General features: G+C 43.2%; 7 protein-coding genes, 2 long non-coding RNA genes, 1 other non-coding gene and 1 pseudogene across 24 annotated transcripts; 3 read left to right on the top strand and 8 right to left on the bottom strand.

The window, feature by feature from the left end:
- Nucleotides 1–5728: 5728 nt before the first annotated feature.
- On the bottom strand, nt 5729–6822 carry LOC103239023 (mas-related G-protein coupled receptor member X3-like). Its single transcript, XM_037997629.2, is given in 2 exon segments — nt 5729–6150; nt 6153–6822. Coding segments are annotated over 2 exon segments (945 nt in total). The 5' UTR covers nt 6760–6822; the 3' UTR covers nt 5729–5812.
- Nucleotides 6823–89428: 82606 nt separating this feature from the next.
- MRGPRX2 (MAS related GPR family member X2) lies at nt 89429–95404 on the bottom strand. Its single transcript, XM_008004515.3, has 2 exons — nt 95290–95404; nt 89429–91406 (listed from the first exon to the last, which is right to left on the bottom strand). The coding sequence occupies exon 2, from the start codon at nt 91379–91381 to the stop codon at nt 90389–90391; it is 993 nt and encodes a 330-aa protein (XP_008002706.3). The 5' UTR covers nt 91382–91406; nt 95290–95404; the 3' UTR covers nt 89429–90388.
- Nucleotides 95405–148429: 53025 nt separating this feature from the next.
- On the top strand, nt 148430–204840 carry ZDHHC13 (zDHHC palmitoyltransferase 13). Of its 3 annotated transcripts, none has more exons than XM_073017820.1 (17): nt 148430–148514; nt 167395–167540; nt 170922–171044; nt 172334–172411; nt 173931–174075; nt 175473–175537; nt 176884–177046; nt 177285–177410; nt 180506–180639; nt 183664–183766; nt 191802–191924; nt 192787–192849; nt 193539–193632; nt 194768–194851; nt 198890–199047; nt 201496–201593; nt 204245–204840. In XM_073017820.1, the coding sequence occupies exons 5-17, from the start codon at nt 173947–173949 to the stop codon at nt 204381–204383; spliced, it is 1479 nt and encodes a 492-aa protein (XP_072873921.1). In that variant the 5' UTR covers nt 148430–148514; nt 167395–167540; nt 170922–171044; nt 172334–172411; nt 173931–173946; the 3' UTR covers nt 204384–204840. The 3 variants fall into 3 exon arrangements, with proteins under 3 accessions (XP_072873921.1, XP_072873919.1, XP_008002686.2); XM_073017818.1 differs by having other exon boundaries at nt 148437–148572; nt 167400–167540; XM_008004495.3 differs by having other exon boundaries at nt 148447–148572; nt 183664–183764; nt 191800–191924.
- Nucleotides 204841–210763: 5923 nt separating this feature from the next.
- CSRP3 (cysteine and glycine rich protein 3) lies at nt 210764–221500 on the bottom strand. 2 transcript variants are annotated; one of them, XM_008004488.3, is made up of 5 exons: nt 221333–221500; nt 217197–217365; nt 214976–215108; nt 213711–213804; nt 210764–211479 (listed from the first exon to the last, which is right to left on the bottom strand). In XM_008004488.3, exons 1-5 carry the CDS (start codon nt 221442–221444, stop codon nt 211403–211405), a joined length of 585 nt encoding a protein of 194 aa, XP_008002679.1. In that variant the 5' UTR covers nt 221445–221500; the 3' UTR covers nt 210764–211402. The 2 variants fall into 2 exon arrangements, with proteins under 2 accessions (XP_008002679.1, XP_037855505.1); XM_037999577.2 differs by lacking the exon at nt 217197–217365 and having other exon boundaries at nt 211056–211479.
- A 30740-nt stretch (nt 221501–252240) lies between these two features.
- Nucleotides 252241–269571, bottom strand: E2F8 (E2F transcription factor 8). Of its 5 annotated transcripts, XM_008004465.3 has the most exons (14): nt 269387–269571; nt 268429–268633; nt 267986–268109; nt 265749–266027; nt 265211–265367; nt 262622–262936; nt 262238–262399; nt 260406–260543; nt 258788–258991; nt 258398–258485; nt 257609–258143; nt 253891–254023; nt 253380–253774; nt 252241–253001 (listed from the first exon to the last, which is right to left on the bottom strand). In XM_008004465.3, exons 3-14 carry the CDS (start codon nt 267998–268000, stop codon nt 252819–252821), a joined length of 2604 nt encoding a protein of 867 aa, XP_008002656.1. In that variant the 5' UTR covers nt 268001–268109; nt 268429–268633; nt 269387–269571; the 3' UTR covers nt 252241–252818. The 5 variants fall into 5 exon arrangements, with proteins under 5 accessions (XP_008002656.1, XP_008002646.1, XP_072873914.1 ...); XM_008004455.3 differs by lacking the exon at nt 268429–268633; XM_073017813.1 differs by lacking the exon at nt 269387–269571 and having other exon boundaries at nt 268429–268977.
- On the top strand, nt 269146–283206 carry LOC140712078 (uncharacterized). Its single transcript, XR_012093535.1, has 3 exons — nt 269146–269419; nt 280120–280167; nt 280297–283206. It is a non-coding gene; the product is annotated as an uncharacterized lncRNA (long non-coding RNA).
- A 13241-nt stretch (nt 283207–296447) lies between these two features.
- Nucleotides 296448–301737, bottom strand: LOC103242170 (proliferating cell nuclear antigen pseudogene; annotated as a pseudogene).
- Nucleotides 301738–376828: 75091 nt separating this feature from the next.
- NAV2 (neuron navigator 2) lies at nt 376829–1145005 on the top strand. 8 transcript variants are annotated; one of them, XM_073017808.1, is made up of 41 exons: nt 729542–730625; nt 849790–849907; nt 859830–859882; nt 883810–883882; nt 894377–894635; nt 899104–899172; nt 907592–907752; nt 947871–948972; nt 954327–954439; nt 960345–960453; nt 962613–963002; nt 998946–999068; nt 1051596–1051734; nt 1059604–1059895; nt 1060588–1061290; nt 1064349–1064816; nt 1065455–1065520; nt 1066908–1066952; nt 1069938–1070098; nt 1071627–1071815; nt 1072368–1072461; nt 1074208–1074212; nt 1077852–1077904; nt 1084142–1084165; nt 1084280–1084354; nt 1093365–1093448; nt 1093809–1093920; nt 1095905–1096050; nt 1098839–1099011; nt 1114407–1114560; nt 1115736–1115898; nt 1116630–1116730; nt 1119180–1119275; nt 1121076–1121244; nt 1124800–1125035; nt 1127149–1127303; nt 1127546–1127617; nt 1129417–1129613; nt 1131128–1131246; nt 1137944–1138147; nt 1141547–1145005. In XM_073017808.1, exons 1-41 carry the CDS (start codon nt 730359–730361, stop codon nt 1141670–1141672), a joined length of 7458 nt encoding a protein of 2485 aa, XP_072873909.1. In that variant the 5' UTR covers nt 729542–730358; the 3' UTR covers nt 1141673–1145005. The 8 variants fall into 8 exon arrangements, with proteins under 8 accessions (XP_008002612.3, XP_072873909.1, XP_072873906.1 ...); XM_008004421.3 differs by lacking the exons at nt 729542–730625; nt 899104–899172; nt 1072368–1072461; nt 1074208–1074212 and adding an exon at nt 376829–377577; XM_073017805.1 differs by lacking the exons at nt 899104–899172; nt 1072368–1072461; nt 1074208–1074212 and having other exon boundaries at nt 729543–730496.
- LOC119624620 (small nucleolar RNA SNORA1) lies at nt 617893–618027 on the bottom strand. The gene has a single exon (XR_005240776.1). It is a non-coding gene; the product is annotated as a small nucleolar RNA SNORA1 (small nucleolar RNA).
- On the bottom strand, nt 727587–730507 carry LOC119624215 (uncharacterized). The gene has a single exon (XM_037997515.2). It carries the CDS (start codon nt 730116–730118, stop codon nt 729246–729248), a length of 873 nt encoding a protein of 290 aa, XP_037853443.2. The 5' UTR covers nt 730119–730507; the 3' UTR covers nt 727587–729245.
- Nucleotides 1100365–1106393, bottom strand: LOC140712069 (uncharacterized). Its single transcript, XR_012093530.1, has 2 exons — nt 1102428–1106393; nt 1100365–1102196 (listed from the first exon to the last, which is right to left on the bottom strand). It is a non-coding gene; the product is annotated as an uncharacterized lncRNA (long non-coding RNA).
- Nucleotides 1145006–1153433: the final 8428 nt, after the last annotated feature.

Genomic DNA, 1153433 nt, shown 5'->3' with positions numbered 1-1153433 from the left:
GATTGCTTGTGCTCACAAGTTTTAGACCATCCTGAGCAACATGGGGAAAACCTGTCTCTACAAAACTAGCCAGGTGTGGTGGTGCATGTCTGCAGTCCCAGCTACTCGGGACGTTGAGGTGGGAGGACGGCTTGAGCCCAGACTGCGGAGGTCATAGTGAGCTGACATCACATCACTACTCTCCAGCCTGGCTGATAGAGTCAGACCTTTTCACAAGACAAACAAAATAACAACAACAACACAACAAAACCCTCAAAACCAAAAGCTATGTTTAGCATGACATGAACCATCATAATCAAAATATAAATAAACTGTGGCCAGGCATGGTGGCTCACCCCTGTAATCCTAGCACTTTGGAAGGCCAAGGCAGTCAGATCACCTGAGGTCAGGAGTATGAAACCAGCCTGGCCAAAATGGTGAAACCTGGTCTCTACCAAAAATACAAAAATTAGCCGAGTGTGGTGACGCATGCCTGTAATCCCAGCTGCTCGAAAGGCTGAGCAAGAGAATGGATTGAACCCGATAGGCGAAAGTTGCAGTGAGCCAAGATCACGCCTCTGCACTCCAGCCTGCGTGACAGAGCGAGACTCCATCCCAAAAGATAAATTAATAAATTAATAAAATTAAATAAACAGGGAGATTTTTTTGGTAATATATGTTATAGCCAAAGTATAAATTTTCTCTACTGATAAAAAGTTTTCTAAAATGATATTAATAATTCAAAATCCAAAAAGCTAATAGGAAAATAACTTTCAGTCATGATTCACAATTTCTAGAAAATAAAAATGGCTCCTAAACTATGGAAAGAGGAGAAATGCAACTCATAATAAAAAACATGCCAATTAAAATTACAGAGTTATATTTTACTTACCAAAATATAAAAGGCCATAAAGTTTGATAGCTTATAGGGTGGGGATGGAGTGGCATCAGGTACCCTCACTCATTTCTGCTGAGGATGCAGATGGATACAACTTCCAGTGAAGGCAATTTTCAACATATGTAAGCATATATAAAATAGCATCCTTTTCTCTCTGTAATTCCTCATCTAGGAATTTATCTTAGAGATATATTTGTGCATGTTCAAAAGATCTACATACTAAGTTAATGAATGCAGTGTTATTTACAGTACAAGACTGGTGACAGCCAAAATGGCCATCAACACTGTAAAAATTATGGTCTATCTATGCGATAGAATACTCTGTAGCTGCACAGAAAGAACAACAAACCTAATATAAAAGGCCCTCCAGAATTTGTTAGATTTTTTAAAAAGAACGCATGCCAATGTATATTGTATGACAAAAAATATATAGTTGTTTTATTATTAAATATTTGTGAATTAATATAAACTTATTACTGAGTATAATAGGATATGTCTTTGTTAACAAGGCAAGGATGCCTGAGGGTCTAAAATGGGAATGACAGTTTTCAGCGCATGCATTTAAAGATTATTTTTTAAAGCTTTGACTTCATTACCATGTCACAAATAAATTTTCAAACGAAAAACATAAATTTAATGATCTAGCTAAGAGAGGGAGATAGAGATATGAGAAGATTGAGGCAGGATGAAAAAATGAAGACAATGAGTACAGAAAACTTTTTGGAGAATTTTTTTTTTCCAAAGGAAAGAAGACAGGTCAGGCTGTGGATAGAGATGAATGGTTGCTTAGATGGTGTTTTAAGCCAAGAATAGGATGCGGTGTTTCAATTACAGTAGAAGGATCCATTAGAGAAGGAAACATTGAAGATGCAGAAGGGAGAAGTAATAATGCTATGAAATGTTTCTAGGGAGGGAACGGGGAAACTGCACAAATGGAAAGGGTGGTTTCAAACAGGAATTTGCAGAGCCCATTTCCTGGCATGAGAGAAAATACAGAGAGATGTGCTCAGAGGCAGATGGGCAGGTAGGTTCGCTCTGGGGAGATTGAGTAATTCTCAGAAGAGCATCACCTGACAGAGATTTAAAAAAAATAAAAAGTACGCAGTTTCAGGAGAGAGAATATGGCGTGAAGATTTTCCTTTGGAGAGTGAGAGGCAATTATGGAAATGTCACATGATGGTTCAGGAGATATAAGTGAATACTTCAGGCTCAAAGTCATAAATGTAGAGTGAAACCGCTAGGCATGGTTGTGTGTTGAGCTCCAGCCACACTCTGTGCTATGGGAACAGGCATGAAGTTAGTGGAGAGCTCGATTCAACCAGGGCAAAAGATGAACATATGCTTCAGCAAGGACATATATGCATGACGAATAAACACACAAAAAGATGCTCAACATCACTAATGTTTAGGGCAATAAATAAAAACTACAATGAGATACCAGTCTACCCTCTTAATATAGCTAAAATATAAAATGCTGATAGTTTTAAATATTGGCTGAGATTTGAAGGAATTGGAGGTCTCATACACTGCCAGTGAGAAAGCAAAATAGTAGAGCTACTCTGGAAAATCCTTTTGCATTTTCATACAATCCAGCAATTTAGCCATTAAATTTATCCAAGAAACTGGAAAACTTTGTTCACTTAAATATCTATACACATATGTTTATATTTGTTTTATTTTTAAATGCCACAATAGAAAAAACAGCAATGTCCTTTCGCTTATGATTAGTGAAACGAAGCATAGTATATCCATACAATGGAACACTACTCAGCAGTTTAAAAATAAATCAGCTATAAGCTATTGATACCTGCAAAAAGTTGGGTGGATCTTGAGGACATTATGCTGAATTTAAAAAGCCAAAGTCAAAAGATTAGATACAGTATGATTCCATTTAGTAACACTTTTGAAATGACAATGATTAGAGGGGTTTGGGAAGAAACAAACTGCGGGTGTGACAGTAGCAGGAGCCCAGGGGAATTCTTCTGTGGTGAAGAAATACTTCTATATTCAATGTGATTGTGTTTATGAATCTACACCTGTGACAAAATATTATGGAATGAAACATAGAGGAATATCTCACTCCAAAAATGAGTGCATGCAAACACTAATAAAATTTGGTAACAATGTACTGTAGATACTCGGTGAAATCTCATAAGATTTGTAATGTAGATAATTAGATGGTACCAATGTCAATTTCCTGGTTTTAGTGCTACATTTACTTAACATGTCAGTATTGCTATAGGTTGGGTGATGGGCATACAGGAACTCTCTGTACCATTTTAGTAACTTCTTCATAGTCTACAATTAATTCAGAATGAAAACTTAAAAGCAACTGAAATGCCTCTTCCTTGTATGGACTACCTTTATGGATATTGAAGTCACCAAGAATGAGGACATGGGGTATGCTGGAAGGAAGTTTGTAAACCAGGCACATAGGCTAGAAGGTAATATAATTAGCATTCATACACCCAACACAAAATTAAGCGCATATTAAATTTTTATCATATTTGTTTCTAGTAACTCTTAAAAATAAATACATACATTTTACAGATACAATTTAAGGCTGAATCCTACATCTTTACTCTCACCAATAATTACACATATCTTTGATAAGAAGGCAAGGGTGCCTGCACACCTGGAATGGGAATGACAACTGTCTTCAACTTCAGAATGTCTGAGTTTGGTATGTATTATTCTGTCACATGTGTAGCAGCATGTTAAAACAGGAATATTAAACTAAATTTCAAGTCACTATAAATATTACGTTACAAAAGAGTTGCAAGGTGACACAGAATTTGAATAGCAATTTTTGGACATCCATATCAAGGCTATGCAGAGTTTAGATTTGAATTTTTATGTGACAAATAAAATGTTGAATTTAATTCAAAAATTAACTATCTCCCCTACTCCCAGTATGGGCCTTTTGTAGGTAAAAATGCTGCTCCAGAAAAGAGGCTGCATTCCATTGCTTCTCTCTTCTCCCCTAACCCCCACCTGTTTTATTATTATTATTTTAATTTTTTAATTGTTTTATCTATGCCTTCTGGCCCTGGAGGGCTGGATGCATCCCAGTGAGGAGGGTAAGGATAGCAAGGCATTGACTTTGTGGCATGTCCTGTTGGCCTGACTTGCCTGGCCCTCTCTGGACTTTACGTTATTATAGAGCTCACTCCTACAAATATCATAAAACTAACATCAAGCTCTATCACTTCAAGACCACAAAAGATAATGCTCATTATTCAGAGCACTCCAGTCTTGTGATTCTATTTAAGAGGGATCTTGCCATCATGACCAAATATGTAGAGTGACACAAGGAATAAAACTCTGGTGTGAATCATTCACCATTTCCTAAAAAACTCTATGCTTTTATTAACAGTGCCACTGTAAATTCTCTCTTCTCCCATTTCCATCTGTGCAGATCCTATTTACCTCTCCTTGCCCAATATAAAAATTTAAGTGACTGGCACAATTTACAGAGGGTATAATTATAATAATAATGCTAGGTCAATTGTAGTCATCAGTTAAAATTCTACCTATTACATGAAGCCTTCCATGATCCACTCACTTCTACACACACACTCAGGAATGAGATCTACTCTGTCTCTGCTCTCCTTCCTTGTGTTTGCATCCTGCAAAGCTCCAGAATAACTGAACCAATATGATGGGCATGAGCATTGAGATTTCTTCTTCTATACTCTGCTGTAACTGCTAGATAACAGCAAACAAATGTCATCTCTGTCTATAGCCAGCATTGATAACATTGACACTAATTGTGCCCAACTGATACCACACTTTCATACAGAACAAGCATCAGAGCAGTCTCTTTGGATTCTAGGTCTCTTCCACATAGGTGGGAAGAACACATGCTTACTGAGATTATAGTCACTGTGTAGTGACATAAATTTCTCAGGCAACCTGGATCACAACACTAGTTATCTTCAGTCCATGGTTATGTTAAAGTCACACTTTACCCACATGTTCTGAAAAGAGATACCTGAACACAAATGCACAAATGGCACAGTTTCAGACTGGGGCAATCCCATAACCTCACTTTTGCTTGGTTTGCCTGGAATAAGCATGCGACCCATGTTGGCCATGCAGTCAGCTTGAGAATCCCAAATCCCTGAAACCAGGTCCAGTGTTCTTCTCATTCTAGCACTTGCACATTCTTCCCTCCGTATGCTGGGATTTCTAGAAGCTGAACTGGGTTTGCCTGGAGGCAAGGGCTTCTTCTGCAGGAGTGCAAGGTAGTGGTAGTAGGTAGTTCTGCAATGCCTGTGACCTAAGCACCTACAGGATCTCTAGAAAATGCTTTCAGGAATTGTGCATTGGTGTGATGTTAGACTATAGACTGAGCACTATTGTAAGATTTAGCCTTTTCATAAAACCAATTTGTGAGAGTGTTTTTATGAAGAGAGAGTCTGTCTCTAAGGACATTATTTTGCTTCATATCTGATAATTCAATGGAATGTAGAGATAACAGAGTTCATTTATTCAGAATCGAGCTCCTAACTTCAGTAATGCCTCCAGTCATAGAAGGGAATATGGTTTCAGGGGAACATAGTCTGAGAGATTAATAAGGAAACTTCCTTTTTGATACCATCAGGTAGGAAACATGTATAAATATGAGTTTAGCGTTGTGGACAGGAACTCCTATTATCACAATGAAAATTGCAGAAAAAGTTTTCGGTATAAGATAAGAGGAAAAATGTGTTGGTAATATCAAGGAGAATCTAAACATTGTACTGTCAGACTAATGCTTTCCGTGGGTGAAAACTGGAACTGTCAGATTAGATAAACATCTATTCAACGATCTTGAGTTACCACTGAGACATTGCTGAGGCACAACACTAAGAAAACACATGTAATTGTCAAGGGTGGCAGGACAGTGTTGCTCTCAAAGTCCTGCCTGACTGACAGGGCAGAGGCTCTTCCTCACTGCTCCAATCGGCTTCCCCACAGCTCCAGGGTTTCCTGAGGAAGACGCCGTCCACCTTCATCTACCTCAGGCGTGTCCTGCAGAGCCCTCTGGAGAACCAGCTTCAGGTTCTGCCTATTTTGACGCTGCCTAAAGGAGCCCACGAAGACGTAAATGATGGGGTTGGCACTACTGTTTAGAGAGGACAGGAAAATGGAAACTAGATGGACATGACAGAAAATGCCTTCCAAATCCAGGTGAATCCCAGTAGACAGGGCCCACTGAATGCTGAAGGGCAGGCCGTAGAGTAGGAAGACCAGCACTTTGAGCAGGATGGTCATGTATCTTCTGGGATCCACAGAGTCCTGACCAGCAGGACCAGGCTGGACTTACAGAGAACCATACATAAAAAAATCAGCCACAGGACTGTGATGAAATCTGATGTTTGGCACCAAAGAGAACCAGGATCACTAAGCAGGAAGTCACAGAACCTCCACTGCAGGATGCTCCACAGCAGGGACAGGACCCATAGCAGGAAACACACGACTACTGACAGGTGTGTGGGGCGGCGGCAGCGGTACCAGATGGGCCACAGGACTGACAGGCAGCGCTTGGTGCTCATGGTGCTCAGCATGCTCAGGCCTGTAAAGTAGAGAAAGGTCATCACAGGAATGAGGATTTTGGAGATGGGATGACAGATATTGATGAGTGAGGCGGAACATATAACGTTGCCGCTGAGGAAGAGGAAGTCGGCCATGGACAGGTTGAGGATGTAGATGGAGAAGGCGTTCCTGCTCATGCAGAAGCCCAGGAGCCAGAGCACAACTGCGTTTCCTGTCAGCCTGACAAGGGAAATGATGCACGTCAGGACCGTGAGGCTCAGGGTCCGCTTATAGCAAGGAGTCTCCTCAGTTCCGTTGATTGGTGTCAGTTCTGTATCCAAGGCTGGGATGGTTGGATTCATGCTCAGAAACCCTAATCTGGTGTCCCTGGGAACACAAACCAGATGTGATCACCAGCTGTATGATCTCTGATTCTCCCCACCACCCTGCCATGTGGGATTTACTGTTCTCATTTTAAAGAGGAGAGAAACAGAGGCTCACAGAGAATAAGTCACCTATCAAAAGGTGGGAGTCCTCAAATCCAGTTTGAAATCCAGTTCTTGCTGACTCTGAAGCCTGACCTCTCCTTATTGCCACACAAGTTCTGCACTGACATGGGAATAACATTAGGATCAAAACACCCCCACTCAAGTGGCCAGGGCTGTGGACCCGATCATTACTCTATCCTGGGCCTGAAATTTTCTCTCAGGTGGAGGAATTCAGATACACAAAGAGGTGGTTGTGACACCCCTCATGACTAGGACTGGTCATCCATGGACAGGAAAGAAGACCATGAACTATGAACTGGAGGAAAATGTGACCTTTCCTAGGATAAACGTGAAAATGGCTGGGCCTGGTGGGTGAGAAATAACTCAGTGTGTCTGTCATTGCAGACAGGACCACATTTTACGTTTTATACTCCTGGTGTCTATTTTCATGAGCAGCACACTGTGCTCTTCATAAATATTCATTCAATGAATGAATGCATGCATGAGGAGCCTAATGGTAATGGTAGATTTTGGTGAAATGGAAAATAAAAATGAAAGCACAATGTAAGGCATTAGAACACACATTTGTAATTATATGAAGAGAATTTCATTAATCAGAAATCTATTTGTGGACAGCTCTATCTGTGTTGAGAAGAATGATTGATGTGTGCCCAAAATCAGAAAATGACCACTGATGTACCTTTGAAATGAAGTGTCAGTGTAGCTTTGCTGAACACCTAGAAGCATTTTTGTACACAATGTTTGGGTAGGGTGTGGTTCTGAGCTGAACTGTTCAGCAATAGAATAGAGGAAAGAGTAAGTGTGAGTGAGGTCTGAGTGCAACTGAAGGAATATCTATGGGGGACTAGTAAGTGTTCTGCTCCGTATACACAATGTAATCCCATTTCTTTCTCTCTTTCAGGAGATCTGTGGTTCATTTCTCTGTTGATGAAAGTATTTGTATTAGCAGAGTCCATGAGGGAAATAGGGCTAGTATAGGGCTTGGAGTATAAAGAGAGATTCAGGCAGACTTCAACTGGAGAATGAGGGCTGGGTCTAATCTGGGAGAATAACAGCAGCTGATTGAGAGTTTATTAGGTATTGCCTCTTTCAATTATCAGAAGAGCCTATGAGGTAAGAATGAGTATTATTCCCAGGCCAATAATGCATTGGAGCACAAAAAGAATGAATTATTTGTCCTGGGACTTATATAGTATGAATTTGAGCCCAGTGGGGCTGACTCATGATCCAGTCTTTGACCAGCCCTTTCGAACCAGCACAATTCTGTGTCGATTATACATGTTAGAGGGAGTAAAGCAACAGAGTGATTCTCAAGTAAAATCCAAGTTGGCAGTCAAAATTGTGGGTTGAAAAAAATACCAAACTCCAGATAGAGAATGAGAAGCTAATCAAATAGGGAACAATATAGAGGAGAGTGAAAGTCATTTAGGAACAAATTCAGGAGTTCCTTTTTGCCTATCTGAGGCCACCTTTGCTCTGGAATTCAAGAATTCACATGGACAGGAGGCTTCCATGTGGAAAGAAGATGCACCCTCTGCTGGGAGTACAGAGAATCGTTTCAGTAGGATTGATACCAATTCTTCTTTGAATGTCTGGTAGAATTCAGCTGTGAATCCATCTAGTCCTCTACTTTTTTTGTTGGCAATTTTTAAAATTTTTATTTCAATCTCACTGTTTTTTATTGGTCTGTTCAGAGTTTCTCTTTCTTTTTGGTTTAATTTACGAGATTTATATATTTCCAGGAATTTATGCATATCCTCTAGGTTTTCTGGTTTGTGTATGTAAAGGTGTTCACAGTAGCCTTGAATGATCTTTTGTATTTCTGTAGTGTTGGTTGTAATATCTCCTGTTTCATTTCTAATTGAGCTTATTTGGACCTTCTCTGTTATTTTATTGGTTAACCTCATCAATGGTCTATCAATTTTGTCTATATTTTCAAAGAACCAGATTTCTGTTTCACTTATCTTTTGTTTGTTTGTTTGTTTGTTTCAGTATCATTTAATTCTGCTCTGATCTTTGTTATTTCTTTTCTTCTGCTAGGTTTGGGTTTAGTTTGGTCTTGCTTCTCTAGTTCCTTGAGATGTACCTTAGATTGTCTATTTGTGCTCTTTCAGACATTTTGATATGTGCATTTAATGCTATAAACTTTCCCGTTAGCACCACTTTTGCTGTATCCCAGAGGTTTTCTTCTTCTCCTTCTTATACTTTAAGCTTTAGGGTACATGTGCACAACGTGCAGGTTTGTTACATATGTATACATGTGCCATGTTGGTGTGCTGCACCCGTTAACTCGTCATTTATATTAGGTGTATCTCCTAATGCTATCCCCCTGCCACAATAGGCCCCGATGTGTGATGTTCTCCTTCCTGTGTCCAAGTGATCTCATTGTTCAATTCCCACATATGAGTGAGAACATGTGGTGTTTGGTTTTCTGTTCTTGTGATAGTTCGCTGAGAATGATGGTTTCCAGCTGCATCCATGTCCCTACAAAGGACACAAACTCATCCTTTTTTATGGCTGCATAATATTCCATGGTGTATATGTGCCACATTTTCTTAATCCAGTCTGTCACTGATGGACATTTGGGTTGATTCCAAGTCTTTGCTATTGTGAATAGTGCCACAATAAACATACATGTGCATGTGTCTTTATAGCAGCATGATTTATAATCCTTTGGGTATATACACAGTAATGGGATGGCTGGGTCAAATGGTATTTCTAGTTCTAGACCCTTGAGGGATCACTACACTGTTTTCCACAGTGGTTGAACTAGTTTACAATCCCACCAACAGTGTAAAAGTGTTCCTATTTCTCCATATCCTCTCCAGCACCTGTTGTTTCCTGACTTTTTAATGATTGCCATTCTAACTGGTGTGAGATGGTATCTCATTGTGGTTTTGATTTGCCTTTCTCTGATGGCGAGTGATGATGAACATTTTTTCATGTGTCTGTTGGCTGTATGAATGTCTTCTTTTGAGAAGTGTCTATTCATATCCTTTGCCCACTTTTTGATGGAGTTGTTTGTTTTTTTCTTGTAAATTTGTTTGAGTTCTTTGTAGGTTCTGGATATTAGCCCTTTGTCAGATGAGTAGATTGCAAAAATTTTCTCCCATTCTGTAGGTTGCCTGTTCACTCTGATGGTAGTTTCTTTTGTTGTGCAGATGCTCTTTAGTTTAATTAGATCCCATTTGTCAACTTTGGCTTTTGTTGCCATTGCTTTTGGTGTTTTAGACATGAAGTCCTTGCCCATGCCTATGTCCTGTATGGTATTACCTAGGTTTTCTTCTAGAGTTTTTATGGTTTTAGGTCTAACATTTAAGTCTCTAATCCATCTTGAATTAATTTTCATATAAGGAGTAAGGAAAGGATTCAGTTTCAATTTTTTACTTATGGCTAGCCAATTTTCCCAGCACCATTTATTAAATAGGGAATCCTTTCCCCATTACTTGTTTGTCAAAGATCAGATGGCTGTAGATGTGTGGTATTATTTCTGAGGACTCTGTTCTGTTCCATTGGTCTATATCTCTGTTTTGGTACCAGTACCATGCTGTTTTGGTTACTGTAGCCTTGTAGTATAGTTTGAAGTCAGGTAGCATGATGCCTCCAGCTTTGTTCTTTTGGCTTAGGATTGTCTTGGCAATGCAGGCTCTTTTTTGGTTCCATACGAACTTTAAAGCAGTTTTTTCCAATTCTGTGAAGAAAGTCTTTGGTAGCTTAATGGGGATCGCATTGAATCTATAAGTTACCTTGGGCAGTATGGCCATTTTCACGATATTGATTCTTCCTGTCCATGAGCATGTTATGTTCTTCCATTTGTTTGTGTCCTCTTTTATTTCACCGAGCAGTGGTTTGTAGTTCTCCTTGAAGAGGTCCTTCACATCCCTTGTAAGTTGGATTCCTAGGTATTTTATTCTCTTTGAAGCAGTTGTGGATGGGAGTTCACTCATGATTTGGCTCTCTGTTTGTCTGTTATTGGTGTATAAGAATGTTTGTTATTTTTGCACATTGATTTTGTATCCTGAGACTTTGCTGAAGTTGCTTATCAGCTTAAGGAGAGTTTGGGCTGAGATGATGGAGTTTTCTAAATATACAATCATGTCATCTGCAAACAGGGACAATTTGACTTCTTCTTTTCCTAATTGAATACCCTTGATTTCTTTCTCTTGCCTGATTGCCCTAGCCAGAACTTCCACCACTATGTTGATTAGGAGTGGTGAGAGAGGGCATCCCTGTCTTGTGCCAGTTTTCTAAGGCAATGCTTCCAGTTTTTGCCCATTCAGTATGATATTGGCTGTGGGTTTTTCATAAATTGCTCTTATTATTTTGAGATATGTTCCATCAATACCGAATTTATTGAGGGTTTTTAGCATGAAGGGCTGTTGAATTTTTTCAAAGGCCTTTTCTGCATCTATTGAGATAATCTTGTGGTTTTTGTCTTTGGTTCTCTTTATATGCTGGATTACGTTTATTGATTTGTGTATGTTGAGCCAGCCTTGCATCCCAGGGATGAAGCCCACTTAATCATGGTGGATAAGCTTTTTGATGTGCTGCTGGATTCAGTTTGCCAGTATTTTATTGAGGATTTTTGCATCGATGTTCATCAGGGATATTGTTCTAAAATTCTCTTTTTTTGTTGTGTTTCTGCCAGGCTTTGGTATCAGGATGATGTTGGCCTCATAAAATGAGTTAGGGAGGATTCTGTCTGTTTCTATTGATTGGAATGGTTTCAGAAGGAATGGTACCAGCTCCTCCTTGTACCTCTGGTAGAATTCGGCTGTGGTATCCCAGAGGTTTTAATAGGTTGTGTCCCTATTATGGTTCAGTTCATAGAATTTTAAAATTTCCATCTTGATTTCATTGTTGATCCAATGATCATTCAGGAGCAGGTTATTTAATTTCCATGTATTTGCATAGTTTTGAAGGTTCCTTTTGGAGTTGATTTCCAATTTTATTCCACTGTAGTCTGAAAGAGTACTCGCTATAATTTTGATTTTCTTAAATGTATTGAGACTTGTTTTGTGGCCTATCATATGGTCTATCTTGGAGAATATTCCATGTGCTGATGAACAGAATGTATATTCTGTAGTTGTTGGGCAGAACGTTCTGTAAATATCTGTTAAGTCCATTTGTTCTAGGGTATACTTTAAATCTATTGTTTCTTTTCTGGCTTTTTGTCTTGATGAGCTGTCTAGTGCTGTCAGTGGAGTATTGAGGTCCCACATTATTATTGTGTTACCATCTATCTCATTTATTAATTCTAGTGGTAACTGTTTTATAAACTTGGGAGCTCCAGTATTAGATGTGTATATATTTAGGATTCTAATATTTTCCTGTTGGACTAGATGTGTTATCATCATATGATGTTGGAGGCTGCACAAGTGTTTCTTATGATCAGGCACAATTGAAGCCTGTCAGTAACAATATGAACCTGTGGTCAATTAAGCAGCTGACCAATCGTTACCTCCTCCTCCTTGCTCTTGTTACCCAATAAATATGAAGGGCTCAGAAGCTTGGGTGGTGACCTTCGCTTACTAGAAGCAGGAGCTATTTTCGTCTTGTCTTCTTCTCTCTTCTCCTCATGTTGCCTTTCCTTAAAACAGTTTCTTTTTTTATTGTTGTTATCATTTCTACGTTTGTCCTTTCATTCAGTCATAATGATGGTCTCAAGCAGTAACAGTAGTAACTGCTGTAGTGACAATCTCAAGTAGTAGTTGTGGCAGTCAGCCAAAAGTGGTGTCTGAACAGGGACTAACAGGGACTATCAGGGACAAACAAAACTGAAGAGACCTGAAGGGACCCAAAGAGGCCTGCAGGGATAAATAGAGGTAAACAGAAATAGAGATGAATAGAGATAGGTAGGGAGATACAGGGACTTGCAGGAACTTGGAGGAATTAACAGGTACTATAGGGACAGATAGGGATAGATAAAGACTAGCAATATAAGGTCAGTGCCCTAAAGAGATACAAAAGTAGAGACTAGCAAAGACTAGTGGAGATTTGCAGGGACAGATAGGGTCCTATAGGGACTTGAATGAGGAAGGTCTCCTGGAACAGAAAAAACTAAAGCCCAGAAAAAACTAAAACCAACTAGACATTACAAATCTGCCTGAAGCAACATAAGGTCAGTGCTCTGAAAGAGTGCTGGTCAGTGCCCTAGAGGTACAAAGAATGAGAGGAAGAATTTGTTTATTTCCATTTCTTTTCTCTTTTTTGTTTGGAGTTTGGTATGTACCATCTTTTTGTTATTTCAGGATTTGAGAGAATTTTTTTGCCATACCTACAACATCTATCAAAAGTGCTGTAGGATGATAAAGAGAGGGAGGATGAAAATTGGCTTGTACTGTCTTGTGGCTACAGAAAGGCTAACTTTAACTTTGGCTTTCATGGATTGTAGCATGCACTGGCACCTTGAGTTGTTCAGAGGACTGGGGGTTTTCTCGGAACCTATCAAGATGTGGGAACAGAGCTTCATTGCTCTGCAGTATTGACTCAGGCAATGTCTAATTTGGTAGCTGACAGATCCAAAGGAAACCAAGGGTCAAGCACTAAAGTGGGAAAGTGTTATAAGTGTAGAAAAATTGGACATTTCAAAAAAGAACACTGCCAGACCACTGGGCAAATGGAATCTTGTAACACAGTTCCCCTCTCAACAGAAAAAAAAATGCCAGGACTTTGCCCTCATTGCAATAAAAGAAATCATTGGGCTAATCAATGTCACTCAAAATTTCATCAAAACGGCACCCCCCTGTCAGGAAGCGAGAAGGGGCCCTGGACCTGGGCTCCTCAAACTATGAGGGCATTTCCCCATCCAGGCCATAACTCTGTCTCAGGGGTGGGTTTCTGGAGGCACACTGATTCCCTTTCCCCCAGGAACACCTGGAAACACAAGATTAGATCTCCTAGAGAACAAATTATGTTAATTGAAAGAAACTCACTAAGATTCACATTGATATTTGGGGCTCTTTGCCAACAAAATACATGGGATTGATTTTGGTAAAAGTTGTCTTAACTTACAGGCCCAAGATATTGATTTTGATTGTGAAGGAGAAATTCAGGTAGTAGTAATGTCCCAAGATCTTTGGGTTTTTGAACCAGGAGAATATGTTGCTCAACTGTTGCTTGTTCCCTTTAAGTTGTACCCTTCTCTATGGGAGAGGAAGCAAGAAGGTCAGGGATTTGGAAGTGCAACTAGGAGACAGATTTATCTATCACAACCCATAGCATCTCATAGACCCTCTGTGCAGTTAAGTTTTGTGGGCTTATGGATACGGGAGCAAGAGAATGGTCTCTCATGGTAATAGATCTTGAGGATTGTTTACAAGAAGGATAAGCCTAGATTTGCTTTTTCTGTGTCTTCTGTTAATCAGAAAGAGCCTGTCTTTCATTATCAATGGAAAGTTTTACCCCACGGTAATTAACCAAAGAGGCAGAAACTGAGTTACTGCCTGTAGAACAAATGCTTCAGCAATGGCCTGCCTCCCGGCTACAGCCACAAAAGCCTTTGCTTCTGTTTTAGTAGATGGGGATAAGGGTATGCTTGTGTTTTTGCAGGAGATGGACAAGCCATGCGGGTGCCCTCAAGATGTGTGTGACCATGGAATGGGAGACTGGAGGGACCTATGAATTCCAACTATAGTCCTGGTTCCCCTAGTACGAGCCAAAAGCCAGTTGAATTTGAATTTGAACACGAAGACGGAATGAGGACCAACCAGAGTCACACTGACATCAACCCCCATAATATGGGAACAGATCAAGAAAACCACACAGGAAGCTGAGAAACTGTGGACCACCAGGGTTTCACCTTTTGCTGGAACTCAGAGGTACAATTGATGCTTAATGGACCAATGCTTTCTGACTGGGCTCCTCTCTACCCTGGATACAAGAGACCCTAACAGTTAAGCAGGAATATCCTCGCCCCTATTCAGCATGAAGAAATTGTAGAAGATGGACCTTCATCCTTCTGCAACCCTTAGGGTTAAGGGTCCTCTTGTAAAAGGGAAGGGGGAAAAATGTAAGAAGTATTCAAACGAGAGTGACTCCATTTTGAATAAGGGTTAAGAAAAATTAAGCTGGATCACCAACTGGCAATTTAGGACTGCACAGTCTGCAATTGCCTTGCTCAATTAATTTAAAAACAAAAGGATGTTGGAGGCTGTGCAAGTGTTTCTTATGATTAGGCACAACTGAAGCCTGTCAGTAATAATACGAACCTGTGATCAATTAAGCAGCTGACCAATCGTTACCTCCTCCTTGCTCTTGTTACCCAATAAATATGAAGCACTGAGAAACTCAGGTGGTGGCTTTTGCTCACTAGGAGGAGGGAACTATTTTCTTCTCTGTGTTGCCTTTCCTGAAAAGTTTTTTTTGTTGTTGTTATTATCATTTCTACGTCCCTTTGTTCAGTCATAAGGGTGATCTCAAGCAGTAACAGTAGTAACTGCTGTAATGATGGTCTCAAGTAGTAACAGTAGTAACTGTCATAGTGACAGTCTCAAGTAGTGGTTGTAGCAGTCAGCCACAATATAATATCTGTCTTTGTCTTTAACTGTTGTTGTTTTAAAGTCTGTTTTGTCTGATATAAGAATAAGAATATAAGATATAAGAATAGCTCCTCCTGCTCATGTTTAGTGTCCATTTGAGTGGACTTCTTCCACCCCTTTACAGTGTTAGTATTGAGATGTGAGGTGTAATTCTATTCATAGTGCTAGTTGTTGCCTGAATACCTTATTTTTTTCATCGTGTTATTATTTTATAGGTCCTGAGAGATTTAATCTCTGAGAAGGTTCTATTTTGGTGTATTTCAAGGTTTTATTTCAAGATTTAGAGCTCCTTTCAATAGTTCTTGTAGTGCTGGCTTGGTAGTGGCGAAATCTCTCAGCATTTGCTTGTCTAAAAAAGGCTGTATCTTTCCTTCATTTATGAAACTGTTTCATTGGATACAATATTCTTGCCTGGTAATTGTTTTGCTTAAGGAGGCTAAAGATAGGGCCCCCATCCCTTCTAGCTTGTAGGGTTTTTGCTGAGAAATCTGCTGTTAATTTGATACATTTTCATTTATGGATTACCTGATGCTTTTGCCTCACAGCTCTCAAGGTTCTTTCCTTCATCTTTCTATAACGTGACAACTGTGTGCCTAGGTGATGATCTTTCTGTGATGAATTTTATGGGATGTTTTTTGGGCTGCTTGTATTTGGGTGTCTAGATCTCTAGCAAGGTCAGGGAAATTTTCCTTGATAATTTCCTGAAATATGATTTCCCAACTTTGAGATTTTTCTTCTTCCTCAGGAACACCAATTAGTCTTACATTTGGTTGTTTAACATATTGGGAACTCCAATTATTCTTAGATTTGGTCACTTAACATAATCCCAAATTTCTTGGAGGATTTGTTCATTTTTTAAAGTTATTTTTTATTTGCCTTTGTCATACTGGGTTAATTCAAAAGCCTTGTTTTCCAACTCTGAAGTTCTTTCTTCTGCTTGTTTGAGTCTATTCAGATTTTCCAGTGTATTTTGCATTTCTCTGTGTCCTTCATTTTCAGAAGTTGTAACTTTCTAAATTTATGCTGTCTATTTCTCTGGGGAATTTTTTCTGTCCATATCCTGTAACATTTAAAATATTTCTTTTCTTTTTTTTTTTTTTTTGTGGCCATTCAGAGATCTTTTCTTGGTTTGCTGGTCAGCTAGTGTGATTTTTGAAGGGTGTGAAAGAACCTTGTTTTGTCGTAGTATCAGAATTGTTTTTCTGTTTCCTTCTCATTTGGGTATGTAGCAGGACGAGCCACAGACAAAACTCCTCAGACACTGAGTTAAAGAAGGGGTTTATTCAGCCAGGGCATTGGCAAGACTCCTGTCTCAAGAGCCAAGCTCCCCGAGTGAGCAATTCCTGTCCCTTTTAAGGGCTCACAACTCTAAGGGGGTGCGTGTGAGGGGGTTGTGATTGAGCAAGCAGGGGGTATGTGACTGGGGGCTGCATGCACCGGTAATTAGATTGGAACAAAACAGGATAGGAATTTTCACAGTGCATTTCTATACAATGTCTGTAATCTATAGAAAACATAACCGATTAGGTCAGGGGTCGATCTTTAACTACCAGGCCCAGGGTGTGGCACTGGGCTGTCTGCCTGTGGATTTCATTTCTGCCTTTCAGTTTTTACTTCTTTCTTTGGAGGCAGAAATTGGGCATAAGACGATATGAGGGGTGGTCTCCTTCCTTATTCCCCCCTTGTGAGACACTCACTCATTTTATTAGTGGGAGTTCTCACTTTCATTTTCACTACCCATGTGTTCTTGCAAGACAGAACGATAGTGATTCATATAGTACACTTGTGCTGAAGCATTTTGGTGAACTAAGGTAGCGATGAAGCTTTTTATCATTTGAAGAAGTACGGGTAGCAAACAAGGGAGCAGTAGGCAGGTTCCTATTATTATTATAACTCCTATTATAAGAATTTTAAATACTCCCAGCACTGGGAACCATTTTCCAAACATGGCCCCAGGATCAAATCCATGCCACACTTGCATGGGTACATGTGCCAGTTTTGTCATATCTCTATGTCTTCAACTACTTGCCCTTGATCATCTATGTGTAGACAGCAATTAGTAAGGTTAAATTTTCCACAGACCCCTCCTTCAGCTGCTAGCAAGTAGTCAAGAGCCAATCTATTTTGATAGATAGCATTTCTCATCTGAGTTTCTTGCTGGGCCAGAATAGTCAAGGCTGTGCCAGATTTATTAGTGATTATTTTAAAGACAGTTTGTAACCGTATGGTTCGATTGATCATGTAAAAGGGGGTCCAGTATCCCCATGAGCCATCTTGTGCCTAAGAAGCAGGCCCATAATATTGTATGATTCTCTCAGGGGGCCATTTATTATTTTTCAATTTCCTATAGCTGTGCTTCTCTTTTCGCGGGAAGCATAGACAGGGAAGCCCAGGAGTTCACCTGTTTTTATGGGCAGTAGGAAGGAAGATGGTTTAATAGTGTCAATAACACAACTACTTGTCCACTGATCAGGTAGCTTAGCATAGGCTCTATGTCCACATATCCAGTATAGCCCAGTGGGGGTTGTCTAGTCCTGGTGGGACTCTGGATGGGCCAAAACAGTCTGCAAATTTGGACATTTACTGAATGGATTTTCCTCTGTGTGGTTTGAATTCCACCATGTAGTCTTTCTACAGGAAGGGTGAAGTCCTTCTCCACTCTTGCTATACAGTATTGTCTAATGATTGAGGGTTTTACTACATAGAAATTATCGGGGTGATTCTTTTGAGCTGGGAATTCATCAGGAACTGGGTCTGTAGGTACTAATTCTCGGGCTTCCCATGGCCATTGATCTCCTATTACAGTTCCTCCACATACATAACATGAAGTGACATTGAGAGACTGGGCTACATGCTTGGCTAATTGCAAAAATATATTTCTTGTTTTTCCTGGAATTTCTGGTACTGGCACATTTAGTTCATCATAGAAATTTTGAAACACTGGCTCAGGAAAGCATTTGTAAACTTCTCCTCTAACCAAGATATTTACGTGAGGATCCAGTCCAGCCCCATTGATTCCTAAGGTCACATGTTCCTCTTTTTTCCAGCAAGGATCAAGGGGATTGGTTATTACTAGCTCTAAGGGGTTACATTGTCCCTTAGTATGGGAAGGGCCATTTTTTCCTTTCTGAAGGTGGACTGGATCCTTTTCATTTTTTTTTTTTTAATCCAAGTGCCCTAAATGACACAAGACAAGTATTTGCATTTATTAATGTATGACAGATATACTTATTTTCTGCCTCATAGCCTCTTTTCTAATTAAGAGAACCTCACCCTACTCCTAACTTATTACTATTAATGACAGCACAGGCATCAAATTTTAAGGTGACTTTTTGGGTGACCCTTTTTCTTCTGTTTTGGCTAACACTTATATTGCTTATGAGCCCCCACCAGTCCTTAGTTCTTAATCTTGTTTTAAAAACTGTGGTCATGGGAGGCTCAGATGGGTCATAACACACATCAGGTTGGTCATTTCCTGAGCTACATACCTTGTATAGAATAACATACAAACAAGTTCTTTTAAGAGTTCCAGTACACTTATAATAACCATAAAATAATAGGACTGTAGCAACCTTTTGTCCTACTTCAGTGACTTGATATATGCACTGGGAACGGCCCTCAGTCTGAGGAAGGTCAGTTGAAGTCCTTACTGTAAAAGTTCAAATTTTAAGGAAAATGAGTCCCATGATGAGTTTCCTCATGCTTTGGCCATGCGTGGACCAGTCAGCTTCTGGGTGTGACTAGAGCAGGGCTTGTCATCTTCTTCAGAGTCACTTTGCAGGGGCTGGTGAAGCTGCTCCCGTCCATATACTGCTCAGTCTACTGATGTTTAAGGATGGTCTCGGAGGTTGGGCCTGCTAGAATAAACTGAGTCCAACACCTCTATACAGTTATGCTCAACTGGGCTCTCTGATACCAGGAGCAAGGTGGTGGGGTTTTAGGGTGTTGCAAACTTAAATGGTTATGTGGGGATTTTCACATAGCAAGCTTTGGTACTTGGTTAAACTAACATTTGTTAACCAATGATGTCCTTTGGTAGTCATTAAAGTTACCACAGCTTGGAGGACCTTTATATTCAGATTTTGCCTAAGGGTTAGTTTATCTGCTTCTTGTGCTATCAGGGACATTACTGCTAGGGCCCTTAGACCTGGGGGTCAGGCTTTGGAAACCCTGTCTAGTTGTTTTCAGAGATAGGCCACTGGCCTTGGCCAGGGCCCCACAGTCGGGGTTAAAACTCCAACTGCCATTTTTTCTTCTTCTGACACATAGAGTGTAAAGAGTTTTGTCAGGTCAGGTAGCCTTAGGGCTGGGGCTGACATGAGTTTTTCTTTTAACTCATGAAAAGCTCGTTGCTTTTGGTTGTAATAGATATAGTTTAATCTACATTTTTATTAACTGTCACCCACCAAAATATTGACTTAAATCCTGCAGCTATTTGATTTCAAGCTTTAAATCAACGTGGTATTCCTCATGGGACTCCAATTGTGTCTAAATAGACATGAGAGTTGAAAGACCCATAAGGGGCTTCTCTTGCTTTATGATGTCTTATTTTTTTTCTTCTGGTTGATGAAATGCCAGGGTGAAAGGGATAGCCAATTGGACTAAAGTACAAGTGCCACTCCAGTTATTTGGCAGAGTGCCCAGTAAAAGTCCACCACAATACCACCACACATCCACTTGGGGACGAACAAGGGCTGACTGATTGATAAGCTCTTGAAAATTCTTAAGCTCACTGCATCCTTTCATGTCTCCAAGGAATGCTAAGTTTCCTCCCTGTTAGAGACACAAAGTGAACTTAGTGTTGGGAGAGGGAAGGTGGATGACACCCTTGGGGGCTGACCTGTAGGGTGCCAGACTTTGGGATATAGCAGAGAGAGCTTGGCATGGCTTATTACCCCTGGCTGTAGAATCCTGGAAAAGGGCTACCATGCATCCCACACCTGGTCAATTGTAGGACCACCTTAGTGGAAAGGGGACAATCTGGGCCTCTGGCCTGCCAGGTACACAAGCATAACAATTGCTTTTGTTTAACGTGCAGATGGAATATTTGATCCATTTTAACCAGGCATTTGCATCTTGGTATCATGCCTTAATTGCTAAAGTTTGTTTTAAGTCTTTAACTTCTATGATCCTCTAGTAAAATGAATGTATAGTTTTAGGAAATTACAAAAACTGGTTGGGGCAGTCCATCCTTGCTCTGTAGTGGTGCACAGAACACTGGATCAACTATGGCATGAAAGCTCTACATTGGGGGGCAAGAATCATGGTTGGCACTGGGGTCGTTATTGAAATCTCCCCAGATTAAATGGTCCTAGTTTACTAATGCCTAGTCTGAGGAGAGTCCAGAGGGACAGAAGTACTTTTATGAAGTAGAAAGCTGTCTTTGACTGGGCAAGTCCTCACAGGGTATAACAAGGCAAGCATTAAATGCAATAGTTTGAGGCAAAATTGACTTGGTTATGTTAATAACTAGATGGTCAGCAATAGAATGAGGAAACAAGAAAGTAATAGAATGGATGAAAAGAGTTAAATTTTTCTTAGCTTTAGTTTGGTAGGGTTTTCCCCTGGGACTATGGCCCACGACTCTGGAGGGGGTGGCACTTTCTTGACTCAGGTGTGATGAGTCCATCCTTTTTTTTTTTTTTTTTTTTTTCTTTTTGTGCTGTACAAATGGCAGTCTCCATGGTTAGCAGCACAAAGTAGGGTCCTTCCCAGGCTGGCTCGTGCTTTTCTTCTTTCCACCTTTTGATGAGAACATGATCTTCAGGCTGGTGCTGGTTTACTGGAAATTCTAGGGGTGGTACATGTGTTAAAAGACTTTTAGGGTTTTTTTTTTTTTTTTTTTTTTTTTTTTTTTGCAAGAAAGGAAAGTGGAAGATAAACCAACTATATAATTTTTAAGAAATTGACCTTTTGTTTTAAATGTGGGGACCTTGGCAGTGGACTTTATAGTCCTTAGTGCCTTTTTACTGAGAAATTTCCTTTAGCAACTATTTTTATTAGTTTTTAAATCAAAGAAAGCCAAATACCATTTTACATTTCACAATGCTTCTCATATGATTTTTATGCCAGATAAGCTAAATTTTATTTTATATTCATGTATTATTAATGTTAAACCTAATTTTAATAAAACCTTGTAGACATATTTATTTAATTTTTAATTGTTTGACCATAAGGTAGGATTTTATAGACTGTTTTTAACCTTCTATAATTTTTGCTAAAGAGCAGGTTGGTGCTTTAAGAAAAACCTATCATGCTTTAATGTTCAGAACACAGAAAAACTGGATAATACTTCTTTAACTTTAGCTAATATGTTTACACACAGAATTTTCTTTACAATTAACGTTTTAAAACTTGCTTAAACTTTCAAAACAATAATTTTTTTTTTAACTTTTTAATGTAGGTAAAAATGTACATTCTTATGCCTCCTTATAATCCTTTTACCAAAGGTATATTTTACTTTTCTTATACACCTTGCACATAAAGTGTTTTTTTTTTAAAAAAAATAGTTTTATATTCAGAAGGTCTAGTAATTTTTAAATTATACAACATTTTTTGCATAAATTCTTTTTTATAACATTTTTCTTTTTCATGACTTTCGCAGGCAATTCTTCGACATGCCTCAACTTTCTGACTTACTACAAATATTTCTTTAACAGCCAGTTAATTTATTTCAGAACAAGAATTTACCATATAATACTCTTTTTATATAAATTCTGCCCCCCTATTTTTCTTTTTTTTTTTTCCTTAGGACTTCTGAACTGGTGAGGTGTGCTCACTTTGAGGCTTCCTCTAAAAGTTATTTATTTATTTATTTGTTAGCAAAGTAGTAGTTGCTACTATAGATTGAATGCATTTGGGCCATCCGCGGGTTACTGGGTTAAGGATTTTTAATGGGAAGGCCTCAGTGCTTTTGGGATATGCCCTTGTTTACACTGACAACAAAGTGGTATTGGAGTGTTATAGGGTTATGGAGAATACCTTCAATTATCAATTATAGGTTTTAAATTTATCTTGGTTTTTAAAGGAATAGGGTACACCTTTTTATTTTTCTTAACTACTTGTATATCTCTCTTTCTGTCTTTGACTTTGTCTCTCTCTTTGATTTTCGTTTTGCCTCTGTCTCTTCCTCTCTCTCTCTGCCCTTTCTCTCTCTCTCCCCCTCCCTTCCTCTTTCTCTTTCTCCCTCCCTCCTTGACTCCCTCTTTGTCTCTTCCTCTCTCTCTTTGCCCCTTTTCTTCTCTGTCTCTCTCCTTTCTCTCTGCTGGTCTTTTCTTGCCTCTGCCAGCTGCTTATGCTGCTGCTTATGCTCCAGTTCTCTCAACCACTGTGTGTTGGGGGTGGGGGGTCTAAAACCAGCTGTAACCAAGTGTCTATGTATAGGAACTGGTCTGGGTTCCCTGGCTTATGTGTTACCTTGTGCCATACCTTTGAAACAAGGGACCTGTCCAGGCTTCCTCCTCCTTCTTCTTTTTTTTTTTTTTGAGAGAAGTCTTGCTCTGCGGCCCAGGCTGGAGTACAGTGGTGCCATCTTGGCTCACTGCAAGCTCTACCTCCCAGGTTCATGCCATTGTCCTGCTTCAGCCTCCCCAGTAGCTGGTACCACAGGTGCCTGCCATTGCGCCCAGCTAATTTTTTTGAATTTTTAGTAGAGACAGGGTTTCACCGTGTTATCCAGGATGGTCTCAATCTCCTGACCTTGTGATCCACCCACTTCAGCCTCCCAGACTGCTGAGATTACAGGCATGAGTCACCGCACCTGGCCCAGGCTTCCTTCTAATGGCCAACCTACCTCTAATGCTGGCCAGTCTATCTTACATGAAGTTTTAAGTTTTCCTAGTGTCATAGTACTCCATAGTCTCCTTTAAATTATTTTTTTGAAATTTTTCAACATAGTTCCTAGTAGGGTGGTCTTATTTGTGTCTGATGTAAGACACACACTTACATCACATGCACACCACAAAACAAAGAATGGGTAAAAAGGGCACACACACTTTTGCAGTTTGTACCAAACCAAAATCAAAACCAAAATCAGAGTATCCAGAAATCCAAGCCAGGTCAAAACCAAAACCAAAGTATCAAGCAAGCCAAGTCAAGTCAAAAACAAAAACCAAAATGCTGGTACAGGCACACCCTGGGTGATCAGGCCATGCTTCCACTCAAATGGAGTAGGCAAGTTCCCAAGACCAATCCTGTCAAGCAATTCAAACCAAGTCAAAACCAAAACCAAGTGCTGATAAAGGCACGCCCTGGGTGATCAGGCCACACTTCCACTCAAATGGAGTGGGCAAGTTTCAAAGACTAGTCTCACCAAGTTTTAGATGTCCAGACTCCAAGTGCCCATTCCTTCCTGGTGTTCATCCACCACTTTGATCCTCCACGGGGGGGACTTGCCACACACTGCTCTGGCGAGGCGTCCCACTGGGACAAATGCCCACCCAGGAGCACTCTCAGGATCCGCGTCACTCGGACTGGTCGGAGTCCCCCGCAGGGATGTTCCACAGGGCAGGCTTAAGTTGCCTAAGGAGCTGCCTTGACAGTCCACCAATCACCTCACTTCCTGGTCAGGGAACCAAGAAATGCAGCAGGAAGAGCCACGGACAAAACTCCTCAGACACCAAGTTAAAGAAGGAAGGGGTTTATTCAGCCAGGGCATTGGCAAGACTCCTGTTTCAAGAGCTGAGCTCCCCAAGTGAGCAATTTTTGTCCGTTTTAAGGGCTCACAGCTCTAAGGGGGTGCATGTGAGGGGGTTGTGATTGAGCAAGTAGTGGGTACATGACTGGGGGCTGCATTCACCGGTAATTAGATCGGAATGAAATGGGATAGGGATTTTCACAGTGTTTTTCTATACAATATCTGTAATCTATAGATAACATAACTGATTATGTCAGGGGTCAGTCTTTAACTACCAGGCCCAGGGTGTGGCACCAGGCTGTCTGCCTGTGGATTTCATTTCTGCCTTTTAGTTTTTACTTCTTTGGAGGCAGAAATTGGGCATAAGTCTATATGAGAGAGGTGGTCTCCTCCCTCAGGTAGAGTATGTCAGAGGGAAGATCTGGGGCTCAAGGGCTGCTGTTCAGATTTTGTATCATGGGGTGATCCCTTGAAGTGGTCCTCTCCCTTTTCTCCTAGGGATGGGACTTCCTGAAAGCCAGACTTCAGTGACTGTTATTTCTCGTTTGAGTCTAGCCACCTAGGGGAGCTATTAGTCTCTGGGCTGATACTGGGGAATGTCTGTAAAGGGTCCTGTGATGTGATCCATGTTCAGGTCTCTCAGTCATGAATACCAGGACCTGCTCTGGTGGAGGTAGTAGGGGAGTGAGGTGGACTCTGTGTGGGACCTTGGTTGTAGTTTTGTTTAGTGTATTGGTTTTTTCAAATGCTGGTTGTGCTGGCAGTAAAGTTGTCACATGGGCAGACCTCTGGTTAGCCAGGATGTTACAGGCTGTGGAGTCACCTGCTATTTTCTCCTTTCTTCAGGCAGGGTTGTTGTTTTGTGAGATGCTGTAATGGTTGTGTGGTTGGCGTCCAGCCAGGAGGTGAGGCTTTCAACAGATCATCAGCTGCAGTAGTTTAGGGAGGATACAAGTATTCCCTGAAGTCACCTGGATAAGTATTCAGGTTTCTCAGGTGGTGGGTGGGGCCATAGAGCTTCCAAGAGATTACGTCTTTTGTCTTTGGCTTCCAGGGTAGGCAGAGAAAGAACATCAGTTGGGGGTAGGGTTAGGTATGTCTGAGCTCAGACTATCCTTGGGCGGGGCTTGCTGTGGCTGCTGTGGTAGATGGGGGTGTGTTTCTCAGGCTAATGGAGTTACATTCCCAGGGCTATTATGGCTGCTTCTGCTGCATCATACAGGCCTTCAGGGAAGCAGGGGGAAAGCTGGCAGTGATGGGCCTCACCCAGCTCCCATGCAGCCAGAAAGGCCAGTTTCACTCCTCCTGTGCTCCCCCAACAGAACGGACTTTATATCCAGGAGCTGAGAACTTGCCAGAGAAAAGCCCACCTGCTGAGAAAGCAAGCAGGGCTTTCAGGTATTGCCCCTCCCTGCTGCAGCTTCGGTGCTTTTATTGGCACTTCCTGTTTGCCTCCCACCCCCAAATTCTCTCCTGGAAAATTCATGCTCAATTGAAATTATCACAAAGTTCAGCTGGAAGTTTCCTTCTCCCTGTGGTCTTTCCCCAGTTTTGCTGGCATCCCTCTGTTATAAATAATGTTTCAGTGCCGCAAAAGAAATAGCACTCGAATATAAAATTTTCTTTTTAATTCTCAGCAAGGCAAGTTACTTCTATAGAAAGGTGCACCCTTACAGGTGGAGCAATGGTGAGCGCACACTTGGACAAGGGAGGGAAACGTGTTCTTATCCCTGACACACGTGGCCCCTGCTGCTGTGTTGTTCCCCTATTGGCTATAGTTAGACTGCACAGGCTAGACTAATTCCAACTGGTTAATTTAAAGAATGATGGGGTGAGTGGTTTGGTGGGAAAAATGGCTATGACAGAGCAGGTAATTGGAATGAGTCAGGGTGGAGCAGGTAAGCGAGAAATGTTGCTTTACAAGAAAGTTAAGTTTAAAAGCTGAAGGCAAAGAATTGAACATACTGACATTGATTCTTTGAAAAGAAATTCAGAACTCATATCTGACATCGGCAAAACATGAAAAGGAGAAACTGGGAGCAGGGGAAGAAGAAAACAAGGAAATTATGACGGTCCAGAATTCCAAGCCATGGAATCATTGATAAGTAAACAGTATCAGTAGCGGCTACATGGTTGCAAGATTAACCTTTGGCTGAGCAATGAGTTATTGCCAATGTTGTCAAAGTGGTTACAGAGAAAGAGTGGCCTGAAAACTAAGCAGAGCAGGTGTGCGAGAGAATGGCAAATGGTGTAATGGATTTCCTGGACACCCCTGATGTGAACTGAAACACCACGGACAAGACAGTTCAGGTAGGTGACTACATGCCATGTTATTGTATAACAACCAACAGTGTTTCTATATACAAAACAAGCAGTAGGAAGAAACAAGAGAAAATGAACCCAACCACATCTTCTGAAAAAGAAGGGTAATGAGGATGATTAAAACATAGTGTAAAGCCTGAGTAAACACAATATTGTAGTAGTCATTCATATATAGAAAAGCTAATCAATGAAAAAGTTGTAAAACTAACACAAATGCATATGGAAATGTAGTACAGTCATATCTCTCTTGTTTGATTTATAATTTTTTATTTTTATAAATTTTTGTGGGTACATAGTAATTGTATATATTTACAGGATACATGAGATGTTTTGATGTAGGCATGCCATGTGAAATAATCATATTATGAAGAATGGTGTATCCATCCTTCAATAATTTATCCTTTGAGTTACAATCCAATTACATTCTTTGTTACTTAAAAATATATGATTCAGTTATTATTCACTATAGCAGCACTATCGTGCTATCAATAGTAGGTCTTATTCATTTTTTCTTTTTTTTTTGTTTTTTTTTTTAAGTTTTAGGGTACATGTGTACAACATGCAGCTTTGATAAATAGGTATACATATGCCATGTTGGTTTGTTGCACCCATCAACTCGTCATTTACATTAGGTATTTCTCCTAATGCTATCCCTCCCCCAGCCCCCCCACACCCTGAAACAGGTCCCAGTGTGTGATGTTCCCTGCCCTGTGTCTGAGTGATCTCATTGTTCAATTCCCACATATAAGTGAGAACATGTGATATTTGGTTTTCTGTCCTTGTGATAGTTTCCTGAGAATGATGGCTTCCAGCTTCATCCATGTCCCTGCAAAGGATATAAACTCATCATTTTTTATGGCTGCATTAGTATTCCTTGGTGCGTATGTGCCACATTTTCTTAATCCAGTCTATCATTGATGGACATTTGGGTTGGTTCCAAGTCCTTGCTATTGTGAATAGTGCCACAAGAAACATGTGTGCATGTGTACCGAGACCAGCTTGGTCGGGGACACCCTAACCCAGAGGCACTAGAGGAATTAAAGACACACACACAGAAATATAGAGGTGTGAAGTGGGAAATCAGGGGTCTCACAGCCTTCAGAGTTGAGAGCCTCAAACAGAGATTTACCCACATATTTATTAACAGCAAGCCAGTCATTAGCATTGTTTCCATAGATATTAAATTAACTAAAAGTATCCTTCATGGGAAATGAAGGGATGGGCTGAATTAAAGGAATATGTTGGGCTAGTTAACTGCAGCAGGAGCATGTCCTTAAGGCACAGATCACTCATGCTATTCTTTGTGGCTTAAGAATGCCTTTAAGCTGTTTTCAGCCCTGGGTGGGCCAGGTGTTCCTTGCCCTCGTTACATAAACCCATGACTTTCCAGTGTGGGCATTATGGCCAACATGAACATGTCACAGTGCTGCAGAGATTTTGTTTATGGCCAGATTTTGGGGGACCTTTTCCCAAAACATGTGTCTTTATAGTAGCATGATTTATAATCCTTTGGGTATATATCCAGTAATGGGATTGCTAGGTCAAATGGTGTTTCTAGTTCTAGATCCTTGAGGGAATGCCACACTGTCTTCCACAATGGTTGAACTAATTTGCATTCCCACCAATAGTGTAAAGGTGTTCCTATTTCTCTACATCCTCTCCAGCACCTGTTGTTTCCTGACGTTTTAATGATTACCATTCTAACTGGTGTGAGATGGTATCTCATTGTGGTTTTGATTTGCATTTATCTGATGACCAGTGATGATGAGCACTTTTTCATGTGTCTGTTGGCTGCAGAGATGTCTTCTTTTGAGAAGTGTCTGTTCATATCCTTTGCCAACTTTTTGATGGGTTTGTTTGTTTGTTTGTTTGTTTTTCTTGTAAATTTCCTTGAGTTCTTTGTAGATTCTGGATATTAGCCCTTTGTAAGATGGGTAGATTGCAAAAATTTTCTCCCATTCTGTAGGTTGCCTGTTCACTCTGATGGTAGTTTCTTTTGTTGTGCAGAAACTCTTTAATTATAACCCATTTGTCTATTTTGGCTTTTGTTGCCATTGCTTTTGGTGTTTTAGTCATGAAGTCCTTGCTCATACCTATGTCCTGAATGGTATTACCAAGGTTTTCTTCTAGGGTTTTTATGGTTTTAGGTCTAACATTTAAGTCTTTAATCCATCTTGAATTAATTTTTGTATAAGGTGTAAGGAAGGGATCCAGTTTCAGCTTTCTACATGTGGCTAGCCAGTTTTCCTGGCACCATTTATTAAATAGGGAATTCTTTTCCCATTTCTTGTTTTTGTCAGGTTTGTCTAAGTTCAGATGGTTGTAGATGTGCAGTGTTATTTCTGAGGTCTCTGTTCTGTTCCATTGGTCTATATCTCTGTTTTGGTACCAGTACCATGCTGTTTTGGTTACTGTAGCCTTGTAGTATAGTTTGAAGTCAGGTAGCATGATGCCTCCAGCTTTGCTCTTTTTGCTTAGGATTGTCTTGGCAATGTGGGCTCTTTCTTGGTTCCACATGAACTTTAAAGTAGCTTTTTCCAAATCTGTGAAGAAAGTCATTGGTAGCTTGATGGGGATGGCATTGAATCTATAAATTACCTTGGGCAGTATGGTCATTTTCATGATATTGATTCTTCCTGTCCTTGAGCATGGAATGTTCTTCATTTGTTTGTGTACTCTTCTATTTCATTGAGCAGTGGTTTGTAGTTCTTGAAGACATCCTTCACATCCCTTGTAAGTTGGATTCCTAGGTATTTTCTTCTCTTTGTAGCAATTGTGAATGGGAATTCACTCATGACTTGGCTCTCCGTTTGTCTGTTTTTGGTGTATAGGAATGTTTGTGATTTTTGCACATTGATTTTGTATCCTGAGACTTTGCTGAAGTTGCTTATCAGCTTAAGGAGATTTTGGGCTGAGACCATGGGGTTTTCTAAATATACAATCATGTCATCTGCAAACAGAGACAATTTGGCTTCCTCTCTTCCTGTTTGAATAAGATTTATTTCTTTCTCTTGCCTGATTGCCCTAGCCACAACTTCCAACACTGTGTTGAATAGGAGTGGTGAGAGAGGGCATCCCTGTCTTGTGCCAGTTTTCAAAGGGAATGCTTCCAGTCTTTGCCCATTCAGTATGATATTGGCTGTGGGTTTATCATAAATAGCTCTTACTATTTTGAGATATGTTCCATCAATACCTAGTTTGAGAATTTTTAGCATGAAGAGCTGTTGAATTTTGTTGAAGGCCTTTTCTGCATCTATTGATAGTTATGTGGTTTTTGTGGTTGGTTCTGTTTATGTGATGGATTATGTTTATTGATTTGCATATGTTGAGCCAGCCTTGCATCCCAGAGATGAAGCCGACCTGATCGTGGTGGATAAGCTTTTTGATGTGCTGCTGGATTCTGTTTGCCAGTATTTTATTGAGGATTTTCACATTGATGTTCCTCAGGGATATTGGTCTAAAATTCTTTTTTGTGTGTGTCTCTGCCAGGTTTTGGTATCAGGATGATGTTGGCCTCATAAAATGAATTAGGGAGGATTCCCTCTTTTTCTATTGATTGGAATAGTTTGAGAAGGAATGGTACCAGCTCTTCTTGTACCTCTGGTAGAATTTGGCTCTGAATCTGGTCCTGGACTTTTTTTGGTTGGTAGGCTATTATTATTGCCTCAATTTCAGAGCCTGTTCTTGGTCTATTCAGAGATTCAACTTCTTCCTGGTTTAGTCTTGGGAGGGTGTATGTGTCCAGGAATTTATTCATTTCTTCTAGATTTTCTAGTTTATTTGTGTAGAGTGTTTATAGTATTCTCCGATGGTAGTTTGTATTTCTATGGGATCGGTGGTGATATCCCCTTTATCATTTTTTTAATTGCATCTATTTGATTCATTTCCCTTTTCTTCTTTATTAGTCTTGCTAGTGGTCTATCAATTTTGTTGATCTTTTCAAAAAACCAGCTTCTGGATTCATTGATTTTTTGAAGGGTTTTTTGTGTCTCTATCTCTTTCTGTTCTGCTCTGATCTCAGTTATTTCTTGCCTTCAACTAGCTTTTGAATTTGTTTGCTCTTGCTTCCCTAGTTCTTTTAATTGTGATGTTAGGGTGTCAATTTTAGATCTTTCCTGCTTTCTCCTGTGGGCATTCAGTGCTATAAATTTTCCTCTACACACTGCTTTAAATGTGTCCCAGAAATTCTGGTATGTTGTGTCTTTTTTCTCACTGGTTTCAAAGAACATCTTTATTTCTGCCTTCATTTCATTATGTACCTAGTAGTTATTCAGGAGCAAGTTGCTCAGTTTGCATGTAGTTGTGCAGTTTTGAGTGAGTTTATTAATCCTGAGTTTCAGTTTGTTTGCACTGTGGTCTGAGAGACAGTTTGCTGTGATTTCTGTTCTTTTATATTTGCTGAGGAGTGCTTTACTTTTAATTATGTGGTTAATTTTAGAATAAGTACGATGTGGTGCTGAGAAGAATGTATATCCTGTTGATGTGGGGTGGAGAGTTCTGTAGATGTCTGTTAGGTCTGCTTTGAGCTGAGTTCAGGTCCTGAATATCCTTGTTAACCTTCTGTCTCATTGATCTGTCTAACATTGACAGTCGGGTGTTAAAGTCTCCCATTATTGTTTGGGATTCTAAGTCTCTTTGTAGGTCTCTGAGGACTTGCTTTATGAATCTGGGTGCTCCTGTATTGGGTGCATATATATTTAGGATAATTAGCTCTTTTTCTTGAATTGATCCCTTTACCATTATGTAATAGCCTTGTCTCTTTTGATCTTTGTTGGTTTAAAGTCTGTTTTATCAGAGACTAGGATTGCATCCCTTGCTTTCTTTTTTCTTTTTTTTTTTCTTTCTTTCTTTCTTTTTTTTTGCTTTCCATTTGCTTGGTAGATCTTCCTCCATCCCTTTATTTTGAGCCTATGTGCATCTTTGCAAGTGTGATGGGTCTTGTGAATACAGCACACTGATGGGTCTTCACTCTTTATCCAATTTGCCAGTCTGTGTCTTTTACTTGGGACATTTAGCCCATTTACATTTAGGGTTAATATTGTTATGTGTGAATTTGATCCTGTCATTATGATCTTAGCTGGTTATTTTGCCCATTAATTGATGCACTTTCTTCACGGCATCAATGGTCTTTACAATTTGGCATGTTTTTGCAGTGACTGGTACCGGTTGTTCCTTTCTATGTTTAGTGCTCTTGTAAGGCAGGCCTGGTGGTGACAAAATCTCTAAGCATTTGCTTGTCTGTAAAGGATTTTATTTCTCCTTCACTTATGAAGCTTAGTTTGGCTGGATATGAAACTCTGGGTTGAAAATTCTTTTCTTTAAGAATGTTGAATATTGGCCCCCACTGTCTTCTGGCTTGTAGGGTTTCTGCCAAGAGATCCACTGTTAGTCTGATGGGCTTCCCTTTGTGGGTAACTTGACCTTTCTCTCTGGCTGCCCTTAACATTTCTTCCTTCATTTCAAACTTGGTGAATCTGATAATTATGTGTCTTAGGGTTGCTTTTCTTGAGGAGTATCTTTGTGGTATTCTCTCTATTTCCTGAATTTGAATGTTGGCCTGCCTTGCTAGGTTGGGGATGTTTTCCTGGATAATATCCTGAAGAGTGTTTTCCAACTTGGTTCCCTTCTCCCCATCACTTTCAGGTACACCAGTCAAACAAAGATTTGATCTTTTCACATAGTCCCATATTTCTTGGAGGCTTTGTTTCTTTTTACTCTATTTTCTCTAACTTTGTCTTCTTGTTTTATTTCATTAATTTGATCTTCAATCACTGATACCCTTTCTTCCACGTGATCAAATCGGCTATTGAAGCTTGTGTATGCATCACGAAGTTCTTGTGCCGTGGTTTTCAGCTCCATCAGGTCATTTAAGGTCTTCTCTACACTGTTTATTCTAGTTAGCCATTATGTAACCCTTTTTCAAGGTTTTTAGCTTCCTTGCGATGGGTTCAACATGCTCCTTTAGCTCAGAGAAGTTGGTTATTACCGACCTTCTGAAGCCTACTTCTGTCAGCTCGTCAAAGTCATTCTCCATCCACCTTTGTTCCATTGCTGATGAAGAGCTGCGATCCTTTGGAGGAGAAGAGGTGCTCTGATTTTTAGAATTTTCAGCTTTTCTGCTCTGGTTTCTCCCCATCTTTGTGGTTTTATCTACCTTTGGTCTTTGATGTTGGTGACCTAGAGATGGGGTTTTGGTGTAGATGTCATTTTTGTTGATGTTGATGCTATTCCTCTTTGTTTGTTAGTTTTCCTTCTAACAGTCAAGTCCCTCAGCTGCAGGTCTGTTGGAGTTTGCTGGAGATCACTCCAGACCCTGTTTTCCTGGGTATCACCAGTGGAGGCTCAGTTGGAAATGCAGAAATCACCCGTCTTCTGCATCAATCACGCTGGGAGCTGCAGACCAGAGCTGTTCCTATTTGGCCATCTTGGAACAGATCCCGGTCTTACTCATTTTTTCTAACCATTTTTTGTACCTATTAACCATCCCCACTTCCCCACACACACACTCCCATGACCCATCCCAGCCTCTGGTAACCATCTTTCTACTCTGAATGTCCATGAGTTCAATTGTTTTGATTTTTACATCCCACAAACAAGTGAGAAAGTGTGATGTTTGTCTTTCTGTGCCTAGCTTATTTCACTTAAGATAATGATCTCAAGTTTTATCTATGCTGCTGTAAATGATTGGATCTCATTCTTCTTTATGGCTGAATAATACTCCATTGTGTATATGTGCCACATTCTCTTTATCCATTCATCTGTTGATGGGCACTTAGGTTGCTCTTAAATCTTGGCTATTGTAAACAGTGTTGCAACAAACATAAGCGTGCAGATAGCCCTTTGACGTATGAATTTCCTTTCTTTTGTGTATACCCAGCAGTACGATTAGCTGGATCATCTAATAGCTCTATTTTTAGTGTTTTGAGGAACCTCCAAACTGTTCTCTATAGTGGTCATACTAATTTATTAACATATTCTTACCAACAGTATACAAGGGTTCCCTTTTCTTCACATCTTCACCAGCATTTATTATTTCTTGTCTTTTGGATATAAACTATTTTAACTGGGATGAGATGACATCTCATTGCAGTTTTAATTTGTATTTCTATGATGTTCAGTGAGGTTGAGCATCTTTTCATATACCTCTTTGCCATTTATGTCTTCTTTTGAGAAATGTCTATTCAAATCTTTTGCCCATTTTTAATCAGATTATTAGATTTTTTTCCCCATATACTTGTTTTAACTCCTTGTATATTCTAGTTTTTAATCCCTTGTCAGATGTGTAGTTTGCAAATATGTTCACCCATTCTGTGGGCTGTGTCTTCATTTTGTTGATTGCTTTCTTTGCTGTGCAGAAGCTTTTAAACTTGTTGTATCCCATTTGTTTATTTTTGCTTTTGTTGCCAGTGCTTGTGGAGTATTTTTCAAGAAATTCTTGCCCAGACCAATGTCCTGGAAATTTTCACCAATGATGTTGCTTCTTCCAGTACATAAACATGAAATGTCTTTACATTTTTTTCTGTCCTCTTTCATTTCCTTTATCAGTGTTTTATAGTTTTCGTTATAGATATTTCACTTCGTTGGTTCAGTTAATTTCTAGGTATTTAATTTTATGTGTGGCTATTGGAAATGGGATTACCTTTTTCTTTTTCTGGTTTTTAACTGTGGGCATATAAAAATGCTACTAATTTTTGTGTGTTGATTTTTTTATCCTATAACTTCACTGAATTTATCAGTTCTAATAGTTTCCTTGTGGAATCTTTAGGTTTTTCCAAATATAAGATTTTTATTAGCAAACATGGATAATCAGATTTTATCCTTTCCAACTTGGATGCCCTTTATACCTTTCTCTTGTCTTCTTGCTTTAGCTAGGACTTCCAGTACTATGCTGAATAACAGTGGTGACAGTGGACATCCTTGTTGTGTTCCAGTTCTTGAGGGAAGACTTTGTTTTCTACCATTTAGTATGATACTAATTATGGGTCTGTCTTATATGACTTTTACTTTAAGGTATGTTTCCTCTATATCCAGTTTTTGGAGATTTTTTTTTTCTTTTTATCCTGAAGGGATACTTAAATTTATCAAATTCTTTTTCAGTGACAGTTGAAATGGTCTTTTTTTTTTTCTTCATTCTGTTGATATGCAAATTAATCAACGTAATACATCATATGTTGAACCATTCTTGCATCCCAGTGATAAATCCCACTTGGTCTTGATGAATGATCTTGCTAATTTATTGTTAAATTTGGATTGCTGATATTTTGTTGAGGCTTTTTGCATCCATATTTATCAGAGATATTGGCCTGTAGTATTCTGTTTTTAATGTTTCTTTGCCTGGTTTTGGTATCAAGGTAATACTAACCTTGTAGAATGAATTTGGAAGTATTCCTGTCTTTGCTATTTTTCTGAATAATGTGAGTAGGATTAATTCTTTAAATATTTGGTAGAATTCAGCAGTGAAGCCATGGAGTCCTGGTCTTTTTTTTTTTTTTTTTCTGGGAGACTTTTTGTTACACCTTAGATCTTATTTCTTGTTGATCTTTTCAGGTTTTGGATTTCTTCCTGGTTCAATCTTGGTAGGTTGTATGTATCTAGGATTTTTTCTGTTGGGCTATAGTTGTTCATAGTAGCCACTAGTGATTATTTGAATTTCTGCAGTATCAGTTTAGTGTCTCTTTTCATGTTTGATTTTATTTATTGGGATCTTCTCACTTTTTTTTTCTTAGTCTGGCTAAAGTTTTTGGAATTTTGTTTAACTTTTCAAAAAACCAACTTTCAGTTTTTATTGTTATTTTATATTTTTTCATTTCAATTTAGTTTATTTCTGCTTTGGTCTTTATGATTTCTTTTCTATTACAAGTTTTGGGCTCGGTTTGCCCTTGCTTTTCTAGCTATTTAAGAGGCGTTGCTAGATTATTTATTTAAAGCTTTTCTTCTTTTTAACTGTAAGCACTTATAGCTCTAAATTTCTGTCTGGGTACTGCTTTTGCTGTATCTCATAGGTTTTGGCATGTTGTGTTTCCATTATTATTTGCTTAGAGAGGTTTTAAAATTTTCTTTTTAATTACTTCATTGACCTATGGGTCATTCAGAAGCATATTGTTTAATTACCATGTATTTGTATGGTTTCCAAAATTCTTCTTGTTAATAATTTCAAGTTTTATTTCATTGTGATCAGGGAAGATGCTTGATATTTCAATTTTTTGAATGTTTTAAGTCTTGCTTTCTGATCTAACATGTGGTCTGTCTTCGAGAATGATCCATGTGCTGAGGAAAAGAAATATTCTGCAGTTCTTGGGTAAAATGTTCTCTGTGTGTCTATTAGGTCCATTTTGTCTATAGTGCAGATTAATTCTGACATTTCTTTGCTGATTTTCTGTCTAGAAGATTTGTCTAATGTTGAAAGTCTCCAGTCATTATTGTACTGGGGCCTAGCTCTCTATTTAGCTGTAATAATATTTGCTTATATATCTAGGTGCTCCAGTGTTGGATGCATATATATTTAAAATTGTTATATCCTCTTGGTGAACTCAACCCTTTATCATTATATAGTGATCTTCTTTGTCTGTTCTTAAAGTTTTTGTCTTGATATCTATTTGGCTGATAAAAGTATAGCTACTCCTTCTTGTTTTGGTTTCCATCGGCATGAAGTATCTTTTTCCATACTTTCATTTTCAGTCTATGTGTGTCTTTATAGGTGAAGTGTTTCTTGTAGGCAACAGATCAATGGGTCTTGGTTTTTCATCTACTCAACCAGTCTATGGCTTTTGATTGGAGAGCTTAGTCGATTAAATAACATTCAGTATTAATATTGATAAATAAGGACTTACTCCTGCCATTCTGTTATTTGTTTTCTGGTTGTTTTGTGGTCTTCTCTTTCTTCTTTCTTTCATTCCTGTCTTCCTCTAGTGAAGATGATTTTTCTGATAATATGATTTGGCTTTTTATTTTTTATTTTTTGTGTATTTATTGTATATTTCTTGATTTGAGGTTACCAAAAGGCTTGCAAATACTTTTATAACCCATTACTGTAACCTAATAACAGCTTAACACTATTTACATAAACAAACAAGCAAAAAGAAAACTAATAAAAATGCTCCTTAACTTCATTTCCTGGCTTTGTTTTGTTGTTTCTATTTATATCTTAATGTACTGACCATGTCTTAAAGTTGTTGTAGTTATTTTTGATTGGCTCGTTGTTTATCTACTGAGGATAAAAGAACTTTACATGCCCCACTTAGAGTGTTATAATAATCTGTGTTTTTCTGTGTATTTACTATTACCAGTACATTTTGTAACTTTAGGAGATTATTTATTGCTCATTAATGTCATTTTCTTTCTGATTGAAGTACTCCATTTAGCATGTCTTGTAGAATGGGTGTGGTATTGATAAAATCCCTCAGCTTTTTTTTTGTCTGGGAAAGTCTTTATTTCTTCATATTTAAAGAATATTTTTACCAGATATACTATTCTGGTGTAAAAGTTTTTCTTCAGCACTTTAAATGCCACTCTCTCCTGGCCTGTAAGGTTTCCTCTCAATAGTCTGCTGCTAGATTGTTGAAACTACAATATATGTTATTTGTCTCTTTTCTCTTGCTATTTTTAGGATTCCTTCTTTATTCTTTATTCTTGACCTTCATGAGTTTAACTATTAAATGCCTTGAGGTAGTCTTATTTGGGCTAAATTTTCTTGGTGTTCTATAACCTTCTTGTACTTGGATATTGATATCTTTCTCTAGGTTTGGGAAGTTCCTTGTTATTATCCTTTTGAATAAACTCTGTATACTATCTCTTTCTCTGTCTCTTCTTTAAGACCAATAACTCTTAGATTTGCTTTTTTGCAGCTATTTTCTAGATCCTGCAACTGTGCTTCATTGTCTTTTATTTTTGCCTTCTCTATGTATTTTCAAATAGCCTTTCTTCAAGCTCACTAATGCTTTCCTCTGCTTGATCCATTTTACTGTGAAATGACTCTCATGCATTCTTCAGTAAGCCAACTGCATTTTTCAGTTCCAGAATTTCTGCTTTGATTTTTAAAAAATTATTTCAATCTCTATGTTAAATTTATCTGATAAAATTCTGAATTCTTTCTCTGCATTATCTTGAATATCTTTGGGTTTCCTCAACACAGATATTTCAAATTCTCTGTAAGGTCACATATCCCTGTTTCTCCAGGATTGGTTCCTGGTGCCTTGTCTAGTTCATTTGGTGAGGTCATGTTTTCCTTAATGTTGTTCATGCTGGTAGATGTTCTTCAGTGTCTGAACATTGAAGGGTTAGGTATTTATTGCAGTCTTCACTGTCTGGACTTTCTGCTTTACGGGGGCACCCCAGGCCATTTAATGCTGTGGTTCTTGTAGACTTGTAGACGTGCCACCTTGATGGTGTTGGACAAAATCTGGAAGAATTTTCTAGATTACCAGACAGAGACTACTGTAGCCTTTCCTTACTTTTTCCCAAACATACAGAGTCTCTCTCTTGCTGTGTTCTGAGCCACCTAAACCTGGGGGTGGAGTGAAAAAAGCACCCCTGTGGCTACCACTACTATGACTGTGCTGGGTCTGATCTGAAGCCAGCACAATGCTGGGTCTCATCCAAAGGCCTGCTGTAACCACTCCCTGGCTACTGTTTATGTTCCCTCAAGGTCCTGGGCCTCTATCAGTATGTGGCAAATTCAGTCAGGCCTATGTCTTTCCCTTCAGGACAATGGGATCCCCCAGGCCCTGGGTGGGTCCAGAAGTACTATTTGGGAATCAGAGTCTAAAGTCAAAACCCTTAGGAGTCTACCTGATATTCTATTCCATTGCAGCTGAGCTGGCACTTAAACCACAAGACACAGTTCTTGCCACTCTTCCCTCCCCCTCACAAAGGCAGAGGAGCCTTACTCTGTAGCCACCACCATGCCTGGTCACAAGGAGTCCTCTCAGACTACCACCAATATTCCCTTAAGGCCCAAGGTCTCTTAAGTCAGCTTATGGTGAATACTGCCTGTCCTGGGACTCACCCTTCAGAAAAGTGGACTTTCCTCTATCCCAGAGCAGGTCCAGAAATGCTGTTCCGGAGTCAAGTCCTAGAAACAGGAATCCCAAAGAGACTGCTTGGTGCTCTACCCCCATGTGGCATTGTTGGTACCTGGAGCCAGGAAGTCTCAGCCTCACCAAGGCCCTTGATGTAGTATTGCTGCCACACCTAGGTATTGCTGCTGGTTATTTAGGGCCCAAGGGCTTTTAAGTTTTCAGGTTATGAGTGCTGGAAGGACTGGGTTCTTTTCTTTAAGGAAGTGGGTTCTCTCTAGCCCAGAGTATGTCTAGAAATGTTGTCTGGGAGCTAGGACCTGGAATGGGGGCCTCAGGACTGACCTGTGCTTTATCTTGCTGTGGCTGAGCTGGTATCCAAGATGCAAGACAAAGTTTTCCCCAGGCTTCCCTCTCCTCTCCTCAAGCAGAAGAAAAGGAGCCACAAGCTGTGCAGCCTGGGTTAGTGGAGGGTTGTTGATTCCAGCACTACTTTAGCCACCCCTAGTATGTCGGTGGGTGGCATCCCCTGCTCCCCAGTTCATGCCTCTGGGCCTAGTTCAGCCTTAGGACTCACCTATGCATTACACTTCTTATGGTCTAGACTGCCTTTCAAGATTAGACACCCAGAACACTTTGGCCCTAGGTGGCAAGGTTTGCAGGCCCTTAAGTTCAGACTGCTGGGGTGGAAATTCCCCTCTGGCTAGGGCTGCTTTAAATGCTCCCTCTGTGGGCGGGGGTCAGCCGAGTTCAATACCTTACAATTGCTGTTTTCTTCCTCCCCCAGCACCCAGAGATGCTGTCAGCACCATAGTGCCTCTGCTAGGGGTCAGGGATGGGTGGTGTCTGTGATTCAGGGCTGTTTTTTTCTATCTCTTCAGTGCCTCTTTCAGGAATATGAAGTTAAAAGTAGGTATTGTGAGTGCTTACCTAATTTTTGGTTCTTATGAAGGTGTTTTTGTCCATGTAGATAGTCATTAACTTTGTGTCCTTGCTTGGGGGACAACTGGGGAAGCTTTCTATTCCACCGTCTTGCTCTGCCTCCCTCCTGCGTCTCATTTTATCTTGCTTCACTTTATTGGGCTTCACACATATTGCATTTATAGAAGTTTAAAGTTTGTGGCAACTCTGTCAGCAAAATTTTTCGAGCAACATATGCTCACTTCAGGTCTGTGTGTCACATTTTGGTAATTTTCACAATATTTCAAAATTTAAAATTATTATTCTATCTGTTTTAGTAACTTGTAATCAGTGATCTTAGATGTTACTTATTGTAACTGTTTTGGGACACCACTAACCATGCCCATAAAAGACTGTGAGCTTAGTCGGTAAGTGTTATGTGTGTTCTGACTGCCCCCTTGACGGGGCATTCCCACAGCTCCCTTCTTTGGTGTCCCTATTCACTGGAACACAAAACTATTGAAATTAAGTCAACTAATAATGCCACAATGGAGAATAAGTGTTCAAGGGAAAGGAATAGTCCCATACCTCATAAGTTAGAAATGATTAAACTCAGTGGGAAATGCATGAAAGCTGAAAGCTAAATTAGGGAGAAAGTGATTCTTCTTTTGCCAAATAGTTCACAACATTGTGAATGCAAAGGAAAAGTTCATGAAAGAAATGAAAGTGCTACTCCAGTGAACACATGGATTATGAGAAAGAGAAACAGCCTTATTGATGATATGAAGAAAGTTTTAGTGGTCTGGCTCAATAAAACCAACTGCAACATTCCCTCAAACCAAAGCCTCATCCAGAGCAAGGCCCTTCTTGTCTTCAAGTCTATGAAGGATGAGAGAGGTGAGGAAACGAAGAAAAATTTAGTTCATGAAGTTGAAGTAAAAAAGCTCTATCCATAACATAAAAGTTCCAGGTAAAACAGCAAGTGCTGATGGAGAAGATGCAGTATGTTAGGCAGAAGGTCCTGCTAACATAATTGATGAAGGTGGCTACATTAAACAACGATTTTCAGTGTAGACTAAACCACCTTCTATTGGAAGAAGATGCCATCTAGAACCTTCATAGCTGAAGAAGAGACTCAATGCCTGGCTTCGAAGAACAGGCTGACTCTCTTATTAGAGGTGAATGCAGTTGGTGACTTTAACTTGAAGCCAGTGGTCATTTACCATTCTAAAACACTAAAGCCCTTAAAAACTGAGGTAAATAGATCCTGCTAATCTTCTATATATGCAACAACAAAGCCTGGATGACAGCTCGTCTGTTTACAGCATCGATTAATGAATGTTTTAAGCCCACTGTTGAGATCTTGTACTCAGAAAAAAGATTCTTTTCAAAAAATTACTGCTTGTGGTCAATGTACCTGGTCACCCATGAGCTGTGATAGAGATGTGCAGGAAATGAATATTTTTTTCATGCCTCCTAACACAATATCCATCTGTGCCCTTGGACCAAGAAGTAATTTTGACTTTTAAGCTTTGTTATTTTAGAAATATATTTCAGAAGGCTATAGCTGCAATATATAGTGATTCCTCTGATGGATCAGGGTAAATTGAAAATCTTCTGGAAAGGATTCACCACTCCAGATGCCATTAAGAACATTTGTGATTCATGGGAGAAGGACAAAATATAAATATCAGATATTTAGAAGTTGATTCAAACTCTCATGGATGATTTCAAGAGGTGCAAGACTTCAGTGGAGGAAGTAACTGAATATGTGGTAGAAATAGCAAGAGAACTAGAGTTGAAAGAAGAGCTGGAGATGTGAATAAATTGTTTCAATCCCATGATAAAATTCAAGTGAATGAGGAGTTGCTTCTTGCAGATGCACAAAGCAAGTGGTTTCTTGAGATGGAATCTAATTCTGGTGAAGATGCTATGAACATCACTGAAGTGACAACAAAAGATTTAGACTATAGCATAAATTTAGTTGATAAAGCAGTGGCAGAGTTTGAGAGATATGACCCCAGTTTTATTTATTCATTGATTTTTAAATTTTAGGTTTGAGGGCATACGTCAAGGTTTGTTATACAGATAAACATATGTCATGGCAGTTTGTTGTCCATAATATTACATCACCCAGGTATTAAGCTCAGTACCCAATAATTATCTTTTCTGCCCCTCCTCCCACTCTCCCCATTCAAGTAGACTCTAGCATCTGTTGTATCCTTCTTCGTGTTCATAAGTTCTTATTATTTAGCTCCCACTTATAAGTGAGAACATGTGGTATTTGGTTTTCTGTTTGATATGGTTTGGCTTTGTCCCCCCAAAATCTCATCTTCAATTGTAATTCCTATAATCCCCACATGTTGACCAAGAGGTAATTGAATCATGGGGCTGGTTACCCCCATGCTGTTCTTGTGATAGTGAATTCTCATGAGATCTGATGGCTTTATAAGGGGCTTTTTCCTGTGTACTTGGCACTCATTCTCTTGCTGTCTTGTGAAGAGGTGCCTTCTGCCATAATTGTAAGCTTCCTGAGGCCTCCCCAGCCATGCAGAACTGTGAGTCAATTGAACTTCTTTTCTTTATAAATTACCCAATCTCTGTGTATTAGTCCATTTTCACACGCTGATAAAGACATACTTGAGACTGGGAAGAAAAAGAGGTTTCATGGACTTACATTTCTATGTGGCTGGGAAGGCCTCACAATCATGGCAGAAGGCAAGGAGAAGCAAGTCACATCTTACATGGATGGCAGTAGGCAAAAATAGAGCTTGTGCAGGAAAACTCCCATTTTTAAAACCATCAGATCTTGTAAGACCCATTCACTGTCACAAGAACAGCACAAGAAAGACCTGGTGGGAAGTGATTGGATCATGGGGGGCAGTTTCTCAGGCTGTTTTCATTAGAGTGAAGGAGTTCTTGTGAGAGCTTATGGTTTTAAAAGTGTTTGCAAGTTCCCCCTTCACAGCTTTTCTCTCTTGCTTGCTACTATGTAGGACATGCTTTGTTTCCCTTTTGCCTTCCGCCATGATTGTAAGATTCCTGAGGCCTCCTAGCTGTGCTTCCTGTTAAGCCTGTGGAAGTATGAGTCAATTAAAGTTCTTTCCTTTATAAATTGCCCCTTCTCAAGCATTTCTTTATAGTAGTGTGAAAACATACTAATACAGAGAATTTATACCAATAGAGTGGGATACTGCTATAAAGATAACCAAAAATGTGGAAGTGACTTTGCAACTGGGTAAGAGGCAGAGGTTGTAATAGTTTGGAGGGCTCAGAAGAATACAGGAAGATGTGGGAAAGTTTGGAGCTTCCTAGAGACTTGTTGAATGGCTTTGACCAAATGCTGATAGTGATATGGATGATGAATTCCAGGCAGAGGTGGTCTCAGATGGAGATGAGGAACTTATTGGGAACAAGAGTAAAGGTGACTCTTGGTATGCTTTAGCAAAGAGACTGGCAGCATTTTGCCCCTGCCCTAGAGATTTGTGGAACTTTGAACTTGAGAGAGATGATTTAGGGTATGTAGCAGAAGAAATTTTTAAGCAACAAAGCATCCAACAGATGACCTGGATTATTCTGAAAGCATTCAGTTTTACGTGTTCACAAAGAGATGGTTTGAAATTGGAACTTATGTTTAAAAGGGAAGCAGAGCATAAAGGTTTGGAAAATTTGCAGACTGACCATGTGAAAGAAAAACCAATTTTCTGGGGAGGAATTTAAGCAGGCTGCAGAAATTTACATAGCTAATGAGGAACTGTATGTTAATATCAGAGACAATGGGGAAAATGTCTCCAGGGCATGTTAGAGACCTTTGAGGCAGCCCCTCCCATCACAGGCCCAGAGGCCTAGTAGGGAAAAATAGCTTTTGTGGGCCAGGCTCAGGGCTCCACTACTCTGGGCAGCCTCAGAACTTAGTGCCCTGCATTCCAGCTGCTCCAGCTCCAGCCATAGCTAAAAGGTATAGCTTGGGCCATTGCTTAGCCTTGGCAGCTTCCAAGTGGTGTTGAGCCGGTGGGTGCACAGAATACAAGAGATGAGCTTTGGGAATTTCTGCCTAGATTTCAAAGGATGTATGGAAATGCCCAAATGTCCAGGCAGAAGTCTGTTGCAGCAGTAAACCCCTCATGGAGGACCTCTACTAGGGCAGTGCAGAAGGGAAATATGGTGTTGGAGCCCCTACACAAAGTCCACTCTGGGGCACTGCCTGCTGGAGTTGTGAAAAAAGGGCCACTATCCTCCAGACTCCAGAATGGCAGATCCACTGACAGCTTGTACTGTACTCCTGGAAAAGTTGCAGGCACTCAATGCCAGCCTGTAAAAGCAACTGCAGGGGCTGTATCCTGCCAAGCTACAGGGGCAGAGCTGCCCAAGACTGTGGGAGCCCACCCCATGCATCAGTGTGCCCTGGATGTGAGACATGGAATTAAAGGAGATCATTTTGGACCTTTAAGATTTAAAGACTGACCTGTTGGATTTCAGACTTGCATGGCGACTATAACCCGTTTGTTTTGGCTGATTTCTTTCATTTAGGAATGGGAACATTTATGCGATGACTGTACCCTCATTGTATCTTAGATATAACTAACTCGTTTTTTAATTTTACAGGGTCATAGGTGAAAGGAACTTGTCTCAGATGAGACTTTGGACTTGGACATTTGAGTTAATGCTGTAATGAGTTAAGATTTTGGGGGACTGTTGGAAAGGCATAATTGGTTTTGAAATGTGAAAGGGACATGAGATTTGGGAGCGGCTGGGGGTGGAATCATATGGTTTGGCTCTGTATTCCCCACCAAAATCTCATCTTGAATTGTAATCCCCACTTGTGGAAGAAGGGACCCAGTGGGAGGTGATTGGATCAGGGGGGTGGTTGCCCACATTCTGTTCTTATGATAGGGAGGGAGTTCTCATGAGAGCTGATGGTTTTAAAAATGTTTGGAAGTTCTCCCTTTGCAACTCTTCTTTCACCTACTGTCATGTAAGACATACTTTTGCTTCACCTTCTGCCATAATTGTATGTTTACTGAGGCTTCCTAGCCATGCTTCCTGTTAAGCCTAGGGAACTGTGAGTCTATTAAACCTTCCCTTTATAAATTATCCAGTCTCAGGCATTTCTTTATAGCAGTATGAAAATAAATTAATATAAGTACCATGTTTTTAACCCCAATTTTAAAAGAAATTCTACTGTGGGTAAAATCCTATCAAGTAACATTGCATGCTACAGTAAAATCTTTTGTAAAAGGAAGAGTCGACCAACATGACAAACTAAACTATTGCATTATTATTATTACTACTACTACTACTACTACTACTTTTGAGACAGAGTGTCACTGTTGCCCATACTGGAGTGCAGTCGTGCAATCATGACTCCCTGCAAATTCCACCTCCTGGGCTCAAGTCATTCTGCCTCAGCTTCCCAAGTGGCTGGGACAACAGACATGTGCCGCTGCACCCAGCTAATTTTTGTATTTTTTGTGGAGGTGGGCTTTGCCATGTTGTCCAGGCTGGTCTTGAACTCCTGAGCTCAGGTGATCCTCCTGACTTGGCCTCCCAAAGTGCTGGGTTTACAGATATGAACCATTGTGCCTGCCCTTGTTGCCTTATTTTAAGATTTTACCACAGCCACTCTAACCTTCAACAACTGCTACCCTGATCAGTAGGCAGTGATCAACATTGAGGCAAGACCCACCAAAGTAAAAAAGTTGATGACTCAGATGATCATCAGCATTTCTTAACAATAAAGTATTTTTTAATTAAGGTACGTACTTTTCTTTAGACATCATGCTATTGCACTCAATAGATGATGGGATAGTATAAACATACTTTTTTCATCTTTTTAAAATTTTTCCATAAATTATTGGGGTGCAGGTGGCATTTGGTTACATGAGTAAGTTCTTCAGTGGTGATTTGTGAGATCCTGCTGCACCCATCACCTGAGCAGTATACATTGCACCATATTTGTAGTCTTATCTTTTGCCCCCTCCCACTAATTCCCCCAACTTCCCAAAGACCATTGTATCATTCTTATGCCTTTGCATCCTCAAAGCTTAGATCCCACATATCAGTGAGAGCATACAATGCTTGATTTTCCATTCCTGAGTTACTTCAGTTAGAATAATAGTCTTCAATCTCATCCAGGTCACTGCAAATGCTGTTAATTCTTTCCTTTTTATGCTGTGTAGTATTCTACCATGTATATATAGCACAGTTTCTTCATCGACTCGTTGATTGATGGGCATTTGGGTTGGTTCCACGATTTTGCAAATGTGAATTGTGCTGCTATAAACGTGCGTGTGCAAGTAACTTTTTCGAACAATGACTTTTTTTCCTCTGGGTAGATATCCAGTAGTGGAATTGCTGAGTCAAATGGTATTTTTACTTTCAGTTCTTTAAGGAATCTCCATGCTGTTTTTTATAGTGGCTGTACTAGTTTGCATTCCCACCAGCAGTGTAGAAATGTTCCCTGTTCACCACATCCTCGCCAACATCTACTCTTTTTTGATTTTTTGATTATGGCCATTCTAGCAGGAGTAAGGCGGTATTGCGCTGTGGTTTCTATTTGCATTTCCCTGATCATTAGTGATGTTGAGCATTTTTTCATATGTTTGTTGGCCAGTTGTATATCTTCTTTCAAGAACTGTCTATTCATGTCCTTAGCCCACTTTTTGATGAGATTTTGTTTTTTTCTTACTGATTTGTTTGAATTCATTGTAGATTCTGGATATTAGTCCTTTGTCAGATGTATAGACCGTGAAGATTTTCTCTGACTCTGAGGATTGTATGTTTATTCTGCTTACAGTCCGTTTTGCTGTGCAAAAGCTCTTTAGTTTAATTAGGCCCCAGCGACTTACCTTTGTTTTTATTGCATTTTCTTTTGGGTTCTTGGTCATGAAATCCTTGCCTAAGCCAATGTCTAGAAGGGTTTTTCCAAAGTCATCTTTTAGAATTTTCATAGTTTCAGGTCTTAGGTTTAAGTCCTTAATCCATCTTGAGTTGATTTTTGTATAAGGTGAGAGAAGAGGATCTAATTTCATTCTCCTACATGTGGCTAGCCAATTATCCCAGCACCATTTGTTGGAAAGGGTATCCTTTCCTCACTTGTTTTTTGTTTGCTTTGTCAAAGATGAGTTGGCTGTAAGTGTTTGGGTTTATTTCTCGGTCCTCTATTCTGTTCCATTGGTCTATATGCCTATTTTTATACTAGTACCACAATGTTTTGGTGACTATGACCTTACAGTTTGAAATCAGATATTGTGATGCCTACAGATTTGTTCTTTTTGCTTAGCCTTGCTTTGGCCATGTGGGCTCCTTTTTGGTTCCATGTGAACTTTAGAATTGTTTTTCCCTAATTCTGAGAGGAATGATGGTGGTATTTTGATGGGAATTGTGTTGAATTTGTAGATTGCTTTTGGCAGTATAGTCATTTTCACTATATTGATTCTACACATCCATGAGCATGGGATGTGTTTCCATATGTTCATATCGTCTATGATTACTTTCAGCAATGTTTTGTAGTTTTCCTCGTAGAGGTCTCTTAACTCCTTGGTTAGGTATATTCCTAAGCTTGCTTTTTTTTTTTTTTTTTTTTTTTTGCAGCTATTGTAATAGGAGTTGAGTTCTTGATTTGATTCTCCACTTGATTGCTGTCAGATGTATAGCAGAGCTACTAATTTGTGTACATTAATCTTGTAATTAATCTTGTATCCAGGAACGTTGATGAATTCTTTTGTCTAGGAGCTTTCTGGAGGAATCCTTAGAGTTTTCAAGGAATGAAGTTTTCTTCTGTAAACAATGACAGTTTGACTTGCACTTTACTTATTTGGGTGCACTTCTCTTTTTCTTGTCTGATTGCTCTGGCTAGAACTTCCAGTACTATGTAGAAGAGGAATGGTGAGAGTGTGCATCTTTGTCTTGTTCCCATTCTCAGAGGGAATGCTTTCAACTTGTCCTCATTCAGTCTAATGTTGGTTGTGGGTTTGTCATAGATGGCTTTTATTACATTAAGATATGTCCCTTATATGCCAATTTTGCTGAGAGTTTTATTCATAAAGAGATGCTGGATTTTGTCAAATGCTTTTTCTGCATCTATTGAGATGATCGTGTGATTTTTGTTTTTAATTCTGTTTAGGTGGTGTATTACATTTATTGACTTGTGTATGTTGAACCATCCCTGCATCCCTGGTATGAAACCCATTTGATCATGGTGGATTATCTTTCTGATATATTGTTGGATTCGGTTAGCTAGCATTTTGTTAACGATTTTAGCATCTGTGTTCATCAAGGATATCAGTCTGTAGTTTTCTTTTTTGGTTGTGTCCTTTCCTGGTTTTGGTATTAGGGTGATGCTGGCTTCACAGAATGAATTAGGGAGGGTTCCTTCTTTCTTTATCTTGTGAAATGCTGCCAAAAGGATTGATACCAATTCTTCTTTGAATGTCTGGTAGAATCCTGCTTGAATCCATCTGGTCCTGGACTTTGCTTGTTGGTAATTTTTAGATTACCATTTCAATCTTGCTGCTTGTTATTGGTCGGTTCAGGGTATCTAATTCTTCCTGATTTAAGCTAGGAGTGTTGCATTTTTTCAGGAATTTATCCATCTCTTCTAGGTTTTCTAATTTATGTGTGTAAAGGTGTTCATAGTAGCCTTGAATGATCTTTTGTATTTCAGTGGTGTCAGTTGTAATGTCTCCTGTTTCATTTCTTAGTGAGTTTATTTGAATTTTCTCTCATCTTTTCTCGGTTAATCTTGCTCATGGTCTATCAATTTTATTTATCTTTTCAAGGCACCAGGCTTTTTGTTTATTTTTTGTATTGTTTTTTATTGTTTCAGCTTCATTTAGTTCTGCTCTGATCTTGATTATTTCCTGTCTTCTGCTGGGTTTGGGTTTGGTTTGTTCTTATTTCTCTAGTTCCTTGAGGTGTGACCTCAGAATGTCAGTTTGTGCTCTTTCAGTCTTTCTGATGTAGGTGCTTAGGGTTATGAACTTTCCTCTTAGCACCACCTTTGCTGTATCCCAGAGGTTTTGAAAGGTTGTGTCATTGTCATTCAGTTCGAAGAATTTTTAAATTTCCTTTTTGATTTCGTTTTTGACCCAAAGCTCATTTAGGTTATTTAATTTCCATATATTTGCATGGTTTTGAAGCTTCCTCTTGGAGTTGATTTCCAGTTTTATTCCACTGTGGTCTGAGAGAATGCTTGATATAATTTCAGTTTTCTTAAGTGTATTGAGGCTCATTTTATGACCTATTGTATCGTCTCTCTTGGAGAAAGTTCCATGCCCTGTAGAATAGAATGTGTATTCTGTGGTTGTCGAATGAAATGTTTTCTATATATCTGTTAAGCCCATTTGTTTCAAGGTATAGTTTAAATCCATTGTTTCTTTGTTGACTTTCTGTCTTGATGACATGTCTAGTGCTGTAAGTGGAGTATTGAAGTCCCCCACTATTATTGCATTGCTGTCTATCTCATTTCTTAGGTCTATTACTAATTGTTTTATAAATTTGGGAGCTCCAGTGTTAGGTGCATATATGTTTAGGATTATGATATTTTCCTGTTGGACAAGGCCTTTTACCATTATATAATGTCCCTCTTTGTCTCTTTTAACCATTTTAAAGTATGTTTTGTCTGATATAAGAATAGCTACCCCTGCTCACTTTTGATGTCCATTTTCATGAAATGCCTTTTTCTACCCGTTTACTTTAAGTTTATGTGAGTCTTTATGTGTTAGGTGAGTCCTCTGAAGGCAGCACATTATTGATTGGTGAGCGCTTATCCATTTTGTGGTTTTATATCTTTTAAGTGGAATGTTTAGGCCATTTACATTCAATCTCAGTATTGAAATGTGAGGTATAGTTGCATTCATCATGGCTCTTTGTTGCCTGTATACTTCGTTTTTTTTGTTTGTTTTGTTTTTTGTTTTGTTTTGTTTTGTTTTGCTTTTTAACTTGTATTTTAGTTTTATAGGTCCTGTGTAATTTATTCTTTAAAGAGGTTCTGTTTTGTTGTTTCTGGGATTTGTTTCAAGATTTAGAGCTCCTTTCCACAGTTAGTAGTGGTGGCTTGATAATGGTGAATTCTGTCAGCATTTGTTTGTCTGAAAAGACTGTATCTTTCTTCATATGTGATTCTTAGTTTGCTGAATACAAAATTCTTGGCTGATAATTGTTTTGAAGAGGCTGAATATATGGCCCCAACCCCTTCTAGCTTGTAGGGTTTCTACTGAGAAATGTGCTGTTAATCCGATAAGTTTTCCTTTATAGGTTACCTGGTACTTCTGTCTCATAACTCTTAAGATTCTTTCCTTCATCTTAACTTTGGATAACCTGATGACAGTTTGCCTAGGTGAAGATCTTTTTGTAATGAATTTCCCAGGTATTCTTTGTGCTTCTTGTATTTGAATGTCTAGGTCTCCAGCAAGGCCAGGGAAGTTTTCCTTAATTAGTCCCCCAAATATGTTTTCCAAACTTTTAGAATTGTCTTATTTCTCAGGAACATCAATTATTCTTAGGTTTGGTTGTTTAACGTAATCCCAGAATTCTTGGAGGCTTTGTTTTTATTTTCTTATTTTTTCTTTGTCTTTGTTGGATTGGAGTAATTCAAAGACTTTGTTTTCCATCTCTGAATTTCTTTCTTCTACTTTTTCAATTCTACTGGTGAGCCTTTCCAGAGCATTTCACTTTTCTTTCTCTCTTTCTTTTTTTTTTGAGATGGAGTCTTGTTGCCAGGCTGGAGTGCAGTGGCGCAATCTCAGCTCACTGCAACCTCCGTCTCCTGGGTTCAAGTGATTCTCCTGCCTCAGCCTCCCAAGTAACTGGGACTACAGGTGTGTGTCACCTATCATTCTTTGGATTTCTTTGCATTGGGCTTCACCTTTCTCTGGTTCCTCCCTGATTAACTTAATAACCTCCTGTATTCGTTTTCAGGCTAACTTCCTGAATTCTTTTTCAGGAATTTCTTCCTGGTTTGTATCCATTGCTGGTGAACTAGTGTGATTTTTTGAGGGTGTTGAAGAGCCTTGTTTTGTCATATAACCAGCGTTGGTTTTCTGATTCCTTCTTATTTGGGTAGCCTCTTTCAGAGGGAAGGTCTAGGGCTGAAGGCAGTTTTTCAGATTCTTTTGTTCCACAGGGTGTTTTCTTGATGTAGTACTCTCCTCGTTTTCCTACGTATGTGGCTTCCTGGGAGCCAAACTGCAGTGATTGTTGTCTCTCTTCTGTGTCTAACCAGCCAGCAAGCCTACCCAGCTCTGGGCTGGTACTGGTGGTTATCTGCACAGAGTTCTGTGATATGAACCATCTATGGGTCTCAGCCTTCAATGCCATTTCCTGTTCCAGTAGAGGTGGCAGGGCGTGGGGTGCAATGGATTCCATAAGAGTTCTTAGCTTTGGTGGCTGAGTGCTCTATTTTTGTGCTGGTTGGCCTCCTGCCAGGAGGTGGCACTTTCCAGAGAACATCAGCTGTGGTAGTATGGTGAGGAACTTGTGGTGGGCAGGGCCCTAGAACTCCCAAGATTATATGCCTTTTGTCTTCCACTGCCAGGGTGGGTAGGGAAGGACCATCAGGAGAGGGTGCGGCTAGGTGTGTCTGAGCTCAGACTCTCCTTGGGCAGGTCTTACTGTGACTGCTGTGGGGGATGTGGGTGAGATTCCCAGGTCACTGGAGTTGTGCACCTAGGAGGATTATGGCTGCCTCTGCTGAGTCATGCAGGTTGTAGGGAAGTGGGAGAAAGTCAGCAGGCACAGGCCTCACCCAGCTCCCACACAAACCTAAGGGCCGGTCTCACTCCCACCATGCCCTATCCACCCGCAATAGCCCTGAGTCCATTTCCAGGCAACGAGATAGGCTTGAAAATCTGCCCCAGGCTACCTGCCCCCAAGCTGGAAATGAAAAGGACTTCATTCTACCCCTGCCTGTGGAGTCTGAACACTGAATTTGCACCCTCCCCCAAGTTCTGGCCAGGAGGCTTCTCACCCTGTTCGAATTGTTACAAAGTTCAGCTAGAGATTTCCTTCTCTCTGTGGAGTTTTATCCCCTGCTTTTCTGGCCACCCTCTGGATGGATACCTGTGGTGCTAGGCAGGAATAGCCTGCTAGTGGACCCAGCAAGCTCCTAGGGCCTTTCTGCTGCTTCCTCTACCCCTGTATTACACTCAGCTCTTCAAATTGACTCAGCTTCATGTAAAGTCGGAAACTTCTCCTGCAAATGGACCTTTTGGTTTAGCAGCGGGGGTGTGTGTTCAGGAGAAGAGAGTCGCCCTTTCCCACTTCTGCAGTTGGGGCACTTGCAGTAGTTGGGGTGTCTCCCGGCTCTTTCAGGAGCAGTCTACTTCCCTCAAAGGGTCTGTGGATCCTCTTGGGATTGTTGGTTTGTTCTTGCCATTGATCTGGAGCTAAAATTCACAATGTGAACCTCCACATGCTGCTCTGTCCAGAGCTGCAGTCTAGTGCTGCCTCCCTGTTTCCTTTTTGTTGAGTTTTAAGAGATTTTTTAGTATCTTAGATAACTGTCCTTTGTCAGCTGTATCATACAAATTTGCTCCAAGATGGTGACTTGTTTTTGTCATCTTGATGTTGTCTTTTGCAGAACAGATGTTTTTAATTTTAAAGGGTTCCAACTTATTAATTATTTATTTCCTATGCTATTTCTTTGGTGTTGTGTCTAAAAAGTCATCATACCCAAGATCATCTAGGTTTTCTCCTATGTTATCTTCTAGGGGTTTTATACTTTTGCATTTTTATATTTATATCTATGATCTATTTTGACTGAATTTTTGTGAAGATTTTCTACTTCTTTATGATTCAGTCTTGGTGGGTTGTATATTTCCAGGAACGTATTTATTTTTCTAGGTAATTCAACTTGGTGTAAAATTGTTTATAGTAGTCTTTTATGATTATCAGTATTACTGTGGTATTAGTTGTAATGTTTTCACTTTCATTTATGATACTTGGGTCTTCTCTCATTTTTTAGTGTAGCTACAGGTTGTCGATTTTGTTTATCTTTCCAATAAACTAACTCTTGTTTATTGATCTTTTCAATTTTTGTATTCTCTATTTAGTTTACTATTTTCTCTGGTATTGATTATTTCCCCCTTTCTGACGATTTTGGGCTTAAGTTTGTTTTTCTTTTCATACTTCCTTGAGATGTAAAGTTATGTTGTTTAATATTTATTTTTCTTTTGTTTTTTAAAACGTTATTTTAAATTCAGAGGTACATATACAGGTTTTTCATATGGGCAAACTCATGTCATGGGGGTTGTTGTACAGATTATTTCACCACCCAGGTATTAAGTCTAGTACCCTCTAGTTATTTAACATCTTTTATCTTAATGTAGGTGTTTGTCACAATAAACTTTCTTCTTTGAACTGTTTTAGCTGCACCCATTAAGTTTGTCATATTGTGTTTTCATTTTCATTTGTCTCAAGATATTTTCTGGTTTTCTTTTTGATATATTCTTTGACCCATTGGTTTTCAGTAATTTGCTGTAAAAATTCCACATATATTTGTGAATTTTCCAATTTTTGCCCTCTCTTTGATCTCTTGCTTCATGCAATTGTGGTCAGAAATGATATTTGATATGATCTCATTCATCTTCAATTTGTTAAGACAATTTTGACAGCCTGACACATGATGTATCCTGGAGGATGGTTCATGTGAGCTTGGCTGCTTTGGGATGGAATGTTCTGTATATCTTTCCTAGGACCATTTGGTCTATAGCATTGTTCAAGTCTGCTATTTCCTTACTGATTTGTCTATCTGGATGATTATCCATTATTGAACCTGGGGTATTGAAGTTCCCTACTATATTCCTTTCTGTTTCTTCCTTCTGTTCTATTAACAGTGTTCCTATGTTTGGTGCATATATATTTACAATTGTTATATCATCTTGATGTATTGACCTCTTTATCATTATATATAATAAACTTCATCTCTTATGGCAATTTATGACAATCTGTATTTTGTCTAATATAAATACAGCTACGTGTACTGTCTTGTGTCCCATTTTAGTGGAATATCATGTTCCAATCCTTTAATTTCAGTCTTTGGGTGTACTTAAAGCTAAAGTAATTCTCTTGTAAAGCAGCACATAGTTGGATCAGGGAAGAAACTTTAAAATACTGCTGATTTCCATTTTACCCACAACTTTGGGTGAAGAGAGAGATGCTCATATACATTTCAGGAGTAAAGCAAGGACCGTCAACTGGGTGTCAGCAGCAGTTGGCTGAGGAGTTAGTTGACAGTACCTCTTTTAATCCTCTAATTAGTCATGTGAAGTAAGTACTATTATTATTTCTCTCCTTCATATGAGAAAACAGAGAAACAAGGATATTGGGTAATTTGTTCCAGTTCTCACTCCAAATTGGTAGTGATTGGATTTGAGCCTACAGGTCTGTATTACAGTCCTCACCCTTTACCCATTCTGCTGTATCACATGGAAGGAAAATAAACAATGAAAGTTTTACTCTTGGGGATTAAAAAATAGCAACTCACACATATATTTTTAGTAAAGTAGAGTAGGCAAATTTTGGAAATAGCAATGAAAAAAACTCTTCAAATATGGAACACACAAGAGATAGAAGGATAACAGTGGAAAACAAATCCTGTAACTCAGCACACCCTTCCTACCTTTAAAAGGACCCCAGTTCATTCAGACTGCCCAGTACTGGCACAGTACAGGATGACCTGAGTGGCAGAAAGTAGAAATCTCTGGACAGCAAGGACTGACTGCATCTATCACGTGGTTTCTTAGTCCTTCCAGCCCTGATTGGCCTCATAAGAATATGGAGGAAGACCACAACCTAATCATGTTCCTTCAGGGCACCTTAGGCTTTTTATTCATGGAAGTGAACACAGGTTGCAACTCTATTTTTTAAGGGTGTAATTTTAAGTGTATATTTTAAAAATGTATAAGAAATGATTTCTGGAAGGTCACAAACCAAGTGGATGACTGAACTGAAACCAAAGCTCAGGGCTTCCCAGCTGTTCCCTTCCTAACCATCCCACTGTCTTTTAGGCTAGAAGGCACAAACCAGAAACCTGAGGCTGAATTCAGACTCCAGTTGGGTTCTGTTTGGCCTGCAATTAATTCAAATTAGTTTTTGTAATTTTAAAACGTTGGGGCATTTCATATTTTTAAAAACAGGATATTTGGCAACCTCAGGCTCATATCCCTACATGACAGTGAAGACGGAGAGCAGTTGCCTCCTTGAGGCAGGGTATGTCCAGGTTGCCACAGTCCTTGCTTTTATCCCCATTATAAGGGCATGTGTTGTTTGCCATTTATCAATGTTTTCTCAGTTCTTTTTCTTAAAGGTGAAAGTCACACATTTCCTGTAACATATCTAAAGTATCTCTTACTTGGCCTCAGCTTGCTTCATTTACCTGGAACCTGTAAGCATTTGAGTTAGGATCCTATACCTTCTCCTCTGAACCAAGCATTTCTCATTTGCAAAGTGAGGAATATGAACGTGATGATTCTGAGGCCTCTTCTAGTTCTGGCTTCCAGGGCTCTCCTAGTCTTAAGAAATGAGTTCTGGTGTTGACAATACTTAATTGTTCTGCAGATGGTTTTTGAGGGATTGCTCACCTTTGACTCTTTTATCCTAAATTATGATTTATCTCAGTCCTTGAAAGAAAATTTCCTCTTGTTTGGTGGGGCATTTATTGTTAATCTTTGAATAACATGAATACTTCAAACAATGCAGCATAGCTGCAGTTGCTAAGAAGACAGAACAGCAACAGAGGCTGCCTGGAAACAAAACCATCAGAAATCTCTTATTTTACTTCCTGCCTCCCTTCCCCCTTCTCTCTCTCTTTCTCCCTCAAAGATATCAACCTTTTCTACAAAGACAAGTCTTAGTCACCAGTAGTTTAAGTTGTCTTAAATCCAAAAAGTTCACTTCTGAAGACAACTCTCAAGCAGCCAAACAAATACTCAGTAAAATAATCTCCTTGGTTTTAATTTTGGCTCTGCCACTAGATAGTCATTTGACCTTGGGCAAGTAATTCATTTTTCTCTGGGCCTTAATTTCCCCCTGTGTAAAACAGAAGAGTGCAGGAATGGCTGGATGCTCTTGCAGCTCCTTCTAGCCCTAACATTTTATAAGGAAACTGCCAGATTTAGAAAGTGAAGTAGCACCACAGGGTAACTTCTCTACAACTCGGAATCCAGGTAAGCCAGGTCCTGGGACCCCTTTACCTGGTAGCCATGATACGCAACTCTAGGTCTTTGGCTTTCTCTCTTCTGACTCTCTGCTGGCTATCTAATAAATGGTAAAGGAGGGGCTTTCTTTCTACCTTTCTCACTGTATGTGATGTTCCCTAAGTATCAGCTTTGCTTGGTATTACTTCTTTTAAGTTACTTCCTGTGTTGTAGAAAGGGCTAATGACAAGACCTAAATGTCTTTGATTATTTATTCTTCAAGTCCAGAATCACCTTCAGATTCTTCAGGTGCTCAGCCTCAGGGATGATGAAGTGATGATTTAAGCAACATGTTCACTCCCTGTAACCTATGTAAATATTACAAAAATGTCTCTGCCATTTAAAAAACTCTGTCTTGGCCTAACCCACAAGGTAGGATAAAATGTACATGCATGTCTTATAAAATAAAATACAGTCTACCAATGAGAAAGCTATTGTGTCTGAGTTTGTATTTTCTCTTTCAGAGATAAATTTTGCCCATTTGTCATGGCACCCTTCTGCCCCGCCAAGTTCTTGACTTAGCAGGGTTAGGGGATATAGGGAGCTCAACACCACCCTCTTCTGCCTATCTCACAATGAAACAATGGAGTGGGCTGTTTTGGGAGATTATCAGCTCTCAGTTTCTGGAGATGTAGAAGCAGATGTTCAGAGTCCTTCTTGAGAATGCTGGAAAACAGATAAGATTAGATTCAAAGGTGTAAATAATTACTGAGTACCTGCTATGTTCCAGGAATTTTCCTAGGTGACTTGTGAATAAAACATAGTCCTTGTTTCAGGAGCTTATATTTTATTGGGGGAAATAACCTCCAATGTTCTTTTCTATCTGGAGATTCCAAGATTCATCAGTTCCAAGTAATCATGGCAAAAATTTGTAAGAATTTTAACAAAAATTATATAGAAACTTTGGCACAAATATTTAACAGTGATTTTGGCCAGGGATTCAGGGACCTAAGGATATTTGCACCTCACAGTGAAAGCAATAGGGGCCTCTGGACAGTACCTTGACAGGTAGAAACCCAACCACTGGGAGCTGTTCTGGGTCTTGAAAGTGGAGTCAGAGTCGAGAGAGGTTAATTCAAAGTCTGTATTTTCCAAGGTACCAGAGTGTAGCTTGTGAAAGAGAGGAGAGTGGGAGAAGAACATGTATAGGCATCAGGTGTTGTATATATTCACAAATCACCTGGAAGACATCTTAGAGATAACTTCTGTATCTTTCTTTCAGAGATGGAGTAACTTAGACCCAGAGGAAAGTGCCTTGTATGAAATCACAGTGGTCATTAGCAAATTGGAATTAAAAATTAATCTTATTAAATATTGATAAGAACAAGCATCATACATATAAGTGTAAATAGTATGATTCCACTTTTGATTGAAAATCATATGTGGTTATCTTTTGGAGGTGAGATTGCAAGGATTTTTAATTTTCTTTGGTGTACATTGATGTCTTTAAAGATGTTCTACAGTGAGAATGCATAACTGAAAAAGAAACATTTAAAAGAACTTGTATTTTCAGTGATTCAAAGGAAATAAACCAAATACTAACAGCAGTGGCGATGTGTGTGTGTGCATGTATATATATATTTACCTTTTTTCTACTTTCGTGAATCTTCCACATTGTATTTAATAACTACTGACATTGCTAGTCTACCCAGTATGAAGTCATCCTTTCATTTGGGGCATACAGTGGAATTATCCTTCCTTGCTCTTGCACTTTTGGAGGAAGGAAGTGTAATATGACTAATTTTTGTCAATAGGCATGGCCTGCATGATCATGAGAAGTAATCAAATTTGCCACAGGGCCACAGCATTTAATTTCCAGTGCAAATCTTTCTAGAAACAATAGACTTGAAGCCTCCTATTGAGATGACTATACCTCAAGATAGAAGCTGCTTGCACTTCTAAGCAGTGAACCTGAAGGACAGCTGCCCTGGAGAGGTTCCCAGACGTGCTTTATACTTTGTATGAATAGGAAATAAACATTTGCTGTGTTAAGTCACCGAGATTTTGGTGTTGGTTTTTGCCACAGCATAACTTAGTCTATTCTGATTAAGGCGGTACCACATATATCTTTGTACTAAAAAGTTACTGCCATTTTATAAAATGTAATCAACTAAAGATGCTAAATATACAGAAAACTAAATATGCAGAAAACTTTGTTAGAATTTTGGAAAAAATACAAATTTGTAATTAATCATTATTCTAAGATTGGTTTACAATGAAGATCAATTGTTTCAGGTAAAAAATACTGATTTGTGATGAATAGGTAACTGAATTATAGACTTGTAATATTGGCAGGGACCTCAAATTTTCCTTTTGTACACCCTATAGGTTCATATAGAGGTATATCTAAACCAGTCAATATGACTTGTCTAAACCGATGTATTCCAAAGCCTTGATCATCAGAAATACCAGAACTTGAAAAAAAGACTCCTAAGTCACACTTCTGGAGTTTTGGTTAAGGAGATCTAAGATAGGACCTGGGAAACGGCATTTAAAAAACCTGCTATGTGATTTCCATCACAGGTAGATCTGGGAACCACTGGTTGAGAGGAAGACTTTCAAATGTTCGTTACTTCAATTCAAACTTCACTTAAACTTTGTGTCAATGTCGATGTTGAGATCACTTTTGTAATTTCAGGTCAGGTTCTCCAGAAGCAGAATCCAAGGTGAGGGTTCATATGCATGTGACTTGTTAAGGAGTGCCCTCAGGGGAAGCCTGTAAGGGAGTGGGGAAAGGAGGACAGGGAAGGGGACAAAAACTGCGCAGGAATATGATTTCAGAAAAGTCTAGCTTCAGCTGGCTCCTGTGGGAGGCCCTGCAGCATAGACTACACTGTAGATTTGTCCAGCTTGAGTCAGGTGAGCTGGGCTTCTCTACACTCCACATATTGGTCAGTTTTGGCTCTAGTCAGCCTGGGTTGGAAGTAATGTGAACTGTGAGATCTCTCCAGCCATCCAAGGACAATTCACTGGCGAGGTTACAAGCATGAGCTGTTAGCAGGAATTCAGCTGGCAGCTGGGGGTAACTGTACCAAACTGGAAAAAGGGAATCCCTGGGGAAGGGGACACTGACAGCATCTAGCTGACATCTACTGGATTCTATTCATGTGATTGTTTCCTGCCTCTTCTGCAGTGGATGCTCTCTAGTGGGTATTACTGTGATACAAAGAGCACAGTTTAGTGGTTCTTAAGATATTCATGGAGTTGTGCAAACATCATCACACTTTAATTTTAGAACATTTTCATCATTCTAGAAAGCATCTTTGTCCCCGTAAGCAATTATTTCCAATACCTGCTTCTCTTCCCTTTGTTCTGCCTCAGCACCAAGCAACCACTAATTTACTTTCTGTCCCTATGGATATGTCTACTCTGGGCATTTCATAGAATTTGAATCATGTAACATGTGGTGTCTGTTATCTTTCACTGAGCAAAATGCTCTCAAGATTTATTTATGTTGTAGCATGTATTAGTACCTCATTTTTATCCATATTTTGTTTATCCATTAATATATATTTAGGTTGCTTCCAGTTTTGTCTATTATGGATAATGTTGCTATGAACATTTCTGCACAAGTTTTTATGTAGACATGTATTTTCATATTTCAGATATTTCTCTTGAGTATCTGCTTAGGTGTGAAATTGCTGGGTCATATGGTAACTCTGGTGTTTTGAAGAACTAACAAACATTTCCACAGTGGTTGTACCATTTTGCATTCCTGCCAGGCATTTATGAGACTCCATATAACTTTTTTTTCTACCCCAGATGCTTCTAGTACCATGGGATCTTTGGGTCATGTGGCTTAAGTGACAGAGTTGCTTGTTTTGCAGACCAAACCTGCTACAGGGCCTTTTTCTTGCTTCGGGTTGCCCTCAAAACTGGCATCCTTTTACATCACTTGATAAATGAGTCATCTCAGTGTTTTCCATTGTGAACTATTCTGCCTTCAAACTCCAAAGAAACTGACCAAACCTTGAGTTTTTTTCTTGGTGGTAGGGGGGAAAAGGTACCATATATTGTCTTTTACTTTGAAGAAGACCTCAAAGTAAAAGTAAACTGAAGCAAACTCCTTCTGAACCTCCTTCCTAATGTATTTTTAAGTAATACATTTGCCAGATCCAAAGCAATACCATACACCCAAGGTCATGTTGCTACATTTTAGCAAAGATGCCAGATGTGGCACAGCAGCTGTGGTCGTTACTATGATTTGGTAGTTGTCAATAGATTACTGTCATCTGCAATATCCATTTGCTTTTTACAAAAGTCAGACCAGTGAAAATAGCATGTCATTGAGACAACAACTGGTGCATCATTTAAATTGTTGCAGGTAGTACCAATCGCAGTCACTACCCCTGGAATGCAATGTTATTTTTTACTACTTTGAACAGAAGAGGGTATAATTTCAGGGGCTTCCACTTAGTCTTTCACACTATAGTAGTTTTCATTTCATGGTCAAGGAACCAACATGAAGCTTTTGCTGACTGCTAAATCAGTCCATACCAATGATACATTTCAGAACCGGAGAGATGACCACTAGTTGATTTGTGGACCCAGTGGGCTCAGACAGACCTGGCCCAAGACTCCATATGTTTCTTGATTCCATGTGCCACTTCACTAACGGAGTGATGATGGTGCTTTGTGTACCTAGGTTTCTGTGTCAGCTCAGAAATAACAGCCCTTATTAGAGCTAGGTATTCTGCTTTACCCAAATACTGGCACTATAGTTACCAAAACACTGGCAATAGGTCTCTTCAGGGAAGGACTGGAGGAAATCATCATTATACACACAATGGTATTTCAGGGCCCTTGCTTACGTGGACTTAGCTTTTCTTTCTCCAAAATAAAATGTAGATTATTTTAAACTTTTTTGTTTTGAAACAATTTCAAAGTTACAGAAAAGTTACAAGAATAGTTCTAAGAAATCTTGTACACCTTTCTCTCGGAAACCCCATTCAGATTTCAAGAATGTCCTTTATAACTTAAAGATCAAGTCCAGAATCACATGTTGCATTTACTTTTTATGTCCCCATGGTGGTCTTCAATCTGCAGCAGCTCGTCAGCATTTCCTTAATTTTCATGACCTTGATATTTTGTTGAAAATTACAGGCCAGTCTTTTTGTAGAATGTCCCTCAATTTGGTTTTGTCCAGTATTTCCTCAAGATTAGACCTGGGTTATACATTTTGGCTAGAATACCACAAAAATGATGCTGTGTTCTCATTGCATGCTACATGATGTGAATTCATCCCACCATCCGTGGCATTAACATCATCAGTTGGTCAAAATGGTATCTGCCATGTTTCTCCACTATTGTTATTTCCCTCCACCCCTACTTTGTAAGTAGTAAGAATTTTGTGAGGAAGTATTTTGAGATTATAATAAATACCATTCCTCACCCCAATTTCAACCCACTAGTTTTAACATACATTGATTTTTCTTTTCTTGCCTGAATTAAACTGTTATTCTAATCGTTGCCAAATGCTGAAATCAGGGCATTCGAGTAATTGAGGTAATTGAGAAAAAGATGATTCTTCTCGTGGTTTACTGGGCTTCTTTATTTTGAGGGATGTCATTCATTTGATAATTTTTACATTTATTTTTGCATAGACTGCATTCCTGTGTGTGTTCAGTGAAGGAATGAGGTTCAGTGAACACACACAAGGAATATAGTCTATGCAAAAATAAACAGTCTTGCTGTTCCTTTAGCTTGTACTTCAGCTAATCTTAAATGACAGAGATTTCCTTGAATGGAGGATGTTTAAAAAAAAGCAACAAAATAGGAACAAAAGAAAGCAATGTCTCTCCCAACCCAACCCTGTGAAATGAACACCTCTTCTAGTTTTTGCGGATTGGCTCTGTGTTGGCTTCTCCTTCAATCTTTAGCAAGACTTGCACTGAGCCTATGGATTCAGACTGAACTGAAAGCTTAAGTCTTCTCAGATGTTTTCTGAGCATGAATCTTGCCCTGAGCATGCACATGACCTTCGAAATTTCTCTGTAAACCTGAGTGCTTTTGAAAGTCCTAATTTCCCAAGGAATGGTCCCCCAGCTTTTCCTCCTGGGTTTTAGGTGATTTATTGCATGTCTTGACCCACAATCCTTTGCTTCAAATGTCCTGGGATTACTAGTTCACCTTGCAGCATTTTTGAGCAATACCTACAGCTTTTTTGGCTTGAGTTCAATGATGGGTAAGAAAGAGACGAGTACCTTGCTTTGGGTAGCTCCTACACAAGTTAGATCACACATTCACATTAATTTTCAAATGGAGTTGCCCTGCTCTCTTTGGAACAGGATCTTAAGTGCCACAATGAAACAGGGCCTGCTGTCACTTCAAACTGTGCTGTGATGGGAAGGATGTGGAGCAGATGAGTAAAAAAGCCACAAAGCGTTCCTAGCATTTTCATGTTTCCTTTTTCTTGATTCAGCATTCTCTTGGTTGCTGTAAATATTTGACTAGTTTCTAGAGTTCTGAAAAGTTGTTTTGGACAATTTCTGCTTGTGTTTTGATGTTTCTGTGAAAGTAAGCTTGGGGCTCCTACTCCCACGTTTTACTGACATTATCCCTTGAATAAATTATTTATGTAAGAAAATTTGAGGATTTTTTTTTTTACAAAACAATAGATCTCTAGAATTTATCCCATCTTACTGAAACTTTGTACACTTTGACCGACATCTCCCCATTTCTGTCCCCAACCCCTTGCCTCTGGTAATCACAATTCTACTCTCTATAAGAGTTTGACCCTTTCTTTTAGTTCCAAGAAATACAAACTCTATGATGGATATAAGAAGGTGATGGATGTTCTCCACTCACCCTTAAAGTCTATTTGCTCTTCTTCTCTAGCACAATTAACAACCCAGTAGGACACATTTCCGTACCTTACCAATGGGCCTCCTTTTCCTGTGGCTCCTTGTAAAGTTCCATTAAAGACGAACACTGATGAGATTGGCGGGCAGGATGTGAGGGATATGGGGATTGCTCACCTGTCTCCTGGCTCTCTCCCTGCTAGGCTATAAGTTGACAGTGGCAGTGTTCCTTTACCTCATGACATGGTCCCTTCCTGTTGGCCCTTTCTATAGCTGCAGCTATACCTACAGTCACAGCTACAGCCCTCTGACTTCTTGATAGTTGTTGCTTCTTATTTCTTCAGCCTTGAGTAAATCTACTCCCAATTATTAATTGCCTTTGGGTTTTTATCTCTCAAGAGTTGCTTGGCCTGTCCATTTTTGTAAATAGTGCTTTAATTAAACTCTTTTCAATTATTTCAGTTTGGACCTTGCATTTCATGCCAAGGCACTGCCAGATATACAAAAAGGAAAACTTTTGAAAAGCAAGGAAATCGGTGAAATCTGGGTTATTAACAGCATTTTAGCCTTGAGAAAAATGCATGTGCCCCAGCTTGCCTCTTGAATTAAGGAAAACATCAGATTTGTCACCAAGACAGCAAATTAGTGTGGTTTGCTGAAGAAGAGAATGGTGAGAGTGTGCAATAAGGGGGCACAGTCCTGTTTTGAGCATTCAGCTCTCCCACTGTCAAGCCTGCCAGCTCCCAAAGTTGCCAGGAGGGAGCATCATGTCTCCTGTCTTTTCCCGCTGGAGTTCCTATTGTTCCCTGAATATGCCATACCAAGGTGGAGTTATGTGAATGTTCACTTAGAGAAAAAACATAGTAATGGCTTTGGAAATAAGCTCAATAAATTCTAACATTTCTTTCATTCTCCTTGCTGGAGGTAGGAGGCTGATCTGTGCTCAAGACAGTGACAAACTGCATTGACAGTTGCTAGAGGGCACTTCTCTGACCTAGAGAGGTGCCTGCAGTAGTTGAAGGGAAGCCTGGTGCTTATCAAAGTGCTGAACACCCCTGTGGTTTCCTGTGCAGGGATCTGCTGGCAAATGAGAGTGCAGAGTCGTTTCAGTCATGATCTCTCATGGGATGTGTCTCGATATTTAGTCTCACTCTGCTCTTGTCTTTGAACTTCTGCCTATCCCCACCCACATCCAATTCTTATCCCTGTAAACGATTGTTGTTTTGGAGTATTTTGCTGCTAACTGTGTACATGACCAGTAATGCCAACCAATGTGAGCCTGTGCTGGGAGAGTTTATAACTAAGAATGAAGCACACCCTCCTCACTTGTCACTCAAGGCCCTCTGGCCTATCCCACCCTTTTTCTTTATCAAAGTAATAATGTGTGTATGTTTGCTCTTTCTTTCCAGAGCACAGAAATTGTATTAATTCATTCTTGCACTGTTATAAATAACTACCTGAGGGGGGTAATTTATAAAGAAAAGAGGTTTAATTGGTTTACGGTTCCTCAGGCTATACAGGAAGCATGACTGAGGAAGCTTCAGGACATTTTCAATAATGGCGGAAGGGGAAGCAGGCACTACTTTCATGGCCGGAGCAGGAGCTTGTGATAACTCACTATCCGGAGAACAGCTCCAAAGGGAGAATCTGTTCCCATGATCTAATCACTGCCCACCAGGTCCCACCTCCAATACTGGGGATTTCAATTTGATGTGAGATTTGAGCAGGGACACACACCCAATCCATATCAGAAGTGTATCAAATACAAGGTCAAAGTCTTTCTAAATTGTGTTCTCTAGAAGCAACAACTTGTAAGAGTTTTTGTTCTTAAATCTTTCATTAGCTTTGAATAATAAATTTTATTACTCTGTTTAACATTTATCTCTGTTAAAACTGGATAAATTGTCTCCCCTTGTGAGATGTAAAGAAGTTAACACACATACTAGTCACACTCGGCTCTCTAGGAACAAGCGTGGAGTGAGTGAGAGATGAATTTAACCAGATGGAGTTTTGTCTGGCAAGTTGGCAGAGGAGAGTGTGGCAAGGAGGTGGAGGGTATGTGCAAGGTAGTGATTACAAAAGTGGGGTGTGAAATCTAAAGTTAGCAATGGGGACAGTGAGGAAGCCATGGTCAATGAGTCAAGTTGGATGAAGATACTGGAGGCTGAGATGGTGTGCAAGAGTTGAGGCATTAGGGAAAATAACTTGTACAGATTAGAGGTGAGGGGCAGGCAGTGCAATTTTGAAACTGAGATTGTGGAGGTGATGCCATTGTGGGTGATGACAAAATCTAAGGCTGGATGGTTAGAATGGGGTGGGTGACAAGATTAAAGGAAGGAGGTGTTTAGGAGATGGAAAGTTTAAGATGTTGGATTGCCATTTACAAGGACATTGGAGTCATCAAGAATGAGGACAGGGGGATGCTGGAGAAGTCTATAAACTGGCTACTTAAACCAGAAAATATATAATAAACATTCACATACCCACTCTGCAAATTAAGCATATATTAAAAACGTGTCCGATTTATCACCAATTTCTCTTTTAAAATGAATAAAACTACAGATACAACTAATGCTCCAATCCTGCATTGCTTCTCTCTCTGTGGCTCTTCAAAGATTCTGAAATTGATGGACATTTTTCTGCCCATCAGAATAATGGAAGTTAACAATCCAATTTTATCTAAGAAGATAGTGCGAGTTAATCCAATTTTGATAACTGGAAGTTAATCCAATTTTATCTAAGTATGAAAATACTATCGAAAATATATTTCAAAAATGGTGCTGTATGACATGTAGAATTTTAAAATAAAGTTTCCAATTTATTTTAAAATTCTTACTTTAAAATTGGTTACCCAACTCTCTAGACATCATATATATCAGGATTTAAAAAGATTGAGTTGAATTTTTATGGTAGGATAAAAATGTTGTATTTAATATAAAATAAATCATCTCCCCCTCTCTCATTTTGGCCTTGCATTATGGGATTCTTCATGATGGACAACATCTTCAGCCACAACTGTACAGTTGATGGTAGATTCCTGGGGCTGACTCATAATAATTCTTAGTCTGAACTGGTGACATCACATTAAAGCACCATGCCTACTGCATGGGCTGCAAACACTGTCTTCCTGCCTCTTCCCTCCTGTAGGAAGCCCTCACCTATAGCCAAGACCTACAACAGCATTTGGAAGTCAAGGGTGTATGTATAGGATGCAGAGTCAACAGAGTACTAAGCCTAGAAGAATATCAAATCTGGAGTCAGAAAACCTGATGTTGTATATTTTTTCTTTTTAACCTGGCCTTGAAATCTCTCTCTGAAGAGAGTGGCAGTGAACTCTAGTCCTGCCCTGATGTGACTCAGGGACTGTGGTCATGGCTGTTTACAGTGTGCCTTTCAAGTAATGCTTCTTTATGCTGGCAGATGGCCTAATGACTAAGTGTCTGACCCACAACCCGGTATTCCTTGCACAGGAAACTAGTTTATACTGGCAGATACCCTTGTGGCTTTTGTATTATCTGTGTCCAGTTTACTTTTTCCAAGATAGCCACTCTCTAGGACAACTCTGACCAGGAAAGAAGTTAGGTTCAAGTGTATTGATCAGGTGAGACAGAGGAGGCAACTCAACAAAACACAATAATAGAGGTCATGTATTACTTCCAGATCCCAGAGAGAAGAAGGCTGCATGCCTCACAGGGCCCACATGAAGTGGGGATCCATCTGGGACAGGAGCATGCTATCAGTGGCAGCAGGGGGCAGCAGGATGGGAGAGGGAGTAGAATGATGATTACCAGAGGCTGGGAGGGGTAGTGGAGAGTGGGGGATGAAGAGGGTTTGGTTAATGGGTATAAATATATGGTTAGAAGGAATAAGATCCAGTGTTTGGTAGCACAGTAGGGTGACAATAGTTAACAAAATTTTATTGTATTTTTCAAAATAACTGAGTGGAATTGAAATGTTCCTAACACAAAAAGTTAGATGCTTGAGGTGATGGATACCCCAATTATCCCATTTGATTATAATACATTGTATGTTTATGTTAAAATATCACATATAGCCCATATATATGTACAACTCTTTTGTATTCAAAATAATTAAAATTTAAGTAAAGTGAGAAAAGTAAAAAGTGTTGAATAAGAAAAGATCCAGAAGAGATAATATAAGAAGTTTATTTGAAGAATAACTGAGGCACTTTGGTGGCCTGAGGCTAAGAGAAGAGCAGGTAATTGTCAAGTCTGGCAGGGCAGTGTTTACTGTCAAAGTCACATCTGACTGATCAAGGCAGAGGCTTTTCCTCACTGCCTCAGTCTGCTTCCTGACAGCTTCAGGGTTTCCTGAACAAGTCTGCCTCCACCTTCATCTACCTCAGCAGTGTCCTGCAGAGCCCTCTGGAGAACCAGCTTGAGGGTCTTCCCATATTGATACTGCCTAAAGGAGCCAACAAAGAAAGCAAATAATAGGGTTGGTGCAGCTGCTAGCAGGTCAAGATAAACACAATGCAATCAAAACAAAAGAATGAATTGACACAAATAAGAATATCAGCTACACGGTAATGAAATAAAGTGCCTGATACCAAACAAAATTAGATCACCCCAAAAGAAGCTACAGTAGTTCCTTTCAAGGTAGCTCAGCAGCAGGGACAGGACCAAGATGACACATATGGCAGCTGACTTCTGTCTCAGGTGTGGTAGCAGTATACCAGATGCACCACAGTGTGGACTGCAGTGCTTGGTGTTAATGGCACTGAGCATGCATAGACTCATAATGTAGAAAGAGATTATAGTGACATAGAAGTAGGGGATGGAGATGGAGGTGGGGTGGAAGGAGCTGATGAGTTTCAGCAGGGAATTTATAATCTGGCAGCAGGAAAGAGGAAGTCTCTATGCTGGTTTTCATTTTCTTTCCAATTGACATAGATGTGTGTCAAATAAAAGGTGAAAGTCTTTTGGTTTATCTTTCCATAAGTTATTGGGATACAGGTGGTATTTGGTTACATGAGTAAGTTATTTAATGGTGATTCGTGAGATCCTGGTGCACCCATCACCCGAGCAGTATACACTGCACCAAATTTGTTGTCTTTTATCCCTCGCCTGCCCCCACCAACTCTTCCCCGCAAGTCCCCAAAGTCCATTGTGTCATTCTTATCCTTTTACATCCTCACAGCTTAGCTCCCACATATCAGTGAGAACATACGATGTTTGGTTTTTCATTCCTGAGTTACTTCACTTAGGATAATAGTCTCATTCAGGTCACTGCAAATGCTGTTAATTCATTCAAAAGGTGAAAGTCTTAATGAATCCTACTCTCCAGAACCAACAACTTGCTTCAGTTCTTTTATTATTATGTTAAACTATCTTATTCTGATTATAGATTAATAATGTTATATATTAATGTATTATATATGAATGTATATTTTACTAGTTAATATAAATATTTGTATAGATTGTTAATATAGGTTATGTAAATATAGATAATTATAAATTTGAGCAGTACATTTTTTATTTCTATTTTTAAAGTTTACCAGCATTAATAACAGGATCAACTGACTCCCTGTATAAGATGTAAAGTGTTTAGGATATGATAGAGAATTTTGAATTATCAGATTGGAAATTTAAAATAACTGATTAATGTGCTAAGGATGCTAAGGGAAAGTGAACATTATGCAAGAGCAGATGAATAATATAAGCAGAGAGATGAAAATTCTAAGAGGAAATGCTAGAAAATTTAAAAAAAAACACTGTATTAGAAATGTAGAATGTCTTTGATGGGCTCATGAGTAGACTGGACCCAACCTAGAAAAGAATAAGCCTGAAGATAGGTCAATAGAAATTTCCCAAAAATGAAAAGCAAAGAGGAAAAAACAAAAAAAATCCAAAGTGAAACAGAATGTTCACAAGTAGGGGACAAATATTTAAAAAGGATAGCAACATATATATAATAGAAATACTGAAGAAGAAATTAAGAAAGAACAGAAAAAATATATGAAGTAGTAATGTCCAAGGATTTTCTAAAATTATTGACAGACACCAAACCACAGAACAGGAAACTCAGAAAACACCAAGCAGGATAAATACCAAACAATCTATATCTCAGCATATGGTATTCAAACTGCAGAAAATCAAAGACAAAGAAAATCTTGAATGAAGGCAGAGAGGAAATACCTTACCTATAGAGGAGCAAGCATAAGAATAACACTAGAGTTCTCTTCAGGATTCTGGCATGCAAAAAGGGCTTGGCATGAAATATTTAAAGTGTTGAAAGAAAACAACCACCAACTTAAAACTGTACCTAGTGAAATCATCCTTTAAAAGTGAGGGATAAAGAGGGCTGTTTCAAAGGAACAAAAATTGAAGACATTTGTTTCAGTAGACCTGCCATGCAAGAAAGGTTAAAGAAATTCTTTAGAGAAAAGGAAACTGATACTGATCAGAAATGCAGCCCTACATAAAGGAAGAACTTTCAAGAAGGAATAAATGAAGGTAAAGTAGTATTTTTTATATCTTCTATTCTTAACTAGCAAGTAACAGTTTGTTCAAAATAGTAGTAACAATATTGGATGATTGTAGTTTGTGTACTATGTAAGTGAAAAATGTATGACAGGAACGTTGTAAGACAGCAGAGAGAGGAACTGAAAATATTCTATCATATGGTACCCACACTATTCATGAAGTAAAAGTGGACTTAGAGTAGTTGTGAATATATATTATAAATTCTAAGGCAATCACTAAAATAAACTTTTAAAAGAAGTATAATTGATATGCCAAGAGAGAAAAGAAAATGGAATCATAAACTGCTCAGTTGAAACAAGAGAGGGCAAAAAAGTGGAAGTGGGGAGAGAAAGAGAACAGGAGCAATGAATAGAATTCAATTACATATATGGTAGATATAAATCCAACTGTATCAATAATCACTTTAAATGTGAATGGTTTAAATATATCAATTTAAAGAAAGAGTCTATAAGAGTGGAAAAAGAGCAATACCTAACTATGTTGTGTACAGAAACCCACTTCAAATATAATGATACAATGGATTAAAATAAAAGATGAAGAAAGTGATGTCATACTAATACTAATCAAAAGAAGCTTATAGTAGCTATATTTATTTCAGATGAAGACTTCAGAGCAAGGAAAACTATCAGGGATAAATAAGGGCATTGGCCCCACAATAAAGGGATCAATTCTCCAATAAGATATAATAGTCCTAAATTCTTATGTGCCTAACAGCATAGCAACAAAATATCTGTGGCAAAAAACTGATAGGAAAGTAAGGGAAAATAGATAAGTCCACTATTAGCATTGGAGCCTTAACACCTCTCTCTCAGTAATTGAGAGATCCAGTAGGCAGGAAATTATTAAGTATATATACAATTGAATTGAACAGCACCACCAATCAACTGGATCTTGTTGACTTCCAACAGATTGATCCAATAACAGTAGAATGCATAGTCTCAAGTTTACATGGAACATTCAAGATAAATCATATCCTGGGCCATGAAACATACCTTAACAAAATTAAAGAATATAAATCATACAGCATGTGTTTTCATACAATAATACAATTAACCCAGAGATCAATAGCAGAAAGACAGAAAATCCTCACATTTGGAGGATTTGAGATTAAACAACACACTTCTAAAAATCACATGGGTGGCTGGGCGCAGTGACTCATGCCTGTAATCCCAGCACTTTGGGAGGCTGAGGTGGGTGAACCACCTGAGATCAGGAGTTTAAGACCACCCTGGCCAATATGGTGAAACCCCGTCTCTACTAAAAATACAAAAATTAGCTGGGCATGGTGGTGTGCACCTGTAATCCCAGCTACTCGGGAAGCTGAGGCAGGAGAATCGCTTGAACTCAGGAGACAGAGGTTGCAGTGAGCCAAGATTGCACCACTGTACTCCAGCCTGGCGGACAGAGTGACATTCTGTCTCAAAAAATAAAAATAAAAATAAAAATAAATCACATGGGTTGAAGAAGTCTCAATAAAAATTTTAAAATATTATCAACTACATAAAAATAAAACATCAAAATGTGGGGAATGCAGCAAAAGCAGTTAATGAGTAAAATTGATAGCAGTGAAATCATGTAATTACAAAAAAAGAAAGAACTAAAATCAATAATCTAAGCTTCTACCTTAGGAAACTTTAAAAAAAAAAAAAAGAGCAAATTAACTGCAAAGTAAACAGATAAAGAAAAAACAGATCAGAAATTAGTGAAATTAAAAATAGGAAATTGATAGAGAAAATCAATGTAACCAAAAGTTTTCCTTTGAAAATATAAATAAGATTGATATACCTTTGGCGAGCATAACCAAAGGGAAAAAAAGACACAGATTATTAATATCAGAAAGGAAAGAGGAGAGTATCACAGGTGATCCCATGGACATTAAAAAGACAATAAAGGAATACGATGAATAACTTTATGCCCACAAATTGGATAACTTGGATGAAATATAATTCATGAAACATGTATTTACTAAAATTCACACAGAAGAAATAGATACCGTGAGTAGACCTATATCTACTTTTAAAATTGACTCAATAATAAACAACCTCCCAAAACATAAAGCCCCAGGTCCAGATGTTTTCACTGGTCAATTCTATCAAATATTCAAAGAAGAAATGATACTATTCTCTACAATCTTTCCCAGGAAATAGAAACAGAGTAAGTATTTCCTGTCTCATTCTGTGAGGCCAGCATTACCTGAATACCAAAACCCAAAAGAGACATTACTAGAAAGAGCATCTGGCTTTTCATCTTTATGTGTGATGTTAGTTGCTGATTAATCATGTTTTAAATTTTTTCCTTACTTTGTTATGCTTTGACATCTCAAAACCATGCTGACCTGGGAGATACTGCCCCTCCCCAGGTTAGGTAATTCTTAGGTATAGAAAACTACTCCCATGAGAGCATTATTTTTATTTGTAAACCAACCAATCCTAAGCCTGTATCCCCAACCATCTCCTTTAAGAAGCTCCCACCCTTGAAGACAATATTCTCCTGCCTTAATCAACCAAGTCCAGATATTGGACAACATTACTAAAACTAAAATATTTGCTCTGCAAAAGACACTCCACTCTTAACAGAATGAAAACGTAAGCCATGAACTGGAGGAAAATGTTTGCAAAATATATATCTGAAAAGGACTAGTATCCAGATATACAAATAACATTTAAAATTCAACAATAAGAAAATAGACAACACAATTTAAAATGGGCAAAAGATCTCAATAGACTTATTACCAAAGAAGTTACAAAGATGGCAAATAAGCATGTGAAAAAATGCATACTATGATATGTCATTAGAGAGTTATAAACAAACAAATGAGATACTACTACATACCTATTAGTGTTTGAACCTGAAATTTGAAACACTGACAACACTAAATTCTGGGGAAGATGTGGCACAAGAGGCATTCTTACACATAGCTGGTTGGAATACAAAATAGTAAAGCCACTTAGGAAAACAGTCTACAAGTTTTTAATAAAGACAAAGTTAGGCTTGTTATAAGATCTAGCAATCATGCTCCTAGATATTTATTCAAATGAGTTGAAAATTTATATCCACACAAAACTTACACAAAAATGTTTATGGCAACTTTAGTCATAATTACCAAAATTTGGGAGCAATCGAGATATCATTTAATAGTGAATAGAAAAACAAACTGGAATATTTATAAATGAAGTATTATTCATCAACAGAAGCTATCAAGCTATGAAAACATAAGGAAGCATTTTAAATGCCTATTGCTAAGTGAAAGAAGTTAGTCTGAAAGAGCTAAATACTGTGTAATTCCAGCTATGTGACATCTAGAAAAGGCAAAACTATGGAAATAGTAAATAGAACAATGATTGCCAGTGGTTTGAGGATGGCGTGGTGGGGAAGAATGAATAAGTGGAGTAAAAGTTGTTTTTAGGGCAGTGAAACTATTATATACATTACTGTAATAGTAGATGCACAACATTCTGGATTTGTCAAAACCCATCAAACTGTACAACATAAAGAATAATCCATAATGTAAACTATAGATTTTAATTTATAGTTATACATCAGTCTTGGTTTATCAGTGTTAACAAATATACCACACTAATTCAATCTGTTAAACATAGAAGAATGTATGGGAGTGGGGATAGGAAGAGGGAGTTTATGGAAACCATTTGTATTTTCTATGCGTTTTTTGAAAACCTAAAAGTACTATAAAAAATACTGCATTAAAAATAAAGGGTGGCCAGGTGCAGTGGCTCACTGCTGTAATTCCAGCACTTTGAGGCAAAGGTGGCCAGATCACTTGAGCTCAGGAGTTTGAGACCAGCCTGGGCAATGAGGTGAGACCCCATCTCTACAAAAAAAATAGAAAAATTAACCTGGTGTGGTAGTATGCACCTGTAATCCCAGTAATCCCAGCTACTTGGGAGGCTGAGGTAGGAGGACGGTTTGAGCCCAGGAGGCAGAGGTTGCATTGAGCCAGGATTGTGCCACTGCACTACAGCCTGGGCCACAGAGCTGGACGTTTTGAAAAAAAAAAACAAAAACAAAACAAAAGACGTTATCAACAACATGCAACATGTTGGAATAGGAGGCTCTTGACTATCTCTCCTCCCACTGACATACTGAGTAAACACCTACATATGGATCAGTTCAGTCCAAGAGAAAGATAAAATTTAGTTGAAAGACTGCTACACACCAGAATACTGAGAAAATTCCCACATCAAATTTGATAGGAAAAGCAGAGATACACTTGTACACTAGCCCCACCTTGAGCACAGCACCTTACAATCCGGAATGAATCTCCAACTCTTAGCTTCTTTCTGAGGGGCCTGGGGTTGTACCACACATATGATATACAACTTTTACAGTTCTTGTCTAAGGACTTGGCCTTTAAATCTCCTTGCTTGAGGAACAGTAAGGAGAAAGATTTTCCTCAAACACAGAAAACAAAGCAGGGCTTTGAACCATGAAAACATTCTCAGCACCTGTAGTCCCCAGGACCAACACATTTTCCAAAATCCCCTAGAAAGAGTTGACTTCACACTTTTCTGGTAGTTCCCTGTGGTTCTGGCCTCTAACAAGCCAGTATCTCGGGGGTTATGTAGCAAATAAAGAATAAACCTACTCCAGCCTAAATGGCAAGGATGGCAACTTGCACCTTCTTCCCTGGCTTGCTTCAGTGATAATTCCCTGCAATTTCTCATTGCAAGGAGACAGAGGGAATATCACCATGGCCTAAGGGGAAAGTGGGCACTCCCCACATCTTCTTCCCTGGATTACTCCAGCAATAATTCCAGCCCTGCAATCTCTCTGTGGAAAGAGAGACTCCGCCAACAAGAATGGGAAGGACAGGACTGCCTGTGCTTTCTTCCTCAGCTTGCTCCAGAAATATATCCCTGCAATCTGTCATTGGAAGAAGGCTAGGGAACCTCCCCATGCCTAAAAAGGAAAGTGTGCACCCCTTGTGTCTTCTTCCTTGGCTTACTTCAGCAATAACTGCAATCCAGAAGTCTCTCACTGAAAGGAGGGTGGGAGACTTCTGCTTGCTTAAACAGGAGAGTGGGCACTCCCTATGCCTTCTTCTCCAGCTTGCTTCAGTGATAACTTCCAGCCCTACGGTCTCTTCCTAGAAAGAGGTCGGAGGTCTCTGCCAGCAGGAACAAGAGAGATGGCACTTTCCTTGCTTGCTCCAGCAAAATATCTAGATGTTCAGACTATCTCTTTTCTGCGTGCATTGAGTGCCCCAAGTTTTATAGCTCCTAACCGAGGGACTGGATCCTAAATCACCTGGCTCTGGGAGTTGATGAGGCTCACACTCAGTGTCCTAGACCACAGAGAACAAAAAGGTATTTTCTAAACTACAAACATTCAGCATCTGTCTCCCCATGTTCAAAGTGAGCATTTTGAACAAGAGTATTGGTATCTGCCACAGATCCTCTTTTTGGTGTACAGCAGAACAAGTGGAAGGTAAACTCTGGCACTCAGCTTCTCCACAGGAAAGAAGGAACTGGAACACGCATCTAACACTCCAACTTCTCCAGCTGCATCCTGAGGTACTGGATTTTAACCCACCTATCTCAAGGCAATAGAACCATTGGTACTCTGCAGTCTCTTGGGGCCACTAAGAACGAAGAGTGTGTTAAGACAATCCCAAACAGTTTAGAGGCACTTAGAATCTCTGGCAGAGCTTACTGGGGAGGAACATATACATGAGACCAGTTTAACAAGTCTAAAGAAGGTTATTGTCTTATCTAATGTGCAGACACCAGCATAAAAAGTAAAGGAAAATGAAGAAACATGAAAATAGGTTCCAAATAAAAGAACAAGATGAATCTCCAAAAGCCAACCCCAATGAAATAGAGATATATTCTTTACCCGGCAGGGAATTCCAAAGAGCAATCATAAAGATGTTTACTGAGGTAGGGAGAGCAATGAATGAACAAATAGAAAATTTCAACAAGAAGAAAACCTAAAAAGGTGCCAAACAGAAATCAAGCTAAACAATACAATAACCAAATTCGAAACTTCGACACAAGGATTCAATAACAGACTACATCAAGCAGAAGAAAAGATTAACAAACTTGAAGGCTGGTACTTATAAATCATCCAATATGAGGGGCAGAAAGGAAAAAAATGAAAAAGTCACTTGTTATGTACAAGGGAACATGTGAGACTATCAGTGGATTTTTCAGCAGAAACTTTGCAGGCCAGAAGGAAGTAGGATGATATATTTAAAAAACTTAAAGAAAAAAAAATACCCCTGTCAATAAAAAATACTACACTTAGCAATTCTGTCATTAGAAAATGAAGAGGAGGTAAAAACTTCCTGAGGCAAACAAAAGCTGAGGGAATTTATCACCATGAGAACTACCTTATAAGAAATGTTGGGTGGAACTGAGATGGCTGAATCAAGGCAGCTCCTCTCTGCTTCTCCCACCAAGAAGGACAAAAACTGGGAGTGAACGCTGCATCTTCAATTGAGGTACCAATGTTCTCTTATTGGGACTGACTGGATGGTTGGTGTAACCCACGGAGGGCCAGAAAAAACAGGATGGAGCAAGATCCTACCCAGGAGCTGCAGGTGGCAAAGGGAACTCACTCCCTCAGCCAAGGGAGATAGTGAGGGACTGTGCTTCCCCTCCCTGAAAACCAGGCTTTTCCCATGGATCCTGGCAACCTGCAGATTAGGAGGTCCCCTCCTGAGCCCCCGCGACCAGAGCCTTGGGTCCCAAGCATAAAGCTGTGAAGAATCATGGTGGCTACTTGGGTGGGTGGCGCTTTGAGCGGATACTGAGACACTGGAGTGTTTGCATACTCTGGCTCTGGGAACTCCTGTGAGGCAGGAGATCTGTTCACTCTCTTGGGGAGGGGGTTGAAGCTAGGGAGTCAAATGGCCTCACTCCCACGGAGATCCACAAGCTAAAACCCACGGGTTTGGCATCACTGCCGGCCAGTGCACCCAGCTAGAAACTGCCTAAGAAGACTGAGGTACCGAGGGGAAGGGTGGCCGCCATCATTGCAACTCCAGTCAGCCACTGTCTTTTGCCTGCGAGATAGGGAGGGACCTGGATTCACTCCTTCTCACTGCGAGGGGATTCCCTGTGGGAATCTCAGCATCCCCAGCCAGGGGTTTACGGATAGAACACTGATACCCCTGAGAAGAGCCCCTAAGAGGAGGAGGAGCAGCTGCATATTCTGGATAAGGGATCTTTGTCTTTTCTGCCTGCTGGCTCTGAAGAGCCAGGGAAGCCCAGGTGAGGGAGATTTCCGCACAGCGCAGCATGCCCGCCCTGCCAACGGGCAGATAGACTGTTTATTTAAGTGGGTCTCTGACCCTCCTCCTTCAGACTGAGTGAGACCTCCCAATAGGAGTCTCAGATACCTTATACAAGAGACTTCCTGCCTGCATCAGGCCAGTGCCCCTCTGGGACAGAGCTCCCAGAGGAAGGAACAGGCTGCCATATTTGCTGGCCTGCAGCCTCTGCTGGTGATATCTCCAGGGCAGGAGGGACTCAGGTGAATAGGGGCTGGAGTAGACCCCAAGCAAACCACAGCAACCCTACAAGAATAGAGGCCTGACTGCTAAAAGAAAAACAAACGGAATGCAACAACATCATGAAAAATAAACCATAAAAAACCCATCCAAAAGTCAGCAGCCTCAAAGATTAAAGGTAGATAACCCAAGAAGATGAGAAAGAATAAATGCAAAAATGCTAAAAACTCAAAAAGCCAGAGTGCCTCTTCTCCTGCAAAAGATCACAACATGTCTCCAGCAAGGGCACAGAACTGGGCTGAGGCTGAGACGGATGAATTGACAGAAGTAGGCTTTGGAAGATGGGTAATAACAAACTTCACCAAGCTAAAGGATTGTGTTCTAACCCACTGCAAAGAAGCTAAGAACCATGATAAAACATTATAGGAGCTGTTAACCAGAATAACCAGTTTAGAGAGGAACATAAATGACCTGATGGAGCTGAAAAGCACAAGAACTTCATAATGCAAACACAAGTATCAATAGCCAAATAGACCAAGTGAAAGAAAGGATATCAGAGCTTGAAGACTGTCTTGCTTAAATAAGGCAGGCAGACAAGATTAGGGAAAAAAGAATAAAAATGAATGAACAAAACCTCCAAGAACTATGGGATTATGTTAAAAGACCAAACCTATGACTGATAGGGGTACCTGAAAGAGATGAGGAGAATGGAACCAAGTTGGAAAACATATTTCAGGATATCATCCAGGAGAACTTCCTTAACTTAGCAAGACAGGCCAATAGTCAAAATCAGGAAATCCAGAGAACCCCAGTAAAATACACCATGGGAAGATCAACCCCAAGACACATAATCATCAGATATCCAAGGCCAAAATGAAAGAAAAAAATGTTAAGGGCAGCCAAAGAGAAGGGTCAGGTCACCTACAAAGGGAGCCCATCGGACTAACAGCAGACCTTCAAGCAGGAACTCTGCAAGCCAGAAGAGATTGGGGCCAATTTTCAACATTCTTAAAGAAAAGAATTTCCAACCTAGAATTTCATATCTGGCCAAACTAAGCTTCATACGTGAAGGAAACAAAATTTTTTTAGATAAGCAAATGCTGAAGGAATTCAGCATCACCAGGCCTGCCCTGCAAGAGCCCCTGAAGGAAGCACTAAATATGCAAAGGAAAAACCATTACCAGCCACTGCAAAAAATACACTGAAATACACAGACCACTGACACTATGAAGCAAATACGTAAACAAATCTGCAAAATAACCAACTAGCATCATAATGTCAGGATCAAATTCACACATAACAATATTGACCTTAAATGTAAATGGGCTAAATGCCCCAATTAAAAGACATGGAGTAACAAGCTGGATAAAGTAAAAATCCATCAGTGTGTTGTATTCAAGAGACCCATCTCATATGCAAAGACACACATAGACTCAAAATAAAAGTATAGAAGAAAATTTACCTAGCAAATGGGAAGCAGAAAAAAGCAGGAGATGCAATCCTAGTTTCTGATAAAATAGACTTTAAACCAACAAAAATCAAACAAGACAAAGAAGGGCATTACCTATTGATAAAGGGGTCAATTCAACAAGAATAGCTAACTATCCTAAATATATATGCAACCAATACCTACACCCAGAGTCATAAAACAGCTTGTTAGAGACCTATAAAGAGAGACTCTCACACATCAATAGTGGGAGATCCTAACACCCCAGTATCAATATTAGACAGATCATCGAGACAGAAAATTAATAAAGATATTCAGGACTTGAATTCAGCTCTGGATCAATTAGACCTGATAGATACCTATAGATCTTTCCACCCCAAAGCAACAGAATATACATTCTTCTCAGTGCCACATGTCACTTACTCTTAAATTGATCACATAATCGAAAGTAAATCACACTTCAGCAAATGCAAAAGAACTAAAATCATAACAGTCTCTCAGACCACAGCGCAATCAAATTAGAACTCAAGAGTAAGAAAATAACTCAAAACCACACAACTACATGGAAATTGAACAATCTGCTTTTGAATGACTACTGGGTAAATAATGAAATTAAGGCAGAAATCAAAAAGTTCTTTGAAATCAGTGAAAACAAAGAGATAACATACCAGAATCTCTGGGATACAGCCAAAACAGTCTTGAGAGGGAAGTTTATAGCACTAAATGCCCACATCAAAAAGCTAGAAAGATCTCAAATTGACACCCTAGTGTTACAACTGAAAGAACTAGAGAACCAAGAGCAAACAAACCCCAAGGCTAGCAGAAGACAAGAAATAACAAAGATCAGAGTGGAACTGAGGGAGATAGAGACTTAAAAAATCCTTCAAAAAAATCAATCCAGGAGCTGTTTTTTGGAAAATATTAATAAAATAGACCACTATTTTATTAATAAATAGGCCACTAGCTAGACTAATGAAGAAAAGAAAGAAGAATCAAATACATACCCTAAAAATGGTAAAGGAGATATCACCACTTACCCCTAAAATATGCAAACAACTATTACAGAATTCTATAAACAGCTCTATGCAAATAAAGGAGAAAATCTAGAAGAAATGGATAAATTCTTGGACATATATACCCTCCCAAGAGTGAACCCAGAAGAAGTTGAATCCCTGAATAGAGCAATAACAAGTTCCAAAATTGAAGCAGTAATAAATGGCCTATCAACCAAAAAAAGCCAATAACCAGATAGATTTACAGCTGAATTCTGTCAGAAATACAAACAGGGGCTGATTCCATTTCTTCTGAAATTATTCCAAACAACTGAAAAGGAGAGACTCCTCCCTAACACATTCTATGAGGCCAGCATTATCCTTCTACCAAAACTAGTGGAGATACAAAAAAAGAAAAAAGAAAAGAAAACTTCAGGCCAATATCCCTGATGAACATCAATGCAAAAATTCTCAATAAAATACTGGCAAACCAAATCCAGCAGCACATCAAAAAGCTTATCCACCACAATCAAGTTGCCTTCATTCCTGGGATGCAAGGCTGGTTCAACATATGCAAATCAATAAGCATAATCCATCACGTAAACAGATCTAAAGACAAAAACCACATGACTATCTCAATAGACAAAGAAAAGGCCTTTGATAAAATTCAACACCTCTTCATGTTAAAAACTCTCAATAAACGAGGTATTGAAGGAACATACCTCAAAATAATAAGAGCCATTTATGACAAAACCAAAACCAATATTATACTGAATGAACAAAAGCTAGAAGCATTCCCCTTGAAAACCAGCACAAGACAAGGATACCTTCTGTCATCACTCTGATTCAACATAGTTTTGGAAGTTCTGGCCAGAGCAATAGGGCAAGAGAAAGAAATAAAGGGTATTTAAATACAAAAGGATGAAGTCAAATTGTCTTTGTTTGCAGATAACATGATCCTATATCTAGAAAACCCCATTGTCTCAGCCCCAAAGCTCCTTAAGCCAATTAGCAACTTTAGCAAAGTCTCAAAATACAAAATCAATGTGCAGAAGTCACAAGCATTTGTATACAGCAATAACACGCAAGCAGAGAGCCAAATCATGAATGAACTCCCATTCATAATTGCTACAGAGAGAATAAAATACCTCGGAATACAGCTAACAAGAGAAGTGAAGGACCTCTTTAAAGAGAACTACAAACCACAGCTCAAGGAAACCAGAGAGCACATAAACAAATGGAAAAGTATTACATGTTCATTTATAGGAAGAATTAATATTGTGAAAATGGCCATACTGCTCAAAGTAATTTATAGATTCAATGCTATTCCCATCAAACTACCATTGACATTCTTCACATAATTAGAAAAAACTATATTAAAATTCATATGGAGCCAAAAAAGAGCTTGTAAAGTTAAGACAATCCTAAGAAAAAAGAACAAAGCTGGAGGCATCATGCCACTGACTTAAACTATACTATAAGGCTACAATAACCAAAACAGCATGGTATTGGTAAAAAAACAGACACATAGGCCAATAGAACAGAACAGAGAACTCAGAAATAAGATCGCACATCCACAACCATCTGATCTTCAACAAACCTGACAAAAACAAGCAATGAGGAAAAGATTCCCTATCTAATAAATAGTGCTGGGAGAACTTACTATCCATTTGTAGAAAATTGAAACTGAGACCCTTCCTCCCACCTTATACAAAAATTAACTAAAGATGGGTTAAGACTTAAATGTAAAATCTAGAAGTATAAAAACCCTAGAAGAAAATCTAGGCAATACCATTCAGGACTTTGGCATGGATAAAGATGATAAAATCACTAAAAGCAATTGCAACAAAAGTAAAAATTGACAAATGGGATCTAATTAAAGAGCTTTTGCACAGCAAAGAAACTATCATCAGAGTGATATGCAAACCTGCAGAGTCAGAGAAAAACTTTGCAGTCTATCCATCCAACAAAGGTCTAATATCCAGAGTCTACAAGGGGCTCAAATTTGCAAGAAAAAAACCCAACAACCCCATTAAAAAGTAGGCAAAGGACATGAACAGACACTGTCAAAAGAATACATTCATACATCCAACAAACGTGAAAAAAAGTTCAACATCACTGATCATTAGGGAAATGCAAATCAAAACCACAATGAGATACCATCTCACACCAGTCAGAACAGCCATTATTAAAGTCAAGAAACAACAGATACTTGATATCAAAAACATAAATTGTGTGGTAGGAGTAAAAGTGTAGACATTGTGCAAATGATCAAAGTTAAGTAGTCATCAGGTCAAAATAAAATAACCTTTTATTAGTTAAGATGTTTTATGTAAGTCTCATGGTAACCAGTAAAGCAAAAATCTTTACTAGATACAAAAAAAGATATAAAGAAAGAATTCAAAGTATACAACTACAGAAAATCATCAAACTACAAAGGAAGACAGCAAGAAAGAAAAACAAAGAATTTATAAATTAAAAAATTAACAAAATGGAAGCAATAAGTCCTTATGAATAATTACTTTGAATGTAAATGGATTAAATTGTTCAATCAAAATGGCTAGAATGGCTGAATGGATTTTTTTTTTTTTAAAGATCAAACCATATGCTACCCATGAGAGACTCACTTTACCTTTAAGGACATACATATACTGAAAATAAGGGATGGAAGAAATATTCCATGCAAATGGAAACCAAAAGAGAGCAGGGGGTTGCTATACTTACATCAAACAAAATATACTTTAAGTCAAAAACTTGTTTTTACTTAAAAACAAGTTTGTTTAATAATGCTCAAGTGGTCAATCCATCAAGAGGATATAACAGTTGTAGATAATGTATATTCAACATCAGCTCACCTAAATATATAAAGCAAAGTAAAAGATCTTATTGGAAACATAGACTGTAATATAATAATAGAAAACTGCAATACCGTACTTTCAACACTGGACAGATCAAACAGACAGAAAATCATTAAGGAAACAGCAGACTTGAACTACACTTTAGGCCAAATGGACCTAACAGTAATTTACAGAACATTTCATCCAACAGCAGCAGAATATACTTTCCTCTGGAGCATACCAGGAATGTTCTCCCAGGATAAATGATGTATGTTAAGCTGCAAAGAAAATCTTAGTAAATTAAAGAAGATTGAAATCATGTCAAATATCTTTTCCAATTACAATGGCATGAAACTAGAAATCTGTAACAGGAAGTACCTTGGAAAATTCATAAATATGTGGAAATTAATGGGCTTCTGAATGGTCAATGAATCAAAAGAAAAAAGGAAAATTTAAAATATCTTGAGGCAAATGAAAATGAAAACACAATATTCCAAAACTTATGGGATACAGCAAAAGTACTCTTGAGAGAAAATTTTATAGAAATAAATACCTATCAAAAAAGAAGAATGACCTCAAATGAACAAGCTAATGTTATACCTCAAATAACTAAAACAAGAAGAAAGTAAACTCCAACTTAGCAAAAGGAATCATATAACAAAGATCAGTGCAGAAATAAATAGACTACAAAACAATAGAAAATATAAAAAACTAAAGTTTTTTGAAAAGATAAGCAAAATTGTTATATTGTTACCAAGACTAAAAGAAAAAAGGAAACAATAATCAAAATAAATCACAAATAAAAGAGTAGACATTACAACAGATACCACAAAAATATAAAAGATCAGAGATGACCATAAACAATGATACATCAACACATTGAATAACCTAAAATAAATGGGTGTATTTCTAGAAACATACACCTACCAAGACTGAATCATGAAGACAGAAAAATCTGAACAAACCAATAATGAATAAGAAAATTGAATCAGTAATCACCTAAACCTCTCAACAAAGCCCAAAGACTTCACTACTAAATTCTACCCACTATTTGAAGAACTAACACTAATCTTTCTTAAACTCTTCCAAAAAATTAAAGATGAAAAAATACTTCCAAACTCATTTTGCAAGGCCTGCATTACTCCGATATAATAGCTAGACAAGGACAGTACAGGAAAACAAAACTACAAGACAATATTTCTGATGGACATAGATTGAAAAATTCTCAGTAAAATACTAGCAAAGCAAACTCAGCAACATATTAAAGAGATCATTCACCATGATCAAGTGAGATTTCTCCCTAGGATGCAAGGATGCTTCAACATATGCAAATTCATAAATGTGATACCATATTAACAAAATGAAGGCCAAAACCTCACAATTACCTGAATAGATGTAGAAAAGGTTTTTTATGAAATTCAATATCTGTTCATGATTAAAATTCCCAGTCAGATAGGTATAGAAGGAATGCACCTCAACACGATAAAGTACATATATGACAAGCCCACAGCTAACATCAAACTCAATGGTAAAAAATTGAAAGCTTGTCCTCTAAGAACAGGAACAAGACAATGATTTCTTTCTTGCCACTTCTATTCCATATGGTACTGGAAGTCCTAGCCAGAGCAGTTAGGCAAGAAAAAGAAATAAAAAGTATCTAAATAGGAAAGGAAAAAGTGAAATTGTCTGTTTGCTAATGAAATGTAGAAAACCCTAAGGATTCCCCCAAAACTGGCTAGAACTGATTCAAAATAAGTTTCAGGTTACAAAATCAACATACAAAAATGAGTAGCAATGCTATGCACTAATAACGAAGTATCTGAAAAATAATAAAACAGTTTCCATTTACAATAGCATCAAAATTAAAATAATTAGAAATACATTTAACCAAGGAGGTAAAATTTTGTACATGGAAAACTCTGAAACACTGATGAAAGAAACTGAAAATACATAAATGGAATGATATCTCATGTTCAAGGATTAGAAGAATTAATATTGTTAAAATGTCCGTGTTTGTAGATCACCCAAAGTGATCTACAAATTCAATGCAATCTCTATCAAAATTCCAATGTTATTTGTTACATAAACAGAAAAAAAACCCTTAAAATTCTTATGAAACCACAAAAGCCCCAAATAGCCCAAGAAATCTTGAGAAAAAGAACAAAGCTGAAGGTATCAGACCCTCTGACTTCAAAATATATTATAAAGCTATTGTAATAAAAACAACATGGTACTGGCATAAAAATAGACACATCAACCAATGAAACAGGATAGAAATCCCAGAAATAAACCCAAGTATTCACAGTCAATTGATTTTCAATAAAAGTATGAAGAATATACAATGGGGAAAAATAGTCTTTTCAATAAATTGTTTGGGAATACTGGATATCCACATGCAGAAGATAAAATTAGACACTTATCTCTCACCATATACAAAAATTAAAATAGATTAAAGACTTAAATATAAGACCTGACACTGTAAAACTACTGGAAGAAAACATAGGAGAAAGTTTCGTGACATTGGTCTGGACAATAATTTATTGGATATGACCCAAAAAACACAGACAACAAAAGCAAAAATATACAAATGAGATTATATCATACCAAAAGCTATTGCATAACAAAGGAAACAATTAACAGAGTGAAAAGACAACCCATGAAATGGAAGCAAATATATGCAAACCTCTCTCTATTGCAGAGTAGGATAACTAGAGTATTGTATATACAATAATGTATTGTATATTTTAAAATAACTAGAAGATACATTTTTGAATGTTTTCATCACAAATGTGTTTAAGGTGATGGATATGTCAATTATCCTGATTTGATCATTACACAATTTGTTTAAGTATTGAAACATGATGTATCTCATAAATGTGTACAATTATTATGTGCTAATCGTATGTTGAAAAAAGAAAATATTTACAAACCATGCATATGATAAGGGCTTCTTAGCCAAAATGTATAAGGAACTCAAACATCTCCTTGGCAAGAAAATGTATAACTATAAAAATGGGCAAAGGGCCTGAACAGGCATTTCTCAAAACAGGACATACAAATAGCCAACAGATATATTTAAAAATGCTCAACATCTCTGATCATCAGGGAAATGCAAATTAAAACCACAATAAGATGTCACCTCACATCTGTTAGAATGGCTATTATAAAAAAGATGAAACATAACAAGTGTTGGCAAGTATGTGGAGGAAAAAGAACCCTCACATACTGTTGGTGGGAGTGTAAATTAGTATAACCATTTTGGAAAATGAAATGGAGGTTTCTCAAAATACTAAAAATGGAATTCCATATGATCCAGCAATCCCACTTCTGAGTTTATATCCAAAGGAATTGAAATCAATATGTTGAAGAGATATCAGCAACCTCATGTTTATTTCAGCATTATTTACAATAGCTAATATATGAAAGCAACCTAAGCATTTGTTAATGAAGGAATAGATAAATAAAATGTAGTATATACAGTGGAATACTATACAGCCTTACAAAGAAAGAAGTTTTGTCATTTGGACAACATAGATGAAACTGGAGGATATTATCCTAAGTGAAATAAGGCAGACACAAAAAAATAAATACTGGGCCAGACGCGGTGGCTCACGCCTGTAATCCTAGCACTTTAGGAGGCCGAGGCCGGCGGATCACGAGGACAGGAGATCGAGACCATCCTGGAGAACACAGTGAAACCCCGTCTCTACTAAAAATACAAAAAAATTAGCCGGGCATGGTGGCGGGCGCTTGTAGTCCCAGCTTCTAGGGAGGCTGAGGCAGGAGAATGGCATGAACCCAGGAGGTGGTGGAGCTTGCAGTGAGTGGAGATCGCACCACTGCACTCCAGCCTGGGCGACAGAGCCAGACTCCATCTCAAAAAAAAACAACAACAACAACAAAAAAACAAATACTGTATGATCCCACTTACATGTGAAATGTAAAAACGTCAGTCTCAGAGTAGAAAGTTGGTATCCAGGGGCTAGAGAGGGACAGAGAAATGGAAAAGGGAAGATGATTATCAAAGGGTACAAAGTTGCAGTTAAACTGGAGAAATAAGTTTTTGTGATCCATTGCATTACATTGTGACCACAATTGATAACAATGAATTATGTATTTCAACATTGCTATAAGAATAGATTTTTTGCTATTCTTATCAAACTACCAATGACATTCTTCATAGAACTAGAAAAAACTGTTTAAAAATTCATGTAGAACCAAAAAAGAGCCAGAATAGCCAAGGCAATCCTAAGCAAAAAGAACAAAGCTGGAGGAATCACATTACCTGACTTCAAACTATACTACAAGGTTACAGTAACGAAAACAGCATGATACTGGTACAAAAACAAGCACATAGACCAATGGAACAGAATAGACAGCCCAGAAATAAGGCCATACATCTACAACCCATCTGATCTTTGACAAAGCTGACCAAAACAAGTGATGGGGAAAAGACTTCCTATTCAATAAATGGTGCTGGGATTACTGACTAGCCATATGCAAAATATTGAAGCTAGACCCCTTTCTTATACCACATACAAAAATCAACTCAAGATGAATTAAAGACTTAAGTGTAAAACACAAAACTATAAAAACGCTGGAAGACAGCCTAGGCAATACTATCCTGGACCTAGGAACGGGCAAAGATTTCATGACAAAGACACCAAAAGCAATTGCAACAAAAGCAACAATTTACAAATGGAATCTAATTAAGCTTTTGCACAGGAAAAGAAACTATTAACAGAGTAAACAGACAACCTACAAAATGGGAGACAATATTTGCAAATTATCTGACAAAGGTCTAATATCCAGTTTCTGTTAAAAACTTAGACATGTTTACAAGAGAGAAACAACCTCATTAAAAGTGGGCAAAGGACACTTACAGATACTTCTCAAAAGAAGACATACATGCTGCCAACAAGCATATGAAAAAAGCTCAATATCACTGATCATTAAGGAAATTGAAATCAAAACCATAATGGGATACCATCTCACACCAGTCAGAATGGCTACTATTAAAAAGTCAAAAAAGAACAGATGCTAGCGAGGTTGCAGAGAAACGAAAATACTTGTACACTGTTGGTGGGAGTGTAAATTAGTTCAATCATTGTGGAAAGCAATATGGTGATTCCTCAAAGAGCTAAAAGCAGAACTACCATTCAGCTGAGCAGTCCCATTACTGGGTATATACCCAGGGGAATGTAAAGCATTGTATCATAAAGACACATGCATGTAAATGTTCACTGCAGCACTATTCACAACAGCAAAGGCATAGAATCAACCTAAGTGCCCATCAATGAGATTGAATAAAGAAAATGTGGTACATATACACCATGGAATACTATGCAGCCATAAAAAGAATGAGGTCATGTCTTTTGTGGGAACGTGAATTAAGCTGGAGGCTATCATCCTTAGCAAATGAACACAGGAACATATAACCAAATACCACATGTTCTCACTTACAAGTGAAAGCTAAATGATGAGAACTTATGAACATAAAGAAGGAAACAAGAGATATCAGGGTCTACTTGATGGGAAGTGGGAGGTGGGAGGGGAGCAGAAAAGATAACTATTGGGTACCCGGCTTAATACCTGGGTGATGAAATAATTTATACAGCAAATCCCCATGACACATGTTTACCGATGTACCAAACGTTCACAGGTACCCCCAAACCTAAAATAAAAGTTTTTAAAAATGAGGAACATATGCACCATGGAATACTATTCAACCATAAAAAAGAATGAGATCATGTCTTTGGTGGGAACATGGATGGAGCTGGAGACTATTATCCTCAGCAAACTAATTCAGGAACAGAAAACCAAATGCCACATGCTCTCACTTATATATGGGAGCTAAATGATGAGAACTCACAACACAAAGAAAGGAACAACACCACTGGGGTCTACTCGAGGGCACTGGGTGGAAGGAGGGAGAGGATCAGAAAAGATAGCTATTGGATACTGAGCTTAATACCTTGGTGTTGAAACAATCTGTACAATAAACCCCCACAACATGAGTTTATCTATGTAACAAACCTTCACATGTACCCCCCGAACCTAAAATAAAAGGTTTTTTTTTTTTTTAAAGAAGAAGAAGAGATTCATCCATGTGCAGTGGCTTATGCCTATAATCCCAGCACTTTGAGAGGCTGAGGCAGGTGGAGCACTTGAGGCCAGGAGTTCAAGACCAGCCAGGTCAACAAGGTGAAACCCCATCTCTAAAAATTTTTAACAATTAGCCGGGCATGGTAGTGCACACCTGTAATCCCAGCTACTTGGGAGGCTGAGGCATGAGAATCACTTGAACCCAGGAGGCAGAAGTTGCAGTGAACCAAGATTGTGCCACCGCATTCCAGCCTGGGTGACAGAGTGAGACTATGTCTCAAAAAAAAAAAAAAAATAGATGTTAAAATTTATTTTTATTTTTATTTTAAGTTGTGGGGTACATGTGCAGGATATGCAGGTTTGTTATATAGATAAATGTGTGCCATGGTGGTTTGTGTACCTATCAACCCATCACCTAGGTATTAAGCCCAGCATGCATTACTTAGTTTTCCTAATGCTCTCCCTCCCCCCACCCCACTCCACCCCCCAACAGACCCCAGTGTGTGTTCTTCACCTCCCTGTATTCACGTATTCTCATTGTTCAGTTCCCACTTATAAGTGAGAACATGCAGTGTTTGGTTTAAAGAATAAATTTTTAACCTTCACATTACACACACACAAATAAGTTGGTAAGGTGATGGATATGTTAATTAGTTTGATTTAGTCTTTCTACAAGGTATAAATAGATCAAAACATCACATAGTGCCCCATAAATACACTATGTTATTTGTTAATTAAAAATAAATGTTATGTTATGTAATTGTTAATTAAAAATAAATAAATATGTAAAAATGAATAGGCATACCACCAGCTGGATAAGCATAATACACATAACCACCAAAGAAATCATTCAGCATATGAAAAAATGTATACAAATTAATAATGAAAAACACAAATACTTAATAAAAATAGGCAAAACTTAAGCAGACACTGCCAAAAAAAAGAGTAGCTAAAAACACATAAAAGATGCTCAATTTAATAAGTCGTTATGGAAATTAAAACAGAATTAGATACTACTTAACACTCATTACAATGACTAAAATTCAAACACTGGCAAAACCATGTTTGTTGGGAGCATGTGGAGCAACTGGAGCTCTCATACATTGCTGGTGAGTATGTGAAACGGTACAACCATTTTAGAAAATAGCTTGATAATTTCTTATAGAGTTAAACATACATCTTTCCATCATTCTGCAATTTCATTCCAGGTTGTCTATACAAGAGAAATGAAAACATATATCTACAAAAAGACTTGAATAAGAATGCTTACAGCCGCTTTATTTAAAATAGCCAAAAAATTCATAAAACATCACACGTGTCTGTCAATATGAAAATAGCTACACCATAGTACACTCACACAATTAAATAGTACTCAGCTTTATGAAAGGAACAAACTACTGATATATGAGATGCAATAACATAGGTAAATCTTGAAAATATTATGTTGCGTGTAAGAGCCAGAAACAAAAAATACACATATTATGATTCTAAAAAGATACAGTTAAAGGTCAGGCAAAACTAATACTTGTTGATGGAAATAGAAACAATGGTTGCCTCTAGGGGCAGGAGGAATGACTGGGAGGAGCACAGGGGAACTTTCAGAGATAATGAAAATATTTTGTCTTGAATAAAGTTTGGGTCACATAGGTGTATTCATTTAACAAAACTCATTAAGCTGTACATTTATGATCTGTGCATATCATTCTCTTAATAATACCTCAATTAAAAATAATAAAAACTTATTAAAAGATGCAGCATTTACAATTAGTATTTGATTTTGTGGAACACATAACTTTTAAAAATATGTGCAATTTAATTAATAAAATATATGCTCTGAGCTCTTTGGAATAAAAGGTAAATCTGACATAGAGCCTGTCCTCCAAGAACATAGAGTCTATAAGACCATTGGAAACTTCCAGGACGAATTAGAGAGCCCCCGGAGAGGGAGGATTAGGGCGAAGGCAAAGGGGAAGGGATGGGAAGGCGTGTAGCTGGGATTTTAAGGGATGGCATGTGAAAGGAAACCACAGGAAGACAGTCTACCTCAAACTTTAAATATGTGTTGACATTGATTTATCTAATTATAAAACTTAATTTCATGTTTGCAAAATTCAAAAGTAGTGAAAGCAATAAATTTAGACAGTTACTCAGATCTGGTAAAAAAAAACTTTTCAGAGGTTTAAAATAAAAATTAACCAGTTTGTTCATTTATTAAGCCATTTATTCAACAAAGATTTATTAAGCTAGGGGCATATTCTAAGGTCTACCAAAATGAAAGACAGCTGCTCTTTTGGAGCTAGATTTAAATTTAATTCTAATTTTGTTGAGACAGGAATTGTATGGAAGAGAAAAAGAAACTTATTAAATATATAACATTCTTTGAGTCCCTATCAAGTGCAGTGACCAAAGAAATGTAGACCTTTTCTGCATTGCTTTCAGCCTTCTGTCAAAGGTAGGATTCATTAAAAGTGGGAACAGTTCTGGACCCCAGAGTTGGCAAAGCTCTCATGGGGATGTGGTGGAGGCCGGTGAGTAAGGCAGTTCCAGAGACAGTGCACTTAGTGTTTGTTTCGTAGGCACAGTCTCACTTAATCCTCACAAGGACTATCTTAACTGTTTTAAGATCAGGGCTGAGAAAGTTTAGCAAATCAGACAGACAGGGGCAAAGTTGCCTCTCAAAGCCACATATATCTGATGGAAGTAGAGGCTGTCCATCTCTACACCAGACTGCTTCTGGACATCTCCAGGGTGCCCTGACTGAAGCATCCTTCACTGTGATCCACCTCAGCAGTGTCCTGCAGAGCCCTCTGGAGAGCCAGCTTGAGGATCGGCTGCCGGAGCCGCCACTGCTTCCTAAAGGAGCCCACGAAGAAGTAAATGATGGGGTTGGCACTGCTGTTTAAAGATGACAGGACAACTGAAACTGGATGAATGTGACAAAATAACACATCAGAATTCTTCCAGATCCATAATATTAGGAACCACTGAATGCCTAAGGGCAGGCCGCAGAGGAGGAAGATCAGCACGGCGAGCAGGATGGTCAGGTACAGCCTGGTCAGTGGCAGACCCCGGGAGCCACAGAGGATCCTGACCAGCAGGGCCAGGCTGGATCCACAGAGAACTACAAATAAAAACATCAGCCACGCTGCTGTGATGAAATCAAATGTCTGACACCAATCAGAGTCACCATCACTAAGTAAGTAGCCACAGAACTTCCCTTCCAAGATGCTCAGCAGCAGGGACAGGGCCCAGAGCAGGACACACATGACCGCTGACAGGTTTCTGGGGCGGCGGCAGCGGTACCAGATGGGCCACAGGACGGACAGGCAGCGCTCGGTGCTGATGGCGCTCAGCATGCTCAGGCCTGCAAGGTAGGCACAGGTCATCACAGTGGTGAAGAAGCTAGGGAAATTGATGGAGATGGAACCGAAGAAGTTAATGAGGTATGCCAGGCAACTTGTCATCTGGAAGCAGAGGAAGAGGAAGTCGGCCCCGGCCAGGCTGAGGATGTAGACAGAGAAGGCGTTCCTGCGCATGCGGAAGCCCAGGAGCCAGAGCACAAACGCGTTTCCTACCAGCCCTACCAGGGCAATGAAGAGGATCAGGAAGACCGAGATCAGGGTCTCCTTGCCACAAAGCAGAGGAAGGGCTTGATCATTTCCATTCATTGTTGTACTTTCGGTTCCCCAGGCCGGGGTGGTTGGATCCATGCTCAGAAAACCTCCACTGGCGCCCCTGGGAACAAAAACAAGACTTGAACACCTGCTGCATGTTCACTGATTGTCATGACCAGCCTGTTATGTAGTAATTACCTCCCCTGTTTTACAGGAGAGGAAATCAGAGGCTTGAAGAGATTAAGTCATTTATTAAAGGCCAGGGAGTTCTAGCACCTGGATTCAAACTCATTTCTTGCTGACTCTAAATCCTGGGCTCTTTCTATTACAAGATAGATCCTCTACTGATATGGGAATATTCTAAGGCCCAAACACCCGCACTCACTGTCACCATGTCATGTCTTCTAGAGGCAGGAGGAGAAAAGTCTAGGCAGAATATGTGGGACAGCAAGAGACAGGACTCTGAGTTCAGCATCCTTTTTATCCTGGCATACAGATTTCCTCTCAGGGGCCAGAAGAAATGACCCAGGCCATGACCCATGGCCACCCTTAATGACTGAGAGGGGTTCATCAACAGTTAGAATGGAGATCATGATTTAGGGTCATAAAGGAGATGTGACTTCTTGCTAGGACAGGTCTGAGGATGGCCAGGCCTGTCAGGCTAGAAATGGCTCAGTGGGTCAGCTTTATGAAAACAGGAAGAATTTTTCTCTTATCCATTTCTGTGTCCTCAGTGCCTACTTCAATGTGAAGGCATAGTGGAGAGTCAAGAAGTTTTTACCACATATGAATGAATGAATGAATGAATGCATGCATGCATGCATGGGGAGCCAAGAGTAGTTGAAAATTTGGGCTAAATGGAACACCAACATTTTAAAATGAAATTAGTCACTAAAAAACACACATGTAAAGAAATGAAGAAAACATCACTCCTCATGTTTCCTGCTGGGAAAGCTCTGGTGTATTTGAAGGGATTGCTTCTGCCTGCACAGACAGTGAATAATGGCCACTGTCATATCTTCAGTCCAGGAAGGGCTAGTATATGGCTTTTGCTCAGCACCCAAAAGAGTTTTAACTTCCAGTTTATGGAAAGGATTCAAGGTTTATCTGAATTTCTCTGTATCTTGGAGGAAAAGGGGGCAGTTTGGGAAAAGGAGAGAGAGGCGGCAATTCAGAGTGTCTAGTGTCTAGAGGTGACTAGAGGGTGTTGAGGTATGAATACATGTAAGGGGGGGGACCCATTATTTCCCCCAGATGATTTTGAGCTTTCTTTGCGAATTAAAGCATTTGTGAAAAAGGATCATTTGGGGAAGGGAGTGGGAAATTAGGAAAAAAGAACCACGTCTACACTGTGCAGGGCTTTGGGGGAAAAGCCAGCTGCCTATGTCAATTACACTTGGGAAGGAGCCCTTACTCACAGTGGAGTGAACAATAGCAGCTGGCTGAGTGCTCCTCAGGTATAGCCTCTTTAAATCCTCTTCAGAGCCCGGAGAAGTCAGTACTATTATTAGTCACATTTTACAGATAAGTAGATTAAAGCACAAATATATTGAGTACTATGCTCCAGGTCTCACAAACAAGTGGTAGAGCCTGCATTTGAACCCACAGATCTGTGTCAGAGGGCTTGTTCTTAACCAGCCTTGCAGCCCCATTGCAAGGGTTCAGTGCCGACTACACATGAAGAAAGGATGAAAAGCAACAAGTAATGCTCATATCAAATCCAAAATGGAATGTCAAAATTGCAGTTTTTTCAAGCCTAGATTAAGCAACTTTAAGAAACAGGAAGAGAAATTAATCAAATAAGGAGAAGAGATGAGAATAGAAGCCAACTGAGAATAAGCAACTGAGAATAAGCAACTGAATGCAAGAGCTCTTTCTTGCTTCAGAAAAACAGCTGTCAATCACTCCACACTGCAGACAACTCTCATGGGTTGGAGGCCTCAAAGGGGAAAGTGAATGAGTCCTCCATGGGGGTACAGAATTGGCATCAAGGACTGAATGTATCCATCACATGCTGTCTTAGTTCCTGTAGCCCTGGTTGGCCTGATGAGGATATGGAGGAAAACCACTTCTGTTGTCGTCCCTCAGTGCAGGTTGGCCTTTTTATTCGTGGCACTGAACACAGTTTGCACCTGTATTTTTAAGTGTATGTCTGTTTTTTCTTTTATCTCCCTCATTAAACTCAACATTTTTGTTGTGGTTGTTCACTATTACATCCCCAGCCTCCAGCACATGTCCCTTGGAGGCCATCTATTGTAATATGCTCTTGTAACAAAGAAAGAAAGACAGGCTTAATGTGTACAAAACAGTTTCCTGAATCCCATGGTGAAAAGCAGGTCCAATACCAACTCCAGTCTCCTGGGGCCCTGTCCTGGGTTTATTTCTGTTCCATGCCTACATCATTCACTATTTGTGAGGCAGTCTTGAGAAAAGTCTCCATTTGAGCACAGATGCTAAAAGAGAATCAGGGGCTATAGAGACTGCTAGTTGCCCCAAAAGCCATTCTCCTTTTCTCACACATAATAATTCTGAAGCTTAAATCAGAAAAAGGTCCATTCCTCAGCTTCCCTTTATGCTGATGGCACCATGTAACCATATGTGATGGTCAAGGGGAGGTGAGAGAAAGTGATAAAACCAGCTCCTCCTGTACTCTTTCTTTCTTTCTCTTCTCTCAGGCTGGAATGCTGCTGCGTTTGGGAGCCAGGTAGGACCACGAGGGTAAGGGTACCTCTTTAGGGATGGGGAAATAGAAATTGGAAGGAGCCTTGATGTTTGATGTCTTGGAGTCGTCAGCCCAAATCTAATAAACATTCTTTTTGATTATCACTATAATAGGTTTCTTTTTAAAGAAGCCAAAATCATAAACTTAAATTACTTATATCTGTGTATTTATACCTGGGAGTACCTATGTATTCCCAATCCCTTTTTTTCCAACCACATTCCATTCTCAAGGCATTTATGATGATGGTGAGAGACTAGTCCAAAGAAGTGACACTAGATGGGAAGGTCAAACAATTAAAAAAAAAAAAAAAAAAAAAAGGGAAGTGATAGAATGAGAAATTGATTCAATCACATTAATAGAGAAAGTCTCCGGAAATACAAACTGAGAAGAGGCTATGGGAAGAAATAGATTTTTCCTATTTGCCATTAGGATCTCATGTCCACCCTTCTCTACCTGCCTTTGCATCCTGGGAGGAAACATGTCTATGCCTCATCAATGGGCTACCTGGCACTCAGGCTCCAAAGGGACACCTTGACAGGAGATTGAAGGGTGATTTTTAAAAAATTTCCTGGCTCTCTCCCTGCTCCATGAAGGGCTGTGAGTTGGCAGTGGCGGTGTTCTTCTACCTAAGGACATAGCCCTGTCTGGTGGCCCTTTCCTGTAGCCGCAGCTACAGTTACAGTTACAGCTACCACTACAGTACATTCTGAATTCTCAGAACTTCTCTTTCTCCTTATCACTTCAGACCTAGCAATGGTAACAGCCCTCCACTATCACTTGCCTTTGAGGGCTTCAACATTCTTTAAATATTTCCTTAATCCCTATTCACACCTTTGTAAACAGTCTCTTCACTAAACTCTTCCAAACTACCCCTTTAGAGTGTGTGATGTGTGTTTTCTGCTGAGACAATGACAGATATGAAGAAAAAACCTTTTGAATAACAAGAAAATCGGTGCAACCTAAGGTTATTAATAACAATTTAGCTTAGGGAGGAAATGCCTTCATCCTACCCTGCCCCTAAATTGAAATTAGCAAATTTTTTCTCTCCATAGTTGCAGATTTGAATGGTTGAAGAAAAGGGGAGAATATAGGTAGATAGAACAGAAGTGGGACGAATCTCTGCCTGACCCCATTCGGATCTCCCACCGTCTAAGCTGCCAGCATCCAAAGCTCCCTCAAAGGAGCTTCCTGTCTCCTTTTCCTGATGAATTCATCAGGATGTGGACCAAGGTAAAAACCAAAACTGCCTTTGAAAGAAGATGGTTCTTGAACAAACTCTTACCTTAACACCCTTCTTTCTACTGGAGTTGGTGAGTTGAGAAGTGCTTTCCTGGGACTGGCAAACAGCTGAGGATGGGGAGATGCCTGCAGGAGCTGGAGTGAAAACTGATGACTAAGTAAAGCTTATCAAGACGCTCAACAACCCTGTGATTTCCTGTGCAGAGGGTGCTGGAAAATAAGAGTACGACACATGAAACCACATGAGATGTTTCTCAGCATTTGCCCTGACTCCAATCACTTCTCTTGGTTTCTCCCCTACCCTCTCCAGCCCCACTTCCTGCAAGGAATCACTATCCTGAAGTCTTTTGTTGCCCACAATGAGCCTCTGCAGGAAGCAGATCAATCAAGCAACATGAGCTTTCATAGCTAAAGAATAGTCTGCCCTCTTCTGGTTGGCATTCAAGGCCCTGGGGCTCACTTGATCTTTTAAAATCAGGTTTATTTCAAATGACACTAAGGTGTATAAAATGAAATGTAAAGTCTCTCCAAGTCTCATTCCCCAAAAGCAACCACTGCATACTGTTTCCATTCTTTTTTTAAAAAAGCTTTGCATAATAAAACAATGTTTCTATTTTTGATTAATCAATGTTAACAACTGGATATATTGAGTCTCCTTATAAATACAGGGGACTTAGCACATCACATGCACCATCTGTCACGTTTCTCCCTCTACATCATGATATTTATTAGCTAGATTATTTTTAGATCATCTAGAGTCAACCAATATTTTCAGCCTTATCTCCTATGACTTCCTTTCATGTGCCTATGCTGCAGCCAAATTGAGTTATAAGTAACAATTATGAAGCATTTAAGACAATCAGAAGAAACTATTCACTCATTTATTGATTCATTCAACACTGTTTATTGTTTGCCTATGATATGCCAGGTACCGTTGCAGGCAATGAAGACACAATGATGAACACCATACAAGATCATGCCCCTTTGCATTCCAGAGCAGCTGGGTGACCTCAGACAGGGAACATGTGTTGATTGAAGAGAGTTCTGAGACTCAGCATTTTCTTGTATTATACTCTGGTGCAGTGGGCAAAGCATGCATTTGTCCCCAGAAATCTGCTCTCCTCACGAGTAACACCAGGACCTTAGTAAGCTTTAACCTCTGTTACTGTCTAACCTACGATGCTCTATTATTTTATTTTGATTCTGTTTCCCTCCAACAAATGATACACTTATTATTGTTTTAAATAGTCAGTGTTTGTACAGGTTTATCCACATAATCACCAATGCTTTTGCTCATCCTCCCATTTTACATCTCATATCTTCCATTTCTCAAAACACATTCTTCAGGAGTTCCTCTTGTGAGAGTCTCTGCATGGTAAATGCCTCCTTTTATCTGTCTGAAAATGTAATTGTTTCACCCTCATCTTCTAAAGATGGTTTTTCCACTCATGACATTGTAGGGTGATAGTTACTTTCTTCCAGCACACTGAAGATCCACCTTCCGACTGCCAGTATTACTGCTGTGGCCATCAGTATGGTTACTGTTGCAGCCTTCAGTCAGGTTGCCATTCACTTGTGGTGATCTCCTTTTTTTGTCTCTAAGAGCTTTTATTTTTCTCTGCTATGGTACAGTCTCACCAAAATGTATCTAGTGACTCTTTTTCAAATCTTGTTTGGGATTTGTGGAGTTTCTGAGATTTTACAATTATCATTTAACATTTTTAGACAATTTAATGCTATAATCTCTTAAAATATTACATAACAGTGAAGAACACAAGACCAGGCTACTTGGCATTTCTCCTATGTGACCTTAGCTAAATTTTCTAACTCTTGTGTTTGTTTCCTCATCGGTAAAATGGGATAACATTATTAGTCTATAGGTTTGCTGTGAAGATTAATAATTTAATGTATATAAATGATTTACAATAGGAGCACCTAGTAAGTACTATATAATTATTACCTCTTATGATCACTTTTAGTATTATCTCTTTCTGGAAGTCTAATTCAACATATGTTAGACCTCTTCTTCTATCATCCTTATTTCTTAACCTCTTCCTTATGTCTCATCTCTTTGTCTCTAAGGCTGCTTTCTGGGTAATTTCTTCAGATATATCTTACAGTTAACGAGATTCTTTCCATTCTGTCTAATCATCTGTTTAATCTATCCACTGAAGTTTAAATCCAATTTCTATATTACTGATTTCTAGAAGTTCTATTTGATGTTTTAAAAATTATACTTTAAGTTCTGGGATACATGTGCAGACATGCAGGTTTGTTACCTATGTATACACATGCCATGGTGGTTTGCGACACCCATCAACCCGTTATCTACATTAAGTATTTCTCCTAGTGCTATCCCTCTCCTCACTCCCCACTCCACAACAGGCATGGGTGTGTGATGTTCCCCTCCCTGTATCCATATGTTCTCATTGTTCAGCTACCACATATGAGTGAGAACATGTGGTGTTTGGTTTTCTGTTACTGTGTTAGTTTGCTGAAAATGGTGCTTTCCAGTTTCATCCATGTCTCTGCAAAGAACATGAACTCAGCCTTTTTTATGGCTGCATAGTATTCCATGGTGTATATGTACCACATTTTCTTTATCCAATCTATCATTGATGGGCATTTGGGTTGGTTCCAGGTCTTTGCTATTGTGAATAGTGCTGCAACAAACATACGTGTGCATGTGCCTTTATAGTAGAATGATTTATAATCCTTTGGTTATACACCCAGTAATGGGATTGCTGGGTCAAATGATATTTCTGGTTCTAGATCCTTGAGGAACAGCCACACTGTCTTCCACAATGGTTGAACTAGTTTACAGTCCCACCAACAGTGTAAAAGCATTCCTATTTCTCTACATCCTCTCCAGCACCTGTTGTTTCCTGACTTTTTAATGATAGCCATTCTAACTGGTGTGAGGTAGTATTTCATTGGGTTTTAATTTGCATTTCTCTAATGATCAGTGATGATGAGCATTTTTTCATGTTTGTTGGCTGCATAAATGTCTTCTTTTGAGAAGTGTCTGTTCATATTCTTCACCCACTTTTTGATGGGTTGTTAATTTTTTCCTCGTAAATTTAAGTTTCTTGTAAATTCTGGATATTAGCCCTTTGTCAGATGGATAGACTGCAAAAATTTTCTCCCATTCCTTAGGTTGCCTGTTCACTCTGATAATAGTTTCTTTTGCTGTGCAGAAGCTCTTTAGTTTAATTAGATCCCATTTGTCAATTTTGGCTTTTGTTGCATTGCTTTTGTTGTTTTAGTCATGAAGTGTTTGTGCATGCCTATGTCCTGAATGGTATTGCCTAGGTTTTCTTCTAGGTTTTTTATGGTTTTAGGTCTTACATTTAAGCCTTTAATCCATTTAGAGTTAATTTTTGTATAAGGTGTAAGGAAGGGGTCCAGTTTCAGTTTTCTGCATATGGCTAGCCAGTTTTCCCAACACCATTTATTAAATAGGGAATCATTTCCCCATTGCTTGTTTTTGTCAGGTTTGTCAAAGATCAGATGGTTGTACATGTGTGGCATTATTTCTGAGGTCTCTGTTCTGTTCCACTGGTCTATATATCTATTTTAGTACCAGTACCATGTTGTTTTGGTTACTGTAGCCTTGTAATATAGTTTGAGGTCAGGTAGCATGATGTCTCCAGCTTTGTTCTTTTTGCTTAGGATTGTCTTGGCTATACAAGCTCTTTTTTGTTTCCATATGAAATTTAAAGTACTTTTATCTACTTCTGTGAAGAAAGTCAATGGTAGCTTGATGTGGATAGCATTAAATCTATAAATTGCTTTGGGCAGTATGGACATTTTCACAATATTGATTCTTCCTATCCATGAGCCTGGAATTTTTTCCATTTTTTTGTGTCCTCTCTTATTTCCTTGGGCAGTGGCTTGTAGTTCTCCTTGAAGAGGTCCTTCACATCTTTTGTAAGTTGTATTCCTAGGTATTTTATTCTCTTTATAGCAATTGTAAATGGGAGTTAGTTCATGATTTGGCTCTCTGTCTGTTATTGGTGTATAGGAATGCTTGTGATTTCTGTACATTGGTTTTGTATCCTGAGACTTGTACAAGTTGCTTATCGGCTTAAGGAGATTTTGGGCTGAGACGATGGGGTTTTCTGAACATATAATCATGTCATCTGTAAACAGAGACAATTTGACTTCCTTTCCTCCTATTTGAATACCCCTTATTTCTTTCTCTTGTCTGATTTCCCTGGGCAGAACTTCCAATACTGTGTTGAATAGGAGTGGTGAGAGAGGGCATCCTTGTCTTGTGGCATTTTTTAAAGGGAATGCTTCCAGCTTTTCCCATCCAGTGTGATATTTGCTGTGGGTTTGTCAAAAATAGCTCTTATGATTTTGAGATACGTCCCATCAATACCTAGTTTATTGAGACTTTTTAGCATGAAGGGGTGTTGAATTTTATCAAAGGCCTTTTCTGCATCTATTGAGATAATCGTGGTTTTTGTCACTGGTTCTACTTATGCAATGGATTACGTTTACTGATTTGTGTATGTTGAGCCAGCTTCACATCCCAGGGATGAAGCCGAGTTGATCATGGTGGATAAGTTTTTGGACGTGCTGCTGTATTCGGTTTGCCAGTGTTTTATTGAGGATTTTCACTTTGATGTTAATCAGGGATATTGGCCTGAAACTTTCTTTTTCTTTTTCTTTTTGTCTCTGCAAGGTTTTGGTATCAGGATAAGGCTGGCCTCATAAAATGAATTAGGGAGGAGTCCCTCTTTTTCTATTGATTGGAATAGTTTCAGAAGGAATGGTTTTAGCTCCTCTTTGTACCTCTGGTAGAATTTGGCTGTGAATCCGTCTAGTCCTGGGCTTTTTTTGGTTGGTAGGCTATTACTGCCTCAATTTCAGAAGTTGTTATTGGTTTATTCAGGGACTCAACTTCTTCCTGGTTTAGTCTTGGGAGGGTGTATGTGTCCAGGAATTTATGCACTTCTTCCAGATTTTCTAGTTTATTTGCATAGAGGTGTTAATAGTACTGTCTGATGGTAGTTTGTATTTCTGTGGGCTCAGTGGTGATATTATTATGTCTTTTTGATTATTCTCTTTTTTCTTCTTTATTAGTCTCGCTAGTGGGCTATGTATTTTGTTAATCTTTTCCCAAAACCAGCTCCTGGATTTATTGATTTTTTGAAGGGTTTTTCATGTCTCTATCTCCTTCACTTCTGCTCTGATCTTAATTATTTCTTGTCTTCTGCTAGCTTTTCAATTTGTTTGCTTTTGCTTTTCTAGTTCTTGTAATTGTGATGTTAGGGTGTCGATTTTAGATCTTTCCTGCTTTCTCCTGTGGGCATTTAGTGCTATAAATTTATCTCTAAACACTGCTTTAGCTGTGTCCCAGAGATTCTGGTATGTTCTGTCTTTGTTCTTATTGGTTTCAAATAACTTATTTATTTCTGCCTTAATTTTGTTATTTACCCAGTAGTCATTCAGGAGCAAGTTGTTCAGTTTCCAAGTAGTTGTGTGGTTCTGAGTGAGTTTTTAAATCATGAGTTCTAATTTGATTGCACTGCGGTTTGAGAGACAGTTATTATTTCCGTTCTTTTGCATTTGTTGAAAAGTGTTTTACTCCCAATTATGTGGTCAATTTTAGAATAAGTGCAATGTGGTGCTGAGAAGAATGTATATTCTGTTGATTTGGGGTGGAGAGTTCTGGAGATGTCTATTAGGTCCATTTGGTCTGGAGCTGAGTTCAAGTCCTGAATATCTTTGTTAATTTTCTGTCTCGTTGATCTATCTATTACTGACAGTGGGGTGTTAAGGTCTCCCACTATTATTGTGTGGGAGTCTAAGTCTCCTTATAAGTCTTAAGAACTTGCTTTATGAATCTGGGTGCTCCCATATTGGGTGCATACATATTTAGGATAGTGAGCTCTTCTTGTTGCATTGATCCCTTTACCATTATGTAATGGCCTTCTTTATCTCTTTTGATCTTTGTTGGTTTAAAGTCTGTTTCATCAGTGACTAAGATTGCAATCCCTCCTTTTTTTTTTTTTTTTTTTTTTTGCTTTCCATTTGCTTGGTAAATATTCCTCCGCCCCTTTATTTTGAGCCTATGTGTGTCTTTGCACATGAGATGGGTCTCCTGAATATAGCACACCGATTGTTCTTAACTCTTTACCTAATTTACCAGTCTGTGTCTTTTAATTGGGGGCATTTAGCGCATTTACATTTAAGGATAATCTATTTGATATTTTGTTTTTCAACTTTCTTAGTCATTTTTTCATTTCTTGATGCTGGTTTGTATTGTCAATTCTTTCTTTTATGTCTTTAATCCTATTAAGCATGGCAATATTATAATTACCTGATAATTCTAGTGCTAAAGTCTATGTGTATCTGACTTTACTGTCTGTGATTTCTTCTGGCACTTTTATGTGGTGCTTTATTTTTATAGGTTTGTGATTTTTGACTATGAGTTGCCACTTTCCTTGGGAGTTTATTTGTGGAAATTCTTTAAGGCCTGAATTGTAGCTGAGTTCGTTTAGAGAGATCTTGTGTTTTCTTTTTCTGATTGACTGGAGGAACTCCGCAGCGCAGTGTGCTTTCATATATCAGGTTGGACTCAGAAACCCCATTTGTCTTTTGAAATTTTAGGAAGACCACAGGTTGTATGAATTTGGATCACACTGTGATACTGACTTACGGTTATAAATTCTCAAGAAAAGCTTTATGTTTTGTTTTGGTTTGGTTTTTGTTTTGTTTTGTTTTGTTTTTGTCCCAGAGCCAAGTGTGCATCAGGCAGTTTCTTGGCAGTTGTATTTCTCGTGAATGAGAATACACTAAAGTTTCGGTCTTTTGAAGTCCTGCATTTTCATGAGGTTTTCCTGTTAAACTTCCCACCATGAGTTGTTCTAAACTCTTTCATTCCTTTTAGGCTTGTAGCCATAATACGAAGTGAGAATCTCCTTCTGAGAGGAAAAGATAACCATTTAGGAAATGAAGTGATCAGGTCTGTGCTTCAGAAAAGTCTTATCAGACTGCTTAGTGTACAAGATACAGAATATAGATGAAAGCATAAATCACTGGTTATACTTCTACACAGAAACAGCTGCATAAATACTTTAGTATATGCATATAAAATATACTATTGATATTGTTTTATAATATGTGGTTTATTTCTAATTTGATAATTAATGATTGTGGGACCTCCAACATAAATGACAACTCTTTTGATCTCAGTTCCCCATCTGTAACATGGGATGCCTTACAATTGTGATGAATCTGAAACTAAGAGAACCCTGGAGCCTATGGAGGTTTCTCTCATCCAAGTGCCAAAGGTAGTAGAGACCTCAAATAGGCCTCTCTCTGAGGCCAAACTTGGGTTCCAGGGTGACTCTCATCTTTTAGATCCTTAGTGACTTCCAGAGTTTTCATAACTGTGATGAAGTCATCAACCTAGGCCCCTCTCCATGGCTTACAATGTGATATTTCAATATATGTATACAATGTATAATGATCAAATCGGGTTTATTAACATATCCATCACCACAAACATTTAGCATTTCTTTGTATTGGGAATATCCAAAATATACTCTTCTAGCTATTTAAAAATATACAGTAAATTGTCATTAATTATAATCACCCTACAATGCCGTAGAACTCTAGAACTTATTTCTCCTATGTAGCTGTAATTTTGTATCTGTTAACCAAAATTAGGCTATCTACCTGTCCATCCTTCCCAGCTTCTAGTAACCTCTATTCTACTCTCTATTTCTATGACATCAACTTTTTTAGCTTTCACATGTGTGAAAACATATGGTATCTGTCCTTCTGTGCCTGAATTATTCCACTTAAAATAATATCCTCCAGACTCATCCATGTTGCTGCAAATGACAAGATTCGTTCTTTCTTGTGGCTGAATAGTACTCCCTTGTGTATATGTACCACATTGTCTTTATCCATTTGTCTGTTGATGGACAGTTTGAGTCTGTATCTTGGCTATTGTGAATAGTGCTGCACTAAGCATGAGAGTGCAGACATCTCTCCACATACTGATTTCCTTCCCTTCGGGTATAAATCCAGTAGTGGGATTGCTGGATCATGTGGTAGTTTGATTTGTAGCTTTCTGAGGAAGCGCCATACTATTTTCCATAATGGCTGCACTAATTTCCATTCTCACCAACTGGGTATAAGAGTTCTCTTTCTCTGCATCCCCACCAGCATTTATTTACTTTTTGTCTTTTTGATATCAATCATTCTAACTGTATTAAGATGATATTGTAGTTTTGATTTGCATTTCTCTGACAATTAGTGATTTTGAGCATGTTTTTTCATATACCTGTTGTCTATTCCTGTGTGTTCTTTTAAGAGACGTCTATTCAGCTCATTTGCTCATTTTTAAATTGGATTGTTGGTGGGTGTTTTTGTTTGGTTGGTTGGTTTTTGCTTTTGAATTGTTTGAGTTCCTTGTATATTCCAGATAGTACTCCCTTGTTGAATAAATAGTTTGCAAATGTTTTCTCCTATTCTGCTAGTTGTCTCTTCACTCTGATGATTGTTTCCTTCAATGTGCAGGAATTTTGTAGTTTGATACAATCCTATTTGTCTAGTTTTGCTTTTGATTCGTGTGCTTTTGAGGTCCTCTTCACAAAGTCTTTGCCCACACAATGTTCTGATACAGTGTTTTTGTTTTCTTCCAATAGTTTTGTAGTTTCAGGTCTTATATTTGAGTCATTAATTCTTTCAGAGTTGACTTTTGTATATAAGAGATAGGGATCTAGTTTAATTCTTCTGCATGTGGATATCCAGTGTTTCCAGCACCATACTATTAATATTTGTTCTCTTAATGGTGTCCCATAAGTCTTATAGGCTTTCTTCACTATTTTTCATTCTTTTTTTTTTCTCAGACTGGATAATTTCAAATGATCTATCTTTGAATTTAGAGTGCTTTCTTCTGCTTGATCAAGTCTGTTGTTCAATTTCTCTATTATATTATTTATTTTATTCATTGAATTATTCAGCTTCAGGATTTATTTTTGAAAATAATATCTACCTTTTGTTAAATTTCTCATTCATATCATGAATTGTTTTCCTGATTTTGCTAAATTATCTATCTGCATTTTTTTGAATCTCACTGAGTTTCCTTAAAATCATTATTTTCAACTCCTTTTCCAGAAATTTTTAAATTTCATTTTTGGCAGGATCTGTTACTAGAGAGTTATTGTATTCCTTTAGTGGTGTCATATTTCCTTGCTTGTTTATGTTTCTTCTGTCTCTGCATGATGTTTCTTGTATCTGTGCATCTTATAGAACATCTATCTCTTCTAAACTTCTAGAATCGTCTTTGTAGAGAAAGACTTTCACCAGCAGTTTGGTCTTAGTGTGCTGGTTGGTAAGGACAATTCTGTTTTTGGGTAAGTTGAGTGATATAATCTCTATGCAGCTTCCTCAGCTGTATTCATTATTGGTTCATTGAATAACTGTGGGTGCCTCAGTGACTTAGGTTGTAGAAGTTTGTGGCGGTGGCAGTAGTGGTGGAGGTTGTTAAAGTCTTCATGGGCGAGGGCTTTTGGGGTTCTCTTATTCTTATTTCCCCCACTATGTGGAGACTTAACTGAGAGAATCCCTCTTAGTATCAGGTCAGACATGGCCTACATGCAGCTGCAGTGGTACTAGGTTCCAGGTGAAGGTGCTTAGAGCATTTGTGGGGCTGGGGTCCTAGACTCAGGGTACCACAAACCTATTGTGTCACGTGGGTCTTGTGGTGCAGTTTTGCTGTCTGTGTTTATTGGATGTAGGTTGTCCAGAGAGCCATGATATGGGACACTGAGGCACCATTAGCAGTTTGGGCTCAGGGGGCTGGGTTGTAGCTGCAATTCTACTTCTGGGGGCCAGGGCAAAGAACTGATCTGACTCAGGAGAAGAAGGAGGGCTCTGGAGGTTTGGGCCCGGGAAGCAGAATATGGCTGCAATTCAGGAACCTGAGACAATAGGGCTTGGTGGCAACTCAGGCATCAGGGATGCAGCACCATGTGGTGACTCTAGATCCTGCGGATGGTGAGGTGTGTTTTAGATTCTGTGAGGCCCGGTACAATGGCAGCAAGGATCCTAAAATGGCAGATCACAACTGTGGTCTTGGCCCTGCAGGGCAAGGAGCAGCACAGCAAAGACTCCACTTCCTGGGGAGTGAGGTCTGACACTTAACTTTTTGCAATACTCATTGTGTGACCTTTAAGAAGCTCCTTAACTTTCCTGGATCTCTATTACTCATTCCTAAAATAGGACTATTCCTGTAGTTCTCCAAGGGTGTTTTGAGGGTCATTTGGTTAACTTTTGAACGCTTCATAAATGAAGGTATTGATTAGTTCTGAGTCTTCTGCATAATAACTGTTTGATATTGAATAAACCATTTTCCCTCTCAGATCCCCAATTTTGAAATCTGTTAAATAAGTATAAGATATGCCTTATAGAAGTATTGAATTAAATTGTAAATTAAACAATATACTGCAACTGGTACAATGCCTAGCTTATAGATGCTCGATAAATAGTATCTGTTATTCTAGTTCAAATTTCACTGTCGTTTCGAGTTAAATTTAGAGCTTCAACTTCATCAATATTTTACTGTTATAAACTTTAGTGAGGAATTTTTTTTAGGGATTCTGAAGCAGGGAGCAACAAAGAGCAAGCTCTTAACATTTTGGCTTCTGGTTACTGAAATATTTAACATCGCATCGGATTCAGAAGGGATAGAAATGTAACATTACCACATTACGCCACTAGGTGGTAGTCAAGGATCATTGCTTTGTTAGTATGCGGTAACCCTTGACTGGCCAGCAGGGGGCGCATGTCAATGACATTGCTGGAAAAAGCCTGGGATCTCAAGCCCACAAGTATTTGTGCGTGGTGTGTGTGCATGCGCGCAAGAGGGAATGGGGAGGGAGGGCAAGGACAGAGGGAGGGGACAAGAGGATGAATCCAAGTGAGAGGAATGCCCTGTGAAGTTTGGGAACCGGTCTCTACCCATTTCTTTTTTCTCTTTTCTCTTCTTCTCTTCTTTTTTTTTTTTTTTTTTTTTGGACAACGTTTCCCCCGGCACCCAGGCTGAAGTACAGTGGCAGGATCATAGCTCGTATCTCCAAACTCCTGGGCTCAAGCTGTCCTCCCACCTCAGCCTCCCAAGTAGCCAAGATTACCCATCCCAATTTAAAGTAGAGCAATGAAGGGGACCCATGTAATTTTTGCAACCTGAGCATTCATGGATGGCAGCATGTACAGCAGCTGCTGCGAGCGTCTATTAAATCAACCACTGAAATGCTGGTCTCAAATCCTGATCTACTAAGTCTATGAATCCTAGTTAGGGTTACTAATTTAATCTTATTAACTGTCATGTTGCTTAGCCTCACCAGTCAGTCCTTGGCTTCCTCATCAGTAAGTGGCTGTTGTGAGGTATTTAGGGTGCACACAGGAGTGATTAGCACATGCTTAAAGCTCTGTGATGTCAGAACGAGCTTTCTGTCATCGTCAGGACCATCGTTATTATTTCACCGACTTTCCCAGTCTTCCACAGGGTCTCTGAAACTTGCTCCTAAAATCCCAGTCCTCAAGGCTAGCAGGGTCTGAAACTGCTCAGCACATGCCCGCCACGTTAGGCTGTGGGGCAGGGCAGGGCAGTGGCCTGAGGACAGCAGATGGAAGCACTGGGTAAAGACGCGGTGCCTGCACCTGCTGCTCTGCGATGGAGGGAGGGATGCCCCAGGTTCCCTTCTGTTCCTGCTTCTCTGTTAGAGTGGATATCTCATGTGACCATGGGCTGGAGACTGGAAAGCCCTATAATGATGGAAAGGGTTATTACCTCTGGTATAATTCTCTCATTTCTTGGGAAACAAAAAGAGTAAGACTTACTGCCCATTAGATCTCAGTAACAACAACTTATCTCCACGTCTTTCTGACTTTCAGGGAGCCCTAGTGACCTTCATGTCACCCTCTTCTCCCCAGGTTCCTTCAGGCCTGGCTGCCATCTGGCAAGGCCAGTCCGTCTGGTTTTCCCGGGCTTCCCTGCCAGTGTTTGACCAGGGTGGGCCAGGGCGAGGCTGTGGGGACCAGCTGCCAGGGGTGGGCAGGGTGTGTCTGACTCCACGGTAGAGGGTTGGGCAGTCGGGGAAGAGGGCAGAGGGTGGAGCTCTGAGTCAGCGAAAACTTGGATCCAGTGAAGGCCTATAGCTCAGGAGGCTGAGGGCGACTTCCTGAAGGCTGGGCTGGTCTCAGGCTTTGCTTGCTGGATTGAGGAGACCTGTGGGGCCTCTGTGTCCAGCCCAACTTTAGAAAATCAGTGTGGGGGAGCCAAGCTTACCCCAATCCATAGATAACTGCAGTTTGGAGTTATGCTTTGAAAGAATGAAGGGAAGGGCTTGTGTTCAGAATATAAGGATCCAAACAGTGCGAGCCGTTTCTCACATTCCCCTCCAGTGCTAACCTGCTCAGCCTCCAAGCCCATGTTTCACAGGCCTCCGTGCTCTGCACTCCTCTCTCCTCTCTGCCTTCTGGAGTCCCCTTTAATGTCAGGCCCCAGAAGACTCCCCTTTTGGGGTATAAGCCAGCTCCTAGGGCACTCCCCTCATCTGAACTCTGTAGCTGCTGCACCTGTCTCCTCTGTTCCTCTAGGCTGAAAGCTCCCTGAGAGCAGGGCCTATGTTATTCATTCATGGATTCACTCATCCATTTCTTCAATGAATATTGACTGTGCACTCCTTGTTACTTGATAGGCCTTGTTTTAGGTGCTGGAACTGGCACACTGAGTGAGGTCTGAAATTCAGCTCCTGACTCCTGGCCCAGTGCTCCTCCCAACAGATTCCCATCCCCACCTACCTCACCCAGAGCCCAGCCTCCAGGAGGTAGGTCAGGGAAGCAGTGCCCAGAGCCCCACCTTCCCCTCAGAGTCCTGATAGGATATTGCCTGCAGCATTTTCCAGCAGGCACAAAGGGCTGAGAGGTACATCTTTGCAGTTTTCTTCTTCCCCTAGGACATTCTGGAAACCAGAGGGATATGCATTACCCTTTCCTTCCTTTTGCAGGGTTGCGACAGAGACCAGGGCCACACTTACTGAGCCTAGGGAGAACCCTGGTTCAGACACTGCAGGCTACATGACCTCAGATGACTCCTGTAACCCCTTTAAGCCTTGGTTTTCTCATCTCTAAAAAGGTGATAGCGATACAGGAACTAGAAATAAATTATTTAGGCAGATAGTGAGGGTAAGAGAGTCCTCAGTAAGATTTCCTTTTAATAAAAAGCAGCCCCTAACTCATTTCTTTTCTAACAGAAAGCAGCCTGAAAAATCAAGCCATAAGCATAGATAAGCAAGCTAAAAGCTTACATAGGTAAATACTGGTAGCTGTGCCAATAGAAAAGGGGTATCTGGAAGCCAGGTATATTCAACATGGAGGTTTCCTCTTCCCTTTTCTTTGTCACCACATGTGCAGTAAAAAGCAGGCTGCATGGCACCAGCCAGGTAGAAACCCCATCTGCATAATAAAAGATTAGGATGGGATGACCAGCTTCTTTGCATGCTATGCAAACAGCACACCCGGTTCGGCCAATCTCTCATGCCCTGTGTCAGTCAGACACTCTCTCCTCAAGCTCGTCTATAAAATGCCCCCATGCATTTCACCATGGGACCGGAACACCCACCCCGGAGCCCCTCTCTCTGCAGGAGAGAGGTTTTCTCTTTTCTCTTTCTTTCGCCTATTAAACCTCTCTCTTAAACTCACTCCTTGTGTGTGTCCACGTCCTCGATTTCCTTGGCATGAGGCAATGAACCTTGGGTATTGCCCCAGACAAATGACACTGCTTCGATACCAAGAGTATCTTCTCCCTAAAGTGTTTTGAGAATTCTTCAATTCTGTGCCTTCAGTAAATGGTAGCTCCTGTCCTCCCTGCCCCCACCCCACAAGCCTGAGGACTGAAGTCAACTCCCATCCATGGCAAATCAGGCTCCAACTTAGCAGACTCGGAGCTATAGAAAGTCCCATCTCCCTCTTTTGGCACTCAGCCCTAGCGAGAGTAACAACAATAATGGTTATTATAACAATATTGATCTTTTTGATAGCACTTGCTTTGTGCCAGGCACTGTTGTAAGCACTTTACATTTATTAACTCATTTACTCTTTGGTACAATCATATGAAGTGGTATCATTATCATCCCCCTTTTTTCAGATAATGAAACCTAGAGAGGTTAAGCAACTTACCCAAGATCACACAGCTGATAAGTAACCATTATAAATCAAGAGACATGGCCGGGCACGGTGGTTCATGCCTGTAATCCCAGCACTTTGGAAGGCCAAGGCAGGTGGATCACCTGAGGTCAGGAGTTTGAGACCAGCCTGGACAACATGGTGAAACCCCGTCTCTACTAAAAATACAAAAATTAGCCAGGCATGGTGGCGCATGCCTGTAATCCCAGCTACTCAGGAGGCTGAGGCAGGAGAATTGCTTGAACCCGGCAGGCGGAGGTTGCAGTGAGCCAAGATCGCACCATTGCACTCCAGCCTAGGTGACAGAGCGAAATTCTGTCTCAAACAAACGAACAAACAAAACAAAACAACAACAACAACAACAACAAAACCCGAAATAAAGAGCCATTCTGGACAGTTGTCAGGCTACATTTGCATGCAGTTGGTTGCCACATCAATGGCCAAGGTCAAAAGTGAGTTAAGAATATATGAACTGGGGCATAAATGATGTGAACACAGCTAAGGACTTTCCCAGGACACTTGGGCACCAGGCCTCTGCCGACTCACCCTCTTTTTGTGCCCACTGAGTTGTGCTGCCTGGCACCTGAAGGGGGCGCATCAATGTTCTGGAGAAGGAAAAGTGTGGCAGGAGAGTGACTGGTCTCTGCTCCCTCCTTGGGGCACACAGGGCTTCCAGAAATTCTCCCAAATGTGCCTGAGCCCACAAAGGTGCTCTGAAGTAAAAACCACAGAGCTCACTCACACCCCAGGAGTGTTCCCAAATACATTCCCCCATGAAAATTTTCTCTAATACATTTAACTCTACCCACCCCCCTTCTCAATTGCTGATAACAATTTAAAATGCTATTTTCCATTCTGCCTCTGTTCTCATTTGTAGAACAGGGGAAGCCAGAGAAACATGGGCTGAAGGAAAATTCATGAGGACTCAGCTACCCGGGAGGTGTTTCTCAAGAGCTGCCAGCGTCGTTGGCTCAGTCAGGGCTCTTGGTGACACGGAGACAGAGCCAGGAGGGCAGGGCTCATGTCTGCTATGTCTTGCTTCATTCTTAGGTTCTGTGTAAGAGTCCATTTGGAAACAGTTTCTGTGCTAAAAACAGAATTTGAGGGCTGTTGGGCTAGATAATTCCTAGATTCCATCTTGACTTCTACCTCCTAGGGCTCATTCATTCATTTGTCAAATATCATGCAAATGCCAGGAGCTCTGCAGACACTGAGGATCCAGCGGTGAATAAGAGTTAAGTCCCTGCCCTCGTGGACCTCAAATCCAATGTGAAAAAAGATGAAAAATAAGAAAATAATGAATAAATGGAATAATGGCACATTATCATAGCTGCCACAAAGGAAATCAATAGGATAAGGTGATGGAGAGTCACTTGGGGTCTCCTTTGGATAGAGTGGTCAAGGAAGGATTCCCTGAAAAGTTTAAGCTGAGCCCAGGAAGATGAAAAGGAACCAGATTTGTCAAAAACCAAGGAAAAAACTTTCCTGGTGTAGGGAACTACGAGTGCAAATGTCCTGAGGCAGGAAAGGGATTAGAGTTTACTGTGGCTGGAGCAGAGGGAGGGAGAAGCCAGACCTAAGAGGAGGTTTATTCTAAGTGCAAAGCCATTGAAGAGTTCTAAGCAAGGAAGAGACACTATGGTTTTCTCATTTACATTAAGCAGATCACTTTTCTGTGGAGAGGAGAATGCCTTGCAAGGGGCAAGGAGATCCACTAGGAAGCTATTGCAGAAGAGGGTGATAACTCAGGCTGGGAGTGGCTAGGGGGATGAGGTAAGTGGATGGTTTGAGGCAGAGCCAACTGGATTTGCTGAAGAACTGGCTGTGGGAGGTGGGTGCAGGGGTGAGAAGTAAATTTCCTGAAAGTGTGAAACAGACCCTGTTTTCCCACTTGGATGAGATAGGTGCTCCCAGAGGTGCCTCACCCTCCATCCTCACTCACTGGAATACTTCTGTTCGCTTTTGCCACTTGCCACACTGGCTTCTCTGTGCTGGACATCCCGAACTCATTCCTATCTCGAGGCTTTGGCACTGCCTGGGCTGGTTGCCCTGACCTTCCTGTGGTTGGTAACTTCTTGACACTCAAGGCTCAGCTCAGTCATCTCCTCTCCCCTGAGCCAGCTGGCCTTTCTTGAACACATAACTTGTAACCTGACCCACATCCTCCTCTACGCAGTCCATTACATTACCTTGTTTTATGCTCTTTACTTTCATGATCTGGAAAGATCTTGTTCATTTATCTGCTTGGGATTTTCCCCATCTGCTTCCACTAGAATGTAAATTCCACGGGCAGGCGGCCCCTTGTCTGTCTCATTCAGCAGCTCTGAAGGGCAAGGCTGGCTGGGGGTGCAGTGCTAGGCCTCCCCCACAAGAGGGCGCCCACAAAGTTCCTTTTCTGCTTTTTTCTATAAAATCTCCCTAGGAGTAAAATGATCAGAAAACAGACTCAAATTGCACTCTTTACCTAGCTGGGTACACATGCTCTCATTTTCTTTTGTAGGATTTTAATGTTTTGCTTGAGAGTTTAAAAAATGTTTTTCTGTGGAACTTCAGATGTTCCCCTGAGACAAGGGAAGGGGGATACATAGGGACTCTGTTTCCCTTGGGTACCTCTCCATCCTGTGCTATGCTTAGTCTGGCTTTTGCGCGAAAGAACCTGTACTTACGTCTCGACTAACTGTAGCCAGTGACCTCCAAACAATTGGGACATAAATTAACATTTCCTTGATCCTAAGACCATACTTGGCAATGACCCAAAGATTTCTCAACCAACTGGGTAACTCTGAGAACGTTTCAGTTCAGTTTGATGAAAACAGGTGAGGGTTTAACATATGCAATAATAAAGAACAGACGGTGCTGGCTGGTTATTAATCATTGCTCTAATTGGAGGTAGCTTGAATTAGTGGAACCAGCACTGGGCCATGCCAGAAGATGTGGGTGTGAGTCTTCTTTTGAATCTTGGCTCTGTCCATTTCTAGCTGAATGACTATAACTCTGTGAGCCTGTCTCCTTCATTTGTGAGGATGACCAAGCTTCCATAGACATAAAAGTTATTTTGTAAAGAAGCATGCAGATGGTGGTGGTAGCACGTGGCGTGTTTATAACAATTGCTGCTAGCACGGTCATATTTGAGACCCCCCATACATGGGCTGAAGGTGCCCCATGAAATGCGGAGTTGAGAGGGGAGGTGAGGAGTGTCTGAATGTGTCACCTAGGTAAGGAGGAGGGCCAGAAGTTGGTGCCTGGAGCTGGAAGAGGGATCCAGGAAATCCCAGAGCTAGGAAAAGCAGCACAAGAAGGAATGGGTCAGGCAAAAACAATGATTCTGGAAGAATATTTACGACTGTTTCCTGCTGCTGGCACAGGATGCATTTAGTAGCTAGGCGTGGACTGGATATTTTCTAAATTTTTGTCTAATAGGAAGTGTGTTGGCTTTCACAGAGGAAGCTTGGGATACTTACTCATCATTAGTAGGCACTTGGATTGTTTTTCAAATCTGCCTGGTCATTTTTATATTCTCTTGCTCTTGACTCATTTTTTATTCTTTCTTTCTTGAATTAGTGGAAAGAGCACTGGGCCATGCCAGAAGATGTGGGTGTGAGTCTTCTTTTGAGTCTTTCTTTAATATGTTTCTTTAAACATATTAAACGTAATTGTTCTATAGTCTATATTTTTCTCAATATCTGAAGTGTTTGTGGCCCTGGTTCTATAATTTGCTGTTTCTGCTGCCACTGGCTCATGGTGGTCTGTTTCCTTGCATGGATCATTTTGATTGTAAGCCCCTAGTTTTTGGAATCTTATGATAATTCTCTAAGGCTTGGCTTGAGAGTACATTTCTGCAGGGAAGTTTCCCGATTGCTTCTGTCAGGCATCAGGACATACTGATAATAGAACAGAGCCCACTTAATTTTTTTCTTTTTCAAGGTCCACTTAAATTCAATTGATCATCTTGAGGGTTTTAAGACCATGTGTAAATTAGTGTCATTTCAGAATCCCTAGTTATGCAATGGTCAGCCAGTAGCACTGAAACGTCAGGGCACTATTTTCTCCCCCAACTACCCTAAATCAAGGTGGACACAGACACTTTTCCTTGCTGCTTAGTTATACTGTGCAGGTTTTATGTTTTGTTTGTTTTATTTTTCATCAATCATCCTTTTTCTCAGAGAGTATAGCTCTTTCTGAGTCCTGGCTTTATGCAGAGGGCTCTCTAATTTGACTCCCTGCACTGTATGGATACAAGGATTAGTGCAGAGTCACCCCTTCATTCCTAGTAAAGTTCTGTGTGTATCAGGTCTAGGCCACCAGACTGTACAGAATTCCCCAGAGTGTGTGATAGTTTCTTCCCATTTATTCACTTGGGTCTGACTTCACTTCCGGCCTTAGGTTCCTCTTCCTTTATATGTTAGAGCCTCACAACAATCCCCAAAGGTATTTGTTTTAAAGGAAGTACACTAAGGATCAGAGATGTTAAGTAAATTTCACAAAGTCACAAAGCTAATGAGTTGTTAAGCTGAGATTTGAATTCAAGCCTTCTGATGCCTCAAGGTGTATATTTTCAGCTACATCCATCTCTTTAACTTGGAGGACTTAGTCTTGCAAAGGGTTGTCTCAGGGTTGATGCATTACCAGTGGTGGTGGAGAGGGCTATACATGGTCCTGTGGCTCCAGAGGACAGACCCTTGAGCAGTGGGTGAGAATTACACAGAGATAAATGGAGGCTGGAGATCTGGAGCAGCTTCCAGCAAGTGTCTGACAATGAGAGGGAGTGAGTTCCCCATCGCTGGGGGTGTGAGATGACCATCTCTTCAGAAGGCCCCAAGAAACCCCTGCCTGGAGTGGCTGCAGAGAGCAACCTCTGCGTTTCCTTTGGCTCTGATAGCCTTAGCCACTGTCGTTCTCTTGGTCAGCCCTGGACATCCCTGGAGAGGATGACTCAGCCATCCATTTTAAACAGGGTGGTTCAGAAGAATACGTTCCTGGTTATTCGAGTTTCTAGGGAGTCCTTGAGAAAGGCTCGGTTGATGAGGAAATCGTTGGGGAGTGATTAACAACTCTTGGATCAGCTCCTTCCTCCTTTGCCAGCCTCACCCAGCAGCCTTTCACAGGGGCCTGTTTTCTTCTAAACACACAGAGTGAAAGAATGTGACACATCAGGTTTTAATCTTGGGTCTCAGCCCAGAAAAAAATTTGAAACCTGAAACAAGTGAAACCCATTAATTTACAATTAAATTTCAAAGGGCTGTTCCCCTAAAATGCCCTCTTCCAACCAAATAATTTGAGCTCAGAGCTGTAAATTATGTGATGTGTTTTGTCACCAGCCTGCAAAGTGTGCTGGGTTAGTAGCCAGCCTGGGGCTTCCAGCTATCTCCTCCTTTAGACTGAAAATCTTCTAAACCATGAATGGTACCAGTAACGATTCCCATTTGTACAGAAGTTGCAATTGACAGAGCACTTCTGTGTTACTCACATTTGAGCCTCCAAAGACTCCATGTGGGATAAGGCATTACATAGATGAGGAACACAAGTCTTGGGGAGATGGAAGGTTGAGGGACTTGAGCAAGGCACACAGTTTCTAAGGAGCAGATCCACGACCCGAATCCAGATTTCTTGATTCTCTTTTCCAAGAACATAATTTAACTACTTTCATCAGTGCAGCCTCTTCAGAATAATTAAATCTTATACAGGAGAAGAGTTTAATGTGTATGCTTCAGTGGATCCTCTTAGGCTACAACCATTCCCAATCTCCCTCCATCACTCCTGCCCTGTATCCCAGCAGAAAACTCTTTTAGGGCTCTGCTCTGGTTATAACAATGTGCATTCCTCTTCTTACAAGTGAAGACAGTGTTGTGTGGTGGCTGAGTGCAGAGGGCCAAGTCCTGCCTCCTCTTCAGCTGTGGCCTTGGACAAGTTACCTAACCAACCTGAAGCTCAGCTTCACACTGCTGACCATGAGGGGATGTGGTGAGGACTAAATGACATAAAGTGCTGGAGAGCTTAGCACAGTCTGCAGCATGTAAGTGCCCCATAAGTGCAGACTGAACATAACTATACAAAACAAGGACTGTAGGTCAAACCCTAGGACTGCGAAGACTCCATTCATTCCAGCAGCTTTGACTGAACATGTGCTTTGTGCCAGGTGCTTCCGAGCCATTACTCATTGACTCCTCATAACAAACCTATGAGGCAGGTGTTATTATTCCCATTATACACCTAGGGAAACTGAGGCTTACTTGCCAGCTACTTTGCTTTCATCTGTGTCAGAGCTGGGATTTGAATTCAACTCTGTATGACTCTTGTTCCAGTACTCTACTGTGCAGTATGCAGAGATTTGGATAGCGTATATAGATTAGGAGTGGTGACAGGAACCCCTAAATTGGGGTGTCTAGGGACTGGACCTGAGCTGTGGCTTTCCCACGCTTGCTCTGCAGTTTTAAGCCAGACGCATCAGTTCTCTGGGCCTTGGTGGCTTCATCTGTAATGCAAAGAGGTTGGAAAGATCATCTCAAAGATCTTTTCCAGCTCTGGCCTGCTAAGAAGCTCCTCAGACTTCAGAAAAGACTCAGGGATATGATGCTGGAACAGAGGAAGCATATCAGTGACCCCTGAAATTTCAAATCAGTTTTGCCTTTTGAACTCATGCGTTTCTGCATGAATTCAGAATCTGCCAGAGGAAAACTCTCTAATTATCCTATGGAGATTAGCCCAGCTAGTAATTACCCACATTATTTTTAATTGTATTTTATAAGGTACCTTTCATCCAAGATCTCAAAGGGCTTCTCAAATGTTCATTAGCTGAGCCCCACCTCCTCCCTGTGTGGATATGAAAGACAGAGACTGATTTTAATGTCAGAAAGAAGATGTGGCAGGGAGAGAAAGAGGGACTGAGATCCTGGGAGTAATTTTACCTCTGAGTTTAAAGGAGTGAAGAGCAGAAATATGCCAGAGAAATGCTCACCTTTGGAAGGAGTTCATGGGATATTTAGTCAAGAGCAGATGGGTCAGGAAATGTTCCTCCTTTTTAAAAAATCAACTCTGCCAGGCATGGTGGCTCACACCTGTAATCTCAGCACTTTGGGCGGCTGAGGCAGGAGGAACGCTTCAGCCCAAGAGTTCATGTGATCAACTGGAACTCCTCTTTTGTTTTGTTCTGTAGAGATGGGGTCTCACTACTATGTTGCCTAGGACATAGTGAGACTTCATCTCTATAAAACAAAACAAAAACAAAAACAAAAAATTAGCCAGATGTGGTGGCATGTGCCTATAGTCCCAGCTATTTGAGAGGCTGAGGCGGAAAGATCACTTGAGTCCAAGAGTTGGAGGCTGCTATGAGCCATGATGATGCCACTGCACTCCAGCCTGGGCAACAAAGTAAGACCCTAACAACAAAACAAAGCAAAACAAAACAAAAACAAACAAACAAAAACTTCCGTCTGTAAGTGCTTAAGAGAGGGTCATTTGGTTTATTGCAGTTCAATTCCATTGCATCATTGGCCTTATTTCACTTTAGACTTATTCATCATCAGCTCTCCTTTGAGCAGTCACCAGCATTCAGACCTGTGCTACATAATGTGGAGGATGTAAGTGAAGCAAGATTGCAGATTTGGGCACATTGGCGTAAGCAGCAAATGCCACAGGAACCTCCCAGGAGAGCCCAAATAGGCTTTCTTAAATACATGACTGAAGTCAAGGCCAAGATGTTCAGCATGTGGACAATGGTTGCCACAATACTTCCCTGGAAGTAGGTAGAGAAAAAGTAAATTTGGGCACATATGCTAAGTCCAGGAACCCGAATGACAAATGACATCTGAAGATCCTTTTGAGTAGCTCATCATGGGGCCACTCCTCTCCTTCACTCCCAACTTCCCTCCACCAAGGACCTAGGGTACTGTTACTAAGTTCCCATCATTCTTGTTCCAATGAGTGGATAGAGGGTGTCACTATGGAGTCCGACAAGCTTCACTCGGGTTGGATGAGGAGCCAGCAGTCTTCTCACCTAGTCTGTGAGTTCCTGAAAGATAGGACTCTGCCTATCTACTCACCATTCTTTCCCCAGCACACTAGCTGTGTGCAGAAGGGCAAATGTTCAGGACATATTTGCTGGCTAAAGGAAGGGATCATGAAGCTGCCACCCTATTTCTGGCCTTGCAAGGTGGTCTGAAATAGCCCGAGGAGGATCCTTTCCTTCCTCAGCTTGGAGATGTCCAGATCCAAAGGACAGCCAGGGCCACACAGCACCTGTGACTTCAGAAGTAAAAGATGGAAATCATTGCTAAACTAGGTCCCAGTGACGCAGTGACTGAGGTGGTGTGGAAGGCAAGGCAGGTGCTGTGAGGTAGCAAAGAGGAAGACTGTCCTGGATATTGGGTCCTTTAGCAGGAAGGTTGGGACCAGTGGGGTAGGACTTTCAACTATTTCACTGTTGGGGGCACTAAGGACCCTAGTTCTCTTGTTGGTGCTCTCGGGATAAAATGGCCTAGAGGGATATGGGTGACAGAGAGAAAGATGCATCATGGTCTTGCCCCTGAAGAGCCAGTAGTTTTATTTTGGAGATTAGACTCACACAGAGAGCAGTTAGAGCGCAATGCAAGAAGGATATTTGTCTCTGACTAAACTGGGAGTTCCCTGTGTGGAGAGAGAGGGTCTTATTCATTGCAGTATTTCTTGTTGGGCCTAGCAAAGGCCTGGACACTTTTTCTGCTCCAAATACACCTAATGGTTAGTTGTCAGGTTGCGTGGCCTGAAAAGTTAAGTGGCATAAGTCAGAAAGTCAGCATTTGGAGGCCAAATGTTGGCGAAGGCTTGGAGAAGGAGGAAGAGCCACAGATGGGTGCTGAATAAGGGACAAGTGAAAAGCATAAGCCTCACTTTGTCAAAGAACTTTCACATCACAAGAAATCTATGCAGTGAGGACCGCTGTGGGAGGGAGTTGAGAGGCTCCAAGTGGCAAAGGAACTGCCTTGTAGTCACCCAGCAAGAGGACTTCTGAGGTTTTTGCCTGCCCAGCATCCATTCCTTTCTCTTCTGGGAATGCCATCCTGTCTTCACTCTAAATCTATGCGTTTCATTGTACAAGACGTCACCTCTGGACTTTGTGGGTGGGTCCAGGGCAGACCTGACTAGTTGGAGAACTGTACCCTCTGCCACAGGGTTTGTTCAAATTGCCACAGGATTTGTTCAGGGATGAGCAAATGACTCAAGCTGGGCCAATGAGAACCCTCTCAAGAACTTTTTCTAGGACTCTTGGGGGAAAGACACTCCTTTGGAGGTTGCAAAGCTGGAAGAATGTAAGGCTGGAGCTGCTGGTGGTAAATCTGGCCACTGGATGGGGAAAGACTATGTAAGGATGATGTTAACATGAAAGAAATCAGAGCTGCAAGACAAAGAGAGACCTTTGTAAACTCATGATAATTGTTCAGATATATTAGTCAATACATTTCTTTTTTATTTGCCTGTTTGCTACTTTAAGTTTCTGTAACTTGTAACTGAAAAAATCTTTGCTCATATGTTTAGCTGATAAATGATGTTGCAGACCAGATCCTGGGTCTCCTAGTTCTTTGTCAAGCTCCCTCCTGATGATTTTACCCATTCATCATCCATCCATGCATCCATCCATCCATCCATCTGTCACCCACTCATCCCTCCGTTCTAGTCATCCATCCATTTACTAAATTATCCTTCCACTTATCCATCCTTCCATTTATTCATTCATCATCCATCTATCCATCTTATATACATATAATGTATATAGAAGTTGCTCAATGCACATTTTTGAATGAATTAATGAATAACTAATTTGTCATGATTTAATGGCAAAGATACATCTACCTGCCTTTTAATCCTATGTGGAAATTGGTTGACAAAGGGCAAACCAAGTTATAAACTCAGAACTTGGAACTCAGTCAGGAAATCAGTCTCCCAAGGCAATACTGAATTTCATCAATGTCATCAGCACACAGCCAGACATGAGCCTTCCTTTGCCAACATGATTTGGTCATGCTGATGCCACAGACCAAACGGGAGGGTCTGAAATGTCACTGACAAACATGTGGGTTTTCCTGTTGGAGGTCATGCCAATACTGTGAGCTGTCTAGTGACATGAGTAAGAATTGCCAAGGAGGACTTACTACCTATTTTGCTCTTTGTATCTCAGTGGCCACATTAGGCACAGAGCTGCCCAAGAACCACAGAGATGAGAGCCAACTCTTTCAGGATGACTCTGTAACACTTCAATCAGAGCATATAGAAATAAACCAGTCATCTATTTCAAACTCCTGTGTTTCCAAGGAAAACTGCAGCTCCCAAAGAAAAAGGGATATGGCCAAGGGCACATAAAGAATTACAAGGAGAGACTAGATCTGAACTCCTGACTTCCAACCTAGTGCTTTTCCTACTATGCTACTCTCCATCCTTGGACCACATTCCCAAACAGGTGGAGTACATCTCAAATGGTTCATTTCCTCTTTGGAAATGTGGTCCAGGGTAAGCTGGAGGCACTAGACTATATTTCAAAGATGTTCTTCACATTGCTGTCATCTGCTTGTGAACCACATGCCACAGTAAGGATGCATGAACATCGAGGTCATAGGATTGGTAAGATGGGACCTCAAGAGTCACCCTTCCCAATTTCTTTCTGATGTTTGGATTTCCTCTATAGCACCCAGCGATCTGCTTGTTAGATTTATAGGTGACAGAGATGAGGGGGGAAAACTGTGCTCTTGGTCCCCTTTGTCTCCTGACTCTTCCAGGATGTTAATCCATCAGTTGCCTCCTCTCTCCCTCTATAAAATTTTCTGCCTTTTCCTCCTTCAATCTTTCCTCTTGGTTAACAAATATTGTGGGTCTTCTTCTCTTCTTTTTCATTTTATTTTATTTATTGAAATTTTCAATTCAGAGGTACACGTGCAGGTTTGTTACATATGTACATTGTGTGATGCTGAGGTTTGGGCCTCTAATGATCTCATCGCCCAAGCAGCAAACATAATACCTGATAGGTAGTTTTTCAATCCTTATTCCTCTTTCTCCCTTCCCCCTTTTGGTATCCCCAGTGTCTACTGTTTCCATATTTGTGCCTGTGTGTACCCAATGTTTAGCTCCCACTTATAAGTGAGAACATACATTATTTGGTTTTCTATTTCTGTGATAATTCACTTAGGATAATGACCTCCAGCTGCATCCATGTTATGCAAAGGACATGATGTTATTTTTTTTTATGGCTGTATAGTATTTCAGGTGTGTATGTACCAAATTTTCTTTATCCAATTCACCATTGATGGGCACCTGGGTTGATTCCATGTCTTTGCTATTATGAATAGTACTGTGATAAACACACAGGTATCCTCTTAAAGAAAATAAATTGATAAACAATAATTCTTTTGATTTTACATGTGCCCAGTTACCTTCTCATCACTCTCATTGTTTCCAACAAATTTTTTGAAATAGTCATTTATGCCTGTTGTCCCCTTCCTTATGATCCACCTGTTCCTTAACTTTTGATATCTTCTTTTCTCTCAGGGGTCACTAATGACCTCCCCATTGTGAAATCTTTTTGCCTTTTGTGTGTATCTGTGTGAGACAGAGTCTCACTCTCACCCATCTTGTGAGATCTGTGTGTGATCTCGGCTCACTGCAACTTCAGCCTCCCGGGTTCAAGCAATTCTCCTAACTTAGATTCCCAAGTAGTTAGGATTACAGGCGTGTGCCACCATGCCCAGCTATTTTTTATATTATCAGTAGAAACAGGCTTTCACCATGTTGGCCAGGCTCGTCTCGAACTCCTGACCTCAAGTGATCCTCCCTCCTTGGCCTCCCAAAATACTGGGATTACAGGTGTGAGCCACTGTGACCAGCCCTTTTTGTCTTTTTTTAGCCTTGAATTTTCTCGTTGCCTTTGTATCTTTTCAGATGTTGATCACCCAGTACTCAATCTCCCTTGATAGGTGGTTACCCCAATTCTCTTTCTTTGCCTTGGGTTTTGCTTTTTATTACATCTCTGTGTTCACTTCCTTGGATCATTTGTTTTAAGGCTCTTCCAGAGACCCTGTCCATCCATTGATAGATTTGTCTATTCTGTTCTTAACTGATCGTGAGGTACTGTGCCAGGAACTGGAGATTTAGAGTGAATCACACATCATTCTTGACCTCAGTGAGCTTACCTTCTATTGACAGAGACAGCTAAGTTCATCCCAATACCAGGTGATGCTATATGCTGGACCAGTTACTTTATAGATTCAAAGAAATGCAGGAATGGGAGCTGAAAGGGACATAGAAGAGATCTCTAATCCAGGTCTCCATTTTACAGAAGAGGAAATTGAGGCACAGAGAGAGGGCATCAGTTGCGTGTGGGCCTACAAAGAGTTGGTGAGGAGGTAAGAAAAGACCTGAAGTCTCTTCAAATAAATTCTTCAGAGAATGGCCAGTGATTACTTTTCTAGTGAAATAAGAAGGGATTGGGATGCAAAAAAGTATCTGGAGTTTGCTCTGACTTACAAATACATTTCACTGAGTTCCTTCTATAACCAAAGACCCATCATCAGACCCATGTGTTCCTCCAAATACTCCAGCAAGAGGTCATGTGGTAGAGATCCCAGAATTGGGCCTTTTTTTATCGAAAGTAAGAGAAACAATACTTACTTAACATGTCATCTGGGGCAAGGAAATTAAGGCCCTAAAGTTAGGTGACTCACATCAATTTTAAAGCAAAACCAGGACTGGAACTCAGATTTCCTGTTCATTGCCTCTTGTTCCTTTCATGAGGTCAAGAGCCATGAGCTGACTGTGTGCGCTGGAATGCTGGGCTACCATCTGCCCAGGGAAGAGGCTGTGAGCCTGCGGAGTGTGGCAGCCCCCCTGAAGATGCTATGTGTGCCTTTGGATAAGAACCTGCCCCAATCCTTACCCCTAGACAGAGCCAGTATCATGGGCATGCAACCTGTGATGTTGCATGGGACCACATGCTTAGAAGGACCCTGTGGTTGGCTTAATGTTGCCATCTTAAAATTCTTGATGATTTGTAAAAAATGAGGTCCTGCAAATTATGTAGACATTTCTGCTCCCAGATTCTAGCTTTTATTATTGCCACTCGAAGCACTTTCCAGGTCTTATACCTGAATAGTTCAATCCTCCCTGCCCATATCCCTCTAGGAAGGGCAATTGGAAAGATCACCTGAAAGTGAGCTAATGCTAGGCCAGCCAGGTTGCTGTCTGGATTCCCTGGTCTACTTCCTGGAAGGGTTTTAGCCTTCCTATGTTACCGGAAAGGGGTCTCAGTCCAGACCCCAAGAGAGGATTCTTGGATTTTGCACAAGAAAACATTTGAGGTGAATCCATAAAGTGAAAGCAAGTTTATTAAGAAAGTAAAGGAATAGAAAATGGCTACTCCATAGGCAGAGCAGTGGCAAAGCCCACTCAGCTGCTTATACTTATTGTTACTTCTTGATTATATGCTAAACAAGGGATGGATTATTTATGAGTTTTCCAGGAAAGGAGTGGGCAATTCCCAGAACTGAGGGTTCCCCCGCTTTTTAGACCATAAGGTAACTTGCTGATGTTGCCATGGCATTTATAAACTGTCGTGGTGCTGGTGGCAGTGTCTTTTAGCATGCTAATGTATTGTAATTAGCATATAATGAGCAGTGAGGACAACCAGAGGTCACTTTTATCACCATCTTTGTTTCGGTGCATTTTGGCCAGCTTCTTCACTGCATCCTATTTTATCAGCAAGGTCTTTATGAGCTGTATCCCGTGCTGACCTGCTGTGTCATCTGTGACTATGAATGCCTTAACCTCCTGGAAATGCAGCCCAGTAGGTCTCAGCCTTATTTTACCCAGCCCCTTTCAAGATGGAGTCACTCTAGTTCAAACGCCTCTGGCACATAGACATTATGAAACTCTGGACCAGGGTGTAGAGTGTAGAATTCATCTATTTAGCTTCACCAGACCAAAAACCAAGCCATCTATCACTTCACTCCTTTTCTTTGGTTCAAGAGCTCTTGGTGGCTCCCAGCCTATAGGACAGTCCAGCCTCCAAAACTGTTGTTCCAATATGGTTTCAATCGACCTTTGCAGCATTTTCTCAGTACTCACATATAGAGTCTCTTCTCTGACCACGGTTTCTTCTTTTCTTTTCCCAGGTCCACCTTAGACATTGTGACCTCTGCACAAGGAAAAAGCTTTCCTTTTCCATTGTGGTACACCATCCCCATCCTTCTCACCAGCTGATATTCCTCCTGTCCTTCAAGGCCCTGCTGTGTTCTCATTTCCTCTGGAAATGGCCTTCTGTGACCACCCCTTCTATATCCTCTCTCCCAACAAGACTGCACACTTATTGAAGACAGAGCCAGTGTCTCACCTCCATACCTGCCCCTTCAAGCCACACATCCAGCAATGTTCAGTGAATAGTTTCTAGTGCCTTCTCACTGGAGGGGAAAAGGCAAGAACCCCATTTCCTTGTGAGGGTTGATTACATGCTTCCAGACCCAGCTCACCTGCTGTTGGAGGATGAGTCAGGGAGGGCCTTGTCAAACCTGTTTCCCCAGCTAAGACTCTGGGTTCAGGCCTGTCTCCATTGCTTAGGGGACAGCGGGGGATGATGTTTGGCTGAAACATTCAGAGAAGGGAGGCAGGTTCCCTAACAAGGCCAAAAGTATGTGTGGATGCTAGGGATAGAATTTCCAGGCTCCAAGAAGGACGATTACTATTCTCTGGCTGATCAGATTTTATCGTTTGGACTTCACATAATTACATTAAAAGTAGGAGGTAGAAGGGGTATCAGGAAGAGGAGGGAGAGGAAAGTCATGCTAAATGGGAAGTGGCTATAGGAACTTGGAGTTAGTGAGTTGAAGTAAAGAAAGCTTGAGAGAAGGGAGATTCCTTTAACGTCTTAGACAAGGTGATCCATGTCTTTAAGACTGTTGAAGGCTGCCTGGACTAGCAGAGGTGAATCAATTCTGTGTGGTCTCTCAGGACCAAAGTTGGTCCAAGGCAGCAAAGTTACAGGAAACAGAGTTTTGTTCAAGAAGGGCTGTCAAACCTGGAAGAGTAACAAGAAGGAAGGAATGAGTTGGCTCTTCCTCATTAGGAATGTCCAAGTGAAGGTTCCAACCACAATGGTTCCTGCAACACAGCCCTCAATTCTGTTTCTCTGCATGATTCCCTCACTCCATTTCTCAAAGCCATCTTTAAAACTGTGTCTTCCTCCTTAAGCCTCAGATTCTACCCCATTTTAAATGCATCAACCATGTTCCACCACCATGGCCCCCATTCTGGTTCTGTCATCTCTGACAACAGTCTCTAACAGTCTAACCAGTGCTCCAGCCTGCCACCTAGAATCCCACCAATCTGCCTCTATGCTTCCAGAATGAGATTACTAAAATACAAATCTGGATCAGTTACACACCTGCTCAAAGCCTCCAGTGGATTCTGGATGTCCTTATGAAGTGGATGAATTCCTTACAGTGACCTTCAAGGTCCTTCATGGCCTGACCTGGCCAGCCTATCCCATGCCCTTTTCCTTTCACCTTACACACCAGCTATACTGCAGACTCTAGATCACATGCCCACCATGCTCACACTCACCTCTGAGCCTGTGTGTGCTGTTTCTCCCTGCCTGGAAGACTATTTCTTACTACTCCCCCCACCCCACCCACTCCACTCTACCTAGCTCTTTGCTATTTATCTATTAGGTCTTAAGTTCAGTGGCACTTCTTCTGGGAAGCATTCCTGGATTTCCAAAGTCTGAGTTATGAGTCCTTGTAGTATATTCCCTCAGCAACCTATCACTAACTTTTGGTGTACAGTATTATATGTGCCCATATTATTACCTGTACTCCACCCTTCCTCTCCCACTAGAGGGCAGGGACCATGTCTGTTTTGTTCACTCTCATCTTCATTGCCTAGTTTCTGACACACAGTAACTGCTCAATATATATTTGTTGAATAAAAGATTGTTCTTCTTTGCAGAGAGGCTGTATAAGTGACTCCTGCTTTGGGCGCTTTCCACCTCCAGGTCCCTGAGGCTATAAGACACACCTTTTCCTACCTTAAATGATATGTTACCATGTGTAACAGGAATTTCCCATGTTCACTTCCTGCTTCAGAGATTCGCTCCAGGCTATGATGCAAGGGGCAGTAGGAGCTTCCTCGAGGATCCAGTATGAACAGCGTTTGGTTGAACAATATGATTACAGAAGAAAGACTCACTGGTGAAATATTTGGTTTCCATAGCATGAAGCTCATTCTAGATACACATGGGAAGGTAATTAATTTCCTGCAAGGGGCTGGACAGACATCCTGCCTCCCTGTATGTCACTTTACTTATGTGATTCCTACAGAACCTGGTGTTACCTCATTTGGCAGAAGCAACGAACAGAACATCAACAGCCAACAAAATGCACCTTTACCTGCCCCTCACACTTTGTACTTGAACTCAAAATGGATCACAGATCTAAACGTAAAATGTAAAACCGTAAAACTTTTAGAGGAGACCATAGGTGAAAATGTTTGTGATCTAATGTTAGGAGAAGAGTTCTTAGACATGGCACTAAAAGAACAATCCAAAAAATTAAAAAAAAAAAATTAATTCACTGAACTTCTTAAAACCTTTGCTCTGTGAGTCCGTTAAGAGAACTAAATGAAAAGTACCAACTGAGAGAAAATATTTACAAATTACATATCTGACAAAGGACTTGTTTTCAGAAGAAATAATTCTCTAAACTCAACAATCAAATTAGAAAATAAACAGAAGGCTTGGACACTTCACTAAAAAGGTGGCTATAGTTTTTCTGTATATAGTGGCTGCCACCGTACACAGATGGCAAAATAAACACATGAAAGGTGTTCAACTTTACCAGTTTTTATGGAAAACTAGTGATGATGCTATATACCCATCAAAATGGCCAAAATTAAAAAAAACGAATAAAACAAATGCTGGCAAGAATGCAGAAACTGGGTCTTGTATATGTTTTTGGTAAGTCACTCTGGAAATCTGGCAATTTCTTTAAAACTTAAACATATGTGTACTATTAGGTTAGTGCAAAGGTAATTGTGGTTTTGCATTAAAAGTAATGGCAAAACCACAATTACTTTTGCACCAGGCTAATATATGACCCGTCAATCAAAATCCTGAGCATTTATGTCCACACAAAAACCTGTATGCAAATGTTCACAGCTGCCTTATTTGTAATAACCAAAAACTGGAAGTGACCCAAGTGTCCTCCAATGGGTGAAGGTTCAACAAACTGTGGTACATCCATACCATGGAACCAGAAGTAAAAAGGGAATGAATTATTGATACAATGAAACAAGTTGGATGGATCCTAAGAGTATTGTGCTGAGTGGAAAAAGCCAATCTCAAAAAATTAGATATTAAAAAGATTTCATGTATAAAATAGTCTCAAAATGACAAAATTACAGAGATGGAAAACAGATAAGGTGTTGCCAGGGGTGTGGGAAGAGGAAGGGGCTGTGACTGTAAAGCGGTAGCACCAGAGAGATCCTTTGTGGTGATGGACAGTTCTGTGTCTTGACTATGGTGGTGGTTCTACCAACCTATACATGTGCAGATGTATAAAACACATGAGTGCATTCAGCAGCTGGTGAAACTGTATTGTGCCAATTGATTGGTGATGCTTTACACCTGTAAGGTGATGGGCCCATGGGACTTCTCGATACTCTTTTTATAATTTCTTGTGAGCATAAAATTATTTTAACATAAAACCTTTAAAAAGTAGTCTGGGATAGAGGCGGTGAAGGAAGCTCTTACTTATTATATGTTTAACTTGTGCTAGGTGTCTTAAGTGTTTTCATTTATTCAGTGCATTTATCGAGTGCCTTCTGTATACCAAGTGCTATACCTAAGAATACAAAAGTAAGCAAAATGTTACCACCTTTTTGATATTTACAATCTATCTCAGAAAGGTTAAGTAGCTTGTTGAAAATCACACACCAGTAAGTGAAGAAGTGGAATTCAAACTTACACAAAGCCAATGCTACCTCTAGAATTTAAGTACCATGTGGCCCTGTGGCCCTCCTCCCCCTCTTCTCTTTGAGCCCCTGCTAACTCCATGTCCCCAGAATGTCCTAGAGCAATTAGTAATCCTTTTTCTAAGGCCAAGATTTTGACCCTGTCAGAGTTTTTGTTTCATTTTTGTTTTTTTTCTGTCAGATTGTCCCAGCGTTTTTGTCACTGAAGCAGAACGTATCAAGGAAAGGCGTTGGAACAAGAAGTGATTTTTGGCCAGGCACCGTGACATGAGCCTGTAGCCCCAGCTACTTGGGAGGATGAAGCAAGAAGACCTCTTCTGCCTAAGAGTTTGAGTCCAGCCTGGGCAACATGGCAAGACTCCTTCTCCAAAAAACAACAACAAAAGCCTGATTTTTGTTTCCATTTGTTTCTTTACATAAGACTTTGGACAGCTTTATTAAAATTTTAAAATTGCTTGTTATAGTTAAAAGTTGGTTTTCAACAAATATTTCTATTGTTAAGTCAAGAATGAATACTTATTTTAAAGCTTCCATGAAAGGAAAGTTATATTTGTAAAACATAAAGACATTCTTGGCATCTCGCTGCAATCTCTGTGGAATGAGAGTAATTAGAGGTACTCAGAAGTGTTCCTCTTCGTTTTGTATGGGGCTTGTGGTCTGTCTGACTCATGGTCCCTACAGCTTGTGCTGTCAACTGGGAGGTGTCTATCTCTCCTCCCTTGAAAGTTAACCTGCTCCAGTCCTATACCCTCTTCCCGTAGTAATTACGTGTGTTGCAATGTCTATGTGCAGATGTCACCTGACCCTCAGGATGGGGTGGAACCAAGGAACCAAACTCATGATCACTATTAGTATGCGTAACAAAATAATCCAAACAGTGCCAGTCATCAAGGAAAGATAGACAGTGCCTTTCCAGAGCACCCTTAAAGCATCAGCACACCATTCCTTTAATCCTGAAGTTTCTCTTTCTGTTTTCCCTTCCCCAAATGGCAATGGCTTTGTGTTTTCTGATTATAAAAGTAATAGACACACTTATTTTCTTAAAGCATATAAAGATATAGAAAAGAGAGTGAAAATCAACCAGAATCTCACTATATCCTTCCAGATATGTCACTATTATGTTTCCCTTTTCCAGACCTATAACATATCTGTAAGTACAGAGGCCAATATTTAGCAAGTTAAGCAAAAAGTTAGTTTAAATAAGAAATGATGATAATAATAAAATAGAAGTGTAATATTTAAATATTTTATTTTAACTTAAAATATATCAATGTTTTAATACACTCTTTAATATAGACTCAGTCTACTGAAGGGAGTTCACCTTTGTATTTCTTACAAAGATATCATAATATTTTGTTTTCAAGTTCTTGTTTTGGCTTCTTTCAATAAGAAAGAGAACTTAAAAACATTTATGAAGCACTCTGAGAGGGGAAACTTGAATTTTTATTATCTCACCTCCATCCTTTTTAGCCACCTTACCTACTACCCACAAGATAATAGCTATTGAGTTTAGTTCTTCAAAACATTCAACTTAGTTTTTTTTTTATAGCTTTTTTGCTCTTATCTCCTTTTTTCAGTGTATATAATATTTAACTATGTAATTACAGTAGCAAGTAAATTGGCATAAGGAGAACTTCATAGAGAACTATACAACTGACTCCTGCTAAGCACACAAGCTCCCTGCTGGGAGTGAAAGTGGGTAGGTGTGAAAGCTCACAGCCTTCCCTCCAGAGCCGTCCATGGGCCTAAGCATCAGGCTTTCCAGGTGGAATGGAGAAGACTGACTCAACTGTTGAGTCAACTAAGTGGTTGGAGGTCAATTAGGAGAGTTCACATCTATATAAATACATATACACCCAAAATAATTTATTTACAAAAGATGGGATTGCATGTTACATGTAGCCCATTTTTGTTTATTATGTTATTGACATAACCATGACTATAACTGACATAATCACTTTAAATGATTGCATATATTCCATTGTGTGAATATGGCATCTTTACCTAGTCTCCAACTAAGATCTGTTAGACTTTTTGTTTTGTTTTGTGCTTGTTTGTATTTTTATATACTTGTTGGATTATTTCCTCAGGATAAATTTCTAGTAGTGGAGCTGCTGCATTAAAAGTTATTCATGTTACGACCAGGCACAGTGACTCATGCCTATAACCCCAGCACTTTGGGAGGCTGAGGCGGGTGGATCACTTGAGATCAGGAGTTTGAGACCAGCCTGGTCAACATGGTGAAACCCCATCTCTGTGAAACATACAAAAATTATCCAGGCTTAGTGGTGCATACCTGTAACTCCAGATACTCAGGAGGCTGAGGCAGGATAATCACTTGAACCTAGGGGGTGGAGGTAGCAGTGAGCCGAGATCGTGCCACTGCATTCCACCCTGGGCGACAGAGCAAGACCCTGTCTCAAACAACAAAAAAGAAGTTAATCATAGTATTAAGATTTTTGTTGCACATTGCTACCAATTCCCCAAGAAAATGTGTCCTAATTTACATACCTCTAGTAATAAAACCCCCAAATTTTCCTGTTAACCTCATGGCTGTTCCCCTCCTTGCCCAGCTTCCTGGTGAGTAATAAGGACTCTCCGTGGCAAAGGTTTGAAGGGTAAGGTGAGGCCCCCCCAATAGAGGTGCTAAATGGGCTGAACTGTGCTACTTAAATGGTAAACTCATTAGAGACAGAAAATACTGGGAGTGGGGAAGGAGTGGAGTGAGACTTACCTCTTTCTTTCCTGGAATCTCAGTGCAGCATGGCGTGGCAGAGAGGGCCAAGGATGAAATTCAAAGAGACCTGGTTGTGATGGATGGCTCTGTCATTTATATATAAATTACCTTCAGGCAAGTCATTTAACTTCTTGGAGTCTCAGTTTCTTCACCTATAAAATAAAGTTATCCTCTGTTAGAGCATTTATCCCAGTTGGCCTCACATTACAGCAATACATGTTCTAGCCTGACCCTCAGCATGGAATTGTTGTCTTAATGTGGGGAAGAAGCTGACCTTGGACTTTGTTCTTACAACCTGGGTCTTGTCTAGTTCCTAACAACAAGTCCTTGATTGCTATTACAGTTTGGGTTTCTGCCTTGAGCTTGATAACCACATTGCCCAAATTGTCCTATCAAGTGGGTCTAGAATCACAGATGGAGACTGTGCTCTTCCACCAATGGCAGGGAAAGAACAAGTGATGAACACCTGTTCTGTATCCAGCATGGTCCTAGAAACGTTATACATACCGTTTTTACTTTGTGCTTAAGAGCAAGAGCTATGACAACAGACAGGGAAATGGAGAGAATCATGCCCTAGTATGAAGGTACTATGTTGACAAGATAGTGGTTAAAATTGTGTTGACAAGATGGTGGTTATAATGGAAGCACACCGTATGAAAGCATGACTGAGACACAGAGGTGTTAATCAAAGGGCAGAGCCTCTCAAAAGTGTATCTTCCTCCACAAATGATAACTCCTTTGATCATACAGTCTCAATTCACACTGCATTCTCTGAATGCCAGTGGTTCCTTGCCACATCAGTTATGGTCCCTGGTAAGCGCACAAATTCCAATCTTATCTATCCTCTTTGGTCCCTATCCCTTAGAAACTTGTGCATCAGTGGAAGTCATCTTCCTGACCTCTCAAAAACCTGGAATTCGAGGGAGTGGTTCCTGCACACTTTCTTCCTGGCCTTCCCCAGCTCCCTTCAGTATCCTTTTTCCAAATATGATAGCACTAGAGCAGGCAAGCAAGTCTGAGACCTAGTGAGTGTCCAGTCAAGGGATGGGATGTAAGTCTCCCCTTTTTAGCAGTCACCAAATATTTCTATTAGTCATTGCCTACAACCTCGAGAGGCAGAGGGGGCAAGTGTTCTACTCCCTTCTCATTTCACAGAGAAGGAAGCTGAGTCTCAGAACATGTCAAGATCACACAGCTGGTCTGTAGCAGGACCAAGCTTGCAACCAGATCCCAGTAAAAGCAGCCAAGCCAGAGTCATTTCAGGCACCAAAATGTTGAGGGAGTATCTTCTGACTTCAAAAGCAGGAAGGAAAAGAGGAGACACTTTGAAATCTGGGAGGGGAATTTATAGTATTCACTTAGAGTCTTTTTGGCAAGAGTCCATAAAATACCTGTGGAAACAGGGATGGAGTTGCCCCTGTTCCTATCCTAAGTTGTCCCTGTTCCTGCACATGCATTTGAAATGCATATATAAAGTGTACTGAGGTTTAGAGTTGGGGAAATACACTTCCTATCAGGGAAGACTTTCTAGAGGGGTGCATTTTCAATAATCCTCAAAGGATCAATACAAAATTGAACAGACAGAGTTGAGGGAGCCTGGATACCTGGCAAGTGTATAGTCCTGACATCAGGCCGACACATACTAGATGGCTATTATGAGCAAGGCAAGATAGTAGTGCACAATTTACATGCTTAGTGATGTGATTTTTAAGCTATCCTTACTGAATGTTTAGATTGTTTGCTTATGTTATTTTATTGGGTGAATAAAGGGAAGAATTATCATCTAGCAGGGGTGTCCAAGGAAGAGAATACAGTCGTGGGTTCTTAGTTTCTGTTTCTGGTTGAGTCAGTAAAGCCCCTTCCTCAGTCCTCTTTTCTGCTTATCACTAGACACAGAAAATAAAAACTATGGCTTCAGGCTGCTAAAAGCCTAAAACAAAACAAAACAGAATAACAACAACAACAACAACAACAAAATAAGGTAGGTTGGACAAGCTTGATAAAGTTCAGACCTAGCCTCACTCACCACTCTGAACCTGACCTTCACAATCTCCTTGCAATAGAAGCCCTCTAACTTTCTAAGCAGAGGTCTCCCAGACAGTCTCCCCATGAATTCCTGTTGGGAACATAGCTTCTTTATTTAGTTGTCTGCTTTAGGATTCATAAAGTGTTTTCCATCCATTATGTCATTTGATCCTCACACTGTCCCTAAGAGATAGATGTGCTTGTACTATTCTTATTTACAAATGAGGAGACTAAGAGTTCAAGATAGGGGTGTCAAATAGGGTTAAATTCACAATTACTTCCTGAAACACTCTATTAAGGATTCTGGTGTCAAGTCCAGGGGTTTAGCAAAAGTTGGTGCTGTGACCAATTAGCAATGTCTTCCTTAGGCACAGAAAAGGAGGAGAATGGCACGCATGCTGGCAAGTTAAGGGACTCAGGTTTTCTGATTCCCTGCCCAAGGTCTTTTTCTCACTGCATGTTCCTCACAGAAGGCTTGTGGGAGGAGGCACGGCTATGTAGATCAAGGTGAGGACATGGCACAGAGTAAATGCTCAGTGTGGTGGAGTAAAAAATGGCCCTCCAAAATACATCCATGTTCTAATCCTGGAATCTGAGCATTGCTTTATATGGCAAAAGAAAGGGGATGAGTCTTTGCGGATGTGGTTAAATTAAGATTCTTGAGGTGGGGACATGATTCTGGATTAACCAAGTGGGCCCTAAATACAATCATGTGTATACATAGAAGAAGGAGGCAGAGAGGGATTTCACACACAGAAAAGCTGATTTGATTTGAAAATGGAGCAGAGGGATTTGGAGATGCATCCATACACTAAGGAATATGGACAGCCTCTAACTAAAAGTAGGAAAAGACAAGGAACAGAGTTACCCCAGAGCTTTTGGCGGGTGCACAACCCTGCTGACACCTTGATCTTGGCCCAGTGCTACTGATAACCGACTTCTGGATGCCAGAACTGTGAGATAGTATATTTCTGTTGTTTTAAGTCACCAACTTTGTGGTCATTTGTTATAGCAGCCACAAGAAACTAATACACTCTGTAAATATTAATTTTCCCTCCTTTCACAATCTTTCTGAGTTCCATAAAACACACACTCATACACAAACATATTGTATTAGGCCATTCTTGCATTGCTACAAAGAAATACCTAAGACTGGGTAATTTGCAAAGAAAAGAGATTTAATTGGCTTATAGTTCTGTGGGCTGTACAGGAAGCTGGCATCTGCTTGACTTCTAGCAAGACCTCAGGAAGCTTACAGTCATGGCATAGGGGAAAGGGGGAGCAGGCATATTGCACAGCAAAAATAGGAGCAAGCAAGAGAGTGGGGGCAGGGTGCACACACTTATAAATAACCAGATCTTGCAAAAACTCACTCAACACTATGAAGACAGCATCAAGCCATGAAGAATCTGTCCCCATGACCCAAACACCTTCCACCAGGCCCCATCTCCAGCACTGGGGATTACAATTCAACATGAGATTTGGGTTGGGACAAATATCTAAACTATCACACCTTATATAACAAATAATATGTATTTCCATATATATTCCATTAATGATAAGAAAAACCTCTATGATGAGTCAATATGTTTTAAGTAGAAACCAATGCTTACTAAGAATGTACTTAGACGCTTGCTACATGAAGATGTTTACTCTACAGGGTACTAATTAAGAATCAATCTGTCTGCTCCATTTCCTCCAAGTACAGTTATTTGTCCAATGCTTTCTTCAGTCCATTTTCAAGCCAATGGATAGAATAGCAGCATCATGAACAAATGTGAGCCTTTCATTCTAAGAGAAAGGCTTTGTCTCCATATCCTGGAGGAGGTTTTTTGTTTATTCATTTGCTTGTTTTCATTTTGAAGGTGTCAGGGCTGCAGTTTTCTTCCTCTAGGAAGAAGCTGGTAAATAAGCAGAAGTTTAGTGTGCCATAAAATTAGTACACAGGCAGAACAGTCCAAGGCCAACAAACTGAAAGCAATAAATCATGTAACCTCAGCTCATTGCCTATGGAGCCTGAGTTAGAAAAGAAAATCCATTATGAAAAATGACATTCTTAATAATGATATCTTATTCATGGATGGATGGATGTTGGGGAAGCTATGAAATGTGGCTTCAGAGAGGCTTGGAATGTTAACATCTGAGGATTCAAGAGATGGCTGTCGTAGATAATCACAATACAAATATTAGATTGTGAGTCACTGGGCCACTTGGAAAAAAATATTCTACACATGCATTACTCAGTAGAAAACACCCGTTGCAAAAAGTCACAGAAGACATGGAGCTGTCAGAAAAAAAATCATTGTCAGAAGAGCTTCAGTGAAGATTTTTACCAGTCTAGACATGCTCAATAGCTAGTAGTTCTTGGTGCTCTATTTGAACTGGAAGAGATTTTAAAATGTATTTAACCCAACTCTTCCTCACCCCCTACCCCACTTCACAGATGAGGAGCCTGAGGCTCAGAGAACCTCAGTTCAGCAATGTGTAATGAATTAGTGTGTGGTAGAAACTTTACTCCTGGACCCATGCCTCTTCCCATTCACCATGAGGCCTCCTAGGACATCCCTCAACACACACACACACACACACACACACACACACACACACACCTGCTCACCTTGTCAGAGCCAGTATGGGCCTTATCTCCAGCCTTCCTTGTGTACTTGCTGAATCAAGTTAATCTATACCAGGTATTTATTGTGTGGAATTGAGAGATCTAGACACTTTACACTTGGCTGGATAAGAAAAAAGTGCCATTTAGAGTGTGTTTATCTGGTTTATTAGACTCTACCCATTACTCTTGGGAAACAAGCTTCAAGTTGAATTGGGGCACCAGGACATATGGAAATGAAAGGACTTCAGTAGTCCTTTGGTTGAACCAAGTCTTCTCTGGTCTAATGTAACTTCAAATCACTCTTGCCTTTATATACAGAAACCCTAAAGGAACCTCACTTGAGCTGAAGCATCACATGCCTTCATTACTACCTCAACCTCAACATGATCAAACTCCTCAGTCCTAAGTAAATGCAATATTATATCCAACATGTGGGTGGGTATCCTGTTTTTGAGACTGGGTGACTTATTTCAGTAACTGCAAAGTCCTGAAAACAACGATGGCTACTTTTTCAATGTGGTACTGGCAAGTCCTGGGGTACAGCCGATGAAGTCCCTCAGGTGGGTACAGAGCAAGTGCTTAGCAAGGATCTCATGTAAGCAAATTAACATTTCGGCGGGGGGGACGGTATCTCAGCAAGTGGTCACCAGTGTCCTCCCTGCACTAGGTGGTGGGCCTGGTGGTGAGGCTTATAGTGGAGAGCCTCTACCCTGCTGCAGCTCCAAACTCCCCAATAAATGATCAAGTGGTAGAGGAAGAATGAGCAGCATTAGTGACTTTTTATTTGTTGTTTCATTCATTCAACCAATCCTCCTGGGAATTCTCCTTTCTCTTGGCTTTGTGTTTTTTGTGGAGGGAGTTTGAAGTAATGCTTCTCTCCTCTCCACTCTCTACTTCCCCCTCCCTGTTTTTCTCCCTCACCCTGAAAAGAGGAGAAAAGACTTATAACAGAGTTTGGGAGACAAGCTTTCATACTCAAATCAGCCTTCTGTTTTTCCCTCTGAGATCTGCCTACCTTTTGCTCCATTCCATTCACTCAGATGCTTGCAGTGGTCCAAGACTGCTGGAAAATGTGATTGGGTAAGTCTCCAATTAAGGGGGTGAAGTATTAGAAGCCTATTGGCTAGAAGACCTAAGCCCCTTCCCTGATATCAGTTTTCATCACTAATGAAGTTGGTATTTTTATCTCTTTGTGTCTGACTTGTGTGTGTGTGTGTATCCTAATGGGTTCTGAATTTGGGTGGAGAAAAGACGATATTATTTCTTCACCCCCACAACTCCAAAAACAATGAAGCATGTGCTTCATGTAAGAACTGTGCAAGAACAAACATCAGATTGAGCAGAACAGGATCCCATATTTCCACCTCTCATTGAGGGACAAAGAAAAATAGGGTGACCATCTCGCTTTGGGTTTAGCATTGAAAGTCCAGTGTCCTGGCCAGGTGCAGCAGCTCACGCCTGTAATCCTAGCACTTTGGGAAGTTGAGATGGGTGGGTTGTCTGAGCCCAGGAGTTTGAGACCAGCCTGGCCAACATGGAGAAACCCTATCTCTACTAAAAATACCAAAAATTAGCTAAGCATGGTGGCGTGTGCCTGTAATCCCAGCTACTTGGGAGGCTGAGGCATGAGAATTGCTTGAATCTGGGAGGTGGAGATTGCGCCACTGCACTCCAGCCTGGGCGCCAGAGTGAGACTCTGTCTCAAAACAAACAAACAAACAAACAACAACAACAACAAAAAACCCTAGAAAGTTTGGTGTCCCCTGTTTCAGGAAAACTGTGATGGTTGGCCACCTACAAGGTGAAGAGTTCATTACAGAAAAATGCAATAATGTAATAAAGGAGCATGCAGAACCCTGAAGGGGGAACAGAGAAGGAAGTCATGACTTCTTGGAGAGATCAGGGAAGTTTCCAGATGAAGTCCTAATTTACCAGGGCAGGGATGTGGGGGTGTAAGTGGGAGAACTGGATTGAGTAGAACTAGTTACTACCCTGGCTAGCTCTCTGGTACACCCAAGAGGTAAAGTTCAAAGAAGGTGGGCACTTTTTTTTAAGGTCACATGATGAGTTAACCAACCTGCAAACTAAATCCACACCGCCAATTCTGTAAGCCAAGCCCTATAACTCTCAAGACCCAAAGCCAGTTTTCTAATTAAAGAAATTCCTTCTAATTTGTCAATGGATGATGAAGAAATCATACTTTGTTCCTGTTATTCCTTCCAGGAGTATCTCTGACCCCCTGGAATTAAAATACCGTAGCCTTGAAAAAACAGAAAAAAAGAATTTCCCCATAGTCAAAGTATGTGTATAATCTGTCCCAGGGACTGACTGGTACAGATGTATGAAGCTCACCTCCTTTGCCTCAAGAACTGGCAAACTCTGTGGTTCAGCTGACACTCCAGAGCTTCCAGTGGCATCAGGCTGAGACTAGATTTGGCCTGAAATCACATCCTTGCTTTGGTTGTTTGTTCTCCCTTCCCTGTATTAGTCACGATTTTACAGAGAAACAGAACCAACGTGAAAGACAACAGATGTATTTTCAGAAATTGGTTCATGCAGTTGTCAGGACTGGCAAGTCTGAAAGCCATAGGGTAAGTCAGTGGGCTGGAGGCTGAATATTCAGGTAAGAGTTGATGTTGCAGTCTTGAATACGAAGGCTGGAATTTCTATGGTGCTCTCTGAAGGCAGAATTCATTTCTCTCTGGGAAACTTCAGCCTTTGCTGTTAAAGCAGTCGACTGATTGGATAAGGCCCATCCATACCATATAAAGTATCTGCTTCACTTTAAGTCAACTGGTTTTAAATGTTGACTAAATCTCAACTAGTGTTTGACCAAGCAGCTGGTCACCATAATCTAGCCAACGTGACATAAAATTAACCATCACATTCCCTCACTTCCTAGCAGGTGTTCCTAAGAGCACTTCCTTAATAAGGTGTTTGCATAATAATCCTCATCTGGTGCTCGGCTTCTAGGGAGTCTGCACTGAGACAAATAGTGCTTGGTATCCTGGTTTGTACCTTGCTTGCCTATAGGCTTGCTTTTGTATTACCTCTCATTCCCTCTAGAAGCAAGCTGTTGGAGAGTGGATTTTTGTCTGTCTTGCTTACTACTATTCCTCCAGTCCCTAGAATGAGACCTAGCACATTGCACAGGGGGCTGTCTTTTGCTTGATTACTCTCAAATTTCATTTCCACTGCTTTGTTCTGCTATGGGTTTTAAGGAGGCTTGGACACTGGAATTACATTCCCTGGATTCTCTTGGCAACTGGCTTTCAGATAGAAAGCCAGTGAGGCCTTCTATAAGCCTAATAAGGCACTGGTGGGAAACTGGAAGACAAGAGGAAGAGAGAAGAGGCTCTTTTCCTGCTTCAGACTTCTGTTAGCAACCTTCCGACAGGCACAGAACACAGCGGGTGTTTTGGGCACTTCTAGCACCCACCAATGGAGCTACTTCCTCAGAGCCTAAGCAGGTCTCCAGTCAACATGCACAGTGCCCACCATGGTCTTGACGCCAGCCACCTGTGGTCAATCCACCAACCCAGGCCTCCTAACACGGTGTAAGCACTTTCTTATGTTAAATTCCCTCTGTTTAAAATATCTAGAGAGATATATGTTCTTATGACTGGACCCTGTGAACCCTGAGGGCCTATTTATTAGGCCCTCAATAAATACTTGTTGAATAAGCAAAATTTAGCCACAAGTTTATATTCTTAGAATTTAAAATAGTTCAAAAGAAAGAAACTTGGCTTTTACAGCATCAATAGATCAAATTATATGAAAGGACTCTTTTTGGCCCTGTTTTGGGCACATGCTCCCCCCAACCTCACCCCTACAATCCCCCTGGACAAAATGATGGTGTACCTTGAATGGTCAGGCCTGGCTCAGGGACTCAGCCTTATGGCTCATAGGGTACTGAAATTGACAGTCCCACCTAAACTACTTGGGGTAACGGAGAGGCATTTCCCCAGTGGAAGATGGGCAGACAAAAAAAGAAATTTTCCCACCACAATGAACTTATAGTCTCGGGGGAAATAGATTAAAAAATTGTCTTAATATAATGTGGTAAAGCACCAGGTGTTCTGGGAGCAGGGGGGAGCATTTGTTCTACAAAGTCCTTTCACATACATGAAACAATTTGTTCCTCACAATGCCAACCACTATGAAGTTGGCATCCTCATCCTCACTATGTAGAATCTTTGGCTTCCTATGATCTGTTTCTTCTGTTTTTGACTTCAAGTCCCTCTTTGTCAAGCTCCCTTAGCCAGGCCACCCCAGCCTCAACTTTCTTTTCATTCCCAGATATCTCAACCTCATTCCTTTTTTTAAATGTAGAATTCTTCTGAAGTGATGGCAAATAAGTTGTCCCTGGTCCCATAACAATATTGTCACCTATTAATATATAAAACACCCACCTTAAGGCTAACACCATACCATATGCTTTACACGCATTCTCTCATTTAGTCTTCTTAACAGCCTTACAAAATAGTAGTAGAAATCCAGAAAGATTGTGTGACTAAGCCAAGGCTACTTGGCAAGAGCTGGGATATAAAGCTAGCTCTGTCTGGCTCCCACAACAGCAGCATTTCCTCCACTTGGTTTCCACACAAATTGAGGGATGGCTGAAAGAGCTGGGGATGTTTAACCAGGGGGACAACACACTTAGGGGTACTGTTATCCATTCAAGTATCTAATGGACTGTGATGTAGAAGAGAGAATTCACTGGAATTTTTGTGGCACCATAACCAAGAAAAAAGGACGGACTATAAACATAAAAGAGAGATAGTTGGCCGGGCGCAGTGGCTCACTCCTGTAATCCCAGCACTTTGGGAGGCCAAGGTGGGCGGATCACGAGATCAGGAGATCCAGACCATCCTGGCTAACACGGTGAAACCCCATCTCTACTAAAAATACAAAAAAAAATTAGCCGGGTGTGGTGGCAGGTGCCTGTAGTCCCAGCTACTGGGGAGGCTGAGGCAGGAGAATGGCATGAACCTGGGAGGCAGAGCTTGCAGTGAGCTGAGATCAGCCACTGCACTCCAGCCTGGACGACAGAGCAAGACTCCTCAAAAAAAAAAAAAAGTGAGGAATAGTTCTGTTCAATTTAACCAGTATGATAGAAGACAGTGAGTATCCCGCCACTGTGGATATTCAAGGAGATAGTGACAACAGCTTTTAAGGGATGTGGGAGAGTGAGAGAACTCTGACTCAGGGAGCATATTGGGTAGAGGATTTCTAGAGATCCTACAACTATGAAATTACTCCTTGTTTTCTGCTAACCTCATTTCCTGAAGTTAGAATCCTTGCAAGTCTGACTCAAGATTCTGAATCAATTCCAGAGGGTAAACTGATTTTTTTTTTTTTTAAGTTAAGCCCTGTCACAGTGGCTCATGCCTGTAATCCCAGCACTTTGGGAGGCAGATGTGGGAGGATTGCTTGAGCCTAGGAGTTCGAGACCAGCCTGGGCAACATAGTGAGATCCCGTCTGTACAAAACGTTGAAAAATTAGCCAGACTTGGTGTCTGTAATCCCAGTTACTCAGAAGGCTGAGGTTAGAGGATCACTTGAGCCTGGGAGGTCAAGGCAGCAGTGAGCTGAGACCACTCCACTGCACTCCAGCCTGGGCAACAGAGTGAGACTCTGTCGCAAAGAAAAAAAAAAGTTAAGCCAAAAGACACATTGGTTGGAAACAAAACAAAACATGTTGATAATATGAATATACCATAGGGACATTTTCTACATTTTTATGTATCTTTAAGCATTTTAATCTGTCTCAGACATTTCCAGAGTTTTTAGTTTCATGTTTATCATTTTTAAAATACTCCATTTTTATCCAATTAAGATGACTCTGCTTATTTGAAAATATTTTTACTGATTTTAATATTCTGCCTCAGACTCTTAAGTGAATTACAACAGGAGCTGAGCTTGTGTTTGGCATGTGGGATCAAGCCCTAACAGCACCACCTTGTTTGCCGTATGTGGCCTTGGCCTGTGTGCAGCTCTGAGGCTGGGCTCTTATATGAAATGGGAGATAAAGCCTTCCTCCTTCCTTAGAGACAGTTGTCCTGGGAGAGCTTGGCCAGTGGGAGTGCTGCATGAAAGAAAGGACCCGGCTGGGGCATGACGTGAAGGGCTGACAAGAGGGCGGAGTGCCCATGCTCTGAGAGGTATCTTGTAGGCATTTCATTCTGTCTCCCTCTACCTCGCCCATGGGTCTATCACCCCAGGCTTTGTGGTAAGGGAAAGATGTGGAACTGTTCCTTTCTTCCTGAGCAGGAGTTCAACTATCCAATAGAACAATCTGCTATAAGTGTCCATAGATGTTTGGAATTGGGATCAAACTAACTTGGCCTTGGAACTGAGGACTCATTTCTTTCTCATCTGTGGTATATGAGGAGCTACCGTGTCCCAAGTTCCATTTTGCAGGTGAGGAAACCAAGACTCAGAGAGGTTCCCTGTCTTGTCAGAGGCCAGGCAGCTGGTCATGCTGTGTAAAGACTTGAAAGCTGGGCCTCCTAATGCCCAGCCCAGTGCTCCTTTCACTGCTCGCACAGCTCTTCCTCCACGTGTGCGACCTCCCATCAGGCTGGTAGAGGACGAAGCTGAGCCAGGGAAAGGCGGGTTCTTGCCATGGGCCTTCTGTGGGTCTGTAATGTGGCCCAGCTCTGATCACATCTGGAGGCCTGGCCTCTGGTGCCCTCGAGCCAGGTCCCTAGTGACACTGTGTCTTGAAACTCCTTTCTAATCTGCCCCATCCTGGGGATACGCCAGCCTGAGAGCTCTTCCTGTTGGGGTCAAGTGTGGCCCTCACAGCCTCAGGACACTTGAGTTTCTGATATGACTGGTGTTAGCGCCTGTGCCATGAGCACCACCCTTGATCCCCCAGCTTCCCACAGAAAGGGTGACTGGTGGGCCATGCTACTCCTGAACCAATTTGGAGTGGGGACAGGACATGTGAAATTTGAAAATGAGTCATATGACTAACTGAAATTAGGAACCACTATGTCCCAATTCACCTCAAATTTAGTGCTTCCTTCCCTGTTCCTATCCAACCATATCCTAAGAATGAGTTTTCTGACAATTTTTACCCCTTACCCAACAAGTATTTATAAAGTACCTACCTGTGTATGTTCTGTACTAGGCTCTGGGGATGCAATGATGAACAGAAAGAATCCTTAACTCACAAACAAGCTGCAGGCAGAGGCAGAGGAGTAAACAGGCAGTTACAATATAGCAAGACAAGCACCATGCCAGAGGTGTAGAGGATATCAGTCACCACAGCCCCGGGGATAAAGGGATGTTTTGCACAAGGGGTAACATCCATTCCTCCTCCTTCTACTCTTCCCACAGAATTCCAATCTATCATTTTATTCGGTGCTCTGCCTCTCCTGCCATCATGCCTATTGCCCTTGCTTACAACAATCCACATGTCCAGAAGTCAGATACATCAGCAACTCAGTAGCCCTGGGAATGATCCCAGCACCTTCAGCTTGGGAAATCCTGATTTTGCCATATTTCATGATCTATGCAAAGCACAATGCAAAATTGTTTTATATGGAAACTGAGATGAAAGGTAACCATTTGGCCTCAGATGGTGCCACCTTCTGTATCTTGAACAACTTGCAACATGGCTGGCCAGCTTGGTCCATTACCGTGGACACCACTGTATCACTATAATTAGAGCAGCAGCCAACAAGAGATTAAACCAGCGCTCATTCTCCCGTGAAAGCAGAGCTGAGGGGAATGCAGCTTTTCTCACGAGCACAAATAATTTAGTGTGTAGAGTAGACTGGTGATGGAAGGAGAACAATTATTTAATGTCACCTGTTGAAACTAGAAATAAATTTTGGTGAATGGATCCTTTGTCATTGTATTTCCTGTAAAGTCATGAATATTCCAGAGCTAGGCTCTGGATTAAATTCGTCATGAGGATCAATGCTAAGGCCAAGTCTTCCCTAGGATTTCAGTTTTTCTCAATTGCGTTTATAACAGCCAACATTTGTAGAGCACTTACTGTACTGCACATCATATATATATATATTTTTGTTTGACCCTTTTATTGAATCCTCTATGAAGTGGGTGCTATTACGATTCCCATTTTATAGATGAGAACATGGAAGCTCAAAGTGGTATAGTCTCTTCCTGGGAGGAGGTGCAGTCGCTTACTGGGAGGATGCAGACAGTGAACCTCCAAAACCCTTGACCCACCTTGATTCCCCCAAGTGGGCGTATTTGAAAATATCTTTGAAAAAGTAGCTATAATGAAGTTTTGAAAGGCCCTGAATCTGTGGCTAGTCCCTGGGCTCTGAACTTAATTTTTGTCAGGGACGATATTGACAAGGAAACATCACTGCCCTTGTCATTGAATGTTTTTGGCCTCAGTTCTTCAATATTCTCTAGCCTGATACTCTCAGCCAATTGCTTAAACTTCCTGAGCCATGTCTACAAAGTGGGATGCTAATCCCTGTTCTGACTACTTCACAAGGCTGTTACAAATCTCAATCTCAGTGGAAGCAAAAGTGTTCTGCAAACTGTATAGAGACAGAAATGAGATTCTTAAATGCAAGTCAACATTTTTGAGCACTTAGCTTGTGTTAGGAACTGTGCTAGGTGCTAGAAATGCAAATACAAATGAATGATATATGGTTGTTTACTCATTCAACAACTGAATATTGAGCAGCTCCCACGCGCCATGTACCGTGCTATTCACTGGCAATGCATCTGTGTCTGAGACAGGCCCAGGTTCTGTGCTCATGGCTTATGGTATGCAGAGAAGATAAATGTTCTCAACCTGAATGCAGCAAAGTAATAATGTTCCACAGGTGCTGTGACAGCAGCACTTCAAAGTGCTATGGGGCACCTAACAGGGCATCCTAACCTGGTCTAGGAGTCCAGGAAGGCCTTCCTGGGGAAGTGATACTTAAGTATCTGCTATGAGCACAGAGACTATGGGGAGATGGGTATATAAATCAATAAATACACAACTATGATAGTAGGATATAGAAGGTGGAGAAGGGAGTCTTGCCACATCTGTATCAGAGTCAAGGTAGATTTATTACCCAATTCTGAGTGTTGCTGTCACAGTTTGGACATAGCCATAAAAAATCTCCATTAATATTTAAATGTATCACTGCAAGGAGATGACTAAGACTCAAAATAGTAACTACTGAAAGTAGTAGGAATACTTCCTGCTTCACCTTCTCCCTCTCTACACCTCTCTTGCACACACACATGCACACACAGACACACACATAGACACACAGACACACACACACAAACCCCACCATATTAATCTGGTTAATCTGGCAAGTAAAAAATAAAATGCACACCATGGGCTCCTAACCCAGATAGTAACTGTGGTTCTTAAAATATCTCATGACTAGATCTTGGTGATCTGTATATAAAATGAGTTTTTAATTTTTCATTGTTGAAGCTTTTTCATGAGTAGAAGACAAGAGATTGAGCAAGACTCCTAAGTAATCCCTGTCCATCTCCCAATCCCCAGCCCAGAGCATCTGTGAGTTGGGTTACAGTTAGAAAGCTTAGGCTGCCCAAAGGCTGGCAAGAGAGCCATAGGGGGTCAGAAGAGTTGTCCTAGCCCTATATTCACCACTACTTTGGAAAGTGCATTGTTCAAGTCATTTTCCCTCCCTGAGCCTCAGTTTCTCTTTAGGTAAATGAAGTTGGGAAAGTCCTTTTGAGCTGGTTTTATGACTTTCTGAAGAGGACTCTCTACCCCACTTATCTCCCCAGGCTAAAGTGGGTTCCTGTATTATATTCTTGGCACTTTTCCTTTTTAGCACTTGCCATTGTCTCTAGTTCTTTTTATCTATTTATTTATCTCTATCAGTATTTGCCCCCCTTGGACTGAATTCCAGAAGAGCAGAGGCTGTGGTGTTCACCACTTTACTCATATGTTTAGCCTGGACCTGGTGTATGTTCAGAGCTCAACAAACATTCACTACCTAAAGGACAGCAAGCACTCACACCACCCAGCCCTTCTGGCTTGGTACCGCAGAGCATCAGGATTTCCTACCTGGTGTTTGTGAGAAGCCCTCTGCTGACAGATGTGTGGGGTTTTGGGACATTCCAAAGGGTCATTTTGTTGCCACCATCAAAATTATTACAACCACAAGTCCCTGGTTCAAAAACCACCCCTGTCCCTTCCAAGCGTATAGAAGCGAGGCCAGAATCAAAAGTTTAGTCAGAACAAAGTCAGCTGATGCTCCTATTTTGACAGTGAGGATTAGTAAACCTTAATATGGAATTTTAAAAATCCAATAGTGGTTAAACATTGTGAAATCAGCATATCTTAGAGTGATTTATGGAGTTGAGCTGCCTTTAATGTCATCTTATAAACCATTTATTTCAATTGGACTCATTTATTTCTTCATTTATTTCAAAAATGCATCTTTTTAGCCTTTACCGTGTGCCAGACCTTGTGCAAAACATAATGAGGACAAATGGATGTGCACCAGCAGCCAAGTGGAGGCTGAGTGAAGGAAAGAGGTGGCCAAGTGGAGGAAACAGGATCTACTTAAGAACTGCAAGGCTGACTATAAAAAGTAAATATTTGTGAGCCCATTTGATGAAAGTCTGTCTCTTACTGCTACACACTAGAGTAAGCCCCAGGAAGCCACGAAACAGTTTTTTCTGTCTTGCTCAATACTGAATCCCCAGTGCTGAACAGTGCCTGGTCCATAGAAGGAACTCAATCCATGTTTGTAGAATGAGGGAAATAGTGTCACCTAAAAGAGACTTAAAAGTGCTGGGGGAACTGGAAAGGTAAAGTTTAGTCTCAGCTGGGAAATGACATCATCAGAGCTGAGAGGAACTGTAGAGTTTAGTGCTTCCAGCCTCTGTTCTCATCCCTATTTTACAAACAAATAAATTGTCATTAGAGAGGGAAAGTGATTTGCCCAGGGTCGCACAGTGTAATGAGCTGAATTTTGTCCCCCTTAAATTCGTATGTTGAAGTCTTAACCCCCAGTATCTCAGAATGTAACTTTATTTGGAAATAGAGTCTTTAAAGAAGTAACAATGTTAAAATGGGTCATCAGGGTGCGCGCTTATCCAGTATAACTGGTGTCCTTATAAAAAGAGGAAGTGAAGATATGGCTACACACAAAGAAGGAGACCATGTGAAGACACAGGGGAAGATGGCCATCTACAAGCCAAGGAGAGAGGCCTCAGAAAAAACCAACCCTGTCAACACCTTCATCTCAGGCTTTTAGTCTCCAGAACTGTGGAACAAATTTGTTTAAGCCACTCAGTCTGTGGTACTTTGTTATGGCAGTGCTAGGAAACTAATACACACAGAAAGTGATGGCAAATCTTGAATTAGAAGTCAGGTCTGCTGAATCTCTATCCTTGGCCCTTGGCATGACAGCACCCACCTGGTACTGTCAGTGCCCTCCCCAACACCCACTCCCAAGGATGACAATGGCAATGGTGAGAATAGCCAACATATATATTGTGCCTAGTATGTACAGACCCTCCTCTAGGTACTTTACATACATTAGCTCATTTAATTCTCTTGACAGCACCATGAAGTAAGTACTGTACTGTTATTATCTCATTGTTACAGATGAGGAAACCTAAGGAAGGAAACTGAAGGAGGAAAACTTCGTAACCTGCCGAAGGGCATGCAGATACTAAGTGCTGGAGCAGAGCTTCCGGCTCAGGCAGTAGGCTCCAGGAGCCTGCTTCTTCTCCCATCATACTATTCTAGTGGGGTATGTCTACCAGCAAAGGTGTCTTCAAAGATGAGAGCTATTGCTGGCAGTTAGAGGGTATCACTGGGTTTGGTCTCATATAGCCATTAGACATGGATATGCTTGATCTGAAATAGTTCACTGGAAGCATAAAACATGAGCGGAGGGAAACCAGGAGCCTGGCTAAGGAGTGGGGTGTTGGGATTTAGTTGCTCCAAAATCTTCCAATGTGTTAGGATATCAGTGCAGAGGCATTGAAACAGATTTTAAGCTTCCCTCAAGTTCTACAACATCTTCTAAATCAGTCTTTGAAAATGAAAGAAACAAACTACTTCAGCCAAAATGCTTGCAGTAAGAAACCTGGGTTTGAATACTTTCTTTACTACTTTACTTGCTGAGTGACTAGGGGTTTATGGAATCAGCCTGAACCTCAGTTTCTCCTCCCAGGAGTTGGGGAAAATAATGCCCATCTCGTGGATGAGACATAATGTATGGAAACACTAGCACAGTGACAACAGATTGTAAGTGATGAATAAAGAAAGCTCTTATTAGTTAAGCAAGATGACCAAACCCAAACATTCTTTCTTCTGTGAATCCTCACCCAATGCCTCATCCTAACCTGTTGGAATTAATTGCTTTTTCCTCTGGCTTTCGGTGGAAGTTGCTTGCACTTCTACTTGTCACTCCATTTGTCCGTGTATTAATGACACACCTGTACATCCATCCATCATTCAGTAAAATTGTGCTGAGCATTTTCCATGTCCCAGTGCTGTGTTAGACACTGGGAGTTCAGAGATGGATCTGACATGGTTCCTGTCCTCAAAGGGCTTGGGCTTTTGGGGGCAAGCCAGGGCTGATGTACCCGAAGGACACAGACACTAAATCAACAGTAACACATCTACGATTTTATTGTATCATAGCAATATTTTTCATGAGAAAACTCAGCACTTTGTTGGACTTCTAGATATTTATTTTATGATTTAGTATTATTTTTATAAAATAAGGAAGTCATAATGTTTTCAGATCGTTTTCAAATTAGCTTCCAGAAGTCTTAATCTGGTTCCACTTGGCAACAGACACATCTAAGGAACCATTACAAAGAACTGTGTTCAGTGCTGGGCTCGAAAAACTCCAGTGTTTACTCGGGGCTGAGGTAGGAGAGCCCCACTGCCCCATTGGAGCGCCCCAGTTATCCCTAATGCTTGCTTCATAGACCTTCAAGCTGGACAGAGCTTAAAAATGCCAGCTCCTCCAGTGCCCTCCACAAAGGGTCGTGGAGGTCGGGGGGAGGTGCGCTTCAAGTGGGAGGCTTTCGCCCACTCCCCGTCCAGCCTGCGCCGTAGAACTCATTTTTTGTTTCATGTGAGGAAACAGAACCCCAGCCGGTAGAGGTGACTTGCCCAAGATCACACAAATGGAATGGAAAACATTTAAATAGCTAACATCTATTGATTCCTTTTTATATGTGACGCACTGGCTGAGAGGCTTTACATGCGTTTTCTCATTTAATCCTCCTGATAATTCCATGAAGTAGGTACCCTTATTTTCCTCATTTCATAGATGAGAAAACTGAGGTAAAATAAGAGACTTTCACAAGGTCATCTAGCAGTTAAGTAGCCAAGTCCAGATTTGCTCTCAATAGATGGTGGTTGACGTTGGAATAACAGTCTGATCCTGACCCCGGGCGCACATCTGGGGACCGTGGCACCTGGGGCTGGGGCGCTTGGTCCTGGGCTGGGGCTGGGGGAGCGACAGGCACTCGCGGGCTGGAGGTGGAACCTCTGGCGGACTATTCACAGCGGGTTTCCCTGGAGGTGAGAAAGTCCCGCCCCTAGCCGATGGAGTACTGGGATTGGTTCTCCGGGACCGATTGACGGCTCAGGGCACGAGCTGGGACCGCAGCGGCGGAGGTGAGGGCGCCAGCAGGAAGTGGGAGAAGAGGCAGCCTAAGGCGGGCTGGCGGGCTGGCGGCAGTCGCTACTTGCCTGGTAACCTCAGCCGCTGTGGGTTCCTGGGGAGATGGAGGGGCCGGGGCTGGGCTCGCAGGTGAGTGCGACCGGGCGGTGGCTGTCCTGGGGGCCAGGAGAGCGACTGCAGCTGTGAAGGAAAGGACGGTGTGGGTGAGAGGCCGCTCGGTGAGGGGGTTTGGGGAGCGGCGGGGCCTGCGTCTGGGAAGCGGGAGCCTGGAAACACCAAGAATGATGCTGGAAATTCTCTCTGAGGTGACTGGGAAGGAAAGGCAAGGACTGACGGGTGAGGGCCCGAGCCGGCCCCTCCAGCCTCCATCCCTGGCCAGGGCGCCCCCTGGGGCCGGTACCCGGAGCCTGGCGGGGACATCTGTGGGCCTGGGGAGGGGAGGATGGCCCTTCCTGGGAGAGGTGTCAGGTTACACACCTGATTCGGACCCTGAAGTCGGAGCGGTTCTGTTGATTTCTTTTTCAGCCCTGGCGCCTTGGCACCCGCCTCCACCCCACCCCAGTCCAGTTTTCGCTTCTGTTTCCGTATCCTTGCTTACTCCTTGAAAGAATTAAGGCTGCTTGTTTAGGATGGAGGAAAGGGGCGTGGAGAGGGGAGGTATACATAGGGATCTGCAAAATCTCAAAGGACAATATTCCGTGGAGGAGGTGTTGTATAAAAGCCAGACGGAGTTCCAAAGAAGTGAAGCGGGCCAATCAGGGAAGTTACAGGAGGTAGATGTTGGCTCCAAGAGAATGAGATTTTTGTGCTTTTTGCTTCTGGCCCTTTCCTAGTGCCTAGAGTACTGACTGGTATATTGTAGACGTTCACTTAATATTTATTGAATAAATGCAGAATTTCCAGATTCAGCCAGTTTTAGTGAGTGCATAACCCGTGCCAGATGCTTTCATATGCATTATTTTATTTCAGAATTGAAGCATCCTTAAGATATTATCCCCATGTACAGATGAGAACACTGAAGCTCTCTTCAGTTGGAACGAGTTAGGCGGTAGATTCTCAGTTTGGGATGATTGGATTAGTTGATCTGTAAAAACATTTTTCAGTCCCGAGAGTGTTCCTCATGCTCTCCCTTTCCCTTCTTTCAGCAAGGTCTTGTATAGGTTTAAGTGAGGGACAAGATGTCTGGGGAGATGTCAAGGTGTTCTTCCTGGTTGTTCTTGCATTTTGACAGAAAAATAAATAGTTCTCAGGCAGACTGGATTTTACCAAAGGGTGTTGAATCTTCACATGGAAACAGCGCCTCATTCTTTTTCTCAGAGAGGCTCAAAGAAAAGTTGGTAGAAGTAACTATTATGTCTTAATTACTGCCACTTATTTACAAAAGCCTTCAAGTGCTTAAAGTTCCTCTCTCGTGCTGAAGGGAAGATTAGCCTTGTCCCAGTTCCGTGGCCTATAGAGAGAGAGAGAATGATTCAGTGGTTGAATTTAGTAGGGAAAGGTAGAGACATCATTGTTGTTGTTAATAGTAATTGCTCTTGTTAACTTTTTCAATAATGTGAAGAGCTTACCTATATATACTGCTTTGCAGTTTGCAAAATACTTCCCCATTTTTGATCCTCACTATAATCCTTTGAGGTGGGGAGAAATTATTATTCTGATTTTAAAGATGAGAACAGAGGCTCAGAAAACTGGAATCACTTGCTACAAGTCAAATAGCTGCTAAGTGATAGAGTCAAGACTTCAGTCATTCATTCAGCAAATGTGTTTTGAATGTCTGCTAGGCACCGTTTTAGGTGCTGTGATAAATTAGTGAACAAAACAGACAAAAACATTACTGTTCTCATTGAATTTGGTTCTTTTGATTCCAAGATCAGTGCTGTTGGATTTTTGCCAGGATTTGCCTATAGGATCAGGTCTCCAGTTTCCTTTCTGACCTCACTTTTTTTTTTTTTTTTTTTTTTTTTTTTTTTTTTTAAGACAGTCTCTGTCACCAGGCTGGAGTGCAGTGGCACGATCTCGGCTCACTGCAATCTCCGCATCCCGGGTTCAAGAGATTTCCCTGCCTCAGCCTCCTGAGTAGCTGGGACTATAGGTGCGGACTACTACGCCCTACTAATATTTTGTATAGTAAAACGGGGTTTCACCATGTTGGCCAGGATGGTCTCGATCTCCTGACCTCATGATCCGCCCGCCTCAGCCTCCCAAAGTGCTGGGATTACAGGCGTGAGCCACCACGCCCAGCCTGACCTCATCTTTTACTACTTTTTTGCTTGCCCCGTCATCCCCAGCCACACCAGCCTCAGGATCTTTTGTACTTACTATTTGCTCTGCCTGGAATACTGTTTCCTTGTGTGCCCACTTGGCTTATTCCCCCACCTCTTTAAAGTCTTGACACAAGTGACACCTCTGTGTGGTGTTCTGTGACCCGCGTATTTAAAATTGCAAACTTTTTCCATCATCAGCACTACCAGCAACGCTCCCTGGCCTCCTTCCTTGCTTTAGATTTCTCCTCAGCATTTAACACCATTTAATGTACTTATTGGTCTTGTTTATTGTTTCTTTCTCCGCCACTGAATGTGAGTGCTATAAGGACAGTGATTTTTATCTGTTATGTTCACTGTTGTGTGCCTGGCATCTGGAACAATGCCCAGCACTGGTGGGTACCTGTAAATACTTGTCAATGAATGAACTTGGAAACTAAACTCTGGAACTTCTGTTAATGAGAACTTTAATGACATGAGAACTTTTAATGACTGTCACATATTTCTCTCTCAGTCGCTCCTTCTCTCTCACTCTCTTTTTATTTGATAATCTGGCAGGATAATGACTGTCATTGGAGTTTGTGTGTGGTTTTCTAGATCTTGATTTTGGCTTAAATTAATGCCCACTGTAACTTTAACAATTCTTGTATACCATTTAGAAAAATAATCGCATTTGTGACATCTCTGTGTGAGAAGTATTACACGATCCCTCAGAACTTAAAGATGCTGTAGTTATCTATCGTGTAAGAAACCACCCCAAAACATAGTGGTATGAAACAGCCTTTGTCATGCTCATGGACTCTGTGTGTCAGGGACTTGGACAGACTGCAGCAGGGTTGGTTTGTTTCTGTTCCACCATGTCTGGAGCCTCAGCTGCAAAGACTCATAAGCTGGAGATGACTTGAGAGCCGGTGCTGGTATCTACGAGTCTTCACTTACATCTGGCAGTTAAGTTCCAGTAGAGACACCTACACGTGGCCTGTGCCTGTGCACAGTATAGTGGCTGAGTTCCATTAGTGACCATCTAATGGAAGAGCCAGGAAGAAGAAACTGCCAGTTTCTAAGGCGTGGGCCTGCAAACTGGAACAACATCACTTCAAAATATATTATTAGTGAGATAGTCACAGAGCTCAGAGTCAAGAGGAAGGGACATAGACCTTTACCTCTTGATGGAGAAGTAGCAAATAATTTTGAGGCTATGTTGTAAAAATTACCACAAATGTATTCATATGTCTGTTAGATAATTTTCATAATATCTTGTTCTGCTTTTCACTCTTTTGTGGAGGACAGTGAGCTAGCTACATATCTCTTTCTTGGCATCCCTCTTTTTTCCCTCTTTAAATTTTTTTTCCCCTGTGTATCTTAATTAAAACAACAACAATAAAAAAAACATATTATTCTACTATCTTGAGGCAGTTATAGACTGGAATCCTAGGAAGACTAGAGGAAGTAAAATGGAATAGAATCATAGAATACTTGGAGCTGGAAGGCTTTTCAGTGTTACCTAGTTGAGAGATTCTTAAACTGGCATATAGGATAAGCTTCAGGGCATTAGTGAATATCTTGGAATTAGTGAACATCTTGAAAAGTTAGTTTACAATGTGCAGTTGTGCATTTCTCTTAAGTAGAGAGGCCTTAATTTTGGAAACATTTTCAAAAAGGTCCATGACATTTGGAAGGTTTGAGAACCATTTATCTAGTCTAGCCCTTTAACTTTTCCCATGAATTCAAGACTCAAAAATAATAACTTACTTTCCAAAGGTTCATAGCAAGTTAGCAGAGCCCAGGTGTCAGGGCTCCTGATGCAGTGCATTTTCACTGCTACTCAGCCATGATATGATCTTGTTTGATTGTTTGCTGCCACTTGGAGTCCACCCATTCTTTAGTTCAAGGTCTGAGGAGTAGTCTGTATTTTACTCTGCTCTGAAAATGGGGAAGGGAGTATATCCCTAACTAGAATATAAGTTCCTTGAAAACCAAGGACCTTGTCTGTTGTTCATTGCCATATCGCTGTGTCTATAATAGTGCCCAGCACATAGTAGGCATTCAGTAAATGTCTAGAATGAATGAATTATGGAAGGAATTGTGTCTTATTCATCTTTTATCCCCGATTACCTACTTCTGTGATTTGTATAGGTGTTCTTTATATTTCCCTGAATGAATAATTAATGAAAACTCTTGGGAGTTGGCTGGCATTGTAAGAATTTGCTTAGTCTGTTTTGTTACCTTAACATTGTAGGCAGCCATGTAGCAGTTAAACTTCTTTATCCATATAGTGTGTTTGTTCATGCAGTACAGTCTTTACCAGTTCCCAAGTCAATAATGACTATTGTAACAGCTTGACTTAGGACCATGTAACATGAGACTACTTAGAAGGAGCTTTATGAGTGTATTGATCTGTCTCTTTCGTTTTGCAAATGTAGAAATGAGCCAAAAATAGAGTAGATGATTCGCCACTATCATACAGCCAATGTGGCAGTACTAGGAATCTGGTTATTTGGCCTGTGTCATCAGTGCAATCAGGAGATATTAGGCTGAGAGTATACTGTGGAAGCAGAGGCTCAATGTGTCTTCTTCCCCATCTTTTGAGACTGAAGGTTGCCTGTCTCCTTCTCTGCCATGTCCTTGCCCTCCTTTTCCTGACCTTGCTTCCCAGAAAACTTGACAGAAAATAAAAATTTCAGCTCTCTTCTGTTTGAACATGGGGATAGGAGCTGGCTGCCAATTTCATGTTGTCATGGATCATGTTATTGTAAGATTTGACAATGTATTTCTAAATTATATTCATTAACTAATAGCTCAGTATATGCTCATGGCAAGATTTTAATTAAAGATAGTGGTTATAAATCTGCATCAATTTAGCCTTTTGACAATTTTGAATTTTTTCCGAGGGGATACTGACTTGTCAGATTGGATTAGATCATCTTTGTTTATACTTCATGTGTCTGATGAAGAGTTCCTGATCTGCTATTTTCTTATTTGCTTGTGCTTATTATTATTATTATTATTGTTATTATTGTTATTATCTCAATTCGTGGCTTCTTTGTAGAAATCAGCTTAAGCTACTTGCTCATTTTGGGAGATGTAATTTAGTTAAAATTTAACAATATAATTTGAAAATAATCTAATGTATTTTGTACAATGCTGAAGGTCCTACTGTCAACTCTCTGTTTGTGGAAGCTTTCTCTGCCCCCTTATACTGTACTCCTTATACTGTAAACAGAGTGTAAGGAGTGACCTGCTTGGCATACCAATAAATGAGACTGCCATTGTTAAAAATTAGTAAAGCTTTCCTGCCAGCAGAGGTGTGCTAAAAAGAAAAAATAAATTTGGTAAAGCTTTAAAAACTCAAATTTGTAAATTTTATTTTTCCTTTTTAAGTAAAAAGATAAAAGGTTATTATAATAGAAGCTTTAACTTTTTCTCGTATTACCTAGTGGGTTACTGCATATATGGCCTTGAGTGTACCTTCCTCACTTTGTAGATGATTGACTTCAAACATAAGCTTTGAATATACTCATTTTTAGGTTTTACTTTGATCTGGATTTGGGTAAAAAATGATGACATGAACAAAATATATCTCCTGTTTTCTAGTTTCTTATAATTGCCATTTAATCATATATATCACATATTGCTTGCTATTATTATTTTACTCTGTCTCTGACATATCTCTCTTATTAGACTTAAATTCCTGGAGGAGAGACACCCATGTCTTCTATGCCCTTAGCATAATTGTACATCATAAATACACAGTAATTAATTGCCTACTAAACAAATGCTCTTAATTGTGGATAATCTTCACATTAAAACATGTAAATCTCCTCAATTTTATATGTGAAAAATAAAGCTGATGTCCTTAATGCCTTAACACAGTATAAGAAGCAACAAATTTTTATCTAGAATGACTCCATTTTCCCTGATGAAAAATCTGTGTATAAACAAAGGGTCAGGGTCGGGTGTGGTGGCTCATGCCTGTAACCTCAGTGCTTTGGGAGGCCAAGGTGGAAGGATAACTTGAGGTCAGGAGTTTAAGACCAGTCTGGGCAACATAACGAGACCTGTCTACAGAAGAATAAAAAAATCAGCAGGGTGTGGTGGTGCTTGCCTATAGTCCTAGCTACGAAGGTGGGTCAGGTGGTAGGATCACTTGAGCCCAGCAGATAGGGCTGTAGTGAGCTTTGATGGTGCCACTGCACTCCAGCCAGGGTGACAGGTAATACCCCATCTCAAAAACAAAACAAAAAAGGGTTAATCTTTCTAACCTACAGAGAGAAACAGATATGTACAATTCATTAGAAAAATAAGTAGACTATGAAAAGGCAATCCACAAAAGAGAAAATATGGAGAGCCAATATACCTAACAATAACAACAACAACAAACAAAACACTCAGACTCATTAGCAACTAGGGGAGTACAAATGAAAAATAGGATGCCATTTTTAGCCATCAGATTGTCAAGGTTGTAAAAAGATTGATAATATTCGGTTCTGGGAAGGTTTGTAGGGAGAAAGAACATGTATATACGTTGCTGTTGGAACTGTGAATTGGGGAGAGTATTTGGTCAGAATCTATTTATGTTTAAAATGCACGTTTTTTGACTCAACAGTCCTACTTTGGGGAATCAATCCTATAGAATTAGAATGCCCAGGGTATTGATTGGATTGTGTATAGACGTGAAAGGCTGAAATCAACCTGTGTCTCTAACCAAAGGGGAATGGTTGAATGAATTATGCTATATCTATATACAATGGAACAATAGTGAAATATTACTGAACTGTAGGACTGTACATGATATATTGTTACATGAGAAAAGCAAGTTGAAGAATAATGTGTATAATGTGATCCTATTTGTTCAGTAAGTATAAGAAGGAAATGATTAAAAATGTGTGTGTATGTATATATATAGCACAATATTATATATGTTAAAATATATATACATAATGAGGGAAGATGCACCCAACTGTTATACTGGTTATCTCTGGTGGTACAGTATTGGAGAGGAAATAGTCCAGATTGTTAACCCTGTATTCACTTCTGTATTGCTAGATCTTTAAAATTAATTTGTATCATTCTATAGTTTAAAAATCTAGTAAAAATTTTTTTTTATATAAAAATACACTGATTTTTTTTGGTCAATCTTAACTGTACTTTTTGTTACACCTGTTACTTACTGAAATTCTAGAAATTTTGAGTATAGTTCAACTCTTTTCCTCAACCCTTTGCCTTCTTCCAATTGAATATACTTACCATGACATCAGGAAAAGCATCCTAAAGTAATGTTTTTATTTACATTTTAATCTAACTACCTACATGTTTATTTTTAACTGTGTGTGATTCTGTGTGTGTGTATGTATGGGGGTATTGATTATTTACCAGATAAATCAGAATTTACCTATTCAGAGAAGCAGGTGGACTGAAGAAGAAAAAGACCGGAATTCAAAAACCACCAAATCAGTAGCTGATTTACTTTTTTTCTCTCTGATTTGCCCCCAGCTTTGACTTGAGCCCTGGAAGTAAGCATCAGTGCAGACAGCGAGTGCTCTATGAGAAGCTATCTAGTTAAAGCTCAAGGAGCCGCAAAGGGATTTCCTGGCAGCACAGGCACCAGAAACACTGAGGGAGAACTTTCTTCTCTGAACAGAGGAATTGTGACCCCAAGACAATAGTTTTTAGACGTGACACCAAAAGTACAATCCATAAAAGAACAAATTGATAAATTGGACTTTTTTAAAATTTAAAACTTCTGCTCTATGAAACAGACTTTTAAGAGATGGGAAGGTAAGGTACAGACCAGGAGAAAATATCTGCAAATCACGTATCTGACAAAAGACTTGTATCTAGAATATATAATATAAAGAACTCTCAAAACTTAACAGTAAGAAAACAAACAGCTCAATTGAAAAATGGACAAAAGACTTGAACAGACACTTCATCAGAGAAGATATACAGATGGCAAATAAGCATGTGAAAAGATGCTCAACTTCATTAGCTGTTAAGGATATGCAAATTAAGACCATGATGAGATGCCCCTATACATCTATTAGACTGACAATCCCAAGTGCCGGTGAGAATGCAGAACAATTGTAACTCTCATAGTTGTTAGTGGCAATGCAAGGTGGTATAGCCAGTCTGGAAAATAGATTAGCAATTTCTCATAAATTTAAATATACCTAACATATGGGCAAGCAATCTTACTCTCAGAGAAATGAAAGCATGTTCTCACAAAAGTTTGTCCATGAATATTTTTAGCAGCTCTATTTATGATTGCCAAAAGCTGGAAAACAACCCACGCAGATTGTTTGGATAGATTAACTGATGCACCGATATAGTGGGATACTACACAGCAATAAAAAAGAAGGAATTATTGATAACATGCAACAACTTGAGTAAATCTCAGCACCATTGTGCTGAGCAGAGGAAGCCCCTCCTAAAAGGTTGTGTACTGTATGATTCCACTATATGACATTCTGGGAAAGACAGAATTAATGACAACAGATCAGTGGTTGCCAAGAGTTGGTTGGGGTTACAGGAGGGTGTGACTATAAAGGATGATAGTGGTGGTTACATGACTCCATACATGTGTTAAAATTCAAAGAGCTGTATACCAAAGTTAATTTTACTGTAAATTAACTTTTTAAAAACAGTGCCCTTCAAAATAACCCCTTGAGGGGTTATGGACTCATTTAAGTAAAACTGAAAATTTTAAAACTTTGTTTTAAAAACTTTTGTTTTAGGTTTGGGGGTACATGTGCAGGTTTGTTATATACACAAACTTATGTCATGGGGGTTTGTTGTATAGATTATTTCATTACGCAAGTATTAAGCCTAGTACCCAGTAGTTATTTTTTCTGCTCTTCTCCCTCCTCCCACCCTCCACCCTCAAGTATACCCCAGTGTCTGTTGTTCCCTTCTTTTTTTTTTTGCAATGGAGTCTTGCTGTGTCACCCAAGCTGGAGTGCAGTGGTGTGATCTCGGCTCACTGCAACCTCCACCTCCCATGTTCAAGCGATTCTCCTGCTTCAGCCTCCCGAGTGACTGGGACTACAGGCACAAACCACCACCCTGGCTAATTTTTTTTTTTTTTTTTTAAAGTAGAGATGGGGTTTCACCATGTTGACCAGGCTGTTCGTGAACTCCTTACCTCAAGTGATCTACCTGCCTTGACCTCCCAAAGTGCTGAGATTACAGACATGAGCCACCATGCCCAGCCTGCTGTTCCCTTCTTTGTGTTCATGAGTTCTCATCATTTAGCTCCCAGTGAGAACATGCAGTATTTTGTTTTCTGTTCCTGCATACGGATAATAGCCTCCAGCTCCATTCGTATTCCTACAAAAGACATGATCTCATTCTTTTTTATGGCTGCATAGTATTCCATGGTTTATATGTACTACATTTTATTTACCCAGTTTGTCATTGATGGGCATTTATGTTGATTCCATGTCTTTGCTATTGTGAATAGTGCTACAGTCAACATTCACATACATGTGTCTTTATGGTAGAATGATTTGTAGTCCTCTGGGTATATACCCAGTAATGGGATTGCTGGGTTGAATGGTAGTTCTGCTTTTAGCTCTTTGAGGAATCGCCGTACTGCTTTCCGCAATGGTTGAACTAATTTACACTCCCATCAACAGTGTATAAGCATTCCTTTGTCTCTGTAACCTTGCCAGCATGTCTTATTTTTTTGACTTTTTAATAATAGCATTCTGACTAGTGTGAAATGGTATCTCATTGTGGTTTTGATTAGCATTTCTCTAATGATCAGTGATGTGATTAAGCTTTTTTTCATATGCTTATTGGCTGCATGTATGTCTTCTTTTGAAAGTGTCTGTTCATGTTCTTTACCTACTTTTTAATGGGGTTTGTTTTTCTCTTGTAAATTTCAGTTCCTTATAGATGCTGGATGTTAGACCTTTGTCGGATGCATAGTTAGCAAATATTGTCTCCCATTTTATAGGATGTCTGTTTACTCTGTTGATAGTTTCTTTTACTGTGCAGAAACTCTTTAGTTTAATTAGATCCCACTTACCAATATTTGCTTTTGTTGCCATTGCTTTTGGTACCTTTGTTATGAAATCTTTGCCCATTCCTACATCCAGGATAGTATGTCATAGGTTTTTTTCTAGGCTTTTTATAGTTTTGGATTTTACATTTAAATCTTTGATCCATCTTGAGTTGATTTTTGTATATGGTGTAAGGAAGAGGTCCAGCTTCGATTTTTCCGTACATGGCTAGCCAGTAATCCCAGCACCATTTATTGAATAAGGAGTCTTTTCCCCATTGCTTATTTTTATCAGCTTTGTTGAAGATCTGATGGTCATAGGTGTACAGCCTTGTATATGGGCTCCCTATTCTATTCCATTCGTCTGTGTGTCTGTTTTTGTACCGGTATCAAACTGTTTGGTTACTATAGCGCTATAGTATTGTTTGAAGTCAGGTAATGTAATTCCTCCAGCTTTGTTCTTTTTGCTTAGGATTGCCTTGGCCATTCAGGCTGTTTTTTGGTTCCATATGAATTTTAAAATAGTTTTTTCCTAGTTCTGTGAAGAATGTCTTTGGTAATTTGATAGGCATAGCATTAAATCTGTAAATTGCTTTGGGCAGTATGGCCATTTTCATGATGCTGATTCTTCCTATCCGGGAGCATGGGATGTCTTTTCCTTTGTTTGTGTCTTCTCTGATTTATTTGAGCAGTGCTTTGTAATTCTCATTGTGGAGGTCTTTCACCTCCCTGATTAGCTGTATTCCTAGGTGTTTTATTCTTTTTGTGGCAGTTGTGAATGGGATTGCCTTCCTGATTTGGCTCTAGGCTTGATAGTTGTTGTATAGGAATGCTAGAGATTTTTGTACGTTGATTTTGTATCCTGAAACTTTGCTGAAGTTGTTTATCAGCTGAAGGAGCTCTTGGGCCAAGACTATAGGGTTTTCTAGATAGAGAATCATGTTATCTGCAAACAGGGATAGTTTGACTTCCTGTCTTCCTATTTGGATGCCCTTTATTTCTTTGTCTTGCCTGATTGTTCTGGAGAGGACTGCGAATACTGTGTTGAATAGAAGTGCTGAGAGCAGGCATCCTTGTCTTGTAAAAACTTTATTTAAAATTAAAAATTTCTAAAAGAAATTTAAAAACTGTCTTTTAAAAATGAAATTTAAGAAACTTTCATTCTTAAAACTTTTTGGAACTCTTGGAGAATTGACTTTGACACATTATTTCAAATATCTTCAGTTTTTTATTCTCAATTGTGTATTCATCCTTAGAGAATGATTTTCTTTTTAAACTGGAAACTTCACAGAAATAGGTTTGGTGATAAGGTAGGTGAAAGCTAGATAACTTTATTGATGGTAAAAAGCAAGATGAGGTTATAAAATAATAAGTCAGTTTTCATTTATAGCAATTTTCTACGTACAGTTATACATCCCATAATGTTTCGATCAATGCCAGACCACACATACGATGTTGATCAGAGCAGTAGTTTATACCATATAGCCTAAGTGTGTAATAGGCTACACTGCCTAGGTCTTTGTAAATACACATTGTGATATTTGCACAAGAATGAAATGGCCTAAATATTTGTTTCTCAGAATATATCCTCATTGTTAATGAAAGCATGGCTATATTTGATGTGACCCTTCCACTGAACACACCAAAAAATGCAGGATACAGTATAAAAGCATTTAAAGTATTTTACCTTTTTGATGCTAGTGTAAACTTTTTTTTAAAAGATGCCTTAGGATTTTCTATGCATATGATCATGTTTTTGCAAATAAAAATGGATTTACTTCTTTTCTAATCTGTATGCATTTTTATTATTTTTCCTACTTTATTATGCTGTCTGGTACTTTAGTACAGTGTTAATTAGAAGTAGTGATAATGAGCATCTTTGCTTTGTTTCCAGTCTTGGAGTAAAAATGGTCTTGTACCATTAAATGTGATGGTAGCTGTAGATTTCTTGTAAATGTTCTTTATCAGATTGAGGAGGTTCCCTTCTTTCCCTTGTATTGAAAGATTTTACAAATTTTGTCATATGCTTTGCATAAAGAATTTTCATATAAAGAATTTTGTTAAATGCTTTATTCTATGATATATATTTTATTCTGTTAATATGAATATTCACCTTATTCATTAATATGGTAGGTTGCATTGATTTATTTTGAAATGTTTAAGCTAGGTTGTGATGTGTAGTCTTTTTTTATATATTACTGGATTCACCTTACTAATATTTTGTTTAGGATTTTTGTATCTGTGTTCATAAGGGATACTGGGCCTATAGTTTTCTTTACTTGTAATGTCTTTGTTGGTTTTGGTATGGAGTGATTCTACCTCGTAAAATGAGCTGGGAAGCATTCTCTCTTCTGTTTTCTGACGGGGTATTATTTCTTCCCTAGATATTTGATAGGGTTAACCAGTTAAGTTTTATGGCCCTGGAATTTTTTATGAGAAAGGTTTTCATTATGAATCAAATTTATTTAATAGATACTATGTTATTTATTACTTTTAAGATCCATTTTGATAATGTGTGTCTTTTAAGGCGTTTGTATATTTCACTTAAGTTGCTAATTTATTGACATAAAGTTGTTCAAAATATTCCCTTTTTATCCTTTCAAAATTTGCAGGCTTTTGTAGTGATGTCTGTTTTTTAAACCTGGTATTTGTCATTGATACTTTTTCATTTTTCTTGATCAATCTGATCAAAGGTTTCTCACTTTTATTGACTTATTCTTTCTAGAGAACCAGATTTTGGCTTCAATGATTTTCTGTATTGTTTCTCTGTTTTATAGTTTCACAAATTCCTTCTATTTTTATATTCTTCTCGTTGTATCCACTTTGAGTATAATTTTCTTTCTCTAGATTATTAACATGAAAGCTTAGATAACTTACTGTAGGCTCTTTCTTTTTTTTTTCTAATGTAAGCATTTAAAGCTACAAATTCCCTGTAAACACTGCTTAGGCTGCATATAAGCTCTTTAAACTGTTGTGCTTTTGCTTTCTGGCTTGCCTTATGTCTGATGAGAAGTCTGAGTGTATTCTTATCTTTGCCTCTTTGAACATATATGTCTGTTTCTTCCAGACTTTTTTTTTTTTTTGAAAGGGAATCTCGCTTTGTCGCCCGGACTGGAGTACAGTGGTGCGATATCGGCTCACTGCAACCTCAGCCTCCTGGGCTCAGTGATTCTTCTACCTCATCCTCCCGGGTAGCTGGGACCACAGGTGCGCGCCACTATGCCCGGCTGATTTTTTTTTTTTTTTTAGAGTCTCGCTCTGTCGCCCAGGCTGAAGTGCAGTGGGGCGATCTCGGCTCACTGCAAGCTCCGCCTCCCGAGTTCACGCCATTCTCCCGCCTCAGCCTCTGGAGTAGCTGGGACTACAGGCGCCCACCACCTAGCCCGGCTAATTTTTTGTATTTTTAATAGAGATGGGGTTTCACCATATTGGCCAGGCTGGTCTCGAACTCCCTACCTCGTGAACTGCCTGCCTTGGCCTCCCAAAATGTCCAGACTGATTTTAAGATCTCTTTATTACTGGTTTTTAGTGATTTGATCATGATATGTCTTGGTGTAGGATTTCAGGGCTTATCCTACTTGGGATCCATCGAACTTCTAGTTACTGTGAGTTTATAATTTTCACCAAATTTGGAAGATTTTTGACTATTCTTCAAATATTTAAAAAAAAAACTTTTTTCCTTTTCTGGAACTCCAGTTATACATCTTCAGTCACCTTCTCTCTGTGCTGCATTTTGGATAGTTTCATTGTTGTTTCTTCAATTTAAATGGCCTTTTCTTCTATACTGTTTAATCTGCTGTTAATCTCATCTAGTGTAATTTGTATTTTAGAGATTGATTTTTTTTTTTTTTTCTCTTTTGAGATAGTCTCACTCTGGTGCCAGGCTAGAGTGCAGTGGCGTGATCGTGGCTCACTGCACCTGCCTCCCAGATTCAAGTGATTCTCCTGCCTCAGTCTCCTGAATATCTGGGATTACAGGCATGCGCCACCATGCCCGGTTAATTTTTGTATTTTTAATAGAGATGGGGTTTCACCATATTGGTCAGGCTGGTCTTGAACTCCTGACCTCAAGTGATCTGCCCACCTTGGCCTCCCAAAGTGCTGGAATTACAAGGAGGTTGATTTTTATCCGCAGATATTCTAATCAGATCTTTTGTCATATCTTCAATTTCTTTGCTCATTTTGTTAATGTTTTCCTTTAAATACTTATACATACTTATATTAGCTGTTTTAATGTCTTTTTCAGCTAATTTTGTCATCTTTATAGTTTCAAGGTCTGGTTTTCTTCTGGCTGGGGCTATGGATCACATTTTTCTTGCTTCTTGGCATGTTTAGTGAGTTTTGATTTGATAGTGGACTTTGTGAATGCATGTTGATGAGTATCTGGTATTTGATGCCTTTCTTTAAAGACTATTGAATATTGTTTGGCAGGCAGTAAAGTTAATGTTGCTCAATTTGAGTCCTTTGAATTCTGATTTTAGGCTTCTCTAGAGTGGTTCTGGGGTAGCCTTTATTCCAGATATAGTTCAGCACTACTTCTAAGGTGTGGCCCTCTGATATCTCCACTGAATAACCCAAGGGGGTCATCAAAGACTCTCCACTTTGGCTGATCAGAATTTGAACATCTTCCTGCTACGTATAAACTCCAGTAATTGTTCAGTTTACAAATCTCCAGTCATTTTTTGCCTATACTTGTCAAGTTTCCCTCTATACATTGCTTGTCCTAGTACTCTGCAAAGACTCAATGGGCCTCCTATACAGATTTTTTGGAGCCCTTTGGAATGTGCCCACAACTGCCAGCTATCTCAGCCTCTCTGATCTCAAATTTCTGTCTCCTCAATTTAGCAAGGCTTCTGGGCTCTAAAACAAAGTGTTTTCCTCTCAGTGCACATGATTGCAAAATTGCTGGGATGATGGGGCTCACCTTGTGTTTTTTTTCTTTTTCCTCATATCTTGGCAATCACAGTCTTACTGTTCTCATTGTCCAATGTCTGAATACAGTTTACTTCATATATTTTGTTCACTTTTCTAGGTTTCTTTAATGATTGTAGAGCAACAGAAGCACTTACACCCCGCAGGGGAAAGTTTAACTGTTACAACCATTTTGAAGATGAGTTAAGCATATCTTCAAAGCCAACAGTTCCACTTCTAGATATATGCTTTTCAGAATTGTTTACATGTATATATATATACCTAGAGACATGTACAAGAATGTGCATAGCAATGTATTTTTTAATAATAGCCCCAAACTGGGAACAATCCAAATATCCAGCCATAGTAAAATAGATAAATTAATTGTAGTATGTTACTGTATTGGAATGTTCTACAGCAATGAAAATGAACCTGTTGTAGCTTTCATAACAACATGGATGACGCTTGTAAGTCTAATGTTAATGAAAACAAATGATAGAGAATACATATGATAGATTCCATTTGTACAAAGATTAAAAAAATGTAAAGCTGAACTGTACTTTTTAGAGTTGCATACATTAGAGATAAAACTATAAAGAAAAGCAAAAAGTGATTATAACTGAAGTCAGGAAACTGTTCTTTTAGTGTGGGGATGTGGTGGAGCATAGCATGTGTCCAGGCAGTCTTCTAAGGTGCTGGCCCAGTTCTATATCTTGACTTAGGTAGTGGTTTCATGGAAGTTCATTTTATATTTATTCTTTACTCTTTACAAAAGAAGAAGTCCATATATATATACACATATATGTTTTGTATACTTCACTCTATATAATAAATCATAATATTTTCAGATATTCAGAGTATAAAAATATGAGTCTGTTTTATATGGCTCTGAGGACGGTTTCAGAAAGGGAATTCTGAAAACATTTCAAGGTAATGCCATTGAAATAACTAATAATCTTCTGAGGAGACTATTTTGAAGATGTGATTTCTGATACATTTATTTAAAAATCAACTTTTTAAAAATTGCAGATAGGTAACTAAATTTGCTTATTAAGCACTAATTCAGGTCAGGTTTGGTGACTTACACCTGTAATCCCAGAACTTTGGGAAGCAGAGGCAAGAGGACCACTTGAGGTCAGGAGTTCAAGACCAGTGTGGGCAACATAGTAAGACCTTGTCTCTACAAAAATAGAAACTGAAAAATTAGCTGGTTATACCAAAGGATTATAAAACATTCTGCTATAAAAACACATGCACATGTATGTTTATTGCAGCACCATTCACAATAGCAAAGACTTGGAACCAACCCAAATGCCCATCAGTGATAGACTAGATAAAGAAAATGTGGCACATATTCACCATGGAATACTATGCGGCCATAAAAAAGAATGAGTTTATTTCTTTTGCAGGGACATGGATGAAGCCGGAAACCATCATTCTCAGCAAAGTAACACAGGAACAGAAAACCAAACACTGCGTGTTCTCACTCATAAGTAGGAGTTGAACAGTGAGAATATATGGACACAGGGAGGGGAACATTACACACTGAGGCCTGTTAGGGGTGGGGGGCAAGGGGAGGGATAGCATTAGGAGGAATACGTAATGTAGATAACAGGTTGATGGGTGCAGCAAACCACCATAGCACATGTATACCTATGTAACAAACCTGCACGTTCTGCACGTATATCCCAGAACTTAAAGTATAATAAAAAATAAAAAGGAAACAAAATATTAGCTGGGTATGGTGACATGCGCCTGTAGTCTCAGCTACTTAGGAGGCTGAGGTAGGAGGATTGCTTGAGCCCTGGAATTCAAGGCTGCAGTGGGCTATGATCACACTGCTGCACTCTAGCGTGGGCAACAGAGGAAGACCCCCGTCCCAATAAATAAATACATTTTTTTAAAAAGTACTAATTCAGGGAGGTTTCTCTTTAAGGTGTCATTTCTTTAGAGAATGCAATATAATGTGTTTTAGTAAAGTTGATTCCTTTCACATGAATCTGTTTCTACTTGGAAATCTGAGTAGCCTATGAGATTAGAAGATTGATTATTATATAAATGAGTAGTCAGAGATATAACTGTAATTAGGGTCACCCTGTAGAGTCTTTTAAAAATGTATTTAGAATATATGTAAATAATATGTACATTTTGATATAGTTGTGCTTTTAGGAAACAGAAACTTTGAGCATCCCACACCTTTAGCTGAAGGAGTCCTTCTCTCAAGTAAAACTAAGTCTTTGTTTGGGGGTATTAAAGTGATTTAGTGAGCATCATTTGTGCTAAAGATTTTAACTCCCTCCGCCTGCCTGCTCATCCACCAAATATTTTAGCAAAGTTGTCAACAAGTGTCAAAATTGCTCATCTTAATTGATCATCTACCCATCTGCCCTAGAGGTGATAGTGAACCCAGAAGTCCATAGTAATGGAAAGGAGAAATAAAATGCATTCATAATCCACAGAACAGATAATTGATCTTAGATTTTTGTGGGCCTTTTTTTTTTTTTCTCCAATATTAGCAAATCCTGTATTGGTTTTCTGCTAAGGTGTAAGCTCAGTGTTTGAAATTAGAAACACTCAAATTAGTTTGAATGACAAATCTGAGATAATTGTTTAAGGAAAATTTTTTAGCTTGCCATTTGCTGCTGCTTCTAATGGGTGATCTGAATGTAACATTCGTTGATTCAGCTAATGGGACTATCTTGGCAATCAATCTTTTTACCCTCACCAAATTCTGTAGTCAGTTCTGTATTTGTTACCCATTACTGCATAACAAATTGCCACGCATTTAGTGGGTTAAAACAACACATACTTATTAGCACTATGCTTTAACCAACTGAGCTAGCAGGCCACCATGTAACACCTATTTATTATCTCATAGTTTCTGTTTGTCAGGAGTCTAGGCATGGCTTAGCTGGATCCTCTGCTAAGGGTCTCACAGTTGACATCAAGGCTGAGCTTGGGTTCCTCTTTCAAGTTCATTGGTTATTAGCAGAATTCAGTTTCTTGCGGTTGTATGATCAAAGTCTCATTTTCTTACTGGTTGTCGGGACTACTTTCACTCCTGAAGACTGCCCACAGTTCCTTGTCATGTGGCCATCTCATACATGGCAGCTTACTTTTTCAAGGCCAGCAGAAGAATCTCTTGCTTCAGTTGGCTAAGACAGAGACTTATATAACATGATCATGGGAGTAATTGTCTCATCACCTTTGCCATATTCCATTGCCTAGAAACAAGTCACAGGTTCTACCTGTGCTCAAGAGGAAGGGATTATATGAGAACTTGATTAATTGAGGGGGTTGGGGGATATTCCTAGGGTATGTCCACCACAACTCCAAGAAGTAGAGGCCTGGCAAACTTCTTACCAAGTCAGTAGCAATGGTCCTCTACCCACTACAAGTAACAAGGTCCATCTATGCCTTTTTAGATGACCTTTGTTTTATGAACAAAATATGTAATTTGGATTTTTGTAATAGTAAGTATCTTTTCTACTGAACAGAATTAAGATAAAGAAAATCTTCCTTAGGATGCACTTTTTTTTTTCTTTATTTTTTGAGACAGAGTCTCACTCTGTCACCCAGGCTGGAATGCAGTGGTGCGATCTCAGCTCGGTGCAACCTTCGCCACCTGGGTTCAAGTCATTCTCAGGATACACTTCTAAAACTCCAAAAAATTTAATTTATTAATATAGATATTGTTGATAGTAGCAAATGCTTCATTATGTAATTGAGTGTGACATTAATTCTCTCATGCATTGTCAAATGACTCTTACTCTTCAGTGCAGGAATCACAGCCATGGCCCCCACCCTCCAGGATTTGGTCGATATGGCATCTGTGCACATGAAAACAAAGAACTTGCCAATGCAAGAGAAGCTCTTCCTCTCATAGAGGACTCTAGTAACTGTGACATTGTCAAAGCTACTCAGTAAGTCTTCCAAATGCTTTGGTTTATCCTCATGTTCTCTTGAATTAATAGTAATGTATGTGTAGTTCATGGCTCTTCATATGTTTACCTCTCTTACTTTGTAATGGTAGTTAACACCAGCACCAAGTATATTTGTCATAGCAACACCACAGTATTTAGTAAAGCATACCTAAGCTGTTTATGTACCAGGACGTTCCATTAGGTTGTGGACAGCTTCTTAGCAAAAGCATGTCTTCATGTTTGTAGCTCCAGTGCTTTTGCACAGTTCCTTCTTGTATGAGATACCTAATAAATGTTCCTTGAATGAATGGATGATTTTAAATGACGCTAAGCCAAACTCTTTATTCGAAATACAAATCTAAGTCTTTTAAAATATACTACAACCTGAATAGGTCGATGGAATGAAAAATACCGACTTACACATTCATAGATGTTTTAAACAATCATTTATTTCTTGAGTACTTTCCATGTGCTTGTGCTGGATTAACTAGAAGAAAGACAGTAAGTGGAAATATGTTCTCTGACCACTTGAAACACATAGTGTATTGTTTTGCTTGCACTGGATATGGAAGTACATTTTGAAAGTTTCCCCTTAAAATCTCCATATGTGGGTATTTGCATTAAGTCAATTATTCCCAACATTTTCACCTTCATGGATCTTGTTGATTATTAACATCTATCACACCTCTTGCCATTGAGCATATTTTGAAGTATTTTGTTCATCAGACTGCATCAAATAGTAATCCATTTTTGTAGTAATCAAACATAAATCTGCCCAGCAGATTGCCCATCAAATATAAATCATGCCAATCTAATCAGCCTGAGGGGAACTAATGTTACCATACTAATTTGATATAATTTCTATCAGAACAAAGATGTTTGGAGATTAATTAGCCTATTTGGCCTTAATATAGGCTAATATTGTCTATGTTAATTAAAAAACATATTGGCAATTATTTGAGTATTCTAATTACCAATTTATATGAACTCTAGAGGACTTGGGAACCACTCTTTTAGGTGAATATTACTTGATATTGTTTATCTTTTATTTATACAAAGATGAGTGTATTCGTAAGGTAAATGTTTGCTTTAATTAGGATGGAAACATTTAAATCGTTCCCTGTTGCCCATGAAACTCTTAAGATAAATGTCAGAAATTAGGCTCTTTTTAAAGGGAATCTCAGTAAAAACTCACATTTTAGGTCTTTCCTAAAATTTTCTTCAGGTCCTGGACCTTCTCAGGTGGTTGTTGGGAGACCTGTAGGTAGTATTTGGGAAGGGCATAGAGAGCTAGGGGGGGTGTGTGTGTGTGTGTGTGTGTGTGTGTGTGTGTGTTTTCTAAACCAGCAAAATCTTAATGAATGTATATTCTTATTATGTTTCTCAAATAAAGGGAGTATTTCTTTTCCAGTAAAATGTTAAAGTTGACATTTAAAAGATGGAGAGTGGGCCGGGTGCTGTGACTCACACCTGTAATCCCAGCACTTTGGGAGGCCGAGGTGGGTGGATCACAAGGTCAGGAGATTGAGCCCATCCTGACTAACATGGTGAAACCCCATCTCTACTAAAAGTACAAAAAATTAGCTGGGCGTGGTGGCAGACACCTGTAGTCCCAGCTACTCGGGAAGCTGAGGCAGGAGAATGGCATGAACCCGGGAAACGGAGCTTGCAGTGAGCTGAGATCAAGCCACTGCACTCCAGCCTGGGCGACAGAGCGAGACTCCATCTCAAAAAAAAAAAAAAAGATGGAGAGTGTAAATGTATGTGTGTCATTCTAAAATTTACTCTTCTAAAAATGCCAAAAAGACACACACACACACAAACACACACACATGCATATTTTGGTAAGGCAGAAATTGTTCTAATTTACAGTGTGAGAAACAGACAATTCTGCTATTTGGTTTGATTTTTTTATCCTTGCGAGCTTATTGAAACTTTCAGGTACTTTTAAATAGAAATAAGTTTTAAAGAAAGTGCTAAAGGATCGGTTGGGACTTCATAGAAATATTGCTAATAAGCCAGGTGTGATAGCTCACGCCTGTAATCCCAGCACTTTGGGAAGCCGAGGTGGGCAGATTACCTGAGGTCAGGAGTTCGAGACCAGCCTCGCTAATATGGTGAAACCTCATTTCTACTAAAAATACAAAAATTAGCCTCGTGTCATGGCACACACCTATAATCCCAGCTACCTGGGAGGATGAGGCAAGCGAATCGCTTCAACCCAGGAGACAGAGGTTGCAGTGAGCTGAGATCGTGCCACTGCATTCCAGCCTGGGCAAAAGCAAGACTCCATTTCAAAAAGAAAAAAAAAAAAAGAAATATTGCTAATAAATGATTTATCTCTTTATTCTCTATGAAATACCTCTTTTTAATGCTATAATAATTTGTCTACGAAATACCTCTTTTCAATGCTATACTATTTAACTGATTAACTAATAGTTAAATATCTTCCAAGCCCATCATTCCTTTTCTATTCCTATTGCTTCTCTCTTACTTTAGGCTCTCATTGTCTCTCACCTGTATTTATTGCAATAACCTCTAAACTGGTATTTCACTCTCTGTCCTTACCCTGCTCTAAGCAGCTTCCATATTGCCTCCAATGCGATCTTTCTTAAAACTCAAAGTCTGAGTGCTTTCTTCTTTAAAACCCTTTATTGGTTTCCCATTGAACTGTAGATAAAGTCTAAACTTCATAGTGTAGCACAGAAGGCCCATGTGGTCTTTGCCTATTGCTTCTAACCTCATTTCTCACCATTCCCTCTCATGCTTCATGCTTTAGCAATGTTACACTGCTTTTATTTCTCTGAACATCCATGTAGTTTCACATTTCTGATTTTTGTACATGCTTCTTCCTCTGCCTGAAATGCCTTTTGTCAGCCTATAAAATATAGCTTAGTTTCATCTCCTTCAGGAAGGGCTAATCATTTGTTCCTCTACTATACCTATATTCTTTCCATATTTTGTTGTTGAATTTATCCCATTCCAAGTTTACTTTTAGTCTGTATCCCTTGTTGTGAGATTGTTGCATAGGCTTGGTTTGACTCAGCGGTAAGATTATTGTCAGGAATCGGCAGGAGGTGTTTCTGGCACACAGTGGAGATCAGATGAAACTTATTGAAGGGAGGCAATGTAAGTTTAAAGTTTACTTATGGAAATCAAGCTCAACTCCAAAAAGATTAATCTGATCAGTAAGTAAACCAGGTTTCCTTTTGCTGTTTGGCTTTATAGTGTGTCCTCTCTGTGCATGTCTTTGTTAATTATTATATTTCTCTATTGACTGAAAGGCAGTTTGGATAATGAAAAGATACAGTAAAATGAAGAAATTTTGATATTTGAAATGATTTTAATGGAATCAATTATGCTTTTTTTTTCTTATTTGAGATACGGGATTTTTGAACGATGTAAAGAGTTGGTAGAAGCAGGATATGATGTCAGGCAACCAGATAAAGAAAATGTGTCACTTCTTCATTGGGCTGCTATTAACAACAGACTGGATCTTGTAAAGTAAGATGGGATATATGTGTGTTAATTGTGAATTTATAATTTTAGACCTCTCCTTCATTTATCTTTTTCTTTAAGTACGAGTATTGAATCATGTGTAATCCTCGTGTGAAAGAACACCTGAAACTTTTCCTGCCACACATGTTGGTTATTATAAAGTTGAAAAGGACCTTAGAGACCATGCCTGGTTGATCCAAAAAGGAAAATTAGTGATAAAGCCAAGGGGGCCAATCATAAAGTTTAAGAAGTAAAAGTGAATACTTTTTTAAAAAGGAAAAGCATAATAAACTTTTTCAGAATAGAATGGGAAGTCTCATTTAGTTTAGAAGAAACATTGAAATATTTTACGTGTTAACACCACGAAGAATAGATAGGTAGGAAATATAACCTTTTTAAAAAAACTAAATATGGAATATACTTTTAAGTGGGCATGTATTGGATTGTATAAAATATTTCCCCTTCATAAAGCAGTAATGCCTACCCATTGTTTCTTTCAAGCAGCTTAACATGTAAAATGTACATGTGTATGTGAATGTGTGTATATTTTGTGTTTTAGGATTAGATATTTAAAATCTTTAAAGTTTAAGAAATTTATTAAGGTTTAAAATGTTCTAACACACATGAATACTCACAGGCAAACTCCTCTTTTGTGGAAATAAACTGGCATGGTATTTAGATAATACGATGTATGAAGCTCAACTTTGAAGTAATGAGACTAATTCCTATAAATCGTAGAAGAAAATCAGTCTCATTACCTTATATCTCCACCTTATACAGTGCCTCTCATCTCTGTCTCCCAAATGCAGGGCAAAACACTCAAAATGTCTAACTTTTACAAAAGGATTTTAAATTAATTCTTTACTACTTTTAAAATTCAGTCCCACATAGTAATTCTACTTTTAAACTCTTGAAGGTGACGTAATTTTACCTTTCTCCTTCCAGTCAAGTAAGAATATCTGCCTGATCCTAAACCTTTTGAATATAAGCAATTTCAAGAGTGCTGCAGTAGTTAGACTATGCAGAGAGTAGTTATGATGTGTTTGGTATGTAAGTTATAATGGAATGCCAATTACAGCAGGACTACTTACTTACATCCTAAGAATGTTTCATCAGGGATTTGTCTTATTCTGCCATGTGAACCTTTCGTATTTCTATAGATCTGGGTGTTTTAGGGATATTACTATCATAATTTGTTCTCCAACATATTTTTACTATGAAAAAATTAGTATTTTCTTTTTCAATATGAAGCTTAAGTTTCAAATCTTATTTTCATTTGTGTCTGCTTTTAACAGGTTTTATATTTCAAAAGGTGCTGTTGTAGATCAGTTGGGTGGAGATTTAAATTCAACTCCTCTTCACTGGGCCATCCGGTAAGGTTTCTTTGAATGCTGAAATTAAATAGCCACATGTAGCTAGTGGTCACCATATCGAAAATCAGTTATAGACAATTTGAAAGCCTGTCTTTTCTTTTTTTTGCTCCCTTTATTTAAAAATAAATTACAGTTTTAAAGGTTTTGCAGAAAGAATGTTTTTGATATTTAATTTAGAGCTTCATTATAATTATCCAACTCAAATATGTATATTATAGTTTATTTTTTGTAATTAGAATAAATAATTTTCATACTTGATAACATAAATAAAAGTAGTAGTTCAGTGAACTGCAGACTCAATTAGTTCAGGCTTATGACAGATGTCTATTCAGAAACCTACGATTTTATTTCACAGTCAGTTTCCTCTGAAATGTAAAGTATTTCTCTATGTCTCAGGGCCAAATGAGTCACCTCTTTTAAAAGTTGTTGCAGGATTAACAAGAAATTTCGAGTAGGTCAACTTAGAACATTTATGTTGTGTGGTCACTCTCCTCTTTTCTCTGTTGTACATTGGTCATCTGAAACTGAAGTTAATAAGTCTTGAATACTTACCAGTTTCTTTTTTTAATTTAAACTCCACTCTCGGTGGTTGGTGGGGTTGACAGGAATCTGAAACTGAAGTGAAAAATTGTTCATGTAAGTCAAGGAGTTGAATCTTTTCTCCATAGCCAAGAGTTTTGAAGCTCTAGGGTTAATTCATGCCCCTTAAGCTACTGAGGTACAGTACTTTACATGAAAAATGAACCAGAGTCAAGCTTAAGAAAAGCATATGAATATATAGTTCTTAATATTATCATAGTAAACCCACAGTTTATGAATATTATATTTCTGTATATCTGGCTTATGATTTTTTGATTTTTAAAATGACAGGGATGTCTAAGTGGTCTTAGAATCTTCATCATTAGCATGTCATAAAAAATTATTATTTACATTTGGTAATATAAGGTTTAAGGTAGATTGGGAAGTTATCAAGTTTATCACTTGCACTCAAGAATGATTATCCAGGCTGGGCACAGTGGCTCACGCCTGTAATCCCAGCAGTTCGGGAGGCTGAGGCAGGCAGATCATGAGGTCAGGAGATCAAGACAATCCTGGCTCACACGGTGAAACCCCATCTCTACTAAAAATACAAAAAATTAGCCAGCGTGGTGGCATGCGCCTATAGTCCCAGCTACTTGGGAAGTTGAGGCAGGAGAACCGTTTGGACCTGGGCGGCAGATGTTGCAGTGAGCTGAGATCTTGCCACTGCACTCCAGCCTGGGTGACAGAGTGAGACTCCGTCTCAAAAAAAAAAAAAAAAACCAAGAATGATTATTCATATAGTTCTAAGTTTGCAGCATCTAATCTAAGTAAAAAACGTTTGGACAATCACCATTGTTTCAAAAATCTTACTGTCTTACTGTTAGGAAGTATTTTTTATATGTAACCAAAATCCCTCATGTCTTAGGAATATCAGTTTCTCCCTGACTTTTTGCTTTTTCTGCATGCTACAGAATGGCTTTTTGTCTTCTGTTTGCAGACAAGGACATTTACCTATGGTCATATTATTACTCCAGCATGGTGCAGACCCCACTCTCATTGATGGAGAGGGATTCAGCAGCATCCACCTGGCAGTATTGTTTCAACACATGCCTATTATAGCATATCTCATCTCAAAGGGACAGGTATATTCTCAAATGTGTCTTACACTCCAGCTTTTATCATCTGAAAAGGTTGGGGAAATTATTAGTAGTAGTCTCTTCTCATTTTTAAGGTGGAGGTTAATGGATATCCAGATATTCAGATATTAGCCTGGGTACATTTAGCTATTGAATACTGCTTTCCAGCTTCGTGGGAGGGAAAAGGACAGGTCATTTAGCTCAGTAACGTATAATAGATGTTTCTGAAACTTGTAAGCTGGTAATAGTTTTTCTTATGAACCCAGTAATTTGCAGAGTTTTTCAAAAACATGACTTCAAAGCCTGTATTTTTCTTCTAGTTGAATATAAAAATGGTAGTCAAATCACTAAATTAACCCATCATTTGCTTTCATTATTTGAGTCCAAATGGGAGGCCAATTTGAATGCATGTTTCTTATTGTTTTCTAAAGTAATTCCATGAAAATTGACTTGCCTTGAGAGGCACAGGTTAAATTATAGGTTATTGTCAGTTTAAATGTCAGTTATACTTGCCTGGAATATGTTTTCCGGTAGCAAAGTAGTTTATGTATTAGCAGACTTTCCTGTAAAAGGCATGAAAACGTGTTTGCACAAATGCTGTTAGAATGGTTGTACTCCCTTTAAATAAGCACTTTCTCTCAGACTTAGCTGATTGAAGTAGAATTATAACCTCCTAGGTTTCATTGTTGGAAAAATATAAATATATGAAGAAGAGTCCTGTCTGCTTCTCTTTGGGCCCCTTCCCAAGTCCTAGTCCTCCAAGGCCCATAAGAATCTTCAGAAGATGAAACTCTTTTTCTTTGGCTTAGCTGAAACCATTGTTGTATACCTTAAACCTAGACTTGTCTTATTAAAAGGATTATATCCTCATGGAAATATGATTTCCTTTTTTTTTTTTCTGTATTCCAGAAAACAGAAAGGAAATTTTCACTGTTTAAAACTTAGTATGTTAAGTCCAGAAAGAAAAGTTTGCCTCAGAAGATAGGGAGTTCACTATTTACTGGAATTGTTTGAGTAGATACTGAATGACTTTGTATAAGAATTGATAATGTGAATTAATGTGTCAACTAAGGTCTCAACTAGGTGACTTTTAAGGCCTCTACCATCTCTTGTATTTAATGGTAGCTATGAACATTTTACTCTTTCCCTTAGCTGTCTGTGTTCACATCATGTAACACTTTACATTATATATTCAGATTTTCTTTTTAAAAATATTTTGTAGAAATCCATGGATTTTTACCCTATGGAAGTAGAGCAGAGCATTCTTTTTATCAAATGATATTTGAACCCTTCATGTAGAAATAATGGTGGTACTGAATGTATTAAAGAGATATTTCTATTACGAGAACAAATAGACTTTTGAATGTATTTACAGTTATGCTAATTGTCTTCTTTTTGAATAGAGTGTGAATATGACAAATGTAAATGGCCAGACACCTCTCATGTTATCAGCTCACAAAGTAATTGGGTGAGTTTAATTTAATCACCTCAATCTGATTCTGGTTCCAACTATTTCTTTTCTGTGTGTGTAATTTTGAGTATCTCTGTCTATGTGAGATGATAGTACATTGAAGAAAATAGTATTTTCCACACTGAGACTGTGATAATCGATTTTTAAGATAGTTAGAAAAGCAGCATTGAAATACATTTTCTCTTTTCTGATAGCTTTGGCAAAAAGTTTGAAAGCTACTAATAAGAAAAAAATTGCCTTACCTAACAAGTAGATATACCTTGACATATACTTGTTAACATGACTTGTATTTCTTCCTTTGCCTTTAAGAAAAATGGCTATAATTTTAAATGTTCTCGTAATTTAAAATCTGATAAGTCTGCTTTCTGGAAAATATTAAATTTTGAGATTCTCTGACATCAGTCTTGTCTGCTTTGAAAATATAACTGAAAAGAGTCTTTTTGTGTGTTCAGATTAAGCACTTACATATTTAAGTTTTTCTGTGTATTTATTTCTATAAACACATGATTAATGACACTGTATAATTCAACTTCTGGTATTTAAGCAAATACTTGTGACAGTTCTCACTTTAGCAGTTTGTTTCTATGTTGTATTGAATGTCTGATTTTGCTTGTACTTAGGACTTCTCTTCTAGGAACCATGTTAGTTCTAATGCTATTTCCTTTTTGTTCATGGTAGGATTGGAGGTAGAATTTTATTAAAAAGCATTTTGTCTTTGCTGATAAATCTGAAGTCAGGTATAATCTCTATAAAGATGTTGATGGAATAAATAAAGTAGAATATTGTTTTATTAAAATAATCTCTTCAGTGGTCATGAAGGAAGGAAAGTATTGGTAAAGTAAAAATATTTTACTGAATTCTGTCTTTTAGTCCATAACTTTCTAAGATTCACAAATATTATAGGACATAATTTATACCTGCTTTATTTAACAGTTGATTTGATAGAGAGTATGAAGTTAGCTCCTCAACTAAAACATTCATTTAGTCTTTAATTGAATAAATAGCATAGCATTTAATATTGGCTACAGTTAAATCTATAATTCAGAGACAAGTGTTAGCAAATAGAACAATATGAAAGGAAAAGTTTGAAAAACAGAAGCAGTTATTTCACTGCATTGTTAAAATTGTCTATATAGCATGTCATTTAATAGATGTCTTTTTTTTTTTTTTTTAATCTCCTGTTAGTACCTAGAATATAAGTCAGTACAAAGAAGTTTCTCAGTTCTGAATACTTAACTGAATGGTTAATTGATGGCATTATCTTAAAGGATTCATAATTTGCATTTACTCCTTAAGTCATCATCTCTGTTAATGCCTCTTGGTATTTTATTATTTTGAGACAGGCCAGAACCAACTGGATTTCTTTTAAAGTTTAATCCTTCTCTCAATGTGGTTGATAAAATACACCAAAACACTCCACTTCACTGGGCAGTTGCAGCAGGAAATGTTAATGCAGTTGATAAGCTTTTGGAAGCTGGTTCTAGCCTGGATATCCAGAATGTTAAGGTATGGCCAGGTATTTGTCTCCCTTAGTTTATTATATCTTGAGTTAGAAGACTGATAAATTCACATAAAGATGAGCTATATATTTGTTTTCAGTTACCCCAAGATAGATATAAATGATAATAGCTGGCTATCCTTGGAATAGTGTGTTGAGTCTATGATTCTGGTGAGTTTAAAAAAAGTTTAGCACTCATAATATATTAAAAATATTTTTAAACTTTTTACCCCACTCTTTTTTAAGGGAGAAACACCTCTTGATATGGCTCTACAAAACAAAAATCAGCTCATTATTCATATGCTAAAAACGGAAGCCAAAATGAGAACCAACCAAAAGTTCAGACTTTGGAGGTGGCTGCAGAAATGCGAGGTATTTTCATTTGGGGTCTTTTCTGTGGGATAGATGACTTTTTTGTTCATTTGCTTTTGTTTATTAAGGCATCAGAAGAAACCAGAGAGTTGGCTTTTTGCTGCATTATATCTGCTGACCATATCTTTCCCCTGCATCCTGTTGCCCAAAGTTGGAAATTTGGCACTTTCATTGGCTGTTTATTGTTGGTCCTCAACTAGATGCTCTAAAACTGCATGTTACCTTATGAATAGTATTACGTACTTCCACATTTATTTAATGAGTGTATTGAAATGCAAAAGGTTTTGATTTTTAGAGACACAATGGGAAAAACACCATGTTGCAAAGAGTTTTATAGAAGCTTGTAGGAACAGCTTATTCCTTACTAAATTTTTATTTCTCAAAAAGAAAATAATAACAGTTACAATGCTGCCTTAGAATCATGAGGACTTTAAAAATGATAGTGTTGCAAACTTTAGGCATATGATGTCACTTCATAAAAGAAAACACTGGAATTTTGAGAGATTAAACCCAAATTTTATTCATTTTTTTAGCTTAGCAATTCTGAGTGGTGTTCCTCTAAACTTTAAAATGAACTGAATAATGGAAAATGTTAGAAACTTCAGCTTATTCTCATGAATAACAAAATCTAAGTCATAGAAGTGAATACTATTTAAATTGTTAAAATGGGATATTGGATTGATTCCGCTGTCTCTAGTGTTTTCAAATATGATACCATCATCTTATTAATAATTAGTAATTATACTTTCATAGTGATTCTAAATTAGGAGATACCATATTCTTATGTAGAGGATCATCATGAATGCTATACTGCTTTTGCATTAGGCATGTGGAGTGGGGAGAGGAAGAAATATTGGTTACTCCTCAGTATCCTTTGCCAGCTCCTCCACTTCTTCCCCATCTCTTGTTGGTAGGGTGCCCCAGGATTTTGTTATTGAACTTCTTTTCTATTTATTCATTCCCTAAATGCCATCTGTATGTTGATAACTCCCATATTTGTCTCTCTAGTCTAGACCTTTCCATACTCATATATCAAATTACCTACTTGATTCATCCACTTTGATGTCTAATAGGCATCTTCTGATACCCTCCCCACCCTTCCCCTGACTAAACCAAGCCTTCCCCATCTCAGTAGCTGGTAACTCCAGCATTCCTCTGTCTTCACCTTTTTTTTTTTTTTTTTGTCATACCACATATGCAGTCCATTAGAAAGATGTGTTGACCAGTTCAGCCTTCAGTTTATATCCAGAATCTGATCCCTTCTTACCACTCTACTAGTGCCATGTTGGTTCAGCAGATGAATCTAAAATGTAAGTCAAGTCATGTCACTTATCAGCTTACATTCCTATGATGTCTCCTCATTTCTCCCAGAGTAAAAGCAAAGTCTTTATGATGACCTATAAGGCCCTTTGTCATCTAGGTTTTTATATACTATAAAATTGACTTAGCATACTTATCTGTCTATCTTCCCCAGCTAGAATTTAAGTGAGAAAAAGATCTTAAATTCATTGATGTGTCCCAAGTGCCTAGAATAGTACCTTGTATATAATATGCCCTCAAGTATTTGTTGAATGAATAGTGCAGCTTGTCTGTAAGAGTGTTATGTCTAGGATTTAGAATTTTGAGATCCATATTTAATTCTTATCTCTGTTCTGAGATTATGTTGCTAGGAGATTCTAAATTTACATTTAAAAAAATCTAAACTAACCCATTTTGTGTCATCATGCCAATTGGAATTGGAAACATTTTAAAGATTTAATGTCATTTGAAATTATCCACTCCTAGATATGACTTAAAGAAGTGAAAATGGAAGAAGAAAGAAGGAAGCCCTGCTTGCTTTCAAGGTTCTCATATCTTGTCATTAAAGACTGCATTGCACAAACACGAGGCCCAGCTTCAATTCAGTCAGACTGTTGTTTCATAGAAGGTCCATTCTTTTAACTTTGCCAAAATAAACCTGAATTAGTAGCATCACGAGGACATATTTTAATCTTTGATCTCCATGTGACATTTGACACTGAGAACATCCCCCTTCTCGAAACTCCCTTCCCTGGATTCCCTGAAACCTTTCTTTCTGCCGATTCTGATCCTGCCTTTCTGGTCGGTTGTTCTTGGTTATTTTTGTCAACTTTGCTTTTTTCCCTTTAAGTGTTTGTTTTGGCTAAGATTCTGCCCCCTTTCTACCTGCACACAGTCTTTGGGATGTTATTCACTCATGGCTTTACCACCTATGTACTGATAAATTTCAAGTATTCCAGAATGCTAAACCTACTTTTGACTGCCTGCTGGATGTCTCCTAGATGTCCATAGGCATTTAAAATTCTACATACTCCAAACATAGCTCATCTTTTCTGCAGACCTATTGCATCTGACCTTCTCCATTAGGGATGGCATGATGCAGTGTCCAGGTTGGAGTTCTTATAGTTCCCTCATTGAGTCTTGTGTATTAATTTCTATGTAGTCCCTTGAACTTGCTTTATGGTTTCCAATATAGAATACTGTTTGCAAGAAGTTATTTTGAAAAATCTTAGCTTTCATTAACAGTTTTCTAAAAGACCACCATTTCTTCTAGAGAAGAAAAGCAAAACAAAATATGTTTAAGCAACATTTTATAAAATGTAGGGCTTTTAAAAGATTATTTCCCATTTTGGGAGGCTGAGGCGGTGGATCGCCTGAGGTCAGAAGTTCAAGACCAGCCTGGTCAACATGGTGAAACCCTGTCTCTAATAAATATACAAAAATTAGCCAGGCATGGTGGTGGGTTCCTGTAATCCCAGATACTCGGGAGGCTGAGGCAGGAGAATTGCTTGAACCGGGGAATTGCAGTGAGCCATGATCACACCATTGCGCTCCAGCCTGGGCAACAAGAGTAAAACTTCATCTTAGGGAAAAAAAAAAAAAAGATTGTTTCCAAGATGTACAGTCTCTCAAACCTCAGATTTATCAATCAGCAATTTTGGAGGAGAATTTTGTGTTAGTTCTGTTGTTGTATTAATTGTTATTCTATACTTTGGAAGTAGTTCTCATATTGCACTATTATTAGATACTTAAGAGGTGAAATCCATAAAGTTCTAAAATTCTGAATCTTTTAATAGCTCTTCCTGCTGCTGATGCTTTCTGTGATTACCATGTGGGCTGTTGGATACATATTGGACTTCAATTCAGATTCTTGGCTTTTAAAAGGATGTCTTCTAGTAACATTGTTTTTTCTGACATCTTTGTTTCCAAGGTGTGTATGTTAATTTTTGCAAGGCTGGTTATTGTGTTTCTGATTTTATTTCTTATTTCTGTTGTTGGTTAGCTGGAGTCACAGATTTTTATCATGCTGTAAATATTATTCACCATATAACAGCATCCTGAGGGTGGACGGGAGGAAAGAGCTTTGGTAGCATATGATTTGGCTGAAAGCAAATTGCTCAACCCAGTAACTTGGTTGACTTGACAGTTGGTGGAAAATAAATATCCTGGGTCACATTTTAATTGTTATTTTTGGTGAATGATGGGGAGATGTTTGTAATCATTTCATAATTATTCAAGATTTTGTAATCGTCTTGAAGCATTTTTGCTCATTTTTCAGAAATTTTGTTTCCTTTTTCTAAATTTATTTTAAGCTAGTTATTTTTGCTGTCAGTCATTTTTAGTTGAATTAAATTTTGGGAGGTTATAAAATAGTAAATATGGTATGGTTTTATTTTTAGGACAATATTTATACATGATTATATATAGTTAATGGTTAAGAGTCAGACTGCTTGAATTCAAGTCAAGCTTTACCACATGACAGTCTGACGTTGAACAAGTTGCTATAAAATGAGGGTTAACTGTCATGGTAATGCCTGCCTCATGGTTAACACATATAAATGCATAGAGCTATAGCTGACACATAGTACTCAATAATCATATCACCCCCCCCCCCCCCATCTCTTCTTCTCTCTTTCCTTTCTCGATAAAATGGCATCCAGTTCCTCAAATGAATATGGGTGTCATGCTTGGATTACTGTCATCCTCTCCTCACCTCCCATGTCCAACCCATTATCACGTGTTCCCTGCCTGCCTCTCTCCATCTCCACAACTCGCATCCTAGACCAAGTCTCCTCACTGGTCTCCTGACTTCTTATCCCCCTAGAGTTTACCCCCAGTTAGCAATCAAGGGAGTCTTTTAAAAAGCAGGTAAGTTCTTTATTTTCTCCCTGCTTAAAGCCCTCTAGTAACTTTTTCTTGTACTCAGAACAAAATCCACACTCCTTGCCTATGGGATATTATGTGATTTATTCCCTCCCCAGCAACTTCCTCTCTTCCCCTTCTCCTCACTGCACTGTACATTCTTTCTCACACATCAGGCTCATTCCCACCTGGGGCCTTGGCCCTTGCTTGGGTCTTTGTCTGAAGTATTCTGACACTTTATCTTTTCATAGCTGGATATGTCATTCAGGCCTCTCAGTTCAGCTGTCACCTGCTTAGTGAGGCCGTTCCCGACTGACGCTGCTGCATCCCTGTTTTATTTTCTTCTAGCACTTAATCACTTCCCTGCAATGTAAAGCCCATAAAAGCAGGAAACTTGTCTCTGCTGTTAAGCATTTTCATTCACTGAATGAAAGAAAAATGTAATGATGTTGATCCATAGAAAAGGATCTGAAAGGAAATATAGGGTTGCTCTTTGCATGTTATGATTATGAGTATTCCTCTGTCTTTCTGTTGATTGCCAACATTCTCTGGCATAAGCATGTCCTGCTTTTGTCATAAGAGCAAATGAAGTATTAGAGGAATCTTACTACTGTATCACCCAAGAGCGGGACAATAGTCTGGAAATGAATTAGAATGTAAATGTAATGTGAAAACTCAAATTTCTGAAACATAGAAAAATGCCTAAAATTGTCTGCTATTCAGACAACTTGTAACTTAGAGATATTTATTCACTTTCCACTAATTGGATTAACTCATGCTCTAAATAAATTTTAAGCCAAATCACCAATAATCAGAGTCATCACTCTTTTTTCAGAGAGGAAGCAAGGGCTGGTAATATCTACTCGCCTAGGATAGGAACATTTGAGATTGTGTTTGGTTATTCGTTTATTGTAGTTGAAGCCTACATTATAAAAATGGGCACAATTCAAATGTGAGTCAAATGCATATGACAACTTTATTCATACATCCTTTATCTCTCATATTCCTCTATAGGGTCCCAATTTCATAGAGGAAAGCAACTGTAAACTATTATTATTATAGGGCAGTTGCTTATTAATCCAGGCTGTTAACCTGACACCTGTCAGGAATGGACACACAGTGGTAGAGGCTCTTGTAAATTAATAGTTCATCGTATTATGTAATTGGTCAAATACATTTTTTGCTGTAACATCTCCGAAAGACCACACCCTGGAGGTTGCAAGGGCTTAATTTGGCCTATTTTGGCAGCATGTTGAGCATCTAAAGTTTGGACTCTTTAGTTCTTCTCAAATATGAACTTATCATAATTCTGGTTATGATCCTGGTAGCTAATTTTTTTTAACCCTTCATACCTATTGTTAACCATTGTTTTTTCCTGGAATAAATTTTAAAATATATTCAGGTAAACTATATTCATGCATAAGATGTCTGTAGTGAGTACTTAGTGTAAAAGACATTTTCTTTTGAAACTGCAGTATTTTGGGTAAATTATATGTGGACCTCAAGTTGCCTGTGACCCAAGTGAGATTGTTAATATTCTGAATGCCAGTATCATTTTTAGCCTTTGTGTATCTTTTTATATGAAGTGTCTACTTCTTAAGCTGATTATAGGATGAATGTGCTTAAGGTTGTGTGCATCTGTATGCTTCACAAATATCATTCTAGTCTCTGGAAGAAAGCTTGTTAAATGTAAAGGTGAATCTCTAAGTATATAAATTTTTGCATTATAGTGTATTTAAAAATATATGCCAAAAAAGAAATAAAAGTATATGTCTCAATAGAAATACAAAAGATTCATTGAAAATATATATTAAATTGTTGTGGATTAAATATTGTATGAGTTGGTTAGAAGAACTAGAACATACACTTCTTGAGAGTCGTCGTGCTTTAGTTTTCTCATGTGTAAAATGGGGGGATGATGTTGTGTAACTCTGTTACCACATGGAAAGTGACACATAGTAAGCACTCAGTACGTGAAAGCTATTACTTTTGCTGCTGATATTATTATCACTACCATTATTATGTAGGGAAATTTAGAACTAAAATTAATACAAGTCATACTAATACCTTATATTTATCTTTTTTCTTTTAGGTTCTTGGTTGGGTATAAGAACCTTATATACTTACCAACAGCCTTTCTGCTAAGTTCCGTTTTTTGGATATTTATGACTTGGTTCATCTTATTTTTTCCTGATATCCTTTAAGCATCAATTTTGATGCATATTTCATTTTGCCTTTAAAAAAGAGTAATGTCACTGTTAGGAATTTAGGTACTAGAAAAAGCCCAGGGAATGCAACTTATATTTGCATTCATTTAATGGTTCTAGATGAAGATGTTTAATGTTGAAAATCTACTTAATTCGAAAAGTAGTCTCAGAGTACATTATGGAAATGGTAAGTATCTAGTATTTATTACTCATAGGAGGGGAACAGTAGAATGTATTATTGTTTTACTTGTACCATAATTTGTTGGATTGTCTTGAGATTCCTTCAAGGTCAGATGTTTCTCATAACTTGGTCAGCAGTTACAGTTAATTTTAATACATTTTCTGAGTACGAAGATGGACTGCATGAAAGGGATATTGGGGAAAATATGGCTTCCTCAGTAATGGTAAGGGTTAGTGGTATTATCTAAGGCAATGATTCTCAATCCACAGTGAAAATAAATTTACTTTGCCACTCAACATATATGTAAAACAAAGACTGTACTCCTAATGTACTTTTTACCCTATGCTGTTATTTCATCCCATTTCCTTTGTAAAAAATTTTAATCACGGCCCGTTTAATTCTTTCATGACCCACTAATGAATAGCAGCCTGAGATTAAAACAAAAACAAACAAAAAAAACCTCATTCAGGAAATAGGTTTATTACTTGAGGATCAGGGCCTAGGACCAAGTCCAACTTAAGGGTTTATTGTTCTCTTAGTGTTGGCCAAGTCCTGTCACCTAGAAATGGGGAGAGGGGTTACTTGGGCTCTAACCATTTATGACTTCAGGTAGGTGGAAGGCATTTTCAATCTTCCCACCTCTTGCCGGACTCCCTTCTTCCCTTCCAAGGAAGCTCTGATAGCCTTGCTTTGCTTATGGAGTAGGAGAAGAAGGAATGTTGTAGATGGAAATATACCTTTTAGTGTATTCCTTCAAACTTCCACATTACTTCTCTAGCATTTCCAAAAAGAAAGAACAGAGTGTTTATGGGAGACATGCATAAACTGAATTCAAGAATATTTTTTCCATAGGAATAAATGTGAAATGAGTTGGCCATGTGAGTTCTCAAAGTACATATGTCTACATCCATTATAGCATTTTTTTGCTTTAATTCTCCTTTTGATTTATGAGCATTATCTCTAATATTTTTCAGATTTCTTTAAATGAATGGCATGGTCATTTGGCTTTTTTCAGATTTTATTATCTCTTCTTTGTCTCATAACTACTGATTTGGTGGCAGTTTTTTAAGCACTAGCCTTATTACCACCACTTAATGAAGGCTTGGATGATATTATTATTACGATAGAAAAATACATGATATTATAAGTAGTCATGAGTGCATCAGATAACAGCACAGGATACAACAAAATCACTTGCAGAAGACCCAAGGCTCATAAATTCTAGGGTAATTGACATGATACAGAGGAAGGAAAGACAGCTGATATTTTTATTTACCAATCCATATGGCAGTGGAATAAAACAGTTTTAAAAATGTGTTTTCATTTAAAGCAGTGTGTAGAGGGAAATTTATAGCACTAAATGCCCACAAGAGAAAGCAGGAAAGATCTAAAATTGACACTCTAACATCGCAATTAAAAGAACTAGAGAAGCAAGAGCAAACACATTCGAAAGCTAGCAGAAGGCAAGAAATAACTAAGATCAGAGCAGAACTGAAGGAGATAGAGACACAAAAAACCCTCCAAAAAATCAATGAATCCAGGAGTTGGTTTTTTGAAAAGATCAACAAAATTGACAGACCACTAGCAAGACTAATAAAGAAGAAAAGAGAGAAGAATCAAATCGACGTAATTAAAAATGATAAAGGGGATATCACCACCGACCCCACAGAAATACAAACTACCATCAGAGAATACTATAAACACCTCTACGCAAATAAACTGGAAAATCTAGAAGAAATGGATAATTTCCTGGACACTTAAACACTCTTCCAAGACTAAACCAGGAAGAAGTTGAATCCCTGAATAGACCAATAGTAGGCTCTGAAATTGAGGCAATAATTAATAGCCTACCAACCAAAAAAAGTCCAGGACCAGATGGATTCACAGCTGAATTCTACCAGAGGTACAAGGAGGAGCTGGTACCATTCCTTCTGAAACTATTCCAATCAATAGAAAAAGAGGGAATCCTCCCTAACTCATTTTATGAGGCCAACATCATCCTGATACCAAAGCCTGGCAGAGACACAACAAAAAGAGAATTTTAGACCAATATCCCTGATGAACATCGATGCAAAAATCCTCAATAAAATACTGGCAAACCGGATTCAGCAGCACATCAAAAAGCTTATCCACCATGATCAAGTGGGCTTCATCCCTGGGATGCAAGGCTGGTTCAACATTCGCAAATCAATAAACATAATCCAGCATATAAACAGAACCAAAGACAAGAACCACATCATTATCTCAATAGATGCAGAAAAGGCTTTTGACAAAATTCAACAGCCCTTCATGCTAAAAACGCTCAATAAATTCGGTATTGATGGAACGTACCTCAAAATCATAAGAGCTATTTATGACAAACCCACAGCCAATATCATACTGAATGGGCAAAAACTGGAAAAATTCCCTTTGAAAACTGGCACAAGACAGGGATGCCCTCTCTCACCACTCCTATTCAACATAGTGTTGGAAGTTCTGGCTAGGGCAATCAGGCAAGAGAAAGAAATCAAGGGGATTCAGTTAGGAAAAGAAGAAGTCAAATTGTCCCTGTTTGCAGACGACATGATTGTGTATTTAGAAAACCCCATTGTCTCAGCCCAAAATCTCCTTAAGCTGATAAGCAACTTCAGCAAAGTCTCAGGATACAAAATTAATGTGCAAAAATCACAAGCATTCTTATACACCAGTGACAGTCAAACAGAGAGCCAAATCAGGAATGAACTTCCATTCACAATTGCTTCAAAGAGAATAAAATACCTAGGAATCCAACTTACAAGGGATGTAAAGGACCTCTTCAAGGAGAACTACAAACCACTGCTCAGTGAAATCAAAGAGGACACAAACAAATGGAAGAACATACCATGCTCATGGATAGGAAGAATCAATATCGTGAAAATGGCCATACTGCCCAAGGTAATTTATAGATTCAATGCCATCCCCATTAAGCTACCAATGAGCTTCTTCACAGAATTGGAAAAAACTGCTTTAAAGTTCATATGGAACCAAAAAAAAGCCCGCATCTCCAAGACAATCCTAAGTCAAAAGAACAAGGCTGGAGGCATCACGCTACCTGACTTCAAACTATACTACAAGGCTACAGTAACCAAAACAGCATGGTACTGGTACCAAAACAGAGATATAGACCATTGGAACAGAACAGAGTCCTCAGAAATAATACCACACATCTACAGCCATCTGATCTTTGACAAACCTGAGAGAAACAAGAAATGGGGAAAGGATTCCCTATTTAATAAATGGTGCTGGGAAAATTGGCTAGCCATAAGTAGAAAGCTGAAACTGGATCCTTTCCTTACTCCTTATACGAAAATTAATTCAAGATGGATTAGAGACTTAAATGTTAGACCTAATACCATAAAAATCCTAGAGGAAAACCTAGGTAGTACCATTCAGGACATAGGCATGGGCAAAGACTTCATGTCTAAAACACCAAAAGCAACAGCAGCAAAAGCCAAAATTGACAAATGGGATCTCATTAAACTAAAGAGCTTCTGCACAGCAAAAGAAACTACCATCAGAGTGAACAGGCAACCTACAGAATGGGAGAACATTTTTGCAATCTACTCATCTGACAAAGGTCTAATATCCAGAACCTACAAAGAACTCAAACAAATTTACAAGAAAAAAACAAACAACCCCATCAAAAAGTGGGCAAAGGATATGAACAGACATTTCTCAAAAGAAGACATTCATACAGCCAACAGACACATGAAAAAATGCTCATCATCACTGGCCATCAGAGAAATGCAAATCAAAACCACAATGAGATACCATCTCACACCAGTTAGAATGGCGATCATTAAAAAGTCAGGAAACAACAGGTGCTGGAGAGGATGTGGAGAAATAGGAACACTTTTACACTGTTGGTGGGATTGTAAACTAGTTCAACCATTATGGAAAACAGTATGGCGATTCCTCAAGGATCTAGAACTAGATGTACCATATGACCCAGCCATCCCATTACTAGGTATATACCCAAAGGATTATAAATTATGCTGCTATAAAGACACATGCACACGTATGTTTATTGCAGCACTATTCACAATAGCAAAGACTTGGAATCAACCCAAATGTCCATCAGTGACAGATTGGATTAAGAAAATGTGGCACATATACACCATGGAATACTATGCAGCCATAAAAAAGGATGAGTTTGTGTCCTTTGTAGGGACATGGATGCAGCTGGAAACCATCATTCTCAGCAAACTATCACAAGAACAGAAAACCAAACACCGCATGTTCTCACTCATAGGCGGGAACTGAACAATGAGATCACTTGGACTCGGGAAGGGGAACATCACACACCGGGGCCTATCATGGGGAGGGGGGAGGGGGGAGGGATTGCATTGGGAGTTATACCTTATGTAAATGACGAGTTGATGGGTGCAGCACACCAACATGGCACAAGTATACATATGTAGCAAACCTGCACGTTGTGCACATGTACCCTACAACTTGAAGTTTAATAATAATAAATAAATTTAAAAAAAAAAAAAAAAAAAGAAATACCAAAAAAAAAAAAAAAAGTGTTTTGTGATAAATTTTTGAAATTTGAGAAACATGTCAGATTTTGCACAAAGCTTTTTCTATTGAATTATTTCAAATTTGTAGAATCAAAATTAACAAAAGAGAACTGATTTCCATAGCTAGACAGAATCTTAAGATGTTGGAATCAACAAGTTGGACTATTTTATTTGCTTGTACAACCTAAAGCCATTTGTTCTAGGCAACCATATGAACCTGCTACTTGTGAGGGCATGTAAGTCAGTAGGTGGCATACTTCACCATCAGAACAATGTTGTTCACACTAAATTTTAAATCTTGGAACTGCCTTGTGGATGAACTGAGATGCTGCCCTGGGTTTAAACTAGCTTTGTCTCAGGCTGCCATCTGGATTGAATAAGGGCATCTGCTTCCACAGATACTGGCCTATTAGGGGAAGATGTTCTGGGGCACTATGGAATAAGACAAAAGGATTTTGAGTTTTAGCTGTTTTTCAGACTAGTTATGTACCATTGGGGCAAGGTACATAATTTCACCAAGCCTTAGTTTTTCTGTAAATTGGAGATAACAGAAACAAACTCATGGTGTGGCTGCAAGGATTACTATAAAGTGGTCACCAGAGTCCCCATGGCAAAATTGGTGTTCTATAAATATACCTAATATTTTGTTATTAGTTATTCTTATGAATAAAATCTAGATGGAAGGCTGCATGTTGAAACTAATTTCAAGGGCAATTCTAGGTTGGCTTCTAAGATGATCAGTTTCTTTTGGTACCTTTTATAAGTTCAGCAAGTAATGTCTTTGGCTTTTATGAGGGGGGATTGAGTACAATAAAATAGGACCTGATTGATGAATTTGAAGGTAAAATTCAAATCAGGAGATAAATGGTGGATCTCTGAATATTACATTTGTGATATTGGCTGTAACTGTGTTAAGTTTAAGAGGGATAAATACATGTAAAGTCCCATACTGAGTTTCAGAAAATCAGCTGTACAAGTGCATGTTATGGTGAGCTATGACATAGCTTCTGGTCAAGTGCAAAGGAACCAGGAGCTTTGACTAAATGCTCAGTGTGGCTAGTGATGCCGCTGTCAAGGAAGCGAGTATATTCTCACATAGTATTACAAGGATTTGAGTGTCCAAGCAAAAGACAACAGCAGCTTCTCTGTTCTCTGCACTGGTGTTTGCTCTGTTTTGAATTATATCCTTTTAAAAGAGAGAATGATAAATGGGAGCATGAACAGAGGAACATGACCAGGAAACTGTTAAATAAGGACAGTGTTGCTATTTATCTTGGAAGTATGATCACTGTCTTCCAGTTTCAAGTGTTTGGAAGTCTATCATTTGGAAGCCAATGCACTATGAGGAATGGGCACTCAACAAAAATGTATTGAACAAATGAGAGGATAAGCTTATGTAGATTAGATCTAAAAGACAGCTACAGTTCAGATCTAAAGGATCTAATGAATGAAAATCAGTTGGTTGAAGTTAGAGAAAGGCAAATTTTAGCTCCGTTTTGAGAGGCTTAACTGTAAAAGTGTTACCAGCTTACTGGGAAGGCTGATGTGTCCGTAAACTATAGTCCAAGGTCTGAGTGCCACAAAAGCATTCTTAAATTCAGGGAAGGGAGAGAATCATTCTCTCTAGGGAATCAGAAAAGATTCCAAGGAAGGAGGGAAAATATAAGTTAGGTTTTAATGGCAGTGAGGACTTGGACACCCTAAAAGTGTGGTTTTAGAAGAAAATGAGAGGAAGTAGGGGACATTTTAGGTCAGTGAACCACACTGACAAGGGCACCGAAGCAAAGAATGTCTTCAGCTTTTATGTGAGGTGATAGGGTGCAATTCACTTCATTTGGAGAGTGGGGATACGGTGATTCCCCTGCCATTTGTTTTGTAAGTTAACCAAAATAGGAGCCAACAATTCAGTCAGCTCAGCATGCAGAATCATTGCATTATGAAACTGAAGGTATTTTTGAGAACTGAATGTATATATTTTTGAGTCATATGTGTCAATCAGGATTTCATTAAAAAATTGTGATGTGATTCTTTAACAAAGGATCTTACCCTATGTACCTTTAATAGTGTCTTTCTGCAAACACGTACCTAACGTATAGGGAAATACTTTTATTTGGAATCTCTGAATCAACAGGGTTGTTTCTTTGAATGATTTTATTAATTCATTATAAGTAAATGTTAAAATTGAATTTTATACAACTTCCCTGGACTCAACTCTTTCTTAAAGCTAGGCCCACCTGCAGATGAACTGTGATAAATTAAGCCAACAAGATTCATTCCTGCCTGTCTTAACCGGCTGTGGTTGTGCTGTCTTTGTGGGTTAGAGCAGGGCTTCTTAAAGTTTAATGTGCATGTTGAAGCTCCTGGGGATTAAAACCCAGAGTCTGGTTCTGTAGGTCTAGGTTGGGGCCTGAAGTTCTACTTTTCTAACAGGCTCCCAGGTGAAGTTGTGTCTGCAGGTCTTTGGACAACACTTTGAATAGAAAGGGTTTAGAGTATTTTATGGTCACTTTTTCCACATTGAAGTTTGGCACAGGATAGCATGGCAGAACCTTGGAAGGTGGAGACAGTTACTTTGTCAATAATTATTTCAATTGGGCAAGGACAGTTGGTTTATTTCTGGTCTTACTGATTTACTGCTGCATGTTCATTTGTCATTCCTTGGAGCAAAATTTTACTTATTATACAGATAATTTGTATCACCTTAAAAACATTTCAATGCAGATAACATTTATCCATGAAATGCTTTTATCATAATTTATCCATAATATGTGACTTTCAATCATTTCACAAGGAGAGCAGTTTGTCTCTAAATTAACTCAGCCTAATAAAAGGATTTGTTACTAAACTTTCAGTGGGAAACTTCTGCAAACATGTATCTAATATATAGGGAAATACTTTTATTTGGAATCTCTGAATCAAGAGAGTTGTTTCTTTGAATGATTTTGCTAAAATGATCAAAGAATATTTTTCCAGCTGCTCACAGGAGAGCCACAATTACACCATTAGAGATAAATTTATTTGGTCTTAAGTGTTTGTCACTTTTCAGGATGTTCCTCATAAGTTGCAACTATTCCTATCAGTATTTAATATGAGCTTCAACTCATAAGGAAGCATTAATTATTAGCCAAGTAGGAACAAATTCCAGTAGGATTAGAACATAGGATGGGAAGAGGTTTAGGGGCGGGGACATGTGTACATAAGGAAGGTGAAGTTCTTAGGCGCCAATGATGAAATTTGCTTACATGATAATTATACTATTTTTAAAGGAAGTTTGGTATATTCCTTAACTTGACTTTAACATTTAGCAGGAGCCCCTTTCTATTTCAGCTTCATTTTCAGCATAGTAGCCTTTCTATACTTTTTCTATAAGACTTGGGCAACTGATCCAGGCTTCACTAAGGCTTCTGAAGAAGAAAAGAAAGTGGTGAGATTTCTTTGTTACTGATATTTTTAATAGGAGGGTTTGTAAACTTTAGAAAGTCACGTATGCAGATGTGTTGCTTTTTGTTATGGCTGCATGATGTGGGGTGATATTACAAAAATTAGATTTCCACTCTTACAGTTTTTTCGTTTATGTATATGAAAGTTTTAACACATATTTTTATTTTCTGTTAAAGTAATACCCCACCAAGACTTTTTCAGATGTGATTCCTGTTAGGAATATGATCTCCTGCTTCCTTGTAATAATATTTTCATAATGGTCATTTAGCTTACATTTCCCCACTTAATAAGTGAAGAGTAACTAGTCAGTGACCAGGGAGAGTCCTTCTGCTTATTGACTGAGGAAACGCCCCTTCTCTTCCTCAAATGTGAAGTTCTCAGATGACATGGCATGTTTTCCGTTGCTCATGAATGTTTAGAAGTTGGAGAATGTTGTCTGTTACCTAAAGCCAGTGTTCCTGAAAGACCCAGCCCTTGGTGCTTGTAACTTTCAGTTTTGATGTATACTGGTGGGTTTTTCTTTTTTAATGGGTGTGTATATGTGCATATTTATTTTTCTCTAGCAGATCATAACTGTGAGATGATTGCCATTCACAGAGATGAGGTGATAGGCGGGAGTGATGAGGTGGTATAATTTTTACGCCTCCTAATTTATTAGCTGTTGGTTGAAAATGCAACCTTGAAGAGTCCCCTCATTTCAAGCACAGAATGATTTGGTGGCAGGTATTCCAAATTGCTTTTCTAACTACTTCAGCTTGGAGCAAGAGCTGTGAGAATGGTATATAACTGTGCATAATACATTTTCCAATAAAAAGTGATAATAGGTCAAACTTTGTGTCTTTCAGAATATCATCACCCTTGCAGAAACTGGCTGTCTGGACTTCAGAACATTTTGTACATCATGTCTTGTGAGTTTTTTCTTTATAATTTTTTTCCATAGTGAGAGCAAATTCTTGGTAATGTTGCTCATGTAAGCATTTGTCAGATCTTCATGGTATATTTATACACCTTTGTTTTTACCCATTTCTAATTTTACATTCCTGTCTGAACAGCTTTCTGTCTTGAACATATGGAAGAATGATGTTTATAATCTCTTGAAGTTGTCTCTGGTTACATCTCTCTGTGGATTATCCATTGTGTGTTTTATTTGCTTTTCTCTGTCATGAAGCATATATTAGAACTAACTTCAAATCAGAGGCTCATAATGACCTTAGAAACCACTTAGTGAAACCTCTCATTTTGCAGTTGAGGAATCAAGGGAGGAAGTAAATTCTCCCAAATTATTGGTGCCGCTAAAAATGGAACTTGGGTTTCCTTCCCTTAGTTCTGTGCTTATTTTGCTCTGTGGTACTGCCTCATTTCCACTTAGCCAGTGTGAACAGGCTCTGGAATTCAGATCCCACTGAGTGATGTCCTAATCAAAGTAGACATATGGAAGTAAATACTAATAAGGCATTCCACAGCCTCTGTGTGAATTGATGGTCTGTTTAGGATTTGTGCCAATGCCTTTGTGACCTCAAGTTAAAATTTTGCTTGTGATTTGTTACCACTTTGAGACACTGGTTTTTGCTTAGGCCTATCTTGATTGCCCACTTAGATAAGGAAGCCATTAAGGTCACTCCATTGCCATGTATGCAACTCCTGTGTGGCTCGATATGATCAACATTGCCTGTGGACTGGACGGTGCATAGGTGAGAGATTTAATTTTTCAATTACTACTATGAAGTTAAGCATATGTTTAGTTATGACTCGCAGAAAAAGTGGAAGGGCATCCTAGGGCTCCATTTTCAATATTCCAATAGCAATGAGTCCATACATCATTATTATGCTACAGGTAACATAGTATTTGCACATGCATCATTCTGTTTGGTAGCCACAGGCCTGTGAAGTAGACAGAAAAGGTATTATCTCCATATTACTTGTAAAAACGCTAGATCATAGAAGTTAAAACACTTAACTTACAGTGACACAACTAGTAATATGTAAACCTAGGTCTCCTGATTCCAATGGGTGTTGTTGCTTCTGCCGGGTTTTGCTGCTTCAGGAGAAGGTCAGACCATGATGTAGTAGCTGAGGAGCATTTGTGTCATTAGCACTGAAACGCTCCCATCTCCAGCATTGAGAAGGCAGCTTGTGCAAGAGACGACTTAGTTGCCTGGCCCTTCCCGCTTCCCTTCTGTAGAAGTTTCTCAGATTGTGGGTTGCCAGTCTTTGCATGTCCAGTAGCAATGTGTAAATTTATTGCTGCTCCTCATACTCGTTTTCTGTGTTCCCCCGATTAAGTCAATCCTTGATATTCAGAAGTGGTGCTTTTACAAACGTGTTACATGGGAGGAGGAAAGATGCAGGGTATGATTAGTCCAAAATCCTGCCTGGTTCCCTTCCTTCCATCACAGGATAGGACAGCCTAGAGCAGTGTTTGCTTAGTTAACTGTATTCTATTCCAAAAGTTTTACTTTTACAAACATGTTACATGGAAGGAAGAAAGAGACTGTATGATTTGTTTAAATTCCTGCCTGCTTCTCTTCCTTCCATCATAGGATAGGCCAGCCTAGAGCAGTGTTTGCTTAGTTAACTTTATTCTATTCCAAAAAAGTATCTTCTTTTAAGTAAGTAATTAATAAATAATAGTTCAGTTAACATAGACAGTTGACTGTGACGTATCAGAAATGTGTGGTTTGATTTAATGGTACTTAAAAGCAAAGCAACAGCTTTATTTCTGTTTTACTTTGGTGAAGACTTTTGACAGGAAAGTGGTTAAGGAGGTCTTACGTTGAAAATCAGAAGAAACGAAAATATTAAGTATTTTTTTTCTTTTTTCTTTAGGTTTTGGCAATCATCACTATTACATATTCTTCTTGTTTTTTCTTTCCATGGTATGTGGCTGGATTATATATGGATCTTTCATCTGTAAGTGTAAATTTTTCTTACAACAAGCACATACACCTACACCCATTTCTACTTTTCCTTGTAAACCGTTGTATATCACATTCTGGCTGGGTGACTATAAACCATACCCCTAATAAGAACAAAAAAAATGCCTCTAAGACTCCCTCAGCTGCAAGAAATACAAGATGAGGTTAGTTCTCAGTACTTTAGGAAAAAAATGTGATAAATTTGAGAAGTGGTCAAAAATAGAAATTCATTTAAGGCAAATACAGATTTGCTCCCCAGTGAAGAGGGAAAGTCAGTTGCTGAAGTACAAAGTAGGAGGTGATAAGTAAATAAAAAAATGTTTTTAAAAAGTCAGTGGTAGAGAGGTTGGGGGATAGTTGTCCAGTCGTTAAGGAAGAAACCTCTGAAAGCACATGCCATTTGGTAAGTATCAAGTTGAAACTGAGAACTGATGGGAATACTAACAGTTAAAAGGTTGGAAATAGTAACTTGGAAGAAAACATTAGATCACTTATTCTGTGGCCCTGAGGAATGAAAAAAGCTTTCAGTAGCAGTTTAAAAGAGTATATAGGGTCTCACATAGAGAATGACAGCCAGCTGTTCTGAGGTGGTTGACTAAGAAGGACAGGGTTTAAATTGAAGCAAGAAGGATTTTGGCTATCTCTTAAGAATCGCATGATTACATTTTTCAGACCTTGGAAATAGGTTACCTAACTGGAAAAACCTATGGTGTTTGTAGTTTATTTATTTGGACTTTAACTGTTTATTATTTATTTGTTTTGAAGGCTTTGGGAGAATTGGGCTCTAAACACAGAGGCTTCACTTCTAATCTGTTTCCATCCACCCTTCTGTTATGTTCTTGGTCAAATCTTAGACTCTACCAGTAGAGTACTGGTTTGTTGCTTGAGCTGAAGTCGGGTAATTCTGAAAGACATTAAGAATGTTTTTTTTTCCCCTAAGCATCCTAAGCCCAGTACACATACACTTTTTTCCTCTCTTTCTCTCTTCTGTGTCTCTGTCTCTCTTTAGTTTAAAATTTTTGTTAGTTTTCGAAAGGCAATTCTTTGTACACTTGCCCCCCCAGCCTCCCAGTTTCCCTCCCTGGAAATATCAAGTACTACAAATTTTATTTTGTTTGGGGTTTCATTTTTAGAGATTATTAACTAGTATCTATGTGAAATGAGTTAATTTTTGCCTTGCCATAGGCATGGAGGGCTTCAGTTACCTTGTCAGACCCTTTCCTACCTGAAGCCTTGGGTGTCTTTGATCAGTAGGCAGTGCTTTTGTAGCTAAATATAACTGTCACCATGTTAAATAGGTCTAGTAGAAGGCTGTAATCTCTGAGCTCAGTTCTTGCCAAAGGCCACCAGTAACCCTGAGCATTCTATTTTTATTTTAATTAATTTTAATTTTATTTGTTTGTTTTTTGCTTATTTATTTACATATTTTTTGAGACAGGGTCTCACTCTGTTGCCCAGACTGGAATGCAGCGGCACAATCATGGCTCACTGCAGCCTTAACTTTTTGTGCTCAAGTGATCCTCCTACCTTGGCCTCCCAAATAGCTGGGACTACAGGTGCCTGTCACCATGTCCAGTTAATTTTTAAATTTTTTGTGGAGATGGCATCTTCACCATGTTGTCCAGGCTGGTCTCAAGCTCCACGCCTCAAGTGCTTCTCCTGCCTCAGCTTCCCAAAGTGCCGGGATTACAAACATGAAGTACTGCACCTGGCCAGCATTCGATTTTTAAAACTTCTTAGATTGCGTCTTATGGTGTAAAAAATAAAAGAGTTTTTGACAGTGCTTGTTTCTATTGAGAAAGCTTCCTTTCAAAGCCTGACAGTAAAGCATATTCCTGGAAAACCTTTGTAAGTTGGCACATGGACCAACTTGTCTCTTGGACTGAATCCTATGGGAGAGGAGCCAGAGTTTACACCTCTCCTGCCTCTCCTCTCTTCTCTCTCTTCACTAAAAATAGTCACCTTTGTTTGGCATCTATGACCAGCATAAGACTGTATTGATAAGGACAGAAGCGATTTTTCATCACATTCAGTCTTTCCAAGTTAGTTTTTTATTACACATGTTGATTCTTCCCTCCTCTTTGTCTTTTTTCTCTGGCTGTGAACCAATTTTCATATTACATTTTGTTTCATAAGAACAGTCCCACCTTATATTCACTTACAACTGTATAAACTGAGTGTATTTTGTTACCTTTATTCCATTTATATTCCAGCAATATTTCTTTACACTGAATGAGGGTATTGTGTCATTTATTATTATTTCACAGACAAAACATGAACTTGTGCTCCATTTCTCTAATGAGGCCTCACTGTCATCCCACCTCCCTTGTTTACCATTAATGCTGTATTGCTAGAGCCCTGCTCTATACTCTCCTTCTCATGTGATCCAATAGCTGCTACTTCTGTACAGCCTCCATCCATTTCATCTTTTGTAAGGTCTGTTTACAAGGTGGACAGTAAGTGACTCCAAAAGTGTCCTCTTCTACAAGTTACAGAAAGAAATATTGTAGATTACTATCAGGAAGAACTCTGTAACTATCAGAGCCATCTAAAGATGAAAATGATTGACTTGGAATGATATGAGTTCCCTACCATTAGCCATTGGCCAGCTGATAAGAATGTATTAGCACAAATTAAAGTGTTACATTGCATAAGATAATGTATATGACAACTTGCTGTCATATCTTTGATATTAAATCTGAAAACCAGTATTCTGAAAACGTCAGTGTGAGATCATGCTGTGTTATCAAAAGAATTCCCAGAAGGGAGCAGTAGAAACCCATAAACTGAAAGAAAATAGACATTCTTTCCCACTCAACAGCTGTTTTCTCCACCTACTGTTGGAAATTATATTATTTTTTGTGATATCAGGTGCATGAGATGCATCTTTCTTTGCTGTCCTAATGAGATGCTCTAGAGAGAGTGTAATTTGCCTTAACTTGTACCTTGATTGCTACTCTGTGATGATTGCTCTTAGAATGCTTCTGGCATATATTCGTGAAAGATGGTTGGGAATCAGAGACTTAAAGAGAAAAAAAAAAGTAGACCAAAAAAAAGTAGATTTTTAGGATTTAAATGTACAGTTGACAGGAAAGTCATGGACTCATTTTCTTCCTGTCCCTGGAGTTCTTCAGAGCAGCATTGGAAAAATGTCCAAAACTATTTATCAAATTGTCAGAGGCATTTATGAAACCTCGAGGTGCAAATCGACAGAATTCTCTTTTAAAAATAATTCACCCTTTATGCATGGCCAGGGTGCCTGTAAAAGTCATTGAATTTACATAACCTTGAAGATCTGTTCCCTTGTTTCTGCTGCTTCCTGTGTGTATTTCTCTGTACTGCTGCTCCTAGCTACATGGGTTAGGAGGTTAATATGAAAGGCCATAGTAAAGTTCTTTAATTGGCACACCTGGGGAGAAACTGAGCTGTGACAATCTGAGTTTTGCTCTATATTCTTTTCCCAGGAGTGTCTGTCTTGTGAGTCTCTTCATCTGGCCTGTCTTCCTCTGCAGATTTAGTTATGGTGTCAGTGCAGAAGTATACCCATGCCTAGCTCCCTGCATGCTACTATTCTGATGACATCTAGGTGCTTATGGGATATCTTGTGCCCGCAGCAATGGCCGGTTCATCTGAACTCTTAATAAGAGTTTATATTCAGTCCTGTAATAGACCCATAGTTGCTATAAACATGAATGCGGTAGGGAATGTTCTGAACAAATTGTTAACTTCAAGATAGTGTATCTTATGCTGAATGCAGATTTTAGTAAAGATTTTATGGACCCTTTTTGTTATTCCTTCACTGTCAACTACTTATACAGTGTTATCATAGCCTCAATTAACATTAAGCCACCATTTTGTCATCTTTAATTTTTGAGCTGTCATGTGGAAAATGAAACCTTAAAATTGAATCATGATCTGTGCCATACTTTCTCTTCTCCCTACACAGAACTGCAGTGATTTTATCTTCTTGGAGACTGATAACTAGTTTATTGCCTTTTTTTTTTTTTTTTTTTTTTTTTTGGTGAATTCACAGATTGGTCCAATCATTGTGCCACAACATTCAAAGAAGATGGATTATGGACTTACCTCAATCAGATTGTGGCCTGTTCCCCTTGGGTTTTATATATCTTGATGCTAGCAACTTTCCATTTCTCATGGTCAACATTTTTATTATTAAATCAACTCTTTCAGGTATTTATTTCTCTTCTTATAATGGCTTTGAGTAAAATTTCCAAAACTTGTAGTGAGATAGACTTGAATTTAAAATCAGAAGATGTACATTCTGTTTTTACCTCTGTCACTGACTCTGTGGGTCTAGCCATGTCATTTAACCACACTTGAATTTCAGGTATTTTGTCTGTAAAATGAGGACAATAATGCCTGTCTACTACATTAAACCATAAAATGGTTTAAAGGTTAGCATAATAAATTATTGGAGTTTAACCTAGGAGTTACCTAATCTGACCTCTTTATTTTATAGATAGAAGTATAGAAAGGTAAATTGAATTGCTCAAGGTCACCCAGTATGTGGCAAAATCAGAACTGGAAACTTGGGTCTTCTGACAGTCCCATTCGAGGGCTTTTTCCATTGTACAGTTAAATTATATGTTGTGTGTAAGCATAGTATAAGCTGTAAACCATCATGCAAACGTGAGAAGATTGTTTTCCCTCAGTTTTTCCAACCCTGTTTGTTACCTTTATTACTATGCAGTGTTTAAGTGGATGAGAGTGGAAAGAAATGAAAAATACATCACTAACCGATGGTCATAGTAATTACATTTTCAGAGAAGGCCATGGCCATTAGAAAGTTCAAGCTCCAGGGCAGTAGTCACCTTCAGCTTTCTCCAAAGCTTTAGTCCCTTCCCTGCTGCCTTCCAACCCCTATGAGCCTAACCTAATTCTCATTATTGCTGTGTCCTGCCCACGTGGAATGGGAAACAGGTGGTCATCAGTCTGAATCAATTACTGTAAGACCTCAGAAAATTAGAGCATTACTCAACCAAAGCAAAGTGTATTCCACTTTTATGGGAAAGTAATCAATCTCAAAATAATGATGATAATAATAACAAGAATAGAAGGAAGGGAGGGAGGGAAAAAGAAAGAAATAAAAGAGAAAAAAGAAAAAGAAAAAAATGTTTAGGGATGAAATTGAGTTAATAATATTGACTAAACTGAGGTTTCTGAACATTCCTCTCAATCTCCTATCACTATGACATCAATAGACTCCGGCAGCAAGAATAGATACTAGTGTCTGTGATAATATTATCATTTGTAATACCTAGTATTTATAATGCTTTGAGACATCATTTCTAATTATCTTTCTTTTTTTCTGGAATCTTAGAATAAGTACAAGTATATGAGGTGATAATATCCTTAATTTTTTAGAAAAAGGTCAATAAGGCAAAAAATGGATTCAAAGTTTCAGATAATTTCAAAAGGAAGAATTCAGAACAAAGCTGTTTTCTTAATGAACAAAACAATCCAGTTCTTTGAAAACGTTTATTTCCTGAGTGCTCCGGGTAGTCGTGGCTTTGCCTGTAGCAAGTCAAGCTAAGTGTTTAGGTGTTGGTTAGGAGCATGGGCTTTATTCTCACACTGACCAAGGAGTCAGTACCAGCTCTCCCACTCTAAGCTGTGTGGCCTTGAATCAGTTACTTCATCTCTCTAATCCTCTGCATTAGGTATTTGATTTTATTTACTTATTTATTTATTTTTTGAGACAGAGTTTTACTCTTTTGCCCATGCTGGAGTGCAGTGGCAGGATCTCGGCTCACTGCAACCTCCGCCTTCCCATTTCAAGTGATTCTCCTGCCTCAGCCTCCCAAGTTGCTGGGATTACAGGTGCCCACCACTACGCCCGGCTAATTTTTGTGTTTTTAGTAGAGATGGGGTTTCACCACATTGGCCAGGCTGCTCTCGAACTCCTGACCTCATGATCCACCCGCCTTGGCCTCCCAAAGCACTGGGATTACAGGCATGAGCCACCGCACCCTGCCGCGTTAGGTGTTTTAAATAGATTATCTCAAATCCTTAAAAAATATGATGAGGGTGGTATGATGAGCTGTTTTACAGATAAGGAACTTAAGGTTTAAATGAGATGACTCTGAATAGTTATGGTTTTTCATGATTTAAGAATTTTTAAGTTTCCTTAATTCTCAGTCTTCCCCACATTTTTGGAATTCAATGTTCTTTACTTCTGATTAACTTTTTCTTTGACCCTTTTCAAGGAGATACTAAAGAGAACACACAAGTTGAGATAATTGCACTAATACCGATCTTATATTGTTTTATCTAAAAGTTGCACACTGAATGTGCTGAAAATTAAACATTACCATATGCCATAGCTTGAATTAATATAGCAATTATTTCACAACTCTAAGTCAATGTATAGTTCTTTCTTAAAGGTTAATACAAATTAGACAATTAAACCATTACAAAATGCCCAGCTACTAGATTTATGTGGGAGAGTATAGTTTAAGGCTGCTGCATCTCTGCATCACCATGATCGTTGATTAGAAAGCTGGGGGATATTGTCTTTAGGGGACTACTGAATGTTTGCCAGTGTTCTGTGATGTACTGCTAAGAGGGATGGAGCTATGATGTGGGATTTTTCATGTACCTTCCACCCTTCTTTTTCAGATTGCCTTTCTGGGCCTGACCTCCCATGAGAGAATCAGCCTGCTGAAGCAGAGCAAGCATATGAAACAGACGTTGTCCCTCAGGAAGACACCATACAAGTAAATGAGACCTGTTTTGGACACTGAGTCCTGTGGAAGATCCCTAGTCACTGGTTTCCTAAGCTGGTGCCACTGCCCATGGCCTTGTTGCTGTTCTCTAACTTGCCTTCTAGTACAGTTGATCCCCCTTTTCTTAGAGAAGATTTAGTGATGGGGTGAGTGGTAAAGTCGTGAGCCCCAAGGTGGTAAGAATTTGAGAGTTAGTTTACTGGACACAGCACAAATAGTAAGTGACTTTGAAGTTTTGTCAAAGTGGGGAATCTCTCCAGTCAAGCCACATGGTCACAAGGTTGTTAGTTGCTGGCGTGGAGTCGATGTGAGATAATTAAGTGTATGGCTGAGGGAGCCAGCCACAAGGTGCTCTGTAGAAAGTGTTTGCTTGTGTGCTTTGCCAGGATTTTCAGCCTGGCTTTCTATCACCAGTAATTCTTCTAGCCCTATGTTGAATGTGCCGACTCGTACCAGGGAGAAGCCAATTTTTCAGGTTTGGATTTGTTCCCCCTGGAGCATTTGGTTGTATGAAACACGTTTTCAGTTGAAAATGAGAGTATGTGTAGAAAGACCTTCATCTTATGATATGAAAGATCGGACTTTGAAGCTTATCTCCCTGCCACTTATGGCAGGGTCTTGGAAACTGGGAGTGCTGCAGAGGTGACCCAGAGCCCTCTGGGGATTTGAACGTTCGCTGCATATCTCATGAGCAGTCTATTTTAAAGCATGCTCTTGGTACAAGATGAAACTGTTAGGCTGTTAGACAAGGGGATCAGAGACTGGGATATGACTACAATGTGTATTTAGGAGAGGAGAGAAATTGACTTAATTGGGAAGAGATGGCTAAAGCAGTGGGGAGTGGAGAGGAGTGTAAACTTGTGATGATAGTTTCACACTGACAGTGATAATAAAGTCCCTTTCTTTGTAGCTTAACCAGAGGAATAAATATTTACTCCACTAAACTGTGGAAGCCTGTGGTAGAGTTGGAATTTGAAGCTGAGCCTTGAGAGATGTGGGGCAGGGCACAATGGAGTTGGGAGGCAGGAAGGGCATTCCAAGCCCTAGAGAAGAGTCTGAATAGAGGGACACATGAGAGCTCTAGAGCACGTTTGCTGAGTGATGGCAGCATCAACTAGAGGAACTCAACGGAAAACCTGAGTCCTGCCCAAACCAAAGATTTTACTTGTTTTCCTCCCCTAAGTTACTTTTACTCCATACAGTAGTCACCCTTTCTCCACAAGGGATATGTTCCAATTACCCCAATGGATGCCTGAAACTGCAGATAGTACTGAACTCTATATATACCATGTTATTTAAGTCTGATAACCCAACAGGCAGGTAGTGTAGACAGAGTGGAAACACCAGACAAAGGGATGATTTATGTTCCAGGCGGACAGAGCTGGATGGCCTGAGATTTCATCATGCTCCTCAGAACGGGAGGCAATTTAAAGCTTATTAATTGTTTATTTCTGGAATTTTTCATTTTAATATTTTTGGGCTGCTGTTGACCACAGGTTACTGAAACTGAAACCAAGGGGAAGGGGACACTAACAAGCTTTTGAGCCAGGCCCTATAAATTTCTAGCACATGTCCCCACTGCCACCCCATCAACTCCACATAGCCCTCTTCCCAGGAAGTTGCCCTCTGAGTAGTGTTGGTCCTTTAATGGCAGCAATGCCATCATCCCCATGCAGAACACAATCTTCTAAACGCAGTCATCCCCATGGACAGGTATGTTTTGATGTGTGTAAGGGATTGGGTTGGGCACTTAAAAGATAGAACGTGTGCGTAAAAATGAGCATTTCTCATAACTGGAATAGATAGTAGTACTTCCGAAATTTAAAGGAGAAAAATTGATGCCTAAGACAGTGTAGTCAGGAAAGCTCCAGTGGAAATGTGGACGTTGACCTGGGCCTTGAGAACTGGTAGGACTTGAAAGGATAAGGGGGTTCCTGAGCTAAGTGTAGAGCAGTGTGCGTTCCAGGCCCACACAGCTATGATCGTGGGAAAAACAGAACCAGAGTAGCTGGAGCAGGAGATTTATAAAGATGCACAGGGAGCTAGAACTTGAGGGATACACTGTATAGAGCCTTGAATACAAAGGGAGGAATGTTTTTTGAGCCTCTAGGCAGAGGAGTGTCTTTAAAGAGTTTTGATTGGGAAGTGAGGCGCTATGACTATATCAGGGTTTTTGGAGGACAACAGTCTGCAATATGCAAGATGAATTAAAAGGAATTGAGACAGAGAATTCATTTAGAGAGTTACTTACAAGGTTTAGGGAAAATCCCATCTTATTGATTAAGTTGTTCTGGCCTATGTGGCCTTTGAGGTAATCAGGGTCTGAATTAGGGAAGTAGGAATAGAAAGAAAGAAACTTATTGATGTCAGTGGCCAGTCCATTAAGTGGGGAATCCAAAATGAAGTGATGACGAAAAGCCCAATTAAGTTACTGAGCAGAAGCCAGGAATCTCAAAATACAGATTCAGGTCCAGAAATAGGTTTCAGTTTTAAGGTCCCAGAAGCCCAGGAACTATCTGATTTACCCCTGGATTTCTGCAAGATGTTCAAAGGACATTGTACCTTATAGATTCTCCATGAATGTTTGTCAAGCTACACAGGAAATATAGTAAGACATATTCTCTTTTTTTTTTTCTTGGCAGCCTTGGATTCATGCAGAACCTGGCAGATTTCTTTCAGTGTGGCTGCTGTGGCTTGGTGAAGCCCTGTATGGTAGATTGGACATCGCAGTACACCATGGTCTTTCACCCAGCCAGGGAGAAGGTTCTTCGCTCAGTATGAAGAAAAGCAACCCAAAACTGTCAATCTGATTTGTTTTTGTTTATGTTGATGCCCTATAGTTTGAAAGTAATGTAAAGATTTAGAGTTCACCTAAATCCAAAGGAAAACACTGGTGGTTTTATAAAGCCATTGGGTAAAAAACGTTCTCAATAAAGGCACTACAATTTTTTAGATTTAGAAAGATGGACTTTTCTGATAAATCTTGGCAGACATCTAAAAAAAAATTTTTTTTCACAAGAAAACGCAAGTTACTTTTTTTGGAAAAAATACTCACTGATTATGGATAAAATGGAGTATTTTCAGATGCTATATTGGCTGTTTCAAAATAGTACTCTTCTTTAAACTTGTAATTTTTCCTAAGTTATTTGTCTTTGTTGTATCTATAAATATGTAAAAAATATTTAAATAGATGTACCTGTTTTGCTTTCACACTTAATAAAAAAAAATTTTTTTTGTAGTTGAGACTTGGTTTCTGACACTTAACACTTCTAGAGTCTTAAATTAAGATGTACATAGGACACAAAGAAATTCGTTCACAATTCCAGGAATGAGTTGAGATGCTGATTAATACCAGTAAGCAAGATTTAATTTGATTTTTCATCTTACTTAGAAAATAGAACATAGAAAGTCTTAAATTTTAATTACAACTTAGTAACCTCAAAATATTAGACTGGTATGACTATAATTACTAATTTCCCTTGTTCTACAGGAAATGCTAATTCAACTTTAACTCTAGTATAGTAACTCTAGTATAGTATTTATACACCCCTGGGCATGCCACCTTCCTGCTGAACAACCTCCCTTGAGTTCCTGTTGCTCTTGGGGTAAAAGCAGAAATTCTCATTGTGCCCTACAAAGCCTTGAAGCATATGATCCTGTTTTGTTTAGCATTGTCAGTGGATCACGTTGTACTCTAATCATGTTGGCCTTTCATTTCAAAGATCCATTCTTTCTTCTACCAGAGATAAGAGATGCAGATAAGGAAACTAAAGCCAAAGAAGTTTTTATCTTCTCCAGGGTCACAGAGATACTAAATGGGGCTGCCACTCTACAGTCCCAATCACCTAGGATATTGCGTGACACATAGTATTTGTTCAAAAAAATATTAGAATTTGTTGAACTAATTTCAGGGTTTTAAGCAAGAGAGGAAGCTATCAGAATTGTGTTTGAAGACTGTGCTGCTCAATTGGGGTACAGAAGAGCTTTTTCAAGGTATATTCTTTCTCCCTTCTTCTCTCACCAGCTCCTACCAAGTTAGTATTGTGATCCAAATGGTCCAGAGACTTCAGATCAGAGTCACAGGGCCAGGGTGGGTGTCTGGGGCTCACAGTTTAAAATTCAGTTTCTCCATCTCAGACCTTTCACATCAGTCTCTGGGGAGAGAGTGCTGGAATCCTAATGATTCTTACATGTGCACAATACTGTTTGAGAATCATTTACTTAAGGAACCTTACATTCTCCATTCTCTGCATTGTGAAAAGTTATTTTTTTAAGTTTAAGAATCACTGTTTAATCGGTATGCAGTTGTAGTGGTAAAGAGACCAGATTCTAGGGACCCTGGGTTTGAATCTTTGACCTGCTAATTACTGCATAAGTTACTTTTAATCCCTTTGGGCAAATGACATAAATCTCTAGAGCTTCAGTTTCCTCATTTGGATTATGTAGATAATAATAGTAAATACTTTGAAATGTCATTATGTGAATTAAATGTGTCAATGTTTGAAAGTGCTTAGAATTATACTTGGCATATAGTAAATGTTCAATAAATGCTGGCTATTAATTTAGAAGTCTAACAGAAAACTGATTACAGGAAAGATAAGCTAGAGGTAGAGAAATGCACCGAATCCACCCTTCCATGCTCTATGTTGTATGTTCTAGGGCTAGAATTCTGCAAGCTACAGTCTCCCTGCGAGACTTCCCACTAAAGTCTGCCAGTAGACTGCAAGGAGGAGCAGAAAAGGGACTTATTTCATTCTTGCCAGCTATTCCTCTCAGTGTTGCTCCAACGGTGGCCCTTCGCCCCGCAATGACATTTGGAACCAGTGTCCAACTCTTCTTCCCAAAACCTACTTCATCGTGCCCTGGTAGAAGCACTAGCAATAACCAGGCAGGGCTCTCTTCTTTGACATCTGACTGCTGCCCCGGGAGACTTCTTCTCTGGGCATCTGAATTATGATAACCCATCTCTTCTCTTCGTTTCCCTAGCCCCAGGAGTGGTAGCTGCCTCTAGCAATTACTATCTCTGTGTTAAGTCAGTGTGTTCCCTTTTTACTTTTTCAAAAATAACAGCACCTGTTTAGCTAATTCACTCTACTATATTCTCTTTATTAAAATAACTAGTGTGGTTTCTATTTTTCTGGTGAAACTTGACAGATACAGAATATTAGAAATAAGCTGTTATTGATGGTCTAGGCAAGAAGTAATGAAGGCCTGAAGCAAGATGACGACAGTGGCACAGAGGAGACCCAGCAGGCCCAGATCACTGATTGGATGCGGGGAGAAAAAGAGGAGCCAAAGATGGCTTTGAAATGTTGAACCCAATGAATGAGAGGATGAAGATGCTACTCTGAGAAATAAGGAACACAGTGCAGGGAGACTAGGTGAGGAGTTTGGTGGCTTGGATCTACTGAGTTTGAGGTACTCGCAGGCTCTCCAGTGGGAAAGTCTAGAAGGCAGCTGGAAAGAGGACAGGGCATAGATGGGAACCATCTACGTAGATGGATAAGATTGTCACAGGGGAGAGGTAGAAAATAAATGGAAATGGAGAGTCACCTTCCTCACATGGAAAGATGTATGCTAAAAAGAGACCAAAGATAAGAACTAATGCAAACAAACAGACTAAAAAGTGTGAGAGAAAGGAGAAGGGCAGGAGCAAGAGCTTATGGGATATAGGTTTAGGGAGCTAGAGAAGGAAGAAGTAACTAAAAGGAGATCGAGTAGGAGGACAACACAGTAGTGTCAGCCAGGCGCGTTGCCACTCCTGTAATCCTAGCATTTTGGGAGGCCAAGGTGGGCAGATCACCTGAGGTTGGGAGTTTGAGACCAACCTGACCAATATGGAGAAACCCCATCTCTACTAAAAATTCAAAATGAGCTGGGCGTGGTGGCGCATGCCTGTAATCCCAGCTACTTCGGGAGGCTGAGGCAGGAGAATCGCTTGAACCCGGGAGGTGGAGGTTGCGGTGAGCCGAGATTGTGTCATTGCCCTCTATCCTGGGCAACAAGAGGGAAACTCCATCTCAAAAACTAATAATAGTGTCATAGAATCAAGGGAGGATTCATTTCAGAGAGGAAGCAGTCAATTGGCAGGAACTAAGGAGCGGCTTGAGCAGAAGTTGAGAATAGCTGACGAAAGACAAAAGAGTTTGTGATTAAGAGGTTATTAGTAGCGCTGGGCGCGGTGGGGATTGGCAAATCACTTTAGGCCAGGAGTTCGAGATCAGCCTGGCCAACATGGTGGAAACCCCATCTCTACTAAAAATACAAAAATTAGCCAGGCGTGGTGGTGCGTGCCTGTAATCCTAGCTACTCAGGAAGCTGAGGCAAGAGAATCACTTGAACCCAGGAGGCAGAGGTTGCAGTGAGCTGAGATCGTGCCATTGCACTATAGCCTGGGCAACAGAGCGAGACTCCATCTCAAAAAAAAAAAAAAAAAAGAGGTTATTAGTGACCTCAGTTATTAGTGGTGGTTGAGGATGGAGAGTAGGGGCAAGGAAGACTAAAGAATCTAAAAGACTCTTTAGACTAAGTGGAATCTAGTATTACAGTTTGGCTCTGAAAGGAGAAAGAAGGCAGTAGCTTGTGGCATAATAGCAAGGTTTGGTCTGTTTTATTTTAAATCCAAGACAGACAAACCCAATCATGTTTTTCAGGGCCAGGGGAATGTGACTGTTTTGCTATTTTGCCATAACTTCATTCCTTTCTTCAAATATCTGTATAGCCACATTGGAGACAACAAATTTGAATCTCTTTCGCAAATATCAGGCAAAATCTTGATCATGCCCCCTGTGACTTAGGATGGACGCTGGCGCCGTGAGAGTGGAATCACTTGGATGTAGCACAGTCTATGTTTCAGGTGTGTAGTAGTCACGGGAGCTCATGCAATAATAAATATCCTCCCAATCTCAGTGGCTTCACACAGTGTTTCTTTCTCATGTCATGGTCTGTTTAGCTGTTAACAGGTGTTCTTCCATGCAGTGACTCAAGCTGCTTCCCACCTAGTGGCTCCACCATTTCCCAGGGCCTCAGTATCCACTGGACTTCTGCAGACAGACATATGGAAAGAATGGAGACTCTCCGGAAAGGTCATGGAGGCCAGGACTTCATTGGCCAAACTTAGTCGTGTGTCTCAGTGAACAGTAGGGGAGCCTGGGAAATGTAGTGGAACAGCATGCCCAAGAAGCGGAGGGGAAGTACAATTGCTGAACCACAATAAGCTTCTTCCTTTGTTTTGTTTTTTTCTAAACTCATTCAATCCAGTATGTAATAAACTTTTAGATTCTAACAGAATTTGCGTTTAGCCTGGCCTATACTCTCCCCTATTTCATTCACTCAACAAATGTTTGTTAGGTGTCTACTGTGTGTCAAGCACTGTGAATGACTTGACATGTCACATTCTAACAAGCAGGCAAATAGGAATTCAAAATTTCAATACAATGACATAAGTGAGGCCGGGCGCGGTGGCTCAAGCCTGTAATCCCAGCACTTTGGGAGGCCGAGACGGGTGGATCACAAGGTCAGGAGATCGAGACCATCCTGGCTAACCCGGTGAAACCCCGTCTCTACTAAAAAATACAAAAAACTAGCCAGGCGCGGTGGCGAGCGCCTGTAGTCCCAGCTACTCGGGAGGCTGAGACAGGAGAATGGCGTGAACCCAGGAGGCGGAGCTTGCAGTGAGCTGAGATCCAGCCACTGCACTCCAGCCTGGGCGACAGAGCGAGACTCCGCCTCAAAAAAAAAAAACAAAAAAAAAACAATGACATAAGTGCTATGCTAATTACATACTGGCTATGGGAGTGCAGAGGTGGATTAATTCTGCTCGGGTAGTTCAGGAACAATTTGCAGAGGAGATGGCATTTGACCTGTGACTTGCTTAATAGGAGTTCACCAGGCTAAGAAGTTGGATTAGTGGGTAGAGATGGGGGGAGGTTCCCATCTTCCAGGAATTCTAGGCAAAAGGAACAGCATTAGCAAAGGCATGATGGGGTGTGGGTTCTGGGCATATTTGGAAAGCCCCAAGTCTTTGAGTGTAGCTGGAACTTGTGTGGAAGAGATTGTCTGAAGCTAAGTTGAAGGGGTAAGGCCGAGGCCAATTTGTGAAAGTCTTTATGTGATACACTGTTATGGGCTGAACTGTGTCTCTGCAAAATTTATTTGTTGAAGTCCTAACCCCCCAGTACCTCAGAATGTGATGGCTGCATTTGTAGATAGGGTCTTGAAAGAGGTAATTAAGTTAAAATGAGGCCATTCAGGTGGTCCCTAATCCAATATGACTGGTGTCCTTCTAAGCAGTGGAGATTGGGACACAGACACCCACAGAGTAAAAACCACGTGAAGACAAAGGGAGAAGACAGCCGTCCCCAAGCCAAGAAACGAACACTGCTGACACCTTGATCTCAGACTTTAGCCTGCAGAAATGTGAGACGATACATTTCTATTAAGTCACTCAGTCTGTGATACTTTCTTATGGCAACCCTAACAGACTATTACACATCCTAAAAAGAGGGATGGAGGGGATGGATTCTAGAAACATTTGGAGTCAGAATCCAGGAGGCTTGAGAAGTGAGGCCAGGTGGGGTGAGAAAGAGAGCAAAGCTAAGGATGGCTAAAGTTTTTAGCTTCAGATTTCCTGGGTAGATGGACGGTGGGGCGACTCACTGTGAAATGCAGCAGAGGAGGAGGAGGTTGCATTGTCCTGTGGTCACTTCTCAAATGTATCTTACCCCTCAGCAAACCTGGAAATCCCAAGCATAGTGCCAAGATCGTATACTGTTTTAAAGCTCATGTAGGGCCTTGTCCAAGACACTACATAAACAGCACTGAATAAATGCTCATTTCAAAGAAAGCCTTTCCCAGGGGACTTGGAGCGTGGAAAAACCCACGGTTTAGCCAAGTATTTTATAGTTCTTTATCACTAGATTTTCACTTGCTTTCATGTATTCCAAATAATTCTGAATTGCACAGTGCTGGGAGAAGTGCTGTGGTTGTTAAAAGCAGAAGCCCAAGAAGTGCTTGAGCCGCTGAAACTTGCTGAAGAGGCAGAGAAAGACATTTCTAATTGGCTGCATTTCATTTGCGAGGCTGGCAATTTGACGTAGAAGTCTTAAGAAAATTGCTAAACCCCAGGGAATTGTCTAGAATAAAAGAAAATCATCCTCATGTCATTTATAATACAGAGGCAAATGCCATGCTTTGTTGTCATTTCAGAGTTTTCACAAGATGTGTAACATTACAAAGCCCATGATAGGACAAAAGGATCAACTCTTCAGCAATTTTATTAGTTTTGATTTTCCTTTTAGATTTTGCTATCATGTTCTCTATTTTCTCCCAGACCCCCTGTTTTCTTCTCCATTAGCAGTAACTAGAAAGACACTTGGCTGACAGATTCTGAAAGACTGCTTTCCTTTGCCCGTTGTTTCTTCCTTCTCACTCCTTTCTCAGTTGACATTCAAATTTATTACATTCTCTGCAGCTCGTTTTTTGAACTAGCTTTGTTTTTTGAAAACTTCTATCTCAAATAAAATATCCAGAGCCATACAAGATAGCACTAAAACATTTATTTATTGCCTCTCCCATTCCAAGCATTATAAATAATAAAGCATTTGTTATAGATTAAACTTCACATAATTTTCTTCCAAAGTCCTCTTCTAACATTCAGTAAAGGCCATGATCACTTCTGAGGAGAAACAAATAATGTACAACTACAAAGGAGAGGCTATTTGGGGAAAGGTATCCATCTGTGCAGGATTACTTGGCAAGTGTTTTAGGCTCGCAAAAAATCTGAGAAATGGCGCACCTCTTCATTCTTTCTTTTCCACTTGGTGTGTAAGGCCTCCAAACCCAATACCCGTGGGGCCAAAATTTTTGGCATAGCAAACTGTGAATGAGAAGAGGATAAAGGGAGAGACAATGCATTGGTTAGTGCCATTTTTTTCAGGGTCTTCTGTCTGGGCACAGTCCTTTAAGTATTAGAGACATCCTTTTGATAGATTTATGCATAAGTTGGCTGGGCGTGGTGGCTCACACCTGTAATCTCAGCTCTTTGGGAGGCCGAGGCAGGCAGATCACCTGAGGTCAGGAATTTGAGACCAGCCTGACCAACATACAGAAATCCTGTCTCTACTAAAAATACAGAAAATTAGCTGGGCATGGTGGCGTGTACTTGTCATCCCAGCTACTGGGGAGGCTGAGGCAGGAGAATCGCTTGAGCCCAGGAGGCTGAAGTTGCAGTGAGCCAAGATCTCACCACTGCACTCCAGCCTGGATGACAAAGCAAGACTCTGTCTCAAAAATAAAAAGAATAATAAAAAAAGATGTATGCATGAGTTAACTTTTTAAAATAAATTGAACAATACTTAGATCTGTTAATAAAAATTGTTTACACTTCTTGCCACTTTACTAAATGTGTTTGCAGATATTTTCTCATTTGAGTCAGCAACCTCTGGGTTGCCTGCCCAGCCTCGTCCCCTGTTGCCTCCCACCTCTGCCTCCCTTCCTACATTCCAGGCACGCAGAACCACTTGCAGTTCCTGAATGAACCATGATGTCCCAGCTTAAGTGTCTTTGTAATCAATGATCCCTCTTCCTGGAATGCCCCCTCCCAAACCCACATTCACCCATCAAGCCTCAGAGGAAGAGGAAGCAAGTCTTGTGAGAAGCTTTCTCCATTACCCCACGCTGGTTCCTTTCCTCTTTTTAGGTGACTGCATTGTGAATGTTTCTCTACTATAGCTTTTTTTTTTTTCACTTTGAAATGCAATTATTCATTTACATGTTAATTTCACTACTGACTTCAGCAATATTTTAGGGTATTATGAGCAATGAGGGCTGAGGACCCCCTATGTCTTCTACTGCCAGGAGACGGCAACCATCTGTCAGATAGTGGGCTAGTTCCCATCCTGTGTCATCACAGGAAAAGCTTTGGCAGCTGATACGGTTTGGCTGTGTCCCCACCCAAATCTTATGTTGAATTGTAGCTCCCATAATCTCCACCTGTTGTGGGAGGGACCCAGTGGGAGATAATTGAATCATGGGGGCGTGTTGTTCTCGTGATAGTAAGTCTCAAGAGATCTGATGGTTTTATAAAGGGCAGTTCTCCTGCACTTACTCTCTTGCCTGCTGCTGTATAAGATGTGACTTTGCTCCTCCTTTGACTTCTGCCGTGATTGTGAGGCCTCCCCAGCCCTGTGGAACTGTGAGTCCATTAAACCTCTTTTTCTTTATAAATTGCCCAGTCTTGAGTATGTCTTTATTAGCAGCATGAGAACAGACTAATACAGCAATCTACAGTTTTGACTTATAAAGTCTTCCCTCTTAACTCCCTTTCCACTGCTCCTCTCACTTCATTCCAACATACTCCTTTGGAGATTCTGGAGACACCATCATTAAGTGATGAAACTCCACTGAGCAACAGAATAGGCCTAGGCTCAGGGGTGGAGGACACCTTGCCTTGGCCCTAATGCATCCCTTCCTTTGATAGTATCAAGAAGGAGCTAAGCCTCTCCTGTTTCTCCACAACACCAACAGATTATGGAGGCAGCGAGAGGCAGAGCCGCAAGGACCAGGAGGAAAACCAGATCTGTCCCTGTGATCACTAAGTAATGTGCAACATCAACAACAGAACTGTTAGTGGGGTTAGGCAGGAGGGAGATAGATGTGTCGTGATAAACTCCAGGGAGGCCAAACTGAGTTCACCCTCCTTCAGTCCCCCCCTCTGCCACTCAGGTGAACAGAAAGATGGTGTTTCAATTTTTGGAAGGGGGTGTGGTGTTAGTTGTCCTGGCCTGAGGCCTCTTCCAAGACCAGAAGCAGGGCACTGTTTCCTCCTCTTCCTTACTCCCCCAGGTGCCTAACTTCGCCAACCACTGAGCATCTGAAAGCATCTGGTCTCTGCCAGGTGCTCCAATGGAGAGGACCAGAGCTGGGTCAGGTGGGAGGTTCCCTCCCCTTAGATGGTTTTGCTCCCCATTCTGAGAACCCAGCGCTGCCCAGGCTGAGCAGCCATACCTTCTGAAAGACACAGGAAGACCTCCAGGCGTGAAATAATTTCCCCTCCCAAAGGCCCTTTTAGGGAAAACATATTTCAAGAAAGTCTCCAGAATCACTCACCTTTGCAATAAAGTTCCCCATCTTTGTCAGTGACATTTGTGGACTCCAGACTCTTCCCACAGATGGCACAGCGGAAACAGGTCTTATGCCAAGGCTGAGGGGCACAGAAAAGTTGCATATTTAGTGAGGTAGGCAACACATTCTGTTTCCATTTCAAGTCCCTGACTAGCAGCATCCAGAGGAGTGACACATCTTAACCATTTGCTTACCTAATGGGCCCCCATAATTTCTCCAGGGATTTGGAGAAAATGAGATGCTGTGGCCTTAGCCAGCACTTCTCAGAAGCCTGTAAATGGATTTGTCATGGTGATTTGCATATGTTTTCCTTCAGAATAGACTAAACAGAAAAGGGCTTCCTCAGGCCAAAAAGATCCAAGGAACGGAACTGGTCAGAGAAGGACTTGGGCGGGGGCACTCGGTGATGTTTATGTTGGATATAAAGTTAAAGAAGGAAAAAATTAAATCAGGCAATTGTCCAGGGAATTCAACCTTGTTTTAACTCTCTGGTTTAATTCCTCTGTGTAATTCTGATGGCAGAGTTGCACAATTTAGATGTTCTAGATCTCCATCCTCCTGCACATCTGCATGTCTACCAGGTACAGCCCAGGGCTTCTCCTATGTCTTCAAATGGCCAGTCTTAGGGTGGAGCCTCCCCTTGTGTTTGAAGTTAGATGCTCTCCACGGCCCTTCCTCCCACCATGTGGTATAAACAGAATTTTTCTCTTTCCTTGGGTCTGACTCCTTTGGTGAGTACCCAGGCTTTGGGCCTGAAACTGGAACTTGCGGAGCACGTTTGCATGAGTGTCTCAGACGTCTGATGACTTTCCTGAGAGCCAGGAGGTTTGTAAGTGAGGATGCTTCTCACTGCTGTGAGGCGTCTGCTATATCCATTGGTTGTGATGGCAGCAACAGGTTGAGTTAGGCAGTGGTGGGTGGGTCTGGGGCTGACATCTTTTGCGGGGATTATTGACACTGGAGGGTAGGGGGGCTTTTGCTTTGTATCCCAGAACTTTCAGCTGGGTGCCTTCCATCTAGTAGAATAATGCTTGCTGCATCAAACTGTACCAGTTCTAGCTTTCAAGGGGCAATGCTAGATGACAGACAGCCCCAGCCAGGGAAAGTGGCTGAGGATGAGTGGTTTGTAAAGTGGTTATGGGAGCTAGAGAGAATGACAGCTGCTTGCAGTTCCCAAGTTTTCTCTCATTCCTCCTGAATGGCCTGGTGGAGATAAGCAAATTCTGTCTGGCTCGTACAGAAGCTCTTACCTTGCCACCTCCCATAACCTTCTCAGCAGCATAGACTGACTTGCCACATCGAGGGCACTTCTCGGACTCTCCAAACTTCGCAGTGAACTTGGAAGGGTTGCTGGTGGTAGCTGAGCGTGCCGGCTTTGGGGACCTGTTGGAAATAGATGAATGTAATGTAGATTTCCCTTGGCAAACAGTACAAGAGCTGTGTGGCCTGGAGTAAGCGACCTCACTTCTCTGTGCCTTGGACTCCTCATCTGGAAAATAGGCATAATTGTGGTGTCTTCCTCACAGCGTTTTTGAGACGGTTAAATGAGGTGACATGCGTAAAGCACTTCGAACAGTGCTGGCCTGGCATGTAGTAAGGGCTAATAAATGTTAGCTAAGGCCGGGCACAGTGGCTCACACCTGTAATCCCAGCACTTTGGGAGGCCGAGGGGGGCAGATCACGAGGTCAGGAGATTGAGACCATCCTGGCTAACATGTTGAAACCCCATCTCTACTAAAAACACGAAAAGTTAGCCGGGCGTGGTGGTGGGCGCCTGTAGTCCCAGCTACTCGGGAGGCTGGGGCAGGAGAATGGCGTGAACCCGGGAGGTGGAGCTTGCAGTGAGCCAAGATCACACCACTGCACTCCAGCCTGGGTGACAGAGCGCGACTCAATCTCAAAAAAAAAAAAAAAAAGTTAGCTAAAATGGGTTTAGAGCTTAGAGCTTTCCTTTTTGTTGTAAAGCACTTGGCAAATGTCCTAGTTATGTTAGCTTGTGTTATTGTTGTTCTTGTGTTGTTATTACTACTATGCTTATGTTTTTCTGCACCATTTGCAAGGCCACTTGCTTCCTTTCCAAAGAGAGCTGTGAAAATTACAGAGCAAGACAGGATCTTGACAGTGTGTGCTAATCAGTTCCTGATGAACCACAGTCCATAAGCTGATGCATTCCTTACCATAAGCGAGGCTGTCGTCCTGCCTCCAAGGGTCACCTGTCCCAGGAGAACAATGTCCAAAATAGAGGCCTAATAATAGCCTCTCATGTGTTCGTATCTTTTGGTGTTTGCTTGTATGTTATATCAATTGAGCTGTACCACAACCCTATAAAGTAGGCAGGGTTGGTTGGAGGAGAGTGAGGATCAGAGGGTGACTGCCCAAGGCCAGGCAGCTCATGACTGATGGAACTGGCGGGAAATCCTAGGTCTTCAGACCTTGTTACTCTTTGCACAGCGTCACTAGGAAGCCCTAATGTTGAAAAGTGAACTTCAGTTAAGGCGAGGCAGAGAATGCAGTTAGTATCATATTTTCTTCCTTAACAAGAGTCTCCATTTGAGATTGAGTAATAAGAAAAATTAACAAAAGAAGCCTTCTCTCTAAGATGACTAATCACACATCTCTCCACTTTTCCAGGCCCTCCTGTGGCTTCCTCTCTTTTGAAGGGATCAGCTGATTCCTCAGACGGCCTAAGTGCTCTCTGGGGGAGGCCCTCCATGGGACACTTCCTTGGTTGGACTGGGCCTTTCTGGTCAATCCCAGTGCAGAGCGGAGCCTGGAGGTCAGCTGGCCAGACGGTATTGTCAGGCCAGTGGCCATCAAAATTTCCTCAATTCTGGGCTGGAGGTCAGTGTGATTATCAAGAAAGTGGACCCAGGGGACCAGACTGGTGGATGGAGGTGACCAGAGTGATGCCCCAGCTTCCCTAGGATAATGTGGTGGGAACTCTAGCACTGTATTGGCAACAGGCAGCCAGGGAACCAATCATGACTGATTGTTTACTCTGAGGCACAGCCCATCCCTGCAGACACACTCCTCCTGCCATGTGGGCATTTGTCATCTTACAATCCAAGAGAAGAAATCTTTTCGTGACAGGCACACAAAGAATGGCCATTGCTTCCCTGCCATATTTATGTGATTTACACAGAAACTCTCAAAGGGGAAGAAAGGAGACTCCATGCAGTTTTGCAAAGGTCAAACAATGGAACATCTGTACATCCTGGGTTTTCTCTTGACATGCAAACCAAGAGCCATGGTGTAAAAGTAATTGCCCTTTAGAAAGGCAGATAATTTAAAGAGAATCTTTGGAGAGATGACACATTGTTCGAACTTGGTCAGACTGAGTATTCCTATTGTTGGCAAGTCAACAATAGAGTCCATTCTCCCACTTCCAGAAAACGTTGCTATGGGAACGAAATGAACTGTCCTGATAATTGGAGACTTTAACAGGCAAGGGGGAGCAGGGCAGTAACTCACTGTTGGAACTGCAGGCCGAGATGCTCGCCCGTGTCCGTGCTGAGACAGCCAGCGCCTTGTCCATACCCGATCCCTTTGGGGCCATATCTGCGCCCATAGCACACTTTACAGTAAATCTCCGACTCATGAGCCGCGACTGTCGTGCTGTCAAGAGCCTTCCTGCAGGCCACTGCCAGGAAAAGGAAGGGTCATGGGATTGGAGTTGAAATCCTTTTCCCCTTCCTTGCACTCCCAATGCCATGCTCGGGGCCAGAGACCCAGCACGAGGGGCCCCTGAGCCACGAATACAATGTTGATTCTGACCAGAGCATCTGTCCTGAGTTGTGCACTCCAAGACAGTCCCAATCTCACAGATGACGAAATTGGGTTCAATGGTTCCCAGCTGGAAAAGGGTGGAAGCTAGCATTAGAACGAGATATATAGTCTCGGACCTGCTAAGGACTGCATCCCTGAACCTTCCTAAATGACATCAGGGAAGTGTGTGTGTGTGTGCGCGTGCGCACGTGTTGGCAGTGGGTGGGTTAAGGTAGGAGAGAAACTTATTTTTTTCTTAATCATAAAAGAGTCGGGATTGAGCATTTTCTATACTTACCATGGCCTTTGAAAGACACTGTGATATTCAAGCAGACAGTTGCCATTGAGGCTAATTTTGGTCAAATTCTGGAAGCAGAGGAGGTGGGGAAGGGGATAGACTTGCCTTATTAACTCCTTAGGCTTCTACTGGCTCAAGCTTCCGGTTACTGTATGTTACCTAATGTAAAGTATCCTCAAATATAAGGCAATCACGCCCTCATTTTTCCAAAGAGAGGATTTATAGAAAGATTTATTTTGCAAATTTAAAAAGAAACTTTTAAAAATATAAATAAAAATGTCAAATATCTACTTATAATTTTAATTTAGTAATATAAATCAACAATATATTGATTTGGAAAGGTTACTTTTTTCTAATCTCACATAAATTTGGGGAATAATTGTCTTCAGTTCTGTCTTTGCATTTTCAACATCAGCATCTCCCTCACCACCAGAATCATTTCTGGGGACAGCTGGCCCAGCTTTTCTGAGCAACTCACCTTCACTTCTGTCCGTACATTTTAAGAGGCAGCCCTGTTTTATACCTGAGTAGGAGGTTGTCAGCTAGAAATTGCATCTCAACAAGAAGGACCTATTAGCATAGCATTAGGGCAGATTTTTTAAAAGATATAGGATTTCCACCATGTAACGACTTGCTATATTGCTTTGCAACAATGATTCTTAAAGGTTGTTTATAGTGATGCTCAGTGCTTATAATAGTGAGATAATATCCCTCCCAGGAATAATAATATGCAGCATTAAATGTATTTGCCTTTAAAAAACAAACCAGTTCCATCAAATGATCCCTATAAGCAATCCAGCATTGAATGAGGTTATTTCAGGCTAATATCCCTTCTTCAAATGATATTTTCCTTAAAAAAAAAAAAAAAAGTAATTGAATATGGGAGTGGAGGAAGAAGATAAGGTTGTAGATGAGGTAGGATTAGCCAGGGGCTGATGAGCGCGGGGCAAGGGAGTTTATTCTGGTACTTGATTAGGCTATTCTGTCAACATTGTAAGTGTTAAAAAAATCTGTACCAAAAAAAGTTTAAATCAGTAAATAAAATAATTGGAAGAATGTCTTATAGCAGGAGAGACTTTATAAGGCTTTAAACACAAGGTATATCTTTTTTATGAAGATGAATTTGGGGGAGAATGTCTTATATTGAGACATAGAAGGTATATACTTGTCTCTACCCTTCTTGTTACTGTCAGTTACCATCCTCCACAATAACTGCTTACATATTTGCTGATGTAAGACTCTGAGTTCCTTGAGGGCAAGCCTGTTTTGTCTTAATATTCCCAGAATTTAGCACAAGGTCTGGGGCAGAGTTAGTCCTCTGTAAACATTTATTGAGTACATGAATGAATGAATGAATGAATGCATGCATGTGTCAGTGTAAATCAGTGAGTTGTTCACAATTATACAATAGTAGGTTACAGAGCCACAGCTTACCTCAGCTCTTTTGACTCCTAGTCCAGCGCTCATTCCCATCACTCCAAGACTGCCTATACCCTATCGTGCCCTGGCCAATTCTGTAGCCACTCCCTGGCTTCTGATGAGCTTTCGTGAACAGACAAAGGAGAACTGTGCTGTCCAGTGCTGTGGCCACAGCCACATGCTGTGCTATAAGCACAAAATGCACATCAGATTTCAAACACTTAGTACAAATGCAAAAATCATGTAAAATATCTCACTGATCATTTGTACATTGAAAGGATAATGTTTTGGATATATTGAGTTAAATGTTTTAAGCTTAGTTTCGTCTGTTTATTTGTACTATTTTTAAACTACAGTTACTAGAACATTGAAATTTACATATGTTGCTTGCACTATATTTATTTCTTTTGGGCAGCAAACTCACTTTCTAGATTGCATAATTAGTCTAGAGATTTAATTGTGAAGATTTATCTAGAAGTCAGGGGAACACTGGCCTGGGCACAATGTAAGGTAGACCCTGCGTCTCTGAACACCATTTCCAGCAGCTGCAGAGTTGCCTGCAGACAGGCGATTATCTTGTGGTAATAAAATAGAAAAGTGTGCTCCTCTCTGGGGCGCTTCTATCCATCATTCCTGAAATGTATGCTGCTCAAATCCTCATCCCATCAACGAGTTCTCAGGAAATATGAAAGGGTTAAAAGGGATGTACCAAAAAAACGCTCAAATCTCTTCTACTATGACTCCTTTGAACAAAGCATCTTCCTGCTACCTGGGAAAGACAAGACACCCCCTACTATGGAAAGCTTCCCTACAATTTCCTGTTCCCACTCAGTTACCAAAGTTGATCAAACGAGAATACAGGCCTAGAAGGCTGGATTTCCAGATCAAGACCCCCCAGTTTTCTCCTTGTAACAACCTGTGCAGTAGGTATAATCATCTTTGCTTTATAAATGGAGAAATTGAGGCTCACCATGGTGAAATGACCTGCCCAAAATCTCAGTGAGTACATGGCAGAGCCCAGACTCAAACCTGAGTCCCTTTTACTCTAATTCTAGTATTCTTTCTAACATTCCTAATCCTATTTTTTAAAGAATGCTAGCTCTCTTCAGACAAAAGCTCCAACAGATGGAGTCCAGCCCTTGGAGTTCTTTTCAATTGCATGGATGCCTTGCAGCTACCGGGCTGAAGCTTGGGGGTGCTGGTGTGGCAGTGGGGACTAGTTGGGGAGGGGGCTTGGCAAATATCCAGCAGAGCTAGCCCTTAAGCCAGACCTCCTGGAGGGAAGCAGAGAAGGTAAGTGGTCATTTCAAAACCAAGGCCAATTTTCTCCCAAACAGGACTAGGTGCCAGGAAACAGTGTAGAATGCAGTCACGTCAAAGAGCACTGGACATGGAGTCTAAAGGCAGAGGTGCATGTATAAGGCTCCACCGCAGATGCATATGACCTGGGCTTAGATGTGAGAAATGACTTGTGCAAAGTCACATGAGTCAGGCAGGGCCAGACTCCCAGAGGACCACAAGGTCTCAAGGTTCTCCCCATTTTTGACATTGGTGAGTCAGTTGTCTAGCGCGTAATGGTCAGGATTCTTTTCACGTAGTTACTGGTGCCCAGGCCCTGAAATGCTTCCCTCTCTGACTCTTACATACAGAGTTGCCATGTGTTGCCCCCCTGCCTGATATAGGTTCTCTCTCAGGCAAGACCAGTCACAGCTGGCTTCAGTCACAGCTGACCAGAAGGGGCAACATAGACAGCCAAATCCATCCTGGCTCCAGATAAGTGCTGACTTCCTTTCTCTGCCAAGTCACATGTTGTCAATGTTGCCATGGGGTCAAAGTTTTCCCTACAGAGAGCAGTGACAGGCTAGTTTGTTCTGACTTTGGGCTACGGGAAAATGAATGGCCTCTGAGCTGGGCAAGTAGTCGAAGCGAGGGTGTTCAGGAGAGCACCATCTTTTCTTGGTGGGGCCCAAGAGTTAAATTTCTAACCAGTTCCAAGGTGATGCTGATGCTGCTGGTCCCGGGACCACACTGTGAGAACCACTGACATACAGTGTTTGTGATTCAATGTGAACTTTGTGATGCTGTCCGGATGCTGAGGGGCCCGCAGGGTGTCCACCCAACTCACTGCAGTGGAAACACGTCTTGTGGAAACTCCTTCCATTGCACTGGATTTCTTCTGCATGGTAGACGGTCTTTTCACAGGCTCCACATTTTGCGCCTCCGCCCCAGTTTGGCATCTTGAAGACTATCTGGTCAAAGTCAAGTCTAAGGGGACATAAAGCAAATACCCTACATTGAAGTGGCCCCAGGAGTGAACCAATCTCTAATAGTGCAGTGGTCTGAAGACCAGGATCCAGCCCAATTTTTTTTTTAGTGTTTCATTTATTCATTCATTTAGCAAACAGCTACTGTGTACTAGTCATTCAATAAGCTCAGACACTTAAATGGCTTTGGGTAATCACTTTACTACTTGGGAACTCAGTTTCTTCTCCTGTTAAATTTCAATAACATCTATTCCTATGTATTTCACAGGGCTCTTGGAAGGAATGAATAGGCTGATTTCATGCACATAAAAGTATGTACAAATATTGTTTTTTTTTCATCTCAAGTTTAAAAAATTATCCCATCAGAACTGGGAATCATCTATGAAGATGGTATTTTCTTGTCTAGCTAAGAGCTTTTCAAATCACCTTAGACCTTGCTAAATGCAGATTCTGGTTTGGTAGATCTGGGGAGAGGCAGGAAATTCTGCATTTCTAACAGACTCTAGCCAATATTCATGCTGCTGGCAGTGGACTACATTTTGGGTAGCAAATTCTTAGCTTATCTTGCTGAGAGAAAAGTATATTAATAATATATAAAACCTCCTATTCAGAGTTATTCCTCATATTCGTACATTCCTTTTTAAGAATATAATTGCCTAGACTCGCAGTGCCTCACGCCTATAATCCCAGCACTTTGGGAGGCCAAGGCAGGCAGATCACCTAAGGTCAGGAGTTCAAGACCAGCCTCAACATGGAGAAACCCGTCTCTACTAAAAATACAAAATTAGCCGGGCGTGGTGGTGCACGCCTGTAATCCCAGCTACTCGGGAGGCTGAGGCAGGAGAATTGCTTGAACCTGGGAGGCGGAGGTTGCAGTCAGCCAAGATGGCGCATTGCACTCCAGCCTGGGCTACACAAACTCTGTCTCAAAAAAAAAAAAACAAAAAAACAAAAAAAAAAGAATATAATTGCCCAGGCTATAAGATATATTGGCACTACACTAGGTCAGTAGTTGGAAACCTGCTTTCTGCTTTCAGGGCTACCCTCCACCTGCTGAGCATATCAGGATGAACTATATAGCTTAACTTTATACCTGTTTTCTCACCTATACAGTTGTTCCTTTCCTTGCTGCTTCAGGGTCCTTTAGAAAATCAAGTGACATGATGTGCAGGAAGGTCCCACAGAGTTCACAGTGCTCAACAGGCGCAAGACCATGGTGCTGACCTGTCCTGTTGCGTTCTTGGAGACATTCAGCTATAAGGAGCTGCTGATAGCCACAGCCGCACGACTGTCATTGTCTCCTCACCACAGAATTACATTGAAGAGATATTAACCAAAGAAAACTATTTAAAAAAAATTGTCCTCTGTATTTTTAGTAGAGATGGGGTTTCGCCATGTCGGCAAGGCTGGTCTCAAACTCATGACCTCAAGTAATCCACCCGCCTCGGCCTTCCAAAGGGCTGGAATTATAGGCGTGAGCCACCGTGCCCAGCCTAAACAAAAATTTTTAGCCAGGTGTGTTGGTGTGCACCTGTAATCCCAGCTGCTCGAGAGGCTGAGGCAAGAGAATCGCTTGAACCCAGGAGGTGGAGGTTGCAGGGAGCCAAGATTGTGCCACTGCACTCCAGCCTGGGCAACAGAGCGAGACTCCATCTCAAAAAATAAATAAATAAAATAGTAATAATAATTGTCCTCATCTGCATATGTTTTTAGTATGAATCCAAGTTTTCAGTTTCCTCAAAGCAGAACTAAAATAAGTCATTGATGTTAAATGAAATTTCTGTAATTCAGCTGCCCAGGGGAGCTGAATTTTCACCGGAATCCTCTGGTTTCTAAGAAGCCTGGTATGTCAAGTCACGGAGCACTAGCCAGCCATTCTGAGTGGCTGCTTCTGACCTTCACTTTCTCTTCTGGGAAGCCAGTCACCTTCTTATAATAGTTGGCGATTAACACTAAGCCCTCCTGGGTCAACTGGTCCGGATTGTATCTCACAGTCTCATAACAAAGGCAGTTTTTTGCTAAGAAACAGAAAGTAAATAGCAAACAGACCGCTGAACCTGATACTAGGTCTAGAAAGAATGTTTCTGTCTAAATATTCCCCCAAAGAGCTTTTCCTGCTTAGAAAAACTGTGAGGTTAGCCAGGAACATCCTATCCTTCCTCTCACAGAAGTAGGATCTTCTGCTAATTCAGTAAAATTTTAGAGAAGAACTTTAAAAAAGGAAACATTGTGCTGGGCATGGTGGCTCATGCTTATAATCCCAGGACTTTGGGAGGCCAAGGCAGGAGGATCACTAGCCCAGGAGTTTGAGATCAGCCTGGGCAACATAGTGAGGCCCCTGTCTCTACTCCCCAAAAAAATTACCCTGGTGTGGTGGCATGGTCCTATAATCAATCCTAGCTACTCAGGAGGTTGAGGCAGGAGAATTGCTTGAGCGCAGGAGTTCCAGGCTTCAGCGAGCTATGATCACACCACTCTACTTCAGCCTAAGTGACAGAGTGAGGCCCTGCCTCTAAAATAAATAAATAAGAATTTCTTTAAAAATGGAAGCATGTAGTTTTTCTGTTTCTATAGTTCAGGTTGTTTAGGAAACTAGAAAAAGTAATGGATTTTGAGTTGGAAGGTTTAGAATTAAAACTCACGTTCATTCGTTCATTCATTCATTCACCCTGCATTTACTACCTGCCTATCATGTGTCAAGCACTGCACTAGGTACTCAGTGACGATAGGGAGAAAACTTATAAAAATGAGTAGTTTGTGACCCCTGGCATTGAGAAGCCCACGTTGTGTGTGAAAAATAGACAAGATTCAGAATGCTGTGTACCAGAGAAGAGTCTTGTGAGACATGCTACAGAAACTCAAATGAGGGAGTGGCTCCCCACATTTAGACTGGGGATGAAGGCAGTGAACTGTTGGAGGGTCACAGAAGAGATCACATTCAAATGGGGTTTTGAAGGGTGAATAGGAGTTCACCAGATACAGAAAAGTGGGAAGGAATAATGCTAATGAAATCATGCAGAAAAAAAAGCAAGCAGAAAAGCATAGAGGTCTAAATAGCCTCTAAAAGAGCCTGGATTTGTTTATTTTGGACTCTATTTAAACTATAGACTTTCAGGGCTGGAATAGATTTTTAAGGTTGCTGGACCCTCTCATTTATAACCAAGATGTATTTCAAAAGTAAGCATTTAGGGATATTTTTCTTAGCCAACTTCTTTTTATACAATCCATTCTTCTCTCATTAAAGATGATACATTTTCTAGAAAAGAATAGACTCACATAATTTTGCTCATGTTCATTTTGATCCTGAGTTTCAGCATGATATAAAATAGAGGATAAATGTAATAAATTTCCTCTAGGAATATGGCAGTGACACTTGTAAAATTAATGATATAGAAATTTTCAATGAAAACAACCTTAGGTCAAATTTCTCATTTCAGATTTGCAGTGGAGATTTCATTGGCATGTCTTGCAAGTTAATAGGAGACAGAGATACCTCTTGGGGGATAAAAATACATATATATCTGGGCGTGGGCACGCGTGTGTATGTGTATTCATTGCCTTGGCATACTTTTCAAAATGAGAATAAGATTACAGATAATACCTCCTTCACAAACTGATGTATCCTAGCACTGGTTGTTTTTAAGTGATCATAAATATCTGACATACATGTATCATCAGGACTTGAAATTTAAAATAGAAATCTGTAAGTATTCTATTAATGATGCTCAGTTCCATTTCTGAAGACGGGAATGTAACCATGGAGGCTAAACAGAAGATGTCTCACAGGTCAAAAAGCAGAGGATATTTTAAAGCATCCTGAATCCAGGCCAGGCACGGTGGCTCGCGTCTGTAATCCCAGGACTTTGGGAGGCTGAAGTGGGTGGATCACAAGGTCAAGAGATCTAGAACATCGGCCGGGCGCGGTGGCTCAAGCCTGTAATCCCAGCACTTTGGGAGGCCGAGACGGGCGGATCACGAGGTCAGGAGATCGAGACCATCCTGGCTAACCTGGTGAAACCCCGTCTCTACTAAAAAAATACAAAAAACTAGCCGGGCGAGGTGGCGGGAGCCTGTAGTCCCAGCTACTCGGGAGTCTGAGGCAGGAGAATGGCGTAAACCCAGGAGGCGGAGCTTGCAGTGAGCTGAGATCCGGCCACTGCACTCCAGCCTGGGCGACAGAGCGAGACTCTGTCTCAAAAAAAAAAAAAAAGAGACATCTAGAACATCCTGGCCAACATGGTGAAACCCCATCTCTACCAAAAATACAAAAATCAGCTGGGCGTGGTGGCACGCACCTGTAGTCCCAGCTACTCGGGAGGCTGAGGCAGGAGAATCTCACTTGAACCCGGGAGGTGGAAGTTGCAATGAGCCGAGATTGTGCCACTGCACTCCAGCCTGGTGACAGAGTGAGACTCCGCCAAAAAAAAAAAAAAAAAAAAAAAAAAAAAAGGCATTCCAGAGACATGGATTCTAATCTCGACCTTGAACTCAGGTAAAAAATGTTGATAATAGTATCTCCTGGACAGGACCATTGTGAAGGTCATGGGCGTATGATGGAATTTAAAGCAGTATTGAGAAGTTATTTTTGCCCACTTCGCTTTAGGTTACTCAAATGGCACCGATGTGCTAATTAAGGCGCTGCCATCTGAAATCCCAGTTAGGTCCTGGCTTATGAACATAACCTTTTCAGCTTCCCACATTGCTTTGGAATTCTTGTGTCCCAACACTGCCCTAGACAGTCCCAGAATGTGAGTTTACCCTGGCCAGGTACCAAGGGATGGACCATTTGTTTACCAGCGTTGCCTGGTACTGGCAAGGGTCATTGAAGGTGGGATACCAATTATAGGCTTGCCCGTCACTCAGCCCTGTTTGTCACCTGGGTCACAATCTCCATCACGCCACCTGGCACGACTCTCCAGGCCAGTCCCTGAGATGACTGTGTTGTCACCGACAAATTGTGGGTCAAGATTGAAACGGGGTACAGTCTGGAATTTGCAAGGATGAGATAGAACGGACAGCCCTGTGACATCAACTTGGAAGAGGCTGGACTCCAGATTTGGATACTCAGATCCCAGTGAGAGACTACTTTGCGCCCACTTTTAAACTAAGGTTTAACCAATACCATACGAGAGATTTTACTAGGAATGTGCTTCAGTGGGGCAGTGGGAGAAGCACTGGATCAGGTGCCAGAGGCTGGAGTTCTAGTTCCGTTTTGCCTCTTCGAAGCTGTGTGATCTGGGAAAAACCATTCAATCTCTCTGAACTTCAGTGTCCTCACTAGAATGGGGGCAATAGTCCTTTTTATTTCGCTATTGCTGGGAGGACCGTATTAGTTCAAGTACTGTCAAATCATTCTGTAAATTGTAGAGTAGTATAAAATGTAAGAGTCAATTAGGTTCTGCCACAACCTTAAGTTGTCATTTATCAATCTGAAATTTCAAAAGAATAACTGAACTGTGTATCTTGGGCACATTATTCCTAATCCAACTATTTCTTCCTTCCTCCCCCGCTTCTTCCCTCCCTCCGTCCCTCCCTCTCTTCTTTTCTTCCTTCCTTCCTTCCTTTTTCCTTTCCCTCCCTCCCTTCCTCTCTCCCTCTCTTTCTCTCCCTCTTTTCCTCTTTCTTTCTCTTTAGTCTTTCTTTCTTTCTTTCTTTCTTTCTTTCTTTCTTTCTTTCTTTCTTTCTTTCTTTCTTTCTTTCTTTCTTTCTTTCTTTCCTTCCTTCCTTCCTTCCTTCCTTCCTTCCTTCCTTCCTTTCTTTTTTTCTTTCTTCCTTTCTCTCTCTCTCTCTCTCTCTCTCTCTCTCTCTCTCTTCTTTCACTACCAACTGTAAAACTGAACAATGATGAGTTAGGGCAAAATTGGTGGGTACATAAAATGAGCACCCAGGAGGGAACTTTAGGCCATGACTTTGGGCAGAGACCTCAAGCCACAGTGCCACAATGCCACCATTTTCAGCTCAGTGCTGGCTCAGTTGGTCATCCTACTAGATGCTTGATTTCATGCAGTGAGTTAAATTGTCTACACTGGCTGAAGCAAAGATTTTGGATCATAGGAACACATATATGGAATCTAAGTAATATTAATAGTCGTTTCTAACTGTGTTATTGAATCTAACATGCCTGGAGCACTGCCCTTGGGTATCGTTTAATCTTCACAACAACCTTCAAGGTAGGTACTATTATAACATTTACTTTACAGATGAGGAAATGGAGGCTTTGGGAAATTACATTAGTCCAAGTTCTTGGGACTGATATGTGTCACATGAGTAGATTGGAACTTATGTTTCTCTGACTCCAAAACCGTGTTCTTACATTAATATTAGTTACTATTTATCATTTACTATTTGTCAGTTGCTTTACATATATGATATTTTAATACTTACAACAGCTGCCCAGAGCAAATTTTATTTCCATTTTTGTGGATAAGAGAACTGAACAGAGAGCTTAAGTAGCTTTTCTAAGATCACACAGCTAGTAACTAGAAGAGCTGCCATTCAACCCCCAGTTAAGCTGGTTCTGTATCTCATGCTCCTGTTTATAACACTGGAGAGAGGACAAGGGTCAGCACCTCCACTACCCAGACTTCCCAGCTGATGGGAATTGAGATGTGACGGATCCATTGTCTCTCCATGGGACATGGAGGATACTCAAGGGTGGGACTAACAGGGAAACTGAATTCATTCACTGAAATCAATGACTTTCTGAGTTACGGCTGTTCAACATGGAAAAGGCTTCCTTGGAACTGGAGAGTTCTCCCATGCTATCGATTTTCAGCGCAGGTGGGGACGGACATCCAAGTGGCTGCTATACAGTAAAGCCCCTTCAAGGGTCCTTCAAACCCTGAGACAGATTTAAGGATCTGAAAAGTGATTGAAACCTCACCTTGCAGAAAAGCTGTCCAATGGGGTGCCCTCTCAAACCCTCTCCTTTATTCACTCTTAATTTGGGTAAGAAAGATGATATAGCCATAGTGAAAAAGCATGGGCTTTGGAAGAACCAAGCTTAAATTCAGAAACACTAACTGTTGAACATTGGGCAAGTTGGTCAAATTCTCTGACCTAGTGTCCTCAACGCATGTCCTCATGTAAAGACAATATGAGAAAGCTTGTCTGGGAAGGTTGTTTTCAGGTTAAAGAAGGTAATAATGGCTGAGACACTATATAGAATTACTTAATACCTAGCAGGAATTGAATAATTGTAGTTACTTGCATCATGACTGTTATTGTTGTTATTACTCTATCTCCAGTTTTCAAGTCCGTTCTTTTAGAATAAACAACTCACTCCCTGCTTGTTCTCCATGGCTCTTCTGGTTCAGACTGTGAATCAGGTTTGTTTTTCAGCCTTCAGAGTGTGCCATGACCCGGGACAGGTGTGCCCAGGTCGGGGTGAGAGTTGGCCAGCCCCCTTGCATTGTTGGATTGGGTTGGAGGCGTGGCCCGGAGGAGCTCATGCCTTTCAGTTCTCGGTGTAGGACATTCAAGGTCAGTGGCTGCTTCCTCCTGAGCTTCTGAACCCAGATATATGACGTCCTCCAGCCAGAGGCCCTTTTACAGAGCCCAGGAAGCACAGGTTGCTCATTGCCAGCATGGAAATAAATCCGACTGTTGGTTATCACCCCCTTTTAAACTCAGACATGGTAGACACACATTAAATGAAGGCTGTAGAACATGGGCATCTTACACCTTTTCTGAAATTATATCTGAAGTGTGGCCAACTTTTACTCCCCAAAACTCACTCTTTGTCCTATTTTGACCTCCACAATTTATTTTTAAAGATCACATCATATCCCAGTTTACCTCCTGGCTCTGCCGCTTTCTCAGCCATGTGATGCTGGGCAATTCCTACTCTTTCTTGAACTTGAGTTTCTTCCTCTGAAAAATGAGTTTTGCAGAACTTTTTGTGACCCCTAAGTAAGGCAGTACTTGTTCCACACCTGCCCAGGGCCAGAAACAACCATCAGCTCATGATCAACCCTTTCCCACCGTAAAGCTCAGAAAAGGCTCCATCCTCCATGCCCTTCAAGATCATTACTGTCTCCCTTCCTGCCATTCTTCACTGGGATGAATAACTGCAGTTTTTCACATTTGCAGGCATCACATTTCTCTTTGACTATGAAGCCCAACCCTCTATACAGTATTTATTCACAGATATCTGAACAGCACACTTGTAACTGGAAATCTGCCTGCCTCGGGACTTATATTTCCTGTGTATTATATTCCTAGCTCTGGGTCTTTCCTCTTGTAAAACAAATTAATTATCTTCTAACTCCTGGTCAGCTTCTTACCCACTCTGACCTCTGGACTTTTATCAGCACGCTTGTACTTAGCAGGAAACCCTCCCAAAACCCATTGGGTTTGGCTGTATGCCTTTTCTCAACGGCCTCACATAATTGTACGGTTATATTAAACTTTACAAAAGTACTTTCCTGTACTTTATCTCATTCAATTCTTACACATTCCTTTGATAGAGATAGCCTATCCTTAATTTTATTGTTCAGAAAATGGAAACTCAGAGAAGTTAAGTGATATTCAGAGCTATAATTTGAACTGGTTCTATAACCAATTATCTTTATTTTCTTCTTGAAGTTCCCAGGATTTCTGAGTTTGTATTCTGTCAAGATTCTGTCTCCACTTCCTCCAAGGGGATTTTGGCTATTTGCCGGCTGAATGCTGCTGCAGCTCCCTCTTCCTTCCCTCCTCTCTTCCTCCCTTCCGCCCTCCCTCCTTCTCTCTTTCCTTCCCTCCTTCTCTCCTTCCCTCCCTCTCTTCCTTGTCCCCTGCCCTGTGTCTCTTCTCTCTGATGGATGACATATGTGTCTGGGCTGCAGAGCACCTGTCTGCCTGAACCCCAGGGACTCAGCTACCTCCTGCCCAATAGCCTGGGCTCATTGCCACCGACCACAAACGACCGAGTTGTTCAGAAAGGGACCAAAGCCAAGTTAGAAGACGCCCTCACATTTTCTGGGTTGTAAAGCAGTTCTACATGCATTGTGATGAATTGGATGTACCCAGCATTGAGATTCAATCCCAGATATAAACTGAGGACACAGGCCATCCCCAATTCCCCACTCTTCTTGCTGTTTATGTTCACCCTTCCCTGCATAGAGCTGCCTCTACCTCCCTCCAGCCCCGACATAGGAGATGATCCATACACGCTTATTAAATTACATTGAATTGTATAGCAGAGACAAGGTTCCTCAGACCAGTAACTCAAGTCCTCCTTCTTGGAGGAGTCGCCACCTTGGTTAAGGAACAGGGCAGAAATTAGAGGCAGCAGCTTGGAGCTTTCAGCAGCATTTCCACTCAGACCATTGCTTAATACCACTTCTTATTCTCAGTCACACCTATGGCTGTCATTCACTGGGGTATTTTAAAAAGTCCTTGACTAAAACCTAGAGGAAACAGTGGGAATCCTGACCACTGGCTGAACTATCCCTCCCATTTAATAGAGCTTTTAATGTATTTCAACATAGCAGTGTCTTTTTGGGGTCCAGTTTTGATTAATTTCAAATGATTAAAAGCAAATTTGTTGCTGAACATCTTTGGGATACAAACATCGATTTAAAATCAACAAGCCCAAAATCTCAGTCATTCACCATGACCTTTTGAATAACACAATTCCAGCTAATTTGAGCATGGGAAAGCTGTCTGATATATTGCATCTAGTACAATCGCTTATCGCTTTGTATCTGTGCAGTACTTTACAGTTAGGAAAAATGTCGCCAATTTATATTGATCCTTGCAGAAGAGGAGACCAAGCCCCTGAGGGCAGGAACCTTCTCAAAGTCTGTCATCCATGAATTATGTCGTGGTTGTAGGACTAGAAGGTCAGCAGACTTTGCATTGTTTCCTCCCGCTTTCCAGTTGTTTCAACAACAACGACAGGAAACGTAATTCCACCACATAAGTAATTTTATAATGAGAATAACCCCTTACTCATTTATCTGCCTGTGAGGTCCCTTAAGCCCCCCAAATATTAACCATCCTTGCAGGAATTTTTTACTACCTGCTAGGTCCACACCAGAGCCAAGCACAACTTGAATCTCCTTGCACAGAACCAGAGAGGGTGCTGGCGCTTGAGGTGTAAGATGTGCCCTTACTCTATAGGACCCTTTGCAGTCCAAACCAGCCACAGAACCAACCCACCTCCAGCCCGAATGTCTACCTCGCTCCACTCACCTGCCTGTGTGGTTTCCGTTCAGCTCAACTGAGTCTGAGGGGCTCTTGTCCTCTTTAAATATATGAAGGCTGTCACCAGCCTTGGCCTGCTGGGGGAAGGGCAGGAGGGAGGCCGAGGGAGAGGGTGAATGAGACGTGAGTAACACAACTGCTATCAGAGGCTGAAAATAGCCTGTGACCAAAGCCCTGAGTTTTGTCTCCCCCAACCCCCCAGCCAGCTGTGAGCCTCTTGGAGAACCATCTCACTTGGGTTCTATTTTCACTGCCAATTGCTTATGGCACCAAGGGATCAATTTATGAAGTGTGTCATTTCTGATCAAGTGGTTGGAACAGGAACAAGAGCTAGGGGTTTAACATTGAAAATCATTTCTCCAGGCCCCCACCCCACTGACCTTCCTGGAAATCAATGCAAGGTACCTCCAAATGAGTCATGTGCCATATCTGGGAGCCTCTGGAACTCAGAGCCACAGGTCACCACACTCGTGAAGAGAACTCAGAGCTAAAAATAAGGGTGATGGGTGTCTGAAACGATACTTAGATAATCTCTTCAAAGAAGCTTGGGGAAAAAAAGGTTGGTACATCACTTGGAACCTGTCGCTCCATCTATCCTAGGAAACAAAATTTTCTCTAAAAAGTTTTGAGTTACTTTGTTATTGTCTTTTTCTGTTTAAGAATGTGACACAGCAGTGCATATTTATCATCACCACATTATATTTATAACGTCTTGACATGTCTCTGTATACCCATATTTTCTTTGGAGGTCTAATTTCTCTTTGCCTGGAATTCACACAGTTTAGATTTGATCAAGCACCAGGGACTGATATAAATTATAGCATTGAAAAGCTGAGAAGAGGTTCAGAGATGTGAAGACCAATTCTTCATGTTATAGATGAGGAAACTGAGGCACCGAGCACCTTTCACTCGTGTTGACCCGGATGTTGAGGTAAGGTGCGTGTAGAACCCAACCTGGAGGTTTATGATCCAGCCCTCACACCTGATATTAGCCCTTCAGTTACCTGCTCACAAAGCAATTGGTTGAATGACAGAATATTTCACTGTCAAGAAGGTTGTGGCAATTTCACAAAGACAGCCGTAGTATAGGCTTCTATGAGATATCCTCAGTCTGTGTTTTCACTGAATGGCATCTTCATCATAGAGATGAGGCAATCATGAGGATCTTAGAAAGTTAAAGCTACAAAGGACTTTAGAAATCGTCTAGGATAGTGGCTTTTATTTGTTTGTTTGTTTCTTTGTTTAGAGAAAGGATCTCGTTCTGCCACCTAAGCTAGAGTGCAGTGGCATGATCACAGCTCACTGCAGCCTCCACATCCTGGGCTCAAGCAATCCTCCCGTCTCAGCCTCTCCAGTAGTTGGGACTATAGGCACACACCAGCATTCCTGGGTAATCTTTTTATAGGGATGTGGTTTCACCATTTTGCCTAGGCTGGTCTCGAACTTTGGGTTCAAGTGATCTGCCTACCTCTCAACGTGCTGAGATTACAGGCTTGAGCCACTGTACCTGGCCAACCAATAGTACCTTTAAAATTTTTTTGTGTGCATGTTTGCATTAGAATACTTTTTTCTATAGATAATCTTAAGAGGAATATCAGTATATAAAACAGATAAAAGAGGAGCTTCCACTCGTAAGTGGGAGTTGAATAATGAGAACACATGGACACAGAGAGGGGAACATCACACTCCAGGGCCTGTTGTGGGGTGGGGGATGGGTGAGGGGAGGAAACTTAGAGGATGGATCAATTGGTGCAGAAACCACCATGGCACACGTATACTTATGTAACAAACCTGCACACTCTGCATACGTATCCCGTTTTATTTTTTTAGAAGAAAAAAGGAAAAAATAAAGTTATAATTAAGCATTAAAAAATAAAAGGAGCTTCCTTGCTTGAAATGAATGGTGCACTTTCACCCTCACGCCTTGCCCTCTTTGCACACTCTGAACTTGCCTTTACACACCTGCCCACAACATGATGTGTAGTTTTAGTTTTGGATTGAAATTAGTTTTGTTCATTATGGATTAGTACTTACTTAAACCGAATTATAAACTTTAGTGCTTTCTTCACTCAGTTACTGTTTTCTTGTTTGTTTGTTCATTTGGTTTTGCTTTTTGAGATGGAGTTTCACTCTTGTTACCTAGGCTGGAGTGCAGTGGCACGATCTCAGCTCACTGCAACCTCTGCCTCCGGGGTTCAAGTGATTCTCCTGCTTCAGCCTCCCAAGTAGCTGGAGTGACAGGCACCCACCACCATGCCTGGCTAATTTTTGTATTTTTAGTAGAAGTGGGGTTTCACCATGTTGGCCAGGTTGATCTCGAACTCCTGACCTCAGGTGATCCAACCGCCTCAGCCTCCCAATTACTATTATTTACTTTTTGTATCTTACATTTTTAATTCTGTGTGTGTGCATGTGTGTGTGAGGTAAATCATTCTCGATGAATTCATTGAGAGAGTCTGCCGTAAACTTACTGAATTATCACATAATGTAACAAATGCCATAGACAGACTGGTTTAAACAACAGAAACTTATTTTCGCACAATTCCAGAGTCTGGAAGTTCAAGACCAAGGTGTTGGCAGGGTTGGTTTCTTCTGAATGTAGAAGGCTGTTTTCTCCCTGTATCTGCACATCGTCTGCCTTGCGTATCTGTGTCCTAATATCCTCTTCTTACAAGGACACCAGTCATATTGGATTAGGACCCACCCATATGATTTCATTTTAACTTAATTACCTGTTTAAGAACCCGACCCCCAAATACCGTCCCGTTCTGAGCTACAGGGAGTTAGGACTTCAACATATGAATTTTGGAGGGACACAATTCCGCCCCTCATAGTCTTCATTTTGCTTTCACTTGAATGCTAGTTTGGTTAGATTTGGGAATCTCTATTCAAAATAATTTTCAGTCAGACTTTTGAAAAAATTCTTCAATTATTTTTAGTAACGTACATGACAGTTCTGGTGCCAGTCATATTCATGTTCCTTTATTGACTTGTTTCCTGTAGAAACTTTTAGGATCTTCTCTTGAATTTTATGACAATTTTCTGTGTTAGGGCCTTTTAAATCTTATTTTGCTTGAAATTTAGTGGATGAGTTCAACTTGAAAACTTACTTTTCTTAGCTTTAGGAAATTTCCTTTTATTATTTCTCTCATTAATCCCTCCCTCTATTTAATCTGTTTCCTCTTGCTGAAATTCTCATTAGAAGTTAGAATTTCTTTGTCCTTTTATGTTTATTCAAGGAGAATTCCTTAGCTCAATCTTACATGGAACTAATTTGCATTTCCTCTTCTTACAAGGACACCAGTCATATTGGATTAGGCCTGACCCATATGATTTCATTTTAACTTAATTACCTCTTTAAGAACCCTACCTCCAAATACAGTCCCGTTTTGAGCTACTCAGCTCATCTACTGATTTTAAAATAATTACATTTACAATTTTTAAGATACCTAATTTTTTCATGTAGCCCATCCTTGCTTTATAAATGACATATCATCTTGTATCTCTCTGAGGATATTCATTATACTAACTTGGGGGAAGTCTTCTTTGTTTGCTCTACTCTACCAATTCTGTTTTCTTGGATATTTGTTCGTTTTTGTGTTGAGTTTGGTGTTTCACCTTCTTAGTGCTGGTTTTTCAACTATATTTGGGATTTTTGGTTACATGTTTACCATGTCATTTGGGAATTTCTGTTTTCCTTTTGGTGGATACCACCTCTGATTAAAGGAGCTTTCCCGCAGGGACTGTGGGGCAGGGATGGAGCCTGCTACCATGTGTGTGCAGTGGTGGTGTGATTCCTGTGTGGGCTCTTCCACTCCCTGTGGAGGTCACTGGTTCTATGGGAAGTTCCCTGGAATTTCTGGCCCCTTAGTCTGGAGCCACACTGGAAAGTGAGGAAAGCTCCTAGCCCTGGACCCATCTTCTTATCCATCAACCTTGTGATAGCCCAGGGTGCCTCCCACTCTGCACATCCTCTGATTCCAAGTTTGGGATGTCCCAGGACAGCTCCTGCCTGGCCACACGCTACTACACTGCCTGTGGCCAGGCCTTCTCGCTGTTAATCCACAGCTTTCTGCTTTCTCTCTGGAATTCTTCGAAGTTCCTCACTTGTTAATGGACACTGCTTTTCATGGTGTTGTTTTCAGTCTTCTCTCTAATTTATTTTCTTTTAAGTCACTTTCTGGAGTTCTAGGGTCTGTTGGCATTCTCCAGCACTGTGCTGTCCAACACAGTAGCCATAACCACACATGGCTATTTAAGTTGAAATTATTTAAGATAAGTAGAGTGTAAAAGTCAGTTTCTCAGTCATAGAAGCCACATTCCAAATACTTAAGAGCCACGTGGGACTAGTGCCTCCACAGTGAACAGCATAGCTATAGAATCCTTCCATTGCTTGCAGAAAGGCCTCTTGGACAGCACTGCTCTAGATCTTCTGCATCTGAAAAGTGAAGAAATTCCTAAATCCCTTTTGAGATGCTATAAGGAATAGATGACAGTAAGCCCGTGTTGGGCACACAGCAGGGTGCTCAATCAGTACCAGCTGAACGTCCACTCAATGGTAAGTGAATTGGTGGTGCTGGGACTGGACCCTGCTGTTTCTGCCTCATTGTTCCCAGAATTACCATAAACGAGTGAACCATTGAGAAACAGAGGGCATGATGGAGACCAGGCAAAAGCGCAAAGCAGGACAGTGAGGGTGACCTGAAAACATATGCCTTAAAACACTACCTTTATACCCCAAATCAGAAAAAGAGAGCTCAATTAGAAACAGTGATTTATTTAATCATCACAAAAACTTTGTCAGGAAGGCATTATTCTTCTTCCCATGGTATGAATGAAGAGTGAAATAAATGCAGTCCACGAAAAATGAGCTAAATCTCTCACGCCACATAGTGAGGTCAACTGGAAGTTCATGGCTATGTTAGGACTAGAATCCACTGCTTCCTCATTTGTATTCCCTAAGATAACTAAAAATTAGTAAGTCATGGGGAAACACACATCACAAAGGTGACGAGGAAATACAAACCCAGATCTAACCCAAAACACTTCCACAATGTGGTTCCAAAATTTGTTTGATCATGGTCCCCTCATAAAAAATTTTTGAGCAATACACACATGCACAAACATACACACAGGTTTCTATAAAACATATTCACAATGATGCACTAAAAAGATAATAAATAGAATACGAGTCTCAATCTTCTGGCTCATACTCTAGCATTATTTCACATGTTTCCTAGGGGGCTCCCCACCTCCTACTCTCAGAACCACTGATCTAAACCATGCCACATAAAAGAGAGAACATTTTGTAAGAGGGACTTGCAGGCTTGGGAATCTCAGCTTCCATCTGCTCATCTAAACCACTCTGAAAAGAAATGTAATTGGACCATAATGTATTCAATGTCAGCCACATTCTTAGAGTAACTAGGGCTTTTCACTATTTCTATGCACCAGTGGTCTGATATTTGTCATTGGCTCTTATTTCAAAAAGAGAATTAACTCTAACCTACCATCCAGAGGTTGCTCCTGACCACATGTTCCATCTGTGAAAGGCGTGGAAATGGGCAAAGCAACATATAAGTGCATCAAGATGGTTCTTTTTTCCAAGAAATAAAAACAAATGTCATCTTTACTGAAATGAAGTGAGACTTGATGAAACAAATGGCTCATTTATTTACATCATCCAGATTTTTAAAAACTGGCCTCCTTGTTTTCATGGCCATTCACTGCTTGCTGTGATAACAGTGTTTTCAGCTTAAAAGCACTGTGATGTGTTTGATTCTCTCTTGGGTGCAATTTCTCTCCTCTCTGTCCCTTTATCTCTGTTTCTGCCTCTCTCTCAATCAAAGGGAAGATACAGGTGTTATTATCCCCTTTTTGTAGATGAAGAACTCTGTTTGAGAAGTTAGGTTACACAGCTAGTATATAGTAAAGTCAAACCTTGAACCCAGATTCTCTGTTCCAGAGTCAATGCTCTGATGGAAATTTTAACTAGTGGAATTGCTCTAGTCAGAATTTGATCTAGTTGGCATTATGTAGATGGGAGAGAGGACACGGTGGGGCTGAGCACCTGCAGAGCCAAAGTACCAGCTCAACTTTATCTTGCACTGAGAGATTAGCAGGGTTTTACAGAAACAGTATGACAGATTCAGAAGAGGCCGTGCCTACGTTTGCTATTCAGCTGTTACAAAGTCTTTAGGAGAAGCCTGGAGCAGCACAAATCCCCGAAGTGGGTATCACAGGGCCAGCAAATCGACATATGTAAATCAAATTGCGGATGTTCGGAGTGGATCAGTGGGATCGTCTTAGGAGGTGTTTCCATGGGCTGTGTAGTCTTTATAACTCTTCACCTGTGTCAACAACGGGCACTTCAATGTCTTTTGAATTTAGCCCTTCCTTTGTTCCTCCGCTTCTTATTGCCCCAGTTCAGATGTATTGCCTAGACTTTCTCAGAAGCCCCCCGCCCGGTTTTCCCACTTCCCTTCCATTTGTTACACCACCACCAAAGTCATCTTTCAAAACCTGGATCTGATGATGGCACCCTTCAGCTCGCAGACCTCTGTTAGTGCTCCGTTACTATGAGATCATGTTAAAATTTTGACATCATTTTCAAATTTCTTTGTCTTGCTCCAAATTAACTTTCCCACTTCTTCTCCTACCATCCAACTTTCCTTTATCCTATCTACCAGCCTCTTCAGTCTAATCACTGTTCTCCAAAAATAGCCAGTACTTTCATGCCTCTACGCTTTGCTCATGCTCCCTCCTCTGCCTGGAATGTCCTCCGCCTCCTTCACCTCCTCCCTCTGGTGGAATCTTCCTCATCCTTCAATAAACAGCCCAGATGGCCTCTTCAGGGAACGCCTCCATCCCTAACCTTTCCAGGTAGGATGTGATACTCTGCGCTGGGACCTTAAAACATGCTCTGGTTATGGGGACCTTTGTCTGGTTGTACACGTGTCTTTTTGGATCATCAGGTGGTGAAATCCTCTGTAAAAAAGAGAGCGTCTTATTCACCTTTGGGTCCTCGATGTTAGCACCTAGTAGGCATTTAGAAGTTGAAGTTGAATTTATTCATGTAAATGAATAATTTTGAGAGGTCTTGAAAGGGCTAAATTCCTACTATATCTGAGATAAGCTGCAAGAGATAAAGCACAAATTCAGCAAAAAAAAATTTACTTACTTAAGTCTATAGCCACTCCATCTAAACATAAAGATTGGATGTGTTTTTATAATAGCTGGGAGCCTTTTTTTTGGCTTTCCCAGTAAGTTTGTGCTGGGTCTATATTGTAATAACACTGGATTAGAATGAACAGTTATAGGTTTCTAGTCTTAGCTTTACTATTAATTAGCTGTGTGCCCTCTGACAAGTCAGTTCTCCTTTCTAGTTCCTTACTTATAGAATATTCATGTGAGGCAAATGATTTCTAAGGTGCTTTCTAATTCTGTAATTTGATAATTCTTATTTTCCAGTTAGGAAAACTAAGTCTTTACTTCCCTTTGAGCATGATGGACCTTAACCAACAAACAGTAAACTTTCTACATTGTCATAAAAACATCTTTGTCCTACTATGACCCTATTACCCAAAAATGTGGGTATTAGAAATGATGCAAGGTATTTTATGAGTGAGATCTCCTGCTATGGGGAAAAACAAACACAAAAAAAGGCAGACACAGCTAACAAACAAAAAACTCCTTATTGCTAAAACATCAGAGCTCTGCTCCTTTGAAGTTGGAAGGCCTCACATCAGGAGAAGAAAAGAATCTCAGAAAGATTAGTTGATCTTTTGTGTTCACAAAGATGAAGGAGAGAATAAAGTGGTCAAGCCCCCCTGAAAGATGTTTCGGAGCAAAAGGAGATGCTTGCATGTCGAGTTTAAAACTCGGGTCCTTGGGGAAGGCATTCTACAAAGTGACACAGGTCCAAAGAGAATCAGAATCTTCAAGGTGGTGTCCCTTACTGGATGCTGTGACAATTACCCTTTATATAAGAAGAAATCTGAGAGTCCCCCAATATTCTGAAGTGCTGTATTCCAATTTCTTAAAGATAGTCTTGGTAGGGTGCAGTGTCTCACGCCTGTAATCCCAGCACTTTGGGAGGCCGAGGCGAGTGGATCACCTGAGGTGGGGAGTTTGAGACCAGCTTGACCAACATGGAGAAACCCGGTCTCTAGTAGAAATATAAAATTAGCTGGGTGTGGCGGCACATGCCTGTAATCCTAGCTACTCAGGAGGCTGAGGCAGGAGAATCTCTTGAACCCAGGAGGCGGAGGCTGCAGTGAGCAGAGATCATGCCATTGCACTCCAGCCTGGGTGACAAGAGTGAAACTCGGTCTCAAAAAACAAAACAAAACAAAAACAAAAAGTTGGTCTTTATATTTTAGAGCAATTTTAGGTTCGCAGCAAAATTGAGTGGAAGATACAGAGTTTCCATATCTCCCCTGCCCCCACACATGCATTGCCTCCCCCACTATCAACACCCTGTCAGAGTGGTACATTTGTTGCAATCAGTGAGCCTACAATGTTACATCATTATCTCCCAAAGTCTATAGTTGACATTAGAGTTCACTCCTATGGTTGTTCATTCTGTGGGCTTGGACAAATGTATAATGAGATGTATCCACCATTATATTATCACACAGAATAATTTCACTGCCTTAAAAATCCTTTATGCTCCATCTATTCATCTCTTCTTCTCCGCTAGCCTCTGTCAACTACTGATCTTTTTACAGTCTCCATAGTTTTGCCTTTTCCAGAGTATCATATAGTTGACATCACATAGGATTGTAGCCTTTTCAGATTGGCCTCCTTCACTTACCAATGTGCATTTAAGGTTCTTCCGTGGCTTTTCATGGCTTGAGAGTGCATTTCTTTTTAGCATTGAGTAATATTGCCCTGCCTGGATGTGCCACAGTTTATTTATCTATTCCACTACTGATGGCCATCTTGGTTGCTTTCAAGTTTTGACAGTTATGAATAAACTGCCATAAACGTTTGTGTGCAGATTTTCATGAGGACATAGTTCTTGTGCAGACAATACTCATTTGGGTAAATACCAAAGCGTTTGATTTCTGGATTATATGATAAAAGTACATTTAGTTTTGTAAGAAACTGCCAAACTGTCTTCCCACATGCCTGTACCATTTTGCATTTCCACCAGCAATAAGTGAAAGCCCTCGTTGCTCCACATCCTCACGAGTGTTTGGTGTTGTCAGTGTTTTGAATGTTGGCCATTCTAATACATGGGTAGTGGTATCTCATTGTTGTTCTAATTTGCAGTTTCCTAATCACATATGATATTGAGCATCTTTTCATTTTCTTATTTGCTCCTTGTAAATGTTTGGTGAGGTGTCTGTTCAGGTCTTTTGACCATTTTTTAAATTGGGTTGTTCATTTTCTTATTCTTCAGTTTTGAGAGTTCTTTTTACATTTTGGATAACAGTCCTTTATCAAATGTGCCTTTTGCATATTTTCATATTTTCTTCCAGTCTGTTGCTTGTCCTCCCATTCTCTTGACAGCATCTGTTGCAGGTTTTTTTGCAGAACACTGCAAAAATGTTCTTCCTTTTTAAAATATACCTTTTCAAGCTAAGCTCTACTTTTAAATTGCTTTAGCAGAAATATTAACTATCCAGAAATGTCTTTCCAGTCCACAGAGATAGGATTTGTTTTATTTGTATTTCCTGAACTTATGAAGTAGTAGAAATAGAAGTTAGAAAAATCACCTGTGTTCAAATTTGAGTTATAATTTTGAATGTGCATTTCAAATATTCATTGAGGGAATGTCTTGAGGTGGCAGACCTCAACCCTGTTTCCTAAATTTTGCCATATCTGATGCCATAGATTAAGGGACTTCAACTAATATCCCATAAACCCATAGGATATGACATTTATTTCTTACTGAGCATACTTACTGTTATGGCAACGTTCGCCAGCTGGAATGTAGACCAAGTAGATGGTGAGATGCTTAGTCTGAGGAACTAAGCGTGTGTGTGTGAGTGAGGAACACTTTCCTGAAAAGATTAGCTGGAACCTAAGAAAGGTTTCCTGTCTCCTAGAAGATGGGAGGATTTTGCCTCATGAGTATTTGTGAGAAAGTGGTTAAGGCAATAAGGAGCTCTGGTCAAAGGATGACATGGTACTGGAAAGGGGCCAAGTATATAGTATGACAACTGTGGATCTTTTTATAGACGTGGACCCTTTTATAGAGGCTGAGATATGGTGCTGGAAGCTGTGTTATAGTTATTGTTGACTTGTTTGGTGATGTTTCTGTATGAATTTCTTCTAGTGAGTTGTCCCCAAATGCTAGAATTTGAAAGTGCAATAAGAAGTTCCAGAAGCTATAGGGCCAGTACACATAGACCACAAAACTGGATAACCATCAGGCCCTATAATATTTTCAGTCTGTAAAGAAAGATTGCATTATGCATACTCTCCTAGACCTGTAAAGGCAGAAATCATGAAATAAGCTTCATTACAAAAATTTTCCTAGCATAGGCTGGGAAAATCAAGTATCATGTTCTATTATGGCAATTGGAAGAAATATTGAAAATGAAGATCATGTTCCAGGGATTGGTAATCTTAAATACATGTCTGTGAGAAATAGTCCAAGGGACCAGGCACATTTATTCAAAGATGAATTAGTGATGGTAGGAATATGAAAACTTTTAGCAAACTTTCAAATATCTGACGAACTGTCATATATGTTAGGAGGGAAGAAATTTGTTCCAAGAAAGGGAGAAACTAGGACCAATAGACATTGCAGATAGATAGACCGACATTGTTTCAATGCAAAAGAAAGTGAGCGTCTGAGTAGGTAGTGCATCCTTTTTCACTTTACAGGAATTGGAAAATGAAATAATGTTTACAGTCCATGGTGAAAAAGAGTAGCACAATGGTTCCCACCTGCCTAAGGGCTGAGATGATTAATATCTTGCCAACCTGTAAGCCATTCCCAGCACAGTGATTGGGAAGCTCTGCATTGATGGGATTGCTGGTCTCTGAACATAGTAAATTCCCCACCTTAGGAACCCTTCAAGGAGACTCTGGAAACAACCTGGATGGGGGTGTTGTAATGGCAATTTTAAAATGCTTTTAAATCTATGTACTTTTTATTATAGTTTCATAAGTTCTGGCAAATGCACAGATTCACATAATCACCACCATGATCAACACACAGAACAGTTCTACCACCACCCCAAAGTTATTTTGAGCTACCCTTTTGTAGTCACACCTATTCCCATTCCTAAGCTCTTGCAACCACTGATCTGCTCTCTATCCCTATAGTTTTGCCTTTTCCAGAAGGCCATATAAGTGAAATCACACAGTATCTAGCCTTTTGAATAAGGTTCCTTTCACTTAGCTGAGTGCATTTGAGATTCATCCACACAGTTGACTCGTCCGTGGTTTGTTTCTTTTTATTGCTGAGTGGTGTTCAATTGTATGGTTGTGCCACCACGCCCATTCACTCACCAGCTGAAGAATACTCGGGGGACTTCTGGCTTCTAGCCCAACATTTTAGATTAGATCACTTTAGGCCAGGTGTAGTGGCTCGTGCCTGCAATCTCAGCACTTTGGGAGGCCGAGGCGGGCAGATCACGAGGTCAGGAAATCGAGACCATCCTGGCTAACACGGTGAAACCCCGTCTGTACTTTAAAAAAAAAAAAAAAAATAGCTGAGTGTGGTGGCTGGCTAGTTGGGAGGCTGAAGCAGGAGAATGGCACAAACCCGGGAGGTGGAGCTTGCAGTGAGCTGAGATTCTGCCACTGCACTCCAGTGTGGGCAAGACAGCGAGATTCTGTCTCAAAAAAAAAAAAGTCACTTTATCCTAACAAGTAAAACACTGAACAAACTGAAAACTAACAGTTCTTCTTAGCTCCATGAAATAATTGAAATCACAGGACAAACTGCTCTACCCGATTTGGGCAGACAGTAGATCAAATAACCCACAATTGACTGGAGCAGAAATTTCAGTGGGAGCCAGTGTTGAGTTAATTTAACCAGTACTTTAGAGCTGGCTTTAAACAAAAAATTACAAGAACATGCTAATAAGCAAAAAACAGAGTTTGAAGAGACAGAGCAAGCATCATCAGTACCAGACTCAGATATGACAGGGATGTTTGAATTATTAGAACAGGAATTTTAAACAATTATGATTAATATATTAAGGAGTCTAGTGGAAAAAGTAGATACTATGCAAGAACAGATAGGTCATGAAAGCAGAGAGATGAAAATATTAAGAAAGAATATAAAATAAATGTTAGAAATCAACTTTGTAATGAAAATGAAGAAGGACTTTGATGGGCTTATTAGCCAACTGGACACAGCTGATGAAAGGATCAGTGAGCTTGAGGCTATGTCAATAGAAACTTCCCAAATTGAAAAGCAAAGGAAAAAAAGACTTATGATAAGTGGACCATAATATCCAAGAACTATGGGAAAATTATAAAAGATTTAAAAAACATACAATGAGCATACCAGAGGAGGAGAGGAAAAGAAACAGAAGAAATACTTGAAGCAATAAAGACTGAAAAGTTTCCAAAATTAATGTCAGACACCAAACTACAAATACAGGAAGCTCAGAGAACACCATGCAGTATAAAGGGCTGTTATTTGGTTTGTTTCCAGTTTGGGGGCAATTATGAATAAATATGCTACAAATATTAATACACAGCATTGTTTTTTGTAAACATAACTCTTCATTTTTGAAGGTAAATATCTGAGTGGAATTTCTGGGTCATATGGTAAGTCTATGGGCAAGTTCGTAAGAAACTCCCCAGTCATGTGTCAAAGTGCCTGTGGGTTCTCACCAACCACATCCAGTTGTTCTGCATCTTCACCAGCATTTGCTGTGATCAGTCTCATTTTGCTGTTTCTTAAGTTTTAGCCATTTTAACAGATGTATAGTGGTATTTCAGTGTGACGTTAATTTGTACTTCTCTAATAAATAATGATGTTGAGCATTTTTTTAATGTGCTTTTTTGCTAACCATACATCTTCTTCAGTAAAGTGACTGTTCAAATCTTTTATCCATCTAAAAAATTGGATTGTTTTCTTATTATTGTGGAGTTTTGAGGGTTTGTTATATGTTCTGGAAACAAGTCAAAGGTGCTGTTAAAATCATCTGGAGAATGTTGACTTTTGTTTATTTTGGTAGGCAGCCAGGCTGGTTAGGTTCATACCACAAGTTATGTCCCGCCTTCTGAGGGCGGTGGTTCCAATGTCAAAGCCAAGAGGTAAAGAAGGAAAGAAAAACCCAGTAAACTCACTGGCATACATGCTATTCTTCTCTCAGGTAACAGTGTTTGTATTCTGCCCAGAGATTTTAGTTATAATCAGTGGAGGAGATAGGCTGTAATGGGCTTACTTTGTCTTGTCCAGCACTAGTTCTGTAATGACAATTTATATACTGGATAGCGATTCTCCCAGATCATTAGACATCAAACCTGGCAACAAACCAGAATTACCAGAGACACTTTGTTTGCTTATTTACATATTTATTTTTGAGACAGGGTCTTAGTCTGTCACCCAGGCTGGAGTGCCATGGTGTAATCATGGCTCGCCGTTTCCTCTACCTCCTGGACTTAAGTGATCCTCCCACCTCAGCCTTCTGAGTAGTTGTGATTACAGGCATGCACCAGCATGCCCAGGTAATTTTTAAAATATTTTTTTGTAGAAATGGGGTCTCACTATGTTGCCCAGGCTACTCTCAAATTCCTGGGCTCAAGTGATCCTCCTGCATTGGACACACAAAATGCTGGTATTACAGGCGTGAGCCACCATGACTGGCTTCCTGGGAAGCGTTGAAATAATATAGATTTAAGGGTTCCACCCTAGACCAATCTCCATTAGAAGCCCAATCATCTGTCAAAGATGCTCTCTGGTGTTTCTAATACAGTCAACCTGGGACTGATTTGGGGGCCCAAAGTTAGGGTTAAGTTTGGAAGTTTGTGAACTCCTGGATAGGACGATCTCCAAGGCCCTTTCCAGCCCTGAGATCCTCAGGCTCTATATTATTCAGAATATCCCATTCACAAAGATGCTTGTTAACGAGGCGCCATTCTATTCAGTTCCCTCAAAACTTCAACTGAAGCTGTAGATCACATAGGTCATCTTGACAAAAGTCCCAGAGAAGATTAAAAACATGTAACTGATAGCGGCCGGGCGCAGTGGCTCATGCCTGTAATCCTAGCATTTTGGGAGGCTGAGGCGGGCAGATCACGAGGTCAGGAGATCAAGATCATCCTGGTTAACACGGTGAAAACCCATCTCTACTAAAAATACAAAAATTAGCCAGGCATGGTGGCGGGCGCCTGTAGTCCCAGCTACTTGGGAGGCTGAGGCAGGAGAATGGCGTGAACCCGGGAGGCGGAGCTTGCAGTGAGCCGAGATTGCACCACTGCACTCCAGAATGGGTGACAGAGCGAGACTCTGTCTCAGAACAAAACAAAACAAAACAAAACAAAACAAAAACATGTAACTGATAGCAAGATCAAAACCGACAGGAGAACGGATAGACTCCCCAGTCTGTAAGATTAGTTTCATGGAAATAACAACTTCTTGCAATAATAGCAGCAATAAAATTTAAATCTGCTTTATATAGTGCTTGCCAAGAGGAATATCATGTGTGCTCAAGTCCAAAGATTAGTGGTTTCATTAAGAGCCTCCTTTCCTCCCTAGGATCAGCTCTTTCCCATACATTTCACAAAATTCTTTTGGTTGAGTGCAGGTTCTGCTTATGTGCTAGGAATCACCAGAGAGTTTGAATTTGCTTTTCGTAAAAATTTATTTCTAAGGACCTCAGAAATCATCTCCTTGGGCTTACTTCTGTAAGGATGGAAGAGGAAACCAGCCCTGACAGGTTAAGTGCCTTATTAGGGAGTGCCTTATTAGGTTAACTGCCTTATTAGGGAGGCTGAACTGGGGCTTGAAGTCAGATTTTGGCTCCTAGGATGTGCATGTCCTACTTCTCTGAGTTGAGTCAAGTGAGATGTTGGATGCAGAGCCTCTTCGCATGTTAACAACAGGTCAGATAGCTGCAGTTGGCAGCGGCTGAGCTCCATGCAATGCATTTGTAAAGGGTGTTTTCACCTAAGAATGTTTCAGCTCCTGGATTTGCAGCTATGAAAATACTGGCAACTAAAATGACTCAGAACTTGCAAGTACCAACTTGCTGGCCCATCCTATTCTCTGGGCACTGGGAAGTGGATGGCCCTTGGCTCTCTCTGGAAATTTTTTCACCCCATTTCCTCTCAAAAGTGCCACATGGTATTGTAGAGCCAGGGTTTAATCAAGTGAAGCAGAATCTCTATGAGTTATGAAGTAAACGATTTCTTATAGAAATCAGATCTTACACAATTGTGAGAGAAGCTGGGGGAGTAAAGGTTGGAAAGGGCTCATTGGAGGATTGGAGTCACAAACCAGACAATCTGAGAAGCCGACCCTGTCCAGCCACCACGGAGGGACTGTAGGGGAGGAGCTGGTGGTAGAGGCATATATGGGGGATTGGTGCCTCTGTGGGTCTGCATCGAAGCTTCTGGTGACAGGGCTGGAGCCGCTGCTCATCAGCAGGACCCGCCCTCAGGAGGAGGCGGTGGACAAAACCTGGAGGACAGCCAGGCAGCTGGAGTCAGGGGCACTTTTGTGTCTGTCACTGCATCACATTGCCCTGGCGTTCTGAGAGGAGTGGTGGTTGTTTCCTTTCTCTCTCCAACATGGTGTGCAAACTCCTCTTTGGGGCTCAAAATCACAACCGTAACATGAAGGGGTTTTTGTGAAACGTTGTTCCGGCTTAAGAAACTTGATACAGAACAAATCACCTCAAGTATAGAGCCTGAAATAGCAACAGCGGTCATGCCTTGGGACTAATGCCATGGAAGCGCTGTTCTCATTTGCCATGAACAATCTGGAATCAGCCTGCTTCACCACAGTCTGAACACGCATGATGGCGCCAGGCGGCCCGAGCTCTGGAGCGCAGGCCTCAGCTCCAGGGACAGCTGCATGCACAGGCTGGCGCTGCACAGGGTCTGTCCCTCAAGCTTTCTGATATTAACTTCCACAAAATTGGGCCAATAATAACTATCTCGCAATATTCTTTGGAAGTAGATATAATAGTAGATGCTCAATAAAAATTATTCCTTTTCTCTCCCAAGTGCCACTTGTTCGCCCGGGTCATCTAGGACCTGTCCTGTTAATCTCTCCAGGTAGAAATGACCTGATCAAACTCAAACTTGTTCAACTCGCCTTATTTTGCTGTTGTTCTGTTTTGTTTTGTTTTGTTTTAGGCTTTTAGCAGCCTGAAGCCATGCTTTTTCAGGTTCTGTCTCTAGTGATAAGCAGAAAAGAGGGATGGGAAGGGGGCTTTACTGGTTCAACTAGAAATAGAAACTAAGAACCCATAAGTGTATTCTTCCCCTTAGACACTGCTGGAAGTGTTGAATTTTGATAATGAATGTAGATATGTAATTCATATTTCGCATTCCTGGCATTTCATCGTGGTCCTAGATTGCCAGTATCAACAAGTTCCAGTTTGTGTGGATAGTGAAAAAAACCACTGATTGGCAAGGGAAACATCTGCCATCAATTTATGGCCTTTTCCTGCAGGAGAGGGATGGAGCCCTTCTTAGGCCATTAGACCAAAATCTATTGACTTGGACATGCAAGATCTATTGGTTTAGAAAAGTGAGTTTGGTGACATGAGTTCCCTGGGGATCGTTCAATTTTCCTGGGTCAGAAGAGATAAATTACCATTCTGTAAAGGTATCTTGCCACATAGGAGGGAAGCAAACATATATATATTCATGAATCTTCACATATAAATACATATCTATATATATTCATATAAAGCAAAAGAGATACTATGTATATTTATAGATATATGTACTTAAAGTAATATAAAAAACATATATACATGTACATGTCTATCTGAGATATAAATAATACTTAGGATAGAGGGGCAAGACAAGTAGAAGCTGATATCAAATTTGGAGTCACACAACCACACAGAAAAAATAGAACTTGAAAAGGATAATATTCTGAAGCCATTAATTTGAAGAGGATGTGGACCTATACATTGATTAGCCCCTGAAGGCATTATGGTATCATAGGTGGCTTAAACTGTGTTTGTTGAATTTGAATGTAACAAAGCAACAGTACTCACGAATTTCTGAAATGTGAATAAAAGGTTAAATTATAGTCAAAGTACAGTTCTCTAGGAAATGGGAAGTTATATTATCATTTTAGAAAGATTTAAATTCATAGTAACAAATAAAATTGTTCTTACTCAGGATGAACTTCTAGAAGATTCACACAGAGGATACTTTTATTAAACAAAGTAGGATGACATAGGCATTGTTTTGCACAACACAGTGCTGATCATATGGTAAAAACTGGTAAGTACTTGAAAAAGAATTCAGTGTACACAGGGCCTTTTAAAAATGCACTTGATTACTTGACTGCTGGAGGACACTGATAATATATTCCATACCTACATTTTTCTGCAAAATGTTGACAATCACACCAAGTCCTCATTTAGCCGCTGATTGGATTGAGCTAGTCACTGGCCTGCGTTCACTCAAATGGGATACTAAAATGCAAAACTACTTTTTAAAAAGTTGACTAAGAGATTGATACCTTTTTCAACCTAAAATAATAACACGTTTCCTTTGAGCTTATCTCTTATTTTAAGCCCTCAAGATATGAAAACTACTACTGATAAATACTGTAAAGAATCCTCAGTGAACTCACATTCTTTTACATAATTAGTAGGATTGCTCAGATGGCTTATCTGCTTTAAGTTCTCTTTATCATTTATCTGCGGGAATACTAATCACTTGGGAAGGACAAGGCTGAGAGAACTTGTTTCAGTCGATTAAAAAAATTTTTTTTTTCATCAAATTCTATTGCTTGAGTTTCCTGGGTTTCTTGTATCTCTTAATTCAACTACTTCCCTTTCTGGTATCTGAAATCGTACTTTACATACACTTGAGCATAGGTGAGTTACTTGCATTTTCTGGTGAGATAAGCATTTCTGAAGGCCTTTTCTATTCATTGTCTGGCTGAATTTTGCCAGGCCCAGGGAACAGGGAACAACTAGTCTGAGAACTAGGAAGCCTTTGCTCTGGGTTTCCTTCTGTGATCTGGTAACAGCCCTTTGGCTACCAGCCACAGAAATGACTGGCAACATTAAGTAAAAGAAATTCTTGGAAGGATAGCAAAGGCCCAGAGACTCAGCGGATGTCTGAAAACCAGGTTTGAAGATGGGCCAGTGCCATGGCCACTTCAGAGGCTGGGAAGCAGGAGCTTCAGCAACAGTTGCAGCAGTAACAGACAGTAAGAACAACACTGCTAGGATGAGATGGAACATCCAATCCCGGGGGACTGTCCCAGGCTGGATGCCAAGTCCACTCTTGCTAGACATGGATGGGGTTCCCAATTACAGTCCACTGGGCTCCATCCAACATGGAAAATGTCATTCCTTAAAGGAAATAAGGAGGCAGTTTGGGAAAAGAAACTTTTCCCATTGCATGCTGGCCAGATGACTTTGTCCACTACTGTGCTACTACCTAGTATCTTTAAAGTTGCTTCCAGCTTTGAAAACAAATGGAGAGTGCTTCTCCCATTAAAGCCGTTGGAATTACCATGTCCTAGGGATGTTTCCGTCTATGAATGCCTATGAAACCAATGAACAATAATAAGACAAACTGGAAGACTTTTGTGAACAATGGGGGTTTATGTGGCTGTAATAGTTACCTATCGCTGTATAACAGTATTACCACAAACTTGTATCTTAAAATACATGTTTATTGTCTCATAGTTTCTGTGTGTCAGGAATCCATGCATGGCTTAGTTTGGGTCCTTTGTAGGGTCTTATAAGGCTTCAATCAAAGTGGAGATGGGCGCTGTGGTCTCATCTGAGGCTAGACTGGGGAAGAGCCACTCTGAGCTCACTCAGGTTGTTTGCAGAATTTGTGGCCATATGCAGGACTGATTTCAGTTTTTTGCTGGTTGTTGGCTGCAGCCTGCCTTTTGCTCAAAGGCTGTCCACAGGTCCTGGCCACTTTGGGCCCCCCACCAACATGGCTGCTTTGATTCCTCAAAGCCAGCAAGGGAGACTACAGCAAGATGGGCATCACAGTCTTATGACATGTGACCACAAAACCACACACACAATCACAAATCCCATCACCTTTAGTATATCCTATTGGTTAGAAGCAAGTTACAGTCCCAAGCACACTCAAGGGGAGGGGAGAACACAAGGGTGTGAACACCAGGAGGTGGGGATCAAGGGGCAACCTCACAAACCTGTCAGAGAAGCAGTACTGGGTGGGACAGTGTCCAGAGCTGCCTGGAAATCTAACACCTCCTTTCTTCCTATGCATCAAATTTCTCCGGGAGGGTAATTCTTCACATGGAGAATTGATGAGGGGAACAAAACAAAACCTTGGTTTCCAATCTCTCTAGCTCAGCCACAGAGGAGGGGGAGGCAGATGCAAGAACTTCCTGAGCGACACAGCAGCTGTCTGTCTTGGTGTTTCTCTCATAGTTCTGTGTAAGCAATTAAATCTAATAGTCTGTACAAAACTATATATTTTGTCTGTATCTACCATTTGGCAACTTACCCTTTCTGTTTATTGTATGGAAATGCTTTATTCATGTGTACATACTATCTTTCCCGACTATAAGCACCTTGAAGGCAGGGGCCATTTCTTAAATCAGAGACCATTCACCTGTTTTCTAAGGATAAAAACAAAGGCAAAGGTACTTTGGAGGAAATAATTCATATGGGTTCTCTAGAGCTGCTAGGCATGTCTCTAGAAGTAAATGGGCAATGGATAATGAGGTCCAATAGACATGAGCTGAGTACTTGCATACGCTAGCAGTGTGACCATGGACTTGTTGCTTTAATCCCTGTGAGCCTCAGTTGTAGCTCATAGATATGATACTTTGAAATGTGTAACCCTGTCTACATATAGTAAACATGTAGGAAATAGATACTATGATGCTCTTTTAAGACCCTGACCAGGGAAAGCACTTGTCAATTCTCAAGGTGTAATTCTTCCCATAAGGGGGTCAAAGAGATGCACACTTAACACATCGGAACTTGTTCCTTCTCTTGGAGCTCCTGGGGGTTTGGTACAGTAGTTCTCCAGGTGTAGCGGACATTAGAATCCTTACTCCTGTTTTCACACCCCTAGAGCTGGGCCATCCAAGAAGTGTGTTAAGAGAGCGGGTACAGACCCACCTCTGCATAGAGCAGGAAGCGTGGGACAGATGCTGGTCACGTCAGGGCCCCTAGGCACCTTCTTTTCATTTCTAATCTCCCAGAGTGTGGTAGGAAGCACATGGGACTTAGCTGGGTGTCCTTGGCCAAGCAACAGCCTCTCCAAAGCCAATTTTACTTCTGCAAAAGTGGAGCAATCCAAGGGTCAAAATGGGGGACGGAATGTAGAAACATTCTATAAACTTTGCATATCTAATGGAACCCAGGATGGATACTCTTTACTGAGAATTTGCCTCTGTGATTAGGTAAATTTTAATTTTCTCCCAACAGTGCCTAACTGGCCAAATGAAAATACTAACTACATTTTAGAAAAGTTTTAATTTGAACAACTTATGATTAAAAATACATTTTATAAATAATTTTTCCATAGACTTGATTGAGGATTGTTGCAAACTTTACAAAAAGATACACTGCAACAACAGATTAAAGAAATTACAAAAAATATAGCTATACCCCTATTTAAAAATACAACATTATACATCACACAGCGTTTTCTTTGTGCAAAATGTTTAAGGGAATGCTGTGTTAGGCATGTCCAACATATTTACTCAGAGGGAAGTAAACTTTAATACAGTTACTTTGCATAATGGTATAGGCACAGCAAAAATAATGGATTTTTTTCCCCCTAGAAGTTAATATATCTTAGAGTTCAACATTTTACTTTTATTTTGTAAGATTGAAAGCTAAACTTAGCTTTATACAAATATATGTGTGTGTGTGTATATATATATATACGAAAACAAGTATCTGATTTCACATTGAGCAAATCCCCAACGTATTTACAGTATTTTCAGAGAATGTGTTCTCCAAATCAGTCTGTGTACATTTCTCTATTAAACAACTCTTTAGAAAATTAAACTAAGCCAACATCTGTTGATTAATGGACATCCTCTGTTGAGACTTCCAGTTTTCGCTGTGGGACAAAGAGAGTTCCTAAGGAGGTTTGATTAGCACCATCAAAATCCATGTAGGATGAGCTGGTTGGCTTGGTGGGTCCACCTGGGGTACGGAAGAAACTTTCGGCCACTAATTGTGACCCTTTGGGTGTCACAGGAACAGGCTGATTGGAAAGAGAAGAATGGACAAAAGAAGTCAACCACACAGATACCTAATCTTACCAGACTTGGAAGATTGGGCTGGATGGATATATTGCACATTGGGAAACTGGCGTATCTGGAAATTGGCGAGGGAAGCTTAGATGAGTTTTACATTCTCAATTATTTTTGTTAGGGGAGAGACAAAAATCTCATGATAACCCAATGATATGGATGCCTTGGACACTCTTCCTAGGTTCTGGAAGTAACATAGGCCTTCAGTCTCCTGACTCTCCCATCCTTTCCCTCTCCAAAGAGGGAAAGCAAAAGTGAGTCTCTTATGACACAGATACTTGGGACTTAATAATTCCAGGAAAAATTAAATTAAGTAGAAAGCCTCTCACCTGTTGTGCCCCTGTCACAGCAACTGATTGTCCATTTGGCTGGCTCTGGCTTGGGACTGGTGAGTCATAGTTGGTGGCCCTTCCTTGCTGAGTGCCTGCATTTTCTGGTACGACATTAACAGCCTCTATTCTTGGAGACACAGGAACGATTCCAGGCCCAGGGCTGGCAGACATCTGCACACTGGGTGAGATGAGTCCCAAGTGCTGCAGGGTGAAGTTTACAATGGCTGAGCTTGGGTTCTGGATGGGAACGGGGTGGCTTGAAGCGAGAGCCGGGCTGTTCCCGACAGGTACGGCTGCCACGGAAGTTGGTGAGACCATTAGCTTCAAAGGTGTTACATGAAAAGAGGGAAAATTAACAGCAGTGAGTTCAGATGATGTCACTGGAATAACACCTGGAAAGAAAAGGGGGAAGATATCTTAAAAGCACAGACATTTATCCAAGAAGTTGACAAGGCTTAAGTGAACTTGAGACCGGCCCACATCTGGTTAGTGTTTTATGTGCACTCACCTGCAATTGGGGAGCTGTAAATCCTGTGGTTTGGGGAAAGAGCACCTGAGTTTTCTTTACTAGACAAAATGGACTCTGCCCCCAGGGATGAGCACTGGGTGAGAGGGATTAGGTATCCTGATGGGAACAAGGTCTAGAAAACAAGGAGGAAGGGTTTATTTTACACACAAATACAGGAAGAAAAATAGCCACGTGCCTCTTTCAGGACTAACATCCCTTGGTGGTTGCCTCATTGGACCAAAGCCTCCAGTGGTGTGGGCTGCAGGCAGGCTGGTCACCTGGCTCCTAGAGGAGAATCCCCTCCCACCCTTTCCAATGCTTGCCCCGAATAATACAGAACATGTTTCTTAAACGCCACCTGTGGTCTTAGGACACCTCTGGATGCTGGCAGTGACCCTGCTTAGGGGTAAGGATTCATCCAGCACACCGCTCTCACACTGATAACCTAACTCCTGCTACTGGACTCCTTGGTATGATGTAGTAGTAACTGATTGTTCTTGAATTATATAGAATGGTATTTCCCAAAGAGCATTCTGAGGGCCCCTAGGTCCACGGGTTGCAAATAGGCATTACTTGATTCATGGTCAAATATAATTGGAAAATGCTGAATTAAACAAAGTCAAATCGTGTCTTTATTAGAGGATTTCCAAGAGACTTTAATGGTGGCGTGCATTAAAAATCTCCAAGTGGGGCACACAGCAGGTAGCATTTCCCAAACTACATGGCAACAATATTTTCAGTAGGCATTTAAGGAGGACTAGTATTTTAAGGCAACTTTAAATGACACTGATTTAGAGAAAAGGGGGCTAAACTATGGGCCATGGGCCAGTTCCCACTCCCTGCCTGTTTTTATAAATAAAGTTTTATTGGAACACAACCATACTCATTCATTTATGTACTGCCTATAGCTGCTTTCCTGCTATAATGGCAGAGTTGAATAGGTGCAACAGAGCCCATATGGCCCTAAAACCCAAAAAATGTCTACTATCTGGCCCTTTAAAGAAAGCTGGCTGGCCCCTGATTTAAAACAGAAATTATATAAGTGAAGATTTCTTTCTAGTACTGCTTGCTCTAAGGATAACAAGCAGTCTTCAAATACACAAAGTACACCAGAGTTAAAAAATTTACAAATAAGAGAATTGATTAATTCATATTAGAGACGCACATGCCATTGAGCAAAAGCTTTAGGCAATAAAGTTGTATCACAAAAAGAAAAGGCCCAAGGATAGGGTTCCATGTACCTCCCAACATGCCTACTAGATCACTGTACTTTACCAAACAGAAAAAGATTACATGGTGGCTGAACTGCATGAAAAGTCTGCTTTAGCCTCACCATAAGTAGGACTGGCAAAAGCTAAAAACTGCTCTTATGAACTAGGGCCCTCCTTTTATCTTCCTTCAGACCTTTCTTCTCTCTATCGTCAAAACAACAGTTTAATCTAGTTGTTAATAGGTCTTTTCCTTGGGAACAAGGGAATTCAGAATCCACAAAGTTAAAAGTATATCACAAGTTTTTAATTTTGTTTCTTAGGCACTTGGTACCACTCAAAATCTCTACTAGTAGGTGCCTTGAAAACGGCTGGAAGAGATTTTTAAGGGGCAAATTTAGGTGCTTCACGAAGAGCTCCTCTCTGTTAGCTTTAGTTATATTCTCTCATGGTACAAATTATTCTGATTGCTGGTTTAACTCTTTCAAGTCTTCAGTAAAACCCATAGTAATAGAATAATAATTTAAAAATTTCCAACCAACTACATTCATTATAAAATCTTTTAACCTATAATGCCAATTCCCCTTTTTTAAAAAAAATTAGAACTATTAAATTGCAGAATGAATCTGACATATTTGAACTTGAACTCTTCTAGCCCATGGTAACCCTCCCACCCCTTCCTCCTATCATGCCATCTTCATTCCTATCATTCACTACCTGATATGTTTGTGTTTTTTTGCATACTTATCTTCTTTCCATCCCTAGAAGTGTAAATTTTCAGTAAAAATTTGTTGAATGAATTAACACATGAATCTCTCATTGTCTTTGTTTTGCTCAGGTCATACTAAAAAGAAATGGTTAAAAGTGGCTTGGGCATGATGGCATATGCCTGTAATCTTAGCACTTTGGGAGGCCAAGGTGGGCGGACTGCTTGAGCTCAGGAGTTTGAGACCAGCCTGAGCAACATGGTGAAACCCTGTCTCCACACAAAAATAAAAAATTAGCCAGACATGACAGCACACCTGTAGTCTAAGCCACTTGAAGGATCACTTAGGCCTTGGAGGTCGAGGCTGGAGTGAGCTAAAATCATGCCACTGCACTCCATTCTGGGTGACAGAGTAAGACCCTGTCTCAAAAGAAAAAAGAAATGGTTAAAGTTGCAGACATATAAAAAAGAAGCAGGAGTGTATGGAAAATCTATCCACTGAAAACCCTAATCCTGAATAACTATGTAAGCAACAGGAGACCATTATTAAATCATACTCGTTGGCCAAAAGAGATTATGGACCTTCCAGAATATTGAATCAAGCAAAGTCTTGTGATTTCCCCTTTAGTATATACATTAAATACAAAATGATATTATGTAAGATAGTAGATGTTTTGAATGGTTACCATGAGGCCATCCTCAGGGAAGATTTGTCAAACTCTAAGCTTCCTCTTTAATAACAACAGTAACAGATAATACCTTTTAGCTTATACGATGTCTTAAAAGGATCAAACCCTTTTATGTGTATCATCATGGAATAAATTCACTTAACCCCACAAAAACTATAATATGCCCACAGGCAAGTACCCAAAAGCAATTGCCACCAAAGGCAGGTACTGGGTTAGATTTGATCCAGAGCATAGTGCTTTATACCCAGTAGGTGATGAGGAAAAACTGATGGAATAAATTCTTTACAGATGCGGAAAAATAAGACATAGAGAAGTAAAATACCTTGTATTAAGAGCAGGGGCAAAATGAGAGATTAACTTTTACTTGTACATTTAGTGGTATTTATTGGATACAGTAATGTCTTTCATATATAATTGTCCTAAGGGACAAAAATGAGATACTGTATGTAAAAGTGCCTAATATCTGTTGTGTCTGCTATATGTGGGTAGGCATCCAGTAAATATTAATTCCCTCCTGAACTAATCTCCACTTAGGAAAAAAAATTTATCTTGCACGTCGAAATCTCCAGAAACTAATACATGAACTATATCTACAATTTGCCATGATCAGTTTGATTTTTCTATTTACATAAAATAGAAATTATGATTTAAATTTTACGTAGAAAGTAAAAACGGGGAGCAATTTATCTTCTAGGCAACAGATGCCAGTTACACAACATCAAACAAACATTAGGTAGTGACTCAGAAAGCAGGAGTTACAGGAACCCTGTGCATCCATTCGTTCATTTGGGCTTACGTCTGCTTGTAAATTATTTATGACTTTCATGACAGGTGTTTGCATTCCAGTGTGTGATGGAGAAATGGACTTAAGGACAACCACCCGTGGTACTTTAAAAAGAGAGCAAATAATCCCTTCCTCCAAAGGTTAAAAATGTCCCTGCTGTCATCCCAGCCAGGGGATTAGTTGTTGAGGGCCTCATTTGGATTATGGGATGCTAAGGAACAGTTCCTTGTCTTCTGAGAGAATGCTCTTCGGTAAATTTCACAAGTCACCAATCTTCCTGTAATAGACTAGGGAATTCCTAAAGCTTTGTGCAGTTCAAGGCTGTACTTACTGTGGAGACATTTTCAAGTCCTTTTAGTTCCTCTCTAAATTTCTTTTTGGAACCACTGTCCTCAAGCATGCTTGCCCTCTTTGAGCCTCTTTCTCCAGCCAGCTCCCTGGTTCGGCTCTTTGCCCCTTGCCTCTCTGGTGCTGGCAGCAAGCTTCCAGGCCTGGTAGAGGCACTGGCCTTTGAGGTATCATTGGCTGCCTTCTCAGTGGTGGCATCTGTGGAGTCTTTTGTTCCAGCAGCTTTAGAAGAGTGGGTGGTGCCGACTGTGGGGCTCAGGTCTTGGGGTGGCGTCACACTTTGGTGGGCTTGAGCAGGCTGCAGGTAGATGGCATAGGATGGGCCTGAAGGGGCCTGAGGTAGGATCAGGGGCACTGCTGATGACAATGGGCTGGGGATCAGGGGAACCACTCCCAGGGGCTGGATGAGGGATGGTGCTGTTAGCTCCATCTCAGCATTCGCTGGGGGGTCCAGAGGGGCTACTGGTTTGCAGGGTCCAGATCTTGCCAGCTGTACTTTCACTTTCTGTCTGGATTCACTAAAAGACAAGATTTAATACACGACATGATGGATATACATTTTCTCTGAACTGTTCTACAGCTTTAAGCCTCACATTGAAGACACGCTTTTATGGAACATGCAGATAATTTCTGTAATGAGTGAATATGAGATACAGAAAAGATTAGCTCTCCAGTTTTCAAGGCTAGTGCTTCTTTTCACATAAAATAAGTAATCCTAGTAATGCAACGTAAAAGTAATTCATCCTGTTATTAAAGAGCATTGCCAACCTACCTTGATTGCTCTTCTAACTGCATTTTACAAATAGCTGCGAGCTGAGCCATTTTACTTGGGAAGGGTGTAGAATTCTGAGAACTCTCAGCTGGTAAAATAGAAAGGAAGAGAGCATCAGTCAAAGCTAAAGAATAAATGTTCACACAGATGAAACCTCACTGAAGTCAGAGGAACAGAAATTTGCATCTCCCCTCAAAGTTGCATAGCAATTAAACAATAAGCCCCATAAATGACTTTTTAAATTTATACATTAGTTAGGCTTCAAGAGGGTTTGGGTATATAGATATTGAAATAATTCTCTGACAACTATCGCAGGGATCAAGTAAGCTAAACAAATTGAGATAAAAGGGAATTCTTCCTAGCAGATCCCTGACATTCCTGAAAACATACCTTTGTTGGTCTTGATAGGGCTACTGGGAGCAGAATTTATCTTTCTCCGATCACTTTCTATACTCTTTACCAATTTGATAAGAGATGGGTGTCGAGTAAAGTTTGGTTTCCCACGTGTGGAAAAGAGATTTTTGGCACAGTTCTCTTTTGAAGACCGTCTCACCTCCAAATCAGAGGGAGTAAAAGGAATGACTGGGCTGGAGCCTGAAACAGAAAACATCTGTGTATTAAAACCTGGATGGCTCAGTTTCCCTTTGGGATATGAAATAAAACAATTTTAGGAATAAAAGTGGCAAGTTACAGAGCACCGACCATGTGCCTATCACTGTTCTAAGGGCTTTACAGAGAAAACCTTGTTTGTCTTATTAAATGAATTCCGAGACACAATATTTCCTATATTAGCATTTCTGTAACTGCACTATATCTTATAACCAGTGGTGTGCTAGAGGGTAGTTATTAGCAATTTTTCTTTCTTAGTGATATAGAAAGAATTGTGCATCTTACAATCAGTGGAGTCTTAGATCTGATGAAATAAGGGTGATCCTCACAGCTCCATGAGGTAACTGTTCCTCAAGAAATGCAGCCCCATGTCAGTGATGAGAGCTCTGACCCACAGAGACATTAACTTACTGGCTCAAAGTCTCTCAACTGGGAGCATGTGGGCCTGGGATATGAACCTGGTCAGTATGGCCCCAGAACTTTCACTCCAAATTCCTGCACCAAAGGACCTCTCTCTGAGATTATACCAAAATCACAGTAACTCCACTGAGGTGCCATTGTTCTTCCCATTTCACCAATGAGAAAACTAAGCCTCGAAGAAGTAACTTGCCTCAGGCTGCAAAGCCAGAGTGGCAGAGCTGGGAATGGAACCTAAGTTTCCCTCTGTCTCCATGGCCCACGTTCTTGTCATTTTCAATGATTCTGGGCGGGGATCTTTGGTAGAATGCAAAATGTCAGCATCGCAGAGTTAAGATGAAGACTAGAAATATCTACTTTGATACCAGAGTGAACTCATTTCATATTCTCAATGGGCACAGGTTCTGTTGTGGTCACTGTGCCACATAGCAGCAATAGTGTTTTATGCTTTGTGGTGCTTTCAACTTTCCGAATCCTTTCACATACAGACTCTACTTCTTGAACACAGGGAGGGAGGTTGTTATGGATCTTGGTTTGCTGATGGAGCCAGTAGCCAAACTTTCTATATTGCCATTCATCTTGAATCATCTTTTCAATCACATATATCTTTTCCATGTGGGGCTGTGAGTAGGCAGGGGAAGGGAAAACATCTCCCAATGTGCATTAATTCAAAATAATGAAGCAGGATAAAGAAAATGTGGTACATATACACCATGGAATACTATGCAGCCATAAAAAGGAATGAGATCATGTCCTCTGTGGGACATGGATGGAGCTGGAAGCATCGTCCTCAGCAAACTAACATAGGAACAGAAAATCAAACACCGCATGTTCTCACTCATAAGTGGGAGTTGAACAATGAGAACACATGGACACAGGGAGGGGAACATCACACACTGGAAATTAAAAATTAAACACACACACACACACATACACACACACACAAATAATAAAGCAAAAGGTGAAAGAAAAAAATACATACCACTGGTATTTGGACTGATTTCTGGGCCGGTCCATTTAAAAGCTGGTTTTCGGCCTCTTTCCTCTGTAACATGAACTTTCTTGATAAGATCCAGGCTACTCAGAACATTAGCTATATCATACAACCTCCTAATTTTTGCTGGGAAAAAAAGTATATATACCACTTAATGGAATAATGAAAAGATCAAAGACTTTTTCTTCAGAAAGACTTCATGTATATTGCAGGAGCTGTCTTAACCATCAGTGTCAGACAGAGAAACATCTGCCTCCTTTTAAGTTCTGGTGATACAGCTTTAATTACCATAAAAAAGTTTTAAATATTTAAAAGACTCAGTTACTGCTAGTACTCAATGCTGAAATGACAATAGCATATGTTGACAAAGAAAAAATGACTTGATGAGATCACCCTATCTGAAACTATGTTACAGACTATTTCAAAAATAAAAAGTCACCATTCCTGGGTATCTTCTAATGAGGATTCAGAAGAACTTTATGAACAGAGAAATAAAAGTATCAGTGACAAATGTCTTGATTTTCTGCTTGCAATAGTTTATAACAAAATGTATTTACTATCGCAGCATGGAAAATTCTGTACTCCATCAACATGTGTAATTTTTTAATATTGTCTTTATGCAATATGCAAAACACAGATCTGTGAATTTGACAAATCTCACATATCTTAAAGAGTTTTGTCACAAAAAGTCTGTTTTTACTGCCATCCTGATAGTACAAATTACAAATCGAGTCTCCTTCCTAGCCATACCAGAAGGTTCTGATTTCCCTGGGGATTCAGTAACTTACACCTCTGCAGTTCCTGGAATAGTTTTCAAGGTTATGACTAACCAGTGAAACAAAGATGAAAACTATCTGGTGACTCACAAAAGGCAAGTAACCCCTCTGTAGTATCAGGACGTGTTTTCTGAAATTGCAGATCTCCCAAGCCAAGTGCCCCTCCCCATCCTCTGAGCACTTCTTTCCACACCCTTCCTGCAAAGTCTGGTGTAATGGTGAGGGCGTAGCTCTTTTGTTAGGAATCCAGTCTACAGTCCCTTCCGAATTTTGAGCAGATAATCTAGCTAAAACCATTCTTCCAAAATGGCAGACTACCTGTGCTGCGGGTCACTTCTGGGTACAAGTTTATGAGTCATTTATAAACCCTCTATATCAGCATCGGTGGAAGGAGACCTGGGGTCCAGATCCACTTTACAATTTACTCTCATTTAGAGCTTACACAGAACAGATTCTTCCAGTGTTTACTTTTAATGAGAACAGTGTTACAATATCAAATGAAGCAATGTGTCAAATAAGAGTAGTGATACTTGGCCGGGCATGGTGGCTCACGCCTGTAATTCCAGCACTTTGGGAGGACGAGGTGGGTGGATGACCAGGTCAAGAGATTGAGACCCTACTGGCCAACATGGTGAAACTCTGTCTCTACTAAAAACATAAAAATTAGCTGGGCATGGTGGCGCGTGCCTGTGGTCCCAGCTACTCTGGATGCTGTGGCAGGAGAATCGCTGGAACCCAGGAGGTGGAGGTTGCAGTGAGCCAGGGCCGTGCCACTGCACTCCAGCCTGGCAAAAGAGCGAGACCCCGTCTCAAAAAAACCCAAAAACCAAAAAACAAACAAAAAAAAGAGTAGTGATACCTATGTATCATAACGAGTTAGCTAAATCAATATTATCATGGCTTCTGGGAAGAAGTGAAGATATAAAAACATAATTAGAGAAGATCTGTTTATGCACTATGTTTCCTAATTTGGAAATGAGTTTACGACTGAGATTTTATTGTTTAAGAATAGGTTCAAAAATCCATGGCAGTCATGACACTTACTTTTAAACTTGCTTTTATCCAAATCTTCCACATGGTCCTCCCCAATTAAAATCTTGGCAGCAACTTCTAGGCTTACTATCTGAGGCGTTGACACCAAAAACAGCATCACAAATTTCTGGCTCATTACCCTTAAAGACTTGTCTTTGCGGCTGTTTACGGACGCTTTAGAGAAGGATGAGGATTAGAGAATTAAAATTCATAAAGGGACAAGTGACTTCTAAAGTAACAAGGCTAAAAATACCACCACCTGATCATACAGCTGACAACTGCGGCATTTGAACATTAAAGGCAGCAGTAGCTTTAGAGCCGTGTTCTCCACAGGACCTTTTCCTTAGACAGAGGACAAATGCCATGCAGCCTGGGGTTTTCACTACCATCTCTCACCTGCCCGAAATTCCACTCCAGGGAGTTCCACGAAACACACGTCTGGGTGTCCATTTGGGCCAGTGTTTGATTTGATGATATGATCCTCTATACTGTAACTCTTAATAAAGTCAAACTCTTGCTCATATTCTTTCTTTTTGATCATCATAATCTGCTCGGCATACTTATTCTCCTCCCCGACGCTCTTCAAGGTGCCAAGGGTTTGGTTGAGGTTGTGTCGCCCGTGCCAAGTGTACCTGTTTTTGGCGAGGCGGCTCACCATATGTAAACTCTCTAGGACGTTCACGATATCGTAAATGCGACGACGTTCAACATCTACAAAGAACGTGCAATTGTGTGTTACAGATTTTTGTAACTTGTTTAGAACTGAATAGCGTTTTCTTCCATGGTTTATTCGTCAGTAGGTCCCGGATAATATCACTTTCCTAACTGTACTGTAAGTGCACATACTCAACAAATACTGTGAAGGTGAGAAAGACATGCCTTTGCTTTCCAAGAGTACAAATCATATGAATTAGAAAGGCAACAATTAATGAGGGCCTAAGATGTGCTACACAGCTTTAGGAAGTTTTCACCCTACACTTGTGAAGTAGGTATTATGATCTTCACTTTAAAAAGGATGAGAAAGGCTGGATGTGGTGGCTCACGCCTGTAATCCCAGCACTTTGGGAGGCCGAGGCGGGCGGATCGCGAGGTCAGGAGATGGAGACTATGCTGGCTAACACGGTGAAACCCTGTCTCTGCTAAAAATACAAAAAAATTAGCCGGGCGTGGTGGCGGGCGCCTGTAGTCCCAGCTACTCGGGAGGCTGAGGCAGGAGAATGGCATGAACCCAGGAGGCGGTGCTTGCAGTGAGCCGAGATCGCGCCACTGCACTCCAGCCTGGGCGAAAGAGCGAGACTCCGTCTCAAAAAAAAAAAAAAAAGAATGAGAAAACAGAGGCTCAGACCAGCTAAGTAGCTCACCCTCAACCGCAAAGAGCTAGCAAGTAGCAAACCAAGTCTTTAAAACTCTACATCTCACACTTTCCAACCCCTTCCAATACCTACAGGTACACACACCTGTATGATCATCTGTAATGATCAGACGATAGAAACAAAATGCTGAGATTTCAGAAAAGTACAAAAACCATGATGTAGTTTTTAAAAACTCACATAAAAATAAAATATTCCGTTTTGGGTCTAATTTTGCTTACTTTCTAGCTACCATTAACAATGTGATATTAGTAATTCTGTGGCTCTCATCTATCTATTTAAATTGGGTTTTCAATATTCTGTAATGTTAGAATTCTCTTCGTTCAAGAAACTTAATTTCAATTTAAATATTTGATGAGATCAGCCTTTCTGGAAAAGTGATCAATAAAACACTATTTTAATAAGGGTGGATCCTACTGACCTCTTGCTGTTCCTGGAATCTGCCAGATATGCACTTGCTTTGCACTAGCTGTTCCTTCTGCCTGGAACCCTTCTCCCTGATGTCCTTACAGCTCCCTACCTTGCTTCTTTCAAGTCCTTGCTCAGATGTCACCTTCTCAAGGAAGCCTGATCTGACCACTTATGGCAAAGCACCTCCCCAGCACTCCTGATCCCTTGACCCTGATCTACAATTTATTTTTTCCACTATATGTGTTACCTTCTAGCATGTATTATCCTTACTTACTTCCTATATCCGTTACTCAGTATCTATTGCCCCACTAGAATATAGGTTCTAAGAGAGAAGAGATTTTGCCCTTTTTGTTTATGGATGTATCCCAGGCTCCTACAACATTGCCTGACACATAGTAGTAGGAGATTAATAGATATTTGCTGAATTAACAGGTACATCCTATCCAGCTACCATTAAGCATATATGAAGAGTAGATGAATCTAAATGGCATATTCTTAAAATGTGAAATAAAGTTGATATTTACAAACATGTATTAGAAAGGCAACTTTTCTTCACGGGGTGATTGCTTTGTATTAAAACGTATTATCTTGCACAGCACATCTCTTCACAGGTTTAGATTAAGATACCCACATGACTCCAAAGGTACCCCAAATTTGTCACAGTCCCCTTTTTAGCTCCACATAGATTCAGGTCTTTGAACAGAAGAGTAAAAAGGGGCAGGAGGAATAACTTGTGCCCAACACAAAACATTCAGAAAACTAGTCCTCAGAATAGTGCTGGAGGTCCAGAGTGCACAGGTCCTGTTCCCACTCACAGAAGCTGATCCTCAGCGTCAACTAGGAAGATAACCATTCATCAGCCTCATTCTTCAAGAACAGGAAGGCAGAGCAATGAGGCAAAAGTTCACAGTTGTAACTTTGTAAAAAAAGTCATAAGACAATATTGCCTTTCTTTAAAGCTTCAGAGAAAACTGCAGTCAGAAGCAACCTTCATTGTGATTTTTTTGCCTCCAAGATTTGCTGAAATTTGCAACTACTTGCCTTCATTCTTAAATTAGAAGAGGGCTGTAGGGATAGAAAATTTCCATGTCGCCTTATTTGTGTCCTTTACAAACACTGGCTAGATGAGCCGGGGTCTGAAGGAGTTAAGTCCATAAAGCCACTTTAATTATTAATTCTTTCAGTGAGTTCTTTGCATACTTACTAAGTTCCTCTGCCACTTCGTCAAGGCAGATGTCATTATTCACAGCAGGGTTGGGATAATTAGGATATCGTGCTAAGAACTTATGACACAATAATCCTAAACTTTTCTCTTTTCGACTTGGCTGGCATTTCTCAAATTCATCTCCAGATAAGTGTTCCTACAAAGGAAAAGGTAAACACTGTCTTATTCTAAAATAAAGTTTGACAGATTTATTAGGGGCATCTGTGCTCGATGACTAACACCAACTTACACACGCTTAGCTTCAACAGCTGCAAAGTCTGGGTGGGAGAAAAGGTTGGTGGCAGGGTGGGGGAGTACAAAACACTTGGCAAACCTGAAAGGAAAGCCTGAAACGAAAATAATGCAAAGATTCAGAATTCCCAGTGCTATATTTCTTGGGGTTCAAACCTTTCTGGTGCTCTGAAGGAAGTTAATAACAGACTTCAGGTGGTGATGCTTTAAATTGCTGGCACTTCTCCAATAGCTACAAGCCCCCCCCAACAAATTTCCCAGTCTCCAACCAGTCGTGAAAACCTACGTGTATATAGTCTTTGGCCTCAGGTAATCCACTTCTGTTGTCAAACAACCCCCTTTTCTGATCTCTGTTGCGGATCTCAGGGCTCACAGCACTGATGAGCATTTTCAGGTTGGCTGTCGGTGTCCACGGCTCTCCCTGGGAGCCTTCTTTGGGCTTGGTGGGTGTGGTTAAAGGGCCAAAGTCAGGCTGGATCTCTGTCAACACGATATTTGCTGTGGTGGATTCTTTCAGAGGTGTTTTCATTAGTCCCCTTTTATGTGGCTCACAAAAGAGATTTTCCTGGTTTAAAAAATGTAAATAATTAAGTCCATGGTAAAACAGGATTTATCAGACAGCTTGGATTCCAGAAATTGCATAATGAATAGAATCATGCCAAGGAAAAAATGTCTAATGAGACTGTAGAGTTGAGGAAATTAATAACTGTATTCTAATGGTCATGTGACGTGTATTGTCCATTCTAATAATTACACTTCCCATTTTTAATTTTGCAATAAGGCCTAAATGTTTTCACCTTTTGTTTCAACCACTGAAAAAACAACTTTAGTTAGGACTTATAATTGTATTTTGAAATAGTTTTAGATTTAAAGAAGAGTAGCAAAGAAAGTATAGAGTTCCCAAATGCCCTTCACTCAGCTTCCCCTAATTGGACTGACAATGTTAAATGATCTCAAACTCCTAGAAATGACTTTTGTTTACTCATGGTACTGTAATAAGTAAAGGCCTACAGGGCAGAAATTCTTATCCACCTAGCATAATGGCTGCATGCAATGGGTGCTAAATAAAATACCACTGAAGAGTCAGAGAGACAAGGAGACAAGGGTGAGGGATAGCATATGGTCAGATTTATCAGGGAAATCCAGAGTGTCCAACAGCAGGATTTCTGACCAGAAAAGTCTGCTCTTTGAACACACACTCCCTCACTTTACAGATAGAGAAAATGGAGCCCAGAAAAGTAAAATTATTAGGTTGGTGCAAAAGTAATTGTGGCTTTTGCTATTGAAAGTAGTGGCAAAAACAGCAATTACGTTTGCACCAACCTAACAGCTACCTAAGACCACAAAGCTAGATCCTGGCAGAGGCAAGATAGCCACTGAGACAAAAGGGAAAATTAACAGCAGTTCATAAATAAAGCTAATGGAGAATATGTTCCTTCCAGTTTTGGACACCAGGAACTTCACACACTACTCTCATCTTTATCTATTTTAAAGAAAATGCTTGGAAGAGCAATAAGTAAAATAATAGGCAGACCAAATAACCAAGAACATGGATTAATGGGACTTGCTGTGACATCTTGGGTTTATCAAGCTCTTTTCCGTTTGTATGTTCATGGAATCCTGCATTCCTAGCTTGCAGAAGAGAAGATGTAGGCTGAGAAAGGTCACACAGGACCGGAACCTGGATATTCTCACTCCAAGTATGGTGCTCTTCTTACATAGAAGTCAGTGTGGTGGACCCAACAGGAGCTCCTTGCAGTATGTGCGTCTGAGATGTGCTGATCTGAGAATAGGCTTTTTCTTTGCCTCACATTATCAGAAGCAATAGTAATTCTCTTATTTGACTAACATCTAAAACTACTAAGAAATGTGCATGTTTAAGTTCACTTTTTTTTAACCTATCAGTAGTTGGACACCCCCCAAAGACAATTCTTTTGTAATTTTACAAAATATTTGCCCCCTAAACAGAGCATTTTGCAGACCCCATAAAATAAGCTGCCAATTTGGTAAAAAATTATCTTAAAAAGAAATTCAGTCTCCAATCATGTCAAACGCCCTTTCTGAATTTCAGTTGTTCAAGAATCCTCAGAAATGTTGTAATGAAACTAACGAATTCTTGAAGAGGGGTAGGTTTGCCCCTTTACAATCTTTCCTTTAATGATTTGGTAGTGGTCTCCAAGACATACATAGAGAAAATATATTTTTAAGAATAATAAAATTTGTCAGTTTCATTACATTTCTGAGGATTCTTGAACAACTGGAATTCAGAAAGGGCATTTGACATGATTGGAGACTGAATTAAGATAATTTTCATTTTTTAAACTATATTAATTAAATTAGTATATATTTTAAACTAGATATTTTTGAAACTATAAGATAAGGTTCATTTTTTCCAGGTTATTACAGAGGCTAACCAAGGATGTGGCATTAATAAGATATATTGGATAGGGAAAAATTATGGAGTTAAATCCGGATGATACTGAATTTAAAATTGCAGTGATGAATATTGAAGTTATAAAGTACCTTTTCGTTCTCCATTCTGTAAATTCCTCATACATTTAGAGTTTAAAAATGAAAAATCTGGAGTTCCTCCCCAAATCCCGATGGTTCAAGTAGTCCAATCAATTGGACTAAAAGTTTTAATATCCTTAAAGAAAAAAAGAAATAGAAAAAGTTAGAGAAAAACAAGAACCAAAAGATCTGTTGAAAATTCCTTCACGGACAACAGGCTATGGAAACAAAGACTAACGAAAAATGACAAACTATATTTACACATTTTATTCTCGACCAGCGATCGCCCCACTGGGCGTAGAACGCCAACAAATGCCAGTAAATTCCTTCAGCAAACGGATCGGCTGTCCTAAGACTTCAAGCAACCCACAGAATTTCTAGTGACAGCCCTTTCCCATCTGTAGAAAAGGCTGGCCATTCTCTGAACCCCAGCAAATACTTTAGCAAGCACCCACCTGTTCGCAGATCTGGGCTCCGGACTGAGCGCACAAGCCCAGGTCCCGGCTGAGCGCACGCGATCCCAAGTAACTGGGTACAAGTCTGCATCTAGATGCCTGGATTTCTCCCCTTACACACACGTGCACAGGCTCAGCAGTAAAGTCATGGGAGGTTGCTTGACAGGAAAGTTCCAAATTCAGTCCCAAAGCTCCAAGCATACAGCTGGGCATTTAAAGAGAGTCTTATAATTAAGACTTTTTTTTAATTTTAAAAAGGGCTTTCTTAAAGATACAAAGCACTATTTAGTCCCTATTCGGGTGGCCAGTTCACACCACGGCGTTAGACTCCACCTTGGAAGGCGGCATTTGCCCAATAAGGCAAGCAGGTACAGTCCCCGGGCAGCCACTAGCTCCGTGCACTTCCCCCTCCTCTGGGCCAGAGGCCCCTCCCCCAGGCCCTGTCTGCCCGCCGCCCGCCCGACAGTTCCCGGACAGCATCATCGTGGTTTCCAGGACAACAATTTCCGACCAACCAGAGGGCCGGAGGCGGGCCTGCGATTGGCCGACGGCGCCAGGGGCGGGGCCGGACCTTCCGCCTTCGATTTAAAAATTTGGCGCGGAAAGTCGGACCGTGGCCGGCGCCTCCCTTTAGCTGCGCGGGGCCTGAGCGCGGGCAAACCCGTGCCCGGAACCACGGCATCCCCGCCCCTCCCCCTCGCTCGCCCCCGCCCCTCTGCGCGGGAGCTCAGCTCCTCCCTCACGGCCCCCGGCGGAGCGGGAGGCGGGAAACGGCCGCCGCTGCGGCCGCCGCCACTGCCACCCGCCCGAGCCCTCTCCCGGTGCCGCGTCGCCCGGGCGCCGCGCCGCCCCTCTGCGTCCCTCTGACCTGTCAATCCACATCACGGAGGGAGCCGGCGGGGGCTGAGCCGGGACTCCTCAGCACCGCTGCCCCTCTCAGGCCCGGGAGCCCGCGTACCTGGCAGTCAGTCAGTCTTTCCGCAGCGCCGAGGTGGGTGCCGGAGAGAGACTCCGGGACCGGGACTGGCGGGCCGGCTGGCGGGCAGAGGGAGCGTGACCGTCCAGGAGCAGCCAAGCCCCCGATTTGAAATTAACCCGCTCCCGGCGCGAGCCGATCCCGCGGGCGGGGAGGGCCGCTCCCCTCCCCCACGCCCGCTAGCTCCGGCCCCGGCCCCCACGCGCCAATCCGAGCCTCCCGACCGTAGCCGCCGGCGAATCGGTGCAGGCGCCGCCCTCCGCTCCCGCCTCTACGGCAGAGTTGGGGGAAAAGTTCAGCAACTTTTTTTTTCCTTTTTTTTTTTTTTTACATACACCCCCTCCCCTTGCTCAAAGTTGGGGAATAAAATTTGGCCCGCCCGGGGCTCGCGGGCTGGGCCGCAGGCGCCCTGCGATTCCCCGCATGGGGCTATCTCACCCCTGCCCAGCTCCAGGCCGGCTCACCTGCCCTCGGACTGCAGCCGGACCTCTCCCCCTTGCACCCCTCGCATGCATGGTTGTGCTGCCCACCGTCTGCCCCGTGCCTTGCAGAAATTGGTGTGAGGAGGGAGAAGCTTGACTACTGGTGCCTAAGCTCCGTGGGCGCGGGGCCTTGGCCCGGCTGTGAGAACTCAGGTGTAGGAGGAGAGGAGGAGGCGGAAAACCCGCCAAGTCTGTCCCCGCCGTCTTTCCTCTCGGTCTCCCACCCACTCCTCCCTTTCTCTTCCCTGTTGTCTTTCCCTCTTTTTCCGGTCTCCGAGCCTAAGGCTGCTTTAGCCTGGTTCCCTGTGGAGCCCTAGCAGGGTGGGGAGACACTTCGATCCTCCGTCCTCACTTTGCAGAACGGGACACCGAGGCCCGGGGCGGCGGCGCTGCCTCGGCTGCACCTGGATCATTTGCGCCCGCGTTGGCTCCCTTCGCTCTCCTCTGCCTTAGACTTTTCTGCGGATGGGTGCTGAGTGTTGCCCAGCCGCGCCGAGATCTGGGCGCCGGTCTCTGGATCTGGACTCGGTTTGTCTCTTCCTCCTCTGTAATCGCGCGTGTTTAAGCTCCAGCAGGGCCCGGGGCCACGCTCCCCCACTCCCACCGCTAAGTTGGGGATCAGTGACTCTCCCATTGCTGACTAGCAGGGCGAGGCATTTTTATTTTCTGCGGAACGCGATGAGGGCGGGGATGCTATGATATTTAGGCTGGGGTCGCAGCGCAGCAGCTGCCAGCCATAGGGCCAAGGGTCTCCGTGTCGAGCGAAGGCTCATCCCCCCACCCCGAAACTCGACCGCAGACTTGCGGGGTGACTGCCCTGGAATGTTGGCGGCGTCGTGTACCTGTCCCCACTTCGTCGACAGCTGAGGTGCAGGTCTTGCTTAAGAAGGCGCTTCGACCTGAAAGCGGGCCTTTCAGGTACTGTGCAGAGGGTCAGCTGCCTGTAGCTCGCAGATTTAAAATAAAGCAGAGATCACTATACAGGGTTCCACCGTTGCTAGCACTGAGCAGCTGGTTCTTACTAAGCCTAGGGACCCCTTTTCTGGAGCAAGGCTGGGTTCTAAATGTATCAACAAAAAGTGGGGATTTGGTGCTTCTGTTTTAGCCACTAGCTGTTGGCCAGATTGTCATCTCCCCCAACCCCCTGAACGGTCAGCACTCCTAAGAGTGCATAGGTTCAGCTATGCCCAGTGTACCCGAAGTTATTACAGCCCCGGAGTCCTGTGGGCCATAAATCCCCTTTAAAATTGTTTAGAAGCAGTCTGCCTCATGCACCTGTGTTCAGAGATAGTGACTAATTCGTTCAAATCTGTCATCTACAGGGCCATTCATGCTGCAGATGTCTGAGTGACAATTACTTGTAAGACACATCATTCATGGAGCAGCCACCTCTAGTGACACTTGACAGATGGCCTCTCATTTCATACTCAGCACAGGTGTGAAAGCATGGGGTATGACTCTGAGAGGGAAGCAGGGTTTTAAAGTGACAACCCCAAGGTCTCACTGTAAGTAACAGGGCTGGAATTCGAAGCCAAGGCTGTTTAACGCCTCAGAACTTTCCACTGAAAGCTGTGTTCACCACTGTGCGGGGTGCTCATCCTTACTTGCTTCATAGGATAGTTGTGTCCCATTTTATAGAGAAGAAAACTGAGGCACAAAAGGGTTAAACTGATGACCAAGTTAGCTACAGAGCGAGAATTAGAATCCAAGTCTGCCTGCTCCAAGTTCATACATCCCATTCCACTGCCTCTGAAAGATCCTATGAGAGCAATGTTAGTGCCAACTCAGGCTAGCCCTTAACCATTTCAACCCCTCCCTAAACACACAAAAAAACAGGAAGGTGACAATGTAATTCTTGCTTACTGATTGTTGTCATGTCTTACTGAAGGAAGTGAAATTACAGTCAAACTCATTGAGTATGTTGAAAAATGGTTTTATTAAGAGTGAAGTGATACAGTTTTGAAGTCTTAACAACCCTTTCATGTAATGAAAGGTAACGAAGAAAGAAAGGTGAAACAACTCTACTCATCGCTGTGTAGAGTATCAGTTTGAAATGCAGCATGAATGTAAAGGAGAGAAAAGACTACTGAAAACTTTTATGTTTACTGCTAACCAAGAAGGAAGGATCAGGACATAAGCTTGAAATCTTTTTTTTAAAAAATTTTCCCATCAAATATGTTTTCCACTTATTAGTTACATAATCCAAGGGAATAGTTGTGTATTTGTTTCTGGCCTTTTATTCATCATGTTGTGTAATCTGTGTCTCACTGAAGTTAGACCAGTTTTTCTGCTCTGTGATGCCGCCCTTCTGGATTGCACAACTTGGAGGGCTGATATGTTGTATAACACATTCAGCATTAAATAAAGTATTATGAAAAAAGATATCAAAGGTAAGGGGGAAAGATAGGCATCACCGAGGCGTCTACATTCAAAGGTAACATTTGGGATTCCTGAAGTGTGTCCCTTTTCATAATCACCAAAAAGACAGGCAAGACCTTCCCCTTCTGAGCAGGGAAGGATGAAGGGCTAAGGAATGAGCTCTAGCTAATGGGTTTCTTGACCTTTTTTGTCTCTTGCTGCCCCACCTCCTAGGTGCTTGTATCACCAGCTCTGCTTCCTGACCTAGTGGGGCAATTTGGGTTTGTGCTTTTTCTGCAGTACGTGTTGGCATAGATACCATGAAACAGCTGTCTGGAGCTTAAAATTGCACAAATCCCTATGTGCTGGGTTAGATGTGGCTGCTTACAACTAGATCTCAGCTATTCCTGGTCCTTGTACTGAGCCTGCAAATGAATCATGCTGGGTCCAGTCTGGGCAGGGTTAAAGAGGATGGATACAAGCAAAGCACCCAGGAAGCGGGCATGCCTGGAGCTGGCTTGTGTTGACTGTGGAGCTAGACTAGGTCAGAGTATGTCCCAGGCAGCAGCAGGGCTGTGTGTGAAATCCCCTCAGACTCTCCTGTGACCTCCTGTGGGAAATTCCTGATGGGCCCTGATCTATCCTGACGAGCCCTATATAGACATTTGCAGCCCGGGACTCAGCTGCAGCAGTGACAGTTGCTGCCATTTATTGAGCAATTACTGCTTCTGATTTTTTTTTTTTTTTTTTGAGACAGAGTCTTGCTCTATCACCCAGGCTGGAGTGCAGTGGCATGATCTCGGCTCACTGCAACCTCTGCCTCCCGGGTTCAAGCGATTCTCCTGTCGCAGCCTCTCAAGTAACTGGGACTACAGGCACGCGCCACCACACCTGGCTAAGGTTTGTATTTTTAGTAGAGACGGGGTTTCACCATATTGGCTAGGCTGGTCTCGAATTCCTGATCTCATGATCCGGCCGCCTCGGCCTCCCAAAGTGCTAGGATTACAGGCATGAGCCACTGCACCTGCCAGCTTCTAAAATTTTAAAATACTTTGGGGATAATACAACACAAAATACTGAGAGTCCTCATGTGAAGCTGGAGTCTGAGTTCTGTTCTCATTTTATTATTGCACATATAATCTTAAAATTGTCATAATGTCGTGTAATCCAGTGCTTATCAGTGGGTTGGAAAAACCTGCTTTTCCAGGTTCTAGGACATTAAAGAAGTATATGTAGAGATTCCTAGGAATAGGGTTCAGGGATTTATTACCTAAAATATAGCCCCCTTGGAGCCGGGTGTGGCGGCTCATGCTTGTAATCCCAGCACTTTGGGAGGCTGAGGCGGGTGGATCACTTGAGGTCAGGAGTTTGAGACCAGCCTGGACACATGGTGAAACACTGTCTGTACTAAAAATACAAAAATTAGCTGGGCATGGCGGTGGATGCCTGTAATTCCGGCTACTTGGGAGGCTGAGGCAGGAGAATTGCTTGAACCCGGGTGGTGGAGGTTGCAGTGAGCCAAGATTGCACCACTGCGCTCCAGCCCGGGCCACTGAGCAAGACTGTCTCAAAAAAAAAAAAAAAAAGTCCCATTCAATACAGGAATCCTATAACCTTCCTGATCAATTAATGATTGCTGCTCTTTGCTTAAAGCTGGTAGTGAAAGGTAACTGTGCTGATCCCCTCCAGGCAGATTTATCACATCCTGTTCTTGATCATCCCCCTATATAGGCACCTCTGTTATGGATGCTTCCCACCTACACCACTGTGAGCTCCTTAAGGCAGGGAGAGGGACTTCTTCACCTCTTGGTCTTTCCAGTGCCCAGCCAGGTGCCTGACCCAAAGCAGGGGCCTGATAGATGTTGGCTGATGGAGTAAAATTCTACTCTGGAATGTTATCCCAGCAGCCTCAGATGATACCTTGTCTTTTAATTTCTTTATCTTCAGTACTGAGTTCAGTGCCTGACACACACTTGGTGTTCCATAATGCTAGGATAATGAGCTCATAATTACCTCTCCCTTTTAAATGTCAGGTTTTTTACTTTAGCTAGGTTCTTTGGTTTTATTTATTTACTCACTGAAAAGTAGTATACTGAGTGCTATACTATGCCCCTAAACCCTGAATTAGGTGCTAGGTATACACAGTGAGTGAAAGAGATAAAGTCCTTGCCCTTTTGGAGTTTATATTCAAGCAGTAGAAAGTGTCTGGTGCAAAGTGTTAGCTTTTATTGTATTTTTTTTTTCCTGTAAGTGTGAGATTTCTCTGCCATTCCTCAGTTCAATAAATATGACCTTTTTTTAAAAATAAATGTTCTACCTCTATAGTACTTTTTAAAAGTTTCTGTAGGTATTTTTCTTCCCTAGGAACCCAAGTTTTCTTTTCTTCTCCTTTTAGCCCATATGTATGGGTCACTTGCTCCAAGCCTAGGGACTCTGCTAGGCACCAGCTACAGGACATGATGGCTGCCCTTGGGATCCCAGCAATAAAGCCATCTCTTCACTTACTCCCACTCCCCCTCTCTCTTTATCCCTCTTCTGCAGAGATGTGGACTTCATCTGGACAAATTGTGTGCTTCTCTGAGTTCTTTAAGATTATGGCCTCTTAGTCACTGGAGGATGCCCTATTTCTCCTGGAATGATACTGAAGTCAGCATAAGTGGGTTCCTTACACCTCAGTGGCCCTCAGTCATTGTGAATTCAGGCACTGGGAAGACAGAGCAGGCTCTTAATCAGCTGTGTCAGGCTGGGGGCATCTCCCATGTAAGGTTCTAGGCAATCACCAAACATTCTAATAATCCACTCCTTCCTGAAATCTGAAATCTACCTGATTTCTTCCAGCTTCTTGGCACTAATGAATACCTCTTAAAGTTACGGTTTCCAGGATATGATTTGACCTAATATGCTTCATGATACCCAGATATATTATGGTAGAGTTTTATTGCTCATTGTACTGCTTCATTGTATAATACAGAGACAGAATAAGACCTACACAAATTGATTTTGTTGACAAAAATACTTAAGATTTTCCAAAAGAATTAGATAACTCTCCTCTTAGCCTTAATCAAAAATGTTTAGGCCAGGTATGGTGGCTCATGCCTGTAATCCCAGCACTTTGGGAGGCCGAGGTGGGCGGATCACAAGGTCAAGAGATCGAGACCATCCTGACTAACATGGTGAAACCCCATCTCTACTAAAAATACAAAAAAATAAGCCGGACGTGGTGACGGGCCCCTGTAGTCCCAGCTACTCAGGAGGCTGAGGCAGGAGAATGGCATGAACCCGGGAGGCGGAGGTTTCACTGAGCCAAGATCGTACCACTGCACTCCAGCCTGGGTGACAGAGCAAGACTCCATCTCAAAAAAAAAAAAAAAAAAAAAAAAGTTTAATAAAGTCTCACAGCAGTTATCAATATGGAAATTGACTAGAGTATGTTAATACACCTGTGGTTGTAGTTATTAATAAATTGCATTTGAATTTGCCCACAAAATATATAGTTCTATATACTCTTTTACAATAGTGCTAACATGGAACATAGTCCATGATTGATCATATGCTCAGCCATAAAGCGAGTCTCCATAAATTTAAAAAAAAAAAAATCAAAACCATACCGACCATACTGTCAGCCACAGTGGAATAAAAATAAAAATCAATACCAAGATGATCTTTCAGAAACCACACAATAACATGAAAATTAAACAACTTACTCCTGAATGAGTTTTGGGTAAACAATGAAATTATGGCAGAATTTAAAAAATCTCTTGGAAATATGTGAAAACAGAAATACAGCATACCAAAATCTCTGGGTTGCAGCAAAAGCAGAGTTAAGAAGAAAGGTTATAGCACTGAGCACCTACCTCAAAAAGTTAGATCTCAATGATCTAACGTTACACCTAGAAGAACCAGAAAAATAAGAACAAATGAATCTGAAAGTTAGCAGAAGAAGAGACATAATTAAAATCAAAGTGGAACTGAATGAAATTGAGGCCCCAAATCCATATAAAGAATTAACAAAAACCAAGTTGGTTATTTGAAAGGATAAACAAGATCAGTAGACCACTAGATTAACAAAGAAAGAAGATCCAAATAAGCACAATTAGAAACAACAAAGATGACACTATGATTGATCCCACATAAATACAAAAGATCCTCAGAGACTACTGTGAATATACCTCTATGCACACAAACTAGAAAATCTACAGGAAATGGATAAATTCCTGGAAATGCACAATCTCCCAAGGTTAAATCAGGAAGGAATTTAAACACTGACTAGATCAATATTTAGTTCCAAAATTGAATTAGTAATAAAAAGCCCTACCAATCATAAAAATCCCTGGACCAGATGGATTCACAGCCTAATTCTACCAGACGCACAAAGAAGAGTTGGTACCAGTTCTACTGAAACTATTCCTAAAAATCAAGGTGGAAGGACTCTTTCCTAACTCATTCTACAAAGCCAGCATCACCCTGATACCAAAACCTGGCAAAGACACAACAAAAAAAGAGAACTACATGCCAATATCCCTGATGAACATAGATGCAAAAATCTTCAATAAAATACTAGCAAACTGAATTCGACAGCACAGCAAAAAGTGGATTCACCATGAACAAGTAGACTTCATTCCTGGGATGCAAGATTGGTTCAACATGTACAAATCAATAAATGTGACTCACCACATACACAGAATTAAAAGCAAAAATCATGTGATTATCTCAATAGACACAGAAAAAGCTTTTGATAAATCCAACATCCCTTCATGATAAAAACCATCAAGAAGCTAGTCCTCGATGGAACATACCTAAAAATAATAAGAGCCATCTATGACAAACCCATAGCCAACATCATGAAAACTGGAAGCATTCCTCTTGAGAACTGGAACAAGACAAGGATGCCATGCCTGCTCTCGCCACTCCTATTCAACATAGTACTGGAAGTGCTATCCAGAACAGTCGAGCAAGAGGAAGAAATAAAAGGCATCTGAATAGGAAAATAATAAGTCAAACTATCTCTTCATGGACTATATGATTCTATACCTAGAAAACCCTAAAGACTCTGCCAAAAGGCTCCTAGAACTGTAAACAGCAAAGTTTTAGGATACAAAATCAATGTGCAAAAATCAGTAGCATTTCTATCACCAATAACATTCAAGCTGAGAGCAAAATAAAGAACTCAATCCCATTTACAATAGATACACACACACACAAATACCTAGGAATACATCTAACCAAGGAGGTGAAAGTATCTCTACAAGGAGAACTACAAAACACTGCTCAAGAAATCAGAGATGACACAAACAAATGAAAACATTCCATGTTCATGACTTGGATGAATCAGTATAATTAAAATGGCCAAAATGCCCAAAGCAATCTACAGATTCAATGATATTCATATCAAACTGCCAACATCATTTTTCACAGAATTGGAAAAAAAATTCTATAATTCATAGGGAACCAATAAAGAGCCCAAATAGCCAAAGTGATCTTACGAAAAAAGAACAAAGCCAGAGACATCACATTACCCAACTTCAAACTATATTATAAAGCTACAGTAACCCAAACAACATAATAGTAGTACAAAAACAGACACATAGACCAATAGAACAGACTAGAGAATTCAGAAGTAAAGCCACACACCTACAGCCATCTAATCTTTAACAAAGTTGACAAATAAGCAATGAGGGAAGGACTCCCTATTCAATAAATGGTACTGGGATAGCTGGACACCTATATGCAGAAGGATGAAACGGAACCCCTGCCTTTCAAGATACATAAAAATTAACTCAAGTTGGATTAAAGATTTAAATGTAAGACCTCAAACTAGGAATCCCAGAAGAAAACCTAGGGAACACCACTCTGGACATCAGCCTTAGGAAAGAATTTATGACTAAGTCCCCAAAAGCAATTACAATAAAAAAAAAATTGACAAGTGAGACCTAATTAAACCAAAGAGCTTCTGCACAGCAACAGAAACTATCAACAGGGTAAACAGACAACCTAGAGAATGGGAAAAAAATTGCAAATTATGCATCCAGCAAACGTCTAATACCCAGAATCTATAAAGAACTTAAATAATTGAACAAGCAAAAACCAAAAAAACCCATTAAAAGATGGACAAAATACATAAACACATCTCAAAAGAAGACATACAAGCAGCCAACAAACATATGAAAAAATGCTCCACATCACTAATCAGAGAAATATAAATCAAAACCACAATAAGATACCATCTCACACCAGTCTGAATGGCTGTTATTAAAACGTTAAAAAACAACAGAGGTTGTTGAGGCTGTGGAGAAAGGGAATGCTTATACATTGTTGGTGGGAATGTAGATTAGTTCAGTCACTGTGGATATCAGTTTGGAGATTTCTCAAAGAACTCAGAACTACCATTTGACCCAGAAATCCCATCACTTGGTATATATCCAAGAGAAAACAAATTGTTCTACCAAAAAGACACATGTACTTGCATGTTCATCAAAGCACTATTTAGAATAGCAAAGACATGGAATTAACCTAGGTGCCTATCAGCAGTAGATTGGATAAAGAAAATGTGGTACATATATACCATGGAATACTACACAGCCATAAGAAAGAATGAAATCATGTCCTTTGAAGCAACATAGGTGCAGCTATAGGCCACTATACTAAGTGAATTACCATAGAAACAGAAAACTAAATAACACATGTTCTCACTTACATGTGGGAGCTAAACTTTGGGTACTCATGGACATAAACATGGCAACAGTAGAAACGGGACTACTAATGAGAAGAGGGAAGGAGGGGGACAAAGGTTGAAAAATAAACAGTTGGGTACTATACCCACTACCTGAGTGATGGTATCATTCGTACTCCAAACCTTGGCATCCTGCGATATACCCAGGTAACACACTTGCACATGTATCCCCTGAATCTAAAATGGAAGTTGAAAAAAAAAATTGGAACAAGCATTTTTATTTAAAAAATTAGATAAAATAGTGCTAAGCTTTGTTACAGATTCAATCTTTGAGATAATAATTTAAAATCATTTTAAAGTTGATTTGAAGAATACAAAATGACATTACTTATAAATTATTTTTCCTTCTTTTAATTTTAGAGACAGAGTCTTGCACTGTCGCCCAGGCTGGAGTGCAGTGGTGTGATTATAGCTCACTGCAGCCTTGAACTCCTGGTCTCAAGCAGTTCTCCTGCCTGGGCCTCCTAAAGTGCTGGGATTATAGGCATGAGCTACCACTCCTGGCCTAAGATGGCTGCTTTTAAAGAAACTCAGGGTCTGGAGGACACAGAAGTATCTTCTAGTCTGTAATCTTTCCTTGAGATAGGATAAGATGTGGATGAAAATTAGAACTTTGTGGTGAAACAGACCTTGGTTGGTTCAAAGGCCATCTCATCATTATAGCTGTGCATCCTTAGGCATATGACTTAACCTCTCTGAACCTCCTTTCCCCCCACTCCCTAAAATTGGAATTAAAATATACATCTTCATGGGCTCTCATGAGGATTAGATGAGATAATCAATGCAAAGTACTTAGCACAATATTTAGCACATGGCAAGTACTTAATAGCTATTATTATATATTGTTATATGTAATATAATCCAAAACCAATCCAGAGAAATGCGTATCTGTCTTTGTGTTTATTTTTGCTTTCTTAATCACGTCATAGAGATTCCCAATAGCTAGACTGTGTCTAAGAACCTTTGGCCAGGAAATTGTTTCTTCTCAGCAGCAGAAACTGTGTCCTCCACCCCTTCCCTGACCTTCCACTGCTCCAGCTGCAGGTGCAGCTATATTAAGTGCTCACCTGAGGGAATGCCCAGTGTTGTTGGAATCCTTACAACTAGAAGCCTGCTTTGTCTTTTTTTTTTTTTTTTTTTTTAAGGAGAAATGGCTTGAGAAAGACATGTTGAAGAGGAAAAAATACGTTAAGGTAACATGTTCTTATCTGTTACTAGAATTAGTCAATGCATCATAATTTAAGGGTTTGTGTCTAGTTTATTGGCTCTATTAGTAAATATCACCTCTCTTGTGCTTCACTTTCCTGCCTCTTTGCTCCCAGCACAGAGATTTCTAAATTGCTCGAAGTACAGGCCCAGGCATAGAATTAGATTTGGTTAACACTTGCCAACTGGCTTAGAATCTGAAGACTCTAACTCTAGTCCCTGGTTCTGACACCTACTAACTCTGCAACTTTAGGGAAGCCACTTACCTCTCTGAGTCTCAGTTTCCTCCTCTGTGAAATGGGCTGGTAATATCTATGGTATAAAGACTTCATTGATGGTATGGGACCAACTGAGGCTACATGTGTAAAAATATTGTTTGAAAATGTTAATTGCTATTTGATTACAAGGACATAGTCTTATGAATATGATCAAATCTCTCGCTAGCTTATTGGTTTTCATAGTAGGAGATGTCACTTGCTGTGTGATCTTGGACAAGTCACTGAACTCCTCTGAGCTGCACTTGTCTCCCCTGTGACATGGGAAGTGTAGAATTGATTACTTAAATTTCCTGAAATTGTACAAGCCTATGCTGAGGCCGAGCTTTCCTTGAAAACTGGAAAAAGCACAGGCTTTGAAGTCCGATGGACTGGGGTTAATCCTCTGCTTCGCAGCTTGCTTTCTTTTTGTCTCTCTGTACCCATAAAGGATTGTCTCAGAATGTTCTGGGTATTTTTGAAAAGTAACAGCAGCTTGACTGAAAGGCAATTTTGTCTGTAATAAGACATCAGCTGTGAGCACAGTTCTGCGGTGGCAGAAACCAGATCAGGCAGAGATTCAGGTCCATACTTTCCAAACTCCAGTGGCCCATTTGGTAGAACCAGTTTACATTTATATGTTGAATTTTTGTTGACTAAATAACAGTGATCCAAGAGCTGAGATGGTTTTTTGGTCCCACTAGGGAGGGTTGTATTGCTGTCAAGGTGTGGATAAAGCATTTCAGGCAGGCGCCCCTGGAACCTGGCCCAGTAGTGTGCAGCTGTGTCAATAGGCCTTTGAAGTCCACACACACCAGCCGACTGGTCAGCAGCCCCTGGGATGGTCTGTACAACCTTCGTCACAGGAAATTGGGAAAGGCATGTGGAAGCTAGCATTGCTGGAAGGGGAGGAGAAGAAAACTATTGGGCTCTTTATGAAAACATGGGAGAAATTTACCCAAATTCACAGGCTGAGCCCATCAGCAGGATCTGGGATTGTTGATCACTGCTCTTCTCTTTCTGGCTGTGGATCAGTGTGATGAGCTGGTTCATCTTTATTCTGACCTGAATATGTGTCAGCTAGCGCTTCCGTGAGGCCTCAGCATAGTGATAGTATACTGGTGGCGCTGATGGTGCTATGGTGCTGCAAGATTCACAAAGAGCTTCTGAATCATTAAAATGTGAACAAACCCTGTTCAGGAGAATTGTAATGCAAAATATTTTTCATTTTTATTTGTTCATTTCTGGTATTCTACATTTTGGGGCACTGGTCTCTTCCCCTGCCCCAGGATTTTCCCCATGTGCAGGTGCTTTTTCGTCACATGATCTCATTTAATCTTCACAACATCCCTGAGGTATGTTGTCTTCAATCCCTCTTTGGCAAAAGAGGAAATGGAAGCTCTGGGTGGTTAAAACTTGCTGAAGATAACACAGCTTAGCAGGAAACCCTGAGCTGTCTGACTCTCAAGCCTGTGTTGAGAAATCCTGCCCTGTGCTGCCTCTCACTGCATAGATCCTATCTGGATAAAGTGCTGGGTAACCAGGAATCAGAACCTCTGGAGGACGAGTATGACTTCTTTTCTGTCCCTGCTGCCTGAGTTCAGACTCTCAACATCCTCTCCTCCTCTTCCCTGTTCTTGCTCTGTACCAATGCTCTGTCACTGAGTCTTGTCACTTTGGCCCACTGTCCCCCCTTGCACCCCTGCCTTTCTTTTCATTCTTACCCTCGTTGCCACACACCTGGGGCACTGCCGTAGCTGGCAGCTCCCTTTGTCACCAGTCTTTCCCTTTTCCATCTTTTCCACTTACCCTGCCAGACTCATTTGCTTTAACACTGCTTTGTCCTATTTCATTTTAAACATCCCAGGGACTCATGAGATGAAGTCAAGACTCAGTGCTTGACCTGAAACACCCCCCAGTGCCCCTAGGTGGACCCCAAAGCTTCTACATTAGTCGCTTTTTCACGCTGCTGATAAAGACAGACTCGAGACTGGGCAATTTACGAAAGAAAGAGGTTTATTGGACTTATGGTTCCATATGGCTGGGGAGACCTCACAATCATGGTGGAAGGCAAGGAGGAGCAAGTCATGTCTTAACGTGGATGGCAGCAGCAAAAGTGAGTTTGTGCAGAGGAACTCCTGTTTTTAAAACCATCAGATCTTGTGAGACCCATTCACTATCACGAGAACAGCATGGGAAAGACCCACCCCTTTAATTCAATCACCTCCCACCAGTTCCTCCCACGACATGTGGGAATTATAGGAATTGTGGGAGTTACAATTCAAGATGAGATTTGTGTGGGGACATGGCCAAAATGTATCAGCTCCTTTCCAGCCTTGCCCATCACTTCCTGCAATAACTTGATGTTGCCTGGAATTTTCTGACTTCAGCATCTTTGGTCATGAGGTATCTTCTGCCTAGAATGTGACACACCTTCCCACCCAACCTCCCCTCTGCTAAAAATCTCATTATGGTCTGGCTGAAGTGGCCTGTCTTTAATGAAGCTTTCTCCAGTCACCTTGAAGGAATGATTCCCCCCTTGGAACACTTTGAAACACTTAAACAGTACTTCTCGTATGTTGCTTCACTGTAATTATTTGTGTGCCAACATTTCCTCCCTATATACCAATGTGATTATGGAACCCATGTGTGTGTATCCCCCACTGTGGTCATTAGCATAGTGCCTTATACGTAGTGGGCCCTTTGTTGGATGAATAAACTAATGAACAGTGAAAAGCAAATAGTAAGAAATAAGTCATTTATTGTTTCCCATGTGTCAGACAGTATTCTTAGTGCTATTCAAAGTAATAATTCCTTTAATTCTTGCAATAACCCTAAGAAGTAGATGATATAGAGATGAAGAAGTGAAGGCATGGTGAGCTGAGCTAGTCAAAGAATTAGTGATTGACCCAGGATTCAAATCTGAGCAATCTGCCTCCAGGACCTAGACTTCCACTGTAGGTACCTTTCCAGGACTCTTTTTCCTCTACCTAGAAGGTCCTGGCAGGCTAAAAGGTGTACTCCTATAAGAGCTGCCTTGTGGGCTTATGGATTTCTCATTCGTGGCAGGTTCCTGAGGGCCTGAGAATGGTTAGCACCCAGCATTTCTTCCCTAAGCCAGTACACGAAGTCTTGCTCACCTTGGCAATGTGCATCAGGCAAAATGGTGAGAGAATGGAAACACCTCCAAGTGCTGAGGTTCCGCAGATGACAGGTGCTGTGTGAAAATGAAGCATGTTTTTCATGTTCTATAAAATATGGCAACTTCATTACACCATAGTCAGAGTATGGGCCCAGGACTCCTATAACACTCCACCTTTGGCATGAGGTGATTACTTGGTTAATAATCCTTGTCGGCCTAGTGCACATACCCTGTGTTTATCACTCCCATCTTATAATTAACTTTTATATTTTCCTTAACTTTACAACTCAATCTGTGCACCAGAGTGCCTGCAAACTCATATTTATCTAATTTAGCAAACATTTGCATGCACTGCAATTAGACTCACATGTTGTGTGATCAACGTCCTTTGCTAATTGCATAATTCCTTTTGAGTTTAATCATCATATGGCATTCTTTTTTTTAAATGTCTATGTGGTTTGCTGTTGATTGTGAGCTGCATGTGAAATCTCAAGCTGAGGCACCTGCAATCACAGAACCAAAGATATTCGAGAGCCAAAGACAAGGGAGGAACTGTGTTCCTTATTGACAGGTGAAGAAATGGAGGCTCAAGGAAGTTAAGGGACTTGCCTATCCAAATAGCTCATTATTAAGAGTTCCGGAAGATGTGAAGGGATAAACACATCTGCAAAGAATATCTCCAAAACCATCCCAGTGTGGAAATTCCATGAATAATTGAAGTCAGTCCTGACTTAGCATGGAGCTTGAGTCTGGACACAATTAGTCTGGGCCTAAAAGAAATCAGGTTATAGGCAAGGACAAATCTGAGAATATTCTGGAATTATAACCCTTAGCAATTGTTTTTCAGCTTTGACTCTCGCCAAGTCAGCAGGGAAAGGTAATGTATGGAATGGCCAAAGTAGTAATAAAAATATTTTAATAGCCTAGATGGATGGACCAATAATATTAAATTTACCTAGAGGAAATGTAACACAAAGTCTATATTTAGCTTTAAAAATGTCAATTACCCAATCAAAGAGTGGGTGAAATATGAAGGAGTGTAGCCCGTATTTTTAAAAAGCCATCAGTGGTAGGTCTTAGTGGACTGTAAGCTCAACATGAAAAAGTTTGTCATGTAGCTGCTAAAATAGTGTTGAAGTTCATCAGTAGAAGTCTGATCCAGATCAGTGCAAGTGACACTACCTGTAGTTTTGTCCATTAAAAAAAAATTTTTTTAGAGATGGGGTCTCACTTTGTTGCCCAGGCTGGAGTGCAGTGGCCATTCACAGGTGTGATCATTGTACACTACATCATTGAACTCCTGGCCTCAAGCAATTCTCCTGCTTCAGCCTCTTGAGTAGCTGGGACTGTGGTTTTTGATCTGGGGGGGCAGATATTCACTTGGGATTCCTTTTTTTTTTTTTTTTTTTTTTGAGACGAGTCTCGCTCTGTCGCCCAGGCTGGAGTGCAGTGGCGCAATCTCGGCTCACTGCAAGCTCCGCCTCCCGGGTTTACGCCATTCTCCTGCCTCAGCCTTCCGAGTAGCTGGGACTACAGGCGCCCGCCACTGCGCCCGGCTAATTTTTTTCTATTTTTTAGTAGAGACGGGGTTTCACCATGGGCTCGATCTCCTGACCTTGTGATCCGCCCGCCTCGGCCTCCCAAAGTGCTGGGATTACAGGCGTGAGCCACCGCGCCCGGCCTTTTTTTTTTTTTTCTTGAGATGGAAGTTTACTCTTGTTGCCCAGGCTGGAGTGCAATGGTATGCTCTTGGCTCACTGCAACCTCCGCCTCCCAGGTTCAAGCGATTCTCCTACCTCAGCCTCTCAAGTAGCTGGGATTACAGGCATGCACCACCACACCTAGCTAATTTTGTATCTTTAGTAGAGACAGGATTTCTCCATGTTGGTCAGGCTGGTCTCGAACTCCCGACCTCAGGTGATCCGCCCATCTCGGCCTCCCAAAGTGCTGGGATTACAGGCCTGAGCCACCATGCCTGGCCCACTTGGGCTTCTATTAATAGACCTTCTATTAATGGACCCACATCTTACCCTGGGTCCAGTGCTTTAGTTTACAAAGTGTTTTCCCAGGCATTATCTTGTTACATTGTTCTAATGAGGTGGTTTATATACTGGCAAAAGGCAAGTTGACTTGCTCAAGGTCACCCAGCCAGTGAGTGGCAAATCCTAGTCCTACTAATTCTTGTCTGTATTCTTTCTGCCACATCATGCAGCCTTTATGCAGAACAGAGCCTCCACTGTGCAGCATCTAGAAGTGAGGCCAACATGATGCTTGTCAAATGCTGTCAACAGTGGACACGCTCAGATGGGCACCTCGCAATCAGCCAGACTCAGTAATGTTTCAGAAACCACTTTTCCTAACTGAGAGGGGCTCTGATGGGCCAGCTCACATTACAAGCACAGTGATCTTGGCCTCTTTCAAAACTGACAGGAGTCAAACATTGAACATCACTTTACCTCTGAATGAGCCCAGGAAAGGACAGATCCCTTTTTGAGACAGGGTTTTGTTCTGTTACCCAGGCTGGAGTGCGGTGGCATGGTCATGAGTCATTGCAGCCTTGACCTCCCAGGTAGCTGGGACTACAGGCATGCATCACTATGCCTAGCAATTTTTTTAAAATTTTATTTTTTTATAGAGATGAAGTGTCACTATATTGTCTAGGCTGGTCTCAAACTCCTGGGCTCAAGCAATCCTCATGCCTCAGCCTCCCAAGTGCTGGGATTTCAGGTGTGAGCCACTGCACTCGGTCAGATCCTCATTCTTAACTCTTCATATACTATAGAAAGGATTTGTGAGATGGGGCTGTAAAAGGAGACAGAAGAAAGGGAAAAGAAATAACATTTTTCAAGTTCCTATTAAGTCCCTGGCTCAAGATATTTTCACATTTATTTAGGTTTCCTGTTTTTAATGCTCTACCTGTCTCTAGCCTCACTGCTTACCCTGGTCGCCACTTGACTCCTACAATCTCCTAGCATTGGCTGTCATAATATTCACTCACATCCCTATGGTCTTTACCAGAGGCTATCTATGCTTCGAAAAATGTCTTTGAGGTGAGTAGGATAGGGATTATTCTCTTATTTCACAATGAGGTACAAGAATGTATGTCTGTCTATCTATCTATCTATCTATCTATCTATCTATCTATCTATCTATCTATCTATCTATCTATCTATCCATCCATCCATCCACCCACCCCCCCATCTACTCATCCATCCATCCATCCACCCATCCATCCTTTTATTCGTTGAGCAAATATTTATTAAGATAATTCTATGTTATAGGACGTATACGATGCACTGGGGAAACAAAGATGTCTGGAAAGCTCTTGGAGGAGATGTATAAACTTATGAGAAAAGGAGGCATCATAATTGGGGCTTTTAATTAAGGAGGGTGACGCAGAGGATGGGATGTGTCATGGCAGGCCATGACCAGTAGGTGGCACTCGGGGTCCCAGAAGGCTCATGAATTCCTCCAAAGCCAAGCTTTCATTTTCTATTCATTACTGTGCTTAAAATTAAATTCTAAGACATATCATCGAAAAGCTGTATTCAATTTGATTTAAATTCCATTTATTTGCTGTTAATTGTTCCATGCTTTTCTAAAAATGGTCAAATTAAATCTAGTTGTGTCAGGGCTTCTTGGGTAAGTGAAAGTCATGTCCAGGAAATTTAGACTCCTAAATAAGTTAGCACCTCCGCTGATTGGCATTAGGTCCCGAATTCCTCTCTTAGGAAATACTCATGAAAAGTTAATGTTATTGGAAAAAGATCTGGAAGGAGACACACTAAAATGTTAGTTGTGATATCTCCCAGTGGCGATAATACAGACGATTTTTAATTTTTTTTTTTTTTTTTTTTTTTTTGAGACGGAGTCTCGCTCTGTCACCCAGGCTGGAGTGCAGTGGCACAATCTCGGCTCACTGCAAGCTCCGCCTCCCGGGTTCACGCCATTCTCCTGCCTCAGCCTCCTGAGTAGCTGGACTACAGGCGCCCACCATCTCGCCTGGCTGATTTTTTGCAGTTTTAGTAGAGACAGGGTTTCACCATGTTAGCCAGGATGGTCTCGATCTCCTGACCTCGTGATCTGCCCACCTCGGCCTCCCAAAGTGCTGGGATTACAGGCGTGAGCCACCACTCCAGGCCTAATTTTTTTCAATATTTGTCTACTTTAGGCATTTTTTTTTACAATCAGCATGTATTGTTTGTTTATTTTAAATTTTTCATTAAAGTACAATCTACAATTGGAAAAGTACAGAAGTCTTAAGTGAACACGTAAGTTTTAAGATATATTTATATATACATATAGCCATCACCCAGCTTAAGATACAGAACATTACCAAAACCCCAGAAAGTTCCCTCATGTTCCTTCCCAATGACCCCCACCCCTCAGAAACCACTGTTCTGACTTCTGCCACAAATTGGTTTTGACTGTTTTTGAACTTCATATATATGGACTCATACCAGATGTTTTCTTTTTCGTGTTGAGACTTTTACTCAGTGCTATTTCTTTAGGCCGATGTGTATAAATATATAAAAACTTACCAAGCTGTTCTGTTGTATGTAGCAGCATCTGTTCCTTTTTCATTGATGTGTAGTGTTTCATTGTGTAAATATATTACAAGTAGGTATTTTTATCATCAGAAGAAAAATTTACTAAAAGTAATTAAATATAGACATAACAACTGCTTCTTTGCTGGAGGCCAGGGAGACATTTCAATGACAAGATAATCCTCAGGGGATATGGATTTGGACAGCCATGCTGGAATTGGCCTGGGCTCAGAAGCACTGGCTCTTTAAGAAAGAAGTAAAAGCTGTGTGGGGTCAGGTGTTCTGACTCAAGAAACATTGACTTCGTTGTTCTATGGTGGATAGGGCTAGCTCTGGATCTCTAGCTGGGTGTCTGCCTTTAGGGCCAAGTTACTGGAGTTCTCTGTCCTCCCTGAGCCCCAGTTTTCTAATCTGTAAAATGTGTAGGCTTGCCATATTTTGGGGAAAAAAATGAAAGAAAAAAATCAAGAGAGCCAGTTAAATTTGAGTTTCAGAAAAACAATGAACAATTTCTCAGTATAAGTATTTCCTGAGCATTGCATGGAACATATTAATACTAAAGAATTACTCATTGTTTATTTGCAATTTAAATGTAACTGCATTTTGTCTGGCAATGCTAAAAGCGGGTGTAATACAATATCCTGCTTACACAATAACACGATTTTTTGTGAGAAAGTGTTTGAAAACAGAGTAGTATGTACAGATGAAAGAACACAGAGAGGGCTAGAAAGGCAGGGAGGAGAACCACTGTGCTTGGGATTGAGTCCTGTGGGCCCTGATCAAGACAGGAGCCTACCCTCTCTCATCCACCACCAAGACCCCAGTGCCGGGCTCCATGCCCATGCTGGAGAAAGAGACACTGAAACATTATCTGTTGAACAACTGAGTGCATGTGATTTCCATCTCAGGCCCTTAACCTGCTTTTGACCTTAGGTAAGCTATTTAATCATTCTGTGTTTCTTTTTTCTTACTGCATTATTCAACTAATCCTTCAAGGGACCAAACTCTTTGCTGGGTAGAGGGACTGATGAACTGAGGTTTCCACCCTCCTGGAGTTTGTATTATTAATATAAAAAAGGATGAGAGAATGTAAATATGTAAACAAGGAAAAAGATAATTTCTGATGGTAAAAAATGCTGTGATGGAAACAAGGCTGTGTGATAAGAGAGGGTCAGCAATGCTATTTGCATGGTTGGTTGGGGAGGGTCACTCTAAGGAGGTGACTCCCTGAAGAGCCCAGAGGAGGGGCATTCTGGGCAGAGGAAAAACAGGTTTTCTTACCTGAAAATTGAGGGTGAGAGGACCCACTTCTACCAACTGTAAAGGGTCAAATGAAGGAAACTTGACTTGAGACATTTTCAAGTTTCCTACAAGTAAAAGAGGTCATGGACTTTTCTCCTGGAGCCTCAACCTCAGTCTCCAGATGACCCAGAAACTCAGGACGACAGTATTTGATTCCTTGGTTGTACTGAAGGGCTCAGTATACTTAAAGAACTGCGTTGTGGGCCAAACTGCTTACCTGTCTGTGGGGAGATAAGTACAAGCATTGAAGGTGTTTAAAAACTTGGATAGTACCATGACATCCAAATGCATATTGTATTTTGTAACTTTTCCCCCATTTCATTTTTCTGTTATCAATCTATGATAGACTGGGAAGAAGAAGAAAAAAAAAATCCAACTGGTCCTTAACCACAGAAAGTTTAAAAACTGGTATAGTGATTTTCGAGTCAGAAAAAGCTGAGATTTATTACAGTTCAATCTTTTACTGGTTGGTTGACCTTAATTAAGTTGCATAAGCTCCCTGTGCCTTAGTTCCTTCTGCAAAATAAGCATAACAGTGCTCACATGTTAAGGCTTTGGAATTTGAATGAGGTAACCTGTGTAAAGCACCCGACACAGTGACTGGTGCAAAAATGTTAATTCCCACTATTATTATTACTAGTATCTTACATTCATTCATTCATTTAACAAATAGTACAGTTTACTGAGTGCCTATTATGTGCTAGGCCTTCTTCTAGGAATGGGGATACTATAAGAACGATAAAACCTCCCTCTTCCCAGTTTGCATGGGGGAGAAATAATAAATGAACACGCAAAACAAATGATCTATCAGATGGTGATAATTCCTATGGAGACAAAACAGGGAAGGCAGAGAGGGGAGAGCAAGCCTCACTGAGCAGAGAGGAAAGAGGTAGGGAGGGAGCCCATCAAATGTCTAGAGGGTGTTCTAGGTGGGCAGACAGCAAGTGCAAAAGCCCTGAGGTGGGACCATTGCCTGCCTGGTGTGTTTGGGGAACAGCAAGGAGGCCAGCGTACCACAGTATCACAAACAAATCAGAGAGGTGAAGAGGGGCAGAAATAAGTCAGAGCGGCAGAAGGGGCTTTGTCCTCCTGGCTATCCCTAGAACCGTGGATGTAGCAGACACTTGAGAAGGGCTTGGTTCTTGCTGGAAGCTTTCTCCCTGGACGCCAGGGCCTTGAGTCTTCCCATCACATGTATGGGAAGCATACATGTGATGTTTCCCATCCCCAAATCCAAGCTTGGGGCCTTTAACTCTCCTTGTTGCAATGCTCAGCCCGAACTGAACAGTGGTTCTTACCAGTCGAGCCCACATTCTAGACTCAGATGGATCTTTTCCAGCTGAAATAAGATCAGTTCAAAAGCTGCTTGTGAAATCAAATCCAGAGTTCTGTCACCCGTGCCTTTCAATGTGCACAAGTTTTTAGGTTCTTAATATATACAGTTGGTCCTCATTTTTCACAGATTCTGAGTCTGTGAATTGATCTGCATGCTGACAGTTATTTGTAACTCCCAAATCAATGCTGGCTGTGCTTTCATGGTCATTCTTGGACATGTACATTGTGGGAGCAAGGGAGGCACCTGTCATGCACATTCGCAGCTGAGGTCCAGCAAGGTGACACTTGCCTTCCTGATTCGGTTATAAACGAGTGCCCTTTTCACGGTTTAGTTAGTGCTATGGTTTTGCATTTTTGTGCTTTATGTGGATGATTTTGATGTTGAAAATGACCCCCATCATAGTGTTGATGTGCTGTCTTGTGTTTCTAAGTGCAAGAAGGCTGTGATGTGCCTTATAGAGAAAATATGTATGTTTGAGCACCGTTCAGGCCTGAGTTGTAGCACTGTTGGCTGTGAATTCAGTGTTAATCAACAGAATATAGTATATTAAATAACGTGTCTTTAAACAGAAACACACATAAAACAAGGTTATGCATTGATTGGTTGATGAAGATGTGACCAGAGGATCACAGGAGCCTAACCCCATGTCTCCCCTAGAAGCAATGGTTCAGAATTCATTAATTCAGTATTACTGGTGACATTATAGAATATAACCACTGTGAATAACAAGAGTCAACTATATGAGGGTAAACTGTTTTCCTGAGAAGTACAATTTATACTGTTATAGCAGGGTCTAGGAATACCAGTTTTACCCCACATCTGCCAGCATTAAAGCATTAAATATTATCATTAATTTTTTTCTAATTTGATAGGTGAAAAGAGTATGTAGGCTTTTGTTTGTTTGTTTGTTTTTTGAAACAGGGTCTTTCTCTGTCACTCAGGCTGGAGCGCAGTGGTGCAATCATGGCTCACTGCAGTCTCGACCTCCTGGGCTCAAGCAGTCCTCCTACGTCAGCCTTCTGAGTAGTTGGGACCACAGGTATGTGCCACCACACCTGGCTAATTGTTGTATTTTTTTTTGTGGAGACGGGGTTTCGCCATGTTTCCCAGGCTGGTTTTGAACTCATGGGCTCAAGCAATCCACTTGCCTCAGCCTCCCAAAGCTCTGGGATTACAGGTGCAAGCCACTGCATGCAGCCTAAAAGTATGTAATTCTAATGTGTGTTTTTTGACTGTCAGCAAGGTTGAATGTTTCTCATTGCTGGCTGAAGTTCAGGCTCAGTGCATATAAGACAAATTTCCTTGAGTCCTATGTGAGAGGCAGAAAGGATTGAAGTACTTCCAGGTCATCCTGATGGCAAGAAGCCAGCACCAGGGCTGCATATGGCAAGTTATTTTATTGCAGGACTTCCATTAAGTCAAGGGAAACAAAAATTGATTGAGTCCCTGGTGTATACAAGCCCTGTGCCAGTCTTCTACATCCAAGCAGGTTACCTTTTCCCTGGGATAACGCAGCCAGCTCCAACATCAGTGCTTCTCCTCATAGTAGTTAGAGCAGAGTTTTTGGGTCAGACTGCCTTGATATGAAAATAAATATAACCAACTTACGGGCGGTGTGATCTTGGGTGCTTTCTTAACCAGTGCTCAGTTTCCTCATCTGTAATAATGGAGTTGATGATAGTAATACTATCTTACCTCATAGATTTGACATGTGGATAAAATGAGTTAGCACATGAAAATCACCTAGAACAAAGCCCAGCACACTGTAAAACCTCCATGCATGTTGGCTGCTGTTATTAAGTACCAAAAACCATAGTGGGGCATGGAGAATACATAATCCTTGTCCCACACAAGCTTGCCTAGGAGACAAGATTTGCACCCTTGAAATGAAACTCTTTCCATGTTGGCAGGTGTGGCTTAGCAGAAAGAACACCACCTGAGGTGTCAGGAATTCTAGCTCTGCATCCCATTTGCTGATTTCTTGGACTTAAATCACTTTACCTCTTGGAACCGCGGTATATTCACAGGTTAAAAATATACCTAACCCTTAGGATGCATTCTCACCTGTCTTATTTAGTCTTCACAACATTCAAATGACATCCATCTTAATGTTCCCATAACACTGATGAGGAAATTGCAGCTTACAGGCTGAGGTGTCTTATCTGAGATCCTGTGGCTAGTGAGAGGAAGGACTTTTGATCACAGTCCATTGATATTCTTACCACCCCTGATGCCTCTAGTATAAAATGAAGGATGTGGTTTGGAGGCCTGTCTAGCACCTGCCAGCTACTAGTCTGTGACCATTTAAGAGGAAGAGTGGTGGGTTAGGGGACTTAGCTTACTTAGGAGATGCATCTTCATGGTTGGTTAAATCTACAAATTCATCTTGATGCTGTCACTTGATGCTTTACTTTTTTTTTTTTTTTTTTTGAGAGTGAGTTTCTCACTCTGTCGCCCAGGCTGGAGTGCAGTGGCGCGATCTCGGCTCACTGCAACCTCTGCCTCCCGGGTTCAAGTGATTCTCCTGCCTCAGCATCCCGAGTAGCTGAGATTACAGGCATATGCCACCACACCCGGCTAATTTTTTTGTATTTTTAGTAAAGACGCGGTTTCACCACGTTAGCCAGGATAGTCTTGATTTCCTGACCTGGTGATCTGCCCACCTCAGCCTCCCAAAGTGCTGGGATTACAGGCGTGAGCCAGCTTTACCTCTTTTGAACGTCACCTCTCTCTTAGTTTCCCCAGAATGAGTGACTTTCAGCCAGTGTTTCTGCATTGACTTGTTTTCTGGCTGGAGCCTCTTTTGCCTGCCAGTGTGAGCAGGATCAACACATGTGTTCCTCTTCCCTCCTCCTTGCTCCTTCTCTCTGCCGACGTTTCTGAAGCTGCAGTCAATAAGTCTTCCTCGGGAGTTGTTCTGCAGCTTGAACAGTTAGGCAAGTCTAATCTTTTTGTTTGCAGCCACTTTGGGCAATTGGCTACTGAATATGCTGCCTCTGCTAGCCTTCCCTGCTTGCTGGGAGAATTAAGTTCCCTCCTCCCCAGCTCCTCTGATACTGAGTAGTAGAGCGCACAGTGGCTAACACATCCTCATGACATAATCCCTGCCCTTTGGCAAGGTCAAACATTACTTTGCTCTTTGACACCTGCAGACCAAATGCCATAATTACCTTTTTGTCTTGATAGGAAGTGGTATTAGGTTTTGACTTCTTGCTTTTTCCTCAAAATCAAGGCTATTTGGCTGTCATGGGGCTACCCATCCTAAGACAGTAGAATCCAAAATGAGCTTTCTTTGCTTATTTGCTGTCATTGCAAGTGGCAGCTCTATGAGAATGGCCTACCCTGCTTGTAGCTGTCACCTCAGCCCATCTCAGGGTGTTGGCTTGTCAGGGGAAGAAGGATTACGTGTGGTATTGTATTAGGCCATTCTTGTGTTCCTACAAAGAAATACCTGAGACTGGGTAGTTTATAAAAAGAGGTTTAATTGGCTTACTATTCTGAAGGCTCTACAAACATAGTGCCGACATTGCTAGGCTTCTGGGTAGGTCAGGGAGCTTTTACTCATGGCAGAAGGTAAAGTGGAGGTAGGCACATCACATGGTGAAAGCGGGAGCAAGAGAGAGAAGAGGTGGGGGCGGTGCGGGGGAGGTTAGGTGCCACACACTTTTGAATGACCATATCTCATAAGAACTCACTATCACAAAGACATCACCAAGCCATAACGGATCCGCCCCCCAACCCAAATGTCTCCCACCAGGCCCCACCTCCAGCATTGGGGATTACAATTCAACATGAGGTTTGTGTGGGAACAAATATCTAAACTATATCAGGTATCAATGGTCCTTTTCTTGCTGAGTCTTTTCTCACTGGTTAGCAATGAAGAAGACAAAGTTAATGGCCTGTGTGTGTGTGTGTGTATGTGTGTGTATGCACGTGCAGAAATAAATACACCCATTCACTAGTAAACAAATTAGAATCAGAATGCAGTGTCATTTAGTTGGTGAACTTCTACTCTTCTTTTGAGGCCCAGACCAGGGGCCACCTCCCCTGTGAAGCATGAACTGATGCTTAGACTTTTTATGCTTGTCCTGCTCCTGGTGTGGGCATTGACTATAACTGTTAACATCCCTATATGGTAATATATCTCTCTACAGGCTTATTTCTTACTCAACTGTGGACTCCTTGAGATCAGAGACTAAATCTTAAGTATCTTCATTTTTCGATTGTTTGGGAGAAAGCCTAGCACAATAGGAGTTTAATAAATGTTTGTTGAATGAATGAATGAAGTGGTGGGTAGATGCCCCCTGTGTGTCTGGATAAGCCATTGTGCCAGCTTATTCTCTTAGTGGTTACAGCCAAAGCTGAATGTCATCCATCAAATGGATTCTGACTTGCAAACACTGAAAAAGCACATTATGATGAATGTCACTTGCTCAGCCAAGCCCCATTACGAAAGGCCAGTGGACCGCAAATGTAACAGCCTCTAAACCCAAACTGGGCAAACAACTCTCCTGCTTGGAACCTAAACTGAACCGAGTATCTGTCATCTATTGAAATTTCCAACTGAGCTGAAATTGTTCCCTGCCTCCCTGAATCACCCCCTCCAATGCCTCCTGGCCAAATTTTACTTGGTAAACTAGTTGCAATGGGAATCAAACCTATATTTTATTCCAGAACAAAATAAGAAGTTTAAAAATATTTCCATTCCTGCGTAAACCAATACTTCATTTCATTGGTATTCTGCCCTTCTGTGAGTCTGGTTATCTTATGGATCAAATAATGCATCATTTGGCAAATTATGACTGCCATGGACGTGGGCAGGACTACTCCTTTGTTTTCAGAGGGCAGACCTAAAACCAACTGCCCTTGTCCCTGACACCAGGTTTGGTGTCACCACATGAGGGTGGTTAATTCCTTATCATTTCAGATGCCCCCATCCACAGGGAACTTCACTATTTCCACGGCATGTTCAGAGCCACTCTCTCACTCAGTTCCAAAAATGGCCCTGTGAGCTGGGTGGGCCCAGGATATTATCCCCATTTTAGAGATAAGGACATGGAGACCCAGAGAGGAGGTCACAGAGGTCACACACACACTTGCCCAAGTGCTAGAGACAGGACTCAAACTTTATTTTGGGGGATTCCAGCTTGATTTCTCTTACCTCAATGACTCAACCATGCCTTCTGAGCACCCAGCCTGCTGCTCAATGGCACATGTATAATTTGGTTCCCCAAGCATCTTCCCTAAGTGAATGTGTGCAAGTTAAAGACAACTGTTTAATGGAAAGACTGTTTTGTCTTGTGCCAGTTCCTCAGTTTTCCTCCCTCCACTGCCAATGCAAGAAAAACTTTGGTTATTTAAAAGTCAGGTTTATTAAGGTGTATTTTACACACAATAAAGTACAATTGCATGGGTTCTGAAAAAAGCATACACTCCTGGAATGATCGACAATCTAGATAAAATATTTTCATCACCCCAAAAATTTTCATTGAGCCCTTTTGCAGCCCTCCTTCCCTACTCACAAGCACACTGTAGGGAAATGAATACCAGCTACTTAATACAGTTAATTGTAATGTCTAGTCACTAGAACTCAGTCCAAGTAATACAAGAAAGAAACCAGTCATTTAATCTACCAAACACAAAATATACCTTGCAGCATTTACTGGGGATGTTTTAAAGTCTTTCTTTACAACTTCAGGGCCTTTTTGCTTTCTTGGTTGGGTCCAACATACACAGAATTTAAGACATCTTCATCCTTTAAGGGAGTGAAGTCACAAAAAAAGGGTATTTATATTAGATAATTTTTTTCACAGCCATACTCCTCGGGCCCCATCACACATCTACTGAAACTTCCAAAGCTCTTGTAAAAGACGCCCTAGGCTGAAAAGAAATGTGACCTCTATAGTCTTATAAAGTCCACAAGACTTTGGGTACATTAGGCTTCTGAAGAGTGTTAACTTTTGCTAACTAACATGACAAAATGATGAAATACATAGGATTTGTTTTACTTTCCCCTGTTTGCTACTTGAGCACAGTTAGAATGAAATAAACTTGACAGATCCCTCAGATAACTGGTACCCTACTGTGTTTGAAATATTTTTGATCTTCACCAGAGTGCTCTAGACTAAAAAAGCATTTACATGAAATGGTAGCTTTAGCTGATAATTCAGTAGATACTTGCAACAGTCCTGGTACAACTGAAAGCACTGCCTTGTGACATTTGAAATTCAGGTAACTTTATTTAAATTCAAAAACAATTCTTAAAATTGCATTTAGAGTCAAGACCTTTTTGTATTATAAAAATCACAAGATGTATTTCTAAGTAAGGCAAAACTAGTTCTAGGTTAGCAAGACCAGATTTGACTTTAGACTTTATTCTTTAAACAAGTTATAGAGAATACAAAACCACACAACTACATGGAAACTGAACAACCCACTCCTAAATGACTACTCAGTAAATAATGAAATTAAGGCAGAAATAAATAAGTTCTTTGGAACCAGTGAGAACAAAGAGACAACGTACCAGAATCTCTGGGACACAGCTAAAGCAGTGTTAAAAGGGAAATTTATAGCACTAAATGCCCATATCAGAAAACAGGAAAGATTCAAAATTGATATTCTAACATCACAATGAAAAGAACTAGAGAAGCAGGAGCAAACAAATTCAAAAGCTAACAGAAGGCAAGAAATAACTAAGATCAGAGCAGAACTGAAGGAGATAGGAAAATAGAAAGACATGAAAAACCCTTCAAAAGATCAATGAATCCCAGAGCTGTTTTTTTAAAAAGATTAACAAAATAGATAGACCATTAGCCAGACTAATAAAGAAGAAAAGATAGATTAATCAAATAGACACAATAAAAATTATAAAGGGGATATCACCACTGATCCCACAGAAATACAAACTACCATCAGAGAATACTATAATCACCTCTATGCAAATAAACGAGAGAACCTAGAAGAAACGGATAAATTCCTGGACACATACACCCTCCCAAGACTAAACCAGGAAGAAGTCGAATCCCTTAATAGACCAATAACAAGTTCTGAAATTCAGGCAGTAATTTATAGCCTACCAACCAAAAAAGTCCAGGACTAGACGGATTCACAGCCAAATTCTACCAGAGGTACAAAGAGGAGCTGGTACCATTCCATCTGAAACTATCCCAAACAATAGAAAAAGAGGGACTCTTCCCTAACCATTTTATGAGGCCAGCATCATCCTGATACCAAAACCTGGCAGAGACACAACAGAAAAAGACAATTTCAAGCCATTATTCGTGGTGAACATTGATGTGAAAATCCTCAATAAAATATAGGCAAATTGAATCCAGCAGCACATTAAAAAGCTTATCCACCACGACCAAGTCGGCTTCATCCCTGGGATGCAAGGCTGGTTCAACCTATGCAAATCAGTAAACGTAATCCATCACATAAACAGAACCAATAACAAAAACCACGTGATTATGCAGAAAAGGTCTTTGATAAAATTCAACACTCCTTCATGCTGAAAACACTTAATAAACTAGATATTGATGGAACATATCTCAAAATAATAAGAGCTATTTATGACAAATCCACAGCCAATATCATACTGAATGGGCAAAAGCTGAGAGCATTCCCTTTGAAAACTGGCACAAGACAAGGATGCCCTCTCTCACCACTTCTGTTCAACATAGTATTGGAAGTTCTGGCCAGGGCAATCAGGCAAGAGAAAGAAATAAAGCGTATTCAAATAGGAAGAGAGGAAGTCAAATTGTCTGTTTGCAGATGACATGATTGTATATTTAGAAAACCCCATCGTCTCAGCCCCAAAACTCCTTAAGCTGATAAGCAACTTCAGCAAAGTCTCAGCATACAAAATCCATGTGCAAAAATCACAAGCATTCCTATACACCAATAATAGACAGAGAGCCAAATCATGAGTGAACTCCCATTCACAATTGCTACAAAGAGAATACCTAGGAATGCAACTTACAAGGTATGTGAAGGACCTCTTTTAGGAGAACTACAAACCACTGCCCAAGGAAATAAGAGAGGACACAAACAAATGGAAAAAAAATTCCATGCTCATGCATAGGAAGAATCAATATTGCTAAAATGGCCATATTGCCCAAATAATTTATAGATTCAATGCTATTCCCATCAAGCTACCATTGACTTTCTTCACCGAATTAGAAAAAAACTACTTTAACTTTCATATGGAACCAAAAAAGAGCCCGTATAGCCAAGACAATCCTAAGCAAAAAGAACAAAGCTGGAGGCATTATGCTGCCTGATTTCACACTATCCTACAAGGCTGCAGTAGCCACAACAGCATGGTACTGGGACCAAAACCGATATATAGACCAATGGAACAGAACAGAGACCTCAGAAACAACACCGCACATCTACAACCAACTGGTCTTCAACAAACCTGACAAAAACAAGCAATGGGGAAAGGATTCCCTACTTAATAAATGGTGCTGGGAAAACTGGCTAGTCATGTGCAGAAAACAGAAACTGGACCCTTTCCTTACACCCTCATACAAAAGTTAACTCAAGATGAATTAAAGACTTAAACGTAAAACCCAAAACCATAAAAACTCTAGAAGAAAACCTAGGCAATACCATTCGGGATATAGGCATGGGCAAAGACTTCATGACTAAAACACCCTAAGCAATTGCAACCAAAGCCGAAATTGACAAACAGGATCTAATTAAACTAAAGAGCTTCTGCACAGCAAAAGAAACTGTTATCAGAGCAAACAGGAAACCTACAGAATGGAAGAAAATTTTGCAATCTATCCTTCTGACAAAGGTCTAATATCCAGAATCTACAAGGGACTTAAACAAATTTACAAGAAAAAACAACAACCCCATCAAAAAGTGGGCAAAGGATATGAACAGACACTTCTCAAAAGAAGACATTTATGTGGCCAAAAAACATATGAAAAAAAGCTCATCATCTGTGGTCATTAGAGAAATGCAAATCAAAACCACAGTGAGATACCGTCTCATGCCAGTTAAAATGGCGATCATTAAAAAGTCAGGAAACAATAGATGCTGGAGAGGATATGGAGAAATAGGAAAGCTTTTACACTGTTGGTGGGAGTATAAATTAGTTCATCCATTGTGGAAGACAATGTGGCAATTCCTCAAGTATCTAGAACCAGAAATACCATTTGACCCAGCAATCCCATTACTGGGTGTATACCCAAAGGATTATAAATCATGCTACTATAAAGACACATGCACACATATGTTTATTGCAGCACTGTTCACAATAGCAAAGACTTGGAACCAACCCGAATGCCCACCAATGATAGACTGGATAAAGATAATGTGGCACATATACACCATGGAATACTATGCAGACATAAAAATGGATGAGTTCTTGTCCTTTGCAGGGACATGGATGAAGCTGGAAACCATTATCCTAAGGAAACTAACACGGGAAGAGGAAAGCAAACACCACATGTTCTCACTCATAAGTGGGAGTTGAACAATGAGAATACATGGACACAGGGAGGGGAACATCACACACTGGGGCCTGTTGGGGGGTTGGGGGAAGCAGAGAGAGAGCATTAGGACAAATACCTAATGCTTGCATGGTTTAAAATCTAGATGACGGGTTGATGGGTGCAGCAAACCACCATGCCACATGTATACCTATGTAACAAACCTGCATGTTCTGCACAAGTATCCCAGAACTTAAAGTATGATTTTAAAAAAAGAAATTATAGAGAATAGAGAAAAATAGGTTATTTACAGAAAATTATACTTACATATGTACTCAGAAGCATAAATTTGGTGACAGAAAAGACTTTATTGTATACTGGCATCTCAGAAGCAGTTCTGAAAGAGCTTAGTTTTATTTTCTTGAATTTTAAGAATGCCTAAGATCTTTCTTCATTTTCAATATCGGAAGGCAAGTAGTATTTACTTTAAATGTCCCATATTGCCCGGGCACGGTGGCTTATGCCTGTAATCTGAACACTTTGGGAGGCTGAGGAGGATGGATCACCTGAGGTCAGGAGTTCAAGACCAGCCTGACCAACATGGCGAATTCCTGTCTCTACTAAAAATACAAAATTAGTTGGGCGTGGTGGCACATGCCTATAGTCCCAGCTGCTTGGGACGCTGAGGCAGGAGAATCGCTTGAACTTGGGAGGCGGAGGTTGCAGTGAGCCGAGATAGCGCCAAAGCACTCCAACCTGAGTGACAGAGTGAGCCTCAGTTTCAAAAAAAAAAAAAAAGAAAAGTCCCATATTAACAATGTTATACTCTATAAGGGGTACATCTGCAGACATACCGAGTGTCACTGTAGAAGAGCATGGAATGGCTTTTGTGAAGAAGTTCAGGTACATCAGTGCAAAAGTTAACTGAACTAGTTCTTTCATCTTTATGGTAACAGCTTCCTTCTCTTTATCAACATTACTCATTTGTGACAATTTAATGTTTCTATTTGCAAGTTCTCCAGTTGCAGAAAATTTCACTCCATCTTTTGCACAGGAAATTACTACAGCATCTCCAGTATGACTGAGATCTCGGCATATGCATGCAAATTCACCAGCAGGCATCTTTACTACACAGCTGTACTCTTGTTCTGGAATTCCAAGTTGTTCAGCATCCAAATCCATTAGCTTCACTTTATAATCTGAAACTTTCTCCTGATTTAGTGCTTCAAATACTAGTGGCTAAGGTGTCTGCATTATCTTCAGCTCCTAATGTCATGACATCTTCACTGCCAGCACAGTGTAGTATTTTGAACATACTGGTGAGGTTCATGCCTATGGCCAGGTTGCAGTCGCAGCAGCACATATTGAAGCCCTTGGAGCAGTGGGTGAGTTGCCCCGAGGAGATGCAGGACGAGTCTATGCTGTGCACATTCAGCTGCTTGAGCTAATGTCCCGACAGGCCTCACTGATGAGGTCCTTGAGGGCCTCCAACACATTCTTCAGGATGGAGCCCTGGACCAGGCGTACCTTGAACATGGTGGAGTCACAATGACATGGCTACAGGCAGGTGCAAAGGAAGAAGGTCTAGCCAGTTTTGGCTTTATGAAGCTCAGAGCAAATGGGTAAATGCAGTGGGAAGAGGCTGAGACCTCAAAAGATGATGACAAGTCCACTATGCCTGCAACTGTTTAATCAAGTCTTGGTTTTCTAATGAAGAGCTGGTGCGGGTTCAGGAGCATGAGTGGTGGAATTCACAGATTGCTATCCTCAGAATACCTTCCTGGCAGAAACCCAGGAGCCATGCTGGGATCCACACCCACTCCGCCTCCTGCCCCTGCAGTTTCTGCTGGCATCACTGGAGACAGTGGAGACTTGTCCATTACTCTGGCAGGGATTGGACATACCTTCAGTGGGTTGTCGCTCCAGAAACCAGAGAGCAAAAGAAGCCTCTGGCTAGGCTGTCACCAGCCCCTGAGTGGATGCATCATGCCCAGGGATTGAGAGTGAGCCATTGAAGCCCCAGGCTGGTGGTAACCAAGTTCCTTGAAGCCTTTACATTGCATATTGCTGAGTGGCACTATTGTAGGCAGGAGAGGAGGGCCAGAGAGGCATAAAGGCTGTCTGCCCCCAAACTTCTTCCTGGAAGGCCTGCAGATACCTAAAGTGTCAGAAAAGCCATTAGTGCTTCCTCCCCAGGTGTCCCCAAGTGTCCCCAGTGGTCTGAGAGATGATCTTAGGAGTCACTTAGAGGAATATTGGGTTTTAAATGTAATACTCATGCATTTTAATGTCTCTTCTATTTATGGCAAGTCATATAGGTTTTCAATTAGTGGTCATAATGGTTTTTTAAAAATAATGTTAAAAAAGTGAATCAGTCTCAAGCCTGTAATCCCAGCACTTTGGGAGGCTGAGACGGGCGGATCACGAGGTCAGGAGATCGAGACCATCCTGGCTAACACGGTAAAACCCCGTCTCTACTAAAAAATACAAAAAAACTAGCCGGATGTGGTGGCGGGCACCTGTAGTCCCAGCTATTCGGGAGGCTGAGGCAGGAGAATGGTGTAAACCCGGGAGGCGGAGCTTGCAGTGAGCTGAGATCTGGCCACTGCACTCCAGCCTAGGTGACATAGCAAGACTCTGTCTCAAAAAAAAAAAAAAAAAAAAGTGAATCAGTTTAAAGAAAGTTGTTAAGAGAAGCAGCATAGTATAGTAGTTAAGAGAATGAACTCTGAAGACAGATGCATGGTCAGATTCCCAGTACCACACTTACTAGCTATGGGACAGTGGGTAAATACTTCACTGTGCTGTGGTTTCTTTATCTTTAAGGAATAACAGTAGTACCCACTTCATGAGTTAGTTCATGTAAGTACTTACAACATGTCCCAGCTCACACTAAGCATCACACAGGTAACTGTTAAATAAAATGCAGAAAATCAAGGTGGCAGGGGAGTATAGGGCAAACGTAATGAGGATGGGTCTAGTACAAGAGAAGGTTGTAGGAACGTTTGTCTTCTGCAGTTCTTGCTGTGATAGATGGGTGCCCAGAGCCCAGGGAGCAGAAGGGTTGTATCCAAAGTCATAAACTGACATTGCATGGCAGGGCAGAATGAAATCCCTGCTCACTTGACTTACTATCAACTACAGGGCTGCAGAGGTGGCCCTTTCTATGGAGAAAGACCGTTTGTCCCATGGGCCACTCAAAGTGGCAAACATAGTCTTCAACAGAGGTGACACAGACATACCTTGGAGGCAGCCATGCCATTGCTGACCCCTCAGATGGATGCAGTTTCCCATAGCTCCCTACTTGCTGATGAGATGGCCATGGCCATAAAGCAGTCTTCCAGAGTCTGTCCCAGGTAGATCTCAGGCCTCCATATGCCAGGGCCAGGCCATAGAGGTCATGGCTGGAGCCTCAGGACCTACCACAGAGCTGACCCAGAGAAGCCTCTGAAGGAATGTTTGATGACTCACCAAATGAATGAATGAGTAAATAAATAAACAAATGCTCTTTCATCATCCTCATTACATGGATCAGCTGATCAGCTAAGCAGAGGATATGCTTGTGCCCAAGGGCCCTTTTGGTGCAGTGTGTGTTCTTTCTGTGGGTGAGGCTGTGGAGGTATGTGTCTGCAGAAGGTGCTAGGATAGTCCTGGGTGTGTCACACACGAGGCCATGCCCTACACTTGTGCAGGTTTTCTGTGACCTCTGGGATCTGAAAGATCAGTGTTTGCTAGAGCTGAATAACAGTGAGGTTAGGGGAGTTTGAAGGAGGGAATGGAGGTGTGACATTTCTGGGGCCCAGTCCTGTAGGCAGGTTTAGGGCTTAATGACTATAATCACTTTGGCATGAGCAGCTGACATGGGCTTTTCACTCTATAGTTTACCTAGAGCGCTGCCACTCTAGTTTCATCACTGGCTCCTCAGCACTGCATGAGAGCAGAGCAGTTATTGCAGTTTCTATTTAAAAACAAAGCCTGTTAAATGGCAAAGCTGGATAGATTCAGCTCCTCTGAGCCCATGTCCAGTATGATCTCAAGCCAGGGTGCCTTTCGGTTGTGTATATCCCAGTAACTGATCCTGGCTGTGGCATGGTGCTTAGCACATGATTCTCATCCCCTACCTCCAGGATTGTTTGCTGAAGGGTCAGTGACCAAATGAATAGTGCAAAGGAGAGACAAGAGACCTGGGTTGAGGGCAAAGGGTGTCAGGTCAGGGCTGAAAGGCGCAGGAGGAAGAAAGGGCTAGAAGGAATTCTCTGAAGATGGGCTGCTGCTTTCATGACTACGTTGGCCAGGCCAGGTTTTGGCTCAAGCCTTTCCTTGCTTTTAACTTATCAGAAAATTTGTCATTGGTTCCCTAAATATTGAGAATAAATCCAAAGTCCCACCATGGGCCATAAGGTGCCACGTGAGCAGGCTGCCCACTATCTTCTCTCTTCTACTCTGTAGCCCATGGAATGTCACTCATTGGTTGCTTTTTGCCATTTCTAAAACATTCCAGCATACTCAGGCCTCAGGGCCTTTGCACTTGCTGTTCCCTCTGCCTGATATGCCTTTCCCCCACTATCTACCTCAAATGTACCTCCTCAGAGAGGCCCTCTCTGCCACCTTGCCCCCCGTGGCCTTCCTTGTTTTTCTCCATAACACTGATCATATGCATTTCTATCTGTCCACTGGAAATGAAGCATCACAAGGCCAGAGATCTTTGCCTGCTTTGTTCACTGTGGTATGCCCAGTGCCCAGCATGATGACTCACATTTATTAGGCATATTAGATACAAATTAAATGTATTTGAATGAGTTAGTATGGTTTGGTGCTTTTACCTCTCTGAAGCTTCTAGGTGTGCTACTTTCACAGGAAGAGTGATCCTGGCCTAGGATGCTAGTGCCTACAAAGTAGCAGAGCTTGTACTTTATTAGATTCACTATATCCTTACGAAAGAGCAGGCACATTGGATAAGATGCAGCCCCAGTCCCCCAGCCTCTGCCAAAACCAACGTGTCCCAGTCTGAAGCAGATCCTAGTTAAGCTGGGTGGTGGACTGGTAGACCAGCATCCCTCTGGCCAGAGCAGATGTGGATGGCAGGACTGGCAAAGATTGGGACTGAGAATGCCTGAGATCAGGACATCAGGGGTCAAAGATCGAGACAGGGATCTGGGGCTGGGGCTAGGGCTGGGAAGAGCCAATGGGTCCTTGGTGGGCATTTAGGGGAGCTGGGTAGTTGATACGGTTTGGCTGTGTCCCTACCCACATTTCATCTTGAATTGTAGCTCCCATAATCCCCATGTGTCATGGGAGGGACCCAGTGGGAGGTAATTGAATCATGGAGGCAGTTTCACCCATACTGTTCTCATGGTAGTGAATAAGTCTCACAAAATCTGATAATTTTATAACGGGAAACCCCTTTCACCTGGCTCTCATTCTGTCTTGCCTGCTGCCATGTATGATGTGCCTTTTGCCTCTGCCATGATTGTGAGGCCTCCCCAGCCACCTGAAACTGTGAGTCCATTAAACTTCTTTTTCTTTTCAAATTACCCATCTCAGGTATGTCTTTATCAGCAACATGAAAACGGACTAATAGAGTAGCCAATGTGTCTGGAATGATAATAGGGGGCCAGTTAAGGTGGCTTCTTGTAAGCCGTTGATACTTAGGACTTCTCTGCTGGCCCTACCTGGGCATGAAAGATCCATTTCTTGGCAGGATAAACGACAATATTGTAATATGTAAAGATCCTACATATCTGCTATCTCATAACAACCATGTGTAGTATGTTTATTCATTTAGCCAACAAATACGTGTTGATCCTGTGTAAGAACCAGGCACTGTAGATGTTGCCTCAGTCACTGTTTTAGTCCATTTGTGTTGCTATGGACTCAGGTATACCTGAGCCTGGATGATTTATAAAGAAAAGGGGTTTATTTGGCTGACGGTTCTGCAGGCTGTACAAGAAGCACGGAGCTGGCATCTGTTGATGGCTTCTGGTGAGGGTCTCAAGCTGTCTCTACTCACTGCAGAAGGGGAAGGGGAACTGGTGTGTGCAGAGATCATGTGGTGAGACAGGAAGCAAGGGAGGGGAGGGAGGTGCCAGGCTTTTTATAACAATGAGTGCCTCCTGGGAACTAACAGAAAACTCATTACCTCAAGGGGGCACCAAGCCATTCATGAGGGATCCATCCCCAAGACAAAAACACCTCCCATTATGCCCCACCTCCAACACTGGAGATCAAATTTCAACATGAGGTTCGGGAGACAAACATCCAAACTATAGCAGTCACATATAGGCAATCTCTACATTTATAGAGGTAAATAACACTCCTTCAACAAAATAGATGATTGTTTACTAAAATACATCAGTTGCTTTATCATCCGTGCTAAGACTAGTGGTTATTACGTGGTAGATGCTCAATTAATATTTTTGAATTGCTGGATGAATATGTAGGTTAATGACTTCATCCATTTACTGAACAAGGAAGTAACCCAGAAAAATCAGATTTGGAAATCTGGCTCAGGGTGGTTTTACTCTTGAGACCAAATAGTTCTCTCTGATTCTAAGACTTTGAAGGTTTATAGATTTGATATTAATACATTTCTAAACTGAAAATACCAAAAAATATTGTGGGAAAGTGGTTAAAAGTTGCCAGTTTTTCATTTTTCCAAGTAAGGAGATGGAGAAAGATATTACCAACAATTGTTATTTCATAAAAGGGCATTTAAACACTTCAACTGTGTGAAGGGTGATCCTAGAATTTTAAATCATTGGATACATATTGGTTCTATGAAAAAGTTACTACATTGTTCTAATTTTTTTCCCGTTTCACTGAGGATTGGGGTAAACTTCACTAATCCACAGTGAAGAGACAGGTCCGAGCTCACATGGGCATTTGGGAGCCTCTGGCCTGGAGGAACCAGTCACTCAAGTTCTTTCCTCTCTCTTTGTCTCTCTTTTTAGTCCTCTTCCCTTTCTTCTTCTCTTTCTTCTTTCTTTCTCACCTCTTACAACAGACACACTTAGACACACTGAGGCACATTTCAAAATTCCAAAGAGAAGCAGGCCATGTATCAGAGTTAGACCTCAGGTGGAGAAGAAAGACAACCTCTCCTGTTCTGAGCACTGCTTTCCCAACTCTAAAAAGAAAAGGAGAAGGGGGTGGGGGTGAAGGGGAGGAGAATCTTCCCTACCTTCCCATCAACCTTCTTTATTATATCTGTTCAAAGTGAAAAAAAAAAAATGGTTTTAAACTCTCAGTGTTAGTTTATGACTCCTATTAATCACAAGTAATAACCCTCCCAATTATTAAATTATGGGGACATGTGTTTCCTTAGCCAAACAGAATAATTATTTACTGAAATGAATTAACATATAGAAAAGCCTCAGTTCTATGGAGGTTGAAACTTTGCATAATGAGTTTATCAGCCTTAAAAGCACCAGACGAGGTTTTTTTTGTTTTTTTTTTGTTTTTGTTTTTTTTTTTTTGGGTGAAATAAATACACTGATTATGGTGAAGCTTACCCATGCTGGCATCTTGCCATTTGCTATTTCTTTAATAAATACAGGTCGAGTTGTGTATCTGTTTTCAGTTTCATTTATCAAGGCTCCCCTTTGCAATTAACAGCTGTGGTAGAGGTGGGGTGGGGGTAGGGAAGACATGTTCTTACCAGCCTCCTCCTCCAGGTCCCCAAAGTTGCTCATTTGGGGCTCTCTTTGTATTTTAATAGGCTTGCCAATCAGCTGACGGCGGCAGCAGCAGCAGCAGCAGCGATGCACAAATCTGATCTGCGTTGGCAATATACTTATCACTCGGACATGCATCTCCAGGACACCAGCCTTAGCAGGAAGGGGAGCCAATCAAGGGGAAACAATTATGCAAATTTAAAATGTAAACTCTCTGGAGCCCCTGCCACAACCTGGTAAGAGGATGAAAGTCTGCTTTCCATTCCTTTTGCTAGTGACAGCAAGCTCTCTTCCCACATATCTTCCAGGGAGATTCCTAAGTCATTTAAGCATCTGCAAAATGGCCCCATGGACATGTGTTGGGAATGAGGATTTATGGGTAATTATATCTAAAAACCTCTTATTTTTCATGGTACTCATGAAGCCACCCAGTCTCCTAAATTTTTTTATCTAGTGATGTAGGGACTGTGTCAAATGTTCACCAAAGGACATTTAGGTCATTCATTCATTCAACAAGCATTTAGTAATGTATATTTCAAAATTGCTGAGAGTAGATTTTAATTGTTCACACTCCTCCCAAAAGAGAAGTATGTGAGGTGATGGACATGTTAATTAGTTGTATTTAATCATTCCATATTGTGTATATATATCAAAACATCAGATTGTATCCCATAAATATATACAATTACTTGTCAATTAAAAATAAAATTTGAAAAAAATACAGTCATGTATTCAAGGGTGCAATACTGGGAGCTTCTGGAGCTTATAGTTTGGTTACTTTGTTTATTCCTTAAAAAACAGATAGCAAACATCTACTCGGAGTGAGGTACTGGTTTTGGGTGGAGAAAAGACAGATGAAGTTCCTGCTGTCATGGAGCTTGCCTTTGGGGATGGGTGGGTGCAGGAGCATGGCATGAGGCTTCTGATGTGGTTCTCAATAAGAACCATGACTCCTGGCAGTCACAGCCTAGCTCTTGAATGTAGTCTGGACCTAGTGACTTGCTTCTGAGAAATAGAATATGGCAAAAGTGATGGGACGTCACTCCTGATTGGGCTACAAAAGACTGCCTTTTATCTCAACAGCACTCTCTGTCTCTTGCCCTCTCACTTGCTCTGATGAAGCTTGCTACCCTGTTGTGAGATGCTCTATGGAGAGGCCTGCATGGCAAAGAACTGAGGGTGGCCTCTGACCAACAGCTCATGAGAAACAGCCTCACTCCATTGTCCACAGGGGTGAGCTAGGAAGCAGATCTTTCTAGTGGAGCCTTGAGGGCACTTGTAGCCCCAGCCAAAACCTTGATTGCAGCCTACGAGACTCAAAACCATAGGCTCTAGCTAGCCACTCCTGGGTTCCTGGCCCATAGAAACTGTGAGATAGTAAATGTTTTTAATATTAAGTTATTACGTTTTGGGGCAATTTCTGGCTTAGTCAGGTCTGAGTGCTAAAACAAAATACCATTGACTAGGTGGCTTAAGAACAAATATTTATCTCACATGGTTCTGGAGGCTGGGAACTGGCAGATCCAGTGTCTGGTGAGGGCCCTGTTACTGGCTTATAGATAGCCACCTTCTTACTGTGTCCTCACATGAGCAAAAGACACAGAACTTTAGTGTCTTCTTCTTCCTCTTTTTTTTTTTTTTTAAGAGGGAGTATCGCTCCATTGCCCAGGCTAGAGTGCATGTGATGATCTCATCTCACTTCAGCCTCTGTCTCCTGGGTTCAAGCAATCCTCCCACCTCAGCCTCCTGAGGAGCTGGGATTACTGATGTGTGCCACCACACCTGGCTAATTTTTTTTGTATTTTTAGTAGAGATGGGTTTCACCATGTTGGCCAGGGTGGGTCTCTAACTCCTGACCTCATGTGATCCTCCTGCTTTGGCCCCCCAAAGTACCGGGATTACAGGCATGAGCCACTGCGCCCGGCCATCTTTCTCTTCTTACAAGGATATTACTCCTATCATGGAGGTTCTTCCCTTATGACCTCATCTAAATTGAATCACTCCCAAGAGCCCCACCTCATATTGGGAATTAGGGCTTCCATATATGAATTTTGGGAAGACACAAATAAATAAGCAGTCCATAACAATTTGTTTTATAGTAATAGATAATAATATGGTGGCTGGAGGTGGGGAGTGAGATTATAAATTAATAGGCAAAAAGGAAGATATGAGCTGGTGAAAAAGCAGTGCTGAACATGACTGAAAGGTGATAGACATACTGAAGAGTAACAGGGTGGCTGCTGAGAATTTGAGTCTCAGGGCAGAACAGACCCTAAAGGTCCTTTGTTCAATACCCTAGATGAAGCCAGTGTGCTCTGTGCATCCCTTCCAACGGGCATCCAGCCTTGGGTCAAATACCCCAAGTGAGGGGGAAATTCACATATTTGTTACTCTGTCCCATCTTTAGATGTAAAAAATACTTGCTGCTGGGCTGGAATTTGCATCCCTATGGTTTTGTCTCCCTGGTCCTGGTCTTTCTCTTTGAGGCTGTTTGTCCTCTCTGGTCTTTTGAGCCCCTATACCCTAGACAGTTGTCCAGCCTTTCTTAGTTGGCCCTCGAATTCCCTGACCCAGGTCTCCTTTCTTTCCCAGACTGGTTTCGATCTTTTGATACTGCTTTTGGCCTTTCTGACTCGACTGCCTTTCACACTTCTCTTCCTCTACCCTCTGGGTCTCTTCCCACAGTCTCTGTTTGCTCCTGTGGTCTGGGGGTCCATATAGCTTTAGTTAGGAATTCTGCAACTTTGGTCAATGGCCCCTCACAGCATCATGCCAGTCTCCTCCCTCACATGGCAAGCTCTTCTTTTCGCAGAAAATGGTCACCACATGCCAGTTGGGCATTTTCCTCTTCTGCTAAACGTGCCCACCTCTTTGGCGCTTCACCTCCTCCTCCTCCCCAGTGACTTCCTTCGTCCCCTCCCTTCTCTGCCAGCCTCAATTATCACTTCTGCAGAGGACTCCCTGGGGGGTGGCCCTCTCTAGTCAGCTACCTGCTAGACATTGTCCTGTGAGATCCTTACAGCCCCTGGAGCTCAGTGTACCTTCCTTCCTGTCCTCTGACAAATATCCACTGATGCTGACACTGGGTCAGTGTTCCTTCTAGTCATCGTCCCCTTTCCTCCCCTGCCTGATGGGCCAGAGTCTCCTGTGTCTCCTGGTATTCTATGCTCTAAACTCAGGGACATCCTAGGCTTTTTCTCTTTCCTTCACCATCCATGATTAAATCTGCCATCTGGTTTGCCTTTTTTTTTTTTTTCCCCCTTCTCAGGGCCTCTTTCATCTGCCCCTTCCTTCTGCCACCCCTGAGGACCAGGTCTTCATCAGTTCACCCCAGACCATAGTAATCCCCATCCCCCAAAGAATTTATTACAGGAGACAGTGCTGGAAACTGGAAGTATAGAGACAGGCAAAGCAGATCTGGCATCTGTCCTCGTGGAACTTGCAGTGAGCTTGTTCATGCATGCATGCATTCACATATTCATTCATTCATTCATTCAAATAGTTATTGAACACCTTCCATGTTACTTCGTCTAGTTGTCTCAGATTCCTGATAGTTGGAGGTAACTTTCTAACTTAGTTGTACTGAGGGGGGCAGTTTCCAATAAACAGCTTGACAATTGCTTTGATAATTAGCAGCAGTAACTGAGAAGGACAGCCTGGAATGTCAGGGATACTTTCTCCACCCCACAAAAACCATGAATCTGAGAATTTCTGGGCTGCTGGTCTTATCTACAGGTCTGGCTGATTACCAGATGCCCTGAAGTCACATCTCAGGAAAGGCCAGGACTGGGAAGGCCAACCCCCAGAGCCTGCCTCTACATTCTTGAGACACTGTGGTAGGTCTCCCATCCTAATCCATCATCTTCCCATCACCTGCAGCAGATCCACTTCAAGCACCTGCATCATCCCAGGTAACCTGGTTGTTGGAGATGAGGGTCCTGGCTGCCAAGGCAGGAATTAAGACAAGCAGGCAGTGTCAGAGGGACAGTGTCCAGACAGCTTCCTGCAGGCTCTCAGGGAAGGAGTTCAGGCCAGAAGTGGGAGGAGGCAGTGAGGAATGATGTGGTACAACTGCAGGCTGAAAGGTGAGTGTGTGCATGCTAAGTAGGCTGAGTTCGTGAGTGTGATACCAGGGTTAAGAATATGCTGATTTGGGCCAGACGCAGTGGCTCACGCCTGTAATCCCAGCACTTTGGGAGGCCAAGGTGGGCAGATCACCTGAGGTCAGGAGTTTGAGACTAGCCTGGCCAACATGGCGAAACCCAGTCTCTACTAAAAATACAAAAATTAGCCAGGTGTGGTGACTCACACCTGTAGTCCCAGTTACTTGAGAGGCTGAGGCAGGAGAATCACTTGAACCCAGGAGGCGGAGGTTTCAGTGAGCTGAGATCACAGCACTGCACACCAGCCTGAGTGACAGAGTAAGACTCCATCTCAATAAATAAATAAATAAATAAATAAATAAATAAATATAAAAAGAATATGCTGATTTGGGGGATCCCAGAGCCTTTATCACTACCTTTTGTGTCCTTGGGCTAATGAATTAATTTCTCTGAGTGACGTTTGTTTCTTCATCTTAAATGGGACTAGTAATGCCAGCCTCATATGGCTGCTGGAGTTTACAGGAGATAATGTGAGGAATTGCCTGGCATGGGTGGTCAATAAATGGTAGCTACTTATTATTAGTATGGTTAGGCTGGTTTCGAGGGTAGGGTCAGGCAGGAAGAACCAGAAAATTGGGGAGGAGCCAGAGTCCTCAGAGGGTGTTTAAGTTCAGGCTGGGGAAGCCAAGATCCTTCCACAAATGCGCAGAACAGGCACAGGGATGGAAGTGGGGCAAAGCTCAGGTCAGAAGTTGGTGGGAGGTCAGAGAGGTTGGAGAGTCCCTGGGCAGTTGCCAGGATTTTTTTCCTGGATTCTCAGCAGCTGCCTTGATCGGCTGTTTCCTGGAGAAGTTGGACAGAGTGGGCAGGAACTGTCACTAGGGCATCAAAATTACTCTTCCGCTGGTTTGGGCCAGAATTGTTTCCAGAACAAAGCAGAGGCTCCAAATGACTGTCAAGTGGCCCCTGGATTAGACACTGAAAGGCTTGGGGGCAGGGAGCCAGGCAAGCCCATCTAGACCTGGCCCACAAGGTGGGAGGGGATCCCTCCAGGGGGATACCTCTCTGGGCCCACCTGGAAGCCCTGCACCTCCTCTCTTCCTGGCCAGACTCTTCCAGGTCATGCTCATCTGACCTGTTTCAAGGATGCTTATCTGACAACTCTAGTCCTTAAGGATGACTCCTCTCCCCACAGCAGTTTCTGTCTGTTTCTATAGTACTAGGCTAGCTGCTTTATACACATTGTAGCATTTATTCATCAAGACCTCCATGTGAGAGATGTTACACCCATTTTGCAGAGACTAAAAGTGAGGCTCACCTAGATTAAATAAGTTTGCCAGGCTCCTGCAACTGGAAAATGGCAGGGCTGGGATTTAAAAACAGGTCTGCCTAGTTCTAAAACCCTAAACTTCAAGAGACCAAGATGTTCCACTTACTATGGCTGAGTAACAAATTACTCCAAAATTTAGGAGAAGACAATGTATCAAGCTTATAGATTCTATGGGTCATAAATTCAGACAAGGCACAGCAGGGATGACTTGTTGCTGCTCCATGATGTCTAGGGCCTCAGCCAGAAGACTTGAAGGCTACAGGCTACACCCATCTGAAGGCCTGTCCACTCCCGTATCTGGTGACTGAGGCTGGCTTGAGGCTAGGGACCTCAGTTTCTCTCCACATAGTTCTCTCTAAAAGTCCCTCTATATGGACTAGTTTGAGCTTCTTCACAGCATGATGGCACTGCCTCTGCCAACCTGCGAGTGAGGGTCCTTCCAAAAAGAACCAGGTGGAGAGCACCATCTTTTAAGATATAGCTTCAGAAGATGTACAGCATCAGTTTTGCTACATTCTGCTTGTCAAGGCAGTCACAAAGGCCCATCCAGACACTGAAGGAGGGGAAATAGACTTCCCTTTTTGATAGAGGATTAACAAGGTTTTGAAAGATGTGTGATCAGAACTATTATGTGGCTGATTACTTTTGGAAAAGTCAATCTGCCGCATGAAGGAACCTGAAGAAACATATCCATTGATGGTGAGCTCATGAGGACTGACCTTGTCCTAGACTTCTTGATAACTCTCATAGGCCCAGCACATTAAGACACATATAGTATTTGTTGAATTAAACGAATAAATACAGATTGTCCAAGTCAGGCTATTTTGAGGATTTTATTATTATTCTTCCAATTTTGCATTTACTGCTTTCTCTTTTACCATTAAGCTGAAATGTTCCATCTAATGTAGAGGTTCTTTTGCTTCAAGGTTTGTTTCTTCCATCAGAGATCCAGCAGGATACCATTTTATTATGGGCATTTGCTTCATGTTTTGCAGGAGTCTGTAGGAATGCTCTTGAAAAATCTCAAAGACATGTCTTCAAACTTCCTTCAGGGCCTTCAATTCTTAGGACAGCATCACCCTTCTGCCTTGCCCAGCCATGCTCAAAGCATGTTTTTTTTCCCCCTTGGAATTTCCAAAGACTCTGCATGGAGGTGACAGGGGATCCTACAACTGTAGTCTAGGGGCTTGTTGTGGAATAAGTATAGGCTTCAATCATAAAGGGAGAATATGGGTAAGACCTGGGTAGTGATCCTTTGCCAATATATGTATTTTTTGTCTGTCTTTTCTTTTTTATTTTTTGTAACTTTTCCCCTCCTTCTCTTTCTCCAAAATGCAATCTGGCTTTGTTTGTAGCTCACTACTCCCCAGACTGATCTCCAGTTCTGTGAAAAATCACAGCCCTGCCTTCATCTTATTGTTCAGTGTGCTGCTGCTGAGAGTTGCTGCAGAAGGAACTCTGATCCGGCAGCTTACCTGGATGGGTAGAGCCAGATGGGGAGTGGGAGGAGGAAGAACATTGGGAAGAACAGCCAATAGATGCTGGGCTTAATACCTAGATGATGGGATGATCTGTGCAGCAAACCACCGGGGCACACGTTTACCTATGTAACAAACCTGCACATCTTGCACATGTATCCCTGAACTTAAAAGTTGAAGATTAAAAATTTAAAAAACAACCTTTGGTCATACTTCCAGAACATTTTCTCTCTCTCTCTCTCTCTCTCTGTCTCTCTCTCTCTCTCTCAGTGTGTGTGTGTGAGTTTGTATATACACACATACACAGGTACAAAATATTTTTAACAAAATAAATATGGTTTATACTTTACAAACAGATAACTGGCTTCCTGTGCCTCCCCTGATTTAATTATGAACACATATTTTCATCAATAAACATTCCTCTTTGACAGTGATATGAAGAGTGATTATCCATTTTATAGGTGTAGCATGATTTATTTTACTGATCCCTACTATTTTAGGATGTTTAGGTTTTCTGATTTTCTGTTAGAATCAACAGCATGATGAACATTCCTTCAGCTAAATCTCTTTATCTCTTATTTCCTCAGTATGTATTTCTAAAACAATAATACATTTAGTTAAAGGATATATATACACAACGTGCATATTTATGTATGTGTATATATATGTGTATGTATATGTATATGTATGTATATATATTAAAGAACTTTTTTTCCTTGAGACAGACTCTCACTGTGTTACCCAGGCTGGAGTGCAGTGGTGGGATCTCAGCTCACTGCATCCTCTGCCTCCCGGACTCAAGTGATCCTTTCACCTCAGCCTCCTGAGTAGCTGGGACTATAAGCACTCACCACCAAGCCTGACTAAGTTTTGTATGTTTTGTAGGGACAGGGTTTCACCATGTTTCCCAGGCTGGTCTCCAACTCCTGAACTCAAGGGATCCACCCACCTTGGCCTCGCAAAGTGCTGAGATCACAGGCATGAGCCACTGTGCCCAACCTAAAGAACATTTTTGAAAAAGCTTAAAAATTGTCTCCCAAAGTTTGTAATTTATGTAATAGCAGCAGTGCTTGGGGATGCTAATAAATCATCATTAACACTTAGTGCTTTCCATGTGACAAACACCTGTAAAGGTTTTACAGACATCATCTCAATCTCTCCACTGACCCTAAGAGAGGACGTTATTATTTCCATTTCATAGACGGGAAAACTGAGGACCAGATGGACAAAGTAACTTGCTCAAGGTCATACAGCCAGGAAATGGCAGATAGGCGATTCAAACCCAGCTCAGACTGACTGCAAAAACCCTCCTCTCCTTTTGCTACCCAGCCTCCCACTTGCACATTCATAAAAACTGGTATCTTAAAAAGTACTTGATTTTTTTTTCACTACCAAACTAGGTGTTCTTACTCTTTTTTGGCTGCAGTTTCCACAGACTGAAGAGGCTCTAAATGACTAAGAACAGTTTTTGATTAATTAGATTTTTGTTGCCAAAGAATGAATTTGATCCCCCACCCCCTCCCTCTCACTCTAAAAGCACACAACAAAATGATTTTAGCAGTGGGAATAATTACAGAAACGTGGTATTAACTCAAATGGAATACAAATATTTTAGATTTTTTATTGTGCTCTAAGACCACCAGAGTGGAAAGAAAAGACTGAAATATGCCTCAGCAGACATAAGGAGAGAGCAGACACCAAGCTGAGAACCCCACGGTCACTCTCTGCTTGCACTTTTGATGATCTCAAAGAGAAGCAATCTTGGGATTTGAGCCTGGATCATAGCAGGAGCTGAAGCCCGTTGGAATCACTTGGTAGACTCAGAACGAAAGGCTAACCTGGCAAAGACGCAGGTGAAGGCAAGGCCCTCCTCCTCTGGTGCCTTCCTTGCCTGGCTGCTGTCCTTTGTCTCTGATGTGCCCTTAACCTCAGCCCCATCTGGGTTTAAACTTCAAGGACTGCAGGAGAGACCCTTGATGAAGTGATGGTGACTCTGCAGGGCAAGCCATATTCACACCAGTGGTCCAGGTTATAGACCTGTAGAGGCTGGAGGACTCCATCAGTTAGTTCTCCTTGACATGGACCTGCCTTGTACTTCCTTTACTTTGTTTTCTTTAGAGTCAGAGTCTGGCTCTTGTCACCCAGGCTGGAGTGCAGTGGTGCAATTGTGGCTCATTGCAGCCTTAAACTCCTGGATTCAAGCTATCCCCACACATCGGCCTCCTCGGACTACATCACCCCTGGCTAATTTATTATTTTATTTTTTAAGAGATGGGGTCTTGCTATGTTGCCCAGGCTGGTCTCAAACGCCTTACCTCAAGAAATTCTCCAACTGGCAGTCGTTTTGCCTTAGGGCTCTTTGCTCCTCAGACCCACTAAACCTTTTTCTGCCTCAGGGCTGTTTGCATTTGGGTTCTCAATACCTGGGAGCCTACTCTTTGCCTACATCTTTGCATTTGAACCTACTTCTCTTTACTCTCATGTGAACTCAAAAGTACCTTCCTCAGTCTTCCCTGACCACCCTATCTAAAGTGAGACTCCCCTGCCCCCGCAAGTAACCCACTGCCTTTACTTATCATCTTTATATCACTTACCACTGCCAGAAATTTTTTTTGTTTGCATGTTTACTTGCTTAGTACTTCCTCTCCCAAATGTAAACGCTAGGGGTTTTATTTGCTTTTCTACTTGTGATTCTCAAGGCTTAAGCCAGGCCCTGGCTTAAGATATGCAATGCGTTTGTTGAATAAACCAATGAGAACAATATTGCCAACTTTATAGTTTTCCTCAGAGGCAGCCTTGAATATTGCAGACACACCATGAGGATCCTTAGCCTATACTTTAGAGCAAGGTTCAGCAAACTACAGCCCATGGGTCAAATCTGGCCCACCATCTGTTTATATAAAGTTTTATTGGAACACGGTCACGCTGATTTCTTTTTACGCAGTGTCTATGGCTGCTTTCACCCTGCAACAGCAGAGTTAAGTAGTTGTGACAGAGATCATACAGTCTGCAAAGCGGAAAATATTTACATCTGGCATTTTGTAGGAAAAATCTGTGAAACTTTGCTTTAGAGGGAAGATTCCCTGGATTACCACAGACCTTTGTTTCATGTGAGTTGATGCCATAATGGTAAGATGCCACATTGCTTTCTCTCACAGAGGCCTCTTTCATGTCAGCGTCTTTAGATAGGCAACTCAGTCTTTCTGTTCATGAAAATATTGCCTTGGCAATCTGCTTAATTCAGATGGAAAACTACTCTGACCTGAATTATCCAGAGAGCAGAGATTGGTGTGTTTTCTCTAATTGTTAATTATCAGGATGACACATGGTATGGGCCACTCTGCTTGTCTGTCTTTTTATCTAGAGGAAGGGTTTAGCAAGGCACCTTGGTGGCATGAAAGATAGACTTTAAGTGTAAGATTTTATTGTTTTTATTATTTCCCTTTGCTTAGATCTCTATAAGAATCATGATGTTTCCAAGGCAGCACATGGTTTGGGGAAACTGGAGAGAATACTCCCAATGGAAAGGGATAACATCACGGCTGCCACAACAATGCTATCCAGTGTGCAAATGCCGGATGTTCAGAGGGACCAAGTCATCTTGATTAGAATCGTGAAGGTATGAGTTTCAAAGTGGAATAATCTCATGTTCAATAAATTTGCAAATTCTCTTCACAGTGCAGTGGAAAATGGAACATGCTTAAAACAATTCCAGGGACTTGGCTCCTGGGCTTATTCAGATATGGGAATGATTGTCAGGGACTGGTTTATTGTCTTGCTAGGATGAAGTAGATGCTTTTGAATCTCTTTCTATTGTGCATGTCTATGGGAACACATGTTTGCTCTTCTGTTTCACCCCAAATATTAAAAAGCTGTTCAAATTGCCAGATCATTCTCTCCAAGATGATGCTTATTTATTTACAAAAATCTTTAAAATTATATTGCAAAGAATGTGTTTATTGTAGAAAAACCAGAACACATAGTTATTTTAATACAAGAAAGCAAAAAAAAAAAAAAAAAAATCAAACCACCTCTCTGAGATAACTGTTGTTAATATTTTATTATAAGCCCTCCCATACTTTTCCCTATGGACTAAAATAAAAAAATACATATGTGTGTATATATATCCATGTGTGTGTATTAGACATGCATAATACTATACATACTATTCTCTAATCTGCTTTATTTTTCACTGAATAGCATGTTATGAACTTTTTATACTCTACTGAAATTAGAATAGTGTGGTGGTTAACATCATGTGCTCTGAAATCTGGTTGTCTTGTTTGAAATCTTGACTCTATCAATTACTAGCTGTATGACCTTGGGCAAGTTATATAATTGCTATGGTGCATCAGTTTCCTCATCTGTGAAATGAGGATGATAATGATGGAATATACTAACTATATGATAATGATGGAATATACTAACTATAATGATGGAATATACTAACTATAGGTTGTTGTGAGGGTTAAATGTGTTAATGCCAAAAAAATTCCATAATACAGTTCCCAGCATATGGGAAGCTCTTGTTAAATGTTAGCTATGATTATCTTTCCATGTTAACTCATGTATTGCCACATCATTATTTTTTTGGCTGCATATGATACTATTGTATTGGTATGGGAACATTCTTTTCTGCTTTTCATTTGGTGTATGGTTGTGTATATGTGATTTAATGCTGGTCATGCTTTAATGCTGTTATTTTCTTTCTATCTTTTATTTTAGGTTCAAGGGGGACATGTGCAGGTTTGTTATGTGGGCAAATTGTGTGTCCCAGGGTTTGGTGTACAGATAATTTTGGCCTCCGGGTAATCAGCATAATACCCCATAGGTAGTTTTCCAACCCTCGTGTCCATGTGTACTCAATGTTTAGCTCCCACTTATAAGTAAGAACATGTGGTATTTAGTTTTCTGTTCCAGTGTTTATTTACTTAGGACAATGACCTCCAGCTCCATCCATGTTGCTGCAAAGGACATGATCTCTTTTTTTATGGCTGCACAGTATTCCATGGTATATGTTTACCACATTTTCTTTATCAGGTCTACTGTTGACAGGCATCTAGGTTGATTCTGTGTCTTTGCTGTTGTGAATAGTGCTGTGATAAATATACACATGCGTTTGTCTTTATAGTAGAGAGTATACTCCTTTAGGCAATACCCAATAATGGGATTGTTGAGTTGAATAGTAGTTCTATTTTAAGTTCTCTGAGAAATCTCCAGACTGCTTTCCACAGTGACTGAACTAATTTACATTCCCACCAACAGTGTTTAAGCCTTCCCTTTTCTGTGCAACCTCACCAGTATCTGTTAGTTTTGACTTCTTAATGATAGCTAGTTTGATTGGTGTGAGATGATATCTCATTATGGTTTTGATTTGCATTTACCAAATTATTAGTGATACTGAGCATTTTTATATGCTTGTTGGCTGCATATATGTCTTGTTTTGAGAAAGCTCTGTTCATATCCTTTGCCCATTTTTATTGGGTTTATTTGTTTTTTTTTTCTTGTTTATTTGTTTTATTTATTTATTTTTTTAATAGATTCTGGATAGTAGACCTTGGACAAATGCGTAGTATGTAGATATTTTCTCCCATTCTGTAGGTTGTCTGTTTACTCTGTTGAGAGTTTCTTTTGGTATACAGAAGCTCTTTAGTTTAATTAGGTCCCATTTGTCAATTTTTGTTTTTGTTGAAATAGCTTTTGCAGTCTTTGTCATGAAGTCTTTGCCTGGGCCAATGTCAAGAATGGTTTTTCCTAGTTTTTTTCTTTGGTTTTTATAGTTTTAGGTTTTATGCTTAAATCTTTACTCTATCTTGAGACGATTTTTGTATATGATGAAAGGTAGGGGTCCAGTTTTAAATCTTCTGCACAGCTTGCCAGTTATCCTGGCACCATTTATTGAGTAGGGAGTTGTTTTAATCCATTTTCACACTGCTATAAAGAACTACCTTAGACTAGGTAATTTATAAAGGAAAGAGGTTTCATTAACTCACAGTTCCACATGGCTAGGGAGGCCTCAGGAAACTTACAATCATAGAGGAAGGTGAAGGGGAAGCAAGGCATGTCTTACATGGTGGCAGGAGAGAGAGAGTGAAGGAAGCCACACCCTTTTAAACTATCATATCTCTTGAGAACTCACTATCAGGAGAACAGCATGGAGAAAACTGCCTTCATGATCCAATCACCTCGTAACAGGTCCCTCCCTCGACATGTGGGAATGACTATATGAGAAGAGATTTGGGTGGGGACAGAGGCAAACCATATCAGGAGTACTTTCCCCATTGCTTGCTTTTGTCAGCTTTGTTAAAGATCAGATGGTTGAGGGTGTGCCACTTTATTTCTGGGTTCCCTAACCCTTTCCATTGCTCTGTGGTCTGCTTTTATACCAGTACCATGCTTTTTTAGTTACAGTGGCCTTGTAGTATAGTTTGAAGTCAGGTAGCATAATGCCTCCAGCTTTATTCTTTTTTTTCCATAGGATTGCTTTGGCCATTTGGGCTCTTTTTTGGTTTCAAATGAATTTCAGATTTTTTTTCTTTCTTTTTTTTTAATTAAAAAAATAGAGAGAGGGTCTCGCTCTGTCACCCAGGCAGGAGTGCTGTGGTGTGATCTTGGCTCACTGCAACCTCTGTCCCCTGGCTCAAGAGTCCTCCTACCTCAGCCTTCCAAGTAGCTGGAACCACAGGCACGCAGCACCACACCTGGTTATTATTATTATTATTTTTGTATTGTTAGTAGAGATGGGGTCTTGCTATGTAACTCAGGCTGGTCTTGAACTCCTGAGCTCAAGCAGTCTGCCCACCTCAGCTTCCCAAAGTACTGAGATTATAGGTGTGAGCCACTGTGCCTGGCCAGATGCTTTTTTTTCTAATTCTGTGAAATGCTGCATTTTGATATACATGAAATTGGAGTTGTATGGCACATCTGAAGAGACAGCACTGAGGAATCTTTTAGCCCTCTTGCTAGAGAGGTCCTGACGATATTAGTGGGAAGGGAGAGGAAAGGATGGAAGACTTTGTAGCTATGGATCTCAGCAGATAAGAGGTGGTGCAGTGGCTGTGCATGAACTTTACAGGGTCTGGTCTTGGCTCTGTTACTTTCTGAGCATCATATGCAACTTAACCTCTCTACGTCTTAATTTTCACATCTCTAAAATTAAGATTCTTTTTGGTATCTACCTTTTTGGGTTCTTGTAAATTAGATCATTCATGTGAAGAGTTTAGCATTTGTCTGTTACCTGGCAAAGTCTGGATAAATATTAGATATTATTATTTGAAATTGGGGGTTACCATTAAAACATGATGTATTCATGCATGAATATACATTCACGTAGTTTAGCTATGGAACAGTTAGTTGATAAATTGTACATTTATACCTCTTTTTCCTTCTCTTTCCATTGGTTTCTTGCTACTGTGCCTCAAATTCACACCTACTCTTTAATACTCAGCTTTATGATTCTGGGATGGGATTCTGCAAACCCCTTTTGCTTTTGCCAAATGGATCCACATTCGATTCTGCTATTAGAAGGTGCTATGTGGAGACTGCTTCCTGGAGGAGAGAAAAGGGATATGCTTCTTCCTGTTTGCTTCCAGTTCCTGCCAGCATCACTCCAGCAATGCTTCTTTGCTTTGGCAGTGGCAGTTCATTTCAGCAGAGCAGCTGGCTCCAGTCTTCATTTTTTTCCACACTCTGAGAACCAGTCCCCTTGTCCTTCTTTGGAGATCCCAGCCTTGGCCTGTTGGCATGCCTTCCTCAGAGGTCTGGGCTCCATCTCTGTGAAGGGTTCCTTCATGTCTCTAGGTCCTAGTAGCCCTAGACTCTTCCCTTTTTTCCTCCAGCCATGGTGACATAGCCACTTTGTACTTATGTCTGTGAAACTTCAGCATTATCCTCTCAGCCATCTCAGTTCTCCAATGCCTGGTGAACAATAATTTACACTAAATTATCTCTGTTAAGATTTCTGATGTTGTTTTTGTTTCCTGAGTGGAAACTTCACCTTCCCTAAATGAACCAGTTGAGAATCAGTTGAGAAGTGAAGATTCATTTCATGAGTAAATGTGTCAATGTTACTCTGAAGGAAGAGGGCTGGGTGGGAGTCTAGTCTTTATCCTGATTGTCCTTATTGTATAATTCTACTTATTGTAGAAGTACCAGAGCCAGCAGGCCACCTGGGCCCTGAAGATGCCCTGGAGGCATGGCTTGGGGGGGACTGTGCTTTGTGGGCTATGGCTGCTTCCAAGAATGCAGGCAGGGATGAGACCTCAATATGAGTGTCCACATTTGGGAAGCAGAATAATCCTTTAAGACAGACCAAGAGGAGAAGGAGGATGGAAGGACAGAGGCCTGGAAGAGAAAGGACTACTGTTTTATCAGAGGCAGAATGCAGGGTAAAAAATGGGTCAGCAAAAGCCAGCAGAGGGTGGGGTGTGGAGAGGGAGAGAATCACGGAGACTATTAGTCTTGGTAATAGGACAGTTTCAGCCTTTCATTGTTTACTGATAATAAAAAAGGCCTGCACAATAGGTTGGTCAACACCACTTTCCTGCTTCATTGGTTTCCAAAGGGATTTGATGCTTCCCTGCTGAGAGATTATTTCTAGGAGCCTGTTTCAGGTCACTCACCATAACCTCCTCACTCAGTGATCAGCTGTGTTTGTCTCCCTGTCTGTCTGTCTCTCTCCGTTTGTTTGTCTGTTTCTTTCTTTCTCTGTCTCTCTCTCTTTCTCTCTCTCTCCTCTCTTTCTCTCTCTCTCTCTCTCTCTTTCTCACACACACACACTCACACACACACACACACACACACACACACACACACACACACACGCTTCTTTATCTACTAGGAGCATTGGAAATCCTGCCCCAGCAGTGGTCCTGCCCAGAGCGGATCTGACCAGCGAGGCTTCAAGAGAGCAGTGGATGAGGCTGCCATTGCCTTCTGACCCTCAGCTCTCTGGATGCACACATGACCAGGATGCCTTTATTGAGTTCAAAGAGCCAGGTGGTGCTGCTGATGGGGAGAAGGCAGAGTGACTCTGGATGGGAAGAGGTGAATGGCTCTTACCACCAGGCAACCTGGTGTGGGGTTTTATGAGCCAAAGCAGAGAAGCTCCTGCCCCTGGCTTAAAAATTAACTATCCTGGCTAAAAACAAAATATTCCCTTTGTTTCTTCAGAGAAGATTCAACAGGAAGGACAAAAGCATCTAATGTCTCCATTGAGATTTTTTTAAAATAAACTTTTTATTTTGGAATAATTTCACTTTTACAGAAAGTTTACAAATTAATACGAAGAGTTCTCATGTTCCCCTCTCCTAGTTTTTCCTGTTGTTAACATCTGACATCACCATAGTACATTCAGAAAAACTAAGGAACAAACATTGGCATGTTACTCTTGTTAGTTAAACTCTGTGATCTTTATTCAGGTTTCACTAGCTTTTCCATGAATGTCCCTTTTTCTGTTCCAGGATTTCATCCAGCATATCAGGTTACATTTAGTTGTTGTGTCTCCTTAGTTATAATTTTTCAGTCTTTCCTTATTTTGGTACTTTGATAATTTTGAGAAGTATTGGTCAGGTACTTTATATAGTGACCCTCCATTTGGGTTTACAAAGTGTTTTTTTCATGATTAGACTGCGGTTATGGGTTTCTGGGAGGAAGACCATCAAGGTGAAGTGTCCTCTCATCACAGCCTGTGGGATGTACCCAGGTGCTGTCCACATGATTTACCTGTGGTTCCACCATGATTTGAAGGTAGAGGGCAGGCTCTGAGAAGCCTCCTACAGGATGAGGGTCTTGATTCAGAGTCCTTCCCTCTGGATACACTAGACCATGGATTGCTGATCAAGAAGGACCCTGCAAAGCTGGAGATGGGGTGGAGGGGGGCAGTGGTGCACATCGGAAGAGCCACAGACTAGAAGCCAGGTCTGTCCGGCACTAGTCCTGACTTCACCGCTTCTGAACTGTGTGATGTTGAGTGAAAGTCTTTAACCTTCCTGGCCTCAGTTTCCTCATTCACCAATCAGTATGTATCCCCTTCCCCTCCCTTCCTTCTAGGGTTGGCAACTGGATCAGATGGCATATTAGGTATGAAAAGACTTTAAAAAGTATAAAAGACAGTAGTACATAGATGGGAAGTCAGTCTTTGAAGCCTGCTTTGGATTTTCCAGCATTTCAGCTCCAGCAGGAGGAGAAAGATTTCCTTTCTATTTACTGATCTCTGTTAGCAAGCAAACACATACAGGTCATATGGGTATTTGTGTGTATGTGTGTGTGTGTGTGTGTGTGTGTATCTTTTAACTTTTTTAAAAGTCTGATTTATTGATATATATTTACTTACAGTAAAATTCATCCTTCTTATATGTACAGTTCTGAGTTTTGACAAAAAATATAATCATGTAATCCTTACCACAATTAAGATAGAGAACACGATACATAGAATGCTTCCATGACCTCTTCACCCCCAAATTCCCTCACACTCCTGTCATCACCCCATTCCCCTATTCTCAGCCCCTGGCAATATTGACCTGGTTTTTGTTCCTATTTTCTACAACATCATATGAATTGAATCATGTTGCCTTTAATTATTTATTTAGTTTTGGTTTTAAAAACAACAGTATTGAGATATAACTGATATACAATAAAATGCACATACAAGAGTATACAACACTTAAGTCTTGGTTATGTATACATTTGTGATATCATCTCCACAATCAGGACAGTGAACATATACCCATCACCCTAAAAGTGTCCTCAACCTCTGCTGTCACTGCTTTTCAGCAAACTGATGGTTCTCTGCATGCACCCTGAGGCACAGTGCTCACTCCCACTGTCACGCCCTCCTTCAGGCGGCTTTCCTTCCCTTAAGCTACCACCTGGCCCTTTTGATCTCTCCAAATCCTGCCCATCCTTTAATTCTACGCCTTAGCCCTCCCTACCACCCAATGTCTAAAGGGTCCTTTAAAGTTATCCTTTGAGAATAATTCAGCCCACACTTGCTACTTCCTTTTTTGCTCCTAATGTACTTATAGACAACCTCTCACTGTGGTCTTTCTTTATATAACAGTGTTTGTATCTTACTGTCCTAAGGTAAGTGGCCCAGTGTTTAGCAGTGTGGTCTCTGGGATTGGATAGTTAGGTTCGTACAGTTAACCTTAGGCTCCTGTTTAACCTCTCTCTGTGTCATTTTCCTTATCTGTAAAATTAGGAAGACAATACGGTATCTACCACAAAGGGTCTTGTGAGGATTAATTGGGTTTATCCGCATAAAGCACTTAGAAAAGAATCTTGTTATACAGTAAGCACTTAATAAATGTCTACTATCATCATCTATTTCCATTATCATTGAAAGCCTTTTTTTTTTCTTTTTTTTTTGAGACAGAATCTCACTCTGTCACCCAGGCTGGAGTGCAGTGGTGTGATCTCTGCTCACTGCAACCTCCGCCTTCCGGGTTCTTGCCATTCTCCTGCCTCAGCCTCCCAAGTAGCTAGGACTACAGGTGCCCGCCACCACACCTAGCTAATTTTTTTTTTGTATTTTTAGTAGAGATGGGGTTTCACCGTGTTAGCCAGCATGGTCTCGATCTCCTGACCTCGTGATCCACCTGCCTTGGCCTCCCAAAGTGCTGGGATTACAGGCGTGAGCCACTGCGCCCGGCCCGTTGAAAGTCTTTTAATGGCCAAACCTGTAACTCTCACTGTGCTCACAGTAGTGGGCTTGTGGATGGAGCTCTGATATTTGTTGGGCTTTTGATCAAGGGACCATTTCAGTGAATCAGAAAGTTCCTGTGACCACTTAACATATTATACGTTTGCTTGTGTACTGCTCTTAGATGATATGAAAACAAATCAAATTCCCAAACCAAAAAGCTGCACTCTTTTTTCTGGGTAAATACAGCCATGACATGTCTATTTCCATGGTTTAGAATATCACCAGTGGGAATCTACTGTGGAAAACTGAGTACAACACTATCATCATATGATTTGTTTTGCTCATATTTGGATGTGCCATTGGCTGTGGAGCCAGACAGTGAACTCCACACAACGAGGGGCCTGTGAAAATGCAGAGAAGGCAAGAAAGGATCCAGACATTTAGTGAACATCTACTTCAGTGGTGTGTCAGACTCAGTTGCATCAGCTTGTAAGAGATGATTGTTAAATTTGCAGGAGATTTGTAAGTCAGTTATTAAACACCATCATTATAAAAAAATATATACTTTAATTAAATTACATTAAAGACAAAGGCAATAAATCATTATACTCAAGTTGAGTGCAAATACTCAACTAATTATTTTACTATTAACAATATTTTTGAGGCTACTTATATTTATTGCATCTGTGCAGTGAAAATACTATGTAATCATATGCTATTTCCCATCTCTTGTGTTTGGTGATGTCAAACTGATAGCTTGAAACTGGCCATGGGAGGAGTATTTACACCACAGATATGGGTAAATGCTTCAAATCAGGGCCTTTGATTCTTAGATGGTTGGTTGTTAAACATTTACTAGCACATCACTGATATTATATACCAGGCATGGCAGTTGAACGTTTTTAGTTCAGGAAACAGAGGATCACTCAAGCTATTTCAGCTAAAGTGAAGAGAGGCTTATGGCAAGGGTGTTTATTAAGAGGAACGGGATATAGAATATCATGGAGATTCAAGAACAGGCTCTACCCCAAGGCCTTATTTTCAAGAATGTCATATAAATTAAATCATGTTGCCTTTATTTTTTCCATTTTAAAAATAGCATTATTAAGGTATAATTGATACAGGATCACTCCAGTGGCCTCAGAACATGGCCTTGGGGTCTGTGGTCTGGTTCATTGCTGTTCTCACAGTGCCTGCTTCTTTCTGTCCTGGTCTCAGCGGGCTTCTTTTTCTTTTACTCTGCATTGTTTCTCTATTATAGCTTCTACTTCCTTCGTTTTTCCCATATCTTTGGCTTGTATTGTATTGATGAATCATAGCCATTACAGCACTTCATTATCTGCTCCCATTGAAGGCTGTGTTATTCTCTTCATTTGGTTGCTTTATTTCTGAGAGAGAAAATCTAATTGATCCAACTCATTTTTTTTTTTTTTCTTGCAGGGCAGCATCAGATGGTAGCTGGTTTGTGGTTTACCTGGCCTTTGGTTAGATAACTGTACCTGATCTCTATGGCTAGGAAGGAAGGTAGGGTCACGTACTACAAATTTTGACCTTGTACATGAGGAATATAAAGACAAATTAGCCACCACCAGAATGACTAAAATTAAAAAGACTGACAAGTTTGGTGAGGATATGACACATTGCTCCAAATTTCAAACACTGCTAATGAAAATGAAAATCTGTACAGCATAAGTACAGGCCTACCTCAGAGATATTGGAGTGTTCAGTTACAGACCACTGCAATAAAGTGAATATCACAATGAAGTGAGTCACACAATTGTTTTGGTTTCCCAGTGCATATAAAAGTTATGTTTACACAATACTGTTGTCTGCTAAGTGTGCATTAGCATTATGTCTAAAACATTCACTTAATTTAAAAATACTTCATTGATGAAAAATGCTAACAATCATCTGAACCATCAATGAGTTGTAATCATTTTGCTGGTGGAGGTTTTGCCTTGACATTGATGGCTGCTGACTTGAACAGGGTGGTGGTTGCTGTAGGCTGGGGTGGCTGTGGTAATTTCTTGACTCTTTCACAAAAGATTTCTCTGTAGCACGTGGTGCTGTTTGGTAGCATTTTACCCACAGTAGACTTCTTTCAAAATTAGAGTCAATCCTCTCAAACTTCGCTATTGCTTTATCAACTAAGCTCACATAATATTCTGAATCCTTTGTTGGAATTTCAAAACTATTCACAGCATCTTCACCAGGAATAGATTCCATCTCAAGGAACTACTTTCTTTGCACATCCATAAGAAGCAACTCCTCATCTGTTCAAGTTTTGTCATAAAGTTGCAATAATTCAGTCATATCTTCAGAATCTACTTCTAATTCTCTTGCCATTTTCACCACATCTGCAGTTAATTCCTTCACTGCAGTCTTGAACTCCAAAGTCAATGATCTTAAAGTCATCCATGAGGGTTGCAATCAACTTCTTTCAAACTTCCACTAATGTTAATATTTTGACCTCTTTTCATGGACCAAGAATGTTCCTGAAGACATCTAGAATCCTTTCCAGAAGGTTTTCACTTAACTTTGTCCAGATCTATCAGAGGAATCACTATACATGGCAGCTATAGCCTTATGAAATATATTTCTGAAATAATACTTGCAAGTTTAAATTTACTCCTTCATCCATAAGCTGCAGAACGGATGCTGTCTTAGCAGGCATGAAAACAACATTTATTTTCTTGTACATCTCCATCAGGGCTCTTGGGTGACCAGGTGCCTTGTCAATGAACAATAATATTTTGAAAGGAATCTTCTTTTCTGAGCAGTAGGTCTCATCAGTGGCCTTAAAGTATTCAGTAAACCATGCTATAAACAGATGTGCTGTCATCTAGACTTTGCTGTTTCGTTTATAGAGCACAGGCAGAGTAGACTGAGCATAATTCTTAAGCGCCCTATGATTTTTGGAATGGTAAATAAGCATTAAAGCCACCAGCTGCATTAGCCTCTCAAAAGAGAGTCCGCCTGTCCTTTGAAGCGTTGAAGCCAGGCATTGACTTCTCTCTAGCCATGAAAGTCCTAGATGGCATCTTCTTCTAACTGAAGCCTGTTTAGTCTGCACTGAAAATCTGTTGTTTAGTGTAGTCACCTTCTTCAATCATTTTAGCTACATCTTCTAGATAACTTGCTGCAGCTTCTCCATCAGCACTTGCTGCTTCACCTTGCACTTTTATATTACAGAGATGGCTTCATTCCCTAAACCTCATGAACCAATCTCTGCTGTTTCAAACTTTTCCTCTGCAGCTTCCTCACCTCACTTCATCTTCATCAAATTGAAGAGAGTTAGAGCCTTGCTCTGGATTAGGCTTTCACCTAAGACACTGTTGTGATTGGTTTGTCTTTCCAGACCACTAGAACATTCTCCATATCACAAAAGGCTGTTTCACTTTCTTATCATTCATGTGTTCACTGGAGTAGCACTTGAAATTTCCTTCAAGAACTTTCCCTTTGCATTCACAACTTGGCTGTTTGGTTCAGGAGGCCTAGTTTTTGGCATATCTCAGATTTTGACAGGTCTTCTTCACTAAGCTTAATCATTTCTAGCTTAAAGGGAGAGATGTGTGACTTTTCCTTTTACTTGCCACTTAGAGGCTATTGTAGAGTTATTAATTGGGCTATGTTCAATATTGTTGTGTCTCAGGAAATAGAGAGGCCTGAGGAGATGGAGAGAGACGGGGGAACAGCTGGTTGGTGGAGCAGTCAGCACACACACAACATTTATTGATTATCTTCACATTTTTGTATGGGTGTGGTTATGGTACCCTAAAACAAATACAACAGCAACATCAAAGGTCACTGATCCCAGACCACCTTAACAGGTATAATAGTAATGAAGAACTTTGAAATATTGCAAGGATTACCAAAATGTGACACCGAGACATGAAGTGAGCCCGTGCTGTTGGGAAAATGGTCCCAATAGTCTTGCTTGATGCAAAGTTGCCACAAACTTTCAATTTGTAAAATATACGATAACTGCAAAGTACAATAAAATGTAGCACAATAAAACAAGATATGCCCATAGTTAAATTCTACAGATAACTATTCAGCATTATCTACTAAATCTGGTTGTATACCTGCCCCATGATCCTATTCCTATAAATATCCAAAAGAAATGAGTGCTTTCTTCGATGGCAGGATAAGTGCAAGAATTTTCCTAGCAGCACTAGTTGTAATAGTTCCAAACTGGAAACTCCCCAGAGTCCATCCAGTAAAATGATGGATAAATGTCAAAAACATTATGCCGAGTGAGAGAGGCCATATTCAAAAGAATGTATATATATTCAAGAGCAGGCAAAATTCATTAACGTCAAAAGAATCAGAATAGAAGTCACTCTTACAGGAGGTATTGACTGGAAGGGGGCATGAAAGAAGTTTCTGGAGTTTGGGAAATGCTTTATCTCTTGACTTGGGTGATAGTTGCTCAGAAGTAAACACTTGTAAACAGTCTTTGATATATACTTAAGATATGGGCACTTTACTGTATATCAGTGTGTTAGTCCATTTTTGCATCACTGTAATGGAACATCTGAGACCAGGTAATTTATAAAGAAAGAGGTTTAATTGGCTCATGGTTCTACAGGCTATACAGGAAGCATGGTGCTGGCATCTGCTTCTGGGAAGGCCTCAGGAAGCTGACAGTCATGGCAGAAGGTGAAGGGGGAGCAGGCACATCACATGGCCAGAGCGGGGGGGGAGGGGGGGGGAGAGAGAGAGAGAGAGAGAGAGAGAGAGAGAGAGAGAGAGAGAGAAAGGGGAGGTCCCAGGCTCTTTTAAACAACCAGATCTCATGTGAACTAACTGAGCGAGAACTCGCTCATCACCAAGGGGATGGTGCTAAGCCATTCGTGAAGGATCTGCCCCCATGATATAATCATCTCCCACCAGGCTCCCACTCCAATATTGGGGGTCACATTTCAACATAAGATTCAAAGGGGACAAACAAAGAAGAACGAATTATGATTATTGTCCCCAAGAAGTTTATAGCCTTCTAGTAGGGGTGATTGACATCGAGAACACAGAAGTATAGTTGAGAAAGGTAAGTGCTCATTAAAAGATGTATAAAGTGTCATGTCATGTGACCTCAAAGGTTGGAGCAACTCATTCTGCCTCTAAAAAATAAAGAAATTCTTATTTATTAAGTCTCTAGTATATGCCAGGTGCTTTAAATTACCTCATACTCTTCTTACAGTATATGAAAGGAAATGTAACTGGGCTTTTGAGTGATACTTTTGAGTGTGGCAAAGTAATGAAAATAATTGTATCAGAATTGTGGAACCGTTTATGATAAAACCCTTTTGTAACTGTGATTTGTTTCTGGAGGCTGCTGCAACAAATTAACATGAGCTTGGTGGCTTAATGCAAGAGAAATGTATTCTGTCAGGGTTCTGGAGGCCAGACTTCCGGACTCCAGCAGGTCTAATCTTTGCCTTTGTTGTCATTTCGCTTCCTCTGCATGTCCTGTATTCTATGTATCTGTCTTATAAGGATTCTTGTGATGGCATTTAGGGCCTACCCAGATAATCTAGAATTATCTCCTCATCTCAAGATCTTTAACTTAATCACACATGCAAGGACCCTTTCCCCAAATAAGCTGATGAGCACAGATTCTAGGGATTTGTGGTTGATACTGGTCTACCATGAATAGTTTAATAGATTAATAATATGAGCATGTTTATTTTAAAATGAGTACGTGTTTGCCAGGCGAAGAGGGAAGGGAAGCCTCTTACAGAGAAGAATTCCTGAAATGGGTTCTATGAGGATTATAATATATTTCACTGTGTACTTGCTCTTGGCCTCAGACCCCTTGTTTATAGGAGTAACATGTTCATGCATGCATGCAGGCACACATGTAGATTTGGTTTCAGCTGAATTTTGGACTAGTCTTCAATTTCCTGGAGCTCTCTTGAAGCCACCTTGTAGCTCACCATTTTCAAACCACAATATGCCTCTCCAAAGGAAATGTGTTTTGAACTACTATGTGTGTCCTGGACCTTGTTTAGCTACAATCCCTTTTCAAACAAAAGCACATTATGTATAACTGATAGAAGGGCAGCTGCCTTGGCTAAAGCCTGAAGCCCCCTTCCTCTCTCTTAATGTCCTAGTCCCTTCTCCAAAGTGCCCATTTGAAAACCATTATTGTCTTAGATCAGGGGTTGGCAAACATTTCCAGCCACGAGCCAGATAGTAAATATTTAGGGCTTTCCAGTTCGTATAGTCTCTGTTGCAACTACTCAATTCTGCTGTTGTAGTACAAAAAGCAGCTATAAACAATACAAAAATGAATGGGCATGGCTGAGTTCCAGTAAAACTTTATGGACAGTGAACTTTGAATTTCATATACATTTCACATCATGAAATTTTTTTTTGATTTTTTTTCAACCATTTAAAGATGTAAAAACTATTCTTAGCTTGAGGGCTGTACAAAAACAGACGATGGGCTGGATTCAGTCTGCAGGCTATAGTTTGCCAGTTCCTCTCTTGGGTAATGGCATCTGACCTGTGGAACTTTTAAGATTTAAAATCTCAGCACTTCAGGATTGGAAAGGGCCTCAAAGGCTACTAGTCCTTAGTTCCCACCATAACATCCGATTGCTATCCAGTGCTTCAGAGATTGTCATGCAATGCCTCCTTGGTTGCCTACAGCTGCAGGGAACACCACCTCCTGAGCCAGCTCACTCTGCAACCGCCAGGCTGTGCCGATTGCTAGAGTTCTTCCCATGCAGAGCAGCACCTGTCTCCAGTGACAGCATCTACAGGATACAGTCAGAACGGTGAAGCACAATATTAACACATCAGGTTAATTTCATGCTCTACTTGTCCTAGGCTGATATTAACGAAAATTAAATTTTGTGCTAATCAGCCTTAGCATTCAGCATGCATGACACAAATTTGTGATTTCTGGCAAGGGTGGTTAAATCATATTTATGCTATTTGTGCGGTGCCCGAATAACAGGGAAATACTATTACCAACAATTAAACTTCCAGGTTGACAGATGTCCCCCTGAGCAGACATAGCTGAGTGCAAATGGATATTTTTTTCTTAGCAAGTTGAAGGCAGAAAGGACATGAACCAGGGAGCTGCAGTTAATTTTCAATTTCCTCCTTCCCTTTGGATGGCTCATTTTGGATGTATGACCAATGCAAATGATTTTACTCTGTGCCCTGCTTCTGTTTCCTCCTTTTTTCTACCTTTGAAAAGTAAAATTTCTATAAGCAAGATGGAGTGTTTTCTTGTTTCCAGGAATCTCTGGGACACCTAAATAGCATTCTTCCTAGTTGCAGGTAGCTTATTGTGTGAGGGCAGTTGACTAGGAATTTAAAGAGGGGTGGTACTCCTTAGTGATTTGCAGAGCTGGAGAAATAAGAGTTGGAAGGGTGAAACTAGTCTGACTCCACGTGTATTTTCCTCAGCGAGAGAGAGATGCTTTCCCTACCTTGTGGTCAGAGCATCTTGCGTTTTCTCTCTGCTTTCCTTGTGATTAGTCAGTTGCTAGCAGATGGGCTGTGCAAATGCAGTCTCATAGGTTTTATTTCCTGGAGAAGGGAAGAGCCACTCAGTCCCCTGGCTCCAGATGGATGTCTCTCCACAGTCCCCCATGCTTCATCTTCATCCACAAAGAGGCACCAGGGGAATTGAAAGTCCGTGGGATCTTGGGCACATATTTTATCTAAGACCCACCAAGTATCCTCAGAGTCAGGCTCTTGCGGGGATCTTTCGCTCTGAAGAGGCGTGTGTTCTTCTGGTTACTAGGCTGCAGCATCAGTTCTGGGCATAGGGACAGGTAAGGCCTTACGTGTCTTCTGTCTGTAGGGTGACCAACTGTCCCAATTTGCCTGGAACTGAGGGGTTTTCTGGGATGTGGGACTTTTAGTGCTGAAACGGAAACAGTCCCAGGCTGAGTGAGACTGTTAGTAACCCCACCTGTAAGGACTGATGGGACAAGACAGGCAGTCCTAGGCCATGGTCTGGTAAGTTGCTAATGGTTCCCTAGGATGTTTTGGTGATTGCTTCCAGATTTTGGTGAATCCACCTCATGAGTCTCTCAGAGCCCAGATCTGTTCCTTTCTTCTTAATTATCCATGTGCTCAATTCTCTCCCACAGGAGCTGAAGAATTCACATTTGGGCTGATGGGCCTGGGGTAGGGAAGACCAACAGACCACATGCTTCTTGTCTCTTCTACTCCCTGATCCTGTGATAGGCAGGGCTAAGTGGTCGTCCGCTCCTCTCACCCTCCAGCCTCCAAGTGGGCCACTTTTCAAGCATGGAATTCTAGGTGGGTGCTTCCAATAACTTGGCACAATAGATAATACTTATTTGCTGTCAGGCTGAGACATTGCTCCAGAAGCAGATATGACCCAAGGGACCATTGTAGATAGAAATCCATGTGCAGAAAGTAAGGCTTAGCCAGTGAAGTACCTCAGGCATCAGGCCAGGCAGAGAGTCTGAGGATTGCAGAATGCAGGAGCTATATACGTAGGGTAAGGCTAGCTGAATCTGGATTGGCCTAGGACAGAGCCTGGTTTCCAGGAGGCTATTCATAGTGGATGCTGGCCCTGCACAAAGAGGACATGTAAACTGGCTTCAAGGTGCTTGGTCAGGCAGGACATCTGGTATTAACTAGATTCGAGCCTATGCCCTTTCTTTCCTAGGTGCCCTGGCTAAGCAACCAGCCAAGGGGCAGCCAAACAAGCCCCTCTGCCCGCTCCTCACTCTTCCTACTCTCACCTGAGTGGGTCCAGTCTCATGACAATAAAGGAATGATGCTCACATGCATAGGATGCTACTGTGGGTATGTCCAGGTCTGGAGCTTGGGGGCGAGTCAGCCAGCTCAGACTGGTAAGGCAATACTGGTTGCTAAAAGAGTAAAGTGCTGTAACATTGGTTGGTTAAAGAGCCAGTACCCTGATCCCCTGGAGGTCCCCACCCCTCCCACTCCACCTATTGCCTTGGCCACCTGCCCTTTCGTTCCAAGACTTGCTCTTTACCATCTAGCAATTGAAGGAGTCATGCCCGGCACAGAGGCACCTCCAGGACTCCTCTGCTGGTTCTGATTTAGAATATCAACACTTTCCAGTACGATGTGCTATTCCTAAAGCCCTGGTTGTAACTCTTCCTTTTTTCTCCTACTCAGGAAGGCACATTAGAATACCTGTGATGAGTATTAAATATTTCGTGTTTGTATATAGAGCCATTTTTACATTCACCCCTTTATTAATAGTAGCAAATAATAATATAAACTGACACATTTGTAGTGTTCTAGACGCTTAACATATGTTAACTTGTTTAATCCTCGTAGCAGCCCTATGAACTAAGTACTACTATTATACCCATTTTACAGATGAGGAGACTGAGTCATGGATAAGTTATCTAATTATGTAATTTGCCTAAGCTAACACTGTGAGTTAGCAATAAGTAGAAGTCTCCCAGGGCCCTCCCATGCCCACACAAAGCATGAAAAGCAATAGAATGTGGTCTTGTGCATGAGGACACAGAGACTCAGCAGGCTGTGGGTCAAGGTAACTAGAGCAGCCCTTTATGTGAACTAATGCCCAGAGACCAGGCAGGCCAGGACGGCTCTGTGGATGACAAGGGGACAGGTGATGATCAAGAACATATTCCCCTTCCCTCCTCCATGCACTGGCAACCTCAAACAGAATAAAAGAAAACCACCACCACAAGGGATGAGAGCTAGTGAAACACCAGACTAAATAATATCTTATTAAATTGACCGAGATTAGATTTCTCCCAGGTGTTATACAAAAATACAGAAGGTCACATTTCTTGCAACCATTTCTGCTTAACTTTCCTTTCTCTACTGGGTTCTGGGAAGTAAACTTCAGTCAGACTTGTCACCTGCCCAGGCTTTACCCAGGAAGTGAGCCTCAGTCTCATCTGTTCTCAAATGCCCAACTTATCCTGCCCTGGGGCCTGGCTGGACCAGGGGTTGGGGATGGACAGTGTGCAGGCTTCCTCCTCAGGGGTCTCCCTGCCTTGGAGATCATTGCTTTGCTTGTCCCTCCTCCTCTCACAACACCACTTGCAATTATTATTTCGTCTGGGGAGTGATAAGGAGCGGTTCAGACTGGTCACAGTTTCTTCCAGGTCTGTTGTTTACAGCATCAACTTCATGTCCAGGTTGCTTCCAGGACTCAGGCATCTGAAGCTCAAAAGCCCAGGTCTTAGAGCTCAAGAGTCCGGAAAGGTTTTGCAGCCTTAAATACCAAGCGTTAAGCTCTACAACTCTGCTCTGTTCTGCTGTAATCACCCAATCAGGAGGCAACAGGTGCCTCATGGTCCAGTTTAGCAGCTCCAAGGGAATAACAAGAGATACTGGAGGAAAATACATAACTTAATTTCATCCAAGTACCCACTTATTTGCCATTCTCAGGTGAGTCAGCCTGGGCAATACGCCTGCCTACCAGCAATCTTTTCGGCTCCCTCAAGAAAATACCAGCACACCCTGTGGCTCAGTGATGCTTTTAAGTCCCAATTTAGTGATACCTTATTTATAGATTTTCTAAATAAAATAGCTAATACAGTCAACTCTTCATATTCATGGGTTCTGCACCCTCGAATTCGACCAATCCAGGATTGATACTACGTGAAGGAAAAGAACAATAAAACAATAATAATAATACAAATAAAAGCCAATAAAAATTTAACAACTATTTACGTAGCATTTACATTGTATTAGATATTATAAATAATCTTGAGATAATTTAATGCATATGAGAGCATATGCATAGGTTATATGCAAATAGCATGTCATTTTATTTAAGGGAGTTAAGCATCCACAGATATGGGTTTCTGCAGGGAGCCCTGGAACCCTGTGGATACTGAGGAATGATTGTATATTTTGAGAACTGAAGCCCAGTGCTGCCCTATTGTATCTATGAAGTATCCAGGCCACTTGGAGAAAGCTGACATAAGAGCAGGCACACAGCAGGAAGCTTTGATTCACATCCTCTCTCTGGCTGCAGGCCTCAGTTCTTGTGCACCAACTCTGACCAATGACTATGACTGGCTGCTAGAAGTACAGCTGTAGTGAGAAGGATTCTGAGGCTGGGTCTTCACTCAGCAGCAAAGAAATGAAGTAATTGTTTAGTAATGCCTGATATAGGCCTGAGAATCGGGAAAAGGATAACCCTCCTGCCAGGTTTTTGCAGAACTTTCTCAAATTCATTTTCTTTAGAGATACAGTAAGGACCCACCCCCCCCATCCCACCCCCACCCAAATGGGTAAAAAGCAAAGACTGGTTGCCATTTTTTTGTCAAAGCCTCAGATCACAGGGGCACCTGAGCCATTAGTATCCCAATGGCAGAGCAGGACAGGCTCAGGGATGTGTGTCTACAAATCTCCATTTTTTTGTTTGCTAATTGTCTTCTTTAAACTGCTTACAGTTTCTCTTCTCTCACCCTCATTTCCACAGGAGGTATAACACTGGACGAGCGGGCAACTGGCTCTTCAGGCTTTGAACCAACAGGGGGCAGCAGAGAGCACAGAAGAATTGGTAGGGTTGGGCTGACCCAGACCTAGGAAAACTTCCAAACTTCTTTCCTCAAAACCGAATCCATGTGGACTCACTCTTGAGACTATTGTCCCCACAAGTGGTGTGGTCCGAGGGCACAGCAAGAAAGGCTGGAGGGAGACTTTATTTGGGGTTCAGGTGGAGAAAAGCCTGTGCTGGATGCCAGGCTGCTCTGAGAACAGGAAGGAAGATAATAATGCTAACAGCAACAGTTACAATTACCCAGCCCCTGTAGGGTGCCAGGCCCTCTGTCAAGGTGCTTTCATTCTCTCAAAGACTGCTTGAGGTGGGAAAACTCCCAGTTTACAGATGAGAAAACAGGATCCCAGAGTGGTTAAATATCTTGTCCATGATCACATGACTAAGGGAGGGGCAAACCACATTTTAGACCTGTTCTGTCCTCTGTGTTATGGTGCCCTTCCAGGAAGGAGGAAGAAAGGTGCACCTGGAGTTAGAACATCCTTGGGGGTGTCCTGGACCCAAGGGAAGGCAAATGGTCCTTCTGGTACCGACTACTGTCTCCTGATGGCCACGAGTCTCCTGCTAGATTTAGCCAGTTCACTGGCTCACAGGTCTATGCACCATCATCGGCAGAGCCGGGGTAAGGTAGCTAGCCTCGAGCAACACCAGAAAAAGGCAAAAAGAAAGATAACAGAAACTTGTATGGAATTTTCAAGTACTCACTAGGGAAGTCATTGATTTATCTGCCTACTGTGAGAGGTAATTATGTCACATTGGAAGGTCACATTAGAATGCCCCTCACCTCCATCAGCCTCAGCTCTACCCTGGGCTCAGAGATCAATCCTGGCCTTATTTAGGGAAGCACATCCAAGCATATTTGAAACTTTTGGGATGGGCTTGGGGATATTGGCACCAGGGGCATCTTGCTGTCAGTACCATCCTGATTCTAAGAACTCCACTAATGCCACATTCCTCAATCCAAGCCTGGATCTAGGATTCAGGGTGCTGCCTCACTAAATGCCTTATCTCTTGGGTCACTGCAGACCAGGGCCCTGCCTTCTTTAGCCAGTGCCTGTTTCCCTCATCTGGCAGTAGGACAGCAGTCTACCAAAAGAGTCACATGTTCACATCCCAGCTTAGGTCCAAGATGTGAGCCAACTTCTTAATGTAATCACTTTTTTGGTATTGCTTTTTTCTCTAAAAAAATATGTATGTTTTCTGATCCTAAATATAATATTTTCTGAGCCAGGTGCAGTGGTACACACCTGAGCTACTCAAGGAAGCTGAGGCAGGAGGATCCCTTGAGCCCAGGAGTTTGAGGTTACAGTGAACTATGATTGGGTCACTGTACTCCAGCCTAGACAGCATAGCAAGACCCCATCTCTTAAAAAATTATTAGAAAATACATTAAAGTATAAAGGATAAAAAATTTCCCCTATCTTTCGTTCTGGATTCATTTTTCTCGACTGCACTTATTACTATCTAACACTGTCCTTTACTTAGGTTTTTATTGTCTCCTTCTCTAGAATGGGAGCTTGACAAGATGAGGGATTTCATGTTTTGTTCACTGCAAGTTCCTTAATTCCAGAACAATACCTGGCACATTTACAGAATGAATGAATGAATTCATAATGCCACGACATCAGATGTAATTTTATTTAATATTACAGAGGAAGCATTTTTCAATGTCAGTAACTTTTTTTCAAAAGCATCATTTTAAATGGCTGATAATAATCTGGGGTATGGACGTCCAAGCATGTGTTGGGTATGCCTGCAGTTTTGGATACTGAAAGATTACACAGATTACTTTGATTCCCCATTTATCAAGCTACAGCAGGGCCAGGCTCACTTTGTTGTTTAATTTCTTAGTTTCTTGTTCCTGGTTGAATGAACAGATGAGACTGGTAAATTATGGAGAATTTCTGTCACTGCCGTCTCTAGCCTCGGCATAGCACTGTGGCTCCTCTCTCCAAATTTCTGGGTGATCCAGCCAGCTGGGCTCTATTGCTGAAGGATAGGCTGCCCGGCGTAAGCAGAATTGGTAACAGGATGCTGTTATGGTACCCACCTGTGTGGCCTTGGGTGTGGGGAACTTACCTTTGTTCCTGTCCTCCTCTAGAAAATTAGTTACATTTCTCTTGCCGCCCTCCCAAGGATGATTTCCTGGGAAGCAAATTAAAAAGCTGAGAAAAGCCTTTAAAAATTACTCAGAAATCTATCACTTCATCCTCTTTCACCTCCAGTTCAAGTTTAAGAACAGCCCTTTAAAGAAGAAAAAAGTAAGCACTAAAGTCAGGCACATTTTCAATCAGGCTCAAAGAATGCAGGAACTGTGGGGCCAGGTTTCATCTAAAATGCATTTTAGAGTTCACTTGGTGAAATATTCCCCTGAAAAAGCACAGGGACTTGATTCCCCAGCACTCTCCTGCCTCTGGATCTTTGCTCAAGCTGTTCTCTCTGGAGTGCCCTTCACCTCCATGTCTGCTTGATGAAGATTTGCTGCCTCTAGGACCCCTCTTCCAAGAAGCTTTCTGGAACCTTCTCCAAGTCAGAATTATGCTTTTTCTCAGACATTGCACATGGCTTTTGCCCTTCACTGCTGACTGCTTTGCATCAGGGTTCTTTTGGTCGTAGAGCTCTGTAGCTGATTTATTAAAGGTGTGGGCTGCCTACGATGGTAGTTTCCTGCCATGGCTGCACATTAGAACCACCTGGGGAGCCTTGACTCACCTGGCCAAGTGGAAACCAGCATCAGTATATTTCGAGAGCTCCCCAGGTTGTTCTAATGTGCAACCAGGAGGCACCTGGTTGTGCACCGAGACCTCCTCCCATCTTATGCGTGGAATTTTTCTTGCATCTGTTCTTGCAACTCACAGGCCCCTTCCCCTCACGACCTGGAAGAAGAGATGAGTTTCCACTAAGACAAGACCTTAGCTCTGACTTGATGTTTTAAGCAGGAGATGTAAAACCTAACTCACAATGTCCGCGGGGTCCTGAATTTCTGTTCCAACCCTTTCAGCCAACTGGCAGCTTGGACTGGAGTTAGTGACAGATGTCTTCTGAGCAGGACGTACAGGTAAGCATATGAGTCCACAAGCTGCCCAGAGAGCCAGGAAGCATCTTGCATCTAAAAGGCTTAGGGTTCATGCTTGCATATGGGCCCTATGAGATGAATATATTCAGCTGTTATGGGCTCAGCGAGATCCTTCTAGGAATTCAGGGTCATTACATCACTGTAGATCAACAACAAATCTTTCAGCTTCCACAGCAAATGGGCATCTCTGTGTCTGTTGTAGGCTTGCTTAGTCCTAGGTCCTTGTTGAAGAAATCACAGAACTTGGACTGGTGACATTCTGAGCATATCATTTCTCAGTTATTACCTTCTGTGGCTTCCTACAGCCTGAGCCTAAGAGCCTAAACCCCACTTGAACCTGGCATTGAAGGCCTTCTACAAATAGAACCTCAACCTACCTTGTCCAGACCTGAAATGATTATTGGAGATCTCTTAGCCCAACAGTTGTTACCTGGGGTCCTTTGGGGGAGGGTGGATGGTGGCGGAAACATCCCTGACATTTTGTGCCAAATATGTATGCATTCTTTTCCCCAAGGAACACAAATCTATAACTTTCAAGTTACCAGAGGGATTTGTAATCCCCCAACCTGGGGGTTAAAGAATCACTGGTATCCTCTAAGTCCTTTGTTTTACAGAGGAAGGAACTGAAGCCTGGAGAGGCAGTGGCTTGCCCAAGGTCACACAGAGTGGGTCTATAGCTGCAGGCCTCCAGGCATCCAGTTGCCCCCACCAAGCACCCCTGCATCTGTCGCTGAAGTTCTCAGCTTCCTCAGTGATGTCTGCGGACTGATCATCAGAGAAGTGTGCTGCTGGGTCAGGGCCGGCAGGAGCCTCCACAGGCTTTGGGCCTCTGTGGCCTAGCCTGGATGACACAGGCTGTTCTGGCGTCTTCTCTCACCTGGTCCTTCTTGGGTCCCTGGGCATTTGTTCATGCAGTGGTCCATCGAAGTGGGACGATTTCCTCCGAGGAGACCCTTCTGGTCCAACTGTGACATGGGTCTCATGCATGCATTTTCTCGCCTTTTTTTTTTTTTAATAGGAGAAAAGGCATACAAATTTATTTAATATGTATACATGGGAGCCCTCACAATGAAGCCCCCGTGCGTGTGTTTTCTAACACACTATTTACCTTCTCTGTCCTTTGGCCTGTAATTCACCCTAATTTAGGAGGTCAGATAGGGCTTTCAGGTATTTTTTGTTTTTTAACTAAATACTTTTTTTTCTTAGTGTTTTGGACTTTATTAGGTTACCATCTTTTGATCACTAGGAATTTTAAAAACTTGATGTTTCATTCCATTTGCAACTCCAGTATCCATTGATGATAGTCACATTACAGACAGAAACACCAAGTCATAAAGTCCTGGTAACTGTCTTTGCTATACTATTTTGACGGTTAAATAATATAAGGCATACTAACATGTGATAAATGGGCACCAATTGAATGGTCACATTTTATTGTTGGTGTTATTGTGATGGGTTTAATTCCTGCAGAGATTTTGCATACTCCGTGAGGTCAGGAATTATGCCTTAAACTCTCATTGCCCCAACTGCGAGCAGCACAATGCTGGGCATTTCAAAGCCCATAAATCACAGTGTGCTGATCTTAAACAGGCTTTACACCAGGTAAAGACTGGGGAGGAGACGCCTGGGAGAAAATTATGCAGGGGAAGATTTCAGCTGGTCAAACCCAGTGTTGTGTCTGCTCCAAAAAGAGTGTGAAAGAGCAACTTGTTGGCAAGTGGCCTTCCTTTGTGAGGAGCAGAGCTCATTTTTTCTCAGTCCCAGAGGCAAAATCAGACTTGGCTTAAGGCCGTGCTGCTGGGCTGTGACTCTGTGTGATCTAAAGAGAGTGGGGAGCCAAAGTCCCAGTCAGGGCTGGCCCTCTGTGGCCACCAGCAGCCACCAGCTGTGCCTCCACTGTGATCCCCAGCATGGAGCCTTTGAACAGAACCTGAGTTATGTGGCATATACAGTGGATGAGGCTAGAAGCCTGGACATCTGGTGATTTCTGACTTTGAGCCCGAGACCTAGGAGGCCTCTTCTCTATAGAGTCCAGAGGTAGGACCTATGGCCAGTGGCACTGACTCCTCACCTGTACCCAGGACCAGGACCAGACTCCATGGCTGTGCATTCAACATTCTAAAACATGCTTCTCTTTGGTCTCCTCTCTCTGGCCCATCTCCCTTGGGAGATGGGCACTGGGAGGACCCCACATTTATACCACATCCCTACCAGTTCTGTGCCCTCCAACGCTCCTCACCATTTCCTGCTCCTTTTTGGAGACATTCTTCTCACTCTTCTCTGGGCCAAATCCACCCTCCTCTTCCAGTTCTTCCCACCAACTCTCTTACAAGCTTGACAGTTGTAAAGCAGGTCTGCGGGGAAGGTGAAGGTGAATTTGGGGTTAAACCTCCCTGTAACGATCATGGATTTTGGTGTTAGACACACTTGGGATCAAAATCCAGTTCTGCCACTCACTGCTGAGTGACCTGGGGCGGGAACTTCATCTTTTGTAGGCCCAGTTTTATCTGTAAAATCGTGGTAATAGCTGTCCCATGGTATTGTGGAGAGAATTAAGAGATGCTGAATATGAACGACATCTCAGGCCCATAGCCAGTCCCTAGTAAGTGGAAGCCATTCAAATGCCAAGCCTTCAGATCATGGGTGCTTCTCAAATGTCTACATGGCCAGGCCCCCAATCTGCTCGGGACACCCAAGGGTGAAGCATGTTATTGGCTTCCCGGGGTTTCGTGGTACGATATCATGGAGGCATCTGGGGATTGTGGTGTGATGCTCAGCCAAGAGGCTGCCCTCTGCACCCCCACTTCAGGGAGGTGGGGAAGGGGAGCAGTGTGTGTGGCAGAGATGGCATTGATTGAGAACTGGCATACCTGGCTTCCCTGTCAGTGCTGCCATGTTCCGGTGTCTAACCTGTAGATGTTGGCTGAATGCGAGGAAATTACATGCTCTGTGAGCCTCAGTTCTCTGATCTACACAAAAGGGGAGCAGTACCTTTTGGGGTTGGTGTGGACACTATATGAAGGAGCTGGAATACTGCAGCTATTAGGAGCCATATTTTAGAACCAAACTGCCTGGGTTCACATCCCAGCTCTGCCACTTACTGGCTCTACAGTTTTAAACAAGTTACATCACCTTTTAGTTAGACTTACTCTTCTAAAAAGTAAGGACAATGTTAGTGTCTATCTGACAGTGTTGTCAAATATGTTTTCATATATGAAATACTGAAAACATTGTTTGGCAGTAGGTAAGTACTTGATAAATGTTATCTTCTCTTTTATGATGATGAGAGTGCCTGTTACAGTGTCTGGCATGTCTTAGGGTGCCCAGTAATGAATTTCCTTTCATTCTTCTTCCTGAATCTAAGGGAGTATGGTGCCTGAGACTCCACCATTATTTTTTATTTCCTAGAGTTTGACAATAATATGGAAATTATTTGGAGATAATTTGGAGATAATCATACTCTGTGTATTGTTCAATTCAGTTATACGATAATTGGCTGTTCTGTGCCAGGTGCCAGGCTGAAGCATTCTCATCAGTGATGTGAACTTGAATGGCATGTGATCTCTGCCTTGGGATCACAGTTTTGTGGGGGGTTTATTTATTTGTGCATTTATTCATTTTCACATTTGTTTGGAGCCTATACCACAAATGTACAGAGTACAACAGGTGTTATGATGAGGTCTGAAGGTACACAGGAAAGGGCAGAGAAGTTTTTCTTTAAGGTGATATTTGAGCCAACCTTGAAGTCTATGCCAAAGATGGTCAAACCGGGGCATGGGAATGAGTAGTGATGGGGGTGAGAAGGACTTGCCAAACAGCATCAAATTTGGAACAAAAGACTGTTGGTTTGAAAGTGTGTATCGTTTCTTCCATTGTCACTCACCAAGCAGGCAGCATGTGCTGGCACAGTGCTAGGGGCTAAAAATAGAGGGGCATAAGACCCACTCCCTGCTCTCCCAATGCTCATAGTCTGACGGGGGCGCACCTTGTTGTCCAGACCGGAAGGTTGCACATCTTCCTGTGATCATCCTGCTCCCTCCCCAAGCCTATCAATCACCAAAGCCAGATGGTTACTCAATGTTGATCACTAAGGGTATGTATGGGTGATGTAGTTTGAATGTTTGTTCTCATCCAAATCTCATGTTGAAATGTAATCCCAAGTACTGGAGGTGGGGCCTAGTGGGAGGTGATTGGATCATGGGGGTGGATTTCTTATGAATGGTTTAGCACCATTCTCCCTTGGTGCTTGTCTTTGTGATAGTGAACTCTTGTGAGATCTGGTTGTTTAAAAGTGTGTGGCACCTCGCTCTCTCTTGCTCTGCTTCCACCATGTGAAGCGCCTGGTCCTGCTTTGCCTTCCCTTCTGCCATGATTGTAAGCTTGCTGAGGCCTCCCAAGAAACTGATGCTGGAGCTGTGCTTCCTGTACAGCCTGCAGAACTTTGAGCCAATTAAACCTCTTTCTTTATAAATAGCCCAGTCTCAGGCATTTCTTTAGAGCAATGCAAGAATGGCCTAATGCAATGGGAGTGATTAGGAAATTTAGGGTGAGCATTAGGTGTGGGAGGTAGGAAGCAGGGTGCCATTGTGTAGACAGAAGAATCAAATTTAAAGACTTGGGGTGTTGTCTAGCTTCACTCAGAGAATCTGACCACAGCCTTCATCCCCAGGCTGCACAAGGTGTGAACACTATGCTCTGTTGGGGGTTGCTGATGCCATTCCTGGGCCTGAAGGGGATCATCTGTCAGTTACCCTGCACTCAGCCTGTGGACCCAAAGAGAGGCCCACCTTAAAACCCATCTCTTCTATATCATCACACCTGGCTTTGGAGAGGAACTCAAGTAATGGTCTCTGTAGTAGCTAATGAAATCCATGTCAGCCATCAGTCTTGACAAGGATAGGTCTTCATTTAGGATTAACAAAAAGCAAAGAACAAATCAGAACTTTGAGGAGAATCAGGAGCTCAAGGGAAGGTGATCAGGCTGAGAATTCAGAGTGACTATTTCTGTCTGAAACAGGGCTAATTAGGAAATGGAAGAAAAAGTTTAATGAATATTTTCAGAGGTATTTTAAAAGACACTTAATCGAAAATATAAGAGAAAGTTGACACAAAATAGAGGAAATCAGGCAACAGAAAAGAATCCTGAGAACAAAATAGAAAAAAGAAATGGAGACAGTAACTTTTAGAAGGGGCATATAGCTAAAAATAAGATTAGTGAATTAGAAGACAACTTAGAGAAATTTCCCAGATTGCAGAGCAAAAATACAAAGATAGAAATTATGAGAATAAATGATAAACTTATAAGATAGAATTTAGTAGGTCCAAGAACCACAAAATAAATATACTGAAGTAGAGAACAGAGTGCATAAAGGAGAGACAATAATCAAGGAAACATAAATTTTTTTTTTATTGTAACAGAAGAGATGTGAATTTAGACTAAAAGTCTCACTTTTATCAAGGTATGAGCCTATATACATCTGAAATTTTGGAATTCTAACCAAGAGAAAAATCCTGCAATCTTTTACAAAGGAAAAATAAGCCAGTTACAAAGGAAAGAGGGTCATGCTGTTATTGGATTTTTAATCCACAACACTAAATGCTACAATATGAAGGAACAATGTTTATACAGTTTAGCAGGGAAAAAATAGATACCCTATAATTCTGTAATCATTTTAATGATTCTTCTTATGTGAAGGCAAAATAAACAAATATTCAAGACCCAGTCTCAGCAAGTATGCTACTCATGTAACTTTAAAAAAATAACTCCTTAAGGAAGTTCTTCAGCCAACTAAAAAAATAATTACCACAAGATACCCAACAAAGAAGAAGAGAAAGCTACATGAAACTTGTGAGCAACAAAATCAACGAAGCATATCTATGGTCTGATGCAGAAGTGGAGAGAGCCGATTATGGAAAAAGACAGCCAGGGCTCCAATCCTTACTCTAGTTCTGTTGTGGTTGGAGATGTTTGGTCCCTTGTGATGGTTAAAAAACCAGGCAATGGCTAGATCCTGACCTCTTCTCATGCAATTGAGGACACATGTGCTACTCAGAAACAGAAAAGGGAATCAAAGCATAACCGTATTAATACTTGTACATGTGCTTGGCACAAGACAGGGCCTTTGGCAAAAGCTGAATTGTAGAGTCTGGCTTAGATTCAGAAGTGGGGTTTTTCCACTTCGCTCTCCAGTTTAAATCGAAATCTTGGGAATAGCAAGCTCAGCTGTGCTGAAAGTTGGAGAGGTCTCTCTCCCCCCCCCCCCCCCCCCCCGTCTCAATCTGCAGAAAAGATCATGTCTTTTTTTTTTTTTTTTTTTTTTTTTGCAAATACAGAGAAGGTAGAGAGAAAGAAAGCTATGGCCTATTTTTTTTTTTTTTCCTGAAGACAAGAAGCCCTAATTGGAGGTAAGAAGGAGAAATGAGCACTCTATAGTTATTGACCTTTAAAGAAAAGTAACTTTATAAAAAAAAATTCCCCACTGAAAATTTTGGGCTCTGACCCATCAGGTTACCAATTCACAGTCCCTTCGGTAATGGTGAGGCAATCAAGGGAGCAGGCAGAGTTGGGAGTCATGGCACAGGGGCTGAAGGGTCCTCTTGCTCTATACCCCCCTCCTTTTGTTCTGTCTTAATCCACTGGTCTTAGCAGTCAAGCCCAAAGTCAGCCTCCAGGGGTGAGGCTGTTCTTGTCAGGAGGGTCCTGATCTCACCTTTGTGAGGCTGCTCACCTGAAGTCTCCTACTGCTCCTTTCTGTCCTCCTCAGACCAGGTGTGCACTGTAGCCTCTAACATGAGCAATAGGAAAGCATTTCTTTTTTCATAATTTAAAAAATTGTAAGAGTACATAGTAGGCATATATATATATTTATGGGGTACATGAGATGTTTTGATACAGGCATGCAATGTGAAATAAGCACATCATGGGGAATGGAGTATCCATCCCCTCACGCATTTATCAGAAAAGCATTTCTTAACTCTAGGTCACCCTATCTTAGAAACACTCCAGGTAATCCTACATTATCAAAAAATTGCTCTTACATTCAATTTCCATCTCAAATTATGCCTAGCCATGTTGTATATGCTAATACAAAATATGTACAACAAACCCACATAATCTGAAACATTCCAAATTTGAATGTAAACTCTCTTTCCTTATTATGATCCTGTTGAGAAATTAAATTTCAAGATGAAATTCCCTTTGCTTGTAAAATTCTAGAGGAAAAATGCCCACAATGTCTTCCTGTGTGCTTCCTTTTTATGCTTATTCTCAGCTAGAGAAGTCCCACCCAGATACTTGGGTGCAGTCTGGGTTTCTTTTGTTACTTTAGCCTCTATTATCTTTTACTGCAATGATTGAGCACTTCTTTTGTGCCTTCAATATTAAATTTACCAAACCTAAAATCTCCCATGTGTTGCAGTTTTCTTTTCTAGTTCCAGAATATCGGCAGGGCCTCTAAAATGAGGAATAGATTGACTTGGCTGACGGATGCACCATCAGCCTCAGATACACCTATACATTCTGTTACTTTATCCAAGGTATCCTTTTAATAAACCACCTAATTCATGAGGATCTATGATTTTCACTATCAAATTTTCCAGCATTCAAGAGCACTGGCCGCAAATAGATACACATGATTATAAATGTAGTTGCAAAAGAATTCTGTATAAAATATTAGCAAATCAAATCCAGAAAAGTATTAAAAGTACAACATACCATGACAGAGTAAAGTTTTGTTCCAGGAAAGCAGATATTGCTTAACATTAGGAAGTCTGTTAATGAATTCATTTTACTAATAGGTTAAAGGAGAAAAACCATATGACTTTCTCTTTGAGTGCTGAAACAGATTTTACTAAATTCAACATCTTTTTCTAATTAAAGGTTTTAGTAAGTTTTGAAGAGAAGGAGGGTTTTAAAATATAAAGAGCATAAGAAGGGAGCAAACATTACATTTAATTGTATAATAACAGAGGCCTCACTAGTAAAGATAAGAAAAGTATAAGGACACCTACTAACCCTGGGATTAATCGAGGTGGTGTTGGAGTCTTAGCCAAAACAGTAAGATAAGATAAAGAAATGAGAGATACAAATATTGGAGGGAAAGAGCCAAAATTATAATTATTTGAGGATGATAAAATATGTTTGGCTGAACTAAGAAGACTGACTTTTAAGAATTTGTACTTAAGGTACTGAATACAGAATAGCAACCTTCCTATATATTAGCATTACCTAGTTAGGCAACCAATGGAGAAAAGGTGCTTATAACAAAAATGTCTATAAAATATATAAGAATAATCATAGCTGGAAAATAGAAGAACCAGAAGGAAACTTTGGAGAGTATCTTTTATAAGCTTGGTATAGAGAAAACCCTTCTTAGCATATAACGGAGTCTATAATATGATACAAAAGACTGACAGATTTGACTAGCTAAGAATTGTGAATGTCTGTACAACAAAGACACCGTAAAGAAAGTTCGAAGTTGAGTGACAGACCTAGAGAAAATATTTGCAACTTGTGTAACAGAGAAAATATTTCTATCCAGAATACAAAAGACTTCTACCAATCAATCCAACAAGTTCTAAAAACCTGATAGAAATGGTCAAAAAGTATTGGATTAGCTAAGGATATGTTTGCTGATGTAACAGACAAACTGCCAAATCTCATTTGAAATCCAAAAATAGTTGTTCATTATCACCTGGCAGCTCTCCTCCAACCAGTGATTCAGGAACCCAGGCATTGCATCTTACACACTTAGCTTCCAAGGTCAAAGTGTTCAAACTGAAGATACAGCATGGACCTTGCTCTAAATGGTGCTTGTATTTCAGTAGGGGGAGACAGATTCAAGAAAAAACAAGTAAATTTAAAGAGCAAGAAAATTTCAGAGAGTGGTGAGTGCTAAAGGTGAGGGACCTTACGGTGATTAGCAAAAGTCTCTCCGAGGAGGTGATATTTGAACTGTGACATTAAGAATCAGAACCAGCCATGTGAGAATCTTAGGAAATAGCCTTTTAGGCAGTGGAATAGCAATAAAAAAGGCTTTGTGGTGGGAATGAATTTGACTTATCTGAGGTGCCCAGAAAATGTTGGTTTGGAGGAATGAGGAGAGTGGTAGTATCAGATATGGGGGACTTCCATGTTATGTAGGACCTTATAGACAAAGCAAAGGAATTTGATTTTTATCCTGTGTGCAATGAGAAACCAAGATGTCACAGTTTCAGTTGTATCTACATATTGATGCCAAATCAATACTTCATGTTAAAAACTCTCAACAAACTAAGTATTAAAGGAACATACCTCAAAATAGTAAGAGCCATCTATGACAAACCCACAGCTAACATCATACTAAATAAGCAAAAGCTGGAATCATTCCCCTTGAAAACCGGCACTAGACAAGGATGTCCTCTCTCACCATTCCTATTCAACATAGTATTCGATGTCCTGGCCAGAGCAGTAAGGCAAGAGAAAGAAATAAAGCACATCCAAAAAGGAAGAGAGGAAGTAAAACTATCCCTGTTGGCAAATGACATGACTCTATAAGTACAAAACCCCATACTTCCAGCCCAAAATTTCCTTAAGCTGATAACTTCAGTAACATATTCAGATTACAAAATAAATGTACAAAAATCACTAGCATTCCTATACACCAACAGCTATTAAGCTGATAGCCAAATCAGAAACACAATCTCATTCACAATTGCCACAAAAGAATAAAATACCTAGGAATACAGCTAACCAAGGAGGCAAAAGATCTCTTCAATAACTGTAAAACACTGCTAAAAGAAATCAGAGATGACAAATGGATAAACATTGCAGTGCTCATGGATAGGAAGAATCAATATTGTTAAAATGGCCATACTGCATGAAGTAACTTACAAATTCAATACTAATCCTATCAAACTATCAATGACATTCTTCACAGAACTAGAAAAAACTATTTTAAAATTCATATGGAACCAAAAAAGAGCCCCAATAGCCAAAGCAATCCTAAGCAAAAAGAACAAAGCTGGACACAACATATTACCTGACTTCAAACTATACTGCAGGGCTACAGTAACCAAAACAGCATGGTACTGGTACAAAACAGATGCACAGACTAATGGAAGAGAATAGGGAGCCCAGAAATAAGGCTGCACACCCTCAACCATTTATCTTGGCAAAGCTGACAAAAACAAGTAATGGAGAGAGGACTCCTTATTCAATAAATGGTTCTGGGATAACTGACTAGACATGTGCAGGAGATTGAACCTGGACCATTTTCTCACACCATATATAAAATTCAACTCAAGATGGATCAAAGACTTAAATGTAAAACCCAAAACTACAAGAACCCTGGAAGACAACCTAGGCAATACCATTCTGGACATGAGAACAGGCAAAGATTTCATGACAGGTGCCGAAAGCAAATGCAACAAAGCAGAAATTGACAAATGAGATCTAATTTTAGTTACTAAAGGGCTTCTGCACAGCAAAAGAAACTATTGACAGAGTAAACAGACAACCTACAGAATAGAAGAAAATATTTTCAAACTATGCATCTGGTTTAATATCCAGCATCTATAAGGAACTTAAACCAATCTACAAGAAAAAAACAAACCTGGTAAAAAGTGGGCAAAAGGCATGAACAGACACTTTTCAAAAGACATACATGTGGCCAACAAGCATATGAAAAAAAGCTCAGCACCACTGATATTAAAGAAATGCAAATCAAAACCACAATGAGATACTATCTCACACCAGTCTGAATGGCTATTATTCAATAGTAAAAAAATAACAGGTGCTGAGGAGGTTGTGGAGAAAAAGGAACACTTATACACTGTGGGTGCAAGTGTAAATTAGTTCAACAATTGTGGAAAATAGAATGGCAATTCCTCAAAGACCTAAAAACAGAACCACCATTCAGCCCATCAATCCTATTACTGGGTATATACCCAAAGGAATATAAATAATTCTATCATAAAGACACATGCAGGCATTGCAGCAGTATTCACAATAGCGAAGACATGGAATCGACTTACATGCCCATCAGTGGTAGACTGGATAAAGAAAATGTGCTACATATACACCATGGAGTACTATATAGCCATAAAAATGAATGAGATCACGTCCTTTGCAGGTACATGGATGGAGCTGGAGGCCATTATCCTTAGCAAAGTAATGCAAGAACAGAAAACCAAATACCACATGTTCTAACTTATAAGTGGGAGCTAAATAATGAGAACACGTGGACACATAGAGGGGAACAACAGACACTGAGGCCTACCTGAGGGTGGAGGGTGCAAGGAAGGAGAGGATCAAGAAAAAGTAACTATGGATACTAGGCTTAATACCTGGGTGATGAAATAATCTGTATAACAGACCCCCATTACACAAGTTTACCTATGTAACAAACCTGCACATGTACCCCTGAACTTAAAATAAACAAAAGGAAAAAAACAAGACACAGTGAAGAGAGCTTTTGAAAATGCTTTCTGGAAGGCCTTTTTGAACAAATTTATGCTAGTTCTCCACCTCCTCTTCAGGCTGAGCTTTGCTGACTGAAGTCGTTTGACAAGATTTCAGCAGAGCGGAGTGTGTAAATGTTATGCAGAATGAATTACAGGTCTGTAGACATTCATTTCATTACTCTAGTTTCTATTAGCAAAGTTCACTTTATGGAGCAGTCCAAAATGATTTATCTAATGCCAGCTTCTTCAGGAATGTTTCAAATCCTGAGCTATAAATGGTTGTTGAAATTATTAAGAGATGTCCATTTTAGCCACTAGGAGGTCTAGTTGTGATTTTGGAATGTGCCTTCAATTTCTTTTCAAAATGCAAACCAGACCATCCAATAGAGCACCTAACACAGTACCCAGCACACAGCCCAGGCTCAGTGCTGATGAAGGAATGCAAATGTCAGTTGTCAGAGTCCTCTCTCTCCAGGCCTGCTTTGGATATGCTCCAGCAGAATGGGGCTGTGTCCCTGATACCTACAACAGCTCTTGGCACATGGTAGGTACACAATCAATATCTCTGAATGACTGAGTGGATGAATGATGAGATTCCTGCACTTCAACCACATTTTCACACACAATGGAGCCATCCATCCATGTGGAACCCTTGGTTTGACAACACTGCTTTGGAAAAGTGGACTAAGGATAAGGACTGTTGTCATGGCGATCTGGCACTGCCCATACCTCCAGCCTCTATTCACATCCTCTTCCACCCTCAACCCAGTGCTGTGGCCACTGGCAACTTCTCGCAGGCCTTCTTCTTGAGGCTTTTACAAGTGCTGTTCCTCTATGGTGAAAGGCCTCATCTGTACCCACACTTGCGTTGCCTCGCTGATTGGCAAGTTAACTCTTGCTTATCCTTCAGGTTTCAGCTCAGATGTGGCCTCTTCCAGGGTATTTCTCTGACTGTACCCTCTCCCTTCACTGACTCCATAAGGTTTCCCTGTCATGTGCTCTTATGTACTGTTTTCCCCAGTGATTATCAATGTTTACAATTTTGTTCTGTAATTATTTTAAGGCAGCATTGTGTAGTGATTAAGAGCAGGAACAAACGCCTGCAGGGTTGAAACTTCATCTCTGCCATGTGCAAAATTAACTTGGGCAAGGTATTTCACCTTTCTTTATTCACTTCCTCGTTGGTAGACAGGAGACACCACTACCCACTTTTAGGGTACTTGTGACAATTAAATAAGCTAATAAATGCAAATGCCACTTTGAGTTGACCTTTTTTATTTGACGAGTATGTGTCTCCTGTACTAGCCTGTAAGCCCCATGAGGATAGAGTCGGCATTTTACTAGTCATTGTATTCTCATATTTCGTGGTGTCTGGTCTCTGGTAGGCACTCAATAAATTTTTGTGAAAGAAATGAATGAAAAATCATAAACTTTTTTTCAACAAGAAGGTGCAAGACTAGAGGAGGAGGCCTGCTGCAAAGGATGCAGAAAGGCCCATGCCTCTACCCTCAGTCTGGCTGTCATTGCTAACGTCACTAAGCCATGGTGACCAGGCAATTGCTGGGAAAAAAAGCACTTTCAAAGCCAACTGAGCACCTACTGTGTGACAAACTCTCAACAGCATCCAGTCCTGGTCCTGTAGGTCCTCACAGAATAAAAATTTCCTCAAACACATATATGTGGCTCTAATGAGATGTGTTAAAATAGAGCAGTGTTTTTCAACTTTTGTATGAAAGCTGCAGGACTTGTTAGAACATAGGCTGCTGGCCCCACCACCCTTAGTAATTCTAATATTGAAGTAGCTCTGGGTTGAGGTTCAAGAATTTGCATTTCTAACAAGTTCTACCTGCAGAAATAGGGGCATGTTCTTGACATGAATGGGGAAGCAGCATGATTAAATTTGACTCTAGGAGAGTGGTCACAGAGGTGGTGACATTTGAACTGGGCCTAGAAGGATGAGAAGGATTTTGGGATAAGGACGCAGGTTCCCCACAGGGCATAAGCAAGACAGGAAGAGATGAGAGCATGTGTTTGGCAAATGATCTTATGTGGGAAGAGGCAGAGGCTGCCAAGCCTGCAACATTGCAAGGTCATTCATCCCTTATTCTTGGTCAGCATGGGGAGAGGTAGCCTGGGGAGAAGATGAACCCAGGAGAGGACAGGATAGGCAGGAAGTGCTTAAGCTCTTCAGCTTTGTAGTTAGACAGACCTAGACTTGAATCTTGACCTCATCACTTACCACCTGCAGGACTTTCAACAAGTAATTTACTTTTCTCGGTCTCAATTTTCTCACCTATGAAATGGGGCTAGAATAACTGTTTCATAAAGTAACTGTTTCATAAAGTAACTGTGGATTAAATTAGCAAATAGATGTAAATTAATTTGCTTTAGGTTTGACCCATAGAGGATACTCTGTAATGGGAGCTATCATCAGTATTAGTCATTAGTATTGGTAGTCTAATGCAGAAGCGACCACACTGAAGATATTTATACATCTGCCTTCCCCACCAGGCTGGGTTCCCTGGGCATGGTCTGTGACACCTTATCTGGGTTCCCCCACTCCCCGCAGAGCCAGAGCCTGGTGAAGTTCAGATGCTCAAGAGATGTGACTCAGGCAGGGATCTCTGCTCCCATGCAGGGCTCTGGTGGTCTGGGAGCAGTGTCAGGGAGCCAGCAGACACTAGGAAGAGAAGCAGGATGAGGAAGCCAGAGAAGCTGGAGGAGGCTTCTGCCTATGCCCCAGCATGACCTCAAACAGTTGGCCCAGCCCCAGGAAACTGTAAACCCAAGCCCAACTTCAGGCTGCATGGACCCCTCCCAAGGGAAGAGGGCTTGCCATGGTGCAGCAAATACAGCACTGAGCAAGACAGACAGTGTCCTGCATTCATGGAGGTCAGGAAAGCTGAAGCAGATGAGAAATCAGGCAGCTTTTCAAGGAGCTCATGGGTAATTATACGAGGACATGTGGGATGGGAGCACCTGCCCTTGAGAACACTCCTCCTGGCAGAAGGGCCCAGTTCACTTTTGGTGGTGATTTTTGGGATAAAGAACAGGGCACATAAGGTCCTGCTCTTCCTTTCTGCCATTCTACAGAGAGTGAGCTTGTCCATGGCAAGCTCCAGCTGGCTCTGCCCCTCCTGCCCTACCTCTTAGGTGACCCTGCTTCCTAGTCTGCATGTCAGCACCCAGAAGCCCTCTTGCCCACAGATATCAGCCACATGTTCTAATATCAACTGTATTGGACATAAAGGTGAGATTTTGTTCTCCCATCTGCCTTGCTTTTTTTCTTTTTTTCTTATTCTGTTATTGCATCGGAACTAACATGGAGTAGAAGGGTGCTATTTCGTAGTGCCTCAAACTCTCCAACAAAGGGAGTTAGAAAGGTTTAGGAAGTGCTGTTTTAGATAAGGGAGGTGAGAAAGACCTCTATGATGAAGTGACATTTTGGTGGGGAGATCTGAAAGAAGTGAGGGAGAAAGCCGTGTGGGAGAAGAGCACTCCGGGGAGAGGGAGCAGCCTGTGCAAAGGCCTTGAGGCAGGCATTTGCTTAGTATGTGTGTGGAACAGCAAGGATGGCAATGTGACTGGAGCATAGTGAAAGCAGAGGGGACAATTCTCAAGGATTCTTGACTTTCTGTGCCAGGCAGTTATTTGTCTAGATTGGATAATGGGCATAGTACAGCTCATAGAAGGAATAAATGCTTCATTCTGGAAGCCCACAAACTATTGTTTTGAGCAACCTGCAAGTTTCCCCACCCCTGCTTGGTGCCAGGACTCCCCTTTGAGAGCCAAGAGCTGGAGAGATGTGCCAGAAACACAGACTGGAAGATGCATGACATCCCTTGGGAGAGACTGGCTGTAAGGCAAGATCCACAGACAGAAAGCAGAGATGACCCTCAAGTTGAAAACTTGAACCTAGCTGTGTGATTGATTACCAGGAGACCACCCTGATTTTGTTCTTTAATTACGGTGTTTATTTGATGCATCATATTGGGCCTGAAACGTTAATACCAGCCGGTGCTGTTCATTGTTACAATGTCCTAATTAAGCTTTGATTTATATGCTAATTTTATTCCAAGTGTGTTCAAAAGGGGAAAAGTTATTAGACTTTATTTTGAGATTACATTTTAATCCTGAGGTCTGCCGGAGAGCACCGTGTTTATTCTGTTGGCTTTTGTTTCCGGGATGTTGGTGGCAATTGTGATTATTTCCTCAGAGGGGAAGGATGATGAAGTGGTAAGGTGCTGTTTAGAGTCGGTGGGGCTTCTGCTAATTGGAATTATGTAACCTCTTGCCTTTGCCTTGACAGCTTTGCAATGAGGCTTGCCTTGACTGCCCAGCTGCTTAGGAGGGACAACTAAGCAGCTGCCTTAGGGATGTCACAGGGAATATTTGGAAGGAAGGCCATTGCATGAGGGAGTGATTGGATTTTGGAATGTGAGGGGAAATTGGGCTTTTACTATAGGAGTCCCTGAAATTTGTAACAGTCACGCAAAAACCAGCAAGGGAAGCAGCTGGTCTTTGCTACAGAAAGGATGTGTTTTGTTTGTTTTTATACTGTTATTTTTCCTAAGTGGATGTCACTTGAAATTTCCTGTTCAAGGATTAAAAAGTCTTATGAAGCAAATTATCTCTGGATCTTAGAAGGTTCACGTGGCTTCATAAATACTCTGAAATAGTATGAAAAATAGGGTATGCATCTGCATGTGTGTATCGTGCTTGAGTGCGTTGTCTGAGGACCAGTTCAAAGTTTCCATCCGAGAGTACTGGCCCTTCAAAATGTTAAGAATCACAGGACTGGGGAACATCCAGCTTGGATCTGTAATTTAATTTCCTGAGACTGGATATGTGGTCTGAAAACACAAGTTAAAAACCAGCAGTTCCTTTCCCTCTACCCATCCAAATCGTAGCTCCCCGGGTCCACAATGGTGCCCAACTTGAGAGGGCCGTGGGGGCAGGTTGAATTGTGAGGGATGCTTACCTGAGCTCAAAGGCATGGGCAAGGAACCATTATCTTTCCTCTGAGTGATCTGAGAGTCCTATTTGTCCCAACTTCTGAGGGAAGAGCAGAGTTGCTTATAAAATAGATGAGAACTTCTAGGTAAACAGTCAGAGACACACATTGTTCAAAATCCTTTGTAAACTGGAGCATATGTACTTCCCATGTCAGTCTCAGTAAAGGGTTCTCCACTGGGCCTCCAGCTTTTCTGATTGGGATTTATTTATTTTTTAATTTATTTTCCCTTCTCCCTTCTCTCTGCCAAGTAACAAGGAACAGAAGAAAGGTTTAACAGGAGCATATTCGTTTCACTTTCTCCTTTTGTGACTACTGCAGGGTCTGTGGCTCAATGTATATTGCATTTGACATATTTAGTTTAGTCTAAGAAATCAAACTTAGGGATTGCAGTTCCATAAAATTATAGCACCTAATATTGATCAAGCACTTACGTGCTAAACATCTTATCAGCATTATCTCATTTACTACTTTCTCAAATCTTCTAGGGTACATTCTATTATCAACCATATTACACATATGGGGAGACTAAGGCCCAGAGAGGTTCAGGGCTGCTTTGGAGTCATATATCTAGTACGTGGTTAACTGGGATCCAACTTGGGTCTGCAAGGCTCTGAGTCTATAGTCAGAACCACTATACTGGACTGTTTCCTCTCGGATTCAATTACTCCTTTTTTTTGTTTTGTTTTGAGGCAGAGTCTCGCTCTGTCACTCAGGCTGCAACGCAGTGGCATGATCATAGCTCACTGCAGCCTCAACCTCCTGGGCTCAAGCGATCCTCCTGCCTCCACCTCCTGAGTAGCTAGGACTACAGTCATCTGCCACAATGCCCAACTAGTTCTTTTACTTTGTGTGTGTGTGTGTGTGTGTGTGTGTAGATATGATCTCACGCTGGGCTTAAGTGATCCTCCCACCTTGGCCTCCCAAAGTGCTGAAATTACAAGTGTGAGCCACCATGCCCGATGAAGGATCCTATTACTTCTTAAGTGTCTCCTTTTCAAAATTTTCTGCAGAGGCCATTCACCCATCCCCCTGGGTATGAGGACATGGAGAATGGGTCAACCCCTCTAGTCCAGGCTTATATTTTTCAGAAGGGTACCAAGAACCGATTTGTGAGAGAGCAGAACAATGCCATCTAACCTCAGAAGGGAGGTGACCCCCAAGTGGTCAAACTGCCCTCATTTTCTCAGGGTGCCTTGGCTCTGCTCCGGTTCTCAGTCCTGTGTCATCTGTGTCATCTAAGCCTTCCATCTGACCTAGCTGAATTATGATGTGGCTTCAGAAAATTTCTAACACCTGCTTCTGATACATGTATCTTAGCACCTTTGCTCTTCTTTGCTGCTTGCCTGTATTTTTAGCTTTACACTTCAGGTTCTGTCATCTTCACCACAGAATTAAAATGCCCCTGTTCACTTGTGCTGCTCCAGAGGAAGAATATTTGCCATTTTCCATGATAATGGCCCTGGGATGGAGAAGATGTGTGCTTTACTAAGGCTTCTAGATGACCCATAAGAGTTATAGTGAAAACATATTTTATTTTTATTTTTTTTTATTATTTTTTTTTTTTTAAAACAATATCAACATGCACAGCGCTTGGCATTTTCTTTTTTTTCTTTTTTTTTTTTACGCTCTGCCGTTGCTTTATTTTTTATTTTTTATTTTTTATTTTTTTTTTTTTTTTAATTTATTTATTATTATTAAACTTCAAGTTGTAGGGTACATGTGCACAACGTGCAGGTTTGCTACATATGTATACTTGTGCCATGTTGGTGTGCTGCACCCATCAACTCGTCATTTACATCAGGTATAACTCCCAATGCAATCCCTCCCCCCTCCCCCCTCCCCATGATAGGCCCTGGTGTGTGATGTTCCCCTTCCCGAGTCCAAGTGATCTCATTGTTCAGTTCCCACCTACGAGTGAGAACATGCGGTGTTTGGTTTTCTGTTCTTGTGATAGTTTGCTAAGAATGATGGTTTCCAGCTGCATCCATGTCCCTACAAAGGACACAAACTCATCCTTTTTTATGGCTGCATAGTATTCCATGGTGTATATGTGCCACATTGAAAACATATTTTAAAAAGGATAACATATTTTTAAAAATCAAGTATTATCTTCCCACCTTATCATAAGGAATTATTCTCCTATTCCTTTTCTTATCTGTCCACATGCATATAAATTTTACTTAGTCAAAATGATGGCATGCATTTATTTTGTTTGTATTTTATGTTGTGAGTAGGAATTTCACCAGCTACATATTGAAGTGTGCAAAGATGACCATTCTATTTTTCTATAACTTTAACTCTATTTCGAACTCCCTTTACATCTGATAGTAAAAAACAAAGAAACAAAAAACCCACTGATCAGTTCCATGGAAACGAAACCAACGAAAGGTTTCCCAGGTTTTCATGAGGGCGCGTTCAGTTAATTGAGAGTGTTCTGCCTCCCTTCTTCCTGTTGGGATTGTGATAAATTCCCAGGGGCCTTATAGGGCATCAAGACCTCAGTTGTGACTGAGGAGCCTTCTGATTCTGATTAGTCAAAGTCCAGTTAAGATAAACATAACCAAACATATAATAGGAAATTGAATACATGGATATAGAAGGGCTGAGATGCCAGACAGGGGACAGGATTAGCTATTGGGAAAACTACTATCACCACGAGGGATAGAGGGACATGAAGAGATGGTAGGGTTGCAGGGCCCAGAAGCCAGGACCCTCGGGCTAGAACCAGGGCAGAGGCTGCCTGGCTGGAGCTATAGGACCTTGTAGGGAGGGTTTATTTGGCGGGAGCTAGAATCACAAAAGAGACACAGCCACCTGTGGTGGTGGAACTTTACTCAAGGAAGGTGGAGTGAGAGCAGGAGAAGCACCCAGACCTCTCCTGCTTCTACACTTCAGCCTCCCCACTGCAAGTAGACTTGCTTCTACTCCAATGCATGAAATCATGCTGGGGTAGGGGCTATGGGGACTATCTTTCTGAGCTACCCTAAAGAAGTGAGTCATGGGTCTCCTCGACTCTCAAATTCCCCCAACCATGTTTTTAAAAATAATTTTTGCTCTTTCCAGGGACTGGCCTTGGGGATGGAGGGAAGGGTAATATGGGTGAAGGCATGGGGGCCTCGTTCTCAGAGAACCCACCAATGCCTAACACTTGCACTTTATTTCCAAGTCTTTAAGGAATTACAAGGAAAAAATAATAAAACTTAAGCTAGCATCTTAAAATTTTATTTGGCTACCATAGTGATAAGTGTTAAAAGGGCCTTAATCATTCATTTATAGACATTTAGTTGGTTTTCAGCATTTGACTGCTAATCTGATGGTGGGTGTGCTTAAGGAGGCGGCAGAAAATTCCCACCTGATTCTGTACTTGCGTCCCTGATCCTGCGCCTTTATCCCCCACTGACCCCTCATGAACCTTGGAGGCAGCATGAAGAGGGGCTTTGGGCACTTCAGCCCTGTTCACGGCAAAGAGCTGGGCCTTCTCCTTGTCTTCCATTTTGTGCTTTTTCTCTCTACTTCCTGGTCTTGACTTTTCATCTGCTCCTCCCCAAATCCTGGCTAGAGATGTGGCCTCTCCTTCTCAACCCTGGTCCTTGTCTTGCACTATTTCTTTTGTTCTTGTCCTCTGGCTATACCATTTTTGACCATCTCAGTTATCTCCTCAGAGGGAGTAAGGACATAACAGATGTGCTTTAATTCCTAAGACTCATCTTTCAATCCTAAACCACAAACTGTATCTCCAAGGTTTATTTTTCAAATTATGTTTAATTTAAATTAATTTTAAAAGGAATATCTGATTGGTTTAGAAGATGTAGAAAACACAGAAAAACAAATGGACAAAATGAAAGTTACCCCCAGTTCTACCACTCAAAGATAACTGCCACAAATTCCACGAGGGGAAAGGACTTGGCTTATCTTGTTCATTTTGGTAACCCCAGGGCCCAGGTACATAGTAAGTAAGCTAAGTAAATATTGCTAAATTAAACAATAACCTTTTGGAAATTTTTTCCATTCATATACATTTTTATGCAAGTGGAACAATATTCTACCTACCATTTTGTAACCTATTTTTCTGTGTAGCAATGTATCATTAGCATTTCCCAAATCAATAAATGTTCTTCCACATTATTTTAATAGTAGCATGGTATTTGGTTATGAAAGCAGACCATAATGAATGTAAATGGTACCATAATGAATGTAAATGATATCTTAATGTTATATATTTAGGTTTTTATTTTCTAAATTTTTATTCTCCCAAACAAACTTTATATTCTTGTACATATATGGGCACACAACTGTTCAAGTCAAAGAGCACATACGCACATTTTCAAGGTGTTCCATGCATCTTACTTTCTAGTAGGTATACACATTTCTAGCACAATGAATTATACTAGAATGTTCAATCCATGAAGCAAGGATTTCGTTCATTTATTTCCTGTACCATAGTGAATCTAGCCTAGAGCAATGCCTAGCATTTCCTTTTTCCCTCACCAGTAATGTTTAACGCTACTTTAAAACTTTTTTTTTTTTCAGTCTGATAGCAAAAATAATGGTCTCTATATTTACAAATTATAAACTTATCACACCCTCTGCCCCCAAAATGCTTAGTATGCCTGCTGGGATTGGACCTAAATATTTAAAAACTGTTCTCAGAACCAAAGCTAAACAGAAACAAGGTCTCGTGGAGCCAGAATCTCTGGGTTCAAAGATTCCCTGGCATTCGGCATGCTATCACCTGTACCCACTTACACATCGCTTAGAGCCAAGCATCCCATCCCCATGGGAGATTGCTGCAGCTAAAGGAAGGCAATAAGATTCATGGTAACAGCATTCATACTGACATTTTTCTCCATGAAGAATACATCTTTGGTTTTTTTTTCTTTTTGTTTTTTATACAAAGCTTACCTACTGACCCAGAAAAAAAGAATTTTTTTTTTTTTTTTTTAATTTTCTCTGAGGATTTAGACGATATAGGCTTCTGTTAGCCAACCCCATGGGAGAAGACAATGGCATCATCAGACTTCAAAGATGTCTTGAACAGTGCTCCCTGGGGCTCTGTGGGTGCACTGCTCTGTGTGTGTGTGTGTGTGTGTGTGTGTGTGTGTGTGTGTGTGTGTATGCATGTGTGTGTGGCTGCAGTCAGGGAGTGCCAGTCAGGAAGTAGCCAGAAATCCCTCCAAAAGAGTCTAAGTGGGAGTTTTCTTCTGTGTGTCCTTGCTCAGCTTAGCCTGCTGGGCTTTGAGTAATTAGGAGGCCATTGGACACACTGTGAGATGAAAGGAAGTTGCATTGACTTCCAGGCCACTTTCATCTGATGCCACAGGGGGAAAAAAAAAAAATAGAATGGGTCCCCGATTCAATGGAGAAACAAGACACTGGAAATGCAAATATTCCCAATGTGCTACGCAAAGGAGCCAAGCCAGGGTCCCCACACCTGTCTTCCCAGGGAAGGTTGTGATCCACACACAGGAAGCTTAGGTGGGCGGGCCTCATCATCAAAGCAAAAAGCCTTCCCTTTGAAGAATTCACAGAAACAAAATGTCAATGAAGAGTCACACACCCAAGAAACAAACACTATTCAGATGGAGTAACAAGCTTTTACTTGTAGAGCACACTCTTAATTTATCAGAGCACCTTTCCCCTGGTATTGTAATCGTCTTACAAACAATCCCTCGACAACAGCAAGGACAGATGGCATCTCTATCTTTAGAAAATAAACTTTTAGATAATAAACTTGAGGCTCAAAGAAGTTTTAGTCTTTTACCCAGATCCTAGAAATAGTAAATGGAAGAGCTGGAGCTTAAACCAGTCAGTGCAGAAAGTCTCTTTGTGGCTTCACTAGATAAAACAGCAGCAGTAGCAGCTGTGGCAATATTTATTCCTTTTTTCAACATCCATGTTCAAGATATCTTCTCAGTGATATCTGAGCTAGAGTTTAGAGAAGATTTCAACAGTGGTTAAGATCAAGGCCTCAAGAGTCATACCGCTTGAATTTGAATCCCAGCTTTACCCCTAACTAGCTGTATGACCTTGGAAAAGTCACTTAATTTCTCTGTGCTTATTTCCTTTTCTGAAAAATACGGATAATAATAGTATCTGTCTTATGAGGTAACTGTGAGGATTAAATGAATTATTGTATCTAAAGAATGTAGAACAGTGCCTGGGACAATAACTGGTATGGAAGTGCTGGCTAAGATAACCACTGGGCCTGCCTGTTGTTGCATGCGGCACACAGCACCTCTGCACCTTCCACCTTAGTACACAGCTAAGGCTGGCCTGCCTTAGCCCCACTGCATTAGTGCCTCTGCTTTGATTAAATGCCCAGTCTCTCCTACCTGTGGCCTGCCTTAGCCCCACTGCATTAGTGCCTCTGCTTTGATTAAATGCACCCAGTCTCTCCTACCTGTGGCCTGCCTTAGTCCCACTGCATTAGTGGCTCTGCTTTGATTAAATGCACCCAGTCTCTCCTACCTGTGGTCTGCCTTAGCGCCACTGCATTAGTGGCTCTGCTTTGATTAAATGCACCCAGTCTCTCCTACCTGTGGCCTGCCTTAGTCCCACTGCATTAGTGGCCCTGCTTTGATTAAATGCACCCAGTCTCTCCTACCTGCCCTAGAGGTGAGCACTTGACAAAGAGAGGAGATAACCCATAGGTTGGCTTGGTATGTTGAAACAACCTGGGCAATCAGACCCTCCTCTGATGCCTGAACTAGGCTACCCAATTAGCAGTGAGAACTGAGGATGAGAGAGTGGGTGGAGTCTGAGAGATACAGCATCTGTCCTTTTATTTCCATCTCCACATCTCTACGTAAGCCACCATTGTCTCTTGCCAGGTGACTTCAGTGACCCAGTTGGTCCCCCTGCTCCCTGTTTTATAATTTAGTCTCAAAAATGCAGCCAAAGCAAACTTCTGAAAATTTATCCACTTAAAATTCTCCAGGTGCTTCCCATTGCATTTGGAACAGACTTCTCTGACTCAATCATGTAATACTGTTTCATTATTTGCCACTTTCTAGCCACACTGGTCTCTTGACTGCATCGAACACATTGTGGTCTCAGGGTCTTCACACTTGCTCTTTGCTCTTTCTTCCCCCACACCTTCACTTGGCCAGTTCCTCCAGGTCTAGTCTAAATTGTTACCTCCTCAGAGAGGCCTTCCCTAGTCACCCTATGAAATAGTGCCTTCCCCAACCTCAGTTACTATCATATCATCCTATGTTACTTATTTTGTGGCAGTCATCATTACTATCTAAGATTATCCAGGTCGTATATTTGTTTCTGTGTTTAATGACTGGCTCCATTGCTAGAATAGAAATTCCTTGATGGAAGGAAGCTCGCCTGTCATGTTCACTGTGGCATTTCCAGTAGTGAGGATAGTGCACTTGATAAATATTTGTTGGATTTGTTTTATGATTTCAGTTTCAACTCCATTTCCAGTACATATATGCCCCCCTTCTTTTCTTAAGATACCTTGAAAACCAAAACAGCCTACTGAAATAAACTTAGAGTTTGAATCTTGTTACCCATTCCAACCTCCCTGGGAAGTTCCATTCCGAGGCTCTTCCTCCACGTGTGACTCCTCCACAGCCTAACTGACGTGCTCATGCCACCCGTGGGTGCTTCACTGCGGGCCTGTTTTTATAGCATCCTCCCATGTTTGCAGAGATGCCAGCTCCTAGGGGTGAGAAGAACAGAGCCAGCCCACCTTCTGCTTCCACCCCTTGCCAACTGACAATAAGCTCCCTCCCAGCCACTGTCTATTTCAGACAACGCTGCATTGTCCCAACTCATCATCACTTGGGTAAATGGGCTCCTTCCTTCTATTCTAGCCACTCAACCGTGGTGGTGCTGAGTAAAGGGTATTAACAGAAATGTTTGAGGAGAACCTGCCAGGAGTAGGAGCAAGAGAGAACCAGAGTGCCCAGCCAGTTCAATTCTGCCCTTCCCTCCTCCCCACCACAGCCATTCTGCAGATGAGGATATGGAAATCCAGAGAGGAACTGGAAGTGACTTTCACTAAGCCATCCTTCAGTGAAGTTGCAGAAGGGTGGCAACATAAAATAAGGACTGCAGGCTGCCCGAGAAACAGGTGCAAGATAGGTGGGGTGATGACTTTTCTTCAAATACAAATCTCTAATTTTGCTGTTATTGGCATTTATTATTTTCAAGAGTGAAACTTCAGCTGATTCCCAAAGATCTAGAATAAGAGTCATATTTAGTAGGATAATAACAAACTGGTTTTGTAAAAGTATATGGAACAGATCCATCCATTCTTCATGATGTACCACTCTGAGTACAAGTTATGCCTGGCTTACTCTCCAATGTGTCTCTAGTGCCAAAACAGTTCCTGGGACAAATTTGTTGGATGAATGAGCCCTGAGTCCCTACTTTGAAAACTTACTATCTGTCCAGATCTTGCTAAGCATTAAAAGGAATAAAAAAGGAGAAATAGATACAGTCTGTTCTCTCCTTCAGCTTTTGATCTGGTTGAAAAAGAACTGCTGCAAACTAGCTTTGTGACCAAAGGCAAGTTACTCAATCTCTCTGATGCTGTTTCTTCCTCTTATCTCCCACGTAAAATAAAGATAACATTACCTATCCTATAGAGTTATCGTGAAGATTAAATTAAGTCAAGTATTTAAAGCAACTGGCATGTTTTAGAGTTGTTCAATAAATTGAAGTTTACAGTTCTCTCTGTAAAATATTAGCTATCTATAATTTGAGTTATTTTTGACAATTGAACTTTTTCGGTAGTTCTGGGCTTGTCCCTTAAATTCCATTTAGTCAATTTATTTGAAAAGTTTTCTAGTACACTGAATTTTTTTTCTGCTTTATAAAACTTGGTTGAATTCAGAGTCAGCATTATGATGGATTCACGTAGTTTAATGAATGGAAGAGGTGTGTAAGATTGATTGTCCATTCACTAAATGGTCCCAGTTCGCCCAGATCTTTTGTTTTGTTTTTCGTAGGTCCATTGGTCTCGTCTCTTGCTGTCAGATTGTTGTCTCTTAATTCTTACAGTTGTCAGTTTTCCCAATTAGGTAGGGACCTAATTTGTTGTGGGCTTGAAAATGAATTAACTGGACCAATTTAAAGTGTGAGTAAACCAAGAGCATCAGACCCTGAATGAGGACCTGGGAAGGTTATGGCCTTTACTACAAACCTTGGCATCATCTGTTTTGACTTCTCAGAGATTTCCTGATTCTTTGTGTCTTCTCATCAATGATGTATTAGACAGACATGAGTGTTCTTGGTATATGTAGGCACTCAATAAAATTTATTAAATACATGAATGAAGAAACAAGAAAACGTAATCATATGTATTTAATATACCATAAACTCCAGTGGTATGTGTGAGAATAAGGGTGAGGTGAGAGAATATAGAGTGAGGTTAGTTTGGCATTTTGGAAGAGACTAATTGAGCTAAGTTTTAAAGGAAGAGAGAGATGTTGGGTGAGGATAAAGTTGATATCATGAAGGGGTATAGGAAAGAGAAAGAGTGGATGTTCCCCTGTCCTTGCTGTTCTGACAGGCTTGTTTCTTCCCAGGATGATGTGAGCAAGGTATTTCTGAAGGATTCACTAATCCATCCATCCAAACATTTAATGAGCATCTCATGTGCTTGGTTCATTTCCAGTATTGGGGCATAGGAAAAGAAACAAGAAATAACTTCTGCATTGAAGGAGCTCTCCTTGTAACCCAAGTAAAAAAAAAAAATCTAGATATACATGATTTGTTTCCCTCAACCTTCAATCCATTAGAAAGTCTTATTGATTCTGACTCCAAAGTATTCCTCCACTCCATCCATTTGCTACCATCCTGGTCCAGTGGACTCTTGCCTGGACTATGTAATCACCTCCTAAGTGAACTCCCCACTTCCATCCTTGTCAATTCTCCATGAAGCAAACAGAGTCACCTATTTAATCTTATCAGGTCACTTCCAAACACAGAACACTCCCATGCTTCTAGCAGCACTTGGAATAAAATCTAGTTGCATTTCAGTGGGCTCAGGCTCTATATGAGCTGGCTCTGCCTACTGTCCAAATCCATCCTGCACTGCTCTTCCCCTCAGTCACTATGCTACAATTTCATTGACCACGTTTTTGCTCCATGAGCACAGCAAGCTTGTAGTGCTGCCATCTGCCTCATGGCCTTTGCACTAGCAGCTGCCTCTTCTGGAATGTTCTTTTCCTTGATCCTGCATGACTGGGTCCTTCTCACCATTCAATCATAGTTTAAATTTCTTCTTCTCAAAGAAGTCACCTGCAACTACCCAAATGAAGGTAGCACATTGTCATTCTCATACCATCTTATTTTTATTCTCTGAATAGCTCTAATTATTCTCTCAAATTATCTGGGTTAAATATTTATTTATTTCCCATCTTCTCCCACTATCACCATGAGAGGTGGGACCTTCCCTACCTGGTTCATTACTCTATCTCAGAATTTTTATTAAGTAAAACAATTTATTGCAGGATCGAGTGAATGATGATTGAATGAATGAGTAGACGGGAGATGAATACGAAGAGAGATGATTACAGTATGACTTGGCAAATGCCGTTAAAGAGATGGGAACAAAGAACTATGGGATTCCAGAGCAGAAGGCAACCGATTCTGACAAGGATTTGGAGGGAAAATTCTTAGATTTTTATACCCAAAGGTAATGAAAGTTCACTAGTCCAAAAAGAAAAAAAAAGTTGAAACTGCATCTCCTTTCCTGATCTGCTGGTCAACTGACTCTGTGTCCAATTCAGAGAGAGCTAAAGACATGAGAGAACATTTTTGTACTTAAGATTTCACCTCTGTGATGCCCACCCAACTCATGTGCGACAGTGTCTAAGCTGAATCTGCTACTGTGTCTGCTTACCAGAATTCTAAGACTGGTTACTTCTTCCTCAAGTCTTCTCATGATTGGATGGAAGATTTTCCTTAAATTAGAGAAGGAAAGGACATGCTTTAATTTCCTAAAGTGTTTCATATATGCTTGCTTTAGATATTCCCTAGCTCTGAAGGAGGGCAACATGGATATTCTTGTTTTGAAGACAAGAAAACTGAGGAGCAGCAGGGGCTCAGTTTTAGGAGTCAGAAGCTACACTGAGTAAGTACTTTTGCCTGTCCTCTTTTTATTGTGTGCTACAAATGTCTGACATCGCTTAGCCATTCTAAAATCCTTTTCTTCTTTTCCACCATTGATTGACCCCCTGACTTGTCCCAAAGGTCAACAACCAATCAGATTCTCTCATGAAAATTTCAACTAAGTTCCAGAGGCTATGAGCAAATTCTGTTAGGTGTTTGCACTGAAAGATCCTGATGTAGACACCTGAACTGGCAGTCATATTAGGCCATGAGGAAGGTGAGTAAACAGAGAAGGAGATAAGGTGCATTCCCCCCAGAAGCCATAGGGGGAGTTTCTGCAGTCCCTAGGCTTGTGGTTCCATTCCCTGGGAGACCTGGTTATAATCTGGTTCCTGTTTTTCAATATCTGAAATTGATGTAACCCTATCTTTAGGTGCTACGGTCAGGTTTGGGGTTAGGATCCTACATGGGTAATTGGCTATAATTTTAAAAAATATGTCATCCTTTATTGAGGCAAAAACGGTGTCACAGTTGGCAATAGGTGTTAAGGTCTTTGCCACTGCAGCTCTCACTTGGGATCACAATCTGTGTGTGTGTGAGAGAGAGAGGTGGGGGAGGGAGGGAGGGAGAAACAGAGAGAGAGAGAGAGAGAGAGAGAGAGAAAATTAGAGAGAGAGAAACAGAGGTCAGAATCTCCACGGACAAGACTCTGCTCTCCTGGATCCTAGCATGTAGATGGGGAATAAGGCAAGTGGCATAATGGCAGGAGAGAAAGGTAGCTGTTTTAAAAAAATGTTCCCCAGATTGCCCACCCCTAGTAGGTGAAAGATTATTGCATAGAGTGTTGGGTTGAAGCCATCTATAAAAATAAGACAACACCTACCAGTACTGGGCTTGGGGAAACATATACATGTGTACCAGTGGCTTCCAGGCTCATGATCACGCTACAAATTTGGCCACCTGGTTGTGTCTGCTCCTTGGATTTGCCTGGCAAATCATCATCATTCCAGGAAGGGGATGTATTATTCAGGGCTCTCCAGAGAAATAGAACCAATGGAATAAACACATATATAGAACTCCTTCTTCCTCAGAACATCCATCTTTTTCTTAAGGCTTTCAGTGGATTGGATGAGGCCCACCCACATTAGGAAGGATAATCTGCTTTACTCAAAGTCTACTGATTTAAATGTTAATTATATCTAACGGAATACTTTCCCCAAAACATCTAGAATGATGTCTGACAAAAAAACAAAAACAAAGACAAAAAAAACACTGGATACTATAGCCTAGCCAAGCTGACACATAAAATTAACCGTCACAGGGGCAAAGTGGGCATATTGATAGAAGTCTTTGTCTGTAAGGTACATTATTGTTTACAAAGTTTGTGCTCATCCATGATCACATCAAATCCTTATAACATCTCTATGAAGAGGAATATTAGTTTCCCTATTTTATAGATGAGGAAATCTAGGTTCAGAGACAAGATTACATTGCTGATGATGGTGAAGAGGGGATTTCAGCCCAAGTTGTCTAACTCAGGTCTCCATTCTTTTAACTATATCACACTCCTTATGACTGGGTTCATGGTGTCACTTCCCTACCATGCCCCTGCTGGTTTTCTTCCTTGCATGAGCTCAGAGAGACTTTCTTGCAAGCGTCTCTGAGCTGACTGGCTCAGAAAGAGCATGGATATTATTTTGTGGCTCTGTCTTGTAAGCAGTCTCAATGGGCCCCTCTGGGACAGGGCCCAGGAGTGTAATATATGTGGATGTTTCCGAGTGAGCATGAGCTTCCACCCCAGCTGCCATTCCCTCTCCTCTGCCATCCCCTCATCCTACAGCTGGGCCCCCTTCCTGCAACCAGACCTGGAGAGTGATGGTTGGAGCTGGCAGAGATCCAGCTGGTTACTATCTGGTCCTCATCAATCCCTCCTGCTCTGATGCCAGACAAGTGTACCTCCCTTCCTGAGCCCCAATATCTTCCTGCCTCCCAAATAGGGGCCCAGCAACAGCATTGGCCTTCTGCTTTGGTTTGTGTCTTAAACTCCTGTTCTAACGGGATGTCTGTGTACATAACACCCTGACAACGCTGGACCCACCTGGTCTTCACCAGATGGTGGTCTAGAAAGATCTGCTGGGGCTATGGACAGACCCTGCAACCTGGTGGCACCTGGAGACTTTGGAAAGACTAGGACTCTCTCCTGCCAAGACCAATAGGACTCCTTGCTTTCTCACCTTGGGCACCCTGTGTGATGGGGCAAGTTTTGATTGGGTGATAGGATTGGAGGGGAGTGGAAAGAGAGAAATGTCCATGCTAGTGCCTCTCCAGACATGTCTGGCTTCACCTTTTACTCCATGTTTTTGGACCTGACCTCAACTTAGGAGAGAAGATAAGTTTTTTTCAACAGTTCAAGTCTTATTTGCTGTACTGGGTTCCTAAGATCCTGTCATGTGGGCACATATGTACCAGGTCACTCCATGAAAGAGAGATAAGGAACATGGGGAGCACAAGCCTCCCAGATTGCAAAATGGCCCTGGGTAAGACAAGAAGAATAACTGTTCGGAGATGCCTAACCTTGGGGATAGGATGCGTTGCCCTCTAGGTTACAGAAGGTCTTGTTGTTAGGTGGCCCAGAGAGCCTTGTTCTACATGTCTAAGAAGCAGAGACGGGTCTCGGCATAGAGGCAGGTTTCAGTTTGGTGTTGGAAAGAGCTCTACAACCCGGAAGGCAATAAGCACTGTCTTGAGAGCTTCAGAGAGCTCCATCCAGAGAGGTGTTCGGACACAGGCTGGACAGCTCCCTGACGGGATCCTGTCCAGGGGATTCCTGGATTTAGTGGGAAGCTGAACCAGGTGCCCGGAGGCATCTTCTGACTCAGGTTGTCCAACAATGCAGGTCTTCATTAAAGTATCAGGTGCGTCTGTCCCACAGAAGAATGGCGCTAGCAGGCAGGATTGGCATGTCTCTGCCTGGCAGGCCTGCCATCGAATAGCAGCAGCTCCGGAGAGACCCTCTCTCTTTCTCTGGTCCCCTAGCCTGGGAAAGGGCTCAGGACGCTGGAAGGGGACCGGGGTGGCGAGGCCGCCGATTGGCAGTGAGGCGCCATGTGAACTGCACTGGTTGGCTGGTGGGAGGGAGGAGGAGGCGGTTTCCCGGGTAACGGGAGGGCAAGGAGCGGCTGCAGCGGCAGCGGCAGCGGCCGCGGCTGAGAAGCGCGGGCCGGAGTGCGGTGCGAGACCGGCTGGAGGAGGCGGCTCCGCGAAGCCGGTGTGGGCGCAGGTAGGAACCCCCTACGCTGCCTCCCCCAGGCCGGGTCGGGCTGGACTGCCCGGTGGCGGGACCAGCCTGGGAAAGTTTGCGGTGCAACTGGATGGGCAAGGAGGAGAGGACTTGGGGATGCTCTGTGCTGAGCTGCGGGGTCCAGAGCAGGGCGGAGACTGCCGTTGGGGAGAGGGCCGGCCCCTCATTGAGAGGCTCGGGGGCCACACCTCTGCTTCGGGACTCTGACCAAGGGCCAGGGCCTCTCAAGCCGCCTGGCTGCAGCATAGATACCGGGCCAGCGGACTCACAGCCACCCCTGCACGATGACGGCCGGCGGGTCCTTGTTCACAGATGCGCTGGGAAACTCTTCCCCAGCAGATGCGGGGCGGGCGTGCGGCGCAGTGCTCCGAGGCTGCTCTGCGAGCTCGGGGGGCGCACTTTCCCGGTCTCCAGCGACACTGTGCACGCCCCCATCCGGAGTGGGTGTGTGTCCCTCTGGGCGTACGTGCTTGAGGCTGTGCCACCTCCTGTGCGTGTTCTTGTGTTTCTGACTGTCTTGTTTGCGTGTCTCTGTGGGTTCCCCTCTGCGCGATTGTGTCTCTGGGTGTATCCCCGCGTGTGGGTCTGTGTTTGCTGTTGGCATGGGTGTCTGTGAACGCCCTCTCCAGGTGCTTGTATCTGAGTACCGCTGTTTGTGGATCCTTCTGTCGGCGTCTCTGTGTTTTCGATCTATGTGCGTCCTCCTCTCTGTGTGCTAGTCTCTAGGTGTATTTATGAGCATGTGTGTTTTCTGTCTGCGCCTGTGTTTTCTAGCTACGTCTGTATCCGAATGTAGGTCCAGTACCTGTCTGCGCGGGTCCCTCTGTGGGGGTGTGCTTCCTCGTCTGTGATCTGAGCTTCTGTGGGTATCTGTGTATATGGATGTGCGTCTGTAAGTCTGTGTGTGTGTCTGTCTGCATGTCTGCGAGTGTCTGCTGTGCTTTTGTGGGTCTGTGTCTCTTCGCTGTGCCTGTCTGTCCATATGTGTGTATGTGTTAGTGGGCGCGGTGTAGGTGGATCGGATCCGACCCACGCCGGGGACAACTAGGCCAGGCCTGCGGTTCCCCTGGCTCTCGCTCTCCCACGCTCCGGTTAGCTGCGGGCGGCGGACTAGGACGCGGGCGGGGAGGGGGCGCCCGAGCACTGGGAGCCGCGGTGCCTCCCGGGTGTGCGCTCCGCTGAGCCGGCTCCTTTCTTGCCTGCAAAGGGACTCAGGCGGTGGCGGTGGCAGCCCGCGTCGCCCAGCTGGGGCCCTAGTGACTTATTTTTGTGTGTGATCCTTTCTTTTCTTCAGGGAAGAGGCGGGAGCACGCTCCGCTCGCTCACAGTGTGCAGATAAAGGCGCCAGGGTTGGCGGCTGGGTCAGCCCTCCCTCTCCTGCGGCTTAGCAGAAGTGGCCGCCTCGCCGGCTCCCTTTGGGAGCAAAAAAGCCCCTAGATTAGAAACTCAGCCCAGAAACTACCATGCCTCCTTGGTTCTCTTTCATACCTCTTACGTAACTTATTTATTGATTGATTAATGAAAAGCTAGATTTCCAAGAAGCTCTTCTGTTTCCCCTATTGACACCAAGGGCTAATTAAAAGTGCGATGTTGGTGATGAGTGTTAATTAGACCATTGGAAAGACCCCTCTTTTAGATGCACCCTTCTTTTAGAAGCTTAACTCCAGGTATAAGATGAAAGAGGTCAGACCCTCCAACCCTCCAACCTTTAATCCAGATTTAAAAACCAGTTTCCCCAGTCCTGGCAGCCACTGGAGAGAGGGACAGGAGTGAGGAAAAGGCCAAAGGGGCATTACCTGATTTTGAAAAATTTGGGAAAATCTAAGGATATTTTACCAAAGCTGGGCTCACAATTCCAATACCCACGGCAGAAGGAGTCAGTTATACCTAAGAAGGCCTGGCCTGTGACTTGTCTGGCACCTGGAATCCTAAATTGGCATTTAACAGGGAATGAAGTTTTACTGCAGGAAGGGACTTCAGTGGGTCCCTCTGAAGGATGCCTCTACCTCTAAGACTAGGAAGTTTTTTCCTGTACCATCATGTACTAGGCTATATCTCCAAACCTGTCTTTAATCTCTGCCCCGCCCCCCCCCCCCCACCCCGGGGATTGCTCAGAGGAAGAAGGATTTGGGCAGATGTAGAATGGGAGTTTGAAGCCTTTGGAGGCTGTTTGTACCAGGCAGGAAAAAGTCTTGGCAGTGCGTTCAGAAGATCTTCAGTAAGACTGGGCTTGTCTTCTGAACTTTGAGGAGAAGCCAGGGCTTGCCCTCAATGCTCCCCACTCATCTTACGGTGCAGTTTGGCCAGGCCTTCTCTTTTTTCTCCTTTCCCTTGCAGCTGCTCCTGGCTAACTTATGACACAGAGAGGAGAAGCGGCTGATACATTGCTGCATTTAGGGATCAATCCAGCAAGCATGTTCATTTCTCAACAATTCAGTTAAATGTTCCCTAACTGAGTCCTTTCTTTCAGCTCATTTTCATTCAAGTGTATTTAAACATCCTGAGATTTCCCTGGCAGTAAGAAACCAGAGCTTTTACATCAGGGCATACTCTCTTGAAGTCTCCTCTGCTCAGTCAGGAAATAGACTGGATGTGGCAGCTAGCTAGCTGACAACAGCATCCTTGCTTCTCCTCTTTCTCCTGTGACTCTCTCCTCTCTGGCTCCAGCATAAGGACAGCAACAGCCCCAGAACTGGTGGAGACTGACTCCTAGAAAAAAACAAAAGGCTCGCAGGAGGTGTTGAACATCCTCCCACTTCCTGCTGGTTGGGAGGTATTTCTGTGGTGAGAGCGTCTGTCCCCATGTGCACTTGGGGCGTGTGCGCCGGCTGGTGTGATGGGATGTGACAGGGTCTCACCCGGGAGAGAGCTCCAGCACAGGGGCCTGGCGCAGAGTGCAGAGCTGTTCTCAGATACAGAGAAAGTCCAGAGCTGTCAATGAGGCAGCCCCAATAGAGAAGGCCTTCCAAGCAGGAGACCCTTTTTGGCACCTGGCTTTTTTTTCTTTTATTATTATTCATGAGGAGGGCTAGTAGTTATGAAAAGTATAGATTCTGAACTCAGCCTGCTTGTGAAAAGCCAAACAACAGTACTCCTTCCAGAGCAGCATGGATATGAGCAGGAACTTTGAAGTCAGACCTAGGTTCAAATATTAGACCCATACTTCCTCGCTGTGTAACTCTAGGCATGTTACTTACCTCTCTTATCTTCAGTTGTCTCATCTCGAGTACAAAGCTAAACATCTCTATTTGAAGCAAAAGAAGTGACACACACAAGACCTTAACAGAGATTTGCTGAATAAATGAATATATGAAGCAGTAGCTAGCACTCAGCATATAGCAAACATTCAGTACATGTTAGCAATTATCATTTGATCACCTCTTCTGTGTCAGTAAGTGATCTCGATCTTTCCAATTTTGTGTGGTATCATTCTCCTCACTTTAAAGATGAGAAAACAGATTCAGAGAGGTTAAGTTACTGACTCAGGGTCACACAAGAAGCTGCAGCGTTGAGATTCGAACCTAGGTCTGCCTGAGTCTTTTAGTTTGAGGTTTCAGTTGGATTCAGAAAAGGGTAATGCTTATAGCCAGTTTATCAGAGTTTACTTGCATTGTGGTCTGGAACTAAAAAGAATGATTCTGAGGTTTCACCTTTGCAAGGGATCCCTTGAAGGGGCTGTGGAGATAGCAGTGGTGAGCAACAAGAGGGTGTCTACTTTTCTCTAAAATCTCAGCTACTTCCTGGGTCAGCAGAGGGCTTCAGTCATTTTGTCTATAATGTCAGCCACTCTTGGATATACAAGATAACCTTCTGAACATTCTGCTCCTCACTGATTCTTACCAAATTCAGAACATCTGTGACTTGGGAATTCACTTGCAGAAATCTGTTCTGGCTGAGTGTTTCATGTGTGTGGGAGAAGCCTTCAATTAAGAGGGATGTACCTGCGAAGTCACATCCCCTCTGCAGCTTCTCTCCCAAGCATCTGCTAGTACTTCTCCTCCTCCTCCTCCTCCTCCTCCTCCTCCTCCTCCCGCTTACAAGCCCTCTGTGGCGGAGTCTCATGTCCGCCTCTTAACCTGCTTTGGCACTGAGCTGTGCGGAAGCCTTTTGTGATAGGGGATGGCTTCGGCCTTATTCCAAAGTAGCCACCAGTCAGGACAGCTGCAAGGGAGGGTCTGTGGGTTTCTGTCTAATGCTGCTGCGGCCGGATCTGGCCACAGCTTTCCGGGAGGCTGGCATGGCCTGAATTGTGGAATGGCTAGTGCGTTCATTACAAATGCTGGCAAGACTAGTGCCTTTTAGTAAAGAGCTCCCCACCCCCCATTCCTTTCCTTCCTGATGGTGCTGGTGTTGTGGGAGGAGGCATTCATAATTACTTGTTGATGCATCTTCACAGGATTCTCAGATATGTCCCCACCTCTTGGACTATTTATGGGAGAGTGTACCAAGTATGAATATTTTTCTTGGTGCAGAGGTCCCTTCCTTTTTCCTCCCTCCCTGTCCCTCCGAGCTTCTGTGACGTCAGCCAGGAGGTGACTGAGTGTCTGCTCTATCTGCAGGTTCCCAGGCAGGGAATGCAGCTCTGTAGTCAGTTGCTTTTCGTCCCTGAGACAATCTCGGCTGCTCTTTCTCACCCTCCCTGAGGACCCTGGTGTCTTGCCTGCCATACACTGCCTCCTGCAGCTGTAATTGGGGGAAAAATGTTGATGCTTTGTGCTTCACAGACCATTGCTTCCCTGTCTCTTCATACTTTGGTGCCTTATTCCTCGGATGATGATGATGATGATGATGATGATGATGATGATGACGATGCCCCCCATGGAAGTTTGAAAGATAACTCATTTCCAGCTCCGGTGTGCTTATTTCCAGAACACAAGAAGTGGGGAGCCTGTGAGGCCCCTGGAGGTTGCTTGTCTATTAATGTGCTCAGAGGAGCTTGGAAAAGATCATCGGCTGCTGCTTGGTTCAGGCCTCACTATGTGGCTCCAGATGGTGGGAAAGACAGCTCAAATCTGTACTTTTCTACAAAAGACAAATCTGACTGTTGAACGTTTTCTCCTCAGGTATGGGTCTTACACCATGAAAGAAGACGACAGCCCAGGAGGGGAGCCACCACTGTGATGAACGCTTACAGGAGCCATGAGGGGCGGCTTTCCGCGTAGTGTTTGCAGTGATTTATGGGAGTCAGGGGCTGCCAGAGAGGGATGTGGATGTTATCAGCTTGGTGGATTAAATGCCCATTTACATTGTTATTGACATATAAATTATCTGTGCCAAGGAGACAGTGAAGGAAAGGGTTTCTGGGGCAGTAATGTGGTGTGTGCCTCAGGATATGGACTTGTCTTTGCCCAAATTTGTCCTCTGGGCTCTCATGAAGCGAGTCTCAGACCTAAAGTAAAACCCCAAGACTTAGCTCTCATGATGCCGGCAGCAGTCACCCTCATTGCAAAGGCAGCGGTGCCGAGTGAGGTTCCCGAGTGGATTTTAAGAAGACAGGAAGACCTTTGAAGAGGTGGTGCTAATTTCCCTGGCTGGCGGGAACTCTGTCTGGCGGTTGCATGCATCACTTTTGTGTGGGTTATTTTGTTCCTCTGTGGATTTGGAAGCATCGCTGAAGGAGAGAGAGGATTTTATTTCTGGGAAATGGAATCAGTTTCTGAGTCCAGCCAACAGCAGAAGAGAAAGCCCGTTACCCACGGACTGGAAGATCAAAAGAGGGTAAGTGGCAGAACTTTGTTGGTTGATTGGATTATGGTGCTGGAATTGCTAAGTGTGATTCAGAGAGCATAGGTGGTCATCATTGAGTATGCTTGTCTGTCTTTCTCTCCAGAAGGAGGTAGCATGGTGGCTTGAGATTTGCTATGTCTTGATGCTGGGTGTCTTGACTTACTGGTAGGCAAGAAGAAAGATAAAGAAAAGGGAAAAAAATTCAGTCCTGGCAGCCAAAAAGGCAAAGATTTATAACTGTTAACTGAGGAAGTTAACAAAAAATGTTGGTGTTCTCAAAGTCCAATGTGAGTTTCTTTGTACTGAAGCCCCCTTCGGGATTCACACACTCTTAGCACCTTTTGGAAATGTTGCTCCTGACAGCGGAGGTTTTGTTTGAATTATTCTCTGTGTGGTTGGCTGGCTCTTGTGTTTATGGATCAAAAACATATTCTACTGCACTCTTTGGCCCTATCTGTGAGAATGTCACAGCCGTTTAAAATGGCCTGTTGAGTATAGGTCATTTGCTGTCATTGGTCTGAAAGCTGCAGTCACCCAGGACCTGTGTCTACCAGTTAAAGTTCAACTTGTCTTTAAAAGGCAGACGCGTTGGGGAGTAGCATAGAGTGGTTGGTTGTCTAGGAAGAAAGTTGAAGCTGTATCTTCTCACTCTTGGGGCGTAGCTAGGACCAGGGGGTGGCAAGGGTTAAATACAGTTCTAGCAGAGTCCAAGCTTGTGTTAAACTGAAAATAATTTCTGATATTTCCTTTGAAATGTTGTAGATGGTAAAAAAAAAAAAAAAAAAAAAAAAAAAAGACTTCTGGTGTTCTTTCAGAGTGATGTGGATATCCCTCTCCACCTGAGTCTCAAAGATTGACTCTTCCCAGTGTGAAATACACATGGAGATGAAAATTGTCCTTCTGACTCTTCCCTATAATTTTATATGCCTCTCTCTCTCTCTCTCTCTCTCTGTGTGTGTGTGTGTGTGTGTGTGTATGAAAAAGGATTTTGGATCGCATTTTCTTTGAACTTCCAAGGATAAAAATAAACAGAAATAAACATTTATAAACATAAATATTGACTCCATTCCTAACAAAAAATTCAATTTCTGAAGCTGCCATCACTATAATTTGGGAAGAATGCCCACTATCTTGGGAACCTAGATAAGTGGGATTTGTTTTGTGATGTTTGATTTATTAAGTGTATAACCTACTAGACCTGTCTACTCCTATTTCTACAGAAGCTTTCTGAGAGATTGGGGAAAAATCAATAATAGTTGTGAACAGAACCCAGGATTGACTGCATTTGACTAAGTATTAGCCAAGTTTGATATCCAGACACTTAGCGGAGGAACATTTGGGACCTCTGACACTGTAGACAATTTTAATTGGGCTGGTACAGCAAGATAATATGCAATTATGATGGCTTCTTTTTGGCTAGGTGTAGATGTCTGCATTTCCCATCTGTTCTTGGCTCTGGCTGCGTTGGGTCCACATGTACTATGGAGCCTCTGGAAGTAGAATATAACCCCAAGTGAGGCTCTGTGGCAGCTGGGGTAACATCAATTGGTCATGCTCAGCTGACATTCATTTTAACTTGAACTCTAGCCGTCATGGCGATTATTAAATTTATAATGATATATGTAAGATCCATTTTAATGACTCTCCATGCTTGGGTGAGCTCTCACTTGCGCTGGCAAAATAAGGCTTAATAGAGTATTACATTTCATCTTCTACTGAATTTTCTGGGCTGTGGTTGAAACTTTGCTTAGAAAGAATTAGATTGTTTTTCCTGATAGGCATTGTGATCGAGTTCCACATTGCTCAGAGTACAGTTTCTGGGCTTCTAGAAATACCGCCACTGCAGTAGCTTCTGTTGGCGGCAGCAGCTTCTGTTGGTGTGTGAATGTGTGTGTTTGTGGGTAAACATACACCCCATTTGCGTCAAGTGTGAAGCTAAACAAGCCTCTCAGCGTGCAGCCTGGAATGTCTTGTCCATGAAGCTGAAAGGCGACTCTACAGTGTTTTGGCTCATATACTTCGGGTGAGCTGAAAAATCCTCTTTAGGGAGGATTGGCTGAAAATCCAACAAAGGCACAATCGAGGCATCTGCTGGAGAGCTGGGAAGTCTCCACCAGCATGCTTAAGTTACCAAGCATTCATTGGCACCAGATCCCCCTGGCATTTCTGTGTGTGTGTAAGGGGTGTTTAGGGAAAGACAATTGTGGGATAAGTCAAGAGACAAGGCAGAGGGCTAGCTAGATTCAATTTTGCTGTATTTCCCAATGTCCCAAGAAGCAAAAGCCACTTCTCACGCACCTGGTTGTAGCTTGGTGATTGTTTTGGGGTTTCATATGGATGAAATGGCTAGTTTAGGGCCAACTAGGGTCTGGAATTTTGTGGGTACATGCATATACCTTCTGCAGTGAAAAGTGTCATGGACTATAGAACTAGAGACCTGGGTTCAAATGCCAGTGGTGCTCTGTGCTAGCTGTGCAACCCTGGGAAACCTACATAACCTCTCTGATTTTTAGAGTCTACATTTTCAGCATAGGACAATAGGGATTTTATTATAGGGATATTATTAAGATTAAATGGAATAAAGCTGGGAAGGACTTTGGCCCTTGGTAAATATTTAAGAAATGTTCTACATATCCTTGGTATAGATTACAGTGTGGGCTTTCTTCTTTTCCTTTTGTTCTTAGCAGGCTGCATGTGATTTTGTTTTAAATCTTTAAAAAAAAACTCAAGTAATATATACACATCACAAATTTGAACATCATAGAAGAATACAGAATATAAATTTCTCATTTCTCTAATTCTATCTAGCAGTGACTGCTATTAACAGTTTGGTACATATTATTCTTGACTTTTTTTGGTTTGTGTTTCTCAATAAAATGGATTCATGCTATACATATTTTTAGGAAATTTGCTTTATCATTTAAAATAATGTGGGTGTCTGTCTGAGTCATTACATACACACCCAACTCATGCCTTTTAGTCACTGGATAGAGTTGTACTGTAGAAGTGCCAACATTTATATAACTAATCCCTTATAGATGTACATTTAGGATGTTTTCAGGTTTTTGGTTTGGGCTCTGTTTTTTGATAGTACATAATTCCAGTATTCATCTATTCAACAAGTATTTATGAAGTGCCTCCTTGTGCCAGGCACCTTTCTAAGAGCTAAATATAAACCAGACATAAAAAGCCACTTTTTTCTTGAAGCCTATGTTTTAGATCAGTGCTCTCCAATAGAACTTCGTGCAATGATGAGAAATGTTCTATTCGTGCACTGTACAAATCAGTAGCTACTAGCCATATCTGGCTACAGAGCACTTGAAATGTCACTAGTGTGGCCGAAGTTTAAATTTTATTGAGTTATAATTAGTCGAAACTTCAATAGCTGCATGTGGCTAGTGGCCACTGTGGTAGACAGTGCCTTTCTGAAAAATCAACAACAGGCAAATAACTACACCATCTATTTCCAGACACTGGCCTATGTATGCTCTAAAGAAAATAAAGAGGGCAAAGTTGGTGTAGTGAGTGAGAGAGGTACACATTTCATATTTATGATTATTCTTGAATTTCCCTTTTAATTGATGCATAACTTAGAGTCAGTAAAATGTGTGCTTTTAAAGCTTACAAATCAATGAAGATGAATTTTTCTACCTTGTACACACCTATGCAGCCACAGATCAAGATCTAGACCTCTTCTCTTGCCCCAAGAGGATGAACTTTAGCTGGGTGTAAGGGGATGCCTCCCTCAGGAGGTGTCTTCTGAGCAGAGACCTTAGTGGCTGGCCGTGGGAAGATCAGGAGGCAGCCCTCAGATGTGAATGTGTCCACTTGTCCCTTGTGCCAGGAGAGGTTATCATTCAGAGCTCTCAAAGCCCCTCCCTATTCCTTTGAAGACTTATCTGGGTTCCACATATAGATGGCAGCTCTCTATGCATCCCTAGCTCTTGTCAGATTCAAATTCTGTGCTGAAGTGAGGAAAAAGCTGGGGACACAGGGGGCTTCTGCATAGAGAAATTCAGTGAGGTAAGTATTGTTCAGTGCTCTAAGAACCTACTTAACTAGCATAGATGGGAGAAGTAAAATTTCCCTGACAGACACCTATTGATCAGTCAAGGGAATGACTTTTTGATTGATTTTTCTCTACTCTTCTTTAGAAGTTTGTCCTTCACAGACAGAGGTTTCCCACAGAGGATGAACACTGTAAAATAAGAATTGTTGGTTTTTTTTTTTTTTTAAGATGCTTGATGACTGAGTAGTGACAAAGACGGTTCAGTTTGAATATTCTCCTAGCTGTCAGCTTCTCAGCATGAAAGCATCCTGGAGCCAGTTTTTAAAAATGACTTTGGAGAGTGTGAACTCAGGCTTAGTGTAATTAAAATTTCCAGGGTTGGCTGAACTGCTCTGGATCTGCCAAACCCTGCCCTTGAAAGGCAATATATTGTCATATTTACCCCATCAGCCTCTTGTCTTCATTTTTATTAATGGCATTCGCAACTTCCTCGTCACTTGGGTTTGCAACTCAGAATTGTTTGACCTTCTCCCACCTCACAAACCCACCACCTTTTCATTCAGTCATCAGCCCTACGTTTTCCTGTGCCACATGTGTCTGGTGCCTATCTGTGCTTATTTCAGTTTCACTGCTACCACCATAGTTTCAGGTCTGGGAATTCTTGCCCAGGTAGTGGTATAGCCTTCTGGCTGGCTTTCTTGTTTCCATTTCTTCTTCTTAAGTTTATTCTCCATTCCTGGCTAGACTACTTGTCCCAGAGTCCAGCTATTGTCATCCTACTCAGTGGTTTCCCACTGTGTCTTCCTTCAGAAGGAGCCATCCTCTCTAGCCCTTGGCAATTTACATTGTCACTGACTTCTAGGGTATAATGGATGAAAGCTAGAATCTCACTGGAGTCTCATTGACCTCAGTGTTAAACCTGGAGGCATTCTATACACTCCTGGAGCTGTTTCCCCAGTGGTATTTACATGTACATAGGTTACAAGGTGCTCAGCACTGTGCCTGTCACATAAGTATTCAGTAAGTGGGGATTACTGTGATTACTATATTCTCTGATTCTCTTACCCAAAACTTCTCTTCTTGTAAAGCTCTGATTGCTCTTTCCTGAACAGACCTTACATTTCCCCCTAGTTCTGAGTCTTTGTTTATGTGTCATGCCCACCCACCCAGAAGGTCCTCACTCCCAGACTCCTCATTTATCCTCCATGTAGAATGGATCCTCCTCCTGTTTCTATACCTTGCTTAAGTGCAGCCTGGGTAGGAGTTCACCACATTCTCCTTATGTCCCAGACATTTTCCCACATGTCACATCTCTGAACCAGATGATTGGCTCCTTGAGAAGGTCTTCTCCATCTTTTCATCCCTAGCATGCAATAGGCTCCCAGTAAATATTGGTTGAATGAATGAATGTTGTTTATAGGATTGAGATTCCTCTTTCCCTGTGGTCATGAGGTGAATCTGATCCTCTTAGATTTAATATGTTGTCTACTCATAGAGAGAGGAGGGAGAAATAAGATTCGAGGGGACATTCAGGAGTTCTCTCCAGTCATCAAAACATTCAATGAAGGAAGTCTAGACTGGGTCTGGTGAGTAGAAAAAGGCATATTGAAGTCACGATTTGAAGGAAGAAGCAAGAGGATTTGCGTTAGTGACTAGACCTAGCAGATGGAGGCGGATGAATCTCAGATGTTGCCAATCTTCAATGCATTGCATTGGTGTCTGACAGGGACTGGCAGCCCTCTGGATGGAGCAACTTGAAGTAATGACATCTTCTAATGCTTCTCATGCTAGAAGTGCCTTTGCACTTGGCTTGTGCCAGTGGAAACAGGGCAATTGTTTTTCCTTTTAGATGTAGAAGGAAAACAAGTGCTTTAAAGTAATTTTTCCAAGTACAAGTGGTTAGATTTAGTGGTTTTTGGAAAGGATTAAAAAAATTAGATCAATGGGGTAAAGACAGGGAAAGTAACTAACTTATATTGAGCAATCCCTGTGTGCCACGGAGGAACTAGCACTCCTTTTACTTTACCTCATTTAGATACCCCAAACCCATGATGCAGGTATTATTAACCTGTTTTACAGATGTAAAATCTGTGATTCAGGGACTTCTTTAGGGTTCCACAACTTATGTTGTCTGCTAGACTCCAGGACCCCACTGAAATTTTACCTTGCCATTAATTAAAAATTATTTTCCCAACTTCTTTGCATCCATGCATAAGTATGTACACACACACACACACACACACACACACACACACACACAGACACTCTCCCACTCTCAATGTGGCTGTTATTAGGACTGCTTTCCAGGGAATAAAATGGCCTTCTTCAATCAGTAGTGGAATTTCTAGCCTCACTGCTACCACCCTAGTTTAAGGTCCAGGAATTCTTGCCTGGATGGTGGCATAGCTTCCTGGCTGGCTCCCTTGTTTCCATTTCCCTTTCTTCAGTCCTGCATGGTACCTGTACAACATCTTACAGATGTTTTGTTTACCTGGGAACAATGCCCATGCCATTCAGCAAGTCAGGGCTGCATGCCACCACCCTCCCCAAGGTCAATCCCAGGCCAGTAGTGAGGCTGAGCTGCTTTAGAGGGATTTTCCTTGGCCATAGTGATATGAGCTCTGGGGTGCTAAAGGTGTGGTTAGGGGTCTGGATTAATGGATACTCACATGTTAGGTGAGGATGAGGCTTCAGCCCCAGCTCCCCAGATGAACTGAAATGCTTGTTTCCTGGCCTGGGCCAGTGTTTGTTGCTGCTCCTTTGGAGCTGGAGGTAGTAGCAGTTACAACTGATCTGCCTTCTGAGAGGTTGCTGCCTGTAGGGCCCACCTGTCTTCCTGGCATGAACGAAGGGAGTGTTAAGCAAGAGCTCAGGATGGACAGGGAGGACCTACCACAGCACATTTCACACATCACTGAAGAAGAATGGAGAGAGACTGTAGCCAGATGCAGCTCCATTCAGTAAGCTTTGAGACCTGACTCAGGGATAGGGTCAGGGGAGAGGATGGCAAAGGGTTCAGACCAATTCCCTGCCTTCATCTCAATGAAGAGAATGTGAGATAGCATGATTAGTCTTCATTCATTCATTTATTCATTCATCCTACTTTATTTATTGAGTACCTACTGTGTGCCAGCCAGTCACAGCATGAGGGACTGGGATCATGATGATGAGCTTAGATATTGTCTCCTGTCTCTGGGCACTTCCAGTGTCTTGGGGGAGGCAATTCGATCAGCAGTGACTGTGATATTAAGTAAGCATCTTTCTGCTTTGGAGAGGTAAGAGAGGGCTTCTCTGGAGGAGGGGGAACTTGAGCTCTGCCTATAAGGGGCCAAGTGAAAGGCACACTGAAGAGAGGACTAAATAAGCAGCTCATAGGGGAACCATGTGGCCTTTTGGGGAGCTGCAGCTGGGATGGATGCTGGCTGTTATGTACCGACTTGCATCTCCCAAAAATTCATGAAACCTTAACTCTCACTGTGGCTGTATTAGGGTTGTTTTCCAGGGAATAAAATGGCTTTCTTCAATCAGCAGAAATGAATGCTGATATTTTTTATTTTGGCTTAATTTTCAACAGTGAAGAAAATTTGACGTTTTTCTGGACTTGATTTTAATGATGCTGGAAAAGTTGGGTTATTTTTGGTCCTTAAAGCTGCTAGAAGTTGAGCAATGATCCAGGCACCCTCATAGGTGGCCATTCTCCATTTATTTGATAGATTCGTGTAAATTGCACAAAGATAGCTTTGAACATAAGTAAATTGAACATAAGTAAACTGAATTTACTTTGGCTTTGCAGCTGTATCCCAAACTGGCTTCCAGAAACCAAACCACTGAATCCTTAGCACAAAAGAAGGATGAAATTTAATGCTAAGTGGTACGAAGTGCCAACTTTCCCACTGGCATCCTGTGTAGAGATCCAGGATTGGCACATTTGTTAAAGCCCTTTTACTTACCTGATCTCTTTAGACTTAATTTTATCCTATTGGTCTGTACTATGTCATTATGTATTCCTTTCTTAAACTATCTGAAGTATGGTTTTAAACTGGAGGGAGAAAGAGCGGCAATATCACCTAGGTTGTCTAGTATTTTTTAATCACATAACTTTGACACTTTATTATGTGGGATAATTTATTTAACCTTTCTAGCCTCTCCATGTTCATTATGAAAATTGGGATGCTAATAATAAAACCTTTGGTGAGGATTATGAGATATAATGCACTTGACGATTCAACACAGTACTTAGCACATAAGTATTAAATGATATCTATTATAATTCTTATCATATGTTTCCTTTGCATTATTTCACAAAAATCCCTGTAAGAGGCCTATTTAAGGAGTAAAATGGGGATAGGGGATGGGTGGCTGCTGCGACTGCATTTGAGTTTCCTTTTGGTTAACTGAAGGTCACATAAAATTCCCTCTGGTTTAAACTTGTGTTATGCACATTTTTCTAAAGGAAAGTGTACTTTTCTGTTTTAGTAGTACAGTCAGTGGAGACAACAAAATCTTCCTTTATGTAGCAATCCTGTAATAACTACTTTGACTTCGTCTTTCCACACATTAAATTACAATGCACAGGACCCTGGCATGTAGGGATTAGGTTAAACCTTTTTATGTGTGTCTAAGACACCCCTTACAAGTCGCATTTTTACTTGAAAAATTTTTTGAATTTCATTTGATACACTCTGTGGCATCCCCTATAACCTCAGCACCAGGAAGAAAAACCTGGTTACCTAGAGGTGAGTTACAATTAATCAAGGTTTTCCAAAACCCATCCTAGGTTAGTTTGCTCCTAAAGCTTAGATCAGATTCTTCCATGCCTGGGGTTTGAATCACAATAATGACATCTCTGACTCCCATCCTTAGGGCATTAATTTTTAATCTTCTTTCTCGTTGGGATAATTAGAAAGAGAGGGATGTGGGGGCTGGGAAGAGAAATGAGAGGAGATGCGGATGGCAGAGCAGGAGTGGATGTTTTTTACAATGCAGCTTCTTCCAAAGATGAGGAAAAACACTGCAGCCTTGCATGTACATTCTGAGTTCATTTGTGGGGAGGAAGCAGAGGCAAAATGGGACTAGGACAGGTGGCTGAAGAAGCCAAGTCAGGGTGATTCCTGACATAGGAACTGGAGGTCATTTGGGGAATGAGCCAGAGCCGTGTAACTGCATATGTTAGAGAGGAAAGTTAAGAACTGGGCTTGGGTGTACAGGGGATTTCTTCCTTAAGCTGAGTAAGTAAAGATAAAGTTACCCAAAGCTGTGTCCATTTCCAGCATCTATGTTCCCTTGAATCTCTAGGGTCACAGTGAGACTTGAGGGACAGGAATCAGCATCTTGGTTACAAATAGCAAGATCCTATGTCCTTCATCTCTTGTGAAGCCATCATAGAGGTACCAATCTGGATACCTGGGAACACTGTAACTTTATGTTCAGAATCCAAGTTTTTGTCTGCTTCTTAAGTGAGTAAGGTTCTTTCAGATCCCCTCTTCCCACCTCTTACACAGAGGTGTTGATTCTAAATTTCAGTTAAAATATTTATCCTTGTTTCTACAGTTATAATTAAAAAATGCAATAAGTAAAAATCCTTTATGATATGAGAAAATCAGCATGAGAAGCTAAAAACTAGGACAAAGGATTGTTCTTAGATACCCTTTGCATCTCACGTGTATAAGTCTGTATTTAATTGTTTGCTGAAAGTCTCTCTTTTTTACTAGCCATTCAGTTTCATGTTTATTTCTGTATTCAGAGCACATATTACAGTGTTCGGCACACAGTAGATGATTAGGAAATACTTGTTGAATGAATGAGTGACAGTCAACATTCCAAATGAGAGGGTAAAAGGGAGAGTTAGGACTCTCCTTTGACTCTTTGAGTTAGATTCTTTGTGGTAGTAGTTCCTTAGAAAGGAGATTGTCTTTGATTTGGGATGGGAGAAATGGTGTCTGGCAGCACTGCTTAGAGGTAAAAGTTCTGCATTTGTGAGTCTTTTTGTGTGTGGAGATTCATAACTGTGAAGACCCAGTTTTATTATTGTGAATCTATTATCCCTGTCACCCCCACTGTAGAGACATGCCTTTTCCCTTTGAATTTCCATGGGTCCATGGTGACAGGTGACCTGGAAGTTCATTTCATTGATGTCTGTGTCGGCTGATCATTTAGAGGTAAGATAAGAGGCAAGAACTGTGGCTCAGATGTACCCAAAAGGGGATGTACTGAATAAATCAGTGCAAAAATATGCCCTTACATGTTGCAGCACAATGGGGCAAATTGTGAGAGCAAGTAATGAGGAGTCTCCGTTTCTGAGGGCAGAGTCAGTGTCCTGTTGAAGCCCATTGAATGTTCTGAAATAGAAACAAATGATGTCACCAGTGATTTAGAAATGCTTACCCAGAAGAGAAGGTGGAATGGTGTTATTCTTTCCAAAAAATAGAATGACATTCAAGAGAAACAGCTTTGAGCAAACAGATGCTAATTAAGGTTGTTCCTTTGAGTGTCAGTCAGGCTTCAGGAAATCAGGGGCTCAAGATGCCGCCATGGGTGCCTCTTTGGCTGTCAAGTCACTTCTCTGCCTGTCTTGGTTCAGCAGATCCTTTCTCTGCTTCCCAGTACTCTTCATCCACTGCTTCTCATGGTTTCTTTCTCTTCCCTCTTCCCTTCAAGGCTGATCCTCATTGCCCCCACCCACCATCACTACTTGTCTCTTTCAATATCACTGTCTACTGAGAACTTCCCACTGGGTTTCTTAGTTCAGAGTTATGAGCTGATCTGATTGGCTTATCCCATCTTGTTGTGCCTAGAAATTGACAAAGACTCTTTCCTTGACTAAACTTCATTTAGGCTCTTCTGAGCTGTCTCTTCAGCCAAATCTCAGCCTTGGCCCCCATCCTGTCTTTGGCCTGCCAGCCTGGTCTTAGCAAGAACTGTGCTAAGTCAATTATTAGCACAATCTTCCCATCCTTGAGACCTGATCAAGTTCCTCATTCCCTACCTTTGATGTATGTGTCCTTGACCTATCTGTAGCAAGCATCCTGTTAGGTCAGTTTAGCAAGAAGCCCCCTATCCTTGACATGTCCTTTTGGTAATTTCCCACCCACTGATCACCTATCACTCTGCCCATAGGCTATAAATCCTCAGCTGTCTTTGCTGTATTTGGAGTTGAGCTCAATCTCTCTCCCCTATTAAAATTTTTGCTTTTATTGCAATAGTCTTACATAAAGTCTCTTTGACTATTTTAACAAGTGTCAGAAATATATATTTATTTAAACAAAGCAAGTCCATAGAGATAGATCAGCCACCCAAGTTCTTTGTCTGTCCCTTGGCCAGTCAATTATCGCTAGGATAGGGACAGGGTCACATGGTATACAGCCTAACCTTTGAGGGTGGATCACTCCAGAAGGAGGTATGAGTGGACAGGCAGTGATTGATATCTCTAATCTATTGGGCAAAATCTGGTAGAATGGGGAGGAAGTAGAAGGCTGGAGAACAGGAGGCACTCTTTGAGGTAGATGGTCAGGAGAGTAATGGAATCATCTGTTGAATGTTTGTCTTTCCCGTTGAACTGCCCCATCCTCACAAAGCTCAGTCCAATGGAGCAAACAAGCATCAAGTGGATACTTAAATAAATGTCTACTTAGGTCCCACAAACTGGCAGGTGGAATATACCAGAGAAGATGGAATTCTTGACAATGGAAAACAGGAAGCATAATGATGAGGTGGAAAAAACTGTGACAACTGGAATGATCTGGGTTTCAGTCCTGGCCTCGGAAAGTCCTGGCTTGTTAATCTTGGGAAAATTTCGTAACCTCGCTAAACTGGTTTAGATACTATAAAATGAGGATGGCAATAGTTTCTACCTTGTAGGGTTATATTAGGTTAGATGACATGAGTAAAGTACTTAGCACAGCACCTGGTGTATTTTGTTGGTGCTGACTAAAAGTGAGCTCTTTTTTATGTCTTTCAGCTTCTGCTAAGCATTTTGTTATTGAGGTTTTAGTGGGTCTACTTTGGGACTACAATTTCTTGTCCATAGAAATCTGAGAAAAAGTCACACTTTACAGTGGACTTCGGTTCTAATCCCAGCATGTCACCTCTTGAGTGACAGGCATGACTGGTTATCACATCTTATCCTTGGGTCTCAGTTTGCTCCTGGACTGCTGTGAGATTCATTGACTTCTTGGTCTATCTAGCCTTTTGTGGGCATTTGGTATCTAGGTTGCTTTCGGGGATGGGGGGATCCTTCTGCACGGAAGGTAGGCTAAAGGTCCTGGCTCTGAAGTGTCTTCCTCCCTGGATGCCATCCGTAGTCCTGAGGTCATTACATGAAGCCCAGGGAGTTAGCTTCCTCTGCCATCTGAGATCAAGGCAGCTTGAAAACATGAGTGTGGGATGTGTGAGCTCTCTTTTGTTGTGGCCATCAATCACTGGCAGGGCCTGCCATAGGACAGCAAAGAGAGAAACGGCAAATAAGCAGTTTGCATTTGTAGAACAACACGAAGCCCTTTGCCTACGGTAATCGAAAAAAAAATCTAATTCCTGCTTGTGTCCCTGGAGTATCTTCCCATTTGGATTCCTACAGAGTCTCCAAATCTTGTCAACACAGTTGAGGTGGTGGAAGGAATTTGCCTGCTGGAGCTGGATTAAGAGGAGAATCCCTAGGCTCCCATAATGATGCCCAAATATCATGGATTTCAGCTAGATTAGGGGGATAAGGTAGAGGGGATGGAGAGGAGGTGAGTGAGGACAGTGGCTCTGGATGGGGAGGGGGATGAGTTGGAGAGGGAGATGGATTAGCAATTGGTAAGGCCCTATGATGCAGGTGCAGGAATACACTGTTACTTTAACCTCACTTGAATAGCACGCACAAGAGAGTGCTATTGTTCCCACTTTACAGATAGGAAAGTAAAGACTCAGAGAAGTTAGGTAACTTTCTCATGAGTCCAGCAGCTAGAAGTAGTAGACCAGGTCTTGAAGCCAGTTCTGTGTGACTCCAAAGCCTGTGCCATTCTCCATCACAACCATTATTAGACATTAACATCCCACTGATCTAATTTCTACCATATTATTACCACCTTATGTGTGTTTTTTTTTTTGAGACGGATCTCGCTCTGTCGCCCAGCCTGGAGTGCAGTGGCCAGATCTCAGCTCACTGCAAGCTCCGCCTCCCGGGTTTGCGCCATTCTCCTGCCTCAGCCTCCCAAGTAGCTGGGACTACAGGCGCCCGCCACCTCACCCGGCTAGTTTTTTGTATTTTTTTTTTTTTAGTAGAGACGGGGTTTCACCGCGTTAGCCAGGATGGTCTCGATCTCCTGACCAAGTGATCCGCCCATCTCGGCCTCCCAAAGTGCGGGGATTACAGGCTTGAGCCACCGCGCCCGGCCCACGTTATGTGTTTTTAAACCGACTCATTTTTTTTTTTAAAAAATTGAGCTTTGTCACAAGGATAACATCAATGAGACCTTGGGTTTTGATGAGCTACTTACTTTTCTAATACCCATTGAAATAAAACCATGATCATTAGATTTTTTAAAAGTTCATCAATGTACCGCCTAAAATAATGTTGTATACCACCAGGAGTACACAGACCTGTTTGGAAAGCAAGCACTGCTCTGCAGCATAAATAATAATATAATAGCAATAGATAACATCTGTAATTATTGGGGACTTGCCATCTGCCATTGTCATAGTGAGAAGAACACAGGTTCTGTAGTTACCTGGTTTTGCAATTGAAATCTACCATTTCTTGTACATGTGACTCTGAGAAACTTAGTTGTCTTCTCTGTGCCTCAGTTTCTTCATCTATAACCGAGGATAATAATAGTATTATTATCATTTAGAGCCACTTTGAGAATTAAACATTTAGAAACATGCCTGGCACCTACTGAGTCAGTATTAGTTGTTATTTATCAGTTAATTCATTTGATCATCCAGTCATTCAACAATTAGTTACTGTTTGAACGTGTTTTGTACATCAGACACTGTTCTATTATCTTTACAACAATCTGATGATGAAGGGTTTTTTTAAATTGTACTTTAAATTCTGGGGTACATGTGCAGAATGTGCAGTTTTGTTACATAGATATACACATGCCATGGTGGTTTGCTGGTCCCATCAACCTGTCACCCACATTAGTTATTTCTCCTAATGTTATTCCTCCCCTAGCCTCCCACCCCCCAACAGGCCCTGGTGTGTGATGTTCCCCTCCCTATGTCCATGTGTTCTTATTGTTCAACTCCCACTGTGAGTGAGAACATGTGGTGTTTGGTTTTTTGTTCCTGTGTGAGTTTGCTGAGAATATGGTTTCCAGCTTCATCCATGTCTCTGCAAAGGAGATGAACTCATCCATTTTTATGGCTGTGTAGTATTCCATGGTGTACATGTGCCACATTTTCTTTATCCAGTTTATTATTGATAAACATTTGGGTTGGTTCTGAAGGTATTATTATCATCATCCTCATTTTACAGGTGAGGAAACTTAGGTTGAATAATTTTCCCTGATGTCCCCCAGCTAATTCATGATGAAACTGAAATTCAAACCCAGGTTGTCCGAAGCTCTGCTATTGCGATTCATTTCTGTCCACGGAATACTTCTGATACCAAATGTGGGTTGTTCTTTTCCTACACCAATCAATTCTCTGACTGCATGTCCTACAATTCAATTCAATTCTGACACTATCTGGCTGGAATTAGCATCAGAGCCCACAGGTTAAGGGCTCAGTCCCACAAGACTGCCTCAACTTCAGATGCCAATTGCACATCCAGGCCACCTGTACCTCTCATTGACTAGCTATAAATCAGAAAGTTCCCAAGACCTTCTTTTCAGGTTTGATGATTTGCTAGAATAGCTCACAGAACTCAGGAAAACAGTTTGTTTATTATTACCGGCTTATAAAGGATATAACTTGGAAAATGGCAAATGGAAGAGATGCACAGGGCAAGGTGTGTGGGAAGGGGCATTGAGCTTCCAGGCCTCTCCGGGGGCTCCACTCTCCCAGCACTTCCCTGTGTTCTTCAACATGGAAGCTCTCTGAATCCCATGATTATGGATTTTTATGGAAGTTTTGCAATACAGGCATGATTAACTCAATCTCCAGCCCCTCTCCCCCTCCCCAGAGGGTGGGGCTGAAAGTTCTAACCCTAATCACATAGTTGATTCCTCTGGCAGCAGCCCCCATCCTGAACCTTTCCAGAAGTCCACCAAGGAGTCACCTCCTTAACATAAACTCAGGTATGCTTGAAAAGTGCTTGTCATGAATAACAAAAGGTGCTCCTTTCACTCCTATCACTCAGGAAATTCCAAGGGTTTCAGAAGCTGTGTGCCAGGAATCAGTGATGAGGACTACATATATATTTCTTATTATATTGCAGTATCACAGAAGCTGTAGCTGGTTCTCTTATCTGCTCTGCCATTGCTACCACCCCAGGAAAGGAAGCTCTCCTTCCTGACAGAGGGATGCTTGCTTATTTATTTCCCAGATATGTGGCCAGGCTTCCTCTTGAACCAGCTGATCCTTGCCTGGTGTTCTGAAAGCAGCCAGTGTTACCCCATCTGTCTCTGTCTTCCAATTTTGATCCTAGTCATATGGGAATGGGTCTTCAGCTCTTGCTAGCCTGTTCTGGCATGTTTGTGTCCCCTGAATTGTCTACCCAGAGCCCCTGCAATGTCTGCTTAGAGCCCTTGAACACAGTGGGTCATCACTATTGGAGTACGGGACTGCATGAGGGATGCAGGGACCTGGAGAAGACAGACGCCACGGTAACAGTACAACACCCACATTCACACATGAACATCTAGTTCTGCAAATCTAAGGAGTTAAGCATCTGTTTTCCACTGTATAAAATAGGTATTTGCTTTACAGAAGATGTCATCATGGAATTCTTTTAGTTAGAGAACTTTACAAAAAACTGTCACCTCCTGTTATTTTTCACAGATTTGTTTACTATGCAAAGCTAGGTTTACCCATACAATATTTCGGTATTTTTTTGTTCACCTTCTATAGGAAGATCTCTGGGAAAAATTTTATTAACCTGAGCTTTCTTTTGAGGGCAAGAAATTCACCTCCCTCTTTTGGAAAGAATGAGTGAGAAATGATCCCATCTGAGGTTCTTTCCCAGGTATGCTTAGGGCCCAAGTTTCACAGATACAGATGATAGAGTCCAGAGAGGACAATAGCTTGTGTTTGGGCAAATCTCAGTAAGACTGGCTGTCCTAGTGGAAACAGACATGAAATCTGTTCACCTTCACCTCATTCTTTCCAGTTTTCTCCAACCATCTACCCTAAGTCACTATTCAAGGTTCATCTCACATTTCTATCTGTTTGAAACCTTCTCCATCACTTTCCTCTTATTCTTTCTTCTCTCATTCCTTTCAGCTCTCTCCCTGTGTTCCTACCTGGTACATCATTTCACTGAATCACCTGTGGCTTAAGAGCATGCACTGTGGTCAAAATGATGGAAGTCCTGGTTCAGTGGCCTTCCGAAAGTCACTTCACCTCGGTGTGCCTCAGCTTCCTTCTTTGTTAAATGGGGAAATCAACAGCTGTTATAACCTGAGCTTAGTATGAGGATCAAATGAGAAAATACAAGCACTTAGCAAGTATCCACTAGACAGTAAATATTCAGTAAATGCTGACCAGAAGCAGTGATAGTGGTAATTACAATAATTTTGTTCCCTATTAGACTCTAAGATGCTAGAGGGCAGAGATTGAATCTCAAATTTGTTTTCTACCTTTCAGAGTCATAGCATAAATACTCAGTGTATTTAAAGAGGCTTTATATTTTATGTTTTCCCTTCTGTCTGCTTTATTAGAATTGGATTTAAATACACTTAGTGTTTTGCTGATATTTAGACCCATTTTATAGAGGGCATACGTCAGTGATTAAATAGTTTGTTCATAAGTGTTTATCTTCCTAGAGCAATAAGCATCCAGACAAACACTTGTGCTTTTAAAACTCCTTCTCTTGGCCAACTCGCTGAATGAGTGAAAGCCCAAAGGGAGAGCCACCTTTGCTCTTTTAGTAAGAAGTGAAAGCAGGCCTGATTATTGAAGGGGCCAGAGAGGAAGCATTGGAAACAGCTCTGAGAATGGGGAATTCTTGTGGGAGATGTCAGTAACCCAAATTATCTCTCATTTCAGCAGCCACTAAGAAAAGCCCCACCTGGCCCCTTCCCCTGGAGGGGCAACCTCTCCCCTGAGCCAGCATGCTGGGCCCAGCTGGGGTAAGGAGTGAGCAGTCATTAGGGGTCAGGTTACCAGTAAGCATGATGTCAGGGTGGCTCCTAGCTCCTAAGAGCCCCATGCTAGCCAGAGAGAAGAGGCAGTAGCTGTACCCAAAGACTATGCCCCTCTGTGGAGCCCTGCTAGGCCTGGAGTTCTAGATGGATGGCCGGAGGGTGTAGATGGCTTCTTCTCACCTTTGGAAGGGCCAGGGCTGCTCTTCCTGCTTCCTGCTTGCTTCTTTTAGCCGGGTTCTCTTTCTGTAGCTTTCCTTGGGATGCCAGTTTGCAGAGGAGGGGTACCGGGAGCCCCTGGGTGAGCAAGAATGTGGGTGGATGAGTTGAAGAAAGGCTTCAGATCCCTAGGATGGATCTGCCAGAGCTGTCAGTGCTGGATCAGAGGCAGAGAGTGATTCTGGGAAGAACTGGGTCTGGAATTAAACAGACCCCAGAAGAAATCCTGAATCCAAATCTTACAGTGGAACCATATGCAAATCACCTCTCCCTGAGCCTCAGTTTCCTCATCTGTAAAATGAGGAAAATAGCACTTTTCAGGGATTTTTTTTTTTTCTCTTTAGGAGAGCACCAAGGCTGTCTGAGAGACCCTGAGAGAACACTGAGAATGTGCATAGTGAGAGCTGGACACATGGCAGCCACTTGCTGTCCCTTCCCCATCCTCCCACTCCCAAGTATTAAATAGACAACTAGTTAGAGTATACTAGCTGCAGTTTAGGAGCTGCTAGGATGTTCTAATAATGTGTCAGCTCTTCATTTTTTGTTTAGTGACTGTTGAGAGCAGTTTTTCTTAAGTCTGAAGAATTATCTTTGGTATTTGGGTCATTAATCCAGTCGTCATTATGCAGACAAGGACACTGAGGCCCAGAATTGTCATCACTAGGGTAGGAGAACCAGCATGAGGCTCTCAATCTGGGTCATGCAGCAACATTTGTAATGTCCTGGTCTCTTAATGTTCTCACAGCCTCTGAGCATTTGATTCACAGTTCCTTCTGCCAAGAACAACCATCACATTGATTGTGCAGACCTATTTGTCCACCTTTAAGATTCAGATTGGAGTTGCCTCTTCTGAGAAGCCTTCTCTGCCTCCCACCTCCACACTGGGTTGGAAGCCTTTCCTCTGACTTCCAAGGCCCCTTGAGCTGACTTCTGTAGTGGTACTTCTCACATTGTATTGAGGAAAGCGGTTTCCCTGTCTGTTTCCCCTACCTGACAATGAGCTTTTCAAGGATTCAAGTCAAGTCTTACTCATGTTCATATTTCTGGTTTTATGTCTGGGACATTGTAGGTACTCCAAGAACTATTCATCCAAACAACGAATAAGTGAATGAGCAAATACCAAGAGTATAAAGTGCTCATGGTGGTGGGTTTTCCTGAGAGCTCTCACTGGCTCTCTAGATCCCCCCACCCATCTGCTCTCAGAGCCATCTCTGCCTCCCACTGGGATAGTCTCCTTGCCAGTGGCCTAGAGTGCAGCTATTCCTTGCTTGAGTTGTATGTCCATCCTTGTGGGCCCTAAGGACTAGAAAGCCTCTTAAGTTAGGTCCAGAGAAGCCCAATATTTAGGGTCTGTATTTAAGACAGCTCTTGCAGCTTTCTCATGGCTCTATCCTTGGCTGACATCCTCACAAGGACTGAGTTCCCAGAAGCTGCATTAATGGAGACATCATTATATTGTACCCCAGAGCTAGAATAAATAACTCTTATGTGCATTCATTCATTCACTCACACATTCATTCAATGCATTCCTCCATCCATTAGGGCACATAATCACAAAGTGACTGTCTACAACTTTATCACTCACATGTCTCCTGTGTCATTCAGAATAGGCAATTAGATTTTCCCAAAGGCCAGATTTGGGGGTCAGAAGGGCAGGCTGATGGAGCATCGACAAGTACTCTGATGTTAGCTTTAAAATATGCAGTAGCATCCTGAAATAATATGAAATAATATGTCTCTCCCACTCCTTCTGCTTCATATTCATGCACCCTCAATGTCCAGTAGCAGGTTTAGAGCCACAACTGCTATTTTTTCCTCTCCCCAGGCAAGGCACAGACTGCCAACCAGACCAAAAGGCCCTACAGGATTTGAAGTCCTTAGAATAGTGGCTACATTAAGTTTGCTTTTGGGTAGAAACAAACAAGCAAACTTCCTCCTGGCCTCCCTGTTCGTCTCTAGGTGAAGTGAAGAAAACTGATGGAATGTTAAAGGGGCCAAGCTTCCTCCTATCTACTGCAGCAGGACTGTATAATAAGAAACTGGACCTGAGCTGTGTATGGCCTTGGAAGAGCCACTTCACTACTGTGAGCCTCAGTTTTCTCATCTCTGTGATGAGACTAGTAATCCCAGCCCTTTATCCCTTATAAGGTTGTTATGAGGATTAGATGAGGTCATATTTGTGAAAGTAAAAAGAACACTAACAACTAATGTTCACTGGGTACTTATTACATATCAGGAACTGTTACAGTTTATATTTTGTAACTAAAGGAACTGAGGCTAAGATAAATTAAAAGTAAAAGTCAATCCCAGCACTTTGGGATGCGGAGGCAGGTGGATCATGAGGTCAGGAGATCGAGACCATCCTGGCTAACACGGTGAAACCCTGTCTCTACTAAAAAGACAAAAAAATTAGCCGGGTGTGGTGGCAGGCGCCTGTAGTCCCAGCTACTTGGGAGGCTGAGGCAGGAGAATGGCGTGAACCCAGGAGGCAGAGCTTGCAGTGAGCTGAGATCGGGCCATTGCACTCCAGCCTGGGCAACAGAGTGAGACTCCGTCTCAGAAAAAAAAAAAAAAAAAAGTCAAAGTCACACAGCAAATAAGTGATACAGCATGTATTTGTTGTCTGACTCCAAAGCCTAAGTAAGCTTTTAATCATGATATCATATATTTTTTTTCAGATTTTAGCTGTGCAACTTTGGACAAGCTACCTTCCTCTCAGGTCTTCAGTGGTGCCATCTGAAAATGAGAGATGGCTCAGATTAACGTTCCAGTCCCTTTTAGCTCCAAATTCCTGGTTTATTTTAACAAAGTATACAGACACACACCATAACTCTTTCTTTCTTCAAGTTTGGTCTTCTTTGAGCATGGAATTACTTGACTATTTGCAGGCTCTAGCTGAGAAAGTGTGCTGGAGAAACAAGCAGATTGTAACGCACATCTAAATAGCAGAGCCGAGCTTCCTAAGTGGGAAATGGATGTTGTAATACAAAGGCAGTTAGCAGGGTCCTTGGAGGTTTCAGCAGGATGTAATTATGGTTCTTTAAAAAGAGGCTCGCATATGTTTTTGAGCAAACTTAACAGATGCCCGGATGTCATGTCTATATTCTTTAGGGAGTCTAGGATGACTAATTTTCTACAGCAACTTTGCATACCACATTGGAACGACCCATTGCAAATCAATTCCTAGGGTGCAACTTAATGAACGCTTTTATTGATGATTCAAGTTAATAATCTAAAAATGACCACATTTTTAGATTATTAATCTTTATAAAATGTGGTCTTTATAAAATGACCACAACTTCTTTTCTGCCTGGTCTACTCTATGTTTGATAAACAAGATAGATAGTTCTCTCCATAGTTATCACTTAGTGTGATTTCTTTTTAAAGAGAAATCTTTAACTAGGCCTATTCATGGAGACTGAGGGTTTTAATGCTGTGTGGTTCATTTCTAGTGCAATATCCTTTGCAAACTTTTGTGACTTCCTTAGAGATTTTCTTTGACCTAGGTGCCCTAGGGAATCTTCTAGATGGTTCACTAACATTTTATTGTAGAATTAAATGCACATTGATTCTACAGAATCAATGCTCAGTTAAGGCAGTTTGGGGGCCATTTCCTTACCCCAGCACACTCTATCTGAAAAAGCCTCTTGGAAACCCATGTCCTCCTGAGGTTGTTGCGAATATCGAGCTAGTGCATCAGGAAATTGAAAGATAACAAGTCTAGTTTCCTTTGGTAGGCACCTTGACATCTCTTTTCTTGCTGGAGCTTTAACCAGTCTGATACATTTCCAATCAAGTCTTTTGAATCAAGTGGCTCTAAGAGCTGGTACAGGCTTCTGGGTTCACTTCTCTGTACTAGCTGCCTTGGAGCTAAGAAGTTTTCCTCTTAATAATAAAGAGTTGAAGATGGTTGAATACAGAAACTTTGCATATGTTTGGTTTGGAGGGAATATCAGCCTTTCAGTTGCCTCCAACTATTCATAACCTCCATAATTTCATAACCATCGATTTCCCCTTCTCCCTGACATGCTCTTTCATTGGCCTGTTGCCCACATCCTGTAATTGTGCCAGTCACCCCTGTGACCTTTCCTTTGCTGAGCTCAATTAATAATGTACTCAACACATTTCCCTGTTGCATCAAATACCAATTTGGCCTGAATGAGTGAAAGAATGGTTAATGAGGAAATGGTTAAGTCTTTCTTGTTGGACAAGCCTTTACATTGAGCCGGTCTTGGGAGATGGGGAAAGAGAGGAAGCTGCATTGTACTATTTGCTCAGCAAGTTTTTCTCAAATTCCGCAGCAGAGACTGGTTCTAATTACCTAGGTCCAGCTATTGTGCAGGTGAGAGTGTGTCATCTGATATGAAAGACTCTGAGCATCAAAGGCCTCATATGACACAGTTTTTGGCATATGGTTGTCCACTCCTCAGATGTTTCTGCTAAATATTTTAGACCATGTGGAGAACAATTACAACATGGAATGGAATGTTTATTTAGGAAAGGAGGAAGCAAGGAGAATAGTCTTCCCTTTCCTCTGATACTTCATGTCCTAAAATGGCCTAGGAATGCGCTCAGAGAAGGACTGGCCAGCCTGGACTGTGTAACGATCAGAGGATAACATGGCACCTGTGCTGTGCTTGCAGGCTCCCCACTGTGCACAGATACGTTATTTGCAGTTGCTTTGAAGGCCAGCTTTGTTGACAGCTAATGTTAAGAGGACATGCACCAGGAGATATGGCTTCCAACCTTGTGTAACAGCAGCCAGCTGGGCTCTCCAATTCTGAATTTTGGGAAGATTCCATGGCTTCATGGGAATAGGACATTTTCTTGATCGTTTGCTCCTGAGCTGCCTGTAGCCTCATATGTAGAATGTCAGAGGTGGAGGTTCTTTTAAGACCTTCTAGTCCAATTCCCATTTTTTTAGCCAGAGAAGCTAGGGTCTCAGATGGCAAGAGACTTAATGTCACACAGCAAGTTAGCCTCTGTAATCATTGCTGTTGCTGGAAAAGGATTGCGGAAAAGTGAAACAGCCAAAATAACCAAGCTTTATTGAGAATTTACTCTGTGCCAGACCCCATGTTAAGAATTTTACATGCATTATTTCATTTAATCCTCAGGAAAATTCTGGAAGGTAGATACTGTTTATTATCTTGAGTTTTTCCATGGGGCAATACCATTTGGAGAGAATAAGTATGGAGGAGCCAGCACTCAAATCCTTACTGTAGGAGGCCAGAGTCTGCATTCTGAATCACCATGTTCTTCCTGTTCCCATCTGATTCTAGTTTAACCCTCCCTCATTTTACAGGTTAACTCTAACCCCAAAAAGGGAAGCAACTTGCCTGAGAAAATAGTGGAATATTGTTATCGTGACTGAAAGCAGTTAACGTTTATTTACTACTTACTGAGTGCTTACCAGGGATTGTGCTGTGTGCTTTTCATTCACTTGTTTGTTACCACAATTCTAGAAGAATGTAGGTAGTACTAGGTGAAGTAACTGATGGCTAGGGAGCTTAAGAATAGCTTATGCCATATTTTATAGTTATTAAGTCGGGATTCAAGAGCAAGCCATCCAACTCCAAAATTTGACTTCCCTAATTCTGCTCTGCCAGGCCAGCATCTTGGAATCAACTATGCCTACCTTTTTCTGTATCAGGGTTTTTTTTTTTTTTTTTTTTTTTTTTTTTGAGACAGAGTCTCACTCTGTTGCTCAGGCTGGAGCTAGAGTGCAGTGGTGCAATCTCGGCTTACTACAACCTCCACCTCCTGGTTTCAAGTGATTCTCCTGCCTCAGCCTCCAGAGTAGCTGGAATTACAGGCGCCCAACACCACGTCCCGCTAATTTTTGTATTTTTTAGTAGAGACGGGGTTTTACCATGTTGGCCAGGCTGGTCTGGAACTCCTGATCTCAGGTGATCCACCCGCCTCGGCCTCCCGAAGTGTTGGGATTACAGGCATGAGCCACCACACCTGGCCTATTTTTCTGTATCACATTTAATTCTCATACTAACCCTGTTGGTAAGGAATTGGAAAACGTGGATATAATTCTAGCTTTGATACTAAAGGCATCATGTTTCTCTTGGGGGCAAGTCACTTCCCCCTCTGAATGCCTCAGTTTCTTCACTTGTAGAAGAGGGGTATCATCCTTTTACACTACAGCATCTTGTGAGACGGTGAATGTGCACTTGATTCGCTAGCTGGAAAGTGCTGAATAGAGATTCTTCTGACGCCTTCAATCAGGTCCCTTTATCCTTTGAAACCTGGGAGCTTTCTCTGCTGTCCCATCCACTGAGCTCAGCACCGGAGGGTCTGCATTTGTTGTGAATTAGATGACAGCTGGGCTTGTATTTTCTTCAGATGGAGCTTGGCCTGGGTATTAAATAGCTGTCAGTAAGACCGCTTTTCTAACTGGCGCAGAGAAACAACAGAGCTGGGCTGGCAGTCCTCCCTCCAAATGTCTGGGGGTGCTTGCAGAGGAGAGCAGTGGGGTCTCCAACACTAAGTCCCCATCCCTTTGTGCTTGAAGGATAGCACATAGAAAACATTGGCCCCAAACAGAAAGGCTGACCCCTGCTCCAAAATCCTACCTTACTTCTATGTGACTGTGGAGAGAGCAGGCTTGAGAGATATTAGTAATAAGTAAAGCTGAGAAACAGCTGCGGAAACCAGGTTTCAGGACCTCCTGGCCCCATCAACACTACGCTCTAATTATCTCACAGCATTTGGCCACTTGGGCTGTTGGAGTTTCTAGGAAAAATTCATTTTAACCTTAACCAGTATTATTGTATTTCTTTTTATCCAGATGGGAGAATATTGTTTCTTTCTCCCATCTTCACTGATTTCTCACTTTTAAATCCTGCAGAACTTTATTCTGTTTGAAACCTATGAGGGGCAACTAACATTTTTGGGAGTCGATTTGTTGTTGGACACTTTTACAGGCACCATCCCATACTATTCCCACAGAAACAGATCATCTTTCCATGCGAAGTTCACACTCTTTCTTTTTCTCCCAGGTTAATGAGGTCTCCTCTCCTGGCTCCTTCTCTGAATGTCAAGTGCCCTGGGGCTCAGAACTTAGTCCTTTCTTCTATTCTCTGGGATTTTGTAGGTGATCTTATTTAAGCTTTTGGCCTTACCTTCCATCTCTAGGCTAACTCTCCAATTTATGACTCCAGATCCAACTATTCACCTGTGCTCCAGACTCATGTCCCCCACCTGGAAGTCTGAGAGGCACTCCAAGGCCTGGCCTCCACCTGCCTCTCCACTCTCTTCTCTTGCACTCTCCCTTTGGCCACGATGACCTTCTTGCTGCTCCTTGAGCCTGCCAACAATTCCCACCTCAAGGTCTTTGCACCTGCTTTTCTCTCTGACTGGAAAACAGTTCCCCCAGTATTCTCATGGCTGTATCATTCTTCCTTCAGGTCACCTCCCCTGAAAGACCTCCTCTGATCACATCATCCAAACTAGTCCCTCCTGCAGGACCCCATCTTCCACTCTCTAGCCTCTTCCCCTGCCTGTTTTGTTTTGTTTTTGTCATAGCGCTTGTCTTACCTAAAATGATATTGCATGCTTATTATATACCTGTTCATTGATTGTCTCTCCCCTTAGACACAAAATTCACAAAGGCAAAAGCATTATCTTCATGATCACCACTATAGCCCTGAACCTAGAATGTGGCTGCATGTGGCCTGGGGTCAATGAATATTTGTTACACGTTGAATGAAAGAAAATATAACAGGTAGGTATCACCTCCCCAATTTTATAAATGAGTCAGTGGAGGCTGAAAGACGTAATATACCCCACGTTACCTGCTTTTTTCCCCCTCAGAAAAGGGGGAATCATTTAGTCAAAGTAACCTGTATGAAAACAAGGCATTGAGTTATTTTTATAATAATTTATAACTTAAAAATAACAGTAAATCTTTCTTAGTTGTCCAGATAGCAAAACTCAGTATGTGCATTTAATAGCAATTATAATAATGTTATCATGACCATAATTTACCACACATATCACCAGTCTTGTTTTCTTTTTCTCCAAAACACATACTTTTCTGACTTCACGCATAATCTTGCTTTGTTGTTATTCATTACGTATAAATGAACTTAGCACCCATACTTCTTTGTCAGCCCCAGCAGATGATAATTTATCTAGGAATCTGAATACCTGATACATCCAAAGAGAATTTTTCTGAAAAGGTTTTTTTTTTTTTTTTTTTTAATCAGCTATTAAAAGACTCCCCCATATAACTTTCCTCACTGAAGGATGATTTGTGATAGCGCCTGGCACTTGGTTGCAGGGTGAGCTATCAGTGAGTTGACTGGATGGTCACATGGCACCTTGGTCCATTCTCTGGCAACACATATGACACATAGTTGAGACATCCTCAGTTGCTCATATACTTTTGCAGAAACTAATTGTTTTGAAACTTTATGTTATACATAAGCATATTTTACATATCCTTTAAAAAATCTGCACAATAGGAAGAAATACCAAGAGAACTCAAACGTGAGTTAATGAGCAAGATCAACTCTTCTTTTTTGTTGTGTTAAGAAATCATCTGTCCTTTTAATTCTAAGAAGCCTTTACTGGAAATATCATGAATTCAGGGGAGATCAGCATGTAGACATTGAGGGTATATAATGTTCTCCCCCTTTTTTCTCCAACTGTTTGGCCCATCTGGCAATTTGACTCCTGTTGTATTACTCAATGCCTCTCCTAGGTTTTTCTTCTCTTTGGATTGGAGCCTGTCTCTGTCTTTCCCTATCAAGGCCTTGCCCCATCCCCTTTCAGATTCTCAGTGTTTTAGGTGCACAGAAACTGATTTTGATTGTAGCTATCCCTTTTGATTGGATACTGCCTCTGACAAGATGTTCCCACTTGGCTCACCCAGCTTCCCAGTCAAGGCATGGACTCTGATGTCCTTCTCTCTAGCCATATTGGAAGCTCCTTCTGGACAATAATGATCTTATATTTCTGTGTTCCTTCCAAATTCTAGCCCAAGGCTAATTAAAATTAGTAAATACTCATTTGTCCAACTTCTTGGTTTGTGGCAGCCAATTGTTCTTTCCATGATCCCTTTAGCTTTGAGTAGTTACAGTCCCACAAATCTGGGTAAAAACCCTTTCTTCCTGAGGTTATGGTGGAAGACCTCTGCAGAAGCACTGTTTCCCTGCTGCAGACACTCAGAAGCAGATGTGTTTAAATTTATCCCTGAAGATGGCTGGGCACAGGCCAGGGAACAGGAGACCAGTCAGTGAGAGCAGGCACCGTGTTGGTGCTCCCTTCTCCTCCGTTCTAGCAAAATTATTTGGGGGCCTATTCTTTCCTAGTGCTTGAATTTCAATATCTACCCCCTCACCCACAAACTCAGCTCTTACTCTACATCAGTCTAAATTTACTGGTCTCCCAGCCTCTCCTTCCTATTAAATTAGATATTAGAGAGATCCATCAAGCCAGCGCTGCTCGAGGGTACAGTTTAGAGTCCCTGTGCCTAAACCGCTGATGCTGTGGCTTGGATGGACCTAAATTTATCTACAGAATTACATGAAACCCTCTTGTTTTCACTTGTGCAGGTGTTCAGGTCCCGTCATACTACCTAATAAAACACTGAACTCCCCTGGAAGGTCTCAGCAAAATAATCCCATGATATTATCACTTGGCATTCCTACAGCTCTTTATTTTTTATCTTCCGGTGGTGATTGTGGGGGGTGTGTGTTTATGATCATTTTATTAGCCTTTCCACACAAGATTTGTTTTTTATTAAAAACACAAACGTCATTATAAATATCTTGGTAGAGAGGTAGAAAAGGGATTTTGAAAGAGACTAGGCAAAAGGATTAAAGATCTACAGGTTTAAACTGTTGCTAAAATAAGCACTCACAATACAGCCATGAACTTTTTTCTTAAAGGTAGCCTTCATTAATTATCTTTCCAATGGGAAGTAACAGCCCAGACCTTAAAAGCCAGACATGTCGCAGGGAAAAGGCAAATTTATGGAGATGATGTTAAGAAAAATCTTGTGTTTAAAAAGTCTTGTTTTCTATTTTCTGTTGTTATTTCCTGCTCAACATTTTTTCTTAGTTGTGCATTTCTGGTTATATAATCTGGATCTTGTTAAGGCAACATTAAAGTGGATTTTAAAAAAACAAAAACAAAAAACACTTGCTGGTGAAGCATCCTAATTGGTAAATACGGATGATAGGTGCATGATATTTGGGAGTTTACAAAGCACCTTTATAACAATAATCACATTTAAATCTCATGACAACCTTGAGACAGGTACACTTAGAAACCCCTGTTGCAGAGGAGGAGATGAGGGCACAGAGGGGACGAGGGACTCACCTGCTGTTATACTGCTGGTGAGCAGTGGAGCCTGGACTTGAACCCAAGTTCTCTTATTTCTGTTTCAAGTTCTTCCTATAATCATACACTATTTCCCAAAGAAACAGCCTTGTTCATTCCTTCAATCAACTGTCTGTCTATATCCATCCATCTAAAACTGTTTATGAAAGATCTACTATATACGAGATACTGGCTAGAACCCTCAGCTTGGTAGGGAAGACAGCAAGTGAAGGGATAATAATAGTAAACTGTGACAAGTGCTCAGACATTAGCACTGGGGCTCTGGAAAAACAAAGAATGGACACTTAGCCTGAGGTGGAAGGGAAGCTCAGAGTCAGGGAAGGCTTCCTGGAGGAAGCAGTGCTGGAGCAAGGTCTTGATGCGTATGGTATTTAACAAGCACGTATTTCCCTGGGTTGTACCAGTTTCCTAGGCGCTACTTATTGGCCACTTCTATGTCACTCTTAGTTGAGCTCAGTTGTCAAGAAAGTAGTGGGGCAGAGGTAGCTAAAGAGAGAAAGGCATTCCCAGTGAAGGAACTTTGAGTGATAAGGTGTCCCAGAGAAGGCTGTAAAACATGGCATGTGGAAAGTGCCCCAGACAAGCATCAGGTGACCCGGTTCTGATTCCCAACCATCTCTGTCCTTTTTCTAGGCCTTGTTTTCTCATCAGCAATATGAAAGGATTAGATCTTTAAAAAGTTAAAAGGGTGGATTGCATTGCCCCAAGGAAGCAGCAAGAATAGGGCAAATAGGAATGTTGTCAGGGAGCATGGAAGGGTGCTGTCTATGCTGTCTATGTCTTCTTGTAGTTTCACCCTGAGTACTTGCTATGGGGGCTGGCCATGCCTTCTCATAACCTCTGCACTAGCTCTTTCTTCTGCCTGGAAAGCTTTGACCATCTTGTCCATCTGCTAGCCTCTATCTCCTGCCCTGCTCTCTTCCTGTTCCCAGGCAGATTCAGGGCTCCTTCTCAGCTCCTGCAGAGCCCCAGGGCTACAGCATGTTTATCCCCCTCACTGTGTTTGGATATTTGCATGCCTCTCTCTCCCCTTGACCACAGGCTCCTTGGGGGAGAGATTGCAATTCTTATTTCCATATTCCCAGCATGCAGCACTGTGCTGAGCATGACACATAATGTGAATATATGAGGGGGGATTGTGGACTTGGCTTGATCATAGGTCTTCAAGCTGAAGGAGATTTCCAAAAGATGACTTTGGTATTCAGAACAAAATATGTTCATGCCCATTTTACAGACAAGACTCTCAAGGCCCTGGGAGGTTAGAATATGTACTGGGGAGGATAACTCAGGTCTCCTGCTTCCCAGGGCAATGGTACTGCCATTCCATGAAAATTCCCAGGAATCCAATTTCATTTCATTCCTTTAGGAAAACAGAGGGGCCTTTTTGTTGGAGTAAGCTGAAGGAGATGGGAGTGGGGTATAACAGCTCAACTTGACTCTGGGAGTGATATGAAGTATGGGAAGGTTCATTTGGGTTACAGCCTTTTGAATAGATTAAGGAGGCAAGGCTGGGAGGAGGCAGGTGGAAGATCAGAGGAGACAGCATTTGACAAGGCGGAGCTGTCCGGGGTCTGAACAAACAGCTCCTCTCCGGAGAGACAGGAGCAGGGCTTCTCAGAGCGTATGTATGAGACAAGCTCCATGTGCAGTGAAGTGATGCGTACCGCAAACACATTTCTCCCATCCGCTTCGGCTGTCACAGCCCCGGCCCCCCTGCACATGTCATTTGTCTTCTGGCTTCCAAGTTGCAATGGACTCTTTCAGGCAAGCAGAAAACAAGGACTGGCCTTTTGGGGGTGCCGGCTTCATTTTCACGTCTAGTCTTCACCACCTTGGGGTATGGCTTTCGTTTTCTTTATTACCCCCCTCCCCTGAGTTTATTCCTTGGCAACATGCCCCTGGCTCGGTGTGGCCTATGATGCATCCCCCTGATGAGAGGCACCTTATCGGCTCCCTGGCAGATGTGGGGAGGTGGCGCAGGGTGCACGCAATGAATCGCTGATAGATGCCACTCACGGAATCAGCGCACACCTTTAATAAAGAGCGGTGCCTCACTATTTATGGTGATAGGGCTGGTCGTGATAACAGCATCTCCTTCAGATTGGCTTTTGAAATGGCAGATGGAGAGCTGGGTGGGGGTGGGGTAGGGAGTCTCTCACGGAGGAGATGCTCCCTGTCGTGAAACTGACTTCATGTCTGCCAGCGCTCTAGGTGTCAAGCCGAGGACAGGTTGGGTGCCTTCTTTGATTGTCTCCTCTGAAAGAATAGCTGATCAGCATATACATGCCAGTGCTGCTAAGGGCGTGCAGCAGCTTCTGAGGATCCATCAGGTCCACAGGGCAGGTCATGCACTGGCACCCCACTCTGAGCTCCCTGAGAACAGGGGCTTTGTTGTTTTCTTCCAGTTGTCCCACCCCAGGCTCGGTGCTGGGCATGTGGAGAAATTAAGTGTGTCTGCGGAGGCCCATGACCTGAGTTCAAGCCCTGGCTTCATCCCTTGTTCCCTGTGTGGTTTTGGGCAAATTACTCAACCTCTCTTGAATCTCTTCCCCAGTGTGTGCAGGGGCAGGGCAGAGAAGTTTCCTGGAAAGGCTGCTGCCAAAGCTGAGTCTTGAAGGAGGAGGAGGAGGACTGTCTGGAGGACTATTGTGGGCAAGTGAGGTTGGCTCCATAGATCCACAGGGCTGGTGGTGAGGAGATTGGAAACTTGCAGTGTGGCTCAGGGTCAGACAGACTGGATGGGGCATGAGCAGGGGGCAAGGACACTGAGGCCCTGGTGACTGGGTGTGGGGCCACTAAGGGAATTAATAAGGTGGAAAAGCCAGAGGGGTCAGAGAGAGAACTATTAATATTGAGAGAATAAGAGCAAGGCCTATTACGTGGAAGCAAGGGGGTGGTTGAGAAGGGATGCTGTGAAGCAATGACAGAGGTAGAGACAATTTCAAGTGACATTCAGAAGACATTCACATCCGTACATCATACTTGCTTCACTGGAAAATGTCCATCTTCTGTCCATTTCCTAGTTACGTTCTGAAGCAGACACCTGAGTGGCTGCTGTGGAGGAAGGGGCAGAGAAATGGGAGGAGAGAAAGTGACAGCCTCCTCAGATTACTGACACCTGCCAGGCTTGGCCACATCCGCTGCCCTGACTCTTGCCTCCTCTGGCATCTTCCTGGTCCTGTTGTGTCTCTGGTGAGCTGACCAGAGCTTCACGTGGGCTTCTCCCAGGTCTTTCTCTATTTCACGTCAGACTGCCGCTTTACTTGACATTCCTCTGAGACTGCCTTGCATTCTCCTTTTTTCCACTTTGCTGTCTGCAGGCAGAACCCAGCCACGCAATTCTCTGCTCACCTGCCAACAGTGTCTTCCCAGGAAGCATTTCTACTCCCGTCAGCACCAATAATTTAATAAGCTCTTCCAAATCACCAAACACCATTCCAAAAAACAGATTTAATTAGCATCTTGGTTAGCTTTAGTATATATAGTTATAGACATGTATAACAAAGTTATATAGTTAATATCATTTGCTATACTTGCAAAAGGGATAAATACGGCCATGATGGTTTTTACCTTCCAGGCTCCTGCACGACACATCCCTTTTATCTAATCTTCTTCATCCCCTTATTGCTGCCATGTTACTTGCAATTAACCATGTAAGTGGAATCTTTTTATGCAAAGAAATAAAACTAATAGTGTATATCTTCTCTCTACGCTGGCAACAGTCTACTCAGCCTTAATGAGATTTGAATACAACACAGTGATGTTGATACCCGTCAAGCTTGTTACAGTGGGATTCTCTCCATATTGAATTTCCTTAGGCCACTGCTGTTCCCTTGCATTAGATATTTCATTCCTGTGGTTTTGAAAGTCTGAAAGACACTAGCTAGAAATTGTGCTGGTCTGGGAAAATCATGGCATGCTTGAACTATCTCTGGAATTTCCATGTCCTGTGATCTAAAGGGCTGCTCAGGAAGTGGAGTGCTTCTGAGTAGGTTACCATGAGGCGTGTGGGTGTGCAGGAGGGAAGAGCTCCCATCTCCAGGGATCTTCCATGACATTCTCCATGACAGCAGGCCAACAGGAAGCGGCAGAACCTTCATGACAAAGCGTTGGAGGTCAGTGTGCTCTGAGGCATTATGAATCATCCCATGGTGTGACGTGGAGGAAGGTACACCCTCTGTCTGGATGGCAGAATCAGTGGAATAGATTTTCTGCATAAATTATAAATACAAAGCCAATCATACTGCTTCTCTGCTATGGTCTTCCAGTAACTCCTTGCCACCTTTGCAAAATGCCCAAGTTCTTTAGCAGAACAAAGAACCACTTGTGTAAAGTGGCCAACTGTCCTGCTTTGCCTGGGATTTAGGGTTTTCCTGGGACATAGGACTCTCAGTGCTAAAACCAGGAAAATCTGGGCAAACCGGGCTGAGTTGTCCACCCTATAACCATTACCTAGGTCCTCAACTACCCCACTGCAGCCCCACCTCTTTCCACATGCGGAACAATAAGCACTAGTGGTTCTCAATGGGTTGTAGTGGTTTCCACTGTTTCTCACCTCTTTGCCTATGCCTGTGGTCTCTCTGCTTCCTAGAAGGCTTCCCTGGCTTCCCTATCTTTGCCTAACTGATTCTCCTCATCCTTTGACATTCAGCCAGGCATCACCTCATCTAGGAAGCCTTCACTGATCCCCTCAAGTTGGGGGAGTTTCTCTCCTCTGCTCCCCTACTATCACAGTTATCACTCTACACCTTCGCTGTCAATTTCATTGTCTCTCTACTCACTGGACTTGGAGCTTTGTGAAGGCAGGACTATGCTTTATTAGACTTGGTATTCCTGGACCCTAGCACAGTAACTGGACATAGATGTTCATTAAACACTTAATTTAAGGATTTATTTGATTGCATAAATATTGAAGTAAATGAATGAATGAAGTCGTAGATGGTAAAATACAGTCCAGGTGCTGGGGATCTTTCAAAACCTGGGTGCCTGTGTTCTATCTGCAAGCATGTGGAGCAGTTTATAAAACATAGGAAGACCCTGACTCTTTCCAGAGATGAGACAGGAAGTGTGGTAGCTCAGGGCCACCAAGCGGGCTGCCCAGGGAAGAGGGCGTGGACAGTGAGGAGGGGATATTTGATGAAGGTGGTGGCAGGCTAGGGCTCTGAAGCAAGCTGGTGTCCTGGGAGCTGGGATGGGGAGAGGAACAGGTCAACGTTGGGTATAAGTGGACCAGATAGAAACAACATCAGGACAAATGTGGTAATTTGGTTTTTTGGTGCCAAAGAGATATTCTTAACTGAGATGTCTTCACAAATGGAGGCTGGAGCCAGAGAAAGAGAGGTGGGAGATACAGAAAGGCAACCAGGACCCAGAACTAACGAGGTTCCTTTTAGAAGGGCGCTTCCTGAGTTTCTGAGGGCAAGAGGGGTTGTGAAGGCACCAGACAGGACCTGGGAAAATCAAAGCAGCTCTGGGCAGTATGTCTTATGCCAACCTGCTGGGTGGTGGCCAGAGCTGGTCTGCAGGCTGCTCAGTGGGGCCATCACCACCTGGGCCCCAGGTGGGAATGCTGCTGGAAAGAGAAGACCCCTGGGCTTCCAGGGGGCTGCCTTGTGTGCTGGAATCTCTGTCTGCAGGATGAATATTTCAGAAAGGCAGCTGGGAAAGGCAGTGCCTTTTTAATCTAAGCTGAATGGCGCCTGAGGGGGAAGGGCGCAGTGTCCTCGGGAGTGGAATAATGTGCTGCAACACCATGTTCCCTGTGTACAATGAGACAGGAGGTGAGCGTGGGAGACAGCTTTGGCTATAGAATTCTTTTTCTTTCGGCCCATGCTGAATGAGAGCCCAGAATTGTTGCCAGTGACCTTCGACAGCAACACAGGGTGAGGCAATTGTGCCGACTGGCAAACCTTGATGAATTGGAACTTGTTGGGGAGTCAAGCAGCGTCTGCCGTTCATGGAGCAGCTCGCTCCAGCCAGATGCTCCGGCAGCCCACTTACAGGCTGTGCTTTCCACACATGACTTTGCTTCGTGGCAACAACAGCTCTGTGGGAAGTAATTGTCTCCCTCACTTTGCAGAGGGGGAAACGGTGGCCCAAAGTCTAATGACTGAAAAGCCCAATGCCTGGCATATCATCCCAACAATAGTAGCTGAAACTTAGATAAGGTTTGCTCTGTGTTATACAGTGTTCTAAGTGATTCTATAGGTAGAGCCCATTTCATCCTTATAACTACCTCGTATAACTTCCATTATTCACCCCATTTTATAGATGAGGATGCTGAGGCACAGAGAGATTAAGTGGCTTGCCCAAGATTGCATAGCTAATACATGACAGAGCCAGAACTTGAACCTAGGGAGTTTGACTCCAAAGTTGGAGTGTTTGATCATTTACTACACACTTTGTATATAGATAGCACTCAATAACTGTTAGCTGCTATTACTCGTATTACCTCCAAAGGCATACAGCTTGTGAGGCCAGAGCTGGGATTGGATACAGGATGTCTGACTCCAGGGTATCTGCGTTGAACTTCTACATTAGGCTGATTGAGGGATTTGTGGATTTTTCTTGTTAACTGAGGCTTAGGAAGAAATCCCATTTGCCTTCAATCCTGTGACAGACACTGCTGTAGTGTACTAGCATCTGTAGTCTCTCTGTCCTGGCTCACAGCCCCACCACATATCCCTGCTTCCTTTGCAGTTAACTGTGGCCATGTCAATGAATTCTAGTCAACAAAATATGAACAGAAGAAGTGTCCACCCCTTCCAGGCTTGGCGCCTCTTCCCAAATAATCTCATGATACCAGAGGACTTAAAGGAGAGTCATAAGGTGGCAGTAGCCTGAGTACTTGAATAGCTACATGGAGCACAGCCCTTCAATTTGCCCCCAGCATTAAACTATGATGCAAGCAAGAGATCATCTTTTATTGGGTGAAGTCAATAAGTTATTTATATTGTTACAGCAGTTTCTCCCACCCCTGCTCCCAACAATATAGACCCTTTTTAAAAAGCCCTTGAGAAATGCCTTAGTCTGCATCTCTACCACAGTAAACAGAAGCTGAGAGAATCAAGTTTTGAAACAGCACAGACTTCGGCGTCACACACAACTGAGTTCTGGTCCCAGGTTACCATTTCATAACTGTGTGCCTCGGCCTCTCTGAACTCCACAGACCTCCTATGTGAAATCAAGATAACACTACCCTTGCTGGTATTGCAAGGCATCAGAAGTAATTCAGCCAAAGCCCCCACATAGTACCTGCTGTATATTTGCTCAATAAGTGTTAAAGCTTTTTCCTTTCAATGAGAGAGTAGTTGGACAACATGCGTCAAAACCTAAATGTTTGTGTTCCTGTTAACCCAGCAGTTCCACTTCCAGGAATTTAGTCTAAGAAAATAATCTTGGATACTCAAAGATTTAGCTCTTAAAATGTTTATCCTCATGTTGGATTTAAGTGAAAAGTTGGAAACAAGGTAAATTTTCAGCAATAGGGAATTGGCTAAATAAACCGTGGTGCATCTATTTAATTGAGAACTGTTCAGCCATTAAACATTATGTAATAGAAGACTGTGCAATAACATGAAAAAATATTCAGAGTAGAATATTCAAAGTAGAAGAAGCAAATTACATAACAGTGTATATTCCATGAACCCATTTTTAAAAATAGAAACAAAAACATATATATGCAGAAAGAAGAAACTAAAAGGATACATCTTAAAATATAAAATGTTTATCTCTATGGAGTAGTGTTTGTATGTTTTTCTTCTTTGCTTATTTGTAGTTCCACATTTTCTATAGTAAACAGATATTACTTTGGTAAAGAGAATAAAATGAGTTATAAAAAGTTATTTTTTTGGCCTTGCCTGCATTAGCTGTGACCTTGAACATCCTTTATCATCTTTATCATTGTGCAGATGTTGACTTGGACAGTATGAGAGACAAAGACAAATGTGAGTTGACTCAGGATATCTGTGGAACTATCTAGGATAGGGTTGGATTGCTGTCATTTGTGGCTTAATTGGGTGCTGGTTGTTGGATTTTTACTGCTATGGGTGTTATTTGCATGGACTCATGTGCACATGGATCACTCCACCCCTCGCCTTCCTTGCAAAAGTGCTGCTTCTAGTGTGAATCCAGTCCTGGATAGGACCATGTATCCTGCACACTCTGCAGGTGCCCAGTGAATATGAGCTTCTCTGGACTGACTGAGGACCACATGATGAACACTGGAAACTCTCAGCCTTCATACAACAAGGCATCTGGTATGGAACTGTTCAGTGCAGCCTTCTCTGGCTGATACACTCGCCACGGACCTCCTTATCCCTGAGCTGGGACCCTAATGGATGTGCATGAGTTTGTCTCCAAGCTTGTAAAAAATGTGCTTTTGCAAGAATGAGTGAATCACAGACTGAAAGAATATATTTACAATGCATACATCTGACAAAGCATTCACATCCAGAACATATAAAGATTTCCTAGAAATGCACAATAAAAAGAAACTCAAAAAAATGGCAAAAGACTTGAACAAGCACTTCACAAGAGATATGAGAATGACTATTAAACATACAAAAAAGAGTTCCACACTGATGATAATAAGGAAAATTCAGTTTTAAACCACTATAAGATACCATTTTATACTCATTAGAATGGCTAAAATACGAGAGTCTAACAAGTCCCATAATTGATAAGGATATGGAGCAAATGGGATCTCAGTTCAGTGCTACTGTAAAATCAGTTTAAATTCCTGTTTATGTTAAACTCTGTTCAAAATGATTTGATGTGATAAAATAATTTTGGATAAATATGTTTATTCAGTCATGCACTTGTCCAACAGTTATATATTTAGAGTTCATGATGAGTAAAACAAAGTTAAAGCCTTCAAGAACCATAAGACAGTTCGCAAAATGAAGCCTTAAGTTAGCCACCATATAGCTAGTGCTATTTATTGTATTTTCTTGATTCTCAGACAAACGTTATTATCTTACAACAAATTTCAAAATATACCTGACAACTGCAAAAAATGTTTTTGCACCAAGGATTGAAGTCTTGAGGTGCCTGTGTTTGTCTGTCATTTTTTTTTCACAACTTAGACCTTTCTTTATCAGGAAAGATGATTTTTAACTTCTTGCCTTTGCCTCTGCATTTAAGTTCTTTGAAAAGAAGTGCATGTTAATGCACATGGTAATAATTATCTCATTCTATCTGTAAACTGTTTATTTCTCAACTACTTTTTCAATATAGCTCCATTTTTGACCCCTCAATGTAAAAACAATTATCTTAAATTAATGCAGTCTTAAATTGTACATTGACATGGCTTTGTTTACTTGCCCAAAAGCATGAATGTAAGGCAAAGATAAATGCATTTAACAATCTTTCGGATGCCCAGTATTGAACCAGACACAGAAGGAACAGCTCTGATGTGAAAAACTGGTATCATTTTCTAATGAGAGGGATTCTGGTTTTGAAGTCAGAGAACTGGGTTGCACTATTGCTCTGTGATGTCTTATGTGATCTCGGGCACATTCCTTTAATTTTCGAAGACTCTATTTTTTCCTGGATGGAATGGGTATGATACGACCCATCTCATATGGTTGATTTAAATAGATAAGGTATAAACATCCTAGCATGTAATAGGTGCTCAGTGAATGCCTGTTGAATCTGAATCTCAATGGAGACATAAGATGCACTCCAACAGATTCTCAGAGACAGCGGGAGACAGTGAGGAGCCTGTATTATCAAGTTCACATTTGGACTGGTACAGCTTTTAGTGTAACTTCTACCCAAGGATTTTTCAGCAGCTTTCATTGAGCCATAGTATAACATCAGGAAATGTGTCAATAACTTTGACCTTGGTTTTGTAGAGAGAAAATGTGAGTTGGCAAAACTAAAGTGAGTTTTTGAAGCAAGCTCCAAAACAAGCCCCTTATCTCTGTGACTCGAAAAGGGAATGGGTAAAGGGTGAAAAAAGTGGGAGCAGAGACATGATATTCCGAAATAATTTCCTGGAAAACAATAAAGCATGGGAGGGGCTCAGGGTAAAAACAGGCGGAGGTGACACCTGCTCAATGGAAGGACAGTGGGGTCTTTCTTTGGGGTAAAGTATAGGCAAATGCATGGAATGGGTGCTGGGAGCTGCTTGTCAAGGCTACACAGGTGGTTACTGCCTGATCCAGGACAAGAACTCACATTTCATCCTCCAGGTATCCTTTTTCATTCCATTTCAAAATTTTCTTTGATAATATCATTTTCTTGGTCTTTCATTTACTAAGTGTGCTCACACACACACTTGCACTCACACACACTCTCTATATGCACATACACAAGACAGTTCATTGGTTTACGATAATCATTTTAAAATTTCCATGTCCTGCTGGGTAGGTTTTAAGCATCTGTGATCCCAATCAGCTAGGTGCTCAGGGAGCATGGTGGCGGGAGGGGGAGTAGCAGTGGAAGGACATCCCAGGGCTTTCTCTCTCTGAGGTTAGAGGATGACAGCTCTAAAGAAAATGAGGTAGTTAGGATGCAACAGCATTCCAAGGAGAAAGGGCTGCATAAGGACTGGAAGTGTGGAAGTTTCAGACACTGCCTGTAGTTCAGGCTGCTGTAGCATGGGCTGGGAGGTGGGTGGTGCAGGAGAGAAGCTGCTGAGTCTCACCACCCATTTCCTCCAGGGGACATTTTCTTTCCCTTCCCAGTTCTGCCAGCCAAGTGGAACGGAGAAGTATTTTCTTCCTCAAGCAAAGAGACAGGAAGGGATTGAGTAGCTGGTGGGTACTGAGTGAGACTGCCTGGGTTGCAGGCAGCATGGAGGACTTGACCCACAGAGTCCCAGAGACTGGAAATAGAGGACTGGAGCCGTTTTAATGCCAGTGAAGATGGTTAAAACTGGTTCAGAGGAACAACTCTGAAGTCATTTGTTTTCTTTAAGTCTTCCCCTTTGCTGTAATTTGATTTAAATAGAGTTCTTTGATTTTCAGCCTAATTTAAAAGTAGCATTTACAGAAAAAAAAGCTTAGTGTAGAGGAAAAACTTGCAAACATGTGGTTCCCTTCTATGAATCTTTGACATGATTCACCCACTTTTTCTCTTATGCATCTCCTCTGTCAGTGAGCCAACCTCCAGCAATGACACTGCCTCTGAGCTTGTTAGAAATGTAGAGTACCAGGATCCTCCCCAAGACCTCCAGAATTGGAACGTGCATGTTAACAAGATCCTCAGGTGATTTGAATGCACATGCTATGATAATCATAGAAAGTATAACTAATTTCCTAGGAAGTGAGATCTTGAAAACTCCAAGAAAGAAACGTCAGACTTTGGGATGGAAGGAACGGGGTCAAGGGATTTTAGAAACAATGTGCAAATCTTTGTATGTTTTAGAATACTTTATGAAACCGTGGATTATCCAGTGCATTATTGGAGTTTTTCAGGATAATGGGCATTTGTGACTCTCCTTGCAAACCCATCACTCATCTCTGAAAAAACTTTGCAAGAGCCCGACTGTCCCAGCTGTTCCCAGTCCCAGAAAAAGAAGCTTTGTCTCAGATGTCTTGAGTCCTGCTTCCTCACAGTGGAGCCTCATTGGAGATGCTTAAAATTTGCCTGCTGATTCTCTTTCTTATTCTAAAGATTTTAATTGCTAGAAATTAAAAACACCGATGTAATACGTATTCCATCTGAGAATCTGTTTTTCTAAACTTCCTGTACTATAATCTTCACAGAAAGATTGAACTATAAGATGAATGGAGATTTTGGCTGGGAAGAAGTCTAAGAGGGAGTGGGTGTGGTGGTGGATTTTGGTGGATTTGGAGAAGGTGCTTGACCCCGAATGCTGCTTTCCTAGAGACTTACGAAATAAACGTTAGCAGTGTAGGTGCACTGGGCAAGATAATATCTGTGCAATCTTATTCTGTTGTAGGTATCACCCCTAAAATTCACAATAGCCATAGTTTATAAAATACCTACTGTGCACTATGGACTTTGGATACATTGTCTATAATCCCTACAACAGTCCCATCAGGCAGATGGTGTTCTCCCCATTTACAGATGAAGAGACTGAGGTTCAGAAAGGTTAAGTACCTATCCAAGGCCACAGCACTAGCTATGATGCCGGAATTTGAGTCCAGACTCTTTTAACTTCAGAGTTAATGATCTCCCTACTCGGTCTTCAATAGTCCACTATGAGCCAGGCTCATTTTTGGCATAACATTCTGGTTTTTTACCAGCCTCCTCTCTCCAGCTATGTTTTGTGATCTAGCTCACAGCTGTCCCCATATCAATACTCATTTCCCTGATGCTTCCACTGATGGAAGCAAAACTCATAAAGTTGTCTCTCTGTGAAGCACTGGAGGGTGAGCAGTGACTGGCTTGCTGTCCATCCTGTCTGCTAGCAGTCAATCCACCAGCTTGCCAATTCACCAACATTGGATAAATAGCTGCTATGCACAAGGCAGGGCTCTAGACCACAGGGAGGTAGAAGCCTTTAAGATAGGGACTTTAGTCTTATGGAGACAAGCAAATAAATACATTTACCACTTACCTACACGTGCTAAGTTGCATATTGGAAGCACAGTGCACTTTCCCAATGTGTCTTATATTTCAGAGGCTGCTGCAATATATCAGAAAGGGCACAGAATTTGGACACAAAGTGCCTAGCTTTGAATCTTATTCTCCCACTCACCAGATTTGTGATGCTGACAGATCCTTTTCCTTCCTTGAGTCTCAGGATCCTCATCTGGACCATGAAGATCAAGGACAGCCATTACACAACCACTCACAAAGAGTTGTGCCTCACTGTGTTGTGCCTCACAACTCACTGTGTTGTGCCTCACAAGGGTTAAATGCCACAATTTGTGTGAATGGCCGGTGCAATGTATGTATGGCACACACTAGGTGCTTTAAAAATGTTTGTGAACTATGAGTCTTTCGTTCTTTACTATTTTAAATCTTGCTGTTCCCAGACATCTCGTCTGTGTTCCTGTGGCTGGCCTAGGCCTCTTGAACTTCCCTGAAATTCTCCTGCCCAGCCCACATTGCTAAGCTTTTCATGGTGAAGGACTGGCCAAGTTCCTACATTGCTTCTCAGCTGTCAGCTGGTCAGACTAGGAAAACTGTGACCTCAGTTCAGAGGCAGAATCCCTCTGCCCTCTATTCATGGCCCAGACTGCTCTGTGACCCTAGCCATGTGATATTTTTGTTATTTGGCTAGAGTTTTGTAATCTGCACCATTTGTGCAAACATTCCAGGAAGGAATTGTTTGTGTAGGCTCATAAATTTGTGGATGGTTTATATGTGAAGCCTGATTGCATGATAATCTCCAGGGGCGCAGTGTCAATTCCAGGGTCCTCACCATGGTCATTGCTTTATTTTTGGGCCCAGCTGTGTGAGTGCTGGTGGACTGATGCTGTGATGATTCTGTTCTAGTCTCCTTGGACTTGTTTTCCATGCCCTCTCTGTGGCCTTTCATGATGGATGGTCCTGAGTCCACAGTTTTCTGTTTCTCAAGTCTTTCCAAGCAGAGATCATCATATCCTTACCTCAGCTTTTGAAGCCCAGTGGATGACTCCCAGATCTGCCCTGAAAGCCTAATCCTGCTTCCCTGCCAGAAAAATAATAATAAATATGAATTTGGTCCTTTTGCAAACATTCATTGAGCTCCTACTATGTGCTAGCCCTGGGGATTCAGGGAAACTCAGGGTGAACAATATAGACGAAGACCCTGGACGGAAGCAACAAACAAGTAAATAAATAAATCATAAAGTTTCACTTGGGGGGAAAGAAACATCAAACCAAATGGTCAGGGAATAGGGCGATTGGGTTGACGGATTGTCTCATAACTGAGGACTAATGAGAAACCCCTCTGGTTTGCCTGCTATGAGGAAAGTAAAGTAGGGTAAGTGGTGAAGGGGAGGGGAGGGAAATGGTCAGGGAAGGCTTCTCTTGGGACTTGACCTCTGAGCAGACCCTATATGCTGAGAAAGAGCTGAAAGATCGGGGGAAGAGGAAGCCAAATGTACCAAGAGGCCCTGAGATGGGAGTGGGTTTGGTGAGTGTTAGGAATGACTACCATTTATTGTCCAATAACTACTTGCCAGGCACTGTGCCTAGTTCTTAAATGCAGTATCTAATTGATCCTATGAGGTCAGTGATAACACTATCCCTTCCAATTACTCAAGAGATAGGAGCTACTCTAATTCATTCCTGTCATAAGAATGAAGAAGCTGAGAGGCAGAAAGGATAATTTGCCTATAGGTATCCCAGGCCAAGTAAATGAGGAGCCCAGCATTTCATGGGAGTCACTGTACCCCAAGGCTTTCATTCTGTAGTGATAATTGCTCACACTGCCTCCTGCTGCCCCGGTCTCATTTTGATTAAACCTCACCCCTGGTCTTCACTACCACTCACCTCCAAGGAGGCACCCCTTCCCTGTCAGAGCCCCTCTGAGCTGCCTCTGGCCTGTCCCCCTGCTTCACCCTTAGCTTCCAGTCAGTTCTTTCTTAGTGTCTCACCTCTGTTCCTTCCCAGCTGCTGTTTCACCTGTTCCCAAAGCCCACAGCCTGGTTTCTACCGCCCTGTCCACACACCTTTGACAGAAAAATTGTCCTCACATATGATTTCATCATCACCCTTGGGTTAAACCCCCAGTGAGTTCTGATGCTCTGAATTTCAAAGGAGATCAAGTATTTTAAACCTTATCAATGACATTGAGAATAACGTCCCCTTACATTGGAGGAGGATGTTGAAGTGGGCAAGACATTCACTGTTAATGTGTCCCTGGAAGTAGCAGGAACAGTGGGGTATGATTTTAAATTTGGGTGTTGCTAATGGCACTGCTGTAAGAAAGTAATAAGTCTTTTAATGCCTGTTGGTATGGTTTGGGGCAGTGGGGGAGGGCAGGAATGGGGTAGGGGGGTGGATTTTATACTGTGTATTATAACCAACACTGGAGTTAAATCTCAAGTGTGACTTTTCTTTTTGAGTTTATTCCTCTCCAGTGTGTCTAGAATACTGACTGACAAATACTTAGGACAGCGCCATGCACATGGAAGATGCTAATACTCATCCCCCCACTATGTCTCCACCCAGCAGCTCAACCCACAGTGATTAACCAGCTCTCCTGCATATGTGTTTATTTTAATGTGACCATCCTTGAGAAAATTATACTTAAATGAAGCTAAAAAATAAATAATGATTACAAATCATGGTAAGGGAAGGAATACATTAAACTCCTGACTAGAAGGCCTAGAGAATGGAGAGTTTGGATTAGTGGTTTCTAGGAACTGAGGATTATTCAGACTCTCCTTTAACTTTGATGATGGAGAATGGGTATGGAAGAGTGGGTATGGGCATACACTTCGCCAGCTGCGTTCAAGTCCTGACTGTGCTCATTGCAAGCTGTTTGAGGCATGACTTAATCAATCCAAGCCTTGATTTTCTCATCTATAAAATAGATAGAATAACAGTTTGTTCCAGGCATTTACTGCTATATAACAAACCACTCCAACAGAATGACTTAACTCAATGACATTTATTTTGGTCAGGAATCTATAATTTGAGCAGGGTTCAGCAGGGGTATTTGTTTTTTTCTGCTTTTTGCTCCATTCAGCATCAACTGGGGTGACTTGAAGCTGGAATTATCTGAAGGTTCTCTTACTAACATACCTGGTGGTTGATGCTGGCAGTCAGCTGGGCTACATGTGGCCTGTCCGTGTGGCCTGGCTTTCCTTACAATGTGGTTCCTGGATCCAAGAGGGGGCATCCTGATAGCATGAGCAAGTCAGGCAGAAAATGTACTGCCTTTTGTGACCTAGCCTCAGAAGTTACTCAGCATCACTTCTCCAGCATTCTGTTCAATGGGAGTGAGTCTGGAAGCCTGGCCCATATAAAGGGGAGGGATATTAGACTCTTGATGGGAAGGGTGGTAAATAATTTGCAGCCATACTTAAAACTACCACATAGTTCCTACCTGGTTAGGGCTGTAGTGAGGTTCAAGTGTGATCTTGCAGTAAATCCAGGCACAGTGCTGGGCCCACAGTTACAAGAACAGCCTTAGGAAGTATGTTATCTTTCTCATTTACAATTGAAGTGACTGAGACTCTGAGGTGATACGTGACTTTCTCAGATTCCCAGTGAGTGCCAGAGCAGGGATTTGAACTTGTTTATGGCCTCCCTATGGGTATTCCAGAGGCTAGCAAACAGTAGTGATGTCACTCAGCATTGTTGGTGCGTTGTTCCCTGGTGAAATATGCTATGCCACTGGTCACAGGCAGAGATCTGTGAATTGGATGATCTAACCTCTGCAGCCTAAAGTCATACTTCCCCCTTTCCCAGACTGTCCATACCTCTTTTCTCTTTGAAAGAGGGCTTATGGGTTGATTACCTGGGGACTGTAATATTTTGCTTTGCACTGCCCATCCTGCCATGGAAATGACACAGTAAGACCATCAGTTTCATTCTTCTCATGCTGTTGGCCAGAAGGCCTCTGATAAAGGTGCCAGACAGGCCTGTATGCCATTGAGCCCAGTGCCTCCTGCACCTTGGGAGGCTTCTAAAATCTGCTGGCTTGCTCTGGAAGCTTCTGTCCTCTACTTCAGCTGTTAAGTAAATTGGTCTGATCTGTAGCTTTAAAACGCTTCCATCCCATTCCACTTGCTGCGCTCCACTGATTTAGAGGGGAAGCTGCGGATCCCTTTGTCTGTTACACAAGGCTTATAAAATATGAGCTGTATCTGTACTATGAAATTGTGTGACAATAAAAAATATATTTTTTGGAAACAAACAAACCTTGACAAAATGTGTTTTAATTTTGCAACAGAAATCATATCAGCTGTCAAATTAAAATTTATTTTTTCTCTTTGAAATGAAAAGTACCTTTTGTAGACAAAAATGTGAGGAAGAAGACAATGTAATTGGACATACCTCTAGGCTTTTTAATTTGGATTTTCTTGTTTTTTCTCTCTCCTCTGTGCCTGGTTATTTTTCTTTCCCAGTAGGAATTTGCTTGCCTTAAATTTGAAATGTACTGACTGCAGAGACTTTTGGCTCCATATGATTACTTCTGTTCTAAAAAGAGATTTTATAACTTAAGGTTTTTTTGTTTTTGTTTTTGTTTTTTTTGATCAAATCTCCTTGTAAAAGTGTGAAACTCATGTAGACTGTTGTATCAGAAACTTCTCTTTCCATTTGGAAACTGTGAACCTGAAGTGTTTTCAGAGGCAGCAATGTTGAAGACCCACTTTACTTGGGGAAGGGAGTGAAATGAGAAGTCAAAGGAAACATCATAGGTTTCTTCTGGAAGCTAAACTCTGAGCCATTCAGCATGGTTTCATTCCCATGGATCACTTCATATCCAGGAAAGTCACTGATTCTCCTTAGCATCCTACACACTTTGCCCAATGGTGCCTCACAATTTTACTGTTTAGGGGTAACTTTGGGTCCTGGGAAGGAGCGTATTTCCCAGTTTCTTTCTATTTCTCTTTAAGGTATTGATAGTACTTTTATAATGGGGGGAAAAACCCTTTGATTTAAAAAGGAAAACCAAAACTCCAAAAGAGACTGTTTCCAGGGTTGTTGGGCATTCATTCACTCATTTATTTCTTTAGCCAATATTTTCTGGACACTTACTATATTCCAGGCATACCCATGCTAGACTCTGGGTGCATAGTGGTCAATGTAAGGAGCCAAGACTCTGGGCGCACAGTGGTCAATGTGAGGAGCCATGGCTCCTGTATTCTCAGGGCTTAGAGTCTTGTGGGAGTGACAGCAGTAATGATAGGGCCTCACAGACATGGCATGTTTAAACAGGGATATGGTGACATGTCTTGTGGGGAAGGAAAGTCCCAGGCAAGAAGGTGAGACAAAGCTTTCCCGAGCTGAAATCTGCAGGCAGAGTGAAGTTGATGAGTGAAACAGGAGGGAAGAGTACCTCAGGCAGAGGAAACAGTGTGGGCAAAAGTCCAGCGGGGTGGGGAGTGGTGGCATGAGGACCTGAAAGAGGCACAAATGTGGCTGGGATTGAGGCCTCACCACACCACATAGGGCTGTAGCGCATGTTCAGGAAGGATATCCTTATCTGAGAATGAACCAAGGAATGGCTGAATGTAACCTGCAGTGTGTGTGGTTGACCAGTACATAATCCCATAAAGCCCAAAATGCAGGAAGCCACTGAGCTGCTAAGTCTCACTCATCAGAGGTCTTTTTCAATCTGTGAAATGGGAACATTAGCAGTTCCAATGACTTTCCAGGTGTAGACAGCTTTGGGTTCACACAATATCTTGAAATCTTCTGGTGCTGTGCTTTGGGACAAATGAGGAAGAGTGAGGCTGTGTTCCCATGGACACACCTGTGAGCATGTGCCCATGTGCATGTGTGAGTCCAGGGCTATACCTGAGTGGGTGTGTGCATGCTGCACGTGTGAGTGCACTCACATTCCTGTTCATTGGTCCGCAGATATTTGTCAGGAAGAGAAGGCCCCTCAGTTGGGCCCACACATGTGCTACCTTGGATAGCACTTGTCCCTCTTTGTCCTTACTTTTGTTTAGTGTGCATTTTGAAGGCCTCCTCTGTGCAGAGTGCTTGGGATGTAGAGAGAACTCTTGTTTCTGACAAAACTGCCCCAGCCAGAGCCTAGTCTGTGGAGAATGCCCAGACAGGGTTGAGGCCACCACTTTGCAGGGCCGTACCTGTATCTTGCCTTTGTTCAGAAGCAGGTGCATCTGCCCAGGTCCTGACCAAGGAGATATCATCTTTGCAGGAGTCTGAACCATGATGGTGGCTGACAGACCTTCCCACCACTGTCCTCAGGGCAGAGGAAGCTTTCAGAGTGGGCAGTGGCTGAGCCACTGAACTTGCTACTGGTTTCTGGATGTCTCTTGGGAGCAAACCAAACACACTGATGGCTCTGGGATTGATTTCAGCCTCTGTCCTTGCCACTGGGCCTCTTCCTGCCTCCCTTCTTCATGGTCCCTGTTCCTTTTTCCCCCCTCCTCTGCCCCTTTACCTGCTGACCCCCTTTACTAGGGCTATGTGTAGACACGTTCCTTCAATTATAAGAGGTTTTCTCTCTTATTACCAGAGCTATCTAAAAGTAGACAGGATGCTATTCCTGTAGCAGAACTGAGTCTCTGTCCCAGCCTTGCGCTTCCTTACGGAGTATAATCTAGGAGAGTTTTGAATTGGCCTCACGCAGGACTTGGGAATTTGCTCATCTTAACAATGGGTGATAGTGCCTCCCTCCTGGAAATTTGTGAGCATTCACTGGGATAATGCATATGAAGTACCTGGAGCCCTGCTCAGCACGTCCCAATAAATCCCTAATAAATGATGATAGTTGTTGTGAATAACCAGTCTCAGCAGTTAAGAAAATACAGAGGAGAGAGGATGTCTTTAAATCAGCAGAACAACTGGCGTTTAGTAAGCACCTACTACTACCACTGACTAGCATTTGAGCACTTTGTAGCCAGTAGCTGTCTGTACTATTATCAGAGATGGCATGGTGAGGAAGTACGGAGGCAGGATTCAAACCCAAGCAGGGGCCCAACGTGGAATGTGAGACCGTGACTCAGCCCAGTGGCGTCTGTCTTAGGTTGGCGTTTGAACTGTGACTCACATACAACTCATGAGGGTGTCTACACAGTGTGCATTTTCTGAGAAGAGGTAGCACATTATTCAGAATGCCCTATCTGTGTCCTTCTGCTCTTGTCCGGGGCTTCCCTATGGTGGCCACCCTACTAGATCCATGAAGTCCGTTGCATCTCTAGAAGGGAGCATCCACTCTTTCCATCCCCTGGCACCTCACTGGGTGGGGAGGTCTCCACGGTATGCTGCTTCTCAGGCTCTGCTCTCTGCTGGTGCATTCCTTCTTAACTGTTCACTGATAAAGAGAACTTGGTGAATACTGATGGAGTGGCCCATGGGGCCTCTAGTTCATGTTTGGAGTGGGATCCAGATATTTGTGTGGCAGTAGATACTATGGAATTTGATGCTTATTTAAATGCCCCCAGAGCTCTCTAGTAATGCAGAATTTTCACTTTCCAAAAGAATCCAAAAATATATGCTACCAGGCAAGTCATCCTTCATGACTGCTACATTTGGACTTAGATATGGTGGATTCCCTTAAAGTGAGGCTCACGTGTATTCACTGGAAGCCACTTCCTCTTTTTATGGGGACCATTAGGGGGTAAGGGTGTAATGAATGTATCTCTCCCTTGCAGTTCCCTGTGGCTCCGGCCCTGGATGAAGCTTGTAAGGGACAGGTGGCCCTGAGCCTGTTCTTCAGATACCATTGATAGAACCAGGGGTGGTTGGCATGGCCAGGAGAGAACCCAGAGGGCTATGGGGACTATTCTTAGATGCTTGGAGGTCCCCATAAAAAAAGGGAACTGATGTGTTTAGGGGTGTCAAAAGGGTCAAACTAGGGCTATGGGTAGGCGTTTTCCTTCAATTATAAGAGGGTTTCTCTGATCACTAGAACTATCTAAAAGCAGACAGGATGCTTCCAGAGGTAATAATCTCTCAGTTTGGAGGGACATGAGTCAGGACTGGGTGACCACTTAGCAGAGCTACTGTGGAGAGAATTGGATTCTCTGCGGAGTGTGTGTGTGTGTGTGTGTGTGTGTGTGTGTGTAGGGAATACTGCCCTCGTGTCTGCCTTCTGAAAGGGAGCTGTGAACACCTCCCGTAGCTTATCAAACTGTCACAGTGGTTACCTCTGGTACATGTGTTTATGGATAAGCTGGGTAGGGGAGGAGGCACATCGTCTTTACATTTTATTATTATTTTTGCATGTATATTTAATTTGAATTTGTCACAACAAGCAAGTATTGGTTTTATAATAAAAAATAGATTAAAATTTCACCTTGAATAAAAATGACCTCTAAATTATATGTCACAGAGAAAAGATCAGTGCTTAAGAGACCTGGAGTCAAGCTTCAGTTTAGCTGCTCTCTTGCCACATGGCTGGGTGAGGTATGTCTCCACTCTGGGTCTGAGTTTTCCCATCTGTAAACCGGGAGGACTGGACTGTATATGCTATGCATGAGCCCATACAGCTCTGAGACTGGCTGGACTGCAGTGGGGGAGGGGAAAAGAGAAAAGGAGAAAGGGCAACAGCAGTGCCTCTATGTGATGGGAACAGGGATAGTAGCTGGCATCGCTGTACTCTAGAAGCCTTGATGCCAAGAGGGATGGATTTTGGAGAAACAGGCTGGGGAGATGGCACTGCTGGCTTCCCCCGTGTATTAGGCCATTCTTGCATTGCTATAAAGAGATGCCTGAGACTGGGTAATTTATAAGAAAAGAGGTTTAATTGACTCAATACTGCGGGCTGTATAGCAAGCATAACTGGCATCTGCTTCTGGGGAGGCCTCTAAGGAAGCTGACAATCATGGTGGAAGGCAAATGGGAGCTCGAATGTCACATGGGGAAAGCAGGAGCAAGAGAGAGAAAGCAAGGTGTCACACAGTTTTAAACATCCAGATGTTGGAGAACGCACTCACTATTGCTAGGAGAGCAACGAGAGGATGGTGCGAATGCATTCATGGGCAATCAACCCTCTTGATCCAATCACCTCCGACCAGGCCCCACCTCCAATACTGGGGATTACATTTCAACATGAGATTTGGGCAAGGACACGGATCTGCACTACATCACCCTGCATCGGCCTGTCTCTGTCCCTTTAAACATAGCTGGCTTTCCCATGTACCATGCTTCTGCCACCACAGAGAACCTGTGGTATCAGCCCCACTTACACCTGTTGGTCCACCAAGCCCCTGCTATGTTCCATTCACCCTCTCTGCTGTCAGGACTTCTGACCCCTGCGTTCATTCTCCAACCTTCTGGGTGTCCTTCCCTAATTTCCTGAACCTCAGTTTCCCTTCTGACTCTCAGTTCTTGCTCAGCCCTTTAATTATGACTTGACCCATCATTTGGGATTAAGAAGCATTCTGTTAATCTCCCACTCCCAAGCAGCGGCCTGCCCTGCTGGGGATCCGGGCCCCTCCTTCCCCCCACAGACACACTCACAGCTGGTGGGTGCACAGTATTTTTGGACGCAGCCTCAGCTCCTGGCAAACACCTTTCCTGAACTCAGGGTCACTGTTGCTTAAGTCGCAGCTGGAGGCTGGCTTCAGAGCACATTGATTTTTCCCAGGGCTTTAATAACCCTCTGCTTCAGTTTGCCTATTGGCTCTTTTGTAATGCATCAGCCTCATAAAATGGTCACTTTCGGTTAAAAGATCTTATTACTGCAAAAAGAGATGTTGAATCACACTTTCAAGGTCGCTGGTGAAATGTGATCTTTGAGACTTGTTGGCCCTGTTCCAGGGCACGAGAAAGTGGATATTAAGAAGATAAATTAAAAGTCAAAACACAGTTCTGTTTTCCCCTGTGTCTTAGGCTGAGTGTCTGTGATGAATTTTGCAAGAAAAAATCAGAACCCACGCTGCACTCCCTGCCACCTTCAGAAGTCAGATTCTAACCTGGAGAGTCAGCAGCTCTTTATTTCAGCTCTGACACTACTAGTATGCTAATCTCCCTGGGTAGTAATGCAGGCGGCTTCCTTCTCTCCTATAAGTCAGAGATTGGATTTACTCCTTAGCCCATATTTTGCAATTCTGTGCAGCTCAGCAAATCCTTACTGATCAGTTTTCTCTGTACAGGCCCAGTGTAGGTGGACAAAGGGCATAGAGAAACTGGACAAGGATCCTGCCTTCAGATCCCACAAGCCTACAGTGTGGGAGCAGTGGACAGATGGGGGTCAGAGCCCCCTCATGCCCTCAGTACTGCAGGGTTAAGATGGCAGGCCCTGTGCTAAGTGCTTAATGTGTATTATGTCATTGATCCTCAACTGTAGTTGCTATGATCAACTTCATTTATGGTGAGAAAACTGAGGCTTAGAGAGATTAAAATGCCCAGGGCCGGTAGTGAAGCTGAGACTGAAACTGGGTAGGTCTGCCTGACTCTGAAGTTAGCTAGCCCTTTACCACATATAGGGTGCTGCCCCTCCTGGCACCTAGATCGTTGGGGGGCTCTCTGATGGGATGGCTCTAGGAGTATGGAAGAGAAGCCCCTTACCCAGCCTGGGGTCAAATGGGCTTCAGGAATAGATTGCTGGAAGTGATGATGCTTCAGCTAGGTCTGAAAGACTGAGCAGGAGTTATTCATAGTTAAACGCAGGTGGGAGGAGACTATGAGAATATGGGAAAGAATGAAGAGGAAACAGCAGTTATTATAAAGAGCAGAGTGCCTTCGAGAAGTCATAAGTCTTTCGGGGAGCTGTGGGGACTGGGAGTGTGTTGGAAAGTGTGTCTGAGGGGTAGGCCGGAAAAAGACTGAACACTTCCTTACAGCAGAGACAAACCCTATAAGTTAGGGTTCAATTCAGTAAGAGTTTTGGAAAATCCGACGGGTTGTGAGACATAAGGAGTCACAAGGAAAAGGAAGATACGTTATCTTCATCAATGGAGTGGGGCTCCATCTCCCTGCTATGTTCCAGGTAGAGCCTCTGGTGGTGGGCTTTGTCAGCTCTGAAGGTCCTAACTGTATGATAAGGAGGCGTTACCATGGCTTTCCCATCTGTTCCAGCTGGTACCTTCCTTCAATCTCCTGGAGTCACATCAGTCCCTCTTAGCAGCCAGCTTGTGTGTTGTCCACCATAGTGCCAGGAAAACAACACAGGAAATGAAACCAGGTGGACTGAGTCTTAGCATCCACCCTGGCTAATTGTATGGTAGTGAGTAGGTCATTCACCTGCCTAAGTCTCCTTCCTTAAATGTAGAATGGGGATAATGACTCTTAACTCGCATGTCATTAGAAGGTAAGAATTAGAATTAGAAAAAGGTGCCCTTCTTCAAGACACTACTGTCATCTTCTAGCCTATGATGTGAGCAGTGATCCCTAGGGCCATGTAGGATGCACATTATCTATTGCATAAATGATAGCTGCTGCTATTATAATCTTTGTCATCATCTTGATGGAAAATGGCTCCAACCTGACCTTTTGGTGGGTCAGTTGGACCAGCCTGATGTCTGATTAATTCAGATGTCATCACAGAAGGGCAGTTCTAATCTGACCAGCTAGTATGTAATTGTGGCAACTGGTGGGGGTAAGCCAGGAGTCTTGTCTTCTTATTGGAGCTTCTTTAGCATTTGGTGTCAAAAGCTGAAGGTCATCAAAACATTGGCTCCCTCTAAATTATTGTGCTGCTAAAATAACTCCTACCACAGAGCAGACTGTCTCCAGCCATGGGAGATCAAAATAGAGCCTAATGGATTTAGGAAACAATCAATGCTATCAGTGCTTCTAGAGACGTTTGTGGGTTGTAGCCCATAAAATATTCTTTCTGTTTGTCTTTAAGAATATATTTTATATGTTAATGCATTATTGAAAGATACTTATAATGTTAAGTGACTTAAAATGAAAGCATTGAATGACCAAATTTCTTTTTCTTTGGGATATTCATGTAAAATATAAAGACAAAACCAAATACCACTGACTATGCCCACAGCCACGAGTTGCCAGCCTTGGAATCCAACTGTACCCCTATAAAATGAAGCTGTCTTATTGGTGTTGATAGGCAAATAAATAACTTATGTATGGCATTTCCCACCTAATAAAATGTTTCACTGTTGGATTTACTGGGCACATTTATGAAATCACAACTGTGCAGCCAAGCTTTATTTGGCCTTAGACATTAGAGCCGGGGAGGGATATGTCTGGATCTTCAATGTAGAGAACGATGCAGTTGAAGGAGGAATGATCACAAATCAAAGGAAGAAAGGGTAATCCAGAAGATGCAGGGAAAACTATTTAAAATCGACTCAGGATTCACCCACTCTGCAGGGAGCACTACGTATACATCTGCATTCTTCTGAACGTGAGCATGGCGTATTCCATACAAAAGCACACAAGATATGTTTCTTGGTATATTTCATGGAACACTAAGTTCTAGAAGGAATAATTTACTGCACTCCTTTGGGGCCACAGACCGCTCTGAAAATTTAATTTAAATTGCAGTGCCACACTTAAGAAACATGTCACATTCACATGTACACAAATGTCTTCACGTGATTTCTAAGTGTCCCTCATTCCCTACATAAGACATTGGACTCTGGTCTAGTCCAGTAGTCTTATTTTTAACTCAAGAATACTGAAGTCCAAAGGGGTAGTGGCCCAGCCAGGGTCACACAGCTCCTGACACATCATCCTAAGGTCACCTCTCTAGATGGCAGGAGAAGCTGTTCTCTTAGCAATGTACTGAGGAGCATGGACTCTGGAGCAAGACCACCTGGTTCAAATCTAGGTTTGCTACTTACTAGTGGTTGGATCTTTAGCAAGTTACTTATCTTTCTGTGCCTAAATTTCCTCATGTGTAAAATGAGGATAACAGTAGCACCCACTGCATAGAGTCCTGGTGATTATAAACGGGCTGATACATGCAGAGCTCAGGGCTTTGAAACAGTGAACACTTTGTAAGTATTAGTTTCTATCACTGTATGTCTAGCGCAAGGTCCCCTGCTATATGCTTTTGTAGCTCTTTGTGTATTTCCTTCACAGTCTGGATTTTTACCCCTTCATTACACTTTTTATGTAATTTATATAGCTTTTGAAATTTTTCCATTTATTTGTTTACTTATTTTTGATCTATTTGAGTGTAAATAGATACTGCTTTATCCCCAGTACCTGGAACAACCCCTGGCACATAGTAGACAATCAATAGACATTTACTGGATAACAAAATGAATGCAGAATGAATAGTCCTTGTTATGATCTGTCCGTGTGTACTCTTGTGATTAAGTAGCATCTGTCTCCATGTGAGCGTTGTTCACTGTAGTTACCTCTCTCTCAGCACAGTGCTTGGCACATTGTGGGTTCTCAACAAATACCTGTGAATTGAATGTATGAGTAAGGAGCAGGAGAGAGTAAGAATAATAGAAAGAACACAGAAGAGGGAAAAGGAGGAGAAAAAAGAATATTACTTAAGGTTCAACATTTATCCCTCATTCATTCATTACTAATGCAATCGGGAGTGGTGGTTAAGAGTCCAGACTCTAGAGCTGGGTGCAAACTCCAGCTCAGCCACATACGTTGTGTGAATTTGGGGCAACTTATTTAACCTCTCTGTGATTCTGCTTCCAAATCTGAAATATGGGTTGTTAAAAGGTGATGAATTAATCTCTGCCAAGTGCTTAGAATAGTGACAGGCAAATAGCAAGCGCCCAATAGATGTCAAGTATGATGATCTTTTGTTTGTTGAACCAGTAGCCATTTATGAAGTATCTACTATGTGCCAGGCCCTCGCTGGGCATTTCAGATACATAGCAAAACCAACACACTTTTCTGGAGTGGAGGTCGGCATGCCCCAGGGGAGACAGCAAAGAATACCAACAATGACACTCTAGTGCAATAACAGGAGCTGGCAAGGGGCATAGAATTGGCACTCTCACCAGGTCTGGGTTCAAAGTAGGAAGACACGTGGAATTTCCTAGAGAAGGGGGCTTTAAACAAAAGCTGCAGGTTAGCCTAGCGAGAGGAATGGGAGGAAGAGCATCCCATGTAAAAGGAACAACATGTTCAAAGATAGGGAGGCATGTAGCAGCACACAATGTGGGGATCAGCAGACAGAATGGGATGCCATTTGTTCACTTAATTCATTCTATCAATATTCATTGGGAGGCAACAATGTGTATGGTAGGCACTGTTATGTGCACAGAGATAGTGCAGAGAACAAAACGGGCAAAGTCCTTGGTGTCATGAAGCCTCTGTTCTAGTGTGGGAAGGCATGGATGTCATGTGCCAGGTGACCACAAGTTTGTGCTACGGGGAAAATAAAACAGAGGAAGGGATATCGAGTGTGGGGTTAGGGGAAGGGGTGTTATTTTAGACAGTGTGGCCAGGGAAGACCTCTCTGCTAAGTGACATTTGTGCAGAGCCCGAGGGAAGTGAAGACTCCCTTGCGTACGTGGTTCTTTAAGGGGACCCTGGTCCAGATAGAGAAACAGTCGTGTGCAAAGGCCACGAGGTAGGAGCATCCTGGGAAATGGTGAAGAGGAGAGTCTGAGGAGTGAGTGAGGGGACAGTGAGAGAAGGTCAGGCAAAGGTGGGGGCAGATTCTGTTGGCCTTGTGAAAATAAGGTGGAGGCCTCGAGTACAGGGTGCGAGATGGAGAGGTCGGGGGCCCAATTGCTCAGGGCCCTGGCATAATCTTTGCCAAGGGAGCAGGCTTTCTTCATGGAGGGGGAGATCATGGAAAGATTTCAATTGTGAACGATGTGATCACATTGTATTTGAGGTTGAGAGTTTCTTGGAGTTCACTGGAGCCAAGTGAGGAGCTCCCGGGTCGCTCAGGTGAGAGAGGAGGAAGGCCTGAACTTGGCAAGGGAGCAGAGCTGAATGCACATCAGAATCTTTGACTACTGGTGAGTTCTCCTCTCTCCAGCACCTCTGCAGTGCCTCATTGTGAATAAGCATCTCCTCCTGAATTGAACTGTGGGTGGGAAAGACCAGAATTCATTGGTCCATGAGGCCAATAGTGAGAAATCAACCTTCAGCTTTCTGTGGATGCTTTTATAGATACAGTTTTTGCAGCTTTAACCCGAGGTTCTGAACAGTGAGTCTTGCTTTTTAAATATGGTATACTGCATTGCAAATCAGATTATTTTTTAAAAAAATTAATGACATCTGTCATTTAAAAAAATTGTAAATGCACCTCTGTCTCTGCTCTCAGAAAACACTAACTCTTAATTTTTATGCTAAATCGAGTGATCACAACCCAAGAGCTCAGCAATTTTGCACTTAAACATTTACTCTCTGATTTATTTCCTTCCAATGAATTCATGATTAAATTTTAAACTCACACTCCTATTCAGCAGAGAATCATAGAACGGAAGGTAAAACAACTTTTTTTTTTTTCTTTTTTTAAGTGTTAATCTGGAAGGGCTGTCTGTCTGGTCTTCAAAGCCCCACTGCCAAGTGGCTGGTTGCCTTCCCTCCTCTCTCTGTGCTCTCTGTCTGAAGTTCCAGTTATACCAGGCAGTGGACAAGGACTGTGGACCAAGGACAGAAGCAAAAGGCAGCTAACTTTCATAAATATTTTGTCCCTGGTCCGTGGAAGTCAGGAATTAATATTAACTGTCTTAGAAAAGCCCAGAATCCTGATGCCTCTCAGCGCTCATGAATAAGAAAAGGAAAACTCATTCACAAGTACATGAAGGCTGCTGGTCTTAGACCGCCAGGCATACACTCTGCCAAGTGAGTGGGCTCTCTTCATGGATGGGGAGATCATGCAAAGGAACAAGATCATTATTTCTCCAAACAAATAGGGAAGCAGATGTTTGGGAGGTGCCTGCCAGATATTGATTGTTTTTCACCCAAATTCTGACATTGGACTGGCTCCCTCCCCTTCTCCTTTCCCACCTGGGTCTCTCGTCTTCCCCACCATGATAAATGATCCCTTTCCTTCTGTAGCAGTTGCTTCTGTTCTCCACTGAGTTCTTTCCACAGTCAGGGCTGTATTTATCTTAATATGAAGGAGTAATGTGAGGCTGCTGAAAGGTGTGTGTGTCCTGAGAATCCCTCCTTCTGTATACTGTTAGAAAACCATCCGTCTCCCCTGCATACTCATGAGGTGCTTGAAAACACTATGCTGTTGAAAGACAGCTTGACACCGTGAGATTCAGACAGGCTTAGATTGAAAGCAGTATTGTTACTTCCTGACTTTTACATTGGATTGGGTTATTAAATCTTTCCAGGTCTCAGTCCCCTCATCTGTAAAATGGGATTGACAGTAATTGCTTTGTAATATCTGTGAATGTGCCCAGCACAGAGTGGGATCAGGGAACATGATTGTTCTCATTTTCTCTACTCTTATTAGGCCTTTGGGTAAAAACATTGGGTCTCCAAAAAGACCCCTGCAAAAAGGCTGAAGTGTTATCTAGGAGGGATGCCACAGTCATCACCCATAACTATCTTGGTTTGGATTGCTAATTTGGTAAACAAGACAGGGTCACGGGGACAGAGTAGGAGAAGCATAGCATTGGTGGGTGGGGAGGGGAGGGATAATGTAATTTGATGCTGGATACAAAGAAATAAATATCAAGAAAGAGCTATGAGGTACCTGGTAGGTAGGGAGACGTGGAGCGTATTGTCTACTGTGGTCAACCCAGGCTGGCTTGGCTTTTGTATTCTCCCCACAGGTTACAGCTGGCAGGAAACTTGTGCCACCTGGCAGCCCGCTAGGCTGGAGGGAGAACACACTGTGGACTCATCCTGAATTTAAATCTGAGCATGGCCACCTACTAGCTAGGTGAGCTTGGACAGGTGGCTCTATTTTTTCTGACCCACAGTTTCCTCATCTGCTAAATGAGGGTCCTGTCTAATAGGATGTGGGGAGATTAAACAACACGAATGGGGAAGCACCGTGCAGAATGGCAAGATGCTAAGCAAACTGGAGGACAGCATTTTCCAGAAGTGGAAAAGGGAAGATGGAAACAGCAGGTGACTTGGCCTAAAGTTATGGGGTAGACAGAACCGAAGCCATTGTTCTCTCTCCTCCAGGCTGGGCTGCTCAGAGGCTTGCTGATACTTCTCTGGTATCCCTGCCCCCCAGCGAAGTTGTACGTTCCCTTGAGATGGGCTCATGTCCGTGGGAGACTCATCCTCTTTCCCCTCATCCAGGCTTATTTTTTCTCAATTAACTAAGCTTATCGTTCTCTTGGAATCTCTGTCATCACACAGGCTTGTAGAGGATCTGGGCCTCCCTGCCCCATCTCCGTATAGCCAATAGAGTCTGCTTAGTTTCTTACCCTTGAAACTCACCCACGAACGCAGCAGCATATATTCATGATTGTTTAAGGAAATTCCTTAATATCACCTCTTCTCCTGTCTGCTCCTGATTCTCTCTCATCTCTCTGACTCCAAACTTCTGGGCCATACATCAAATTCCATGCCCACTTCTACTCCCCTATTTTGGGGTAACTTCCAAACTCTCTTTCAGGGATTGTGTTTGGGACCTGTATGGCTTTTAACTTTGTTAACTCATTTAATCTCTCCTTCCTGGTGCCAGATGGAGGCTCATTTGGATGGAAGCAGGGAGGAGATGGGGGTCCTGACCCTACTTGGCAGGATGTGTGTGTGGCCCACTTAGGACTGCTGCCTCCTGCCAGTGCAAAGATTCTTTCTCCTTGTTTACTCATCCATTTAGTAAATAGTTTTGAGCATCGACTGTGTTTCAGGAATTTTGCAGGGTACTGGAAAGACCACAAACAAGAGTTAGAGTCTAGAGGCAGGGACCAAGGCATCAGCAATACAGCTAAACAAAGCCGTGCTGAGAGAGGCTGACAAGGAGCACCAAATTCCAACTTAATGGTGATCAGGGAAGACTTCCTGGAGGAAGCCGATCTCAGCTGAGACATAAAGGATGACAGAGCTAGAGGACGGCATGTGCAAAGGCCTGCAGATATAGCCCGAGGGTGGAATACGGGTGGGAGCAGAGTTAGGTGGTGTAAACAGGCGCAAGAACATAGGAGGGTTTGTAAGCATGCCAAGGAGTTTGACATTCACCACTGGAAAATGGGATTTGCATTTTGGAGATAATCTCTGTGGCCGCTGTGTGGAGACTGGAGCCAGCCACTGAGGCCCCGTGGTCACAGGTGACTTCAGCCTTTGGAACTTGTATTCTTTAGAGAATTCCCCTACCCATAGCCCCTGCATGCCCCTCTTCCAACTTGCTACCTTAAAAAGCAATCGCCAGCCTTCTTTCCCTTCCACACACGGCATTTTGTGTGTCCCGGGCTTTGTCCAATCAGCATCGTCTGGCTTAGCGCCGCTCCCGTTCTCCGGCTGGGGCATGATAATGTGTGTTGTCCTTTGTTTCATTGTTCAAATATGTGTCTGCGATGTGGTTGGGACTGATAAGTAAAGAAAATTGTGTAGCTTAACAGCAGACATTTCATGACCTCAGGAGCCCCCCAAGATGCGTACTCCCAGCAAATTGTCGGCAAGCCCATTTATCACCGTGCTGACCTGGGACTTTGTGCACATTTCCCTAAGAAAACAGCCCCGCGCCGTCAGTTCCCATCTGCCCCAATGCCACTGTAATGAAGCGAGCTTTAACTAACCCTGGTACCCACTGAGCGGCCCCATCACAAATGGCTTTCGAGATGCAGACACCTGCACGTGGGATGCATCCTCTTTCTAACGGTGGATTTGTGTGGAAATCCAATACACCATTGAAGCTTTATTTATTTTTGGCTTAGGTAATTGGACAGCATTAATTATTTATATTCCATGTTGCAAGTGGGCAGGGAAAGGGCAGGAAACGGGGAGGTTGGGAGGGGAACAGCGGACCCATTGAGATCATGGAAAGGAGCTAAAATGTTCTGGACCTTGATTACATTTGGGTAACTGTGTGCAGTCACTCCAAATAATTTTTGCTAGAAATATTGTATGTAGTTTCCCATAAACTGTTTTGTGTCTCCATCAAGGCAAAATGAAAATGCATCATTGTTTGGGAATCCGCTTGGCAGTTCAGGTCTTGCTACCTCAAAACTCTTTACCCTCCATCCTCACAACTTTAGTGACAAAAGCAAAGTGCAAACCTTTGATATGTACTTACTGCCTTCCAGGTTCTGTGCTGAGATCACAATAAATGTTGCACTCACTTGAACCACCCAACAACCTTGTAAATTGTCTGTTGAATTATTATCCCTATTTTACAGATGAGGAAACTGAGGCTGAAAGAGATTAAGAATCTGCCCAAGGTCACTGCCAGTGAATGGCAGAGCCAGAATTTGAGCCTGGGCCTGGCTGATGCAAACTCTGCAGCCTCTTTGTGTGTGTGTGTGTGTGGGGGGGGGGATGTTAATACTCCAAACTGAAGACAGCCCCCACCCCGCCCCAAGAGCTCAGGAGTCCCACTGGGGTTTAAGCCACATGGTAGGATCAGGATGGGGAAGTGGATAGAGTTCCCTCTTTCATACTTGGCTTTCTTTATGAGCTGTGAAGCTAAAGGTTGCTCTGTTAATTAAATGGGGGTGGGGAGAAGGGGGCTGCTGAAGGATCAGTGGCAAAGTGATTCCAATTAAGTCCTTAATGAGTATATTAAGCCATGTAAATCACATGCCTTTTTTTTCCCCTTTGGGAACATCAGCTTCCCTTGGGGAGCAAATCATTGGCCCACCCTGTGTCAGCCAAGCCTTTGGGAAACTAGAAAGATGGTGGATTTATTCTGAAAATGCAAAAGTCTAAATGATGCTTGAGAATTTAAAAAAGAGAGAGAAAGAAAAGAAAAGAATCCTTTCCTCAATCACTGGTGTTTTATGTGATTTTCAGATTTAACAAAACATGGAGACTAATTTAAGCATTGGTTTTCTGATCTTTCATTAACAGAACTTGATTTCTTTTTGAACCTTCTCATCACTCCCAGTCACTCTCTAAGCACTTAGCCTTGCTCTTGGGTGGTGGGTGGAGTCTTGAAGCTCTCTCTTCTTCCATCTGTTGGATTTAGATAGCCCTTGGCTGCTTGGAGGGGCCTTGGCAAGGTTGAGAGGGAAAGAAGGAATGCAGTACTAGAGGCCTGTCCTTTGTAAGGGGAATGGTGAAGTATGTCAGCAGGACTCCACGACTGTCTGGTCTGAGTGGCCTTTCAGTAGTTCATTCCTTCTGCAAATATCCACAGAGCTCCCGTGATGCTGCAGGTGCTGTGCCCCAGGATTCACCTTCACTATTTAATTTAGTTCTCTCCAAAACTCTTGGAGGCTGACTTATGGCCCTGTCTCCATTCTAAAGATGAAGAAACTGAGACTCAGAGAGGGTGGTTACTCACTTCAGGTCACACAAATCGTCTGTTGTAGAGCTGGTATTTGAACCCAGGTCTTGTTTGATACCAAAGTTTGGGATTTTTTAATTTACCCACCCAGAATTGGAGAGAAATGACTGAGTACTCTGGGCTGAGACAGGGGGCTCAGGATTCAGTGGGAAGGAGTGGGAGCCCTGGCCCCGGATTAGGGGCTAGGAACTTCTCTGGGAAGCTCTCCTGGTCTACTGTAACCAGGAGACAGGACCCCACTAGGTGAGACCCCACTAGGTGAGGCCCAACGATATCCACAGCTTCTCCTTGCCAATCCTTTGTGGAGCTGCTTTTCCACCCTACCCATTTCCTGCCCTGCTTCAAGGGGGCAGACAGAGGGGGTCCTCCCTGAGTAATGGGGACCTTTCTGAGCTATGGAACACGCAGGGGCAGGCTTAGCTGCTTTATAAAGGTGACAAACTTTTTGTTTCGCTTCCTCATCTGGGCCCTTTCCTTCCTTTCATCTTCCCTTTCATATGGAATTTCATTCTGACTCTCTGCTGGTTTCCATCTAAGCCCTGCCTGATTATATATTCAACACACGCTTAAATAATGTTAAGTGTACCCTGCACTATTCTAAGCACTTTACAAATACGAATTCATTTAATCTCCATATCAACTCTACTAATAGCAGTTATTATCCCTATTTTACAAATAAGGACACTGAGGCATGGAGAGGTTCACTAACTTATCCAGGGCCACACAGTCATTATCTGGCTAAGCTGGGATTTGAACCCAGGGGATTTGGCTCTAGCATCTGTACTCCTGGACACTACATTGTGCTGAGGCTTCTGATGACTCCCGTTATAGGATATTCTCATTTTTTTCTTTATGTTAAAATGAAAAGCATGCAAAACATAACTAATGAAGGTATAATAGATAGAATGACATGCCATAGGAGATAGGGACTCTGTGTGTCCTTCATGAGATTCATCCCTGCAGCCGGTGTTTCCAGGGGTAATGTCGGGAAGAAGAAGGGCAGGCAGGTGTAAATACTTGTTTGCAATTTTGAGCCTCTATTCTCAAGGCTCAGCTTGGGTTCCAGGATCAATTGTTCATTTTTTGTTTGTTTGTTTGTCATTGAAGGGAATCACGGATGTGTGCACAGAGAGCAGCTTGACATCAAATCTTTCCTCTGAAATCAAATCTTTCAGCTAGTCTGAAATACAAGGAACCCATGTTGTTGGGGCTAGAGGGACCCTGGGACACCTCTGTCACATGGGAAAGGCTCCCCTATCTCCCTTTTCTTTTGCTTTCCTCCAGGGCATTGGCATAGCAATTGGCACACACGGGCATGCCAGTCACCTGGAGGCCTTTTTCAAACCCAGGTTGCATGACCCCACCCCCAGAGTTTCTGATTCATAATAGCTAGGTGAAGCCTGAGAATCTGCCACAACAAGGTCCCAGGTGATGCTGCTGCTCCGGGGACTACCACTGCATTAGCAGCAGGAGGTACTTCAGTTCTGACCACCTTGTCAGCTAATTTTGAACTCCTGAAGTTATTGAAAGCCACTGGGTTATGGGGAGTTTAAAGGATCTTCTAAGTACCCAGACTATGTTCTCTACACCCACGCCACCAATAGCATTTCCTTCCCCTTCTCACTTGTGTTTACAGGCTTTCTCCATTATTACAAGACCCTGGAGACACAGAGGACCTGGAGTCATTTATTTATTGTGACTGGAGTATCTTTCTTCCACATCCTGTAAATCTCTTCTAGCTATCCTTCATCTGGTTGTGTCCCATTTATTATTTATCAAGAGGCTGCTATCTCAATCTCAAGGTGCCCTGATAATGTTCTAAGGGATAGGGATTGGGGAGAGGGTATGTGGAGACTGTTCCCTTCCACCTGGGTGAGGAGAGGGCCAGAGATGTGACTTAATCAAGAGCGTAGCCATGCTGTTGGATCTGCCCTGCTTGGTGCATCTTCATTTTGTGAAGCATCTGCACAACTGGCATCTCGATTTTGGTATAGCATCTATGAAGTAGAAAGGGCATGTATTTGCTATCAAGATTGTAAAGATGAAGAAATTGAGGCTGAAAGTGGTGAAGTCATCTGCCCAAGGTCACACAGCTTATGCTATAGACTAGAGCTTGGAAAGAAAACCAGGGGTCTTCCGAGCTGGCTGCAGGAGGTTTTTTCATATCCCAGTGGCACCTGGAACACCAGAGAGACAGAACCATTCACTCCGCTGGAAAGGGGGCTGAAGCCAGGGAGGCAAGTGGTCTAGCTCAGCAGCTCCCACCCCCATGGAACCCAGCAAGCTAAATTCACTGGCTTGAAATTCTTGCTGTCAGCATAGAAGTCTGAAGTTGACCTGGGACTCTCAAGCTTGGTGGGAGGAGGGGTGTCTGCCATTACTGAGGCTTCAGTAGGCAGTTTTCTCCTAACAGTGTAAACAAGGCCACTGGGAAGTTCAAACTGGGCGGAGCCCAATGCAGCTCAGCAAAGGCGCTGTAGCCAGACTGCCTCTCTAGGTTCCTCCTCTCTGGGCAGGGCATCTCTGAAAGAAAGGCAGCAGCCCCAGTCAGGGACTTAGAGATAAAATTCCCATCTCTCTGGGACAGAGTGCCTGGGGGAAGGCGTGGCTATGGGCATAGCTTCAGCAGACTTAAACATCTGCTGAAACATCTCCCTGAAGAGAGCAGTGGATATTCCAGCACAGCACTCGAGCTCTGCTAAGAGACAAACTGCTTCATCAAGTGGGTCACTGACCCCTGTGCCTCTTGACTGGGAGACACCTCCCAGCAGGGGTTGACAGACACCTCATACAAGAGAGCGCCAGCTGGCATCTGGCAGGTGCCCCTCTCTGATGAAGCTTCCAAAGGAAGAAACAGGCAGCAAACTTTGCTATTCTGCAGCCTCTGCTAGTGATACCCTGGCAAAGAGGGTCTGGAGTGGACCTCCAGCAAACTCCAGCAGACCTGCAGCAGAGGGGCCTGTTAGAAGGCAAGTTAACAAACGGAAAGGAATAGCATCAACATTAACAAAAAGGACGTCCACACAAAAACCCCATCTGAAGGTCACCAACATCAAAGACCAAAGGTAGGTAAATCCATGAAGATGAGGAAAAACCAGCACAAAAAGGCTGAAAATTCCAAAAACAAGAATACCTCTTCCTCTACAAAGAATCACGACTCCTTATCAGCAAGGGAACAAAACTGGATGGAGAATGAGTTTGACAAATTGACAGAAGTAGGCCCTCAGAAAGTGGGTAATAACAAACTCCTCCCAGCTAAAGGAGCATGTTCTAACCCAATGCAAGGAAGCTAAGAACCTTGAAAAAAGGTTACAGGAATTGGTAACTAGAATAACCAGTTTGGAGAACATAAATGACCGGGTGGAGCTGAAAAACACAGCACGAGAATTTCGTGAAGCATACACAAGTATCAATAGCCAAATCAATCAAGTGGAAGAAAGGATATCAGAGATTGAGGATCAGCTTTATGAAATAAAGTGTGAAGACAAGATTAGAGAAAAAAGAATGAAAAGGAATGAACAAAGCCTCTAAGAAATATGGGACTATGTGAAAAGACCAAACCTATGTTCGATTGGTGTACCTGAAAGTGTCGGGGAGAATGAAACCAAGTTGGTAAACACTCTTCAGGATATTATCCAGGAGAACTTTCCCATCCTATCAAAACAGGCCAGCATTCAAATTCAGGAAATACAGAGAACACCACAAAAATACTTCTCGAGAAGAGCAACCCCAAAACACATAATCATCAGATTCACCAAGGTTGAAATGAAGGAAAAAATGTTAAGGGCAGCAAGAGAGAAAGGTTGGGTTACCCACAAAGGGAAGCTCATCAGACTAACAGCAGATCTCTCTGTAGAAACCCTATAAGCCAGAAGAGAGTGGGGGCCGATATTCAATATTTTTAAAGAAAAGAATTTTCAACCCAGAATATCATATCCAGCCAAACTAAGCCTCATAAGCGAAGGAGAAATAAAATCCATTACAGACAAGCAAATGCTGATTTTGTCACCACCAGGCCTGCCTTATAAGATCTCCTGAAGGAAGCACTGAATATGGAAAGGAAAAACCAGTACTAGCCACTGCAAAAACAGACGAAATTGTAAAGACCATCGACACTATGAAGAAACTGCATCAAGTAACAGGCAAAATAGCCAGCTAGCATCATAATGGCAGGATCAAATTCACACATAACAGTATTAACCTTAAATGTAAATGGGCTAAATGCCCCAATTAAAAGACACAGACTGGCAAATTGGATAAAGAGTCAAGATCCATCGGTGTACTGTATTTGTATTCAGGAGACCCATCTCACATACAAAGAAACGCATAGGCTCAAAATAAAGGGATGGAGGAATATTTACCAAGCAAATGGAAAGCAAAAACAAAAAATAACCAACCAACCAAACAAACAAAACAGGGGTTGCAATCCTAGTTCTCTGATAAAACAGACTTTAAACCAACAAAGAGCAAAAAAGAGAAAGAAGGGTGTTACATAATGGTAAAGGGATCAATGCAACAAGAAGAGCTAATTATCCTAAATTTTATGTACCCAATACAGGAGCACCCAGATTTATAAAGCAAGATCTTAGAGACCTACAAAGAGACTTAGACTTCTACACAATAATAGTGGGAGACTTTAACACCCCACCGTCAATATTAGATCAATGAGACAGAAAATTAATAAGGATATGCAGGACTTGAACTTAGCTGTGGACCAAGCAGACCTAATAGACATCGACAAAACTCTCCACCCCAAATCAACAGAATATATAGTCTTCTCAGCACCACATCTCACTTATTCTAAAACTGACCACATAATTGGAAGTAAAACACTCCTCAGCAAATGCAAAAGAATGGAAATCATAAAAGACAGTCTCTCAGACGACAGTGCAATCAAATTAGAACACAGGATTAAGAAACTCACTCAAAACCGCACAACTACATGGAAACTGAACAACCTGCTCCTGAATGACTACTGGGTAAATAATGAAATTAAGGCAAAAATAAATAAGTTACATGAAACCAGTAAGAACAAAGACAGTGTACTAGCAGCTCTGGGATACAGCTAAAGCAGTGTTTAGAGGGAAATTTATAGCACTAAATGCCCACAGGAGAAAGCATGAAGGATCTAAAATGGACACCCTAACATCACAATTAAAAGAACTAGAGAAACAAGAGCAAACAAATTCAAAAACTAGCAGAAGACAAGAAATAATCCTTCAAAATCCTGAAAAATCCTTCAAAAAATCAATGAATCCAGAAGCTGTTTTTTTTGAGAAGATTAACAAATAGATAGACTGCTAGCCGTACTAATAAAAAAGAAAAGAGAGAAGAGTCAAATAGACACAATAAAAAATGACAAGGGGATATCACTACTGATCTCACAGAAATACAGACTACCATGGAAGAATACTATAAATACCTCTATGCAAATACACCAGAAAATCTAGAAGAAACGGATAAATTCCTGGACACATACACTCTCCTAGGGTAAAGCAGGAAGAAGTCAAATCCCTGAATAGACCAATAACAAGCTCTGAAATTGAGGCAGTAATTAATAGCCTACCAACCAAAAAAAGCCCAGGACCCAACGATTCACAGACAAATTCTACGAGAGGTACAAAGAGGAGCTGGTACCATTCCTTCTGAAACTATTCCAAACAATAGAAAAAGAGAGACTCCTCCTTAACTCATTTTATGAGGCCAGCATTATCCTGATACCAAAACCTGGCAGAGACACAGCAAAAAAAGAAAATTTCAAGTAAATATCACTGATGAACATCGATGCGAAAATCCTCAATAAAATACTGGCAAACTGAATCCAGTAGCACATCAAAAAGCTTATCCACCATGATCAAGTCGGCTTCATCCCTGGGATATAAGGCTGGTTCAACATACAAAAATCAATAAGCATAATCCATCACTTAAACAGAACCAATGACAAAAACCACATGATTATCTCAATAGATGCAGAAAAGGTCTTCGATAAAATTCACCACCCCTTCATGCTAAAAACTCTCAATAAACTAAGTATTGATGGAACATAGCTCAAAATCATAAGAGCTATTTATGACCAAACCACAGCCAATATCATACTGAATGGGCAAAAGCTGGGAGCATTCCCTTTGAAAACCAGCACAAGACAAGTATGCCCTCTCTCACCACTCCTATTCAACATAGTATTGGAAGTTCTGTCCAGGGAAATCAGGCAAGAGAAAGAAATAAAGAGTACTCAAATAGAAAGTGAGGAAACCAAATTGTCTCTCTTTGCAGATGACATGATTGCATATTTAGAAAACCCCATCGTCTCAGTCCAAAATCTCCTTAAGCTGATAAGCAACTTCAGCAAAGTCTCAAGATACAAAATCAATGTGCAAAAATCACAAGCATTCCTGTACATCAATAATAGACAAACAGAGAGCCAAATCATGAGTAGCACTCACAATTGCTACAAAGAGAATAAAATACCTAGGAATACAACTTACAAGGTATGTGAAGGACCTCTTCAAGGAGAACTACAAACCACTGCTCAAGGAAATAAGAGAGGACACAACCAAATGGAAAAACATTCCATGCTCATGGATAGGAAGAATCGATATTGTTAAAATGGCCATACTGCCCAAAGTAATTTATAGACTTTATGCTATCCCCATCAAGCTACCACTGAATTTCTTCACAGAATTAGAAAAAACTACTTTAAATTTCATATGGAACCAAAAAAGAGCCCATATAGCCAAGACAATCCTAAGCAAAAAGAACAAAGCTGGAGGTATCACACTACCTGACTTCAAACTATACTACAAGGCTGCAGTAACCAAAACAGCATGGTACTGGTACCAAAACAGATATGAAGACCAATGGAACAGAGCAGGGGCCTCAGAAATAATGCCACATATCTACAACCACCTGATCTTTGACAAAGCTGACAAAAACAAGCGATGGGGAAAGGATTCCCTATTTAATAAATGGTGTTGGGAAAACTGGCTAGCCATATACAGAAAACTGAAACTGTACCCCTTCCTTACATCTTATACAAACATTAACTCAAGGTGGATTAAAGACTTAAACGTAAGACGTAAAATCATAAAAACTCTAGAAGAAAACCTAGGCAATACCATTCAGGATATACGCGTGGGCAAAGACTTCATGACTAAAACACCAAAAGCAAGGGCAACAATAGCCAAAATTGACCAATGGGATCTAATTAAACTAAAGAGCTTCTGCACAGCAAAAGAAACTATCATCAGAGTGAACAGGCAACCTACAGAATGGGATAAAATTTTTGCAATCTATCCATCTGACAAAGGGCTAATATCCAGAATCTACAAGGAACTTAAACAAATTTACCAGAAAAAAACACGACCCCATCAAAAAGTGGGCAAAGAATATGAACAGACACTTCTCAAAAGAAGGCATTTATGTGGCCAACAAACATATGAAAAAAGCTCATCATCACTGATCATTAGAGAAATGCAAATCAAAATCACAATGAGATACCATCCCATGCCAATTAGAATGGTGATCATTAAAGAGTCAGGAAATAACAGATGCTGGAGAGGATGTGGAGAAATAGGAAAGCTTTTACACTGTTGGTGGGAGTGTAAATTAATTGAATCATTATGGAAGGCAGTGTGGTGATTCCTCAAGGATCTAGAACCAGAAATACCGTTTGAGCCAACAATCCATTACTGGGTTACAATCCCAAAGGATTGTAAATCATTGTACTATAAAGTCACATGCACAAGTATATTTATTGCAGCACTGTTCACAATAGCAAAGACTTGGAACCAACCCAAATGCCCATTAATGATAGACTAGATAAAGAAAATGTGGCACATATATACCATGGAATACTGGGTAAATAATGGAACACTATGCAGCCATAAAAAAGGATGAGTTCATGCCCTTTTCAGGGACATGGATGAAGCTGGAAGCCATCATTCTCAGGAAACTAACACAGGAACAAAAAAACAAAGACCATATGTTCTCACTTATAGTGGGAGTCGAACAACGAGAACACATGGACATGGGGAGGGGAACATCACACAGTGGGGCCTGTCAGGGGGTTGAGGGGAGGGAAGGGATAGCATTAAGAGAAATACCTAATGTAGATGACAGGTTGATGGGTCTAGCAAACCACCATGATATGTGTATACCTATGAAACAAGCCTGCACATTCTGCACATGTATCTCAGAACTTAAAGTATGAAAAACTACAAAACAAACGGGTGTCTTCTCTATGACTTTCTGACTTTCTGGCATCGAGATCAGTACTTTCCATCAAGTAAATAGTCTATCACTCAATCAACCTCTCAATCCATCAGTGTTCATTGAGAGCCTCCTGTTTGACAGGCTGCGTGATAGGGGCTGAGAATGAGCTATGAACAAGTTCTACATTGCATCTGCTTTCAGGAAGCCTACACTGAGAGAAGAATTACTAAATGGGATGAGCATTTCCAGAGGGGAACACACAGATGGTGTGAGGCTTACAGCCCAGGGATGCCTCCTCACCTTGGGCTTGGATGAGTGTTCACTGAAAACATGTTATCTAAGCTGAAATTCTTATTCAAGGATGAACAGAATTTGGGAGATGAAGTACAGGGAAAGGCATTCCAGACAGAGGGATCAGCATGTGTAATCACATCCTACCAGCATATGATGGTAGGAGAGCATAGGGGCACATTTAGGAAACTGAAAGACCTGTGGATCTGAAGCAAAATAAGCCAAGGGGAGAATGGATTGAGACGGGGTTGGAAAAAGAGGCAGCAGCCAGAAGGTTTGGCAGATGAACAAAATGGCTTGGGGCATTTTTCTAAGGGTCATCCAAAGCCATTGAAGGGCTTGTGGTGGTGGGGTGTTGTGATCAGATTTGCATCTGCTATATAGCTGGGTGGCCAGAGTGGAGTCAGGGAGACCAATTAGGAGGCTGTAGTGGGAGTCCAGGTAGGAGGATTAAGGGGTCACCTCTGGTAGTGGCAGTAAGGAGTGATAGCGGGGCATGGATTCCAGACATAGATGACTTGTATGCTTAGTTAAGGTTATTTGGGAGGTAAGGCAGGAGGCAAGGATAACAGTAGTGAGTGCAGTAATAGGGGCTCAAGGAGGGTATACAGACCTGAATACATCTGGTAAGATGTATGTCTTGAGTCTGGGAGCTGAGCCCAGAGATTCAACGGTCAGTGGCACTGGGAAGCTGGCACTGTGCTGGAGTTTGGGTGCCTTCCCTTTCTTTCATGGCCCCTGCCTGCAAGTAGTTCACCTTCTATGAACTGTATTTTGCTCATCTTTGTTGTTGAAATGCAAATGCTGTTTCACAATTATTTGCTGTTTCAAAAATATAACTTTCTTACTATCTTTAGAGGAGAGACACTGCAGGTGAGCCTCATCAAAAGCACTTGCAGAAATCCATCGTAAGCCAATTAGAAAACTTAGGAAACATGTCTGATATGAAGGAATCTCATGAATATGATTCTCCTGGCAATGCAGGCAGAACTTTTTTCCAGCAGTGTGCATGCCTCAGGACAGCTGAGGAGGAGCTTGCTGCAGCAATCGACTGCTCCTCCCTTTCTGCGCTCTGCTTGGCATGAGAAACAAACTGTGGCAGGTGGGGCTTCGAGACCCACTTCTCAGTCTAATGTGAAGACATGGGGAATGATAGAAATGCATATTCCAAATTCTTTTCATTTCCTTTTAGACAGGATTGAGCAAGGATCTTCCATTTGTTTCCACACTTGGTGAGTGAGTAAACCACCCACACACTTAGAAACAAATCAGTCTACCATAATGAAACTGGAAGGAACATCAGAGATCCTGCAGTTCAATGGACACTTCTGAGAAATGGGGAGTAAGTGAATTAAGAATCAATATAAACTCAGTGAAAGGAAACTGAACTGGAATCAGAAGAAGGTAGGCCTGAAGTTTGCATCAGGTGTTTACTTGGAAAGTTAGGTAAGCTCTTGAGGGTAATTCCTTCCTTGCCTGCCTTCATCAGTTTGCTGTGAGGGTGAGATGAATGAATGAGCAAAGCCCTGGGTCAGGGCTTTGTAAATACCAGTGGCAGTTCTTTCCTAATGGCATTGCATCAGTAGCTGGAGAGCAAGCAGTAAGGTGAGGTCTTCTGAGTCAGTCTACTACGCCCATGTCGCTGTCTTTAAAAGTTATGTTGACCTATGGGCAACATAACTTTTGTTGTGTTTCTCCCATGTCACCGTCTTTAGAAATGATGTTAACCTATGGGCTGTTGTGCAGTTTGGAAAAAAACAAAATATGGGTGACTTATACACACAGTAGAATGGCTAATTAAAAATATTTTAAAATGCCAGGTGTTGGCAAAGATATGGAACAACTAAAAGTTGGACTCACTGTTGGTGGGAGGGAAAATTGGTGTGACCAACACGAAAAACTGTCAGTATCCACTAAACCTAAACATGTCTATACTATGACTGAGCTATTCCATTCCTACGTACACACCCAAAAGAAATGAAGGCAAAAGTCATGTGCTAGAATGTCCATAGCAACATTACTTAGCCAAAATCTGAGTAGGACTCATATACTCATTAAAGGTAGAATGAAGTCTGTATATACAGTGGACTGCTACACATCAATGAGAACAAACTAAGCTACATGCAACAGTATGGGTGAATCTTGCAGACATAATGTTGAACAAAAGAAGCCAGACGCAAGACTCCATATGTATGATTTCACTTCTATAAGGTTCAAAATACCCACAACCAATATCAGGTATTAGGAATTAAGATGGTGTTTACCCTTGGGGCAAGAGAGTGACCATAATAGAATGGAGCATGAGGGGGCTTCTAGGATGAAGTTGATGTTTTGTTTCTTTTTCTGGGTGCTGTTCAGTATTTGAAAATTCATTGAGCTGTACACTTATGAATTATGCATTGTCCTGTCTTCTGTTATGCTTCAATTAAAAGCTAAGCTAACAAGGAAAACAAAACAATACTCAAGGGTGGCCTCCACAGCATGGCAGGGTGCAAGGTGGGCCTGCCCTCCTCCCCACAGCGTGCCATAACTAGATCTCTGAGGATGCTGCTGCCTCTGAAGGCATTGAGCAGCTGCTCTCTCTAGCCTGTACTGTGGGATGCCTGGCCTTGGCTTTGATGCTGTGGCTGCTGGTGGAGGGGTCATAGTCAATGGACCTGCCTTTCCCTTCTCTCCACCTCTTCATGTTCACCTGCTCCAAGCCCTCCAGCCCTCTCAGCTGCATCCCAGCTGGAAGCCATGCTTCCCTGGGTCCTCAGAGCTCAACAATGCCTCCTTTGCCCACCTGCTGCAGTCCAGGTTCCCATCACACAGCTGTCTCTGTACTAGCCCAGCATCCATCACAGAGGACTGGAGTGTGCAGCTGGGAGATGACCTGGCTCTAAGGCGCGCATGCTCACATGTGTCCCCACTGAGGGAAGGGCAGAGAATCACACAGCATTTCCCCCACAGAAGGCTCACATGCTCCAAGGTGTCACTTGGATGAACCGTTTATAATTTGTTATCAATTTATTTTTTTGCATATCAGGAAAGAATATAATCAGTGTACTAAACCCTTGATATTATGTATATTATTGCTTAGGAGGATGTTACATTTTTAAAAAATTAGTTGATTTAAATTTGATTTAAAGACAAACATTAAGTATTAGTATATGTGATATGAAGATGTGGCAAAAATCATGGAGGTGGAAATTTGGAAAACTGAGGCTACAAATGGTGGGAGAAACAACATAATGATCCGAATTCCTAACACTGATGACTTGAGAGCCCATAAAGTGCCTTAAGAGAGAGGCTTTCTTTTTTTTTTTTTTGCCCAGCATGAGAAGATAATGACCATTAACCCTTATTACAAATGAAGGAGCAGAGTCCCTGAGGGGCAGTGGTGAGAATACAGGGTTTCAAAGCCAGACCAACCTGGAATCACATCCCGACTCCTCATTTTCTTGCTGTGTGACACTCTACAAGTCACCTAGTCTCTCTGAGCAACAACTTTCTTACCTGTAACGAAAACCTTTATATCTGTATCATGGGGTTGTTATAAGGCTTAAAAGAGATGTTCAAGTCCAAGAGCCTGTCAGTTTCCTACCCTAGAGAGAGAAGGGGACTTGCATAAGGTCACACACAGAGACAGAGCCAGGCCTGGAACCCAAGACTCACTGCTCCCAGCCCATACTCTTTCTCTGAGGAGCCATCCCTCATGTTGCTCTGTGAGTCCTTGTTCCAGTGACACAGTGCTGGCTTGGAGGGCGGGGAGCGGGTGGAAATCAGGCCTTGTTATGCGGTGGTTTACTCTCATCTCTGCTGGGCTGATCCAGCTTCTGATGGTGAGAGAACCAGTGCTTTTAAGAGGCCTTCATGCGTGATCCCATGGAACAGTGAGTTCAGTCTAATCAGCCTCATAGGTGACCTGCCAGTGGGGAGGCTCCCAGTACCCTGAAGAGCAATTAGGGGCTGATAGAAAAGGAAGGAATGCCCCTGTGATGCCAAACCTAGCAGAGCATGGCCGGTCTGCACAGGATTGTGGGTTGGGTAGGAGCTAGAGAGCCTGATTCCTGTCCCATCAGGAAGCCGCCCAAAAGGCCCTTCTGGGGCTGAGCATACAGGAGAGGCCTTCCTCTCTGTTGATCTGCACGCTGGCCAGAAACTGCTAGGTCTGGAGTCCAGCCTGTTCTGCATGGCAGCAATTACACAGAAGATTACATTGGAATGGTCTGGCCTTGTAGGAATTACCCAGATAGTTACAGTGCCTGTGAAAGTCTTCCCTTTTCATTCCTGTTCTCTCCATCACTCTCTCTTCCTATGCCTGCTCTTTCTCTCCATCCCTCTCCCCTTCTGCCATTCACTGATCCATTGATTCAAGAGGCATGTGGTACATCAGGGGCTTGAGGCACACAGGCCTGAGTGTGAGCTTGTCTTCTCCTTTTAATATCAGGTGGATGAGACTTCCTCTCTCTTGGCCATTGTTGTGAGACTAAAAGGGTCAAAAATTGTGGTCAACTTACTCAACCCTTCTGAGCCTCAGTTTTCCTATCTGTGATTTCACCTGTTTCACAAGGTTATAATATTTAAATTACAATATATGCAGGATATTTACCTCAGTGCCTGACACACAGTAAATACTCATTTGTATTTTTTAAAAGATGGGATACAGGCAACTTCATATGGTTTACCTATTATTTTGGTAGCCTCAGCAAAGCTGCCATACCAAATCTCTTTGAGCTTTTGTATCTTTAACCTCCATAGAGCTGTCGTATAGATTAAATGAGCTAATATGTGTAAAGTGCTAGTGGTAAGCACCCAACCACTGGTGGCTATTTTTGTTCATTCATTCATTCTATAGATGGTCATGGACTAAGAACCGTATGCTAGGCTATGTGTAAGGTGCTGGGAGTACAGAGGTGGGTCAAACAGCTCTCACCTTCAAGAATTTACTGTCCTGTAGACTTCAGAGGCAAGAGGCTTGAGAATATTTTGTTTCGGGGAAATCAGTGAAGCTTCCAAACTGCTGGACTGAAACTTAGCATCTTGTCTTAAGTAGGGAGAGCATTTATTGAGCGTCTACTCTGTACCATGTACAACACACAGTTATTTCATTGAGCTCTTGACATTCCTCTAAGGCAAGTATGACATTCCTCTAAGGCAAGTAAGAGGAAACAGTGGCGCAGAGATTGAAAGTGGCTTGCCAATGTCTATCTAACTGGGGTTCATTATCTTTTACTCTGCACGGCTACTCCAGGGAGCAGAGAGGTAGAAATCAGCTTGACCTGACTGGCAGGAGTTTCTTCTCACTGAGTCACCCATGAGTTGGTAGAGATATTTGGGGTCAGGGGAGACTTCTGACAGGTTTAGCCTTCTTGCCTGGGATGGGCCATCTGTGATTGAGAAATAACTAGGAAGTTCTCTAGGAGTTGAGGCATGAGCTGAGAATCATAGAATAATAGTATGAAATCTGTTTAGATCCAGGCCCACTCCCCAAATATGACATGTTAATGAAGGATCCCAGAAAGCCACAGGGTCCCCACTTCCTTTGAAAGGGAGTTAACTGAAATGGAGTTGTATGCTGCACTGCGATAAACTAATGCTCTTAGAATTTTAGCTATTCTTTGTATGAGCTGCTTTGGCAGGGAAATTAAATATGCGGAATTTCGAGCTCTGGCCTTATTCAATTTTTAATTAATTTTCGTGTAATAAGCTGTAAGCACATTAATATCAATGAGATACTTTCTGCACTGTGGCTAATATACAGCTTTAAGGAGCCATGGGTATTGTTTTCCCTTTTATTTGTGTTGAATAAAGATTACTAGTTCTCTAAGTATTATTTGCTGGTTCCTAGAGGCATGGGAAGGCTGTAAGAGAGGAATTAAATATTCCTAGAAGGTTGGGCTGAAATGCTGTCACAGATATTTATTTGAGGGCCAAGAGAAGAGCACTATGTGTGGCATTCATCAAAGATTTGATGTCAGAAATTAAGGGTTCCTCCACATTCTAAGAAGTGGTCAAATTAGGGATCCATACCAAATAAGCCATAGAATTTGGAATAGGATTAGTTCAGTGTTTTTGTTTGTTTGTTTGTTTGTTTGTTTTGAGATGGAGTCTCGCTCTGTCTCCCAGGCTGGAATGCAGTGGCGCAATCTCAGCTCACTGCAACCTCCACCTCCTGGGTTCAAGCGATTCTCCTGCCTCAGTTTCCTGAGTAGCTGGGATTACAGGTGCATGCCACCACATCTGCCTAATTTTCTTTTTTGTATTTTTAGTAGAGACAGGGTTTCGCCATGTTGGCCAGGCTGGTTTCTAACTCCTGACCTCAAGTGATCCACCTACCTCAGCCTCCAAAAGTGCCAGGATTACAGGCATAAGCCACTGTGCCTGGCCTTAGTTTGGTGTTTTTATAAGACGATCTAAGCAATAATTTAAAAATAAAAATATTTAAAGTATTTAGGTTAAATTGGAGTAATTTTTCTATGTCCCATAATATGTAGATATTATGGGATTTCATTTATTCATCCATTCAGTCAGTCATTCTGTGGTAACCTGAACATATACTATGCATGAGGCATTTTACTAAGCATTATTTGGTACACATTTGTGGAATACAACCTTGTGTCTAGGAGACTACCGGCTATTTTGGAATAATAAGGCAAAGCGGCAAGGCTTATTATAGAGGTGCCAATTAATGCTAGAATAGTTCAGTGAAGAGATTATTTATAGAAGAAGGTTAAGAAAGTGACTTTTGAACTGAACCTTTGAGGATGAATAGAATTGAGTCTCATGCAGAAGAAAAGAAATATTATTCTTGGAGAAGAGCAGAGCCAATCCATATTCAAGAAGAGTGTAGATAGGGTCACCAAATCCAAGGAAAATGACAAACGTGCTTTTCCATGGACATTAATCATGCTCTTCCTGTCTTCATGAATGCCTTTTCCTTCTTCCAACTGGATAGGTACTCTGTGCCCTGCTGGTCTCTCTTTCGTTCCATCTATAGACAGCCTGCACTAATTCAACTGGCTTGTCTTACATGCGTGGGAACTGAGACCCACAGAATTAGAGGGTCATGTAGCCAGTGGTTACAGTCTGGACTAGAACCATATCCTCTGTTTATTTTACATGGTCCTGCTCCATTATGTCACAGAATAGAGGCCAAGAAACATTATACAATGGAAAGGTTCAGTGCAACTTCCATTAAGTACTAAACTTGGGGACAGGGATGATTCTGGATAATGGAGGATTATCCAGAAAACCATTTTAACCCTTCTTAGTTCTGAGCTGTTTTTCATACGTGAGTGGGTAGAATATAAGACTCGTATTAAATCCCTTTTTGGTTATTGAGGATATTACAGGACCCCAGGCCTGTAATTCTGAACATCAATTCCCAAGCCTCTTTATTGTTGATGTCAAGCCCAATATATCTGCTAAAAGTTATCATCCAAAGCCCTGCAGTGAGATTGTTTTCTTATCTTTTGCCTTGTTTCAATGACAGAGAGAAAGAGGGAAGTAGATGGTATTTGAGTTACTGAGAGTTCTGATTTAGCAAGGCTTGATTCACTGAAGTCACTCTGTTTCAGAGAAATGCACCATTTGGACAACTCTAGCTCAGTGATTCTGAGTTGTGGTGAAAGGAGACACGAGTTTGGGTTTGGGGAGGTTCTGGGAATGTGGGTCTCAGCAAAATTTGACAGCTTCCTGCCTGGTCTCTCCAGTGCTCCTAATGCCCCAAGAAACCAGCTTGCCTCACAGCTCTAGATGTAAAGAGTTGTTTCTTCCCCAAAGAAGGGGTCAGATGGGCACAGGGAGTTTCCAGGATGGGGAAATGCAGCTGGCAGTCTCCAGAGGAACTCAGCTTCCCCAGGGCATTTAATGGCTTTCTTCCCATCCCTCTTCTCTGGGAATTTCTGCCATCACAACCTGATACTCCTTGAAGGACTCCATGAAGAAATAAACTAGGGATGCTCCTTGGTTTAAAAAAAAAAAAAAAAAAAAAAAAAAAAAAAAAAAAAATTCACCTTTTTGCTCTAGTCCCTGATTTACAAGGATATTCCCTTGCCAAGCACAACAACATCTACCCACAGTGGTTCTACTAACTAGGAGGGACTGGTCAGTAGGAATCCTAGTGTCTCTTATAGGAAACTTGCCAAGAGAGGAATATGCTTTGGGGTGTGGGGAGAGGGAAACCAAATAGGCCATAGCCAGTGAGAACCTCTTTTCAGGCTTAAACAGTCCTATCAATTTTTTTTTGTTGTTGGGGGGCGGGGTTTTCATTAATTTATTGAGTCCTCCCAGAACTGCTCTATTGGCAGGAAATTTATGTCTCTCTTGAGGACCTATCTGACTCTCAGCCCTACCACACTGCCCAGGGACCTAATGATTTATGCAGTGTGAAGAATCTTCATACTTTCTCCTCTCATCAGAGGGAGCAATGGCATTTGATGAGTTCAGTGCTGCTATTTGCTTCACATAGAACATCCATTTAAGACTGGTCTTGGCTCCTCTCTCACTGGAGAAGAGGATTAAAGAAAAACACAAATTAAATCCTTGGCATAGCACCCTGTTACAGTGTGACTGAGACTTCTTAGCAGCTGACCAGGACACTCTTAGCTTCCAGATTTCCTTTGACTCAATCAATGAAAAATGACCTATATCAAAATAAGCTTCTCCTCCAAGGGAACCCAAGCTGTGGCTCCTTTGTTCAGATCCCCCCTGCACACAACTGTCAAAGAAATCAAGTCATGTGGCTACTCTGAGTCTCTTTCCTCCCCTGCAGAAAGAGGATGGCAATGCTCTTGCACTTGATGTGGGCTATAAATGAGATAATGCATATAAAGCTCTATGCACCTCCTGGCGCACAGCAGGATTGCAATTGTGCTGGTCCTTCTTCTTCCTGCTGCTTCTCCCTTTCTTTCTTTTAATAAGAAATAGAAGAGCACATGCAGCTAGGATTACTGAGGAGACACCTGTTATTTTTAACCTGAAGCTTTGCCTAGTTATAGGAGGGCAGCATGTTAAGTGTCAAATAGAACCCAGGCAAAATTGTCATTTTTATCTTCAGAATCCCATTAGGAAACTCCCAAGGGAATCTAACCTTTGGAACACATGACTTGAAGTCAAATGGCTTCCTGTCTATGGCACAAACAGTTGTTGTTGTTGTTTTTAATTTCTGGGATGGGGGTCAAGGGTGGGGGAATTGCAGTCACCCACAGCCATGCCAACAGTGTATCATCAAGATTTAGGGTATTTACTATTCTAACATGTGAAAGATGGCATTTTGATATAATTTAACTTTTTTTTTTTTTTAAATTATGAGTGAAGCTGAACATCTTTTGTACTCAAAAGCCACTTATATTTCACTGTCTGTGATCTGTCCGTTCATTGCATGCAGTTGTTTCTTATTGGGTTGTTGACCATGTACTTACTGATTTCTTTTTTTTTTTTTTTTTGAGACAGAGTCTCGCTCTGCCGCCCAGGCGGGGGTGCAGTGGTGCGATTTCAGCTCACTGCAAGCTCCGCCTCCTGGGTTCACGCCATTCTCCTGCCTCAGCCTCCCGAGTAGCTGGGACTACATGCACCCGCCACCTCGCCCGGCTAGATTTTTTTTTTGTATTTTTTAGTAAAGACGGGCTTTCACCGTGTTAGCCAGGATGGTCTCGATCTCCTGACCTCGTGATCTGCCCGTCTCGGCCTCCCAAAGTGCTGGGATTACAGGCTTGAGCCACCACGCCCGGCCTTACTGATTTCTTAAACTTTTTATACATTGGGGAGCTAATCCCCTTCTGATATGAATTTGAATTTGCATCCCCCCCCAAGTTTGTTTTTTGTGTTTTTTATTGTGTTTGGGGTATTTATTTAATGTAGCCAAATTAATGATTTCCTTTAGAACTTCTGGATTCTGGGTCCAAATTAGAAAGACCTTCTTTACAGGTTGTAAAAGGATTCTCCAATGATTTCTTCTGCTATTATAATGGGTTTTAAAAATACATTTAAATCTTTGAGACCTTTCACTTTTTCAAGAAAACCCAGAAGTTAGGGTTTTTGTTGTTGTTGTTGTTAAATATCCCAATTTTTAATATTGGCAACTAATTTAAAACACACATACACACATACCATTTCCCAATTTGTTTAAAAGCCTCTGCTCTTTGTCTGTCAGTGTCTGTGGCTTGGAAGGGGTAGTCTAGTGGCCTATCTCAGCACTGGGCTTTGAGAGACACTGGACATTTTGTCAGCTGCAAAGGGGGACTGAACCAATTAATGTGGGAAATCACTGAGAATTAGCTCCTTGACTCATTCAAGCTACTGTACCATCTTGGCTGCGTTTAATTGGTTTTGCATCCAAAGAGGTAAGTGCTTATCCCTGCTATTACTTATACTGAACTCAGATTTGGATTACCTGAATTAAAAAAAAAATGCAGCTTGTGTTCTTCCTTCTGTCTTTTGAGATCACTGGTCAATGGTGATACTTGAATGTGAAATTTGATACATTGAGTAGGAATTAAACCTTGAACTCTATTAGTTTTGCTCTTTTTGGGGAAGTACCTTAGCAGTCATCTTTCCTCTATGCCACCTAGTCATCTTCCTGTCATAAAAATTTCTAAGCAGCGAATCAGGGTGGGAAGAGAAGGGCTGATCAGTAGGACTGTTAAATTGTGAAATGAGCAGAGGTGTGCAAGCTGATTGTGGGAAACTTCTTTCCCATGTGATTCTTTCTTCATCCATATCAGGAAAGCTGTTGCCTAAGAGCCTTGATGTGTGTGCATTATAATAATGTACGTGGAGGCAAAGGTAAGGTTAGAAAGGACTTCCTCCTAGCCCCACTACACAGCCAAGGAATTCAAAACTGGATACCCCTAAAACAGAGAGGTCACCTGGGGAGAAGGGGAAAAGGGAAGACCCTAAATGGACCTCCATCCTTTTCTATCCAATTGCATAAGCTCAGTAAGCCCTCTGTAAAGCCTTTCTAGAACCCCAGGTGCATGAAGTCTTCTGCCTCTCTTGCCAGATTGGGAGCTCAGTGAGTCCAGAGGTGGTGGTTTCCAGGTCTGTATCCAGCTCTAATCATAGTTCCTGGAGCAGGGCTGGTACTCTGTGAATTGAAAACTTGTGCCAATGCATTTATTTATTGGGCAGCTCCTGACACCCCCAAGGGGGCCAGGCCCAAGTTTAAAGGTCGGTCTCCAGTCACTTTTCAGTTAACCAATCAATAAAACCTCACTGGGCTATTATGGGAGTGTCCATACACTTGGTAGAAAAAAAAAAGACGCCTGGGGATCAGGATATTTTGGTCTCAATGTTGATTCTGCCAGTTACCCAGTGGGTGACCTTAGGCAGCAGGACTCCAGCCTCTCTGAACCTCAGTTTCATCTTCTCTAATAGGAGGAAGTTAGACCACAGCTCTCTACAGTCTCTTCATCTTTATTGTTCTTCAAGTCCATTGATTTAAGATTGCAGGGAGGGGCCTCTGCTCAGTGATGGCAAATAGAGGAAGAAGGGAGCACTGTTGGCTGGGCACTCCCAAGTGTCCCAAGCCGGACACTTTAAAGATTGACATAACATTTTCATTTTAGTTCTCAAAACACTTCTAGGAGGTGGGCATTTTGCTCTCCATTCCCCCCATTTGACAGATGATGAGGAATCTAAGGTTTGGGAAGATTAAGTCCTGAGACCATGCAACCAGTTTCTTGAGAGGCCTGAAGTCAGCAGGATTTCATCGGGAATGCACATTGTCTTTTCCCAACAGGGCCTCCAGACTAACTTCCCTGTCACTTGGTGAAACATCATTTCCAGTCCCTTTTAGCTATTAGAAAAAAAGTGGCAGCAGCCTCATCTTGAGTAATAAAGTCTAGCCCAACATAAATGGAAACTTCAATTTCACATTCAGTTTAAAACTTTGTCCGTTCCATGAGCTCAAACCTGGTCTAGTGCTCAGGGAGCAATGGTGGGCACAAGGGGACCCTGGCTGGCCTTTCACTCTTCAGTTCCACTTCTTACCCACCCATCCCCTTACTGCCACTCCTCTCAGTTCTGGCTCCCTAGGGCCGAGCAAGGGAAGGAAGGAATGGGGCAGAGGCCTCTTCATACAGCTGATGCTCTTTGCACTTCTCGCTTGGACATCCAATCACTTTTGCTGGGGCAGTTTCCTAGAGTCAGCTCTTCCATGGAGTATCCGGCAGGCTTTCTGAGAGCCTCTGAATGTGGTCTCTTCCCCCAAAGCTGACCCCTTTGGTTTCTTCTCCCCTTCTTCAGTGCCCTCTCACATAGCCTTCTCAGGCTGGGTCCTCTTGAGACAGTTCAAGCCCAGCGACCCTCACTGGCATTCCCTGTCCCATAAGCACAGTGCACCCTGAGCAGTGAGCCCAGCTGCTGACGCCATCTGCTCACCTGGCCATCACTGCAGCTTCAGCTTGTGGGCAGCAACGTTTATTTTACACACACTTTCAAACTCCTGGAGACAGATCAAGTTCTCAAGAACTTTCTCACTTTGGCCTGCTTCACTAACACCAGGGGGTTGTTTTTGCAAGTTTCTGGAGCTCTGCACACATCCAGTTAAGAAGATACGATGCCAGTCTCCCCTGCTGTGTGGATCAGTTGACAGCTAAGGGTAGAGAGCATCACCTTTATTGTCCTCTCCAATTCATCTACAGATGTCCTTGGAAAGGTCTGCTCCTCGGAGAAGCTCCAGCCTCCTCTGTACAGCTTCTTACCCAGGGAGGGTGTTTCCAGGCTAGCTTTGCTGTCTTCCAGTAAGTGCCGCAAGTGTGTCAAGCAGCCCTCTAGAACATGGACTACTTGCCACCAATTATCTTTAGCCTGAGGCTTTAGCCAAGATTTAGACACAATAGAAAAGAAACTCCCTACATGGCCTGCTAAGCCTTTACAATGTAAATCTGGCTTATTTTAGCTTGTTAAAGGCAACATAGACAGGCAGGTGGAGGGGTGTCTCATCCCTGCCTGGAAGCTGCCCACAGCTAGTTTCCACTGCTCTCCCTCAGCCCTGGTCTGATGGTACCAGGGATAAACAGTGCATCCCTTCAAGCCGTGCTGAGTTGCTGCTGGTTAAAGCCTGAAGTGGGAATCGGCACAGCAGGCTGTTGCTTCCTGGAGCAAGGAGGTAAGCAGTCATTCTTCCAGTTCTTTGCTGCGTTTAATGACTGCTGGAGCTGGAAGCGTGACAGGGCACTGCAGTGTACCCATCTTAGTGTGCCCCAGGAGGAGGTCCTGGGGGTGGGTAAGCATGCTATGCTGAGAAACGAGACCAACCACTGAGCACAGAAGCCACAAAAAGACCCCATCTTCATAGTTTTCAAATTTTATTTCTGTTTCAGAAAATATTGTTCCAAGAAACTCTTACCTGGAATTCTGTTGTGCTAGAACAGTTTTTCTGGCCAAAGTGAGGTTGGGGCTGGATGCTGACTTCAACCTTCTTGGTCTCCTTCCTCTCCTTGTGGTTCTGATAGGGCTGTAAGGAACCTCTGGTTTACAGAGCAGACAGTAACAAACAAACAAACAAACAAACGCCTGGTGTCAGAAGATAGAATGTAGATTAAGAGCAAATTTGCAGGACTGGGACTTTCCGTAGAGTCTCTTAAGATGAAATATAATAAGCCAAGATTTGCACATATAGGTGCAAAGGTGCAAGGTAGAGAGTGCTGGCTTAGCAGCAGCTAGGAAAAACATAGTTTTTGGATTTTTCCATAACACACATCACATTTTCCAACACACATCACAGTGTGATCTGGTTGTCAAAAGCATTGATAAGACTGGGTGCGGTGGTTCATGCCTGTAATCCCAGCACTTTGGGAGGCCAAGGCTGGCTTATCACCTGAGGTCAGGAGTTCAAGACCAGCCTGGCCAACAGGGTGAAACCCCATCTGTATTAAAAATACAAAAATTAGCTGTGTGTGGCAGCACAGGCCTGTAATCCCAGCTACTTGGGAAGCTGAGGCAGGAGAATTGCTTGACCTCAGGAAGTGGATGTTGCAGTGAGCTGAGATCACACCACTGCACTCCAGCCTGGGCATCAAGAGCAAAACTCCGTCTCAAAAAAAAAAAAACCAAAAACGTTGATAAACGTGAATTCACATTCTGTGAATGTGATGAAAACCCAGAATCCTTCTGTAGAAATTGCCACTTTCCTCTCCTGTGGCCCACCCGTCATCATTGTTAATTGATGTTTATTGATTAGGGGAGGGCATTTGAACTAACCCACAGCCTGGCCAGCAGCTGCTATGACAAACTGTGGCTGAAACATTTCATGACTGAGTTGGTGGTGATTAAGGGAAAAGATCATATTCTCTCCCTGTGGAAGTGTTGAATTTAAGTCATAGAGAGTATGTTGGGAAAAAACCACAAATGACACACTCACAAGAAGGCAGGCAGAAGCCAGGAGGCGTCTTGGACAGTGAGGAGGTGAAAGCCAGGATGAAGCAGCCACTGAGAAGACATGGAGGGCGAGGCAGTGCGAGTGGGTGGTACTGAGAGCAGCAGAAGTCAACCAGGAAGGAGCTGGGGCCCCCAAGCTACAGCTAGGGTGTCCCTGTAGTTGAGACTGCACTGAATTCTAGATTCCCCTGCAGGTTTCAAAGCATGTTCCAGTACTAATCCATTCCAGGGTTTCTGTGAGGCCCAGGTTCTTGTGTTCTTTATCCTCATTTGAATCTCCCCAATAACTCTTATGGCAGCTGAGGAGAGGAGCTGCTGTCCTCTGAGGCAATTCTGACTTTTCAAAATGCCTCAAACCCAATCACAAGAGTCCAGCTCACCCAGAACTGCAGTGTCCTGAAGGCCCTGATGTTAACCGCCTTCCTTTCCATATTGCTCAAACTTGTGGCCAGCTCCTGTCACTTCAGTTTTCACTGGACATTGACAAGCTGGAGTACGTTCTGACGAAGAGTCCTGGGAGTTATGCTGTAGAAAGAGAGGACTTTGGGGCAGAGATAAGGAAAATATAAGAGTTCAGACTTCAATTCTGTCTTCAAATGCCTGAAGGGCCAATATGTAGAGATGGGACTATATTTTGGGAGGTTGCCTCTAAAGGGCAGATACGGGACTGAAAAATGGAATGTTTGTGGAGGTCAGTTTCAGCTTTCTAACTGGAAGTGCTCTTTAACACTAGAATGTGTTACTTCATTAAGCGGTGAGCTCCCCATCAAAGAGGGCAAGCAAGAACAGGATACTCCACCTGGAATGCTCTAGAGGAAATTTCTGCATTTGATGGGGCACCAACAAGGTAAAGCCCAAGGGCCCCTGCAAGCGTGAGATCCTTGGCTTTATTTTGTGCCTTTTAATAGGAAACAGAGATCTGGTCCTGCTGACCTCCCTAAAGGGAGGAAATGGAACTTGTTGACTATTGCTTTTTAAGACTGAATTTGGAAGCAGGCAAAAACAAATCTATTTTCAGAGCAGCAAATGCCAGCACAATTTATATCAAAACCCCCATCTGCTCAACTGAAAGGCGGTGGTATGGACCAAGCATTTTGTGAGCCAGCAACAGGCTTGCTTGTTGAAGAATGTTAGCTCCACAGGGACTCTCCGATTAGGCCTCTGAAGCTAACTAGGGACTTTATATTAACTTCTTGCAGTTGTGACCACCGTTGGCAAATTGCATTTCCCCCAATTCAAAGGCAGATCATTGCTTTTCAAAAGATCTCACATCCAATTGAATGTTTAAAGTATTACATGCACAAATAAAATCTGTATTAGAGAAAAGTCTCAAAAAACAGAAATATATTAGAGTAAATAATGCTGGCTGCTGTAAGAGATGAGCCTCAAAATCTCAATGGCTTAACACTTCAGCATCTGGCCAATAGGCGAAGGAAGAGAGCAAGAAGTATCATGCAGGAAGTGTAGGTGCCAGGCTTGGAAGTAATGATTATTTTGCACACACTCCATTAGTACAAACAAATCATATGGCCTCTGTTGGATGAAAGGAGACTGAAAATGAGCCAAAAAAGAGAGGAGAACATGGATATTGGTGAACACTAGCAGTCTGTTATAAGAAACAGAAGATATGGTGTCTCAAGAGATGGATACTACAAATTTATCCATGAAATTGGAGCAAGGCATCAGATTTTACACATAGTAGATACTCAGTGGCTGATGATGTAGACATTAAAGATATTAAGGCATCTTGGTCCCTGGAGGGAGAAAGTGGCACTGGGGTTCATTTCTGTGTGATTAGGTGATGGAGAACTGAAGCATTTTTAAAAGCAGAATTCATATGTCAGAAAAAGGAGAATGAAGAAGTTGGAGAGCAAGAAAGGAAGTGAGGAGTTTTTCAGTGTAGCCTTGAGAAGAAGAAAGGAACTGAGTTGCCACCAGAAGCATGGAATCTAGAGCCGGACTGGACATGAAGTTACCAAGAATGAATACACAGTGATTTATCCCCAGCTTTGGGGCACATTTCTTTTTTAGCTCCTTTAGAAAATAAGTATTTTAACAGCTCCTAAGGCATTTTCCTCTTTTGCAAAATCAAATTACTCTGAACTGGGAGGTGGGGTCAACACCTTGGCTTTGTTATAAATGAGACTTCAAATATCACAAAGATGTTCATTAACCTTATACATGGAAATATCAATTGTCACGTGAATCTCTCATATTTTTATGGTCAAAAGAAGCACAGGAAAAAAGCAAAAGATTGTGGATTTTTTTTTTTTTGGCCAAGATCTTTTTAGCAAAGATTAAAAACATTCTTTATTTTCTCAAAATATGTCTCAACTTCTCACACTGATATCCAGTTCTTCGAAATCTTTTTCTTTCCTTTTTAATTGATAAATAATTGCATATATTTATGGGGTTTTCAGTACATATGGTGTTTCAGTACATATATACATTGTGGCATGATCAAATTAGACTAGTTTAGCATATCCATCACCTCAAATATCTATCATTTCTTTGTGGTGAAGGCATTTAAAATCCTATTTTTAGACTATTTTGAAATGTACAATACATTATTATTAATTATAGTCACCATGCTGTGCAGTAGGTCATCAGAACGTATTCCTCCTATCTAACTGAAACTATATCCTCTAACCTATGTCTTTGCTTTCCCTGTCCACCCTTCCCATCCCACCACCAGCTTCTGGTAACCACCATTCTACTATTTCTTCTATGAGTCTGGCTTTTTTGGATTCCCTATATAAGTGAGACCATATCATATTTGTCTCTCTGTGCTGGGCTTATTTCACTTGGCATAATGTCCTCTAGGTTCATCCATGTTGTCACAAATGGCAAATGTTTCTGTTTTTTTTAATGGCTGAGTAATATTCCATTGTGTATACATACCACATTTAAAAAATCTATTCATCTGTTGATGGGCATTTCAGTTGTTTCCATATCTTGGCTATTGTGAATAGTGCTGCAGTGAATGTGGGAGTGCAGACATCTCTTTGACACATTGATTTCAATTCCTTTGAGTATATGCCCAGAAGTGGATTGGTGGGTCATGTAGTAATTCTATTTTTAGTTTTTCGAAGGACTTCCATACTGTTTTCCAAAATGGCTACACTGATTTGCAGTACCACTGACAGTGTACAAGGATTCTCTTTCTTCTATAGTCTCACCAACACTTGTCTTCTTTGTTTTTTTGATAATAGCCAGGCTAACAGGAGTGAGATGATAGCTCATTGTGGTTTTAAGTTTCATTTTGCTGATGATTGAGATGTTGAGCATTCTTCCTTTATCTTTGGCCATTTGTATGTCTTCATTTCAGAAAGTATTCAAGTCCTTTGCCTATTTTTTAATAGGGTTATTTGTGTTCTTGTTATTGAGAAATTTGAGTTCTTTGTCTATTTTGGATATTGGCTCTTTATCCAATGTATGATTTTCAAATATTTTCTTCCAGTCTCTGTGTTGCCTCTTCATTCTATTAATTGCTTCCTTTGCTGTGCAGCTTTTTAGTGTGATGCGAACCCATTTGTTTATTTTTGCTTTCATTGCCTATGATTTTGGGGTCACATCCAAGAAATCATTGCCCAGACAAATGTCATAGAGCTTTTCTCCTATGTTTGCCTCTAGTAATTTTACACTTCCAGGTCTTACATTTAAGTGTTTAAGTCTTTAACCCATTTTGACTTGATTTTTGTATGTGGCATAAGTCAAGAATTTAATTTCATTATTCTGTATGTAGATGTCCAGTTATCCCAAAATTGTTTATTTAAGAGACTGTTCTTTCCCCCATTGTGTGTTCTTGGCATCTTTGTTGAAAATCAGTTGATCATAGATGTGTGAATTTATTTCTGGGCTCTGTAGCCTATTCTATTTGTCTGTGTGTTTTTATGCCAGTAACATGCTGTTTTGATTACTGTAGCTTTGTAACACCTTTTGAAATCCTGTAGTGTGATGCCACCAAGCTTTGTTTTTTTTTTTTTTTTTTTTTTTTTTAATTTGGTCAGTATTGTTTGGCTATTGGGGGTCTTTCACGGTTCCACTGAATTTTAGGATTGTTTTTCCTATTTCTGTGAAAAATGACATTGGAATTTTCATAGGGATTTCATTGAATCTATAGATTGCTTTGGGTAGTATGGACATTTTAACAATACTAATTATTCCACTTCATGAACATGAGTTAGAAGATATGGAAACACCTTTCCATTTATTTGTGTCATCTTCAATTTCTTTATCAATATTTTATGGTTTTCAGTATACAAGAGCTTTTGTTTCCTTGGTTAAATCTTATTTTTTTTTTGATGTGTTATAAATAGGATTGTTTTCATAATTTCTTTTTCAAATAGTTCATTGTTAGTATATAGAAATGCTACTGCTGTCTGTATATTGATTTTATATCCTGTAACTTTACTAAGTTCTTTTATAAGTTATAACACTTTTTTGGTGGAGTCTAAAGGATTTTCTCTACATAAGATCATGTAGTTAGCAGAGAGAGTTTCACTTCTTCCTTTCCTATTTGGATGCCTTTTCTTTCTTTTTCTTGCCTAATTACTAAAATGAGGTAGGCAAGATTGTGAAAGCAGCAGTACATTTCTAGATAATGTGATCTGTCACAAAGGAAACTGACCACTCATGAGATAAAGCTACTACTATCATCAACTCATTTAACTGGAAGGTTCCAGGTTCATTAGTTTCTGATTACTTAAGGCTAACCAGAAAAATACTTTTTTCCAATCCTTGGAAAACTTTCAACTCAAAACCCACTATCTTCCGAAACATACATGGTAAGCACAATTGAATCTCTGCTTGATGACTGAGGATTTCACAGTGTCTTGGGGTCATCCTTTAAATATTTATTCCTATCAGATCAAACCTGTATCCAAGTGTTAATATATAAAATTTGTTTCCAACAGCACCCCACACTCTGCTTCTCTTTTATCTTTTCCATCCCCTTCCTTCTGTCCTCTTGTCTTTCTTTGCACCATTATTTTCCAGCAAAATTAACTCTGGAAAATATTGGGGACAATAGTCTTTTATACCTTTGGCTGAATTCCTTCTTTAGCAGTTAAGGCTCACAAATGGGTCAAATATCCAAATGTCGATGTGCAAAAAGGTTATTGCATTTCATCAAATCTCAAAAACCATTGATTGTAACACTCACTATGATTTTATGTACCACTCAGAAAAAAAAAAGTTACTGCCAATTAAACTGTGACATGATGCATTCTCATCACTTAGAATCTTTCTACCCATTATAAAGTTTTCTTATACTTAACTAGACATAACTTTATATCATATCACTACTATGCATGCATAAAAAAGACACAGGCAAAATATTGAGTAAGTATTGAATAAGTATTCCTTAAGCATCTTCAATTAGAGGCTGAGTTTTCAGAATCACTTCTGAGTCATTGACATGTGTATTTTCCTATATCATATCACTCTCTGTGCCAGCATAATCATTGGTGATTTAATGTTTCTGGAATGAATTCTTAAAAGATTGAAAAGCCTTTACTGGGGCTAGGTTCCAAGCCATCTCCTTGGCAATGATACAAAGTGCTTCTACTTTTAACTCTGGTCTCACCTGACTTCTGATCCACCACTACCCATCCCTTGTCTTACAGTCATTTGATTCTCAGGGTTAAAAAGAGGAGTTCCCTGTGGCCTCATCATTGTGCTTTAATGTGCACCAAGGTACTCTCCATGGACTGTCTTGTCCATCTTTAACAACAACCCCATGAGTACTATTGTTATCCCAGTCTATAGGTGAAGAAGCTGAGGCTTCCGAAGATTAAGTAGCAGTCATCAACCACTATATGTGGCAAGACAGGGAGCAGGGGAAGCACAGGTTTGGATGCAAGCAGCCCTATTCTCAAATCTTCTCTTCAGCCCTTGTGAGCTGTGCAGTCCTGGGGAAATTATTCTGTATCTCAGAGTCTGTTTTACCAGCTACTATGATCTGTTTTTACTCATAACACTTCTGACACCAAATGTGAGGATTTTCCACAACAGCAACCAATTTTCAAACTCTCCAGACACCAACCATTCCAACAATTCCATTCAATTCTGACTCTAACTAACTACCCAGTGACATTGACCAATCGGCTATAAATTAGGATTTTCCATACCTCCTTCCTTGGGTTTGATAATTTGCTAGAATGGCTCACAGAACTCAGTAAAGCATTTTATTTACATTGACTGGTTTATTATAAAGGGTACAGATTAATAGTCCAAAGGAGAGGTGCATAAGGTGAGGTCTGGAAAGATCCTGATTTCAGGAGTCTCCATTCTGTAAAATTAGAGTGCGTCACCCTCCTGGCATGTGGATGCATTCACGAAACCAGAGGCTCTCTAAACCCAAAGGCTGTCTAAACTTAGAAGTGTAGAGATTTTTTTTTTTTTTTTTTTTTTGTAGAGGTTTCATTAAGAGCCATGATTGATTAAATCATTGGCCGTTAGTGATTAGCTCAATCGCCAGCCCCTCCCTGCTCCCTGGAAGTGGGGAGTGGAGAGGGCTGATTGCTCCAATCCTCTAATCGCATGGTTGGTTCCTCTGGCAGCCAGCCCCCATCATGAAGTTTTCTAGGGTCCCACAAAGGCTCACCTCATTATCATAAACTCAGGTGTGTTTGGAAGGGGCTTGTATGGATAGCAAAAGATGCTCTTTTTCACTCCTATGGCTTGGGAAGTTCCAAGGGTTTTAGAAACTCGCTGCCAGGAACCCAAGACAAAGACCAAATAGATATTTCTTATTGTGTCACGATATCACACCAGCTAAGTGGCAATGATACACACTGGGGTCTATTGGAGGGTGGAGGGTTGGAGGAGAGAGAGGATCAGAAAAAAATAACTGGTAGGTACTAGGCTTAATACCTGGGTGATGCAATAATTTGCACAACAATCCTCCTGAAATGAGATTACCCTGGATCATCCAGGTGAGCACCACATAATCACACTGGTCCTTAGAAAAGGGATATAGGAAAAGTCAGTCATTTTACTTATGTAACAAACCTGCACATGTACCCCCGAACTTAAAAGTTAAAAAAAAAACAGTGTCAGTGATAATACTGACCTCACAAACAGGTTGTGAGCTGTGGATGGGATAATCTATGTAATAGGCCCAACATGATACCTGTGTTTACTTTCTATGTCCCAATGTGGTCATTCACATATTTGGCTCCTTAATCATTCATACATGACATGATCAAGAAATACATTTTTATGAATGAACACTGTGACTGATGCAATTTCCTAGGTAACTGAGGGTTAATTAGAAATCCTCTTTTGTTTCAAACCTTGTTAAAAATCCTTAGAACATGTCAGAATTCATTTTTCTTACATGCGCTGAGCATGATTTAATCTTCCATTCATTCCAAACATCAGTCCTCATTACCCAGAGCTGCAGGTATAGCCAAGGATGATGTGGGATATTGAGAGTAACATGCAAATTGGTTTAAAAAATTAATTACAAGTGAAATTTTTTAAAGTGACTTACCTTTTTGCTCAGACCTTCAGCAAAACGCCCATATATTTGAAGTTATATAATTAAAAGCTAGATAATAGAAGCATTCTTTCTTTATGTTCAATTGCCACTCAAGTGTTTAGTCGATCATTCATGTAAAAAACAATCATTCGGGGCCTACTATGTGCCCGGCAAAGGTAGATAGACATGGTTGCTGTCTGCATGAAGCTACTGGCTAGTGGGGAGGACAGACAATTAGCAGGGGATATACTGCATGCTATGGGAAGCCATGGCAAGAATCCCAACTCAGTCTCAAGTTGTCAGTCTTGGGTCTAGTAAGGGTGGTGGTGGTGGTGATGGTCAGGACAGGGAAGGCATTCTGAAGGAAGTGATGGTTAAACCAAGTGCTTCAGGATGAGTTGGAGTTAGGCAAAGTGAAAGGTTGTAACCTGTATAAGGGTGCAACTAGTATTGTCCAAGCTGCTGGGGTCAGTATGGTTGGAATAGAGGGTGGGTCTGGGAAGTTGGGAACAGAGTGAGGAGAGGGGCTAGGTTATGCTCCTGGCTGATTGTCTCATGGGAGGCTTATATAACTCTAGTCATTCACTCTTGCATTGGACATTTATTTTGTACCAAGGATGCTGAAAGTACTGACTGTGTTAGGTTAAGTGCAGTCAAGTATGGTAAGGGGTGAGAGATGGGCACAGAATACCAAGCCATGGCTGTCTTGATAACTGTTGAACCTGACTGCCCAGCCTACACACCTCCAGGCATCGACTACGCATTCGGTGAACTCTAGGTGACTGACTAACTGAATTAATGAATGGAGACTTGGTTTAACCTTCACCCCCTCCCCCAACAACTGTTCCCTTTATTTTCTTTGTGCAGGATAAACATCTTGAAACACCTCTGCCCCATCGCTAAGTAGGCCAGTCTTCCACAGTGTCTAGAAACCAGTACAGAAAAAATGCAGTTTGACCTTGCTGTCATCGTTTGCAGTGTAATGAGGAAAACAGGCATTAAATAACTAACCATACAAATAATTGTGTAATTAAAACTGTGGCACATGATACAAAGAAGATGTACAGGATGATGGAAGGGCACATAAAGGAGAAAGTCCAGGAAGGCTTTATTGAGATATTGACGTTTAACTAGGTTTAGAAGGGGCAAAAGGAGATGGGAAGAATGTCTCAGGCAGGGGGAGGAATACAATGCAAAGGCCTTGGCAGGACAAAAGGCCGGTGTGACTGGACCCTGGGGATCAGCTAGGAGAATGGCTGGAGATGGGTCTGGAACTTGGAGGAGATTCCTCTGCAAGGTCTCTCAGCCATGTTGGAGATTTTGGTCTTTGACTTAAGAGTCCTAGTGAGATATTGAAATGTTTTAAACATGAGAGATACGTGATCAAATCACACTGGCTGCTGTGAGGAGAACAGATTGGAGAGGTACAGGAAAGGACACTGGGACACACACACCCCCACACACCCTTCAACAGGCTGACAACACCTTGTGTACAGATAGCGGTAGGAGCATGAAACTGAGATCTGATTAAGAGAGGACCAAAGTCATTGCACATCATTTCTTCCTAGTCTTTTCGAAACGACCCACTCTTTCATCCTGTGTTATGGTGGGCACTCGTAAGTGGGCTGCTACTTGTTATTTATTTTTTAACCAATTTTGTGAAACAACAGACATGGTGCTTCTCTTGTGGTTGTTATTCTCAAAGAGAGGATGTTGGTTGCAGCAGAAAATTTATCAGAGCTCATTTTCTCCCTTGGCTTCAGCAGGGAGCCAGGGGCTGGGGGTGCTAAGTTGTGCAAGAGTGGAATCTACCCTTCTGTCAGCCGCTGGCTTGAAAGCAAGCATTAGCACATATTCAATTTGGTCTGGGAGCTCTCCTCTGGACACCGAACCTGGTCCTTATCTCATTTTTCCCATTAATAATGAGCTGTTAAATCACATTGCTCATGCCATTTGCAAGATAGCAACGTGCGGTTTAATTGTGGCCGCTCTGATCCCCCATCATCTCAATCCTCCTCCTAATGGCTTGGCAGGCGGGGCAGGGCTGCCTGGGAACCACTGGCTCAGCCCTGCCATTTCCTGGTCTAGCAATCTCCAGTTTTAGAAACAGAGACTGCTGTGGCGGAAGTGGAGTGGAGCTCTGAGTGTCAGGGCCCTAGGGAGGCGAGACTGCATGTACTCACACCTGCATTCTCCCTCGTCCCCATCATCCCAGAGGCCCTCTCAGAAATCCTAATGGTTGAGGAAAGGGGGCTGGCCTGGCAAGAGGCTGGGCCTCCATTCCTGTTTCTCCTGCTCATTGCCTGAGCCTTTCAAACCGTCCCCGCTCCTATCTGGTTTTCGCTGGCAGCACAGGCAAGTTGCTGATTTCTTGGGATAAGACTGGCTGATACACAAGGATAATTAAGTCTATGGGTTTGGAATCACTCAAAAGCAAAGGTGAAATGACTCAAAGCAGGGGAGGGCTTTCCCCAGAGAAGTGACTCATGCGCTGGTGGTGGATATGGCTAGAAAGGAGGTACATTTCTCAAATGTGAGAAGGTGACATTTCTCTGCTGTTGCTGGAGAGCCCAGGTGTGGGAGAGCTGGCCAGGATCAGAGGGCAGGGCTCGCGTGGCCTGCAGAAGCCTGCAGTGATGTTGGGAGATGGTGGCATCACAGGAAGGGTCCAGGACTCTGGTCCTACCCTGCCACCAACTGGCTGTGTAAACTTAAACAAGTCCCCCTTTGGCTGCCTTGGCCCTAGAGTCCCAACCTTTACAACAAGTTTGACAATGGGCTATATAAAAAGTTTCATTCTCTCCCTTCCAGTAGCTTCAAGTGTGTGTTTGTTTCCCTTGACTAAAGCAGCTTAGAAGTGGATTGTTCTGTGTTTTTGGTGTTTTGATATCAGCTGCCCCTTCCACCATCGGGAGAAAAGTGGTCCCTTTTAGGATGAGATTTCAGATGCAGTCCTGCCCAAACAGGTCCCCCTACCGACCCATCAAGGTGTCTGAAATGCCCACATTTAGATCTAGCTGGAGAGGGAGGCCAGGTAACATAGTAAAAAGAGACTGATACTTCCCATTTCCACTAGCTGGATCTAGCTCTGTGGCTTTTTTTTTTTTTTTAAAAAGGGGGATCTAGCCCTCTTTATTGTCTCTGGGCCTCTGACTTTTTTTAGATAAGAGAGAAAGGGAGATGGAGGGAAGTCACATGTACCAGGTACCATATTAGGCTCTAAATAGAGCAACTATATCATTTAATCTTTCCAATAATTTACAAGGTAGGTGATGTTATTATCCCCATAGTGCAGGTGAGAAATACTGAGGCAGAAAGAGAGATTAAGTCACTTGCCCCTTCTCTGTTGTAGACTCAACTTCTTAGCTATGTCATATGTCCTTGTGTCAACAATGTCTTTGTGGTACAAAGCCCAAGTCATTCTGCCTTACCACGCTATGCATCTTCAAGACTTTTTCCAGATCTTAGTTTGCTCAGTCTCATCTGTAGAATTTCTTCAGGAAGCAACACAAGGGAAACAACGACTTGATTATCTAGCTCTATATTCACCTCCTTCACTTTCCCAGACTAAGGTCATGAAAGTGGAACCAAGTAGCCTCGTTTGAAGCACAGGATCAGGGATCTTAGTTCTCTTGGCTAGGAAACTCCTCCCTCCCACCACCAGAGAGTCATAGCTATGGGCTCCTAGATGCCTCCATGTTTTTAAGGATTGGGGAGGAACAATTTAAATACTAATTTTGCATCCTTTCTTCCTTTCCTCCCAGTTCTTTTTCGTGTATGTTCTGTGACATTAACCAAGGCCCAGCCGGCACAGAGAACAAGGCCAGGGGTGGTTTGGGTTTAAATGAAAGTTGACACACTCGAGGTTTATCTGCTTCAATGGGCAGCTCTCCAGAGAATGGAGTTTTTGGACATGTTGGGGAGTTTTCTGCCTCTTAATGAGCTGCTTCTATCCTGCCAGGTGATAGCAGGGGGTTAACAATTGCTTTAGGGGATTCGATAACAAGAGTGAGGACTGCATCTAAGGCAGTGTGCCTGCCTGCCTGCCTGCCTGCCACCAGAGTCATCATTAATGCAAACAGCTGAACCGCTGAACTGCTCAGGGCGCCTCAAATGTGGGATCCAGAGGCTGGTGGGGAGGGAGAACCAGATCATTGTAAAGGTCATTGTCCTTTTGAATATGACCATCCCATTACAGACTGGAGGTCCCATGACCCCCAAACAACTGTGTGGAAGAGATGCTGATGTAGCCTGGGAGCAGTGAAAGGGGAGCCAGTGTCAGCCTTGTCTCTTCAGTGCCATGAAAGTCCTCCAGGCCCCTGTGATTCCACTTCTCTCCAAGGAAAGGAAACAGTGAGGAGAAGAACACAGCACGAGGAAGTGAGGTTACTGTGCTGCCTGCTGGACCAAAAGGGAGTTCTGTGTATCCCCTCCCCAGAATCAAGAAGACTTTGCCCCACTCATGACTTGGGATACTGAGAGCCACTGTTGCTCAGAGGCCTGTGGTAAAAGTTGTTTATCTGTTTTCTATTCCTAACCCGAATCCTTTTCCAAATGAACAAAGCTAGTTGGAAACATGATACTGCCAGTCTCTTCTAGATTACTTCAGGCATCTCTGAAATTGAGTGGGCTTGATTCTTTTCAAGATAGATTCTCCATCAGTCTGTCTTATGAACCCAAATAATCACTGGCATTTGCACCTTGCTTTGTGGTTTCCAAAGCATTTCCACTCACCCTCATCTGAACCGGTTGTGTGGGGTGAAGGTTCAGAGCCTGGGCTCTGGGATTTGGTGGAGTTGGTTTGATTCCAGCTCTACCACTTCCCAGCTGAGCCACCAGGACAAATATGCTTAACTTCAGCTTCCCACTGTGTAAAGTGGGGATAGTAATTCTCAGTTCACAGAGGTTTGGGGGAAGGTGAGACGGTGCATTTAAAGCCCTTAGCTCACGGTCTAGCATTCAGTTAGCTGCTATAGTTATTACCCTGGATTCTCACAACACTATGAAGTAGGCGGGGTCAATATCAAGCACTCCTGACTCAGAATGTAAGCCTGCCTCATGGACAGAGACCGTATCTCTTTCACTTACCAACAAAATAAGTCACAGAAGGTCCCTTTCTGGACCAGGTAGAACTGGGTTGACTTGTAAGACATGCTGCTTGTGGAGAAGTGCTGCTTCTGTCTTCCTTAGCCTTGAAGTTCAGTCAGCGGGTCCTTCTGCTGAATTCTTGCAGTGAGCTATGAGGGATGAGGCACAGGGACCCCCACCTCCTTGCTCACCCCCAGCCCCCGATGAGCTGCTCAGAACACACAAATCCAGACCCTCCCAACTTCCTCTCTCTCCTCTGACCAAACATGCACCCTGGTTTAGCTTAAGCTGTTGCCCACCACAAATAGTTAAAAGAAGAAGGGTGCTGTCATGGCTCAGCCCTGCCCTCAAGGGGCACACAGCCTGGTGGGGGAGGCAGACATGGAAACAGACTATAATAATTAGGCAGCTACAAAAGCACTCCACCATGTGCCCCTACCCCACCTCCCATCACACTCCCCCTGAATTCTTCATTCACCCTCAGTCAGGCACAAGGTGGGGGCCAGCCCCGGGAGGTGGTGGTCCCTGCCCAAGGAGGTGCGGGTAGGTAGGCTCAATATAGAAGTGATTTCCCTGGACAGCAGCCCTCCCCGTGGGGTTGGTACCAATGCATTCTGCCTGTGGCTGTTACTTCTCAGCTCCCACCTTTCAAACCAGCCGAGGTTTCAAACCTGAGGGTTACCTCAGCGCTCTCAGCAGGCTTGGCTGTCTCATTGCATGGATTGGAATATAAGCATTATTCTCAGCAGTAACATCAAAATTGGTCGATTACCAGGACATCCTGGGAGGTCTGGCTCCTCCCAATCCCAAGTTCCTCCTATCCTGGGATCCTGGCACGTGGTTCTTCATGGGGAGACCATTTGCTATTTTGTCGGACATTTTGTTTTACGAGGTCTGGGCTATAAGTATTCATTATGTGAACTTGAGTAAGTTCTCTAACCTCTCTGATTCTCAGTTTCTTCATCTGTAAAATGGGATTACATTCCTTACTTCATATTATGAGCACTGAATGCAATAATATATGTAGGGCATGCTGGATATTGCCTAACATACAGTTAGCACTCAGTAAATGCCATCCGTTTTGTCTTTTGTTCACATAGTGATTAGTTTTACAAAAAAAGACTCTTTGGCAATGAAGTTATGGTCTGTGAAGGAGGGAGAGAGGAGAGCCAGAAAGTCAATCTGCTCTCTAAGAGTGATTGCTAAGGAAATAGAGCTGTTTAGAGTGTAGTTATTTATTCGTAAAATAAACCACCCAGGATTCTACACAGTGTGAGACTATTTTTTTTTAAACTGTGAAATGCAATTTGTATAGCATGATCTATGGATTATTAAATTCACTTAGCCTTGAGCAAGCCCTGAAATTGAGCGATTATTTTTGGTTCTCCACACTCCCTCCCTTCCAGCCGCAGCTCCTGGGTCTGTTAAGCCATCATGAACCTGGCCTCCAGTTTGGGGAGCCTGACCCAGCTGGGCTCTCAGCTGAGGAAAGACAAGTGTGGCCTTGTCCACAGTGATATAAGTGATGTAGAGGGCTCTTGAAACACTCCTCAAGAGAAGTTTCTGATGAATGTGGAGGCCTGGTTTGAAATGTGGGAGCTAAGCCTGGGAGGCAGAGTTTGCAGTGAGCTGAGATCCTGCCACTGCACTCCAGCCTGGGCGACAGAGCGAGACTCCGTCTCAAAAAAAAGAAAGAACAAGAAAGAAATGTGGGAGCTGAGAAGGAACAGCCACAGGCAGAATGCAGAATGCATTGGTACCACCCACACAGGGAGGGCTGCTGTGCTCAGGGAAAGCACTTCTGTGCTAAGCCTGCCCACACCTCCTCAGGCAGGGACCACCACCTCCCAGGGCTGGCCCCCACCTTGTGCCTGACTGAGAGCAAAGGAAGAATTCAGGGTGTGTGTGTGTTGTGCGGTCCAGGGGTAGGGGCACGGGGTGGGGTGCTTTTGTAACTCCCTAATTATTATAGTCTGTTTCCATGTCTGCCTCCCCCACCAGGCTGTGTGCCCCTTGAGGGCCATGACAGCACCTTCTATTTCCACAGTGCCTGGCCCAGAGCAAGTCAATAGCTGTGCTAAAAAAAAAAAAACAACTGTGGACTCTGGTGACGCCCCTGGCCCTTCCTTCTGCAAATTTCTCTGGTGCTCTGCCCTCCACCCTGAAGATCTGTGGCTTCATTCGGTTATGGTGAGAACTAACCAGACATCCATAGCAAAGGGCAACAAAGAACCTTTCACTTTTCCAGGGAAAGACTTGACAGGAAGGGATGCTGATCTGAAAATTGTGTTATTTTCAATTCACCACTGAGACCTCATTTTGAAAAATGAACTGCCTGAGTGTTTGGAACAGGGGAAAAGATCTTCTGGGACAACAGTGACAGCCTGAAAAAGGAATTTGGAAATCCATGTACCACTATGCAGTGGAGCTGCAGGGGTGAGCAGCCACATGGGTATACATAGATTTTTAAAATCTCCCTTCTGAGCACATGGGGAGTGGCTCAGCACCTAATTTCCCTGCACAGTGTATGATTTGACTCCTCAGTGGTGACAGGTCACTTAAAATCAGTAGCATTCCAACCTGCAGGGTCACCTATTCCCTTCCTCTCTCATTTTTCTCTTTGTCAGTGTCTAAAGACCAGCTCCTTAAGCCATGGAGTGCTGGATGAAAACCATTTGGTAGCAGGAAAATGGCTAGGTCTATCCTTTTCTCACCGGAACCAGCCTAGGCAAATCACTGGTGCTAAGCCCTGAAGTCATTTGTTAAAACCTGTAGCATAAATGGCAAAAAAAATTTCCAAATCCATTAATGGCTTATTCAAAACAGCACATAATTCAGAACCTTTGCTATTTCCCATTTGACAAAAATGCCCTATTAATAAAAATATCAGAAACCACATATTTGTAGTTTCATTTTGACTTTTGAATTAATGTCTGGTTTCCTGAGTTTTAAATTAACAAGATTTCCCTGCATAACCTAAACAACTTTGTCGTTCACAACTAAATCAAGCAGCTGGGTTGGCTGAATCAGTTTGGTTTGGCAGGGATATGTCTGTGTACAGTTTTCACCAAGTGGCGTGGAGTTTCTTCCCTGCAGAACAGGGTTGTACACATGACAGTCTTGTGCTTGGTGTTTCTGAAGCCTCCTCATTGAAGCCACCTGAGCATTATGGTGCCAACTGGTGGGTGATCATGTGGGTCTGCTGGGTGAGGTGGAGGTATGTAGGAACTTTTGAATGCGGTATAGAGTTATGATTAGGGAGGATGAAACAACTTGGAAGCTTTTGATCAGACCGGCCACTTAGTAAATAACCACCCAGTAGGGATTTCTCCGATTACCCTCCCATAATATACTGGCATAGAGAGCGTTTGCTATCCCCAGGTTAACTCCACCTTGGGTCACATAGTATGGAAGAAGCTGACGGGACAGAGGGACGTAGCTTTGCACCTTGTTCATATCTGCATCCCTCCATCTCCCTCTTGTTTTAAAACCAAGTCCCAAGCCTGCTGCGTATTGTCTCCACCTCCTCTTATTTCTCTGCCCCTCCTCATTCTCTTCTTTCATGACTCCCAGATATTCTTAGAGATTTACTTGTATCCCCCAAGCAGAACAGAATTCGTCACACCACAGAAAAGGAAGCAGATCGCACCGTAATAGATTCATTGTCCATCTATACCTCTCCCCAAATGGTGCACATTCTCTCTCCTTCCTTCCCTGCATCCTTTTCTTCTTTCCAACAGATATTTACTGAGGACCTACTATTATTCAGCTCTGTGCTGGGCTCTAAAAGAACAGCAGTGGAGCTTACTGTCTAAAGCTGGAGAGAGAGATTTTAAAAATCAAGTTTGCAAATACTGAAATAATGACTGGTGACTTGGGTATTGCAAATGAGAAGTGTAGGATGCTAGGAGGACAAGTCACAGTGAGACCTGGACTGGAGATTTGAAAGGCCTGCCTGTCCTGAGGATGTTTCAGCTGGGACTGAACAAAAGTCTGAGTTTCCTAGCAGGAAATAGGGGAAGAGGGAGCATTCTAGAGGAAGAAACAACCTCACAGCTCATGCAAAGGCCCTGAGGCAGAAAGGTGTTAAGCAAATGTAAGGACCTGGAAATAGAAGAAGCTAGCTGGAGTCTAGAGAGTGGCAAAGCAACAACAGCTGTCCACTGAGGTGGGCAGGTACAGATCAGCAGGGTCTTGTAGGCCAGACCAAAGGTGGGTGTCTTTATCCTAAGTGAGAGAGGAGACATTGAAGAGGATCAACAAGAAACGTGTCTTTACCATGAAGTATCCTCATAACTATGGTATCAGTTGTTTCATCCTCACTACGTGGTTCACATCATTACCCTGTGACTATGCAACACCTGGTAGTTCTATTAGGTTAAAAAAGTGTGTGTGTGTGTGTAAAGATTAATATTTCTTCTTCTTCATTTCCTTTCCAGTCTTTTCACCTAAGGGGATAACCTTCCCGAGATCAGTTGAACTAAAGGCAAATTTAAGAGATTGCTTTTAAAAAATTAATTTAAGAATAAAATAGTTACGGAACAACTGCCATGTGCCAGGTATCGGGCTGGGTCCTGACATATGGAGGCGAATGAGGAAGATAAAGACATAACTGACAGATTGGGAAGATGACCATAAACAAATGACCAAATTGAAAGGCTCCATGCCCTCTCCATCTTCCAAAAAGACCTCTAAGACAGGTTCCTTGTCTAGCCACTACCCATTCTCCTCCATAGCCCACTATCTGGGTGAGAAATGCTCCTCTCTCTTCCACAGTCCTGTCAGATGCTCCTCGATTTACAGTTGGGTTACATCCCAATAAACCCATTGCAAGTTGAAAAATCCTAAGTAAAAAATACATTAATACACTTAAGCTGCTGAATATCATAGCTTAGCCTTGCCTACTTTAAATGTGCTCAGAACACTTACATTAGCCTACATTTGGGCAAAATTATCTAACACAAAGCCTATTTTATTATAAGGTGTGAATATCTCATGCAATTTTTTTGAATACTGTATTCAAAGTGAAAAACAATGTATGGGTACTCAAAGTACTGTTTCTAGTGAATGTTTATTGCTTTTGTATAATCATATAATCAAGCCATTGTAAGTCAGGGACCCTCTGTATTTCTACTTTCATAATAACAATAAGATAACTAACACTTAAATAGTGGTTACTTTATGTAAAAGCTTTTTACATGTATTAATGCAATCCACAACAAACCTTTGCTATATCCCCATTTCACAGATGTTGAAATTGAGTCTCAGAGAAGTTAAGTAATCCCCTCAAGACCACATGAACCCAAAGTCACATGGCTGGTAAGTGCGAGTTAGGGTTTGAACCCAGGCAATCTGACTCCAGAGACTGGGATCATAACTGGGCTACGCAACATTGCTCATATTCAATTGTCCACTGCTCTGAGTTCCCATCTCAATTTAGACAGCAGACACCACGTGCTTTTTGTGCCTTCCAGATCCCCAGTGCTTAGCACTGTGCCTGGCTCATCACAGGTGTTCAAAAGAAACAAGTGGATCCCAGTTGAGTACAAATGAGGCAAAGTAAAATACTGGGCAAGATATGGGGCCCAAGGAAGGAGAAAGCCTTTCAGGATTGGAGGTACCAAGAAAGGATGCATGTCCTTAAGAAGGGCTATTCTTGGGACCCTGACAAAGTGCTACCGGGTAGCAAGATTTAGATCAATTCAGGAAAATTAATCTTTAACCTTAAACTGATGTTAGAAATGTATTTAAGGGATCCCTGACTATGCTAACAGTTTTTGGAATGTGAATTTCTTCCCTAGACACCTTCTGGAGCCCCCATGGGCTGCCTGGATCAGCCTGAAATGTATGTCATCTATATGGCCTTGCCCAAACTGCCCCATCTGCTCCTGAACCTGCAGGGGTTTGGAGAGCAGTCTAACCTGGCCTTGGAGCGGAGGCCAGGTCTCTCTGCACAATACTCAGGGCCCCCACAGCTCTCTCCTCCTTTCGAAATCCTTCCAGCCATGAATCTAAACCCTTCACTGATAAATCCTTTATCCTTTTAAATGACTCTGTTAGGTTTTGTCTCCCGCTCAAGGCCAGAGTCAACCCTTTAGAAAAAGGAGGAGAGAGGCCATCCGGAGCCATCCATTGGCCTTCCTGTCACTATTGTGCCTTAATTGAATGTCTTTATGTTGGGGGAGGCCATTACGATCATTTTTCCTTATTAATTGCCCATCCATTTTTGCCTCTGAATAGCCTTCTTGGGCAATTTTGGACACCATCCGCTGCCACCCGCCTTGGACGTAGATTCTGCTCACGGAGATATGCTGGCTCCAGTGAAACAAGGGTTACCGGACTCTGAGTCTGCAGCTTAAAGTGAACACGCCCCGTCCCTGGAGGCCTTGTGATTCAGAGCACTGAGAGATGAAGGCTGGGTCAGACTGCAAGTCCCAAGTTGGAGCACGGGGAAGCTGGAAGAAGGGCTGTGTCTCTAAATGGTTAGGTTTCAGCAGCTCAGGGTTGTTTTGATGATCCTGGGGCCTGTGGTGTCTGCAGAGGGAGAGCAGTCTGCCTGACCTCATAGGGTTGGGGGCCACAGTCAGCTGCAAATAGCTGCCTCAGTGCTGGCTGAAAAAGCAAGTCCCCAAGGGGAGCTAAGAGGACACAGCCTCTCTATGGCTTCTATTGAAGGAGGATGGATGTTTTCTTCAGACCCATCACCCTGAGCATTGGAGGTTAATGTTAATTGACATTTACTGTGTGCTGGGCCTGGGGCTTTAGATGAAGTGTCCCGGACTGGAAGATCCCTGAGGACAGGGATCCTGTGTGTTGGCAAGTTTGTTCATTCTGAGCATTTTTATTGACTGCTAACTGTTTGCCAGCACTGTACTGAGCTGGGAGGCAAGACAGACCTAGTCCTTCTGTCATGGAGCCTCCAGGAAGGTGGGCCAGGCTAGTGATGGAACAGACCAGAGACTGTAACCATGAATTAACGGGACACATAACTGAAAGTAAAGGAGGTCAATGGCTAAAGATAATATTTCTAAGGAAAGGGCAATTGATCTGAGAAGGAGCTAGCCAGGAGAAGGTTGGCAGGTGGGAGAACCTTTCAGAAAGAGAGAACAGCATGTACAAAGGTCCTAAGATAAGACAAACCTTAGTGTCTTCAGGGAGTGAAAAGAAGGTCCTGTGGCTAAAACAGTGGTTCTCACTGTGGGTCTCTGGGCCAGTGGCTTCAGCATCACCTGAGAACAGGTTAGAAATGCAAATTCTCAGGCCCCACCCCAGCTTTACTGAGTCACAGACTCTGGGGGTGGGGGGTAGGCAGCAAGCCTTCCAGGTAATTCAGATGTACCTGAGAGCTGGAGAACCACTGGACTTGAGCAAGAGGCAGAGTGACTTAAAAGACCCAGAGAACTACATAGGTCTTGGTAGGGCCAGGCTGGGTCAGGTAACTGCCATAGCGAGATAACATTCTAAGTGCAATTGGAAGGCACCAAAAGAGTTTCAGCACTTGGGTGATATGATGTAATATTTATTTACAAAAATGTTTATAGCTGCTATGTGGGAAAGTGATAGGGTGGAGTATATAATGGAAGGTTGGAGACCAGCTTAGAGGCTGTTTACCATATCCGTAGCACCTAGAACCACAGTAGTATATAGTAGGTACTCAGTAGATATTTACTGACAAAATCATCACATTTTAGGCCATTATATGCTCTCATAGCACCCTGTAAATTCCATTCATAGTATTTGTTACATATGAAATTGAATGAATTGTGCATAATTGTTTGTATCTCTCTCCCATTCTGCTGTAATTTCTACAAGGCAAGAATAGCTACTAGATATAATGCCTGGCACTTGGGGCCTCAATGAATATTTGTTGAATGAATAATTGAATATAACCACAGCATCTCTATGAATAGGCGCTATTATTATTCCATTTTACATGACAAGAGGTAAGTAAATTCTCAGGATCCCAGAGCTAGGAAGTGTAGTGTAGGAGCTAGAATCAGAACTCATGCTCTTCAAAACTACGATAATTCCTCCCTCCTTTGTACGTTTACCTCTGTGCTATTTAAGAAAAATCATCAGTAGAATTTCAGGGTAATGTCTGTGCTGGTGAAACAGTCCCAGGAATGGCTCTTGAGCAACACACCAGAACCTACTGCATCAAAAGGCTGAGGATATTTGGGGGCCTGCCCGGTTGCCATGGTGTTTGACCTATAGAAGGCAGAGGCATCCTTCCTCCCCAGCTGTGGCTAAAGCCTGACTGTGCATATTCATGGTGGAGCCAGCCCTGCAGAGGGGGAGGGAAGGAGGCCAAGCCAGGCAGCACTAGCTGCTTCTGCTCTTCAGGGTTTGAGCACCAAAGAGGTATAACGATGTCATCCAAGCAACGTGGATTGCTCCTACCAGCTCCTCCAAGACAGGTGAGGACCCAGCTCTGAAAAACATAACCAGAAGTCCCTGCTTTTACCAATGGAAAGAGGAAAGTAAAAGAGCATGCATTTAAAGGATACTTGTGATATACCCGGGGCTCCTGGGATATTCCCTCATGTGATCTTGAAGCAGCCATCTAAAGGACACTGACTATGGGCAGGTGCCATGACAGATGCACAGTCACTGTTTCATTAACTCCTCAAACTCCCTCATGAAATAATGACTAGTAATAAGTAATGTCTATTGTGTGAAACAACCTTGCAGAGTAGCTATTATTATCCCTATTTCACAGATAAAGGGTGATGGGCCTGAAGAAAATGTCCATCCCCCTTAAATAGGAGCCACAGAGAGGCTGTGTTCTCACAGCTCCTCCCAATACCTGCTTTCTTTCTTGACCAGCATAGAGGCAGCTGTTTACAGCTGGCTTTCGTCCCCAACTCTGCAAGGCCCGGTGGACTGGTTTCCCTTTGCAGATGCTACTGACCCCAGCATCATCAAGTCAACCCCAAGTCACTGAAGCTTAACTTTTTGGAGGCTTGGAGAACAAATAAATAACATGTCTGACCTCCCAGGTAAAAGTGTTAGAGGTGGGATTTGAACCCATGTCATCTGACCCCAGAGCTCATGCTCTCTACCCCATTCTCGCTCTCCCCTTGGTGCAGTTTCCTGTTATGGCTGGATTGCTCCTTCCCAGGACTAGATTCTCCTGGACAGATGCTGTCATCTGCTTAACAGGCTGATGTGAGGGAGGCAAACAGGAGATGAACCCAGATCCCTTTAGACTAGAAATCCTGTGGTGACATACTTGGACATGCCCTTTGCTTCCCACCTCTTAGGACTCAGCTGTTCTGTAAAATATGGTCAAGGCAAGGTGGGAGTAGTTAACCCATTAGGTCTTTTCATTTATTTTTAAATACTTATTGAGTTTTCATTATTTACTAGACCCTGCTCAAGGCTCAGAGATACAGCGATAAATGAGACAGACAACATCTCTACTCTCATAGAGTTTATACTCTAAATGGAGAAGAAAAACAACAGCAAAATTTAAAAGGAAGAAAACAGCAGCAATGTCATTGTAAGGAAGTAATGATAAATACTGTGAAGAAATCAAAATACAATAATACGAGAGGAAATGCAGGGTTGATGTACTTGGCTAATTCACATTGGGTGGTCAGGGAACACGTCTCTAGCAAGGTAGCTTGTAGGCAAGAAGGAGCCAGTTGTATGAAGACTGTGGGACCTGCATGTCATGCAGAGGGGACAGCAAGTGCAGATGCTGTGAGGCAGGATCCAGTCTAGGGAGGATGAGAAAGAGAACAATGGTCAGGGCTGGGAAGAGGGATGGAGGAGGGGCAAAGCCAAACCGTGGAGGGCCTTATTGACCATAGTAAGGAGTTTAGGTTGAATTTTAATTAGGATGAGAAGCCATTTGAGAGAGTTAAGCAGGAATTATACCCTCTGATTTGCATTTTCTAAAAGATCACTTGGGCTGCCACATGAAGTGAAGGGTGAATTGTAGGGAGTGGGAGAGGGGAGGAACAGGAAGACCTGTCATCCCTGCAGGAGATGCCAGCCTGGGGTGTCACCAGCAAAGCAGAGAAAAGGAGAGATTTTGTAACAAGTTTTGGGGCACCACCGTCCTGGGAAGAGGGGAGAACAGAGATGTATGTGACCAAGCCCCCACCCTGAAGGGTCTTGCAGACCAGTTGCAAACTCATGTTTTGTCCCCAAGAAATAATTATAAAGAATTGAAGAGAATGAGGCACAGGAGTGGGTTGCTGGGGCACGCACGGAATAGGGCACAAGGAGTTAGAGAAGAAAGATGGTAGGGAGTCCTCCCTTCCAAGCCCGGTTACCATTCTTTGCCTTTCTTATGGCCTCACAATCCCTATCTGGTCCCCCTCCTATGATGGTTTGACAGCAGGCATGGACCCTATGTGCCAGGCATCCTGCTTTCACCAGTCTGCAAGCCCAGACAGACAACAGCATCTGGGAAATGGCAGTCTCACTGGTGGAGGAGGTCCTGAAGACTTCTCTGGGCCTGGTGCCCATAGCTGCCATCCTCCTGAAGCAAGCAGATGAGAGGTCAGCCCAGTGACAGCCACACTGTAGCAGGGAGTAGGCAGTGCTTGTGCTGGGTGACTGGCCAGCCGTGGCTGCTCCCAGAGGCCCTTCCCACAGATGTCTGGTCTAATGGAGAGGAAGGATTAGGTGTGGGATCCTTTACTTGCACATAGAAGGATTCACCAAAGCCTTCTTGTGCCTAAGTCACACATTCATGTGAAATATGATACAGTCTAGCCAGGCACATGCCTTGGGAAATTGCCCAGGAACGTTCCATGGCTCTCTGTCTCCTACAAATGAATTGTGATAATAGCTAAGATTTAGATTGCACCTACTATGTGTCAGACACTTGTCTAAGTGCTTCATCTTTGTTAACTTATTTAGTCCTCATGATGACTGCTTTATATAGAAAAGGAAACTGAGGCACAGAGAGGTGAAGACTCCAAGTCCCGGAGCTTGTGAGAGGTGGAGTCAGGATTTGAACCCAAAAAAGCCTTGCTCCTGAGCCCATATTTTTAACCAGTTCTCTACACATGTGAAGAATAATGCTCAGACTCCTGTCCTAGCATGGGGTGCCCCTTGGTCCCTAATACCACCTTTCTAGTCACACCTCCTACCTCTCTGAGGCAGTCCTTCACGGTGGTTGAGGTCAAATGCTGAGATGGATGAGCATGGATTCAAATCCTAATCTGCCACCGACTACCTGTGAGACTGTGCAGGCTATTGTTGCAGAGACAGCATGAGCCATGGCAGGGTCTTGAGTGTGTGTGAGCACAGGTGGTGATGTGGTGCTTGGGGCTGGGGGGAATAAAAGGAGATGAGCATGGGAAGGTGGGCTGGGGTCCTTGTTGCTCAGGCCTGGAAGATGCTAAAGGCATGGAAGAGCTACATCAGTTGTAACTTCTGGTTATAAGGAAATTTCCAGTTGTAAGTCATAGAAAGCCCAATCTATACGGGCTTATGCATAAAGAAATGCCTTAGCTTGTGTCATTGAATTGACCAGGAGTAGCTCTCTTTTCAGGCCAGGCTAGGTCCAGGGGCAACACACTATGCTTTTAAGACCTTGTCTTTTTGCATCTTTCCTCTCTGTGACCTGCATTCTTAGATCGTAGTGGCAAAGTGGTGACAAAGTGGCTGCCAACACCCTTATGCTCAAAATCTTAAGTCTCCCAGAACAGAGAAAGTTTCTGCCTGAGCCAGAGTCCTGATATTAGCTCTGAGTGGATTGAACAGGCTTCACTCAGGTTATTTCCTTATACCTAACCCACTCACTGTGGCCTGGGGAAGGTAGTCATCTGATCAGCAAGGCCTGGTTATGAACTCACTCTGAGCTAGACTGAGTGGAGGACAGTCATCTCTATTACCAAGAGAAGAGCTAAAGGATGGCAGCAAGTAGGACAGATGTCTCCATAGAGCCATCTAAGATGTTCAGTGAATGGAGTGGGATAATCAACCAGTATTCTAGAGAGAAAGCTATGATGATTGTGTGGAGGAGAGTTTGAGCCAGGAGGATGTAGGGGGTGTCTACTTGTGCTGGAAAAGATGCGTTGGGTATAAATACTGGAAAAGCCTTCTGGAGTCAGACTCAGAAGCCAGGGTAAGGAATTTAGGCTTTTCTCTAGGCCTTGGGAGCCATAAAATGCTTTTGAGCAAGAAAATGCTATAGCATGAGTTGTGTCTTAGGATGATTAATACTGCAGGAACAGTTAGGGTGGATTGGAATTAGGGAGAAGATGCCCTTCAGAGATTCTTAACAGCATGGTGCAGTGGATAAAGCAAGACGTTTAGACTTGGAAAGATTTGGATTAAAATCCTTGCTCTGCCACTTTTTAATTGTGTAACTCTGGGCAAGATACTTAACCTTTCTTTGCCTCAGTTTTCTCATCTGGAAAATGGGATAATAAATCTGAAAGGAATAGTGTGATTTAGAAAGTTTCTTTAGAATACTTAGCATGGTGTTTCACACATAGTCAATATTCAACAAATACTAGTTTCTTCCCTTTTTCCTTTCTCTTCTTGTGATCCAGGGACCTGATTCCTCTGAAAAGTTTGAGGAAGTAGGTGCTGACTTAGAAAGAATGTGGGATTGGGCTTTGAAGTCAGAGATCTGGGTCAAATCCAGCTTCCTTATTTACCAGTTCTGTGATTTTGGACAACTTAATTGACCTCTCTGAGTCTCTTTTCACATTTGAAAAATTTCCTTTACAATCCTACTTTACCTAACAAATAAAATACTCAGCATGTTGCCTACCTAGCACATAGTGGGTGACCCCCAAATAGTAGTTATTAGACTTCATCATTTAAAAAATTCCTTTGGTAGCTTCTTTCCTTGTGCTTCCCGGGTGAACAAACTATCGCAAGGACAGAAAACCAAACACCGCATGTTCTCACTCATAGGTGGGAATTGAACAATGAGAACACTTGAACACAGGGTGGAGAACATCACACACCAGGGCATGTTGTGGGGTGGGGGAGGGGGGAGGGATAGCATTAGGAGATATACCTAATGTAAATGATGAGTTCATGGGTGCAGCACAACAACATGCCAAGTGTATACATACATGCAACAAACCTGCATGTTGTGCACATGTACCCTAGAACTTAAAGTATTTTTTAAAAATTCCTTTGGGTTGGAGGGAATCCAGGACGAACTTCCTAGATAAGTAAAGATCTCATCTGACAGCCCTGGGATAGAGGTTTTCCTTTGCCTGCTGGTTGGGGTCCTGTACACTCATCCCCTTCTACATGCAACAGAGGGAGTTGAAACATAGAGCATGCTTCTGGTGGGATTCATACTTCCAGCTCCTTTGAATTAAACTCAGGTCTGATTTTCCAGGAGGGGACTATTAGCACTGCAGCAGCTTCCGTCTACAGAGTTCAGGTGCTGCAGTTGTAATTTGTAACCAGCACCTTCCCATTTGGCTCTTTTGTGGCCATATGGTCCCCTTAGTGGAGATCTGTTTCGTTGGCAACTGCAGTGCTGAGTAAATGCCACGGGAAAGTTGAAATTTACCCGCCGGAGCTCTGTGCACCGTGGAGATTCCCTTCTCAGCCCCCACAGAATGATCATTTCAGACCCCGCCTCCCCTCTCCCTGGTCCATTGCCAACACTCCTCCACAGGGGTTTTTATAGTGCTACGATTATTTTATTGCCAAGAATCGGAGTAATTATAACTTTCGGAGGGATTTCCTAGGAAAAAATGAACTTGGGTTTATGCATAAGCACATGTGAAAGATGAGGTTTGGGACTTGTGCTTTTTATGTGGTTTCAGGCATTAACATGAGTTTCATTTCACTTAAAATGCTTAATAAGTTTCTACCCACTGTGTAATTTGTTAATAAGGATGATGGTGGTGATAGCTACCGTTAATTGAGAACCTGGTATGCAACAACCAGTAGGCCAGGTATTTCACAAACATCTCTTCTGATCAGCTCAACTTGGAAGGGACTGTTTAGATCATGTTTCTTTTCCAATCATAGCTTGAGATCCATTAGTGGGTCATGAAATCAATGTAATGGGTAAAAACTAGCATTTTAAAAATGAAATAGGACAAAATTGCATGGAACAAAATGGAGTAGCAAGTATCAGAGAGTATTTCAAGAAGAAAGAAGAATGTTTTATGAACCTTCTATCTCCGTTATGAACTGATGTGTGTGTGTGTGTGGAAACTAGACTATGCTGGAGTGCAGTGGCGCGATCTCCGCTCACTGCAACCTCCGCCTCCCAGGTTCCAGCAATTCTCCTGCCTCAGCTTCCCGAGTAGCTGAGATTACAGGCACCCGCCTTCATGCCTGGCTAATTGTTTTGTATTTTTAGTAGAGACGCAGTTTCACCATGTTGGCCAGGCTGGTCTGGAACTCCTGACCTCAGGTGATCCACCCGCCATGACCTCCTGAAGTGCTGAGATTATAGATGTGAGCCACCGCGCCCAGCCGACAAATAAATTTCTTAATATGAGTTGTGCTGAAAGGTTTGAAAGCCACTGGCCTAATTGAGTGGTTCTCAAACTTCATCATGTATCATAATCACCTGAAGGGCCTGTTAAAACATAGAATACTAGACTGTATCCCCAGAGTGTCTGATTCAACAGGTCTGGGTAGGGCCTAAAATTTTGCATGTCTAACAAACTTCCAGGAAGTACAGCTACTCCTAATTCCATACCACACTGGAAAACCACTGGCTGAATTATTCCTGTCTCATAGGTGGGCAAGCTGAGATTCAGAGAGAGAATGAAATTCACCCAGGGTTCACAGCTGGCATAATTAAGAGCTAGGATTCAGACACAACATGCCACCAAAAGTGTAAACTATGCTATGCTCACTTTGGTTTTAGAGATAATCTGTCTTCAGTGAGTGAATCTGGCAATAATTCCTCTCTCTGTGTTTCATATATGCTTTTGTATTTCATCTCCAAGTCACATATAGACTGCCTGAGATAGAAGAAGCACTAGAGCTTACAAGTCCAAAGCTCATAATATTTGGGTGAGAACCTAACACTCAGAATGCGGTAGTGATGACCACGCTTGAGTAGCACAAGTTTGAGGAAGAGCATCCTTAGCCTCCATCAGTCTTTGATAGACTCCCAGTCTCACTCCATCTACTCCTTCTTTTGTTCTCCTCTCTATAGACACCTGAGTCTTAGTTCGAGTCTTGATACGTGCATGCTAGGGTTCAGAAAGATCCTGAAGCCAAGAGAAAGCCCCACTGCCCAGAAATTTTCCCTATATCAGCTCTGTTTCCAGGTGGGCCTCCACAGAGTCCAAAATTTGGCACTTTCTGGGTTGAGGTATTCAGTATAGTATTCAGAGGATACTTCTTTTCTTCTAGAGCAACTGAGCTGAAAGAACAACAGCTATGGGATTAGACAGAGCTAGGTCAAATCCTGTGTCCATTACTATGTAATTCTGAGCCATTTACCAAATTATTTTCCAAGTCTGGATTTGTTGTCTTTTATGTAAGACTCCAAATATCTATAACTTCATAGAAATATTTTGAGGATTAATAACATAAATAAAACAGCATGGTGTTAGTTTGCTATTTAATGGGCCCTAAATAAGTAATAGATGTTATCTTCTTCATCCACTCACAAATATTTATTAAAGACCTACTATGTTTCAGGCATAGTGCAGTGTCTATGAAAGACACAAAGTTGCCTTCGAGCAGCTCACAATTTATTGCTAAACTGGCATACCTGTCTCCACTCTAATCCCATGCCTGTGTCAGACATGGTTAATCAACTGTCATATCATTTCACACTGAGCTCAGTATGCAACTTTAGCCTCCTTCTCCATAGAGCAGTTCAGACAGAACTGCCAGGCAGATGGAGTGAGCAGACTCCTAACTTCTTTACTTTCCTTAATTTGGTGAGTGAGACCCAGAAATGGACAATTACTTTGGTGAGTGGCCAATGCCATGACAGGGGAAAGCAGAGGTCCCCAAGAGCTGTGTGAGGGCTGCTTAATTTTCTGGAGAGGGTGTGATGTCTAAAGCTTCCAGGAAAAGCTGAGTCTGGAAGGACAAATGGTAGTTAATTAGGTTCAGAGGTGAGCTGGTGATGAGGGAAAAGGGCAATCCAGTCAGGGAATACAAGGTTTTGGAGGCGAGAGGGAACAGGGAGCACTTGGGGGAACTGGAAGGAGGACAGAGTGTGGGGGCAGGGGCTGGGGAGAGCTGACACAGAGGTAGTAGGGAAGGGTTGGGCTGGGGGTCCTTCCTGGCCATGTTGAAGTCAGGGGACCCTCACCATGCCCCAGGGAGCAGGCGGGTGAGTGTCAGCCATGCGGTACCCAGAAAGAAGGTTGAACCGATACAGATTAACCTGAAGAAAAGAAGCCAATAGGCAAGAAATGTTTCTCCTCTGTGTGAAAACACTTGAATCCAGCGAAAAGCTTTAAGGGATAATGGAGGCATTTCTCTATTTCATACGGTGGTAATCTAGGTCCCTCAGGATCAAGCGCAGAACCCGATTAGTGCTGGGCCAGAGCAGCCCAGAGCACCTGTTTCCATCACGAGCTGACTGCAGGCTACACTCTAATGGGATTGTTTGTTTAAAAAAAAGCCATCCCTGCTTTAAAAGCCTGTCCTTCTCCCTGAGCCTGAGCTCTGTTGCTATTGTGAGGGGCTGGGGGCCCAGAAAAATAGCTAAGGCCACACTCTTGGGGGTCATTGGCTTTGAATTTCAGCTTCAGAAGTTTCTCGTTAATGAGCTTTAGAGTTGCAAGCATATGAAAGAATTGAGAGGGGATATAGGCTAGATCCTGCTGATGAGAGCAGAATGAAGGGAACAGGCAGCATCCCTCTAAGAGAGGGCCTGGCATTCAGACTCGTCCTACTCCTGGGTAACCAAGTCCCTTCTCCTCTTTAGGCCTCAGTTTTCTCATCTGCAGAATGGATAAGTGGGAATCACACTATCCAAATTTCCTTCCATCCATAATATTTCTTGTTTAGACAGTGGTTGCTCATGTGATGTGGTTCATAGGGATTTCAATGAGCAAATTTGTCAGGCTCTGTCTGTTCTCATCTGTCAGAGAGATGTGCCTTGTTAACATGCCTCATCCAAATTTGCTGCTGTGATTGGAGACAAACTGGGGCAAAAAGGTTAGGCCTTCCCGGCAGGCCCACACATGGAAATGGGCTGCATCCCTACAGTTTGCATTTAGGACTTTTGTGTTAGACTCAGAATGCACTTTTCAGGGAGTATTTAATTTGAAGATAACTTTCATGGCCAACGCACAAAAACCCTGTTTAGTCTTTAATGGAATTAAAATAATATTAGTCATATAGAACCAAGCTTATAATATTACTGCTTTTATGGGCTAGCCTGGAGTTGGGTGCTTTCGTGAGCTAGCCTGGAATAGCACTGTTTTGAAGGGGCTCCTATGTGGTTGTCCTATTTCTATGGATTGGTCTGAGATAGTGTTGATTATTGACAAGCTAACTTAAAAGTGGAGCTATTTTACAGGGGAGTCTGGGAAACCATCTGTGAAGAGACACTTTCCACTTTCCTTAGGTAAGAGGGCACCAGGAGTGTCATTGCTCCTGAGGTTGTGTTGGCGTGGATGGGAAGGGTTCAGGGTGCTCCTGATTGGCCAGAGAAAAAACAGCCCCCTGCTAGAGGAGAGGAGAGGACTGCTTGGCCATGGTGGCCACGGGGATGTTATCACTTCTGTTTCAAGATTTTCCCATTATCTCTAGGTAGAGCAGAATCACAGATCTTAACTTTTTCTTTTATAAAATAGCTTCTTTGTATTAAATAACCATTATTGTCCCAACAGATTTTAATTTTTATTAAATAAATGAAATTTAATTAGTTCAAAGAAAACCTCTATAATTTCCAATTCATTATGAAAGCCTAAGTAAAAATATCTGGCCCTTTTGTGTGTTGGAAAGTTATAGAAACAGGAACTTGAGAGAAAGTCCCCTGATTAGGGCTTTTGAGAAAGTGACCAGACCAAATTTGTAGCTGAACTGTAAGGATGGAAGATGAGATAGCATAAGGCATAGTCATCTGAGGATCCACTATGGGCCGCAGCTTATTCTTATTATCCCACTTGATCCTCAAAACTATCCCATAATGTAGGCATTTTTAATATCCTTTTTACAGCTGGGGAAACTGAGGTTTAGCTAACCAGTAGCGGAGCCACAGTTCAAATTCAGCTGTCTGGTTCCTTTGCTCTTTCTAATATTTTAGGATTAGAAATGATCTGTGTCCTAAGGCATGAACTCAGAAGGGAATCAGTAGAGAGGAATTAAGCAGTTAAAGTGCTGGATCAGAGAGCACCAACTGTTTCCCATAAAGTGTGACACTTTCTAGAGAGATGTAGGGGTCTAGAAATATACGTGAATGTGTTTCATTAAAATGCAGTTCACAGCACAGAGTTCATTTAGTTGAATTTCTTGTTTCCACGAGAGAGTGATGATGATGATAATGTTGGTGCTGTGTGTGTTTGGTATATTATTTAAATTTTTATAGCGATGTGCCAGATGGGAAGACAGGCAGCATTTATAAAAGCCTTGTCTCTGTGTTGGGTGACAGGCCAAGGGAATGGGTTAGATATTTCATTTGTCTGTATTGGTGGGATTTCCCCTCCTGTGACCTCGATGCGGAAAATCCATTTGCACCTGTCCACAATCCCTTATTTTTGCTACCAAATGCCCCAGTCATGCCTGTCCCTGAGACGTGGCTGGCAGCTACACTCTTGGGAGAGATCATTTCTAGTTTGGGGGTGAAGCCTGCAGTTTCTCTTGGCTTTTGTTTTGGAAAGTCTGTGAACAAGGTAGGAGGTGTGCAGGTGCCAAAGCCAGCTGCTGCTCAGAGCAGATGAGCCTTTCTTGGAAATTGTCCCAGACAATGAATTGCTTGCGTGATGCAGAGAGATGCTCTAGAAAATTGTCCATTCACTGAGACCACTCTTCAACTCTTGAATGCACTGACACTTGCTTATTCTACAGCTCTACATAGCTAAGGAAGGAGCCACACACAAGGGCTCTGAAGAAGCCACGGGATAAACCCGGAGGAGTCTGGCAGTTGGGACAGGTCATGGACACACGCAAGGAGGGACAAGGGTGGTGTACAGGAACAGGTCACTGGGCAGATGCTCCCTGTCTCCTGCTTCAGTTATACAAGTGTTAGCACTAATTGTTACAGAGAACTTAGAAAACACAGAAAGTTACAAAGAAGAAAATAAATTCACTACGAGTCTTGCTACAAAAATAGGATTTTTAAATGTATTTCTCTAATTCTGAGAACTCTCTCTCTCTCTCTCTATCAGCCATGATTCATTCTTTCTCTCTTGCTCTCCTCTCTCTCTCTCTCTCTACACACACACACACACACACACACACACACAGAAAGAGAGAGAGAGATCTATAATCCAAATTGGGATCACATTACATGTACACGTATAATTCTCTAGCTTGATTTTTCCTCTTAACAGTATAGCATCCACTTTCCCCTATGATGTTATATTTTCTTCAGAATTAACATTTTTAATATGTCAGGTACGATATTTAAATTTTTAGAAAAGTTATAACTTGGCTAGTCAACAAGGCATATTTCTTCTGGGAGTATAATTTAATGAATCTATCATCTATTGTCAGATATTTAGGCTATTTTTAGTTTCTTCAAAATAATAATATTTTAATGAGCATCTTTGAACACAAATCTTGGTGGTAATTTCTCATTTTTCCAAGAGAAGATTTTTAGAAGTGAGTTAAAAACCATGAACTTAAAACAAGAAAACCACTTGTGATGTTCGTAACTGACTTGCTTTCTGGGTACCTTTCCACTGGAGGTGAAATAACTTATTTTATCACACCCAGGATGGACAGATGCTTTTCCATAGGGGGCTGAACACTGAATTTAGAGTAAGTTAAAGGTAACTGATGCCCAGTGTTGCCAAAAACATCCGGGCAGTGTTTTGCTGCTTGCAAGGATCTGCGGATCTCTCAGATCTGGGGCGAATCAGAATGGCATCTTGCTGCCAGCATCAGCATCCTGTCTTTGGAGGGGGTTGTCTAAGGGCAGGTGAGAAAATACTGGGAGAGAGATGAACTCCCTGTCTTTAGTTCTGAGAAGAGCTGCAGAAGATCTCGCCTGGTCCTGGCCAGAAAGAGCTTTCAGTCTAGCAATGGAGGCTGGGCTTAAGCTGCACTGAAGAAGTGGGCTACAGAGAAAGGCATGAAGAAATGTGCTTCATAGCCATGGAAGCATGAGGCTCAGAGAAGGGAGAGGCCACATGGGTGAGAATCAACAGGAAAATCTTCCAGTGGAAGGTGGGCATGAGGAAGGGAGGCTGGGGTGGGCAGAAGGAGCTGATGAGGGTAATGGTACATGGAAGGTAATTAGCATGTGCTGAGACTGTCCTAGGGAGAGGCTGTGGTCTTAGTGGTAGAGCATGGAGGTTCTTGAGTCAGACAAACTTGCCTTCCATCCCCAATTCCACTACTCACTTGCTGCTTGATCTTGGGCAAGTTAGCCAATGCACTTGAACTTTAGTTTTCTCATCTGTAAAAATATTTTTTAAATGCCTAGAGTTGTGTATTAGTTTCTGAGAGCTGCTGTAACACAGTGCCACAAACTGGGAGACTTAAAGCAACAGAAATTTATAGTCTCACAGTTCTGGTGCTAGAAGTTCAAAACCAAGGTGTTGGGCAGGGCTATGCCACCCTGAGGGCTCTAGGGGAGGGTCTTTCCTTGCCTCTTCCAGTTCCTGGAAGGCATTCCTTGGCTTGTGACATCATCACTCCGATCTCTGCCTCCACTTTCTCCCCAGGTGTCTCTGTGTCTTCATGTGGCATTCTCCTTTCTGTGTCCTCTTCTTATAAGGACATCACTCATTAAGGCCCTCTCTACTCTAATGTGACCTCATCTTAACTAATCACATCTGTAATAACCCTATTTCCAAATAAGGTCACATTCTGGGGATTAGGACTTCAATATATCTTTTGGGATGACAAATTCAACTCATAACAGGAGGATTAAATTGAAATAAAATTCATTGTCCAGTGTCAGCATGTAGTACATCTCAAAATTTGGAAGCTTTTATTATTATTACTGCATAGTGAGGCCCTTCTCTGATGTTACTGTATTTTGAGGTAGCGTTTTGTTCCTTATTTTGTAGAAGGGAAAATTGAGGTACAAAGGGGTTATATGAAATATAGATCAAATAATGGCTTAAGTGAAGATATTCTAGAGACAAAGAACTGAGGTTTGAGTCCCTGTGGAGCTGTAAAATGGAGATAACCAAACTTAACTCATAGGATTATCATGAGTTCTTGGGAGGTACTCATGATTAATGTCATGACTAAATTAGATAATTCATGGAATGCATGTAGCATAGTAGCTGGCATGTGGAAAGTATTCAGAAACTGCAGTCCTGTGGCATTGCTCAAGTGGCAGAGCTGGAAGCAAACCCTATACAAGTGTGATGTCAAAGTTCCTTTCCAAGGAACCCACTGCCTCCCAAAGATCAGTGGCTGTTTCTCTTGCTCCAGTTCTGGCACCAGGAGTATCCATGTGTGAATGTAAGTCATGAATGAGCTGAGTCAGAGCTTCAGGGTGAAGCAGAGTGGTAGAGAAGCCATCTCTTTAGGCTGTGATATGCACACTTTCCCATTAACTCTATGGGGAGAAGTGGAGAATAGCAAGGGGCTTATAAGGTTGACCTCTAGGTTACAGAGGATTTCGTACTTTCTGCCTTTCCTGCACAACTGGGTGGGAAAAGCTAACATTCCTAGAGCCCAGTTCCACTGGCCCTACTAATCAAACCATCTGATCAACCAGAGCCATTTTCCCCATGTGGTTAGTGGCATTGGTTTCAGCCTTCACCCTCCTGCATATTCTGGCTCTAGCATTCCATTGTGGTCTCTCACCTCACTTCCCCAGGTGCACTCTCACTTGCTTGTAGGATCCTGGCAGCCTTTTCCTTGGAAAATCTGGCAGGAGTTTGAAAGGGCAGGCAAAAAGAAGGAAAAAACCACTGAAGTTCAAGCATCATTTTTTAACTGGGCTATGATATTTTCTGGCTATTCTGTATGTCCTATCTGTTCTACATCTTTTTACTGGACTCCTTTCAGTTATTGTGTTTGCTGTATTGAAATTTCTCACCTAAGCAGCTTTGGCTGGCTACCAAAGCCCCAGGAGAACCCCTCACTTTGATCCTCTGTCTTCTTGGAAGGAGGAAAGAATACAAAATAAGACAGCCACCTCTGCCTTTTCATCAACACTAAGAGAGGAAGGTGCCAGATGGCCTGGAGATAGCTTGACCGTGGCCACAGGCCATGTCAGGCAGTCCTTGTGTTGGTTCCTGGGAGCTTGCTTCTGCAAAGACTCCCTGCTCCACTGGGGCTGAGGTAGGGGTGGAAGACCCAGAAGAGCCAGTGAATTAGTGCTAGAAGAGCCACGGGGCTTCAAGGAGCTGTTGGCTTCCCTGATCACTCATGTAGGTATTTAGACCATTCCCTAGACAGACTCCAGATGATTTTTCATGACTCCAGTAACATCCCTGTACTATAAGCTCCTTGGAATCTTATAAGGCTAGATCAGGATTCCAGTAGGAAGCAGATGGAACACTGGAAAGGGTGATTGGAGAGAGGACTTAATCAAGGGACAATTTACCAAGGCATGTACAGGTGTATCAATCAATGTTATACTGCTATAAAAGAATACCTGAGACTGGGAAATTTAGAAAGAATAGAGACTTATTTCTTACAGTTGTGGAAACTGGGAATTCCAATATCAAGAAGATGGCATCTTGTGAGGGGCTTCTTGCTGAATTATCCCATGGCAAAGGAGAGAGAGAGAGCCAAACTCGCTTTTATAACAAACCTGTTCTTGTGATAATAGACCTATGCTCATGACAATGACAATAACCCATCATGACCCTAAAGACCTAACCACCTCTTAAAGGTCCCATCTCCCAACACTGTTACATATGGGATTAAGTTTCCAACACAGAACCTTGAGGGACATATTCAAACCATTGCAGCAGGGTTAGACGGGACTGGCAAAAACAATAATTGTTTCAACTCTTCGATCCAAAGATCAAAGTGGAAGAACTGCAGACCTGGATAAGGGGCTGCCTTGGCTTTGGGGAGAGGAATGAGACAAGCCTAGGAGGGAGGGAGATAGGGGATAACTACTCAATCTCCCTTCTCTTCCTTCTCTTGTCAGTGTCCCTCATTGACCAAGTGGGCAAGGGAGCTCAGATAATGTAGTCTGTAGAGCCAGCCTCCCAAGCCACAGAGCAGGGCAAAGTGTCTAGAAGGGATCTGGTGGGGCAAAGAGAGAAAATCAGCCACCTCCAAATCTCTGTTTTTAATGAAAGACCATTTGGTGTCCCCCAGACTTACAGTAGTATTCTAGCACTTTCATTGAAGTTTGCCTTTCGTGCCTTTCCACAAATGACCCCTAGCACTCCTGGCCACATCCTCGTGCTACCAGTGGCCTTTTGAATACTGCACTAAGGTAGAGATGGGGCTCCATGTCAACCATACACACCAAGGAGGCAGTTGGTTCCTTTGTGCAGGTCACTTAAACTTCCCAAGTCTCCATTTATTCATCTGTGAGTTGGAAACAGTAATACCCACATTAGCAGGTGGTTGAGATGAGAACATGCTTATAATGCCCTTAGCCAGTGTCCAGCACATACTCATTGCCCAACCATATAGCAGTATTAATAAGAAGCAACAGCAATAACTATTTCTTGAGTGCTTCCTCTGTGCCGGCTATCTGGTATGTACTTCAGGACTGCCTGGGGATTTCGTTCTCAGTGGTGAAGGAGATGCTATTACCATCACAGTCTTACCAGTGCAGGATCTGAGGGTAAGCGAGGTTAGGCAGCTGTCCATAATCATGCAGAGAGTAAATGATAGAGCTGACTCAGGCTCTATGCTTGCAACCATTACCTTCCATTACCTCTCAATACTGATTACATTGCCATCCTTATCCTTACTAGGTGTTCGTTTTTTATTTTCAACCAGCAAACAGTAAGTATGAAGAAGGCAGTACTTAACCCAATATGTAAATCTAGTGGAGTTGCGGGCCCTACTGCACCTCACCTGGCACCCATGTGGCTGCCAGAGCCACCAGAGCCTTGGCCGCTCCCATTGGCTTCACCCCACTGCTATTCCCACAGATCCTGCTCTCAGATCCTCCCTCCTGCCTGGGCCTTCACTGAATATCACAGTTAGGCCTGCCAGATTCCCCCAAACTTCAGATCTGTTGAAACGAGAAACAGATCAAGGGATAACAAGTATGTTGCTTTTAAACTTAATTATGTATCTCTTACTTCCTTAGTCCTGCTCTTAGCTTTATTACTCCTGTCTGTGTTATTGAACAGGTATACTTTCATCTCTGGGTCTCAGTTTGTTCTTCTGTAGAATGGGAGATTAGACTGTGTTCTCTGCAATCCCTTTCTGTTCGAATTCTCTTACAGCAAGCTGGAGGTGTAGAAAGGAACGTGGGGCAGAGAGGTCCTATGGTATAGAGGATAAGCACATAGATTCCAAAGCAAGGTTCTTGGTTTAAGTCCTAGCTTCAGATTCTACCTGCTCTGTGATGTTGGACAATTATTTCACCACTGTATGGTCAGATTCTTCATCTGTAAAGTGGGGATAGAATATTTACCTTATAGAGTTGTCCTGAGAATTCAGTAATTGATGCATGTAAAGTGCCTAGAACGATACCAATAATAGATGTGTCATGTAAATATAAGCCATTAATATTATTATGAGTAACAATGCTATTATTATTGAGCCTGGAGTAATATACTCCTAATATAGGGCAGGTGTAGCAGCCTCACGCTGTCAGGCTGGGCAAATTCCTTAATCACTTTGGGTCCTAATTTCCTCTTGTGTAGTCATAGTTATGTCTCACCGATTGTCGAGAAGATTAAATGGGATGATATTTGTAAACTCCTGGCCCATAGCAGGCCTCAGGAAGTGTTGTTACCTTCCTCCCTTGATGCTGTTTCCCCAAGGCTTGTTTCCTGGTTGATTTAGGCAGTGCTGTTCAACTGAGCGGTAGTTGCCTACCGTAAGATGAAGCACTGCCCGAAGTTTCAATGGTAAAACCATCATTTACTCAGCAGAGGCAGCCAAGCCTGGTGCTGTCTACTCACCAATAGGATTCCCCAGCAGCTTGGCTGTGCAGTGCGTAAAAGAACCACAATTAACTGGAGGCCTGCCAGGTCTGGGTGAAGAGCCCATCCTTTGTACTGCAGGCCAGCAAGCACCGTTTGCCAGATGAGAAGACAGAGGACCCATGGCAACTTCCCAAGGCTCCTGAGAGAGCATCCATACCGGGAATGGATGTAGCCCAGGTTCCAGAGTTCAGAGCTCTGACTCAGACCCATACAGCTTCTTTAGTCATTGCCTGATTTTCCCAGCCATGTTTTCTGGTGGCCAGAGCCAACTGAAGCCAGGAGCTATGTGGCTTAGTCAGGTCTACTTGGGTCTATTTCCTGCCAAGTTAAGCTTGCTTCTTTCTATGTGTCTGACCAAACCCTTATCTGCTGCTAGAACTCTTGAAGATAGGTCAGACGTAGGCTCAGGCTTTAGATGATACAAATGGCTCAGAACAAAGTCATTTCCATGCTCATACTCTGCAGGTGGGGGTTGGGGGAGAGGCTTGGTAGTATCATAACTATTAAATTTATTTAAAAGTGCATATCCAATGACCTCATAATTCGTAAGTCAACATATACTTTCAGCTTTTTTTTTTTTCCAGAGAAACTCCCAGTAAAATTGATTTAAATGACACTGAAGTTCACTTTCCTTTCCTGCAAAAGTAAAATGATTTGGGATCACACCCCTTCCCTTTAAGGTACAAACTGGAAGTTTTTCACCTTTCTGCCCATGTTCTGTCAATCAGAACCCAGTGTCATGCATATAGCTGTGAGGGAGGCTTGGAAATGGAGTTGCTATTCTGGTGGCCACACTGGAAGTGGGTGCATGGGATGCTGTGGTGCCTCACCCAGGTCCCCACTTAAGGACTGATAGGCCTATCCCCCAGCTGCTGAGAGCACTGATGACTGATACCTCTGTCCCTTTCTGATTATTTCTCAGAGCCACAGAAAAGTGTCTCACCCAAGATTATACCTGCTTCCCGGAGGAGACCATTTTTACCAATAATTGCCTTATGGCCTCCTTGGCTGAATTTGAGACAACTCTGAAGGGTCATTCCAGCTCCAGACGTCCTTGTCAGGTTCACTGGGGCCTGCAGGCCCACTACTCCTTCTTTTCAGTACTGGACACTTCCGTACACATGGCCTTCTCTAGAGCATTCTCCAATAAACTGGTCCTCATTGCTCTGTGCCAGAGATAATTTCAGGGAACCCAAACTAAGAAATTGGGGTTCTAGCCTATGGAAGAAGTAGAAGAGTATGAGAATCAGCAGTCCTTTTTGCCTACAGCCATCCCACTTCTCATGTTAGCTCTGAAGAAATACTTGTAAATGTGTCCAAAGAAGCAATGCAAGGCCAGCCCAGTGGCATCGTTTGTGAGAGTGAGAACGATAAGATGCTAAGTGAACCACAGTGAGGCTGTACTTTGGAGCATGTTAGAAAGACTGAGAAAGTTCTAGATCTGCTGCATTCTATATTCTCCAAGTATTGAGTGTAATAAAGAAAGTGTGAAAGATATGTACACTATGATACAATTTTATTAGATAGCATCAAACAATACACGTATGTGTAGCCATAGAAAATGTATGGTTTGTAAACACTTAGGGAACAACAGAAGGCTACTGTGGGCGCTGATGATAGCAGCTGCCTTTAGAGAGGACAGGAGAGCATGTGAGGCTTGTAGGTGTAGCAATGGAGTGAAGGAGTGGATGACGGTCATCTATGGAGCTGTAAGCCTTATCTGTAATGCTGTATAAAAAGAATATATTCGTGGATTATTTGCACAGTTTAAAATCTATATTAAAAAAGAAAAATAGAAATCCATTTTTGCTCACAGGACTAAAAATCAAAGTCATCTCCAGAGAACAGATGAAAAAAGCCAGCTTTGCTGTCCAAAGAGAATGCTTTACTTTTATTTCCAGGAGGTCTTGAGATCTAAGGCAAATCACTGTGCCTCTCTACGCCTCAGTTTCCCCATCTGTGAAGTGGCAGTAACAAGCCCCGTCTCATCTGCTGCAAGCTGAGACTCGGTAAGCTTTACAAAGCTGACAGCCTGGTGCCCAGTACTCCATAGTGGTGGTGGGTGGTGGGGAATGAGTTGGTCAAATGAACAACTGTCTCATTCAGGATGCCCAGCCAGCTGCTTAGACAACTTTCCACTGCGCCCTGGGTCAGCAGCCACAGAGAAGGGGAGGTCTCTCCACTCCCTGGTCGCAGCCTGCATCTGGGGAAAGCCGGAAGGCTGGGGACAGATGATTCCGGACCATTCCAGGTGTTCTGGGATTGAGTCTGTGTTTCTGATATATGAGCAACGGTGTGTGTAGCTGCTGGGGATGTTTTGTGTTACGTCAAAGGATTTGGGTGGTTTTTCTGTCCTCTTCTTTCTCAGAATGAAGAGGACAAAGCCTTTCTTTTCAGTGAAGCCCAGCAGACCAGAAAGGCTTTAAAATCATAAAATGCAAATACTGCTGCCTTTGAGCCACATGGAAGGCGGAGCTGCGGAATTAAATTAACATGGCCCATAAATAGAGAGGTTAAAAAAATGGGAGGCCAAGTGTTCAGAGGCTTTTGTCCAGGAGAGAAATAATCACAGGACAATGGTCTATTTTGTTTGGATTACAGGCTGGTATCACATTAGCTCAAACCTGGCAATATTTATGTTGAAAACTGCTGCTTGTGGAGTGCTGCTGTCTCAGTTTATCTCTCTGGGGAATCCCTGGAGGCAAAGCAAACTAGGAAGGGAACCTCCACCTCCTGCTGACCTGCCTAGTTCTGCCCACCACTGCCAGAGAGTGCCTAGTGTTTCGCCATCCATGGAGAGGAAAACGTTGCACAGAGAAAATGAGGATGTGTAGACAAAAGTCAGCCTGAAAAAAAATTGTCGTTCAGGAGATGTGCCATAAAAATCGGTCTGTCCTGCTTTTCTTGAGAAATCAGAAGAACCAAGAACTTTTGTCGTGCATGTTCATATGGTAAGAGCCAAGAAGTGGCTGCCCCTTGGCCTCAGGCATTCCTGTTAGCCTCAGTCTTCACCATGACCTTTTCTCCCTGAAGTTGAGTATCAGTTGCCTTTAAGAGCACGCCATTCTTTTTTTAAAAATAATTAATTAATTAATTAATTAATTTGAGGTGGAGTCTCACTCTGTTGCCAGGCTGGAGTGCAGTGGCGGGAACTCGGGTCACTGCAACCTCTGCCTCCCAGATTCAATCAATTCTCCTGCCTCAGCCTCCCGAGTAGCTGGGACTACAGGCACGCACCACCATGTCCAGCTAATTTTTGTATTTTTAGTAGAGACAGGGTTTCGCCATGTTGGCCAAGATGGTCTTGATCTCTTGACCTTGTGATCCGCCTGCCTCGGCCTCCCAAAGTGCTGGGATTACAGGCATGAGCCACCATACCCGGCCCATTCTTACACTATTGTTTCTCTTATAGTCAAAAATAGTTCTCTAAACCCACAACATTATTAAGATGTAAGATAATGCAAGCTAGACCATCGAGAGGCTTTTTTTTTCCCTTATAGCCAGCCTGCCTTACTCCTATGGGTATTTGTATTGCCAACCACCGGGCTACTGCTGGAACCTCTAGGCCTTGATTCTGATTTCAGTTCTTTACCAACTGATCTGATCCTAAGCAGCCATTCCCGTACTCTCTTCCACTTTGGGTCCCAGTGCCCTCACATGTGAAAAAAAGGCAGGGGGACAGTTTTTCCCCCTGAACTATGTTCTGAGTAGCATTAGCTCTGTGGAACATGATAGGATCCATGATCCAATACACCGGGAATCTCATATTAGACAAAACAAGTCAATCCCTGTGTGCAGGACTTTCCAAGCTGATGCACATCTGTTTCCCAAATGAATTTACTAGGGAAGCCTATTTCTTGGAGCCTCTTGGGACACTAGAACTCTCTTGCTTAGACTTGGAGAATCAAAGGTTGATGTCCAAATTCCTGCTAGCAGGAAAGCTCAGTGCCCAGGATGATCCTCCAAGTACTTAGCCCTGGACCAGCAGCCCCAGTTACTACCACCTTCCTATGTGGTTTCCTTCTCCCACCCTCCACTATCCCTCTCCTCTTCGTGGCTCCCTCAGGTGCCAGATGGAAGGCTTAAAGGAGAGGGGTTATCACTGCCCCACCCTCCATCATATTGCATTCCCAAGGGGTCCTTTTCCCCCACACCTGGTCACAAGGAGATAAATATGGCCAGTCTTGGGTCAAGCTAAATGACTTTTTTGGATAAGACTATCAAAACCCTTCTCAAGGTAAAGTCAGGTTCTCAGGCAGCTCTCTAGCAAAGCTGACAGATAAGCATTGATGAGGGTATTGCTAAGAAAAAAATTGCAAACCCTATAAAACCTGTCATATTTATGGGCCTTTTATGTCCAACTCTGCTCTTCTCTGTTTTCTGCAATTTTTGCCACTTACGTTACACCAAAAACTCCTGGAAGGCAGGGAGCTGCACTGATTTTATTTGCATTATTTATTATATTTTGTGCATTCAAACAGTTAATCAGCAAGGATTTATTGAGTGGGATTACTGCCCTCTGAGGTATAAGTTCCTATCTTACAGTCATACAAGTAACAAAATCGCCAGTGTGACAGAGTGGAGAATTGTGAATTTTGCATTCAAACAGAACTGGGTCTATGTGGTCTATATGGCCTTGATCACATCACTTCTTTCTGGGTCTCAGTTTTCTCATCTCTAAAAAGGAGACCATATTGGGAAATTTACAACCTTCATGAGGGTCCCCAGCATAGAGCCTGACACATAGCAAACAGTCCATGGAAATTTACCGTTATTGTGATGGCTGAAGGTTTATCTGAGACTTCCTTTCATGTGCATCATCTCATTTTATCTTCATGGCCTCTCCCTGAGCTCAGTGAGGTTAGGATTACGAACGTCTTTTACAGGTGAGGAAACATAAGTTTAGAGAGATTAGGGCATTGCCTGAAGTTTCTCAGCCAAAAAGTGGGGAGCCAGGACTTAAAGTTTGAGCCGGAATTAAATTCTATACCCTGGGTGGCCTTCAGAATATAGCATTAGATCCCAAAAGACAATGCTTTGCCAAATGCAATGCCATTCAATGCAAAGACTAACTTGCTGCTATCATGGTAAATTCAGCAGGTATTGCTGTAAGCAAGGATCTTCGCTAGAAAGATGTCCTAGGGCCTTCAAAATGCTCAATGAACCCTTATAAGGGTAATAAGCTATATACATTAAAAAAATGTTTTATTGGGCAGAAAATGGTCACGGTCAATTAGAGAAAGTGGGCAGGTCCCAGAGGAGAGATAGTAGGTCACAGGAGTAAGACCTCCTTTTGGCAGGCATGGTGGAGGTGAGATTCAAATATGGGCAGCAGAAGAGAAGGGCGGAGAAAATTGCACAAGCAAAGTTCTACATCAGCAAAGTAAAGGGGAGTCCTGGTCACTGAGGGTGACTGTACAGTGAGACCCAGAGCCTGGTGCCTGCAAGAATTGCTGATGGAAGGTTTTAAATGTGAGAGGATGAGGTGAGGGGAGTTGACAGGAGAGAACATCAAAGCAACGGACAGAGCAGGCCAGTTTGGAGCTCACTGAAAAGAAAAACAACAAGGAGCTTGCAGACTAAAGCAGAAGGAAAAGTGAGAAATGGGGAGGATATTCGCTAATTAATTAATTCATCAAATATTGTATCAGCCCATTAAAATTTGTTGAGACCTACAATGTGTCTGTGAGTACTTGCTTCTGCAAATACAAAGATAAGTGCAACAAGGAGATCGTGCCCAATCTAAGCCATGACCAACCAAGACAAAAGCCTTGATCTTGCCTGCTCTGCTAACCCCTACGCTGTGCACGTGCACACACATGCTTCTTAGCCGCATCTCCAATTTCTCCTGGCTTCCATCAACTTTACCTGGCATCTCTCTGCTGTCCCAAGGCAAGTCCCCTTCACTTGTCAGGTCAAAAACTCTGATGAAAATACAATGTCTAGTTTAGAAACGAGGCTTTCCCCCTAATGAGATAATTAAAAGGAGGTTTTGCCAGGCATCCGAGGAATTATTTTTCATTACATAAGACAGGTGCACATTTTTAGCATAGTTCTCAGCTTCCAGAGGTCTCCCCTGATGTCGGCAGTCTGGGCAGATTCTACAGAGGTGGAGTAGACGTTTTCACGGGGTTCCCCCAGCCAGCTGGGTGGGGTTGAGTCTGGAGGGTGGCTGTGAGTTGAGCTGCAGTTCATTTGGTGGCCCAGTCACTGTGTCAGGTATAATTAACCAAGCTGAAAGGAATGTAAAGAAACTTCTCTGACAGGGAGGTCAGGGAAGATGAACTCTGATGGGAAATTAATGATGAGAGTCTGGAAGCTCCGCAAGGGGCTTTGCCACGGTGGCTGTCTCTGGTGGCATATTAGGAGCTGGTTTTCCCCCTCCTTACCTCCTAACAGAATTCAAGCACCAAAAGGGGCCTTTTTGGAGATTGCTTCTTTTGGGTGTTTAAATAATGCTCCACTGCTGGATAATAATGTTAATAATAAGCTGTCATTGGCAACCATGAGCAGTTATTGAGCACCATGTGCCAGATGCCGTGCTGAGTGCTTTATGTATATCCTTTCCATAAACCGTCCTGTTAATTCCCACCACTCAGGAGGGCAAGTGCTATATGCCAGGAGCTGTGACAGAGCTTAAGTCGTTTACCCAAAGATTCAGAATCACTAAATGGCAGAACTGGGATTCGGAACTAAGCTCCTGCCTCTATGTTAGTTGGCGTGTTTGTAGGTCTTTCATAGAAGAGATATTAGCTAATTAATGAATTCATCAAGTATTGTAATCAGCCCATTAAAATTTGTTGAGCACCTACAATGTGTTCATGAGTACTTGCTTCTGCAAATACGAAGTGCAAGAAGGAGATAGTGCCCAATCTAAGCCTTGACCAACCAATACAAAAGCCTTGATCTTGCCTGCTACGCTGACCCCTACGCTGTGCATGTGCACACACACGCTTCTCAGCCCCATCTCTAGTTGAAAAAGAAGGCCGAGGCTAGAGGGCTGATGGTCTAGGGCAGATTGGCAAACAGTGGTCCCTCTGCAGATTGGCAAACTGGTTGTAAAAAAAATTGGGGGGAAAACATAGTCACTCCCTTTCATATACATATTGTCTATGGCTGCTTTTATGCTAGGACAGTGGAACTGAATAATTACAAGAGACTGTGTAGCCTGCCAAGCCTAAAATATTTACTATCTGGCCCTGGACAGAAAAAAGCGTTGCCCATTCTTATTTAAGGAAACTCAGAGTTAAACAAAATTAAGCAGGTTTCTTTGCTGCATGACTTCTCAGAGCCCTTAACCTGCTAATATGTACTCTGAGGCTCCCAGAGGATGTAGTGTGCAGTGTATCCTGATATACTTTACCAGGAACCCCTTTTTCTTGAGGCATCTTTGAGGCAAGCTTTGGGGGACATTACCCATTTGTTTGTTCAAGGAGGAAACGGGCTTAGAGAGGAAAAGTGACCCTAGGGCATGTAGCTTATGTGTGACTGACCAGGACTGGATCTGGATTCCAGAGGCTTCCCAAGGTGGTGTTTGCCATTTGCCAACTTCAGTCAGAGGGATGGATGCCCCTTCTTCTGAGGGGTATCAGTGGTGGGGGCCGGTGCAGCCTTTTCTTTATTCAGTTGCCTGTTTACAATGGTGTTCAGCAATTCTGTCTTTATGGGGCTTGTTTGTTCTTCAAATCCAAGAAGAGAAGGGAAAATCATCATACTAATCATGAATGTCAGTTTTAATCAGTATCATCTGACATTATGAGAATTGAATTTCCACCTTTCACTGCATACATTAAATATGTGGCTTTATCTCCTCATGCAGAATTGATTTGCCATAATTCTCTCCTTTGGCCCTTGTCATGTAAATTGTGGCATTTCTCCCCCATTGACTGCAGAAGCCAAGATTAGAGGTGAGGGTCCAGGCTCCCAGACCAGCTGCTGCTGGGCGTTTTGTCTGTCTGTCTTTCTTTTCCCACTCACGTGTTCCCTCTCCAAACTTTCTCTTTTGGGGCTGCTTACTGGCCAATCGTGCCTTCTGCAGATAGAGCCTGAAGGGGAGGAATAGAGGGATGATGATGTGGGGCCGAGCAGATGGCCTTCATGAGACGTCAGCCATAAGGATCTGCAGCACCTGCAGCCCAGACAGGCGACTGCTGGGCAGGTTTTAAGGGACCTTAGGGCCATTTGTAACCCATGTCCACTACTGAATCAAATCACCAGTATCTACAAGAATGACATACATTCAAATACTCCCCACAGGACCCTGGAGAATCTCTACCTCCTGGTACCTGTACTGGATGGATAGGGACAATGGTGGCTTCTGGCTGGTAGAAAAGCCAAGGGCCTGAGGAGCACCTGGCCCCTCGGGCCTGGGCTTGTGAACTGTGGCCTGGAAACCAGCCCCAAGGGCTCTGCCAAGAGAATGTTTATGGAAGAGTTTTCAATCACTCAGTGAAACCCCAGGTGAGGACATCTATACCACTGTTCTGTAAAAGCTCCTGAGCCTCATTTTTGTCTTGCAACTGTTTTCTGCTAAATATCCAAGCAGTGGTTAAGAGATGACATGCTGAAGGTAGAAAGACTTGGGTTCAAGTACTGGCTCTTCCACTTATTAATTGGGTGATGCAGGGCAAAATACTTCAGCCCTCTAAACCTCTGCTCTTCCATCTGCAAAATAGGATAAATAATAGTAGCCATATCCATAAGGTTGTTTGGAAGATTAAATGAAATAATCCATGTAATGCATCTGCGGCAGTGCCCAGCACATAGTAAACAGTCTGTATGTAGAGGCTGCTCTTCGGATTGTTAAACATTCCATGCTGGCTGTGCCTTGAGGTACACAAAAAATATACTCTGTAGTTGAGCGTATTGATATGTTATGCATACCAAGGTGCTTAAACGCCACTAAATATCTACAATGTGTCTCGTGGTTGGCCCACAAAGATGGGGAGGGACAAGATGGAATCTATCCCTTACTGCACGCTTGTTGGACCTCAGGCACTTTAATATTAAAGCGTCAGTTAAGATGACTTTCCTACTGTCATCCACAGCATGCCCCTTCATGTTACTTTCAAAGACAGAATCCCAGGCAAATAAATAGGAGGTCTGACTCAGGTGGAAGATTCTTAAGGCTTTTCACAGAGAAGGATAATAACTTCATGTGTTTGTAATTTTAAATTTATAACCCATTTATTCAAAGTCTGCTGTGGGTAAGCATTATGCCCAGAACTTTACATTTAATATAATCTGACTAAATTACATTTTCACAACAACCTAAGAAGGCAAGTACCATGATTATTGCCATTTTATAGATAGTGAAACTGAAGCCCATCTACATTCCCTAGGAAAAGGAAGACATCAGCTGCAGGATCAAGTCCAAGATGAATTTCCTCTGTGGACCGTTGCTGCTCCTGTGTCGAGCCTCTAGTAATGAGAATGTGCTGCTGAATTAGTCTCCTGTTACCTGAGCTCTCTACAGTGAAACTCAACTCTCCTGGACCATAATGAATGTTGTGTAGGACCCCAGGGTTATTGTTGCCTGTGGAACTGGAAAAAGGCAGCTTTCCACAAATCAAGCCGGGGCTGACTCATTGTTTGAGGACATGTGTGAATTCACTGTAAATGGAGAGGGCATGTTGCTGTTGATGACTGGGAAAGATAGAGTCTTAGGGAAGTTAGTGTGAGCCACTCTGACCACACCAGAACTGCCCTCCCCAGTAGTCTTTGCAAGTCAAGGCTGTTGTCACGGACTGAGCAAGGTCCAGAGAGGCTGAGAAGTCATCTGGAGCTGGTCAGATGGGCAGTGGCATGGAGGAGAATGCATATCAGGACCACCTGAGCAATGCCCAGCAGACCTGAGTACTGTTCAAGACATGGGTAAATGGGTATTCTCTAAGGCAGTTGGGATCAATTTCAGCCTGTACCTAAGTGCCAGTGTGCTGGAGAGCTTTGGGGACTCCACAGACACACACGTGCACATGTGTATATGTGCATGCGTATATAGGTTGTGGGGAGTTGTTCATAGGGAAGGCTGAGGCAAGGCAGCAGCTTACATTCCCACCATGCCTCTCTTGGCTGTTGCACACCATTGCCTGCCCACACCTCATGTCTTAAAATGAATAGCAGTTTCCATTTATTGAGCCAAGCTTGCCACTTGTCAGACACAGTGTTAAGTCCTTTAGTCTGCTCGCTAATTAAACAAGATCCTCAAAACAATTTGTTGTAGGCAAGTAAGTACTATGAGTATATAGTAGTCCCCCCTTATCCATGGTTTCAGTTACCTGTGATCAACCACAGTCTGAAAATATTAAATGAAAAATTCTAGAAAGGAGCAATCCTTAAGTTTTCAATTGCATGTCATTCTGCCCAGAACATGAATCCTCCATTTGCCCAGTGTATTTTTGCTGTAGACACCACCCACCCATTGGTCACTTGGTAGCTATCTTAGTTATCACATTAACTGTCATGGTATTGTTGTGCTTCTGTTCAAGTAACCGTTATTGCACTTAATAATGACCCCAAAGCACAAGGGTAGTGATGCTGGAGATTTGGATGTGCCAAAGAGAATGCTTGAAGTGCTGTGCTACCTTTAAGTTAAAAGGTGAAAGTTCTTAACTTAATAAGAAAAGAAAAAAGGTCATATGCTGAGGTTGCTAAGAAGGAGGAAATTGTGAAGAAGAAAAAAAATGCATGCTAGTTTTGCTGTCCCACCTTATACTGCAAAAGTTATGGCTACAGTGCATGATAAGTGCTTCATTAAGATGGAAAATGTATTAAGTTTGTTGATGGATGACATAAACAGAAACGTGTTCTGATTAACAGCCATCAGGTTCTGTACTATCCACAGTTTCAGGCATCCACTGGGGGTCTAGAAATGCATCCCACACGGTTAAGGGGGGACTACTGTTCTTGTCTTTCAAAAGATAAAACTTAGGCACACAGAAGTAACATGACATGTCCAGGAAGCAGCAGAGCCGGAATGAAAACTGAAGTTTCTTGATTCTAGAACCCAAATTTTAACTCAACAGGCCTTATCCACAGGGCCCCACCCCTCTGGAGTGCCATAGACCATTGGGAGGTGTGCTCCATGTGCCTTCTTGCTAACTAAAGTACCACCTCTTCTGCCTCTTGAGTTCTGCTACACTGATCTCCATCTCCTCCATGCTCTGCATGACTTTGGATTTGTGACTGATCACACACACACACACACACACACACACACACACTCACACAGAGTCTCAGAGTTTTCCAAGACCCCTAAGGAATGAGTTTATTAATTAAAGCCTGACTCTTTCTTCTGCACTGTGCTGCCTCCTATCTTGAGAGGTTGGAAGGTACTTTGGGGTCAGTGACCTCTGCAGCATCCTCAGATACTGGTTCAACTGTTTCTTATACATCTCTAATGACAGGGAGGTCACCTCCTCCAAGGGAGCTGGTTCCACTATTTCAAAGTTCTGGCTGTTAGAAAGCATCTCTTCTTAGGAATCATATAGTTCCCTGGAAAACAGTCCCCAAAAGAGCAACTTAGCCAACTGACACTTCCTGTGCCTAGAGGAAGGGACACTGGCTCTTGACCCTGAGAGGCCTTTGCCTAGACCTTGAGATCTGTTCTCCTAGACCTTGGGATGACAGCATCCTATTCTCAGGGTTGGACCCCTCTTGGAGAAAGTTCCAACTTCTGGTATTCTTTCTTTTTTTTCTTTTTCTTTTCTTTTTTTTTCTTTTTTTTTTTTTTTGAGATGGAGTCTCCCTCTGTCACCCAGGCTGGAGTGCAGTGGTGCAATCTCAGCTCACTGCAAGCTCCACCTCCCGGCTTCACACCATTCTACGGCCTCAGCCTCCCAAGTAGCTGGGACTACAGGTGCCTGCCACCACGCCTGGCTAATTTTTTGTATTTTTAGGAGAGATGGGGTTTCACCATGTTAGCCAGGATGGTCTCGATCTCCTGACCTCGTGATCGGCCTGCCTCAGCCTCCCAAAGTGCTGGGATTACAGACGTGAGCTACCGTGCCTGGCCTAGTATTCTTTATTTCTCAGGAGGAGGCAGCAATAGGCTTTGTCCACCTTGACCCAAGGTCAGGAGAAATTCCTGTGTCTTGGGATACCTTCAGTCCTTCCTGTGCACTAGAGTCCCAGGCTACAGACTCAGTTATTCTATTCCCCACCTTGGCCTTGCCCTAGTACGTATCACAAGAAACTCCTGTAGACTCCTGGAGCTGTTGTAGTGCAAAGGTCCTTATCTAGGGGCCTAAGAACTTTACTTTGCCATAACTTGCTGTGTGTCCTTAGGCAAGTTGCTTTTCCTGCCTGGTGATGTCTCCTTAACCATAAAGTGTAAGTGTGGTATGTGGAGGGGTCAAGATATGGTGTTATCCAAGGCTCTGTCTAGTCCTGACTTTTCATCCCCAGAACCCTTTGACTTGAGATATCCATCTGGGTTTCAGGTCCAAGTGGGAGGTGAGAGAATAGAGAATCATAAAGAATGGGTTGCTTCATCTCTACCCTCTCTTCTAGCCTGGGACCAGACTACCAGGAAGACCAACACACAGGTCTTGACTGAGGGACATTTAAAGGCCCATCCACTCCCAAATACCTTCACTGACCTTGTTAATTCAACAACTGCAATCACCCCTTTGGGGAGACATGGTCTCCAGAAATCAATTGTGAACATTTAAATATGGCACCTGGGAAGTCAATTCAACAAACTTATTCCCACCCATTAATGCCCATTAGGTTAAATTTTCTTCCCATGAAAAATATTCCTGGAAGGATAGTAAGAGGTAGGATGAGTTTTTATATGGGAGGATCTATTAAGGAATTAAAAAAAAAAAAAAAGAGACCAAGAACTAGTGTGGGGAGACCAGGGGATGGATCCAAGTTACAGGGCACAGAGTGTCCAGGGGTGGGATACTATGGAATGAAGATGCCATGGAACAAACATTACTTGTTTCTCAATTGTGCCATTGCCAGGCTTGTGTTATTACAGTGTGCAGGGCAAGCTTGAGCCTGACTGCAGGGCAGGAGAAAGGAGGTTGGGCAGAAATGAATGCAAGAACCTCCTCCACCATGTGCCCTCCACCTGATGCCAGTAGAGAAGTTTGGCACTGCTCTTGAGGTTTGCTCCTCTCAATAGGGTGAGCTTGGCAGCCCTTCAGGAATGAGATACAGCAAAAGCATCACCCCACAGTAGCCCTGCAAAACAGGTGCAAAACATCCTTCCTCTGATGTTTGTCCAGTATAGCCTCTGGACTGCAAAGCCAACCAAGCAAAGGTGGGTGGTAGCCGAGTAACTGTGGGTAGAATTGAGGCTGGCTGCCCAGGAACAGGAAGGGCTTAGGTGCATCCATTTATAATCTCTTCCTGGGACCCTGTGCCTCCAAAGCCACTAGGTGATGGCCTTCCTCATCATTTTGTCAATCCTTCAGGCCTTTTGTCTTTCTGGTACTTCTGCCTTAGTCAATGATATGGTTTGGCTATGTCCCCACCCAAATCTCATCTTGAACATATTGAACTGTAGTTTTCATAATCTCCACATGTCATGGAGGGATCCATTGGGAGGTAATCATGGGGGCGGTTACCCTCATGCTGTTCTCATGATAGTAAGTGAGTTTTCATGAGAACTGATGGTTTTATAAGGGGCTTTTATCCCTTTTGCTCAGCACTTCTCTCTCATGCTGCCATGTGAAGAAGGACGTGTTTGCTTTCCCTTCCACCATGATTGTAAATTTCCTGAGGCCTCCCCAACTATGTGGAACTGTGAGTCAATTAAACCTCTTTCCTTTATGAATTACCCAGTCTTGGGCAGTTCTTTATAGCAGCGTGAGAATGGACTAATACAGTCACCCTCTCCATCTTTTATCCTTCAAGACTCAGCTCAGGCATCATCTTCTCTCTGAAGCCTCCTATGAATGAGTGAATGAAGGAATTAATGGGTAGTTCCTCAGATATAGAACAATCCTCCATCCATTGGAACACCTTCTGGGATCCTTCAGTTAGCACCAAAAGAGCTCCTGCAAGCCCCACAGGATGCCCAGGGAAAGTTGAAACCAAGCAAGTGTTTTCTCTTGGACTTGAGAGAATGATAAGGATAGAAGTGGACTCCCTCTACCCATAGAGGCTCTGGGGCTAAAGACCAAAGAATAGGGTTCAGGCACATTACCTGGGTAAGTGGCTTTCCCTCACTGGGCCTCTTTATCTAGAAAATACCTAGAGGACATTGAGGTCCCTTCCAGCTGTCCTGCTCTCTGAGCCTGGGTCTGAAGCAGAGACAGGGTGCAACCAGTAGAACTGACTTAACAATTTTAGAATGTAAAGACTCGTCACTTGCAAGGTCACCTGGAAGTGGATCTGTTGATTCAGAGCTGAAAGGCATTCCTGTTAAAAATATTCATCATAAGGAAAAGTAACAGCTTCTGAAAATGGGAAAAGGAGATGATATTCTGTAATAAGCAACATTTGATATGTTTCCAATGATCCTTGCCTCTAGTATTCACCCCTCAGGTAATCCTCTCCCATATTGCCTTGCTTCTAACAAATAGAACATGGCAACAGAGATGGGATGTCACTTCCATATTAGGTTGCAAAAGGCTGTGACTTCTATCCAGCTGAACTCTTTCTATAGCCTTCTTGGACTGCTTGCTTTGCTGAAGTCAGCAGCCATGTTACATAGGTCCATGTGGCAAGAACTGAGGACAACGTCTGGCCAACAGCCAGTGAGAACTAAGACCCTTAGTGCAACAGCCTGCAAGGAACTGATTCATGCCAACGACCATGCGAGTGAGCTGGGAAGTGAATTTTTCCCATTAAACTTTGACAGGGTTTAGATGCATCCACTTATAATCTCCCTCTGGGACCCTGTGCCTCAGAAACCATGACTGTAGCCCCAGCCAGTACCTTGATTTCAGCATGTAAGAGACCCCAAAGTAGAGGACCCAGTTAAACTCTCTTTGGATTACTGACAGACACAAATTTTTGTTGTTTCAAGCCACAGAGTTTTGAGATAATTTGTTGCACATCAAGAGATAGCTAATGCATACTTCTAGAGTTTAGGGGAGTCGTGGATTTAAAAAGCCAGAGATATCCTAAAAATTAGGAAGTACCTTCCCCACTTCCCCCAGCTTCAGGAAGGCAAGATAAATATCACATGCTGTCACTAAGTGATCCCAGACATAGCACTGCCACTCTTTCTCCCACAGTTTCTCCATGTGTAAAATAAAGGGGTTGGGTTGGTGAATCAGAACTGCAAGATTTCTGGGACCAACGCCCTCCTCCACCTTAGCAATTTTGCTTTTTGTATCCATTGATTGAAAAGATGCAAAATGACAAGAAGCTACTCTAAATACAGTGATGTTATAACTAACTTTATTAATCCCAATAACACTTCAGTGCATTTGAGACTGTCATCCTTTATACTCATTCAATGTGCAGGCATTGCTAAGCAGGAATGGCTATGGAGAGAGAATGTTCTCATTGAGAACAACTGAGGCAGTACATTTTGAATTATGCTTAATCACATGGCACAAATGTATAGATGGTAATATAAAGGTGAGGGTGGGAAAGCTGGAGTCAGATGGCCCTGGATTAGCATCTCACTTCTGTCCTTCTCAGATGTGTGCCCTACAGGGAGTGATTTCATAAATCATCAGTTGCTTTACCTCTAAATTGGGGATCGTAATACTTATTCCACAGCATTGTTAGAAATATTAAATTCAATAATGCATAGAAAAGTAGCAGCTAGTTATTGCTCGATAGTGGCATCTAATAATAACAAATAATAAATTCTACCTTTGCATTATTATTGACATAATTACATACAAATACATGTACAAATACAAATAATGTACAAATGAATGACTAAGTGTGGCCATTTATTGACTACTTACTATGGGCAAGGCATGAGTCCAAACTCTTCATGCAGTATTTCAGATGCCTGCTGACAGTTCTTCCAGTCTAGAGAGTGACCCTGTCTGTCCTCCTTTCTTTGGGGTAAAGCAGACAGTTTTCTCCCCGAGGATGCTTTGTGTCACTTGGACAGACAGTGACTCAAAGGACATTTTGAATCTGCTCTCAGGGGTCTACCATTCAGTCGATGCTGGCCTGGGCCCAGAACTCAGCATCTCTTCTACTGTCTGAGGGTCTGTTTCTCCATGGACAGAGAAAACAGTGTCCAGAAGGTTCCCTTTCTCTCACAGGAGAGGCGATGAGACTCTCTCAGCTGAGGGAGGGTCTCTGGTACTGTGAAGATACAAGGTCCCACTATCCCTTTCCCAAAGGTCTACACCTTAGTTGAAGCCCCACCTGCAAATAAGTCAAACTCTGAGACCCAACATTGTTATCTTAAGCTCCTATGGAAGTAAGAAGGGAAGAAGAAGGGCATCGTGAAAATTGTGGTGCCTTTCTACCTCTGCTGTCACTTCTAATAATATGTTTCTTAGAAAATAAAGGAACACTGTCCTATGATGTGGGAAGGCAGAGACTCTAGTTTCACACAGAGTGTTGCTTAATTCCAGTTTCACTATTCACAGGCAGATTTGAGTAACTTTTATCACTTCCTACATCTCAGTTCTTCATCCATGAAATGAAGGTCACAGTCTATGACTTACAGGAGCACATCGTGTGAGGCAAAACAACAGCTTGGATGTCAGAAGTTAAAATAAATTGCATGGAGTTGGTGCTCAGCATATGCTAGAGAATCACCTGGGCCTGATTCTCAGCTCTCTAACTGTAAGATCAGAGATGACATATGAGAACTGTCTTGTGGAGTATTGGGATATACTAGGTACTAAGTCCATCTAACTATTGTTATGATATTTCTAATAAAGATAGATGCTTCTCCCCCAAACTGTTTCCTGACTTCCATTGCTCCATGAGAGGAACGCTGTCACAGGATCCACAGGAGGCTGGAATATACATTCTTTATTCCACAGTCCCAGAACCCCAATATTTAGCTGGACACATATTCGCACCCAGGTAAACACTGCACAGGCATACATTGCAGATATCGTGGGTTCAGTTCCAGACCAATACAACAGTAAGTCACATGAATTTTTTATTTTTCCAGTACATATAGAAGTTATATTTATGCTATATTGTAGTCTATTAAGTATGCAATAGCATTATGTCTTGAAACAATGTATATATCTTATGTAAAATACTTTATTGTCAAAAAGTGCTAATGACCATCTGAGCCTTTAGTGAGTCACAATCTTTTTGCTAGTGGAGGGTCTTGCTTCAATGTTGATGGATGCTAACTGATTAGGGTGGCAGTTACTGAAGGTTGACGAGACTGTGGCAATTGCTTAAAATAAGTCAACAATGAAGTTTGCCACATCCATGGACCCTTCCTTTCATGAAAGATTTCTCTGTAGCATATGATGCTATTTGATAGCATTTTACCCACAGTAGAAATTATTTCATATTGAACTCAATCCTCTGAAGCCCTACTGCTGTTTTATTAAATAAGCTTATATAATATTCTAAATCCTTTGTTGGAATTTCAATAACGTTCTCAGCATCTTCACCAGGAGCAGATTCTATCTTAAGGAACCATTTTCTTTGCACATCCGTAAGAAGCAACTTCTCATTCATTTAAGTTTATTATGAGATTGCAGCAATTCAGTCACATCTTCAGGATCCACTTCTAATTCTAGTTCTCTTGCTATTTACACCACATCTGTAGTTACTTCTTCCACTGAGGTCTTGAACCTCTCAAAGCCATCCATGAAGATTGGAATCAACTTCTTCCAAACTTCCATTAATGTTGATACTTTGGCCTTCTCCCGTGAATCATGAATGTTCTTAATAGCATCTAGGGTAGTGGATATTTTCCAGAAGGTTTTCAATTTACTTTGCTCAGCTCCATGTCTGAAATTGTAATCCATGGCAGCTATAGCCTTTTGAAATGTATTTTTGAAATAATAAGACTTCAAAGTTGAAATTATTCCTTGATCCCTGGGTAGCAGAAGGGATGCTATGTTAACAGGCAGGAAAACAGCATTAATCTCCTTGTATACCTCCATCAGAGCTTTTGCAAAGTGCCTTGTCAATGAGCAATAATATCTTGAAAAGAATATATTTTTCTGAGGAGTAGGTCTCAACAGTGGACTTAAAATATTTAGTAAACCATGCTGTAAATGAATGGACTCTAATCCAGGCTTTGTCATTCCATTTATTGAGCACAGGCAGTAGATGTAGTGTAATCCTTAAGGGCCCTAGGATTTTCAGGATGGTAAATGAGTGTTGGCTTCAACTTCAAGTTACGAGCTACATGAACTCTTCACAAGAGAGTCAGCTTGTCCTTTGAAGATTTGAAGTCAGCCATTGAGTCTCCTCTCTAGCTATGAAAGTCCTACATGGCATCTTCTTCCAATAGAATGCTGTTTCATATTCACTGAAAATCAGTTGTTTAGTGTAGCCACCTTCATCAATGATCTTAGCTAGATCTTCTGGATAACTTGCAGCTTCCCCATCAACACTTTCTGCTTCACCTTGTATTTTTATGTTATGGAGGTGGCTGTTTTCCTTAAACCTCATGAACCAACCTCTACTAGCTTCAAACTTTTCCTCTGCAGCTTCCTCATCTCTCTCAGCCTTCATGGAATTGAAGAGATTTAGGGCATGTCTTTAAATTAGGCTTTGGCTTAAGGGAATGTTGTGGATGATTTGATCTTCTGTCCAGACAATTAGAACTTTCTCCATATTAGCAATAAGGCTGTTTTGCTTTCTTATCACTTGTGTGTTCACTGGAATAACACTTTTAACTTCCTTCAAAAGCTTTTTCTTTGCATTCAAAATTTGGCTCTTTGGTGCAAAAGGCCTAGCTTTTAGCTTATCTGGGCTTTCATCATTCCTTCCTCACTAAGCTTAATAGTTTCTAGTTTTTGATTTAAAGTGAGAGATGTGTGACTCTTCCTTTCACTTGAACACTTAGAGGCCATTGTAGGGTTATTAGTTGGCCTAATTTCAGTATTATTGTGTCTCAGGGAATAGGGAGACCCAAAGAGAGAGAGAGAGAGAGAGAGAGAAACAGAGAGAGAGAGAGAAATGGGGAAAGGGCCATTCAGTGGAGAAGTCAAAACACAGACAACATTGATTGATTAAGTTTGCCATCTAATCTTGGGCACAGTTTATGGTACCCCCAAATAGCAGTAACATCACAGATCACGGATCATGGGTCACCGTAACAGATACAATAATAATGAAAATGCTTGAAATATTATGAGAATTACCAAACTGTGGCACAGAGGCATGAAGTGAGCACATGCTATTGGGAAAACAGCACCAGTGGATTTGCTAGACACAGGATTGCCACAACCTTTCAATTTGTTAAAACAAACAAACAAAACCCTCAATACCTGTGAGGCAAATTAAAACAACGCACAATGAAACAAGGTATGCCACTATTTCTCAGCTTTCCTCGTAGCCAAATGTGGATATTTCCCTAAATTTACTGTGTTAAATATCAGCATGTGTCTGAAAGAGAGGGAGCACACCTTCTTCGTCTCCTCTTCCATCTGGCTGCTTGAAATTTGGGATGTGATGACTGTAGTTCTAGCAGCCATCTTGTACTATGAGGATAACAACCACATTCTAGGGAAATCAGAGGGTAAGCTGAAAGGGACTGGCTTCTTCTTTTTGTGGCACAATATCAACTCTGCCAACCTCCCAACTTCTTATATAAAAATAAACATCTGTCTCATTTAAACGATTGCTATTTTAACTTTCTCTGTTCTATTTAGCAAAAGCAAATCCCAACAGACATAAAGGCTCTCCTTTGTAAAAACTTTATCTTTCAGGATTTTATCCAAAGGCTATAATAAGACAAATGCTTAAAGTCACACGGACAAAGATATTCAATACTCGTATTATTACAAAAGCAAATGGATGCCTGTATTTTCACCGAGGGAAGAGAGGTTAGATGTGACACGGTACATCCTAAGTCAGTGGCTGAGAGTTCCGGAGGTGAAACTTGGGACTGGACCAGATTCTGAGTCTCACCTCAGCTCCTTAATGTCTCTGTAACTGGAGCACCTTCTACTTTACCTCTCTGAGCCACAGTTTTCTTATGTACAATGTAGGCTGATAATAATAGTCCAGGTCGATAATGTTGCTATATGGGTAAAATGAAAGAACGTACATAAAGCACTTTACACAGTGCCCAGCTCAGGTTAATCACTGGGTGGAGGCTGGCAATCCTTCTCTCCTCCCCTGCCCCCTCCCCTCTCTCTCCTCCTAATTGGTTCTTCCCTCCCCCCATTATCCTTCTCCTCCAATAGAATGCTATACTGGAATTAAAGGTATCTGCACCACGACCACCACAATGAAGGTGATTAAAGGTATTTTAGTGGAAATTTAAAATCATATTACATACATATTTATACAGCATGATCTCATAAGTATGTAGGAATCTATTGAAAAAGTTAGGAGAGAAACATGCCAATAGCGTTTATCTCTAAGAGGTGGATTTTAGTGATTTTCCCTTCTTCTTAAAGCCTCTCTGTAATGTCTATGATGTATCCATGAGCATGAAATATTGTTAAAATTTATAATAAAACATGACTTGTCATTACCCTATTATAAAAAAGCTCAGCATCCCTGAGCTATACCAATCCCTGGAGAGGCCAGTTCTGCAGGGCACTTGTGAACAGAAAGCACGCCCCACCGCCCCACCCCCAGCCATTGGCTGACGCAGCCCCCTGGGACTGCCACCGGATGGAGCCTTCAGGGTGGGGCATGTGGCAGGTGGGATTGGAGAGACAGATATCCCTTTAGAGCTGCCTGGGACAGTTGCTGCATTCCCTGCCATCCCTCCTGACCATTCCCTTTTAGCATCTTCTCTGACCTGGAGGAAGTGCCCTGAACTTAATGAATGCCAGACAGAGAGTGGAGTTCAGTTCTCTATTTGCTGTAAGAAAAATTATTTTGCCTCCTTAAAAAGAAAAGCAGGAAAGAAAGCAATATAGCAGACCGGTAGCTGCCTATGCTTAATGTTCTGTGTATTTTACAAATCCTCTTAGCAAGAGAACTGTTTGATCTCCCCTCTGGCTGGCTCTGTAGCTGTGGAGATGACTGACACTGGCCTGATCCCTGCAGACCAGACTGAACTCTGCAGAGCAGTGGCCCCGGGACGCAGGACCCCAACAGATGCACGAGTGACTGACCCAGGTGCTGTGATGTGTGACCCTTCTGGAGAAGGGACAGACCTTCTTGGAACAGAAGACGAGACAGCTGAAAGAAGTGGCAAGAGGGCCATGGATGGGCCAGTTAGGTCACTGTGGGTGAGAGCAAACACTGGCTGGGGCTTCATGTCACAAATAGTTATGCATTTAATTGTCCAGGGACTCAGGATCTCTTAAGTTCTCTGAATTCTTGGCTCACAAGTGACAACACTTTGACACATAAATTCTTTTTTTCCCCCTGGGCCCCAAATCATTCTTCTTTGAGCTGCCACTTACTAGTATTTACTACACACTAATGAATATGTGCTCTTTGCTAGGAAATGCTGATATGCCATTTAATCCTCACACTTCCCGGTAAAGTTGTCCCCATTTTACAGATGAAGAAACTAAGATGCAGAATTAATGCCACACAGATCATTGTAACTGAGCCAGGGGTTAAGCCTATATGTGTCTGGTGCAAAACTTGTGATCTAAATGCAGATGTTCTCAACGCAGGTCATGCATCAGGGTCATCTGTGGAGTTTTTTAATTATAAGGATACAAAGACCCCACCCCAGTTTTCCTGAGTCTCTGGAGGATGTAATACTGATGTGAAACCTAGTTGAAAACCACTGGATGACCTAGATTCCTGAACACTTGCCCTGCACAGCCTGCCCTACAGGAGGAAGGTTGCTGAGTGTAGAATGAGAGCCCACATGGCTGGTCTTTAGGGATCCACTAGTCTCCTCCCCGCATTCTGAGTTAGCCTCCAGCAGCTGACCCCCTGGGCTGTTGTGGTGCTGTGGGCTTCTGATTAGGACTAGTGCAACCCATTCTTTCCTCTGCCCCTGCTGGGACTGATCTCTGTCCTCAGAGGAGAATCCTGACAGGAAAACTCACTCCTGCTTGAAGCAGGCAAGCCTTAGGGCCTGGGTCTCCAGAGGACCCATGGATAACTTGTGGACTGCACAGTTTGGAGGGGACACTTATCAACCCCTTAGGTCACGGCATGAACTCAGCTGTCACCTCAGCCTGTGACAGCTGAGTTCCCTTGGGAAAACTCTTTTCATTTATGTGTTTGTTCTTTCCTTATCTCACATTGGCGGTTTCCTTCATTCAATTCAGCAAGCAAGCTCCAAGCTCTCCATTAGGAACGGGACATCCAGAAGTGAAGTAGTCCCTGCCCCTGCCGTCCAGATACACAGATTTTAATGGGAGTGACAGGCTGTAAACAGACCACTGTAGTGTGGTGTGTTTCCTGCAATGAGAGAGGGAAGCAAACCTGGTTGTGGGCAGAGAGCCCTCAATTAAGCCTGGTAAAGGGAAAGCTGCCGAGAGGTGGTGACACTGGCTGGTGACATACAGCTTACTTAATACATTGCCTAACACCTCTAGGTTGCAGAACTTACAGAAAATACTTAGAAATGAGCTGTCATTCATTTATTCTGTTATCCATCCATTCATTCAGCAAGCATTTATTGAGCATCTACTGTGTTCCAGGATTTATTCTAGGCACAGGTGTATCTGCTTTCTTAAAGCCTAAATGCATGGATGAGAGAGAGAATATAAATGAAAAAATTACATATATATATATCTAACTTTATATTATATATAAATATACATGTTTTTATGTGTAATTTTATATATTATATATCATGATAAAACTTAAAGAGAAAAATAAATCAGAGAAGAACAGATTGCTAAGGGAGAACAAGTGGCAGATGTTGCTGTCTAGGCTTCTCTGACAAAGTGATGTTTAAGCAGGTGTGGGGGTCAGTTAGAGGGGGAGAGGAGACAGGGAAAGAGGACAGAAGATGCGGGGGTAGGTCTAAGGGAGGCTAATGTTGGATTTGGGGATCACATCATCCCACCTCCCATCTGACACAGTGGATACAGCTGAGGCCCAAAGAGTGCAGGAGGCTTCCAGAAAGGAAGAAGCAGAAAAGTAGGCATTTCTCTATAAACTAGGAGTAGAGACAGTGAAAACAGGAGCTCTAACATTGGGTGAGATTCAGAGTCACAGAGTGACTATTTTTCTTTTTATTTATTTGTTTATTTTGGATTAGACTTTATGTTCTAGGGTACATGGACACAACATGCAGGTTTGCTACATATGTATACATGTACCATGTTGGTGTGCTGCACGCATTAACTCATCATTTACATTAGATGTATCTCCTAATGCTATCCCTCCCCACTCCCCCTACCCCACAACAAGCCCCAGTGTGTGATGTTCCCCTTCCTGTGTCCAAGTGATCTCATTGTTCAATTCCCACCTATGAGTGAGAGCATGCAGTGTTTGGTTTTCTGTTCTTGTGATAGTTTGCTGAGAATAATGGTTTCCAGCTGTATCCATGTCCCCACAAAGGACATGAACTCATTCTTTTTTATGGCTGCATAGTATTCCATGGTGTATATGTGCCACATTTTCTTAATTCAGTCTGTCACTGATGGACATTTGGGTTGATTCCAAGTCTTTGCTATTGTGAATAGTTCCGCAATAAACATACGTGTGCATGTGTCTTTATAACAGCATGATTTATTATCCTTTGGGTATATACCCAGTAATGGGATGGCTGGGTCAAATGTTATTTCTAGTTCTAGATCCTTGAGGAATCGCCACACTGTCTTCCACAATGGTTGAACTAGTTTACAGTCCCACCAACAGTGTAAAAGTGTTCCTATTTCTCCACATCCTCTCCAGCAACTGTTGTTTCCTGACTTTTTAGTGATCGCCATTCTAACTGGTGTGACATGGTATTTCATTGTGGTTTTGATTTGCATTTCTCTGATGGCCAGTGATAATGGATATTTTTTCATGTGTCTGTTGGCTGCATAAATGTCTTCTTTTGAGAAGTGTCTGTTCATATCCTTTGCCCACTTTTTGATGGGGTTGTTTGTTTTTTTCTTGTAAATTTGAGTCCTTTGTAGGTTCTGGATATTAGCCCTTTGTCAGATAAGTAGATTGCAAAAATTTTCTCCCATTCTGTAGATTGCCTGTTCACTCTGATGGTAGTTTCTTTTGCTGTGCAGAAGCTCTTTAGTTTAATTAGATCCCATTTGTCAATTTTGACTTTTGTTGCTATTGCTTTTGGTGTTTTAGTCATGAAGTCCTTGCCCATGCCTATGTCCTGAATGGTATTGCCTAGTTTTTCTTCTAGGGTTTTTGTAATTTTAGGTCTAACATTTAAGTCTTTAATCCATCTTGAATTAATTTTTGTATAAGGTGTTAGGAAGGGATCCAGTTTCAGCTTTCTACTTATGCCTAGCCAGTTTTCCCAGCACTGTTTATTAAATAGGGAATCCTTTCCCTATTTCTTGTTTTTGTCAGGTTTGTCAAAGATCAGATGGCTGTAGATGTGTGGTATTATTTCTGAGGGCTCTGTTCTGTTCCATTCGTCTATATCTCTGTTTTGGTACCAGTACCATGCTATTTTGGTTACTGTAGCCTTGTAGTGTAGTTTGAAGTCAGGTAGCATGATGCCTCCAGCTTTGTTCTTTTGACTTAGGACTCTCTTGGCAATGCAGGTTCTTTTTTGGTTCCATATGAACTTTAAAGCAGTTTTTTCCAATTCTGTGAAGAAAGTCATTGGTAGCTTAATGGGGATGGCATTGAATCTATAAATTACCTTGGGCAGTATGGCCATTTTCACGATATTGATTCTTCCTATTCATGAGTATGGAATGTTCTTCCATTTGTTTGTGTCCTCTTTTATTTCACTGAGTAGTGGTTTGTAGTTTTCCTTGAAAAGGTCCTTCACCTCCCTTGTAAGTTGGATTCCTAGGTATTTTATTCTCTTTGAAGCAATTGTGAATGGGAGTTCACTCATGATTTGACTCTCTGTTTGTCTGTTATTGGTGTATAAGAATGCTAGTGATTTTTGCACATTGATTTTGTATCCTGAGACTTTGCTGAAGTTGCTTATCAGCTTAAGGAGATTTTGGGCTGAGATGATGGGGTTTTCTAAGTATACAATCATGTCATCTGCAAACAGGGACAATTTGACTTCTTCTTTTCCTAATTGAATACCCTTTATTTCTATGATATTGCTGTGGGTTTGTCATAAATAGCTCTTATTATTTTGAGATATGTTCCATCAATACCAAATTTATTGAGAGTTTTTAGCATGAAGGACTGTTGAATTTTGTCAAAGGCCCTTTCTGCATCTATTGAGACAATCATGTGGTTTTTGTCTTTGGTTCTGTTTACATGCTAGAATACGTTTATTGACTTGCATATGTTGAACCAGCCTTGCATCCCAGGGATGAAGCCCACTTGATCATAGTGGATAAGCTTTTTGACGTGCTGCTGCATTCGGTTTGCCAGTATTTTATTGAGGATTCTGCATCAATGTTCATCAGGGATATTGTCCTAAAATTATCTTTTTTTGTTGTGTCTCTGCCAGGTTTTGGTATCAGGATGATGTTGGCCTCATAAAATTAGTTAGGGAGCATTCCCTCTTTTTCTATTGGTTGGAATAGTTTCAGAAGGAATGGTACCCACTCCTCTTTGCACCTCTGGCAGAATTCGGCTGTGAATCTGTCTGGTCCTGGACTTTTTTTGGTTGGTAGGCTATTAATTATTGCCTCAATTTCAGAGCTTTTTATTGGTCTATTCAGGGATTCCACTTCTTCCTGATTTAGCCTTGGGGAAGTGTGTGTGTCCAGGAATTTATCCATTTCTTCTAGATTTTCTAGTTTATTTGCGTACAGGTGTTTATAGCATTCTCTGATGGTAGTTTGTATTTCTGTTGGATCAGTGGTGATATCCCTTTTATCATTTTTGTTGCATCTATTTGATTCTACTCTCTTTTCTTCTTTATTAATCTTGCTAGCAGTCTATCAATTTTGTTGATCTTTTCAAAAAAAAAAAAAAAACAGCTCCTGGATTCATTGATTTTTTGAAGGGCTTTTTGTATCTCTGTCTCCTTCAGTTCTGCTCTGATCTTAGTTATTTCTTGCCTTCTGCTAGCTTTTGAATTTGTTTGCTCTTGCTTCTCTAGTACTTTTAATTGTGATGTTAGGGTGTCAATTTTAGATCTTTCCTGCTTTCCCTTGTGGGCAGTTAGTGCTATAAATTTCCCTCTACACAATGCTTTAAATATATTCCAGAGATTCTGGTATGTTGTATCTTTGCTCTCATTGGTTTCAAAGAACATCTTTATTTCTGCCTTCATTTCGTTATGTACCCAGTAGTCATTCAGGAGCAGGTTATTCAGTTTCCATGTAGTTGGGTGGGTTTTGAGTGAGTTTCTTAATCCTGAGCTCTAGTTTGATTGCACTGTGGTCTGAGAGACAGTTTGTTATAATTTCTGTTCTTTTACATTTGCTGAGGAGTGCTTTACTTCCAATTATGTAGTCAATTTTGGAATAAGTGCGATGTGGCACTGAGAAGAATGTATATTCTGTTGATTTGGAGTGGAGAGTTCTGTAGATGTCTGTTAGATCTGCTTGGTGCAAAGCTGAGTTCAATTCCTGGATATCCTTGTTAACTTTCTATCTCGTTGATCTGTCTAATGATGACAGTGGGGTGTTAAAGTCTCCTATTATTACTATGTGGGAGTCTCAGTCTATTTGTAAGTCTCTAAGGACTTGCTTTATGAATCTGGGTGCTCCCGTATTGGGTGCATATATATTTAGGATAGTTAGCTCTTCTTGTTGAATTGATCCATTTACCATTATGTAATGGCCTTTGTCTCTTTTGATCTTTGTTGGTTTAAAGTCTGTTTTATCAGAGACTAGGATTGCAACCCCTGCCTTTTTTTGTTTTCCATTTGCTTGGTAGATCTTCCTCCATCCCTTTATTTTGAGCCTATGTGTGTCTCTGCACATAAGATGGGTCACCTGAATACAGCACATTGATGGGTCTTGACTCTTTATCCAATTTGCCAGTCTTTGTCTTTTAATTGAAGCGCTCAGCCCATTTACATTTAAGGTTACTATTGTTATGTGTGAATTTGATCCTGTCATTATGATGTTAGCTGGTTATTTTGCTTGTTAGTTGATGCAGTTTCTTCCTAGTATCGATGATTGTTACAATTTGGCATGTTTTTGCAGTGGCTGGTACCAGTTGTTCCTTTCCATGTTTAGTGCTTCCTTCAGGAGCTCTTGTAGGGCAGGCCTGGTGGTGACAAAATCTCTCAGCATTTGCTTGTTTGTAAAGGATTTTATTTCTCCTTCACTTATGAAGCTTAGTTTGGCTGGATATGAAATTCTGGGTTGAAAATTCTTTTCTTTAAGAATGTTGAATATTAGCCCCCACTCTCTTCTGGCTTATAGAGTTTCTGCTGAGAGATCTGCTGTTAGTCTGATGGGCTTCCCTTTGTGGGTAACCCGATCTTTCTCTCTGGCTGCCCTTAACATTTCTTACTTCATTTCAACTTTGGTGAATCTGACAATTATGCTCTTCTAGAGGCATATCTTTGTGGCATTCTCTGTATTTCCTGAATTTGAATGTTGGCCTGCCTCGCTAGGTTGGGGAAGTTCTCCTGGATAATATCCTGCAGAGTGTTTTCCAACTTGGTTCCATTTTCCCCGTCACTTTCAGGCACACCAATCAGACGTAGATTTAGTCTTTTCACAGTCCCGTATTTCTTGCAGGCTTTGTTTCTTTCATTTTACTCTTTTTTCTCTAAACTACTCTTCTCGCTTCATTTCATTCATTTGATCTTCAATTACTGATACCCTTTCTTCCAGTTGATTGAATTGGTTACTGAAGCTTGTGCATTCGTCACATACTTCCTGTGCCATGGTTTTCAGCTCCATCAGGTCATTTAAGGACTTCTCTGCATTGGTTATTCTAGTTAGCCATTCAACTAATCTTTTTTCAAGGTTTTTAGCTTCTTTGCGATGGGTTTGAACTTCCTTCTTTAGCTTGGAAAAGTATGATCGTCTGAAGCCTTCTTCTCTCAACTTGTTAAAGTCATTTTCCATCCAGCTTTGTTCCATTGCTGGTGAGGAGCTGTTTTCCTGTGGAGGGGGAGAGGTGCTCTGATTTTTAGAATTTTCCACTTCTCTGCTCTGTTTTTTCCCCATCTTTGTGGTTTTATCTACCTTTGGTCTTTGATGATGGTGATGTACAGATGGGGTTTTGGTGTGGATGTCCTTTCTGTTTGTTAGTTTTCCTTCTAACAGTCAGGACCCTCAGCTGCAGATCTGTTGGGGTTTCTTGGAGGTCCACTCCAGACCCTGTTTGCCTGGATATCAGCAGCAGAGGCTGCAGAACAGCAAATATTGCTGAACAGCAAGTGGTACTGCCTGATCATTCCTCTGGAAGCTTCGTCTCAGAGGGGTACCCAGCCATGAGAAGTGTCAGTCTGCCCCTACTGGGGGATGCCTCCCAGTTAGGCTACTCGGGGGCCAGGGACCCATTTGTGGAGGCAGTCTGTCCCTTCTCAGATCTCAAACTCCTTGCTGGGAGAACCACTACTCTCTTCAAAGCTCAGTTGGAAATGCAGAAATCACCTGCCTTCTGCATCACTCATGCTGGGAGTTGTAGACTGGAGCTGTTCCTATTCTACCATCTTGGAACCCTCTAGCTTTCCATTTTAACATCATGTAGCAGTGAGAAACAGCTGTAGTTTTGGACTGACCAAATTCCAATAGCCTCTCAGCATCAGAGGAGGACTACTCCCTTTGAAGCAGATTCTTAAACTATTAATAGTTTATTGTTATGTGTGAACTTGATCCTGTCATTATGATGTTAGCTGGTTATTTTGCTTGTTAGTTGATGCAGTTTCTTCCTAACATTGGTGGTCTTTACATTTTGGCATGTTTTTGCAATGTCTGGTACCGGTTGTTCCTTTCCATGTTTAGTGCTTCTTTCAGGAGCTCTTGTAGGGCAGGCCTGGTGGTGACAAAATCTCTCAGCATTTGCTTGTCTGTAAAGGACTTTATTTCTCCTTCACTTATGAAATTTAGTTTGGCTGGATATGAAATTCTGGGTTGAAAATTCTTTTCTTTAAGAGTGTTGAATATTGGCCCCCACTCTCTTCTGGCTTGTAGAGTTTCTGCTAAGAGATTCACTGTTAGTCTGATGGGCTTCCCTTTGTGGGTAACCCGACCTTTCTCTCTGGCTGCCCTTAACATTTTTCCCTTCATTTCAACTTTGGTGAATCTGACAATTATGTGTCTTGGAGTTGCTCTTCTCAAGGAGTATCTTTGTGGCGTTCTCTGTATTTCCTGAATTTGAATGTTGGCCTGCCTTGCTAGGTTGGGGAAGTTCTCCTGGATGATATCCTGTAGAGTGTTTTCTAACTTGGCTCCATTCTCCTCATCACTTTCAGATACACCAATCAGACATAGATTTGGTCTTTTCACAAAGTCTCTTATTTCTTGGAGGCTTTGTTCATCTTTTTTTTTACTCTTTTTTCTCTAAACTTCTCTTCTCACTTCATTTCATTCATTTGATCTTCAATCACTGATACCCTTTCTTCCAGTTGATCGAGTTGGTTAGAAGCTTGTGCATTTGTCACGTAGTTCTTGTGTCATGGTTTTCATCTCTATCAGGTCGTTTAAGGACTTCTCTACATTGGTTATTCTCGTCAGCCGCTCATCAAATCTTTTTTCAAGGTTTTTAGTTTCTTTGCGCTGCGTTCATAATTCCTCCTTTAGCTCGGAGAAGTTTGATTGTCTGAAGCCTTCTTCTCTCAGTTCATCAAAGTCATTCTCTGTCCAGCTTTGCTCCATTGCTGGTGAGGAGCTGCGTTCCTTTGGAGGGGGAGAGGTGCTCTGAATTTTAGAATTTCCAGCTTTTCTGCACTGCTTTTTCCCCATCTTTGTGGTTTTTATCTACCTTTGTTCTTTGATAATGGCGACATACAAATGGGGTTTTGGTGTGGATGTCCTTTCTGTTTGTCATTTTTCCTTCTAACAGTCAGGACCCTCAGCTGCAGGTCTGTTGGAGTTTGCTCGAGGTCCACTCCAGACCCTGTTTGCCTGGGTATCAGCAGTGGAGGCTGCAGAAGAGTGAATATTGCTGAACAGCAAAAGTTGCTGTCTGATTGCTCCTCTGGAAGCTTCATCTCAGAGGTGTGCCTGGCCATGTGAGGTGTGAGGTGTCAGTCTGCCCCTAGTGGGGGATATCTCCTAGTTAGGCTACTTGGGAGTCAGGGACCCACTTGAGCAGGCAGTCTGTCCATTTTCAGATCTCACACTCCATGCTGGGAGGACTACTACTCTCTTCAAAGTTGTCAGACAGGGACATTTACATATGCAGAGGTTTCTGCTGCCTTTTGTTTGGCTATGCCCTGTCCCCAGAGGTGGAGTCCACAGAGGCAGGCTGGCCTCCTTGAGCTGCAGTGGGCTCCACCCAGTTCGAGCTTCCCGGAGGCTTTGTTTACCTACTTAAGCCTCAGCAATGGCGGGTGCCCCTCCCCCAGCCTCGCTGCCACCTTGCAGTTAGATCTCAGACTACTGTGCTAGCAATGAGGGAGGCTCTGTAGATGTGGGACCCTCCAAGTCAGCCATGGGATATAATCTCCTGGTGTGCCGTTTGCTAAGACCCTTGGTAAAGTGCAGTATTAGGGTGGGAGTGACCTGATTTTCCAGGTGTTGTGTGTAACAGTTTCCCTTGGCTAGGAAAGAGAATTCCCTTCCCCCTTGTGCTTCCCAGGTGAGGCGATGCCTCGCCCTCCTTCGGCTCTTGCTCATTGGGCTGCACCCACTGTCCTTCACTCACTGTCTGACATGCCCCAGTGTGATGAACCCAGTTCCTCAGTTGGAAATGCAGAAATCACCCGTCTTCTGTGTCACTCACGCTGGGAGCTGGAGGCTGGAGCTGTTCCTATTCGGCCATCTTCGCGCCACCTCACAACTATTTTTCTTAGGATGTTTTTCTCTGATTAAAAAAGCCTCCCCAAAGATTAAAAAATGTATATCTAATGATTAGTTACCTGTTGCTTTGTAATAAATTACCCTCAAAACTTCATGGCTTAAAACAATAAACATTTATTATCTCTCCATTGTTTTGGGTCAGGAGCCCAGGAGCAGCCTAGCTGGGTGGTTCCAGCTCTAGGTCACTCATGAGGTTGCAGTCAAGATGTTCGCTGGGGCTGCACTCATCTGGAGGCTCGACTAGGGCTGGAGGACCTGTTTCTGAGACAATTTACCCACATGCCTGGCAAGTTAGTGCTGATTGCAAGAGAAGGCCTCAGTTTCTTGTCAGGGCTGCTTGAGTATGCTAACAACATGGTAACTGACTTCCCCCAAAGCAAGTGCTTCAAGAAAGAACAAGGCAGATGCCTCAGTGTATTTCATGATCTAGCTGCCGAAGTCACACAACACATCAGGTTGGCAACATCCTGTTTGTTACACAGGTTAGTCCTGTTCAGGGTGAGCAGTGCTACACAAGGGCCTGAATATTAGGTGGCAAGGATCATTGAGGACCATCTTAGAGGCTGGCTACCATAATGCTATCGAATGAACAAGTTATTTTAAAATGACAAGAAATTAGCATGATTCCAAAAAGTTTGCAATGTGATCACTAAAAAACAAAAACAAAACAAACAAACAAAAACAGTTTTCTTGACTGTTTTTGCTTAAGGCTAGGTTGGCTCCCAATGACAAGGGAATGGCATTGAGTTCATCCAGACCTGGGGTTACCCTGGACTTTTACCATTTGTGTGTGGATACGTTACCTAATCCTTCTATGCCTTGGATCCCTCATCTGTCAAGTAGAGAGTATAATAGCCACCATCCTGTTTGCTCTTAGAATTAAAGATAGTACACATGCCAGCAGGTACCCATTCTAAAGTGCAGAACTTAAGGGGTTGAATCCTAGTGTTACCACATATTGACTGTTTTACTTTGAACAAGTTTCTTCACCTCTCTGTGTATCTCTTTCTGCTTCTGTAAAATGGCGGTAATAATAGTCTTGGCCTCACAGGTTGTTATGAGGATTGAATGAGTTAATTTTTGGAAAGTGCTTAGACTGTGCCCAGAATATTGTAAGTGCCATATAAGAATTTGTGAAGTAAAGCATAGTCTGATATATAGTAGGTGCTCAATAACGGGTAGCTCCCTCTACCCTTTATCTGGGATTTGGCCCCTTGACAGAGATTGAAGATGCCAGAACATGATGGAAAAAGTGGTTAATTCCCCTGGTGAGTGGGAGTCTTTAGAATGTGAGTGCGGGAGCCTCCTTAGAGTGGTCTAGTGTGTTTGTTATTCCTTGGCTTTTCATAGCCTGAGATTACCCAGGCTCTCTTCCTATTTTTAGTATATTGTCCCTACTCTTCCATGGTTAGACAAACAGCTGTAGGCCTTGACCTCAGGGTTCATATGGTTCTGAGCTTTCAAGAATCATTAATTATGAGGTGGGAGTGAATAAATTTTGCTAACCTACAGGTGAGCCCGCCACCTGAATTTGTGACCCTAAAGCCACAGACAGAAAATGGAATTCCCTTTTGGAATGTCTCGATTAGCCCAGCTCTGTGCTTCCAAGCACACATCAACTAGCAGAAAGTCCTCTGCTCCATCAAGGTGTTAAGTCAGGGATTGCCAGGTTTGGGAATGCAAAATATTAAAAGTGGCTTGGAACAGCAGACTCTAAGAAGAAAGGTGCTAATGCTTATTGCTTGCAGATTCTGAGCCAGGCACTATCAGAGCCCATTTTGTGCTCACAATAATTCTGAGGTCGTTTTGTCATCATCCTAATTTCACACATAAGGAAACTGATGCACTGAGAAGTTAAGTGACTTGCACAGGGACATGCATTTAGGAAGTGATAGAGTCAGGATTCAGACACAGCAGCCTGGCTCCAGACTCCAGGCTCCGAGCACTCTGCGTGCTGCCCTGATGCCTCTAGTCTGTCTGGGCTATCCCTATTCACCATGTGGCTCCTCCAGAGAAGAGGACAACAGATCTAGGCAGCACCCCCTATCTTATTACACATGGGCCACTGATGTGGTCAAATCATTCTATTTCTCCCTGCCTTGGTTTCCTCATCTACCACACCAGAAGGTTGGTCCGCAAAAGGGGGAGGGCACAGTCTTTAGAAAATTGGCAGACTTAGGTTTGAACTGTGGTGTTTTTGGCCAGGTCCCCTGAGGAAACTCTCTGAGCCTCAGTATGGTTTTCTTGAGCAGAAGATGATTAAGGCATCTCTGGAAAGGTGCAGTTAGAACTCAGTGAGAAAATATATACATTAAGTGTTGACATACAGAAGGTATTCAATAAATGTTTTCTTCCTTTTCCCATCCACCCCCATAACTGTCTTGTAACTTAATTTTTTAAAACTCACAAATCCATTTGTTTATTGAAAAATATTTATTCCTACCTGTTCATTCCCATATTTTATTCTGTTACATTCTTTCATCTATACATCTGCCTGCCCATCTATCCATCTGTTCACTCAACCACATATTTACTCACTCAAATATTTATTGAGCTACTATTGTCTGCTGTGTTCCAAAGATGGAAAGCTAAGGTCCTTGCTCTGAAGTGGATTCTTCTTCTCAAGAATCTGGGTTCTGCATGTGCTGTTGGATGTCACATCACAATCAGATGTACAAAGCTTTGTTCAGCCAGGTTTAATTCACTAGGTTGACAGCTCTGTTATAAGCTTTTCTCCCAAGGTTTTTTCTCACTGAATAGCAAAGTACTATGGTTAAATCATTAGTTTAAACTTCTCACCATGTTCAAGTCTGTGTTGTTGAAATTCAGTCCGCAGTCAACATCTGTCTATAGCTCATTCATTTTATGCCAGCCATACAGCCCAACCAACCTGTTCATATGACCTCTGGGCTATTATATTTCTTAAAAGGCAGAGCCAGTACACCAGGCGGACACAGCTGCCTTTGCCACCTGTGTGGGCTGATGTACCCTGAAGTTCTAACCTCATCTAATTGGCCTAAATGGTGAGCAATTAATGACGTGGAACCTCTTTGAAACCACTATAAATAAAAGGCCAGGAACCTAAGATTGAAGTGAACCAGAAGTTACAGTAATGATAATAAATTGCTCCTGCTAGAGGGTTGTTGTTATTGTTGTTGTTGTTTTTAAAGAAGTTACTTAGCAACTCTTAACCATGCTGACCCCACACAGGGGTCAAGGTGGGAAAAGGCAGGGATTCTGTTTGCAGTTGGTGAAATCTGACAGATACTCAAAGGGAGAAATGTTGTGAGTCATTTCTAAGGAGAGGTGAACAGTGCCTGGCACAGAGGCACTTAAATATTTGTTGAGTCAGTGAAGGAATGCTTTCCAGAGTGTAGCAGAATGAATCTGGGGTTTGGAATGAGATAGATGTATCTCTGTATCTTGAACTTGGGCATGTAGACAGCTTAACCTTGCTGAGTCTTGGTTTCCCTGTCTATTAAATAGGGATAAGCATAACACCCACCTTTCAGGGTTATTGTGTAGAGTAAATGTGATAATATAAGGTTCACAGCTATATCCTCAGTGCCTGGCCCAGGCCTGGCAGGTTATAGGAGCACATCAAATGTTGCTCTTTTGCCCCTTAGGCACTCATCTCAGACACTCTATTAGAATATAAATTCCCTGCATAGGGTAGATTATGTTTATTTCCTATCCCTTAGACGAGTTCCTAGCATACAGTAGGCCCTTAATAAATTTTAAATAAAGCAAATTTCCTTTGCTTTTCTCTATAGTAAATTGACTCTATCAGTGGCCCTGATTCTACACACACACACACACACACACACACACACACACAACCACACGCACACACACACACATCCTCTCTATGCCCTTTTGCCACATCACTTTGCATTTTCTTTTGCTAAAGAACCACTTGGTTCTAAGTCTGGCCAAGTGACGTGTCTTAGCCAATTGTATTTTAGGAGATATATGCAGAGGCTTACAAAGACCTTGGCACATTTCCACTGTTGCTTCTATTCCATGGCCATGAGAAGCTGCTCAGGCTGGTCTGGTGGAGGGTGAGAAGCATGTGGAGAAGGGACTAGTCATCCAACAGCCATTTGACCGTGTCATAAGTGTGAGCTGAGCCACAGCCAGCAGTGTCCAGCCACACCCACCCAAGATCACAGAGCTACATACTCATAAGTGAAATAAATGCTTGTTGTTTTTAGATACAGACTTTCAGGGTAGTTTGTAACATACTGTTAGTGTGGCAATAAAAAGCCGATACATCCATTCCCATCCCCAATTACTATCCAGGATAGAGCTTGAAAAGTGTCCTGAAGAAATGATTAAGCACCTCTTGTCTTTTTTAAAATTTACTTTTATTACCTCTGAAAAATGTTTGGTCAGGAGGAAGATGGTATTAGTTGCTTAAATTATGTTTAAGAATTATGAACTAGAAAGTTCCAGCCATCCCTCCTGGGCTATCCCTTGAACAGAGTATAATTGACTGGAATAACAATACTAATGATATTAAAATCTTATCTCTGCAATGCCCTTTAAGACTTATAAAACTTTCAGATGCTTTATCTAATTTACTCTGATTCCCTGAGGAATGCTAGTTCTGATGGGTAAGGTTGCTCAGGCTGGGTCACACAGCTAGTGAGTGGCAAAGATCTTTCCATACCAAGTATACTAATTTTCAACGGCTGCTGTAATAAACTACTACAGATATAGTGGCTTGAATCAACAGAAACTTATTATTTTATACTTTCATAGGTTAGAAGTCTGACAGGGTCTCACTGGGCTAAAATCAAGGCATTGGAAGGGCTGTATTTCTTTCTGGGTGTTCTAGAGGCAAATTCTGTTTCCTTGACTTTTCCAACTCCTAGGGGGTGCCCATATTCCTTGGTTCATGGCTCCTTCTTCCATCTTCAAAGCCAGCAACCTTGCCTCTCTCTGAACATTCATCTGTAATCACCTCTCTCTCTGACTGTCTACAGTGGGGAAAGTTTCTCCACTTTTATGGATTCACATGATTAGATTATGCTCACCTGGATAATACACAATATTCTCCCCATCTCAAGGTCCTTAATCTTAATTACATTTGCACAGTCCCTTCTAAGTGTAATATATTCACAGGTTCCAGCAACTAAGGTGTGGATATCTTTGCAGGACCACTATTCTCTCTATATACATGGACACATCTACATTTCTAGTAACTCATCTAATTAGGATTCGGTTGGCTACTGACCTGCCTCCCTTTCTTCTTTCTTTTTTCTTTTTCTTTCTAAGCGATGGTACAGTAGCTATAATTCCACAACTCCTCTGATTGTAAAACCTCAGAGTTTGGTCAAGCAGGAAGAAATGCTAAACACATTCCCAAAAACAGACCTTGAGGCAGAGTTGCCCTTGAGTACGTTGAGCCCAAAAGATTTTATATTCCTATAAAATCACTTATTGCTAGCTACAGACATGTTTCTGATTAAAATGGTCTAAAAGTTGTGTTCTTATAGCACATATTGCTTACTCATTTCTCTTAGTGTAAAGATACTAGATACTGTAGGAGAAATGGATTTATTTTATGGTAGGGTAGCAGCAGCAGAAATTACTTCATGCAAATGAAGCTTGGCAGTGTGACTTCATGAATAAGAAATGAGCCGGCGCCTCCTCTTCCCACAGGCAATATTGCGCTCTGGGAAATTAATTATGGCATTCGTTGGGTGGCCCTGGCTTCTCTGTTGGGGTTTCAGGCAGACAAAAAGATGCTGCACCCAATTGGATACAAAGCATTTATATCCTTTTTAGCTTTGCTCCGTGTTGTAAGTGAACAATCGATAGTTCTCAAGTCTCCTAAAAGCTTCTCGAGACCTTTTAGAAATTACTCATGGTGGAAGCCATATGAGGCACTGAGCCACACATAGTGGCTGTGAATTCAGATCATCTCTATTAGAAGAGATCTAATAAATGGAAGAGATCTAAGATACCCTAGGTTTTTTGATTAACAATATGCCTCAGTAGTTAAGCACATGGTCTCAGGAACAAAAATATCTGGGTTCAAATCCCTGCTCTGCTTCCCTCCAGCTATATGACCTTTGGCAAATTAATCATTCTGTGCCTCAGTTTCCCTATTGATAATTTAGAGATTATAATAGCACTTACCTCATAGGATTGTTCTGAGGATTAAATAAGTAAATGGACATACAGCACTTAGAACACAGCCAAAGAACTCTACTGACACCAGGCTACAGAAGTGCCAGATAATGTTACCTTAGTTAAAACTAAAGGCGAGTACGCTTTGCTGATGATGGCTATAGGTTTTCATAGTGCAATTAAGATGAAGTAGAAAAATGGGGCTAAGAATAAGAAGTCTTGGAGTCCAGGCTCACTTGTTGCCCAGCTATCTAGGCAAGTCATTTACCTCGTTCTACCTCTATTTTCCCATCTGTTGGATGGGACAAAGGTTGTTTCAGTTATCTCTTACTGCATAACAAATCACCCCAAAATTTAGTAGTTTAAGATAACACTTTATTATGATATAACTTTGTGGTCAGAAATTCAGGCAGGCTTTCAAGCCATCCCTCCAGCAAAGCAACTTACATATGAGTTGGGACTATTGGCTGGAACACCTACATGCGGCCACATTAACATGGTGGCTTCAGGGTTTGGAGTTCGTTGCTCCCAGAGACAGTATTTCAAATAGCGGAGAATACAAACCGCCAGCTTCAGAAGTCCTGGCTCTGGAAACTGGCAGTGTCCATATTGTGTTAGTTGAAGTAGGCATGGAACCTACCAGAATTCAAGGAGATGGGAGCTGGACTTCGTCTCTGGATTGGAAGACTGTCATGTAATTTTCTTTCTTCAGTTTCCAACATGATTTTGATCTTATGATCATGATGTGTGGACACAAAGTACTGTGTAAACATGGTCCTGGTTAAAGTGAGTTATATAATGCCTTTTTGAATAGACCTCTTTTTAGAGCAATTTTGGGTTTACAGTAAAATGGAGCAGAAGTTAACAGAGATTTCCTACATACCCCTTGCCCCCCACAAATATATAGCCTCCTCCATTATCAATATCTATCCCCAAAGTAGCACATTTGTTATAACTGATTAACCTACATTGGCACATCATAATCACCCAAAGTCCATAGTTTACATTAGGTTCACTCTTGCTGTTGTTCCCAGTATGGATTTGGGCAAATGTATAATGATAAGTATCCACCATTATGGTATAATACACAGTAGTTTCACTGCCCTAAAAATCTTCTGTGCTCTGCTTATTCATCTTACCCCAAGAAAACACTGATTATTTTACTGTCGCCATAGTTTGGCCTTCTCCAGAGTGTCATGTGGCTGGAATCATACAATTTGTAGCTTTTTCAGATTGGCTTCCTTCACTTAGTAATGTGTCTGAGTTTCCTCCATGTTTTTCACGGCTTGATAGCTCATTTCCTTTTAGTGCTGAACGACATTCCATAGTCTGAATGTACCATAATGGATACACTCACCTACTGAAGGATGTCTTGGTTGCTTACAAGTTTTGGCAATTGTGGATAAAGCTACAATAAATATCCATGTACAGGTTTTTGTATGGACATAATTTTCAAGTCTTTGAGGTGAATGTCAATAAATATAATTATTGGAAATTAAAAATTTCTTCTCTGTGAAAGACACTGTAAAGAGAATGAAAAGACAAGCTACAGAAGTGGGGAAAATAATTGCAAAAGACAATTTGATAGAGGACTGTTATCAAAAATATACGAAGAACTCTTAAAACTCAGCAATAAGGAAACAAACAACCTGATTAAAAAGTGGGCCAAAGACCTTAACAGACACCTCACCAAGATATATGGATGGCAAATCAGCATATTAAAAGAAGTTCCAAATCTTATGTCATCAGGCAAATGCAAATTAAAATGACAATGAGACACTACTATACATCTATTATAATGGCCAAAATCCAGAAGACTGACAACATGAAGTGCTGGTGAGGATGTGGAGAAACAGGAATCCTCATTCATTGCTGGTGGAACTGCAAAATGAAATATCCACTTGGGAAGACAGTTTGGCAGTTTGGTACGAAACTAAACGTGCTTCTGCCATATGATCCATGTAGTATCTTTTTCAAAGATCTCTTTTAGGCTCATGATGGTGACATTAAGATCTTTCAAGGCTTCAATCTGACTGTCATAGAAATCTGGAGTTTCCAACCTGTCAAAGACTCCAAGCCTGATGGAGGAGGGAAACTTAATCCTTTATTCATGTCAGAGTTATGTAAACATGGAATGTGCTGCTTTGGGGAGGGAGGGAGGTTCCTGTTAGGAGGCATATTCAAGTCCAAGCTGAGTGACCAGTCTTGAGGATTTTCAGAGCAGTCCAGTGTGAAAGGTGGAGCTATCCTATCTGAGAGGTGTGCTTCAGGGATGAGAGTTTATGAATCTCTGATTTCTGGGGAAGGCCCGTAGGTCTTGTTTTCCCCTACCAAAGTGCTGGGAATTAGGACAGTTTATAGTAACCCACAGTGCTTTCTGATCCAACCAAGTGGGGTCTGGGGCTGAAGCAAAGCCTGCCTTTAGGGATATCCCCTTACCCTGGCATGTAAGGCAGGAAAAAGTAATCCACATTTTTGAGCAGCTTCTGTGTGTGGGCCCTGTGCTAAGCATGTTATTTGTAAACCTGGTCCCAATTCAGTCCTCACATCTGGCTTGAAACATGATGTTATTCCTCTAATTTTCAGACGAGGAACTTCAGGCACAGAGAGGTTAAATGACTCGTCCATGGTCCACTGATAGAAAGTGATGGAGTTCAAGATTGAAACCCAGACCTGTTGGAGTCCAAAACTTAGCCTCTTCCCACCTCCCCATTATCTCACCCCTCAGTGGAATACACTGTGCTAGCTGCGCTTCCGTCTGTCACAAATGGCAGAAGCATAATTAGAATAGGATTAGGCCACAAGGGACATTTAATGGAGGTTACTGTGTGAGCACACAGAGCAACTGAACCTTGGGGAGGGTGGAAGAGCAGTTAAGCTTTGGAATGCAGAAAGCCACATACCTGAGACTGCCATTAGGACATTCTCTGTAGCTCCTGCCTCTGTTTCTCTCTGCATATTGGTGGAATTCTTCTCTCATGTTGAGGATTGACATTATCCGTATAACAGAAAGGATGGCCACTGACCGCTCCCAGGATTTCTTAGAGCTGTAGACACTGGGTATGTGGTTTTGGAGAGAGTATGTAGAAAGAAGCTGAGACGGAATCACTCAGTCCTGAGTTTAAAAATCCCAAGAGAGGAAGAGATTCATTGGGTCAACTTGGGCCAAGTGTCACTAGTGAACAATTAACCATGCCTTAAGGTGGGGTGGGGTCGGGTCATACAGATGGAATGGGGAGAGAGAGAAGGAAGGTCTGTGCTGGCCAGCAAGCTGGAATGGCCACTGCATCTCTCAGGTGGGGGCCATTTCTACAGCTGTGGGAGAGCAGAGAACCACAAATCACATTTACAGCAAGGCAGGTGGCCGATTTCCATATCCAGCCTAAATGAAGTTCAACCACACCCTGGGCTGAGTGGGAAGGCTGCCCTTCCTACATGTATGTTAGGCTAGCTTCTCTAGAAGATAAAGCCTGGGGCAAAAATTAAAACTGAGATGTTTCATTTGGAAGATGCAAATTCATGTCAGCAAAGGTGAGACACAAGGAAGTAAGGCAAAGAAGGATGTGAAGCCACATTAAGTGGTGTGTTTCCTTGATGGCTATTATGTCAGAAACAGCCATGGAGACACCTGGAAGGTCACTGCACAAGAGAGCTCAGCATGACATGTGGGACTTGGGTGGATGAGCTGCAACGACAGACTATCATGAAGCAGTCCATGGAGAAAGGAAGAAGGAATGTATGTGTCCTGCTCCCTTTCAACTCCTATTTTCCACTGGTCAAAGTTTTCCTAGTGGGAGTTAACTCTTCTGCACTTCAGGATTGTATCACCCAGTCCTGATGGCAGCCTCTCAGGAGACCAGTTCTCACCCCATGCTGGAGAGTGTTTTCATCCAAGTCTGGAAGAGGTAAGAGGAGCCAGAAACTATAGGCATGGGGCTAGGAAGGGCCCATACTCCAGGACTTGTAGCCAGTCTGCCCCAAATGGCAGAACTGCCTGAGCTCAAGTCAGGCAGGGCAGCAACCTAGGCAGGGTGAGTGGCAGAATGTTCTGGAAGCAGGTGGCATCAACAGCCTTTGAGAAGGCTCATCAGATTTTGTTTGATGCACTGTGTGACCTTAGACAAGTCACTGAATCTCTCTGAGCCTCAGTGTCCTCAACAGTGACATGGGGCTGATCGTACCTATCTATCTCCCAGATCAGAAATAATATTGATCCCAGTTGAGTGTTGTGCCTGGCACCTAGCATGCACTCAATACAGAGGAGCCATATTTGTAGAGTTTGGAGTTCTGACTCAGTTCTGGTGGCATCAGCATAGCTGGATTTCCTGAGGAAAGGCCATTGAGTTTTGGTTGGGTAGAGCTCTTGAGCTAGAATGTGGGGTGCCTTGGGAGCTCTGAAAGGAAGGAGAAAAGAAAGAGAAAATACCACCCAGAAAGGAACTTCACAGTATCTATCCATTGCTTTGTCCTCACCCAAAACTGGCTATATAATTTGAGGAGCTCACTGATAAATGGACATGTGGAGCCCCTTGTTCAAAAATCATTAAGAATTTCAAGATGGTGCCAGCAGAGTATTGAACCAAGCACAGAGCATGAGGCCCTGTGTGATTGCAGAGGTCACACACCCATAATGCCTGCCTTCCACTTACACGTTGCCAGAGTGCAGTATGTGGCACCAGAGCTTGGCAATGTTCTATTCTCCCCAGCAACCTCTCTCCCTACCTGTACCAGGCTTGACGGGGTCTTGGAAACGTCCAAGGAGGGAAAGGGATATTGGAGCTGATTGAAAATACCTCTACCTGAGCTCCAAGTGGTGTCATGAACAAGTACATACATAATATAGCAGTTAAATGCAAATTTGGAATGTGTATGTATGTATAAAGTTGCTGTTGCATGGTTCTAGTAGTTACAGGAGTGTTGCCATGGTGATTGGCAGGGCCAGCTGTTGTTTCATTTCCCCCAAAGAAGTGTATGGTAGTAATAGACCCCTGGAGAGTCCTCCTGGGACAAGGAATGATGTTAAAAAAAAAATCTGCCAATTAATGAACAGGTAGTATAAACTGACTTCATCCTCATTTGTTGTAATTAACAGGATTTTACAGGCTTTTGATGAGAAGTGGCTAATTTGGTATAGAAATGTGGAGGGTGGACTACTTTTGGAGCCTGGGTTTGAATCTGCACTGTGTCACTAAATAGCTGCATCACTTAACTCCTCTGAGCCTGTCTCCTTATTTAGAAAATGGGGATCATTACACCAAAGTTGGAGGAGCATTCAAAAGAAAGGATATGAAATGCTTAGCTCAGTTTCTGGAGCATTGTAGATGGATACTACATGGTTGCTATGATGCTGAGATATTAATGAAATCATCATCATTATAATCATCATAAAGCTTCCATTTATTGAAAGTTTCCACCTATATGTCCCTATGTTGTGTACATTATCTCATTTAATCTTTATAACAACGCTATCAGTGAGTCCACTGTTATCCTCATGTTATAGATCAGGACACAGAGGTTAAGAGATTTGCCTGAGGTCACACAGCTAGTAAATGACAATGTCAGAATTCAAATTCAGGCAGTCTAACTCCAGAGCCCTGGCTTTTAACCCTTATACACAGTGCCCCTGGGATGAGGATTAATAAAGACATGAAGCCTAAGAGACATGCATTTCTGGCTTTCAATTGGCTCTGAAAGATTGGTCCTTGATGAAATGGAAACTTTGCTTCCTTTTGTAGCAAGGGCAGTGGTGGAGTGGGATGAAGGAGGGAGATTGTTGTAATAAGCACATGCTGATGGGGTCTGCTCTGTGGACCAGCCTTGCTCTGTCTCAGCGGTTCAGCCTTCTCTTCCTGAGGCTGTCCTGCTGATTCCTCTGGAGTTGCAGCAACTCCTACCCTGGCCTGATCCGTGGGTCAGAATCAGGGTCAGGATGAGTCAAGGCTGAATCATTGACTACTCACTCTAATGGTCCTTCCTCCCCAGGGCTCTGTTGATGCTGACTTTTGTCCTCTTCCAAACTAAAGAAAAACAAGTAAGCATACAAGCACAAAACCAGCCCATTGGACTTCTTGCTAATCCTATTTGGTTATTTAAGTGTGGCAGGTACCTTCTCTCCTCAGGGCCTTTGCACATGTTTCTCCTCTCTCCTCCCAGGCTTCTCTTTGCAGTTCTCATTCTCAGTCCCATTTACTGTTGGATGAGTTCCTAATCACCCTTCATATCTACATGTAAATGTTACTTCTTCAAGGAAGCCTTCCCTTGATTATCTTCCACTCCAGACTCGAAGTTCCCCTTCATGTACTCCTACAGTCACCTGTCTGCCTTTTGTATCACTTAATCAGAATTTTAATTAAATGATTATGAGTGTAATGATTTAAGATTTGTCTCTCTCAATAAATGTTTTATTCACTATTGAATCCCCAAATGCCTATAACAATGGCTGACTCTGAATTTGTTAAATAAATGAACTAGCAAGTAAAACCTCCAAAACCTCACCATCTACCCTGGGGGAAAAGCTTGTGCTTTGCAAGGTGAGCCCTTCATAACTTTCCTAGCTTCCTTAATATTGTGGTCCTACTAAGTGTTCAGGAGAAAGCAAACAAAACAAAATTATTACATAACTCAGTAGTTTCAGAAGGAAGAGCAAAAAGTAAAATTATTAAGCATCTACTACATACCTGGGCTTGTGTTTCTCATTGTATCCTCAAATACCCTGCAATATGGAAGAAATTATTTGCATATGACAAATGAGGAAACAAAAAAGAAAAAGGGCAGAGCATTAGGACATGTCAGTCCCTTACTCTGGAATTCAGTGTCCTCTTCTGTAAAATGGGGTTGGGGATGAGTGAGCGAGGCAACCCTTAAGGTCTGTGCCAACTCACTTTCCTTTGGAGGTTTTGTCCCCTATTGTTTATTTGTGTGTGTGTGCGTGCGCATGTGCGCATACAAGTGCACAAAATCCTCTTGGACAGGAACTATGTCATTAGCATGAATGCTCGGGCCTCAAACCCTCAAAGGAGGCACCTTGGATAATTACATTATGGAGTTCGAGCAGGGGTGTGTGTGTCCTGTGCACCCTGGGAAGGTTGGAATGTCTTGCTCAGCTTTTACTCTATTCCATAGAAAGGATTATAAAGGGATTAGATGCAAATGCACTTAAGATTTGGCTGATTTGGGCTTGTATTCCCGCACTGATGGTTGGGATATTTATTCAACCTGATATTGCAAGATGCTTTTCCTAGGTGAGAGCAGGCACTGCGATAAATGATAATGCAATCAGTAGCAGCAGGCAAGATGAGAAGATAATCATTTGCCCCACCTTCCTTTTGCTGGTTCTTTAGATTTCATCAATGTTTCCCCCCTTAAGCCTTAGAATCACTGCCACTAAAACTCTAAGGAGAAAATGAAATTTTATTCTAATGCTCTGGGCAGTTGAGCCCCTGACATTTGCTAGAATTCCTTTAATCTTGCCCAAAACATTCAACTGGAAAGAAATGGGAAAAAAATGTTATAAGCTGGGTTTAGCAGGCAGCGACCCACCTTCAAGAATGGGTCTGAGGTCTTTTCTCATTCCTGGGGTCATTCTTTTACTGGGCATTAGCATTTTCCAGGAGGATCTTTCAAATATTTCAGTTCTTTGACTTTTGCAGGTGCAAACAGACTGTTAGGTGAGACTGGAAAACTAGAAACTATTATGCAAGTTGGAGAAATACCAGAATAACTTTTTAAATGGAAAACAGGGATCAAGAGAGGTTATGCAAAGGAGAATGTGGGAGAAAGAAACACAGGAGTGGTTGTGGGTCTGTGAGGGGATGAGGGAAACCATCTTAGGAGATACGGTAACAAATCTATAGCTCTCTGTTCTAAGCACATTATGTGTGTGAACTCATTAACCCTCACAGTTACACTATGAGTTTGGTACTATTTTTATGTGTATTTTAAACATGAGGAAGCTGGGGTCCAGAGAGGTTGTGGATGCTGTCCTAAAGCCTACATGAGAGTCAGTGCTCCGTACTGATTTGTTGTCTCCTTCTTTGATAACAGCAGTAATCATTACAACCATGACAGCATTAATCACAGTGGCTGCAATTCACTGTTTACCATTAGCCAGGCTCTGTGCTGAGCCCTTATGTCAGGCAATCCTAGCAGATGCCTCACAGGGTGTAAATATTTTTATTCCAAATTGTATAGGTGAGGAAACAGGTGAGAGGAGGTTAATTAGGTTGGCAGAGATGGCACAACAGAGCCAGCGCTTAACCCAGGACTCCCGCAGTCCAAAGTCCATTGGTCATGGTGCCCTGTGTATTGTGGCAAGGCCAGCACTTTTTGGGCAACAGCTTACCCAGCCCAGGGCTGATCATTTTGTATTTTTCATCTAGGGACACTGGAAAGTGGTCAGCTTTTCTCTTCTTGCTTCTCATGGCTGGGTCTCTTGAGTTATCCTTGGCAGCTGTGTAATAGGCACACAGACCAATGAACACAGAGGAATAGAGGCAAGGAAGGGGAGGACTTAGAGTTATGAGGTTTTCACTTTTATTTATAAACTCAAAAAGGGCTGGAATTACACAATATTTATTTGCATACAGCTTTGTGATGTACAATGTGTGTTCGCATGCTCTATCTTTTTTAATCCCCATGTAAGGCAGTGAGATAGACTTGATTTATTAGTCTTGGTTTTAGGCTGAGGAACAAGTCCAGGAGGTTCAAGTGACTCATCAGGATCACACAGCCAGAAAGTAGCAAAGTCTGTTCCTAACTCGAAGTCAGTAGGTTTTGTCAGTCTGTGGTTGCCGTTGGAGAGAACAGTTAGGAGACTCATGGACTAACACAAAAGGAATGAATGGGAGAGCAGGCAAAGGTTTGAACCTGCCTTGTTATCACACAGGACAGGTAGCCCCACTGGCACCATGGCTCTGGCAGGCAGACAAACCCCAGGATGCTTAAACTGGGATCCAGGGAGGCTTATGTGAAATGTCCAAAATAGACCAGTTTATGGAGACAGAGTAGATCAGTGATTGCCTAACGTTGGAGAGGGGTGGGAGGGAGAAAGGGAGTGACTGCTAATGAACACAGAGTTTTCTGGGGTGAGAGGTGATTAACTCTTCTAAGACTGATCATGATGGTGGTCACACAGTTCTGTAAATATGCAAAAAAACCCCATCAAAATTGTAGCAGGGAGGGCTAGTGCATGAGGAACTCCAGGTTGGGAAGCAGGAGCTATTTCCTACAGGCTTTCTGGTCCATAAAGCCTCTGGAAGCAGACGCTGTTTACTTCTCACCGAGCAGTAATTGCTGTTTCTCTGCCAGTCTCCATTGTCCTTCTTTCTGTTCTGGCCTGGCAGGTGGTGCTGTAGGGAGAAGCCAGAATAAGAGAACCTCTCGTTGCCCAGGCCTGGATTCCTGGTGGTGACTCCCTTGGGCCTGCACCACTGATGGAACCCTGCTAAGCTCTGCAGCCTCCCCCCAGCCCCAGGCCCTGTGATCCAGTATAGTCACCAGCCTTTCCCTTCTGACCCAGGATACATCAAGCCCAGCCTGAAGAGCAAACGCCTGTGCAAAGACTGCTTGCCAAATAAGAATGGACATAGCCAGTAACAACACATTCTGGGGGCTGTGGCCAGAATTCTGCACATTGCCCTCTGGGTCCCTGCCTAATGCCTTTTTTTACCCCAGCCCAGTCTTTGACATTGCTTTGCATGGACAGGTTCCAAAGGAAATAGATAAACTCCCTGTTTCCCTTCCCATGAGGAAACCACTTCATTCCCTGGAGAGCTGTCTACCTAGGAGGCTCTGTTGGGACTGTGAGGGGTGGAAAGAGGGGAGTATCTGAGCAACTCCGAGAACTGCGGGCTGCAGGAAAGATGGCAGTTTGTCTTCAGGGAAAACAGCCTTGCATGGGCTGTAAAGTGAAACTTACAGCTGGCAGCTTGCTTTCGTGGGAAGATTCTGGGTACAGAGGCTGGGGCTTAATTAGAGACAGAGACTAAAACTGGCCCCCAGGAGAGGAGACTGAGCAAGGTGGGCTGTAATGGTAAATGCCTCTGAGGTGCCAACTGCCAATGGCCCATATGTCTGGGGAGAACCAGAGAGGGAGGCTACATGGCGGGGAGGGAGGCAGGGAAAAAATTAAAAAGGAAGGGTCCCATCCCTTGCTGATAGGCTAAAACCACAAGGTAACTGTTCTGCATTCACATTTTATTTTAGGATTTTAGAATGAAAGCTCAATTAACTAGAATGGGGCAAAATGACAAATTTGAATTGTTGAATAACTCAGGACCAGGTAGAAGCCACTTTTCTGTTTCAACCTTTGCCAGGAAAAAAGAAAATGTTTGAAAATACCTTGGTCTCCTTCTCCTTGTCAGTGCTGGAGAGGGTTTCCCAGCAGTGTGTGTTCATACTGACATGCCACACAGCCCTTCACAGGCATGCCACCAGACTGAGCAGATCAGCACATGATATTGCATTTTGCAATAATTGAATACTTGTGCTGTGACGCTGGCTTGGATGATGCTGCAAAGAGAGGGCTCCAACCTGTAAAGAAGGAAAATAGTGAATCCCTTTGATTTTCTTGAGATAGGTGAGAACTTTGCTTTGGAAATATGCAGGGGAGCCCAAGAAGGACGATACGTAACTCTACCTGCACAGAGACCCAGGCTGGGGTGGGGGTGGTGTGGAGGGCTGACTAGAACCTTGTGATTTCTGCGGATGCGTTTCTGGACCGTGCATGACAAGTGTGATGACCCGGCATTTTTATAGAAAGGGTGAGACTTGCTTCTCCTGCAGCAGTGATGATGTTATTCCTACTGACTTGTTTCGTAGTGTTTCACGTTTCTTTATCTCTTCCAGTGTGTCATCCACAGTTTTTGCATTCAAAAGGGTGTTATTCTCAAGCAGAAAAAGTTGAGACCCACAGGTGTTGAAAAGCAGGTAGAATGTGGAATGACCCCAATCTTTGCAGTGGCCATTTGCATGGAAAACTGTAGAGTAGCGCTACTTTGGGAAGCCCTGCTGGTTACACAGTCAGATCCCAGGGTGATGGCACCCTGGTGTGGCTGCCACACTCCTTCCATTGTGCATCAGCAGCAGGGCATTTCCGTGGAGGGGACAGGATGGTGTCCTGGGCCAGGGTGTGGCCTAAGGGGATCTAGTGGTGTAGATAGTCATGGGCCCCGTCGCCATGAAGCACACGGATGCTTGGCACACTACGTAAATCTCTCCCTTTCGATGCTTCCATTAATTTTGTTTCTTTTGTGGACCAACTATTATGGGTTGACTTGGGTCCTCCAAAAAGCTATGTTGAAGTCCTAATCCCTAATTCCTCAGAATGTGACCTTATTTGGAAATAAAGTCATCACAGGTGTAATTAGTTAAAATGAGGTCATTTGAGTGGAGTAAGCCCTTAATCCAATATGACTGGTGTCTTTATAAGAAAAGGACGGAGACACACACGGGATAGGCAACTCTGTGCAATGAAGAGGCAGAGATTGGAGTGATGCAGCTGTACACAAAGGATGCCAAGGCTTGACAGCCACTACCAGAAGCTAGGAAGACGCAACGAAGAATTCTACCCCAAGCTCCAGAGGGAGCATGGGCCTGCTTATACCTGGATTCTGGACTTCTAGCCTCCGGAAATGTGAAACAGTAAATGTCTGTTCCTTTAAGCCACCCAGTTTGTGGCAGCCCTAGGAGACTAATATCCCAGTCTCTACCCTGCCCCAGCATTTCAGCCTGATCCATATATTTTCTTTTAAAATGCTCAGATTTGCACCAAAGTTAGCATCTAGGCCTGCAGGCTGGGGGCTATTCTGCCTCCTCATGATGCTTTTGCGCGGCTCTGCTCCAGTGTGCATTGTGTTTGTCTTGGAGGGTGCCTCTAGCAGGAAAATCTTAATGTTCTCATTTTCAAGCTTGGAGGGAGACCGTTGTTCTCAGTACTAAAACAACAATTCTGTTTGCCCAGGGTTTAAGTAACATTTTCTCACCAGATCCTCTCAACACACATTCTGCAGCTCTTTAACATTGCGGTTTTTCTGACCTTATTTTTACAGACATTTTAGGTGAAAATATTTATCAACTCCCCGACCCAATTCTCCCCGTTAGGTCACAGGATTCTCCACACAGCCTAGAAGCTGCTGGAATGACCAGAGTACACTTTCTCCACATCTCAGAGAGACCAACTCACTAGCTGTTTTTATTACTGACATTTTATTTGAAGGTACGTTTGACATTTAACCTTAGGAGATGGTCCCTAAATCCATTATGCATTTACTGCCTCAGTGGGACTCACAAAGGAGAGAATTCTGGGTGGCAGGCCAGGCTCTGGGAGAAACTTCCAGCGCCAGGCCAGTCCCCAACATTGATTCACTTCATGTTCTCTGGAAGTCTCCTGCCCACCGCAGCTGCTCCTTCAAAGAGGGAAACGCTTTGGACTCATGAGTTGAACCAGAAGGGATGGCTGCAGCCCAGGTAGGCCCAGGCTGTGCTCTGGGCTGAAGTGGGGGCATGAGGAGGAGCTTTGGGGGCCTCTGAGCTGTTCAGTTCTACTCATCCACACTTCATTTTAAAATGGTGCAAGGTGACTGGGAGCTTGGAAATCTAGGTTATCAAGCTAGCTGAATGTATGACTTTGTAAAGTAAGAAGTTAGGAGCATGACCTTTGGGGTTTGGCTACCAGCTCTGAACATGACTAGCCATGTGAATCTGGGCAAATTATATAACCTGTATAAGCTTCAGTCTCCTCATCTGTAGAATGGATGGAGTGGTAGAGGGAGATATTCTTAACCTCACACAGCCAGTGTGGAGAATAAAAATTATCATATTTATAAAGCACATAGCACAATGTCTGGTACACAGGAGTAAATGAAAGCAGGCATTATTTTTCTGGGCAAGTCACTGTGTATCTCTGGACCTCTCTTTTTCCATCTATAAAATGGGAGCTCACAGCACTTACAGCTCAAATATTATATTCTATGAGGGAACTTGCAGCCTCTCTGTCCTCTACATCAACCATGTATTGTCTCTGCTTCTGTCTTTTACTTTTCCGTCATTTTATTTTTAATTGTATTTTTTCCTAATCATGAACACAATGTTTTAAGCACAAACATAGAAAAAGAAATTTAAAAGTCTACAATTTCAGAACCCAGAGAACATTTTCCAGTATCACTTTCCGGTTTCTACATATCCTTTTTTCACTTTGTAATTTCATGTGAACATCTTCCCAGATGCTAATTGCTCTTCGGCAGCATCTTAAATAGTTTGACAACCCAGAGTACAAAGGCCTTGAAAATTATTTGACAAAATGTATATTATGAATACTAGAATCGTTTCCAGTTTCTCCCTGATACAAATGATACTGTAAGGAGGTTACTGTGATTCAGGAAGTGATGCTGGAGGCTTGGGTCAGGTGGAAACAGGGGGATGGTGGGAAGTGGTAGGACTGTGGTTGCTTTGAAGGTAGAGCTGGGAGGATTTGTTGGTTGATGGGATGAGGCATGTGAGTGACAGAAAGGAATCAAGGTTGACTCCAAGGGTTTCAGCCTGAGCAACTAGAAGAATGGGCCTGCCATTGACTGAGACGGGAAAGGCTGCACGTGCAGCAGGTTTGGGAGAGAATAGCAGGAATTTGGTTTTAAAGTGTTACTGTGGAGAGGTCTTTATATGTGCAAGTGGAGATGTCAAATTGGCAGGTGGAGATATGAGCGTAGAATTCAGGAAGATATCCTGGCTGGGGATACAAATTAGGATGTCATCAATGTGTAGAGATGGACTTAGAGACTTGAGATCAAATGAGATCTCTAAGGGACTCCAAGAGCTGCAGAACTCAGAACAGCTTCTACCACATCATGGGGATCTTTTGTCTTTCTGCTGCAAGTACATGATGACCTAGGCCCCTTTTTCCCTAAGCCAGTGGTGTGGTATTCAAGTTTAAGCCCCACTATACCAAATGAACTGCCGCCTTTCCTAACCACTTCCACCCCCAAAGTCCAGAACCGCCACCCTCACTAACAACACCTTGGGCAGGAAATCACAGAAGCCTTTCTCAGCTGAGGATAAAAGAGGCTTAAGTTGTGAACACTTTTAAGACTGATTTATTTACAGCCTATAGGATTGTGCTAATTTGTGCACCTTGCTTAATTCTTCACCACAACTCATTTCTTTGTTACAAGCAGAATGAGCCACCTCTACTTTCCCTGTTTCATTTCCCTTTGGCTGATGTTGTGGGACGGGAGCATGAGGGTCCAGGGGAGATGATAGAATGCACTCGCAATTTTGGCTGGCTCTATTTTGGTCCCTCTGACTGTTCAACAACCTCTGCAGAGAAAGAGTAGGAGAAATGAGGACTGCAATAAAGCCAAGGGGCTCCCTGCTGGACTGCTGTTTCCATCCGGATGAGGACCTGAGGTTCCAAAGGCTGGGCAACAGACCAAGGTCACTATGTACAACATACCCAAGTATTCATGTCAGCAGTGGGGTTTTATGAAATTTCAGTGAACAAACAAGAAAGAGATAATGGTAGATGAAGCTATTAACAGAGTTAAAAAGATGAAATTTCAGCTGGGCATGGTGGCTCACACCTATTATTACAGCATTTTGGGGGGCTGAGGTGGGAGGATCAACTGAGCCCAGCAATTCATGAACAGACCAGGCAACATAGCAAGACCTTCTCTCTACAAAAAAAAAAAAAAAAAAAAAAAAAAAAGAAAGAAAAAGAAAAAAAGAAAAAAGAAAAAAAATGAAATGAGTTTTGCAGAAGAGAAAGGATATGGATTGGTGAGAAAGTAGCAGAAGGAATCACTGCTAACTCCCTTCTTCTGGCCTGCACAGTCCACTTTCTTGGTTTCTCATGCCTCTTATATGATCACTTTGGAGTCACAGTTTGCAAAAACTCACAGCCACCCTACTGAAAGCCTGGAGGTTCTGCATGTGAGCATGCCCTGGCGTGGTGTTCCTCCTTTGTGGGGTTTATCTCTCTAAGTCTTTCTGGCTCTGATTCTGAACTCTCACACATCCTTCAGTGGAATCACCAAACCTCTAGAGTTTCGATTTCTTCAGCTTTTAAATGAGGATGATGATACCTCCTTGCAGAACTTTTGAGAGGATTAGGTAAAACTGCCCACAAATTGCCCATCTGTACCTGGCACTTAGTTCAGTATCATGCACCCCAGACTGATACCAGTCCTGCCTCTCAGGAAGTGGCCAAATTATTTTTAGCCCTGCAAGGAGGAGGTGGTTGAGCATCAAAGGTTCAGGAGTCATTCCAGAATTTCAGGATAAGCCCCCAGAGGTAGACTAGGCTCTTGGCCAGGCTTATCCAGATATTGCACCAGGCACCAGTGACACACCAAACAGCCAGAGGAGGCTCCTAAAGGAGTGGTTCTCAGTCAGCATTCTGTGGTTCCCACCCTGGTGTGCCCTAAGACCCTTTGTAGGTAAGAAAGCCCATTAGGATCAATGGGTGAAAATAATCTTGTTATAGCTGAGGATAACTACTGATAGAGACATGTCTGCAAAACTGAACATGGACTGAGCCATAGCACTGGGGAACAACTTTGCATTATGATGGAGGTGTAGAATCGTGTCCAGCCTGTGCCATAGAAAGATAATATGTTTGCTAGGAGCAATAGAACTGTGCTTTGTCAAAATACAAGAGGGCATAGCTGGGGCAGTAAACAATTCCTCTCAAGCAGCAGCACAGAGCTGAAGAGGGACAAAGAAGTAGGGTGAATAGAGTGGGCTATTGACTTCTTCCTTCTGGGCTTCAATTTCTTTATTTGGGCATGGAAAGATTAATGGATGTTCAACTTTCCTGGGTAACAGACTTCTAGGGGAATCTCATCAAAGCTTCATTCATTCAGTCATTCAACCATCCATTTATTCAACACATATTTTGTTATGCATCTATGATGTTCCAGACCCATGCTAAATGTTGAGATTCACAGGGAGTAAAGGGGAAACAGCCTACCCTTACCTTGGCTCAATTGACTTCGATTCTGTAATTTAACATTCAGCCCAGGAAGCTCTCCTGACCCACCCCTTCTCTGTGGTTAGATCAGGTACCTCTATCCCATGCTGAGTGCAGCTGCACACCTGCCATCTGTCTGTGCACAGACTGGACGTTACTCCACCTCCAACCAGATGTAGAGTTGTTCTCCACACTGCGCTGCTGTCCGTGGTCTGCCTTACAGCTTGGCTGTGTCAGTAGATGTCCTCAGTTAGAACAAAACACCCTGCCTTTTGTTGGGCTTTTCCTTCACAGCTGTAATTAAATAATCATGTAATTAGTTCATTCACTGGATCATTCAGCAAACATTTATTAGTTGTTTAACATTCTTCTCATCTGATAAATGAGAGCAGAGGTCACATCTGACTTATTCACTCCTGTGTTCCTGGCGTGACGTGTAAGAGCTAACAGAGTATAACGATAAGAATTGCCCTGGACAGGGTGTTTGCGCCCCTACTCAAAATTCCTATGCTGAAATCTTAACCCTCAATGTGATGGGATTAGGAGGTGGGACCTTTGAGAGGTAATTAGATCATGAGGGTGGAGCCCTCATGAATGGGATTCACATCCTTATAAAAGGGACCCCATAGAGCTCCCTCACCTTTTCCACTGTATGAGGAAACGAAAACAATGAGATGAGAGTCTGCCACCCAGAAAAGGGCCCTCGCCTGGCCAGGCTGGCACCCTGATCTGAGACTTCCAGCTTCTAGAACGGTGAAAATAAGTATCTGTTGTTTATAAGCCACCCAGTCTATGGTACTTTGTTATAGCAGCCTGAAGTAAGCAATATTGACAACAACAAGAAGAAGAACAACCACTCAACTTTATTAATTTATTCCCCAAATCTTCATGGAACACCTGCCTTCAGGCACCAAATACCAACTGGGTCTCTCGGGGCAGGCTTCCCAGGTGCCTGAATAAAATGATGAACGAGGCAAGTGCACAGTTCTTCCTTTGTGCAGGCTGGGCTCTTGTAAGGTGCTTATTGTGTGCCAGGTGCTGTCCTAACTCTTTATGCCCATTTAATCTTGACATTTCCTTTAACATGTGTGCTTTCATTATCACTATTTTATGGGTGGAGCAACTGAGGCACAAAGCAGTAAGTCCCTTGCTGAAGGCCACAGAGCTGGGAGATGGTAGAGCCAGGGTTTGAACCCTGATGATGTAGCTGTAGCTGCCTCTGCCACCTAACAGTGCGTGCTCTATAACTAGCTGCTGAGTGAATGAAGGAATGAGAGAATACCCCTTTTCCAGGTTTGACATTCGGGAAGTCTGCCGCTGCCTTAACTTGAGATTCAGCCCAACACATCAATGCACCATGTTACCCCTCCCATCTCATTTAAGCAGAACCTCCAGGCTGAGGCTGGCTGACTGGAGTACTGACCTGGAGGAGAATGTCCTTTAGCAAAGAGCTCCATGGAGAAAGTGAGGCAAACTGTGTGATTACCAGAGTAGAGTTGATTCCACAAACACCAACTGGGCCTCTCAGGGAGATCTTGGCCCTTCTCTGGGAATGCTGAGGCTGGAATCTGTGAAGCACTTTTGAGAATTCAGCTGCAGCATGAACCTGCTAATTAGGGTTGTGTTTATTTTGTACTACATAAAGCAGATTAGATTAACTGAGCAAGACGGAAGCATTTTGAGGGATAACGCTTTCTCTCTGGCCCAGGCTTTCTTTAACTTTACTGTTAGGGCCTGAGGGCACTGAGGTCCTTTCTTTGCTGGACCAAAGGAGACAGAGGGTTTCCTGGCAGGGCGCCCAGAGCTCGACTCTCCTCCATGCTCAGGCAGTGGCTGACCACAGGGACCACTGGAAGGATATGACTGCCTCTAATCCTCTTACTGCGATGCACTTGTAAACAAATACTCTTGGGCATTTTACCAGACGACAGTCCAGGAGCTGACACCAGCTCATTTTCAGGCACGCACAACCAGCTACAGATGAATTTTAAAATGCTGCTGAAAACTAGAAAAGTATTACACCACTTGCCAGGGCGGAAGGGAGAAGCCATGGGATGCCCTGCCAACCCCAAGGCAAAATTCTCCCCATAGCCTGTGGGGCCCCCCTGATTGTCTCTGCCCCCCTATCCCATACCACATTGTATCCGATTGTCTCTGCCTCCCGATCCTGTACCTCACTGTGTGTTTCAGCCACGCTGCCTGCTTTCCACTCAGTGACAGCTCCTTTCTGCCCCAGGCTCTATGCAAATGCTGTTCCCCCTTTCCCTCCTTCCTCCTTTCCCATCCTCTAGGGCCTGCTCCCCTATTTTACCCTATCTTTGGAGACCCTAAGCTAAGGCCTCTCATAGAGGGCATGAGCTCCCCAGGAACAATCAAAAACAGCTCAGATTTCAGGAGGCAGAAACAGGAAGATGCACTTTGCCAAGCGAGAGCCCCATGGTGTGTCTCCAGGTACCTCTGGGTACCAGGTGCTCTGCTGGTCTCAGTCCCAAGCTGGCACTCACAGAAGGCAGGGACATGGGCCTTGGGAGAGCAGAGGCCACTGCTGGCTGCCATTACCATTTCATTACTCATCTGCTAATTGTGGTAAATGGGCATTTTACAGCTCCCCTGGCCCTCGCTGTGGACTACGGCAGTGGTTTGATGGAGAGGGAATGGAAGACCAGCCTTGGAATTTTTTAAAGAAGGCCCATGTGCCTGCCTACCTGGTTCATTTGGACCCTGCAAGCCTGCATTTGGGTCCAGCAGCCATTTGGCCAGGAAGCAGGGCATGGTGATGGGCCTGGGAACCCCAACACTCCAAGCTGAACCCTGCCTCCCTCCATCAGGATAGAAGTCTTCCACTTGGGCCATTCATAGTGGGTAGCCAGTGGTTGCCACTGGGTTTAGAAGAGTGATTGAGTCACGTGCTACTGCTGGGCAGACCCTCTGAGAGGAGGCTGAGGGGACTGTGAGGAGACACCAGGCTTCCTCTTGGAGACCATGGACCCAGAGGCCAGTTTCCGAGTCCTAGGTAGCTGTGAGCCGCAGCAGCAGAGAGCCAAGCTTTGAGGAGCACAGGCTCTAGAATCCACGGCCAAATCGGAGCTGGCTCTCTAAGGGATGGGACATTCAGTTTCCGAGTTATGGGTAAGATGAAATTAGATAATGTACGTAAATACTCAGCAATAAAAGATCCAGTTATCGGGGAGGGAAAAGAAAATTCTCATGCCCTGTGCAGCGCACAGTTTCATTCTTGACCTATCTTATGTGTTAGCGGGGATATCTGAGGAGCCCCCGATCCTATCTGCAGCTCTGTAATAATAACCAATAATTATATCTGACATCACTGAGCACTTATTGAAGTCCAAGGGCTTCAGTCTTTTGTGTCTGATCTTCACAACCACCCTACACATAGGCCCTCTGAGATCCATTTTCCAGATGAGGAAGCAGGAATCAGGGGGAATAAGTAACGTGCCAACGGTCACTCCAGCAGAGTGACCACTCCAGACCCCTTCGGACCAGGGGTCCTCTGGACCCTTCCTTTCTCTTTGGCCACTATCATTCGATCACTTTTGTGAAGAACTGTAGCCAACTACTCTCTCTCCCACCCTCTTCTCTGAGAGGCAGAATTTGGCAGGGGCTAAAACTGGGGTTTTGGAGTTTAGGCAGATGGGTTTGGATCCAGCTCAGTGGCCTACTAGCTGCATGGCTTGGACAGTCATTTGCCCTTTTTGGGCCACATTTTTATGTTTGTAAAGTGAGGATAAGGCCTACTACATAGAGAGGTCACAAGACAGTAAATGAGCTCAAGGACCTGCTGGTGCCCGACATACACCAGATCCCACTTGCCTTCCTCAAGGGCAGCTGTGCCGCTTGGAAGCCACCACACAGCCTCCTTTTTCTGCAGAACAGCAAGAGGGTGGGAGGCAGGCTCGAAATGAAGCCACAGTGCACCCCTCACAAAGGCATTCCCTTCCCTCCACTGTCTCCAAGCCCACCACTAGAGGAGGAGTCCACTGCCTTATTTTTTTATTTTTTTATTTTTATTTTTTGATAGAGAGAGGAGTGGTCCAGGGAGGATCTGCTTCTGTGTTTACAGGAGCGTGGCCTCCAGAGGTTTCTGATTTTTGGTGAGAAACAGCTTAGAGGATGCGGCCCCACATCTTCAAGAGGCTCACAGAGTCAGCAGTAAGGGGCCAGCAGCAGTGACCCCACCTTCTTCCCTCCTCACCAGCTGGGGGTATCCAGAGTGTGGCCCCCGCTGGAGCCCATGAGGCCCTCGTTAGCCTCCTCACCACTGGAGTGCCACTGGTGTGTGTCCAGCCTTCAGACAGTCACTCTCAGCCCCAGTGGCACCTTCTGGCCAGCATCTGAAGTGCTGGACATGCCTTTCTTCACTGTGATACAATTTTTCTGCATAGGAGAAAAATCATGGCACTTCTGAGTAAGGGAGTTGCTGTGTTATTCTGCAGAAGAGAACAAACTCTGTCCAAGCTATTATTTCACGTCCGTTCTTAAGAACTGTCACTGTAATTCCCCAATGTCAACAGAATCCTGATGGCATGCCTGCCTGGAGCTCAGCGTCCTGCGCGTATCAGCCCCAACCTACCTCCAGGGTCTTACCTGCAGGTATTATTATTGGGAATAATGATGGCTGCTGATTAAAATAATCATATCATCCACAGTTGAGGACTCACAAGGTGTAAGGCTATCTCCTAAGCACGCGACACATTATCTCACTGAGTTCTCATCGGAGAATGTATCCAGAGGAAGTAGGTGTTAGGTCTCATTTTGCAGTGAGAAATCTGAAGCCAGGAGAGGGTACCTCACTTGTTCCCTGGGCTCCTAGACTTCAAAGCTGAAGCTTGTGCCACTCTGTTGACTATCACTCCAGACCCAAGGCCCCATCTCCTCCACACAAACTCCCTTCTCCAATGAAAACTGCCTACTGCCCGGTCCTCCTGTGTGCCTTCCACATGCCTTCCCCATGCTTGTCAGACTGTTCCCTTGACCAGGAAGACCTTGGGGAACAGCAAGGTGAAATGGATGGGGCGCAGGCTCTGGAGTCAGGAACAGTGCATCCTTCCTGTTCCACTTCCCAGCTCCCAAACTATGTAAGCTTTCTGGGCCTCAGTTTCCTTACCTGGGAAATGGGAAGATGTCATGTCCTCATTGATTTGGTGAGGCAACAGACACAAAACATCTGGGTGGTGGCACTGGCTTACCTGTCTGAAGTTCTGCCTGAAGTTAGAGGCCTCCCTCTAGAGCGAGGCCTTCTCTGACTAACAGTCTGGTGACATTTCTTCTTCCGAGCCACTCTTCTTCTTTCTCCTCTAGGAAGTCCATGAGCCATAAGGGCAAGGGCCCTCACATTGACTTAATGCCATCGCTTGCACATTGCAAGAGCTTGATCAAGGTTTGCAAAGCAATTGCTCTTCAGGACTTGTCACCATCTGCACCCCACCTTCTTCTCCAGCATCCTCACTCTCCCCAGTGTCTTCACTCTTCACCTCCCATCGCCCACTCTGAGCCTCCTGTATCTGACTCCCTGTGTCCCCAGACACTGAGGTTCTCTCTTACCTCCTGGCCTCTCTGTGTATAATGTCTTCCTTCACTTCTTTCCCTGGGTAACTTCTGGTCTTCCTTTAAGATTTAGCCCAAGTGTTTTCTCCTCCTCCACGAAGTCTTCCAGATACCCCAGGCTGGTTAGATACTCCTCCTCTCTGTTCCCACAGCCTCTGACTTCTCTCTTAGCACTTGTCAACCTGTATTTGTCCTGTTTGTTCACCTCTCTATCTCCCCTAGTAGGATATGATCCCCTGAGGGTAGGGACCCTGTTGTTGTCATCTCTGGAGTCCTGGCATTTGACATGGTGGCCATCACAAGGCCAGTATTTGTTGAGTAGATGGATGACTGAAAGAATGAGCACCTGGCTGAAAAATTCTGCACATCTGCCACTTGGAGTATCTGCTGATTGGGTTATGCAACATCTGTGTGAGTGATGTCACTTGGCCACCTTTACCTTTGTGTCCAAGAGACTGTGCCAGCTTGTAAGGGAATGGGACACAGTACTACAGAGCTGTGTTTAAATCTGCATGTGCGTTTCGTGCCTCCAGTTCAAACCTTGTTCATTAGCACAGCAATTAACAGCAGAGCCTAATGACAGATGGCCCAGCTCTGCACCTGAACCCCTGGCTCCTTGGCAGGCTTGGAGCAGGGCAGGCACGTCTGGCATGGTTGATGTTTTCATTGATCTAGTGAGTTCAGCTCCCAGAGCTGCCGGCTATGGAGACGGTGAGCTGACGTCAGTGCTGGCATTGGTTGGGGGCTGGGCCTAAAAGGGCCAGGCTTGTAACAGACTCTTGGAAAGCTTGTGGAAGTTTGGGGACTTTATTGTTTTTATCTTTTTTTTTTTAAAGATATTAATTTCACATTGGGAAGTCCCAGCACTCCACTCTCAAATTTTCTTAAGCTCCAAGGACTTACCTAAGAGATGGTGTCTCTTTCCTGCTAATTCTTTACAAGTTTCTGGGCTTTCTACAATTGTTATTTAGGATTGTGATATCCAGGCTCTTTGGCTTCAGCTAACAGACACTCACAGCTTAGTGTTTGGAGTGGTATAAGATCAGTGTTGTGTAAACACAATTAAATTTAGCAAGTTTGGAGACGTGGGGTGTTTTTCTTCCTGTTAGTCCTGGGTTTGAATTGACTTCCTGGTTATTACCCTGTGAATGACATTCATTTCTCCATGAAAGAAATATCAAATTGGTGTTCAAATAGTTGTCTGGGTCATAAATTCAAGCTAAAGTGCAGCGTCCTAAGCCAGAGTGGATTTCACAGAACTGGAGTTCATTACAGCTAGAAAGGATCTTTCTGTCCAACCTGTACCATTGACAGATGGGGAAACTGGGACCCAGAGAAGTGCATTGATTTGCCCAAGGACACACAGCAAGCAGGTGGCAGAGCTGAAGTCACGCAATGGTCTCCAGTGGCCCCTTTCCTACACCATGTTTCAGATCATCAGAAATGCTCAGGCTTTGCCATGTGCCAACCCCAAACCACTCTAGCATGAATTTCTTAAGTGGTGTTGGATATGCTTCCTTCAGCCGGACATCAAACTTGTTCTGAGTGAAATAGAAGAGGGGGTTCCAGCGGAGGAAGTGAGGACTGCGGTCTGTCGTTAGTGATGTGGAAACCACACATCTTGTTTAGAAAGGTGTTGACAAGTCTGTGTGCCCAGGGAGCCATGCAGGGGAAGAAGGTTAGAAGGCTGGGGAGTCCCCAAGGTAGGAAGCAACTTCAGTAAGAACCTGCCCATCTTTGCAAAGCGGGCACTTCTCTCAGTGAGGGGGTTGCAGGCAAAACTGCGGGGATAGTCTTGTTCCCACAGAAGAAGTGGTTGGAGAAATACCCGTCACATCGTGAAACAATGCCCTCATTCTGCATTTTCTTATCTAGGAGACAAAAAATGCCTCCTGGAGATAACCTACCTGCCCTCCCTTCCATTGAGGAAGTTTAACCTTTCTCCCTCATTGATATGGAATCCCAGGTATTTATCTGATGATCTGCTGAGATTGGTAGTTCAGAAAAACCAGTCTTCAGGCTTATGGGCAGCTGGACGAGTATCCTAGGGTGGAGGCCCAGGTCTCGGGGATAGGTCCCACTTCTCCTGATAATGTTCCCCACCTCCCTGTCAGGAGGTGCAAAGGTTTGGGTGGGCATTGTGAAATGTTGCCCCAGAAGAAGGGTACCTTCTCTCTCAGCATCGTGCTAAGAGGTCCACACATGGCCCTACTGCCACAGTGTCACCAAGGCAGACCTGTCCTTTCTGCCTTGTCTTTTAAAAAAATCACCCCAGGGCCATTATAGCTCCTCCTGGATCCTGATTCACTGTGTATTTTAATCAAGCATAACTCAGAATGAGCAGAACACGATTTCATTTTTGTCTCTCAGTGTTTTCTTCTTCCCTGCAGTGAAAACTCAAAGAGGTCCCACAATGTTTTCACCCTCTGTTAGGTAATATCTTGCATAACTTGAAGTCACAAAACACAGTCCCAGTTCTGTAATTGGAATTCCCGGTCCTGTGTGTTAATTCCAACTCTGCATTTGAATTGAAGATCAGTCTTCTCCCCTTCTCTTTCTAAAGTCAGCTTTAGAGCCAGCCTTGTTTCAGCGGAATGAGTATGATTGGCTTCTCCCTTTCTCTGTTCATTTCTCACCCATTGTTTACTTGACTGCACACTCCAGGATTGGATAAAGAAGAAGGGGAAAAGAGAGGGAAGGACAGTTCCTACTTGCCTGGTGTGCTTGTGCTTATTGGCAGACCCTGAAAACCCACTCTGCAGTAGAAGTCTTTCTTGCTTTCTCAGAGTTCCCAGGATGGCTGGGGATGCTCTCCTGCAGTCCCCTGACCTGGCTGATTGCACTTGATCCTGAAGCCACCACTGGCTTGGCAGCCGCTTAGGAAATCTGAAGTTTATTCCAACTTTCTGCTGAGGTCCATTACTTCCCTGGGCCAACTCTTTCTGTTACGCAAAGTCCATATCTGGAAAATACCATTTTTGTACCCACAAACCCTGGGAGTAAGGTAGTGGAAACTCTTCCTCATCCCAGCTTTCCTTCTCAGGCCAACATTCCTGTGGAAGTCCCAGGTCCCTGGGGTTCATGGGCTCCTTGGCTGCTGCTGGGGAGAGAGAGTTGGTTTATTTCTCCATGCTATGGCATATTTCTCCACCCTCCCGCGCCCACCATCTCTATTGTTTATCTCTCTTGATATGGTTTGGCTGTGTCCCCACCCAAATCTCATCTTGAATTGTAGCTCCCATAATTCCCACGTGTTGTGGGAGGGACCCTGTGGGAGACAATTGAATCATGAGGGCAGTTTCCCCCATACTGTTCTCGTGGTAATGTATCGGTCTCACGAGATCTGATGGTTTTATAAAGGGTTTCCCCTTTTGCTTGGCTTTCATTCTCTATAGTCTGCTGCCATGTAAGCCATACCTTTTGCCTTCTGACACGATTATGAGGCCTCCCCAGCCATGTGGAACTGTGAGTCCATTAAACCCCTGTTTCTTTATAAATTACCCAGTTTCAGGTGTGTCTTTGTCAGCAGCATGAAAATGGACTAATACATTTCTCTTTCTCTCTCTCCATCTTTCATTATCTCCCAGCCAATAGCCACACTCCCTTGCTTTTAACTTTCCCAAGTCTGTATCAGGTCCAATGAGCTTCAACTTTCCAGTGGACAGACATCAGACTCTCCAGCCCATTGAAACTGCTTTTCCTAGTCCCTTCTGACTGGTCAAGCCCACCTCTCACCAGCACTCCTACAAAGGGGAGTTCTGCAGACCTCCCTGCCACTTCTCTGTGGGGTTGAGGGTACAGCCAAGTCACAAGGAGATAGCTCCCTGCCCTGACACACACACACATGCAATCCTGGGAATCAGGTTACAATTGTTTCTCTTAACAAATGGTAGGGACATGGCAGTGGGGAAGTTTTCTCAGAGCTTTGTGAAATCAAGCCACGTTCCCCGCTCTGTGGTATGTAGCAAGCACGAAGGATTAATAATTTTTGTACTGAGGAAACAGCACACTCCCAATGCCTCTTCTCCTACCCCAATGTCATGTTTTTAATCTAGGAGGGGGCCACGGAGGGACAAAGGGGAAAGAAAAATGGTAGTAGAAATGGAGGTGGTTTGAGGAGATCTTTTGCATCAATCTGCTGTAAATCAGCTCTCATGGACTCTGGGCAGTTCTTTTCATGACCTTCTGGTATTTGCCTTCCCTCATCCCCTGCAATTTTTAGTGATAAGGAGCGTTTTGCAGTTTAGGGACACTGCTGAGGGAACAGTGCGCTACATCTCTTTGTTATTTTTCATCCTTTCCTGAGACTGCAGGGGAGTCCACTTCTCATACACACTGTCTGACTTCCAAAGACCTGAAACTCCATGATCCCACACTCCCAAACCAGGGATGGACTCCGGCAGGTGCACAGAGGCAGCTGGAAGGCATTTGCCAGCTCCCTTCCAAAATGAAGCTAGTTTTGCTTTAGCCTTCAAGCTGCCAAGCAAGAAGTCTATAAAACAGTGGTTCCCAGATCGTTGAATTCCCAAAAATATTTTTTAAGAATGGGAAGGCCGGGCGCAGTGGCTTACGTCTGTAAACCCAGCACTTTGGGAGGCTGAGGCGGGCAGATCACAAGGTCAAGAGATCGAAACCATCCTGGCCAACATGGTGAAACCCTGTCTCTACTGAAAATACAGAAATTAGCCTGGTGTGGTGGTGCACGCCTGTAATCCCAGCTACTCAGGAGACTGAGGCAGGAGAATCACCTGAACCCAGGAGGCAGAGGTTGTGGTTAGCCGAGATCATGCCACTGCACTCCAGCCTGGTGACAGAGTGAGACTCCATCTCAAAAAATAAAAGAATGAGAAGAAACTTATTTTGCCAAGAAAAAAATATTAAAGAAAAAGAAACCTAAAAAATGAACATTCAGCACCATTATTTTATAAAAGAAAGGACATTTTGGTGCACACACACACACACACACACACACACTCCAAGTCAGAAAGAACTTAATCTCAGAGTAAACACTAAAAAATTCTTAGATTTGTGTATAAAAACTCCCAATATTGTCTTTATTTTTCTCATGTTATTGGTGCCCCATGAAAATTTCACTGTAGTCTGTTCCTTGGATTAGCTCTTGGAAAGCAGGAGCTAAAGTTACTGAGTTAGTCATAAGGTTAACAAACATTTAGATATACAAGCAGCTACATCTCATTACATTGACTAACACGAACATTTAACACCATTGCATGGTTGTCTAGTTCTTGCTGGGTGGTAGATTTAGTGCTGGGGGTACAGCTGCTCCCTGAGAAAGTGTGTACTTGAGTGAAAGGATATGGAAGTGTCACCTCCTCTGGGAGACCCCCCGATACCACCCCAATTACAGTGGCAGTTGAGACCCGTCCTGCCCCATCCCCAGTAATTCTCTAACATGTCACCTTTTTCTTTTTCTTTGGAGCCCTTACCTTAATGGAAATTACCTTGTTTATGTCTTTATGTCTTTTGGGGCCTGTCTCCCCAACTAGGATATAAGTCCCAGGGGTGCAGGAACTTTTCTGCCCTAGTGACCCCTGGAGCACCTGGACTGGAGGTCCAGGGTTCCCCTTGGTGGCTGATGTGGGGTAGAAGTTGCAGAGGGAGTAGGACAGGGCACCCCCTTGTCCTGGGCCCCTCACACAGTAACCTCTTCAAATCACTCAGTGACCGGTGAAGAGACCAGCAGGCATCCTGCCCTGCATAGGTGTTCTAACTTCTGAATTAGTTAGGTTCCAGTCAGAGAGATAATTTAGAGTGGAACACAAAGCATCGTTTTTCTTTACAGAAAGAAAACAAAACATCTTTTTTACTACCATGTACCTCCTCCTCTAGGGGTGTGGGAGGTTGCTGGAAGGTCATGGGATATTTTTAATGGAAAAATCAGCATTTGTCTATCTCCCTTCCCCCAGTGGAAACCATCAGCCCAACAAAGCACACCGGTGGCAGCTGGAGGGTCAGAAGTCCCCTGACCAAGTCACCACTGTCACCACTGGAAGTGGTGAGGAAGATCACTTGCAGGCAGGACCATAGCCTGGCATTAGCATTCTGGTGACCCCAGCAAGGAGGCAGTGTGGGGACGGCCTCTGTGTGGAGTGTGGTGTGATTGTTTCTCAGGAGGTAGCTGTAGTTACAGGACAGCCTTTGCAAGCTCCTACCACTGTGTGTATCCACAGGCAGGCAGGCTGGCATGAAGCTCAAAGCAGCACCCTGGGCATCAGGAGCCAGGGACTGAGCTCTGTCAGGTTAGATGGTAATAATGCAAGGTAGCATTTGCTTAGAATTGACTGTGCCCTATGTGCTTCACACGCATATCATGCACACCAGAAGGGCTCACAGCAATTGTTTGAAATAGATGTGGCCATTATTTCCTCTTCATGCCTGAGAACACTGAAGCTCAGAGGGGTTAAATGGCATGCCCAGGGTCACCCTGCTGATGGATAGAATCACGTGGACTCGAATCCAAGTCTTCCCGCCCCCAAAGCATGGACACCCCTGTGCTTCTGCTCTGAGTTCACCTTCCACGGAAACGTGCTGTGGTTTTGTGACAAGCTCCAGAGCTCCGTGGCTAAATGTAGAGGTTGGAACAACAGTAATAAAGTAATAAACAATAAAAAACCAAGCACCTGCTATGTGTCAGGGACTGTGCAGGCACTGTTTGCACATTAACTCAAAACAGCCCTGAAAGGTAGGCCTTATTCTTCCAATTATACAGATTAGAAACAGGCTGAGAGTTTAAATGAATATCCCAACTCCCACAGCCACGAAGTAGTAGATTCAGAATTTGAACTCAGGTTAGTTTGACTTCAAAGTCATTGCTCCCTTGAAAGCATTATCCTGTGAAAACTGATTCACTCAACAAATATTTATGTATACTTCATTTACCAACTAGTATTTATTTATTAAATATCAATATATATTGTTTCAACAAATATTTATAATATTCATCCAACAAAGATTATTATTATTTCTACGTATTCATGTATTTATTGCCTGGTGTATAGTAGGTACTGAAGAAATATATAGACTGTTCTAGAAAGTAGGGATCAGGGGCTAAACATGAGAAATAAAATCTTTGACTTCATGGGGCTCACATTCTGGTAGGGGAAACAGAAGATAGACATGGAAAGAAAAAAATATATGTAATAGAACCTAATTATAAGTTACTTTAAAAATGAACCAGAGTGAGGAGGCAGGGAGGGATTTGGGCAGGGAGCTAGGGCTGTTTCAATCACAGGCTCACTCTGGCTGCTGCTCTGAGCCAAGACTGTAGTTAGTCAGAGAAGCAGGGGGCCAGTTAGGAGGTAATGGAGATAATCTAGGTAAGAAACAAGAAGTTCTTGCCTCAGGATGGTGGTAGCAGATTGGTAGGAAATGATTGAACTCAGAATTTATTTTTAAGTCAGCCAGCAGAATTTGTTGACAGATTGGATGTAGATTACAAGAGAAAGAAAGGAGTCTATGGTAACTCCAAGATTTTGGCCTGAACAACTGGAGGGATGGGATTGCCAGTTGCTGAGATGGGGGAGACTGAAAGGTTGGGAATTCAGTTATACTCATTGGTGTTTGAGATGTCTATCACTAGTCCAAGGGACATGTTGAAAAGCCATTGTGATTTTTGAGTTTGGAATTCAAAGGTGTGTTCTAGGGGTAAATATGTCCAATATGTAATCAAATCAAAGAGGCCACTGACTATAAGACCATTATTTTATTTACTACCAAGAAAAAGCACTGTCCAGTAAGCTAGGATACATTGCAACTTCAGAGATATTAAAATGTGGAAAAAATGTGTGGTTTAGAATCAATGGGATTTAGTAAGTTTGGGAGTTTCCAGTATATGGATGGTATTAACAGCTGTGAGAGTTGAGGAAATCACCAAGTGAGTGATAGAGGATAAAGAGAAAGAAAAAAAAAAATAGGTTGGTGCAAAAGTAATTGTGGTGTTTGCCACTAAAAGCGTTGCAAAGTAATGGAAGTATAAGGACTGAGCACTAGGACAGCAAATTTTTTAGCAGGGAGACTCACGGCCCATTTCTAGCCCAGTGGAAAGCTGGGCAGTGAAAGGTCTTTTCTGGAATAGGAACCACTGTGGAGCTGCTGTGCAGGGCTTTGGTCTGGGGATTCAGGACTCACAGATGGCCAGAATTGTAACATGGGGCATCACCCAGCACTAGCTGTGTGGCATTGACCAGAAAGGCCAAGCTTTTCAGCTCCCTTGGTTCACTGCTGGCCTGTTTTCTCATCAGTAATATGTGAGTATAATGTCTCCTCTACCATCTCAAAACCCAGAAAACAAGTCCATCTGTTTCTTTCTCTGGGCCTCAGCATCTGCATCTATAAAATGAAGAGGCTGGACAGGGTGATATCTAATTCCTCTTCCAGCTCAGGCATAACAATAATACTAGCAGCAGTACTTTGACCATCTACTAGGTGATTTATATTAATATAATCACTAATCATCATAAACAGTCATGTAAATATTATGATTCCCATTTCACTAATGAGGCAACTGAGGCCAACAAAGGAGCAGGCTACTCACGGTGGTGGAGCCAGGCTGCAGACTAGAGTATTTCAGGCCAATGGCTTAAAGCCCCCTGCCTCCCTGCTGGGATTGATGCGTAATTCTTGAGCTAAACTTAGTAGCATGTAGCTGGAGCCCAAGGGCAGCCCCTTCTTATGATACAAGGGAACTTCAAAGGGTTGTCTCACATACAAGGGGAAAATAGTTTGTCTCTGAGGATCCTTTACTTTCATGGGAATGGAGTCTCCCTGCGAAAAGGTCAACAGAAAGGAAGGCAACTGACGTTGGAGTGTAGAGGTAACTCATTCCCAATCCTGTGGACTCTGGGTTTAGTGCTCTTTGACCATAGTATTTGCAAGTCAGGACCAGTGTCCACACAGATCGGTACTGAATGGGATTCCCTTGGTAAGGTTGTTGTGAGAACGTTTCCTGAGCAAGAGGTGGAAGAAGGGGAAAAGTGGGTTGGAGTGAGTTTCAGTGATGGGAGAAAGCTGGTTGTCAGCCTAGGCCTAATCAAGGAGCTGAGTAGAGTCAGATGCATCAACATTTCAACCAGGAATGTAGTGTAGACTGGGGTTTCTTAACCTCAGCACAATTGACATTTGGAGCCAGATACATCTTTGTGGTGGAGGACTGCCCTGTGAATTGTGGGCTATTTAGCAGCATCCCCAGCCTCTACCCACTAGATGCCATTAGCAACAACTCCCCATCCCCGGCTGAGACAACCAAAAATACCTCCAGTCATTGTGAAATGTTCTTGGGGAGCAAAATTATATCCGCCCCCTTCTTCAAGGCTGACAAACATTGGTGTAAACAATTCTCTTTCCCTCCTACAAAGGCCATCAGCTGACCATGTCCACGCATGTCTCAGCTGTCAGACTGGGTGTTCCTGGGCATTTTCCTCCCTCTGGCAGCCTCCTTCAGGGCTGGGTGAAACCCGAATGAAACTAGGTTCTTCCTGTCTTTTCAGTAATTGTCCTCCTGGATATATCATGTACTGAAACCTTCTCTGAGACATGCACTTTCTCTACCCCCACCTCCTCTGTTTCTGTCTGTCTCTTTCTCTCTCCTCTGGGAACGATCTTATCCACAGACACACTGAATTGTTTTTATCTCAGGACATTTGCACTTGCTGTCCCACACCACCCATGTGGCTCCTCTTCATTTGGGTCTCTATACAGCCCCATGTCATAGGCCACCTTGCTTATCATTCCAGTTACTCCTTACTGCATCTCTCTGCTTGAGTGCCTGCAGAGTGCTGGCCAGCCTCTGGTAGCATCTTGTTTATTTGCTTATTTGTTTATTGCTTGCCTCCCCCATTAGACTGTGGGCTCTCAGAGGGCAGGGACCTGATCCAGTGGGACCTGGTCCAGTTTGTCCCCTGCTGTAGTCACAGTGCAGACTTCAGTGTATGGTTGTAATCATGGTAACCATCAGCTTTGGTGAACACATGCTGAACACCTACTCAACAGCACCAGGCTCTGTGCTAGGAGTCAAGTTGAATAGCACAGCCCTTGCTTCCTGTGAGCTCAGTGTCTCATGGAAGGAAAGCAATAAAAGAGGTGAGATAGAGAAATGAAGGAGCACAGAGAAAGGAACAAGTGAACCTGTCTTGCAGATGAGGAAAGATATTCAGTTTGAGGAAAGGAGGATCACACAGTATCTGCAGATGCAGGAAGATACAGGGGATCATGGATGGCTGTATGAAGGAGCAATGGCATGGAACTTGGAGCTGCAGGGCTCCCTGTGCAATATCTGAAGCAGCAGAAAATGAGGGAGGTGGCATAGAGGAGGCAAACAGAGACCGTGCATTCCATACCAGGAAACAGACCTTATCCTATAGCAAAAAGGAACCAAGAGGCAATGTAGACTAGTAGTTAAGATGTAAGTTTTGAAGTTAATTTCAGACCTTGGTTCAAATCTTCACTCTGCCACTTGTGCACTGCATGACTAGCCCAGCAATTTCACATCTCTTAACTTCAGTTTTACCATTTTGGAAATGTGGTTAATATTTCCATTGTAGGGCTGTTTTGAGTGCAAAAGAAGTCCTTAGCACAGTGCGTGGGACATAATAAGTGCTTAACAAATCATTGCTTTTCCTATTGATGTGGTTAACAAGGAGCCAGTAGGGATTTTCCAAGCAAATGAAGGACATGATAGATTTGCATTTTAGCAAGATTGTATAGGCAGGGCTGTGGAGAGTGGCTGGCAGTGGCTCTGGGGAGAGCAGGTGAGACAGGAACCAGGGAAAACAGGCAGCTGCTGGAATGGAAAGGGAGGCAGAGAAGGGGGTTTGAATCCTGGGACTTGGCGCAGCTACTGTGGAAACCTTGGTAGCAGGAGATGCACCCATACTTTGCCCTCTGAGTAAGGCTGCAGGGGAGTAGAAGAGGAGTCCCCAAGCCCAACAAGTAATAGCAGCCCAGAGGAGGCCCAGATGGGGAACTACAGCTCAGCCTGACCTGGGTTCACTCACCAGCTCACAGCCTTTGCACCTGGGAAGGTGCAGCCAGCTTTGCATTTCCGGCCGTCCTCATGGTGAGAAGGGGTGGCTTGCCATTTGTACCGGGTGATATGCTTTTAATTAAAATGGTAATTATTTGAGCATTCCTTAAAGTTTTACTTTGGGAATTTGCCTTCTTGAAAGCTCTGCCTTAATTAGTATTCTATTTATCCCTTATTAATAAATTATCTCTCAGCAGTTTCTTCTACCTCCTTTGATCACAGGGTCTCATCATTCCTGAGTTGAACTCCATTCCCTGTTGGCCTTTTGGGTTCAGTGGGCCCAATCAGGCCTGATTCAGGGGTTTGAGAATTAAGGTTCTCAATTAACTCCCAACAGCGTGGGGATCCATCTTCTTGCGGTCCAACTGAGCCCCAGGAAAGCACACAATAGATGTGCCTCCCAGGGTTGAGTATGGGGACCTTCTGGGTGTAGATCTTTTGCTGAAGCTTCTAGAACAGGTTAGACAGGGCAAAGGCAATGGCCACAGATACATCAGGACCCAGTATCATAACTAGGAAAATAGAAGCAGAAGAGCCAATGGGTCAGCTCATAGGCTTCAACCCAGGCTCGGAGGGGGTTAAGTTGCTTGATTAGAGTCACAGAGCCAGGTAGTGGAAGATTAGACAGCTACAATTTACTTGGCAATGTTACATGCCAAGTCTTATGTTGAGTGCTTCACATACATGGTCCCTGTTAATCTTCCAAGCCATCTAATGAGGTGTAAGCAGTTTTGTCTCCAGTTTCCAGAAGAGAAAGCCAAGCCTTAGTGAAGCAAATCAACTTTCCTAGAGCTATCTAGCTAGTCAGAGACCCAGCTGACATTTTGGTCAAGCTCTGTTGATTTCAAAGATGTCTCTCTGTCGACTGCACTATGCTGGCTGGATTAGGACTGAGGCATCCCCACTTGAACCCCACTGCACTTTTTTCTAAACCCCATGTGGAAGGTGCATTAGATCCTTGCTACTGACTGTGGTCCAGGAACCAGTTGTACCAGCTCACTGAAGTGCATGTTAAAAATGCAGAGTCTCAGGCCCCACCCCACACCATGAATCACAATCTGCACTTTGACAAGACTCCCCACCATGTGCCAATACCCATTAAAGTTTGAAAAACAAACTGGAGATTTGATATTTGTTCAGCACTTACTACTAATGCTTACAAGCCTTCCAAGATCAATGTCATTCCTATTGAATTGATAAGGAGAAGTTAAGTGACTTGTCCCAGATCAAATACCCAACCAGTGGGCAGACTCCAAATGTGGCCCCTCCTCTTCTCCCTGACCTGGAGTTCTAGAAGCCGAAGTCTAAGGTTATCCACTAGTCCCAGGTTTGTGTCCTCAGGCTTCAGGAAATGATAATGGGGGCTGGAAGCCATTCTTAGCATGCCCAAAAGCCCAGCTGGTATATTCTACTTGATCACAGTCAGACTAGAGGGACATGAACTTGGACACAAACATCTTTTCCATTTACAAGAATTACAGTAGACCAGCATGGTAACTGGTTATTCACTGAAGAGCAGGAGTTCAGATTGGCAATTATATATGCTTTTGATTAATAAAAAATAGAGATATTAATTAATTGCCTTTGAAAAATTCAACTTGTGTAAGAGACAATGTCCTTGTGAGGTCTATGGTGGGAAGGAAATTACAAAAAGGTCCCTGGGGATCTAGTAACAATTCTTCACTTGTGTTGAAAAAGAAATTGGGGAGAACTGCAAGAGAATGTTGATGTAGGCACTACCATATGTGATATTTTATTTAATTCTCAGAAACCCTATAATAATAACTTTTCTAGAGCTATCCAGCTCTAGGTCAATAACAACAACTAGTAACAATAATAATAATAACAGCACCCAACACGAATAAACTGCCCAGTGTGCCAGGTAGTATTCTAAGCCAACCTCACAACAATCTCACAAGGGAAGTCTAATATTATTATCTCTATTTTACAGCTGAGGAAACTGAGACTCAGAAAAATCAAGTAATTTGCCCAAAGCATCCTACAAAATAAATGCTGAAGCCTGGATTCAAACCCAAGTCTCCCAAGACCCCTTTCTTTTCTCAGCACCATGCCCTTCATGCTGCATGGATTTGATTTGCTGAGCAGTTGAAGCTGACTTTCAGTTTCACTTTATTATTTCAGTGACAGGCTTTAGAATTGGCTATCAGCAGCCACCAAGTGGACTGTGTTCTTTTGCTTCTGCTCTTAAGTGTATTCTACATATGGTCACCTTTACTATCCACTTCCAGACTGGCTTTCCTTAGTTCTAGACACAAACTCACAGGTATATCTGATCTAGTCTAAGTGCTTTTTAAGTAAAATAGAACTGGATTCCCGTCCCTGCTCTGCTTCTTTATTGTGACTTGGGCAAGTTACTTGATGTTTTTAAGTCTCAGTTTGTTTATCAGTAAAATGGAAATAATAACAGCACCTGCCTCATAGGATGTCCTGAGGACTAAGAGGTGAAATACTTGTGAAGGACTGGCCTAGGTGATGCATTTTGCAGGGAAAGCACCTGAGTTCCAAAGAAATGAGGAAGGTCACATGACTGCTATGAGAAGGAGAGTCCAGAACCCAGACCTGGGTTCCTTACTCACAGTTTCTTCTGCAGCACCTTTACTCTGCAGCATGTCTGATAAGAAAATGCCAGACAGAAAGCAGCTCAGTCCAATAGACTCTCTTGGTTTGCTTTTTCTGGTTCCTATATCTTTAAATATCTTTGATATTGGAAGGATCCTGGTGAGGTCCAATAACCCAGCCAAGCTGTGACACATCACTAGAGTGGCCTGGCCCAGGTGGCTATTGTCATCATTGAGCTTGACCTTGGCCTCTTCCCTGAGCTGTCAATCTGTGGAAGCTCACTGTTCTATTCTAGCACACTCCTCTGTTTCCTTTTTCTTTTCTTTTTTTGAGACAGGGTCTTGCTCTGACACGCATGCTGGAGTACGGTGGGGCAGTCATGACTCACTGCAGCCTGGACCTCGTAGGCGCACGCAATCCTCCTACCTCAGCCTCCTGAGTAGCTGAGACTACAGGTGCACACTGCCATACCTGGCTAACTTTTGGGGTTTTGTTGTTGTTGTTGTTGTTGTTGTTTGCTAAGATGGAAGTCTCACTATGTTTTCCAAGCTGACCTTTAACTCCTAGGCTCAAGCAATCCTCCCACCTTAGGCTCCCAAAGTGCTGAGATTACAGGCCTGAGCTGCCAGGCCCAGACTTATTTTTCAATTATAACTTTCTTATTTTTTTATGCTTTCGTGTCATAATCTATGTGTTTGTGTTTTATTTACGTATCTTTTTAAATTGAACTTTTAAATCTTGAAATAATTGTGGATTCACATACTATTGTAAGAAATAATATGGAGAGATTTTGTGTGTTACCCAGTTAGCTCCAATGGGTAACATCTTGCAAAACTTTAGTGCAGTATCACAACTAGGATAATGACATTTTATATATATATATACACACACACATATATATATATATATATATCTTGTTCAATACAGTATTTCCAATACTTAGAACAGAGGCTGGCATATAGTAGGTACTTGGTAAATGTTTGCTAACAGTATGGTTAAAAATGTAATGCAAAAGCCCCGTGCCATTTCTCATTCCTCTCCCCTTCCCCTGAACTGTAAATGGCTCTGTGATGCCCAGGCAGCCTTTCCTCTGCAAAGTCACAGGTTTCTCTAATTCTATATACTGAGCCTCATTAAGATCAGTTACAGCAATGGTCTTCAAATTGGGGGTAGATGAAGATTGTCCAAGGGGTGTGCAGGCATGAATAGTTGAAGGGAATCAGTTTCCAGATCTCAACTTGTTGTCTACTAGTTTTCAAAACTGATCTACCCAAGAAGAAGATCTATTCAAGAAGGTTTCACAGAGGCCCTTCTCCCACTTGGCAAAAAGTAGATCCCTCCCCCATCCCGAATCTTGCTAGATGTTTTACCCTGGGATTTCAAACCATCTGAGGTGTCAAAAAAGGGGGATAAATGGAAATATTGGTTTAGAGTAAGCCACCTTTAAAGACCAGCTAAGGGCCTTAAACACACAGAGCTTCCAGTCTTTACGTGAATTGTGCATAATTCTGTTATAGGCGAAGCTTGGTACTAGAAATGTGGTCTTTGGGCTTGTGTTGGGATGCTCTGATAACAGAACAGAGAAAGCATTATAGTTTAGTGATGCCAGTTCTTCTCAACATGCTTGGAATGTTTCTCAGGACTATCATCTTTTCCAAACTATATTTTGCAAAGTCCACAGATATAAATGTAATGCAAGAGCCCTGTGTCATTTCTCATTCCTCTCCCCTTCCCCTGTACTATAAATGGCTCTGTGATGCCCAGGCAGCCTTTCCTCTGCAAAGTCACAGGTTTCTCTAATTCTATGTACTGAGCCTCATTAAGATCAGTTAGCACAATGGTCTTCAAACTGGGGGTAGATGAAGATTGTCCAAGGGGTGAGCAGGCATGAATAATTGAAGGGAATCAATTTCCAGATCTCAACTTGTTTTTCTACTCATTTCCAACATTGATCTACCCAAGAAAAAGATCTATCCAAGAAGGTTTCACAGAGGTCCTTCTCCCACTTGATAAAAAGTAGATCTCTCCCCCATCCCAAATCTTGTGGTGTGCTTTCTCCAATTAGGGTAGCTCAGGCTTGTTTTTTTCTAATCACATTGTGAAATACTTATTCTAATTATATTTAATATTAATCTTATTTCATTGTAAAATGTATACAATTTTTCACTCCCTGTTAACACAAAGTAAACTTAGGTACATACATCATGGCAAGTTTTAGAGAGTCATTTAACAATGTGCAAAGGAGTCCAAATGTTTTTCAACGTTCTTTTTCTTAGGGGATGGGAGCAAAAAGATTGAAGGCCACTGAGACAGCACAGCCACTTGGAAAGCCATTATCAGCTGCCATTTTGATTCAAGATCGAATGTCATGGGCATTTTGAAGCCTTTTCATTGCATCCTGAATTTGATGCAATCAGTCCTACTCCCTGAAAAGTTATCAAGAAGCAGGCAGGCTACAAATGCTCAGGGTTGAATAGTTCTCTTGAAAGAGGCCTCACTGTGTTCGGCTGATAATCAAACGAATGGCTGCATTGAGATAGGTCGCGGAGGGGGACCCATTGCTTCCCCATCTCTTATTCAAGCTTGGGCTCTGTTTCTGTCCCGATAGTAGCACATAATCCCATCAGTGCCAATGGGAGTTATGTGCCTGCTTTACTGGAGACAATAGGCCGACTGAGAGGGACAATTGTTCCCAGCAACTGAGGGGGTAAACACGATTGACTATTCCCAGCCACCATCCCTGAAGGGCCAGGCTGAGCCCCAAAAGCACTTTCTTTGTTAGCTTGCAGAGCCAGGGGCCCCCGCCTGCTTTCATCTCCTGCAGTGGCTGCCACCACCCACCTTCAGTGGCAACTTGTCCCTGAGCTGCCCCTAATGTCCCACCAAGACTGGTTGCCGTCAGGGTCTTCTAGCTCCTCTCCTCCTTGCTCCTCCCTCTTTCTAAACACAAGCCCAAGGACCTTTCTCTATTTCCTTCTTCACAACAAAATTATCACAGCATCAGCAAGAATAATTGCAACCGTTTATTCTCCACTTACTATTTCCTAGGCACTAAACATTTTATATACATTTGTGCATTTAACTACAAGTACTCATGGTGACTCTGCAAGGTAACTATAATCATTCCCATTAAATGCAGCAAAATGCAGCATAAAGTAAGTCACACACCTGGTAAGTTGCAGAATCCAGATTTAACCCTCCAACCCTCCCCATCCCCTGCAGGGGCTATTAGGCTCCGAAGTCCATGCTCCAAGTTCTGCTATTTTCCCAAAGTGTGTTTCCTTCAAGATACTCTGAGACAAAGCTTGGAAAATGCTGTAGCTGCCCCCCTGACCCAATCCCTTTCTTGGAGATTCCCAATGCACTGTAGTTTATTTTTTAAAAGCTCTGACCAGGCGTGGTTGTTCATGCCTGTAATTACAGTTCTTTTGGAAGCCAAGGTGGAAGGATCACAAAGTGGGAGGCAAGTTGCAATGAGCTGTGATTGTGCCTCTGCACTCCAGCCAGGGTTGCAGTGCAAAACTGTGTTTCTTAAAAGAAAGAAAAGAAGAGAAGGGAAGGGGAGGGGAGGGAAGGGAAGAAAAGAGAAGACAAGAGAAGAGAATACAAGAGAAGAGAAGGGAAGGGGAGGGAAGGGAAGAGAAGAGAAGAGAAGACGAGAGAAGAGAATACAAGAGAAGAGAGGAGAGAAGAGAGAAGAGAAGAGAGGAGAGGAGAGGAGAGAAGAGAAGAGAAGAGAAGAGAAGAGAAGAGAAGAGAAGAGAAGAGAAGAGAAGAGAAGAGAAGAGAAGAGAAGAGAAGAGAAGAGAAGAGAAAACAATTCTGGTAAATCCTGCAGGAAAGAAACCTGTTAATGTTGCTTAAGTTAGTACTTCTCAAGTATTTGTCTTTTAAAATGTTTGCATAAAACACATTAAACTTTGTTAAATGCTAAACTGTATTATTATGAGGAGGAGAGATGCTACCTAGAGGAACTTATACATCTGATTGGTTCTTGCATTCACTGCTGCTGGAACCAGAAGTGGAGGCAGATGAGTTGACCATTGCTCTGGATTTGGGGTGGTGGCAAGGGAATCATAACAGCAGCACATGGCTCCATCTTCCAGCATCTACTATCCCACCTTTTCTACCAAAAACGTGACCTGCTTTCCCATGGCAGGAGAGAAGACAAATTGTTCTAGAAGACAGGAAAGGAGAGATAGAATGGCTGTGTTGAAATGATTGTCCTGGGATGGAGCTGAAATTCAGGGGGTGAGAGTTTTAATATAGATGAAGGCATTGGGCCATGTGGCCCATCTTTGAGAACTGCCAGCAGATGGTTGGCAAATGACAGCCCATGTGACTCTGACTGTCTCTGGGGTCTTCCACCGCAGCAGGGTGAGGCCAGGACTCCTCCACTGTGCCCGTGGTCTCCTCCTCCCACACGGAGATGTACTCACAGCTGAGGCCCCTTCTCTTTTTGTCCCACTTGAGAGAAGGGACAGGGCCTCGGGCATCAGGCAGAGCATCGGCCCAGGCTGATGTGGGACATGCTAAAATGACATGTCATAGGGATTTGTGGGCCTCACTGGAGCCATTTCCTCCAGGGGGTCATTTTATTTAGTTCCAATTGGACCCTGTGATTGGTCTCAGCCCTGGGCCACCTGGTGTCTTGGCTCCATATGGCAATGACTAGGAAGATGCCATTTTTCAATTGAAATATGCTTTGCCTTACTGTGGATCAGTCTGTAATTGCCTTTGGCTGGAAAGGGGCTTTGATTTTTAAAACTAAGCTAGAAAGTAATTTTTCCACTTTTGATTTGCTGCACTGATGGGTCAGTGTCTTCTCCACTAATTCAAACTGAGAGTCACAGCACGGAAAAGACAGTCTTAGAGGTCGGCAAAGCCCACCATTGACCTCGTATGGGAATCCCTTCCACCCACCCTTAACAGATGGTCTTTTAGCCTCTGGCCCAGCACAGCCACAGATGGGGAGCTCACTCTCTCACTCCATAGACTTGACTGCTGTTGTCCAATTCTTGTCAAGTTTGATCCCATATGGAGCTAATAACAGGTACCCTTTAAGGAACACTCACCACCTGCCAGACACTATGCTAAGCATCTTCCATGCATATCTTATTTAATCTTCATAATAACCCTCTAGGGTAGATATAATAATACAATTATCCCCATTTTTCAGAATGAGTAAAACAAGTCATAGAGGGTTTACGGAACTTGTTCGTGTCCCCAAGGCAATAAGTGATGGAGTCGGTGAATTGAGGAAGGATCACTCCAGAGCCTGAGGTCATAAGCACTTTGCTCTGCTACCTAGAGTAAGAATAGCTAACATTGGTGGAGTATTTACTAGGGGTCAGGTTCTGTACTGAGGGGGGCTGCATATATACTGTCTTATCTCATTGTAACAAGTCATGAAGTAGTTTTTACTATGCTCATTTTAAAGATAAGGACCCCAAACGCCCAGAGGTTTTAATTTAGCCAAGGTCATCAGCAGAGCTGTTACTCTAATCCAGGTCATTTTGTCTCTAAACACATACTCAATTAATATCTCTAAGTGCTGCCTATAAAATATTCTACAGGTGAGAAAATTGAGATATAGGAAACATGGAAGTTTGTCAAAGGTCTTGAGCTAGAAGGCAAGAGCCAGGAGGTCTCCCTGACTCAGACTGTGAGCACCTCCTTGCTCTCCTGTTCACCTGAAACCCTGCCCCTTCCTGCATACCTCTCCTGCCACCAGGGCCACAGGGGAGAAGGCAGGTTCCTTGATTAGGGATGAAGCCCGTTTTCCTTTAATAAGGTTTCCATGTCACTGGTTGAGCATGGGTCTAATCACCTAAGTTTGAGAACTGCCTGATTAGAGAAAGTGTATTATCTTTTCCAAATTCTGAGATTCTAAGAGTTCCTTCATCCATCCTTGGTCATCTTTAGGATAGGGTCATAAAAAGCAACATAAATTTGAAGGTCAGAAAGACCTGGGTTCAAATCCCTGCTCTGCCATTTCCGATATGGGTGACTTACAGCAAATTGATTAACCTCTTAGAAGCTCAGTTTCCTTGTCTATAAAGTAGAGATAAAAATGACTGCCTGGTATGGTAGTCAATCTTCCTCTTTTGGAAGTCTGGGCTTCCTGCTGAAAGTCCTTTCAAAATATATCTATGAAGTTCCAGGAACTATGGCTTGAACTGTCGATGATGTGTGCTGCCAACCAACGTTAACAGTGATCATTGCTATCATCAGTGAAATGTCACTGGACTTTTCGTGTTTGTTTGCATGGTCCCATATCTATTCTTTTTCTCTTATCACAACAAATCTCACCTTATCCCACGGACACAGCCTCTCCTCGTCTTTCTCTTTTGGGAAAGGTTCAGATGGCATAGGGGTTAAAAAACATGCAATTTGGAGTCAGATATTTTGCCACTTTTGGCTGTGTAACTTTATCCAAGATAGCTGCCCTCTCTGAGCTTGGCTTCCTTTGTCTATAAAAAAGGAATGAAAATACTTACCTCCCTTCATAGGATCATTCAGGGTTAAATGAGATACTTATAGTAGGTGTTCAAATGTTACTTCTCTTTCTGTTCCTTGTCCTCTGTTGTCTCACTTGGCTAACTCTGAGGCTGACCTCTCAGTTGCATCAAATACTATTTGTCACCTCCTCCTCTTCCTCTTATAGCTCCCCAAGTATTTCTAGAGTGGCCATGCTCTCAGTTTGAGCTGAGGATAATCCATCAATTATTACAATGAATGTGAGTGTACTCTGTAGCCTTATGAAAAGTACTGTTCAAATGTAAGCTACTTATTTTGCTCTTCCTGGCCAAAGCTTGCAAATATATACTTACTACAACAACATGATTTGCACTGTATTCATTCAAATAATATTATTGAGCATCTTAAGGGTTTGTGGTTCTTAACACTGTGCTTGGCACATAGTAAGTGCTCAATAAATCTTTGATTGCTAAAAAATTATTGAGCATATGAATGAATATTTTTCAAAGTAGCAATGATGTTGGCAGAGTTGACTTCCATCAAAACCAAGTCATTGAAGGAGCTTGAGAACAAGACGGACTTTGGTCCTAGACCCTCTGACTCTAATTTTGAGTTCTTTTCACTATGAATCTTTCCAATACCAGCAGAATGGGATCCATGCTGTAAGACAGATGCAGGTTTCAAGGGTGACAGTGTAGACTGAGGCCACCATAAAGGTCAAGTTTAAATCTCACACCCCCAAGGCTTACTGGTCAGTACCCCGGTTAGCAGAGTTTGACGTCTAGAGCTCTGAGTAGGCATCAAGGCTTGAGCTTCTGCCTCCTGGATTCTGCCTCCCTGGAGTCCATATTCCACACATGGGAAATTAAAGTCAGGCAGGGATTAGCTGGGGCATATTCCACCCTTCAACACCCGTGTATGTTGACAGCTTGAAGTAGGAGAGATAATTCATTCCCTGGAAGAAACAGGGTGTACTGTGCAGCCTCTTCCCAGTTCCTCACCCCCTGGCTGCTTACCTGGCCACCTTATCCTGCTAGAGACGGTGAGCAGAAAGCGTGGAAAGTAATGAGGGAATTAGGGACACAGAAGAACGAGCCCCAGCTTTGGCGCCAGCTAGGGCTGGAGGTGAGCCTGCCCCTGCCACTCGCTAGCTGTTAAAATCATGGGCAAATCTTCCAAACTCTCTGTCAGCCTAATTTCCTTGAGAGAGAGTAAAGCAAAGGAACGGGAATCATAGTACCTGCCTTACCAAAATGCTGCTAGGGTGTCTTGGCTCCACACATGTGGGACACCTAGCACATGGTTGGGCTGAAGTAAATGTCCCACTCTCCACCTCTCTACCCTGCTTTCAGCCCCAGAGACAGTAAAGCAAATGTGCATTGGACTTGAAAAGTTGCCTTAATCAAAGACCCTTTCCCTCCCATGAAGTTGCTCTGGCCTTGCAATTCTCATTCATTTCTTGTGTACCTGCTGCACACCACAGCCCTCCATACCAACGTGAGCATTTATTATTGGGCACTCACAGGATGGCCAAGCCGCTACCCAGACCTAACTGGCAACTGCTATAAGCTTCATAAGGTGGGCAGATTTGTGTCTCCACACTGCCTCCAGGGGAGCTTGGGTTGGGCCGGGCAGCCAACTGAATTATTCATGATGTGTGTGCTCTCTGTCTTTTTTCCTCCAAGCCTCTTTGGTTTAGAGACTGACATTTGTCTGGATGTGGCCTCCAAGGATGGCTCCCTTTCTGTGGGAAGATTCTCAGGTGGATGGTGAGAGGAAGAAGGTATGGGGCAGTGGTGTCCCTTTGAGGTGGAAAGCTTGCCTGGAAGCCTCATTCACTTAAGGGGCTGGTATGGTACAACTGGGAGTCAGTTTCTCACCAGACAATGTAGCTTGGAGTGAGTAGACCGAATCAGGAAAGCGGTAGTGCTTTTTATTTCCTGGAGGGTACTAAACACTTGGTGAAATATTGAGAAAACTAAGCACTAGGGAAATCACCTAAGACGAGCTTGTCCAACCCGCAGCCCAGGGCGGCTTTAAATGCAGCCCAACACAAATTCTTAAACTTTCTGAAAACACTTTGAGAATTCTTTTGCTTTTTTTTGTTGTTGTTGTTTTTGTGGTTGTTTTTTTTTTTTTTTTTTTTTTTTTTTTTTTTTTTTTTTTTTTTTTTAGCTCATCAGCTATTGTTAGTGTACTTTATGTGTGGCCCAAGACAATTTTTCTTCTTCCAATGTGGCCCAGGGAAGCCAAAAGATTGGACACCCCTGACCTAAGAATCTTCAGCCTCTTAAGCTGAACTTTTTTGGTGTTTGTATTGTATTGTATGGTTGTTTGTATCATGTGCAGTTATAACTGCAGAGTCTATAATCTAATCTAAATGAAAGCAGAGCTGCTCCAAGTGGGTTGGGGTAGGGGGTTCCCTTCCTCCACTGATGAAATTTCCCTCAGGTGCTTCCAGGAAACCATAGAATTCCATGGAGCTGTTTTAAAACCAAGCAGAGTCATTCTCCAGGAAGCCACACCAAACGGTGCTCAAGCAGGCATGGGAAACAAGTATGTAGATATTTTCTTGAAAAGACATCTCCTCCCCATGAGGGCTTGATCTGGGGTCTCGAACAAGGCCTGATGGATTTCTGAAGAGCAAATGGCAGAGGAAGCTTGAACCACAGCTCAGAGACTCCCTCTCTCAACTCTGGCTGCTTTGTAACTGAGACCTTGCTGAGGGCGAGACTGACTGGTGGGGGTCCAGTGGTATCTGTGACCAATGGAGGCCCCATGGTGGGCCCTGCTGGGGCCCTGGGTGTGGGGCCCGGATGGCAGAGGCTGAGTTGCTGCGGGAGGGTAGGAAGCAGCCTGGCAGCTGAGTAGTGCGGCCGCCTCCACTGCCCCTTCGCAGAATCCTCAGCTCTCCAAAGCCACCTGCAGGGTGGGGTGGCTTCATGAAGAATGGAGGGCTGTGTACAGAAGGAAGGACTGGTCACCATGGCAACCACCCTCTGATGTCCAAACTCCAGTGTTAATCACCCCAGGCTTTTTGGGGGTGTTTTCTATTATTTAAACTGCCTTGGGGAATGGAAGAAGAGATTTTATTTCCCAGGTTTTGAGCACACTCTCCCTCATGCACTCTCTCTTAAGTTTCCCTAAAAGTAAATGTAACCATTTTAGTGTTTTTACTTTCCACTTTTCTCTTTTTTTTCCATCTCTCTCCTCTTAAGATGTGAAGCTACCTTCCTAATACACAGCATTTTCTAACCCCCAGCTGCAAACATTTTCTCACACATAAAATAAGCAAGCTCTAGGATTCTTCCAGCAAGACAACTTCTATCTCATTTTTTTACATTAGGGTCTGGGAGATGATCAGTTGGGGTTTAGGTCACTATTGACACCTGGATTCTGGAAGCTCAGATGTAGCTCTCTTTACCTGTCTTCAGAATGGCAGCATAGAATCAGAGGGGGTGCACAGGAACTGTGTCCTGCTATCTTTGAAGGTTGACATAGTGGGAGGTCCCTGCCTACCCACGTCCAACAGCAGCCTCCCCTGCCCTGCACATGGCAACAACTGCTGCCCCAGACATTGATGATCCCACTGTAACTCTGGAGGCCAACTCTCCAGGCAATGGAAAGCAGTTGTTCATTGAAGTAGCCGGGGCTGCTGTGGAGCAATCTGCAGAGCCCAGCGGAGGGCCAGGAGCACACCCAGCAGACGAGAGCTTTAAAGATGCTGGAAACACTTGGGTTCCTCTTACCCACCCCCAAATGTAATGCCAAATCAAAGCAGGATTTAACTATGAAACACAAACTGCTGACACCAAAATAGCTTTCTTCTGGTTTTTCTAATTGCAAACTCTGGATCACTTCATTGAAGCTGATTTTTTTTTCCCCCTTTCTTCCTTCTCCCACCACTGCTCTTTTCAGTTCCCCCCTTGGCTGCAGGTGCCTGAAGTACATCCTCACGCTGCACACTGTGTAATCAGGCAGAGAGGCGGCTGCTGGCTTCCAACTGCAGATTTGATCTTCTCTACCTCTCGTTTTGGTCTCTCTAGTTTTTCTTTCATCTTCTCTTTCCTTGGGACTCCTTACTAATAGAAGGGAGTGGGGGCTGACTGGCCTGGGGAACAAGAAGGACCCCCTCTCTTCCATTCTCCTGAGCTCTAAGACTTGTACCTTCAGGGAAGTCATAATTATGACAACGATAGTGGTAGAATAGTGGTAGTAATAATAATAAAGGATCTGAGAACTCACTTTCACGATAAGAAATGGGCTGGATTTTTTAGATGTTTCTGGGTTCCAATTCCATGCTAATTAAAACAAAGCAATTGCAGTCTGGATAGTAAGCGTTTCAATGTCTGGAACTTGGTGGGCCCACAGAAATGTTTGAAGGATGGGTAAAGGTGATTTACAGATGGGAAATCCCAGTCTGCAAGAAATTAAATAACCTGCCACAGATCACCTAGCTGGTGAATAACAGGGCTGAATTCAGACTCAGGGGGCCTGACTCTGCAGTTGCCATCTTTCCACCTTAAATATCTTTGTTCATAGGATAGGTTTAGCAATGATGTCTGTTGCATGATAATTTCATGGCCGTCAGTAATGCGTATCTCCAAAGAGCAGTTCACAGATTAACATAAAAGAAAGAAACTTAAAGAAAGAGTATAACAATGAAAGCAAAATCCTGAAACAGCAAAGATGTGAGTAGTCAAAGGAAAATCGGACGAAGAGAGAATTCAGTTATTACCCTTCACTTTGCAAACATTTCCACAGCCCTTACAGTGTGTCAGGCCTTATTCTAAGAGACCTGTGCTTACATACCCTAGGAGGGAGAGCCTGTGCTTACCTCCATTTCGCAGATGCGGTAGCTGAGGCAGAGAGATGTCAAGTCATTTGCCCAAGGTCTCACTGATGGTTAGTGGAAAGTGGGTGGTTTATGAGCCATGTGATCCAGCCCACAACCAAAGAGTGTGCCCCTGACTAATGTCCTGCCATCCATGAGTAATAGTAAATTTAAAAACATTCTCAAGGTGAGTGTTTAAACTTGTAAACTTTTCAAAGATATTAAGTAGAGGTGATGGATTCTCTTCATTCCCTCCTTTTTGTCCGAGCTGGGGTTACAGATAAGAAAGGTAAGAGTGAATCTCTTCCAGATTATTGCTTCTCGGAGGGAGAGGGGCTTGAAGATCATCTAGACTCCAAACAGGTAAATGTTTCAGCTTTGGGGACCAAGAGTCATTCTCTTTTTCACTGTAACAGGATGTTAAGAAGGACATTTCTTACTGTCTTGGAATGTGGCTGAGGTTCCAAAGCTGAAGCTGAGTGTCCACACATTCTAAAAATAGGGGCTGGGCCATTCTCATCAGACTGGCCAAGAGGTGACCAAGAGCAGCCCTGGGGCTCCTACCTCTAGCATGAAGAAAGGAAACCTGGGATGGTTAAGAAAGGTAATCCTCCTGGAGCCATTCAGGAGGCTGCCTTCACGAAGAGAGGGTGGCATCCTATTCCCAGCTGGTGGCTTACTTGTCCCTGTGGGAACTCAGAGTGCCCCTCCCCCACCTTGTGCTTTCTGTTGGGGGATGGAAGGACAAGTATCCTCAGGAGCTTGGGGCTTCACCTGATGCAGAGAGACACTGGCTGGAAGGAGATAGGAGAAGCCTCTGACTACAGAGGAAGGAGGGCAGGTACCAGGAGAGAGCACCACCCTCCTGCCAATCGTGTGGCAAGTGGTCAGCTAATGGGAGCCAGGCTAAGCCATTGGAAAAGGACCCAGCTCAGAAGGCTGCCTGCCTGCCAGAGTGAGGGGACTCCTGCAGCAGAATTCCACAGGAGTGCTGTGCTGCAGGGCAGCTCAGAGGACGTGTCATGAGAGGTCTCACTCATGATACAGCATGGAGGCCCCAGTGGACATCACCCAAGAAACCAAGCTGCACCATGAGCATTAGGTCATCTGCCCCACCAAGGGCACCATAGACCGGATGACAAGAACGTTAGTCTGGTAAGAATCTGCTTTTTCCTGATAGCCACTCCCCATGCCCTGCCCTCAGCTCTGCAGGGGCCCATTAACAGGAGAGCAAAAGAAGGGGAGATGGAGCAGGGAAAGCAAAATAGGGGAGTCAGCCTCCCCTGGCTTCTGCTGGCCTAGAGCCCCATGGTTTGCACCTCAGCCAGGGAGGGAGGACATATGTGGAGGTGGATGGGAAATTCAAGTTTTGCTTTAGATAGCACTGGACTTTTTATTATCTGAAAATGAGATTGTTCTAATACCTGGAGGCAGCCAGAGAAACTCTGGGACCTGCTTGAGATATTGTCTAGAAATGAAAAAGGGAAATTTGACAAAACAATATCTAAAGGAAAAGAATAAAGGTATTTCTGATGCTCATTTAATAAAATGGCCATATGAAGAAAACCAGCTGAGAAACTCCACATTTCCTTCCAGAGCTCCTCAAAATGCCCCATCTTCTAAGGAATGAGAAGTTAAAGGGAATACACATTTATTAAGCACATACTGTGTACAGGACTGTTAGAACCCTAATACTTGAAACTTCACGAAATCTCCCCAGTAATTCCATGAGTCTGGGATTGACAATTTCCATTTCATAGATGAGGCAACTGAGGCCCACAGAGGTCAAGGGACTTGCTTAAAGGCAGATTGATACAGGGTGGATTCTGGAGCAGAGATTGGAGCTCAATCGTCTGCAAGCAGCATTGCAAGCAGCATTGTACAAGGAAAGGGACCGTGTATGTGTATTCACTGCCACCTCTTCAGACGCTCAACAAATGTTTGCTAACGGATGACCACAATGCTGTGGCTTCCCACGTGGGCCCTGCAATATTGCCCCCTAACATCGAGGTAGGAGGCAGGACTCAACTCCTGAGATGGGGCTCAGATGCTGGACCAAATTGAGGACTAGCTAAAACAGAGATGGGGTGAGAGCAGCTTTCCATAAAACACGCCCACCTGTGTGCCATGTCAGTTTATCGTTGCTATGGCAACACTCGAATTACTGCCCCTTTCCATGTCAATGACCCAGCAAGCCAAAAGTTACCACCCCTTCCCTAGAAATTTCTGCATAAACCACCCCGTAATCTACATATAATGAGAAGTAGGTATAAAGATGACTGCAAAACTGCTCTGATGGGCTACTCCCGGCACACTGCCCATGCGGTGGCCCTGCTCTGCAGAAGCTGTCGCTGACTGTTGGAGCTGTGACACTGCCACTTCAAATGAGCTGTCGTGTTCTACCCCACCACTGGCTCGCCCTTGCATGCTGTCCTGGGGGAAGCCAAGAACCCTTGCAAGCTAAGCCCAACGTGGGGGTTTGCTGCCGTGCAGCACTATCACTTTCTTTACTGTAATTTATGCAAGAACATGTGCAGGTTGGCAGGCTCACTTGTCATTGAGATCAAATTCTATATCTACGCAAACAAGACTGTAAGTACAGAGGGGTCAGGACCACGTATTGTCTTCTTAAAGTACCTCCAGTCATCTCTGTGAGGAGGGGATCTGCCAACCAGGCTGAGCCTCAGAGAGGTCAAGGGACATCCCCTGGTTTCCACAGCAAGTCCTCCTTGCTGAGTGGTGGACCCGGGTGGCTGCTCCCCAGCCTGAGCCTGCTGGCAGGCCTCTCCCTGACCCGCTTCCACCCCTCCCTCCTGGCCTCACAGCCCACCAGGTGTGTGCCCTGTCAGCTCCCTCTGCGTTATGTTGCAGAACATTGGAACTGGCAAAGCTGACGGAGGTTATACACCGCGTGGTTCAGAATAGTAGCTTAAGCAGATGTCTTGTCAAAACAGAATAAGAAACTGTGAAGAAATAGTCTGTGAAACCGGCCACGTCCTGTTTCCTCTCATTTCTGCAGTAAAATAGCAGTGGGGGAGAAATGGTTAGTTCTTTCAGAACAGTGCATTTCACGTGTGGAGCATACCAACTTCTGAATGGTTATCCTGGATGGGATTTATTTGCTTTCCTTTTCCTAGCCTTTCTTTCCTCTTTACTCTGCTCTCTTCCCCTCCCTCTCCTCTCTCTGTCTCTCAATCTCTCTCTCAACATCTCCTCTCCTTTCAAGAGAACATTGGCTCCCTGACTGCAACCCTGGGGTCTTGGGGCTTCTGAGGCCTGCAGGCTCCCTTCCCTTTGTCTGAGGAGGACGGGGGAGGCAGTGAATTATTGATGAGACCTGCGCTCTATGGATGCCCAGGACTGAGCCTGGGGTGGCCTGGGCGCCTGGAGAAGGCAGCAAGACTGGTCAGTTTGGGAGACAGGGCAGAGCCTCTTGGGGTAGAGGTGGCAGCGAGGGGCAGGGGAAAGAGCTCATTGCCTTTTGGCTTTCTTTGCCTCTTTGCAGCACCTGGGGCTGGGAAGAGCAAGAGCTGGAGTCACTGGGAATCCGTGGACAGATGGAGCCACCAGAGGGGAGGCGTGTGAGGCGTCTGCAGGGAATTCACAGTTTACAGTCATTGAGTGTTCAGCCTCCCCACTCTGCCGCCCTCCACTTCTCCGAATCAATTCCCAGAAACCTAGGGGCTGTTCCACTGGGGCTCAGGGGTGTGGAGCCCAGGGCCTGCCCTGCTAGGCCCCGTGGTCACGGGCACAGGAGCCACCCCCTTCCCTCCTCCTCACGTTTCTCCCATCCCACCCAGCCCAAGCAGAAGCTCCCCAGCCCGAATCCCATTTGGGTCAAAGAACACAAGAAAAACTCCATTTGTCACAAGGCCATGGAACAACGTTAAGTGGAACCACTCTGTGACATGAAGGACGGCAGGACCGTAAATTATTCAGCCTCACAGACATTATAGGCATTTTGGAGAGAAAGTGAAAAAAAGATTATTTCAGCGCTGTAGTGTAAAAGAGCTGAACTGCATTCATTGGTCGGCGTGCTGTGAGGATTTTCTGCGTTAAAGTAGTTCTCTCCGAGGGGCTGTTTCCTGGGCAGCAGTTCCACCCACCGAGGAATTTGCTTACTTCTTCAGCGTTAACATTGCATTGTGAGAGAGTGTGTGTCAGTGTATGTGTGTGGTGGAGGGGGGACTGGGTGGGGGTGCTGAGACCATCCTTAAGGCAGGGAAATGAACGTGTAAGCTGAAATTCTTCCTCTTGTCTTCTGCAATTGTGGAGTGAAAAGGAAGGCAGGTTTTGCAGCCTTGCCTTCAGTCTCAGCGTGGCTGTGTAACATGCTCTCCATGGATACATTTGTGCAGGAAAATGTCCCTTGGTGAGGAGAGATATTCCTGGTCCCTTGCAAGAGCCGGGCCCAGAAGGACTCTTGGGAGGGCAGCGCTCTTTCAATGCAGAGCCCCATCTCCAACCCAGATGGACCTTCAAGCCAGAACCTTTGTCTAGAAAGCCCAAAAATTCCTGAAAATATAGAGCTGGAGATACAGGAGGTCAACAGCCCCACACCCTAATCTTGGGCTTCTCACTTGTTAATTTCATTGTCTTGAGCAGGGCTCTCTAAAGTCAGGGGAAATGTGCAGATTCTGTTCCTGTGGTTCGTCCCAGCTCCTTTTGGAAGAAGGAAGAGAGATATGGGAGTCTACCCCTGCTTTAGTCCTTCCTTCCTCTTGGGGCTGCCCAGCCAGGCCTCAGAGCTTTCATCTGAGCACCAATATACAGTAATGCAGACCGCACACACACACACACACACACACACACATACACACACACCCCTCTCTCCCCTCCCCATCACCCCAGGATGAGCCAGGGAAGGCACTGACCAGCCGATTTTCAATGCCTAGGAAATGGGAGCTTGGGCTGCTGGTGGCCTCAGCCTGGTTTGCATCTTCGCCTCTGGGAAGTATTGTTTGTAACAAACTGATGTATTTAACAGAAGAGCACATGCAAATATGCCTTGGCATTGCAAATGGAATCCAGCCCTCTGCTGCAGAGCAGGTCTGGCCATTCCCTTTCTGGGGAGACACGCCACAGCCCAGGGCTCCAGGGATCCAGACTGAGGAGAGGTACAGAGGCAGCACCCGCCTCTCTGTGCCAGCCGGGAAGTCATCAGATGGTGGAGGCCCAAGATGGGTGGCAAACGCCTCGTAGACTTTTAGCAGAATTGTGCTGCCCTCTCCTGGCGAATTTGGGTGGACTCAAAGGGCTTCACTCCCAGTAGAAAAAGGCTGGTTTCTGTTCCCCTGGCAATCAGAGAAGGGCACAGAGCATTTCATACTGAAAAGCTGTGAGAGTTCTCTCTCCTTCTTTGTTTTTGAAATTCTGTGCTCTAAGCCAGGAGGCAACACAGAATAAAGGTGGCCAGAGGGAACTAATGCTGGGTTAGAGCCTTCTAAGGGCCTGAAACGGTGCTATGACATCTATGTGCAGGCATGTACTTTACTCAGAAAGCAACTCTAATAATTAGAATTTAGAATTTTAATTTGACAAATGAGGAGAGTGTGGCTCAGAGAGGTAAATCAATTGTCCTAAAGCCACACAGCTAGCCAATGGCGGAGCCAGGATTGAGTTTGGGCTGTCTGGTGCCAATGCCCACACTAGGCCAGCCTTACAGTTTATGATTTGTCTCTGGATGTTGGAGAGCGGGAAGTGCCTAACCCTTTGGGAGAGACATCAGGCTCCGTTGCCCAGCTCCTCCCTACTCATGGGGTAGGCTTTTTTTAGAAAATGGGTTGCCCTGAACCCAAAGCTGGTAGAGGCAGCCTCAAGGCATGGAAACACTGCTGGTCTGGCTTTGTGTTCTAGCTCTGCTGTTTGTGGGCTTTGTGACTTTCAGGCCGCTTGTCCTCCAGGGTTCTGTTTCTCGCCTATAAAATGAGGTGAGGATGAGTTAGATGGGTGTTTATGGTGGTGGTATTTTTGCCAGCAAGGACATTTCTTAAAAATGGTTTTCTGTCCACTTTGGGAGGCCGAGGCAGGCAGATCACCTGAGGTCAGGAGTTCGAGACCAGCCTGACCAACATGGAGAAACCCTGTCTCTACTAAAAATACAAAATTAGCCAGGCATGGTGGCTACTCAGGAGGCTAAGGCAGGGGAATCACTTGAACCCGGGAGGTGGAGGTTGCAGTGAGCTGAGATCGTGCCATTGCACTCCAGCCTGGGCAACAAGAGCGAAACTCCATTAAAAAATAAAATAAATAAATTTTTCAAAATGGGATTTCTATCTCATAAACACCATGTTTTGAAAAAAAATCTTATCTACCAATGTATGTTGTAATAATTTCTTCCTTTTCAGTTTTGAGTAAACAAGATATATGACTATCTTAGGTTGAGTTCCCCGATAAACATCTGAGACAGGGATCAATGTACAGGAAATTGAGGCATGTCCTGGTAACGACATCAATGAGGTGGGGAAGCATAAGCTGGCAGAGGGAGAGGTGGAACCCATGAACCATGCACGACAAAGGCCTCAGCTGGTCCCTGGGCAGGTCTGGGGCTGGGATGAGCTGTAGAATGGTCCCCACTGGGGAAGGTGGGCCAGGCCTCTGTGCTCCCACATGGATCAGGCAAGGGCTATCACTTTAGGCAAGGCAGCTCTTTCATCCAGTGCAATTCCTGGGGAGGGACTAGCCATGAACCAACAGCAGCCAACACTCCAGACCTGGGGGGCTCTGGGCAGCTCACCACAGCATCCACTCCAATCACTGTGTATTCATAAGAAGTAACAAACAGCAGTGAATTCCAACCCGTACAAGTTTTACATGGAAGGCCTTATTGAAGGTCAATGTTCAACTTTTATTAGGTGTTTTGGAAGTAAACATTGCTCCCATTTTTACCTTCCCAGATTTTTGCCTTCCCAGGTCCTAAAGGTTCGGGGGCTCTAGGTTGAAAATGTGGCTCCTTCTTTCTAGCATTCTCTGAGGGTGTGGGGTTTGTATGTCCTGGAAACCCCCAGGAGATGCCACTACCAGGGAGCAATAGTGAATTTCTTCGCAATAGTGAATTCCTCTTTTCACATGGTACCCGGAAGAGGATGTACCTTCCTCGGGCCCAACCAGCCCCAGCCCCAGCCCCCACCCCAGCCTGAGTGCACAGCTTGGTAGCAGAGCCTGACTACAGTTCAGCCTGTGCTTATCACCTGGCTGGACACCCTTGAGTGGGTCACAGCCTGTGCACCTGTCCCTGCAGACCCTGCCCTCCTATTTATCTTTCTCCTCCTCAGCTTCCCTTCCCTCCTTTCAAAGGCTTTGCTCTTCTTTGATCCTCCTGATTCCATGTGCTTGCAGCTCCCCAAGGACCAGGAAGGGTGTCAGAGCTTTGAAAATGTTCACTCTGCCACTGCTGGGAATCTTGCCTAAGGAAATAATCTGAAATACAGGAGATCCTTTATGAGAGAAGATACCCAACCTAATGTAATTTGTAAAAGTGACAGATTCAAGCCATTCTAAATGGCAAACCACAGGGGAATGTGAATTACAGTGCATCAACAAAATGGACTATCATGCCACCATTAAAAATTATGTGTGTAAGAAACAACGTGAAAACACGTTTATGGTTAGCAACACAGGCTACAAAATTATACTATACCACCTGACTGTAACAATATGAAGGAAGTAAACAGTTAAAGGGTGGCAGGAAAATCTGAACTGCTCATGGGCTTGGCTGGAAGAACCACAGCAGGGATCTCTTAACCCTTTTTGTGCCACAGACACCTTTGGCAGCTTGATGAGCCTATGGGCTTACCAGCATGTTTTTAAATGCCTGAAATATAAACTGTAGAATTTCAAAGAAAACCAATAATATTGAAATACAGATATCAAAATATTAAAACAATTTTTCAATATATGTGCTTCTTTTTAATACCTTAAGTAACAAGATCTAGCAGAAGATCGAATAATTGCTATACCTAGAAAGTAGTGATGAATTCAAGTAATATTTTAAATTACATGCAATAGCTAAAATGTGGTATAAAAATGTCTAAGTTTCTGTCAGTGACAAAACTGTCTGTATAGCTAAAACTACTATTATTTGATGCCATAATTCATAATAAATGACCATGCTGTATTTTGGTTAGATCATGAAATTAAAAACGTCATTTTTCTGATCCAAGTTCATGTACTCTCTGAACCTCTTCCTAGTCTTCTAAGGGATTTAAGGACCCTGATTTTAAAATCCCTGTATCAGAGTTCTTTACTTCTTTCTCTGTATTCTCTCTAATTCCAAAATTTTACATAATAGACATGCATTGCTTCTATCATGTAAAATAATCAAGGAATTTTAAAATTAAATAAGCAAATGAACAAAGAAAATATAATTCAGGCTTATTAGATCTCTTGATGATAAGGCACTAAGTGCTCTCAGATGCCATATCATTTAATCTGCAGGGTAAATTCCACAAGAGACATGCTATTAATCTAGCCATTTGGCAAATGAAGACATTGATGCCAACGGAGGTTAAGAGACTTGTCCAAGCTCACACAGTCAGCAAATGATGGAGCCAGAATTTGAACCAAGGTGTATCATTCAAACCCAGACTCTTACCTGTTAGATCCACTGAGCCTGGCAATCTATGGCTTATGATGAGTAAGCTGAATGTTTTGTTTGTAGAACTGATTTATTTTAGCCACTGTGAAGTAATGTCTTCACATGAATGTTTCTCCTGCTGAAGTATATCTGCCCTTGATTAAATCTTGTCTAGGCAATTCATGGACAGTCATTGGTACTGTGGGCTCTGAATGAAAAAGCTGGAACTTCTGGTTGCCACAAGTCTGCTGATGGCTTGGGCAGGGACATTCTGTTTCCCAGGGGCGCTATCAGTGCTCCTGTGGTCATGTAGACACACTTCCACTTGAGCTTCAGGTGGGATGCTTCCCTATAAGCAGTGAATGCGAAAAGCCTTGACTAAAATGGGACCCACACCGAACACAGAACAGAACTGGGGCTGCACTTCCAGTTGAGAAGCATGGGGTGGGATCAAGAGGTGACTGAAGGGATGACAGATTCTCAAGCTGCATTCCTGCAATCAGGAAGTGCCCAGACGGAAGGCTTGGACCGTCAGTAGCCACGTGGGGGCAGCATCGAGCCAGATGACAGAGGGCGCTTGGTCTGGTGGGTATCATGTGAGCCGATGTGGAGCCTCCTCTTTGGAAGACTGGGTGCTCCTGTGGGACCAACGTTGGGGAAGGACAATCTCTTTAATAACTCTGAGAGGTACTGCTCTTTTTATGAGGGGGCAGTATAATGTGGTGCTTATAAACGTGGGCTCTGATAGCCTATGTGTATTTAAAACCTGCTCTGTTATTTATTAGGTGGCTTACTTAAGTTTTCTGTGCCTCAGTTTCTCCATGGGGTTGATATGAGGACTAAATGAATACACACTAGGCACTTTTTCAGTTATCTATTGCTGCAAAACAGACCAACCCGAAACAACTATGTGTTTGCTCATGATTCTGCAATTAGGGCAGGGCTCCGTGTGACAGCAACTCGCTTCCTCATGTGATGTTGTCTGGGCAGTTCCAGTAGGGCTGGATGAGCCAAGAGGGCTTCCTCAAATGCATGGCACCTCAGCTAAAGGCTGGCAGGGCCTCCCTCTCCAGCAGGGCAGTCAGAATGGTCTTACATGACGTTATGCCAAACCCCTACTCACCTCAATAGGGAAGTCACCGAGTTCAAGAGGTTGAAAAAGAGACCCAGAGCCAACAAGCAAGACATGGGGTTTGACTAGGGGCTTATATACAGGGGAGAGAATCCAGTGGCAGTGGGCTGGCTGCCTTCCTATAGCCCTTCCTATAGCCACCTTCCTATAGCCCAATGGCATCAGGCTAGGCAGAAAAGCCACAGCTGCTTGTGAACAGCGTGCAATTTATAGAGCATTTTCATTTAACACCCTCCCAGAATGACCTGCACCTGGCAACCTTCACTTACCCCAAAACCTGGGGCCTCAATCCCCTGTACAGCCTGTGTTCCATAGGACAGGTCAAGGGCTCTGATGTTTTTTCATAAACAAGGAATAAATGCCTGTGTTGGCCATCCCTGGATTCCCTGTCTTGGAACACACATTCAAGCCCCACACAGGTGCCATACAGGGTCATTGCTGTCAAGTGCATTTGCCCTACACATGGCGGCCCAGGACTCCAAGAGAACAAAAGGCAGTTACCAGCCTCTTACCGCCTTGCCTAGAAGCTGGCACAGCAGTCGCTTCTACCACATTCCATAAGTCAAAGCAAGTTACGAAGCCAGCCCAGATTCAAGGAAAAGAGACACAGGCCTCTTGTCTTGATGAGATGCGTGACTTGCACATGCGAGAATGGGAGGAATTATTAGTGGCCATCTTGAAACCACCTACCACAGGTACTTATAGTAGTGCCTGGCACCCAGAAAGTCCTCCATACATGGAAGCCACCTTCACAGCGGAGGACACTGAGGTGCCTCAGCTACAGAGATTGTTCCTAAGATCACATGGTAGGTAAGGACAGAGCTGGAATTGAAGCCCAGGTCTTTCTGAATTAAAGGCCCATTCTCATATGGCACCATCGTGGTAAGCTGTGTGCCCTTGGCCAAGTCATTTAACCCCCTGAGCCTTGTTTTCCTTGTATGATGTCAGGTGGATATAGTAAAGACAACCACCAAATAGAATTATGGCACAGACTAAATAAGGAAATGCCCAAGAAAGCATTTTCTCACCTATAAAGCATTATGGGAGCATGAATTATTTTGAGATTTTAATTTGAACTTCATTTATTCAGAATATGTCTCCTGCTGGTATAATCTGGATTCATGCTTCCCTTTCTTGGCACTAGGGTGGCTGAGGGTGGATGGCAGGAGGGGTCACATGCTTATCCCCACAGGCAATAGCCATTTTCAAGCCTTCAAAAAGCATCCATTGATGTGAATGTTAATGACAAGCCATTCTCATCTGTGCAGTAAGGAAACTCCCAGGAACCTTGTTACAGGAAAGGAGCCTGGGGATGGGTACTGCTTCCTTCGGAAGCTTCTGGCGCTCTCCCTTTCCCAGGACTGGTGTGGTTTTCATGGTCTCCCCCTGGTGAGTGTCTCCAGAGCCCCCTTCTCAGTAAGCTGCCTGAGCCCTTCTCCCCCTGGGGGCAGATAGATGGACAGCCCGGAGTGCTGCCTGGTGTACCTGGAATCCCGACTTCTCTAGCTGAGTCTGCCTTAGCCATTCCCCTCACGTGCCTGCTTCGCTCTAGCTGCAGGAACCAGAAGCTGTGCTTTTATTAAATTTGATCCTCATCAGAATTGCATTTGGTGGTTTTCCAAGTTATGACTTTCTAATTAGCTTTTTGTTGAAGCTGTTTTTCATTGCTTTGCTCAGAATCAGTGGTAAAAGAGACTCCATTTTCTTGATGTTGTGGCCTCCTTTGGTGATTTCTCCACTTAAAAAAAAAGGAAAAAGGCCAGGCACGGTGGTTCACGCCTGTAATCCCAGCACTTTCGGAGGCTGAGGCGGGCGGATCATGAGGTTAGGAGATCGAGACCACCCTGGCTAACACGGTGAAACCCTGTCTCTACTAAAAATACAAAAAATTAGCTGGGCGTGGCAGCAGGCACCTGTAGTCCCAGCTACTTGGGAGGCTGAGGCAGGAGAATGGCGTGAACCCGGCAGGCGGAGCTTGCAGTGAGCCGAGTTCGCACCACTGCACTCCAGCCTGGGCGACAGAGCGAGACTCTGTCTCAAAAAAAAAAAAAAAAAAGAAAAAAAAAGAGTAAGGATGTGCTTCCTGAGAAATCTGATAACTAATCACAAGCTTTAGGCAAACCCTGAGATTCCCAGGTTATCAGCTATTGAGACATCTGCTTCCTGCCTGAGAGAAAACAAGTTCTCGTTGGGGTGCGGGGCACTGGGGGTGGCTTTGCAATCAAACTTCCTGGATTCAAGTCTTGGCTCTGCTACTTGCCAGCTGTGTGACCTTCGGCACTTTAATCGGGGTCTCTGAGCCTCAATGTCTTCACCTTTATAAAGAGCAATGTGCCTCAGAGGTCTGCTGTGAAGCGCCACCGAGGTCATACCTGCAAAAGCCTTGACATGGAGTATGCCTTCAACAACATTGCAGCTATTATCACATTTGATAAACAACATGCTGTGAATATAAGTTTATAGAAAACTCTAAAGCACTGTGCAAATATTAGCTTTATTACTATACAAATATTGGTTTATGACTATTAAGAACAATTAGCTGTATGGCCTTAGGTAAGCTACTCCAGCTTTCTGAGTGTCTGGTCTAGATAATGGGTTGCACATTCAGGTGACTTCAGGAACTACGGCTATACTGGGAATGAATAAAGTATATCAGATAGAAGAAATGCTCATGTCAGTACACATTAAGTGGGCAAGAGGAAAGTGCATCAACAGCAAGATCCCAAAGATAAATAAGTTTCAGAAACTCTGGGTTAAACAAACTTGAACAGGCTTATTTCTGCAGGACTCTTCCAAGAGTTTTAAGTGCCTGGGTGCATAGTGAATTTCAAAGGGCAGGAAAGGATATATGTGCAGTGTTTTCCAAACTTCCTTGACCTCAGACTCTCTTTCTCTTAAGACCAGTGTTCTTCTGAATACACCTGGCAAATTCTTGGTGGAGGACCTCAATCATCCCTTCCGATTCTGAATTTCAGCTTGGGTCTCTAAGGTCAGAAAGAGGCATTTTTGATAGAAGATAAAAGACAGAATGTGTGTGGGGTCTTCTTCCTTTGATTGTTCACTTTCACCAAAATGATGACTAATTCTGTTCACATGATGGTACTGCTCAGTGTGGTCAGCTGTGAGTGAAGCCGGATGTCTGAGTGTAGCGTCTCCTAACCAGCCACGGAGAGTCGGGCGGGAAACCAGGGAAGAGGGGCAGTGCTGGGCCCACCTGTTATTTTGGGAAAATCAGGAAATTGGCCCTTGTGTTTGCTAGCCTCAACCTTCACATACATATATGAAGTTCAGAAATCCAAGGGTTATAGCAAAGGCCATTTGAACTTGACCTTGCTTTCATCAGCTATTTAATATAATCAGTAAATTTCTCCTGCAAATCAGTGAACATTGTGTAAGCATCTACTATTACTAGATATCAGTCAGTTAATTATCTTCATCACTCTGTTTAATTTAGATATGTGTTTGGGGAGTCCCTGAGATCTAAGTTAAATTGCCTGAATCCCAAATTCCATAGCCCGTGGCTATCTGAAGCCCTTCCTAAGATTCTGCTTCTTATACCACTTGGCATTGAATTCCTTGAATGGGACCTCTGCCCTGCACTCAGTTTTAACCCCCTTGAGGCTCAGAGAGGTGAAGTGACTTGGCCAAAGCTCCACAGCCTGCAAGTCTAGCTCAGTTAGGGTTGCCGCTGGGCCCTGGCTAAGAGATCCTGCCCCACTTGCCCCAGACTACCATCCCTGGGGATGACAAAGGGGGTTCCTAGAGATGGGGGCTGAGGTCTCCAACATTTTTCCACTTCAGGCTTTTCTTCCCTCCTGCCATTGATGGGCGTGGGTGCCACCCCATCCAGAGATGCAGGCACTAAGTCTCTGGGGGTGAGGGCTTCATGCCTCCACACTGCATTCATTTAATCTTCCAACCATTTCCTTGGCAGTGGTAATATACCCATTTTACAGATACCCTTATAGGGGTTAGCTAGTGAAAATAACAAAAACCACCACAACCATCCACAGTTACAGAACTCTGACTGTGCCAAGTGTTATCTATATTGTCTCATTTAGCCTCACAACAGCCATATATAGAAAGATGGCACCTGCCTGTGAGGTGGATCATGACAGAATCAAGTTATTATGCCTGACCACCAACCTTTGGGGGCAAATCTGCTCTTAGATGGTGGAAAGTCTTGTGGATAAGCAGAGTAGCCCCTGAGGCCTCAGGCTTTTGAGGCATCTCTGGGGGCTCCAGGCATCCTTTAGGGCAGGATAAGATCTTTACAAAAACTACTCTCTTTGAGACATGGGTTGGGTCTTCACTTAATGTTTTTGACTCTTCATATTTTTTTTTTCAATTTCAAGTTTTGACAGCCCTGGAGCTTAGGCACTAAATCAGGACCAGAATAGGATTCTAAGATGTTTGATTAGGGATTAGACCTCTGACACATGGTTTGCCCAGAGCTGGCTGATCTAATACATCTCAGAATCCAGGAAGAAAGGGACCATGTACCACAAAGCCTAATGCCTCATTTGCTAAGAGAAAAATGAAGGCCCTGTGCTGGTAGGGATTTACCCAGCACTAAAGCAATAGTTCTCGGGTCAGAGCCCAGGTTTTATGTCTCCTAGTCTATAGATCCACATCAGTAGCACCTACAAGACAGGGTTGCTTCATAACCAAGTTCCATTCAGAGCCAACCATATGTATTAGTGGTGTGATCAGTGGGATGCCAAGGAATCTCTGTCTATCTATCTAATCCCACGAGTTTTTTGTGGGTCCTAAAATAATGTCACCTTCAAACCATGGAGTGGGCCCTGCCAAGACACCTCACCTACCTAGAGAAGGTATTAAATACATTACCAGCAGAGCCCTTATTAACTTAACATCTGGACCTATCAGAAAGCAGACGCTGGGACACTGGATACCTCAATTTGATTGCTATGAGAGCTCTCGGGAAACCAAAGAAATACAAAGGTTTGGATTGTGGACAGATAGAATTTTCAAAATTTAGAGAAGATCCAAAATCTTCTCATTGCTTAGATGGACAAACCAAGACCAGGGATAAGAAGTGAATTTCCCAAGCCTGCCCAATAGTCAGGACAACACCCTCCCTACCAGCTCTCCATTACTTCCCTAGTCTCTCCCTCCAGATGCAGCTCTACCAGTCATACAGAGTTTGGTGCCAGGACTCAGGAGTCAGAGCTCCATTACAGTTAGGCTAGATCTTTGTGAATATTGAGGCTGAGAGTGAAATTTAGTCATGGTCTCCTTTTGATGCAGAGGGACCTCTATAGACCAGAGTTGATTTTTGTCTGTAACAACTGTAAAGTAAAATGAACATCCTGGTTGCTATTTGAGCCCTTGGATCAGGATGCACCTGGTGGGCTGCAGTAAATCTTGAAGTAGCATCCATTAATCAGCTACACCAGAATTTACCAAAGTGCTTGTTAAAATGCTGAGTCCTGGGCTTTACCCAAGACCCATTGAATCCTGGGTCTATGGGGCATTTTAACATGTATCCCAAGCAGTGCACATGCCCCCAAAAGTTGGAGAACCACTACTACAATGGAAGATCTGGAGTTAAACTTGCCTGGGTTCAAATCTGGGCTCTGCCAGTTACCAGATGTATGAACTTCAGCATGCGTGAGCTTCAGGCTCCTCCTGTAACATGAAGAGAATAGGAATAACTACCTCACAGGGTTATTGAGAGAGTTAAGGGAGGTAAAGCAGGAAAAATGCTTAGCATGGGGCCTGGAACCTTGCAAATAAATATTAAGCAAATCAATTAATTAAAGCAAAGTAAATATATTTAATAAATTAAATATTGAAGAAATAAATATTAGCTGCTACTGTAATATCGTTCTTTAGAGACATTCCCTGTCTTCAGCTGTTCACATGGAGGCCAGCTGCAGCCTCTGCAATCAGGAGCCCTTGGGGCCGCAGGAGCCGGTCCCCACCCGAACCCTCCACCTCTACCCCTCCAGGGAAGATGAGCGGCTGTAAGAAGCCTAACCTACCCATTCTGTGGCCGGGGCTTGGGGAGTGCAGTGACAATGGCCACCAGAAGGGGGCAGCATAAGCACATTTCAGGGCACAGCCTGAGTGATCCTTGAGGGTAGGGCACTCTCTGGGGGAATGGGCTGAGGCTGGGATCAGCGTTTCTTCTGGAATTTTCCCCCCAGTGTGGACAGGAATATCTGGTGATGCTCACGACAGAATTCTGCTTTTCCTCTAATTGCTCAAAAAATGAGACCCTGCGCTGGCTGACACTAGCTCTTCCCTGAAGCTTCAGGAAGCGGCTCATTAGCTGTTAATTTTATTTTCACCACCCAGTCGGGCCCTGGCAGGCCCTGGACAGAGTGCTGGCTGCCGGGCCTTTCTAAGGAGACTCTTGGCAGAGCTCTGATCGGGGCGTCGTGTTCTTTTTCCATTTGGAGGAGCAACTGCGCGAGGTGCCTCACCAGACTAAGCGAGAGGGGCTGAGGGGTGGGATGGGGCGTGAGTGTCCGGACCTGCCCTCTAATCCGGAGCCAAGAGTCAGTTCCCTTCGTGCCGTCCCCTAGAAATCAGGGGGCGGGGAGGTCCGCCGCTGCTTGAGTGCCTACCGTGTGCTATTCTGTACCTCCCACCGGGCTCTCCAGGAGCATGTCACAGAGGGGCTCAAAGAGGTCGGGTGACTTGCTCAGAACCACACGGCCAGTGAGCAGCAAAACTAATAATGACACTAGGCCAGGCGTGGTGGCTCAGCCTGTAGTCCCAACACTTTGGGAGGCAGAATCAGAGGATCACCTGAGGTCAGGAGTTCGAGACCAGCCTGGTCAACATGGTGAAACCCTACCTCTACTAAAAAATACAAAGATTAGCCTGGCGTGATGGCAGATGCCTGTAATCCCAGCTACTCGGGAGGCTGAGGCAGGAGAATCACTTGAACCGAGAGGCAGAGGTTGCAGTGAGCCAAGATCAAGCCACTGTACTCAGTCTGGATGACAGAGTAAGACCCTGCCTGCCCCCTCTCCAGAAAAAGGTAATAATGGCACCAACCGCCTAGTATGTGCCCAGTATGTTGCCAGGCTCCATGGCTGTCCTTTTACATATGTTTATGCCTACATCAACCAAATCTGTAAAGCCCAGTGGCTGAGTTTAAAGCCCATGCTTTTCTTTCTACTCCACACTGCCTCGAAACCCCTGGAAGTCCTCTTCTCCTGTTTCCCTAATCTTTCAAATCATTCAGATTCCCATTTGTTCCACAATTAAAGGTCCCCTCCTCCCTCTTCATCCAAGAATCCTTTGGCGAGAGCTTTGGTAGTGGCTTGATCACATTCTGAATTTGAGATTTGCCTGTAATGAGCAGTTTTTTGCTAGGCTCTGCTCCTAGGAGCCCAGGAGTCAGGACATCTGAGGAAGGGCTACATTCATCACTGATCTCTCCCTTAACCACCCCCTTCATAGTTATCTGGAATAAGCTCAAATTTCATTGATTTTCCTACAGTGATAAATTGACAGCCTTCCTTTTTTTTCCCACAGAAATCAATGCCAGTAAAATGACTGCTACAGCCTACTCCCTGCTTTGAATACACCATTAAAATAAACCATGTCTGTGTGCAAACATGTGTGCACCCAATGAGATGTGCTTTTCAAAGACCCTCATGCAGTGTACACAACACTGTGCAGACATTTCAATTTTCCTCCCGGCTGTCTCGCCATCTAAAGACGAAATGTTCAATGTGGCCTGGCATCCAGTGGCAGCTGGAGGAAAAGAACTTGCAACTTTGTGTTTCTCCTCCGGAGCTCTGGGCTTGCTCTCATTTGCACTGGTGAATTGTAATGTCAGCAGCCGATGGATAGACCGCAGGACACTGGGCTGCAGCATGAAGAGCTATCCAAGGAAAATTTGTTTGTTTGTTTGTTTGTTTTTGTGGGACAGGGTCTCACTCTGTCACCCAAGCTGGAGTGCAGTGGCACCATCGCAGCTCACTACAGCCTCAAACTCTGAGGCTCAAGCGATCCTATCGCCTTCTGAGTAACTGGGACTACAGGTGCACACCAACACACCTGGCTAATTTTTTTTTTTTTTTTTTTTGGTAAGAACAGGGTTTCACCATGTTGCCCAAGCTGTCTCAAACTCCTGGTCTCAAGCGATCCACCCGCCTCAGCCTTCCAAAGTGCTGGGATTACAGGCATGAGCCACTATTCCCAACCCAAGGTGGTCATTTTAATGTGCAGCTGTTACAGGCAAGCAAATGACCTCCAGTCTGTAAAGATCTCACTTGAGTCAAAAGGAGACCATGGCTAAATTCCACTTTTAACTTCAATGTGATCCATAAACTTGAGGGGCTTTGCAAACACCATTTGGCTCAGTTACTGAGATTCTTTGTGTCATTTTGGCAGCCACCCCTGTGCCTGAGAAAGGGAGCTCAGGCCGCTGGTTGGAGTTGCTTGTGGATTCAGATATTCCAGAACTGCTGGTTATGTAGGAAGTTCATGCTGTAGAGAGGAAGATGAGTATGAGACACAGAATCCACATTTATGAAACACCAGACATTATCCTGGGCACACTCCATCCTCACAGCCATGTTGTGAAGATACTTACATATGCTCTGTCCGGCATCCAGGGAAATTCAGGTCTGGAGAGGCATGATAACTGGCCCATGGTTACCAAGGATCTGAAAGACACACCCACAAAGGCCTAACTCAAATCCATGTATTTTTACCATTGCCAGTGAGACAGAATCTTCCATATATTATGTTTATTTGTTTGCATTTATTTGTTTTATGAAAAAGGTCTACACTTTCTGCAGCTGTCACTTTTGCCAGCAATGAGGATACCTTTCTGGATGATGGAGGGCTGTTTCTGTAATATTTATCCCTGCAAAGTAAATATTTCTGTCTCCACCATGTTCCAGAATTTCCCTGTTGACAGCTTCATAGATTCTTCTTTTTCTTCTCTCTTGAACATCCAGCTATTGCCGGGGACAGGATGACTGGGTGCAACTGGTTCTTTTCACTTTTGACTGTGGACTTCTTGCAGCCAACGGAAGAAAGGCTGGCCGGTGATCCACACTGGGCGAGGATTGGAGGCCAGGGCTGTGAAGGGGAAGTGTAGATTGCATCCTAAGTGGTGATCCCAGGGGAAGACCGACCCACTAGATAGCAAAGCAGAGGCTTTCCACACAACGTTTGGGACCAATATATATGGTTCCCTGAAGTCATCTTGCAGATTTATTTCTGTAATGTTCTCACATTTATTCCCTTCTCTCTTTTCCCATCAGCACTGCCCAGAGAGGTTGAGTGATTTGCTCCAGGTCACACAACTAGTAAGTGGCTGAGCAGGTCATTAATTCTAGGCTTTCTGCCTCCCTGGCTTGTGAGCTTAACCATTGCACTGTAGCTCTAAGACCCTTGGTGAGCCAGGCCCCCCTTTGTCTCCAGCCTCGGCCCTCAGATATCTCACTATGGCCCTTTAACCTCCAGCCCTGGAGCTTAATTCGGTACCTCTGATAGACCACATTCTTCCTTGTATTTAGATCTTTTCACAGGCTATTCTGCAGTCTGGAATTCATTTCCTCACTTTACCCTCTCTTTCAAAAAGAAAATCCTCCAGGAACCTACTCACAATCATGCTCAGCTTAAAGTTCCTCTTTCTGAGGGGTCTCCCATCACTGACCTTCTCCCCACACTGCACACACCCTGCCTCATGCCCAGTTAGGGGCTCTGTGCACCCCCACATCCTAACACCCATCACACTAGAGTGTAACTTCATATTTCACATTCTGTCTCCCTCTCTGTGCACTCTCTGAGGGCAGGTGTTTGTTCACAGCTGTGCCCCTGCAACTGATGCCTGGCTCGCAGTAGGTGCTCAGTCAATGTTGAATGGATGAAACGTGAATGAACAAGTCAGAGAACCAGTGCCTGTGCCCATTTGCCCTGTTGTTCCCTGGCATATTCTTCTCCATGCTTTGGCACAAGTCACAGCTCACATTCTTCCTCTGAGTATCACTCCGTGAAACCTAGGGGGCCACCAGGGCTGTCTTTGGGGGCTCAGAGATCTCTAGGCTCAGACAAGGATGCCCAGTAAAAGTAGTTTTCATAGAAATGAGCTCCAGTACCAGGATCCTGAGAGAGGCTCTAGACATGAGAGACTTGGGTTGTGTGAAGCCTCCAGGCTTCACACTCGAGGAAGGACCTGGAGCAGGCAGAGTTAGAGGTGAGGGTGTGTCTGGAGACCAGTTCTGGACTGTGATTGTGAGTTCTGGATGCCCGAGCTGTACAGATGGATCTTTACAGTGGCAATAGCCAACTTGACCCAGAAGTCCAGAGCATAAGAGGCTCACTGCTGGAACACTGTTTGTGTCAGGCCCTGCCAAGCACTTCACAGACTTGATCTCATTGACTTCTTATGAAAACACCTCCCAGGTAGGTCTAGTCCCTGGTTTTGAGTCCCCCGGTAAAGGAAGGGGAGCAAAGATGGTGAGCACTTGCCCAAGGTCTTAGTTACATGAAGCTGAGCCAGGTCTCAGAACCCAGGTCTGTGCTGCTAACGTCACCTCCCCGTTCATGTAGGCCACACTCTGGGAATGCAAAGGTGAGGTCTCTCTAATTCTAATCTCAGTGGATCTGATTAGGAGTTGTTGGGCCAAAGTTATTAACTTTCATTTCAGATGTACTGCCCTGGGTCTCCTATGCATCTTCTCTGTGACAGGCAGCACTGGAAGAAAGCAAGGCTCTGTCTCACCCAGCACACGCTTTTCAGGTGCTGAGCACAGCACGCTTGAGCCCAGCAGTTCAGAGAAGTCAAACGAATTCAGCCTCTGCATGGTCGTGGAACTTATTATCCTGGGTGAGGGAATGATGGATGATTTTTCTTCAAGTTCTGTACTTTTTAAATTTATAAAAACAAGGCATTTATAGTCCAGGAAAAAAGTTGTAAATAATAAATAAATTAGCAAATACACTTGCAAGATGTCAAGGAGCTGTATCCCTCCCTGCCCTTGTTCATGCATTTCTCTTAGTCTGGATTGTCCTTCCCTCCCTTGTCAATGCATTAGTGTCTTACTTATTTTGCAGGGTCCAGCTCAAATGCAGCCTCTTCTTGATCCCATCTCAAGCTGATTCCTTGCCTATTGTCTCTCTTCCTCACTAGAATGTAAACCCCATGAAGGCAAAGGACCTTGTCTGTCTTTACACTGTCTTATCCCCAAGATATAAAAGGGTGTCTAGCATGTAAGAAAAACCCATAAAAGTTTTTTTCAGTGAATAAATGAATATACCCACATTCAATTCCTAATATCCATCTCTGTCTATCCCATCCTGCCTTCTGCCTCAAACTATGGCAGCTATTTCTCTCTCTCTCTTCTACACTGGCCTACTTGAAAAACTTATTTCTGTGGCCCCCATAGCACAGAGCTTAGTATATAATAGACCTCAGTAAATGAATGTTTGCTGTCAACTTCAAGGTAAGGAATCAGGATGCAAAGGGCTACATCTCACCCCCTTCTCTGGGGAATGAGCTGCATTGTCAGGAACTGATTACAATTTGATGCTCCCTGGGGAGGGAGAACTGCCCCTAACCACCCAGGATGGGGAGTTATGAGATGAAATAGCTTATGGAGGTTGTCTCAGTGCCCCAGAGTTGCTGCTTTATAAGGAAGGAGAATACAAAAGCACAACAAAATCTACTAAAGCTAAATTTTGAAAGGTAAAGATGACTTTCCCCTTGGATTCAACCAAGTAGCTGCTCTCACCTGAGCCTTCCTCCCAGGCAGCAGAATTACTCCTTGTAGCTATCAGGGGGAACATCTGCATTTCTTCCATCCTTCCCTTCAAACTTTGAGACCAGCATTTTGTTTGTGGAATCACTACCTACATTGTTGGAGATGAGGGGATAATGGGCAGCAGGAGGCAGATCTGGAGAGGCTGAATGATGGGCATCTTGGGCTCCGGAGCTGAAGACACAGATTCAAACCCTGCCTCTGCTCTGCCTGGCTGTGTGTCATTAGGCAGGTAACTTAAATGTCCTGCCCCTTAGTCTCTAAGATGGGAATGGTGATGATAATGGAATTCACCCAGAGGATATCAAGAAAATTAGATATAAAACACTTAACACAAAACTTGTAGGATAAAACCTAGAGGAAAATCTTCATGACCTTGGATTTGGCAATGGATTGTTAGATAGGACCACAAAACCACCAGCTACAGAATTAAAAATGGGTAGGTTGGACTTCATCAAAATTAAAAACTTTTCTACACTAAAGGACAGCTTCAGACTCGGAGAAAATATTTGCAAATCATACATCTGGTAAGTCTAGTATTCAGAATATATAAAAAGCTCAATGATAAAAAAAGACCTGATTAAAATAAATAAATCAATTAAAAAGTGAGCAAAGGACTTGAATAGACATTTCTCCAAAGAAGATATACAAATAGCCCAGAAGCACATGGAAAGATGCTTAACATCATTAGTCATTAGGGAAAAACAAGTCAAAACCACCATGAAATACCACTTCACACACACTAGGATGGCTACAATTTTTTTAAAAATTGAAAATAACAAGTGTTTCTGAGGATATGAGGAAATTAGAACCTTCCTATAATGCTGGTGGGAATGTAAAATGGTGCAACCACTGCAGAAAACAGTTGATGGTATTTCAAAAAGCTAAACATACAATTACCATATGACCCAGGAATTTTACTTCTAGGAGTACACCCAAAAGAATTGAAAACAAGTGTTTAAAAAATGTGGGCATGAATGTTCATAGCAGCAGTATTCATTGTAGCCAAAAAGTGCAAACAACCCAAATGTCTATCAACAGATTAATGGATAAACAAAGTATGGTATATCCATACAATGGAATATTATTCAGCAATAAAAAGAAGTGAAGTACTGATAAATGCCACAACATGGATGAGCTCTGAAAACATTATGCTAAGTGAAAGAAGCCAGGCATAAGGTCATATATTATACGATTTAATTTCTATGAATTATCCAGCATAGGCAAATCCGTGAGAAACAAAAGTAGGTTAGTTGTTGCCAGGGGCAAAGGAGAGGGCAGGAATGGCAACTGACTCCTTAATGGACATGAGTTTCCTTTTGGGATGATGAAAATGTCTTGGAACCACTTAGAAGTGATGGCTACACAGCATTATGAAAGTACTAAGTGTCACTGAATAGTACACTTTAAAAAACGTTTCGGCTGGGCACAGTGGCTCACGCCTGTAATCCCAGCACTTTGAGAGGCCAAGATGGGTGGATCACCTGATGTCAGGAGTTCAAGACCAGCCTGGCCACATGGTGAAACCCCATCTTTACTAAAATTACAAGAATTAGCCAGGAGTGGTGGCGTGTGCCTGTAATCCCAGCTACTCAGAAGGCTGAGGCAGGAGAATCACTCAGGAGGCGGAGGTTGCAGTGAGCTGAGATCGCACCATTGCACTCCAGCCTGAGCAACAAGAGTGAGACTCCATCTCAAAAAAGAAAAAAAAAAAGCTTAATTTTATGTTATGTCAATTTTACTTTCATTAAAAAGAAACATGTAGGTCAGAAAAGCAGTCAGTAAATGGTGCCTTTACTACTACTTATTATGATTATATTCCCTTTCCACTGGAGATCAGCTTTTCCCGAAGGCTGAATGGTAAGATATGTTAGGAGGTCCCACAACAGGAAGTGCAGAGATGGAAGGATGAAGGAGGAGCGGGGAGACTGTGGCAGGTTTGGTCTTTCCCAACCCTCTAAGCACTCACTGTGTTAGGGACATCCTGTGTGGATGAGTAGACTGGCAGGTAGAACCATCTGCCCCCTGCTGCCTGGGGCAGGACCACAGGACAACACTGGCAGACACAGGGGTGCAGATGGGAAGATGCTTTTTTGGCACAAGCCATGGACTTAGGTAGTATGGCCTGCGCCTCCCACTGCCTGGCAACACAGCCAGCTCACCCAGGCTGCTGTCTTCTGGGTGTCAGTTGCACAGTTGTACACTCCTGACAATGTGTTCCATGGCTTCGGTCAGGGTTCAGGGTCCGTGTCTCCAAACTCTAAGATCAGGGACTGGAAGAGGCCTGAAAGCCCTCCATCCGTTCTTATTTGGCAGATGGGGAAACTGAGCCTTGGGGATGTAGCATCAGCTTGCCATATTCCTTGCTCAGCCACCCTTCTCTGCAATAGAGACTGGAATTTTGGTCATCCCTTTGCTGTAGTACTCTATCTGCAACCTTTTGGCTTTAATAGTTTATATCTTGACAAAACAACTTGACCTGGGGCAAAAGATTAAACAGGAAGCTCGGGAGTGTTCATTTTGGGGAAACAGCATGGCTTTTGAGGAAAAGCAAGAAAGCTTGGACAGCCCAGGGCAACCCCATCTTGTTAATAATAATAATGACTTCCATGTTTTTAAGGTAGTTACATGGTGGTCAGCACATAGATGCCAGAACCAGTCTGTCTGAGTTTGAACTCTAACTCTCCACTCATAAGCTGCACGACTTTGGTTAAAAGGCTTAATCTCTCTATGCCTCATTTTCTTCATCTGTAAAATGGGAATCATAATGGTATATATAAAAGCTTCCAGAATTTTGCCCAGCACATGGTAGGGACTTGATAAACAACAGTGATTATAATTCCTATTGCTGATATTAATTAGTATGATTACCTGGGGAAACCTATATGAATATGCTTACTTTTGCCAAGGACCACTTTCCAGAAACAACAAACTGCAGAACCAACAGGGTCAACAGCATGCCTTTTGAAAAACTGGCCACAAATTGCATTTTTACAAAATCTAATTTTCTCATTAACCACTTATTTGGGAAATGCTTTGTCTTTGAAATCATGTGAGGACTCCATCTTGGCTTGGCAGGTACTCCTCTGGCTTTCAGGCGTGAGCTTGCTGTTTCCTTTGCCTGAAACATTCTTACCTCCCACCTCCACCCAGACATCTGTGTGGCTACCTTTAGCACTTCCAGCACTTCTTTTCCCAGAAGTCACCTTCTCAGTGAGCCCATCCCTGGGCACCCTGCTCAAAATCTCAGCTACCCTGCCCCTACACTTCATACCTGTCTTCTCAGCTTTGCCTTTTTCTTCTTGGCACCTTGTCTGACATACCATAGTATTTATTTTGTTGGTTACCTACTCCCAACTGGAAGGTATTTGAGGTCAGGGATTTTGACCATTTTGTTCATGACGTTTCTCCAGCGCTCAGCACACATCTGAGCTCACAGTATGGACTCAATGACTGTGGCATGTGTTAGTATATAGGTGGGAAGGAGGATTTCCTGGCGGGTTCTGATTTTAGAATTCACCTGGTACAGCTGAGCTTCACTGAGCTGCTACCCTGTGTCAGCTGTGGGCAGTGCCTGACATCTGCCATTTCACTTCGTCTTCACAGAAGCCTTATGAATGGGAAAGCTAGGGCTTAGAGAGATTAAGAAACTGATCTGGTCACCAGCTTATAGGTGGTAGAGCCTGAGGACTGTGCTTTCTTGTCCTGGACAGAAAGTGCTGTCTTTGCCCTCCCCTGTACGCAGCCTGTCAGGGAGGCCTCCCTGGGTGGTTTCTGAGCTGGCTGCTTTGCAGGGCTAGAAGACCCATCCCTCCTCACCTGTTTGTGTCTGTGGGCGGCTCTTGGCAAGGGCGCTGTGTCAGGCGGCCCAAGTGCTTTCAGCACTTGGGGGTGGCAAGCTAATTAACTGGCCTGCTGAGCAGTTGGTGGATGACTGGGGATTGTCTGAAGTCTGCCTAGAACCATGGCCTGGGGCAGGGCTCCTTCCAGCAACTTCCCTGGAGAGCTGGCTGCAGGGCAGGGCCAAACCAGCCATCATGATAGGGTGAAGGACATTTTCTATCAAAAGAGGATGTTGGACAAGAGTTGGAAAGACCCAAGTTCTGATCCTGGCTTTGCCACTAGCTAGTTGTATAAAACCGAGCAAGTTCCTGAGCATTCCTAGTTCCCCCTGCTTACGAAATGTCAGCAGTGATCATGCTTACCTCCCAAACTTATTGGGAAAATATATGCAATGTGATTAGCCCAGATGCAAGAATAAATGTTAGATATTTTTATTATCTACAGCCCCCCTCATCTGTAAAATGAAAAGTTTCATTCAGTAACCACAGGCCTGGCACACAGTAGGTGCTCAATAAATGTTAATTCCCTCTCTTGTCCCTTATTCTTCCTTTAGCATCAGATTCCTGGCCTATGTTGTCCCTGGGGCTCCAACACTCCTGGCCCTGGCCTAGAGGTTTTCTGTGGGCTCATGGCTAAGGAGCTATCTTCCCAGGGCAGTGGGGCTAAGTGCTGGGGTGGCCATTCTTGAGCCATTGTATTAGAAACCCCCTCTTTTTCCTTCTTTACTTCTTTCATTCCATCCAATTTATTTTTATTGATCAACTATTAAGTGCCAAACATAGTGAATATAGCTGTGAGCAAGACAAGGTTCCTGCTACCGTGGAGCATAGGTCCAGTTAGAATTAGGTAGAGAGAAAGGAAATGAACAACCATGCAAGAAAATAAACCCTTTGAAAAGTAGAAAATAGAATGGTAGAATAGAAAGTGATGAGTGTGGGGAGAATAGCAAAGCCACCTTAGATGGGGAGTCAGGGAAGTCATCACAAAGGAAACAACATTTGAAGCAGGACTTGAAAGGTCAGAACAGGTCAACCATACTCAATTGGGCGAAAGGGTTTTCTGCTGAGGGAACAGCACAGGTGAAGGCCATGAGGAGGGATGGAGCTTAGCTGGTGCCCCTGTTCTTCCTAATGGGAAGTGCCCAGTAAAGACGCAGCTTTGCACTTTCAGTCCAGGCAAAGCAATCAGCCTGCATCTTCAAGGGTTGGCTGCACTTAAGATCCGGGGTGCTGCCAGGATGTTCTTTTTGCAGTTAATTTGCTGCAACTGGCAGAAGTTAATCATGTCCACATTCCTCAAGGCCCCTGCCAAAGCTGGCCCTTCTCACAGATGCTGGTTTAAATTAGAGGGGTTGTTTGTGGAAGACTAGATTTAGCAGCAATTAACCCCAAACTGGTCCTATTGCCTTGCCCTCCTAATGGGCAGGTGGAAGCATGCTGGGCAAGGCTGGCATCTAGCACAGGCGGTGGATGCTTGCTCTTGCCATTGCAATGACAAAGGAGCCCATCAACTCTCCTCCTAAGCCTCCCTGGGCTCCTACAGCATCCAGAATGCCAGTCAGACCCACTGTTTTCCCATCCAAGGTACTCCGCGCCTGGCCCTAGCCTTGCTCCTGCCTCTTCCTTGCTGTGCACACTCCTGCTCCACCCCACACCTTTGCCTGCCTTGTCTCTGTACCCTCAGGAGAAGCTCTACTCATTTTTCCAGACTGTGCTCAGATTCTACCCCCCTATACAAGTTCCTCCTTGGACACCCCTGGGGAAATTCACCTTTTCTTCCCCATTCTTCTAGTTTCTCTTTGCACATAAGCCCTTTAAGGCATCGGTCATCATCTTTATTGTGTTGGGAAGACTGAGTTCCAATTAAAGTGGGAGCTCCTGATGGCCAGGGATCCACGTCATTCATCTCTGCAGCTACAGGGCCTAGCGTGAGCTTTGACATCTCATTCATTCAGTCATTCATTCAGCAAATGTGTTTTGAAGGTCACTGTAGCAGGCACTACGAGAGGTAAGGGAGTCACAGCCGTGGACAAGGTGTGTTCCCTGGTTTTAAGTTGCTCCTAGCAAAGAGGCCATTGTAACACAGAGGGCTGAGCAGATTATGGTGCCGAGCAGATTATGGTGTGGACTCTAATAAGAGATGCCCAGTGGAGCCTGGGGTGGTTCAGGATGGCTTCTTTAATTCATACAGAATGAGGAATCTGAGGCTCAAAGGAGTGAAATGACTGGCCCAAGATCTCACATCTAGTATATGGCGGAGAAAGTGCTCAAATCCAGGCCTAAGTGCCCTTTGCACACAGCCATTTGTGGAATGGGTCCTCCTCTGTCTACACTCCCCATTCCAAGCTAGCACACTCCTTTCTGATCCTCAGCCACAAAATAAACAGGTGAGGGATTAGACCCACTTGGCCAGAGACTGGGCAGCCTTGCCAGATTCCGATGCAAAAACCTGTTTTCAAGCTACTTCAAACTTTTGAAGGTTCTTGAAGTCATAGAGAGGCTCTCAGCCGAATCCAAGGCAAGTGAACAGATTTCCCATCTGCAGGGTATTTTGAAACAGCTTGCTTCTTACTCATGTTTTATTTGTTTGTTTTTCTATTACAAAAATAATGCATACTAATTGTAGAGAATTTGGGGAGAAAGACAAATCACCCATAATTCCACCACCCAGAAATAACCATTGTTACTATTTTGGTATATTGAGATAGTTATTTGGGGATATTACTTAGAAATTGCTATAATATATAATTGCTGTTTATTAATTTATGCAAATACATGAATATGATTTAGCTCGTTGTAAAACTTACACATTCCAGTGCCTGGAAATTTCAAAGATCTGCTGTTCCCAAAGAGAGCTCTTAAACCTAACTCTGTATGGTCCTTTTCATGTGAATAACATATATCTGTTTCCCTCCCTGCCTTCTCTACCAGTCTGTGTGCTTCAGAAGGGAACCCTGAGCCTTTCTCATCATTCCCTCTTTAGCACACAGTGCATAGCAGACACACAGCACTGGATGGAATGGATGCATCTGTGGCCCGGGAAGGTGTCCTGGGGTCCTTCCATTTGGCTGTCTTAGGGTAAGTGGTGCTGGGTATGTATTTCTAAGGACAGTTTCCCCTTCTCCACTGTGTTCACTAAGGAATTAAAGTATCTTACAGCAGGAATTTGTCTTTTTCATCAAGGAATCCCTGGGTGCCAGGAAGTGCCTTGCACAAAGAAAGCCCTCAATCCATGTTTGTAAAAGGCTGAATGACCTGAATAATGCCACTGTTTGGTAAATAGTGTGCATGGATTATCACCGCAGCCATATGACGTGGGTCTAACTGTATCTTTATTTATCACATGAGGAAACTGAGGCACAGAGAGGTTAAGCAGCTTGTCCAATGTCGGTGTGTTGCTAACTGGCAAAAGCCGAACGTGTTGTCAGCCTCCATCAGTGTTCTGTTTGCTTCCTTCATGGTGCTGCTTTTCAGATACCTGTCCTCAGATACCCACCTGGCGAAGGAACCTGTTGGCTCGCGCCCCTTCACTTTTCTAAGGCTGGGTGAAATACCACAAGGGTGGGGCCACTGACAGGAAAGATCTGCCACAAGGGCGCAGCCATCCGTGTGAGCCACCTGGCCTCTGGGCCCTGACCCGGCTTCTCCTGGGCCCCCTAGATGCGCAGTGTAGCCACTTCTCCCTCTGTGTCCTTCACCACCTATCTTTTTCACAGCTCTGTTTCCCCTCTTGTCAGCAGATCTCTCAACAAAATGTTTTCCATCACTGCTGCCTATTTTTAGCCCCTTTATCAGAGTTATTTCCTTTGGTAAATAGCTTCCTGGCATAGGGTGAGCAGCCTAACTCGGGCGCCAGCAAGCGCTGTGTGGATGGGGGTGTGGGTTGGGTGGGCATCTGGGGTGAGAGGGAAGAATAGAGGAGCCATGGACCAGGCCCCACCTTTGGGGGCTACTTTCTGTTCCAATGGTGGCAGCAGCAGCAGGAGCAAGATGCTCATTCATTCCATTTCAATTCGTTAAAACCATTCTTTGAGAAGGCAGCATGTGCACAGGCCTCGGAAGCAGACAATCAGCGACAGGCGCCCAAAATAGACTCAAAATCAGCAGCATTTTGTTTTGCTCAAGGCTTTTCATGCCTGCAAGGGGAGGAAAGAAAGGATCCAGAGCATTTTCTGCTTCCAAACACACATCTATTTTACAATAAGACAAATGACTCGTATTCCTGCTATTAAATCCAGCAGCGTCCCCTCCCCACCACCCCTTCTCTGAAGCCCTCGCCAGCATTTCCTTTTGTGGCTGTAAGAGAAGCAAATAGCAGTTCACGCATCTCCAGTGCAGAGTGCCTCTGCCTCCTCCGGCTCTGCCTGCGAGCTGGGCTTTTACAAGCTGAGATTTTCATAAATTAATGCTGCGCGTGCTGCTGTAGCTGCTGTAACGGCTTTCCAGAAGGTGCCGTGAGCCAGGCCCTGCTGGAGAGAAATGAGCCAGTGATTTGCTAGTGGAAGGCTCTTGGCCCCAGTCAGAGGTTAAGCCAGGCAGTTGCAGACGTCCTGGGCTGCTCTCTGAGTGCAGCCTGATGTCATTGAGCCTTTAGAAGGGACTTCGACTTGGGAGATTCCCTGGTGATCAAGGAGGCCACTTATGCAGGGGACGAGTCCCAGTGGGAGAGCGGGATGCCTAGACTCCAGTCCTGGCCCTGCCCTGTGGTGACATTGTGACATTATCCAGCCACCATCCCCTGGAGATCAGTTCTTCCTAGTATATACTCTGAGTACAGTAACACCTCCCATTTGTAGTACTTACAAAATGGGAATTTAACACTTATGTGTGAAATATGTTGACCATCTAGGTCAGGGGTCTGCATACTTAGGCTCGTGTGCCAAATCTGGCCATAGCATTGATAATAAATTATCTATGGCTGTTTTTTGCACTACAGGGCAGGGTTGAGTAGTTGCCATGCAGAGTGGATGGCCCTAAAGCCTAAAATATCTACCCTCTGGCTCTCAACAGGAAAAGTTTGCTGCCTTTGGTCTAAGTAGTGAGTCCCAGGAGAGCAGAAACCCCTCTGAGAGGTTTAGGGACACATTCACACACCCAAGATTACTCAGCTAGTAAGTGGCCTAAATGTCAGTGTGTGTGTGTGTGTAAGTTTCCACATCCAGGACTATCAGGGAAGTGATCAGTGGAATGTATACAGGTAGAGCCAGAATTTGACAAAAAAGAAATCCCTCCCAAAAATAAAAGCTATATGATGAGTATGTAGGTGGGTAAGCTCAGTGCCTGACTTAATGTTTCTGAGCAAGGAATCTATTCAGGCAGACTCTCCACCACCTCTGAGCTGTGTGGCCTTGGGAAAGTTTTTAACCTCTCTGAGCCTCAGTTGTCTCAATTGTCAAATGGATATGATAAGACTTATTTTGCAGGACTATTATGAGAATTCAGCATGATAATTTAAGTACATGCTTAACGTGGTTCCTGGCAAATATTAGGGATTCTCTCCCAGGCCTGGTTCCCTTCAGTGGTTCCCACTGCTAATGACAAGGCCTTCCTTGGTCTTCATCTATCTGCCCTTCATAACACAGCTCAAGCAGCTGGACAGAGAGGAAGAAAGGGCCCTGACAGTCATGGGTGGCAACTGAGTATAGAGGTTGAAGTGTTTTAGAATCACTAGACCTAAGTTCAAATCTTGACCCTACTACTCACTGAGCCAGATCACCTTGAGTATGTTGATTTACCTTTCCAAGCCTTGCTTTTCTCTTCTGGAAGATGGGAAGGAAATACACACTTTGTTGTAAGGCAATAATAAAGAGTAAGTGCAATGATATGTGTTAGGCATTTAGAATAGAACCTGGAACTCAGTAAGGGTAAATAGTAAGCACCCAATAAATGTTATTCCCCTCCTACATGACCTGGTCTAGGTAGATTCTAGCTTTTCTGGAATTCTCATGTGAATGATTGGCGTTGAGCATCTCTAGACCCCTCTTGGACCCTACCTTGGAGACAGAGGTCTCTGAGAAGGCTCCTGTCTATCCTGTCTCACTTAAGTGGAAAGTACTATAAAACCCAGAGGTCCAGCACATTAAACCAGCCCAGCTATGATCCTGGCATGGGGACCAAACAATATCTTTGAAAATATGTGTTTTCCTAGATAAAACCTCTAATTGGACAATTGTATCTTTTGGCCTTATGCAGACTTTATAACTTTAAAAGCTCTTAAACGGAAAGCTCTATGAATGGGATATATTTATTTCTGTGGCACTCTGACTCGTGCTGTTGACCTGACCTGGGGGTGGGGCTTCCAGGACTTGCTAATTTCCCTTTGCCAGGTGGTTGTTACTGTGCCTGCACCCTCGGAGAGCCACAGCCAGTTGTCACTGAAACCCAGAGGAAGGGTTTCTGGTTGCCTAAAAGATTGTCCTGTACCCAGATTGATTTCCCAGGAAAAGAACATGGTGCTTGAGAATTTCTCTGGGAAGCATCACATTTTTCTTTAAAAGACTGAAAGTTCATTTTATCAGGGCTTTTTAGTCCTCATAGAAAATTCTTACAGTCTGGGTTGAAAGCACCTGACTTCAAGGGTGGATTCATGGCTGATGAACACTTCCTTTGGGTACCCAATTCCAAGAACTCTTCTGAAAGTAAGCAACAGAGCTACAAAGACATTTCCAGACTAAAATCACAATGACACTGACTGCACACAGAAAATGTGCTAATTAGGATAACACAAGCTTCCATAACAAGAAGGTACCACAATGTATAAAGGCACAAACACAATAGAAATTTAGTTCTCATTCGCATTTTAGTCCAAGGCTAACATTTCTGGTCAGTGGATAGCTCTTCTCCACCCAATGATTCAGGAATCCAGGCTCGTTCCATCTTAAGGTTCCACTGTACTAAGCAAGAGAGAGTATAGATTATGGAGGCCAATTAGCTTCAGTAAGGGAAATGTGCCAAAATTGAGGCCATAAAAAATTAAATGTGATATGCAAATAGAGTGCCATTAGGTCTAGTACCTGGCCAACCATGAGGACTGTCACTATCTTCACCTGCAAATCTCCTGCCCTTAGATCAGTGTCTAGCATATAATAGGTGCTTAGTAAATGTTTGTGAAAGAAATGAATGAATGAATATCCCACCAGCTCTATTCCTTTCTTCCCTGACTTGGGTCACCTGACAGAAAGGCCAAATTCCTGGTCAACTATTTCAGGCCATTTCAAAGGTATATCTGTTGGGCCCAGAGTCCAGTGGTTGGTCAAATGTTCCTCCTTCTGCTCCCACAAAATCCTGAATTACTCATCCATTTTACAAATTGCTTTTATTAAAGAGAAATTTAAAATTATATAAATTTAGGAGTATACAAAACAATCTGGTATATGGGTGTTTTGCCCAAGGATCTCTGATTAGAGGTTCCCTTAGAGGGCATCTAGGCCCAGAGCTGCAAAAATGACCCAGTTCATGAGCCAACCCACTTGGCAGTGGCCTCCTGGAGATGAATTCTGAAGGCAAGCATGCTGTGATTGATTAGTAATGTCTACCATATGCAGAGAAAAGGAAAATGATAAGCAAAGTCCTGTGTAACCTGCTAGACCCTATCAAGTCTAAGATCCTCATATGTATAGGGCTGAGGTTCAAAGAGAAAAAGTGGTACACAACTACCACTGGAGACATAGGTTGGAGGGCCTAGGAGGTCATTGGAGGCAGAATGAAAAAGGATAGAAAATGGTGGAAGTTCTGCTGGAAAATTCTCTTACAAATAGAGAATGTAAGAGAGCTAACTGCTAGGAACTAGCCAACGATTGTAGCTACCTCTAAGAAAAAAGAAAGGAGTCAGAGCATGGGGTATGATGTGGTTGGAATCTTGCTGGGCTTGGTCAGCCTCCTTTGTGCCAGGTTAGGGGTGGGGGGGAAAGAAGCCTGCTGTCCTTGCCCATGTTTCTTTCCATATATCATAAGGTAGTTTCGTGAACCCAGTGGGCAATAGGTAGATGGCTGGGACTCTCCTAGGCCTCTGAGATGCCTCCCATAGAAATCTGGGCACAGAGGGCACCGTCCAGTCCCAGAGCACCATGACTCACCATACCTGGTGCTTCCTCTGTGCCTCCTCTGTGCTGGCTGCTGGGGGTCCAGAGACATTGAATCATGGCCCTCAACCCAGGTGAGCTCACAGTCTAGAAAGAGACAGAGAAGTCCTCTGTTTCTTGGATCCTAAGATGATATTGGTTACAAAACAGTTTATCAGTTTAATGACAGAATTTTAGGAAGACAAAAAAGCAAACAAAAAAACAACCAACCAACCAAACAAACAAAAAAAATCTCCCAGCTTAACCTGAGGCAGATTGTAGGAGCTATCCTGATTTTACCAAAGGAAAAATGGGACCACCTACATGATTTTTAATCAAAGAAATAAATTCAATCAGTGGTTACAATACAGAGTGATCTGTGCTGTGATGTGGAGAGTGCTGGGGAAGGTGTGCTTGATTATGCCTAGGAAGGGAGGTCAGGAAGGTCAGGGCCCTAGAAAAAGGACATTTGAGGAGGAGTATGCCAGGCTGACAAAGCGGGAAAGGGATTCCCAGCAGTGGGAATGGCATGGTCAAAGGAACAGGGCATATCCATATCCACAATAGCAAGAGCATGTGTAGGTGAGCCTGGATAGACAGACAGACAGACAGCATGCAAATGGCGAAGGTCCTCTACGTATCTAGAGCAGCCATTGGGAAGTGAGGCTCCGGCCAAGAGAGAGCCATAGCAGCTTTCAAAACGGGGGCCCAGAAGCCGATCAGCCATCACAGCTCCATCTCCTTCAGCTGCTCCCCGTGTGGGAGCACAGGTGCTTGATAACCAAGGGATGGTCTATTTAAAGCCACCTGTAAGTTGGTTCGAGAAGGCACACTGTAGGGTAGAGGAGGAGAGAGGGAAGGGGAATGTCAGGAGGAAGAAGCATGCGAGAGGGCTCAGGAGGCGGGATTCCAGTCTAGGCTCAGCCCTGAGCTCACCGTAGGGCCTGGGGCAAGTTCCTGCCTCTCTGTGTGCCTCAGTTTCCTCAGTCTCAGTCTCACGCAGTGGTGAATTGTGCAGGCTCAGGAACTAGGTGTGTGGGTCCCAAGCTAGGCTTCCTCACTTGTGATCTGCAAGCATTGGTCAAATTACTTAACCACTGTGCCGACGTTTTCTCCTCTGTAAAACTGAGATAATAATGGTACCTACCTTTTAGAGTTGCTGCGAGGATTAGATGAGGTAATGCATGTAAAGCATTTATAGCGGTGCCTGGCACACACTAAACACTCAAAATCAGCTATTTTTAAAATTATGATATGATGATAGTGTTGGACTAGCTTAGTGGGTTTTAAACCTTAAACCTTGGAACCTTTCTCCTAACATATTTGGAACTTCAGTGGGTGAAAAAGGTCACATTGAGCTCTTTTGGTTGGAAGGTGGAGACTCTGAGCCTTGCCACTTTAGCATCCCCCTTACCCAGGCCTGCCTCCCAGCTCCCCGCACCCCAGGCATCTCTGCAGAACCTTTAAGCTCCAGGAAACCCAGATTGAAAGCAATTATCCCAGAGGATCTCTGAAGTCTTTTCAGTTGCTCCTTTTCTCCAATTCTTGCTTCAGACACTTGAGTTTATATCTGGAAGAGCTTTCTTTGATAGCTCAAAATCCATTTTCCAAAAGCATCAACTGAACCAGGCCCTGGGGGACAGTGTGGTAAAGGCAAACCAAGGCAGATATGGAGAGATGAGGAAGGTATTTGAGCAACAATCCTGACTGCAAAAACCCACAAACAACCAAATACCACCATTATGGTTTTTACTTTAAGTCAATACATTTTTATTTAAGGAATTTTACATGTGATTCATTCCACTGTCCATCAGGGTCACCTTAGTTCTTCCAAATCTTGAGTCAAGATTTATCTTCAAGATAGGCCTTTCTAGAGATTCATGCTTAATCCACAGTCGTTCTGTCCATCTTAGTTGGGCTTCTTTTATCTCCACTTGAATACAGACATACTGATGAAATACTTTAAAAACTTCCTACCCAGAATCTTTAGGGTCTTGTTCTTCAAATAATTCACTTTAGGGCCCTAGCAGTTGAATTGTGGAAAGCATATTGCTATTTTGGCTAATGATCACACATGTATTATTCTTTAATATTTTTCTAATGTTGAAGTTGTGTTGCATCCCATTTTCACTCGTGACCTTAGCAGAAATGTTACAGGTCTCATTGTCACCACTGTGATGTGTTTGCTGTGATGGAAACATAGCTTGTTTCTCAATGTAGCCCCATTAACAATCTCCGGATGGCATGATCAACAGTGCCTATTCTCCTTGAGAATGGGGCATCACCTTCACAGTTGTTAGGATAAGCTATGCAGATGTGACTGCCTTCTTTCATCACAGTCCAGGATAGTTTCTCATCCTTTTTTCTCGAGATGGTCAGGCACTGTCATTGCCCTGTGTGCAGTATGCCATGGGTGTCTCTTCTCTACTTAGGAACTGTCTATTCTCTAATCTGAGAATAGCAGATGACCAAAAAATCAATATTGGATCTATCAAAGGGAACTAAGTATGGGCACCCCTATGTGGCCTGCTTCAAGCTGGATTCAATGATGACCCAAACAGATGTAGATCCTGACCATGCGGATGTTATTGTCTAGGGGGAAAGATCAATTAGTGTAAGTGTGATAGGGATCAGGACTTGAAAGATAAAATTCCAATGTCCAGAACAACCATTGTGGGACCCTATAACCCACAAAAAGTAGGGGTTTGCCTTCAGGATATACTATGGCTGAGCCTCGGGAGGACCCTGAAAAACTTCATCTTGAGGTCCCGAAATGGAAGATCTCTTTGCTTCCCAAGACCCACTGCAGAGTTCTGCCTGGCTTTTCAGCATATACAGAAAGCTGGCTGCTTGTTGTGTACACTGTTAGAATTGCATATGCACTTTAGACATTGGCCATTCAGCTTCCAAGGCAGGCTATGGAGGCCACAATGAGCAAAAGCTAAGGAAACAAGTCCAATCCACAGTTAAGTCCTGACACCTATCACACTTATTGATCTTCCCTCCCAGAATAGCATCTGCATGGCCAGCATCCACATATGTTTGGATCATCATTGAATCTAGCTTGAAGTAGGCCACATAGAGGTGCCCATATTCATCCCTTTGATTGATTCAATATTGATTTGTTGCTCATTCAGTGCCCATCTTCATTGACTATCCTCTGCTTGTCCTTCATCTGCATCTTCCTCTGATCACATGCCAGCTGCTTCAGCCACCTTGGGCTTGTCACTGTTCTCTAAGCACTCCCACTGCTTAATGATCAGGTTCTGTTTGCCTGGAATACCCTTTCCTGCATCACTGCCTTCTCCCACACCTACTAAGCTCCTACTCAATCCTCAAAACAATTCCAAATGCCACCTCCTCTAGGAAGCCTTCCTAGATCACCTCAGAATTTTTTATTCCTCCATTTCCTGTCCTCCCATAGAACTTACACAGTATGTGACATTCCACTTGAATATGAATTATATTTTTGTCATTGCTCCCATATGTTATAAAGCTTGATGTGGGCAAAGATTTTTATCTTACTGGTCTTCATACTTGAATGTTTGGGGGAAGTCCATGAACTTGGCCTTTTTAATTCCTAGGTCTTTCTGGGTATGCAAACTTAGACTATCTAATATGTCTGAGTTTCACTATTTCCACCTGTAAAATGGGCATTTTTTAAAAACTTGTGATAACAAGTTTATTGTGGGCATTAACTAAGATGACTTGTATGAAGTAATAATGAAAATAAAATAATAGTAATGACAGCTGATATTGACTAAGTGCTCATTTAGCCACTGCTCTGCTCTTTACAAGTAGGTCATTTAAAACATTTTTTAAAATTTTGAAATAATGATAGATTTGCAGGAAGTTGCAAAGATGGTACTGAGAGATCCCATGTAAAGATAGAACTGAGAGATCCCTTTCACCTGGTTTTCTCCAATGTTTACACGTTACATAACTATAGGACAGTTTCAGAACCAGGCAACTGACTGTGTGAGTATTGTTCTGTGTCCTTTTCTCACTTGTGTAAATTTGTGAGAATCTTACACAATCACCACCACAATCAAGATACAGAACTCTCCCATCTCCACAAAGATCTCCCTTGTTCAGCCCCTTCAGAGTCATACCCACCCCTCTCCCTTCCGCCACCCCCAGCCCCTGACAACCAACTACTAATATGTTTTCTATCTGCAAAATGTTGTCATTTCAACAATGTTATTTAAGTGGAATGGCAAAGTATGTGACCTTTTAAGATTGGCTTTGAGATCCATTCAGGTTGTCTGACTATAGTTCATTCCTCTGTTCCTGGTGAGTTCCGTGGATATGCCACCAATATACCACTGATATACACTGATATACCACTGATACATGACTGACAGACCATGGTTTAACCAGGAAAAGTATCTGGGTTGTTTCCAGTTTTTGGCTTTGATGTATAAAGCAGCTATAAATATTTGTGTATAGATTTTTATTTGAATATAAGTCTTCATCTCACCAGGATAAATGCTTGGGGGTGCCATTGTTGAGTTACATGTTTAGTATATGTTCAGTGTTTTAAGAAGGAAGTCAAACTGTTTCTGAGAGTGGCTGTACCATTTTACATTCCCACCAGCAATGTATGAGTGATTCAGTGTCTCTACATCTTTGCTGGAATTTGGTGTTGCCACTATTTTAATTTTATCTGTTCTAAAAGGTATGTAGTGACATCTTATCATGGTCTGACTTTCCATCTCCCTAATAGCTAGTGATGTTGAACATCTTTTCACTGCTTATTGGCCATCTGTATGTTCTTTTCAGTAAAATGTCTCTACATGTCATTTACCCATCTTCTGGCTGGATTGTTCGTTTTTTTAATGTGGAGTTTTGAGTATTCTTTATATATGCTAGATATGGGTCCTTTGCCAGCTATGGTATTTGCACAATTAGTTCAATTAATCCTCATAACAACTCATGAAGAAGATACTAGGATTATCCCAATTTAATAGATGAGGAAGTTGGGGCACTGAGAGGTTAGCACTGTGTGTGGCACACAGCAGGTTTCCAGGGACACATCACAGTGAGTTTCATGCAGATGGAGCTCAGACCAAAGGTATAGTACCTCAAGGTACTTTGGTAGAATGGTGGGGCTGTTGGAGATAAGGAAGAGGAGCTGAAAGTGAAGGCCAGCAATGAGTAGAGGGACTTCATACCAGGCCATCAGCCCATTTAACAGGTTGAGGAGTTGAGGCACAAGCACTAGAACAGATTGCTATCTGTCTGTTTCATTAAGTTTCTGTAAGTTTCATTAAGTCTGTGAAAATTGTGTCTCTTTTCAACTGCATCCTACCTTTCTCCTGTGCTGCAAGGTTTGATGGTAGCGGGCTGGTTTCTACCTCAGGGCCTTTTTTTTTTTTTTTTTTTTTTTTTTTAAGAAGGAATTTCTCCTGTGCCTTCTCTTTCCAGGGCACATGGAAGCAGGCTGCTGCTGCTGTCATGGAAAGCACAGGAACAGGAGTCAGGATACCAGGTGTTGGTCCCAGCATGGTAGTGAACAGTGTGGGAATTGAATGCAAATCATTTCTCTGGACTTTCTATCTCCATATCTGTAAAATAGGAGTGACAACAGCAGCTAGCTGGCAGAGTGATTGTATAGATTAAATAGAGAGGAGAGGAGGAGAATAGGGGCGTTGGTAACACTCATGGGTTCAGAGTGGAACTCTTTCCTGTCTAACCATGTAAACCTGAGCAGTGTGCTTAACTTTTCTAAGCCTGTTTTCTTATCTGAAAAACAGGGACAATCACAGTTTCTACTTTATGGGCTTGGTGTGAGGATTAAATGAGATATTGCACATAAAGCACTTGCATAGATCCTCTCTCAAGATGAACATGATTAATAATAACTAACATCTATCAAGCACTTACTTTGTGTCAGAATCTGCTTAAGTTCATCAAAATTAGGATTAGACACCAAGACAAGGACTTAGGTGCAAGTTTATATGGGAGGGGATCCCAGGAAGCAATGTGAGAGAGCAGGGAAGTGAGCTGGGGAGGAGTCATTTTGGTGGGCAGTGGGGGCTCAGTCCCACTGGACACCCTCTTAGAGACTGAGAAATGCACCTCAGAATCTCCACTGTGGTGTTTATCCACCATCTTCCAGTCCTCATTCGTGGAGGGTCACTCCTGGGGCATTCATTCCACCACATCTTTGACCTGCCCTGTGCTTGGGCTAAGCCTATAACCATGATAAGGAAGCATCCTCAGGAGAAAGACTCAGGAAGGCATTGGCACATACAAGGAACTGAACTGTCTGTATGGGGCTTTGGGGTTGACTGAGGGGAAATTGATGAATGCTAGTGGTGTCTGCTATACCACTTTAAGCACTTTATAATATTAACTCATTTACTTCATGTAACAACACTATGAAATGTTCTGTTATTATCCCCATTTTATAGATGAGGCAACTGAGACACAGAGGGGTTTTACAACTTGACCAAGGTTCTCCAGTCAGTCTAATTTCAGAGCCTGCATTCTTTTTTTATTTTATTTTATTTTTTTTGAGACAGGATCTCACTCTGTTGCCCAGGCTGGAGTGCAATGGCACGATCATGACTCACTGTAGCCTCAACCACCGGAGTTCAAGTGATTCTCCCACCACAGAGCCTCCCGAGTAGCTGGGACCACAGACACACACCACCATGATGGCTAATTTTAAAAAAAAACTTTTTTTTAGTGATGGGATCTCACTATGTTGCCCAGGCTGGTCTCAAACACCTGGACTCAAGCAGTCCCCCTGCCTTGGTCTCCCAAAGTGCTGGGATTACAGGCATGAGCCACCATGACTGGCTGGAGCCTGCATTCTTTCAAGAAGTTTTGACTATAATTCTCAGTAAAAAATATATTTTATATCACAATTCAGCTCCCAAACACACATACACTAAATAAAGATTCCTAAAACAATACTCATCTGTACCACGTGCAATACACTCTGAAATTTTCTGTTTTTTTTTTTTTTTAATCACGTTATTTTAAAAATGGTATTAGTCACCCAGTAAATTGTTTTCATAACCCAGTAATGTGCTGCAACTCACGGTTTTGGAAAAAGACAGTGTTCTAAAATTCTATTTTATAGGACTATGTTAATGTCATAAGGCTGGCATGGGGAATGATATGAGGTCGGTGCCCAGGGAAGGTTGGTTTCCTTGTGTGCCCTTTTTGGCAAACCAGAGCCTATGAGCTGCTACCTTCTAGGCTTGCATACAGAGGCCTGGCTGGACCTAGCACGTTTCTTAAATCCTAGACTTGCCCCAGTGGAGTCTGCTCAGCCTCCTCCCTGGGGATGGGCACCATCTTGGGCTGTGACCTTCAATTCACCGGCTCCCCAGAAGCCAGCTCCTCCTTGGGAGGTGAGGTTGTACCCTGTCCCCACAACATTGTCATTTCCTTCCCCTGAGTCTCTCTGTGTGAGGATTGTTCCCCTAATCAGGATGGAGACGCAGTTCATTACAAGCTGGTGAGGCAACGGCTCTGTGCTCCAGGCCCGAGACAGGCTGTCTGGGAGCTTGGCCAGCCTCCCACTGCCCCGGACACCAGGGCAGTGGCCTCAGAGCAGAACCAGCTCTCTGGGTTTGTCTGCCCCCTTCCCAAGGGACACAGGCAGACACACTGTTTGCTGAGACTTCCACAGCTTTCATTATTATAAAACCTCTGTCGTGCTCAGACAATGAGTTTCAGCAAATGATAGCACTACTTCCGAGAGCGTCTGTAGAGCACCTAGAGTAACAACTGGCCTTTATTGAGTTTTTACCATGCACCAAGCCCTGGGCTAAACGTTCACCTGCAGGCTGTTCGTCTTTACAGCAAACCCAGTAGGTAGGTATAACTATCCCCACTCTACAGATGCAGGAACAGAGGCACAGAATGTTTTGGTAGCTAAACAACTCATCAGGAGGTTAGAAGGTGGCCACACCTAGCTGGCCCCACTGACTCCACCGACTGCCTCTCTTTGCTGTGTTGCATATAAGAATGTGACTCCAAGTTTTTCCTTCCTTCTGGATCCACCTCTGGCTTCACTTTGCTCAGCAGTCAGGTGAGTTTCCACAGGTGACTTTGTCTCTCTGAGCCAAGTTTCCTCATCTGTAAAACAGTGCCTAGTGGTACTTCCTTCCTCAGGCTGTTAGGAAGAGTAAATGAAATAATGTATATAAATGCATCTCCCGGAGATCCTAACACGTAAGAAGTGCTCAATAAATCTATGTATGAAAGAGTCGATTCAGCTGTTTTCCTACTGACTTGACAGTATCCCGCAGTCATTTCCCAGAGGCATGATGTCACCACCCAGAGGATAATAGCAGCCAATCTAGAAACCTCCATGTGTTCCTGGGCTTCTCATACTAGTGCCTTGTCTTGCCCCACTGCCCCATCTCACTGACTTCCCTGGGGCAGAAATCTCCAATATGACTAATATCTCTTGGAGGGCTATGAAGAAGCCATTTATTTCCTCCAACAACAGACCCCCCCACCCAGGACGAGGAGAATAGCCGTGTGGTGGCTGCAGAGCCTGGTGCAGAAATTCTCGTTAGCTGCAGTTTAATTACTGCCTGCCGTATAGGTTTTTAATAACAGTAAGTCCCAATTAGTTTCTTGTTACTTCAGAAATAATTACTGATGGTGGACCTTTGTCTCTGTTTTAATTCCAGCTTCATTCCCAAGCTGCGGAAGTCTAAACAAGTGGGCAATTTTAGCTGGAGGAGGTGGGGAGGATTGGGGATGCATGAGGAATGTCTGCACAGAACTGCGAGTTTCACTGGGGTGCTTGTGTTTGCCTGAGATGAGTGGAGGAATGGCCGTGGCCATTTCTCATCTCTATAAAGAAAATCCTGGGCCCCTGTCTTGAGCTAAGGACAGGAGTGGGGCCCTGCTCTCAAGGGCAGGTGGGTCTGGGACGTAACATTCTCTGCACAGAGAGACCGCAGGGGAGCTGGCCTCCAGTTATGAACCATGCCAAGGGCATGCCCTTCCGCTGCCCTGGGGGCCAGGCCCCAGCTACTGACCAGCTCAGAGGCAGATGCCACCGCCCCCAACAGTGACAGGCACAGCCAGATGGAAGAGCAGCTTTCGGGAGCGGAGAGAGGGGAGACGGTGTGCCATCTCTTCCGCAAGGGCAGTGCCCCAGCCTCAGCCACACTTCTGATCTGCAGTCCAATAGACCTTTCTAGCATGCCAAAGAGAACCTGGGGGTGCCAGGGGGTCCTCAGAGCTCACACTGCACCTGTGGCACCCACAGCGAACAGCCGTCCGTGAGCCGAGGAAACTGTACACGGGTAAGATGGTCACTGAGCTTTGTTTGAAGTGGGATAGTCTCCTAGCTTCAGGGAATTCTCTTTCAGTCTGACCTGCTTTCATGCTGCTTTGTCTTTTTAACTTTTATCCTATTGTACCTGGGAAGCTATTGTAATGCTGATGAGTTATTGTCTGCTGAAGTTACATAGTGATCAGAGCTAACGTGTGGTGGGCATGCCAGACCGTCTTCTAGGTGAGGTATATGTATTTATTCATTTAATCCTCACAGAAAATGCTCTGAGGTTAGTATAATTATTATTATCAACCCTCTTTTGCAGATGAGGAAACGGAAGCACACAGAAAGATTAAGGAATTTGCCCGAGGTCACCCAGTCCATATGTGGCAGAGCTAGGGAGATTCCTTCCCAAGGAGTTTGACTCCACTGCCAAGCTTCTGACCAGCCTCTTATGGGAAGGACTTGACCCATTAGAGAATGGGATGCTTCACAATGCATATATCCCCTGTGATGTTTTTTTAGTTGGCTCTGCATAATACATTCTTTTATGGCCTGTGTGTTTGGTGATTCTTGTGTTGATTTTTGGTTCCAACTGTGTTCTCTGAAAGCTTCTCTTCATTTGAAATGTCTGGGTCCGGCCAAATGCTCTGTTCTTAGTGTTTGTGCAGTTTCCATGATGGATGAAATGGCAGGGGCACTTCTGAGCCCAGCCTAGGACTGTGGCCCAGGCCACCCACGTTTAGAGGTGACAAAGCCCTCTGTGCCATCATACTGGCCAGCCTTGGTCCTTTTCAATGTCTCCTGTCCCTCTTTCCTCATGACCAACTTGTCAAGGGAAGATGTCGCACTGCTGAGCCAGTAGTTTGCTTTTTTTCTCACCATGTTCTTTGGTTTCTTTCCCCCTGAGAATCCTTTCCAGTGGAATTGCAAATGGCTTGGCTGGAAAAACCTGCTGAAAATCCATCCTTTCTCATGTTTTCCCTCTTACCTCCTGTTCGTTTCATCCATTCGGCCAAACTGCGAGGTTGTCTTATTGTTAATAATCTGGGCTACTCTGTGTTTGGAGGTTCATTTGGAAAATTGTGTCCAGCAGGCAGAAATGCTCCACTTCATCTCAGACACAAAGGCATTCTTTGAAGGTACAAAGGGTTCAGTATTAAATAAGTAAGCAAACAAGCCTGGCCTTTGAGGAGAGAAGTGTGGAAGGGGTAGGGAGAAAAAGAAAACTGCCTCATCAAACTGTACCTCAGTTTATTTAGACAAGGGGAGCTTATTTGTGTTTATTTTATGCTCACATCCTAGGGTTTCAAGGAATGCTCCTGTAATCTACTCCAGAGGCATCAAGGCTCTTGCCAGAATCTCTTGATGGCCAATCTTTTTGAAGTGTCAGGTGAAATGCGGGTGAAGGGACTATTCTGTTTAAGAAACAGCACGAGGGAGGCTGATCCATTTTTCTAGTTACTGGGAACGTTTCCCTTCACTATGAGGGCTGATGCTCTTCTGGCAATATCTGCCCAGAAAAATCTCAAGCCTCAATGGGTATATCCCTTCCTTTTCTCTCTCTCCAAACTAAATTGCATCCCTGTCTTAGTCTGGGTCCTCCAACACAGACTGTGAGGTAAGGATTTCAGTGCAAGTAGTTTATTTGGGAAGCGATTCCGGGAAGCACTGTGAGGGAGTGGGGAGTGAGACAGCGAGGAGAAAGCCAGTAAAAGGTGTGCTAATGGGTGGGTTACTGTAATGGGCAGCTGGGCTCAGTCCCACAGGGGGCCTCCGAAGGACTATGTTGGATCTACCTCAGAATTGTCCCATGGAGGAACAAAGAAGCTGGGGTGTTTATGCACCAACTCATCTGCCTCATTCGGTGTGGTTTTCTCCTGGGATGTGGAACCCCAGCACTTCTGGCCTGCCCTGTTTGATGCACAAGAATCTCTCAGAGACAGGATGTCCCTAGGCAGAGGGACATGCCCACTGTCTGTGGATGATCTCCAGGCTAAACCAAGGGAATATGACAGGATGTCAACAGCATCTGCTAAAGCAACCAACTGCTCTAACATTGTGTGCGTTGGACAAAATTATAACAGTTGCCAATATTTACCTATAACCTCTAGCCAGTTACATGTGTATTAATCTTATTGATCTCCCAAAACGTTTGAATAGGGGCTGCTGTCATCATCTACAGTACAGCATTGTGGCCAAGAACATGGACTCTGGAGCAAGAATAACTGGGTTCAAATCTCACCTCTTCTGCTGAGTAGTTGTGTGACTTGGGCAGGTTTCTTAGCTTCCTTGAGCCTCAACTTCCATACCTACAAAATGGAGATAACAATAGTAGCTACTTTGTAGGATTGTTTTTGAAGATCAAATAAGTTAATACACATAAAAGCAATTATAATAGTAGGCATATACTAGGTATTCAATAAACACTAGCTGGTGTTATCCTACAGATGAAGGAATTGAAGCTCAAAGAGGTTCTTAGCTGAAGGTTTTGTAGCCACCAAATGGTAGAGTCAAGATCTTAACTCGGGCTTTCTGTGGCAGCATCACTTTTTCTACTATACCACGGGATTTTGTAATCATTAATACATGAGAAAGCACTTTCTAAACTGTAAAGTGCTCCACAGAAGCTTTGCTTGTATTACTAGTTCTGCTCCTTGGAACAGCAGATACAGTCTTGTTCTCTCAAGAGCTTCAGCCTGGTCTTTGAATTCTACTGTCATCTCTGTACACCTGGCTCTGGGCACAGTGTCTGACTGGGTGTCAGCTAGGTGGATGAGTTATCCAAAGCCCCAGGACTGGCCCAGTGATCCCTTCCTTCAGAGCTCCTGCCTGCAAACTTCTGCTCAAAGTCAGGCCCTATCTCTGTCACATGCCCCAATTGCTGCTGCTTCCTCCTCCCTACCACCCCTACACCCTACTTGGAACATCCTCCCTGCTCCACCATGCCTTGTGCCTGGTCCAGTGATCATCTCCCACACCACCACTTCTACAATTTCCCCTTTCCTTGCCTCCACACTAGCCCTCCGGCCTCCCCTCCTGGACTCAGAGCAGTCCTCTACTTTGTCCTTTTTGGATGGTGTTCTTGGGTATATGTGCCAGTCTGGGCTTCCTACCCTGACCATAAGTTTCTTGTGGGCAAAACTGAGTGACATTTTTTCCTTTATTCATTTATTTATCCATTGTGGTCTCAGACATGGTACCCCATCTGGTAATGGGGAAATGAGAACAGGCAGAACAAGATTGATCCATGGTTGAAGAGCTCAGTTTGGGGGAAAACTGGCATGCAAACATTGCTATCAGTGACAGTGAATCTTGGTGGGGACACAGAGCTGAGGTGCCCATAGACTAGGATCCTCTCTCTCCATGCGATGGGGTCAAAGATGAAGTGACATTAAAGCTCGGTTTTTAGATTAGGGATGATTTGGTTGCAAGGAAGAGAAACTTGCTCAAGCCAGGTCATGGAAAAGTGGGAGTGGGAACCTTTTAGAAACAAAGAGCAGGAACTTCTCCTCCAGGAACTAGAGAATCATCAGAGCTTCCAATGTCTGTCCTGCTCCTCTCTGCACGGCTTCCTTTCTGCACATAATCCTATACTGCCCAGCTGTGAACCTAGATGACCTGCCCCATCAGTGTCCCATGGTCCTGTTGTCCCAGGTTCCAATCCCTGTGATTGGCCCAGCTTGGGCTAAGCGTTCATCCCCAGTCCAATCAGCTTTGGCCAGGAAATCAGGGACGTCAAGTATGAAAAGGACACACGATCCCCCAGTGGGGGTGGGAGGACAGGAGTGCATCTCTACAAGTTCTTTTTTATTATTATTATTATTTTGAGATGGGGTCTCACTCTGTTCCCTAGGCTGGAATGCAGTGGCGTGAACTCAGCTCACTACAACCTCCGCCTCCTGGGTTCAAGTGATTTTCCTGCCTCAGCCTCCCGAGTAGCTGGGACTACAGGTGCACGCCACCATGCCCAGCTAATTTTTGTATTTTTGGTAGAGATGGGGTTTCACCATGTTGGCCAGGCTGGTCTCGAGCTCCTGACCTTGTGATCTGCCTGCTTCAGCCTCCCAAAGTGCTAGGATGACAGGCATTAGCCACCACGCCCCGCTGCTTCTCTGCAAGTCTTGAAGGGAGAGTATATTAGTTTCCTGGGGCTAATAACAGGTTACCACAAACATGGTGACTTAAGACAACAGAAATTTATTCTCTCACAGTTCTGGAGGCCAGAAATCTAAAAATCAAGGCATGTGCAGAGCCATGCTTTCTTGGCAGACTCTAGAGGAAAGTCCTTCCTTGCCTCTTCCAGCTCTGGTGGCTCCAGGTGTCTCGTGGCTGTGGCAGCATCACTCCAATCTCTGCCTGTCTTTGCCTTGCCCCCTCCTCTCTGTCTTCTCCCCTTCTCTTCTCTTTTGAGGATATTTGTTAATGGATTTAGGGGCTGCCCTAATCCAGGATAATCTCATCTCACGATCGTTAACTTTACACCTGCAAAATCCTTTTTCCAAATGTGTTCGTTTTTATGGATTCCAGGTGGACATATCATTTAGGGGGCCACCATTCAACCCACTACAGTGAGGGTCTGACATACAGAGAAAGGGAGGAAGGGCATTCCAAGTTGAGGGACCAGCATGAGCAAAGGATAATTACTCAGGGAGCAATGACATATTTCTGCTCCAGGGGCAGAGGGTTAACTGATGGCAACAGAGAGGACTGAGGTTACGTACGACCAGACCACAAAAGGACTTCCATGTCACATAGTAGCTTTGCCTTGCGGGCAGCAGGGGGGTCCACTGGCAGTTCTTGAGTGACAGAGGAGCATTATGAAATTTAAAATTTGTATTGTAAGCAGATTCTTCTGGCTGCAGCATGGAGCTGTATTAGAGGGGGACAGAAATGGAGGGAGGGAGATATTCATAGTTGTAAATACCTACTATGTTCCAGGCATGTTTCTAGAGACTAGAAATAAAGCAAAAGAGGGCCAGGCACAGTGGCTCATGTCTGTAATCCCAGCACTTTGGGAGGCCGAGGCAGATGGATCACAAGGTCAGGAGATCCAGACAATCCTGGCTAACACAGTGAAACCCCATATCTACTAAACATACAAAAAATTACCCTGGCATGGTGGCATGCACCTGTAGTCCCAGTTACTTGGGAAGTGGAGGCAGGAGAATCACTTGAACCCGGGAGGCAGAGGTTGCAGTGGGCCAAGATCACGCCACTGCACTCCAGCCTGGGTGACAGAGCAAGACTCAATCTCAAAAAAAAAAAAAAAAAAAAAAAAAAAAAAAAGAAAGAAAGAAATAGTGCAAAAGAGAAAAGGGACTAGGCTGCTGCTATATTACAGCAGCATATCTAAAGCAGGGAGAGAGGAAAAAAAGCAGAGGAACAAAGGTGTATGACATTAACTGGTAATAAGGGCTCAAAAGGAAAATCAAGCAAAGAAAGGGGTATAGTAAGTGATGGAAGGTTTTATATAGGAGGTTCAAGGACGGCCTTTCTGATGAGGTGACATTTGAGTAGAGCCTGAAGGAAGGGAGGGAGCTATAAGGTTTCTGAGGGAAGAGTATTCTGGGCAGAGGGAATGGCATGTGCAAAGGCCCTGAGGCAGGAGCATGCTGGGAATGTTCAAGGAACCGCAAGGAAGAGTTTGTGTCTGGGGGAGAGGGAGCAAGGGGAAGAGAAGTAGGCAATAGCATCAGAGAGGCAGTGGGACTGTATCACATAGGACTTTCTAGGGCCCAGAAGAACTGTGGATTTTACTGTGAGTGAGATAGGAGGCTTTGGAGGGTTTTAAGCAGAGGAGAAACGTCGTGTGACTTAAATGTTTTTCAAGAATTACTCTAGAGGCTGTGAGAAGAAGACATTGTGGGCCTGGACGTGAGGGTAGGAGGAGGCTACTGCAACAGTCAGGATGAAAGATGACAGTGGCTTGGACTGGGGGGGGTCAGTGGTGGTGTGTTTAAACATGGCCAGATGCTAAATATATGCTCAAACTAGAGTTGATAGGATTTGTTAATGGATGGCATATAGAGTGTGAAAAAGAGGAATCAAAAATGACTCCAAGGATTGGAACTCAAGCAACAGGAAGGATGGAGTTGTCATTTATGGGGATGGGGAACTGCAAGAGGAGCAGTTAGGATTGAGAGTTTGGGGACATATTAGGTATTGGTGGCTTGGGATGCATTAAATCATTGAATCTTGCTTTGTGCCAGGCAATGCTCTAACTACCTCATGGCTATTAACTCCTTTGACACTTGTAGCAGCCTCATGAGATGGGCACTTGTATCCCCCTATTTTACAGGTGAAGAAACTAAGGCACTGGAGTTGTTTGATATGGTTTGGCTGTATCCCCACCCAAATCTCATCTTAAATTGTAGCTCCCACAATTCCCATGTGTTGTGAGAGGAGCCTGGTGGGAGGATTGAATTATGGGGGTGGGTCTTTCCTGCACTGTTCTCATGATAGCGAATGAATCTCATGAGATCTGATGGTTTTAAAAATGGGAGTTTCCCTGCACAAGCTCTCTCTTTGCCTGCTGCCATCCATGTAAGACATGACTTGGTCCTCCTTGCCTTCCGCCATGATTGTAAGGCCTCCTCAGTTATGTGGAACTGTTAAGTCCACTAAACCTCTTTTTCTTCCCAGTCTTGGGTATATCTTTATCTGCAGCATGAAAACGGACTAATACATTGGTTAACTTACCCAAGGCCTCCAGTTGGTGAGTTGCAGCGCTGGGATTGAGCCCAGATAACCTGTGTCCAGGGCTCACATTCTAGCCATTACACGGGACTGCTGCCTGTTTTTTGAAAGGTCCAGGGGAGAAGTTGGGGCAAGGGATATTTACTTAGGAAAGAAAAAATACCCACAGCTGATTCTGATGTGTCTTCATCCACCTGCCCCTTCAACCCCCAAACTCATCTAGAGCTTTTGGTTTTGGGGGAGACGCACTTGATTGTCTGGCCCAGCACCACCTAAGATCCTCTCTCAAGGAGAGTAAAGGAAGACAGACTCCTCTGCACTGATGCTAAGTGTATTTACCGTTTCGTCTTGTCTTTTTGTGAAATGCAAACTTTGCTTCTATCTATTTTAAAAACATATACTGCAGGAAAATAATGGCTCAGTGGAAATGTTTAAGTTTCTGGGCCCCAAACCATTTCTAAATATTATTTTTTTTAAAAAAAGAAAGTCATGAAAAGCTGCATAGGCTCTACTTAGCTGAGGCCTGTGCAAGGGAGCATGTGAGGATGGAAGGGTTAGTGGGGAGGAGGGTAGACACAGGACTCCACAAAGCCTTCCTGGCATTGGCAGCAGCACTGCTTCCTTGACCTCTTTTGTTTGCCTAGAAAGGACTCTTTCTCAATGCAGCCTTTTTCTAAGGGCTTCTAGCAAGGTCCCTGAAAAATGGGTCATTTCTTTTCATCAGATTTGGGATTTGGAAGGTCCTGGTACTCCAGGCCCTGGACAGGATTTGGGCGTGGGTTGTGTTGTTTCCCTGGGACATCCTATTAACATGCAGTCCGATGCAACCTGCTGCTCATCTTGGAGTCAATGAGGAGAGAGGGATAGTGGATTACTCCAGGAAATCCACGGGCCTGTGGAATCATACCATTTCAGACGGAGGCAAAAGATTAATCGGGATTAGTGAGGGGTCTGCATTCAAGACTGGTTTTGAATTATATAATTTTATCTGTTTGAGTTCCACTTAAGTGCTCAGAATTACTCAGAGGCAGTTAAGCAGAGATCCCTAGGGGGAGCTTGCTTTATTGCAGAGTTAGGAATAATCTGTGACTGTCTTCTTGGCAGCACAAGCCAAACTCCTTTATTTGGCTGTCAAGACTCTGCAAAGCCTGAGCCTACTTACTGGTTTGTTATTTCAAATGTATTGGATATTGGATACTATTACATGCCAGGTAATTTGCTGGATGTTTTCACATTTGTTGCTTTATTTAACCTTCACCCCAATTCTGAGGCTTAAATGTTACACTACCCATTTATAGATAAAGAGACCAAGGCTCAGAGGCTTCAGCTTGCCCCAGGTGTTAAAGCTGCTGAGAGTAAGAGCTTTGACTCAGTGTCCAGTGCTCCTTGCTGACCTCACTTCTCCATTTTCCACTTTTTCCTCCCTTAACCGCCCTCTCCTCACCTGCCCCTCCCAACTGCTTTAGCTAAACTCTGCCTAGTCCCAGCTCCTTGCCTTTGCTCTTGCTGCTGTTCCAAGCAGGCACTCAATGTTAGTCTCATCCAAATCTCCAAGCCCTGTCCTGTTCCCTGTTAATTCTTCAAAGTGCCCACAGAGGGGGACCCCAAAGGTCACTTGGAAGTGGAAGCACTCTAAATTACCTCTGCCAAGAGATATGACACCCAGAACATCATGGAAGCATATAGAAAAGTCTCCTATAAGACCCTCATCTTGTTTCTGTATTATCCTTTATTTTTTATTTTTCTTTAGCCTGTTATCAGGCTAATTGCAATCCCAAAGGCAGGCCACCAGCATGGCCTTACCTGAGATCTTAGAAATTCAGAGGCTCAGGCCCCACTCCAGATCCATTGACTCACAATCTGCATTTTAACAGGATCTCCAAGTGATTCTCCAACACTCTGAAGTTGGAGATGCATTGTTCCGGCTGGCATGCACCTTCCACATCATATGGGTCAGCTCTCAGGACAGGGAAGAAAGAGAAGGGTCTGCTCACAGCTGGGCTCTGATCTGCCTGCTCTGTAACCACACTGGTTACAGAGCTGCTCTCAGTTTGTGTCCCTGGGGAGTTTGAAGAAGGTGCAGTGGAGATGGCTCCTACCATCCTTTCCAGTTGGATCTTCTGCTCTTACTGTACATAGGCTCATGCAGGTGGCTATCACCCTCAATCCTAACTTCTTTCTCAGATTTTCCACCATCTGCCCTTGAAATGGGGAGCCCTCTTGGCTCAGAGGAAAGCCAGAATGATTGGTCCCTAGCTGCCCTGTTCTTGCTCTACTAGGCCTGCGGACCAGCTCTGTTCCACCTTGCCATTATGAGCTCTGGGGAAGGCAGCTCACTGGTGAGCAGAAGAGGCACTGCCTTTCTAAGTGGAGCTAGGATAGCTGTCATCTGAGGTTGCAGCTGGAAGATGGGCCAGTTCCACTTAAATGTATCTGGCTGCTACTTAACCCAACACTGCAGGCTTCCTGCCACATCAGCTGATTGTACTCCTTGCCCCAAAGGAAAGAGTAAGCAGTTACTTCTTGCACACTGTCTCCACTCATGGCTTGGCTCTTTTCATTGTCAGTCTTAAAGTCTTTAATGAATGGGTATGGCTGGGCTGAGAATGCTTTTGAGGGACAGGGAAGTAAACAGACTCATGGAGCAGGATTTGAGATGGGAACTCAGATTACAGACTTCATAATCACAGCTTAGAAGAGAGGCATCATGTGTAAAGGGAACCAAGAAGAAAAATATGTCATGTCCTTTCAAAACATTTCAGCAAAGATTCTTCAAACAAGATAACTGACCACAGAACCCTAGTCTTGCTTCTTTATTATTCTTACTATTATGCTAGATCAGGAGGCTAAATGCAGTCCCAAGAGCTACTGTGTATTGATGGCTTACTTTGATCCAGGGACTATGCTGTGCACATCAATGCATTATCTCAGTGCAAAACCAGAACCTCCCCCAATTCTCCCATTTTACAGCTGAAGAAAAAACAATAACAACCCTGGTTACCCATCAATAGGAGGCAATTTTCAAATTCAGCTCTGACCTCAAAGACTTCTCTGCACTAGCATGCTCTGCATTCCAGCAGAGCAAATGGGCTGCTTGGGGGCTGTTCAGAGCTCTGTTGTTCAAATAAACAGAACTCATGCTTTCACTGCATGAACATAGGTGTGTTCATAAGTGGTAAGATGTTGTTCAGACCACTGCCTCCTTCCTTGGGTGTCAGATCCCCTCATCTGCCATCATGTCCTCTCTTGTGCCATGTCCAGATGCCAGTTGAAGCTCAGCAGATGCCACTATGAAAAGAAAGCACAAGAAAAGCAAATCCACTGCCTTGCAGTGCTTATTAGTGCATGAACACAATGATGCCCTTGATGTTTTTCAGAGGAAGGGGTTTGCAGCCCAAGTCCACTTTGGGATGTGAACTTATCTCCACACAAAGGTTCAATTGAAATGACAGTGTTTATTTATTTGGGGGAAACTTGTCCTGTGTCAACCATGATCTGGAGGAGAAAAGATAGCCATATGCCATATGGGTGAGTCCCACACACTCACACACAACTACTCCCATAAAACCTAGTTGTACTGACATTAGAAAACGGAAATACTTCTGTAAGAAACAGGTTTCCTTCCCTTTCTTTTGGAGCCAGCTCTATTGGTTCCCTATTGCTACTGCAACAAATTACCACTAACTTTATGACTTGAAGCAATGTAAATTAATGACTTTCTGGAGGTCCGAGTTGAAAATCTAGGTGTCACAAGGGCTGCGTTCCTCCTGGAGGCTCTAGAGGGAGAATCAATCTCCTTGTCTTCCCCAGTTTCTAGAGGCTGCCCATGCTCCTTGGCTGGCGGCCCCCAGCTGCAATCACTGGCATCACTATGACCTCTGCTTTCATAGTCTCATTTCCTTCTCTCATTCTTCTGCCTTCTTTTCCCATCTTTAAGGGCCCTTGTGATTACGTTGGGCCCGCCTGAATAATCCAAGATCATCTCCCTATTTTAAGATCCTTAATTTAATCTCATCTGCAAAATTACTTTTGTCATAAATGTACCTATTCACAGGTTCAGGAGATTGGGTCACAGACATCTCTAGATGGCATGATTCTGCCCAGTACACCAGTGCAGGCCTTTTTGAAAGCAAATAACACTGTGAGATGTGTTAATTAAAGATAAGCTGCAGGCATATTTTAGCCACTTATCTTACTACTAGAAAGACAGTAACCAATTCCAAATATAAAAATTGAAACAAAAGTTGAAATTGAGAGTTGAAAATTGAAAAAGAGAGGAAGGAGGGGAGGAAGAAAAAGGAATACAAAATACATCAAGAATGAGTCTGTAGAAACACAATGAACACCTTCCACAGAGGAGAGAGAGAGAGGTAGAGACAGAAGAAGAGCAGGTGAAGGGAGGTGAAGGAAAGGAAAAGTATTACATGTAAGGGAACAGCATAGGCAAAGGTCTAAAGGTAAGATGGAGCCATCACCAGTTCATTCATCCTAGTGCTGTGGTTGGTTAGTCTTTCCTGGAGACACTAAGTGCCTTGAAGACAGGAATCATGTGTACCCCAAGGGCTTGGCAGAGAAGACTAACCACAGCATGCCTCACCCAGCCTTAACTGGGGAGGGAGGAGGTTATTACCATTAAATATCCAGAATCAATTGAACAAGTGATTATTGGCCGTGCAAGCCTCTGTGTTCTCAAAGTTTCTACTCTACACTCAAAGCTTGAGAGAAAGGTAGAAAGAGTTGCTCAGTGGGTCCATATTGGCTCTAGTGCCAAGACTGGACCTCTGTTTAAGTTAAGCATCACTGAAATCTACCAGGAATAACAGCTGACCATAACTGAGCCCTTACTACATGCAGAGGTCAACTAATCCTCTGAACAGTTTTGCAGGCTAGGAACAAGTATAATCCCAATTTTACAATGAGAACACTAAGCTAGGGGCTCTCCATCAGATGCCCAAAACCAGTACTGTTAGGTGCTAATTGAAGTGCTGCCATTCCTTGGGCAGAAAGAATGTTAGAAAGAGTCAATCTTTCATTTGATAGCAATCATATCCCCAGGATCATGGGTGGGGGTGACAGAGAATGGTTGAACTCTCAGTTTGGGAGCTCAGCTCAGTTCCTGAAATAAATCCCCTCCTTATTTCATCTGCATTAGTTTAATTCAATCATTTTTTTTCTTTTATGATTCGACTTGATTCCAAAAAAGGATTTGAGGAGACTTAAAACATATAAGTTAACAAAAGATAATAACCTATATGTGGATGAGGAAGTCAGAATAAAGAGGAAAATAAAGAGATGGGGAAATCAGATTTTGCCTAAGGCAATGGGTGCCATGGGCTCATTCATGCTATGTAGATGTGGGCTACAGTTGCAGCTCTGAGCTTTCTATACAATGAATTCCCTTTGAAGTCTCAGAAATCTCTTACTGCTTTATAATGCAGGTAGAGCAGAAACAACTTCTCACAGGTAACGTGCATCAGAGCTTGAAGAGCTTTGTCACAGCCTGTTAATATTTGGTTCTCATATGACCATCAGTCTTAGGGAGGAAGCCTAGAGGTCAATCAGCTTCAGAGCAGCAGAATGTGGACACTTGTTCCATTTCCAGCAAATGGATGGATGGATAAGTGGATGGATGGATGGATGGATGGATGGAGCAGTGGATGGATGGATGGATGGATGGATGGATGGATGGGGCAGTGGATGGATGGATGGATGGATGGATGGATGGATGGATGGATGTGGATGAATTGGTGGGTGGGTGGATGGATGGATGCATTCGTAAGAGCCCAGGCCTACTTGCCTAAATGCCTGGACACTTAGCACCTCTGTGTCTTTCTCCAGGCTCAGCCCAGTCCCTTCCTGGGTGAGAGGGACTGTATTAGTCTGTTTTCATGCTGCTGATAAAGACATACCCAAGACTGGGAAGAAAAAGAGGTTTAATTGGACTTACAGTTCCACGTGGCTAGGGAAGCTTCAGAATCATGGTGGAAGGTGAAAGGTGCTTCTTACAGGGTGGCAGCAAGAAAGAATGAGAAAGAAGCAAAAGCAGAAACCCCTAATAAACTCAGTTTATTAGGGGTGATCTAGTGAGACTTATTCACTATCACGAGAATAGCATGGGAAAGACTAGCCCCATGATTCCATTACCTACCCCTGGGTCCCTCTCACAACACATGGGAATTCTGCAAGATACATTTCAAGTTGAGATTTTGGTGGGGACACAGCCAACCATATCATTCTACCCCTGGCCCCTCCAAATCTCATGTCCTCACATTTCAAGAAACCAATCGTTCCTTCCCAACAGTCCCCCAAAGTCTTAACTCATTTCAGCATTAATCCAACAGTCCACAATCCAACATCTCATCTGAGACAAGGCAAGTCCCTTCTGCCTATGAGCCTGTAAAATCAAAAGCAAGCTAGTTACTTCCTAGATACAATAGGGGTGCAGGTATTGGGTAAATACAGTCATTGCAAATGGGAGAAACTGGCCAAAATGAAGGGTTTACAGGGTCTGTGCAAGTCCAAAATCCAGTGGGGCAGTCAAATTTTAAAGCTCCAAAATGATCTTTTTTGACTCCAGGTTTCACATCCAGGTCACTCTGATGCAAGAGTTGGATTCCAATGGTCTTGGGCAGCTCTACCTCTGTGGCTTTGTAGGGTACAGCCTCCCTCCCAGCTGCTTTCATGGGCTGATGTTGAGTGTCTGTGGCTTTTCTAGGCACATGGTACAAGCTGTCAGTCGATCTACCATTCTGGGGTCTGGAGAATGGCAGCCCTCTTCTCACAGCTACACTAGGCAGTGCCCCAGTAGGGACTCTGTGTGGGGGATCCCACCCCATATTTTCCTTCTGCACTGCCCTAGCAGAGGTTCTCCATGAGGGCACAGCCCCTGCAGCAAACTTTTGCCTGGACATCCAGGCATTTCCTTACATCTTCTGAAATCTAGATGGAGGTTCTCAAACCTCAATTATTGACTTCTATGCACCCACAGGCTCAACACTACATGGAAGCTGCCAAGGCTTGGAGCTTCTACCCTCTGTAGCCATGGCCCAAGCTCTACATGGGACCCTTTCAGCCATGGCTGGAGCAGCTGGAACACAGTGTGCCAAGTCCCTAGACTGCACACAGCATAGGAACCCTGGGCCTGGCCCATGAAAGCATTTTTTCCTCTGGGCCTCTGGGCCTGTGATGGGAGGGGCTGCCGTGAAGGTCTTTGACATGGCCTGGAGACATTTTCCCCATGGTCTTAGGGATTAATAGTAGGCTTCTTGCTACTTATCCAAATTTCTGCAGCCAGCTTGAATTTCTCCCCAGACAATGAGTTTTTCTTTTCTATCACATAGTCAGGCTGCAAATTTTCCAAACTTTTATGCTCTGCTTCCCTTATAAAATGGAATACCTTTAACAGTACCCAAGTCACCTCTTGAACGCTTTGCTGCTTAGAAATTTCTTCCGCCAGATACCCTAAATCATCTGTCTCAAGTTCAAAGTTCCACAAATCTCTAGGACAGGGGTAAAATGCCACCAGTCTCTTTGCTGAAACATAACAAGAGTCACATTTACTTCAGTTCCCAACAAGTTCCTCATCTCCATCTGAGACCACCTCATTATTGTCCACAAGGCTATAAGCATTTTGGGCAAAACCATTCAAATGTGGAGAAGGTTCTAAACTTCCCCACATTTTCCTGTTTTCTGAGTCCTCCAAACTGTTTGAACATCTGTCTGTTACCAAGTTCCAAAGGGCTTCTGCATTTTCGGGTGTCTTTTCAGCAACGCCCCATTCTACTGGTACCAATTTACTGTATTAGTCTGTTTTCACACTGCTGATAAAGACATACCCGAAACTGGGGAGAAAAAACTGTAATTGGACTTACAGTTCCACATGGCTGGGGAGGCCTCAGAATCATGCCAGAAGGCAAAAGGTGCTTCTTACATGGCAGCAGCAAGAGAGAATGAGGAAGAAGCAAAAGCAGAAACCTCTGAAACCCATCAGATCTCGTGAGACTTATTCACTGTCACAAGAATAGCATGGGAAAGGCTGGCCCCCATGATTTCAATTACCTCCCCATGAGTCTCTCCTACAACACTCGAGAATTCAGGGAGATGCAATTCAAGTGGAGATTTTGGTGGGAACAAACCACACCAGGGACCCATTTGGCAAATTTCCACAACTGACTAGGGTCTACCCAGTGTTTGAGCTGAGGACATGGAGGGAGTGTGAGGCTTTAGGGAAAAAAATCATGTTTTTGTCTTGCTTTTATTATCATTCTAAATATGCTTTCCTGTTTCCTTTCCCTACCACCACCACTGCATCAGGCAGGTCTTGGGTATGGACAGATCTCAGGAGGGGCTGTCCTTGCCCCCCAGGCTGGAAAGGTCTTGTGTTTGCTAGGTAGTTGAGGAAGCAGCCATCTCATGCCCTAATCAGACTGTTGAAATGATGTCTTGATGATGCGGGAGAGGGTCTGAGCTGTTTGGGGGATCTGAACTTGGCTTCTATGGCCAATCTTCTCCAGGACTTGCAGGGCTTGCTACAACTCTCCCAACCCAGGTTTCACTGAGTCTAAAACAACTTTTCATCGTGGGCAAGAACCAAGCAGCCAGAGTTGGAATCTGCTTTTAATTAGCTATATGACCTTCGGCAAGTTAGTTTACCTGTCTGTGCCCCAGTTTCATCCATAATAACGTTACGTAGCTCAAAGGTTTCAAGGAGGATTATATCACATAATTCATGTGAAGTGCTTACTACAATGCCTAACCAATTGTAAGCAACTCAGTAAATGTAAAATGGATAAAACTTAAATTGCCTCATCTACTTCACAGGTTTGCTGTAAAATGCAAATGAGTTATTCATTCATGCAATAAATAATGTTTTAGCACTTTCTATATGCCCAACCTAATAGTAGGACTGAAGGGTGAGCTTCCTTCCTTCAGGGCCCCTTTCATGAAAAAGCTTTGAGAACTGCAGGGTGCTGTACAGATAAAGAGGGTTGTGGTCTTTCCCATGGTGGATCCTCTGGTGCAGAAGGCCTTAAAACAAGGCTGGCAGCACAACTTTCTTAAAATGAAGTTGGTGCAGAAGCCCAGTTGATAAAGCAAATAAAATCTGGTGGGGGTTGAAGAGGAGATAAGCCAGGGGGCTGGGCCCTGCTGGCTCTGTTCCTCTCCACTCCAGCCCAGTTCCTAGTGGCCCGTGAGACACCTCCTGGAAATCCTTTGGCTGCTCATAACAGAGACAAAATCCTCAGATGCGATGGTAGTGTGTGCCTTTCTTTTGGCTCTACCACACCCTTTCTTTCCTTCTTTCTCTCTCTCTCTCTCTCTCTTTTTCATTAATAAATTTTGTTGTATAGAGCAGTTTTAGGTTTACAGCAAAATTGAGCGGAAGTACAGAGAATTCCCATGTAGCCCCTGGCCCTGCACATACAGCATCCTCTGCTATCAATATCGCGCCAGTGTGTGGTGCATTTGTTACACTCAACAAACCTACATTGACACTTCGTGGTTATCACCTAATGTCCGTAGTTCACAGTAGGTTTCACTCTTGACGTCCTGCTGTCTTTTCAACATACACATCTGGCCACTGCAGGACAGAGGGACCCAGCTTTATGGGCCAATGGCATAGGTCATGCTGGTGGAGGCGTTTTCTCTGTAGCTGTGACTTTCCTGTTCTGCTCAGGGCCTCTGTCAAGAATTTCCCCTAGAACTTCATAGAGTGAATGGTCATGCCCTCCAGGTCACAGTGAGGATTGTGATGAGGACTTTCCTTCTTTAATCCCTATGTGCCTTCTGTTTTCTGGATCTTTTCCTTAAAGATCTCTCTAGCCACCATAAACTTTCATTTTTACTGCCCAACATGGTACTCTTCTTTATGACTTCTGTCCCACCCCCAGTGCTATTACTTCATGCTCAAAATTTTGCCCAAGAGAGGAGCCATGATGGAGTCGACAGATGGCTGCCTGCCCCAAACTGAGGGAAGCTCAGAATGGGTATTTTATACTCATTGCCTGAAAGTCTGGGCTTACTAGTGCCTACTCACCTGCTGAGGCTGACTTCCAACAATAACAAATATGTGTACTAAATATAAAGATGTATATATAATATACTAAAATATGTAAAAATATACTGTATATATCATATATATGATATATATATATAATGACCAGAGTTTTTCGCACTTAAATGGATTTACGTTCATATTCAAACTCCTCTATTTATGAATGGTTTGACTTGGGAAAACTTGCTGAACTCCTCTGAACCTCTATTTCCTTATCTGTAAAATGGGGATAATAATAGTACGTCCTCATATGGTTGTTGTAAAAGCCAAGTAAGATATACGTAATGTCTTAGGCAATGTTTAACAGAGTGCCTCGCCAGGCATTTATTATTGTTACTAAAAATGCATTTCATATATGTGTACATACATACATACATATGTATATACATACATACGCATATACACAAATATGAAATGCATTTTTAGTAACAATAATAAATGCAAAACAGTGGCGAGGCACTCAGTATTACACATTCATTATATACATATACACATATATGAAATGCATTTTTAGTAATAATATTTCTGAGCCATAATGAATCAGCTCTAAAAGGGGAAGCATTGAAGATGGCAATGTAATGATTCATGTCCCCTTATTACCAGAGGTATTGTGAACTTAATCATAGCAGCCTCCCTTTATTGAGGGTGTATGATGTGTTAGCACCCTGCTCCTGCTTCAAATTCTCATTACAACCACATAGGGTAGGTTTGTTTTATTTTTCAGAAAACTGAAGCAGTAAGCCCATCAGCTCCCTCTGTGTCCACTGCTGGGGGAATCCTGACCTGTACCCAACCCCCACCCCTAACTCTGTAAGCAGAGCGCTGCCTCCCCATCATCATGCTCTCAGAGCTGTTTGTTTTCATGATCCCCACTTTATCTGACAGCCCACACACAGCCACACAACTCAGGGGCATTTCTCCAGGCTGCAGAATTTTTACAAGCAGCACACAGTGGAAACATTCACAGGTTTTTTTTTTTCTCTTCCCTTTTTTCCAAAATAGAGCCCCATCGACTGTGTGAATGTGTATTCACATTTAGGCCTACGTGTCCCTCTTGGAGTCCAGAAGTCTAGGGCATACCATGCTGAGTATTTCTGTGTTTGTAATTTAATGTGGGCCCGCCTCTCATTATCAGTGTTCAGAGATAACCATTTTTGCCTTTGACTCTGTGTGTGTGTGTGTGTGTGTGAGATTTGTGGCTCTGGGCTCGTCTCCCCTATGTGTGTGTGTTGCAGCCTGTTTGTAAGCCTGGGTACGTGCCCGCCTCTCTCCCAAGGGTGTCCATAGACACACGTAAACTATCCTTCACTTCTGTTGCTGAGACTCTCCTAGGACACTTTGTCCCCGCGGAGCAGTGAGAGTTGGGAGAGGGAATGTTTAGTCTGGAAGGCAGTCAGGCAGGCAACTGGAGACTCCCTGTGGAGCACCCAGGCTGGCGAGCTGGCCCTCAGAGTTGCTCCATGTGCCCTGATGATGGGGAGGACAGGTCTGTCCCACATGCCCTGGGACCAAGGTGCACGATGCTTCTGCTTGGGCAACACTAGGCTCAGGATGGCTCATCTGGCGTAAGTGCTGAGAGGGCTCTCAGCAAACCCCAGCCCTTTCAAGATGGGTTCCTTTTTCCTTTCCCTGGTTCTTTTCAGTCCTCAGAATAGGTTTTTATGCTGAATCAAGGCTGAGGGGTTAGCATAGAAATGTAGAAAGAGCATGAGGCTTTGGTGTCAGGCAGACCTAAGATAGAATTCTGCCTTTGCCATGTACTCATCATTTAATACTGAGACAGGGAAAATTACTTACCCTCTGAGCCCCAGTATCCTCATCTATAACATGGGTCTCGTAACATTACATTGCAGGCTCATTTTGGGGGCCTAAATGATAAAATCTGTGTCAAGTACCTAGCTTGTTCTCTCCTTTTTTCCCCCCTATTTTCTCCCTAGAAGTCTCTAGGTAATACAGATTTCTGACTGGAACAGCAGGGCAACACCACGTGTTTCTTTTCTTTCTAGGAAAAGAGCTATTTATTTTTGATGACCTAGTTGAGAGGCAGCAGGGTCAGGGAAAGGATGTAGCTTTGAAAATCGCTTCTTTTAGCTTCCTATAACTTGAGGTTAATTTCTCATGCCCTAGTTAGGTGGGTGTTAGGAGGATGTTGGCAGCTGGAGTAGGGGTAGGGTGGAATTTCTGCAGAAAGCATACACCTGCCTTCCCAACAGGTTTATGAGCCGGTAACCAGCCCTCTGGGGCTACATCAGCTATTAACTGACTGGTAATGGCGAGATAACAGGCTGCTCGCTGCTATGCTTTGAGGATTCTGTACTAAAGAAGACAGACAGAGACCTGCCCTCAAGGGACTTCCACACATGAATCAAGAAAATCCACATTAGCTAATTTCCAGGCAGTAAATGCTATGAAGAAGATTTAAGATGGTAGTCGTGATAAGAAGTGCATGGTAAAGTGTAAGGGTGCCACTTAAGTAAGGTTGTCCTAGGAATGGCCTCCCCGAAGAGACAGCTCTGGTTGAAACCTGAATGAAAAGAAGCAGGAAAACAATGATCTGGGAGGGAGCACATTTTAGCTTCTCCTACCCCTGCTTTCAGATTACAAATCCATGTCCTTATGGTGGCTAAGTCTCTACACAATCTGACTTCCTCTCCTGTCACTCCCCTCAGGTCATGCTGCTCCAGTCACAATGGCACACACCTACCTCAGGGCCTTTGTACTTGCCACTTGCAGCACCCAGAACACTCTTTCTACAGATATCCCCATGAATCACTCACTTGCTCCTTCAAGCCTTGCCTAAAAGTCCCCCATGGGCTCTGGATTCTCCATTACCTTATGCTATTTTTCCCTTAGTCATCATCTTCTCACATACTCTGTAATTTACTTATCTCTTGTTTGTTGTCTTTCTTTCCTCCCTAGACTATAAGACCCATAAGACAGATACTTTTGTCTGATTTTATTCTTTGATGTAAATAAATACCTAGAATGGTGCCTCAAACATAGCAGGTCCTTAAATATTTGTTGCATGGATGGATGGACGGATGGATGGATTGCTGGTGGGCTGGCTGGCTGGCTGGATGGATGGATGGATGCATGAATGGATGGATAAGCGGATGGATGGATGGAGTGCTTGATGGATTGCTGGATGGGTGGATGGATTACTGGATGGATGGATGGATGGATGGATGGATGGATGGATGGATGGACGGACGGACGGATGGATGGGTCCCTGGTGACTCAAGGCTCATCACCGTCATCAGGAGAAGCAATGGGAACAGTCTGAGTCTCTACCATGGCCCTAGCCCTGTGCTAAGCTGTGGTGGTGGGGAGCCATAGATTTGACATGCAGATGGGGCCAGATAAAGAAAAATCAGCTGAAAAATCTAGAGTCAGGTTGGGGACATGAGGGCTCTGAGGGGAGATATATAGGTGCTTCTGAGAACCATAGGAAATCTAAGAAGGAAAGATTTGGGGAGGGGGTACAGGGAAAGAGATAAGTGGAGTAAGAAGGAAGATGGCCTCTCTGGGACCCAGAGAAGAGAGACCCACTTTGGCTAGAGCTAAGGGGTAGGGATGGCAGAAAAGAGAGTAAACCTCCCCCCATCCCCTGACACCTGCCCACATTCTTATAACATGCTCTCAAGTGTCCATCTACAAAAGAACATTGGCATTTCCACAGACCTGAGTTCATATCCTGCTTCTGCCCCTTACTCACTGTGTGTTCTTAGGCAAATTACTTAACATCTCTGTGGCCTGCCTCTGATCCTACGCTAAATATTCTGTACTTCACAGGACTATTATAAGGCTCAAATGTGATCATTTTTTGTGTGTGTTTTTCAAAATATTTTAACATTTATTTAAAAATTTTAATTGACAAATAATCATTGTACATATTCATGAAGTACATGGTGATGTGTTGATACATATAGTGTATGGTGATCACATTGGGCTAATCAGCATATTCATAATCTCAAACATTTATCATTTCCTTGTGTTGGGAATGTTTGAGATCCTCCTCCTAGCTAACCGAAACTATACATTATTGTTAACTATAGCCATCCCACAGTGGTATAGAACACTAGACCTTATTTTTCTTATTTAGCTGTGATTTTGTATCCTTTAACAAATCTCTCCCTATCTTTCCCTTCCTCCAACCCTTCTTAGTCTCTAGTATCCTCTGTTCTAATTTTTACTTCAATCAGAACAACTTTTTTTAGTTTCTACATATTGGTGAGAAAATGCAGTGTTTAGCTTATTTCTCTTGACATAATGTCCTCCAGTTCCATCCATGTTGCTATGAATGACAGAATTTCATTTCTTTTTTATGGCTGAATAGTATTCCATGTTGTATATATACCACATTTTCTTTATTCATTCATCTGCTGCTGGACTAGGTTGATTCCATAACTTAGCTATCATCGACTGTGCTGCAATAAACATGGAGGTGCAGCTATTTATTCAATACACTAATTTCCTTTCTTTTGGTGAAATGCCCAGTAGCGAGATTGCTGAATTATATGGTGGTTCTATTTGTAGTTTTTTGAGGAACTTCCATACTGTTCTCCATAGCAGATGTGCTAGTTTTCATTCCCACCAAAAATGTATGAGTTACCTTTTTCTGTATCTTTGCCAACATTTGTTCTTTTTATTAATAGCCATCCTAACTGGGGTGAGATGACACCCCATTGTGGTTTTGATGTGCATTTCCCTGATGACTAGTGGTGTTGAACATTTTTTTTCATATATTTCTTGGCCATTTGTGTATCTTCTTTTGAGAAATGTCTGTCCAGATCATTTGCCTTTTTTTTTTCCTGTGGAGATGTTTGAGTTCCTTGTATATTCTGGATATTGATCCCTTGTCAGATGAGTAGTTCGTGACCATTTTCTCTCATTCTATAGGTTGTATTTTTACTTTGTTGATTGTTTCCCTTACTGTGCAGAAGCTTTGCTGTTTGATATAATCCCATTTGTTTATTTTTGCTTTGGTTGCCTGTGCTTTTGAGGTCTTATTCATAAAATCTTCTCCAAGACCAATGTCCTGAAGCATTTCCCTTATATTTTCTTTGAGTGGTTTTACAGTTTTGGGTCTTACATTTAGGTATTTGGCCATTTTGAGTTGATTTCAGTATAGAATGAGCAATGGAGGTCTGTTTTCATTCTTTTATATATCCAGTTTTCCCAATACCATTTATTGAAGAGGCTGTCCTTTCCTCAGTGAGTGTTCTTAGCGTCTTTGTCAAAAATCAGTTGGCTATAGATATGTGGATTAATTTCTGGGTTCTCTATTCCATTCCACTGGCCTATATGTCTGTATTTATGCCAGTACCCTGTGGTTTTGGTTGCTTCAGCTTTATAGTATATTTTGAAGTTTGGTAATGTGATGTCTCCAGCTTTGTTCTTTTTGTTCAGGATTATTTTAGTTATTTGGGGTCTTTTGTGGTTCCACACAAATTTTAGAACTTTTTTTTCCCATTTCTGTGAAGAATGTCATTGGTTTTTTGATAGGAATTGCATTGAATCTCTAGACTGCTTTGGGTAGTATTGTCATTTTAAGAATATTAATGCTTCCGATCCATGAGTATGGGATGTCTTTCCAGTTGTTTGCATCTTCTTAAATTTCTTTCGTCACTGTTTTGTAGTTTTCCATAGAGGTATTTTACTGCTTCTGTTAACTTTATTCCTAGGTATTTTATTTTACATTTTTAATAACATAGGTTTTAGTGTCAGATCCAAATTCAAATTCTAGTTCCAACTTTTATGAGCTGTGTGTCCTTAGTAAAGTGATTTAAGCTTCTCTGACTCTGTTTTCTTAATTATAAAATGGGAATAATACCAACCTCATAACATAGTTATGGAGATTAAGTGAGACCATAAATGGAAAGTGCAATATGTACCCAACATGACATGAAAGCACTTGGCATATGGTCCGGCACATAGTTTGCCCTCAGGTACTAAAGTGGTGTTTGAAGAAGGAGAGGCAGGCTGAGGTGTACAATCAGTTGAAGGTCAAGAGATCCATGTGGGCCGGGCACGGTGGCTCACGCCTGTAATCCTAGCACTTTAGAAGGCTGAGGTCAGGAGTTCGAGACCAGCCTAGCCAACATGGTGAAACCCCGTCTCTACTAAAAATACAAAAATTAGCAGGGCATGGTAGCACGTGCCTGTAATCCCAGGTACTTAGGAGGCTGAGGCAGGAGAATCACTTGAACCCAGGAGGCAGAGATTGCAGTGAGCCAAGATTGCGCCACTGCACTCCAGCCTGGACAACAAAGTAAGACTCTGTCTCAAAAAAAAAAAAAGAGAGAGAGATCCATGTGCCTGCTGGGCTGGACCAAGGGATCAGTTGGCTTTGCGGTTGTGTAGGCCATGGAAGTGGAAGGTTTTTCATGTATGAAATTCTCTGGTCACAGCCAGAGAAGCTGCAATTTTGACCTTGTCTGTCCCAGCAAAGAGGACCAATTTGTGTAAAGTCTAGTGTGCCATAGACCTTTAAGTGAGACCGTTTTGAAATTGGGAAGGTTAGTCACAATTGTCATGTAGGTCCTTTGCCACAGTTACAGCTTGCTCAGTTCTAGGGCTTCTTAGGGGACGTCTTAGGCAGAAGGAAACTGGTGAGAGAACATTCCCCGCTCTGGACCTCAGTCTCCCATCTATGCACTGAGGGTGATGGACAAGATGGGAGGGTTGGGTCCTGCCTACAAAGTGAGAGCATTGGCTCCAGAGACGGGGAACCTAGTTCTAATCCCAAGTATACCTCTCACTGGCTGTGCCACCTTGGACAAGTTCCTCAACCTGAGCCTTAGTTTCCTTGTCTTCAAAAAAGAAAAAAAAGAAGAAGAAGAAGAGAGAGATAATGATAATATCTAGTAGCCCAGGCCACAAGGAGGCATAAACGAATATATTCATGTGAAATGCTCTGTGTAGGGCTGGCATGTGGCAAACACCCAATAGATGATGGCTACTTTAATCACCACTGGGGAGAATCTCCTGTTGCTGACACTGTTGGAGCCGGTATGTCTCCCTCCCACTCTGGCCCCAGGGTTTGGCTCCCTGGATGCTCCCCATCCGGTCAGGAAGCGCCTCACAGCCTGAGGCAGCAAAGGAGTTGGACTTGTCTGGCGGGAGAGGAGCCAGTGGACATTATGTTCCTTCCCAGGAATGGGAAAGGGAGAATGTTCCTGGGCGAGGAGCAAGGCTCTGGGGCAAGCACACCCAGGAACATCCACTCCCACTTCCCCACTGCCCAGAGCCAAGCGTAGTGCAGGGCCCTGCAAGGAAGAAGACACTAGAGCAGAGGTGCCAGCCTGCCTCGGGCCCCTGGCAGTCACGGCACACTCGTACAGAGTATATATTCTCATACATCAACAGATATCCCCACACCCCATACACACATGGTGAGTGACACAGATATATATTCAAAGCCTCTCTGAAATGTACTCACACATCCATGCTCACATGGCCATGCACTCATCAACATTCATGTGTACACGTGTACACATGTAACTCACAGATTCTGAAGTCCAGGTTCCTACACACGTACTCACACATACACAAGGAAACTCACTCATTCCCAAACACTTACCCATATTCACAAATACAGTTGTCTACACAATCACACAGGTGTCAACACTCATGAACACATATATAAAAATGTATACTATATATATACATTTATAATTGTATGTATAATTATACTCAAAGAACCAGGTACACCAAGGTCCCCTACCCTCCTTGCCTTCTGGAATCATTGATTACCATAATATCCAAATAAAATGGCTCAAACTCTATCCCAGCTACTCTGAGAGGTGCTCCCTCCCTGGTACTCTCACGGAGTTCACCTGCCAAGGTGCATTTGCCATCCTGACCTTGCTGCAAGCACCTGAGCCTACAACTCTATCTCCTATGCCCATCTTTGTTCCAAAATTCCCATTGACACAAGGTTCTTGAAGCTACCAGGCTTTTACTGAAAATTTAAGAGTGGGCAGAAAACAGCCCTATGTTTCTAAAATGTGGTGGCCATTCATTGTCTCCATTGAGTGCAGCCTCCCGCTCTGCTTCAGGGTCTCCATCCTCATTTCCTTGTCACAACCCTCTCTCCCACCCTTTCTGAGCCCTTGCCCCAACCCCACTCACCAGCCTTTACCCATCAAGCCTCTGGAGCTCCCAGAGAACAAGACCCAAATATCATTTTAAGCAGAGCCATTCAGTCCTCTCTTGTATTTCTCCTGTTCCTTCTGGATCAGGGACCAAAGGGGCCCATTAGGCTCTTTCCTAGACTAATAATAATAATAAAGCTATGTAAGAAAAACTCTCTGGAAAGGAATTGTGCCTCTCTCCTAAAAGGCAGAAGTGGCTTCAGACAGTATTTGATGTCAATGACATTTTTCTTACACACACACACACACACACACACACACTTTGCCTCTCTCTCTTTCTCTCTCTCTCTCTCTCTCTCTCACACACACACACACACACACACACACACAGCTTAGGAGAATTAATTTCCTGTTTCCTACTCTCCTCCCACTCCCCCTCCCATCTTTGGACAGTTGCTGGAAACTAAGAGGCTGGACCCTCAAGTAGGTCCTAGACGGCGACAGGGGTAGGGTGGGGAGAACAGACCTTGTTAGGAAAGGAGTCAGGGAAGGATCTGAATGGGCCTCAGTTTTGAAGGGCACCAATGTATTTACTAAATCACACCCTGCACTTTCCTACCTCTCAACCTCTGCTCTCACAGTGCCTCATCCTGGAATGGCCCCATCAACCCTCCAACTCTGGCTAAGTCCTCCCTTCCCAAAGTCTTAGCCTCTGTCAGTCCCAAGTGACTCTCTCACTGTAATAATCCTCATCAGCTGTTATGTGCTCCTCTACCAAAATTCTCTCCCCTCTGATTTATGGGGCAGCCCCTGGGGCCCCTATGTGTTTCCCCAACTCTATTGTGAACTTCTGGGGAATGCAACCCGTGTTCCCCCAACTCTGAGTCCCCCATATACCCAGTATACACAGTCTGGCACAAAGAATGCTCAATAAATTATATATCATTAGCTTCATCTCTCTATCTAGACTCATTAAAATCTGTGTCATCAATATCTCCATCATCAATATCTACCTACATAAAGCCTGCCTGGCTTAGCCCCAGATCCTCAACTTGAGCAAGAAGAAGCTGATTTCTGCTTCTGCCTTTACCACTTCTTGGTTTTCTGACACTGAGAAGGTCATTTAGCTTCTTTAGATCTTTGTTTTCTCAGGTGCAAGATAAAGGAGTTGAACAAAGACAGTGGTTTTCAAACTGGATTTCGAGGAACCCTAGGGTTCCAAGAAGATGTGATGGTGAGAAGAGCAAGGCAAGAGGGAAAGAAGGAAATTGTTAATGGGCAGGGCTCCCACTTCTACCCAGATTGCTCCTTCTTGCTATGTTTTGTCTTCCATGCTTCCACACAAGACATTTAATCAAAGGGTTCTGGCGGGGCACAGTGGCTCACACCTCTAACCCCAATACTTTGGGAGACCAAGGCAGATGGATCACTTGAGCTCAGGAGTTTAAGACCAGTCTGGGAAACATGGTGAAACAAAAAATACAAAAATTAGCCAGACGTGGTGGTGCATGCCTACAGTCCCAGCTACTTGGGAGGCTGAGGTGAGAGGTTTGCTTGAGCCTGGGAGGCCAAGGCTGCAGTGAGCTGAGATTACACCACTGCACTCCAGGCTGGGTAACAGAGTGAGACCCTGTTTCAAAAAGACACACACACACACACACACACACACACACACACACACACACACAGCAAAACAAAAGGTCCTGTTGCTTAAAAAAAAAAAAAGAATAAAAAAGAAATTTGGTAAAACACCAGCTTAAAAGCGGTGTCAGCAGCATGTCTGTGGGCCTTGTTTTGGCCAGCTTTGCCAAAACAAGATTCTCACCCCATAAAATGCCCATGTAAGACAGAAAGCAAAACAAGGGTTTCTTTATGAATTTAGGGCTCTCTTTCCTTTTGTAGCTAGAGCCACTGACTACCTGTCCCCTTCCTACAAAGACTAGTGTGCTCACATTACCTCCCCTGGCCTCCGTTTTCTCATCTAGCAAATGGGAACTCTCACAGCACTTCACTCTCAGGGTTTTAAGGCGAAATTTGCATTCAAAGTTAATGAAAGCAAACTCCCAGCACTAAGTGTGGCACCGAGAAGGCACCCTCTGAGTGGTGGCTCTGATGAACACCAGTGTCCCAGGAGATGGATGCCTCCATGGGCATCATGCCTGGCTCGTGGCTGGGGTTTGCAATCCGAGGGCGAGGATTGCTCAGTGATTAGGAGCCTGTGTGCTGTCAGACATCTAATTAGCCATTGTCTTCCCAGGAGACGGCTCAGTTGGGCAATTTTTATTTCCATATTTGACACACTCTTTATCAGCAAGAGAGACCCACACCAATCTTTCACCAGCCTCATTGTTTGTTTGCATTCCAGCTGTGGAATTACCCACTTCTTACTTTTCCATGATTCCCACCTGCTAGGGAACATGCCTGTTGGCAGGCATGGTGGGGGTGTGGCGAATAGCTATTACGTGTTGCTTCAAAGGCCCATCTTCAAGACCCGCACACCAAGGACAGCTGTATTGGTTGGATTTCCTGCCTGGCACAGGGATCAGTGAGAGCACACCCCCATTTCCATCTATTTATAGAGACGGTTTGGTGCGGTGCAAAGAATATTGGGTTTGGATCAAACAGGATTGGTCTTTTTTCTAGCAATTTAATTTACCTCTCTGAGCCTTAGCTTCCTTATCAGTTAAATCAAGACCCTGAATAATTCACATCATGAGGCTGTTGCAAGGCTCTATGCTTCCATACATATTTATTGGGTTTGTGCAAATGAAATAATGTTCATGTCTGCACTTTGCAAACTGAAAGCGTTGTCTAGGTGAGAGTTATTCCACAATTGCAGACAGTCTTTGATTATTCAACAAGCTTTTATCAAGTTTAGATTATCCAGACTCATTATTACGAGATTATTAAACTAGCCAACCTCTTCCTGCCTGCTGTTGCCTGTTTTGTGGTTTTCATCGTGGTCAGTTCAAAGAGACTGATTCCTTGGAGCAAACCCAGCAGGGAAAGATGTATCTCCTAAAGCTATTATTGATGGCAGTTGTTCCTGTCTCATCGGAATATGCCTTCGACCTTTCTCTTACTTAGAAAACTACTCAGTGCTCTCCACTGGGCTAGAAACCATGGATGTTATAAAAGAAATATAAGCCTGAGTTCCCGAATTCTACATGCTCCATCTAACTAGGAGAACAAAAATCCACACAGCAGTTAGCAAGCAGCTTTTATGTGCAAGGCACTTTACCCACATGCATTTTATCCCAAGCCTTTAAGAAGATGTTATTAGTCGTACCTCACAGAAAAAGAAACTGAAGCCCAAAGAGTTTCTCACTTTCCAAGCTCACACAGCTAGTCAGGGTGGAGCCTGAAGATGCTGTCTCCTTTTGACACTGTACTACGACTGTCTATTTTGTCTCTTCCTCCTCTACATTCTAAGCTCCTGGGGGTGGGAGCTGTGTCTGTTCACCACAGTGCCTGGCTGAGGCCCCTCAGAAGATAGCAACCACTGAGATAGCTCTTTCCGTGTCTCCCCAAGCTCCTCCCCATCTCTCCCAACTAACCTCTCCCCCTAGCCACATCCCAGGACTTTTGCCTTCCTGATCTCCCTGCCAGCAATTCAGGGGCCTCTTCTTGGCTGCCAGGTTGTTGAGGCAAGTGAAGGCTTGACCTGGGCCGGGGGCACCTGGCTAAGCTCCTGGTTTTGTCTCCCCAGACAGAGAGGGAGGTCCCTGGCATTCAGGACACTGGGTCCTTACCTGCCAACGGGGCTAAGAGGTGCTCAGCCCGCCAAGAGGCCGCGCTACTCACAGCTGCCAGTGGAGACACAGCCCAGGAGGCCTGGTCAGTGGTTGCCTGGGGATTGAGAAATGTGTTGGCGCCAGCCTGGTTCCCTCATCTGAGAAATCAAGGGAATCTGACCCAACAGCGCAGCGTTTGTTTCTGCAGTGTCTGGGGCAGCCGTGCAAATCAGGCCTCCCTCACGGATCTCGGGCCCAGGGAAAAGCAGCCTGTTCCTTCACTCTCCCCGTGTTCACGAACTGCTGCCAGGGGAAGCATTTTGAGTGTTTGCTCAGGCCAAGACTGATGTGTAGGCCTCCTATCTGTGCAGGGTCTAGGCACTGGGTGTCATGGAGAAATGGGGCAGGTCTAGCTTCAGCCTTTGTTCCGTGAAGTGCACTGGGAGGACCCCTCTTAGAAAGTAGGCCTAGGTTGGATTCCAAGCTCTGCTACTTACCAGCTATGTGACCTGGGACAAGTCACTTAACTTCCCTGAGCTGCCTCTTTATCTGACAAATGGGGATCATAACAGCAAACTTAATACAACTGGCATAGGATGGACTTATGAAATAATACATTTAAACAGCCCAGCACATACAAAATATTTCATAAAGGTATGTTCCTTCCTTCTCTCACACTGTGCCAAGGCTTCCTAACTTTTTCTTGCCCCTCTCATCTGTGTCCACAACATGCTGACAGGCCAGAGCTCTGGCTTTTACACTGACCACTGTGCAGCAGGTTTGCTGCATAGGTTCCCCTGCACTGGGCCTGGGCTACTGCACTTGGTTGCCACCACACTCCTCTCATACCCCCATTGTCCTCAGCACACACATGTGAGGGAGGTGGCATTGAGTAAATGTGTAGGTTATCATCAAGGAACAGCCCATCCTAAATGATGAGAACTTACTAATGCAAAGAAGGAAACAACAGACACTGGGGTCTGCTTGAAGGTGGAGGGTGGGTAAGATGGAGGGTGGGAGGAGGGAGGGGAGTAGAAAAAATAACTATTGGGTATTGGGCTTAATTTCTGGGTGATTAAATAATCTGTACAATAAACCCCCATGACACGAGTTTGCCTGTGTAACAAACCTTCACATGTACCTCCAAACCTAAAAGTTTTTTTAATTGTGTAAAAAGAAAAGGGACAACCCATCACAAATATATGTATTAACTGACTTCATGAATTCATCCATCCATTCATTCATTCCTTCAAAAAAACATTTACTCAACTGCTACTCTCGGAAGGGACACATATTCCAGACCCCAGGGATACAGAGGTGAGCAAGACACAGCCCCTGTCCAGTGTCTAGGAAGTGGGGGAAATGGACAAGGGAAGAGGCAATTAAACATTTCACAGGGTAGGTACATTAGTTGAAGAGAAGGACAGAATTCTGGGGCACTGCAGCAATGAGGCTCCTAACTCAACCTAGGAAACCAAGGTAGGTTTCCCAGAAAAAGTGATACCAGACAGTTGGAGGATAATTAGGAATTATCTAGGCAGAAAATAAGGGGGAAAATGTTGTAGAAGGGATAGCACAGCTTTCAAAGACCTATTGGTTACAAGAACAGACCCATGTATTTGTTAGAGTACACTAATTGCTGTAATAAACATCTCCAAAATTTCAGTGATTTCAAACAATAAAAGTTTGTTTCTTGCTCATGAAGTGGTCCTGTGCTGGTGCTCCTGATTTCACTGTGTGACTCTGCATCCTTTGGATCCTTAGAATCTATCGCTTCTAGCCATGTCCCCAGGAGGAAAAGGACATTGCTTTTGGTGAATATATAGCAGTATCTCAGGAAGTGATATAAGATGTGCTTGTACCAGTAAGCAAGACCAGAGTGAGCAGGCAATATATGCCAAGCTAGGGAGTTTGGATTTTATCCTGAAAGTAATGCAGAATCATCAGAATTTTTTGAACACAGCAATGCATAATCAGATTTGCTTTTTAGACCAATTACTCCAGCTGCAGTGTGGACAACAGATTATGGAAAGAGAGGCTAGATGCAGTAGCACCAATCAGAATGGTATTATAGTAATGTAGGCTTTCTTAGTCAGTCTAGCATTACTATAACAGAATGCCTGAGGATTGGTAATTTACAAAGAAAAGGTTTATTTGGCTTATGATTCTGGTGGCTGGAAAGTCCAAGATTGGGCAGCTGCATCTGGTAAGGGCTTCATACTGCTTCCACTCATGGCAGAAAGTGGAAGTGGGGCAGATGTGTTCAAAGAGATCGTATAGCAAGACAGGAGGGAATAAAGTCTAGAAAGAAAAACTTGTATTTATAACAACCTGCCCTCTGGTAACTAACCCAGTCCCATGAGAGTGAGAACTCACTTCTTCTGGGAGGGCATTAATTTATTCATGAGGATAAACTCCTATGACCCAAACACCTCCCACTAGACCTATCTCCCAACACTGTTTCATTGGCAATTAAACTTCAGCATGAGTTTTGGTGGGGACAAACCACATCCAAACCATAGCACAAGCCATCTTACCTTAAGGATAGGTGAGCAGTGGGTATTGGAAGGAAGAGGAGGACATTAAAAGTCCTAAAAGGTAATCTGAGTTATCAATTGGAATTTGCATTGCAGTGAAGCTAGAATAGCTTTTAGGGCCATGTCTAGTTCAATGGCTAATTGACCATTATGCTCATGAAATTACAATAAAAAGAGAACAACTTATTTAAGAACTCTGTTTTCACAAGCCTGAATCTCACCTATTAGAGGACTGGTCAATAGATTTGGCCAGTGCATTTTGTTAGCTTTTGGAGAAATCATACGTATGTCTGTTGTTCTCTTAACATCTGAGTCTTTTATTCTGTTTCCCACTCTGTTCTCCTTGTATGTTTCTTATGCCGTTGTCTCCCCCTAGAGAAGCAAGGACTTCATCCTGAATATCAGTGGGTAGAGAGAGATTTCCTTATCCGCAAAAAGGGGCTCTTGGTCTGTGGCTCACTATACTGAAACCACCTTCTGGAAGGCCCTACCTGTAACTCAAGGGCTCATCACCGTGGAAGGGACCCAGGAAACTGCAGACTTACTTTATACCAGGAGAGAGAAGAGATTCAAGTCCGTGCATGCAATTCTCTTGGAATTAAGGAGATGAGTTCTGCAGTCTTTAAGTCTTCTTTCACTTACTGTGAAGATGCTAAAACTTCAGACTCACACCTTTCAGGTTGATATACAAGACCTGGTCCATCCAGAATCCACTTGGTATAGAGCCACACCTCATGAAATGGGATAATGAGTTTCCTCTTAAAAGGAAGGAGCTTCAGTGCTGAAAATTAAAAATATTCAAATGGGCCAGATGTGATTCCAGCGTAGCTCAGCAGTTCTAACTTAAGGCTTCTATAAAGCAGCCAGTAAAATACCTCTGGGCCTTCTTTTTATGCTTCATCCAAGAAAACAAGTTTTCCATGGTCTTGGGAAGCCTCACTACCTCCCATGTGCAGAACATAAACTTGCCACAGCCTGGGATCTTGGGATGGTCCCTATCCCAACAGAAAGTTTCAAAGTACCTTCCTGGAAAAGGTAGGTAGTGGCTACCCTGGCTGGTTTCTGTGACCAATACCTGGCCCACTGAGTTGGGATTTGTCCTCCTGGCCACATCCCACTTCTGCCTGATTGGGCCTCTGGTCTCTGTCTTCCCTTCCCGAGCTGCTGGTCTTGCCTCCACCTTCAATCTTTGTGCACCTCCCTTCAGCCCCTGCTTACCTCTGAGCTCATGAATCCCTGACATATTTCTTCCTCTCAACCCATCTTGCCAATGTTGACACACACAAGGTGGTTTGGGATCTGTATCAGTCCATTCTTGCATTGCTATAAAGAAATAACTGAGGCTGGCTAATTTATAAAGAAAAGAGGTTTAATTGGCTTGCAGTTCTGCAGGCAGTAGAGGAAGCATGGCACTAGCATCTGCTTCTGTGGAGGCCTCAGGGAGCTTTTACTCATGCAGAAGGCAAAGGGGGAGCAGGCATCTCACGTGGCAAGAATTGGAGCAAGGGGGTGGAGGATGTCACACACTTAAACGACCAGATCTCATGTGAACTCATTTATCACTGAGGGGATGGCCCAAGCCATTCATGAAGGATCCACCTCCATGATGTAAACACCTTCCACCAGGCCCCAATTCCAACAGTGGGGATTACCTTCCAACATGAGATTGGGCGAGGACAATATCCAAACTATATCAGGATTCTTCATAGCAGGTGGGCATTTTGTTCTCTTAATTTCCAGGTATCTTCTTAGGGTAGGCCGGTGAGTTGGCTTTTATTTCAGATACAGATTTCCGATCAATTATTGAGTACTTACTATGTGCTAAATACTCGACATATGTTATCTTAAATACTCAGGGTTACCTTGGGAGGTATATGTTAATACACCACTTGTAATGGACACAGAATTGTCTACCTTGAACCCCCGTTTGTAGAAACTTCTTACACAAATCTTTATGGTTTCAGCAGGAGCTACTAGATTTCTTTTTTTTTTTTTTTTTTTTTTTTTGAGATGGAGTCTCGCTCTGTCGCCCAGGCTGGAGTGCAGTGGTGTGATCTCGGCTCACTGAAAGCTCCGCCTCCTGGGTTCATGCCATTCTCCTGCCTCAGCCTCCCGAGTAGCTGGGACCACAGGCGCCCGCCAACATGCCCAGCTAATTTTTTGTATTTTTAGTAGAGATGGGGTTTCACCGTATTGGCCAGGATGGTCTCGATCTCCTGACCTTGTGATCCGCCTGTCTCAGCCTCCCAAGGTGCTGGGATTACAGGCGTGAGCCACCATGCCCGGTGAGCTACTAGATTTCTACATGATCCTACTTCTTGGGCGCACACGATTGATCCAGGAGTGAGCACCTGACAAAGACTGGGCAAATCATTCCCTTTGATACTGGGAAGTTTGGTACTGGGCATAAAAGAAGAAAATGAGCTTCATTCTCTGTGTCTGAACAGTAGTAAGTAAAACCCAGGGACCTTTATAACCATGCTTCCCACTACATGAATTACAAAAGCAACTTTTGTGCTTGAGAAAGCAGAACTTTCTGGAAGCAATAATGTGAAGGAGTAAGACAGATGTGGTGGATTAAGACAGACCTGAGTCGCAAGCCTCATTTTGCCAGTTACTAACCATGTGATTTGGACTATCTAACAGTTGTTGAAGTTTTGTGACATACCAGGTACTGTTCCAAAGCTTTATATGCAAGGTCTTAGATGCATTAACTCATTTTATTATCACAGTGACAGCATAAAGTATTTTCTATTATCATCCTCATTATTTTACCTGTGAAGAAACTAAGGTCCTGTAAAGTTAGAAATGAGCCCAAATGTACACAGGTGGTTGGGTGCATCTCTTGAGCCTTAATTTCTCTCAAGAAGTGGAGAGAGTACACTTTGGGAGGCCGAGCAGACAGATCACAAGGTCAGGAGTTCAAGACCAGCCTGACCAACATGGTGAAACTCTGTGTTTACTAAAAATACAAAAATTAGCCAGGCATGGTGGTGTACACCTGTAATCCCAGCTACACAGGAGGCTGAGGCAGGAGAATCACTTGAACCGGGGTGGCAGAGGTTGCAGTGAGCTGAGATTGTGGCACTACACTCCAGCCTGGGTGACAGAGCAAGACTCTGTCTCAAATATTAATAATAATAATAATAATAAAGTAGAGAGAGTATTGGCTCTTGTGCAGAATAGAATTGACATAGCGGGCTTAAGACTGTTATCCTTAGAAAGTCCTGATCACAAGATTGGCCCTTGACTAGCATCTAAGAACTAGGATTTCTGGAGGGTTCTCATCATTCCCCAATAAGGATAGCTCACTATGCTGAAAATGTTTGCTCAAACAATCTGGCTTACACTTGAGGACCCCTGATGTAGTTGACTTCAGGTTTGTTGTTTGAAGCGGAAGATGAAATAGATTCACTACTTTGAGGAGGGTTTGGTCACTGGGCATGCTTATGAAATGGTTAGACCCTCTATGACTGCTCCTGTGTGGAAGGCACAGCCTGCATAGCCCAATGTGGGGGCCCCTGGACCCCCTTGTCCACCACTATCACCATAACTATTTTTAAGTTCCCAATAGTTACACTTTAGATCTGGCATAGTATATGGAATGGCAAAATATTTTGAGATATTTTAGCAACAAAGGATGTATTTATTTCAAGAGGTTTTCCAGTTTTTAATAAGGTTGTGCATGGGGAGACACTTTCCGTTGCTGTATTTATTTTATTTTATTTTATTTATTTATTTATTTATTTATTTATTTATTTGAGATGGTGTCTCGCTCTGTCGCCCAGGCTGGAGTGCAGTGGCACAATCTTGGCTCACTGCAAGCTCTGCCTCCCAGGTTCACACCACTCTCCTGCCTCAGCCTCCCAAGTAGCTGGGACTACAGGCACCCGCCAACATGCCCGGCTAATTTTTTGTAGTTTTAGTAGAGACAGAGTTTCACCGTGTTGGCCAGGATGGTCTCGATCTCCTGACTTCGTGATCCGCCCGCCTTGGCCTCCCAAATTGCTGGGATTACAGGCGTGAGCCACCGCGCCCGGCCCTGTTGCTGTATTTTTAGGATGATTCTCTGGGAAACCAACCACATAGGCCCACTGATGTGGAGGTAGAAAAAACAATCCTATTGCCGATAGCGCTGTGAGTGGTCATCTACTTTCTTCGACAGAAGGGGAAGCAGAGGATCAGAGAAAAGCAACGTCCTGAGTGTCTCACAGGCAGCCCCCACAGAGTGAGGGATGGGGCCAGGGTTTGTGTGCAGGGTTCTCCCACCGCTACACACTGCTTGGCCTTGTGATGGGGAGATGGAGTGGGAAGTGGAGAAGATGTGGGAATCCCCCCACCAGGAACTGGCAGCAGGGTGTACACATTCAGTTCTATCTGAGGCCTGGTTGGCAGCCAAGGAAGGGATGGCTCATTCAAATTCAGCATGGATGAAGGGAAGATGGGAAGGAGACTAACTCGGCTCCTGCTCACTTGTTAAAGTCAGTTTGTGTATGTAAGTGAAGCCAGCTCTGTGACTATCCATGAAGAAAGAAGAAACCTACTAAGCAGATAATTGAATTCAAAAACAGCTGTTTGGGCTTTAAAATATCTATATGTTTCAGGGCAAAGTGGGGCTCGAGGCTTAAGTTATCCAAATAATAAATTCCATTTCATAACTTACCTGGAATGGCATTTCCCAAAGCAGAGCTATTAATAGTAGATATTCTGGGAAGAAAGGCTGTTTTGGCCTGTAGGTTTGGGCCATGTACTGGTCAACCAAGTTGATGGGTATCTTCACTGCAGGACTTCTCAGAGCCTGCTCATGTGTACTGTGAAACTCTGAGAGAAGATTATACTATGGTATGATATTTTATATATATGTACACACACAAATACATATAATATATAAAAATACATATGATATATATTACATATAAATAAATACACACATGTAAATACATTATAATATATACTACTATATCTTATAGTATACAGGATTTTCCAGATTTACTCACTTGAAGATCTTTTTTTCCCATGCCATATCTCAGGGGACCATTATTTCAGGGCTGACATTGTGAAAAACAGTTCTGCATGGTGTTACGCATCTTTTATGCCGGAGAGAACATTTTAGGACAAGAGAGGTGGTTCTAGGAGGAGAAGGATAAGGCTAAAAGGATGGAGGTTAGCCAGTCCAGTGTTCTGGGCCAGATGGCTGGGCTGTGAGCTAAGAGATGCAAATGTTTGTCTCAGGAGAGATGATAGCTGACTTCTTATTCTCTGGAGATTCTTCAAACCTGGACATGCTAAAATCCAAGACTTACAACAGGTATCATACTTGGGAAGGGCATTGATGTCAAGCTAAGGATGGCCTCAGCAACTGCAGACACCAGGGATGTTTAACCTGGGGACCCAGGACACCATTAGCACTATACTTCCCCAAAGTCCCCACCTAGGGAAAGGGGCAATTAATTTTTCCTCCTAACCTCTAGGGAGAAACACAACCAGGATCAGAGCATCAGTGTTTTGGAGAGGCAGAGTTGAGCACCACCCAAAAGAAAGCTTTCCAGAGACTGTTGCTCTCCATTGTACCCTGGGCAGATAGGCCCCTGTAGTAGCTGGCTGACCATCCCATGCCCACCTGGGAGGGGCAGAGGTAAGTTTAAACCCTGGATGAGGTATGATTTCAAAGACCTTTTCCAGCCCTGGGAATTTTGACTCTACATAGTTTGACTTTGTGATAATATTGACCAATGACAGCATTTTCTAATTCCCTTACCCTCTATATCAATCCAGCAACAATGTCTACCTACCAAATAAGTCTTAAACCAATCCATATCCCTTCACCTCCACTGCTACTCCCTTAGTCCAAGTGGCCATCACTTTATGCCTGGAATACTGCAGGAGACTCTTAGCTGGTCTCGCTGCCTCTGCTCTTGCTATCTTTTAACCCACCCTCCTCAGCAGCCAATGAGTTAAAACCCTTGGAATAAGGGAAAATACCTCACTGTGACCTGTCAGGCCTCCCTGAGCTGGCCTGAGTCTGACTGTCCAATCTCCTCTCCTTCCACCCCCATTTTTGCTTACTACACCCCCACAAACACAGCGAGCGCCCACTTTCCGGTGTTTGCACTGGATGCTTCTTCCCACTGCTCTTCCTATGGTGACTCTTTCTCATCCTTCAGGCATTGGCTCAAATGCCCCTGGCCCCGCCCAAGAAGCTTCTGTGCTCACCCTATCCACATCAACACAACCTCTATTGCTATAGCTTCTACCCACTCTCTTTCACAGCCCTTTGTCTATTTCCTTCCTGGCACTTAAAACAATCTGAAATATAATTTTTATTTATTTATACTTTGATCCATCTCTGCCATCCCTCCCATTTCCACCTAAAATTCAGGCTTCCTAAGGGCAGAGCCTTTATTTTGTTCACACTATATTCCTAATACCTAGAACAGTGATTGGCATATAGTAGGTATACTGAATAGATATTGGTTGAATTAGTTAATTAATGACGGGCTGCTCTGTTTGTTGCGAGATGGAAAGTTGAAAGCCTTAGATGAAGATTCCTCTCTGGGGGATCCCACTGGACATCTCTATGCCCTGTCTCTACTTTCCCACAGCGGCACTGTACCCATAATGACTTCCCCATCTGCACCTACCCTTGGAGTCCCAACCAGCCCCACCCAGGCACAAGCCAGGGAGGAGGCCTGTTCAATAAGCTCCAGGGTGTTTCATCAGACCTGCACGAGAAGACAAAACCATTTCCTAAGTGTGAGAATTGCTCACTACAGTGTTAGGAAATCTTCCTCCCTGGAGAGCTTTTTAAATAGAGTCTCGTTTTTCTGAGGTTATTTTGAGCAAACTTCCATCTGGAGATGGAGAATGAGACAAACCAGGAACTTAGATGACCTCAGGAGTTCCTCCCTGATCCTGGCTGAAGGATTCTTGTCAGACCTGCAGTTCCACTGCTGGATTCTCTCTTGTCTTCTAAATCATCTGCTTTGACTTCTTTCTCTCCACCTGGGCTCTCTGGATGTGCCAAGGCGCTGTGCATGGAGTCAACGGCTTTGATTAAGCAGCTTTGATCTCTGTTGAGCATCTCAGAATAATATCTTTGCTCTCAGCATCTGTGCCAATTCCCGAAATAGTTTAGCCAGCCAAGCAGGAGGGGGGCTGGATTGCAAAGTGTATTATATGAGAAATTTAAAAAGAAAAGGCAGCTGCAAACAGTCAGGGGTGTGTGTGTGTTAATGTGGGCACCCATGGCCCCTGGGAAATGATTACCATGCTATCAGTGTGCACCAACCCTGTATTCACATGGCTGCCTGCTGCGAGAAAGTGGGGTGCTTGCAGCGGTCAAACTCTTGCGTCAGGTGGTAGTCCTGTTGGAGAAACAAAAACATCAAAGGCCTTTGCTTCTATTTACTTGACTTTTGCTTATTTTCACTAAGAGATTTTGAGATGTGTGCCAGGGCGCGTTCTGCATGGTTGTCTGTCTGGTGTGGACTTGGGTATGTGCACACAGGGGGAATCACCATAGTTTTGAGGTGTTGATTCTATACACAATTATATGTATGTGCCACAGGATGGATGTATTTGCTCTTCTAAATACGTGTGTTATATTTGAGCACATACATACCAGGAAGTTGGCATTTAATCATCTCCATGTAGTTAAATGCATAAGTGTCTTGGGTTAGTAAGTAGGTATCCCTGTGTGTATGTGTATGTGATACCTCTGTGTGCATATACATGCGCGCGCACACACACACACACACACACACACACACACACAGAGCAGCCTTTCCGTGAGCTGTGTTGCCCTGGAGGGGGATGGGGTATGTACACAGCAGAAGCATGTGTGGTTATATTTGCATGGAGGTGAATTCCAGAAAGAGATGCTGGGGAAAATGTGTTTCATGTCAGGATTTTGAACTGTAAGTCATTATTTTCTCCACTTTGATGCCCAACCCCTGGGAACCTTGTCCTTGTCCATAGGCCCTCTGGATGTACAAGTGGAAGAAAAATGTCTCTATTTGGGACCCTTCGTTCCTCCAGAGGAAGCTTTTTTTTTTTTTTTTTTTTTTGGTACTGGCTGTTGCTGCGAGAAGCCTTTGTTCCTATGGTGGCCCCAGGCCGGTGGATATGAATTGATGCATCTCCTCTAATCCTCTGTGGTAAAGGCCTTTTGACTGAAGCTAAAGGAAGTGGGAGCCAGGACGGCAGACTGTGGTCTAAGATTGCTTGTGATCCAACCATTCCTGTGGGTTCCTTTGCTCTGAGGATCCCTCAGCTGTGGATCACAGGGCAGCTGCAGAAGCCAGGCTCTTGCTGAAATTGGGAGAGTAAAGCCCTGGAAAGCAGTGGTCGATTTTCTGGGGTCACTACAGGGCCTGAGTCTGCAGGAAAAGATTCAGAACTGGTTGGGGTGTGGACCTTAGCTTGCTGAACCTCAAGTAAAGGGGGAAGTAGGCAGCAGAGATGAGACCTGAAAATCAGGATAGATGGGCCAGCAGGCCAGGGCAGAAAAACCAGAGCACAAAGGTAGTAACCAGTTTATGGCATTATCTATAGCCCAGGTAGGGCTTTGACTGAAGGTTGCATCTGGTATTTTACACCAGTTGCTTGGTCGTGGTTGCCTGGAGCACTGTATTGAAAAGAATTCGTAGGCCAATGAATTCTTATGGGAAAAGAAGGTGGATGAATTAGTTTTCTTTTTGCTGCTATAACAAATTACAAAAATTTTGTGGCTTAAAAAGACAAAAAAAAAAAAAAATTGTGAGGCCAGGACTGGGGGCTGCAGCCCCATCAGAAGAAATGCTAATGGCCTCTCGAGCAAATGCCAGAAAACCAGAAAATGCACACCCAGCATCTCTGAGTGTGACTTCATACCAACATACTTCGTGTTCTAATTGCTCCTCCTTACCGACTTTGAGGGGCTGCAGAATGGAGCCCACTGAGAAAAAAAATGTGGGTGTGGGGTGAGATCTCTGTTTCTTTTCATACAAATATTCTTATCAGCATATCAGGCCTGTTTGAAATGGGGCAGAGAAGGTTTGGCAGGCAGGCTGCCTCCTTCTTTTTGTCTTTTGTACAGGCAAGCTCTGGGCAGCCACACATGGCTCATGATCACATCTGAGCTGAGGGTGTGTGGTGGTGTGTATCAGGGCTGAAAACTACTGGAAGTCAGAGGGCAGGAGGAAGAGTCGATTCAGAAGAGTTAGGGTACAGGGTCTGGGGAGCTTCCCAGGGTGTGGTGATGTTGGGGTATATTTCAGGGTGAGGGTGCTGGCCAGAGACAGATAATCATACAACAATTTTCAAATAGCATCTATACTCCAGGCACTGAGATAGATGCTTTAAATATAAAACCTTTCATCTTATCAACAACATTGTGAGGTAGGCATTATAGATCTCTCCAATTTACAGATATAGAATATGAGGCTCAGAGAAGTTAAGTAACTTGCACAAAATCACACAGCTTGAATGTGGCAGAGCCTAGACTTGAACTCAGATATGACTTATATTACAGCTCATCTCTCTTCAGGCACTACAGGAGGACAATCCCCTCCCATACTCCCTCTCCTAGGCCTCCAGATTTTCTGAAGGATCTGCCGCAGGCAGGTGTCAGGAGTATCAGAAAATGCCAGCCCTTCCTGCCACAAGCAGAGGTGGAGTAAGAGATGGGACTTTTTCTCTGCGTCTCTGGCTTGAGCTGCTAGAACTTGCCATTCTGGAGCCTGCGGTCAAGATTGTCCAGATAGATTTCCCTTGGCGAGCTGCCCTCAGCACTTAGGAAACCACAGGCCTGAGGGGATGCGGCTGAGCACACACATGCCTGCATATTGCGTCCACTGTTGCAGCTCTCCCAGGCTGATGGGTTTCCAGAAGACATGGAAATGCTGGCTCTGTTCATCAGTTGATGTCACCATGGAAGACTGTGGAACAGTCCTCAGATCATACCGAGGGTTATAGCTGCCCTTTGCTCCCCAAAATGTCCCTGCCTTCCTGATTCTCCCAAGCCTGGAAATGCACAAGCCCACTTGCAATACAAAATGAGCATCTGCTGAATGGTCAGTATCTGCCCACTTCCCTCCAGCACCAACATTATCCCTCATCCTCAGTATAACTCTGTGAGGCAGATGCGTGACCGCTTTCTAGAGATGAGGAGACCGAGGCTTGGGAAGGCCCCAGGACATGTCAAGCTTCTGCAGCAAGCAGATGGGAGTAGCAGTATTTGCATCTGGATCTTTCAGCTCTTGAACCTGGACTTGGACACCCACACCTTGCGTGTCTGTAGCCAGTCACCTTTAGGGTGTGAGCCCTGACCAAGGATGGATGTGGAGTAGATGGAGAAAGTCAAGGCTTCTGACCCACACTTTTGTCTGATGGAAGCAGGAGAGAAGAGGTGGACTCTGGGCAAGAGGGCAAAGGTTCTGGCTCTTTCTCCTAACTGTGTCTGCTTCAGAGGTTTAAAAGTAAGCAGTCATTGAGCTCCTATTGTATGCCAGGTATGATGTTAGAACTTTTACATTAATCTTCCCAACTGTTGTGAGTCAGATAACATTAGTCTTATTTTACAAAAAAAATGACAACACTGAGCCTTAGACGTTTTAGTTGCTTCCCTACGTCGATGTGGGACAGGCTTCTCTGTAGGGGAGGGTGGCCTGATATGCTGTGGTATGCTGGAGTCAGCTTATACTCGCACACAAGAGCCAGCCGTTAATTTTTCAGGAATGTTGTGAGCTACTTGTGAAAAGCAGTCATTATTAAAAATTAAATTTTATAATCTAACAATTAAAACAGTATATTAAAAGCAAAGGTAATAAATACCCAAAACTCATCATTTCTTTCCTACTCTCTATGCTCTTGAAGTTATTTTAGGTCTATTGTTTCCAGATGGTGGAAACACTATATAAAATACTATGTAATGATTTGCTATACACATCTCTTCCCCTCCAACATTCAGTGGTGCCACGGCAGTAGCTTGACATCAGCCATGATGGGAATATTTACGCCACAGCAATTGCAGATGTGCTAAATGAGAGCCGGTTTTGTTTTTCCTAGAGAGCCAGCTGATAAACATTTACCTGCACATCACTGCCTGATAGGCCTCAAGCATATCACATTTCAGAATGGGGCCCTGTAGCTCAGAGGGAGTGGCCAAGGGTCATGAGTCTCAGAAGCCCAGTCCACACTGGGTTGGCTCTTCGGTTCATTGGGTGCTGGTGTTAGTTCCACCGTTGCTGCTGATCTGTGAGTGAAAACAGCCCTGGAGAGTGGTTGGTGATGGGGCCCCCTGAGAGATCACAGGGCTGGGGTTTTTCTACTCTGCGATGGTTAACCTTCAGCATAACAAAAGTAATGTCAAACATCTATCTGTCCTTTGAAAATGATGCCGTGTCAGTAACACAATTAAATACTTGTACAGTTATTAGCCAGGTGTAGAGGAATCAGAGAATACAGATACGCCAAAAAGAAATAAAAATGTCTAAATTTCTGCCACCTAGAGATGATTAATGTTAATATTTTGATGTGTTTCCTACCTGATCTATTTCTATGCTAATTATGGACATTTTTAGTAGATTGTATTACACTTGATGTTTTGTAATTGGGTTTTCTTCACTCAACGTTATAAGCATCTTTCTGTGTTAATTTTTATCCATAAAAATTTGTTTTAGTGGCTCTATAATATCCTATCATGTGGACTTACAACTCCAGATTTGGGGCATTTAGGCTAATTCTAGTGTTTCTGTAGTATAAACTCTGCTATGAGGAGCATTCGTATCACTAAATCCTTGTAATTCTCCTCAGGATAAATTCTCTAGAGTAAGATTGCTGTGTCAAGGGATATAGAACAGTGCAATATTTGCATCTGGTTAGTGGGCTAACATTCCCACCATTCCACCACTTAATTTGAGCTACAAAAGCTCTAGGGGGCTTTCATAATAAGATTATTACTCCTGTGTTTCAAATGACCTGGAGAGAAGATATTATAAAGAACACCGTCCTGGTTCACTCAGCCTTCTGTCACAGAATACCTAGACTGAATGGCAGATAAACAGCAAACATTTGTTTCTCACAGTTCTAGAGGCTGGAAGATCATGATCAAGATGTGGCAGATTTGGTGTTTTGTGAAAGCCTGCTTCCTGGTTCACAGATGGCTGTCTTGTCATTGTATTCTCACAGCGAGAGTGGAGGGGTCTCTCTGGGGCCTCTTTTATAAAGGCACTGATCCCATTCGAAAGGGCCCTGCCTTCATGACCTAATCACCTCCCAAAGACCCCAGCTCCAAATCCCATAACACTGGGGATTAGTTTTCAACATATGAATTTGGGGGAATATAACATTCAGACTATCATAAACACATAACCAAATAATAAGAAAACAAGCAGTGCAATTAAAAATTGAACAAAATATTTGAACAGGCACAAAAGATGTATGAATGGTAAATAAGCACATGAAAAGACCCTCAGTATCATTGATAGCCAGGGAAATGCAAAGAAAACGATAGTGAGATACCCGCACACTCCCATTTTAATGCCAAAACACAGAAGTGTGACAAATAGCAAGTACTGGCAACGATGTGAAGCAACTGAAACCTTTTTCTATTGCTGGCAGGAATATAAAGTGATTTCGCCACTTTAGAAAATGGCAGTTCTTATACAGTTAAGCATATATTTACCATATGTTATGGATTGACTTGTCTTCCCCAAAAAAGATATATTGAAGTCCTAACCTCTGGCACCTGTGAATGTGACCTTATTTGGATACAGGGTCTTTTCAGATAGAATCAAGTTAAGATGAGATCATTAAGTTGGGCCCTAATCCAATATGACTGGTACCCTTATAAGAGAAAAATCTGGAGACAGACACCTGCAGAGGAGAATGCCATGTGAAGACACAGATACAGAGGGAAGGTGGCCCTGTGGAGACAGAGGCAGGTATGGGAATTAGGCTGCCACAAGCCAAGGGCTGGAGCAAGGGCTGTCAGAAGCTGGAAGAGGCAAGGAAGAAACCTCCCCAAGAGGCTTCAGAGAGAGTGTGGCCCTGCTAACACTTTGATTTGGACTTATAGCCTCTAGAACTGTAAGACAATAAATTCCTGTTGTTTCAAGCTGCCCAGTTGTGATACTTCGTTATGGCAGCCCAAGAAAACGAAAACGCCACCCACTCTGTGACCCAGAAATTCCATGCCTAGGTATTTAACCGAAAGAAATGAAAACCTAGAGCTACACAAAAGACTTGTTTACGTAGGATCATAGCAGCTTTATTCATAGTAGCACCAAACTGGAAACAAGCCAAATATCCAACGACAAGCAAATGGATAGGCAAATTGTGGTGTATTCATACAGTGGAATACTACCCAGCAATTAAAAGGAATGAACTTCTGACACGTGCACAACATGAATGAATCTGAAAAACAGGCTGAGAGATAGAGGCCAAACAAAAAAGACTATAGACAGAATGATTCCATCTGTATGAAATTCCATAAAAGGCAAACTTAATCTTTAATGATGGAAAGCAGAAAGTAGAACTTTTGGGGTGATAGAAATGTATATATCTGATTGCGCTGGTGGTTACAGAAGTATCTCGTTTATAAAAACTCATTAAAACATAAAATGGGTGTTTTATTGTATGTAAACAATTTCTTAATTAAGTTAGCCTAAAGAGGGAGAGCTATTTGCCTGCCCAAAGTCACACAGCTCTGATGGCCGAGCCAGAACCTGAATCCCATTATCTAAGTCTCAGTTCAAGGTAACTCTTGGGAGAAAAAAACCACCCCACTAGGTCTGTAAAAAGCCATTAGGTTTGTACAGACCCTCTTGACACACTTCAAGAGCCTTTTCCTGGAAAGCATTCTTCACAGCTAATCTCCAGGGAGAACATCTTTTCTCAAGGGTTCTGTAAGAGCAGAGAGATTAAATAAGAGCCCAACTCAAGCATTTTCGACCTGCCAGGCCCCAAGGTGGAGAAGAGAGGTCTGGGTACACTTCCCTTGGGACACAGGGATGGAGAATTTCAGAACCTGTGATGCACAGGAAACATATGATGTGCCATGTCTATAAGACGCGCTTGTTGGAATGTTCTTCACTGCACACCCCAACAGGCCACATGGCTGTAGAGGTGCCCCTATCAATGAGTGGTCAGGCCATGCCTTGGGTTGGCAGTGTTACCCACAGGTCAAGATTTCCCTTTCAGCATGGGAGTGTGGAACCTCAGTTTCCTCATTTTAAAGGAAGCACATGACACCCGCTTTGAGATTTCATTGTGAGAAGTAAGTGGGATGATGTATGTGAAGCACTTAGCACCATGTGGCATGAGGTAAAAGCTCAATGCATGGAAACTTGTTTTATAATTTGAATTATTACCAATCTTGACTCATTTAAGAGCCTGTGGAGGATCTGAGTGGAAAACTGAGGCTGAGTAGACCAGTTTAGCCATCCACCTTAGCCCTCATAGCAAAGACAGGGCAGATGGCAGCCTTGACAGATGGCATCTGTTTCTAAAACCATTTCCGGCAGGATGAGTCATAAAGCATAATAGGATATGCTTTTTCTTTAAACCTGAAGGATGAGTATTTAGTTACACCAGATCTTTGAGGTCGTTGAGTGCCAGCGTAAGAAGGCTGCACTGCATTCTGTGGGTAATGGTGGACCATAGAACATCCCGGAGCAAGGAGTGACCTTATTTCATAATAACCTGGATGCACAGTGATTAATCCAAGATATTAACCAATTAAATGGAGTCTATTAGAAAAAAATGCCCTTTGTACCTGTACAATCCCAGCTAACAGAAGCCTTCATTCAGAATCTTCCCCAGGGTCAGGGGCTTCAAGGAGTACTTGGAGGAATCTTGGTTTATTACAAGTGTCCTCAGGACCAACTTCATTCCAGGGCTGCTCTGGTCTGAAGCCAGCAGAGCTGACATGAAGGGTGGGTTCTTGTGGGGTCTTGGGTCAAGGCAGCCTCCATCCCAGCCCCTCTGCAGAGGTGCTGAGGACATGGGCCAAGGGTCAGCTGTGAGGGTTGCCCAGTTAGATATTTCTCTGAATAAACTGTGATATGCAGTGAGGAATCAAGGCTTCCCCCAGACCCTAGCATCCTTGATTGTCTAGGCTTGGGTTTGTGGACAAAGAACTATTGGTTTTCCCCTCTTTCCCTCCCCGCCCCCACCACCACCCTTTTCTCCCTTAGCTTTGCAAGTAACACACACATAAAGCAATCACTAGCACAGAAGGATGTGTGGTAAAAAGCACAAGTGTTGATTTAACCTCCATGGCTGCCCTGAGTCGGCTTCCCCACTGCCCAGAGGCTGTCACCAGTTTGGTGTGCAGCTTACGCATTTATGTGCAGCTATGTCCATAAATGACTACAGAGCTTTTTTAGCATAAATGGAACCATCCCATACATAGCATTCTCCACCTTGCTTTTTCACTTGGCAGCTTTCCATGGCAGCACATAAATTTGCTTCTTTCTCTTTAATGGATGCAAAGCATTTCATAGTTTGCATGGACTACAATTTATTTAACCAGTTTCCTGTTGATGGGTGTTTAGGTTGTCTCCACTTTTTCTGAGGCCATGAAGCATTGGTTTTTATTTGCCAAAGCTCCAGGGAAGGCAGAGATTGCCCAGCCACAGGCACCAACTATGAACAGTGCAGCTTCTCAGTAGCCGTCCTTTCTCCATTCCCTTCATGAGGCTCCCCATTCAGCTCAGCCTCTCCTGCTCTTGGCCTTAATAGCATGTGACACTTGGCACAAGAGCCACTGAGCAACAGAGGAGCTTCGTTCTATCTCTGATGTGACTGTGTTTTTTTAAGTGCTCTTGTTAATGTTTCATGATGGATGGCGGTGAAACATGTGAACTGTACCAGCCTGAGTTCTTAAAGTATCTGCTCACACTGACTTAATGTATTCATTTATTCAGCGTGACAGTGAAAGTAAAAAAGTACTGTGAATGCATAGACAAGCTTCAGAGGGAGAGTAAGGAGGACAAGAGGAAGAGAACTAACATTTATTAAACCTCTTCTAAGTGCCAGGCATTTTACATTTGTGAGCTCATAAATACTCCTTACTGTACCCAGGAAGTTGCTAATACTATTCCCATTTTGCAGATAAGAAAACTCCGGTGATGAAACTAAACCAAAGACATGTAGACAGGCAGAGCCTGGCATCAAAACCTCATGCTGTTTCTGTCCAATTCTGCTGCCCTGGTTGCTGTGTTATTGGAAGATATCAGAGATGGTTAGGCATGACAACAATAGTTAGCATTTATTGGGTGCTTACTATGTGCCAGGAACCATCCTAAGTTCATCCTGTATATGAACACACATGTAAGGACGTGAGGTAGTGAACCACTGCTATACCCATTTTACAGATGAGGAACACAAAGCTTAGAGAGCTTAAGTAATTTTCCCATGGTAACGCATCCCAGCTGGCAGAGTTGGACTTTGAACCTGAGAAGACTGATGCCTGAGCTACTGGGCAGAGCCACTCCACCTCCCACACTCCCCTGGATGATCAGACAGGATAGACTCTTAGGGGTGACCAGAAAGATCAAAGAGCAGCCTCACACTCCTCCAAACCACTGGTTGGAGAAGGAAGATTGTCTAGCTGATACCTTGGTTTTCAGAGACAAGCCTCTGCTGGGGGATTGGGAGGAGGTCATTTTCAGAACATTTGACTTGAGAAAACCTTTCCGTGCAGGGGCTCAGCAGTGTCCGCTGTCTTGCTGTGCCATGGTTATCTCACAGCACAGCTTCAAGCTAAGTTGCCATCTAAATAGCAAACAGAAACGATGAACTGCAGAGCACTGAGGAGTGGCACGCAGAGACCACCATTACCAGGAAGAAGAGCTGCAGGAGGCGCTCTGGGGTCAATTCTCAATAGCAAAGGCCCATCCCTTGTTACGAGGGCCTCTACCTTACTGGTTTGTGTGGTGCGTCATGCTTTACTGGACTCTCCAGCCCAGCATTCATCTGGCAGAGGGGCCAGCAAATGCAGAGCCCCTGAGGCTGGAGGCAGCTTGGTGTGTGTGAGGAGCAGAAAGAAGGCCATTGTGGTGAAATGCCGTGAGTGAGGGGGGAGAGGCACAGACAGGAGATTGGGGAAGGAGCACAGCCCAGATCATGCCCAGGCTTGAAGGCATGTTAAAATGTTGGATTTCGCTCCATGTTTGAAGGGAAAGCATTTATGTTTTAATCTGGTCTCTCTGGTTGCTGACGGTGAATAAATAGGCAAAAAGTGGAGGCAGGGGGCCAGGGGAACTTGGTAGAGGGTGAACCTGGGGACCCAGCCACACCCACATCAACTGAGATCATGGCCCCAGCCCAGGCCCAGTGACTTGGAATCTGCATCCCCCCGGACTCCCCTGAGACGTAATGCTCTAGGGGGAGACAACGGTTACTTGGACTAAGGTGGTTACCATGGAGGAACGAAGAAGCAATTGGATTCAGGATATATTTTATAGATGGAGCTGGCAGTGTTTACTTGTAATTTGGATTCTGTGTGTGAGGGGAAAAATGAATCAAGGATATCACCTAGGCTTTCCACCTGAGCACCTGGGAGAATGCAGGAGCCATTTACTCAAGCGGATACACTGCAGGAGGGAAAGGCCTGCAGAGGGAATTGGGAGAACCAAGAGTTCCCCCCTGATTGTAATGCATTTGAGATGTCTTCTAGATGTCCAAGTGGTGCTGTTGAGTGGGAATTTAGCTCTACAGACTCAGAGTTGAGGGGAGAGGTTGAGGCCGGGGGTGTATTAAAATCCATGGGAATGCCTAGAAAGTATGGATAAAGATGAGTAAGACCAGTGGCTCAACCTAGCCCTCTGCTATTTAGAGCTGAAAACAGCAGGAGAGTCCAGGGTAGATCAGGAAGGCTACCATGATTGCCACTCCTTTCTGAGCATACAGTTTGTGCCAGGGACATACATGTTTTGTTTGTTTGTACTTCCCAATACAATTGAGCAGTTGGAACTTACTTTATGCATTTAATATTTTAAAAAACCACCCTGTGGTTCACAGAGTGTAGGTATCATTTGAGGATTTGAACTCAAGTTAATTTTCAATGCCCGTACTCTTTTGATTATGCCTCATCCAGAGGCAGATGGCCAAGTTGGCTGTGTATATGAGGGAAATACTCCCATATCTGAGTTGTTGCCCGTTTCCCACCATGCTGGTGCTTCCCACTTCCTTCAGCTTTCTGAAATCACTCCTTCTCTGTATTCTGAGAGGGCGAGGAACATGTGGGTTAGTGATAACAGGCAGGGTAGACCAGATGGGGAGGGCCTTGAGGGAAAGGCTGTGCTAATGTCCCTCACCCTCCAAGCAAAGATCATCTGCTCCTCTGCGGCTCCAGACCCCTATGCGGGCAGAAAGTGGGTCAGGGAGGCATGAAGAAGAGCTCAGAGTCTTGAAAGGATGAGACAAGCAACAGGTCCAAACAAGGATCCCTCACCAGGAAGGGGAGCCCAAGGTGACGGATAGGAGCAGCTCATCAGAGCAGGGACAGAGGCATGGGGTAATGGAGACTCAGGTGTTAGATCTGAGAACAGTAGGGGACATGAGCTGGGGAACACAGGTATTATTAACAATAATAATAGATCAGGTGTTATTAACAATACAAGCTACTATTTATCAAGCACATACTATGTAACAGACACTGTTCTCTGGACTTTTGTTTGCATTATAGTCATTTAATCACAAACAGTAATAGATTTTACTCTGTGCTAAATAAGCATTCTACATTTATAAACTTACTTAATTTTTCACAGCAATCCTATGATGTAGGAACAATTATAATCCCATTTCACAACCTAAGAAACTGAAGCACAGAGAGGTTAAGTAACCTGCCTAGGATCACACAGTGAATAAGTGACAGAGCCAGCATTGGAGTCTTTTAGCTATTATTCTATAGTGAGCACTTAGTACATAGAAACACATTCAATCATCACAACAGCCATGTAGATACTATTATTTTCTCTATTTTACAGATAAGTAAAGTGAGTCTTAGGAGGCTATGTGATTTGTTCAAGGCCACAGAGTTGGAAGGCAGGGGAACTAAAATGCTGACCGGGTCTTTGCATGGTACCAGTGTTCAAACTTTTAACCACCAGCCATAGCATCAGACCCATGCCACCTGGTGGAAGGTAGAAGTGGCAAAGAGAATGCTTTATGCTGAGCCCTTTGAATGTGGAAGCCAGGCTCCTTAAATCCTCTTACTGAGGGTAAGATTGGCTCCAGATCCGGGTGAACCCCAGCAGTATCCCCGTGCAGGCTCTCACTGGCTCATGAGAACTAATTGCTTGTGTCACTTCCTAATTCTGCATTCACTGGCACCACATTGATTGCCTGAAATCAGCTATGGTAGGAGTATTTACACCATGGAAATCAGAAAATTCTAAAAGCAGGGGTTATTTTTCCATGAGAGCCAATATTCCAGTACACGACTGATTAGACTTAAGCTGACATTTAGAATCAAGGGTGCTCAGCTGGAGGCACAGGAAAATTACAGAGTCACGAAGCCAGGTGCCCCTCTCCACTAGTCCTGGGGAAAACAAAATCAGCAAAACATTTGACAAACACAAGGTTAGCAGCTAAAGGATGCTCTGTCTTTGTACCATGAGGCCCTGGGAGTACTTCAGTGAGTTAAATAGATGTATTGCTGACTTTGGGAAGCTTATAGTCCAAGAGGGAAGATGGATAATATAAAGCAAACTAAAGAAATTTAAGTGTACAATTTCAAGTTGTAACATTATGAAGGACACAGAGAAGAATCTAATTGTATAAGGTGTAAGGGAGGTGACTGTAAGGAACTGGCATTTACATGGGAGACCTCTGGTATGAAAAGGAGCCAGCAAGACTGAGGTAGGCAGAAAAACTTGGTGAAGACTGAGTGTTGGCAACAGGGTGGGCAAATGCTGGAGGCCAGTTCAGATGGAGTATGTGGTGGGTAAGAAGCATAAGCTATGGCCAAATGGTGTAGGGCCTTGTGGAACACAGTAAGGAGTTTGGTGCAATGGGAAGGCATTGAAGAAGGGTCTTAAGTGGGAGTTAACGTGCTGGGGGATGATGTGCTCTAATTTATGATATTAAAAGATGACTTTGGCTGATGTATGGAAAGTAGGCAGACAGGAGAGTGGTCAGAGCAGAAGTATGGAAATAGCAGGAATTCAGGCAAGAGATGATGGTGGCCTGGGCTATATCGGGACACATTGGAGATATAAATAGGAAGTAGAATCAACAGGACAAGCTAAGGGATTGACATGGGCTGCAAGGTTAGAGAGAGGGTGGACTCAAGGATGATTCATTAGTCTAGATCTCAGTTTCCTTGAGACATTAGAGACAAGAGGCTCAAACCAGAATTCCTGAGTTTCAATCCTGACCCTGCCATCTACTAGCGGTATAGCCTTGGGCAAGTGATTCAATCCCTGAGAGCCTCAGTTTCTCCATCAGTAAAATGGAGATCATATTAATTTCTACTTCACAGGGTTGTTGTGATGTTTCAATGAGTTACTGTCTATGGAGTGCTTAGCATAATACCTGAACATAGTGAGCACTACACAAAAGAACTATTATTATTATTATTATTGCTATTAATACTAGCCTATTGATCATTTCTCTGCCTTACCATTAAGAGATTGAGCCTTTCCAGGCAAACAACTCTTGTTTGGAAAGAAAATGTTCTGGAGAAGAGTACCCCAGGCATCCTTCTTTCACTGTTTGTGTTCCTTTCCCCAGCATGAGTTTGGCAGGCAAAGCTGTTCAAAGTAAACACAGGTTCAGTGCTGCAGAAAATATCAGGTTTGGTAGCATGGCAAAACCTGGACCAAAGGAAACAGGCTTGCTTTATGTCGACCTCACTTGGCCACTGTATCCCAGGGGCTGCCCCAGCAAGGCTGGTGCTTTCTGGCAGACAGGGCCTGGATCTGGGAGCTCTTCACCCGTCTGGTTCCTTTTCTCGTGTGGCTCAGGATGAGTCACCACTGTCACTCACCACTTCCTGGCCTGGACATTATGGTTCATATGTTCCTGAACTCGACACCCAGGCAACAACAAGAGATAGAGTCCAGAAGTGGTACTGGGCAATGTCAGGAGAAATTAGAGGTCCACAGGGCACTAGGGAGGAGGAGAAGCCGCCTGGGAAGTGTGTCAGATCCCAACAAAAGTCAGGATAACCTAACTGCCTCTGGTTTCAGACATCTAGACTCAGCATTCCTCAACCCTCCTGATCCCATGTCCCACCAGTCGAGAAAATGTGGACAAGATATAACAAAAGTAATATGTAGCTCTGTTTGCTTTCATGATATAAAATTATAATATTGAATATAATTTCTAAACATTTGTCTGCTACTCCAAGGTTCTGAAATGAGCCTGAGGGTAGCATGCCCCCAACTGAGAATGGAGAATTGTCCTTCTAACTACAGTAGTAGTAGTAATCATAGTAGCACTTTTCTGTGCAAATGCCCTAAAAATTGAGGGAAAATGGGGCTTTTGTTTGGTGTCACTCTTTTTTTAATTGTAGTAGAAATATACATAACATGACATTTACCATTTTAATCATTTTTAAGTGTGCAGTTCAGTGGCATCAAGTACATTCACATTGTTGTGTCTACCATCTATCCCTAGAACTTTTTCATCTTCCCAAACTGATCTACCCCTGAACTAATAACCTTCCACCCTGTCACACCAGCTCCCAGCCCCTGGCAACCACTATTCCACTTTCTGTCTCTATGAATTTGGTACTCTAGGTACCTCCCATGAATGGAATCCTATAGTGTTTTCTCTTTTGTGTCTGGCTCACTTCACTTAACACAATGTCTTTAAGGCTCATCTATGTTGTAGCATGTGTCAGAATTTTTTTCCTTCTTAAAGCTGAAAAATATCCTACTGTCTGGATATACCACATTTTGTGTATCCATTCTTTCTTCCACGGATACTTGGGTTGCGTCTATGTTTTGGCTATTGTCACAGTGCCACTGTTGACACTAGGTTTGAAGAGGTGATTCAAAGTCAAAAACATCATAACAATAAAAGACCTGGGTATTTTCTGTTTGTACAGTATTTAAACTTGTCAGAGCGCTTCGAAACTAAGATGTAAAGGGGAAAAAATAAGTGTTTGAAGACCAGACAGGCTTGGATTGTAATCCTGGCTTTGTAGCCTCACTAGTTGTGTGCTCTGGGATAAGTTCCTTAAATATGCTGTATCTCAGTGTCCTTAATGTGTGAAGGAGTTGAGGACATTGTGCCCAGTGTGGACAGTTGTTATGATATATCAATAAGAGGACAAGTGTGAAAATGTTGAACAGAGTCTGACATTTAATACTCAATGGATTTCATTGTTGATTTCATGTTATTTCTTTGTATCCATTCAATTCAAATGAGAATCTATAGTTAGGTAGGATATTTATCTCATGTAATAAGGAAACTAATGAGACTAATTGCTACTCAATTAATTAATGGCGGAAGTCAGATTGGAACCCAGGTCTCCTGAATTTGAGGTGAGGAATGATCAGGCATCAAGTCACATTTAATGTATATGTCCACCCCAATCAATTGCTGGTGGCTGCCTGGAATGCAGTGGGAAAGTGCTGGGTTTGATTAGCAATGTCTGCCATAGTTGTGGGAATGGGAAGTGGAGGTACAGCAGCCACATGTCTGCTACCTCTGGCTTAAATTATAGTATCATTTAAATTCTTTTTAAAAATGTCTGAAGAGGAAGATCATCTTCCGTGTGTGGTTTTAAACATGTTTATTACAAAATTAACAGAAAAAAAGGTCAAATGAATATGAGACTTCTAGTTTACCTACCATCAAAGACCAGAAGGTTGTTATCCAAAGTGAGTAAGAAAAATATTATGATTATAGCTGATCGCACAGCAGAAGGCTGTTTGCTGTGGTCAGCGTCACTCTGAGTATCAGACTAAAGCAGCTGCCTTCTCAAGGTGGCCTTGCTGCCTGCCCATCAGTGGGGTGAGGCAGGAGGTGGAAACACCTGATAGAAACTGGTTGGCGAGGTTAATTACATGTAAGACCAGATCCCTGCCTCCTCAGGGAGAGAATAGCAATTGTTACTTCTCCCTACCTTTCAGCCTTTCAGACTCCATGTGGGCCCCATGCCTCACGTGTTCTTCCATTCCTGCTAACCACCATGTGTCAGGCACCTGGAGGAGTGACTGTGTGGCCCTCAGTTGTCTGGCACCCCAGTGGCACCAGGCAGGCCTGCCTGTGAGCCTTCTTTCCATTCAGCTGCTTCCTTAAGATGAAGCTCTGCCCACTGGCTCACAAATTCCTATAGCAGGACATAGGCTTCCTACAGTAGCACCTGCCTGTCTCACCCATGCCTGAGACACTGAAGCTTCAGATCCAGTGCCAGGTGGACCATGCCTTTTGGCTACCTTTTCTGGGCTGAATGCCCTCCTCTTGCCACTCCATATCCTCATTTCTTGTACCTGGGACACAGATGATGCCTGCTAGGGCCTTCCTGACTCACAGGGGACCTACAGTTAGCTTGAGTGCCACATTCCATGCCTCGTGGAAGTCCAAAGCCCTCCCAGGTTTCAGTCAATTCCTGTTTGGCGAGTGGTAAGGGTAAACCATTTGCCCAGTGCCCTGAGATCCCACACTTTCCCTCTGTTGTTGACTGACCCTTTTCCCCCAACCAGCCCATGTTGACTCTGTTCTCATCACACCTGCTCACCTGGAAACCCAATATCTCTCACATGAGACAAGGTGTATGTGTGTAGAGTGTACTAAAGATTTGCTGGAGAGAGAGAGGGGATATATATTTTAGAAATGTATGTAATTTCATATTAAATATTAGACATGGTGTGTGTAATAAATGAAAATAACACAAGCTGATGTTTATGGGGTGCTTATTATATGGTGGGCATTGTGCTGAGCATTTTATATACATTATCTGATCTTACTGTCCCCACAATCCCATGAATTAGATACTACCGTTATGTCCAATTTGCAAATAAAACAGAGGCTTAGAGAAGATAAGAAACTTCTGAGGTTACACAGTCAGGAAGTAGCAGGGCTAAAGAATTGAACTCAGGCAGTCTGACTCCAGGGCCTGTAATCCAAACACTGTTGCTGTGGTCTCCTGTCCCCAACCCCCACTGGTATGGACTTTTCATTGTCTGCTCCATTGCCATATAGCACCCAGCCTCACACCATCCTAGTGGCATATTCTCTTTTTCCAGCTCCCATTGGTTATCCTCCTTCCTTCTTCATTTTATCTCCTGCCTTCCAGATGACCATAGAAACTACAATATTTTCTCCCTCTATTATTCAAAACAATTCAAGTCACCCCAGCCCTTTGCTTCCAGCCTCTGCTTCCATCTTGGATTCCATCAAAGTTCTCAGCAGAAAGAACAAGAGAGCCTCACATACATTAACATCCATATATCTTTGATGTTAGGTGTATGGACTCATCTTCTAACACATGTTTTCTGCTATGGGGCAGGGATGACAACTGTGTAGCATGTGACTACCACTCCCCACTCCCATACCCATGGCAGGCACCGCTAAGTACCAACAACATTCCTTCCTGCCGAGCCCAGACCACAGCTTCAGAATCCACAGCACAGAGCACCAGAAGGCCACTATCAACTTATCTGTTCTGTTATGTGATAGGAAATCTTTCTTTCCTCTCAAAGGATGAGGCTACAGCTATACAGGTAGGGAACCAGACTTCCCTTGAAGCCATAAGGCAAAACCCAACTTCAATCATTAAAGGACACCAGAACTTGATAGATGGGCCTTAGACTGAAATTGATTTCTTTCTCTGAGCCTCCCTCTTTTTTAGTTTAGGCTAGTTTGATCAAAGCCTCCTTTGGGCGAGAGGAAAAAGTCAACCCTTCATCACCTGGATACAGATCCTATAGCTGGGCATGCAGGCATGGATGGGGTCTTTTGCAGATGCCAGACTGAAGGTGATCTAGATTTGCCAGTTTCAGTTTCCTAGTCCTGCCTGTGCTTCCCTGTTGCTATCCCTGGGCTTTTAGTCGTCACGTTTCATGTCCCAGCCTCATTATGACTGGTCAGCAGAATATTAATGGAGAGGTCATGAGTCCAAGATTAATTTGAGCCATTTATAGGATAAGCACCAAGCCAATATGGTAGTAACAGGATTGACTGCAGACATAAGTCTCCCAAAAAAGGAATTGAGTCTGCCATCTATACAGTTTCCAGCAAGTCTTGTAAAGGGGTAGGTTACAGAGCTCTGAATCTCAGTAGAAACTGACAGTCAGATACTCCCCAATTCTTGGGCCTCAGCCTACCTGCCTTTGACCCATTAGCTATATTTTGAGGGCTTTACAATACCAGGAAGCCTTTACCATGGTGGAGAATGTTGAGTTCCACCTCCCAAAGGAAGGAGAGGAAATGGAAGAACATGTATTGAACACCTACTATGTGTTTGCAATGGGCTAGACATATTTATATTCATTCTCACATTCCGTCCTCAGAGCAGGGTGTGAGAGAGAGGTTTAGCTATATCTCTTCACAGAAGAAACACCAAGAGCTCAGAGAAATTAAGTAACTTGCTCATGTCACACAGCTGATGGGTAAGTAGCAGACCTGGCATTCAGACCTAAGTCTTGTGAAACTCAAAAGCCAAGAATCGTATCACTTATGTTGCATTTCCTGTGGGGGTTGGAGAGGGAGAGATAGTCCTAGGTTTAAGAGGCTGAGCTAAAGGGCTGGACAGAGAGGGAGCCATTGTGTAGCCTGATGCCAAATCAAGAGAACAGACACTGTCACTCAAATCCAAGAAGCAAGAGCCATGCCTGCAACCTCTGCAGGAACAGCAACTTCAACCCTGTGGCTCCTGAAGCTCTCTAGGCTGCAGCCAACTGGCCAAGATCCTCTTTCACTCCCACAGTTCCCTGGATCTAGCACTCCTTTCAGGTCTATGGAGCCGATGCTGTTTCCGAGGCAGCTGAGCTGAGAAGCAGATGGTGCATGGATGAGGGGGCGGTTGCCTGACATCCCTTCTGGAGCTCCTGACAGCTCCTGAGCCTCTCTTCCTCCCCATGGAAGCTCTGCTCAGGAAGCTTAACCCAGGAGAAGCCTTGTGGCTTATTTTTTCTAAGGAACTGGCTCTTCTGTAAAATGGGGATATTAATATTTATCTGGAAGAGCTGTTGCTAGTATTAAACTCAATACATGTAAAAGCCCTAGAGACTATAGATGCTCAGCTGGGCATTACTGTTATTATCCCTTGATTTCAAAATAGACATTTGAGGACAAGCCTATCTCAAACTTCTCGCCATCAAAAGTATTTATACTCTTCTCTTGGAAGAGCAGAAAAGCATGATGGGCTCAAGTTAATAGGGAAACATTTGGTACAGTGTTCTTATCACTCTTCTTATAAAGAACTTTTTCAATCAACCAAAGTATAACTCAATATGATACTTATGATTGATTACAACTATAATTGAAAGTTATTTCATTGTTGGATTATGAATCACAACATAATTTCAAAGAATGCAGAATCATCATCATCATCTTCTTCATCATCGTCATCACTATCGTTATCCCATCTTCATCACAACCACTTTCCATCTAGGCAATTGGACCTTTCTCATTATTAGTCTCAAATCACCCACATGCCTACAAGTAAGACATTATAAATCCCCTTCTACGAGTAAAATAAAACTGAGCTTTCAAGAGGTTAAACAGCTATGCAAGTTCAAATAACAAAGAATCAGTGTAAGAATTTGAATCTGTTCTCTCTGATGTTAAAAATCACATGCTCTTCCCACTCTATTCACCAGCTTTCAATATTTAATGTAGTTTCTTCACTGGCCAGACCAACCAGGATTCTGATTCAGTTGCTTTAAGGTGAGGCCCAACACATATAATGTAATCCAGATGCAGATTCAGCAATATTTGGGATGGCATAGAAAGGTCACATTATGCCTTTGCAGAAACCAGTCGTTCCTCCTGTCATCACAGTACCTATCCGGCCAGGTGTTCTCAGTAACTCCCCCTCCAGCAGCCGTAGGCAGCAGAAAATAACCACCACTCAGTACTGCTATCATTGAGGGAGATCTGGGGTGGTGGCCTCAAGTGTGGGTGGCCTGAACTCTGGATGTGTGCTTCTCCCCTGTAGCCTAATAGGCTCCCAGTCAGATTGCAGAGCTTGGGGATATCATGATGGGGGCTTGGTGGACACTGATGGCTAGGGCTGAGATGATGCCATTTCTCTGTCTTTACCTCCTCCTTAATATACTTCTTTCAGTTTCTAGACTATGCTCAGGACCTTCATACATGTTGCTCTCGAATGTCCTTCTTGCTCATTCTGTCGGTTTACCTCCACCTCCACCTTCATCTTCTTCTAGCTCAATGAGATTCCACCTGGCCTCTCATGATAGAATCACTTAAGGAGCTTTTAAAAATACTGGTGTTTAGGTATCACCCCAGACTAACTGAATCAGATTTTCTGGGGGTAAGACTCTGACACCACTATTTTTATATAATTCTCCAGGTTATTTTCATATGCAAACAGTTTGAAAACTGCTGATTCTAGTTAATTCCCACTTGATTTAAATGCCGCTTCCTCCAGAAGGCCCTCCCCAACCTCCCTCCCACCATAATTCAACTCCCCCAACCCCCAGAATAGACCCAGCCCCTCTCTGTGTGTTCCCATTGTCAGTCTCCTCCAAGAAGCTGCTAGCTGTGTGGACATAGCAATAGTGTCCCCATTGTCCCTGGGTTCTCAGAGCCAGGGCCTTGCACAGAGGACATGCTCATTCTTATTTGCTGAGTGATAGAATAAAGTCAAACAGATTTGTAGAAGTTGAACAATTATGCACTGGTGCCTGCTCTATGCTAGACCCCGTTGTAGGCTCTGGGGATTGAAAGCTCAGTAAGGCATGGTCCTTGACCTTGAGATGCTCAGAGTCAGCAGGGAAGACCAACATGGACAAATAATTACAATGTGGTATCTGACTGTGGGCACAGGTAGAAGGCTGGCAATTTCTTCAGTCCAATCCAGATGGCCAATACCTGTGAGTGTGCTTTGGGGGCACCAGGAGGTGGGGAAAGAGAGTGAAGAGGAGGAGACAATTCAGTTGGTGTATTGTGGGGCCCAGGGCTTGGACTGGGGTGTGCTGGAGGAGGAACCATCCAGGATCCCCTATGCCCAGCGCAGATCCTAGAACATAATAATAGGTGCTTACTGAGAGCTTGTTGAGTGAGTGAATGAATAAGCGATAGAATGAGACAAGTCAATGCATAATCTCTGAGGAACTGGAGAACTCACTGGGCAAGCATCAATGTGTATTTTGTAGACTTCTTTACTATGAGATTAGCTAGAAGCATACAGCTTGTTAAGCAGTGGTCCGTGGGTTTTAGGCCCAGAACAGTGTCATGGTTAAAAGAACTCAGTTCAGAAGCCAAAAGGAATTTCAACATAACTCAAGTCCTTTATTTGTATTCCTTAAACACCATGAAAGGGACTTAAAACCTGCAGTCACACATCTCAAGGTGTTTTAGCACTCTCATCCATGGCCCTTATACTTCTAAGGTCCCTTGGAGCCTGTCTTAGCTAAATCCCCCCAAATTCCCCCAGCCCAGACCCACAGGCCCATCCCATCTATTCTCCCCCTCTATTCCCAGGTCAAGAGGACGACACTGGCAGGACCCTCCTGGGAACGGAGAGGACAGGAAGGAGAAAATCTGAGCAGGCAGAGCAGGAGGGGAAATGTTACAAAAGAGAATATTTTTTGGTCCCATGACATATCAGATTTGCATTTCACATATGAAACATTGTTTCCATCAATTGCCTCAAAAAGTATCCCTGCGGCCCTGCATGGTAGCTCACACCTGTAATCTCAGCACTTTGAAAGGCCAAGGCCAATGGATCACCTGAGGTCAGGAGTTCCAGACCAGCCAACATGGTGAAACCTCACCTCTACTAAAAATACAAAATTAGCCTGGCGTGGTGGCTCACACCTGTAATCCCAGCTACTTGGGAGGCTGAGGCATGAGAATTTCTTGAACCTGGGAGGTGGAGGTTGCAGTGAGCCGAGATCACGAAACTGCACTCCAGCCTGGGCACCAGAATGAGACTTGGTCGCAAAAAAAAAAAAAAAAAAGTAGCCCTACGTTCCACAGTCCAGTGATTTGAAGTGTGTTTGTAGCTCAAAGATGATCTTGCATCATCTCAATCCAGGGTGGGGCCCCCTCTTCCTGTCCCTCCTCATTCAGGCCCTTGACTCATCCTTTGTTTCAAGGCTAGGTTGAAGACAGGGACGTTGAGCCACCTTGCCCTGGTGTCCAATCTGTGGCTGCTCAGAATTCATGCTCTTTCCCATCAGCTCATCTGCTTGCCAAAATCAGAAGTTAGGCTGCAGGCTCCCTGGCTGTCTCCCTTAGGGTATTAGTTAGTCTGCTGTCTAGGCAACATGCAGGTAACAGACAATAATATCCTATTTCATGCTTGTTGAGTGTTTCTGTATACACGACAGGCCTATGGAAGACAATCAAGAAACACTGGATTTTCATTTCTTGTCCATTCTCTTGGGATGCCAGCAAAATGAAGGACAAGCAGACAGGTGAATGGACAAATCAATGGCTGGACAAGTGATGGCCATATATGGCCATTAGAGAGATGGATAGCTCTAGCAGGTACACCAGATACAAAGAGACAGTGCGGCCAGCGCCTACGATTTGTTGAGCTATTCCTCAGTGCCAGAAGCTACACTGGGCCTTTTTTTATGAAAGGCCGTTTAATTGCACAAGTTATCTGCAAGATGGGCTTCACTGCCCACTCCCCACAGGCTCCAGCCGTGTTGGACACCTATATTCACTGTCACTCCAGTGTTCTCATCTACTCCATTTCGTCTCACTGAATACTATCCTATTTTGAAGCCTCAGATGACCTTTCTCATTCCTTTCTTCCTTCCTTCACTGAATCACTAAAAGTGACTTTACCATGTACCTGCTATATAGAGTTGGGAAAGTGACTTACCCTCTCTGTGCTCAATTTTAACATCACTGAAGTGCGGATGACAATAGCACCTCTCTCGTGGTCTGGGGATGATTAAATGAGTTGGGATGTGTAAAGCACAGTGCCTTGTGTGCAGTATGCTCTGTTTAAGTGCTAACTATATAGATTACCCACCAAAGGTCAGGCATTTGGTGCCATGAAGCTCTCCATCCTCCATCAGTGAGATCCTGCTTGCAAGAAAGCTCAGCACTAGTGAGCCTTTGATCCAGAAGCACCTGGCTGAGTGGTTTGAGCTTGGTAAGACGGTCCTACCCTATCCAGTTCCCTTTCCTCTTAGTAAATTCCAAGTGCCTTTCAGTGCCCTTTTAAGGCCAAGTGCCAATGAGTGAGACCCATTTGCCCATGGTGACCCATGGTAGAGTGGGGTTCCTTCCTCCCTTGTCCTGGGTGATGCCCAGTGGGTCAGATTTTAAATCCCACTTGGGATCTAGGTCTCAAGATTTTTGAAAATGTGAATATAATCATACGCCCTGCATACAGACACCAACATACTCAGGAAAAAGCCCTAATGCTTTCAGTTTGCCACAAAGTCCCATGTGATCCAGCTCCTGCCCTGACTAGCTCACGGACTGCGGTCCCTCCTCATCATGCGCACTCTGCAAGCTATGATCCAGCCTCTCTGAGCCTCAGTCCCTCAAATATGCCACACACACACTGTGTTGCCTCTGCTAGAACACGCTGTTGCCTCTGCCTGGAACCTGCATACTCCTCGCCACTCACAGCAGTGACTCCCACCCATCCATGACATCTGTATGTAGGCCTCAGCTCCTTCAGCAAGATTTCCTTGACTCCCGGAGTCTGGGTTTGCTGCCTCCTCACCTAACTCTGATCTCCCTGGTCCATTGCAGCCTTGTTGGATTTCCTAGGAGCTCCACAAGGAAAAGGCCAAGCCACTCCTCCTCACTGCTGCATCTCCAGGGTCTCCCACTGAGTTTACAAACAGTACAGGCTCAACAGATACTTGCCAAGAAAGTGTCCACCTTTGCAGTGCTCAGGGAGCCCCGTGGAGACGGGACAGTGCATGTTCTTTGGTCACATTCCAAGGAAAAGGCTGCGGCCACCCTGTGGCTCCTCATCTGAGGCCGCAGAGGGTGTCTGAAGTCCTCAGAGGCCAAGCCAGGAGAAGAGGGCTGCTGACCAAGCATCTCTCTGACTCACTGAGCAGAGGAGGGAGGAGGCGGGTGCTAATTGCTTGGTCCCTCCACACCCAAAGGAAGGCCCAGGCTTTGAAGCGGTAGCTGGGTCACATAGAAGGCAGGAACAACCATTTAGGTGATGCTGCAGCTTGTGGGCACCTCTGAGCCCACAGGAAATTATTAATAAAGACATAACAACCGTGGAGCCCTTTGTGTGGATAAATAATGACACCCTGTCTTCCCCAGTGGCCTAACCTAAGCACTCTGCAGCCACAATCTAGTTCATCCGGCCCCTTGGAATGCCAGCGCAGCTAAGGGAGGAACCCCTTGGGTCCACCCAGCTCCCCAGCCCCTCTCCTCAAAGCCCCCGCTGTGCTGAGAGTCTGGAGACTCCATCTAGTCTAAGGATGGCAAATAGGTTACACCTCCGGGGTGCACCCCAAGTGCACAGAGCGGGCTGGAGCTTGGGCTGACAGGCATTTTGAAGCTACATCTGAGCCTATTATAAAAGAAGATGGTGATCAATTAGCACTGCTTGCCATGTATCTCTGATCTAGTTCTTGGGATTTCCCTTGTTTTATACTGTTTGCTTTTGTTCTTGTCTCACCAACTACTTGCTTGTGCTTTAAAACACTCATGACATTTAGCAATTCCAAGCACACATGCACACATGTATCCCTCCATAATTTATGGTGTGATTTCTCAGGTTATCGGCCTCTTTACATAGAGCTTCTTATTTCATGTAGTTTTTATGTCCTGTCCTTCAGCTGGGAATATGTCTTGTTGATGGTGACTCTGAAAACCCTACTGGCCCTTTGAACTCAGCTTGCTCCCACCACAGGTTGGCATGATGTGCTCCCTCCCCTGTTCCTCATGGCTTCTGTCTTTCTCCTGCATCCAGAGAAGCTCCTTGTTGTCAAACTGAACCCCACTTGTCCCCTTAGCTCCTCTGCCCCCGCTGTTCCCTGCACAAGACTGAGTTTCAACAGTTTAGAGCAGGGGTTGGCAAATTGTTTCCATAAAGGGCCAGGTCATAAATATTTCAGGCTTTGCAGGGCCATGTACTGTCTCTGCTGCATATTCTTGTTTTTGCTTTATTTGTTTGCATATGTAAAAACCCTTTACAAATGTAAAAACCATTCTTAGCTTAGGGGCCGAACGAAAACAGGCCAAGGGCCAGATCTGACCCAAGGGCTGTAATTTGCCACCTCCTGGTTTAGGTAAAGAAACCTTTAGGAGCTCCTCCTGCATGCTTAGCACTGGTCTACATGTGGGGAATTCAAAGATGTGCAAAGTTTGATCCATGTCCGCAGAGAATGCCCTGTCTAGAAGGAGAGACATTCACAGGCAGGCCACTAGAATAGTGATGGGTGCCACCAAGCACTGTGGGAATGTAGACTTCTTGGGGATGATTTCCGAGTTGAGTAAGAATGAGAAATGAGATGGAAGAAAGGAGGAATGAGATTAGGCTGAGGTAACAGCAAGCCAGGAGAAGGAGCAAGGACCAGGACTACATCTCCTGGGAACTCAGAGTGGAGTTGCCGAGCATGCTTCCAGGCACATAGCAAAATGCAGTGCACAGCCTCACAAGTCCCCAGCCCAACACCAGGTCCTGAGTCCATGCTCACGAAATATTTGGGATTTGTGTAGTTGTTTAATTTTTCTCCATTGTTTACTCTTATAAAGTTCTTTGTAGAGAACTTTTTAAAAAATTCTTATAATATTCTTTGTAGAGCCTGAATGTGCATTCAACCCCTAGCAGTGAGGGAGGTCTACGTGGGTATCGCTGCTGGTCAAAGTGGCATTGTAATTCATTTTTCCTAGGCCTGGGTTCTATTCCTGGCTCTGGTTGAGTAAGTTACTCTACTTCTCCAAGTGTTAATTTTCCACCCATAAAGGGGGTATCATTATAGGATCTTCCTCTTGGGGATATCCTCAGGAGCCAGTGAGGCCCCTGTAAATGCTCTGCAAATGGTGGCCAATGAGACTTCTTTCTCATCTGCTTGACCCAAGGGTTGGAGGGCAGGACGGATATGCTGAGGGTAATTGACACAGACCCAGCAGCAGAGAGAGGACATGGGGAAGGAGCCTAAGAGATGATGCAAGCTGGCCCCTCCCGCACCAACCAGCTCAGGCTCAAGACAGGCCCATGGGCAGGTTGAGTGCCCTCTGTGTCAGAAACAGTGGGAATCAGGGGTCAGGGAACCATGCAGCTCCTAGCTAGCAGCTTATGGTACCTTCTAAGCTAGAGGATTTAGGTCTTAAGGATGCAGGCAGAGGAATAGAGAAGAGTTCCCATGGGGCAGAATATAGATTTGTGAGTGTTTGTGTGTTTGTTTGCTCCTGGCCTCTCTTCAAAAGTAATTTGAGACAGGTTGTAACAAGTTACATGTATACAACATGGTTGATATAATAGAAAGAAAAGAAATAGCCATTGCCCAAGAACTGTATTAAACATTGAATTTGGCTCTGAACCTCTAAGCAGCCTAGGCAAGGGAGGGAAAGAAAAGAGAAAAGGACTGATACTGAGCATATGCTGAGGACCATTACTACAGAAGGAATTTCCACACAGCAACCCTGTAATGATACTTATTACTATCTCCATTTATAGAACCAGAATGCTAGAGAGGCTACATTGAGTTTTATAAATATATTCAGATATGTCTGTGTTTATTGAGCATCTGCTATATGCCAGGCACTGTGCTGGGTGCCTTATGCACAGAATTTTAACTCTTCTACCAATCTTAAGAAATAGATCCTATTATTATCCTCATTTGACAGATGAGGAAACAAATGAAGAACAGAAAGGTGAAGTTATTTTCTTAAGGTCAAACAGCCAGCAGGTGCCCAAGCCAAAATTCAAACCCAGAGAAGTTTGATTCCAAACCTCTCCTCTCACCACCCTGTGAGCCCAGCTTCTCTGATAACAGGTTTCCTTGGCACTATATTCTACAATAATTTTCTCACATTGAGGTGTTAATTGGGGAGGAATAGAAGACATTAAGTGGCACATTAGTCAGTTTTACAAGAATCCTGGCAGTGGTTTTAAATAGAGGGCTGAAATTTTGTGTGCCTTGTCTTCTGATTTTGTTTAAACACCACATGCACCAAAGCTTGCAACTTTCTGCTCTTGGGGCCTGTTCCCTCTCTTCCATGATGGGTTAAATCTGGGCACAGTAGTGAATATGAGTGACCAGGGCTCAGGGGCAAGGTCCCAGGATCCTTTCCAGCCAGGGTGAGGAACAGCTATTGGAAACAACAGACCCAGGATGACTTGAATTTACCACCTGCCCTTCTTTTTCCTGCCCCTTCTCCATGCTGTGTTTTCATGACACTTCAGTGTGCTGCTTCTTGGGGCCAGGCGCCTCCTCCAAGTTGAGCCAGCCTTTTATGGCCATGGAGCTAATTAAGTAACAGCAACTCAGGGGCACTTGGAAAGCAGCGTGGGCCGTAGTCAGTCCTGGGCTGTGCAGCCAAGTGCCTCTGGCCTGGGATGTGGAAGGAGCTTTTGGCCAAGCATCAGACTATTCCTCTGCCCTCTCTCCTGCTGGCCCCAGCTCACCTTCTCGGTTACCTCTGCATCAGGAACTCTTGAAGCCACTGGCTCCCTGAGCTGCCTGGAAATTTCCTGAGACTGGCCTGAGAATAACTGTGCCCCAATTATTATTTTCATTTCCACTCCAGGGTCCTTTTTTGCACAAGAGGGACAGGAGGGCGCACTCTCAGAAAGAGTGCAAGTCCTTCTGGGTGCCAGCCTTTGGGCCAGAGGGCCACTCTTGACAGGCAGGAGTGGCTGCAGCTCCCAAGTAGCAATTTTTCTCAATGGAAGGTTATAAGCAACGAGCCCCAAAGGTCAAATTCCCCAAGGGAAAAAGGGTATATGCCACTGCTTTCTTCTCCCAGTTTTGCAGTGAGCAGTTTGTTCTCAAGTGTTGTCATGGGCCAGGCTTAACTCCTTCAAACAAAAGGTGGGGGCAAGTCCGGAAAGGAATCTCAATGGCCTTGTGTTAACAGCTGGAAGTTTCTGTGAGTGAGGTCACCTAGAGAGCAGGTTTTCCTGAGCCTCAGGCTTCCTGGGCACTTCTCTGCCTGGAACATAGGTTTTCCACCTCAGCCTCCACCCACAAGACACTTCCCTCCTTCAGACTTCACTACTTCTTTGCTGGCCTCTTGTTTGACCGCTGAAATGTACTCCCTGTCCACAGTAAGAGGCAGCAGCTATTAGGTGGGCAAAGGGCCACCTCCCTGGGTTCAAATCTAGCACAGAATTTAGCTAAGCCTTGGTTTCCTCATCTGCAAAATGGGGAAATAGTTGCACCACTTTATGGAGTTTGGGTGAGAATCAAAGTAGGGAATCCATGCAAAGAGCTCAGTAAGGTGCCTAGCAGAGAGTAAGAGCCTGAGTGCTTCTAATCCATCCCCCTCAGGACCTCCAGAGACCTCGTGGCCACATCCTCCATGCACACCGCAGCTTCCTCCTCTTGCCTCAACAGAGAGAAACATCCAGGATCCTTAGCATGGTATAAAAAGCCCTCTTCAACTTGGTCCTAACCTTTATTTCCATTCCATCTCTCATTAAACTCACCTCTCTAGCTTTCCCCAACTCTATGCCATGGATGTGCACTTAAACTCTAATCATATGTTTCAAAAATGCCCTGGAGTCTTTGTAGGCATTACTCCTTTTTCCAAGTCTGCCCTCGCTCACTTATTTGATAAACTCCCAGTTATTTTTCAAGGCTTAACTTAAGGGCTCCCTTCTCAGAGAAGCCTTCCCTGCCCACCAGGACACATACATGCATGCTCACACATGCATGCGTACACTCCCTGTGAAGAGTGGACACCCACTGCCTGTGTCCAACTATATGAGGCATCAGTCTGTAGTTGCTTTTCTGTCTCCTTCACTGTCTGTGAGCTCCTGGAGAGCAGGGACCATATCATATGCCTCCTGGCACAGGATATAGCAAATAGGTGTTCAATAAATACCTGTGGAATGAATGCTTGCATCACTGACTGAGAAATGTGTGGTAGGAAGCTTCCTTCTATCTGCCAATAAATCAGGGCTGCTCTGTACTGTGTGTGGGTTGCGGAGTGTACCAACCTGCATGGCCAGTCCCGGGGCCCAAGTGTGTTTTATCTCTACTCCCTCCACTGAGTAAGTCCCGGAGTTGCTCCAGTCCACCGAAACTAATTAATATTTGTACAGCAATTTCTGAGTGCTTACTCTGTACTATGCATTTGATGTATATTATTTCAATTAATCCTTATGACAACCCCTAGGGCAGATATGATTGTTATACCCATTTTACAGATGTGGGAGGCTCTGGCTGGGAGTGAGGAAGGTGACCTTCCCACTAAGGCCCTTTGGTGCCAAATCCTGTGCCCCTTCCACCCACCCTGAGAGCCTTGTTCTGGCACATCAGAAGGCATCAGTCTTCATTCCTCAGCTGTTTGATTTCTCTCATTTAGCTTCTTCCCTGTCCCCTCCTCCTCGATCCCACTCTGCTCCAGTCTGGCCTCATAATAAGAATACTTTAGGTTGCAGGATCTCTTGGCTCCCAGCACATATATTTGAAAAGGAGCGGGCACTGGATTATGGAGATCTTGAGTTCATAACTGGCTCTCCCACCTTCCAGCTGTGTGTCTGTGAGCAAGAGTCTTAGTTCCTCTGTGCTTCCATATTCTCATTTGCAAAATGAAGATAATACTACCAATCCTAGTGATTTGCTTTGAGTATTTACAACCTAGCACAACGCTTGGTGCATGGTAAATATTGAAGTCAGTGTTTCCCTCCTTACCTCTCCCTGAAAAAAAAAATTTTTTTAGAAAGCAATTTCTATGGCATTACGCTCAAGGAAACCATAGCAACCAGTTTCCTGTAGCTTGGTTTCCGGCCTTCCCTAGCTGTACAATACTGCTGGGACACAGCCTTTGTTATTCCGATACCCCAGGGAAGATGTGGACGTCATGCACTCTACGGGGTGGAGGCATCTGCTGGGTAGAATTGCCCAGTGTGCTGGTGGTGTCATTGCTGTTGGCACTTTGGCTCTCAGAGAACCAGGCTGTCCCGGGCCTGGGTTAGGCCACGAAGAGGCTGTGGTTTCCCACTGGCGACTCCATTCATCTTCTAAGGGTTGCCTCATTGTGTGTCAGGCCAGAGCAGCTGGCCCTCTCTTTTTATGGGGATAAAAGCAGCATTTGGTTGGGTCTGGAGAGCTTCCTGACTCTCCTTAGATCATTAAGACATTTCCTAGGACGTGAAGGTCACAAGAGTACCATGTGATTGTGTGTGCGTGTGTGAGTTTGTGGGCGCCTGTTAACCGCACCAGGAGTGAAGGCACTGCTTCTCAAGGGCAGAATCAAGACTGCTAGCCACAGAAAAAGGCTATCCACTTGGCCTTGTGAAGTGGAGAACTCCTTGTCCATACTGGCCTCTGAGGCAAGCTGCAGTGGGGTCCAGACCGTGGTGATACTAACCTTGGCCTGTGCTGCCACTTGCCACTCTGCACAAAGAGTCTCCCCATATGCCTGGCGTAATCAAACCTGGATTGCTGCAGTCTGGCTTTGGAGTGATTTCCAGACAAGCCATTTGGGCAAGAGCAACTTGACTGCATCACGAAGCATGACTGAATTTTGGCCGAGCCCAGGGTGACAGCTTGCAGAGGTGCCTGGCTGTGGGAAGAAGGGCAGTGAGTGGGCAAAGGCAGCACCTGGCCATGGTCTGGGTGCCTCCCAAGCCCAATGTCTCCTACTCGGCATGTGATCAGGGCTTGATAATCAGTGCATCCTCTCATTTTATAGAGAAGGAGACTGAGGCCCAGAGAGGGATGGGCTTTGCCCAATATCACACAGCTTGTCAGTCATAGAATTATAGCATTTTCAAGACAGAATGACTCCTAAAAATTATCTGTCCCAAACTCTTCAATTGATAAATGACAAAAATTAGGTTCAGGGCAGGAAAGGAACTTTTTCAGGGTTACAGAGAAGGAGAGAAGACCCACAGCCCTGACTGCCTGAGTTTCTAATTGATCTACAGAGGCCAGCAAACTATGGCCCCCAGGCCAAATCAGCTGGCCACATTTTTGTAAATACAGTTTCACTGGAACACAGTCATGACCATCGTTTCTGTGTTGTCCATGACTGCCTTCATGCTACAAGGGCAAGATTGAGTGGTTGCAACAAAGACCATATGGCCTGCAAAGCCTAAAATATTTACTATCTGGCCTTTTATAGAAAAAGTTTGCCAACCCCTGGTCTAACCTACTGAGGTTTTTCCAAACGCCTGGAAACTGCTGGCCACAATCCCAGTATCCTTCTCCTTTGAGGAGAAGAGAATCCATCCCTGTTGTCAGGTTGGGGACTGGCCAGAGACCCCTCTCCACAGGGAGAGGCTGTTCCCCAGGAATAGGAGGGAGGGGATGCTGACCAAGAAGAAAGCCTCCTTCAGAGGGGAGTTGAGTCCCAACTCACACTTGGAGAGAGCTCAAGATAATAAAGATGATAAGAAGAAACCAATTGCTAACTTTTGGGATTGTGTGCCAGGTTCTGTTCTAAGGTCCTTTTGTGTAGGATTGAACCTTCACAACAACCTAGCACAATGGGTACAATTAGTATTCTCATTTTGTACATGAGAAATGAAACGTGGAAAGATGAAATAACTTGCCTAGCCTAGTAAGTGGTGGGACCGGAATAGGAACCCAGGCAGGCTTACTCTGGAGCCCATGCATGTCATCTTGCTGCAGGACCTGGATGAACTATGGGTGTCTCACCTGCACTGGGAAGGGTCAAGAGCTTAACCCTGTAACTTTCCTCCTTTGTCTTTTCATCAGCTGTTTAGTGACTTCCTGTTGCGTGCGAGTCACAGCGGAGCTGTGCTAGGCTCTGTGACGGGAGAGCAAGAAACATCACATATAGAACCTGTGTTTGAGGAGCCCACAGATGGGAAGGCAGCAGCTGCGTGATCAATTGCTATCTAGGGTAGAAATTGGCAGTGTCAAAAGAGAAGCACGGGGAAAAATGCCAGGTGAATCAAGGGGCATCATCTTCCGGGTTACCACATAGCCATTCAAATATTGAGGATCGGGGCTCAAAATGCTAATGCCTGGATTGGCCAGGCAGCTGATGTGAACAGAGACATCAGCTCTGTTGTCTTATTTGTGTAAGACAGCAAGGAGAGGTGGGGCCCGTGGAGAATGGATGAGCACATTCCCCAGTGCTAGGTGTTTAAATTCAGAATTTCCTACCACCTCCACAAGTCAAACCTACCTCTCTCAGGCCAGATCAGCTGTGGCATCTGTGTTATGTTGATTAATATTTATCAACATAGAAAGATTTTCTATGTTGTTAAATGTGTAAAGCAAATTACAAAGCAGTCAGATTAACATGTTTTGGGTTTTTAAAAATGTATATGTCTCCATACATTGAGATATATGGAGAAAAGGTTGAAAGGAATTACTCCAAAATTTTAACAAGATTTTGAGGCTGGCCGGGTGCAGCGGCTCACGCCTGTAATCCAAGCACTTTGGGAGACCAAGGTGGGTGGATCACCTGAGGTCAGGAGTTCGAGACCAGCCTGGCCAACATGGTGAAACCCCATCTCCACTAAAAACACAAAATTTATCTGGGCATGGTGGCGCACGCCTGTAGTCTCAGCTACTCTGGAGGCTGAGGCAGGAGAATCACTTGAACCCGGGTGATGGAGGTTGCAGTGAGCCAAGATCGTGCCACTGCACTCCAGCCTGGGCAACAGAGCAAGATTCCATCTCAAAAAAACAAAAACACAAAAAGATTTTGGGGCTATTATTTTACCCCTTTGTCTTTTCTTTATTTCCCTCCCTTTTGGTATAATAAACTCATATTACCTGCCTCAGATTTGGTTTCCGTTTTTGTTTAGAAGAGAGAGATTATTCTATATCCTTCCCCTGTCTACCCCACCGTCTCTTGACTCATTCCTGCTCTTCAAGATTCATCTCAAACATCACCTCCTTTAGGGAACCCTGGTTCCTAGGGTGGTTTGGCACACCCCAGCAGTGCTCTGTGCTCCCCACATCACAGCCCTTCCTTTTTGGTGGTTCTTGTTGTTACCTGTGTACTCCTGTACCTGGTACTGAAACAAACACTAGGTGTGAGCTTCCTGAGGGCAGGGACTGTGTCTAAGCTATCTTTGGATTTCCAGTATCTAACATAGAATTTAACACATAATGTGTGCTCCATAAATACCTGAGGAATGAGGGACTGAATTTAGTGCTGAAGGCAGGAGGAAGGGCCCCTGGAGGGGAGCCCTACCTATTGGGCACAAGAGAGTCCAGGAGGGGTGGGGGCCAAGGCACCTGGAGCGCAGCGCAAGGACAGGACATCCTGGGCACAGTGGGCCATCCCATTTGGCTGGAGGGTGGGGTTCTTGAATGAGAATAGAGAGAAATCAGATGAGAAAAGAGGAGGGCTCCAGAAAGGGGGCTGGAACATCAGGCTTGGGGGTTTGGATGTTATTCCAGCGCCCAGGACAAGCCTGGCTCCTCACAAAAGATAGCTCTGGCCCCAGCGCATCACTCTTTTCATCCCCCACCCCCCTCTTCAGAGCGTTTTCCTGCCTTTTTGGCACCGAATGCAGTGCTGGCTTCTGTCCCGAGCAGCGTGATCTGCCGCCCATGAGTCAGGGGCTCGGCCATTCCTAAGTGACTAAGGCTGTCACCTCCTGCCAGTTTCCCGTAACCGGCTGAGTAAAGACTCGGTCTGAATCACTGTTTATTGTTTTTAAGGGTTTTTTCCCCTCCTCTCCAGTTTTTAAATATCAACCACCCAGCCAGGCCAGTAGGGCTGAATGAGTGCTGGGGAACTGTAGAACGCACCCCTCACCCGCACACACAAGAGGGACGGGGAACCCCATTCTGCTTAGGGAAGCAAGGAGGCCGTGGCTATGGAGCCAGACAGACCTGTATTCGAATGCTGCCTCCATCCCTACCTGCTGTGCTCCCTTGGGAAAATCACTTCACCTCTCTGAACCTTAGTTTACTTATCTGTAAAATGGGGATAATAATGCCTATGTAAGAGAGTTCCTGTGAGAATGAGAGCTAAAATTTATACAGGGACTGGCATATGGCAAGCATTCCAGAAATGATAATTATTTAAAAACACGGCTCTTCTGCTCAGGAATGAGCTCATGTGAGAGAAAGGTAGGGGTCTCATGTCTTCTTTGCACCTGTCATTTCAGTAAAGCCAAATAATCAAGGACTTCCCAAAGCCTATGCTTTAGGAATTTATTTCGGACTACTGATGAATCACTTAGTTCTATTATGAATAGCCAACATTTATGCAGCACTTAGCGGGTGCCAGGCACTGTTCTAAGCGTTTTACATTAAGTAATTAATTTAATCATCACAAACCCCTTTGGGGTAGGTATTATCATTATCCCCACTTACAGATAGAGACAGAAACTGAGGTGCAGAAGTTAACCAACTTACTAATGAGAGACAGAGCCAGGCGTTGAACTCAAATGATCTAGCTTCTGGGGACAATGTCATGCCTGGCAGTGAGATTCTCTCAGGGACGTCCCCTGACCTGGCAGTCCTTCTTCATGTGTTTTGCCCTAACTGGATCATTACCAAATAGTGACAATGTGCAAGGCATTGAACTATCATCAATTTTCAATCTAATTTCACAGCAGTTATAAAAGATGGATTTGCTTGTCCTCATTTTATATATAGGGAAGTTGAGGTTTTGATTGGTGAGGAAACACCCAAAGTTAGTTAGTGATACAGTTAGCATTTGAACCCAGGTCTCTGCAGTTTAAGGGTAATTGCACCACTCTGTGTGAAATGGCTAGCTGAGTTGAGATCAGATTTATCTTCTAGAAACCTATTGACTTGATTATTTGGCATTAATGGCCCACTGGTCTGCCTAAGTCCCTCTAAAGAGGTGACAAGTCTGATGGGATTTAGCAATAGGTTTGCCCCTTGGGATGAGTCCTTGGTCCTCCACGCCAATGGCCTGCAATTCTGGGAAGATCTGGCCAGCCTTTGGCAAGTCTGGGATCAGAGTACAGGAATTCTCTCTACACGGAACATGTATTCAGTGCCCAGAAACTCTCACCAATGCATAGTAAGCATGTCCTCCAGACCAGGTGGCTAGGAAGCCACTGTGGGAGTCTGAGACCTGTGGGCACATCTGAATGGAATTCCTGTGGGATGTACGTGTCAGGTGTCTGGAAGCCTCAGGAGGCTGTGTGGTGGTTTCATATAGAAATTAGGACACCTCCACCTGAGAAAATATATCTAGCAGAGAATAGATAGATACCCAGAATGTTAAGATAGCTTGTGTTAGCCACATGGCTCTGATCAAGCAGCTGAAAGATAGCAAGCCATGGAGTGGGCTTCACTCTGCAGGGTTCCAGGTCTGCCCACCACCAACAGAGCATCAGGCACAGCACCTGGACTCACTCCCCTAGACAGCCCCTTACCCACATACAACATACTCACCCCATGGTACACCCTACACATTGCTCTGTTGACTTACGTAGATTGAGGAGTGGGAATCTGGAGAGGGAGGAAAGAAAGAAAGAAGGCGCTGATGATGATTCCATGCTAATAATAACTGCTTCCATGTGCTTTCTATGTGCTCAGAACTGGGCTAAACTTTTTACACACATGTATTATCTCATAATCCAATTGTTATCCCACTTAACAGATGAGAACACTGAACCTTAGAGAAGTTCATAAACTACCCAGAAAGGAAATGTGCACTGTAGAAATTAGCTCTGTGGTCAATGTGCCAAGCACACTGTGAAGTGCTTTATATACATAGCCCCATTAACCTCTGCGAGGACCTAGGAGGCTGGTATTGTGTCAGTCCATTTGTGTTGCCACAAGGAAATACCTGAGGCTGGGTAGGTTATAAAGAAAGGAGGCTCAATTGGCTCATGGTTCTGAAGGCTATACAAGCATGGCACCAGCATCTGCTTTTGGCAAGGGCCTCAGGAAGCTTACAATGATAGCAGAAGGGATGGGGGGAGGGCTACATATCACATATGAGAGAGGGAACATGAGAGAGAGGGCAGAGATGTCACACACTCTTTTAAATAACCAGATCTTGCATGAACTGAGTAAGAACACACCATCAGGAGTATGACGCTAAGCCATTCATGAAGGATCCGCCCCCAGGACAAAAAACACCTCCCACCAGGCCCCATCTCCGACGCTCATTTCAATATGAGATTTGGAGGGGACAAACATCCAAAACATATCGTATTCATTCTGCCCATTTTCCAGATGAAAACAGTGAGGTTTAGAGAAGTGAAGCATTTTCCAAGGTTGCAGAGCTAGGATGAGGGAGGACTAGATTCAAACCTTTGTTAATCTGTGGATTGTCAACTGTGCCACCCTGGTTCTGGCTAGAAGTTAGAAGATCTGGGCTTCAGTGACTGCTTCGGTTCATATAGATAAAATGGGGGTATTTGTATCAAATGATATTTAAAGTTCCTTATAGTGCTAATATTTTGTGTTTCTCTGAGGAAGGAAGAGTAGCCCGGAGTTTGGGAAGTTATCAGTGGCCTCGTTCTGGGACCCGTGTAAGCCTGTTTGAATGGGGAGGGCCCTGGAGAGAGAGTAGTTTTTCATTTCCTCTAAGCAGAGCGTCAGGGGTTGTGGGGTGGAGCAGAAAGCCTCATGGCAGCAGCTTAGGAAGGCGGGGTCAGCGATGTGTTTTCTTAAAAGAGAAAAGGTTGAGTTGGGTCACCTTCTGTTTTAGCTGCTTGTGTCCTAGCAAGGACTGGATTTTTATGGGTCATAATTTGGTACAGATAAAAACATATTGTACTGAGCTCGGCCAAATCCCCTATGCTGGCGTTACTGGTAGAGTTCTCAGCCAGGACACTGAGCCCATCCAAGAGGCCTGTCGGGAGAAGAGTCAGGCGAGGCCTGGATGTTCTCTTGGAGCACCTTGGCAGGGATTTGGATAGCATTGTGGTCCCCACTGCCTGCCTCAGTGGAGCAGAGTTGTGCAGGGCATCAAGAAAGGCTGGCTTCCAGTCGGGTCTGTGTGAGTTAGCTCTGCCCCTTTCTGGCTGAGTGACCAGGACATGAGCAAGTCATTCAGCCCCTGGGGTTGCAACCTTTACTCCACAAACCAGCACAAGGACAAGGCCACATTTCACCAACGCCCAGAGGAGGGAGAAAAATCAGGCTATTGAATTGGACCTTCAACAATATAATTTCATTAAGTTTTAAAAAATGACCTTTATTCTGATTAAATTGTCTGCCACAATTGTTTGCATTAAAATATCTTTTCTTTTGCCAAAACAGGATGATAAGTTTAGATGTAGCATTTTTTAATTTTTAAAATTTCCTTCCTAAGATAACTGAAGTTAACAACTCATGTATACTCCCCCAATTGCTTTAACTTGATTGTGAAATCCAAAAACTGGAAATCACTGACAGAACTTCTCTGAAAATTAGTATCTTCATCTGTAAAGTGGGGATAATTAGCTCTATTTTCCTCAAAGGGTATTGTGTTGGAAAAAATGAGGTAATATATAAAGTATCTGTTCCTGAATTCAATTTAAATAGAATTATACGTCCTTTTCATGCCAACTGTTATATCCTAGGTCTACATGCTGGACTTCAGCCCTTGTCACAATGTCCTCCCATCATTTCTGGGAGCTTTTCCAGGGTATTGACTCATATGTCAATGCCCAGCAGGAGGTATCTGCCCTGCTGGCACAGTTGGCACCACTGCTGGCTGTCTCTGAGACCCCAGTGATGAAGGTGAAGCTCTTGATTTGATCTGAAGGTCAGTCTTGGTGGCCCACAACTATCAGAAGTGGGACAGCCGCTCAGACATACCCCTTAGTCTGGAGCACCCAAGCACTACCTAAATGCTGAATATCACCAAACTTGGTGCTTTTTGAGCTGCTACTGCCTCCACCATGGTAAACAGTGGAGGCCAAGCTCCTCTCCAAGGGCAGGGCCAACGGCACTCACCCACTTCCAGATCACTCAAGGCGCCCCCACACTTCAAACCCAGTGCCAGCCCCACAGACACCAGAGTAGGGAATATATTTCTCCTTCATCCAGTCCTGAGGCTCATCATATTTCCAGCCCTTCCAGGATGGTTGACTATGGGAATACCCATTCTCTTCTAGGGTAGAGTTCTTCTCACCCCTCCTCCAAGAGTGCTCAAGAGCCCTTGGTTGGCACATTGCCCAAAGTTGGGTCATTATAACCCATGGCCCCTCAGCACAGTGCCTGGCACATTGTAGGTGCTCAGTGAGTGCCGATTTCCCATCCAAGTCCTTTGCTCCATAAAAGCACATGGTCAGGCAGGGCTAGGACCTGGAAATCCTTCCCTCATTCTAGCTGTAGTTAATGTTACTTTGGGGCAGGATGAGAGCAAGACCCAAATGCTGACCTCAATCCTGACCCTCAGAGGAGGCCCTGCCATGATCCCACCCTGGGCCAGCCTCCAGCAAATCCCATACCTTCTTTCAGAAGGCCCCAAAGACCGCTTAGCTAGGCATGTTTGGGTGGTTTGTCCAGTCCTCTCAGTTCAGAAGCTCTGCCATCTGCCTTTAAATCACCTTAATTTCCAGCCAAATGGGTTTTCCTCTTATTTCAAAATCCCTATGATATCATCCATCAGTGGGGAGCAGTTGAAGAAGAAACCTTGAAGATTTCCAGACCTTGGCAGTAGAGGTTGGGAAAGCAGGTTTCAAGCAGCCCTTACTAGAATCAGGCCCTGTGGCCACATCCCCTTCCCAATATCTACTCGAACAGGCCTGCAGGTATGGCCAGGCTGAGGAGTCAAGTTCTGCGGACTCCAAGATATTGTTAAGGAAGAAGAGGAAGGGTAACAGATCCAGGGTTCCCATGCACGTACATTCCTTCATTCTGCAAAGATGAATTTAGTGCTCATTAAGAGTCTATCAGTTTATTTGGGGTTGAAAGATTTTCACACAAACTAGTGAAACAGCCATGTGAGGCACGGGGATGATTGCAAGTGCAACAGGGATTGCAGCTGGAGACTTGGAAACTGGACCTAGCTCTAACTCTTTTTAAGTTGCTGAGTGATATTGGGTAAGCCTCCCTCCCTCTCTAATCCTCCATTTCTCTTTCTGATAAATGAAGGTGCACCAGTCTCAAAGGGCCCCTGTTGCTCTGGTCCTGGGAGTGGTATGAGGTTGCAGGAACCTCCCACACTCTGCACTAAGTGGTGCCTTTGGACTTGGACTGACTCTCAGGGCTCAGGTGTTTTCTAAAAGGCAAATCTCATCATTTGACTTCCCAACTTAAAACCCTCCAGACGCTTCTCACATCTCATAAAGTCCAGAACTCTCAGCATGCTCAGGAGATCTTGCACGCTCACACTCACCTCTTCTCATACTGCTTCCCCAGCTCCCTAGGTGACAGCCTATTCTCCAGGCCCCCATGTTCATGTCCTGACCCACCCCAGGGTCTTCTCCTTGGCTCCTCTCTGCCCCCTTCACTTCATTTAGATGGCTCCTACTCAGCCTTCTAGTCCTTATGGCGACATCACTGCCTCCACAACCATGTCACTTGCTTCATACCACAGATAGTTGGGTCCCTGTGATATGTTCCCTTGCTTCTCCTTTGAATAACCCATCTCTCAGAATCACCCTTCTCCCTATCCACCTACCCCCCTCCCATACTGGGAGCTCCAGGAAGGTGGAGTCCTTATTTCCCAGTTGTCCCCAGCACTGGGCCTGACCACAAAGCAGGTACTCTGTGTTTACTAAACAAGAGTCTCACGTTTCCCTCAATCTGGCCATTGTGTGGTCTCAGGGGTGGCTCACAGTGAGGTACTCCAGGTCATAGGGGTTGCCTATTCATTTCTCCTCAACCTGGGGGTTCACCTTATCAGATGAATGACACTGCGTTCATCACAATCTCCTCTCATTTAAAGGGGTTGTGAACAAAACAAGTTCACATTGTCTGGTGCTTGGATGAGTAAAGCATGGCTGCAGGGGCCTGCCCAGGTGGGAAGGACCCCAGTGTGGGAAAAAGCAGCATGTTATCATGGAGAGAGCTCCATAGTCCTAGATAGGAGGAGGCCTGGATTATCACTGTTACATCCTGGCTCTGACCTTCAATAAGATACTCTTTTCTCTATCTGGGTCTTAGTTTCCTCACATAAAGTATGGGGGTTAGACTCAATTATAACATTTAGTCTCTAATGGATACTTAGTTTTTGCCAGGCCCAGGGCTAAACCCTTCATATGCAGTACCAGTTATTCCCACAGTAACCATATGGGGCGGGCACTATTATTAGCCCCATTTTACGGATAAGGAAACTGAAGATTAGAAAGTTTATATAACTTTCCCAAGGTCACATGGCTAGGAAGTGGCAGAGGTAGGGTTTGAACACACTGAGCTCTTAACCACTTTGCCTCCCCTCCAAGGACCTGCTGACTCTGTTATTCTAGGAACGTGAATCTGTTATTCTAGGCTCAGAAGGTCAGTATGAGATCTAAAATCAATATGCTCTCAATACGGCATTCTCCCTGGAACAGGGAGACAGTGCAGGCTGTCAGCCCAGCATCTCTGAAACATTGGTAGCCCTGGGAGCCATACAGCAGCTCTCGGCTGCGTTGACACTTGAGAGCCAGAAAAGAACTAGAAATATTTATTATCCAGATAGTCACTCTCCAGGTTACAGCCTTCCCTCTCAGCCATAACCTGGTTCTGTGCTTGTTTTTACATTTAAATTTTCATTGAAATATTACATGCATCCAGAAAAAAGCAAATATTATAATGAATTATCTCAAAGTGAACACACCTGTGTAACCACCACCCAGGTCAAGACATAGAACATTACCAGCATCCTATTAGACCCCCTCCTAGTCATTATCTCCCAGGTCCTGTGTGTTTTGATCTGAGAATATTCCCTGGAGCTATGGAGAAAGGCTGGAATAAGAAGTTAATTTTCAAATTATCCTTTCATCTCCAGGGAAATTGTAAATCTGCAGGAGGGATGTGGAGGAGGGGAGGAATTGAACACAAGATGTACTAAACCCTCAGATATGGCAAATGGCTTCAGGTTCCAGAGAAAAGGGATGTGTGTATGTGTGTGTGTGCACGTGTGCGTGCATGTGCATATGTGTGTGCGTGCGTGTGTGTGTGTGTGTGTGTGAACTTTGTTGGCAGGAGGGAGGCCCAGGGTGACTGGCAAGTGTGGGATCACAGAAAATGAGTGCCTCAACCTCTTGAGTTAGGTCAGGTCTCATTGAGAAAGAAGGTCATGCTTAGGGAAGAGATTCATCTAGAGAGCCCCTGTGCCCTAGCGCTGCCCTCATCCTCCATTCAGGTGAAGTTGCTGCAGACTCTAGCACTGCACTCATGCCTGCTAGGGGATCTGTCTTCTGGATTCTTCAGAGATCATAGAATGGGATGAAAGAGGGGAGGCGACCCAAAAAACACCCCCAATTTGGGGAAGGTCTACCTGGAGTTGGCTCATTATCAAGCTCAAGTGTTCCTACAAGAGCAGAAAAGAATCCCAATTACTGCCTTGAATTGCCTGATCATGAAGCCCCTGAAAACTCTTGGAGGGGGGTTTATTGGCCTTATATTTGTTGTATGTAAAGGAACAGAAGACTCTGTAAAGGAGAAAGTGAAATGCTTAGGCAAGCTCAGAGTCAGAGCTAGACCTTGGCCTGTGTAATCTTATCCATTCCAACAAATGCCTTGGGCACCATGAATGTTCATCCCCTAACCCCACTGGATGAGAGGCTGTGGTTCTCAGACTATGCCGTGGTAACAGAGGTACACAAACCACAGGGAAAACCTGCAGCAAGCATCTTCCTGGGCATCAAGTTTACTTTACATTTTAAGAAAAAATATATGAGAAGTAAAAATATTTTTAAAGCAAAACAAGGAGAATTATTAAGTAGAATGAAAATATTCATGTACTCTTTTCAGATTTCAAAGACAAGCTCTGCTATCAGGAAGCTTTGGGTGGTCCCTTTGCACCAGTCACTCAGGGGATACACATCAGCTCTCTCCTACTGAGAGAGCTTTTGTGGGCAAGTCTGAGAGATTCTGAACAGAGGAGTAATAAAAATATATAGTGTGGGGATAGAGTTAGTATCAGGCTTTACCTCTGAGAGGAAAGTGGGACTATGAGTATGGGCATCGTATGCCCCAGTTAGCCTCGGATAGTCCTGGGTTGTGCCTTTCATCCAGGCACAATTATTAATAGCATCCCCTTCCACTGCACAAAGAGCCCAATTTGGATGAAAAAATCATATGGTCATCCTAGCTATGAAAAATTGTATTATTTTTTCAGAGAGTAGAGGAGGAAGCCTGTAAGCACATTCCCTGGCTGAAGTAACTCAGTATAAGAAGAGTTCTGCATATCTCCACAAAGAGCTCCTGGAGGCACTGGGAATCTAAAAGGAGGGAGGATCCCAATGTGGCCCTTCTCAGTGTTCCATTCTTGGCTGCCCTGGTCAAGGCAAAGTTGCTCCAGACAAAGGCTGTGTGACAATGCTGGAACAGAGTTATGAAAGCCAGGCTGAACCAAACCTCAGCCAGTCCCTGGAGCAGCCAGAGGTGGAAAATCTGTAGAGATAGTGCAAATTATAGTCAAGAGAGTCAGCATGCCAAACCCAAAATAATTTATCAGCTCCAAGGGATATGTGCAAAGACATCAACAAGAGATGAGACAAGAAACCTAGAACCAGTAATGCAAGGAAAAGTTGGGGAAGAGGATTGCAAGGTATGGACCTGGGAACAGGACTCAAGGCAAAGATGTCACTGGGGGCCAAGAGCTGGCTACAAGGCTGGCAACAGCCCAGTTGGGTCTGAGGCATCTGCCAGGAGGACGGTTCTCCCCAGGCTGCATTCATAATCAGCCAGCTAAATGCCTTTTGGTTTCTGATTTGGGTGGCATTGCTGTGATTACTTTATAAGTAGTTCTTTTTACAGAAAATTTTATTCATAAGAGAAGAGAGGAATCTTTAAAAAGGAAAGGACTTATTTTAGCATTAACCCTTTTGAGATTATTTCACAAGGAGATGAATTCAGCTAATCAGCTTGCCTGTTCACTGGCATCAGCCTTGCCAAAGCGTGTGTGTGCAGGGTATTGGTGTCACTGTAGCACATGGACAGAATATCTTTCCCACGAGACTTTCATTATGAGGGTGCTGAGTTGAAATAGAGAGATTGCCATGGTTGCCAGATGCACAATACTATCATATGAGAATCAAACAAATGCTGCAGAAAGAACCTAGAGTTTGGCCTTATGTGTTGACTTGATTCATTTACATCGATTTTATTTTACTTTTTATTTTTTGAGACAGAGTTTCGCTCCTGTTGCCCAGGCTGGAGTGCAATGGTGCAATCTAGGCTCACTGCAACCTCTGCCTCCTGGATTTAAGTGATTCTCCTGCCTCAGCCTCCTGAGTAGCTGGGATTGCACCACCATGGCTGGTTAATTTTGTATTTTTAGTAGAGACAGGGTTTCACCGTGTTGGTCAGGCTGCTCTCCAGCTCCTGACCTTAGGTGATCCGCCCACCTCGGCCTCCCAAAGTGCTGGGATTACAAGCATAAGTCACCGTGCCCAGCCCATTTACATCTATTTTAATATTTTCCTTTCTTCACGCTTACGTTTACCACCGTATAGTTTTAGGTCACTCCTCTCCTCATCAGACATACCTACATGGCCAAAATCTGGTGGTTTCTGAATGTTAACCAATAGCCAACCATATGATCTTGGACCACTTACTTGGCCTCTCTGTGCTTTAATTTCTTCATATATTAAAAAGTCATGGTGAGCCCTACCTTTTAGGGTCACTGTGAGTGTTACAGGAGACAATACATGTAAAGCATTTAGAATCAGAATCAACACATAGTGAGTGCTCAAAAATGTTAATTAATTAAAATAAAGTTTGGGGGATCCAAAGGAGGCAGTGACAATGGAGGCGTATGTGTTGGTTCTCCACCATATGTAATCACTCTGAATGGGACTGATGCAAAAGCCAAAGTAAAAACAAAACAAAACCCTCCTTAGGATTTTCTAGAAATCTTGGCGAAAGGAGCTGGTTTTAGTCCCACCAGCTGGTGCAAGAGAGAGCTCCTTCACAAACTTTGAAGGTCTTCTAGTCCAGGTTCTTCATTTGCAGGATGGGGGACTGGCCCCAGAGAGGGGCCAGTGAACTTACTTACCCAAAGTCACACAGCAACTTCAAGGCAGAGGCAGGAATAGAACCCAGATCCCCGATTTTCAGCACACACCAGAGGTTTTCTCTCTCAAAGTCTGTTTGGCCACATCCCTCAAAGCTGAGCTGGTTGTCAGCAGTAAAGCCAAGTGCCTAGGGAATGAGCTACTCCAGAGTTTCTGAACTTTATTGTACAAGTGAATCACCTGGAGATCTTGTTAAAAATGTAGGCTTTGCTACAGTAGAGCTGGAGAGTGGCCTGGGAATCTGCATTCTTGACAAACTCCCAGGTGCTACTGCTACTGTTCCAGGGATCACACTTAGATAACCCGGCTCTAGGCCAGCGTTATCCAATAGAAATAGAAGGCAAGCCATGTATGTAGTTTTCAATGTTCTAGTAGCCACGTTAAAAAAGAGAAAAAAAGAAAAAAAAAAAGATGACATTCATTTTAGCAAATGAAATCATTTAACCCAATATATCCAAAATATTCCCATTTCAACCTATAATCAATACAAAAATTATTAATGAGATTTCTCACTTTCTTTTTTTCCTTCCAAAATCTTCTACATACCATGTGCATTTTGGAGTGACAGCACAACTCAATTCAGACTTGCCACGTTTCAAGTCCACAGTTGTTACATGTGGCTTCTAACCGCAGTGTAGTTCCAGGCAGTTTCTCAGTGGGTCTCAGCCCCACTCCCTGACCATACCATCTTAACGTGACCACCCTCTTGGTTCTTTCTTGGGTTTTTCCCACTGTGACATGCCCACTTATCTCACTCCTGCACCCTTGTCATGCGTGGGGACTGTCCGTTCCAGCCTAGGCTCTAAAGAACAGCAGTCCCCACTCTCACCCAGCCTCAGCTTCCTGGAGGAAGACAAGGGCAAAGAAGCCCAAATCCATCTTACATCATTCATTTCCTGGCTACACTAGAATTATCTGGGCCAAAAGACCCCTCCCTGGCTGGCACTATGGTGTCGAAATGCACAGCTAAATGCTTGAAGGCCTGTGTGTTCTGCCTTCAATTAGGAGACAGGAGCTGACAACACTTTCCACATGGCTCAGGCCCTGCCACTGTCTGGCCAGGTGGTTTGAAGGGTTTTGCATGAGGCCAGCCATTGACCATGAGAGACACAGTCTGTGATTCCATGGCTGAGTGCCAGCATGACATCTGTGGGCCCTCTGTGATTTCAGGGGCGGCTCTTCTCCTGCCAAAAAGACATCAATGGGATCCATCTGACAGTTTTGGTTGAGCATGCAGACTCACTGGGAGAAAGCCCCACAATGGCTGAGGGCCTCGCCACAGGGGTTGCGGGTGTTGTCTGAACTAGAATAAAGTCCACAAACATCTTCCCCGATCTGTGACTTGCATGTGACTCACCAGGCACTTCTGTTCATACGTACCCCCCGGAAACCCACGTCCGAGAAGCTAGGTCATTTGTATGTTGAAGCACCAACCAAATGTATGCTTTTGCTTGCTTTTGTCTGGGAAAGCTTGTAGCTTGATACTACCTAATGCTAAACATATGACTATCTGGAAACATCTAAGTATGCTGTGGTCTATAGAAAAAACATCCACATCTATAAGGATGTCCTCATTAATGGTATTTTCTGGTAAAGCAAACATCATTCCTTGTTGGAGTCCTTGTTGTTGCAAATCCTTCTAATTTTGGACTGAGTTTTTCCTACCTTAGTAAGTAGATCAAATCTTATCTAATGCCTCAGTGTCCTTAATTGCCTCCACAAGCATTTTCCATATTGATCATACAGGCAATTATACTTCATTCATTCAATCAGCAAATATGCACTGAGGACCTGTCACGTGCCAGGCACTGTTCTAGACTCAGGGGATGCAGCAGAAAAAAATATACTCACTCTTATGGAGTTAATATTCAAGTGTGTACATGTGTGTTGAGGTGAAGGGAGATGGGGATGGGCAGTAAACAAGCAGATAGCATATACATTATACCAGCTGGTAGGTGTTACGTGTGCTGTTGTACATTTGATAGGCTCCAAACCGAGGGAACAGGGCCACCAAGGCTGCACCCCAATCAGGAGACAGGTTTTGCTGCCTGCCCAGGCTCTAAAGGAAACCTGACCGAGACCTTCTCTCCAAACTCATAACCTCCTATCTAACCAATGGCTGGCGCTTGCCAATTAAGCAGATCATTTGGTGCCCTCCTGCCCTTTTTTTTCAGATTAATCTTGTTTCCTTCATGTATCTGCTACCAACCCACTTCTGCCAGGGCCCTTGGTTTCCTCTGTGTTTGAGGCGGTGCCTCTGTATGTGACTCTCACCCTCCACAGGGTCCCCTCGTGATGGGATGGGAGGGGATGCTGTGTTTCGAATGAGATAGCTGATGGCTTGTTTGTAATGTAGACTTTTCCCATTGTCATGAGGCTGGGGCGGCAATAGCTAGAGGAAATACAAACAACAATTTTCCATGCCCTATTTTTGTCTCCATCAACCAGGAGTGCCATGCTGAACAGTGTTCATTTGTTCAGTGTTTGAAGCTGAAATGTACCATAAATATACCATAGCCCTTCAAAGGGTGGGTTCACAATGGTCTGCTTTAAGAGGCCACCAAAGTCATCTTTTGAGGAAAATAAAACAAAAAAATATATACAAAACATTGCCCTTGGGGGAAATTGAAAACATTTTTCCTATTTATGATCTAGTCCTTTTCCACTTGACAAATACTGACTGCTGTTTCCCACCCACACCCCTGCCCTCTCTACTGTTTTAGGTGGAGCCGAGATTCACATGGTTTTCTGGTTAAATAACAAGTGTGCCTGTCCCAGTCTCAGCCTAGTAGAGCCCACACACCAGCAACTGGGGTAACATTTGAGGCCAGCACTGTTCTAGGAAGAATAAAACATGGAAGACTCTGGGTTGAGAACCCACTAGAGCAGACTATGGTCTTCTTTAGAAAGATTTCTTCATTGTAGCTGGAGGAAGAATGTTAGGAGATTGGACTGTAAAATATCATTAGGCCAATCTATAGGAAATCACCATTTTTGAGCCAAAGTAGTTGTTATAGACAATTTCATTTGGTTCCATCTAAAAATAAACAGCTGCCATTTATTGATTATTGCCTGTAGTGAGCTAAGCAATTTACATGAATGATGTCATTTTATCTTCACAATAACCCAACAGGGTGGTATCTCAGTTTGGGTTCCTCAGAGGCAGACTCTAAGATGAGGATTTGTGATTTATTAAAGAAGGGCTCCCAGGACAAACCAGTAAAGGAGAGGAGAGTAGAACAGGGACAGGGATACAGCCAAGCAAGGATGAGGTTTCAGGCAGAGTCCCAGCCTTAGCTGCACACTGTGGGGAGTTCTGGAGCTTAAGTTACACCCACTGCAAGGCAAATGAGCTGGGTTTTCATATACCTACAGGCTGCCCAGGGAGTCAACCCTCAGACACAACCAGCTCTCTGCATGCACAGGTGAAGGGGCAGGCCTCTGAGCAAGCTTGCGGGTGATGATCATTAGAAGCAAAGCACAGGGAAGCCAGGGGAGGGGAGGGCCCCTGAACAGGGACCTATGGTACTCTGGGCAGACCATCTTCAGGGTCCACTGGAGGTAGGTATTAGTTTTATCCTATTTTACACATGAAGAAACCGAGACTCGGAAGGATGAAAGCAATGCACCTCTGATCATAAAGAGATGGGGCCAGAACTCTATTATCCTGAACTGGCCATTCTGTAAAACTCCCAATGTTACTTCCAATGACCTTAGTCACTGGGGTCAACTGGTGGTGTCTGGCCCATCTTTTCCTTAGAATGAAATTTTAGAGCCAACTTGGCTCATGCAGATAGACTAGGGGTGTGTAGACCACTCAAGGGACTGACAGCTATAGCTCATCTAAGTCCATTTGGTAGCAAGCTGGGACTTCTTGTCACATTAGCTCTCCCTTGTACCTCTCTAGGTTGGAAAAAGAGCCTTTCTTGGGCCCAGTTAGATGGGATCTGCTGACATATTCCTCTACTTTCCCTGGAGCCTGTTTTCCCTTTCAAGGTTCCCTTGGCAGAGGCAGGTGTGACCTGATACTCTCTACCTCAGTGGCCAGCAGCAAAGTGCTATCCAGTGCCACTGCCTGAGAGAGCTGCCACTGCTTGGCTTGGATCAGGGAATGTACTCCCAGTATCCCAGGCCAAGGGACACACCGGCATCAGAACACCTGATGAGGGGGTCACCTCCCACTGCTGCCTCTTTGCTCACTCCCCTGGCCAGTTGCAGTCAGTTACCTGCTCTTATTTGGCAACTCAAGGTGGCCTTCAGGGAGTTGAGTCAGAGCTCTCTGGTCCAAAACATGACATAGTGGGAAAGACACAGACTTTGGAGCCTACAATCCGAGTTCAAAACCCAGTTCAGTCACTTAATAATAGAAGTGGTTATTTAACTTCTGTGTACTTCAGTTTTGTCATCCGTAAACAGGGAATGACAATATCTAGCACAGAGTAGACTTTGAGGAATATTTGTTCCCAGCCTTTGTTTTTTTTTTTTTTTCTAGATTTTGCCTTACCTGGCATTGTTATCTGTCACATGACCTATCTTGACTTCAGGTCATTATATGCATTTTAATACAGCCTAGCTGTCCTTGGATTGATTGGGTGCAGGGTGCAAGCTGGAAAATGTGTTCCTTATTGTCATAAAGAGTTTTGTCCCTTCTGGTTTACCATTTGAGTTCTGTCTAAAGACATTGGATGGGTGGGGCATGGTGGCTTACGCCTGTAATCCTAGCACTTTGGGAGGCTGAGGTGGGCAGATCACCTGAGGTCAGGAGTTCAATACCAGCCTGGCCAACATGGTGAAACCCCATCTCTACTAAAAATACAAAAATTAGCCAGGCATGGTGGTGCGTGCCTATAATCCAGCTACTCAGGAGGCTGAGGCAGGAGAATCACTTGAACTTGGGAGACGGAGGTTGCAATAAGCCAGAATCACACCAGTGTACTCTAGCCTGGACAACAGAATGAGACTTCATCTCAACAAGTAAAATAAAATAAAATAAAATAAAATAAAATAAAATAAAATAAAGACACTAGATGGCCTGGGTTTTTTTTTTTTTTTTGTAATCCTAACTAAGACCTTGTTCACTGAATCCCATTCTACTCCATATGCTAATGGTTCATTGAATGAGGCTTGCTAGGACATAGCACAGGAGAAAAAGCAAAATGCTACGACACTGAGATGCTGAATCATGCCCCCATAACCTTCTCCTCCATACATAGAAATGCTTTGCTAGTTTTTTCGGCAGCCTACTTGAACATCAATCACATCAGGAGAAAAAAAAAAAAATGGCTTGCCACCGACGCCATTGTGCTAAGAATAATTTCTGTCCCAGCAGTACAGCTGGTCAGAAACGCTTCCCAGTGTTTCCATCTGGAATTAGGTGTGAGGATTCAGGAAGTGCATTTGTCCATTTCAAGTCTGAACCTGGCATGGGCCTTGAAACTTGGAAGCCTGACAAAAACCCAAGAACCCTAGAGTAAATGTCCAAACACTGAGCTGCCCAAAAATCTGTCTCATGTTGAAGTCTTCTCTTTTGTGTGTTGCATGACTCTCATTTAGTCTATTGTTCCTAGTTTTCCAGGAGTCAGTATTAAATATCAACCGTATTTACTAAGGCAGGGCTTAGTTCGGCTCAGCATCTCACAGTGGAGTCCTCAGCCAGCATGACATCTTGATGATCAGGATCATGGTTTACTGGTTCGGGTTTGAAATTTGTTCTTGATGATAGTGGCTGGCTGTCTGGCTTCAGAGAAAGGATTGTTTACATTTTAGTCTTCCAAATAAATAGAATTATTCATTCACTCAAAAACTATTCCCAAGATGCTGACATTGCAGCAGGCATTTTGCTCCCTAAGCACTAAGGACTTTAAGTACAAAAAGACACCTTCTCCATCCTCTTGGAGTTGACAGTTTGATTCAGTGGTTCCCTAACCCTGGGCTACACAGTAGAATCACCTAGGGAGCTTCTTAAAAATAGTGTTAAGATATGATTTTCCTCTTTAATCCTCACAATAATCCTACAATATAGATAGTGCTATTGTACATATTTCAAAGACAAGAAAACTGAGGCACAGATTGGTTGAGTCACTTGCCCAAGGTTACACAGCATTGTGGAACTAGAATAAGACCACAGGAGGTGTGCCTTCAGAGAGCTGTGCTTACCTCAGAACTATTCTGGAATACTATGCAGCCATAAAAAAGAACAAAATCATGCCCTTTGCAGCAAATGGGTGGACCTGGAGGTCATTATCCTAAGCAACCTAATGTAAGAACAGAAAACCAAATATCACATGTTCTCACTTATAAGAGGGAGCTAAGCATTGAATACACATGGTGGTAAAGATGGGAACAATATACACTAGGGATCACTAGACATGAGAGGGAGGGAGATGGTCATGGGCTGAAGAAACACCTGTTGGGTTCTATGCTTTTGGCCTGGGTGATGGGATTGTTGGGACCCCAAGCCTCAGTGTCATGCAATTTACCCATGTAACAAATCTGCACATATATCCTTTAATCTAAAATAAAATTTGAAATTAAAAAAAAAGGAACTATCCTGCCTCTTACTGAATGGGGCAATGCAGGAAGAGGCAAGATAGTTCTTTTTTTTAATTTCAAATTTTATTATATAGGAAACATTAAAGGGCATGGCATGTTCTGGAGATGGCTGGTGCAGGCAGCAAAAGAAAAACTAGAGAGGGAGGCAAGGGTGGGGCAGGAGGGGTCTTGGGGACCCAGACTGGGACACTGGGTTTTATTCAGGGGATTGGAATAGTTACCACCTGTAACAACTAGACTGTGAAGGCATTTGCTGGGGGGCTCATGATAGATTTCTACACAACAAAAAGTGGGTCAGTGTCTTCAGAAGAGAGCAGGGAAGGTGCAGATGTTTGTGATAGCAATTGGCTCTGACAGCAGCTCCGTGCTGAGTGGGGAGGAATGTGAGAAGGGCCTCCTGCTCCTTTACCCCACTGAACTCTTGCTTTGACACGTTATCGTAACTCTGGGGTCAGTCCTAGAGCACCTGGCTCTGTGCCCTCCTTCCCTGGAAGCTGCCTTGTCTATGTGGCACCTGTGCCCACTCTGATCATCAAGCCCACCAGAATCTTCACTACACTGTTGCTCAGAACCCACTCATCACAGCACAGGGCTGAGTGCTGATAGGGCTGCCATGGAGGAGCTGCAAACCCACATCCCTGCTCATTGTGTAATCCAGGAGAGAACAGCGTGTAATCATTACCAACATGAGCCAGGGTTTGAATTCCAACTCCATCACTTACCACGTGATTCTGAGCAAGCCCCTTGACCTCTAGGAAGCTCACTTTTCTCATCTGCAAAATGAGGTGGCCATCTTTACCTTGCAGCTTTGTTTTAAGCACTAGGGATATAATTCACAAGGGACCGAGTAAATGTGTCAGAGGCCTTCAGTAAATGGCAGCTATTATTATGCCTGCTTAACTGCCATTACTGAATTCTAGAACCCCGTGGGTTCAGAGAGCCCTGGTGGAGAGCCATTGAATGAGCCCCTTATTTTGCATATGAGAAAGCTAAGCTTGAAGAGGGCAGTGGCTTTCCCAAGGTCACCTGTACTGTGAAGAGCACAACCAGGAGCTGGAGCTACCTGTGAGAGGCCTCCTGGCTCCAACCATGGAGCAGAGGTGAAAAGTTCAGCTCCAGCTTGGCCTCAGCCACCCACAGCCTTTGCTCTGATTTCCTCCCTCCACAATGGCACAGACACAACCTTTCTGGAAGGGTTTGTGTGGACGAGTAAGCTGTCATTCCAAAGTGCTGAAAAGTACTCCACAGGTGCCAAATCATGACTCTCCATGGATTTCAACACCTCGGTTGGCATGCCTTCCCACCAGATGCAAGCTTCATGTGGACAGTGCTCACGTGTGTGTGTGCATGTGAGAGTGTGTGTGTGTGCGTGCGTGTGTGTGTGTGCGTGTGTGTGTATGTGTGTGTGTAGGCGGGTAAGAAAAAGGAGAAGGAGGGAGAAGACCACTTAGAGGATTTCAGACTTTCTGAAGTCCTTTCCCATACCTGAACTCCAGGACATTGTGACTTAGCCCCCTTCCTTATGAAGAAGACCACTGCTACCTACTTTTGCAGTTGTTCCAGACCCTACTTACAGCCACCTGCTAGAGGAAGGCATGAGGAAGGGCAACTGGCCTAGGGCCCCCACTCTGTGGCCCACGGTGAATCAGTGACACTATTGCTGAAATCTTCAGCAAACAAGAAGCACAATCAGGAATTCTGTGCCAGGTTGCTGATGGCAAATGGAGTGTCTTAGAAAAGTGTGGGGTTTAGAACCAGATAATTAAGAATTTGGCTGGTTCTTCCTAGCTGTGTGACCTTGGGCAAATTACCACTTGTGTACCTCAGTTTCTTCATCTGTAAAAGAGGGGAAATATTACTTCCAAGCATTGTTTGAAGAAATTAAATGGGATGAAGACCCTGGTGCGTAACTGTTTAGTTCTTTTTATTTTATTTATTTATTTATTTTTTTGAGACGGAGTCTCGCTCTGTCGCCCAGGCTGGAGTGCAGTGGCGCAATCTCGGCTCACTGCAAGCTCCGCCTCCCGGGTTCACGCCATTCTCCTACCTCAGCCTCCCGAGTAGCTGGGACTACAGGCGCCCGCCACTGCGCCCGGCTAATTTTTTTTCTATTTTTTAGTAGAGACGGGGTATCACCATGGTCTCCATCTCCTGACCTTGTGATCCGCCCGCCTCGGCCTCCCAAAGTGCTGGGATTACAGGCGTGAGCCACCGCGCCCAGCCTACTGTTTAGTTCTTACCCCAAATGCTGCCACCAGCCCCAGTGGCTTCCCGTGCCTGGGTTACCACAGCACCTGTGCTGATCCTGGTATGTTGATTTTACTTATGGATTTCGAACTGTCAGAAAGATACCATTATGAGAGGTGGTCACTGAAAGCAAAGTGTTTTCCAAGAAAAGGCATCTCACTTGGAAATGATTGCCTGGGGCACCTCGTATATTTGGGACAAAATCAGCTATGGTGATGAGGAGTAGGGATCTGCTTTTATCCCATATGTAATACTCCATAGCAGAAGAGTAGTGCAGCACCTTGAATAGATGACTTGGCGAAAACAGACACTCATAGTCTGACCATGCATTTCCTTATGAACCAAGTTAGTTAGGCAAGAGGCCAGATGTGGACAGATGTGGTCCACGACTGCAATGAGAAAGGTTGAGCCCCTCTGTGCCTCTCCTAGCCTGCAGAACTGCAAGGAAAGTGTCTACAGAGAGCTTCCATCACACACTCTCTAGCTTCCTTTTCCTGCCTGCTCCATTCTGGATGCCCCAGTTCTGCAGATACAGATCCCTTCCCCAAGATGCTGGAGGATCCCTGTGAGCCAGAGGGACAGGGATCCCCAGTGGGCTCACAGCCTCAGATTCTGGGCCTTCACTTAGTGTCTTAGCAATGGAAATCTCCACACATTTGGATATACCCATGGCAAGGGATCATGCAGTGGCCCTAAGGTAGGTGGGAGAGGAATTGTGGCTTGAATACTTAATGTGTGCCAGAAAATATGGTAATCATAAAGGTAGCAGTGGCCATGTGTTAGTCACTGGTTTAGTGTTTTATCTATATTCATTTAATCATTCCAACAACCCTATGAGGAAGGGACTGTTATAAACCCTGTTTTACAGATGAGAAACCTGAGGCACAGAGAGATTAAGTAACTTGTCCAAAGCCACACTGCTAGTAAGTGGCACAGTTCAGACCCATGCAGTCATACGTATGCAGTCAAATTCCAAAGTCATCCTTTTAACCGCTAAGCTCCACTGCCTTTCTTTAATCTTCCCCCTAAATCCGGGAGGTAGGCCTTATCACCAACAGAGGTAAGGAACTGAAGCTCAGGGTGGTTAAGTGACTGGGCCAAGATCACACAATCAATTAAGCATGCACATCTATGAGACTCTACTTCACTAAATAGCTTCCAAAAGAGCAACCAAAACCCTGACATTATCTCTTACCCTATACAGAGAAGTGTGGGGTTGGGGACCCAGTTTTTTACCCCTCAATGCCCATACCTCCACCCCAAGCACACTGGCAGACAGGAGCGAAAGCCCTATTCTTTCCTGGTCACCCTCTTTGCCTTTCAGATCCTGGCTCCAAACATCTAAAGGGGTCTAAGATTCCTTACCTGCTAACATAGCACTTGCCTCACTTAGTAATTATTCATTCATTGATGTGGTTATGTACAATTTCCCTAATTGGAAGCTCCACGAAAAAAGAATTTTGATTCTTACTAACATTTTATCACCAGTGACTGGCATGTTGCCCAGCATTTGGTAGCAATATAAAACACTATTTGAATGAATGAATGCGTATAGCAGCTATAAGGTTCTAGACTTACACCTGGTCCTCTGTCTCCATTATCTCAAATCCTCACAACAACTTTGTGAAATAGTTGTCATCATTCCCATTTTACTGTTGAAGAAACTGAGGATCAGAGAAGTGAGGAGACCTTTGGCTCAATCAGTCAATAAGGAGTGAAGCCAGGCACCACAGTGAAGTCTGCCAGATCCAGCCTCCGTGTTCCCCTCCTTCACCCCACTTAGAAAGGAACCTGGTAATAAACTATCTAAGGGGTTGGGGGGTTGGCGGGGGGTCTGCCAGAGTTTCTCCTATAGGGAAAGCAGAAGAAAATGGGGCGTGGAGACCAGACAGGACTGAAAGTCAAGAATAAAGGATCAAAGGCAAGGAAAGCGCTCAAATGGTCACGGTCATGGGAGGGGATTCTAGAAGCCTGCCTTTGACAACTCAGCAGGAAATCAGGCTTGTCAGCCAGCTGCCTTTGAAAACTGGATTCTGCATCCCCAAATCAGCCCTTCGTGGTCCCCCTTGGGAAGGATAAGACCCTAACAAGCAAATGATTCTGAATGGGAGTTAATTCAACATTTGATGTTTGAAAAGATGGACTTTGTGGAAATGAAGCCAGGATGATGATGATGCTTAATAGTTTTCACTGCAACCTTAGGGAGACTAACTTTGTTTGGTTCATATTTGAGGCACTTCCAGACTGCCTTGAAAAGAAAATTCTGATAAATGTGTGTGAATGTCTAAAATTCTTGCGCAATGTGGAGCTTCAAGAAAGTTGCCAGGCAATTTTTTTGAAAACAATTTAATGGTGTCTTGCCCCACTGTTTATAAAACAATATCTTTCTAAGCCAAAAAATAAAAGACAATTCCTGTGTATTTTGTTTTTTTCCACCCGTGAAGCTCTGAGGTTTTATTTGCCTTGGATTTGGAGAGGGAACGGAAATCAATGCAGCTGTTTATGGTCTCAAATCTTCACACAGCTTCAAATGCTCTCAGGGCCCAAAAGATCCTCATGGGTGTCTCTGTTTTGTTGACAGCTTTTCGACCATCCGTGAGCTCAGCCAAGGGGTAGTGTTAACTAGAATTCCCTTTTACATGTGCCTTGCAGGGTTCATTTCTGGCATCCCATTTTCCTCTCCACCTTCTCTCTGCCCGAAGAAGACTGTCTTGAGGCCACCAACATCATTGGTTGTAGAGGCAAGTTGATAGATCAGTCAGAAAAGAATTGATTTCCTAGTCCTTCTGCTCAGGGGTGGTCTTGGCACTTCTGTACAGAATGATTCTGTGGGAGCCACTTCCCTGGAAGGAAGGGAGAATAGACGGAATTTCTGGGGTAATGGTTTCTAGTTGTGTCAGAAGAGAGCCCACTTGTCAGTGACTTTGTTATACAGTAACTTCCCTTTAACTAGAACTGGATTTTCACTTTTTGGTTGCTAACATATATTTTGTTTATTAGTTTGGAAGAAGGAGCTCAATTATCCTGCCTGAAAAAGGAGAGGGCAGAGATTTCTGCACTTCCATATCACCAACATTTGCACAGGGCTTGGTTCACAGCAGGGCTTAATAAGTGTCCTTTGAGGCCGAGCACACACACCTGAAATCACAGTACTTTGCGAGGCCAAGGCGACCAGATTGCTTGAGCCCAGGAGTTAAGAGACCAGCCTGGGCAACATGGTGAAACCCTGTCTCTATGAAAAATACAAAAATTAGCTGGCACAGTGGTGCATGCCTGTAGTCCTAACCACATGGGAGGCTGAGGCAGGAGAACTGCTTGAGTCTGGAAGGAGGAGGTTGCAGTGAGCCGGGATGGTGCCACCGCACTTCAGCCTGAGTGATAGAGCAGGACCCTGTCTCAAAATAATAATAATAATAATAATAATAATAATAATAATAATAATGTGTCCCTTGAATAAATAAAAAGTTAAAACAAATGAGGATATTTATTTGAAAAATAAAGGAAATCCCATGGAAAAGTAAGTTAAAACAACTCATAATTCCAACTTTTAAAAATAACGATATAAAATAAGAAATCAATAGTCCCTAATTTACCCCTCAGAAAGAACTGCTGTTAACAATTTGACATGATTCCTTCCTTCTTTTTCCTTATCTTTATAAACATATTTATTTGTACATAGGTACACACACGTAAATATATTAGCAAAATAATTTTAACAGTAGGCTAACATATATAAATAATAAAGAAAATAATATTTTTTAAATTACAAAACGCACACCAAAGCTCTAATTTTTTAAAAATTATCCACTGTTGAGGTTTTTTCAGGCCAACACATCCTTTTATTAGCACAGACCTTCATGAGTTAACTCTGCTCCAAATCCTCCTCTCAGAGTCCTAAACCCTGGGCACTGGGCCTCTTCCTGGAGGTCAGACATTGACCAGGAGCGCCTCTTCCATCTGAGGCTCACCAGGCTCCATGCCTGGGGCAGAGTCAGAGGGTAGGCATGAAGGCTTCCAGGATGACAGCAGTAACCAAAAGAGGAAATGTGTTGAGAGAGCCGTGGGGAGGTGGGGAGCATCACAGCTCAGTGCCTGGTGGCCCTGCAGGAGCAACGGGTAGAGTAACGAGTAAGGGTCAGGCTGCCTGATGCTACCCGCAGTGCTGGCGTTGAGGTGGCATTTGGGGGATTACCGGGCTGTATTTGGGCTGCATGGGCAGCTGGACTGGTTGAGTGTTTCTGTCAACAAGGAAATCTCACTCAGAAAGTAATAGAAGGCCTGGATTTTTCCAGATTGGCTGTTAACATAGATTGAAATTATCCAGATTATTGCCTCAGTAATCCCCCACTGTAAAGTGTTGTGAGAGCAAAACCTTTGTAGCATTTCATAAAGCCGTGTTTTTCAATTCTTCTGTACCCAGAGAGCTTTCTCAACATTCTACTGCCTGTGCCCCACTCCCAGAATCTGATTTCATTGGTCCAGGGTGGGACCTGGACAGCCTTAGTGTGTGGACTTCCCAGGTGACTCTAATGTAAAGCCAAGGATGCAAAGCAAAGGGGAGGACCACTAATTCAGAGGAACTTCATTGCTTGTTTCAAATGCAGACTCAGAGCCTCAGAATTCTAGGTCTGTTTTTTTTGGGGGGGTGGGGAGAGTGGGAGGGTGGGAGTGGGTATGTCTCTTTAGCAAGCAGCCTGGGTGATTTTTAGGCTTCTTGTTTAAGGAGTACTGGTCCAAGTTGTCTTTGCCTCCAGATGAACATAGCAGGCAGCCCTGTCTCAGAGCATGAATATCATGCAAAGACCACCTGCTGTAACTGGTGATCTTTCCTTGCCTTATTATTAAGACCACTGTCATCAGCAAACTGGGTGACTACCAAACCTTTCCACCCATTTCCTCAACTTAAAATGGACTCATTCTGCCACCACAGAGGAGTGCTGTGGGTATTCATTTAAATGCTATATATAAGGCAGATCTTAACCATATCAGAAACAGGGAGTTACATTATCATTTCCATGCTTATCATTATGATGGCTACTCCTTTGATAGCATACTCTCTAGTGTCCAGAGTCCAGGCACTGGAGTCAAGTCCTGCTTTTCCACTTAATTGGCAGTGGGATCTTAAGTAAGATACTCAAACCTCTCTGGGCCTCATTTTTCTCTTTTGTATAATAAAAATGAGAATAACTATCTACTTCATGAAATTGTTGTGAGCATGAGAGACCATGTGTGTAAAATGCTTACCTTAGTCCCTGGCACATAAGAAGAATAGCTTCATAAGTTACAGTTCTCATCAGCATCATCATTATTATTGAGTCAACTCTGGTTGCCTAGTCATATGTGTGGGAAGAATAGATAATACAAAACAAGAAATAATTTTTAAATATCAATTTGAAACTGAATTAACTAGACCTCAGTTGGTCAAAATAAATAAATAAATAAATCTTCTGTAATAGTGAAAAAGTGGGTGGAGAATTAAACATAGCAAGCAGACAGAAAAACACACAAACAAAACTTGCATGTCAGATCCAGCCTAGAATCTGAACAGACTCATCTCAGTCTCATCTTTACTTTTTGCAGGTAAAGCCCTAGATGGTGCTCACTCCAAAATACCAGCTAGAGCTAACTGTTTGGACTGGAGAATCCAGACGTTTTGATTTCCCTCTCCCTATTTGACCTCTTTACCCACACATATAATTGATACTCATCTTTTGTTTACAGTTTTCCTGGTCCCAGCTCCTTGTCAGAAGACATTCTTAATTTAATTTGCCTGGTCATTCTATCTCACATGCAACAGGAAATCCAATTCCCTGTCTGTCTAGGATTCTGCAAATCACTGAATGAGGAGCAAGGGTGATGGGGAAGAGGCACAATTTCATTCTCGTGGCCATCCCTGACTGCATTTCTGCTCCCATTAAACTTAGGATCTCACTCTTTCCTATCTCTTTTCTCTGTTCTCTTCCTTCTGTGCCCAAACAACCCCAAATTCAAAACTCAACTCTTTAAAAAAAATTAAATTAAATTAATGTTCCCCCACCTAAAGAAAAATCAAGTCACTCCAAGCATTTGGTATCACAGCAGGCTTTGTTGCTATTTTGGGAAAATAAATGGGTTTTACTTTGGCACTTTTGTCTGTGTTTTTTGTCCTCCTCAGTAGGCTCTTCACACTGCTCTGGCTAGTCCATTTTTGGGGGGCCCTTCATATTGAACTGCTCCCAGGAAATGGAATTTTTCTCACTTATTATAGATGACAATATAGCGTGACCCCTGAACTCTAGGCTGAACTTCACATACCCAAATGCTCACTAATGTATCTCTAAGACCATATATTCAGAGGACCTCTTGAGCAGCTTAAAACTGGCAGACTTTGAAATCTCAGACTTGCCACTAATAAATATTAGTGCCTGAGTATGGAAGGAAGTGATATATGATTTATATTTCCACTGATATGATTAATTTACACAGCCTTCTCCCACCTATAGAAGGTGAAAGTAGTCACAGTCTAAGTTTTAAATAAGAATCCTTTTCTTCTATTACATTATACTTAGTCATTGTTTTATTGAATATAGCATTTCCTCTAATCTTTGTGGGATGAGGCAAGATGTAGATAAAGGAATGTTTCCTAGACTTAACTTATAGAAGTAGGAGAGTGGAACATACCTCTTAGAGTTTCAACACTAAGGGTAAAAGCAAAAAAATTCTATTACTTTAGGTTTTTTGTTAGAAAATCAAATTAATCATCATAGCTGATAACCCCACAAATAGTTGACCCTCCTTCATGCCTGGTTTATCATTGTATATTTCGTGCTCTCTCTATTGGAGTATTGGTTATATTGTTTGTCATTCATTTATTTCCCTGTTTGGTTTCCCTACTAGATTGTGAGTTTTTTCTGTTTTTCAGTTGTGAGAAAGGACAATTCTCAGGCTGAGAAACAGCAGCTACACCCCTCTTTGAAACTTGAGAGCACAGAGCAATAACTTATTCTTATCTTCTCTCCATCATAATGCCCAAAGTCAGGCACATAGATGGCTTGCAACAATTTATTCCTTCTATTAATTATTGAGCCACTGATTAATCAATGGTTTGCTACCTGCAGTCATGCATTGCTTAATAATAGGGTTATATTCTGAGAAATGAGTCTTTAGACTTTTTTGTTGTTGTACAGACATCATAGAGTACATTTTCACAAACCTCGATGGGATAGCCTACTACACACTTAGGCTATATTCTATAGCCTATTGCTTCTAGGCTACAAGCCTGTATAGCATGTTGATGTACTAATAACAATAGGCAATTATAGCACAATGGTATTTGTGTATCTAAACATAGAAAAGGTACAGTAAAAATATAGTATAAAAGATTTTTTTAAATGGTATACTTGGAGAGGGCATTTACCATGAATAGAACTTGTAGGACTGGAAGTTGCTCTGGGTAAGTCAGTGAGTGAGTGGTGAGAGAATGTAAAGGCCTAGGACATTACTGTAGACTACTGCAGAATTTATTAACATTGTACACTTAGGCTACACTAAATTTATTAAAAATATTTTTTCTTCAATAAGTTAACCTTAGTTAACTGTAACTTTTTTACTTTATAAACTTTTAAATTTTTTGACTTTTTGACTCTTGAAATAACACTTAGCTTAAAACACAAACACATTGTACAGTTATACAAATATATTTTCTTTATATCTTTATAAGCTTTTTTCTATTAGTTTTTTTTTTTAACTTTTTCAACTTCTTAAAATTAAAAATGAAGACATGAGCAGACACATTAGCCTAGGCCTAAAAAGGGCCAATATCACTGTTTTCCACCTCCACATATTGTCACTCTGGAAGATCTTCATGGGCAAAAACACATATGGAGCTGTCATCTCCTATGCTAACAATGCCTTCTGGAATATCCCCTGAAGGACCTGCCTGAGACTGTTTTACAGTTAATGTTTTTAGGTAGAAAGAGTACAGTCTAACATAACAATGAATAGTATAGTAAATACCTGAACCCATAACATAGTAATTTGTTATCAAGTATTTATCATCTACTATATAAAGTATTAGGCACTGTACATGGTTGTGTGTGCTATACTTTTATAAAACTTGTTGCACAGTATCACCACAAACATGAGTAATGTGTTGCATTACAATGTTATGAATGCTACTATGTTACTAGGCAATAGTAATTTTTCAGCTTCCTTATAATCTTACAGGACCACCATCATTATATGCAGTCAGTCATTGACCAAAACACCATTATGCAGTGCGTGACTGTATTTATTTGACATTTAGTGTGTGTCATTGACTCAAATGCCTGTAAACACACACACACACACATACATACCCCTCACACTCTAGCCTCTGCAAGTAGGGGAACCCTCAGCCTTTGGTTCTCAGAAAAAAAGCCCCAGAGGCTACCATTGTGCATACTGATTTGCACACAGACCCATCTGGAAGAAATTTGAGATTGGAAGTGGGTCACTGATAGGATGAGTAGATGAGCAGACTTTCTAAAGAGATATCTTAAGGTTCTTACCTCAATTCTCTGCAGTATGAGATGGGTGACCTCCCAACTCAGCCACTACTAAAAGGTGAGCCTTTTTGCAATCTCTGAGATGTCTTCTAAGTTGCCAACCCACTTGTAGAAAATTAAGGAAAAGTGCATTTTTTTACTCCCAAATAAACTCGTATTTTGCTTTTTATATTATTCAAGAAACTTTGCAACATTTCCCCTCATCATGTGTAATCTAGGGTCTCCAAAAGGCTGTAGACTTTTCCCCCCAAGATCCCTGCATGTTTTGGTGACAGGCTGGGGCTTAGATGTTCCAGGCTCTTCATGGGACTGTCTTCTTGGGAGGTCAGGCCAACAGGGGTCTTTAACTAAGATGAAGGATGGGTTGATGGAATTGGTCACTCGCAGGTCAGCTCTGAAGCCCAATTCACACTCAACTCATCACAAGTGGCTGATGTTGAGGATCAGAGAGGGGCTCAGTTGGCACTTCCTGATCTGAGGATGGCTCTTGGAACCAGGGAACTGTCCAGTCTCTTAGGATGATTCAGTGGTCCTGAGAGCTTTGATAATATATTTCAATTTGGCCTACAGCTGACATTTGTGTGACTGTGCAAGTTCCGAGCCAGAAGAAAAATAAAGAATGGTGTCAAAGTTAGAATTTAAAATGGTGGGCCATTTTAGCTTGGCATACTTGTCCATAGTGCATATGGTTAAAAAAAAAAAAAAAAAAAAAAGTTATTTTAAAACCTGGATAGTATTTTCTTTCCAGAGCAGCTTGCCATTCTCTGAATCAGTGCCATTCTCTGAACCAGTGACTTCCGTTAGTTACCAATGCTTGCATTGATTTGAAATGACTTTTTTCATGTTAACACAATATCAATGTGGAAGGAGTAAACTTATAGGCCATTTTTATAATTTGAGATTATCTTATTTAAGTAAGAAATTTATAATTATCTCATTTATCCTAGGGGAAAAAATAGCTTTCCCCCGCCCCCCGCCACCACCCTTGTCTGGTTAGTATGATAAATTATTTTGCTTTAAATAAGAAAAATGAAAGTTTATAGAAAATATATAAAAGGAGACAAGGCCGGGCGCAGTGGCTCATGCCTGTAATCACAGCACTTGGGAGGCCGAGGTGGGCGGATCACAAGGTCAGGAGGTCGAGCCCATCCTGGCTAACATGGTGAAACCCCGTCTCTACTAAAAATACAAAAAATTAGCTGGGCGTGGTTGCATGTGCCATAGTCCCAGCTACTCGGGAGGCTGAGGCAGGAGAATAGGGTGTACCCAGGAGGTGGAGCTTGCAGTGATCTGAGATCGTGCCACTGCACTCCAACCCTGGCGACAAAGTGAGACTCCGTCTCAAAAAAAAAAAAAAAAAAAATTATTTATATATATATATATATATATATAAAAGAGCTAAATCTTTGGGAGGCCGAGGTGGGCGGATCACCTGAGGTCAGGAGTTCGAGACCAGTTTGACCAATATGATGAAACCCCGTCTCTACTAAAAATACAAAAATTAGCCGGGTGTGGTGGCATGCGCCTGTAATCCCAGCTACTGGGAGGCGGAGGTTGCAGTGAGCCAAGATTGCACCATTGCACTCCAGCCTCCAGCCTCCAGCCTGGGAAATTAGAGCAAAACTCCGTCAAAAAAAAAAAAAAGAGAGAGAGAGAGAGAGAGATAAATAATGTTCCAGGAAAAAGCAAATAGAATTACTAAAGGGAAGAAGAGGCAGGAAAAGAAAGAAATCTGGAAACAGACTAAAAGATTCACTTGTCCTCAAGTGAAAGATCTTTCATCGAGAAAAATGAAGAATTATCAGACTTTCGTTATATAAACCACACAGGGTTAAGGGAAATGCTCATGTTTACCAATCCTAGAACATTAGAAATACTTTAAAAGAAATACTGTTTTTCATATTTGTGCATATTTGAGGGTCTCAGAACCCCAAAATAACCTTGGCAGTAAATACAATTTAAACAGGAAACCAAAGATGGCAAATACATAACATGTATTGCACTATTTCCATTTCTATACCCATAGCAGACATTATCAAGTCATCAGGCGGCTGTTTCCAACTAGATGGATGCACTCTGAGATCTTTTTCAGTAGATGACCCTTAAGATGAAACCCTCCTGCTGTCTATGGTTTAACCTTGCTACTCAAAGCATGATCTTTAGAACACCAGCATGGGCATCACATGAGAACTTATTCAGAAAGCAGAATCTCAGCCCCGTTCTAGACCAAGTGAATCTGAATCTGTATTTTAGCAAGATCCCCAGTGATTCTTATGCATATTAAGGTGTAAGAAGTTCTGGAGGTGCACTGAAAGCATGATATATTCATTAGGGCAGAAGATCTCAAGCTATAGTATGCATCATAATCACTAGGTTGAACACTGTTGAAATACAGATTGCTGGGCCCCATCCCCAGAGCTTTTGATTCAATAGGTCTGGGGTGGGGTTTTCAAACAAGTTTCCAGGTAATTCTCCTGCAGCTCCAGGGACCACACTTCGAGAACCACTGCATTAGGGCCATGAGAATACTTTGGAATACCTCCCTGATCTTTAGAAGCTGAAGATTGTGATATCTTTCCACAACTCTTGGTACACTGGTCGGAACTAGAATTCAGGGCAAGCAGAAAAATCCCAAGGTTAACAGCATAATATTTCATATGTCCTTATGTTCCTAAATCTAAAAGACAATCTCTCCTTCTTGAGGGTTGATGCTAGCATCATTCAATCATTCATTCAATAAAAATTTGGGGTAGCTATTCTGTCCAGCTTTATGCTCCACACTGAGAAGATCTAAAGAAAGTTAAAACACAGCTCCTAATTCTAAGAAGTGTATTCTCTAAGAAGAAAATGAATGTATGAAACAATAAATAACAGGTTAAATAATGGTAGACAGCAGTAAGGGAGGTGGCATCAGACGGCAAAGGGCAAAGTGTTAAGTAAATAGCATGAATCATGTGTGACTTGATTTCAGAGAGAGAGAAGATAACTGAAACAGACATAGACAGGGCCGTACATTTCAGCCTAACTAGAGTAGAAAGTTGCCACCTAGAATGGCTAAGAAGGTGCCTTCTCATTTCTTAATGCTTCAGAGGTTAAGACTTTGATGTTTCCTCTGGTCTGAGATCTTTGTCACTTTGGGCCACTATAACAAAAATGCCATAAACAGGATGGCTTAAACAACAAACATTTATTTCTTGCAGTACCAGAGGCTGGAAGTCTGAGACTAGGATGCCAACATGGTATCAAGTTCTTGGTAAGAGCCCTCTTACTGGTCCACAGAAGACTGCCTTCTGTGTCCTCACAAGGCAGAAAGCAAGCATCTCTCTCTTGTCTCTTCTAATAAGGGTGCTAATCCCATCATGAGGGCTCCACTGTCTTCACCTTATTATCTCCTAAAGTTCCCCACCTCCTAATACCATCACATGGGGGATTAGGGGTTTAACATGAATTCCAGGGGGACATATTCAGTTAATAGCATCTGAGTTATTCTAAATCAATGCTAGCAGCACTGAAGATCAGGCTATAGGGCGGGCACAAAGTGAAAACCTGTATCCTGGAAACAAAGAAGAAAGACAAATAGTTTATTAACAGAGATGACTTTGGGGGAAAGCAGCAGAAATTCAACGACAGGGAAAATAAAACCCAGCTTTTATTGGTCTCCTACATTGCCAGGTACTTGTGCTAAATGACTGTCATGCACCAACCATCTCATTTAATCCAAACAACAGCTCATTAGGTAAATGTAGTCAAACCTCCACTTTACTACATGTGAAAACAGAAGCTTTATAAGGATGCATGTAAGCTTAAAGAACTTGCCCAATTCTAATCCAAGCAGTTCTACGGGATGGGAGGCTCCTCATTCATAAATCGCGAAGTCTGACCTGCCTGATCATCTCTCAGTTTCCTTCTTACTCTCATACACTTTGAGTCAGCGAGGAAACCACAGAGCAACCCAAACAGCGAATTCGAGTCGATGAACCTGTTGGGGCCAGTGCGTCCCAGGCGCGGACAGGGAGGAGCTCCATGAAACGCAGCAAGGTTTGGCCAGAGCCTGCCGGGGTCATGAAGCCTCTCCCGGCTTCCTCTGGCCACTCTAATTACAGAGTCTGTGGTAGGTTGCGTGGAGGAGCTGTCTCGGGGCGGGAAGCTTCCCTCCGTATTGTATTTGCCTATAAATACTTCAAATAGTTAAGTGAAATGTGCAGCCTTTGAAAACTGGAGAGGAAGCCGTTGGGAGGCCCCCCGCCCGGCCCGCCTGGAAGAGCAGGCAGAGAAATGGCTGGCGCGCTCTTAACGCGGGAGACGAGCTTCGGCCCTGCCCAAGCCAGATGGGGGCAGCGAGGCTGCGGGCGTGACTCCGGAAGACTCAAACCGTTAAGGTGACCGGAGCAATTTGAAAAAGGAAACAAACTTCCCTCGAGCCGTGCCGGCGTGGCTCTGGGGCGGGCGATTGCGTTCGAAAGGGCATTTTTCAAAATGAGGGTTTTAGGGACGCGGGGGTGTGGGCCCCCCGGGAGGCGCGCGGCCGGAGCAGTGCCGCAGAGCGGCCACCAGCCCGCTTTGTACTCGCGGCCAAGCGCGGCCCCAGAGTTTCCGCGGTGGCCAGAGTTGAGGCCACGCCCTCTTTGCAGTGAGAGCCGCGGCCGCTGATTGGTGCACCGTGGACCAATGGGCGCTCCGGGGCGGCCCCGGCTGTCAGCGCGCGCCGCAGCCGCGCCGGCCGCAGCCTGTCCTCCCCTGCGCCGAGCCCCGCAGCCAGCGCAGCCTTCCCGGGAAGCGCGGCGGCCGCTCCCGAGCGCAGCCCTGCCCGGCCCGCCAGCCGCGCGTCCCAGCGCCCGCGCCCCACGGCCACAGCCTTGCTGCGCTCTAGCGCACGGAGCATGTGCAGACCCGCAGGCGCTAAGGTGCTCTCAGTCCGGGGGCCTTCTGGGCAGCGGTGACTGTCACGCCAAGAGAGACCTTTCGGGGGCTCTCGCCGCTCCTCTGCTGCGTCGCGGGTGACACTGCGGTGCTCGCGAGCAGGGCGGCAGCTGCCTCTCGGTGGAGACGTCTTGGGACCAGTGCGCCCTTCTCTCCTTCCTTCGCTGCTCTCTCCTTTCCTTCCTTGGCTGCTAGCTCTTTCCCTCGCCGGCTCAGACCCGTAGCCTCCGGAGCGGGACTCGTGGGTTGCCGCCGCCTCTGTCTCTTCCAAAGGGGCCTCCTCACTTCGGAGATGCAGTGACAAGTTAATATGGGCGTCCAAGCCTCTGTTTCCCAGGAGGAAATTTGCAAGAGGCGGCAGCCCCTGAGTGCCCAGAGCTCTTGAAAGGCCACCCAGGAGAGGTGTGAGACCCGGCTGCAGCATCCGTCCAGGTGGGACCCGCTGAGCGCCGTGGCCAGTCCCCCATTCCCATCCCGGCACCCCAAAGGCGCGCTCGCCCGATTGCCTCGAGTTCCCCGACCTGGGGATTTTTTTTCAGCCGCTGGTGGTGGGCGCCTCGTGGGCTAAGGCCCGGCGCCTGCTCTGCTACCCGCGCTGCCTTTAGCGGTCGCCCCCGCCGCCGCTGCCAGGGACGTGCTGGGAAAGCCCAAGCCCCGGGAGAAGATGCCGGCCATCCTGGTCGCCTCCAAAATGAAGTCGGGACTGCCCAAACCCGTGCACAGCGCCGCGCCCATCCTGCACGTGCCCCCGGCCCGGGCCGGCCCCCAGCCCTGCTACCTGAAGTTGGGAAGCAAGGTGGAGGTGAGCAAGACCACCTATCCTAGCCAGATCCCCCTGAAATCGCAGGTGCTGCAGGGGCTGCAGGAGCCAGCGGGGGAGGGGCTCCCGCTGCGGAAGAGCGGCTCGGTGGAAAACGGGTTCGATACCCAGGTGAGAGGTGCCATGTGCCGGGGTACTGTTCTGGGAGGATGGATGAATATTTCTTTCGGGGTGGTGTGGGAGAAAGGGCTGGATGGGAGAAAGGGCTACCATGTGGTCAGGGAAGGGAACCATTGCCCTTAGGCCGGCAGGTTGGGGGATGTGCGAGGAGAGTGGGCCGGCCGGTGGGTGTGGCCCGGGTGCCTCAGGTTTGCCTAAAGAGCTCTTCGAGACCTGGGATGGCGGGCACGTCTGCAGCATCTTCCTGGGGAGGAGGAAAGGTCGGGATGTTCTCAAAAAACGTGTGCTGGAAATGTGAGGTCCTGCATGTTGAGGTCTTGGCCCCAAGAAGCCAGTATCCGCATCAGTAGCTCTGTGTCTGTCTGGCGGTTCCGCAGAGATTCTGTTCCGGACAAGGAACGATCTGAGGCCCCACTGGGTTCGACGCTCCCTAGCCTGGCTGTAAGATCCAGGAAAAGGGGGTTGGGGGTGGCAGTGAACCTCCTCTACCCTTGGCTTGAAGATGACCTGTCCCTGCCCCATCCTGCGGGGTGACGTGGTTCCAGGCAAGGTGCTGGGACTGCGGTACTAGTGCACCAGCCGAGGCCGGCAGCTGGAGACTCCTAGCGTCTTGGCTGGCTGTTGCGGTGGGGGTGGGGGTGGGGGTGGCTGCCTTAGAATGGCGGCCGAAGCTAAGCCCCTCCTTCTTGGGTGGTAGATCCTGGTGTTGGTAGCCCGAGTGACGGGGAGTGGGGATGGGAGATAGCTTGAAGAGAATTAGTGACTCCTACCTTTCCAGACAGAGCCTGCATCACTCGATTCGGCTGGGTGACAAGCCCTGGCCGTGCAATCTCTTTTACAGAAATTAGCAAGGGCCAATCAGGTTCTCTTGGCGCTCCCCGCTCCATTTCCCCCTTCTTCTGGTAGGAGGGGGCTATATTTTCTTGGCAGTCAGTCAGCAGGGACTTTTGGGGACAGGCCGACCTGACGGATGTGACTGTCCGGTCAGGAGAGGCGGGAAGCCAGAGGGGAGGTGGTTTGGGGCCGGTGTCAGGAAAATGGCAACAGACCAGCTGACCTTTTTGGCACATACTTCCCTGCTGACACCGTCTCCACCTTCTCCTGGAGCTTTCTCTGATCAGAGGCTAGAGCTCAACACATTCCTAGGCTTTCTGATGGGGGAACTGGAGCTGGAAGCTAATTGTAAGCAGACTTTTGGAACTCTGGGCTGGAGAAGGCCCTCAAAGCAGATTAAGCTCCCACACCAGGCTGATAAGCATGCCCCTTGCTGCTGCACTTGCTAAACATTTTTGGAAGCTGACAGGTTTGAGTGATGGTGTGTGGGAGGAAGGCAAGATTTCCTCCAGTGCTCCGGGGGCCTGCCTCTGTGAGGGTTTTGTGCTCTGCTCTTCTTCTGTTGTTAGGTACAGGATTTGTCCAGTGGTCTCTCCAATGGGGGTGAGCACCAGGGTACACTTCTGCATGGGGTTTCCCTTCATCCGTGGAGGTGGGGTTTATGAGATGTAGTGGGCAGTTGGTGGGAGGTCAGTACAGTGACTCGGAACTGGAGGTGACACATACCCTCAAGCCTGATGAGGAGCACCCGAGGAATGAGAGGGAAAGTCCATGCTGGGATTGTTCATATCCAGGCAGCTGTTCTGCCTTTGCCCGTTTGACCCTTCATTTAACAAACATTGTCAGAGGACTGGCAGTGCATAGGCTCTGGAAAGGTGATTCATCACCCTCTCCGTGAAGAAAAAAATGTTCTTCAGCTTCTGCCTGAGGGGCTGGAACAGTCCATTTCCCTCAAGACTTTGCTTCCCTCTTTTGCCCTTGGTCCATGATCCCCCCATTTCACTTCTCTCACCCACAATGGGCCCTTGTGTACTGAAGGTGAGCACAGTTTGGATGGACTGCTAAGGAAATTGGCCACTTCCAGTGGACTACCCTGATTTTTACCTGCCTGACCTCCTTTGCCAGTGCCCAGGAGTTCTGGGGGGTCTTCCCTGTGGCAGATCCCTGTCTGCACAGCTGACATCAGAGTGATTTTGGCCAATGGGATTTTACCTTCTGTGTCAGGTCTTCTAACAATCTGCCTGATACGGTGCCCATTCTCCCTCCAAAAGAGTCTCTTGGTTATGGCATGAGGACTGTGTCTGACTGGCCATGTGGTAGTTTCCAGGTCCCAAATCTGGTATATATTATTAGAAGATACTCAGGAAGCAATGAATTAAATAGCAAATGCTCTCTTGGGGCCTCTGACTCCCCTTTTATTCAGGGGATTTTTGGCAGGAGGTTGGGTTGTGTAGTGGCTGATAACACAGGTTTTAAAGTCAGATGGGTATCAGTGGTGTCCTGTGTTTGTCATAAACTAGTTAGGTGACCACCTTCATTAACTTCTTTGGGCTTTAGTGTTCTCATCTATTTAAAAATGAGCATTAACAACCACTAGAATCATGAGCATTAAGAAAAATAATGTGAAGTGTTCAGTGCAGTGTCTGGCAAATAAGGAATACTTAATAAAAGTAGCTATTTATATTGCTAACCTAAGAGATAGGGCATGCTGAACCAAGATTTAATAGTCCCTAAGTGAGAAAAGATATGGCTTATTCTGTCAAGCCCCTGGAAAGGTATCAATCTGTTCCGAGGATTTGTAGAACATCTATCACCTTCCTGGTACAGTACCAGGCAGAATGGGAAGATGAGGGAAGGGTATAACCACTTTCTGAGTGCCTGATAGGTGAGGCTTTTTACATATAATCTCATTTCATCTTTACAGAAACACTTAAATCAGGTCTGATACATCCGTTTTCTAGATAATGACAATATAACAATATAGTAACAATAATAACAATGGTAATAATAGCCAAATCCTTATATATCACTTCCTATGTGCCAGGAATTATTCTAAGGACTTAACATTAAAAACTAATTTTATTCTTATCACAATCAAATGAGATAAGTGTTATTATCCCCATTTTACACATATGGAAACTGAGGTGAAGACTAATTTGGTAACTTTGTGAGTAGCAGAGAATTAGAACTTGGCCAGTCTGGCACTAGATCCCATGCCTTTAACCATGATGTTGTACAGGGAGAACCACAGAGACTGTCTTAGAACTTGCAGGCCCTGATTTATAAGACCACTGCTGTAACCACTGAGCTAGATCAGGCTTAGCAAGGTACAGCCACTTGCTCCAGGTCATCCAGGGTGGCAGGGCAGGGAGTCCAGCAAGGTTGGTCTGACTTTGAGGCCTGCGGTCTTCCCACTCTTCATTGCTGTCTTTTTTCCATCATGCTCTGGCAGATCTATGAGGCAAATAGGACATGGCCTGAGTCTTGGGGATTTTATAATCTAGTTGGGAGGCATAACTGATGTACATAGGGCAACCAGGCACAACACAGGGAGGCCTCAGAGGCATGCTTGGGGCTGGGTGTCCAAGGTGCTCACAGGAAAGGCCAAGATGGCTGGAGAAGTCCAGAGAGCCTCTGGAGGAGACAGAAGATGAGCTGGGTTTTGGAGATGGGAAGGAGTGACTGGTGGAGAGGAGAGGAGGTCAGAATGAGTGTGATAGTGGAGAATGAAGAGCAAGGTCATGCAGTGATACTGAGCAGTTGATATTGCTTCATGCAACAAGTCATTGCTCCAGATCTGGCATCTTCCTTTTCAAAAGGTGATGAAGAGAAAGAACAAAGGCTTTGCGGCTGAAGGATTAGATTTGCATGTTGGCTTCCTGGTGGATCATCATTCTGAATGTGCAAGGTAGTTATGAGAAGATGCGGAGAGGGTGTCCATTAAGGATCTGATTCAGATTCATAACAGATCATTGGGAAATGATGGTGATTATTATTATTAGCTTGGGGTTCAGAATATTCAACATGGTAGTTACAGGGGAAAGGAGGTTATTCTGATACCTTGTTTTAGTATGCAGCAACTGTTTTCAGCCAGTGACGTCCCATTGCCCCTAAGCCTGCTCTTCATCTCCATCAAGTGTGAAAAGACCTAACTTAGCCAGCAAGTAGCTGTTAGGTACAGCCCTCCTGTCACTCACCCTTCCTCCAGGCCCCTTACCTTGAGTCTCTCCCATAAACCTACAGCTGGTTCTCTCCCGCCACCCACCCCTCCCAGTGGAGGAAACTGTGTTCTGCAGCAGCAGCACACCTCCCCTGAATTACTTTCCTGGGACTGAGATACCTGTGCCTTCCCCCAAGTATGAACATTTATAGCATCTGCTCTGTTAACATGTGAATAAATTAGGACCATGTGCAGAGAGTTGTTTTAAAGACATGCCCTGTGTTTGTTCAGAAACTCTCTCTGGCTGACCTTCAGATAAGGAACATGCCTGAGCTATTTGAGGAGACGTTAGCCTATTTTTAAGAAGCAGTTGCAAGGAAAAAAAGAAAAAATATATACATATATAAAATACTTTGATATTTCCTGTTTTGAGAAGCTGGTGTTCAAGTTGCACCTAGTTTCTTTAAAGAAGTAATTAGAAGTGATTGAAATTCTCTGTGGGTGTTTTAGATGTTGAAAAAGAAAGCATAGAGGAGGCCCCTGGGAAGAGAGCACAGCTACAAGCTTACAACCTGTGGCAACTTTGCTCCATTGTGTTTTGATTAGAATCCTTGCTCCATCATCAAAGTTGATTATGGATTTGATTAGTGCATTTTTCTGCTATTGTATTACTCCCTTTCTTCTCTTTCTCAGTTCTTGGAGGGGAATGTATAGCATGGTTATCTGCCAACATGCAAGAATGTTTATGGTTCACATATTATTGCTTACTCCATGGGTTAATTTTCTAAAGACACTTTAAGGGTGGTACTGGTGGCTTATTCAGGGTAACATTACGTGTGTATATATCTGTATATAAATACATCTACTTCTGGATATGTGTATATATGCATATATACACACACATACACAAATATATACACATGGAACAGCTTAAAGTATTGAGCACATATAAGCACACACACACATCAAAGGGGAGGCTGGAGGAGTTACAGCCCAAATTCTAGCTTTCAGAATAGCTAGGTTTGCTTTCCATTTCTCATTCTGTCTTCCTCTGTGACCAAGATCTGAAGCACCAAATCTGGGTTCCATATTATTTACTTATAAGATATAAGGGATGTAGCCTTCAGAGAGGTGTTTTCATGAGTCCCTAGTGAAACTCTTGGAACCATTCTGAAAAAGCCAAACCACCCAGCGAGATTTTGGCTCAAGGTCAGAAATTCTTATTTCTCAGAATCCGCCTCAGCAGCAGGGAAGGGAACATTTATGGAGCATCTGCTATGTGCCAGGTAGTCTGCAGAGCTCTTTATATAGATATTATTTAATGTGAGGCACAAGAAGCTGGATAAAGGGAAAAACGATCTATGCATTTTGTGTAAGGAAGCAGAGGTCAAGGGACGTTATCACTCGGAGGCAGTTTTATGTGGTAAATTAGACTTTATTGAGAGGTCAGGGTTTGCATCTAGGCTTTGGGCAAATTACAGAACATTCCTAAACTTCAGTTTTGTCATCTTTGAAGCAGAAATGGTGATGCTTATAGATTGAGGGTGAGGGTTTAGTGAGATATTACAGGTAGGTTCCTGAACACAGTGTATGGCACATACTAAGCAAGGAATATATAGTGTTGCCTATTTTTGTTACCCAAGGTCAGATCCAAGTTTGGAAACTATGTCTGCCTCATTCCAAGCCCATGTTCTTTCCACCCTACCTCTCTGCCTCCCAAGTACACAGCTGATTACATGAAAAGACAGATGGCTTGCACCATGAAAGCTGGAAAGCATAGCAGGGCTTTGGTTAGATGAATGGGGAACAAGAGTGAATTAATAACAATGTCATCCAAAGAAGTCATATCTCGAGTTGTTAATTGAAACTTTCACAGGTTGGTCCCAGACATGCCATCTTTGTAACACTAACCAAGCTGAGGGATCTGCTACAAACCAAACTTGTGGGAAGCTTCCTTTGTACAACCAGTCTGAACTGGCACTGTAGAGGTGGTTGAGTGGAGCCAGTCAATCTGAGGGCCTAGCCCAGGACAGGACCAAGAATGGGACATTCTCATTGACTGGGCTTCTTAATGGTTCCTTATTGTTCTGAGGGCAGAAGGAAAGCCCTTTTTTCTCCCAGCAGGCATAGTTGTAATGAGAGCTGGACCTTGTGATCAGTTGGCCATTAAGGTGCCCCAAGGCATGGCCAGCTGCCCAATGGTGCTTTACCAATAACCACAGACCAAATTCAATGGCTATTCTGTCTCTTGGTCACATTTTTCAAAGAGATGGACAATGTGTTCCTAGAATGGCTTGGGCAGAATGGGCCATGTGATTTTGGGAACAAAACTTAGCTAGGCTTTTTGTGCTTTAATCTACACAAGACAATAGTGAGTAACACAAAGGTTTTTGCAGGAACCCCCATTCGCCCACACAGAACCAGAGAATGACTCATGGCTTAGTGCCCCCTTTCCCAGGGAATACAGATCCTCTCTTGTGTTTTGCAAACAATGGGCCCCCAGCCTCAGAATATTTTGCCTCTTCTTCCAAGTGAAACCTCAACACCTTCAGTGAATTTTGGGTTATTCCAATCCCTCTGTTCATCTTGGTGGGAGAGAGGATAGGGTAGAAATGGGGTCTTAGTCGAGATAATTATGATCCCATTTTCAGGGGTATTTGGAGGCCTTTGAACAATATTAGTTACTCATGGCAATGTGACACTTTTAAAAATAATTATAATACTAGTCATGGATATCGATTGAGCACAGCCTCTGTATCAGCATAATACATAGCACCAGATATGTATCATTCATTTAATCCTCAAAACATCCCATGAGGTAGATGCTACTTCCTGAAGAAAACTGGAAATGACCACTCTAGGACTTCGCAACTTTGGTTCTAATTCTGTCTCTTTAGTCACCTTGCTACATGACCTTCAACAAATCACATTTTCTTTCTGAGCTTCATAACCTCACCTATAAAATGGAGAGGATAATACCTGCTGTACCTTCTTTGAAGTTACTGTGAAGATTAACACAGGTAATTATTGTGAACAAGGCACCTGTTTAAGCATCTTACACTTTAGGTAGCCCTTGAGGAAACCAGGGCTGACAGAGGTGAAGCTACTTTTCCAAGGAGCACAGCTGGTAGGTAGACTCAAATATTTGAATGCTTATCTGTTTGACCTTTGAAGTCAACCTTCTTAAATAGCAAGTGTGAAAGCACTTTGAAAAAATAACTGAAAAAAAAATGCTGTTACTACCAAGTCTAAGTAAATCACTTTCAAATTTCCTTTAGCTTGGTAATACCTATGCCATTTGACTCCTCCCCCTGCTCCAGAGTTTGAAAATATTGAAAATATTCTTTCAATGTTAAATAAATATTAGTTGCTTAATCATATTGGTTGAACCCTTTTGGGATGTTTAAAATTTCAAGTCCTCTGAGGCCACAAGACCCACTAAATGTCATTGTTGAGTGTTAACAGGCCGGGCTGATTCTAGACAGAGGAAGGAGAAAATGAAGAATTTGATTCAAAATCACTTGTTGGCATGAGGAAGCAATCAGATAAGTTTAGATTATGAATCACTTTTTAAGACAACAGGCCGGGGATCTTCAAAAGTGTCAGTCTCATGAAAGACATAAAAAGTTTTAAAGCAGGTGAAGGACTATTCTAGAAAAAGAGTACCAAAGCTATGACAACCAAATCCAATGAGAGATTCTTGAGTAGATCCTGGATGAGTAAAACCATAAATACTACAAAGGTCATTTGGGAGAAAACTGGAGCTATTCGATTGTAGATTGCGTGTTAGATAGTATTATTCTATCCATTTTAATGGTATTGGGGTTACGTAAGGAAATGCCCTTTTTCTTGGGAGCTATATGCTGAAATATTAGAAGGGAGGTATCTTGATGTCAGCAAGTAACTCTCAATTAGGAAAAAAAAAGGTGAGAATATCTGCAGAAAGAAGAAGAAAGAAAATGCAAAATGTTAACAACTGGTGAATCTAGGCAAAGATATATGTGCGCGTCTTTCAACTTTTCTGTAGGTTTGAAATTTTTACAACCAAAACTTTGGGAAACAAAGCAAAGTCCTGCCTGAATAGTATTTGTCACCGATGCCCTTGATATTTATGAGAACATAAATGAAATTGGTGTGTGTGTGTGTGTGTGTGTGTGTGTACTCACAATAGCCTGGCCAAATTTGTTTCATGAGGTTTAGGTTCTGGACTCTTTATCTTCTTTCTGGTATAGTGTGAAAACTTTGGCTTCATTCCTTGTTCTTTCATGAGAATGGTTGCTGACATTTTGTGGAAATAAATCACAAGATCCAGTTTCATTTGGTAATCTTTTATGAAAATCTAAGGTGTTTCCAAGATTGCAAATACAAAAGAAATTTTTTAAATGAAGTAATTTTTAAAAAAAATTTAAAACCTCTGACTGAGCCCTACTGGTCTAGGCACTGAGAAGATAAGGAGTATGATTGGAAACAAGCTTTTCTCTTTTGCCCGACTGAATCCTCCCACTCTTTATCCATACAAATTCAGGTTTAGTATTATTTCCTCCAGGAAGCCTTCCGCCACCACCATGGTCCTAATACAGTGTCTCTTCTACATGTTCCATAGCCTGGCCAGTAGCCCCTCAGCTTGGACTGTGATTGCTTATTTTGCTGGACCATGACTTCCATGAGGGCTGTGTCTCTCCTGATTCCTGCTGGCACAGGGTCTATACATAATAGGTTTTTAGTTAATATTTGCAGAAGAAAAGAAGGGTAGGGGGAGATAAAAGAAAGCATTGGAAAACAGGAGTAAATAGAAATTGAACTTGAGCTGTGGATGGATCTTGCAGAACTCCCTCTTAGGATGTGAACTGAGAAGGTCATGTGATGGTGGGTGGCCAAGTGTAGGAGACAGAGACACAGAGTGGGCAACCTGAACACTGTCTGGAGCCAGCATCAAAGCTCTCCAACACCAGGTCTTAGGGAAACTTGCCTGGTCTGGCTGAGTAGAGGGCGGAGGCAGATTCCTTTGCACAAGGCTGTTTATGATATCCAAACTCCCTGGCTGCTGCGATGGAAGAAGAGCTGTCAGGATGTGACAATGGCACTGCAGCAGACTGGAGGGGTTGAGAGGGAGAGAACACCATGGGCTTTGGCAAGTTTGGGCAGATTCCTGCCCCCATCCCCAACCACCCCTGCCTTGGATGGAGGACCTGAGAAGGGTTCTGAGGGGGTTTTGGTTGGTTAGGAAAGGGAGAAGGTTTAGAAAAGCCTAGGATAGGACAGAGTTTCCAGGAATGATGATCACAGCAACCATTTATGTGCCATTTCCTTACATAATCTCATTTAATCCTCAAACGAACTTTCTGAGCTGATATTATTGAACCTATTTTACCAGTAAGAAGAAAAATAGGAGTCAGTGAGAGGACTAGCCTTAGAGGAGTTCTGGGACTTTTTTGGGTCACACAGCTGGTATCGACAGTGGTAGGATTTGAACTGAGGTCTTTCTGATTCCCAAACCTGTGCTTTTAACCACTGCCTTCTTTTGCCAGTAATCGAAGGAGGCCTGAATCCCGTATGAGCTACTGCTTTAGATAATCAAACCTCCAGACCCTCCTCTACTTGGAGCCTGCTCCCTGCTTCCCTGGTCTCGGCCCTTCTTGCTGCTTCCCCCTCGTTGGGGCCTTCTGTGCCTGTGCCAGCTTGTTGCCAGAGGCTCTGTGTTTATAGGGTGAGGAGCCCCATTTGGCCTTTGCCCACATCCTGCTGCAATCTGGGCAGGATCTCCTTGTCCTACTGCTGTGGCTGCTGTCCCCCAGGTGACCCCCGTGCTGCTGGCCCAGCAGGGTTCATGTGCCTAACAGCTGGCAGGACCTCGTTCCTGTCCTCCTGCCACATACTGGCTGCAGCTCAGCAGACAGTCCCCATTTCATGCTGATTTGCTTTGATTCTTTTCAGACCTGGGAGTGACGCATGTTTACTTCAGAATGTGTGGGCCACAAGTGTGCCAGAGCTGTCAGACCTTCTGGTGTGCAAGCTTTGATCATTAGAAGACAAGCCTTGAAGGAAAAAAACCTCCATTTAGGTGACAAAACCAGATTTAGAATAACCTGGATTACTTGGGATATCTGCTTAGTGATCTGTGCCTTTAAGTACTAGAGACTTAGGACGTCGGAGCCAGAGGAGACCTATGAGGCCATCTGCACAATGTTCCTACAGCTCCATTGTGCAGATGAAGAAACCATGACCCAGAGAGGGGTGTGACTTGCCTCCAGTTACCCAGCTCCAAAGGGCAGAGCAAAAACCAGAACCCAAGCCTTCTGACTCTAGGCCAGTATTCCTTTCATCTCAGTTAGTAATCAGATGTTCTGCTCTGAAAGGCCTGATAGCTTAAAGATTGGAACCAGCCCTATGCTATATATTTTTTCCCCTCCTTCTACCAAGTAGTTCAAAGGAGTATCTTTTTTTAAGAGACTGGGTGTCTCTCTGTCACCTAGGCTGGAGTGGAGTGACCATAGCTCACTGCAGCCACAAGCTCCTGGGCTCAAGGGATCTTCCTGCCTCAGCCTCCCAACTAGCTGGCATTACAGGTGTGAGCCACCACATCTGGCCCAGAATGAGTGTTCTTAATTGCTTCATATTAGGAAGCCTTTGCACTTGGCTCAGAGAACCAGAAAAATAGGGCCTCTTTGTGGATGGTATAAGTGTGGCAATAGGCTCCCATAGTGTCCACCTCCCATAGTCCAGACACTTTACATACATTATCCCCGTTAAGCCTCACAAGGGGACGGGAGGCATTTCATCCCCTTCTATGTGTGAGGCTCAGAGGAGGTCAGTAACTTGACCAAGACCATATGGAGCCAGGACTGGGACTGTCTAATTTCAAGTCCATGCTCTTTCTACCCAGCCTCTTAGACCCTTGCTAGCTGGAAGCCAGAGAGACCTGGGTTAAGTTCCTACTTCTCCACTTATTTACCAGGAACTTCACCTTCCTAATGCTAGGGTGAAGCTTGGGGCACAGTAGGCGCTTAAGAAATAGTTGAACTGCAGCTTGGACAGGTCTGCCCTGTCAAGCCTCAATTTCCCTGGGTGGTTATAGCATTTCAACACATCGTGCAAGCTAAAGCAGTTCATGTATGTAAAAGTGTGAGGTAGATAAGATCACTGTTATTTACTGAGCACTTAATATGTGCTTGATATTCTAAGCATTTTATGTGGATTTTCCCATTTAATTGTTACAATAGCAGTAACTACTGAGGTGGATACTTTTGTGATTGTTTCCATTGTACAGATGAACTGGGGCAGGTAAAGCATAAGCAACTTGCCCAAGGGCCACACACCCAGTGAGTGGAGGTGCCAGGTCTCAATCTCAGGCAGTGACTATAGAGCTTGCCTCCTTCCCCACAGCATGGTCCTCCCTCAGTGCTGCTGCCCACTAAACCCAAATCTAGTTGAGGGTGGGGAAGAGAGACACATGCAACTAAGGACACAGAAAGGGAAAGCAACTTGTTTAAGATCCCCCAGCAAGTGAGAGGTCATCAAACCCAGCAAAGACTCACCCTCTAAAGTAACATGGGGCCCTGTTCTTTCAAAAGTGTTCCCTCTTTAACGGAGAAGGACACAATGTAGTTGTGGCTGTGGCTGTGGCTGCAGTGAGCTATGGTCACTCCACTCCAGCCTAGATGACAGAGAGACACCCAGTCTCTTAAAAAAAGATACTCATTTTAACTACTTTAAATTACTCCTAAACTAGAGATGGTCACCAGGAATCCCAAGTGCCTGGTGGACTCCATGGCTTTCCTCTTTGGTCCTTGCTTCTCACTCATTTGGAATCATTCCTTCTCTGGATTGCAGAGCAGAAACCAGTATCAATGTGACCTAGTCTCTAGAAATGTTTACCTGGCTAAAAATATGCCAGCTTTGTCATATTTTTAGCCACATTTAGATTTGAAGTATATGAATTGCCCACACCCATGTATTAGGCATGAACTGTTGGTACATTTTGTAACAGGACCTGCTAGTTTTCCATTCCAAAGAACTGGAATTCAGTCAGAAATTTGTCATTTGCAAATACCAACTCTTGCTGCATTCCATTGCTGTTTTTAAGAGTGTCTCGTCACCTGGATTGGGAGGAAGCAGGCCATGGGCGAGGCCAGGCTGGCTGGGCTGCCTTGGTGCATTCCCCGGGTCTGGTGGCTTCTAATCGACCTCTGCCTGGCTCTGCTGAGGCCCTCACCGTTCTGCAGTGTGTTGCCTTTGGATTAGCATAAGGGCAGACAGGGTGCTTATTTTAGAACTGGAAGGAGAGGAGATATATCAATAAAAGAAATGGGAAAGGAAAAATCCCTTCAGTGGTTTAAAAATATCTCTTCCTTAACTGGCTAGACTATTTTGTTTCTTAAAAACAGCTAGTAATTTTCTCCTCTGAAACAGCATTGGAAAGAGAGGCATGTCAGACTAAAAAAGGAGGGGGCTGCAATGGTGGCCTGTAGGTTTCACTCTCCTGTCCTGTTCCTATAGGATAGGTTATTTTCCCCAATCTCCCAAAGCCTCCCTATTGACTCTGGAACCTTAGAACTATATCACAAAGACTCTGGTTTTTTACCCCTTCATTTTAAAGATGAGGATGCCACGCCTCAGGGCCTTTGCACTTGCTGCTCTTCCTACATGGAATGTCTTCCCCAGATGCCAACAGCACTCACTCCCTCAGCTCCAGTTCTTTGCTTGGATGTTACCTTATCAGAGAGGTGCCTTTCCTGAGTTTAGAACTGACTCTAAGCTGCCCACAGTAGAATGTGGGAATCAGGGTTGCCAACAGGCACGATTCCACTTTGTTTTCAGTTTTTTTTTTCTTTTTTTTTGTTTTCTGCCCACTTTTTTGATCTAAACACTTGCCAACAAAAGTATGGTCTGTGGCCTGGTTGTAATGGCATCACCTGAAAGCTTGTTAGAAATGTGGAATCCCAGGCCTTGCCCCAGACCTGCTGAATCAACATCTGTATTTTAATAAGATCCCAGATTATATATACAGAAATGAAAGTTTAAGAAGCAGAAGAGCATTATGCCCTCAACCCCTTCAGAAGAAGAATCTAAGAGAAACCCCATCCCACAAAGTACTGTCGCCACCTCTGTGTAGAGGCACAGGCCCAACTGCCTCAAATAACCCTACCCTATGGTTGAAGATGCGAGGGATGGACGGAGTCACCCTAGAAAAGGACCTCATAAGACAGACTTCCAGAATCCGTGGCTACTCTGTTTCTTACATCTCTCTGATGTTGCCTAGGGTAATTCACCTGCACACTGGGCTTTGTAGCTAATGTTTGGTCACCATGACCAGAGACTGTTATCTACTTGGTAGCTGCAGAGGGAAGGGAGACCCAGTCTTTAACCTGGGAGTACAGCAGTAATTAGAGGGCCTTGAGTCCCGCCTCTGCCAGGTGTGCCTGGGCTGGTTGAGATAGCACCTTTCAGGAGCTAGAGGCAGTTCCATCCAGCCCGTCTCACAAATGGCTGTGAATGCCTCTCTGGATCCTTCAGCAAAGGCTGGTCAGCTATTCCCACATTCTGAACAGAAACCAACTCCCACAGTCCTTTGCTGTTTGGAAATCTTCCATTCTTGAGTCCCCCAAATCACACTGCATCATTCTAGCACGTGGTTATGGAGGAGGCAGGATGCATCCCAGGGCACCAGTGGGAGGGGCTCACTCCCTCTCCATTCCCTGTCTAATGCTCAGGGAAGCCCTCTCAATGGGCAGGTGCTGTGCAAATGTAATCTGCCTGTGGAGGCATTTCTTTCAGTCACCCTGCAATTGTGCATTGATGTGGGGAAAGCCCACTGATAAGAGCAGAGCAGAATAACTGAGCTCCTGAATTAGGCTGCTTGATGAAAGTATTGTCTAATGCTGATGTTGGAGCCTTTTCCCTTGTTCTGTGTAAATCAGGGCTATTTTAAAGCTGTCGCATGATCACTGGTGCCATAGAAACTGCCTGACCTTGTGCACACCTGTGTCTCAGTCAGGCATGGGCCACCGCAGGTAGAGAAAGAGGACTTGGTGAGAGAGGTGCAGCTTCACTCCAGAGTCTACAGGAGGAAGGAAGGTAGTAGAGGATGTTGTGGGGCACTTTTTGACTTCTCCTAGCTTTGTCCAGCTCTCCTAGCTTTGTCTCATTTAACTCCATTGAAACCACCTGGAGAAGTGACCACCCCGGCCACTCTGGAGTCCAGATCTGGTCCTGAGCAGGGACAGGGAAGCTGTCCTATGACTGAGAGATGATGTTTTGGCACCAAGAAGGTTTCTGTGTGTGTGCACGCATGTGTTTGTGTTTGTATGCACATGTGTCCAAGATGCTCCTTGAGAGGTTGTAGAAAGTCCACTTTGGCCACTGGCATCACTATAGCATATGAGACAGTATGGTGAGCCTGAAAGAGCACTGTTCTTAGAGTCAAAAACATTAAGTTCTCTTTCTAGACCCTCATTTAGCAAGCTTCATGACTCTGGGCACATATTCAGTGGTTCTTCACCAGCCGCGTGTAGAATTGTCCAAATAATCTACCAGCTCTGATGTCTCCCATAGATTCAGGCCTGGAGTGGCACTTTGGCGTCTGTATTTCTTAGGGCTCTGTAGGAGATTCTGATGTACACTCTGGGGTGAGATCTGAATTTGAGACTAGCCCCTCCAGAGAAATCAGGATAGCGAAGTGGAAAAGAGCAAGTGGTCATTGCCACACAGACCAGGGTTTGGATTTCAGCTCTGTCCACGTACAGCAGCATGGCCTTAGACAAGCTGCTAAACCCTGCCTCTGCTTCCTCGTCTGCACCACAGACACCATAGCAATGACCTCACAGGGCTGCTCTCAGCACTAAATGTGATCATGTGGATGAGGCATGTGGCAAATGCCTGGCATGTGAGTACAACATAAATGTTATATCTTGGGTGTGAGTATGTCTGTGTGTGTTTTCTGCTGTACTGTTATATATGGATAGAATCCTCTCAAGAAAAGTCCAAGGCAGAACTCAATCAAGAAATGAGATGGCAGTGCTCTATTATATTAGTGTAATTTGGTAATAAGGAAACCAATTAATTCATTCTTTCAGATAGTTATTAATAGCAAGGACTGTATGCAGAGAAAGGTCCTATGGGGCAAGAGAGATGCCAAGAGTGCATCCCTTCCTTCATGACAGTGGTTCTTAAACTTCAGTGTGCTCAGCATTACCCAGGGAGCTTGTTAAGTTTGCAGAATCATGGGCCAGAGCATCAGAGAGTCTGATTTTGCAGATCTGGGGTGAGGCCCAAGAATTCATATCTTTGAAAAATATGACCAAGTGAGTATGCATAAGATAGTCTGTAGCCTTCACTCTGACAAAGACTGGTCTAGAGTAGAAGATGAAATTGGAAGACTGAGGGAAGGAGGGAACTGGGTGACTTGGGGCAGGCAGGAATGGGATCCTAGATGATCAGAGAAGCTGAGGTTTGAACGCATGCAAGATCCCGAGAAAACAGGGCAGCATACTTTGGATTTGGTCTGATGAACAGACGGTGGAGAGCTCTGGTGAACAGGAAGCTCTGGCTCTTCTCCCTGCTGCCATTGGCAGGGGTTGCCAGGTTGGGTAGGCATCACACTGGGAATGTCAGCCACTAGGAAGGGTTTACTGAGACTCCTGGTGAAATATAATGAACCCGAAGCATGTGTCTGTTTGTCCTCTGTTTAAGGCCCAAGATGGCTGCCTTTAAGTTGCCTAACAGTGCCCATAGAGTTGAGCTTCTTTTTATCTATTTCCTTATTCAGAAACCAGGGCTTGAAGTAGCCTGCAGTGGTAGACCTGAAAGTATAAAGTAGATCTGGGATGCTCAGGACACCAGAGTGGACTAGCAGAAAGGGCACGAGAGATGGTAGGAGATGTTGATTGCCATTTCTCCTTGTTAGGGGCTGTGTTGGCTGAGAGGGGCCTCAGCTGAATCTCAGGTCTGCAGGGGACCCATGTTCCATGATAAAGCCTGAACCAAGACATCCCGGTAACAGTGGCCTTTGGATCTGCAACCTATGGGAGAGCAAATTTTGGGAGGTCTTCACTGGATCAGAAAGAGCTACAAATAAGAAGGGAGAGGGGAAGGGGACATTTATTCAGCACCTACTATGTGCCAGGCTCCACACTCCATGTTTACATGATATTTGTAATCTAGCCTTCACCTTAGGAGGTAGATTAGCTCTAGTTTTACAGATGAAGAAAAAGAGGCCCAGAGAGGTGAAGCAACTCACAGCTTCACACAGCCAGGATTTGGTAAAGCCTGAGCTTGAACTTGCATCTATCTGGCTTCTCTCATGAATCTTCCACAGTTCTACAGTGAATGTGTTGGGGACCTTGATTCTTGCTCCTCAGGTGCAGGTGGCTCGGAAGCCCAGTTCCCCTTGGCAGGGTGGGGGGTTCAGTGTGGGCAGAGTTCCCTGGAGTCCCGTGACTTGTGGGGCATTTCTGTGCCCTCTGTCAACAATCCAGGCTTCAGCAATGTTGTACTGCTGCCGGCTGCTCTCACCACATCCAGACCCCCCACCCACACAGGCGAAGGTTTTGGCCAAGGGCACCCTGGAAGGGGAGGAGAAAGTGCCTTCCAGAAGGGCTTGTTACAAAGTCCTGAATGGCCCCATTGAGGCTCCAGGGCTGGATGACAATGGGCCTGTTGGGGCCCCCCGGTCTGCTGAGGTGAGAGGGCTGGGGCCGGGCAGGCAGTGCTGGCTCAGAGGCCAGACACTGACTTCCAGGGCTGGGAGCCAGCGCTTCTGACGTGCTCCGAAATGCCAGCTTTGCTTAATGGGGAGCAGCTGGGGCGGGCTCCACATACCTCCCTATGCCAGGAAGGCAGCGTGAACCCAGTTCCTCAGGCCACAGCCGTTCTTTTCCTCCTCCCTGCCTGGCACTGCTCCCCCTTCCTGGGCCAGGCCCTGCTCACCGGACACCAGGATCATAGGCAGCTCCTTCTAGGGTTCTCTTGGTCCTCAGGGGCATTCTTTCCAGCCTGATAGGATAAATAACACCCCTTCCCCAAGCGTCTAGCCTGCCTACAGGTGCAGCTGCCAGATGATATGCAGCATGCCCAGTGACATTTGAATTTTAAATAAATGATGAAAAAATTTTAATTATGTTTAAATATGTAATAAATGACAAAGTCTGAACCAAGATATGAGTTCATTTTGTGTGTCATGGGAAACACTTAAACCAAAAAATTGCTGTTTATCTGAAATTCAGATTTAACTGGGCATCCTCTAGTTTTATGTGCTAGATCTGATGACCCTACCCAAGGGAGCCATGATGGATACCTGTGTGGGGTTACTAGGACTTAGCTAGGTTTTCCTTGATGCCAATAGGGTGGGGGGATAGGGAGAAGGAGGCGTCTCTCTGCCCATTCTCCACCTCCCATTTCCTGTACATAAAATGCTGGATGGCACACTTAATAGGTCTTACTAACTGGCAAGCATTGCCCCCATGTTACCCACACCACCCTCCCTTCCAGGAGCTGCAGCTTTCTCCCGAGCTCCCACAGTGGGAAGGGAAGCTTTGGTATACAATTGCAGTTGGTGACTATTTACCGAGCACCTGCCTATCATGCTGGGCTGAACCCTGGCAATTTAATGAGAATGAGACAGATGTAGGTTTTGCTCTCAAAAGAGCTTACAGGCTAGTAGCAGAGAGAGGCATTTAAACAAAAGAGCAACTGTAATTCAGTGAACCATAAACACTGTGGGTAGATGGCAGGGGTTGGGGGTATAGGTATTGAGGGAGGTGTCTCAGAAATTCCAGGAGAGCATCTCACTCACACCTGTAGGACCAGGAGAGAGGTCTTGAAGTCAGGGGATTTGAGATGAAATCCTGGGCCATGTCATTGAGTTGAGTAGCTATGTGGACCTGGGCCGATTATTTAGCCTCTTGAGCCTTGGTTTTCCTTATCTAGAAAGTGGGAACAATTTTCCTTGCTTTAGGGACCAATGTGAGTTTCCAAGTAAAATGATTAATGTGAACATGTATTGCTAACCGCAGGGTCCTAGATCAAACAAATGTGTGTGTTTGTGTGTTATGTGTGGGGTCGGAGCTAGGAGTTGAAGGATAGGGAAAATACAGAGGGGTCAGGAATTCTTGGCCCCCATCCCTGCTTTGTGGCTTGTATAATATTTTGCTGTTTGCAAAGGATAATGATTAAGAGTATGGGCTCGGAGGCCGAGGTGGGTAGATCACCTGAGGTCAGGAGTTTGAGACCAGCCTGGCCAACATGATGAAACCCCATCCGTACTAAAAAACAAATACAAAAATTAACCAGGCATGGTGGTGCGTGCTTGTAGTCCCTGCTACTCCGGAGGCTGAGGCAGGAGAATCGCTTGAACCCAGGAGGCAGAGGTTGCAGTGAGACGAGATCATGCTACTGTACTCCAGCCTGGGTGACAGAGTGAGACTCTGTCTCAAGAAAAAAAAAAAAAAAAAAAAAAAAGATTATGGGCTGGAAATTCAAACAGGCCTGGGTTTCAGCTCCATCTCTACTGTGTGACCTCAAGTAAGTACCTAACCTCTTTTTGTGCCTTAGTTTTCTCCTCTGTAAAATGGAGCCTTACAGGCATGGTTAAAAGGATGAAAAGTAGACCATTCATATAAAGTGCTTAGCATGGAGTCTGCCACATAGCAAGTGCCCAGAAGTGGGCAGCTATTGAGAGGGTCTTAGTTGAGTAGCAGGTAGAGAATGAAGTTCAGAGAGGTTAGGTAACCAGCCCAAGGAGGCATAGCCAGAGAGGTGCCTCTGGGAGAATATACCCCTGGCTTCTTATGAGGCCTTTGGTCACCCAGCCTTCAAGGAACTCTGCTTCTAGCTTTTGGTTGGACACCTCCCTGGGGACTAGCTGGACTCTGGGACTCCTTGCCCAGTTATGGTCTGGTTCAGATACGTGGGTGTTTCCTGGAGATCTCAGCATGCCTGTGTGTGCCAGGCCCAGTCTCTTCAGGGTCAGGGAGAAAGAGCATCCTTTAGGAATCTGAGGACTTATATGCCTCACACCAACTATTCTTCCTTTGCTGGATTTGAAGTCTGAGATATGGGCCTCCTTTTTATTACCCTCTTATTCCTTTGTGTTAATCAATGCCCACACAATTATGCAGTTGGCATGGATGCTAGTTTTATTGTCTTGAATACAAAAGCAGCTTTGAAAATGGCATATTTCTAGGGAGCGGCTAGGGGTGAGCCTCTCACTGGAGAAGGCAAACTTTAGCCAATCATTTCCCCCTCCAGTGGGAACAGGAGCAGGTGGATTAGATTGCTCCATTAGGCAATCTTTTGTTTCTAATAGAATAATCATCAACAACCCTTGATGGCTGAAGGTCAGGGAAGGGAGCTAGATGTGGCTGAGCATTTGCTGTGTGCTCAGCTAGCTCTGTGTTGGAGGTTCTTTCCCAACATCAAGTTCAGTTGTCTCTGTCACTCTGTGTTTATGTCTTAGACCCATTTTTCAGATGAGTAAGATGAGATAGAGAGGTTGGCCGATTTGATCTAAGTCACATGGCTGGTAAATGATAGCTCCAGGTTTTGAGCTCAAGTCTGTTCAGTTCTGGAGTCCATGCCTTGCTATCACCCATGTGCCTAGGTCTATGTGCTTTAAGGGAGACTGACACAGTGGAAGGCATGTGCTTGCCTTCAGGTTCTGCTAAGAAACCAAGATGCTTCATTTGCTGCACAATGGGCTTTAAGGCACCTGCACCATTAGTTCCTGACTTGAGAACGTGGGACTGAGACTTCTAGGGGAAATGGGGTAGGAGCCGATTTCTGATCTCACATGTACTTAAAGGAGAGAAAGGATTTAGATATATGGAGAGAGGAAAGAGGGTTTTTCAAGGACAGGAAGCTATCATGGAATTCGAAGTAGGGGAAGGCAGGCTGAAAATAGTGTATAAGAGATTCATATCAGGACATGGAAGAGGATGAAGACTGGAGTCCTATCTGGAGACTGTTAGCAAGCTTGGTACTGCTACAGATGATGGTAATGGGAGGCTGATGGTGGCAGTTGTGATAGTGATAGTGATGGTGATGGTCAACATGTATTGAATGCTTAATATTTGCCAGATACTAGTCTAAGAATTTTACAAACATGAACTTGTTTAATGGTCACAACAATCTTATAGGACGGGTACTATAATTACCCCATTTTTAGATGAGGAAATGGAGGCATAGAGAGGCATAAGAGGCTGGAGAATAATAAACAGATGTAAGAGCCATTGAAGGAAGAACTAGGGCAGAATCTGGTGACCATGTTGAGAAAGGGATAAAGAAATAGAGTCTACAATGAGTTCAAGATAACCTATTGATCTTTTATAGGAGCCAACTTCCTGGCGGTAGTTATTGGTGAAGTTATGACCTGACCAGCAAAGACAAGCTTTCAATTTACTAAATGCCTCTGTTAAAATGGAAATGTGATATTTGAGAGGATGAATATAATGAACCATTGCCAGACATAACCCTCTTAACATGAGTGAGGTCATCAGCTTCAGTGCAAGGGGAATGGCTTAAGTGAAGGGACACTGGATGGGCTGGTTTTGAGAAGGCCTGTGCCAGCCAGTTCCTTCCTTTAGGGTGTGCTGTCCTAAACATAACCACCCAGGGTCTCTTTTCCTGCAATCGCTTCCCCTTCATTCCTACTCACCCTAAATGTTATGTAAAGTAGTTCGTGCTCAAGCATTCGTTGCCAACACTGGATTAAGATCTCCCTCCTTCCAGGTCATACACTGGCATTTTAACAGAGACTTTTAGAAACTTGGCTAATGAAGGTGGGGATGTGAGTGATCCTGGGGTTGGGAAGGGATGGGAAATGTTCATGCATCCCTCCCCTAGCTCCCAACAGACATAAAATGGAAAAGGCTGGGGTCTCTACCTAGGCTTCACACCAGCAGTGCCTGGACTCCAAATTTCTAGACCCAGATTCGAACAAAGTCATGAAACACATTCTCTTAGCCAAGTATGCCATGGAGGGCTGGGTCAAGCCTGTGAGCCTCCACTCAGGCTGGCAGTAAAAAGCAGCCCTGGGCCCTCCAGCCTGCCTAGGTAGCATGTAGTTATTATAAGAATGGACTCTCCAGATGGCCAAGCTAGAGTTGAAGCCTAGCCTCAGATTTGTTTGCTGTGTGACCTTAAACAAGTCATTTCATTTCTTGACTCTTAGTTTTCTCATTTGTAAATGAGGATAATAGTGTTGACTGGAGCAAATCAGAGAAGGTCTGTAAGGTGCTGAGCCCAGGACATATCACATAGTAGGTACTCACTAAATACAAGCTGCAGTTGTCATGCCAGGCCCACTGTGAACAACTCCAGAAGACTTAAAGCTTCTCCATGGGCTTTGGGATGAAGCCTGGGACCAGGCAGCTTGGTGTTCCCAGTTGCAGGATGGCAGTGAGCTTAGCATGGGCCCCTGCTCGTTTTTCCTGGTTCTCTCTGCCAGAAAAATGGGTGGTACTGGAGGGTCTGCATTTCCCTGGAGCAGCCTTCTTCCCTTGACATCCTAGGCAGGGCCTTTGTAGAATTCCTTTTCAGCCCCCAAAGGCCTCGCTTGGAGCAAGTCACTTGCTTGGAATTATACAGCCAAATCAGAGCCACGACTTGAACTCCATTCTAAACCAAGGAGTTTGAAACCATTCCTCCTGCATGATGCATGACATTTTAATAACCTGCCGACAGCCCGGGAGGTTTGCAGTTTCTCTGAGCCCAAGGGACCAGAGCCATCTGGTGGGTGCTTTTTCAAGGGAGCTGGTGTGACTGTTTCAGGGTAAAATGCAGAGAAATAGCATCACTTTTTTTTTTTCATGTGGTAAAAATAACATGCAAGGATGGGAAGAACAAATGGAGGTTGGGAGGATGACATTGTGGGGAGGAAGGAGCTAGAATGCTGGGGGCTGTCTACCTGGTGCCATGTGCTGCCATCTGCCCAGTATGGAGGCAACATCAGCCTGACCTGCCAGCACCTGCCTGGCTACCAGCATCAGCTTTCAGGAATAAAAAGATCTTTTTCAAAAAGCCTTTGTCCCCCAAGGAAGCTCAAGGGGCACAGTGAGGTCCGTGGAGGGTTGTGACAGTTCAAAACATGCTGTCCATTTATAGTGTGCAGCAGTGACCCTGTATCTCACCCTCTCTATAGCAACCAGCTCCAGACACAAACTGGGCATGGCTTTTGATCATGAAGCATGTTTTTACAAACAAAAAAATACTGAAAGTACTTGGTGAGGCTGAGATTATGTTAATTTATGCAGTTTCCACTGCTGCTAGGATTAAAAATAGCTTTCTTTCAAGAAAACTAGAACTACTTACTGTCAGTTTGCCTTCTAGGCCCTCTTGCTGGGCTCCAGGACTGGTGGGCTGGACACAGGGCATGGATTATGAGATCCTCCTTGGCAGTCCCAGGTTCTGGAGCTTTGCTGAAGTGGAAGATAAAGAGACTTTATCTTCTGTGGTAAGGACTCTTACAAAGTCTTTACTGCATGTTTCATAAAACTGGATATGCTGAGCTCTAATGAAAGCTGTTGTCAGCATTAAATACCCAGGGAAAGACATGGAGGCCTTTTAAAAAACTGCCACAATACTCCTGCACTGAAGTGCTCACACTTTGCTCCACAGGGGAGAGGGAGCAGAACTTGGCTAGTGTCATCCACCATCATAAAAGGCAAACCCAGGATTTAAACTCAGGTCTGGCGCCTCGAAAGCCCAGGAACTATGACATCTCTTCCCCCAACTCTGCTGTTCTACTTGTGGATTATGGCTACCCGTGGTGCTCATTTTAATCAGATTTCATCAATATAAACATTAGTGGTGGGGTCTTCCTTTAGAGTTAGTATAGCCACAGCTACCTCCCCTAGGTTCTGCAGGACACCTGGCAAACCTTTTGTGAGGGGACCTTACCAGGGGGGAAAAAAAACCACAAAACTTATTGCCAAACATTAATATGCCAGCCCCATTTTGGCGGGCCAGTCTCGCACAATCTCATGAAAGAACTGCAGTGCCAACCAGGAGGGGCAGTCCTCTTGCTCTCCTAGAATTGCCTGCTAGCCATGGAGCCCAAGGTGACACCACTGGGGTAATTCCTGAAGATCCTTGGGATATCTGGTTGACACCATAAGTGGACAGAAGTTTAGAGACTGCTCTGAAGGGACAGCTGAGGGCAGGGACTCCCATGGCTCTGGGTCAGAGCAAGGGACAGCCTGGTCAATTCCAGCCACTGGAAAGAGACTTAGAGAATTTCAAAGAAGACACTCCAAAGAAAGAGGACAAAGAGAGCATGGAAACCAGCAAATATGAGCGAAAGAGAAGGGAGTGAATCTACATATTATATACCGTCTATATACCAGGTACAGTGCTATGCATGGTGGGGGAGTTACAGGTTGCACAAGAAGGACAGAACCCATACTTTCACAGATCTTATAGCCTGATTGGGAAAATTAGGCATTATAATACATCATGGCAGGGAGAAGGGATGGGGAAGAGGAGATGGGGAAAGGGCCCAGCTGTCACACAGGTAATTCCAAGGCAAAGTAATATGGTAGAAGGTGGTATAACCTGGCAATTGCAATCACAGACTTGGGATCAAAGAAACTGGATCCAAGAACCATCCTTGCTCCTTCCCAGTTCCATGTCTCTAGGCAAGGTGTTTATACTCTGAGCTCAGTTTCCTCGTGTGAAAAATGGAGATGAGTTCTTACCCCACAGGGTACTTGAGAGGGTTAAATGAAATAGTGCATGGAAGGCACTTAGCAGGAGGTCTGACACACATATCATGCCCAGTGAATGGTGGCTATTACTAGTTATTATCTGATTTCTGAGATCTAAGCAGATCCAGTGCAGCTGGTCCGGGTGGGGGAGCTGAGATAAGTAGGTGCTCTGACAGCCCAATCCATGGCTGATGGTGAAACTACTGACAATCTGACAGCAAAGGAAGAGGGGACCAAAAAATCTAGCATCTCAGCAGCTCTTAGAGCAATTAGTGATGGTTATAATGTGAATTTCTGTTTGATGTCCTCTTCTTTTTGAGAAGATGTGAATATGTAATGTAGAACTTCATGGATGAAAAGGTAAAATAAAACTTTGGGTGCTTTGAACTTGAAGATTATCTGGAAAATTCACTGACTGGGGAGGCCTCCTTCCCCAACACAGCATGCAGAAAGAGCTGTCTTGGGCTTATGGAGAGGTTGACACCTCCAGGACCATCTGCTCTGCAGAGAGTTCCCTGAGGGGGCCAGTGACATGCCCTAGAGTCGGGTCCCTTTCCTCCCTTGGTACCAGGTATGATTTCCCTGCCATGTGGCACCGGCCTAGGCAGGGAAGGGGCCTCTAGACACATGTCTGCTGAGGACCCAGCAGGAGCCTGTCAGCCTTGCCCAGACTGGATTTCCAGTTCTGTAGATGTAGATCATAAATGTGGGTGACAGATGTGGTAGAGGCACATCCAGGAGATGAAAAGATATCTCCATCTGCTTGGTTCTGGAGAAAATACGGAGACCATAAGTGGATGGTGGCTTTTCCTAATGGGGAACTGTGGCTGAGTTTTCCTGGGGTGAAGCAGTATTTACAACCAACCCAGATCCTGCCCCCAGTATCCTGACACCAGGTTTGGTTGATCAAGTTGGTAGAGGGGGCTTGTTTGCTAGGGTATCCTGGGGATAATGGTTCCTGGCCATTGTGAGGAGAGCTCAGTCTCTGTCCTGTAAAGGAAACCACACAGGTTTTAGTGTTTGGGCTTTGTGACTGCTGTTTAAAGGTGTTTTAATGACAGCAGAGATGAAAGGTAAGGCTTCTGCTGCTCTAATGTGTGACTGCCTGTCCAAGCTGCCCACAGCAGTGCAGAGTTGTGCGCTGGAGCTCAGAACCTCCCTTGGAGCTCAGTAAATTTGAGTTAGTAAACCGTCCCCTGGTTCACGTATTGGTGCCTGCTGGGAGAAGAGGCAGAAGCTGGAGAGAATACACAACTAATATCAGAAGGAAAAATAGAATTAGAAACACATACAAATCGCCAGCCTGGGTAACATGGCAAAACCCCGTCACTATAAAAAATACAAAAATTAGCTGGGCGTAGTGGCGCACACCTGTGGTCTCAGCTATTGAGCAGGCTGAGGTGGAAGGATCACTTGAGCCCAGGGAAGTTGAGGCTGCAGTGAACCATGATTGTGCCACTGGACTTCGGTCTGGGTGACAGAGTGAGACCTTCTCTCAAAAAAAGAAAAGATACATAGACAACTCTTATACACTTCCCTTGTAATCCTCCCAGCTTGGTCAGTAAAATTTAAAATCATTTATTGAACATTCATGTATACCAGATTCTGTGTTAGTCTCTTCACATTCTAAGTTAATCATCATAGTAACCTAGAGCATTCTCATTTCTTTTGCATTTTTGTGATGGAAATGAGTAAAGAGAGGGCTAGATGCCCAAGGTCACACAGGAAATGACAGAGCGGAGATGTAAACTCAGGTCTGTCCCCCTTATTACTTCAGAGGTCACGCTGAGGATCCTGAATCCCCCTGTTTTGAGGGTCATTGACAAATTTTTAAGCTGGGGGGTGCAGCTGATGGCCCTCAGACTGAATCAGGTCTGTGGAGACATTTGCTTATCTGGCACATCGTTTTAGAAAATTTTTAAAAATGATTTTAGATACTGTTCTCTGCTTGCCACAGTCTCCACCATGCTTGTATGTCTTATACCTGGCCAGCTTCTTGGCCCCTATGGGAATTTGAGTTTATAATCCCTAACTAAACCTCTCTTTTGCTGGAGTCAGTGATGGAAACAGAGGGGATTGGCGGTGTCCTAAGGAAAAAATGCTTTATTTTCCCCTCTGAAGAAGGAAGCAGCGGCTGGCAGCTCCAGACTCCGGCCAAGCTGGGAGGAGGAACTTCTAAGAGGGCCCTGGTGTTTGCTTTTAGGCTCAGAATGCAGCTTTCACGAATTTAAATTTCACAGTGGATCTGAAGAGGACAGTGGAGAGGAAACTGTATTATCCTGTCCTTGGAGAGGGAAAGGAACATCCTCTCTGTTTATTGGTACTCCAAGCAGACTCCCCCCTGGAGGGCAGCCACTGGGAGCTTGATGGGGAATCCTTTGTACTGCGTACTTTGGAGGCATCTACTAGAAACAGAGTACCCTGTGACATGCTGGGAGGGATCTCCGGACAGTAAAACATACAAGGAACAGACCCAGGGCAAACTGTACTAATTCATGATGGGCCCTGAAGTGTGAAGGGGTTTGTTCAAAAGAAGTAGGTAGGTGGCATTCCAGCTAGAGGGGACATTATGGGCAAAGACATGGGGATCAAAGAACACAGGAGACATGTTTGGGGAAGGAGATTTACTGATATTTTGCAGAGGGGAAGAGTGCAATGGAGGAATTGAACCAGAGACAATACTTCCTTTGGTAGCCCAGTCAGCAATAATAGCAAACATTTATTGAGTGCTTACTGTATCTCGGACATGTTATGATCGTGTGACGTATATTGTTTTCTGCAATCCTCACAAAAAGCCTATAAGGTAGACACTATTACTGTTCTTATCATCTACATTTGCAGATGAGGAAGCTGATGCGAAGAGCTCACAGCCATATTCCAGGTCACCCAGCTAGTAACCGAGGTATTATGATCTTAGAGCCCAAGAGCCCATACTCGTAACCTCTTCTCTCTGCTGCTTCCAATAGCAGCCAAGAGTCTGGGTGACTTCTCAGTAGAAGGGATGTGAGATTGTAGCAAGAGATCAAGTGAGAGGAGTTTAGATCCTGTAATGGCACCATTTTCAAAGATGGGAATGTAACCTTTTCTGACATCAAGGCTCTCCTAAATGGCCTTAGCCTCCCCCTTACAGTTTTTATTTTTAAATTTTTAATTGTATAAATTTAAGGTGTACAACCTGTTTTGATATACTTGTACATAGTGAAATGATTACTACAGGGAAGCAGTTTCACATTTCCATCATCTCATATAAGTACCTTTGTGTGTGTGGTAAGAGCACTTAAAACCTACTCTCTTAGAAAATTTTCAGCATACAATACAATATTAACTATAGCCCTCATGCTGCACTTTAGATCTCTAGATTTTTTTATCCTACAGAACTGCAACTTTGTCCCCTTTGATCTGTATCTCCCCATTGTTTCCCTTACTTCCCTCCCCCACCTCAGGTAACAAGTGTTCTACTCTCTGCTTCTATGAGCCTGGCTTGCTTGCTGTCTTTTTTTTTTTTTTTTTTAAAGATTCCACATATAAGAGAGATCATGTGGTATTTTTCTTTCTGGGTCTGGGCTTATTTCACTTAGGATAATGTCCTCCAGTTTCATCCATGTTGATGTAAATGGTATGATTTCCTTCTTTTTAAAAGTTGAATAATATTTCATTGTGTATGTATGTATTGTGTGCGTGTGTGTGTGTGTGTGTGTGTGTATAAAACAATTTCTTTATCCATTTATCCATTGATAGACATTTATGTTGTTTCCATATCTTAGCAATTGCAAATAATGCTGCAATGAATAGGGGAGTGCAGATATGTCTACAAGGTGCTGATTTCATTCCCTTTGGATATATACCCAGAAGAGGGATTGCTGGGTCATATGGCAGTTCTACTTTTAATTTCTTGAGGAACCTCCATGCTATTTTTCATAATGCCTGCTTTCCCACAAACAGTGTTCAGGGATTACCTTTTCTCCTCATCCTTGCCAACACTTGTTATCTTTCGACTTTTTTGGATGATAGCCATCCTAACAGGTGTAAGGTAATATCTGCATCTCACTGTGGTTTTCATCTGCCTTTTCCTGATGATGAGTGATGTTGAGCACCTTGTCATACACCTGTTCTCCCCTTCACTCCTCCTAAGCCCTTTATACTCCAGCCCAGCCAAACATTTTTGGAAGACCATGGACTCAGCGGTCATTGGGAATTGGGGTCAAATACTGGCTCTACCACTTCCTACCTCCTGTAACTTTGGGTGAGTTACTTAACCTCTTTCAGTCTCAGCTTCCTCATCTGTAAAACAAGGGTGATAAAAGTACTTGCCTCATACATTCTTTGTGAGAATTAAAGGACATAAGTGCAAGGCACTTCACACAGAGTCTGGCACATAGTGCCCAATAAACAACTACTTTAAGGCCAGAATAAATTTCACACATAGTCATCACCTAGGTCTGGGATTGGCAAGGGTGTGGGTGTGGTTTGCATGGAGGATTCACGGACTGCCTGCTACCCACTATGTGAGATGCTCCAGGTAAGAGCTGGTGGCTGGCAGTTCATGCCTCCTTGTTCTGCTTGGTGCCTATGTGGATGAGGCACTGGTGCCAGGGAGGTTATAGGGCTGGTTCCCCTGTACCTGGGCACAGCCTGGTATCAGCTCTGCCCCTCTCTACATAGTGGGAGCAGGAATCTTTCGGTCCTGATGCACAGATGGACAGGAAATCTAAAAGCCACCTCTGCCCTTGTCCAAGCCAGTCCACATGTGGATTAGAAGCTGCAACTCTGGACTGCTGAACTTGGGAGGCACAGACAGGCAGACAGTCCCATGTTCCTGTCCACTTTGGTGGCTGTCCTGGCAAGCTGTGGCTACTATTGCCACCTGGTGGCGTTTCACAGCAACACATGCATGGAGATTTCTGCGGTGTCTTACTAACGATGTCAGAGTTTATAGCATCCCGGGAATTGAAGGTCCACTTCTGTCTGCTCACAGTGTGGAAGGCAAAACCAGGATGAGAGAAGGGAAAACAGTGAGGTTTAGGAGAAAGAGCACTGTGAGAGTTGTGCGGCCTTGGTTCAAATTCTGCTCCCCCTATTTGGGATTTTGGACAAATGACAACCTATGTGAACTTGTTTCTTATCTAAAATGTGGTAGAGATCCTCAACATTTACTCATAAGGCCACTGTGAGGCTCCTATGAAGGGCTTTATAAACTGCAAAGGACCCTACAAGTGGAGAAGTGGTGGTTATAGTTGTTGCAGCTGCCAAGTGAGGCCTGACTTCTGAACTTGTGAGTCAGGGGTCTGGCCTAGCATAACCAACCACTACCCAAGCCTAGCAACAAGACAGATGGCGGAAGGAATGGATATGAGTTCCTCCCTCTTTGCTGGCCCAGGATATCTCCAGGGTGGGTGAAGCACTGGGGTCTTCCCCCCCTGCTGTGAGTTCCTGGTACTTTCTCCCTCCTGGGTCTTGCCTGCAATCTGCTCACACAAGAGTAGCTTCAGGTGGGAATGCCTAGTGCCTGCAGTTCTCAGTTCTAGGCATGAGGAGCTTGTGTCTGGGTTTCCCCAAAGGACAACATTCTGGGTCTCAATGAAGGATAAGATGCAGAACTCCAAGGCGAGGCCACAAAAAAGTGCTGGACTAAGCCTAGAGCTACTTCTCCAGCCCCAGGAATGTGATGATATCTGGAACCGGACACAAAGCATTAGCTCATCCCTTCTGATGATAGACAAAGAGCCTAGTGCTCAGAGTTGGGCATTCATCCTGGCAGCTTCTCACTGTCCTGCCCAGGCAGCTGTCTGGACTGGTCCAGCCTAAAGAGCCTGGAGCGTCTACTTACTCCACTGGCATGGAAGCTTTCGGTCAGGCCAGGGTCATCCCTATCCTCAGGCCCTGATGCTAAGCCCTTCTCACAGGTACTCGGAGGAGGAGTCCTATTTGGGTTGTAATATGCTTCCCCTCCACTGGCCTCAGATATAGTTGGTTTTACTGAACACCTAATATGTACTAGATAAGGTACAAGATGTTTTCACAGAGATTATCTCATCTCTTCTTCAAAGAAGCCCTGGAAGGGTGGTGTGATTGTTCCCATATTACAGATGAAGAAACTGAGGCTTACAGAGGTTCAGTCACTTAGTCAAGTGGGAGCTTGGTTTTAAACCCAAACTTCTGCCTCTAGGGCTTGTCTTTGTGTAGTTTAAGAGTGAAACACTTTCCAGAAAGAGACCTGGAGTGAAGGCCTATCCTAGGGATGAGTTGCAGGCCTTCACTGAGCAGAGTAGAAGATGCCAATGTCACATTTTGCCAGAGACCCACTGAAACACTCCCCAGTGCCAGCTGTTGGTTGTCACTTCTTCCATCTCCCTATCCTAAATACCTCCAGAAGGTTTAGTTCTGACACCACTCATGTGGGGGCCCATTTAGAGAGACAGTGATTTAGGGAACGGGGCTGAGGATGGAGGAGGGAGCACCACCAGTTGTGATGGACCCGCAATTAGTTTTTTTGCTTATGGTTTCAATCAATACTTTTAATTTAAAAGGTAATATCTGTGGATGGTTTTCTTTTTAAAAGATTTGTGGCATGGATATAAAAGGAATAGAAAACACTCATGTTTTCTCCAACCAACCTCACCCCACTGTCCCAGAAATCACCTCTTAGAACAGTTTCTTGTGCATCATTCCAGAAAATTTGTACAAAAACAATTATATTCAAATATATCTATCCTTTCTTTACTCCAGTTAGAATTTCACCATCCTCACTGTGCTACAGAGGTCTTCTTTCATGCATCATCGTCTCTTAGGCATCTCCTGACATAGATGTCAAATACCTTCTCTTAACTCTGCACTGCAGACTGTTGTATGGCCATTGTCCTCCTGGTAGGCATTTTGGTTATTCTGATTTTTTGCCATCATGAACAATGTGCTGATTACACCTCTATCTTTGCAGTTTCCCGTATAGGACTGTAAGATAGATGGACTCCTGAAAGCATAATTATGGGATCAAAGTACATGCTTTTTAGATTTTACTAAATATTCCCTATCGCCCTCTAGCAGGGTTGTACTCTCACCAGCACTAGGAGTAGAAATGATCTCCACCTGGAAGATGAATCCGGTAGTCACGTGGGACAGTTGCTCAGAAGGCATGATTTCAGAGGCACCCAGAAACGGCTCATGACCCTGTCCCCCTCAGGAATCTCCCCTTTCGGCCTGTCATGGTGTTTGGAATTCTCATTCATTCCTTGACCTGCGGCATTGTCTTCAGAAAGCTCAGGTGTTTATTTTATGACTGCATTTGCAAAAGACAAATATAAACCAGGCTGAATTTTATCCATGTCATCCTTCTAGTTTGAAAAACAAATTACATTTCCATGGGCCCCTAAAAGTATCTTGGCTCCTAAGCATTGTGCCTACTGTGCCTAATGGGTAAGTTGGCCCTCAATTTGGTCCCCAGAGTAGCCCTCCACACACCTACTTCCCTACATGTTATCACCCTTCCTGCCCCTGGCTTTTGACACTGGAAAGGTGTAAAATACAGTCCGTCTTGGGGGTAGCTGGCTATCACATAAAGCAGTGGTCCCCAGTCTTTCTGGCACCAAAGACCAGTTTTGTGGAAGACAATTTTTCCATGGGCAGAGGTGCAGGATGTGGTTTCAGGATGAAACTTTTGCACCTCAGATCATCAGGCATTAGATTCTCATAAGGAGTGTGCAACCTAGATCCCTCGCATGTGCAGTTCACAATAGAGTTCACGCTTCTGTGAGAATCTAATGCCACCACTGATCTGACAGGCGGAGCTCAGGTGGTAACACTCACTCGCCCCCCACTCACCTCCTGCTGTGCAGCCCAATTCCTAACAGGCCATACAATGGTACTGGTCCGTGGTTCAAGGTCTGGGGACCCCTGACATAAAGCACTGGGCAATATTTGGATGGGATCAGGGCTGACAGTATTCACTAACAGCTGCAGAATCCTGCAGTTTCCAAAGCATTTTTATCAACCTGATTTTCTTAAAATATTATGCCCATTTTACAGATTAGGGAAATGAAGACACTAAAACAGAGAAGAGAAGTGATTTGTTCAAAACACACAGCTAGTGAGAAATAGAATCATAGGGTCAGGTCAAATGCAGCCTTGGTCCACTTCACAGCTTCTAGCACAGTTAGCGCTGCTGACCAGGTTCTACTGGATCTCATGATATATCTTTGTCCCTGAACATCTCATATGTGTGGCTTTGCAGAAGACACGCTGACAGTGTCACATCCTGACAGGTGCACAAGTGAAGCTCAACATATTTGGGTGGCATATGGAAGCTAATTGTAGCCGTGGTTCCCAAATCTCTCCCCAAGTAACTGACTTTAGTATGTGTTTGTATGTTTTTTTAAACTAGAGTAAATTTGATTGTCACACATGCCTCCAATCTTATTTTAATGTAAGGAGAGCATGATTGGAAATTCAGAATTAGACGGCCCAGCATTAATTACCTCTCAACTACACTTTTTATTTATGGAGCGCGTTTACTATCATTAACGAGGAGAATGCTAGAAGGGCATGGAAGGAGGATTGATCAAAAGAAGGTGGATTGAATAAGTAGTTACGGATAGCACAATTTAAAATGGATTTATTCCTTTTTAATTTAAATTGTATCTGATTTCTGCATTCTGATTTTTCTAACCCCTTTGCCAGATGCCCCCATGTTCTCTTTTTGAATCTTGCTCTCATTCACCTCGTATTGCCTCATCCACAGTGTCAATCAGAGTACCCCTAAAATTGGTACTTCTGATTGCAAGGGGCTGCAAGAGTCTCTCATCATGTCCCTCCTGCCTTAAAAAAAAAAAAAAAAAAAAAATCATGAAGATTATCACTATCTACCTTTTACTGAGCACTCATTATGTCTCAAGTACTTTCTCACCATTCACTATTTTACCTCCCAATAACACTATTAGGAGGGGTAGGAATAATTATACCTAATTTATAACTGTGAAACCTGAGGCTCAGAGAGGTTGAATCAGTAGTGTGAAGTCACACAGCACAGATATAGGACTCAAATTCATTACATTCTGTCGGCACTGACTATGCCATTCTCACACAGGACAATAGTCAGAAAGGGCTGAATAAAGCATATCGCCAAGCAACCAGGAGTGGAAGGGACCTAGAACTAGGGCTGAGCCTCAATGCTTGGGCCACTCAGCATTCAATTTGCCCTTGCAGGGGAGGCAAATCTGCTTTTGTCCCATTCCTGGCCTTCTCTGCTCCCCCTGACTATCTTCAGGCGGTGGCATTGATCTGGATTCAAGCTATTTTGGCTTTTCAAACTAAAAACTAAGCTGAGTTGGGCTACACTATTTACTGAATGCTTTCCCTTGGCAGTTATTTCCCTTCCAGGAAAGAGCTAGTGTGTGCCATTTTCTCCCCCGACAGTGATCCCATCTGGAAACCAGGAGCTTCCGGCCCAGGTAGAGACCTGGAAGACTTGGCCAGGCTGCTAGGCCTCTGTCTGTTGCCCCAGGGGAGCCTGCTAACCAAGTACGGAGATTGTATGCAGCCCAGGAAACCTGAGCACATGGACAGTTGAGCATGGCATTAGTGGGATATGCTGGGCGTGTAATGAGACCTTGTCCAGGCTTTGTGGGGCAGGCTCTGATGTGAAGCGAGGCAGCTCTGAGGCTGTGGGCAGTGCTGACCAATGGACTGGTGGAGGCAGAGAGATTGAATTTCCTTCAAAGCAAGTCACATTCAATTCCCCCAACTTGTTCAGAGGCCCTTATAGATGACTGCATGTGCCCTGGGATCTTCACATCCCAGGAGACAGTGAGGCAGACCTGTTTACCCACATTTTACAAATGAGGTAACCAAGGGTTGCAGAGTTCAGTTAAGCCACTCTTATTTATTAAGCATCTTACTGTGACCTGGACCCCACCTCCAAGGAGTGTGAGAGAGGGAAAAAGAAATGTACCCAGGCCACTGGAAGTGTCACAATCTAGGTTGGATTTGAATCCTCCCTCTGCTGCTTCTCACTATTTAATCTTTTTTGAATCTCATTTTCCTTACCTGTAAACTAGTTATAATATGTATACCACAAACTCCTCAGGGCCAAGGGCCAAGCTTGTATTGTTTCCACCTAATCCCTGGCTCCTAGCATGGTGCCTGGCACAGAGTAAGGAATGCATATCTGTTAAATGAATGAGTAGATATTGTCATGAATATTAAATGTAATGATGTGGGTAAAATGCTTACTTCAAGGGTTCATGGGAAGCACTCAATGACTGGTAGTGTTAATACTCTGTTAGGAATAGGGGGCGGGGAAGGTGCAGGCAGCACCACTTCACAGAGAGGTGCAGACCGAAGAGAAACAGGCTTGCAAGACAATGAGCATATCTCTCAGCCAGGTTTCCAAAGCAGATGATGCTGCTGAAAGGTAAAGATGTGAGTGACCGTGATTAAGGATATTGACAGGCAGAGATAGGGGATAACTTGCGCAAACCATAAGGCTGGTGACTGGCAAAAGCCAGGGTTGAAACTCGGAGCTTCTAACCCTCAGTTGGTGTTGTTTCTGGGCCATTGAGAGGTCTTCTTGTACCCTTTAAAGTTTTACCAGCAGATTGTTTAAGCATCCACTGTATGAAACTCTTAGAATTTCAAATGGACTCTTATTTTTAGAAGCAGCATCCCACTGAGCATTTGACAGTGATTGATTCATTTCCTAGTTTGTTTTTTAATAAGCTTAAAGGCTACTGTTGATAACTGTTTATAGACAGTTAATGTGGTACTTGCAGTTCCTGATTTCTTAGGCCTGGGACTCACTGCGCCTTCAAGATGCTGAAACCAAGGGGTGAGAAGTAGGTGGGGGCATCTCCCTCCTAGATTTTCCTCACCTCTTCAGGGCTCTCGTTCACAACTCCAGTCACTGGTTGCTGCAACGTTGTTCCCAGTTTGACTAAAATGTCGTTATTTTTTATGATGACTTTATTCTTTCCATCATAAGCTGGATGGTTAGGAGCTAGAAGCAGCCAGTAATTAAGCTTACCTGTCAGAGTTTAGCTTCAGTCAGAATGAAATACGTCCTTTAACTTCCCCTTTCATTTCCCTGGATGTCAAGGCGTCTGAATTAAGCTCCTTATGGGAACAATATCTGACCCAAAAATGTTAGAACAGGGATTACCGAGATGGAAATTCGGTTAAGTTACCTACTTGTCATGACTTAGAAGGGCAGTGAATTCTCAGGCTGCTTGAGAAAACTACTCATTTGTGAGGAGAATTGAGTTCCAAACCATAATAGCTAGTGGAAGCAATTTCTGGGATCACGGCATTCAGACTTGATATTCATTTGTCCCCCTGAGAAGGAATTCAGGCCAGAGACTTTCACGAATAAAAGTGCAAAGTCCACAAAAATCTCCGGTGCCGTTTGTCGTCTGTGGAGAGGCCTGCCTCATGTCTGTGGCTTTGAGGGAGCAGAGCGTTCAGATACTTTGTTTCTGCTGGTGGGCCATTTGAGCCAATGGCTAGATGAAGCTTTGTTCTTGACTCTTGAAAATTATACTCTGATGTACTTCAAAGGGATTCTAATGAGGACATTGGAGGCACAAAGAATTCAGCTTTGCAAATTCAGTTCTCAATTCCATGAAGTTTGGCATTGCTTGATTTCTCTAACGAACCTCTTCGCTCTGCCTTGCCTGTGTCCGGGTGAGGATTGTCTTAGAGGGCATTGATCATTTTCACCTTCATTTTCCATTTTTGCTTCTGGTATGCTCATCTCACCCCCAGTTTTATCAACAGCTCCTCTGAATTCTTTTCTCTCTTCACATGCAAGGTTTGGCAGAAATGTTCGTTTCTAAGATGTTGATTAAAGACATTTTCTGAAAATCTATCGGTCTCGAACCTTCTCATTTACACACATCTTTTTCTCTCACCACTGCCATGTGTCTCATTTTCTCCCCAGGTATTTTTCTTTCATACCCTTGACCTTTCAAACAATGCTTTGGCCTTTGCCAGTAAAGAACTCACTCAGGCTTGCTGTTCCAGACTCTGAAAACATCTGCCACCTCTGTCCAGGTAGCTTTTAATATTAGTGAGATATGGCTAACTTTCCCACCTTCCTGCTGCCTTGGGAGCCCTCACCCACTCTGTTGATGCCGCTTCCAGAGCATTCCCCGAAGTAGGAAGTTATAGAATGTCCAGTGTGGAAGGGGCTTTATACTGAGTTCTATCTCTCACTTCAGATAGAGTAACTGAAGACCAGAGAAGGAAAACAACTTGCACAGTCACAAAAGGAGGCAGAGACAGAGTCAGAATAGGGTCCCAGGCTCCTCTTGGCCCTTTGCCTTTGAGAATTCATGTCTATACACAAATGCCACACAGGAATTCAGGATCCTTATTGAGTCAGCATTGCTGCTCTCATTTATGGAGCGTTAGCCATATACTATACACTGTGCTAAGTGCTTTTTATATATGCTTCATCTGATTCCCACCAGGTACTCTATAAGGTGAAATCCATTTTGCAGATGAAGAAACTGAGGCAATGGTATGCTGAGGCTGGCTGGTGCCAGCTCTTGAGAGCCAGTTGTGTGCATCTCTTCCCAATTTCACATTCAGTGATATCATGTTGCTAGCTAAAAATAGACTATAGCAAGAGTATTTACACCATGGAAATTGGCAAATGCTACAAATCAGAGCATTCTTTATCCCCTTTCCTCCCAAAGAAGATCCAGTTTACCAGCACACCACTTGGCTTACATATTAGCTAAGTAGCTTACCCAAGGGCACACAGCAGGGAGGTGACAGAGCTGGGCCTTTTATCCAGGGCTCTAACTTCGTCTGAGCTCTTAGCCAATACTCATACTGCTAGTCAACAAGGCCAGGTTTTCAATGACTCATTTCTTCTGACTGAAGATGATGAGTAGGAGAAAGCAGCTTCCTGGGGTCTGGTACATAGAATGGTAGCAAGGTGTGGGGTACCCATATCTATAGAGACCATACCCAGTCAGCTAGAGAAGGATGCCCGTAGAAGTTTTCCCAGGTCTCACTCCACTCCAACCACATCAGCTTCCTTACTGTTTCCTGAGTTTTTCAAGCATGCTCCCAGCTCAGCGCCGTTATTGTTGTTGTTCCCGCTGTCTTAAATGCTTTTCCACTGATAAACATGAGCTTGCTCCTTTACTTCTTTAGTATGTGTGCTCTTTCTTGACCAGCCCATCTAAGCTAGCACCCCAATATTCTCTACTCTCTTCCTTTATTCACATAGCATGTATCACTACCTGCTTTCAAAGCATGTATTTGCTTTTTGTCCTTGGCTTTCAGTGGAATGCAAGCCCTGTAAAGGTTGGAGCTGTCCCTGTTCACTGTTGTAGCTTCAGAGTAGAGAACAGAGAGGAATTAGATAGGAAAATGAGTGAATCTCAGCTGTATTCTACTCCACATGCCACCTTTCTTAGACTTGACCTAGGTAGTTCACACATTCACCAGTAAAGGCAAAGGGTTTTCTCCCTGGCTCTGTGATCTTGTAGGATCTTCAAAGCCTAAAACCATCTTCTTTCCACCTTGGAGCCTCTTCTTTCATGTTCTCACTATCCCTCTGAAAATAGGCCAATAGTCATATCTGTCAGTGCTAATTTGCAGACAGATAATAGATCAAACATTTTTAAAAGGAACCTTTGGCCCAAAGAACTAATTACATCCCCACCTTGGAAGGTGACTGTCCCTGTGTCATTTAAACTGTTTAAGAGAATGGTGGAGGCTGAGTGTGACCTTTGGTAAAGCCCATACAAGGGTTCTCAAGGAACAGCCAGCAATGGGAGAAGCTGCAATGAGCCCTGGGCTGGGTACTTGTGCACTTATTCTCACCTGGAGGGCCACACTGATGTTGTTTCCTGCATTTCCTGGGTCATGTCCAGCAGTAAATACATAATCAATCTTACATACCCATGCACATATACATACACTCACCTTCTTTTCTCATTTCAAAAATCTTATAGAAAATGTCAACCATAGGGATGGGAAAAGGATAACTAATAATCACCTGCAATCCCAACCCTGAGATAAAAATTGTGAATATTTTGATCAATTTCCTTTTAGTCATTTTTTCCTACTAATTAACATCTGTGTATTTTGTGACCCATATTTTTAAAAACTTAATACATCATGAACACCTTTTCATGTCATTAAATATTTTTATACACAGTCACTTTTAGTAGCCAGAAAGTAGTTGTATGAAGGTACCATAATTTGTATAACTCATTCTTGACCATTGAACATTTATGTTGTTTCCAGTTGTATATTATCACACATAATACTGTGAGGGAATTTCTCATTGGTAAGTATTATAGACAAACAGTGATTATTCTCATGGTTATTCACTTCAATTATTGTAAACTCAATGCCATGGACTGAGTTGTGTTCCCCTAAATTCATATGTTGAAGCCTTAATCCCCAATCTGATGGTATTTGGAGGTGGGGCCTTTGGGAGGTAATGAGGTTGAGATGAGGTCATGAGGGTGAAGCCCCAATGATGGCATTATTGCTCTTATGAGGAGATGAAGGTGTTAGACTTACTCTTTCAACCATGTGAAAATACAGTGAGAAGACAACTGCCTGTGAATCAGGAGGAATGCCGGATTACCAAGAACCTAACCATGCTGGCACCAGATCTCAGACTTCCAGCCTCCAGAACTGTGAGGAATGAATGTTTCTTGTTTAAGCCACCCAGTCTATGGTATTCTGTTATAGCAGCCCAAGCTGAGTAAGACACTCCCCACTTCATGAGTCCTTCACATATACTTATTAGAATGGTACCTTTATCTTGGCCATGATTTTGCCTCTGGGCCTTTGCATATTCTGTTCCCTCTGTTTGGATAGCCCTTCCCCCTCAAGCCTCTTTATCTTATTTCTACAGATTTTTTCCTACCACCCCCACCCAAGCGTACATTTTCTTATATTTTGATATCTCTGAAATGAGGTTGAATTGAAGAGTCACTGGGCATATTTGTGGTAGTAAGTTACAGACTGGAGACACAGAATTCCTCTTCATTGTCTAAGGCTCAGCCCAGGCAGTCCCTCCTTGGGTTTAGGTTCTCTTCTCTGGGTTGCAATAACCTCCAGGCTACTCTGTCATTGCACAAGTCAGATTGTACTGTACTTGCCTGCTCATTGGTCTCCTTCTGCACAAGGGACCTCCTTGAGAACAGCAAATGTGTCTTTCATTCCTTTATCCCCAGCTCCCAGCAGCCCAGGCTCCAGGATAGGTGCTGAAGTCAGGACAGGTGGGGGTGGACCCAGCCTCTGATTATCTTCTGTCCTCTCCACTAATAGGCAAATTGAATTATTTCCCCGTTCCAGGCCCATGGGGCAAAGCATCTCACCTGTCCCAGCTTTGAGGTTAATGCCCATTTTAGGCCATGATTGGTGTATTTATTTGCTCAGAGGGAGGGTGGGGAGAAAGCTTGGTGGGTGGAGGTTTTGGTAATTCATGCCCACATGACTATAAGACAGCTTCCAGAAAACCACGTTACCAGCGTAGCAATTGTTTTCACTGCATTTCAGAATGACATTCAAGAGTCAAGAGAAATGCTTGAATTTCAACTTTACAAAAGGGCCTGCTAGAGATATCGCCTTTCCCCTCTGTCCCTTTTGCTTAGTCCAGGATACAATGACCATGAAAAAAGTTGGCCATTTGAGCTTTTCAATGCCCCTCCCCCTAACTTTTCCCCTTTCCTTACCTCTTTCTGGGCCTTTCTCTTTTTTCTGAGTTGATCTTCCCTTATCTTTCTCTGCATGACTTTTAACTTTGCTTTTTATTAATTAACTCCAGAAGGAATAAGGTGCCTGTTACATGGGAACACACTGCACAAAGTTGGGAGAAGGGAAGATCATCCTTTCTGGCTGGGAAGGTGGGTGAAGGCTTCGTGCAGGAGGCAGCTGATTCTTGAAGGCTGGATAGGATTCAAATGGATGAAGAAGTGGTGGAGGAAGAGGATAAGTCATTCCAAGCTTAGGCAGGAGCAAGACATGGTCAGGAAGATGAGGGCTGAGGCTGAAGCAAACATTTATTTATAATGTTTATAGATGACCTGCAGTAAGCTGGCCGCTTTCTTATGTGAGTAAACCAGATGTCACTCAGGTCCCTGGTTCTCCAGCTCATGTGTCTGCATGGGCTTTCTTCATTTTTACCCCATGACAACAACCCAGACTCTAAACTCAATACATTTCCAAGTTTGAACCCAAAGAATCCATGATTATAAAAATGTTGGTACCCAATTTAGATTTGACTGCATATTTTGTAGAGGACATGGAGGATTGAGCTTATCTTGTATACTTCACTACAAACAACTAAAAATATCCATTAGAGGTTTCCGTTTTCCCAGAGAACTCCCCTTAGCCTACGGCGGTATGGAGGAGTGTTGCTATCTCCTTCCCTCACTTGCTTCCTTGCTGGCCCTTTTCTCTCCTGGATTCTTTCCTATGAACTTTACATTCCTCACCCTTTGTTAGCCAACTCTTGCCACCATCACCCACAATGTGCACACTACAGATCCATTGTGTTAATCAACAGGATCAATGATCCAGATCATTGTGTCCAGATCATGGCCCTTGGGATCCACTCTTCTGCAAGAGGTTGAACTCACTACAACAGTCCTTCTATTATCTTCATTTTACAGAGTAGACAACTAAAAATAAGAGAATTGGTTTGCCCAATGTCACACAGCAGCCAAAATGGTGGAGGTGAGATCTGAACTCTGTCTTTCTGTTTTTTTAAATGTATAAGAGCTACTTCCCATGCATGGACTGTGAGGAAGGTGATTTTGATGGAAGAAAGGCTAGACATGTAGGTTGTGACCTGTATTTGTTTCCTAGGCCTACCATAAGAAAATACCATGAACTGGTGGCTTAAACCAACAGAAATTTATTATCTCACAGCTCTAGAGGCTGAAAGTTCAAAATCAGGTTGTTGGTAGGATTGGTTCCTTCTAGAGGCTCTGGGGAAGGACTCACTCTCTTAGGTTCTAAGGTTGCTGGCATTTCTTGGCAATCCTTGGTTTGTAGTTGCATCACTCCAATCTTTGGCTTCATATTTACATGGTGTTCTTCTCTTCATGTCTCCTGTGTCTTCACGTGGCCTTGTTATAAAGACACCAGTCATTGGCTTTACAACCCAGTGTAGTGCTGAACTCCTATTCGTCTCAATAGGGAAGGCACCAGGTTCTAGAGGCCAAAGAAGAGACCCAGAGCCAGCAAATGCGACATGGAGTTTTATTAGGGACTTACCTACAGGGCAGAGAATCTGGTGGCAGCAGTCTGGACAGGACAACCCCCTTACATATAGAAATGGTCCAGTGGCAGCAGGCTGGACAAGATAACTGCACAGCCTAGTGGTGGCTGTCTGGGCAGGAAAATCACAACTGCTTTCAAACAGCATGTAATTTATACAGCATTTTCACTTAACAGCCTCCCCTTAATGACCTCCACCTGGCAACTTTCATTTAACCTAGATCTCAGAGCCTTAATCTCCTGTACAGTCCATGTTCTATGGGACGGAATGGGGGCTCAGATGTTCCTCATGGGCAAGGAATGAATCTGTGGGTTGGTTACATCTGGATTCCCTGGCTCAGAACACACATTCAGGTGTGTCGGCCAGACAAGGTCATTCTAAGGGTATGCTTAAATTATTGCTATAAGGGGCACTTACCCTACACCCACCCTAATCGAGGATAAACTCATTTTAACTAATTAAATCTGTAAAGATCATATTTTCAAATTAGGTTATATTCTGAGGTTCCAGGAGGACAAGAATTTTTGGCAAGACATTATTCAGCCCAGTACAGGACCAGTTCATGAAGAGTCTAGAAGGTATTACCAAGAAATTTGGACTGCGGACAGGGGGTAGTCATGAAGGGTGACTGAGGAAAAGAATAACCCGAGTCAACCTGAAACCCCCAGGAATCTGACTGGCTCCTTGTTCTTTCTTCCTCGCCCAGCTCCCTGTGCCTTGTTGCTTTATTAAGGAATTAAACAGGGTGGGCTTCCATCAGCAGATGAGTGTTTTTTGAGAGTGGCAGCCTTTTCTTCCTTTTGGAAACTTTGCATTTGCCTCTGTTGTGCCTTGGACTAATCAGTATGCCGCGTGAAACTATTTAAAGCCTGATGCATTAGTCACAACAAATCTGCTCCTGCTGGGAGTTGAAAAGACTGATCAGGGCGCCAGTTTCTTTTTGGTGAGCACAGTTTGTTTTTCCCCTTACTTCATTTGCATCCAGCCCCTTGGATTTCTCGGACTTCCTGAATCGCCCCTGGTACAGAGACAGCTGCCAAGGCCTGGTCAGGTCACCTTTGAAAACCTTTCTGAGGACAGAGGCTGAGACCAGGCCAGGGACCAAAACCTGAGGGGGCTGCTGGGCTGGGCTGATCCATCGGGAAGACCCTGATGCCCAGAGAACACACTGTGCCAGCTGGAAACAGTTGAAAAAGCCTGCGGTGACCACTTCAGCGCCCTGCTCTGACCTATTCCCAGCTAATGTGGGGCTATTTTACTGTTGTTTTGAAGCTGAGAGAGCAGCAGAACCTTGGGCCTGCTCTCCTGGTGGAAACCACAGGCTTCATCTGCCTTTGTGGTGTTGCCAAACCCTTGACTGTCCTATAAGGGAGTGGGCTTGGGAGAAACACAGTTGGCCTCAACAAGTGTGTGGAGGCCTAGGGCTCTTGTTTATTTTTAGCAGGAGTACTCGAGCAGCATGGCACAGTTTCTCCATACTACCTCATAAGGTGTCCTCAGATTCTGGGGCTGCGGGTTTCACAAGAGAGCAAGCCTGGGGTGGTGACAAGAAGAGAGTTTGAATTTCTGAATTAAAGGCTTTTGCTCCTCTGCCTCGGGTTAACTGCGTGACCTTGGGCAAGTTGTTTGACCTCTCTGAACACCAGTTTTATCAGCTATAAAATAGAGTGGGTAATTCCTCTTCATCATAAGATTCAGCAGCACGAACTAAGAGGATTTATGGGAAAGTGCTTCCTAGGCTGTATGGTGTGTGATGGGAAGGTATAAGGGACATGAATAGCCCTGTATCTGGGGCACAGTAACAACTTACACTTATTGAGGGTATGGTATGTCCTAGATATTGTTCTGGGTACTTTTCATGGATTGTCCTATTTAATCCGCACAAAAGCCTTAAGAGATACTGTTATAATCTCTATTTTATAGATGAGGAAACTGTGGCTTAGAGAATTTATTTGCTGAAGATCAAATAGCTAATTAATTGCCAAAGCCAAAATCAGACTCTGGAGCCTGCAGTCTTACCCCCAGTCCCTTGGTGCTGCTTCTCTCAGTGTCATCATTATCATTACCATCATCATTGCCCAGTTATTGGAACCTAGTCTTCAACAAACCCCGAAAATATTATACATCGTCTCTAATCCTCACAGCAGCATCATAATATTAACTCATCATAATATTTACATTGTGGTGTAAATATTATCCCCTCCACTTCATAGATGAGGAAGGTTGACAATAAAGGGTTTTGTTCACTCCATTTATTGAGCACCTACATCTCTATTTGAGGCACTGGGACACAAAGATGAACAAAATAGGAGGGGTCCTGCCCTCGTAGAATGTATATTTTAGTGTGAAGGAACCAGGTGATGTAATACATAAAACAGTAATTTCAAGTAATACTAAAGGCAGCGAAGAAAATAATGTAATGTGACAAGTGATGGTTCAGGGAAGGCCTCTCTGAGGAGGGGCTGTGTGAGATGAGACCTGAGTGGTAAAAAGGAGCGCATGAAATGTATGAGTAATAGAGAGGGGCTGGAGGAGCTGGAGCCAGCAAAGGGTGGTGGTGGGTCAGAGGAGCAGGAGGCAGCAACTGTGATGAAAGTGGGGTGACTTCGTTATAAGAGGCAGTGCTGAGGACCAGGAATCCATTCCCACCAATGTGTAGAAGGAGACATGATGGCCGAGGACAGGCCCAGGCCTCGCAGGGAAGGGTGAGCTGAGCTGGTGGGCAGCCCCAGTGGTGGGTGAACTGAGCAGGTTGCAGGGGAGCAGGGCTCAGGCTTGGGGCCCAGTGGAACCCTCTACTATTTTGCTGCAGTGCAAACAGTCAATTGACCTGGGGGATTGTGGGTTTCATCCGTGCCAGCTCTGGCTGGTTGTGGCGCTGGTGCATGGGGGATTGATGAGGCTGGCAATTGCCTTGTGACTAGACCCAGCTGGCTGCCAGAGAGGGAGCCAAGACCTCACCAGGGAGGCAGAGCAACTGCTTCTGCCCTCTTTTCCACAACCCCCAGGAGGTCATTGATCTTAATTAATTACCCCCTCTGAGGATTTTGGAGGAACCCTCCCGTCTACAGAGAATTACTAGTGGATATTCTGAAGAACCTAATAAGATCCCCTACTCCCCAACTTCTTTCTTGAGAGAAAGAAGGTGCTTTTGTGCAGTTGATCAGAATGAAATCATAGAACTTTGGATCTGAAAGACACTCTAATAATAATCTTGTCCAACACACCCTAACTTTTTTTTTTTTTGAGACGGAGTCTGGCTCTGTCGCCCAGGCTGGAGTGCAGTGGCCAGATCTCAGCCCACTGCAAGCTCCGCCTCCCGGGTTTACGCTATTCTCCTGCCTCAGCCTCCCGAGTAGCTGGGAGTACAGGCGCCCACCACCTCGCCCGGCTAGTTGTTTTGTATTTTTTAGTAGAGACAGGGTTTCACCGTGTTCGCCAGGATGGTCTCGATTTCCTGACCACGTGATCCGCCCGTCTCGGCCTCCCAAAGTGCTGGGATTACAGGCTTAAGCCACCGCGCCCGGCCGGACACCCTAACTTATAAGGAGAAACTACGGCTCAGGTATTATTTGAATTTGGTGTTATGAAAAATAGTTGGTGAAAGTTTTTCTGGGAAAAGAACCAAACAAATGCACTTTTCCTGACTTAGTAAACAGAATAAATCGACTGCTTGGTCAAAGAGAGGTCAGGAACAGCATGGAGCGGGGCCTCTGGTGCTGGGTACTCCTGGGGTTGGCTCGCACATCAGGTACTACTTACTAGCTATATTTTCTTGGGTAAGTTGCTTCATGTCTCTAATTTCTCAGTTTACTGTTTGTAATATATAAATAATAATGATACTAACCTCATGGATTTTTTTAATGTGAACTGAAAAATAATATATACAAAGTGCTCATCACATCCTGAAGAATCATTATTCAATGAATGATTGCTGATGTTGCCGTTCGAGGCACAGGTGCAGAAGACACAGATGAGTGGTGGTGTGGAGCATGTGGAAATGCTGGGGGTGGGGGGCAAGGTGGTCTACAGATGGCATTGCCATTATCTTGAGCTCAGCCCTCCATAGCATCCTTCAAAGCTGATTTTTTGTGTGTGTAAATTTCCAAATACAGAGGTGTTATCCTGTCCATTTGCCTCCATTTTCTGAAAGAGGCAAATGGATAGGATAATACCTATGTATTTGAAAAAGAAAAATATTCCCAGTTAAGTGAGAGTTCCTGCAGATGAATTAGGGTTTAAAACAGAACTGTATCCTCATTTCATTTCAAGGGCGGCCTAGCATATCTGCTAGGGTGAGCTTTGACATTTCTCCTCCGAGAGACAGGCTGGAGCATGAGACCCTCTGTCTAACCCAGCCATTCTAAGACCCTGTCCTTTACCCCATTCTCAGGCCCACTCCCAACCCAACTCCAGGGCAATCCAGTAGGTTTATAAGATGACAATTGATCTTATCATCTTATCAGCATCATATTATGGTTTAGTTGAAATAATACTGGACAGTGATTCCATTAACAGTTATTTCCCTCCTGGCTTCAGGGGAGAATGCAGGCATGTTGCAGGAAAACAGAAGAGCCATGCACACCAACCATCGACTCACAGGCTCTGAGAAATGACCATTCACTGGTGACGAAGCACTGACTTGTCCCCTTGGTGGGCTCTTCAGGGACCTGGCTGGGTCTTACTATGCCACGCTTCTTTCCCCTCTGTAAAATGCAGTCCCTATCTTCATGTTATGCAAACAGCATCTTTTCAAAATAAAATTTAGAGGAGTAAGAGAGAAGAATCTAGTGCCCTTTCTGAGAAGAAATTTAGCTAGGAGAACCGAATGTTGTCCAATACACTGGGTTAAAAAGAACCAGTTATGAACTACAAGTGCAGATGACTTCGACCCTGAGCTCTATAGGGAAAACTAGCGAGAAAAAATAGTAACAAATCAGCAGCACAAGCAATATTTGCTTCTGAGTTCTTCCAGTCACGGGCGTGAATAAGTAATTCTGTCCTGGGATCCTATCACCTTTGCTTTGTGCCCCAAGGTATAGAGTTTGGAAAAATACCAGTGCTGGTGGTTCTTCTGTTTTGGGGAATAAAGAAAAGGAATTCCCCATGGGGGTGCTGTACTGCAGCTTACCTGAGCCTTTTTTTTTGAGATGGAGGCCAGAATGAGTCTGAAGCAGCTGGTGGGGAATCCACCCACAGGGACCACTCGGACCAGGCCAAGGCTGAAGTCAAGGTTGCTGTGGATGTCCAAAATGCCCAAGGAGAGGGCAGTCTGAGGCCTTTTGTCTTGGGGGAGTTATTCACTCATTTGTCTTCTTTTCATTGAGTACCTACCATGTACCAGGCACTGTTCTAAGCAGTGTAGTGCAAGAATGGCAAGAGTTCTATTCTATGGAATTTGCATTATTGTGGAGAGATGTGGACAAAACACGAATAAACAAATGCAAAAATAAGTTTATTTCAGTGAGTGACAATACTATGAAGAAAGTAAAGTAGAATGATACGCTCAGGAGTGACAGGGGCAACTTTGGATGAGGGACTCAAGGAAGACCCTGAGCCCTCTGAGCACTCTGAGGCAGCAGCATGAAAACTGAACAATCCACCAGGTAAAGACCAGAGAGCCTGATCCAGGCAGCACAATAGCCAACACAAAGGCTCCAGGTGAGGACATCCATGGCTTTTCAATCAACACAACAATGGCCAGTGTCACTGGAGCCTCATGAGTTAGTGGCTGTTTCAGATTTACACCCAGCTACTGTAACCCCAACCGTGATGTCCACTCACGTAGCCATTTCCTAGGGGAGAGGGAGGAAGGGATGTCTAGAACTGCTTTGAGGACTAGCAGAAATTTCTGATTAAAGGACTAATCCTACCCTCATCCTCATCTCCACATTTAACCTACCATTGAGTTCTGTTGGTTCATGCTCCTGGTTTTCTCCTGAGTAAGTCCATTTCTTTTCATGTTCATTACCTTCACCCTGCTCCAAACCATCTGCATCTTTCCCCTGGTCTACTGAACTTTGCCCATTCTCCACATTGTAGTCAGAATGGTCTTGTAAAACCTCAAATCTGGCTGGGTGCAGTGGCTCACACCTGTAATCCTAGCACTTTAGGAGGCCAAGGGGGGCAGATCACCTGAGGTCAGGAGTTCAAGACTATCCTGGCTAACATGGTGAAACCTCGTCTCTACGAAAAATACAAAAATTAGCCAGGTGTGGTGGCACATGCCTGTAATCCCAGCTACCTGGGAGGCTGAGGCAGGAGAGTCACTAGAACCCGGGAGGCAGAGGCTGCAGTGAGCCAAGATTGCGCCACTGCACTCCAGCCTGGGAAACAGAATGAGACTCCATCTCAAAAAAAACAAACAAACAAACAAATGAAACGAACCCTCAAATCTGATCATGTCAGACAAACCCACACACACATGCCAAATACTTCATGATTCCCTGTTGTTGTCAGCATAAAGATCCAAATCCCTACAATGATATGCAAAGCCCACTCTATGCAAATCCCCAAGTTCTTCTCCGGCATGTTTCCAGACATTTGTGGCTTCATTTTCCATGGCCACACAGGCTTTCTTCCAGTTGTTGCAATATGCTGTATTAGTTCTGGCCTCAGGGCCTTTGCAGAAGCCTTGATGGCTCCTAATCTTCTGTTCTTCATGCACCTTGGCCTCAGCAATCTCTACTTGGGTCTCAGCATAGCTGTTACTTCAGCAGGGAAGTCTTCTTTTTTTTTTTTTTTTTTTTTTTTTTGAGACAAAGTCTCACTCTGTTGCCAGGCTGGAGGTGGTGGTGTGATCTTGGCTTACTACAGCCTCTACCTCCTGGGTTCAAGCAATTCTCTTGCCTCAGCCTCCTGAGTAGCTGGGATTACAGGCGCACACCAACACGCCCAGCTAATTTTTGTATTTTTAGTAGAGACGGGGTTTCCCCATGTTGGCCAGGATGGTCTCAATCTCTTGACCTTGCAATCCACCCGCCTCAGCCTCCCAGAGTACTAGGATTACACGCATGAGTCACCACGCCCAGCCAGGGAAGTCTTTTTTATTCCTCAACATCAATCTACTACATAGGGCCTTTTGGTTACCTGTCCCCAATAGCACTTCATATTTTCCTTCATACTTCTTAGCACACTTGTATTTACCTGTAATGTCTTCTTCCTGCACATGTCCATAAGCTCCAGGAGGGCAGGAACCTTGTCTGTCTGGTTCACTACTTTTCTCCTCAGCACTTAAAAAGTATCTGGAGCACAGTAGATATGTGATATGTATTTGTTGGAGCAATGAAGGAATGAATGCTCGCAAAGATCTTGGATCTTAAACGTTCCACTTGAATATGCTACTTGCTTTCAACAAAATGAAATAACAGGAGACTGTCTGTATTTTCTGTTCCATTTCTCTACCCTATAGAGATGGTGATTGATATCTGGAGTTTAAGAATAAGCATAGCATGCAAGAATTCTGGCAGATGAACAACCTGCTTAGAAAGTCTGTTCTTGCCTTTGACTATCAGAACAGTGTTATTTTCTTTGGCTCAAAGGAATCTAAGACTGTGTGTACTCAGGGAAATGGTGTAGACCCACGGTGTGGAGTCAGGGCCAGGGGTGAGACTCAAATAATAATCAAGTGAAAGAGGGTTGTGTGAAGCCTGGGGGCGACATTGCCTTTCTCAGTGGCTGCGGAATTAGAACATTCTCCCTTGTGTCAATGTGGAAGTGAATGAATTAGGCTCCGTTTTATGCCGTGCCTGGAAAAATACCAATGCCGTACTCGCATAGTTTCTGAAAGCAAACCCCAAATGCCACTGTCTCAGCTCCATGGGAGACTGTTAAGGAAAAAAAGAGGCAACATTCACAGACTATGGGAAATATCACTGAAGTGGAAAAAGATTAGAGCTATGATTTTTTTTTAATACCTTTTTTGAAGTTACACACCCCTTCTGAAATGTAACAAAAGCTATGAACCCTCCTTCCCCTTCACTGCCCTGCCCACTGCAAAAGGTATGGCCATATAACATCTCTCTATCCATGGAGACCCCTTGTGTTAAAAATCCCAGTTAGTGGGTCTGACTGGAAATTGAGCAGAAGTAAGCTAATAAGAGATGGCCAGGAATCACCAGTTAGACAATGTTAAGTCTAAAGAATAAAATAGAAGTAGTGCTCTGTAATTAGATTTTTTCCATTCCTGAAGTTCTTCACTTTTTAGAACAAGTGGATTGGCACAGGATGAACATGTGCCTTAGTGAAATGATCAGACCTCTAGGGTCTTAGAGGAAGCATTCCTGGGGGAAATCAAGGTGACCAGCCACTCTCGGCACCTTCCTGGATTCCACCCTCCACAGTGATGCATCCTCTAAAATGTAAGCGCCACAAGACTGAGATTTTAGTCTGTCTTGTTCACTGCTGGTCTCCAGGGTGTCTACCTCAGTGCTTAGCACTTAGTAGCTACTCAATAAATATGCGTGGAATTATGAATCAGTTAGTCAATCTTGGATTGTCCCAGTTCCCAAAGCTCTTCTACTTTTGTTCTGAGTTTATCAGGTTCCTTACTTTTTATTTATTTTTTCAAGAACTAGTTCTTGAGTACTTCTTTGCCTTGCAATAGATCCTAATTGTTCTTAGGCAGAGAACAATGCCTAGTTGAAGATCTCCCATTATACCTGAACTTAAATCTTGGTATTGCTGCTTGGAGGTGATGAAAGCCTCAGTTTCCTCAACTGTAGGTGAAGTGCAAAAATTAAATAAGGTCATGCAGTTAAAGCACTTAGTGTGGTGCTTGCCACACAGCTGTGTGTTGCTTTAATAAATATCAGGCATTTTTATTACCTGACTCTGCCATATAGCTCATAGCTTCCTTTGGGATCCTCTTCAATTTCTTTCTTTTTAAAAAATTTTATTTTAAGTTCAGGGGTACCTGTGTAGGTTTGTTTGTTGCATAAGTAAACTTGTGTCATGGGGGTTTGCTGTACAGATTGTTTCACCACCCAGGTATTAAGCCTAGTACCCATGAGTTATTTTTCCTGATCCTGTCTCTCCTCCCACCTTCTACCCACAGTTCTGAACCCAGAAACTAATTGTTGTTATTGATACAGCAGGTAAGTATAGCCTTCAGACAGTCCCAGCATGTTCAACCATGGCCGTATTTAAGGGTTAGAAACATTATGAATTTTCCCTTTCTTTCTATTTTTTTATATTTATAATTTTAACTAATAAGCATGTATTTTATAATTAAATACTGTATAAGAGAAAGCATCATAATGAAAACATGTGTTTATTTAATTGTACTAAATGCAGAGGTAAGAAACAAGAAAATTTTATTGTCCCTGGTCTGTAGAAACAATTCCAGACAACTGGGAGAAATCAATTTGTCCATTGTGTCCCCAGATAAAAATGCTTCAACACAAACACCAAAACAGGAAGGGCATATTCCCAAGTAGACACAGATGTATTGTGCACACTAATAGATGGGGTGTTAAGAAACTTGAACCCCAGGCTTTGCTTTCTTATCAGTAAAATAGGAGAGATAAATGGAAATTTTTTTCCTTACAGGTTGTTGTGAGAATGAATATAAAATATTCCCATGTAAGAGTAAGCCTTCAGTACATTGTATTTTCTTTTCTTTTCTCACATCGCATCAGTGACATCATCATTCTTTATGTCATATGTGTGCATCTTGCATGGATGTGTATATAAATATCTCCATTTGATGTCTAATCATCTCAAACTGGTCATGCCTAACCTGGAACTCTTGATTTCTCAAGCTCATCTCACAGACTGTTTCTCCCTTAGTCTTCTGTGTCTTTGTCAGTGGCACCAACACTTGCCCAATTGTTCAAACTAAAAACTTAAGAGTCATCCTTCACTCCTTTCTTTCCCTCACACTCATATTCAGTTGCACATCTTCGCCAATCTATTTCAAAATTGATCCCTCTTCACCACACTCACTGCTACCCTCCCAGACGACACTACCCTCCTCTCATTCCTGTGCAAGTGTCCTGGATCTGACCCCTCTGCCACCACCCTGGACCCTGCAGTCATCTCTCCATGGCGTAGCCAGAGTATAGGCATTGACATATTTACATGAGGTTGTTCCACTTGTTTGCTTAGGACCCTTCAGTGACTTTTATTTCCAATGACTTCTGATAACACCGGAAATAACATTTAATGGCTTACTATTCTGTAGGTCTCTATATGAGGGATAAGCAAACTTTTTTCTGTAAAAAGCCAGATAGTAAATATTTTAGGGTTTGTGGGCCAAATAGGAGTCTATCACATCATCATCTTCTTTTCCTCCTCCTCCTTCCTCCTCCTCCTCATCCTGTCCTCCTCATCCTTTCCCCTCCCTCCCTCCCTCCCTTCCTTCTCTCCCTCCCTCCCTCCCTCCTTCCCTTCCTTCTCTCCCTCCCTCCCTCCTTCCCTCCCTCCCTCCCTCTCCCCTCCTCTGTCTTCTTCCTCTTCCCGTTCCCCTCCCCCTCCCTCTGTCTCCTTCTCCTTCCAACCCTTTAAAAATTGAAAAACTGAAACTTGTCCTTAACTGATGGGCTTACAAAAACAGGCTGAGGACTGGATCTGGCCCCTGGGTGGCAGTTTGGCTGACTCTTGCTTTATACAAGCTGGCCTGACCCTTCTCTCCTGCTCACATCTTCTTGCCCACTGCCTTGCTCACTGTGCTCTAGCCTCAGTAGCTTGCTGGCTGTTTGGGGGCACACTGGTCACATTCTGCTCCGGGCTGGCACACTCCTGTTCCCTCTCCCCGCAACGTTGCCTCTTCAGGTCTTCCATGTGGCTTGCTTCCTGCCTTTGTTTAAGCCTCTGCTTCAGAAGCTCTCCTTGGAGAAGGCTCTCTGAGCAGCCCCTCCAAAATGTTCTCCCCCCTCCACACCAGGGACATGCTATCCCTCAGAGGCCTGTCTCCCTAGGACTTACTATACCTTCACTTGCTTGTTTGTCGCCAATGCCAGCCTAGCATCAGCTCTTCCAGGGCAGGTGCCAGCTTCGTCTGTCTCATTCTTCACTCTCCCTCCATATCACCCAGAATAGAACCTGGCACTTAGTGGTCATTCAGACAAATATTTGCTGGATACATTAATAAATATAAGGACAATTCTACCATGTGGCCAGCTGGTTTTCAACCCTTGCAGTGCTACTCATATGCAACAAGGCCCTCTTTTTAAATCCTCAGCCCTGTTGGCTCTGTGTAATGCAAAGAGGAATCAGATGAAGGTACCAAACAGTGCTTGGGGTGCCTATGGACTGTGAGAGGCCAGTTCTATGTGCTGTCATGGTCTGAAGGATGAATCCAAGTGTGAACATGGCGATGGCGGTAGAGGGGAGCTTAGCCAGGCTTTGATGTGAGGGGAACTGTCCAGCTCTCAGGAAGCTGATGTCATTCGAGCATCCCTGGACAATAAGTGCTGAGTGGAGTCAATGCTGATGTCTCTTAAGGAGGCAGTGAAGTAACTCTCAGAGCCAGAAGAGTGCCGAGATAAACTGTCCTTCCCAGGAACACACAGCAGAGCCAGCTTGAAAGCCAGTTGGTGTGGACAGGGACTGGATGGTGCTTATCAGTCCTGGATGGATCATGGTGTGAAAAGCTGGGAGTTCTGGAGCCACTTCATGGAGCATGGTGCCTCTCAGCTCCAGGTGTGAACCCTTCTACCCTGGGATCTCCTTCTATAGGCCGCTTGGGATTGGCAACTAGAGGGATGCATCTGGAGCAGCCAGCTACACCTTCCTTCCACCTCCTTCTCCCACCCTGCTTTGCTACAGTCCAGAGGCCTCAGGAGAAATGAGCTTGGATTTGGATCACTGCAAAAGAGAGCCTGGGCCCATTCCTAGGGCAATCATAAAAGGTTCCTTGGGGGGTGAACTGCAAGGGATGATCCTGTGGAAGGCTCCAGGAGTACTTACTACGCTACACCCTTGAGTTTTGGCTCATAGTCAGACAATGAGTCTTAGCTGAACCTGATGTCCCAGGATGGGATGGACTGGGCAGTGTGCCAGGCTATAAACTGACTCATGCACCAGGCAGGGACTGGACCAGCCTTGGCCCAGGAACCAGGTCAGGGAATGAAAAGATATAAGAATCTCTTCCTCGGACTTCCCTTAGGATAGAAATTGGGGTGTATAGATCAGGGTAGCCTGTACATATCCAGATTTGGGAATTTTATGTCCTAGATCATGAGTGTAGCTCTTGATTTTAGTAAATAAGACAGCTATATATAACAGGAGGGAAAATGCAGTGATTGTACATGTCAAACTTCATCAGAGCCATGTCTCAGGAGCCCAAGGCAGGAGGTCAGATGGTCTGGGATCTAATCATGGGTCTGCACTGTGACCTTGAACCAGTCACTTGACCTTTCTGGGCTTTAGTGTTTTCTCCTACACAATTATAATGGTAACATTGATGTTGTCACCTCACTGAATTATTAGGATCAAATGAGAGAATAATGAAAGTCCTTGCAAAGTTAAAAATGCTCTAGCCGTGTATAACTTGATCTCTAGTCAAGTTATATAAAGCAATAATACCAATAGGAACAATAAACATTCAATGATCACTGATCATTTGCCAGGCACTGTGCCCCGTGTTCACATGCATATCTCACATGGTCCCCACAGCAATCTTGAGAGACAGTCATCATTATAATCCACATGTGCAGATGAGAGAGCAGGACATGAAAAATTTAAATAATTTGCCCCAAGTCACATAGCTTTCCAGGGAAGACCAGATCTTGAATTCAAGCAGCTTGTCTCTGGAGGATGCACTCAGACCCTGAGGGCCTGTAGTGCAGATCTCCAGGCTCCCAGCCCAGCCCCCTAGGCTTCCTTTGGGAAGATAACCACGAGTCTGTCCAGTGAAAACAGACCCATGTCTATCTCTTCTCTGCAGACGGGCTTGATCCCTGCCAACTGCAGAGAAGCTGTGGAGCCTGAGCAGAGCCTGATGTTTACCAGCTCTAAGAGCTAAAGGTTCCAGCTGGGATGGCAAATCCTCAGCAATCCTGGGAAACAGGGAGAGATGCCAGGGCACAGGGTCTCCTCCAGGTTATGAAGAGCAGACACATGTGGTTGGAACTTCTTCATCCAGGATGGGCGTCCTGCACGCATGTTGAGTGGCTCTCGGAAAAACATTTCCTTGAGAAAGCAGAGACAGGGAGGCAATCTCTGAAGGGCAGGCTGTTTTTTTCCGTGTTCTCATCAGGAAGGAGAGAAGACAAAGCAGTCAGCACTTCCTCTCTGCAGCCCTTTCTCTGCCTTCACAGCAGCACAGCCCCATGGTGCTGTTTGCTCTGCTTGCCTAATATCAGTCAGTGAAGTAGAGTTTGATGAGTTCAGTCAACAGAAGGTAGCTGATAAGGGCTTCTGAGCACCCCTCCGAGAATGCCTGAGGAGCCTTTTCAAGGATGGACTGGTGTGGCAAAAGGACGGAAAAGAGGTAGAAGAAGTATTGAAAGAACCATGGCCTTTGTCCTGGCCTAGAGAAGATTCAGGAAACCTTAGCACTTGTCCTCAAATATCCAAAGGGCTGTCTTGAGGCAGACTAGTTCTGTGTGGACTCCGTGGGGTAGAGGAGGGATGGCAGGGACTAGTCTAAGGAAAAATGCAGAAAGGCACAGAAGCTTAGGTCCCAGGCTATGCAGTCTGACAGGCCTGTGTTGCAATTCCAGCCACACTATTTATAAGCTGTGTGACAATTAGCAATTTGTTTCATACTTGTATACCTCCATTGTACTATAAAATGCTGGTGGTACCATATTCAAAGGTTTATTGTGAGGACTGAAGATGGTGATTTATATAAAGCACTTAGATAGTGCCTAGGACAGGTACGTAAATAATAAATACTAGCAATTTTTATCAGAATAAAGTGGTAAAAACTTTGGACACCTGGCACCCACCTCCATAGGACAGTGGAGTCTGAGCAGAGAAAGGAGTTCCCCTCCAATTTTGCCCCCATGTGAAGGGCCAATCCCATTGTTGTTCTTACCTATCTGCTCCTTGCTGGAAAGTTGGAGATTTATCATCAGTGGAGCCGTTCTTCAAATCTTGGCTTTGTGTCAGGAGTCAGCTACACGTTCTGAGTGACTGGCTTTTGGGTTGTGACTCTGCAGGAGGCTGCCTGATAGAAGCCAGATTCTGTATAGCAGGGGTCCTCAGCCCACAGGCCATGGACTGGTACCAGTATATGCACTGTTAGGAGCCTAGCCGCACAGGAGAAGGTAAGCATCAGGTGAGCGAGTGAAGTTTCATCTGTACTTACAGTCGCTCCCCATTGCTCACCTTACTGCCTGAGCTCTGCCTCAGGTCAGATCAGTAGCAGCATCAGGTTTTCATAGGAGCATGCAACCTAGATCCCTCATGTGCATAGTTCACAATAGGGTTCTTATTACAAGTATCTAATGCCTGATGATCTGTCACTGTCTCCCATCACCCCCAGATGGGACCATTTAGTTGCAGGAGAACAAGCTCAGGGCTCCCACTGATTCTACATTATGATGAGTTGTATAATTATTTCATTATATATTATAATATAATAGAAATAAAGTGCACAATAAATGTAATGCACTTGAATCATCCCAAAACCATCCCCTGCCCCCCGGGTCCATGGAAAACTTGTCCTCCACAAAACTGATCCCTGGTGTCAAAAACGTTGGGACCACTGGTGTATAGGACACAAGGACTAGGGTGGAAGTGTCGAAGGTCTCTAGTCATGGTTCTGTTGGAGCCCCAGGGCCTCTTCCTCTCCCCACTTGTATCCTGTAGTCCTTGGGTTGATCTTTGTAATGGCAGAAACTCAGGCTTAAGTCTCCTGGTGCAGTCTGAAGATTAAGTAGGGAAATCTAGAGGTGACTTCAGGTGGCATCTGAGGGTTGCTTTGAATGTTGCTGCGATGGGGAGCTTTCTGGGAAGATACAAGCCAGATTTCGCCTCATGGGAGACATATCCTGAATTAGATTCCTCGGCATAGTACCTTGAGAAATGCTCTACCCACAGGGTTCTGTAGTCAAATAAATTTGGAAAATACTCCATTTCTAATTTTCTTCCTGGAGATCCTGAATGCTCACTCTCATATTTACACTCCTAGAAGTCTTGCAGTTAAGACGCATATGTAAGGTTGTTAAAACAGCTAAACTTTGTTTCACACCAATTAATTTTGGGAAATTGGTTTGTAGGAATTCACAGTTTTCCAAGTGCTTTCACATGTAGTATCTCACCTGATTTTCAAGACAACCTTGAGAGATAAGCATGGTCATACCCATTTTACAGAAGAGAAGGTTGAGATGGAGAGAGGTTTATAACTTGCCCCAGGTCACAGAGCTATTTAAAACACTATCTATGATTGCATGGACTGAGAAAGAATTTGGTACATTCAATGAGAAATTTACTAGTAATAACACTAATCATCAGAAACAAACAAACAGAGACAAGGAAAAATCCCCACTAACTAGGAATGCCACATGTTATTTGTCAAAACCTTTCAGTTAGTTTACCTACTAGTTTTGTTCTAAGGGAAACAAAACAGTTGACTGAAAGGTTTTGTACAGTTGACTATATTTATATATATTTATATTATGAATTTATTGATGACTCTTAGGTTCTCATTATGATTATGAGGTTACCACACAGTGAGACAGAAGAGCACAGGTTAAGAATGTGGATTTTGTAGCCAAACAGGGTTTAAATCCATGCTGTATCACTTACTAGCTGTGTGACCTTAAGCTAGCTATTTAACTTGTTTGTTCCTGTTTTCCCGTCTGTAAAATGTAATTTTCAAACCTATATTGTTACATCCTATGATAAGTCAATAAGATATACTTTTATGTATATAGTACCAGGCACCATTCTGAGAAGTACATGGAAGTATTAGCTATAGTTGCTGCTGCCATTGCTTTTGCTAATAATAACATTATTGTGTAAAGTCCACTTGTCTTGGGAACCTATGAGGAGGGTATTTGGATAGGAGCTAATAGGTCTAAGGCCTAGTGTGAACCTCTCATTAAGCAGCTTTGCAACTTTGGACAGCTCATTCAACCTCTTTGTGCTTCAGTGTCCTTCTCAGGAAAATGGGACCATGCCAGCCATTCAGCTTAGTTCACAGAGCGGTTCTAAGAATAACTGCCAGGATAACTGATGTGAAAGTGTTTTTGAAAAACATAAAACCAGGTTATCATGAGTTCTTGATGTTGGCATTTCATTGGAATATGACCAGGAAGGAAGCTGTGGAAAGGAACTGAGTTTGCTCTGGAGGACCTCCCTACTGGTTCTGCTCTACAATCTGAGAAATGCCCAGAACTGCTGAGGTCAATCAACAGCAGCAGTAATTACGACCAATGCAATGTCATGGACCTGCACAGAAGCCAAAAGCAAGTCATTAGCAGCAGCTGAAGTTTTCCTTTGCTAAACAATGGCACCTTCATTTTGGGATTTCCCAGGTTGTCTCTCTGGACTTTTGGATAGAGGGTGATTGCAAATACACTCTGTTTCTGCTGATGCACCTGTCCTCCCTCAACTCATGTTTGTGGACCAGACCCAGAGTGCCAGTATCCACCCCCACCCCAGTGGTGCTCGTTGGAGACACCCTCTCCTGGGCTGGGTGAAGGAGGGAGCCCTGGAGTAGATTGTGTCCACCGTTGTGCGTGTGTGCTTGCAAACAACCATCTCCTGGGAGGATTAGGGTGCCTAACAAAAATGGAGTTAGTTTACCTACTGTTTTTGTTCTAAGGGAAAGGTTTCCCAAGCCTCCCATCAGGTAATTTTTTAACCCACTTCAAGGCTATTTGTTTTCCTTTAATTGTTCAATCAGGTAGCATTTAGCAACCACATTCCCTACAGCAAAAGGGTTATTAGGGAGGCACTCAGTTCCTCAATAGTTCCCAGGAAACATAGACCACAGCCCTTTGGGAAAGACACTGCTTCTTAAATTGCTAACCTTAATTCCTAGTGACCAGAACTGGCCAAGAATGAAAGGGCTGATCCCACAGGGAAAATAAAGTAAACAAAACCACACCAACCCTCACCCTCACCAAACTACAACCACCGAAAACAAAACAAAACAAAAAACCAACAAACCAATGCAACCCAGTGAGAGTTTGAAGGCAACTCCTTTCTAAACTGTTTCTCTGAATTATTCAAATACAAAACCAGAACAGAGGACAAAAGTTAGAAGCCACTGAACTTTTAAAAGTGCTTTAACAATAGCTATCCATATTTCTGTGCCCACAGTTCTGTGGCAGGAATTTTTTTTAAGTTAAAAAAATTTTTGTTTCACCTTAATGAACCCCTAACCCACCTGAGTAGACTAGGTATGCCTAAAATTAGTCTTTAAGGTACTTCCCAAAATGATCACAGGTCCCCATGCCTTGACCCTAGAGGTGCAGCTCCTGGGAGGGTGGGAAGAGGGAGGTCGAGCAGCACGGAGGCCCTTCACAGGGGGTGAGAGGTCTCCCAAATATTGCACAATTTCAACCCTTATCTGCTGCATCGAGGCAGTGGGTGGGGAGGGGGCTGGAGAAGGAGTCCTCAGGCCCGGATGTTGAACAGAGCAAATAAATGCCAGGGGCACCTGGCAACCCTTGGATTTGTGGGAATCGTATGTCTGCTCTTGGGATATGTGCCCTGGGTTGCTTGGGACCAGTTTGTCTGCTTGAATAAGTAAAAAACCACTTACCCTGGAGCTTTCAAATTAGTCTTCAATTATTCATTCATTCATCCTGAAACTTATTTTTTACCCTGAGTGCCTTCTATGTTTCACAGTGTTTTGAGGGCTATGGAGAGAAATGACACATAATCTTCGCTCTCCAAAAGTTCTCCTTCTGGTAATATTTAAAAGAAAATGTCAAGTACATATCCAGATTCCTAGCAAACAAGTGAATCTTTAGCCTCGTGAGGGCATCATGAATTTCTGATTTCTTCCTGAGGTCTCACCCAGGATGCCTTTGTGTCTAGTATTTCTGGCTTCCTGTTTCAGTGCAGTTTATTTTCATTACATTTTTGATGGTACAGTGGAAACGGGTCTATATAGGGGACTCAGATTCTTCTGGAAAATTAGGGAGTAGGATGGGATGATCTTTAAATTCCCTATAGCCCTGACACTGAATCTATTAATTCTATTTAATTATACCAATGATAAGCCAAGTACTATTCTGAGTATACAAAGATGAATAAAATAGAGTACCTGTTCCTAAGCAACTTATAATCCAGTTGTAAAAATATTAATGTCATTGCTGACATCCGTAACAATGAATGAAATGTACCCCTCCCCTACTATAAGAGGAGTTATACTGTTATAAAGACCATAGAGCAGATAGAAGCAAAGTACTAAGAGTATATACACACTTCCCATGAGTGGAAAGGATCTGAGAATTCACTAGCAGTTAGTTTTGCTCTGAGTCTTGACAGATCAACGTGATATCAACTGGTAGAGAATGGAAGGAAAAACATTCCATGCTGAGGGAACAGCCTGAGCAAAGGCATGGAGTTGTGACCATGCATGACCTACTCCAGAAGAGTAGGCAGCCCACAGGGACATTGGGAGGGGTGATAGGAGACACTACACCTAGAAATTCTTGACCCTCACCTGACCCCCACCATTAGAAGGAAGAAAGTATCTGAATTGTGGGGGGAGCCAGGAAGTGACAAATTAAACCCTGTCAAGGGAACATAATAAATGCAGTGGCATTTAGTATGTGCAATGTGGAGATCCCTTTACATAATTCTTTATCTCAAGAAAAAAGAAAAGGGAAAAGAGGAGGGAGAGAAATCCTTTGCTAGCCCAACCCAGCCCTTTCTGGGGGTGTATTCATTCATTCGTAGGCTTGTCAGTGTGACATTGTGTCTGCCCTCCTGAAAGCCATACATCTTACTTTCAAACCCTCCAACAGCCTTCAACCCCCTGCAGACCCCAGTGTTCCAAGGCTGACCTTTTGGTAGGAGGCTTACTCCCTCCCAAAGCTGGTGGAGGGGAGATGGCACCTCTTGTGCTCAGGCCTTCCTTGTTGCTGACTTGTGGACACGAGTCCTTTCTTCTCTAGGAAGAATTAGTACTTTTCTTAAATTCGACTCTCAAGTTCTGAAAAGCCTACCAGCTGTGTACTTCCACAAGCCTTTTATTTTAATTTTTATATATCTTCTTCTTTTCTTTCCAAGGTCTCTGGGTACCCCCAGAGAAGGAAGGAGACTTGAAGTCTTTAAGCTACTTGCAAAAATGTCTGCACACAGTTTGCCTTCATTATGCCAGAGACGGCATTTCTGGGGTTTCATTTCCTGCATGTAATATGACAGTAATGCAGACAACTGCAGATATAGGGGACCAGGCAGGGAGGCCTGAGTTTTACTCCTGTTTGGTGGCTTTCAAGTCAGATGAAGAGGACCAATCACTCTCCCTCTCTGAGCCTTTATCTGCAAAATAGGAGAAAGGATCCTTTTCAGTATTGCTGTGATGAGTAAGTGAAAGGTGTCCTGTACCATGCTCAATAAATAGCCACTACTATAGCTAGGATTTTCATGTGACAGGCAATGTGAAGCTCTTGTGTGGTATTTTTATATTCAAGCCCAGCTATTTGGAAGCAAAATGGGCTTGCTCTGACAAGCTATCTAGCTCATTCCCTCCTGCCCATGGGGTGCCACACTGCTTCTGACCCTTCTTTTGTCATTCTAAGACCATGTAAAAGCTGACATCCCCCCATCGGCCTTGCCTCATGCGTGGGTAGAGTGGCGTCAGCCCACATCATGCATGGGAGCAGTCTAGAGAGCCTACTTTGTCTGAAGTTCTCCCGGCCGGCCCCCACCTTGTCTGAGCTTTTTCCCATTAGTCATCGCTTTGGCTGAAAGAGTGGAAGACCCCTGTTAAACTGAAGTACGTTATCTGGGAAACACATTAAGCCATTAACAGCTGGACACAAATTAGTTTATCAGACAGGGACTGGGCTTGCAGAATTTAGGAGTGAGAAGGAACTTTATAGATCACCAGTTTCTTAGTGAAGAAAAGAAGGTCCACTGATGAGTAGCTCTTGCTCAAGGAAGCACCAGTGGCACCTTTTGGGATGCCAGGCTTCAACCCTGCCTCCTGGCCTGATCTTCTCTTCATTCTGCCTTGATGAGCAAGATGGGCAGTCCAACTTTCATTTAGGAGATATTTGTCATGTGGCTGCCATAGCTGGGCAGGTGCTGAAAATTCAGAGACGCATGGGAGGCAGACATGGGAGTGTTGAGTGATTGAATGATGTGGGACAGGCCTCTTGGATGGTGGGATGGGAAAGGTCTGGAACAGAGGACACCACTCAGTGACAGGCAGATCCAGACTCTGAGGGGTCAGCCCCACCAGGGGCTCCACAGTACCAGAACACTGGGGCCCTACCTCGTGGCTACCATGAGAGTTCAAGAATGGTCATGCTTAGGGAAATAGGCTAAGCTAGCAGTGAGGAGCTACCTGCCAGGGTCAACACTGAATTGTCAGGCCCAGGGGATGGGTCAGAAAGCCATGAACTGAATAAAGAGGCCAACAGCTGGAAGGAACCAGACCGCACTTCAGGGCAGACCTTCACAAGCATTGCTCCAGGTGGTCAACACAGACTGGTCTCTTTCCACTACTTCACATCAAAGGTCTTGGTGGAAGAGTATGGAAATGGAAGGAAGGAGAAAGGTGGTAGGAGAGGTTTGGTGGATGAGGAGGTTTTAAGAAGCTATTTCTGTCTCTGCAAATCTACAAGGTCCTGACACCTGTGAACTCACAGCCATTACCCTTTGGAACCACCCATACCATCATGCTGGTGACATCAGTCATCTTTTCCACTCACCTCTTCTTCTTTGGGTGCTCATACCCATCTCCTGCATGATTTCAACAGACATCTAATTGGTCTCCCTTCTGCCAGCCTCTATCTTTTTAAAGCTATCTTCTTGCTGTTCTTAGATCTTCTTAAAATGGGAGCTTGGACAAATCATCCCCCTGATTTATAAGAATTAAGAACAGAGTCTCCTTTACAGCAATCTTGCTTGTCCCAGCCTACCAAATAACCCCATGTAAGGTGAACACACAGAACCTGCCATGAACTTTCACCCCTCTACGCCCTTGCACATGCTATTCCACCTTCCTGAGATGCTTCTCTCCTCTTGTCAAACCTGCCAGAAGCAGGTCAGCATCACCTCTGTGAAGTCCTTCCATGCTCCCCAGCCTTGTGCATTGTTCTTTTCTTTTTTCTTTTTGCAGAGTTTGCAGAGGTCTTACTCTGTTGCTCAGGCTGGAGTACCATCGTAGTACTCATCGTGGAACCATCGTAGCTCATTGTAGCCTCAAACTCCTGGGCACAAATGATCCTCCCACCTTAGCCTTCCAAGTAGCTGGGACTAAGGCATGTACAGTCACACCTGGCTAATTTTTTAAATTTTATGTCTAGACAAGGTCTCACTATGTTGTTCAGTCTGGTCTTGAACTCCTAGACTCAGCAATCCTCACACCTTGGCCTCCCAAAGTGCTAGTATTACAGGTGTGAGCTACTGCACTCAGCCAGTTTTTTTCTTTATGACCCAGCTGTACACTATACAGCCCTCTTTTGTAGCACCTGTTGCATTACATTGCAACTGTTGGTGTATTTGTCCATTTTCTTACTAGACTGTGTGTGTGCATGGTAGGGACACACACACAGACACATACCCCAGACAAGGAATCCTCCCTGACTCTCAACACTGGGCAAAGCTGGGTAAAGCTGGGTAAATGCATCATGGTAGATGCTCAAGGAGTGTTTGCTAAATGAGCTAGAATACCTATGACCTAAGGTGTGCAAGATCTGAAGGGAAAGGTCACAGGCTTTATTGTCTTTAATTAAAGCTGAGGCTGGTACATTCTGTATCTCCCTCCACACCTTCCCATCTCTCCTTGTACCATGAGTAGTAGTTTTTCACCTTTTTCCAGCAAAGATTGAAAACTAGGTGCTCATTCAATGACTTTCTGCAGATGTATAGTTCATAAATGTTGTGGCTATCCTAGAAAGTATAATGAACCTAATGATGTTTTCCCAGAAAATGTATAAATCCCTGATCTTGCAGCATTTTCACACAATCAGGATTTTGGATTCTTCTTCCACCCACTCAACTCCAAGGAACTCTTGGCTTTAAAAAACTGTGATAGAGATATCTTGTGTTTTGCTCTCTTAGCCAATAAGATTTGTCAAGCTTTATTTTTGGGGAAAAAAAAACACGTTATTTTAGGATTTGTTTTCCAAATATATAAATATATTTTAATACAGAATATGCTTTTTCAAATGACATATGCTCTCTCATTTCTGATATGTTGTCCTAGCCTGTGCCCCTTCCCTTGAGACAGCAAATATTGCTGCCTCTGTTTCATTCTTCAGAAATACGTGTAGAGATGTACATAGAAGGGCCTCTTGTAGTCATTCAGTCTAAGTTAGGGCCCAAGGCAGGATGTGGAATCTGCTGCCTGGGTCTGGCTCAGTTCTAGCTGTAGAGGAAGCTGCATGGACTTACGCTAGGACAATCATCAACAGTCTTTCATTTGGGAAACATTTACTGAGCTCCCACTATGGGCCACACACTGTTCTGGGCACTGGGGAACAGCAGGGAAACAAAACAGAAAAGGTTGTTGGAATTTGTAGTCTAGTGGGACAAGGGAGAAAAGAAACAAGAATACAGGTTAGCTAAGTTAACTGAGAGGCAAAACAATGGCGACGAGACAACAGTAATGGAGTGGAAGAGAGTGTGGGAATGAAAAGGTTCGACATTAGGAGTCAGAAGTCCCCCTGAAGAGGTGACATTAGACACGAGACCATGGACAAGTCTGGGGGAAACAGTGCTCCAGGGAGAGGGACTATCATGTGCAGAGGTCCTGAGGTAGGAATGATTTGGATGTGTTTGAGAAAAGGAAAGATGGCCACTGTTGCTGCAACATAGCGGGCCAGGGACAGAGGTTGGGAGACCACGTTGCAGGTCATAGAAGAGAGCTGGGATTTTTAAACTCTGAAAGGAAATCAAGTCCTGAAAGGTTCAGGTAGGGTGACAGGTTGATCTAATTGGCATGTTTTAAAGATTAGGATGAAAAAGATTAGGACCAATTTTATCACCTTTCCTCATTATGAACAGTTTTGACTACGGAAATGAATACATAATAAGGCAATCCATGATAACTCTCATTATAACTCTCTACCAGTCGGGGAGAGCCAGGATTCCCATCCTAGGATGTCATGGTTGCCCAAATCAGAAACAAGCTCCAAGGTCTGGGTGGATAGTGCCATCTTTCCTTGGGGAGCTGAAGGATTCTTGAGCCTTTTCAGGATACCGAAAGTTGCTGGGGACCCCTGGAGGGTCACTGCCAGATAAGAGGAGGCTGGACCCAGGACAAGAGTTGGGCAGAAAGGTGGGGAGATCCCAGTCCTCAAAGGAAGGCACCTGGGGCCTGTGGCAGGTGGAGCAGGCAGAAGAGGAAACAAAGGCCACAGGCTGCCTCCTCTGTCGCTGCCTGACCCCTCCTCCTCTCCAGAGGGCCTTGAATGGCCTTTCTCCAGCAGCGGCCAGACCAGGTGTGTTTGGAAATACCCAAACTCTGTCCTTCACGTGGCAGGAAATAAATGTTGCTGGGGACGCAGCGTGTGGGCTGGGGCGGTGTGTGTGTGTGTGTGTGTGTGTGTGTGTGAGAGAGAGAGAGAGAGAGAGAGAGAGATTAGGGTTGCGGGGGTCAGAAATGCATCCATCCTGCTGCCATAGTTCCAGCTGCTCCAGGGGGAGGTGGCTCTGCCAACTTGCGTGAGTTCGGTGCAGAAAGAAAATGCAGATGGAGATGAGCGCGCATAGTGAGGCGCTGGCTGATGTCTGGGCTAAGAACCCATGGGGACCCGGGAGCCACGAACTGCGCTCCACAGCCCCTTCCCCCTGCCTCACCCCTACCCATCTTCTGCCCAAGGCTCTCCCTACTACCCACGCCCTCCCCGAAATAGTTAAGTATCCTCCCACCAACTCCGACCATCTTTCCCCCTTCACGCCCACCCGCGGCAGTGGCGAACGGCCCACTGAAGCGCCAGGGGCCACGCGAAGCGCCCCGCAGGCCAGCTAGGGGGCGGGGATCTCACCAGCCTCCGACCCCCCCCTCCGCCCCCGGCCGCCGCGGCCCCAGCGGCCTCCGCGCTGCGAAGAGCGGGCGCTTGGACACAGGGGGAGTTGTTTGATTTGGCGGAGGCGGGGAGGCCGGCGGGGAGCGAGCGAGGGAGGCACGAGAGCCGGGCAGCGCGGGCGGGCGCCGGGCTCCAGGGTAGGGTCCCCGCGCGCAGCAGCGGCCCCGGGGCGGGGGCGAGGCGGCCGCGGGCGCCGGGGATGCCTGGAGGGGCCGCGGCCAAGAGACCCGGGACTGGACGGCCAGACCTGCCGGGCGCGCGGGCAGGTGCTTCGGCTTTTTTTTTTTCCCCCTCCTCCTTTTTCCTCTGCCCATTCCTTCCTCGCCCTGAAGTAAGATGAGCGTGATGCTGTGGCGCTGGGAACAGAATAACACCACCATGAAGCTGGTAAGGGTGGATTGCAGACCGCACCCCCTGGGCGCTGCTCTACTTTTTAATCCCCCACCCCACCCCCCATCCCCTTTAGGAACTGGCCCGGATGGTGGAAAGCCCCTGAAATGCATTCCGCACTTGGTATTTCCCTTATTGTTTTGAAGCTAGATCTCAGGGGAGGTGTGTGTGTTTAAACCAGGAAAGTCGATGTGTGTATGTCTGTGGTTGTGAGTCATTGAAGGGGGGTGGGACTGGGCTGCATTATCTCTCCGTCCCTTCCACCTACGAATTCCTGGAGCTCTCTTGGGTTGCACACGCTGGGATTGTCTCCTACGAGCAGGTCTGCGCCCTCACAGTCTGTCCCGGGACAGCGTGGTCCGCCTTCCCCGAGACCTCATTGTGTCTTGATACTTTGGGGTGCACATGGCTATTGATCTCTATTGCGGTTTGGCTTGTCTGTGGGGAATACATGAGCCCCAAGTGAGTGAGTATGCCCTGCATCCTCCCGCCTCTCACAATGCCTTAGTTCTCTTTCAAGCTTGCAAAGAACCATCCAGGGTGCAGGTACTTTTTCCCTCCTCCGTTTTCAAAAATAACCGCCTATCACTCCCGGGAGAGCTGAGAATAGCAGGATTTTCCTTGCTGCCCAAAGAAGCCTGAGTTGTTTCTCCATCCCAAAGAGGAAATGTGATCGGAAATCTCTGGGTTTTGCTTTTGTGAATTGTTTTTTTATCGGATAGTTTCAACTGGCGGAGACCATAATTCCCCCATTAAAGTCAGCCAGTGCTGTGGCCAAGTCGGTTAACCCCCTTGGATGTCAGTTTCCTTCTCAGTAAAATGGGGCAAGTTCCCACCTGGTAGAACTAGTGCCTGGATAAGAAATCGTATTTGTAGATTGCCTGGCATATAAAAAGGACTCAATAAGAAATAGGTGTGATTAATAAACTGGAATGTATACTTGCTGGTGTGAGGTCTTTAAAGATGCTACCAAAAAAAAAGAGAGAGAGAGAGAGAGAGAAAGTCACAACAGCTGCATTGGATACCAAGATGCTAGATCAACCAAAGCTAGGTCTTCATATAATGAACTTATTTGTTGGAAAAATGGCACCTTGCTTTTCATACTTCTTGTGTTATGTTTGGCCTGCCTAACTTTAAGCTACTATTTTACAACTTCGTTTAATGTGCTGTAACATTAGCAGACGTTATGCACCTTTGCTATACTATGTCATGATTCCAGCTCCCTAATCCTTTCCTGGAATCTTTCTCCAACCAGACTGCTGTGGAAGAGGCCAGAGTTTCACATAATTTCTCTCCAAGCCATACCTGAGATGCCACTCTAACAGGCAGCATAGGAAAGCTGGGTTCTGATCTGAACTGCATAGGGTCAGGTTGCCAAACCTAAATGCTTTCTTAAAAAGAAGAAAAAGAATGATTTGCCAGGCAGGGAAAACGTGGAGCCTCCCAGGGGATGGCTTCTGGAGCTTGGTGGCAGGTGGCCGTGGTAAGGACTGGGATGTCTTCTCCACTCCGATATTGCTGCCCATTTAGTCTATGGAGGGAGCTTTCCTCAACCCGGGTCAGAGGTCAGCCTTTATTGGGTCTGTCTGAATCTTTAGACCTGTCTCACTTTTCAAATTAACTGTGAGGACCACCCAAGGTAGTTATGGTCCACCAAAGTACCCTTTCCCCATGAGGTGAAGGAGGGGCTAGAGGAGCTCAAGCAACTGGGAAGCCCTGAGGATGTAGCAGTTTCTGTCCCGTGTATCCCACTGCCCCAGAGCCCAGGCAGGAAGAGGCATGACTGGGTCTTGGCATCCAGATAGCCTCAGATATCCTCAATGATGAGCCTCAGCTTTTCTGTGAATGCTAGGAACCATTGATACATCATTAGCTGAAATATCATTAGTTTGTTTTTTGTTCATGCGCTTATTGATTGATCAATTTACCCTTTATTTGTTGTGTATTTTGTGTAGAGCACAGCCTTGGTGCCTGTGTTCATCATGAAATATTTTGCTTGCAGATGATTCTTGCTTTGAATTCCAGCCTTGCCACTTACTAATTCCTGAATCAGTTTTCCTGTTTTGCAAAAGGCTGTTTTACAACTCTCTTTCCCCAGGTTGTGAAAAGATGAAATGACATAGGAACATGATCCAGCATAGAGTCTGAAGCATGTTTGTCTATTAAATGGAAACTATCATTATTTTCTTCCATGGTAAATGAGACATAATCTCTGTCCCCACTCTACGTTGTACTGTTGGGTGAATGGTTGTTCTTCTTATGGGCTCTGGGCTCTGGGAAAACAAACCTTTCTTACCTTTGAATCATTAGTGGCCCTCAGCAGGAAGGACCTCCATGGGAACATCTTGGAAGTCAATTGTGTGTGAATAACTGCTCCAGAATGGGGCCTGGGGCCAGAGGTGGGTGCTTGAACTTTTATCATTGATGCACTTCAATAAACATGAAATCAGTTAACCCACAGCTTGAAAATTCATTGTTTTGTTTGAATAGTAGAATTAAAGGTCTTGTTTCATGTTCTATTTTAAGGCTAATTGGATCAAAAATAAGGCCCAGAGTAATTAGAGGCAAAACTTGCATCTTTATATGTTATCTCTGCAAGGGAATGTCAGAAATGCACCTGCCCACCTAGGAGAGAAGGCAGTAGCTGGTAGATCCTACATCTGTCCAAATCCCATCTGACAGGGTCACAGGCCTTTGATGAAAGTGAGAGGAGGTGACTGCCCAGGCCCAAAGCACCCACTGGGAGGGGATAAGCTTGGGGCACAGCCACAGAGCATACCGTGGGTGGTTCTGACATTCTTACCACCTTCCCTCCCCACCCCAGTTCCCTTCTTTTAGATTCTTTGGACTTAGGCAGAGCAAGGAGAAACAATAAGGCCACTTCTGGAGCAGCTGGTATTATTTGAGGAGTGGTAGAGCCCAAGAATGGCAAGAGGAAAGGCACTGAGAGAGGCCCCTCTGGCAGCCTGTGCTAATACACGGAGTGCGGGTAGTCCAGTCAGAGAGACCTGCAGCCAGAGCTCTGCACAGGAGCCACTGCCCTGTGACACGGGCCACTTGCTTCACCTGTTTGACCTTTGGTTTTCTCATTGTAAGTGGAGACTGTAGCACCTCACAGAATTACAGTAAAAATTGGGGAAAAAATGTATCCAGATTTGAGCTCAGGGTTCTGCAGTTAGTTATTGGGCAGTGAATGGTTGCTCTTATGTTGACAAGATGAACCAGTAGTGTGTGCATTTCTCCACGCACAGAGAAAAGACTCAACAGAAACATTCCCAAAAGTTAACAGTGCCAAGCTCTTGTGGGGGAAGTTACTAGGACTAGTTTTGTTGTTGTTGTTGTTTTGGCTTATTTTTTATTTTTTGTCTATACTTTTCCTCATTTTCTAAATTTTGTACAACGCTCATATGTTACATTTATCATCAAGGAAAGATTTTTTTAAATTACTGCTAAAATCATATTAATAGCTAATGTGTTGAACCTTTACTTTGAGCTTTATGTGCATGATTCTATTTCGTCTTCTCTACAATCCTCTGAAATAAAAACTGTTATTATCTCCATTATTCAGATAAGGAAATTAAGGCTCAGAGAGTTAAATGACTTGCCTAAGATTCCAGAGCTAGTAACTTTAGAAGGGCTGCTTTGTCTGATGGCAAAGGCTGTGCCTTGAACTGCTGTATCAGATACCCTGGATGCCTCCTAGTGCACTGCAGAGCCTGCTGCTGAGGTGGGTCTGCGTGAGTGTGCAGTATAGACGCCTGTGCTCACTGCTGCAGTTCTCTCTGTGAGGGGCCTCTCTGTTCACTGCAATCCCCTCTTAGCCCCTTTGATCAGGGACATCCTGGGAGGGAGGTGGAGAAGAAAGTGGGGATGGGTTGAGTCATCTCCCTTCAGCGTCTTGGAAAACACTTATGGGGGCTCTTCCTCAAAATGAAGGAGAACATGGCTCTGTATGAAGAATAATTGAGAATAATGATAATGAGGGAATGTGCCCCAGACCTTTGACCTTTCCCCAGAGAGGCATTGGTCAAAGACCCCCTGGGCCTGTCCGCAGCCTGGCTAACAAGCAGATTAAAAGAGGTCAGTGGGTTAAAGGGCTCTGTCTGCCTCCCTGTAGTTATATTGCTCCCTCCCAAAGGCCAGGATGCTGTGCACCCTGCAGAGCTCCTGGGCTTCCAGGTGCTGGGTTTATAAGACAAATGCTCCTTTAGCTTTTTTTTTTAATCCCTAACTTTATGGAGGCTTAATTGCCAAATAAAAATTGTATATATTTAAGCTGTACAATGTGATGATTTGATATATGCGTACATTATGAAATGATTCCCACTATCAAACTAATTAACACATCCATCAGCTTGCTTCAGCTCTTTACATGTATAGACTGATTCTCATCTTAACAACTTCTGGTTTTTTTCCTAACTAAAGCTCGTTAACACTCACATGAAAGCATTTTACCACCTTCGGCTAGAAAATAACAGTCATTTCCACTCTTAGGGACTTCTAGGACTTTCCCCTGCTTTCCACTAATTGTAACTGGCATAGATTTGACCATCTCCCAGGTACTGAAATCATGTCCATTTTCTACTAATTCCCCAAAATCTCAAGGGCAAGAAATTCCATTCTTTCCTTGAGAAAGCAGGTTGGAATATACAGGAATATTTCCATATGCATTTCAACTATGGGTAATGAACCATCATAGCCTTGATGTACTTTTCTGAATTGAAACCAAAGCATGTGAGGAAGGTTTTGACTTTGGTTAGTTACTAGGAATATAAAGAAGGGAATATTGGGAGGAGAGGAGAGAAAGCCTCTGAAATCAGTAAGTGACTTCCTCTTAATGACATTTTGAGGTAACACATTTTCTTTCATTTGTGTGTTAATAGAGAAGTAGAGATTTATAATGGGTCCCTTTGGTGACCTGCCAGTGCTTACATTACTTATGCAATTGTTTTTGTGTGAAGCCAGGAAAAAAAATTGTTTTGTTTCTGGCTCCTGTAATATAATGCCAACCACCCAGAAGGCATGTGGCTAAGCTTTTCTTCAGGGTCGCTAAGACTCTCCAGGACACATGGACCAGGCTGCCATCATCTATCCAGCTGCCAGCCCAGAGTTTTGGGCTGGGTGACTCAGGTGCTATTCCCAAGGGTTGTTCTTTTTGATTCAGAGATTGTTACAGAAATGCTGGCTCTGATATAAGAGCAGCAGCCAGGGAGGCGGAAAGGCAGTGGAAGAGCCTGACCTCCCACTAAGAATGGGTGTTAGAGTGAAGGGTTAGAACGAGTTGACAGATACTGTTTAAACAGGGTAACAAGAAGGTGTGATGGAGATATTTGGGTGGGCTAGGATGTAGTAGAGGATTGCCCTTGTGACCAAAAATAATATGTCTGGTTGTAACACTGTGGAGTGGGAGAAGGGTAAGCACCTGCATTGTACATTATCTTTGTCATAGTGAGAGATGAGCTGTGTGCTCACCGGGAGCATGATAGGACCTGTGGCAAAAATGAATCTATAAGAAAGCAAGGCACTTTAAGTGGGATTTACCAGCTCCAGTATGTTTCCTGGGCTTAAGAACGTGTATATGTCTGTAGAGGGTCCAGGGGCGAGTTTTGTTTCATAGCTGTAGCTTTGCCTATTTTTCTGGCATTGTTCCTGATGTGAAGTTTCAGGATTCAAGACTACTGATTTCTCGTTCCAATCTTTGTGGGATCCAGTCCACTGGTGGATGAAGTCCAACTCCTAACACACTTAGCAGTGTTTTAGGTCTTCTTCAGCAGAGCTTCCACGTAGAAGCTGTTAGTTCCAATCAGCGTGTTTGGCCCGGTGATTTTCCAGTTTCACGCTTCTTCCATCTCTCCATATTATCACCCCATCCTTTGAAACTCATATTGCGTCCCCCTTTTTAAAGAAACTCTCCCTGACTTCTTAAAAGGGAGGGCTTTTAAACCCTGACAGGCAGTAGTGTGAACCCTCCTCTGATTCTCTAAATCCTTGAGCTGCTGGTGGATGTGGTACCTTTGCTATCAGACTTTGAACAGTGGCTTCATGCATAGATACTGGGGACAGTCAACCTCCCTTCCCTCCTAGATCTGCCAATGATCTGCGTGACCTGGGGAGAATATTGCTTTATTTCTCTAAGCCCCAGTTTCTTCATCTGTAAAATTATGATGATAATCATTCCAAATTCAAGATTGTTAGGGTTGTTTGATAAGATACATGTATTTAGAGCAGCATCCAAGCACATAGTAAATGCTCAATAAATGTTAGCCATTGTTATAATGATGATGATTATGATGTTACCTTAATTCATCTAACACATTTATGAAACATCTTCTAGGAACTAGGAAATACATGAGTAAACAAAAAAGTTTTGTACCTATATTTTACTGGAAGAAAGAGATGATAAGCAAAACATGTTACTTTTTATGGTGATGAATGCTATTATATTAAGAAAAATATAGCAGGGTGAGAAAGATAGGGAGGAATGGTGGAGGTTACCTCTAATGTAGGATGGTTAAGAGGGGCTTTATTGGCTGGGCGTGGTGGCTCACGCCTGTAATCGCAGCACTTTGGGAGGCTGAGGTGGGCAGATCACCTGAGGTCGAGAGTTCAAGACCAGCCTGACCAACATGGAGAAACCTCATTTCTACTAAAAATACAAAATTAGCTGGGCATGGTGGTGCATGCCTGTAATCCCAGCTACCCAGGAGGCTGAGGCAGGAGAACCACTTGAACCCAGGAGGCGAAGGTTGCGGTGAGCCGAGATGGCGCCATTGCACTCCAGCCTAGGCAACAAGAGCAAAACTCCATCTCAAAAAAAAAAAGAAAGAAAAAGAAAAAGAAAAAGAGGGGCTTTATTGCAAAAGTGACATGAATATTGTGTAATAATAATAGTAATTATTATTATTATTATTGACACTCCTCAGGCATTATACCAGGTGACTATATAGTTTATGATGCAAACCAAGATACTTCTGAGAGTGAAAGGGAGTAGTAATGATAATTGCATTCCCTTTGATAATTGAGATGCAGTTGTAAGTTGGTCCTGTCTCGGGCAGAGTAAGTTGCACTTATAGTTGCACTTAATCACTCCAAGTGTGAGAGATAGTATGCTGTCAGGCAGACCTATATTCAAATCCCGGGTTCCACCACTGTCTGTGAGAGCTTGGAATAATCATTTAACCTCTTTGTAGCTCAGTTTCCTCATTTATTATGCACATCTAATGGGGATTTTGTGAGAATTAAATGAGATAATGCAAGTAAAGCACTCAGTACAGGACCTGACACCTCATAAACAGTCAACAGAAACTCATCATCATCATCATCATCAGATCAACAGCAAGAATCACTCTTTTTCATATCTCTGTGCTTGGGAAGGGGTTGAGGATATTCAAGGTGGATTAATGTTAGGGTTGGAAATTTACCTGAGCAGTGGACTTGGGAGATGAGCCGACTTGATCTTCCAAGTAGTTGCCTCCATTCATTTTTACAGAATGTAAGACTCACACAGTGTTTACATTTTACCGATCGGGTAGGGGACTTCATGCTGGGGCAGCCACAGGAAGAGTTTGGAAAGTAGAGTCCAGGACTAAGAATCTTGGAATGTTAGTTCAAGAAAAGGCCCCATGACAAGTGGCCCGGTACGATCTACTTCACAGTAGAGGAAGGAAGGACCCAGAGAGCTGAAATGACTTGCCCAGGGCCTCATGGCCTGCAGCCTGTTTCAATGCATCTGTCCTTAACCATCCTGCTGATGGGTGAAGCAAAGACTCTAAAGAGTGAGAAGAGAGAGCACTTAGAATTCCACCTGGAAAAGCCATGTTTCTTTGGAAATGGGCCACAGATGACGTAACCCTGCCATATCCCATTACCTGGCACTTGGCTAATCTTTGCATGAAACTTGTTTTGGTGAAACTCGAGCCTGGAGAAGCCAACTAAAGTATATTACTTTCTCAATGTTGAATGCCTCCTAGACTTGGGATAACATTTAATGTAAAGAGTAAGGTGATATTTCCTGAGATAGCAATGAGTTCATGTTTTGAAATTCAATGAGCTGAGTTTATTGCGTCAGTTGGCTTTTTTTTTTTTTTTTTTTTTTTTTTTGAAGTACTAACTGCAGTAGTAAATGTTCTATCCAAGGAGTAATGTCTGGCCACTGTATGGGAGGAGTGGGAGCTATAGGCATGGTAGTTTTCAGTCCTTAGAAGTTGTCTCACTCTCTCTTGTTAGGTACTATTCCAGATTTAAGTGTATTTTGGCTTAAGGGGACCCTTATTTGAATAAATAGATTTCCAACCCCAGACAACTTGGGAACAAAAAGGTTTCTTTTATATTATGTTTCCTGAATACATGCTACATGCTTTCTGCCCTTTCTCCTTCCCAAGATGCTTATCACTCAGTAAGGATGACTGCACACCTACCTTACACCAGGCAAGCAGGGAAAAGTTTCTGTTCATAGACCTTCTTAGATAGCCAAGTTGGTCAAAAAAGAATAAAAGGGCAGAGTTAGGAATTTGGAGTTTATTGCATTATCTTCCTTACTTAATTCCCAGAAGTGTTTTAGATTATAAAAATGTGGAGATTAATGTACAATTGAAATAGACTTCTTCAAAGAGGCAATTGGCATTTCAAAGCCATCTACAGTGCAGTTCCAGGATGTTTCAGCTGCTAAGCCTATTACGTCTTCACAGTGGCAGTTGTGGTTAGAGTCTACTATTCCATGCCACCACCTTACTCTTAGCTTATCTTGACCCTCTGCAGACACCTGCTATAGCATTAGCACTGGGAGATCAGCACTTTAGTCTCCATCATTATTGTATCCCCAGAAACAGCACAACTCCTGGCACACACTAAGTGTTCAATTAATGGAACAATGCTACAGTTACCATTTCAGTGTTTCAACATAATGCAAAGTTGAATCACATAAAATGTGGGGTTGTTTACTATGAGGTCATTGAGATTGCATACAGCTTCATCTGTGCCTTTAAACACAGTCACCCCACCGGTAAGTTGGGGCCCCATAAGAGTACTGATTTTTGCCAGGTCAGATTAGATACAGCTTCTCCTGTGGTAGAGTGACTTGGGTGTGGAGAAGGAAGCCAGAAATACTGATGGAGCTTTCTTTGGGGAATCCAAGTGGGAACCTGGGAGAGAGGGAAAAGGGGAGGAGTTCCCTTCCTTCCCTACATAGCTCCCTGCTGTCCAGTTTACAACATACTGGCTAGGGAGGCTGGACTAGAGGGAAAGCACTTCTACAAATTACCCAGCAAGAACTGTGTGCTAAGCTGGGTGTGGTAGCGTGCACCTGTAGCCTCAGCTACTGGGGCAGTGGAGAGGGGTAGGTGCTGAGGATGTTTTGAGGCCAAGGAGTTGAAGGCTGTTGTGTGCTATATTTGTGCCTGTAAATAGCCACTGAACTCCTGCCTGGACAACATAACAAGACCCCATATTGTTTAAAAAGTTATAAACAAAAAAAGAAGAAGAAGAAGAACTGTATGATAGCCACTCTGGATGCCAGATTGCTGCATTTATTTATTTATTTATTTATTTTGAGATAATGTCTTGTTCTGACACCTAGGCTGGAGTGCAGTGGCACCATCATATCTCACTGCAATCTCAAACTCCTGCGCTCAGGGGATCCTCATGCCTCAGCCTCCTGAGTTCCTGAGACTATAGGTACACACCAATACGTCTGGATAATTTTTATTTTATCTTTTTTTTTTTTTTTTGGATCTCAGCATGTTGCTTGGGCTGGTCTTGAATTCCTGGGGAAAAGGGATCCTTCTGCCTCAGCCTTCCAAAGTGTTGGGATTACAGATGTGAACCACTGCACTGGGTAGAGTACTACATTCTAAAGCAGGATGTAGAAATCATCCAAAGGTTGTAGATTAAGCACTGTTGGAGATCAGAGGGCAGCCACTTGTGTGATGCATTGATTTTAGAAACAAAAAGAACTTGGTGCAAATCATTGTGACCCTGGGCAAGTTGTTTAATTTGTCTGAGCTTCCATTTCTCTATCTGGAAGATTGGTGGAGTCCTTTTCTCACAGGTATGTCAGATATCTTTAAGAGGTGTGTATGTGATAGCATGATAGTAAACTTAGAGAGGTGCTGGAAAAGTCACCTCCTCTGAATTCAGACGCAGGAAGGATGGTTGTCCTTCGGGAAGCCTCCCAAATCTAGGACTTGGAGCTGGGCTGAAAGAATAGGCAAAATTTAGAGTGGGAGAAAGGGAGGGTCATAAATAAGGTGACTAGCAAGTGTAAAGAGCCATACTTTCTTGATTTTATGAAATTTCTTTCATAATTTAGCTAGCAGGAGAGGCTCATGAGTAGCTAGCTTTTCCTGGCTCAGAGAGAGCACATGCACTCTCTCCTGTTCGAAAGAACCTAGATGGCAGTCCCACATGTTACTTTCTCCATTCTAAGCAGTGTGGTTCCAAGTCCAATTTAGCATGACTATTTCAAATGTAATATGTCCCAGATGTACAGCTAAGTAACCCCTCAAACTTTCCCCCACCTCAGTCTTCCCACTTCTGAAAGTCGGGATTTCTCAGCCTCAGCACTTTTGACAGTTGGGGCCAGATGACCATTTGTTATAGGGGGCTCTTTTGTGTACTGCAGGATGTTTAGCAGCATCTCTGGCTTCTACCCATTCTAAAATGTTTAGTAGCAACCCTCAGTCATGACAATCAAAAATGTCTCCAGAAGTTTCCAGATGTCCCCAAGGGGGTGAAATTGCTGCTGGTTGAGAACCACTGTAGTACATGGTCCCACTGCTTAACCAGCTACACAAGCCAGAGCTTGAGGCATCATCCTTGAGTCCTCCTGTTCTGCATTCCTTCATTCTAATAGCAAATACTTCTGTTTGAACCTCCCCAATAGATCTAAAGTCCAACGACTTCTCTTTTCCTAGATGAGGATACCTTCACCATTCACGTAGAAAACTGGCATAATCTCCTAACTGGTCTCGTAGTTTCACTGTTGCCTGCTTCCAGTTTGTTCTCCATATAGCACCAGAGAGGTGTCAAAAAAGAAATGTCACTGTGCCAGTCTGCTGCTTTAAGCACATGTCAGTCTGCTCCCTTTCCTCTCTCTGGTACCTCCTTTGGTTGCTCACCAGGCCCCAGCTGCACCATTCTTCCTCTGGTTCCTTGAACTCACCAAGCTCATTCTCACTTGGGGGAGTTTGCTGATGGCATTCCCTTGCCCTGGAATGCTCTTCTCTCTTCTTTTTACTTGACTGGCTCTTATCCCTCAGGACTGTACCTAAGTGGAGCTCCTTCATAAAGACCTTCCCTGATCCCTCTGTCTCATGTAGGTACCCCCTGCAAAATCTGAGTCCCTCATTTTATCCCTTCATAACAGCTATCCCGGTTAGTAACTGGCTGTCTTCTTGAAATATTGCTGGCTCTTGTGAGGGCAAGAATCCTGCTGCAATGCTTTTCATGCAGCCCCACTGCCAGGCATAAGATAGGTGCTCAGTAAATATTCATTTATTTGACTAAATCAACAAATGAATCTCTTCCTCTTTCTTGAGGAAGAGAGATACCATTTCTCTAGTTTAAAATTGGTAACAGCAAACCTCTGGAATTATTCTTCCAATAAAATCAGTAAGAAGCTAGTTTTCTTCTTTAGCTTCTCAGTACTGTTAGTAAGCTGCCTACTAAAGAGTAGATGCCCAAGACATCACTGTTGAATGGATGAACGGTTCATACTTATGTAATACTTAATGAATGCTAAATAATGAAAATAAACAGATTTTAAGCAAGTAATCAAAATCCCAAGATCCATCCTTTGACCTTCTCAAACTTTCAGGGAGGTAAGGTTTGATTCTCCTCTTCCACCCCCAAGTCTAAGAGACTGATGCTATTTTTGGCCGTTATTGTTATTGTAGCTTATAGAAGTAACTGGAATGCATACATGGCATACTGCATGGCCCATAGTACATATTCAGTAAACATTTGTTGACTTGAATCAAAGCACTTAGGAAAAAGAGAAGAGAATTAGACTGGTTGGTGTACAGAGAAGGTATATTCAGGTCTTATCGTGAAAATGAAATCAGTCAGCAGGTCTTGATTAGAGACAGACAAATTTCATATCCTGTGAGAATTTATTGTCCAATGGAAGAGGTGACTTTGGAGAACAGGATAAAATATAATTGTGCTAAATAGCATGGCACTGTTTTGAGTATCTTTGTAGTTGTTTTGAATATCTTTGTAGTTGTTTTGAATTAGTGCTGGGGCTTCCTCCCCCTTTCTGGACCAGACTCAGCTATAAGAAGCATGGAGAAGTAATGAAGATTTTTTACATTCTCAGACTGCTTTCTGGGAATCCTGCAAAGTCCTGACTTCTTCTCTGATTACCCTTCTCATGGCTGAGTTCAAGAGCATTTTGAAACCCGGACTTTGAATCTGGGAAAATGCTTTATGACCATTTTTATGACCTCAAAGCAACCCGCTAAGGCAAGTTATTTCCCTCTCTTTGCCAAGGGGGGAAAAACAAGGGCCTGGTAAATTGCCCAGGATTTCCCAGCCTCAGATGCTCACTTGTGGGCGGCTCTCATGCAACCGGTTGCATGCTCTCTCTTCCATTAAACGTGCTTTGGCCGTTTGAGGAAGGGCCTTGTCAGTAACCTCAGCCCACATTTTCCTGGATTTCCTGGTCTTCCTCTAGAAGGAGGAAAGCCCAATTCAGAGAACCATATACTGTTAGAACTGCAAGTTTTCAAGACAGAGTTGTAGTCCAAACCAATCCTTTTATACTTGGGCCAACTGACATCCAGAGAGGGAAAGTGATTTGCTTAAGGTCACAGCCCAAAATCTCTGACTTCCAGCCCAGGGCGTATTTTTTTCCAACACAGTTGTCTCTTATTAGAAGAGTGTTTGTTCTTAGAGACAGGGTAGTGCAGTAAGCACAGAAAGGGCTCAGCAATTCCTTACACAGCGTAAGGGCTGTGTAAATGTTGCTTTCATTGTTGTGAAGCTGCTGCTTGTTTGCTGTGTGACCCAGGACAAGTTATTTGATATCTTTGAGCCTATGACTCCTCCTCTGTAGGAATAACTCTGGTTCACCAGAATTGTTAACAGATTAGAGATTATGTGTATGAGGCACCTACCTGCCTGTATAGTAGGCTGTGAGTAAACGGTCACGTCCTTTACTGCCCCCCAAGGTGTGAGGCAACCAGTACATCACGCAACACCAAGTCGACGCTAACAGTTGTTCCTTTCTGTTTGCAAAAGGGAGGAATATTAGGGCTGGATCTGCTGCCACTTCCAGGGAAGACCTGCAGCTTCAATTACTTTTCACTTAAAAAGAGTATTGCATGTTTTTTTTTTTTAATTTGTTAGCATTTATTGGGCACTTGCTAGGTGGCAATCACCGTTCTGTGCTTTACACATATTGTATAATTTATCTGCACAACAGTCCCTATGAAGTAAGTACTATTGTTAGCCTAATATGATAGATAAGGAAACTAAGTCTCAGAAGATGATAATTTACCCAGAGTTCATTAGTAAGAGGGAGAGCCACAATTTCAAACTCAGAAAAATCTGGCTTGAAAACTATACCCTTAACCATTCTCGGCCAGGAACTGTGCCAGGCCCTGGTTGCAGACAAGTCCTGCCCAAGTGGACATCACTCACATCAAGGACAGCAGAGGAGGATGAAGCACCTTCCCAGGTTAACCATTACCACCTCACCAGCTGCCAAATGGCAAGAGGGCACGGCGTTGGAACCGCATCTTTGAGCTCCTCCCCTTCCCTATCCAGCCCGCCCCTTGTGCTGCACCCACCAATCTGCTGGGGCCTCTGAACAGGTCAAGCCCGCCAAGTTCCTTTCCTTTCCTGGGGAGTGGAGCCCCTGGGGAGCACATGCTGGCAGGACAGGAAGAAGCTGTGCCTGAGAGCTGTTCAAAGGAGCATCTTAATCTGCACATGAGAGAGACCTCATCCCATTGCTGTTGGTAAATACACTTGGTAGCAGAGTTGGGGTGCTGCAGAGTTCTTTCCTCCCTAAAAGAGTTAATTCCATGTGAGAACATCTGTGACTGGTTGCCTTTCTCAAGCTTGGTAAGCACTTGGGGCAAGCCGAGTGTTTGGGTTGGAGTCTCAGGCCATAACCATCCAGAGAGCGGGCACTCAGTCTCCCCAGAAGAAACCCTGGCAGGAGAGGAAGGCAGCTAGGTGTGGGGAAAGCACAGGACTCATTCAAATTTCAGCTTCACCAAGCACTGCTTACATGACTCTCGGCCTTCATTTACTCCCCTCTAGTATGGAGATAGTCATTCCTCTCCACCTAAGATGATTTTTAGAGGGACTATATGGTAGACATGTGTGAGCATAGGTGCTAACAGAGTGCCTGGCCGCAGGAGATGTTTTGCAAGTGTTCGGTTTCTTCCACCATCTCTGTGCAGCACCAGTGCTGGGCCCCCATGAGAGGACTGTCCTGGGCATGGTGGGGGAGAGGAGGGTGATTATTGTGCACGTGTGTGACAGTTTATATACCTTTATATACATGCATGACAATTTATATACCAGAGTGGTGGTGGGAGGTGATTAAATGTAGAGACTGACAGGAGACCCTCCTTTCTGCATGTCTCTCCAACACACATATACTTGGGTCCAGGTCCCAGGCTTTAGGAGCTCTGTACCAGTGACATTCCTCCCTGTCATGGGTCCCTTTGCCTCTCCCTTCTCCCATAATGTCTTCTGGAAGTCAAAACTCTCACTGCCAGGGAGATTTTGTTCTAAGTAGTGGGGCATTGCCCCCTCCTCCTGCCCTCCGAAGGGTTTGGCCATCCCATTGGCTCCTCATGCCAAGTCTGACCCCCTGGTCTGCTGCAGGGGAGAGCACTCTCTGTAAATGAGAAAGGTTTTCCTGAGCCCACTGAAGATCTGTGTCCTAAATGTATGCACCTCAGGCTTCCAGATGGAAAGAGAAAACCTCTACTCCTCCCGGCTGCTGTGACTCTGCTGCTCTTTGAGGAAGCTAGGAGGCAAAGGCCTTCTCTGCAAACCTGCCAGCAATTACAGAACTCACTCAGCCTCTGCCTGGATACAGGCTCTGGTTTATGTCTCCCTTTGGGACATCTCTTCTGCTTTATTTGAAACTTCCGGCTTCATTAATAGGTACCCTTAATACTCTTATCTCAGCATGCCTTCTGGGTTTACTGAAGCATCATGCCAGAGCACATTCTTCCTTGGAAGTTACAGTTTGTTCTGGGGGAGGTTTTAGGTGCTTAACTTTGAGACTTGGGTTGTGAGGGATGGGGGATGGAGGGAAGGCAGTGGAAGACAGGGAACGCCTGACAGCTCAGTTTTGAGTGAGCCGTTAAAAAAGAAGAAAAAGAAAGAAAGAGGCTTGGTGCAGTGGCTCATGCCTGTAATCCCAGCACTTTGGGAGGCCGAGGTGGGTGGATCACCTGAGGTCAGGAGTTCGAGACCAGCCTGGCCAACATGGCGAAACCCTATCTCTACTAAAAATACAAAAATTAGCTGGGCGTGGTGGTGGGAGCCTGTAATCCCAGCTACTCAGGAGGCTGAGGCAGGAGAATTGCTTGAACCCAGGAGGCAGAAGTTGCAGTGAGCCGAGATCACGTCATTGCACTCCAGCCTGGCAATAAGTGACACTCTGTCTCAAAAAAAAAAAAAAAGAAAGAAAGGTTGGATGGTTAGAGGTGCTTCCCTGGATTTGTCTCAATGCATGTATCACAACAGCTGATTATTGTCAAGTTTGAAGATATCTTTTTTTTCCACCTCTGATTTAGAGTTATTGGATATGTATATAATTGTCTTAACTTTTATGATGATGGAATTTAGAAAAGCCAATCAAATCAGCTAAAATTCCAGCCAAGTTATAATGTATTCACTGGGGAAGCATTGATTCAGTGCCAAAGCTTGCCCAGCACTAGCACTCTTTGTGAACTGGTTTTCTTCACTTCCTTCCGTCTGTGCTGCCGTCACCTGACCCGGGCCTCTTGCACCTGGACTGTTCCAGTAGCCTGGGCTTCCTGCTTCTGCTCCCAACCCTGCTTCTCTGTTCGTTCTCCCTATAGGTGGCCAGAGTGACCTATAGAAAACTTAAATCGGATTGTGTTGTGCCCTGTTTTAACCTTTCCCTGGCTACCCAAGGAAACACAGAATAAAATCCCATCCCCCTGTCCTGGCCTGGAGTGCCCCGTATCATCTGGCCCCTGCCTTCCTCCTGACATCATCCCAAGTTTCCTCAGCCAAAGGCGCCCACCTCAGGGCCTTTGTCTTGGCTGTTCTCCTTTTCCAGAATATTCTTACCTGGCTCTTCACATGATGCTTCCTTCTCATTTTATCCTCAGAGAGGCCACTGGGACCCCCAACCACAGTGTCCACTTCAGTCTCTACCTCATGTCCACCACACACTTCCTTCAGGGTGCATCACACACCAAAATCGCCTCGTTTAGGGGTATGTGTACTTGTTTATCATCTGCCTCACTCAGCTTGTAGATAAGCCCCATGACATAGGGACATGTCTGCATTATTTTCTACTGAATTCCTGATACTTCACAGAATATCTGGTTCAAAGGTAGGGCCTAATAAATATTCATCAAATGAATGAATGACAAATGACTTGAGCAGGGTCCTTTGAAAAGTAACGCCTGTGCTCGGCGTTGTAAGGAGTGTTCCTTCTGACTCCACCTAAGCCAGCAACGGTTCCTCCTCTCCCTGAACTGTTGTTAGGGTCCCACAGTCCATATATCGTTGTCACATTGGTTATATGCGTCATCTTTCTCACATCCTCTCTGAGATCCCACTCTTGTGGATACATTTCCAGTCTCTTACATCTTTATAGCTGCTGAAGAACCCAACTCAGATCTTACAAAACAGGTGTGATCCCACCCTTCAAAAACTGTTTTGAGTCAATATGGTATTTACAGTGAATATAACAACTATTTTCCCCAGAAGACCTTTTCCTTTCTCAAACATTCTAGGATATATTTTGTGACATCTGAGCTAAAAATGACCATGGTGGGTCCACAGAGAATGTGGCTTCATTCTGTCCTGTTAGCAGTGAGTTACATCCTTGGCTTTGTTCCTAATCTTTCCTGTTATTCCCCCTTGTAATGGGTTTGGGCGGAGAGACCTAAGTGCTAGTAGCATTTTTATGGGATAACTAGAGAGAAAATGCCAACCTCCTTTCCCTCACATAATTGTGAATTTGTATTCTTGAGGTAAACTTACCTCTGCAGCCATGGCTCTGTGGCTTTTCCCAGTTAATATTCATTTATTTGAATAATTTATTGCAAATCTTTCCTCTCCCTCAACTCTAGGAACGTATGTATCTTGAAAACTGAATTGAAAGAAAACAATTGCAATAAAGACAACCATTGAAATTAATGACTTAATTTAAAAGGCCTAGTGGCGTCTTTCTGCCCTACTCAGTACCCTATGGAGTAGGCATACTCAGTAGCTTCCTTTCCCAGGTACAGGAGTGCAGGCAAACAAGGCTGAATAACCTGTCCAGTGCCATAGTCTGTGCAAGGCTATTGAAATTCCTGACTCTTTCTAACAGTTTCCTGTAAGACCAAACTATTCCCAAGGGCCTAAGAAGAGAAATGGGACAGAAGTTATTTAAAATGAATTGTGAACATTCTCAGAGCCATCTCATACTGCTGTCCTGATAAGCCAAATAGATTAGATATTTGGAATTCCCCAGAACATTTATTTGTAAGATTTGATTTAAGTCAATGTCACCCAAGCTTATCATTCTTATGGCATATTTAGAATTTTTGCCTTATTTGTCTATCACTTATGCCCCTTATTTACTTGTTTCCTTCAAATTGACTACCTAATCTGTATAAATTTAAATAAAGAGGAAACAATATTCTAATGGTAAATGCGAAAGCAGTATTGGGCAAAATAGAAGGTAATCATAAAAATAAATATATAGCTATTAAGATGTTCACCAGTGTACAGTCTGAAATCTTACAGATTATACCGTGAGTGGTTCATCTACTGCAGTTTGTGAAACAGAGATTTATAAAGTAAGTCTAACTCTTATTGACCAGAGAGAAAGGAAGACAGGGGAATGGGAATGCAAACTAAAGCTCACAGAATGGTCAGAAAGTTTTAGTCTAACACTTCGTGCTAAATTTGCCTCCTCATGTTGATTGGAAAGTGTGATGAAGATTTGTCTCAGTGACAGATCTGCTTTTGTCCTTCCAGTTTGCCATGGGACAAATTGTGGTTATTTCTTTGCCCAGCAAAAGGTTTTGTAGATACTTTGAGCCCTGCTTGGCCATAGGCATGCTTAGGCAGTATATACTTTCATTTATTAGTTCCACAGACTGCAGTGGCTTTGAGAAACCCATTTTGGTTTAGCTGGCTCCTGAATGAAAATGAATCTGGATTCCTTATGGACTCATGTAGTGAGCAGCTGCTAAGAGTAGGGCCAAGCACTAAACTGCATATACATAGTATGTAGTTACTGAGCTTAAGGAGCTAAATAGCAAATTAGGGAATTCATCAGTGGGGGGATAGTCCAGGAATTAGGAACCATTCTTCGTACCTCAAACAAGAAGATATTTCATACAGGGAGTTGGATACTTATAGAATTTCTAGAAGAAAAGAAATGAGAAGTTACGAAGAACAGAAGTTAGATCTGGGGTGCTCAGCTGTAGTAGTTTGACCTTGAAACCAAGAGTTCAACCAGATCCTCCTAATATGTATTACAACAAGAAAGAGGGCCTCTGCCTCAGTCCTCATGCAGGTTCACCTCATTGACAGAACCCAAATTAAACAAACCTGTCTGCTGGCATGAGGACTTGAAAATCCTCAACTTTCTTTATTGTGAACCCTTTCTTGGTGCCATACATTGTACTGAAAACGTTTTACGTGCAGTAATTTAGTTCTTCATCTGAATGTTATTTCTTCCCATTTTAGCCTCAGAGAACCTAAGTAATCTTCCTCCCTGACAAGGTCACACAGCTATTAGGCAGCTGAGCCATGATGCTAAACAAAGGTCAGGCTGGTCCTGAAACCGGTGTGCCCAGTTGCTAAGCCACACCACCTCTCTGTGGAGGGAAGGCTGATGGAGATAAGTTGGTAGCATTGCACTACTCCATCTCTGACTGTTTCTCATCCAAACCTTACTACCACATGCCCCTACACACCCTGAGCAGAATTCTGCAAAATCTAGATTAAGCCAATTCTGTTCTCTTCTTCCTGTGGCCTTGCTGGTACTTGCTGCTTGTTACCATGTAGCTGAGAGTTGCACACTTTCCTTGATTAGATAGTCTCCCCATGGCTCTATTGTCTCTTGGCACTCAGCATCCATTTTGGCCCCCACTTTTCTTCTCCTCCATCCCCTCTCATCTCCATATTGCAGAACCCAGGTGAGGCTGAGGCAGGGATATGATGAGTCCTGAGTGCCAGGCTAAGGATGCTGAACTTTATCTCAAATGGTATGAGGGGTCACTGGCAGTTTGAGAGCCAGAGAGTGATGTGATGGAGGCATGCAGAGGATCAAGCAGGAGAATGTGGGCCTGGTTGGCATGAGAAAAGGCCAGAATCAGGGAGCAGCTAGGAGACAAGAGCAGTAGATGAGTGCCCCCACTTCCCCTCCCCTCCTCCTGGTCTTTATTGGCTTTTCAAAGAGCATGAACTATTTCCCTAGCAATTCCTGAATCTCAGGTGGTTTTAGGCTCTTGGTTTGGCCACCAGTGATTTTATTGTCTGTTGGCATTTGCCATCCATTTCAGCTGCAATTATGTTCTCCACCTCCTCCCATCCCCATATTGCACAGTTCAGAAGGCTAAGAGTAGGTTCTTTCTGAAAAGCATTTTTCTTTCACTCATGGAGAGTTTTGATCTTAGACTATTTCCAAGGCTCAACTTGTAAATGCCACTCATTCTCTCTTTTTCTTTTCTGTGCTATTTTTTAATGCCTTGACCATGATGTGGAAGATTTGATTGACCTTCTGACCTGAGACACTCTGGTCATGACAGTGAGCGGGAGCGAGCCAGCTTCTGTGGACACAGACAATGAGATGTGGCAGGTCTGGTTGGAAGGAGCCAGTTCTTAGACAATGGATGGATTTTTGAATTCAGAAATACTTGCTTTGAATCCCTACTCTGCCACTTTGTGTGAGGAGCTTATAGAAAGTGGCCATCTTTCTTAGCTTCCCTGGGCACTAGTTTTCCTTTCTGTACAGGAGGGATAACAGTGGCCCTCCTCAGGTGGTCCTGAGGACTCAGTGAAGTCACCAGTATAAAGCTTTCACCATGGTGGGCATGCATATGGTATGAGTTCTGGAAATACTTTTCACTTTTCCTTTTCAGCTTGTTGGGATCTGTGGGAGATGGTTCTGACCAGCTTAAGTCAGTTGATGTTTGTCTGATGATGTAACCTCTAGGGCTTTTCTTTCCTAGTGGCCATGGAGTGATCCCCTCCCTCTGGTCTCTAGTAAAGCCCTCAGCATAGATAGACACACATTCCAGACCCACCCGGGAGAAGGCCAGTGAACCAACCCAGATCACAGTTGTCTCCCAGTGAATTGAAGTCCACACCAAACACCAGCTGATGGTTCATCTAGCAGATGCAGTGTACCTACTCAGTCCAGTTAAAATGTGGCTCTTCCTTCCAGTAATAGACAGAAGTGCACTCGCTTCTCACCAAGAGAAGTGCTCAGACATGACTGCTTGACCACTCCAACTTCTCTGCCAGTGCAGAGAGCTTGAAGCTTTTGCAGTTCTCCAAGCATCTGGCCCATCTTATCTAGATGACATTTGGAATTTTAATCTTCTAGTTATGGGTTTTCATAAATCTAGTTTGAAATCATCACTGCCAATCTCCTCTGCTGTGGGAAAGCGGCTTTAAAAAGATGTGGGGAGGGGATGGTTCGTGCATGAATGAAGATGACTAGAAATGACACTTGTTGTTGGAAGGGAGGCTGGCCACGGGGAGCCCTCATGCTTGTTTCTGACTGTGGATAAAGTACTGTTTTAGTTTAACTCGACTTTGGAAGCCTGAGTTGGCGTTTTGGGGATCTACAACTGATACTGTGTCAAATACCATGTCAGATGCTTTACATGGATTATGTCATAGATGCCTTCGCATGTACCCATTTTACAGATAGAGAAAAACCAAGGTTCTGATATATTAAGTAACTTGCCTGGCATTACCAAATGGATGGTGGAGATTTTAAAATCTAGGTTTAACTGACTTCAAAGCCTATAGTTTTCCTGGCAATGCCTGACTTCGACCTATGAATCTATGGACTCCTGGAAACAAAATCCCTAAATTTACAGAACTGAAATAACAGGACTACCCCAGTCAGTATTCTTGTAACCCCTTTAGCACACATCCCCTCCACTCTGCTCAGAGGAAGTGCACGAGGTGGTTAAGGAGGAGAGGTGAGCAGAGGCTGGGTCCTGCAAGACCATGCCAAGGTCTCAGAAGCTGGGACTTTATCTTGAGGTTAGTAGGATGATATTGAAAGTCCTAACAGAAGAGTGGCATGAAGCAACTTCAGCAACCATTGAGGGCTGACACTAGCAGACTAGCAGATGTGCCTTTTCCTGCTGATAGATTGAAAGCATTCTTATGCCCACATGAATTCCAAGAGACCCTACTGCTTCACCTGCAAGAACTCTAGGGATTCAGGGCCCACAGGTGGGGAACTACCAGCATAGAACATTTTCATAGGACTTAGAAAGGTAAGGAAGAGTGAGGAGGGCATTCCAGATTACAGACCTACACTGAGTTAGTTCTGCAAATGCTGAGTGTTGTGTCCCTGTCACCAAAACCCTACTGAGAAGCAACAACCCTAGGTGAGTAGATAGAACTATCCAGTGGATCTTAGTGTGGGCAGATAGTGTGAGATTTGGAATCAGTTGCCCTGTACAATGAACCTGGTATCTCCCAAATTAGGTGCTGGGCTGCAACTGGCCAGGATGCCTGTTATAGTGGTGTGGGATGGGGGCGGGGAGGGGGGTGTGGGGTGAAGAACTGCTGCTTCAGAAGCTCCTGGGCAACCCTTGAGCTTCAGAAAGTCTGTCACCTGCCTCTGCCAGGACAGCCCAACATTTACTTGTTTTTCCTGCAGAGCATGTGCAAACCATTAAGGGAATAGAGTCCCAAGTGCAATAGAGATAGTGAGGTCAGGTGTGTGGGTGCTTTTTGGAACCCACCCCCCACACACACACGCTCTGTTCTTTCCTGTCTTTGCCTCCCACTTGCTATATTCCACGTATATTGGTGGGGAGAGCAGAGCCCTGAGAGACTCTACTTTATATGGACTTAAGTGACTTTCTTCAGTTGGGAGGCTGGAACATGCTCCTTTTCACAAGAGTAATTTGATGGAGAAATTATTTTAACTGTCCCTGGGTTTGAGCCCAAGGCTGCAAACTTGAATAGGAAAATGCATCTTGGCAGTTTCCTGGAGCTCAAGGGAGCCCCTCATCTTCTATTAAATTGACACATTTTGTTTGATTAATGCAGGTATGACATTAGTGATAGTTTCACAGTGCTTCTCCCAACCTCTCCTATCCATCGTCCCCACTGCACCTCGGTCCTCCCCACTAGCTAGACTGACGTTCCTCCCTGCACACTGGAGTTTGCTGTCCTCGCTGGCAGTTCTGTATGGGGAGAGTGGGGCTGGGCCCACTTCTGACAAGTCTGGGCTTTGTGGGGTTCTCTGGATATTCTAGCACTTGGGGAGCAGCCCACAGTCTCACACAGAGATTGGATTCCAGTTGACTTTCAGGAGGCCAGGCAAGGGTATCCACTCCTGGGAACATGTATGGGCTTCATAGAAGTTTTCAAGCCTCTCATGGTTTGAGAAGCTTCTCTTCAACATATCAAATGTAAAATAATTCTTCCCATTTCTAAGTATACACCCTAGGATCTGCTCAAAAAAATCCCTCTCTTGACCAAATCATGTTACTCTGAAAATCCAGCTTCTGAATGAATCTTAAACCAAATTATCTTGAAATGCAAGCTTAGTGTGCTCCAACTTGATAGCTTGACGTTATTTGTTTTTCTAAAAAGAGAGAAAAAAAGGAGAGTGGGTGTGTGGGGGTGTGTGTGTGTGTATGTTTGTATGCATGTGTGTATAGATAAATATGTGTATATGTGTGTATCTTTTGGGAACTTTTGTGTTTTCATTGCACCATGATTAAAATGTGAAAGTGTGTGGAAGCAACATTGGGCTCTCCAAACACCTGGGATCCCAGTCTGGTCTTTAGCCTTGGGTCATTTATTTAAGCTTCGGAAAATTTCCCCATCCTAGACAAGGTGTGAGGCCAAATGAACAGTAGGTCTTACCTTAGGACCCAAATGTATTCTTTAATTAGTTCCTGATAAGTTTCCTCATGGGGTTGTTAGAACTGAACATTTCAAAAGCACAAAAGATAACTTTATTTTTTTAGGGAGGTTTTGTATTTTAACCCCTGAAGTAACCATATAGTTTATTTTTCGTTGTCTGATTACAATCTCCCAACTTGCTGACAGTTCGCCTTTGAAATGAGTCAGCTTTGATCAGGGATGTGGCAGCCAGACAGGCCATTTTTACTGTCTGTGACTTAGTCCAACCAGTTTGGCAACAGCAGGACCCCATCCCAGTTTAGGGAATGGAAAATGGTAGACACAAAGTCAGTCTGTGGTGATGCGGCCTGCCCCCTGCCTGTGGGCAGCAGATTGCCCCTCTCCTCTTTGAACTGACTAACTGGGTCTCCCAAAAGGCAGAGTCCTTTGCCAGCCCTCTGCTGTCCTCCTCAGGCACCTGTCCCTTTGCTGTGTCCTCTCCAAGCCCAGCATTGCTTCAGATTGCTAAATGATACAAAGCGTGTCCTCACTGCCTCCCACTTTCCTTTTCCTCTTCCCTCTTTGAGGCTTACGTCTCCCTGGATCTTTTTCTTTTCAGTAGAGCAAGGCAGTTTCGGCCTCCATCTGAAAGTGGAAGTATAGGGTCAGGCACATGGACCTCCTAGCCCTGAGGATCGTGAGCCAGGCTAACGCCACTGGGGACTACTTTCGGAGGATGTGGCTGAGCTGAAATATGCCCCCATCTTCTGGAGGCATGGTGACAAAGAAGGGCAGCCTCTGGCTGAGTCTGAGTTCAAATCCAGGAACCATCACTTACTAGCTCTGTAACTTTGGGCAAGTTACATCACCTGTGAGCTCCTATTTCTTCAAAATGTGAAATTAAGAGGATAATAGTCCTGAACTCCCAGGGTTGTTGTGAGGATTCAATGATAACTGCATATAAAGCATGTAGTATGGTGTATGCCACACAGTATGTGCTTAATAAGAGCTAAAATCATTGCTTTTATTTTAATAATTATCATTGCCGACCTTATCCATCATCACCTTTGTCCAGAGGAGAATAGCCACGGTGGTGAGAGAACCAAAGCTTTGTTCTATGAAGAGTATTTATTTGAAACTCTTTTATGATATTAAGACTTACGCAAGAGACACTATGCCACCTTTTATCTCCAAAGGGCTAGAAGGATTAATCACTGGGGTTCTTCACCAAACTGGGACCAAAATTCAATTCAGTTGGAGGCAGAGTTTTCTGAGATTAGTGCCTAATGGCTCTCATAGGAGGTCAGAAGGTTTTTATCTCTGGCAGTTTAGGGAAACTTGGCATGGAGCTTGTGCAAGGGATTCATGCATCAAGGAGGAGTGGGATTGGGCTAGAGGGCTTGGCTGGCCTCTTCCATTCACAGAATTCTCTGATTCTGGGTTCCAGGAGGGCCTGTGCTCTTTTTTCTAAAGAAAGACTACCTAGAGGAACATGCCACACTGTATAGTAACTTCATGTGATTGCTGAGGCCTCCCCCAGCCACCTGTGATCTGTGAACTGGCTCTTATTCTTGCATCTTTTAAATAAGTTAATGTCCATGCTCTTAATTTTGGTTTTGGATGAGTTATTTAGATACTTAAAGCAATTAGGCCTTATAGTGCCAGTATTGGTTAAGAATAGTACATCACCAAGACAGGAGAATCACTTAAGGCCAGGAGTTCGAGGCTGCAGTGAGCTATGCTCATGACACTGCACTCCAGCCTGGGTGACAGAGTGAGACCCTGTCTCTCAAAAAAAAAAAAAAATTACATAAATGTTTCTTCATTCTGGAGAATGGTTTTGTGGGGATGAGAGAGTCGATGGGGACAGGCAATTTGCAGGACCTCTGCTCTCCCACACAAATCAGCCTTCTAGGAAAACCTCAGATGCACAAATTTAGAATATATTTTCTTTCCCAAGAAGCCATTAACCCTAACTAGGAAGACAGACAGAGGGGGGCAGCTGCTTCCTCTCTATTATAAACAGCCATTTTGATCACAGAGAAGGGCCTCCTTTCCATTCGTTTCCAGGTTTGTCATGTTCTTGCACAGAGACAGTTGTGTGTTCCAGGCTGGGGTTTATTTTTACCGGCAATACAGATGTTTCTGCTCTTGTGCAAAATTTCATTAAAGTTCAACCAGTGGTTTACTGTGGCAGGAGGCTGCCAAGGTTAATATTTCTGCAGTGCATTCCCTTCTGTTCATTCTTGGCACCAAAATATTCCCAGGTGGGCATGTTGTGCTGGTGCTGGATATCAAAACTACACAACAGAATTGCCAGTGCATCTGTTGAACTCACATGGAGTCTCTGATCACACAGAGCACATCAGCTTCGTCTTGAAAACTCAGGCAGGGAGATGCTCCCTCTGGTGAGTATCTGCTCACCCTTTAATGCCCTTTAGCAGAGAATGCCTCACACTGCAGAGGCTGCCTTAGGGGCCAAGAAAGCATTTGGCAGCATGAAATGCTACATCCTTCCACTTTTTCCACGAAATGGTGGGAGCAGAGCTTCAGATATGTGTCCAAATCCTGTCCGTGGCTTAGGCAAGTTACCTACCTCTATAGAGTGTCAGTGTCCTCATCTGCAAAGTGGAATTAGTCATCCCTTGCCTCATAGGATATTGTGAGGCTTCATTGAGATGCTGCATATAATTAATTGAGATAGAGCAGAATGCCGTGGGGCAGGGAAGGTGCTTGTGAGAGGAAACTCTTAAATGAGCCCTTGGGGATTCCCCCAATGGTAGAGGATAATGTATAGTCCAGGAAAGCCCCTCATTCTTCTCCGTGCTTTTGCAATGGAAAAATTATGCATGCAGCAGAACCAGTTCTTCTACCTGAGAGCTTGAAAAAGGCAAGTTAAAAGTAATAGCAATCTGACTTGTTTGACGTGTGTTTCCTCTGCCTCGCCCCATCTGTGGCTTATCAAATTGGAAAGTGGTCAAACAAACATGGCCCTTGTCTAGGAACAATTGACAAGGGTAGAGTAGAGCTTGAAAGGGGTGTGGCTAGGATGAAAGGTGAGACAAATGTGATATGGTATAAGGTGATCTGTGGCCAGTTTGCTTAATAACTTTTACTACTGACTTTCTGAATCCAGGTCTACTCATTAGGTCAGTGAGAAGAGCCAGACCTCATGCACTTAAGAGAGCGGGTGTGTGTGTGTGTGTGTCCTTCATGTCTCTGCAGATTTGTTAGGGTCATCTGGTTGAAAATAGATAATGTTCATACTCATTTTATAAGTCTCCATTGAAGAAGGGAATATGGAAAAAAATTATTCGTTTTCAATTACAACTTCACCAAGTGTATGTCTAGTTATCTAGGATTATTTTAATCAGTACTCTTTGTAAGCCATCCCTCTCACATACCTCAGTGCAGTGGCAATTGCAATTCCCAGCCCCAAGTCTTGCAAGATATGTAAGTGCTGAATGAATCATCAACAAGAGACAGTCTTTTTTAGTCCATTTGAAATTCAGGGTGGATCTTATTTTAATCTTGAGAAGGTCAGTTATCAGTGGTTGAATCTGTGGATGGTCTTGTGGGAGGAGCATTCTGTTAATCAGCGTATTGTGATAACCAGGACATTCCATCTCCTGGCTGTGTTCAATGACAATGACATAGTGGATAATGTGTTCCTTTGGTGGTTTCTTTGTAATCCATCAAATCTGTCCATTCTTCTATGTGTCCTTCCATCCAGCTATTTATCCATCCATCCATCTGATAAACATTTATTGGCACTTGAGTTGACATGAAACTTACAAGGGGATTTGGAGATAATGATCATAGATCCTGCTGTTAGAGACTTTAACATGTGAAATAGGAGATAAGACATGTAAGGAACTGGATGAAAAGTCCAAGGAAAAGTTTGGGGTGAAGAGTGGCATTCTAACCCAGTGCTTTTTGAGAAACCTGTAGGATCCCAGTTTATGAAGACTGTGCATTCCCACTGCAGAAGTAAAGGCCCAGAGGCTGGAAAGAGTTGGTTCTTTATGAGGAATCACCAGTAGTTGAATTGGGCTGAAGTGAAAGGGAGGAGTGGGAAATCAGGGCACCTGCTTAAGTGGCAGTTCTTGAAAGTCAAGGAAGTAGGACTTGGTTCTGTAGGTGCTTGGGAATGGTTTCAAGGCAGGGGTGGCCAAGGGAAGACTTTCTGGCCCTCATTTGAATCTGGATGCATACTGACAGATTCTGACAGGTCTTCCAGTTTTTAAAGATTAAGTGTGAGCTGAGAGATGAGGCAGTCTCAATGATGAGTGATGGCTGATTCAGCAAAGCCAGGCATATGTAGCACCACTTACATTTTCTTCTCTCATGGCTTCATTTTTCAGACCTCTTCTTATTTTTAGTTTTTGTCACTTTTATTAACAGTTTCTCCACTGTCACAGGCATTCCTCTAAGACCTACTCTCCAGCCTCACCTCTCAGTCCTCTAGGAATGAGAATTTGGAGATGGGGGTTCAGTGTCCATGGCTTCTTCTATCTTTGGAATCTGTCCCTTGGCTATAAATAAGGCTGTTGCTTAGTGCCAGTATTGATGGTATTTGCAGCTGTCCTCTGGGAGATGGACTCAGACGAATAACCTATTTTCAAGAGGACATGGCCATTAGGTGACAGCTATTTATGGTTCCTATTGACTAGGGCCAAACCTGAACTGTCACTGACATTAAAATTTCATGAGCTGTGAGCTGCCTTTCCTTATCAGGCTGTCTCTTTCCATTTATTTGAAATATCTAACCATGTTTATCTAGGTTCTTCAAAAGATAATCTTGAGGAACGCTTGTGTTGTGGCTGCTGGGACTTTACCAAATGTACTTCTCATCCCTGCAACGTCCTTCTAAGCCAGAGCATTCACATCTCCATTTCACAGAAGAGAACACTGAGGGTCAAAAGGTTAAACTGCTATCCCAGAGTCACCAGGTCAGTTCATAAGTGACAGAGCCAGAATTCAAACCGACTTCTGCCTAGAATCAAAGCCTGGATAATTTCCATGAAACCATGCGTGTCTGATTTCTGAACCTGGAATTTCACTACAGAGGTTTTTATTTATTTATTTTGTCCCCTGATAGCTCAGTCACTTGGAGTTAAGTAGTTGATTGAACATGCAATTTTTAAAGCTCATTCATGCTGCATTTGCTTTAGTGTAGTAACCAGTGTTCCATCTTTATAGAGTTTCTTTCCCACACTCTTATATGAAAATAAACAAGGCCCTAAAATGTCAGGCAAGATTCCTTCTGGCTTTATAACCTAATGTATTTTATAGATGGCTGAATTCTCCAGTGAATGTTTCATTGGAAAATATTCCTTTCCTGACTTCTGTTTCTCCATCAAAGGGATATTACATTGTAAGTGATAACTATTTCTTAGTGGCCTTGACATTGCAGTTCTGTGTAGGAAATTATCCTGCATCAGTCACTTCTGTTGTCATCAGATCCCTTTCATCTCAAGTACCTGCATTTCTTCAACTTAAAATTTGGAACATGATCAGGCCTGGGGCCAGGGAGAGAACCTCTTGATCTCTCATATCAGTGTTGATTCTTAGAAAGAAGAAGGTATGATGATTGATAACCTGGTCTCTGAAAGCAGAAAACCTTGGTCGAATGTCAGCTTTGCTTCTTGTTAACTACTAGACCTTGGGCAGATCGTGTCTCTGAATCTCAGTTGTTTTATTTTTAAAGTGGAGATTCATTTCTAAAGAGGGGATGGGGAATTTCTTTTGGTAATCTCATAGAGGCTTTGTATGCTGATGCTTTGATGAATTAGAAAAAACAATACTAGAGACCCTCCTTTTGGGGGAACACTTAAGCCTTGCTGTCCCACTCACCATATAATACAGATTTTCTAAATATTAAGAAGTAACTTGGGTGTCAATGAAATGTCCCTCTTTCCTCTTTCAGAGATAATTATCTATATATCTCTATGTAGAGTGTGGTATGATAGCTAACCCTGCCTGGGCATCAGAATCCTCTTGAGATCCCTGAAGGGAAAAGAAAAACGGTCATCCAAACCTACTGACTCACACGCTTCAAATATGGGACCCAGGCATCTGTGTTTCTTAAAAGCCCCCCCATGGACTCTGATGCACAGCTAGAATTGAGACTACTCATGTAACCAGCATATGGGGCAAATGTGATGTATGGATTGTGGACAAAGCCCATGGAGTTTCCCTGCCATGGGGGTAAAGGCATCAGCAACCCATGGCCTTTCTGTTCATTCATAGAAAGTCCCATGGTCACGATAATTTGCAAAGATAGTTTCATATGACAAATTAGAATATCCCTTCCACAATAAAAACCAAAGCTCCAAACTGGAATTCTGGTCAGGACCCTGAAGAATGAGAGTGAAAGCAGCTGGCCTCCTCCACCCTCACCTTCCTGCTCCACCCCCAGGGAGCTACACAGAAGACAAAGATGCTTATTTAGCTGCTGCCTTCTTGAGCTGGTTTCCTGCTCTGCTAAAAGCTGGGCCTTTCTTTTTTGGGGCACATTTAGGGTCCCTTCTTAGAACCCAAAATGCACCTCTGTGCACACTCTCTCCAATGAGACTTTTGAATTCCTTGCCCCAGTGGTGGGGGCTGCAGGCCAATCCTAGCCTGGAACCATCCTCTGGTGTTACCACTGAACCATCAGCCTTGCTCTTCTCTCTCCCTCTAGATTCTCAGAGCAGGAGTCAGGCCTCAGGCCACAGCATCCCTAACTGCAGGGATATCCACCGCAGGCTCCCCAGTGACCCCGCTGAAGTTCTCACCCACCCACTAGGTTTGAGTGGGTGAGCAAAGGATGTGCTCATAGCAGTGTTCTCCAATGATAACTTCCTCTCAAAAAATTATCTCTCTACACGTTCACCTGTTTTTCTATCCTCCATCTGATACAGCAGGAAAAGTTGTGAAACTGGCTCTTTGATATTCCTTGAAATTCTGCATTTTGCATATTTGTCCTGCACATGCTTACTTTGGTAACCACTAACTGTGGTATTGGTGCCTTAGCTTAAGCCAACTTAGGAGTGGCCACTCTGTCATGCTGAATTACCTGCATAGTGGCAGGTGGCTGTCGGGTGAGATGAGCTTGGTATTGGGACCTGGCTATAAGTCCTTAAGCAAGTGTTTTAACCTCTCTAAAAAATGGTACTAGTCACAGAAACTAACTCTAAGATTGTGAGGATTAAATGTGGCAAACACATATTAAGGGCGTAGTGTGTGGCACATAGGAAGTGCTAAGTGGTACCCATTGTCCAGCCCCAGTTCCACTAAAACTCCAGCCATCTTAGCTGCCCTCCTTAAAACTTCATTCACTGAGGGGCACCAGCTGGAGAGGGGTTGCATCGCCACTCCATGGGGGACACTCCTCTGGCTCAGTCAGCTCCTGACTAGGAGCTGTCAGAAGCCACCAAGGAAAGGTCCCATTGAGAACTGAGCACAAAAGTGGGGTCACAAGAGCTAACTGAATTAAGCAAGTTATCAGGCAGTAGAAAATGCAGTTAGATTTGCATCCATGAAGCAGATGGCCTGCACAAAATGATTAAATTAGTTTTATTAAGTTTGGAGAAATTAATTTGTCACTTTATTATTTTTTCTTTTATTTATTAAAAAAAGAAGAGATGTGAGTTTGTTATCTCTGGCAAAAGAGATTTGTAGCAAGTTTATCCGCTAGTGGAAAACAAGAGTTACACTAGGACCTTAAAAAACAATTGTCTTTTTATTGTCTATTAATAGTCAGTACAATTATGTAGAATGTGGCCCAGAGAATAGAAATGCTGCCACCTATTGCTGGTAAAACCTGGCTTATGTTACCAATCATATGGGGGATTTTTTTTGCCCTTAGAAATAAATCTTCACATCATGGGTTATTGAATATTTAGTTCATTTTGGAGACATTTTTATGCTACTGGTGTTCTTAGGATCTGATTTTTTCTAGTTTATTGATTATTAATTACAGTGTCTCACATCAAGTAAACTTGAGGGAACCTCTGGCATTTTTGAGTCCTTCTTTTAATGGTGAGGAAGAACCAAATGCAGAATCTTTATCTAAGAACAAATGGGAGCTTTTGAGTTAGAGCTCAGCGTTGTTAACTGGAGATTCCCAATACTTATTGTTTGGGCACAAATAGTTCTTTCATGGCCCTTTTGAATGGATCAAAGCAAAACCTGGAGTTTTGAATGGCTTCTTTTTTGTTAAGTCCTTTTATCCTGAACAGTTACTAATGAGTATTCTAGGAAATTCATGCATGCAGGAAGAATTTCTTGTACATAGTAACTAGGGTATAAACTTTATATTCACATACCCATGTATGTTGTTTGTGTGTTTACATACACATGAGAGTTTCTGAAATTTTCTGATCTCAAATCAAACATCAGGCTAGCATTCTGCTCGTGAAATGGCTAAATCCACGTGTTATCCATGGAGGATTAAGCATTGGGTTTTCAAACCTGGTTTCACACCGTAGTCAACTATGGAGCTTTGTAATTGTTCTTTTTTAAAAAATAAACTTTAAGACTAGATTTAATTTTACAGAAAAGTTGATAGTACAGAAAGTTGCCATATACCCCACCCATTATTAACAACTAATATTCACATAGCACATTTGCCACAGTTAGTGAACCCATGAATCCACATTGAAATATTATCAACTAAAGTCTATACTCCATTCTGAGTTCCTTAGTTTTTACCTAATGACCTTTATCTGTTTCAGGATCCCATCCAGGACACGACATTTGATTTAGCTGACATGCGTCCTTAGGCTTCTCTGGGCTTGACAGCTTCTCAGACTTGCCTTGTTTTTGATGCTCCTAATGGTTTTGAGAAGTTATAGTTAAGTATTTTTGTAGAATGGACCTCCTCACTATTGCCCCCCAACTGGGGTTTGTCTGATGCATTTCCCCTAATTAGACTGAAGTTGTAGGTTTTGGAGAGGAAGACCACAGAGGTAAAGTGACGTTTTTCATCCCATCCTATCAGGGTCATGCTATCAACATGACTTGCTAATGTTTATGTTAACCTCGATCACCTGGCTGAGATAGTGTTTGGTATCTTCACTGTAAAGTTACTCTTTCCCTCTTTTCCATGTTTTACTCTTTGTGCAGCCCACACTTAACCTTGAGAGCAGAACATCGACATACTTTATTTGAAATTCTATTTACATGGAAGATTTTTCTATTCTATTTATTTAGTCAGTCATTTCTTTATAGCAGTATCAACCCATGGATATTTCTTTCACACTTTGAGTTATAATCCAGTACTACTTTATTTTGTTTCTCACATTATTTTGAGCTTGGTCAGCTTTGGCCGTTCATTGGGAGCTCTTTCAGTTGGCTCCTGTGTCACTTTGACATACTCCATCATTGTGTTTTGGAGTGGGGACACATGCCTACATTTTGGCACTATACTATGCTCCAGGCTTATTTTAAATACTTCCTGCCCCAGTCCAGGAATCACTTTTCCAAGGATCCCTGGTTCTTTTGATTGGAGAATGCTATTAGAAACCAAGATCAGGGGCTAGATCTGCTTGTTGCTACTGGGCTGTTGTTATTTTTAGAACTTTTCAGCTGAAAGAACAAGGATATGTACACATATTTACAAATATCCTATCTAGATTCCTTTACACTGACATACTATATGGATCAGTACGTAATTTATACTGATAAACTATACTATAGTTTAGTTTATAAACTGAGAGTGGTTTTTAGTTTCTATAGAGTCTTCAACTCTAGTCCATTACCACGTGGCTCATCCTAGCCTTCCATCTTTGTTCATCTGTAAGCTTTCACTCCAACAGTGAGAACATCCTGTGAAGCTTGTTAATAAACACACCTGGGCCTGGGCCTTATGGCCTGAGGTTGAGGTAGATGCCCACCTGGGGTTTTGGCATCTGTATTTTAACAAGCTTTACACAGATCGAACTCTCCCAATATAGGCTCTCATGATGCCATGTATTTCTCCTTTGTTCCATTTGTCACAGTTGCCCTTTGGCGTCTTTTTATAATATCTTTATTTGGCATCCTTATTTGATTAATATCTGTCAACTCCCTTAAGACAATAGGCTCTGTGTCAGTTTTGCTCATCATTCTGTCCTCAGAAAGGGTACATTGTAAGTATTTATTAAATATTTGTTGAATGAATGGGTGGAATGACACACAGCAACACTGAGGAGGAAGAGAAAAATGTGTATGATTTATCGAACTCTTCCTACATGCTAAACGGCTGTCTAGTTGCTTTCTAAATATTGTCCAGTTCAGGGACTTGAATCAGGTCCGGCTGACATCAGAATCCACACCCTTTCTGTTGTGGAGTTCCTGCTGGTAGGAAACCTCTTGTCTTCTGCTTTGTATGTCATGGGCTCTCCTACTGGCCTGGATGGAGCTGTGTGGGTGGCCCAGGAGGAGGTCAGAGGGGGAGAAATGGCAGCACCCATTTAGAGTGTCACCCAGGCCCCATTAGGAAATTGACTCCAATTTGGTTTGGGAAGGGGGGTGTTTTTTCCTGCCTTTTCATGCTCACAATGAAGGTGACATTGATTTACAAGTCAGTTGGTTGGAGCAGGGAAGGGAGGCTTCTATGGGTGGAAAAGATCAATTAAATGATTATCCCAGCTGCCACACACTAATGCCTTTCTTACTGAGTTTCAGAATCAGGAAGCAGAAGGTTACCACATTTAGCCTTTTACAGGAAATCTAATTGCCAACCTCGTGGTGCCAAGGTTTATTAGATTGGGAAGAGTTGCTCTTAGCGGCTGGCAGTTTCTGGCATGACAGAAAGCTTTCCACTGGCCACCTGGAATTGTAAATGACTGCCTCCTCTTCCTTTTTGCCTGCTTTTGCTAAAGTTTTATGCATATAGCCTTTTGTGATTTTTATCTTTTTGTGATTTTTATCTGGATTCTAGGGGGATGGGACTTAAGCTTGGAGAGCAGTCAAAAAAACATTTATTCAATTCCTACTATGCGCTATGCCCTGCTCTAGTGGCTGAGAACTGCAGTGGTGAGCAAAACAGATTCACGTTGTCTTTAGAATCCTTCGCCTGGAATGGTCTTCCTATGGCTTAGTGGTTCCCAGACTGTGGTGTGCATGAGGACCACCAGAATGCTTGTTCAAACCCAGTCTGCTGATTAGTTTTTCCATCACCTTTCCATGGTCCTGTTCACATTGAAAAAAGGCGATCTCAAGAGCAGACCAGAATTCAGTCCAGCAAGCAACTCTTGCACAAATTGCAAGCAACTCTTGCACAAATTGCACTGCTAAGCTGCCACCCCCGCAATTTCTGATTCAGTAGGCCTGGAGTGGGCCTGATAATCTGCTTTTATGATGAGTTCCCAGGCCATGCTAATGCTGCTGGTCTGGGAGAACCAGTCCCTGAGCCTTTGCATGGTTGTTCTCTTCTTATCAGTTGGGTCTCTAATCAAATATTACCTCCTTAGAGAGGCCATTCTTGATTTCCCTACCACACTATCCTTCTACTCCTGTTCATTCACTCTCTAATGCGTCTTCATAGCACTTATTATTCTCTAATATTAGTTTGCTTATTTTTTATTGCCATTTTGTCTCTCCTACCCCTCATCCTCAATAGAATAAAACCTCATGAGTGCACTTCCTTAGACACTGTTGAATCCTCTGAGATTATCAGAGTACCAGAGTATATGATCAGTAAATACCTGAATGAATGAAATAATTGCAAGTGTAATGAGTCACATGAAGGAAAGACCTAGGATGCCTTGGCAGTATAACAGGTAGACCTAAGGCGGAGCAAAGACATTGCATTTCATCCTACTTGGAGCAGTTTCTAGATGTGGCCTTAATGCCTAATTTAAACACTGCATACCAGAGTTTTGTCTTCAAGGTTACAGGCTGTGGGGTTTGTTTGCGATCATAGCAGATCACTCTGGATTTGTTTAGTTTCTCCATCGCCTTTCCATGGTCCTGTCCACAATGAAAAAAGTCAATCTTAAGAGCAGATCAGAATTCAGTCCAGCAAGCAACTCTTGCACAAATTGCATCATGAAGTTGCCAGACCCCTATCTCTGAGCTTGGCAGGAGGCGAGGCCTGAAATGTACTTCTTCTAATAACCTTCCTCCTGAAGCCTATACTCATTCCCTTGTTGGAATCTGGAATCCGGCACCCATGCCAGTGTCTCAGTAGCCTTTTCATAATCTCTATGAAGTTGAATGAAGGCTCAAACTCTTCTTTGCAGGAGTGAGACCTTCCGGTGAAACACGCAGATTCCTCTTCTGCATTGGCCTTTTAGAGAAATGTAAGGGCAGGCACTGTTTTTTCTTTTCAACAGAGTCAAGCAAAAGATGAGGCACGTGGAGGCACCATGCAACTAAAAGCTCTGAGGATGATTATCAAAACCCCACTGGAGGAGTTGGAAAGCATGTAAGGTTTTGCTCTTGTGTGGCCTCAGCAGCCACTGCCTGGTTCAAGTGAAGTTTGCACAGTCCCTTGGCCTAGAGCTTCATGCCCAGCTTTTGCCAAGCATGGGCCGAGGGAGGGGAACGATTCCCCAGGTTTGTTTGCCTGGAGCAGCCAAAGAAGTGGTGATTTATTTCCCCTGAGTGTGTCATGAAAATGTAAGCACCGAGAGTTGGATTATTTTGGAGGGTGAGAATTTGATGGGGGAGATGGAGATGGAAGAATTGCAGCAGTTTGGAGTCAGGGCTGGGGGCCAGAGGGCCGCCCAGTGGGTTGGGGTAACATAAGCTGCCGCTATTCAGGAGGTGGCCTGTGTAAGAAAATCTGACCACAGCGGGTGCGTGACTTCAGCTAAAATTAACCTTGGAGGCTTCACACGCTTCCACAGTGCTTTGAACTAGACACCCCCAGAGAGGGCACGGGACGTTGACTGCTGAGGACTGTGCTGCTGCTGTGGGTTGAGCCATGCCTATAAGCATCAACTTATGGGTTCCCACTCGGGGTCAAAGTCGGGATTCCTGTGACCATTATAAAGTGGTAAGCAACCTCCAGGGATGCTGGCAGAGTCTCTGGGGAGAGACGATGAAGTTTATTTGAATTGGGCTTGTGTTTAGAGATGGTTTCAATTTATTTTCTATGCAGAGCAGAGACCACGAGCCCTCCAAGCAGGACTTTCATCTGTGGAAAGCTAGAAGAGCTAGCTGCCACCTTTGTGCTGCTTTTTTTGTTTCATACGTCCGCCCAGGGTGAGGGCTGGTTGGTGTATTTTTAGAGCAGGTAGAGAAAGATCTGTCTGGACATTGTTGGTGGCCTGAGAAAATACAACTGCATAAACCAAAGGCCAAGCTGAGGAAGCTGAAATTGGGAAGGTCCTGGATGTCAACAGGTGTGGCAGGTTGCGGTTGTTTTCTTAATTGTGGGCCTCAGCAGGTGCAAAAGAGTTGGAGGAGATGTCAGGGAGTATTCCTGAGGGTTTCATTGAAGGAGGGATTTACTTGGGGGAAACTGGAAACAATTTCCTGTTCAGTGAGACCCAGGGATGTCCTGGGAAGGGCCCACTGCCCTCTCCCTCCCCTGGCCAGGGTGACCTGCATGGGATCTTTCAAGCTGGAAGGCGTCTGCACCCATGGCTTTCTACTTGCTGCCGAGAATCCATTTGGGAGCATGCATTCACAGAGCAAAAAGGCAAGATGCACTTTTATTCCTTTATGCCTCCTTAACCTTCAGACGGTTACTGTAACTCAGGGGCTAATGGCAGTCCTGGTGCCTGCAGCCATGTGGCGCTCTGGTTTTACAATCAGAATGGTCACTTTTTTGTTTGTTTTTAGAGAGCAGATCTCACTATGTTGCCCAGGCTGGTCTTGAACTCCTGAGCTTAAGCAATCCTCCTGCTTCAGCCTTCTGGAGCAGCTGGGACTCCAGACTTGAGCCACTATGCCCAGGCAGAATGGTCACTTTGAGGCCATGGCTTTATGACAGAGAGAGAACCTTCTTAGCCTATTCTTCTTGCAAAAATGCTGTAGTTTACCCTCCCCTCCTAAAACTTATCCTTCTCCCCCACATATCTAACCCAACTTCCTAGGCAACATTAGCATTATTAGGTGGTTTGTCAGGGGCTTATTTTCTAGGAAAGAGTGTGCTTCTCTTATCTGCTTAATGATTACTGTATACAGCTGACCCTGGAGTTATCTGTTATAAAAACGTTTAAACTCCCAAAGCATTTGCTTTGGTGAGCAGATATTCTGTGTGGCCCTTTATGTACAAAGATATGAATGATGTGGGTGTGAAAGGTGTAGGGAAAAAATCCCTGCATGAAGATATGTTTTCACACAGTTTTGAGGTCATTTTCAATGTGAGCCACTTTACTGAGTCCTCTATTTGATATCCTCTTGTTCCTTCATCCTCTGGGTGTGTGGCTCATTAAAGGTGGAAGGCTGCTGGGATATTGGACATGTGTGTCGTTTGCTCTAGATGTCTAACACTACCCAGGCGAAGCACAATTAATGGGGATGTCCCTGGGTTATCATTATTATTTTTAACTCCTGGGGTCCAGGCTTACTGCCCTGTGGAAGAGATTTCTTTTGAGGTAGAATGTTAAAAATAGACATTTCAATAGGAGGCAGCTATGGTATGTGGTTCTGAAGTGGGATGAACACATCTTATATGCCTGCATGGGAATTTCCATCCCCTGCTGGACCTGGCTGGATAGACACAGAATTCAAATTCCCATCTTCATAGGAACGCAAGGCTCCTTCCAGTTCCATCCTAGAACTTCCTCTTCATCGTGGTCATCTGAATGACCTGGTCTGATTTTTGTAACTGCCTTGTGGCATAAAGATGACTGGACTGAGTTGGAATACCTGGTCTGTCATACGGATACTAACCTTGTCCTGCTGGTATCACTGGCTTCATCCATTCTACGGGGAGAATGCAAGCTGCCGCCGCCCATGTTTCCCAGGATTGTGGTGAGGCTCAGATTGGATTGTGTTTATGAAAGAGCTTTATAAACTGTAAGCACTGCAGATGGGAGGCAGAGACAGCACTGTTGTTAGGACTTTATTATTCTTCTTGAGATGAATCAATCAGGGCCTTCTTCCAGGACTTTGGAGAATAAATAATATCTTTGTGCAAATTGTTCTTTTGTGCTCTGGGCCAGGTTTTCCCCTGGGCAGGGGAGACACCCCTTCTTTCCTAGGTGCCAGCTTGGTGTTTGGTAGTCTTCCTAGTAAACACCTAGTATAATAAAAATAATAAACACAAAAAATCCGAGATGCCTCCAGGCCTGAGAGCTCTGACATCTGGGCTGGAGAAGGGCCCCGGGGCACAACGGTCATTTCCACTGTGGCCAAGTCTCTTGGCCATGGAGTTGCTGAGAAAGGAATGAGGCTCCTAAATGGGGAAGGAGCAGGCAAGCGCGTTCCTGGGGCCGGGCAGCGCCAGCCACTGCTGGGAATTGCCTGCCTTCCAGAGTTTTTTAAAGCCTTTGCTACACAACTTTCCCACAAATGACACAACAGTCTTTGCCAGGTTCTGTGCCTCTCTGCCCAAAGGGCTGGAGGGCCGTGGCCATTTATGAGAATGTCAGATCTTCTCTAGTCCCTCTGTACTTTCCTTCACCCCTTCATCCCTCTGTCCCTTACCCCTCCCTGAGTACTTCTGCAAGTGTGCTCATAGGTGCTTCACATTTTTTTCCTCATTCAATTCTTCATCAAATTTGGTGCAGTAGATACGATTACAATCTCCACTTCACAGATGAAGAAACTGAGTTTAAAGAGTTTAAGTGACTTGCCTGGACTTGGATACATTAGCAGAAAATTCAGGGAAGTTTATGGTTCATAGAGTAACATCAGCACAGAATATCTGCTCTCCTAAGCAAATGCTTCCAGGGTTTAAACATTTTACAATTGATCATTCCAAGGTCAGTGCTTTATGGTCCATTGTTTATGGTTGGCATCATTATGTAAAAATATGTAAATATACATATAATATTTATACACAAAATATAATTTTCAGGCCCTTCCACCTCCCTCTTTCTCCAGGTGAAACCAGAGGAGGCTCCCACCACCTTTTTTTTTTCCCCTCTGTGCCTTCGGTCACAGCCCCTTATGCAGAAAAAGGGACTCCACCTGGGGCCCTCTCTGGATCTACTTCTCCCAGATAAATCAGTCTGCTGTGTAATCTTTCAGGAAACCTGACCCCTCTTCTCCTAGGGGAAATCCTTAAACTACCTACCACCCCGCTGCTCAGGTTTCTTGGGTAAGAAACATTCTCAAATAATCACCATGAGTGCACACAGTTTGCCTTGGGTGTTGGGAATTTTAATAAGCAATGTACCCCTTATATAGCCACTCACCTGCAGTGGTCTGAATGGCCCTAAGAAAACAAAAATAAAACAACCAAACAAAAATCCTTTACCATTTAAAAAAAAAAAAAAAAAAAAATCTCTCCCGGGCTTTCCAGAGTGATTACATAGACTCACATCAGTCTCCTGGGGTTAAAGCATTGAGGATCCCATTGGAAATGTAAATGCTTTTTGGGAACCGTGACTCACCTTTCTCTGCCAGAGCTGCGTGCCTGGGACCTAGCAAGCCCTGATGGAATGGAATATGGGTCAGGTGAGTTTTGAGCAGAGATAATTAGTTAGGTCCAGTGTCTGGAAATGGGGGAACACCTGGAGCGGGGCTTTTGGGACACCTCAGTGGGTGACGAGGTCTGAGTTGGGGGAGGGAAGGACTGGGCAAATTGAGGATGGGGAGACCAGTGCCAAAACCAAAGACACTCATGTGAAAGGAGGGATGGGGTGGCCAAGAGGGCCTTTGAGTCAGCAGTCCTTGAACAGGTGCTCTGTAACAAGCACACTGAGAGGTGCTGCAAAGGGAAACCTTGAGCTCACGCTCTACCCACTTGGCCCTGTAAATAAACCCGGGTCACTCTCTTAATGGGGAGTAACTGAATCTTGGCTCCACCTCACTTGCTGCTGTCCCTTCACCTACTAGGAAACAGAACTTGGCACCTCTTGTCCTTTCTGAGAAGGATTCCACTTGCCCTAGAAAGCACCAGTAACAACACAGATCGCATTGGAGATCTCCAAGGGGAGATTTCAGATCGTATTCAGTCTCACTAAAGGCCTATCGATCTCATCTCCAAGCCTTCTCGCCCACCCAGATAGCCTCTCTGTGCCCCACAGGCTTCCCAGCTCCAGATCTTACCTCTCTCCTTAAATTCCCTTTTTTTCATGCAAAGCATTTTAGCACAGTCTACTGTCCCCTAAATTTGCATACTCGTACCCATCATTCTACAAAACAAAGAGATTTCCAGTTTGGGGGAGGGTGATGGGTAAGGAGGGAAAATAATAACTCATATGTTTTCTTCCTGTCCCGCCTGTGTGTATTTAGTGATGTTTTTTTCTCCATCTCATCTGTGTATACTCAGTGATGTTTAACAGTTGGCCCTCCAAGGAAAAAAGCCTGATAGGTAGTACTTGCCAATTACCATGGTGTAAATCCTTCTACCAAGACTGATTTTGATTTACCAACTCTGAGCCAGGAAGAGATGTACAGTAGTGCATTATTATATAGTATTTCCCTCATACAGATATAATAGGTGTAAATAATCTCATGACCATAAACAATAGTACAACACAGTAAAATAATTAGAAAGTGATACGTTTTAAATATTTACTATCACCTTAAAAATATAAAGTTTATATAATTTAATTATTAAAATAATGGCTGTAGTTAACAATCAGCTCCAAAATTTACTGAAGATGTTACAACCAACTCTCTTGAACCAGTCCATGCCTGCCCTGGCATACCACTGTATATGTGTTTATACCTTTGAAAATAGCACTTTAGTATCCACAGTCGGGTGGGTCCTACTACCAAGCTACTGAAATTGTCTCATGGTAATGTTACTTACCAGCGCCTGCTGTGGGCCTTTTGCTATGACTGGCCTAAAAGCAACATGAAATATGTTGGTTTCATGGACTTTATAATCTAGGCAGTGAAGGGGAACATACTCATTCGTCTGTCCCACCCATTTGTCCATTTGTCTATTCAGGCATCCCCCACCATTTAATCATTCATCTCTTTTTTTCCACCCACTCGTCCACACTTCCATCCATCTGAACATTCACAGATCTTCCTCCCTCCCTTCCTCCATCCATTTTTCCTTTCTTCCATTCATCCATCTACCAACCCACCAGTAAATCAATGAGTGCTTGTTTATCACGCTCCTGTAGTGAGTCAGGTGTTGTGCTCGTGTTTTAAATATATATATATAAAACTTGTTCTCTACTCTATGGAAGCTCCTGATTGAGAGAGATGTGAGTAGTTAAAACAGCCAGGATAAAGGCTGATGCAAACTGCTTCCAGAGGTGAGAAGAAGAAATGAGTAATTCTGTTAGAAGTAGGAAAGCAGGTTGGGAATGGCTTTATGGGGACTGACATTTACTTTGCTTTTCAGGTTTCAAGTGGGCATTTCCTAGGTGGTAGGGGAAGGGCACCCTAGGCAGAGAGGGCAGCGTGTGAAAAGGTGCAGAGGCCCGGGAGCCGGTCCCACAGGGTTGTTTTAATTGCCTTCTCTGAACTCCCAGTTCACACAGAAGCCTGGCAGGCAGGATTGGCTTCTAGGAGAAGGGGGCGTTCTGCTAAGTGGAGGGGACAAGGGAGGCACATGGGACCTGAGAACCTGCCCACAGGGGCTGAGGATTAGAGTAGCATGGAAGTGTTGTGTGAGGGATGCCACCAGCTGATACACTTGAAGGCATTTTTTAGGGACATGGAGATGACAGAAATAACAGAAGGAAACTAACAGTAAAGCCACCACCTATGTGCTAAGCACTTTACAAACCTTGGGTCCTCACAATAGACACAGCCGTCTTTACAACAATAGAGTATTATCCGATTTTACAAATGTGAAAACTGAGGCTCAGAGAGTGGTAGATTGCCCAAAGCCACAAAGCCTCGGCGTAGTCTGTGTCCAAACCTGTGCAGAGTATAATCTCTCATTCTATCCCCTCAACAATCCTGAGATGTTAAGCAGCCTGTTGGACGTCACCCAGGACTCCAAGGTCTTGGCTGGGCATGGTAAGGCTGGAAGTCCTAGGGAGCCTGTGCCTAGAAGGTGGAGCTGAGGTGTTTGGCTGGATGAGGGCAGCTGACAGTTCCTTTATCTACAGTCCGCAGGTGAGGGGAGCTGTGGAGGTTTGAACAACTAGTTGGAGGCTACGACTTAAAAGGTCAGTTTGTGACCAGAGAGAGGTTTTACAGTTGCCCGGGTTCTCGCTATCCCCTTAGGTGTGTCTGTCCTGCCAGGCAGTGGCACTGATTGATGTCTGCTGTCAATAAGTGTGCTTGCAGCTGCTCCCAAGCCTTTCTGCAAGGGCCTGATTCCCATCATACCAGAGGAAGCACTTGGAAGGAGAATGCATCTAATTAGTCAGTAACTAATGAACGAAAAAAAAAAAACACTTGAAAAATTCCTAGTGGGGCTCTGACATTTGGCTTTCTGGCAGCTAGTAGACATTGTGGTTAAAAGTTGTTCAGATCTAGGTTCTAAGGTTGGAGAGGGTGGGAGGAAGTGCTGTAGAAAGGGACTCAATTTTGTTCTGAAGTGACCAGTAAGAATTCCAGTTTTCAGCCTCACTTGGACTTACTTGATTTTCCAGGGAGTTTCTAGGGAGACCTGGAGACATATTTTGCCATGGTGAGAGGTGGTAGCTGTGAGGCTGGTCAGCTTAAGTCAGATGGAGCTTCACCTTTTATTAGCTGTGTGATCCCGTGCACCTTAACCTCCTAGAGCCTGTTTTCCAGTATGTAAAATGGAGCTGATCATCCATTCAACAGCTGTTTAGTTAACACCTACTATGTGACAAGGACTGCTCTGAATGTTTCGTCCTGGCCTATTGTAGCTGTTACTCCAGTGAGTGAGAGAATGTAGATGAGATTACAGGTACAAAACACCTGGCACGCAGTAGACAGAGAAGTACAGACTTCATAGTACATAGCGGGTAGTGATCAAATGAGGAAATGAATAGGAAAGTACTTTCTATCATGTGAAGTGTGGTACGGGGCATTGCCTGTCCAGGAAACAGTTCAAGAGAGGAAGACCATAGGTACTGAATGTGGGTTATCCTGAGGTGTGGATGAAGCAGGCACCTATACCCTCTTCCTTAAAATACCACCTGTTCCTCCCAGCACGTTCACCAGCCTGGTTTATTTTTTCTTTTAAGGCATAGTTTCAAAACCTCTGGATGTGCTGTGCACACCCACCTGTGGCTTGTTCATGTCCCCAACAGACAATGCCACCATTGTGTGGCTGTGGTGCCATTCCCAGGCATGACCCAGTGTCTGCTGCTGCATGGGGTCCCAGACCAGCCTTGCACACCACAGACTGGAAGAACTGGGGAACTTTGCCCCTGAGTGTTTCCCTACTTGGATACAGTCGTGCAATGCTAACTCCTGTTATATTGGCATTTTTGTTTTTGTTACAGTGAGATTGTTGTGAAACTATGTTTGCTTTGTGCTTTGGTGACATGGGAAAGTGTCAGCTCCCCTCTTGGGTCTGTTAGTCCTGAGTGACAAGTGGCCAGCCCTGTTCCCAGGGACAGGGGAAACACTGTGATGGTTATTATGCAATATGCCTTTCCCTCTCTCTGCTTTTTCCACACTACTGTAGCACTTGACCTTCTGTGGCTAGTGGTTTCTGTGTGGGCCCCTCAGTAACAGTGTAACATCATTAGGAGCCAGTTATTGCTTTCAAACCCTGAGTACTTGTCACGTAACATTGGGAAAGTCACTTTACCTCTTTGAGCCTCAGTTTCCTCATCTGTAAGATGGGGAAAATAATATCTCCCTCACAGGTGGGTTGGAAACTGAAGGAATCCATTGTTGGTAAAGTGTTCACATTGCATGGCATCATCTTCATGGTAATTATAATCACAGCTAACCTGTTGAGCCCTTGCCATGTGCCAGGCATTGACAGATTATCTCATTTCAATCTCACAGTAACCAGAATGGGTGATCCATTTTACAGATGAGAAAACTGAGTCTCAGATAGTTTTAGTAACTTGCCCAGAGTTACTCTATCAGGAAATGGTTGGAGCATGTTTGGAACTAAATTATCTGACTCTAAGAAGTGTTCTCTTAATTGTTTCACCACAGACATTTGGCAGATGGTAGTTATTATCCTACATAAGACTGGAGCAAGCATTGCCCCCTGCACAGGTAGATGCTCAGACAATGTTTACTTCATGCACTAAGGCACACATGCAGCTCTAAGCTACTTAACTTGATATTCAGAGGCAAAGTTAGGAGTAGGGATAGTCCCGGGATGTGGAAAAAGATGAAAATCCTAATTAATGAGAAGCTGTGCCACTCTCGCTGGTCACTTGCTCTGTGTGACTATCCCTTTGAAACAAAGGCTTCCACATGGACAGGTATTAAGGTTTATGTTTGTTTGGTGGTTGTGGAGACAAGTAGGTTACTGCAGATAAAAAGTGAAGAAACTGGCAGATGGCTCTTCCCCTCCTGCTGCTGCCTTCTTCTGGGTCCAGACAGGATTTATACCCCTTGGTATAAATGTTCATGTTAACCATATTACAAAACGTATGTCAAGAGCAAGCGCTGGCAGTGCAATTCCTCATATGCTCAGATGGGGAATAGAGAACCCATTCACATCTCAGTGCTCCTGGACCCCAGCTTTCTAGGAGTCTTACCTGGCTCAAGATCAGCTGAGAAACAAAGAGCCTTCCCTGCTCTACCTAGGAGCAGCTCAAAGGGCTGTCACAAGATCCTTCTGCTTATGTGTTTTCCTTGAGGGAAAAGTTCCAGTGTAGCTCTTGCTTAAACAGTATGTGCTCTTACTTTATATAGAGTTTTGTTTGTTTGAGACAGGGTCTCGCTCTGTTACTCAAGTTGAGTGCAGCGGCGATCACGGCTCACTGTAGTCTTAACCTCCTGGGCTGAAGTGATCCTCCTGCCTCCTGAGCAGATGGAACCACAGGCACATGCTGCCACACTTGGCTAATTTATTTTATTTTGAGATGGAGTTTCACTCTTGTCACCCAGGCTGGAGTGCAGTGGGGGGATCTTGGCTCACTGCAAACACTGCCTCCCAGGTTCAAGTGATTCTGTTGCCTCAGCCTCCCAAGTAACTGGGACTACAGGTGCCTACCACCATGCCTGGCTAATTTTTGTATTTTTAGTAGAGAAGGGGTTTCACCATGTTGGCCGGGCTGGTTTCAACCTCCTGACCTCAGGTGATCTGCCCACCTTGGCTTCCCAAAGTGTTGGAATTACAGGCGTGAGCCAGCTAGAGACAGGGTTTCACCATGTTGCCTAGGTTGGTCTTGAACTCCTGGGCTCAAGCAGTCTGACTGCTTCAGCCTCCCAAAGTGCTGGGATTACAGGTGCGAGCCACTGTGCACAGCTTATACAGTTTCTAAAGACTCTGGGGTCTCTTAAGGAAGGTCCAGCAACTCAGTAGGTCCTAAGGACATATCCATGTAAACATCAAAACACTATCATTCATAGTGATGTCCCTGGGGCCGGGGCCTGTTGGGGGCTGGGGGGCAGGATAACATTAGAAATACCTAATGTAGATGACGGGTTGATGGGTGCAGCAAACCACCATGGCACATGTATACCTAGGTAACAAACCTGCACGTTCTGCACACGTATCCCAGAACTTAAAAGTATTTTTAAAAAGACAAAAAAAAAGTGCAATTGTGTTAATTAAAAATCAGGGATCATTATAATCTGTTTGGAAAAAAATCCCAGTGGAATAGTTTAAAATGTGTGGCTCTCAGAAGTGTGAACCTTCAGCAATCTAGAATAACTTATTCCTCCAAAACTTAGTATTATTCATTTGAATATTAATAATCGTTGTTTATTTGCTACATACTATGTGCCAGACAGTGAGTTAACCACTTATATGATCTCATCTGTAAAGCAACTGTATGTCACCACTGCACCACTTCAGAAGGACACTGACGTTCAGAAGAGACATGACTCCCCAAGGGTCATCTAGCTTGTAAGGCAAAGCCAGAGTTCAACCCTGATCCATACCCACACCTGAGACTGTAAACACTTGCCTTTATGATTTTGTGGTTGTGGAAAGCCCACAAATGTCTCAAATAATACATCAGAAGATGGCAAGGATGGGGATAGAAGGATGGTCATTGCCCTAGAGGTTGGGCATGTGGGACACTGCGGGGACATTGGGCAGAACTGGACTTTTCTGAGAAACCGGGCAGCAGAAACCCCTGTTGTGCTGTGCAGCCTTGGGCAAAAGATTTGCTTCTCTGTGCTCTACCTGTTTCTCCAGTGTGTAGGGCTGGGGATACCATTTCACCTATTTGACTATTTTAAGGCAGTGTTTTTTAATCCCAAGGTGGGAACTACATTAAAAGGATACACTAAACCGTTACAGAGAGAGGGAAGTGGGAAAAAGGCACCAGCTAATTTCAGTTTCCTCACCCCATGCAGCTAAAAGGTTATGTGGACATGTGGCTGATACCTGTGGGGTGGGTATCATACTCCTTGCCAGATGCTGCAGATGCAGGAATGAATGGGTCACCAGCTTTGCTCTTGATAACAAATGGTGCATTTCGATTTTCTTAAAATTGTGAACAATTAAATAAACAGTGACATTCTTTGTGGTGTTCAAGGACAGGATGAACATGCTACTATTGTTGCAAAATCATTTTCATACTCCAGAGCATTCAGAACTACACCATTTAACCACATACTGCTCAGTCTTAGAAATGACATTGTGTTGGCTAGGTGTGTTGGCTCATGCCTGTAATCCCAGCACTTTTGGGAGGCCGAGGTGGGCAGATCACTTGAGGCCAGGAGTTTGAGACCAGACAGGCCAACATGATGAAACCCTGTCTCTATTAAAAATACAAAATTTAGCTGGGCGTGGTGGTGCATGCCTTTAATCCCAGCTACTTGGGAGACTGTGGCAGGAGAATCACTTGAACCCGGGAGATGGAGGTTGCAGTGAGCCGAGATTGCACACCTGTACTCCAGCCTGGGAGACAGAGTGAGACTCTGTCTCAAAAAATAAAAATAAAAAATAAAAAAGATTGCATTATATTGATGACATTACCAAAGTCTAGAGTGAGGCTTCTTGAATTGGGGCCAAACAGTAGCATTCCCCTTACAATTAATCCACTGGAAATGCCTGAGATGCTAAACGACTGATTTTCTTTAATCATTAGTCTCCACATTGGCATTTACTTCTAAGAAATACAGTTTGCTCTGTTTCTTCTGGAGCTGCTAAACTGATGCCATCTGCCTCTGGATCCATCAGGCTGCCTGGCATATCCATCTGCATTTATAGTTTGGTTGCTAAGGCTCCATTCTAGCACTTTCAGTGCAGTTGTTTTGCAGAATTTTTCTTGGGTTCTTTAGTGCTATCCTGCTTCATTTGAGGGCTAATTGCAGTATAAACTTAGCAGTGTTATTATCCCCTTTGGTTTAACATGGTACAATTATTATCAGTTTGTGTTATTACAACTAATGACTGGGTTCTTTACTTGAATTGATCTGTCAAAATGTTCCCTTTTGGATTTCAGCCTGTTTGATGTGGAATGATGTGGAGTTATAAGCAAACAAATGACGCACTCCTTGAAATTCTGTCAGGGGTAATAAAGTGAATCAAAATGAATTCACTGTTTAGCTGTCTTAGCTTTCCTTCCCCTTTTATCTTGTCAAGCCTTTGACAGCAGCTTCTCTCCCTCACACAGCAGTTCTGGAGCACTGAGTTTCTGGTTAGAAGGGATGGGCAGAGGGGTACCTCTGCGAGATGGAGTGATTGGAGCAAGAGGATGGCTGGATTCCTTCTTGGGTGCTAGTGTCAAAGGATCCTAGAGCCTTTCTCTTGGAATGACTCGATGATTTAGGATTGGAATTGGGGATGGGGATGGTGGTTTTGTTATTTCCTGCTGTTCGTTGCTGGTTCTTTGTCCTACCAGTTTCTACTGAAACTTCGCAGCTATCCACCTAGGGGCAAACCAGGATGAAGAATCAATGGGCTCCTGGGGGAAAAGCAACAGCAGCCCTCAATTTTCCATCATTTTAGGGAATGAAAGGCTTTGGAGAAAACAATTCTGGATAGCTGAGGCTTAGACAGGAAGCCTGCATGCTTTACGCCCTTACTCAAAATCTTGAGCCCTTACTCAAAACACACATTGCTCCATTTTTGCTGAATTGCTGAACCTGATGAAATCTATCTTTGATGACTAAAGAAATTATAAGTTTATTTTTCAAGGGTACCCCTTGGAAGAATGATTTTCCTTGCATGAGCTACTGAAACAGCAAGTGAAGGAGATGGGGCTGAATTTATGTCCGTGATTACCATGGCCCATGAACACTGATTTAAAAAATAAATCTAGGTGTTTTCTTATGATTCACTTCAAAAAGTTGAGAGCTGGGGACAGGGAGGGAAGGGAGGGGAAACTCTAGATAATTAATGATGCTTGTTAAATGGTTTCTGATTAATGAGCCTGAGCTATGGAGTGATTTATTTTCCCTGCTCCCTGCTCTTTTTAATCAATAAAGAGATTCTGGTTGGAGGATTTGCTGAGAGCCCACATTATGTAAGTCTCAAGTGTAATCAGTTTCCCAAGGTTTGCCCTTTTTCTCCATGTTCAGCTCTACCTGGCAACCACTTACTAGCCTCCTGCCGTGGGCCAGCCCCTGTGAGGCACTACCAGGAGTGCAGAGATGGGCAAGTGGGAGTGGAAAGGTGGTGCCAGCATACATGTTATCTACATCTGCTATATCACAGGCAGCTGAGGTTTGGGTGAGGAAATTAAGAGGGACTTGATGGGGGATGGGCATTAGAATTGAGCTGGACTAGACGGCCTCAAGCAGCAGAGGTACCTGGGCAGAGGGGATAGGCTGAGTTCAGAGAGAGGGAAGTGTGGGGTGTGTCTGGTTTTCCTGAGGGTTATTGTATTATTACTACTGAGCATGTGGTATGCGTAGATGTATCATCTCATTTGGTCCTCATAGACTGGCAGACTTTCTGTGAAGAGCTGGAAGTCAGTAGTTGAGGTTTTGTGGGCCACAGGTCTCTTGGTCACAACTGCTTGGCTTTGCTTTGTAGCACGAAAGCAACCAGAGACCACAAATGGATGAGTCTGTGTCCTGATACCTGTCCCGAGATTGTTGACCACCTATTTGTTTACATACATAGGTGGTCAGCTAGAATTGGCCCGGGTTGCAGTTTGCCAGCCCCTGCCTTTTAATATGCTTGATGTAATCCCTGTTTTATGGAGGATAAAACCGAAGAACAGAAAGATTAGTAGAAACTAACATTGCCCGGGGCCAAGGGACCGCTTGACTAGGTCAGATACCAAAGGCTCCGTTCTTCCACACACGCTGCCTCCCCTTCAAAGGTTGGAGGACATTCTGGGGTAGAACAGACGGATGATAAGTCTGCCTTGACTCAAGAGTGAAGAGTGTCCCTTTAATTCAGTGGGAAGTGGGGAGCCACTGATGATTTTTTGAACAGACAATTAGATTAGAGCTGTGCCCTATGAAAGTTCATTTGGCATTGGTGTGTAGGTAAATTAAAGTTGAGAGAAGAGCTCTTGTTTCAGAATGAGAAGATTACTTTGGCAGAGCTGTTTCCAACCACTTTATCCTGTAGAGGTTCTTGTGAGTGTACCTGATACTTGTGTGGCCTCACCATGGCTCTGCAATCGCAGTGTGTGTATGTGTACTTGTTAAAATAAGTTTAACCTCGGCTTCTTGCTGGGTTATGCAAACTCACAAAGAAGCCTAGTTGTAGACAGTACGTCTACTTTAAAGAACCTTAATCATCTAAGAAGGGATGAGCTGAGGCACCGGCATCTCATCCCATTCAGCTGTGCCCTTGTTGATGTTCACTTCTCACTCAGCTGATGTTTTAGATGCACGTGGCTTTAAACTTTAAACTTCATGGTGCCTCCCACGTGGCTGAGGAAATCCCTCCAGGGTTTGAGGGAGCAGTGTGGTGCATCCCCTAGTTAGGGAAGGAAGCCTTGCTTTATATACCAGCCTGGCCAGTTTCTGACTTGTTTTACACTCTGCCATACTTTGTGATTCCAGGTAGGGGATGTTCCAGACTCTTGAAATTTGGCTGTGAGAAGGGGAAGAAATCCTTGAGTCATTTGTATCCTGGAGATTCAGGGTGGAGGCTGGGACTGATTTTGTTATGGCCCATTTCATGAAGCTGTTAATAAAATTTTTTATTATTAACTTTTATTTACTGAACACTTAGCATCTGCCGGATTCTGTGACCTTTATATGTATGAGCTCATTTCATCTTCATAATACCAATGATGTAGGTATTATTATCTTGCAAATGACAACACTTAGGCCAGAGGGCTCAGAGGGAATTGGTAGCATAGAAACTAAGATTAAAGCAACTCTGTCAGTTCCAGACCACGCCTCTTTATTGCCCTTCTCCCTAATTGCCTTCACTTCCTGAGCCCCCGTGTGGGTCAGGCCAGGCACTTCCATACAGTGCCACTCTGAGTCTTCACATCAACCTTCTGAAGCAGGCCTTATTGTACTCATTTTACAGGTGGGTAAACTGAAGCCCAGAAAAGTAGAGTCACTTATCCAAAGGCATTCAGATAGCAAGGAAAATATCTAGGTTTGGGTTTTGATTACTTTTTTTTTTTTTTTTTTTTTTTTTTGAGACGGAGTCTCGCTGTGTCACCCAGGCTGGAGTGCAGTGGCCGGATCTCAGCTCACTGCAAGCTCCGCCTCCCGGGTTTACGCCATTCTCCGGCCTCAGCCTCCCAGTAGCTGGGACTGCAGGCGCCCACCACCTCGCCCGGCTAGTTTTTTGTATTTTTTAGTAGAGACGGGGTTTCACCATGTTAGCCAGGATGGTCTCGCTCTCCTGACCTCGTGATCCACCCGCCTCGGCCTCCCAAAGCGCTGGGATTACAGGCTTGAGCCACCGCGCCTGGCCGGGTTTTGATTACTTTTAAAATCTGGGACCGGGCATGGTGGCTCACGCCTGTAATCCTAGCACTTTGGGAGGCTGAGATGAGCAGATCACGAGGCCAGGAGTTAGAGACCAGCCTGGCCAACATGGTGAAACCCCATCTCTACTAAAAATACAAAAATTAGCCAGGCGTGGTGGCGTGCACCTGTAATCCCAGTTAATTGGGAGGCTGAGGCATGAGAATTGCTTGGACCCGGGAGGCGGGGGTTGCCGTGAACCGAGATCATGCCACTGCACTCCAGCCTGGGCGACAGAACGAGACCCTGTCTTGGGAAGAAATAAAATAAATTATTTCACTGAGAACATAATGGAGGCATGAACCTAGCGTCAGTAGGAGGATGCCACGGAAGGGATGAATAACTCAATTAACATTCATATTTGTGTTCAGGGAGGCATTGTAGAATGTCAAAAGGATTGTAAAATAGGTTAGCCTGGGCTCAAATTCTGGCTGTGCCACTTGTGACCTTGGACAGGTTATTCACCTTTCTGCTCTTCAGTTTTCTACTCTGAAAAGTGGACACAATAATAACCTCTGCCACATAGAATGAGGATTGAATGAGTTAATGTGTGTAAAATGTTTATGTCAGTGCCTGGCATGTAGTAGGCACTGTATGTTGGGTGGATTTATTAAGCTCCTTCTCTGCATAAGGCACTCTTTCAAATGTGCTCTTGTAGATACTTGGAATACGTCATTAAACAAAACAGACCCAAATCCCTACTGTTGTGGAGCCTACAGAACCGGGACCTGAACCCATGTCTGCCTCTTTTCCTTTTAATGTTTATTTTCCTTCCTCTCTCCCTCTTAATAATTTTCTTTAATGATCTTTTAAATTTCAAATTTCAAGTTGGCCGTTGTCATTACAAAGGTGATGGTCTACTTCCTGAGCTTTCTTTGTGCTTATAAAATTGAAAATACTCTTGCTTTACTGGGTTGTTGGTCTCTGACAACTGGAGAGTCATAGGGAAGGAGACTAGCATGGATTTAAGAATTGGATCCTTGGACTGTGTTGTGAAATAGAAGCACACCGTGGGTGTGCCTCTGCAGTGGAAGACGGAGCTTCCAGGTGGGTGGGTGGTGGACAGGTGCTACAGCTCTCATCTCTTCATGAACCAGATGATGCAGCTCCACCTCATCCCTTCCTGTTATGAGGCCCTCATGGTCCCCAGGTGGAGTAGCCAGAGATGCTGCCTCCTTAGAAGGTCTCTGCTTGGCAAACCTGACCCCGGCTCCTGTTCCCATTTCAGCAGTGTTGGGGGAGGGGGCCATGACCATTGTCTGAGATTACACTGGGAAAGGCATGTGGAAGAACAGGATGGAGGGTGAAGATAAGACCATATGCTGCTCTGGGAGTCACATGGATCCTCAGAGCAGGCCTACTGGTTGAGGTAGAATGATCACCTTCATTTTGGTGGAGACATCATGGGATTAGTACTTGAGCCTGTTGCTACTAGCCAGTTGAGGCAGGACATTCTCTTTTTGACCAGTCATTTGTTCCTATCCCTCTGAAAAAAAAGAGGTGCTGATACCCTAAGGCCTATGTGTTCACGTATACACTCTTCTGCAAACTCACAAATCCATGCATGGAACTTGGCACTCAAAATCAGTGAGAAGGTTTTTTGTTTTGTTTGTTTTTGGCTTTGATGGTTGGGGAGAAAATTTTTAGGCAAGAGTTTTCTTGTGCTTATTGGCCTGTTTGGAAAGAAAATATTCTTCTGTCCTGACCATTCTGTGACCAGGATGAGCAGGTCAGATATGTTCCCCAAGGGGGTCTGCTCTCCTGATTCCATGGGTCAGCCAGTCTTTGCCTTCTAAAATGCTGCACACAACAGTGTTGTGTTTAAATATGTTGGAATTTGATGGGTTTTGTTCACAGAATCCCAACAGTGAAAATGATGCCTGGCTTTTAAATTAAACCGATTAAATTTGAGATTATTGTGAGGCCATAAATAACTTCACTCACACAAGAGTAATTGAAGGGGCTCTGTTTTCATACTTGGCTTCTTTTCAAGGGACCCAGGCTCCTGAGAACTCAGAATAGCTCAATAGCCCTCCTTACCCTGAAATGGCCCATTAAGAGATGCCTGTTGGGTGGTAACCTCCCCATACGTTTTCTCAATAAAGAGAAAAAGATGGGAAGGGGTGGGGGAGACTTTGCTTGCATCTAGAGTCGCAGCCTCTCAAAGCTGCAGCCCCTCAAAGCCGTCTGGAGCAGACTGTTTAGTTCTGTGTCCCCTGTCTCATTCAGGGCTCTGCATGTTTTGAAGCTTTCTTTAGTTTTTCCCTGAATCTTGACGGCAGTTCTCTCAATAGGCTAAGGCCCAGCTATGGTTAGCTGAATGCGTGATCAGCACAATGCACTGAATTTTAATGGTGCTGGCTGGCCCTGAAAGCTCGCCAATGGGACAGTGGCCACTGTGCCGGCCCGAGCAGCTGTCTCAGATTCTGAGAGGGGATCCGACTGGCTTCCTAAAGTTGCCTGTTTGCTTTTCTTGCAGATCTACACAGACTGGGCCAATCATTATCTAGCCAAATCTGGCCACAAGCGTCTCATCAAGGATCTCCAGCAAGATGTGACAGATGGCGTCCTCCTGGCCCAGATTATCCAGGTTGTGGGTAAGAGCAGATTTTACCTTGTGGGTAATGAGTTACAGTGGAGCCATCCCAAAAGGCTGGGGTGAGGGGAACAGAACACTGAAATCTCTCAGAAGGTAGCTTTCTGTCTCACGTCTTGACAATTTATTTGATTCGTGTTTTGACTCAGGTTGTGTGAGTACCAGCATTGATTTTATGCTTTTCCTGTTAAGGTCACATACACAGAAATATCATCTTGATTCTCTTAGAAGAAAGGCTGGCCAAGGCCAGAGGGAAATGCTGGTGGTTTGGGGAAGAGGTGTTCTGCCCCACTTCTTGCCTCCCATTATCTTTCTGGTTCTCTCATTTCCCCCTTTGTATGGTACTTTTGTGGATTACTCTGGAAATATTTCCCAAAAAAAAGTAACATGGGGCTGGTTTAATCCTGCCAACTCTACTTGGGTCTGACAAATCAAAGGCTAAGACTCCAGAGAGGGTTAGATGGTCCTGGTTAATACTAGGGGACGGGAACTTGAGCAGTGGAATTTTTCATGCCTTGGCCATGTGCTAGGAGGGGAGAGTTCCTCCAGTGAAGGCATGTGGGTGGATACTGGCCACAGCTCTGCCTTGGGCTTTAAGGCAACCACCCCGTGGGCCTGCCTGAGAGCCCACAGCAGATTAAGGAGGCTTGGAGGTCAATTGGACAGCATTAGCCTGATTATTGTCGCTGGTAGCCTTGACTAAGGGAGAAGATGCAAGGAGAGGACAGGGCCCAGCCTCTCTGGCGTGTTGTTGTTGAAAAGTTGCTTACCCTTCAAGTGTGAGAAGTAGTCTTTCATAGTTGGAGCTCTGCTTAAATCGGTGGAGTATGTACCTGAAAACACAGAAGGTTGGCCTTAGCTGAAACATTTGGACTACTGCTGCCGTTCAAAGAGAAAGGAGTTTGTTTTCCCTGCTGTCTTATTATTTATTTCTTAAGACTACCCACCATTGATTCTCCTCTTCTCCTTTTTCCTCCTCTCCCTGTATTAGTTTTCTGTTGCTGTATAACAAATTATCGCAAACTTAGCCACTTAAAACAACACATATTTATTATCTCACAGCTTTTGTGCATCAGAACTCTGGGCATAACTTAGCTGGGTGCCTCTGCAAGGCTTCAGCCAAGCTGTTGCCCAGGGTTGCATTCTCATCTGGAGGCTTGGCTGGGGAAGGGTTTGCTTCTATGTTCACTCAGTTTGTTGGCAGAACTAATTTTCTTGCAATTATAAGACTGTGGGTCCTGGCTTCTTGGTGGCTGTCAGCTGGAGACCACCATCACCTCCTAGAAGCTGCTCTCAGCTCCTTGCCACATAGGCCTCCCAATATCTGCTTGCTTCCTCAATGCCAGCATGGGAGAAAGCTTCTGAAACAAGTCTGCTAACAAGGTAGAATCTTACCTAACCTAACATAATTGTGGGAATGGCATCTTATCTGCTTTGCCATAGTCTGTTGGTTAGAAGCAAGTCACAGGTCCCTACACTCAAAGGGGATGGGATGATACAAGGGCATGAATACCAAAGTGCAGGCATCACTGGGGGTCTCTGTAAAGTCTGTCTGCCACATTCCTTTTTCCAATTCTTCCTCTTCCTCCTACTCTTCATCATTATTGTCCAAAGCTCTTTAAAAATTTAAAAATCTCTCATTTTCTCAAAACCCTTTTGAAGTAAGTGGTGTTCTCTCCATTTTACAGATGCAGAAATTGAGGCCCAGTGAGGCTTAGTAGTCCAAAGTCACCTGACTAGTTTCCGTGGGAATTCTAACCCAGCCAGTCTGCTTCTAACGCTTCTGTTCTTTGTTCTACTATATTATATCACTTTTTACTCCAGAGATGCGGAACTTAGTGCAGGGCTTTTTCCTCTTTCACTTTAGTAACCACTTATTGAGCACCAACATGTTCCAGCACTGTACTCCTTGCTAAGAATAAAGAACAAATGTGTGGAAGGCCAAGAACCTCAGAGGAAGGGGTGCCATTTTTTTTGGTAGGGTCTTCATGGAAATACAACTTGCACCTGAACTGGGTTTTGAAGCCCACATCAGCAGACTCACATTATGCATGTGGGCCTACTTTGACTGAGTTTTGCAGCTGTGGAGAGTTTTTCTACCTGAAACCTTCCCAGGTTTTGGCACAGGCAGCAGGAGAGGGAGTATAAAAAGGATCATACTGAGAGGTCTTGCATTCATTCCAGCTCCATTCCTCCTGATTGTGGGATCAGCTCTGCTGCCTGTTTCTCCATCTTTAAAATGCAGATATCCATACTTGTTTTGTCTGATCTTATAGCCATCTTATGAAATTCAAGTTAGGTATCAAATATGACATATATTTGAAATCTATGACATGTTCCTGGATAGCACTTGGCAGCAGCTACCTAGAAAGGTATGTATAGAAGGATGATGAGGTCTCAATATCTGTGTCAGTATATTGTGATAGATTAGTCATGTCTGCCTTGGGCTCAGAAGAGGCAAATGGGAGTATGTATGTTGTGCATTTTCTAAACATAGTGCTATGAAAATGTAAGTTAGCAGTTTTATCGTTGTTCAGGAGGATGCTTCCCTGAATCTATTCAGATGAGATGAACTTCCCTAGATAGTGGCGTCTTTAGGCCTAGGGTACTGGTTTGCAGTTCCAGAGACCCAAGTTAGCACCACTTGTTCAGGCCACAACTGAGGCCACTAAATTGCTTCCCTAAACCCTCAAGCACAGGATCGCTCTGTCCAGAGACTCCTCAAGTAAGGCTGGATATCAGCATGTGACTCTCTCGCCACACTGGTTGTGCTGGGGCTTGGAAACTCTGCTCTATATGTAGAGAACAGACTAAAAGGAAGATTGAGAAGACAGCAGTCGTAGGCATCTCCTGTGTGACTTCTTTCCTCAGTTGTCTATCAGCCAGCTCAGAGCATTTACTCTTAGATTGTCTTATGAACGCAGGTCTCTTGGTGAAAGAGGGGGAGAAGCATCTTCTAACTTGGATGTTGAACTACTGGCCATTTGAACACTTTGCCTTTCAAGTCCGTGCTTTCCCCCATACATACCCATTAAAAGAAAATGTAAAAAGATATATTTGTATGTGTACACATATTTAATATACATATATGTATATGTAGAGAGTGAGATCCATATCTATGTATCTACAAAAAATTTTCCCAGAATTGGAATCTTGGTGACTTTCATCTTATGCTGGACAGAATTCTAGTGGCTGCACTTGTTCTTTGGCTGGCAAGCTCCTACTCATTCTTTCTTTTTTTTTTTTTTTTTGAGACAGAATCTCGCTCAGCCGCCCAGGCTGGAGTGCAGTGGCGTGATCTCGGCTCACTGCAAGCTCTGCCTCTTGGGTTCACGCCATTCTCCTGCCTCAGCCTCCCGAGTAGCTGGGACTACAGGTACCCGCCACCATGCCTGGCTAATTTTTTTGTATTTTTAGTGGAGACAGGGTTTCACCATGTTAACCAGGATGGTCTCGATCTCCTGACATCATGATCCACCCGTCTCAGCCTCCCAGAGCGCTGGGATTGCAGGCGTGAGCCACCACGCCTGGCCTCCCCTTCTCAACATTTAGTACTCCCCTAAACATTCCTCTGAATTCTATATCACACCGTTCTACTTTCTAGGGATCTGCCACAGCTCTCAACTGTCAGGTTTGGAAGGGGCCTTTAAAAGCCCCAATCTGATGAATGAATTGCTTCTGTAAAAAGTAGTCAACAACCTCTATTAATTACTTCCTGTGATGGGCAGCTTACTACTTTTTCAGGCACTAGTTCTAATGGTGGAGAGTTGGAATCCTTCAAAAGCTCTTGTCATAGATTCAGGCTGCTATAACAAAATACTAGACTGAGTGGCATATAAACAAAAGACATTTATTTCTTATGATTCTGGAGGCTGGAAGTCAAAGGTCAAGGTGCTGGCAGATTCTATGTCTTGGGAGGGCCCACTTCCTCATTCGCAGACAGCCATCTTTTCACTGTGTCCTTCCATGGTGGACGGCATGATCAAGCTCTCTTGGGCCTGTTTTATAAGGGAACTAATCCTGTTCATGAGATCTTTACCCTCCTGACCTAATTATCTCCCAAAGGCCCCATCTCCAAACACCATTATGTTTGGGATTAAACCTGAATAGATGAATTTTGGGAGGACACAAACATTCAGACCACAGCAGCTCTTCTTTTATTAAGTCCTCCCCTTGGCAGTGTCTCTTCCCTGTAGGGCTACAAAGAACAATCCAATCTGGGGACAGTGCGAGCATCAAAATCAATTGAGGACAACAGTGGATTATAGCCACTAAATAAAATAGGAATCCACACCCCTATAATAATAAATAGATACATTTAAAAATAGATCTATCAATGGAGGAGAAGAGAGGGCTGGACTCTACAGGAGAACGCTGACTGATAAAGGTAGAGGGAGTTGCAGCCATCTGGTAGATGGGAGTTAAGGCAAGAATCATCAACAGATGCTGAAATCTAGAAGGGAAAATTTGAGGAGGAGCAGGATTTTTGCATAGTCTCAAAATATCTCTCTATTGATTGCTTATTAGCTGCAAGAGGAAACAAAGTAAGTACTAATTGGAGTATTCAGGTCACATCATGACTAGGTGATGAAAATTACATCACTGGTGAGAGACAGATGGACGTCATGTGCTTCCTGAGGTTATACCCTGAGAAGAACACAGCATCACTTACGTTGTATTCCAGTCAGGGGTGGAAAACCTGAAACTAATCATGAGGAATCTCAAACAAACCCAAATTGTGGAACATTCTATTTAAAAAAAAAAAAAAAAAAAAAAACTGGGCCATATTGTTCAAAAATGTGAATGCTGTGGAAGACAAAGGCGAGAAACTGTTCCAGGATGAAGGAGACTGAAGAGATGTGACAACTAAAAGCACTATATAATCCTGAACTGCATCTTGTGCAGGGCAATAACACGGTCTAAAGGACATTTTTTAGTCAATTGGCAAAACTGGAATGTTGGAATTAAATCAATGTTAAATTGTCAGAATTTATAGCTGTACCATGGAAGACAATATCCTAGTTCTTTGGAAATAAACACTAAGCATAAGAAGCAAAGTGCATGATCCACGTGGCTTACTCTGAAATGACTCAGAAGAAAGATATGTGTGCCTTACAGATAAAGAGGGGGAGGGTAGGAGAGGGAGAAAGGAAAGGAGAATGGATGAGGTATATGAGAATTCTCTATACTATTCCTGTAACTTTTCGGCAAGTTTGAAGTTATATCAAAATGAAAAGTTAAAACATATCTAAATGAAGGCCCATCAAAATTTGGAGGCAGCAAGATTGTGCCTTTTAAGGGACAACCCCTTTCCAGGCCCAGGAGGAGTGTAGTGATGATGGCATGGTTAAGGACCCACTCCATCATGGGTCGGGTGCTAAGACCCGATCTAGGACGGAGTGGGGATGGTGGGAAGGTGGCAATCACAGAAAGGTTCCTCAAGGAGCTTGCCTATAAGCCAAGACTTCAGACTTTATTAAGAGTGAGACAGGCAAAGCAGTCAGGGAGGGCATTCCCAGCAGAGAAAATAGTGTGTAGAGAGGAGAGCCAGAGGGCCAGCAAGGCAAAGTCGGGCAGGGCCACCAGGTATAAGGCAACAAATTCTGGGCTTTAGCCTAAGAACAAGGGCTGGTGGTTGAAGAGTTGATTTTTCAGGCTGGGAAGGGACATCAGATGTGTAACTTCAAGGAAAATCTTAAATGTTTTTTGTTTTGTTTTATTTTGAGACAGTCTCACTCTGTCACCCAGGCTGGAGTGCAGTGGTACGATCTCGGCTTACTGAGGCCTCTGCCTCCTGGGTTCAAGCAATTCTCCCACCTCAGCCTCCCAAGTAGTTGGGATTACAGGCATGCACCACCATGCCCGGCTAATTTTTGTATTTTTAGTAGAGATAGGGTTTTGCCATATTGGCTAGGCTGGTCTGGAACTCCTGGCCTCAAGTGATCTGCCTGCCTTGGCCTCCCAAAGTGCTGGGATTATAGGTGTGAGCCACAAGCCTGGCCTTAAATGCTTTTTACATGCCCTGTTCTTAAGTCTTCATCTATCCCAGACACCCCTGGAGCTGGGCTTCCTAGATAGTGGGATTGTTTGGGACTTTTCCGCCATCATCTTCTGTAAGGCAAAAAGTGGGCCTTTTGCTACTGCTATTTAGGAGCCTTCCTTTGGTGGCTAAGGTTGGATCTGTGTGTTCAGCCTCTTGTTAGTGTGATTATCTTCTTGAGTCATGAGCTTCCCCAAGTTGACAATTGCCTGCCAGCCCATCACAGTGGCATCTCTGTGAATTATTAAGAAGGTTTATGAGGCCAGGATAAACAGCATGAATCAAGAGAGAGACAGGCCTCCCTCCTTTGCTTACGTTGCTGTCACTCAGGGAGGATGCCAGAAGAGTTTGGAGCAAGGGAAGCAGGGAGGGAGAGAGAAGGGGTAGGAGAAAAAGGGATAAGAGTTGAGAGAGGAAGGAAAAGATGAACAAAGGAGGATTGGAGAAATAGGGAGCAAAGGGAGAGAGAGAATTTCTTCTTACAAGTGGGAAGACCTGATAGCAGCTTCTTTTCCACCACCATTTGGGCTACCTCTGCATACAACCAGGAAATTCAGACAACATGTAGGACTATCCCTTCTTTCTGTTGGTGTTCTACTACCATTATGTGACCCTCGGTAAGTCATTTGCCTTTCTGGGGAGCCAGTTTTTGTCTCTTCTCATTGGCAGGATTGTTAACTGCCAGGGATGGTAAGTGCATAGATGCACAAGCTATATTGAAATGCTCTGAATCCTTTAATGAAGTCTTTTGAAAAGTAATAAGCTTGATGCCACTGTTCTTATTGTAAAAGTGCACTGATGCTTTCCAGTCACTAACTTGTCACCTTGCATGCAGGCAGGTTACTGCATTAGTGGGGCTAAGAAAGTCTTGAATATGCTGGGATAAATAAATTACCATTGGCACTTAAAGATGCCAATTTTAATCACAGATGAGGACTTTGGGGATAAGTGCCTTTGTTTCTTTGATTATCTTTTTTTGGGATGCTGCCAAAGACCCCTTGCCCTGAGTTAATAAGTTCAGCTTCGAAGACCAAGCTCTTCCTTCTTACCAGCAGAATCAGAGCTGCTATTAGCACTCTAATTATTTATGACAACCATAGGAATTCCTGGGAATTTAAGTAAAGAAGAAGTATTTCAAGTATATGAAACTGGAAACTAGGAGGCCCAAAACTAATTTTGTAGTTTTATTAATTATTTATTTTGAGATTGGATTAGTCATTTGATTCATCTCTTCCCATATACTCTTTAGAGTGGTGGTAATTAGGCTCTACCCCATTAGTTTATTTTGACTTTTGTAAAATGGAAGTATTATGCTTGTAAGAGCCATGATATTTAAATTCAAAGAGCACCTGACTGGGTTTAGGTGACAGACCATGAAAAGGAATTAGATGAGAAATTAGACCAAGCCCTTTGGTTTCATTATTCAGGTGGCATATAAAGAATCTTTAAAATGTCCCAAATGACTTCTTAGGATCACAGTTATCCATCCTTTACTGCAATGAGCACTAATGACCTAATGCTGAACTAGGTATTGATCAGAATCCAATGACTTATGACTTTGGCCATCACGAGTATCCAGTTGGAAGACACCTTGATTGGCCTTGAATCTCAAAAACCGCATTATTTATTCTCTCCAATGTTGAGTGTCAAAATCCAAGGTCAGAGCTCATGCCTGCCATAATTTCCCATGTATGAAAGAGTGCCATTTGTCAAGCGTTTGGTTTTTTTGGTCTTTAGTATGTACATCTGTATTACAAGTGGAAGGATAGCTGCCTATTTTCAGGTTGATTCATCTCAATGCTCAAGAATCAAGATTTCTTGATTCATTGAGATATTTGAAGACTTATTTCCTAGTTCCACTCAACAAGTATTTATTGTGTGACTCCTGTGTACCAGACACTGTGCTAAGCTCTGAGGTGATGGTAGGAAACAAAGCACATAAGAATCTCTGTTCTTATGAAGTTTACGTGCTAGTGATATATTCTGTCTCATTATATTTTCTAATAAACAGAAGAACAAACACCCATTAGTGATTCCATTCAGTGGTCGCCTTGTTTGTGGTATTCATGGCACCTCTTTTGGGAGCAAGGCTTTCTACAATGCCTATCCTAGTGTTCTTATATTAAGAGGAGTTGAGAAAATGCAATTAGATCTCTGAAGATTGGAATTTTCCCAGGTGGGTCATAAACCTTAACATCTATTACTTCTGGCAAGTTCTAAAAAAAGGTGTAGATTAGACTGAATATACACTAGCCAGTCTGTCTTATGGTGATCAGATTTTTAAACCATTTTCTGCCACTCGCTTCTTAATTTTCACTTTTCTCTCAAGATAGAAACAGTAGAGAAAAAATAAATTCAATTTGAGATAATGGTTCAGATTTCTAAAATCTTGGAGGCTTGGGACACTGTTATTCTATTATCTTTTTTAGACAGTTTCCAATGGCTTTTCTCTTCATGGAAGTTTTAGGTATCATATTTATTAAAATATGACATGATTTTATTTGGGGAATTCAATTTTGTGAGCAGTTATTAAGCTCTAAGGATACAGATGTGAAACATAAACTATATATGTCTGCCAGGGTCTCACAGCATACTTGGGGGAAACAAGAAAAGGAGGAGTTATGTACTGGATGATTAAGAACAAAACAGAGGCAGGTACAGGGTGCTGTGAGAACAGAGGCCTGAGTATGTCTTACCCTTCTGTGGGTGAGGACATGGGAATTCAGAGGGAGCTTATAAAGGTTTCAAGAGGAGGCTAACCCTTAGTTCTTTACTATGGAGTCCTAGCTAAGTTTCCAAACTTGGAGATATCAAAAAGAAAATTTTTATGTATAATACATATTACTGGGTTAATGATTCTACCATTTAGAAAATACTTACTACATGTTGGGCACCATGCTGAGCATTTTACTGACGTCATCTAATTCTTGTTGCTTCTCTGGTGAAGCAGACAGTTAATACTACCTGCTGTGACCCAAAGAGGTTGAGTGACGTGCCTGATGTCACACGCTAAAAAACTCTGCAGCTGGAATTCACGCTAACATATCTTTGCCTCCAAAGCCAGTGCTCTAACCACTATGCTTACTGCCTTTCTTGTGCTGCTGTATTCTCAAACACAGTCTCTCCATAGATACCTTGGACTGTGTCGTGCCAGGGACTCCTCCATACTTTTGATGAACTGCATTCACCCTGGGAAGCTGGGCCAATCCTCCTTTGTATTAGTACTTGATTTCCTGTGAATGCCATGCAGCCTCTTTTTATCACTTCTCTAAGTAGCTGGGTGATATGACTTCACACATGTGTGTCCCTTGATCTAATTTGGACTTACTATGTGGCATTGGTAAAGTCACATAGTGAGAAAGTGATAAAGTCTCACTTTCTCATTTTCCCCATTTGCCACTGCTTTGGGAATAGTTATTAGGACAAACAAAAGCAATATTAGTCTGGCCAAAGATAGAGTGAGATGCTTTCATTTGTGGCTTTTGTCCCTGGGAGCTGAGTTGTAGCTGGACTGATCCACTCTAAACTATTCTGTCTTTTGTGACAGTTGTGTTTGCCTTTCCAAGAGCCTAAAGTACAATCACAGCTCACTCTCTTTCCCAGTCTCCAAGCATTTCCACGATGCCCCATCACTCCAAGACTGTCATCGATGCAGTTGTCTCTGTTTTAGATGACGACCTTGCCCCAGCTGTCCCTGGAGGACGGCAGCTCGATGAGTAAGTCCTGAAGCTTGCTAGATGTGTCTCAGTATTTCACATGCCTGCACTGATTGGACAAACCCTGGTATGGGCCTTAGGACTTGGTTGCCTCAAGTGTCCTGAACATCACTACTGAAAGTGTCTCTCTGGTGATTTATTTTTCTGACTTGTGTTTCCTTTTTCAGCAAATGAAAAGATTGAAGACATCAATGGCTGTCCGAAGAACAGATCCCAAATGGTAAGTGGTGCATAGGTAGCAAATGTTTGAGTTCTGTCAGTAAGCCCTGCCTCTAAATGATATTGGCCATCTTGAAAACATTCATGCCAGATGCTTTACTCCAGGGGATTATATTAATAAACTCACAGCTATTTCCAAGTAGCCGTGTTCTGCTTTTCTGACATTTGTTGGCATTTATTGAAAAATGGCTGTGATTTTTATGTAGATTGTGAGACAGTTAAAGTGAAATATTGTCCTTGCTCTTAGACACAAATTATGCAGAACTGGTACAAACATATACATGTTTAGTACTTGAAATGTTATGACTCGTTCTGCTTCCTCAAAGACCCACATCAATATGTGTTTGTGTGTGGAGCTGAGGCATGGATGAGGTGATGGTATCTTACTAACCAGAAACTGGAGCATGTGGTCAGATTGCCTTTAAAGGTTAGAATGATGTGAAATCAGAACTGTGACAGGAAATGTGAAATGTGCAGTCACATCTGAAGCTTTTCAACATAACCTTTGCAAGTGATATTCTCTCTGGCATGATGCGTTTAAGCTCTGATATTATAGCTTTATACATAACCCCCAAAACTAATCTTTTAAAAATCTGTTCTTTTTCTTATTGCATGTCCTGCACATAATCTTTGAATTAAAATTTATGGTCATTGTTGAGTTCAGAAAACATCAGCTTAGTTTTTCACTTCAAAACACATTTCAAGCATGAATATTTACAAAAAATATATATGTTTTCAGTGTCTCTTAAGATAACACTAATAACCTATTTAAAACATGAAGGTGGCAACTTAAGGACAACTATTTTTTGCTGGACATTCATTTGCTTCCAGAAACCTTAAAAAAAAAAAAAAAAAAGGCATAATTTGCTTCTCTAACCCCCATCCTACCTCCTTTGAGTACGCACAGTTTGCTAGGTCTCATATCAGAATAAACCAAAATGATTGGCATTCCTTAGGTTTACTGTTTAGTTTTCTGGATTGTTATCCCAGTGACTTGGGCAAATAGGCAGCCTTTTCAGCTGGCTTTGTTTTTCGTGCACAAAAACATATTTTTTTATAAAGATGTCAGTGTAGGTATGGAAGGGGAGTCATTTTCCAGTTTATATTCTGAAAAAGTTTTTGTTGTTGTTGTTCCACTGAAGGTTTTCTTTCTTTTTGATCCAAAGACCAACCACTCCTTACATAGGAAAGTCCCCAGGCTGACGTCTCATGGCTGCTTTGACTTTTGGAAAAACTGGGCTGCTATTTTTGCTGCAGCTACTGCAGCTGTCTAGGGTATTAATAATTGAGAAAATTTGGATGATAGAAGACTTAATTTTAGTGCAGGCATGCTACACATGTAGTCCTATCTTCATATGAAACAGATGCATTATTTCCCTCCAGGATAGGTACTGATGCAATTGCCCAGCCCATTATAATGTGCATGTAGAACTGGTGTGTGGAAATCGTCAACCTTTTATTCTATTTGGTGCACCTGTATTGTAAGCACCTTCTGTTGGAGGTTTTGCTTGTTGTTAGAGTCTACTTCCAAGCTTATACAGATTGAGTAGCCCTAATCTGAAATATTTGGGACCAGAAATGTTTTGGATTTTGGAATATTTGCATTATATTTACAGCATCCCAAATCCGAAAATCCAAAGTGTTTCACTGAGCACTTTCCTTGAGCCTCATGTTATGCTCAAAAAGTTTCGGATTTTGGAGTATTTCAGATTTTAGATTTTTAGATTTGAGATGCTCAACCTGTAATATTGTCACTTCAGATTCTTCTTTGCAAATTTATATGCAAATAAGTTACTTATAAATACTACCATAGCACCAATGCAGTGTTGCAGTTTCTCCATAACTCTTTCAGCCATGCCAGTACTATATTGTTTTGTTTTTGTTTTTGTGTGTGTGAACTGTGTTTTTTTTTTTTTTTTTTTTTTTTTTGAGCACAAGAATATAAACTCCTATAATTGTCTGTGATAATTAGTTCCAGCTTAGGGGTGGGGAGGCAGACACAGTCTTGTGGTAAGCCTAGCAGAGAATAGTTCAGCGTACAGGATGTGAGTCCAGGAAAATGTAAGGACCTCTGCCACAGTTATTCTATTCTGTAGGAAATAAGTAGGATGATGGTAAGAACAATAGGATCATTGTTCTTGCCCCTACATCACAAAACAATGACAAGTTCATAAGGCAGAACTCACTAGATCACACAGGAAGTTCTTTCGATAGACAGGCATGGGTGATTTTCTGGCTAATAGGACACCTGTGTGCACACAAGCATATTTTGCTCAAGTATAATTTGAGAATATGGTGTAGGGTGTGAGCCACCATTTCTAGATTCCTAGGTGGTTAACCTTCTAATCAGACTTTATATGGGTGGCCAATAATAAACATTGGTTGTTTGCTAAATATTGCCTGTTTGGAGGATACCAAAGGAGGAGATATGTAGAAAGCATGGCAGAAGGAAGATGACACACAATGAGATGAGAACTTGGGAAATGTATCCTGTTAGGAGGGTAATGGGCTCTGCCAGAAAAAAAGAAAATCAGCATAGAGTTAATGTGGTCACTCCCTAAGAAAACAGATAGAGCACCTTTAGGGTCCTTTAATAATGGAGACAAAAGCAGTTTTATTTCAGAGCAGGAATGGAATGGGTGCTATTTCAGTTTTCAGTGGGTCAGTTCGTATCCTCAGCTAAAGGGTAGGTTAGGAGCATGAGCTTTGTAGGAGGAGCAAGCCCTGGAAGAGGGCACCTTTTTCTCCCGCCCTTCACTCTTCCTAACCCACTAGGCTGTCCAGCTGCTCTATTCTCTGCTCTTTAACTCCTGCGGTCTTCCCGGAGGATAGGGAAGTGAAAGCAGACATTTGTGGAATATGGTTTAGAGGATTCCAGGGGCAGCAGTGCATAATCATAATGGGCTTGGCATTGTGTACTTTTAGACTGTCAATCTGCAAGCAGTCACAGAGTGCCTGCTAATGCCAGGTGCTGGGCTAGGCCAAGCTGAATACACAGGTGACCAAGATGTGATCCCTGCCCTCAAAGAACTCAGATGAGTGGGCAAGAGACCAGAGAACAATTAGAACAATAGACTACTGCCGCTGCTCCCACAGACATCTGTGCATGGCCCAGTGGGGACCTATTCTACCCCCAGGACAAGGAAGGTTCCAAAATAACTTCTAAAGGGTTAGTCTTGAAAGGCCAGAGAGTTCACCACAAGAGACGGTGGGTGGAAGAGGATTCCAAGCGGAGACAGCCAGGCATGGAACCCATTTCTGGAGAACAGGTTTACCTGAGGATATCATGGATCCCGCAGAGGAAGGTTTTACAAACAATCATTCATTGATGGTACCAAATTGCCACGAACTGTGTCTGGTGAGGCTCTTCTAGCCCCTCGGCAACATCAACTCCTCATCCTGCTGTGCCTAGGGTGAAAGGAGGGGCATGGAAGAGCCCAGAGTACAACAGACTCATAGGCACAGAGGTCTTTTCAGACCTGGGATAAGCCTTCTGTATGCTTTATCACACAGATTCCTACATCTGGGGGAGAAACCTCAGAACAGAGTTTTCTAAAGCAAAAAATTCAAGGTCATTAATTCCTGTGGACAGAAGTTCAGCCATGAAATTTGGGAAACGGAAACACAACCCAGTTGGAAGCAGCTGTTAATATTTTTATAGCAGCACTAATGTGCATCTACACAGTTCTTTAAGGCTTATGAGCCCATGACACATTCAGTCCTCCTGACTGCTGTGGGCTGGCGTAGCACTCACACCTTTTGGGTGAGAAACTGAGATGCTGTTTCCGGGACGCACGCCTGATTCTTTTCTATCAGCATTTGTAACCCTCAGTGCCGCCCTCCTCTTGGCCTTCATAAAATGGCACCAGGACTGTAACCCAAAGGCAGAGAGGCACAGCAGTGGCTTCCCTTTCCTGGAGCAAGCTCAGCCTTGGCTTGTTTTTAAGGAGCCCTTTGCCCTGTTTCAGTCTGACCCAGATGCTTTTGGGGCCAAATTCTTGGAGATGGAGCTTTAGAAACAACACTCCCACCCCATTCCCTCTCCCCCACCAAATTCATCCCCTTGGCCCTTAAGTAGGTTTGTGTGTGTGCGTCAGAGCTGGTTAAAATGTTTTGTCTATTTAACATTGCCATGGCAACCAAGGGGCATCTCTTTGGCTTTCAAGTGGTGTGTTCAGCAGAGTTATGTGTTAGTGTGGAAGGAAAAACATTGCTTGGAGGTTAGCCAGCGGGTGCTGGGGCGGACCTGCTTCCCAATTTGAACTCACTATACTCAAGACATTGGGGGCATTGGCTCACTTTGGAGCCTGGGAATAACCAGTGGCAGGGGGTGGTTTTCTTTTTTCGTCATAATTATTTTAAGCAGCTTGTCTCTCTGTTGTTGATGAGGAGAAGTGCAAAGTTAGGGAGGCTTGCTTGCCTTTTCAGCAAAAAAGGCCCCAGGCCTGCTTTCCCCTTTAGCTGATCTTGGGCCTGGGGTCAACTAAGCCTCCCAGCACTGAGCCCCTGCTTCCTCCTGGGCTCTTCAAGGAGTCCTCCTGCCTTCTTCCCTCAGTGTATCTAGACTGAGGGCCAGCCTGAACTTGGGGACCAGTCAGGCCAGGTTTCCAATTCCTTTTCTGCTATTCTGCAGCCTTGAGCTAATTACTTAATTCTTTGAAGCCTCATATTTCCTTTTCTATGAAGTGGGGTTGATAATAATACATACCTCATAAAGTTTTCATGAAGACTAATGAGGCAATGAAAATGATAATAATGGATAATAATAATTAAAGTGATAAAATACAACCAAAGCTTACAGTGTTTGCCTTGTGCTAAGCACCATTCTAAGTGCTTTACAAATACAGCATGTCCCCTTAGTTCATCCTCCCAATAGCCCTTTGATGCTGGTGATCTTCTTATCCCTATTCTCCTGGCATATAATCAGCACTCAATATATGGCAGTTGCTATGATAATGAAGATTTCTTTCAGTGGTCATTCATGTTTTGGGGGACATGGAACCCTTTGGAAATCTGAGAACCCTTCAGAAATCTTCTATCTCTCTCCTCCCCAGACTGCACTTACCCCAGAATTTTGCATACAACGTGAGCAGATCATGAACCCCAGAGGCCAGCTCATGTATGCCCTGGGGCTCCATAGACTCCAGGTTTGGTGCCCCTGCTGCGTAGGGCACAGCTCTGCTTCTTGCCCTGTCCTTTCAGGGAGCTCTATGGAAAATGCCCGCACTGGAGTTCCTAAGACAGTAGGAATCTACACTTAGGCACAGAGAAGGGCCAGGCAGTGATTTTCTAACTTCTATTCCATAAGCAGAACCCCTCATTTTCCCAAATAAAAGCTATGGAACCCCATATATGAGCGATAAAAGCTGCTATAAGTAGGGATAGGTAGCCCAGGACAAGGCCACCATAGCTCCCCCCTTGCAGGAGGCCAGCACCTGGGGAAATGCAGTGGGATGGAGCCTAGGAAGGAACTTGGCAGCATCAGGTTTCTGCTCTGCTCCTGGCTCCAGCCCTCCTTTCTCTGGTCCTCCTCAGTCTCTTTTCTGTGAAAAGACAGTCGGATTAGGTCTCACTTACCTCTGACCTCTGCAAGGCATCACAGCTGAGAGCAAGGGCTGGGAAGGCCAACTACTTGTAACCCAGGCATGTCCCTTAGGCTCTAAGGGAACCAGTTCCTATAACAGAGGTAGTAACAGTACCTGCCCCACAGGGTTGTTTTAAGGCTTCCATGGGACAGTCTACATGAAGTGCTGGTACGTTGCTGGCCACAGAGTTGCTGGCCTCAGTAGATGTTAGCTCTTTTGATGATTTTTTCAAGGGACTTAAGTATTTGTTTAAAAAAGCAGACATGCCTTGGGAACAGCCAACCCTGCTTTTGGGTGGGGGCTTGTTTAGTGGGGTTTGAATTCATCTGTGTACCTACATCTCTCTGAATGATAGCACTGGACTCAAAGGAAACCCCTGAGAGATCTCATGTCACAGAACAGAGTGGTCAGTCTCACTCAGTCCCATCATAAGTAGCCCTGGATAATCCACTTGGCCTTGGCACTTCACTTCCTTCTATGAGAAATGTGGAAGAGAACAACACCTCGCAGGGTTGCCATGAGATTTTAATGAGCTAACATTTACTGAGTACTCACTATGTACCAGACTATGTGCTGAGAGCCTACTTAATCACTCAGAACAGCCCTATGATAAAGATGCAGTTATTGTCTGTATGTTGTACATGGGGACTGATGATTTAAAAGGTTGCTCTTGGTCCCAGATTATTTACCTAGGCAGAGGCAGAGTTGGAGCTCGAACCCAAGTCTATTTTCAAAGATATGGTGTTTACCTCTGTGACAGAGAAGGGGTATCAAAAATAGTCTCCACCTCACCAAGCCTTGTTCTCCTTAATTTTCATCTGCCAATACAGCAGAACCAGTTAGGCTTAGCTGAGAGTTAGCAAAAAGGGAGGAGATGGAATATTTCTGGAAAGGGCCTGAGTTGACCTGCTGATGGGAACATGAAAGCTGAAACAGGGGCAGGTGGCCCCTTGTGAAAGGCAGCTCCTTGAGTTGGCCTGGAAGAGCCCTGGCGCCAGGTACCTCTGGCTACATTCTCTCCAGAGTCTCCTGGGCCAGGAGAAGGCCATCTGCAGTGGGATCAGGTTTCCAGACCCAGTGACCTTGAGCCCTCCCAACAGCTGCCAGAAAGCCGGCCACATGCCTGGGGAGTGTCTGAGATCCTTGGGCAGCTGAGTTGCCACTTCCCTGGGCCCTGGGCCTATTTTTACATGGCCCTAAGGGCACACACATGTTGCAGAACCAAGAAGGAATGAAGAAAAGTCCATAGGCCACTTAGAATTTAAAGCAAAGTAGCAAGAGCTCAGGATCAGCAGGAAGCATGCACTGCTTCCCGCCCAGGGCGGCACATACACACTATCACTTTTATGTGTTGGCCATTGTTCATTGTCTTTCAAAGGTGGCAACAACCTCCACGTCTGTCTCTCTCTTCAGTCATGCCTGTTTAAAACTCTCACTGTGTTCCCATTTCCCTCTCCATACTCTTGAGCACAGAATAGAAGATCCTTCAAGATCTGATTACCATCCTGTCCTGCCACTTGGCCACTCAAACTCTATGCCCCAGCAAGACCAGATACCTTGCAGTATGCCAAAGAGGCCATGTATTCTCATGCCTTTGTACTTTGATAATGTACAAAGTACTTATTTACAGACAAAGTACTGTCCAGTCTGCTAGGAGTGACCTCCCGCTTGCCCCTTCCTGGGCAGTGTGACCTTTAATATTCAGGTCACTTGTTTCCTCAAGGTGTTGACATAATGAGGTGCCTGTCATTTTTTGTGTCCCCGAGTGTCCCGTGCCTGGCTTTAGCATAACACACTCTCTTGTAGTTGTCTGTTTACTCATCTTCTTGAAGGAGATACCATGTCTTTCACTTGAGTATCCTAAGCGTCTGTCATTTTGGTGAATGGCAAGTGGTCAGCATTTAGTAAATACAGGATGGGTAGATGGACAGACAGAAAGACCAAGGAGGGAGCTGACCTGAATGTGTGTGTGTGTGACTAGAGGATTGTAACATACCATTATTCTGATTCCATTATCTACAGCTGAGCAGTGCTTTGAGCACTCAGTATTAATTTGGAAGTTCTTTATAGGATTTAAAAAATAGATATGTAGCACTATTCTAGAAGTGTCTTTCCCTAATTCTTTTCTTCCTTAGTTTATCCAGAGGACCCAAATAGAATGTTGTAATTACTCTCAGGAATTGTGGTTAATTTTTAGTTTGTTGAGTTTTTTGTGTTGCTTGAGATGAGCATATTTAAGCACCCTCACAACCACCAGTTTATTAATATTGATAACAAAAACAATGATAAGGTACTGTTCTAAGTGCCTTACATGTTTTAACTCATTTTATTCTCATAACAGTCCTATAGAATGAGGAATATATTTTATCCATTCCATTAAAAAGAATGGAGAACTTAGACCTTGATGCCACTTGATGTGCTCTGCCAGAGACCAGCTGTGGGATGTGATAAAGAACCTCTCATTCTTTCCCCTCACACTGTAGTGCCTTTGTCCCTGACTTTCCACCATGCTTTTATTTAATAAAGTACAGCAAACACTTAGAGTAGGTACTGGTTTAGATATTTCATCTGTATTGACTGATTTTATCTTCCTAAAGCTCTATGAGAGCGTATACAATTATTATTGTCATTTGACAGATGAGGAAACAGAGAGCAGTTGAGTAACTTGCCCAAGGTCACACAGCTAGTAAGTGGCAAGCTGGGGTTTGTTTGCTGGAAGCCTGACTTGAGAGTCTACTCACTTAACTGTTATACTATTCTACATGTAAAGAAATTGATTAAAGGAGAAAAAAAAGACTCACTATGACATGGAAAGGCAAACATTCCATTTGTAACCCTAGCCCCTCATCTAGGCATAGGCAGAGGCTCAGGATGCGACATTCTAATGTGGGAAGGAGATGTGAGATAAGAAGAATAAGCATGGGCTCTGGGATCAGGCAGACCTGGGTTCCACACACGGGGCATGTGTGCTGGGCAAGTTAATTTAATTTCTCTGAGTCTGTCTTCTCATCTGGAAAAGGATAATGATGGAAGCTACCTTCTAGGGTTGTTGTGGGGGGTTATAAAAGGCACCTGGTTTCATCTTGGCTCACAGTGAGTGCACATGAGAAGGTCATTCCCTGCCCTGTTTACAAGTCACATATTTTCTAACAATGGTACATCAAAAGATTTCTTCATATTCAAAAAGTACGCCCTCAGTGGGGTAGCTGAATAATGTCAACCCATCCCCAACAATGTTCACATCCTAATCCCCAGAACCTGTGAATATATTATCTTACCTGATGAGACACTTTGCAAATGTGATTAAGTATTTTGAGATGGGATAATGATCCTGGATTATCTGGGCAGGCCCAATGTGATTACAAGGATTCTTGTAAGAAAGGTGAGAGAGGTGACAATGGAAGTTAAGTTGGAGAGAGAGATTGGAAGTTGCTAAGTTGCAGGCTTTAAAGGTGGAAGAAGGGGCCATGAGCAAGGAATGCAGGTGACCTCCACAAGCTGGAAAAGGAAAAGGAAACAGATTCTCCTCTAGAGCTTCCAGAATGGATGCAGCCCTGCCAAATCCTAGGTTTTAGCCCACTGAGACTGATTTTGGACTTCTGACCTCCGGAACTGTAAGATAATGCATTTGTATTGTTTTAAGCCATTAAGTTTGTGGTTCATTTATTGCAGCAGCAATAAGAAACTAATACACTGGGATTCATGCAAAATAACTCTTGCTATATCAGAGAGTAAGCTATTTGGATTTTACAGCATAGGCTCATTTTGCTGTAAATGTGGGTTCCTTGAATTTCTGAGTTTACTGGAAGGTGCTTCTATGGTTAGAACCCTTCAGAATGGAGCTTGCTGCATCAGTCCATTCAGAGCACATCACTGTAGGGAAGCATGTGGAGGACAGAGACCTACAGCTTTTTATTTGTAGCACTGTGTCCACATTGTGGGCTGATAGACATACTGAACTGTCATGAGAGAGGCAAGTGCATCTCATCTCAGTAATTAGAAGTGAATATTGCATCTTCTGGACCTCTTTGCCAACGTAAACTCACAAGTAGGTACTTTGTCCCCACAACTAACATATGTTTGTCTTGTTAATTAACATAACATTTAAGCAAATGTTAGGAATTTACCATATTTTATATGCTATTTAATAACATCAAAGCTTTGAAATGTGAATAGTTTTTTTTTTTAATCTCTTTCAGTTCAGTAAAAATATCCATATTCTCAGCACCTGGCATAGGCCTAGGTATGTTAGAAGTGCTCAGCGAATGTTTCTCAGATGAGAAAGCTAAATAAGTGGTCCAACAATCCAGGAGTTTCAGAGAGAATGGAGTGATGTGACACATCACATTTTAATATTTTGAATGCACTGTGTAAGTTTAAGTGCTCTCAAGAAATGTGAGATTCAGTTTCTTCACTCATAATTTTATATGTTAACTCAGTTATAAAGGTAAATAAAAAGACACCAAAATAACAGATTATTTACATTAATAAGGGAAATGGTGTTTGGGTTGGTAAAACCTCCGATAGCAGTGTTCAAGCTTTATGTGTGAGAAGCACCTGGAGAGATTATTGAAACAGATTGCCGGACCCCACCCCCAGAGTTTCTGATTTGGTATGCCTAGGGAGGAGCTGGGGAATTTGCATTTTTGACAGTCTCCCTGGTGCTGATGATGTTACTGCTCTGTGACCCACCACACTTTGCCAAGCATGACACATTGTCTCTGAGTTAAGTAACAAAGCCTCTTTGCTGGGATAGGACTGAGCAAACATGCATTTAAATATATATTAGTTTGTAAAGTTGTTTGCAGTTTTAAAAGTTAATATGAGGGAATCCTTTTGCTTTTTTGGAAAGGTTAGGATGCCTTTAAGCTGGTCCAACCCGTGGCCCACAGGCCGCCTGCAGCCCAGGATGGTTTTGAATGCACCTCAGTACAAAATTGTAAACTCTCTTAAAACATCATGAGATCTTTGTTTTTGTGACTTTTTTAAAGCTCATCAGCTATTGTTAGTGTATTTTACGTGTGATCCAAGACAATTCTTTTTGCAATGTGGCCCAGGGAAGTCAAAAGTGTGGGCATTCCTGCTTTGTACATTCTTTTTTCTTAGAACTATTGTAAGTTCCAAATTGATATGATCTGAACTGTGCATGTGGTCATGATCTGATTGGCGTTTGAGATGCCTTCTCTACCGCCTTCCAGCTCACTTAACCTCTGTAACTTTTTTTTTCCACTGAATGTTTGGGGTGATAATTCTTTAGCATAGTGGGCTTAAATGCCTGTGTGCCCACTAGCCATTAACTTCTTTGAGGACAGGAGTCGCATCTGTCCATTTGCTCACACTGCTTAGCAATCCCGTAGATGCTCACTCAGTGCATGTTTAATGAAGAAATTCCCAACACACCTGCATTGGGACTGAGGTGTTGTGAGTGGCAACATGGTGTACTTAGGAAGGTTAATAAAGAATGTAGCAAATGTGAGGCTGACCGAGGTTGGGGCTGGGGGAAGGGAAACATGGCTACATATCTGAGCTGAAAGAGAAATTGGATGGTGATTTATAACTGTGTGGATTATAGTTTATATAAAAGCCATCTGGGCCTCATGCTTGGATCCACCTCCCTGCATGTGTCTTCATGGAGTTCTTACGTTTCAGCCTAGCATCAAAGGGGTGTTTTTTTGTATATGTGTTGTTTTTTAAAAAATTTTGCCATGAAGTGGAACTTAGCAAGGAATTCCTGTTTGCACTTTGTAAGGTATGATTAGCCTATGACATCTGCCTATGACATCTGCATGTTGGGAACTGGTCAGGTCAGTGGACAAATGCCAGTGTGCTCACTTCAGAGAGTAGAGAATGGTGGCCAAAAGGCTAAGTTGAGGTGCTTCTAAAACAAAAACTGAACAGATGCCAACAGTTAGATAAAAATCAATATATTTCATTAAAGTTGATCTTTTGTGGATTGGCATGCAACAGGCAAAAAATTGACTATAACTGGGTAGCAGCTGCCCCCTTTAGGTAGGTGTGGGCTGTTGGTCACAATCTCCACCATTCCCTATTGTCTTATACCTAACCCCTTTTACTCATTTGTTATCAGCCTATCCCCCTGCACACATTTGAGGTTTTTGATCCCTAAATGATTGTATTCTCATAAGTTTCCTGAGCTTCCTCAGGAATCCTAAGCACTGGCATATGGTAGCTTGAGAGATCTCTGTTTTGGGAGCATTTTGATTTGGAAATAAGGCCTATAAGTGTTTATATTGATTTAAATTATTCTTGCTCCTGAAGATTTAAAATACTACAGAAGAACCTAAATGTCTTCCCTAAGGAAGTTACTTCTTCCTCTGTGAAGTGTCCTTTTTAAAATATAAAGGTTAGATTTGGTTTGGAGGGACTGGTTGCTTATTGCCTTGTTGTACTGCTGAAGTCAGAGGGCAGGAAAAATGACCAAGAAAGGTGGTGATGTTTCTCCTCAGCTCTGGCAAAGCACTTGCTGTTTGGTTGTTAATGCCCCATGTTTGCACAGGGCTTCGTACCTTACAAAACATTTCCTATTGTGTTCAAATTCTAACTCTGCTGTTTAACAGCTGTGACTTAGGAAGGCTGTTAAACACCTTGTGCCTCCATCTCCCCATCTGAAAAATGATAATAATATCTTTCTTATCTAGTGTGGGTTAAAAAAATAAAAATTAACTGAAATAATAATGTATGAGACAGAATTTAGCCCAGTGCTTCATGTTTCGTAAGAATGCAAATATTAGTTTCTGGCAAGGTCTCTGTACGGCTTTCAAGAAAGGAATAATTATCCCCATTTTACTGAAGGAAAAACTGAAGCTTAGGGAAATTAAGTACCTTGCCCAAAGGTGGCCAAGGAGCCCTGAGAAATCCAAGATTCCCTGGACTTTCCATCTGGTCATTTGAAATCCTTAATTCCCCTTTCTACCCTTGAAATCTCCTCTTAGTAATAGCTCCAATAATGGTGAAACTTTGAGATGAGTTGACTTTTCCTATTTCAGTAGCTTTCATGGGTGAGAGGGCTCCCACAGTGGTGGGAACATGGTTCCAGTTACACAGAGTTGGATGTCCGGGGAGAACCTGTCCACAGTGTAATCTCATATACTTTCCCCTGAAGGAATATGAAGCAAGAAGACAGGGGCATGCATTCCAGGTTTCCACTAAGAGACTACTCGTGCATACCTTTAGTGGGAGGTTTTCTGAAGTGAGTCAACTTGGCATTAAAGTATTCCTCAGGCCCCCTTCTGTTTCTCCAAGGAGATTGTACAGAGGAAACCCTAACCAGACCAAAGGGCCTTTCATGGTTAGCCTTTGGATAGGGTGTTTCTTCCAACTTGGTTTTTTCATCTACATACATTGCATAACCAGTCTTGTGAGACTCCTTTGAGAAGGATTTGCCGAGATTTGATTTGAGTTTCAGAATTTATTGGTTGCCTCCTTTTATGAATGATTATCAAATGCTCTCTCTTTATGATTACCCAGCAGTTTAATTTTAGCCCTTGGGGTAGGTGGAGGGAGCCTTCCTGATATGTGGATATATAGATAGAACCATATGGAATGACCAATATTTAACCATTTTTTACATACAAAAATGGCAATTTTATCTAGTTCAACCAAAGATTTGGCAAGGATGTAGATAGTAACAGAAATTAGCATTCAATGACAACGTAAAAATTATCACTCTTTCTTCACAGGTGCATTAGGTATCTTGTGGCCTTGGAAAGCTCAGGGATATCCTGTAATGGAATCTTTCCTTGTCTAGTTTGCTCTCCTCTTTCAGTGGATTTTGGTCATGCCTCTGACATTGTGGCTGTGGCAGTATGCAGTATGCAGAGTGGAGAATTAGTTATTATATGCTTAATTATTTTTAATTTCATAATTCCTAATTGGCTGGCATGTAGCTCTTTGCCTTTATCACAGATTTTAGAATTTGAAACTATTGGCCAAATCATTTCTTAGTATAAAATATTTTGTGTATTCCTTGCAAAATTCCCCCAAATTATATATTCACAATCATCAGTGATCTAGGATTAAGGTGCAACTCCTTAGCCATGCCTACAACTAGCTTTTGAAATAAAAAATAGATTGAGGTAATGTATGTGGAAGTTTCTAGTATTGTGCCTGACATGTAATAATCACCCACTGATTGCTAGCAGAATTTGAAATTAGAGTGGAAACAATGGTGATTTGGGGTTAGATTTCTCATAGACATTAACACAATAGGGTGTACTATAAAGGCAGAGAATAGCAGACCATGGCCTTCATTCTAGCCATCATCAGAGTAGGTAAGCAAAGTCCTGCAGGATTCTGAATTGAGTATTAACACATTCAAAGGTATTTTCTTGGCTTCGTTTCCTGCTTATGGATGCCACCAGGACAGGTCTTACATTTAAGTACATACTATCCTTGGAATTTCAGGAAATGTATGGATTGACTGTTCGTGAACAACCAGAAGAACCATAAGCTGCCGATAGTGGCAAATTGGCTGAAGCACAAAGCACAAAGCTGACTTACACAGGCTGGTGTGAGGGAACTGGTACCAAGCTGAGGAGTGAGTTTCACTCTTGGCCTGCCTCTACAGATTTTTCCATTACCATATTCCTTTATATCTACTTATTTTGTGGGTGTAACGATGTGGTCTAGTGATCTTCCAAAACTGAAGATTCACTGCACTCTAGAGACATATCTACTCCTGAATTTCAAGGATCTGCTATCTTATTTAATTTTGCATTTATATTCTGCTACCTCTTGAAGATTCTATGGTGGCTTATGGGTTTAAGCATGTAATATGGCAAAGGTACCAAAAAAGCAATCTAGACCTTTTTAAAAGAGCATAGTAAGTGTCAGGCTTTTGAGTAGGTGCCTTGATAAGAGTAAGTTGTCCCTTAACATATTTGTGACTGTATGTTTAGTAGTGTGATAGTTTACTTAGAGTCAACTCTTGCCCAGGAAACTAGCTGCTCATTGAGGGAAGGACCACACTGTCTTGTCTGCCTGCATTTTCTGCCCATTGAATAGGACTGAGAAGAGAATAGATGCTCAGTCTGTATTTTCAAGGAATGAACGAGACTGTCAGATTCCAGGTAATTGCACTGGGTGACATCTCCAAGTGTTTGTAATCCCATTCTCTCTACCTCTGTTGTGTGTCTTGGGGGACTGGAAGTCAGGATTTTTTTCTTGAAGTTTGAGTCCAAGTTTATGTCCTCCTCTGTGGGTGAAACGAATATTTTCTGCAAAAACTATTTGGTTTTTAAAAAGTAGAATTGATATATGTATACATTGTATAATGATTTCCACAATCAAAATAATTGATACTTCTATTACCACACATGCTGTACCTTAGATCTCTAGAACTTGTTCTTTTTAAAACTGAAAGTTGATACCTTTTGACTACCATCTTTCCATTTCCCTCATCCACCAGCCACTGGTAAACCACTGTTCTGCTCTCTGCTTCTATGAATTCAACTTTTTATAATCTCACATGTAAACAAGATCACACAGGATTTGTCTTTCTGTACCTAGATTATGTCACCTAGCATCATGTCCTTCAGGCCCATCCATGTTGTTGCAAATGGCAGGATTTCCCTCCTTTATTATGGCTGAATAATATTTTATAATATTATTTAATAATATTTATAATATTATTCACATTTTCTGTATCCATTTATCCTTTGATGCATTGCACACTTAGACTGTTTTCCTAACCTGGTAATTGTGAATAGTGCTGCAGTGAACATGAGTCCCCAAATTAAAAGGAGCTGGGCAAGGCAATAAAGCAGGAGGAGAAGCAGTCTGACATGGGGACTCATAAGCTGTGTCCAGTCCCTGATTCCCACATTCTTAAGCTTTCCTGTTTCAGAGCCACCATGGGAGCTTGAACTGGCTTGCTGTAAACATTAATGCTTGAATGGCCAAATATCTCTTTGAAATACCAATTTCCTTTCCTTTTGACAGTGGTAGTTCTTATGGTAGTTCTATTTTTAAGTTTTTGAGGAACTTCCATACTGTTTTTCATAATGGACTGTTGACTCTCCTTAACGAAAACTATTTGCCTAAAAGGTCTTAGGCTTTCTCATGTAACTCAATAGAAGAGACTTGGACCACAAAGTTTTTTGGATAGATAGTTGTGGTTCTGGCAGGGTAAAAATGAATGCTAGTGACAAATTATGTATTCGTAGAAAGGCTGTACTAGTGTCACATAATTTAACAAGTCTCAGAGTGTCTCACACTTCAAAATGATCTTTCACTTTCAGGAAATGCCACTGGTATGAAAATTCTGCCATTATGAAATTACATGAAGAATGAGCCCTTTTAGAGCTCTGAATATGTGAAGTTCCAGATCATTGACATATATCCACCCACCCAATCCTCTCAGTAATGGTGGGAGATAGATATCAGCATTTCATGTTACAGATAACAAATCTAAGGCTTGAAGCAGTTAATAATTTTCTCAGAGTCTTGTGGGCATCTGTCAGGGAGCCAGAACCAGGGTTGGAGGAGTCCAAAGTCATGTTCCTTTAAACAGATACTGTCACCTAATAATTGTGGGCAAGAGGTAATGTGGGAAGCCAATGGCAGTCCCTTTGGTCGTGGTGTGAATTTGTTTATCAGCAACTTTTCAAGAAAGAGTGTGGAGAAGTAAGCATGACATCAGGTTATGGAGAGGGCCCAGATTCCTGGAGAGCTGTGCTTGAAAGGAAAGCCTGGAGGAGGAAACGGAAAGCAGATAAGCCTGTTCAATTCTCTGTTTCCCCAGGGGCCAACCCAAGACACAGCTTTGGAATGTCCTGTCCTTACAACTATTGCCCAGGGCCACTCATGCCTAAAATTACAACAGAGTAACAAAAACTACCAGTTGTTGGGCACATATTCAACATCACAAAGATATCCTCTTGTCTAATGACAACCACCACCCTGGGGGGTAGGTGTTATAATGCCCATTTTATAGATCAGGACACTGGGGTAACTTGCTGAACATCACAATTTAGTAAATGCCAGAAACAAGATTTGAATCCAGACTTGTCAGAACCTAAAGCCTGTATTACATCCTCTAAATATCACTCCTTAGCCCTAATCATTCCCCTTTTGTGTTTATGTCCAGCTTCTAGCTTAAAGTCCTTGACTTGGAGCAGTGGTTCCTTTTGGAAGTGCTAGGAAGTTTTAAGGAGAGTTACTCTGAAATTGTAGCAGGAGAAAGGATATACAGAATGTGATACTGATTGAATGTACACAAAGGTATCCTTGGGCCTTTCTGACAATACTGGTCATCAGTGGAATTTTTCCTCTCGTAGGGTCTACCATCTCTAAAAGAGAACAGAGTTCAACCGTAAGAGTTTCTTATGGGAACCTCCAGAATAAGGATAGACTTCTAGAACTTTAGCTACAACACCCCTCCCAGGTTTCTTTCTTTGTTTCAAGGGAAAAATTGAGAAGTCAGAAAATAATAGGAAAATTTATTCTAGGCACTTGGAAGCAAAGTGGAAAAAGATAGTCACTGGAGGAATTTGAGAATCTTGCTTTCAATTTTTTCTCTAGAGATAATTTTCTTTGTATCCATATGGACTTGCCCATTTGCTGTAAAGCAGAGAGACTCTTAAAAAGTTTTTTAAAAAGGGGATTTTTGACAACATCTTGGAAAGCTGAAGTTATAAATATTATAAACAGTATGGTGGATAACACTGCCAAATTAAAAGGAGCTGGGCAAGGCAATAAAGCAAGAGGAGAAGCAGTCTGACATGGGGACTCATAAGCTGTGTCCAGCCCCTGATTCCCACATTCTTAAGCTTTCCTGTTTCAAAGCCACCAAGAGAGCTTGAGCTCGCTTGCTGTAAAGGTTAATACTTGAATGGTCAAAGCTGGGACAGAGTCATGGAGCCCGTCTTATGACTGGACGAAGTTGGCTTTCTTTATACATCAGCCTGTGTGGCTTACACAAGGGCAAGCCCTGATGCTCCCGAATATTTCCATGCCCAGAAGAACTGGAAGCACCACCATGTGTTTCCCTCATTTCTAAGGTCCCCTTCTAAAATTAAAAGTATAGTGTCAGGACCCCGCAAGCTCGGCCCTATGGGGTTGTGCAACTCCAGGACCACACTATGCTCCGTGAGACATGTGATCTTGTGAGTTTGCTAGGCCCCCCACACTGATACAGGTGGACAAAAAAAAAAAAAAAAAAGAAGGTGGGTAAATCATGCGTAAAGTTGTGGCCTCTAGGAGTATAGAGGAAAGAGACAGATAACACTGCAAGACAGACATTTAGGAGGGCATTTCCCCAAAGTTCGTTTTGCTTTTTGGCTTTGTTTCATTGTTTTCTTCTTCTTTTTTCCCTTTGGAAAGAGACAGAGGAAGGGGTATTAGAAGGATATGGAGACCTCTTAGATATGGAACAGACATTTCCAGTACATGTGACCACAGATGTTGATATCTGCCTCCCATCCCTCCCCTTCTTTGTGACCAGCCCAGAAGCCTCTGGAACCCTGCCTTGAGGCCCCTGTTTGACCCATCCCTAACATGAAATAATCCATCCTCCAGCTTTCAGATAGGAAGGACTTGGCTGGGTTGCTACTGCCATGGTAATGGGGCAGGTCGAGGTACTGACAAGACTTCCCAAGGAATGAAGAGACCCTTGCCTTTTCTCCTTCTCTATGTCAACTCCTTTGTGTGGTCAACATGCCCCAATGTGGCCCTGTTTGCCCTTGCTCAAGGGACCTCTCATTGCCCTTCTCCCTTGCCCACCATGCTCCAGCCATTATGACTTTTTTTGGGTTCCCAGAATGTGGTATATTGGATCCTGTATGGAGTCTTTTAGCTTTGGATTCCCTAGGCTTGGTAAGTTCTTATTCTCCCCACTGTTGGTGCCTGGCTAATTCCTTAGGTCTCAGCACAAATTTCCCTTCATTCCTTCAGTCAACAAATATTCTTGAGTAGATCTATTATGTGCTGCACCCTATCCTAGGTGCTTGGGGCTACATCAGTGAACAAAGCAGACAAAAAACCCTATCTGTGGACCTACATGCTGCCTCTTCCTTAAGATATTCTTGTCTGTTACCCTCCCCCTGGGCCTGCTGCACCCAGAGGCTAGATTAGGTCTTCCTTCCTGTATACACGTTCCCAACACTCTTCTCTTTCATGGTAACCATAACAGCTTGTCATCATGTACTTATTTGTGCATTCTTTATTTAATGCTGGTTTCCCTATGTTAGACTGTAGGTTCTACAAGGTTGGGGATTATGTCTGTCTTATTCACCACTATATACTCAACACCAGCACATTGGTTGACACCCAGTAGGTGCTGAGTAAATAGGGGTGAAGGAATAGATAAATGAATGGATGACAATTATTTTTGATGGCAAATAGCAATATCAGGTATGAGGGTCCCACCCACTTCTGGGAGGAAGTTGTTTGAGTTGACATATGAGTTTTATGAAGAAGCTACACTGTGCTTCCAGAGTCACCAGAACTTGCAGGTTCTCACCTAGCCTTGCCTGGGGTCTAAAGCTCCTACTGCCTAAGCTTTAGGCATTTCATGATTTACAAAAATGGTTGTGACCATGCCTGACTTTAATGCAGCAGCTGTTTGCCTCTCCTTCCAGACTGGAGATTTCCCAAGGGGCTTGGTGAGAAACTGTTATACCGTAAGAACTACAGTTCCATTTATTTGGTATGCCCAGAATGTCATCTTCCCCTAGGCTGTGGTAGCACCCATAGAGATGGTCTTCGTTTGCATTAATCATTTTCATGCGCTTTGCACTCAGCTACACTGGTATTCAGAGAAAAATGCTGCCATGACAACTGCCACAACAGATGGTATTTGATCAGTCTCTAAGCTACCAGGGAGATATATAGCAGTGCTTCCGAGGTTTGCATATTTTACGTTATCAGGAGACCCAAGTCCAGCCTTAATCATGATTGAAATGCAAAGTTTTCCATTTGTTTCTTATCTCCTGATTCTCTTTCCAGTTGTTTGGCATTTGTTTTGATTTTTCTAACTCCCTAGCTCTCCTGGGTGGGGAAATACTTCAGGATATGGGAGACAAAGGCTGCAACACACATAGACCATGGAAGTTGCCCTGCAAGTGTAAACTTCAGAGACTGTTGAAAAACTATTCAACTTTGGGATGGCAGTCTCAGCAGAGATTGGCAAAAAGGCTTAATTACAGCCTCTCTCATGGATGTTCAGGTACTGCACAAGGTGGAGGCCACATTTGGCTCCAAACAAAGGGAATTCTGGGGAGGCACATCCTGGTCTGCCCCTTTTCTCTACCTCCATCCTTCATCCAACACCTCTCTGTTCCCAGAGTCTCCAAGCCACGTGGTGGTCCCTCTTCTGGGTTTCCCCCTCTACCCCAGCTAATGCTGCAAATTCCAGCAACTCAGTCCCAGAGCTCTTGGACCCATTTCTATGGCAACAACTACAATAGCTTCTCACCCAGTCCCCAGCCCCCTTCAAAAACACTGGAATGTCAGACTTCATACAGATATTTTTCAGCTCATTTTGGAAAGTAGTTTATATTGGCCACTACGTGCTAATGAACAAGTTTGGTCTTATTTACATACTTTGCTGTTTAAGAGTCTTTTCTTTCACCTGCCTCCCAACTTTAATCGGACCCTTATCTCATGCTGTGTGTCTGGATCACACATGAGTCTTGCTGAAGATGGGCACGAGAACATCATTGTGCTGTAATGACTACTGGGGTGCTGCTGTTGGGGCTGTTCCCTCTTGAGATGTGGTAGGAGTTGGCAATTTCAACAGTACTCGAAGATGGATTGTGTTTACCTGTACAGTATTTAGAAGAAAACCTTAAGGTGAATTTTAATCACAAGAAGGACTGGATCAAAGAAACAATCTCCCTTTCTGATCTCCTTCCAAATGAAGCCAGGAGGTTGGAAGCCACATCTGACCCCATTCTGCTTCCCAGCCTCACTTTCTTCCTGGGGTGCAGATGAAAGAGCGTGGGTCTTGGCCGCCTTGTCAGCAGTGATTTTTAACCTTAATGGAATATTATTAAACAGTGGATTTGAGACTTGAGGAATGTTTTTTGAACTCCTTCTGTGAACAGAGAAATCACAGTAGAAAGGTAAAATTCAAGGCACTTGATGGACTTACAAATGATCTTTTAAATAATGACCACGTTCTTTGTTTTAACATTTTCTGGAGTGCAGACCAGCCATCTGCTTTTGGCTCCCTGTATTTCTTCTCTTTAGAAGAAAACACTGGTGCCCTTAGGCTTTTTCTGTTCACCTAATAAAGGAAGATCCTAATGCTTCTCTTGTTTATGTGCTCTGATTCTTCCTGAGACAAGACAGGAATCAAGGTGTGTGTTGAATGGCTCTGTGGACCCTAGAGGAGGATTATCTAAATGCAGGCTCCTATGTATGATGGGCAGGAGGACTTCCTGGTTTCTCACCCAGCTCTGTCATTTACGTTGACCTGTGTAATCTTGGTCAAAAATCTGACTTCCTTACCTCATTTTCTGTATCACATAATACTTGCTAAAACCAACACCATCCAAAGAATTGAGTGCCATGCCGGCGCAGAGCAGACATCTACACAATAATGTTGACTGAATGAATGCTTGAAAGAATCCTGCAACTCAGGGCCTCTCAGTCTCAGCACTGTTGACATTTTGGACTGGACAGTTCTTTGTTGTGAGAAGCTGTCCTGTGCATTGTAGTATGTTTAGCAGCATCTTGGCCTTTATCCATAAGATGCTAATAGTACCCTGCCCCTGTTGTGACAACCCCAAATGCTGCCAGTTGTTGACAAATTGGTCCTTCCTCTCCATCCACCATCCCTAGCCAGTGGAGAGCTACTGATCAAAATTATAAAATTCTGTGAAAAAAATGACAGGACTTTAAAAAGTTAACAAAGAAGAAGTATTCGGGTAACTTATTTATAATTATCCTTTTAATAGAATTGGACATTAAAAGAAAGTCCAGCAGATGGCTGAATTGAAATGTATCAAGGCTAGCCTTGCAAACAGACACTATCATGTACTTTAAATGATGCTGTATGTGTTGAATGTTCCATAAATATAAGTAATGTACTTTATGCTTCTTGGAATGTGAGCTCTGTAGAAATAGTGTTGTAGTAGAACAGTGCTTTTCTTGAATATGTTGGCAGTTGTCTTTATTTTTTTATTCAGTGCCACATTGCTGGACTATTGCTGAAAAAACTTAACCTACCTCATCAGCCCACCTCCATGACACTTCCCGGGATAAATATCAAGTGTACTATTTTTGAATTTGCAATTAGAGATTCAGGGATGGTGAGCTTTTTCTTTTTCTCACTTTCCATGGGAACAAAATTACCAAAGCCTCACTTACTAGCCATGTGCAAGATATTATATAAAAGGAGTAGAAGAGAATGATAAGAAAAGGCAAGCAGTAGAAGAGGGATTTTATAATTTTATTATGATTTAAATACTAGTGTCTCTTTTAGGGGGCAACAAATCCTTTTGAGTGGATTTGGTATATTACCACTGTGTACAACAGTAGAAATAAGCACTGATAATTAACATTTTTTCTCAAAAGCAGGGTTTCATGGTATGGTGAAGTGGCATTCAGAGGCACAACTGTTATTACACTTACAAATGAGAGCAGATTGCTCCAAGACATCACACTCAGGGTACTCCCAGCCAGTCTTTCCTTTACTTTCCCCTCCCTTATTCCCTCTAAGCCAATAGCACCTGGTTGTCTGCATTTATGTAAATGCAGGCTCCTGTGTATGACAGGGAGGAGGACCTCCTGATTTCTCACCCAGCTCTGCCATTGACATTGACCTGTGTAATCTTGGTCAGAAATCTGACCTCCTTACCTCACTTTCTCTATCACGTAATACTTGCTAAAACCAACACCATCAAAAGCGGTCATCCCTGGGGCTGGACAGAGGACAGGAAAGATGAAAAGAAAGCTCACCTTTCCTCCATGTATGTAAGAAAGGACTTTCTGCAATGATGGCAGGCATAACGCGTAGCATCAACATTTAGTTTGCAGCAAGTCGCATTCTGCACCTTTCTCTAGAGATGAGAAAATGTCTTCCAGATGAGGACCCTTGAAGTGTGAGATGGAGGTTGGAAAGGAGATGGGAACCTGTGCTAAAAATGCAAGGGTGGAGTAACTTCAAGCTAGGGTCGAGTAGAGTCTATAATACGGGTGCAGTTTTATTCAGGTGTCCCATAGCTTAATTTAAAGTCCTTGGAAGATGTAAAGACTGGGAGTAGATAAGTCATAAAATGCCAAATGTCAGTAGGCGGGTGGATGTGAACTTCAGGAAGACTGCCTTGGAGCTAGACTCTACTCACATTAGAGCTCTTAAATGTAGACACTTTACATTTTCTGTGGCTATGAAGGAGCATTGGGAAATTGCTTGGGGTTGAAGAAACAGGAAGGGTCACATGTATACTGTGGAAGGCTATCATTTATTAGTTCAAAATAAATTCCATGGGTTAAGTACTGATTTGAGTTCATAGGAATGTTGATGGAACCTGGGAAGTAATGAGGATTGGGGTGATGGTGGAGGGGAATGAGTGGGGTCCCCATTGTTAAATGCAAATTGTGTGAAATTCAAAGATCTCTGTGCCAAGTCTAAAGCAATTTCTTTTACTTATGGTACCCATTGACATTAATCAAGCCAGAACATTTTCCTTTAAACCAAAAAATAATTCGCCCTGACAACTAAAGTCAAATTAGCCTCTTGGGAATGACCTAATTGTTCTTTTGGGAAGGCTGGACACTGGCTTGCCCTTGGCTGTGGCGTCAGCCCTGGCAAACCTGGGAGATCTCACAGATTCTGGTGGGTCCCTTCTTGTCACAGAAAGCACAAAGGACAGAGGGGTTCAGGAGGTCACAGCTGTCCCCGGTCATCTGCAATGCCTCCCATCTGGAAAATTTTGTGTGTAAATGCTACCCAGATTCCTGCTAAAACTCCCATTCACTGTTTGTACATTTGACTGCCTGCCTCTTTGGTGGCTGGAAATTTCTCCCAGCTGCTGGTAGATGGGTGTGTCCACTAACCTTTTCCCCACCTCCATTTTTCTGGCAACTGCTCAAGTTTTCAGGATTGCACTGGTGGTGGCAGTGACCAAGATGAGAGCTCCCATTCCGCCCTGGTTATTTTTGGCAGCTGTGAGCAATGCAAGGCCTCGACTTTTGGCACTATGTGGTTGGGATATTAGGTAAACTTTTCCTGTGCAAGTACAGACAAAGAGTCCTATCTTGCGTTCATTCATCCATCGGCCGTTTTTACAGCATTCTGTTGTCCCATTGTTCCTAATAAGAGATGGCTGTGGAGAGCGTGAACATTTATTAAGTGTATATTGTTGTTTTTCCCCCCTAGATTGAAAACATAGATGCCTGCTTGAATTTCCTGGCAGCTAAGGGAATAAACATCCAGGGGCTGTCTGCAGAAGGTGAGTCAGAGCACTTGTCGTGAAGCTGCCTCATAATTAGAAATGCCCACCTGTTACTTATGAATGATATTAACACAATTAAGACAAGGGATGTTGGTGGGCTCCTCTGGTTTTGTTTTCCTTTAGGTTCCTCAATAGTTGCCTAGACTTGAGGATGCCAACGTTATTACTCACCAAAGACTCACTCCAAGAAGGTGGATTCAACCCTACCAGCTGCCTCTGCAAGACCCTGAGAGGGTAGTGAAGGGAAAGCTGTCCTATTTGAGAAAGACTTGATTAAACAATGCTGGTTTGATTCACCTGTCTAGTAATTCAGTTAACTATCAAGTCAGGCCTTATCTATGGGAGAGAGCATGCTTCACCACAGAACATATTTCAGCTGTACAGTTCCCAGGGAGAAATGCTTAATCTTTATCTCTAACTTTTATTAGAGGAAGCAGCACTTTTTCTTGCTCTTATAAAAAGCATGTGATTTATTAATGCAACGCTATATTTTTACATCGTGATTAGTTTTTAATTAACTTAAATTTGGTGACTAATTAGCACATTAGTTCACCAGCGTTTTGCTATTAAATTAGTTATTGGTCTGGAGATGGCTGGTTTGAATTCTCAGCCACCTCAGACAACATCTCAGCCTGAAACTTTCATGCTCTCTCCTGTTTGTAAATACAAGCAGCTGCCAGCTCAGAGCTGCCATAGGCCCAGGCATCCTCCCAAGCTCATTAGGCTGCACCTGCCTCCAGTTTTCCCAGAACAGGTAAAGCAGTTTGGGCTTCAGACGATAGTGCCTTTCCCTAATGAGACTGCTTTTTGAAAGGATGCCTGTTAGCATGGACTCTGGTGGTCAGGGTGGGGCAGAGGAGAACAATGAGAAAGGAAACAGCCAAATGGAGCAGGTAAGTTTGCAGGCATGATGGATTCCGTCTGGGACCTGTTCCTTGCCTTTGCTCTGCTACACAGTGAAAGCTTGGTTTTCCGGGCTGCGTTTCTGAGTGGTAGTCTCTTCTGGTATTGGGGGTGGGCAGTATAAATGGCCATGATTAGTGCCTAGTGGGTGTGTTGTGTCTCATTGGGACTGTAGGAATTCCCAATTGATGAATTGTAGGAACTCTGATGTGCTGGACCTGTTCCCAGTCAGGCACGGACATACTGCTTCCAGAGGTCACAGAAGCAGTCATCGTGTGGTCAGTCCTCATTCCAGAGGATTCCCCAGCCCTGGGGTACGGACCCTCATCCATGGGGATAAGATCAGGGCTGGCTGACATGTGGAATATGCTTTGCTGTGGGGCGAGGGGTTGCTGGGAGTAGGCAGATGCAAATTCCCATTCAGAGGAGCACATTATTTCCTCCTGGTGCAGAGTTCTTATGCTGGCTGGTAGGTGGCAGGGCACACTCCTCCTAGTTTCTGGGAGTGATTAAACTCCTGGCACAGGCCTGTGTCCCCCAGCAGAGCACAAGCAGGGACTTTTATAAGGTGTGCTCAGCAGCAAGTGGCAGCAGGGCCTCTTGGGTATGCAGACTCTGCAGGCCTGCTTCATCCTGCCTGGCTGGGAGTGACCCCTGGCCACTCAGCTATCTACCCATTGTCCTGACCTCTGCTTCATTTGTTTCCCCCTTCTGCGCCATCCTCTATGCCTGTACCCCAAGGCATAGAGAATCTATGCAATAAGTATTTGTTGAATGAACAAGTACCAACTATGCTTTGAAGGTTTTTATCTGTATTGGCTTCAGTTCTCACAACTAAAGTTGGAGTTTATGACAGCCTCAATTTATAGACGAAGAAACTTTGGCTTAAAGAGGTTATGAGTGACATCCCTGAAGCATGTAGCTAGAGAGTGGCAGAGCCAGGATTTGCACCCAGTTCTGTGTGATTTCAGAGCTCATGATCATGGCATCTTCTGGGAGAGCAGGTGGATAAAATCTAGGTATGCCTTGTAAAGGTAAAAGAAATGAGGTTTAAACTCTTGGTTACCTGGTACATGGTTTCAGAAGATGTTATAGCTCATGGAGGCACGTTATGCAGAGAGATACTCAGCCGTCTGCCCCTTTTTAACATTGGGATGACCCTTGAAGGCTCTGAGCATGGGAAGAGCATACCGTAGCCAGTGGTATCAAGCCATCGTGGTATAACCATGAAGGAGTTTTATGGTATTTCAGTGACTGCCTTAACTGTGCTATGTTGAATCCCCATCCTTCCTGCTGGGTCAAGACTCACTTAATGATATTTTGGCCAGAATGTATGGCTCTTTAGTCATCTTCAAGTTATTACAATTACTTGATGCCCATATTTATGACTCAGTCATAGTCATTTTTAAACTTCAATCTCATTTTAAACTTCAATCTCAAACTTCAGTACTCTACTCAAAGCTCTTTACCCTCATTCCTTCCAGTGCAAATGAGTTTAGGAGTTTGAAGAGAGATAGGGGCATGCTGACTTGACTTTCTCTCCTTTCCCCTTCCCATGTTCTTGTGCCTGAGCCTCCAGAATTGAGGCAGCACAGAGGAAGCAGAGTTCTGCTGCTGGGGAAGGTGCTGTCCTCAGTATACATCACTGCCACTGTCTCAGCTGGTAGTCTCAGCAGGCCCTTCTGACCAGGACTCACTCCCATGTAGCTCCCAGGGCACTGGTGGTCTTCTGTGAGACTTGGCCAGATCTTTTACCTCAGTCTTATGATCCCTCCAATACCTACCATAGGACCAGCAGGAACGTGTGGGCTCCATTTTCCACTTGCAGTGGGTGGAATTGCAAGGCCTCCTGTCACCTGGCAGCAGTCCCCCACCAGACAGTCTCTCTCCGGTTCTTTTCCCCACTCAGGTGGCCAAGAGGCAGATCAGCCAAGTCTCTTCTAAGCGGATGTCCAATTTGGGACTGGAATGCCAGGACCCTCCTTCTTGCCAGCACCCCCACTTTGAGCGATCCTCAGAGCTACCACTCCCTTGACTTCAAGGGGCCCAAGAACTCTGCTACCTTGCCTCCTTGGTGAGGGGAGGAAAATATCCTTTCTCCATGATCATCAAACATTGTCTCCCCAAAATGACATTCTGTCATCTAGATCTTCTTAAATATTTTGGAGGTTGGGGAGTGATGAAGATATTAGTGGTAAAAGTGTGAACTGCTGCATTCCTTTGGGAAAGTGGCCCCAACGTCTGCCACATTCTCAAACTTACAACAAGCAAGGGTACTTAGAGCCTTTAATCCTCAAATTTGGCCTTATTCACAGTTTCAGGGTACAGGCAATATCTCATTTGACATCATGTTAAATTACAGGAATAGATTTATTGAGAACTTATCACATGTCAGTCACTGAGCTAAGTGCTGTGCATATTTATATCTTATTTAGTATCCCCAGCAACCTTATGGGGTCAGTATTAGTATTATCCCCATCATACGGATGAGCAAACCAAGGCCCAAAGAGATTAAGCTACACAGTTAAAAAAAAAAAAAAGGAGAGCCACAAGATCAGCAGTGGCTAAACTACCCACATCTGCTGATTCAAAGGCCTGATGTGTGCTAATGCACATTACTGCGTATGTTTCTATCCACCTGCATAACTACTAGCAAAGCAGTGTGGTATATTAAAAAGTAATGTGGATTTAATGCTTTTTGTTTTCCTTTTGAAGACGACTGAGTGCCCTGAGGCTCCTTCTCTGATGAAAAAAACATCAGCAGTTGGAAGCCTCATAGATACATCTCCACCCTTGCCCAGTCTAAAGCTGGGTTTGCATTCAGGAGGGTGTATGCACCTGTCCTCAAAGCATTTCAGCAGCTCAGGCCTGCCTCGACCCGCCTGCTAGAGAGCCACAGGGAGCCTTTGTTCTAGGGCACAGACAGCAGATGCTTGGGGGCAGAGGCTGCAGGCCCAAGTGAGCCCCATGGAGGTGCTGCTGGTTTGGGGAACTTCCCTGGACTAGGCCTCCCTGCCCCATCAGTTTTCCTGAAGATTGAACTGATCTATTTGCTCTTGGAGATGTGCCAGAGTCCTGTGAGCTTGGGCCTCCCTTTGCCCTGGGGTGATGTTCAAGATCCTTCACCAACCCTTCCCCAGAACACACCACCTGTCACAGCCATCTGTAAACCTGCCCCTGTGAGGAAGGATGGCCTTTATCTCTGGCCGTTTTGAGAACACCTGGGGTTTGTGCTATCTGGCCCTGAGCCCATCCTCCTGCAGTGGAGAAGCAGAGGTTGGGGAGTAAGGCATATTCTATCTAGTTCAGCTAATTTTTCCTGGCACATCCTGTATGCCAGGCCCCGTGCTAGGCACTGGGGTACATCTGTAATCAAGTCAGTCATATTAAACTAACCTTGATTCCAGTTAATAAGAGAGAGCTGTGTTAGTGGTAAGCACAGGATCCAGTGGTGACCAAAGAAAGGCAAATCAACTTTTCCTGGGGCTCTCAGTGGGGCTACACAGAAGTGGTGATGATTCCCTCCAGATTTCTTGGGATGAATAGGCACTTGCCAGACAGAAAAGGAAGGTGAAAGGAAACCTGAACAGAAGATCGGGCATAGGTAATATTAATATGATGGGGGGAAACCATGCAGACATTGTATACACAAAAGTAGGAACATCCTTCCAGGTGGAAGGAGTGTATACTTTGAAGTGAAACCAGTTGCTGATTTGATTAGCTCAGTCCTGGGTTTGCTGCCCTGAGGACCAGAGATCTAGGTACTGAGTTTGCTCCTCCTCTCATCCCAAGCTAGAAAGCAGGAGGTCTTTCTGGACCTGTAGGGTGAAAGCAGCAGGTGGAATGTTTCCATTTCCTCCTACCTATATTACCTGAGTATGGCATTGACTGGGACTTTCAGTTTCTGTTTCTTAGCAGAAGGGGCACCATAGGCTCTGCTCCCACCCTCTCATCCCACTTCTCCTATGGGTAGAGTCATTGGCAGACTTGGAGAGCAGCAAGAACACAGAGGGCTGACGAGTGGAGGGGCAAGTTAAGTGGTGGATACCAGTTATGCAGCTGGCCCAACTGCAGGGACCATGCTGCAGGCTCCACAGTCCTTAATCAGCTGGGTGAACCTCACACAACCAGGGCTCAAGGGAACTGAATAGGAGTTCTGCAGCTCTGTGGTCTGCACAGCCCTCCGTTTGGCTTTTCATCCCTTATACCCTACAAAGCAGGTTTCTTTGTATTAGATTATTTCAGCACTTGTGCCATTGTAAACCAAGCCTGAAGTTTCTCTTTTAAAATGTTGAAAGAAAATAACTCCTATTTATCTTACTCTTCATTCCTGGCATTACCCACAGCATCTATGCAGATTAGGACCAGCCAATGGGAAGAAAGCGATTAGTCAGAACCCAAAGAAAGTGGAGTCAAGGCAATACTAATGCAAATAGAAATTGGAATATGAGAATATGGCCTATGCAATTTGCTTTTCTGTTGCCACAAGAGTGGCCACAGGAAGAGAAAGAACAGGGCTCCAGTTTGGGTTTAGCCACAACTGGCTAGTGTCTCCTTGGGCAAGTCAGTTCTCTCTAAATCGACATGTTTTTCCTTCTCTAGAAGTCCAGAGGGCGAGGTTAATCAGATACAAAATAGTAACTCCTTTTCCAAAGCCTTGGGGAATGTCATGAGGGAAACATTCTTGTGGGGCTTTGGGTTTTTTTTTTTTTAAAGGCTTCCTGTGGAGCTGGCTTACCAAGCCTCATAGAACAGACAAATACCATTTGGAAATATGGAAAGAATATAATTCTAGCTATTTTGGATACTGTCTGTTATAGACCACCCAAGGTAGAAACTGTGTGGCTGTCAGCACATTCAACACTCTTGAGTTTTTGTAATCGGAAAAGAAAATTAAACAGTTATAATGTCCATCAATTGGTGAATGGATAAACAAAATATGGTGTATCTATATGAGGGGAATATAAAAACTGACAAATGCTCTAACGTGGATGAACGTTAAAGCATTACGTTAAGTAAAAGAAGCCAGATGCAGGCCCGGCGCGATGACTCACGCCTGTAATCCCAGCACTTTGGAAGGCCGAGGTGGGTGGATCACCTGAGGTCGGGAGTTCAAGACCAGCCTGGCCAATGTGGTGAAACTCCATCTCTACAAAAACACAAAATTAGCCGGGCATGGTGGCATGCACCTATAATCCCAGCTGCTTGGGAGGCTGATGCAGGAGAATCACTTGAACCCAGGAGGCAGAAGTTACAGTAAGCTGGGATCACGCCACTGCACTGCAGCCTGGACAACACAGTGAGACTCTGTCTCAAAACAAACAAACAAAACCAGATGCAAAAAACTATATACAGATGCTCCTCAACTTACCTGATAAACCCACCATAAGTTGAAAATAAATGCATTTAATACATCTAACCTACTGAACATCATAGCTCAGCCTAGCCTACCTTAAATGTGCTCAGAACACTTGAACACTTACATTAGCCTATAGTTGGGCAAAATCACCTAACAGCCTATTTTATAATAAGGTGTTGAATATCTTATGTAATTTATTGAATACTGTACTGAAAGTGAAAAACAGAATGGATGTATGGGTACTTGAAGTACAGTTTCTACTGAATGTCTGTTGCTTTCACACCATGGTGAAGGTGAAAAATTATAAGTAAAATCATCGCAAGTTGGGGACCATCTGTATTGCATGATTCTATTTATGTGAAATATCCAGAAAAGGCAAATCTGTCGAAACAGAAAGCAGATCAGTGGTTGCCTGGGAGTGGGTTTGGGGATTGATTGTAAATGAGCACAAGGAATCTTTTTAGGATGATAGAAATACTTTCTAAATCTAGAATTTGCTAAATTTACTAAATATCATTAAATTGTACACTTAATTTTATGAAATTACACCTCAGTAAAACTGTTTTAAAAACCAGAAAGATTACCATTGCATATTCTCTAATGTTAGATCATTCGTGATTTTCCTTTCTGGTCACCAGTGACTGTGGCATAAAGGGATGAGCAGAGAGAATGGACCACTTCTCAGGCTTCCTTTGGGTGAAGAGCTCTGTAGTGGGTTCTGAGGAGGCTACAGGTAGAATGGCCACATTTTCTCAGCCAAAAAGGGAAGTACAGAGTTGGGCAGTATCCTAGGTGCACTCATTTTCTCATTTATTGTTTATTTTATTATTTATTTATTTATTTATTTATTTATTTATTTTGAGATGGAGTCTTGCTCTGTCACCCAGGCTGGAGTGCTGTATCGCAGTCTCGGCTCACTGCAACCTCCGCCTCCCGGGTTCAAGTGATTCTTCTGCCTCAGCCTCCCGAGTATCTGAGACTACAGGTGCCCACCACCGTACCTGGCTAATTTTTTGTATTTTTAGTAGAGACGGGGTTTCACCATGTTAGCCGGGCTGGTCTCGATCTCTTGACCTTATGATCTGCCTGCCTAAGCCTCCCAAAGTGCTGGGATTACAGGAGTGAATCACCGTGCCCGGCCTCATTTTCTCATTTAATCTTCAATTAATTCTTATAACAATCCTATAGGAAAGGTACAGTAGGACATATGCTCATTTTAGAGAAGAAAACCGAGGCTCAGAGAGATTGAATCCTGTAAAATCTCAAAGTGTACAAATAATGGAGTGTAGAGATTTAACCAAAAATTTTTCTGGCTCCAAAAAATGAGAGATCTTTGTTATAAAAATGCTGCCTCCTAAGAGGAAGTATATTTATTGGAGGAGCACTATAGTCTCTGACAAATGAAAAACATGTTTTAGGGAACAATGGCCATTCTGATCAGTAAACGACTAAATGACCATGGTAGGTAGAGAATACAACAGGACTGGCTCTGTTTGTCTGCACTGGGATTGGGCTGGTAGGTTATGGAGGGTGCTGATGTGAACATGCCAACTTTTTGCAGTGGATGACCCCTGATCCTCTGGGTATGCTGAATTATTAGTTTCTCTCCTCTTGTTTTTTCTTGCATGGTTAAAAAAAAATGCATCATGGAATATTTGACATCCCAGAAAAATAAAAAATACTCAAATGCCTACCAGCTAGCTTAATAAATAAAACATGATGGCTATACAAGTAAGCCAAGTTACTCAGTGTTAGAAAACTGGACTCTGAGTCGGAAAACCTAGATTCAAATCCCAGCTCCAGTGTTTATTACCTTGGACAAGTCATAAAACCCTTCTGAGCTTCTGTTTCCCCTTATGTGAAAGAGGGATAATCCTACTCACTTCCCATGTTGTAAGGATTAAATGAGATCATGCATATAAAGAGCTTAGCCTGATACACACTGGTTAATAATAGCTCTTATTGTTATAAACTGTATGACTTGATAACTGTAAAAGGCCCTAAAAATAAATCTTACATAGATTTCATCTATCCCCATAATTAACAGTACTTTCTCCCTTCAGTGAATTCAGTTTTGAGGGGAAATTGTTTTCTTAACTTAATAGGCACTAACTTGTGTGTCAGCCCTTGCTTGGCTTACCTTGATTCTGTCCCTAGCTCTTGTCACTGCCCAGTTGGGTGACTATAGATATGTCACTTCACCTTGTGGGCCTTTGTTTTCCCGTAAGTAAAGTGAGTAGCTAGCTGAATTATTTCATCCAAGCCTCACACTCTATGATTCTCATGTACCACTGAGAACATTTGGAATCAGAAGTGGAACATGCTACAGGTGTGTGCCTCTCCTTTGGTTTCCTTAGTGTGGAGAAGGAAGCATGGCTGAAGGATTAAAGCTGAATTACCAAAAGAGACTGAGGGGCTGGCCCACCCCTTGGGTGTTTCTCTGTTTCACACATCACACAGAGTGGTTTATACGCAGTGACTTTGCATCCTGACTTGCCACATCAGTCCTGGCTACCAACTGTGGTCTGGTATAATTAAGAGCTCCCCACTCCCTGGCTTTCATTCTCAAAAGAATCATAGTTAACACAATCGATTAAAAGGTCACCATAGTAAAAACTGTCATTTTTAAGATATGAAGGTGGAACTGTATGAGACTCTCATTCAGGATTCTGGGGTTATAGTCATATAATAACCAAGACGAGTGAAGGACTTCACTGTTTAAAGTGCGCTTTTGCCTAAATGCTCCCATTTGTTCTGCAAAACAACCTTGTGCAATGGGGCAAAGTGGTGTCCGTATTGCCTTTTTACTGAGGCCCAGAGAGATTAAGTGACTTGCCTGGGGTTGCACAACTAGTAAGTGATAAGAATACAGATTGGAACTCATGGCTTAGGTTTTCCAAATGCTGTGCTCCTGTCTGCTTTGTCCTGTGATAGAATCTGCTAGCTCCCAGAGTAGGGTGTGAAGGCTGGATTCTAGAAGTTTGTATTGTCAGTTTCTTCAGAGCCTGGAGAATGGGATGCTCCAAGGGGAAGTAATTCAGCCTGACCTAATCAGCAGATCACGTTGGGCCAAGGCACTGGCGGGGCACACTTCCTCTTCTGCGTGGAATGGAGCTTGCTTCTGAAAGGACTCCATTCATACTCTCTGCCCCTCAACTAAGCCTTGGAGGAAACTCTTGTTCCTTCACTAGCAGCCTCTTTCCCAGCCCGGGGCTAACCTGTAAGTGTGCATTACCTACCCTTCTAACAAGGCCTTTGAAGCTTTCTTGCTTCACATCTGTCTTTCCCCCCTTGCCAGTTAAGAAAAACCCATTCTAGAGTGATAGGAAAGCAGAGAGTGCTGAGTATGTTTGCCCCCAAGGTTCCTTCTCCTCTGTCCCTCATGCTCAGTGGCCCCCGAACTTCACTCTTAGGGTCTGCTCAGACTCTGGCCATCTGCATCTAGTGTTAACTGCATAGAAAGGAGGGATCTCCCAAGGAGAAGCCCCTCGTGAGCCATGGCCTTTGCCTGTGAATAAATATTTTATTCTCCTCTGCAACTCTTTATGCATGCCTTGAGGCAAATGTATTTTAACGTTGAAAAATACTGTCTGGAATAAAAACAAACATTTATTCCCATTCTGTTCCAATTTCTTTTAATGTAGGGAATATTTTGTATGAGTCCATTATGGAAGCAAGTCCTTCTAGCCTGTTCTATACCCACCCCAAATTAGAGTTATTTGTTCAGCAGATGAGGGACACAGAGCCACATATTTGAGAGTAGAGTGACTGGGGAAAGCAGAGCACGCAGATCATGGAGTGGGACAGCAGCCACTTGGCACACTCATTGTGGCTTGAAGCTTAGAACATGGACTTGGCAGCAGCCAAGTGCACTGTGAAGACCCATGAGCTTCCCCCAGTGCCAGAGTTCCTCCATCCCCTGCCTGTAGAACAAGCACAGTCTTGCTTGAGACGCTTGCTTTTTCAGTGGTGTCCTTACTGAGAATTTCCTCTTGGCACCTACCAGACATCTAGTTGCAACTTGCCTCCTGTATCCACTCTAATTCTAATGGCGAGAATAAGCTAATTTCTTTGTGGTATAGGCTGATTTTAATTGACTGTGATACCAATGAAGTGTTCAGGAAGCCTGTCATATCCTAAAGAAATCAAACTCACGCGCAGGCTGAAACAGCCCGTTGAACAGGAAGAAGAGCTCCCCATCTGACCAGAGTCTCTTTATTGTCTTGCAGAGATCAGGAATGGAAACCTCAAGGCCATTCTAGGCCTCTTCTTCAGCCTCTCCCGATACAAGCAGCAGCAGCAGCAGCCCCAGAAGCAGCACCTCTCCTCACCTCTGCCGCCCGCCGTGTCCCAGGTGGCCGGGGCCCCCTCCCAGTGCCAGGCTGGCACCCCTCAGCAGCAGGTGCCAGCCGCTCCCCAAGCCCTGTGCCAGCCTCACCAGCCAGCGCCACATCAGCAGTCAAAAGCACAAGCTGAAATGCAGTCCAGGTGGGGGCTCCTTGCCAACTGATGGTTCTGTTTCTTAGGCATCTTCCTCCACACCAACCAATCTCTAGGCTATCCTGTGTGGATTTTTCATTTGTGCTTCTTCAATGCTGAGAGCTACTGGTCGTTAGTGGGAAATTAGCATGGCCTTGAAATGGATACAGTGAGGAGCCCTTCTTGTGTCTGGCAGAGATGTGTACTTTTATAGGTCAGAATTGCCAGCAGCCAAAGCTAATTAGCTGCTCCTGCTATTACTCTGGCCTATTACACACATGCTTGTAGGCAATAAACTGCCCCTAAAATAGACTTCAAACCCCTTTTGTTTGTCTGCCTACAAGCCGAATATTCAGTGTTATATATGAGAGTAGTTTTACTTAGTGGAGGTAAAAGTTCTATTCCAGTAGATGCCTCTGCTTTGCCAGAACAGAAATATAGAGGGCACTAAAGAAAGGTGGCAAGGGAAGGAGGCAGCCATCCCTGAGCGGGGCAGCATCGCCTAATGGGAGCAATTACCATTAAATGTGACTGTTGTGTTGAACTGCCATGAGGAGAGTCCCACAATGCAGGAGTGATCTGCAGGGTTAGGGCCTGGATTTTGTTCCCAGGGGGACTGATGTTTGCCAGTCATACTCACCAGGTACAAGCCAGTTGTCACTGTAGTTACCATCTACTGTGCTACAATGGAAATAACATCACTTTGTAAAACTTTTGTCTTAATGGCAGAAAAAAAAAGGAAGACTTTAGAAACTAAAGAGTTCTTGACTCGAGGTCAAGTTCTACAGAAAAGTTCATACTGTTTTCTTTTAAGCCACAAGACTTCAGCTATAAGCCCTAAATGTCACGATCAGATTGATTACTTGATTTCATCCAGTGTGTGCTGAAGTGTAATGGCCTTTCCTTTTCATTCCCCCAAAGCACTAGCATTAATAATCATAAGGCTTCTCACACACCTTGATGTACCTTTTATTACCCATTGTAGTTAGGCAGAGCACAAAGCTGCTCAAACACAGCTGCTGCCTTATAGACAGTTACAGCCTTCTTTTTTCCCCATGAGAAGTGCTATTTCCCAATTGTGATGGTGTTAAAACCAGCAGTGATGAGTGTAATGTAAATCAGGCCCCGTAATTAATTATCTAATTATATCCAGTTTGCATTATGGAAATTTGTGGGGTGGGAGAGATGCCTGGACTAGCAATGAGGAACAGACAGCCTAGCAGCCAGTTGCCGAACCCTTTCCCTGGAGAACTGCCTGAGTGGGAGTCACTCCCAGTCAGAGCTTCCCTGATGGACATGGATGATTTAAATGATCAGGGCGTCATTTCCCAGACTGCATTTTGCCGAGTGCTTATTCCCTGGGATGTTAACTTGGGTCATATTGCAGGAGATGAGTTCTGTGGGGGGGGAAATATTGGGAGATAATTTGGGTTAAATTGTTATATGGCTGTCATTGTAGGTCTACTCAGATCCTTGAACCTGCCAATATGCATTTGTTTATTTAATTGGTATTAAGCCTCCCATGTGCCAGACACTGTTCTAGGCACTTGGGAGTCAAGAATGAATGAGATTGCCAAGGTGCCTGTTCTCCTATGCTCCTGGAGGAGGCAGGCAAACAAGCACATGAACAGGGAAGGAAGCTATCAGATAGTGGTGAGTGTTATAATAAGACGATGGGATTCAGAGGGGCTGGGTTGCTAATTTAGGTTTGGTTGATAGAAAGGTCTCTCTCAGCACATGAATGGTAAGCTTGGTGTGTTGGAAGAGCATAAACAAGGTTATTACAGCTTAGTAGGGGAGGAGAGGGACCAGTGATAAGGTGGTTTGGAAGGAGAGAGGGCCGCTACCATTTATATGGATGACAGTGTGACCTGTGGCCCCTGGAGTTGTGCATTGCTGTGGTACTATGGCCCCATCATAGAGTACCAGTTAAACTGGATAGGGTTTGGACTCCATTCTAAGGGTGACAGGAAGCCATGGGAAAGTCTTAAAGTAGTAGGAAGACTTGATCTGATTGGCAGGTCAAAAAATCCACCTTTGCTCCTCTTTGGAGAATGAGATTGTAGAGGAACAAGAATGGAAGGAAGGACCCCAGTTGAGAGGACTTTGCAATCCTATAGATAAGTTGGGTCAAGGTAATACAAGCAGAAATGGAGATGGACCAATTCTGAATCCTTAGGCAGTTGAACCAAGAGGTATGCAAACAGATTAACTCTCTGGAGTGACGGAAAGAGAGGAATCACAGATAAAGCCTAGATTCCTGGTTTGAACAGTTAAGTAAAGTAAGTGGTGGTATTATTCTTTGAGATGAGGAAGCTGGGGAGAGCAGGTATGCATTATGAATGTTCAGACAGGCGGTGACACAGAAAGGAGCATTCTACAAACTTGGCCACAGCACTCTTCTTATTTTATAGAGCATCTCACTGCATAGGGTTCCAAGGAACATGCATTGGGAAATACTGGTTTATGCCACTGAGCTTTGCTAGCCAGAGGCATCCATTTCCATGGCAGGCATTTGTTTTCTTAAAATAACCAGATATTCCAGTCAGAGCACCCATCTCCTAGTATGCCAAGACATCCTACTACTAACGAGTGCTTTACCTAAAGAAGAGCCAAACTTACTTGAGTCAGGTTTTTACATTCATTTATTCCAGCTACAAAGTGTCCTGACATAATGGCCCACCACCTACAGTGGTGACATGGACTGGGCTTTGGAGTTGCTGTATGTTCTCACCCCTTCATCTTGCCCAGGTTGGGTTACTTCTGCAGAAGGCTGGTTTTTTTTTTTGTTTGTTTTTTGTTTTTTTGAGGCGGAGTCTCGCTCTGTCTCCCAGGCTGGAGTGCGGTGGCGCGATCTCGGCTCACTGCAAGCTCCACCTCCCGGGTTCCCGCCATTCTCCTGCCTCAGCCTCCTGAGTAGCTGGGACTACAGGCACCTGCCACCATGCCCAGCTAATTTTTTTGTATTTTTAGTAGAAACGGGGTTTCACCATGTTAACCAGGATGGTCTCGATCTCCTGACCTCGTGATCCGCCCGTCTCGGCCTCCCAAAGTGCTGGGATTACAGTGAGCCACCGCGCCCGGCCAGAAGGCTGGTTTTATTCACTATATCCTGATACTTTCTAATTTTATTTCCAAAGGATAATCTTGTTCTCAAGGTCTAGGGATATGCTATCCCATGCTAACACTCTGGCTATAAATTTAAGAATGATAAAATTACATCAGTGTCTCGGTCTCCAGATTCTGTGTTTGATAACCAAAATTCCAAGGGTAGTGGTTTGGACCCTTGATTATGAATGTCAAATGTTGATGCAAACCCCCCACATGCCAGGTTTGTTTTGCTTTTTTCCGTTAGAACTCTGCCTAAAAACTATTTTGAAGCTACCTAGTTTCAGCACCCCTGGGGGGTAGCAAACACTAAAGCTTGGACAACTTTCCGTGAGGTTTGCTAGTAAAGGAGCTATGGAAGTTGGCAAAGAAAATCTGGCATGAAGGAATCAGAGCAAATCCTCCATGACAGCCTCATAGAGGCTCACTTTGCCTCCTCACCTTAGCTCATCTCACAACTGACATGGTGGCCAAGAACTTAATCCACATTTCAGCCTGTGAAATTCCCCCCAGTCTAGAGCCCAGGAGAGGAGCATGGTCTCCAGGAATTGCTTTTTTTCTCCATCTGTGTCTACACAGATAATCAGTATTCAGTTGTTAAGGAATAACCCAGAAAATGACTTTATATTTTTCTCTATTCTCCTCTGTCTCTTCACTGCCTAAGACTAGTAAAACCAATAAATTATTTCTTACCTCAGATCCTTTTATGAATGTGGTACAGGATGTATGGATGCAAGAAAGATAAATATTTCATAAAGCAGTAAATAAGTTTAACTTTTTCTTTTATAAAGCCTAACTAAAATTCTGCATGTCTACCAATTTGTAGTACAAGAAAAACAGAATTTAGTGAGTTTAACAAGCATTAAATGGTCATTTCTATAGCATTAAAAGCAAAAATTTCCAAGATCAGCAACATCTGGGTATAGATTTGCAAACATCTATGCCCTTGTTTTGGGTCACCTTTATGGGATCCTGAGGACATTCATCCGAAAAACACCCCAGTAGAACAAGCATGTGAAATAGAAACATCTCAATACTTTAGAAAGGCATAAAGTTGGTTTACTTGTCAAGGACCCCGTATTTTGAGAATAAGGCCTTAAGAAAGACATTTGATGTTTAAAGAAACACACACATGGATGCATACACACAAGCATTCTTAGGTAATCTTAACAGCAGTTTCTTCACATTGGAAATCTATCAAATCAGTAAAGTGAGACCTAGAAATAAAGCTGCGTGTCATAGAAAACAGTGAGCAGGGGGAAAGAAACAGCAACATCCCCATTGTCAGAAGACTCTTTGGATTTGTGTGTCTAATGTATCTTCTCTCTCCTCACTCAGCTCTTCTACTTTTTTCTTTCCTATCATGCAGTGCATCATCCAAGGACTCATCTCAAAGCAAAATCATCCGCTTCACTCTGGGTCAGAAAAAGATCTCTAGGTTAGACTTTCTCTGTGTCCTGCAAAGCATGGTTTAATCCCAACCCACTGTTCCATTGTTCCCTCTGCTCTGGCTGAGTCTCCCTTTGGTCCTCTCCCCGTTTCATGTTTGCAGTTCAAGAAAACTAAACGTGCTTTGGCTAATGGTCCCATGGTGCAGAGCTTTGAAAGTGGCCATGGGATTGTTGCAAGTGTGTGCGGGGGGAGTGACAGAGTGCAAGTGAGATTGAGGTGTACATGACGTTTCACATTTTCTTGACTTTTGGCTTTGACTGCTCTGTCATCAGAATCCATTCTGATTTAGGTAAAGGTGAGTTTCTACATAGTTTTTGTAGTGGTTTTATGATGAGTTTGCTCCCTGCTTTGTCCTGGCCCTAATCCCACCTCACCTGCATCTCATTTATGTGTGTTGTGCTTTGTGTTGTTGTTAAAATTACTAATGTGGGTTTGGTTTTCACTTGAGTTATAAAGACCTGAGCATGAATCCATATTGGGCAGAGGAGACAAAACAGCAAGGCAGCTATGTGTCATTTTTGTTTCTGGATGCTCTTAGGTGCCATGGAGACCGCCTCAGTTCCCTGAAAATAAAAAATATCCTTGCTCACAAGCTAGTTCTCTTAATTCAGACTTTAACCTGTCTGCTGCCTCCTAGAAGGACCCATCGTGTGGTATGGGAAAAGCCAGTTACATCACGTTGCATCATTGCTTCTACTGTTATTTTAAAGGTATCAACAGCTAACATTTATTGAATGCAGTAGTTCAAATGCGTCATCTTATATCATCCTCATGCCAGGCTTCGTGAGGTAGGTCATATTATCATCCCCATTTCACAGATGAGGAAACTAAAATTTAGAAAGTTAGGTCATCATGCCCAAGGCCACACACATAAAGAATGGACGAACCAGGATTTGAACACAAGTAGTCTAACTCAGAACTCTCACTATAACCACAGTGCTACACTCTCTTCCCCCGCCTCTCCCGCCCCTGCTTCAATTCTGGTATCTCTGTGGTTGTTGAGGCTGCTTTTTAAAATCTTGTGTTTCAACCACTACTCTTGGCTTTTTCTCTCACACTGTACTTGTGGCATCCTAACAGAAATTGCTGCTGGGGTAGAATCTCCTCCTTATTATGACTGGTATTTATTTATTTGTTTATTTGTTTGTTTGTTTATCTATTTATTTATTTGAGATGGAGTCTTGCTCTGTCACCCAGGCTGGAGAGCAGTGGTGCAATTTCGGCTCACTGCAAGCTCCGCCTCCCGGGTTCATGCCATTCTTCTGCCTCAGCCTCCGGAATAGCTGGGACTATAGGCGCCCACCACCACACCCGGCTAATTTTTTGTGTTTTTAGTAGAGACGGGGTTTCACCATGTTAGCCAGGATGGTCTTGATCTCCTGACCTCATGATCTACCCACCTCAGCCTCCCAAAGTGCTGGGATTACAGGCATGAGCCACCGCACCCAGCTGACTGGTATTTATTTTTCATTGAATTCTTATTTAAGGGGAAAGGGAAATCCATACTCATGTCTGTCTTCATTTCTCACAAATACATACTGAGTAACTGCTCACTTGCTGTCCTAGTATATTAGCCTCTAGGTGCCTTTCCTTAGCCAGAGTTTGCTTTTTTTTTTTTTTTTTTTTTTTTTAAGACAGGGTCTCACTCACTCTGTTGCCCAGGCTGGAGTGCAGTGGCGCTATCATGGCCAGGCTGGAGTGCAGTGGCGCTATCATGGCTCGCTGCAGCCTTGACTTCCTGGGCTCAAGCAATCCTCCCACATAGCTAGGACTATAGGCACATGCCTCCACACCTAGCTACTTTTTTTTTTTTTTGTATAGGTGGGAGGTGGGGTCTCTCAGTGTTACCCAGGCTGGTCTCCAACTAACGGGCTCAAGCAATCCTCCCGCCTTGGCCTCCCAGGGCGCTGGGATTACAGGTGTGAGCTGCTGAGCTGCCAAGCCTAGAGTTTGGTTTTCTAAAGTGCTTACACTTGGTGACAACCAGGTCAGGCTCTGCCTGGCTGGCGAGGGAGAAACCGCATGACACTGTGCTTCTCCATAGAGCAAGTCAGCGTGTTACCTAGACTCAGTGGAGGCGACAGTAGGGAACCTAAGTTTGTCACCGCTTCTGGTAGCCATGCAGAAAGTGGCTGCTTTTCCTGACAACACCAGGCCCAAGTCAGAGTGGACACCCACTGCTCTGGCAAACTGGTCCTTTCTCAGTTAATTTGAATGTCACACAAATGCACATACATAGGAAAGGAAAGGGGAGGGATGAGCTGGGAGGAAACCTGAAATTTAGTGCCTGTTCCCACGATGTGCTCAGTCCTGCAAGATAAAGAAAACAGGAGCGAGCTGGGGAAATATCTAATTGGAAGCACATGCCCATCCCGTGAATGATTTGTTATCAGTCCCGGATGATGGAAGGAGGCAGTGGGAAGAGAGGAAGCACTGGAAGATGAGGGCGTGTCAACCCTGTCCTGAGGCTGGGCTGGGCACAGTGCTTCTGGGTTTACCCTAAGCCAAGATCTGACTTTCCCTTAGTGTCATATCCCCCACTTAGAGTTTCTTTCAGATACGTTTTCGTCTCTGCTGAGGCCAACGAAGGGATGCTTCTTTGTTTCAAATGAAGCCTTCAGAGGCTCTTCCTTGCCTTCTCTATACTCCCCTTTCCCCACCCCCAGCCTTAAGCAGGATCCTGTGAAGAATTTTAGCTGATCAAGCGCCACAAAGTGCAGCAGTAAAGTTTGGTTGCCAAAAGAAGCAGTCCTACTCCTTCTGGCAGAGTAGGCCACCTCCCCTGGAGCTCTGGAAATAGGTCTTTTGTTGGAGACCAAGCATTGATGGAACACCTGCCAGAGCCCAACACTTTGATGGGCACCAGGGGTATTGAGAAGAATGGGAAGCCTCACCTTTGAATCTGGATGTGGGGAAGGGGCATATGGAGGGAATCGATATGAGGGTGAAAGCTCTCCATGGACTTCTGCCTTTGACCACTCTTATTGCCCCCCCCCCAATCCCCAGCCTCCCTGGTGAGACCAGGGAGGCTTATTTTACCTGCAGGAGGCAGAGAAACATAGTGGCTATGAGGTGCGGTTAAACCTAAGCGAAGGCCCATCCTTACCACTTGCTGATGGTGTTACCTGGGCAAATGATTTGATCTCTATGAGCCTAGGTTTCCTTATTGGCCAAATGGGGTAGCCTTGCCTTGCTCACAGCGTTATGAGGCTTAAATAAAGTCTTTTTATTAATAATTATAAATTAATTAATAAAGTCATTCCTTGTTCCTGACATATAATCAGTTCAAGTTTGGCAGTGTTGGGTTCATCTGGGCCAGGGAAGGCAACCAGAATGCCTCTAGAAAGTCCCGCAGAGGCTGGGCGTGGTGGCTGAAGCCTGTAATCCCAGCACTTTGGGAGGCCGAGACGGGCGGATCAGGAGGTCAGGAGATCGAGACCATCTTGGCTAACACGGTGAAACCTCGTCTCTACTAAAAAAATACAAAAAACTAGCCGGGCAAGGTGGCGGGCACCTGTAGTCCCAGCTACTTGGGAGGCTGAGGCAGGAGAATGGCGTGAACCCTGGAGGCGGAGCTTGCAGTGAGCTGAGATCCGGCCACTGCACTCCAGCCTGGGCGACAGAGCGAGACTCCGTCTCAGAAAAAAAAAAAAGAAAGAAAAGAAAGTCCCGCAGAATTGATCTGTGTGCAACTATCTTGTGGAAAAGAGGCAGTAGGGTTAGCAGTTTGGTCCTCTCTGCCCAGCTGCTGGACTGAAAAGCAGATGCCATGGAAATGAGAGAGATTTAGTATTTAATCATCTCGCCTGGCAAAAAGCATCTCTGATTATGACCGCGCCCCCCCACCCCCCAAACCCCGGCATGTGCACACAAGCTGCCATCCTTCCTGGGAGGGGCCATCCTCTGCCTCCAGCCTTTGAAGTGGTTTTGAGGGGGAAGAACTGCTTTTTGCCATCAGCATGTACATCACGTGGAGCAGAGGAGCCAGGATGCACTCCTAGGTTATGTGCTGGGAATGACAGTTTTACTGCCCTGCTTAATTGGCTCTGCACACGTTGGAGAAATTGACCATGGCTCTAACAACAGCAAGATTGTTCCCCCACCTCTTACACCACTTCCCTTAAGCTTAATATTTTAAAAACCCAACATGTATATGTTTCAAAGAACCCGTCTGTGTTCTCTGTTATTTGTAACTGTGTTTGGACATACAGTGATTAGGAGAGGTCAAGTTCCTCTTGAGAAGGAGCTATTGGGACTTTCTTGTGCTGTAGGGGACACAAGATTGACCTGCCACGCTCCCCTCTTGCCACATTGCCTCAGTGAGGCAGGCCCAGCAGGCAGCATCTGTTGTGATACCTGCAGCTGTTCCACAGGCGCCAAGACCTAGCTCTTCAGCAAACAGGTATTCTAATGCTCCAGATGGCAGATGCTTCCAGACTGGAGGTTGACAGACATTCCCATGATACACAAGGATGTTAACAATAATGAATTTCAAAATGTTACCCAGAGGCCTCAGGTCTGCGCCACTGGTAAACAAGAAGATATTCTGCTTTTCAACTCTACCTGTGCTCTTAGCCTTCTTAATTAACACCATACCCCTGGAGGGCAGGACAAAGTCCAAGCTCCACAGTGTGGCATACAAGGTCTTCCCTGCCCTGCCCTGCTTGCTTCTCTAGCCTCATTTCCTCCCACTCTGTCCCCCAAGTCCCAGCACACACCAGCGCTTTCTTTCCCCTGTACTTTCTACAGGCTTTCCCTTGGAGTGGCATGCTCTGCCCCCTGCTTTCCCATCTCCCATTCAGCATGCTGGACTTGCTCTGAGGTCTTCTATGCACTAGCTTTCCTGATCATCTCACCAACCTCCGAGATTTTCATTTCTTTCTCTGAATACCTTCTGAACGTCACGTGTTTTATCAATACATGTATCATCTAGATGTCAGCTGGGGTCGACAAGCCCCTTGAGATCTGGGTAAGATTGAGCATTCTAGCTCTGCCTCTTCCAGTTTGTAGAAAGTCCAGTGGCCTCCCAGGTTTCCTCGAGTGTCTCAGGTTCTCGTGGTCACCTTTGGCTTTGAAATCCTGCCCTTGAACTCCAGTACTTGTAAGTTCAGTCTGAATTAGTTCAATTTGTGGATGGGCTCATCCCAAGAGATGTTTTTGTTCCCTCCTGGGTGAGTCCAGGCTTAGCTTTTTTTTCTTTCTTCCCACCTGCCACACAGTCATTACGGCCTCTGTTTGTGAACCAAATATTGTTGAAAATGTCAGACCGAGGGGGCTTACTTTGGAGCAAGCAACGATCTGAGCCCATTTACAACAGAACCTAAGTGTTATACTACAGAGTTAACATAGATTCTCTCTGAATGGTGGGAAAAAGTACATAATCTCCATCCAGTTTTCTGATTTGATCAAGTTCAGGGAGCTGTCCTGTCTAAGGTGTGGAGGCGATAGTGGTCAGGGGTGGACAGGAGCTGGCTCGAGCTTTGTGGTGGCTTTTGATGGCTATATGCAAACCATTCTCCCTTTACCATGTCAGCTGTCCTCATAGTCCTCAAGAACTCCTTCTCCATGTTCCAGAAGGCTTGGCACAATGTTGCAGCCATTTGAACGATGTGCTGCTCCCATCAAAAGAGCAGCTAGCCACTGACTCAGTGAAAAGAATCTCACCATGACAACCCAAGGGAAACCCAGAACTTTCTTAGTCCAAAACCAGGGATGTTTCATTCCAGAGAGTGAAGCCCACAGATACCCCAAGTGTAAGATCTCAGTCAGCCACAGATATTTGGATTAAGTAGTTTCTCTTCTGGAATGTTCCTAGGGAGATGACGAGCCCTGCTTGCCAAAGCCTATCTTGCCTCTTTGAAAATGTTTATCTCGGACTCTTGTATATTGATTTTTGTCCAGTTCTCTCTGATACTTTAACCTAGACTCATCTGTTTTCTTCTTGATTTATCCAATTTCTTGTGCCATAGCATGTTTCTTTTATGCCAATGTCCAATCCCTTCATGAACCTGTGTTCAGTGGAGAAGACGAGAAAGGAAACTACCATACGGTGGCCAGACATTAAGCCATTTCAGATTTACAGCTGTACCCAATGGTATACTTGTTAACTATTGGGTATAACTGTAAATCATTATTCATCATTATTCCAAAGTTACAGGTAAAGAATATGAATCTCAAAGAAGTTATGAGACTGCTCCAGGGTCTTGTGTATGGAAAAACCTGTATTCTATCCATTACACCATGCTGCCTCACAGAGGACCAGACTGTCTACCTGATTCAAGGTTGTATCTTTCCCATCCTATGCTTTGATTGCTTCCCTCTATCCTGTCCTAAAAATCTGCTGTGGTTCAGCCTAGGGTCAGCACAGTGGGGGCTCTCCAGCAACTCTGAAAGGAATGCATCTTTCCCCTCTTCATTGCTTTTTGCTTCCCTGCCCTTTGCAAATTCCACACTTTGGTAGAATACTGTGACCTGCATTCCCCTACACCACTTAATACCATTGCTGTGACATCATCTTGGAACAAGTCCATAATCCTTTTCTAGGCCTATCTGTGGGCATAATGATTCCCAAAGCCTATGTCTGGTTTAAAAAGTCCAGCCCAAGGGAGGTCCAGATCTTCACCTGCAGAAGCTCTTCTATTGGATGTGAGTAATCAGATAGCACTGACTTGAAGGACTTGCAGAACATTGTTTGCGTTGGAAGCAGAACCAAGAGGTACTAAGATCTCCCTGCTGGACCTCCTGTGCCAGATGTGCTAGCCACATCTGGTCCCCAAACACAGGCACTGGCACTGCTAGTATTTTCTACTCCCTTCTGTGTCTGTCTTTGTGGAGTGAATGTCCTCTCCAAACAAGATGGGGTAAATTAACTAAGGGACAAATCCTTGCAGTGCAGTGGTAAGTAATTCTCACTGCAACATGTTGGGGGAAGAGCTAACCCCCTTCTTTCTCTCCCAGCTCCCAGTCAGGGAATTGGGCCAGCTTCTTTTTAACTATATAAATTTTACAGTCCCCTCACACCAGCTCATGTTCTCTGTTTACTCTACAACCATCTTTCTTGCCCAGCCAACAAGAAAAAGTTTAAAGTGATTGCCTGCTTATATCTAAAATGCTTCCAGACTGTAGACTTCTTTGGTGCTTACAGATTTGCATGGAAAGAGACGGCTGAAAGTTTATGACTTGAAAATTCAGACTTATCACTAGATCTAATGCTAGTCAGTTGAGGTTCCAGTGGCTTTTAAACACAGCTAAGTGGATTTCAGCTGAAAGATATAACTAAACGTTTCATCATTTATTCATCTTTCAACTTTAATTATTGGAAACAGCCTGCTTAGTAATTCCCTGGACCAAAATTCTGATTTGAGGAGTCTTACCATTAACTCTTTGGTGAATGGGCCATAATATCTTTAGACACATTATGGATGGTGACTTTATTTCCCAAGCCACCCAAAATGAGGTGTTTTATTTAAAGGGAGAATGTTGTGTGTTTGTCTTTAGGCTAACAAATTCCTACCAGTTTTACAGGAAAAATGTGTGATGTTTTCCATCTACTGTGCAGATAAGTTGTACTTCAGCCTCAAAATAATGCCTGTGGAGACAAGTCGTCAGGCGTTGAAGGGAAATGTATTTGTGGGCAAGTGTTTCCAACCAACCTTAAGTTTTCATTGCAAATATGTTGGGTTCTGAGTAGTAGTAATTCACCTTCTCACCATTATAAATTTTCCTTTTCTTGATACTTACAACCCCAGATTATGGCAGTTTTATACCTATCAGAGGAGATGCACACCAAGGTTATCAGTTTAGAATCCTCTGAGGCCTTTATGTTCCATGTTTGATAGAATTAGAAATGACTGACTTGACCCTATTAAAAAGTGAAAATGCTTATCTCAGAGGGGGGAAAAAAAGTGAACTTTTTTTTGTTTGTTTGTTTGGTTTTTTGTTTTGTTTTGAGTCGGGGTCTCACTCTGTCACCCAGGCTGGAGTGCAGTGGCACAATCTTAGCTCACTGCAAACTCCGCCTCCCAGGTTCAAGCAATTCTTCTGCCTCAGCTTCCCAAGTAGTTGGGATTACAGGTGCCCACCACTATGCCTGAATAATTTTTGCATTTTTAGCAGAGATGGGGTTTTGCCATGTTGAACTTTGTATTTTTAATCCACAAACATATTTCTTCATCCAAATTTTTCTCTCTGCTCAAAGGAAAACTTCACATTTTGCTATTGGACTTTGCTGGGATCATTACTTGCCTATATGTTTGTAATGGCTCCACCAAATTCTGTGACTGGTAAACCTCCACACAATGTCTTGGATAGTTTATTTTACCTCCTGCATGGTTGCAGTTCCTTCTTCCCACATACTGTTACCCTCCTGAGACTGAATGCATAATCCTGTTGCTTTTGCATTTTAGACTTCCAGGTCCTACCGCGAGGGTATCCGCTGCAGGCAGCGAGGCCAAAACACGTGGAGGGTCAACTACTGCTAACAACCGACGCAGCCAGAGCTTTAACAACTATGATAAATCCAAACCAGTCACCTCCCCGCCCCCACCGCCAAGCAGCCACGAGAAAGGTGAGTCACCTTCTTGAGGAGCCTTTTTGGCATTTTCCTTCAGAGCATGTCTACCTAGTTCCTTTGGGTGAATTAGGTTGGGTCGTGGGAAGGGGTTGCATTTGTGGTGAGAATGGGTTACAAGGACATATTTGGCAGGCAGGAACTTTGTTAGCCAGAGGTATTAATAAAGTGGGGGAAATATTATTACAGTCACTAGCAAAAATAATTTGCTATCTTTGGGTGGGGCCCCATAAACACTTGGCTATGGATAGAAGTGATATAGCATTTGGAATTTGAAAATACATTTTCATGGAATATGTTTTGTATATTAAGTAATTTTTCAGAAATATAAGCTTCTTGGAGCATGCATTTTGTGAACTATGATAAGCTTTTTTATCCATCAGAAATAATGTGAGGGGAGTTAGGAACAAGAGGTTTTTACCCTTTGAAAAAGTCAGGAATGTGGATTGGCTCATTGAAGATCTTGGCTACATATAAGGAGTGGACAGCATTGCTCTAGGAGTTGTGATGATGTAACTTTTGCCATAAAAGGATATGGATTTTTTTTACTATACACAGTACTGAGTTTTTAGGATGGAGAAAAATAGTGAATAGCCCTGTGGGGGTCCTGCCCAGAAGGTAGTAAAACAAACCTTTGCTTGTTTCAGCCTCTATCTCTTAAGACATTGGAGAAACTGAGGTAGTTTCAAAGATTATTCAAAAAGAGGTAGAGCCTTCCTTCATTCCTTCTAGGCAAAGTAGTCTAGACTAGACATCTTTAGGAAATATGTCCAGGTCTCCTGGAAGCATTGCCTACCTGGTGGTGTAGAAGATTCTTAGGGCTGTCTGGATGGTATTTCTTGATTTCCCTGAGGTCCTGGAAAGCTGCCGTTCACTCCCTAAAGTGCCCCAGGAGGATGGGCAGCCCTCCTACTGTGAATGAGCTGGGAACTGCCGCCATCTTGTCCTCTAACTCAACGTCACTTGATTCAGTGGAACTGAGTTCCCCCAAGTGTTTGCTAATCGCTATATCTTTTCCTCCCCACATATGAAGGAAATGTAAAGAGGGCTGACAGATGTGTATGGAAAAAGGTTTCCCAGCCAAGGCACTGGGAACTCTACAAATGGCACTAACGCTATCACCAGGATGTCTTAACCCATCAAAACTTTGTCATCCAGCCCTTAGTTTCTGCCTCAAGCAACCATTTTTACTCTTCTTCTCTCTCTCCTTTCCCCCTTCTTTCCCCTCTTCTCTCCCACTTTCCTTTTCTTCACCATACCCGTGTGTTTTTTAAGTGTGCTTAGATTACAAAAATAATATGCTTGTAAAATGGTACAAGTATCAGATAAAAGTTCTCCTATCTATTTTCCTTAGAGTACAAATATATACCATTCTATATATATCCATCTAGAACTTTCACAATGCATTTATATATGTATATATTTATGTATGTATGTATATGTATATAATAGAAAGGTTTATGTTTTTACATTGATGTGTAAAAGCTACTTTATGAGTACCTACCATGTGTCTTATTTTATCCCTATTTTACAAAAGAAGAAACTAAAGCAAAGAAAGGTTAAGTACTTGCTGAAGTCCTATCAGAGATAGTGAGAGATGGAGTTGGATTTGAACCCAGGCACTTCGATTTCAGAACCATGATTAATACCGTGCTTTCCCTGGAATTGGGAAGCAAATGCTTGAAGCTTTGCCAGTTGAGGGCCGGTTGGCCAGCACATGAGGAGAAAGTTGGGAAGGTGTTAGGAAAAGCCTGTGCTGGGCCTCTCCTCGCGGGCCAGTCTGCCCTTGCCCCATGCTCATTTGGGAAGAAGCTATCATAAAAGAGTCTGAAAGATGGATGTGAGACCCAAGTTCAAAAAATTGAGAAAATAAAGGTAAAAGTTCCTAGTGGATGGGACAGGTGTAGAAGGATACTGTGTTCTACAGCCGCCTACGCGTGTGCCCACCAATGCTAGGATAGCAACTGACCTGCCCCTGCCCTGGGCAAAGGCTCCCACATCTGCTCTGAGCAGCCTGAGAACGAGGCCCCTTAAAGGACCATGGTGCAAATTCTAGTAAAGGCAGTGCCCCAGGGAAAGACTTTAGTCTCAGATGAAAGAAAGGGAAGTCATATTTATTTATTTAGAGATGGAGTTTTGCTCTTGTTGCCCAGTCTGGAGTGCAGTGGAGTGATCTCGGCTCACCACAACCTCTACCTCCCGGGTTCAAGCAATTCACCTGCCTCAGCCTCCCTAGTAGCTGGGATTACAGGCATGTGCCACCACGCCCGGCTAATTTTGTCTTTTTAGTAGAGATGGGGTATCACCATGTTGGTCAGGATGGTCTCGAACTCCCGACCTCAGGTGATCTGCCCGTCTCTGCCTCCCAATGTGTTGGGATTACAGGCATGAGCCACTGTGCCCGGCCATCATACTTATTTATTAAGTGCATATTATATGTCGGGAACTTTTTCTTTTTTTTTTTTTTTTGAGATGGAGTCTCACTCTGTCAATCAGGCTGGGGTGCAATGGCACAGTGTTAGCTCAGCCTCCCAAGTGGCTGGGACTACAAGTGTGCAACACCACGCCCTGCTAATATTTGTATTTTTAGTAGAGATAGGGTTTCACCATGTTAGCCAGGCTGGTCTCTAACTCCTGACCTCAAGTGATCTGCCCGCCTTGGCCTGCCAAAGTGCTGAGATTGCAGGTGTGAGCCACTGTGCCTGGCCTGATTTTCAGTATAGTACCTGATCTTTACAAATGTTCTGTGAAGTAAATACTGTTAACTCAATTTTACAGGCAGAGAGAATGAGGTTAATAGAGATTAAGTAACTTGCCCTCACTGGTAACTAAGCACTGGAATTGTATCCAGGTTCCACTCCGGGATTCAAACTCTGGCTTCGTCCTGTCCTTGGGGAGGTCTGTTATGAGGATAAGGTGGGGTGGTACATGTGAGAGTGTTATATGAGCTGTGACACTGGAAAACTCCTGTGAGGATTCACAATGATGAAAACAACTGACAGTGGTCCCAGTCTGTAGCAGGGTGCATTTATTCTCTCCCCTACCCTGGGCTGTCCCAGGTTTTTTTTTAGACTAACTTTTTCAACCATCCTGAGGTAAAAAGGCCGTGGAAGTTTACTTTCAGAAACTGCTGCATTTCCTTCACCTTTTTCCTTGGTTTCTGTGTTCTCCGTTGAACCTGACCTGTTGATTGCAGCTCCTGAGGTAGCCAGCCCACATGCAGAGTGAAATAACTACCTGGATAAGACACAACAGGTACCTGGGCGAGGTCACCTCTTGTCCTTCACCTTAAGAAGTTCCGCCTCGGGGAGGGATACTCTTGTGAACAGATGAACCACAGTTTGTTGTGGTGGGTGCTGTGTAGCTGAGGCGTGGACTGTTTTCAGGTGAGGTAAACTCCGTGCTGTAATCCCATCACCCCTGTTCCTTCATCCTTCCTGTAAGTGAGTCAGACCCTGACTGGCTCGGGTTCTGGCACTGCACTCTCAGGTGAGCCGATTCATAGACTACTTTTTCAGAAAGTAATGGCAAAATACCTATAACATAAAATTAACCCTCTTAACCGTTTTAATCAATAATGTTAAGTATATTCACATTGTAGTACAGCCAATCCCTGGAACCTTTTCATCTTGCAAAATTGAAACTCAGTACACATTAAACAATAACTCTCCATCACCACCTCCCACCAGCAGCCCCTGGCAACCACTTTTTGTTTCTATGAGTGAGAACTCTAGATATCTCATGCAAATGAAATCACACAGCATTTTTCTTTTTGTGTACTGGACACAGCTTCTGAAGAATTAAATAATTACTTATAAGGCACTTTAGAATACTGCTTGGAAAATAATAAACACTGAGAAAATTTTATCTTCAAAATATGATAGTATATGCATAAAAATATGGAATGATATAAAAAATGGGCATATTTCACTTAGCATAATGTCCCCAAGGGTCATCCATGTCATAGCCTGCAATTCATAGACTTTAATGTGTGACCCCATTGACCTAAGAATTTCACTCTGAGGAATTGCTCTAATGACATCAGTAACTTCAATTAGAAATTCATTATTCTGTCAATAAGTGACAAAAATATTTCAACATTTAGTCCCAATTTTTTAAAAATATTAAGAGGAATTAAAAATTATAACAGGCAACTTTTCAAAACCCATAGAGCACTTTATACTTTGTAGGGAAATCCTAAAGGATTTATCTTAAAATCATGCCCGCTCCTGCCATCATCACTGAATTTAGTTCTGGTTACACAGAACAACCCACTGAGATGTGAAGCTGAAGAAAAGAGATAATATATATTACTTCTTAGCTAGAAAAGGCCTAGAGACTCACATGAAATTCATTCACTTGTTCCATAAGGTGGTGGCCAAGTACACAGTTGATGTGTAAAAAACAAAAATATTCCCAGACAGCAACATAACCTACTAGTTTTCCCAAAGACTGATCTCAGATTTTGCCTGTGAGGTTTGAAGGAAAGTCTGCAGAGCCTTTAGGAAAACCTGCAAGTTGTTTATTGTATCATCATTGCCGTCATGGTTAGATTTGCCTTTGATTTCCTTTTCTCTCTCCTGCAAGCAGCAATGAGCCACATCTGTGCCTGACCTGTGGTACATGTGAGCAGATTTGCCAGTGAAAAGTCAGTGTTCAGAGATGGTCAGGACACAGGAAGACTACTCACTTCTGTTGACTCCTAGTGGCCCTAGGGCTCCAGACCAGAATCACAGATTTTCAGGGACAAAGAAATAGCTGTCTTTTAAAATATTTGTGATATTACCTGTTTTCTCTTCCTTTCCTCTCACATCCTTCGAATGAATTAACACTGCCTGGGATCTAGTACATTTCTAAAGTATTTGGTCCATCTTACGAATTTGAAACATTTTGTATTCCTAGACTGACTTATGTGCATATAGAAGATACTCTCTTCTGAATAATATGGTTTTCTTCATTTTACAGAAAGCACATCTTTATTTTCATTACAAAAATAATGGGAAAATATTCAAACAACATAGAAATGTCTTAAAAGACAACCCTACATAGCCCCACCTGCTAGATTAGCCACTGTTTGTCACTTTGTTTATATTATTCCATATTTTTATGCATGTATGATCACATTTTGATAGATGAAATTTTCTTAGTGTTTGTTATTTTCCAAATAGTATTCTAAAGTGCTTTATAAGTAATTATTCTTCAGAAGCTCTGTACCCATACACACATTGATATTACTTTCAAAATCTTTTAAGTGAAATCACCAAGTCATGGACAGCCTTTCTCGTCTGTGCATATAGGTCATTCTTTATTCCTAATAGTCACATAATTTTCCATTATATGGATTTACCACAATATTGTTTAATCACTTTCATTTATGTTGTTTCCAATTTTTTGATGTTTAAAATAGTACTGAAATTAATATCCTTGTATTTTTTTACATGTACATAACCATTTCAGTGGAATTGCTGTATCAAAGGGTATGCACGTTGTATAGTTTCCTTAATACTTCCAAATTTTGCTCCCAAAAGATTATACCTATTTATATTCCCATCAACAAGATATGAGAGGGCTACTTTCTCTACATACTTGATAGCATTTTTATCACTGTCTTCGGCAAAAAATACTTTCGTTCTTTTGAAATGAGGCAAATTATTTTAAGAAGCTGAAATAACAAGACCATTTGATAAAAATTGGCCTTGTTTACTGACACTGCTTTGACAACCAGTTGCCTTAACATAGTACAAAAAGCACTTGAGTTTGAGGTCAAACTTTCTAGTCTCAAGATACTTCTCCAGCCTCAGTTTCCCTTCTGTGAGTCTGAGGTCCTCCATCACCAAACCACTGTGAGGTGTGAATGAATTCTTTAGTTGGCACTGGCTATTGCGCCTCATCTGATGGGAGCGCCATCTGTTCTTTCTGGTGGGTTTCCTCCTCTGGTCTTCGTTCCGTGTCACTCCCTTCCTCTTTGTTCACTCCTTGTCATGAGCAGAAGAAAAGAGCCAGACATAGCTCGAGACAGAGTGTTATAACCTTCAGCACTATGTCATGTCTGAGTAACTTTGGGGCCATTGATTTAGAATCTCTATAAACATGTCACTTTATGGTTGGCAAACCAAGTTATTTATCTGAGCTAGTGATTAGGAGATGTAACCATGGAAAAGTTGCCCATGTCCTGCTATTAACCAGGATTCTGACATAAAATTGCAGGTTAGCCTAGATGAAATTAATTCAGTCATCCAAGTCACGCAGACATAAATACGGTTGGGGTGGCCTGTTTCAGGCTACTTTCTTCATTTGTTCATTTCATCATCATTTATAGAGCACTTACTATCTGTCCGGCACTGGACCGATTGTCGTGGCAGGCAGAATTGAGACGCAGACTCTGCTTCCCAGGGACTCACAGTCTTAGGGAGGAATGACGCTCACATGTTCTATAATAGAGAGATGCTCAAAGTTGTGAGGAAAAAGATGAACGTAGCCAGGAAGACTCTGGGAGGACTTCCGAGAAGTAATATCATTTGTATTGATTTCCATTTCAAAATTTTTGCTTAGAGAAAAGGAAAAGAAGGCTGGGAAGGAATGACTCATCCTACATTTCCTGATCTGGGTGTTAATCTGACAGCAAATATGTTGGGTTCACTGTGTTATTCAACTCATATTCTATGGAGGGCCCGTAGAGCGTAAACTTCTGCAAGATCATTTCTGTGATGGGTTAGGGCCTCCCTTGGTCATCAAGAGACCTTTGTCATTGCTGGAGCTATTATCCCAGGCCAGGGAGAGCTTAGGTGTTGGTTGGTTAGAGAGGGTGATAGCCATCTCTTTTTGGGAATCAGCTGTGATGTTCTTATGACCTTCTAGCTAGAACCCATAGTTGTCAAAGGGCTTAGAAAGCCAACCTAGAGGTGTGAACCAAGGTGGCATCACTGAATTTAAAGAATTCTCTGGGATATTGCCTGGAATGGAACTCAATGACCAGTGAGACCACCTGTTGAGGCTAAGTAGGCAGGATGGATTAGATGCTGCCAAATTTAGGGACTTCACAGATCACTGGGGGAATAAACAAGAAGTTGTACCAAGGTCTTGGGGCCAGTGTTCAGTTTTCTCAGGAGAGGAGTTTTGGGGACTTGCAGTCAAAGAGAAAGCAAGTACTGTGAAGGCAGATCACTGCGTTTGAGTATTGGCTCTGCCGCTTCCCAGAAGTATGACTCTGGGCAAATGTCATGGTCACCAATGCATCTGCTCAGGATGACCCTCAAAAGACCATCACAAGCCGTGCTTAGCACCATTCTAGTGCTGTACCCCTTCACCCCCAGGTAACAGCTCAGGTGTGAGGGAATAATATTTGAATAGGGCAGGTGCACAAGTCCGTCCAGCTTAAAAGTCACATACCCCAAGGGAGTATGTAACAGCCCCATAAGTATAAATTCTAGGGTTCCCACAAGGATTAGGCCCAACCAATTGTCATAGAACTCAGAGAAACTCAAAATGATGGTGTCCCCAAGAGGTATTTATACCTCATTTATGGTTTTTCCCATCCAGATGTATCATTTTTACCATAAGCAATGTTGCTTAGTAATGGGCATTCTATCTTTATCACATTTCCAGGGCAACAGTTAGCAGGTTAACCCAAGGTCAAATTCTCATCTAAAAGAGGAAAAGGTTTTGTTAATCCTTTTCCAACAGGCAGTTATCTCACCTCTGAGATTCAGTTGATTTATCTTTGAAGTGGCAACAGGCTTCTATAGCCCTAATGATGGGAGAAAGTTAGATGTGAAGCATTCTTTCTCATTTTTTGCATAACCCAATTAAAACTCTAGACTGTTGTCTCTCAAGGTGTGATTCATGGTCCATCTCATCATCCCTTGAGGTAATTGCTAAAAAGACAAATCCCCAGGCATTACAAACTGAGTCCTTCTAATTCATATATTTGAATAAGAGCCTAGAAGTTTACGTTTCACACCCATGAGATCTTAAGGCACTGGAGCTTGAGAACTCTAGTTTTAGCAGGACTTCTTGGTTACCTTTAGAAAAGAACCCCACCGGCTGGGCATGATGACTCACACCTGTGATCCCAGCACTTTGGGAGGCTGAGGCAGGAGGATTACTTGAGATCAGGAGTTTGAGACCATCCTGGTCAACACAGCAAAACCCTGTCTCTACTAAAAATACAAAAATTAGCCAGGCGTGGTGGCACACACCTGTAGTCCCAGTTACTCGGGAGGCTGAGGCAGGAGAATTGCTTGAACCCTGGAAGCAGAGGTTGCAGTGAGCCGACATCACACCACTGCACTCCATCCTAGGCAACAGAGCGAGAAAAGAGAACACTCCCTTTTAATTGCCCTTTAATTCTCAGCAACTACTTTGTAGTACATTGTTATGGGGAATGGAGGTAATATAGTAAGACACCCAGACAAAGGCTTAGCACATAGCAGGAGATGAATAAATGGGGAATCATTTAAATATATGTATACCTTTTATCATATACATATTTAAATTTATTCTCAGAGCCAGCAACATATACTGGGTAGACTTAGCTACTTGGCTAGGTCTTGTTTTCTTTTGGCTTTGTGTTATTGCCTCACTAACCTTTAGCAAAGTTCTTCCTTGCATTTTTCATTTTTACAATTTCATTGCTGTCTTGTTTCTGCTGAGCTAATAGATTCTTCCTTAGACTGGAGAAATTAAAAAGAAAATGTCCCTTTGGGGGTCTAAATATGGGAGCAGAGGGAATACAAGACAAGGAGGTGCTCTGAGGGAGAAGTTGGCTCACCTTTCCCTAGCTGGAGAATCACCTTTTTGCTCTTTGTCTCCTTGGCACTTGCAGAGCTTGGTGGTACTTCATGTGGAGGAGAGCACTGTCCTGTTCAGAGGAAGGGCGAGCACTATTATAAGCTGCCTTAGAGAGGGACCTGACTGATGTGCCCAACTGCCCTTATTCCACCCTAGCTTTTGTCCTTAACCTCAAGCATTACAATCAAACATCAAGGTGAAAGAGATTGTATCTGATGCAGTCTCTTTCTCCCCCTTTGGGAGTCATTTTCTTGATCTGTGTAATTTAAAAGAGCCTTCAGAAGAGGAGACACAAAAATCCCTCTAATGTGTGAAACTAATCACCTTTAATGCTGAAGCCATCCTTTTTTCAGAGAAGAAGAAGAATGTCACCATGTTTGTTTTTCTCTAAAAATGGATACATTTCAAAACCAATGTGTGAACTTATGGTTCTGCTATATATCCTTTCTCTGAAATACAATAAACCTGGCTTTTTGTAACAGAGGGAGTAGAGAAAAAGAAAATAAATCATTTGGAAAGATGAAAGATCTATTTGATTAGTCTTGTCTCAGGAATAGAAAATGATTGGTTGATGTTCATCCGATCTTCAGATGATAAATCTCAGCATTTCTCTTACTTCCATCTGTTACGTGGAAAGCATCACACATTCATGAATTCAATATCATTTCAAGGATCATTGGGAGGGGGAAGTATTTACATTTCTGGGTGCTCTCATAATACTCATTTTTTATCAAGGTCTCATCTGCAGTCAGGGCTTAGTTTAGTCATTCCTTAGTTTAAGGTCCTCTTTAAAAAGTTTGTTTCCTCCAAGTTTAGGTATTTGACAGTGTTCATCAGCACGAGAAGATACATACATTTTGGGATAAGTGAAGTTAACATTTCTGTGAGCATATGTAGCCCATGTTCACAATGTGAAGTGCAAGCATGGAGTGCTGGTCAAAATGGGGAGCGAGACCCTGAACAGTAAAGCCTGGCAGCTCATGTAGCTGCAACTACTTACTGAGGAGTTTCTTGTGAATGTACACTTGGCTGCCTCTCTGGGTCGAGGACATGACATCCTCAGGCTTCAGTGACTCTCACAAATAAAGTGCTTGTTTCTTAGCTGCAGCTTGCCTTTGTGATTCCATCAATGTGTGCATTTCATTAGGATACCAGTGTGTAGCCCACGTGCCAGGGAGCCATCTTCTCCTGATGAAGGTGTCAGGGGGTTGCACTGAGAATATTTGAGACAATGCTCACAGTATATCTACTTGGTGATGAGAGTGACACATGGGCCATTTGCAGGTGTCACGCCCTGTGGATGAATGGTCATGCTACACAGTGGTTTGTGCCAAGGCCCCGTGGGACACAGTTCACATTCTTAGTGTCCTAGGAGCTCCTACCATGATTCCTTAGCAATGGTTATGCTAGTTCTTATGATGGCAAGGCTCCCCAAACTTTGTGGACAATGCACAGGTAACAACTGCTGATGGAAATCAATGACCTGGTCTGCTTCCTTCATAAGAGCAAAGATAAAGAAGGCCTCTTAACATCTAATGCTCCCTTCTCCTTTTTCAGAGTTGGAGAATCACAGCATTCTTCTGAAATGTGGAGTGGGAAATCTAAATGTGGAGTGGGGAAGCTATAATTACATAGCTTGGAAAAAGCAAAGTTAAAGAAAAATAAGTCCTTTGGCTCCAGGACAGCCTAGGACTGTAAGTCTCTGCTGCCCCCTACTGCCCAGGTTTTGTGTGTGTCTCCTAGAGTTTCTAGCCTGGCGTTCTCAGGCACTGTGCTTGGGAGGATAATGACTTGCAGACTGTCTAAATGCTTTCTTCCAGACAGGGCCTCCCCACATTTGTTTCCTCAATTTAGGAGAATGTATGTGAAGTGGAGAAAACCCACAGCGTGGGTGTGATCAGGTTCGTGTGGCCTAGTGGAAAAACTTTCTCTTGAGTGGTGAGGAACTGACAGCAGGCCTGAGCTAAAATTGGTCTTCACAAAGCCGTCCACCCACTCACATGGGCAGGCAGCCAGCTGGTGGATTCAAGGATCAGATTTAGCCCTAAGGAGGAGGATCTTTGAAGGCACTAGTTGATTTTTGCTGCAAAAAGGTTATGCTAGATTTGGTTCCATTTTTAGGAGGCAAATAATTCTAAACCAGACTGTATAGTGTGGAATAAATGATTCTCTCCTTTCTTTATTATACATTCATGTACTTGGAACCCAGTCCTTCATATATTCATGTGTCAGAGGTTATTTATTGAATGTCTTCTATATACCAGGCATTATGCCAGCCACTGAGTATTCAAAAGTGAAAAACCAGGTAATTTCTACCTGCATGGAACTTAAAGTCTGATGGAAGAGACAGTAAACAAATGCAAACAGTATCATTACATTTTGTAGTGACTGCTCTTATTTAAAAAAAAAAAAAAAAAAAAAAGGCGGGTAATAGGAATGAACTTAATTCTCTGGATTAGGTGGAAACTTAATTCTCTGGACTAGGTACAACTTCTTCAGAGTGAGACCCATAGCCAAAGTTTGCAGGGGTCTGTTGTGCCCACAATCCCTATTCTCCCACACATTGGTTGGAAATAAAAGATGTTTTTGAAAATAGTTTTATGGAGCGAAACCAGTTCCCTTGCACAAATGAAGATCTATATCCTAAACTAGCTTTTTCCTTCTCTCTCTGGCCATAGGGAGTAGAAGTAAAAAAAAAACTACAGGGAGGCAAGCTTTGGCTCCATGTGTATATTGTAAAAAGAACTTTTCACATTTGTCTTCTCACAGTTGAATAGACTCTCTTGAGAGTAGTGAGAATCCTGAACCCAGAGGTATTCAATAGAGGCTTCGTCATCACTTGCTAGGGATGCTACAGGTGAGGTTTCGTATAATAGCAGGTAGGTTGGAATAGATTTTCCCTAAGATTGCTTGCAAATCTAGCATTTGATTACCCCAGGCAAGGGTAGAGTTGATGTGATTCATTCTGTAAGGGTCTCCTCCACCTCAGTAATTTCACACATATCCCCACAGTTTATTAGAGTTCCCAAACCCCCACCTTTGGATTGGTTCCCTTAAAAGCATTCATTCATTCCAAAAATGCACTTTATTTTTGAGGGTGCTACTTTACTCTCGGATTCATTTGTATGCTGGGAAAAGTCTGCATCTTATGTGGATATGCCTGTGTGCATTTGTGATGACTTCTTTTACTCCATTCACATGCTTGGGAAGATTTTTCCCTTAACTTCACTTAAATTGTCTTGAACTTGCCAAGTTCATACTCAGAGGCCATCAGAGAGTTCACGGTCAGGGATGGGTGCCACACAGAAGAAATCGTGGCTACTTCATCGGAAGTTGTATATGTGGTTTCCACCATTTAACACTTGGATCATTCCTTGCCCTGATTTAAGAGCCAGATAGGAATGTTCATGCAATTTTTTAAAAAATCTGTTTCGCTGACATGCTGTAGAGGTCAGTATTCATTAAGGAAAACCAGGGAGAGAGTCCAGGAAGAGCCAGTAATTTCGACCTTGTAGGAAAGAAACTGCGCCCTATTTTTAACTATTTCTGTATACTAGAGACTCATTCATTCTGTCCTGTTGTTCATGCATGAATGAGGCTCTGATTTTCAGTAATGAACCTTCTTAGGGGACTTAATTTGGCTTATGTTAAATTAATTAATTTGGCTTATGTTATATTCGTCTGGCTCGGAGTGAAAACCAGTGAATACCTATGAGGGAGAAGGACTTTTCCATATAGGACATATGTGTTAGGGCAAGGATTCTTACCTAGGTCACCTGACTCCAAGTTTTTGCTCTTTTAGCCACAATTTGAACCATTTCAGGCTCATACCTTCCAACACAAATAGTGTTTGCCTCCCCCAGAACATCTTCAAACCTGTTACTGCCTAGGAAATAGTTAATAATAAAACTTGAGGGGGCGAACCGTTTTTTGGACCCTCTCACCTTGATAAGTTTGGTGAAACAGGTGCCTTACCCCTATCTCCCCAGCCCCTCAAAATGAATGGTTTCAAATCATAGCCATGTATGATTTCTTACACGCCCAAGGCTGATGGGACAGTCTTGCTAAGGTACCCCAGCTTCAGGGGGTCTCGGCTGGGCCTGCTCCAATGTCTGAGGGCATCTGGTATGTTGACTGCATGCTGGCTGATCTGTAATGGCCTCAGATGAGATAACTCAGATTTCTCTACATGATCTTTCATCCCCCAGCAGGCTGGTGTAAGCTATTCTTCTGGTGGTAGGTAAGTTCCAAGGCAGAGAGTTGAAATATGCAAGGCCCTTTGAGGCCTAAGCTCTGAAAGAGGACACCAGTTTTGTCTTCATTCTGTTGGCCAAACCTAGTCATGTGACGTGCCCAAATTCTTGTGATTGGGAAACAGATTCCACCTACTGAAGGAGGAGCTGCAAAGTCACATTGCAAAGCATACATGGCACAGAAAGGGGTGAACACTAGGGGCTGTTTTTGTAATCAATCTACCATAATAAACAGGTTGCACCCAGTGAATTTGTATTGATGGATTGGTTTCAGTTGTGAAGGTAATAGTCTGTTTCCACTGTAGTTGCATGAAAATAAGAATGCACTGAGCTCATTTAAGATGTACTAAGACATACTTGCAGTTTCCTATAAGTTACGGGGGCATGTAGCTCTAAGAACTCACGGGGGAGAGCAGCCAAAGCATCCTTGGTTACCCCAGTCCCATAGAAGTTGTCTCTAAGAAGCAGATGCTTTATGAGGCCCCTGTGGCCAAGGGAAGAGGGTAGGAACCAGCTGTTAAAGTAGAAATCTGCAAAACAGGTCTGACTCCATTTGAGCCTGTTCTCCGAGCCCATTCTCCAGCCTTTGGGATTCTTGGTATACACAGGCCTACACTTCTCTGATTTCTCTTTCCCATACCAACTGGCAAAAGTTGTGTGATGAAGATGATCCGAATGCCAGACTTGGGCTCAGGTCACCTGGGGTCTGGTCCCAGCAACTCTGCTTGATGACTGTGTGGCTTTGATGGGTCATTTAATACCTCTGAACTTGGCATTCCTCAGCTCTAAAATGGAAATGAGGATAGCACCAACCATGTAAAGTTATTGTATGGTTTCCATGAGATGAAACATATGGGAAAATACCCTGAATTGTGTATATAAGGTTTGTTGAATCAATGATTTCATATGTGTCCAAAAGAAATGACTACAAAGGAGAAAATAACCACAGCAGCTGACTGAGAACCTCAGAGAGCCAGTTCTCCACTCCTGGTCTGTTGCTTCAGATCAAAAGTCTAAAGCACCCATGTAGCCACCTCTTCTTGCTCAGCCTCCTCTCTCCCTGATAAACCATGATGAAAGGTGTTTTTGAAAACCAAGGGACCAAGAAACACAGAATGACCTTCACTGAAAGGACAACTTTTAGTAAATGCACACTTGACATAGTTTGGTAAATATCCACCCTGTTATCTTTTGCTCCTAATATCTTAGAAATGTCACTTATTGATTCTTGAAATCTCCCCACTGCCACTCCTAGGGGGAGGGGGAGTTTGAGATGGAAGTATTGATTAAAACTAGCAAACACTGGAAGAAGCATTTGTTAGGTTGTCCTTTCCTTTTTTATAAATTGGCTAAAGTAGACGAAAGAAGATACATCTTTTGGCAGAGTTTTAAACAAAAGGAAATTAGCCAATTATACTCCTATAAAACAACATTTGAAAGTCAGAATTGATGATGGTTCCACAGTGTTTTGGAACAAAGTTCTCTGATAGGAGAAGGATCAAAGGACTTTTCTCTGAATATGATTTTATTTTTCCTTTTGTTTTTTATCATCCTTCAGTCTGGGCACTCTGATTGTCTTAACGCATCCAGACCCACAATTTACAACTTGCTGCCCCGTTGCTGGGGGCTGGTGACTACAGTGTCTTTGGACAGATTAGAGGAAAGACATTGTAGCTGAACTCACAGGCAGCCCCCAGCAAAGGAGCAGGGAGCTTTCTGTGTTCCCTTCAGTCTGAGTGTGCCAAGATGCCCTGGCTCTGGCCTTGAGGTGTTATTCAGCATTAGCGCTTATGATCTTGGCAACCAGAATGGCCACTGCTGGTCGGAAACTGATCAGAACTGTTCAGTCTCATTAAGGAGCCCCTCAGATCACCTTCTGACATGTAACGCTTCAGAAATCATCAAACGGCTAAGGTAGAGGCTGGCTTCCTTGAAGTCTTTCCAAAGGCTTTGGCATATCTGCCTTTTGGATGAGCTTAACTAAACAGAGAGCTTTTGAGGTCCAGGGTGGGTGTGGGAGCTCTCAGGACACTGGAAGTAGCATTGTGGTGGGGTGGGAGGAGGGTATACTGAGCTTTTCTTGGCCCACCCGTTCACTCCCTCCTTCTTCCCTTAACCTCTTCCTCATCCTCACTGGTAACTCTCCAACACCAGGAGGAGGAGACATTTCACAGAGTGCTGCTCTGTATTTAATGAATAAATAAGTGCCTCTATCCTCTGCAGCACTGTCCAATAGTACTTTCTGCAATGATGGAAATAACCTACGCTCTGTGCTGTCTAATATGGTAGCCACTAGTGCTACATGTGACTATTAACAATTGACATGTGGTTAGTGTGGATGAATAATCGAATTTTTAATGTAGTAAATTTTAATTCATTTAAATGGCCACATTTGCTATTGGATATGGTATTTGACAGCACAGCTCTGGATAATTATTCACTGAGCAGTCAGTGAGTCTGCCGCTGAAGTCTGTCATTAAAAAAATGTCATTCTAGACACAAAAGGCTAAATATTGTATGATCCTATTTGTATGAAATCTCCAGAGTAGGCAAATCTATAGAGACAAAAAATAGATTAGTGGTTGCTAGGGCTGTGGGGTGGGGGTAGAGGAGGGATGAGGAGTGGCTAGAGTTTCTTTTTGATATGATGAAAATGTTTTAAAATTAGATTGTGGTGATGGTTGGAGAACTTCATGAGTATGAGGATACTAAAAACCATTGAATCACTCTATATACATGAATTTCATGGTGTGTGAATTATATGTCAATAGAGTGGTTTAAAAATGGCTTTCTGTTCATGCCATATTCAAGTAGATATTATAACTCTAGCTCTTCTATGCCAAAATATTAGTGGTTAAATGTCTCCCCTTCCTTGGACCTCAGTTTCCCTTCAATAAAAAAAAGGGTATTGATTTTGCCTCAAGGATACTAAAGGAGAGAATTTCTGGTCTTCGTTTCCCTGTATATATTTAACTTTAATCCAGTTCATATGGGATGGAACTGTATGTACCCCCTCCTTCTGGGACCCCAATTCTAGACAGTGCCCCATTCCAGGAGTACCCCAGGCAGTAAACAGAGCATTGACACAGGTAACTGGCCACCCTGCTCTGGGCATTCCCTCTGGAACCACAGCATAGATAGAAGGCCTTTGGTGCTGGCCTAGGAATTTTAAGTAATGCCTGAGACATTTATCTTTCTGCCTCTGATCCAGATAAAAACAGATTGTAACTTTGAGTTGTCAGTTGATGCTAATGCATAGAAACAGCTTTCCATACCCTTAGTGAGCAAAGACTCTGGCCAGGGAAGAGGTGGGGAGTTGGGGATAGGAGGAGATTCCTGGCTGTAAAACATCTCATGGTTTTCTGTGGTTTGTGGTCCAGGGGTCCTGTGGAATCTCTGGGAAGCACATTTCTTCAGAAGCAAGCTTGTTCTTTTTCTTCTCCCACTTCGCAGCTGCTCTTTTTGAAATCAAAAGCCTACTATAGGGTTGCAAATTAGTGACATCAGAAGAAGTAATAGTTGCCTTCATGTTCCTCCTCCTTCTCCTTCATCACTATCCTAAAGCCTTCCATGTGTGTCAACAACAGATATTACAAATGCCTGCCTTATAAATAACTTTTTAAGGTTATAAAGTTATATAATAACTTATATAACTGCTTATAATATAGGTGAGGAGATGGACTGTGAATAGAAAGGCGGCCTTGAAACAGTAACAGCAAAGAAAATGGTAACAGTAGCTGCCCATTGTGGGGTGATTGAGTTATTATGTGCCTGGAGGTGTGTTAGGTACTTTGCATACATAGTCTCATTTAATCCCTCACATCACTATTAGGAAGTGTCAGTAGTAACATCTCCGTTTTATAGATAAACTGAAGCTCAGAATGGTTAAATAATGGGCCTACATGATGCAGCTAAGGGCCAGAGTTGAGATTTGAACCAGAATCTGCATCACTGCAAAGCTAGTATTTTGCTTTTAACCCTCACGCTATCATACAAGCTAGTTTCTACTAAATTTACTAGTCATTGAGCCCCTCTTTTACGTTAAATGCTGTACAAATTGCTGGAGGTGCAACTGTGAACAAAACCAGCCAATGGCAGATGAGTGGTCCAGGCAGTCAGAGTCATGGAAATTCAGAAAAGAAAGTGGAATCTTAGGGACTGGGAGAAGGTAGACAAGGTGAGTTCATATAGAATTGGAACTTAAAGGAAGAGTATGAAGTTCTTGAAAGTATATAGGGACACTCTAAATCAGAGGGGCTCTGGAGTTTGTTTTCTGACATATCAGCATGTTAAGAGAAAAACAAAAATAACCAGCCGGGCGTGGTTGTTCACACCTGTAATCCTAGCACTTTGGGAGGCCAAGGCAGGCTGATTTCCTGAGCTCAGGAGTTCGAGACCAGCTTGGGCTACATGGTGAAACTCTGTCTACTAAATACAAAAAATTAGCCAGGTGTGGTGGTATGCGCCTGTAATCCCAGCTACTCAGGAGGCTGAGGCAGAAGAATTGCTCGAACCTGAGAGGCGGAGGTTGCAGTGAGCTGAGATAGTGCCACTGCACTCCAGCCTGGGTGACAGAGTGATACTCTGTCTCCAAAACAAATAAAATTAAATTTAAAAAAACCAAATGCCACATGTAAAAAGATTGTGATAATTTGAACTCATTTTTCTTAGGACAATGATCACTTCTCCCCCCGCAATGCCCTTAAGTGTAAGGTAATCCTTAATCCCTGTCTCATTGGCTTTTACAGTATCATCATTTTGCAAGCACATGTTTTTTTTTGTTTTTTGTTTTTTGTTTTGTTTTTGTTTTTTTGGTCTTGATTTCATTTAGGGCAAGGACAGGGCTCAGCAAATATTTGTGAGCTGGAAGTGAACTGTAGCCAACTCTATTGGCTATATGGTGCCTGAAATCCCAGCATGTGCCAGATGGTGTGCTTGGAATAGGGACAGGACACATAGCACAGAAACAGACACTTGTAATATCCTGTGATAAGTACCTATAGGACATTTATATCTGGAAGGAGCATCCTATCCAATCTTGGAGGAGTCAGGAAGGCATCCTGGAAGAAGTGAGGTCTAAGCTGAAAACTGTATTAGCTATGTAGAATAAGGAAAGAGTATTCTAGACAGAACAGCGTGTGCAAACTCTAGGTGGTAAAAGGGGGCATGGCTTGATAGAGGAAAGTCAAGTGTGTGCATATGTATAGGTGTCTGAATGAAGTAGGCAAAATGACTTTCTCAATTCTAACTAGCAAATTGGTGCTAGACTCCAAGTTTTATGAGGGCAGGGAGCATGCCTGTCATGTTCAATAAATCCTTGTTGAAGAATTGAGAGGATGGTGGTCAAAAAGGGATCAGAACCCAGGCTTTCTGAATCTCTTTCATGTTTTACCCTGTCACCTTACTCTAAGAATTCTTTGTCAGTTCGAAATTGACCTCAGACAGTAGATGACCTAGAATGCCCACCCAAGCCAGTCAGGGCAGAAATCAATTTCTTGGTGGGGGACAGAGCTGCAGCAAAGGCTGAGACTCCAAATTTCTGTCCAAGGAGCTTTGCTAATAACTTGGTTGGCTTACATGAAAGGGAGAGCGCATCTTGATCCAGTGATCGGTTTATTTGTGGACATGGGGAAATCTGATAGAGCTCTGTGGTGATGAAGTTCTGGGCCACCTAAATCCTAGTAGGTTTCAGCATCTGTTAGCAAAAGGCAGCTCTCAACCTTTGAGAGTGCAAGTGGTAACATCTGCAGCCACTCTGGCGATTCTAACTGGCAAAAATGATGGATTGCAGGCATTTCGTCATTGAGTTTCTACTGGGTTACATCCTGACTTAATCTTTTGGTGCTTACATTCTAATTTTTAAGCAAAATGTCTGTGTTTGGTAGTAGTTCTTCAACTTTATCTCATTAAATAAAGTTTAGTGAACTGCCAAAGACAAGATGAGCTAGGGCCAATGTTTTTGAAATAGAAAAAATGGAAATGGAATTTACATCTGGACTCTAGGACATTTTGCTGCTTCGCTTGCAGAATAAGAGCAAAAAAGTGATTCTTGTATGATTCTGTATCTCTTGCAAAAGTCCTCTTTGCTTTCAGACACCCATAGCTTTGAGCAAATGTTTACATTCCACTTAAACACATTTGGACTTTAGTGTCTGTGCTGCTGATTACCAAAATGTTAAATAAATGAAACAGAAAAGAAAACTTGTTTCAATGTAATGTTTTAGAATGCCTGACGCCCCTTACCCAGCCCTGTGAGACTGGTCACCATTGATCTTTGTGTCCCCGTAACCTGGCACGAGATAGAGATGCATTAAATGAAGGAATGCATTCTTTAGAGTTCATGTCAAATGCTCATTGTCATGAAGACCGTCTGTCAGTTTAACTGGAAACCCTCATCCTTGGGACCATGTCTTTATAGGCATTGTTTCTTCGTCTAACCCTGGTGTAAATTTCCCAGAGACCCAGACTGTGCCTTATTTCTCTTTATACCCAGCTAACCCCTCTAAGGAACATCACTGTATGTATACATTTTGCTCATCCAGTGTGTTTGCTTACAGACTGACTTCCCTAAGCTGAAAACTTAACTGCAATTCGGAGAGAAACCAGATTGATCAGAACATTTTAGTGCTTCGTGTTACTAAAGGCAGGGATAGGGCATGTAATCTGAGTTGTCCAGGGAAACCCATGCATTCCTGGCTGCTGTTTTAAGACTCTCCTCCTAATAAACTGATATCCTTCAGGTTTATTTGGTTTAACTCCTGCTCTGGCCGTTTGGCTTGTTTCTGTGCATCAGAGTCGTCATGAAAGCTGCTCCTCCAGGATTCCAGCTGGACAGCTGCAGAATCGCTGGCATTTTTCTTTCCTTGACTCTGTATTGACAGCAGGTTTGAATCACTCTGTCCTGTTTTGTGTAATATAACCAGGTCAGAAATCATTTGAAAAACAATTAGGGTGCCTAATTTGACCTCATTTTCAGCGAAAGGGAGGCATTGCCTGGTACATTTTGTATTTTTTGTGTTTGGGGCTTTATTAAGAACATAAAAGGACCTCCCTCTTCTGCCCTTCTATTTCCTGCTGATTAGCATGAGAGTGTGGGGGAGCCTTTCCCAGTCTGTAACATCCCATCAGTCCCACATCCTTGTATGTTGTCTTGTAGAAACCTGTCTGCTCATTCCTTCACTGCTGGCCACCCCAGTTGGTCTTATCTTCCTGTCAGCTGGGTTTCTGGCTAGCTTTCTTAAGCTCACACCAATCCCTGGCAGAGCTCCTCTTCATACAGAGAGAAGCAGAAATCCTGCAAATTGTGAACTAGCAAAATGTACAAATTTAGCCAGAACTGCCTATGTGTGCCCCTGCCCAGTTATAAGCCAAATTCGTGCCGTGCCTTTCCCTAAGAGGATGAGACTTTGAAGCACAGAGAGGAAGGAGGGAGGCTGTCAAAACTCTAATTCCAGATCTACTAATTCAAAGAGTGACCTTGAGTAGCAACCATGCTCTCTGGGCCTTAGATTCCTCCATCGCACTAGCTGACCTCAGCCCTTCCTTTTAGTTCTATGTACTTTGATCACATGATAGTTACCTGATGGCTGGCGACTAGCTCTAAGCCTTTCTTATCCCCGTGCCTACCTTAGTCTCCTATAGGGACCGCATAGTCTCCAAAAACTACTACAACTCTGGATAAAACCTTGTCTTGGCAAAACCTAAGCAAAGGCTTGATCCATGGAAACTGCCTTTAACCTAGACATCAGCTGTGGACTCCCCGAGTCAGTGTTATTGCTGGAGTCCGCTTCTACTGGCACACCAGAGTGAATTTTTTTAATTTTCAGGAGTTTTGCAAGCCTGTTGATGTTGTGCTAGTAGCTTGAAATCTGCCATAGCAGGAGTATCTGCACCACAGGAATCGGCAAACACTATGAATCAGAACATTTTTTTCCCCCCTTCAGAATCAATTGTTTGTCATTTGCCAGCCTACGCTGCATTAAATGTGAGTTGGAGAACTCACATGTGGAAGACCCAGTGTCCTTTTCAATCTTTCTGGAAATGTTTCCTTTTGCTTATTTTGTTTTGTTGGGATAAAGGTGGTGTCACATTACTGTTGGTCACTATTTTTGCCTAGTCTGTTCTGCCGAAATACTTGCACTTACAGGTCATGGATCTTCATTCTCTGTGTAATATCCCTCTCTTACCCACTGGAATCACCCCAAATAATTCTCAGAAAAGTGAGACAGGCTTTGGGCATTGCAGACTATTCCTGAAAGTTTAAGGCTGTGGAGGGGTTATACGATTGCAATACAAACTGCTGAAAATTTAATATTGTTGTTCCTGTTCTTAAAAGTTCTTCAGCTCCCTTGCCACTTAGAATTTCTCCATGGCCACCTTTTGTTTTGTTCTTAATATTCCAGCCTTCTGCTTTATTGTTCAGCCTTGCCTCCCTTCTCCTCTCATTTCTACTTTTCTCCTCTTTTTTAATACAGAGAAGTTTATCTCTGTTTTCTTATCTCCTTTCAGAGCATACCCTTAGAGCTTTATCTTCCACACTTGGAGTAACCTGTCCAAGGTTAGTTAAAGTTGGTGCACAGCTTTGCTGCACTAATCCGGTGCATTCATGTGGTGCATATTTGTGGAGTCCTGACTTTTTCCAGCCACTGTGCTTTCAAGGAACTCAGTTGATCATGGAGTACACCAGGAGCTGGGTTTTCAGTGGGGCATTGGGGAGAAATCCCCTGTCAGAAGTTATCTGATTTTCATAAAGGGGAAAATGACTTCTGTTGAGAAGAGGGAAATTGTAGCCAGGTAAAATTCTTAACATAAAATTTGGAACACTGAATCACCGTTTCTCCTCTCTCTTTAATTATTTGAAGACTCTTCACCATGGCCTATAAGACTCCATGAGCTGACCTCATTTTTTGCTGTCCCCTCCCTTCTTACTGGAAGCTTTTGCCATATCAAATAGTATGTGTTTTCATGCAAAGGCCATACTCTCTTATCATGAGCCTCTGTCACTGCAGCTCTCCATTTGAAGAGGTCCACTTTCCTCATCCTTCTTCCCACCAAGTTTCTGACTCATCTTTTGTTTTAGGTTAGATTTTGTTTCCTCTAGAAATCTTTCCCTGACCTCTGGAGACTGAGTTTGAAGCCCCTTCTCTGAGTTCTCCTGCACCCTATTCTACTCTCTAGTTGTCCTCCTCAGGTTCCATGGTTTTCTTGTTGGTCCTTCATGAGCACAGGTGAGCTCCTTGAGGTCAGAGACTGAACCTCATTTTCTTCTCTCTCCGTTGCCATTATAGGACTTGGCATACAGAGACATTAAAGTATTTGTTAAGTACTTTAATATTTGTTGGTATAGTGAATAAATGAGTGAGCTATAGAGTGATTATTTACAGCTCAGACTCTGGAGCCACACAGATGTATACCTGTCATCTGACACTGGACAAGCTACTTAGTCTCTTCAAGCCTCGGTTTCCTCATCTGTAAAATGGGGATATAGCAGTACCTACTTCATAGGGTTATTGTGAGGAGCAAATTAGGTGATGCAAGTACAGTACTTAGCATAGTGCCTTTTATACAATATATACTTAATAAGTTATTAAACTATTAATGATTAAAATCATGAAGAGCAAATGAAAGGGAAATAAACTAGTATTTTTGGTATATGTACCAAAAAACAATAACATCCACCATTTAACTGGAAGATAAATTATCCTATTCCCAAATATCTTCCAAAGCTATACCTGTGATTTTCAGTACCAGATACTAAAGTTCAGCAATGCAGCCCAAAACATCACAGAGTTTTCAATTAGACCCAAGTTTACTAAGAAAGGGAAATAGAATAACATGCTGTTGAGGAAAAAAATAAAATCAGTGTGCATTAAAACATAAAAGTTGCTGTTGCTGTTAACTGGCTTAAATAGAAAATGTGGCTAACTAGAACATCTCTTTTCAGTTTAAAGGATTTCTAATTAGTGTCTTTGCAGTAACAACTGTGTTAAATTGATCTAATCATGTCTGTCTAACCCTTGTGCATGCATTCACCCACTGTATCAAACAAAATTTATTCTGTATCACATACTAGAGATAGATGAATCAAACAGAGCCCTAGGCTTCAAGGACTTAATATTCTGGAGCGAGGGATGGCAGACTTTCTCTCAAATGGCCGAACAATAAATATTTTGGACTTCGAGGGCCATAGGGTCTCCGGTGCAGCTATTCAACTCTTCCACTGTAGTGAGAAAGCTGCTATAGACAATATGTAAATGAATGAGTGTGGCTGTGTTCCAATCAGATTTTATTTACGAAAATAGGTGGGGAGCTGGATTTGGCCTTCAGGCCCAGGCTTACCAGCCTCCATCCTAGAGGAGTGAGTTAAGTCTGTACCAGTCTACTAATAAGTACAGAAGGCCAAGATCTGTGAAGGATAGAGAATGGGGAGATGAGAACACAATGGGTTAGGAAATGGGTTATGGAACTGGGGGTACTTTGAGAAGTAAAGGAAAACAACTAGGGCCGGGAGGAAGAAATGCATGACTCCCTTGATGCAGAAGCAGGCAATGCTGGTGTAACTAAGAGATCAAGTGTCCTGGATCAGCCCTGCCCAGCCTAGATGCTTCAAGGACCTACCTGCCCTCTAGAGATCTGATTGAATAATATGGAACCTGCCTCAGGATTTCTGTGAGTTCCCATGAGGTGCTGCCTGCAGCATCTCTGTGAAGGTGGTCCCTACTCCACCCCAACATTTTGTACACAGAAGCCCACCTCCTTGCTGGTTTCCAAGAGATATGCATTCACAGCAAGCATTTCATATTTTTAGTAACTTTTGTGACAGTAGATTGTTGAGGGAGGGGGTATCACAGGGAGGGAAATATTGCACACCCCATGTTCCCTAGCAATTTTCTGCCTTCTGTAAGGCAGTTGCTGTTCTTCTAGGGCCTCAGTTTCTGGCCCGGGTGGCTTGTCAAGGAATTATCCTACCAGAGACAACTCTCCCCTATAACTGAAATAGGGGAGATAGTGGCTTACCCTCACAGATAGTGGCTTCCAAGCAATATTCTGTATCCCCCTCTCATCTCACATCTACCTCATTTCATAGCTTTGGTCTCACAGGGCTGTTTTTGTTTTTGTTTTTGTTTGAGACGGAGTCTCACTCTGTAACACCCAGGCTGGAGTGCAGTGGCATGATGTCGGCTCACTGCAACTTCTGCCTCCGAGGTTCAAGTGATTCTCCTGCCTCAGCCTCCTGTGTAGCTGGGATTACAGGTACCCGCCACTACACCTGGCTAATTTTTATATTTTTAGTAGAGACAGGGTTTCGCCATGTTGGCCAAGACAAGCTGGTCTCCAACTCCTGACCTCAGGTGACCCGCCCACCTTGGCCTCCAAAAGTGCTGGGATTACAAACATGAGCCACCGCACCCGGCCAGGTTTGTTAATTTTTACAAAGGATAATGAGACTGAGGCAACAGACTGTAGCCCCAGTGGACAGACCTGGATTTGAATCCTACCTCTACATTCTCCAACTTTTTGATATCAGGCCAATGACTCAACCTCTCTGAGCCTGGATTTACTGTTCTGTAAAATAGGCTTGATAATGCCCTCTTCGGGGAGAGAACCTGGGTCCATCAAGCCCAGTGCACCTCAGTGTGGAGCTAATGCTTGTTGTCTTTTCCTGCCTTCATCTTCTCCTTTAAGTCCCAAATTGAGAGGATAACATTGCATTTGGGTCTGCCATTCATTTACATCTTTAGTACAAAATGTGACTCTTGCTGGAGAAAGTTTAGCCATTTGTCTCAAACTACTGGTATCTGGATTGACAGCTGGGAGTGGTTAGGTCAATAGTCAGTTTGATATTATTTGAAACCATCAACTTTGCTTCTGGCTTGTCAGCCAAATTTGGGGAAAAAATGAGAGTTGAGTCTGCATGCCTGTTTTTTTCCATCATGGACTGGGAGGTGACTTGTAAGCATTCTTCATTGTGGAAATAAATTCAGTACGTGCAACTGAATGAAAAAAGTATATGCGTGCTGGGTGAGCAGAGAAGAACAACATTCTGGTTGAGTTATATGTCCCATTTTTCATTATGCTTGGGTGGAATAGATATGCCCCTGGAATTTCTGGTTATGATTAGTATCATGAATGTATTTGGCTGACCAGATTTTGCCCTGATCAAGTGCAGAATCTATATATTTTGTCCTCCTGAGTTTGATTTTAATCACTAGGCATGGACCCCAGGACATTCTATTTCCCTTTCCTACTTTGTAAAGGGTTTAGTTCTAGAAGTTTCATGCAGTCATTCCATAGCTTGAATTAATTCTTGACTCCCACTTGCCCTCAGACTGAGTTAGGCAACCCCTTTTGTGATCCACAGGTCTGTAAACCAATCATCACGACAGCTTCTTGCTTTGTCCTTCCTTCTGCTTTATGCTCTGTTTCATCCCCAAGACCTGGAACCCCTTGAAAGCATAGACCATGTATGCATTGCTGTATCCCTAACACCTAGGAAAGTACCTGGAGCAGAAGAAATGTCAAAAGAAAAATGAAAGTTGGAAGGATGGGATGAGATAGGGTGATTGGAGAAAAAAACATGCAACGTTGTGGTTATTTTAGGATTCCGAGGAGAAATGTGGCCAAATAACTTTGAGCCCAGTCATATCCCTGGTTCCTGTACATCCAGAATTCATTATTCAAGATGACAAAGATTCTCTGAAACAAAATTTAATAAGCTTGAGCATGTTTAAGTTGGAATTAAAACCTCCAAGCTGGTCTGTGAGTGAGCCTGGTTTCCATGTTCTATCTCGTAGCTGTGCACGTGGGTGAGAAGCTCCTTGAGTCCTTGTTCACCAAGGTTCATATGAAGAGCTCTTTGAGCCTTATGGAAAAAGAGTAGATGTTGCCAAGAGTGACTGAGTCGCCAGTCCAGACAGTGAGAACTGTGTGTTTACTGGGCTGCTTCCAGCCAGCCTGGTGAAGTTGATGGGGCACACAGGCCAATGCCTGTCAGGCACAGGGCCCTGGCTCAGAGTGGGAATATGGCAGAGGTCAGCTTGGGCGGGGCCGTGGGAGCCACGTATGAAACCATGGCACTGGAAGGACAGTTCTCTCTTTCTCTATAGAGTTGGGTTAGAGACCTGGTCCCATCTTGCTTATAAAAGAGAATAACGCCACCAAAATTTGGTGTAGCTATATCTTGCTTTAAGAAAGCCCAGCATTAGTAGGGAAGAATAAGAATTAATCTCAGCATTTTGCAGTTTGCAGTGTGCTTTCACATCGTTGCCCTTTTGCTGTTCTTGGGGAGGGAAGAAAGCTTTAGTCACCATCTCCATTTAATAAAGTTCATTGATTAAGAAGAGCATGGGACCAGACACGGTGGCTCACGCCTGTAATCCCAGGACTTTGGGAGGCCAAGACAGGAGGATTACTTGAGCCCAGGGGTTTGAGACCAGCCTGGACAACATAGTGAGACCCCATCTCTACAAAAAATAAAAAAGTTAGCCAGGCATGGTACCATGTACCTGTGGTTCCAGTTACGTGGGAGGCTGAGGCAAGAGAATTGCTTGAGCCCAGGAGGTGAGGCTGTAGTGCGCCATGTTCGCACTACTGCACTCCATCCTGGGCAACAGAGCAAGACCCTGTCTCAAAAAAAAATAAGAAGAGCATGGACTTTATTGTTCAAATTCTTACTCTACCACTTACAAGCCATGACTTGGGCAAGTTGCTAATGTCTCCGAGCTGCAGTAAATCCACTGCCTCAGATACTTGCATGAATTAATGAAATAATTAAATAAACCTGTTAAATGAAATTATTATTATTTATTTATTTGAGATGGAGTCCCACTCTGTCACCCAGACTGGAGTATAGTGGCTCAATCTCAGCTCACTGCAACCTCCGCCTCCCAGGTTCAAGCGATGCCCCTGCCTCAGCCTCCTAACTGGGATTACAGGCGTGTACCACCATGCCTGGCTAATTTTTTTGTGTTTTTAGTCAAGATGGGGTTTCACCATGTTGGCCAGGATGGTCTTGATCTCCTGACCTCGTGTCCTACCCACCTTGGCCTCCCAAAGTGATAGGATTACAGGCATGAGTCACCATGCCTGGCTAAATGAAATTATTTAAAGCACTTAGTACAGTGCCTGGTACATAGGTGGCATTCAAAAAGTGCTAGTTATTAGTGTTAGTTTTATTTTTACTTATGAATAAACTGGAGCTTAGCTAGACTCAAGATCACCAAGCTTTTAAGTTGGACTTGAACTCATTCACAAAGTTTGATGGTTACATAATTCTAAGGGTAGTCTGAATAGCACAGAACAGAATAAGATGATTATCTTGGCATTCTTTCCACTTCATTATAGTTACCTGATTTTTAAAGGTAACTTAGCCTTACAAATAATTGTTAGGATTCCTCTAAATGGGTGCTTCATTTGCAAAACCTCAATCTACCACCGACTTGTCACAACCAGACCTATTACATAAAATAAAACAGACACGTGGAGGAAATTGCTTCCTGATTTAGGTGAGTAAAGCTGGTGAGAAGTCTCTTGGGGCATTTTCTATCTCAGTATATTTCATTTTTTCAGAAGAATTCTGTTTTCCCATTAAGAAGACAACTGTCAGGTGAAAAGGCCCAGAAATCTGGTAGGGCTGTGTGTGGATCAGTCACATCCGTGAAGCCCTGAAATTGTTTGATCTATCTGATACTAAGTGTCTGCATTCTTGGCAGAATCAGGATAAATGATTCCTTTTCTTCTTCTGTTCCTGCACATTTGGCATAATACACTCATAGACAGTGAATAATAGTCCAATTCAGCTCTCAGTTTCTGCATTGATTCCCCCAGAGAAATATAATAAGCTCGTTCTTTGGTTGGCTCCTGATTTTGATTGACAGAAAAAATAACAGCAGAAAGATTACATTTTGCCAGCATCCTAAATTTTGAAGAACAAAAAACGTATTTAAATGACTGCTAAACTGTCTGACGTTCCTATTTTTAAAAAGAACCTCCTGGAGGGAAACATTCTTTTTCTTCAAGGAAGGAGTTAAAGGTCAACAAACTTTGTTGTAAAGTTTCTAAAAGCTGTTGACAGAAGACTTGATGAAAATACTATATCTTGTTCCCAGAGAAAAGCACATATTTTGAGAGTCCAGTTTATTGTCCCTTCTCAAGGTGGGGTAGACTAGAAGTGCAGCTTACATGTGTGAACTTTGAAATAAAGTTGCCTAGCTCTAATCTGTTTGATCTTGGGTAACTTACTAAACCCCTATGCCTTAATTGTCCTCACTGGTAAAAATGGGATCATTATTACCTACCTCATTGGATTTATAGCACGAATAAAAGAAGTTAAAAACAATAAAAATGCTTAGCACTGTGCCTGGCACAAAGTGCATGCTCTGAAATATTGACTGTTATCCTTCTAAACGTATGTTGTTAGTAATATTGCTATGAGTATATATATGTGTGTATGTATATATACATATATGTATATAAATATATTTTGTATATAAATATGTGTGTATATATACATATATATGTATATAAATATGTATATAAATATATTTTGCCATGGAAAATTTTTGTCCAGTAAAATCTTAGAGAGCTGCTCTGGTAGAAGTGGAGCAGAGAATGTATAAAAATAGGCTGACTCAGGCCGGGCGTGGTGGCTCAAACCTGTAATCCCAGCACTTTGGGAGGCCGAGACGGGCGGATCACAAGGTCAGGAGATCGAGATCATCCTGGTGAACACGGTGAAACCCGTCTCTACTAAAAAAAATACAAAAAACTAGCCGGGCGAGGTGGCGGGCGCCTGTAGTCCCAGCTACTCGGGAGGCTGAGTCAGGAGAATGGCGTAAACCCAGGAGGCGGAGCTTGCAGTGAGCTGAGATCCGGCCACTGCACTCCAGCCTGGGCAACAGAGCGAGACTCCGTCTCAAAAAAAAAAAAGGCTGACTCAATTCCCCTTTTCCACAACTGCTATAAATACTCTCTGACTTCACTCTCCTCAACTGTTTCCAAGATTGCTCCAGGGAACCCCAGGGCTCCCCCCAACACCCACTGCTGTAATGGGTCCTCGGTCTCTCACTGTCCAAACACTCTTGTTCAGAATGGTCCTGAGTTATGGATTGCTCTGGCAGGTGTTGCTTTAACTTTTTTTTTTTTTTTTCTTCTTTGCCGCCCTGTGTCTTTGGGCAGAAAAACTAAAGGGAAAGGAAAGCCACCTTGTTCAGAAGAGTTCTTCTACTGTTGCCTTCTCCTTCGCTGTCTCTTCTCTAAAGCCGAGGGTCTCTGTCATTTTGGCCACTCTTCCTTGAGCATGGTTTAGGGTCATCCTCGTCCTTTAGGGCAAACTATAGTTTCTCAGTGTGTGTTGTAAGATTTGAACTCTATGAACACCTGGTTTTTGAACTTCAGTATCTATTACAGTCACCTGGGGAGCTAGTTAAAACCCCTGTTTCTTGGGTCCCTCCCCAGAGATACTCTGGTTTGGTATGTTTAGGGTAGTGCCAGGGAAGCTATGTTACTTAACAAATTCCAGAATCCCAAGTTTAGTAGCAGCTGTGGCATTTACTGAATGTGAGACCTTGGAGAAGTCATTACCTGCCCACGGTTCTGTTGCCCGCTTTGAGAAAAGAATGTCTTAAAGTAGCTGATCTCCAAGAAGCCTTTCCAGGTCCAAAATTCTAAGATTTCACCATTCTAGCTGTGGTCTGGGCTATGTGCAGCAAAGCAAGATCCTCACCCTTCTCGTTCTGAATGTCATTCCTATGTTAATATGACCCAAGATCCCATGGATTTTCATGGCAGCCACATCTCTGTAGTGAGTCACAGTGAACCTAACTGTTGATAGAAATCTTTTTAGGCATACTGCTGCCTGGTAATAACCTACTTCCTATTTTCATGTAGCTTTTGGCCTCCATGCAGAGTAAATAAAAGAAAGCAGATACACCTCATGGGTGTTTAATGCTCGAATGCATGAAAGAATCCCTCATTTTACCAGACTGTAGCATCATGGGGGGAAATAAGGGCACATCTTCTTCCTTCTCCCTTTTCTAGCTCTCCTAGTAAGTGGTCAGTGGACATCTGTCTTTTCTGATTTAGCTTGTAAGCCCATTTTATGCCCCCTTCATTAGGACAGTGTTTGCCAAAATGCATCCCATGGTAGGCTTTTTCCTTAAACTATCCCATAAAATCAGTTCCCTGGCAAAAATACATTTAAGAATCACACTATCATCCCATTATCCTTTAGGATATTCCCAGTGCAAATAGGCAGGTTAAAGGCTCCGAGAAGTCCTGTAGACAAAAAAACTATTTGACTACTATTTAGACCTCCATTTTCCAAACTTACCTGACCATGGAATCTCTTCTCTCTTTTACTGCCTATTTGTATTGTTCAGTGGAAGCCATTCTGGTTTAACACTGATTTGGAGGCTCCTATTTGGGGCTGCCCATCCTTGCCCCAATAGAAAGCAGAAAGATTGGGCTGGGCTCCTAGAGGAAGGGGCCTACAGAGTTTCTTAACTAACTTTATCTTAGAAGGAAGTATTTACAATAGTGTACAGCCATTGCACTCTGCCAAAAAGCTGCTGGTTGTGAACAATGACCTCTTGAAAGAATGGGATTTGCCCCCTGTAAAGTGTGTATAATCTGTCTGTGAAATTTCATACACTCTTGGAAAAAGGGAGATGGTTTTCTACAGCCAATTTTGTGCTTTCTTATAGCCATATATGGTACAAGATAGAGAAATCGCCTGACCAATTAAAGCAAAAGTTTTCTCCTGGGGATTTTGAACAAATAAGTTCAAGAGAGGGAAAGGATGTGTTTTGAGGGTGATGTGGCTTCAAGAACTGAAAGATAAAGAATAGGCATGTCTTATATTTTTAAAGGTATCTTCCTCCAGATACCAGCAAATTATCTGTCTCCTTATCCAGCTGAGTGGGAGGATTTTCAAAATGTGTATAGAATACATTTGATGTAAAGGGTGTGTGTGAGAGAGAGAGGGAGTCATTTTAAGAATTTATTCTCTTTTTAAGGTGTTATCATAAGGTCAAACATAAGCCCAGCTGTATATGAATATTTCCAGCAAGTTAACCTTTGTTTAGCTTTACCAATTCTTTATAACACGAAGTGGGATTTGAGAACATACCTTGTAAAACTGTTTGGAGAAAATGTGGTGAAAACTACTTTGGAAAGGGATAATTCTTAAAAACAAACAAACAAAACAAAACTGGTTTTTAGCTACCAGGAGAGAAATGAATTACCTCATTACCCATGGTTTCATTTGGTTTTATCCAAAATAAGCCACTGAAGAAAAAGGATTACCTTGTCATATATTAAAGAGAAACACAACTGTAATTGCTGCAGCTGTCGAGGGCCTTTTCTGCTTCCTCTAGGGTGAAAAAGTCACTGAGGAAAACTGGGAAATGTGTGGTTCATGTAGGACAGCGAAGGGTTCTGTCTATTAGGATAATGTGCTTTTACATTCTGCGTATTTATTTTTGATCAAACTGTCACAAGATACTGGAGTATTCATACATGACATTTTAAGTGACCCAGTAGAGAAAAATCTCCACTATGCATAGAAGAAAAAACAATTAAAAGCATCACCAAGATTTGTAGTCATTGAGTTCAGTTAGTTTTAGAAAGAACTGACATGGTTAGTCAAGAGAGGCACAAGTCAGGAGCACCTGATTTTAATTTTGAGCCCTATGGCGAGATCTGGTGTGGATAATAGTTTTTGTTTCTTTATTGATTTTTCCAGCCACCATTTCAGGGGACCCAATAAGACTTCAGGCATTCTTGGAAGTAGGCTAAGTCAGGTGCATCTACTAACCACAGTGCAGGATAACAAGTGTCAGGGACACTTATTTTTTAAATAGTAGGCATTCCAACGGGCATGAAATGGTATTTGTTGCGGTTTTGATTTGCTTTCCCGAATGACTAGTGATGTTTAATATCTTTCCATGTTTTTATTGGCCATTTGCATATCTTCTTTTGAGAAATATTCAAGTTTTTTGCCCATTTTAAAATCAGGTTGATTGTTTTTGTTGAGTCATAAGAGTTCTTTATATATTCTGGATATCAGTCACTTATCAGATATGCGATTTATAAATATTTCATCCTATTCCATAGGTTGCCTTTTTACTCTACTGATAGTATCCTTTGATGCACAGAAGTTTTAAATTTCCATGAATCCAACTATTTTTTCTTTGGTTCCCTGTGCTTTTGGTGTCGTATCCAAGAAATTATTGACAAATCCAAAGTCATGAGGTTTTGCCCTATGTTTTCCTTTAGGAGTTTTATAGTTTTAGTTTTTATATATAGGTTTTAGATCCATTTCGAGTTAATCTTTGCATATGGTTTAAGGTAAGAATCCAGGCCAGGTGTGGTGGCTCATGCCTGTAATCCCAGCACTTCGGGAGACCGAGGCAGGTAGATCACGAGGTCAGGGGTTTGAGACCAACTAGGCCAATGTGGTGAAACCTTGTCTCTACTAGAAATACAAAAATTAGCCAGGCGTGGTGGTGCATTCCTATAATCCCACTACTTGGGAGGCTGAGGCAAGAGAATTGCTCGAACCCGGGAGGTGGAGATTGCAGCAAGCTGAGATCGCGCCACTACACTCCACGCCTAGGCAACAGAGTAAGACTCTGTCTCAAAAAAAAAAAAAAAAAAAAAAAAAAGAATCCAACTTTGGTTTTCTTTTCCTTGAGAATATCAGGTTTTTCCACCACCATTTATTGAAAAGACCATTATTTCCCCTATTGAATAGTTGTGGAACTCTTACCAAAAATTATTTGACCATATATGCAAAGGTTTATTTCTGAGCTATCTTGTCTAGTCCACTGGTGTATATGTCTGTCTTTATGATAGTACCACACTTTTTAAAAAATTATTTTAACTTTGTAGTGGGTTTTGAAATCAGAAAGTGTGAGGCCTCCAACTTTGTTCTTTTTCAAGATTGTTTTGAATTTTTGGGTCCCTTGAGATTCCAGTGAATTTTAGGATAGATTTCTCTGTGTCTGGAAAAAAAAAAAAAAAGTCACTGGAATTTTGATAGGAATTGCGTTAACAAAATAACCTTTAAAAAACGTTTGATTATATAGATCCTCATCCTTATTCTAGCTTAGACTTTCTAGAAGCATATGGAATTATAGATACAATAAGATCCTTGGAGCATGTGGATCTAAAGCCCAGCTTTCTCTCCCTCCATGCCCTCTCACTTTCCTGACTCCATTCCTTGTTTGTCCTCATGCCCCGCTTTCCTTCTTTACTTCTCTCTGTACCTCCAGGGATCCTCTCCAAGAAGGAGTTGGAGAGAAGACTGTGTTTAAGCTATATCCTTAATATTAGACATTGACACAGTGCCGCTGAGAAGGCTCCTCCAGCCACACTCCAAGAACCCTGCAGAACCTCTAAGTGGATCGAGACAGGTTCACCTGCCCTTCTGTGGTCTGGTGTCTACCAGATTGTCAAGAACTGACCAGGTTGACTCTGAAAACAGTCTCTAGCTCATGTGACTGGAGTCAATACACTTAAAAAAATAAATAAATAAAACTTGTTTCAATTATACTAACCAATTTGAATACTCAAGATTGACACCTTGACGAATTATAGGAAATTGCAAACATTTTCCCACACCCAATTATAAGGCCTGTTCTCCAAAGACTTGGGAGAGGATTTAGGCCAGAAACCTCCCCAGGGCAGATTTAAAAATCACAGTAGCGGTGACAGGAGCTGAGCTCAACAGGACACTCTCCCTGAGTGCCTGTTGGCATCAGGACCAGACCACCAACGTCTCCCTAACTGAAAAGCTGGGGACAGGAGAGACCTGGGGCCAGTGTCCGCCCTCACTGAAGGAGAGAAGAAGAAGTGGTTTATTTATCTGCTTTGAACAGTATTTTCATTTAGAAAGCATTTTGGTTCCTGTCAGGGAAGATTAAGGCTGGTTGCCAGAAAAACCAAACCAAACGTTTTCCCTCCCCACCGGAGGATTAATGCTCTCTCCAAACTCCAAGAAAAAAAAAGTTCCTTTTCTTCAAAGGCATCCTGTCTGCAGTGTTTCAAATGAGACTTTTCCTTCTTGCAGTGGTTTGTCAGTTGGTGGTGGGCCAACCCTGTAAGCTGGTCTTTTAGAACTGAGGTGTTCCAACTGCAGGGCACAGCCCACTAGTGGGGCATAAGACCTGTTTAAGGGCCAGGAATGGTGGCTCACGCCTGTAATCCCAGCACTTTGGGAGGCCAAGGTGGGAGGATCACCTACAGTCAGGAGTTCCAGACCAGCCTGGCCAACATGGTGAAACCCCATCTCTACTAAAAATACAAAAATTAGCCGGGCATGGTGTCAGGCACCTGTAATCCCAGCTACTCGGGAGGCTGAGGCAGCAGAATTGCCTGCACCTGGGAATTGGAGATTGCAGTGAGTTGAGTTTGCACCATTGCATTCCAGCCTGGGCAACAAGAGTGAAACTCTGTCTCAAAATAAAATAATAAAATAAAATAAATAAAATAGCCAGGTGTGGTGGTATGTGCCTGTGGTTCCAGCAGTGAACCGAGATCGCACCAGTGCACTCCAGCCTGGGCAACAGAGCAAAACTACGTCTTAAAAAAAAAAAAAAAAAAAAAAAAAAAAAAAAGACCTGTTTAAGGGCTCTCCAATCAGCATTTTAGAACAGACTACAGTAGCATATATCAGAGTTTATTGTACATAATAAGAGTATATCTTGATATTTTTCAGTTTAACATGTGGAGAAGTGGCTGTTTATTGGATGGCAATATATCATTCTTACCATGTTTTTACTATGTGGTCAAAAATTGTCACAGCTACTATTTTAAAATTATCTTTGGCTCAACAAGGCCTGGTCATGTTGCCAGAACTGGCAAAATATCACATACTAGACAAATACATAGAAATAAATAAAGATCTACAAACTAACCATTTCAGGTTCGTTTTGAACCTAATCCTTATTTGAGCCTTCTGGTTTGATTTCTATTTGGTTGATTACGTGTTTCGAAAGAACACATTTAATATGAGTGCATCTTGATTTAATGTAACAGTGTTTCTCCCACTTCAGTCTTTCACAAAATTTCTGCATGATTTTTGCCAAATCTGTGAGCCGCTTGTGTTCTTTATTTCATATTTTCCTTGAACTAGCTCAAATTTTAAATCTATATTTAATATCCATGAAACTGTTAATTTATATATGGCTAGTTATGATTTTCTAATACATCTAATAAGCAATGAAAATATGACTTTTAAAATATAAAAATACTCACGGGCCATCCAAAACAATCTCATCCACTTCAGTGGCCCACATGTCATCATTTGGGGGATACAGATGTTCAAAACATTCTTTTATGCTTTTCTTTTTCCCCCTTAGGTTCCTTTGCTTTAACAAAGGTTCAGATATTTGAGGAAAATAACAAGAGTTGTTAGTTATCAGGGAAATAAGTGCTTTTCATTTTGAAGAACTCATCCCACCCCCTTCCCCCAAACTGGTTTTCATAGGATACTAGCATTTCTGAATTCACAGGCAGCTCATCTAATGTTGACCATACCTTGACCCAGCCAGTTTTCTCCATCAAGATTGGAAATCACCCAGCTGCAGAGGGCCTCTCAGAGGCTTGCCCAGATTTGAATAGAAACAAGGCTAAAAGAACACTAGAGAAATCACTCATCCTCTTTCTAACAAATGGGGCAACTGAAGCCAAGAGAGGCAAAATGGCATATCTAGGATCATGCCATGAGTTGGGGACAAAGTTCGAGGTCCAGCCTACCCACCCGCACCTCCTCTTTGTTTAACTTACTGTCTGAGAATCCTGTTGAGGAAAGCTTCATGGTAGGAGCCATAGGACCCCAGGATTAGAAATGGACAAAGAAGGCCAAGTGTGGTGGCTCACACCTGTAATCCCAGCACTTTGGGAGGCTGAGGTGGGTAGATCCCTTGAGCTCAGGAGTTCAAGACCAGCTTCGGCAACATGGTGAAACTCTATCTCTATAAAAACACACACACACACACAAATTAGCCAGGTGTTGGTGGCACGTGTCTGTAAGGCTGAAGCTGGAGAATCACTTGAGCCCAGGAAGTGGAGGTTGCGGTGAGCCGAGATCAAGCCACTGCACTCCAGCCTGGGTGACAGAGTGAGATTCCATCTCAAAAAAAGAAAAGAAAAATAGACAGAGGAACAGGCCCCAAACAGCCACTTAGCCAAGCTCTGAGATCACTGGTGTGATATCCTAGGAATGATAGAAATGTATCAAGTTACTTTGTACAAGACCACTCATGACTTGACAATACCCTTCACGACATAGGGGACTTCTGACTGTGACATGAGTGTAGAGTATTGATGACCTTGTCCTCAGATGCCCTAATGCCCCCTTTCTAGCCCCACTCAAGACTTCTGCTCTAGAAACCAAATTCAGAATCATACCCAGGTGCTACCTTTTGTAGTTGTAATGAGTAGCCTTGAAATGCCCCCATGGCTTAATAACCAGGGGAGCCCAGACTAAATACCACATAGAAATTCTGATTCTCTGAGTTTTAATCTGAATTTTTTCCTGAGTGTAGGCTGAAGAGTTTTAATAAAACCCTAAAGACTCATCACATATCCCACATCTCTGTGGCCTTAAATATGACTTGCAAATGTCAAAATTATCAACCAGCAGTTCAGAAGCCAGTTGCTAAGTATCTTTATGCTCCAGCAGGTTTTAGGACACAAAGATGAGTCAGGGAGGGGAGTCTCTGTCCTGGAGGAAATCCCAGACCAGGGGAATAACAGACCTTTAGCAGAAGCACCACGTAATAACACAAGGATCACTTCCTCCAGGAAGTTTTCTCAAACTCTTCAGGGAGAATTACTAGAGGCTACTAATTCTCCGGTTCTCATAGCACCTCGTAGAGCCCTCTGCCACTTTTTATACTGTTTTCGTGGTTTGTTTTGAAGTCCATTGCACCCTGAGACAGTGAGTTCCTAGAGGGCAGGAGCTTTATTCAACTCTGTGTTCCCAGAGCGTTGTATAAAGTAACTGGTCCTCCAAAATCATCCTATGGAAGAGGTATGGACAGAATCCTAGTGAAGCACACAGTAGGGGAAAATGCCTTGTGATATAAACCAGGCCTGAGGGTCTCAGATGGCTGTTTCACCAAGACAAGCCAAGTATCTGTTTTCTTCTTGGTCAGTTATTAGCTACGTAGTTGGTTGATTTCTAGCTGTGATTGTTAGTGTTAAAAAAAAATAGAAATGATAGTAGAGACATCCATTTCTGAGCAAGCCTCAGAGTAGTTCCAAGCAACAAGATCACATTGATCCATACACAGATGGGGACTATGCCTAAAACTTCTTTAGGAAAGAGGAACATACCTTTGAACATGATCTTGTCGTTCCTATAAGGACAGTGTTACAACCTGCCCCTAAATCCCCCATCCTTTTCTTTTAGCACTAATTTTTAACAAATAATATAGTTTATTTAATTAAATTTATTATCTGCTCCTTCTTGCTAAAATGTGAACTCTATAAAGGCAGAGATTTCTGTTTTTTCATAGATGGATCCCAAGTACCTAAAACAGTATCTGACACATATTAGGAGCTCATTGAATGAATAGATAGATATAAATGAATATATTGGATGAATGAATGAAAACTTTACATCTGCCCCAGATCTGAGTTCAGGTGAAGGGAAAGACAGTTTTCCTAGGAGGAGTGGTACTCAGGATTGGTGGATTCACTATTATTTCAGCCAGAGAGCCATCCTCTGTGATGTAGGCTGCTTTATTTCAAATGGCAGGGTTGGTTTGTACCCCACCAGGGATGTCATGAACATACATAAGCTAGTAGAAAGGGTAGTTCCTAAAAGTGCTCTTGATGTTTAAGTGGCTGTTTATGTGTATTTTTCATCAAAGGAGGTAGGTATGATACCATGTCAGGAGACCTGAGTTCAAATCCCAGATCTCTGCATTTCTGGCTGTGTAATTTAGGATTATTCTTTAGCCCTACCTGAGTCTCAGTTTTCTCACTCTTAAAATAGGCACAGGAACCCCTTTTCACAATGTGCTGAGCACTGAGCCTCCTGACACCGAGCAGGCCACCGATGGGCAGCGTCAAGCCCGTAGCAACCTTCTAACAGGCCGGCAGTGTGGGTGGGTTCTCTGAGCCTGATTCCAAGCCGGTCTCTGGCTCTCCCCAGGAAAAGATCCAACAACACCCCTTGAGTTTTGTTAGGGAGGATTGTGAGGCACCCTCCCTCCAAACCCAAATCCCCAGTAAGTCAGGAAGATATATGTGTTTTAAAACATTGGGAGGTCTGCTTTGGATCACCCTGGAGCTGTGGCTTCCCCGAGCAGCTGAGAATGAAAGGAGGCAGTTCCTCTGCTGTGAGCTCTCACGGCACGGTGCTCACGCCCCACACAGGGGCTGCCTTCACTCGGCTTTAGCAGCCGTTGACTTTTAAATCATAATAAGCCGCTCTATATACAGTTTACTCTGTTGCTAGAAGGCAGTGGAACATAGGTATTAAAAAAAAAAAAAAAAGACAGAAGAAGCAGCCGTTAATCCCGCCAGGCTTCTGGGCACTAGAATAGTTGTGGATGACAAAAGTTAATTAGAAACATGAGCAGTTTAACCGAAAACACTTGTGACAATTGGAAGGGCAGCCTCTCCGGTTGGAGGATTTTTCCTAGGGAATCATTGCAGGAGAAAGTGGCTGCTGCTAGGTAAGTCATGTCATTGTGACTTTGCAGATGCAGAGGTGCTTTTGGGGGGGCTGAAGGGGTGTGTCCTGTCTGCTGTGCACACTGGGCATGGGGTATGGGTGGGTGTGGGCACAGGGCCCAGTGGAGACGTGCCTTGCCTGGCACTTTCTCTCCAACAGCTGTTCTTCCTTGAGAGAGAGGCTGCATCATCCCGGGCACTGACGGAAGAAGGGTGCTGCAGTTTCCATTTCTGTCACATTGGCCACCTTGGTGACTAGCCATTAGTTTGGAGCCTGCCCTCACTAGAACGATTCTGGCTCCAGTTTGGAAATATTTTGAGGCTTTTCTGAGAAAAGAGTCTGGCCAGGGAAATACTCACTGAGAGCCAAGGGGAAGCCTCGACTTTCAGATAACCTGTGTGTTTTCTTGCCCACAGTGGAGCCATGTGCATAGATTACACTCTAGAGAAAAAAAAAAAAAAAAGTTTTTTTGTTTTTAAGTCAAACCTGAACCATGTTTGCAACTTTTTTTGTTGTTTTTTTTGTTTGTTTGTTTTTTGTTTTGAGACAGAGTCTCACTCTTTTTGCCCAGGCTGGAGTGCTGTGGCGTGATCTTAGCTCACTGCAAGCTCTGCCTCCCAGGTTCAAGCACTTCTCTTGCCTCAGCCTCCCGAGTAGCTGGGATTACGGGCATGCTCTACCACGCCCAGCTGATTTTTGTATTTTTAGTAGACATTGGGTTTCACCATGTTGACCAGGCTGGTCTTGAATTCCTGACCTCAGGCAATCCGCCCGCCTTGGCCTTCCAAAGTATTGGGATTACAGGTGTGAGCCAGTGCACCCAGCCATTTACAGCTTTTTAAAAGTGCCAGCATAGGAAAAACTTACATGCTTTAATAGGCATTAACAACTTTTGTGTGTAATTATTCTTTTTTAAAGATTCTACATGGTTTCTCCTCCTTTTCTGTTTTTGTAATTGTTGTATTTTAGTGTCTCTGATACATTGTTTGCTTAAAGTTGGATAATTCTTTATTCTTTCCCATAATTGGGAAACAGACTATGGGATGAATAATTGAAAACAGTAGGTATTTCCTACTCTTTCCTGCACTGGCTATATTAATGGTGCAGGTATCTGTTAAGATTTGTTAAGACCCTCATACATTTGCGTGGCACATGCCACCAAAATGTGATGGGGTCGGGGGATGTGAACTGTGTCATACGGAAAGCAGGAGGAAGTCAAGCCAGGAATTAAAACCTAACCACAGATAATCCACAAAGTGGGCAATGGAGCTATACAGCATTTGGGTTGGGAGTGATTGGTTGTGTGGCCATGGCTGACCCTCCCTGATCTTCAGTGCAGGTCAACAGGTGTGACTCAGGCCTCCTCTCTTCTGTCTCTGCAGAGCCTTTGGCAAGCTCAGCCTCCTCCCACCCCGGAATGAGTGACAATGCACCTGCTTCCTTGGAGAGCGGCAGCAGCTCCACCCCTACGAATTGTAGCACCTCCTCAGCCATCCCGCAGCCCGGTGCAGCCACCAAGCCTTGGCGCAGCAAATCCCTCAGCGTGAAGCACAGTGCCACGGTATCCATGCTCTCAGTCAAGTCTCCTGGGCCTGAGGCTCCCAGGCCCACACCTGAAGCCATGAAGCCAGCCCCCAACAATCAGAAGTCCATGCTGGAAAAGCTGAAACTTTTCAACAGTAAAGGGGGCTCAAAGGCAGGTGAGGGCCCAGGGTCCCGGGACACAAGCTGTGAGCGGCTGGAGACTCTGCCCAGCTTCGAAGAGAGTGAGGAGCTGGAGGCCGCCAGTCGCATGCTCACCACCGTGGGCCCTGCTTCCAGCAGCCCTAAGATTGCACTCAAGGGCATTGCCCAGAGGACTTTTAGCCGGGCGCTGACCAACAAGAAGAGTTCTCCGAAAGGCAATGAGAAAGAGAAGGAGAAACAACAGCGGGAGAAGGATAAGGAGAAAAGCAAGGACCTTGCCAAGAGAGCCTCTGTGACGGAGAGGCTGGACCTTAAGGAGGAGCCAAAAGAAGACCCCAGTGGAGCAGCCTTGCCCGAGATGCCAAAAAAGTCCTCCAAGATTGCCAGCTTCATCCCCAAAGGGGGGAAGCTCAACAGTGCCAAGAAGGAGCCCATGGCCCCTTCCCACAGTGGAATACCAAAACCAGGAATGAAGAGCATGCCCGGGAAATCCCCAAGTGCCCCAGCGCCTTCCAAGGAAGGGGAGCGGAGCCGGAGTGGGAAGCCGAGTTCAGGGCTCCCCCAGCAGAAGCCCCAGCTGGACGGCAGACACTCCAGTTCCTCTTCCAGCCTGGCGTCCTCAGAAGGAAAAGGCCCAGGAGGGACCACCCTGAACCACAGCATCAGCAGCCAGACTGTCAGTGGGTCCATCGGGACCACCCAGACCACAGGAAGCAATACCGTCAGTGTTCAGCTACCTCAGCCCCAGCAGCAATACAACCATCCCAACACTGCCACGGTCGCACCTTTCCTGTACAGGTAGGAGCTGCCGCCCACCTGTGCTGCCTGGGACGTTGAGTAAAAGATCCTATCTAGTGGATTGCAGGTCTGTGAGGGCAGGAGCTAGACTGTGCTCCAGGAATATGTAAGTCAATAGCTAAGAAACCACGTGATAAGCTCCTAAGAGAAGCAGACACAATGTGCTCCAGGGAGCAGTTCATACAGCACAGGTTGGGGGAGGAACAGAGAAAGCTGAAGAAGGGAAGTAAAATGTGAGCTGATCCCAGGACGCATAGGAATATGGGGACCCCAGGCCTTGTAGCAGCAGCTTCCCTAAGCAGAAAGCATGAAGGCCTAAATATGAGGGTGGGGGCAGTTTGGTGTCACCCGACAGGCCCCAGCATTAGTCCTAACACATCCCAACATATTTAAAAAATAAATAAAATAATAAACACCTGGCTCAATAAGATTTCTTATAGCAGGGATTGCCTTGAACATTCAGATCCTCACAGTCCCTGCTGCATGCTGGGGCTTTCTGAAGGGAGAGGGACCTGGGGGAGAAGAGTAATGGTAGGGAAGGGGCCAGTTCTAGAAGAACAGAAGAGCTCATGTTCTGAGGAGATAAGCCTGGGTGTTTGTGGTGATGGATGGATCCTTCTGTCCTTATCTGTCCCCCAGCCCCTTTCTCTTTGATGGCACATCCTCAGGACCATGAGAGACTGTGTGTAGCCAGTCCACACTGTGGTGCTGCTGCTCTGTGTGATTCTGGCGAGCGACATAGCTTGTTGCTCAGGCTACAACACGCCTCTTACTGAATGCGGCACACGGGCTCCAGGGGCCGTGTCATACACATGGATGAGTCCACTCCAGGCAGGTGGAAGCTCCCCAGCCCCTGCCCTTAAAGTTCTTATAATTCCCAGAGCTTTCACTGACAGTGCCCAACTCCGTCCTGTGCTGGAGATGAGCAGTGCATTTGGCCACACTGCACAATTGGATAACTAATACTCGTACACACAAAAGAGGATTAATGATCAAGTGTCACATTCTAGACACATGTTTTATGGTTGTAACTCAAGTGCATACAGATGCACAACTGTACACTCACACTCATACCGCCATACATGTGGACACACATTAAAAGTCACATATAAGTATGAACACAAGTATACATTCATACATGAAATGCAAAGGCACATATGCATACATGTATTTATATACCTGTTCAGGTGCATAGGTGCATGGCCAGACTCTCAGCTTGCTATGTTTGTATGATTCCCCAAAGAATGTGATATTCCCTCTTTCCTCCTGAGCTGTGTTCTAGTGGGCTCTGGTACAGTTCCTGCCAATAGCTGGTGGAGGGACTGGCTTAAGTGCTTTCAAAGGAAAGCCTGCCAGCACCAGGCCAGCAAAAGAATGTCAGGCATTGTGCTCCTTCCTTTTATTCTGCTTGCATTCTCCTTCAGTGAGGGTCGTGCTGATCTTTTTAATTGGGAGAAGGTCTCACTTTATTGAATCAAGTCATCAGCTCAGCTCACAATCCTGAGAAGAGCACCAGGGCTTAGATAATGACTCAGCTGGTCTACACGCACGGCTTTTGTTTTGTTTTTGTTTTTTGTGTGTGTTTTTTTTTTTTTTTTTTTTTTTTTTGAGATGGAGTGTCGCTCTATCACCAAGGCTGGAGTGCAGTGGCACCATCTCGGCTCACTGCAACCTCCACCTCCCAGGTTCAAACAATTCTCATGCCTCAGCTGGGGCTACAGGTGCATGCCACCACACCCGGCTAATTTTTTTTTTTTTTAATTTTAATAGGGAAAGGATTTCACCATGTTGCCCAGGCTAGTCTTGAACTCCTGAGCTCAGTGCTGGGATGACAGTCATGAGCCACTGCGCCCAGCCATGAACTGCTTTTAATACAATTTTTCTCTGAAGTGTGGAGGCAACTGAATAGCTCCACATGAAATTTTTATAATTCCAGTAGCGTTATTAGTCTTGAGGTAATACATATTCAAGATTCACAGATTCTGTATTTGCATCTTCAAAATTAAAATATGACAGTCTTTGATCACCATCAATCCCATTCCTTCTTTTTTTGTTGTTCGCTATAATTTGAAATATTATAAAACATATAGCCTCTTTTTATTTCAAGGTTTTCTATCAGAAGAAAAGTCTTAATGATAAAGAGCAAAAGTCTGACAAAGAGGAGGAAGAGGAAAATGTCTAGGATGTGGATCTGACTAGCCCCGTTTTTATGTTAATACCCGCTCTGGGTAACGTCCTTCTGTCCCCTCTGAGGTGCCTTCATCTTTAGGGGAGTCTGGGAAGTGACGCTGGAACCAAGAGCACCAGGATAGAAATCAGGACACCTGGGCCTTGTCCTTTATCAGCCCTTGGTTCCTTCTGAGGTCTTGGGTACCAGCTGAAGGAACAGTTATTGATTGAGTGTGGGCAGAGAGTCTGCTAAGGGCTTTCTACCTCTTAGCTCACTTCATTCTTCCCACACCTCCATGAGCTAGCAGCTTAGGGGTAATTACACAATTTGCCCCAAGTCACAGAATTAGACTAGAGGAGCTCATGTTTAAAACCAAGTGTGGACTGGGCATGGTGGCTCACACCTGAAATCCCAGCACTTTGGAAGGTCAAGGTGGGCGGATCACTTGAGGTCAGGAGTTCAAGACCAGCCTGGCCAACATGGTGAAACCCTAGCTCTACTAAAAATACAAAAATTAGCCTGGCGAGGTGGCACACACCAGTAGTCCCAACTACTCATGACGCTGAGGCATGAGAATCCCTTGAACCTGGGAAGTGGAGGTTGCAGTGAGCCATGATCACGCCATTGCACACCAGCCTGGGCAACAGAAGGAGACTCTGTCTCAAAAACAAACAAACAAAAAGCCAAGTCTGTCTAACTAGTGAAACCAGGCTCTTAACCACCAGTCTTGACTCTACATCACTTTGTCTTCATTGTCTTCATCTGGAAAGTGAGAAGTTTGGATTAGATTAGATTCTATAAATTAGTTTATTCTCCTTTTCTGCTCTAACATTCTCTCCCTCAAGCTTATGGTCCACTATATATAACTTATAATTGCTCCCCCCAGCAAAACCTCTCCATGTTAAAGTTGTTACCAAGGAGTAAAGGAAAGATGGGTCATTTTTTAAAAAATCACTCAGAATGAATTATATTTATCAATTCAGAAGTACAGTAGACTCCTCTATCACTTTATAGTTTACTAAGAGTTGTGTGTCACATACCTTTGATTTTTATAGAACCAGAGGAGGTTGCTATTATTATCCCCATTGTACAGATGAGGATGCTGAGATTCAAAGAGGTGAAGTGACTTAACTCAAATTTGCATGCTAACAAGTTACAGATCTTAGACCTGGAGCTAGTCAAATATTTAGACTTTCAAGTCTAATGTTCCTTCTAGTACCTAGCATCTTCTGAGACTTAAACATTTCTTATTTATCCAGTCAACACGCCCTTCTTGTGTTGCCTGTGCAGCATATAAACTTGAACTAACCTTTGCCTCTGGAGAGCTCTCAATCTAATTGAAGAAAGATTTACTTATTAGATCACATTTTAGCCAACAGGAGAATAAGGAGAGTGCTATAGGATCACATTTTAACCAACAAGAGAATAAGGAGAGTGCTCTAGGAACTCCTGGCAAGGAGTCAAGGAAGGCTGTCAGGAAAAGATGACATGGAAGCTGCATCTTAAAGACAGATTAGGAGTGAACTAAGGAAGGAGGAGAAGGGCCTTTAGGCAGAGAGGTTGCAGTTACTACAAAGATAAACCTGTTAAAGGCATGTGGACAAAAGCCACATGTGGGTGGAGCATAGTAGAGCTGTATGTAAAGGGTTAGAAAGGCAGGTGATGGGCCTGGAAACAAAGGAAGAATGTGGCCATTGTCTACCACAATAAGGAGTTTAGACCTTGTTCTGTGGTAATGGAAACCACTGAAGACAGTGATGTCATCACGTAAGTTTTACAGAAGTCAGTGAAGAATCGTGTGGGGAGTAGACCAAACTTAGGAAGAGTGTAGAATGGAGATCACAGATTCAGCTGCCTAATTGGCCTCTAAATGGTCATCTAGATGGGTGGCTCAGGGTGAGCGAGGCTGTGGCAGAGGGAGCCACACCTCTTTAGAGGGTGCAGCCACCACTTGGCACCAGCAGGTGGCGATCTACAATAACAAAGGCTCTGTCTTTCCCAGGCTTTATTGTTTTTACTGGACGAAGGCAGAAATCCAGATATTTATTGTGAAATATCCCAATTTTTAAATGTTGAACTAATTTTAAAACTTTAAAATATTATGCAGATCAGTAGGAATAAATTGGACTGGTTTCCATACTGGGCTGCCATTTGCAACCTCTAGGTGTGAGATACCTGTTTCAAAGCACTCTTAAGGCCTCAGTAGAAATGAAGAGGGCTTGGACCCTGGCTGGAGGTGAAAGGAGCACAGGCATTATGAAATCCTTTAAAGGCAAATATAACAGAATTGAGAACAATGGCCTCAGTAGGAAGAAGAAAGGAGGGAAGAACAGTTGGATGACTTGAGGTTTATCAGTACATCCCCCATCGTCCATTCTCATTCTTGGCAAACGTTTTCCTCACAGATAGTAAAATCAGTTGAATTAGTTCAGGATGCCAGTGCGTTAATAATGTTACATGCAGGGTCATGCATCTGAGTGTAATTATGCATTTACATGCCATGCCTGAATGAGCAGAGGTAGCTGTGACAAGAAAACATTGCATGAAGCCGTTGCTTCAATTTGCTTGACAAATAAGGGCATGGAGAGGGTTTGGGGAAGTACAGATTTCAGTCGAGTGTTGAAATAATGATCAAGGAGACCTTTCATGTCAGAAGAACTGAGCTCTGAATCAGAGACCTGGAGGGCAAACACACCTGCTTGGCACCCACTTCCAACTGGTTTTATGGTCACCTTTATAGAGAAAACCATGTCAGGATGATTTTGGGGTGGGGGTGCTGTTAATAGAGTCATCTTTATGTTTGACTTGTTGGCGTTGCTGGTTACTTAGAAGTTGTTCTTTGGCATAGGTTAAATTATCCAAACCACCCAGTACCCTCCAGCGTGTGTCTGGCTACACCTAGCATCCTGAGGGAGGTTCAGAGAAGCATTCCCCAGTGAGGGATTACAGGCCCTCCATCTAGGCAATGAGAAGTTTATCTTTTACAGTTTGGTGGCTCTCTCTGTTCTTAGGACATTGCTCCACATATGGGTAATGAATTATTTAGCATCAGTCCGCTCGTCCGCTCTGTTCTGAAGCTTCTTGCTGTAGGAGGTAATGGTGAGGGCTGTGGTTAGACCACAGTGGTCCAGACGTGGTAGTTGCCTCTCATGACAAGTATGTCTGCTTTGGTTTGTGTGTGAAGGTCTCAGACGGACACTGAAGGGAATGTTACCGCCGAGTCAGGCTCAACGGGTGTGAGCATGGAGCCCAGCCACTTCACCAAGACTGGACAGCCTGCTCTGGAAGAACTCACTGGTGAGTATGGAGCCCCAGAAATCTGTGTCTGTTGGTGATGAGGCCTTCCATGCAATACCTGCTGGAACAGCATGAACCCAGCTTGATTACAAGTTGCGTTATGGTTGCATTGACTTTGAGCTAAACAAACTTTCTTTCTTTTTTGTTTCCTATTATTTTTCTTCTTCTTTTTCTTCCCTTTACTCTCCCTCTTACAGTTTCTTCCCTCCTCCCCAGAATTGTAAACAAATCTCTTACTGGTGTGCAAATCCTGTTTTTAAGATATATTCAATTTTATTCATTTAGGGGCTCTGGACTCCACTGATACTTAACTTTGAATCTTCTTGTTTACTCTTCAGATAAAGTTGCTTTTCAACAAGATTTAGAATAGTGGATTTCGTTCCTGTATAGAAACACTGATTTAAAATGTGTTCTTAGAGTCCTACATGAATTGGGGGGAAAAATTGTAACATGCTTCTTTTTACCAGAAACAAAAAAAGAAATGTAAATTTTATTTAATTGTAACAGAGACAATGATGATTACAGGAACATTATACTGTATGACAGCATAAAATCCACAGTCGTCGTATAGTTAATTCTATAAGCATTTATATATGGACACTATACTGTCACATTCTTAATTAAAGAAGAAAAGTCACACCTTAATTAGTATTCTTACTACAGTGGATTCCAAGCTGCCATCTTCTCTGTCTCTTTTCCCCATTCCCCAACTCTGTGTCCCATGCTCCAGCAACTTCTAGTCAGGGAAGTGAGTGGTAAGCCATTGATTTATTAGTGGCTGTGTCACTCTTCTCATATCTTACCACTTCCACAGTCGAGTTAAAAACTGAATCCGTGCTTAAAATCTATTTATTAAACTGAATATCCCTGACTACAGCATTTTAATAGCCACATTACAGCTGTGGAATTGCTCTGCAGCCCAATGATTGAACCTTACCCATCTCGCAATTAGCCCCAACAATTAATTTCAGAGGATCTGGGTGATCTATTCCCTTCTGATTCCACTGGCTGGGCACAGAGACGGTGCAGAGATTCTTCAAGCCATTTGTAAGCAATCCATCTTAGAATGATTCGGGCCCCACATTTGGGATTGATTTTGTTTCCTTCTCTTCGAGGTTTGTAGCTTTCTTGCATGTGAGTACATGGATAGCACAGGAAAAGGACCAGCAATGAGAAGGGTGTGGAGTTCAGATGACTGCTCAAGTCTCCATGTACATTCCAGATTGTGTTCTGATGTGCAGACATCAAAAGAATGAGGCCAACGCTTCAGATCCCAGCATGGTTCAGATGTGTGGCGCGTGGAGTGGTGTGGATTCCTGTCAGACGTTGAGTCTCAGCAAAATCCACATTGGAAAAGCAAAAGCAGGAGCCAAAGAATATTCCAAATATTACTTAGATTTCAGAGTGACAGATTGCAGTATGTGATCTTCCCCTAATTTTTCTTTGTATCTCCATGTCTCCACTGTACCCAGCCTTAAGAACTCAGAAACCCTGAGATGTTGTCTGTTGGCTCTGGGGAAGAGACTTGTGCAGCCAGTAGTGCTTGACTATTCGCTCTTTGGTGTCAAATCAAATGGGGTTGGTCGCTAATGAAAATTCCTTATCAGGGTGACATGTCTTTATATTCAAGAAGTAGAAATCATACTTGTGACTATGTTGATTTTTTTTATGGAGAGACTGAATAATAAATAGCATGACGTTGAATTTAACTTACCCACAGCCAATCCTTTGAAATGACAGTGAATGGTAGGACTATTTAGAAATGGACATTTATAACTATTTGATCAATCGCTTGGTTCTTTCCCTTACTTATGCAAATGGGTGGGTTTTCCTATGGTGTGTGATCATGTACAGAGCATGATAGTTGAAAAATGCATCTTGGATGATAGAATTGAAGGAATCACACACACCTACTTATCATCCTGCTCATGAATTCCTTCTAAAGCTTGCTGATGACTATCTTTCAGCCTCTGCTTGAATATTTCTTGGACAAAATGTTGTTCCTTCGTAAGGCAGCCCTTTATTTTTTTGCTGTTGTTGATGGCTTCATCAGTTAATAGAGTTCTTTATTCTTACATTTTCAATCACCGGATATAATTCAGCCTTCTGAAGCCCCAGACAGTTTTCATTCTTTTTCATGTTGTAACATATCCCATAAGGTTTCTTTATTTCCAAGTAAAAATCCTGGATTTTTTCCATGGTCCTTTTGTAACACCTTGATATCCTCCAAACTCAGTCATATTTGGTCGCAATGTGATGCTCTCCCAATCATGACTAGTGGCTTGAGCATCGCTGGCAAAGTCCAGATCGTTACAGGTAGACACTAAATTTTTAAGACCTCTCAGAATCTATGAGCTCAAAGCTCCCAGCTGTTTCCACTGGAACTCAATTGTGTTTTTATTATGTTCAGGCTGTGAGTTAGTGGGTAAATCCTACATTCAGGTCATTGTCAGAGGAGGCATAATTGGCAGTTCCGAATGTGATCACCTAAGCATGTCAGGTGGGTTACTGTTTTGTGTTCTTACGTTACCCTTGGGGTCTGATGTAGAGCCCTGGAGGAGGGCAAATATTTCCCAGCAGGACCCACAAGAGGGAAACAGGACACTCACATTTACTGAACCCTCATTTTGTGCTATGTGCCATCTCATCTGACTCTCACACTAACCCTTCTAGCAAAGGGTTTTTATGTCCATTTTACAAATGAGATCTAGGGTCAAGTGGCTAATACGCAGCACTGCCACAATTCAAATATTTATCTGTGGAAATGTGAAGTCCATGCATTTCCTACAACTGCACACTGACCAAACATGTGTTGCATAATAAACATTTCTTAGACCTCTATAAATTGTGTGGGGGTTACCAAAAGGAAAGATGAGACACCATCCCCAACTCAAAGATCTTTGACTTTCTGTCTGGGTGCAGTGGCTATACCTGTAATCCCAGCACTTTGGGAGGCCAAGGCGAGAGGATTGCTTGAGGCCAGGAGTTTGCGACTAGCCCGGGCAACATAGAAGACTCCGTCTCTGCAAAGAAAACAGATTAACCAGGCATTGCGGTGCATCCCTGTAGCCCTAGCTACATGGGAGGGTGAGGTGGGAGGATTGCTTGAGCCCAGGAGTTTGAGGCTGCATTGAGCTATGATCACAGCACTGCACTCCAGCCTGAGGAACAGAGCAAGACTCTGTCTCTAAAAAATAAAACAAAATAGTTGAATTTCTAGTGGAGGGTTAAGACCATTAATAGAGTGATGGATAAGTAAATATGGTTACTGTATTTTATGTGTGTGGTTAAGGTAATTAGTTGAGGTAATTTGTAAACCTATGCCTAGATTTAGCCTCATAATCGATGTTTTCTAAAGGGCCTAGAGCTAACCTAAGAATATTTTTTAGCAGGCTTATATACATAAAATGTGGCCAAATTGGCAGTAAAAGATTTCATTGATAGCCCAGAAGGTAGATGCAGTTACATTCCTCCAAAGTCATTAGGGGAAGGTATAATAGACATTCAGCTTTGCTTTTGTTTAAAAACACATACATACATATGTATTTTAAAGCACTGGGAGGGAAATGCAAGTTTGACCACTTTTCAGATAAGAGAAAAATGCCTTCCAAATTTCCTTGGGTTAAAAGGTGGAAGGAGAAATTGGAAAGCACTTGCATTTTCAAGTAAATTTCCTCCATGAAATCATGGGTATGTCATTTACTCCATCCCAGCCTGCAGGCACCACCATGCCAAGAACAACCTAAGGAAGTTGTCATCTATCTCAGAAGAAAAGTTAATTCTGTTACATTTCTTAGCTGCCCAGTCCCCTGTTAATGACAATTGTTGGAAGTTCAACCTGTTGTCTGATGTCAATTCTACTTGCTGCTGCTTCGTGTCTAATGTAAATTCCACGTGTGCTATGTTCTAGATGGAGATTTCTTTGAAAATATTGCTCAACACTTGAAAATAGTCCTAGGCTTTTAAAGACCCATGTTTGTGCTTCTTCAGTCTTCTCAGCTGTCCCTAAAATTACTCTGAGGGAGAAAATATATAATTCTATTAATCATTATTATAGTTATTGCCCCTCTCCTCCTCCCATTGTAAGGCTAAAATGAATGGAACTAGGCCATGTGCAGTGGCTCACTATAATCCCATACACCTATATGTATGGGATCAGGCCATGTGCGGTGGGATCACCTATAATCCCAGCACTTTGGGAGGCCAAGGCAGGAGGATCACCTGAGGTCAGGAGTTCGAGACCAGCCTGGCCAACATGGTGAAACCCCGTCTCTACTAAAAAAAAAAAAATTAGCCAGGTGTGGTGGCAGGCGCCTGTAATCCCAGCTACTCAGAAGGCTGAGGCAGAAGAATCACTTGAACCCAGGAGGTGGATGTTGCAGTAAGCTGAGATCGTGCCACTGCACTCTAGCCTGGGCGACAGAGCGAGACACTGTCTCAAAAAAATAGAAAGAAATGGAATTGCCAGAGAACCCAAAACAAGACTGCGCTGTGTCCTAGCTTGTGTGTGGCATATTTCTCATGGTACACTAGTGCCAGCTTGCTCAAATGCTGCTCAGCCAAGTCTCTTCTGGGAAGTTTTGCCCAGGGAATGGAAGGCTGTGGTCCTAACAAAGGGAACCCAGCTGTCTGTTTCTTTTCTTTTCTTTCCATTTTTCTTTTCTTTTCTTTCTTTTCTTTTCCTTCCCTTTCCCTTTTCCTTTCTCCTTTCCTTTTCTTTCTCCTTTCCCTTCCCTTTCTTTCCTTTCTTTCCTTTCTTTTCTGTCTGACTGACTGGCTTTCTGTCTTTTCTTGCTTGCTTGCTTGCTTGCTTTCCTTCTTGCCTTCTTGTCTTTCTTTCTCTTCTTTCTTTCCTCCTTTCCTTCTTTCCTTTCTTCCCTCCCCTTCCTTTCTCCCTTTCTCCCTTTCTCCCTTCACTCTCTGTTACCCTGGCTGGATTGCAATGGCACAATCTTGGCTGACTGCAACCTCTGCCTCCTAAACTGAAGACATCATCCAACCTTAGACTCCAGAGTAGCTGGCACTACAGGTGTATGTCATCAGACAGGGTTTTGCCATGTTGCGCAGGCTGGTCTTGAACTCCTGGGCCCAAGCGATCCACCTGCTTTGGCTTCCCAAATGCTCGGATTATAGGCGTGAGCCACTGTGCCCGGCCCCCAGCTGTTTCTTGAAGGCTCCCTGCTCTAGAGCACCAGCTGGCTTGTGTTAAGTGCTTATGGTGAGCACTGTGCTAAGGGAAATCCCGACTTGATCCCAGTTTGTCCCCACAAATGTCCTTTGAGGTCAGTACTACCACTGTGTTCCTTTTAGAAAAGTGAAATCTGAAGGACAGAGAGGACCAGCACCTTCCCCACAGTCACACAGCCAATAAGTAGAGGAGCTTGGATTTGAGGTGACATAATACATCTAACAATGAAGAAAGCAATCTTTCTCTGTATAAATATTTGTGATTAACAGGTGCAGATCTTCTAGCTACTGCAAGCTATCCTTGCAAAGTAGGGCCTAAGATAGCTGCATGTATCACCAATAGGTGAACAAACAAAATGCTTCACTCATTTTTGCATGGGCAGAAAATGACTACCTGGTCGGACCTAACCTGAGCGTGTCTCTGCTGGAGACACTGTGGAAATGTGTTTACATCTCAGACTAGGCACTTGGCTTCTCCCACACGCTAGACTTCACCTATTTAAGGAGGCACCTGAAGGAAGAATCTCCTTGGACTTCACACTTCCTTTGGGTTTCCATTCACACTTCCATTCAGTCATTCATTCATTCTCAAATCCTTATTAAGCACCCACAGCGAGGCACATACTGAATATAGTTATGGTCACAGACATGGATGCTGCCCTTATGAAGCTCAGGGTTGGTCAGAGAATTAAACTAATCTTAACCCTCGTCTTTCCAGGGGAAGATCCTGAGGCTCGGCGGCTGCGGACAGTGAAGAACATCGCTGATCTGCGGCAGAATTTAGAGGAAACCATGTCCAGTTTAAGGGGAACTCAGGTTACACACAGGTATCTGCAGTGTGAATTACTTTACTGAACTAGCTGGTATGTTCATTTTCTACTGTGTGTGTTCATACCATTAGCAAAGCGATTTGGTTATAATGGATCAATAGCCTCGCTTTCCAAATGTGCCGGAATTCACAAAGAATGCCATACAACATGCAGAAGAGAATTATAGGAAACAAAAATTAGTATAGACAGATTTTTCCCAAAAGCAGAAGGTTGCTAAATCCATTCAACAAATGATACTGTAGACCAGCTCTATTTAAATTTCACTTTACTTGCATTTTCTAAAACTATCTGGTGCTGTTGAAATGAGCAGGTGAACTGTATTTGACCTGTGTGATAAACTGAATAACTTGAATTCCTACCCACTCTTCTGATATGCAGCACTCTGTACTATTGTTAGTCATGCACGTGCATCAAACATGTAAGGAAATATTTATAACAGCTTATGATCGTGTTTAACCTCTGATTTAGTTGGATGAAATCTAGGATTATATTGGAAACATTTATCAGGTACTTTCATTGTTGAACAAGAAGTTGAAGAGGATGTAACCCTGGGATGTCCTTTGTGATTTGGGCAGGAGGAGGTTTTATAGTATGTGGAAGTCAAGGAAAGTTCTCGTTGTCCCCACTGAGCTTCCACAGAGTCTCCTTTGCTTCTCCAATTTCAGTTTCTTTGATAAGTGGCTATGGCAAGGAAACCACAGGGCTTCCACTGTCAGCAGTTTTGGCAGATTGGGGTTAACCACTGTGAGTTCCATCTCCAATAGGACTGAGGCCCAAAACAAGGGGTCCAATCTGAGAAAAATAAGGCCACTTCCAAGATCAGAGGAAAACAAAAACAGCTTAAGGGAGCAAATTGGCTCTTCCAGAGGAGAGTAAACTCAGGGGTTTGGGGGTGGTACCGTCTTAAACCTTTAGGTATCTGAATGAAGGGAGTCAGATATTGGATCTCGTGACTCTACCATTAGTGTGAAACATCCGTCTTTCCACCGTTGTCACTGACACTGACTTAATGTTGGCATAGCAGTTTCACGGTGGGATGGTAATTATGACAGGAGGGAAGACTTCAGTGGTTTCTTCTGCAGGGTAGAATCTCACTCTCTTTGCTCAGTGAGGAAATTGCAGTTTTCCTGTGAAAGTATAGATGATAGTTTTGACTGGGCTGCAAGAAACTGCGGTGCTGTGAAGACAGTGGAAGACGGACTCTGCCAAGAGATTGAGCTCATCCTTGGGCAGATTCTGGTCCATGTAACTTGATTGAAGAGGGAACTCAAGCCCAGGCATTTACCAATTTTTCCAGACTTTTTGGATGAAATCTGAGAAAAGCAAAAGTCTGGGGGAAGTGAACCGTTGGGTTACAAAATTAGAACTGTGTCCACTGCTCAGTTGGGAGGGAGCTGAGGATGTAAAATATGGTATCAGGAACTCCTGGTGGGTGGAGAATCCCACCCTTAGGAAAAGAGGGCTGCGATGCAACATCCTAGAATGAATGGGCAAGCAGGAACCTTCATGCCCCATCCTAATCAGCTCAGCATTTTCTAGTATTTTCTTTCCCAGAATGGAAAGAAAATTCTTTTTTGGGTGGGGGAGGGGGATGGAGTCTCACTCTCTGTCCCCAGGCTGGAGTGCTGTGACGCAATCTCAGCTCACTGCAACCTCCACCTCCTGGGTTCAAGCAATTCTCCTGCCTCAACCTCCCGAGCAGCTGGGACTACAGGCACGTGCCACCATGCCCAGCTAATTTTTGCATTTTTAGTAGAGATGGAGTTTCACCATGTTGGCCAGGATGGTCTTGATCTCTTGACTTCATGATCCACCCACCTCAGCCTCCCAAAGTGCTGGGATGACAGGTGTGAGCCACTGCATCCGGCCTGGAAAGAAAATTCTAGCAGTTAAGGTCATTTAATTAAAGGAATTTGTTTCTTGTACCATGTCTTAGCAGGGAAAGTCTCCAGTAGGCTTTTCAGAATGTTATGTAGATGTGCGACTTTCCTTTTTCATTTTGAGCAGGGGAAGCACACCAGGTGGTACATGGGGCCAGCTGTTTTATCCTATTTTATATATGAGGATTATTTCATAATTCTAAATAATTAAAGAACATATAAACTGTGAAGGATACTAGGTACCTTTGAGTCTAATCAGGTTGGTTTTGTTTCTAGCACATTGGAAACCACGTTTGACACCAATGTCACTACGGAGATGAGTGGCCGCAGCATACTCAGTTTGACAGGGAGGCCCACACCTCTGTCCTGGAGACTGGGCCAGTCCAGCCCTCGGCTCCAAGCAGGAGATGCCCCCTCAATGGGCAATGGGTACCCCCCTCGAGCCAACGCCAGCCGGTTCATCAACACTGAGTCAGGTCGCTACGTGTACTCCGCCCCTCTGAGAAGGCAGCTGGCCTCCCGGGGCAGCAGCGTCTGCCACGTGGATGTCTCAGACAAGGCAGGAGATGAGATGGACCTGGAAGGCATCAGCATGGACGCCCCCGGCTACATGAGCGATGGGGACGTTCTGAGCAAGAACATCCGGACCGATGACATTACAAGCGGGTAAGTACCCAGGGCCGCCCTTTTTCCCAGAGAGAAAGCAAGCTTGGCACCTGGCTTCCCTTTTGTAGGGCTCTGTTTGAGTCTTCCGGAGGAGGTCAAACTGCCCACCTGAGTTTCTGCTGTCCATATCAAAGGCTGTGTGGCATGGAGGGAGAAGCTGCTGGGCTGTGAGTCTGAAGGCCTGGGTAGTCCAGGCTTGGCCAGTAACTCACAAACAGCAGAGTGACACCTGAAAACAAGCCATGTCGCGTTAGTCCCTTAAACCAAACCTTGCACTAAGGATGGAATCCTTGCAGGTTACACGACCTCCCTAGGCCTATGAGATTTGGCCTGTACCTACCTTTTAGATCTCATCTTCCTCTCTCCTACCTGTTTCCCTGCTGCAGCTGTCCCTCTCAGTCCTCAATCTTGTCAAACTCTTTTCCACCTCACAGCCTTGCACGCTGTTTCTCAGCCTGGATTCTGCTTCCCAGATCTTTGTGTGGTAGGTCCTTCTTGCTGCTCAGCTGACACCTCCTTGGAGGGGCCCTCCTTGACTGTGCAATTTGAAGTAGGTGTGTGTATGCCCTAGACATCTCCATCACTCTGTGGCAGGCTCCTTTGGAAGCTTATCACTATTTGAAATTAGCCTGATTATGTGTATATCCTTTATTGCCTCCCAGCCCTCTCCTACTTGCAGCAATAAGCACCACAAAGCAAGGACTTGTCTTGTTCGTTCACCGCAGAACCCCCAGTGTGTTGTGTATAATAGGAGCTCATAAATATTGCTAAGTCAATGAACATGTGAATCAGTGAATGAACAAAGCCAGCCTCCCTGTTTCTCTGTGTGCTCACATATGAAGTAAAGCGGGTGATGAGATGATGTCTAAGGAAACTTTCAGGTGGAGCCTGCCATGACTGTATAGCACGAGGCCTGGCCCGCAACTTGTTCATGCTCCCCTCTCAGATCACCCTGCAGACTTAAGGTGCAGTGAGTTATTTCACTTGCCTGAGACTTCTTCCTTCGTCTGTTAACATGACTTGCCCAGAAGTTCTCCAAGATGTCTTCCACCTCGAATGTTCTAGCTGTTAAAGTTACAGATAAGAAAAAGCAGAAATACTAATTGTGCCACTCATTTCCATGAAAGTAATGATCAAGAACCCGATGGGTGAGTCAGTATTTTTATAATTTAAATAATAGCTAACTCTCCTATATGCCAAATACAGTGCTAGATGCTATACTTTTATACTCTCTTGTTCTATCTCCACAGCAATCCTTTGAGGTAGATGATATCACAATCCCCATTTTAGAGATGAGAAAAGTGAAGTCCAGGAAGGTTAAATAACTTGCCCAAGGGCTTGCAGCTATTAGAGACAGAGCATAATAGTGTATCATCTTGCCAACATTTTATTGCTGTATTGAAATATTACAACTACTAGAGTTTATTTCAAAATTAATTTTCCTCCGTTCTACCTCTGTGACTAGAAATGTTCTTTTATTTCATTAAAAGCTGAGGCATAGAGGTGCTTTGGTTTTCAACCTGTCACTTTTAGAACTATCTTGGGTAGGGAAATCTTTGAAAATAGGATCCACCAAACCTTTTGCAGAGGAAAAGGAAAATTTCACCTTCACCCTCTGAAAGTTCACTGGAAAATCAACTCACAAAAGGCAGATTCGTTAGAGAAAGGACATACAAATTTACTTAACATATATACACAGAAGCCTTCAGAGTAAATACCCAAAGATATAGGGGAAATGGTCCAATTTTATGCTTAGATTCTACAAAGTATGGACAGCTGTGTAGAAATATGATTGGGCAAAAAGGGTATGATCTAATGCTAGTAGATGAAGTGGGGAATCCCGGGAAGGTCTGTCTGTCTAGATTCTTCTTGGCCCTTCTGAGCAGCATTCCTGCCTTCTGGGTGTGGGGCAGAGCCCTCTCTGTAATGGAGGTTTCTACAATCAAACAAGGTGGCTCAGATAATTTCCTTATGCCCAGGATTCACACAGAAAGAAAGAGGGGAAATTAGAGTAATGTTTGGAGGTTTTATGGCTGGCTTTGGGGCAAAAGGGTTCTGATTTCTATGGCCCACCTGGGGGCAGAGGGATTCTAGTTTCTATGGCTGGCCTCAGGGGAAATAGGATTGAGAGACCAGAGGGCAGGAAAAGGTCAGAGAAAAACTTTCTCTTCTGAAGCCTTTATTTTGTAGTGTTTTCTGAGCCCCAACACCTTACAGTACAACAAATTTCTGCTACCTGGAATAGCTGGCACAATTAACGGACTGAGAAATTAAATGACCTGGTCAACTTAGAGCATCATTTTTTTTTCTAGTTTTCTACAAACATGAAAAACAATAGCATACACCTATTAACTACAACTGAATTGCGCATAATGTAATCTTTGTATTATTGTTTAGAAGACTTTTGGTATCTAGCATGGACTCAGATTTATTATTATCAATTCCTATTTTCATATACTACCAAAAAAATTCTGGCTTGTTTTGCAGTTTTTGTATCCTGTAATAAAGAGTTGAGTTTATTGTCAAACCTGTCTTAATTATAAAAAGATGGCCAGTGAATTTATTTTGCTGTAGTGTTGATTATGTCCACAAGGTGGAGACATTGAAACACTCTAACCTGAAGCTTAGTGCTAGCTGAGTGAGAAACTCCTCGTTTCTTTAACCATCCAAACCAGAGCCTTTACCTTTGCTTAAAATCACCAATGTTTACATTTCAGTTCCAGCTTTGCCAAGCTTACGTTTTAGCATGTGTGATAGCACTTAGAGCAAGTGTAGATAAAAAGTTCAGAAATGTAAGCAAAGCACCTTATTACTGAAACTGGAGAACTTTGGTCTGGTTTCTCTTCCTGTTCCTTTTAATGTAGAAATGTACCCTCAGCATGAGGAGAGGTAGCCCAGATGGTACCTAATGCTCCTTCTAGTTGTAGCATTCTAAAACACTTGTTAAGCATGTCTCCACTCTGTGGAAATGCATGTGAATTTCTGCTGTGAGGCTAAGTTACCAGTTCGTGTTTACATGCAGAGTTCAGGGCAAGACAGTTAATGTCTTTTTTACTCATATCATTTTCTTTCTATAAACTGGCAAGATTATAAATATTGAAAGGCTGGTTATTCTGTGCTTCAGAATCTGCTGAATAAGGCACTGTTGAGGCAACTGATGTAGTGAAAGGGAAATAGGCTGAGATATCTTATTGGACAGACCAGGGCTTAAACCCTGCCCAACCTCTTGCCAGCTCTATGACGTTAGGCATGTCATTTAACTTCCCTGAGCTTTGAAGCACTACAATTAATATGGTTTTTAAACCTTCAGCTGGTATTCTCTTTGCAGTTGTATCTGATAAAGACCAAAATCCCAGTCAGGGTCTAGATGCCTTATCGCCCTCAAACATCCAGGCGCTTGGAAACAATGAAATGATTAAAGCTTTTGTCCAGATGTTTATTTGGCTTAGTAGAAACATAGCCTTGATGTATGAGTAATATAGCAATCCATACAGAGGCTCTTTGAGGAAAGTTCTTGTAAAAGTTTATGACAAGTTTATTTAGAAAATCTGATATGGAAGTAAATTCTGGTTTCTAAAAACCTAAGAACTCTGTTTTTAAAGTGACGCTGTACCTTTGCTTGGCATAACAGCTATTTTTTGATGCCCCTATTCATTTTTCTGTATTGGTGTGTGCATGTGCATGTGTGTATATCCTTCAGTTCTCCCTATGGTAGGGCTGAAATTACTTTATTACCATATTACCATGTAGTTTAGCTAAGAAATTAAGAGCAAATGCCTTTTACACTTTGTGTGTGTGTGTGTGTGTGTGTGTGTGTGTGTGTGTGTGTGTGTCTCAAATCCTTATATTGTGCCTGGTATATACCAGGCATGTCTAAGTACTTTACAGGTTGTTATTTGATCTCACTCGATCCTTTTATTGGATTGATAAATTGGGCATTGGCTATAGCGGGGAGGAAATTAAAATAACAGATGAGATTTCTCTTACTAGGTTTTGATCTGTGAAGTCAATCTTCTACTCATATTCTAAAATTCAAAGTGCCATATGGTACAGAATAAAATTAAAGGGGCAAACTCCATGTCCATATGTTTGAAATGATTTTTTTTTTCTTTTCAAAGGAGGCACTGAGTTGTACAATGTTCCAAAGTATGAATATATATCCCTTTATGGACAAAAATTGACCCTTTAAATATAACATCAGAAGTTTCTCCCTCTCAGAACCTTTGATGACTTCCCATTGCCTGTGGGAACAGATCTGAATGCCTTAACTAACTGTGGAGGCCCTTCATGGCCTTTGCCTCACCTACCTTCGCTGACTTACCCCCGACCACATTTCCCTTCACACACTCCAGACTTCCCACTGCTCTAGGCCACCTGCCACCACCAAAGGCTGGTTCCTGCATTTGCAAAGCCCTGTCTCTGGTTCCTGCATTTGCAAAGCCCTCCCTCTTGGGACATGCTGCTTTCTTCCTGGAATTCCTTTCCCCTCATGCCCATCTGACTAATCCTGAAGAAAACGTCTCCCCCATGATGTCCTCTGGGACTCCCCCAGTCAGAGTTAGCTCTGTTTCACATGTTTCTGATGGTCTTGGTTCACACCTACCCTTATGTATAAGCGTTTCACTTTGCATGGGAAATGTTTGAGAGGCACTGAATGGTATTGAGGAAAGAGTATGATCTTAAAAGGCAAGCAGAATTGAGATTTAATCCTGACTCTGCCAAGTGAACTGGAACAAGTTCTTAACATTTGAATATTAGAGACAGAGCTTGAAAAGAACAGGCAAGAATCTGAGATGCGTAAGAAATGGTGTGCGTGCGTGTGTGTGCGCGCGCGCGTATGTGTGTGTCTTTCTCCACTAAATTTGGAATTCCTAGCAGGCAGACAGCACTCATTATTTTTCTAAACCCAGAGACTGGGACATAGCAGGTATTTAATATTTTGAGAATGGTCTGTTCGTTCTTGATGCCTACCCTGACAGGACCTTATGCTTATATAACTTGCTACCACACGCTATGAAGCTCAATGGTTCTATTTACAGAACACTTGGAGAAAGCCAACTTAGCCTGTGGTGTCCAACTAGTGGCTGATAGAGGATGTGATGCTGCGGTTTCAATTGCTTTTCACTGTGAGTCATTGTGTTGGTTTAAAGCTCCTTCCTGGCTGGTGATATTTAGGGCTAAGGATGTTGGCTTTTGAGAATGAGGCTGATCAATAGCTTAGTGTGGAGAGAAACCAGGGTGTAAGCATTTCATCTTCCACAGTGGCTTTTTAGGGGCTGCTGTTTTCCCTCTTTGGTGGTAGGAATTACTCCGTCGACAAATATGGGCACAGATGCCTGCTGGGAGACTCCGTTCTTCAGAAATTGAGGAACTCATTCATGCTGAATTAATTAAAGTCATCCCTCAGTGTCCATGAGGGATTGGTTTCAGGACCCCCAGAAAATAGCAAAATCTGTGGATGTTCAAGTTTTTCATGTAAAATTGCATAGTATTTGCATATAACCTATGTATATCCTCCTATATACTTTAAATCATCTCTAGATTACCTATAATATCTAATACAATGTAAATGCTATATGGATAGTTGTTATGCTTTATTTTTGTTTGTATTATTTGTTCATAAGAGGGTGCTTCATGCTCTCATGCATCATTAGCATGTATAATGCCCTGTATCTTTTCCTTTTTTTTTTTTTTTTTTTGTTTTTGGAGATGGAGTCTCGCTCTGTTGCCCAGGCTGGAGTATAGTGGCATGATCTCAGCTGGCTGCAAGCTCTGCCTCCTGGGTTTACGCCATTCTCCTGCCTCAGCCTCCCGAGTAGCTGGGACTACAGGCGCCCGCCACCACGCCCAGCTAATTTTTTGTATTTTTAGTAGAGACGGGGTTTCACCGTGTTAGTCAGGATGGTCTTGATCTCCTGACCTCATGATCCGCCCACCTCAGCCTCTGAAAGTGCTGGGATTACAGGTGTGAGCCACTGTGCCCAGCCTATCTTTTCCTTTATTGCCTGTCAGTCATCTCTCTGATTCCATCCAAGCAGAGGTAGTGACTTTTCTGTATGCTTCCTTGATACTTGCTGTATCTGCATTAGCACTGGTAGCACTACATCAGAACTGGTTTATTAGTGTTTGTATGTATGTGTGTGTGTATACGTGTGTATATGTGTATATGTATGTGTGTGCGTATGTGTGCATATATATATTTATATATATATATATGAGATAGGAAAGACAAAACCCAAACCTGTTGTAAGTTCTAAAGGTTAAGGTCAAATCTGTCTTGAGTGCTCCTGTATCTTCATTGGCTGGCACAGTGCCTGCCTGTTCTATAGTAAGTAGTCAATAAATATTTGTTGACTGGGCACAGTGGCTCACATCTGCAATCCCAGCACTTTGGGAGGCTGAGATGGAAGGATCATTTGAGCCTAGGAGTTCAAGACCAGCCTATGCAACATAGTGAGACCTATTGCTACAAAAAATTTAAAAGCTGTTCGTGGTGGCATGTTCCTGTGGTCCCAGCTGAGGTGGAAGGGTCACTTGAGTCCAGGAGGTTGAGGGTGCAGCGAGGTGTCATTACACCATTGCACTCCAACCTGGGTGACAGAGAAAGACCTTGTCTCAAAAAAAAAAAAAAAATCAAGTGAATACTACAACTAACTTTAAGAATGGCAAGGTCAACCATATTTCTCTAAATGAATTTGTGCCTACGATTGTAGCCCCACTGAGTTTGAGGACTTAGCCACATGTCTTTCGTCTTCTGGGCCCTGTCATTTTGGACTGCCTCTAACCCTGTGAGCTTGACATTATCAGTACAAGAGAAACAGAACTAGGAACACTTGCCATGTGGACTGATGGAAGATAGACATGCCCCTGTTCATCTCTTCCTTCCTTCACTGAACATTATGGGACAAATGTGTGAGGTGTTTCTCACCAAGTCAGCATAGAACATAGCAGGCAGCACCCTGAGTCAAAGAGGGTAGACTAATAGCATGAAAGGCTCTTTCTTATCTGGTGAATCTCTCCAGACCAGACCTGGAGTGACCTTGATAGGCTGTTGTTTCTGGCAGACTGATAGGAGAGAAAGCCAGAGTACTCCTTACAGCCTAATGCACCCTGGAGCCAAGATAAATGAATTTAGGAGAGGCTGTCCTGAAAGGCACTGATTCATGGCAGGTTCCAGCAGGGTGTGGCAGGCATCTTGAGATTTGGAAAGGATAGGTTCTTGTTTCTCTAGGCTGATCCCACTGAAATGATCTTGGCTTTTGGTGTTCTTGGAAGGCTTGGGAAGTTCAGGTTGCCAGCCAGCCAGTGGGCTGGTCTCAGTGGGATTAGGAAGATTGAGCTGTCAAGGAAAGGTAAAGACTCAGCTGTGTGGACAGACCCATCTATAGGGCTTGGCGCCAATGAATGGAAACTCTCTCTTCACAACACTCAGACACGAAATGTGTGGGTTGCTTTCCCCACACAACCAATTCTCCTACCCCAGCTGACTGTCCTATAATTCAGTTCAATTTGGACACCATCTACCTGGAGTTAGCCTAGGCCCCACAGGTTAAGGGCTCAGTTCCACAAGACTGCCACGCTCCCCCCACCGCCCTGCACACACAAACACACACTCTCTCTCTTTCTCTCTCTCTCTGTCTCTCTGTCTCTCTCCAGATGCCAATCACAAGTCCTAGGTCCCAAGGTTACCCATGCTTCTGTCCAACTTGGCTGAAAATCAGGAGTTCCCATGACCTCCCTCACATTCAGTAATGTGCTAGAATGGCTCACAGAACCCAGGGGAACACTTTTATTTACTGTGGCTGGTGTGTTTTAAAGCATATGGTAAGGATACAAATGAACAGCCAGATGAAGAGGTGCATAGTGCAAGGTGTGGGGGTGGTGCGGAGCTTCCATGCCCTCTCCATGAGTGCCATCATCCCAGCACCGCTGTGTGTCCACCAACCTGGAAGCTCACTGAGTCCCATAGTTGAATGTTTTTTGGAGACTCTATTATATAGCCATGACTAGTTAAATCATTGGCCATTAGCAATTAAGTCCATCTCCAGCCCTTCCTTACTGTCTTGGAGGTCAGAAGGAAGGAATGAAAGTTCCGATGCTCTAATCACATGGTTGGTTTGTCTCGCAACCAGCTCCTATCCTCCAAGAGTCACCACAGTAGCAGAAGCCCAGGTATGTTTGAAAGGGGTTTGCTATGAATAACAAAAGATGCTCCTCTTACCCCTATCAAGAAATTCCAAAGACTTAGGAGCTCTGTGCCAGACACGAGGAGCAGAGACCAAATATACATTTCTCATTATGTCACCGCAAGTCACTTGCCGCTAATGCACTGCCCTCCTCTTAAAACAGACAAACTTAAAAGATGCAACGAGGCTCCCAGGTGAAGGTACAGGCCCAGAGCAGCCCAATAGGTTGGTGATGGGGTTGGGTTGGATCCAGTCTAGGGGTCTTTCCGTGCCTCTCTGCTTCCCCCGGTGTCTTTTTCTGACAGCTCTTAATAGTGTATGAATTCATAGAAATCATAAATACTTTTCCCTGTCTGATATTTTCCTTGGTGTTAAATATCCCAGGCAAATACAATGGTCCCTGTTTTCCTGAGCAGCTCTCTAGGTAGAGTAAACAAGCACAGAGTCATGCAGAGGGCAAGATTAATTTCCCCAAGTGCTGCAGAACAAATGACAGCTTTCCCTGCGTGGTTGTGATGTCGTCTGACCTGGCTGGTTTGGCGTATGAATGGCTCTGGCTACCAAGATCAGTCATCCCTGATGGCTGGGATAGCATCAACTGAACACCTCTTCTCCCTCCACGGTGGACCCATTTGATGTACTGAGTACAGGAAATCTACTAGCCCTTATTGGCATCTGGGTAGGCAGTCTCATCAGAGGAGAAAGAATAACTGAGCTTCCAGCCCGCTGGAGGAGGAGAAATTCTCCAGCACTCCCATGCGCACTCTGTCCACTGCTGGTGACGACAGACTTAGCAGGCTGAGACCTGGATTAAAAAGAGATTTACTGGGGAACAGCCCCATGGAGAAATGAAGTGTGGTCCAGCTTTGACGTGGGCAGCCCACACCGCCACAGATGTCTAATGGCAAATGCTGGCTTAGTAATTTATGGGGAAGAGAGAGAAAAAATAAATAAATGGGTGTCTTGTCTTCTCAGGAAACTAGGGTTGGGCCTCGATTTCCTGGGAATTTCCTATCTAGCTTTGAGGCTTGAATCCCTTCCTGCCTCCCTCCCACCCCTGCATCCTGTGGGAAAGAAGAAGAAGAAGGGAACAAAAGTGGGTGCTTTGGGAGAAGGAAGTCTCAGGCCCTTCTTGAGAGGCCTCCAAAGGGGCTGCTCCCCGCCTGCCACCCACCTTTACAGATGTCCTGCTCCTCCCGTAGCTTTCCAAAGCACAGGCTCTTCTGGCCTTGGACACTGGAAACCTTTCCTTTGGCCTACCTTCTGGGAAGGCTCCAGGCAAAAAGCAGTAAAATCCCCTGTAAAAAGTGTGTATTGAGTTTGTTATATGCTAGAGACTATGCTAAAAGTACTGAGGCCAAGGGAAATGAATAAGACCAGGTTGCCAAGATCCTAATGCTGTGAAGGGAAGATCATGCAACAGGGCACTGTGTAGGTCAGCATAAGAGTGGTGAGCGAAGGAGGCCAGTGAGGAAGCGATGGCTCGTGTTGGGACACCAACACCCGTACCATGAGGTGAGGGTCGGTGGGAAGTGTGGGCTGTGGAGTTTGACCTGCAGTCCAGGCTGGTTCTACCACTTGGTTAGCTGTGTGTCCTTGAGCAGCCTATTTAATTCCACTGTGCGCATCTCATAGGTTTGATGTGAGGTTCCAGTGAGATCATGGTGTGCACTGTCAGCCCAGTGCCTGGCCTGCATGCTGGAAGCACTCAGCAGGGTTCACTGCCATATTGTCCACCACTGTCACTACCAGCAGCAGTGGTAGCACCTTGAGGACATGTGAGCTGGGCCTCGCAGGATAAACAAGGGCCCAGGCAGACCAGTGGCATGAGGACATACAGGCGTTGTCGTGTTATTATGAGGTTGGTGCCTGGGTGGGTTGCGGATTCAAGATGGAGGTCGGGGGGCAGTGGGCTCAGGTTAGAAGCTATTCCAGAGACCATGCAGCAGAGGCACAGGGCTGGGTAAGGCCAGGGCCAGGGAAACAGATGCACAATGAGCTTAAAGACACTTTTTACATTCAACTCAGCCTGACGTGGGGGCCAGTTAGACAGGGGACACAAAGGAGACAGAGAAGGTAAGGAGGGCTTCCAAGCTCCAGCCTGTGTTGTAACTGCTGGGAAATAGTTGGTGTCTATCCTCAGACCCTTTGTCATTTCCTAGCCTTCCCTCTTGCATGTTAGCACCATCCTGTGCCCCCAGATTGTCTCAGGTGTTCCAGGTAACCCCCAGACCAATGTTTAAGGAGAGTGCAGGATATGATTTCAGGAGCCTTAGGAAAACCCAGTCCCACAGCCTGCCAACTCTTGCCCCCAGAGGAGCTCAGGGCCCAGTGGGGAAGACCACCTTGCATGTCAATAGTTCATTCTAACCCAAGGCAGATGGTGGTGAATGTTACTATGAAGAGGCAAAATGTGGGGGTTCCAAAGTGGATCTGAAACTAGAGCAGGTCCTGTGGGGACCTTGTATGTTCTCACTTTCTCCTTCTGGGAAGCCCACTGTGCTCAGCTGCCAATGAGAATAATAATACCTGGAGTTGTGACAGTTGAATGAGGTGACACAGGCAAAGTGCTAGCCCAGTGCCTGCGGCATGGCAGACCCTTCCAAACTGTCCTCATAATGAGGATGTTTCCTAGATTCGATCTGATATAACCAAATTCAGTGTGTGGTGCAGGATAAAAGCCCTCAACATATTTCATACTCTTCCCCCCATGACTCCTCCCCAAACCACAGTGGGTAAGAAGCTAGTGAGACCTCTCCTTAGACATAAGACCATAACTGATGTTCACGTGGGCAGCATGAACACGATACCCTCCAGCCGACAGCTACCGGGCTGGGTGAAGAGAAGCCCACTGTGACTAATCATGCTTAGCAAGGCGCTCCTTCTCCCCCCTCACCATCTGGACCGTCTGCTGTCTTGTTGGAACAGACCTTCTGCCCTTCTGGGGCTCTTCACTGGTAAGCAGCATCAACAAAACACAGTCAGCATTTGGGCGTTACTCAGACTGGCCCAGGTGTTTAACTAAGGGAAATTCCACCTTAAGTCCATTAATCATCACGACCGAGACTCTGCATGTTAGTTGAATCAAGTTGGCAAGTATTTAATAAGTGTCTAGTCAGTTCCAGGCCCCTGACTGTGCCCTGGGGCTTGATGGACAAGAGGAGGAGTCAGTGATTTGTTCTCAAAGCTGGACCATTTGATACTCTACTTTCTGTGCCAACTTTTGATCATTCAAGGTTCTTACCAGGGGGCCTATGAGCTCACTCTTAGTGAAGTGTGCTTACATGTGCAGGAAAAACATATTCCATCCTACTCTGGAGCTCCGGGTGGCTTATGGGAGCTGACATGTATGACATCCCTTCTGTGTGCTAGGTATCTTATCTAACTACCACACTCTGGCTCTATATTGTTTTTATTAATAAAGAAAATGAAGACCCTAGAGGGTAATTGTTACTTAATTGTCTTAAGCCCATGGAAGAGTTGAAAAAGATGGCCCACCATTTTATTGACACTTTCCCTTTATATCCCGGAATCCCAGTGTGACTTTGGTGCTTTTGTTGCTTTGCTGTAGTTGCTGCTGTTCTGCATCCTCTAGTGCCACCCTTTTTTAAAATTTAATTAATTAATTATTAATTTTGAGACAAAATCTTGCTCTGTTGTCCAGGCTGGAGTGCAATAGCACAATCTCAGCTCACTGCAGCCTCCACCTCCTGCATTCAAGTGATTCTCCGGCCTCAGCCTCCCGAGCAGCTGGGATTAGAGGCACATGCCACCATGCCCAGCTAATTTTTGTATTTTTAGTCGATGGGGTTTCACCGTGTTGGCCAGACTGTTCTCAAACTCCTGACCTCAAGTGATCCACCTGCCTTGGGCCTCCCAAAGTGCTGGGATTACAGGTGTAAGCCACCGCGCCCAGCCCAGGCCACCCTCTCTGCTGGAGAGTCGTGGTCTGCAGGCATCTTCTCTCTCTACTCAGTACTATGCAAATGGACCTGGAAGACAGACACCTGGGGGCTCACAGACAGTCCCTGAGCACCCCTGTTTTTCCTGCTAAGCCTTTGCATAGTTCTCATCTAGAAAACCCAGTCCATATTTCTTTTCTTTTTTTTTTTAATTTTAGTATTTTTCTTCTTTTTATATACTGATGGGATATCACTATGTTGCCCAGGCTGGTCTTGAACTCCTGGGCTCAAGCAGTCCTCCCACCTTGACCTCCCAAAGTGCTGAGATTATAGGTGTGAGTCACTGTGCCTGGCCTGTATTTATTTTTATCTTAAGCATGTAGATCACTCAAGTTGAAAATACCCTTCCCAGTATTTTTCAAGGGCCGGCAGCTACAGAGTGGCTCAACAGATTTATGATGGGAAGGTTGGAGAATACCAAGTTCGAGTTGAGGTGAATATGAAAAGAAACATTTGGACGAGGTTGGGAGTATTTTGGCCCTGAGACAGTCAGCCCATGTTGAAAGACTCAAAACAGAAGGCCATGTGTGCCTGTGCTTACATCAAGATAAGAAGCTTAAGTTTTGTTGGGACCTCATGAACCTCTCATCATGCTGTTCTGGAAGAAATGTACAATGAAAGAAACTTTAGAGTTGGAGGCAGAAGACCCAACTTCATATTTCTTGATTGGCAGCTGTGACCATAGGGAAATTACTTCCTTTCCTGAGCCTCTGTTCCCCATGTGTTAAACTGTGGTACACCTCTCAGGTGTGTGAGGAGGAGTAGAGGAGATGGTGTTTGTAAAGTGTTTGGCACGGATAGCCTGGTGGCTCCTTTAGCCCTATTGGAGTTATTACATCTATTTGCCTTTTTAGTCTTTTATTTTATTTAGGACATGTACTAAGATGATGTCAGGCACAACATCTTATTCTTGAGCACAATGACCAAATAGATCCTGGCTGGGTCAGAATTGGTCTGTGAATTAGTCAAGGTTCTCCAGGTAAACGAAACAGTAGGGTATGTGTAGGTTTGTGTGGGTATGGGTGTATGCGTGTGTAGAGGAATTGGTCATGTCATTGAGCAAGTCCAAAATCTTCAGGTGCCCTTGTTGCAGGCCAAAAGGGGATTCTACCTTTAGACTGCCTTTAGACTTGAGCTGCGACATCAACTCCTCCCTGAGTCTCTCAGCCTATTGGCCTGCCTACTGGCTGAGAGACCCAGAGAAGAGTCAGGGTTGCAATCCAAATCTAAAGGCAGTCTGGACGTAGAATCCCCTCTTGCTCAGAGGACATCAGTCTTTCAAAGCCTTCAACTGATTGGATGAGACCCACCTACATTATGGAGGATGATCTGCTTTACTCAAAGTCTACTGATTTAGCTGTCAGTCTCATCTAAAATATTTCTTTGCAGCAATATCTGGACTCTAGTGTTTGACCAAATATCTGGGTATTGTGCCCCAGTGAAGTTGACACATAAAATCAGCCATCCTAGCCTGTAAGCAGGTCTTGCCATATGATCAGTGGGAATGAGTCATCTGAGGGAGGAGGCAGCTCACCTGTGGCCCAGGGTCAAAGAGAGCAACACATCAGCTTGAATAAACATCTGCAAGGGCTCAAAGCTAATGCACCCTACTTGGGGTATCACCACAAATCAAGACTCTATGCCTGCCTTGGAAGAAGCATTGCATCCCTTCCTGCGTCCCCCGGGTCCTGGTAAGAAATCTCCCTGAGAAATGGAGGTTTTGACCTTTCCTCTGAATCCTGAAATAACTGCAGAGTGAGACAGACACACTGGCATGGACACCTCCAGAGAGATGATGGTTTTTGAGACCCAGAAGTGAAATAAGATTCCGAGCCTAAGGAGAGGCCCCAAGTTTGTCTCCAGAGCCTTCTACCTATAAATCAAGCCCACATTCACTTCTTGATCTTGGGAACAGTGGGAGACAGGGTCTGTGGTTATCTCCACTGCATCACTGAAGCCTTGTCTCCCTTTCCCAGAGCTTTGTGCTTGTAATCATCCAGTCATCTGTTTCAAAATTAGAAATCTCACATACTTGAGCAGTGAAGTTTAAAGGGTGAAGTCAACTCATGTTGTCAGAAACATGGGACAAAATAAATGTGGTGTTGGCTCTATAGAGAAGGGGGAAGGCCACAGAGGACTCAATAGCGCCTGCTAACCCATGACTTGCTGCCAGTCCTGCCGTGGTGGCACTGTAATTCATAATCGCTAACTGCTTTGGAGACTTTATTATGTGCTAGGCACTGTGTTGAGCTCTTTATGTGCTTTTCTCACTTACTCTTTCCATTGGTTCTTTGCAGTAGAGACTGTTTCTCGTCCCACTTTTACAATCAAGGGGACGAAGCTCTGAGAGGTAAAGTTACTTGGCCAGGCCACATAGACAGTAACTGGTGGAAGCAAGCATTCAGCCAGGCTGATTCACAGCCCGGGCTCCCAAGCACCCTATAGGATGGTGGTTTACTATAGCTAGACCCCACACTCGGAATATCTGAATATATGGAAGGCAAGACCAAAAAGGAAGAGCATGCACCTTCTGAACGCCGGAAGCCCTAGATACTCCCAGTGCCATTTGAAGGAGCTGTGAAGGGACCTGAAATTACCATTTGGAAGGGTAAGGCACAGAGGAGTGAGTTACGTAGGAACTTAAAAAAACAGTTGGAGAATGCTTGTGCAAGGACCATGGAGGCTGTGGCAGGGGCAGAGGCAGATACTTCTCTTTGCCTCGAAAGCAATATTATGTGTTTAATTTCAATTAAATGTCACAGGTCTTTACTGTAGCATGAGAAACACTTGTGTCAACATTCCCCAGTGCTTATGCAGAAAGTGAATGGGGGCAAAACTGGTTCTGTGTGTGCTGGAAATGAAAACCGATGAGGTGCTCAGAGGCAGGAAAGTTCAGATCAAGAGCCAATTCTGCACGGTGATTTACCAAAGCGCCTTACCGCAATGTGGCTTCCTGTTGTTAAATCTCATGAAAGTGGGCGTTTCAGTCACCTACGGTTTCTAGACGTGGTACCCGAATTTCTCTGAGGAAATTCCACTCCCTCAGACCCTCACCCACGGCAAACCCAAACAAAACCCACAATTACAAGCTCAGCGCCACCCTGAGACCTCAGAATCGTGCACAGCAAGTTAGAGCTTTATTAATCGAGTGACTTTTGCCTTACTCTGTGGGAGTTGTTAATTAAAACCACTCAACCATTGAGAGAGATGGAGAGAGACAGAGATTGAGGACAGCTAACAGACTGGATTTTCTCACTCCTTTGCAAGCTGGTGTAGCTATTTTAGAAGCTGACACGGACTTTACAGTTGGCTAAACCATGCACCAGATTTGTATGTGAGGCTCCTTGGGAACAGCTTTCATTTAATGCCCTGCAGCCAGGCCCTCCGGGTACAAAGAACCTGCCTAGCCTCTAACCAAGTATATAGAACAGTTAATAACAATGACCATTGTAATAATATTAACACGACCAGCTACTGTTTATTGAGCACTTTTAAATGCCAGACACTGTGCTTTATATACATTATCTCATTTCATCCTCAATTTTTTTTTTTTTTTTTTTTTTTTAACGAGACAGGAGCTTAAGAGCTCTGTTGTGCAAGCTGGAGTGCATTAGCATGATCATAGCTCACTGAAACCTCGAATTCCTGGGCTCAAGCAATCCTTCTGCCTCAGCCTCTTGAGTAACTAGGGCTATAGGCACGTATCACCACACCCAGCTAATTTTTTTTAAACATTTTTCGTAGAAATGGTGTCTTGCTATGTTGTCCAGGCTGGTATCAAACTCCTAGCCTTAAGCGATCCTCCTGTCTCAGCCTCCCAAAATGTTGGGATTACAGGCATGAGCCACTACAGCTGGCCTCTTTCTACTTTTTTTTTTTTTTTTTTTTTTGAGATGGAGCTTCACTCTTGTTTCCCAGGCTGGAGTGCAATGGTGCAATCTCGGCTCACCACAACCTCCGCCTCCCAGGTTCAAGGGATTCTCCTGCCTCAGCCTCCTGAGTAGCTGGGATTACAGGCATATGCCACCATGCCTGGCTAATTTTGTATTTTTAGTAGAGATGGGGCTTCTCCATGTTGGTCAGGCTGGTCTCGAACTCCTGACTTCAGGTGATCCACCTGCCTCAGCCTCCTAACGTGCTGGGATTATAGGTGTGAGCCACTGGACCTGGCCTCCTACTTTAATCTCTATGTTCTAGGAACTCCTTCCCATTCTCCTGATGAGGACACAGGGATTTGGGGGGTACACTGGTAACTTGCCCAAGGTTGCAGAGGTGGTGAGCTAGGGAGCTGGGACTCAAACTTGGACAACCTGACTTCAGAGCCTGAATTCAACCACTCATTTCAGTACTTTCACTGACGCTGTGTACACATGTCTAAAATGTAATCGCTCTTCTTTCCCCCAAATCTGTTTTTCTTCTGTTTCCGCCGTCCATTTTTTTCCCCACAACCAGAACCCAGAATCTTAGACTCTTTCATTCCCTTATTCGTGGAATGCCAGTCACTGAGTTTGATGGATTCCATTTCTTGAGAATCTCTTACTATGGTTTTTCTCTCATCTTGCCGCTCATATTTCTCACCCAGATGATGACAATTCATCCTTTCACCAATTTCCTTTCCTCTGATCCCAGTGCCCATCCCAACAAACCCATTCCACACATTGGTAAGAGAGCTCTTCCTGGAGCACAAATCTGATTATATTTTCTGCTTACATTTCTCAGTGGCTCTTCACTGCCTGTTCGGTAAACTCTGTTTTAGTTACTGTTTCTGTGCAACGAAGTACCCTGTAATTTAGCTTCTTGAAACTACCATTTCATTATGTTTACGGGGTCTCTGCACCAGGAATTGGGACAAGATACGGCAGAGATGGTATGTGTCTGGTCTGCCATGTCTGGAGCCTCGGCTTGGAAAACACCAGGGCTAGCATTGAGTTGATAGCTGAAGGCTAGAGTTACTCCAAAGTTTGTTCACTCCCACGTCTCACTCCTGGGCTGGGATGACTTGAAGGTTAAGACGACTGCAGCCTCTCCACATGGCTTGGCTTCCTGGGGATTGACAAACTTCTTACATGGAGCTCAGGGCTCAAGGGCAAAGGGTACAGTGAACAATGCAGAAGCTGCCTCACCTTTTATCATCTAGCCTTGGAAGGCAGAGACTGTCCCTTCTGCCATACTGTATTGGTCAAAGCAGTCATGAGCCCTCCAGATTCGAGAGGAAGGCGCATCCTTCCTGTCAGTGGGAGGATGGCAAGGTCACCTTGCATGTGGGATCAGAGATGTTGCTGTGATCATCTGTGGCAAATACAGTTAACAAGAATATATCCCCATATCACCCAGCGTGATATACAAGGCCCTCCCCGCATAGTCTCACATTAGAGTGTCTGCTCCGTGGAGACACAAGCCTTGTCTTTCTTGAACACTGTGTATCCCTGGTGCCTAGCACAGAGCATGGCTCATCGTGGGCTCTCCTTTTGCATTTGAGAAGCTAACAAATGATTGACTTACCTAGCCTCATTTCTTCATTTCCTGCCATCTCCTTCATCCCCTCCCTGACCACCCATCCTCTCCCCTCTCCAACTGCCATCCTGTTCCTGCCACTCTGAACCACAGACATTTTCCTTGATACGGATACCATGCTTTTGTAACTGAGCCTTTGCATGAGTCTGCTCTGTCCATAAACTCCTCCCCATCAATTACCACCCACCTGCCACAGTCTTTCAAGAGTCTACTGCAGCTAGGAAGCCTCCACTGATGCACGTTGATGGACATTGATAGTCTCCTTCCTCTGAGTTTCCAATCACCTGGTAACACCTCCCAGATGGCTTCTCTTAGGTTCTGTGGGCTTGTTTGTCACCCAGGCCAGAATATCCTTGAACAGAGGCATTGTGTCTTTTTACTCTCTCACATTTCCAACTTCTTCTACCAGACCTGTTGTGTATGCTTGGTAATATGAGTGAAATGAAAAGAGAGAGAAAGGGGGTGATAGAAAGAGCAGTTCTGCTGCTGCTATTAATAATACAGCTCGTGTTCATTGAGTACTTTTCACATGGCAGGTACTTTTCAGGCATTATCTCATTGAATTCTTGTAGAAATCCTGGTAGGCCTACAACATGCGATTGTCCCCATCTTACAGATGTGGTAACTGAGGATGAGAGAAGTCACTTGTCCAAGGTCATACAGCTACTAAAGGGTGCAACCAGTTTCAGGAAGCTTGAGAACCAAGCCTGTTCTCTTGGTGCTGCCACCTGCTGCCCTTTAGACTCTGTAGACCTGAAGATTTTCTTACCTTTCCTTAGAGCTCTACAAAGCCTAACTTTCAACTGGATTCATAGGATAAGAATATGGGAGGAGGCCGGGCGCGGTGGCTCAAGCCTGTAATCCCAGCACTTTGGGAGGCCGAGACGGGCGGATCACGAGGTCAGGAGATCGAGACCATCCTGGCTAACACGGTGAAACCCCAACTCTACTAAAAAAATACAAAAAAACTAGCCGGGCGAGGTGGCGGACGCCTGTAGTCCCAGCTACTCGGGAGGCTGAGGCAGGAGAATGGCATAAACCCGGGAGGCGGAGCTTGCAGTGAGCTGAGATCCGGCCACTGCACTCTGGCCTGGGTGACACAGTGAGACTCCGTCTCAAAAAAAAAGAATATGGGAGGCAACAGATTTTCTGCTAGCTAGACAATATCAAGCTCTGTTTTATTCTTGGTGCTAGGTTTTAAGGGGTTCAGAATGAGGCAGAGGTTCTTTTAGGAATGGATAACAAGGAAGGTACAGGATTCAAACCCCAAAACATAATAGAAATGTTTGTAGAAAGTACAAATATTGGCTTGGCATGGAAAGTACTTAGAAAAGCAGTAGGTTCCAGTGGACTGGACTTGAACCATAGATAGAAGTTAGACTTCGGTTTTATATTGCCTAGACACCAAGTGACCATTAATCAACATAAGGAAAAACGTGCCCAAAATTACACCTGTCAAAACTAGAGGCAGTTGTGCAAGGACATGAGCCCTGTAACTCCCTGTTCCTGGGAATATTCACTCAGAATCTGGAAAACTGTGTAATCCAGATATTACAGAAGGGGTTCCTGCATGAGGTGAGAAGGAGTCAGAGAGCTGATCTCTCAAAGGTCTTTCAGTTGTATAATTCAGGGTGTCCAGGTTTCCATAGGAATCATTAGGGCTCAATTATAGACAAAGCAGACTGGGTATTGTATTCTGGAGATGAGGGTCTCCTTGGAATGCCAGGTTTCCACAGGTCATGCCAGCCTGGGGGCAATAGCAGAGACACCAAAGATGTTTCTTCTGAAAAATGTTTAACCCATGCCTCCTTCTAATAAATACAAAAAGTGTGCACATCTCCCTCCTACCCCAGGTTCTGATCTGGAAGATAAGGAAGTGGACTGTGGCTGCAGTCCAGATAAGAGAGTATGAGGACCACTGGAAACACAGTGTCCGCACACCGGCTGAGACGTTCATGACCTTTACTACCTAGAGTTTGTATGGTGAAAACAATAAGGTTTTTTTTTTTTTTTTTTTTTTGAGACAGAGTTTCACTCTTGTTGCCCAGGCTGGAGTGCAATGGCACGATCTCGGCTCACTGCAACCTCCGCCTCCCAGGTTCAAGCGATTCTTCTGCCTCAGCCTCCCGAGTAGCTGGGATTACAGGCACCCGGCTAATTTTTTGTATTTTTTTAGTAGAGATGGGGTTTCACCGTATTGGCCAGGCTACCTCATGCCCAGGTTACCTCCAGAGCTCTCAAACTCCTGACCTCAGGTGATCTACCCACCTTGGCCTCCCAGAATGCTGGAATTATAGGCATGAGCCACTGTGCCCAGTCTTAACAATAGGTCTTTAAAGTATAAAAATGTTTTACTATTGAATGTGCTTTCTCAATATGCAGAGCCTAGGGAATTCTGCTTTGCCTTCAGTTCCATTTGAATTATGACTTTAGCTTATCTGTCTACCTTCTTGTGGAAGCGGAAGTGTTTGAACAAGTTAAAGAGTGATAAAAGGTACCCCATTATTTGTTCTGTGTAGTAGTATCAGGCAGCCACTATGACCAGCTCCTGGTGCACTGATAGAAGGTAATTTGAGTGTCCTATAGGCAACTGGCCATAGCTTGCTTTCTACTCTGGAGGTCATTGGCCTGTGTTTCGGCCACTTCTCAGCCTGTCTTTCCCTCCAGAGTGCTCCGGCTGCTGCTAGGGTGCCCCTGCCACACCCTGTTCACACCTGCCGTGGCTTCTCCTTGTCCGCAGGCTGGCTGTGTTGCCTGGGTGCTTGGTTCCTTGACTTCTGAGTGTCTCGTGCCCAGGTTACCTCCAGAGCTCCAGCAGCTGCCTTCCTACAGGGAGAAGCGTGTTCATCCACACAGTTTGTGCAACACCCTATCCCTCTTGTGAACACACCTGTGGCACTGTCCTGACCTATACATGTTGAAATTCTAAAAGAGAAACACAGTTCTTTCGCCTTTCACACTGAGCTCCCCACTATACTGCTTTCACTTTTCTAAGCATCAGATACAATGGGGAAATGAAACTCGCTTCAGCTCAAGTTCAGGATGCCATCGAGTGTGGCAGTAACATTGTTCCCGATACGGTGGACTCTCTGCTGGAGCCATGCTCTCCCTTAAATGAGACCTGGAAGGCCCACATCTTCCTGAAAGTCATTTTTGGACCCTTTCTGTATCAAAGTCTACTATTGATAGTATTTAACTTATTTCTAAAGCAGATGCAAGGATGCATCTCATTTCTCTTTGTATTCTCCAGATGCTTAACACATAAAATATACATACACTATTCCTCCTTTTTCCACAGGAGATATGTTCCAAGACCCTCGGTGGATGCCTGAAACTGCAGATTGTGCTTAACTCTATATAAACTATGCGGGTTTTTTGTATACAGACATACCTGTGATAAAGTTTAATTTATAAATTCAACACAGTAAGAAATTAACAACAGTTGACCGGGCGCAGTGGCTCACGCCTGTAATCCCAGCACTTTGGGAGACCAAGGCAGGCAGATCACAAGGTCAGGAGATGGAGACCATCCTGGCTAACACGGTGAAACCCTGTCTTTACCAAAAATACAAAAGCAAAATTAGCCGGGCGCAGTGATGGGCACCTGTAGTCCCAGCTACTCGGGAGGCTGAGGCGGGAGAATGGTGTGAACCCAGGAGGTGGAGCTTGCAGTGAGCCGAGATCATGCCACTGCCCTCCAGCCTGGGTGACAGAGCGAGACTCTGTCTCAAAAAAATAAAATAAATTAACAATAGTAACTAACAATAAAATAGAACTGTTGTTATAATATGCTCTAATAAAAGTTATGTGAATGTGGTCTCTCTCTCTCTCTCAAAATATCTTATTGTAACATACTCACCAAATGTCAGACCACAGTTGACTGTGGATGATTAAAACCGTGGAATGTGAAACCACAGATAAGGGAGGACTACAGTGAAAGCAGTTCTTTGTTTTTATTGAGACAGAGTCTTGCTCTGTTGCCCTGGGTGGAGTGCAGTGGCATGATCTTGGCTCACTGCAACCTCCACCTCCTGGGTTCAAGTGATTCTCCTGTCTCACCCTCCCAAGTAACTGGGATTACAGGCGTGCACCACCACATATGGTTAATGTTTGTGTTTTTAGTAGAGGATTTTCACAGTGTTGTCCAGGCTGGTCTTTAACTCCTGGCCTCAAGTGATCCACCTGCCTCGGCCTCCCAAAGTGCTGGGATTACAGACACTGTGCCCACTCCAACAATTTAATTGTTGATTGTTATTTATTCTTTCTTCAGTACATCAAGAAACACTTGGTAGGCACCTATTTTGAGAGTTGAAGGCACAGTTATAGGGACTGCGGATTTTGAAGCAAAAATATTGGTTCTAAAATAATAATAATAGAGCTACCTTTATTGAACTTGTTGGGTGAAGTCTGGAGCACAAGAAGAAACACAAGCCAACAGTTATAATAAATGTGAAATAAAGGAGCCAAGCTTCCATTTTATCATAAAAGACAGAAAAAGGGATTTATTGAACATACAAATACATTTAAATGAAAAAAAACCTTTGTGAATACTTTCTGCTTGTGTTTCCTTGGACAAATCACTCCAATTTTCTGAGTCTTCATTTTGCATCTGAAAAACCATTAAACCAAATAATCTTTGAAATCCCCCCGATCTAATATTCTGTAGTTCTGTGAAACTGTCTATCATGGATGTTTTTCTTAATGCTCTGTTGCACTGAAAATGAGGTTTTAGAGTGAACACCTTCTCAGTGTGGTGTCCTCAAGTGGGAGGTGGGGGAGATGATCTAAAAGACATCCTGTAATTTAACATTAATATGTTAGATGAGGCAGAACATCATGGTGTGGAAATGCTACATGCCCTGGTGAAGATAAGCACAAGTGTTTTAGTCATTGAAAGCACATCATCTGGTTCCGGGGAGTTTGTGTCATGTCTGGCCCCACAGGCACGTTTTTGAGTAGGACGCACTTTTGCCAACCTTAGTAGAAAAGGACGTTTTTCCATTGCTCACCATGAGAGGGACGGGGGGTTATTTGGTATGTGCCCAGCTGAAGAGGTTAGAGTGGCTGTTCTCTTTTCCTGTGGCCCGTGGTTTGCATAGGGTGCCTTTTCACTGCAGGATTTTATCTTAAGACTTTCTGCCATGGTCTGCCTGCTTTTTAGGGGGCAAGCGGATGGGGTGATGGGTTTGGGACCCATTTTGCAGAGTATAAAAAAGGCGTTTTACACCCCAAAGAGAGAGCTGTGAGATTTCCCTTTCCTTGCTTAGAGCATGGGTGGGCCCCCCTGTAACATCCCAGCCACAGCCTTGTTTGCCCCCGTGTGAATGTATCATATGCAACTTTTGTGGATGTACAACACACTTTTGGATAGTTTCTGTTAATACAGAAATCTGGTACCTTAATTGGTTCAAAATCTGAACTCTCCAGGAAGAAAATGACTGGTTTTCATCCTCACATATTTTAACTCAATGTTTTTCAAACTTTTTTCTTTTTTGAGACAGAGTCTCACTCTGTCACCCAGGCTGGAGTGCAGTGGCACGATCTTGGCTCATGCAACCTCCTTCTCCTGGGTTCAAGCAATTCTCCTGTCTCAGCTTCCCAAGTAGCTGGGATTACCAGCACGTGCCACCACGTCCAGCTAATTTTTGTAATTTTAGTAGAAACAGGGTTTCACCAAGTTGGCTAGGCTAGTCTTGAACTCCTGACCTCAGGTGATCTGCTCGCCTTGGCCTCCCAAAGTGCTGGGATTACAGGCATGAGCCACCATGCCTGGCCCAAACTTTTTTCTTTTTAAATGTCATGCCCCCTCCTGAAAGATCTCACACCGTGATTGGCAGTTAAGGAGGTGCAGAGCTGGAGGGTAAAATTAGATGTGGCTTTTCAGAATCACTGTATCTTTAGTAGCTCCACAACAACTCAAATTTTGTCAAACTTTGCAGAATGCATTATTAGAAACATTGGGCCTTGAACATACTTTTCAAATTCCTGCTCCCTCCCTAGAGATAGGATCATTCCTACAGACAACCAGTGTTCTCAGCGGCCTGTGTGCAGTTTCTGAAGGTGACATCTGGATGAGTGACCAGGGCCAGCATTTCATGTTGTCAGCTGTCATGTCTACTGTTCTTGTGGATTCAATGGCAGGTAATTTGAGCATCCCATAGTCACCTAGTTTTGCTTAATCCTCTACCCTTGAAGGCCAAAGGTCTGTATATCTATTTCCTTGGTATTGATGGTTTATTTTTTGAATCCCATTTAGAGTAAGTGCCCAGAATAATCATTGTCTTGATGAAAATATCACCTGGTAGAAACTTAGCATAGAAAACCACACCCCGAGTTCACTTTACATGTTGGGTCCTTTGTATTTGTACATGCATGTCTGTGTGAACTACCTGATCTCCCTCCCCCAACCCAACATTGCCTGGCAGACACCTTCAAGATGCTATGGGAGGTTTTCTTTCTCTAAGGAGCCTTTTCTGGTGTCTCTCTTTGAACCCCATGCAAATATTTACACATCTGCTTGCCCCAAGCCGACACTAAGCCCCTCAATGTCAAGGACTGAGTCTGATTCTTATATCCCCAATACCCAGGCTAGTGCCTGCCTCTCGATTGGTGCTACATAAATGTTTGTTGCACAAATGCCACCACCTTAAACATAGGCCTCCCCTGGGCAAAGTCCTACCTGTGACTACGTGAGCCCTTCCTGCAGCCTCTCCCAGTGCTTCCAGAAATCTAGTTGTTTGCTGAGCTTGAGTGATGTTCCCAAGGCCTGCTTTTTACCTTTGTCTATAGCGGGAGTTGTCTCACAATTACAAATTAGTCACCTTCTCATTCTGTCTCTTCTCAGTACACCGTGGCATTCTTTCAGCTGCAGTCTGGAAAAGACAAGGTGAAACTTGCATGAACCTAAGCCAAAGTGCCAGCTGATTTCTCCCCAGTTTGGTAGACTTTTGTTATTACCTGGTGGTGTCTGCATGAACCCAGAAGAGAAACAGACACTAGATGTCAGATTCCTACCCCTATAGGCTCTAGTCATCTTCCAAAGGGAACATACAATCCTCAAAGCCAGCATAAATTCTGCTGACTTAACGTGAAAAGTGAGCCTGTGTCTCAGAGCACTCTGAGGCTTGGGGAGTTGTAACAAATCACAGGAACGATAAGACTTAGCAGCCCACAGATGATGATTGGCAGGTGTGTTTCAGTGTACCAGAAGTGCTCAGGAGAATGCATTTTCCAAAAGGCACACAAAGCTTGCTAGTATGTTTTACCACCATGCAGAAATTCTCCACTTGATCAATCTCTCTGCTAGGAGTTTGGTGAAAGCAAGACCCAAGCAGTGGTGAGATTGAGTCTATGTGCTAAAATTCAGGGTACCATGTGAATTGTAGCAATGCTATGAGCCACTGCTGGATTGGTTTATAGCAAATAGACAAGTCTTGCAATGTAGAAACCATTGCAGAATACGTTGAAGGATCTACTCAGCCAGGATCCACTTCTGTCAGATTGTGTCGGCAATGTGGAAGGCTTTTCCAGAGGAAGAGCATCTGATTATGATGCCACGCTGAGCTACCTGTGTGTTGTCCATAATATTTTGAATTCAGCATGCCTAATACTGCTCGCTCTTGCCACTTGCCAGCCATGTGAGTTTCCAACAGTCAGACTGTCCTGAGGCCGGTAGGCATTTAACTACAAGACCATGAGTCACTTGATATTTTAGAAGAAATTTAAAGTAGTAACAACTTTTATCAAGCCTTGATTAGAGATGGAGGAAACATTGTGGATTAGCTTCAACCTAGGTTAATGTGGACATTGTCCCCTAACGCAGAGGGGGCCAAGAGTAGTTACTAAGGGGATTTGAAGTTTAAATTACTGTCACAGTGTAGCCACATTATAGTCAACTAATTCTTAGGGAAACTGAATCCAATCTAACTTACAGTTCTTCCACCCAGGTCTCATGATTTAAGGCACCATTTCTCACAGTTTTAGCCTGACTACCTGCAAGAGAATTACTTGCATGTCTGTTAAAAATGCAGGCTTGGAGGAAACAATGAATAGGTGGAGCATGGGGCACTTTTAAGGTGGTAGAATTATATTCTGTGATACTGTAATGGTGGGTAGGTGACATTCTGTATCAAAACCAGTAGAGCTGTAAGACACAGAGTGAACCCTAATGTGACTTCAGTTAATAATAATGTATTAATATTGGTTCATCAATTGCAACAATGAACCATACTAATACAAAATATCAATAATAGCCCCAGAGCAGTGGCTCACACCTGTAATCCCAACACTTTGGAAGCTGAGGTGGGAAGATGGTTTGAGCCTAGTTCAAGACCAGCCTGAGTAAAATGGCAAGACTCCATCTCTACAAAACGTTTAAAAATTAGGGCATGGTAGCCTGCACCTATAGTCCCAGCTACTCGGGAGGCTGACACAGGAGGATCCCTTGAGCCCAGGACTTTAGGACGGCAGTGTACACTCTACCCTGGGTGACAAAGCAAGACCCTGTTTCTAAGAAAACAAAATGTACATAATAATAGAGCAAAGTGTTGGGAGAAAGAGGGGATATAAAGGAACCCTGTAATTTCTGTACAGTGTTAGAGAAAGTATCTCTTAAAAAGTAAAGTCTGTGTTTTTGTTGTTGTTGTTGTTGTTGTTGTTGTTGCTGCTGCAAGATTTGGGCCTTACTAAATACATCTTGCATGTATGAAGTCGAGGCATTGGAATAAGCATTTTGGTCAGGCTTTCCAGAGGATTTAGGTGTATTCTGAGGTTTGAGAATTCCTGGATATCAGTCCATCTCCTTTCACCATCTGTTTCATTCCAAGAAAGAGCTTAAAGGGGCTTTGTCTAGAGAACTGTCTCCTGTGTGTTAGGATGTGTTTCATCTTTCAGAAGTGGACAAAAAGCTTCCTGCTAATGCTAGAAATATTTGCTGCAATTCCACACTGACAGTTGAACCACAATAAACCACAATAAAGGTAAGACAAGTTTCAGACACAGGGACTGTCAATTTTCGAATGCATGCAACCTTTTTTCAGAAGTGTGCCCTGCCTGCATCTATTTCAAACAAGTGTAGCCATGGATTATAATTAAAATTTTACATATGTCTATTGGTTTAAGGGTGATAAGTACACTATTGTTATAATCCTTGACTCTTTGTGCATTGAAGTATGTATTTTATTAGGGCTATTATGGGCCTTTTTAATTAAAATGCTTCTGGAGTTTATATATGTATAGATCTTTTTACATTTATTTATTTATTTAGTTAGTTATTTAGTTATTTTTTGAGATGGAGTCTCATTCTGTCGCCCAGGCTGGAGTGCAGTGGTGCGATCTCGGCTCACTGCAAGCTCCGCCTCCTGGGTTCACGCCATTCTCCTGCCTCAGCCTCCCAAGTAGCTGGGACCACAGGCGCCTGCCACCATGCCCGGCTAATTTTTTGTATTTTTAGTAGAGACGGGGTTTCACCATGTTAGCCAGGATGGTCTTGATCTCCTGGCCTTGTGATCCACCTGCCTCTTCCTTCCAAAGTGCTGGGATTACAGGCATGAGCTACCGCGCCCAGCCTAGATCTTTTTAAACCAAAATGCTCTGGGAATTAGTATTAGAGGGAATTTTATTAAACTTGTGGAAAGTCACACTGCATTTTGCAAAAGACACACAAACCTTGGTAGCCTGTTTTACCACCACACAGAAATTCTCCACTTGATCAATCTCTCTGCTAGGAGTTTGGTGAAAGCAAGACCCAAGCAGTGGTGAGGTTGAGTCTATGTGCTAAAACTCAGGGTAACGTGAATTGTAGCAATGCCATGAGCCACTGCTGAATTGGTTTATAACAAACAGACAAGTCTTGCAATGTAGAAATCATTGCAGAGTATATTGAAGCATCTCCTCAGCCAGGATCTACTTCTGCCCTGTTTTAGCAAAGTCACTGCTAACGTGGGGCCTGGAGGTCTGTAAGCCAACTCATGCTGGATGTGAATTTTGCACATATGTGAGATGGGATCCATAGTTTTCACTAGTTTCTCCAAAGGGGTTCATAACTTAAGAAAGTTTAGGAATTTCTGATTTAGACTGGATTTGGTTGTAGTTGTTTTTAAAATATATATGTGCCATGTTATTGAAATATTGCATATACTGTATAGTGTACGAAAACATAGGAATCAGAAAGATCTTGATGCGAAATAAATACACATAGAAGCACTTGCGTTTTCACTCCTGGATCATCTGTGCTCCCCACTACAGAGACCACTGCCTGGGTCCAGTGCTTCTTTTTCTTTAGTGTGCACACAGATCACCTGGGGAGTTTATGGAAATGCTGAGTCTGACTTGGAAGGTCTGGAATACTGCTTTTTAAACAGCATCCAGGTGATACTGAAACTGCTACTCCCTGGCCCGTATTTCAAGCAGCAGGTAGATGGTGAGGCATGTGTTGAGTTGAGCTGCAGACAGTGACTCCCACGCTATGTCTTCTGTCTCTGTCTCTCAAGCAGTCCTCAGCACCGGCTTTAGGACGTAGAAATGACAAAAGTCTATGGCACCAGTTTTCCCTGGTAAGGCTGGCAGGGGGCCCCTGGGACCTTTTGACTCCTCTTTAACTCAGGCCTGCCTTTTCCTGCTGCTGCCGCTGTCCCAATGGCCTGCTAGATCTGAGCCCTTGTTTGATTAGCTTAGCAACATCTTTGCGGTACTCCCCAGTGAGGTGTGCTCTGTTGACTGGGGCTAGCCAGAGTCAGCTCCAGACCTCCTGAGTGAGTTCACTTCTGCAGCAGCCTTGACTTCCTGCTCTATGGTGACCAGAGGATTGATCTGGGTTTTCCCAGTTATCTGGCTCACTTTGCAGCAGAGAAGCAGGGGCTAGTTAGTGCCCCTTCAACTGTGCGTTCTCCTGGGCGATGGCTTGTGGCCACTGAAGAAACTTCGCAGCAGTGCCGTCTATTTGCCATGGTCACGTCATTCTATGCTCTGAACCAAGGTGGTGTGTGTTGTGGCCACAGGAGACTGCTCCAGGCTTGAATGCGCTAAGGGAAGATATTACTCACGATGTACGTTGAACTCCCAAATCCTCCTAAAAAGAACAAGTTGTTATCAACTTGGTGACATCCTGAAGAGCTGACAGTCCTGGAGGACAGTAGGAAATCAGGTAAAGGGTGCCCCAATTTTGCATCAAACAGAAAGATAGGAAACTGGTTAGATTATCTAAGTCACATCTCCCATTGGCCTCTGCCAGCGGTTGTTAGAAGCATTCCCCCAAAGGCATGAAGGACAAAGATGTGTGGGTCTGTGTTAGAAGAATTGCCCAGTAAGTCATAAAAATGAGTCATTTCTTATCCCTCTTCCGCTTCACATCCCCTTGTTTCTTAATTGTGTGGATTATGCAGTCTGTCTTATTTATAGTTAAAGTCCTACTGCCACAGGGAACCCCAATTGAGTAAAGGCATTCTCACCTTGGGCTTTCTCTCCAAAGTTTGCTGTTGGTTTTGTTTCATCTTGTGTCAGTTTGGAGTGACCCATAATCAGGAAGAGGCGACACTGTATTCTTCACTTGAATTTCACCTTTATTTGATTTTAAAATACGTAAGAATATGCTGTGAGTAGGATGTTAGAGTCATACAACATGTCTCTGAACTTGTCATGGGGGACAAAGGGTTTTTGATAAATGAAATATGCTACACCTGCCTCAACATTTATGCCTAAAAACTCATTGAGGACAAAGTGGTTTCCATGTGTTTCCTTAGCAACATTTTAAGCCAAGTTCACTAAATTTTAGTGCTGCAGTTTTATAATTCTCACTGAAAAATTGAGCCCATTTTTTTCCAGTCATATTTTTGCATTTCAGATGCATTCTCTTCTTCCTTAAGCCAATGTGGCCACCGCTTTTCTTTTCATAAAGATCAGCTTTTTTCTTTCTTTCTTTCTTTCTTTCTTTCTTTCTTTTTTTTTTTTTTTTTTTTTTTTTTTGAGACGGAGTCTCGTTCTGTAGCCCAGGCTGGAGTCGCAGGGGCATGATCTCGGCTCACTGCAACCTCTGCTAACCAGCTTCAAGTGATTCTCCTGCCTCAGCCTGCCAAGTAGCTGAGATTACAGGCACCTGCCACCGTACTCAGCTAATTTTTGTATTTTTTTTTTTTTTTTTTAAGTAGAAACGGGGTTTCACCATATTGGTCAGGCTGGTCTTGAACTCCTGACCTCATGATCCACCTACTTCGGCCTCCCAAATGCTGGGATTACAGACGTGAGCCACCGTGCCCAGCCTGTCAGTTTTTTTCAAAAGGTTGCAGGCAGCTTTGTTAGACTCGTTGGCTGGTGCGTCCTCCTATGACCTGTAGTGAAGTTGATTCATCTGACTTCTCAGAGGCCCTAAACTAAAGGGATTCTTTTCCAGGTCTGTCCAGAAACTCAATTTACATCCTAATAAACTCAGAGAATGAATGTCACACCGTATTATAACCGAGTAGAGGGTCCTGTGAAAGCGTATGATGTTTGGTGATTTGGATGTTGGTGACATGCTCAACAAAAAGGGCTTTTCATCTGCCCCCATCATTTTTTTCAACCTTATACAACACAGTATGTGTTGATATATATGTCTGGATATTTATATTGTTATTGGCAAGGAATATTACACACACATTTGTAATTATTCCATGTTTCTATGTCCACGTTTTCCACGTTTCAACCAAAAGTGTGTCCAAAAAATAGAGACAGGCTGACATGTCTTTGAAGAAAAGTAACTACATAGGATTGATTTGTTTTCTGTTTGTTCTTTCATTTCTTGCATCTGAGAGGTGTGTTTTTTTTATGTCATGCTCTATTAGAAATGCACTCGACTAGAGCAAGTTGGTACATGTTTCTTTCCTTCTCTGTCCCCTCTCTCCTCGCACAGTTCTTGACAGAGGTGATTTCTGGTGAGATTAGTGACAGTCAGTTTGTATTACTTATGCAGGCCATGTTGAACTGTGAACTTTGGAAATGAGAAGCCACCTTTCGCCGCTTCTGAAGGTGACTCACAAAGCCAGTTTCACTTGGTTCCACATTGTTGCATCATTACATTTAAAGAAAGGGAAGAAATCTATTTACTAAATGTTGGACTTGAAGTGTAGAGTATTTGTTCTAACAGGTCCTATTAGATTCCACAGCTTTTTCGTAGCTAGTGTCAGTTACCAACCTATTCTGTAGAGAAAGTTCCTTTTGTAAAAGGCATGTTGCCTTCACAGATCTGTCTTGATTGGAGGGATGGTAAGGTCTACCCTTCAAGTCTGGCCAGCTCCCGGAGGTCTGGGATGACTCAGACAGGACTAGGAAATGGTGTGTTCTGAAAAATCTGTAGAAGAAAATACGAGAAAATGCCCACCAAAAATCGAATACAAAATGATAGAAGAATCGAAAAGTTGACATTCTCTTTGAAACAGAAGCCAGAGCTTGTTACTCATTAGTACCTTCATGTATCCCCCCATCTTACAGGCAAAGGTCTGGCATCCAAGGTGTTCAAAACCATCCCCCAGGTCCCATGCAGCCCAGTTCCTGGCTGTGATCCCTGTGTTCCAGCAACAATGAACTACTTACCCTTCTCTGCACATACCTTCCCCTCTTCCATTTCTCTCTGCTTTTGCATATGTTATCCATGAATGTCGATGGATCCTCTTTTGGCTGGCAAACTCCTCTGCACCCTTTAGGGCCGACTTAAACAGCGCTCCTCTGCGATGCTTTCTCCTGTGTGTTCCCAAAGTGAGTCATGCAGTCATCTGTTATACCACTTTTATGTAGCAGTAGAGCTATTTGCATGTCTTAGTCCCCAGTAGGTTTTGAGCTTCACCAGAGCAGGAACTAGGTCTTGCCATTCCTGTAAGCATCTAATAATTAGGAAGTGCTCCCTACATGCCAGGCATTGGGCTTTCTAAACATATGCACTGTCTCATTTAACCTGCCGCAATCCTATGAGGGAACTTAAGCTAGAAGAAATTGCACTGAAATGTGACAAAGTTGGGATTTGAATTCACCTGCCTGCACTGGGATCTTAACCACAGTTCTGTTTTCCTCATCTGAACGATAGAGATGATAATATACTTGATAAGATGATTTTGAAAGTTGAACGCCATGATTTATGTGAAGCACTTAACACAGTACCCAGTGAGCATTCAGTACCATTAGTACTTAACTAACAAAGATGTATACTAGGTCCTTCAGCCAGCAAGGGGCAGAGAAGGCATTTGAACAACTTGGGTCTAACAACAGAGTCATGTTCCTTAACCCTGATGCTCATGGGCCACCCTAAGGAAGCAAGAAAAACACCCCACAGTCACCTTGTCCCTTTAGCAAAGGCTCTTACTCTTTCCATCCAGGGGTCTCTGGGGAAGCTTTAGAAGGTGGATGTGGAGAGCCGCCTCCATCCACCTACTGCTGCAGAACTCGGAAGGGTAACGAGGGGGATGGTTCAGTAGCTTGGCAACTCAGTCAGGAGCCCACTCAGAAGACATTAGGATGTTACCAGCACCTCATTAGGCTCTAGCACTAATTGTTTATCTCTCTAAGGAGAAGGAAAGTGTAGCATGGTTGTTCTGAGATTCAGTTGTTGGATCAGCTGGTTCCTTTGCTTGTGTCCTCAGGCAAGTCATTTCTTCACCCAGTATGAGCCTCTTGTAAAAGCTCCTAAAGAGGCGAGTGAGGCCGTGAGTCCCCTGGCTCCCTGAACCTTCAGAAACACAAGCTTTTTTAACACCCCTGGGCAAAAGCCAGTGTTTCAGATAAGCACACCCATGGCTGCTTCATCTGTGAATTATGCTTTCTTAAGGGCTTCACTTTGTTAAGGCAGTCTATATGAATGTATACAATAGCCAATTCCTATACAAATTTTGGTCCAGCAAACCCAAATTTGTATATTTTTCATTGACTGTATAATACAGGAGTTATTTTTAAATATATGCAGAGCTGTTTGTAAATCATCGTAATTGGAGGATAATAATTTAGAAATATTTTAAATTAGTTTCTTGAGTGTGAGGCTGGCTCTAACCACAGCTCTGTCTCTGGTGCTGTGCCGTCTCCCAGGGAGAAACATGCAACATAATTTATTTTAAATAATATTTTTGTTAAAAAAACAATTGAACACATTCACTTATCTCTAGAAGAAGAGGTAGTAAGTTCCCCATTTTCCTTATCACCCTGCCTGCCCTCCCTCTACATGCGCACAGTAAGTGAAATAGACTTGCAGTCTTGAAACTAGATCATTGTCAGACTAGTTGCATTCAGCTCCCTGACTTTCAGTTCTTCCTGCAGTTTGAGAGGGCAGAAGATCCTGATTTAGTTTTGCCTTTCCCCTCCCCTCTGCCAAAACAAAGTCAGAATTCCCAGCAACAAGCCCAGTTCACACGTTCAGTTGCATTTCAGTCCCATTTCTCAGAGGCTTTCCCGCTTTTTGGGGTTGTCATTTTCTGACACATCCACATTGCACCCGGGTGTAGCTGGGCTGGGGCTGCAATATGTCTCAGCATTCTGTGTCTGGAATGCTTACCAGGCCCCACAGTCTGGCCTTAGCAGGAAGCCAGGGTTCTGTATGTGTGGGCCTTGTCTATATGCCTGTGTGTGTGTAATTACCCAACCGTGTGTGTTGTTTCACCAGCAATAAAAATCCAGCAGGGAAATGAATGCTAAAATTAGTTTGTTTGTCCTTTGACAAGATCTCCCCAGTTGAAAGAATTTTGTTTATCTAACTGGCTGGGCAGACTTTGCTAAAATCAAAATTAACTGCCTTGCTTAATGGTGCAATAGATTGTATTGTGAAGAGCATCCACTGAGGTCTCCTTGAAAGGACATGTGATCTGGAAAGTCCAGCCTCTCGCAAAGTTATGACATTTTGGTGTAGGTGTTTTTTCCTCCTTGTGCTAGTTGTAGGATGGATGCCCATAACCCATTACTCTACCCTGAGTCACTCTATCTGTTGGAGGGTTGCTGGCTGGATGGATGGATAGATGGATGATGGGTAGATTGGCAGATCGACAGATTAATTTGCTTGCCATATGTCTTAAATGTAAGTTTGTTAATGCTTAAGAGGAAAGAAAACTTGTAATCAGTGTTCTTGCAAAAAAAATTTGCACAGCCCTATGGCTGTGTCTTTGGGCTTCATTCATTCATGTGTTCATTCATTCAACAAAAACAGTATTTAATAAGCACGTAGTATGTACTAAGCTCATGCATAAGATATAGATTTGAACAAAATAAGAATCTCTGCCTGCAAAGAACTTACTGTTTAGTGTGAAAGACATGCATTGAAGGGTAATTAGACAAATAATTATTTAACTATAGCTGCAATTGTTTTTTATATTTGTATTGAGATTTAAATCGTATATCATAAAATTCACCATTTTATTTATTTATTTTGGGGGATTTCTTTTTTGTTTTGTTTTGTTTTTGTTTTGTTTTGTTTTGTTTTGTTTTGTTTTGTTTTGAGATGGAATCTCACTCTGTCACCCAGGCTCGAGTGCAGTGGCACCATCTCGGCTCACTGCAACCTCCACCTCCTGGGTTCAAGTGATTCTTCTGCTTCAGCCTCCCAAGTAGCTGGGACTACAGGTGCATGCCACCATGCCCAGCTAAAAATTCACTATTTTAAAGCATACAATTTGATGGTTTTTAGTATATTCACAGAGTGGTTTTTAAAATGATAAAGTTGAGTGAAAACTTCAGTCTCTTCTGTTGCATTTTCAGTACAAGCACAAACACTTGGTCTGATTCACGCCAACAGATTTTTCATTATGTTGACATTGTGACCTCAGTGATCATCAATGTCATAAAGGGAGGAGGAGGGAACATTGGAGGTGTTGGATTTAGACACAATAGGTTAGAAGCTTCCTGGGTTCCTCTTACCCATTCTGTAAGATGCTTTTCTCATGAGACAACTCCAGTGAGAATTTTCTTCTCTGCCCCTTACTTGAACTTCCTGGTCTGGGCAATCTTGTTTGCATCTCATAATTCTGTTCTTGAAAAATATATCCCCAAAAGATCCCCAGCTACAGGTAGAAGAAATTCAAGGATTGGGAACCCTCGGGGTCGACTCCATATATGCAAAAGTTAAAATATCAAGTGCAATAAAACTTTCCATGCTCAGCTGACCCTGTTTCAGAAAAATAATGACTCATTAGTCCTCTTACTATATATTACTTGATTTGGAATGTAAAATGCTTGCATTTTCAGATAGCTTGCAGGGCGATCTGATGGGGCCCGTAAGGGATTGAAGGAATCCAAGTTTGGTTTCTGGCTCTGCCCAAGTTTTGCTTTGCCTTCCTGTTCTCCTCTGAAGATGAGGGAAATGACACAGCCAGTCTCCTTTATGGGGGCTGTGAGGAAGCCAAGGTAGATATAAGGTACAGCTGCCTTGGACTGAGCTACCTCCTACTAGTGGGTAGGCTTTCAGGAACTTGTCTGGTTGGTAGACAATCAGCCATCTGTACAGAAAGTTCCAGACATCCTCCCTCCCAAGAAAAGTACTGATTTCATCAGAAGACAGCTTTGTAGCATTACCAAAAAAAGAATAAATTAGCATTAGTGTTCTTCACAGAGTTTTGTGACAACCCCATTAAAACATCAGTATCAAGGGTGAAATTCACTCCATGATCATGACAACCATAATGTCTTCCACTTATATAGTCTTACACAAATTGCAGTGTACTTTCATGTTCCTTATCTCACTAATTCTCATGCCCATGTTGTGATATTCCCACATATCACAGGCTGTGATAGTCCTATAGTTTGGGTGAAAAACTCACCCTTCAGGGAAGTGACTTGCCTGTGATGGCAAAGGTCACTCATCTATCCTCTATCCTTTCTTTCCACCCTCTCAAAGCCTTGCCTGTTTTTTCCACTGCACTGTTCTGTAATATTGCCTATGATTTGCTAATGATTTGTCAGTTCCATTTCCATTACTCAGGTAAAACACCTGCTTGTATAATCGCTGACATTAAAAAGAATGTCATGAATCCATCTGACAGTTAATTTTATTCACTAGTTCCCTTCTGCTTCGTAGGTGCCTGTGAGTTTGGGTTAATTAAGCTGAGTTTGTTCTCTTTTTTTACGTTTTTGTTAGCAAGCTGGTGATCCTATAGGTTGGATCAGCAGCTGAGTTATCCATGGGCTGTGATCAGTGCCAGAACCTCAGGGAATCCTCGGTTACTTCCCCCTTACAGGACTTGGTGGCTGTGCAGGGGGCTGTGCAGGGCTTCTGGATATGAATGCAGGCCTGGAAGCCACTTGCTTTTGACATTCATGTGCATCATCCTCTTCTCCTTTTAAAGATACATGACTGATGGTGGACTTGGCCTCTACACCCGTCGCCTGAACCGGCTCCCTGATGGGATGGCTGTGGTACGGGAGACGCTGCAACGAAATACTTCCCTGGGCCTCGGAGACGCTGACAGGTAAGCTTCCTCCACGTGAGGCTGGTCAGGTGCAGAGGTGATCCCAGGGTGGCCTGAGAAATGAGGGTTATGATATTGGGAGAGTGAATGGAGACTTCTTTAACCCACAGAGAGGAGGGGAGGACTGGAATCTATACCTGGGGTTAGAAACAGGCACAGTAGGTAGGAAAGGGCTGCCGAAGATTCTTGAGTCCTACTTCTGTGTAGGGTGGTGCTTCTGACAGCAACAACATAGGGAGTTCAGGCTTGGGTGGTTTTTGTTATTGTTTTGCTTGTTGCTACTGTGTCTTTGTCAATTCAGGAGGCCCTAGGGATGTGCTTTACTTCCTCTCTCATTAGCCAGCTTTCTAGGTATTGCACCTTGTGGCACAGAAGGTCTGTGTGCAGAAAGGATCTCTCCTAGCCTTGGCTGAGTAGCCTTCACCAAAAAGCCTCCTGTTGCAAGGTATTAGGAGGCAACGCTTAAGGACATGGGTTTATATACCACATACTAAGTAGTTGCCATCATAGAGGTTGATCAGGCATCACTGCCACTGCTGTCAGAGAAGAAAAGAGCTTCAGAAAGTACTATGATAACAAAAGAGGACTATTTGGCCTCCAAGTTCTAGTCCTTACTCTGACAAACTGATTCTATGACCCAGAGCAACCTATGAAGGTGAGGAGTTTGGACTATATGATTTCTATTATTCCTTCCAGTTCTAATGTGCTATAATTCTGGATTTCAGTGCAGATTTCAAATACCCTTAATGATCTGGCTGTTTAAGGATTTGCTGGAACACTTGACCTCTTTCCACATCTGGGTTGATGAGACGTAACATGGGATTTAGATGCAAGTGGTGTAAAATGGCCATAGACTTTTTGGGTACTAATCCTTTTATGTCAGAAAGCCGAATAGTAGCACAGGAACAGCTTCCTGCTGTTCCCAGGACATGCTTTTCACAAAGAGCTAAGTGAATTCTGTAATTGTCTGGCTTTAGAGAAATAGGGCAGCACACCAAAGAGACAAATACTAAAATCACACCCAGAGATGGAATTTGCCGAAGAAGAATCTTCAAGTTCTCTCAGAGAAGGCTGGGAAACACTGAATGAGTTGTTAGGAACTTGGGGATCTGGCCCAGTCTCTACCACTAACTTGAATATGTCCTCCTTAGCGTCCCCCCAGTACCCAGGCTTGTGATTTATATCAGGGATGTCAAAAGGCCTTCCACTAGGGTTTTAGCTCAAGTCAGGTTTTTTCCTGTAATTAACAAAGAAAGGAATGGGTTTGAGAATTCCATAGAAACATGAACCATTTGAGAACTGCTCTTTCTTTTTTCTTCTTTTCTTCCTCTACTTTTTTTTTTTTTTTTTTTTTTTTTGAGACAGTCTCACTCTGTCACCCAGGCTGGAGTGCAGTGGCATGATCCCAGCTTACTGCAACCTCCATCTCCCAGGTTCAAGCAATTCACCTCCCTCAGCCTCCCAAGTAGGTGGGATTACAGGTGTGCACCACTGTGCCCAGCTAATTTTGAATTTTTAGTAGAGATGGGGTTTCACCATGTTGTCCAGGCTGGTCTCGAGCTCTCAAATTCAGGTGATCCACCTGCCTCGGCATCCCAAAGTGCTGGGATTACAGGTGTGAGCCACTGCACCCAGCCTGAGAACTGCTCTTTCTAAGGTGAAACTAAACTCTCTGTAACTAAAATCTTTATAGTAAATAATAACAGGAAAAATCAGTTACTACAACACCCCCACTGGAGATTTCACAATTTGCCAAATTATTTTGCTTATTTGTGTTCTTCTATCCGTTGTTTAGTAAATCTATCTGCATAAAATACAGGCCTCACAAGATACAGTTTTCCTTGTAGCAGAAGAATCTCCACTAGAAAGTTTAATTTAATGCTTCATGTAGGATTAATGGAATTATGATAGATCACAGCTGAGCTTGTTTCTGCTTCTGGAGATGGAGGATCTGAGGGTGGGGTTGAAAAGATGGGTAGCACTTGTTAGGTTGTTTTAGTTCAGCCTGTATAGTTAAACCAGATGGGCAACAATGTCCTTTGGTTCTCTCCAGAATGGAATGCTCCGATATGATCATTTATTTAAAACTGAATGAGGCCGGGCACGGTGGCTCATGCCTGTAATCTCAGCACTTTGAGAGGCCGAGGTGGGCAGATCACCCGAGGTCAGGAGTTTGAGACTAGTCTGGCCCACGTGGTGAAACCCTGTCTCTACTAAAAATACAAAAATTAGCCCATTGTGGTGATGCACACATGTAATCCCAGCTACTCGAGAGGTGGAGGCATGAGAATTGCTTGAACCCAGAGGCGGAGGTTTCAATGAGCCAAGACTGTGCCATTGCAGCCACTGCATTCCAACCTGGGCAACAGAGTGAGACCGTCTCAAAACAAAAAACAAACTGAATGAAAACTGACAAAGTTTTAAAGACAGAACTCAGATGGCTTTTTAAAGACATAGGATTTGTAAATGACTACAAATTTATCCTTGTTTTACATAAGTTCTGGCCTATAGGCAAAGAGATATTTTCCATTATTCTAGAATAGGCTAAATTTTTATAATTTCCAAAGTTAACTGTGAGCTGACCATAGTAATATTTCATCTTTGGCTAAGTTGAAATAGTACATTTGTTTCTATAAAATTCTTCATGTAAATCACAAATTTAGTTTTATGTAGTTACAAAATCTATATTCTAAATGAGTGTTTCCCAAAGTGGGAGGCTATCATGGTGGTATAGGAGATAATTTTAGATGGCAGATAGGAAAATACTCCTTTTTAACAATTACATTTTAATTTTAATATTTTTAAAAAACTTACAACTAGCACATCAAACCTGTGATTTTACAAATGCTGCTTAAGGTAAGGATAGTGTAGACTTGAGACAATTTAATATGAAATATCGAGGAAGAATATTACACAGATGGTGTGTAGTTACATCAGAAAACAAAGGTAGTATGCAAGTGGCTGCAATTTGGATAATACTGTTCTTGTCCCTGTAATTGGAAATATGTTCTTTAAACAACTTAAATTATATAACTGACCCGAATTCTTTCCTTTAAACCTGAAAATCGGAGGTCCTAGAGCTAAGGTTTTTCCAGGAAGTTCTGTGTAAAAAGATAGCCCAGTCCTTTTTCGATTCACACAGAAGCAATAAACCACATGAGTTCTACAAGGGAAAGAGGAAAAGTACTGAGCGGTTAAACCTGATTAGACCTCAGCAAAAGAAAGAAAGGCAGATCACTGTTAGTAACCACAGCCAAGCAGCTGGGGAGAACAGCTCTTCCAGGGAAAGACCTTAAGGGATGCTGGCCTACCAGGCAGACCTTGCCTGTTTGCAGCAGAATGTGACTGGGGTAGCTTCAGGGTTATTAAAAGTAACTGATAGGAATGGATGCCTTCAGAGCCTGGGAGATAGAGACCGTGTCAGTTGGTGAGTCTGGTATGTTACCAGCCAGCTTCTAAGAAAAGAAGATAGTAAAGTGTACCCTTGATCTCTTGTCACTCTTTAGGGCTGCCACCCCTGGGCTCCAGGTTTTTCCTGATAGTGATCAGTGTCTACTTCCAGCAGACTAGAGCCAGGTGGCTGAGAAGAGAGGATCAAAAGGGACAAATGGAGTGGCTTATTACACATCATAGGCTCCAGATAACAGACAGATAAAAGGAGCTTTGGCATGGAGGTCTCCAAACTGGCAGACCGGGAAGAAGAAATATGGGAAGGAGGGCCAAGAGACTAGGCTAACAGACAGTCAAATGGCTTATTGAACTCCTGCCAGTTCCTACATGCACTGCTGTCCTTTCAGAACCCATCAAAAATTCCCAAACTTCAGCAAGTTGAGAGCTTTGAAAGCATAAAGATCAGCTCTGGGAAAGTTTCCACTTCTAAGTTCCTTTCTTGGTGACTGCAAAGCCACACCGTCCTCCTCGTCCTTTCCTTTACCCACCTGTGTTTTAGCACACAACGGGCTGAGCACATAATTCGGGTCAGTTATTTAGATGCTCCTCTTGAATGTCATCCCAAGATCACATAAATGCCATTGACAGCACAAGGAGGACAGAAATCAGGCTTGGTGTGACATTAGATCAGGAGGAGGACTTTGGAACTACTTGGTAACTTTCTTCTAAGCCATTAGAACACTTACTGAACTTCAGTGCTTTTTATTAATTTAGGCAATAAGGCCATATTACTTCAAACCTTCTAAAGACAAAAAAAACAAATGCTGTGTGGTAAAGAGTCAGCCTGAGACTCGAACAAAATGAAAATCGCCCTCCACCTTTGTGCCAGGAAACCAAGCAGAAAAGAGAGACTTTTTTTTTCCTTCTTCTTATAAGTTTTTCATTACCCCTCAAATTATGAATGTTTTAAGTATTGAGATTGCTGTTTCAGTGGAAGATTCAGAGTCACTGTACAGACTTTTCAGGCTGCATCCAGGGCCTTGGCACTCAGAGATGTCTCAGTTTCAGCTTGAATTGCAAGGCCTTTCTCAAGGAGAGTCTCATGGTGTGAGAATGTAACTATGCAACCTGGTATTTGAGCAGCCTGCCAAGCTGAGCCCTCCTTCCTTGCTGGGAGTGTCACAAGAACTCCAAGAGCCCAGGACACTGCTTGGCTTTGTGATTCATATGGAACAAAGCAGGCCTTCTGGCACCAAGCAGTGCATTCATGGATTCAGGTCTGATCTGGAGGAAAGAGTTTAATCCAGGCCAGAGGTCCCCAGCTGGCAGATGCAATTGGCGCCCTTACCAGGTGGTAGGTCCCCAACAAGTTATTTCTGAGGCATAGTCCCTACTGAGAGCCACATAAGAGAAGCAGCAAAAACGGGAAGAGACTGCTCCCCTCACGCTTCGTTCTAAGCCTGTGGTAGGTGTAATAATCATCCCCAAAGATGGCCACATTCTAATCTCCAGAATCCGTGGATATGTTAAGTTTCACGCTGAGGGGAATCAAGACTGCCAATCAGCTGGCAGTTAGGGAGATTACTCTGGCTTATTCAGGCAGGTCCAACATAATCACAAGGTCCTCAAAAGTGAAAGAGGGAGGCCAAGAGGAGGAGGTCAGAGTGATGTGATGTGAGAAGGACTTGTCCTGCCATTGCCAGCTTTGAAGATGGAGGAAGAAGGCTACAGCCCAAGAATGCAGGCGGCCTCTATGTAGGGGAAAAGCCATGGGAATAGATGCTCCTAGAGTCTCCAAAAAGGAATGTAGCCCTGCACATACCCATGATTTTAGCCTGCGAGACCCATGTCAGCTTCTGACTCACAGAACTGTGAGCTAGTCAATTTTTGTTGTTTTTAGCTACTAAGTTTATATTAACTTATTATGGCAATAGAAAACTGACATAAAGTTATGTCAGCAATAGAAAACTAATATAAACTTATATCAGAAGGTAATAAAGCCAGTAATAGTTGCCATTTCCTGATGGGTTGCTCTATGCCAGGAACTGTGTCAAGCACCTTACAAATACTGTGTCATTTACACCTGACCCTTTGGGAGGAGAGATGATCCTGGCTTCATAGATTTGAAGCAGTGGTGCTCAGAGAGGGTCAGTAAACTTGCCCAGGGTTACACACCTAATGAGTGTCCAGGCTGGGATTCAAACCCAGGCCTGTCTGACAACCCCCCAATTCTCCAATCACCTAACATACTGCTTCTTTTAGGGAGCTCTCCTTGTAGATTTTCCCTAATTTTGAGTCCTTACCATGGTATTGTCTCTTTAAATGAGCCCTTAGCCACTGAAAATACAAGCAATGCCCAAACGGCTGGAAAGGTGAACTCTATCCTTCAGAAACAATGCAAAATAATTTGCATTAGGAGGAAAAAGAGAATATTTCTTGACTTGTCTCCCTCCCAGACCTGTTACACATGGACCGTGCGAGTGGGTTTGCCCTCACCCCTTTTCTCATCGCTGTTCTCAGACTTCAAGGAAAAGGTCGCTTCTTACACAAAGCTGGGCCAGTTGCCTCCTTGGTCTTCTTGCAAGTTTAGAAGAGGGATGCCTATTCGTGAATTCTGACTTATTGCAATGTTTGTGGTGTTAGTTGAGGGAGGAGTCTACAATGTCAAGATCGCAGGGCAGGGGTGATCCTTCCCTTTAGTGAGCTAGGAATTCCGAGGCCACCAGATAGATCTGCAGAGATTCTGCAGTCATTCAAAAACTTTTCTCTCCTGGTCTTGGCTAACCACTATATGGCCCCTTAAGCAATTGCTGGAGGTTCTCTACCCAGAGCTTGGGGATCTGTAGGGCCTCCAGAGGCTGGGACCATGGTTTAAGAAGGGCACCCTAAAATACCTTCCCCCTCTGCCCACTACCTCCCCTCTCTACTTGTTATGTACGGTCAGTTCCTAATCTTCCCACCATCATCAAGTAAAGCAAAGGTGATCTCTCCTCTTTGACCACTAATCTCACTTCATACTTCATACAATTTTTAGCTGCCAGTATGTGAGCCTTATCTCCCCTACATACATGTAGTAGAGGTGAGAGAATGTAGATCTGTGCTGCCTACTATAATGGCCACCACTATTTAAAATTAATGAAAATTAACTAAAATTTTGGTTTCTTAATCACACTAGCCTCATTTCCAGTACTCAAAAGTCCCATGTGGCCAGTGCCCTCCTAGACACAGAGCATTTCCCACACTGTAGAAAACTCTTTTGGACAGCACTAATACAAACCATCGCAGTTATATTGCCAAGGCAGCTATAAAGAAAAGATGTGAGTTTTGTTGTAAACATGCCCCAATTCCAGTCCTCACTCTCCATGTCACTTAACTCCCCTGAGTTTCGGTTGTTGTCTCTGAAATGAGGGCAGTATTCATACTGTCTCACGGGACTGTTGTGAGGATCAAATGAGGTGAATGAGGGTGGTGAAAGTGCTTTTGTGAAGCACCTAAGATAACTATTTTATTTTTATTTTATTTCTTGGTACAGTGTTTCACTCCCATCACCCAGACTGGAGTGCAATGGCATGATCTTGACTGACTGCAACTTCTGCCCCAGCTCAAGTGATTTTCCTGTCTCAGCCTCCCAAGTAGCTGGGATTACAGGTGCATGCCACTGCACCCGGCTAATTTTTGCATTTTTGTAGAGACAGGGTTTCACCATGTTGCCCAGGCTGGTCTCAAACTCCTGAGCTCAAGTAATCTGCCCACCTCGGCCTCCCAAACTGCTGGGATTACAGGTGTGAGCCACTGTGCCCAGCCTCTCAGATAAATAATCTAATTCTTAGGTCCTGCAAGCTACTTAGGGCAATCTATGCTCTACCTCTTTGCAACTCACTTTTCTTTATATTTAATTAATTAGCTCATAATTAACCCTTCTTATTTCTATAACAGCTTATAATAACTGCATATAATAAGAGAACAATTATAAAATAAATGAGTATAGCATTAGGACCGTGGGGAAATGTAAGTTTGAATATGATGTGCAACAAAAGGGAAAAATAGAGAACGCGGATTGATGAAACATAAGGTCTCACATGGTTGCATTTTTTAGTAGTTCAGCATTGAGCTTCCTACTGGGCCAAGTGAGGATGAACTTGTCTTTGCTTTGCCCTCCTTCCTTCATGACTTCTCTCATATTATTGTGTCTTCACCTTTTCTTGCTAGGGTCAATCAGTTGACCCTCTCTCTGACTCTCTCTCTTGTTCTTTACCTCTCACTCCCAGCCCTTCCCCCTCTCTTCCTCTTTCATTTTCCTTGCCTTCTCCTTTTGTCTGCCTTATAACTTTCTGTTATAACATTAGTGCCCCTGAGCATTTTTCATTCCTGCATTCAAGAGTTATACCCGTTGTCTTGGGATGAGAAGATGCTTCTAGCACAGTGGCCAACATTAATGATCTTCACTGGTTTCTTTCCATCCTCTTTCCTCTTCTCCTAGTTGTGTATAACAACTAGAAACAAAGTAAGAGAGAGTGAAAGTCATTTTCATTTTAAAGCTCATAAAAGGAGCCTTAGAGGCAAAGGCCTATTTCCTCAATAGCAGGGTAATAATAACTACATTGGTCTTGCCCAAGAGGCTCTTTTATGCTAGTGCCACTGCCTGCGGGATCAGTGACTGGAGCCCCAAGTGCTAAACAAGGGATGGTGCTGATGGAAAGTAAACCATCTGTACCTTAAACCACAAAGGAATTCTACCAGGGGACTGTAAAGAGAGGAGAAGGAGTAGTCTGCAGAGTATCATTCTTGTGCATGCAGTGTTTTCACTTTAAAAAGGAACGAGCCATATGGTGGCCTCATGAGACTCTCCCATTCCCTAGTGTTGCCCAACTTCATAACTTTGTTCCATAACTTTTTTACACTATAGTAAAAGCACACCTGAGGGTCAGAGAGAGTATAGTCATGCCCCTGAAGTACTTTTTTTTTTTTTTTTTGAGATGGAGTCTCGCTCTGTTGCCCAGGCTGGAGTGCAGTGGCATGATCTCGGCTCACTGCAACCTCTGCCTCCCGGGTTCAAGCGATTCTCCTGCCTCAGCCTCCTGAGTAGCTGGGATTATAGGTGCACATCACCATGCCCAGCTAATTTTTGATTTTTTTGTTTTTTTAGTAGAGACGGGGTTTCACCATGTTGGCCAGGCTGGTCTCGAACTCTCAGGTGATCCACCTACTTGGCCTCCCAAAGTGCTGAGATTACAGACATGAGCCATCGCACCCAGCCTAAAGTACATTTTCTATAAATGGTAACTGTTCAACAGTTGTTTAAAGGTGATTTTTTAAACTTAATCATTGTTCGAAGTGTGGAGGAAAAGATGTCTAGCAATATGAAAGCAAGAATGAGAGGCCAAAGAGAAAGGTCAAGATGGGTCACCTTTCTCTATGCCAACTCCCCTGGTAACCCAAAGCATAGGCCCCACCCCCGAATCAGAATCTGACTATATCTATGCCCTGCAACAGAAAATAACTTCATGTGTTTTAATCTAGGTACCTGTGAACGTTTTTGTATGAGTCAGGTTATACTGCATAACAATTCTCAAAAAACCCTATTTGGCCCTAACAGGTCAGTGGAAGGCTGTGTTGTACATCATTCTCACGCTAGGATCCAGAGTGTCAGAGGAACTACCATTTAGAGCACTGACAGTCTTCATTGCAAAGAGAAAACATGGTGAACCACACGTAGTTTCTTAAAGCTTCTGTCTGGAAATGACCCACATAACTTTTCCTCATTATTGGCCAAAGGAAGTCACATGGCTACACTTAATTCAAAGGTGAAGGGAAGTACAGTTATACCATGTGCCTGCAAGGAGAACAGAAAATATGTAGTGCACTGCACTAATGACTATCATGCTTTTATCACGTGCAAGTGAGTGCCTGTGCTTGATGTTTCCCCCTCCCCCTGTTATTTAACCAATGCCGTATCATGCAGTTCATCACATATTTACTGCATGCCTATCAGATGCCAGACATTATACCACCCAGTCTGATCACATGGCTTCTGGTAGCTCCTCTGGGTGGGGAAGAGTGAGCAGGTGTAATTGTCTTCTTGGTAGATGAAGGAACATAATAGTTGAGTTGGTTAAGGAATTTTATTCAATGCTATGAGTCAGTTGTATTTCAACAAGTATTTGGACCATGTTTTAATATGTAATGGCCCATAGAAAATGCTGGTGATTGTTTAGAATTTACTGAGCACCTACTATGCGCCAGACTCTTGGGATCCAAAGATGAGTGGGATGTAGTCCCTGTACTCAAGAAGCTTACAATCAAGTAGAGAGAGAAAGACCTAAACAAGCCATTGTAACGTGATGTGCCAAGTGCTATGGATACTTTGACCATGTGCCTTGGGGGTAGAGAGGACCAGAAGCGTCTCTGGGGACTACATATGGTCCTATACTGGGAACTTGCTGTTATCCTAATAAAATGCAGGCAATTTCCTTTTCCTGCCAGTGATGATGTGAAAGATCCTTTAGAAACATTACCCAAGTGTCCAGTAGTCCTGCTTATCTCATCGTCCATTTGGGATTTTCGCTTTGTTTCCCTAAGTATCTTTTGTCATGTTGAAAGGTCAGCCTAGGGCCAGGCGTGGTGGCTCATGCCTGTAATCTCAGCACTTTGGGAGACCGAGGCGGGCAGATCACTTGAGGTCAGGAGTTCGAGGCTAGCCTGGCCAACATGGCAAAACCCCGTCTCTGCTAAAAATACAAAAATTAGCCAGGCGTGGTGGTGGGCACCTGTAATCCCAGCTTCGCAGCAGGCTGAGACAGGAGAATTGCTTGAACCAGGAGGTGGAGGTTGCAGTGAGCCAAGATCGCGCTATTGCACTCCAGCCTGGGCGACAAGAGCAAAAACCTCTGTCTAAAAAAAAGAAAGAAAGATCAGCCTAGCAATGATTTCTGTTATTGAAATGTAAGCTCTGATTGAAATAAGCCCAGAATATAAGGCACTTACAGTGGCCTATGGAAAAGGGTCCCTGGTTTCACTATAACCTTTGCATTTGTCATGCTGGACAGCTGTGACACCCAGAGTTGTAGTGAACCAGTGTTTCTATCCAAGGTTACTTTGTATATAAATGTGTTTTCCCAAGGTTGCCTCTCCTCAGCCAGTTCACACCAAATAGAAGCTTTCAATGTCAAGGTTGGGTTTGTTCAGAATCATCAATTGTAGCCCTGTCACTTTGCCAATGAGGAAATTGAGATTGTTAGTAGCCCAGTGACTACTCTCTGTCCTCTAGCCTTCAGGAGTAAGGTCATCTCCGTGGGTTTGGAAGGGGAACTCTAAGTAACTCTGATGAAAGCACACATTATTTATTTGGTGATGATTATGAATGCAATCCAGGCAATAAGGGAAAGAGTGCAATAGGAACCGAAAGACTTTGTCCTATACCTGGCTCTGCCACCAGTGAATTACCTTGGGCAAGGTGCTTCCCCTCTCTGCACCTCTATTTGTTCATTTGTGTGGTCAGCCCGGCTGAGCTTTAAGGTCCTCGAGCTCCTGTAAGTCAGTGTTCTTGTTGATTACTTGAAGGGCAGAGTTAACAGAATGACTCATGGGTATAGCTCATCCGTGCAGGGCAGGGACTCTGTGAACTGTTTGTCTGTGGTGGTGATGAGGATATGTGTCTCATTTGATGGTATTTCAGTTAGGAGTGAGGTTCTTGCCCAAGGCCTCTTATGTGTACAACTCCAGCAGGCTGAGTGGCTTCTTGTAGCTGGCATGCTGAGGGGCCCCCTCTTCTGCAGGCAGCAGACCTCTTCCAGAGAGGAGAAGGCCTTAAGGTGTCCATCCTCACTGTACTTCAAAGCTAAGCCTAGGCTAAGCTGTGATGCACTTCGAAGTGTTTGAGAGAAGTGGATAGCAGTTGTTGCTGATGGCAGGTACAGAAGAATGTCTGGGCCTGCAGAGCCACAGTGAAATCTTCCCAAGGAGAAGTACAAAGAGGACAGCTGCAGTGGAGAGTGGACTTTTCTGATGCTGTGGAGAAAATCTGCTATTATACATTGCAATGGATTTTGTTCTCATTGGAGCTTCACCAAAATTATATTCAGAGATGACACTCATGAAATTGTAGTCTTATTTTCCTTGAGATAACAAAATTCCAAGTAGCTGAATTGTATTTATTTTGCTGGATGCTTTGACTCAGGATTTAATCAGACTTGGATGTACTTTGGTCCCTAAATCAGCACTAACCGGGGGAGGGTGCTGCCTGTCCTGAGCAGGGCAGTGGTCAGCCTGGAGAATGGGCAATGTCGGGTCATTATAGGGACTCTCCTATGCTGTGATTTTTCATGCAGTTGACAGGCTTTGCATGGTACTCCAGCGTGCCAGAGGACAAAACAGCACTTGGAATGAGTTGTAAGTTACACAAGGAAAGGATAGGTTTACAAATAAGGAAAATGAGGCTCAGAAAGGTGACATTTCTTCCCCAAAGCCACAATGCTATAAGGGGCAAAGTTAGAATTTGAATTAAAGTCTCTCTGGCCACAAAACTTTTGCTTTTTATCATGGTGGTTGCCTCCCTCTTTGTTTAAAGAGTCAGTTGTTATCCTTCCAAAAAGCGAACCTTGTTTAGACCTACGTGAGTAATAGGTGAGCATCCCCTAGGGCCTGGCACCAACTGAGGTGCCTGCAAAGGCCACTGCATCTGGATTTCTGACCTTTAAGACAGTCCCCCTTCCATGTATCATTTTCCCCATCTGGGAGGCTCAGCAAAAAGAAAGCCCAAGAGTGTGGCTCAGGCTCAGGCCAAGCTCTGCTATTGCTGAGGGAATTCTATCCTTTACTTAAGAAGATCTTAGGGATGCTTGAAGCTGTGAGTATAATATTTTTCTCTTAAGGGCATTTAACTGTTTTATTGCCAGAACCCCCAGCAGAGGCTTCAGAGTTGCCATTGTCTTGTTGATCACACCAGTTGACCTTCAGAGTCTGTCTTCCATTGCCTCCTCTAGGAGCAGCCTCTGCTGTAGACCCCTGTGGCTGTTTTGCGTCTCAGTAATGCAGGAAGAAGAGGCTGGCCTTGTGTGTTTCAGCTGCAGTCCTGTTATTTTCCCTCGTCTGCTGTGCTCTTTGATTTATCTCCCTCATTAATCTGTGGTGCTCAGTACTGTAAAATTGCCTGAAACGAGATCTGAAGAGAGACCCTGACATTTTGAGGGATGTTGCAGGATTGTGTGGAGATTATATGGGGACAGAGGGAAATGAGGTGGCTGCATGGCTCAGTGGGCTCAAACCTCCAACTTGAGAATTTCTACTGGTACCTCTTCCTTTAGCTGACCCTGAGGTTTGGAGAGAGAGACTCAGAAGCCTATGGTTTCTGTACTGGCACAATAAGGCATGAAAAAAATTCTCCCTGGCCGCTTATTTGAGTTGCCTGGACATTGCTTGTGGGCAACCTATGAGTATGCAGTAGTTGAAGCCCTAGAGAAGATGTGAACAGAACCACAGGCCATTGTAGTCTGGGTGGGAGTCTGTCATGTCACCTCCCATAGGGTGCAAAGGTGGACACTAGAAGATAAGTGCAGGAACCACTTTGGGTGCCCTACAACTAACCGGAAGCTAGTGGAGCACTTTGTGGGGAAATGATGGTGGACCTCCAGGGCCCCTCCAACTTGTGGAAGAGTTTTGTGGAGAGAATAGGCTCATTTTTCCATTGTCAATGTGGTAGCAAGTCATGAGAGCTCTGGGTACACCAGAAACAGAGGTTCCTTGGGAGGCTGCTTAAGCTCCACCACAGGACTCTCGACAGTTTGGGATCTGTAGTTCTAGTCTGAGTTTCATCATCAAAAACAACAACTTTCATTCACTGAGCACTGGGTATGTTCTAGGTATTCTCCTAGGCTCCTAGGTACTCTACATATTAGCTTTAACCTCCCAGAGGACTCACCACAACAGGAATTAACCACATTTCACAAATAAGGAATCCTGGCTCAGTGTTGTATGACTTGCTCAGGGTTACATAGGCAGAGAGTGGCAGAGCCTGAATTCTAACCCAGGGCTGTGTGGCTCTAAAGCCAGTGTTGTATCAGAGATACCAGGCTGCCCCAGTAGCTATTGTAATCTTAACATATACATCAGATCCCCTCTGCCCCTGCCTGAAACACTCCCTTAGTGCCTTTCCATTGCACCTAGAATAAATGCCAGACTCCTTGCCATGGCCTCCAAGGTGGTGTGTGTTCTGGCCCCTGTGCGCCTCTCCAGCCTCACCTCATCACGCTTTCCCTTCCCGACTCCTGCCCTCTTCCAGTCCCCTGGACGTGCCAGATCTTCTCTTTTGTCAGAAGCTTTGCACATACTGTCCCCTCTGTCTAGACTGTGCTTCCCACCCCTCTCCTTTTCTCCTTATAAGCCTGGCTCATTCTCTTCCTTCAGGTCTCAACTCAAACTTCACCACTTAGAGAGGCTGCTACCGACCATTCGATCTAAAGAAAGTTTTAGCTGTTAGTTTATTTTTGGAAACTGTTTATTTGACATCTTTTACTTTCATTTGTGTTCATTTTTATCTATTTGCCTGCTATGTCTTTCCCGCTAGACTGGAAGTATCAATAAGTGAGAAACTAGGTCAGCTCTGTTTGCAGGTGAATGCCCTCTCCCAGCACAGTGCCTGTCCAGAGAGGGTGCTCATTGCATATGCCATGAAGGAATAAATGACTGCCGGGCACTGTGATGCAGAGCTGATGTGCAAAATGTTTAAAACCAATGTGCTCTGGTGCCAGCCAGCCAGAATCAGGCACTAGCCAGTAATCAGAACAGGGCTGTGACCCATTAGAAAGGGGCATCAGTCAGCTGTAAGCCACTCATGGCTGGCGTAAATCAACCTTGCTGTTGTGGCACGTGGTGAACCCTCCCACTCAGCCCTCAGCCAGTCCTCAAAGAGAGATAACCATGGCCCCAACTTGCCTTCAATAAAATGGGGTTATTGATGTTCAGGAACTTTTCTTGTGGGAGACTGAATGGTTTAACCCAGCCTACTATTGCTTTGGAAAAATGTGGGGGTTTTTTGGATGGAGTTTCACTCTTGTCACCCAGGCTGGAGTGCTATGGCACAATCTCGGTCCCTGCGTGCCTCTCCAGCCTCACTTCATCATGCTTTCCCTCCCCGACTGCTGCCTTCATCCAGTCCCCTGGACATGCCAGATCTTCTCTTTCATCAGAAGCTTTGTACAAGTACACTCACTGCAACCTCAGCCTCCTGGATTCAAGCGATTCTCCTGCCTCAGCCTCCCCAGTAGCTGGGATTACAGGCACCCGCCACCATGCCGGGCTAATTTTTTGTATTTTTAGTAGAGATGGGGTTTCACCATGTTGACTGGGCTGGTCTCAAACTCCTGACCTCAGGTGATCAGCCCACCTCAGCCTCCCAAAGTGCTGGGATTATAGGCGTGAGCCACCGCGCCAGGCCAGGAAAAATTATTTTAACCTATGTGACGCTCTTACAAGTTCAGACGCTGACTTTGCTGCTACATAGAGGTCAGTTAACCATCCTGAGCCCCCATGTCTTCATCGGGCTGCTGTTAAGATTAAATGAGACAGTGCCATGCACGAGGTTAGCACAGTGCCTGGCCCAGTCAGTGCCGTTGATCAATGGCAGCAATTTTTATTTAGTCATGATCAGAATGCTGATTTCACAGATGAGGAAGGTGAGGCACAGAAAGGCCAAAATGCATAAATCTGCCAGGATATACATGTGGATCCTCTCAGCCCCAGGTCCAACACTGTGGTCACTGGCCTGTGTCACCTCCTTGGTGCAATGTCCCCTTCTCTTTGTGATCTGCTTTGGGAGGTCTCACTCAGCTCTTATTCCCTGGCTTCTTCTGTCCTTTGGGGACTCTGGCAATGAATAAAAGGCAGAAGATATTTAAGACCTGAGACCCCGATGGATAACTGGCAAAACCTGAAGTAGTTAACACGCTCCACATCCTGGCAGGAGGTCTCAATCTTTGGAACTGGCAGACTAACCACTGTGTAACAACATCAGAGGTGCAAACCTGTTAAAATCCCCAGCAAAGATCTTGAAACAGAACATGAAAGGGTTTATGACCCTGTGGATTTGAACTTCTCATAGAGCCAAGCTATAATTCCAGCTCTGCTTTTGGAAGTAAAGATCAGAACCATAATTTGAGGAGGGCCTCAGAGCATGCACTTATTATGTTTCAGGCCACAAGCTGTGGGATGAAGCTGCCTGGGGGAGGGCCTGGGGTACGGACCAGGAAGGGGTGTGGAGGGTGGTGTGGGGAGAGTAAAGCAGGGTGTCTAGCTGAGGCAATTAAATGTACTTGCTTCTCAGTTTAAACAAAGGGCCCAAGGAAACCTCCCAGAGGGCTGCGTTCTTAATGATCTGGAATAAAGGGGTAGTGAGCAAAGCCAGCAAGCTGGGGTAGCTAATGGGAGCCCTGGCCTTGAATGTCCCTGCAGGAAGTCAGCTAGGGAGGCCTCTGTACACAAGCAGCACTTGTCATGCTAATGACCCAGCCTCTCTGGTGCCACAGAGGTCAGCTCAGAGACTTCAGGTTTGAGCTCCACTGGAGAGCTGGGACGAATGCTTCCTCTCCCTCCCTCATCCACTGCTCTGTAGCACGTCCTTGTGTGCTGCGGTTCCTGGCACTGTCTCTCTGCTCTCACTGCCACTGTCCTGCTGTGCCCGTCCTGTTACCCAGCACGTCATCCCCAGCACAGCCACAGTGATCCTCCTGAAATGCAGATCTGACCCTGTGTCCCACCTGCCTGCTGAAAAACCTTTGTGGCTCCGTGTCACATACAGGATAAAGCGCAAACCTCAGAGATGACCCTCCAGCCTTGGCCCCTGCTATCACACCCGCCTCATCCCCAACGTCTAAGGCAGCTGCACCAAACACTTGGCAGTCTCTAGCATGCTCCAGGGTGTTGTAAACCTCTGTGCCTTTGCCCCCCTCTCCTGACCCTTCTTTGCCAGGCTAACACATCCTCTTTCTGCATTCATCTCCAGTGCCCACTCCTAGGCATCTCAGGCTTAGTAAGTCCCTTCCTCAGGGCTCCCAAAGGACCCCGTGCAATCCTTTATTTTAAGTCTAACCAATCTTGACCTTTTTTGTCCTATTTTCCCTGTTGCTTGGCCTCAAGACAGGGATTCTCTTATTTATCACTGGGTTTCCAGGACCCAAAAATATGGTGTCTGCCACATAGTAGGCACTCATTCAGCGCTTATTGAAAGGAACTCTAGTTTTAGATGGATGAATTCTCTCTCTCCATCCAGAGGTCTTGGTTTTTTCACTATGCACGCTGTTGTTTTTCTCACTCTCAGGACTATCTCAGCCCTCAGCACAGTGGGTGACACAGAGCAGGTCTTCAATAAACATCAGGGCAAGCCTCCCTGAGATGAGGTGGGGGTGTGGCTGTCCCACCTGTTTTAATCCCTTCAGGCTGCTGTAACAAAGTAGCATACATTGTGTGGCAATAAGCAACAGGCACTTCTTTCTCACAGTTCTAGAAGCTGGAAGTCCGAGGTCAGGATGCCAGCATGGTCAAGTTCTGATGATTGCCCTCTTCTGGGTTGCAGAAATTCTGACTTCTGCTCGTACGTTCACATGGCAGAAAGAGGGCAAGCTAGGTCTCTGGGATCCTTTTTATTAGGCACTCACCTCACTCACAAGGGCTCTGTCTTCATGGCTAATCACCTCCCAAAGACTCCACCTCTAAACACTACCATATTGGGGGTTAGATTTCAACGTGAATTTGGGGCATGGGAAGGGGAATTCAGTCCCCACCACCTTTCACCAGGCATAATACTTGCTGGGGACTCCTTGTGTAAGAGGTGCTTTGGGGACACAGGGGCCTGGAGTGGAGCCTTTTTCAAAGATCCCAAAGCCCTCTCTATATCTCAAAGATCAGGTCATGAGCAACTAAAGGAAGGGACAGCACAGTCAAGGAGATGTCAGTGTGTTCAGATTCGAGAGGGCAGAACGAGAGCACTGTAGCCTGGGTCAGACGGAAGGCTTCCTGGAGGTGAGAGGCTTTTAGCTGGACCTTGGGAAAAACAGGTGGGAGTTACAGGTGGTGAGGAAGAGAAACAACAGTCCAGGTTTGGTGGAAAGGAAGATAGAATGTGCGGGAGGGATGGAGAAAAGAGACTGAGCCTGGGAAGTTTTGTTCTCTGGGAAATCCTATCTTTGAAGGTCAACCACTTTTTTTCTAGGCCAGTAGGTGCTCCACTCTGATACTCAAAGCCACTGTGATAGCCGCCTCCGGTAGCTGTGTCTCACTGTGCCCTTCAGAAGTACCTACCCCAGCGCCCCTGGAAGCTTCTGTGTCAGGGGTCAGCCTTGTGTTCTTGGAGAGAAGCCTTCCAAAAACAGACTCTGATAGGCTGAGGCAAATAGCTGACTTATTCATAGATGCCCTGTGGCTCACAGTATTAGAACTGGCCGCCTCCTAATGATTAAACACTACACAAACACCAAGTGACCAGGGTACCCCACCATAAATGGGCTGTAAACCAGAGTGGACAGTGGCTGTTCCACCAACTGGGAGAAAGCGAAGCTACAGAAATGCTTTCTGTCCTAAGCAACTAGCCCTCCAGGCAGAGCCCAGAAAACAAACCCAGACCTTTCCTGCACCCTGGGAGGGAAGTCAGAGAGGGGAAAGGGGGGATTCTGAGGTCACTGAGAGTGGAAAATAACAAGCACCTCCCCTCCCCTGTGCTAGGTGCTCTAAACGTGCTGGACATTAACTTACATCACAACCTGGTGAGAGCTGGCAATTGATCAGGATGGATTCAGATGACATCTGTATTGAGGGTCTATTTTATCTGCATATCCATTTATGAGGGAAAACTATTGCCACTACCCTTAAGTTAGTTGATACAGTTGATTCAGAGAGACCAGGTCTTTTGTCTGGAATCACACAGCAAGCAAGTGACTAGAAACAGAACCAGAATCCAGGTCCTCTGACCCTGCAATACAAGCCCTCTTCATTATCTGAAATGATTGTACTGAGCGACTCCCAGGGGTAAACTACTCAGTCTGCCAAGTGTGGAACACTGCCTCTCTTGTTCTACTCATACCCACTTCCCTCCATCTCTAAGTCAGTTCTACTTGAGTTCAGCAGGTAAAAGAATCACCCCTGCTCTGGTCTGTTGCCTCTCCAGGAAGGAGGCAACTGGACCCTATTGGTGGGAAAAGTGAGAGATTCACACCCACCTACCTGCGTACTTCCCACTGTTCTGGACAGGCCAGACCAGGGCTGTGGGCATGGAGCAGACCCTCACCAGCCTCTAAGAGCTGGGGATGAGAACAAAGCCATTCCTTGTTGCTAGCCTGGATTATTAGGATCTGCTGCTCTTATTCTTCAGGAAGAAAAACAGCCATTCTGTTCATTGGATTTAGATTTTCTAGCTTCCGGTTTTGTCAAATTGCTAATAATACTATCTATTTCTAGTTGCTACTAGAACTCTTGTGAGTTCAGGAATATTTGAGAAGAAAACATCTTAGGAAAATTGCGTCCAGTCTGAGTAAGCCTGTTCACTTCACTTGCTGGTGAACTCCTGAAAATTGGTTCCCAAACACCAGGGGTCTTAAAACTCCAGAGACGGAGACACCTCCAGACCATCCAGAAGCTCACCTGGAATTCCTAGCAGCAGATGTTATTACACTGGTCCTACATTCCCCTCCGTATCTTTTTTTTTTTTTTTTTTTTTTTTTTTTTTTTTTTTGAGATGGAGTCTCCCTCTGTCCCCCAGACTGGAGTGCAGTGGCCGGATCTCAGCTCACTGCAAGCTCCGCCTCCCGGGTTTACGCCATTCTCCTGCCTCAGCCTCCCGAGTAGCTGGGACTACAGGCGCCTGCCACCTCGCCCAGCTAGTTTTTTGTATATTTTAGTAGAGACGGGGTTTCACCAGATTAGCCAGGATGGTCTCGATCTCCTGACCTCGTGATCCGCCCGTCTCGGCCTCCCAAAGTGCTGGGATTACAGGCTTGAGCCACCGCACCCGGCCCGTATCACCTTAAAAGGCTTAATTTGCTTCTTTTGTACGTTCACCAGAACAGTTAGAATTGTGATGCCGAAAGGTGGTAAGCTTGCCAGGCTAAAATATCCTCAGGAGGAACCTTTAATTTCAGAACCCGTGTTTCTTGTGTAATCCACACCTTTTTTGTGCTTCATTTTCCCTTTCTGTCAAGTGGGCATGTAAAGTCCTGATCTGTCCTCTCCCCACTGCCGTCAGTCAGTACTGGCAAGGAACTTACAGCACCCATAGGAACCAAGGGGCATTGCAAATGCAGGGCTCTGGCCAGAGAAGCCTGGCTTCTCTCTGCTGCCACTGAAGAAGTGACCACCTGGTGCTAATGGAACATAAAGCAGTGGGCTCTGATGCTGGGTGGTTTTAGTATTCTGATCAGGTTACAGTGATTTTTCAGAACCTCCTTCCAAGAGGGGCTCAGTCCTGCCATTCTCATAAATTCCCTCTCCCTCCCAGTGCCTTAGTGTAACTTAAGGGGGTGCTGAAAGAAGATAGCGTCTAAATCCACTGGATTGCTTTTCACATTACAAGCATTAAGCCCTCATCATGGACTGCACTGGCCATGGCTGTTGTTCCAGACACCACCAGATGTGCTTTAGGGAGTCAGGGTTTCTCGTCTGCCATTCCTTTTTTCCAGTGCTTCTTTTGATGCAAGACTTTGAACCCAAGGCAGTATAGCACAGTGGTTAAGAGCAAAAACTCCAGAATAGGGTTCAACTCAAATCCCAGCTCAGCCACTTGCTAACCAGTAAATGACTTAGAGTAGATGAATGCAGATAGTAAGAAGTGCTTCTTGGTGGCGTTGTGAGGCTTACTTGTGATAATCTCAATAAATGATAGCTTTTATTTGGAATGAAGTTTCAGCTCCAAGGCAGAGCAGGAACGGAAGTGTCTTCTGATTCATTCTCACTAACCCACAAGCTCTCTGACAATAAAGACCCTCTCTGTCTGTCTTAATACTTTAAAGCCAACGCCTGAGAAGAAACTGCCACATGATAAAAGTTCAATAAATGTTTGAGAACAATTTCAATCCCAAGTGATTCTGCTGAGTTTTAATCATATATGTGTAAATATATATATAGTTGTTGTTGTTGGTGGTGGTGTTGAGATGCAGTCTTGCTCTGTCACCCAGACTGGAGTGTAGTGGCGCGATCTCAGCTCACTGCAGCCTCTGCCTCCTGGGTTCAAGCAATTCTCCTCTCTCAACTTCCTGAGTAGCCGGGACTACAGGTGCGTGCCATCACACCCAGCTAATTTTTGTATTTTTAGTAGAGATGGGGTTTCACCATGTTGGCCAGGCTGGTCTTGAACTCCTGACCTCAGGCGATCCATCCGCCTCGGCCTCCCAAAGTGCTGGGATTACAGGTGTGAGCCACTGCGCCCAGCCTAATCATTCTTTAAGAAAAAAAAGAGGGAGAAATGAGTCCTATCTATAATAAGAGAGATTTTCAATAAGGAGAGGAATACAGAGACAGGGAATCAACATTTCTGCGTACCTCATTGTGCCAGGCAGTGAGCTGAATGCTCAGAGTATTTCACCTCACTTCCTCCTGCAGAACTCCTGCAAGGCTGCTGTGTCCTTCACATTTCATGCCAGAAAACTGAAATGAGGCTCAGAGAAGTGAACTTGCCTGAGGTCGGATAGCTGGGTAAGCTAGAATAATAGTAGTAGTAGTAATAGCAGCAGCAGCAGCTAACATGTATGTAGCATGTACTGTGAGCCAAACACTTTACCTAAATTGACTCATTTAATCCTCATGACAATCCAATGAGATTTCATCATTTTAAAGATGAGGGAACCAGCTGACTGCAATGGCTCATGCCTGTAATCCCAGCATTTGAGAGGCCGAGGCAGGTGGATCACCTGAGGTCAGGAGTTCGAGACCCTGTTCCCTGTTCCTGGGAATATTCACTCAGAATCTGGAAAACTGTGTATCCCAGATAATACAGAAGGGGTTCCTGTGTGAGGTGAGGAGACAGAGGTGATCTTTCAAAGGTCTTTCAGTTGTATAATTCAGGGTGTCCAGATTCCCACAGGGATCATTAGGGCTCGATTATAGACAGAGCAGACTGGGTATTGTATTCTGGAGATAAGGGTCTCCTTGGAATGCCAGATTTCCACAGGTCATGCCAGCCTGGGGGTGGTAGCAGAGGCACCAAAGATGTTTCTTCTGAAAAATGTTTAACCCATGCCTCCTTCTAATAAATATAAAAATTGTGGCCAGGCACGGTGGCTCATGCCTATAATCCCAGCACTTTGGGAGGCCGAGGCGGGTGGATCATGAGGCCAAGAGATCAAGACTATCCTGACCAACATGGTGAAACCCTCTCTCTACAAAAAATACAAAAATTAGCCAGGCGTGGTGGCAGATGCCTATAATCCCAGCTACTTGGGAGGCTGAGGCAGGAGAATCGCTGGAACCCGGGAGGCAGAGGTTGCAGTGAGCCAAGATCGTGCCATTGCACTCCAGCCTGGGCAACAAGAGCAAAATTCCATCTCAAATAAATAAATAAATAAATAAGCCAGGAATAGTGGCACATGCTGGCAGTCCTAGCTAGTCAGGTGGCTGAGATGGGAGGATCACTTGAGCCTGGGAGGTTGAGGCTGCAGTGAGTTGTAATCATACCACTGCATTCCAGCCTGGGCAACAAAGCAAGACCCTATCTCAAAAAGAAAAAAAAAAGGACCAAGGTACAAAAATGCAAAATAATTTGCACATAGTTAGAGGTAGAGCTGAGACCGGACCCTGGTTTCCAAAGATCATTTTCTTCTTTTTTTTTTTTTTTTTCCTTTGGAGACAGTGTCTCACTCTGTCAACCAGGCTGGAGTACAGTGGCACAATCTCAGCTCACTGCAACCTCTGCCTCCCAGACTCAAGCAATCCTCCCACCTCAGCCTCCAGAGTAGTTGGGACTACAGGTGTGCACCACCATGCCTGGCTAATTTTTGTATTTTTTTGTAGAGACAGGGTTTCACCATGTCATCCAGTCTGGTCTTGAACTTCTGGATTCCACAGCCTTGGCCTCTCAAAAGTGTTAGGATTACAGGCTTGAGCCACGGCGCCGGCCCATTTTTGGTAAGGGTTTTATAGGTATAGTAAGGACTCCATAGGATTTTCTGAAACAGAAGAATTAGGTGATTAAGTAAAATGGTGCACTGCTTTCCCTAAAAGTTTTGAAAAGGAGACTCCCTGTTCATATGCCCAGGATGTGTGAACAGAATTTTTCCTGGAGGTGCAGGGCAATTTTGAGAGGACCCTTGAGTGGCCTTGGGGCTTTGCCTCATCTCTCCACATTGACTGGGTTGGCAGTATTATTTTCACTGAAGAAACTGATCTGCTTTTCTGTGGAGTGAAATGACAGGTTAGAAAGGCTCTCAAAGTCTACATGTAGCCAGCACAGTGTATTCATGTGCTGTGCACCCAGGTCACCAGGAGAAGATAGATTTGACAGGTTGGCTGGGGGACAAAAGCCAGCCCTTGAAGAAATTAGTTATCCTTTGAAAGGTAAGTCAGACTAATTATTTGTCTCCATTGAGCCTGGTGTGTGAGCCCATTGATCAGCAGCTGCAGTGGGAGAATGGAGTGGTGGTACCAGAAGGCACAACTGCCAGCGCTCTGGGGCTTCAGCTATAATCGTCTTCCAAGACCAGCCCGCAGCACAGTAACTGCCTGCTATCCCCAGCCACATACTTTAGATCCTATGCTTTGTGGTGCTGTTTTGGATTTGTAAAAATGTTTTATATTCACAAAAACAAAAAAATGTTTTTATAGAAGAGAACATTATCATACTTTACCCCTTGCAGAAATCTTGTGAGATTGGTCATTGAGAGAGCCTTGTTTTGTCAAGCAAAGTTGCAGAAACCAAATATTTCAGAACTCTCAGCCTGTGTATTTTAAGTTTAAATCAGGCCAGGCGCGGTGGCTCGTGCCTGTAATCCCAGCACTTTGGGAGGCCAAGGTGGGCAGATCACCTGAGGTCAGGAGTTCAAGACCAGCCTGGCCAACATGGTGAAACCCCATCTCTACCAAAAACACAAACATTAGCCAAGTGTGGTGGTGTGTGCCTGTAATCCCAGCTACTCAGGAGGTTGAGGCAGGAGAATACGGGAGGTGGAGGTTGCAGTGAGCCAAGATCGCACCACTGCACTCCAGCCTAGGTGAAAAAGTGAGACTGTCTCAAAAAAAAAAAGTTTAAATCAGTGTATGTGTATGAATGCCTGTTGTCTTCTCTGTCTTTTCTCTATCACTTTGACTCTTTTCAGCTACTTCTTGAGGTCCAAAACCTTCCAGAGAGCTTTTCCTGCCCGTTAACAGCCAGAGACTTCAGGGATGCAAACAAGCATGCTTGCCATCAGCATCTTAAGCTTGACCCTTAGGATAGAGGCTCAGATGAAAGTCATTCACACCAAAGCTGTGTCCAGGCAACAACCAACAGACTTTGGAAAAGGACTTAACCAGTATGAGAGATGACTAAATTTAGACTTGTGTATTTCTTTTTCTGTTGCTAGTGTCTTTGATCCACTTGGCAGTTGAAAATGGAAGTTCCTCAGACCTTTTTTTTTTCCCCGCCTGCTTGTTTTGCTAGATAAACCGTTTGCACAGAGTGGTGTAGGTACTTGCACATGCTTAATTTCCCTGGCATCTGATAAATGTTTTGAAATAGGATAATGCTGGAAACGTTACTTTAAAGCGCTTTGCTTAAATAGAATTGATTATTTTCCTCGACTGCTGTATTGTTGCTGCTTTTTTTTTTTTTTTTTTTTTTTTTTTTTTTAATGAATAAGATCACTGTAACTACTTTTCCTTCTTATCAGTCCCATCCTGTTCAACCATCACTTCCTGTAGTGCTTACCGGCAAATGAGACTTCCCCTCCCCACATGGCTACACAGGCGTCAGTGAGACCTCCCTGACCTTGGGATAGGAATTTGGAATTCCTAGTCTGTAATGGGGAGAGAGGAAGGTACAAAACAAAACAGCATAGGTTGGATGTTGGAGGTCTGAGGTTTAACCTTGGGTCTACCCCTAAACTCTGTGACCTCAAGCAAGGTGCTTTCCCCCTGAGCTTACTTACTGAAATTTGGATTTGAGCCAAATGGCCCAATTTTCTTTTCAGCTCTGAGTGTCTAGAGTGACCTCAGTTTACTAGATAACCAACCCTGTATGAAATTTGAGATTTGACTATCCAAAATGAAATGCATGGAGGCAGGTGCTTGTTAAACTCAATGGTGTCTGAACGAGGCTCTAGAACCTGTGACAAATGAGCTGTGAGATAATGTTGTGATTTACAGCTTTCCATGGGGTGGACATCATAATTTTTAAAATGTTGACTTTGTCAGAGAAATTAGATAAAATGCAAACAACGTCGTGAGATTTCTGAGTTACGAAGCAGAGCTGGAGTAATTTTCCTTTGGTATGCCTGCATCTCTGCTACCCATGGCTTTTCCAAAAGCAGTGAATGCCTGTCTATGAGCTTCCGATCCCCCTTGGATAAAGTTCAAATGTTACCGGGCTTACTATGAGATCTGGCCCTGCTATTCTTCCCCTCCTTCTCTTCAACCACACTGAATTACTTGCTTCCCCCAGGCCCCAAACCATCCTTTTTCTTGCCTTTCAACCTTTGCAGAGACGTTCTCTTCACCCTTACCCCATCCCTTCAGGGCTCACGTTAAATGTCACTTCCTCCAGGAAGCCTTCTCTACCCCACGCCGAAGACCAGATTGGGTGTCCCTCCTATTTGCTCCAATGATAGCCTGAATTTTTCCTTATCATAGCACCAAATACATCATATTATAAAAGTCCACTACTAGCCTGTCATCTCATCTATACTCTAAGCATCTTGAGGGCAAGAACCTGTCTTGTTCACCAGTGTTTCCTCATTACCCAAGCCAAATGAGGAAACTGCTCAGACAGGTAGACTAGCTCCAGTCTGTATAGCTCAGCTTCTTAGTGAAGCCAGAATTCATTCCCAAGCCCGCTTCTCTCAAACCCCCCCCCCTTCCATTCTGTAAGACTTCTCATCCTGACCCATCTTCCCCCTAATTGTGAAGATGTCTTTTTTCTTGAGATACCTTCTATGATCTCATAAGAAGGACTGGGGGGAAATGGAATTTGTTTTGCCGACCTTTGATTTAGAGACTCATTTATAAGATTGTCTGCCCCTGTGGATCAAGACTGCAAACGAGAACACTTAGGTTGATTGGCTTGAATAGCACTGTGTCTGCTGTGCAAATAGGGGCTTAATAATTGTAAGTCTCCTTTTCTCCCTGGAGTTTGACATACTGTCCCATCCAGATGCATTTGTGAGATAAGCGTGACAGCCCCCCACCACTTTGTTTTTAATTTGTGAATTTTGAAATTCAAACACGCCTCTCTGCCTCTTGGATTCCAACAGCTTTAAATGTCCTTGGATTTTTTAGAAAGGACCCAAGTCTATATGTACAGCTGTGGCTCTTATCAAAATGTAGACATGCCTCTCATTACTGCTAATTGCAGTTCTACCACCGGGTGATCTGGGCTCAAACCTCCTAGTTCTGTGACTAGTTATCTATTTTATAGCATTGGCTACTTAGGATACATTACAGCGTCTTCCAGGCAGCTGCTCTTTAGGTAAATTAATACCTGGGGGTCTTTTTCCTTCTCTAGGAAACTTTAAGTACTGCAACAGGCTTTCATTTAAGCCTGTGCAAGGCTTATTTCACCAGATTGCTATTTAGAAGTTCTAACAAAACACCTTTATGAATAGTGACTGTAATACCCTTAATCCGCTAAACTTCCTGACATTTTAAACTAAGTGGATAGCTAGGAATGAAATCAGGCTTTCCCATCTCTCTAGTCTCTTCCTCTCCCCAGCCCTGCCTATGCATCTTCAGGATCAAGGTGCTGGGGTGCAAATTCTTTCTTGCTGTTAGGCCATCAAACTAGCAAAGACCAGGAAACACAACACGCTTTCTCCAGACTCCAGGTTTAGTAATTACCTGGCCTGACCCACAGCTTTTTTAAAAAATGAGTTTTGGTGAGGTTTCTGTTTCTGATAAAGGATTGGGATTTTAAAATATTAAATGTGATTTTCTTTGGTTTTTCTTTTGTCCATGTTTAATTTTGGAAAAAATATTGAAAATGCAGATAAGCAAGCAATAGAGATAAAAGAAAAAGGTTGTAATGTTGTATGACACAGAGAAATCTATCATTAACACTGTGGTGCTTTCCAGGTGTTTTTTAATCATGTAAGCACTTAGACATTTTGTTTTTTGAAAGACCAAACATGTCTTGAATACTTGCTTGCTATGAGTCACACACTAGTCTAAATTTTTTACATGTATTGATTCATTTGGTGTTTACAACACCTCTGGGAGTAAGAACTCATTGTACAGGTGATGAAACAGACACACATCGCTTAAGCAACGTGTCCAAAGTCACACAGCTAAAAGTGACAGAGCCAGGATTTGTAGCTAGACAGTGTGACTCTATAGTCTTTGATTTTAATTACATTATACAGCCTCTAAAAGATGAGAGATGTTTTATAATCTAATTTTGTAATTTTATAGTATAGCATGAGCATCTTTCTTTATCAGGATTCATTAACATCATTCTTAATGGTCACACACAATATTCCATTCTATGGAGGAGCCGTAATTTGATTAACTCTCTTCCTACTGGTGGATATTTAGGGTGTTTCACTTCTTTTGTTCTTATAAACAAAAATGCAAAGACCATTCTTGGACCTAATGTATGCACACTAGTGTGGGCTGCCAATAAACCTCGTATTCTATATTTTCCTTATAATTCTGACATTTGTGTGTGCAGATGATACCCTTGATGCACTACAGAGGAGCACAGTCTCGAGTATCTTCTGACACTGGTGATGGGGCTACCCTGAACCATTCACACACTTTTTCTATCCATACTCCATTGTTCCTGGTACGGTGTTTGGAAGAAAGTTGGCTGAAGAATGGAGTTTCTGTCTAGGTCCAGCTAGCTCCCTGCAGCTGAACCTACAAATGTAGCATCAGTTTGCATTGTGCTCTGAATTGAATGAGAACATTTATCTCTCTCTCTAAACTTAAGCAAAAATATAGAACTTGAAACCATTAGATTGGTGCAAAAGTAATTGTGGTTTTTGCCATTACTCTTCTTTGTGAAAACTGCAATTACTTTTGCACCAACCTAATACCATGATGGTGCCTACTAATAGAATCACCCACTCATGGCTGGGCACAGTGGCTCAAGCCTGTAATCCCAGAACTTTGGGAGGCCAAGGCAGGTGCATCACCTGAGTCAGGAGTTCAAGACTAGCCTGGCCAACGTGGCGAAAACCAATCTTTACTAAAAATACAAAAATTAGCCGGGCACAGTGGCACATGCCTGTAATCCCAGCTACTCGGGAGGCTGAGGCAGAAGAATCACTTGAACCCAGGAGGCAGAGGTTGCAGTGAGCCGAGATTGTGCCAGTGCACTCCAGCCTGGGCAACAAAGTAAGACTCCATCTCAAAAACAAAACAAAAAAAGAAAGGGGGGAAAAGGGTGACCAGGGGATAGATTTGTTGTCAATACACTCTTAATACTCAAACCAGTGAAGTGGCTGTCTATAAAGTCAAGAAAATCATCCCCAATATGCCAATTACTAGTCTGAAGGCAAAAATCCAGAGGTGATAAAGAGTAGTTTTAAGCATGGGCTTTGAAATCAGAAGCCTGAGGGCTTACCAGCAGTGTGGCCTTGGGCGTCTTACTTAACCCACTGCTCCCCAATTTCTTCATATAAACTTGGGATGATTATACCTACTGCATAGGGAATGTCAGAGGATGAAATAAGACCAGAAAATTCAGCACAGTAACCATCATGATAAGAACTCGATAAATGGGAGCTTAAGAAAGCCCTAGAAGGACACCGATTTATGAATAACGTGGACCTGGGTCCAGATTTTGGCTTTAGCATTTTTTAGCTATGTGACCTTGAGCAAGTTACTTAACCTCTCTGAGCTGTAGATCATCTGTACATGAGAGAGAATAAAATCTATCATACTGGGATATTGTGAGTTTTGATACCAATGTTGTATACAAAGTTAGTAGAGTCTCTGGCATGCTGTTGGTTTTCAGAAATTTGTAAGCACTTTCTGTGTGCCAGTCACTCGATTTAACTTCTTCCATTCAAAACAGTTTTTCTCTTAGAGACTAATGATCTCTAAGAAGGAGTTTAATTCTTAACCAGTCTATAACTTTTTCAGCTAGCCTTCCCGCTAGGCAAATACCTAGAATGAGTTGGGCTCTTTGCCAAACTTTTTTTTTTTTTTCCTTTCATTGTAGACAAGATTGTGGTTCAGAGGTTGGGAAAGGTTTTGTGAACCTATTTTATAGTCCCTATAAACTCAGAAGGGAAACAATGAAATACCAAAGCTAAGGTATAGAACAGGTTTTCTTACAAGAGAAACTACGACCTCATGGGGCTGTAGGAAGGGTCCTGTGGGAAAAGGTATTTACAGCATTTCATACAATGCTCGGCCCCTAGAAAGTCTGCAGTAAATTCAAGGTCTATCCCCAGTAGGGGACAGATGGATCATGAGTCCAATTCACAAGGCAAATGAATTTTCTTTTGAGAAGGAATTCAGTGGGAGATCTAGGGATATAGTTTTACAAAACATTCATACTTGGAAGGTTCTTAGAGGACCTCTGGGGTGGCAGCCTGCTCAATGAGCAGGAGAGTAATCTGAGAGCCACAATCAGGAAGTGATTTGGCCAAAGTCAATGTGGTGACAGATGTGGGGGCTCAGCCCCAAGCTTCTGTTCTGTTCCAGTGTTCTCTCCTCTGCCCTGCAGTGAGCCCTACAACATGAGTGCTGCATGATCGGGGCCAGTGGGAAAACTTTGGGTGCAGGAAGTGGAGTGAGATCAGAGTCCCCAGCTGTTGACTTAAGTCACAGTCTGCCTAGGGGCTGCTGGTGATGAGCACCTATAAGTTTCCTCTCCAATCCCTTCCTTCTCCCCAATTACACTTCCCTCTCGTCACCCCAGCCACCTGTCCCTCTCCCTCATTATCTCACCCTGTGGTAGACATACTCAAGGATGTCGTTGGAGCCGGACTCCCACTGAAAAAAGCCAAAGAGTAGCATTGAAACATTTTTTTCATTCCCCATTCATCTTAATAGAGATAATAGTGCAGCTGCAAAAATAAACATTTGAATTCTCTCTGTGCCCCTACAGCACCCTTAATAAAATATAGATCCTCAAAGCTAGTCATGTTCTTTTAAATCTCCTTTAATTTTCTGTTTTTTAAAAGACCAAGGCCAGGTGTACTTGCTCACATCTGTAATATTCCAGCACTTTTGGAGGCCGAGGCGAGAGGATTGCTTGAGGCCAGGAGTTCGAAACCCAACTGGGCAACAAAGCAAGACCCTGTCTCTTCAAAAAAATTTAAAAATTCGTCAAGCATAGGCCAGGGGCGGTGGCTCATGCCTGTATTTCCAGCCCTTTGGGAGGCCAAGGCCGGTGGATCACCTGAGGTGAGGAGTTCAAGACCAGCCTGGCCAACATGGTGAAACCCCATCTCTACTAAAAATACAAAAATTAGCTGGGTGTGGTGGTACACACCTGTAGTCCCAGCTACTTGGGAGGCTGAGGCAGGAGACTCACTTGAACCCAGGAGGCAGAGGTTAGTTTGCCGAGATCACGCCACTGTACTCCAGCCTGGGTGACACAGCGAGACTTCATCTCAAAAATAAATAAATAAAAATAAAAATAAAAATTAGAGGCATGATGGCACACGCCTGTAGTCTCAGCTACCGGGGAGGCTGGAGAGGGAGGATTGCTTGAGCCCAGGAGTTTAAAGTTTCAGTGAGCTTTAACTTTTTAAAGTGATTGTGTCACTGCACTCCTGCTGGGCGACAGTGAGACCCTGTCTCAAAAAAAAGTAGTTAATTAATAAATAAATAAAGACCCAATTGCATGGATTTGCTTCTTTGGGTTTTTTCCTGTTTTCCTCTAAATAACTAGATTTATGATCATGACCAAAGAGGCAGGATAGCCTCACTTCAAACTGTTCCCTGAAATACATGTCCAGCCTTGCCATCTGCTGCTACTCCTTATGGCCTTGGAGACAATGACACAGAAATTTTCGTGGCTGTTCTTTTTTTTTCTTTAGAGGCGGAGTCTCGCTCTGTCTCCCAGGCTGGAGTGCAGTGGCGCGATCTCGGCTCACTGCAAGCTCTGCCTCCTGGGTTCACGCCATTCTCCTGCCTCAGCCTCCCGAGTAGCTGGGACTACAGGCGCCTGTTACCTTGCCTGGCTAGTTTTTTTTTTTGTTTTTTTGTTTTTTTTTTTTTTTGTATTTTTAGTAGAGACGGGGTTTCACCGTGTTAGCCAGGATGGTCTCGGTATCCTGACCTCATGATCCGCCCACCTCAGCCTCCCAAAGTGCTTGTATTACAGGCATGAGCCACCGCACCCGGCTGTGGCTGTTGTTCTTAGCCAGGGGTGTGTGGGATGGGGTTTTATGGGGTAATCTAGGTTTTGCTATTTAGAAAGCTACATCTAGGGACAAGTTTCAGAATTTTCACCAAAGTTGTCAACTTTCAGCATTGCACAGCATTCCTATACAGGCAGCCCCAGTACAGATTTTTCTGACTTTGTGGACAACAATTTCCTTCCCTTCTTCCCTACAATATGTCCTCATGGTTTACTATTTTTTTTCTTTCATGGCATGTATCATGGATTGCGGTTAAATGTATTTGTTTTTTATTTGACTGCTTGATACCCCCACATATACCCAATTATAAGCTCCATGAGGGGGTAGAGAGAGACATCTTCTCTTTGACATACCACTGTTTCCGCAGCACAATGCCTGGCACACACAAGTCAACATCCAGCTGATATTTTAAAGAGAACAATCACTGCAAATATAGGAGGAGCGTCTATAGTGTGGAATTTGGTAAATGACTGTATCTCAATTGGACCAAACCCAAAAGTACTAAAAGGAGCTGAAGGACTGTGGGATAACCTGTGAATGGCCCTGGCCCACTATGTGTCTTAGTGTCATCTGTTGGCATAGTGACCTGGAGGTGTTCACTCCTCTAATGCCGTGTCATGGAAATCAAACAGGATTTGGCTCCAGTCTGTCGCTTGGCAGTGGTATGACTACAAGCGAATCATCCAAATTCTCTGAGCCTCGGTTTCTTTTTCATAACATAGGGATAATAACGCATGTTAGAACAGTTCTTAGAATTAAATGAGATGAGATGTGTAGGCAGTAAAGCTTATAAAGTTTAATTATCGTTATTGTTGAGAGTAACTTTGACCTCTTATGTCCTTTACTGGAAATGCTGCCATTTTGCAGTTGATGTGCCAATTGGCACCCTTCCAGAAAAGACATCCCTGATGTTGGACTGAGGGTGGAAAGTCTGGATTTGTGAGTTGAGGCTGAAGATGCTGGTACCCGCATGGTCCTGTTCCTTAGCTGTGTTTAAGGTTTTGTTAACAAGCCACTAGTTTCAGATTAAGAATGGGAAGGGCATAAGGATGGATAAGAGATTGGATACTCTTCTGCTGAATGAAAACTTTTGTTTAGAGATTAAGGAATATGTGTGCATTTACATGTGAGTACTCACAAATGTGGACTCCAGACAATCTCAACAATTAACCAACAAAAGGTAACAGAAACTACAACTCTGTAAGATAAAATATTTGAAACCGAAAGTCAGCTCATTCTGTTTTTGTGATATAATTGGAGCACAGTATCACCACTTCACTGGAAACAGTAGGGAGGGAGGGATCCACAATCTGGGTGAATGGAAAGAGTGAGGTCCTGCTTCCCCGGACCCAGTGGAAGCAGAGATTCTGCATAAGAACATGAACAGGGCCAGGTGCAGTGACCCACACCTATAATCCCAGCACTTTGGGAGGGCAAAGCAGGCAGATTGCCTGACATCAGGAGTTTGAGACCAGCCTGGCCCATATGGCGAAACCCTGTCTCTACTAAAATACAAAAAAAAAATTAGCCAGGTGTGGTGACGCACACCTGTAGTGCTAGCTACTCTGGAGGCTGAGGCATGAGAATTGCATGAACCTGGGAGGTGGAGGTTGCAGTGAACTGAGATTGCGCCACTGCACTTCAGCCTAAATGACAGAGCAAGACTCTGTCTCCAAAAAATAAAAATAGGCCGGGTGTGGTGGCTCGCGCCTGTAATCCCAGCACTTTGAGAGGCTGAGGCGGGTGGATCACCTGAGGTTGGAAGTTCAAACCAGCCTGACCAACATGGAGAAACCCCGTCTCTACTGAAAATACAAGATTAGCTGGGTGTGGTGGCACATGCCTGTAATCCCAGCTACTAAGGAAGTTAAGGCAGGAGAATTGCTTAAACCTGGGAGGCGGAGGTTGCAGTGAGCCGAGATCCTGCCATTGAACTCCAGCCTGGGCAACAAGAGTGAAACTCCATCTCAAAAAAAACAAAAACAAAACAAAGCAAAAAAACAAATAAATAAAATAAAATAAAAATTAGAAAATAAAATAAAAGAAAAAGAACATTAACAGGAAGGGAGGCCCTCTGCTTATCCTTTAGGTCCTATTTCCCAGAAAAGCATAGAGAAAGTGGAAAAGGAAAGGAGGAGATGCAGAGGCACACTGACTACCTCTCAAAGCTCTTTATTGACACTTTTCTAGGATCAGTTGTTATTAATGGGTTTGAGAGTTCTCCAGAGGGTAAACTTTCTTTTCCACTGATGTCCCCACACCCATTTACTAAGCTTCAAACATGGTTGCCACCTTTCAGCTCCTCCAGCACACCCAGCCTCTCCCTCTGACGGTCTTTGCACTTGATGTGTCCCCCATCCATTCACCAACCCCTTCATCTGGAACACCTGGCTTTCTCCTTCTGGTGGCTGGTTGGTGCCCTCTCATCTTTCATGTCTTCCTTTAAATGCCACTTCCTGAGAATGGCCTTTCCTGACCATGCTATTTAAAGTAAGTGCTTCCTGTGTGACTCCCTTTCACAGCACCCTGTTTATTTCTGTCATCACTTTCCCCATAACATCCATAATGATTTTGCTTGTTTGTCTCTTCCATGTAAAGAGCTCTCTCAGGACTAGGGCATTTCCTTTTCCTCTGCCTTATATTCCCAGTGTCCAGTCTGGTATCTGGCAAAGGTTTTGAATGCTGTTCACTTTCTACCCCAAAGCTGCCTAGTTTCGTATAATTCTTGTTGAAAATCATAAACTCCCTAGTATTAACGGCTACACTTCAAAATCTTTGCTAAAGACTCCCCTTCCCACTGCCTGTTGCAGATCACACCCAGTAAAATTCCACATCAGGCAATGAGATGTGTGTCACATCTTTTAATGTGTCCCATACACACAGATCCTCTTTTAAACCTTTATGTTTTCCTTCTTGTTCATTCATCCAGGAGAGCTTTCCTTCCTCCCTCCCTCTCTCCCTCCCTTCCCTTTCTCTTTGTTCTGTTACTAGCAAGCAAGAAGAAAGCAACTGAATTGAGTATAATACTGATTCCCAAATTAGGAAACAAAGTCAGTATAAAAGTGAAACTGCCAGGTGTGGTGGCTCACCTGCAATCCCAGCACTTTGGGAGACCAAGGCAAGCAGATCACTTGAGATCAGGAATTCGAGACCAGCCTGGCCAACATGATGAAACAGTCTCTACTAAAAATACAAAAATTAGCCAGGAATGGTGGTGCATACCTGTAGTCCCAGCTGTTCAGGAGGCTGAGGCGTGAGAATTGCTTGAACCCAGGAGGCGGAGGTTGCAGTGAGCTGAGATCAGCCCACTGCACTCCAGCCTGGGCAACAGAGCAAGACTCCATCTCTCTCTCTCTCTCTCTCTCTCTCTCTCTCTCTCTCACACACACACACACACACACACACACACACACAAAGTGAAACTAAAGTGGTATTATAAAACTCAGAAGCAGCTGCCCTTAACCTGTGCTTTATGGACAGGATTCAGGGGATCAGTGAGTCCCTGGAAATATTGTGTAAAATATTGTTTGTATATCTTTTTTCTTATGGAGAGACAGACTTAAGTTTCTGTCAGGTTCTCAAGTGGGTCTGTGACCAAATAAAACCATTGAACTAAAGTCCTTGGAAGTACTTCACAGTCCCCAGGAGACAGCATAGAATAATCAGTTCCATTTTGTCCTCCTATGCTTGGTTGATCCAGGACCACATCAGCAGTGATCTAGGCACTGGGAGGATATGGCTCAGAACAAAAGCAAACAGCACACCTGTGCTCAAGGAGCTGACTGTGTTGAGGGAAAGACAGACTGTTGAAAGACAATGTGTTGACTGATCGACGCCATGAGGAAAATCATATGGTGGAATGTAATTGGGCCAGGGTCTAAGAGGAAATCCCTGAGGAGGTGCCATTCCAACCAACATCTGACCCATGAGAAACGGGCAGCCGAGGGGGAGACATGGGCAGGAGCATTCCAGAAAGGAGGCACAGTATGAGGACCTAGGAAGTGGGAAGAAGCTTGGTGCATTTGTGAGTCCCGTCTTTGGACAGAATGAAGAGGAGGAGCCAGATCACATGAGGCCTTCTAGGCCGAGGGAACAAATTTGAATTTTATTCTAAGTTCCCTGGGAAGCTGTCAGTGGGCTTTAAGCAGGAATGTGACAGAATCTGCTGTACACTGGAGAAAGATTGCTGTCGCTGGGGTGTGCAGGATGGAGCCTAGCAGGGCATGAGGGAAGGCGGAGCGACCCGGGAGGTGACTGTTGCAGGAAAGAGATGATGGCAGCTTGGTCCAAGGTTATCTTACTGCAGATGTTCAGTAGTGATTGGGTTCAAGGTATATTTGGGGGCTTTAGGCAAAAGGACTTCTTAATGGATTACATCGGAGGCAAGAAGGAAGGAGGAAATTAGGATGGTTAATGGAGAGTCATACTTTGAGATACGGAAGACTTTGGGAGTGGGGGTGCAGACGCATTGGAAGTTGGGAGCAGTAGTTTTGAGTAAGGTAAATGTGATTTCAGATGTGTTGGGTACACAAAGCGGCCAGACTACAGATTACAGACTTTAGAGTTGTCTGCCTGCACCTAGTATTTGAAACCATGGATGAGATCACCCAGGAAAATAGTTAGAAGTGGTAGTTATAACTTATTTAGAAGTTAGTGAGAAGTTATAGTTAGAGAAGAGGAGGGGTGCAGGGATGGAGGCCCTTGAGTTCTGGAGAGGTGAAGAGGAAGGTGAGCTTAGGAGACCCAGAGCACAGTTAGGAAGGTAGGAACCAGGTGCAGATGACGGTATGGAAACCCGGGATGAGGCCCACTCAAGAGCGAGAATCTGTCGATGCTACCTGCTGCTGAAAACTCAAGTAGGGTAAGGATAGAGAGTTGACCATTGGCTTTGGCAAGGAGGAAGCCATCGATGTTCTCAGGGAAAACAGAAAGTGGTCTCAGTGGAGTAGTGGGAACAAACATCTTGCCTGGTGGGTTGAAGGATCATGGAGCATGAGAAGTACATGGAACAACTCAAATTACTGCTTTGAGGTGTTTTCCTGTAATATGGAGCAGAGACCGGCATGATTGTGGAGGAGAATATGGGCATGAGGTTAAAAAAAAAAAAAAAAGGTTTTGGGTTTTGTTGTATTTGATGAGATTAGTAATACATTTTTCAGCCTGCAGGGAAAAGCCAGGAAAGAGGGTTGAATATATTGGAGGAAAAGGAGCAAAGTGTCTTCACTAGCACTGGTTTCATAAAATACTCATTAGAAATAAGTGAATATCTTTTTAGATTCATCTTTGTGGTTTTCTGTTTTGTCTAATTATGTACTGTATTCCAAGAATAAAGTTTTCTTCTACTTTTTGATACCTGAGTTGAGTTCATCAGCTACATTTTGGTTTTATAGATGGCTCTGTGAGTAACCTGGAAACCTTAACATCACTGATAACATTGTTTCTAGGGAGAAAAGTGTTATGAGTTCTGGAAGCCCTTTGGAATTTGGCCTGTTTAGAAGCAAGGGTCAAAAATGACAGAGCCAGCCTGACTCTTTGAAAAGCGCCAAAGGGCATCTACCCTCATGGAGTTGGTTTACTTTCCCTTTTCCTCTCCCGTTGCCTGGGTCTCCCTTATCCCTGCTAATTATTATCTTTCAAACCATGAGAAAACCCTGACTCAATTAGAACCTGTAGCTGCAAATAATTCAGAGCCTTTCACATGAAAGGTGTGATTCTTTTAACCACAGAAAGAAAACTAAGACCTCCTTAAAGCACTATGTCTCCTGCAATAAACTTGCCCCTGTAAAAATCATGTATAATCAAAATGATATGTTTAGTGTTGTACATTTACATGAACTTTTATAAAAAGGAGAAACTCCATCTGTTAATTCTCCAGTGTATCCTCTCTCCCTCAGAGTAAAAGACAAGCTGCTTACGCTGACTTTCAGGGCCCTACTCAGGCACTTTCCTCTCTCCCTGTACCCTTGGACTCTTTGGCCTAACCCCCTCCTCACTCCACTTTGGTTCACCACTCACTGCTCCAGCCACTCATTCTTGGAATGCATTGCAAGTCGTATACTATCTCAGGGCCTTTACACTGACCATTTCCTCTTGGAAGTCCCTTATCCCCAGATATAAAACCAGAATGTGTTCAGATACCCAGCTCCCATACTTCTTTTAGATTTATAATAAAAACCATGCCCTCAGCAGACCTGCCATAGCCACCCCATGTAAAATTTCCAACACCCCCCTTCACAAATCACATCTTCTTCTTTACAATACGTTGTTCTCTTGATCATTTATTGCTAAAGTACCGTAAAATTTACATTTTGTCTCACTTATTTTATAGTTCTACCATTGAAGCTAAGTTCCGTTACAGTCGAGATTTTTTGGTCTATTTTATTGACTGCTTGTATCGTCAGCACTTAGAACAGCACTTGCCACATTGCAGATGCTCTATAAATATGTTAGTTGATGAATGAATAAATGAATAGATCAACATTTCCTAGCTTACCTTGATGACAAATCAGAATGTTTACCTATTATATTTGCCTAGAGCAAGGAAGCAATGGAAACTTTTTAGAGTGTGTGTGTGTGTGCATCTGTGCCCATGTGCCTGTGTGTCTCAAAACCATACAATCACCATTCCATTCCCAAGTTAACTCGGGATGTTGGACAGATTCTCAAAGAAGTAATATCGTAAAGATAGTCAGTTCCAGGGACAGCATAGAAGGTAAGGGTGGTTTGAAGCATCCTTGTCAGCCAGAGCTTGGGTCTATCCCAACTTTTTTGTCTTAAGAAGTCTGGACACTACCCCTTCCCTCAAACTCACCCACTGCCCACCCCCACCTCTGCTTCCCACTCCCCATGGCAGATGCCTCAGCAGTATTTCATGTGGAGGAGGGTCCTGAAAGATCAGATGTGAATGATTAACTTTGGTTGGGACTTCAAGATTACAATCTTTTTTTCATTCACCTGGGAATCACCACCAGACCCTCCTCTACTCTTTGAGCAGATCTTTTATTCCCTCCCTTTTCAGTGGGGGGAGGAATGGCTCTTCATTCCATTTTGAAATCTTCTGTTTGCTGAGCAAACGCTGACCACACAGAGATCTCACTTGGAGCCAGTTACTGCTTCCTTCCCTAACCATCCCCCAGGGCCACAACCCCCACTCCCCACTTCCACTGGAGAGGCCACCCTGGCCAGGGGGAGAGCCTTTCTTGGGGAAAGTCTTTTAAAGCTGCCAGGAACCAACTGGTAGGATTTTTGGAGAGGGAGTCAGGGTTTGGGAGAACATCTTAATCCTTCGTTTTCAAATAAAGCTTGTGGCTATAACATAAGTTTGCTTTTGAGTTCTCAATAGTAATACAGTTGTTCATTGTTCATAGCATCTGTTTACATAGTTCTTTCTGAGTGCCTTGATTACAGGTTTTAATAGGGATTAGTCGGTGCAACCCCTTCCCATCCCAGAGCTGGGACTCTCTCCCACCCACCTCCCCTTCCAGCCTCTGTACCATAATGTTTAATATAGCCATGCCTAGACTGAGATTCTTTTTCTTTTGAAATAAGTAGCCTGAGGAATTAATGCATATTTTTGTTGGCACTGCATCAAAATTGACATCACCGGAAATAATGTATGTGCATCGTCGTTAACTGTACAAACAGGTATCATTTCCTTTTTAGGTTCAGAAATTCTCTCTGTAGGCTAATCATTTCAATCAAATGCTTTGCCTTCAGACATCAATGGAATGAGCTAAGAAATGTTATAGTCAATGATTTTTGCATCATTAAAAGTAGCACTTAGGGCTGGAAAGACTTCCTGCAACGTTTTTGTGCAGTCTGTGAGGATTTAAAGTAGTTTTTCACTCCTAGATTTTCTTCAATTTGACCTGCTGTTGCAAACTCTCCTGGGACCACATGGAGGGCCCTTCCATTCAGTGCTTTACGGTAATGGTTTCAGAGTTTGGTGTTAGCTTTTGCTTTGCTGAAACTTTTCACAGCTGACTTGATACCAGCACTCAGGCCTGACCTCTCGATCCTTCAGCACTTCAGAGGTTAATTTTGTTGGGGGATCAGATTTCTTTCCTGGCCTGGGGAATGGTGATCCCTGCTAGCTAGTCCTTTAGTTACGGAGTTGCTGGGTGCCTGGGATTCCCTGGCCCAGTGTGGGCTGGCTCAGCTGGCTAAAGGACTTGCCATCCCGTGAGATTCATTCAGCTTCTTTGTCCGCTGTTCTCCAAGGGCCACAATGTAGTGAAATGCTCTGGCCTAGGAACCCCACAAGGTAGGACGATTTTCTAAAATTTCTGGGGCCAGGGGGCGGGTGTGGTGCATGTACTGCCTTGTCTTCCTTGGCCGGTATTGAAAAGCCTGGTGGAGCAGCCAGTGGTGCAGCTGCCTAAATCACGGTGAGTTCTGTGGTGGTGTGTGGTGGTGTGTGTGTGTTGGGGGGGTGCGGCGGTGGGCAAGGTTACTGGTCAGGAAATTCACCTTCTCTCCTCTTCCACCCCCATTCATTCTAACCTTGATGGTTTCAGAGGAAACTGGGGCATTACCCAAATGTCCTGGATCCACCTAGACATTTGGGTAATGTCAATATTTTCCAAACCGTCTTACCAAATTAGGCTGCTGAGCCTGAAAATCTGGGTGTTGATCACCCAGCTGTCTTAAGTCGTTATTCCAGACTTTTCAGCTGGTGGGGGCAGTATGGAGGGGTGAGCTGGGGAAAGGCAGTGTGGCCCCAGGCAAGGGCTGCTTGTGGTTCAGAGGGCCCTGATTAAAAAGACTTGCAGTTGGAGGTTTTGTTTGGAATTTAAGGAGCCTGGTGAACTTGTGGTTGTGTTTACTAGTATAGCAAATTACTCTGTGTGTGTGTGTAAACTAGGCTCCAGAAGAGATGGCATGGCAGATTTAAGCATAAGGACTTTTCTTGCTACCTTATGACCTATAGAGCTGCCCAGGGAAGCACATTTCTGTTTTTTAAGCCAGACAAGGGGAGAAGAAAACAATGTTCATGACCACCTACCACATGCCAAGCATCTAGCAGACATTGTGTCATTCAATTTCATTGCAAAGCCAGGAAGATTACATTCAATTTTGAAAATCAGCAGTGGGAACTAAGAGAGGTTAAGTAACTTGATGAAGGTTACACAGCTGATAAGAGGAAAAGCTGGGACTGGAACCCAGGTTCACTCTACCATCATGCCTTCCTGGGTGGGCTTGGCATCTGAGCTTGGAATAGTTTTACCTGTAATTTTAAATATGACTTCAGCTGGATGAAGGGCACACTTTGTTGTGGAGGACTCACCCAAATACACAGGATGCTAGCAGCACGGCCTGCCTGGGCTTCTCAGATGCAACTTGTTTCTGGAAAGAAGAGAGCTGTGTATTAAGAAGCAACCCTGCTTTGGCAGTAGGACCTAGCTGGGAGTTCTGTGATCTTGAGGCTCCTGGACTGCTGGATGGATCAGGCTGGAGTTTTAGTTTGTACCTGGTTCAGGAGGACTTGATCCCAAGTGAAGGTCAAATCAGGAAAGGCCAGTGACCTTGGAGCTGGCCTTGGGCTGCTGAGGCTGTGCCCTGGAACTCTGGGTCTACTTCCTAAGACGCTGAATTTATGGAGTCTTGAAGGGAGAAGATCTACACCCAGCATATTAATGCTGACCGAAGCTATTGGCACTAGCTGTTCACATGTATGCTGGAGGTGCCTAATTAGCTAAAGCCGAGCTTCTCTTGGTCTGTAGAAGTCTTGACCTGAGGTCCCTTCCCTTTCCACTTCCCCCAAGAAAGAGAAAGCTTAAGGGCAGGCCCTTGACAAACTGCAAAATGAGGCCAGCCTGTTTTTGGGAGATAGCCGCCTCTCTTGGCTGCCCTGGGGCAACTGTGGTTCTGTTTTGTGCATTCAGGTTTTCCCACATCCCTAAGATATATTGGGAGCCTAGTGGAGGGTTGGAGGGAGGGAGACTATGGGGGTATTGAACTCCCGTCCCATTCTACTTAAAGACAGCTGGCCAATGCCCTGTCTGGGATTTGTCCCCCATCCCCTTTCCTTTAATTTCTTCGAGATATTTTAAAAGTAGCTTGATTGCATTAACGTGTCCTGCATATTTTGAATAACAGTTGGGAGTTCTGAGTTCTTTTATGACCATGATCTATTTAAAAGTATCTTTACCTCTGTTCTTAACATTGAGTCAATGTGATTTTTAAAAGCTTGGGTTTCAGAATCAGGCAGATCTGGGTTCGAATCCAGCTCTGTTTGTTAACCCTGGCACCTTGGGCAGGTCGCATAGCCTCTCTAAGCTTCAGTTTCCACATCTATGAAAAGGGGGCATTAGTAGTTTGTGCCTGATAAGAAAGTGGAGAGGTGTTTGTGGGATGGTGCTTAGCATGGTGCCTGGAACCTATTATTAAAATTTTTCACCTTGTATAAATGTTTACTGTTATTTTCGTTTGCTATAATATGCTGAATTCTGTTGATGTTCAGGGGAAATATATCTTCTGGTAAACAGAAAACTAGGATGAGTTTGTTGATATTCTTGGCAAAAGCCAGCCGGCAGTGGCCCAAGGGTAAGCAGCCCTCTCCGGAGGAGCCTTGAAGGAGAGAGGGCTTTGTGTAGCTGAGGTCAGCAGACACGCTGGTGCCTAGTGTAACAATGAGGGTCTAAGGCATCCGGACCAAAGCTCCGGTCTCTCTAACCCAACCAAGCTCCTGAAGCCAAAGGGAAAAATTTCATGCTTACTCAGGGGACCACCTACTTGTCAAGGAATGAGTTACCAAAATGGGACAAAGGTGCTGTGGGCTGAAACTCAAGCCTGATGGCTGCTAAATCCCCTTGGAGCCCATTTTATGGGGTTTGTGTTTTCCTCCCTCTACCTCAAATCACTGGCCTTGCACCTGGCACCGTCTGTAGAAGCTGCTTCTCCCCTAGGACACTATCCATTTATGGCAGTAAGAAGCAAGTTCTTATACTAGAACTTTATCATCAATTTCAGGATGTAGGCCTGCATCTCCTTCCTGCAGTCCTTGCAGCTTCCCTGGATCCTGTACTGCAACTGACATGCAGGGAGAGCTGTACACAGGCTACCTGATATGGTCCCAAAAAAATGATTATGATAACTGGATGTTGTTAGCACTGTGCCACCCAGGAGGTAAAGGTGCCCTGATAAGGAGATAGCAGAGCCAGAATTCAAACACAGACCTATTTTACTTTTTTCTGCAGAGCTGTGGTCCCTCTGTTTGGAGCCTCCTGGGATTAGTGGTACTAGATGAGACTGAATTTACTAGGGTTAGTGGCTACATTCTGTCCTTGCATTAATTCAAGCTTAGGGTCTGATCATTTTGCACCAAAACTGCGAACTATGTAGGCTGGTCCCAGAGCTGGAATCCAGAGAGAGGTGGCTTGCTTATAGTGGTGGGTTTTTTTGGTTTTTTTTGAGACAGAGTCTCCCTCTGTCACCCAGGCTGGAGTGCAGTGGTGCAATCTCGGCTCACTGCAAGCTCCGCCTCCCGGGTTCACACCATTCTCCTGCCTCAGCCTTCTGAGTAGCTGGGACTACAGGTGCCTACCACCATGCCCGGCTAATTTTTTGTATTTTTAGTAGAGACAAGGTTTTACCGTGTTAGCCAGGATGGTCTCGATCTCCTGACCTCATGATTCTCCCACCTTGGCCTCCCACAGTGCTGGGATTACAGGCATGAACCACCGTGCCTGGCTGGCTTGCTTATAGTTTTAACTCAAGTAACTGTATCTTCTTTGATGTGGGAAACTTTGAAGTCCCTCAGAGTCTAATGAACACATGATGAGTGTTCATTAAAATGTGTAAAATGAATAAATAAATGGGATGATTGAACACTCATGTATCTGTATTTAAATCCCAGCCTCAACATTTCTTAGTTGTATGACCCATGGGACTATTTTCTCCAATCCTCAATTGCCTCGTCTGTAAAATGGGTATAGTGATAATATTTATCTAATGGTACCTGGCAGGAAACATGTTACATACAACAGAGCCTCACACATAGCAAGCCATTAATAAGTGTTGGTGATTATTTTTATCAGAGTTTGGAGGATTAACTGAAATAAAGTATGTAGTACAGTTAGCACAGGGGCTCACAACTGTGAATGTCGTTAAGGTTGGCTATTATTATCATTTCCACATAGACTACAAAAGGTAGGACTCTGCAGGAGCCCTGCATCATTCTTTGAAGGTGGATTTTCTTAATAGGCCCCAGCAGTAGTTAGAGGAGGTGATGCTCCCGAGCAAACCTCCTGGGGAGGAAATAGTTAACATACCTGTTTGGTGGGAAATGTAGGTAGCCAAACCCTTCCTCTTCCCCAGGGGTTACTACTAAGCCTACAGTTAGGCTTGCTCACTCATCCACACCAAAGGATCTCATTCCGCTCAGGCCCTGGGGTTTCACGGGAACAATTGCCTTGAACAATAGCCAGAAAACAAGTTCCACCAGTCTGGACTTTTTTGCAACTGAATGCAGCTGTCTGGCAGGGGGCATGGGCCAGCCCTGTAAATGGGCTCTGCCTTGATTCTGGAGCAGAACTGGAAAATTGAGCAGGTAAGGCCTGGATGCAGCTGGTCACAGCTCCACAGTGTGAGCTTAGTCACCTGGAAAGAGGCAGACAGAGGGGCGGGGGCTGGCCCAGACTGTTTCCAAGGACTGTAAGGGCCTCCTGGAAGCCACCCAGCCTTTGGAGTTTGGGGAGGATTAGGATCCTTGCTTTGTGAAGACTGCTTTTCAGAACCATAGTTAGAGAACCTCATCTCTGCTAATCGGCTGTGATTTTATTAGTGAGTAGAGAGGAACTAAAATATATCTACAATCTGATTTTTTACAGCATCATTTAGCATGTCTTTCCCTTGAATAAACAACATTATCTCACAGGGAGTTCATTTGAAAGGTGTAATGATCCTCCCTCCAGATCCTTCAATAACTCCTCCTCTCAGAGTCTTTTGCTGAAAGCAAGGGTGTGTATATCCTAGTGGAAAAATCTGTTTAATCATCCCTGGAACTTTGGGATTCTATTTTGCTTTTTTGCTTCATGAGAGATGAAATTGTAAACATAATATCACATTAATTCAGGACCATTACAGATTCTTGCTCCTTTTAGATACCTCTCTGGAAGAGCTTGATATTAAAAATGTGTCTATATTAAATGTGGTTTCTCAGGGGTCCCAGTGAAGTCTGGTTTACTTTCTCAGTTCTGTGGAATTCTCACTCCTCATAACAGTGGAGCAAAATAGATGTGTGAAGCTGAAATAATTTGTGCTTCTTTCACCTGCATTTTTCATAGCAAATTGCTTGTGTTGGGGTTGTTAAAATTGTGCTTTAAGCCCTCTGAGTGGCATTTGGATTTCTGACACAGTGATGTCAGCATCCCTTCTAAGACTGAAACTGAATCTCCTGGTTTAATGGGCCCTTCCATGTCTGAATGGATTTTCTGGTCACTTTTGTAGAGGCTTTTCCTTTCACATCTGTATTTCTCCCAGAGGTAGTAGAGAAACAGCTGAAGCGGTGAGAGACTTGATTCTGGTTAAAATGCTGCATGTTGGCCAAAATGGGGTCTGTTCTTGATACACTTGAGCCACTTGATACGTGGCTGCGGGCAGATGGAGGTTCTTTTTAATTAAGCTAGTTAACAGATTTCAAAGCTGATCTGTACGTACTGTAGCTATGTGCTGCAATCTATAAGACACTCACTAACCGTGCCATCTTCCCGATGAGCTGGAAGGCTGCTTGCAGTCATTCTACCGTGGTTTGAGTCTCATCCTTCTGATGAACTCTGCATCCTAAGCCTCCTTTCCATCCAGGGGAAAATGGGAGTGGAATAATATACATAGTGTGCCTACTACAGTGCCTGGCATATTTGGTAACGCTGTCAATGGTGGCTTTACGTATTAGGCAAGATTGTGTCCTCTTTCTTTGGATAAATAGCATGGTCTGGTGCAGACACTCTATTGTGAGTTGAGTTGTAACACCTCTATACCAGAGTTTGCAAACTCAAATTGCAGGACCAAGCAGGTAGCACATGTAAACTCAAAGGCTCCCATGGGGATCGTATCAAATGAGAGAACATACTTCTGTCTTAAAAGGGCTGCTAACTACTCAGGGCTAGCTAAAAATAATAATCTGAGAGGTGAAATCAGCAATGAAAAAGCCCAGACATTAGAAAATGGAGTTACCTGTTTGGCAGCTTTTACTGAACGAGGGGAGACCATTCAGTGTGGAGACCTCCAGTATGCCCACTTGCCTTGTACCAACTTTTCTCTGAGCATAAATGTAAAGGATGTCCATTGGAAAGGAACCTTTGGGATGGCTTAGTCCAGCTACTCCATTATAAAGAAGAGAAGACTGGGGCCTGGAGAGGATGTGTCTTGTCTGAACCCTCATGGGTGATAGTTCTGTGGAACCCTGGGGCTAAGGCCTGGCTCTCCATGCTCCTGGCCCTTGCCGTGTCCATGCCTTGAAGAAAGCAGCATTGCTAAAAGCGTTGGTGGGCCTGGGCTTTGGAATGCTGCCAGAAGAGCTCCTTGTGCTCCAACTTGGCTGGTGGCTTTAGGAGATTTGGGAGGCTATAGAAATGATGTTTGGAACCAGTGTTGTTTCCACTTGGTGCCCTTTGCTCATCTCCCTGTTTTATGTTTTCATTTATGTCTAAGCTATGTTGTCTATTATGTCTACTGGGCTTATGGTCAAGGCAGGGAAAACTCTGAATTATCACTTTATCCCCACCGCCTTGCACAGTGCCTGGCACACAGGGGCAGTGGCTCAATGAATGAGATGAACAAATGAATTCAAAGCCCCTGGCTAAGAGTCTAAAAATGTTGAGTTTATGAGAAGAAACAGAAAATGTTCCATGAAATTCCTTCCACCTACACATTGGCTAAAAATAGGTGAAGGTTATTTTAAAATCTGATCACTTATAACTCCAGTTACGTTCTTATCTCTGACTTGATCAATGTAGGACATTTCATTAGTAGAGAAAAAGGTACATGGCTGTGATCTGGCTAGGAAATAATGCTTTTGTGTTGATTGTTCTGATGAATCAGTGGAAGTATCTTCTAGCCATTTCTCTAGCTGCTTCAGCCAAAGAAGTTAGGCATATCTGTGATAGGTTGTCTTAAAATTATTAAAAAACCAAAAAGATAGGGAAACTAGCCAAGCTCTGTTTCCCATATTCCTGTTAGTTTCCAGGAGGAGGCCCTGGGGTTCTTTTGCTTTTTTCTCAAGGTTGTCAAACACAACGCTCTCTCCACCAACATTTTCAGAGCAATTTTGGAACTGCTTTGAAAGTTTTATGGTGTAGAGTGAAGGTGAACTGGAGTGACAAAAACTGGTGAGGAGAGAAGATGCCACCTTGGGTTCATTTATTCTTCTAGTCATTCATATAAAAATCATTGATTCATTCAAAAAATGAAATCTGCTTTAATACTTTTTAAAATATCTTATTTTTAAGAGTGCTTTTGTGCCCAAAACATAACTTCTTTTTTTTTTTTTTTTTTTTTTTTTTTTGAGACGGAGTCTTGCTCTGTCACCCAGGCTGGAGTGCAGTGGCCGGATCTCAGCTCACTGCAAGCTCTGCCTCCCGAGTTTACGCCATTCTCCTGCCTCAGCCTCCCGAGTAGCTGGGACTACAGGCGGCCACCACCTCACCCGGCTAGTTTTTTGTATTTTTTAGTAGAGACGGGGTTTCACCGGGTTAGCCAGGATGGTCTCGATCTCCTGACCTCGTGATCCGCCCGTCTCGGCCTCCCAAAGTGCTGGGATTACAGGCTTGAGCCACCGCGCCTGGCCCAAAACATAACTTCTTAGAGTTAACTAGGATTTAATATTTAATTGAAGTTTTAGGTTTTTTATCTAGATTTTCTTACAAATTTCATCTATACAACAGGTTTTTTTTTCACAAATTAAGATCATTTTCACTTGTTATCAGTTAGTACTTTATTAATTCAGGCAGCAGATTACACTTACCTGCAAAATTAGTACTGTTTGAAAGCTTGGATAATTAAATTTTATTAAATATTTTAGACTGCATTCGTAAAGTTAACATACATGGTTTCCTTAAGCTCTTCAGATGTCTGACAGGGTAGATTTACCAACCAAACAAGCAAAATCTTTCTAAGCACTTAAGCAACTCTTGCAAATCAAATAAATTAAAGTTACAAATGTCATAAATTATTATCATAAACAGTTCAATTCTTTTTACAACCTTAATCCAATTCTTAAGCATTTCAGCTTAAAAGTCTCAAGTAAAAAATCAATAGTCATTTAAAATTGAAATCACAAGACTGTTTTGTCAGATCCTGTTATATGCTATGTATTCTTTTACATGTTAAAAATACATACAGATTAACCCAATGATCACAAAGCCTTAATCTTATGATTCACTTCATCATTCTTTTTCATCTTTTTAAATGTTTCCCAGATTTAAAATCACACAATATGAAATGAGGGTAGTCGGTTTATCATCTCAGGTGGGTTCAGCGCCATCATATGGTTTTTCTCCATCAGCTTCAGGACCAGGACACAGGAATGGTCAAATCCTCCTCCAGGAATGATGGTTCCAGAATCATAGCTGAGTACACTGTAGTTCTTTCTGCTGTGTGATCAATCGGGGTCCCCAAGCCACCTCTCTGGAATTTCATTTCACCACATAGTAAACATAAATTCTCTAGGTTCCTTTCAAGTTGCTATCTTAATCAGTTTTTGTAACTGCTTTCAACATTTATTGCCCGATTTGGGTCAGTGGACTTTTGTGCCTCATCCCAGGTTGTACCTAATTTCCTTTGCCACTTGATTAGATTCAACCAGTGTCCTTACTGCCTGAGTGAATTCTACATGCTTTCCACATTTTTCCCGTCTGACTCTCAGCCACATGTCTGGAGTTATTTTACAAACAAATTACACTTCCCCATTAGTTAGCATGAGTATGCCAAGTGACAAAAAGCAAAAGAAAAGAATTTACTATTTCTCATGGCTGGCTCTCCCAGGGGTGCTTCTGGCTTTCAGTATGGCTGGATAAGGGCGCTCAAGCAATGTCAAAGGCACACTTCCATCCCTCTCAGCTCTGCTTCCCTCTGTGCCAGCTTCCTTCTCAGGCAAGTGAGAATCAAGTAGCCACTGGCAACTCTAGGCTGTATTGCATTTTTCTTCATTTTTGCTTTTTGTGTGTGTGTGCTTCATTCTTCTCAGCGTTTCCTGTTTCCTGTGTAGTCACGTAAGTTTGGGGAATGCTCCTTTAGGCAAAGTTATAGTGATCTTTACTGGACTTCACAGCTGTTAAAATGCTGAGGTACTGTTTACAGTGTGAATCTCCAAGAAGGCAAGAGATTCCACATTCCCTTCTTAGGGCAACATTCTTATCACAGAGCATCTGGTGGAACTGGTTTCCCTCAGAATACATCTGCAAACTCACTGGCCTAATCTTGGTAGCTCATGATCGTTTGTACCCTGAATGGGAAAAGGACAAGTTAGAACTAAGTGACTTTATGTCAAGATAAACTTGCTAGTATCCCAGAGATCCGAAAGCAAAGGAGACGTGGCTGGCTTTCCAGCTGCAGGGGCAGCTTCGGTTTCTGGCCACAGACAGCTCTGGCAAATATCGAAGCTGCCCTTGCTCATAATGGCCTTCCCTCGCGTCACTCCCTTCATCTGCATCGTAAGTGACCCCCACTCCCACCCATGGATTAGATCCCTGGCTTCCCCTCTTCTGGGTGGCTCAGTTACAAAGGCTTCCTGTGAACTCAGGGTAAGCCCAACAGTCCTCCAGGCACTGACATGGGAAGAATCCTGTGTCTCAAGGGCCACATGCCCCTCTGGAATATTATCTTGGTGTTGAAAGGACACAGGGGAAGAACGGTTACAATTTCAAAGCACAAAATCTGGGACTTGGATTCACGAGCATCTGTTACAACTGCTCTCCTTCCTCCCTGCCAACCACGGTCCTCTCCCACCATTCCCCTTTCTTCTTCATCAAATTATGAGAAATTTTAGATACATTAAATTCCTAACCCCAAAGAGCAGGTGCAAGAAAAGACCCATTTAATCACTAGAACAAATTTGAGTCCTTTTCCATCTGTGATGCCACACTTTCCCCATCAGATCCTCCTGTGGTTACCAGCCTAGGCAAAGCAGGCACAGAAGCTGTGACCCTGCAAAGAATCAGTGGGCAGGGAGCCGGGCTTAGAATCCTCTACTGGTGGCAAGTTTGCACCAGAAACTTGCTCTGTCTCGCCTCTGCACGTTGAGTTCATCAGGAGGTATTTAAGGAGCACGGACTATGTCTCTGGAGATGGAAGGGACGTGGCGCACCGAATGAACTTGACATTGCTGCCGCATTGCCCATCAGTCCTCACGGCCTCAGTTTCTTCATTGTGAAACACCCTAAGAGTGACTATGAGAGTATGCGCAAATGTTGAATAGTTTGGCATGTGGCACAGGCTCAGTGAACAGCCGTCGTTGCTACAGAAGGCAGCATAACAAGACTAGAAGGAGTGCATATTCTGCAATTAGATATTTTGCTTTTTAAACCCAGTTCCAACACGGAATGGCATCGGTCAGTGTACTTACTCTTTTTGTCTCTATTCCTTCATTTATAAAATGGACAGGATGATACCTACCTTGCAGGTATGATATGAGGACTGGAGAAATCTATAACAATAGATTTAAAGTACCCAGCACAATGCCTGATCCATGATAAGCACTTAGTTGTTATCACTAAGCAGGCCCCTGCATATATTTGGAAGATAGGACAACCCTTGGTATAGAGAATAGCTAGAAAACTGCCTAAGAGTGTATAGAAGCAAATACAAATGTGTGACACTATGTAGGAATTCAAAGTAGGAGATGATGTGGGTGGGCTGGAGTATTTGGAGAAAGCCTTAAAGGAAGAATTTGGAACAGGATGGAGGGCTGGGCACAAGAAGTAGAATTATAGGAGTGAAGTATGCAGAGTTCCAGACCTGCTGGACCCTTGTGGATTCATCCACAGCAAGCCCCTTGTGAGCCCTCGTTCTCCCTGCCTCATCCTCCCTCCTTGGGACCACCCTCACATTCCCCCGCATTTCTATGCGATGTTCCAGATTGGGTTTTGGAAACCAAATAGTGTTGAAGGAGAAGGTGATGAAAACAGGTTTTTAATAAGCCTTTGTCTTCCTGCCTGATCAGCAGAGCTCAGGATGTACAGGCAGGTATCTTCCAAGCTGCTGGAATGAACTAGAACTTTGGGGTTATGTGTGTGTGTGGCAGATGTGCTCTTGGCTTTCAAATCTCAGCCACTCCGCATTTCCCGGGTTCCACACTGCCACTTTGTAGGGCTTTCAGCAAGACAGGGGAAGATGGAGTGCTAGAATAATGAGGTTAAATCAATGGTTTGGTATCAGACCTGCCACTCCTGCTGAGTGGCCTTGAACCAGGCTGCCTGGCCTCCCAAGCCTGGCTTCCTCCTGAGAAAGTGGGCTATGTCACATCTGGTGTGTGCTGAGAATTGACATAATACAAAACCGTCTGCAGTCACAGTAAAGAGGGTAGTTGGTTCTGGAATCAGAATGGCTGGATCAGGATCCACTCTGCCTCTTCCTAGCCCTCTGACCTTGTACAGGGTATCTATTTTATTCTAAGCCTCACTTTCTCTACCTGTGCAATAGAAAAACAATAATACTTACCCTTTCCCCCATAGGTCAATTAGAGTAGTGTCACACTGATCTTGGAAGCTTGCTTTATTGTCTACTCGACTTCTCACTTCTTTTTTTTTTTTTTTTTTTTGAGACGGAGTCTCGCTGTGTCCCCCAGGCTAGAGTACAGTGGCGCGATCTCAGCTCACTGCGAGCTTCGCCTCCCAGGTTCACGCCATTCTCCTGCCTCAGCCTCCTGAGTAGCTGAGACTACAGGCGCCCACTACCGCGCCCAGCTAATTATTTTTGTATTTTTAGTAGAGACGAGGTTTCACCATGGTCTCGATCTCCTGACCTTGTGATCCGCCCGCCTCGGCCTCCCAAAGTGCTGGGATTACAGGTGTGAGCCACCGCGCCCGGCCTCGACTTCTCACTTCTATGAGTTTCGATCAGCAAGTTTTTTTTGTTGTTGTTATTGTTGTTGTTGTTTTGAGACAGAGTCTTACTCTGTTGCCCAGGCTGGAGTGCAGTGGTGCAATCTCAGCTCACTGCAATCTCTGCCTTCCAGGTTCAAGCAATCATCCTGCCTCAGCTTCCCAAGTAGCTGGGATTATAGGCATGTGCCACCATACCTGGCTAATTTTGTTGTACTTTTAGTAGAGATGGTGTTTCCCCATGTTGGCCAGGCTGGTCTCGAACTCCTGACCTTAGGTGATCCACCCATCTTGGCCTCCCAAAGTGCTGGGATTACAGGTGTGAGCCACCATGCCCAGCCCTCGATTAGCAAGTATTTATTGACCACTTGCTACATATCTGCTACCCCATAGCAAACAAATGAGTAAATACCACAGGGTGATGTGACAGAGTGTGACAGGCTTGATGGGTAGTGAGGTTGTTTTTCTGAGAAGGTAATACTTCAGCTGAGATCTGAAAGATGAGAGGAGGCAGGGACAAGCGTTCAGAAAGAGGGACAAGCAGCACGAAGCCTCGAAGAGAGCAGCCGTGGCTTGAAAGGAACAGAAGTGCATGTGATCAGAGCCAGTCGCAGTGGAGAGGGGTACGAAACAGGACTAGGGTAGGAGGCAAGCTCAGGGGTCTTGAGGGGCCATATAGAGAGTTTGGACTCTTAATTATCTGAGAAGCAACTCAAGGGTATTAAGCAGTAGAGCGACAGGATATTCTGACTGCTGCGGGGGGGGGATGGACAATTAGGGAGCAGAAGCAGATCATAGAGACCACCTGGCCTTTTAGCAGTAACCCAGGCACCGTCGACAGCACCATGAACTACAGGGTGGCAGTGGGGGCAGAGAACTGCACGTTTAGATACGTTTTGGAAGCAAGGTGATAGGACCGGGTGCTAGATTAAACGTGGTGGTGGTATTGGCAGGTGGGAAGATGGTAAAGAAGAAAAAAGAAAGAAAGAACCATTGCTAGGAGTTTGGACTTAGGCAGCTTGGGACTGACCTCATTCGGTTGGAGGGTTGGGAAATGAAGAACATCTATTTTAGATGTCTTTGGGGATATTATTAGAGTTAGAGCTGCTAACCAAGTTGACAGGTTTCTCCTGACTGTTGCTGCTCTCCCTCCCTCGGCGTTTCATTCCAGGAGTGAAGTCTGCAGAAGTCATACAGCAGCTCTGCCCTCTGACCCCGACAGGTGCCTGCTCCGGAGTTCTTCCCTGCATGCTTTTAGCTCTAGTCTCCAGACTCACTGCCCCTACTCTGCCACTAGGCCTGGGAAGGAACAAATTGGTTTCCATCAAGTTCCCAGGATGAAGTTGAGGATGGGGTAGGACATGGGTAGTGTCTGTAGCCACCCCTGCTATGGAAGCACTTAGTTTGCGGAAGGTACCTGTCAGCCTCTTCACACAGCTTCCAATCCCAGACAGCAACAACTGACATGGAGATGAGTCACATCTGAGGCAAAAGAGCTTTGTCCGGGGCTTCGTGGCAAAGATTGGATCTTTTTGGGGATAGTGTGTGTTTGTCTGTCATCAGCCTGAACTGGAACAGCCTGAGGTTTTGGTGCTCAGGATGTGTGTTTGTCTTGGCAGCTGGGACGACAGCAGCTCCGTCAGCAGTGGCATCAGCGACACCATAGACAACCTCAGCACTGATGACATCAACACCAGCTCCTCCATCAGCTCTTATGCCAACACACCTGCCTCCTCTCGAAAAAACCTGGATGTGCAGGTGAGGAACACAAGCCCTCCCAGGCTCCTCCAGCAGCCCCTGGCAGCAGGGAGTCTTGGGCTTGTGGGATAAGAGGGCCATTTGGGGCAAGTAGAATCTCCAAGTTGATGAGATGAGGCCCAGCCTCCTGCTGCCTCTGCTCTCACCTCCTGACCCTGACCTCTGTCCACAAGGGAGGGGTCAGGCAGGGGGTGGTGGACACGGGAGCAGGGAGGCCTCACCACCCTCACTGTGTGGGCTTGTGAAATCACTCTTCCTCCCTGGACCTTGGTCTCATCATTTGTTTAAAAACAACAGAAAAGGATGTTGGACTTTAGCAGTTTTCGGCCCGGAGCGTATGTCTCTTCTTTGCTGCAGCGAGCCACTGCTATCTGGGGGCACATGTCTCATCCCTCTAGGAGGATGGGGTGGAAATGAAGATTGAGAACCCCGGACCGGAAGGCCAGGATATCCTGACCTGTGGTTGAGAACTCTCAGTCTCTGGGTTATATTCCCCTGCTGACGTGTTTTATTTGGCCCACAGTATTACCCTTCTTTTAAACCAGATTCCCTGTCAAATTTTTAGAATTACATTATTTCACATGAAAATGTCTTTCTGGTTGCTCTTGAGAAAAACAACGATATTGCTTCCTTGAACCTACATTCTCCATGTGGTGGCAATCAACAGATGTCCCAGTATCCAACCCCCTTAGACCTGCCACTCCTGCTCCGGTGTGCACAGCTGCTACCTGCTCGCCAGCTGTAATCCTTAAATTACCTGCCTGACCCCAAGGCACTGGAGTTTTCCATTCCTACTTTAAGCCTTCAGATTTCACATTTCAAATGTGGTATAGTTTCGTGTGGACGTGTTCACTGACCCTCAGACCATTCCTTCATGATTGGCAAGGGATGGTTGTGAAAGGCCCATTTTACCAGTGGAAAACTAAAGTGCCATCCTCACAGCTGGTCCCCAGTTTGGGACTGACCAGCAAGAGGACTGGCCAGCTGTGGTGGCAGTGGCATAGTAGGCTGGAATTTTTTTCATGATTGATCCCTCCCACTTGTAGGTACCCCTCCCCTGTCTTTGGCAAACCCTTGGGAAAATCTGTTTGGGACAAAGTCTCAGAGCAACCTTGCGGGGGGCAAAACTAGCACTGCCCCGTCTTTCACTCCCTTTCATAGCCTCTTCCTTTCTCAACTGTGCCTTACTTTGTACAGATAGGAGCTGATTTGGAAATCGATTTTCTTTTAAAAGTGTCTCTTTGACAATAGGGCTAAAAAAAAGGATGTATCAGAGTGTGGGAGTAATTCTGTCCCACAGAAATGGAAACGTTTACCACCTGATGAAATACATTCGGTGTTGCCCCTGGGATTCCCAGTTACTTCTTGCATTCTTCTTTTGAGCCAGACTTTCTGATTATTGTTCAGAAACCCAACCTAGTGATGGTGGGTCATGGTGGTTGTTTTAAGAAACAAAAACTCCCCATATGACTAGAAAGGGGGTCATGAGTAACGCTCTGTATCTTAATCTAAGCAGTGGTTATGTAAGGATGTTAATTTTCTAAAATGTATTCAAGCTATGTATTTAAGATTTGTATACTTTACTGTACAAAAAGTAAACAAACAAAACCTAAGCCACGCTTCCCAAACCGATCACTGTTTGATCAGTGATTAGACGCAAGTCAGAAGTGCCCAGCCAGGCTATGTTCCTGCCACCTACCGTACGCCGGTTGTTTACAATAGACACCAGTTTTCCTTTTCTTGTGAACACTAATTTTTTTTTCCTGAGGCTCATTGTATATTCAAGATAAAAACAACCAGGCTGTCCTTAGATACTAAGGAGGGAACCAAGGAATTGCTCACCTGCATCTATGTATTCAGGAGGCAGGCTATTTATTAGAGAGAGAGAGAGATCTGTGAGGTTCCCTTTTTGACTTACAAGGTAGGAGAGGCTTGCTCCTGAGATGCAGGTGGAGCCAGTAAAACACTGTATTGGAAGACTGTCCTTGTCTTTGTTCCCTTCCTGCAAAGCTGGAGTTGAAATCTCTGGTTCCACACTGATAAACACCTCAGATTTGTACATGATTTCCTAGCTGATACAGTTGAATTTGGCTAATGCCAAGGCCTCAGCTCTTTAGACCAGCTCTTTGCTTTCATCTTGTAAATGTCACATCAGAAAAGGTTGCAGGATTCTGCACAAACATGCCTTTTGATCAAGATCAGAAGTTATTTTAAGGGATGTAAATGGTTTACTATTCATTGGGTAGGTTTGTTTTTCCTATAAAACTACCTGAGTTTAAAATATTGCAATGAAAACTTAAAAAAAGTAGGTCTTAGAGTAAACTAAATGCAGATTACACCAATAGTTACTAAGATTTCTAATGCAATGGTTTCTTTAAATGGATTTTTAGTGACATTCCCTTTGTTCCTGTCCAGGGAGCATCTCAAAATATTTGAATCAGCATAATTCACAGGCTCCCACTCTCCTCCCTCATATCACACTGAGGAATGCTAAGGGCCATTACTCCTGTCTGAGCAGCATCAGGCAATGGGAAGATGTGTGTTGCACCCTTCCCAAGAGCTGCGCCTTCTGTGCTCTGCCTCATTTGGGTTCCTGTCACATATTGGTTTACCCTGGAACAGGGGGGCAGCACACAGTCTGCCAGGCAAGACATGGGGAGGCAGGGAGAAGTGGCTCAGTGTGTCCATCCGGAAAGCAAATTGAGGACAGGTTGCCTGCCTAGGTTTTTGCTGTTTGAAAAGCCTCTGAGAAATAACTAAAGCATCCCAGGAACAGGGAAGTTATTGTCTGGAAAACCTAAGAAACAGCCTCATGTAGCTGATTGAAAGAAGAGGAGACGGATCATTGGGAATGGAGATTCCCTTTGTCTATGAGGGACTTCTCTATCACTGGGGACACTGAGGAGCAATGGAGAATGCCCCCCACAGAGCACAGGTGCCCAGGTGCCCAGCTGTCCAGCATCAGCTCCTGTGCCCACTGTTTCCTCGGGGCCAGGCAGAGAATTCCCTGCTTCAGGCCCAAGAGCCTCTTGAGCAACTCCTCCAGGAGAGCTGGTGAGTCCGGTTGGCCAAGCCGATTGCAGTGTCGGGGAGTAGGTGCAGACTTGGAAGCCAGATGATCTTGAGTTGTCTTCTCACTCTTTGACATCCTTGGATGAACTAATCACTCTCTCCAAGCCTCTGCCTCCTCATCCATAACATGACGCTAATTAGCTGCATCTCCGAGGGTGAGTGTGAAAATAACAGGGAAATGCTTTATCAGCACATGCTTCTCTAGGTGCCTGAGACTGGATGGTTGCTCAGAAGTTACTTTCTTTCCTTCCTCCTTCCCTCCATTTCTCTTATCTCTCCCTCCCTTCCCCCCTCCTCTCCTTCCCTTCCTCCCTTCGCAGCCCCTGCCACCTGGGTTGCTGTTCCTCTGCCTCCAGACTCCATTCATGTCAGTAACTAAAGGTCGACTATGTTCTTAATATATTTTATTTGTAGTCTCAAAGCAACTCATCTTATTTTGCAGTATTTTATTTTGAGGACAGATGTTGGTGGCAAAGGGTTTTAACAAACACAGGCGACTCCCTCACATATTCATCTGTGCATTCAGTATTTTCTCTCAGTTCTGTGGAAGTCACCGTCCCAGGTGCTGAGGAGCAAAGATGCACACATCAAGATTTTCTCTCATTTTCAATGCCTGTGAAATCTTTAATAACATATGGGGAGGAAAAAGATAATTCCATGTCAGTTTATTTTTTGCTACTCAGGGAAATAAAATTCTGAATTATGTGGCAAAGATTCCTGTCTTGTGTGGTCTTGAATGACCCTAGAGCTCTCTAGATATTGGCATGGATGTAGGGATGGGGTTTGGCTGGGGGTGAGGAGAGGTGCCCCCTTCTGCTCACCTGCTGGGTAAGTTACTTTTCCTCTTCAGCCCTGTATTTTCCTGATGTGTAAAATGTGGATAATAACAGAGCCTGAGAGGATAAGATGAGTTCAGGATGTATGTGGAGGGACACAGTGCCTGGCAGGGGATGACTGACAGGCGATGATGTTGATGCTGATAATTATCTCTATGGTCACTGAGGCTCAAACTTGAGCCAGCTCAGCATCTAGATCTGCAGGGGATACGGCACAGGGAGGGAATATCCCTGCCTTCCAAAGGCCTGTGGCCCAGTAGCAGAAGAGACAAGTACCTGTTCTCCCTAATTCTAGACAAAAGCTGTATAAATGATAAAGATAGACAACGGAGTGCTGGGGATTTTCAGAGGCAGGAAAGTTGGTAATGAAAAGAACCACTGTTTATTGAGTCCTCCCACACTGAGTTCATTGAGTCCACCATCAATGCTGTAAGAGACGTATTTATTATCATCCGTGTTTTATACATGAGGTAATAAGTTCAGATAAGTGAGGCAATGTCCTCCAAGGTCATGCACAGCAAATGAGTGGCAGCACCCAGCACTTGAACCCAGATCTGTCAGACCCAAAGCCCACACTCTTCCCCCACATCATGCTCCTCAGGCCTCACCTCTTGCTCTCAGATCGGCCTCCCTTCTGAAGTCCCTTGTGCGTGGCTTCTTTCCTCACCTTCCAATGACTATACAGACTTCCAAGAACAGGCAGAAGAAAATCCTTCAGAAAGCAGGTACCATTGAGATGGGAACAACTGGCAGAGGCATGGAGGGGAAGGCAGGATAGAACTCTTCGTACATCCCCATGTGGATGTCCTGCTGGCTGGCCCCGCTGTTGTGAGCTCTGGGAACAGACAGGCTGCGACTTCCTCATTTTCAATCCTAAGGGGTGCCACCTTATAGTCTGGCACATAGCTCATGAAGGATTCAGAGTAGAGCTGGGAAGGTGACCACCCTGGACCTAGCTAGGGAGATGTGATGGCTGGATGATTGTTCTTTCCAGAGAGAGAAAGTCAAGCCACATTCCCAGGCCAGGGGCGTGTGCGCTCTCCCTGCCACTGATGGAATGGGAGTTGTATGGGTCCCACCCAGAGACTAGGCTAGAGCTGCTCTAGAACTGGGGTTGGGGAGCCTGCCCGTATGGAAGGAGAATCTGCTGGGTATAGATATTAGGTGCTACTGAGTATGCACAAATGTATCATATACCTGGACTTATCCTCAGGGAGGGCAGTGTGGCATGGTGGTTACAATGTGGGCTCTGCAGTTAGACTCCCTGAAATCCCTGCATCTCTACTTCCTCACCGTGTGATCTTGGGAAATTTTCTTTTCACTCTGTGCCTCGGTTTTGTCATGTGAAATTGAGACTATTAACTGTAATTTCCTCATAGGTTTTTGATAAGGATTAAATTTAATGATACATATCAAGCACTTTAGCTTAGTGCCTGGGACATAGTTAAGTACTTAATAAATTGTAGTTGTTAATGTTACTAGTATTAGCACCATTACAATTTGATTGGGGGGAAATAAGTATAGGAACATTAAAAGAATAAATAATGCAGTAACCCAGGATGTGGCATGTGCTAAATTTTCAGTACCTCTTAGAGCATATTAGAATATGTTAAAATGTACTTGAATGTAAGCTCCATGAGGTTAATGATTTATACTTACTCATTGCAGTATTCCTAGTGCGAATCAGCTTTCCTGGCATGTAGTGGCACCGAATAAATATTTGTGAAGTGAATTTTCCAAAGCCAAGTTATTTTCTGCCTCAGGGCCTTTACACATGTGGTTCCCTCTCCCTGGTATGCTCTGCCCCAAACCCTTCTTTTACTAAGTAAGTTTCTTCTCTTTCTTTAGGGTACTTCTTTTTGAGCTGATCACTGTTGCCTACCCACCTCATTGTCATCTCAATTAGGTCAACTCAGACTCTTTGTCCTTTTCCTTATAATAGTCTTCGTAATCTACAATTACACCCTTGTTTGTATTTATTTATTCAATCTCTGCTGCGTTTAACTGAGTCGTAAGCTCCACCATGGGTGGGAAATCAGTCTTATCCCCAGATTCTCTGACCCTTCGTGGTGCCTGGCAGACAGCAAACATGGAGTAAATTCTGGTAGGATTAATGTGCTGAAAGTGCTTAGAGGAAGCAAACTGACCTGAGGTAGTTGGGACAAAGAATGGGCAACTTTAGTTTCTGTGAGATTGAGATAAAGGTATAAGAGTACTTGGTACTTAACCCTTTCTGATTAAATAGAGGCTGAGATCGGATAAGATAATTTTGTTAATGTCTGTTGTGGCCTGAAAAGCGTGTGTTCCTTGGCTGGTTCCTTGGCTCACTCATTCGCTCTTCAAGCTTTGAGTGAGCTCCTGCCCTGGGCCCACATGTAGGAACTCCCCTCTCTCTGTCCCTTGCCACAGCTGAATGATGAGCTTCTCATAGCCAGGAAGTGTGTGCTTGTCCTCCTCATAGCTCTGATGACTAATATTTAGCTAGAAAAAAACAAATGAAAGAACTCATAAGGTGTCTGTAATGGACAAGTGGAATTCATAAGGGGAGAAGGCGTTGGGGTGGTGTGGGGGAGGCAATTGAACTTGGGCTGCCTATCTGTTTTTAGCTTTTATCCCATTCAGCCATTGTATTCCATGGAGGAAGGCATTTGTTCCATTCTTGGATGACAGGCGTTAGGCAGATTCTTGCCAGGTGTTCATTTTAATTTCCTATCTTGCCTACTCTCGGTAGTTAAGCATTGCAAATATGGGACTGGTATCTTAGTATACCCACCCTGAAGGCGCTTCTAACCTCCCTTCCCCATTTACTGTGCTGCTTCTCACTACTGACATTCTCCAACTGGCCTCAAGCCCCAGGAGGCCTCCAAAGCATTCTGGTCAGCTTTATGCCTTTTAGCTGCAGGAGATCATTAACGTCACACTTCTGTCCCCTTCTGGGTTTCATGGCCAGCAGGTCAGGGCTCTTCCAAAGAAAGCTGGCTAATTATATCCCTTGTCAGAACAAAATCCCACAAGGGGAGCAAAGCAGTGGCGTATAAATAATGCTGGGGTCGGAGCAGGCACCATTGGCTCTCCACATTTGGGGGAAGTACCATTTGAGGATGTGCTTCCCCTCTGCTCCTGGCTCTCCCTGATTTGAGTAGAACCAGCAGCCACCCTTGCTCACTTACTCCCTTGCTTGGTGTGTTAGATCCAAAGATCTCACTGCGGTGGAGTGATGGGAAGAAGGCAGAACAAAGGGAAACGGGCCAGGAGACTGGATGCTGGTTAGAGATCAGCAACCAGAGTTAGAGAGGCTTGTTCAAGTGGCAGAAAATAGGTGGTGGCTGAATTCCCACTGCATCTCCATCTGCTCTGCCCCTTCCCCTTGCTAGGGTGCTTTCCTTCTTTTTTCCTGGGCCCCTTTTCCTCTCTTCCCTGACTCCTTTCTTTTGCTTTTCTTTTTGTCTTTTTTGAGACAGAGTCTAGCTCTGTCACCCAGGCTGGGGTACAGTAGTGCGATCATGGCTCACTGCAGCCTCCACCTCCCCGGGGTGATCCTCCCACCTCAGCCACCCGAGTAGCTAGAACTATAGGTGTGTGCCACCACACTCAGCTACTTTTTCTATTTTTTGTAGAGACGGGGTTTTGCATGTTGCCCAGGCTGGTCTTAAACTCGTGGGATCAAGTGATCCTCCCACCTCAGCCTCCCAAAATGTTGGGATTATAGGCATGAGCCACTGTGCCCGGCCACCTCATTCCATTCTAAGGATACATTGATATTATTTACTTTCCTCGGATCAAAAAAAGACAAAATCAGGCTTTCTGACAAGATAACCAGAGTACAAAAGTCCAAACATCTTTAAAGTAATGATTATTTTTCCCTTAACTACTCCAGTGTTTTGGCATTTTTGCCCTTGGAGTGAGGGGCTCCCCAGCCTGGGACTTGGGAAGGACTAATTCAGAGAGTCTCTGTCCACAGACTGATGCTGAGAAGCACTCACAGGTGGAGAGGAATTCACTGTGGTCTGGTGATGATGTCAAGAAATCAGATGGAGGCTCAGACAGCGGCATAAAAATGGAGCCAGGTTCCAAGTGGAGGCGGAATCCTTCTGACGTGTCTGACGAGTCCGACAAAAGCACGTCAGGCAAGAAGAATCCTGTCATCTCCCAGACAGGCTCATGGCGGCGAGGCATGACAGCTCAGGTGGGCATCACCATGCCAAGGACGAAGCCGTCAGCCCCAGCAGGCGCACTGAAAACCCCAGGAACTGGTAAGAGGCTGGAGCTGTCTTGGCCCTACAGTTGTCATTTGGAAAACCAAAGCCATAGTTAACTCTAGCAAGGACTTGACATTATATATTTTGTCTCAGGATTTATACTCTGCTAACAACAAGCTTCCATAAACTTTCACATCCCTACCTTTTTCTAAGTGGAAGTAAGTATGGGAGCCTCTTAAGCTCTGAAGACGGTTCGGCTGCTGAGACGTATTGAATTGGTTTAACTAGGCACTGGGTGAGTTAATGCAGCCAGTTCAGGCTACTAAACAGCATGGATTTATGAGCTGTGGGTATGGTGAGTTGATGTTGTTCCTGACTTAGGGGATATTTATAAACAAGGGCAGGGGTATCCCCCTGGACATGGTAGGGACAGCCCTTTAATGGACAGAGGGTGAAAGGTCAGAAAAGGCAGGGGGTTATTTCCCCCCAGACATATCAGTGATTGGCTGGCTTTGCTTTATCCCAGGTAAATTTAGACTGCTTTGCAAATGAGTAAAATTATTGACATTTCCTAAAAGGCTCACAGTACATTAGGAGACTATATTATTTTTATAAAAAGCTCTTTCCTCTGCCTCCCCAAGGGAAAAGTGAACCAGCTCTTCAGAGGAGGGGGGGCATCTTAAACAGACGAGATGGATGAGCTGGGCTCTTGGCTTGCAGGCTAATCTTGCTGATCTCTCTCTTAGGAAAAACAGACGATGCAAAGGTGTCTGAGAAAGGACGGCTTTCTCCTAAAGCCTCCCAGGTGAAGCGCTCCCCATCAGATGCAGGCCGGAGCAGTGGTGACGAATCCAAAAAGCCCCTCCCCAGCAGCTCTAGGACACCCACTGCCAATGCCAACAGCTTTGGGTTCAAGAAGCAGAGTGGTTCCGCCGCCGGTCTGGCCATGATCACAGCCAGTGGGGCCACTGTCACCAGCAGGTCAGCCACACTGGGCAAAATCCCGAAGTCGTCTGCACTCATCAGTCGGTCTGCTGGTCGGAAGTCAAGCATGGACGGGGCTCAGAATCAGGATGACGGGTATCTGGCCCTCAGCTCCCGGACAAACCTTCAGTACCGGAGTTTGCCGAGGCCCAGTAAGTCCACCAGCCGGAATGGGGCTGGGAACAGGTCTAGCACCAGCAGCATAGATTCCAACATCAGCAGCAAGTCCGCAGGCCTGCCAGTGCCCAAACTGAGGGAGCCTTCCAAAACAGCCCTAGGCAGCTCTCTACCAGGTCTGGTCAACCAAACAGATAAGGAGAAAGGCATCTCATCCGACAGCGAGAGTGTGGCTTCCTGTAACTCGGTGAAAGTGAACCCGGCAGCCCAGCCTGTGTCCAGCCCGGCTCAGGCTGGTCTCCAGCCTGGAGCCAAGTACCCAGATGTGGCCTCTCCCACACTCCGCAGGTAAGTGAGTACATTAATGGTGCTCAGCAGAACCAGAATACAGGGAATGGATTTAGTAATTTCCTGTTTCTTAGTTGAAGCACCCTCTGTTTTTCTCCACTTTAGTCCTCCGGTAAAGCTGTTTGGGCAGATCCTGCCGACAGTTTTGCAGTTGACTATTTTCCCTTGCTGGGATGAAAAAGTTAGGCCTCTGGAATCAGTCATCTTGGAATCAAATCTTAGTTCCATTTTAATTAGCTGCCATATAACCTTTCTTAACAATTCTGCCTTAGTTTCCTCACCTGTAAAATGGGCATGATGATACCTTTTTGTCAGGGTTTTTGTAAAGATGCATCTTTGTAGCCATGTCTAGTCGTAGTATGCACTCAATAGAAGATGGCTACCACTGGGCACAGTGGCTCATGTCTGTAATCCCAGCACTTTGGTAGGCTGAGGCAGGCGGTTCACGAGGTCAGGAGTTCAAGACCAGCCTGGCCAATATGGTGAAACCCCATCTCTACTAAAAATACAAAAAAAGTAACCAGGCATGGTGGTGTGCACCTGTAGTCCCAGCTACTCAGGAGGCTGAGGCAGAAGAATTACTTGAACTCGGGAGGCAGAGATTGCAGTGAGCCAATATCATACCACTGCATTCCAGCCTGGCGACGAGCGAGACTCCATCTCAAAAAAAAAAGAAGAAAAAAAAGTTAGCTACCATCCAATCCAGAATGAGGTCTTGATACACCCTTGGACCTGGGTGGGTAGCTCAGGGGAGCAGATACTTTTTTTTCTTGTGTTAATAATTCTGCAGCTGAGCTTCCTCATTATGGCAAGCAGTGATCTTGACCAGCTCCTTCCTTTACTCACAAACCCCAGTGTCCCCACATACACTTTTACACTACTCCAGAATTCCAAGTCAGTCTGAAATTTTAACTTCTCCCTCCCCACCACATACACACACACACACACACACACCTCTTAAAGAAGAAATGTTTCTGAAAAAGAGAAATTGATTTCCTATTACCTTAAATAGACATCATTTCCCCACATTTTCACACTGGGTGGAAGCTCTAGACATAAAAAAATTATTCACTCGTTTTAAGTTTCTTTTAAATTTATTCAACTTTTGCCTGTTTGTATTATCTTATTATAATATCCATTGGACCATTCTCAAACTACAACTGCTAGGTTACAGTTCATCCTACTTTCCCAGGAAATTTCTTATAAGAAAGAATAAGTCCTAAGGAAAGAAAGTCAAGCAGTGAGAAAATAAAAATTATATGCACACGTACATATTTGGGGATGAACAGGAATGTTTGAAAAGACTTCAGAAGAAGCATTCTACATGAAAGGTATAATGAAGCAGTTCACTGTTCTTTGTCCAGACTTGATTATTAGAATTTCAGTAATGACTTTTTTTTCCGGGGGTAAGTCTGTTGGGCTGTTCTTTGTTGTTTTAACAGATTGCCTTGTAAATGAAAATTTTCTCTGTTTCTTGCCTCAAGTATTATATGTAATATTCACTCGTTGGTATTATAGATTTCCTTTGCTAACTACAAAGGCATTTTACTAGACCCTTAGGCTAGTATAATAGAATGCTTGAAAATGCATGCAGCTCCTAGGGCTCTACATTGAACACCTTTCGGCCAATTCCTGGTAAATTACATTTATTCCTAAATCGTTGAGGTATTCACAGTTCTCTTGATGTGTATTAGTATGGAGAAGAAAAATCTTTGGTGAAATGTGATAGATAACTCTCTTCAAATGATTTGAAGGACTAACAGACCGAAGATTAGACTTTTGTATAGAGTCATGCATAGCAGGATGAGGAGCAATATGCAAAAGTCAGAAAAAAAAAAAGTGGATGAGATTAGGGTTTTCCAATAATTGGAAGTGCTTGGCAATGGAGCAAGTTGCCCTTTGAAGTAACGAGATCCCTGTCATCACTGGAAGTATGTAAGCATTCTAAAGCCAAGATTCTACATTAGGATATTTCATTCCCTGATTGTCACCAGACACAAAGTGCTTCCCTTCTGCCACCGCCACACACTGTAGTAAGGATTGATTGATTGATTGTCTTTACAATACTTGAGATTTATAGGACTGTTTGGAGAGGACAGAGATCAAACTGTCACCACTTTGAGCACCCAAGGCAACCTGCGTATCAGAAATATGTAGTAGTTTTGTCACTTGTGAGATACTCACTCCACACAGGTTTTAGTGAGTGTAATAGAGCCTTTACATTACTAGAATGTGGACAATTCTCTGACTTTAAGATAATTTCAACATTCTACCAGAGAGCTCTCTGCCAGTGGAAGAGGGGGCATTTATGTCATTCCTTATAGTCTGATGGCACGTTTTTGGCCACGAGCAGGGGAGGTGACATAGGATGACATTTCTCTGTGTCTGTCACAGAGACACAGTTCACACCCAGTGTGTCTGGTCTGATGTCTTGTGAACCCAACAAGATTTCCATGTATGTCACTGGATGAGTAAGCTCTCTGGCTTCAAAATATACATCTTTCCAGTTGCGCTTTCTATTGTGGATAAATCTCTGAAGATATTTTTCCCAGGCCCCTCCAGATCCAGATTCATGCTCTTGATTCTATGTATTGTGCTCGGAGGTCAAGAAACCAAATCCCTTAGAGTTGAGCTGTCATAAACTGTATGGCTGCTTTATGCCTGGGGCCGCGGAGACAGAGATGATAAAGACAACCATCTTCCTGGGCCAGGGCAATTTTCTAGTTAGTCTATTTATTGAAAGAAAGAGAAGCAAGATCTTGGCCCAGTGTAATGTGAATAGGCCTGTAGAAAATTATTACCCATGGCTGTTTGGCTCAGATGGAGTCGGAGTCTCCGCTGCAGCTTAGAACTTGAAGACGGCAGCCTGTGATAAACTAGTATCTAGGCCCACTTTATGGCCGACCTTTCCCTGAAGTACCTTTAGCCATTTCAGTAGGAATGGCTGTGCTTCCTTCCCCAGGAATTCTCACCAACTCCTCTGCTCTACCCTTCTTTAATAGTCCGGTGCCCCTTGGCACTGCGTGTTCAACTTACACAACCCTTTGTCTCTTCACAGACTCTTTGGTGGGAAGGCTACCAAGCAAGTGCCCATCGCCACAGCTGAAAACATGAAAAATTCAGTGGTCATCTCCAATCCTCATGCCACCATGACTCAGCAAGGTAACCTAGACTCCCCGTCAGGCAGTGGTGTCCTGAGCAGCGGGAGCAGCAGTCCTCTCTACAGCAAGAATGTGGACCTCAACCAGTCTCCGCTAGCCTCCAGCCCCAGCTCAGCCCACTCGGCCCCTTCCAACAGCCTCACCTGGGGCACCAACGCCAGCAGCTCCTCCGCAGTTAGCAAGGATGGCCTGGGCTTTCAGTCTGTCAGCAGCCTCCACACCAGCTGTGAGTCCATCGACATCTCCCTCAGCAGTGGAGGGGGCCCCAGCCACAATTCTTCCACTGGCCTCATCACCTCCTCCAAGGACGACTCCTTGACTCCCTTTATCAGAACCAACAGTGTGAAGACCACACTTTCAGAAAGGTTGGTGCTGTGCCTCTGGCTGCCTTTCTCAGAAAGACACCCTTCCAAAAGTAAAAAGATTAGCTGAGGAATCCCAAATGTCGAATAGCCTTTGCCTGTGAGATTTCTCTTTCTAATTACTGCTGTGTTTCATGGGGAAGCCAGTTTGGGATGGAATCAAGCTTGGCTCTGCTCCCTGTTATCTTTTCCTCTGTGGTTATTCTTGGTGCTTGGAGCTGCTCAGTCTCTCGGGGGCAGATTTATGCTACCATTTGAAATGGCATTCAGCTTTTGAAATCCTTCAGTTTTATCCTGTTTGTTCATCAACAGCTTCTTTTCCCTCCCCTTGTAATTGTGCAAGCAGAGCGGGTGACTGGGTGCAGCCATGGAGCGTGGAGTAGGACGCTCTTTAGGCAGCTGGGTAGATTTGTTGTCATCGTGGCAAACACCCTCCTCCTGGACTGATAGGAAATCAGGAAATTAAAAGTGTTCTCAGAGCCCTGGATTTCACTGCAGCAGGGATAAAGGTGTCCAGTTTCTGCATATAGGAAAGAAAGCAAGGATCAGCATGGGGAATGAGAAAAATGTATATAACAACACATCTCCTTTCTTCCAAGCTAATGTTCCTTCTCTTGTTTTCTACCTGCCTGGACTTCTAGCCCTCTCTCTTCCCCTGCTGCTAGCCCTAAGTTCTGCAGAAGTACTCTGCCCAGGAAACAGGACAGGTAATGACATTACAGGCCGGGGACCCACCGAGCCTCTAGGTTCTTCTGCCCATTCGTTGTCAAGCCAGATGTCTTGTGCCAGGCTGTTGGCCTAAGGCTCCTGCTTGTGTTTGTGGTTCTAGTGTACTCTGTGACACATGGACATGCCAGTGAGAGTCTGTTCCTCTGTCTGCTAAAGCCCAGGGAGAGGTGGAGTTGGGCTGGCCCCTTCATTCCCGTTTTGGGAAGGCAACCTCAAACCCTGCCACTTGATCTGGGGCAGCAGAAGCTCTCACTTGCATCTCTTGTGGCCTCCTGTGGCATGTTCCTGCTTTTCGGCTTCCTTCCCATTCCTTTTGCCACCCCCACCCCCAAGCCCAGAATTGACCTGCCACCCACTGTGTAGCTTGGCCCTCACCTTTGTCTACCCCTCCCCATGCAGCTGCCTCTTTTCCCTTTCAGAATCCTTTGCTGAAGTTTGGCTCATTATGTCTTGCAGACTGCTGTGTTCTGTGTGCCCATTTCCTGCGATGATAATGAAAAAGAATGTGTAGAGTGTTAAGACTTTACGAATGTACACGCTTGCGTTTGCCCCCAGCTGTGGGTGGGCCTCAGAGATGGATACTGACCTTAATGTTGTGGGGGAGTGATGGCTTGGCCAAACAAAACAAGCAGATGTTGTCTCCTGCCAGGAAAAAAAAAAAAAAAAACCTTCACCCCATCAACAGTGAAAACTTTGTTTTTGTCAGCTCACAAACCAAGCCTTTAAACCACTGGTCTTTAGAGATCCAAATGCTTTGACTTTTATCAGCCAGCAAGTTGTAACATGCCCCACCCAGGACTCAGCTCCTAGCTATGCCTGGGGCGCAGAAATGGAGAGGGACCTGGAATTCACTTCGTTACAGATGAATTCCAAATATGTAGACTGCTGGCCTCTTGAAGCCTCCGGCAAGTCCCTTCTCCCACTTTTGAAGTCATTGCCAGTGGCATTTAGCGGGTGGGCCAGAGTTAGGGGTGCAGGGAAGTGGGCATCCCTCTCTCCGAGAAGCCGTGTTGGTGCAGAGTGCTCCTGGGCAGCAGAAGGCACAGGACCTCTGCTTTGAGGTGGGGCAACCCCTGAGTTTTGCTTTGAATCTGTGGAAAAGGAGGAACAATTGGGGTTAAGGGACTCAGGCTTCCTGGTAACCTGGGGTAAAGTATGCGCTGGTGTCAGCTCAGGCTGAGGACTGGGTTTCTTTTGTTTTCCATGGATGCGGATGTGTTGCATTGCATGCCTAGCTGGATAAGGCACTTCCTGGTGATGTGCGCCTCTCTCTCCAGGGCCCTTCAGCCTCCTCCCTAGCGTTCCCTCTTCCTGTCTTCTGTGTGCTGCTCTGAAGTTCTTATTTTTGTTTTAACTTTCCTACAGTGACCCGCACCTTGATAGGAACACTTTGCCTAAGAAAGGACTCAGGTATCTGTGTTTCCCCCCTTGCATCTGTGCCATCTGTTGTGGCTTTGGAGCTTGGCTGTGTGACTCCTTCATGGCTGGTGGGGGTTTGGACTGGGCCGGGGTCCCCGCTTTGACCACCACAGCAGGACCTTTTGGATGACAGCTCCCCTTGCACCCTCTCGTTCTCACTCTCCATTTGTCAGCTTACTTGCTTGAACAGGGGCTGTGCTTTTTCAGGCTTACTGTGGTAAAACCATCTCATAAAAAACATCTCTGGGCAAGCCCAGGGAGCAGTCATTGCTACTTCTGGGGCCAATGGGTTTAATTTCTGAGCACTTCACCATGACCATTCTGTTCATATGGCTGTCTTCCAAGAGAAAGGACATGACTTATAGCATACTGATTTGTAAGCTGGGACAAGAGCACAAGAGGAAAGGAGTATTTTCCCCCAATTTGAAAATATTTAACTTTCCTGCCCATACAAAATTGCTAGACAGATAGTTTGCACTTGTCTAAATATTCTAATGGAAAATTGGTCCACTTTCAATGCCCAACAAGACCTGGGTGTGATCATTTTTTGGTGGATAATAAAGAAAAGACTCCCAGGAAGGACTGTCTTTCCATTCCTGGTAAGTGGTGGTTCAGGTTCATTTTTAATGCTAGTCCTGGCAAAACAAGATGCTATAAGTCACCATTGCTCACACCATCTATATCACTTTGCCAATCAGAGAAACTTCAGTTTGCTAATGCCTTCCCCGTGATCTTGCTGTCTGATGGTTGCAGCCGTCATTTCTCCTGCTTTCTAAACACCACGTGCCTTGTAGCATCAGCTTCACCCTGCACTAAGCATTAAGTGCTTTCGCATAAAATGGAACTTGGAATGAAATGTTTCATTGCTGTCATGTATGTCCGTAGTTAATAACCTGCAGCTCTTAAGACTGAGAGCATTCTGAACAGTAATGTGAGGTAGGTATCAATGCTTCCTTTCAATGGGAGCCTCTGAGTAAAGCCAATGCTAAGAATCTAAGAAGGAAAGTATTAAAATCTCCCAACAGTTGTTCTGCAAGAGGGAGTGGAGCAGTGTGGCCTTAGAGGGGGCCTTGGCAAGGCCTTTTGTACTTACCAGTTTCAGTCATGCCTATGAGCTGCTTGTCAGCAACCATGCCAGGTGCTTAACTCATGGCCACTCTCACTGTGAGTTTGACTTTGATGCCCCACTGGTGCCCTTAGAGGAAGCTAACTTCTAAATGTTAACATTTTGAAATGGTGGGTATACTTCTGTAGCAGATCTAGCCTATCAAAATTATGTAGCTCTGGTTTTTTAAAAATTCAGAATAGAGATACATGACAGGCTATTTTCAGGCAATTGATGTGTCCTGGAAAGTTGCATGTCTGTCAGATATAGTAAAAACATTAAGGAAGAAACATTTCTGTGCTCCCTCTCACTCTGACTCTTCCTTATCTAGCTCACCCACTCCATACACATGAACATCCAGTATGAACACACTGACAACATCTTTCCTTAAGCCCAAAGAATCCCTCTGTTGACATAATTAGTAGTCACTCCATAATACATAAGTCCGAGGATACCCTAGCCACTTGGCACTCAGAAATTTCAGATGCAGGCCAGATGCAGTGGCTCATGCCTGTAATCCCAGCACTTTGGGAGGCCAAGGTAGGTGGATCACTTGAGGTCAGGAGTTCGAGACCAGCCTGGCCAACATGACAAAACCCTGTGTCTACTAAAAATACAAAAAATTAGCTGGGCATGGTGGCACATGCCTATAGTCCCAGCTGCTCGGGAGGCTGAGGTGGGAGAATCACTCGAACCCAAGAGGCAGTGGTTGCAGTGAGCTAGGATCGTGCCACCTCACTCCAGCCTGGGCAATAGAGCAAGACTATATCTCAAAAAAAAAAAAGAAAGAAAGAAAGAAAGAAAGAAAGAAAGAAAGAAAGAAAGAAAGAAAGAAAGAAAGAAAGAAAGAAAGAAAGAAAGAAAGAAAGAAAGAAAGAAAGAAAGAAAGAAAGAAAGAAAGAAAGAAAGAAAGAAAGAAAGAAAGAAAGAAAGAAAGAAAGAAAGAAAGAAAGAAAGAAAGAAAGAAAGAAAGAAAGAAAGAAAGAAAGAAAGAAAGAAAGAAAGAAAGAAAGAAAGAAAGAAAGAAAGAAAGAAAGAAAAAAATTTCAGATGCTACTTATGGGCATAATGAAAAGAGCATGCATTTTAACAATCAAACATGGATTGAAATCTCAACTCTGTGACTACCAGCAGGGTCCTTACCTTCCCTGAATGTAAAATGGGAATAATGGCATCTATGTTGCTGAGTAGATCTGAGGCTTCGATAAAGATAATGTGCATGAAGACACCTAACACGTTGTAGGTGTTCAATAAATCATCACCATATACATTTCAGAATAAATGAGGGTGGACCACGTAACTTCTGAAGACCCTCTCCTATAAAACCCAATGATTTGGGGTTGCTTTTATGAAGATTTGTTTATGCTCTATTACAGCAACTACTACAAACATTAATGTCTTCAAACCTTGCTTTGTATGTCTGCTTTTTCATATGCTGTGATTCATGGTCGTTTATTTGTGCTATAGAATGGCAGATGCCATGAGTTGTCTAATTAAAACTCCCTCAAAGCACTAACAGCAACTCATTTTGTTTCTTCAGTCCTGTCAAGGTGGGGGCTTTGACATGACACTATCATGAAGCAACATGTTACAGATACGCCCAGTGACGGCTCTTCTGAGCATTTACCAATCTTCTTCCCTTTATGTGTTCCCTCCAAACTGAAAGGAATAGTCATTTTCCCCAAACACAGGCAAATAGAAAAAAGGTTTTGAGAAACTTCGTAAGTTTCCGGGTGTGTAGTGATCTGATTTTTAAAAAAATCATCTTTGGATATATGTTTTCCTTTTAATATATTTACCATCAACTCCACAGAGTTCATTTTAATAAGCGTTGTTCATAGTTAATTCTGGCTTGATTTCTGTCTGTTCAGGTATACTCCCACCTCCCAGCTTCGCACGCAAGAAGATGCAAAAGAATGGTTACGGTCCCACTCTGCAGGAGGCCTGCAGGACACCGCTTCCAATTCCCCCTTTTCCTCTGGCTCCAGTGTGACTTCTCCCTCTGGTACAAGATTCAACTTTTCCCAGCTTGGTGAGTAGCCACTTGTCATTAGCTGTATTGATCAGCTCCATAGGACAGTGTTTATCTTATATATATAATATATTTTTATTTCAATAGTTTTTGGGGCACAGGTAGTTTTTGGTTACATGGATAAGTTCTTTAGTTGTGATTTCTGAGATTTTGGTGCACCCATCACTTGAGTTATCTTATATTGTGAAACAGCCATATAGTCACATCCTGCTCAGTGTCTGATTAGCTCTCGGCAATATAGTTTTATTACAGGAGATTGATAGCAAAAGAAATAGAGAAAATGGTAAAGTTTTTGATACTCTAATCAATAATTTTCTTTATTTGGTTGATATTGGTAGGGCTATGGCAAAGAACATGTTATTGCATTCTTAAAAAGAATGCATTCTCTTCTAAGACCTCTGAAGAAATAGATTTTATTGCATATCCCATGTTAGGTCATCCTCATTACTTTATTAAGTTGGAAATAAAAGTTAAGTTTTGATTGAATAGGTATTCTTAACAATGCCTACTTCTGACATAATACTTTGACTGGCACAGTGGGGAAAGAAAAAGAATTTATGTCACAGTCCCTGCTGACATGTCAATGGAATTCTTTTTCAGGAAGACAAACACATCAATGCACACCTGTATAATAGGGTAAAAGAGAACAATCCAAAGCTTTATATGAAACCGTGTAAAAGCTGAATATAATTAGATAGCAAGTATTAGACACATTTAGAAAAAGGAAAGATTAGTGCTGGCTGGAGTTACAGGCAGAGGTTATGTGAAGGTGGCAGGGTAGGAGCTGAGCCTTGAAGGACTGATAGCGGGTGAGAAATCTTTTCTAATCTCTTCTCACTCTTTAGAGAGGCAGCCTTTTCTGAATATAGTGAATAACAAATTCAGAGTCTTTAAGGATAGAGGTGGCTTGTAGTCAAGTGAGGTTTAACTCTTCATTTCTGATTGACTAAATGAGTACCTCTGAAAATATTGCACATGACTCAAATGGACAGGATTTTCATAAGAAAGCTAGTTTTAGCTGAGACAAATGTACCTTCCTTGCATTAAAACTCTTTATACACCATTATTAAATGTCCCCCATCTGAGGCAATGGGACCTGTGTTCATACTGTTCTTTCCCAGCCATAACTCTTTGAGGCAAGAGATTCTTGTCATGCACAAATGCTTCCCATCTGATCAAAAGCCTGGTTGCGCTATTTTGGGCTTTTGGCTTTAGAGAAAATCATTCCAGATGAGCCTGAGGAGTAATTAGCTCATGCCTGGAAGGTGACACTGGCCTGTCTGAACGTGCCAAGTTGGAAAGCTGAGGCCCAGAGCCTTGCTTTGGAGCTGACCTGCCTTTCCACTCTTATTTTTAGCTCCCAGTGTGTAACTCAAATGCTGATGGGACTACCTTTTAGAAAACAGACGGGAGAAGAGTTGGCAGGAACACATATGGCTAACAATAAGCAGTCTTCTCTTTGTCCCCAACCAGGATTTGAACAGAGACATGAATGTCTAACCTTTTCATTCTATTCCTTTTATTCCAGCGAGTCCCACCACTGTCACCCAGATGAGCTTGTCCAACCCGACCATGCTGAGGACCCACAGCCTCTCCAATGCTGATGGGCAGTATGATCCATACACTGACAGCCGCTTCCGGAATAGCTCCATGTCCCTGGATGAGAAGAGCAGAACCATGAGCCGTTCAGGCTCATTCCGGGATGGGTTTGAAGAAGGTAAGGAAGGAAACTTACCATCTCCCAGGTTACTCACTGTAGTTAAGGGTTCTCTATGCTAAGTTCACTTCATTAACCTGAGCTCCCACCTGTAAGTGCTCCCACCTCTCCCACCTGCTCTGGCGGTCAGGGATGGGGATCTCTGAAGAGTAAGGTCTGGCCTGACCCTTAATTCACCTTCCAGGCCTTTAAGGAAGAGGCTGCTTAAAAATCACTGGTGAACCATAGAGCTGACTGAGTTCCACTTTAGGCTTCTCCCTCCTGGACTTGGGCCACAGCTTCTTGGCATGTGCCTCTACCTTGAGGCTCAGCCACTGGCTCACCATCTTGGCAGAGAGAACTACTGCAGAGTTCATTTCCCTGTGTTGACACACCCATGTAGTTCTGGGGGCCGGGCGGCCATGCCTCTCTGCTCTGCTCCAGAATTTTTCATCCCTTTTCTCAAGCACTGGGTTTTTACATGTATTGTTTTCAGTTATGCCCTTTTCTTTCTTTGGTTGCTAACTGTGAATATTTGGGGTTGGATTTTTATGTTTGGTTCATTTTCATCAGAATCATGGGAGAAAAGTTCTGTGGACAACTTTGTCAGCCGTTTTCACAGCTCACTTCGTTTCTCTCTTCCTTTATTCCATCACCCAAGGTATGAGTTAGGGGAGTAAGCAGTCAAAATTCTATGGAAGATATCACCCCCACCCCATGAAGATGGGGCTGATAGGACATTGGCAGCAATGCTCATCAACCGAGGATTAAGAATAGGAGTCAGACTAGCAGAGTTTAAATTCCAGCTCCACTGCTTTTTAGGGATATGATTTGGAGCAAGTTGCTTCACCTCTCTATGCCTCTGTTTTTTCACGGATAAAATAGGAGTGAGTAATAATAGTATTCAGCTCATGGAATTATGAGAATTAAATGAGATAATACATATAAATGTTAACACAATAATGTTATTACATGTCATGGCCTGTAATAACACAGCCATAAAGCTATAATAACATAGCTGTAAAAACACAGCTTCAGCATTGACTTCCTGGCAGCTCAAAGTCCCCTGCCAGAGAATGGGGAATCTTGGAGCAAACGGAGCCTAGTCTGAGGACTATACATCTAGTTGTCCCTTTGTTGCCATTGACAAAACAGAATGCGGAGGGTAAGTTATAGGTGCTTCCCAGTCCCCATATGAGTAGGGAAAAAGGGCCAGCATCCTCCCAGCATGAAAGAACAAACAAACCTGTAATTGTTTAGGAAGTTTTAAGTCAAAAGGGAGGGAAACACAAGGCACAGGATTCTGTTTTTGCCTAATGTTCTTTTTAACAGAAGTTTTAAAGAATGTAATTTACAGAGCAATTGCCCCCTGGTTTATTTTCTTGGTAACTTAATACTTTCCACCCTGATTTATGTATCATTTGCATACCATGACATTCAGTGAACAGGTACAAGTCTGTAAATCCATATATGGGAAGCTGCTGGGACAAAGGATTAAGGAGGGGAGAAGCCTGAGTCACTGAGGGGCATTTGTGAGATTTAAGTGCTACAAATTAATGCTATAACTGCTCAGAACAGTGATAGTAGAGAATATATTGTGATCCTAAGGTGAAGGAAGAGGCAGTTTGTCTCGAACTTCCTTCTAGTCAGTGTACCGGCCAAGCATCGCCTCGGAGCATTCCCCAATCTCCCCGGGAAGGATTTGCATATGGAGTTTGTCCCGCACTGTATTTCTCTTCTCTACCATGTGCGTTCCTGAGTGAACCACGTCCACTACTGAAACTTGTCCAAACAAGCACACTTCGCCTCATAAAGGTCCAGGACCATCACAGTATCGTCATCAGATAGCTTTTATTTATTCCATCTGGAATCAAGCTGGTGGACAGCACAACTGTGGAATATCTGGAATGTCAAAATGACATTGATAAAAAGTGCTTGCCCACAAGCAGTGTCTAGACTTTTGTAAACCTAATGATTCATGGTGACATGGAACTGAAGCACAGAGGTAAAAGTCAAATTTTAGGGGAATGGGTAGGGTCTGCTGGCAATACACTGTGAATATGTAACATTATAATCTTTTGGAAGATAGGGCATCAGATTGATTTTATTTCTTTTAAGGGTATTACATTCAAAAACAAAATGGGGCTTGTGTAATTAGGTTTTTAATTCCTTTTGATGAAATTCCTTTTTCTTTTGAATTTATTAACTCCCAGTATTGCAGGAGCAGTTGGAAGAAAATTGACATTTCATGTTTGGACCAAACAGAACTTCTTGTAATAATCAGTTAGGTGTATTATACGCCATAAAGCAGAATAGAAATTTAGGAAGAAGTAGTGCAAGTATTTATGTGAGGTTTTTGTGCAATTTAATTAGCACTTTCCACTTTGAAATTTTAGGAATTATAAATATGTAGATTAGGTACAGACATGGCCCAGATGCAGCCTTTCAAAGGTATTTCAGGTAAATTGCTTTCTATCAGATGCATTATGCGATCTTAAAGTCAACTTTAATAGCATACATTTAAGGGGATGCTTGAGGCATTTTTAAAATGGATTCTAGAGAAAAAAAAAAATCCCATGACTTCACCAATCATCACTAAGAGCTAATGCAATGAAAAACACAGAAACCCTCCTCTATCGGTTTATATGGAATCCCCAGGAGCAGAGAAGCTTATTAACCAAGAAAGCTTGTATTGCAGCTTACTTGTGTTTCTAGCCCCTGAATTGCAGAAGTGGTTCAAATCCTGGCACCTCTACTGTTATCAATGTGACTCTGAGAAAGGACTTGACCTGCTCAGCCTGTTTCCTCTTCACTGAAATGTGAAAAATAATTGTACATGCTTTGGAAAATTGAAGTGAAGATTAAGTGAGATAAATCTTGGAAAGCATTTAACAAATAACTTTGAAAGGGGAGTATTGTAAGTGCTCACTCAATGGTAGCTATTGTTATAATTGTCACATTATAGCCTTCTCTCCAAGGGCCATTATCATCCTCATTTTTTTTAATGGCCAAATTGAGGCAAAAGTGACTTGAAGACTTTATGCAGCCACAATGATGCCTTAAGCCTCTTGATTCCAGTCCCTCTTTCTTTCCACTCAATCCTACCTTGATATTTGACTCAGCTGGGTTTTTTTTAATTAAAAAAAAAAAAAAAAAAATAGCCTGTGCGAGGCAAGCTCTGATCTTTCAGGGCAGTCCATTAGCCATCAGAACTGCACTTCATTCTTCTGACTCTTTCCACAGTACCCAATTGTGGAATGAGAAATAGATCATGATGCCTAGATCCACATTCTCTTTCTGCTCCTGACTAGCTGTGTGTCTGGCCACATCACTTAACCATTCTGAGATGTAATGTACTCTGTTGTTGATTAGAGGTGGAAAAGACCTGCCTAGTCTGGGATTGCTACCTGCAGATTCTTTGTGAGAGTCAGAGGCCCTTGATTGCTCTATTGGCTGAAATATGCCTAGTTGTTTCATTCTATCTAGTGTTTTCACTCCTACTAAAGCATCTTTCTTCTCAAACATTCCTAGCTTGTGCCCACGTGTAGATTGCATGAAGGGACTAGGACACCATTCTAAAAGACACCAAAAGGCTCTTTTGAAAAAAACAAACGAATGGAAAAGAAAATCAGAAACCGTTACAACAGATCACTTGAAGGCAGAGCGATCTCCTGACTTCTATCAGCAGATCCTGTTCTTGAATTGCTGTGTGACCTTAAGCAAGTCATTTAACCTCTCCGAGTTTCAGATTTCTTAATGGCAGAAATGGCCTAGATATCCTCTGTGGTTCCTTGTAGCTGAAAAAATGTGGAAGTATAGCTATAAGGAGGAAAACTACATAGGCTGCTTTAGCTGTTTAGCCTCTGTAACTCCCATAGACATTTTGTTGTCCAAAAATAACCACATTACATAACCCAGGCTCTGACTTGGCTCAAGTCCCTTGAGGGAGGCCTAACTGCAATGGTACAGGTAAGCCACATTCAGTTTTGGGTTGACTCTGAAAATCAAGGAATCTGTCTCTTTGGAACGCAGTCTTGCTGTTGCTAATTACAAAGTGAGAGGAGTTAATTATTGAGAAAAATAATTACCTCTCCCTTAAGCCTGCCAGATGTGATCTTCTCTGCCTGTGGCCCCATGCTTGCACTGAGTTGTTGCTAAAACTGTGTCAGTAAGTTTATATGTGTGAGATGTAGAAATAGAAAAGAAAAAACTTCCATTTTCCAGCAGCCAGAGGCCATATAGCAGCCCTGTGCTGGTCTCTGGCAGGCCAGTCATGCAAGTGTGCATAGCTATGTGTTACCCACATCTCTTCACCCAACTTGACCTCCAACATAATTCCTCCACTACTGTCTGTGTCATAAGCTGAATTAATTTACCTCAGTGGAACATTAGGCCACTAAGTTGGGACATTAAAGACCTGTGTTAATGTGTGGACATATTAACACTGAAAGCCATTATTGGCCATTAACACCTTAACCTGATTTTTTATGGGCATGAGTCAGGTTAGTCATGGATGAAGAAAGCATGGAGGAAAAGATCTAGAATGCAGGGCATTGCTAAGGAGGGTGGATGTATGTGATGATAGAGGGACAGCTTAGAGCATTAGGGAGCTGCTAAGAGAGAAGAGAGCTGGAATAGCAAGCCAAGAGTTACGTGGGCTCAGAGGGAGGAGGAAGCCCACCTAGGTGGCAGTCAGGGGAATGAGGAAAGGTCCCATAGAGAAGATGTCATCTGAGCAGATCTGTTTGGGATAGACAGTATTTAGATGCAGCCTAAATGAAGAGAACTGCATGGGCAGAGACTCTGAGGCAGGAAAGTACTCTCTAGGGCAAGCTTGGGAGAGCAGTGTAGGATTCATAGTGTGACAAGAACATATAAGGGAAGAAGGAGAGGTCAGGGAAGATTTACTGGAAAGATGACAGAGAGGAGCCTGAGTGTTAGGCTGAGCTACTTATCAGCTATCTTGTTGGCATGTAGCTTCTGCTGACTGCTAATCCAAGGTGAGTTCACTTCGTGGGTGGTAGATGAATGCCATTTAGTAGACGTGGAAGTTTACCCCGTGCCTCCCACTTTAGACTACAGGTCATAACTCGGTGTGGGAGTAGAGCCATTCCACCCATGGCCAGGAAAGCTGTGCCCAGTTAAAAGTCCTATGATGCCTTAACATAGGAATATTTCTTTTTTTCAAACAAGTTGTTCAGAAGTTACCAGGAAAATAAAGAACCTGCTTCCCACAAAATAAAGAACCTGCTTCCCACAAAAGAAGGCAGTTAGAATACCCAAGTCCTAGAAAAGACTATGCTGTAAAATTAGAACAAATAATAAGATGCCTCCACTGGCTGGGGGCCGGAAGGGTGCTAAGGACATACAAGTTGGTTCTAGTCAAAAGTACCAGTTTGAAACAGAAAAGAAGACACCACTTGCTTGTCACTTTGTAGACATGGTAGAAATCAAATAAAGAATCTATATTTCGATGAATATGTTTTCTAAACAAATATTCTGCTATATGGTCATCTAGAATAAACTTACTGTGGCCAACAGCCTCTTAGGTTCAAAATAATCAGCTCATTTTTTTTGCATATACAACTGACAGATGCCAATAGGGTAAAAAAAAAAAAAAGTATATGGAACACAGTCTTAACCCTAAAGGAATACATTAGAAAAAAGAGTGAAGCAAAATATGCTGGAAAGGTAACAGGTTGCCTCCGGGCAATGCAAGTGTGAGTCACTGCAGGTTGTGACAGTGAATATGCTTCTTAACACTTCTCTGTACTTGAAAATTTTTGTTCAGTAATCATATATTATTTTGACAGTCAAGAGAAAAAGTATTCAGAAGGTTGAAGGAAAAAATGCGGTAATAGAAAAGTGACATCCTTAGCAAACTCTTACTTATTTGTCACTGACCTATCACCAAACCAGGAAAGGTTGGGTCCAGATGAGATTAAGTCATTCCAAGCCTGGAGTGTCCTGTATTGCTGATTTTTTTCCTCCTCTGTCCCCTTTTTGGTACCATAACAGCCATCTATCAACTCACCCTTTTTTTTTTTCTTTTAATAGTTCATGGATCCTCACTCTCCTTGGTTTCCAGTACATCGTCAATTTATTCTACAGTGAGTATAAATCAATGCTGTGTGGCTGTGATCATGAGATCACGAGGCTGGGGTTCCTTTATCAAATGTGTCAAGAATAAAATATATGCATTTATCCTATAGAAAGCATTTCCATTATAAGGGGATCAATTAATTAGGGAACAAGATTTAAAATTCAGACAGCTATTAATTATATTATACCAACCCCAAAATCCAGAACTGGCTGCTTTGTTAAAGTGGCATTGTGCTTTAGGTGATAACTATTTCGAATGTGTGAGAAGCCTTGGCCACCTGCTGACGGACTTGGAAAAGAAAGGCCTTGAGCAATGTATTAATACTTTGTCTGCCTCAGTTTCTTTCTTTCTTTCTTTCTTTTTGAGACAGAGTCTTTGCCCAGACTGGAGTGCGGTGGTGTGATCTCAGCTCACAGCAACCTCCACCTCCTGGGTTCAAGTGATTCTCCTGCCTCAGCTTCCTGAGTAGCTGGAATTTTTACCTGAGTAGCAGCTACTTTTTGTATTTTTAGTAGAGACAGAGTTTCACCATATTGGCCAGGCTGGTCTCAACCTCCTGACCTTGTGATCTACCCACCCTGGCCTCCCAAAGTGCCGGGATTGTAGGAGTGAGCCACGGTGCCTGACCAGCCTCAGTTTCTTTATCTATAAAGTAGAAATAATAGCAGTCCCTACCTTATAGAGGTGTAATGAGGATTAAATGTTATGAAGATTACATTTCACTACAATATAAACTCTTTCTAGACAAGGACATTTTTGTTTTTATTCCTAGTGCCTAGAATAGTACCTAGCACATAGTAGGTATTTTTAAAGTAGGTTTGAAAGAAATGGGAAAATGAATCTAAAACAATGAATATTGTACACACAGCTCAGAGCGAGCACTCCTAAATGCTAGATGTCATCCATGAGAGAGGTTTACTGAATGAAAGCCAAATGTAATCAAATACATTTGGATCTTCAGTACTACTGGATTTGTTCAGTAGTACTTACTTTTTATAGCTATATACTATTTATTTTATTTTATTTTAGACAGACTCTCGCTCTGTCACCCAGGCTGGAGTACAGTGACACAATCTTGGCTCACTGCAACCTCTGCTTCCTGGGTTCAAACAATTCTCCTGCCTCTGCCTCCTGAATAGCTGGAATTAGAGGCATGCACCACCACACCTGGCTAATTTTTTTTTACATTTTTAGTAGAGACAGAATTTCACCATGTCAGCCAGGCTGGTCTCGAACTTCTGACCTCAAGTGATCCACCCATCTCAGCCTCCCAGAGTGTTAGGATTACAGGAGTGAGCCACCACACATGGCCATAGCTGTATGCTATTTACTTTAAAAATAGTAATTTGGGAATGTCTAGAGGAAAAAAAATAAAAATCTCTTTGTTAGTTGTGAATTGGAAATTCTTTAGCCCTTAATCCCATGGAAACAAATGTTTTAATAATTTAGGTTTTGATAATGCCCGGTTTCTGGTCTATATGGCAGGATACACTGTGTATAGCTCCTGGAAAATAAGAGGCCACCCCAGAATCAAGTTAAAGATACCAGGGCCTAACTGTTCTTTCTTAGGCCTGTAGTAAGCAAATAAACTTCAGTGATTGCTGATATGGTCTGTTTTGAAGGACCTAGAAACTCTTACTTCTACTCTTCCTAACCACCTCACCCCTCCACCTCTAAAATTCCTCTTTCCTCATGTAGTCATCTTGTTTGAAATTTCATCACCAAGTCCTAGCTTTCCTTTTAAAGGCTTTATACAGAAAAACCTTGGAGAGAGGTTTTTTAAGCCATGATCTACTAAGAAAGCATAGAGATCATCTTTCAGCTGTCAGCCAGTAGATAAACTATGTCCTTTCTTCTAGAATGAAACTGTGGGATATGGGTACCAAGGTTGGTACTTTTAAACCTAAATTCACTTCTTCAACAGTATTTTCTGGCACCATAGATATGCCTGGCTCTAGACTAATACCTAGGATATAATTTAGGACAGAAAGGAGCCTGCTACTGAAGGAGGAAGCCGTAGGCACTGGAGGGACATGGGACTCTAGCTTCACAGGACTGGTGCAAAGAAGCTGTAGTGGATGGTTCAGTGCCCAGCCCCGTGTTTCCCCTGTGGCATTCCCAGCGGTTCTTGCCAACACCGAGGGGAGTGGGCCTTTCAGAAAAGTAAAACATGGGAGACTGGCCAGCATTAACTAGCCTTGGAGGGAAAGAGCATAAGCTTCTCAACCTGTGTGTCTTCAGATCTAGGAAACTGTCACATGCAGTTCCTGGGGGCAGCCCCTTCATGCCAACTACTAGAAGTCCTTACAGTAAAAGACTCTCTTTCAGTAGCTATTGTTCTGGGTGTGGGGACATGAAGATAGTGTTTTCATGAAATTTGAAATTGTCTTTTCTGAGCTGATATAAATTCATCAAATTAGCATAGACCTAATAATAATACTTTTAAATTCCATTTTTTATCTGGATAACAAGAGCCCCGAGGTGTAATCATAGAGTTCGTCTCACCATGTGACTTTGGGCAAATCACCTAGTTATTCAGAGTGTCTCCCCAGTTTTGCCCTTGGCATCAGGAAACTGAGCAAGGTGATCTTCTGAGGCCCCTACAATCTCTGACATTCCATGAGTCATGGAATCAAAGGCTTCCATTTACTGTCCTCACATATGCCTTCTCTGAGAATATAGGTTACTTTTGCAGACTTAAAAAAAAAAATAGCCTATCAGTTGAATGTTTTTATGCTGGTGCAGTCTACTAATTTCAAGAAAAACTGCAAGTCTGGCGAGACTGCTACCACCCAGCACTGAGGTGTAGTCCCTTATCTATTATTACCTTCTTGGTGATAATGAAATTCTGAAATACATGCTCCAGGCACCTTTGTAAATGTTAAGGTGAATAAAATTCTTGTTTGTTGTCTGAAAAGAGATCTTTGAAATGTTAAGTTGCCACAGACCCAGACCAAGGAAACTGCTTAATAGCTGAGAGTTTTCAAGGCTCTTACTGGATGACAGTAGGTTCTTTCCTTGAAATCTCTATAATGAATATTCAAGAATACTCATTCTGCATGAAATTTGCCTGCAATTTTAATTATCAGTGAAAGAAAAGATTACAGAGTGCTAAATGATTGCCATGGAAAAGTTATGGCTAGCTCTTAGAGTAGAGAAAATCTCAGAGGCCACCTCTGGCCTTAGACTTGCTTTCTTGTTTGGTAGGGAACACTTGAGTTCCCAGGAGAGCTGCTGGATGGATGGAGGCTAGCAGCTTCACATAGTGTTACCAGATATGCAGAACTGCAGCAATGGGGACAAGATACAAAGCACATGCTTTCTTTAGGCTGCTGTTGATAATGGGGGCCCAACCCCAGAGACAGATGGGCACAGTGACAGACAGTGGCAGAGGCATGGGGAAGGGCTATTAGGGCCTGTCGATGGCAGTGTTTCAAAGTAGGACTGGTCCTATGTGGTTGGTTAAGCCTGCTAACAGGCCTCCACCAGCCTTCCAAATGTTAGATAGTGGTGACATTCTCACCATTAACTTGTACCCTTTGGATTGAACTTGGGGCTTCTTTCTGGAAAGTCCCCATGAGAATGTAGCTATAGTAAAAGTGCAGGAGAATATGCCTAGGCTCTGGAGCCAGACTACTTTAGATCCAGTCTCAACTCTGCCACTTACCAGCTGTGACCCTGGGCAAATTACTGAACCTTCCTGTGCCTCAGTTTCCTCATACACAAAACAGAAAGCAATAGTATTAGTACCTCCTCAAAGAGTTGTTATAAGGATTAGATGAAAAATGAATGTAAAGTGCTTGGAACAGTCTATGGCACATGATAAGCATTCAATAAATGCTAGCTGTTATTACTAGAATGCAGGCAACACAAGGTCAGGGACTTGGTCATGTTCACAGCTTTATCTTAGGTTCTTAAAAACAGTGCCTGGCACACAGTAGGAAATCAGTAAATATTTGATAGGTGTGATAGTGAGGATGGATGGACAGACAGACAAAGATGAATGAATATTACCTGGGAGGGAAGAGTGAGCTCTGAGGACATCTTCCAACCTTCTCCTGAAAGCATTTCTTAGATAAGGAGGTTGTTCAGTGTGACTTTATACAAGACACTTAACCTCTCTGAACCTCAGAAGGAATACAAACAAACCTACCTAATGGAGTTTCTGCAAGGATTAAATGACTTGGCTCCGTGTATTTAAAAATTGGTTGCTGCTATTAGGAGCCAACCTAGAGGAGGGGGCTTGTGGGCAGGATAAGGAGGGAGGACAATGGGGAGCACAGAGTGAAGGGAGATCAGACAGGAAGCAGCTGCCCACCTATTCCAGCTGATGGATGTGCTCTGTGAGTTCTAATGAATCCTACCCACATTGTATTGTGAACTAATGGAGACGTTGACATCAGGGTCAGATGCTGATTTTTTAAAAATAATGGGCTTATCCCTAGTAAAATTGGATTAGGACACTTAGGGAGGACCCAAAGACAGAATAGAGTTCTTACTGATGTTCACTCACCTACCTGGTTCCCAAGTCACTCTTCCCTCCCTGGGGAAATTAGAGCAATGGGTAGAGAGAAGGTCGAACACTCAACATTTCCAGGAAGGAGGAGGGATCCTCTTTATGAGCCCCTGTGGGAACTAGAGGAGAGGGAAAGAAAGGTTCTTCCTGCAGTGGGTTCCCCAATTCATGTGGGCTCCCCCTATGGGAGGAGAGAGGGTCTTATAGTTTCTGGCTAGCAGGTACCTGTGTCACCACAGACACAGAGCCAGCATGGAAGGGACAAAGAGGGAAGCCAGTAAGAGGGACAACAGAGTTCACCCTTACTCCACAGGGGTCACAGGTAATTGGGGTCCTTGAAATGGGACAGCATGAGGATAAAGGCCACATTTATCCCCACAACCTGTGGAGTTACTGGGCTGGCTAATAGGGGCTCCCAAACCCCCCTCACTTTGAGGTCTTTCTACCCTGGTGCTCCCGCTGCAGTGTCCTAGGGAAGTGAGAGAAGGGCAGAAAATGGGGCAGAATTAACCCAGGAGCAGTCTTCCTTGCTCCCTAGAGTAAACCAAGGCTCGAGCTGGGAATACCATGACAAAAACTCCAGGCGAATGACTAATGTGAGAGACTGACTCAGTTTCCTAGTTGAAGGAAGACAGCCTTTTGAAGTTGATTTCCATTTTAATGGCATGCTGTGGTCAGACAGGTTGCTTTCTGTCTGGCTTGAACACATTTATCAATGGGCTCAGACTAGGTGGTGAACTCCTGGGCAGCAAGCCTTGCCTCAGAAGCACCTTAGTACCTTTTGATACCTCGGGCTCTGCCTTTTGAGCTTCAGCCTTCACCTGATCACAGCTGTGCATCAGAGCTCCTATACAGACAGGGCTGATGGGGATGGAGGATGGAGCACCTCTGCCTCTACTCTGATCCTTTATCTAAAGTTGCCAGAGTTGCCAGAGAAAATACAAAGCACTCAATATGAAATTTAGATTAACAATTAAATTTTTTTAGTATAAATATGTCCCTAATATTGCATGGGACATATTAGACCCTTTATTTTATTTTATATTTTATTTTATTTTATTTTTTGAGACGGGAGCCTCTGTTGCCCAGGCCAGAGTGCAGCAGTGAGATCTCAGCTCTCTGCAATCTCCACCTCCTGGGTTCAAGCCATTCTCCTGCCTCAGCCTCCCAAGTAGCTGGGATTATGGGTGCATGCCATCACACCCGGCTAATTTTTTGTGTGTGTTTTTAGTAGAGATGGGTTTCACCATATTGGCCAGGCTGGTCTTCAACTCCTGACCTCAAGTGATCCACCAACCTCAGCCTCCCAAAGTACTGGGATGTCAGGTATGAGCTACTGTGCCCAGCCCTAGATTTTTTTTTTTTTTTTAAGCTATTCAAATTTAACTAGGCCTCCTATATTTTTATTTACTAAATCTGACTCATGGCCTTCTCCTCACATATCTTCTCCTGAGCACCTTACCTATCACCATCCCCTGGGGAGCAGGGTGGCTCCTCACAACCTCACAACTAATTCTTCCTAATTTTTAAAAATCATAAGCTATTTGTATTTGGCCTTTCTGATGGGTCCATTTAATTGAACCAGTTTTTCCAGAGAAATACACCAGAAAAGAGATGAATAAATCTTCCAGACGGCTGCGACTATCTGAATATGGTGTTCCCAATGGGCTGGACATCACTATTCTTTGTTCCTTAACTGGTCTAATTTCCTTTATGTTTTCTTTGCAGCCAGAAGAAAAATGCCAGTCAGAGGTAAGGAACAGCTTTCTGGTTGGACTTCCTCTTTAACTATTGTCAGTCATTTGACCCTGCTCACCTTGGAAATGGACTCCCAAAGCATGTAACCCTCTCCCTTGCCATCTTCAGATTCGCAAACTGCGGCGGGAACTGGATGCCTCCCAGGAGAAAGTTTCAGCTTTGACCACCCAGCTGACAGCAAATGTAAGTACAGACATAGGGCAGTAGCATCAGGACAGGAAGCACCATCCTTGCCTTCTGAACAGCCTCAAGTCCTCCTGTGCTGAACAAATAGAAGTAGCACATTATAAAGAAAAAGACACAGGTTTTAGCATCATGGGTGTGAATGTCAGTTTGGACACTTACTGGCTCTGTGACTTTGGGTAAGTTCTTGAATCTCAGCCTGCATGTCCTCATCTGTGTAACGAAGTTGATAGTATTTACCTCTCAGTATTGTCCCATGGTCAATGCTTGCAGTATACAAAGTGCTTATTAAAATGTTAATTTCTCTTCCTCTTTCTGAAAATTTTGATTTCAAGGGTGGGAAAAAAAGCAAAAAGGAAAGAAGCGGGAAGAAAAGAAATGTAGGGCTTCCCAATATGTAGGTAGCTGCTCTGTCATTGTAATACACACAATTATGTGTTTAGGAGATGCTGCCAACCAGCATTCAACTCAACAACTGTTTGAGTGCCAGCTATGCCCCGGGCACCATGGGTTCAACAGCAGAGCAAGCACAGTGACTGACATCTTAACATTCAGTCTCTGGGACAGCAGAGAAACAAAACAAACAATTTTGCTATAACATGATAACTGTTAAGATAAAGGGAGGAGGTGATAGTGGGAATATCTAGGGGGAGCACCTAGCTCACTCTTGGTGAGGGATGAAAAAGGGGACAGCTCATCAGATATTGAAAATAAGAAAAAAAAATTTTTTTAAAGGGGGACAGGAAGGACTTCCTGGAGGACGTGACATCTGATGGATGCTATGTAGGGGAGAATGCATAGGGATGACAGCATTCTAACCAAAGAGAATAATTTGCACAAAGGTTAAGGAGAAAGATCTTGGTGTATTTCAAACTCTCAGTAGGTTGGTGTAATGAGTGTCTATGGCTTGGATGTGGAGGAGAGGTAAGGGTGGAGAGGGGACACAAGTAGGGAGGAAGAAGGCATCGAAGAAAGCCAAGGGTCAGATCACAGTGTCTGAGCTGTTGGGGTGAGCATCCGGGCTTCCTCCTGAAGTTAGTAGAGACCTCTCAGTGAGTTTTAAGTAATCAGTGGGTGGGCTGGTTTGCACTTTAGACAGAGGATCAGAGTAGAGGCGGCAGAGGTGCTCCATCCTCCATCCCCATCAGCCCTGTCTGTATAGGAGCTCTGATGCACAGCTGTGATCAGGTGAAGGCTGAAGCTCAGAAGGCAGAGCCTGAGGTATCGAAAGATACTAAGGTGCTTCTGAGGCAAGGCTTGCTGCCCAGGAGTTCACCGCACAGTCTGAGCCCATTGATAAATGTGTTCAAGCCAGACAGAAAGTAACCTGTCTGACCACAGCATGCCATTAAAATGGAAACCAACTTCAAAAGGCTGTCTTCCTTCAACTAGGAAACTGAGTCAGTCTCCCACATTAGTCATTCGCCTGGAGTTTTTGCCATGGTATTCCCAGCTGGAACCTTAGTTTACTCAGGGGAACCATTTCTCTTTAAGGGTGGCGTGTGGCATACCTAGTACAGTGCTTGACCTTAGTTATCAGCTCAGTAACTGGTAGCTGCCCCCATTAATATGTAGTCTCCCAAGTTCTCTTTTTTTTCTGGAAATCTTTGATTTTTTAAAGAAAAAACCCTAACATGCGAGACCACAATGTGTTTCGTAACCTTTTATTTTCTTTACCTCTTCTACCATCAGTAATGCTTTAGAACTTTAAAAACTGACGTGAGAACTTAATTCTGAGGTGTAGGCCCTATTCAGAAAAACAGTATTCTATAGGTAGGTTCTATTCCATGGACAGATTCTTCATCTGGATAACCAGATGTGTAGATTTGGATCCCGAACAAACTCTAGACCCAGCAAGTCAGGGTCTTCTGGGCGTAATCCAAATGTGTGGTCTGACAGCAAACCCTGTGAATCCACAGTGGTTCTGAGCTACTTTCCTAGTTTAAGAGTTACAGATGCCAATTGTTGCCTTTACTAGTCAACAAATAGTAGTTAACTTACTTTCCAGTGAACTTGGGTTAATCGCTCCGGTGACCTCGTGCTGCCACAGGAGCCTCGCCTTGGGCCGTTTGGAACTCTGCTTTCTGTTCTAGAAGAGTCAGAGTGAGATCCCTTATATTATTCCAGAAGAGTGTTTTGTTCCTCATAAAAGGCACTGAATCCAGTATTGTTTTAGAGTAAATATTTAGTCTTACCGCACACTGCTGGAAGGGTGAACATGTTTTATTGTCTGCTATCTTTCTCGCAAACCAAGCTGTGTTTGTTTTTCTAGGACAAACTACTCAAAGCCACCTTCTCTGAGTGTTTTTATACCACTTGTGTTTGTTTTCCCTGGGAATGTGAGCATGGCACTTGATGAGTAGGCTGTTGTGTGTGGCTCTGAACCAGGCTTGGAACTGCCTCCACAGCTTGTATTTTCATAGTTGTGCTAATGACACAAAGGCAACCCTTTTGCTTAACAGAAAAATGGGATCCTCTGGATCTCCAGAGCAAACGTGTTTTCTTTTTAAGCTTGCAAAAACACCTTCTCAATAGCAGTCTTCATGGAGTCAGGTTTTAAAAAAAATTTTTTTTATTATACTTTAAGTTCTGGGATACATGTGCAGAATGTGCAGGCTTGTTACATAGATATACACGTGCCATGATGGTTTACTGCACCCATCAACCCGTCATCTATATTAGGTATTTCTCCTAATACTATCCCTCCGCTAGGTCCCCGCCCCAACCCCCTGTCAGGCCCTGGTGTGTGATGTTCCCCTCCATGTATCCATGTGTTCTCATTGTTCAACTCCCACTTATGAATGAGAACATCCAGTGTTTGGTTTTCTGTTCTTGTGTTAGTTTGCTGAGAATGATGGTTTCCAGCTTCATCCATGTCCCTGAAAAGGACACGAACTCATCCTTTTTTATGACTACATAGTATTCCATGGTGTATATGTGCCACATTTCTTTATCCACTTTATCATTAATGGACATTTGGGTTGGTTCCAAGTTTTTACTATTGTGAACAGTGCCACAGTAAACATACATGTGCATGTGTCTTTAGTAAAATGATTTAAAATCCTTTGGGTATATACCCAGTAATGGGATCACTGAGTCAAATGGTATTTCTAGTTCTAGATACTTGAGGAATTGCCATACTCTCTTACATAATGGTTGAACTAATTTACACTCTCACCAACAGTATAAAAGCGTTCCTATTTCTCCACATCCTCTCCAGCATCTGTTGTTTCCTGACTTTTTAGTGACTGCCATTCTAACTGACATGAGATGATATCTCATGTGGTTTTGATTTGCGTTTCTCCATATGTTTGTTGGCTGCGTGTCTTCTTTTGAGAAGTTTCTGTTCATATCCTTTGCCCACTTTTTGATGGAGTTGTTTGTTTTTTCTTGTAAATTTGTTTAAGTTCTTTGTAAATTGTTTAAGTTCTGGATATTATCCCTTTGTCAGATGGATAGATTGCAAAAATTTTCTTCCATTCTGTAGGTTGCCTGTTCTCTCTGATTATAGTTTCTTTTGCTGTGCAGAAGCTCTTTAATTAGATCCCTTTTGTTTATTTTGGCTTTTGTTGCCATTGCTTTTGATGTTTTAGTCATGAAGTCTTTGCCCATGCCTATGTCCTGAATGATACTGGGTAGGTTTTCTTCTAAGGTTTTTATGGTTTTAGATTTTAGGTTTAATTCTTTAATCTATCTTGAGTTAATTTTTGTATGAGGTGTAAGGAAGGGATCCAGTTTCAGCTTTCTTCATATGGCTAGCCAGTTTTCCCAACACCATTTGTTAAATAGGGAATCCTTTCCCAATTGCCTGTTTTTGTCAGGTTTTGTCAAAGATCAGATTGTTGTAGATGTGTGCATTATTTCTGAGGCCTCTGTTCTGTCCCATTGGTCTGTATATCTGTTTTGGTACCAGTAGCATGCTGTTTTTGTTGCTGTAGCCTTGTAGTATAGTTTGAAGTCAGTGTAATGCCTCCAGCTTTGTTCTTTTTGCTTAAGATTGTCTTGGCTATGCAGGCTCTTTTTTGGTTCCATATGAAATTTAAAGTAGTTTTTTTTACAATTCTGTGAAGAAAGTTGTTGGTAGCTTGATGGGGATAACATTGAATCTATAAATTACTTTGGGCAGTATGGCCATTTTCATGATAGTGATTCTTCCTATCCATGAGCATGGAATGTTTTTCCATTTGTTTGTGTCCTCTTTTATTTCCTTGAGCAGTGATTTGTAGTTCTCCTTGAAGAGATCCTTCTCATCCCTTGTAAATTGTATTCCTAGGTATTTTATTCTCTTTGTAGCAATTGTGAATGGGAGTTCACTCATGATTTGGCTCTCTGTTTGTCTGTGTATAGGAATACTTGTGATTTTTGCACATTAATTTTGTATCCTGAGACTTTGCTGAAGCTGCTGATCAGGTTAAGAAGATTTTGGGCTGAGATGATCTGGTTTTCTAAATATACAATCATGTCTTCTGCAAACAGAGACAATTTGACTTCCTCTTTTCCCGATTGAATACCCTTTATTTTCTTCTCTTGCCTGATTGCCTTGGCCAGAACTTCCAATACTGTGTTGAATAGGAGTGGTGAGAGAGGGCATCTTTGTCTTGTGCCAGTTTTTGCCCATTCAGTATGATATTGGCTGTGGGTTTGTCATAAATAGCTCTTATTATTTTCAGATAAATTCCATCAATACCTTGTTTATTAAGAGTTTTTAGCATGAAGGGCTGTTGAATTTTGTCAAGGGCTTATTCTGCATCTATTGAGATAATCGTGTGGTTTTTGTCATTGGTTCTGTTTATGTGATGGATTACGTTTATTGATTTGCGTGTGTTGAACCAGCCTTGCGTTCTAGGGATGAAGCCAACTTGATCGTGGTGGATAAGCTTTTTGATGTGCTGCTGGATTCGGTTTGCCAATATGTTACTGAGGATTTTCACATTGATGTTCATCAAGGATATTGGCCTGAAATTTTCTTTTTTTGTTTTGTTTCTGCCAGATTTTGGTATCAGGATGATGCTGACCTCATAAAATGAGTTAGGGAGGATTCCCTCTTTTTCTGTTATTTGGAATAGTTTCGGAAGGAATGGTACCAGATCCTCTTTGTACCTCTGGTAAAATTTGACTGTGAAGCCATCTAGTTCTGGACTTTTTTTTGGTTGGTAGGCTATTAATTGCTGCCTTAATGGCAGAACTTCTTATTGGTCTATTCAGGGATTCAACTTCTTCCTGGTTTAGTCTTGGGAGGGTGTATGTGTCCAGGAATTTATCCATTTCTTCTAGATTTTCTAGTTTATGTAGAGGTATTTATAGTATTCTCTGATGGTAGTTTGTATTTCTGTGGGTTCAGTGGTGATATCCCCTTATCATTTCTTATTGCATCTTATTTGATTCTTCTCTCTTTTCTTCTTTATTAATCTGGCTAGTGAACTATCTATTTCATTGATCTTTTCAAAAACCCAGCTCCTGGATTCATTGATTTTTTTGAAGGGTTTTTTGTGTCTCTATCTCCTTCAGTTCTGCTCTGATTGTAGTTATTTCTTGCCTTCTGCTAGCTTTTGAATGTGTTTGCTCTTGCTTCTCTAGTTCTTTCAATTGTAATGTTAGGGTGTCAATTTTAGATATTTCCTGCTTTGTCTTGTGGGCATTTAGTGCTATAAATTTCCCTCTACATACTGCTTTAAATGTGTCCCAGATATTCTAGTATGTTGTGTCTTTGTTCTCATTGGTTTCAAAGAACATCTTTATTTCTGCCTTAATTTCTTTATGTACCCAGTAGTCATTCAGGAGCAGGTTGTTCAGTTTCCATGTAGTTGTGTGGTTTTGAGTGAGTTTCTTATTCCTGAGTTCTAATTTGATTGCACTGTGGTCTGAGAGACTGTTTGTTATGATTTCTGTTCTTTTGCATTTGCTGAGGAGTGTTTTACTTCCCATTATGTGGTCAATTTTAGAATAAGTGCAATGTGGTGCTGAGAAGAATGTATTTTCTGTTGATGTGGGGTGGAGAATTCTGTAGATGTCTATTAGGTCTGCTTGGTCCAGAATTGAGCTCAAGTCCTGGATATCCTTGTTAATTTTCTGTTTCGTTGATCTGTCTTATATTGACAGTGAGGTATTAAAGTCTCCCACTATTATTGTATAGGAGTCTAAGTCTCTTTGTAGGTCTCTACAGACTTGCTTTGTGAATCTGGTGCTCCTGTATTGGGTGCATATATATTTAGGATAGTGAGCTCTTCTTGTTGCATTGATCTCTTTACCATTATGTAATGGCCTTGTCTCTTTTGATCTTTGTTGGTTTAAAGTCTGTTTTATCAGAGACTAGGATTGCAACTCTGCTTTTATTATTATTATTATTATTATTGGGGCATTTAGCCTTTTTACAATAGGAATGCCCATAACTGGAGTCATGGATGACAATCAGATGCAGAACTGAAATCAATGGAAATCCAGTCATTTACACTTAGCTTTGTCATTCATTTGCAATATGAGGTTAGCAAATGTTCTTTTAGACATCGAGGCCCTGGCCTGTTTCCTTTGTCAACTATGTGACTGTCTTAAATTGATTGGCTTGGTTTTGCCACACTTTCCAGGGCAAAGTAAAGCATATCTCTTTATTTTACAGTGCAGAGGCACTGTCTCCATGTTTTTGTTTTTTGTTTTGTTCTGTTTTGTTTTTTGAGACAGAGTCTCATCTCGCTCTGTCGCCCAGGCTGGAGTGCAGTGGTGCGATCTCAGTTAACTGCGAGCTCCGCCTCTGGGGTTCACGCCATTCTCCTGTCTCAGCCTCCCAAGTAGCTGGGACTACAGGCGCCCACCGCCATGCCCAGCTAGTTTCTTTTCTTTTTTTAATTTTTTTTTTTTTTTTTTTTTTGTATTTTTAGTAGAGACGGGGTTTCACCATGTTAGCCAGGATAGTCTCAATTTCCTGACCTCAGGATCCGCCCGCCTTGGCCTCACAAAGTGCTGGGATTACAGGCGTGAGCCACCATGCCTGGCCTGTCTCCATTTTTAATAGAGAGAGGGAGTGCAATCAGAGAGAAGCTAACTATTCCACTTAACATTTCTGCTACAAATAGAAATGCTCCCTGCCAGCAGTTGATTCTAGAGATGTCTTAGTCTCCGCCATTACTCTTTGATGAAGTCTAGTAACAGGCCTCTCTTTACGCCTCACATCTTTCCTTAGATTGAAATGTCACTGTGCTTCCTCAGAGTGCACAGCAATAGCGTCTTCCCACTCGCCCTTGATGCGTATCCAGCGTTGATACCTCACTGTGTGCGTCAGTCATCTCCTCCTCTCAGATTTCACAGCATGATCAAATTTCACCTCTCCCATGCATCCTCTGCCTTTCTCATCCCTCTTGTAGCCCACTGTTTCTACTCCCCGTCTCTACTCCTGTGTTCTCAGGTACTCTCACTCCTCTCATAGTTTGTCACTTTCTCATTCCCAAACCTCCTTCCCAAACCTCCTTATTTCCCCACAAGTGTCCATGCGTTCCTGTGTTTTGCACTACCTGAACAGTTCATAGACCATTTTCACCGGTCTTGTTTCATTTAGGTGAAAATAACCCTGGGGGGAAAATAGATATTGGTACCATTTCATAGATGAAGCTGAGGCTAGTAGGATTAGGTGATTTGCTCAGTGTTATGGGTATTCAGAAGGAACTACAGGGAGAGCTGAAGACCTCTAACTCTAAATCCTGTTCCCTTCCCCTGTACTACACTTCCTCCTTCATCTAAGTGCTTTTCTTTTCAGTCCTTTAATCACTCATCCAACATACATGATTGAGTGGCTGTTTTTGTACCAGCAGTGTGGATACAGTAAGGAGCAAGATAGACATGGTGTCAGCCCTCATCAAGTGCACTATCTGGTGATCCTTCTCATCTGCTGCCCAAATGCCTCTCACTCTTGGACATGCCACTATTCCATTATACAAGTAGAGATTGGAGATTAGAAGATCCTAGCTGCCTAATGGATTCTTCAGTCTATTACTGTAAATTTCTTAGCATGACTGTTTGAAACAGCTCCATTCTGTATTTTTGGTTTTAATAACATTATCAGGATTCTCATTCAATCAACTAATATATCACCTACTACTCTGTGTCACAGGCAAAAGCTTAGTGTTGGGGCACAAAGTTACCTCTTACCCTTGAAGAGAGTTGCAGAGGAAGTGGCAGTCAGGAAAATGCCACATTTCCCAAATCGTAAACTTATTCTTTTTTTTTTTTTGCATTTTAACATCTCTGAAAATTAGATGCTATTTTACTTATAACTGGAAGCATTTTTAAAAATTCTTAGAAATTATTTCTAAGATGTAATGGTACATCTTATGTCATATTCTAACAGAAGTATATAAAACTACATGAAAGCCTGTGGGAAAGTGGTAATGTCCTGGAGGAACTGGGAAACATTTCTCCAAGGAGGTAGCAGATGGGCCTTTCAGTGGCTTTTTATTAACCAGGATTATAACAAGCAAACTATGCCAACCATTTTGTTTGTTCATTCTACTAACATGCTTAATATGAGCCTCTACTGTGAGCTTAGCACTTGGTGAACAGAAGATCATCCTCCATTGTAGTACAGAAGGCAGACATACATTACCAATTACAAGACTGCATGTATTTTTAATTGTGATATCTCAAAGTATGTATCCGAAGTACAATTTGCTTGTGAGAGTGCATATGAGGGTGTCTTGAAGCTACAAGCCGAGAACTTTTTAGACAGACAGGTAAAAATTATTAGGCAAGGAATGGGAGAAAGGATTGAGAGGAAGAGCATTTCAGGTAGACGGGAAAAGATGTACAAGGGCCCTAAGTTGGGAAGGAGCACGGGGTGTTTGAGCAAGTAGAAGACTGAAGTGACTGGATCCCAAAGAGTGGTGAGGAGTGGGATTCAAGAGGAGGCTGAAGAAGTAGCCTAGATCAAGTGGACCCACAGGATTTTCATCTTTAAGAGCCAGGCACCTTCTAAGCACTCTTGCCTTGCAAGGTAGTATAACTGAGACTGTGTCTTCCCCTCCAGGCTCACCTTGTGGCAGCCTTTGAACAGAGTCTTGGTAACATGACAATCAGGCTCCAGAGTCTGACCATGACAGCCGAGCAGAAGGTAAGGCAGAAGGATACTTTTACCTTCCCTACTTGGAGTTAACAACATACTTGAAAATACTGTTCTTTCATTTCAGATCATTGTATGGATGTTAATGTACTTCTTAAACTGTTAAAGTTTAATTGTAAGGAGTCCAAGCTGTTGAGTGAAAATATGACAGATTGAGTGATAATGGCATCAGTGATAGATCTTGTAGTTATAATCCTCTTCTTATGTGTTTGTTCATGCATGTTGATCCATCTGAAAGGTTTTGTTGAGCTACTCCATTCCCTCCCCTCCTGTGTTGAAGCTAAGTTGTACTTCAGTTGAACTCTGTACAGAATTATTTTTGACTGACCGATAATTTTTTCTGTTCCCTAGGATTCAGAACTGAATGAGTTAAGAAAAACCATTGAGCTGCTAAAGAAACAGAACGCAGCTGCCCAGGCTGCCATTAATGGAGTAATTAACACACCTGAGCTCAACTGCAAAGGTAAAATAAGGGAAACAGCCTTTAGCCAGAAGATCTGCCTGCCCTTAGGCGCCCTCCCCTGATATCTTATGATGCAACCTCCTTACTGGAAGACAGTGTCTGCATAATTTAGCTCCATATCAGGCGGGCAGGACCTGGAAGGCAAACACCTTTAATCAAGTCACTTCTGGCCTCTATGAAGATGGCTATGGTAGTTCATCCTCTTCTCTGATATATCTGAAAAATGGAAGAAAACATGTTTCTATTGGCAGAGCGTTAAAGTGTTTTACAACCCTTAATTTCACTAGCACTTTAATATTTACATGCTGATATATGGGGTAAGCTGAACTGAGTTCCTGCCTTATTTGCCCAAGAAAAGATTTCTTTTTTTTTTTTTCTGAGACAGAGTCTTGCTCTGTCACCCAGGCTGAAGCGCAGCGGTGCAATCTTGGCGTACTGCAACCTCTGCTTCCCAGGTTCAAGCAATTCTCTTGCCTCAGCCTACCAAGTTACTGGGATTACAGACATGTGCCACCATGCCTGGCTAATTTATGTATTCTTAGTAGAGACAGGTCTTGCCATATTGGCTGGGCTGGTCTTGAACTCCTGGCCTCAAGGGATCAACCCACCTCGGCCTCCCAAAGTGCTGGGATTACAAGCATGAGCCACCACGCCCAGCCCAGGAAAACGTTTCTAAGCGAATTATTTTTGTCCTTGTGTATCTTGGGGTAATGTAGGAGTGCAGGTGAGTTAGCTCTCATAATAATAATGTTAACAGTAATAGTAATCATAGAAGTAATATGGAGAGCTAGGATTTATGGAACACTTACTATGTGCAGTGCTAAGTGTTTCAGTGATTTCATTATCTGGTTTTCTTTCTACAACAATCTTGTGAGTGTGATTCCGTTCTTCCCTCATTGTTCTGATGAGGACACTAGTGTTCATAGATGAGAGTCACTTTCTTTTTCTTTTCTTGAAATGGAGTCTCACTCTGTTGCCCAGGCTGGAGTACAGTGGCGTGATCTCTGCTCACTGTAACCTCTGCCTCCCGCGTTCAAGTGATTCTCCTGCCTCAGCCTCCTGTGAGTAGCTGGGACTACAGGCATGCGCCACCACGCCTGGCTGGTTTTTGTATTTTTAGTAGAGATAGGGTTTCACCATGTTGGCCAGGCTGGTCTCGAACTTCTGACGTCAAGTGATCTGCCTGCTTTGGCTTCCTAAAGTTCTGGGATTATAGGCATGAGCCACTACACCTGGCCTAGAGTCATTTTTTGAGGTCAGGGATTAGGGAGAAACTGAAGTGGGGCTAGAACCTGATGAGTCGGTTTGCCCCTACAACCAGTGTTCTCAAAGACCAGCCTTTAGTTCTCTCCTCATGAGAAAAACTATCTGCAGACTTTATGTCAGATATCGTACATTTTCAATGTCTGTGTTGTTTTGTGTATTAGGCCTCCTGAAAAAGTGATAATAGCTTTAGAAAGGGGAAGGATTTACAAATCAGTTGGCTGGACAGAGTCAAGGAAAAAGAATTTCCAGATGGAGGAATATCCAGACAGAGTCAAGGAAAAAGAATACCCACGTGGAAGGGCCCTAGATGAGGCAGGCATAGCACTTCCAAAGGGCTGCAAGAAGGCCGCTGTGACAGGATCCCAGAGAGCAGGAGAGGGAGGGGGCTAGCAATGAAGGTGCCGACTGCTCAGTTCATAAGCACGTTTCCACACCTATCTAAAGCTTAAGAGCTGGTGTTGGGGAAATTCTCCCTACACCTGCCTTGACTTCTGTTTTGTAAAGTGGGGAGAGATAGACCTCATTTAACTGACCAAAGAGGGCAATGCACTCACCTATTCAAGGATCTTAGAAACAACTGTAGGGAACAGAGTTGATGTCTATGTGGAAAACACCTAGTAGTCCTCAGGTGGGTGGGTTTTGCTTAAAGGGCAAAATCCTGAGATAAAGAATAGGGCTCAGATTGGCAGCCGCTGATACACCCTGCCTTGGTCTCCAGGAAATGGCACTGCCCAGTCTGCAGACCTCCGCATCCGCAGGCAGCACTCCTCAGACAGCGTCTCCAGCATCAACAGCGCCACCAGCCACTCCAGCGTGGGCAGCAACATAGAGAGTGACTCAAAGAAGAAGAAGAGGAAGAACTGGGTGAGTGCACACCCACTCTCCTGGGGACTGACGGACAGAGTCAGTTGCAGAACTGGCTGCTGCATCCCCCCTAGATAAAGTCCAGCCCAGCTACTATCTGTGGAACATAGCCCTTTGGGAGTAGATCCCAGGAAATGCTTTGTGGATGGGTTTTTACTAAAATCAGTATTATACTCAGCAAAACACTAGCGTCTATAACATCCCTACCACCTTGTATTTTTTTTTTCTCTTTCATGAGACTTTTCATAAAGTACTCATCTTTCATTTCATGTATGTGTCATTTCCTCCTCATTATATGTTGGCCACAAAGTTTCAGGTACTACAGCAAAGTTATTCTTAAATGGTTTCTTCATAGGTCCAAAATATTTTTTTAAGCATATTGCTAGTTATCCCATCTTTAGCCGTAAGTCTTTATCTATTTATTTACAAAAATGCCAAGGGATAGTATCAAACCAACCCTCTCTTTGAAAGCTTTTTGACCATGTCCTATAAAGAAAAGTTTACTAATGTCAGTGTTAGAAGTTAGCAAGTAGTTCTAAATCAGGGGTTGTACCTCAAATAGCAAGTTATAGAATCAGTCTCTATTATAGTGTTTCTCCATGTATTCATAATCCCAATGAGTTATTTGAATTTCTGTACAGTGGTGCCTTGAGTGGTTTTTTTCCACTCTCCTGGAAAAATTCCACCCCCTAGTCTCCATCCAGTTTTTTAGTTCTTCTTTTAAGGCTACAGAACTCTGACTGAGATTTGCTATCCCTTATCTTCAGTACAAGAATATCCCAAGTTGATCTAGAGTTGACCAGTGGCCCCTGGTCCCCATTTGTGCTGACAGCATCCTGTTTCACTAGTAGCTTCGGTGTCCTCATTCATTCCGTACACTTCTCACTCATTTTGTGTTATCTTGGATGGGTGGCGAGGTCTGGTGATACAGATGTCAGGGATTTAGTAATTTTGGTTGTCAATGACTTGCATTGGAAGCAAGCTAAAAAGCCAGTTTAGTGTGACCCTTTCATTATTCTGAGTAAATTTTCTTGTTTAAGTTACTAATGGCTTTTAGTCAACTTATTAGTTATGACTAAACACAGATAGAATTTATTCATATTGCTGTCTCTAATATGCAATTGATAAACATGGTCTGCTTTGATTTTCAAAGTGACAAGAGAGATATTTTCTGTGAAAAATAGTGGTTATTCCATTTTCTTCAAGAAATAAAGCTTGCTTATGTTGCTTTAAGACAACTCCTGGTTATCAGTCAAATCAGGGAAAATGGATAATTGGCATCCTCGGCTAATCCCAAAGCTTAACTCTGTCTGATCTTCGTAATCTCCTCTTCCACCTGGCTTTTCACCAGAGGTAGAGGCAAGGATTTCAGTTGATGGCTTGTGTCCCTAATCCTTCTGTTTCTGTGACTGCTCTCTGGAAATATGATCAGAAGTAGGAAATGGGAGAGAAATGGATCTAGATTTGCCTACAAGCTGGACATGCGGTTTATTATAGGTGAAACCTGTTGATGGGAGAAAAATCTCATCAATTTTTAGAATGACCTGTTTTCTGAATTTTTCAATGGCTAAGAAAACCACTGGAATATATTTTCACAAGGAAAAAAGACCTTAGGAAAAGGAAATTACTTTTAAAAGGGCTTTTTTCAAGATGAAACATTAGTTTTTGGCCTAGAAAAATCTGATTATGGCGTTCAGAAAGGACATTGCATTTTAATTCTTTATGTTCTCATTAAAATGTTTAGGTCTCCATTTCCTGCAACAGAGGAGGGGGAAAAGAATTTTCAGGTCCATCTCGTGATTTGGGGAAACTGTAATATACTAGTTCCTTTTCCTCCCGTATGGTTAATATATTTCTTTAAAATAACCATTTTCTGAGTAACAAGTGAGACGGCTAATTTACTGCTTATTAGATTATCTTCTTATATACACAAATAGCAGAAACTCCTAAGTGGATAGTTTAAGGAGCTATGCAGCCATCCAGGGCCAGTGTAACAGTGAAGCTAGAATTGCTCAAAAAAGAAGATATCCTCTCCAAAAAGTTAAGGCACAGAGAGGTGACTGACAAGAGAAAAGAAGAGAATGAGAAGCACAGGAATGTGGGAGGCAGCCATTTCAGCCAGACAGGGAAAAACTGGAAGAACTGGAATTGTAGAGGACTCCCCAACCTGCTATTCCCTTTCAGAAGGAAGGAACATGACCTCAATGCTTTTAAAGATTTGTGCTCCTACTGGAAACCTCCCCTGTGTGTGGTGTTTATTTTTAGCCTTGTTGTGTCTGAAAGTCCGAAGCTTTCCCTGTCACTGGCTTTCTCTGTTAAAAAATTGTCTTTTTTCCTCCCCCTTCCCCATTTTTGCTTGCGTTTTCTCTGGCAGGTCAATGAGGTAAGCAAGACCGACTTTAATATCAGATACCAAGCTAACCCATCCATTGATACGACTAACCTCATCCGCATCCCTCACCGTGTCTGAGCATCCTGCTTTGTTGCTGTGTAACCTCATCTTCCCAACATCCATCTGCTGAGCCAGGCTCTGTCTTGCTGTTGGCATCTAGTCTTGAACCAAGAGTAGGCATGGAATGTTACCCACAGGTGCAGTCCCTCAAGCTGGCAACACCAGATAACTCTTCTTCCCTTAATGCACTGATTCAAAAGAGCTCTTGGGAACTTCTTCCATTGGTGGGGAAAAAACATGGGAGAATTAATCGCTTTTTTGTGTGCATGTCTCTGTTTTGCCAAGGCCTAAGCATTGGTTGCCCCTGTTGCGAGACTGACAGTCTTATGTATTCAGTTACGCAGCTCCTTCAAGCAAGCTTTCGGGAAGAAGAAGTCCCCCAAATCTGCGTCCTCTCATTCAGACATTGAGGAGATGACGGATTCTTCTTTGCCTTCCTCACCAAAGTTACCACACAACGGGTCCACAGGTTCCACCCCACTGCTGAGGAATTCTCATTCCAACTCCCTGTAAGTCTGTCTGTCTAGTCAGATAACATCTTTGGCCCCTGAGAACCCTCTCCAATAGGAATGGCTAGGAGTCCTGTTATGACACATCTGCTCCTTGGGATCCTTTATGCTTTGCTTTAATAGGACTGTGCATGTTCTTTCAATGCTTTAGGACTGGGAAAGTTGAAAGAGAAAGGAAACTTAGGTTTTCGTTCTGGTGATGTCAATGTCTGTAACTAGCTGGTTGGCCTTAAGCAAGTTACTTAAGTTCTCTTTGTTTCCATACCTTTATGGAAGGTCAATTTGGGATACTGGTTTCTGTATTTGTATCCTAGCCCTAAAAATTGAACAAGATAAATTGATATAAGGAGCTTGCTTCCTGCAGCGGTAAGAAAGGCTGGCCCTGCCCAGTAGGGCTGAATTTCTTTTGAGACCATGGTATACCAGGTCTAGAATTAAAGGACTAGAGCACAGGTAGTCTGCAAGGAAAGTTATCAGCGAGATGAGACAGTGCCTGGGAGAAGAGGGAAGTCATGGCCAGGGTCAGGACAGCCACTGAGATAGGGTTAGAGAAAGAAGTTTGATTGTATAAATTTCAGTTTCCTCACTAGTAAAAATAGGGTTCATTATATCTACTTCACTGGATTCTTGGGAGGGTCAAGTTAAATACTATGCATGAAGGGCCTTTTCCATCCTGTTCCTTCTTTCTTCATTCTCAGGGGGCCAGGTCTGTGGAGCTGACCCTAAGTCCACTTAACCAGCCAGCCCACTGAAGATAGCATAATTGTCCTAAGGCCCTGCCTTAGCGGCTTACCAGAAGGGTAGAGGGAATACAGGCAAAATCAGCCTATTCAGAGGCCAGGTCTTTGTAGCACACCAACTGCATGGAAGTGGAAGAGAAGAAACAGAGGATAGTAGGGTTTTGACCTTTTTTTTGTTTTGTTTTTGTTTTTGAGACGGAGTCTTGCTCTGTTGCCCAGGCTGGTGTGCAGTGGCATGATCTCGGCTCACTGCAACTTCTGCTGCCTGGGTTCAAGCAATTCTCCTGTCTCAGCCTTCCGAGTAGCTGGGACTACAGGTGCATACCACCACACCTGGCTAATTTTTGTAGTTTTAGTAGAGACGAGATTTCACCATATTGGTCAATCTGGTCTCGAACTCTTGACCTCAGGTGATCCACCTGCCTCGGCCTCCCAAAGTGCTGGGATTACAGACATGAGCCACCACACCCAACTGGGGTTATGACTTTTAAGCAACCTCACCCATTATTGAAACATGGCCCTGTCAGGGTCTCCACTTTACTGAATTAGATGATTGTTGGGGGCCGCACCGGGGGTGGTGGAGAATGAAAGAACACACACAAAGACAAAGACACACAGAGAACATGGCGGCCGCACTCAGAGCCTCCGCCTCACTTTATTTATACTCCATAAACCTCAGGTCAGCAGAAAGAATGCAATGCAAAACAAACTTTCTTTTCCCACATGTAACCTTCTACTCAGTACCTTGTTTCTATATTCTTTCTTATCTACCCGCCTTCTTGGCGCCTACGGGAGTTCATTAAAAGTTCAGTTGGAGATACTGTCCTTGAGCCCTATCTATTCTCAGCATACTGTTTTCAAAGGCCCCTGCATTTCCCCCCTTTTAATTTTGTTTTGCCTCAATCCTAAAAAGGTAGCCCATATTTGTTCCTGTGTTTTCTTTTGTTTTTGGTGGCGACGGAGGGAGCATCGAATCACCAAAAGAAGTAGACACAAACCAAGTGCCCAAAGCAATATACTTCCAGAGATTGTAGAAATCCATGTTTTTATCTGAGTCCATGGGTTAAAGGCAGCAAGGCGCTGCCCCAGCTCCTGCAAGGTTACAGTTCCAGACAGCACATGTAATTGTTGTCGAAATGCTTCAGAAATGTTCTGAGTGAGCTCTTGAATGTCCAAACTAATATTTTTATGGCCAATTAATAATTTTCGGATTACAGTCCAATTTTGAGAGATGTTAAAAGGCACAGGCATTACACAAAATTGAGTGGAATTCCAATCACATTGTAATGTTACCCGAGTACTGAGTACAGTGAGCTGATCTCCAAGCCATGTCAACGCTTGCTCCATGTTGTCCAATCTTTCAGCAAGTCGAGAATCAATGTTTTGTTGTTGAAGCCATAACCGGTGAGATTGTTCATGTCATTGCTGCACAAATTCAGCATTTTGTATGCTTTGATGAAGAGCGAGCCCTGCTACAGCCGCAGTGGAGGCAATGGCAACAAGACTCATCACCGAGGCAATTATAAGTCCAAGGGCACGGAGGGTTCGCTGAAGAGAAGTCCAAATATAAGTTTCAAGAGGTGATGCCCCCCACGGTCGCGTAAGATTAACAGGTAGCCAAATTTCCTTACGAGCCCTGAGGATATAAATATCCCCAGCAAAGTTGTGCCACCAAGAATGATTGAGGCAAGACAAAAATGTACACGTATTTGTACAATTAACAATTCCCGTATTATTATCCCATATCAAATTCCCTGCTAATAATAGGTAGGGCTTACGGACACAAGCAATAATATATCGAGAGGTATTCCGATATAACTGAATATGAAAGGAATTAGTTGGGTTAGAAAGATTAAGAGACATATTCCCCACAAAAGTGCTAATGGCATCGCCTGCAGCTAACAACTTCCAAAGATGACTCTGTACTTAGGCCTCCTTCACACCATACCAAGGTTTCATTATTGTTAGCAGCAATACTTTTATTTACCCGGTGCCATTTCAAAGGTATGTGACTAAATTTTATTTGAAAATCACCGTGCACACTTCAATCAGTTATTTGCATCCCATTGTATTCTAATAAAATCCGGGTTTTATTTCCCCGACATAGTTGCCACTCCAGCACCTCAATATTAGGAGAAACCTCTGGAATAGGACAAAAAGGTAAAGAACTAGGAATAGTTTCATTACTATATACAGTATGATTATAATAACAGTATTAGCAGCCACATAACTATGATTATAGCGAACAACCCAGGCTTCATACGATTTTCGGAGACAATGAGAACTATTTCCCATGCATATTGGAAGTTCTTCCACTCCAAATTGGTATGTGTTGTTTATAATTTCCATTTCCCGTTCTATATTGTCCTTGTCTATATAGGGGGACGGCATTCAAGTAGTGTCATTGGTGAAAACCTTAATTTCCGCCTCTTCCCAGGCGACTCCCTGATACAAGGGTGAAAAGGGAATATAAGTGCAATATTCATACAAAGCCTCACTAAGGGAAATAAGTCCCCCACCGAGGCACATCCAACAAAGGAAGAAATGCATGCTGAATCCAGTTTTCTTTTCAACAGGGTTTCAATCATCTTGTAGGAAACCACTCAGGTCCACTCCCTGTAAGGACAAGAGCATAGCCCCATTCCTGTTTTAGAACTTGCCCTTGAACATACTTACCTTCTTTATTAGGATACCAAATCTTTAAATTGTCAGCGGGGACTATCACCGAGAGAGGTGAGGAAAGATGAGTTACGACAGCGGAGTCTTGCAATTGTCTCCATTGATTCAAAAAATAATTAAAGTAAAAAGAACCTTCAAAATCAAAAAAATTAAGGTAGAAAGGTTAACCTTCAAAAAAATGTGGTTTTTTGGGGGGGCTCATTTCCCCCTTTTTGTTTTAATAGTTGAGTTTTTAAAGTTAAATTTGCGCGCTCGATGACGGCTTGACCTTGACTGTTGCCCAGGATCCCGGTGATATGTCGAATATTGTATTACTGTAAGAAAACTTGTAATTTATGAAAGACATAGGCAGGGGCATTATCAGTTTTAAGTATAAAAGGAATGCCCATAATGGCAAAACAAGCTAAGAGATGTGTAATAACAGAATCAGCTTTCTCAGATGGCAATGGAGTGGCCCATTGAAAATGAGAAAAAGTATTAATGGTATGATGAACATACTTTAATCGTCCAAAAGAAGGAATATGTATAACATCCATTTGTCAAATTTGATTAACTTGAGTACCTCTCAGGTTAACTCCAGGATGGAAGGATGGAATGCTCAAAGGAGCACAGAAAGGACAAGCTCGAATAAGAGAACAAGCTTATTTATGAGTTAAATGAAACCGTCGTTGAAGGCCAGAACTATTAGTGTGATGTAGAGCATGTTCTTGTTCTGCAGCCTGCAAGTGGCCAATTAGAAGTGAATCAATCTGAGTATTTCCATGAACTAATGGTCCAGGCAGTTGAGAATGAGAACGAAGATGAGTGATGAATAAAGGAGCTCGACGTTGGCTCAAAGTAGAAAATAACAAGGAAAAGAGTTTTTGAAGAGAAGAAGTAGCACAAAGAGGTAAAGTGGCCTGAGAAATATAAGAAGTAACATAAACGGCATATTGAGAATCACTAACAATATTACAACCAGTAGTAGGGAAATTAAGTAAGACCATGAGAATAGTAAACAATTCTCCCTGTTGCACCGAGGGATAAAGATAAACTGTAACTCAAGATTGATGAAGCTTCTTGCCAAGAATCAGAAGTTGCAAGAAGATAAATGATCTGACTATGAGTGAATTGAGAGATAATTAAGGAAGGATCTCCTCCCCAAAGTTGTCGACAGTGATGCCGTCCTTTGATGATCAGTTCAGCTAAACGATCGATATAAGTAGCCAAGTATTTAGATGTTTTATTGGACAAAAAGATCCATTTTAGCGGCTGATTGGTCTGAAGAATCATTCCTGTAGGAGAATGTAAAGTATGAAATAAACAAAGGGAAAGGGGAACATCGGGAAGGATATAATGTAAATGAGCCTTTTGAAGTTGCTCTTCCACAAGCTGGAGTTCCTGTAAAGCCAAAGGAGTTAAATGACGTGAGCTGTCCAAGTGACTGTCTCCTTCTAGAATAGAAAAAAGATGTTGTAACTGAATAAAGAAAAAACAATTTTTGAGATCTATGACCATTAATTTTTAACTTTGTGGGATAAGGGCAGGATTAGGAAGACCAGGCTGTAAACTTTCCCTAGGTTTAATGTAAACATTTATAGTTTTAAGACAAGACAAAGACGGGAATTCCATGCAGAAATACGTGGCTTTATATTCCTCTCGGCCATTTGTTTTTTGACTTACTCTTTTAGAGTCCTAAGTATTTCTTTAAATAATGGTCACTGTTTCACATAAATAGGAGTGGTGGCTATGAGTTTAAAGGATTGTAGCCCATTTTGAACATCGTATTTTTGGCAGCTGAGGAAATATGAGGAATGTTTTAAAAAGCAGCAAATTGTTGTGAAAGATCTTGTTCCCAAAAATTAATATTGATGGGAACAATATAAAAATAAAAAAAAACACTTGACCTTGTTAACCTTTAGGACCGACACAGGTTAAAGGTTCTACGTCTTGATAAACCACAGAAGCAGCACCCAAGCCAGTGAGTATAACTGCAACTTGTCTTTTTTCCTATTGTATAGGCCTCTAATTTAAACAAATAATAGACATATTTACCACCGTATCAATTAACCCTTTAAAAACTATTTCATTAATGTGCAAAGAACATAAGGGCTTTTGGTTAGAAACTAAAGTTTCCCAAAAAACAGTTTTTTCTGTGCTACCAAACCCTCCCTATTGAGAATACATTCCCCTGCCTCTAGGCAAATAAATTGTGAGACTTAAACCATAATAAGACTTTTATTAGTAACATTATGTCCTTTTGGCAAAGGGCCACACTCTCTAACAGCTAATTTATATACTCCTCTATTAGGAGACAAAGTATAAGGCTGAGTAATAACTAAGTCAGCAGCGGTGCTCTGCTTAGTTGCCACATAAAGCTGAGAAACTGGGGTAAGGTGTGGGATCCTTAAGGAGGACTTGAATTTATTCCTTGATGTTGTAGGCCATTGCTCACTGGGTATTGTATGCAGATTTAGTCAATAACAAATATTTGTAAACAAATAAGGTGATTACAGGTACAGAAATTCAGTTCATAGTTTACTATTCAATAGAGTATCTGCTTTGTAAAAAATGGTGGACCACAAAATACTCAACGGATTTTGGTTTTCAAAACACAATGATGCTATCCAAGGCTAAATGGATACTTGAAGTTGGGATTGGATCTGGTGCTGAGATACAACTTTTACTTAGTTATTGATTTTTCTTTCCTCTGATTATTCCAAGGAGGGTGACTACCATTTTTGTACTTTATAGAGCAGTCTAGAGGAAAGGGTTAAGCATGTAAGCTCTGGGGACAGAAAGTCATATTTTCAAAATATAATAGCTATATGACCTTGGATACATTTATAAAACTGTCTTAACTCTGTTTTCCTGTCTACAAAATGGTAATAATTATAAAATTTGTCAGTCTTAAAGGGATGTTGGAAGAACTAAATGCAAGTGAAGATTTTTTCACAGTAGTAGACACATAGTAAGTACTCAGTATACTATGGCTATTATTACTGTTATTATTGTTAATATTACATCTATTAATTTTAGCTCTTTAATGTAACAAGTGCAGAACCATAATCTCACATCCTTCAGAGTCATGCTGATCTTGTATTTTTTGGTCCTTGGACTAGTTTAGTGATTTATTACAAGAAACGTAGTTAGTTTGTGCATTCTTTTCCTTTCTTATATTTCTCATTTGTAAAGACTGATAAACCAACTACACTTTCAGACCTGGTGACATAAATTGTTGGGGCCCCTCCAACACTAACACAAGTTTTAATATATTTATCTAAATTGGCCCCATTGGCCTTTAATGATTTTAACAATTTTTGACAGTCAGCATAAGCATTTTTAAAAGACAACGTTTGTAACAAAATTTTTGAAGCAAGGTCAGCACCCACAATTTTCAAGACAGCATCCTGAAGACGGGCTACGAAATCTGAATATTGTTCATTTGTGCCCTGTAAAATCTTCACAGAGGAAAGGGAAGATTTTCCTGTTATCTCTACCTTATTTTAGGCCCTTAAAAACAAAGTCTTGATTTAAGTAAGGGCAACATCTTCTAGACCAGCCTGAGCACTAAGAGTAGCATATTGGCCCGTGCCTGTGAGTTGTTCCTCAGTGGCTCCTGGGGGATCACACATAACATTTTTTCTAGCCTGTACATGCGCCTTGTTCATTTGCCAGCTGTGCAATTGTAACCACTGAGAACGATCAAGAAAAGCCTTCCCCAAAGTCTTCCAGTCTATAGAAATTATCAAATTTTCTGATGAAAAAATATCAAGAAGACCAAGGATAGGGGTTCATAGTTAGAAATGGTAGCTTTCATTTCTTTTTAAAAATTTAATTTATAAGGCATTAAATTGGACATTATTGCCACCATTTGAAAACTAAGCATTAGGAGCAAAAGAAGCACAAATAATTGGAAACAGATCCAGCTCTTTAAAAATTTTTTTTTTTTTTTTTTTTACGAGACTTTTTTTTTTTTTTTTTTTTTTTTTTTTAATTCACAAAATGATACATGTTAACTCTAAGCTGGAAAACACGGATCACTAAGTGATTTTGTGCGAAGCAAACAACAAAATCATTAACACAGAAGTTATACCAAAAATGCAAAGGAGCCTTCCCACCTCTGCACAAAACAAAAGCCCAAAAGTTGTTAGGCTGAGACATTTCAAAGTAAATTATTTTATGACCTCAAGAAAAAGATCATATCAAAGCTATTTTATCAGTTCCAGGAAAGTTTCCAAAATGTTTAATCAAGTCAGCATAAAAAGGATACCAAAATCTAGGAGAAAGCGCGTAATAAAATAAAATGCTGCAAAACACAGTTCATCCTCAGTTATATCAGTGAAATATCCTAAATTAAAGACTTGCCGATAGAATGCAGCAAAAACAGAGACAGAGCAAGAAAGGACGCCGAGCAGGAGCCCGAGGTTCACGGTAAGAAAACAAGTGGCTGAGCAGCTGGAGAGAAAGCAGCCCGGGGGATTCGGCCACGTGAAGTGCGGTCGACCCTGTGGCAGGGACCCGCCAGGCTGCCCGCCCCTCAGCGCCTCAGTCCCTCAGCTCCCTCAGCCGTCTCAGCCTGTTGGGGGCACTGAGAAAACTTTGCCAAACAAGGGTAAAGATAAGGAAGCCCGGGGGTTGGAGGCACTGGAAAATTCTCTTTTAACAGGGCAGAAGGAAAAGAAACAGGGAAAGCTCACAAAGGTGAATTAGAAGAATGTATCTGTAATATTTGTTGAAGCATTTCCATAATACACTGCATTTCAGAATTTCCCTTAGAAGAAGGAAGAGCTGGCTTTTTCTCTTCTCCCCCTTTTGCTACCCTGGCACAAATGGGCTCCATTTCAGATTTATTTTATTTTATTTTATTTTTCCAAATCCTCAGATACCTTTCCTCCTGTGGCTACATTACCACACTCCGAATCAGTCTCAAGTAACTCTAATGTCTGAGTGATAGAGTTACACAAGGTCCACAGTTTTAGAGGCATAATATCCCCTAACTGGAGAGCTCTAAGCAAAGCTTTTACTACCTGTAACCATTTTTTCCGATTCAGCTGCACTTTAGTCTGATACTGAAACCAGTAACAATGTTGTTCAACATGGGCAAACAATTGCTTCAAAGTCTTTTTCTTTCACTTCTACTCCCATAGACAGCAACAGTCCTTGAAACAGCCATAAATATTCTGAGGCCAGAGAGATGGAATTCCCATAATGAAAGCTTAAGAAGGTTCCCCTTAACAATATCTGAGCCTTACCTGCTCCTAGGGGGTTCCCCTTCTTGTTCTCCCCTACTCACCCGTGCTGACCCTGCTCGCTGCGCCACTTGTTGGGGGCCGCACCGGGGGTGGTGGAGAATGAAAGAACACACACAAAGACAAAGACACACAGAGAACATGGCGGCCGCACTCAGAGCCTCCGCCTCACTTTATTTATACTCCATAAACCTCAGGTCAGCAGAAAGAATGCAATGCAAAACAAACTTTCTTTTCCCACATGTAACCTTCTACTCAGTACCTTGTTTCTATATTCTTTCTTATCTACCCGCCTTCTTGGCGCCTACGGGAGTTCATTAAAAGTTCAGTTGGAGATACTGTCCTTGAGCCCTATCTATTCTCAGCATACTGTTTTCAAAGGCCCCTGCAGATGATCAATTCCTGTTTTTGGGGGGAGCACCCTAGTAAGAGGTAGCCACAGGGATGTGTACTTCCTACTGTTATGGGTGAGGTAAAACTGAACGGAGGAAGGAAAAAGGACACTGAGGGACTGGACTTCGGTTTGTCCCTGTAGTGCCCAGCCCAGTGCTCTGTGTTATTTTGAGTGACGAATTAGACAAATGACTGAGAGGGTGTGTCCTCCTCCATCTGCAGAGTGCCTAAGGAAGGAGTAAAGAACAAGTTGCCTGTGACTCTCACACATGCCATCATCCCAAAGCATCCCAATTCAGTTGTCTCCTGACCAGGAGAAAAAGGAACTCATCATGTCTTCTTTATTTATTGATTTAAACTTTTTATATAGCAACCTGAGCAGAGCACTATTTCAGATGTTCTGAAGAGACCAAAAAGATATTAACCAAGCCAAGTGCAGTTACTCTCACCTGTAATCCCAGCGCTTTGGGAGGCCAAGAGTTGGCAACCAGCCTGGTCAACATAGTGAGACTCTGTCTCTACAAAAAAAAGTTTTTTTAATCAGTCAGGCATGGTGTTGCATGCTTGTAGTCCCAGCTACTTGGGAGGCTGAGGTAGGAGGGTCACTTGAGCCCAGGAATTTGAGGCTGCAGTGAACTCTGATCACCCTGCACTCCAGCCTGGGTGACAGAGTGAGACCATGTCTCTATTTAAAAGAAAAAAAAAAAAAGTTGAACAGATTCTCCACCCCTGAGAAGAGTAAATACTAGTGGAGACATGACATAGTACAGTTCATTCCACTCCTGAACTTTCACTCTGAAGGCCCCATTCTCAGTTGTGGTTACAACAGAGTACAAGACAAAGTTCCTACTCATGGACCCTGTATACCAAGAGAGGAGATGAATGTTAAACAAATAAATCCTGAATAAACTAGGAAAATTAGAGAGTTCTAAGGGCTAATGCTGTGAATTAAAACAGTGCTGAGATACAGAGTGCCTTGGCAGCAACTTTAGATGGAGTGGTCAGGAAAGAGCCCTCTGAGTAGGTGACATTTCAGCTGAATCTGCATGCCGGGGGAGCCACTGGGTTAGTTTCAGCGGGTAACATTAGCTGCTGTAACAAACTCAGTCCGATGCTCAGCAGCTTTACATATGACTGTGTATTTCTTGCTCACTCCAAACCCAATGCAGATAGTCCTAGTCGGCAGGTGGCCTGTCCTCTAGTGATGTAGACAATAAGGCCCCCGCCATCCATAGGGCCCAGTCCTCTGCTCAGTGTTCTGTGTCCAGCCAGTGGGCGTGGGGGTGTGGGGAGTACAGAGGAGCCTGCAGGAGGGTTTTTAAGGACCAGGCCTGGAAGAGGCTTACGTCACCTCTTCCCACAGTCCACTGACCAGGACTCAAAGCCATGCCACCTGCAGGGGAGGAAGTGAAGGAGGAAATGGGCTTTGGTGAACACACAGCAGCCTCTGCCCCCACAGCCTCCCAGTGAGCAGGGCCGTCTTCCTGACCCAGGAAATAAATAACACAAGGAGCCTAATGTAGAAACAGGTTTGATGTGTCTGAAGAGAGAGAGGGATGGACAGTGTGACTTCCCACATATGCGAAGAGGCCACAGACATAGTGAGGGCCTAGAACATGCAAGGCTTTGAAGTGAATTCGCATCCGATTTCATGTATAATGGGTGGGTGTGGTGGAGTTTGAAACAGGAATATGAGATAATCTGAATTTACAAAGATCAGTCTCTGTTCCGTGTGTAAGGAATATGGGGAAGGGAGATCACTAGGGCCTCCTAGCCACTCTGGCCCACTGTTCTTTGAACATTCCAATCACACTCTCCACCTCAAGTCCTGTGCCCTTCTTGTGTCCTCTGCCTGGTACACTCTTCCCTCGGATATTTATTTCCTTAGGTCTCTGCTCAGTGTGACTTAATGAATAAGGCCTTGCCCATTCACTTGCATAAACCAACATTCCGCCACGACCCAGTGCTCCCCATGGTCCCTTTGCCCTTGCTTCATTTTTCCCCATTGCACATGTTGCCCCCAGACACCTGACATAGAGGTTTTCCTTGATTATTTGTTCTCTGTCCCCAACCCCAACCCCAGATCTACAGTAGAAGCTCCGTGGAGGTAGGTACTCTGTTGGTTTTGCAGGCACTCAAATATTTGGTGGAATGAAGGAACGACTGATGACAGTGGTGAGTCCTGGATGGATTTAGGATATGTTCTTGAAGAAAAGTTAACAGTGTATGGTGATGGATCAGATGTGAGTGCAAAGGAAGGAGGAGGGTCATCCTGGGATATTCCTAGATTTACAGCTTGAGTACCTGGGATGAGTGGGAGACACAGATGAGGGCAGAGTGAGGAGTCAGAGCACTACTTTGGTTACATTAAATTCGAGATGCCCAGCAGACATCCATATCCAGGTCAACCAGCTTGGACTTCCTAGAGGTATAGATTTGGGTGACACAGACTCAGTGGTGGTGTTGAAAGCTGGATAACTGGAAGAGTTCTCCAAGGGGCTGAATGAAGACAAAGATGATCAGAGGGCACGAGGACAAGAGGTCAAGAGGACTGAGCTCTAGTGCACTCTGATATTTTAAGTTCAGAAAGAGGGAGTTAAAGACGCCGGCCAGCCAGGTGGGAGGAAACCCGGGAGCAGAGAGGAGAAATGGTTGCTGGAGGGAGTAGGAACAGGGCCAGATGCTGCTGGGCGGCCAAGTAAGATGAGCAGAGAGAGGCGGCGATGCATTCAGCTGTGCAGGACCATGACAGAACTATCCTCCAAGCCATTTTCCCCAGAGGAATCGGGCGGGGTTGACTCCTGGCTCCTTAGCCCTTTTCTTACATTCCACAGCATCCATGCACACTGGAGATGTTTGTTTTTGGTCTCGTTTTCCAAAGGGTAGGCTGAGAGCAAATGCTTATTTCCAACCTTGAAGGGTTTGTAAGAATGTGCAAATCTAGATGTGAGAGGGAGTTCAAAGACAAAAGCAAAGGCAGAGGAGTTGGGCTTAGGAAATTCCCCAATCTGTGGGCGAAAGGAATGGTAGTTGTGGTAAGGCAACGTTTTCCCACACTCGAGGCATTTTAAAATTAGGTATGCCACCAGCCCTGACTGTGGATAAGACAGTGGAAAAAGGCTTGAATCACAGTTAAGGGACTGAGTAGGAAAAAACACACATGAGATTGCTTCAGTAAGCAGTTTATGAAGTGGACAAGCATGTATTGAGCGCCTAGTGGGTATAGTTCAGGAACACAGGCTCTAGAGCTAAGCAGTCCTGCCAGGTTTGAACCTGCCTCTATCATTTTTAAATAGTGCAGTCTTGGACCTGTTTGTCTCCATGTCTCTGCCTCCCCATTTTAAAACTGGAGATAATTACAGTACCTCTTCATGGAGTGAGTAATGTACAAAGGAAATGGAATAATATACTTCAAATGCCTAGCCCATTTGTTTAGGTATTCCATAAGCATTTGTTAGGTACCCATTATGTCAATGTGATCAGATGCCAGAAATGATGCAGAGAATAACTCTGGTCCCCGAGGAGCCGGCAGCCAAGCAGAGGTAACATGTTAAGTGAAATGAAATTATCAGTGATATAGCCTAAGTCTAGTCAGGGAAGGACCTAGGGGAAAAGGCTCTGTCTTGGGCATTAGGATTAGGGACTAAAGCTTAGTTAAGGCTACTGCAAAACAATGTGTTTTCTTTTTCTTTTTTTTTTTTTTTTTTTTTGACAGAGTTTCGCTCTTGCCTCCCAGGCTGGAGTGCAGTGGTGCGATCTTGGCTCACTGCAACCTCCACCTCTCAAGTTCAAGCAATTCTCCTGCCTCAGCCTCCCGAGTAGCTGGAATTACAAGTCCCTGCCACCACAGCTACACCACCCAGCTAATTTGTGTATTTTTAGTAGAGACAGGGTTTCACCATGTTGGCCAGGCTTGTCTCGAACTCCTAACCTCAGGTGATCCACCTGCCTCAGCCTCCCAAAGTGCTGGGATTATAGGCATGAGTCACCACGCCCGGCCAAGAATGTGTTTTCAGCATCATGTCTACATTATAGGACATCTCATGAGGCCTCATCGTTGTGTGTTTCTGAGAGCTGGTTGATTCTGGAGGAGCATAGGGGACAAAGTCCTCCCAACACAGACTTTCTTCATTTCAGTTTGCTACCATTTGTATAGTCAAGGGTTTGAGCCAAGCTCTGCAAAGTAACCCATGTGATATGTTCCACAAAGTGAGTGCCAAGAAGGTATTTTCTCTCTTGCTGAGCGCTTTCTGGGAAAAGGGTGCCGATCAGGTGAAGATGACTTGAGCAAGGTGCCTTGTCGTGGACTGCTGGACAGACCAGCCTCACATGGTGTCAGCCAGAACAGACTGTTCTCTGCGGTGAATCTGAGCCTTCAAGATCTGTGTAGGACATGATTTGGCTAAGACAGGAGATAACAGTGGAATTTTGTTCAGACTTTACACTCCATTTAAACCAAGAAATATAGTCTTCTCAAGATAGAACCAGTTTTTGCAAGCTCCTCCTGCAAACCTCCCAAGCCAAAGGGAAAAAAAAAAAAAAGGAAGAAAAAAACCATGGTTCTATCAGTAAACCTCACAAACCACAGTCTATTCAAAGTACAGAGAGCTGAGAAAGAAAGGATGTTGCAAATTCTAAAGACATTTCTCTCTCACCCTTTTCGTCCTAAATCTATTGGCTTCAGTCTCTCAAAAGTGTGAGATGGAAATAATTAGATCATTTTCAGGAGTTCTTTCGGATTAGATTTTGAAGCTAAAAATCTTCCTTGGTGACTGGTAACTTTTAAAAACGTAAGGTGGTTTTACTGTGTCTCTCAAATCAAAAGAGTTCAGGTTAAGAAAAGAGCAACAAAAACATTTGACTATTCAAGTGTTAAATTTTTCTTCCAGTTCTTTCTGCCCCTGAAATATAATTTCATCTCTTTTAACAATTTTATAAATCATTTTCCTTTGGGAAATAAAAGTTCCACACCCTCACCCAGTTTTACAGGTCAGGTTTTGTTTGGCCCCAAACCCATCGCTTGCGTCTTGGAGAGCAGACTCGTGTGATCATTTATTTCTGGAGAGACCACATGCTCATCATCTCCTTTAGACATAATCGGCTTCAGCTTTGTAACTTTATGAACTTGAGAATGGGGGTGTTTGGGGTTGTTTTTCTGTCTTCAGTCCAAGAAATGTCAAAGCTTTCTATTCTGGATCACCCAGTAACCCAGATGCTAAGATCTATGAAACTCACAGAACTATTTTTTTTAAGAGACCTATCTTTCTTAACGTTGCAATTCATCATGACTTTTATGATCTTCTACTTTGTGCTGATTTGCCAGGTGTTTGGAGAGCAAACCTAAGTAATTAAGGAGCCTAGCCTAGAAGAACCACCACTTCAGAAAGAGGAACTCAACAGGGTCCCATGGTGACCTTGACCTGGTGTGCAGCAGAGAAAAGAAGACAATTAGCCAGGCTGTTGCCGAGTTTTCAGATATAACTTTGGCTTGCATATCACACCATCCCGTCTGTTCTCTAACTCCCTGAAGAGGTTTCCCTTCTTGCCCTGAGTGTGTGAAGCAGTGTGGGGGCTGAGGGAACTAAAAAAGGTTGATCTGTCTAGATATTTTTAGGGGAGTGAGTTTTCAGAATGTGATCAGGAACAGATTAACACCTTCCATGCATATCTTTAGGTTTCATCCCCATTTTGGCAAATAAAAATCACCCCTCAGTTGTTTAACAAAGGAATTTCTAATCTTTAAAACAGATAGCTGACCCTGCTTCTCTGAGTCAGTTTGGAACTCAAGGGCACGTGGTGTCATGGAAGCTCAGCTGTGTACACATGGTGGGGGAGGGGGTATCAAACTGGAAGGTTACTACTCCCTTTTGCCAGCTCCTGCTTCTCCCTGTATTACTGGAATTTTGCTGAAAGGCACACCAAAGCCATTCTGATTGCCCGAGCTCGGCAAAGAAAGAATGTAGAGAATGAAATCTTGTCTCTAAAAAAAAAAATAAAAATAAAATTTAAAAAGTGAAACTGCAAAAGGCAGGAAAAGAGTGAAAGAAAAAAATATGAACAAAGAAAAAGGACAACAAATTGAAAATAATATGGTAAATGTTAATCCAACTATATTAACAATGATTTTAAACATCGGTGGTCTAAATAAACCAATTTAAAGAAGAAAAAAAAAAGAATGTAGAGAAGGAATAAAATCTGTTTTCAGGTGTTTTTGGTATTATCACCTCCAGGAAGCACCAGGCAGCTGGTTATTCACAGTTACTGCTAAACAAACCTGATGATTGACGTGGACCAGTGGTCAGTAGGGGACTAAAAGGAGCTGCTTTCATCAGTAACATTCCTCTTTCCCTAGGATTTCAGAATGCATGGATAGTGAAGCTGAGACCGTCATGCAGCTCCGAAATGAGTTGAGAGACAAGGAGATGAAGCTGACGGACATCCGCTTAGAAGCTCTCAGTTCTGCCCACCAGCTGGACCAGCTCCGGGAGGCCATGAACAGGATGCAGGTGAGAGCCCAGTAGCATGGGCTGAGCTCAAGGCTGTCTATGAAGGAGCTCCCAGAGGCTGCTCTCCACTAAGCCCTAAGGGCTACATCAGAATCTGGTGGCAGCCCTCGCTTTCCCAGCCTCTATCTCTTTTCATTCCCTCCCACACATTGCTCAAAGACCAATCTTTTGGAAGAATAAGAGTACCCATGCCCTTCCTTTACATAATGCTTTTAGTGACTCCCCTGGTGCCTGTGGCATGTGATGCAGTCTCCTTCACCTGGCCTTCAAGGCCTTCTACAGGGTCCTTTCCACTGTTAATCCACACCACCCTCCCCAGCTCCTCTTCCCAGAATCTACTCACCAACCAGATGGAGTCGCTGACTGCCATCTTTGCATCCCTCTTTCATATCGTTCCCTCCACTGGGAATATTCCTCTGCACGTCCAAGTTAGACCCTTCCCTTAATGCTCGGCCTGATGCCTGTCCAAGTCTTGCAGCTGGAGAGTTAGTGCCCTTATCTGAATCTTCTTATAGATTTGTTCTTACAGCCCCTCCCACCTTCTGCCATGGAGTGAAGACATTTGGGTCTTCTGGGCTTTTTGCATACCTTTCTCTGAACATAGCACCAATGCCATGCAGATTGTAGGTTCTTCATGAATATTCATAGAATGAAAGATACCTCTGGAGTCTGCCAGGACCTTAATGGAGTCAGTTTTCCCAAAGGAGGTTCCCTGAAACACTCATTCCATGAGAAGCTCTATGAAAGGAGAACTCCTTGATCAAATATATTTGGAAAATTCTGCACACCATATGCCTCTGTTCGATTCATGGCGTAGAGGAACTCATTAAACGTTCTGAAAAGTCCTGCAGGAAAGAAGCCTGTAAAAGTCAGAGTTGCACAAACCTCTTAGATCATAAGACTCTTTTTTACTTAATCCTCAAGCAGCAGACTCTGGGAAGCATTTCAGAGGTCTTTTCAAAGGCCTGTTCTCTGAGTGGATGGACCTCCCCTGCCAGCATGTCTTGTGTCTACAGCAGGGGCAGCAAACACTGCTGAATCTCTCTGAGGGTGTTGTTCGCCTTGGGTGGGAGACCAGCCTGGTTTCTGCGGGGAACCTTCAGATCCTTCCTTCAGAAAAATCTTGTTCACATTACTTCTGCCTACTAAGTGAGCTTCTCCATTACTCTTTGCAGAGTGAAATAGAGAAGCTGAAAGCTGAGAATGATCGGCTGAAGTCAGAGTCTCAAGGCAGTGGCTGCAGCCGGGCTCCTTCCCAAGTGTCCATCTCTGCCTCCCCAAGGCAGTCCATGGGCCTCTCCCAGCACAGCTTGAACCTCACTGAGTCAACCAGCCTGGGTGAGTGGCCTACAGGGTTTGGGGGCGGGACTGGACCTAGAGCTGGCACCCTGATCTCTAAGTGAGAACCCCAAAATAAGCAGACCAACAGATGAAACGGAGAGGCAACAGGCGTGTGTGCACTTGGGGTGTGTATGTGTCTGGGTGTGAGTCTGCTACCAACATGAACCCAGCCGTTAGACTGCTCTCATGCTTTGCTCCAGCACCCCAAATTCTCCAAGCCCTGAGCTTGGATCCCCTCGCCCACCATGCTGAGTTCTGTTTGATCCATTTTAAGAGGCTGACCTGCAAGCTGAATGCTGTACACAAACCCCATAGTAGCAGGTCCCAGTCGGGGCAGTGGCTTGGTCTATGATCTTCCTGTCTTCAGGATGGATTCCAGGCTGGCACAACCATCAGTGAACACAATCTAGATTTTCTTTGTAAGCATATTAAGGCTGATGCTTTTATTTTGTATCCATGATGCTGCTGTTGCTGTTGTTTTGGTTGAGTCTCTCCCTCGCACTTCCATCCGGCAAGGTGCATTGTCAGCCTGCTGGTTCCTTGGTTGGTCCACCATTGGTTTCTGTGACTGCATTCTCCATTTTGCCCTCTCCTCTTCCCCTACCCGCCCACCCCCTGCACCCTGACACCTGTTTGTCCCACTGCTGTGCCAACCAGCAACGGGGGTGTCAGGAAGCTGGCTTTGCTGTCCCCATGTGCCTAAGGCTGTTGATGTTTTCCATTCGCAGACATGTTGCTGGATGACACTGGTGAATGCTCGGCTCGGAAGGAAGGAGGCAGGCATGTTAAGATAGTTGTCAGCTTTCAGGAGGAAATGAAGTGGAAGGAGGTTAGTTGGATCCCTTTCCCTGCTCTGCCTGTCCCTCCCCCAGGTAGAACTGCCTAGCTTAGTGATCTAATTGTAAAACCTGTATCACCTCAGAGCCTAAGGTGATTTGGAAATACTACTAACGCTTCTCTTAACTAACCATAATTAATCCCTTGCAGCATTTTGACACAAGTAAAGTGTGTGAATGGCACTTCCCTTTCTCGTATGCTTGAAAGTCTAATAAAGAATACTAAAAATGGTCCCACGTTTCACTTTCATGTAATTAACTAAATGCTAACATCCATTGGAAAGGGCCTTTCTGAATCTAATGTATTCCCAAAGCACTTCAGAGGCAGCTATGCACATTTAGCATGTAAGGTACAGAAATAAGCTGACCACATGCAGCAGACCAAGAGCACCAGTTTTATCAGTCATCAGTCATCAAGAGTAGACATCTTGGTAGACATCAAGAGATGGAGATGCCAAGCCCTGGGAGCTTGCAGGTGGCCGAAGATAGAACTGGTGGGGCATCCTGACTCACCAAGGCTGGAGAATCTGAGTTTTGCTAGTATGGTTTCTATTCACTTCCAAAGTCTAGGAACTTCCAGAGTCTATACCACTGCCAGAGACTATTTTGGGGTGGGGGCTAGAGTTGACATTGAAAGCTGAATTTTAGCCAGTGATTAAAGCCCAGTGATGCTTTGAATGACTATTTCTTGAATAAATGTGGAAAGGCCTCATGAGTCACCATTTCAATTTCCCTTGAGTTTTTTGTTTGTTATTTCTTAGTATTTCTAGCCAACATGCTATTGTAGTTTCAGATAGCTAGCGAACCCGCAGAACAAAGCATGTACAGCCAGAACTTTCTTAGGGGATTCCACTCTGTGGCTGGCTTGCTAGCCTCACGATAGGGGGTAAGCTCAGGATTTTGGCACTTCCATTAGCATCATCTAGCCTTGAAAGATACAATAGATAGTTCCATTTTCAAAACGGAGCTAGTAGAGTGATGGACTATCAGAAGAAACTCATTCTTTTTTTTTTTTGGAGGCAGAGTCTTGCTCTGTCACCTGGAATGCAGTGGTGTGATCTTGACTCACTGCAGCCTCCGCCTCCTGGGTTCAAGCGATTCTTCTGCCTCAGCCTCCTGAGTAGCTGGGACTACAGGTGCCCACCACCACACCCGACTAGTTTTTTTGTATTTTTAGTAGAGACGGGGTTTCACCATATTGGCCAGGCTGGTCTCGAACTTCTGACCTTGTGATCCACCCGCCTTGGCCTCCCAAAGTGCTGGGATTACAGGCGTGAACCACCATGCCCTGCTGGGACACTCATTCTTACAGTAAATGCAGGTATACCTTGTGGACTGTTTATTCTAGTGATTGTCAATATGAACAGATAGAGCATACATTTTACAAAAGTTTACAAGTCACCTTCAAAAGTTATATTATTCTGCCTCACTACAGCGTCCAGGTGAGGTTGGTTGACCAGGGATTATTATCCTCATTGTATAATTAAGAAACCCAAGACCCCAAGCGTTACTTATTTGAGGCCAGGGACAAGTGTTTGGGTCAGATCATCTCACTGCAAGACTGGTGCTCTTTTCTCTGCTGATTTTGCTTAGCTGCCATGTGTCATCTTCCCCGCCCCTGCCCAACCACACTCCTGACTGTGCGTCCTTATGAGCATGTAAGGTATTTAAAACCCAATAGAATGGCATGTTCTATCAGCTTTTCTTTTATCAGTGTGATCTCATTAGCTGCCACTATGCAAAGCCCTGTGAACAGAGGTGCAAAAGAGTTAGAAAAAGATTGTTTTGAGAGTATTCTTCCCAGAGTTTTATTAGTTTTCTGAGTTGCATGTTTTGAGTTTTAACAAGAAGAAAAACAGTAAATGTTATTTAAAAACAAGAAAGAAGAAAAAATAGAAACACATTTTGTCCTGGCAATGTTTAAGATCTAGTAAGGAGATAAACTTGATATGCAAAAATAAGACAGAAATACCTAAAACTAAATATAAATTAGTACCGGATATATCATTATATAAGTTATGTACAGAATTGCTGAAGCAGTTTAAGCTCTGAGCCTGATGGGGTTAATCACTGAAGTCTTCCTGGAAGAGGTGAGTTTGTAAGCAAGGTTTGAAAAGACAAAGATGCTAGACAGGTGTGGAGGGTTCCGGAAAAGGAATATGTGATTTATGCCCTGTCTGACACATTTACTTAGCAGAAGGTTCCATATTCCAGAGAGGAAATCCTCTCTTCCTGACTCTTGGTCTGCTGTTTTAGCAGTAAAGCAGGGAAAGGTATTAAGACTATTACTTCCACCTAAGTTATACCTGGTATTAATACAAATAGGACTTTTATTCCCCTTTCAAACCATTGGCGGAGTTCTAAGGCAACATGAGTCCTCTGCTGAACTGAGTCAGAAAAGATCCACCTGGTTTTCACCTGTGTACATTTCCTTACCCTTAGGATTCCAGACCACACCTCTTTCTTATTGGCTGCATTGGAGTTAGTGGCAAGACGAAGTGGGATGTGCTCGATGGGGTGGTTAGACGGCTGTTCAAAGTAAGTGTTTCAAGATGGCGGCTACAGCAAAATACCTAACATGGGCATCCGGGCCTGGGGAGGCAAAGAGAGGTTGATGTCTTGAGCTTGGCCATTTCTCAGACCTGTGCCCTTCCCTACATCTTTATGTTGCTGGAACTTGTTCCCTGGCCCTCAAGGGAATGGAAGGACGATGGTAAGTACAGACTGGTGATCGGCCAAATTCTTTCCATCTGCCCTTTGCAGTGGTGGGCCAGCTAGTGAGTGTGATTTGAGCAACTCTTTGATCCTCTCACAGTGAATTGCTAATGTCCAACTCTTCACCTTAGAATTGTGTCTTAGGACATATGTTTTGGAGTATGTAATCTGTGGCCAGGGCTTAGACATCAGATTTCTAGCCTTCATTTTGGGGGATTTGATCTGATTTGCCTGGTATGCTGTGCCACCACTTCAGAGTCTTTGATTTGTTTTATGAGTGACATTAATGTCTGATCGATGGCCAGGCTCAAAGATGTTGCCATACTTATTTCTCTATTCTTTTTAATCACATCATTAGATTGGGTGTTTGCCACAGGATAAATAACTAATGAGTACCAAGGTGAACCTTGAAACACATGGTGATTTGAAGGAAGCTTTTGGTACATTTTTTCTATTGTCCTGAAGTGAGTCAACAATTATAAGTGCTCATTAATCATATTCCCTGAGTAGTAATAGTAGCCCACGTTTTTTGTGCCAAAGACTTTGCCAAGCCCCTTATATTACCCCATTTAAAGGTGAAGAAAGTGAGGGTCAGGTTGGGCTGTTCAAGGTCATGGATCTAGAATTAGACCACGTTGGTCTAGTTTAGTTGGTCTGACTTCAACTCCTAACTTAACTATTACGTTGGTGCAAAAGTGATTGCACCAACATAGTTACTTTTGCAACAACCTAATAGTACACTGTAGTTTCTTTCTAATAGCTAGATCCAAGTAGCCTCATACGGAGAAAATTCTGTTTTTTGACTGGAGATTGTTCCCCATCCTGGTAAGCCAGCCTGTAGAAATGAGACCAGAGAAGACGTATGAATGGCTTAGGATGGACCGATTCTCCTACCTAGGCCAAAAACATATCTCTGGTGATGGGCAGTTGGGACATCTTTGGATTAGAATACCAGTTTGGGCTGAAAAGAGGCACATTGGCATCATAGTAAGTGAGGAAATGAGACCACGTAGGGCCTATTACTGGGATTCCACCGAAGTCGTGCAGTCACCTCCTAGTACATGGACCTTAGTTCTACGTTTACTAACCTAAAACCTTTTGTTCACTCAACTAAGAGGGAGCACTTTCCAAATTAAACACACATTTTCCTCCTCAAAGATCTAGAGCTGATTTTTGCGAGCAGCCTGCATTTTAATCTCTTTGTATGATCTTTGAGCCAAAAGAAGGGAATGGAAGAGAGATTTCCTGTCAAAATTACTTTTTCGTGAATTTTCCAGCACCATTCACAGGCCCTGATGTCTTCAAGATTTCAGCTGAACTTAGGAAAAGCAGCATGGCTTTTCCGTGCTTGGTTCATCCAGACTAAACGTTCACAACCTTGTTAGGAGTTTTTTTTTTTTTCTCCACTCCTAACCAAATAAATCTGTATTTTAAGAGGCCTGTGGTACTTGGGCATTATCCCCTTAGAAAGTCAGTTCTTCTCCCCCTCATCCCACAGCTCAATTTCAACTCAGACATCTGAGAAAGAAGAGAAGATGATCATAAATCACCCAATGAAAACATGAGTCATGGGCAGATTTTAGCCACATCTTTGATGGAGTCTTTATTTTTTATTTTTTCCAGGAATACATCATTCATGTCGACCCAGTGAGTCAGCTAGGGCTGAATTCAGACAGTGTTCTTGGCTACAGCATTGGAGAAATCAAGCGCAGCAACACTTCCGAAACACCGGAGCTGCTTCCTTGTGGCTATCTGGTTGGAGAGAACACAACCATCTCAGTGACTGTGAAAGGTAATTGAGCTGGTTGCAGAGGTCGGAGCTTTCAGGAATTACAGTTTTCATTTTGTGACTTGGCAGAGGCACTTGTGGCCACAGTTTTGTTTGTGCATATGTTTGTGGGCTGCTTTTCTCCCTTCCAACAGTTACTCTACGCAAGTTGAACCGTCTTTTGCTTTTTCAACCACCTTAGGAAACAAAATCATTTTAGTTTATTGCTGCAATTATCTAACAAAAGATCCCATTAGCCTTATGACTCTGAGATGATGGAATCTTAATAACCCTATTGGGCAACAGGGCTTTACCAATACTGATGAATTACTCTTGCCAGCAAGCTTTGGATGCAATCCCATTCTACAGATGGGAAAACCACGACTTGCTATAGGCTGCAGGAGTCACTCTGAGCATCCTGATGAAACTGCTAAAGCTTGTGCCCACGCATGGTGCTGCTAGAGCTTCCGGTTTCTCATTACCTAGCGATATTAAGCCCCAGGCCAGTGCATTCCCTAGAACTCTAGGCCCACAAAGTTCACTCAGGAAAAAAAAGCTTCACTGCCAAGCAATTCTGGGAAGCTACATCGTTATCCCCATTTGTGTTTGGGGGACAGGAGTGCACTGGTACATCAAAGGCTCTGTCATTCAGTGTCCTAACTCCTGCTGTTAAAAAGGCTGTTTAGGCGGTGGCTCACGCCTGTAATCCCAGCACTTTGGGAGGCCGAGGTGGGCGGATCACCTGAGGTCGGGAGTTTGAGACCAGCCTGACCAACATGAAGAAACCCTGTCTCTACTAAAAATACAAAAAATTGCCCGGGCATGGTGGCACATGTCTATAATCCCAGCTACTAGGGAGGCCGAGGCCAGAGAATCACTTGAACCTGGGAGGCGGAGGTTGCGGTGAGCCGAGATCATGCCATTGCACTCCAGCTTGGGCAACAGGAGTGAAACTCCATCTCAAAAAAAAAATAAAAAAAAAAAAAAAAAAAAAAAAAAAAAGACTGTTTAATCCAATCTGTCCCAAATTTATTTGATTGTAAAACCGCATCATTTCCTATATGTTATGGATTACCTGAATAGAGACTTTCATAAATACTGTACTAGGCTCATTCTTTGTGTTGTCCCATTTCTTTCTTCCCTGAAAGGCCCTCCTCTTGACTGCAGTTTTGCAGTTGTTTGACGCAAGATGTATTTCTTGGTTGGTAGAGTTTCCAGAAGCACCCCACCATTTTCCATCAGCAGGAATTAAGATCTTGCTCTGCAGGTGGCAAGTGGTACATACTGCTTGAGCCTCACACAGCCTTCTCCTGCTGGCAAGTGAAATGCCACAATTGTGCCCTTGGACTATAAGTGACAGAAACAGACTCAAAAGTAGCTACAGGTAAAAAGGAAATGTATGGGCTCATGGCTCTGGGCAATCCAGGAGCATACCTCAAGCACAGCTGGATCCAGGTGCTCAGACAGTGAATCAGGACAAGGCCTGCCTCAGCGTTGCCCGTCACGGCTGTGCTTATTTATTGAACTCTTTGCACGTGGTTGATGAAAGGGCCCCTGGTAGCCCAATTCCTTCTTCTAGCTTAGGAACCTGAAGGAAAGAGGGATTTTGGGGAAAATGTAACACATAATTCCTAGGGATGACTCTGGCCCACTATAAGTCAAATGCCCGTCACTGAATTGGTCATTGTGACTAGGGAGAGGATTTGTCCGAGCCTGCTCACAAGCCTGTCCCTTTGGGTGGATGGAGGAGCTGGATCGGTTCCACTTGAACCACCAGGAATGAGCTCCCCATGGGAAAGAAGAGTTCTACCATGAGGGGAAGCAGGAAGGGGTACTAGACACATTGGAACGATCGTCCTCAACAAGAACCCTTTCAGGAGAGCCTTTTATGTCCTGGGTTCAAATTGCATTTCATCCCTCCTGCCAAGCGTGCCTTGTTCACTTGCTGGTTTTACAGGTGAGCATTACAAGGGACTGAGGGGTAAAAGGAATGGCCTATTGCTGAGACCAGGCCAAGCCTCTCTAGAAAGTAACAAGACTGCCTGCCTCTAGTGGAGCATGCCACCCCTCTGCAGACCCTGATCCGTCGCTGCTGCCAACACATCAAGTTTCAGCACCTCAAGGGATCAGCTCGGTTTATTTTTCAGTGATACCTGACTCTTCTCTTTCCTAGAGTACTTAAAACTTATGACTTCAAGGCACTAAAAACCACTCAAAGATTTGAGCTGAAAGAGTTGTCTGAGCTGCAGTGATTCACTTCAGTGGTACCCAGGGAAGGGGGTTCGACTTTGCATTTCCTGAAGTGAGCTCATCGGCAAAATAGTCACTCCCTGTGGGATTTATGGCAGAAGACTGAAACAGAGCAGTATATATGTACAGAGAGGGTGTTCTAGTGGTTTTTTCCTGTGTTTATTAATATTAAATTTAGAGACCCTACACTCCATACTTTGCAATGAGGTTTGAGCAAGTGTACGCTACATCAAGCTCAGTAGCAGGAAAATGTTAGGCTTGTCCCTAGCAAATAAGGTATCTGGGGGCCTTTGTCATGTTCATTCTGGAAGAGTCACTGCATTTAGGGGTTACGTGATTGCGGGAAGACTGGAAACAAACATATAGATGCTTTGGGGGTATCTGCTAGCAGTGACTGAGTATGTAGAAGGAATTTGCTATTACAAAACAGTAAATACTCTTCAGTTTACTTTTCATTAATTCTGCTGGTTTCTTGAGAGTAGCTTTTAAACAATGACCTGAGGTTCTGGACAGCCAACCTTGGATGGATCTTCTCTTAGAGACAGTATCCAAAAGATACCTCTTGTGAAGCCAACTACCTTGATTGATGACATTGTCCCAGATAGGAAAGGGAAAGGATAAGTTTCCAGTTGATGTTGTTGAGGACCAAGAGTCCCAGCTAACAATATTTCAGGCTTTCAGGCTAGGTCTGCCAGTATTCACATTCCAGAATCAAATGATCCCACCTTGCATTCTTCTTCCTTTTAAAGATAAAAGTGCTGTTACCTTCATGGCACGTCTTAGTGTGGATAGCAGTGGTACCTGGCATGTGGGAGGGTGTAGGGTGAAGAGGCAACCTCAGGGTTGTGATAGACAGGACTCAGGTTTGGTTTGGGCAGATGCCATAGGTATAGTATACATAGCATATGTATAGTAAATATATATGTGTATATATATGTGTGTGTGTGTGTGTATAGTAGAGGTGTGCATGTGTGTGTGTGTGTGTAGTAAGTATAGTAAATCCAGACAGGCAAATAGAACCCAGAACCTTATGAATTCTGCAGAGGACAGATGGGGACTGAGAGCCCAAATGTTCAAGGTGAGTTTGAGTCTGGGAAGTTAGCCAAGACAGGAGACAGAAGCACGTGGCATTGATGAACAGGGAGGTGACTTCCTAGAGCAGCAGCACTTTGCTGTCAGCTTCCAGTGTCCCTGGGTGTGCAGGAATCTCAGGTGAGTAGACTGCCGAGGAAAGGAATAACCTCAGGTCTTGGCAGTCCCAGTTAGGCAAGCACAGAGAGCTACCTTTTCTACAGCACTTCAGACGCTTCCTGTCTCTCTCAAATGCAGGGCTCGCAGAAAACAGCCTGGACTCGCTGGTGTTTGAGTCCTTGATTCCCAAGCCCATCCTGCAGCGCTACGTCTCCCTCCTGATAGAGCACCGTCGGATCATTCTCTCTGGTCCCAGTGGCACTGGGAAAACCTACCTGGCCAACCGGCTGTCTGAGTATATGGTGCTTCGAGAGGGACGGGAGTTGACAGACGGGGTTATCGCCACTTTTAACGTGGACCATAAGTCCAGCAAGGTGAGGAGGTCGTTCTGAGTCTGCTGTATTTTTTGGCCCTTTCGAAACTGATGATATCATCAGGCTAGTGCCTGATGGGAAAACAGCTTTTCCTATCAGCTCTCCTTGGGTGGTTTTAGAAAGCCCAGTGAAGGAGATTCAGAGGGGGCTAGCAGAAAGGAAGGCTCCACTCCGATCCTCCCAGTAGGAAGTTCCATCTGTGGTTAAGCCGATCGAGCTCATTTATGATGCTCAGTCTTGGTAGTTCTTTAATGTTATGCAAGATACATCTGTTGCAGTTTACCAAGAAGTTATCATGTGTGTACTGGGTGTTACCGATTTTCCAAAATAAAATACGTTTGGAACAATAATGACACAATTAACAAAAATAACAATAATAAAAACAATAGAAGCCCACATTTATGGACTGCTTGCCCCATCGCCAGCAAACACCTTCTCGCAGCAATACCTTCAAGGGAGTAGTTGTCACCATCCCCATTTTGCAGAGAAGGAAACAGAGGCTTAAAGCAGATTGGTCCTGTGCCTAAGACCAACCAGATGGTACTAAGTGATAGAACTGAAGCTCAAGTCAAAGTCTTGGACTCTAGAGCCCTGTGGCCAGCAAATAGGTTGGATCCTGCTTCACAGTGAGCAATGGAAACCAGTTTGAATGGAGCCCGACCTGGTCCCAGCTGAGAGTTAGAAAGTGCTTTCTCAGACCTGTTCATTCATGCATTAGTGAGCACTGATGGATAACTGACTCTAGCTGGCCCTGTGCAAAGGGGCCTGAGGATCAAAGGTGGATTGGAAATGACTCCTTGGCCTTAAGGATCACCTGGTGTGCTTGAAGACACAGGTTCCTAGACCTCGCTTGATGATCTGTTTCACTAGGTTGTTTGAGGCTGGGCATCTGCACCATCTACAAGCTCCCCCAGTAACTTGATGTAGGTGCAGGACAAGAGAGATGTACCCAGAGCCCTTCTGTTGAGAGCCTTTGTGTGAGTTAGGGAACTTCTCCTGGGACCAGTAAGTGAAGGCTCTGCAGGTATGGGGAGCCACGTGCCTGGGGCCCAGAGATCACAGTGAAGAGGGACTAAAAGAACCAGTCACTTTAAAAGGTGGGCTTCTTCTCCTGCTAACAAGTCATATTTTGACTTAAAATGGAGGCCCAGGATGGGTGGGTGCTGGTAGGAGAGGGAGAAGATGTTAGCCCCTGAGCAAGCAGGCTCGCATCTAAGACAGGCCAGTGTGGTGAAGATACTGACTAGAGCAGGAACCCAGCTCTGACCCATGCCCACTGCTTACCCACTGTGCACTCTCAGGCCAGGCACCTGATCGTACCATGCCTCAGCTTCTCCATCTGTAAAATGGAGGTAATCATACTACTCACCTTCTAGGTTACTGTGGGACTACAGAAGTTCCGGTGTGTAAGGCTCTTAAAGCCCTGCCTGGCTCTAAGTGATGCCAGCTATCATGATGATGACAGTAATGGCAGGCAGCCATCGTAGGTTCTCTGCCAGCTCCTTACCTTGCCATTTCAGCCTTTTCCACAGATGCACCATTATTCTTCCTCTTCCATTTTTGACATGCATCCGTTACCCCAGGCATGCAGGCTGTGTTCTAGTCCCTGCTGAGCCAATGCCCCACCCATTCTCCAAGGTTAAATCCAAAGCCTGCCCTTTCAGCAGGATTTTCGCAAGCCCGGTGCATGTAGACTCATCTCCCCTGTGCTGTGTGTTGTGTCTGCCACAGCACTACTCAGCCTGACTTAAGTGTGTGTCTGGCTCCTCTGCTGATCTGATGTGTAGAGGGCTTCTGTGTATGTAGCTCTCAGGCCACATACATACAGAGCACAGTGCTGTGCTTTTACCCCAGGCTCAAGGTTTTCAGTCATCGGGTGAATACTGACTGGAAGGCAGGACCCAGTCCTAACTCATCCCATGCCCACTCTGCATCCCCTGAGCACCAAGCCAATGCGCTGTAATAGGCAGGCACCCGGAATGTGTTCACAGCGCAGCATCATGAAGGGCTTTTCCGCCTCCACTGGCCTGGCTGAGGCAAAGACCCTGAGCAGTGTGTCTTCACTGAGTACATTCACCAACTTGTTCTCCTTCGGCCTTCCTGGCCACCATAGGAATTGCGCCAGTACCTGTCCAACCTTGCTGACCAGTGCAACAGTGAGAACAATGCTGTGGACATGCCCCTCATCATCATCCTGGACAACCTACACCACGTGAGCTCTCTGGGCGAGATCTTCAACGGGCTGCTCAACTGCAAGTACCACAAATGGTAAAGGCTGGTTCTGGACCTCATAGCCCCCAGGAGAGAGTGCTGCCACCTTACGGGGCACTGTGCACACAGGCAGCCCAGGGCCAGTGTGGGAGTGAAGCTGTGCACACACATAGGGTTGGGAGGGGGAGGCGGCTAGCTGTCCACCGGCCTGGAAGCACAGGGCTGCGGGCCTCTGTGACCACCTTGTTCTCTAGCTTGACTTGAACTCACAGCTTTCTTTTCCTTTATTTTACCCACAGCCCTTACATAATTGGCACAATGAACCAGGCTACCTCTTCGACTCCCAACCTGCAGCTTCACCATAACTTCAGGTCAGTTTTCCCTTCCCTTGTCCAGTTAAACTCTGGAATCACAAAGAGGGAAAGCAAGAAGGGGCGAGTAGAGATGCCTGTGTTGAGTATGCGTTCTATGCTAGGTATTGTTAAGCATTTTTCTCAGCTTAATCCATTTAATTTTAACTTCAGCCTCAAGTAATTACATTTAACACTCTCCGTTTACAAATGGGGAAACTGAGGCCCAGAGACTTCAGTGAGTTGGGTGAGGTCACACACTGGTCAGTGGCAGAGTGGAACTTGCACTCAGGTCTCTGCCTCTGAGTCCTGCTGTCACAGGGTCAAAGGGGCAGCTCTGGAAGGGACTGCAGGTGACCCTGCTGCCCTCTTGTTACCAGTGGCGTCTCTCTGTCCCAAGTGAACATGAGCAATGGCAGCTTTTACCTAAAACGTCCCCACCTAGCTGGGCCTGTGGGCCCTCGAGTCCCAGCTGCTGTGACTCCCTGCCAGCTCGTCTTCCCTGCCCCGCTGCCACAGCACCATGCTGGTGCTCTCTCACGGCCAGGGTGTGGGAGGGACCGTTCTCCTCGGTTGTGCTAGGTTGCATTACTGTCTGATTGACATCGCCAAACACCCCTTCCCCATATAATGAATCTCAGTTGACTTCACCTCTCCTGCCTGGGTCCTTAGAGGTGGATGTGAAGCTGTCTCCTGGGCTGGGACCCCCGGCTCATTTCCACTGGCCATTCTGCAGGCATCTCTGAGGGAGATCTATTGAAAGTGGGTCTGAATGTAATTACTAGAGAAATGTTGACTCCTCCAGCACACTGAGAGCATGGCTCACCTCTGCATTTAGGCTGTCCTGGTCTTGTTCATGCTTTCCCCTAACTATCCCTCAAATCCATCATCCTCCTCTTCCCCCCATCACTGCCCCATCATCACCCAGCACACCATTGCCATCACCTAGTCAGTACGTCTGCTTGCAGCCTCCCCCCGCACCCTGTAGCCAGTCCTCTGCACTGTGGCAGCCAGACCAGAGTGAGCATTCTAGAGTGCACATCTGACCATAGAACTCTCGTGCTTAAAGTCCTTCAGTGACTCTAGCTCCCTATGGCCTGCAGAATGAAATCCAGACTCCGTGGATTGGCAGGTCAAGTCTGAACTTCAGTCACACTAAACTTCTGGTAGTTTCTGCAAACACCCATGCTGTTTCCCATGCCTTTGCGAAGGCTGCAGCATCACCCCACTCCGGACCCTAACACCTGCTCCTGCCTTTCCTTATGTTGCTGCCCATTAACTGTCCAGTCTCAGCCCACACATCCCCTCCTCTCAGGAGCCTTCCCTGATTCCCTTAGGCTTCATCATATTTCATTTCTCTCTTTGCCTGTCTGCCTCCTGCACCAGACTGTGAGCTCCTGGGGACCAGGACTGTGTCTTAGTCATAGTGATAGTTCCATAGCGTAGCACAGGGCTTGACACCAAGCACAAGAGGCAGTTTATCTCAGTGGGTACAGCCTAGCCACTGGAGCCAGGCTTCTTGGTTCCCATCTTAGCTCTTCAATTAACTAGCTGTTTGATCCTGGAAAAGTTACATGACCTGTCTGTTCCTTAGCATTTCTGTCTGTAAAATGGAGGTGGTAATAATATCCATGTTAGAGGGTTGCTATGAGGAACTGTGAGTTAATACATAGTTACAATGTTTACAACTGTTCGGTGCATAGCTAATCCAATTTGTTGCATTAGCATATACACCTTCTGTTTCTAACATGCTTTGGTTCCTGAGGTCAGCCATCATTTGGATCACTATCATCTTGAAAAGTGTTTCTGACTTCCTCCAGATGGGTGCTTTGTGCCAACCACACGGAGCCTGTGAAGGGTTTCCTTGGCCGATTCCTGAGGAGGAAGCTCATGGAAACAGAGATCAGTGGGCGGGTGCGCAATATGGAGCTGGTAAAAATCATCGACTGGATTCCCAAGGTCTGGCATCACCTCAACCGCTTCCTGGAGGCTCACAGTTCCTCGGACGTCACCATCGGTGGGTGGGAGACTGGGTTGAGGGGGTGGGCTGGCATCCTCAGGTGCCCATCCTCTGGGCCCTGGCCAGGACAGCACTTTGCAGGCACAGTCAGCAGAAGCTGGACTGTCCATAAAGATAGAAAGGGGGCAGAGGGACAGTCACAGTCCAGGCAGACCCCAGATTGCTAGTGGTCTGCAGAAGAGAGATGTGTCCATCCTGGCCCGATGTAGAAACTGCTAGCTCACTAAAGAGCTCCCACCTCAAGGTTCCCCCAAGCTGAAGCTACCCTCAGGATTGGCTTTGCTTGAAAAATGAAGTTTTACCAGCATTTCTGAAAGCTGGACATTTAGAACAGAGAAAAAAAGATCACTAACCTTCCCACCATCTTGACATAATTTTCATTATTCGAACTAAGATTTCTGTCCTTGTTCATATATATATATATGTTTACACTTTATGTAGTGGCAATCATAGCATACATATAACATGTTCCTTTTGGCCAGGCATGGTGGCTCCTGCCTGTTATCTCAGTACTTTGTGAGGCCAAGGCAGATGGATCATCTCAGGTTAAGAGTTTGAGACCAGCCTGGCCGACATGGTGAAACCGCGTCTCTACTCTAAAAATACAAAAAATTAGCTGGGTGTGGTGGCATGCACCTGTAATCCCAGCTACTCAAGAGGCTGAGGCAGAAGAATTGCGTGAACCCAGGAGGCGGAAGCTGCAGTGAGCCGAGATTGCACCGTTGCATTCCAGCCTGGGGAACAGAGCTAGACTCCAAAAAAAAAAAAATCCTTTTTCATTTAGCACTATCTCATGAGCATTCTCTGTTGCTACTCAGTTGTTTTGTTTTTGTTTTTGTTTTTTGAGACAGAGTTTTGCTCTTGTTGCTCAGGCTGGAGTGCAATGGCGTGATCTTGGCTCACAGCAACCTCCACCTCCCAGGTTCAAGCAATTCTCCTGCCTCAGCCTCCCGAGTAGCTGGGATTACAGGTGCCTGCCACCACACCCGGCTAATTTTTTTGTATTTTTTAGTAGAGAAGGGGTTTCTTCATGTTGGCTAGGCTGATCTCGAACTTCTGACCTCAGGTGATCCACCAGCCTCAGCCTCCCAAAGTGCTGGGATTATAGGCATGAGCCACCATGCCCAGCCAATTACTCAGTTTTTAAAATTATTTTTAAAGGCTACAAAATGATCAAATGCAGATGTACCCTCATTTGCTTAACTGTTTCTGTTCTTTTAGACTTGTAGTCTTGGGCTTCCATTTTTAAAAATCAAGATTAGTAATGCCACAGTGAGCATCTTCCCCATCAAGCCTTTCCTGGAGGAGGGAGACCCCCAGGTAGAATCAGGGGTCAGAGTGTCCTTCTCTGTGCCCACCGTCCAAGGCTAGTGTATCTGTGTACAGGCCTCAGCCCTGCCGTCAGAACGTCCAGGGTCCCTCCTGTGATGGGTGCTCGGACCATGGCTTCACCCGATGCCCCGTCACCCACGCCCATTTGAGTGCTAATGTATTTTCACTGTGGTCTCCAGGCCCCCGGCTCTTCCTGTCATGCCCCATCGATGTGGACGGCTCGAGAGTGTGGTTCACCGACTTGTGGAACTACTCCATTATCCCCTATCTCCTGGAAGCTGTCAGAGAAGGACTCCAGGTGAGAAGGCACCCCTGCTGGCTTCCTCGAAGCTGAGGGGGACTGTTCTGGTGACCAGATGAGTTGTCTTTATCTCCTCCTCCAGGAATCTGACTGACATGGGTTGACAACCCCTCGCCTGGGAAGTCATCAGTCTAGCACAGTGTAAGGACACCTGGCTGCAAGTCCTGGCTCTGCCACCCATTAGCGCTGTGACCCCAGGCCAGCTGGTTAGCCTGTCTGTGCCTCAGAGCCCTCATTGATATTCTGCCACCAAGAGTTTGTTGCAAGGATGAAACAAAAGTGCTCAGCATCGTGAATGCATGAGAAGTAGAACCATATACATGTGGAGTACTTCACAGTTTGCAAAATATTCTCCTATCTGCCTTTTGGGTTAAGCCTTGGATTAGTCGTGGAACTTGGACACAAATTTGGTTTTTTACTCCATTTTTAAGAGAAAAAAATGAGGCTCAAAGAGAATAAATGATGTGCTTAAGGTTACAAAAGGGAAACTTGAAAGGTCTGTGATTTGAATCCATGCCTTCTGGGTCAAATTCCAGGTTCTTAGCCCTGAGGCTGGTGGCACTCTTTCCCTGACATCAGCGCCCCTACCCTCTTAGGTAACTTTGGGGCCTGTAAGGCTTCCAGTTCCTCCTGCCTGGCAGCAGTTGGAAAGCACAAATTCTTTTTTTTTTTTTTTAGACAGAGTCTTGTTCTGTCACTCAGACTGGAGTACAGTGGCACAATCTCAGCTCACTGCAACCTCCACCTCCTGGGTTCAAGCAGTTCTCATACCTCAGCCTCCCAAGTAGCTGGGATTACAGGCATGTGCTACCAGCCCGGAAAGCACAAATTCTTACTTCTCACTTAACTCAGGGTTTAAATGGAAGCTTACCATTAATTTGGAACTTGGGATAGTTTTATTGTTGAGCCTGGAGGCAGCTCAACAAGGCTGCCTAAGAAGTTCTGTAGGCTTTTAATACTCACAGTGCATAATTAGCAGACATCACGTGTGGCTGAATAATCCAGAAACCAGTTTGGTAGCCAGGTTTCCAAGAGATTCTTTGTTTCCTTGGTACTGGACAATGGGAGACACAAGATGCTATCGTAGACCTGTGGAGGGCGCAGGGACCGGTGTGCACCCGCAGGCACGTGTGTGATAAATGCAAGTTAATGGCTGCAGTCACTGTTTGTCATTTCTCTATATTTGTCTGAACTGAGAAATATTGAACTATTTTCTGTCTATGATTAATAGCAGCAATGATGGTCTTCAGAGGCATTCGGGACAAAGGGAGCTTGAAAAGGAAAATATTTTGCCTCTTGTGATGCATTTCGTTAAACTGGAGGATACGCGTTGCAAATTCAAGTCAGCATATTTAATACAAGTGTATTGTGAAAGCAGGAAAAAAGCACGAAATTAGGCAACCTTTGGCCAGCCCCAAATCATTAGTTAACAGTGCTCTGTCAACTGTTGCTTTCATACAAGAAGGTATGAATGACTTTAGATCTTTGCAGTGGAATCTCCCTAGGTAGGTAAAGTCACTGGCCTGGATTAAATTGACCACAATTTAGTCCTGAATCAAATGGTTTTGTTAGTACCACAGACCCAAACGACCACCCAGTCATTCCTACTTTGGGGCCAGTAGAAGCGTCTCCTACCTGCTGGATTCTTGCAGTCTGTCTCATTTCAGAGGCCTCTCTCCTCTGTTCTCATTGGTGGCTTCCAGGGAGTGTGATACGCCCAGCACCTCTGGGAAACCCAAGCTGCTTAAGAAAAGCAAAGAGAATTGCAGGCGAATGAGGTGGACTGTTTGCCCCTGATTCCACCTCACCTTCTCCCATTTGCTTCATCTTTGCTCTCAATATTGTCTTCTGGTATAGGAAGGGGAGTGAACCTCAGAGTCACTGGGAAGAACTCATGGGCTCTGCTGAGTAAAGGCCTCCTCTGCCCTGGGAGGCATTAACCCAGAAGTAGGGAGCCTGTCTGTGCTCCAGCCTTGAGCTGCACTTGAGCAAGCCCCTCATTGGTTATCAGTGGATGGCGGTGCCAAGGCCCTGCTCCTTTGGACCGGAACCTAAAAGAAGACTTTCTGGGCATGGCTGGAAAGGAACTCCACTTCCCACCTAGGAGAGGTTGCTGATGGAGCTGATCAGAGAGGAGCATTAGGTGCCTTCCCAGCATGAGAAAGTGAGGCCCCAGCAATCTGGGGCAGGAAGCAGAGACATGCTCCAATCTCAAGACTCACCAGTTCAGTGTGAGGCAGGAAAAGTCATCACTGCTTTGTGCTTTGAGGTCATTTGAAGGTTAGTCTTTCAAGAGTACAGAGCTGCAAAGGGAGGCGACCAGAGTTTGCATCCCACTAAGTGGCTCAAAAGTGAGTCACTATGCCCCAAACCTGTGACTTCGCCATCCTGATGAACCCAGGAGACCGTGTAGACTCTGCGGATTCCTGGGGAAGCTTGCTGTGTTCTTCATGCCTCTGGTTTTGAAGGAACATTTGGTGATGTTTTTTGAGGGCCTGCTACTTGCCAGGCACTATTAGGGGCCTGACATGCATGATCTCATTTAGTTCTGACTGCCCAGTGAGTCTCTTACAGATGAGGAAACTGAGGCTCACGGACGTTCTTGCCCCTTACCAAGTTCCCTCAGCAGGGTATGATGGAGTGAGCGTTGGTGCCCAGGACTAGCTGACCCCCGGCTACTTCTATTATTTTCAGCTATCCTGAGGACCCCCGTCACTCCACTGAAAAGTCTCAGGTGGCTTGGGGAACCAAATACTGAATTTTATAGAGTGGAGTTCCCCTTATTATTTCATTTGACAAAAGGATTCCTTTATTTTTAAAAAATTAAAAGTTCATACTCTCCTTTGTGTTACTTTGAGTACACGCCAACTCTAGGGTCACCTGCCCCTCACCTAACCCAGGTAAGTGGCCATGAAGTGAGCATGTTGCAGTTCAGAGTGAGTAATCCCTTGGCCCAGGTTCTAGTCTGAGAAGAGGTGGAGTCCCTCGAATGGGTTCTGACAGGGCTGCCGCGCACCAGGAGCTGGGATGCAGGGCTGCCTGCCCATGGTAGTATGGATTTGGTGGGACCATAAGGAGACCTGCTGTCTTCAGGGGATGAGGATGGCTTCCAGGCAGCCCCTCCCACAGGTACACCCATGCCAGGAGGAGACATGATATCGCCCTCTAGTGAGCATAAGGTAGCACTGCAAGGGTGTGTATGTGCAGATGCACTTGTGGAACTCCTTGGAGGAGCTTCCTGAATGTGCAGCTGATGCATTCTTCTGTGATGTGCTCACGCTCCCAGGAGCCCCCTGCATCCCACAGTCAGAAGGCTCACAGTGGCCCAGGTTTTAGTTTTCAGTGTCTCAGCTCCCTGTTGTCCTGCTGCCATTTTTCCTGACCCAGTAGGGATGCCAGATTTCTTCCCCTGCCTTAGGGAAAGTGAATGTCCTCCCCTCTGTGTCTGTCTGTCCAACTGTCTGTGCTGCTACCCTCAGGGCCTGCAGTGGAGCTGAGGAGCTTTATGATGTTTCCATTGCTTGCCATGGTTCTTACCCAGCCATTCATCACCCAGACTTGAACATGTCCAGTGACAAGTGAGGAGGCTTGTAAAAATATTTTCTGTTCTTGCAGATGATGTTAGCGTGTACCTAATGTGCATTTGTCTTATGACTCAGTCCTCAGCCCTGTTTCCCTTTGGAGCTGTCATTGGAAACACTTGCCAAAGTGTCTAAAGTCTACAGGGTAACTCAAAAGACCTCTCTGTGCCTAGGGCAGGGCTGGTTCCTGCAGGGAACAGGAACAGTGCAGGGTGAGTGCGGAGCCATGTATCAGATTATCCAGCCTCCTCTGAAACCCCAGACAGGTCTCCTGTCTCTTGGCCTTGGCTTCTCCATCTATAAATTGACAAGTTTGGACTAGAAGAGTGTTTTTTTCAGGCTGGTTTCTATGAAGCCCCCAATCTACTCAGTTGAGGACCAGAGATGAAGAGCAAATGTTTGAAAACCACAGTGCCAGGTAATCTCTGAGGACAGGTTCAGCTCCAGGAGTTCTAGCCTCTGTGGCTCTGCAACCCTGAGCACGTCCTCATCCAGGCTGTAGGGTGGAGACAGGAGCAGTAGCCGTCATAGAAGTAGTCGCTGTGAGGGTTTGGTTCAGCCTCATGTGAGGTCTGGCTTGGGAAATGCAGCCCAGTTTCCACAGGGAAAGACCTCAGAGGGAGAAACTTCTCAAAACTGTACAAATGGTTCTAGTCTGGAGCAGCCTCCTTCTGCTCCAAATATCCCACTTTTGTGTTCTCTTCTGCCCTGAGACACATGCCCACGTACACACAAATGCATGCCCCTCACACGATTCCTTCCTGCTCATGCAATAATTGCCTTTCAAATGCCAGAGTGAGTTCCTAGGCCTGAGACTCACTCCTGCCCCAGGTTAAGGAAGACTTAGCAACAGACTGGGCCAGAACATGGGACGGGAGGAGTGCTGGTGTCTGGGAAGGCAATGAGTCATAGGAGGCTGCGTGACTTAAGCAGAGGGGGTGATATCCACAAATGCAGAGAGAGGGGCCCATCTGAGAAGCGGCTGGGTGGGCAGCTTCCCTGACAGAAATCATACCTAGAGGTCCCAGTTGGCACAGACGGTCAAGGGAGCATGGGCACCGCTGGCGGGGACAATGAGCCCAGCAGGCTGACACACTGCTATCTGGCCAACAGCCTGCTCCGCGTCTCCCTGCTCTGGGTCTGGCTGAGTCACGTGGCTCTGACTGATAGAGTTGCTCCAGGTGGTGTCAGTCAGGAGGGGTTGGGGGGAAAAAGGCCTGGCAAAGGAAGTTGAAGTTCTAGGTTCAAATCGGGCCCTGCCCGACAACCTTTCTCAGCGGGCTCTGCTCTTTGGGCCTTGACTGGCCCATCTGGTAAATGAGGGGGTGGGGCTAGGTGGCCCCAGCTCCTTCCCCTTGGAAAGAAGTGGTTTTGTTGGTTCAGAGCTCAGCTTTGCACTGTTGTCAGCACCTTGCTCTCTGTACTCTCTCCACTGCAGGATTCCCGGGAGGGCAGGGGGAGCAGACAGACAGCCAGCCATGGCCACCCTAGAGACACACTACAGCCGTGGTGGCCCACAGGACTCTTTAATCTCTGTGCCTCAAGGCCCCCTGCAGAGTCCTCTTTGCAGAACTACAGGCGACACTGCCCTGGCTGTGAGCATGTCCTGCCACATGGACCAAGTAGGCCAAACTAGTGGGCCGTGGAGTTGAACACACTTAGTTTCCAATTCTGGCTTCTCTCCTCCCTGGGCCTGTTTCCTCATCTGTAAATCATGGGCAGTAGTACTTCCTCTTGGAGTTGCCCGGTGGTTAAGCAAGGTATTTGTAAAGCATTTCTCACAGTACCTGGCACACAGTCAGCTGCAAGATGTGGTGGTGTTAAAGGAGAAAGATACAAAGCCTATACCTAGCTGCGTAATATGCATAGCCTCACATTGGGAAGGGGTCCAGTCTAGGTTTCTGTTCTTTAAGGAATGTATGTCCTTCTTGAAATTGCTAGTAATGGTCACTAAATCATTTTACCATTAGATAATTGAGGCTTAACAAAAGGAGCTTGGAGGCATGGTGTTGATCTTACTATAAAATTAAGTGATAATATAGTTTACTGTTTTAAGAGCCAATTAGCTATTATGGAATTTTGAGAAACACATGACAAGGGAGAAGTCCTCATCATTTCACTGCTTATGTGCAGCATCTTTTAGCAATTTGCTGTTTTGAAAAGGAGCAGTGCTTCTATATAGGGGCTGTGAGAGTCAGACCCATTTCAAGAAATGGGGTTTTATTGAGCCAGGACCAGTCCAGCACAGTGGCTCACACCTATAATCCCAGACCTTTGGAAGACCAAGGCATGAGGATTGTTTGAGCCCAGAAGTTTGAGACCAGTCTGGGCAACAGAGAGAGATCCCATCTCTTGAAAAAAAAAAAAAAAAAAGTTTTAAAAATTAGCCAGAGATGGTGGCACACAAGCAGTCTCAGCTACTTGGGAGGCTGAGGCAGGAGGATCACTTGAGCCTGGGAGATTGAGGCCACAGGGAGAGTGATCATGCCACTGTACTCCAGCCTGAGCAACATTGCACAACCTTGTCTCAATACAAAATAAAAATAAATATTGAGCCAGGGCCATTGTGACCTCTGCCTGCAGTGTTGATGCCCAGCACCCAAGGTATGTAGGCGGTATTCTTTGGGTAGATGCACCCAGTGGAGTACTAGAGCTGGCTCTTAAAAGCTGGTAGCACCTCTTTCCAACTCCACATCCAGTGACATCATGTCAGTGATTTGAAATCAGTCATGGTGGGATTGTACCATGGAAGTCAGCAAATGCTTCAAATCAGGTCATTGTTTTTCCCCTAGAACCAGTTTTCCAAATTGGATTACCAAGGCTCAGAGTTTAGGGTCACACGGTGAGTCAGTGGCAGAGCTGAAACATGAACCCAGATCGCCCTGACTCCAAAGCCTGTGCTCTAGACCACTGGGTCATACTGCCTTCAGCCTTAGCACCTCGAGCCATCTGCACCTTGGATGACTTCCTAAGGATGGAATTCTAGAAGTGGAATTACTCCATCAGGGAAGGCATGATGCTGGGTTTGGGGAGTTTTTCAGAAAGCTGCAAAACTGGGGCTCCAGGAGAGATCTCGGCCACTTCCAGACTGTTCCTTCTTTGCCTGTTTTCAGCTCTATGGAAGGCGTGCCCCCTGGGAGGATCCTGCCAAGTGGGTGATGGACACATATCCATGGGCAGCCAGCCCACAACAACATGAGTGGCCTCCCCTGCTGCAGTTACGGCCTGAGGATGTCGGCTTTGACGGCTACTCCATGCCTCGGGAGGGATCGACAAGCAAGCAGGTGCCCCCCAGTGATGCTGAAGGTGATCCGCTGGTGAGTCCTCAGCTGCCAGAACGGTTCAGCATTCGTTGGGCACTTACTGTATGTTGGGTATGATGCGGGGCCTCTGGAAACACAAAGGTGACTAAACCCAGCCTTGCTTTGGAAGGCTGGACTCAAATGACTGGGCCATTTGGAAAATGACCCCAAGATTAGGGCCATTTTCGCCAATATTTTCTTCCATGGTTTGTGTTTATCCCTAAAGACTTTTCCTCTAAAATTTTTTCTGGTTCTAGATAAAAGGTTAAGAATTGATGTTTCCCCTTAAATGTTCTTATACCTACTGTCTCTGTACAACTCTTTGCCCTCTGATTTGGGATGCCACCTCTATTACCTACTATCCTATTCCTTTGATCTCTCCTACCAATAACAGAGCAGAGGAAGAGATTGCTGAGGACCAGAAGCCCAAGGCAAATGATCAGGAGAGTAGACAGGGAGAGGTCTGAGGGCAGGAGGGACTCACAGTGGGGAGGGGGCCTGAATATGAGTCCCATGGCCTTTGAGATGAGCTCAGTCTTTAACACCATTTAAGCTTCTTATTTATTTGGCTGTTGCTAAAACAATAAAGGCCCTTTAGGAAGCACCTGGGCTGGGGTGGCTCATGCCTGTAGTCCGAGCACTTTGGGAGGTCGAGGCAGGCAGATCACGAGGTCAGGAGATCAAGACCATCCTGGCTAACACAATGAAACCTCATCTCTACTAAAAAATACAAAAAAATTAGCCAGGCGTGGTGGCGTGCACCTGTAGTCCCAGCTACTTGGGAGGCTGAGGCAGGAGAATGGCGTGAATCTGGGAGGTGAGCTTGCAGTGAGCCAAGACTGTGCCACCGTACTCCAGCCTGGGCGACAGAGCAAGACACTGTCTCAACAACAACAACAACAAAGCACCGGGCTGGGTGCAGTGGCTCATGCCTGTAGTCCCAGTGCTTTTGGTGGCTGAGTTGGGTGGATTGCTTGAGCTCATGAGCTCGAAAACGGCCTGGGCAATGTAACAAAACCTCTTCTCCACAAAAGATACAAAAGTTAACCAGACATGGTGGCACACGCCTATAGTCCCAGCTACTCAGGAGACTGAGGTGGGAGGAAGGCTTGAGCCCAGGAGGCAGAGTTTGCAGTGAGCCAAGATTGTGCCACTGCACTCCAACCTGGTTGATAGAACCAGACCTTGTCTCAGACAAACAAACAAACAAACAAAAGAAACACCTGGGCCAATCACAGTAGCGTTTCTAATTAATTGTAGTACTCTACCAATATAAGACCCATGCAAAGTCATACTGCTAAATTAGACCTAACAAGTCAAAAGCCCAATAAAATACAGAGGAAGCAAATATACCAAAACCTCCCATGGTTAAAGGACTATTATCATGCCTTAAATTTAGGCCCAAGCTTTCTTGGCAGGCATAGCTAAAAGAAAACATAACAGAGAATATTATTTGCATTACCTAAAAGAAAATATAAGAGATGCAGCAGGATTAAAGGACAACTGATTTACTGTTCTATTCCTAGCAGCTAATTAAGTCCCTAGATAATAAGAAGAAGAAGAAGAATAGGCAATTCAGGTTGTCTTCCATCCTGCTGTTTGGTGGGATGTAGCTGTGGTTCTGTTGAAGATTTTAGTGGGAACTGTATTTTTTAAGGATTTATTATTTGTATTGCCATGTACAACCTAGTCTGCAATATTTATAACAGTAGTCTTACAAAGGAAAGAGGCATACTTTAAACAGCCATTTGCAATGTTAACCATTGCCGAAAGCCAAGGTCACGGAGGTATTTTTGCGGAAGCAAACTCATGAGGTCTTAACTTACATAGAAAATAGAATTTAGTATATCTAGAGGAAAGAATGGCCAGCCCATCCCTAAACAATCTTTTCTGAGCCAGTAACATTTGTATCACTGGTTGGACACAGAAGGTGTGTAGGTAAGACTCAGGATTCTTGGAAATCCAGAAACAGAATTCTCCTTCCAACCCCAGGCCCCCAGAAGTGAGCGGTACCAGTCCAGTCACTTCTATTATCCAGTTAGATATTTGACATTTCTCCCAGTTCTGCTCTTTCTGCCCAGGGCCATGTGTCTCTATTATCATAGCTCTCTTATGTGTTAATCTTTCTCACTCACAAGACTGAGACCTTCATGAGAACAGGATTTATTTGTTTTTGTTCCAGAACATATACTGTGGACATATTGGGAGTGTTTAATGAGTAAATAAGTAATCCCAGTTGCCAAGGATTGTCCATTGTACTTCAGCTCTGCCTCTTCCCTGGTTATGTCTGTGCAGATGGACACCAGATGATGGTACTTCTGCAGCCTGGCACATCTGGGTAGACTCTGCAAAGCATCCTGAGGGGCAGCTGGATTGTACGCCCAGCTGCACCACATCTTGGCCTTAGCTCAGGCCCCATATTCCTGACTTACTTGCTATATAAAATATACAATACATACACACAATTTACAGTTATAAATAAAAGTAGCTTTTATTCCCTCTCCCCACTCCCAAACAAGTGACCCGTAGAACGTAAACAAGGGCACATTCAAGAACACTGTCGTTAAACTCTTTTCTTTAAGTTACATGGTGATGACAACAGATGACATTTATTAAGCACTTACTATATGCCAGGCCATCCCCTCTTCTAAGGGTTTAATACACATTATATCATTTTACTGCCTACTTCAACCCTATGAGAAGTGTTGCCATTCTCCCCATTCCATAGATGACAAACTGGTGGCTCAGATACCTTAGGTAACTTGCCCAGAGATTCCTGAACCACAAGCGAAGGCTCTTTGCACTCGGTTGCTTTGCTTGTAACTGGCACTTCCCCTCACCTCCCTGCCAAGGCTTCCACAGGAGCTGGAGCACAGTTGGCTCCAGTCTGACCTGGCCAGAGCAAGGAAAAGAGACAGGTTTGATGCCTGTCGAAGTGGGAGGGGGTCCGTGTGCTTCAGATGTTGGTGACGCTGATGCCAAGTTCCAGGAGCCAGGACACGCAGCCACACCTTCATCCAGGCCAAGGGCTATACCTGAAAGGGGTGCCCCTCCTAAATAAAAAATAAATATAATATGTATAGAGAGCATCATTTTGTTTTCAGTGCTCTACATACATTAACTCAATCCACTCCATAACATTATAGGGCAGGTACTATTATTATTCACATTTGACCAGTAAAGAAACAAGTATGAAGAGGTTAAGTAACGTGTTCAAAGTCATGCAGCTAGTAATTGGTGAAGTTGGGATTTGAACCCTGGAAGCCTGGCCCAAAGTCCATGTTCTTGTCCACTGCCTCCACTGTGGGCTGTTATCCCAGGTGAGTCTGGAGGAGGTGGCATGACCTTCTAGGAGTTCAGGGTGGGCAGCCAACTAGACAGAAAGCAGCTCATGCTTCTCCACTCTTCCCCTAGATGAACATGCTGATGAGGCTGCAGGAGGCAGCCAACTACTCCAGCCCCCAGAGCTATGACAGCGACTCCAACAGTAACAGCCATCATGATGACATCTTGGACTCCTCTTTGGAGTCCACTCTGTGACAGGGGCCTGGAGCCCAGTGCCCTCCTCTTCTCCTCGCCCCGTTCCACCTGCATCCCCAACATCATCCTGAAGTTGACTTCCTGAGCCAGCCCCCAGCCGTAGCCCTAAAGCTGCGGGAACACCGAGACCCCTCATCCTTCAGCCTCGACCTGGGTGCAGGCATCCTGGGCCAGCTGCCTGCGGACCGCTTCCTTCCACAGCGAGAACTGCACTACCTTCGGTTGTACTTTAATTATTGTTTTGCCTTGTTGCTGTGACCTCCCTAAGACACTGAAGATACTTCTCGGGAAAGGATCATCGCCGTTGAAATGAAAAGAGAGACAAAAAAAAAATAGAACCCACATGAAGCTCTGAAACCAAACAGCATCCTGACATAAGCTTCCCAGAGACAGAAGAGACTGGAGCAAAGTTGGAAACACAGAGAAGCATGGCTTCCCCTCAGCACAGACCCTCCAGACTGGGTTTCAGAGCCACACCACCCACCCTCCTGCACAGCCGGCCACAGGGAGAACTGGTGCTAACCAGGGTGCTTGCTTTGGTCACGTTCAACGCACTACAGAGCTACGACACAGGGAAACCTTAGGAGAAAATAAACCATGCTTTCATGTTTTTTAAATGGTGCTTTCCTTACTTGAGAGGTATTTTGCCTGTTTCAATCCAACCACCCCATTCAGGTCCATCAGCCTCCGATTAATCCGTGAGAGAGTGAAGGAGTGAGAGTGTGAGCGAGTGGATGTAGCTGTCAGTGCAGAACGGCATGCGTCTGTTTCCTTCTGATATATGAATGAATCAGGTGGTGTTTTTTTTGTTTGTTTGGTTTTTTCTGCAAACACTGTGTATAGTGAGACTTGTTCTACTTTGGAGAACAGATTACCTTTTGAAAATGAGGTTGAGTTTCTTCCTTTCTGATGCATTGATTTTTGAAGATTTTTTTCCCCCTTCCCCTCTTGGTCAGAATCAATCCTTTGGTGAAAGTAAGAACCGCAGGAGTTGAGTTTCGGTTTGGTCCTGCTCAGTTTTGGTTTTTAGTTGTCCATCCTCACAGTCCTACACACTCGCCTCCTCCTGCTAGGGCTGGGGGCATCTGTGTCCTTTAAAATGGATGAGGACCCAGTCCTCGACATGTGGGTGAGCCATGGACCTTGCCTTCCCTTCTCATCCTTGAGGGTTTAGAACACACACCAACACCTCCAGCGCCCCCCGCCCCAGCTTCCGGTGGAGTGATGAGGTCACCCCGCAAAAGACTTGCACTTTCCTCAGAACCAACATGACGCAGCTCAACAAGGGTGAGGGTCACCCCCTCCCAGAAGCCCCGTCTGGACGAGCCTTGCCTGACCTCTTCGGTGCTGACCTTCCCAAAGTGATGCCTTACTGGTTTTGTACTAACTGTGTTCGTTTTACATAAGTGTTGTGCCTGCCTGGGGTTTGTTTTTTTTGTCATTGTTTTCCCCATTGAAACAAACAGGGCTAAAAAGTCATCTGTTCATTAGGAGAACTCAAGTTGCTGTGACTTTTCTATCCGAAAGACTCATTCGTGTGGATGCGTGACCATGGGAAAAAGAAAAGAAAAAAAGATCCATTTTTTAGGTTCTCATCAGTCTCCAGCTGACAACCCAACTGGACAGGGATCTGTCTGGTACAGGAGAAGGCAAAAGCTTCTACAGTCTACATGACCTTGCTGATACTTGCTCTAATAGAAACCCGGTCTGCTGCGTCTTCAACATACTGGTATTTTCGTTACGAAGTATGATAAATTTTTGAGTTGTTTGTTTCTGTTTTATAAAGAGAATCTCTATGGGACACCAGCAAAGGTGTCTCTGTTTTAATGATCAGGGTTTTTATTCCATCTTTTGCATTTCTATTTCTGAAGATTTGTCTCTTGGCATCTTTTTTTGGTTTCTTACCATAAGAGTTTGACCCGAAACTGCTCACTTCGTATTGGATGACACCATGTTCTTCCTCTTTAAAAAGAGAAGGGGAATGTGTCCCACTAGTGAAAGGAAAACTTTTCAACACTGTCCCTGCTTTAATCTCAGCAAATTCAGACTATTCTGCTTAGCCTTCATTAGTCATCTGGGAGTGAGTGTGTCTTGTTCTGTTTTGTTTTTAATAAAACTTTCAAACCATATATTTAGCCTGTGACCAGGGGGGCCAAACCTTAAGATTTCTGGTAAACCTGAAGGGTGGCCCTCCTTAGACAATTTATCTCCCAGCAATGACCCTACACTCGCGTACTGTGAATTTAGGAGGAGGTAAAGTTGACTTCTCCTCGTGGGCAGTTTTCCAATCACCTTGTGAGTAGGCACCTGCCAATATTGTTTGAAACCTTTTTTTAATATGACATCCTCTCTTGTCATTCTCTTCTCCCCTCTCCCACGGACTTCCCTCCCACTGGGTCCAGGTTCAGAACCAAGACTTCTGTACCTGGTGCTGCCTGATTGGTGAACATTGACTTCAAGTAGCATAGCCCTTGTGTGACTCACAACTCAGTGTCCTTCCTAAAGTTTCGGGAAGCAGGGTTGTCTAATATGCACATTTCTTACTTTGGTCATATTTTTACTTTAGTGCCACTCACCTTTGACAAAGTGACTTTGTACTCATTTAGGGCTCTATTGGAAATGCTTCCATTTTGCCTTTTCTACAGTTAGGGCAATTTTGAAATGTATAAATTCTATGCAACATTTATGTTGAGTTACCAATGGAAGCCAAAAGTTCTTTTCCCAAACTGCCAAGAATGATACAGGCCATAAGTGAAATGGGAATACCTTTTAAGTTTAATTAGGGGTGGGGTGGGAGTGGGACAGGAACAAGACTTGCCTAGATCTTTGTTGTATCTTGGGGACTTTTACTTTGTTGTTTGATGCTTAAACTTCAAAATTCTCTGTATTCAAATTTGATTGTGGCGAATCTACTTCAAAAAGGAAAAATAATCCAGCTTTGTGGATATTAAATGGAAGGTTTGCTGTTTTGATCTAGTTGTTTCCAGTGGAGCAGTTTATGAAATATGTTCTATAAGATGTACATTTTTTCATTGTAACATAGAAATTGTAAATAATTGATTAAAGTGCTGCATTTTGATGAATTTTTTCTAGCCATTTTTAAAGAGAAAACTAGGAATTGAGTATTTTGTGTACGGTATGTTTCCATCCTCCCTCCCCTTCCTCCTCCTCTCCTCTCTCTCTCCTCACCTATTTAATTTTCATTTGTCATGAGGTTTTTGGATTTGCCAATGATCTGCTGGACATCATGCCCCATGTCATAGAGAAGAAAGCTGATGATTGTACCAGTCTTAAATTATTCATGATTCAATAAAATTGATGCTTATTTATTCAGATTAGTGGTTTGGCTTGTCTGTGCTAGAGCAAGTCCTCATAAGAGTTTAATTTCATGCTAAAAGCAAGTCAGTCTTATCTGGATGCAGCAAATGCAGGGAAAACCCAAAACCTTTGCAAACCCATCTTGGCTAATATGCCATCCATATCCCGACTCTTCTCAGTTTCTCAGGTCTTTTTGCCACTCCTGTGGAACTTGTTAGAACTGTAGAATTTCAGATCCTCTCGGACTTTATGAATCACCAGGGATCTGGTGGATCCTCAATTTCTAACAAACTCCTAGGCAATACCAGTGCTCTAGTGCCTGGACCACACATGGAGTGGCAAGCAACATCAGTGTCCAGCCAGCCCCCTAAGTCAACCCGTTGGCATGAAAAGGATTTTTTTTAATGTATTGAGTGCCTACTAATTTCCAAATACTTTCCCAAATACTCAATATAATGCAAAATGATGCCAGAGAGGTATTCTTACTCCCATTTTACAAGTGAAAAAAACAGAAAATGATGTGCCAAGGAACCTATAGCCAAGAAGTGAGTTGGAGTTTCAGCCCCATCTTCTGACAGTCCTGCCTTGCCAGGCTGCCTTCTAATCTTGGGGGCCTCCTGCCACATCGCAGCTCACATCCGTAACAGACACAGGCAGTGGGAGATGACCTTACATCTCAGCATTCACTTTGAATAGCAGCAACAAAAAAGGCACGGTTTGGAGTCCTGTGGGTTCACAGTGAAATTGATCCCACATGGTTGGCTGAACTGCTCACGACATGAAGTGTCTCACTCTTAACATACAACAGTGGCCCAACCAGGGAGGAGGTAAAGAATTCAGATATTTAGCATGGGCAGTTTTAATCCCTGTCAAAAAAATAATACAGGAGGGGTAGTACAATGGTTTGACAACTAGATGTCCTGAATTCCAAAATTCCACGTCAAACATTCTATCCCATTGCTCCATGATATATTCTGAGGTTACCGAGGAAGTACGACCAGCATACATAAAGGGCATGGTGGACAGATGGCTTTTTAAAGAGAAGGGAAGAACCAGGTGTGGTGGCGCACGCCTGTATTCCCAACACTTTGGGAGGCCAAGGCAGGTGGATGACCTGAGCCCAGGAGTTTGAGACCAGCCTGGGCAACATGGCGAAACCCCGTCTCTACAAAAAATACTAAAAATTAGCCAGGCATGGTGGCACGTACCTGTAGTCCCAGCTACTCAGGAGGCCAAGGCACGAGAATTGCTTGAACCAAGGAGACAGAGGTTGCAGTGAGCCAAGAATCGCATCACTGTACTCCAGCCTGGGCAACAGAGCGAGACTCTGTCAAAAAAAAAAGGCGGGGGGAAAGACAGGAACTGCATTTACGTACTCACTGGGTACCAAATATACAGAAAATTTCACTCTATCACATATAATTACAGCAACTCTAAGAGATAGGTGTAATTATCTCTATTTTACAGGTAAGAATACTGAGGCTGAGTAATGTTAAATTAATACATAGTAGAAATGGAATTCTTGGTATATCTGATTCAAAACCCATGCCTTTACTGCTACGCTAAGCTACACTCAGCTTAGGTTGGACTTTGATGGAGGATTACACATCCTTTCTGCATTAGCTCTTTATTGCTTGTGTAACAAATTAACCCCAAATTTGGCAGCTTACAGCAGAACATTTTCTAACAGCTTCTGTGGATCAGGGGTTCAGGTATGTCTTGTTGAGTACTGTGCCTCAGGGTTTCCCACAGAGCTGTAGTCAACGTGTCTGAAATAAAATTTGCAAGGAAAAAAATTATTTAAAAGCAAGAACTACATAAAGCATCATATTTAATGGTAAGATGTTAAATGTTTTTCCTTGCAGATTAAGAAACAGATAAAGATGTCTCTTACCACCACTGAATATTGTGGTAGAGATCCTAGTCAATACAGAGAAACAAGAAAAATAAGTTATGAGGATTGGAAAAGGAAGAAATTCAACAGTCTTTATTCACAGGTAACACTTTGTACTTAGATTATGCAACAGAATTCACTGGTAAGTTATTAGAAATAATAAGGTAACTAAGTTTTCAAAGTCAGTACACAAAAATCAGTTGAACATCTATATGCAGCCAGAAGTTTTACATTTTTAAGAATGCCAATTTAGGCCGGGAGCAGTGGCTCAGGCCTGTAATCCCAGCACTTTGGGAGGCCAAGGTGGGTGGATCACGAGGTCAGGAGATAGAGACCATCCTGGCTAACACGGTGAAACCCCGTGTCTACTAAAAAATAGAAAAAATTAGCCAGGTGTGGTGGTGGGCACCTGTAGTCCCAGCTACTTGGGCGGCTGAGGCCGGAGAATGGCGTGAACCTGGGAAGCAGAGCTTGCAGTGAGCTGAGATCTCACCACTGCACTCCAGCCTGGGTGACAGAGCGAGACTCCGTCTCAAAAAAAAAAAAAAAACCAATTAAGAGTGAAAATATCAAATACCTCAGAATAAATGCAATATAAAGTGTGCAAGACTTCTATAAAGAAATCTATTAACCATTGTTGAGAGAAATTAAACCCCAAATAAAAGTAGGAAAATATTATGCTTATGCATTAGAATACATGTTGTGAACACATCAATCCCTGCAAGATGGACTATAGATCTGATGCAATCTCATTTAAAAGCTCAACAGGGTTTTTATCGAATTGACAAAATGATTCTAAAACTTACAAGGAAATGCAACAGGTGAAGCACAGCCAATGAAGAGAAACAAGAAGAGAGAAATTTTTCTACCAAAAATCAAGACTTATTATAAAGGTCATTAAGACCTTATGGTATTGGTATAAGAATTGACAAATAGTTAAAAAGAACAGGATAGACATCCCTGAAGTAAACCCAACACACACTTTCTTTGCTATATGGAATCATGAATAATGTCTCAGAAGCAAAGAAAATGTGACAAAGAACACATGACAATGGGATCCACTGGGTTTTACTCCAAAGCTGAAGGTTGGACTGACCTCTTAAAGGTTAGTGTAATTAAGGCACCAGCTCAGGAAAGACATTTTGTGTTAGAGCACTGTCATCTAGGAAACAGTATAAATTTTCAACTGTCAGCCATTATTTGTTGTTTGTTGGTTTTTGTTTTTGAGACTGGGTCTTACTCTGTCACCCAGGCTTGAGTGCAGCAGCGTGATTATAGCTCACTGCAGCCTCCACCTCCTGGGCTCAATCGATCCTCCTGCCCCAGCCTCCTGAGTAGCTGGGACCACACTGAACCCAGCTTTTTTTTTTTTTTTTGAGATGGAGTCTCACTCTATCGCCCAGGCTGGAGTGCAGTGATGCAATCTTGGCTCACTGCAACCTCCACCTCCCAGGTTCAAGTGATTCTTTTGGCTCAACCTCCCAAGTAGCTGGGATTACAAGTGCATGCCACCACACCCAGCTAATTTTTTGCATTTTTAGTAGAGATGGGGTTTTGCTATGTTGGCCAGGTTGGTCTGGAACTACTGTCCTCAAGTGATCCACCTGCCTCGGCCTCCCAAATTGCTGGGATGACAGGTGTGAGCCACCATGACTGGTCCCAGCTAATTTTAAAAAAATATTTGTGTAGAGATGGGGTCTCACTATGTTGCCCTGGCTGGTGTCAAACTCCTGGCCTCAAGTGATCCTCCAGCCTCAGCCTCCCAAAGTGCTGAGGTTACAGGTGTGAGCCACTGTGCCTGTGGTAATTTATTGTTGAATGCCCAATAGCTGGAATACATGTGTCTGGCGTATAACAGATGGGTTGTGGCAGACATCAATAATTCCTTAATTTGGGCTGGGCCCAGTGGCTCACGCCTGTAATCCCAGCACTTTGGGAGGCGGAGGCGGGCAGATCACGAGGTCAGCAGTTCAAGACCAGCCTGGCCAACATGGTGAAACCCTGTCTCTACTAAAAATACAAAAATTAGCCAGGCATGGTAGCAGTCTTCTGTAATCCCAGCTACTCAGGAGGCTGAGGCAGGAGAATCGCTTGAACCCGGGAGGTGGAGGTTGCAGTGAGCCGAGACCGCACCATTGTACTCCAGCCTGGGTGACAGAGTGAGACTGTCTCCAAAAAAAAAAAAAAAAAAAAAAAACCCTTAATTTGTACCCCTTCAGCCTGACTTCACCCGAATTTCCAGTGGACAACTCCCCAGTGGACAACTCCTGACACGCTCACAGCGGCCCATCTCAAGCACCTGTGTCTCTCAGCTTCTCTACCTGGGACCTTTCTCCAGTGCCGCAGAAGCTTGTCCAGCCCCAGGCCAGAGCAGCCCACAAGAACTAGGGACTTAGTGGCCCAGGGGCAGCCTATGCCCAGCTTTCTCACCCTTCTGTGGGGCAAGTGGGAGGCATGGGAGGCACCTTCCACCAGGTGCATTAGAGGATCTCCAATGGGACTGAACCCCACGTTGCCCACAGTCGTAATGAAGGAAACTCGATGGGAATTTCTCCCTTCCTTCTCACGTTTTGCCTACTCCCTCCCTCAGAGCTGGAATGATGAGGAGTTGAGTCAGGCACTGAGGACACAGCCCTGGGAGTCCTCTTTAAATTTTGCACCCACTGGCCTCATTTGCCTCAGGAGAGCCTAGTCCTGGGCCCTACCCTCAGCCGTGCTTCCTGGCACCACAGCACAAATGATCTGCACTCAACTCCTTTCTCAGGATCTGCTAAGACAACTCGGCAATTCCTCTTAGTTATTGTTATGGGTTAAGCTGTGTCCCCCAAAAAGACAGGTTGAAATCCTAAACCCCAGCACAGAATGTGGCCTTATTTAGGGCCAAGGTGATTGCAGGTATAATTAATTAAGATGGGGTCTCACTAGAGTAGGGTAGGCCTTTCATCTAATCTGACTAGTTTCCTCATAAGAAGACAATGTGAAGATCCAAGAGACAAATGCCATGGGAAAATGGAGGCACAGAAAGGAGTCAGGTAGAAGCAAGGATTCTACCCGAGTCTCAGAGGGAACATAGCCCTGCTGACAGACACCCTGACTTCAGACCTCCGTCATCCAAAACCTCGAGAGAATAAGCTTCCATTGTTTGAAGTCACCTTGGGGGTGGTACTTAGTTATGGTAGCCCTAGGAAACTAGCACAATCATTTATCCAACAGAAAAGCAGACATATATGGGCCAAGAAACATAGACACAAATGTTCATAGCAGCACTATTCATAATTACAAAAACTGGAAAGAACCCACATGTCTGCTGACAGTAGAAGGACAAATGAAATTATGATCCGTCACTATCACCCCACAGTGAAAATGTGTGTGGATGAATGTTAAGTAAATGTTGAGTGAAAACCGCCAGACATAAACTGATGCCAAATGTATGATTCCACGCCTATGAAGTTCACAATAGCCTTCAGGAGTGAGTGCAGGCTTAGGTCATAGAAATATAAAGGAAAGCAAGAAGGGAGGGGCAGCAGTTGGGAGGGGTGGAAAGGTGCTTTGGGGCGCTGGCACGTGTCCTCTTTCTTGACTCGGGTGGTATGAGTGTTTGTATCCCTCCAAAATTAATACAGTGAAACCTAAATCCCAATGTGTTCATATAAGGAAATGGGCCCTTACCAGGTGATGGGGTCATGAGGAATCTGCTGTCATGAATGAGATTCGTGCCCTTAAAAAAGAAGCCACAGAGCTAGCTAGTCCCTTCCACCATGTGAGGACACAGAGCACAGAAGCCATCTATGAACCAGACAGCCATCCCTCACCAGACGCCAGGTCTGCTGGTGCCTTGATTATGGGCTTCCCGGCCTCCGGATCTGGAAGAAAAAATTTTCTGTTGTTTAAAAGCCACCCAGTTTATGGTAGTTCTGTTATGGCATCCTTAACAGACCAAGACAGGTGGTGGTGACACAAGTGTTTGCTTTGTTGTAGACCTTTGAGCTATACGTGTTTTGTGCACCAGAAGGTTTTTAGAAAGTAAACACGACCCCAGGCTGCCCACCTGGCCACCGAACCCAGTGAAAGCTGCAGTGCAGCTGAGACAGCTGCCCCTGAGCCCTGGCTTTGGCCTTCACCCCGTCTCTAACTCACTGCTTGAATTCTCAGTAGTAGGTCAGATCCTGAATCCATAAATCGAGGATACTGTCTGTGTCCACCTTGACACTAACCGACGTATGAGCTTGGACAAGTTAATGCCACCCCCCTATGCCTGAGTTTTGTCTTAAGTACCCACTCTGTCATGCAGGATTGAGGAAGGTGATGCATCACGTGTGCCAGACTCCATGAAACACTGACTCCATCTTCTTCATCCTCCCAGCTCTGACTGCTTGCCGCCGCAGTCTCTGCAGGAGTCAGAGGATGGAGCTGCAGAGCCTCTGAGGGCAGAATTAGGCCCAATAGGGGAGGATGCAGAGAGGCACATCAGGACCCCATACAAAGGAAAACGTCCTAAGGGCCACAGGAATAGGCTGCTTTAATGGGATACTGAGCGCCCCATCACTACTGGAGTAGACACAAAGGCTGGAGAACGACCTGACCGAAGCAGCGGACGAATCCTCGCCCTGGGTGACAGGTGAGTCCAGGTGTCTTGGGAGCTTTGTTCACCTGGAAGGATTGCCTTGGGCAGAGGAGATTGTGGAAAGGGTGTTGAGGTATGGAGACCTGAGTTACTTAGCCTACCCTAGCTGCTACTCTCAGAGAAGTCCTATCCACTCTCAGGGACATAGTCTTCCTCTCTAATGAGGGCTTGGACTAGTTCAATGGTTCCTTAATGTGGCTCATCACCAGTGACACAGAACCTCCCCTATTGCTGCTGGATCAGAATGTCCTGGGGTGGGGAATCAGGAGTAGGGTCCTCCCCCAACTCATTCATATTCCAGGGCCGCGATTAGGGGCAGCGCTTTCCACCTCACAGTGGCCACAAGAGGGCAGCAAAGCCCAAGTAATGCCATCCTCAGGCAGGCTCTGCCTTTCTTGGTGGACCTGCAAAGCAGTAAATTCATCTCTCTCTCTGTTAGGTAGAGTATTTTTAAAAGGATTGGACCCCGGTGTGGTTGGTAGCTCACACCTATAATCCCAGCACTTTAGGAGGCTGAGGCCAGTGGATCACCTGAGGTCAGGAGTTTGAGACTGGCCTGGCCATCACGGCAAAACCCCATCTCTACTAAAAATACAAAAATTAGCCAGGTATGGTGGTGCGTGCCTATAATCCCAGCTACTGGGGAGGCTGAGGCAGGAGAATCGCTTGAACCCAAGAGGCAGAGGTTGCAGTGAGCCAAGATTGAGCCATTCCACTCCAGCCTAGGCGACACAGTGAGACTCTATCTCAAAATAAAATCAAAAGGACCCTCAGAAGGTTGAGCATACTATGTTTCCCTCTACCTCATGCTTGGAGAATGAAGCTACATTCTCTATAAAGGGGATAGGAAAAGGAATTGATGTGTGTCAGGCATCTTCTTAAGCCAAGCAGCCTGCCTTCATGGACCATGTGATCTGCATAACTATCGCATGAGGTTGGTATCAATATCCTTTCTCTCCTGATTGGTCAAGGAACTTGGGCAAGGTCTTGCTAATCAGAGACAGAGTAAGGACTTGAACCCAGGCCCTGCTAGAAAGCATGGAGTCTTGCTCCTACACCAGCCTGCACCCCTACCAGCCACCGCTGACTATGCATTCACATCCATGACCTCACTGGCATTCCGCCTTGGCCCTGCAGGTGAGGCCCGGAAGGTATTATGACACTTAGGAAGGGAAACTGTCTCAGAATGGACCCTGAGCTAATGATGCTGCCAGAATAAGAATCCAAGTGCTCTAACTTCCCTTCCCAGGCAACTAGGGGAGCAGTTAGGCCCATAGGCTCTGGAGTCAAATCAAGGCTCCACTGTTTGCAAGCTGCGACCCTGGGCAAATGGTGCAGCTCTCTCTGAGCTCAGCTTGCTCATCTGTAAAAGAGAAATGACAATACTGACCTGCAGTTGACGCTATAAGTGTTCTTCTCAGTGTAGGGGTGGAAAGGTATGACACCTTTCTTCACCCACCATAAGACTGACGAATGACACTCGTACAACAAAGGACAAATTAACAAGATAAAGGCATAACAAATTTACTTAAAGTGTTATATGACACAGGAGCTTTCAGAATAAAGACCTAAAACTCAAGAGAAAACTGTCTATTTTTAGCCTTAGACCCCATGAAGAATGCACAGCCATGTAGAAATGTGATTGGACAATTGGACAGAGAGGGTATGATCTAACGCTAATAGGCTGAGTGGGGAAACCCAGCAAGGCCTGGCTGTTCAGATTCTTCTTAGCCTCTCGGTGTGGCGTTCCTTCCTCCCTGGTTTGGGGCAAGGTCCCTTCTGGAATAAGAGTCTTATGATCTGCTATCAGACAAGGTAGGTCAGAGAATTTCTTTACGGACAGCTCTTACACAGAAAGGCAGGGGAAAGTTGAAGTCATACTTCTAGGTTTTATGGCTGGCTTTGGGGAAAAGGAATTCTAGTTT

This window comes from Chlorocebus sabaeus, chromosome 1 (genome assembly GCF_047675955.1).
Source record: "Chlorocebus sabaeus isolate Y175 chromosome 1, mChlSab1.0.hap1, whole genome shotgun sequence".
In the NCBI taxonomy this organism is placed as follows: Eukaryota; Metazoa; Chordata; class Mammalia; order Primates; family Cercopithecidae; genus Chlorocebus; species Chlorocebus sabaeus.
The sequence above is the reverse complement of the archived record's forward strand: the minus strand, read 5'-3'. Positions and strand labels throughout refer to the sequence as shown.

What these genes read in the sequence shown, in the direction of transcription:
- MRGPRX2 (XM_008004515.3), bottom strand. Translation starts at nt 91,381, where the DNA reads ATGGATCCAACCACCCCGGCCTGGGGAACCGAAAGTACAACAATGAAT.
- ZDHHC13 (XM_008004495.3), top strand. Translation starts at nt 148,546, where the DNA reads ATGGAGGGGCCGGGGCTGGGCTCGCAG. An exon ending in GACATTGTCAAAGCTACTCA is followed by an intron (nt 167,541 to 170,921) that starts GTAAGTCTTCCA and finishes TTCTTATTTGAG; the next exon opens with ATACGGGATTTTTGAACGAT. An exon ending in GTGGACTGGACGGTGCATAG is followed by an intron (nt 193,633 to 194,767) that starts GTGAGAGATTTA and finishes TTTTTTCTTTAG; the next exon opens with GTTTTGGCAATCATCACTAT.
- CSRP3 (XM_008004488.3), bottom strand. Translation starts at nt 221,444, where the DNA reads ATGCCAAACTGGGGCGGAGGCGCAAAATGTGGAGCCTGTGAAAAGACC. An exon ending in CAAGACGTGTTTCCACTGCA is followed by an intron (nt 217,366 to 221,332) that starts GTGAGTTGGGTG and finishes TTTTCCTGGCAG; the next exon opens with TGGCCTGCAGGAAGGCTCTT. An exon ending in TGGGGAACTTTATTGCAAAG is followed by an intron (nt 211,480 to 213,710) that starts GTGAGTGATTCT and finishes TCTCATTCACAG; the next exon opens with TTTGCTATGCCAAAAATTTT.
- E2F8 (XM_008004465.3), bottom strand. An exon ending in AGGCCAAAGACTATATACAC is followed by an intron (nt 265,368 to 265,748) that starts GTAGGTTTTCAC and finishes TTTCCTTTGTAG; the next exon opens with GAACACTTATCTGGAGATGA. An exon ending in CAGTTAGAAGAGCAATCAAG is followed by an intron (nt 258,144 to 258,397) that starts GTAGGTTGGCAA and finishes CTTGTCTTTTAG; the next exon opens with TGAATCCAGACAGAAAGTGA.
- LOC119624215 (XM_037997515.2), bottom strand. Translation starts at nt 730,118, where the DNA reads ATGCTGCAGCCGGGTCTCACACCTCTCCTGGGTGGCCTTTCAAGAGCT.
- NAV2 (XM_073017808.1), top strand. Translation starts at nt 730,359, where the DNA reads ATGCCGGCCATCCTGGTCGCCTCCAAAATGAAGTCGGGACTGCCCAAA. An exon ending in CATCTCAGTGACTGTGAAAG is followed by an intron (nt 1,121,245 to 1,124,799) that starts GTAATTGAGCTG and finishes TCTCAAATGCAG; the next exon opens with GGCTCGCAGAAAACAGCCTG. An exon ending in TTCCTCGGACGTCACCATCG is followed by an intron (nt 1,129,614 to 1,131,127) that starts GTGGGTGGGAGA and finishes TGTGGTCTCCAG; the next exon opens with GCCCCCGGCTCTTCCTGTCA.